This window comes from Anas acuta, chromosome 6 (assembly GCF_963932015.1).
Source record: "Anas acuta chromosome 6, bAnaAcu1.1, whole genome shotgun sequence".
Taxonomy (NCBI): domain Eukaryota; kingdom Metazoa; phylum Chordata; class Aves; order Anseriformes; family Anatidae; genus Anas; species Anas acuta.
This window is the reverse complement of record NC_088984.1, coordinates 37,118,274-38,039,196: the sequence shown is the minus strand read 5'-3', so window position 1 is coordinate 38,039,196 and position 920,923 is coordinate 37,118,274. Positions and strand designations below refer to the sequence as shown.

The following is a 920,923-nucleotide window of genomic DNA, read 5'->3' as shown; positions in this document are numbered from 1 at the left end:
TAAGTGTGTGGCATAGTGAATGCTGATGTTGTCAGTTTGAGATAAGGAAAGTATTTTATTTCTTCATTTGTTCTTTTATTCTCCTGTGCATGTACTCAAGAGAAAGAAAATGTAAAGGGCAACCTGTCTTTTGACACTATGCCAAAGAAAGCACAAGTTTAAATCAAGCTGGTAGTGTTGTACAGTATCCACATGTTTATTATAAGAAAACAAAAGGTATGTCAGGCATATTGTTTCCTTGCCCCTTATTCAAGTTAGGTGATGAATGTCTTTCTCACCTACTTCAGTGGTATGTTGTTAGCTGACTTTGCAGTTTTACATAAATATGAGGTTCTTTACCTATTCAGCATGTAAGAAAATTCCACACTATCTCTCAAAGCCTAAGTTTCTGTTAGGGGGTTGGGATGGTGCAACCATAGCTTGGAGCTTTGTTGATTAAGGTACTAATTTGTTAAGAACTGAAAAACATGCTTTTTTTTTTTTTTCTTTTCTCTAGAAGTACGCTTTATTCTAAAAAATATTAGGTGGAAACAGTGGGAGCTTCAAGACTTTATAGTTGAACTGTTCCCTGGGAGAGAATAACACGTACATTCCAGTCTTCCTAGTGCTGCTGTCTGAATAATGTTTGTTTTATAGATGGCCTGTCATCTTCACCTCAGTAGTTCGGAAGGATAGGACAGGGTAAGTGCCGGTGGAGGGAGGAAAACACTGTTTTTTGAGAGGCTAGCCAAAATAGAGCTCTGATACAGGCAGGATATAATTGTGACTCTTGACTTCTAGTTGTGTTATCAGCAAAGCAGTTTTAAAAAGAGTCAAATAGTAGAAGTTTTCTAGTAGGAGGGAGGGGGGTAACTAAAGCTTTTTGTATCTTGCAGGCTCTTCATGTGACTCTCAAAAGCCTTTTCATAAATATATTTGAGGAAGATGCAAACTGTTCTTTTTGTCTTCCTGTGAAAGAGGAAAAAAGGAAGGAAATGTGCTTGCTGAAACAGCTGTACACAATTTTCTTTTTTTTGTATCCCTAGCATCTGATATGAAACCTAGTTTGAAATAGCAACATTCAGGTGCAATTCTTTGCATGCAGCATCATCAGTAGTCCTGCATCAGTCTTTGCCTCAAAACATGATCTCTGGGTTACATATTGTGGTAATGACTTTCTAGGAGCAGCTCCTACAAAATTTTAGCTATGTTCTTTAGCAACCATACCAAATTTGATTTGGCTTAGGCAGATTAAGGGATCAGTACTTAATAGTACTGATCTGCATGTTTGTTTTGTCCAATGGCAACAGATTTTGGGGAAGGAAATGAAGTAATTGGAGATATCATCCAAAAAAAAAAAAATGCCCAGCCTTCTGTTTTGAGTATTCCATCATAAAATAAGTCTGGCAGAATGATTAATGCTGTTTTTATTTTAATGCTGCTACGTTTTAATACTTTTAAAACCTAAACACGTGGATTTCAGCTTGCAGTAAATACATGTTCATTTGTACTAGTACAATTGTAGACATTAGATAACAGTGCAAGTGCAAGTGATTGATATCTTATGATTGGTAGGCTGTTAAAATGTGATTTCAATATGATTGTGGCCATCAGGGTAAAAATATCCTAACTTTAACATTGTGAAAGAACTGAATCAATGAACATGAGCACAACTCAACCAGAAGCCATCCTTCTGAGGGTAAGTTAGCATTCCTCTTTTAAGGGTGCTTTTCCAATCCCTGGAAAAAAATGTCTTGTTATGAATCTTCTGTGAATTTCTTAAATAGTTTAACTTTGATTATCTGTAAGTCTTAAGACATCCCCTCTCCACCCGAGTATTTGATGAAATAAGGAATTTTCGCCACAATATTGACTAGGGTATCGTGTTCTCTTTGTATAGCAGTAGGTTAAAGGTACTGAGACTTAAATACCTTTCATTAGATTTAGATACTTGAGTTAGATACATCTGCGTGACATCCATCCATTTCTGGACAGACCTACTTTTCCAGTACAAATTAAAATCAGCAAAAATAATGAATGGGAAAATTTACTCTGAGATTGTGGCTGGTGCTCATCTGCAGATTTCCAGTTCTGAACAGCAAAGGGCAGAGCGTTCAAATGAATGGAAAGATCAGATCACTGCTGTTTAGATTAACGTAATGAATAATTAATTCTGCCATTAATATAGAAAACTACATTAGGCTAAGTGAACAGAAGATGTACTTCTGCTGTTTTGCAGAAATGAGAGACTTGCCACAGCTTGGCAACTGGGAAGTTTACATTGCTGCAGAATTACTGTGCGATGTTTGGGAAGTACGGGTAGAGGCTTGAAATCTGCATGTCCATAGTGTCTCATATTCCTTATTTAGATTTCTTTATAAAGAGGGAACCAAGTGCTCCTTCCCAGCTCACCCCGCACAAACTTCCGGATTTACTTGTGCTTCCTAACTTTCTCAGTGAAGTGCAAAATAAACACTAATGGGCAAAAGCCTTACTGGTGACAGCCCTGATTCGTCTGAACAAGTTCATCCAGTATGCTGAATAGTGTGGAGGGACCTGTAGGAAAAAAGGTATGTGCTCTTTGTATTTGTTAAGATCAATTACAACGATGTGTTTGTAAAGGGACAGTGAATTAAGAGAGCAGAGCATAAGCCGTACTGCCTTGGGTTTTTCTTATTTTAGAGTATTTGAAACACGTAATGTAGTTCTTGGTTGTATCCAACTTGTTTATTTGTACTTTAGTGCAAAAGGATGCAGTTTGTATATAACTATATTTCCTTACAGTCTAAACTTCTGCACTGAAATAACGTCCCTTTACAGCCTGAGCTGGTAAGGCCAAAATTTGCCAGCGGTAGCAGTTATCAATAAGGTGTGGTAATCTTAAAGATCAGGAGAGGGTTCATTATGTGTTTTGTCTAAGCTACTTTGTGCAAGGAGCAAAAGATAAGGATGTAATGTTTCTTGCATTTTACATTTGCTTGTACTTAAATTCTCTTGCTTCTATACCTCTGCTTCTCTTGATAAAATTTCACACAGACTTCACTCCTAGCGTTCTGATTGAGTTGTACCTGCTGTGCTTACACCTGATTTTCCCATTGCATCTGTTCTACACCTCCCAATGTGTCTGTATCAGACTCTTCTTCCCTGCATGTCGTGGTGGAGTAGTTGCAGTGGCAGTGAGGGCACTGCAGTGGTTTTCTTGGTCTCCAATTGTACTTGCAGCTGTGGCAGTTCCTGGGTATATGAGTAACCAGTCGCTGCTGAAAAATTCTGATTTTGCTTCTGCTTCTCAGGCTGGAGCATGCTAAGTACCAGAGAGACTCAAAAAATGCAGATGCCAAACAAAATGGATAGGGAAAATACTGGGAAGTAGAGCACAGTGTGCCTGTCCGTATATCTCTGCTGGCAAGTTGTTGCCGATCTAACTTGCCCAGCCTGAGGAACATGAGCTTTTTTGCCAAGTGAAGTGGAGATGGAGCCTGTTCAGAGTCTTTTTATGCTGAATTTCTTTATCCCACGGCAGAGGCACTGTAGAAATCAGTCAGAGCTTGCTTTTCCAGGTAGAGCAAGATTTCAAGTAGTTCCTGGCAAGATGAGGAGAAAGGCTATCAGAATGCCACAGAAATGCTGATTTTTCTGTGATGCTGTTTAGAGTGTACTCTCCAGAGGGAATGCTGAAAAACTTACTCTGAAGCACAGCAGAAACTCAAGTCTAGATTCCTGCTCAAGGCCAAACTGAGGATTTTAGGTTAGTAAACAAACGTTTGCAAGTAATCCCAAAATACATTGGCAATTGTTACAGACATAAGGTAGATTTTAATGCACCTTTTCTCGGAGACCCTGATAATAGCTTAAGGAGAGGTAAGGTTTTTTGTGTTTTGGTTTTTTTTTTTTTTCAGAAGAACAGAAATATAAAGCCCAGTGTAAGATTTTTTTTTTGGCAGAACTCCAAAGAACTCTGCAGCAAAAAGTAAACGTGACATTTTTTGAAGTAAAATTACATGTAAAAATCCTTAAAAATTAGCAAAACAGACTTCTACTGGTTTGCACTTATAAATTAAGGGAATTCTACTCTCTTTAAAATGGCTCATTATGAAGTAGCTTCTAACATTAAAATTGAGTGCTTGGTGTGATTGTAATAAACAGAATAGTCTTAACTGTTAGGAAACATTAGAAATGTCTGTTATGTACTAGCTTAACAGATAAACCAAAGCAAACCGTTCCCTTAATCTATTTTACATCCGTGAGCTCGTAGAGATTACATAGTACAAGTTATTTTTGTTTTTGTTTTTGTTTTTCCCCTGGCTACTTTTCACCAATGGGTCTCTTAAAGGCCATTTTCATAAACCTTTTGGTGCAATGACTGTTGTGAAATCAAATTTCAAGCCATGTTGCATCACACAGATTATTCTCTTACCCACTTTTCTCCAGGCAAAGCAACGTTTTCTCTTTATTTAAGCTGCTCTAATGAATACCCTCTACTGATAGACTGAGGTAGAATGGGGAACAGTTTTCAAATTTGTGGTTCTTTGTTAAATGTGGGAAGTGTCAGTGTGTGAGTGATTGGCTGCTATTTAATGCTAATGTTGGTTCTCTGAACCAACTGTGGAAACTCAGTCTTTGCCATTTGATTAAAAAGGGAAGAGGTAAATATGGCACGCTGATCTGAAGTGTAAATCTGTACATCAGTATGATACTTCAAGCCTTGAGTCTCACCAGCAGTTGCTGAAAGATTTTTGCTGCTGACTTTCCTCTGGCCCATGTCGTTTAAACTGGAGTCTTCCCCACGCCTGCCAGCCAGTTGTACTCCTTGAAACAAGTGTGGGCTAATGCAAGTCTTGTTAAGATGTCCCAGGGACCTGACTAAGAGATCCAGCATACCCTTGGGTGTGAGGAGTGCCTCTTCCAGTTATGCTGACACTCCTAACTCAAGCACCAGACTGAGCTTTGTGAAGTTAGGAATAAGTTGTTCTAATTTGCAAGCAACACAGCAGCAAAAGTTTTACAAACTGTGAAAAAATGAGAGAGTAAATAAATTAATGACACTTGATCTGCTCATCCTGAGACTGTATCTGATGGGTCTCTCAAGTCAGCTATGTGTCTAATATTGATAGAGATCATCAGGGTTTCAGGTTTTCTGAAAGCTTGCTTTCTTGATAGGATTTTTTTTTTAAATATCTTCTACAGGGTCTATATCAGTTTGTTCATTCACTCTGAATCTCCTGTTCCTTTCAAAAGTAGGAGGTGGTTTGGTCACCTTAATATTTAAGTGTATTCTTTCCATTGATGGATAAATATTTCTTTGCTTTACTAGCAATCACCTTGTGCACTGAGCTGTGTAGTGAATTTTGAGTCAGTGAGCTGTACAAGTTCCTCTCCATCTCCATTTCCTCTGAGTACTTCAGTTTTTTACTGAAGAATGCCATCTTTCACTGGTCCTAATGTTATGTACCAAGTTTTCTTTTTTTTGTGTGTTTTAAAAACCATATGTGCTACAAGCCTTTGAATACTCTAGCTGTAGTTCATTACTGGCTTTTGATCGAGACCAGATGTGATGGCTGTTAACTGCCTAAGGGTGACAAGGGTCTGAGGTGACTTATTTCCAGCCTCTTCTTAGGTAACCTTAAAAACAGTGACCTTTAATCCCTGCCTGCCATCCAAAACAGTAGAACAGAACAGTGTTCAAATACAGTGATTTTGCTTTGAAAATCAGATGTTTTTTCTCTTAAGTCTCCAGGGATCTGGGGATCGTGAGCCCAGCTGATAAAAGGAATAGAACTGGCCATTTATTATTTTAGCTAATAAAAGAGGATATTGTATATTAGCTTTTTCACATTCCAAGGCACTAGCAGCAGAATGAAGGTTAAAGGCGCCTGATATTCACAATTAAAGAATGGAGTCTTTGTTTTTAGCACAGTATGCAGCTGAGGCATAAGGAATAGGCCAGGAAATGAAAACCAGGTGGCTCGTGTTTGAATTTTTAAGACCAAAGAAATGACCTTCAAAAAAGGATATTTCCTCATTTAATAAAAATAAGTTAACTATATACAAATATGTTTAATTATTCTGCACATTGGCTTGCAGATGTGTCTGTACATGTATCTTGTATTTTCACAGAAAAAAACAGTGGTCAACAGGTTTGTTGTACCCTGCAGAAACGTAGGCAGAGATTTCTGTAACACTAGGTTCTAGTTAATTTTGACAAGAATGGGAGGTACATAATATCCAGTGAGAAAAGGCAAAACTGTTTGGCTCAGTGCAGTATGTAGCAGGCATTCAGCTGCGTGTTTGTATTACTGTTAAATGTGTCGGTGATAATGCTGCTGCTACATGAGACTACCAGTCTCGTGTCAGTATCTTAAAAAAAAATAAGATTCTGACAATTACAAATACAAGCAACTTTGAGTACGTAATTGTTTCATAAGTTTTCCTGTTTATTATGATATTGTAAATTGTAAAAAATGCAACTATGATAACTTAAACTTAGTGTCATTTTCTTTACAGTTGCCTTAAACTATCATTTAACATGATTACCATTTTTTCAGGTACAATTTTCACTTAAAGCTTAACTGGGGAAAACATGCTGTACAAATCAGCTTATTTTTGTTCTCTTCGAAATGGTGACCATAACCTTCCAGTGACCAGCTATTAAGGTCATTTTCTTACCAACACAGCAGAGCAGTTGAAACTCCATTTAAGGTTCTGCAGAGCTCTGTACTGCAGCTGTTGCCTCCTGCAGTGGCCGGCTATGTCACAGGCTCTGCCCAGATGATGCCTGAGGAGTGTGTTGGCCCTGGGGTGTCAAGCTACTTGTCCAGCTGCCTGCAGTGCAGGCCCTGCTGTCGCATATTTTTCTGTAGCAGTTGTTCATATGCTGTGACTTGAAGCGCTTTCAGGTGGTCGCAGAGGAGCTGCTCTTGCAGTGTTCTCCTCCCAGAAACTGGACCTCCTGCTTAGCAGCTAAATTAAGGCTAGAGGTGCTTGCGGATGTGCTCTTTTTTTGCTCTGTGCAAACTAACACATTATTAAACATGTTCTGCAACATGGTGGCATTAAGGCAAAGTGTGCTTTTTCTCTGAGTGTTTGATTCAAAGCCTAGTCTATTTTAATTAGGTAGCATATTTCCAAAAACATTTTTCTTGTCTGTGCTTTGGGAAGTTGTTGGAAATTTGCTACCACCAGTACATGTGGTATGGTAGGCCTAGGACAGCAGCTGATCAAAGTTCACACAAGAAACTCTACCTGACTTTTGCGATGCTGTTTTTGACTCTAATGCGGTATTCTATTGAAGATGCCAACGATTTTTTTTTTTTGTCTGCTAAGCTTAATGAGTAAGTCCATCTCTGGCTACGTTGCTTCCCTGCTGTTCATCACCATACTTTGTCCAGTCTGATTTTGTTGTTTTCTATGATTAAGATTTTAATGGAAAGTTCCTGCAAAGTATACAGGAACAAAAATGTTTAATTACTGAATGCTGTATGCCTATAACTCGCTCACTATTTGTAGGAAGCTGCAATTAGTAATTGCATAAGCCATCACGTGGTTTATATATAAAGATCGTTCTCTGAATCATTGTCTGGAGGTTGGAGAACAACTTCCCAATATTCATATGCTTCCCTTTAATTGCGCATGGGCAAATAAAAATGTATACATACTCTTGAGTGTGGTTTGCCTTTTCTCTTGATCCCGGTTACAGTTTCTTTCTGTGTAACTGTGTTGAGGTAGCTCTGGGGTGTTTTAGCCACAGGGACAGGCCTGCAGCACAGACTGGGGAGCTATTGCACTTCCGTATGCTGGTTACTCTCTAGGTGTTAGAGATGGAAGAATGCTGCTCGTGACAGCTTGTCTCTTGCCAGCTCTACATCCTTTGTAATGATGTAGTGATGTGTAACGTAGTTGTCCACTCCTCAAAAATCTTATTTTATATGTTTGTCTCTTATTTTTCATGTTTGCAATCCCCTCATCTTCTTTCTTCCTGTGATAGTGAGGCTGATTGGTCTGTTTTAGTCTCCCTATTATTCACCTAGTCTAGAAAATAGTTTAGTAGCTGTTGAAAATTTAAACATTTATTTGCATCCTGGGGAAATGACTGCAAGGCAGGTTAGTAGGTTTCACAGGCAGACATCCAAAAGCCCAGATGATGATGTTTGATATGGCAGAAGATGGCCGAAGCCACATTTTGGGACACGGGTCTCCTTCCCTTTCCAGGGCTTGTCCATGTCTCAGTGCTAGGATAAGGATAAACTTCTTAGTTTTTCATATCAGCTAAACCGAGTTGCTGGAGTGAACGTGGGCCATCTGTCCTGATCCGGGCCAGTGCAGCTTGCTGTCAGCTATCTTAAGCTGTTAGCAAATCAGTGGTGTGACATGGAGGACTTAGGTAAGGAGCCTCACACTGAACTGCAGACTACTGTGATTAAAACCAGTCTGTCCTACTTGGCACGCTGGTTCAAGATGTTGCTGCTTAGTGGGGAGCATTCTAATAATACGGGCGTAGCTTTCCCAGCCTCTCTGACTGCGTCCTCCTCCCTCCTTCCAGGCAAGTCAGTCTGAATCCGTAACAAGCCATTTGGAAAATTACAGTTTCCTCTGTAGTCAACAGAGACACAGCATCGCTGAAATACTGTACTGAAACATGTTTCCTGTACTAAAGGAACTGCAAAACCTGCCAAGAAGTGCTGCGTGATAGTGGTGAGGTTTGTGATGTTATTTATTGTATTAGCCACTTGTCTAAGATGTAGACTATTAATAATGGTTAAATCATAGTGCTAGTTCATAAGCACAAAATTGGTTTTTAATGTGGAGTAAAAGAGAACAACAAAAGTATATTGTCATACATTCACACAGTTTTCTTTGGGAAGATCACTGGGTTTTCACCTTGCAATTTCCCAAAGATAAAGGTTTGACATTTCTGAACCGCATCATTCAGCTCCCACATCTGAACACTGGCTGCTTTGTGGTGCTGTTTTTATACCAGAATAGTGTGTTTTCAATTCTCACCGTGCTCTAGGATTTAGGGAATTAGATAGGAGCAAGGCAGCTGTACCATCAGCTTAGAAGCCCCGGTGTTTCTGACCTGCTTTGTTCTTGTAGCTGTATCTGTGATAATGTCACTATTAACATCTCCAGACATAATCTGGAACACAGCCATTGACCCGATCTTCTGATCTTGCAAGACAATCTGGGGAGACATCTTCACTCATGCAGAATCTTACAGATGTCCTTGAGGTGCCATGCAAATGCAGGGCTCATCTGCATGGGCTAAATCCGTAGATTTTTATCTTGAAATCAGACACGTGTGCCTTGTGTTATTTATTCCACTCTTTGTGGTGTCAAAATATTGTGCAAAGTGTGTGTGCTCAAAAGAACTTGAACTGTTTTGCTCTGCATCCTTAAAAGATATTTAGCATTTTTTTTACCTGTATAGCTAATAGGCACATCGTAGGAGCTCTGAAAGGAGTCTGCAGTGAAAGACAAACCCATTTAAAAGAGATGTGACTGAACTGCAGCAGTTACTTAGCGCTGGGGGCCTGACTTTCCTTACACGTACCTTGTTCCAACTCACAGAAATAGAGGGCAGGTTCCTCAGTTCTTAGAAGGGCAAGTCAGGTTTAGTTAGAAACACTTTATATTTCAGTCTGTTGTATCTTTTTCATTTGTTTATTGGAGACTCTCGGCAGTTCTTATCCACAAAGGCTGAGTTTTCATAAAGAATGTCGGAGATGAACTGATCTTGATGCTGTTCTTGTAGGACAGCGCAGGGTCATGTGCTATCCAAAAAGCCAGTATAAATAAAACCAGTCACCCACAGGATCTTCCCATTTGTGACACTCTGTCTGGGCTTCACTAGTGTCAGTTTGTGCTGCGGCCTTTGCTAGGATGCGTTGTGCAGGCGGTGTGACCATCAGGAGGAACGCTTTCACCAACGTGATTGCAGTTAAAGAGGGATTCTTGACTCCATCCTATTTCTCTCCGTTCTCTATATAGCTTTAAGAGACACTCCTGAGCTTCAAAAAAAAATAATTTCTTCCCAGAGCACAGTAAGCCCCTGTCAAAACAATCAATTGTTTATTCTGATGAATGTACATAATTATTGAAAACAGAGCAACTTCTTGCAGAAATTGAATTTGTATCAAAATCTCACAAAATTCTCCTTCCATTACCTTGTTTGGAAATGAAAAGGGGTTGGGGTAGAGAATGCTTTGTTTTTTTTTTTCTTTGGAAACATCCTTATTTGGCATCTGTAAAGCATTTACATTCCCTAGTTCTGGATCAAAGTCCTTTCATGGCTCATGTTACTTATTTCCTTCTTTAACTGAGGCACAGGAAGAAAAATGGATTTTTCTTCCCTCAGGCTTACATTATAAACCACTGTAAAAAAATCCCAATTTTTAGCAAGGAGGTAGAAAGAATGAAGAATAAAACATCTCACAAGGTATAACCTAAAGAACCATCAACACGTTTGCTCCAGAACAAGTGCTGTTGGTACACACAAATTTCTCAAGCAGTTATGAAGCGTGTGAAGCAAAATTTAGTAAAACAAAGGTAACTGTGCTGCTGGATTTCTGTCATTCCTCATGTTCCAAAGGTCTGTGCTCTTTGGGTAGGAACTTTGTCCTCTTCAGCCTGTGTTGTGGCTAGTACAGTTGGCCCAGTATTGAGATACAAGATGTACCAGGCTAGCAGTGTTAGAAGCAAGATGCTGTTTTCTTTTATTGTCTGAGTGGCAGGATGGAATCTGGATATCAAAGAATTATGTTTTGATAGAAGAAATCCTCCTCTGAGTCAGCTGTGACACCATCTCATTTTACATTTGCAGGAGAGTGTGGATGGTTTTGTATCTGAATGCAGAACAAACTCTTTCCAAGTCTGACCCTTCTGTTGATCCAGTGCCCCGAGGAGTCTGGTGTTTCTGCTTGTTTTCAGTGCTGTTCTGGCTATTCGCATGGATTTTTGCCTCTCACATGTGAAACACATGGTACTGAGCCCAATCAGCTTCTTCCAGTTTGCAGACGAACTTCTAGGCTATGGCCTGTGACCTCAAGCACTGGCTGTCTGCTGTTTCCAAGTATTGCTACAGCAGAAGGGTGTATAATAGCTGTTTCTGATTTATCTTGCAGGAAGAACTTGAACATTGGTCAGTTTTAGCATGGCCTATGACTGACTAACTAGCTTGAGGTAAGCCTGTACCACAACACACAAACCTTTTGTTCCCCCATACCAGTTTTGTTCTGATCTGTATTTCAGTGCATTCAGACGTTTTAATTGGTGTATTTCACAGACCTTCATTCAGCATCTTTCCAGTGTGGTGTTGCCTTTCTGCAAGGGGACATGCGGTACCACATAGCATGTTAATAATTTAACCATAAAGCAGCACAGACAACAATCTGGTAGGCTGATATGTTTCTATTAGTTTTCATCCTGCAGATCAGAACTTCATCCAGACTTCAGCCTTCCTCCGAAAATAACGCTACTGATACCTCCTGTCACATCATTCTCCTCACAGAGCTCTTGGCCACATCACTTCTCTGACAGAAGAGAAAAAACCCTCCCTTTGGATTATGAGCTAAACCCTGACGTTAAAGACAAAACTACCACAGTGGTATTTCCTCCTTGGTGGCAACTTCTTGTTAGTTGCTGTATGCTTCCACACCCCTTCTAGCTAAATGCATCCCCAGGGAGAGGATTTCTTGCTTTGTGGGACCTGAAAAATAAAATGTGGTGCTAGCTTTTGGGCACAGTGAAGAATATCGTTGAGTTTTGGAGAAGGGTTTTGGTAGTAGAACAGTCCCAAATTCTGCCTGGATGTTAGAGCTGGTGTTGGACTCCCCAGGCCCTGGCAGAGGCCCAAGCATAATCCTTATCTTCCTGTCTGCACACTGAGGATGGTTTGTGGATTCCCACCTATCTGAGCTCCTGCAGTACTCCCTGCTTTCAATACAATGACTTTGGACCTTGGACAACTGACCTGGTTGTTTCTTTCCCAAATTAATTCTTAGTCAGTAGATTTCAACACTGCTGGAATGTGTCCATTGGTGGCGTCCCAATGGCTGTACCTAGCACTAGACAGAAGTGAAGATTAAGCAAGTACTGAGAGGCAAAAAGATCAAATGCATGAAATCTTACTACATTAAGATAATAATGATGTTCTGAGGCAACTGAGATTAAAAGTATTTATGCAATACTGTGTTGTGTTAATCCAATGCTTCAATGAATTGGATCTTGAGGACGGAAGTAAAGAAGACTTCAAAGGCTAGAGATTACAGATAACTAATTGATACAGGTTACTTAGGTGAAATGAGTATGCAAAGGGAGATTGGTGTTGTGTTTTAAATTGACTGGGAGTGTGTATGTAGCTAACAATGATCTCCTTCCGATTAGGATGACTCATTAGGTAAACACCACTCGTGCAACTACCTGGTGCTGCGCTGAAAGGGATACACAGGATGTTTCAGTGGGACAGGAATCCTGCCCCATGGCGACCATTTGTGCTGAGTTCTTGAAAGGTCAGGCATACTTTAAAGTGAGTCAGGAAAATAAGGATTTAGATTTAAAAAAAAAAAAAACAAAACTTCAAAGCTGATGAATCACTTCAGACCACAAATACTGGAAGATACTGCTGCTCAGGTCCAGAGATTGTCGTCCTCATTTGGGAGGGAAGAAGATTTGAACATTTTAAACTCAAACATTGTTACCTTATGCACAAAGAAGCCCTAACAGTACTACTTAACACTTTTTAATTCTTCTCTTCATGTTTCCCCTAGAAGATTAATGACACGGGAGATTTAAGATCTTCCAGACACCCATTGATTGAGTAGGCTGAGGAGAAGAAAATATTTAAATACTGAACTTCCCTCTTGCTAACTTATTTTTTCCCCCTCATCTTTCTTCCCTTTTACTCCAATACCTTAGCACCAGATGGTATGTAGTGCCTGTTTTGGTAAAGAGTCCAGACCTGCAGTTCAGCATGGCGAAGTGTCCAATGGTGTTTGTTTTTTTTTTTCCCTCCCCCTTTTCTAATGGCAGACTTCAAGCAGAATCAAAGAACTTGGTGTTTCACAGGACAGAAGGACAGCAGAATTTAAACCTCTAGATCAAATAAAAATAAGCCAGATCTCTCTTGTATATGAAATACAAGGTAGTAAGAAGCAAAGCCCTTTTTTTCCCCCACTTTGTCATGTCCTTGCTGCATCCTGTGAAACCATGTCCAAAGCCCTTGTAATTCAATGAGTCTTTCTGCTGATTTAACTGGTTTATGCATTTCTAGACAAATGTAACCAGAAAGGAGCTGCCTATCTGCCTTATTTTTTCACCTGTTTTCCATACCTAGTAGTAGGTGCATGGATATATCTGCATGAGAGGTACTTGCTAAGACAAATGGTATGGATACCTCAACATATGGGGGGTGATTTTTCCTTTTTGGTAACATGGCAGAAGGCTGCAATAGTTATAAATTCAGCTTCAATTCATAGTTTCCAATTGTCTTATATGGTTAATCCTCTCTGTGCATTAACTACCTGGCTGCAAATGTGCAATTAAGAAGTATTTGAAATGGGAGGAGGCCTGTGTCTGGATAAGAGGAGGTGCTGCTAAGGTCTCCTCTCTCCTTATCTGTACATTGCTTCATTTTGTGTGATTTTTATTTTTTTTCCTGTGTAAATACTGAACAAGTAGATCTGGGAGGAAAAATGATGAGAAAAAGAATTTCTCTTGGGTTTGGAGGGGGAATAAAATAAACTTTGTCTGTGAAAATAATTTGTACTAAAGCAAAAGGGAAAAGATGGAGAAGGCAATGACAGGCAGCTTGGAGCACCTCCTGAGGTGACTGCTGGCCCTCCACAACCATCCCCTCAAGATGTAGCAGTGCAGGAGGGGGAGATGGTGACAGCAATATTTAGCTACCATCTCTGGTGTTTCACTTTCCCACCTGCTGTGGCCTCTTGTTTTTGCTCTACGTTTTTGCTTGTGTCTACTCCTGCAATCTTGTAATGATGCTTGTACATCTCTCTAGCCTGACTCCCACAGTAGGATGTGTGTGTGCTGCTGCTAGAGGACAGCCACCACGTAGAGATGAGAGAAGTGCTAGATACCTGACATCATCATCAGAAAGGGTTAGTGATAAATCTCCTCTGCTATCAGTCCTGTCTTTCATCCATGCTCAACAGTAGCCAATAAATGCTGCTAAGGGCTCTGTTGAGTGTATTTCCTTTAGCTTTCTTCATGAGATAGGCGCCAAACATGCATCCAGGAGTGATCGCACCCTCCATCTGTGAGCAATCATCCTGCTTCAATACAGCAGCAGGCTTGACTCTTGGAGAACAAAACAGCAGAGCTGCTGCTTCTGCTGCTCAGCTGTGCAGGCAGGGCAGGAGCAGGGAGGAGGGTGGTGGTGCAGACTTTTGGCTGCCTTAGAGTGACCACATCCTGTCAGACTGCGGAAACATCAGACTAATGGGGAGATCTGCCTGTCTGCGATGTAGAAGTGCATGTGGGAATCTGGTAGATAATTTGCAGATGCATTTGTATTCCTGCAGGAGGAATGGTGGTGCAGGGAGAGGTCCTGCCCTCTCTCCTGCACTCAGTCTGTTCACCTACTTCCTATTCACGTTCCAGTTCTCCACAGCATTTAAGTGCAGTGCAGACAGATTTATTTCGAGGAGGCTGTTTCCCTTTCTTCTGGTGCAGCTCCCAGGCACTGTTTTCCTGATTCTGCATGGGAAGACTAATGCTGAGTCCATGACGGCAGGGTTATGCTCAGAGCAGCAGCCAGTGGCCTTTACCTGCAGTTCTTCCTTGAGCAGTGTCAAAGTGGGAGACTTCTTCCACAAACTGCACACTGCAAGACTGGGTTGCCCACCCAGGACCATGTAGGAACATTGTGGTGTGAAAGAGAACTGATACCGAGCCTCCCAAGTTGTTAGTGCTCCGACCAAGATTTGTACTATTATACCACGTGAAATTGTCATGTGAGATAACAAAGGATGGATTGTTTATGACAATGCTTAAATTCTGGTCAGGTTGGATGTTAAAACCTGATCTTTCCTAGGAGCTTCACCGAGCCCAAGTGGTATGGGAAAGCTGCGTGCTTTCCTGACAAAATCCTTAATGAGGAAACAGCTTGCTGTGCATGTGTGGCTGCTAAGAGCAAATGGTGTTCGTCCAGTGTCAGATGGAACTGGAGGAATTTACCTTTTACTATTGAAAAAAAAGGAAGGGTGGAGAAGGATCTGGGGGCAAGGAAGGCAGAAGCCTTTTATAGCAGGCCAGTATCCTACACAGCCCTACTGTGTTGTGGCCAGCAAAGCAAAAAGTCTCAGTTTGGGCAACTGCAAAGTATTTGGGGCAAATTTGCTCTTCCTTGTTTTTGCGCAGAAATTGCCTGAGCATAAAGTTCAAAGCTTCACATTCCCATTTTACTCTCTAAAATAGGGGTGTGTAATGAGTGCTGTGTTTGTCTTTCACAGAAGAGTTTGGCTGGATTCACAGAATCCTCTTAGGACTAAGCACAAGCAACTGGGGAAGAAATGCACCAGCTATCCTCGGAAGGTTTCTTTTGGCTTCCCTGTCAGAGGCCCAGTGTGCTTTTTTCCTTTCCAAATACAGTTTTAATCCAAGATCACAATCTGGCAATGCCAAACATATTTTCATTAAGGCCTATCTTGACAACACTTACTGCTGTCTCCGTATGGAAAGTCAACATAATGCTACCGGCTTGAGAGTTGCAGATGTGGCCATTACTTGGATAATTAGCCCTGGATGGTAATGTTTTGTGCGCCTCTTCTGCCCAGGAAATATAGTTGATCACTCTGCATTGTTTCACGTGAAAATATGCTGTAAAATTACTGATAGGTACTGGCCAGGGCTAAGAAACAGTTGAGAAAAAAAAATAGCTGAAAAAAAAAAAAAGAGTTGATGCGGCATGGTAAGTCATAAGCCTGTAATATGATGGTATGATATTTTGTGAACAGGAGAGGAGGATGTTGTGCTTTGAGAGAAATCTTGGACGCCTTTGCTGTCATGGTAATAACCATAGCACTGCACCCATAAGGGGTGCAAATATCAGGAAGAAAAGCGGCCTGAGCTCAAACCTAACAGCTAAGGGAGTCTCTTGCTGCTTTTTCTCTTTTAAAGGACTGATTTATATTAGCATAGTCTTGCCGTTAAAATGGAGTTTTTAAAGATAGATGGAGTTGAAATATGTTGTGATTTGTTATTTGTAATCCCCATCTATAACGATGTCTCAGAAGCCTGAAGCTAACATGTTTCCTTCTTCGGTTATATTTCCTTCCAGAGAAGACAATTCTTGTTTTTAAGTTGCTTTAAGTTGCCCCATTCTGTAATCAAAGGTAAAAAACAAACAAACAAAACTTTTATATATATATATCTTTTGTTTGTTTGCTTATGTGCCAGGGTAGAGGGGCATTACTGCACAACCTGATGTGTGGGGGAAATGCGGTAACCCCGAGCTTGGCCTCTGTGTGCCAGACAGAGGAGGGAAAGGGGATCTTGGATCCTTTTCATTTCCGTGTCCTCAGAAAAATCTGATCGCCCTGTTGCCACCTTTGGAGCGTTTGTAAGCCCTGCTGCTGCGTGTAGACCCGTGCTCACGGTTAAATGATGCGGACTTCACCTCGTCCCCTCAGCCAAGCACATCCCCCCTTCGTGCGTGCTGCTCCGCTCCGGCGCTGGAGCCCCCCAGCAGCTCAGGGCACCCGCGGTTGTGACAGGAAATTTGGAGGACGCCCATTTATTTATTCCTTTATTTCTCCCCTCCTGTTCCGCGGGGCTCCACGAACGCCCCCGAGGGGCTCGCGGGGGCTCCGAGGGCCGCCCGGGGCCCGGCTCCCGGCTCCCCCCTTCCTCGGGCCGCAGGTGCCCGGCGCCGGGAGCCCGTGGGCAGCGGGAACAAAGGCGGCGGGCGGCAGGCGGCGGTGGCGGCCGGGCCCGGGCCGCGCTGAGGCGTCCCGGCCGCCCCTCCCCGCTTCCTGGGCCGGGCCGGGCCGGGCGAGGCGGCCCCCGCGCCCCTGCCCCCGCCCCGCCTCGGCGCGGAGCGGAGCCGCCGCAGCGACAGCGGCGCCGGGCGCGGGAGCTGCATGTGCGCGGCGGCGGCGGCGGAGGAGGAGGAGGAGGATGGCCGTGCTCAAGCTCGCCGACCAGGTGGGTGCCGGGGGAAGGGAGCGGGCCCCGGGGCACCGCGGCCTTGCGGGGGTGGGGCGGGAGGCCCCCGGCCGGCCCCGGGGCAGGGGGAGGCGGCAGCTCGGGGCCGGAGCTCCGAGCCGGGCTCGTTTCGGCGCAACCCGCAGCGCGGGGGTCCCGCAGGCGGCCGGGGTCCCGCACCCCCTGCTCCCGCAGCGCCAGCCTCTCCTCGGAAAAGCCTCCATGAAACCCCTTCCCAAGGCGCTGGGAAGAGGCTTGGAATGAAAAAAAAAAGGATCAGGCTGCTCCTTTCAGGATCTCCCTGTTGATAATCCAGGCTGTGAGCGTGAATATTAAAAGTACGTATGTTATGGCAGGCTGAAATTGTGCCATTTCAGTGCTTCTTGCGTTTAACGAAGTCCTTGATTTCACCGCCTTTAGGATTTTTAACCTTTAGCTAAAAATCTTGTGGTGAGGATTTTGCTGCAGCAGCAGAAGTCAGGACAGATTTAAGCCAAGTGGATCACGTCTTGATGAAATCCGTATTGCCACAAAAAGCAACAGCAAGCTGTCAGCCCGCTGCTTGCCCTCCTCTTCTCTTCTGGCCACCCTTGAAGATGAGGGATGGGGCTCCTTGGAGCTGCTGTAGCGCCCCTGCAGCACGCCTGCCCTGGGGATGCTCGGTGTCGTGGTGGTTCCCGGTCGGGCTGTGCCCGGAGAGGCGATGTGACATGACAGGCTGCCAGATTTTCTTTGCAGGTACCTGTCTGCTGTTGTTTACCAGGGGATAGACTGGTCTGTCTGTGCTCTTCCGACTGGATCTCTTGCAATTTTTTTCCTCAGTTTCTTCACCAGATCTTCTTTTACTTCTGAGGGACTGGAGGAGTGGGAGGACGTGCTCAAAGCTGGCTGCAGCACTTCCTCTAAAGCTGGGCCCACGGGTTCGTGTGTGTCTGTTCCTGCGTGTTCAGAGCTGTAGGCACAGAGCCCATGGCAGTTCGAGCAGCTGTAACCAAAGTGTCAGTGCCGCACAGCCCACAGCGGTTGCGCTGTGTGGGTGAGGCCAAGCTGGACTTCTTATCTACCTCAGGTTTGGAGAGCATTGTCCTCAGGTTGGTGCCCCTCTCACCAAAAGACACGTAGTAGCAGCTGTCCCACGTGCTTAAAGATAGACACAGGTGAACCAGAGGTGAAGCTGGGACGAAGAACGGCGTGCTTGGCAAGTTCTGTGCTCCTGTGACAACCCCTGCCTGTGCTCAGACTTGCTGAGGCTACAGGAACAGGCTCCTTCTGTCTTTCTTCCTGCTCTTGAGTATCAAGTCAATTGTGGCAGCGATAACTTGCAGCGATTCAGGAAACGGCTTCCTTTTGCTTAAATGCAAGAGACCACAGCAGTCTGTGCTGTCTCCTGCAATGAGGATTGCGGTGTGTAGGACACTGGACAAGGCATAGCTGCCGTGGTTGTGACCTGGACTGCTGCAAATGCAGGCTGGTGTTTTGTGTGCTCAGTGTGCAGCCTGTTCAGGTCTCGTTGGCGATGCTCAGGGGAAGCTGACTCTGAAACCAAGAGTTCCTCTCTGTCTCTGGTTGTGATTTCTGTAGCACATGCTTTCTTCTGGCTCCATGATGTTCTCTCACAGGGAGGAGAGACTTGTGTAGGAGAAGACTGGAGAATCCCACATCGAGTGTTTAAGCATGTTTCTCCAAGAAACTTGTTTACTCCTTGTCTTCATTCTTGCTTTCTCTTACCAATGGCATCTAACAGCACACAGAGCGTCCAAACAGAAGAGAAACTAATCACAGGCTTTGAAGAAAGGCAGACTTCCATTATTGCTTTTTTTCTGGTACTGCTGAGAGGTGTCAAGGTATTGCTGTGCTTAAACCTCCAAAGAGATTAGCGTCTCTGTCTGTTTGGCTGCATTCTGTCCTTAGGCAGGAGAGCTCAGTTTCGGACTTTAGTATTTTTCATACGGTGCGTGTAGGTTACTTGAATTTGTTTCCAAGTGATTGCAATTGCTAGCTCATCAGTTGTGCCATGAGAAGCCCTTAAATCTTTTAACCACAGGAAGTGTATTTCTACCATTATTCATTTCTGCATGAACTTCCCTCAGGACTCTCCCTTCAGTAACCCCCCCAGTAGTAATTTCTGAATGTTAAAGTGAAACAACCTAAAACAAGTCATAATTGCTAGCATTTTAATCTTTATATTGATGTGCCTGTGCAGTTGTAACAGTTCTAAATACTCCCATCGTCATATAAAAATACTGTGAAACTTATTCTAAATCATAAAACTTTTATCTGTTCTTTTTTTTTTTTTTTCCCTCGCCATCTCTGTAGTGAATCCTGATTACAACAAGCATGTGAGTTGCTTTAAGGACTAAATATATATATATATGTGCATATATATATATATATAATATTCAGGTCTGAGTTATTTCTGTGTTGCTCCCTACTCAGTTTATTGGTTGCACCTTTTTCATTCTGATAAACATCTGTGTTTTATAATATGTGAGGATGCAGCTATATGCGATAAAAGCCTTTGTGCGTAAGCTGGAGTTCATAATGAGCAGAAGATGAGTGTTTCAACAAATGGGTGGCCAGAGACTTTCAGGCGGAAGCTTCACTGACACATCTCGAGCCTGGCTCTGTGGACAAGATGATGGGGCGTGAAAAAAACCTTCCCGTGCTCCCTCAGGGGCTGGCTGAGGAAAGCTTCTTTCTTTTGCTCGTTGTTCGTGACTGTGTTTTGCATTGCCGTTTCCTCCTCCTTGCAAGTCTCCTTTCCCTTTACCAAAACTGTCTGAGGGTATCACTTGTTTTTCTGAATTTTGTGGCTGGTTTTCAAGCAGCTGTTGTTGCCTGGATCTGCCCCTGAGCAGCCGTGGCCGGGGTGTTTCCCACCACAGGTCTCCCCGCTTGCGCTTCTCACACAGCTTGTTCTTAATTGCTCACGTTTGCATCAAGTAGCTTAGTTTCTTGAGAATCATTTCTGCGTTTGCCACGTGCAGACTTCTCAAGAGAAAGCCTATTAGCTGAAGTCCTGCTGAATGTGCTTTTAATCTGAGGTAGTTACGTCGGATTTGGGATGCCAGTGCTCTGTGGGCTCACCCGTGTTGGGGCAGCGGTGCGCGGAGCAGCCCCTGTGTTTGTCCTGGTGGCTGTTGGAGGCTGCTGCAAGCTCTGCCCTGCCTGGGTGCTGCCTGTGGCCACCCATGTTCACGTGGGAAGTGCGTCATTCTGTCCTTGGAAAGCACCGGGTATCTTTTCTGTGAACAAAAATCAGAAGTTACATAAAGATCAAGTCGGTGTAGCTACTTTTAAGAGCTGCAGCGCTTGGTGCTTTTGTGCCTGAATTCGGAGAGACACTCGCTGTAGATTTGAGACAGGCCTTGACCCAGTGCACCTGGGGGCCCAAATTTCCTGTCACTTGAGTTTCACCAGCTCAGGCCCCGTGTGCAGAAAACAACGATAATTTTTAGGTTACCCTTACAAGCGTGTGTGAGGGTAATGAAGCCCAGCTAAATGGTGTGTGCACCGAGGCTGCTATTAGCTGCAAAACCTCATCCTGTCTCCAGGTATTTTGCCTGTTGTCCTTGGCTGCTGAGGGCAATGCGGTGTGACTGGAACTGAAAGGACCATTTCTCTCCCTTTCCCAAACGCTTTCCTGTCTTCGACAGTTCTCACTGACCATCAGGATCCTTTTTATTACGGTCACAGAGAAACAGCATTAAACAGATGTTTAAAATGATTTTAAACAGATGTCAGAAATCGTAAAAATCGCCTGGGCAGAGGCTGGATTTGATCCGAACACACTCAAAAGCAAAATGAGTACAACAGTAACAAATAATCTCCTAACAAAGCTGATTACATTTCCAAATGTGTGTGTTTTAAAATAAAAAAAAACTCTGGAAAATTCCTGCCCTTGCTTAGCGGTGTGGGCAGGGTGGGTGCTGCTGCCTCCCAGGTGGCCGCGGAGCTCTGACAGGTTTCGTGTCTGGCCCTCTTCAGACGGGGGGAAAGAGACTTTGAGTCCCCAAAGAGAGGAAGGTGCAGAGCAGGAAAGGAAGCTGCTTGCTTTTTTTGGTCATGGCTTATGAAGTATCATTTTCAGATGGCTTCGTAGCTTGTTTTGAGGTAAATTTTTATCAGGAGGATCCTGGAGTTGTGCACTGTGCTCACGTCTATTTGTATATTTTTCTGTAGAGGAGAAACCCTCCAGAAGTGTGGTGATGCTGTGAGGATTTTGTGATGCTTACACCAAGATGCCTAGGCTGCCTGGTCTTCGGGGCAAACCAGAGGCAGACAGCAAAGGAAATGGCCATGTAGCTGCATGTGGGGTTTCTGGGGCCTGCCTGTTGGTTGCTGGAGTGGCCAGAGGCCCGAGATGTGGGGAGGCTTGTTGAGAACAGCACATCTCGGGCTGTTCCTTTGAAAGACCAGCCCTTTGGTCTTTAAAAGCTGCTGTTTAGGCTGTCTGCAGGCTTGGGCAGATATTGTACACAGTAAGTCAGCATATTGTGTTTTTTTAGCCTTTTTATCCCTTTTTAATCCCCGTTGACTAGAACTTTTTTTCTTTTCTCTGATACTAATACTGGTTCTAGTGTCATCAGGTGCCTACAGGAGCCAGGTATTATAGGTATGGGCCTGTATTAGGCCAGCATTTAAAAGTACGTTTTGATAACATTGACCATATAATTGGATTTTTATTCCTCCACTTGAAGCCACTGCTTCACATACTGCTGCTTCTGTACATGTATGTTGCAAAACATATGGGTGAGCTAAACTTACTAGCAGAACATGATTTTTGTCATACCTCCGTATTTTAACCGTTTAGTTTAGATGCTTTAAGAGCTAGAAAAATTGCATTTTCAGGTGTTTCAATTTTTAAATTATTATTTTTTTTTTCAAAAGTACATAGCTGACTTAAGTCACTTTTTTTGTTAGCTGCAAAGCCTGGACTAAATAGTTCCCACAGCTGCTGGCTGTGGCTTCAGCCTTGGTTTAATTGCTGCACTAGGAGCATGTAGCAGCATGATCCTAGAGCCCTTCAGCCTGGTGATGGGTGGGAATCAAAGCATTACAAAATTACATTTAAAAGAAGGGAAATTATTTTGCAGTTTTATCTGAGGGTTTGAGGTCATTATTGAAGTTTGCAAGGAGTTGGTCAACAAATTACAGCAGTTAGTTGTGGCTAGGTAATTGTGACATTCTGAAAAAGTGCGTGCTTTTTGATGACAGACATTTGCATATGTGTTGCTTTTGGGGGAAGAAAAAGCTGTCCCAGGCTGCAGATGTACAGCCAAAACTGGAGGGTGTTTAACGTGTTTTTGCCTCGTGATGTTAAATCTCCTTGCCTAACGTAAGCTTGTCTGGTCGATGTTTGTACTTCGTGTTATGAGTTGTTTTTATGTACGGACGTGCATTTTTGTGCTTGAATTATTTGTAATAGCTTGCTTTCGAATTTTAAAGGAGTGCTTGGGGAGAATGCCCTTGCAAAGCTCCTGCTTCCTCCCTGCGGCTGCATGCTACTGCATCTTTATGAGGAAGTAAGTAAAACCATAGTGGCTGACTTCTGCACAGTCTTGACAGATATATCTGATTGGATCTGTTTGCTGAGCCAAAGCTTTAGTTTTTTTGTTTTTGTTTTGTTTTTTTTAATGAAGAAGTTGATTTCTCAAGAAAAAAACCTTTTACTGTTGAATGATGTACATGTAGGATTGCTCCAAGGCCACATCTTGATATCTTTAATGACGCAACGTCTGCAAATGATCACTAGCACTAGCAATGAATAATTTGGTGTTTAAACATTGCCGTTTCTGTTCTGGCATATTTTGTGATCTCAACATATGACTTTTTTTTTTGTCCCTCCCCCTGTGTTGCAGGCGTTACAATTTTAGAGACTTGTTGCTTGATCTTTTGTCCATGCAAAGACTTAGAGCAAAATAATCCTGTGGTGCCTCCTGAATTGCATACCTGTGTCTGATGTCTCTATAAACAAAGTATTGGCAGCAGGAGAGAGCTTGTAACTTGAAGAAATTAAATAGTTAAAAGGTAGAAATCAAGTATTGCTAACCTCATGAGTTATCCTTTCGTGTTTGGACAAGGTATAAACTAAAGAGCAGTTGCTCTGGTAGACACGTAAGTATTACAGAATCCTCTCTGGGCAAGGAAACTTCTCTGAATGTCAGTCAGCTTTTGTATACGTTTCTTCATTAATAACGTAGGCAATACCACTCAGATGGAGAACCTGGCCCATTTCATCGTAACACCGTTCTGATGCGACGGGCTCCTTGCCTGCCTGAGGTGAGGGGGCTGCAGGTTGCCTTCTGACAGCTCTTCTTCAGACCAAGTTCTGCCTTTGGCTGCGTTGACTCCCGACTGCCTTTGCAGGAGCGTGGGGGAGCTGCTTTGCTCTTACAGCAACATGCTGGTAGCAGCACCCGTGTTGCTGTCCTTCTGTGCATAAAGTTCATTTTCCCTGTACTTATAATAGATGGGCAACGTGTCCTTTTCACCAGTGTTTTCATTCTCCTCTTCCTAACTGCGTGCGCTCGTGCCAGTAGCAAAAGGTGGGATTTAGAGGCTGGAAGCCTGTGCTATTGCCCGTAAAGCACTGGTTTGCTCAGCGTGTTCTTTAGTTGCTTAACATGCCATGGGTAAAAAATGAGAGAACAAAGGCCTGAAATACTCCACATTGTCTTTGTGCTTCCAGCTGCTTTAATGTGCTTGCCAATGTGACACGCAGCATTTATCTCCAATTTAAAATCAAGAGAGGGACTTATTTAGTCATTGACTCCAGGAAAGTTTCCAAAAAGCTCCACCAGCCACGGGAGTGCAGTGTGCCGGAGCCCGCGAGCATCCCTCCTGCCTGAGAGGAGTGTGCTTAGGTGAGCGGTCCAGCTGCCTCCCTCTTGGTGGGAATCAAGCCCAGCATGAGGAAATGTCTTTATTTTAATGTAAACAAGCCCTGATCCTTTAGGGATGTGTGTAATCCCCTCCTCTGTTAGGGGTCGTGGCCTTGCTTCTGGTGCTGTTTTCTGTGGATGGAGCCTGTGGCTGAAGGCAGGTGGGAGGTGGTGCGAAGCTGCCCTGCCAAGAGGGCTTTGGAGTGGTGGTGGGGAACAGGGGGGCTGCAGCCTGGACCCCGAGGGAGGCGTGGAGGAGAGGGGTGATGTGGGTGGGACGGAGAGCGAGGTTGGGAGGAGGTGGCCCTCATCCTGATTTGCAGCGCGGGAGCTGGGTGCCGAGAGACTCTGCGAGCAAGTCCAGTCTGAGAGCACAGCAGGTGACAGAGCAAGAACCAAATCCTGATTTACTTCTTTCCCTGGCTGAATCACAGCGGTGCCCTTGTGCCCTGCACGCTGTGTGAGTGCTGTTTGTACTGCGTGGGCTGCTGCCAGGCTTAGGATGTTGCAAGATGAGAAATGAACGGTGACACGTGGTTTCATAGCACACTGCTAGCGAACATTTTGTTTAGATGTTGGTTCTGTAAGGTGTGAAACAGGCACTGGTGCTGCTCAAGAGAAAGCGCTCTGTTAGGGAATGGTTTCTGGGTCACCTGGTGGGTTAGGTTAAGGTTTGTTCTGGCTGCTTGCAGTGGGTGGCTGCCTTGGGTTGCTAATCCCGTGTCATAGGCTTAGCATTGTAGCTGGCCGTACAAATGGTAAAAATGAGATCAGCCTGTTGTGCCTTAGCGCCACTTCTGTAGACTAAATGTCCCAATAATCCCGGGCTGTGTGACGCTTGGCCACAGCATGCACGTAAAGCTGGGTGGGTTGAGAGAAATGGAGGTAGCCTCCCAAACTCAAGCAAGGCAAACTTGCTGTAAGTGGATGGGGTGGCGTTCCTGGGTGCGTTCACACAAGGTCCACTTCATGTCAGGCTGAAACCAGGCAGTTTCCTTACTAAGTCATGCTTATTATTTGTCAATATTTACATACATACGATCTAGCTTCTAAGCAGAAGATGCTTTTAGAAGCGTTTTTGTGAAGACCGGTGAATTTGTGCCTCACCCCTGCTACCCAGAGGAGTAATATTTCTTCTCTGAAGTGGAGCAAATTGGGCTGAACAGATTTGTCCTCCTCCTCCACAGAGGACTGTTAGCTGGGGTAGCTGCTTGCAGCGTGCCTTGCTGCTGCCCTCTTCCAACAGGCCTGTGCACAGGCTTTATGTTAATCGGGGATCACATTTATGATCTTCTGGTTCTAGTACCTGGTAGTGTTTGTGCATCTTTAATGGGTTCTCATGACTGTATTGTGCCCTCTGAGGCAGGTGTGTGGTTTACCGGGGAGCTGCCTGGAAATGGAGAGAACGACAGCAAATCGAGCAGAGGCACATGATCTTCAGCACTTCGGGTTCCCGCAGTGCCAGCGGAGGAGCTCTGCAGACGACTGTCTGAAAACCCTTCTGTGACTCCTTATGAGTGACTCCACGCAGACGTGTGGTCTCCAGCACTTTAGAAAAAGGGTCTTTGAAGACCTGTGGGCTTGCAGACAGCTGTCTGAAGAATCCCTCAGTTGATTCTATAGGGACAAAAATTTAAACCAAGTGGACAAGCAGGCATAATTCAGTGCCTTAACCTTTGCTTCTGTATTTTCTGCCTCCACAGAGCTCTAGCGTGGAGCAGGCTTTTGCCAAATGCCTCTTCACAGCTGCCTGCACAAAGGGTGCTCCGAGGCTTTGACCCACAGAAGTGACAAAACCACTTCATGTGTTGCCTGGCCTTGTGAGCTTATTGAGCTGTCCGGTCTGCTAGGCTGAATTGCACTGCTGCTCGCTGGGATACTGAAGCATCAAAAATAAGCACTGTGTAAATACCCGTGCTAACGCTGTGTGGGTGCAGTCCCAGGAATAGCATTGCATTTGGGAAGTGATTCTTAGGTTCCTGACTCTCCCTCTTTTGGTGTAGTTTGTTTGCTTTCAAGCAGTAGAGAAAACAGTCCAGATTTTTTTGGTTTCACTGATCAAGCAGTCCTCTCTGCAAAAAGACAAGCAGTTGGCTTAGAGGAAAGCCTGGTTGCTTGAGCCTTCCTGCATTCGTTCTCACGTGCTGCGCTCCCCTTAGAGCTGTGCTGATCCCTGTGGTTCATAGCATGACGCGTGACATCAACACAAAAGCCGTGTTTTTGTTGGGTCCACCTTAAACTAATTAAAAAAAACAGTCAGACCTTGTTTGTGTAGCTCATACCCCGTCTTTTTGAAACAGATGTGGTTGAAGAAAGGTTTGCATTACCAAGACTTCAGAAATATAACTAGAGGAAATGTTATTTCTGCAGGTAGGTAAACAGAAGGGCTTTCCTCGGCTGGGGATGTATCCCCAGCCTTGCAGCCCCTTGCAGCTGTGGTGTGGGTGCCCCTCTGCTTTCCCCACCCTGCATGCGTGGCAGAGCCAGGGTCAGGACGCTGTTTCTGGTTTCTCCTGCCCTTAGGACTAGGGGAGCATATCCCGGAGTTGGGATGTTTTTCTTTCACCCTGGGGATTTGCTTTGTTATGCTGCAAGCCCTTTCTGTGCACAGAGGCTAACCCTGGAGGTAGTGATCCCACAAGGGACAAAGGGGTTCAAGTGTCTTTTTGATCTTCCCTGCTACCCCCAGGCCAAGTTCGCTCAGTTGCTGTGAGCTGATCTCAGTTGAGCTTGGAAATCCACTGAAACAGCTGCCCCCAAATAACTGTTCTGGGTAGATATTTTGCTGTGGATGCTCCTCATAGCCTTGCACGAAAGCATCTTTTGCCAGTCAGTCATAATGCATTGTGGCAGTGGAATTACTACTGGCTAATTCTTCTAGAACAGCTCTTTTGGTAAACGTCTGAGCGCAGAAGGCCCTGCTACGAAGAGCAGTGAACTGCCCATCCCACACGGGTCCAAGAGAGGAGGCTCTTCCCAAGGTATTAAAGCAGTTTAGTTCGTTCATGGGTGTTTAGAAAGGAACATACCAGTGGTAAGTTTTATGGTGCATGACTTAAAATATTTCATATTCATTAGCAAACAAGTACCAATTAATTTTGCATTATGACGCTTAAGGAGTAGACGGCAAGGAATGGTATTTAGCTGCGGCTGTTTGGCAATTATGACCTTGTATATAATAACAGACTCAATAAATTCTTGATGTGAGAGCGCCCCATTAATCAACACAGAGTTAATTAACTGTGTTGCTTACACAGGAAGCACTGCACAGAGCTGTCTGCTCCTCTGGAGTGCTACAGGCTGAAAATGTTTGGTTTGTCTGAGACCCAGCGTGTTCCCACAGGCTTTCCCTCAGAGCTGATGCTGAGGGAGCAGCATCTCCTATCCTCTCCCTGTCGGTTCCCTCATGGTTTGTTATTGGCTAAAATTGGGGATTACCCGATGCTGCTTTCTGCCTTGCTGTGGCTGAGCATGTACTGCCTATTAACGCCTGCTTTTACAATACAGAGATTTTGTCTGCTTTCTGAGGTTTTATGTGAGGATTGCTTGCTTTGAGTGGCAAAGCAAGTGTTTTACCTGCCTCCGCCATCTACCGAGACAAATGTTTTCCCCGTGCTCACCCTCATTTATCAAGTGTAACGGGACGTCCTTGGCACTCTGATGGTGAGCTGATTGTGGGCTCTGGGAGCGGGGAAGGGGAGGAGAGGGGAGATCTCGCAGGACCTCAGGATGATTCAGCCAAGCTCCATTGCCCAAACGCCAGCTCCCCTGCCTCAGCCACACGGCTTCTGCGCTTGGTAAATGATGGGGAAAGAAACTTTTTTTTGTTATTTCTTCCAAATTTGGGAACCAGCACTCAGCTGGCACCTCCTGCCGTTAACCCCAGCGTGTCCCTGGCGGCTGCAGGCTGAGAGTCCCGCTTCCCACTGCCTCTCCTGCCCGCCTTGAAAACCATGGCAAATGATATCATGGGTCTGCTACGTGATGTGGAAGGTGTGCAAATGGATGCATGCAGTCAGAAAAATTGAAAAAATAGCTGTAGAAGTGTGAAATTTTAGAAAAGATTATTTTTTGTCTGTGAACAATGGGCAAAATACAGGACTGGAGACAGACAAACTTTAGGCCTTTTTGTAAGGGGGAAGTGAGGAGCCAGAGAGTTAGTCAATTTGATGCCAACATTGTGAAGTATACGAAGCAAATTGTTGCAGGTTTAATAGCATCTAAAGGATGTTAAGGTAATTAAAAAAAATAAAAACAAAAACAACAGAGCCGCAAAAAAAGCATGGAAGCAAATGTTCATCATAATGAAGGACCCGTATCTTTATTTTTATTTTTTTTTTCTTGCAAAGGTTCAGAGCGACAGGAAGACTGGCATTATTTCAAATTTTGAAACTACAATATCATTTGCTATAGCTGACTGGAGTTTTAAAGCCCTAAGCATGGGGGGCTGCATCCTGGTCCCCCAAATTTCAGCGATGTTTGATGTTCCCTGCATTCGGTGGCATCTGGCCTTTCTGATAGCGGAGGAGGAGTCAAGAGCGTCATGTTGGGAAGTTATAACGTTTCTTGTTCATGGTTGTTTCTGGGACGGTGGAAGTAAGGATTTCTGAGAAGTGAAGTCTCTGCTGCTGATTTTCTGCTCTGTGCAGGGAGATGGGACCTTGGGTGCTCTTGTTTGAAGCTTAACGTTGCATTCACAACAGCGGTAACAACCCTGTGAAGGGCCTGGACTTCTGCTAACCTCAAGGGGAAAAATGAGGAACAGTAAGTGCCTGGCTTGTTCCTCATACAAGTGTGGTGAGAGGCTGGCACCTGGGTGATTTTCCTGCCCTTTTGAATACAGGAAGCTGCTGCAAGGATCCTCTTTCTCTTCACCAGTTGCTTTCCGTGCCTGTTTTCTTTGCAGACCCTCAGAGCGTGTTCTGCTCTCTAGCAGCAACACAGCTTTCTGCTCAAGCTCTGACGTAGCTGTGGCAAAGTTAGTGATATATGAAGATGCTTTTGGCATGAGTAGAAATTACAGGATTTGGTTGCCAAGGCAAGCAATTCCAGTTTCGGCATGCAATGGGGCAAAAATCCTTTGTTTGCTTTAATGAAAGCTGTAAAACTGAGGAGGAAATAAATATGCTCTAGCAGGATCCTGGTAGATATGTAAGGAATGTTATAGAGTCTGAATCTACCCAGCATCACAAGGTAGCAGTGGCTTTAAGATACTGACTCCTCTATTCAGAAGCATTTTTAATCCTTACATGGTACCCTACAGTTCCTTTCTTGCATGCCAGCACAGATATTTCCAGCATGTTACAAAGACAGATGAATGAACGGAAGGGGGAGAGATAACCTGATGTTTTCTGATTATTAACATTATTTTTAACAGCTAGAAAAGCTGTCTATCGAGAACATTTTGGCTGTATTGATGAAGCAGAGGGATGAGTGAGTGCAAATTTTAATGTTAGGAGGGTGACACAATTCCTGCTTGAAGAAGGATTTCTTTGCTTCTAGATGCATGGGTTAACATCTTTTTAATAGTTTTTAAATATTTGGAAATTTGAATAGTTTATTCTTCTGGCTGCAACAGGACACACCAGAGTTTCTGCTACTTGTATAGATTTTAAAGGTTTGTTATATTTGGCATCTCTTTACTTTTATAATAAATTCCAGCAGAAAGGAATAGTGATGAGCAGATAAACTCGATACAGCAGAGGTGTGAGCACATTTAACTGTTTCTCACGATTACAGAACACACACTCTAATTGCTTGAAGGTAACATGAATTATGTCCCATCTTAAAAGCAAGGGGACAAAGTAGATGATGATTTTGCAAGAGTAACGGCAGGAATGTAGTTTCTGCATACCTTTAGGACCCGAGGCAGGCTGTTTTGTGGTAGGCAAAGCCTTTGTCATAAGGCAGGTGGTCTCCGTGGCTGGTGCTGGTTCTCCCTTTGAAGTCCATGCTCTGAAGCCACGTTTAAACCTTCCTTTGTCTGGCAGCATTATGGGTGTGTTGCTGAAAACACCTGGGCTGGCTGATCTCTGGTTTATTCCAGTTGTTTCTGAACACAGACGCTGCAGTTGCTTGTCCCAACCCAGGGCAACCTCTCAGGGACCAAAGCAGAGAGCAGAAGTGCTGTGCTGCTGTGCTGCCCAGCGTGCACCATCAGAGCTATGGTGTGTCTGCTTCCAAAGCTTGCATCTTTCACAAAAATGTCGCGCCCTCTTTCCTGCCTCAGCCTGGCTCCAAGCAGTTATTAAATTCTGTCTCTCGATCCCGCGTGGCATCACGCTCCCTGGATTCTCCCAGAATAGCTGAGACCCCTTGGCTGCCTCTGGTTTTCCCTTCCTGAACTCTGCCACGCCTCCTCTTAAGCCACCCAAAGTCTGTCTCTGAAATTGCCTGATAATTAGTTTCATCTGTTCGTTCTTTTGGAAATTTTGTTCTGCTTTATTCTTGTCTTTTGAAATTATTGTGTGCTGCTCGTTCTGCCAGCTGTGATACTGCTTGCATTGCTCTGTCAGCACGTCTGCTGCCTTGCAGGGTTTGTGCAAAGAGAGGAGCCCAGTGCAGGTGGGCTGTGGATGAGCTGCTGTGACCACGGGGAACGGCTTGACAGAAAAAGAATTTCTTTTGGTATGTGGCTCCATGTAGCTTCCGCACACCCTAAAAAAGTAGATTAAAAGGAAAAAACAGCTTCAAAACAGCAATAAAACCACATCCTGACCTTAAAGGTAAGATGCATTGTTGAATGTTCAGGAATGTGTTCAATACGCAGGTGCAGAGTGCACATGGAAATGAAAAAACAACCCCTGAACGCTGTAATGAAAAAAAAAAAAGGGACAATAATATTAAAAAAAATGAATTTAAGACAAATGTGCTTGTATAGTATTTACATTACTAAGAAATTATTTTTGAATTCATTCTTTGTTCTACACGTTTCTTGTGGGACTGTGTGTGGACTGTACATCAAAATACTTTTGGAAAGCTGAAGTAGTGATAGGCAAGTGGTTTTTCTTATGTCACGGTGGGACTTTCTGTGAACAGTGCGTTAAATTGGGGGCTTCCTAAAAGAGGCTGCCCAAAACCATTCAGGTTTGTGCTGCCGGCCAAACGGCTGGCTGCCAAAGGGGTGCCCAGAACGGAATGATGCCCTGGCACCACCAGGGAAGTAAAGTAAAGTAGAGTTTCTTGTACCAATATAAGGAAAGTCTGCTCTAACCTATGCTTACAAAGTCTTCCTTTTTGCATTTTTTATATAAATGAATACGGTCTCTAGCCACTTCTTTTTTAAGGCTCAGTGGAGCACGGATGTGGTGATGCATCACAGTGTTACACCCAGTGATCTGATGATTTCTCTCCTCCATACTTAGACTGCCCTAGCAAGATGCCTTACAGACATGTCATTTCACCTTTTTGAGTCCCATCTGATTTATTTCTGGCACGTGTCTTCCCTCTGCTTTAAATCACTGCATGCTGTATGCAGTGCTGTTAAGATTTGATTGGTTTTCCCCTGAAAACTGTGAAAAGACAGGCAGCGTTTTAGCTGGTGCAGTATCTCTTGCAACCTTTGGGCACTTGTATGGAAAGCATCAGCCTGGTCGTGAACCCAACAGCCAGCAAAGAAAATGTGCTGAAGCGTGCCTCTCGGAGCAGTGTGGTCCCTTGCCAGCAGCCTGTCCTCTCAGGCTGTGCCCCACAGGTGCTTCTCCAAATCCTGAAAACCAACCCAAACCAGCACTGGCACATGAACCCAATCACATCAATTGGCACATGAAATCTCTCTTCTGCAGTTGTTAACTAGTTTCTTTGAACATCGCTTAGTTCTCGCAATTAGCCTTTCACAGAATACCCAGTGTGAAACCTTTCTGGCATTTTTCCCCCCAAATGCAGCTTTCTGGGTTTACTTCAGCGGTCAATAGCAATAATAAATATTATTGCCACTCAGGAGCTACCTTGTTGTTGGAGGGAATGGAATGGAAAATGGAGGGGGTGTATCAGATGGCTTAGAAATTCCCTCTGACGTCTCTTGCATTAAGGTGATGAATTTGGGTGCATTTATTATCCCCCTGGGGACGCGATGCATTGGATGATGGAGCACTCGGGAGGACACGGGGAAGGGGTGTTATTTTGGTAAATGTTGTGTGAAATACAAGTTTAGTGGTGGTGGTGTTATTTCTCTTCTAATTGTTTTCCGGGACGGCAGCATTGTTAGTTTGAGTAATTATTTTTGTAGTTCCTTGGTTTGGTGTTACTTGCTTCCTGTCCTAACAGCTTTTATGGTGTTTTCAACTGTTAAGCGGTTGCCTTTTTGCACCTAGCCATGTGTGTAACCATCTGGAGCTGTTACTTTTTAACCCCTGTGAATAATTTAGTTCTGGTATTGGTATATTTGCCAGTGGTCACAAATACATGCCAGTCATTCCTGAGGTTAAAGAAGACAGGAGCAGAACTGACACATACTGCCCTTCCTCATCTGTGCACCTGGTTAGGTGCTGGGGTTGTTCCTTTTTGTGTGTGATGATAAGCTGTGGTTTAGTTTGTTGTTCATGAGACCAAGTTGAGATCTCTCTTTTCCTCCCTATCAGGTTGGTAACTTCACGAACCTGCTCTGAGTATTTGAAGATGAATTTATTTGTGTCTTAACATTGTAAGAAAGGGAAGAACGTGATGCCAAGTAGTTATTTGTTAACTGTATTAGTTTATACACTAAACAGTTTTTACTGAATTTTTAGCTAGCAAAAATGTAATTTCTGGACTTCTCATTGCTCGTGATATTAACTGCAAATTTAAATGAATCTCCGTTGCCTTCTATTACATGTGAAATGCATGTCAATTTGCTGCAGTTAACAGCAGCAAAATTCCACAATAGCTGTATTCTGCATTGTGACAGACAATTTTATGTGCATATTATTTTTTCTGCCATCATTTCTAGTGTCCAAGAACCATTGGTCTGCGAAATCAGATCTGCGTGGCTGTTCCTGGTGTGCTAGCCTTACCTCCTTTGCTGTGACAAACTTTGGTAATACCGTATGCTGGAGGTTTGTGGCCCCTTTTGCAGGTCACATCGGCAGGTCTCCGCTTCCCTTTTTGTGACAGCAGCAGGCGTGAAGCTGCTGCATGGGAGCATGGCTGGGAGCTGAGGTTTGGCTTGGAAACTGCCACCCATGAGAAGCTGATGGTGAAAATGAGTCCCAGGGTCAGCAGATACAAGGGAACACTGGGTGGGCACATCTTCGCAGCCCTCTGGCAGTAATGGACTTGGGGGACATTTTGGAACATCCCAAAGCTTTTGGCATTTGGATCAGTGGTGTTTTAGGCCCATCTCTGTAACTCATCACTTGCTTGGGGTTACAACTCTACTGAAAACTCTTGAAGCCTTTGGAGAAGTGCAACTATTTTGTTTTCTTCCCTTAAGCTAGCGGACACACCTCCTGTGCTTGCTTACTAAGTATATAGCCACCTTTTAAAATAAAAGCAGATTGCTTTTTAAAAGAAAACAAACTATCAGGGCTTAAATATGCAATTAACTGTGTTTTAATCTCATGATACTCAGGTGATGTCAATGTGAGTGCACGTGTGGGGAACATTTGCTGTGTGATGCTGATACCTTGTATTGGAGAAAGAGAAGCTCAGGATTCAGCAGGAGCAGTGAAAATTCATGTTGATTTACCTCTGCATTACATAAATGATGAGCTGTATATTCAGAGAGTGTCAGCAAGGTCGTTTTGAAAGATACTGGAGGCAGAAGGCCCTCAGTGGGTTTGTGTATTTACTGACCAAGAATAATTTCACCTTTAGTAGTACTACGTGCAAAATTAAAATATAGCATGTCAATATGAGTAACTGAGTTAATGCTTTAAGAGCTAAAGAGTTTTGTGAGCAGCATGTGTACCTCCCTGAAATCCTGCTACGCTGGGGGTAACATTTTTCCAAACAGGTCCAGTCTGGGAGGTACAAAAGTGTAACACTGTTGCTGGGAATGGAAAGCTTTTGAAGTTGTTTTCAATGTGCATGGTTTAATATGACACTAAACCATATGTCAAAATGCAGCTGGAGTGACACCAGAACAAGTACAACAGAAAATAGAACAGAAACAGAGGCTGGAAATCTACAGAGAACAACACGGTGAGCAAGTTCTCACATATCAAGTATGTACAGAAGCTTAAGCGTGCCTTCTTTTGAAGGTTATATTGAATTTCTGAGTTGGAAGACAATAATACAGCATCTTAAATCAACTCTTATCTGATCTGTCTCACTATATCTTGTTGTTTCTGTGCATGTTGGTATAACCTCTTTGTTTCTTCCCTAAACGGTTGCAATGGGAAGGTTTTTTTTAGCATTCTTTACATCCTGGCGAAGGTGAGCATCTGACTTGGTGGAATGTGTTGGTCAGGAGTCTTTCCATTCTTCCTTCCCTCTTTTTTTTTGGATAAATTTTAGTAGCTTTCTTTATAAAGGTGAGCAAACTACACGCACAGCAACCAGGACGTCCCATCCCAAAGGTGAAGCAGCGTAGCCGCATTTGTTAAAATGCTGATTGCTGCTGCAGCGAGCTCACACTGAGATGCACTTTCCCTATCTCATGTTTTAAAGTATGTTAGTCAGATGGAGATTAGTGCTGTCACTTCTTTCGCTGTGCATTATTAATAATGAAAGGACTGAATAATATGGTGCGGGCTAATGCGTGGCAGTAGAGGCAGTGGCCTGAATTTGACGTGCAGTTGGTAAGTGAGCTATATTCTGCTTTTTTTCCATTATCGTTCTAGTTGAATTGAAAACCATTTTTACTGTTTCCTCTGTTTTCCTCTTCCCTCTGTCAGATTGGATTCTCAAATCAAGCTGCATGAGTTCAGGCTTTTTGTCTGGAAAATACCAATTCAGGAAAATTAATTAATGTCCTGAATTCAAGTGCTAAGCTCTTTTGTTGTGTCCTTATCTCTTTGCTCTTCTTAAGCGTTGTCAGATCATGTCTTCTGTCTAAGGAAATCCTGATGGTGTGACTCAGATTGCCAGGTAGCGTCTGTCCTTTGTCTTCTGGATGGAGAATGGAAGTCAGCCACTGAAGTCCATGACAAAATTTTCAAATGTGTTCAGACCATGTGTTTTCCCTCATGAAACTTCTCAGCTCTCTCTTTTTCCTTGTTCAGAGGATGCTTATGATACGGGGTTTGAAAAATGGGTGATAACTTCCCTCCAGGCAGAGGCAGCTCAGCAATAGGTGGCCTGAAGACTGAATCAGTGTTTTCCATGTGCAACCTGAGTTCGGTTTGGTTATTGAAGGTTTGCAAAGTGACGGGGTCTGTAAGCTCAGGTAAAATAAATCGGATGCTGTAAACATCCTACTTCCCCTCTTCCATGCCTTAAAGATGATCTCATTCCCTTATGCAGCAAAATGTAGGATTGTTATAAACAGGAAACGTTATCAAAACAAATTAGCTGCACCCACCCTTCAAGCCTCAATTATATCCAAAGAACTTGCTTGAACAGAGTAGACTACACTTGTGCACAGGCGCAGAGCTCTGATTATATCACTATATTAAGAAAAGGGGTTGTAATAACATGGGAGAAAATCACAATTTTCACAAGAAAAACTGGAATTGATCCAGATCTAAACTTGGCAGGGTTAGTTATATGTAATTGAAGGTCTGGGAGGTCAATCTGTTCCATGCTACAGTTTAACTTAATTTATGTAATTAAAGCTGCTTCCGTCTCCTTCCCCCCAAATAAATTTGGCAAATGCTGCTTTTTCTTCAGTGTGGGGAACAATGAAAGTTACTGACTGTGACTAGGAATTGCCTGGTGAACTCTGCATAAGCGAGGGAGATACTATCCATGGAAGTCTCTTATCTGGCCTCATTAGGGCTCATTAAATAACAGTAATGCTGCCTGATTATTATTTATAGTGAAGCATGCTTGTGGGTGCATTTCCAGGAGAAACAGAGATAAAGCAAATGAGGGGGAAAAAAAAGAATCCCATCCAGTGGCTCTTTAAAAGATAAAATTCAGCTAAGTTGTAGGTACAAGTGTATTTTAATTTTTCCTGGCAGCTTGGCTTGTTTTTCATCAGCCATTACAAGTGGGGAAGAAATGGATTTTTTTTCTCTGCTGTCTGTGAAGCCCAGTGCCTTCGCGTTGCACTCTGCCAGTGCTGCTGCAAGCCTCGAGTGTTCTGCAGGTGTCACTGGGGGAGTTGGGGAAGGGCTGTGCCTGTGCACCAGAGAGAAGACAACCCAGTTGGAACGCGTTTGCTCATGGTCCAAATGTAGCAGAAAGTCCTTCTGGGCCAAAACCAAGTGCAGCCAGTACAAGCTCGTTGTTTCAGCTCGGGAGCTGGGCGCTGTCCCAAGCAGGGTCCGGCACGTATGCGTGGGGGTGACGTGGCCGAAGAGGCGTTGAGTGGTGATGAGAGGTGGAGGCCTGCTGACCAGAAGCATGGCCAGGGCCTGCTGCTGGCGTTGAAGTTGCCTGGTTTATTTGGTTTGACACTGCTCCTTTGGTGCTCGCTGTCGGTAAGCGGCCTGGCTGTTATGGCTGGAAGCTCTGCTAGTTTGGGTTTTGAAGGGTGAGCAAGAAGTCTGTAGGTACACCAATGTTTTGCTGCACTTCTGCATTTTTTTTCCTCTTTCCTCAACCTTGTGCTAAAGAGGCTTCGTGCATTACTTAAGGGGAAAGGCAGAGGAGTGGGGCTGATCTGGCGCAAGCAGTGGGTGCAGAGGGGTGGCTGGTGGCTGGAGTGCCCCAGGCCGTGCTGCAGGACGCAGCGTGGCCCTCCTGCCCATGCTGCTCTCCCCAGCTGTAATTACAGCAGGAGATGTCTCAGCAGAGGAAGTTGTTTGTAACCCTGCTGCCACATGTCAGTGCTGTTTGGCTGGACTCTGTTCATCCAGGCTGCTGCTGGGGATCCGGTGCAACAGGGAGCTCAGGAAGTCCCGGGGTCAAGTGCCCTGCAGAGCAGGCATCTGGCCAAACCAGGTGTTTTACATTGCTGTTGCTTCTTTTCAGAATGAGCAATGCTGACAAGGTTATTAAAGATAGGAAAGGCAAAACAGCACCGTTCCCCTTTCTGTCCTGTGTTCGTACACAGTCATCCCAACCTCTTAACTCTGTACATGCACAGACGAGCCTTGACCTGTCCTGGGAGTTTGACAGGTGCATAGGTGTTAAAAGTGCTGCCTCTTCAGTGATTTTCCTGATGTTGTGATCTGGCCTTTACCAGTCGCCCTAGGTTTAAATGGCACAGGATATATATATATTAAGAGCATTAGTTAAGCTCCCATGCTTGTTTTAATAATAATCCCCAAAAGGGCCCTTTGAGCTCCTGGGGAGGTAGGCTAGCAGAAGCTGTGTTTTGGTGGCCTTCCATGGTGCCTGGCTTCTGCAGTGCCTCAGGTCCTGTTCTAAGAAGTGAGAACCTTTGTGGGAAACATGTGGGGAGGCAGTGGATTTTGCAAATGTTGGGACTCCCTGCATCAGCCTAGGAGATCCTGGTGCTGGGTGTCCGCAGAAGGACTGCGGGGCAAGAGCTTTCACTACATAAAAGGGTGTGTAGAAATTGAGTCTGCTTTTACAGGAGGCATCCCAAAGGACCCATCTGTGCCTCTTGCCCTAAAAGCAGCAAGAGCTCTGGTGCCAACCTGGCTGCTGGAGGCCAAGGAGGAAGCCTGGGCACCTTAAATGCTGGCAGAGCTGCTCCTCTCTGCTGGTGGGACAGCAGCACCAGCACTCCCTGAAGTAGCCCTCACTGTTTTTTCTGTTCCGGTTGTGGTGTGTTGAGCCAGTGATGCAGTGAAACTCTAATAAACATTTTCCCCTTGAACGCTGTCTGCTATAGTATATATGCTGTCCTATACTACCCTTCCTCTGTTGTGATACAAGAGTCGCAGCCAGTGATGGGATCCCTAAATCCTCTACTGGATGTTATGATATAGCAAAATCTAGCTGTTCCTTTGGGTGCCTTTTGTATGTCTGTGCTATGTGTACACAGAAAAGCATGTATATGATTTTATTTTAGAACAAGGTATTTATTAGGGAAAGTTGACTGGAGCTTTCGTTTTTCCAATGCAGTTGAAGTCTCAGAAGAATGCAGGTGGAGGTTTTTTCATATGCCCCAATTGTTTGACTTGAGTTGAGGCCTGAAATCCAGCTCTGTAAATCTTTTCCAAAATACTATTGCAGCATATATGATATATACATCTGTACGTGTATAGTATATACATGGGTGTGTAAAATATTACAGGTTGCTTACAAAGTTTTGTCTCCGAGATACAACAAATTCCTTGACCTAAGGAAGCACAGTGGAAACATCCCAGTAATTACTGGCAATTTTCAAAACTGCCTCCGTCCAAGTTGAAAGAGAAGATGAATCGTCCACCCCAGCAGAAAGTTACAGGGTAAATGGTGCTTGGCGTATTTTCTTGGTGACTAAACTCATAATTGGCTCCATGTGGGCAGAGGATCTGGCTGTGGTGAGCTGAGACCTGCACAGCAGACACAGAAGTTGTGTTGGAGGCAGTAGGTAGAACATGGCATTTGTACGGATGCTACGTGCTCTGGTGTTTTAACCACTGCTCCTCAGAAGCCATGTCCAGTTTGGAGAGGGTTATTTTATTTTTTTCTCATTGTCTAACTGTGGTTATTAAAGGTTACCATTGTTGCTGACAGATGGGTACAAAATAATTTCTTTCCTATATGAATTCATTTGACAATGAACCCTAAGCAACATCCTGGAGCCTTGGGTAGTTTCAAATGCCTTCAAAATAGTTGTCCAAAGCTGAAATAAAACACCCAAAAAAATAAAACAGCTCAAAATTATGCAGTTAAATCTTAGTGATGATTGCCTGATATTATCATTCTTGAGGCTACTTTGTTGTTAATTACTACTTTGATACCATTTTACTTACGTATTTTAGGTTTAGATGCTGCCCTCCTACGCCACCCTTACAGCTATTTGGCTTAAATACAAGAAAATGACAACCAAGTCCTGCCCGTTCCTGTCTAAATGCCAGACAACTCCATTAATGTCATCATTGTTGTTGTGAGCTGTTACTGCAGGACCTATGTGAGCATTTATTCATATTATTAATTATATTGATCCTTTTTTAGTTACAAAAGGGAAGAGGCCTGGCTTCCAGAAGAAAAGTTGACTTTGATATGCACGTTTACTTCCCTTTACCTCTGGAAAATTCAGGCCCTTAACTTGAGACTCAAGGATGTTTTCTGTCTGCGTCAGAAGCTCAGCACTCGCTCCAAGGCATACACGTAATTTATGGACTCGCATTGCCTGGTGAATTGTTAGGACTCCTTGTCTGCTGTGCTGAATTGAATGCACATAGCAGTTCAAGTAGCTCCTCTATTTTTTTTTCCACCACAAACGAGGTTTCTTGCTGCAAACAAAACCTGAGCTCTCACCTCTCTCCATCCCTTTCTTTCCTCTTTTCCCCCCTCTGCAATCAGGCATGATTCTTACTGCTATTTAAAGCCCTGGTGAGTGGGAAAAAAAACACAAGGCTATGTTGGCAGCTGTTACAGCGGCAATGGCGTTATTCTTTTATCAGGTAAAACCTCCTCATCTTCACTGCCTCGGTGGCAGTGCCGTGCTGTCTCTAGGGTGTGGTGTGGATGCTCCGTGGCCCCTCTCACGCTCTGACGGCAGCTGGGGGCCGGTGCTGGCTGCAGCAAAAACACGAAGCTGTTACCCAGCCTCCCTTCCGCACGTTAATGAAAACCAGCTCAACTGGCCAGGTATTAGATACATAATTCATTTTATAAATAATTCCGTCCTCAGCTTAGCAGGCAAGTGCTTATTAGCTAAAAACATTGCCAGAGCCTCAGGGAGCAGTCTGAGTGAGCAGATTTTGAGGTGCTGAATGAAGCCCCGTTCCCGGTGATGGGCCGAATGAAGCTGCCTGCGGACTGGTGAGGTGAAGGAGGAGGGCTGTAGGGACGTGCTGCTTTCAGCAAGCCAGGAAAGAAACCCTGAGCCCCAGACTTCGTGCCAGCAGGCTGGTTGTGAATGTTTTCTGGTCTCAGCTTTGCTCTCCTGTGTTTTTGGGGTATGGGTAACTGAAACACAGACCTCCAGCTTGGGATCCCGACGTGGTGGGACCTCAGCAGACCTGCCAGCCTGGCACTGCTCGTGTCCTGGCGCTGCTCCTCGTGCTGGAGGTGTTCAGTGATGGGGTAATGCTGAATGAAGGGGGAGGAGGTGGGTTAAAAAACAGACCAGCATTATGTTTGCAGTGCCTAATTCAAAACATCTCATATGGTAGCTAACAGTCCCTTACTTGCAGGGGAATCACATGCTGTCTCTTCTCATGGTGACGTCTTGGTGAAGTGCAGAAGTATTTTTGGCCTCTGCCACACAGTGGAAAACAGTCTCATAGTTCAGCTCCTCATAGTCCTCTTGGTGACGTGCAATTGTCCTTTGGGTCCTCAGTTTCCTTCCGCGTAGAAGGGATGGAGTAGGTGTGTTAGGAGGTGTGTGGGCAGTGTTCAGAACAGAAACTGGTGGAAGCTTTCCATAGCGTTGTGCTGGTGGTACCAGGCAGCTGAACACCACAACCGCTCTCACTCCTGCTCCTTGGAAGAGGAGGGGAACAAGTAAAGGAAAGAACAACTCACGGGTTGAGATAAGGATAATTTAATTAAAGGGAAAAATAATTATTAAGGAAAGATTATTATTAATTAAACAATTTAAAGGGATAAAAGGGAAAAGGGAGGGGGAAAGGGAAAGAAACAAAACAAGTAAAGGCTGTGTGGAAGTGCAGAGGAAAGAAATTCCTGTCCACTTCCCACAAATGAGCGATGCCTGACCACGTCCTTGCAGCAGGGCCTCAACGCACGCAGCCGGTGTTCGGGAGGAGGCCCAACGTTTTCCCAATGAGAGCCCACCCCTCCCCTCTTCCTTTTCCCACCTTTTATTGCTGAGTGTGACACCACATGGTATGGAACATCCCTTTGGTTGGTTTAGGTCAGCTGCCCTGGGGATGTTTCTCTTCCCACTTTTTTGCCCACCCGCTAGGAGGGTTGGAGAGAGTCCCGATGCTGTGCCAGCACTGCTCAGCAGCAGACACAACGCTGGGGTGATCCCACTGCTGTTCTGGCTCCAAGTGCAGAGCACAGCACTGTGTGGGCTGCTGCAGGGAACGGTAACATCCCAGCCAGACCCAGTACAAGTGTGAGGTTTCGTTACGGAGAAGTTTAAGCTTCATGAAAAATCTAATGAGCATGGTTATACCTTGACACGTTATTTGTTATTCGATTCTGACTTGTCCGTTTTGCTAGAACACATTACAAAGCAAGTACAAAGCTGGTTTAAATGTTTCGTTTGAAATTGCTGCTGGGATGTAAAGCTTGTAAGTGTGTTGGGGCAAGGGGAAAGACCCAAGTACCAACCCAAGAACATTTATCTGCAAAGGCTACCAAGATGTATTATTTAAAAATATGTTTTTCTAGCTTAGACTTAGGAAAGTGATTAATGCTTATTATTTAACACAGGAATTCAAGCACTTGCAGGCTTTAAAGAGTAATGAGTTCTTTTGGTCCTAAGATTTTATCTTGAAAAATGTGAAACACAGATCTGTTATGTGAAGAGTTCACAGAAGACAAGTTCGTAGCTTTGGTATTTCCTTAAAAAAGTTAGCCTTTATCCAGATGGCTTCATACTGTTGAGTAGCATCTCCATGTAGGCTGTGATAGTATCAAAGAGGGCTTTATTTTTGCCTTCATCATGACCTTCAAAGAAAAACAAAAACAGAAGAGCCAGAATTAACCTTTTCATATGTACATGTTTGAAATTGTGAACATAGAAATCCATGAATGTACTTCTGTAAAAATCTCTTCCCAGGGGGTTCCCATAGTCCAACTCATTTCACTGTTGTTTTTCAGGAGTGGAAAACACTCTTGCTTTTTATGATGCGTTTTTTGGCTACTTGCCATTGCTTGCTGTTTATCAGGTATGCCTAATGTCTTTGGTGGAGGAAATACCCATGTTTTTTTGGCACATACAATCAAGTTAAGCGTAGCTTAATTTACTTTTTTTTTTTTTTTTTTTTGAGAGACATTTCTTTGGTATGCCAACTGTGCAGAGGGATTTTGCAAGCATTTATTTTGTACTCCCTACTTACTGTCTACGAAGCTGAAATTTGCCCTGGCATTACTCAGTTAAAAATTTGAAACATAACAGCAGCTCTTTTGCTCCTCACGTGTGTAAACTGAAAGTGAGATGGAACTTGAAATTCTCGTATTGTTGCAGTTTCTAAAGGAAAACAGAGCAAAGATTTGTGAGAAAGTGGTGCAGTGGTAGGGCTCAATGCATTTAAAAAATTGGTTTAACAAGTTTTCAGGGATAAACTACTTTATCAGTAACATAATCCGTATCCTCAAAATTGTATTTCCAAAATAGCAAGTGTTAACTTCTTTAAAAAAAAAAAAAACTTTATCTGGCAAAACGATAATAGCTGCCTGAAGTAGGGCAAAGATTCATACAGCAGCTGTTGGCCACTGTAAAATAAATTGCATGACTCCTTTCTAATTGTAGTTTCTTGATGACCAGGACAGTGTCTCTCATCCTTAAGTATTTTATGGTGGGCTAAGTCATGAGTCAAATAAAGTGTTTAATCAAAGCCTCCTTAGATCTGTGTGGTTTTTTTTAATAGGGCATCTACCCTTGCAAAAATTTATTTGGAAAACTCCTTTATACCTTTTCCTGGTCCATTTCTGTGGTTGTGATGGGAAGTAAGTGCTTATGATTTGTGAAAATATTTGCTAACAACTGTTCCAACGTTAGAAGAAAGCTCTGATCCAAACTTCTTCTCAGGCTGGGCTGAAATACAAGGGCCAGTTGTTAGGACTTTAGGACTTAACTTCTTCAAAGTTGATAGTGTCTATGCATGTTTAGGATTTCAACTGCCCAAGAGCAATGCAAGCGTTGCTCTTGTAATATGATACAAAAATCATGATCTTTCTTTTCTTATGTACTACTATCCAGCACTGTTTGTTTTTTTTTTTCTGGGGGGGGGGGGGGGAAGGTGGCATTACCTAACATGTAGCTATGTAGCTTGTAATGGAAATTCCTATTCTCTCCTTACCACCCCCCTGATGTGATGATTTGTCACCTCCCTCCTTCACCCAAGATGTTTTGAAGAAGCCAGTATTTTCAGGCAAACAAATAACTGCAGTAAATGCCACTATATTGCATAGCCTTCCTTTTATGCCAGCCAAGCTGTGCTGGCAGGAAGCAATGTTAAGGTCTTAGGAAGAAACTCCTTGCTGCTGTAGCACATCTAATTTTGTCCCAGGTTTGAAGCTGTTTCCTATGAAAAGGGATTCTGTGCTGTCAGGTAAGAAGTGGTGGTGAAACGTAGAAATGAGTGCATCTTTCCTGCTGCTGTTTTCAAGCATAACGAAGTGATGGAGTCACTCCCGAACTTGACTGTGAACATTGGCATGTTTTGTTTATCTTGAACGCTTTCGTCATGCAGCTGACGTTTACTGAGCAATTGAACTTCTGGAGACCTGTATTCCCCTGGAGACTTGTTGCTTGAATTCTTACCTGACAGTAACATATTGCTCCTCCCTGTGCTTTCTTACTGTTTTACAACAGATTTCCAACTCCTCCCTCTTCTATCACCTCGAAAATATCAGGAAGTTATCTTGTATTTCAACAAGAACTTTTATTTCTTTTTTAGTTCATTTAAGTGGAAGTAACTGAAACAACTAGCGAGGGTCTGTCTCAATTACTTTGTTTTTCTTTCAGAATAATATCCTAGCGAGTTATTCCTGCACAAAAGTCAGTATGAACTTGAATCGTTGCTTGTTTGTTCATATTATTTTGTAGAGAAAATAGCACATTTTTTATTGTTTAAAAAAAAAAAAAAAAAGGAAATTAAATATTGAATGTTTTTTATATCACCCAGGGAGCCCTCGGCATGAATTAGACTGTTATTGTGCTAGCTCTACTCAGATACAAAATAGACCAGGAGCTTCTCCCATAAGACCTCATCATTCTTGTGTCCTCCAGCAAGTGGACTTGCCTTCTTTTACGCAGCATATATGAAAATAACATTGCCTGAAAATCCACCCTCGAACTTAAAAAGGGGAAAATACACACACACACACGGCCCCTTGGAGGAAGCGATTAACTTGCATCCAGGCTGGGCTGTGTCTCTCTGTCCCACGTGGCTGCAATCACACAAGCATGGTGCAGCTGAAATTGCTGAATAGCAAACATTTTTCCTTTCCCTCTTTTAATGTGAAGAAAACTGATTCGTTCAAGTGCAGATCTCCACATGGTGGAAGTGTTGGTGTGAAGTAAACTGCTACCTGCAGGTCCACCTGATGGTGAGCTCGGCCTTTAGTTTTGCCAGTACCCCTTCGATGTGCTCTGTCCTGGCCTCTTGCTGTCCCTAACTCTCAAGTGGGGTAAACACCAGGACTTTTGGTGTTCAGAAGTGCTCTACTGCATGGCAGTGCTGCAGCATGGTCTCCGCTTCCCTTCTCCCCATCCGTTGTTTATGCTGTGTCTGAGATGAGTATCTTTTGTTTTTCCTGTAGATAATAATAACTGCCTGCCTCAACCAATACAGGGTCAGGTTCTTCTTTCAGGAAGACGTGGGAAGAAAAAAATGAATGTGGGTTTTGTAAAGTATGCGTGACAGTAGAGGTTTGAGGGCAGAGAAGCGTTGGTCTGTGCGCTAGGTGGGAATGTAAAATGGCTGCCGAGCTGAGGTGCTCACAGAGGACATCTTCACCTCAGCCATGTCTTACTCATGGGCCACCCAGCAAAGTCTCCTTGATGTCAGCTTTTTCCTATCATGAAAAGACAGTGATGCTGCTTCACGGCAGAAAGCCATTATCGTATTGCTGATAAGCTGTGCCAAATAACAGAAGTGTAGGAGTTGCCATATGGGTTAATAGGTTTCTGTTATTGATCTGATCAATCTTTGACCTTCTGTCACATTTCTTTTCAAAGTAAGTGTTGTTGCTTGCTTATGCCTGTTCGTATTTTTGTGTCTCTGTCAACATGGAAAATAGATCTTCTGAGAAAGGTAGCAGCCTGGATTCAGTTTGGGGTCTAGAAGTGAGATGTCTGGATGGCCAAAGCTGATGAGGCAAATGAAACTCCCCACAGGGGACTCCTGTATTTCTGTATTAATTCCACTGCTGCAGGGGGACACACGGCTTGTTCTTTTTTTCTTTTCCCTCTCAGTCATTTACTCATTCACTCACTAGCTTTAGGTAAATCAACCGTGTAGGTCTGATTTTTGTCAGTACAGGCTATATAATTAGACTCTTCGCTGTTTATATGATTCCTATCTGACATGAGTTTTCGTTATCTCATGGCTTTGCTGTACTGCCTGCTTCCGTGGCTATGAAGAAGTGCTGGCTCCATTTTGCCCCAGCCTTACTCTGTGACATTTTGGAAGCAAGACCAGAATTTCTTGGAGCCTCCTTTATCTCTTGTTGTTCCATCTCATGAAGCATTCATCCTCTTTTACAGTTGTATATACTTTGGCTGTCTTACCCCATGAAATGTGCTGGCATTTAGCTGTAACTCACAGTTACTCAGATGATTTATTTCCTCCTTGCCTTCAGAGTTTAGTCTTGCTTTAAATGGGACTGACTTGGATGGCAGCCTCTTGCACTGCACCTCCCCTCCTAAGCACGGATTGCCAGACCTTGTACTAACCCAAGATATGATTGTGGAGCAAAGTGGATGGGTTGTCGCTTACTTAGTACTACTTTCTGCTTTTTGATACAGTTGTGTTCATTCATCTTGTGTTTTCAGCTGCTTTCTCTGATACCTGTTGGCAAAAACCTCCAAGATATCTTTTGCACTTCCTCTCACTGCACTGGAGGAAGCCCTGTTCTGAGCTGATAGATGCAATTTTTTTTAACTTGCCGACAACATGTTAGGGAGAAACTTTGGGCTGGCACAGCAAGAACTGTTTGTCACAGCAAGTGTAATTGACAGCAGGAATTTGCTATTGACAAAGTGTCAAAATCAAGGCATTTGTGTTGCTGTCTTCTGCAAGGGACACCCACACAAACAGAAGAATCCTGACTGTGTTGAAATACAATGACATTGCTGATGATTTTGAGGTGTAGTTTAAGAGCCTGAGTAGCTTCCTTATAACAGATTTGTGAAGCATAGAAATGTCGTGCTTGTCAGCTGAGGTTTACCCTGCTGTTTCTTCAAATGCTGCATTTTTTGCTATGTATTCGGAAGAGATTGTCTCCTGTTCTCTGAAGAATGCATGAGAGTTAAGTGCCCTGTGTGCCCTCATGCTTTTCCCTTCACATTACATTCATTATTTTCATTATTATTTTTTAACTGTCCAAGAGACTTTGCAGGTATTTTGCAATGCCAAAATATGTAGGCACCAACCATATAAAACCAACAGAAAGTGTTCATCGGTGCAACTTGGAGATGTGTTAATCCTTGTAACTTGTGAAGTCGAGGCCTGTTGTTTTCCAGACTGTCTCTGTAGGTTTCTGTTCTTGTCCTGACTTTAGAAACATGCTTGCCTGAGTTAGGCTTTGTGCCTTGACTGAAAGGTTATCCGATGCAAGGGATGCTCTTGTCAGCTGGGTTGTAACAGATACCACCTGCCTTTGGTAATATGCTGTTACCTGTTCTTGTTTCATTCTGGTGTCAGCTGAGATGTTGTGATCATGTGCTTGAAACTGGGGGGAACCAACCTCTTGGGATCTTTCTTTTAGAGATAATAAGGAAAAGGTGTGCGAGACTGCTGTTTTAAGATGCGGATACTGTTGCCTAGATGTTGACTATGCCTTTAAGAAAAAAGCTAAGTATTTCTGGCTGGTACCTATCTGAAATTGTGTTTACCCTACAGTGTTTATTAAACCTGAGTTAATTTTCCTCCTCGATCTATTGCTCCAGGAGCTGTGCCAGCAGTGCTCTGTGATGACTGGCAGTCTCCGATGGTGCGGGCCGCAGGCCAGTTTCCCCTTGCTGCGTCGTCGGTGGGCCAGGGCTTCACAGGCCAGCAGTGCCCCAGCAACCCTAGAGATATGCCTCTATTTAAATATAATAATTATTAAGCTTTAATGACTCTCCCTCTCTCTCCTTCTCCCTCCCGTCTGTTACTCTGACGGGCTCTTGAAATCAAGTAATTAGCATCACCCTGTCCCGTGCTCCCAGCAGTCTGTAAGGTGACTGAGGATTGCTCCTTCTTTTCAGTCCTGTGATATTTTAGTCAGGACTGTGCTGGCCAAGGTGAATGATGTGAGTCAGGCGGCTCTGTTGGTGCTGGCTTTCGCATGCTGTTCCTCACAGCCATTGCTGCCAGTCTGTGCTTCTTGTCACCCTGCTGTGGGGACAGGGCCTGCTCCTGGCTCATACCAGGAAGCTTGCTTGGCATGGGTATTCACAAATCTAGTTTGCAGAGAAACTTCTGTACCTGATGCAGTCCTTGGCAAGTCTGGGAGAAATTTTGGCTATCTGAGCTGCCCTCAGACGTGGGTTACCAGGATGAGACCCAAGGGCATCAGGGTATCAGTGGCATTGCTAGGCACAGCCTTTCTAGCTCAGTAATCCCAAGGGATTCACCTGCGGCCCTGAAAAGCACTGAAATAAAACATGAAAGACTTGAGGACCTGGCAAGTAGGAGAGTTGATCTCAGCCCAATAGTAAATCAGTGGTCTGGGCTGCTAAACCGTGAGTTGTTGAGGAGAAATGCTATGTTCCTGGAGAGATAAAAGTGAAGGTTTTTCCAATAGATAAGCACAGCTGGGCCAAGACCATTTCTTTGGGACAAACATAGGCAATACATGCATCCACATATGCATATCGACATCTGAATTATATTTCCATAACATCCTGCTTATACTGGCAGCATTTGTTAACATGTCAGTGCCAGCCCAAGGGACATGGATTTTGTTCCTTTTTTTTTTTTTTGGCTTTCTAGTATAGACAGAGGTGTACTGGTTGTACCAAATTACACCAGATTTAGTGCTGCTGTATTTTAGTTTGTTCAGTGAACTGCATAGGCTAAAATAAATAAATAAAACCCCACAAATAACAAAGAAAATTTGAAAACACAGTCTCTGCTAGGAGGTTTTTGTTAGGCAGACACCTCAGGAAAACTAAAAGTGGAATGTCATCTTCCTTCTCCCTCAGGTGGCTGGTACATACATATAAAAGAGATTATTGTCTTAAGCATCTTACAGAGTTTTAATGTTCAGCAGAGCATTACTCTGAGTAAATAAGAACCGTCTTTTCTGTAGGAAAAAATCATTTTGTTCTATGACTCTGTTCTCGCTGCTTTACTTGTTTCATATTGGAACAATCTGATTAAATGATCTTACCACCTAAAAGAATTGCACTAATACATGGCATAATTGTGATTTCTTGAAAATAGGATGGATTCTTTGGGAACCATGCCTGGTCTTGGGCTATAACATCCCCTAAGCATAAGGTACTTGCTTCTAGTCAAGGGACGTGATTTGCATTAGTCACAGGCAAGCAGAAACAGCACTTTTGCTGTTTTTCATTGACCACATTATGCTTTTCTAAGGAATTAAGCTTTGTCTTGGGCTGAATTTTCTATGAAGTGACTTTCTTTTTAGTGGTATGGACGCTGATCCAGATCAGCGGGTAAGTGTGATGTGACAGGCTTGTCTGTCATTGATACAGGCTGCATGCAAGCTGCTGTTTTGGAAGGAAAAAGCTCAGTGTCCTGTTACGTGTCTCTTGTACCTTCCCAGTTCCTTTGTGAAAATGAATAGGAAAATTCATTTTAGGTGGTTGATTTTGTCCAGAATCCATGTCTACATGGAGGAGGAAACATCAGCTGATACTCAGGTTTGTCTCTGACTTGGCTCTACCTTCCATGCAATATACGTGCTAGGTATTTTCCCCTTTGGGCTTAAGCTGCAAAGCCTGTTGAAGCTGAAGCTTAGTGGACTTGGGGCTTTTACTTCCCTGAGATGAAGCACATCATCATGTCACTTGCAGGTACTGCTGCTATGTGGTCTTACAGGCTGCTTGTTTTTTCTTTTTTTGTTCCTCTCTTCCCACAGCCTTTTTCCTTGAACCTTTTTGGTTCTCCCACAAGAAAATAGAGGGAGTTGCTGATGTTGAACAAAATAGGATAATCACAGGAAGAGCGATGTTGTCCCAAAACGCAGGCAGCTCTGGGCTAGATTAACAATCATCCTGCAGGCTTTCTCTCCTCAGGGTACTTGAGGAAATCTTTACAAGAAATCTGTGTATCATTTGCATCCATATATGGCAATTATTTATTTTTTAGAGCAATCAAAGGAGCGTTTGTTATGAAAGTAGAGGTCTTAAACCTGCTTTCTCTTGGACCCCAGTCCTTGAACATATTTCAGTTTCCTGGCAGAAGCGTGTTTCCACTTCTGTGAAGCTAAGCTCTGAATGCAAAGTCGAATCACTTCATCTTTGTACTGATTTTCAAAGCATTAGCAGCACTGCAGCGTGGGGCTCAGCAAGCACTCTGTGCTCTCCAGTTGTTCCCAAACACTAATTTTAACTGGCTCCAATCCTTGCAAGAAAGGATTTTCTAGATTTATTTATTTTTTGCCCTGTATCAGGGCTCTGATGGACAAGATCTGGCAGACTCGCTTAAAGTGTGGGGAATTCCTCCCCCTCTGCTGAATGTTTTCAGCGCTGTTGTAGTCACCCTGAACATTTTTCTGGTGTTTTTTTTTCCCAAGATCAGTGACAGCAGATGTGGCATGTGCCTTGTCCTGGCCCCTCTCCTAGAGAGGGGTGCAGGGTAGGTGCCTGGAGACACCGGAGGCTGTCACAGCTCATTCCCAGACCAGGCTTGCCAGAGCCTCAGGACAAAGTGTGTTTTTTGAACTGGAAAACAAAATACGAATACCCAGTGGTGGTTCAGATCTCCAGAGCAGAGGCAGTGAATAGGCAGTGCCTAAGTTGGAGGTTTTAGTCTGACTTTTTTTTTTTTTTTAATTAATGGAAATTAAGGTGACTTGACATCCAGAGCAGCCTCAGTAGTGTGTGTGACCATCACCTGAAGTTTCCCAAATTTGGACAGTGCTCAGTGCACTCCCTGGATGGGAGGATGTTGACAGATGAGAAAAACTTTGCAGGGTTTCCTAAAAAGGAGGCTTGTCTAAAAAATCCGGTAAATATTACATATTTTCAGACAATTTATGTGGCTGCATCAAGTTTAAATGTCAAAAGATTATTTGACAGTGAGTTAAAAAAAATAATTGAAAAACAGCAGTAATTCATGCTGTATGAAACAAGCCAGCTACCTCCTGCCTAATTTAGAAGGAGACTTCCTCTGGAGATGGGGTTTGATGAACAGCATGTCTTTACATGATTCGGAAGAAAGGGCAGTTAGAAGTTCAGTCTGCTCACAGAAAGCAAAGACACTAACCCATTAAAGATGAATAATTTCTGCAGGAAAAAATGGCCTCACTGGAGACTACAGCAAAGAAAAAGAGGTTTGGGAAACAGGGACTGCAAATTATATACAACTGGGGGGAGAGAATGTGTATAACGTGGAGCCAGAGCCAGGAAGAAGTACTCTGGAAAGGAAACGCATAACCCTTTATGCAGCAGGTTCTGGAGTAAGTCTGCCTGTTTCCTAGTGGAAACTGAACCATAACTGAAATGTTTTGTCCATGGCAACTCTTACTGGGGATACTCGTGCAGAATCACAGAAGAAATGATTCATTGTGGGCACAGAGCAAGTGAAAGATGGATAACAATGATGACAATAGCATCAACACTGAGCCCTTGCACAGCATGCAGATGTTGTCAGAAGCGAACATGAGCCCTTCCTCCTGCTCTCGTGAAAGAGAAGGGTTTGGGTGCTGAGGAATCTGTCAGGACACACGGGTTGTTACTGGAGTAACCACGCCAGGACTTGCAGTGGCTGACCTGCTGCTGGGGTGATGGACCGGGTGAAGGCTCTGGTACCACGGGGACACGGACTGCTCGCCCTCGTGGGTGAAATCGGGAAACATTCAACTTAGAAACTTTTATTTTGCTTTCATTGCATATTATTGAAGAATGGGTCTCTGCTAGTCTCTAAAAGAACTTACGGTTTTGTATTCTGGCCGTGAATTTTTACCACTACTTAGCTCACTTTCTCCTCAAGGGCTTATTAGTGGCTTCTTCATTCAGTGGCATCATTGGCCCTTTCAATCAACTTTCTGGAATTCAACTTAACAACGTTATGCGTAAGGATGAGAATATTATTGCTTCATTCTTTTCACTCTAGTAATTTTTATATTACAGTGAACACCCTGATTAACCATATAGCTGGAAAAGGTCGAGATGAAAAGAAAATATAATTAAATATAGGAACTAAATATTGAACTCCTGACTTGAGGCTGAACTGATAAATGAAATTAAATTTACACGGGGGATGGGAGGGAGGAAGCATTGTAAAATTCATCCAGGATTACATTTCAATGCTTTGTTCAACTCGATCTGCAAAGCAAACTGCATGTATCAACTACAGCAACCAATAATTTCTTGAGGTCTTACTTACAGAACCGACTTCCGTATTGCATTAATTATGGTTCTTCAAAGAGGTTAATTAACCCTTCTTTTCCTGCAAAGGGACATTATCCCGATGTCCGAGGAAGTGACCTGACCGGGCACAGCTATCAAGGCCCTGCTAAGCAGAACCTGGTGCTTCGTTGCTGCTGCTCCCGCCTGGCACACTGCTCTGCGCCTGTGGAGAGCAACTGGGCATTAAACATCTGGGGAAACGAAAATAAATGCATCTCTCTTGCCTTCTGCCTTGCGCTTTGCATGAATTGCTGCTCCTTTTCTCTGTGCGTGGTGTTGGGATTGCAGGCCTCTGTGCCCAGGTTTGGTTTCTGGATTGGTCCCATGGGTGGAAGGGGTGGGGAAGATGATTTTTTCCCCTAGTGGTGCATTAATTATTCTGCCTTCTGTGAGACTGGGGATGTTGGCTGGATGTTTGGTGTGACACAGGACAGCAGTGTGCTAGAAACTGAACAATTACTAACCCAGTTCTTTTCCGTGGGGCTAATGAACAACTAGCTGTGTATTTTTCATATAACAGCTGGGAGTGAGGCTGAACAGCCATGGCAGAGAGGAAGCACTAGCAGGATTTTGAAATTTGTCTTTTGGAATCAGTGGTGGCTATGCAGATGTTAATCCCAAAGCAGTGATGCCATGCGGACTTGTGATTGCCCCGTTCTCTGTTTACATAAATTCCTTTTTTGGGTGGAACTGAGAGTAAAGAGGAAAGCACAAACCGTTTGTTTCTAGCTTCTTGTAATTCCATTTGCTCTGATGCCTGGGAGTTCGTTTGCAGAACTTATCAGCAGTTCTTCCATAAATGCCAGTTTACTCAGAAATTTAATAATGCTGTCACTCAACAAGAACCACTAGAGAAGTATTTTAAGTGCTTTGCAAATGTTGAAAGCACAAGACGTGAAAACACTTGAAAGGAGAATCGGTCCTAAAACAACTTTCTGTGGTGTTGCTCTGTGCTGATTTCTTAGCCTGGGAAGCTGGGATCCACCCTTAGAAAGTGCTTTGAGATTGCTGGGTGGAAAAACATGATTGTCTCCAAGTGTGAAGTGTGGTGGCTGTGAGCCCCTTGGACTAGTTATACAGCAGGTATTCAGACCTAGGCACTGGGGCCAGCCACCAGCTCTGTAACTGGATGAATGAAACCAGTCTTGGGTCATTTTTGACACTGTTGCTTTCTTTTTTTTTTTTTCCCCTCCCATGGTGCAAACAGACCTGTTGTTAGCCTGTTTATCTAGAGCATCTTAATTACACCTTGCATGTGTAACAGTGTTTGCACAGCAATGTTTGAGAAAAATGATAAGGAGAAATGAATGTGAGAAGTGGTTTTCCGACTGTGAAAATAACATTTCTTATCACCTTCTTTTAAAAGCAGTACAAATTAGAGGCTCTGAAATAAACTTCTGGGCATAGATGTGCAAAGACATCTACTTCATGGGGCTCAGGCATTACTTGAGGACTAATTCAGGATGTAATTCTTGACCTTTTAGAATTCTTAGCCATTTTAGTTCTGCGTTTGTTTGGTTTTTGGCTCGTGCACTATACAGTGGTCTGAACTGACGTGATTGTGCTTGCTACCACTGCTAGTTTTCACAAAGCCATCCTGTACAACTGTAAAAGTTTGCCTTTGCTATCAAGTGATGTGATCTTTAATATATACACTTCTTAATCTCCATTTCATTATGTTCTTTCTAAGCTTCCAGTCAAGGCTTGTGAATTGCACTCACAACAGGCAAACTGCTTTCACTTCAGAACTGCATATTGTCAAGGAACTTTTTTTAAGTTGAGGTATGTGACAGTTTCTTCATATTCTTCATATGCCATTTAAAAAAATTAACTTGTTTTAGTGAGCTGTTAGACCATCTCTTATTTCTCGTGACAATTCTGAGGTATCAGATACAAAGGACGAATCCTTTTTCAGTTGACATTGCCATGCAGAGGTGAGTCCCTGTCACCGCCAATGTAGCCAGGAGGGAAGCTGCAGAGAGCGATGAGCAAGCTGGTATTTCTGGGTAACTGGGGGCTTCATCTTCACTCCCATGTTTGGAGCAGATGAGGGAGGGCACAGCATTTTTAACTCTTTGCTCCCCAATATTTGTCTTCTTTTTTGTTAGCAATCACGATTCTTCCCTGCAAAATCACAGCTCCCCAGACCTCTGCTTCTCCCCTGCCGGTGTAACCCTTAGAAACTTTGTAGGAAGGATGGGTTGGACATCAGCTGGGAAGTGGGAAAGGGAAAGGAGCTGAACTTGGACAGTAAGAAGGGCTTAACTGGTCGTGTGGATGGAACAATGTAGGATTTGCACAGCAGAGACTGTGCTGGCTTGGGATGGAGTGTAACTGCATAAATGCAGCCTGCGTCCAGCGTGGCTGGAGGCTGACGGTGACATCCAGCTGTGACTGACTGCCCCCTGATCTCTGTAAAGCACTGCTGGGCAAACTCAGAGCTTGCTGCAGCCAAGTTTTGCTCTTTCAATACATTAAGCTGAATGAAAGCCGGAGTCACACAGCCCTCCAGTGAAAAACTGCAAAAAGACTGGCACGCTATCGGGTGTTACCTCCTGCCAGGGCAAGCTGTGCTATGCGGTACTGCTGTTATCTGAAACGGACTGGGCTGGCAGAGTTGGGTGCAGCTGTTTAGAAATGTGATTTGTTTTTTTTTTTTTTCTTTCTTCACGGAAACCTGCCTAAAGTATTTCCTGACGCATTTCTCAGAAACTGTGTCAGAGCAGCAAGTCAGCTAGTGACAGCTCTGTCAGGGAGAGTAGAAACTTAGCACGGCGACACTGTAGCGTCTTCATAAGGCTGTCTGCATTAGGAATGTCTTGTTCTTGGTTTGTGGAAATCTGTTAAAATATTTCATATGATGTGGAGAGGATTTTTTTTGTCCTTTTTTTTTTAATTCTCTGCAGAGAGAGAAATAAAACTCAAGTAAGAAATACTTAAAATGCCTCTAGGACCCAAACAGCTTTGGGGAACAGGAACTTGAGTTAGAATTCATCAGAAATATGCAGTCTCTCCTCCATGGTCGGCACGCTGCTTTGGCACAGAAAGGGACAACAGGTTTCCTGTATTTCACTGTGCTGCTCATGGTTGTATGGATTTGACCTACATTTTACAGGATGTCCAGCTTGGGAGCTAGAGGTCAGAACTAGGCCATAAAGGAGACCACCAAAAACCCAGCTTGCCTTCCTCAGAACATGTGGCAGGATGGCCTCCTCCAGCTGTGGCCTGGAGCCGCAGGACCAGTGTGGTGCTGGGTTCAGTCCCGTTGGATGCGAGGTGCAGGCCGCAGAGTTGGCAAGTCCCAGGTAGGAGGTCTGCAAAGGGCAGGGTGCTGGGGGCTTCTCCCTGCCAGGAACACTTTGCTGCTTTTTCCATCCCCTCCCTGTAGTTACTGCTTTGAGATTTTGTCTGTGTTAAAGTTGCATGAAAAAAGCAGTACAGGCAATATAACGCTGCCCTCCTCCATCTCAGTGAGACAGAGGATACCACACTTTTTTTTTTTTCTTTTAGTTCTTTTGCTAACATCACTGTATTCCTGTGGCTTAAAGCTCTCTGTCTGAGCCAGCCATCATTTTAACTGAGTGCAGTGGGATTGAATTCCCCTTGGGCAAGTCCCATTTCCAGTGTAGTTTCACTTGGTTAATGAGACTTTGCAGACAGTGTAGAGAAACTCTCTTCAAACCCATCATACCCCAGAGGAAAAGGGAATCTGGAGCCTACATGAAGTAGCTGCAAGCAGAAGAGTCCTGTACTTCCCTTTGCAAAACTCAGCAAAAGTGGTCTGGCAGACTCCTGTGAACAGGCTGCTTCCTTTTTGTGTTTGCTTTTTAAAATTTTTTCATAAAATTGTTTTTTATTTTTAATTCCTTACAGTAAAGATGAATGTAGTTAGTAAGATGACACAGCCTTTCCCACCACCCTGAAACCTTTCCCATCTCTCCAAAAGATCATATAACTTTGTATGTAGGGGGTAGGGATTTTAAAAGCATTGAGCTTTGGTCCCAGTCTCTTGGTGTAGTTTGGATAGTTTGGAAGTTTTTGCCATCAACTCCCATATGTACTGGGATAATTTTGATGAGACTAATACTGGAATGTTGACAAAAGAAGTGGAGCAGAAACAGAGATTTGTTGTCTTTTGAGTCAGGATATGGATTTGTCCCCCCTTTCCTCTATAAAACATCACTGTTAAAAAAAAAAAAAAAAGAAAAAGTAATCCCTTTCCCCAAACCTTAAATTATTCCCTTCTGTAAGCATTCCCTTTGGCATCAGACTCGAGATTCACGATGGAACAAGGTGGAACAGCAAGTTTTGCGCTTTTGAAGTGAAATGGTTCACAAAAAAGAAGTGAGTGGCTGAAGTGTTAAGTTACACAAGTCTGAATAAACTCTCTCTCAGCTTTAATAAGCTGCAGCCTCTCTAGCAAAATAAAAAATGGGTTTAGGATTACAAACGTCACCTGCATTTGAGGTTTGAAAAGGGTTTTGTAAAGACTATTGGTTTTCCATTTTTTGTTTGCTTGTTTTCTTCTTTCTGGTTCTCCTGAGCACTTCGTTTCATAGAGAATTCAAAGTGCTCTGTGCCCTTTCCCTCTTGCCTTTGCTTGATGTGTTTCAGCAAGGAGCTGTGGCCGTGGCTGGATGCTTCCTTTGAGAAGAAGGCTGAAGGAGCAAAATTTGTGTCCTCTTTCCTCAGCAGAAGAGAACGCGTACAGTTGGGCTTCTGGCTGATGCATCTTGTCCAAGAGTATTTTTTCTCAGATATGGAGAGGTATTTAATGCACTGGATAGTGCAGGAGGGAGGGAGGTTCGTATCGATTCTCTAAAGCGTGGCAGTAGTCTCAGAGATACCTTGCAGCATTTCCAGAGGGTATACAGGCAAAGGCATAACTTGTGAGACAGAGTTTGGTGACTTGTTGAAAGAAAGAGTGTAGGTGCTCTGTGCAGCTCTCAAGCTCATCTTTCAGTTTAGTTTGTGTCATTTTGGAGCTGCTAGATTTCTCACCATCAGAAGATCCCTGCTTGGCAGATCCTGAACTGGTTTCTGAACTGGAGCCAATTTTAAAACCTTTTAAAATTTCAATTTCACGTCTTTGTTCTGACTACCTGAGGGTGCATTCATCAGCAATGCTGGATTTTATTTTTAATTCTTTTTCCTGTCAGCTTCAGTCTTTTGGTTGATCACGAGTACAAGGATATTATCAGGATATGCTGAATAAAGCTAATCCGTTCCAGATTCAAAACAGAGGTAAAACATCTGCTTTGGTTGTTGAGTGGAGTTCCATGCCAACTGTAGCACTCCTAATGCAAAGGAAGAACTGAAATGTTGTAATGGACTGATTTGTGTGTTCACACATAGTTACTCTGCTATTAATGGAAATAACACTGTCATTGGCCTCAGTACTTAAACATTTTAAATTTGAACTTTGTGCTGACTGTGCAGAAGGCAAATGCAGGAGATGAAAACCCACAGAGGATTGTATTATTTTGTGAAAATGGTAACAACTGACTGCAGTCTTCTTCACAAGCACTGACCCTCCAAGAGAAATCAGGAAACATAAGCATTCATGTTTAATTTCTTTAAAGTATATTTGACACCTGCTGCATAGGCAGAAGTTAGCTGAGAGACTTTTGGGGTGTTTCAGGAGCGCGTTTGTGCTGGGCAAAAGAGCAGATGGGTTGTCACACAGATGCCTCAGGGAGAGGTGTGTTGCAGGAGGGTTTGTGCGCGATGTCCAGAGCAAGAGGAAGTTTGAACCTGAGCAAGATCAGCCTGTGATGTAATGGCGAAACCTGGCAAGTCAGATGTTTTGGACTTTGCTCAAGTCCCTAAAATGTCCTGTCCCTCCTTTGTCACCCTTCTGACCCCAGAGATTTGCTGTTGTTTGGGGCTGGGCTTTGACATTGGTGGGAGTGGGGCCCTGGAAGCGTTGCACATCAATGCAGTGCCAAGAGGAAGATGAGATTCAGGCACATGTGAGATCATGCCTGCAAAATACATCCGCCCTGAACAGAAACTCAGCATGTGAACTCATGGGAAGAAAACCATAGCTGTAATTACCTACTGACATGTGAACCAAACGGGGTCTGAAGTTCTGCTGGAATCATGCCACGCGTTTGTGTGCTTCTCCCTAAAGACACTCGCCTCCCCTTGAACTTTTTGAGATATATGTATTTTTATTCATTTTGGCAGAAATGTCTGTAGTACCATTTAAATAACTGTCCCTTTTATGGTGTAATACCCAGCTGAAATGCTAAATAGTGTGAGTTCCTTGCTTTTTATTGGAACTGCAGTCCCACTGTAGCTTATCATATTTGCATTAAGTTTTGCATTTATATCAGCGTGGTGTGAACTTCATTTGGGCTCTTTTGCTTTATATATTCAGTCTCTTGCCTACTGAAGCCTGCTAAAAAGGGTCTTTTTGACTTTCAGTCACCATTGGGTTAGATCTATTTTTGAAATGGTCTTCTGTGGTTCACCCATAATAACTCTGATGAGTTGGTAACCAAAGTCCTGATTTGCATTGACTTGAAACCTCTTTGTGTGTCTTGGGTGTGGATAACAGGTGATTATTGTAGTATCAACTGGCTACATATTGCGTTAAATTATCCCTTTAAAAATATCCCACGATCCCTTAAATTTTCTTCAGATTGCTTTTTATAAGTTCTCATATTCCCTTTAAATTTTGTTCTGTGTATGCTGAATGTCTCCAGTTTGCTTGGATTGTCCTTGTAAGTCATGTTTTAGAGCTCTATTTTTGTCCTGAAGTTCCCTGAAAAGGTTTCCCCAAACCCAGCGTCTCACTCTAGTTGAAGCCTAAGAGCAGTACTGAGCTGTGCGGAAGGCCTGTTTGGGGTTTTGCAAGCTGCATCCCTATTTTAAGGTCTCTTCCTCTTTCATAATCTTGTTCACTTGCATTCAGTTCGCAAGCTGCAGTTTCAAGTTGTGTGTTACACCGAAGTGCCGTGTAACTGCTGTGGATTTACTGCGAAGAGGCAGGCTGTGCGCTCTTCCACAGGGAATAGTTTCCTCTCCTCCCTCCGGCCCAGCTGTTTGTGTGATTTCTTGAGGTGGTTGTAAATTCTGATCCTGCCTCCAATGTACTTGCAGGCACTTGTAGTTAAGAAATACCTGCAAATTTATTAAGGCTTTCTCTGTTTCATATTTGTCCTCTTCGTGTGTACGCTAATATAAAACAGACTCCGCTAACCAGCGGAAGTCCTAATCTTTTCGAGGAAGATCTTACAGGCTCAGATGTCACTTTCCAGTGCTCTACGTCAGGATTAATTTAGTAAAAATGAAAGGGTTTATATTTGAGCAGATGATGAGTGTGTCAGGCCGAGCAGTTAGGTACAGCAGGATGGGTGCCTGTAGGCCGCACGCAGGCCACGAGAGGCCATGAGGTGGGGAGGCCCCTGCTTGCGCTTACCTCGGCGGGGAGGAGGGGGTACGTCGTGGTTTCTCAACTAATAAGCTGAAAGGAGATAAGCTTGCAACATTTCCGTTTCTCTCCTCTTGTTATTTTTTTGGTTGCTGCTGCTACTGATACAGTAGGGCAAAGGCAAGATGTCAGCGGTCTCCAGAGGAGATGTATCAGTTCAGGAGGGTGGTTGCAGCCAGCATGAATCTGGTTGTTCTCCAGAGGATTTCCCCCTGCGCTCAGAATTGGTTTTATTTTATTTTATTTTCTTAATCTTCTGGCATTCAGAACCTGTGCAAGTGGTCAAAAGAAAAAAAAAAAAAAAGGAAATGATCCTGATGTGCTTGAAACATATTTGAATCGCAGCAGGAAATGAAGCGCTCAGTAGGGCTGATGTTTTGCAAGTGAGCTTCTCCCCTCACTGCTTCATTTTTCAGTCTCCAGCAAGCAGCAGATCCGTCACTGGGGTTGCCACAGCTCGGCCCTGTGGCAGGTGGTTTTCTTTCTCTCCGCTTTCCTAACCTTGCCTCCTGGGCTGCCCCCAGCCATGCTTCTGGCTGGGAGAAAGCAGGGGCTCTTCTGAAAGCTGCTGGGCTCCCCGTGGGGCACTCAGGCTTGGTGGTGTAACGTGGCACGGTGCTTCGTGCCCGGCTAAAGCTGACATGTACTGACCGAGAGCTTGGCTGGGAGGGTGTCTTGGGGGGGTCCCCACTGCCTGTGCATGTGGGTGGGTGGCTGGGGTGGGATTGGAGATGAGTAGTGAGAGCCAGGTGGTTACCGGCTTCTTCAGGGACATGGGCGCTTCTTCCCTGCTCCTTCCTAGATGATAAATGGATTATAGAAAAAACGGGGGGGGGAGAATAGTCATCATTGACACATATGTTTGACATGATGTTATCCAATAGGCAATTTTTATCAAGGCAGAATCATCCCCAGGGCTTTGAAAAAATAAATTCAAGAGGACAAGAAAAATCTAGTATACCATTAGATCGATTATCCCCGATCTTTGTAAATATTCCAACAAGTCTTATTAAGCTGTCTGCATCAGACTTTTCTCTGCTAAAATGGGTAACAAATGAATGCTGGTGAATGGAACAAATGTTAAGCTGCTATATTTATTTTTGTCTCTTTTAAAAAATGTTTTCCTATTTTCACTAGTCTGCAGCATGCTGAGTCTTTGTCTCCACTTGATTAATGTAACTTCAAGACAGCATTTATTAACTAATTTTCTGATATGATCTGCAAGCACTTAAAAACAAACAAACAAACAAAAAAAAACACACCAAAAATAGAGAAAAAACAAACGAATTCAAATTGAGACCAGTGGACAATCTCCAGTAATGAGAATGGAAGAAAGGCCATTAAGTGAGCTGAATTAAAGTGGCTTAGCTCTTTTCCTTTTTAGAAGTGATCTAAATTTAACATGCTGTGAGTTATTTTGGTGTCTTAACTGATAAGTTTAACAAAACATCAGACACTTGCAGCATATTCTGCATGCAGAAGAATTTCAGGATTCCTGGAACGGCAGGATGTAACCTCTATTTCACCTGGAAACATAAGCAATTCTGGGGGCAGCTGATAGGCTTCGTAATGAAAAATGGGCGGCAGCCAAGATCTAGAGCCAAGCTAGGCGCCAGAAATAGATCTGCAGAGAGGCTTGTTTTGCACTGTCCGGACTGGCATATTGAGGACTGTGAACAGAAATACTGGGCTCGATGCTGCAGTACACACACAGAATTAGTCTTGACTCCTTTCCTTTTTCAGTATTGTGAAAGCTTGACTAAATAAATGTGTTGAAGTTTCAGGTGTCTCAATATGTGGTAGTGTTTTCCCCATTTTGCTCGTGGTTTCTTTCCTTCTTGCTTGTTTGAAGTGCTTTCTGGACAGCATGTGTTTGCACTGAAAGGTGTTCAAGTGTGCATCATCTGAAAATCTCCAGCTCCTCTGCTCTAGTGGCACAGACATGGGGCAAGTAGAGAGGCAAAGGTTTAAATGGCTTGGAGAAGGTGCTTAGAGGAGGGGAGAGGGCCAGGCAAAGAGGGGACCAGAATGAAGGGTGCAGGGATTGCAAGGAGGCAGGGATGTGAAGGGTTTTGTTTGTGCTGCTTCACAGGCAGCACGCTCATGGGAAAGCAAACTGAAGTTTCCTCTGCTTTGCACGTCACTTACTAAATGATTAATTGAGGTCATGTTTAATTATAGAATCAGATCTGTCATCATCTCTGGCTGGCTGGAGACGCCGAGCTGTTTGCGGGGGGTGCTCAGGAGAGTGCCTGGGTCTGGCTGGCCGGCGGCAGAGCACCAAAAGCTGTGGGAGCACAGCCGCAGTGCCAGATCCTGGCCCCATGCAGCATGTGGGGTGGTGCAGGATGGGGCTGTGCTCCAGGCACTTCGGGTTGCTGTTTTGAGAAGCAAACACCTTAGTGGAGGGTGTGTTTCAGCTTGTCACCTGATAGTCTGGTTTCAAGCATCTTTGCTGCAACTCCTTCATCCGCCTTTTTTCTTCGCCCCTTCCCTTAATGATATACAATAGCTGTAATGAGAGAGAACTTGTAGTTTTAGAAAAAACACTTGTGCAGATAAAGCTAAAACCTGTTTTTTTCTGTTCTCAAGATGCATAATGGTGTTTTCTCATGTTTTCTTAGGCCTGTATTTCAAGCCTCTAAACCTGATCAGATTCTACACGAGGGATGGGAGTGCTCCCAGAAGACAGGTGGCTTCACGGCCTGTGCAAGCAGCCAAGCTGGAGCTGCTCTATTTCTGTTTGATAGCTTGTGGTTAATTGTCATCCCTCTAAAAACGCACACCAGTGATTAAACTCTGTTTTTGGAAAAGCCACCAGCAATGACAGTACCTTATGATCATTTATAAATCCCTGTATTCTAACTATTGAGAAGTATTTCTGGAAATAGTCAAGTCTCTGTTCATGAGGCTGCTATGGGAAAGGCTGAGCTCATGCCCCAGTAGGAACTGCCTACGGACTATGCCAGCATAATGTGAATTATTCAGAGGTTTGTGAACAATTACTTAAAATCCAGAACCACTTAGGCATTACGGAGCATTTAACTGATCATCAGGAAGGGGGAGAAGGCCCTGGAAACAAACCCAGCATTGTTTGTAACACACTGAGTGCCTTTGCAGACATCCTCTGCTGGTAGCATTAATGCTCCGTGCCCTTCCTTCTGGCTTAGACCACACTGGTGGCTGCAGGTGCGTGCTGTAGTATCGCAGCATTTGGTCACTGAGCATTTCTTCACGTTTTGATGAAGTTGCCATTCACCATTTGCATCAACAGATCGAAGGGACAGACCCTCAGGCACCAGTCACCCTTCTTGCTTTCTCTTCCTTTGCTTGCCCAGCTACCAAATTATTCCACTGACACGTGGTGTCTCCTGAAAAGCCACCTCCCCTGGGGGAAGGGGAGGATGAGTCCTGCTCGTCTCTTCCTACAATCAGCAAAGACAAACTGTTTCTCTGAGAGACAGATTCAGGGCCAGTGCCAGCAGCTTTCCCTGGATTCCCCTCCACAGGGGGCTGCCTCTGCCCATGGCGAGGAGATGCCGTGTGTCTTCCCCCCCCACCTCATCCTTCTCTAAAGTTTAGGTATGAAGTTGCTCTTGACACTGAACATGCTCTCGTTACGGTTTCTGTATATATTTTTTCCTACCCTCTTTGCATAGCAGCAGATTGAACGGTGCCGGGTTCCCCACCACTCCCTAAGCACGTTTCCAGTGGTGCCCTGTCCCAGTAAACATCCAAGAGCTCTCTGCGTTCTGAAGGGTGAGCACAGCCCGAGCTTTTGGAGACGATAAGTAAAAAGAGGATGCTGTAGTGACATGGAGAGAAATTACTGGAGATCTCCCAGGAGAAAAGCTGACGCTTTTTACAAAGAAACATAAATGTCAGCATGTTTCTCTGAGCAGCTTACAGTACAGCGTGGCAGCCAGCTATCAAGCAGCTGCTCTGGGGAAAACACCAGAGCCCAGCTCTTTTGCATACTTTAAAAAATAGTTTAAAAGCAATGCAAAGGCCTTTTGAAGCTTGGACATCCCACCTACCTTGTGTTTCTCTTACTTTTCAGACTGTTAATTTATGTTTTGTTGAATACTTCTGGTTTGTGTCACGGCACTTTGTTGGTGCATGAGCACAGGGGAGCAAAGTGAACTAAGCAGCAATGTATAGGCATGTACTTTGTGGATTATGCACAACCCTGACAAATAACTGACAAATAATCTGACTTCCAAAACCAGAACAAATATACTTGAAAACATAAAAGTAAATTAATTGAATTATTTTCCCAGACATATTTGAAATATTGCATTGTCCAGGGTATTTATTGATCTGGTAAGTATAAATCTCCTGGGTGAGTCTATTTGATCATGGAACAATGTTGTCAGTTTGCCACAGTGCTCTCAGATTACCAATATACCAGATTTACAGATTTGATCCTCTCCACCAGTCTTTCCATAGCTTGGACAAATATTTCTTTGGAGTTGCTCGGGAAAAACCTGTAATTGCTCTGAAACACCCTTTAGCAATCATCCAATCACTTTATTCTCCAAATACCAGCTCAATGAAAGGACTTTCATGTCAGAAGGCACTGTATATAGAAATTCCAGTAACAAAAATACTGTCTTTAAAATCATAACAAATTCAAAGTGAACTTTTCTTTGGTTTTACCTAGTGGTTAGTCCCCAAAATGTGCTAGCAGGCTGACTAGTCATGCAAGTGAAATAGGCTATAGGGTCTATTAAAAATGACTGGTGTTGGGTAATTTCTGTACACAGAATGGATTCTCCATAAATTGTGTACGTACTAAGTGACAGGGGAATGTACTCCAAGAATTTAGAGAAATCCAGTTTACAACTTCCCGTTTGTAGGACTTAGAAGCTAAAGCAGCATTTCGGACATTTCCATGCTGTATGCACAGGAGAAAGTTGTAAATGCGAATTCGGAAGAGGCATGGGCTCTGTACTGTGACCAGGGGAAGGAAATAGATGTGCATAATGTGACACTGCAGACAGCCTTGTAATCTTGAGTAATGGGAGTACATGCGGGGAACAAGGGAGGTGTTAGGCAAAACCCTGACAAAATCGGTTGCTTTGTCTTGCTATGTGGTCTTGCCAGCTGAAGATAAATGGTTTCATGGACACATTGATGCGTTTAGTCCAGTAAGATGCTGTAATGCAGTTGGAACAGGTAAATGATCAATATTTTCACTTTTCACTCCCAAGACCAAAGAATAGTATCAAACAGGTGTGGAAATTGATCATCCTTCACCTATCTGCCAGCAGCTCCTGTCAGAATGAAAGGTTGTCTAAAACAAGAACTCCTTGTTAGTGAGACGGGATACGTAAAATCAGGATAAAATATTTAATACATGTCACAGGTACTTGACCAAGTGCTAACTGTTTTGCGGAGTGCTTCAGGAGCCACTTCTGGTGGTAATTAAAATGATACTTGAGACAGTCCACTCAAATGCTGCTTCTGATCTGGGGCTTGGAGCCCCAGGAATGCAGCGTGGCGATAGCCTCTGCTTTCCTTTGTGCTGTCTGTTGGATCTATGGAGGATAATGAAAAGTAACGTGGCAAGTTTTTTTGGTAGCTGCTGGTGTGTATTTTCAGAAAAAAATGCGAAGGCTCCCAGCTGAAACTCTCTTTAGGAATTTGAACACTCTGGAGAACTGAGCTGATGAAACAGTTGTTCGTCATTCCAACGCCCGTACCTCTCTTTATTTCTAGTAATAGTTACACATAAGCTGTGCTAGGCTTACTTTTTGTTTTCTCCTCACTCTGAGTATTTACCAACTTCTGAACTTGAAGGATATTGAAGCAAGATCTTTATGCTAATGAAATAGCTCACTAATTATGCTGTCACAGGCTTTAGATACTATTTACACAAATATACCATACTCTGATGACTAGAAAGCTTTGTCACCTGCCCTTCAGCAATAAATAAATAAGTAAAAAAAAAAGTCATGAAGTCATTAGTGCATAAGCATGGCTACCATAGCAGATCAATAAATGTTCAGGTCACTGGATATCCGTCACCAACATGCGTGTAGCTGCACAGGCTCCAGTGTTTGCTGGCAGCTGCTGAGCAGAGCAGCGCCTTTCCCCCTGTGCTGATTAGCAGATGCACATTCTCGGCTCTCACCCCTAATTGTAGCAACAGTGCTGCAATTTTCTTCTGACATATTTTTCCTAAACAGGTCATTATAGGTGACTGGGCATCTCACACATGCCGGCAGGTCTTAATGCCATTGCTAGGAAAAATTCCTTAACAGTGAAGTGTTTCTCGCTTCAATACTAGTGCCTTTAAAAGTGAAGCAAACTCATGAACTAGTAAAGTGGAAAGATGACCAGTTTGAGAAAGTCGCTCAGCAGTGACTCAAGATGGATATTAACCTCTGCTGGTGTTCTCTCTTCTTTCCCATCCCAGGCCCTGATCTCTCTCTTGCTGCTGCAATTTAGCAGCGATAGATTCTGTCGTGAGTAGCTTGCAGAAAGAGCTGCTCATGGAGAAGAGGCTGAAGGACTAAGGCCTTTGTGGATGGGTGTATGGCAGCTAGCTTGTGTGTGTCAGCGATGTGAGACTTACAGCCTCCTTCAGAGGTAGACTGAATACTGGGGCTAGATACAGCAAGCTGAATGCAGTGTGTTGGATGAAAATTTAGGTGGGGTCTTATTATGTATCACAGGTCCACAGAATGCGGCGTCATGTGCAGTCTGCGTTCTGTGTCAAGTAGCTGATGCTAATTCAAGCCTTTCCTGTAAAACCAAGAGTCTGATTCAGATTTTTGGCCAAAAATGGGTCAAACTGCCTTGCTTTAGACTTTTTTTTTTTTAGTAGAGCAATACACAGCATTTTAGCTTCCCCAATTGAAAGAAAAACAATACCTGTGACAGTATTTGATTGCTTCTGACAATCCCACAGACTGTAGGTTGGCTGGGTGTGCTGCTGGTGTCGGGTCCAGGCTGTGGGCTGCACCTGCGAGTGGTGGCAGCAGCTGGTCCAAGGTGCCAGGGGTGGCTGGTGCTTGACCACCGGGCTGTGTGGCCCTTTGGCTTGCAGCTGAGGAGTTCTCTGCTTTCCTGATTATTCTGTTATTTAAATATTACAATAAATGCACGTGAAAGGGAAATGTTTTGCTGTGACAGTTCTTATTCACTGCTTCTTCCTAGCAGCTAGTGCAAGGTTTACAGTAAATCTAGGAAATACTGATGTCTATTGGCGTGCCAGTGGGCGTAAGACCAGAAATCACTTGAAACGATTTCTTTTGGTACAAACAAGCAGGAATGGCAATGTCTCACTCTTAGTTTAGTTCTGACGTGTTTGAGTTTGGCAGATGAGGGAGGACGGAGCAGACTCGGAGCTTTGGTTTCTGCATCCCCCTGTGGGAAATGTTCTGTGGCTGAGCTGGCATGGGCTGGGAAGGAAGCATGGCAAATGGTTCAAATGAAATGCAATTTTTTTTCCTTTTTTAAGCATCTGCCGCAATACATAAGACCACACTGTGATGAAACACATCAGGCAGCTGTGGTAAAAGATGCTGCTTTAGTCCTTTTTGTGTTGGAGGAGTGGCAAGAGTAAAATTCCAATGCGAATCTTTCTCAAGGACATAAAGGATTAATATGCTTTAAAGTGGACACCATTAACTTAGAAATAGATATTCCGGGTTTGAGTATGATGAATATTGCAGTGGAAAGATTGCAAATAATGGTGTTTTTCTTCTCCAGCTTGTTTCTGAATTTTGAGATAACCTATTGACAAGACAGTTACATCTTGCAGAGTCTGGAGAGCTGCTGTGGTCTTATGTGCTCAAGTAGCCATGCATGCTTCCATTTTGCAGGGTTATTTTAAGTTCTGGTGGTTGCATGGCATCACAAATGTCTTTGCTGGTTGCAGGAGGCAACCTGGAGGCGGGCAGCGAGCCCCCAGGCTGGCAGCAGCTGCCCCGGGTAGGACACTGCCTTCAGGAGGGGCAGCTGGAGCCAGGGCCACATCCTGTTTCTGACACCTTCAGGGGACAAGCATCTTTGCAATTTGTCCCTTTATTTTTCTGAGTCTCCAGCATGTTTGGTTTGGTTTTAAATGGAGTAGATTGTGTTCTGCCAGCTTGGTTAGTAACTCGGATACTTGCTGCTGGGGGCCCGCTGCAAAGCCAGGCAAGGACAGAGCTGCCAGCTCTGTGCACCGCGCTCCCTCCCTCTGATGGCACTGACGCTGCTGCAGGAGTGGAGTGAGCGTGGCATGTCCTAACCCCTGTACGCCTGCTTATTTATTTATGCATTCCGATCCGTAATAGCATAATAACACACTTGAAACAATGCGATAATTATTTCACTTCTTGGGTGGTTAAAATTAACTGTGCTCATTGCATATTTATTCTGTAAAAAGACACAAGATGTTTAGTAATTGCCCAGAAATTCATTATCTGGATAATGTTCTGTTTCTAAATGTGTATTGCATGACCATTAATCTGTGCCAACAGCAAGCACGCAGCAATATCTGATGTAATTAGTTTTTCCTGTACATGCCAGAGAGAACATCTGGGCTAATTGTGTGTTGTTGACAAAAGTTGCTATTCTGATGGGGGTCCCTGTTTGTTTGCACATATAATGAGCGTGTGTGCACATACTCGTGATTTTGGATTATCCTCAAGCAAGCTGATAGCTCCTCCTGATGAGATGCTCTTGTTGGCTTGTTACGGGGGTCATGCTCACAGTGTCTGTGGGCAGCTTTAGTAAGTATTAGGAGAAATAATATATTCTCCTTTCAAACAGAAAACAAACAAACCGGTAATACTGTTTCTTCTCCTTTGTTTTACCAGCCTCCACTGGTCCAAGCGATTTTCAGTGGTGATCCAGAAGAGATTCGGATGTTGATCTACAAGACCGAGGATGTCAACGCCTTGGTATGTAGCTTGGCATATGTTTGTGCCTGGGACATGCAAGCGCCATGCCTATGAACTCCTGCAATGATAATATTAATCATGTCCTTAGCAATTAACACAGAATAGAAAATATGTGGAAGTTGGAGATTCAGGGCTTGAATGTAATCCTAATTATTAGTCTGAAATATAATTATCTCCAGCAGGTGATTTTAAATTTTCTAAATATATGGTAATTATTCCAAATGTGCAGGTTACTCAGGGACACTGTTTTCTTGTGTACTGAGAAAATGAATGAGAACAGCTGAAAGCTGCATATTTTTACTCTCTGTAGAGTTTCCTTTTCTGAAGAGCCTTTACAGAACAGGAGCTTTTATTCAGCATCTGACTGTGCTTGAAATAAAGTTTCACTATAGGTCTCTGCAGTGAGAGTAAGGAAGCAGCATTTTGGCCATGATTTGCCCACAGAGGAATTGTCATTCTTCAAATTGGCTTGTTCTAGACAGAATGATGGTAAGCAGCTGCAAGCATGTAGTAGCTAATTGTTTTAACAGTGAAAAAACTCTCCACTTGAACTTGGTCTTTTTGCAGATTTTTTTTTTTGTTTTTCCTTTTTGTTTTTTGTTTGATTTTAGCTTAAATCTGTACTGTTAGAAATGAACCCTGTTAGTCTTGACTGCAGTCTATGGCTTTTGGAAGTGGTGAGAATATCAAGCAGAACCAGAATGGTGGTTTCCAGGTGCTTCCTGGTGTTTTGAATCAACCTTCCTTTTCTTCAGGTCTTTCTCTGCCATAAAGCTGTTGGTTTATTCATAGCTAATTCCAGCAGTTTAGCCTCGTGTAGCCATCGCACTGCAGCTTGTGCAGGCAGTGGTGTCCAGACATCTGGTTCAGAGATGTGGAAGGGTACAGAAGTGAGCCCACTGAGGTCTCTGTCAAGTGGAAGGAATGATTTGCTGCTGGTTTTCATGGGGAATCTGTTCAGAGAAAGAAGACCTTGACATTACCTGTTCCCTGTGATTCATTTCTTGAAATAACTTCTCAGAACTGCTTGCTTAAAGCATCACCTACCTTGATTTTCCCCTGTATTTCTTTTCCCTGATGGTCTTACAAATAATATAAAATAGAAGTATTAAAAAAATCTAGATGAACATGAGAGTCCTACTTTTTCCTCTGCGTTTTGTGTTAGGTTTTCAAAATAGCATTTCCTGTACTGGGCTATTGTAGGCTTCTTAAATGTTTTTCTATCCTTTGGCTGCAAGTGTGCTAGTGATCGTTGCCTGGGAGATGCTCTCATCTGTCAGGGTGCAATGTTAAATGAGGAATATGTATTTTATAGCTGAGTAGCATAGTACATAACAGAAAAAATAACTGAACTTGAACAGTTTTGCTCAGAATCATGTTTAAGTTAATAAAAGTCCACCCAAGAATGCTTTGGCTGAACAGCTATTTTGTCAGAAACAAAAAAGCAAACCGTTCTTTGGAGTAATTAGGAAAATACTGGGCAACACAAACTCTGAAGATTGGGTTTTTAATAGCGATTGCAGAAAAGTGTGAAATGCTGGAACTGTCATTAAAGAAAGATCAAATGATAGCTTGTTCCTTCCTCCCGTGCTGTCAGCTGGCAATTTGCACTGCGTGCTTACGTTTCTATTTTCAGGGCGTTTTTAATTACTTCCATGTTAGTGTTTCTCTAGTGCTTGGGTGTTCATGTGAGAGGAAACTCTGACACTGTTTGGCAGTGATTAGTCCTTTGCTGATCGTTTTGGTTAGCCGTGTTGGTATTGAAATAGTTTGAATGCAAGTAGGAGAGGGAAATAAAATAACCTCCTTTTTTTGCAGCAAGCTTTGAGGATTTCTGAAGTTTTATAGATGGTATTTTGGAATCTACAGTGAGAGAGGTATGAGGCAGGCAGAAGTAAAAGGCCATGAAGAAACTGTTGAACATTGGTGAGGTGCACATCTGTCCTAAGAGACAATTAACCTCAGAGGAAAGACTTTAGAGCAAATCGGGGGTTTAGAAGATTACCCTTTTTTTTTTTTTTTTTTTTTTTTTTTAAAGAAGATTACCCTTTTTTTGGTCTGGCCAAATAAATCAAATCTTTCCAAGTCCGGAAGCGTATGTTTATGAAAACGGCTGCTTTCTGGATGCTGCTATAATTGTGACTTCCGTCTTGCCACAAAGTGCAAGTCGCAACCGTTTGGCTCAGAAGCTGTTTCCAGTTCATTCTGCCACTGCAGCAGTCGCTTTGACCTCCCAGGTTCCCTGCTCTGCCTGGGGGAGTGTGATGCTACTTGTGCAGAGCCCTGCGTGGGCAGCCTTAAGCTTGGCTGGCAGTGAGTGACCCCCTGCTGCTGACCCCCTGGCTCCAGGGAAATACCAGGGGGAATTTTGGGGAGTGCTTTTTTTTCACTGTGGGAGGAGAAGGAGGGAACGATGCAGAGCCTTGAGTTCATCTAGGGATTATTCTGTGTCTACTGGTAAGATTGATAGTGCCTGTAGCTGTGCAGCACCCTTTATGTGCAGAGTTCTGACTTCCTACTAAACTTTTCCCTTTCTGTAAGATGTTAATTTTCATCTCAATCTATCAATTTCCCTTCAAAAACAAAGTCAAACAAAAAAGGCAAAAAATCTTTCCCATATTTTTACCCATAACTGATGAGATGTTTGCAAGCCAAACCAGACGCTTCTTCTCTCTGTTTTTCCTCTTTATCACCTAAGCCTGTTTTTCTTCTGGGATAAAACCCTAAAAAACAAAGTTTATGCACAATTTTGGTTTCCCCAGAATGATTCCTGTTGCATTCATATTTCTGGGAAAGTAAATAATACCTCCCTGCCCCCACGCTGAGGCTGTTGCAGGCCACGTCCACTTTCCCTTTGTTCAATTGCTTCTGTTTCTGGTCATGGGCATGGGTGCTGGTACTGCCTCCTGGGCTTGCTCCATGCTCGCTGCCCTGCCAGCTGGAGAAGCTGTTTGTCCATGTCAAGAGCTTCTCAGACAAATGCTCCCTCACCCGCTTGGGTCAAAATGAGATAGGTTACGAGGATGTAATGGATTAGCTGAATTTGGCTCGTTTTCATTCATCAGAGCTGCAGAGCCAGCAGATGCAGGCGGGCTGAAGTGACTGGTGCTGGGCCAGGCTGGAGCCGTGTCGAGGTGTAAAGGTGCTTGGCATCGCCTGCCCGCTTCCAGCTGCGGAGCAGGGCTGCAGGGGGCACCAGCAGAGGCTACAGGGCCCTACCCAAGGGGCACGCATTTAGAGGGAGCTTTGTTACTGATAAGGAAGGCAAGAGAGGCCCTTACGAAGAGGTCTGGATGGCTGCAGTTTATTACTTCTTTTTCTCATCCTACTTTTGCAATTTTGCTAAGCATGCTTTTTGGGATGGTGAGAGTGCTTGAGGGTGCAAGTGTGCACACGTTTCAGATTCTGAGCCCGAAAGGCCTCGCGTGCTTTGGATAGCTGATGTGGAAAACAGCTTGTCGGTTGGTTTGGAGTGACATGCTTGACTTGGGACAAAGGGAGAAAGCCATGTGGTATTTCAGTCATCTTGGGAACCAGATGCTCATCTCTGCTCACGTCCAAGGAATGCTGATTTTCTTTTTGGCACTGTGGAGTCTCCCAGGAGATAAAGCTATTTTGGAAGTAAGTGATCTTCTTCTGGAAGTGCTTCTGCCATGTTAGAAAGCCTTCTGAAGGAGTGAATGTATTCCAGAACTTCGGAAAGCCTCTGCGTTAACACAGTGTGACAGTTCAGTACAAGCTCTTAAATTAAGTGGGAAACACTGGAGAATTTTCTTGTTTTCTACAGAAGGAAATTTTGAACAACTTTCAGGAATTTAAGGACATTGAATACTGAATCTGTATTGGCATTTGTGATGCAAGAGAATCAGCATGATTTTTATTTACAATAAATACTCTTCTTTAAAAATATATAGCTAGAATTCGTGGTATTTTACAAAATAACATTAGACTTGCAAAGAAGACTCTGCTGGATTTTGATCCATTACCTGCTTTGAGATACAGGCTGTGCTGAGGAGAAACTTGGCCTGTTTCTTAATGTGCCCAAATGCTTTGTGTATGCTGGTATGATTCATGTGAGCCACTGCTCTGCTAATCTTCATGTGTGCTGGGGCTCTGATCCAATAAAGCACTTAAGGGGTTGCCTAATGTTGAGCCTTATCAGTGTCACTGTGATTGCTTCAACAGTTGAAGCATGTGTTGAGTGCTTTTCTTGTTGAGGCCTTCTGTCCTTGATTGCCTATTTGTTAAATTCTTAATTTCCTTTCTTTGTAGTTTAAAAAATAAAGAAGTACAGCTGACGTTATCATGCAGCATCATCTTCTCTGTGAACTAGTGAAGCCCCTAATACAGTTTTGGGAAGAGAGTACGTATCTCAACTTAGAATAATTTATTTTAGCTATTGTTTAGCTTATCTGCTGTCTCTTACGGACCTTTTGTTCCTTAAGAACTGCACTTGAAGCAGGTCTGATTATTTGTCTTAGTGCTATTTGTAACCATTTTATTCTTTCCCCCTCACCCCTTTCCTTGCCTTATGATGGATTGTCAGCTTTGGGGGGTACCGGCAGACCCCTCGCTGAAACATCAAACTTCCTTTTTATTCCCTTCTCTGTTTGTAACCGTCAGTCTTTACATCAGTATTAGCTACTTATTTCTGGTGCTCCTTTTACTGCTGTCACGTCAGAATGGCAGCTGTGGTTGGACATCCCATAGCGCCTGGAGCAGATGCAGCGCCGGTGAGCTCTTTAGACCGTGCTGAAGTGGTTGGTGGCTCTCAGGAGGATGCCAGGAGCGTGGTTTGACGGGCAGGCAGGTGCTCTGGTTCCTCTGTGTTTCTTTCAGCCTTGTGCAGAACATAAACAGGAACTCGAGAGTTTTCCCCTGCTGAGTTGCTCAAGGCTCAGCTGCAGGCGTCGTGTTGGCACTTCTCCCTGCTAAAGTCCAGAAAACGCTGCCTGGGGGGCCCTCATGTTTGTTGCTCATTTTTCCACACCATGCATTGTTTCTTTTTTTTTTTTATTTTGTCTTCTGGTAGTTCACATGAGGATGAATTCTGCTTTGTGCCTGGCTCTGATAATTGGAGAAATTTTAGCTTTATGCCCAAAACTTGGAGAAATTAAGCTTAAATGCAGTTGCATGATGAAAACCTCTCTTTCTCTGAAGACTTGATTCTCATTTTCTTTGACATAATTTTGCATTGATTTTAAAAAGTGAAAGCTGAGATTATTTACAGGTAGATACTGCTTTGGTAGTGGAAACATTCGTTCTTTTGTTGTTACATGTTTGCTACATGAAAGCATTTCTGTTTCAACGTCCTTTCCTCTCTGGATTATCAAATATCTGTTAGATTTACAGTTTAGTATAAAATATTGCTTATTATCAATAAAGCACTGCATAGCCTAGCTTTTTTTGATATAGAAAATTGTTGGTTTTGTGCTGCTAACATTCAACTTCAAACTGTTCAGCTCTGTTGCAAATCCTGGCTGGGTTGTAAGAAGCTGCTGTAAATTTTTTCACTGACAGGTACAATAGCTATTACAAAGGTTACACTGTGCTATGAGAGATCTGTGCGTTAAAATGAACAAGCTAAAAATAAATAAAACCAATTCTATACTTGTACAAGTGTTTGGTTATTTTTAGCATGTTTTGTGTAGTGGATAGCCTTAGGATAGGTGATGAGAAGCAGTATTTATGAGAGTTTATTAAAGTTATCTCAGTGTGTACTCACGCAGCGCTTAAGAGCTAGTCCTTGGTGGATCGCAGCACAGCAGAGGTCAGCGAGCAAGCAGTGCACAGCCAGATTGGTCAAGGTGAGGCTGTAGTTCTTGTTGTCATAATGTGGACATACAAGAAAATCCAATTTGTTATTTCAGTTTCTGGGAGGTCACTCATTGGATGTGGAGCTCTTTTGGGAGTTTGGTCCTATAGAGCATCCACTGCTTCTGATTGTGAAACAGAAAAGGGAGGGTTGCTTCATATTGTTTTAATTTACCTGCCACGTGGGGAGGTGAGGTTCTGAGAGAGATCTTTTCCCCGACCTATGACAACCAGGGCATCCACGTAATTGGTCTGCAGCATGTCGTGTGCATGCCTAACATGTAAGATCAAAATGTACTGCAACAGAATTTGAGGACTGTGTACATCATGTGTGTTTGAAAACAAAACAACAAAACAAGACACCAAACATACGAATACAAGAAGCAAACATAGTAATAAACAACAATGGCTCTGTGCCCTGCACTTGATGGAAAACAATTTTCAGCATTCACATGACAAATGACTCTGCCACACTGATTTGTTCACATTTATAGCATACTTTGAAGATGGTCCAAAATAGCTTGAGGCTGATGGCCTCTTGGGCATGTTAAAAGAGATATTTTACTTGACAGGCTCAGAGAGATGTTTCAGGGAGAAAGCGTAAATACCAGTAGGATTTTTCTGCTGGTATCACTCACAGTTGTTGAATTTGTTACCGGTTTACAGTATCAAATTATGGTAGGTTGTAATTTAATAAGTTTGATTGGTAACTCTCTTAGAACTTTATGTATTGGTGGTTAAAAAACATGACTATAGTGTGATGCATGGTATGAGCCATGCTTGTGATTTGTTTCCCATATTGTCATGTTTATTTATTTATTTATTTGTTTATTTATTTATTTATTTTTTAAAACCCTATGTTCTGGAGTCATCTGAATAAATCAGTATTTTTTATTTTTTATTTTTTATTTTTTATTTTTTATTTTTTATTTTTTATTTTTTATTTTTTATTTTTTATTTTTTATTTTTTATTTTTTATTTTTTTAATAAACACTGTATTTATATCATGTGAAATTAGGAAAGTCAATCTTGAAAATGTGACTCCCTAAGCCTGAAAATGACAGAAATCAAATAAGAAATATGTGAGTTTTGGAAATTGTATGCATGATAAGGTATAGTTCCTCGAAGTTTAAGGATGCAGACCTGGCTGTTAATCTTTTCTTTACTTGTGTTTAAAGGTTGATCTATGTGTACAAGTCCATTTTGGGCTGTTCTAACCAACCAGACTAAGTGGTGTGCAGTAACCTTTCTGAAATACGTTACTGCAATTTTTAGCGGCAAATCTTTCTGAAAGAGACACAAGGGTTATATTTTTCTTCATCTACAGATGTGTTCTGGCTTTACAGAAGGAGCACTGTGATGTGATAGAGATTTGATTTAGATTTGATTTGATTTTATGTACCTGTAGGAAGGATATCAGAGTAAATATTTCTCTGCAAGGTGTGGTGGAACCCAGTGATAAGAAAGGTGAGGATTATTGGGAGAAAGTGTGTTAGCAAGACCTTGAATTTTGTTCTTTTGCTAGTTGAGACTGTATTTCTAATGATAAACGGAAATACTGGGGGAAAAAAAAAAGCATTACTCATTAATAGTAATGCTTAATACTAATGCTTGCAATTATCAGCCATGTTTTCTAACTGGACCATCTGTGGTTTTGCAGGATGCTGAGAAGCGAACTCCTCTTCATGTTGCATCATTCCTTGGGGATGCAGACATCATTGAGCTTCTCATTTTGTCGGGTAAGTAAGCCTCCCTTACTGTTGTTACTGGGTAAATTAGCTAATTTTAATACGACAAGAAATAGCCAGTAAAGCATGTGGGAGTGAGCTTTGTGTAGTACATATTGCTGAGTTCCATAGAGATAGTTGCAGTTGTTTACAAACTTACAAAATGTATTTAAATGTGGTGGTACAACTATAAAAGGTGTAGCAACTAAGGGAAATTAACAAACAAAGCAACTAATTTTTAAAAACTCTGAAAGCATTCAAACTGATAATATTTGTGTATTCAGAAACATGCTGAAGTACGTGTTTGAAATGTGGGCTCAAGTCCTGGAGCACAAGCCAAGAATTTTTGTTAGGCAAAAATGATTATAGAATAATAGTAGAAAGTTCTGAATGAGTTTTAATAAATAGTAAGTGGTATTTACATTAGAAACATGCTTCTAAAAGTCAGGAAGTTGATTTGGAGAACAGAAACTTTGCAGCAGGATGTATCTACACAACAACTTGGAAATCAGTGAGAGAACAGTTATCTTTTCCAACAGATTGATACTAATGGGTAGGTTTTTGAAAGGCATGAATATTTTGTATGTAGTCCCTGAAGAAAAGAGAAACTTGTCAAAAAAAAAGCTTCTCTAAGCAACAATATGTTCTTAGGAGAGACAGGTATGTGTGTGTGTATACATTTGTGTATATATATAATATATATATGCACAGGATATTTTGTATGTGTACATTCTCTTAAGATACTTTGCTCAAAACCAAAGTATATTAAACGTTATCTCTAACTGCTTAGGTCCTCCCTTAAAAGCATCCCCTTGTTAGGGTATTGCCAAAAAACTCGGCTTGTATGTTGTCATCTAATGTTTTGGAATGACAAATCATGAACAAAAGTAATCTATTCATATCTCTGTGTGTGGAGTCTGATAGATGTTTGGCTATAGGGGCTCAAAATACCTCTTTTTTATTTATTATTTTGTGTGTGTGTGTGTGGCATAAAGACTGAAATACAATCTTAACAGTGCACTAAAAGTCAAGAACACCCCTATTCTAATCTCATGCTGACACTACTAATTTAATTTGCTCTAGATTTTTTTTTCCAGCTTGTTATAGGAATGTAATGCTAACCTACCTTTCCAGGAGCACTGTGAAAAATAATCATAAATATTTCCAAACACTTTCAGTGACATACACGTGCGCATGCACACACACACACAAGTCAAAACAAAGTATAAAGTAGATTTCTCTTGATTTCTCTCAAGAAGTACCCTTAATTCATGGTAAACTTGCTTGCAGATTTCAAAGGCAATGTTTTCCTAAACTGGGGAACTGTAAGGATAAAGTTTATGTTGGTTTAAGGGTGTTGGATTGAAAAGAACCTTATGGTACACATGTCTAACTCCTTGCAAGCAACCTTACTGTATGATTCTTGCTGTGTGATGCTGTAATTTGTGGTTTTACAAATGATTAGACTGCCTCTTCAGATGACTTGCATATTCTTTTTAGAAACTTATTTAAGAAATACCAATCCTGTGATTTTTAGATACCACCTAATTTCCTTGAATCCGAGAGTAATTCTGGGTGGAAGGGATTTCTGAAGGTTACTTGATATAGCTTGTAAAATGAGGTTTGTAGCCCAGAACAAATAGTTCTGTGATCCATGAATTTGAAAAAAACAAGCTTTCTGCAGATTTGTACCCTACATTTTCTGTTGTCCAGCAGGGTAAAAATGCCAACTGAAGCTTTTCCCGTGGTTGAGGTATTCAAAGCCTTTGGCTTTCCTAGGTGCTCTGGTGTCTAGCATGGGTTGCACTACTGATTCAGTCTTTTCTCTGAAGTGCTCATGGTACATATAGTAGATTAACACTAGCTGTGTGTATGTCCAAGGGCCTAAGACTGAAAAGACCAAGCTTTTTTTCTCGGCAGTAACATCATAGACAATGCAGCTGTATACGTGGCAGTGCCTTGTGCCCGCAGTCCCACTCCATCTGCAGGTTCTGCTGCTTCCTGGTCTTCAGCTTTGCTGCTCACCTCACCTCCTCTCTCTGCCTGTATTGCTTTTCTTTTGTATAGCCCTTCTTGTCTCCTTGTTGAAAAATGCAATGGTGCTTAAAAGAGAATGATGGAGGAACAGATATTCTAATGGGTGCATGCAGACAGTACAAATATGTTCTGGATTACCAGCCTAACTTCAAAAGGAGAAGGCAGAAAAAAAAAAGGAGAGTTTGGTTTACTATACCTGTGTGTTTTCTCTGAACATTTTTTGGACTGTTTCAAGTGTTCTAATTGTTTAATGAGTATAGTTTGACATCGTGCATCAGATCCTTCTGCTCTAACCCTGATGGCAGCAAAATGATTTAGATGAACATTCTTCTGCTGATGGGTTGTGCTTGGATGTTTTTTCAACGTGTTCGATGCAAACAGATTTTTATTCACTAGGAGATAAGAGTTAATAAACTTAATCTGTGTGTGTGTTCTTGCAGTGTATGTTGTTTGTAACATACTGGTATTCCATTGCTGCCTGCCTTTTTTTCAAGTTTTTCAAGTAGCAGCACAGGCAATAATAGCCACCTAAAGTGAAAAGTGAAGCAGTTCTGCCCATTTTTCCTTTGAATCCCAATGGCATTACACAACATCCTGATGAAGGCAGGGTACATTCTGCATCTTGTTTTCCATTGTGTTCCTAATGAGGAAAAGGGACTTCATCGTGTTCTTTTAGATACTTTGTTCCAGCACCTCTCTGCCAAAATGTTATACACAGGCTCTAGGGTTTCTCTGGTCACAACACAAATGTAGGTGATATATCTTGCCTTTTTATGATTAAGTGAATGGAGAAAAACTCATAATGTGGGCTTTTAATAATTCTATTTTGTGTCAGTGAGGCAGCACTGGAGTTCAATCTGAAGGAACTGTGTGGGGGTCATTCCCAACTAACTCAGCATGTGTCAAAATTAATCTTGTGTTGTATGTTCTACCTACTGATTGTCCTGTAATCTCTGAACTATCATTACTCGTGGTACACAGCAGTACTTGCATCCAAGAGAAGGTTTGGAGGTTTGTGAGGTTTGGAGGAGCAGGTTTGTGAGTTATTATAAACACCTTGTTGTTACTGGAATCTGGCAGTGAACTAGGCTCCGAAGAGAACAGCAGCATCTTCCCTTTGTTTCACCTCTTCATTTGGAAAACAGTGTTTCATAAAAGATTAATCTGTTCATAAAATTAAGTTACATAAGAAGAAAAGCTTTGTTGTTGGACAAAAAATAAGAAGGTGTTTTCATGGAGAGGAAGCACAAAAATGCTCGCTGTAAGGCTCAAACAATAATATTCGCAGCCTGAGTAGAAGCTGAGAGAGCTAGCAACCCATTGCATTTTGTATAGGGCTCAGGAGAGAAATTAAATGAAACATGCACATCTAAGATTTGTGGCCCATGAACCAGTGGCAGCGCAAATAAATGTGGTGTCTAATGAATAAAGCTTCTACCCAGGTGTTTGGACTCATACCAGAAATGTCTTTCTAGCCACTGAAATGGAATCTGTTTGGAATTGATACAGGAGACGCAGTGCCAGGTCCCTCAACTAGTATAAATCATCCCAGCCCATTAAATGTCAGGGTTAGGTGGGTTTACATCAGCTCAAAGGTCTGATCCATAGCCATGTGGTTCAAACTGGAGACGTGCTGTGAGGTTTTTCTAGGCTATATGAAAGCTGGCTATACGGAGCTTTGAGATCTTTCACTTCCTCCCTGTCAAGAAGGAGAAGGAGCAGAGTAACTGCCTCACGTACATGAAGCTCCTTATGATGACACATTCACGGATGTGTCAGAACTGTCCGGATAAATCCAAGCTCCATTATCATGCGTGCCTGTACCTCTCCCCCTCTTGGGCTTTGAGCTGGTGCTGAGGGCATAATGTTTGAGCTCAGTTCCCTACAACTTGTTCTCCCCCTCCCACACGAACTTGTGATCTGGGCAATGTTATCATGCCTCACTTTGTCAGGAGGCTCTGAGCTTCTTGGCAAGATGTTTATGCACTAGGGATGTGCATGCAATGTTGACAGCCATCTCCAATAAATTGCACGGTAGACGAGGAGAAGGACAAACCCCAGCATGCTTTGGAAAGGTTCCTGGTAAGCCCTGGCATGCAGATTTGGAAGCGAGACGGTCACACACTTGGCAGGTTCTGGGCCATCCTTAGCAGGGGGAAGGCACTGCCCAATTTGAACTCGCATTCAGGGCTTTTTCTTTTATGGCAGGCTAAAGAGTGAGAGAGTTGGAATGGCGGATTCCAAGTGACTTCGACTTAGCTCTGAGGAGATCTTGTCAAACCTCCTGTTTCTGTCACGTAGGTGTTCCCCGGCTTTTAGGTTCACTTGCTGACATCTAGCTCTACTGTTCTGAGTCCCAATTTCATCTACTCTGTTACATATATTTGTGTGTGTGTGTTGATTTTTGGCTTATATTGTGTATCTCTCTGCATGTGGTGGTGGGTCATTCCTTTTATTTTCACGTGCCTGTTGCTGTGTTTCATAGCAGGGGCTGAAAGGTGCACATTATTGATGTTTTTAATAGGATAGGGAACAGTCTCCTTCATCTGTTGATCCTTCCTAATTTCAAAGATTTAGACTGCAGAATCTAGATTTATTGGAGACCTGTGGGTTTGGCAAATGTGCTGTATGGAGAATTATAACTCAGCAAGGATAAAGAGATGTTAACTTCCTTCCTGAAAGCCAACATCAGGTTGTTTATTTCTGATCTCAAAAGAACAGGGACAATTTTAGATTTATTTCCTCTTTTGGCAGAAAAATTTGAGAGTGAAAGATCTCAAAGATTACAGCACAGCCATGTTAAAGAAGAGTGGATTACAGAAAGTTTCCTCTCTGTTGATTTTATCTGTGATGTTGTGCGTTAGCACATCTACTTCAGCCTCACAGAACGACTCCAGCAGCCAGGCCTTCCTGACAGGCCCAGGCCCTACGGGCTGGGCAGAGGGCTGGGGCTGGGGCTGGGAAAAGTTTCTTATCTGGGCAATGTTTTAAGTGGGGATTTTGTGAGGTCTGTGGCTACTTGGAAGGTGTTAAGGGAAAACTTTAAAGGAGCTTGTCTTCCCAAGGAGGACTGGTACTGTGAAGGCCACCATACTCACTGGTGTCATTGTTACCAGCTGTAGGCCTCTCACGTGTATAAAAGGGTATTAATTATCCTAACTTTTTAGGCTGCTGTAGGAGTGCATTGAAACATGTTAAAGCGCATGATCCAGGGTAAAGAATTTCTGGGTGACACTGAGGAAGTGTTACGGGATAGACCTGAAAATTTAAGGTTTTGATTCTTGGACACAGGTGATTTTAGGTACGTTAACAATCTGAGCCCTGAGTTTTCAGAGTTGGGTCTCTGTGTTGCTCAGGGCTTTCAAAGAGCTGTCCCCCAGGGTGTCGCAGGGCATTCAAGTCTGTGAAGTGTAGAGGGCACCTTTGAAAATGTGAGCATTGCTCCCTGGTGGGTGCCTCCTGTTCTCTCCTTTAAAATGGCAGGTATTTTCAGGCCCCGAAGGTGTGCCTTGGTGCTGGTGAAGCTCTTTGATCATCCTTCAGCTGTTGCCTGCAAGATGCTGCTGGAAAACTAAAAGCTGAATGTTGGTGAAGCAAATAGGCAGTAAACAGGGAAACATTTTGAAGCATCTCTTCAGAAAATGTGTGCCTTAGTACACAGGGAACAGTGGCTTCTGTAATAGGCAGCAGCTGAATTGTGCAGCTCTTTAAAAACATAAATCACAAATTTATTCAGCTGTCACGTTGAATTAGGTACGTAAGAGCAATTTTACTTTGTCATATAAAGAGTCCCAAACCACAAAGAGGTAAGGGAATACAGAAAACTGCTGAAGAAGAAAAGGCTGATAACACGCTGTGGATTATTTTATTTATACTGGTAGTGTTTTGCTTTTGTTGTTTTCCTTAGCTCTGTTCTTGGCAGCTACCTTCTTCAGCTTCTTGAAGGGTGAGTGGATCAGTGAAAGGCATGAATAACTTCTGAAGGAGACACTTCCCTAGGTTTTCTAATCATCTTTGTATTCTCTGATGCTCCTGGAGTTGGTGAATACTGAGGAATGACGTGACTGTGGTCACACTTTGCTACTCTGTACATCAGCCTTTCTGATTTCCTACCATGTGCTTGTGGGATTTGGTGAATGTCCAGAAATAAGCCAAAAGAAAACTAAAGAAAACTTAGTTAAGAAAACAAGGATTAAAAAAAAAAAAAGGCAAGACAAATGCAAAATAAATTTGTAAATGTAAAAAAGAGGCATTTAGTGGCAATCATTAGGAATTCATCCAGGCATTTTGTATCCCTAAAATCCCTATAGGATCACATCAGTGCAACATAAGGTACCTTGGAGTCATCCTGGGTGGAGGGGGCGGTTGCCTTATGCAAATCTGGAGGCGTCTCAGGTAGCTTAGCCTCAGAGTGAGTACCAACATATTTCAATCATAATGGCCTTCTCAAGTAGGTAAAAAAAAAAAAGGTAGCAACTTCCTTGCTTTATATATAGATTCAGTAGAAAACACGTTGAAACTATTGCTGTCTGTGCTACGAGGTGCTTCTCCAGAGGGCAGGGTATGCCACTGGGTACAAAGTTCTGAGGTGAGGTGTTGCCTCTGATTGTTGCAATAGCTATGAAAGTGGCTTTCTTTTTCTTGGAGCCAAAAAATTATATCCCAGTTTGTGGTAATCTGAAAGAACTTGTTTCTTCTCTGATTATCTAGCACAATTCCCAATAACCACGGTGATTCAGAGGCGAGTACCTTAATATTCCTGAGAAACAGCTTTCAGAAAGAGCTTCTGATCCAGAGTGTGATTTATTAATTAAAAGATTTTATATGCACTTAAGTTGTGGTGCACATTGGAGCTTAAGAATCCCTTTGTTCATAAAGTTCAAAGGCATGTCCAGACTACGTCCATAATGTTTGTGCTTCTTTAAATTTTTTCTTCATGTGCCAGGCTTCTCAAACTAGCACTGCTGGCTGTAGGCCTAAGAGGTACAATGTTTTCAGGTTAAGCCCTTTTAAAATTCAAGAGTTTCTCCAGCTCCTTCCACTAGATGTTCTGTTTCGGGGTATCACTTCAGTGGATAGTTTAATATTTCTTTCAAACAAATCTGTCTCATTACAGAAATGTACAGGGTCCATTTCTTTTTTGTAGTCACCCAACACTGCAGTAGTTGTTAAATGTTCTTCCTTTATCCATTATTCTGGCAAGCTACCCTGAAACCATCCTCTTGCACAGCTGTCTTTTGCCAGAGTGCCCATTAGCACTGAACTGTGGATGAGGCAGATGGGGAGTGCCCTTCATCTCCCTTCTGGTGCCTGCTGAGGAGCACCTGCAGATGCAGAGGTGGGGAGGGAGGCACTTGTTTCCCCTGCAGCCGGCACGCTTCCCCATCGTGTTTTCTTGGTCACATCAAGATCTGCTCAACAGGGAAGCAGCATTTTAACAGACATCCTGTATCTGTTAATCCTATAAATACACACCCATAGGCGCACAAGTACATGCGTACATACATAAATCCCTACTACAAATCCTGCTTCTGCTGTGTCCCGTGAACAAGGCTGCTCCTGCTAATACTGAGATTCGATAAGTTCCCTTCTTTCTCAATTGTGCGCCTGCGCCTGTCTGCCCAGGAGATGGAACTGCATTTCTAAGGGTAACGAAGTGCCAGAAGAGTCAGCAGAGCCATGAGGAGAGCCTTAAATCCACTTCGGCTGCTGTTACTAGGAAACCAGTTGGGCAATGCTCTTTGTGTCGCACCCAAGGCATGGATGTAACCTCTGCTTGTTTACTTGCAGGCGCTCGCGTTAATGCCAAGGACAACATGTGGCTGACTCCTCTCCACCGAGCAGTTGCTTCACGGAGTGAAGTGAGTAAGATTTGAGTACTCTGCTTTTGCACATAAACTCTTGTTTTGGGAAAAAAGCAAATCATTGAAAGCCACAGTAGGCAGCACAGTGACAAACGGGGAGGACTTTTGTTGTGTGCAGGGCCTTCAGCATTGCAGGCAGAGTCCAGCTTTTACCAGTTAATTATAGTTGCTTTTGAGCCTTTGATTTTCCCCCTGCGGGATGTGTTATGGTACTGTAGCAAGTTGTCCTGAGCAACCCTCAGCTGGACTGAGTGACCCTGGCTGAAGTGGAGTAGAGTCACCGTGGTCTTCAGGGTCATCATCATCAAGTGGTAAAATAAGGAGGAATAAACCCATACGGGTGTGTTCATGCTGTGTATGTGTATGTGCCAGGAGGGGAGTGGATGTGTGTGTGTGTGTGATCCTTACATGTATTACTGCACAGTTCATTTTGGTTAATTGCATTTCAAGGCATCCGTTAGCTTTTCTGTTAATTCACTCGATTCATGCATAAAGGAGGTATGCCCATATTTTTGTACTTGACAGCTAGAAATCTTCTGGCATCACGTTGTACTTTCTCCAATGCTATTTCAAGAAGCAGCAACAGTAACTAACTGGAATGCAGCTCAGGCATGACTGTTTTCAACTATACCAGTATTTTGGCTGTCCATTTGGGACCTTCTTCTATACTTCTGTCCTCCTAATACCTCGTTAACAGCAAGCCCAACTGCAGGCTGATTTGGCTGCTGGGGGCAAGGGGAGGGGATGTAGGAGAGACAGAGGGTGGCTGTTTTCCAGAGACTGATGGACTTGAATCACCTCTGTAACAGTCCCAGTGCCTGCCAAGCCTGGAGGCAGGAATCCTGGGCTCGCTTCTGAACTCAGGCATTGTTTGGCTACTGGCTGAGCTTCCCAGCTGCTGGCAGCTACCGAAACCCGCTGAAAGGAATATCTGATAGGATATGAATGCTGTAATGAGACAAAATACAAAAAGCCATGTTGGAAAACAAAGGTCAGACTTCAGCCTTAAAAAACAACAAAACAACTACACTCTTTCTGATTCAGGAATTGCAGTATTTGGTTCCTTCTTTTGGATGTGTCAGAGAACATGATTTTTATTTTTAATCACAGTTCTAACTGAAAATGCACGTCTTCTTATGGGTTTGTCTTTTACTCTTTGGCTGCTGACAGCCAGGTTTAAGATGAGAAGCTCTTCTCTTGTGCTGACAGTTCTGGTACCCCAGTGAGGCAGCAGGGAAAGGCGTGTGGTGTGAAAGAGTTAAGAGATTTCACTCCGATAACATGGGTTAGCTGTAAAGACTGAAAACAGAGGCTTACGCTATAGCTGCGGACTGGATGCACGTATGGAAATTATGCTAAGAAAAAGGTCTAGCTCATGCTCTCAAAACCAATAAAATTTAAATTTCCCCGTAAAGATTTTAATACTCTCTTTGTTAGTCTGATAGAGCAGCAGATCTGCAGATGTAAGCAAAAATGCATACACACTTAAAAAAAAATAAAATAAATATGTAACTATTATTAGCTTTGACTTTTCAGTCCTTATTGGTTAGTTTTAAAAATTCTCCCTTAACTTTTTCCTTCCTTCATTAATGGTCAAATTGCATGATTTTTCCTGATGATTTCATTTCACAGCTGGATATATCCCCAGTGAATTATATTTAAATGACTTTGAAAATAGTGGGCCTGTGGCTTAAAAAAAGAAAATCCTGTTGTGACATGAACAAAATATCATTCTTGGTGTTTGAAGAGATGCAAACTGAGCTAACTGAACAAATCTGTTAGGTGACAGTTCGTGGAGTGGCTGTAGAAAACGTAGAAATTGATTGAGAACAATTGAGAACAAAGAACTAAAACTCCTAGGAATGGGATGTATTGTTGATACAGACTGCAGGCACTCTCTGCGGCCTTTCTAGATACAAAAGTGCTTTTTAAATGTCCACATGATGTATTTGTTATTTATTAATAAAATGTTGGCTGGACTTACCAGAAAACTTTTCAGTTTATGGAAAAAGAATAAGGTAGTATGTAGGGCTACAGCTCTGCCACTGCCCAGCTGTGAGTTGTAATTAGCAGGCGAGGCTACTTGAATGCTACTGTGTCCCTGTGGTTCCTTTGTATTTTGTTGGTTTGTGGGGGGGGAAAAAAAAAGAAGAGAAGAAGCAATGTAATTTAGAGAGAGACTTTTTAAATCTGGCTTGCTAAATGGAAGTTCCATGAGTGGGAGCAGAAAAGAGCTGATGGTAAATTCTCAAGTGAGACAGGCCCTCAAGAGAGAAGAATACATTTTCTCACTGGGAAATATTCACTTTTAACCAACAAAATTAACCTTAAAAGATGTTGTTTGGTCTCAGGCTGACAGAATGGATGTTGCAGTGAAGACCCTTGGCCTGTGCTCAGCCCTTGGGGAGGGAAGGAATGCTAATGGCAACTGGGGACACACACCAGTGTCAACCCTTGCCTGTGATTCTCATGTTTTTGCAAAGCTAAAATTTTGTTTTTAGACATATATATTTTTTTTTCATTTTTCCTGTTTATAAATAAAATGTAGAGCAATTTGCTGTGATTTCATTGTCCAAAATGACATGCTCTTCATTTTGTAAATAACATGTGTAAGAGGATGCTCAGATAAGTCCATTAATTTCTTAAGGTATAGCACAGTTAGGACAACTGAGGTATTCAAAGTTAATCAACCAAACAGGTTGGGCTTTCTGCATAGGCAACTTTGTATATCATAAAATCTAAGTTGGGAATTTTGATTGCAAGCACACTGCTCTGCATGACAGCAAAGGTGATGCACAGTCTGACATTTGAATGAGCCGTACCGTTTCAGTAACCTGAGAGGTTGTTTAGGTGAATGTTGTTCTCTTTCCCTCCTCCTGGCCATGCCTGGGATGCGTAAGTAAAATGCATACATAACAGCCCTGAGCTGTCAAGAATATGTGCTCTGTATTTATTCAAACTGCTTGTTTATAGCTCTTAAGTGCTCCCGTTGCAGGAAGCAGTGCAAGTACTGATTAAGCACTCAGCCGATGTCAATGCTCGGGACAAGAACTGGCAGACCCCGTTGCACGTGGCTGCTGCAAACAAGGCAGTGAAGTGCGCAGAAGTCATCATTCCCATGCTGAGCAGCGTCAACGTCTCCGACCGAGGTGGGCGGACAGCATTGCACCATGCAGCTCTGAATGGCCACATTGAGGTGAGTTGGTTAATAGCAAAATTGATCTTTGATTATTTACTCATTTTTTCCTCTTTCAAATGTTTGTCCACTATGGCTGGGTCTGGACTGAGTCTCATATCCCTGACACCTGTGATTGCTGTCATTCAGCTGCTTCCCAAACTGTGTGCCAAGTTACCTATCTACAGAAGTAAGAGTGGCAGGAAAGCATGTCTGCAGAGCTGGCATGCAAGTGAACTGTGCATGCAAACTTGAGGAGCTGGCTGTGCCACCAGCCCTGGCAATTCAAGTGTGTCCTGGGCTATTTTGCGCTTAACTGCTTGAGAAAATAAAAGAAGAATGGAAAGAAGGAAAACCTGCTAGATTCATTTCATACTGAAGAAAAGTTCAGCTGTGTGAGATCCAGTCTGATTTTCTAATTAGTCTTCTAGAAAATGTGCTTTTTTTTTTTTTGAGATCATCCATGCTGCTTCTCCTTACCTTATGCAAGTAAACCCTCCTTCTATTTATTATTACAGTTTCTATACAAAAAAAACCCACAGTTTTGTAAATAATGACTCTTCATAAATGGTTTTGATAGTCTTTAAATCTGTGTGGAAGGATTCTTTCCGCACCTGAAGTTCATCTAGAATAAAATGTCTTCAACTGGAACAGTAGAAATCCGTCAACAAAAGTTGATCAGTTGACACTGTAATTAAAAGAAGGAAAGGGAAGAGTAGTTCCTGTAAAATAATGATAGTGTTTGGCCTTTAAACTACTGCTTTGGCCTTTTTCCAACTATTAATGGAAAAAGATAGTAATGCTTGAATCTAACAGTCATAATATCAAGTTCCTGATATTTTGAGTAGAGTATATCAGAAATTATAATAGAAATTACGCTGTTATTAGATGATCTCTGTACTGATGGAAAAGCACTGTACAAGGGAAAAGCAAATATGCAGCTCTGTAATTTATGATTTCAGAATGTTTTGCTGGAGAAGAAACTAGTTGAATGACATTCGGTTTTATTTCTTTTTTTTTTTTTACCTGATTTTTTTTATTTCTAAACATTGGATAATTGATAATAGGGAAAAAAGCTTTTCACTTCTTAGCCATACTGCCTAAAATTTCAGTATCTCATACAAAACAGCTTGATTTTATGATCCCAACTTTATCACTAGAATGCTTTGTTATAAGCTATTGAGTGTCTGATCCACAGGGTTTGTTTATTTGCTCTCATTACTACTAGATGGTGAACTTGCTGTTAGCCAAGGGGGCAAACATCAATGCTTTCGATAAAAAGGACAGAAGAGCTCTTCACTGGGCAGCGTATATGGGTAAGGCTCAGGTTGTTGTTTCTTGTTCTAATTTCCTGTTGACAAACTGTCAGCGTGTTTTACAATGGACAAGACACAGACCTGTCTGTGGAAGGTGGGAGATGTATTCACCCTGTTCAGAGAGTGGGTTGGCTGATTTAAATACACAGTGCTCACTTAGTTGTGGTTTTTGTTCTTTTAATGACTGGAAAACTAATTCAGTAAAGTGAACTTTGACCCATCTGACGAAGGGGAATGTGGATTGCATGCATTTCTTGACCAGGTTTGGAGCTATAATTAAGAATATTATGAAAGTGTTTTTTTTTTTCCTGTGTAAAACTCTGGGAGCAGTGTGAAACATCAGTGAAAGGGCCAGTGCATTAGCAAAAAAAGAAGTAATTTGTGGATAGTGAGGCTGGTATACCTGTTAAAACTCTTTTTCATTTTTTTTGAAGGTCACCTGGAAGTTGTTGCCTTACTGATTAATCATGGTGCAGAGGTGACTTGTAAAGACAAGAAGGGTTACACCCCACTTCATGCAGCTGCATCCAATGGGCAGATTAATGTTGTGAAACACCTCCTTAACCTGGGGGTAGAGGTATGTGGTAATGTGCTCCTTATGACTTCCATATTTGGAGATATCCTTTTCCTCTTTCTTATGGATGCTGCTACCTCAGCAGAATTTCTAAAGAAAATTGTTCCTGTTTTCTGGACCATGAAAAGCACCTGGTGCTATGTATAGTTTATTGGTGTAGGAACCAGAAGACATTCTGGAAGATAAAACGTGTGGTATGGACAGTAAACTCCAGGCTACCTTGCTGAAGGAAAAAAAAAGATAATCAGGAAGTATATGTTGTTCCTGTAGAGAAAGATGGAGTAATTAAGTCTCCCTTGGCTTGGCATTCCCTTTGATATGATGAAGTTGTTCACAACACATACATGGAGTACTTTCCAAAACAGCAGTTTAGGCTGTGTAAGTTTAGGATGTGCATTTCCTCTCTAGCTGATGGAGGGAAGGAAGAAGATCACTTTCATTCCAGAAAAGGTCTTTATTTCAGGGCACAGACTTCTCTTAGTCTAATATTGCCAACTCAATCGTCTAAAGCAACAGTGAAATGACCAGAAGAGTCTGTGCTGGTTAATTAAAGATAACAAATAAAGACATTGCTTTTATCAGCTTTATAGCCAGCTGACTTGACCTACCAAAAAGGTGTCAGAACTCTGTTTTTACAGGCTGTTGACTGTGAAGTTGAAGGGGAATAGGTGTTTCTGTTATCAGCAGTACCATGCAAATAATTACCTTCAACTTCCATATTTTTTGTCACTGGAGATATGAGCTTTGAGATGCCTGTATTTTGTGGAAGGGTATTCACAGCATCCATGAGTCTTTTGTGCAACCTGTCTTGCCATATTTTACAGAACAGTGCTTGAATTCCAAGCCAGTCATCAAGAAGTAATGTAATCTTAATTACATCTTCGTAATACTGAGCTGCTGAAAGCAGTTTCTTATTGAAGTGTAAATGGCTGTGCAATTTCTCCTTCCCTTCACTATGACACTTTCACTCCCTTCCCAAAAGGAATCTCTGGAAAGAGATCTTAAATATGATTCTATTCACAAAAACTCAATAGAAGGTGTTTGTGTGTATTTTTTTTTTTTTTTAAGTTTCTGAGCTTTTTCTTTATCCTACTTTCTCGCTTACATATAAAAGCTTTCCAGTTATTAGGACTTTTATCATCATCATCATTACATAGTCCTGCTATCAGCTTTAAGCTTCAGGCTGGCTTTTAGAAATTGCCAGTAGGATAAGACATTAATGATAACGAAGGTAAAGCATTTTAAATTAAGCTCTCTGGGAGCGTATTTTTATCAATGAAATTTGTTGGTGAGAAATACGCCCTATGGTAGTTTAAGCCTCCAGCTATTTCCATTTGCAGAATGTGATGTGTTATGTAAAACAATAAGCTGATGTCTGTATTTCTGTGTCTTCTTGTCTTAGATTGATGAAATGAACATTTATGGAAATACTGCACTTCACATTGCCTGTTACAATGGTCAGGATTCTGTTGTTAATGAGCTGATTGACTATGGTGCTAATGTAAATCAGCCTAATAATAACGGATTCACTCCCTTGCATTTTGCTGCTGCCTCCACTCATGGAGCACTGTGTCTTGAACTGCTAGTGAATAATGGGGCAGACGTTAACATTCAGGTAAAACTTGCATTTCAGCTCTTTGATTTTGCTTTATCCTGTTTTCCTTACATTAGGAGGCTGTGAACTGTAGTAACAAGTACAGCAAGGCTTTAAATCCTTGATAGAAGTAGAGTGATGCTTAGAATGCTAATCATTAAGCTGTTTGAATGAGGTTAACTTCCAGCAGAGGAGCTCTCAGTGCCTTGATAAATGTAATGGCAGCCTTAAACTCTGGGCCAGCCACTCCTCATAAACCACTAGTAGAATTTAGTCCCTGAAGCTCTGTGTTGACAGAGGCAATGGTGGTATGTCCAGGAACTATTCCTTTCTGGTGTTTTCCCTCCACCTGCAATATGGGTTTCATTAAACCTGTTTCTAACAAGTTTCTTTTGACTTTCCCGGGGAAGTAAGACCTTGAGAATGTTTGTTACATATTTTAGAGGCCTGAGTTTAAAAAGCATGATTCTGCTTAGGTTATCTGAATTCTCTTGATAAAAGAGCAAGTGATACATCTTGGTGAACCTCAAAGGGACTTGCTAGAAAACTAAAATCTCTGAGTTTCTATAAGACTATGGCTACTTTAAACTGTGTGTATTCTAGTTTCTCATCTGTAAAACTGGTCTTCTAGCATTTAACACCTCTGTCAGGTCCCTTGAGATGAGCGGACAGTCAGTGCACTATTTAAACTCAGAATAATTGAAATGAAATTAGGAATTGTGCTCAGCAATAAATGCGAAACTCCTGTGCCAATAAATGTGAGTAGTGACGCAGGTACCTTCCCCTGTTATTTTCTCAGCTCCTCAGCTTTCCCAAGCTCGTTTTGTTTTCTCTAGATTCCAAAACATTTATCTCAACTCATTGTACTTTTCCTTGCATGTGTCTTCCCTGTTTTCTAATTGTACCTCAGCCCATTTCTGCTTATTGCTGCAGAACTGTTTTACTTACATGCTTATACTTCTTCATCACATACAGATTCAGTCCTATAGTCTTCAGAAGTCAGTGGAGGTTTTATCTGAAGAAAAGCTGTACGATGTTGAGCTGAGAAACTTCAAGTTGTTACCCCTACTTTACATGCTGAATGGTTGTTTTTACATTTTGTCTATTAGAGTAAGGATGGGAAGAGCCCGCTGCACATGACAGCTGTCCATGGGAGGTTCACGCGGTCACAGACCCTCATTCAGAATGGTGAGTTTTGGTGCCTGTTCAATACCTCTCCAAAAGTGTAGGCATTTTAGAGGTTGCAGTTTTCAGTTCTGACCCAGAATGCCAAAGGACTGTTCTGAGAGGTGTTCAACTCTCCGTCAAATTCTACTTGGAGCTGTATTGACATCTCTCATTCCACAGTGTCATAACAAGTGAAGATTTTGCTTCTTAACAAAATCCCATGTTCCTCCAGCTGACAGTGGTCCAGCTGATCTGTTGTGATTCTTAACCTGAAAACAAGAGTTCAAAGCTGTGGCATTCTATCTGATGACAGAAAGGCACAACAAACTTTCCAAAATGCTTTAAAGAGTAAGAAAACTAAAAGTTTCTAACTGTCCTCCCCTGGGAGCTGTGGTGTTCATAGAGTTCACACCATTTTCTCTCTCCTATCACTCAGCAGCTGTACTTCCCTCACCTCCTTTAGTTCTGTATCTTGCTGCTGTCTTCACTGTGTGAACACTTACTTATTCACTAAGCGACGAATAAATATTCTGGAGGGTGGACCAGCACCACCCTGTTTTTTCTAGCATAGCCAGGAACAGATTTCAGGATTCCGGATTACCTGTCAAATTCATTAAGTATCTCTTTTGTCCAAGCATATAACATATTGTTGTTGGAGATCTGGCAGAGACCTGGTTCTGACTGACAGAGGTGGCTAGAACTGATTGTTTACTTATGCTTCCTAGCTTTGGCTGTTATACGAGACAGGACAGTCTGGGTTTTCTGTTTCTTTTGTTTTGTTTTGTTTTATTTTTTAACTACAATTCCAAACTTGTAACCTAATTTAACTGCTGTATCCCTTGATAGAGCTACTCTGTGTGAGATGTTTAAGAAGTCTGAAAAGTTAGGCTGTAAATGCAAGGGTGCTTACATGTACAGAAGACTGTGTTTTAAACAGAAGCCTTCAGTAGGTCATGCTTCCTTCAGGTTGTCATACAACTTACTGCCCTATCTATTCCTGGATAAATAAAATAGTAATAAAAAAATGAGTTTGGGCAAGCGGAAAGAAAATGCAGTTTAGTGTTGTTTAGAGTTGTTTAGTGAAAGATGCTCTCTGACTTAATGGTTGTTGTTTGCTTTGTGTTGGATCTGTGTGTGAAAAGATTGGCAGTTCTTCATCTGTCCTTCAGCCGCTCTACTCTTCTTCAAGTTACTTTGTTTTTGATTTTCTTTCTTTGTTCGTCGCCCCTCTAATTTTAGTTTTGTACACACATCTGATTGCGAGTGAATCTATGCCTTGTCGCCATGGGATATTGTGGAAGAGAGAAATGTCAATGATTTAAAGAAATGCAACTTTATCCTATAGTACTTAGTGAACTGGGTAAAAACATCTCAATTTCTGGCTGCTGTTTCTGAGTTTTGGAGGAAGTTGGCCTACCTTAAAATTATGAAATTGGAAGCATGATACCTATCTTTAAAAATGGGCAAAAAGGGAAGCTGGAAAACTTTATATATGTCAGCCAAAAATTCTGAAAGGAATGAATAAACAGACTTTTTGAGTACTTAAGGAGGGCGTAGGCAATATCTGCTATAGCTTCCACAAGAGTGAAGTATGCTGAAACATAGTTCTCTTCTACAGGAGGGCAATGGGCTTTGTGAATATAGCACAGTCCTCTGACTTTTCTGTGGGCAGGTAATGATCATGGAGACCTCCCTCTATGGATGGAGACTCCACCCCAGGGAAGGAATCTGTTATGGCATTTCACTGAACTTTATTTACAATTAGAAAATTTTGTATAGTTCTTTAGTACGACTTTTTTTATTTTTTTCTATGGCCTGTTATCTCCTGTGTGGTGGAAATGCAGTAAATCTTACCGTATCCTCATTTTAGCAAGACTTTTAAATACTTTCCTGAAGTATTATCACAGCAAACAAGTGGAGTATAGTCTAGATGAAAATATTACTGTGTGGGTGTGTAACTGGTTGAAAAACTAAGACATTAATAATAAATGTAAGGTGTAATGAAGAGAATTTTGAGTTTCTCTCCAGTGTCTAGTACTATTCAGTATTTTCATTATCAGCTTGAATGGTGGAATAGAAAATGTGCTTTTAGTGTTTGGAGAAAGCATGAAGTTGGGAGAGACTTTTAGTTTGGCAGAAGGTGGAGTGAGAATTTGAAATGATCCTGTACAGCTGGAGGAAGAAGTTATAATGCAAGTGAAGCAAAGGAGAGATAGCACATACAGGCAGGAATATCAGTTACACAAATACAGAATGGCAGCAGCCAGGTGAGTGGCATTTCCTCAAGAACTGATCTGGGGTTTATAGCGCATCAGAAGCTGAACACAAGTCAAGTCAACAATGTCTTGGTGTTGCCAGCTTAAAAAAAAAAAAGAGACAGAGAGAGAAAAAAAACAAAACACCACCACCACCAAAAACAACAAAAAATGTGCAACATACAGGAGTATATAGGTATACAGCACAGCCAGAAGGCGTAAAGTGATTAATCCTTTGCTCAGCTCAGAATTGGTAGGCATCAGCTGTAGTACGGTTTTTGGCTTTTGACATTTTCCTTCCAGAAGGATGTGGGCCAGCTGTAGAAAACTGGGGGAAGGATGAGAATGGTTGGAGTGCAGCAAATCTGATCTGCAAGGAGAGACTGAAAAAATGAGGGTTGCGTGGTCCAAAAAGGAAAACAAGGGCTTGATAGGAATCTTTGCATGGGCCAAAAGCTGCAGTAGAGAAGAGATAAAACACGAGATGACAGGCTTAAACTGCAACAGGAAATGTTCTGTTTAAGCCCTGTGTAGTAATTTCTGATGATTAAATATAGGGCAAGAAAATGTTGAAACAGGTTGTGTGGAGTTCTGCGGAGTGTCAGTCTGCGGAGGTCTCACAGGTTGGTTAGGCAGATGTTGGTCAGCAAGATCACAAAGAATAACCTGAACTGCTGACTAGACCTCCTGAAGTCCCTTCTTACCCTTTTATATCCCATGGAGAAATCCTTGAGTTCTTAAACACAACAGGACAAATGCAGCCTCCACCTCAGGATGGGGGCTGATGTTCTGCTAGGTAGAGCTGAGCAGATGTACCAAGGAAAAGGTGATTGTGCTGTTCCCTGGCAGCTGCTCTCAGCCCCTGTTAAACACAGAGCAGTCTATTTTTGTTGTAAGACACAGAAAAGGCACACAAAACAATTGTAGTTTGCAATGTGTTCCTTTTGGTCTTTTTAAATGATCTGTTTAACATTGACGCCTTATAGGTAAGGTTCAGTGGCAATGTGTTAACAAATCATTATGCAATTTCAGCAGTTTATTCTTTTACTTTAATAGGAGGCATGTGTTTGTACCTTTAGGTGAGCAGCAAGTCTGAATCATGTTCTTTGCCCGTTGTATGTCATCCCATGCACCTGTCTGTTCCCCGCCACTGAAGTTACGGAGGTGAAAGCACTTCAGGCAGACCACATGCAGTGCCAGTGGCTGCCTGGGCCACATGTGCCAGTTCTTGGTCTATGAAGTTCAGTCGCCTGGTTATGCTTCATTCACTAGGGAGAAATATTTTTTGTGGTCACTAGTCCACACTTAATCTTTTGGTGTTAAACTGTATGAAAATGTCTTTTGCAGGAGGGGAAATCGACTGTGTTGATAAGGACGGTAACACTCCTCTGCACGTGGCTGCAAGATATGGACATGAGCTTTTGATTAACACCCTCATAACCAGTGGAGCTGATACTGCCAAGTAGGTGGCTGAGATGGAGCTGCTTCCAAAGGTTGAGTGCTATGTCCAGTGCCAGGAACCACAGTTACTCCTCAGTTCCTGAAGTATGGAGGCTAAAATGGATAAATGTATTTGTACTACACTTCAATGGGTGACAAGGGACTGAAGTATGAATGGTGGTGCAGGTGGAAGGGAAGGGAAGGAAGCCCTGCTAAGCTCTTATTTTGCACAGTTATGTGGTTTCAGGTAGTGCAAGTACTGCTTTTTCCTGAAGCTTTGATGTGGCACATGGACATAAAACATACATGAAGGATGTATGTATAAAGTGTATAAAGTGTATCTTGATCACAGGTGTTCCAGCAGAAATGTAGCAAAGAGTTTGTATAGGAAACATCATTGAAGGCACTTGAGTTTTTTTTCCAAAGGGAACTGTATGCATATTCCCTAGAATTTAAGTTAATCTAATTTAGCCTACACCATGACTATTCTGTTATTTCATAACTTTTGATATGCCATAGGATAATCAATAGAATTGCAGTATTGCAAAGCAGATGTTACTAAGCCTGATCTCAGTATAACTGTAGAGCTTGCCTTGATTTTGCATGGTTTCTGATAGCCAGATGGCTGAAATAATAGAACTGATTTTATTTGATTCGTGGGGCTTTTTTGAATAGAGGGGTAATGACTTGAAATTGGACACAAATTTCTAAACGTTGTTAGTGTTTTCTGCTTCAGTTCAGCTATTTTTTTTCCTTTTTCTCTTCTTTTTTTCTTATTTTTTTTCTCTCTTGTACTTGTGTCAAGACTGCACCCACAATAGACAGTTATTATAGCCCCAAACATTGGGAGGTGCTTGATTTTTAAGAGTTGAGTATTCATAATTTATGTTCAGGTTCTTGTAGTCCATCAAAAAGAAAACAGCAAACCTGAAGGTAAACAAAGGGGTTTAAAAACAGAGTAATATCATGCCATGAGAGATACCTATACTGGGTGTTTTTAGCAGATTCTAATTACATAAATATGTTTTCAGCTATTAGCTGCACGTCTCCAAAATAAAATTTAAGAGTCTTCCACCTAGAATGCACTGTAGAAATGAATGACTCCTATTGACTTACCTTCTTAGAAAAACCTGATTGCAGATGTAATGGTGCTGGTTTTAGTTTTGAAAATACTTGCAGCTCTTTCTGTTTGCTTGCTTGAGCATGTTAAAGGAAGTGACACTTCTGCCTACGTTCATATATCAAATATGACTGTCGCCATGCAATCTCAGAAGGTGGAACATATCTTCAGTTGTCATGGGTAATGAATTTCCACAGGCTTCAGCTAATGTTACTGGATTCTGTTAACACAGCCAATGTGAAGATCTTGGTGTCTAAATAGATGTGCATTTTTGCTAGCTCTTTTGACAGTACAGTATGTCTCAGTCTGCCTCTTTTTTTGAAGCTTCAGGGTAAAATGAGGTGCTATGGGATAGCCCCTCTTGGACTCAAGGTTATCCAGTTAGAAATTTCTATTTTGCACTTGGGTGACTTGAATATTGATCAAATAAATTACATCTACCAGCACCAGAAATAAGTGAAGTTCGATAACCAGAGATACCAGGCAGACCCAAGTGATGCTGTTGTGCTCAACGAGAGGAGTGAGGAGCGTTGAAACACTGGAAATGGGCTTTTATATGTATTGCGTGTGAATAGCTCTGGCTGAGCTCCCCAAACTGGTTTTGAAAGAGAGAATTCAATGTGTTAGCAACAACTGCAAACAGCTCAGTCAGTCTTTGAGGCAACTGCATTTTAAGGAGAGAGTGTGTAAGTGATGGGAGGAACCCGTGTGAACAGTGTTGTAGAAGTGTGACTGGCTAGCAGATGTGCAGAGTGTATTTTGATGGAAACTAGCCAAAACATGTGCTGGGTGGAAATCTGGACCTAAAAGAAGAAAAATATTGCTTGAGATAGCTAGATGGAGGAGGAGATGGAGGGAAATGGGTGTAGAAGCAATGTCGATACGGAATGTCCAATGTTCGCTTAATTAAATGAGTCCACAGCTAAAAAAATGCAACCTGCTTATACAGATGCAGCAGCTTGATGAAGCTTGTGCTGCTTCCTTTTAAAGAACAGACTGATAGATCGTCTTTTAAGAGATTTAATCCATCATGTACAAAATGGTGCTGGCAAAAGAATATTTGTGCAGCACCTCAGGTCACTCTTTAATGTAGTGAAGCAGCAAGGAAGACAAATGTAACGTGAAGAAAGAGGAAGGATGGGCCTGTGGATTCTGGAAGGAATGAGGTTGTTTAATGCAAGCTCAAATTTGTTAAATGCACATGTATAAAATTTTGAAGAGAATAAGATATGCTTATAAATATCCAACCACTTATTTATCTAAAGCATGATAAACAATTATGATTTATGGTGAATCTTGCAGGGGAAAAAAAAGTTCCTTTGTCTTTGTTCTGGGTCTAAAATCCTCTTCCATGAGGTGATCACTCTCAGTCATCTGTCAGTTGTTTTACAGAGAAGAATCCATCTGCTGTTGTTCAAGAGTTTGTCATTTTTCAAAAACATATTGGCTGGAGCAGTCAGGAGATAATAATCTTGTTGAGATAGTTGGTTACACAGGCTCTGTGTTTATATGCACTTGGAGGACTGCTTAATGGTATTTCTAGAATAACAAGATGGTAATCGCAAATCAGTGCTCAATGACAGAAGCCAAGATACCCAAACCAGAAGTCTTCTAAGGCATGTGGCATGGTTAGGGTCTGAACTGGGACGATTTGCTGATGTTAATAAAAGCTGCTGAGTGTTCGGCTTGTTTAAGAACTATGTGGTTGCCTGATAAAGATTTAGCATGAAGATAGGTGTCTACTTTTTTTGTTTTGTTTTTGTAACCCAGTATGTCTGCTCAGAGGAGATTATAGTGTAGTTGAAAAGGAGGGTTATGTATTGGGGGGGGGGGGGAGTGAAAGAGCATGTGATGACAGTAGCTGGAGCAAACAGGATTAGATGATTAGTTATTAGGATGTGGGAGGAAAACCCTAAGTGTCATGGCACCCTAAAGGAAAATGTGAAAAAGAATCACTGGTCATACTATCCCCAGGGGAGAGGGAAGAATGGGAGGCTTTGAAAACCCAAGCAAGAGTTATCTAAGGGATGTTTACTGCAGTAAAAATGGATTTCAGAAATAATACTAAAAAGCTTTTGGTGTTTACTTTTACCCCTCAGAATGGCCACTGTGGTATGTTTAGCTGATGCAGAAATACGTGCATCCCATGCTGGGAGATTGATTCTTAGCAGTGTCTCCTCCCTTGCTTTCTCCTTTACCTTAGCTTTCATCTCCCGTTTTTAGAATCCTTCCTACCACATTCTGTTCAAAGCATAATGCCAAGATTTTTCTGTATCAGAATATTTTTAACTCCTGAGAAGGATGGTAAGGAAATACAGATAAAATTATCAAGGCAGGAAGAATTTTCCTTAAAAAGGATCAAACACGCTGCCTTCGTGGAAAGACCTTTTCATGTGCTGTGTTTGTACGCCACCTGTATTGTTACATGACCTCATCTAATGAGGCTGTTGTGCCTTTCAGGTGTGGGATCCACAACATGTTCCCTCTACACCTAGCAGCCCTGAATGCTCACTCAGACTGCTGCAGGAAATTGTTGTCATCGGGTAAGTAAACCAAGGCAAGCGGCATCTGTGGAGCTCAGTAGTGTGCGTCCCTGCTGCCTACAGCCCCTTTATACCCATTGTTGTGAATTGTTCAAATGAAATACTTCCTGTGCTGCTGTCTAGTGTGGTGTATGGCTTTCCTAACAGCATGCTGGTAATTCCTTGCATCCTGTATTGTTCATACCCAAAGCCCTTTTCTCCTGGTAGGCAAAGAGAGTTTATATTAATTCACTTGGAAGAGGGAGAAAATTTAGGATGCTTTTCCAAATTTTAGGTATGCAAGACACCATTTTTTCCCCTCTCCTCAAAGAAGTAATAGAAAAAAATATCTCCTTATTAAGCCCACACTTGCACAGGTATTTGTATCTGTATCTTAGTTACAGCTAAAGTATGTTTCTGAATTTGGCCAAAGGCTGGCCAAAGTTCTGCACATGCAGGAGGGGAAATTAGTGAAGGTGTAGTTCATGGAGAGCAGTCCCAGCATCCTTACCACAGCCCAAAGCAGAAGCAGCAGGAGTCTGCTGACACAGCCTTTTCAAAAGAGGCAGTAATAAGCCAAATCCTAAATATTTTTTTTCTAGGCAAGGGGTTTTGTGAGTTTAAAAAACAAACAAAGAAACAAACAAAAACCCAATTAAAAAAAAAAAGAAACAAAAACCAACCAAGAAACACAAAAAAAACTAACAAGGATCATTTCTTTTTCCTAGAAAAGTATTTCATTACTCAACACACAAAATCTCCTATAACTACTTTTTTCCATAAGCTTGAATCACCTAAAGTATAAAAAAGTGTGAAAAATGATAATTCCCTACCACATTACAGTAAACCTAGGTATCTGTTGGTCTTGACCATCAGATCAGGAAGGGAAAGAAAGCTCTGGGTGACCACTGACAGGCTTGTAGTTTGGCCTTCTGCATCTTCATGACAATCCCTGCATGCTCCTGGAAGCCTCTTTCAAAAAACTAAACCTAAACCCACACACAATAGAAATTACCCTATTTCATGCTCAGGCTGACTCTGTAGCTTTTCTCATCTCTTCATGTTTTTCGTCTCCGTGTCCTGCTGTCATAGTTATCTCAATAAGTATCTAACTCCTGAATGCCTGTCATGTGGTTTTAAATAGGGATGTGGTGCAGAGCTGGATGCAGAACTAAATTCTTGTTGACTTCACAGCTCTTTTTATAGAGCTGCCAAAGTGGAGCAGCGGCTCACTGTTTCCGTGACAACCTCTTTCTGACTGTAGTTGCTTGCGTTCTGTTTTTTCTAACTAACTGATTTTTCTGTCTCTGCAATGTTTCTTGTGGTTTAACTAGGACAAAAGTATAGCATAGTGTCCTTGTTTAGTAATGAGCACGTGCTGTCTGCAGGCTTTGAAATAGACACCCCTGATAGTTTTGGAAGAACATGCCTCCACGCTGCCGCTGCAGGAGGGTGAGTAGTTGTGACTGTAGCTGTTACAAGTTATTTTGTGCTTTCATCGCAGATTTGGTGCAAGCCAGTTTGTCTGTGCAATCCACAGATGTCAAATTCTGGTCACTTGAGGTTGTATTTTGCCACTGCTCTCATGCACACATTGCTTGCAAAGCAAAGGAGGTGGTCTGAAAGGACTCCTCTAAAACAGGCAGCTGGGTTGTGACTGAAGCACAAGTTTCAGATGTAGGGTAAACCTTCCTTTTTGTGCCCCTGGGAAGACTGCCTCAGCTTTGGGTTGGAGTGCTGTGTACTCACCCAGATCGGTTTATTGCCATAAGAGTTGCTGAGGGCCAGTAGTGAGCAGAAAAGTGTCAGTTCCTAATGCAAAGCAGAAGGAGGAGAAGGAGCTGTGGCTCCTGGGATGCTGCTGGCAGGGCAGTTATTCCCAGCCTCCTCCACTGGACTGTATTCTTGCCTCAAAACACAACAGTGTCCTTGAGGCAGCAACCCTGGAGTCCAAATGCAGCTCTCCCTTCCAATTTTCAGGTACAAGTTCAGAAGTTCCTAAAACAACAACACAAAAATCACCAAATCAGAAAGCCAAAGTCTTTCAGAATGATGCATTCCTGATGAATGCTGGGAGCATGACATGAAAACAAATTAAAACTGAAATACCTCAATTTATGTTGTAAATGTAGCATCCAGTTAGTTTAAATGCTTCCAAATAATTGTCAGTGGAGCTCTGTGAAGTTAACCTAGCAAAAGGATAAAACATTTGGCAAGCATTGAGTTTTGACTCTTCTTTGGAGGACTATGGCTCAGAAAACAGCTGAAATGGAGCCTTGGCTAGAACCCAGTCTGCATTCTCTAAGATTTTAGCAAGCAGAAATGGTCATCCATGGTGAATACTGGGTGATCTTTCAGGAAGTTGCTTTTCTTCTTGGTGAATCAAAATAGATATATCACAAAATTCCCATAATTACAGACACCTAATGAAATTGATCTGAATGCCGTTTTTATAATTCTTATGGTATTTTTCTTGTTGATACTTGTCTCCTGTTATTAATAGAGGAGGTATGATTGTTGCTTGGATTGAAATTATTATAGTACGCTTCAGATGCTAGTCCTTCAATAAGGCTGCACTCCAAAAGAATAATAAAAACAACCTGGAAGTCCAAAAGAGAACGAAAGAGAGGCTTCATAAGAAGCAAAAGTAGTTTATGAAAATAAGTCATATTTTTCCAGTGGTTTACTACAGTTGTCATCACTAACAAGTCTTTTTATTTTTAGTATGTTGTGGTGACTGTTTTGAAGTTAGCAGTTTAGAGTAGGGCTGAACATATGCCAACATACCGCATCCCGCCATTTTTTCCCTGGAGCTGGAGCTATGCAAAAAGCATTTATTTTTTTTTTTCCCCTGACACATGCCTGTTTCTCCCATTACATTAATGGGAATTGTATGTATGTAGAAAACAACATACTTCAAAGGTCTGCTCATCTGGTTGTGAACAGAAATGATTTATTGCCCCTGTTAATGATAAAGAAGTCTTGGAAAGTGCTATGCTTCTTTACGTCACTTTCTGGCTTGGGGTCGTACATTTATTCTCCTAAATTACAAAATGTATCAAAATTTAGCTGCTATATTTTCTATTAAAAATCACCTGGCTTTAAATGACATGAAGAAGCTGTGTTGAATTCTTTGAACAGGTAAAAAAAAAAAAAAAAAAAAAAAACACAATGGAGCCCAACTCATCCACTTATATAAATTCAATTTAAATATGACAATCATTTTAAATACTTATGCCTCTTATTCAGCAATGCACTTAAAGACATGCTTAAATCTATTGTCAACAAATTATATGAAAATGAACCTAAAAGTAACTCTTGCAATTGAATCTCACTAAAGTAAGCAAGATTTTAGCACAGTGCTTACTGTTGAATGCTTTTCTAGAAGGGGGTGGATTTTGTTAAATGTCACCTCTTCATTATTAGACTGACATTTTATAAGCAATCAACAACTTTAAAAGCTCTCTCATAAAATAGCATTTCAGTGTGGGAAGCATTAGAGTACAACTCCCTTTGAAAATCTACAAACACACTGAATTCAGATCATATTTACTGCTTTTTCTTTGGAAAAAAAATATCTATTTTTCTTCTGCAGAAGAGAAGTCTGAGGTTTTCTAGAAACAAAGGAAATTGACTTTTAAACAGTCACTTTCTGTTTGCTGTGATTGAATTTCAGGTTGTAGTTGGCTGTACCCTGATATTGCAATGCAAATAGTACAATAGTAGAGTAACTTTTTCCCGTTCGGGGGTGGGGAGGCAATCAAGATGTAAGCTTCTGCTTTGTTTATGCTTTATTATTATTTTTTACTTCTCTTTTCAGTAATGTTGAATGTATAAAACTCTTGCAAAGCAGTGGAGCAGATTTTAATAAGAAGGACAAATGTGGGAGGTAAGTAAATTATGAGGTTAATTTAAAAAAAAAAAAAAAAGAAGAATCTAGCAGTCAATGAAGAAAGACCACCTCCATCTGGAAATTGTGTGTTCCAGGAAAAATGACAGTAAAATAAAGTAGGAGTTTGGCTTTCCCTACAGAACTGCTGCTACAGTTAGATGCCAGACAGGTGCAGACTTCATTATATACATAAAAGCCATCCCACCCTCTCAAGTTTTATGTTTTAAAAATATCACAGGTGTATTATTTTTTTCCCTTATTGCTTTTCTTATTGCCTGAATTCTTGTGCTGATGTGCCCAAGACAGCGCCCTCGTTATGATGGGAAGGATCGCTGCTATTTGACATGCTTCCTAAATTTTTTTCCCTTCCGTATGAAGTGTTGCTATGAGTGTTGCTATGCCAGGAATGGATGCAGAGATTTCACTCCTTGATTGCTGCAGAATCTCTCAAGCATTTTGTCATGTGATTTTTCGACAAGGCAGATGTTTTCCAAAGCAGGTTCCCTAAAACATAGGGGTGGAATTAGAGCAGGGGAAGAGCTGTAGCCAACCTAATAGCACCATTTGGTTTGGTACATTGTGTTTTGTGTGATAGCAGATTGTGCCATTACACATTTCTACAGCACTGCAGTGGCCATACAGCCCTGTAATGGGTACATTATCATCCACCCTCAGCTGTGGCAGGGAGGTGCCTAAGCACTGAACCTGGGTTTCCTGCTTCTTTGAAGCTGTAAATCATGATAGATATGCATGCATTTGCAGTTGCTTTAGATCAGTGAGGAAGGTGAATTCAAGTTAACTGTTTGATGACAGTAACTGTGTTTGAACTTAAGACACTGCAGAAATTCTCTGTAAATACTGCTGGGGTACCTGTTTTTCAGGCCTTGTCGTTATACTAACATAAATGAATTACAGCTGAAAGGTTCCAGCATGGCTCGGGCACTGTGGATGGTACTTCCTGGTAGAGAGACAGCAGTCATTATTATTCAGATCCTTTCAGTATATACCCAGTAGAAGTGTCAGATATGTAAAAAAAATAATAATAAAATTAAGATATTCTTCTGTCCCATTTATATGAGCCAGGTTCAAAAATGAACTATACTCTGTTTCTGTTTTGTTTTGTTTTGTTTTTTAAACAACTTCCACCAAATTGAAAGTAGATGATTTTAGGGGACAAATGAATTTAAATTAGTCAGTTAGGATTTTTGTGTAGCAGAGGGAGCCTTTGTGAGTTTCAGCCCTGCTGGAAGTTGTTCTGACAATGTGAGCTCTCTCTGAATGACATTCAGGCTTTGAAGTGGGTGTGCTGAGCATGTGTCATGCTGAATTTTCCTGCACAATGGATCTTTTCTTGGGCTTTGGAATTTGTCAGTGTGATGGGATCCCCCCACATCTCTGTCTGTGTCGCAGTCCACCTCTGGTGCTGCTCAGCCTGCCTATGCCAAGATGATTTTGGAGCTGTGTACAAACTGTAGTTTCATTGTCTGGAGCGGGGTTGCCTCCATGGGGTAATTCTGAGCAGCTGAAGCTAGTCAAAGTGAACAACTGGAGCTGAGCCTTGGCAGAGGCATGTTTAACTACTGAGACACATGTCCCCAGTCATGTTGAGCAGTGCTGCATAGCAGGTGGATTATCAGACTGCAGAGAAACCAAATTTAATTCCGTCCGATGGACAGAGAAGCTTTTAAAGCGTTGTCTGTGCATAATAAAAAATATAAAAGCATAGTAATGCTGTGCAAAGTCAGCCTTAAAAGAGAGTTTATATGTGTATTATTATATAAACAGGAAAAAAAAAAAGAAGGCAACTGTAAGGGAGGTGATAATAAAGCCTGGGTCAGTTGCTCTGTTCAGTTGGTACAGCCCTGCCTGTTGTAAAGTGTGTGGCAGATTCATTTCCAATTGTTTTTTCCTAAAAAGTCTACTTTTAAGTACTTTGAGATTGAAAAATCTTAGTCTGCTCCCATGTGGGAATATTTTTGAGACAGGAGAAACACATTGTGTGTCTCCAGACCATAGGTTTTGTTTTCTTTTTTGGGGATATTAGGAGAGGGATTTACTTTGGAGTTATAAAGTGGTGAGAACTATAACTGTGTTTTACATATGTGAGATATATATATAAAAATATACTTATATATACTTATAAATATTTCTCTTCTCATGGGCAGTCATCCCTACTAAATAAGATGCTGCGAGGGATGTCCTCCTCTTCTCTGCCTCCCAGCTGGAGGCACATAGTGGTGTATGCAGAGCAGCAGCAGCAGATCTCACTGGGAACAGGTTGTTTGCAAGATGCAGATTTTGGATCTCTTTGCCACTAGGCTTGGTAGGAGCACCAAAACTTCCTAATAACACAGTAATTTGTTCAATTTGCATAATTTTGCATTTCTTCAGAGGAACATAAGGTGCTGGTATTGACTTGCTGGAAATCTGTAGGAATACAGCAGTTAAGATTTATTGTTATCCCTGGCAGTGCATGCTGGAATATGAGGTAACAAATTGTCACTTGTGTTTCAGGACACCTTTGCACTATGCAGCTGCAAATTGTCATTTCCACTGTATTGAGACACTGGTGACAACCGGAGCCAATATTAACGAAACAGATGACTGGGGGCGCACCCCTTTGCACTATGCTGCTGCTTCTGACATGGACCGAAAGTAAGAGAACCTGTTTGTATTCTTTATTTAAAGTGTTTTGCCAAATCAGTGTCATTCTGCTCTCTTTGTGATGCTATGCCATTTGAACCAAAAAAAGGATTTTGTTAGCAAAGGAATTTCTCTCAGATACATGCGTAACTTCACATGGAATTGCTCTGACTATATGCCAGATCCGTAGATGATGCGGCATCTCAGCTCTACAGTTTACCTTTCATGTAACACACGGTTTTGCAGCCTCTCTGTCCTAATGAACTATTTTACAAACAGTCTGTCTTCTGTTTTCCTCTGTGTAGTTTCCTCACTAAAGGAAGCTCAGAGAGTTTTCCATATCTGCTCTGCAAGACCATCAGAAGGGGTGGGAGAAGGGGCAGCAGTAGGAGAGGTTTTCCCAGATATACTGCAGTGACAAACATCTGGCCATTCTGACAGACTTCTTGGCAAAGATGGGATAGCTCCTACCCGTCAGTCTCTCCACTGTCAGAGTTGCTAAAAACATTCACCCTCTCCAAATAGGCTGCTCTTTAGAGACTAAGAGGAGAGAGGCCTGGGGAACATCCTTTGGCAGAATGCAAAGCTGTTCTTTTGAGAAAAGTTTGGAAGGGGGAAAACAACTGCAAAACATAAAAATCCTGTGGTTACCGAATGCAGTTTCTGATTCCCAGTTAGCTGCATGTTCTCATAATCTCTTCCCAATAATATACCGTATAAAACAAGCCCAATTATCCTGTTAGCGCTTTCTTAAAATTGTTAGTGACCTCTACTTATTTTAGGCTATCCCATGCTTATCTACCTCTTTCCTTCAGACGCTAAGGAACTATTTTTTGGTTGCTAATATGCAGAGGTCTGAGTTAAAGGGGAAAAAAAAAGTGTGGTACATTCACAATAGAATACCACCTCAGAGCCACTTCAGACTTCTCCTTAACCTTGTGGTAGAGGTTTGGATACCATATAGGAGCATCAATAGCTTCCTTGTCATTTGCTTCATTTGCCATGACAATACTGATATTGAAAATGTCTTCCCTATCAACCTGAAACCTGAACAGTGCTGGGAAGAAGGCAGCAGGCTCTTCAAAGGACCGTTCTTGACATTACAAGCAGAGTAGTCTTACATGAAAGCTTTCAGCACCGATTGTTTCTAAATCTGTCTTGCTAGGGTGAGGTCTTACTCAGGACGTTGAGAATTGCAATTCAGTGTATGTTTTTCAGCTTCTGACTTTTTATAGGTGATGCTCCTGCATGTAAACAAGCTCTTGGTTAACTTAAGGATGTAGCTACTTCTATTGGTAACGGAAAAAATAAAATAAAAACGTAATTTAACCACATTCTGAACATTGGCCGGAATATGTGACCTTTATTTGCCCTCATAATCCAAACATAAATTGATTCTGATGTGGTGATGTTGTCTTATTAAATTTTCCAGTTTGAGATGTAGAAGTCTTGTTACATAGATGAAATGTTGTTTGCAGTCCATCATTTTATAGGACAGGGGTTTTTTTCTTCTAATTGACAAAGATCTCCTTAAGTCAGACAGTGTTAGTCCAAAGAATATTCAACATCATTTAACTTTGAGCATGGGCAGTTAATGAGCAGATAGAAGTCTTGGTGCAGCAAGGTAGTTGTACGGTTTCAGCTATTCTGGTAACTCTTTTTATTCATGGACTTCAAAAAATTACCCCTTCTGCAGTGGAAATCACAAAAGCATTTTCCTTAAACAGATTATTCAAGTTTCTGATTATGTGTTGTTTTGCCAGATCATGGCTTATTCCGTTCAGGGAATCCTATATCAGGATCTCACTGATTTTTAGTGACAGAAAGCAGATGCATACAGGGCTTTCATTTGTTACATGAGATGTTTGAAATACTGGTCAGTACACAGGTGTCTCCTAGGGCTTTTCTGAGCTTTGACCAACTGTCTTTATTCAACACAACACACGAGGACTATCCATGAGCTTAGAGTGTTAACATTCAGAGGAGGTTTTTTTTAACTGATAAATAAGTTTTCTTGAGTCAGTGCCCATCAGACAGACCCTGCATTTGTGGAACAATCCATTACTGTTAGCACCCACAGGAAGAATATAAAATCTCAATAATAGGAATGGAAAATAGCATGATAAGGAAAGAATGTACTGTTTTGCGTTGTGCAGAATCCAATTTGGAACATGTGTTTTACATAGGGATTGAAGTTAGCAAACAGTCCTCCTTACAGGCCTTTCAAGGTACTGATCTGCCCTGTTCACTGAAGTTTGGAAGCATGTGTTGGTCTTGGTGGCCAAGCAAATTCATAATCACAATCTGACTGTAAGGTCACAAATCACAATCTTCATCCATTTGACCGGGCAGCAGAGATGCCACAAATGATCCAGGTGTGCAGGAGTGTGAAGACATGCTGAGCTCTTAGAAGAATCTAAAGAATCTGACCAGGCATTTGAGAATCTGAGGTAACATCTCACGGTGTTGCCAAGATATTTCACAGAAAGTGAGGAGAGTCAGCAATGCAGCTAAAGCATATTCAAGATAGACTACTTCAGTATTAGTACCGAAAGTACCTAAAGGGCTCTGAATCTTTGATGTTACTAGCAAGTCATTGTAGGAAGCAGCAAGCTGTAGTAATCCTGAATTCCTCTCTGCAATGGGAACAGAACAGAACACACAACATTGCTGTAGGAGATATGGAAGGATTCTGGACAGTAATGAGCAAACCGTTTCTGATAGAAACCAGAATTTTCTTTCTTTTTCTTTTCTTTTTTTTTTCTTTTTGCATTGATTGGCAGGATGATAAACTGCCATGTTGTAGTTGTCTCCATTGCTTGCTGCAGACCCATGTAGCATGCTCATTAAATTTACATAAACTTATTTATTTATTTATTTATTTTTACTGTTGGCTGGAGAAGGTCAACTCCTTGCAGAGGAGATTGGGGATGGGTGGCAGACTGCATCAAGATCATTCATATTTTGAAAATAAGCTGCATTTTTCTGTTGTTTATGCTAAGAAGAAAGAATATTTTAGGTAACTCCCATGAAAATGCTGAAGAACTTGAAAGAGCCAGTGAGATGAAGGAAAAAGAAGCTGCGTTGTAAGTTTGGTGTCAATAAAGAAGTTAAACTTTGCTTCTGGAGAAAGCCACTGCTTTGCACTGCAGTTTACACTCTGCTTCTGCTCTTTCATTGCTCTGCTAAACAAAATGCTTGGCTTTAATGAGGGCTAACCTAAAGAAAAAAGCTCTCTGCTTTCCTCTGTGTGCATATTCCCTAATATTTCTGCTTCTGTGCTTGTTGCTCTTTTTTAATTGAAAATGCACTGCTTCAGTAATTTAATAATTCTTTAGCACCATGCATTGCCTTATTTTAATGCTTTGCACTGAGAGTGTGTGTTGCAAAGAGAAGTCAATCAATGGCTTCTTCAATTTATTTGCTTGGATTAACATTTTCACCTAGCTGCATATTGATTTTTTTAAAAAATACCCTTTTTCATATGGCAGCCATATATTCAATACAGATTACAAGAAAGTAATAGCAACAAAATGATAACATCTTGATGGAATAAGAAAAAATGTTAAGAGCTATGAAGAACGTACAGGATCCTTTGAAAAACACAATTTAAAAATGCTAACAAAGAGGAAAATACATTAATATACATACATACCAGGAAAGTAACTCAGCAAAGTCCAATTTTTCAGCTTGCCATAGTGTATAGCTGCAGGCCAATGCTGTGGTCTGTGAGATTTTGCATAAAATAGCAGCAGTTCTAGCTCTTCCAACTTAATTGTTTACATTATGGTACAGGATTGTGACTTTCAGGCTTTGTAATAGAAGACCAATTTGGAACCTAGAATAGCAGCAAAGGTTGGGTTTAAGATGGTTTTTAATGAATTGTTTTTATGATTGTTTTAAATCCCCACTCAAAAATGAGTGGGGATTTTCTGGTTAAAAAACTGGTGAATGTGGTGAAGAGGAAGGCAACCTGCAAATGATTTGAAGTGCGGTTCAAAACACAGAATTAACTGCCTGACTGCCTGTCTGCAGTGCCACTCCTGGCTGTAGTGAGGGCTAAGTCTGTTAAACAGAGTGAGTTAAACTCATGAATTGTTCACAGGTGTCTGGAGTTCCTTCTACAGAACGATGCCAATCCATCCATCCAAGACAAAGAGGGGTACAACACTGTGCATTACGCTGCTGCATATGGGCACCGGCAGTGTTTGGAACTGGTGAGTGCTCACACAGTTCAGAGATCTCTATCTGCTGATATATATATATAAACATACATGTGTGTGTGGGGGAGGTCCTATATGCTAGTATTGTGAACAGCCCCAAAGGTTACAATTTGAGTTTCTTAGATATTTACAATGCTGTGAAAACCTGCAATAAACTCAGGAAGGTGCAATAAACTCAAATCTATGCAACCAGGTGCATCTTAAAAACATGATCATCTTGATAATCCAGTCCTTGTTCAACAAGCTGGTGCTTAAATGTTGTCTTTGAGTGGAGCTCAAATTACTTTTAACTGTGGTCAAAATGTTCCTGGTGTATGTGCCATTAATATGGGATAGTTCCCACTGCATGATGCTGTGTGTCCTCCGTAGCTGCCACATTATCAGACTTGCAGACTGAGAGAGTAAATAGCTTTTGTTAGCTTCATACCTGCAATGCCTTTTAACCTGTAAAGAAATAATAGCAGCATTGTTAAAGGAACCATCATCAACCTTGTATGCCATGTGTCTGCTTTTTAGTTGTTGTATTTTCATTGTTGTTGCATCAGTCAGAAATTGCATCTCATAAGAAGCCAAAAATTTGGGAGATTTATTGTGTGGACTTATAGGAGTTTGATGGCTGTAAATAAATAAACAAATAGAAGTGTCATGAAAATGGATCTTAAGTGAACTGTCTGATATACAGGGAGATCCAACTCTTAATTGCTTTTTTTTAAAAAACAAACAAACAAACAAAAAAACCAACAAAACAACAAACTATAATTAGAAAATCATATAGAGATCCAGGCCTTAGTAAGACCACTGTGTGCTGTTTATTGTTTTATGTTGCTTGGTTCGTTCTTTGTTAAAGAGCCAAAGTACTTAATTATTGAGAAGGACTATTGTACGACACATGCTGCTTTCATACCACATGCATCAGTGCTGTCAGTTACTGCCACCTCTGGGGAAATCCTGCAGCTGTCCTACCCCAGGGTCACCAGCGCAAGGAACGGCTGACCTGCAGTTACACCAGGGCAGCCCTGGGTCACAATTGCAGGTGGGGTGCTAAGCCTTTTGAGCTCCCACCTGTGTGCACAAATATATTTAGGGCACTTAGGGTATCACAGCTGCTTTTTCGCTTGTGGCAGCCATTTGGCCTTTCCTTGTTTAGAGCCATCTCCTCTCACGTGATTCTGCCCATGGGGACGGAGCAATACTCTGCTGTGCCTGCTGTGGATTTGGAACAAAAGCAAATGCTCCCGGCATTTGAAGGATGTATATATAGTCTTCTCTGTGCAGTGTGCAAGCCTATGCTTGTATGCCCACAGCAATGTGTATCACAGCCTTACCCGTGTCTTATCACCAGATTCTTGCATGACTTGTGTGAGCAGAGCTCTCTCTAACAGTGTCTTTCAGCCTTCGGATCATAGTCCCTGTGTGCTGCTGGGTGCAGAGCAGGCACAGAGCAAGGTCTCCTCTCTTTTCTTATGCTTGCTCCTGGGCATGTTTTCTCACAACATATCTGTTATAGGCAATAACCTGCTATCAAGCTCCAGTGTTACTTAGGCATGCTAGACAAAAGGAAGAACTAGGAGTGCAGGATGTATCAGAGGTGTTGGGTTTTTCTTTAATTTTGAAGGGTGACGTGCAAACTGTGGGTGAGAGGCAGCAATGCAGCAAGTGCTCTATATTTGGACAGAGAAATTCAGTGTTTTTCCATGTTAATCCTCCCATAGTTGAGACTATGGCTGCAGTATTAAAAATGAAAGCATCATTTACAGAGCTAGAGCCATACAGCTGTTTTGTGTTTCTGTGTGAAAGAACATTGCTAGGGATTTTAGCTTTTTGTCTGCAAAGGACCACTTTGTGTACTAGCTTGTATACCTGAGGACCATGGGGTCCATCGGGATTATGATTTTGCCATTGGTATTTAGGGTTTGATAGGCAGCTCATTGTCTCTCTGGAATACAAAAGCTAGATGTATCAAAAAGTATTTGTGCTTGATCAGCAGCAGGACCAAGACTCATCTTTGCACCCACTGTCAGAGTAGCTGACTCTGTTTTTGCTCAATGAGCATTTGTCCCTTAGATCTAGGGAGTTACCAAGTCCCAAGTTTAGTATTTATTTATATTTGGTAACAGTGACTAACTAATTGATACAGACATCACATTTACATTGATTTTTTTTCTTCCCCTCATTGCTTTTATCCACAGTGGCAAAAAAGCTGGGACCAGCCTCAAAAGGTAATTTTGCTTTGAGCATATTTTCAGGTGTTCTTGCTCAAGGAACAGTGGTAGCCCAGCAACACTAATTCCAGTGTAAATATGTCTGTAGATAGGCAGACAGATTTTTTGTTTCGACTTCACACATTCAGTAACAGATAAATTGGTGTCCAAGTGCTAACTTTGAACCACTAATCTGTATCACAGGAACTCTGTCCTATGGAATACGCCTTTTGAAATATTTCCAATCTCTTCTACCCTGAAGAAGAGATTTTTCACGTAGGATTACTGAAATAAAAACATGTTTTTCACTGTCAAATGAACTTATTTTACTGTTTTATCACTTGGATAAACGTTTTTTAATTTATTACTGGCAACTTGTAGTCAAAAATATCTAAGAATTATCTTACCTTGTTCCACAAGAGTGTTCTATGTGTGCATAGAACTGTTACGGGAAGAAGAACATTTAAAATATGGAGCTTTAATTCTGATCAAAACTAAGGCAAAGTGGATGCAACACTGAGTTTGATTTTTATGAGTAATGGTTACTAGTACTTCTGTATATGCACGATACTGAACTACAGCAAAATGTTAATGAATTTTTCAGTGTTCTAGGACATGTCAAATGTATCAAAGAGCTGGTAAGACTAATTTTTTTTTCTCCTGACCTTCTGGTTTTTATAACAGGTACCTAAATTAACTTAAATAATTGATCACAAAAAAAATATCTGAAGAAGTCTCTAGTGGAGTTTCCTTAGCTAAGGATCTGATCTGTGCTTTAAGCACCATAACTTCCTAGCATGACAAAATATTTGCACCTTTGAGTACAGTTTGGGAAATTCTGGTTTACCTACAGAAAATTGTGGTTTCTGTGATACCAATATTTTGGGAGGAATTTAGGTAAATTTCTTTGTGGGGAGAGCAGAGGTATTAGGAGAAATAAGGATCAAGAGTGAAAAGGCCATATCCTTTGACCCAAAGAAGTAAGGTTTGTGTGTTCAACCACAGAGCCCGGTGCCAGAAGCGGTTTTCTTGAGGAGCTTTGGGTTGTCTGGGATGTTAGTGGGGCAGCTGCTCTGCAATGAATGACCTGATGTTGCTAAAAAGAGAAGAACGGAAGTAGATTCTTGAATTCTTTCTCCATCTGTAACAAGCCATTCCTAAAGGCTGAGTGGTGGGCATGTGTGCTTGTGAGCCAGTAAAACTCAGTCTCTCTCATCTGTTTTCGTGCTTCTAAAATATAACCTCATGTTTCTTTAGATTGGGACTGACTTCTTGGGTGCTCGGTAGTCAGGGATATTGGTCAAAGTTGCTGTCTGGTATGTTAGAGTTGATCACATCACCAGACTGCAGTAGTTTGGGGGGGGGGGGGAGTGTATGTTTCATTGAAACAATCTCTTATCACAAAATCCCTGTTGGTGTGGAAAGAGTGAAATGTAAATTGTAATTTCACATTAAACTGCAGTCTGGAGGGCCAGTCAGGCACTTTGCGCTGGTAAAAAATATATTCCTGTGCTATGTCAGGGCAAACAGAATTAAGTGTCTTTCTTCTGTGGTGAAATCTCTTCTCTGACTGTAAGAATTGATGGTTATTTTTCTTTTAATCTGCTCTTCTTTTTAGCAAAGCTACATTAGCAAATGAAATTCACTTTTTGCCTAACAGATATTGAACTGCCACAGGGGCTAATTCACTTGAGAATGGGAGGAGAGCATGGTTTAATGGAAAATCATGTCTGAAAGGCAAATCTTGGTCTGTGTGTCTGACTGAAGCAGGTAACCTGAAGATCTGCGTGCACCAGGAAGATTTCCTGGTAACAGGCCCTCACAACTATGCTGTGAAGTTTGAAGAGCAAGAAGACACCTTTTATTAGATCAGCTGTTGCCAGTGGGGAAAAAAAGCAATCTGTGCCTTCAAATGCTTGCTCCTTAACCTGGGAAGTAGAAATCTCGGACCCCTTAGGTATTTCGTGTAGCTACTACTGACTACATGCATCTCTTATCAACGAGAATTTGTTCATTTATCCATCTGAGAGCAGGACGCTGGTAATGAGTGGGGAGTGAATCACAAGTGTGGTTGGGGTAAGCATTAAATAGCCTTTTGCCACATGAGGATCTGGCTCAGACACTTGTGCAGCTGCAGCCCCTGGGCCACTTCATGGCCTGAATCTATTCATTTAGGGGCTATGTTCTGGATTTTCTCCTGTGTGAATATCTCACAGTCTCCTTGGCTCCATCCTTCTGAAAGGGCAGCATTTTGTCTGAAAGCAGCAGTGATTGCATTTCGTGTGGTGAATGACTGCATAACGAACTCTGTGATGGCTTTTCGTGTGTGTCAGCTCTGAATATCCGAGCTGTTATTTCATGTACAGCACAGAAGTTTTATTTTTTTTCTCAAGTTAGTTGCTACAGTTAGGAATTCAGATGCTTATTTTCATAAAGAAAGCACCAACAAAACTCCAAAAATACACAGAACAATTATCTAAATAAATAGACTCCACAGGTGCAGAATTCTGAAAACCATACACATATATTTGGACACTCCTTTAAGGAATGAGCCTTTATCAAGCACCAGTTGGAGCTGACTGGAGCTGCTGGCATTTGAGGCTTGGTGGTTGTGCATGCAGCTCTCAGTGCGCCAGAACCAGAGACCCTTTCTATCAAACTCATTGGCTGTAAACACCCATCCTTATGTTTTTTTTCTTAGCAGAGGAAGCTCGAAATCATTAACTCTAGTGGATCTAAAAGGAGAATGCAAAAGAAGAAAAGAACTTAAGAACATAATCCTTTGAAAATAACCTTAACAAACCTTCGAATTTCTCTCTTAGTCCTAGAATCCCCAGATCATGGTAGATTGATTTAGTTACTTAAGTTTTGATTTCAGTATTTTTTCAATATGTACCCACAAATTAAACTATCAATAGGAGTAAATATATGCTAGGTATGCTGATATATGTTAGCTTATTGGCTTTTTTTTTTTTTTTTCAAAACTATATAATTTTGATCCTAAAAAGGGATTCAAGGATGCTAATGCTGCTTGTGAACTCTGTGGGAGTACAGGAATTCACCATTTGCTTTGGCACCCTGCTGGCACTTTGGCTTGTAGGAAAAGAGTATTGCCTAGCATGTCTGAGGGCTTTTCTGTCTCTGACAGATTTGGTCATTTTTTTGTTGTTGTTGTGTTTTTATTTTTTTTCCTGGCGGGGAGAAGCAAAGCACTAACATCTGCTGTCTTCTGACAGAGAGTAACAAGGCCATTGCAGAACTGCAGGGGACAGTTTCCCTTCAGTTTGGAAAGGAGTTGTGGACTTGTGCTGTTCCTCAAGTACCTGTCTGTGAGTGTGTATGTGTGTGTGGTGTTTACATGTAAACGTGTGCAGAATGTGACTCTTTCTAATTTACTGAATCTAATGACAAGGGCATATGGCATTGCATTAGACTGTAGCTCAGGAAGAGCTGCGGGTGCTGGGGTTTTGGGAGTGTAATCAGTCTCTTTTATTCAGTAGAAGATGTTTGCCTGCATGAGCAGACTTTCAAGAAGAAACTGGCACTGGTTTATTGGTATTTGTAGGCTTAAAAAGCAAACTCACTTCATTAGGCAAAGGCTCCCACAGTGTGTATTTTGGATCTCTGTTTTGTCAATTGAATAGATTGGTTGTAAACATTCCTGTTGAATATTTTCCTCTTTCCCTTTTTCCCATATGAAGTAATGCAACTGGTAGCTATTCACAGCGGCAGTTGTCTCATAGCTTCAGGAGCGTTTTAACCATAAGTGGACAGAGTAGAGATGGGTGCATAGAGGATCAGGTCCTGGTTAAATATTCTGTTCGTGCAATGCTTGCAACACAATTTATTCCAAAGAAAGAGGAAAACAAGCAAACAGACCCCACAAACACTTGCAGACTGCCATCATAGTTGAGTATGTCTTTAACTGTTCTAATTGACGTTTTTAATCAGATTGGAAGCAAAACTCCATTGGATATAGTGAGTAATTGAAAAACAATTGCATGTTGTATATTCGGTTTTTATTTAAACTTCTTACTATTTTGCAAGTGCTTGTATTCACTCTTATAGAGCCTGAAGAAGAAAGAATCACTATTCCTAACTGGCATGCCATGTACTTCAAGCAACTGCATGCATGCTGCTTTGGTTTAAGTAGATTACCTCACTGTTGTTGCTTACAGGCTCAAGCTTTGCTAGAAGTCTGTTGCTTTTCCACAGTCTTAGTAGCTATGAGGCAAGTGCACGTACTGAGTGGCATGACACTTTTCTGGATGTTAAAGTAGCTTTGCTTTTGGTAATGTGAAATGGAACCAACGTTGTCTGTTTTCTGGAACTGTGTGACCACTTTCAAAGTGATTTAAAGAAGGAACTTGAATTAAACATCTTTATGTGAGTCTGACTTTAAAACGCACTTGTATGTATTTCACAATAGAGACATAAATGAGAAGAAAATAGCAAAACATACGTTTGAAAAGCACGTTTTCAAAATTGACTGCTAATACATTTAACCAAAGCTCAAATTTTTCAGCTACAGAGGAATTTTTTATATATTTTTTTAAGGAATAACTTGTCTGAACAAAAGCTTTCCTTATACATTTTACAGAAATGTATATAATTTTGCAAAACTTTCACTGGGGAAGGGGGTCCTAAACCAAAGTATGAGGCTTTAGAGAACCTCTGAGGTAAAATCACTTTCTGTTCAGAAAAAAACACGACATACGTGATTCAAGTGTGGAAGATGAAGGCTCAGATCTCTGCTCTGATTAATAAAGAATTAAAGAATTTGAATTTCTACATCTCGGTAAGCGACGTGTTGGCTGGTACTGGATAGCATCTCTCACTCTTGTTTGGAGCTGTCCTGCTTCATACAAATAGTTGCTGGGTGACAATCTACTGTATGGCATTGATACAGCACTCACATGACTTAATATGAGGTGATTTAGTATTAAGTGGAAGAGCTGCAATGAAAGATTAGGCTCTGGAGGTCTGCTTTAATTTTGTGGTTTAAATATACTTCAAGGCTTGAACTTTGTTTCCCTAAATGCCAGGTAAGTTCTGTCTGCGTGGTGGTGATTGTTCTGGTAAGGTACTGGTTATGTAAGCGTTGTGCTGAAAAAGGGGCATGCAATGACTAATAAATTTCTTCAGACTCAGTCTAGTTAAACACTTGCCAAACTTCTATGTACTTCTGTTAACTTCACCCATAATCTGTGCACAGGAGCAAAATTGATGTAAACACTGGTTGGGCGGATTTTGAATGTCTGATTTCTGGAAAAACGTATCAGGCTATGTTAAGGAAGTATATTGGCTTTAAATTGATCAAGTTAAAATAATTGGACCATTTATCTTTACAAATATGGAGAGAGCTTTTAGAGTTGCTTGTCTCCCATGAGGATATGGTTGTACCATTTCGCCTTTGAATTACACAATCAAAAAAATCTGAGATTTAAAAATGTGCTTCCCTGGTATAAAATGGTATAGAGGTTAATTTTAATACTGTTTTCTATTTAATTGGAAACAATTGATGACAGTCTTTGATCTTGAGCTTGGTACTTGCTGGAAAAAAAAAATCTTAATTCAAAAGAAGCTGCTGCTGTTTTCCCTGGGTACAGATAGTTATCTATTGCAATTGATCAGGAAAGATAAGATTCAAAATGACATCCTAGAGAATATATTTTTATTCAGTTTGGAAAGTGACATTAAAAGCTGTTACTAATTGATGTTTTGCCATTTTACGGTTAGTATCAGTAGCACCTAAATATGGTGCTCTGAAGTTAGTTAGCAGTGCTGGAGTTCTATGTGCTGGAATGTAGAAGTAGCCATACTAAAATGGTAAAACCCTCTGTGCAAAGTCACTTTAATGTCAGTGATGGTTAGATCAAACCTTTGACATAACTACCAGTGGTGCACATAGATGGTTGTGCCTGGAGGTGAAGGTGCATGGTGCTTTGTGCAGGATCACATTCTCTTTCTTTTTAGGGTTTAAAATAGCACCCATCATTACAGTTTGAAGTAGTTTCTGACGTCTTCCTTTTAAAAATGTAGCTTAAACTTTTTATGCATGATGAAAGTATTATCTCCTTTTCTGCCTAATTCCAATTTGAAATTACAGAGGTGTTCCATGAAGCTATTTTTTCCAGAGATGAACTTCAGAATATATTATAGTCTATAAGGACAATTATGTAAACTATCCTGCGTCAGTAACTGGCAACTTTAAGTAAAAAAAAATAAAAAAGAAAAATAGAGGAAGCAAAAAACCCTATACCATATTCTCCCCTATAATCCTTTATTATAACCACAAAGTAAAATCAAGCAGTAAATCCTCTTATGTCTGTAAATGTCCTTACTGTACAAATAAAATAAATTTGTGAGAACTAAATGTCATTAATCTTCACATGGAGCTGGGGGAGAGAAGACAGTTGATAATAGCAGTCTTGTAGTGCTCTTAGCTTGTAACAATAGAACTGAGTAATTGACATGTTTTATCTTGCTTTGCCTGCATCTTACTCCCAAAGCATCAAGTTCCTGAATGTGAAGAAGACTTCCCAATATAATTACATGCAGCATTAAATAGTGCTGTTATGGGAAGTGCCGGGGTAGTACTGGGAATTTCCAAAGGGCAAAAAAAGAGTAAGGGTATCCTTACCTTTTAAAAAGTTAGAACCTAACCAGAGGACAGTGCCCACCGCTTTGGATTGCAGCATCTGAACAATTCTGCCAGTGCTGACATCTGCTTAAAATCTACAGACAATTAAGACGTAAAAATGTAATCAGCTAAAGGGCATAATCTCAGTGGCGCAAGAAATGAGACATGAGATGTGCTGGACTTTCTCCAGTCAGCCACAACAATGACCTGATAGTAAAGCACCCGTACTTGTCGGTCTTGAGAGAAGTGCACTGGCCAACTTGCAGCAGGCAGGTATTGCACGGCAGCAGGCTCACTGGAGTTGTTCTGCAGGGTCTGGGGATTTAAAATGCCAGGACCATCAGGGAAAATGGTTTTGAGTGTTAAATTCACTTTCTTTAATAACAGGTGCAACTGTGGGTAGTTTCTTACAAGCGTGCCCTAAGTTGGAAGCGTTATGAGCTGTAAGGATCACTTTATGTGCTCTTATAACAAGTATAGGAAATATAGTGTGAACGTGTTCTTGGAAACACTGGTGAAGCTGGAGGATTTGCCAGGTAACCTGCATGTGATGTGATGTGTATCCATCAGATGACTTAGCTTTAATTGTGAGCTGTGCCTGACAAGACATCTTGAAAATTATTAGTTATGTGTCCATAATAATCATGTGTTTGCTCTCCCTTATAATAGGCTGCCCAGGGAAGTGATGGAGTCACCATCCCTGGAGGTCTTTAAAAGACGTTTAGATGTAGAGCTTAGGGATATGGTTTAGTGGGGACTGTTAGTGTTAGGTCAGAGGTTGGACTCGGTGATCTTGGAGGTCTCTTCCAACCTAGATGATTCTGTGATCTTTTCTCACTCTGTCAGGCTATGTATGTGGGAGCTACAAAGTTTGCTATCAAGCTCCTGTTTGTGCTTGACTTTATGATGGAGACACTCAGCCTTGTGAGTAATAAGCTCATTAAGCTTAGTCTGCATCAGTCTAAGCTGCTTTAACTCTAAGCCATCGATATGCCTTTTGTGAGGGGCTCTCCAATCCTGCAATTTGTTCCTCTACAGCCTTAATTTTGTCAATTTTCTTTTTTTTTTTTTTTCCTTTTTTCATCTACTCGAAAGGCAGTTATCTGTCTTGTTTCAGAGAGAGAATTATTAAGTTTTTGATCCTGGAATTTCAACAGATGATGATCAATGTAATTACAAGTGATTAAATTAGTCTTCTGTGGTGACCTTACAGACTCAGAATAAAGGCCAGTATGGAACCGACAGGGAAACAGGCTTAGTGCTTGGCTTTGGTTGGATTTTTTTAAAGTTTGTTTACTTACTGGAGAAAAATCTTATAAGACTTATAATTACTACCTCTTTAGCGCATGTTTGTGATAACTGAGAATTCATGACCATGTGTTCAGAGTTACTGCTTCATCCCATTTCCATCTAAAATAAAAGAGAAGAACAGCGTTTTAAACTGGATGTGGTTCCATGTGAAAATACCAAAATACCAAATGTGTTTCCCTAACCTTGCCCCAAATCTACTGCAAAAATGGTGTGGGACTCTTTTTTTTTTTTCTTCCTTAGCTGTAAAATTGTGTTAAAATTAGTATTACCTGTTAAAAAATACACCCAGTTGCTTATGAGCAGTATTTGCATTAACACACTTTTCTTTCCTACTCCTGACACTAGGCTCAAAATATACAAATAAACAAAATTACTGCTTAAATTTCCATTTTGTCCCTCCACCTTCCCTCCCCTCCTTCCCAACCCCCCTCCCCGATGCTGATTAATGTCCTTGTTTAATGTGAGATTTGTGATACTTTGGATCAATTTATTTTTGATTTAGGTCTGGTAAGGACTGACTTGTTACACCAAAAGTTTAGGTATATATGAATTCATTACATACTATCATCTTGCAGTGTAGGGTTGATAATTTCTGTGCCAACTGGAGGCTTTCATTGGTCTCTTCAGAGTTTTCCATGTTGGCATACTGTAGAATAGTCCAGATTGGCACCAAAACTCCCAGTTCCCTTTTCAGGCTTTTAGTTAATTGTTTACCCTATTATAAAAAACACTGTGAAAACCTGACTTGAAACCTTGGAAACATTACAAGTCACTTCTAGTTACCTGTCATGCTTTTCTTTGCTTTTTACAGTTTCTGGCTACTTTTTTGTGTTTTTTTTTTTTTTTTTTTGGTAAAACATTAGTTTTCAGTTACAAAGGATTTTGGAGACTAGCTGTTTGAGTACTTATCAAGTAAAATGTCTTGCACACCAGCAGTGCTACTAAAAGCTGTTGAATTCCCAATATTTTGTCAATATTGTGTCTCGTTTGCTTTGCAACCTCAGCTAGGTAAGTTGCCAGGGTCCGTATGCTGTTGTGGCATGCGGTGTTGGTCAGAGTAAATCCATAGTTCCTCCTTGTGATTGGGCAGAAGTGTTCTATTTGTAAGCCTTAAGATGCTTTGGGATCCCTTTCCATGAAGAGAATCGTAAAAATGTGTTGCATTTTATTAGATGTTAACCATTTTAGGAGTTCAAGGTGTTCAAATGTGTTGCGTTTTGGGAGTCTGTGATTGTAGAAGCAGCTTCTACTTTGATAAATTATAAAAATGACTGCGAAATGACTAGCAGCACAGTTATAATTGTTCCCATATAATATATGTCAGAATTATCCAGACCACCATCTATCAGAAATGGCTTGCATGTGCATTATCTGTGTATTCATGCAACATCCCTTTTTCCAGTGCAAATTGACTTACTGTACTGGGTCTGGCTGGGATGTTACCGTTCCCTGCAGCAGCCCACACAGTGCTGTGCTCTGCACTTGGAGCCAGAACAGCAGTGGGATCACCCCAGTGTTGTGTCTGCTGCTGAGCAGTGCTGGCACAGCATCGGGACTCTCTCCAGCCCTCCTAGCGGGTGGGCAAAAAAGTGGGAAGAGAAACATCCCCAGGGCAGCTGACCTAAACCAACCAAAGGGATGTTCCGTACCATGTGGTGTCACACTCAGCAATAAAAGGTGGGAAAAGGAAGAAGAGGGGAGGGATGGGCTCTCATTGTGAAAATGTTGGGCCTCCTCCCGAACACCGGCTGCGTGCGTTGAGGCCCTGCTGCAAGGATGTGGTCAGGCATCGCTCATTTGTGGGAAGTGGAGAGGAATTTCTTTCCCCTGCACTTCCACACAGCCTTTACTTGTTTTGTTTCTTTCCCTTTCCCCCTCCCGTTTCCCTTTTCCTTTAGTTAAATTGTTTAGTTAATAATAATCTTTCCTCAATAATTTTTTCCCTTTAATTAAATTATCCTTATCTCAACCCGTGAGTTGTTCTTTCCTTTACTTCTCCTCCTCCTCATCTAGGGAGGGGGGGAGTGAGAGCGGTGGTGGTGTTCAGCTGCCCAGCACGGTACCACCACCACAGGGCTCTACTCCACAAATTCTTCCTTTTGCCTGTTCTGTTCTCACACAAGCAGTCTCTATGATTACAGGGAAACTCATTAATCAGGATGAGGATGTTCATGACAAGCTTTCAAATTAGTTTTATAACTTGATCCCACAGGGAAAACAGACTTGAGAATACATAAAGGAAGTGCTGTGAGGTATTTATTTCGCACTGTCCTTCAATATTCAATGCAGATGTCTGTGGAAAAATAAGTATCTTTGTCTACTGATTTATAGTTCATAAGACCTTATCCTAAGTTTTGCAAAGATGTTTTAAGACTTTTTTTCCCCCTATTTTCAGCTTCTGGAAAAAACCAACAATATGTTTGAGGAATCAGATTCTGCAGCTACGAAAAGTCCTTTGCATTTAGCTGTAAGTATGAGACGTGTAACATGTTTGATCATCATCTCCTAGAATAACTCCTTAACCTCTGTCTTTGAAGCAGGTTTAATCATAGACTTGATATTGAAACAGCTGTAAAGAGATGTGTAGGCCTACATGTAACAAAACCAGGTTCTGGGCTGGAATTGTTAATTAAGTTTCTGGCAGTTGAAGCTCTTTGCTTTTATTGACTGTAATACTCAGGTAGACTGTAGAAGAAGAAACAAACCGTAAAGAAATTAAATGGCAAGTCACAACTTTTCTTTATAACTAGCTCATAAATTTGAAACTGGAGCTTGAGCCCATGGCTTTGACAATGGAATGGGTTGCTCTTGATAATCTCTTGGAGAGATGCAGAGTGTAAAAACTGGTCACACATGCTTAAACCCCAGAAGTGCCCTGGGAGTATGCAGTAGTCACTGTGCTGACAAAAGGGTATCCAGCACCTGTGGCTCAGAGATCACAATAGCTTCCTTTTCCCAAGAGCCTGAGATTCAAGATTCATCAGCCCTCTTCCCAGAGTCTTCTTGCACAGAATCACAGAATAGTGTAGGTCAGCTGGGACCTCTGGAAATCATCTACTCCGTGATCAGAGCAGGTTCAGTTAGAGGTGGTTTTCTCAAGGTCTGTGCCCCATTACGTTTTGAAAATCTCCAAGCACAAACAGTTCATGGCTTCTGCTGGCAATCTGTTTCAGTGCTTGACCATCCCCATGACAAAAACGTTTTTTCTTGCATTTAAATGGTATTTTCAGTGTTTAAATTTGTGCCCATTGCCTCGTGTCCTGTCACTGGGCACCACTGAGAAGAATTTGTTTCTGTCTTTTTGAACCTTTCTGAACCTTTTCTTTTTGAAGCTGAACAGTCCCACTTCTCTCAGCCTGTCCTCACATGTCTTACACAAACTGGCACTTCACTGAATATCCAACCTCACCATGAAGCTGCTGTGTAGAAAACAGGATCAAATTTTAGTTCTATAGTGATCATATCTCTGTTTCCCAGTCAGTCATAACAGCTCCAACCTGGCATTTGAATTATCCACACATAATCTGAGGGAACTAGAGCTGGAACAGTTTGGTTAAAAGGACCAAGTTTGCCACTGAACAATTCTCACCCTCAGTTCTTTTCCTCTGCAATTTGACTACTTTGGGAAGAAGATTGTCCCAAGATAAAGTAGGGGTTACAACCTGTACTGTCATCAACACAAATTCTTGTGCAGGGAAAGGACTTGACCTGCAGCTGGCCAGACAGCAAGCTCATTTCCTCTCCAGTCTTTCTTGGAAAGAATCCTTGCAAGGAAGCTGCCAGTGTCTCTCCCTATTGTATTGGTTGCTGTTTAACAGTAGTCCATTTACCCAAGATGCCCCCAAAACACAATAAATTTAAAAAAAAAAAAAAAAAAAACTTACATAAAACATTACAATTTCTCACACTTTAACTGCAGGTATCCAGAAGTATCTTTGACATTTGTTTCAAGGCCTCCCATTTATTGGGGTGCCTGTGGCTATCCTTCCACAAATACATCAGTGTCACTGAATGTCTCTACCCGGTGGTCCAGAACCAAAACACAGAGACCTGTTAAACAGCTGATATGGAGCAGTGGCCATGGCCTCTGCTTCCAGATATTTGACAATAGAATAGAAATAGTTAAGAATTAGAAACAAAGGGGTGAACTAGCAGCTAATGAAATACCGATCTGCCATTCTCTGAGGCTATAGTGCCTGGTTAGGGTCATGGCTAAGTAAGTGACTGTCAGGCAAACCAAAAGGAAACAAACAAAGAAATCAACTTTATCCTTTCAAGGAGATGATGGGGGTTTACTGTCTGCTTGGCACCTTCAAGATAGGCACTCATATTGTGTCAAAGTTCAGGTTATAGCTGGTTGTTCTCTAAGTAAAACTGTAATAGAGAAGAAAATCTAACAATTGCATCAGAGTGTTTTCTGGGATATGAGTTCTCTGTGCCCTCACCTTCCTCTGCTTTTTCTGCCTTTGCCTTTTTACTTTTATTAAGTAGCTTTCTTGGTCTAACAGGGTCTAACTGTTTGGTTCCTACTCTGTTCTGTTCTTTTAAACTTTAGAGAATGGTCACTAGAAGCAAGCTACTACCACCAGTACTTAACCTGGAAGTTTGGTGGCTGGTTGTTAATTTTGTGTTAGTATTTCTCTTCTGTTGTCATTAAGTGCTTCAACTCTATTAACACTAGTTCTATGTTCATGTGTAAATAAAAGATCTTCTGTGTGAGTCTAACAGCCAGTAGAGGAGAGCAGTCCCTACAAGGTTAAATGAAATTTAGTCTGTACTGAATTGATGAATTATTGCCTGAAATTCCTCACCTTGGGTTGTATTAGAAGGTCAGAGCAAATCAATAAGCATAATTTCGCTCCATGAAAACCAGGAATTTTTGAGTGTTGTAGCTACTTGTATCATCCACAATGTAATTTGGAAAAGCCCTTTCAAGCTGAAGAGTCATAAGGAGTCAAGAAAACTATAATTTCTACTGTGTTTGGGAGACCAACAATGGCACATCTTATCCGTGTTTTATGTGAAAGTCTTTGAGAGGCGAGAGTTGTGTTCTTCACATGACTCATTTTGTATTTCTAGGCCTATAATGGTCATCACCAAGCCTTGGAGGTACTCCTCCAGTCCCTGGTAGATCTGGATATCAAGGATGAGAAGGGACGCACTGCTTTGGACCTGGCTGCATTTAAAGGGCATGCAGAGTGCGTGGAAGCTCTCATCAGCCAGGGTGCTTCGGTCACTGTAAAAGACAACGTCACCAAAAGGACCCCACTGCACGCTTCAGGTGAGTATGCACTTATGCTACGCTTGTGGTACGAACCCTGTAACACATATGTTGTTAACTTTACTCACCTACTATTTCCAATGCATATTTCTTCTAAGAAGAAAGAGATTTTGACGTATATTGAGGACTGCTTCTTGTTTGCCGAGGCCCAGCAGTTAACTCTTCATCTGTCTTTTCCTTGTTTTTTCTCCTCTGTCCCCATGGATCAGTCCTCCTTCACAGAATACCATATTTTTCTATACCACTACTGCTCAGTCCTTACCTACTTACCTCTGCTTTTCCATACCTCTCTATTACCACCTACTCTTTATGATGTATGATGTTTCCTCTACAACACCTTCACTTAATGGTTCTTCAGCCAAAAAAAACCAGGGGAAGAGATAATGATTGTTTTACTGCTTCTCCTAAGGAAGAAAGGTTGAAAATACAGGTAGGCTTCTGGTGGCAATTAAATTGTTGTGTTTTCAAAACCTTCAGCCTTTCACAGTGGCAGCTCTGCAGAAATTGACCCTCTTTTAGATGTTATTCTCCTAAACCAGCTTGTGAATTTGCTGTTGCTAGGAGTTGCTCCATTCACCATGTGTTGAGTACTACACATTGCATAATAACTGGAAACTGAAAATGTAGAATTTGCCATTTATTTAAAGGTTATTATTTAATATGTACCTGTTGGTTAAATACACAGCAGCACCAAAGGGAATATTGCTCCTCTGACTGTTGAGGAACTCTGTACAACATAGTAGTGACCTCTAGTGGGAAGTAAAATTAATAATTTATTGGACTTTTTTTTTTTTAGTTAACAATGTTAATTGTCTTTCTGTGTATTTTTTATCTTTCTTAGAATAAAATGCATGCACATATATATACCATCTCTTTCTGTGATCACGTTTGTGCAGCCTGGAAGCATAAAGTCAAATTGACCTATATTGATTTTGCCTGCAGTATTGAAGAGAATTCTGCAATAAGTCTTCATAGCATACTAAAAAATGTCTTCTGCCACCATAGACTTTGCATAAAACCAAGTGCATTGCTACCCACAATAAAGTAATAATATAGAAATGTTGTGCCACAGTGCACAAATTAGAAGTTTGAGACCAGAATTCAGTGGGGGGGGAGTTCATTTGTTTGCAATAAAACCACAAAATATTAAATCCAGATGATCCCACCCTATTAAAACTGTTGGTTTAATTAATTTAAGTCAATATCAGTGCTGCAACAGAAGTGCAGTTGCGTTGGTCAAGAACTTTTCTATAGCCACTTCAAACCTAGCTGGGGGTCTCATGAACAAGCTGTGACTTTGGCATGTCATCGCTGCTAGCAATGATTTTGCATTTATTTAAAATTTTGGTTATAGTTGCATGGATTTCTTGTCCCAGCTGAACTTCGAGTATTCTGCATTACTGAAAAAGCTAAATGCTTACAAAGCCATATTCTCGTTAGCAGCTCCCACTCAAAATATGGATTTGTTGACCAGATTTGTTAAATAGAGTTGAGTAGGTTTATTGAATAGAGGGTTATTTTAAGTAGACACGTTTCTTACCTTCATACAAATTCAGATTGTGTTTTTATTTCTATTTTAGTTCATTTTTTAAATTGCCCTCATCACTGAAGTGTGAGTGCCTTCCATGTAGAAACAGCAGGAAGATCAATTGTAGACTTCTCTAGTCTGTGACTTTGTTGTTGTTGTTTCACAAAATTAAAAAAAAAAAAAAATTCAGGGATTCGAGCAGAATTTTCTTCAAATCTTCAGTAAAACAAATAAGCTAAATTTATATATAAAAAAAAAAAAGAGAGAGAAAAGGCAAGAAGCAGGAAAACCCTACCCATAGCAATAATAAAGAAATGGAGAACATGTACCCTAAGCAGAAAGGAAAATACTACACAGAAAAATTGAGTATTTGAAGTCTTAGAAAATAACGTTTATCGCTGTCATGAATTTGGAGGCTTTTGAATGCAAAGTAAGAATGCAAAATAATGAAAATTTTGGGTAAATATCCAATCAGACACTGTTTACGACCTTGCACTCAACAGCTGTGCAGAATTCTGTGGAAATCCTGAAGTAGTAAAGCTTCCATCTCCAGCTATTACAAAAAGCTACTTGAAGTCTGATGATTTTTGTTACGCTGTTTCGTAACATTTTGTTTAGGGGCGTTTTAGCAAAGAATGATGCCACCTATCGGAAACCCTGCATGGTTCCACTGCACTATTCAACATTTTTTATTTGCAATGCAAGCGTAAGAGGAAATCTGGCATATTTTGAGAAATCTAACAGAATTCTTGCTGAATTAATCCTTTGAGTGACAGGATGCATATGCATGCATAAAAGTGAATACTTGCATGCATTTACTGTTCAGTGGAACAAACAAGAAGGCGTGTGTGCCCATCCCCTTAAACGTGTGCGCCTTCATTCCTGCTGATTGCACAAGCAGAATTGCTGAGCAGAGCAGTTAAGGAGACTTGAACTGGTGGATTGGATTACAGGATTCTGCAGAGCTCTGTTCAGTAAAGGGATTTGTAACTTTAGTAGAGAAATAATTCACCTAATGAAGTATTCTTATTTATTTATTTATTTATTATTTATTTATCTATTTATTTATTTATTTTTGTATGTTCCCCTCAGGGAACAGGCTTTCTTTGACCTCAGAACACGGAGAATTTCCTTAGCCTAAATTGTATGTTGCCTATATAATTTTATTACCACCAATCTTTCCTCTGTCTGGCTTGGGGAATCCATTGGAAATGTTTCCCTAGGGTAGCATTGTAGCTCTGTTGGCAAAGCTCATATTCCCTGCAGGGTCTGTAATGTTTAGCAGTCGCTGTGTCCGCTCTGAATACTTTCTGGGAGCATCTATTCTAAAACTGATTTACCAGAATCCTCTTCAGACATCAGTGTGAACAAGCTAGGATTTCTCTTCCTTCTGCTGGCAGAAAGAACTGTTTTTTTTTTTCTTTTTTCCCCACAAGTCATTGACTCATCAGCCCTGCAGAAGTGCTTACATGTTATATATATGTCATTATCTAGTGGTAAATAACTAAAAGCATCTTTTATTTTTTCTGGGTAGAGCAACTGAGATTATTCTTGGATGAGTGATTTAAATATGATGATGTGCACCCATTTCTCTGCCAGGATGATGTGACACAGGTGGTGCCCAAGGTTTCTGCCTCAGCCTACAGGGTGTGGGCAGTGTGAATGCATGACTTGCTGTAATAAAAACACAATCTCTATCTACTGAGTATAGGGATTTGTTTTTTATTTATTTTTTTAAGTATGAAATTTCTGTTCCTCCTGTGAGCGAAGCCTTTAAGCCAGCTGACACACAGATTGGTTTACAGCATCTGGTCCTGCCAGGATTGACTTGGAGACTAGAGAGATCTTGGTCAGTGCCCAGGGGACTGGGAGGACATGACTGACGGGCTTGAGTAGGAACAAGCATTTCCTGAGAAGTTTGAGTCTGAGAGAACAAGTGGAGATGCAGTACCTGCTGGCTGTGTTGTAGAGGCTGTGATGGCGCTCTCCTCGTGGCTTCCCCACCGCCTGCTGTGGGGCTCAGCACAGCTGAGTCAGCCTGGAGGTTGCTGGAGTGCAAAATGTCAAAGTAACGTGGTGCTTCCTGGAATACAAAATGAGTAATATTGGTCTTTCTTTGCAGATGTTTCTTTTTTCATAACAGCACTGAAGAATTTGCTTGTACAGCCCATGTAATATTAACGAGCTTTGCTGCTGTACTGCTTAATGCATTCCAACAGTGATCATAGAAAACCTTGTCTGCCTGCTTGCTCTGAGGGATTTTGAAATGCTGACCCGTTTAGCAAAGATCTTTTCAGTAGTGAAAATCACAATTTCTGTTTTACCCATTTGGGATTTTTGAATGAAAGAAAAATAATCCTTGTTTTACTGAAGTCAGGGAAAAAAGAGCTCATATTTCATTGTCAGAAGCAAATTGAAAATTTTAGGAATATGAATTTATTATACTGCGAAGTATTTTAATTGTTTATCAAGAAATTTCTTATCCATGAATATTATAATGGAAAAGTATCTGAAATTAAGCCTATTTTAACTTAACACACTTTTTTTTTCTTCATAGTTATTAATGGTCATACACCCTGTTTACGGTTGTTGCTAGAAGTTGCAGACAACCCTGATGTGACAGACGCCAAAGGACAGTAAGTTTTCTTTGTGATGGTTTTCTTTCAGTTCTGTGATTCAAATAACATCTCAGATTTCATACAGAAAAAGCATTTATTAGCAATACTGTACTTCCTGTACTACTTTTAGAATTTGGCAGAAACTATAAAGTATACATTCTAAGCCATGTGGAAAAGATTATTCATTAATCTTAGCCCCTGCTTCATACTTCAAACAATTCTTCATAGATGCTTAAAGCCAGATTCAACATAAACTAACGAGCTTCTGAGATGTTTCTATAGACTTTTACTTTCTAAAATGCTGATATTTCAGGGCTTACTTGGTATACTAAGCTGGCAAAGTGAGACTGATAATTTGAGGTGAGCCCTAAATCTGAGATGTTCCTACAGAAGTTTTATGTCTTATTAAATGGTAGCTATAGAGGCAGTATAAAGTATGCTTTAGAAGCTGAAAGCATGAATGCTTAAAAAAAATATTTGGGGTACCTGGAAGATATCTGGCTATACATACAACTTTGAGTGGTATTAGTCTTATCTAAGAATAGAAGAATAGACTGCTTTCAGGAAAAAAAAAAATATATGTTAGTCTAAATGTTGGCTTTAATAGAGTTTCCTCATGTTCATGACTCCACTTTAAACAATTGTGCAGCATTTTCAAAACAAATGCTTTGAGTTGTTGTCATCTTGGTAACTATTGGGCATTCATTCACAACAGTTGGGTACTCTAAAGTTCACGTGTTGCTGGAGGTGACAATAATTGTAGGTTGTTAAGAGAACAGATTGTCCCGAATGATGCTTTGTAAACTGCTTGCAAATGAATCATACTAGTTGGCTGATAATATTTTAAGAATAATTTCATACAAAATATTTTCACCTGGATATTATATAGAAGAGTAGAGTGAAAGGAATAAATTTCTGAGTAGGAATGGAGAGAAATGCAGGGCTTCCTGACTTCCCTAGTCCAGTAAGTTAGCAGTGCCAAGTAGCATGTCATTTTATAGCTGTGACTGTTTTGTTTGTTTTTCTTCTAGAACCCCCCTAATGCTTGCAGTGGCATATGGGCACATTGATGCTGTTTCCTTATTACTTGAAAAAGAAGCATCTGTAGATGCAGCTGATCTCGTGGGATGCACAGCTTTACATCGAGGGGTGACTTAGTTTTATTCTAATTATTTGTTTTACTGTGAATACAATTCATTTATAAATACAGGGATATTGAATATGTAGGGGATATAGTTGGTGAGTGAAAACATGACTAAAAACAGTCAATGAGGTAAAAATCAGGACAAATCTGCTCCGCTTTTGACTTTATCTCACATTCAATTTAATTAGACAAATTATTGATTAGATAGATTTTTCTCTTGGCTCTAGACACTCTACTATAGCAATCATTATTGTTATAAGTACTTTATGAATTTTGAAAATAATTTATTTAAAAGAACTGCCCAGCAGTTGCTATCCTTTTTCTTGGGGAGGATGTTGTAAGCCTTAAGTATTGGGCTCATGAGTATTGAGTATGTAAGTATTGGGCTTCGACCCATGGGATCGAAGGAGCTTTCATCTCTGTCATCTGAATCCCATTCAGGCTGTTTCATGTTCACAGGCATCAATCATAGCACATGTTTCCTGGGCATGAGTCTATGTTTATATCAACCTCTTTACTCATTTCTTTGTTATCAGATTATGACTGGGCATGAAGAGTGTGTTCAGATGCTGTTAGAGAAAGACGTATCTATTTTATGTAAAGATGCCAGAGGCAGAACACCTCTGCATTTTGCAGCAGCTCGGGGTCATGCCACTTGGCTGAGTGAATTACTGCAGGTAGCACTTTCAGAAGAAGACTGCAGTTTAAAAGATAATCAAGGTTATACACCGCTGCACTGGGCTTGTTACAATGGTAAGTTTGTCCCTGTGGATTTTTACCAAATTCAAATGCGGCCTCAGTTTTAGGAAAGCATGGTGACAAAGTTTAACCCTTTGAGAAACTTAAAATTATTTAAAGAGTCAAATTATTTCCCCTCTTGCTTACTATCTGTAGTTTGCATTTTCTGTGTTTACACTTCAGTTCAAAATCCAGAGAAATTCCAGCAATAGCTCTCAATGGCTTTGCAACTTATAGAGAAATATCTCAGTCATTGCATTCATTTGCTCCCATCACAGAAGGCCAGGGTGAAATTCTGGATTTCCTGAAGTAAATGATGAAATTTGCATTGATTAATATGGGGCCAGAAATGCTTCTCTGAGGTGTCACCTTCTTATTTATTAAAGCAAGTGACATGATTAGATGGATGGCCTGAACCGATTGTTTCTTGCTTAATAAAAGGATAAAACCTCCTAGTACCGTTGTTCAAGATCATCTTTGGAGATGTGTGAGGCCATGTATGTAATATCACTTAAAAAGGAGACTATTTTTCCTTTCCTTTTATTTTGAGAAGGGTTAATATCAGCCTGGATCTACTATGTTGCTGATATATATATATATGTGTGTGTGTGTGTGTGTATAAAGTAAAACAATTTTTGTTTATTATTTTATCACATAAAAGTTTCTGTACACAATGTGTTCAATCTTAAATCTAAAGTGTTAAATTATAATCTTTATAAACCTAGTATTCAGTAAGTGAATTACTTGCTTTGTGTAACACTGCAAACTGTCTGATTTCTTATAGGTCATGAAAACTGCATAGAGGTACTATTGGAACAAAAACTTTTCCGCAAATTCCATGGTAATAGCTTCTCTCCGTTGCACTGTGCCGTGTAAGTAGAAATGTCCGGTAACAAATGCAGATATGTTGCTTTAGGACATATCTGGAAAAAGTAGCAGCATGAGAAGAAAACAATTTTTATTTGATATTATTTGCACAAGCAAATAATTTTAAAGCTGGTCATAGAACTGTGCTTATCTTAAGTTCTCTTATTCCTTATGAACAACAAAAAGTTGGTGGCTATTATGAGTTTCTAATCTTCTTCCATGCACGTATCTTAGACACATTCTTTATTCAAATAAAGCAGTGCATTTTCATACAAGAAGGATTTTAATATGGCAAAAGTCATAACTTTTCATTACATAATTGCAAATGTAATTTGCAATTTTGCAAATTTTTACAAAAAATGCAAGATTACTTTGATATGTACGACCTAATATGCTTATCAGAACATATAAACCATCCGAAGAGTAAGGAATTAAGCACTGTAAAAACAAATGCAAACCTTTCTAATTCTTGCCAACAATCAGAATGGCAGAATTATGAATTCTGTCTTCTATTGGAAGAATTGATGTATTCCAGAATTAATGATAGTAGTTACTATTCTGTAGGCTTTCTTTCTACACTTGACTTCATTGGAAAGTAGAGAAGTAATTTATTATATATCAAACCCTGTAATTATCAAAAACAATATATTAGAGAAATAAGAATATTTATAAAGACTTTTTTTTACTCTGCTTATATGTTAAAAATGTTAACATAAAAATGTTAAAAATGCGTGCAACTTTAAAATAAAAGAACTGTTGCTAAGACAACATGGTCTTCTAGCTATATTAGAGATATAATATATGGCTAATACTGTTACTAAACACTGTTCATAATGGCATAAGACAAATTACCAGGAAGAGTACCTCCATGAAGGAACAGTATTAGAAGTGTGAGCTGGAAGATCTGAGTTTTGATACCTTAAACATTTTGATACCTTAAACATTAGCTTTCTCTTTGTAAGTGCATATGACTGCGTACTTTCCAGTGTTTGACACTTAGATTAAAGGATTTTAAGGTATTAAAGTTTTAATCCTAGGTTGGTATTGTACTTTCAGTTAACCTTGTGCGTAGTGAACTGCAGGATCAGCTGTACTTTAGGTGCTGAAATACATAGTAGCAGATGCAATCTTTTTACCTTTTTAAAAAATGTCTTGTCTTTTGGCAGAATCAATGATCATGAAAACTGTGCATCACTGCTTATTGGAGCCATCGATGCCAACATTGTCAATTGCAAAGATGACAAAGGAAGGTAATAGCTTCTTAAAGTGCCTTTCATCATTGTCAATCCATCTCATATTTTTCATAATTCTGTCTGAACCTCTGTAACTAATCTTTATCATGTGTAGCTGAGCCAAAACTTGTCATGCTGACTCTGTCAGATAGCAGCTTACACTGCAACAAACTTAAGTGGTGGCTGACTTTGAAGTAAGAATACTATAAAGTATTCAATTTGGCTGTCAAAAAAAAAGTAGTGTTTTGTTTGTTTAAAAAACGTACTGATCCAGGCTGTTTCTCTGAATCTGTTTTCTTTCTGTTAAACATATAAACACATTTATTTGCTAAATGGTGTGATACTGTGTACAAATAGGAAAGTATTTCATTAAAAGTTATGTTAGCATTCTCAGAGCAAATGATCGAAAACTTCTGTACAGCAAAGTAATTCATACTGGTACAGCAAGAGATTCAGTCAAATCTTCACAGAATCACAGAATCACAGAATTTCTAGGTTGGAAGAGACCTCAAGATCATCGAGTCCAACCTCTGACCTAACACTAACAGTCCCCACTAAACCATATCCCTAAGCTCTACATCTAAACGTCTTTTGAAGACTTCCAGGGATGGTGACTCCACCACCTCCCTGGGCAGCCCGTTCCAGTGCCTAACAACCCTTTCAGTAAAGAAATTCTTCCTAACATCTAACCTAAAACTCCCCTGGCGTAACTTTAGCCCATTCCCCCTCGTCCTGTCACCAGGCACATGGGAGAACAGGCCAACCCCCACCTCGCTACAGCCTCCTTTAATGTACTTATACAGAGCAATAAGGTCACCCCTGAGCCTCCTCTTCTCCAGGCTGAACAAGCCCAGCTCCTTCAGCCGCTCCTCATAGGACTTGCTCTCCAGGCCCCTCACCAGCTTCGTCGCCCTTCTTTGGACCCGCTCAAGCACCTCGATGTCCTTCTTGTAGCGAGGGGCCCAAAACTGAACACAGTACTCGAGGTGCGGCCTCACCAGAGCCGAGTACAGGGGGACGATCACCTCCCTAGCCCTGCTGGCCACACTGTTTCTGGTACAAGCCAGGATGCTGTTGGCCTTCTTGGCCACCTGAGCACACTGCTGGCTCATATTCAGCCAACTATCAACCATCACTCCCAGGTCCTTCTCCGCCTGGCAGCTTTCCAACCACTCATCTCCCAGCCTGTAGCTCTGCTTGGGGTTATTGCGCCCCAGGTGCAGGACCCAGCACTTGGCCTTGTTGAACTTCATACAGTTGACCTCAGCCCATCGGTGCAGCCTATCCAGATCCTCCTGCAGAGCCTTCCTACCCTCGAGCAGATCGACACACGCACCTAGCTTGGTGTCATCTGCAAACTTACTGAGGGTGCACTCAATGTCAAAATCAGTCACATTGATAATCTCACTGCATGTATACACGTACTTAAGATTGCTAAAATTCTAAAAATATAATACTCATTGTTTCTCTTAATTAAAACAAATACAAAACCTTCAGTAATTGTGACTACTTACTCCTGTAAGGGTGAGAGCACCTCATCCTTACTAATAAGCAAAAACTGAAGTAACACAATTACATACAACGTGGGTTACATACCAACTGTCCTTCATCTCAGTTAGTTGTACTTCAGACCCAAAAGGCCACAGGGAGACAGGACAACTTCTAGTGTCTTTCAGTCTTGTGGAAACTGATAATTTTCAAAGTGAACAGAATTCTTTCTGCCTTTTCATAGTAATGCTGTTGTCATAGCCAGTTGATGTAGTATCTTTGAGTATTGCTTGAAATACTTCAGTTTATTTAAGTAATGAATCTGTTCTTTTCTCATAGTTTTCCCATTTCAAGTTTGTTTAAGAAAAATAAAAATCACATGAACAAGGATTGTACTGCTTTGCATTTTACAGAGTACATTCCATTAAAATAAATATGCTGCTAGTACAAGATTCTACACAACACCATATCCACCCTCAGATGCTCTTTTTTTAAAGTTTATGTTGCACCAGGACAGAGACTGTAAATATTGTTTGTTTAATTTTGGATGTTGCTACTATGGCTTTCCTCTTGTGATAACTTTTAACTTTCATGGAAAAAACATACAAACCATCTTGTGCTTTCAGGTTCTTGAGAAAGCAAGTAAATAGGAATATTGTAATTATTCAGCAACTGCTGTGGTCGTGTTAATTTTCCCCACAGAACGCCCCTTCACGCAGCAGCCTTTGCGGATCATGTGGAATGCCTCCAGCTCCTCCTGAGTCACAGTGCCCAAGTGAATGCTGCGGATCATGCAGGGAAAACACCTCTCATGATGGCAGCTCAAAACGGTCACGTAGGTGCTGTAGGTGAGTAAATCCTTGCCACTTTTGAGTGCAACTGCAGTTGCTGATCCCAAATAAGTGATCATGTTTTCCTGGGAAAACAAAGGAAGACAAATAAATTTTGTGCATGCCTGTAAGAAGCTACCTTTACATCTTTAATTTTTGTTTCCTTCTCAGTCATTGTTTCTTAGCAGTCTTTGTGACTCCTTGGAATAACAAACTTGAGTCTTATTTCCTCCAAAGAATGCATTGTAAAGAGCATGACGGGAATAGTATTTATTTTCTCTATTACTTCCTGTTTTTATGGGGCAGTAAAACTGCATGTGTAAAGAAGTTTTAAGGGTAACCTCTTTTTCTGTTACATTATAGGAAATACTACTCTTGAAATGGCAGCTATCCACAGTTGTTTTGTTCCAGGCTAGACTACATGATACAGACATACAGATTACAGATATATTGACTTAACAAAACTCCCTTTTCTTTAGTTTTGACAGCACAGACCGCACCCTGAATTCATTATATCCACTTAGTCCTCTCAGAGCAGAAATCAGAGTTGTTCTCAGGAGGTGATTTAGGCAGAATTTGCTAAACTGCAAATGGAGAAGTTGATTCATAGATTAATCTATGTTCAACAGTTTGAGGCAAAATGAATGAGGTATTAGCTCTCTGTTTGGCTACTGATTAACTATATAAGATTAGTCTGTTCTCATTATTTTCACTTCATGCTTGTAAAGTTTACGTTGCATCAAGGCTTAATTGGTTAGCATATATGCACGTATATTGAAATAGATTTTTTTTCCCCTCTGTTTTTACATATTTGTCTGCTCGTCGGATTTGTGCATTGATTTCTACTAAACTTCAGACTTCTTGGTGAACATTGCTAAGGCAGACCTGACATTAAAAGATAAGGACTTGAATACATCTTTGCACTTGGCTAGCAGTAAAGTAAGTTGAAGATAACTGTGTGCTTCTATAATCTTCACTGTCTGCGTGTATGTTTGTTTTTGTTAAAGCTCCAACAAATATTTCTGCAACAAAAATGTGATGGTCAGACATGTAGTGAGAACAGTGTACCGAGTTTTTTTTCATGTCTATTTCAAGGTTTAGTAAATTGAGAAATAAGGATGACAGCTGAAATAATATTTATTATTCTCCAAATCATGTGGAAGGAATGCAAAATTTTATCTTGCACTCTATAGCAGTAAAAGTAGGGGTATTGATTAGATTGGTGGTGGTGGGTTTCCCAACTTTTTTCCCCATTAATTCCAATTGTTGTTGCCTGTTTTTGAAAAATAAAAATTAAAAAAAAAAGTCCATGGGATTCCCTCTTCTGGGACTTTTCTTTTACTCCTGTTCCCAGATAGGATTCCAGATAGAAACTCCAGTTTCTGTAGACAAAAGAGCCTCACTGAATTCTCAAGGTCCTTCAGGCAGCTGTTCACCTGACAGGGCTGTAGACTCACTGTGTTGAAACAGTATGAGAAATAAGGCTCTGATCTGTATTATTTCCAAAGTTTCATTTTCACATGTCACTGATGTTGAAGGGCTTTTGTAGTAGTTTATTAATAATACAGAAGGCATTTAAAGACCTAGGAAATACAGTATTAATTTTTAAGATTAAGCCCTCTCATTCTCTGTTATTGTGTAGTCCTTGTAAGTCATCAGTTGAATGCACTCTCAAAAGAAATGTCAGTCTTCCCTGAAAGCTGAGAAGGTGAATTCATATATGAATGGAGGGCTGAAACACAGGCGAATGTCTGAACTTGTAAATGTGCTAAAGCATCCTAGTATTGACAGTTTGTAAATGGTGTTCTAAGGTTTTTACAATTCACTCATTACAGTTCCTTAGAAACTGAGTAGCATATTCCATATTTTAAATTGATTTTTTACATTTTGCTGTTATATGTAACATTTCTTTTGCCTCAGTTTTACATTCCTTGGCAAATTAATACAGTTTTTTGTTTTCAACTGCAGGGTCATGAAAAATGTGCCTTGTTAATACTTGACAAGATACAAGAACAGAGCCTTATTAATGCAAAAAATAATGCATTGCAGACGTAAGTATAACCTGATCTTCTCAAATTCAGTTGATTTACCCAGAGATTCTGATTTAGCTCATCAAGTTCACATCCTGGATTTTTTCACAGAAAAAGGAAGTTACATTTCTGATTTTTTTTTTTTTAAGCACTTGCCCTTGAAAACACTAGATTTATATTGCATTTTCACTTTTAATTTGACTTCTTTGATTCTAATTCTATGTGTGGTTTGTTGGAAAAATAATATGAGGTCATTTATTTGAAGACTATATCAAAATGTCTTTCAATCATGTGAATGTATACCGGCATTTCCTACCTTTTCAAGCTTCACTTTAAATATAAATAATTTATTTAGATTAAGGTACTACATTTAATTTTAAAGTTTTTGGAGCTCAAAGTTTATGTACAACTCCCTTCCATAGCGCTCATTATCCACAGGATTGTAACCATCAATATTCTTACTCCAGCTGCAAAAAATTGAACCACAGGTTCAGGCTGTAGATCTAGAGCTTGCAGATGAATCCATTCCACCTAAGCCCTTTTTCCCCTCTTCAATGTGAAATTGTTTCTCCTGTTCCATTAGTAAACAGGAGGATGGTGTACTAGGAAGGGGGCAAAACTGCAGGAACAGAAATTATCAATGGAATATTCAAGAGAAAAAAAATGATACAATGATTTTGAACAGTCTGTAGTAGCCAGAATTAAGGATAGAACAAGGACATTTCTTCAGTCTTAGATACATTTTCCTTTAAAATTGTGTGCTGCAAACAGTGGAAAACTGACAGGTTTTAAAAGAAGTCCTTGAGATTGGCAAGTGTTAATCAATCTTTGCATGTATAAAGGTAATTGCATATATTTATTTTCCACATCTTTTATAGATATGGTACACCAGAATTATTTTAAAGCTTGTAATGTAATTTAATGTCTAGATTTTAATTGTTATGTTCCTCAGAAGGAAACATTCTGATGCTGGATACGCTTTAAGTACTGCCTAACTTTTTTTAGAAGGAGTTATTTTAAACTAAACTTTAATTTTGATGTTTTGTTTTGTAGACCTCTCCATATTGCTGCACGTAATGGCTTGAAGATGGTGGTTGAAGAGTTGCTAGCCAAAGGGGCATGTGTCCTAGCAGTAGATGAAAATGGTAAGTAAATAACACACTTTGGTAAACTTCAGTAGTACCTACAAGGTAATTTTACAACAGACTGACGCAATAGACTTAAAAGCTGGTAGACATCATTGATGCTTATATTCTTCCAAGAACAGACAATGAGCTGTGTGAGTATCCATATTAAAAAGGACGCTCTTCTTCTTTTTTTTTTTTTTTAATATAGAAATGTATTCTGAACATCACAGTGGTCCCTTTTACTGTTCATTTTGCATGTACTGTCAACAGCTAGTCTTTTTTAATGCTTGAGTGCAGTGGTAACTTGAATTTCCTAAACATGCAAGTGGCACCGGATAATTCTGACGCCTTGCAGAAGAATTAAGGATTATGCATTCAATCAGCGCATGTTTTAATGGGTAGGAAGAAAACCATCACCATATGTTTGATTGTGTCCTAGTTCATTCTGAGATCAAAACTTGTGCTTTCCAATTGTCTGACCTAACCCAAGATGCAAGTAAATTACTGATATATTACCTCATAAAATATATGATTAGTTAATAAATGTGATAATTTTGTTTCAGATCTCAGTGAAATCCTTCCCTAAACATTATAAAGCCCACGGGGAGCTGTGCTTCTATAATTAATATTTTCAAAAATGTCTTCCTGAAATAAGCTGGTTTCTCTTACAATACTGACTTTGTGGCATTAATATAATAATTTGGTACCTCCATCTCCCCATATCTGTAAAGTAACAATAATAAAACTTAGCCATCATTACAAGAGATTTGATATCTATGGATGCAAAGAACTGAGTGGTGAGTATTTGTTATTAACCAATTGCTATTAGGTAAGCTTGCATGAATGAGTCCCACTGAAGTCATCTGGCCCTAATCTCAATTTAGAGATAGGGACAGAAAAATGAACCAGACTAGCTTCTAACCACTATTTTGTTTTGGTTGTTAAAATTGTACATGCAGATCTAGCTAATTTACATGTATGTCAGGAGTGGAAAATTAAGTTCAAATTTGGTACATGTTTAATTGCTATAGGAGCAACTGTGCACACAGTTTAAAGGAGAGAAATCTAAGTACAATAAGTACAATTCTAAAGAATACTTTACGTTGGAACTCAGAAGAAGAAGGAATTCTATTTAGGGGATCCATTCACTGCAATTGGTGCTTAAGTATCAGTAGTTTGCTATAAAACTACTCACATTTGTCCTCCAAACTCTGCATAATCTCCATACTGCAAACTCTCCATACTGCAGGTGTTTTCAGCTTATTTGAGGCAGTAAGATAGAAGTAAAGCCTGAGATTACTTTTGCTGCAGCATTTAAGATTTAGCCATCTGCAAAAGAATTAGTATGCTCTTAGCATAAAGGAGGAGTTCTTGGAAAGTGCAGAGCACAATGCACCTTCACAGTACTGCACAGCAGCCTGCAAAACTGATAGATAGCAAGTGTTATTATTCATTTATTACTCATTTCAAAGATTTGTTTACATGAGAAGCTACTTTGTGGCAGTCCTTGAACAGGAGCCACATTTTGTCTCTCGCTGCAGTGAAGACAAATTTCTGATAGCTCCCCAGTTCTTTGCTTTACAGACATCTATATTATAATATGACTTTATATTTAAAACCTATGCCATGCTTTCTGAATACAGTTATTATTCCTCTGACATAATGCAAATTTTGAATAACTGAACATCCACATAGTCACACTTGCTATACATGTACCACATGCGCTGGTCTAATTCTTTTCTCTGACAATTTCATTCCTTAATGAACTGCTTTCTGAGTTGAGTATATGCTCAACCAATCAGTCTTGGAAATTTTGCTAACTACTCCAAAATATGTTAAAACTAATATCTTTTATGTTCTCATGAAAGTCGTTGTTCTCAGAATGAGACTTGTTCATATGTACAGAAACTGAAGCCAGTTTCTGTCCCTGTTGCTGTACACCCTATGTTCTGTATTCATCATATTGCTTGTGCTGTAGAACTGTGTTTAGCAAGTGCTTTTATTCATATTGTGAAGTCTGTTTGCTGCCTGATTTAAAAAAAATAGTGCTTGTTGTGGTCACAGTGATTTAAATGCTCCATAAAGTGTGTATTTTCCCAGCATGTCTAATTTAAAATAAGTAACACCCCTCCTGTTGCCTGGCATGATTGTAACTGAACATACATCTCCTGCTTATGAAGTCGCCTAGAGATGTATATGAGGAATGCTCAGTGCCATTCTCAGTACCCGTAGTACTAACCATTGCCTTGTCTGCATTTGTGCCCAGGTCATACGCCAGCCCTGGCTTGCGCTCCTAACAAAGACGTGGCTGACTGCCTGGCACTCATTTTGGCTACCATGATGCCTTTTTCTCCTTCCAGTTCAATGACGGCTTTCAACTTCGCTTGTTTTAAAAAAGACAGTTTGGGCAGGACACATCTCTGCGATGGCTCCAGTATGGGTAGCATTAACTCTTGTAATAAGCCCTTGAGTAATAACATAGGAACAGAGGATGGGTACAATGAAAATGATTCTGATTCTGAAACATTTTGACTTTGGTATTCAAAACTTTTTCTTTCCTTATTGGTTCCTTTCAGCTTGTTGTTTTGGTCTTTTTAAACAGCTCAGATCCCACTGCTATATTCTTAACTATTACTCTTGACAAGTAGGTATTGAAAGATATGTAGTGTTGATAAGAATTAAGCCTTTAAATAACAAAGGGGAACTTACTGGAATATTATTCCCATTAATGTTCTGCAGCTTTTCAGCTTCCTCATGTTTTCCTTAGGCCCTAAGTGCCCCTGTGGAAAGTCTCTACCTCTTATTTTAAGTAAAAAAGAGAAAATGCCTTTTTCCTTTTTGACAGCACAAATAAACAGGGAACTGTTTGTAAAAAGTACTTACATATTTTAGCTGTAACGTTAGTACACAAACATATTTTCAATGTAGCCTTCATAGATTTCAAGCATTGCTCCTTTCCTCTGTTTGTCTGTTTACTAATTCCAGGGGCTCTGATAATTAGATAACTTCTTTTACACAAACCAAAGGTCAAGTTGTAAATCCTAAAATTGCCTGTATTACTTCTCTACAGGAAAAAAAAATTACATTCTGCACGTATTAAGCACTTAAACGTACAGAAAGCACTTTTTACAGTTATTAGTTGCAGCATGCAATTAGAAAAAAGTAGTTATAAACTCTTAAGGCCAAATTCTACTTGTCTCACCATGTTTCCCCACTGACATTAGTGGAACCACTTGTGAAAAATTAAAATCACTTGCCCCCCCTCCCTTCCCCTTCCGCCACCCTCCCCCCCCCCCCTCCCCCCCGCTTTTTTTTCCCAATTCAGCACAAGCGTGTACAGTTTATTTGCACTACAGAATTAGGGTCATTAGAAGTTTCTGTCACCTGAGCCGTTAACCATGAATCTAGTATCAGAAAAAGAAATCAGGTGTAGACAAAGGTGTATGTAAACGTTTATGATGACATGCCAACTTAAATAGATTTAAAAAATTATTTTCTATGCTTAAATAACCAATTTTTACTGTAAACGATAACGTTTTTTAACGTAATTCTGCCAGTGTTTGGATTAACAGAGTAGAGGTGAAACAATGAAAGCATAACACCAAAAGTTGAAATACCAAACACGAGAAAACAAAAATGTACCATGCACCATGCAGGGGATCGGAGATGCATGCTAAAAGAGCCTATTGCCACCAGCTTTGAAAGCAATGTCAGCTTGTGAATATGTTTACTCCTTCTGCCAAAGTTTCTAGGTCAAACGGACCCCGACCCTCATCTGCAACAGAAGTACAAAAGGAAGAATGAGACTTTATAAGCAAAAACAAAACAAAACAAACAAAAGCCTATCATGAACTAACCAGCCGTACCAAGAGGACCAAAATGCTTCAGTGATTAAATGGAAGACTTTATTACTTTTATTTTTTTTCTTCAAATGTGAGTGACATAATGAAGTAGTTTTCTAAATCATAAAACTATAAACTTTTGAGGTAATGAGTAGTCTTGAGTGAATTTTACATTTTATGATGCAGGTTTCAAGTTGACATTTGTAACTAATTATGTGTTGACCACAGTTTGTTTTTTTCCAGACTAAGGAAAATGTTCATATGCTTTTAATGTAAATGTGTTTATATTTATTTGAAATGAAACAAATACCCAGGAAAAATAACTATGGCTTTTTCTCCTTGTTAGTAGTTGTGCATATTATTTTGTGTAATGCAAAATAAAATGTGAATCTAGGCAAGACTGATGGCCTGAGTGGAGAAAGGAAGGACTGATGCACTTCAGAAGTGTGCCCATCTTAATCTGTGGAATGTAAAGATGGAAGTCCACAGGCTATACTGGTAAAAAGCAGAGAGCAAAACACCTTTCATCATCATTTGAAAGTGTAAGAAAGGGATCCGACACCTTGCTAGACAGGTGAGAGAACACTGTACAACTACAGTAAAGTTATAGAAAAGGTAATGTAGCATGGAGTTAAGGTGTTACAAGTTCCAGTGATTCACACTCAGGATATCTGCAGGCCTAAATCCGTGCTGGGAGAATGAGAAGAGCTTCTTCCTGAGTGCATGCTTTCATCAGGGTAAATGAAAATAAGGATTTCTATTTTAGTTGTAGTTTTTAGCCATGTTCCACTGAATTGTTTAAAAATAATAATAATCGTCAGCAGATTTCCAGTTCTTCAACTGGAAAAAGCACGCAGTGTTTATTTTGCCCTGCTAAAATTACACATTGTTTCCTTGAACATTAACAAATTTCCAAAATTTGTAACGAACTTCCTAAGGGATAGTGTCTATGAAGGTAAAGGTATGTTTTTCCTCAATCCTATCTTTTCAGCAGCAGAACTGACAGAGCACCTGAAACCCTGGTTTTCTCCTCAGAAGTAGCACAGGAAACATTTTTATGATTGACTTTTCTCGAAGTTTTTCATGTAAAACCTGCAGAATAGCAATAACCACCTTATTGTAAGCACTGAAAATAAGAGGAGAGACCAGTTGTTAGTTTTCAGTCATGTGTTTAGAAATAAATGGAAATCCCAAGTTTTAGTTTGTTTGTTTGTTTCTGTGTAGAATGACAGCATTTAAAACAAACAAACAAATGAGAAATAGCTGCCACCTGCTCTAACAGCAGGAACAGCATTTTAATTTTATTTCACCTAGAGATTAAATATGTCTAACCCTGAAATAAAGTTACGCTATCCTACATGAAGTTGTTTCATTAGGAGAAAGCAAGTGATCTTTACAAGGAGAATATTGTATTATTTCAAGCAGCCATTTTATACAAATCAGTGTTTTACTTGCTACCGTACAGAGTTACTGAAAATATTTTGTAAATTTGCAATACCTTGTAACTCTGGTAACTGTGTAGTACAACTGCTGCCTTTTATGATGCATACAACGTTATAGAAGTGTAGGTGATTATCAAATAACTTTGCTCCTTCTGGGAATCAAATTTAAACTTTACGGATTAAACTTCTCTATAAACTAGCAATGATGTAAGTTTGCAGTATTCCAGAAATCCTAGAAAAATATGATTTGTTAGCATCTTATGGGCATTGGGAAAGCCATGTTTTGAGTATGGTGTTCTTAGGAAAACCGTCACAAGCAAGACATGTGGAAGTACTCAGTATCAGCCTGTCCCCAGATCTCACCACAATCCCTTTTCCTGTATGCTAGTACATTAACCTGTAATATAATTTGTCACTTGTAGAAATAAATTTGTTATTTAGGACAGGTATTTAAGTATGGGAATAATCTTACTCATGTAAATAATCACCATGCCTTTTTGTGGACTTTTTACAAGGGTAGATTTAATCATACAGAATTGTTGCACTTAACCCTGGATCCTGCAATTTACAGTACATGGACTACTTCTGTATTTGCACCAAACAGTGGGTATTTTGTGAGGGGCAGCAGTCTGCCCAGTTTTATTAGCAGGATAGTTTTCATCCTGTATTTTAACCACAGTTGCAGGTGGAATCCATAGCAGGATTGGGTCCCATTCTCATAAATACTGAGTAAAAACCTCCGGACTGCCTGAAATTGCTGTGAAATAGCTCAGGGGATTTCTGTTCATTGCTACTAAAAGGGCACCATAATGTGTTTGGTACTTTTATGCAGTAAACAACTGCCAGATTATTAAATTAGAACAAACACATGAAATGAATTGTTTATCCATTGTACTGTTGAGAAACCTGGTTATGTATCTTGAGGATGACTTTAAAAAAAAAATTGTGATTTTTATTCTTAGTCATGTAAGAAATATTAGAGTGCCTTTTTATATTTGTGTATTATGGAAATGTTTTGTGAAAGTTGTCTCTCTTTTTTTTTTTTTTTCATTTGAGTGTTATAAAAGCAATATATTACCAGTAAATTTTCATTTCAACTCTTTGAATGTATAAAGTGTTTCTTCTTTTCATATGTTCTACCTGTATTGAAATGAAAATTAATATGCTAAATTTCTATAGGAATAATGTATAATTTTTGCAGTGCTGAAAATGCTTTCTTATTACACAAAAAGTAAACCTTAGATCAGTGTTATAGGAAAGGGCGTTTTAAACTAGTGACAATCTGAGTGTGTGTATAAAATGTAATTTTATGCGTTTCTTATGCAGTGATCTACATATTAAAGCCAATATCTTACGTTTTGTAGGTTTTGTCTTATATTTTATGCTTTAGCATGTGCAATATATCTTTACAAACCATGGTGATACGAATCTGGTGCCAGTGTTATATTTTGCATACCATTTGTAATAAACATCATGAAATATTGTTTGATGGTTTCAGTGGGGTTTTGTCGGTGTTGTTTTCTTTTGTAAATTGAAGTTTAAAGACTTGGTAAATGTCACGTATAAAATGAGGAAAAAGACTTACTTCGGTGAATGACTTGGAATTCAGCCTGAATCTTCTCAAGCACAGTCTAGTAACTTTTTTTCAACTACTGAATGCCGTGTTCATGTAATGAAAAACCCTAACCTAAACTACTATTGAGATGCATTCAGATGGTTATTTTTACAAATAAAAATGGTACAAATACTGTTGGAAAACCGAGTAAATTTTATTTATTTTAAATGACGGGAGAACGTTGAAGTACCGAGCGCAGTGAAGGTGCTGAACGCGTATTCTCCCTCCCTCAGGTGCTGTGCGAGGAGCCCCCTCAGCGCGCCCTGCCCTCCCCGTCATGGCGGGCGGGCGGGCGGCGGGCGCGTCTCTGCCCTCCCCAACATGGCGGGCAGGCGGCGCGCCGAGCGCCGACCTCCCCAACATGGCGGCCGCACCTCTCCCGCTGCCGTTGGCGGCCAGGTTGTGGCGCCCGCCCCGTCCCTCCCCGCCCGGTCCCTCCCCGCCGTGCCCGTGCCCGCGGCCGCGGGGCGAGGCCGCTCCGCACCTCAGCGCGATGGGGCGGGCGAGCGGGCGGCTGCCCGCGGCGGCGCCGCTCTTCTACGGGGCGCTGGCGGCGCTGGCGCTGCTGGGGGTGCGCGACGTGCTCTTCCTCTACGAGGAGAACCGCTGCAGCATGACCTACATGTTCGAGTACCCCGAGTACCTGGTGAGCCGGGGGGACGCAGCCCGCAGGGGGCCGCCGCAACAGGTGGGAGGGAGCCCGGCGGCACCCAGCGCCGCCGGTGGGCGGAGGGGCGCCGGCCTCGCCGGGAGCCGTGAGGGGCGCCAGGGGCGAGGCGGGGCCGCCGCGGCTCCTCAGGCGCCCGACCTGCCCAGGGAGGCGGCGGCTGAGGTCCCGCTGCGAGCCTCCTTCCCCAGCCGGTGGGCGCCCGCCCAGAGCTGCCCGCAGCTCCCCGTTTTGCTGACAGAACCTCTTCGAGACCTGCTGAAAAACCTCCCTGGAAATCCTGAGTCGGGTTGAGGGAGACAGCTGCTGGGGGAATTGCTCTCCAGACAGCGTGTGGTACATGTTGCGTTGCGCTGTGGGGATGTCAACGTGGGAACTGAGGCAGCGTCGCTGCTATGACCGCGTTCACTTGTTTAAAAGCAGTTTTTTTAACATAGTTCTTACTGCAGGATTTTCGTTGATGTTAAAAGCATCACAAAGCATGTTCTGTCAGTCCTTAAACGGCCGTTTAGCATCGTCTCTTTTGGAAAAATTGTAATCAAATAGTCTGCATCATAATCTGCTGTTCTCATCTAGGTTTCAAGCTGGGCCTGCATAGTAAGGAAGATCTTGCAGCAAAAACTTGTTTCCTAAATTCATAATGAAACAGCGAGTTAATTTTAGGATCCGTTAACTGCACGTGATTGTCTCAACACAGCCAGTTCCGTGCGCGCCAGTGTGCAAAAGGGAGCCTCGGGATAGCTGCAGGGATCGTTCTGTCAGTGCTGTAGAGCAGATGTAGACTTACTCTAAATGTAGAGTAAAAAACTATAAATACTAACACAGCAAATTTTAAGCTCTCCATGTAGTCAAAACCTACTTCAGTTTCAGTTCAAAGCCAACCAACTGAACGTTACCGGCATAACCTGTTTGATGTAATTGGAGGTTCCTTGACATTGTCATTTGCCAGCACAACTTTGGTGTTTACTCACCGTGCCAGTGCTTCAGCTCTGAGTTCGGTGCTGTAGGAGATGCTCTGCTTCAGGACGGGCACAGGGACAGGGCTAAGGGCAGGGGTTCCACGCAGCAGGGATGCGAGTTGTGTCTCGCTGCGGTGTCTCTCCAAACTCCTAATCCCTAAACAGTCACTTTTACTGTGTGCAGAACAGTGCTTTGGGGGAAAAATATGTCCATGTTTGAGTTTGTTAAAGCATTGTACTTTCCAACTACCTTTTTTTTTGCTGAAGAGGTTGGCTGTTTCGTATTTAATGTATTTGTAATGCTGGTGTTGGTGTGAACCAACAAGGTAGGGATTTCAGATGAATGGAACCTGTTCTCCCTGCCAGACTGTGTATTGCTTTACGAAACAAATAGTTCTTTGAGCAGGGAAACATAAAAAGGTTGATTTCCTGGAGTCTGTTTTTTGGTGTGCCTACCAGTGTGGTATAGCTCACAGTTGAGCTAATACCAAGAAAGGAATCGGAACTGATTTATTTTATTTATTTATTTATTTTGTAGTTAACTTTTTTTTTTTCTTTCTTTCTTGAGTTGCAGAATTGCAGTATTTGATTTGAACATTGCCAATTCTTGTTCTGGCTAAACTTGTTACAAGATTCAGAAGTTATTAATGAGGGCTTTTTCACACAAGCCTAATTTTCTTAGAAGCACAGTGAAAACTGAAGCCTATGTTGACAGTGTAAAAACTTGCCATAGCTCATTACAGCCAATTATGTAACCAGGGTCTTGGGAAATCAAAATTTAAAACCTCTGTCATGGAACAGGGACTTCTGTTTCCCTTGGGAGATCTGTGTTACCATTTTGTTGTAGTATAGGAGTACCATACTTTGCAGACAAAAAAAAAAAAAAGGCAGCTCATTGATTTTCATTGTCTGTAAAAGATTTTGAAAAGACGGTGAACCAGAATGATATTGTGGAATAATAGTTTAATACTTATCATTTGATTAGTCAGGCAGTATGCTTAATTTACTAATGAAAACTGACTGTAATTAAATAGATTTCGTGTGTGTCCCCCCTGCCATTTGAACACCTTTGAAAAAGGAGCAATAGAAAGGAATAAGAACGGGACAGTGAGGTTAGCGCAGCTGATGAGGCGAGGTGATGGAAAGGAAATTGTAAGAAAGATTAGAAAATGGTAAGCCCTGAACAAAGCTTAACGTTTTTGCTCAAAGTGAAGGAATTATAACTGTTTGTGTGTATATATAACTTGTTATGTATATACCTTTGTTATATATACACCAATCTTTTATTCTCTATATGTGTATATATACATATCAAAGACACTAAGGACAGGTTGCAAACAAGTTGAAGACTAAGGGAAAGGAAATAGTCTGTGGTCAAGGAGGGACAGACAGATGAAAAGGGGAGGGGATGAGTATGTGTGTGTGTGGTGGGAATTAGAGCTAAATCGTCTTTACTGTAGTGAGAGGTGGGAGAACCAACTGGAATAGAGATGCTTCTACTTAATTCTACTTAAGCAAAGCACCTGAGAGAGACTTCAGAGAAGTTTCCTGATGCAAAACTGGGTTTAATTTTCACTTTGCTGTGATGTAAGATAAAATGTTACCTTAAGATTAAAAAAAAATCATAATAAAATAAAAAAAAAAGGCATCTTAATACAGTTTGTTCATTACTTCATTTATCTGTGAATTATCATGGTATGTAACCAAATGCTATAACTAGTGTATAATTAGTATCACTCAGGTGTCCTGGTTTCTGGCCTCAAATCTCATGTCCTGGGAGAAGGGACTTTCTTTTTTTTTTTTCTTTTTTTTTTTTCTTTTTTTTTTTCTTTTTTTTTTTTCTTTTTTTTTTCTTTTTTTTTTTTCTTTTTCTGTAGTATGTTACTTTAAGGACGTGCAACTTTAACAGATACACAATTGCAGTCATTCCCAGTTTGTTTAAAGCTGGTTCAAGTTCATAACTGTTTCAAGGAGCTGCAGCCACTCATGGGCAGTAATACCTACTTAAAATAAGTACTCAACATTTTATGTTTCTTGAACTTTTTAGAGCAAAACCCATTGAAGTTTTTCCTTCTGTGCTCTTCAGACCGTCCTTGAAACCACTACATAAAACAGAAACCAAAATATTTAAATGGCTGGATAGCCACTGTATTTTCTTGTTTGCAACAGTATAGATGTTATATTTGGTTTCTTTAAGCTTAAATCCACATTCAGAAACAGATGTTATTTAGTTTTCTATGCACTGGAAAACTAGGCTCTGTAGTCTTCATGTTCAAGAACAATATGCTCTGTTTTCCATGCGTAATAGATTCAAATGAGAGCATCCTGACGTTCCGAACTGCATCAGTTCAGCCTTTTAGTAAGGATAGAGTCTCTTCACCTTGTTCAACAGATCTGAGCTGCCTTCTTTGTAGTAGCCTATTTGCATTTCAAAAATCGTTTGAGTTCTTGGGTGCTAGAGGACAGTATTTTGATTCTGTGCCATGTTTTCTTTTGCAACAGAAAATAAAATTACCGAAGAAAACAGCCAGGCGATATCCAGCATACGAGCTCTATCTCTACGGGGAGGGGAATTATGCTGAAGAAAACAAAAATCTAGTATTGACAGGAATTCCAGTTCTCTTTCTTCCTGGGAATGCTGGCAGTTACAAACAAGGTAAGCATTTACCTAATTCATAGATATTTTGCAAAGAGTTCTCACTGTTATGCATTAGTTAACGGCAAGACTTTTTCTGTTTGAAATGATATCAACAGTGGTGCAGTTAATCCTTATCAGCCCGTGGTCACTTTCAAGAAGGCAAAAGACTTGATTTTTATTTGAAATCAGTTAAGCAGTTGAGCTATAATGTATTTCTGGAGTGAGGTGTTATCTTCTGAAGGGCAGAAACAGTCCGATTTATGCTGTACTGTGGCAGCGCTGCACCGTTGCTATGTGTTTCCAATTAAAAACGTATTTGCTTTTGATTTGAACAGTGTTCAGAGCAGCTGTGCCAAGTAAAGCAATACCTGATTTTGATCAGAAGAAGCTAAACCAGCTGCCATCTGTTATCAGAAGTTGTATTAGGTACATACCATAGAAATAAGCATCATCTTATGGTTTAACTTGTAGCTTCGATATTTCCTAATTCTTTATGTAGTGGTAGTTTTTCCTTAGTATCATATTCCCCCTTGGTTTTCTGTGTTACTCCCTGTTACACTTCTAGGCTCCAGATGAAAAGAAGGAATAGTTTTTAAAGCATTCTGTATTTTTCAATGTAAATACCAAGCTTAATAATTTGCATGTGAAGTACTGTGAAGTACATGTGAAGTGTTCATTCAGGTATCCGGAATTCCTCCCAAGCTGGGCTTGTTACTGTTATTTTTGTTTTCTGAAATGTACTTTGAAACAGTTAGTAACATCCTTCAGACATTAGCAAAACTTGTGTGTATGTATGGGAAAAAACACTTCAGTCTAAAACTTGCTGTTTTACCATGGTATTTTTTCCTTATATTTGCACCAGACTTGGTGATTAAATTATCGAATTTCAGAAAACCTTTACAAGGTTATTTTCTCAGACAACATACTTGCTTAGCTTATGAAAAAGTAAAATATTTGGCAAACTCGTGCTTTCAGAAAGCTCACATAGCTTTGCAGAGACAGTAGTATCCAAAGAACATGATGAACATAACGATTATGGGAGGTACCGTATGGATTTCCATAATCTTCTCTAAAGTATTGGAAATCTTCTGTGAGATAATTGATTCACAGATCAAAGCCGAAATTTCCTTAAGCGGTATATTCTTTATTGCAGCGCTGGATGCACGGGGGATCTCTCCACCTATAGTGCATGTTCAAAGTGACAAACTATCTCATATTTATACAGCAAAACAATGAATATTCTATTAATGCCTATACATATTCTTTACCTAACCCCGCCTACTCTCGCTTTGTATGCTAATTAGCTTATCAGTCCTTGTGCTTGCGCAAAGCCTTCCAAGAATTGTGGGCTGGGGTCTTCGGGACATGGGCAGTGGTCTTTGGGAGGAAGACCACAGGTCTTCCTCGTGATGTTCTTTTCACCTTTTGCTTAAAAAATGCCAGGTTGGATGAAGAATCAGTTGTTTTCCAAGCTGCAGAAATGCTGAGTTGGCTCAAGCCTAACTGAGGGTCGACAGATAACAGGATGTTTCAATTAACAAGATGCTTCAACATAACAGAAGGTCGACAGACAACAAGATGTCATCTATTTTGTTCTCATTAATTTTTAACCACAAGATTTATTCTATCCTAAAGTGAGTTTATACAATATCATAATGCTGTCTCTAAAATCAGGGCAGTGCATCATTATACAGAAAATAGAACGGTACTTTCAGTGTATGTTAGGAATCAAAATGAAATATATAAAGAAAAACCTAGTTGAGTAGAAGGAGTACTACATGCTGCAAATATTCTGCTACTTTAGATGAGTGCCTTTAAATATTTATTCCTTGTTTTGATAAATTGATTTAGGGAGACTGGCAGTAAGTCACATTCATTTTCCAAAATCTTTGTTTGATTAAGGCAAAACTGATTTATTCTATGGCTCAGAATATTTTTAATACGGTTTATTATGAAAATTCACATTTCATTTAGAATTTATTGTGGAATAATGTATTTTAGGTCTGATACCTAGATGAACAGTTGTTGCTGCTGTTTGTTCTTTTCACGCTTGTTTAAAATATGTTCATGGTTGAAAAATGAAAGCAAGCATCGCTGCTGTGTTTCCTGGGCTTATGTTGATTTGTTACAGACACTTTTGAAGGATGTGAATCCATTCTCTTTCACGGGCACTGAAGTGAAATTTGTAAAATTTACAAAATTCAGACTTTGCGCAAAAGAAGATCATCTGGTTTAATCAGTGGGAACAAACCTGGAGTTGGGAGAATTGAGGGTTCCTGAGTTCTAATCAGGAACCTCTTACCTACTTGCCTTGTGATCGTTTGCAATATTCGTGTTCCTTCTACCATGAATTTCAAAGTATAAAGTTGTGACAGGATACTTGATCTTTTAAATACTTTTTAGGTCTTTTCAAACCATTTTGAAGGTGTTCTTATTACTTATCAATTTTAGATAGAATTGGTGAAAGGATTGACTACAAATTCTACTTATAATTTGCATCTTTCTGATAATATTTGTTTAGGTGGCTGAATGTATAAAATATTTCAGAAATGTTATTTTCTAACATGATAAGCTTTGCTGAAGTTTAGTTGTTTTTTTTTCACCTCTCCAATGGAGTTTTCAGAGGAGAATTCTGCAAGCTGCAGACCTCTGAAGCTGTTCTACTCTAAGACGAATCCTGCTTCTAAATGCCACTCTTGGGCAGATCATTAGTTTATTTGTAGAAGTGTCTACTTGTTTGGGGGACTCTTTTCTTTCCTTCTTTCCCCGTCATGCTCTTTGTTTGCAGCTGGTGCTGTTCCTGTCCTGCTGTGTCCCCTCAGCAACAATGCTGCACTCAGAAGGCTGTATTAGAGAGCAGCCAGGGTTAGATGAGCAAAGGTCAGAAGCAAGGCCTCATAAACAGGACATTTTCTCCCTCAGGACTTCTGGTGGAAAAGTGTTCTTTGGGCTTTGGTTTCCTTCTCCTCTATCCATCTCGGGGTGGTATTTGGGAATGTTGTTCTAGATTGGTAGTCTTCAAAGGAATTTTAGAAAACCGCAGCAATAGCATTGCCTCTCCAGTTGAAGGCAAGGATGAGGATTTTGCATTCTTGTCCTGGTGGTGATGAGAAGGTGCAAACGAGATGAGAATAGCAATGCTCAGGGGAAGGAGCATAAGCTGTTATCTTTTATCAGTTTGGTTTAGACATTGTGTCCATGAAGTCAGCTGCCATGCCATAATATTTAGTTCTCCGTACCTCACTCCAACCTTTTCTTTTATTTCCTCAGACATCTTTTCCACGTGCTTCTGTAAACTTTTATTAGGATGTATTTACTCATACTTCTTTCTGTCAGAAGGATTCTTATAAAAACAGGAAAATTGTTACATTTCTCATTTTGCAATTCAATACTGTCAGTGGCTGGCTGATATTTTTGTTGTCATTATTTATATATTCAAACCTGATTTTGTAAAACAAGTGGGATTGCAATTTAGAAAAGATTTGCCTTGCATCTTTTTTTTTTTTTAACCTTTTATAAATGACATGAATAATGAATTTAAAATAGCATTTGTTTCTTGAGAGGTTATGTATTTGTGTTTGTCTACTAACGATGGTGCTAGGACAGTCTAATAGTCCCTGCTTAATTTGTGATTTTTCCTAGTGCGTTCTCTTGGATCCATTGCACTTAGAAAAGCAGAAGATCTTGACTTCAAGTATCATTTTAATTTCTTCACCGTCAACTTCAATGAGGAGTTGGTTGCACTGTATGGTGGTACTCTCCAACGACAGACCAAATTTGTGCATGAATGCATAAAAGTAATTCTTAAGTTGTACAGGGTGAGTACTGACGTATGCTAGATCATGTACTTGTGTTTTGGAATGGAAATCTGGTCAGCTTTTTCTGACGGATAAGTGAAGAACAATGAATAAGGGAGGGAGACTTTGTACTGTGTGTAGGTAATTGATCATGGCTCTCAAGAGAGAACTGCTGCTCTTTAATAGATTTGTAATGTTTGTGACAATCTTGGAGCCCTGATTAGGTTCTTTATTGTTTATAAACAAACACTTCCTTGCGCAATGCATGCTTTTTTTGTAGTACAGCTTTAAACTTTCTCTAGCTTATTAAAATAATAACATAGCATCACCTTCCATCCTGTTTTCCTAGAAAAGTTTTCTGTTAGCCTATGTTGATACTAGTCAATATTATCCTTGAAGGGATACAAATTGATCTGTGGGGGAAAAATGAACAGCTGCTAATCAGAGGAAGCCCGTGTCAGAACCAGATTTGAAATTGAACTAATTATCCTTTGCTCTTTCCTTAAGGATCGAGAATTTGCACCAAGCAGTGTTGCAATAGTAGGCCATTCCATGGGTGGTCTTGTTGCAAGAGCATTGCTTACCCTGAAGAATTTTAAGCCTGAACTTATAAATCTGCTCATTACACAAGCTACACCTCATGTTGCACCTGTAATGCCTTTGGATAAATATATTACTGGTAAGTAAACTAACCCAACTACATTCTATTTCTTTACTGATTCCCTCATGCATTAGCTGGTGAGATTCTTGCAAATTGCTGAGGCTTGAAGCAGTTCGTGTGTGCAGAATGTTCTGTTTACTGTAATTAATCTATTCCTTTATTACCGTAGTGATTATTTCTGCACACTGTACTACTTTAAGTGAAATGTCATTGTAAAGTTGACTATGTGGGCCTATGCTTCTGTGAAGGGGCAGAAGTCCAAATAATTTCTAAGTGCAATAGACTGCAGAGTATGGAACAAATTTCATAAGCTCTCCAGAGAGTGACTTTTTTTTTTCTTTCTTTTTCTGTAAAACTTGAACTCTGTAATGGCTTTCTTTGTCAAGTCAATTGCCTAAATGGAGTTACTTTTGTTGCAGTTGTTAATGTTTGTCACTCCCAAAGTGTGTTATACCTATATAAAATATATAGGTATAACTATATATTTTACGTAATATATTTATATGTATAGAAGATGCAATGTATTTTCTGCTTACTTAACTAAAAATGAAAAGGAAAGTATAATCATTATGTATGCACTGTTAACTTATTGGAAAGATAGATGTGACTAAATTATGCTGATGAAATACATGTATGTGCTTTGTGGCTACTTTGCTGTTCGATGTAGATATAGAAGGAACTGATGAAGGAAAAGAATAGACATTTATTTTCTTTATTCTCTGTGGCACCCAAGAGGAAGGGATTATCTCTAGTTGCTAAATTTGATTTATTGTGTTTGCATTGCAATCAGTTGTAGGAAGAAAAAATAATACAATGCTTCTTTCTTGCTGACTGACTGTTTCTGGATTATTGCCATCCTTAAAATAGAACCGTAATTTGCTACCTAAAGATAATAAGTGCTCAGCTAATAAAGGAAGTGTGAGTGTATCTGTCTCTCCCAACTACTACCTCCTTGGCATTAAAACCATAATTTTTGTTCCTTATATGAATCAAAAGTGGTAATCAGAGCTCGAATGCCTCTAAGAGGGCTTACAGAAACTTTTAGTTGAATCTTTCTGTAGCTTTTTTAAAATATATAAAATAGATTTATGGGAAATTGATTTTAATGTATTTTATAGATTTTTATACAGCTGTAAGCAATCATTGGATTCTAAACGCCCAAGAATTAAGAAATTTAACTACCCTTTCTGTGGCGGGAGGATTCAGAGATTACCAAGTTCGTTCAGGACTGGCTTTTCTACCAAGATTGAGTCAACAAGACAGTGCCTTATCTGTTGTGGTAAAAAACAAACAAAAAACTGTTGTTGTTGTTGTTGTTTTTTGTTTTGCATGGAGGTATGCTAGATAGCTGTCTGTAATACGTGTACCAATGTCTGATTGTAGTTTATATGCATAGCATAGTGTAACTAAATATGAAAATAATATACAAATATGAAATATAAATTATGAAATAAATATAATATAAAAAGAATATGAAAATTAATAAAGATAATGAATATATATATATATATATATATATATATATATATATATATATGTATGTATGTATGTATGTATGTATATATAACACCATAAATAGTTGATGTAGCAGAAATGAGTGTCCATTGAAAGAGTATGCGTTGGGGCGGATTTGAATCATCCCAAGTACTGCTTGGTACTATTGCTTTTCACCACCTTCTTGCACCTTTTCTGTTGTAGAAATCAGGTTTTATTTGTCTTCTGCATGTGCAGGCATCTATTTCCTTCCAAAATTAATCAAGCAGCATCATAGAACTAGTTAGGTTTGTTATTCCATGTTTCCTGCCGTATAACTGTTCCCTGCACGGAAGAAACTGGCAAATACTCCTCAGTAGGGCTTGACAGAAAATCTGTAGTTTCCAACTTCCATTTATTGTGTAAGCCAGCTTTTGAACAGGTTTTTTCTGACATCAACTTGAAATGTTATCTGAAACAGTTTTCATTCCCCTGGTGTTTACCTCCCTGTCCATTGTACAGAAGGCCGTCTATAAATAGTCTCCACTCTGATTCTGCTAGGCTGAGAAGATTAACTCTGCAATCCCTTTGTCCTAGCAACCCTTCTCTGCATCTGCTGCACTTTAATTTCTCATGACTGTTGGTTACCAAGATTTTGCATGAGATCCAGTGTAGAGTGGTATAATTTTTTTTATAACCTTGTCATCTGGATCTACCAAGTCATACTGTAGGATGATGTTTTTTTCTTTATTTTTTCTTCATGGCTATAGCTCATTAATTGTTTGTACTTTACTTGAATCAGGTTGTATGATAAGGTAATGAGCTCTGTTTATGGAAGGGAGGTTTTTGGTGGCAGTCTGTAAATGCAGTACATGTACTTGTACAAATGAATAACTTTGGACTGTCCAGTTCTTTCATGCTCCTTTCTGTTGAGGGTGTCCTTGATTTTTCAGCAACAGCCTTCACTGGCATGCTTCTATTCTTATGTGCCAGGATCACTTATTAAATTAATAAGATTGGTAATAGAAGCAGTCTTTGAAGAACATCTTAGTAAGTTTCTTCTATACCATTATTTGCCCTTTGACTATTAGACACTGCTATCTGATCTATCTAACACACATACTTCTGTAGTCATTTTATTTTACAAGTCCTTGTCTTTGCTGCAACAAATAATGTTTTTGACTGAAGAAGCCATTCTATTATACCCCTGTCCATGAAACTCTATTACTAATTACCAAAGTAGATTTAAATTGGGTGGGGGGAAAGGGGGAGGGGGACGGGACACAACTTAGAATTTTTAAATGCTGAACACTAAAAAAATATCTTAATTGTTTTCCTTCTCCAAACAGAGCTCGGCTGTGCCTAGAGCTTGGGCCTCAACAGACCATCTCTCAATAGTGTGGTAAGCTAATTGAACAAAGGTTAATTGGCTGACCAAACATTCCTTTTGTTTTCTATTGTTCTTACATTATACAATAATGTAATTTCAGCATAATATGGTCTCTTCCTGCCACTTTTATTCCCCTGGATATTTCCTTTCTAGATTTAATTTTACTTATTCTGTCTTCTAGGTGCAAAGAATTGATCCTGGCTACCATTAGAGCTTTTTTTGATCTCATAGATGAAAACACAAGGCAGGTTTGTATATATGACCCACTGTGTATTCCCCATAATAATTTCTTCTTCCCTCACAGAATGCTTAATCAGGACAAGCTCACTTTTGATTTTTCTGAGTCACACTGAGAAAATTATTGCCTTTTTGGTATCGGTCACTGAAAAAGTCTCATGGCTTTGTGTTATTTGACATGTCAGAAATAATTAGAAGTTAAGACAATTTTTATTATTTATTAATAACGTTATTATTGCTTGGTGCTTTATAGTTGGTTTGTGGATTGTATTATTATTACATGATGCATTAGGTTTAGTTGACCTTGCACCATGCTAATTTTTTCTAGCTGTGTAGCTTTGAATGGAATCTCTTAGAGTGTGTTGGATTCACCTTGTGTAAATAGTATACAAAGGGTGAAAAACTATGATGGTTTATCTCAGACATAATACTTCTTAAATTTCCCCACGTAGTGTCGTCATAGGGCCCAGCAAGTATTTACAGTGTTCTTTTGTGAATAACACAAAAATAGACTGTAAATACAATATAAGGGCAGGGAAAAAGCTGATTTGTTTACCTCTGGTTACCATCATTTATTGCTTTTCTAAATAAATATCCTTCTGAAATGTTTGGCAGCAGTACACTTGAATTGGGATCAAGGTCCAGAGGTTAGAAATATGCAAGAGCACAGTCACAGACATAGAAGAGGAAGGCTTACAGGTGTTCTTTTTCAGTTTCTGTAGTACCATGCTGCACTGGTTTCTTAAGGCATGCTCACTTTAATATGGAATTTGTAGGGACAAGAAGGTTTTTCTGAAGTTGACTGACAGTGCACTGGAGGGTAACACTTTGCAGAAATCAGTTGTATTGTCCACAATGTTGAAAAGCTGAAGAGGAGAGAAGAAGGAAAAAATGAAAGCAAAGCCCAGTGTACTCTTACAGCTATTTGTTTTCTTGAAATATTAAGATAGGTGCAATATGCTAGATTTATGAATAAAGACAAGTACATATAAATATTTTTAAACTCTGCCATGAGTATGTTGTTTTGGGAAGAATGTATGGGTGTCTATATAAAATATGTATTTTTTTAAATATATATGTAGAATATAATTTCCTTTTGTTAAGAACAGATGAGGATACAAAACTCCCAAAAGTTTTATTTATGCATAATAGCAAATGTTGACTTTCTCTGTTTTGCTGTGATTGACTATTAATGGTACTTTATTTATTCAGATTATTATATTTAGAATAGAAACAGTGTATCATGTCTTCTAATAATTTATTTCCTCTCATTCCCAAAACTGTATTTCTACTGATCATGTCATGATTGTAAATCATACTAATTGGTAAAATAAAAATTGGCAATCTGTTTTGTTGGTAAAATAAAAATTGACCATCTGTTTTGTTTGTTTTGTTAAGATAACTGAAGATCCCAAGAAGAGAATGTCTGTACTGAATCACCACTTTGTGAGACACCCTGGAAAGATATTTGAGGAAAATCCTGAAGCTTTTACAGAACTTACAGGTGAGTAGCAGTTTTCTTTTGAACAAGATTCAGAGATACTCCTTGTTTAAGAGTTGATCTTCTTACTAGCAAGCTTCTGAAATAAAATTTGTCCTTCTGACATTGCTGAAACAATATGTGGCTTTTTAGACCTACACTATTAACTTCCATGTGGTTTCAGCACTAAATAGTTTAAAAGGGGTAGGAGCAAAAATGGCTATGTCGTTTTTATATGCCTTTGATTCTGAGGCACAAGGAAGAATCGTATTTACACCAAGGTGTCCAGTAGACAATCTCAGAAATTGGAGATAGCTGAACGCCAGAAATGCTGTCTAGTCTACACTTGCATCCCATTTTTGCTAGAGGGTTAAGGTTGAGTGATTAGGCATTGGAAAGGGTTGCCCAGGGAGGTGGTGGAGTCACTGTCCCTGGGGGTGTTTAAGGAAAAGTTGCACCAGATGATCTCAGGTGTCTTTTCCAACCTTAAAGATTCTGTGATTCTGGGTATTATAGAGTCACTATGTTAGTTTTGTGCTATGTAAGGAAATCCTGAATATTCAGGGCTGCTTCATCAATTTAGTGATGTGACAGGGTAAATTGGACCACCTACTAATGGTTTCCTTGTCACTGCAAAGAATGCATAGATAAAAGGTAACAAATCTTGGGCACAAGGATTCTTGGGAACTAAACAGATGTTTCATAAGGCACAGCTGTATTGCTAGTTCTACTGAGTGGACTGAACTGAGGAAAACCATTTTATTTCATAAATTTTCTTAACGTAAACTATTGCAGAACTTTTAAGATAGCTTGAACTTTGGTGTCCAGTTTTGGCCACCCTAGTATAAGGGCACATTTAGGCATTGACATGCTAGAATGAACCCAGTAGAGGACCACCGAAATGTTTAGCTTCTGGGGTGTAAGACACGGGGAGGGGGAGGCTAAGTGAACAGTGTTTGTTCCCTCTGAAGAGAATGTTAAGGGGGGGATTTATTGTTATCTTCATCTACCTAGTGAAAGATCAGACTATTCTTGGAAGTGCAAAGTGTTTGCATCTTCCTATTTCTCACACACTCTTAACACTTAAAAATTCATGAGAGAAATTTAGCTTATTCTAGTTACACAAAAGAAAAATATTAACCTTGCATAACAATTTGCAGTATTTACATATCCAATCTGTTCATTATTCTGTCTTATTTTCTTTCTCCAGACATATCTTTAAACTCCTACTGTTTTCTTGTATGTGGCACTCAGCTCATCACTTGACTTGCTTTTACACAAGTTTCTGTACTAGTTTTCTTAAAAGGCTGAGAGAAACAAAGACTGGGGATGTTTCTAATATTTCATTAGATTTAATGCCGCCCTGTAATTACATCTTGTGTTGTTAAGTTTCTTTTTTTTTTTTGTTTCCTTGAGAGCTTTATTCTAAAATCCATAGGCTTTCTCTTTTTGTAGTTAATATGTAGTAATTGGATCCCAGTGTTTTGCTACTTCCTGTGTTACTGATAATGACCGTTGCATGTCATTCTAAGCAGCAGCAAGCTTGTGTATTGACTAAAGTTTGTGAGGTTTTGAGACATTTACATATAAGGGATAACATATAGGCAATAAGAAAGTATGAGATTTTGTAGATTATTTCCTTCAGTGTCACATATAAAAACATGTTTGTTTTTAGGAGATTTCACGTGGATTGAAGTCAAAACCTCAAAATGGACTTACTCTGTTTACAACGTAAGTGATGTTTTTCTCTATTGTGTGTTTTATGTTTATTTTTTTTAGTAATGAACATTTTTTTTTCCCTTTGAAGGATTCAGATGGAAAATATTTCGTGTTTCCTCTTGCAAGCCACAGAAAATCATACAGTCATGTTTACTGTGAAAACAGTATGTTGGTGAGAAAATACTTCTTTCATGTCTCGAGTTTGTTTATAAACTTGTTTGATTTTAATTTTGGATATGTTGTGATTTTAAGACAATTTAATGAATAATACATGTAGTAGAAATTAATGACATCCACTTACATTCACATCCTAATACGTTCTGTCAGATGTACTTCTTGTTGAAGCATGTTGTGCTTAGTGTTCAAGGTCTGAAACCTTCAATGTCACCTGAATTTCTGAAATGTGAATGTTTTATTTTGGGCGCCCTTACAGTTAGCCACAGATTGCTTTCTCATTTAATTTAGTGCAGCTGTACTGATGGCATTGAATGAAGAAGTTATTTTCAGTGCTGCCAGGGTTTAGCTGTACTTAGAACTCAGGAACACTGCTTATAGGTTTGCTTTGCCATAATAAAATTTAAGTCAGCCAGAAAGTCTACAGAGATCTTCAGCTAAGCAGTGGACATGAATGGGAGCCAGCTGAGAAAACAGCACCTTCTCAGCTGTTTCCTTTGTTGTGAAGAGAGGTGATAGTATGCCCTGTATTTTTAGTTCCACATTTTAGTTCCACAGCTAAAATGTTTTTGAAATCGTTTTTAAAATACTTTTTGAAAGGAAGAAATGTAATCTCTTGGCAAACTGGAGATGGATAAATATACTTCTCAGTATTAAATGAGTAGTGGAAGATGTCCCTGCCCACGGCAGGGGGGTTGGAACTAGATGATCTTTAAGTTCCCTTCCCACCCAAACCATTCTGCGATTCTGGGTTGATTTTAGATTAGTGGCAAGGAAATGGAGATGCTTTCTTACATGATTCTATGTATCCCTCTTACCTCAAAAGGAGAGGTTCAGACTACCATTGCGGGGAAAAAAAGCATATATCCTGTGTTTCCTAGAAGCAGCTTCAAAATTTTTAAATTTGTTGTGAACTTAGTTGCCCTTGAATGGGGCAATTTTTGCCTTCATTATGTATTAATGACAGGACTGGTACTGTTTGAGGAGGAGGAGGTACAGAATACCTATATTCTCTAGTAGTGAGAGTTAAGGGAAAACCAGTAGGACAGTCAAAATCTGAAGTATTTCTTGACTACTCAGGATAGAAGCTTGAGACATTAATTTTAGATAGAAAAGAATAAACTTGAATAAAATTGAACTTTATATTGTGTAAGGCAGATACTTCTCTTTTTTGAAGAGAAATAATGAAAGTTTGCTTGCCAAACCTTGTATTTCTTTTTTAGAAAAACGTGACAATTCATATATAGAAAAGATGACAAACTTATTTAAAATGATTCTGGAAAAAAAAAAGCACCACACCTTTAATGTTCGTGTTTTATCTTTCCTTGTAATTCTAATTGCAAGATTATGATATCAGACTCCTTAATGGAGGATATAATGTCAAATTCCATTAACATGGAAGTTTGATTTTGCTGTGAAATGTTTTTTTTAAAAAAAAGTTAATATGTTCATTATAAACTACAGAAGGAATTTGAGAGAGACTGTTCTTGTCATCATCCTTGCTTTTACACTTCAGCAAATAATATTCTTAAGAGAGTTTGGTTATTATAGTGATACTGGCTGCAGACATAATGGAAAATGAGATGAAGATGAAAAGCTGTGCCTCTCATTAGAAAGTTATTTGCACCGGGCTCTGCTATTAAAGTATTCTAGAACAATTGCTCATATTTAGTGAACTGAAACTGTTAGCATGTAGAAATTTTGGAGAAGATTATCAGTATCAACTCATGCATTGTTTGCGGTAAAGAATTAATAGTAATGTACTTATAAATTCACACATCAGTAATGTACTTTTTATGGTATTAACATTACAGGACACAAATAGCTGGATTTATGGCTGCATGGACAGCAATTCTTCAACATGGTGAGTATACATAGTTCCTGTTTTTTTTTTTTTATTTATTTAAGTAGATCTTGTATGACTGTATTTGAGTTTTCAAGCATATAAAATATCTTTCTTAGGAAGGGATTGGGAAGAAAAAATAGAATTCCTATTCCTGTTGTGCATAATTCATGCTTTCTGTATCATCAATAAACAGGAAAAAATATACGTACCAAAATTGCTATTATATGAATAAAGAATAAATTTTGTGAAGTTTTTTTCTTTAAGCTGTATTTTTGACCTTGATAGCAGTAAAAAAAAAAAAAAAAAAAAATTGCTCCTTTTGCTCTCTTTTGGACACTGCATTCTGCATTGGAACCCTAAATTGTATGGTTTGTAGCATCATTTTAGAATCCTTTGACAAAGACATAAAACATTACTTGAAGCCCTCAGAAAGTGAATTGAAGCATCTTTTTATTATTTTTTTTTTCCATTCCAGAATTGCTGTTACCATATGAGAATATTTAGAAGTGTGGGTGATAAAGTGATTATTTGAATCAGGTCATTACAATCATTACTAAAAAGATGAAAAGTAATTGTTTTTAACACTGACTTAATTTACCTCCTCAGAGTCAGCTCAACATAAATTCAGTCTACCCTTTAGATTAGGGAAAATTCCCGGGTGGATTTGAGCTAGTGTAGTCTTTATTTTTTGGGGATCTGTGCTGAGGCATATAGCCACAGTGTCTTGCATCCAGTCAGAGTTACAATTATTCTTTCCTGATCCAAGGAGCAGCTGGCTGTTAACTGTTCTGTGTAACCTTTGATTGGCATCAAATGGAGGTTAGTCTAGTGCAGGACTGCTAGCTAAAACTTAGCCTAATAAAATCCATAGCAAAAACACTATTATCCCGAGGTCCTGTAACACTATTTAGAGAACAAAATTTATCCTGGTATTGTAAAAATCATATTTTATAGTAAGTGATTGAATGTCTTGCTGTTCAATTTGAAAATTAATACACCAGTTTTGAGCTGCTGCAAGGTCTGCAATTCTTGTTTTATGTGGTATGTTTTGCATGTTCCCATAGGAACAATGGACACATTTGATATTTAACAGATGTTAATAAAACTGTGTGTTAATTCAATGCCAGTGCTGCCTTGGATCATTAAGAGTTGTAATTCTTTTGGAAGATGTGTGTCTAGTAACTGATGATTGTTGTGTATTACAAAATTAGAGCTTCATTTAATTTCTTTATGCAAAAACAAGATTTGCAGTATCTGAAATTATTATAATTTGATAAATGACTGTAGTAGCTGACTGCAGTAGACCCAAACTTGTTTGCAATTCATAATTATGCATGTTTAGGTAGCGAGGGATAAAAGCTGGTCCACTGTCATAATCTAGTGCCTGGATAATGAAATGTTTGTCCTTTTAATGTGCATGTATTTTTACAGTCTGGAAGCTACTGATTTATCCTGGAGAGCTGAGTTACTTCCGACCATCAAGGTAAGTGTACCTACCTCATAGCAGGGAGAGTTGCTTGGTGTTTGCAGCATGGAACATGCAATTGTATTGCAGAGGAAGGGGTACAAGAGGTGGACATCTGGGAACTGGCAAGCTAAGGGGTGTGTTTTGTTAATGGCTTTTCCTCTTTTTTTTTTCTATTTTTTTTAAGGTTGTAATACTGAAACTTCAGGATTATCCTTCTTTGTCCCACATTGTCATTCTTGTACCACCCACGGTTGGCAATAAGGTAAAAAGATGAAACATGGACATTGCTTGTTCAGAGTGTTCATAGCTTTCAGATGCTATGATGGAAGTTAAAGGGTTATGTGCTAAGTTACTTTGACAAATCGTCAAACTCTCGGTTTGACAAACAAAGAGCGAACAAATGATAGACTTGGAATGGGATGGAAAGTAATTTTCAAGTGAACTAAATATATATTAGAGATGGTGGAACTCGTATTTGCTGCATACGTCTCTTTGCTCTTCATAATTAATCTTCAGGGGACAAACCAGAGCTTCTTGCTGCTTAGAAAACTGTATCCAGAATTTGGACAAATCATGCTCCTTTGCAACATCACACCTCCCACCCCACCCCACCCCTGACCAAAACAAACAAACAAAAATCCAGCAACAACAGAAACACTGAGATGCACCTCAGGTGGAGGGATATGAACTGGATTCTAGTCATTCTCAGGCTTTTGAAGGCAAATGGCTGCAAATATGAGTAACCTACAAGTTATGCGTAAGGTACCCAGATTTCTACTGCTGTTTACAAGAATAAACTAACTGCCAGTTCCTGACAGTCAGGGAGGAGGGGGTAGAAGTGACAGTTCAGTATTTGTGTCCTGTATTCTGCTGGTGCCTGTGAATAGGGCTTGGCTACAGTCTTGTGTTCAGTTTAGATCTGTACTTAATATTCTGAATTGCAGTTTACTTTGGACTGTGAATTCTTCAAAGAGGATTCCAGAACAGTACAGCTTCCTGTAACGAATCTTTTTTCCTTTGGTAAGTACATCACATTAATACTGGGGGGGGGGGGGGGAAGGAAAACTAATATTAACTAATACCTTAGATAATAAATGTGCTTAAAACTTCCAATGTTCGGGTTGTTTTTTTTTTTTGGAGGTGGGGTTGTTTTTACTAAAGTTAACACTACTCTTGCTAGTAACAAATAAGAAATGTGATTTTTTTTTTTCTGACTAACAGATATAGTGGATATAAATCTCCTGGGGAAAAAAAAATCAAATCTGAAGATGTACTGAGTTCTCAGATCATTTTATATAATATTTTAAAATAACGCATCCTTTGCAGGCCTTTCCTCAAGCAAAATTCTATTAAATTCCACTGGCTTACTTTACAACGTTCAGCTCCAGCACTTTAACCAAGTAAGAATATTACTTAATTTTTTAAGCTAATGTAACAACTATTTGGAGTCTAAGTAATTTTTTTATATGTTTTAGGTATATCAAGCTTTCAGAATATATATAGAGAGCCACTGCCAGTCACCCAATGGTAAATATGCGTGTTCTAAAGTATATATTTATAACCTTGTTTTAAACCTCCTTGAAAATTCTCAAGACTAAAACTTGTGGAACCAGAAGTCCTTTCAGGCAGTGGGGTTTATACAGTATTATTATAATCTGTTCAAATGTCTGTGCTAATATTTCTCATTTTCTACTTTAAGAAGCTCAAAGAAAATGAGGAACTAGTCTCATATGCTTGTTTTATTGCTTCTCAGAAAGGAAGGTTGAATTTTACACAGGATTCTGCATTACATTGGAAGCGTTTTGCCGATATATAGTGAGACTATTGAATTTGCTTCATTTTTTTTTTGCAGACAGTTGCTATGTCTTGTTCTTAATGAATTTTGTATTTTTAATTATCTTCCTTTTCAGAAAAAACTAGTGTTTACAGACTGCATATACCCTGGTCACATGAAGACTCAGTAACTGTAGCTAAGTAAGGACTTTAACAGTTATAATTTATTTCTTGATATGTTCTTGAAGAGAGTTTGCATGCTGTTGTGGGCATATTTCTGATATGAAACAAATTATCCAGTCTCTTTTGCATCTTTCCTTCATTTACCTTTCTGTCCTCATTGACAAAGAAGTTGTTTTTTTTTTTCTATTAAATAAGTTTATCTACTAATAGATCTACTAGTTGCTTGTTTGATAGTTCTTGCAAATATTTTGGAAATGGAAATAAGATTTCTTGGTCTGAAATTCTCAGCATAATCTTCGATCCCCTCATGACTGGGGAATAGAGCTTGCCTGGGGTACTGGTTTCTTCCTGTGATCCAGGGTTTTGATCGCACAGCAGCCCTTAGCTGCTTGACAAAAGCAAATGCTGTGCCTTGAAACGTGTGTCACTCGTGACTCAGAGTTGAACAACCTGATTGAACTTTAGTTTTTTTCCTGTATTTTCTACTCCAACAACTTAATGCTTGCAGGAGGCTGAATTTTATTCTTCCGAATCCATCATATCCATTCTCTTCACAGAGCATATTTATGCGTTTTAAGAGAGAGTGCATATGCTAATACTAAACTTGTCTGTTTTCATTACTTCAAATGCCCCTGAGATAGTCTAGAGTACAGTGGATTCAGAATGTTAAGTAGCTCTTGGATGGCTGAATGGGGCTTTGAGCAAGCTGGCTTAGTTCGAGGTGTCCCTGTGCATGTTGGGGGTCGCAACTAGATGATATGAAGGTCCCTTTCAACCCAACCCATTCTATAATTCTTTGTGATAGAATAAAAAAAGTTCATTATACTATTTGGCTCACAGCTTGTAGGTGACACTTGATGTATTAGTTATGGTTTGTGCATACTTGCTGAAGACTAAAGCATGTAGATCACCTTTTTTTTTTTTTTTTTTTCAATTATGAGGAAAACAATTACCAATTAAGTTGCTCTTTCAGAGTTCCATCTTCTAGTGAGATTTCTGCAAAACTGCATGTTGCTCAGCCTGGAAATGACAGCAGGGTTCCAGTATTAAACATTTACTCTTCCTCAGACTGTCAGTATGAAGTGAGTAACAAACATTTATTTTATACTTAGTTTGCATTGCTGTGTGTATATATATATATATATATATATATTTTTTTTTTTTTTTTTTTTTTTTGCTTAATTCAATCTTTGAAATCATGTAGCAAAATAAATACTAAGCAAATCTGAAATTGAGCTGTTTGGCCTTTTCATAAATATAGCGTGTTACAAGTGTTTTTAAATGTTTAGAGAACAAGTGGAAGTTGGACTTATATTTAAGCAATACTTTAAAGTATATGTTTTTAAGAAAAGTAGTTGGATGTAGGCTGTTGTGCATTTTAATTACAGGATTGCTGTATTTTAAATTGGCTTCTTGAAAGTATTTTGTATTTGCTTGCTGTTGTGTAAAATAGCATTCAATAAAATCTTAATTTTTATGCAGGTAATTCTGAAGACATCGTTTTTACAAATTCTTGGGCAAGTAAGAAATCTTCTAATACTAGATTTTGTTTTTTATATCAGTCCCTATACAAGTTATTCCTTCCTGCCACCCCTTACTATGGCATATCAAATCCCTTCTTGATGCCAAGAGAAGCATTATTCAATGACCGGTTAAAACCTTGTTACTTGGTAAGGCATCCCATCCCATGCCTTGCCAGGCATCCATTTTCAGAATAGAAAAGCATTCTAGCTTTAAAGAGCTCGTGTAAATGTTGAGCATTTGGCTTTGCAGTTAGCCCAGTATCTATAGAGGTATGACGCTCTAGGTCATTTTCACTTTCTTGCCTGGTGAGTCAATACTGTTAAAACTTTAAAAGAACATTTGGCATCAACTGCAAGTTTTTCAGGGGGAAAAAAGGAAAAAAAAATCTATATGTCCATTTTAAATATTTTTTCTTTCTTTATCAATGAAGAATACTTTTCTACATTGGTATAAAAATAGACTAGCCATCTGCAATTTTCTGATTCTAAAAAGTAATGTAATTCCCAAGCATGCATATATAGTGCTGGAATATTACTGGCAAGTTCCTTTATTTGAATATGTGCATTTCTATCAAGGATTTCTCATCTTGTTACTATTTGAAAAGAGATTGTGTAATATCTGTATAGAGGTGGATATCAACTCATGACTTGGCACAGTGGAAGCCAAGTGAAATATACAAGAAATTAAGTCTGAAAAATCTTTGCCAAAAGGGTACCTAACTATATATAAGTTTTGCTTCAAACGTGGCCTTTTGCTTTTAGGGTTTGTTTATATATTTTACTGACATACCATTAACATGCTATTGTATTCTTTTTACTTCTGTCTTGACTGAAAAAAAAAAAGCTTTCATTTATCAGAACACATTTGAGTTGCCATTTATGAGATATCCAAATATTTTCCATATGTTATATTAATTGCTCATACTGGTTATCAGATACTCGTCCATGAAAATGAGAAAGTATTTTCATCTTCTAGGAAAGATTTTCTAGTCACATTATCATGCTGGTTTTGTGATAATCTTTTGTATATGTTTCAAGTTATTCTTATATCCTTGTCTTTCAGATAATAAGGTTCCATGCTGGCGCTCTTCCTGTCTATGTTGTTTCTAATATTCTCCTTACCTATGGAGGACAACTAAGCACACTGATGTCAACAGGTAGATTTCTAGAAAAATATTTTTCCAGTGTTTTTAAAGAAATTACTTATCCAATTTACTATTGAAAGGCTAGCTAGTTGGTGTGATATTTTTTTTAAGCTAAGTATCATTGAACTTGGGTGAATTTTCCAGATCTATGCTCCTCAGCTTCAGTTTTTGTGTTTTAGTAGTTCTCCGAGGCTGTATGCTGGCAGAATATTTCCTTCTTTTTTACTCTGTAGTCCCTTCCTTGTGGTTGGTATGTTGCATGGTATTTTAATATTAATAGAAAATACTTAAAAACACTTGTGAAAGTTTAAAACATACTATTATTATGCACAGAACACCTCGATCTTGCATAAAGATGAGATTTGACTGTTATATGTGACTTAAGACAAATAGCATTTTCATTTAAATTCAGGTTTGTATTTGTAGCAAACTCTGTAATTGCTCTAGAAGTTCTTGTGTCAAATTACCTGAATGTGAATGATCCACTGAATAAGGCCTTTGAGGATCATAGAATTACAGGGTTAATTTAGGCTGAAAAAGACCCTCAAGATTATCAAGTCCAACCATGATGGAGTGTGCTGACTTAGTGTTGTCATAAGACGTGGTTATCTTGTTTTAAAGTGAACTTTCAAAAAATTGTCTGAATTTACTTTTTGTTGTGGATAATCTTTGTTAAAGTTCATGACAAAATAATAGTTATAGATACTTTCTGTTCTTGATTCTAGGCCAGTGTTCAGAATTTTCCCTTGAACTAATTAGAACAGCTAAACCCTACAAAGTAGAACCTATTATAAGCATTGTTGTGTTTCTGCAGGGGTAAGTTTGCATAATTTATTTATTTAAAGCGGTTTCTAAAACAGAAGTTTCAAAATTCTGAAACTTGGTTTGGTGGGAGGATTATTATTCTGATTTCGTTGTGAACACCTGACATTTTGTTTGAAAGGGTGTAGTAAGAGTTGACATATGTCTTACCGTAATGGCAAGTCAAAGTCATAAGTAACACCGCTTTCATGTTTTTGGCAGGTTTAACTGGTTTAGAGAGATATGGGATTCACTCTCGCTGCCAGAGGTGGATGCTGCTGTACTGAGTAGTCAGGACGTATGGTTCCCCCTCGTGTCCCTGATTCTGTTTCTTTTGGGGGCAGGCGTTGCCTACTGGAGTGCAGTATTTTTCTCTGCATCTCTGAGAGTCTTCTCTACATTATGGTTAATTCTGATTAGGTAAAACAACATTATGCTCTATAATTATGCTTTTTTTTGATGACTGCAACATTCATTTTGGTTGGCTTCAGCATGAATGGTTGGGTAAATGAAATTCTGCAGTACGGTTCATACGTGATTTTAGATATCTGGGTTTGTCAGTGTTAAATATTAATGAAATATCAGAATAGCATTATTTTCCTTGTTTAACATCTCCAAAAGGGAACTTCAATGGCTTTCCTTCATCAGCTGCAATAAAAGTTTTCAGTTTTACTTTTTGAGGAATGCTTGTTTGAGGAAAGAACACGGCTGAACTATTTCCTTCTCAGCAGCTGATGAATTTTACAGATGATGTCTAAGAATACTGGAATGTTTTTGTATGTACAGATGAGTGCTGAAAAAGGGAAGGGGGATTAAGAAAAGGGGGGAATGGAAAATAAAGGTTTTGGAAGAGTAAATTAGAAATTGGATAATATACTTAGCTAATTTGATGATTTCACTGTTCTCACACTGATAAAGTCCTCACCTAGATTTCAGCCAATAGAAAACTAATTTGGTCTGTCCAGAAAGTTAGTTGGGATGCTCTTTGCTTAGAAAATACCTACTAAATGAACTTTTTCTTTATCAGTAGTACTTCTGGTCTTATTCTATCAAATAATACACGTGGTGTGAGCTACTTTTTCTCAGCCATCTTATTCATCAATAATAGTGAATGTGAAGACATTTAGTTATAAGCGATGAAGTGAGCAACTTCTAAGTTTTGAAATTACTCTTACTAAATTTAAGATTTTTAGCTCAATTTAGCCCTTGAGAATGTATTGAGCAAAGGCAGGAAAATTAGATTTTGTGTTATTTGCCTGTAAGTCAGATCGTTCTTTGTAATGAATTTTAATACCTCACACAGTTATATTACCTTACGCACGTTCTGATCCAGTCCTGAATTTCTTGAAGAAAAAATAAAAACACATAAATCTCTCTAAAGTATATGGGATTCAATTGGGTTTTGCTCAGTCTTCTGAAAAGATCTGATATAGCCAGCAGCAAAGAACTTGTCACTAGCTGCCTGTGGAGTTCCTTGTTCCTACCAAGTACCCTTCTTGTGGTTATTTTCAAAATTTGTTGTGAAGGTTTTTTAAATTTTCCAAATAATGCTTCTTCCCATTTTCACTGTCTTAACATTGGAGTGTTCAGTGAAATTCTGAGAGGTTACAGACTTTTTCACCTTTCCATTGCATTTCCTTACCACCTTCTTCCCTTGGTTTTCGTATCTTCTCAGCTCATCTTTGTCATTTCAGATTCATACTTGTCTCTTAGTCATTTCAGCTGGAATCCAGAGACTTAAAATAAAATTTTCTGTCTCTCTGAAACTGTGAGTAAGCAGAAACCCTTGTTTGGGAAGAATGTCACAAAACGAGTCTTGCAGACTTATGGTTGTATGCTGCTGTGCTATCACTGATCACTGCAGTGTAGTAATGTTTGTAGTAGGAGTTACTCTGATGGTACAACTGTGCAGTAGTAAGAATATGGTTCTGGTTCTCCTGGGCTCCACAGAAGAGCTTAGTGACTGATGCATATCTGGAGTGAGCATAACCTAATGCTTAATGTTCACCAATGTATCCGTTATGTTCCCCAAATGAAAGAAAAATAATGTCTTAGTTAGAGACTAATAATAACTAACAATGTATTGGTTACAGACGTACAGGAAGGTGTGAGATGGTTTTGTTAGTTTGATAAAGTTATTTGCAAAGTAGCTTACGTAGCAGTTAGTGTATATATTAAAATTTGTTGAACTTTATTTTTCTGGTGTTTAATCAATATTCAGGAGGAACGTATTATTCATTTGAGTCATTCATGAAACAAATATTCTTTGATATCTGGTAACAACGTGAAAACTACCAAGTATAATGTTAAGGTTTTTTTGTTTGTTTGCTTTTTAAGACCTACTGTGCTTCAGAAAGATAACAAGTTGTTTACATACAGAAGACTCTGTGTGATGGGGTCTCTTGCTTTGGTTAGCTGGACCACTTGTGGTGCACTGGCTGTATTCGTTATCTATCTTCAATACTTGTTTAAGGTACTGAAAAGCTAAGCATTCCAGATATGTACATAATGTCAACATTTCATCTGCTTTGAATTAACCCAGTGTTAAAAGCAAAAATAGAGGTTACCATTTTTCATACTTTAAGGAAATGTGGTTATTCGCATACTTGAAGTAGGTCTTTTTTTTGAACTCCTCAGACTTTCAATCTCACACTACTTAGAATTATTTTGTTGTTTTGATTGTACTTTTTTAAAGGAATGTATGGTCCTATATGCCTGCTACAATAATTCGTATAGTTTAAATTTTTTCTTATGAATGTCATGTTATAAAATCAAAGACTAATTGGCTCCCTTGGCTGTAGTGAAAGAAGATCCTTGAATGTTCTGTAGAATACTTTTTATTTTAAAGACTTCACAAATCCTTATGAAGTAAAAGGAAGGAAAATGGACAAATTGTAGAATTAGGACGGTCTTTATTGTGTGGCTAATTTGTGGCACTGGCCAAGGGATCAAGGCTCCATATTTAGTCCCTGCTATTCAGTTTCCATGGTCTTTTTTGCATCAGAGCATCTAACTCATCTAAGGTAGATATCTGATTCACCCCATGGTTATATAGCTGCTAAAACAGCTACTGTACTTAGTTACTAGGGAAGCCTTTGGGAGCATGCATCTGGGAGTTAAGGGTACAAAGTGGAGCAGCCTGCAGGTGGTCTGAAGAAGGTATGTAGCAGAAGAAAGCACAGCCTGAAGAACAGGGCTCTCTTTCAAATCCCTGTGACATAAAGTTACCCTGTGAAGGACATTTCCATGCTGACCCTGCTTCCACTTCTGCAGTAAATTTCTGATATGGGACCTCTCCTTTGTGGCCTGATGTGTGTTTTTACAGAAGGGAAGTAAAACTGAGTTATCAGGAGGAAGAGGAAGTAAGGAATATGCAGATTTTCCGATGGTATTCCTTTTCTATCACAGTGGAAGCAGACCAGCTCAGCTTCTCCCTCTGTGCTTGGAAACCCTTAAGAGAGCACTTTGGATGTTGCTGATTAGAACTCCCTCTTCCTCCTAGAATCGCGGCTCCATTGGGACCCTAGAATTATCTATCTATAAAAAGGGACAAAAAATAATTAGCCTGAGATTCTTGTATACTGTAGCTATCGTGTGAAGCAACATTTGTTAAAAAGCCAAATGGTCTGTCTTACAGGTAATAAAACTACATGTGAATGTAGGAGCAGAAAAAAACATGCTAAATGGGGTGAGTATTTCCTGTTTCTCCTCAAAATTAAGTGACCAAAAATCGTTTGGCAAGCCCCATGCATTATAAATTATCGTCTTGCCATTACAGTATTGAGTTGTGTCGTGATGACCAGGTGGCTGTGGAGTTTACTTACTGTATGCATGATGTGAAAGAAAAGCCTGGACACAAGTATCCTATATGGTCACTGCATTCACTGCTGAAGATCACTGCAGTGCAAACTTGACTGAAAACATTTTAGGAGAAATATTTAGTCTCTAAAGATATAGCAGAATGACAGTTTTTTGTCTGAGTTTTGGTATCTGCCTTATCTAAAGAAAAAACCTTTTTTCTAGGTATAAACTATGTTTATAATAACGTATACTCTCTTTTCCAGATAGGTAGCTTGTGGAGTTCCGAGTTCTTTGTTTGTTTGTTTGTTTGTTTTAATCAGAAGGTGACAAATATTACTCATTAGATGGATATGGATTGAGATTCCAGTAAATTGGGAACTATTTGAAAAGGAGTGAAGAAGCAAAATATTGCTGGGTTTCATGCAATGTGAATTTTGTTTCTTTTTTTCAGTTACTTTAACATATAGGATCTGAAGTGTAAGTGCGTGGATACATTCATATAATGACTACTCATTCTTTCATAAAATACGGTTAAAAAAGTAGTCAGCCAGGACATGTTGTTGATAATTTTCTTTGGGACTTTGGGGTGTTATTTACGTTTAGTTTTAAATTTTCTCCATCTCTCTTCTTTCATATTCGTATCATCTTTCCTTGTTTCATTTGTATTTTTTTCTGTCATTGGAAGTTATCATCTGCCAACTCATTTATCTTTGTTATTCATTCCTACAGTTAATGTTTTACTCCCAGTTACATTACCTTCTGTATATTTCTTCCATGAATGATTATATGTGATTTTCACCCACATGTATTATTATTTCTTTTATTCTGTTCTTCCTCCTTCCAGGAACTCCATATTTTTCTCACTGCAGTGGTGTCAGGGTATCTCCATCATCCATTCTTTTTTTTTTTTTTTTTTTTTTTCCAAAGACACACAAACTATTAGTGTAAGAAAATTGCTGGTTAAATCTAGATGCTTTAAAATTGAACTATTGAACTCTGCTTTTGATGGCTTTTTTTGAGGGATAAATTGCAAATTTTCTTCCTGAATCAGAGTTCATATGCGACTGTAGGGACAATTTTTCCCTCCTGCTCCCTTCTTAGGGTTCTTAGAAGCCAGCACGTGTTCTTATGACTACTGTCTTTTATCTTCAGGATTCAGACTGCTCAAAAGAAACTTCACAGAACTCCAGTAGACACACGGTCAAAAGCCGAAGTTTGATAGACTTAACTTCAGAACCAACACAATCTCTCTCCAATAGTACGACAATTGCTGAAACTGTTAACAGTCTTAAGATCCATCTTACAATTCTCTATTTATTCACATGGATTGTGCTGCTGAACCTGCCATCTTTAGTTTACTGGTTTAAAAATCTCAGGTAATTTCTTAAATTGCCAGTAAGGGTGGAGGAAAAGAATCTGAACCTTGGAAGATAGTCACAATTGCAAATGCTTAATTTTTCTACCTACCTTATAGCATGAAAGACTTCAGACAACTACAACTGTAACTAAAGCTAGATTGCATGGAAAGAACAATATAAGTAGATGTTAAGAGGTAATACCAAATGGTATGTTGAAGGAAGTAATGAAACAGAAGTGATTTATATTCAGTTTATGATGACATATACATGACATATATGTTGTTATTAGCACGTCATTGCTCCCACCTTGGATTTTATTTGGTAGCCTAGTTTAAAAGTAACGTGCTTTTAAAACTAACTCACTTTTTTTGGCAGGTACAATGTTAGGCTCGATCCTGATCCTTGTAGATCTACAGCTATTATCCTTGTATGCATTTTAGAAATTCTTATGAATTCAACTACTTCTGAAGTGAAATCAAGGTACTGTAGCCCAGTTCTCAGTTGTTTTACCGCTTCTTTCTTAATTTGTGCTGCACATATATGTAATTGCTCAGCCTACACAGAAATTCCTAAACTCATGTAGTTAAATCTTAAGGACTAGGTAAAATGTAAAATGTATACGAATGACCTGTAGTTCAGGTAAGCGAAGGAAAACAGCAGTGTTTACCATATAGACTTAAATGAAATATTACTATCTAACCAATCAGTTGTACAAAGACTCCTTTTATGAATTTTTCATTCACAACTCATTGAATGTTTTTAAATGTTACAGAATCCTAATACATCTTAAAAATTTTTATCTGGAAGTTACAAGGAAAAGTGGATCTGAAACCACTGTAGATATGTTCTTATAACGCTCCCTTATGGGCACAATTGAAAAATGTGCCTGTAATGTGGTTTCTGCTGAGTTAAGAAGTTTTGAACACTTGTTTTTGCTGACAGATAGAGAATTTCTTCCTCAGACATAAAAGTTAGTCAGTGTCCTATGAAAGATTACTACTAATAAATAATGTAGTTTATTCTCTTGACCAATACCTGTTAACTCGAATAATTTAAAACATTATACCTTTGTGTTACAGTTGATTTATTTTTAAATTAATATAAGGATAATGTTAATTGACATTTTAATAGTCTTTTGGCATAATTTCTCTTGCTTATAAATCACTATTTTCCACTGAACTTAGACATTCTGTTTAAAAAGAGCAAATCTTTGAAATCTAATTTTCAGAAGAAAATTAAATATGCTTCTTTTTTGTTTTTTTTTTTTTTTTTTTTTTTTGCTCCTTCTGCATGTGTGACTACAAAAATACCATTTTTTTCTTTATATTCTTACAGTAAACTCTTGAAGATTGCAGCCAAAGTTCCACTCCCTTTGTCTGTTGCAATGTTGGCTTTTGGACGAATGCATTTATACAAAGTACCCCACTTTGTAACTTTTTCTCTTCTTCTACATGTACTATGTTGTCTTGTGTAACATTGGTTATACATAAGAAGAATATTGCAGCCTAGAAGTAATTCTGGAAAGGGGGTAAATTTCAACAAAGAAATGCCTTGATTAACATGGTAATTTGGATTATTTGGGAAAGATGACAGAACCACGAATACTTTATAAAAAGTTTATAGTTCTGTTCGTGTTGCTTAGAAAGCTTCTCATGGTGTTTACTTCCTGACTGTGAAAATTAAGTGAATTAACAATGTGTGTGTGTGTGTAAGCACATAAATCTTATTAGTATAACATCAATACTGTTTGCCTTGCAGACACTTTGATATTTCACTATACTTCTTTGTTTAAACAGACTTTTTTTACTCAGTATGCTGTGCAATGCATATGTTCTAAACTTGCGTATCTTGCAGGTCTAAAGTATGCTGGTTAAAACTGAATAAATTTCAAGCACACTGTGACTATCACAAAAACTACACAGCCAAGTATAGTTTTAATCATTTTATGCTAATTTAAAAGCTGTCACAGTTGTGTCTAGACAAACCGGAATGTACTGCTTTTATAGAACTGCTATTTCTATCAAAGTATTTGTTCAGTCGCTGTTGAACATTTGTGAGATTATTGAAAGTCTTACACATTTTACTTTTTGTGAGAGTAAAAAAACAACAATACTCTGTGTAGCTTTCTATTCAGGAAAGATGTCAGCAGATTCATAAACAATTTGCTCTAATGTTGTTTTAAAACATTGCCAATTTTTTGTCCATACGTAGAAGCTAGCAAACAGTGAGGTATGGTGTGAGTTTACAGCACAGTTGCTATATTGCACTGTTTACAGGTAGGCAAGGCATTTTTTTTCCTATCATAAATGGAGAATCAGTCATGTTCTAGTAAATGTCCATACAGTAAACTAATATGGAATAGTTAAGTTACAACATCGTAAATTCGTGCCTTGCCATGCTGTGCTAACTTCCTCATGTGGACTCCTGGTACTAGTGGCAAATACTGACCATAATTATTAGCTCTGCGTAAAGTATTATCGTTGTGCCTAGATGCTACAGTGACTGCCATTTATAACAACGCCTAAAATAGCTGTGTGTAAGAAATTCCATCTCCTGGGTATGTGTTTTGCCTACAGAAGAAATCACACTAACCATTAGGTTAAAATGAGGTATTGATTCTGTGTAGAGATGAGCACTTGCTTCTGTGTCAGCTGTCTCCACTATCTGAGATATCTGTCACCTTCATATGGAAATATTATACCAGCTTAATTACTTTATATGGATAATACCAGGAAATCTGCTACCTACTGTCAATTGAGTGTATTCTTAATATAGCTGTAGATCCTGACACATTGATTTTATTGTATCTTGTTATTCTTGCCTAAAGTGCCTCAGTTACTTCTAGCTTGTTCTTAGGGTCAGTTCATTTGAGCCGGCTGGAAAGACTTATTAATTCACACAGACTTTCCACAATGAACTTGTTTGGTCACCTTATAAATAAGTCAGCAGTTCAAGTTATCGGTAAGTCATTAAAACTGCTTTAACTGAAAAGGTTATTAGTAGCTAATCAAACCAACTCTCACTGGTGTCAGTAATTGCTGTGCTGGTCTTCCAGTCTTAACATTTTAATCAAAAGGTTAGATTATGCGTAGTGTTTGTAAATCAGAAAAGTTAACTCAATATATTATATCCTGATACTATCTAACCAAATACATGCTACAGTATATGTATAAATGATAATTTGTTGGTATATACTTGTAGCTTGATTTAACCTAAAAATTACTGTTCAGACATAGAAGAATAGAGTAGTTTTTGTACTTTCAAGTGGCTGTGGGTGAAAGACAATGACAGAACCGCACTGGGGCTGGTAAAAGGCTGTCGTGAAATGTGCAAGATGGATTTCAATGGAAGATCATTTCCTTGATCTTCATGATTGGTTTGGCTTACTAATGTATTTACTGTATTTTACTTCTGATTTTAGTTTTCCATCTTAATCAGATCTTCATGCACAAGCTCATTTTTTGGAGCTGTTGGTGGAATAAAATAATAGAATAAGAAGAGGAAACAGTCTCAGCATGTAGCAACTTTGATAGCTTACAAAATCGAACAGAGAAACATACTGAATTACAGCAGCATAGAATAGCACCAAATTTTTCATTTAATGGTATTTTTTAAGCTGTGAATTTTGTTGATGTTGTTAAGACTCCTCATGAAATGAGTTACAGAATTTTGGGTAGTGATTTTCAAGGTGGAGGCAGGAAAATAAAAAATGTAATCCTTAGCCTGAGATTCCAGACTTTATCACTTCTCTGTTAATGCTCCTTTTTCCAGAGGCTACTTATCTTCAGAGGGGGAAGTAGGGGAAGTCTTACTGCTAGTTTGGATTTTGTGTTCTTTGTCACTTGCTTGATAAAAACTGTGCTCTCAGAGATGTGCATCTGGATTTTGCAGTGATTGTGGACTGTCTAACTAGCTGTTCAAGAGATTAGGTTTCTAATCACAGTTAGATTCCATGTATAATCATTGAAGGTACTAAGACAAATTCAGAGGACAATTCATCCCGTTCTAAGAGAGGATGAATGAAAAGATTTTATAAACATCTAAAATTGTTTTAAGGTAAATACTATGATCTTCCTTTTGGAGAGAAGGCTTCTGTTCTGCAAATTTCTAGTTCTGCCACATCCACCTTTACAATCTGAGCAGAAATGTAGACTAACCCACTGAAAGGATTTTTAATTGACTGCACGAGGAAGTGTAGGTATTACCGAAATAGCCTTTATCTGAGGAGGCTGTGGTTATAAAACAATTTTTGGGAAACATATTGGAATGTCTCTTAATACATTTAAATCAAAATTTCTGTTTATTCTTCAAACTTTATCTAGACTATGGGAGAAGGCACAAACTGGTCTGTGATAGATTAGAACTCTGCTCTCTAAGGGAAGATTCCTGCTGACATGCAGACTCCAAATTTGTTGTTCTGTTCCTTTTCAGAAATTGAGGTATTAATTTCACAAAACCACTGTACTTTATCCATGTGGATGTTCAGCATTTTAAGATGGAGATTATGGTGTGTAAAACAAGCAATTTTTGGCTTGTACCTCAGGATGCATTCAAAAGAAAAGTTTTTGTGGCTTGTATGTTTTTATAAGCTATCAGGGAAGGAGTTAAAACAAAAAAAAAAAAAAACAAACAAAAAACACAACAACTACAAACACACAGAAAAACAACAAAAACCATCACCACCACCACTGGAGATGAACCTGGGCTACCAAATGTCACTAATTGTATAGCAAAGTCTTTTTTTTTTTTTTTTGGGGGGGGGGGGGGGGCGGTAGGGGAGAGACTTAATGAGAATCTTTTAGTAAGGTCCCCATAACTTGAATTCCTCATGAAGTCTAATCTTTTTTGGTTGATGTAATCAAACGTGGATTTTCTTCACGGTCTTGTGACTCTGCAATAATAGTAGCTACACCTGTAGCTATTAGATCATAAAAGGTCTATATTTGTATGGTATAGAAAAAGTGTTACCACTTAACTGGAATTACCAAAGGTGATATTTTCAGTTTCATTTAAACGGTAGGTGCAGTATGTCATATTTTTGCATCATGTGAAATGTCTGATAGTTCTTTTTTGTTTAGTAACTGGAATTCCATTTAATTTTATTTGTAAAACTTGGAGTTCTGCTCTGATTTCTTTTGAGTGCAACGATACATATAGCAATTTATTGCTAAGTATTCATTTGCAAAGATTTTAAAAAAAACAAACACATACACCAAAACAAACAAACCTGAACAGTGCAATTGTAACATATTGCAGAAGGAATGGAGACTGCCTGTGAGTGAGTTTTTCAACTGTGTTGAAAGTCACCCTAATGGGCTACCTTTAAAGAGTCATGCTTTAGCGAGTAAACAAAACAATGCATTGATACTTAAAACAAGCAAAAAGGATTGTGTTGGTTGGTATTTGATATGAAGTTGAATTCTCCATCTATTTTCCAGTAACAAGTTTATAAACTTGTCACTTGGCTTTTTTTCCTGAAATTTGATATATCTATTTCTGTGCTTGACAGAACAGAAAATTGAAGTTAAAAAATAAAGTTAATTATGTGCCCGTGCATATATTTAAACACTTACGAAGCCTTTTTGATCAATCTGATAAAGTTTAGTTCAATCCAGTAATAAGCACTGTGATAAACATACAAAAACGTTAAACAAATATTTTCTGGTTTGTATCTCAGGATGCATTCAAAGTAAGATTTACGTGTCTCATGTGTTTTTATGAGCTATCAGAAGGGGAATTTAAAAAAAAAAAAAGCAACAAACAAAGGACAAGAACCTAGAGTACTGAATGTCAGTAATTGTACAGAAGACAAGACAGAAGTCTTCTTTATACTGCAGAAATAGAGCAGCTATTTAAAGGCTGTCAATACTTAGAGCTACTGAAAATATTTTTGGAGGTGGTTATGGTGTCTTTTCATTAACTGTGCTGCTGTTTTAAGTCACTAAGCCACTACAAAATTGTTAGCTGTAGAACAGACTGAATTCTTACTGTTTCTTTTATATTTCATTGTGAATGTTAGTCACTTAGTTTTCAGGTTTGACTTTTTACATCTCTTTTTTTGGAAGATAATCAAACTGGCTTTTATAAGCACTTAGCACTGTACTGTGAATTGTTTTAAAACTTTCATCGCCATTCCTTTAGCAGAAACATACTTCTGTCCCTAAAGCTATGTGTTGCTCTTACATACCTCTGGAAATGTTTGCCAGGGAATGACAATTGAAGAAAAAAGAAAGTATTTATGTTAAAGTAAAATACTTTTTCTACCTTTTCTTAGAGCTAGAACTTTCAGCTAGTATTCATAGAACAATCCATTAAGTGTTTAAAAAGCTTATATGAAAAACCTGTATTTTGATGCATTTTCATATTTACGGAAGAATGTATTCAAAACTTCTAATCAGGTCAGTTATCTTTATCTAAAAGACTAAAATGTATACATTTCATCTTGTTACTAAACATTACTGCTTTTTAAAATAAATATAAGCATTTAGGGAGAAAATTCTGTAGCTTTTACTGAAGTAAATCTGCCCACCACTTTAATTCTTCAGGTATCTCAGCATATAACTGTCTCAAATATGTGCTTACTGTGTTGAGTACGGAAACCAGTCACACTTGTGATATTTTGACCTTAATTTGGTTTAATATTTAGGGTCTCATTCTGTATTCTTACATGCAAGTTGCAGTTTTTGCAACTCATATATTCATGAATAAATCTTGTAAACATGTACTCTCTGCAGTTAATGATGGGTTTTGGTCTGAATTCTGTAGGAAGCGTATAGTATCAGACCTGATCTTGTGTCTATAAAATCCAGGAATGGCACACAGACCTGTTATTTTGCAGCACATCATTCCAGTTCTTGCTTCCACACACGGCTATCCTTGCTGTGCAGTATCCTTCTGCTGTAGCACAAAATTTAGGCTTCACAGTAACAGAAGGCACTGCAAATGACATAGTGAAGATACAGAGCGTCTGTCCTGTTGTTTTATTAAGTTGTGCGTGTTTGTTGAAATACCAGCAAAGACTTATTTTTCCTCCAACTGCATAAATGCTTTCGAGGCATATGTCAAGCATGCAAGTGTTTTGATGTTTAGCTTTTTTAAATGCTAAATGCACTATTCTGGGATCAACTCAGGCTTCCGTATTTTCCATTTGTGTCGCTTTGAGTGTGAACACAGTATTAGAGACTTCAGTACATAACAACTGAAATATTTTACAGAAGTCTAAAAAAGTAGACATGACATATAAAATTAGAGTGCCAGATCAAAATTGAAATGTGAAATTTCTCACTGTGACTCGAAACTTGTAGCTTTCTAAAGCAAAACAAACAAACATACCCTGTGCCTTAAAGCAGCAAATTAATACACTTTAGCCTATAGACTTCTGTAGCCTTATTTTTCATTTTTGAAACCAACCAAAAATATTTGTGTGGATCATACTGAAACTTGATTTGGGGAGAATATTTTTTGACCCCTCCTCCCTTTTTACTGCATTTGCAGAGATTAAGATTTATGTGAAGTATGGTGTACTTGTGGTTTGGAATCATCACTTGAAGTCAGAAAGCTTTAGTGACTTACTTCTCAAATATGCCTATTATGACAAAAAGGAAAATAGGGAAGAAAAAATAGTCTCAGATGTGGCTTGTCTTCTGTATGTCTAAGTATTCTAATTTTTTGTTTAGTTTCTTCAAAACTGTAGCTCAAGCAAAATATTTAAGACATTGAATATCAGTATCTACACAAGTGTGAGAGGAAAAAGTGGTTTGGGTGTAGTGTGGGGGTTGTTTGCTTTTAAGCTCCAGCAGTTTGAGTACATGATTTCAAGTTTTAGGGAAAATATTCATATATAAAAGCCTGAAAAGATTGAAAAAAAAAAATAGCTGTCTGCATTCTGTTCTTCTCAGAAACAGAAATATTCAAGATCCTAAAATCCTGCTTTGATGTAGTAAATACAGATGTATAAATATAAATATATAGTATATATTTTTAATATGAAGACCTTAGGAAAGCCACTTCTTGACCTCTGTTTTTTTCTTTGTTCTCTCTATAGAATTGTTTGTTTTGAACAAAGCCCCCCAAATTCTGAGTCTGTTGTTTTTCAGTAGTACTAAGTAAGACTGATTCTTGATTAGAGATGCCGTATCTCAAAGACTGTCATTGGACTGTGGATATTTCAAAATGCACACACAATGACTTCATGTCAGGTGAAACAATCACTGTTTGCAGCAATACAAGTAGGAGTTACTAACTTTCTTTTGTGGACATCTGAATCTGGCTGTCGTAATCCTGATTTTAGTGTGGAACAACAGAAACCACGCCATTTTTGTGTCTTCTTTGCTACTTCCTTCCATATGTGAGTTTAGGACTTTTAAAACTCTTGATCCAATTGCCTAACTTGATCTTCTTTGTTCTGTGCTGATGATATTTCAATAATCCTAGTCATTGTTGACATCCTGGCTACAGGAACACTAGTACGAAAATCATGGAGAGGGCAGAACTACTTTTAAGACTTTATTTACGATGGTGAATCTAGAAAAATTGTGCAGGCCTAGTAATCCAAAGCAAAAGACAGCATAATATTGGGTAAAACACCCTATTTAGCTGATGGGTATTGCAGTTGTCTATTTCTTTTTGCTAGGAGGGCTTTATATCACTGAAAGACACATACATTACTTTTGGAGAAATCTATTGGTTAACGAACAACCTCACTTTTAACTCTTCCTCTATTTAGAGTTCTTATATAACTAGTGTAAACCTGGTGTTTTAGGTGGAGCTAACTAACTGCTAAAGGTTTCTGGAGATGTTGGCAGATTCTTATCAATAAGTGGTTGAATAATGCTATAAAAAATTATTGTGCTTTTTAAAACAGTTATAACTGAATTCTTGGTTCTCTACAGCGCTCACAATGTAATAAGCTTCAGCAAGTATTTGTCTTGAGATGCTGAGAAAACGTTGGAGAATACGTATCTTCAGCTAATGTTTAAATTACTGAAAGTTGAAACCTCAGTTGTTCAAAACTGCTTTTTAGATACCATTCCTTTTTTGTTGTTGTTGAAGTTGAAGACAACTTGAATAGGAGCTATGCTGGTACTTTAATGTTTTGTTTGTTGGTTTCCCTGTCTGTAGTGTGTACAAAACATGTCTTTTTTGTCCTTTTTTTTTTTTTTTTTTTTTTTTTACTAAAGTGTACATGACTTAAAGTACACTGTATAGCATATGTTCTGTTAGATAAACACTTCTGTATATTTTTGTATGGTGTTCTAACGTGGTTGCATTAGTATGAACAGTTGTAATTCACAGAAAGTGCCACTTAACAATCATACTCTGTAGAGGTTTGTGAATGTTACCTGTACTTTCATTGCACAGACACGCTAATGGGTGTTGTGGTGAATATTTGCCTTTAGTCTTTGCTCAGGTACTGATGTGGAGCAGTTTGGTGCTTTTCCTTCCAACTTGTAATACTTGGGATTCTAAGCAGAGAATAAAAACAATGAACAAAAGCATTGTGGTTGGAGCATTACTTTACATAACAGACACTTTTCTCATATATTACGTAGCATACAGGAAAGATGCTTAACAAAGCCTGTCTCAATATCATGCCTCAATATCATGTATCTTAGGCCTTTATATGTGTCTTGCTATCATGAATGGGAAATGTAAAACAGTGGAAAAGAATGTGTTCTGTAAATAACCTAATAGTTTTGATTTTGCTTCTAATTCCAGAACAGGATTTTAAAGAATTTTTATTTTGAAGTAACTTGCATGAAACTGAAGAAGCAATGCAATGAACATCTTCAGATTCAGTGGAATTTTAAAAATATATGAATATTACTGTGTCATATTGCCTATGTCATTGGTATAGCTTCTTTCAGAAGATTTGAACTAAAGCTGTGTCTCTATGTAGGCAGTCTGTTGAGAAAAACCTAGTGCTTAAATTTGGCCACATTTAAAATGCAGAATTTGGACATCTGTCTTGAAAGCATTTGTTAAACTAGCTACTGTCCTCAAAGGAGGATACAATTTTGTTCAATCAGCCTAACTATACTAATAGTACTTTAGTATCAATGTATACTACTTATATTTGACTTTGAAGGAAAGAACTGTAATTAAATTATCTTTAAAAAAAAAAAAATATTTGGCATAAAATACATTAAAATGAGCAGTAAGTCTAAACAGACTTTTCTCTCTGACAATTAGCTTAAATTCTTGTACCTTAAAAACACGACTTTGTAGAGATTTTTTTTTTTAAAAAAAAGACCACTTACAGGCAAACATATACTAATTGAATCTCTTGCTTGTCCACGTGATTCATCAGTCAACCAAAATGTCTGAATTCTCTTATGGGATACCCGTAATAGTCCAACAGCAACAATGCTTGTTTCAAATTTACAAAAGACCTTGCTATGTTTTATTATCTAAATATACTGCATATCCCCCCCCCCATATTTTTTTCTGAATAAATCAAATGATAGAATAGAGGGGAAAAATGAAAGGGTGGCTGAAATAAACCTGTCTGCTCTTTTTTTTTTCTCATTATTATTATAATTTTTAAAGTTAAATCTGAAGTGTAAGCCCAAACTGTAAATCAAGATTTTTTTTCCTTCCGGTCATTACCTTTAGAGGAACTTCTGGTTAATTTAGAAGGTAACTTATACCGATGCTAACAAATGATTTTTGGGCACCTCTAGGAAGGAAAAGAAGAACTGTGAGGAAATGTGGTCACCTTGCCATCACAGAGGTTTGGAAAGTTTGAACCAATGGCTCTGACCAATCTGTTTTATGCCTGCTCTGACTCAGACACCAGGTTGTAGAAGCCTGCTCAGACTTCACTCCAGCACTGGTGGGAAATGTGTTTGCTATTGCAGTGATCATGGTATAAAGTAAAGATGTCAGACAGAACTGGAACAGGAAGTCCCAGGGGGAAGATGATAATATATGAAGGCAGAAGATGATAATAATGAAGGCAATGGAGAAATACCTACAAGGTGAATAACTGGGATCAGAACACTGTTTTGCTAAAACAATACGTTAGCTGCACAAGATATTCAGACTCGATAAATGATTAGTGAATAAAATAATGTGGATAGCCAAGTAGTATTAAGTGTTGTAGAGAAGAAACAGGTCTAAGCTAAATAGGTGTAAGATCAATTTGGTGGGATGGGATGGGATTCAGGTTAAAAAACCTGTTATTTAGGCAACAGAACTGAATCATTCCTGCTTTCTTTATCACTGCTGTGTGCTGACGGCCTGCCACCAGAAGTGCTCTTGTGCTCTGACTAATGAAGACGTGGCACTGGACATGCATTTACAAAGGGGGAGTGAAGGAAAGCAAAGCCGTGTATACACCTGTGCTTATGTGAAGGTAAGTAAATGAAAACCAAGCTGATCAGAGACCTGTTGACCTCAACCGTGAGTACCATCAGAGTGCAAGCAGAAAATGTCCTGCTTGTGATTAAATATAGGTGAATTTTCAGATAGCTATGTGTCTCCTGTCTTAAAAGGAAATAAACCCGCTCTTGGCTTTACAGATACTGATTGTGTATGTACACAGCATAAATGTGCATTAACTGATTGATTATATGTTGACTGGAGGAGGAATCAAGACCAAAGATTCTCATATGCAAGTTAACATCACTAAGGTAAACTTTTAGCAACTGCTGTTTCAATATTTCTTTTGTTTACGTTTATTTAGTCAGTGCCAGAAATAAAATTCCAAACAATGTTTCTGGCTACAGAGCCTGGTGTCTCTGGCAAAAGAAACCAAAGTCTAATAGGAAATCTCAGAAGTCATGTTGAAGATTAAGAAATCTTCCTCAACAGAAGCAAGTTGAGTGAATGATTCTCTGTCTGTGTTCCCATCTGGGGGAGAGAAAGAACACCCCCCCCCCCCCCCCCCCCCCCCCCCCCAAAAAAAAAAATATTTTAAGTTTTGTTGAATATAAGCCATTAGAGGTATTTACCTTAAATATTTTAAGGTAAATTTAAATATCTTAAGGTGGTAGCTGTAAAATGGCTGCTTAGTAACATAGGACAATGTTTTGGAAAGAAATAAGGGTACTTCCATGCATAGTTTAAACTGTTCCTTAAACCATCTTAAAGTGACAAGTCTGTCACCCTAAGGAAATCCAGGACTGCAGTTTCCCTTCATAATTAAATGAAAGGGCTAATTCTCCTTGTGTCTGATGATGAATTTTTTCTTTTTTTTTTGTTGTTTTTTTTTTTAATGACATAAATATAGTTCCTTCCTTCAGAAACAGAGAGGTACCTTGTTTGTAAGTTTCTTTAGAATTGATTTTAGGGCAGTTGGATTGGGAAATGAGGCTACTTTTGTTTTTTAAACCTTCTGTAATTTCCATTAGATGTTTTACCTTGGCTCTGCAGAAGACTACAGGTATTTGATTTGGCACCCCTAAATATACAGTAAAATACCATATCATTCAATAAACTAACAAAACCCACCAACAATAACAGCAGCTTGGTTTAAACAGCTGTAGCAGCAGCTTATTGTGTCTCCTACACAAAGTGATGAGGAAATCATGAAATTGCTGTGGGTTGTAAGTGTAAATTCTGAGCTACATATAATGCAGATCTCTAATAAGAAGGATGAAGCCTACCTATAGGCATTATTCCAAAACAGGGAAATCCTCATTTTATAGACTGGTAATCAAGATGCAAACAATCGTGATGTGACCATGGCTACATACATAGACTCTGCTATGCCAGAAATTATTCCTAAAGCAGATATGACAACCAAAGGTGTTTTTTTTATGTTTGCTTTTTCAAACAAATACTTTGCCCTAATTTTACACCAAATTTCAGAATTAAGGGTGTTTTGGTATTGGAAAATTAAGCAAGCTGCTGATCTTTCTGTTCTTATGCAATTTTTTTCAATAATGTTTTTTATTTCAACCGTATAGAATAATATACCAGTTGGATAAGTCAACTTCTGGGTGTCAAGCTGTCAATAAGCCAACACTTACTGCAGTGATGACATCAATACTGATAGAATTTTGGTTACTCTATCAGTAATGATGTTAAGATGCCCACAATTTTGTCTGCATGGAAGAGCATCGTTAGGCTTTTGTTTTAGTTTTCAGTATTGAAACCCAAAAAAGATGTAAAGCCTTCTACTCCGGAAAAACACAGTCATCATTAGGGTTAAGATAAATCTTTATCAAAAACTAGTTTTAAAATGTCTCTTTAGAGATGCATTTTATGTGATGCTAATCAAAAATCACCTAAATAGTAGAGACAAGAGTGTAGTGAATGTACAAGCAAAAAATACTGATCAGTTTTGAGATGAAGGACATTACAAAATAAAGCCAAGGTAAATTAGCATAGTCCTTCTTGCACTCTTTGTCTTAGTTTGTAGTATGACAGGAGCGTATCGACTGTCAGTAAGATCAGAGAAGGAAAGCAACGCTTTCATTAAAATGTTATGGTTTTGGAAACAGACATTACTTTTCTCTCTTTCTCCAGCATCAAGAAAAAGATCCATATCTCATCTTGCTTGAAAACCATTCTACCAGCTGTACTTATCTGTTAGTCACTGTTTGGTAGATGTGGTTAATAATTTTTAATTAAAAGTAATATTTTGATAGAGCTCTGCTATCTCTGCTGGGAGTTGTATTAAACTTATTATATGCTTACCACCAATTTTCTGTAATGCAGCTTAGGGAGGAGGAATTTGCACTGCACTGTTCAATAGCAACAGGTCTTAAGAGTATTAAGGATGAAATTCTCAAGGGTCTTTATGTCATGGATGGAAATGGAATCATTACTGTATTTTTGAACTGCTAACGTCATTGACACCCACCTACAGTCCACTAGAAATATAAGTGCAGAGATCAGTTCGTTCACAGATTACAAGCAGAAGAACCAAGAAGGGGCAAGCCAGAGCCAAATTCACTGGTAAGCTTTATTTTAAAGAGAGTGAAAGGTTAGAATCTGATTTTTTTTTTCTTGAATCAAGTTTTGAAACAAGTCTCTAGTGTATTATACCAGACTGTATTGTCATTGCACTTATTAATATATGTAGTGCGCTTTCATTTCATTAAATTAAAGAAAAAAAAAAAAGAGAAATGTGATCTTAAGCCATAGTTTTGCATTATCCTTGGAAGCATACAAAAACTGGATACTTTAACTAATCAGCCAATGAAAATGGCTGTAATGTAATAAAAAATGTAAATTTACAAATGTCAGTTTCTTGTGTTAAGCGCCAAACTGGTCTCTTTCATAAGGAAGGAACTTGGTGTCTAGAAATAGCTTTGTTAAGGGAAACACTTCTTTAGAATAATTTGTTCTTCTTAGTACTTCAGTGTAGAACCAAAAAAGCTGATAGCACACAAATGTGATCTGTAGTAGGCAGATTTTCCTTGTCATGGATAATTTGCAGCGCTCCTTTGGATTGTTAGCGTAACTTGTTAGCAGTGACAGTTCTGTAGGACTTAAGGAGCCTGGTTCTTTGTCCTTCTAACAGGTAGTCTGTTCATCTTTTCAACATGTGGAAAGTGGTGCTCCTGGGTCTATATACAGTATTGGCTGTAAGAGGATTGACAAAGGGTGCTCCTTTCCAACCAGAAGAAAAATGGAAACCTCTAGATAACCCTAGAAACAGAGATCTGGTAAGGAAATACTGCAAGAAGGATAGTCTAAGTTTTGTTTGTGTTTTCTTTCACAAGATTTTTTGTCTACTTATATACAGGTGAGAGGGTTTAGTAACTATGCACTTTGTATAGCCAATAACAACAACTGGATAAGCATTCTTCAGTCTAGATGTACCCCTTAACTGAAGAGACATTCTTAGTGTGATCTTCATCCAGCAGGTTTACTTTTAAAAATGTTTTGATCATACGGATGCTCATTTTATGGTCCAGAACAGGAATGATTATTATGTTTCTTTCAAATTTGTACTCTGTTGATTACGTGTTTCATCTTCTAGATGTACAGGTAAGTTTCCATCTGGCATGTTGTTTGTAGCAAAAGATCTGAAAGTTAACCACTTGCAAGATCTTATAAGTAATTTGGGGGGGGGGGGGGGGAGTTTCCTACAGTTTTCCCCACTGTTTAAAGAAGCATTGATTAAATATTTCTACTTGTAAGCAATCTAAGGGGCCAATTCAAATCTATTGTCCACTGCTGCTAACTCTTGGAGAACGTGTCTTTAGAGAAATGTTTAACAGAACTGCACTATCTATTTGCCCTCAGCAAGGGTTTTGCTGTGTCTGTTTTAAAAGGATTAACATTTGCATCTTCTGTGGTTCAGTTGGGAGCGTGGATCACCAGTAAAATGCTGGTGGTCCTTAAATGCTATCAGCCATGGGCAGATTGGATGAGTCTGAACTCTATTGCCGATACTGCATCAGTTTATGATCAAAATAGAGCATTTCACCCATTATAGGAGGAAATGTTTAATCTACTGTGTTTCAGTATGAATAATTAATGTCTGTTGGGCGTGCTTTGTTTTCACATATGAAATATGTTCAGTTTTTCAGAACACTCCAGGCTTATTTTTCGGGCAGGGGTCTTGATCTCAGAAAATTCCCAGCTACTTTCACTATGAACAATGAAGGACCGAGGCCTGTCATGTTCTACTCAGATCCTATTGCTTCTGCATTTGCAGATTATGAAGAAAGGAAAAATTCTTTTCCAAATCATTTCAAAGGCTAAAAGATGGTGCTGAACCAAGGTAAAAGAGGATGCCTTTTCCTCTAATGTTGTTACATGTAAGCCAGTGAAAGACTTGAATTCAAGTGATTCTCACTTTTGTCTGAAGTATAAAAACAACTTGTTATTCAGAAGAAATGAAAAATGTGACACCTTAACTCATGCCTGAAGTTTTTTGGATATTGTTTGAGGTAGAGATTTATGAGGTGTTAACTACTTCTGTAAAATAACACGTGGTACTTCTGCAGATCTATATAGACCATGCTTTTTTTTTTTTTTTTTCATGGGGAGAGAAATGCTGAAAATGTACACATAATATAGAAGGCAGATTTTATTTAAGTAACTTAAACTATTAATAAAATTGTAGACTATTTATTTCATGTGATGCATGGATATTAAGAAAATGAATTTACATGTATGATACTGCACTGTCAAAGCATACATTGTGTACATCTTTGTCCACTTGTGTTGTTTTCCGTATTTCTACCACTACTATTGAAGGTTGAATAAAATGATTGTGAATTCATTCATACGTTTCTGTAAATGTGAAATAAAATTGACAGGGGCCAAGTTTGCATTATGAATAAATACAGCCTCACATTATAGTAGGTATTTCTTAGCTATCTTATCTATGTATTAGTAAACGCTGTAACACATAAATCATTTTATAGCTCATTTTGAAAGTCATTGAATAGTGCCGATTCTGAGGAAAGGGGAACAACTCTTTACTCCCATTTTAAAAATAGGTGAAAATTTCAGTACGATTTGAATCTAAGCATTTAGGTGATGTGCCCAATACTTTAAAGAGATTCACTTGTGATCAGTGTTCAGCTAAGGATTTTTAGGGTTGCATAACATGTATTTTTGTGATCATAATCATAGCTCCACTGTCCTTAGCGTGAATAACAGTGAAAGCTGCAGTTAGATTTTAATACTAAATTATTTTTTTGCCAAGTGTTTGTCAGTAAAGAAATAAGCAAAAAAAAAAAAAAGCTCCCCACAAGGAGTACAATGCATGTCAATTTGGAAATGGACCAGAAGGGCTTTGTCTAATGCCCTCTTGCCCTTTTTTCCCCTCTCTTTCAGGTGTTAACTCCTCAACTTCACGCCAAGTGGTAACTCACAGCAACCCACTCCTGCTTTACCTGTGACACGACACTCCGGGGACCTCTCTGTGTCACGGTTTTCCCCGTGCAAGCTGCCTTCTCCCTCTAGCTGGCTCTTTGCTGTCTGTTGACAAACGCGTGCTGCTGGGCTCACAGCCTTGTGTTAAAACGTGAATAAAAGGGGAGTGCAAAGGGGGGCTTCTCCCTGCTGCCCCGTGTCTGTGTGCGCGGGGGTAACCCGGGGCTGCCTGTGGGGAGGAGATGTGGGGGAGCCCCTGGCGTGGTACCCCTGGGGTGCTGGGAGGGGGCTCCAGCTCTCCCTTAGCCACAGCTAAGGGGACTTTCCCTCCCGGAGTGAGAGGGGTGCAGGGCGCCCCCTGTCCGCTTTTTGGGGTGCAGAAGCAGGGATTTGGGGTCGGCGGCGCGGAACCCGTGCGCGAAGGCGCGGGGAGGGCCGGGCGCCACAGCGGCGGCACCCGCGTCCCGCCTGCAACTCGCTCCCCCGGCCGGCCCCGCCGCCATGTCGGGCTTCAGCCCGGAGCTGATCGATTACCTGGAGGGGAAGATCTCCTTCGAGGAGTTCGAGCGGCGCCGGGAGGAGCGCAAGAGCCGCGAGAAGGTCGGCCCGGCCCCCCCGCCGCCCCCCGGGCTTGAAGGGGAGCTGTGCGTGCCGGGGGGGGGGCGGCCGCAGCGGGCGGGGGGGGGGCTCGAGCCATGAGGGAGGCTCTGCTCTGCTCTGCTCTCCCCTCCTCTCCTCGCCTGGGTTTGGAGCTTTCGTCCTGTGTCCTCACGCGTTTATGGCCTCCTTGTACAGTTCCCCGCCTCGTGTTACCTCAGCGTAACGCTCAGCTGGTAACGGGGGCTCTCCAGGCAGTAGTCAGTGGTCACCGCCTAGATAAGAATAGAAATATCTTCAAGCAAACGGTGCCGGGTTTATTCGTTTAAAAATACAGCGCCTACCACACCTGTGTCCCCTTGCAGGGCAAAAGCTGGAATCCCATAGTCTAAATGCTAATTGTAAAGGTTAGGGGGAACGGGGATGAGGCGCACTGCGGAGCTGATCAATGATATTGTTGGTACGCGTAGGACGGCGAAAATGCGTCTGCTGAGGAAAACAGTGAAGACATCGATGCTCCATCTTCATCCAGAAAGGCATCTGGGAAATCCCACAGTCAGGATGAAACAGAGGGTAAATGTCAACGTGATCATGTCCGTGAAAAATGTATTTTAAAGGTGGTTGAATCCATTTGCTCTTTAATAGCTGGCTTTCTATAAACACCTGTCAGCTCTTTCAGACCTGTGGGCACTGAAGCACATTGTTACAGTGTATGCCTTTGTAGGACGTTCCCATTCATTTCTAGGCTTTAACTTTGTTAAGTGTCTTTAAAGGACCAGATATGGCCAAGCAGTCATTTTTTTCTGGGAATACCTCCGTTTGTTCCCCTCCTGGTTTGCTAACCATCTGGTCCCTATTATTTACTTTATCTAAACTTACAAATACATTTTAAGTTTTTAATGCACCTCAGAAAGTCTTCTTGCTGCGTTTTGTTTTTTCTGTGGTTATCTCTTTGCTAGCCTTCTTGGCTGAGACTTGAGTGTTTCAGAATATTTGATTTGACTGTATGAGAGTGTTGCCTACTTGCACTGTCATCCAAAAAGTAAAATAAAGTAGCTAAAAAGAGGGTTTGTTTGCTGTTATGTTTTATTTTTTTTTTTCCCTTCCTGCTCAGTTATCTCCTGTACTGATTAGAGGGCCTGGGTCTATTTCTTCCCTTATTTTTCTGCCAGATATTCCTGGTGATGGATTCCTTGGATGGCTTTCTGTGTGAGGTTACTGTGATGGTAATGTCTCCTTAGATCCCTTAATCAAATAACCTTAATTTCTTTGGTATTCCTCCATAATGAAAGGACTTGTAGGAAGTAGTAGGAGTAGCACTTTTAGTTTGTATCACTGCTTGGTGATCCCATGCTTCAGGTTCTGGATTTGAGCCTGGGCCTTATAGCACTGCAGTCTGTTTCAGACACCAGGACTTCAGGAGGTAAATATGGACTTCCCACACTGGCCAGGGCGTATCTTGTGGCATTGCCAATACTATGAAACAGCAAAGTGTGACTCCTGATCTCTTTGTTTTGGTTCTTGGACTCAATTCTTCCTCTTTTTTTTTTTTTTTTTCTTTTTCCTTTTCTTTTAAATATCAAAATAGGATTAAATTGTCTCACCTTACATATGCCTTGGTGATGCCTTTTACTGATGCCTCTGAAGTATTTCCAAGCTGTGGTATTCTGCTCTGTATTCTGCCCATGATTTTTTCATATACATAGTCTTTATCAAAGAGAAAATATATCCCAATAATATAGCGCTAATTTTTCTCTTATTATGGAGAACACAGAAGTCTCAAGAAGTCTGTAGAATCAAGGATGCATTGATAATATTTATCACTATTTAAAGAGTTTTTAGTAGAACTCAGAAGTAAAATGATAGAAAAGTTCATTGTTAAAATCATTTTTGATACACTGATTTTCAGAGCTGGTGTTCTGTTATCTACAATCAAAGAAAGTGAAATAAAAGAGAAATGACATTAATCTTTTTTAGTCAGAATAAAAATAACCAAATATGTTCTGAAGACTTTCAAATGTATAAACCCAGCTGTAGTAGCCAAAGTTACTCTTGTCCATAGGCAAATTATAGTAGGTTTATTTTTCAGTCACAGCATTATTCTGTCTGTGTGCCTCTATCAAATCTTTCGATGTCCAATCCTCCAACTGAAATCTTCCAACACTATTTATTTTGATGGCTAGCGGATGAAGAGAAACGAAGCAAAAATGATTGCTTTTAGTCTCTTTTTGCACTGAAATAAACTTGTGGGCAGTTATAACCCTGGGTTAAGATTGTAATTAAAGGTTTTAATTTTTTTAAAAAAAAGGTGAATGTGTCTAAAATTATATGCTTTAAGCATATTTATTTTGGACATATAGCATCATACATTTATTTATGTTAAAGAATTTTGTTATTTCTTTTTCTGAAGATAAGTTAATAATGTGGATTTTGCATTTACACAAGTGAAAAGGTACTCATTGTCATGGATAGAGCGGATAGAAGATCTTATTTTAAATTATTTCTAAAAATTGTCTGCTGCGTTATTGTTTAGTGTAATTGTCTACTCAGCCTCTTCAACTGAGAAGCTTTATTCCATCTGACCAGTTCAGTGCTTGAAAATTACTTAATATGCTCCTCTTGTATGGATCGAGAAAAATGTTGAATAAACTATTGCTTCGTTCTGTGTGTTCATCCCTATGTTTGTTCGTATCAAATATCCAAAAAATGTTAGAGGCTGGGAATACCAGGCATTGGTGATGAATAACCCAGTGTTTGAAAACCAAGGAGGTTGTTAGAAGCTCTTCTGCATTTCTGTAGGTCTTTTTCTTACAGAATAGCTCTTTAAAGTGGGCTACTAATTATGAAGAATTCTGTTTTCTCTGTACTTGTCCTAATAAAGCAGTGTGTGCTTTTGATTGTTATAAGCCTTTTCTGCTTCTTTCTCAACCAGGAGAAACTGCAGATGGCGTCAGTAAATCTGTTCATCGAGTCTTTGCATCCATGATTGGGGAAAATGAAGAGGAGGACGATGACGAAGAGGAAGAGGAAGAAGAAGAGGAAGAAGAAACTCCTGAGCAGCCCACAGCTGGAGATGTTTTTGTGTTGGAGATGGTCCTAAATCGAGAGACCAAGAAAATGATGAAGGCAAGTATTTAAACTTTTGTGTAACTTCTTTGTATCTTGCAAAATGTAGTAAAGGCCAGTTTGCATGATTTTAGCTACATGCTGAGAGACTTGCCTGTAATAATAATTCTGTGTAGGAGACTTCTGCTTGTGTTGGCGTCCTGTCTTTGTTTTTTAGAAGAGTACTGTTTGGAAACTTTCAAAAATAATGAAGTAAATTTTTCCAGTGTCTGGATTTTATTTATTTTAGATATCAGAATTATTCTGTCAGTTATGAAAATTAGCAAGTATTTTGGTCGGTCATTTTGATATTGCTAGCACTTAAATAATTCGTTATTAGGTTGTGTAAAGCACAAGTGTGATTGGTGTCTTCTGTATTTGGGCACAGCTGCATCATTGATAAAAAATATCAATATCCCTTTTCCATTTAGGAGAGAAGACCTCGCAGCAAACTTCCTCGTGCCTTGAGAGGTCTGATGGGAGAGGCCAATATCAGGTTCGCACGAGGAGAACGTGAGGAGGCTATTCTGATGTGCATGGAAATCATTCGACAAGGTATTTTAGAATGCTAAAAAATCCTGGCTTTAAGAGTGGGGTGAAATGGTCTTGTGCATTAGGAAATTCAGTGTGGCTTCACTGATTATGAAAATACTCAGTACAAGGAATGTCATTGTGTAATTAGCATGAAATTAAGAATCTGCAGTGCGTTTATGTTATTATTTTGCTTTAGAGAAGAAACTGTTACCCTAATTTTGCCACTTTCCACAGATTACTTCCATCTTTGTAAAACTACAACCAAAGTGTAAACGGCTATTGGCATAACTTCTAGAGTGGAAAAAATGCTGTAAATGGTTGTTGTTTAGTCAGGCTGTTTAACGATTTATAAAAAAGGAATTGGAAGCTTATCTGCATTTTTTTTCTGAATTGAAACAATAATGTTGATGTTTCATTTAATTCTGGTATCTGTTGTTTGAAGAAAGACAAGTTTCTTGTATTCAAGTAGGTTTTAAAACAATAGTTCTTAATTGTTCTCTTTCTTTTTGTAGCTCCTCTTGCTCATGAGCCCTTTTCCACTCTTGCCATGATCTATGAAGACCAGGGTGATATGGAGAAATCATTACAGTTTGAACTGATTGCAGCTCACTTAAATCCTAGTGACACTGAGGAATGGGTTAGACTGGCAGAAATGTCACTAGAACAGGATAATATTAAACAGGCTGTTTTTTGCTACACAAAAGGTAACGTAGCAGCAATTTTAATATTTTAAAGTAAATGTTAGGTGCTAATGGCAGTTGTTGTGTTGTTTTCTCCTGCTTTCCAATTTAGTTTCTTCAGTTTGCTAAGATTCTGGTACTTCTGTCCAGACTTTGGTAAAAGATTCAGGAATCTTTATCATAGGATGGCCTTTCTTACAAAAAGCTCGTGCGTGTAATGATGTGTTCCTTAATATTCTGTCAGTAGGCGAGTGATGTTACCCTTATGGTTTTGGAGAAGAAAAAGAGAGTCCTAGCTGAATTTATTTCTGGTAGCACGTACCTGCATTTCAGTCTGGTTTGCTTTCCTCAGGATATTTATTGATACAGCTTTTTCTGTTATCTGTTGTCAACTTAAAAATTGCTGGTGTTTGCCAGGGCTTTGGCAGTGGAGTAATCAAGTAGATGAATATGAAATTTGTTACTGCCTGTTTCTAATCTTGGGTACTTATATGCTTTTTCTTGTTGCAGCTCTGAAGTATGACCCAACCAACGTGCGTTACCTATGGGAGAGATCAAGCCTGTATGAACAGCTGGGGGAACATAAGAATGCTATGGATGGCTATAGGCGTATTTTGAATCTCCTGTCTCCCTCTGATGGAGAGCGTTTTATGCAGTTGGCTAGAGACATGGCAAAGTAAGTTGGAGTTAAGAAGTAGTGTGATTTCGTTTCCCAGAGTTTCTCAAAAGCTGTTATTAAAAATTCTTTGGGTGATTCAAGCTGGGTGTGTAGCTGAAATCATGCAGGTGATTTTTCTGGGAATGACCACATACAAACATGCACCCATGCATCACATGTGTTGTGATGCTTCCAAAGACTGAAATGTGGGAATTATCCTGTGCATGATCATTGCATCATCACAGAAAGGTTCTTTTAGAGTATGAGAATAAAATGCAAATACTATTTACTGGAAACATACCTACAGCACACAAAAATATACTGCACTTGTATACAATTGTATCTGTACAATATCGCTAGAGACCTGGAATCTCCTTGCCAGCAAGTCTGAGTGAAACAAGGTATTAAATCTGAAATGCAGTCTTCAACGCGGTGTAGTTTATATATAGTTTGAGTTGTTCCTGGAGTAAATTTCATCCCCTCTACCATCATCTGGTCATCATCTCTGCCCCTTCTGCTGTTCTGCTAATGAGAGCAGATCAGGTCACAGAAGTTTTCCTGAGACAGAGGAGGCTTTGGGTTCAAGTGTGTAGCTCTCTAATCTTAGTTTTCGGTAAGTTGTTTAATTGCTTTATACCTCTGCTTTCTCATGCATAACCTGTAGAAACCTGTCATTGGACTGTTTCAAAGACAGTTAAGTCTTTTGATTTTTTTGGTTGTGAAATGCACCAAAAATGCGAGAAGTGTATTGTAACAATATGATTATTGGAGTTCTTTGTAAAACTAGGTTAATGCAACACATCATTGATAACCTGGCTTTAGGCAAGGAATACTGAATGAAAATTCCTGTAACATCCCAACATATATGGGATTGTTTGAATATATAGGGGATTATTGGTAACTATTTGAAATACATTAAAATTGCCAAAAGTTTTAAGGAAAGAAAAACTACCTTCTTTCTCACCATCTTTTGTAATTTACTCTCCCTAATTAAGATATTTTCAAAAAGACAAAGAAAACATAAAGGCAAAGAAATATGAAAAGCCTCTTGGCAGTGATCAAAGTATATATTATCAGTTATCTGAAATGCTTAATGTCTCATATCTGCATTTTATAGGAGTTATTATGAAGCCAATGATGTCACCTCTGCTATCGAGATAATAGAAGAAGCCTTTACTAAACACCAGAGTCTTGTCTCTATGGAAGATGTTAATATAGCAGCTGAATTATATATTTCCTCCAAACAGTATGACAAAGCACTGGCGGTATGGAAAATTAAATGCATTTGTGTATTGTATTCATCAACTCTATGCCAGTCAGAATGTGTAGTTTGTATTCCTGTAGTGCTTAAATATGGTCATATTTCTATAGTGGTAGAGATGATCAGATACTGATTGCTTCCTATTAGTTCTGTAGTAATCAGCATTGAAGTTAACAGAAGGGGGCAATCAACAGAAGGGGGTTGTTCTAGGTTTAATGTTTTGGGGTCCCTTCTCTCCTTCTCTACAATTGCCATAACCTTAGTAGCCAAAAGAGACCTACAACCTGATTTGGGTATCTGTTGTACTACCAGCAAAAGGAATTCTCGAAGGTGAAGGTTAAAATAGTGGCACTGAATGGTCTGATGCTTCAAATGCAGACCCTTGTGCTCTATCTGGCATACCTGTGTTATGACTAATAATTTTTGCTTTAAACATTAAGCACAAATTCCAGAAGGACTCTAGAACTTCACTCTAAGATATCAAGAATTGGCAAAGGTCACATATTTGTTCTAGTGGTTATTCACTCTCACTTCTGAGGCATGTTTCCTACTTGATTTGATCTGGCTTTCAGAGGAACATCTTAAGTATCTGGCCATTATTATACTTAACCAAACAGAGTGAAGAACCACTAATAATTGGGACTTTCTCCTTGTAAAATTTGGTATTTAATTGCCTCTTTTTTTTTTCTTTCCTACCTAAGATTTTATTTAGATCTCTCTCTGACAGTATAAAGTATTACTAGCCTGCAAGCGATTCCACTGACTCTTCTGTCTATACCTCTTTCTAGTTTAAAAATCAGTCAATCCTGTGTACACAGTATTTGGGTACCAGATTTATTAATATAGTGCTCAGTTGTAGAACTGTGCCATGTTTCTTCTTGATTATTCTCCCAGGTCTGTTCCTGTGATGTTTCTTGCTCCCAGGTAGCTGAGTGTGTATTTTAGCTGGTTAACTGGACCTTTTAAAAGTAATTACCTTAATACAGTCATGTTTGTTCTCCTGAAGGCTATGTACTCTGTGTTCATTTATCACTCTGGTCTTGGCAACAGTAGTGACTTAAATATTTCCTTTACAATTCGTGAACAAAAATACCCAATCACATTGGGTCTTAGACCAGCAATCCTTAACACTTGTGCATTTCCCCTCTCATACCTCCTTATGGGCAAGTGAACGTCTTGGCCAGTCTGGTTTTGATTTTAATTTTTTTAATTAGTTGTTCTGTTGTGCTAGTTTTATTGAGGTCATGATGTATGACCAGGGTTGCTATAAAGCAACTCTGTATGTAGATGTGAGTGTTATTTTAATTTTTTTTTTAAATGAGACAGCCTTTGCAGTTTCCTTGCAGTGTGTTAGGCTGAGCGAGCGTTGGAGCACTTTGGAAAGATCTGTGGAGAGCTTAGCTACTTACCCGGTGCTTTGCTTTCTTTTTCTATCTTTTGAAAGATATAAAAGAAGTTAAAAGTTTTATTATTATTGTTGTTGTTGTTTTATTTTTATTATTATTATTTTAATTTAAAAAGCAAAGTAGGATGAAAGTAACTTTTATTTGCTAAAGAGATGCTGATTAGATCATCTAAGTAGTCCAAAAATAGTGGAAAAAAAGACATCAAATGATGAAACTCGATACTAGTGACCTAACCCCAAGTGAAATGAATACCACTTTCCTTCAGAAAACTTTTGTAATGTCTAAAGCAACTGTCATGTAGACTGGTTACTCCGTATATCTCTTAAATCTTTAGAATGATATGAGTTACTTTTCTGTTTTAGGTTATTACTGATTTTGCAGGAATTGTATTGCAAAAAAAAGTGTCTGAAAAGTGTCCTACTGAGGAGAAAAAAGGTAAGTAGTTAACTAGCGGTTAGTATGACCCTTCCGTTCATCTAATGTGACATTTTTCTTTCCGTTACCTTTTCAGTTCCTGAGAGTGTTTTTGATGCATGATGACAGGCTTTTCTCTTTTCAAACTCTTCCATGTTTTTAATGAGTTACATACCATGACCTCGGAGTTCTATAAGGAGTTACTCTGATGTCCAATTAGCCCCAGTGACTCATTAGAGACAAGGACTGCTCTCCAGGCAATTGGAGGCCTCTTAAAGTTCTAAACATTCCTTTGAGTGTTCACATCAGGCCAGTTATTCCTGCTAGCTAAATAGCTTCCAGAAAAAAATCAGATAAACCTAGTGGCATCTATACTCAAGAATATCAACCTTTGACCTGAAACTATTCTTCTTAAATCCTACTTCTGTTGTTAAACATTTAAATGTTGTGGTTTGTACCAATACCTAGGGATATTAGCCTGTAATTGTGACTTGAATAAAATAGATGGTCTTTGAGAAATCAGCTTTATGAAAGCCATTGCTCAAGTCTGAATGTATTTTTGTTTGGGCTTTAGAATGATCACAGCATGCCAACTCTTACGCAGGCAGTCTGTTCTATGATTCAGCTGGTCGGTTGTTTCAGCAGTACAGGCCAAACCTAATGCAGGTTTAAGATACTTCTGTTGGCTTTTTACTTCAGTGGAGTAGATGAAAATATAGATGATCAGAGAACATGGTGTTCAGAACAGCTGTCCTGATAGGAACAGATAACTTACAAGGAGCACAACTGTAATGAGTCTGGGAATTAAAACACGGTATTGGCAAGTTATCTAAGTATATCATTTCTTAAGACAAAGCTGCTAAACTACAGAAGGTCTTGGTTCCCCACCACCTGTTGCTTTAAAACTTTTTTTTTGATTGCTTCTTGCTCTGCTGTCCTTCAAAACAATTTTTTAAAACTTTTCAGTTTTAAAAAAGAGTAAGCTACCAGTCAAATGTGGATTCAAAATTAAGTAACTTTTGGCTTAGCCAGTGCTACTCAGGGTAAACTGTTTCTGTTTAAGAAGATACAGCATCAGTGGTGGAAACTCAAGAAAGCCAGGAGGAGGCAGTGACTGACAGCCAAAGTCATCCAGTTGCTGAATCGAGCACTGCAGGTAAGTAATTCAGTTGTTGAATCTAGTACAATTCTATGAACTGATCATATTCTCAGGAATCAGGTTGCAGTCATAGCAAAATCATGAAAGATTTCGAACAGTAGGAAAATAGGGCTGTCTAGAAAAGGTTCCTTGTGTATTGTTGTCTTTACTCAATATTTACTTTTAACCCAACCAGCCACCAAAGTCAAAGCATTCTCCCAGGGCTTACCCATTTTGAAAATGAATTTTTTTATTTTATATGAATATAGTAGCAGGTGAGTAGCTGCTCTCATGCTGGGCATTAAGATGTTCAGAGAATGATGAATTAAACTGCATGCAGTAATATGCAGTAATTGGATGTGGATGTAGAAAGTCATAGGGAAGCCTTAAGTTGGGAATCACTGTTTTTCTTAGGTTTCTTAGGTTTTCTTAGGTCACCCTTTCAATTTTCAGTGTAAGAATTAAGGTGAAGGGAGAACTTGAACAGGGTAGTTTAGGATGTTTAGTGACTGCATGTGCAGTTAAGTACGATAGTATAGTTTTACTGGGTGACCGTTAATTTGCTAGCATGTTGTCTCATGCTTGCATTCTCATCAGACTGCATTCATTTTAGGTGTTATGTAATAGTTTGTAGATTAACTGTTTAACAATGTATATAGCCAGGTCCCTGACATACAGGGCTTGAGAAAGCAAGAAGAAGAGAGTAGAGGTGCCTACATTGTTAAAGGAAAGCTTTATGTAACAAATACATTTTAAGACAGAGGGGGAAGGCTCCAAACACATCCTACAGGATCTTGCTGTTGAAGTTGGTGCAAACTGATAGCACGTGATATTTCAGATGAAATAATAAGGATCAGAGTCAGTAGAAAGCAGTTGTTCCAACCATCAGGGAAGATACAAAAGAAGGGAAGAGGGCAGGTGTACACCAGCGTTTGCTAATCATTGAGAATATACTTTCTTGATCGTAGCTCAACATAGCCTGGAGGGGATGTGGGGCTATGGGAGATACTTGTTAAAACATACGGGTTCAGAAAGAAATTTGTTGTCTTCTCACAGCTGTGGAGAAGGTTAGCTGCTGCATACCTGAGGGGGTTCCCATAGATATCACAGTCAAGCTGATGGTGTGTTTGGTGCACCTGAACATCCTAGAGCCACTCAATGTAAGTAGAAATCAACTCAGAAATCCAAAGTCAAATTAACAAAGCAGGTGATTTTTGCTGTCTTCATATGACTGAGATAATCGAGAAGGCTGTGGAGATTTTTTGCTTTCCTCCCACCTCAAGACAGACACCTAGCAAACATCTAATAACAGAAATGCTCTTTTTGTCCTTATATGTTTTGCATTCAGTTGGAAGTGTGCCTTACTAAGGCACAGTAAATTACTGCCTTTGTGCTGTGACAGACATTGCAAAGTTCTTGAACACTAAGGAACATATCTTTACTTTGTTTTAAAGCCCTACCAAATCCTAAGACCATTCTTATGAGAGGTATGGATGGGTAAGATGTGAAATGTCTAGAACAGACAAATAGGGCTTACTCAGCAATTGTGAAATTCTTATCTTTATTTTTTACTTTTAAACTAACATTAGAAAAAGGCAGTGTAGTTCAGAATGTAAGTAGAATAAAAATCACAGCATAAAAAGGTGAGCTTCCAAAAACCAGATCTTAAAGTGGTGGCATTGCTGTTTATTTGTGTTTTTACTATTTGTTGTTGTTTTTAAAGCCACTCTTGACCACTCTGGTAGAACAAAATCCAGAAGAAATGGGTGACTTGTATTTGGACGTTGCAGAGGCATTTCTGGATGTTGGCGAATACAACTCAGCGCTGCCTCTCCTGAGTGCCCTTGTCTGTTCTGAACGATACAACTTGGCTGTTGTCTGGCTTCGGCATGCAGGTGAGAAGAAGCAGGGTTGCTGAACATGTGGTTCTGAGAGGTGATAGGACAGTGCCGAGCATTTCCAGAGAACTTTATCTAAGATCACTGGAATTTAGATGCACGTGTTGAACAATAATTAGTATTTGCAAAACTATAATTGAAGTTTACTATGAGAGCCCTATCATGGAGGGTTTTCTTGTTCTTCTTACAGACTGAAATTTCCTTCACCTAAAAATACTTTATTTTCATCTAAGTGAACAGCATCTGTTCTCCATTCAATCCTGAATCAACTGATGATGCTGTAAGTTAAACTATAGATGCATCAGTGTGTATTTCTGAATATTTTCACTTTAATAATTCATATTTTGAGTGGTTTTAACTGGAAAAGCATCTGAAAAGTATGTTAACTATTTTGCTTGTAACGAATCTTCTTTTTCTGCCATTTAAGTGTGTGGTGGTGTTTATGCTCTATTTAGAATGCTTGAAGGCTTTGGGCCACATGGAGCGTGCTGCAGAGAGCTATGCCAAAGTTGTTGATCTTGCGCCATTGCATCTGGATGCACGAATCTCACTTTCAACACTTCAGCAGCAACTGGGTCGGCCTGAAAAAGCTCTGGAGGCTCTGGAACCCATGTATGATCCAGATACACTGGCTCAGGATGCTAATGCTGCTCAGCAGGTGAGTAAGGGGCTCTGTACTTCCAGTTTATGATGTGTTATTTGCTGAACTATGGTAGTCGTCAAAGATACCAACTAGATAGGGCCAGGGATTGATACTTATCTATAGGATGGTGAGCTTTTGCAGCAGAGTGAATGATTCATTATAGGATATCAGGGATGAGTCCTCATGGCTCTTTCTCCTTGACCATTTTGTCACTATAATGCCCCACCTGATTAATTTATGTTGCATACAACCTTTTGGCCACCGAGAACCAGTCTTGACACCAATGACTTTCTATCAAGTTGATTAGCAGATGCTACATACAGACTAGATAAGTGGTTTGGCCTCTACTGATTGTAAGTGCTGTCTTAGCAAAGGTCTACATGTATATCCATTCTCCAGCAGCATTATCACCACGAGTAAGAGAGATGCTCAGTCTCTCTGAAATTTAGGAATTTGAAATAGTAATCACTGCAGGGCAGTTTAAAGAGTTTGTATGTGTGGTGGTTAGGATTACAGCTCTGTAGAAGCTTTTACAACCTATTAGTTCTTTTTTGAGTCAAAATTGTTTTTATAAACTCCTCTCTGTGGGTGGTTGAATAATAATGTTCAATAACATCTAGGAATTAAAGCTGCTCCTCCATCGTTCAACGTTGTTGTATTCCCAAGGCAAAATGTACGGTTACATAGACACTTTGCTTACGATGCTGGCGATGCTGTTGAAGGTAAGCCAGTTTATGCAGTTTCGCTTTAACAAACTTGTCATCCATGAGTTGGGTTAGGACAAGGGACAAACAAACCCAGGAAGAAAACTATGCAAATGTTTTCATAGTTTTGTTAGATAAGTCTTGCAGGGAGCCTGTTAATTCTAGGGACCCATAATACTGTTGTTTGCTACCTGTTATGTGCAGAACAGTATTGTTTGTGAGTATAGTTCATAATAGCTCTCTGTTTCTGAATATATGTAGAACATACTAAAAGCTAAAGCTGCTTTTTACCTATTTAACAGTCACCATAATGCTTTCTTTAGATTTACTTTCATGCAGATACTAATTTGTATTTCAATAACTTCCTTTTGAGTTACTTAATCTGTCTTTTCTTGTTACTTAGTGAGCAAAGAAGAATTTATTTAGCTAGCAAACACAGCGGTGGTGGTGGTGGTAGTTTTGTTATTTTTTTATTTATTTTTCTTTAACTTGGAAGTGAGGGAGGGGAATATTTCAGCCTTGATTTTATCCATTTCATTAGAGTCATTACTATTTTATTGCACTATCTGAATAGCTGACATGTTCTCTCGCATTAGCTTACTGTGTTGTGCTACTAAGCTGTAGATTGTTTGGGCACACAGTGTGAGCAAGATGAATTGGCAATGAAACTGGTTTTGACGTAGGATGTGTTAATGTAATCTGAAATGCTGCCCTTAAATTTGTTTCTAGGTAGCAATGAGCAGAGCTCAGGTGTGTTTGATATCTAGTTCCAAATCTGGAGAGAGACACCTCTATCTTATTAAGGTGTCAAGGGATAAAATTTCTGACAATGATGACCAGGAGGCAGCAAATTGTGATGCGAAAGGTAACGTTTTATTAAAAATAAATCAAGAAGATGAACCCCTTTGTTCTGAAAAATGGAATAAAAGTTACTATTTTGCATGTTAAATCCATGCAGTTAATGTTAACATTGTTTTATTTGTAGGCCAAGGAAAGCAGCAAAAATGAAGACAATGTAACATCAGGGAGCAATCCCCGTTCAGAAAAAAATAATAAAATTACTGAACAATTTAGGTTGAGAAGGACCTCTAGAGTTTGTATGGTCCAACATTCCCTTCAGCCCAACTATAATACTTGTAACTCTAGAAAATATTAGAAATACGTGTTTTCAAATTGGTGTGATTTTTGAACTTGGTTGAGCCAGACTACACATTCTTAAGCACTTTTTGGTAGATGAAGAGGGGTAACTTTAATGCATTCCTGTGGTATGTTTACAGCTTTAACTGCATGTATTTTTTGTCATTTGTTCACAAGTTTTGATTGTTTTTTTTTCCCCCCTTTTTTTTAAAGGAATTGCACTTAAATGGGGGAAAAAAAATAAATATCTTTATTTTGCCTAAAAGATCAGTTTGTTATATGCATGTTCGTTTGTTTGTTTAAAAAAAGAGTATCTCGATTTTCTGGACTTACTGACTTTAATATTTTTAGCAATTTTTGCTGTTCTCACGAGTGTTCTGACAAAGGATGACTGGTGGAACCTCCTCCTGAAGGCTATATATTCCTTGTGTGACCTCTCCCGGTACAAGGAGGCAGAGCTCCTAGTAGATTCTTCTTTGGAGTATTATTCATTTTATGATGATAGACAAAAGCGCAAGGAGCTGGAATACTTTGGGCTCTCTGCTGCAATTCTGGACAAGAACTTCAGAAAAGCATACAACTATATCAGGTGGGGAATTGACAAAGCCGAACAGTCTGGTCTCTAATTCTTTCCCCTGAGGGTGTAGTCATACTGCTGGATTTCTGAAAGAGGCAGGCTAATGCTTTCCAGCCTTCCTTAAAACCTATAAGCCTGTTGAAACAAAAGGAGCTTTCTGATAGCCTTAGATTCCAAAATAATCCAGTAGGTAGTTTGATTTGGCCAAAACCCTTTGTTCTGTCTTTCATCGTCAACTTTCCCTCAGTCATTGATCTGGTGTTGATTCCCTTAGGCTGTTTTTATTGCAGATATAGTATTTACTTTATAACATTTACTAATTTCTTGTATGGGTTTCATTCTATAGAATAATGGTAATGGAAAATGTCAATAAACCTCAGCTGTGGAACATCTTCAATCAAGTTACCATGCAATCTCAGGACGTCCGTCACCATCGCTTTTGTCTCCGCTTAATGCTGAAAAATCCTGATAATCATGCATTGTGCGTCCTAAACGGGCATAATGCATTTGTCTCTGGCAGTTTCAAGCATGCTCTTGGTAATGTCATCACTGTTCTAATTTTAACAAATACACTTCAGTGTTTCTTTTACAGACTTTCTTCATACATCAGAAAATTATGCATGGCTTCATAGCGTTAACCTGATGGTTTGATTATTTTGTACACAAATCAAAGCATTACTAAATAGTTTGGCTAATAAAACTTAAGCTGGTAAGTCTAGCACACGTGGCAATAGTAATCCACTTGCAAAGATAACTGAAGGCTGATGGTAATAACAAGAAAGACAGAATCAGACCAACTTAAACAGCAAATAAAGTTGGTTGGACATATTAAGTAGGCCATGGAAGTAAACCTACTGTTTTAAGATGAGCCCTCCAAATGTCACGCTTGAGATGTGTTGGAGATAGAGCATGCGCCTGTTTCGTCTCAAAAAGAAGTTATACTGTGAAGAAATGAGAGGTAGTTAATATGCAGTCTCCCCCATGAATTAATTATTGGTTTTGTTAAAATAAAATCTATGTATGCATGTTCCATAGCTGTCCAGTAGTAATAATTACTTGTTTTCACTGTAATACATCAAAGCCTTAGTCATGAACCAAGGGCCACACTGTGCGAGGGACAGTAATCTTTCACTACTTCATTTATCTTTGCATGCTTTTAAATAATGTTTTTTGTTGTTGTTGTTTGTTTCTTTGTTTTTGGTTGTTTTTTTTTTTTAGTCGGTAAGGAGCTAATATTTGATGTACTTGGGCATAATTATTCTAGCCAGGGTTTAGCTAGAACTAGCTGGTATAAACAGTGATGGTTTAATCAAAATAACAAAACCGAACTTTCAAAACCTAACTGTTGAACACAGCAGTAATTCTCCACACATCCGGTATATAAATTCCTGTATTTGTTTTTTGTGTATTTTTAAGTAGGCATTTTAAACTGTTTCTTTTCTTAGTTTGCACTTCTAATTTGAAGATTTACTTATTCATCCTTAAATTCACAAGGAATGTTTTTTGCAACAAACATCCTGATTTAGCTATTTGCTTTTAGGACAGTATGTGCAAGCCTTTCGTGCAAAGCCCGATGAACCTTTGTACAGTCTCTGTATTGGATTAACTTTCATCCACATGGCTTCTCAGAAATACGTGTTGAAAAGGCATGCTCTTCTAGTACAGGTATGTTAGTAATTTTTACCTATAGTGTTTCCTGGCTTTGTATCTTACAGACAATGATGGTAACAACATATTGTGTTTAAATAACTTCTCATAACTAGTAACTCATCTCAAAAGAGGGAAGTAGTGAAATGTAAATACAGGTGAGTATGCTTTTGAGCTAAAGTTACACCCATCTGAATCTCATCTTCTCATACTTTCATAAACTGCATAGTTTAAAAAAACTTTCCAGACTTAGAAGGTGTTTGTTTGTTTATTTTTTCCTGTTGTCTTTTTCTCTTTCCCCTTTTGGACGATTCTGTATAGCTCTTAACATAAAGACCTCATGAGCTCCAGTCTAGGCTACCCTCAGTTTTTCAACTTTCTTACTCTTGGTTTTTCTTTCGTGTGTCAGATTGTTACAAAACATAGGCTGATTATTCCCAAACAGAATCTTGAAATCAATTTCCTGTGCTCTCCACCAGTATTTTTCATTAACTTGAATTCCTTTTAATTACTGTGGCTACTGAGCTCAGAGTCAGCAGCTTATGAAGAGGATCTTGAGCACTCATGACTTGTAAAATTGCTGCAACACTGTAGCTTTTAATTGGATTTTGACAAAAGCTGTAGGTCCTTTGCTACTCTAAAAGGAGACCAGTGACGTTAATATCCAACTTAAAGAGTTTTAGGCTTGCAGATTTTGGCCTAATTTTAATATATTTAGACACTTCTTTCTGTAAATGACTTGCCTTTCTTACCTGGGCTGCTACGTTCTCCTTTTCTAACGTAATTGAACAACGTCCTATTTATGTTACCCTCCAGTGATACAGTTCCCTGCTTTTCTCTCTTTTCTCTACTTACTTTCATGACACTGTTTTTTTGCATTCTCTCTTGCTCCTGTTGTAGTTAATAGTTCAGCCACAATGACGTGCTGGTGACCTAAATTACAATTGCTAGCTGCTAATGTCTGAACTAATTCCTCATTAGAAATATTAGAAATGACGAATTAGTTGAAGAAGCTATCTTCTTTCATTACCAACATGGTCCCTGGAAAGAAAGGCCTCTTTGCAATGGTATCATCGTATTCCAAAGTGATAGTAAAATGAAATGTAAATTGCTGCACAGGAGAGGATGAAAAAGTTGTGTGCTTCATTTTTTTTGCCTTCTGAATTCCTCTCTTCTACCTATCCTCCCTAAGTTTCCCTCAGGACTTATTCAGTGCAAAGTAAAACACTGCATTTTAATATAAAATAATACTGTATTTGCCTTTATTTTTCCCTTTTGTTCCATATGGGAGGCAGCCATTTGTTTGAATAGCATCATACAAACCTTGATCAATGAACAATACTTGAAGCTGGTAGGCAGTGACATCCTTCAGACGAGAAGCAAATGACTTCTCTGGCATTACAGCATGTCAACATATTAGCAAGGCCAGTTTGTTCCATCAGTCTGTCACTTTATGCATCGCCCTCTTTTGTGTCTTCTGGACCACCAGCACCCCAGTAGGCACGAAGTCCCTGTGGGATCCTGCTTGTGTGTCTGATCCACAGGAGGAGCAGGTATTCAGGCTAGGGTTGGCAAGGAGATCATACCTTGGATTCTGCTGGTCACATAGTTTACATACATCATTATATATTTTAATTCTAAACTAAACGCAAAAAAGTTTAACGCTTACAGAGCACTTTGTTTTGTTAAGGCATTGCAGTGGCATTGCTGGGTATGAGCACCCTTTCAAATTCTGCTGGGGACATAGCAGTAAAACATCTGCTGGCTTCGAGTAACATGCACTCTTGCCTTCTGCTTAGGATATATGATTTTTTTCATGCCTTTATTCAGTGATGTTTATTCTTAGCCACTTTAGAAAATGACCTGCTGGTAATTGCCCTGGTAATTGGTATTGAAGTAAATACATAGAGCTCAAGACCAAGAATACGCTCACATTCCAGAACTTCACGGAGTTCAGCAAAAAGTAGAGTGTAACCATTTCTTTCTGTTATCCAAGGCAAAGAGAAGACAGGGAGTGAAGGTTTATTGTGTTTAAAAAAATAATCACAAAGAATGACAAAAAAATAACTGATGGAGGAGGGTGACATTTTAATGCATATATTTTTTTAAGATCTTGCTCTAGCCTGTCCTTTAGCTGCATGTTTTTTAAGACAGCTAGCTCTTCTGAACATTAACTGGTCTTTTATGTTTGTGTATGTGTGTATATATTGCATATCTATTTAGCAAGTTAGTTCTATAGATCACTATACTAAATAACTGTGAGATCAATTCATAAAATATATATCTACACATATATATACACACCTGTTGCCAGCAGTGGTACTGAGGCTGACAGTACATTTTACACAGTCTCAACAATCAAATGTGATTTCTGGGGGAATGTTGGGAAAGCATGGATCAGAAGTTCAAATACCCACATTTAAATATCTTTTCTCTAGTATATTTTGTCTGTCTTCTTAATGGGAACATTCACAATGTGCATGGTATGTGTACAGGGCTTTTCCTTCCTTTTCCGATATTTGGATCTACGTGGACCATGTCAAGAATCTTTCTACAACCTTGGCCGTAGTCTTCACCAGCTGGGATTACTGCACCTGGCAATCCACTATTACCAAAAAGTACTTGAACTTCCTCCTCCCACCTTGGAGGTAGTGTATCTTTGTAAGTTCTATGTAGTGGGTAGAGTCAGGTCAATGTTAATTTCTCAGCCATAGTTTAATTAAGTACGTAAGATCTCTGTAGTTGAGAACTATTTATATTGTGATTCCCTGTCACTGGAAACCTGATTGTAACCTGATACACACTTCTGCATGTGTGAATTTCAAAGACTTAAGTATTCTGAGGGATTTCCTAATAGGCTTGAAGTTGCAGCAAAAAAGGTTGCCAAACTTGATCTGAATAAATAGCTGAACTTAATATATATTGCACGCAGTATTTTATAACTGGAAGTTTTTTGTTTTATAAACCAGCATGCTGGAGTGATATGAACCAGCAGATTAGGAATGCCATGGATTTGCTCTGCAACTGATCTGAATTAGATCATCCTAATACATTTACAAGTTTGGTATAGGAGAAAATTTATGCCTAGCTTTGACATGCATGGGTAGAATAACGAGTTTATTTAGAAAAGGGGAAGGGTTGGTAAAGTAAGAAACATTAGTGTTAGTAAACACCAGGTGTTCAAAGCAGCAATATTTCAACCATGTAAAAGACATAGGCAGTATTTGTATTCTGATTACAGAAACAAATACTTTACATACAAAGACAAGCTCAGTAGAACTTTTCTGGTTTATGAATTGTCTATCAAATTTACAGCTAATGTTTTGAATATGTAATTACATAACTTTTTGGTGATTAACAGGCAGAAACTCAAAGAGGGAGGGCACAAGAAATACTATTGCTTCTGTACAACTGAAAGCCTATGCAAACTACGAGTATGTGATTTGATTACACTCTGCTACTCAAGTTTCAATTTTATACTTATCTTTGCATATAGGTAACTTAATTATTAATTATATTTATTATTGTTATTATTTTTACAGGGAATAGAAACTGATCAGACAGACTTGAGAAGAGATACTGCCTTTAACTTGTCACTTATTTATCAGAGCAGTGGAAATATCAGAATGGCTCAGAAGATGTTGTATACTTACGCAGTTGTATGATGAAGTTTGTGGCAGGTAGAAGTGGTAGTCTTTGTATTAATTCTTGCATTATACAGTGCTGGGGAAACTGGTTTTATATACAGCTTTTGCTGTAGGTGGGCAAAGATGTGGCTTGTGCTGTATATAAGTTGGAGACTTTTTCTACTGCTGACTTTTGAACTGTATTATGTATAGATGGGAACAGTCTGTTCCAGGTACGATGCTGACATACTTGAGTGTGTCTTCTCTGAACTACTATGTAATCTGATATTCAGTTTCGTGTACAGAATCAAACAGAGAGAACTGAAGCTCAGTGTTATCTTTAGGAAAAACAATGTGCAATATTACAGCTAGTTACAAGTGAGGTTGTACTCTAATACAAAAGAAGGAAATAGGTTCATACAAATCCTTAGAGAACTCAGTATTTCAAGCTCTTTTAAATGTTCAGTATTTTCTAGGAGTTCATATTCCTAGCAGCTGTTCTATTTCAAGGAGGTTGATTTCTGTTTCATTAAAATCCATGTGATGGTTGTCCTTCTTTTGAATTTGTTAATAAAAATTCTGAAGTTAATGATGTTTGTTTACTCATTCTCAGTAAAAAAAAAAAAAGTATGCTACTGAATAGCTTATAGCAAAAAAAAAATAAAATAAATCATACAGCTTGTTGAAAACATATTACAAATGTTCTAGATTTTTAAGTAGTTCTGAAAGTTGAACAGTAGCATACAGTAGTTGAAGCAGGCTGCTTCCAGCCCAGCAGGAGAATAATAAAGATAATATAGCTATATGTATACGTAGGAAGGTTCCTGTACTACAGCAAAATAGGGGTGAAAAAGTATGGTGAATAGAAAACAAGCCATGCTGTTGCCTCCTGAGCACTTGTTACTTACAGTATCACAGCTAACTACTGCTGTTTGCTTTCAGCCCACTTTTATGTGTATTTGTGTATTGTAATCATTTTGCACAATTGCAATCAATGCTTAAGAAATGACTGTTGTGGAATTATCTAGAATAGCAGTAAAGTCAAGACAATTTTGTCTCAGCTCAAACATTAAATAATAACATAGTGCATGTCCTCTTCAGTAGATAAGTGCTGGGCCCTACTGAGGATACAAAGGCAAGAGACAAACACCAACAAAGTCCCACTGATTCAGAAAAGCACAGCATGTTTATTAGGAAATAGTACTAGGCAACACTGCCCTAACACTTAATAATATAATACTAAATAAATACTAAATACTCATGCTAAAATTGCAGAAATAACTAAAATAATTATTTAATTTATACGTCAGTATGGAGTATCATAAAGGGCAGGAGGAGAGTGACTCTGTTACCTCTGTTTCATTTCTTATTCTTTGTGATACCTCATCACTTTTTGTGGCATGATAGCAAATTGTTTGCTGCGTGAACTAGAGCTGACTTGTGACGTGTGTACAAGCATAGCATTGCTGCATCACCTTGGGGCAAAAATTCTCCATTGAAGTTTTCCCTATTGTTTATTGGGCTCTGCACATCTTACCCCTTGGATTTTTTTTCTTCTTGCAGTGAATGACTTCTGTCCCTTCACATGAAAAAGGCTTCTCATGTTCTAGCAAGTACAGTCCTCAGCATTGAACTAATGCTTAGAAAACAGAAGCCAGAGAGGTCCAGCATTCAGGTTCCCTTTGCATTACTCTGTTTACAAAACTGTATATAAAATACTCAGAATCCTCTTATTTGTGTATTTTATAAAATAGACTTGGCAGGTTGTTTTTCTTGTAATTTATTTTTTAAGAATTGCCCTAGAAATTGACCAGTGTTAGGGTATTACTACAAATTACTTTATTTTTGACCATAGCTGCTGCTAGAACTCTGAATTAGTTTTGTAAATCTAGGAGGTATGTTTTTTAATATTTGTGGGGAAAAAAAAAGGAAAAATACACTCAGGATGCTTTTAAACTTTTTTCTAAATTGTCTTTAAGCACTAAATAACAGAAAGTTGCATTTAAATAAACCCAGTCAATATGGACCGGAAAATTCACATTGCTAGCAAACAGTGTTCAGAGCGGCTGCACTAAACAATTCTGAGTGTCTGGAAGGAAGAGATGCTGCTTGTCTTGAGGAAGTCACAAGTAAGTTATCTAGAGCTTTCTGGAATGTTTGTGGAGAAAAACTATAAATGAAGATAGGACTTAAATATTGTTTTTCTATGTCCAACTTGCATTAATGGCTATAAGATAGGCAGTCTTTAATTAGATTTCACACAATTAGATTTTACACCATTTAAGAAATATGTTACATTGCTGTTGTGCAACAGTGACAGACATTAGAGAAGACTGGACTTCACACAAAGAGAGACAAAACAGACACCATATAAATGTGAACTCCCCAATGAAAATAAGTTTAAACAGGCATAGCCCATGTTAATTGTCTTGCCTAGGGAAACACCAAAATGCAGAACATGAGATGTGTACAGAAAATATGTATGTTTATCTAGATCACTATCCGACTGTTTAGCAATTATTGTGTTTAAAGAAAAGAATTACAAGACGTCATGTATCATGTACTTTTGGTGTTTGAATGGGTTTTATACAGTAGTTGTCCCCAAAGTTTTTGGAAAGAAATATCTTGTTTGGTGGCTTTCAAAGGGATACAGGCTTTTAATTTATATTGTTCCAAGAAAAAGTCCTGGTTTTAATCAGTATGATTACTTTGTTTGTTTCATGGTTATGGTTGCCTTAGCACAAAGATCACTCCAAGTTTTCTTACTGTAAGGTCTGGGATGGACACCCTGGAGTTCTCTCTTAATTGTTGCTCCTGTAGTTCTGTAATTTGGTGCTAAATCTGAAGTAAAACTCAACCCAAAACTCATCCTGGACATCTGGACCAGCTATTTCATTCTTCATTCAACGCACAGAGTTGTGTTACTTGCTAAAGCAGATATAATCTAGCCTTAAGCTAGTGCTAAAGGCAAGAGGGACTGTGATACAGTAATACATTACAATTACACTGTATCTTAATGCTTTCCACCATAAATGCTGAACAAATTTAAAAGAAGCAGGAGGATGTGTTGAATCTTGAATAAAACATTACTACACAAACATAAATACCATGTTTAATGTCCACAGGCATATAATCAGACTTGGCATTTCGATATACAAAGTAACTGTATATGCATTGCCCTAAAGGACGCAGGGGATTCTGGAGCAAGGAAGGTGAGAAGAACCATACCCTTGAGGTATATGGTACCTTGGTAAAAACTCCTGCAGAGGAAACCTGGGAGTGGTCAGCTTTATTGTCCTGCCATCATGCCAGTTGCAGCATGCTTCATCCTCTTGCACAGGGCAAAGTCACAATCATGTGTCCCTCATCAGGCAACCTTCTTAATCAGTCAATAAAAATGCATTCAAATACAATTCATTCATTAAAACACAAGAGTGTTAAAGTGTAAGTGCTCTTCCAGAAGACTTTTTCAACTGTCATTACAGTTTGAGTTAACACCAGGCAAAACTAGATTACAGTTTTGATTGCTGTTTGCCTGAGGGCACTGTGGAGGTGGAGGCACACAGATTTTGCTAAACCATCTAAGCAGATCTAAGGAGCAGGTGCAGCATACATGCTGGTTGATCTCTGAAGGAACTATTTGACTAGGATGAAGTTAAACCCATACTGGATAGGCCTTCTTTTCAGCAGCACAATTTAATGAAGATCAGGTGAATGAAAGATGTAGACTGGTTTTAACAGTGTTCTCAGCCACCCCTTGTTCCTTGGAACATCTATTTGCTTCAAGGAGGTCTCTGAGGTCAGGTCTCTCAGACTTAGTCCAGACGACTACCATGTAAAGTCAAAGTTTAGGACCAAATCTTTGTAGAAGCAGGATGACCTAATCCTGCCGTGTCCTTGGGCTACTCACAGGCTCCATCTGTATTCAAGTCTTCCCTCTACACTAAACAAGTATTGCAAATAACATGTATAGGTTCCCTAGAGATAAATAATACCACTGATTGCAGAGAAGCTGGCAATCAGTTCTGTTGCAGCAGATCAGAGTGCAACAACACCTGTACTGAAGCTACGTTGTATTGGCAGGTCCACACAGAAGAATAAGCCGAGGCAGAGCTGAACTGATCCTTGGTCAAACAAGCACAAAAACTGAACATGTTATAATCATCTTCAACTCACTACAATGTAAGTCATCTATCTGCTTCAGGTACTCTTTCCCAAGTTTGTTATTCCATATTAAGATAGGTTAAACAAATTCCACGAATTCTTACGAAGGTATAACATCACACACCTAATGAATTCCTTATATGCACCTAAAATAGCCCAAGGCTTATGTTCCCTCATGACCCAGACATCATCTGTCATTAGAAGAAGCCAGTCCTGCCAGTTCTTCCCTGTCCTGGCCACATCATCACCTAGCCACAGCTGCATGACACTGTTTTCAGCAATTCACCAGATTGTTCTGCAAACCAGTGTGAGATGTTTTGCTAGCACCTGCCAGGCCTTATTGTAAAGCTGATAAAAGTGATGAAAGCAAAGATGTAGCAGATCAGCAGCACACAGTTTACAGTAATGATACATACAGAATAATTGCTTTGCTATAAATAGTGGTTTTGTTATGGTCAGCCTCATGATGCAAAGCACCTGAGTCAAAAGGACAATCATGGTAACTTGTCTCTCATGCACACACGCAGACACACACACACACAACAATCCCTGTAATGTAGGTGAAAGGTAGGAGGTAACAAACCAGAATTTACAATTCAAACAAGAATTCCTAGGTCACCGATACATGGGTGTCCTAGGAGCATGTTTTATTTGCAGTACCTTCTCAGTGACACAAAACTATCTTGGATAAGTAAGGTTGCTGATTCTTCTAGTACCTGGGTGCTGTCAAGGAGTCTCCCGGTGGCAGGTGATGCTCTCCCTGGGCTGGGAATCACCCAGTGAAATGAGCTCATTTCCTGCCCAGCTCACGTAGGCCTTCCTGCTGCTGAGCTGGAGGTGTTGGGTGCTCATCCTGCTCTCTGGGAAGGTGTAAGGGGGAAGCTCTGGTTGCTTTTTCTGCTGGGGAAAATGCAATATTTTATGATGCTGATGACTATTTGGGGAGTCCTTATGATTATTAATGAAGAGGTTAAAGATTAATACGTAAGCCTCGGCAAAGCTAGTAAAAGTATCTAAGAACTGCCAGTTATGGCGAAGGCTGATGAATCTACACAACCAAGGTAAGCACAGCTTTCAAAAGGGTTGCTGCAAGGATTTGGAGGAGGGGAAGGAGAACCACTGAAACAAGTGACTGCTGGAAAAAAATATGCTAGCTGTTAACTTTCAGACAAGTATTTAGTTTATGAGCAGCAACAAAACATGAAGCATGTACAATATAACTTCTCAAAGTATGGAAGTAGTACCTTGAAGCTTATGTAATTGCATATGTAATGGTTTTGCATATTTGATGCTGACTTTGGCAAAAGAGGAGGAAACAAACTATTCTAGAATAGGAAGAAGGGTCTGCCTTCCATCCATGTGTAAGGGCCAGTAAAAAGTTTAGGCAACTGAAGTTCTGACCAATATGAGCTATCAGATACTTCCCTGAGCCTATTTTCTTTGCTCTCTGAAAAGAACATGCTTGCATTCTTTACTATCTCCTTGGAGCTGCTGTCTTCAAAGTTCACCAGCTGGTGGTTTTTCAGACAATCTAGCTGCAGGCTGTCAAACTCTGATTTGAACCAGTGCTGAGCTTCTTTCAGGTTATTTGTCATCTAGGGAAGGCAGTGGTAATTAGAACTGCAGAGAGAACAGTTAATGCAGGCTGTGTTCCAGTTCTTGAGCTGTGTGAGGAAGGGCAGCATGGCATACAAATGTTTACTCAAATCTCTCTCCTGTACCTAGGGGTGGGAGCTGACCGTAATGCTTTCTTTCATTGAGGTGAAGTGGGTGTGATAGAGACGTCCTTGCTACAAAACTGCTCCACTTTTAGGAGAGTAATGAAGTCAGTACAGTTCTCTTCAACACAGTGTAAAATACAGAGACATTGGGGAAAGAGGGAGGAAAAAATGGAGGCTGAGTACCACAAATTCCTGAGAAATATCTGTGAAGAAAACTAACAAGTGCTGTGGAAACATTATCCTGCTATCGAGTTCTCTTTCTAGTCTCAGAACAGTATTTGAATTGGTAAGACCTCAAGCTGGGACACCTCTATTCCTTTTTAATTTTAATTTATACTGGTTAGTACCCTATAAAACATCTAAAACCCTAGATTTTCCACCTCAAACTACTATAGTTATTAACACAAGTTACAATAATTTGGCTGCTGCTGTGAAGTAGTACAAGGATAAGGTAATGCATGGACAAATGACTTCTCAGGGGATGGTGGTGAATGTGGTTTGGAATGATGTCACGTACAAAGTGATGCAAGAGCAGCTCAGGGCACAATTTACTTGGCCACACCACTTTTCTTTATTTGATTAGGACAGATATACCCCGAGCCCAACTTAAAAAAAAAAAAAAAAAAAAAAAGGCTGAGGGAAGCTCTTCTTCCAAGCTCTGCTAAACTAAATTATTCACATAAGAGATGAAACTGTAATCTTAAAAGTAAAAAATAAAAAATAAGATAAACGCCACTTAGTTCCTTTGGAGTTGACAAGGTCAGGAACGTACCTCCTTCTTCACCAGAGACCTGTATTTGAGATTTGAAGTTTTACTTGATGCAAATACTGAAACACCAACTTATTACTTCCAGTGAATTATAATTCTAATGCTAACTAGTCTCGCCTGTTCTGACACCATACTGGCTTGTTTCAGTTTTTCTATTTCCTCTTTACATTTCTTCAGATGTTGGGTTGTTTTTTTCTAGTATCTAGGTAGAAAAAGTAAAGTTTTTCTAGGAATATTTTCATGGTGCAAATTAAAATCTGCACTATAGTAGAAGGATTCTCCAATTTTTACTGTAAATAACTTAAGAGATTTGTTTTTTAAAAAGAATCTCTCTAAAGTCAGCTATGTAGTGAATTTATGTTGTTACTTGGTCTTTCTAGACTGGAGCAAATACACTGAGATTTACAGGAACATCTCTGAACTGGGATTAAGAGTCTTTCTACCACTTCTTCTATGTCCCCAGAGGCTTTACATAAAAATATTTCCACAGCTGTCTCACCATATATGCATGCTGCTACCACTTTACCTGATGCTGATTTTCCAACTGATGCACTCGCCTTCTCTCCGCTTCTAGCTGGGTCTCCAGCTGCCTGTTCTGCACTTGCACTTTACGTTGGTTTTCCAACAATATTTGCATCTCACTACGCAAACTCGTCAACTCTGACACAAATTGTTAGATGTGCTGTGACTGAAGACAACAACACAAGAATTACATTCCAATAATTTTGTCAGATCAGTCTCTCTCTCAGACTGGGAACTGGTCAGGAAAGCTCACCTGTTCATAATTCTTCTTCTGATATTCCTCCTTTATTGCTTCTATTTCTCTCAGTTCAGTTTCCATCTCCTGGAAGTTGTCGAAAGAGAAACAAAACATCAGGAATATCTCAGGATGTTACATTGGAACTATTTATTACTGAAGTCAAGATGACTCATGCCCCCTTGTGGAGATGGGAACAAGCAGGTGACAAAGTTGCTGAGAAGCTTAGATTCTGCTGAGGAGCTTAGATTCTTAGTTGCTGAGAACAGGTACCAGTCAAACCAAAAGTTTTACTCCCTACAAAGAATGGGAAGGGACCAATCACTAGACAAAGCAATCTTTGGTTTGGTCGATCATTAAATAGACTATCTACAAAATGATAAAGTATGTAAATGCTACTATAAAAAAAACTGTGGTGGGGGGACGCAAAAGGGCTCCGTGGCAGCATACTGGATACAGGGAGCAGGGAGGGATATGACTGGAAAGGTTATGCAATTTCTATTCATAATAGCAATTTTATGCTATTGATCTGGTCAGAATTTTGGGGCAGAGTTAGTCTTATTTTCTGTCTCACCCCACTAAAAAGGAACAACAGCAGTCCTATTCAGTAGGAGAAAAAGGATTACCTGTGTCCATTGAAAAACATGTACATACCTTTATTCTCCCTGCGTTAGCTTTAGTGACCAGGCAACATTTGACTTGAGCTCTTTGGCTTTTTAGCTTTTCCCTGTAACTGGATGAAGTCTTTTCCAGCTCTATCACTTTCTGCTGCAGGTCCCTGTTAGCATGGGAAACTGCAACAAATTTGGAGGATGATTCTTGAAGAGCCTTCTTTAGCTAGGGGACAGGAAAAAGTGAGTTCACGTTAACAGTGAAAATTAGTTAATTCTCTACAACAACAAGCAGAGCATCGAATTGATTGGCTATATCTGAAAAAAGCAACAGCACACAGTGGTTTGACTTTTTTTTTAATACCATTGTAACAAAGGAACAAAAATGCATGCTGGGGTCTGAGTTAATACTAAGGTTATGCTGAGTATTATGAGCCAGTCCACAAAATACAAGGAAGCATCCATCCTGTAGCATATCCTTGGTGATTTCTATACAACTTCAGAATATCCTTTTGAAGCCATTGGAATGACTGATATAAATGTTGACATCATGTTCAATAAGGTATATGGATATTCAGTGGGACACAGAAGAAATTAGACAGTATGGACATTTCTGTGTGTGGCCACCAAGATGTCTGTCTACCACGTGCCAAAATTTATTGTGAACAGGTGATGGATATGGTGATGGATGGATAGGTGATGGTTATTTCCATCGTGAATGGAAAAGGAGATATTTGTTATGAGCTGCTTTTGTTCTGATGAAAATTGGACATTGTAAGGCCTCTTTCTATGGAAGCCACACACTGAAATCTTCTAACTATATCCCTTTTCACCTCAGTAGACTCTTGATGGGCAGCCTTCCTAGAAACCTCTTGTTCAGCATGGAACTGCTTCTTCAAAACCTCTGTTTTCTATGTGCATCTTTTCCTCAGTCTTGATTTTTTCAATTAACTGCTCCCTTTAAAGAGAAGAGGTAAATTCAGTTACTATTACTAATAGTAATAGTAACTAGTAAAATAAATACAGTATATTTAGTAATGCTTTACTTTTTAAATATGTGAATAGGATAGAGAATTCCACTAAACATTTTTTAGCTATATGCTTTGCAACGCTTGTTTAAAGATTGGAGTGGCTTTACATATTTAAATATTCCATTTATTTCCAAGGAGGTTTAAAATAGCTGTACAAGACTTTTTTTTTTAAAAAAAAAAAACAACTCACCAACTTCGACTCCAGGAAATTAGATGGCTAAGCCAGTTTAGACAAGGATAACAATGATATTCAGACTGCACCAACACTTACTTGTTTTGAGGTTGTACTTACTGGTGTTAAGTTAGGATTAGAGGATTTTAACAGCTATCCCTTGGTCTCCTTGCTCTACCTGCTACAGGCCACTTTAAAGTTGAAGTAATATCTGCTATCTTAATGGAAGAGGTGCTTTTAGAAATACCATAATGACCCTGAGTAAGCAGTACAGCAGAACACGTTCTAGAGTCCTTACAGGAATGGGTGGAAGCGCCCACTTCTGTAGCTCTGTGTGAGACTGTCATACTGCTGGCTCAGCGTACACTCAATGCTGACAGATAAGCACCGTAAAAAGCTCTGTTAGTAAAAAGTAATGTTTTTCCTCAGGTATAGTATCTTGGATCCGGTCTTACCTGCAGGCCACCAGCTGTTGATGCTCAGCTCCTTTACTTTTCAGGTCATACTGAGTGTGGATCAGTTTGCTCTGCAGGACATTATTGGCCTGCTGGACTTCTTCCAAATGAAGAGCAAGTGTCTTTTTGTCCATTCTAGCAACTTCTAGTGCCTTAGAAAGTGGTTCCAACTGTGCAGTAACAACAGATCAGACTTATATTTACCCAAACTAAAAAGTTTACACAGAAATATTTGCTTCCATTCCCAGTCAGTATCAGCTTACAGGAAGTAAGTCTGTTTACCAGCTGTCTCATTACAAATGTCAGACACCTAGATGGGAATACTTATGAAGCCAATCACTTACTAGCTTAGTCAGAAAATCAGAACTTGTCATGTAACCATGACTCCCCTGGAAAATATGTTCTTTGGTTTGTGTTCGGGTTGTGAGGTAATTATTTTTAAGCTAAGTATTATGGAGGAGAGAGGGGAAGAAAGCAACTTCCTGGACTTCCATTCCTCCTGCTCCCTCTTCTTTCAAAGAAGAAAAAATAAAAGGCTTCATGTATATTTCAGAAATCTCTGTCCATTTTCTGTATGCAGCTGCAAACTATAAAACCTTCACCTGTGCTAAGGAATTTTTCTTTTCAAGGAGTTGCTTGCCACCTTCAGCACTTGGATAATGATTTTCCGGTTCCACAGCCAAAGGCTGATGGATTTTTTTTTGCCTCTGTTCATGTGAATGCGTCACACCATGCTGTCCTCACCAAAAAAGAAGAGATAACTGTCTTGACCCCAAAAACGCAATGTTGGTTGTTACCATTGAAAAACATGTTCTCTACCTGGCTGCCGTGCTGCCTTTCCATGGCAACCAGTTTGGCTTTGTGATGTTCCAATTCTGTTTCTAACATCTGTATTTTCTGCTGACTCTGGCTCCTGAAAATGGAAATCAGATAAGTAACGTATAAGTCAACTTGTGCACATCTCCTCTGATGTGGTAACTATCTTCAAGTTTGGAGCTCTAGCTTACCCAAACTAAGTTTTGCCTGTCACTGAAGTTAATTTTTTTAACATTCTTTTCACAAGATGCGTGATACCTGACAAGCCACATCTTTACAAGTGCAGTTCTTGCAGCTATAGCCACAAACATTGTGTATGTTGCTCATTATAGTAAGTATGCTTCAGTTTGGCAGGAAAGGCTACAGGAATTGTTCAGCCTAACTTCTCTTTATTAGCCAGAGCATGGGAAAGGTGCCAATCTTCCACTGAATCTGTCTTCACCACACTGCTGATAGACCAGAGAAACAGAATCAGCTTCATTTACCTGTCTTTTCTGCAGTTGCTGATTTCAGTGTCCTTGTGTCCCAACTCTGTTTGTACTGCATCCAGAACTGCCTGCATCTTGCTATGAGAAGCTAACATGTGCTCCAGCATCACTATCACCTTACTGTTGTTGTCCTTTGCTGCCTCCAGCTGACGCTGCAAGTTTGCCATCTGCAGTACAAGAAATCATCAGGCAAATTAACAGGAAAATCACCATTTATTAGTTTGATTCTTTAATAACTAACTAGTGCTAAGAGTATGCAATGGTCCTGATCATGGAAAGGGTTCTCTCCAAGTACATGAACTTGGTCCTACCCTTGTTTTAAGTCCAAACTTTGTGGTACTTTTTTTTTTTTTTTTTTTTTTTTTTTTTTTGTAGGAGATGAGTGGATTGGTTTGGTATTATTATTATTTTTTTTATTGACAGTTCCAATACTTCTGAACTCTGGGCACCTAGGAAACGCCACAAAGGCACAAAGCTAGGTTTCTCAACAAAATCAGTTGTTAATTCCTAATTTGTTTAGCCTAAGTTTTCACCTACATTGTTTTCAAACAAAAAACACATGAAAGACTTGGTCCTTGTTAATTTTCAGCCATTTCTTCATTGCCATCAACTAGTTAATTGAAATTAACTGTCTTTATAAATTGGATGTCATGGTTATCACTCACCACATTAAAGTTTCCTTTGTTAAGCCCAATAGACGATAAAGTTTTCAAGAATCTTGGTGAGAGAACATTTATTTTATCCTCTGGTTTTTCTCCCATGTTCTTTACAGCATTCAACAGAATTTTCAGGCTGACCATAGGATTATCTCCACATTCAGAAGCAGAATGTCTTGAATGTTTGTATCATTCAAAATGAACTTGGTGTGAAGTAGAGGGGAGAGTACAAGCACGTAAATTGGATTCCATAACTTCTTCTTTTGAGCCTGCAGCTGACCTAGCATTATGGTTATAAGATTTCTACCGCCAAGAACTTGCTGGGGATTTTCTTCTTTTTGGTGCCATTTCCACCACAAAATCCATCAGCTCTCATTGGCAGTGTAGATGAGAGTACAAGAAAAAGTGAGAAATTAATGAAATACTCTCTAAAACACCTATTCACTCTAACAAATAGATACTATGATTTTATTCCCAAGTTTACATTAATTCGAGAAGACTTTGTCTCATGTAGGATGTCTTAAGGCACACTAAACAGTTGAAGCTCTCGTCTGTGATACTTTCCATAGCGTGTTATCCAAACCTGCACAATTTCCCTCTTGTCAGCAGCGAGACACAGTGCTGATAGACCTGTGTCTCCTGCCGTTGTAGCTCTGCAGTGCCATGGCAGCCTCCTGGCTCTGAGCACCCGCCTGGGCTGTACCTGCTATGGGAGCTTTCTACAGCTAGTTCTCTGTAACTGAAAAGCAGCAGAACTCTTCCAAAATCTGAAAGTGTTCGGGTTATAGATTGCAACTATTGACATAATATCCAATTCCCTTTGATTTTCTGATGATGGAGAATTGAAGTAGAAGATAAATATTTGATTCATTTTGCTTTCTGGAAACAGCAAAAATCAGACCTCCTGTTTTCCAGGCAAACGTCCTAAACGTGGTTATATCTTCTGTGTAATTTCTAGAGTATGGCATGTAGATTATGGATATGATCAACAGTTTGTCACTTTCACCTTCCTTGTTTTTCCAACAACATACGTATTTTTTTCCCAACAACAAATGATATTGTGATCACTATTCTAACCTATAAATTCAAGTAACTGTCTCAAGATGTCTGTTCACAAGGAAGAATGAACTTATAACAGTAACTGTTCTTTACAGACTCCTATTGCTTCTCATTTACCAAGCAAGCTCCTGACAGCAGGCTCCATTTCACTGTCTTGTATGTACAAGCTTGGTTTCACTGTCCAAGATAGCACAACTCTTCTCTGTGCTTCTGTCCATTATGACTGAGTGAACAGACTGAAGCAGAGGAACTATCTGCCTTACAGCAACATCGCTAGGCAAGTATTATCTGCCACTATTTGTTCTCTAACTGGAACAAATGATAAATCGAGAAGACTATCGTTACGGTCTTGTAACCTGTGTGTTTTCTAGCCTGAAAACACATTATAAACTTGTAAATTTTGTGATTTTCATGCATGAAGTTTAGCTGAGCTTCCACAGTTCTCATATTTTAATGAAAAGGTTCTGTTTTCACCTGGAGACTAGGATGCTAAAGTTAACATTAAATGTGTTCTCTGTTCTTCAGGGAAAGGTGTGTTGAATCTGATTTCTAATGGCTATGTTAGTATTAGTTAGTCTGACCCTAATTCTGAGGAGTAAGAAGTTCTCAAAGTTGTTTTTCCTTAGTGTATTTGGTCTCTGTGGCCACAATGCACTTGCAAAGCTCGCTGTTGTTTAAACGTGCATCTTGAGAGACACTACAGTTATTCCTCCAGCTTCTGCACTCCAGTTTTAAGAAAAGAAGTGTGACAAAATAGCTCAGCTTCTTTTTAGTGAAGAAAGGGAAAAGCATTAGCTTGACTGCAACACAGAAGCGGAGCAATATAGCAATTCTTCTTTGCCCAGAGCAAATGTTTTATTTTTCTTAAGTCCCATAGTAGCAAGAGCAGCAAGTGAAACACTTTTAACTTATCTTTCCATAGAATTACTTCCAGATTAGAATTAATCACCTTGTTCTAATTTAAGTATGTTTTGGATCACTTTCTTCTATCACTACCGTGAGACCTAGGGCTATTGCATAAATGTAGCTTTCTCTAATAACCACTACATATTCTGTGCTGGTTTTAAAAGAACCTCAGATATTTCTGCACTGCTGCCACAAATTCTGACATAGGTCACAGTGAAGTAAAAGCTTTACCTCCGGCACCTCATTTACTGTCCAGCTAAATAATATTTAAGAAAGCTTATGTACACTGCTTATTTTTGCTTATCACCACAGTTTGCCTCCCTCTGTATTAATTCCTATATTTCGTAAAATGTTCTACGTTTCTAATCTTTCAACCAATTTTCTACTTGTATTTTTTTAATGCCTCACTGTGGTTCTTAGCTATTCAACTGTTTTTGTACATTAAGCAACTTATATATCACAAATCCTAGAGATGCTACATCAACATCATCTTGCCTTTATCTATCACCCAAAGGCAGTAAGTGGTATGAGCCAGATGAAAGATGCTTTTTCCTACACAATTCTCAAAATAAAGTGTTTGTGTAGTGTCAAGAACATAGAAAGACAAATAAAAGCTTCCCTCCAAATTAAGTAGTGAAGAGCTCAGGTTAAGCAGTCATATATAAACATAAAATAAAATGGAGTTTCCCCTGTGAACTGACAATTAGGACACTGACAGGTACCTGAAGTTCTCCTTTGCCACAGGACAGTTTATTCCTGCTGTCAGTCAGCTCTGCCAAGACCTGTTGTACCTGTTGCTGGGCATACTGAGGAAAAAAGAGCAGAAATTACCATTCTGTAGGAAAAATAACATAAAAAACAACAAAAAAGGGTGTTCAATGTCCTGTCTCTCCATGAATATTTTAACTTTTCCCTGTTGCTTCAGGTAGATATTTTCCACCCCTTACACATCTTACCTGCTCATATGCCCATGCAGCCAAATGTTCCATTAGCCCCCCCTTTTTTTTTTTTATTTTCTACTTCCAATTTGTTCTTTCCCTGTGTTATTTCATTTCCTATTGTCCTTATCTGTCAAAAGAAATATTACATCATTGTTATCTAAAGCCTAGACTCAAGTAAATACTGCACATCTTCCGTACCGTTGATCAGAAGGTCACAAATCAACTCTGAAGTTCAAAAATATCTGCCGAGCTGTCCTGTCCTCACTCCCTCTTCATGCTCCAGAGAGGAGGTGTTGTAAGTCAAAATACAGAATTAGTAGGAAATAGGAGGGAATGTCACATTTGCCACTACAATAGCAACAAATCATCTTTCTGAAAGCAAAGCTGGTATGTAAATAAGAATTTTAGTTAGGAGGGTCCTAAAGCAGCCTTCAAGAAAATAACTTCAAAATAATTTTTTGTACCTGCTGTTGAAGATCTTCCTTTTCTGACAGACACAAACAGAAACATAATCATGCAGATTCTAAAGGTGCAAAGGTATATCAATGCCCTACTTGTCAGAGAAGCAGTTGTTCACATCCTGTCTCTTGAAGAGGACACTTTCAAAAAAAGCCAAGTCAATTAAGTTTTGGACTTTCCAGCCTTCACCTTGGGAAATCATGAACAGTCATCTACTGACTCAATTTCCTTCACTAGAAGTTGTTCATTAGCTCGTGTTACCGGAGGGCACTAAGTGTTGCTGGTTCTCTTTGTGTTGTTTGCTAGAAGGCAGCTGTTCATTCTGAAGGGCAATTGAAACAGAGCATCCATTAAAAAATAAAAATAAAATAATAATAAAAAATAAAAAATAACATCATGTCAAGGCACTTCAAACGTATCAAGTTTTTGTCTCATCCCTATTTCCTTTAAGTTACTGCCACATTACTATTTGGCAATGTATTACTATATATTACTATTACACTTCTAAGGACCCGACATGGCTCCTGTAGTACAAATCTCTTGCCACCATGTATCTTAAAATAATAATCAGAACAGTACCTGCTCTAACTTTGCTTTTAAAGTTGGGGGTAACTTCATATCTTTCTGAGCTCAATTTTTTTGCCTCTGCTATAATTAATCTCGATGCTTCTGAACTTAAAAAAGGTCTTCCTACTAGAAGTGGTATAATTCCCAACACAAGGAATCCATTCCCAGCCCTGCAACACTGCACATCTGAGCTGACCTTTTACTTCCTCTTCACTGAAACTTACTCTTTCAGAGACAACTGGCAACACACGTGGTCCGTGCAGAGGCAGTAAGCATACCTCTTCCCCCATTTAGTACCCAGCTGACCAAGGTCCTGATCTTTCTGTAGTACCAATAGTAGTGTTTCTCTCTTTTCTATGCAATACTTGTGCTGTCACAACTGTGTTTTGTGGTCAGTTCTAGTTGTCCAGGGAAAGCACTCATCATTTTTTTGCTATTTCAACAGAATACATGTAAGAGAGTTAATCTTTCAATAAATACGTACCCTTAACTGATAAAATAATTAATAAAATCAGACATTCTGCTGTTAGTAGCCTCAGCTGCATTTGTCCGCAGAAGAATTATGCCTCTAAAGCGTGGTACGTTGGGAAGGCCTCAAGTTCTCCCCATTCTCATTTCTATTTAGCTATTTTCCTCGGCAGTGCTTGTTTACAACTTACTTTTGCTTCTTTGTCAAGCTGGGAGTGATACAGTTCTTGGAATCTAAAGATTGAAAAGAATATCAGGACAGATTTTGCTACCTGTTTGGTAATTTAAAATGGTGACATTTTGATTTAATGTTTTAGTTTAGTTCTTGAATATGCCACAAATATATAAGATTTCTAAAAAATGCATTGTTCTTTGATACTTTTCTTTAACTTCAGTATGTGACTTTACAAGCTTCCCTGCACTGACAGATAACAACAGGTCCCTGATTAAAGCACAGATCTAAAAGTTGAAGCGTTTTTGGTGGAATTGGAATCAACCTTTACCTTAGTTGTGAAGACGGAAGAATTAAGTCTCTGTTACTTCAGCTGCGATACCCGTTGTTGAGAGGCGTGGGGCCCACCGGGAGTTGTAGTTCCCGTGTTCCCACTCCCCACGCAGCGGCCCCTCACGCTGCCCCCGGCCCCTCATGCCGCCGAGTTGCGTTTTAAGGCAGGGAGCAGGCCTGGCTTTGTAGCCTTGTGGTGAGAACATCCAGCAGTGAAACGGGAAACATGCTGCCTGAAACACTAAAACAATGCTGTGAACATTAAGCATTAGATACTCTGAGGACTTGAGTCAAAGTATTTAAGATATCCATACTAGAGATGTCAAACTTTCCTTTCAGTTTTGGCAGCCCAGCTGGCTTCAGAGGGGCTTGAAGCCCGTGTGCTGAACAGGGCCGAAACACCCGACTGCCAGCGCAGATGTACTGGCTGCAGGACGCCGAGGGGCAGCATCCAAATACCTGTCAAGGACCTCTCACTGGGGCTCGTCTTTGTCTGAAGCTTTAAATATGTTGAGGTAAAGCACACCCGTGTGAACTGGCTTGTAGAGTATGTTGAGATTTTATTGGAAATTAAAAGTAGATTCAATTTTATTTTTTAAAATTGAAGTCTATCTGTAGATGGCAGCAAAGAGCAGCAGTGTTGGAACATCTTAAACTGTGCCTACACATTTTATAATTTGTGCTACTGCAGCTGGTGAACATCCATTAATACTGACAGCACCTTGTCTACTGGAAGGTGTCCCTGCCCATGGTGTGTGTGTGTAATTAGACTGTCTTTGAAGTCCCTTCCAACCCAAACCATTCAATGATTCTATGAAAATTTTGCATTCTGTTGATGGATATAATTGGTTTGATGTTAAGATCTTTTGGCATCACTGTTTTGTTTTGGAGGAAGAGTTGCAGCTTTTCTGAGCAAAAAGGATGACACTGAAGATGGGGCTGCACTACATTTGATCACTAATGTGTGTGTGAAAAAGAGATTCTCAGCTGATGTAAAGCTGTCATTGCTCTGCTTGAGAATCCACGCTGGGAAGACTTTTCCTGGGGGATGTTGCCAGGAGAATTGTGAAGAAGTGTGGGATGTGAGGGAATTTAAAGATCACCAGGGAAAAAGGGGGATTAAAAATGATTAATTAAGTCACTCTTAAGTTTCTCACCCAAAATAGAGATGCATAAATAGCATTGAATATTAAAAATAATGTTGTTTTTATTGTATAGTATTCAGGCAACTATTGATGTTGTCCTTGAGCTGTTCCTTAATTGGAGCACATTGATACAATGGCAATGCCTAGCTTTATGTGGTAGAATACTGTGTATATGAAGTGAGAACATAAAAGAGCAACTGTTATGTAGGTCAGATTGAAACTATATTTCAGAGATGCTTTCTGAGCTGAGGTAAGGTAACAATATTTGACAGAAAGGTAGTTAATTCTGAAGGTACTGTATAAATTTTGCAACAAACAGATCAAAAGGTATTCTTAATTTGTTTGTACTAAAAGAACTGATTGATCTGAGCTTCTTCACATTCATTATTTTACTTTCAGAAGTGGCTGTATAGTTCAATAAGAGTAACTTCACATAAAAAAGTAGGAGTAAGAAGTATACATCAAACCGTCTGTAGCATGTTTTCCACAGAAAACTTTTAAAAAGAACACTGTGATCAAAGAAGTGAATGTTGAGTGCTGAAATTAAACAATTTTGTGTCCCTTTCAGCTGCAAATATCCTCCCTGACAGTTTCATGGTAGCCTTCAAAAATAAACCCAAAATGCCGTTTTCTTTTATTTTTAATAGTGTTTATATGGCAATAAGATTTGGGGCAGGCACCACGATGATGACAGACCTCCTACTTTTTTCTCCAAATCAGTATCATCTCCTCCATAGTTTGCCACCTACGTATATGCCTGATGGAATTATCAGTGCTGCACAAAGTTGCAAAAGTTGCAAGCTAAAGTGGGATGTAAGCATGTTTTTTTAATGTGTGGTTAATAACACAGGTGTACTTTGTTTCTTACCAAAACACCGGTGCTTTGTGTGACATACAACAGATCACATATCTCAATAAAACTTTAAATTTTACACATAATTATGATTTTTTTTTTTGCAAATTATACAAAAAAAAAAAAATAGTATCTGATAATGTATAGAACATTTTCATTATTTTAGCAGCTTTTATGGCTGTAGCTTGTTGATGGCACCAATCGGCTTTTCAGTCTTATTTCCAATTTTTCAGGGAATAGGGTTTTCCATAGGGAGTTTTTCCATATTCTAACAGAGTTCACTGCTTAAAGGTGCTGTTACGTTTTACTTTCCTGAAATGTCATTTCTTTTAGTTTTAGCCTTTTTACTATTCTGATAATTGATAACTTATTTTAATTCCGACTTTGATTTACCATATAAAGATAATTGCATGCCACAACTGTCATTAATCAACAGAGTTTTATTCCAGCATGTTACATACGTCCCCCACCGTATTTTTGTCATTTTTTCCTGAATTCTGCTTTGCAGTAGAACTGAAGTCTTTGTTCAAGGTGGACTCCTGAGCTGCCAGCACTTCTGTAATACTTGTAATCACAAAGACCTCTCTTTTGGATTCCTTGGGTTGCGTGTGAAAATGCTGCAGCAGTAGGTGGAACTTGCAAGTTTGAATTGGAAGGTGGGATAAATCGAATCTGCTAAATCAGATCTGTTTGTGCATCCAGGTTAGCATACTGTGAAGGAGGATGCTTTGTAGGAGTAAGAACCTCAGCTCTGTGGTCTATTCCTATCATTGCTGTGAGTTTGCTTTCTACTAGAGTTGTTTTGATTAATTTGTCCTCTTCTTTTAGTCTACCCTTTTCATTGTAAGTTGCAAGCTGTATAAAGTGTTAGTTGAATGAAGGAAACTCTTCAGAACCATTCATGTCTCTTCATCTTGTCTAGCATGTTTTATCATTAATGGGATAGTAAATCCAGAGTTTGCCTGGCCTGTCCTAGTGCAGTCCATCACATTTTAATTTAAATCTTAAGCAAACATTTTTTTTTTTTAATTATAGTCCCTTGCACACTAAGAAGGCTCTCAACATAAATACGTTGAAAGCAGTGTTTCCTGATCCATCCTTAAAAGTCTTCTGTGCTGTTAAGTCTGCAAAACTTAGTGAGAATTGAGGTTATCAGTATATATTACGTTACTTCAATATTTCTCCTCTTTTGGTTTTCCGTTCAATGCTTATGCAATCAGTATTTGAAAAACAAACACACTAGATATATCATGTACAATGATCTGCTTATGAAAGTTTGTAATATTTTCTAAAAAGGATAAAAAGCAAAACTATTTGTCAGCCTTTTCCCCACTGCTTTTACAGACGGAGCAAATAGTATTATTCTCAAACTTTGTCTTAGTGAGTATTGCAATACTGAATATTAGTATTTCTTGTCTGCAAATGTGTATGTGAGAAGTGTGGAACACTTCTAAAATAACTGGTATTTAATCTGAATTCTATTCATTCACTTGAATGAGGATTCAGTAAGATGACAATTTAAGTGGTATATTGATTTCAAATCTGAACTCTCACTTTTGGAAATCGGGAAACAGGCTACAGTGCACTCGACCAAGGGACAATCAATATCTGGAAAATGTGTCAGTTTGCTGCCCAACTGCTCTCTGAGAAGTCTGCAAAATTTGGGCTGACATCTCCTCCTGTAGGAGTAAGTGAAAAATCCCATCACTTTAAATAAGTAATGTTTTTATGGCACTCAGATTTACTTCAGCAAGTAGTTATTAGCCAAAGTACAGTGATGTAATTTTTTTTTTAACTTCTGTGTACAGTACTAAGAAATTAGGAGGACAAGAAACAGTGATGAGATTTTGATCTCATTCCTGTTCCACTGAGCTAAGGGAGCACAGAATCAGCTTCTGTTTTAATTACTTTATATCAGCTTATCAGTCCAGCCCAATATCTTCATGGATTTAGCATGTAAAATCCTAATGTGGCATTAGATATTCTTACATTTTCACCTTTCTGAGACAAATGCCCCCTTTTCAGACACTGAACTAAAATACTGAAATCAAGTGAAATCAGTGGCCTTGTACATGTCAGATTAATGCATAAATTTCAATAGATTTAAAGGCATATGATAAATCCAAATGACACCTCAAACACTCAAACATGATAGTCCTGCAATGACAGAAATGTTTTTCATTATTTGAATTGCCAGTCTTTGCATGTCTTCCACTGCAATCGAATGAAATCATACCAGAACACTTGGTACACTTACAGAACAGGGACTTACACTCCTGCTGAGAAACAATATTGCATGTAAGCACAGTTGAGTGAATTCAGCTAGGTGTTTGAATCCATTTTAAACAGATTGTCAGTAGTACTCCTATGAACAGTAACATTCCTTGTTTACATCCGTGTAACTCAAAAAATGTGAAACAATTACATAAATTTATGAAAATGAAAGAAAAATCTGTTCTTGATATAATTCTGTCTCTTCTCATGCTTTTGGCACTGTAAATGTTGATTTTTTTAAATGTAAGGAAAACATCATATGAAAACAAAAATATTTATAATGTTTTTTAATGTTTGTTTTCCATGTTATGACTTTCCATATGTTTGGGAAAGGAAGGGGCCTCTGGCTATGTGGATGAAAACCTCAAAGCATGACCTGTATTATCATTGGTTTCAGTTGTTAACTCAATAACAGTGCTCTTAGTAATACATTTTTTTCTTATTTTTAACTTCAGAAGTTGAAAGCTTTAAATCCTACTTAGGTGTTTTTTATGAAATACAGTTAAACTCTGTGTGAGGGTTTGCCTCTGCCTCTTGTCTTAATACCAGTGACACATCAGTTTGGGTGATCTGCTGGCTTACTTGAGAAGTGCAGGAGTCTCTAAGGATAACGCGCTGATGAGACAGAGGTACATGACTGGTATCACCTGCACGTTGTTTTCAGTTTCTTACTGGAAAAATGACTTCCCCTGGAGAACATGTAACAATAAGATAACAGGGATGCATAGAAAACGAAGGAAACGTTGTGTTTTCTAGGAGGGACACTTTGTATTTTAACATTCAATTTTTGAGTTTGGGAATTGTTTGTGCAGTCCTTACAGAGAATATTTTTTTCCTGAAATAATCAAAAGTCAGCATATGTTTTGGGAAGGGGCTTTGTGCCGTGCTCTCTTGGAAGTGCTGTGCTATTTTTCTGCAAATAGCCAGGGACTGCTGCATAGCTTTACAGAGTGTGGCCCAGATCCTGGGAGCTGCAGACTGACACGTACTGTAAACCAAATGCACGCACAAATGGAGAACACAGATTGCCTTTTTTTTACTTCAAAATTATTGTGTCCACTGTGAACAGAATTTATTCATCAACGGGAGGAAAAGTGTCATTTATCTGCTTAAAAATTATGGTAGTCCTGTACACACCAGAGACTGGTGATTATCTCTTAAAACAATTTGTACCAGTAGCAGTTATTAATGCGGTTAATGCTTTTAGTTATCTAGAGTAGCGTAGTTTAATTGATACTAAAAAGTTAACGTTCAGCAAAATATATCACTGTTTAATATCATGAATCTCCTGATGTTAATTAATTTATTTAAGCTTTATTCTAATATTAATTGATTGATTTTTCCCTAGTGGCTGTCATTTTTGTTGATGTACTTATGAAAAAGTGCTGGTCTCATTTAAAAGGCTCAAGTGCATTTACAAACAATGCAGGGTTTTTTGTACTTCTGATGGTGCAGTATTTAATTAAGTTAAAATGCAATTGCCCTGTATACTGGCTTATAAAATACTATTTCTCCCTTTAAACCTTGTTTCCTTAATGGCTGATGGATTTTATATTTGTAATTCTCTGTCAAACTGCAACCAGCATCCTTATAAGTGCTCAGAAAAGGTATAGATGAATATACACTATTTAAAGAGAACACTGATTTTTTTTCTTCTAAAATTGACCTTGGACAGCCTGCTCACACCATCAAATTGATGTGCTTCTCCTGATATTCTGAACACAAAGAAACAGTCTAGCACTGGAGATTTTTTAAGTGGCTATTGCTGCATTTGGTACCACTCAGCTGGGCAAATGCATGCACTGTTATTTGTGCAAAACTCCATCTTTACTGTAGGCAGCTCTCACACAGGCCTTTTGCTTTCTTTTGTGTTTCCTTTCTGCAATGCTGTACTTCAAGCACTACTGCTTTGGGTTTTGTTTTGTTTTGAGTGGAATTCATGAGGTAAGAAGAGGGGAACTCTTTGGGAACGTGGTCCCAGCAATTGTATTCATCTTCCATTCTTATTACTAGAACAAGTAGATTTTTAGTGCTTGGAAAGGATAAGAAAATGTCTTATGAAGGAATGAGAAATTACCATTTTTGTATATGTAGGAGTTGCTTTCTGCAGGTGGTTGCTGAGGGTACAGCATTGTGCTTGTCCCAGCCAAAGCTCTTGTACAATTTTTTCAGATACTGACTTATAATTGAGCCCACTGAATATTTATGGAAAAATCTGTGGTACTACAAACCCCTGTGCTGACTTTCTCTTTGTACAGGTGAAAGCAGAACACTGCTGTTAAATGAGTTGATTTATAGCAGGAAGATTTAAATAATATTTTGCCAAACTGAAAAGCAGAAAGCAAGCCTTCCTTGCAGTTAATTTTGTGCTCGAGTTTGGGATTGCCTGCCTTGAATCAGTTTCTAGTAATTCATGAAGTGGCATAGAAATTCTAGTCTTTGCGAATTGATACTCCCATTTCACTTAGTTATTGTTCACTGTAAAAAAAAAAAAAGTCATATTTATAATAATAAAAGGTAGGTATGCTGGCAATCTGGGAGTTGTACCCTCTTTTTATGTGCATGGGACACTTTGGAATTAGATTTGTGTGATTATGGGAAGAATGCACAATTGCAGTCAACAGGGCAGTGTCGGGCATTCAAGAAGTAGCACAGAGCTGGAATATCTTTCAGTAAGCAATAGGCTGCAGGATTAAATGAGTACAGATTCATACCTGTATGGGCAAAGTTACTGATTCATGCCAAATGTAAGCTGAATGACATCTTGGTTTTTACTGAAGTCAGTAGCTTTTGCTGTTTGATAGGACAGATTTTTCGTCCATTATATTTTGCAATCGGAATTCATAGCTATGTACACTAAAACTGTGTACAATGCTGTAATCTCACAGTGCAATTTGAAGGTAATCACTATTCCTTGTAGAACTTGTGGTCAGAGACAGTATTGTGGTCACTTGCTCTGATGTAGTACATAAAATCTCCTAGAAATGGCTTAGTTGTAATTCATTCTACTTTAGGGCAGAAGAATGGGCTAGGCATCTATTAGTAAATGATAATTAAATATTAGGGTACCAGACCCTGCTCGTATCCTAAACAGGAGGTGGTTCTGGCCTCATCATCTGTAAAGAATTGCAGTTACAAAAAGCAAAATAAAACCTCATGCAAGTATATTTTTGTGAGTAGGCAGCTATGTGTTGTTGACTTTTGATGGGCAATGTCAGGAATTATTATATTTCTAACGAATATTTAAAATGAAATAGTATGTATGGTAACATCTTAATATGTAAGACCTTGTTTTGCCTGAATGCTAATTATTTTTCACTTATTTTCCCACCGAAAAACAATACATTTTCCATAGACTTTTTATTTTTATTTCTCCTGAAGTAGTATCTGGACTCTGGATTTTAAAAAAGGTTTGGAAGCAGTAGACTAAATGACCTCACTATATTCCTTCCCATCCCTCCCAGTAAATTTGAAAAAAAGTAGAAAAGCTCTGAACATTGGCAGGGGCAATATGCCATAGCAAGAATGTATCGTTGTGCTGCAGAACAGAAAAGTAGGGCTTGGTGGCCAGATGCTTGTGTAACGTCAAATATTTCATATCAGTGTGTGCTGCTTTAGAGTCCGACACCAGAATTTGTGGATGCTAAGGTGCTGTTTTGTGAATAACTCCAGTGAATAAATCACTGAATCATGAATCATGTCCCTTGATATACAGCTAGTTAAGAAGGTGTCTAGCAGCCTGTGACAGCATCTTACCAGGCATAGAACAGCTGTATTTTTGTTGAAGGAATTGGAGCTTCTTTACTGAGCTATACGATGTGTGTCAAATGATAACCTTAAATAACCTTAAATAGCATCTTCCCTTATCCAAGTGTAATGCACATTGAGAGAGGTGACGGAAGAGGAATGGCCAATGTTTGCAATGCCCCAGTATTGCTCTGTAAGCTATGTGAACACCTAAATGCTGTAAATGTACTTTTTGGTATAGTGCTGCTACAAATTTACAGTTCAAGTTGGCTTAAAGTATTGCTCCTCATTCCCATGTTACACTTGCTACGCTAGAAATTATTTACTGTTCCATGAGGTTCACCAAACTCAACGTATGGAGAAGCAGCACAACAGAAATGTCTGATAGATTTATTGGAGTAGAAGAAGCTGTAGTCTAACATGAAAATATGAATTGCAATGACAAGGTGAAACCTGTGAAATGGAAAAAGGAATAAACAAAACCCTTCCAACAACCTCCTGATCAAACCCTGCAGTTACAGTATTTTTTCCAGTATTCAAAATCGATGGAGAAAGTCTAATCCCTTTGTAGCAATAGCAACAGTGAAATCTGTTGCTACACTGAGATGACGACTGCAAAGGAATTAAGCTTTATGGATTAAAATATTGCAAATTATGTTTTCATTTTTTTTCCAGTGAACTGAATAGATGTGCTCAAGTGCATTTATAATAAACAAACAAAGAAAAAAAAAACCCTACCATCTGTCTATAAAAGCAGAATTTGACCGTGGAGTATTAAATCAAATTTAAAAGAAGCTTTTACAATTTCACATTATTGGGAAACTCTGGCTTCACTATTGCCAAATCCTGTTTTAGGATTTTCATTGTAAACAACTTTCTTGTGACATTTCTATCTGAAGAAAAAAAGTCATGGCCTAGTTCAGTCTAATACTGTATCTGGGTTTGGGGCCAGTGTCAAACAATGGAAATACACAATCTTGAATGAAAGTTCCCTCTTCTCCTATGCAGTCACAACTTTTTGTGTTCCAGATATGGAATTCTCCAGTATTTGCTTGGATAAAACTCCTGCTCGATTTGTCCTGAAGGTATTACTTTCTTATCGCACTCCAAGCACTGAATTCATGCACTTGCCTGTTGTTTTTGAATTTACAGCTGCACTTGGGTGTGATGTACATAAACCTACAAAGCATACAGCTAAAAGCAGACACAAAGGGAGCAGAAAACAGTTATTTTTAGATTGCAAGTCAGAGTAACAGCACTGTGCTTCCAAACAGAAGGTGTCTCCTTCCCTTGTCCCTTGCTGTCTGTTCCCAGTGGGATGATCAGATGGGCAGCCACATCAGCTCCTGCCTATGGAATTGCACAGGGATCCCATATAATGTGCTAACTCAGCAAGAAAACGTGTGCTTTTCCTGGTCTAGTTCTCTGCTGATTCAAACAGCCTTTGCTGTGCAATTAGGCAATTGCCAAAGCAGATGCAGAGTAAGTGATGGGACTGCTTGAGGAGATTTGGGAGGGATTAAGGCCTCATCTTTCTGATGGTGGTTAGAGGTTAACTGGGCTAAGGCTGTAATGTGAAACGGCCTTTTGTGGCTTTTACAGCACTGGTGTATTTTCATTCTAAAACTTAGAAATGCATACCCAAGAAAATATGAAAGTATCCTCATTTGATTCAGGGATTTGAAATTGTATTCTATATTTTAGTAATCCACAAAATCACGTGTTCTGGCTGTCTAGTTTTCTGGTTCAAAATAGCGAGTCCTGAATGCATTCCAATCAGGGACTGATGAATCTTAATTGAGCCTCAACCAGATGGTACAGTTCAAAGGTATAAGCAAAAATGTGCTTCTGCTTCATTTTTAAGCCTTACTTTAGTGTGCTTACCGTGGGAGAAACAATATTTTTTTTCCTGCCACTTTTTTTTTGTGTCTCAACCTAGCACTTCTCAGAAACAAATGGACCTAATACTTAAAATAAGTACTAGCTTCAGCAAGCTTCTCCAAATCCTGTGTAATTTTAGGCAAATTAAGAGGTTTCACAAATATTTGCTAATGATATTCTCCAAAATATGCCAAGCTGGAATCACAAAGATTTTTAAGTGGTTATATTACCTGGAATATATACTTTTACATACACTTCTCAGAATTTCCACTTTGCTCTCTATTTAATGTCATATGAGGGCCTACCTGCCTTTGTGGAAGTAATATTATTACGTGATGTGAAAGCAGTAATTTGATGCCTAGATAGCATTTATTATTCATAGGATTATTATGTGGAGACGATGTAATGTTGTTATTGCACTTCACTGACATTACGCAGACACATTTGATAATGGTGTGGTAAAGTACCGTGAGTTAGCTATCAAGGCTCAACTAGTAATATTTATCCTCTTCTTTCCTGATGCAATCAGCTTTTCCAGTAGGAAATGAATTTTGCTCAACCTTAATTAAGATGCACTGACTTAGAATTAAGTTTGCTATTCACATCTGATCAGGATATGATTTAGAGTCTTTTCCTACTTACTGATAAAACCCAGCCACAAACACTCCCCTTGCAGCAGTTGGTCGTGCAGTAACCAGATCACTCGCACGGCCAGACTCATGTGCTCAATAACTATGGCCAAGTAACAGCATCTTGGTCTGCAGGAATGGAGCCCATGAAATAAGACACACAGTTTTGCACGTGTAGGCTGGATTTTTCCACGGCCAGATTATTCTTCATGATAGGACTATATGCAGTCTTGCTTTAAAAATCTCTAGTTAGGAGCTCTCCAACGCATTCAGAGTTTCCAGAAAATGAGAGGTAGCATTTAATTTCTCAAAAGTTGCCTTTAAAACAACAGCTGTAATAAAACACAAAACTAAGTCTTGTGTTCAACCAGAAAAAAAAACACCAGAAAACGACAACAGAGGGGTGTTAATGTGGCAAGAATGACATGTCCCATGAATTTTACAGCACAACAAGAGAGATTGAAGGCATTTTAGTTTTCCTGGGAAGCAAAGTAGCAAGGCCAACCAGAAATGCAGAACAGTATGTTGCCTACCTCAGCTTATAAAAACAAATCACATTTGTCAGTGAGAGAATAACTTCTGTGAGGTTTCAGTGCTCCGGGAATATTTGCCAGGTGGTAGTTTGGATTCCTGCTCTGAGATTCCATACCAGCCCAAATTTTATGTGGGATTTAAATGGGTGCCTAATACAGTGATGTGAGCTCTGCTGAAGCTTGACAGGTATTCGTGATCCAAATATGCCAGTATAAAAGTGACTTTGATCTGTTCAAACTGTGCTCCAGATATCCTTGCAGTGCTGTCATTTGTGTTTCAGAATATTTATATATAAATAATTGCAGAGATTTATTTTCTCCATTATTCACATGCTGCAATTTTTGCACAGTTTGTGCAGACACTCTGGAGTGGTTTTATGCTCTAAGTATTTTTTCCTTAACTTTGATATTTAAATGTTTGTCTCAAGAGAACTTCTTCTTGGCTCTGCTCTTCCAAAGCACCTGCAGGGCCCCAGCACAAGTTGCCAGCGTAAATCATTGCACAGATGACAGAAGCAAAAACTGCTGCGCTGCATATCGAGAAGTACACACCACCCCTCTTCTTTTCTACAGGTACCACAGGCAGATGGGGATTTGGGGGTAAGGCTCAGCGGTTAGGTGTTCTGTTGATCACTCTGCAGTTCTTATTTGGGTCTTATTTCCTACACTCTACTGTATTTTTATTTACTCTGCAAATATTCATTTGCTGTTCTTCGTTAGTGTGAGGATTTCTAATATTGTTGCTTCCTGTCAGTGTTCCTTGCTGCTATTATTTCCTCTCCATGTCATCACTCTGTTCCCCCAAGCGGTTTTTACTGCAGTGGGATTGTTTTTCCCAGGTATGCTGCAATGTCGGTATTTGCCTTAAGTCACAGTGCATGTTTAAATTTGTCTCCCTTCAGCTAAGCTGTTATGTTTGATTTCAGAGCTAAGTGTTCTTAATGCACAGGCACTTTGTGCTATGTTGTACGCCTCATTGTGGCTTCAGTTTGGAGCACTTCTTTTTATGTGTTGCGTAGCTGAGGTCCCTGTTGGCCACTGCCCCACAACATCACCAGATGGAGGAGTTCAGAACCTACACTTCTTAAAAGTCTCATTTTTGGTTTACCTATTTTTTTTTAATAATATATATGACAACTGTTGGAAATCAGAGTAAGAATTTCTTTTGTTTTGTTAAACTTTCTATTATAAAGCAGAAGAATGTGTTATAAGAAGTTATTTGTATAATATTTTATGTAGAGATAGTAAAAAAGTGGTACACCTACATGTCTCTATTCCTGTGGTTGTTTTGCAGACTTCTGATTTCTGAACCAAAGTGTTAGTTTACACAGTAGAGCTGCACAGTGAACTATTGTTAAACGAATTTATGTTAGGAATCGATGGGTTGCAACATTTCGAGGTGGTCAGATAGCTTCCAGTATACTGAAAAAATAGAATATGCTAGGTTTATATTCCTGGAACATACGTTGCCATTGCTGTGCTCTAATGCCTTGTCACTGCTGTCTTTCCCAGTGATGCCAAGGAAAAAATGCCAAATATTAAACTTGTATAGTATCTGGCAGAAACAATGAGGTTAAAAAAAATAAAATACAAGCCCTTCCTTTGGCTATGAGCCTCAACAGGGAGTGAGATTGTGCTGTTAGGGTGTTAGGGCTTGTAAGGGTTTTGCAGTTATCTTTGTAGTGGTGCTGGATGTGGTTATGATGACAATTCTAGACAGAGTACTGATTAAACACTGGTTTCTTTAAGTTTACCATTATTCGTACATTATGCAGTCATTGAAGAAATCTCTCTCTCTCTCTCTCTCTCTCTCAAATTGGCATAAGAACTGGGGAAAGGGAAGCTCTGGTGATTTTCACAATTCTGAATTGAATTCTTGGTGGAAATAGTCTCACTATTTGTGTTTTGGACAACTGTGGATTCTTAAATGTAAACTTACAGTCTTTCTTAAATGGAAGAGGCTACAATGGGGAAAAAATACTATTTCAGATGGAAGTCATTTCAAGTATCTGTTTTCAATGGCACTTTAAGAAGGCTTAGCTGGATTAGGCATGGGCAAAAAGCTTCTTTGTTGATTCTTCGGGCTTTCAGAGTGGCTTTATTTTTCTGGCATTAATGTTTGTACATTCTGTGCAGAATAGATGTGGCTTAAGTGTTTGACAGCTCTGTCTCACTCTGTGATCTGCTGAGTTTCTGTTGCTGATCATGCCTGTTAGTGAAATGTATATTCACATTACCCTGCTTGACAAAGAGCAGTGAAGCACAAGTGTCTCCCGATGAGAAGCTTCCACTTCCAGTAAGAAGTGTGTTATTTCTGCCCCGGCTGCAGGGGCATTTTCCAGCTCTGCTAATTTCACATTCGAGACTGCGTAGGATGCAAAAGGAATTAATGTCACTAGGGTAACCTGCTGCCTAGTTGCCAAAGTAAAGCCTGCTTTCTCTAAATCATCTAAAGAAAATTCATTGCTAGTATAGCTTGCCCACTTAATACCTGATTTATTTGCTTACTAAATGCATCTGCCTGGTACTTGTTGCTGTTTTGGGGAGGAGTAAAACTCCTAAAAGAGATCGTTTGAGGATTTTAGTCAAATTATTGGCCAAATGTGTAATTCAAATAATCATTGTTACTGTCCAGAGAGGTATAAACTAACGTGAAGAGGGGTACCAGGTTAATTTTCTGGGATGTGATTCCTAGTGGTATCAGTGATGTGGCAGTTCTGTGCCACCTGCTCCAGCCTTTTTCTTTTCCCTTCACTGTGGAAAATCAGGAATTGTCCCACTACTGTCAGCATGAATCTTCAAATTCTCTAGGGCTCTGATACAGATCTGTGATCCACTTTTCAGCCTTGCTAATGTCTCCGTATCATCACAATCTTCACACCATTCGTCCTCTCAGCATGATGTCAGACTGTTTCCCCACAGACTCCTTCCACTTGCTTCAGCAGGAATATTCCAAAAGAACAACGTGTTCATTTTCTTCAGTTGTAGAAGCTTCCTGATTTTTACAAAAGCACGATCTATTGATAGTGTATCCATACCACCTCACCACAGCCTACAAGTACTGATGGCTTTCTCTGCAGATTTGACAGGCACATTTATACATCAGATCGCAAGATCGTGAAGGTGTGTTGTACAAGTGACATTTCAGTATGACTTTGGATGCAGTGTGTATGGATCTAATTCCATATTACTTGCCTAAGGGTACAGTTCTAAAATTAAATCTCTGCAAGTACCAACAGAAGCTGACAATTGCTTTTATCATCGTAATTTTAACCACAATTCGGTGATCTTTATGCACATTTCAGCAACTATCTGGAAGCATTAGGAACTGCAGCAGATTTAATTTCTGTACCTAAGAACTATTTCCATCATTTCATAAAATGTTATTGGTAGGAGATGAGTGCTTTACTATTTGTAATTAATATACAACTTCCCACTGGCAGTTTAATGTTTTCTAAAGCCAAACTTGGCCATGTTTTCATTTGCTTCATGTGCTAACTAACGTTCCTATATGACCAGTGGCAGCAGGCCAGTGCAGATAGGTGCTCAGAGGTATGTCTCTGGGAGTTGTACCAGATCAGGGTCTGCAGATCAGCTCTCTAACCAGGTGGCCCAGCGTGCTGAGTTTCTTCTCTGCACACTAAAAGGGTGCGGAGCTTCTGTGAAGCCCCTTGGCTCCCTGGCTGGATGCATGCCTGCCCTGGCATTAGGCAATACCAGATGGTGGCAGTTCCCGAGGGCCCAAGGGGCAGCGAAGCCCAGGCATGCCTTGCCTCGCTGTGCAGGTTGCAGGGAATCACTTAGGGACTCCTTTACAGCACACAAATCCCCAGCTGGGGGCTGCAGATGGTTTTCACTCTCATTAAGCCTTTTGTGCAGCACAAAGGAGGCAGGACAGCCCAGAGAACGTGTCCTGCAGATTTTGGCACTTAGGGTGATTCTTTCAATTAATATTTCCACCTGCTGCACAGTAATCTGTCCAGAAGTCCTGTGAAACATCGCATTTCCATCCCATGTGAATGGTGTTCCAGTAGATCTTCTTAGTATTTTTGTTTGGCTTTTAAATCGTCATGACAAAGAAACTCTTATTTTGGGTATTCAGCTTGGCCTGTTGTCTTTCAGATAACTGAATTGCTGGGAAAGTGAGAAATTTCATATAATATAGAACTGCATTTCTTGCCTTTTAACACTAAGTCACCAGTGTCCAAAGTTAGAGCAGATGAAAATCCCTTTTGTAGAGGGTGCATTCTCATGCCTGTGTGCTGTAGGTTCTTATTGTAGGCAGAACTGCAAGGGCAGTAACTGGAAGTTTTGGATGTCCAATTTGTTTTTCATGGTAAAAGATTTTTAGAATTCATAGTTTTGCAGTTTTCTTACTAAACCATTTTGTGGGATGACTGAAACTTGTTTTTTCTCCAGTGAAATCATTTCCAAGAACAAGTAGCACAAACATTCTTTGAAAGTTTTAATCTTCTAGTACAGTTTCTGCTATTTTGACAGGAGAGTAGAAGAGTGTTTGTAACTTTCACCCAGTAAAAGCTCCCTCTAAGACACTTCGTAACTTCAAACAGGTATTCCTCAGCCCAGAAATGTCCTCCCATGCATTGCACACTTCAGGTCTCTGATACAGAACATTTTTAGAGCCCTAGGAGACACAGTAGGAATCCCCACTTCGGCCAAGTTGATTTCATATTTCTGTCACTGGTTTCTTTTGTATTTTATTTTCAGCAAAGGAGAGGATGTGGATCCAGGCAAGGGAAAAAAGAGCCCTAGAGTCAGAAAGAGGGGAAAAAATGTTTGCTACAGAAAAGCAGGCTGTTTGTCTCCATCTTTGAGTCTATTGAAGGTTAACTACTCATTTCCTCAGCACGTGGCTCTGAAAAGTTAGTCTCTTCCTTAGCAGCACAGCGCCTGTAGATGTATGAGCATCCATGGAGACAAGAGAAATAGCAATTTCTTTATGAAGTGGCTTTGTATTCTACTGTGCACTCAACTCCATTCAGTAACAGCCATGTCTAGGAAAATTGAAAATAATCCCAAACCATACCATAGACATGGGAACTGTTCATAAAGAACTGTATGTGTAGCATGAAATACACATTTAGCAGAAATATAAGCAGAGAAATTGACAGCTTTGTAGTTTCTGAAAAGTAGTAGTGCTGAATTTCTACAAATACCTTGTGTTTTACTACTGTTGTGATTGCTGCCTTTTATGTTTGGGGAAGTTGAGGGGATTTTATAGGTTCATATAAATTAACACTTTGCTCAGTGGAAATAGGATTTTTTTTTTTTTTCAAGCACAGGCTCAAGGACATTCTCAAAATCCTTTTTGAGGGAGAGAAACGTGAAAATCCAGTGTCTGATTTATGCAGTTTTTTTCATTTGACAGATGAGAAGTCTTAACTTAAAGACAGCCTGCACTTGTGTCACACCGTCAAAGGGCTTTTACAGCCTGCAAATCCACTGAGAATAATTCATTAGCTAACGGTTTTCATCTTCTCAGTTTCTCATCTCCTCATTATAAAAATGTCATGATAACCAAAAACAAAGCACAAATAACTATAAATGTTATGAAATTCTTGGCATCACACATTCTTTTTCCCCCTTTGATCTTGTTTCAGGAAGTAAAATAGGCACTATGTTATCCGTACCAAGTGAAGCTACCACCAAAGAGAGAGATGTATTTGACAACACCCAAATCGCAACTAACCTGTATATAATCATCTGAATCCGAGCCTTTAATGTAAATCTAAACAGATATATTGCAGTAGTACAGCATTCTTCAGTATAAAGGGCCAGACTCATCAGTTGCACTGACCATTTGCACCCTTAGCGTATGTAAGCTATGCTGTAAGCACCAATACATGTGCACAGGAAGCAACTGAAAGAAAGTGTAAAGGTTTTAGGTAGATGGAAGGATGTTGATGACTGTCATGGCTTGACCTACTTTGGAACAGAGCCGCATACGCCCAGATCTGGAGCAGTTCGTCTCGCGTCGTGCAGAAGAGCTGAAGAACAAATTCCCTTGCGCTGTTGAAGCCCAAGGCAGATGTGCCGTGGGCTTCCATAGAGAAAGGATTTCAAGGCCAGGGATTTGGGAATACGCTACAAGCTGTACAAAACCGACTTTGTATTTGGATATACATTCATACAGTTTCCAGCTGGTTATTCTCATGAAATAGTTTCTAAAGCGACCTATTTAGTTGGCCATGTATTGGTTGATGCTTGATACCGAAAACAGCTGTAGAGTACGGAATATAGCTAGGACTGCCGTGCTCCTTGCTTGTGGGAAGACTTTGCCTTTATAAAACTCAGACCAGACAGCAGAGCGTGAGGTGTTGGCTCAGTAACAGCAACCAGGACCTGGGTCAGCCGGGACCGGCTGTGTGTGCGCCCCTTGCTCCTGCTTGTGTTGGGCTGCGCTGCTGCGGCGGGTGGCACATCGCCGCTCCTCTGCTGCTGCAGCGCGGGCTTTGAGTTCCCAGTGCATCCTGTGGCCGCGCTTCCCCACGCAGACACTCGGGGACAAAGACCGAGGCAAACGGGCGAGTAAGTGGGGGACGCAGAGCCGCCTGCACCAGCCCGGATCATTGAACACTGAGGAAATGGGAAAGGACGGCTCTGCTGCGCCCGGATGACACGGATAACAGCGCTGAGAACCGTGAGTGAATTCGGAAAAAAAAAAAAAATTAATAAGAATAACGCGGAAATGGGCATTTTGGAGCGGCTGCAGCTCAGGGGGAGCTCCCCCAGGCGCGTACCGGGGGCCGGGGCCGTGTGGCGGCGGGGGCGGCCGCCTTCCTCCGCGGCCTCCCCCCGGCCCCGGCGCCGCCCAGGCCCCGCGGGGCTGCGGCCCGGGCCCGGTGGCGCTGTCGGGGGCGGGGGCCGGGCCGCGGCCCCGGCGCTGAGGGGAGGCGCTCGCCCCGCCGCGGGCGCCCGGGGGCCGCCGCCGCTGCCGCAAGGACGGGGGGGTCCGGCCGCCGCCCTCCGCCGGAGCCCGCCGCAGTGCGCTGAGGGGAGGCGAGGTGAGAGGAGAGCAGAGGAGAGGAGGGGGCCGGGCCCGGGGGGGGGTCTGGGGGGGCTCTGCGGCGGCTCCGCGCTGGCCCCGGGGGTCTCAGAGCCGTGTGCGAGGCGCGGTGGCGGCGGGGAGGGGGCTCCTGGAGCTCCCCTCCTGCGGCTTGCTGCTGTGGTAGCGGGGAGATGCTCCCTTAGCACGCCGGTTTTGTCTCCCAACCTCTCCGTGCTCGTGTCGGTGCAAAGCGGGAGGGTTATCTGGATGGAAAATACAAATCGTTCCTAGGCCGTGTGGTACCAAGATCTGGTGTGTGTGTGTGTTGCATGTAGACAGTGATAGTTACATAATTGAATCTTTCTTGGTTTGCTAGCGAATAGATGGCAGGAGCGCGCAGTGTATTTATACCATCCTCCTTTCCTTGCTGGGATGCTCTGTGCACAAGTCCCCGCACTGCGTTTGCGGGAGATGCAGCCCCCAGCGCCTCCCGTGCCCGAGCCCCGGCAGCAGCTTTGGCTTGCTTCCCTCACAGCCAGCCAGGGCGGCCTCCTGCATGCTCCGAAACTTCTCTTCTAGCTCCTTTCCTCCCCAGCCATTATATTGCATCAGAAAAATAAAGTCACACCAGTCTACTTCAGTAGAAATTATTCACAGCGCTAAGAAATCTGTGTTGGGGATGGATTAAAAAATAAAACAAACCACACAACACACACCTTCTAACAATATGCAGATGCCCAGTTTCCCCAGCTGTTAGACTCCTTTGGAAAAGTCCTCTGCTGGCGTGGTTGCAGCATCAGCCCCGAGGTATGATGTCAGTATCAGCATCCAAAAGGAGCAAACCCAACGCTTCCTTTCTGTCACCACCGCTCCCCCAAAAATCCTCTCATGTCAGCTGGAGATCGCTCAGAGCATGTCAGGTGCTGTCCTGCACGTGTGTATCGATTTAGATATCCATCCCTGTTTGTGTCTGATGCTGGAATTTAAACTTAGCACCGTAAAATGGACTCTGAGATTGCACAAAGTTCAGAGGCACCATTTTGATGTCATGCTTCGTAGCAGTTTAACTCCAGGGAATTGTGGCTGGAAAGCGCTCGGTTCACCTTGCTTTGGCACCAGGAGGAGGCTGCCTGTAAAGGCAAACTTGTGGCATAGCTCGGTCCTGCTGGCTTGGCGTGGAGTGCTCACAGCTCCCCACGAGGACCCTCAGCCTCCCTTAAAGACTGTCCTTGCTATCTTGCTATTTATTTTTAAAGGCAATTTAGCTAATGGGCACTTCTATTTGCTTTACACTTGCTGTGTTTTTTCAAACCTGTTAAATTCACAGTGTTACGCCTTTAAGAAACCTTGTGATGTTACAGTGGCTGCCAGCCAGAACAATGTACTGGTTTGTCAGATTTCCCGAGAAGAAATGGAATAAATTTCCTTTTTCCCACTTTATAAGATTAAATAGTAATGCCTAATTGAAAAAATTAATAGGCTTTTTTGTTTTCTTTGTGGGCCACTGTTACTCAAACTGCAGCTAAGGCTCCAGTATGCTGTAAAACAGGGGACTTTCTGAGTCTGGGACTGAATCTGCTTATTGCATTCTTGAATAATTAAATATAATTTGTTTTCCATTTTATCTTTTTTTAGTCCGACTCAGCATTTTTTATTTTTTTTTCTAAAAACTCTCCTTTTGTCAGACAGAAGCAGGATGCTTAGGGTATTGCATTTATTCCATTGACTACCAGGTACTGACATAAGGGAGATAGTGACAAAATACCTATTTGGGTATCGGTACTTAATTGTTGAGAATGAGATGTAAATGTGTGTTTAAAGTTAATTACCATGCCCAAAGCTTATGTTCAAGAGCATAGCCAATGGTGCTGCCTTTCACAGCATGGGATGCTCAGCGTGGCTGAGCCTGGTGATGTTGATGGTGTCGTGGTGTCATCGTGCCTGGCCTGCTCACTCTGCCCATCGCTGACCTTTTGGTTATGTTGTGCAGGGGAAAGGCTGGAGTGAAGGTGCTCACCAGGAGGCAGAGCATTAACTTCAGTGCCCGTCAGATGGAACCACTGGTGAATAAAACACAGTGAATTGTCATGTGGTGTTTCAGGGCTTAAAAATAAGGGAAAGGCAATGGACAAGTGACATGAATGTTTCCTATAGAAGTCCTCCTCCAGCGTAAAAGGAAAGGAGACAAACTCCTGTGTGCGTGGAAGCCTGTGTGTTAGCACTCTGAAGCTAATGACCCTATATGAGGTGTTTGTCTAACCATACCAGGGCCCTTGCAGGGTGAGAAGAACGTGATTAACTATCATTATTATAAATTGGTATTTGAGTTTAGTGTCTAGGAAAAGTTCCACCTCATTTCCACTGAAATTGAAGAAAACCGTGCACTATTTATATGGATAATGATATCAGGCCTCTGTGGCAGCTTGTTCATGGCCAGTTGGAGTACCAGTGATGTTAAAGAAGAGGTAGAAAACACCTTTTTCTCTGGCCAGAGCAAAAGTGATGATAAAGCTTTGTGTAACGTGGGCATGTGCTGCAAGGGCACGTCTTCATGGGGTGGGATCAGGATCCTTTGTCCTCAAAACTTGCCTGCCGCTGCCAGGTGCTGATAGCTTTTTGAGGTCTAGAGCACGCTGTGTGTTTGCAAGTGATCTGGGTATGGAGGCTGAAAGGTACCGGGACTGACAGTTTCCATTTTGTGGAAATCCAGTTTGTAATGGAATTGGGCCTACCTCCTGGGATTGAGGTAAGGCGAGGAGAAATTTTATGCTGAAATACTGTGGTACTTGTAGAAGAGCTTAAGGAAAACTTTCCAAGTGTTATTTGCTTTAGAGAAATATAGCTGCTAAGTTAAGTAGCAAAGAAGAGTGCTCTCTTCTGAGCATCTTGGTGAAACTTCCGAGTTTTCATATTAAAAGACTGCAGCCAGGTCGTGAATTCTCATGGGAGGTACAAGCCCTGGACTCTTAATTCGAGATGCAGTCGCTCATGTTACAAGTGAACAACAAGTGTTTCCGTTGTCCCCTCCAGCACCTAGGAGTCCTGTTATTTGTTTTGATCAAGTTGATGTTAGGCTTCCAAAGCTCTGCTGACGGGATGTATGAGCTCAGATGTCAAGGCAAATGGCTAGTTGTAGCCTTCATATCTTCCTGTCTTACTTGCGCAGAGCTGTTGATTTTCCCCGTGATACTGGGGAGAACTTTTCAGTGGCTGTGGCTGAGCCTTGTTGGGGTGTGGATGGTTCTGACTCCGGATTGCTTGCGTCATGTTACGTTTACACAGTTTTGAGTCACAACTGTATGTGTATTTTTATGATTGAGGAGGACTGGTATGTTGATACAAACGTTGTTGAATGGACAACAGCACTTGTATTTACTGATTTGTTTTGTACCTTTGTCCTGAAGTATGTGATTTTGAAAAAACAGAAAATGGCATTTTCTTAAATAATAGTTTTGAAAGATAAAAATGAATTTATCTCTCTTTATTTAAAAATAATTTTTGAGAAATAAAAATAAATAAGCATATGAAAAAGGTTCTTTTCTTACACTTTTCTATGTGGCACAATTGTAGCATGTATGTGTTCTGGAGAAGCGATTATAATTGAAATGAATTTGAAATGGAAATGTGAATTTGGCATTATTTGTCCAAAAGACCTGATCAGTATGGTCAAGCCTAAGTCAGTGGTCAAAGTAGTGCACTGTTTGCCCTTTAGAAATATTAGGGAAGTACCCAAAAGTGGATGCTTGGTGGTCTGAGCTATTTGCTTTGGGAGCGGGTAGGGAGTGGAGGGAGTTGTTGTGACATAATTAATATTTTGGGTTTTGTTCTTTGTATCAGCAGTGGAAATTATCTGGGAATTGTCTGGGAATTATTAGCCCTTGGTAATAAAGAAAAGAATATTACAATTGAACAGTGAAATATATAGCAGAATCATTGAGCTGGTGGTTCTTGATGCTGGTGTACAACAAATCACAAAATGAGGAGGAAAACTGCAGAATTGTTCAGATAGTTTAGGTGATTTGGTTCCGATTTCTTAAGGGGCATGCCTCTGTTCCTCTGAGAAGCTGCACAGGGACACACACAGTCTGATTTGCGGACTTGTAGTCATAAAAACTTTAATAACATTGTCAATATGCCTATATGCCTTGTATTGACCACAGCAGAAAGATACGAGGTAACAACAATTAACATTTACATAATAAGCCCACCTAAATATTGCATGGAGGACAGTCAAATGTGTTCTCTTAAGTGCTACGATGGCCAGGATCCATTGGCTAGGATCCTCTTGAAAATCAGATTAAAAGTTTCTGTGCTTGACAAATACAATGTCATTAGTTTAAAAATTCCCTGAAGGCTGGTATTGTAATTAGATGAGCCTGAAGCTTACAGCAGTAAAATTCATTTTCCTCCAGGAATGACAAACAGCATCTTTTTTAAAAAGAAAAAATAAAATACATTGACTGATCCTTGTCAGAGCGAGTAACCACGGTAGGAAAGAAGAGTTTGCCAGGAATAAATGCGACAGCTGAAGCCACAGCTCCTTGCAGTCAGCGGGGTGGCCCAGCCGCAGGATGGTGGGAAGCAGCAAGATCTGCAAGAGTCCTGCTGAAAGAGTACTGACAAGTGATCATGCATGAGGTGCCGAAGTGGGGATGCATGTTACAGGTGCTGAGTATTCGCAAAAATAGCCACAGAAAAATTACAGAACCAGCAACTCATTTTGGATCTTGTTTGTCACAAAAACATCCTCCCATCTTTGGGTGATTCTTTGTTCTTTCAAAGAGTGTGAAATTTGTAGTTCTAGGCTCCAGCATTCTGGCTTCAAAAGCTGTGCTTGTGAAGCTGTGTATTCTCTTTAGTTAAGGTGTATTTTAAAGCCAGCTATTCGGCTCAGTAGGTTGTGTTAATTTGCTGCAGCATTACTGGTTTGAATCTTTGAAGCTGGTACTTTGAGAAAATAGTGATCCTCTCATACGAAACAGGAGTAGAGACTGTGAACTCATCTCTTTAAAATGCAACCACAGCTACATGAAAACATCACCTATGTTTCTTCGCTTACTGCTCTAATAAAGATACCTACACTGACTAAATGAACGTAAATATTGTTATCAAGGACGTAATTCCTCAAATATTTGTATTGCGCAGCAAAATTACAAACCTGACTGTGGTGGGCTCTCTGAGACTGTTGAAACTTTGGTTGGGGTGAGCAGGGCTGTCGAGGTACCTGCTGTCCAGCCGCTTGAAAGTAGCGTGGATCAGACAGATCAGTGTTTTGTGAGAAGAGCATTTATCATGTATGCCACGTGGCTTCAGCATCTGTTCCCTGGCTTGTTCTGTGTACAAGTAGAGGTACAGCCCTAAAGGCAAGGCTCTATGTTTTGGGGTGAGAAAAGGCACCGATTCCATTCTTGTTTCCAAGAGAGGAAAAAACAAACAAACAAAAAAACCCCAAAAGCACTCTCCTCTTGATGAGAAAACAAAACTTAAGATTTATTGCCTATTGTTGTTTCAAGTGTATGTGTCCATAAATATGTACAGAGTATATGTGTCCATAAATATGTACAGATATACACCTTGTTTCATAAAACATCTGGCTTCACGTTGCAAGTAACGTCATGTTGAGTAATGTCCAGATCATTGCAAAAATGCTGTGAGGATCTACGTATGTGTAGAAAAGTATCAGAACTAGAATAAATGCCAGAGTTCATTGTTGTTTTCAACTATGTTTTTGACACAGATGCTTGCCTGATAATCTCTGTGTGAAGTTATGGCATCCTTCTGTTTTTCTAAAACGGTTTCACTGTTTGTTTTGGAAGATTTTTTTGGTTTTATGTTATTTTTTTTGTTTGTTTGTTTTTGTTTTATTACTGATATTAAAAGAAACTGCAGGCAGGGACATAGACTTAAGTACTGGATTTCTAGCAAAGGCAAATTAATAAGGTTTTGGTTTAGATGTACTCCAGAAAGCCTTTTTTTTTTTTTTTTAATTGTCTGTATTGCACTTGTTATGTTTGCCTCATCATGATGGGAGAAATCACCAACTGAAGCCATCAGCTGCCAAGGCTTTAAGAACATGAAGTCAGGAGATTTGTAGCTCTTCTATGGCTTGCTGTACGCTTTTCTCCGTTTACAAAGAGTTTGAGGTATTGTAGACACAAGTATGTTCAATGCCTCTTGATATAAGCTTTATCAGTCTTCAGTTAGCCGTAAAGAGACAGTCCTTGCTTCTTTAAGGAAAAAAAAGGCTGACAAGTTTTGTTTCTTGTTTCTGAGGATAAATGTATTTCTATTACGTTTGCTGATTATAAATGTATGGGGTAAATAAAATCAGTGTAAGGAGGACTAATATATGTATGTAATTTTATTACTTTAATGGGAGAAGTACCTCATGTTGGCAAGAATGAATCTCCTGTTTCACAGCTTTTTATCTTACTGTAAATGTGTGATTAGTGTTTATTTATTTATTTTTTTTTATTCAGTACCGAAGTCCATTTTGGCTCTGCTCTTAAAAGAAAAGATAAACCACAGGTCTCATGCCTTTCACTGTGTCTCCTTTCCAAGGTTTGTGGTGTTACTGTTACCAAATAAGTCTTTTTCTTTCCAATGTTTTGATAAAAATCCACCCAAACAGAAGAGGAGACTGCTGTGAGGGAAAAAAAACAACCACACAAGAATGAACACTTAAACTCTCAAGTACTCAGCCTGGAAATATAGAAGTACTTTTCCTCAAATCTTTCTGCTCTGTAATCTTCAGTTGTATCTGAGGCTCTCATACACTCACACATTTCTGACAGATTAACATCATTTTTTAAATTCATGACATCCCTTTTGTAATGCCTAAGACAATGTTGGCTATCTGTATATTTGACAAAGACTTTCTTTACTAAAATATGCATTGATTAACAATGTGTGAAACAACATAATGGAAATAGTCTTCCTAAGTACAGATGACAAAGAGTTCAACCCTTTAAATACTTCAGATACAGGAGAATCCTGGAAGAAGAAATATTTCCAAGCTTCATTTCTGAATGTAAAATGTGTTGACTTAAGTGTCTTGTATTTGTATAGCATTTGGCTAACAAAAAGCATAGTGAAAGAGTAAAGGGTTTAGCGTTCTACTGAATATGCTTTGTGGCTGGTGACACAGGCTGTAACCCAGCTTGTCAAGTAATTATTTTGCTCTGAGTCCACAACTCTAACAGAAATTGATGAATGCTCACTCATGTAAGTAGCCCTATGAAAAATCAATGTCATAATCTCTCCTTGTTAGTACGGAAACAGGTGTGAAATCACTCCCTGCCCCTGCAGTCTTAACAGTGGGGACAGGGAGATGGCATCCCAAAACTATCCCCACGGGTTCCGGTTGTGCACCTTCCTGCTGTCGTGGCTGACTTATCTCTTTGTTCCTCCTCTGTACGTTGTAAGTGTAACCCTGATTCATTATGGAAGATGCTAATGACATCTTTCAGACTGACTCCCTAAGTCCAATACAAGTTGTTGAAGCCTCGGAATGGTGTCTTCTAAGGAAGGAGAAAAAATGGAAGCCTTGCATCGGGTGGAAAAGAAATGAGTCTTCTCCGCTGAGTGCTGCACTGAACGATTTGGATAGCTGGTCTTGTAACACTACTGTTATTTTTCTGAAAGTTTCCCAACTTAATGAGGTTTACTGAAAAAGGAAACAGTTGTAAGCCTGATTACAGCTCATGTAAATGGGCCTAATTCTTAATTGGGCTACTCTGATTTATACTCCTTAAAACAGGTCAATTACAATTTAAATTAAGTGGATTAAAAGAATATAGTCCACTTTGATGAATGGATCTGATCAGTTTTTCCTTCAACCTGTGCAATATACTGAGAAACCTGTTTTAAAATACTGTGGGATGCAGTTTACTACATAAAAATAGCAAAAATATTGGGTGATATGTTCACATTTGATGTATATAAGGAAAAAAGCTTTCTAGTGTGAATATTTTACTTTCCAGCTTTCCTATGAAATAGGCTCTTCAGTGGGTATGGGTATGGCTGCATGTACGTCACCTTTCCAAGACATTAGATAGCTTAGTTTAACTGGAGTTGATTTCACCTATTTCACCTTCTGGCCAAAACTGAACGTGTAATACTGCCAGCTATTTTTTTTTTCGTGTGTGTGTATGCACAGAAATACAGAGTAGCTGTAAGTCTTTATCCATTACTTATACATGGGGAGGACCCAAGCAATAAAGAATTCCAAGTGCTTGTAGCTTTGTTCCAATCAGTGCAGGAAAAGTTTTGTACAGGCATTCGTTGTGGAAAGACTGAGTAGTGCTGGGAACTGTTCCATGTGCGCCTGGCTGGTGTGCTGCAGGTAGTAAAGGACCAAGGGTGAAAGAACTGGGGCTTAAATGCTCTTGTTTGTAAGGGTTCAGCTACTGAGCAGTCTTCCAGACTGGATCAGTGAAATCTGAAGTCTTAGAGCAGTTTACGAATGTCCATTTCTGACAAAGCATTTCCATGAGAAGTCGTGTCCCAGCGTGAAAAATATCCTCTTGCTGCTCTTACCTCTTTTTCAGGAAGCATGTCATAAAAACTGCTTGTTTAAACTGTGCTTTTGTTCAATGGGACAACCTCTGTTCAGTCTGCTAATGACCTCGCTATTGCTTTTGCTTTACAGATACTGCCATTAGTCGTAGCAGCTGTATAAAACTCAAAGACTAGTACAGACATTCTCCTGCTTCCCGTTGAAACTTAGGATGGCAAAGCAACGCATCCCCCAAACACTATTAAGCTTCTTAAGTATCTTTCCTTCCAAGAAATAATGTCCTATAAAGAACTATAGCTGGCATATCCTCCTATTCCTGAGTGATAGTTCTACCATTATGGAGTTGATTATTTTAAATTAAACTTGGTTCTTCTAAGAGTCCAAGTGATGATATGTAATAACAGATTATGAGATTTTTTCCCCTTAATTAACATTAGTGTGCATTTAATGCGTCTGTTTAATTACAAAACTTCAGAATTTTAATCGATTTAACCACAGAACAAGAACAATGTGAATTTTAAGACAATATATATTCGGAAACGTCACATATCCGTTATCTTTAAATTATTCTTTTGATTCCTTTCTTTGAAGTTTTCCTATCTTATCATCCTATATGTCCCAAAGCACTTTTTCTTTTGATTTCCTTCCTTCGCTGATTTTCTCTCACTGTTATTTTTGTGTGTGTGTCTTCAGGGATCTCTGCAATTCTCATCATTCTAACACCTCCCCAGGCCTTCAGTAATTTTGGACTTCTGCAGTTCTCTGCATACACATTACTTCTTGCAGCCCTCCTTGCCCTTTTCTTTTTCTTTTCTAGTGAGGATGGAGCCTGGAGAGTTAGCTCAAGTCTGAATGTGCCTGAGTAGAGTAATAGAAGAAAATATTTTTCTGAAGACGTGCTCTCGATCATGGAGACAGCTCTGGAGACAGCCATGCTGTTCAGCTATAGGATGAGCAAAATGTGAGTCAGGGGCAGTGTTGTGGCCAGAAAACAAGAGCTGTGATGAGGATTCAGGTGCCTCTCCCCTCTGCCTGGTGTGTTGCAGGGGACTGGGCTCACCTTTTCTATCAGCTGCAGAACTGTGCCAGTGCTCTGACTTTTCTGAAAGATGCCACACATGAGACTGAAAACGTGTTGTTGTTAGATATCTCCCATGCATCAGGGAAGGATGGCACATACTGGCTTTTGCTTTCACCTCCAGCAACTCCAGTACACTAGCAATGAGGAGGAACATTCAATGGAGCTTATTTCTTTCTCTCCCACAATAATGAAGAGAAGGATGCTCTCTTTCAAAGTTATGCAAGAAGGCAGATGAAGCAAGGAGTAATTTGGGTCAGTTTACAAAATCACTTGCTGCAGGTGTGCTTGTGGTTTTTATCAGTTGGAATGGCACAGCTTTTTTCATAGAACCCAGCCATAAAAGAGTAAGGTTAGTACTTGGATTTTTTTAGTCTCTTCAAAAAATTAAAAATACAGCGGTATGCCCACACACACAATACTATTTTAGGTTAAGATTTTTTTAGCAAAATCATGCAATTGTTAGAGCCATTTCTGAGCTGAGAACAGATTTGTTTTTTAAGTTTTTTACATACAGTAATTTCAAAGTATCAGTCTAGAAGTGGTCTATGATGCTTTTAGTTCTTGAAAAGTATTATTATCAGATGCAAGGGCTGTGAGCAATAAGTAAACATCAGTGATACATACATGTGCTTATGTAGTCATAATTGTTGCAGAAATAGGTGCTGCGTGTTAGCAGTCCTTCTAAGACTACAAAGTAATGAGGAGACTTTTCTTTTTCTCTTAGGACAGTGGTGCTTTGGAGCATACTCTTTGAACAACTCGATGCAGGCAATTATATTTTGAGTTTGAGATGTTGGAAAGAAAAAATCATTCCTCTGCCAGTTATGATGTCCAGAAGCCTTTTGTACTTCCCTGTTCTTTGTTAGCTTTGAACATTTCTGATTAGCATCAACACTTATAAAGTCTACATGGGCTAAAATCTATCATAACAGACCCTACTGAAGTGTATTTGTGTCTAAAACTGTGAATTTTGATCTAAATCAAATGCTTTTGGCTTTCAAACCTCATGGTCTTGTTTGGGGCAGCTGCTTATAGAGAAAAAATTAAAAAGCAGCTGTATGAGGGTTTCAAGTCATGTGCTTCTATCATGTCCTCTGTTCTTTCCGTCTGCCTGGATTCACATCTTGCACTTTTATTGTGATTGTCTCATCTGAAGCACAAATTTGTGAGCCGTGCTCTTGAGAAATTTCTGCTGAACTTGGTAAAATGTTAGCATTAGGTAACGCCTGCCAATCTGTAACTGGTGTTTTATCCTGCAAAATAACATGCCAGGTATGGAATTCATAAGATCAGTCAGGAAAACCAGAATACCCTTTCTTTGGGAAGTCTGTGGAGGCTAGCAAGCAGTTTTGTGGGAGATGAACAGCTTTTGCAAAATCAAAGGCACAAGTCACAGCTTAATTGTAAATATTTGATACAGCTTGGTATTTAACACTGCATTGCTCTACTCAATAGCCAATTAACAGCTTATTTTCACTGTTATTAACACATTCAGAAGGAAGCTTGCTTCTATGGAAAGAGGAGGAGAAAAAATAAACTTGTCAAAAAGCAATTAAGTATTTAGCTGTAACTTTGTCTGGAAAGGACTCTGGGAATTACGTAAGCTGCGTGTTGAATATTCATCCATCACTCACATAAACCAGCAATTGGGTGGGAAATCTGGACTGCTTCTTTAGTTCAGAAAGAGCCTTTTAGATAACATTATCATGAAACTTGTAACAGAAATACCGGCCCCTAAATACCTTGTCTTGTTCTTCCTCTTTCATTAAGCAGGAGAGGTTTTGTTCTTCCTTTAGCAGCTGAAGAACATCAGCCTCAGGAGAACAGAGACTCATGTAGCTGCTCTAGTACTGAGTGCAGTAGATTTTACTCTTTATATAGAGGGCTAAAAGCACAAGGCACTGTCTAACTCCATAGGAATTTTAAAGAATGACTGAAAATATAGCAGGACTAGACAAGAAGTCTAGTTCTATTTCATATTATTTCAAAAGTATGAAATAGCTTTAATGAAATGAAGTTGTGTTGAATTTTTATTTTTATTTTTTTTGTATGGAAAAACAGTGGGAAGGATGACAGATACCTATAGAATCATGATTAATACAGAGAAACTGAATAGATTTTTTTTTCTTTCATTGCTTGAGATAGTGTAAAATCTAGGCAGTAGCTAACAAAGCCATCATGGAAGAAACATGAAAAAAAAACACAACATAGTTAAATTCTGCTTGTTATAAAGTATTGTGGGAACCAAAAATACCTAAATTATGATATAGTAGTACTTGGAAATGGTTCAGAACAGCGTGCCAGGGTGGCAAGATTTAGGGGCGATGGTGGCTCACATAGCTTAGACTGGGTGCACTGGTGTGACTGGAGGGGGTGAGGGGCGGCAAAATCAGGCTTTTGAACATGAGAGATCCTTTTCAGATTTGAGATGGCAGCACCAATCTCAGAAACTAAGTGTACTTTGAAAATAACAGCTCCAAGTTTAACTGGAAATCTGTGTGACTGTTGGTTCCCCAAAGCCACTGTTAAAAATACAAAACCAAATTGACTGCTGTTGTGGTGAGAACCTCTTATGCTTTGCTTTCAGTGTGGAGACTGGATGATATTTGCTCTGGAAATGCTGTTTTATATCAATGTATACATTCAGTAGTTCTGCATAAGGGAAAACGTTCCTGCGAGAGAAAAGATTTGGATAGCTTAATCACTCTTCAGCCCCCTGACAATTTGCAGGTGTTGGTGGTGCTTTGGCTGCTCTTCCGGAGAATAGTGCCTCATCACGACCTGCAGCAGGGTTAAGATGTAGGTAGAACCACGCTGTGGTAAGTTGTAGCTCAACTAAATCATACGTTTGTGGCCTCCCCCTGCAGTGTTTAATGGATGATTAAAAACAGCCTGTTTTGTTTCAATAAATGTTCTTATTTTCTGGAAGAAATGCCAGGCTTGTTAAAATACCTCCATATTCATTAAGAGAAGTTTTAAAATGCTTTATATAGTTCGCTGTGATTGCTTTGTTAAGTGTTTTAGAGAAGAAAAATGTTTCCTGAGAAAAAATGTGGGGCCCAGAGTAAAAAATAAGTAGCTTCTCTGCTTGGAAGGAAAGGTAGGTAGGGATAATTTAGCAGTCTTGCACTTGTATTCATGAGGACTGTTCGCTTACAGTATCGTTGACAGCAAAAGCTTGCTGTCAGTTGTGGGGGGCAAATTTTTCTTATATTGCAAATTGTCTTCACTGAAAAATTACACTTTTTGTTTAGTTTATGAGAAAACAAAACAGTCATGGGATGGTTCTAATGATTTAGGTGGTTTTATTTGTTTGTTTTGCAATGGATTTTAATATCTGTGGATGCACGTACAGTGCACACCTCGTTCCTTAGCCCATAGGGTTGTGAAGGTGAGTTACAGGTTAGGCAGTGTGGACCAGCATCCTTAAGAAGAAATGCGTGGGCAGTGGGGAGTCGGGTCTGGTCAGCTCAGGGCTGTGAGGAAATAAGGAGGAGGCCTAAAAGGAGGTAAATGACTGTTAAAAGTCATTTGCCATGCTAAATTGCCATTTAGGCTGTTGAAGGGTTCCAAGGCTTGTCATCTGTTATTGGCATGGTAGCTTTATTTAACGGGCTAAAAAGAATTAAACAGTGCAATTTTATTACTGCTTGTTCTAATTTTATGTTTCTTCATTTCAGCTGATGATCTGGGGGGTGAACAGCATTGCACAATTGTTTTCTCTTTCAAAAACAAAGAGAATGGGTCCCCGTTAAATAGGCACAATATATTGTTGATATGAGCTCGTGTGTTTGAATGTTCATGTAGAAGCAGGCTGCATGGAAGAGACTGATTTGCCCATACTGTGATTCTACTGCTAACGCTGCTGGAGAACACACTACTGCGTATTGTCAAGAATCAGTCCTATCAAAGCCATTGTATACCACTTGATTTCTTAAGCCTTCCTGCAATTCAGGAATTCAATTTCCATGTTACTTTGTTTTCTGTGTTTTTATGTTTAAAATACAACATTTTAAGTACATTGATATATACATTTAGCTTTTCCATATATTGAATTCAGTATGCAGTATTTAAAACCATGTTTTTCAACTTTGGTTGGTAGCCTTGGGCAAAAGCTTTTTTATATTATATTCTTATATATATATATATTTTCTTCTGGTTCTGTAAGTACATTGTTACACTTTCTTGACTCTAATCCAGAAATGTTCCGAGTGTAGCAAAGTTCACATCACTGGCTGTGATTAAAAGAGGCGAGTTTGGACCTTACTAAATTTCCTGGTTGACCTCAAAGGCATTTAGTTTTAAGAGGGATATGGAAAAGAAACATTGGAGTTCATCCAGAATGTGACCTTAATAGTCAGGTTTTTGTTTTGCTTGCCCAGTGTGCACGATATAATTCGTGTTCATTTTTGAGAATTTAATTTCTTATCTTCAGAGCATCAACTGCAACATAACCTAAGCTAACGTAATGTTGGCGCGGATGCAGCAGGACTGTGGTCTTCTTTTCTTCAGGGCACTCATTAAGTAGGTAGGAACACTTGGTAACAGTAAGAACTTGTGCTGACATCATGCAGGTACTAGACTTGTGTTTGAATTTACACACGAGTAGCTATTTTGGAAAACGTGTATGTTTAATTAACTATCAGAGACGTGTTTGCATTTAATCTCTTTATCAAGCATTTATGTTAATAACAGTTCTCCGAACTTCAACAATAAATTGTAAGAAGGAATTTACCTAAAGTAATTTTCCTTTAAGAAAGGGCAAAGAAATGGTTTAATAAACACCTTTGCCATTTAGACGCTAGCTTTGATGCGCTTTGCTGGAAAAAAAAATAAATTAATTCATGTATTTGGATTTGTAGGGCTACTTAGATGAACTTTGTTTCATAAAAAGAAAGCAGTCTTACTTGTAAAAATATATATATACAGTCCAATAAAATTGATCACTAGGGATGAGAGGGGAAGTGCAAAGCAAAAGTAGAATTTTATGTGTGATTCTTATTTTAAAAAAAATGTATTGCACACTTAATTTTGAACCTCATTCTGTTAGACTTTTTCCCTTATTTTCTTATGTACCTTGCAGCCAGAGTGTGTACACTCTGTACAGAGTGCAGTACAGGAGTGGAGTTTTACAAATTTTTTTTTTTAGTCAGAATTGTGTCGTACCTCAAGAGGCAGTTACTTCTGTAGTAGAAATGTGGATCTGAAAAACAGCGGCATTACTGCAAACTGGCCATGCTGAGGGAAGGTACTGTCCTTGTCCTGAAAAAAGCTGCCAAAGAATCGAGGGCCAAATTTGAACACTAAGCAAGAAACCTGACAGTTTGGTAGTGGAGTATGTTTAAGAACTGAACTGTTTTGAAGCTGAAATCCCAAATCATCCAAGTGGTGAAGCACATTGTTCAGTCCAGGTTGGCAGAATACTGAAGTGCCTGCTCAGTTAGCACAGATGCTTAATTGGGTGACTGGAGGAAAGCCGTGATTGCAGATGTTGAAAAATGGAAGTCAAACTCCTTCCTCTTTGGAAAATCAGCTTTATTTTTATGAAATAAATCCCTAGGTTGTCTTTTAAATGCAGGTGCCTATAGGGATCTTTTTTCCTTTAGAGAGGAGGCTTTTAGGTCCAAAAAAGATGGAGGAGTTCCTGTGGGAATGGCAAAATCTGGGTTTATAGACAGATTGAACACCAGAGCTTCCCATCTTTGAGATTGCTTTTGAAGACAAATTGATAATTGAGTATGTTGTTGCTCAGAATATCATTCTTCTGCCTGTTACTTTCGTAGTTGGTTATTTTTGTGTTTAAACACTAATATTTTGTTCAGGTTAAGTTTTATTCATATTACATGTGCAGTTTTTGTTAGACTCTTGGCTTAGACACAAATCTGTGAAGATAAATGAAACACAGCTGAATCTGCTGAGCTCGGTGGGCCTTTCTTGCCTCCGCTGCTGCAAATCAGTGAGCCTGTGTCTGTTCAGTTTCAGGAAGGCACTGTAGCGACTTCAGTGGCATTAGACTGAATTTTGTGTGACTCAGAAACCAGGAGACAGTGTTCAGTAAAGCTCAGGGCCTCCATCTGAAGGCCTCTCCGAGTGTGGTATCTTCAGCTGATGGTGTACCAAAGAAAAGCAAAATAATTGTCTATTCAGCTCCCTGCACCCTAGCCAAAGCACACACAAAAAGCAAAACAAAGATCTGATGGTCTGATTGGGGGAAATAATCTATTCCTACACCAGGTGGTGATCTGCTTTACTTTGGTCAAGTGATCTGTGCTTAGCTATCTGTTTGTTTAAAACACTCGGTGTGTCATCTTGTACCATTTGTCTAAGGAACATGATTGGGGTAATATTGGTATGTTCTTTTTCCTGCGGCTCACAAAGAACCAGTCGAAGGCAGTACTTGTAGTACTGATGATGCAGACCCCAGAAAGAAATGCTCTTCATTTCACTCCTTTCACAACCTTTATATAAATTCTTCCAGAGGTAAATGAGAGCCTTCACTTTATGAGCGTGTCACAGAATCGTGTAAAAAAGATTCTGCCTGATGGTAAGCCTTGCATTTTTGCCTTCAATCTTTCTCAGTAAACTGTTTCAAGGTTCAGGTACAATCACTGCTAGGAAATTGCAGAATGTTTCAAGGTTGCATTGATCTAGCTTGAGCTGTTAGCCACTGGATCCTATTGCATTGTGATCAGCAAGGTTGAAAAGGTTTTGCTACCAAATCTCCTTTTCAGTGAGAAAGTGCTTATGTCTGGTAATCGGATGACCTCTCAGTCTTCTCTTCAGTTAGCTAATGTAGACAGGGATCCCTGAGACTTCAGAAATGGAAAAAAAAAAATGATACAGGAAAGTAAATGGTGAATGATGGTGAGAGTATAGGAGGCAGAGCAAATAGGATGGCATTTATGAAACATACTAGGAACAAATACACTTAAAAAAACAAAACAAAACAAAAAACCACCACAAACCAAAACTCAAAAAAATTAAGTCAACTATATCTTTGCTGGATGGTGTAATTATAAACATCACAGGAAGGCAGAATTGCATGCCTGCTACCTGGATAGACCCCACAGAACCATCAAGGTGCTCTACCTAATACTATAAGGAGCTTCTGGGATCTTCTGCTTGTATCTTCCACTTCTGGGATGGGAAAACTTGGAGAAAATTTGTTTCATAAAAACAAAAACAACACCACCAACAACAGAAAAAATGAAAGTTCATACCTAGTATATGAAAATGTTTAAACACCTTTCCCCACCAAATTACCAACTTTCCATTTACATCTGTATCAAGTATTGATTTAAGCTCTAATTTTGGGACTACTTTTGTGCAAATTTCCATTACATTCATTGGGGATGTGCAGGGTCTGCTTACACAAAAAGAGCTGCAGTGCTGTAATCTGCTAAGTTTAAGGACTTGTAAGGTAACAGGGAAAGGGCTAAGAATATTTCTAGGAGCATGGTAATTGGAGGTTGCTGCTCCCAGAACCATTCATCGAGCCTGCAGCATGCTCTGTGTGTTCTGCAGCTGTGCCAAAAAATGCTCTGCATGAATAATCTGGGCAGTTGTGGTCTGTTCCCAGTTTCTGGGCTTAACTTCAAAACACCTCAGGATGTCTGGCAAAATACCCTTTCCAAGCGTTGGAAGAGGGCATACACTGCAGCACCACGTGTGAACAGGTTAGTGCACACACGGAAGTTCAAGGGAGAGGAGGTGCAGTATTTGGTCTTCAGATGACACCAAAAGAATCTCAAATGTCTTCCTGGCCAGGAGCGACGGCATACACTGTGTTCTCCTGCAGAGTACAGGACAAAACTTCTCGGAGTCTTTTGGGGTGAGTTCATACACAGCTTCTGGGGAGCTGAGATGCAGGATTTGACAGATAAGTTCCCTGGTCTGTGCCGTGCAGGAAGGCACATTAGGTGGGCTTAATTCTGTCTTCAGAATTGAACTCTGTAGCAATTGCTGCGTAGTTTATGATCAAGACCTGTATGTGGCCTTTGTACAAGTGTTGTCATTTGTTTTTTCCCCAGTTTTCCAAATTTCTTGACTGCTTTCCTCTCTTTTCTTTGTCATTCATTGTACTAGCTTTCTTTCTGTGTCCTTTTGCTTGCTTTTGCCAGTGATTAGCTCTTATCCTGTTGGTTTAATTTTTTTAATTTTTTATTTTTTTTATTTGAGAGAAAATGCAACGTGGCTGATGTTATCTGGGAGCAAGCCAGTAGCAGCCAAAAAAACGAATGGAAACTAAGTCTGCCAAAGTTTTCCCATTTTAGATGAAACTGCCCGACTTGGATATCATCGGTTTTGTGTGGTGGTATCTGGATTTTGACTGCAAGGTGATCTTGGTGATGGTGTCCACACAACCACAAGCCTCTTGGTTACCTCCTCTTCCTTGGCATAGCTGATTACTGGCACAGTAGGTTGATGCTGCTACCCTGTGGCTAGAGCCTCAGCGTTTAAATGCACTCACACAGTCTTCACAAACACTGCCTCACCCTAAGGAGATAAGTCAGACAACACTGAAGGAAAGAAAAAAGCTTTCCTTTTTTTTTTTTTTTTTTCTGTGTGGCTTTGTTGTATAAAGAGCACGGCAACGCAGCACTGCTGAAATCAGAGTTCTTTGCTGATTGCTTAAATAGACCCTAGGCTCCTTTTAGTTCATGCCACCAAAGATGAATATGTTTGGTGTAGAGCTGGTTAATGAGCGGAAAGTGAGGGCACTGGGAAGACAGGCCCTGGTTACTGGCAAGCTTTTCCTTGCTCCAAGATGCACTGCGTCCCGAGGTGGGGGCAGGCTGTTCCTTGGAGATGTTTGCCTTGGAGTCAGTAATGGAGCATGACAAGCAGATACTGTTAATAATATTAGCTCTGTATTTTATTCTGGTATTGCATTTGTATCTACTATGCAAAATAAGATGCTCCATGAGTTTAAGAAACTCCAGAGATAATCCAGAAATCTGATGTGTGTGTAGCTGAAGGAAACTGCTGAAAGCAATGGATTTTTTTTTTTTTTTTTGAATGGGAGTACCGCTCACCATCAGGGGTTCACAAGCAGTGGACCCTCAGAATTTGTGTAGTTGCCTGTAGTCTGCATCTGAAGGGTTACATTTAAGCAACTAGTAGCCTCAATGGTAGGTTTTTATGTCTTGTGATTTTTGTATTTTTTTTTTTTTTTACACACTGAGTATCAGTAGGGAAAATGGGCACCCTTCAGAAACAAGGTACTGTACCAGCTAATTCAGTGCAGAGGTAGTCATCTTTGTCCCTTACTGCTTTATTTTCAGTGAAACACAAACTGGCTTTGAGGTTGAATAGAATAACGTAAATATTTTGCGAATAGGATATATGTAATTAAGAATACAGGTGTGTATTATTAAATAAAACTTTGGTCAAGAAGGAATTTTGAATTATACTTTAGAAAAACATGACGATGAAATGCAGATAAATGTGAGATTTAATTCAGGGTTAAGCTGTAGAAATATTTAACTGGGCTTAAAAATGCAGTAATTCTAAAGGTTAAATGAAAACGTGTATAGCTTTAAATTAATGAGCTATATAATCAAGGTATCAAAGTTTCCTTTGCTTTCTTCTTCTGGCATCATTCCTCGTGGTTGGTCAAGTGTCTTTTCTTGTATGAAGAAATTCAGGACCGCTGTCTAAGGATTAACAAGCTTTGGATAATTCATTAGTCTGATAAAAAAGGGCTTGCTGCAGGAACTGGCAATTTATTTTGATTCTTTTTGAAATGACTGTGTTGGAAGATATCAGAGTAATGAATATATTCAGTATCAGTGTAAAGATAAACTAAAACAATAATTAGCTTTGAACTTTTGTGTATGCACGTATACTGAACTGAACTTGCATGAAAGGAGAGGAGGTGGCCAATCTTCTCTTTGAAAACTCCCACTAAGACTGTTTTATGCTCCATACCTGGCTCTACAGGAGGATTAAAGACACTGAATCTGGGATTAAGAGTCACTGACGTGGCTCTTCTCAGTGGTGGGGTCTTGGATTTATTTGGGGATGGGGAAAGTGCTTGAGACCTGCAGACCTGTGTTTGTTCCTTTTTTTTTCCTCAGGTAGGAATCATATGTAACTATGTGCTCCTGATCATAGTCTGTAGTAAATTCATGAGAGTTTCTGACTAACAAGAACAGACAGTGAATCAATCAAAGTCATTCTTGCACTGGGTTCAGCTTTTCCTGCTGCCAATGATGTGGCTCCTAATCCTTCAGAAATGCATTCAGAAATTATCTGGTGTCATAAAGATACCAGATAATTGTTTCTGTCAGGATCTTTCTTCATTTTCTTTCTGATTCCTTTCAGTGAACAAAACTATTAACTCTCACTTCATGTTATGCTAATATTTATTTGATTTTTATTTTATTTTGTAAATGTTTGCCGTTCTGCAGCGTTGCTCTAGTTTCTCAGCTTTCTATTTCAGCACCTGGTGAGGCTAACGGCTAGTGGCAGTCTTGCAAGTATAGGTTCTTGCAGAGCCTATACAGCATATACTGAGTAAGAGCTTGACCTGAAACAGTGCCCTTCATCCCGAGGAGAGGACTTGCATGTTGGTTTGGAGAGGTGAGAATACTCTATTCTGCATCCAGATTTTGTGTCTGACTCTTGCCTACCGTTTATCAATTCCAATTCAAGTTTCAATGGTGTACATCTTAATTTGGGTACCCACTGTTCATTCACCGATCTGTTTTTGTTTCTATACTTAGGTGCTTCCTGGATTATTTCCTATTACAGTTTTGTTCCCCGTTCCAAGCAGTCAAATTTTAAGTCTCAAGACTTATCTTCTAGAAGTCCACACCATCTCTCACTGCTGGTGTAAACACTTTGCTGTGCTGCACAGATCCTGCACCACTGAGATTGGTGGGACCCCCTTGCAATCAGCAAAAAACTAGCTTAATTTTTTTCTAGGATAAAAGAAAGCATTTAATTTAGGGAGTGTAGGTTGTATAGTAGTTAGTCAGAATCCTTCAGGTTGGAAAAGACCTTTAAGACCATCTAGTCCAGCCTTTAATTTAGTGCTGACAAGTCAACCACTAAACTGTGCTACTACATTCTATGTCTACACGTTTCTGGAAGACCTCCAGGGATGGTGACTCAACCACTTCCTTGGGCAGCCCATTCCAATGCCCCCCAGCCCTTTCAGAAAAGAAATTTCTCCTAATGTCCAATCTAAACCTCCCCTGGTGCAACTTGAGACCATTTTCCCTCACCTTATCACTTGGTGCTTGGGAGAAGAGCCTGAACCCCACCTTGCTACAACCTCCTGTAAGGTAATTGTAAAGTAAACAAAGACAAAAACAAAAAACGCCACACAACAAAACCAAAAACTGTCAGATTGTAAGATGCTCTTGGCCTTTCATGAGCTTACTGAACATTAGGAAGCTGCTGAAGACTGAAGTGCTAGTAAAGTGGTAGGGTTTCTGCAGTGGTAAGAGGAAAAGGTTGGCCTTTCATCTCCATGGTGACTGAACACTGTTGGTTGATAGGATGGTCAGAGCCGTTCATCTGGCATACAGAGTCCTGGCAGACTTGCAGAGAAAACAAAACATACAAATTCCATCCTTGGATCAATACACATAAGTTCTCACTGACTTCTTTAGAGGCCAGTGCTTTCCAAAATGCAGGCTCTAGCAAATCTGTCATTGTTGTGATATTTTTGCTGTGCTGTTGACCTGCTAGCTGCTTCTCATTTTTTTAATTTTATTTTTTTAAATTCTCTTTTGTTTACATTCTTCAGGGCAGGAATTATTTCTTATTCTGTCTAGGCACAGCACCTTGCTCATCATCTTAACACACGAATAAAGCAACCCTAAGAAGTTGCTTGGAGGGTATGGTACCAGGAGCTTCGTTTGTTCCTGAAATGTCAGAATTATTTTTTTTTCCAAGTTCATTAGAGTTGGATAAGCCAATCTGAACTGGTTGTAGCCTTCCATGAGAAAATCTAAATGGGAGGGTTCACAAAGTAGATGCTTATTCATGTTCTAGTTAATAACAATTTTCCTTGTTAGATTTTTTTGTAGTGCAGACTGTCTCTTCCAAAGTGTCCAAGGCATCCCAGGCACCCAGATTTTGACTTTCACCTGTTAAAATGTGTGTGTGTTTTTTTTCCCCAATTATTATTATTTTTATTTTTTCCAAGTTGAATCCCACTGTTCAGACCACTGCCATCATACTTCTTCCACCCTAAGAGTCTGGAAAGGGAATATTTTTCCTGGTGTGTTTGGCTCCATACTCATGTGTGATCCCACAGCTCTCTGATGAGCGTGCCACTTTGAAATTGTACGTGGCAAAGCTCCATGGCGAATCAGCTAAGCTAACCTTGGTTTATGCCAGTCTACGTATTCTTAGAATATGGCTAAAACCTGTTCTTACAGATCGTATACATAAAACATTTTCAAGGTGAATGGGAAGTTACTGTTTATTGTATGTATTTAATCTACCTAGATTAATCCTTAAAGCTTCTAGTTCTCTAGAAGGGCCACCTGGAGAAACATCCCAGGACCATGGCCAGACAGCTAAGACGTCTAAGGAGGGGGAATCTCCTAATTCCACAGCTTCTCTGAGCAACCTGCTCTGATGATGTCAATGAGTGTAATACTTGGATTTTTAATGTATGAAGGAAAACAAAAACCTAACACTGTATAAACATACTAATAACTTCATAGTTCCATGGTGTTTCATGTTGTTAGGGGACGAGCAAAGAAATACGAAGAGAAAAAAAATAGAGAGGGGAAAGAGGAATAATAGTACATAATGTATTAAACAAAATAACATAATGCAGAGGTGGAGGATTGTTACTATATTGCAGAAGTATTAGCCTGTAACTATTGTTTGTGTTTTTTCTTGCTTGTCAGCAGAGTTTCTCAGTTTCACTTTTTTATTTTTGAACATTTTGAATCAAATTCATTTTATTTGGACGTTTTATTCCCACATATTTTTGTGACTTGTGTGGAAACAGATTATTTTTCCTCCAGTACTGCATGTTCAAGGGATGTCTTTATTTTGGGGATCTTATTTTTCTTCCAGAATGATGATTTATCCATTTTACACATCTGTTTTCATATCGGTTTCTTGTGTGTTGTTGATATTTGTTATAAATACCACTGAATGCAGATATTCCAATGATTTGCCAGTGGTAAATGTCTAATCTGTAAGTGTCACTAAAATATTTTAGCGCTGCAAGCTTTGTATTTATATAGATAAATATTGCAACATCATCTTGTGGATGTCTTCCATAAAATAATTACTAGCATGTGGTATAAGTTGAAGTGCCTGCTCCACAGAAATGAGGAATGATAAGGAGTTTTTTTCATGTAATTCCCACAGGGCAAGTAATGCTTTTTTTAGAAAAAGTAAAATTGGGAAGGTGATGAAGCACCCATCAAAGGTATTTATCTATTAGTCACTTGCTCTGAATGGTTTTCCACTTAATTCTCAAACAAGTAGGTATGATATATCGAATATGATAAATGTGTGAGTAACTTAGGGTAAAGATGTATCCCTCTTAAAAAGAAACAAATGCTTTGCTCTCCACAAATATTTTTATGCACCTCAAAAAATAATCCTCATGTGGGAAAAATGACATACTGTTTTAAGAAAGATTTGCCTAAACGCTATCCAATATTTTTGGAGGTTCAACTCTAACAAATTGCTGTTATGAGCTCCTTTCTTCACACTCTGCATTAGTGATTGCTATTTATATAAAATATCCAGGAGTCTGTACCTGTGTACCACTGAATTTTGTCTAAGCGCTGTGTAAAAATTGTGTAATTTAACATCACAAATAGGTTAGTAACCATGGATCCGTGTCTTCTTGGTTTGAAGCTTAACTGGAGCAAGGCTTTGTACTTGCACATCTCTTTGAAGCACCAGGGTTATGCTGAGGCAGTACAGTGTTTTTGTGGTGACGTGGAACCCTTAGAGGGAAGATGTGAAATATGGAAAACTAACGGTGAGATGCATTGGCTGCGTACAGTTCCAGTACATTTTAATGTTTGAATTAGTTACACCTTTGAATTTGCGATATAAAGAACTTCAACTCTGGTAATTTTCTTTCATATACTTAGTGGGTTTGTGCATATAAATACATGTATATGTATACATGCCCTTTTTGTAATTCTATACAATGTGTAAGGGTGCGTGTGCACCACACAGGCATCCTTTCCATTTTATGCCAGAAAACCTGGAAATCCAGAACTGAAACGTAGCAGGAGTCAGGTGCGTACCAGCTCGGGTTGCCTTGGTTACTGGGGGACCGTTCACTAGATGCATTTTATTTAAAGAGAAAAATGTATGAATATCTTCAGAACGGTTTTGTTCACGCATTGTTATGGTGTCTCCAAGCTCACTGCAGCTAATAATTCATTTCCAAGTCAGTGATGCTAAACTTATGAATGATTTACTACCCACAGCAGGAAAAGCTGCATAATTTCGGAACAGCATTGAGTAAGGATGGCTTTCTGCTGGTTGCAGCAGACATCTATACACAAAACAGCTTTAAGGTCACTCTGATTCTTTATTCTGTGGTCAGGAAATACCTCTTAGAAGATGGAATATAAATAGCAGAGAGTGAAGGATGCCGAGTTGAGCACTGTCTCCTGAGCATGCCGGGTGCTGCATCGCTCAATGGCTGGGGCTGGTGCTGGTCTGTGCTGGCAGCCTGCAGCAGTCACAGAGCACAAGAAGCTGCAGGGAAGAGGAGAAGTGGGAGCTCACGCAATCAAGTCTTTCAGATTGAGTCTTTCTGAAAGAGATGAGCGAAATATGAGAAAAGTCTCTGGATAGAAAATGGGAATATATAATTCTTAGGGAATTGAAGCACAACTGGCTTTTACTATCCATACTGCATCCGATATGAACCCCTTTGGAATCAGCAGCTTTAGGAAAGCAGCTTAAATCTTTCATTCTTTGGTTGGCTCACTACTTAGAGATTCGTTGATAAGCTTGTGCTGGAAATCTGCATGATTTTTTTCAGAAATGCAGTCTGTAGCCTTATTTCATCATTTGTTCTACTAACATATTGTGAAAACAAATTTCATAATGTACCTATTATCTTGGGATCTTAATATGGCATGATATATTGACGTTTAATTTCTTCCTGAAACTTGGTGTGTTCCTTGCCGAAACTTGGGTTTATGTTCTAACCCAGTAACAGATGATGCTGTAAGGGACACCAAGAAAGGAAAGAGTGAACTCTTCTGATACACTTGATGGAAATGCTGATTTCCAGTTCTAAGCAGTGATGAATTAATGAATTAATAAGTTTTCTAATGCTTTCCTCTCTCTCCTGCCTTCTTAAATACTTTTAGGAAACTAGTGTTTCTATAAAGTCCCATTCATTACTGAAAGAGGACAAAGAAGAGACTTGAGAGAAGAGGGAAGTGACTGCAGCACGTAATGCTTCTCTCTCCTACTACCTGTAGATACACTGGTGCAGTATAAAATTAAATTACTGTTGATTTCTTCTTGACGATTATGTTCAATTCTTCCATTAAATTAGAGAGACTGAGTGCACTGCATTATGTACTTTCCCCAAAGTAGAAAGGAGTCCTCTTAAATCACAGCTACAATATAGCAGGGTTTTAACTACATTGAAAAGATCTGTTCCTGAGAAATTAGGAGAACAACATTATAATCCGTTTTTCTTTTGCATTAATTGGGAATTTGATTTCTCGGATTTTCTCCATAGTTACAGATTTGCTACTTAGAGTCCTGAAGTCATGTGAAAGTTTATTTTTTCCCCCATTTGTAGAAAGCCAAAACAGAACAGTTATCATGAAGTGAGAAAATATAGGAGTAGACAGAATTGAAGGCATTTAGGCACTCTAGTCTTTTAAACAGAGAAATCCAAGTAACTAAGGTATATATTCCGCTTCATTCAGGAGTGCTGACTTGTAATTGCCAGTGTGGTAATGCCTTTAAGAGGAGCAGAATTACCTGTGTTCCTCTAGACAGGAAGCTCTGACGCTCTCCGTCTGCGGATTTGTTTTTAACCACTTTCCCATTTTACTGAGGGAACACTAATTATGAATTATCGCTGGAGATTTTGGGAGGGGAAAACCCTCATGTGTTGTGGTTTTAATTCGGAAAGGAAGAAGATTGCTGGGAAATTGTTTCACCACTAATAAAAATCAGCAGTAAAAATCATTGGATCTGGCTGTATACATTTAACCACAGTCCATCTTTGCAATCTCAGCATCAGCCTGGAAGAAAGAAGCAAAGCTTTTATTTTCCCAGTGATGTTGTTGAGATGTGGTGATGTGCATTACTGTGTAGTTAAAATTCATAGTTTAGATTCTGTTTCTTCATATTACTCCAAAATTACGCTGAAAGAATATCAATGGGCTTTGCTAAGCCTTCCCATAAATATAAAATCTCAGAAATTCATAGCCCTAAGTCATTAGACATTTAGTACATGCACCATTTCATTTATTGCATTTATTTTGTGCCCTGGCTTATATAGATTTTTTTTTTTAACAATTGCATTTTGAGGTGCCAGTTGTGTTTGGCTTATTTTTAATGTTAGTACGCCAAGCTGGGTTGTGTTAGCAGGCTTTATTGAGAGAGCCATGGAAATGTCCTTCAGTTATTCTGAGTAAGAGTGGTAGATGAGTGGGACAGAGATGGGCTGTGAGATGAAGAAAAGTTACAAGCACAAAAAATTAAATTGTAAGTAATCAAGTATATATGAAGTTGAAACTTCATATAAAAATGCTTGCTGTTTAAAACTGCTTCCTCATGACAGAAAGATGTAATTTTACTCTGCCATTTGACATACGTAGTATGAGAAAGCAGGAGCCACAGCGCTGAGAAAGCGGCAATGAGAAGAGGTTCTCCATCCAGTCCAAGCTGATGGAAAACAGTCTGCCCAAAAGTGGAGCAGAGGAAAGGAACTTGAAGATGGGTTGGGTGGGAGGGCAGGGGGCAGAGAACTCTGGGATTCCGTGCAGGACTCGGTTTTTATTCATATATATCTGTCTTTTACTACCCTTCATTGTTTCTGTTCTTCAAAAAGTAAGCGTCTACTTAGAATGAAAGATGCATTGTATAGGAATCAATGCATTTACAAATGTTTACTATAACTTTAAAAATAAATGTAGTTATTGTTGGGGAAAGATGTTGAATGTTTTGAGACAAAAATAGAGTGTGTCAGCCACTTACTACAGAGGGTTTGGCAGTCTTTCCAAATTAGGCATTTTGGATTAGTTTTACATTATTTTTGGCTAGCTTTGCTGGTCCATGAGAACATTGCAGATAATTTTATCAAAGTGAAATCTTTGGGAGAAATAAGGCAGCATACTTTACTGCTATTCTTTGTATGTGGAAAGATTGTACATGTAAGTGAGCGACCTAAGATGAAAACAAATCTTCCTGTTACTTGCCTGACTGCTGTGAGATACACCTTTGAGGAGTGTGGGAAGGGCTGATGAGCTTTAAACTTGCAAGATCTTGTTTTGTGGCATAAAAGGCCCTAAGGAGCACTGCAATAACCTCTGTTACTAGAGGCATGGAAAAATACAGTTCCTATAAATTTGGTGAAAAAATTTGATTGTTGTCTTTAGGAAAAGAAGCAATAAAGGGATTGCCCAAATTGTATCAAACTCTGTATGTGTTTAGTAACTGTAGTTGTATAATCTCAACTCCAACAGACAATATGAGAATGAGACTTTGGGTGAAATACTGGTATGGTCCGCCCATAGCCTTGGCCTGCAGAGGCTGGAGCATCAGCCCCTTACCATGTGCACTTTGAGCTTTTCTTCTGAAAAGGGCTGGGGAAGAATTGCTGTTGATAGATAAGAAACTGTTGTAAAAAAAAAAAGGGGAGGGGGGTCTCCTAATAAGTAAATGTAAATTGAGGTTTATCAAGATGCCGAAATATTTGAAAGCAGTGAAGTTTTAAGTATTTAATTTAAAGAAAAAAATTTCATTGGTATATTAGAGAGTCTTCGGTGAAATTAACTTTACTCTGTCTATTCAAATGCTTATTGTCAAGCTGTGGTACTGCCACATCCTGCACAGATTAGTTTTTTGCTAGGTAAAAGAGAATGTTGTAATTAAGGGCAGACTGCGAGACTGTGGTGGTTTGTTGGTTGGTTGGTTGTGTTTTTTTTTTGTTTGTTTGTTTTTTCAAAAGTACATCATTGGACATGTTCTTCTTTTTCACTTTCTGATTTGTAGTCATGGGACCAGTCTGAGTGAAATCTGCAAATATTTACAAGGAAAAATATTTTGGGAAAACACAAAGAATGGTGACAAAAAGCCTAATGAAAAAGTTCTATCAGAGATCTCTCTACTTATCAGGTGCAAGAGAGCTCCTTTTTATTTTTTTTTTGGATGTGACATATCTTTGGGCATGGATTCTTCTATCTGAACATTGACCATGTTTTCCTGGTTGGCATATTCTCTTCTCTTCATTGACTGTGTCCCCTTGGAAAATGCATCACCCTATTGCATTTAATAACTAAATGGCTTGTGCATATAGCTTTAAAATGTCATACTTGCAGTCTTCTGATTTTTTTTTGTTCCCTGACGTGCTTCCTTTGTTAGACAATGAGTCACAAGCTGTCTCATCCTATTAATAGCTTATTTTAATTTTTAACTTTAATGTCTACTTTTGTAAATGTACTGTGTTTAGGTGTACTCTGCTTCTCCAAATACCTAATCATGCATTTCAAGGAAATGTTATTACTTTATTTCCTTGACTGCGTTTCAATTGTACAAATTAGCAAACAACTTGCTAATAAGACCCTCTGTTTATTAGAGGGTGACAATTCTTTTAAATAAAGCATGGCTTTGGATAAGAGTATTCCTGGCAGGGTGGCTTGTCCATTGCTCTGTCATGGAGTTTTACAAATCTGCTGTCATAATGATGTGCTGGGAACTCTGACAATACTCTTCAGTTTTTTCATACGTATATTTTGAAAGTTGTTTTAAAAATACACATGCTTAAGGGCAATCCAATGCTAACACCTATCAGGTACGTATTAGAGAAGCTGTCATTACGGATGCTGTGAAGGAGAAGCGAGAAGTTTATATAGCAGTTCTCAAGTGAATGTATTGGGAGGATTTAAATCCTTTTCTTATTATATGGTACTTTGAAAGGTGTTGCAGGGAGTTAAGGTAATGTTGACGCCTTCTGAAAAGAAATTTGAAGTAAATAGCAGAGGAAGAATGTGTACTTACTCCCGGAAAGTCACAAAAATCTGTTTTAAAAGTAAACAGTTATTCTATAGTTTTTGTATTTATTTAGCACAATAGCATTTCCAAGAATAAATCTCAACTCTTACTCTGATTACTTCAGAAATGTTGTAATGCACAGACAGATTGCTTCTGACTGGTTCCTGCCTTTTTTTCTATTACTCTTTTGTGGCTTGGCATTTGATATAAAATAGATATTGTATTTCCAGTATATTACCTAATTCTGTTTTCATCTTGAACAAAAATAATTGCCTGTTATGAAATATAGGGCGTCTAATCCATTGTGTTGACTGATTGGAAATAGTAATGCTTCCTTTATTAAAAATCAAAACAAACAAAAACCCCGCCACCACCAGCAACACCACCAAAACCCTACCCACCCACAAATACAGAGAAACTATTGACTGCCCCGGAGGTAGCTGATTATGTGAAGCTGAACGTTCTCCTGTAGATCTATTAATAATACAAGAGTTCGGTCGTATCTGAACCATGCTTGTGGACTAACAATGAGCTCCTTATGAATTATAGGTAAGGTGAAATGGCTGTCTGAGCTGTGGCTTTTTAAACCTAAGGGTAGGCTTAGTGATGCTTATAGGAAATTGTATCTTCAAATCGGAAATTTGAAGCGAGTAAAATAACATCTAGTGCATTAGATATATTTCTGAGCTTGTTTTGATCTGTGATTAGGAAAAATGAGATATCATTTTATTTATTTTTTACATCTTTTTGTCACAAGAATGTTTTCTTATTTGAAAAACCTAAGGCACATGGCATTTTCTGCTTTAGCCTCATCCTGAAATGAGCCATTCGATAAGGTCCTGAGCCAAAGCACTCTGATGCGACAGGGAGGATCCCATTAGTGTCAGCAGGAATTGAGTGAGTCTTTACACAGGCAGCACGTGTTTGTGTGTGTGCTTCAGCTCCACCCTTACAAGCTGTAAGGGTGGACCTAACTATAGGCCTGTCAGTTTGACCTCAGTGCCAGGGAAGCTCATGGAGCAGATTATCTTGAGTGTCATCACACGGCACTTGCAGGGCAAGCAGGAGATCAGGCCCAGTCTGCATGGGTTTATGGAAGGCTTGACGAGCCTGATCTCCTTCTATGACAAAGTGATGCGCTTGGTGGATGAGGGAAAGGCTGTGGATGTGGTCTACCTTGACTTCAGTAAGGCTTTTGACACCATTCCCCACAGCATTCTCCTCAAGAAACTGGCTGCTCTTGGCTTGGACTGGCGCACGCTTCGTTGGGTTAGAAACTGGCTGGATAGCTGGGCCCGAAGAGTTTTGGTGAATGGAGTCAAATCCAGCTGGAGGCTGGTCACTAGTGGTGTTCCCCAGGGCTCAGTACTGGGGCCAGTCCTCTTTAATATCTTCATCGATGATCTGGATGAGGGGATCGAGCGCACCCAAGTTTGCAGATGACACAAAGTTACGTGTGTGTGTCGATCTGCTCGAGGGCAGGAAGGCTCTGCAGGAGGATCTGGATAGGCTGCACCGATGGGCTGAGGTCAACTGCATGAAGTTCAACAAGGCCAAGTGCTGGGTCCTGCCCCTGGCATGCAATAACCCCAAGCAGAGCTACAGGCTGGGAGATGAGTGGTTGGAGAGCTGCCTGTCAGAGAAGGACCTGGGAGTGATGGTTGATAGTCGGCTGAATATGAGCCAGCAGTGTGCTCAGGTGGCCAAGAAGGCCAACAGCATCCTGGCTTGCATAAGAAGCAGTGTGGCCAGCAGGGCTAGGGAAGTGATTGTCCCCCTGTACTCGGCTCTGGTGAGGCCGCACCTCGAGTACTGTGCTCAGTTTTGGGCCCCTCACTGCAAGAAGGACATGGAGGTGCTTGAGAGAGTCCAGAGAATGGCAACGAAGCTGGTGAGGGGTCTGGAGAACAAGGCTTACAAGGAGCGGCTGAAGGAGCTGGGCTTGTTCAGCCTGGAGAAGAGGAGGCTCAGGGGCGACCTTATCGCTCTCTACAGGTACCTTAAAGGAGGCTGTAGAGAGGTGGGGGTTGGTCTGTTCTCCCATGTGCCTGGTGACAGGATGAGAGGGAATGGGCTAAAGTTGCACCAGGGGAGTTTTAGGTTGGACATTAGGAAGAACTTCTTTACCGAGAGGGTTGTGAGGCATTGGAATGGGCTGCCCAGATAAGTGGTGGAGTCACCGTCCCTGGAGGTCTTTAAAAGATGTTTAGATGTAGAGCTTAGGGATATGGTTTAGTGGGGACTGTTAGCGTTAGGTCAGAGGTTGGACTCGATGATCTTGAGGTCTCTTCCGACCTAGACGATTCTGTGATTCTTTGCTTAGTTATTGCCCACTAAATTTAGATACTGTGCAGTGTTACGCTTTTTAGCATTGAGGAGTTGTTTATTTTTCAGGAATTGTTTTTCTGGTCTCATATGCCTAGATCACATTATTTCTGTTGCCTGGTCTTATGACACCTTATGATAGCTTTTAACACCATCTGCAGCAATCTGATCCCCAGGAATTTAGTTGCCTATTGTGTCATGCCTTCCAAATTAAATCGTGCCAGTTGCCTGTAGGTAGCAGCACGTACTGTCCTGGGGACTGACAAGAATTTCCAGTAGTCTTGTCTGGTCTGAGAGAAAACAAAACACAAACAACTATACAAAAACAAAATAATAATAAAACACACACACACACACACATTTCTTAGCATGTTCATAGCTGGATCTTGCTTAAAATGTGGGCTCAGCAGGCACATGCATCATATATGACTTGGCCAATGTGCTCTGTAAGTCTTTGTAAGCTTTTCTGAGGGTGCTGTTTGAGTGTGAAACCCAGTGTCTGGCACCTGCTGGGAGCAGGAGACCCTTTGTGCTGTCTGGCATGCCCAAGAGGACAAGTGGGAGGGACTCTTTCAAGAGAAATAGAATCTCAGGTTCTGGAGAGCTTTGAAAGGCTGATGACATGACATTGGATGGTAAGGATTTAATTTTCTGACCCTTGTTCCTCAAAGTTCCTTGATGGATCTATGGCTATGATCTTTTAATTACTATGCCTTTCCCTCTGCAGAACGATCTATCCATCTACTAAATGTGCTATTAACATATTTTTAACAGCCTATTGATTTGCTTTTGTGCAACTTGTGCTCCCTGCACATCTGCTGGTCAGAGCTGAGTGCGGGTAGATCAGCACCAGCTTCCCTGGTGTTAATGTCCAGCACTCTGCGAGTCACAAGGGCAATGCCAGGCTGACATTGTCTCTTGACATAGATACGTGCACGTTTGCAGCCTCTGGCTGCCCTTGGATTTTCTTCAGGACCTGAGATAAGCTACGTCCCAAAAGCAGCTCTGAAATTCACAGCAAATAAAGCAAATATTAAAACTTCATCTTCTGTGGTCATACATCACTTCAGGTTTGAAACTGCTTGCCCTTACATGTGCAAAACCTTCCTCCCTATTTATTGCGGAGTATGTATTTGATGGTTTGCTTTGAAGGCTGGTGTGTTATTTATTTATTTTTTTCCCTCTTGCATCAGAAGGATCCACTTGCATGTCCTAACACTTAAATACCACGTGTATGCTCCTGCACTCTTAGTGCCCTCTGCAAGGTCTTTTATTAGCATTTCCTTCAGGAACTGTATCTCAAAGATAAGTTATTACGGAAGGTGGATAGTTACAGTGATGATCCAAATTTACAGTGCCGATCCACTGCAGTATGGATTGGCTTTGCTAAGCCAGCACTTTGGGTGCGCATTTTATAGAAAATGCTAGGAAGGTAAGTAATATGTTTCATAAAGTCATTTTGATGGAAAGCTGTTGGCTCGAGTGTATGCCATGTGTCCCTGTGTCCGGAGTTGATGGTGACACCTGGTCAACTCCAGCACATAGCCACTTCCAGCTCAGTGTTAGGCTGGATGCACAATTACAAAGCTAGTACTTCCTGTGGTAAAGCAATTGTTTTCTTTGCTGATAGGAAGAAATATTAGGAGATACATAAGTGTGTTTGAGAGTAGCGTATTTTATAATTGAAGGTTTATTTTTGTTCTAGACAAGATACAATATCTGATGAGATGTCAGCTACCTGGTTATCTATGTTGGTTTCTGACCAAGGAGAAGCAGTTTTAAAATAATTATATTTGTGGTGGTGTCTTCAAAAATAGCCCACTTTCTGTTTCCTACAGTGAGTACGAGTGGAAACCTTTGAGTTTCTAGTGAGTTTGTACTGCTGATCACAAACCAGTGACTCACTGTTGTGACAGCTGAGTTCAAAACCTTGGCCATGTCCGACAGGGATGCTAATTTGCAGTTAACTGGTGCAGTCTGCATTGTAGTAGCGCAGGAGGTTTGTTTCAAATGATTTTTGCTTTCTTAACGGCAGTTGGCATTGTTGATGCGTATTGGCATCTTGCAGGCTGTTTTCCTTGAAGGAGCGAACCAGTTCCTCAGCCAGTCTGGCAGTGGTGCACCTCAGCAGCAGGGTGGTGGTGTCACTGGGCTGGTTGTGGTGGCTAGAACAGCTACTGGTACTTCTGGTGGTGTTTGGGACTTCTGGAATTGCTTCCTGGTTTGTGCAGGTGTTTGTTAAATATAGTACAGAAAAGTGGAAAAAAATAAATCACTTGGGTTAATTTGTAATAATAGGACTACATTAAGCCACTTAAAAATGTTGGACTGGGTGGAACTTGGCTTTCATGATAAAAGTTCAGCTTCTGGGTTCTAGAAGCATTATTTTATAAAATGTTTTTCAATAATATTGCTGCATTGTCTAATGCCTGGGTATTCTTTAGCAGTTCCAGCATCCTTCCTGAGTTTTTGATGTTGGCAGCTGTGAGACTTGTTTGTATTTTAATCAGAGGTTTGTGTATACATTACAGTGCGGGTAGGAGTGTTAGAGGAGTTATGACAACATCCTCTGCTTGCTCAGGCTGCTGCTGCTGTTTAGGACACACAGCTAAAGCTCATTGCTCGAGAACCTGATGGAAGGGCAGTTGCCTACATACGTCTGACTTTTTTTTATTTTTATTTTTTAAAAATGTTGAGCTACTGTAATTACATCATAGGGACAAAGCAAATGAGTGGTAGTAGTCATTAGTCTGACTGTAATCATGTGGTCATGTCACTTATTAGATAAAAGATTAAAAAAAAAAAAAAATCAAAGTGGCCTGAAACTTCGTAGGAAACAGCCAACCTGTAACGTCAGTAGGAGACTTCATTCCTGTGTTCTAAAATAAGGACATTGCAGTTTTGGCAGGCTGTGAAGTCCAATTGGTATGCAGGTATTTGCTTCTAGTGATTTCCCTCGTAATTGTGCTTAGCAATAACCTGCAGCAGAGGCTGACTGACAGGGAATTTGGCACGAGTGGAGGCCTGACACGGAGGCAGTGGAATTTTCTAACCAGAAAGCTGCATTGCATCCTGCTTCTGGGGAAGGTCACCCTGTGAAGGTACCTCCACACTGGAGGGGTGTTTCCATTAACAGAAAACAAATCCCACAACCACCAACCAGTATGGGTGTTTTGTGTTTAGTTTTCTTTTATGTCACTGCTTTTCACTCAGGCCGTATGTACCTATTTCCCATCAGATTATTTACTAGGTTAAACCTAAGTTTTTTGTACTGTTCTTGGGACATTAAGAAACAGGAGGTGTGTACAGGCAATGATGAACAAGATTCAGCTGCTCTCTGAGTTGGGCACCTGGCTGTCAGGGTTTTGTTTTGTGGAGTGGGGTAGAGGGGTGGCACATAGACAGACACGACAGACCCTCTTTCTTCAAATTCCTCTTCATACAAAAAATAAAAACATAAATTAAAAGTGTAATGCAGCACCTCGTAGGTGAATCTGATTTTACCTTTCTCTGGGGCCAAGTTCTGTGAGATGCTTCTGCAAAATGCTTCTTTTGACTCTGTGCTGTAGTTTTTATAATTACCTAATGGTCAGCTGAAGTCTAAAGCTAAATGTTTTAATGGGGATGTATGTCACTCCACGTCCTGTTTTGTAGCGTGCCTTTTCCAGCCTCGTACTTCAGGGTGAGCACTTGACTCTGCCCCTTCCTTGGAAATGGAAGCTTTATGGAGCACAAACAAATACTCTGTAGCATTAAAAGAAATAGATACTCTTCTTGTTGTGTAATTGTTCATCCTCTAATGAAAAATAACATTCATTCAAGTTAATAGCATTTTCCAGTGTACCTACATGCAAGTTTTGAATAGCTAGCACACTTCTGATCTGACTACATTACTTGCTCATGTGCATTTCTGTGTTTTCCCTGAATACATCCCAAAGTGTTGGATACTTGCTTGGGGCAAGAAAAAGGAGATTGTACTGGATTCAAGAAATAATGCAGAAAAGTGCTGTAACAAATTCAGGAGTCAAGGTAGAGATTTTGCTACCTTTTACCTTTAGGAAATGTATGCCAGACTACAGACTTGGGATGTCTGGTTGGTGGTGGGTCACTGCCTTCAAGGCACTTGGAAGGGCTATGGGTGGTAGGAGGCTATGAAACAACCTCTTCTTGTCATTGTAGAAAAATCAGATGCTGAGAGGTGGTATATTCTGGAGAAGGACAGAAAAAACAACAGATGGGCCTTATATTGTAGCAGATGAAAAATCATAAATATGTAACCGGGGGAAAAAATAAACAAAAACAACCAAGTAAAACTGGATCCTGGATGCTCAAGGGAGAGAGTTTTTTTTGAAGCCCCAAATGCATCCACAGATAGTACAAAATAATGAAAAGTGTCTTTTTTTTTTTTTATTATTTATTTTATTACATTAGTAGAAATAGAACCAGAAAAGGCTTACTTTTCTGAAAGATAGGAAAAATGTGCATCTGATCAGTTCAAAAATCATGTGCCACCTACAGCTTGAGTGTTTACTAGGATGATGCTCGGGGGCGTGTGTGCGTGTTTTCTGCCCATAATATTTTCAGCATACAGTAAGTCATATGAATTTTACTCTGCATTAATGTAAGTAATGATATGTCTATAAAGCGCTCAACTTCTGAATCGTCTTCACAAAGAGTAAGCCAAGGAATCAGTTATCACACTTCTTGTATTGTACCCTAGAAAAAAGATGAAAATGGTAATAGACAATATAAGTACCTTTGTTGGGATGGACTGTGATTTGAAGCTACATATATGTAGAAGCTGAGACATGAGAAGTTGAAACATAGCTCTGCTGTACAGTTTGTTTTTGTTCAAACATATATATCTAGTATGGATTAAATTACATTTTTGTTATACGTTGAGAAACAGAGAAAATTCAAAACCCGACCAGAATTATTTTTAAGTGTGGATCTCACAGTAATTTACAGTGATACGTGGATGCAGTGCACTATGATTTCTTTGGTTGTGTTGCCTTTTGTCTCTTAGCATAATCAATTGCTTACTGAAGATGCATCTTCTGATTTAAATCCTCCAAGGTCATTTTGAAAACAGCGCACAGAACAAAATGCCTTAAAATGCCTTAAAAGTTCCCCACCATGAAGTGTAGCAAATTTAGGCCTCCCGATGAGATTGTCTTAACTTCTGTTTATATTTTTGGTGCCATGTGCACTGGGATTTCTTGCCTGTATTTATAAACACTGATTTCAATCTTCTTCCGTTTCCTGGTGCTGTAGCACCTACGCCCTGGGGTGGATTTATATAGAATCGCACTGCATTCCACAACGGGCCTCTGCTGAGCCAGAATTAGCGCAGCCTTTACTAAAATCTTTTGTTCACTTAGGCCTGTAATGCAACTTGGCGTTAGACATTAGTGTTAAAATACAAACGGTATTTTCCAATTTGTTGCATTTGGTTTCATTTTAGAGTTTTTTCCATGGTAGTATGAAGAAAGGCTGAGGAGCATGTGTGTATTAAAAACAAACAAACAAACAAACAAAAAAACTAAAGATTTGAATATTTCTTTTTTTTTGTTTCATCTCTAGTGGTTAAACCTGCTGCTGTGTGCTGTCTGGTGCAGGAGACGTCTCTCAGATGGGTTCTCTCTAATAACCACACAAACTGGGGATGGGGACTGGGCTGCTGAGAGAGGTGTGCCTGTCAGTAGCAGGGCTGAGCAGACTGAAATCCCACACAGTTTGCTGCCGATTGCTTCAAAACTTAGCTGAAGACCCACACTCTGTGAGCTTCCTTTATGCCTGGGTCCCAGAGGCTTTTTTCCGCAACGATGCGCTGGAGCCGATGACAACAGTGTAAAAATGTGCAGTGAGAGTGCTCTTAGCAGTGGCCCAATTCTTTGCAGAATGGAGATGAATGAAAATTGTAGAGCCTGTAGAAATCCTCTGATGCATGTCACTATTTTTAGCTCTACTTATTAAAACCTTGTGCATATTTAATAATAAAAGTATTAATTCATAATAGGCCTCATCTTTATATAGCACGCTTTGTATTATTGTCTTTTCATTACTTGTTCATTTAGATTTGGAAGGTTTTCTGTTTCATTTAGTGCAGAAAGTGAGCAAAGCATCACTAATCCTCCAAGAACAGAAACTACTGAACTAAATAATGTATTGTAATGTGTATTCACAGGGGGAGAAAGCATGATAGTATTTGTATTTCCATCTTCCTAATGGTCTGTGTTCTAGCTCAAGTAATTTTTTTGCGCTGAGCACAGACCAGAGCTGGACAAATGCGTACTGGGTTACACCTGCAGGTGATGGTGGTCTATGGGGTTACTACAGGAGTATCATTTTGTCATTGTGGAATGCCTTAGGACTCTGAACTATTTTTTGCTTCTCAGGTGTGTGATTATGAATTGCGAACTGTAAGTCAGTAAACTGTTAAATAGTGAAAACTTTTTTCCTATCCACATCACTTTTCCCTTCCAGTCCTCTCTTTGAAGGCTGTGCTTTCAGCTGCTCTGTGGAACTGTGGTCCCCACCTCTGCCAACATCAGCAATCAGCATCAGCAATTGCTCTGCAGTTGTTCAGCATTAAGCAGACAGAGGCTCAGTATGGCACAGAGAATGACTGAATGTCCATGCTACAGTGTAATAAATGCAGGCACCTTCAGTTAATAACCTTTCATTGGAAATTAATCTATCTGACTTGCACAGTTGTGGAATAGTGTTAGTCCAACTCAGAGTAACTAGACCAATCTGACTTATTTTTTAGTAAAACTGAAGTACTATACGTATTGAATTAAACAGTTTTAAGCAAACATTTCAGCTGGTTAAGTAGTGCTTTCAGTAAGATAGTAAAGCAGTTGGTGCATAATAATTCTGTTGCAGCGTTCAAGCATGAAATTCTGAGCTAATATGTTCCTGGGGAGAATATGTTTTTCGAGTAGGGTATGAAACTGCCATTTGTATTTCTATAAGACGATTTGTTAGATCGGGAAATGTTTGCATGCCACTATTTTCTGCTTTGCAAAAGACAACCTGAGAATTGCTGTTAGGTTGTCTTCTTATTTATAGGACTGGTTTGTTTTATAAACTCAGCATCTTTTGAATATTAAAAGCGATGCATCCTGTAAGGATAAGAGGGCAAGATCATCAGCACCTTGGTGAACCTCCCCACGGACTTTCTCGTTGCAGCAGCAGATGAGCATCAGTGCATAACACGGACAAACAGGCTGCAGACAGACACCTTCATTACTGGAGGCTCTTTTCCACAGCTCACAAGGAAACAGTTTAAAGGAGTGTAGGACTGGTAAGTTGACTGGAGGAGTAAATCTTTAGGGCTTTCCATCCGCAAAGATTACGTTCACAGCTGTTAAGTTCTCTGCAGGATTTGTAACTTGATACACTGAGCATAGTCAGTATTGCACTTCAGCAGCATTGGTTCCTGTGGCAGTGCTCTGTAACCTGTAAAAAGAACACGTATGTGGTGGGATTGTTCGCTTTTAGCTGCAAGTTTCAATGCATCTTGAAGTCCTATGAAAACAGGTAATGAAAAAAGCTGATTAAAAGAAATTCCATTGAGTCTAGGAGTACTGTTATGCAAAAGGCAATAAGATTGAAAAGGTTTTGCTATTGGCACCTGCTCCTTAAAGACACACAGCTGCACAGTCAGCAAGCAAAGGACACTGCCTTTGTGTGGCTTGGCTAACAGTTCTCCTGCTGCAAGTCCCAGGAGATCTTCAGTAGTTGATTCCTGTGTTGTCAGGCAAAAAGTTCCATGAAACTGTAGGCAAACAGAAGCGTTTGAACTGTGTTTCAGCCAAAGAGTGTCCTAAAATCTTTATGAAATGTAGCCCTTCTTGGGGAGAGTAAAAGTGGGAAAATGCTTTTCGTTGAAATACCAGAAGGGTAAAAGGGGCAGGAGAAGAGAAATTTAAATGTATGTTGATGGGCAGTTTAAATTCAGTGCAGCAACATTTAAATTCATTGCAGCAACAGTTTCCTTGAAACAATTGTTTCCTCTTTTCTTGCTCTGCTGATTGTGTTGATAGTTTATCTGCAGGACTCAGGTACATGAAGCGTTTGTTTGGTTTTAATTTTTCTTTCCTCTTTAAGGGGACCAACTGAGTCTCTTTCAGATATGTCCCGTTCCACCCACTGATCAGGGTGCCAGGCTGGAACTTCTTGGACATGGCGAACCAGGGATATAATTTTTCCATAGACAGTCTATCTGTATTCTATTTCCAGTCTGCTAGCATGTTTCAGTAATGGAATTCTTCAATTTGAAGTCAGTGAACATGTTTTACACACAGAAATGCCATTTTTCAAGCTGACAATATCCCCACTGTAGCAAAAATGAATAAATGACATGATGAACTGAAGGGGTGTGCCACTTCAAAAAGGACAAAGCATTCCTGTGTTTCCTGATAACATGGGAATCTCTGAGTGTGAAAAGTCAACCTGTTTTGCTTGGTACCATTTCAGTGAATGAAATCTACTTTATGTGGCAGACAGCTGAGCTTATATGGGCATGACAAGGGGAAGGATTGTTTTGGGTTTGCATGGGTGGAACCAACAATATTAATTCAAATTTGTTTTACATTTCAGGGATTCCCATCAGTTTAGAATGGTTTTCAAGCTTAAAAGTGAATTAAAACATTTATCTAAAATCACATTTTGCATAGTATGTATCCTATATTTTAATAACTGCCAAGCAAGTACTTGAATCAGGCTCTTGGAAGCACAGCTAAAATACGGCTGCCCTTTATGGGTGTGACACTTGGAATGAAGCTGCAGAACTGCTCCGATACTCAGTAGTAAATAATTGTGCTACTTCTCTTTCTGTCAAGCACATTGCTTTATAAATGGCTTTTTGAATTGTCTGGCAATTTTCCTTTCCTTTTCAAAGCAACACAGTTTTTCTTTGCTGCTTGTCAGGCCTTTTGGCATTTTATACTTTCTTCTGGGCAGACACATGCTGACTTGTTCTTTTCTGTAAAAGTTTAGTGTTTTGGTCTTTACTATGCCTTGTGGTGGAAAAAATAGCCTGGGGAGAACGAATATGGATTGGGAACTCTGGGCTGGTACTGATAGTGCTCCAGAAGTCCTAAAGACAGGAGGGAGTTAAACAGGTGCCCAGTTTTTCATGAAATTATGTTCTCACAAGCTTTCACATATGTAAGAATGAGTATTTTATTCAGAGGATAATTATGTTCACATTTCCTCATCCTGTGGCAAAGTACCTTCTCACAGAGACTATGAAGTCTTTCTGCTGTAGACTTTTAAAGGGGACTGTATTTGGGGTGGATTGTGTGACCTGATGTCAGACAGCTAAACTGAGAGCAACTGCATCAGTACTTGAAGGGAAATTGTTCAGGACAACCGATCAACAGCAGCTAGCAATGGATAGATCAGTGTCATGAATACTGAAGATCAAATCAGTGGCAGTGGGGATTCTGAGTTTAAATTTCCCTAGAGTAATATTGTAGGGCGAATTACCCAAGGACATAGCTTGGTAATACGCTGGGTTTGATAGCTACACATCTGTGCCTCCAATCTCACCTAATTTTTGACTGGCAACTCTTTAAGGGGTTGTGCTCCAGACAAGATTAGTGAAAGAAATAAACTTGGTTAGAATGGCTTCCACTGCAGGAGGAGGCTGAGGGGCTGTGTAATGCCTTCTCAACATAGCCTCTTGGCTGTGTGACTGTACTGACATTTCCAGTCACATTTTGTTGTTTTTTTATGTAAATAGTCTAGAGGAAAGGAGTATATCAGGTACTTTTTACTTAAATCTGTGTGCAGCTTTTGTATTGCTACCTCAGGTGAAAGGCAGGGATGACTTTTAGGCCCTGGATATCCTCTTGTGTATCCGCGGAGCAAGACAAAGATACATCTGCAGATCAGCTGGAGGTCACAGCCTGGCAGCCACAGCAGAAAGGATTGTATGAATTCTCCATAATCTCCTCAGTGTAAATTCAGACAGGTTTTCTGAGCCTTCTTTACTGAACACTGTGCTTGGCCAGGCTGAGTTAACTTGAAATGCTTTAGGGTCCCTTTAGCTGTGGGGACAGCAGCACAGCGAGTGTGTCAGTGAGCACACCCCCAAACCAGTGTAACTGTGCGTATGCTGCCAAGAGCTAAGATTGAAGCTTTTTACTTGGAGAAGGACTTGATTTAAGAAACTGTTGAAAACTGTTGTGTTCCTTTATGAACAATGACCATTTTACAGGTATCACCGTCATGGCTGTTTGGGAGTACTTCTCTGGTACTAAGATTCAAGTCTTGTCTTGGATCTCGTGCTGTAATGTATTGGGTTTGCTTGAATAAGGGCAAGGCTCGAGTAGTGGCCACAACAAATTTAGCCTTTAAACCCAGAAAATTAGAAAAGCCTCCAGCAAGCTATATCACTTCTGAATGCTAGTCTCTGGATGCAGATTCATGACCTTTTACTGATCTGAGCAGTGGCCAGATCTGCGTACCAGCCAGCTCCATGCTGACGTTTGTGTGAGAGCCGATACCCCCAGTCAGACCGAGAGCACAGCAGTGCCTCCTGCGCTCCTTGGCACGCTGTGTCCACCCGTCAGACACCATGCACCAAAGCCTACCAACAGCTGGATCTCCGTAATGTGCTCGAGGAAGAACTCACTGATGGAAGGAGCTCGCAGCTGGTGGGTGGAAGGTGTAAGCCTTACTCAAGCAGCTAAGGTAATGAGAGCGCCAAATAGTTGTTTCCTGCTAGATACACAAGTATATAGGAGCAGCTTTCCCAACAAACTGCGTGGAAATGCATTGGAAAGGTCTCAGATACTCTGTTACATTCTGAATTAACTGAGCTATTCTCTGGCTGTGTAACGCTCTGCATAGACTGTTTTTAAAAATGCATATTTATGCTGAACTATATGCTTTTTACCTTAGGGAAGATTTTCAGCCAGTCTATATTATGTGGTGGTTTTGTAATCGGAGCTGATGTTTAACATCTGAGCTGAGTCACCAGATCTGAGTCCAAAGGAGACAAGAGTGTGCATGTGCTCTTTGCTTCCCCTTTTCTTCCCCCTTCCCTCTCTTCCACCCCGCCTCCCTTACCCCTCTCTTCTGTATGGAATTATCAATCACTGTCAAATTTCAGTACATTAATTTTTACTATTACCTTAAAATACTTGAATACAGTTTCCAGAAGTCAGTTCTTTCATCATCATTGCTTTGGGCTATAAGCTGCTTTTAAAAGTATCCAGTAATTGTCATATTATGGAAGGCTAGGGGCTTTGTTAGAGGAAAAAATAAGCAGATAAGCAGAAAAATAACATGTTTCTGAATTTAACTTAATCTGTTTGATCTTCTGGATACAACAATTTCTGGATGGTTACTATCCAATTAACATAAAGTTGAATTAAATTTGAAGTTAACTCCATTAAAAAAGGCAATTAAAGGTCATTTAAATTGGATTTAAGTTATGTGTCAGTTTTTAAGGGTTATGATGATAGTTTCCTATCATTTTGAATATATTCTGTTTTGTAAAAAGAACACCAGAAATTAAAGAAATATCCCAAACTGGCTACTCAAGAAAATCATTGAATACAAATTTACTATCAGTGTGCCCAAGTTTAGAAGAACTTGGGGAAAAGAGAGAAGCATCTTTCCCTTCTCATCTCTCTGAGGTATTTTTAACAGCCTTGTAATTAAAACGAAACAGCGGTGTCAGAGTTATAACAATGTGATTTTTCAAGTTTATAGCGTATCTCTTTTTCTTTTACTTCAATCACAAATTCTGTAGGTTTACAGTGCTCTTTTATTCCTCTAATGTACCAGTCACTGGACTTGTTCACATTGCTTACCTGGATAATTTATTATTATTTAAAATATGCAGATCTAATGTGTATTCAGCATTCCATGCAGCAATATTGAACAGGTTTAATTACATTTTAGCTGCAGGCTCTCATAAGTTTTCTGCTTCATATGCTGGGACTGTAATTGTGTAATATTATGGTGGCTATATTTTTGAAATATCAAACCGTGATCTGCTGGAAAAACACTAAAATTCTATTACAGGATGCAGGTTGATTAATTCACATGCTAAATCATCTTGAAGACTTAGACTATAGCCATGGTCATGGAAATAAAAGGCCGTATTATCCTCTGCTTGCTAAACAGTGGAAAAAAAACAGAGATCATGACTGGCTGATCTTTCTTGGCACTTGAATGTTGTGACAATTTTTACATTTGCTGTTATTTGGAATGGCTGAATAGGGAGCATCCAAATGGGTTAGCTTTCCTTGAATCTGATAAAACAGTAGCTAGCAAGGAAAACTCCTAATGATCAGACAGTGAAAAAGTACCTTCTGAGAGAAATTCCATGGTGTGGATCACAGGAAATGTGATGAGCAGAAATTCTTGGAAATATTCCAGGAGGAATGACAAATCCTGAAAGAAAATGGGCCTCTGGGCAGAAAGATGAAGCTTTTCTCTTATTTCTGTCAGTATAGAAAAAGATGCTTCGTGTCATCTTTGCTTGCTTTTTTTTTTTTTTTTTTTTTTTTTTTTTCCCAGACCAAATATGTGTCTCCAGATAGTCATAGAAGTCCCAGAAAACAGGTCTGGAAGGAAACTTAAAGAGCTACTAAGCTCCTCCCTTTATCTCAGGCAAGATCAGCTACCCATGATTTTTCTGAATAAATAGCAGGTAAATGTCACCAGTAGGGGTCCATCCGTCCACATCTGCCATGTTAAAAATCACTAAAAATGTGTACTAATAGTAATGCTTCAATATAAAGGGAAACAAAAAGTACTAAAGAACTGACAAGTTAGCACTAGTGCGAGGAAGTTCAGCAGCTGCATCTCACTACAAGCCAGCAGAAAGAAGGCGCTTGGTCTTTGCTTTGGAGGTGGATGCGCATCACTGATTGCTAAACGAAAGATGTTTAGTTAAAGTGTATCAATTTGAAGTAATTGATTTAAATATAAATTTTAAATAAGCATTTTAAATATACTTCAGTACATTAGCACCAAACATGTTGTAAAAGCTATTGTGCAAGAAGTGTGTGTGTGTATCCTTCTCTGATATGAGACTCTCAGAAATCTGAAATGGAGAATTTTAACTTGCTGGCAGGTGTTTGAAGTGCTCGGTGCAGAATTTTTGGGGTGGGAGAGTGGTGTCAAAGCCAATATCAGAAGGAAATTTGTGCATAGATGTTTTGGGATGTACTGCATATTTCAAATGGAAATATCAGCTGGAAAGAGCTACAGCCACGAAACAGGCTGGCTTTGAATTCTGTTGGGAGGAAGGCCTCTGAAGTTCTGAATTTATTCAAGATAAAAATTAATTTTCAGCCCCTATGAGCTCAAAGCTGGTCAGTTTGAGGCCTTTACTTCAAATGTCTGTTGTGGCAATTGGAAATCTTTGTATGGCATAAGGCAATGCCACACACCGCGTGACTGGGAAACCAGCGTGTTTGCTGCTCTCTGTGTTCTCAGTGCGTTCTGCTTGCCGGCATGATTATGTGGGTTGCTCATCCCTGCAAGTGAGTGGCATCAGGGAGGGCCACCAAGCACTGTTTGGGGCAGGTTGGGCTGGACGTGTCCTGCCCGTGGGGTGCCGGTGCATGGAGCACTCGCTCCTCTTCCCCATCAGCCATCCTTGCTGATGGGAGGTGTTTCAGGGCTGAGGCATGCAGCCAGGCCCCAGACGAAATGCATTTATCGGTGCTTCCTCAGCAGCACCCTGGGTCACTGCTCGCAGCTCCAGCCTTGTCCCGCGGTGCAGCAGGCGGCTGTGGCACTCAGGGCCAGCCCCTGCAGTCTGTTTGCAGCAGATGCTGCGGGAAGAGGCAGCAAGCGAGACCTGTAAGGCACATGAGAGATCGCTGCATAAACACGAAGTGAATCACGGTTATGAGTAAGATAAACAGGGCAGCATGTGAACTCCGTGTTGCTTTGTATGGCGGGATGCTTTTTTTGGCTGTGCTGGATTTCCCAGACTTTCATTCATGTATTTTTTTTTAAACTGTAGAGTGTTTGTGTCAAAAATGCTTTGACATTGCTTTGGAATCTCCTTTAGTGAAGAAGACTAAAGTCAAAGGGATTTATTCTACTTGTATTTTGTGTATCATATGGAACCTTTAAAACTCTGTTTTTCCCAGTTCTGGTGTGTCTGTGAATAGTAATTAAGAGGTATATTTAGATAAAAAGTAATCCCGATTTTGCGCCAGTCAGAAATGAAAATAAAATCAGTCCTATTTTTCTCTAAGCTTCTTGTGAAGTGCTGAAGAAATAAAACCCTGTGATATGGATAAGCTGCTTTGGTACCGGTTTTACTTTACAACTGAAATACTTTGCTGAAGTTGCTATCCAGTAATTCTCACGTGCCTATATTTTTCCTATGCTTTAGATTCCATTTCAGTTTTTTGGCTTGCATTGAACAATATTCTTTGCACACTTGATCCAGCATGGAGTGAAACTCCTGCTCCGATCCCACTCAGCCTGAGTGCCCACACTGCCGTGGCTGGGAAGGTGCAGGGAGCCCATTAGGCGTGCTGGCAGCACGGTGTGCTCCGCATGCAAACGCTGTTTCACTGGCGCTTAGCGGGAGGTGAAGGTGGGAGGATAATGCCTACTTTCAGCCTCTGGTAGGATGTATCTGTTAGTGTGCTATTAGTTTTGTTATTAACAGCAGGCTTAACCAAATGGTAGATAAGCAAGTCATTTTGCAGACAGCAAAGCGCTGTGTAAGGCATTCATCTCAGTTGCAGACTGCAAATAATTAAATGAATGGTGCTCTTTCTCTCTTCCATCACTCCTCATGACTTGGATTTTATAGCTATCATCTTTTCCTCTCTTACAACACAAATGTCATATTTATTTCTTTACAGATCACCTTAATGAACCTCTCAGCTTACTGTGAGCTGCTAAGTAGCAGTTTTATGTGGTACTGGGTTCCCTTTGCAACCTGTTTCACTGAATATAAAAAATAATCTAAAAGCCTGCGAGTCCTGAATTTTTTTGAATATTTTTTCTGTAATAGGAACTCATTTACATGGGAGTTTAATTGGTTCTTTGCAAATTGACATCAATGGCTTTAAGACAGAGTATTTATTGGAATTATTGTTTAAATCATGACTTGTTTAGACTCCCAGATTTGTAAGTAGAATTGGAGTAGCTTTTCAGCATGTAGAGTTCTTCTTTGCTTTACCTTTAGAAATTGTAATTGTGCCCATGATTCACCAAAATGATAACAATTAAGACTTAAGAAAATCGACTCTCGGAAAGGAGAAAAAATTTTCTCAGGCTGTTCTTGCCTCTCCAAGTGCAGGATAGTTATAGCTACTACAAGTTAATTCCCATGTGTGCTTATACATGGATGAGTTTGTCCATCTGCTGGATATAAATTTTCAATATGTTCCAACAAATGTCAGCATTGCCACGGGTACAACGTACTGCTCTGCAGCTCAAAGATGCTTTTACATTCCTCCTATTTAAAACTTTGTCTTTAACTTGCACTCTTCCTGACTGTTGTAAAACAACTGTACGCAAGGGTTCAAAACAATGTAAAACTCGTGATAGGGGACAGAAGAAAATGAACTTGTTAGTGCGTTGTCAGTCAGTCTGTTAATTAACCTCAAATGGTCTCTCTTTTTCACTGTGTGTGGCTGTTAACAGGATCTGGGCAACAGCACATGCTGAAAGAAAGAAACTAAAAAGGAAAAAAAAAAAAAGGAGAATCACATAACGTTGTTTGGAAGTTGGTGTCCTCTGGGACTCACCTCCCTGCAGAGTTTGGAAAGCAAGGGCTGATTGATCTCAGTAGGCTTCCATGGGTTATTGCCATAAGGCAACTGGGGAACATTCCTTATTTATACTTCTGGTCTCAAAGTCTCCCAGTATTTTCAAATCTAGAATAGGATGCTGCACAGAGAAATAAGAAGCTTCCAGACTTTCATTTAAGAGAGCTTGTTATGCAAAGTTCATCATTGACGTTGGTGTCAAAGGCAAAGTACCCAGTAACACGACAGAGAATGAATTAGTGAACCCTGCTGACGTCCAGCACCAAAAATAAAATGTTTGGTGTATGCAGCCAAAACATTTGTGTACGCATGGTCATGTCAGGAAAGACTGTCCTGCATATTTTAAGATGTAAGTATGGTAACCTCCATGTCGCTTCTGGATGCAGAAAGTTATTTACCTCAATTTTTGTTTATTTCCTTTTCTGCAATGTTTGATGCTGAACTATGTGCAATGTGTGATGAATTGCATACAACTGGCTGAGTTGAACTTTATTTTTTGAATTTCTTTTTAATATTTCAAAAAAAATCAAAGAAAATTTGCAAAAAAGGAAAAGATTCTATGATACATTGAAAGAGTGCATACACTGAAATGTTAAAAAGAAAATTCAAGATGAGTGGTGGGAAATGGATTGAAGGGAAGAAACAGTTTTTGAAGGGTCATGTGCAGAAAGAAGAATGAATAGGAAAAGAAAACTGTTGACTTTTTTTTTTTTTTTAATTCTGTTGATCACAGTCTTGGGATCTCAGAGTGCTCTAGGTGTTGTGTTTTTTTTTTTTTAATTACTAGATGTCTTTTGACCTCTACAGGCAGTGGTGTCTTTAATAAACCAGTTGTCAGATGTGTGATTGATAGCAGTAGTTTATTCTAGGTCTAATTACAATTCGAAGGCTCTGGAAGTGGCCAGGCAATCCATTTATTTCTTATGGGCTCTACCTAATTCTAAATTAGAAGCTTACTTGCTGGAAACCAGGATTGTTATAGCAGCTGACATTCAGTGCTGTCTGACAATGCTCAGGTTATTTTAAGACAACAAAGGTATCTGCGTGTGATAGCTGAAGGCTGTGACACCAAAAAGAAAGCCTGAGAATAATACACAGATATTGCATTTACTTTTTTTTTTTAGTATGTGTACATGCACACATCTTTCTTATATATGGTTGTTTGTATATTTAGACATATTTTGAAAAAGGCAAACGGCTTTGGTCAAAGACACGTAACTTAGTGACAGAAATTTCCATATCCCCTTCTATGCCAAGAGGTTCCCCATCTCTGATTCTATCCTGCTGCAAGCTGTTCCCTCTGTTTTAATATTTTCCTGTTTCTATCTTCCTTTCTGATGATTTATTTCAAGTTGTGAGTAATATGAGGGCTTATTTTCAAATAGTAGTACGTTTATTCGCTAATTACAGATAATGAGTTGCAGGTTTTGCACGTGAAGGTATGGTATGATATTAGCTTGATGTTCCAGCGAAGACCACGTAGGATCTACTCAGGGTTAGAAGAAAGATGTTGAATTTATAAGGCCTGTGCTTTATCATGTGTGGGGAAAAAAAAAGAACAAAATCTAACTTCACATATAAACTGACTGGGACTAATTAAACATGTACCTGTATTCTAACGCACCTCAGGCAGTGATGTGATGTTTTTTGTTTGATGTAGAGAATCCCAGAACCTATGTTTGTATCTTAAAAATAACAATAATAAAACCCTTACAAAATAATTTTATAGTAGCATCGGCCTGTGATACCGTATTGCTACTGAAGTGATATGCCCAACATTATTAATATCTTTAACACTTCTCTGACTCTAAATATTCAATGCATAGATTCTATCTTGGATGCTTTGCTTTCTGTTGCATTCTGGCCTATAAATGTTATTTCACGGTACGTAGTTAACTCTGAATGTTGTTGCTAATGATTCATGCTTTTTTATTTATAGAAGTTTAAGTGGCTGTAGTGGTAAAGTAATGAAGTAAAAGATCTAATCCATGCTAGGTTTCTGTAGGAACTGTCCTAAATTAAAATATTTTTGCACTAAGACCTCTGCGTTTAACGTTTGACTGAATAACCTACTGTCGCACTTCAACAGTTTCTTTTTCTGTTCTTCATGATAGATCTCTGAACAACAACTTTTTCACATAAATTGACAAAAGTGCAGAAGAGATGGCCAGTTCAGCGCGAGAACATCTGCTTTTTGTGCGACGTCGCAACCCACAGCTCCGGTATACTCTGAGCCCAGAGAATCTGCAGAGTTTGGCATCTCAGGGCACCATGGCTGAGAACATGAACTTGCAGCGTGCCAACAGTGACACTGATTTAGTGACCTCAGATAGCAGATCTAGTTTGACAGCCAGCATGTATGAATACACCTTGGGGCAGTCTCAGAACCTCATTATTTTCTGGGATATTAAAGAAGAAGTTGATCCGACTGACTGGATTGGACTTTATCACATAGGTAAGCCAGAACCATGTTGTAATAATTCGGTGTGTTTCTTGCTTTTTTTGTTACTTCATCTTTCCTTTTCAGATATGCATTCTGGCATACTACATCATTAATCTAAAGATAAAATCGGGGAAAGATTGTAGAGAATTACCTTGGATTGCACTTTGCTTTTCTTAATGCAGTGAGCTATGAGAAGACATTATTAATATAGGTCTGGTTCCATAGTGTCTTACTAGAGGACATTCCCCTTAAACAACTAATGTGCATATGATTTCCGTGTTCACTTTTGCGGGTAACTGGTTTAGAGTGGAAAATGTAGAGTACCGTATTCATCATGTAACTTGGCATACTTACTGTCCAATATTTATACAGCTTTTTGGACAAGTAAATTCTTAATGTCCGTGAAAGGGTATTTTGTGTAATTCTTTGATTTTGTGGAAATGAAATTGTATCCGTTCTGAATGAGTGAGAATTTCTGTTTATGAAGTATTCTTATAGATGGAAATCCTCTGAATAATATTTTTCTACTTTTTTTGTGCTGTTCAAGAGGAAAATAGAAGCATATATTTCATAGGAGGGAGCAGAAAAGAACTCTAAGCTAGCAGGCAAGGGCCTGTGGGCAGTTTGTGCATTAGTAAGGAGTGTGGCTTAAAAGGAGTGGATCAGTAGGTCAAAGCAGTTTGTGCCAAAACCCTGACATCAGCAATATATTTGGTTCAGGTTTTTACACCGTATTATGTTTAATCAGGTCCCGCGATCCAAACATTCCTGCTGTGCATGTGGCTTGGAGCTGTCCAAAGGACAATCTTTATGATGCCACTAGGAATTGGAGTGTATTTAGTAGGTAGCTGTACAGGCACATGGGGTTTGGTCTCCTTTTCAAGGAATCCAGTTCATGTGCATTAAAATTGCTCTCTGAATTAAACCTTTGCTCAGTAACTGTGATGTTTGGGTGATCTGTTTCAAAATAGCACTGCTTTTCTGAATCTAATTGCTAATGTAGAAAGAAACTGTTGGTGTAACCTGCCAAAAGCAGGTGGAGCAGAAACGGGTGGAAACAGGTCTGACTCCTGGAATTGTGTCCGTGCTGGGACCGAGCTAACTGCAGTGAAATCAGTCAATAGGATTTTGGACAGAGAATTGTTGTGCCAGCTTTTTCCAAGACATCCTGTTGCTGCATCACTTAATGTTGCATGGTGTGGAGCCGCTATTTCCCGGTCTTATTCTTTTTCTTGCTTTTTTTTTTTTTTCCCCCCAACTTTACTGAAGATCCACAAAATAGACAGTAGGACTTGTGCTGTTCAGTGCATAACTAGTTGTAAAAACTCTACTGGAAAAGCTTCACAAGCTTCTGGAATAAACTATGTCCTAATGTTTAAGCCACCTAAATCAATCATCTCCATAATCAAAAGGCACAGATCTTTCTAGTAGCATTAGCAGCTTGAAGTGCGGTCTGTGCTGTAAAATACACAAACCATTAAAATGAAGCTTAAAAATTTTAGTTTAATTACACTGAGAGTTTCCTCTGAAAAAGTTAAAATTTTTCAGGTATTTTTAGGTTAATCAGCTTCATAGCACTTCAAGATTGGTATTCAAGATACTGGAGTAGAGCGTACTTCTATAAAAATCTAATATTTTTTTGATGATTTTATCCTACTTTATCATGATTAAAAATGTTTCTACCTTCTGTTTTTCAAGCCCCTAAAGCACAAAACAAAGTTAAGTTACTACAGCTTCTTATAATCCTATAACGAATAGCCAAATAATGTCCTTATGTCTAGAAACCCCATCATGCTACTGTGTAATATCCGAGTATGATATGTGTGTCTGGTTTCCTGTTTTCTTTTTAAGTAACGAAAGGTCTCAGAACTCCTTCAGCATGTAGCTTTCTTCTCCTCTGCCACTTGAAGTCTATCAGCATAGGTGAGAGTTTCGTTACTCAGTGTAAAATAGATCTGAGTAGATTTCTTTAAGACTTGTGGTTTCCTCATTCTGAGCGATGGAATTGCACATTTTGCACAACAGAGAGATAAAGGCGTGTTCAGTCTGATAGGCATTCTTATCTGTCTTTGATTTGTGTTTTTTTTTCCAGTAAACTTTTTGAACTAACATCTTTAAAAGTAAATAAACATGTAAATAGTGAGAAGCCTTTCATTTGCATATTTTTATATACCTTGCTAAGCTGTGGAGCTAAATATGGAGCTAAGATACAGGCTATTTGTTGTAGGGCAGTGTGCATGTATTTTAGAAGTTGTTCCTGTGGACTTTGGTTCTGAGAGTTTACCAGCTTTGCAAGCTTTCACATGGAGTTTAGGGAGAAATGAATTGGTCAGAAATACTGCAGGGTATAATCCAGGATTTGCAGTCCCTTGTAATGATTGCTGTACCCCCAGTTCCCATTTAACACTTTGGAAAGTGCGGACACTACTTATTTTCCTAGGAGAAAGATGTTTGTGGATGAATATATTTAAAAATAAAAGCTCTGTTCCCAAACGCATTAATAAAATTTTGAAGTATTTGGTTGAGGTTATCCATTCTGGTCTTTCTTTAAAATGGAAACAATTTCCTTTACGCAGTTCCTCTCCTGTGGCACTGCCTGCTGAAAGCAGCACAGATTTTGTGCAGTCACTAACACGAGACAGCTCCAGGTCTGTGCCAGCTGTACCTCCAGTGTCCCCGCACATCTTCTAGTAAAGCAGTGTTTTTTCAGGGAGCTAGGAATAGAAAAAGGCAAATATTTTGCCCTCACTAAAAACAAACAAAACAAAACCCACAACAGCTAAAGTGCATACACACACACACACACACAAAAAAAACAACAACAAAACAAAACAAAAAGAGCACGTTGCATAACCAAAAGCCCAGTTCAGTGGCTTTTTCTTTTATGTTGATTGTACAATTAGCTTTCATAATGAAAGCTGGATCACTGGGAAGGGCGAGTGGTTGTTAATTCTGTAAATGAACAGATGGAGAAATTCTAAAAATGAATCATCGTTTCTGAGCTGAGGTTTTAGTACAGAGAGATCTGTCAAAGGTCTGGAGCAATCCAGGTAAATTTTCACTTCAAATTAATTTTGTGGAGAACGTCTATTACAAACAGAATTGAAAATGACATGCTGGGAAGCTGTCTTCGCTTTTCACTCATGAATGTATTCAATTAATTCTCTCATTATTTGCTCTTCAATTAACTTTCATTTTCTATCATAAGAAAGCAGTTATTTCTGTTCTTCTAAGTTTTACCGCATGGTTAAAATTGCAGTGGTTTATGAGGAATTTCACCAAACTTATTATATCCCTTTCTTTTTAAGAGACTGTACAAATCACTCTTTCAGGTACATCAGTTGGTACAGCTGATCATAAGAAAGTCAGTAACCAGTCGCTGTTTTTCCTACTATGTGATATGTAGAGGTTTATGGCTAATTAGCTTACACTGGGGAATAGTAGATGGAGCTTAGAAAAAGTGTGATACAGCTCTGGCAAAATGTCGGTCCGTTAGATGTTTATGAAAATAGTTTTTTTAATTTTATTTTATTTTTAGAAACAGGAAAGCCTAAGGTGGCTAAGGCAGACTCATTTTATCCTCAAGAACTGATATTCTTTTTCAGTGCCTTTTTTTCCATACATATTGGAAGTGAAGAAAAAGGTGGGGAGGTATGACAGAAATAAAAAATATGATTGCTTGTATGCCCAGGTGGCTAGGAAGGCCAATTTCATCCTGGCATGTATCAGAACTAGTAGGGAAATAGAGATGGGAAGTGGTTGTCTCCCCTTATTCGGCTCTGGTGAGGCTGCACCTCAAGTACTGTGTTCAGTTTTAGGCCCCTCACTAGAAGAAGGACATCGAGGTGCTTGAGCATGTACAGTGAAGAGCAATGACACTGGTGAAGGGACTAGAAAACAAGACACCTGAGGAGAATCTGAGGGAACTAGGGTTGTGTCCTCTGGAGAAGAGGAGGCTGAGGGGAGGCCTCATCGTCCTCTACAACTGCCAGAGAGGAGGCTGCATCGAGGGGTGTGCTGGCCTCTTTTCTCAGGTGATAGAACATGAGGAAATGGTCTTGGGTTGCACCAGGGGAGGTTTAGATTGGTTGTGAGGAAGAATTTCTTCCCAGAAAGGGTGGTTGGGCCGTGGAATGGGCTGCCCAAGGAGGTGCGTGGTGGAGTCCCCATTCCTGGAGGTGTTTGAGAGACATGTGGACATGGCACTTAGGGATGTGGTTTGGTGGTGGACTTGCAGCATTAGGTGGATCGTTGGACGGGATCATAAAGGTCTTTTCCAACCTAAAAGATTCTATTTTGTAGAAAATAATGCACGTTTTATTAGGAATTCGTTCGCTATAGTGTCATCAGGATACTCCTCCACGGTAACTTTTGATCTTCAGTTAAATACAAGAAGTTGAACTTAACCATGAAAAATTTTATATAGCCAAACTCATGCTCAGTTTCTCTACAATTCTATATTTTAAGGAATGCTTTTAGATCCAAGTGTGAATTTGATGGTTTCTGCTTTAGTACCATATGTGTATTTTCCCCCATTTTATCACCTTGCATAGCAGAAATGTGATCTGTTATCTTGTTGAGGGACTGTTGTGTACAGAGGGTCTCTTTTCCAAGTGTGTTCCTAAGGATTACCAGAAGAAAAGTGTATGCGAGGGACACGGTGTATTCTGTGGAGGAAGGTCTCTTTTTTTTTTTCCTTGACTATTTCTGGTTTTGTACTGCCTCAACTCTTTAAAGTGTCAGTAACACTTCTTGAACAGTCTTGTCCTTGAAGTTTTGTTAAAGCAGCTTTTTAGCTCCACAGGCGTGATCTGTGGAGAATGTAGATAGTGCAGCTGTAGGAGCACAGAAAGGCGTCCCACTGAGACTACGTGAAAGCGGAGAAGTGTTATTTCTGAGTATTGGCTTCTCTTGGGGTAAATCAAGCAGGGTTGCATGAAACTTGAAATTGTTGAATGTAAAATACAGGTTTATCATTTTGAATTCAGTTTTAAGTTTGCTTGGAATGGGCTTCTTTCTTCCTGAGGACTGGTTGTGAAGATTATCAATTGAAGGTGACAGGGCAGGATGAGATTCAGAGGGGAGCTTTTCAGCAGAGGTACTGTACCTGTGAATAATCTGAAGAGTAAAGGTAAATTTCTAGTGTTTGTCTTAATGAGAAGAGGCCAATTCTATTTTTTTTTTTTTTTTTTAAACACAGTTGGATTTAGACTGAAAACTTTCTTCACCTTTTGAAACAGTAGAAGACTACACTAGTTAGCAAACACCTCTTGCATCCTCCTAGCCCTGTGAAGTTTCCCTTGTGCAGTACTGGCCCAGCTTTTGCTCTGTGCTTGTTTGTTACAAATACTTGTTCCACACAATATATAAGCTATTGGAGTTTTACAGGTGCCCTACAGTGATCAGCGAGTGTGAATGTTCATTGTAGACATGCTAGGACTCTTGTCTAAATCTTTACATTAATTTCAGTGATTTTTATTTTTTTTTCCAATATTGGCCTTTTAGTGAGGAAGATTGTGCAAAATCTTGGACCTAGATAGAATCAAAAAGGAGAAATGGTAGCTCAGTTCCAATAAGCCAATGCAACCTGTCCAGGATTTCTTGTCATTGCGTGTTGTTGTAGCAGCAGTGTACCAGGACTTTCTTGGGAAGTGAGACCTCTTAAAGAAGGTGAGCAGAACAAGAGCTACCTGGGTCTGCAGCCCAAGCAGGTACCAGGGTGGAGCGGCCATGGCTCACAGGATGCTGAGTGAAGCCAAATCTTGATGAGTTTTATGGGTTGCCTACAAGTCCCATAAAGAATTCTGAAAGTACAGAATAAAGAATAAAAACTCAGGAGAGAGAAACAAACCCTACATTTGGTTTAAATAGATTAACTCCCATGGCCAAATTGCCTGGGTTGGCCTATTTTTGTCCTAATTTATGGAGTTCTAATTATGAGATGCATGCCCTTATTCTAGAGAGCCTTAGCACATTTCAAATGCTGGCTACCAAAGGTCATTATATTTATTCCCCTCATCTTCTTCTCACAGGCTGCTTGACTTTTTGTTTTACCTACAGCATGGATACACACCAAAAAAACCACCACACACACACACACACACACACAAACAAACAAAACAAAACAAAACAAAAACAACCTGATGCAGAGCTATATAGGGCAATTTAGATGAAATCTAGGTTTATACTAAGCCTCCTAGGGTAGTGAAGTTTGGAGCCTTTCCATTACATGTCAGACAAGATTAAAAAGAAAAAAGCTTTCACGTAAACTGCCTTTAATACATCTACAGTAGTGGCTTAAATTAGACAGAGAGATTATAAAATTTTAAGATACTTTATCCTCAAAAGATTTCTCTGGTTTCCATCATAGAATACATACAAAATAATAACTTCATTATCTTCTGGAAAAACCTGATTACTTACTTGCTTTTTTTTCCTTCCTGTTTTTAGCAATATGATTACTTTATCTGAAAATCTGAGCAGCACTATTAATTTCTTGTGGCTATTTACTCTGCATAGCAGTAATATTTTGCAATTACTCCTAGTGTTGGCTGTTGCTGAAATCTGTAAAACATGGGCATGACTTTCTGTGTAGAAGTCAGTCCCTACCCAGCTTGGTCCTTGGTAGAGGCTTTGGCGTAGACTTCCAGGAGCCTGGCTTTGTGCTCTTTGTGTGAACAGTGCATTACATTCTTTACTGCAAAAGTTAGAAGAAATACATAGAAGGTGCTTTCTCTGTGTTTTTCTTGCATGCAGCAGATACCTTATTAAGACACACTGATAAAACAAAAATACACAGATATGCATTAAAATACACAATATATATTTTAAGGAGAAAGGAAATAATTCCCTGATTTAAAAAAAAAAAAAAAAAAAAAGCCCACCTTTTCCAAACAAATAAAAAGACACCCTAACACAAGGCAACATTATGGTAAAATGGAATATTATGAGTTCAGAAATGTATATCGTTTTACATTATCCAACGTTTATATTTGCTGACTTCCCATCTGCTGGAACAGCCACTTGCCATCAAAAAGGCAGGGTGGGAAGCACACTGCTTTCTATCCAAAGGATTATAAATGCTGTCATGCCAAAACCTTTTGCAGTGGAAAGCTGACAACACAGCTGAAAGAGTCATCCCTGAAGCTACTTTTGTCTAGTTTTGAGGTCAGGGGTATCTCAAAATTAAAAACACAATTAACTGTAAGGTTTAGATGTTCTGGCAACACTTTGTCACAGCTTGAACTTCTTCCAGACATAAATATCACACTACAATATTCTAGGTTTTGTTTTTGCTGTTTAAAGACACTTCCTGAGCTGTTTTCTATCATCAAATCAACATGCCATACAGTATTTTCAAAACAATTTTGAAAATGTATTCAAAGTCACTGACAACTGTGCTGAGAAAGTAGTTGCATTAATTCATTTATGGATCTGTTTCATGTAAGTAATAGATTATGGATTAGTTTTGCATTATGCACAGTGTTAGAATTCCTGCTTTAAATTTTTTATGAAGTTCTTGGCTCCTTTATCTGCACAGATTTATCAATGACCCCAAGAATCTGAATTAATGGGGAAGTGTTACAAGCTGAGTGTTTTGTATGTATGTTAAGGACGTGAGCACTGTAATCAAAACTGGTATCCCTTGAAAAGGTGAAACACATGCATAGTAGGACACTGAAACTAGCAGCTTATATGCAGATGTGTTTAATAAAACCACTTAATATATGCTGATAAGCAAAATTTTAAATTATAGCTGGAGGAAGTTACTCAGGTGTTGATCCTGGTAGGCCTCCTTTCCTAGCAAAGCCCATCAAGACGTGTCTGGCATCAGAGAAGCATTGGTGTGGGGTGAAGGTGCTGTAAGAACACAGGCTGGCTGTGCTTAGCTGGCGTCTACTCCTTGGGACAAGCAAAGCTTCCAAATGCCTGCATTGGCAGTGTTTCCTGTCTCTCCGCCTGGCAGCATCCTGGCCTCCAGCGCTCTCGCTCTGGTGGGCAGCCAATTCTCTGGCTAGCAAATCCCATGCTTAGAGCTTTGTTCCAAGATCTGCTCGGACTCTCTTCACAAGATCTGCCTCCTTTGTCTAGCAGTCATTTGAAGTTAATGTCCAACTGTTCAGTCTTCTGGGGTATTTCAAACCACTAATCATTCATTGCATCGCTAATATGTTGGCAGTCCTTGACAGTTGTTTGTGTTTTTTTTTTTTAAAAAAAAAGGTAGGTTCATTGCCTTTCTCATTCCTGGGCTGGCCTTGGGCTTTATGAATCTTTTATATTCTGCAGTAATGCAAAACAAAAAAGCATACAATTTCCACAAAAGTAATTGTAGTTTCCCATGTATTGTGCTAAGGAGAAGAGGAAAAAATGCTGCAGAAATTCATTACTTTGCATGGAAGAAGCAAGATTTATAGTATAAAGGATTCAGAGAAGGTAAAGGAGGTTATTCTGAAATTTTATAGAATATATTCAAAATAACTTGCATATAATCAGGTCTTAGAGGGAATGGACAAGTGTTATTTATTCATAAAGTACGTATTTGGGAATTCAGTTTGAGCTTGATCTGTTGTTGCACATCACTGTTAACATCAAGCCCTCTTTAACGCTATGCAGAAGGAGGCTTGATGGACATAGGTTACCAGTTCCTAATTTCCTTACAGAAAGTATGATTAGAAATTGAGTTCCTGCTTTTCACTGGCAATAATTCTCTGATCATTGTTATTCAGTTGCCACTAGAAATTTTCATCAGCAAATACTGTATCAACACTAGTGGTCCATGAATTCTTTCTGCATGGAGGATTTAAGCATTCTGGTGGTTATAAATATGCTTTACATGAGAGGAGTTGTACACCAGGATAACTTTAGACAGATTCTAACTGAAAGCTTGGACCGATCAGGTGTTGCTCACGAAGAGAACTAAGAATTGAAGGCATTCCTTGCCTTGCAGGATCAGGACCTTAATCCATGTTTCATCTTTACTGTCAAGCATGGAAGCTTTCTTGCATATGAAGCCAATTAAGTCTAAATGGGTTTGACTTTATAAGATGAAATACACGCAGTGGAAAGCTGTAGCACAATACCAGGCACGTACCAGTGTCACTAAGATAAATATTCAATAATGGCCTCTTAAAAAAAGGAACATCTTTCTATGCTCATTGTAGTCTTAATTTGTGTATAGAGTTTCATGCATGACATAGTTCAGCAGATGGCAGCCTGCAGGGAGAGAGAAAATTCAATGACCATTTTTTCAACATAGATGCATCTCTGAATTTTATCAGACTTGCAGTCAGGCAGTTGTTTGCAAGGTACTGAATAGGTATGCGACAAGCCATCAAAGTCAGTAATGCGTAAGATTTTCAGTGTTGTTAATCTTTGATGGGGTAGTACTTAATCATAAAGCCAACAACACTATTTCTTTCATGTGTTCTTCTAAAATATTTGAGTGATTGGATGTAAAGTGTATTTTCAATTTTTTTCTTTTTTTTTAAACAAAACAATCTGTTTCCTGCAAGTAAAATCAAACACAACCCTCTAGACATTAGTTGGATTTTACCAAGCTATGGCTTTTGTTGTTCGTTTGGCTAGACATTTTGAATCATTATCACATAAGATTTTGATTTTAGAAACCAGTCTTAATTACAGCACACTTAATTGCATGTGCTGCTCTTCTGCTCAAGCAGTTCAATACAAATTACCACTTTTGAGATTAGTGTGGATTACTGTCTTCAGTGCTACTCTTTACTGCCCCTTGGACTGAGCGGAGGTAACAGTGTGTGATGCAATACAAAGTACAGGTTATGAGGGGAAAATGTAGAGATTTACATAAGAGCAACATAAATGTGATTTACAGGAACCCCTTTTACTGTTCATGAAATAATCGAGAAGTACAACTCACATCATCAGCAGTAGTGACTGAAGATGTGATTTCTCCTTGGTCTTGCTTTCTCCTTTTCCTTCTCTCACGGTCTTGTTCTGCTCCCTTCCTTGGACTGGTACGGCTCTTCCAGTCAGTAGAGCTGGGAGGTAAACCATCAGGGAATTTACTCTCCAAAGAGCATGGCCTCTCTCTGCTGATTTAGCTTTTTCAGTTGGATGAGGGAGAGCAGCAGAGGTAGCTCAAGTGGCTTATAACCAGGAGAGCAGCTGTCCCTGTGGGCTGTAAGTCACTGCTGGACCTGCTCGGCTGCGACATTCAGCAGGGACTCCAGCAGAGAGGGTGTGATGGGATGCGGTCTGTAGGCTGCTATAATAGGAGTACAAGTCTGACTGTGCTTTTTGTAATTACTTATTTATGCTCTGGGTTTACTTATATTTCTGAGAGTAGCTGAGCTGGTGAGCCTTTGTTTCCAGTTGCATTTAAATTTGAGGTTCTGTGGTTTGCTTCTGGAGTCCCTGGGAAATTGCTGTTCTTAAAAACACTCTCATAAGAATTGTAAAATAATAGTGGAAATATTTTTATCTGTAGGTGCTTTCAAGATACTTAAACTAATGAATCTGTACCATCATTAACCTACATAATTTTGCGGAACTTTTGGCTATTGCATATTAACACTGGGAGAGAGGAAGCTTTTTACTTCGGAGATATTTATCTCCTTTATTTTTAGCCAGTGATAATTGTAATATAATTGACCGATTTTTGGCACACTGGTAAAATGATACCGCTTCTAAAGAATTGCAACAAGACCTTTGTGTTTCTTTTAGCTTTGAGCTTATCCAAATTAATCGGCACAGCCATTTAGTAACTTGCTATGAGTAGAGTTTGGCTTCTTCTGCTCTGATCTTTGTGAGATGAGATTAAGGATTTGAGACTAGAAAGAACTATGTTGGCATCCTTTCTGTTTAGGAGGTAAACCTTACCCTACAAAAGTAATCCATCATGTTACAAACCTGCTAAAGCATACATGTCAAGAGAAAGATCTGGGGAATATATGGGGGGGAAAAAGTCATTCCTATTACTTATAAAATGACATGACAGTGCTGAAGACAGAGTAGTAGTTTTTCTCATTGTTATCAAGTATAATACTGTTTATACTGTCCATGCGTTACTCTGGAGTTAATTTATCCTGGAAATTCTAAATTCTCTCTTGGTAAAGTGGATTGAAAAGATCCTGGGCAATCTTCCAAGCTCCTTTTTCAATCTTCTGCATCTGCTGCATGAGAGATAATGAAGAATAGATTATCAAGATGCTATTGCCTGGGTAATGCCTTTTTACTTAGGACTGCTGTGCAGTTAGACATAGTTAATCCAAACCTCATCATAAAATACCATTTTAATTTCAAATAGAAAACAGTCTTCTGTTTAGCTAGAATGAATCATTGGTTACTTTGAGGTAGATTATTTGTTGAAAACTCTGGACACTGTGAACAATTGAAAGATTTTTGGGGGGTATTTGAATATGAAGGGCATTCATCTAAAAATGACATTTAACTAAAACGTGAGTTTTGTGATTTGTTTTAAAGATGAGAAGACTCTGAAGTATTTTGTTTCAAAATAGTGGAGCAGGACAAACTCACTTTTCGGAAATCTGAATCACTGTTTAGCACTAGGCCAGTTAATGTTTTGCTCAGACAAAGGTTGAGAAATTTCATTTTGAAAATTATCTTCCTAGTAATATGCTACATAACCTGGAAAAAAAGTGCTGGATTTTTAACTTTGTTAGTGCATAGAAGAAGGCTGGAACCTTCTGTGTCAAATTTTTGAATGCGTAGAGTTTTGGGGGAGGTGGGCAGGGAAAATTCCTATTTATATATTTATTTAAGGATACACTGGCTTTTATTTAGTTTGTTTTGTTTCTCCAGATCCAAGTCTTGCTCTTTCCACACACTTTCTTTTCTTGGAAGAATCTGTGGAATTCTGTCAGATTTTAGGTTTATGACATTGTGGATTCTGTAAGCGAACAAACCAACGAGTTAATTTGGAGTGGGAAATGATTTTGTTTCTTCCAGCTCCATACATGTTTTATTTCTGCTCCTGTTGGATTATAGAGTCTACATATACATTAATCCTCTGTCTCTCCTTCTGCCTTTGTATTTCTTTTTTTTTTTTTTTTTTTTTTGGTATCATACTGTGGTAAGGTGAGGGGAAGGCTGAACAGGAGAATACATGAAGGCGATCACCAAGCTGAATCTGCCTTGCCCTAGAAAAAAACTAACACATTCTCCTTTTTTTAAAAAAAGAAAAGAAAAAAAAGAAAAAAAAAAAAGGGGGGGAGGGGCAAGCAAACAAAAACACCAGTTTTGGAGTAGTTGTGTTGCATCTAATTTGGCTATAGATTTCCTTTGGAAAGTTGCCGACCTGACTGACTGTGCAACTAAGCGGCAGCTTTGACGGAGCGTGGCAGGAGGCAGTGTGAGGCTGCAGATCCACAACTGTAGCTATCAGCCCTAATGGGAAATTACCTCACGAGAACGGCGATTGTATCTAGATTTGCCTCTGTGAGATAAGAGCTTTGAAACAATGAAATACTGCTGGATATTGGGGGCAGTCGATGCCACACCGCGACCAGGCTGTCTTGCCCCAAGAGCCGTTCGTGAGGACCGGCTGAGCTTCCCAAGTGAAACGAGTAGGCCTCGCGAGTGAAAAAAGGCTTAGCACCTCTTCCAGCTGAGCACCTGGGTGTGCTTTGTCACTTGGTATGTGTCCAGCCAAAGGCATTTATGCAGGATTGTCACACTGCTAAATTGATGTCTCACAGACAATAGCATAGAAAAATGTTAATGAAAACTTCTTTTTTTCCCCACATAAAGACTGAGAATACTCAAAACGCTTGAATCACAGACTTCATGCTTCACAAGTATGTAAACATCCAGAGAGAGGCAAAGGCTATTTTTGTAATAGCTACTATTTCATGAAAGCTTTATTGTGTGGCAAATGGATTTTTCACTTGTTCCTGTCATGATTTCAGACATCCAAAGACATGAAGCCGTGGGCATATGAGTGGTTCTTGGAAAGATTGTTAAAAAGTTTCTGGTTCCTTTTTGTTTTCAGTGAGGTGAACGTTTCCAAGAGAATGCACTTGGTTACGTTGCTGGAGACCCTTCGAGGTAGGGCCTGCTCGGGTCCTTGTCTCTGGCTGATGACCACCAGGTAGCCGGCGTCCCCAGGGCTCCGTGGTGAGGTGGTTCTGTGGTGTGTTGTGTGGCGCTGAAAAACCTCATCCTGGGATGTATACTTTGACCATGTACCCTATACCCCTGAGGGTAAGCACTAGTGATCTGAAATCAAGTTCTCATGAAGCATAATCACATTTTTTTTTTAATTTAATTTATATATTTTTTTAATTTAAATATTGAGGGGATTGACTAAGCTATATCAGCTTTCTTTCATCTGATATGTTTTTCTCTAGGGAAATTAAAAAAGACAAAACCCTACCAACCGAAAAAATAAAAAATAAAAAAGAAACAAAACAGCAAACAACTTCCTGATTAGCCATAGTGGCTTTTAAAGTGTGCATGAAGAGAGTTGCCATGATGGGAAATAAACATTGTGTTTCGCAGAAAATATTTATGGTTCTCTTGGAGCTTCCTCCTGCTCTTTTCTTTACAAATCTGAGACTGCCTTATCTTATTGTGTGCGTATTGGATGCGTTTCTTCCAGGATGTGTTGGCTCATTTCCTTGAGGACTTCTACATTTTCTGATTTTTTTTTTCCAGTCACAACAGATAGCTGAAAAAGCTTTAAGGAAATGAGTCAACCTCCTGAAATAAATTGCTGGCTGAATAGAGGATGCTGTGTTTGAAATCATATGCACCCTTGATAGTTTTATGGATATTAATTTATATATATTCTCTAAAATATATTCGATATTCTCCGTGTTCCAAAAGGATTTGGGAAAAAAATATCCCTAAAGAGCATCTGAGCTTGCCGGTTAGAAATGTAGTGGTATTTCCAGACTCCCTGGTACCAGAGTGTGAGAGGGGCAGATTAGGAACCGCCGGTCAGAATTTCTAATGCAAAACCAAGGATGTCACTCAGTTTGAGGGTAGTGTAAGAGGTGGAGATGAGTACTACTGAGCTCCTGTAAAGTAGCATCCTAAGTGCTGAGTGCTGCACGGGCAATGTGCTTCTCTCGCTAGTCATCACTCCCCAGAAAATTGCATCCTGACTTTTGGGAGCCCTTTGTGACGATGTTGATGGTGTCCGGCAGCAGCCCAAAGCAGGGGGCTGCTCTGTGAGACAAAGTGTGCAGCCCAGCATCCGTGCGGGGTGCCAGAGTCCTGGGAGGGAGTTTCTCTGCGTGGGGGCTGCTGAGTCACTTCTCTGCAGCTCATGGGAATCCTAAATGTTTTTTAAAAAATCAGGAGGACACTGTTTTAGTAACATATATGCCTTATACTATAGGTAGACAAACCTTTGGTATTTTCTTTGCTTCCCAAGAATTAAGTAGCAATTTAAGGACAGAAATGAGGAAGTAAGTATCAAACCTCTTTATCTGGGATTTTCTCTCTAAGGAGCCAAACTAAAAGTAAAACCAAATGACCCTGAACTTCTTAGAAGTTAGACATCTGCATCCATTCTGAACTGCAAATTTGGATCCCACACCAATTAGCCAGCTTGCCCTGCTTCAGTGTGTTACACAGAAGGTCTCTGATGCAAGCAATAAATACTGCATCTCTGAACAGATGACACATACTGTCAGCTTTTTAGGCAATCTGGAAAAACCCAAATTCATCCAGATCACAATAGAAGGAAGAAAGCATAGAGCACCTGCATAGGGGTTGATCCTCTCCAGAGGTCGTATTTGGCTTCAGATGTTGTTTTCAGTGCAATGAGAGCTTTATCTTTTTCATTGTGGAGTGGTGGAACAGTACAAGGGATTTGCTGAACAGACGATGTTTTTCGTTACAGGGGATTTGGAACAATGGGATGAAAAAAGGCTGTTCGCACAACCTTTGCTGCAGTCATGTATATGCATAAATGGTTGGCCCGTGTACACAAGTGTAATGAGAAAAGTAGAAACTATATGTGAAGTATTTATTTTTCTCAAACACAAAAGAAAGGAGGAGGTAGTACAGTAATGACATGTTAATCAGTTCAAAACAGTGTGTAAAGCATCTCAAAATAACGAGAGCTGGATAAATGCAGGTACAAAATCAAAACTGAGCTGTGATACTCTGTGGAGAAGGTCTACCCCTGATCCCAGACTAAAAAGGGAGTGAGCTGGAAGACAATGCAGGCTTCTTCCTCTGGTTTCCCAGTTGTCATCAACGTTTGTTCAGAGACTTGCAGTCTCTGAATAGATGCGCTGCAGTGCTGTCATTGGAGCTGCTGGAAAGTGAAACTTTAGGTTTATAAGCTTTTTAGTGCGACCCTATGAGTGAAATACCAGCATGTGTGAGTACTGACCTTTCTGGAAAACTGTCAGGCACGTTGTGACAAAATATGGTTGGTCTCATCAGCAAAGAACCAACAAAAACATGTGGATTTCTGCCGAGTAAACAAGCCATAGGCTCCAGTCCAAAGGACCTGAACCAGGTCAGAGACAGTACAGATCTGTAGGCACTGAGACAGAAGCGAACAGATTGGATTTTCTGTGCTTGTATACCTTGCAAAAATAACATCTTTGAACGTGTATTGGCAAATTTAGAATGTGCTGCTCCCCTGAACTGTTTTTGGGTTATCCCATGTCTGTTTGAATCTTAAAACAATGTATAACCACACTATATTGTTTGGTAGAAATGAGTGAAAAAAACACGTACTTTTGTAAAGTGAACTAGGTCAGGCTTCAGTCATATGCTCATCCAAAAAAACCTTCTTCTGGTGCCTGCAGAGTTTCCTTAGTTGTGCTGTTAAATTCTGCTGTGCCAGTATGCTAACGCCAGACCCAGAAATGGGGCAAATCAAATGAGCTAGTCTGTATTTGTAAGTAGTCAGGTACACACAATATATACAGACACCCAGAAACCACAGGTCAGCTGACATTTCTCACAGGGCCTCATTTCACAAATAGTGTTAGCAAAGTTTTCAGAGTTGGGGCTCACTGTGTTGAATTATGCATTGTTTCCTTGCATATTGCTTGGATATTTTCTACCATATTGAATAGTACTGGCTGTTGTCATCTGTCAGTAATGCAATAATGTGTACTTGAATGGCTGTGAGAACATTTGAAATACTGTATTTCAGGTGCAACATCAGTAGTAAATGCTTAAAGATGACATTTCACTTTTGATAACTTTGTTGGGCTTCATAATGAATTTATATCATTCCATATAATGTATTAATTCTGCTAAATATTAATATCTATATCAAATCTAAGCTAAATCTTTACATTAAAAGCAGGAGGCAGTTGAAAGGAGGAATGTGGTCAGAACTGGGAAGATGAAATACTGAAAACTGTAAAGCATTTCAGCACATCTGAAGGCAAATAATAGCTATGACCTCAGTAAGTTTGAAAATATAATGTTTAGGTCTGCTTTTATGCCATTTCACAACAAAGTTTTTTTTAGAATAAACTTGATGGAGAACCTACAAGATGGAGATATTTTGATTAAATCTTGCCATTGAGAGGCAATGAGGAGGAGGTAGAAAGTGTAGCAGAGCAGGAGAACAGCTGGTAATGGTGACAAAGTAGTGAAGAAGAGTGATTTGGCATATTCCTTTAGTAGCCTTCCTTAGTGCTCTGTTTGCATGGAAGTGTTCTCTTTATGCTGATCTATTATTCCTCTCTGTCTGTGGGTTTTCCACAGCATTGCCTATCAGCCATTTGGATGCCTGAGAGAGCACACACATATAAATAAAACAGCAGGACATTACTGTTTACTTAAGCCAGAGGTTTTGTGGTTAGTAAAAAACAAAAGGAGAAGTTGCTTATGAAGAGGTGTCCCCAGTATCATAGCTAGGGGATTCACCCTTTATTAGAGGGAAGAGGGGGAAGCATTGATGCCTGTTTCTACCTTGGGTTTGAATTCATGCTCTTGGTCTTTTCCCAATTTTTAGAAGGTTTTACTTTGTTTTCAATTACTGGAAAACTGATGTATGATTGAAGTATGTTGTTTAAGCATAAATATTTTTCTCTATTTCAAACCAACAAGCTCTCTTGACTTTCTAATAAATTCCCTGAGAAACCTATTACTGTCAAAGACAACAATAGAATAGTTTGCATTCCTGCTTAAGCAGCTCATAATTTTGAAGATAAAAACCACAAAACCCAGCTGCTAAGAGAATATTAAATCCCACAAGATCCTTTGGGGTTGTGTGCTGCAGAGGCATGTTATTGACAACTTCAGAAACTAGGAGGATTTGTAAAAGGCAGTGAGAAATTACTTGGAGCTGGCAAGGAAAAAAACATTTTAAGAAATATTTCTGTATTAGACATGGGAATAGACTTGAACACTGAGAGAGAAATGCCAGCAGATACCGTGTCAGGAGGCTGGAAAAGATCAAGAAGACTATTGATCAAATAACATCTGAAATGGCAAGCAATAATCCAGTGCGATCAAAAGTGAACCCGAGGATGCAGGAGGCAGTCTTTTTGCTTTACTTTCACTGATGAATCAATTGTCTCCACACAGTGCTGAAGGATGCCACAATGCTGGAATTCCAAAGTTACTTGTACCATTATAATAGTTCCAGGGTTCAAACCATCAACAATCTGAAAAGGCAAAAACCAAATTTCCTGGATCCATAGTTGTCAGTTACTGTATGTGGCACAACTCCTTTCTTTTTTCTGTGCATTTTATCTGTGGGTATACCACATCTAGGGCTTGTTTTAGTCCTTTCCCTGTAACAATAAATAAAACTTACACACACGGTGGAGAGGTTCAATTAACTTCTTCAGGACCCTTAAGGACTGTCTGGCACTGACTTTCCTCCTTGCTGATTCATTCCAGGAAAGAAAATTTAGCTTTGGGAAACCTGAAGAGGAGACATTATCAAAAGCAAAATAAAACCACCCAACTAGCTGGCCATAAGATCTGCTGATGGATCATCATGTGCAGAGCCTGGGTCAGCTCTTTGGGTGATGCTGGCTCTGTAGCTCAGAATGAATGTTTTGTGCCCTGAATTTTACACCCTTGCTCATGAAGAATTCATCTTTATTCTTTCTAAATAAAAATCTTATTGAAATCTTTTGATGATTCTGGTTGAAAATTTTACATGCACAAAAAGCATAACTAGTGGAGGGTGTGCATACGTGGGCAGTTCAATCAGCTGAGTCTTTTTTGTGGTTACCTTCGTTTTCCTTGGAGGCCATCAGCAGAATCTGCCATCTGGCAAGGCCTCCTTCCCATTGCATGCCTGAGAGCTCCCCATGAGCAAGATTTCAGCTCATTAGGATGCTTTGTGCCCTCAGGGGGATTTAAGAAATACTACCTTTCATCCTCTTGTACTTTTTTCTGAGTTGTGTGTTAGTTTTTCTAGAAAATAAATATGTTTACTAAACCTAGCTTTTTAGTTTGTTCGTATGCACACAATTAAAGATTTTTCACTAGAATTTATTCAGAGTTGTTACTATATGTATCTAACAAATTATTTGGGCCTGCAGCTTAGCGGTTTGTATCTCAACAGTGCATGTAGGGTCTGCTGGTCAAGGTGTTGCACACAGTGTGTGTAATGGTTCCTGACGTGCAGTGGTTGAGCTTATCCTTTGAGCTGTATGATTATTCTCTCTCACTTGCTAAAATGTAAATATTTCTGTGAGAAATGTGTCTTGGAATATGTATGGGAAAAAAATCATAACATCAGTTTTATAATCAGAGGATGAAATAGAAACAAGCACAATGCTTGTCAAAAATGTTTGCAAAACTGAGGTGAATTTTTAAAATAATCACATAACATGATTGAGCTGTAGGGCATGGGAATTGAGATGGCTCCTGTTAATCAGGGCTGGGATGGCTCCTGCTAATTAGGGTAGGAAGTTTTATAGTTTATTACGCAGGCAGTAACAGTCTTGATATTTTCCTTAGATATATCTTAAGGTACCCATATTAGCAGTGAGACAAGGTTTCCGTTACTAATGCACCAGTGCTATTGTAAATCCCTTACAAGGTGGGGTAGTTGCTTCTACTGTATGAGGGGCTGGAGGAGAAGGGAAATGGAAGCAGAAGGATGGACAAATAGGAAAGAAGGAAACTAGAAAATATTCTGTGTGACCCTGCAGATTGGTAATAACAACCATGCTGGTAATAAATTTAACTCCACTTCATGGCTATCTACGTAGCATGAGGCATATTGCAAAATATGATGGGGAAAAAAGGTTGGTACTAAAGCTGAATGTTTTGGTATGTTTTGGTGGACAGTTGCCAAATAATCGATGGCTGGTTATCTGATTTGAAAATTTCATAAATATAACCAGAACAAAGGAAACTTGGAACAGTTTGACAATACAGATTTAAACTAACGTGTTAAAGATCGCCACCAGTCTCTTGTGCTTTTTCCACATGTGCATTTCAGTGATGTGTATGACTCCTGATGGGCAGATGTATATTTCACAATGCTTCAAAATTGTGTTCTATTTTTAGATTTGCAAACAAAATAAAAGTAAAAAGGGCACATGGTCATTTCGGCTCTATTTCAGACCTCTCAGTTACAGCAATTGTGGCTGCTTAATGGTCCCACAAGAAAAACCTGTTTTTGAAGGGTGAGTTAGTTATAGGAGAACTACGTGTGGAATGAAGTACATTTAAGGTTAGCTTACCAGCTTCCCAAGTGAGCCTAGATTTTACCAGAATTAACCCCAGAAGAGACCAATACATCATGGAGTCAGACTCAGTCTGATTTCCCCTGTATTACAGGCCCCTCAGTGGTGCCCAAACTTTTAACTAGCCTGAGTATCGCAATTCTCAGAAAACTGGACCATGCAGAGAGACCAGCCCAAAGTTTTAACTAGCCTGAGTATTACAATTCTCAGAAAACTGCTGAGAGACCACACTGAGAGACCAGCAGCAGACTGGCTGGTGACGGTATGGAGACACAGATGGCTGGGTTCTCCTCACAGGACCAGGACTGCGCCCGGCGGTGACGCTGCTCCATTTTGTAGGCCGTGGGGTGGCCTGGAGGGTGCTCCTAGTCTTATCAGAGGGAAGATCCCTTCCCCGTGTGAGATCTGGTGGTCACAGGAGCAGGACATGCTGTTGTGGTCTCCCGGGCTACATGTGCTCCCTCAGAAGTGGTCGTCCTGTTGAGGTCCACATTGTACCTGATGTCTGGTGCTTCTGAGGGGACAGCCATGGCATTCGAGTGCGCTGCGAAAGGAGAGAGGGGGATGAGGAGTGAAATGTTGTTCAGGATCTCTGCAAGTAATTGACTGAGGAATGGAAGCATGAGGCTGAATGTTAACAATGTTCTTATTGCAGAGTAGGAATTTTTCTGAGCACATTTAGGGTGTGTGAAGGAGGGAGAATATCAGGGCTGCTGACCTGAGTGGCAGTCCCGACAGAGCTGCCACAATTATCTGGCCTTTCCTGAAGGGATTTTTGCTGTTTCCACCTCAGAAGCATTTAACCAGGAAAGAAAAACAAACAAACCAAAAAACCAAACTTTTCTCTGGTACTTTTCTGCACTGGGTATTTGCATTCATGAGTAAATGCTGCTGGTCCATAAAAAAAAAAACAGCATGAAGGCTATGAGATAAATGAGCTCTTACTTCTTCTTCTGGCTGTGAGATAACATACAATCTGTACCCACACGGTCACACCAGAAAAGGCCCTCTCTGTAAGTGCAGCTGTGCCAGCAAAATTGTGCTTTTGTTGATAATGTTTATTTACCAACAGAATTTATCCGGGGGCAGGATAGGTAATGTTGACAAAAGCAAAGCTTTGCTGCTATCATGTCTTCCGCACTAGGAATACTTTGTTATAATTTCTAGTTGTTCTGGTAAAGACTTGTGATGTGAACATGGTTGCACATAAAAGTGCATGCCCTTTATTCCTGGGAAGCTTCAGTCCTCTTCTGCAGGCTCAGCAGTTTGTGCACTGTCAGTAAACGAGTGCTTATCTCAGGCCATATACAGTTGCAGTTGAGAGGGAGAACGATGAAAAACATTCCACAATAAAACTAGATTTGCAAATTAAACATGACACAGAAAAGCTTTAATGCTTTTACAGTATCTAGCCCAATAGTGACCTTTTACAGTTATTTAGAAAAATTGGTTTGTTTCTAGATTTGCTATATACATCCCAGGCTAACAGGCTTCTTAGGATACTTGCATAGACTGAGTTTTCTTTTCTGTTGGATTTGCTACCACTGAAAGCAGGCGATAATCACCTTTACTTTGCACATTTGATGTAATTCACATCGCTTCAGCACAAGAGGGGTTGATTAGCAAACCAGGACAAACTAAGGACCTAAATTTTTTCATCTAAGATTAGAAAAAAAAGGTTGCAATAGAACACCCTTAAGCAAGAAACTTTGTATATATATGTATTTGTATATATACGCAAAGTATGTGTGTGTATATATACTTGTACATATAACACTAAACATTGCTTCTTGTCAGGCTGCAAGGTTGTGGGACCATAGGGATGTGTTTGGGATATGGCGGTGGTGATATGGGTATCACAGAGACGAGCATATTGAGAAGGAGTTAAGGTGGTTGCGAGGGAGGGTTTACTGGGGATATAAGACGTAAGTCTTCAGGAGGCCAGAGAAAACTGTTGATTTTTTTTTGGTTGGCAGAACAGTGTGTTTCCTTACCTGATCCTCGCAATGCTGACACCCTCAACATTCCTGAAATTCATCCTTTAAGTGTTAACTTGTACTTTCCATTTTCTCACTATTGCATGTTCCTTCAGGCTTCAGCTAGCTTGTATTTATGGTTTCCCTCACACACACAAAAAAAAAAGAAAAAAAAAAGATTTATTTTTATGTTCATTTTTGTTGGCCAACTAGCCCTTTTATCCTGCATTTCATCTTCTCAAGATATAGCTACCTGCACAGAACAACTTCTCAGGAAAGCTCACATACACTAAAGGCTGTGAACAATTGGAGGGAGAAGAATTAGGGAAGAACAGGGAATTCCTTCATCTGCATGGAGGAAAAGGAGTCTTTGGGTGCTGTAGGCAGATGCAGGGAGGAAGGCAAGGAGAGGGGATATGTTGTATCTGCAGTGAGATGCAGCATGGAGATGGGAAAGAGGAAAGTTAGGAGATGGCATCCAAGGAGCCTTGGGATGGTGCAGGGCAGAGCCTCTGCCAGGGTGCCTATGGGCACAGGGGCAAGGAGGAAGGAAAAAAAATGGGGACAAAAATGATAAAAGTTTGATATCAACATGTTATCTATGTGGTAGCTGAAGTTGCTGAGGTCATGCATTGGAAATCATCAGAAAGTAAGCAGTGAAAATAGAAGGCCACATAGCTGAGTAGATCAAAACAATTGCAGTGACTCTTCTACACAAGGAGCACTCCTCTTCTTAATGGTGGATAGGGCAGCAGTGTACCAGTACTACTGGAGACTTGCTGTAGGAAATGTACCAACCTTAACAGAAATCAGAAAAACTACGTTCATATTTTGTGGTTTAAATTTTGCAGCCAGAGAAAAATAACTTCAGAAAATTATATACCCATATTTCTAGGGAAAAAAAAAGCACAACAGCTAAATACGGACATAAAGCTGTAGAGAAATTAAACAAAATGCCCCGCCCCTCAAGAACAAACAAACTGGCAAAAAAAACACCAACCAACTACCACCAACAACAAAATCCACACAAAAGAAACTGTGTAAAAGATTATGTATGTTTGTGGTTTTTTTCAAAGGGGCTTTCTGAAAATTGGATAATAGTCCTGTGTGGATAGTTGTAGGTTCTTGAGTTGTTTCTGCCAACAAATGTGCATTTTTCCTACATCCTGAGAACACTCCATGTGTCTTTTGAGCATGTCTTTTTAATTTTAATTAGAAGTCTTAAGTTCTTTAGCATTGACTTTGATGTTGAATGCTGGAGATGGGTTTCTCTAATCAGCGTTGTCGTCTGTCCCTCCTCCCTCTCCTGACTATTGCCACAGACAGGCAAGGGAAGGCAGGAGCTCTGTTGTCCAGCTGAATGAGCCCAAATACACAGCTTCACCAGTGGGAATTAGGTGTTGCACTTTGCAGGGAATGTAGAGGCGTTTTAGGAAGGTGTTGGGACACTCCAACTTCCCTGAAGCTCCGTGTCATTGTGGCTACACGTTGCAGGAGAGACAAGCGCTGCATACGAGCCTTGTGTGGGATCTGCTTCCAGGTGTGGCTGGTGGGCTGCTCAGGGACCCCGTGGGAGCAGCATCTGCACCGTGGGGTTTGCACATGTGTGAAGCAACAACTGGAGTGCGGTGAGAATGAAACGCGCATCACTTCGTGGAAGGGGATTAATAAGATTTTCAGGAAAGAGGTTAAACTTGAGGTCATTTCCTTCCTATTGTTACGCTTTTGAATTTTCGCCAAGGAGATGAGTGAAAGGATTTATTTTTGTCTTGGAATGCTTTGAATGTAAATGATGTCTTTACTTTGAATACAGAGAAGTGGAATTGCACTTCATTCCTGCCATTATGCTCTGTGATTTGTCTGAGAAATTGTGGTGGTTTTCGTTATCTTTATGTCAGGTATTCTGGTTAATTAATCCTTTGAGCTGCTACTATGCCTCCAAATACCATGTTGTGTGAGGGTCCGTGGAGATGCTCTGATCCCCAACGTGAAGTGCTAGTGGGTGTATACAAGGAAACAAGACATACAATTCTTGAAAAAGTAGGAAACGGTCTATTTTATGGCCTGTGTCAGAAGAAAGGCTGTCTGTGAAAAATGAGAGCAAGGATCCTTGCTTACTGCTCTGCTAATTTAAACTTCAAAGGCAAGAAGTATTGCTTGTTTCCTATTTGGATGGGGGTGTATGTTATGGCTTCTAACTTTGCTCAGCTTCTGCAGCCGAAGAAGGCAAGTGTTAGAGAAATACAGCATATTCCTCACCATCCTGCCAGCCATGGGTCAGAAAGTGAATAATTGCTTGTGCTGTGTATAGTACAGTGCAATAAATGTCAATAATGCAATGCGTTTGCTTTGCAGGCAGTCACGGAGCGTGCCACTCAAGAGGGTGCAAGTAGAGGCTTTCCCCTTTTTAACCACAGAGCAGAGCAGCAAGGGGATGGGTATGAATCTTTCTCCCGGTGTGCAAGGGAACAAATTGCTGTGGCACCCTGAGAAACAGCCACCTCCCAGCTTGTTTGACTCGGGGTCCTGATATTAAATACCTGTCTACAAGTGTAGTGACGGTACCTGTACATAGGCTGGAGTTCAGAAATGTCACCCAACATTCCCTTCCTGGACTGAGGCCAGAGCCGGCCACACACTCCAGTCTGTTCCTGAGGTCATGCCCTTGCCTGGAAAGAAGAGCCCAGAGGGCTGCTTTTTTTCATGTGCGAGGCTAGAAGATACACGACAGTCTGGGAACTTTGTTCCTCTCACCTTTTTAGAGGCTTGCTCTGTTGGTATGCAAGAGAGAACAGTCTCAGCCACCTCATCTTACGTTTCCAGCAACGGTTTGAATTTTTCTTGCAGTAGTCAAATTCTGATGTTCTTTCCCCTCGTGCCCCTGGAAAGCACAATTCCTAGAGGTGCTTATGGAAACAAAATGTTACAGCAGCTTTCAGTTCCTTGTTAGCAAAATGTCCATCGTACTTTCTGTGACTGGAAGTATTTGTTGGAAATTTGTCAAGCTGAGGAGGAATAAGCAGTCCTGTAAGTGTTGTTTTTCTTCCTTTTTTTATTTTTTTATTTTTTTATTTTTTTATTTTTTCCCTCCGGTTTTCACTAGGAAAAAGTAAAATTTGCCTTGAGAGGTTTCACACCATACTCCACAAGCATGCAGTTCCTCATTGTGTACTGGGAAGGACGTGGGTTGCAGGCTGTGGACCAGGTCTGGGCATCTGCTGCAATACTTGAACCCTACTTGCAAACCAGCCTCCAAGCACCCCGCTTGTCTGCGTGGTACTGGGACTGCTTTAGCATGGTTTGAGTCCTTGCCATGATTTGAAGGGTTTTTAAGCCGTTTCTGGTGTCCGCCAGGAAGCTCAGAGCATCTACTGACCTTCACGAGGAGGGGCAGGGATGGCAGCACTCGGCCCCGTGCTTCTCCTCCTGCTGAGGCGTGCACTGGGGGCACTTACCCTGGGCTAATGGCAGCTTCACCCCAGCTAAACGTCCCAGAGCGGTCTGCTCTCCTCTGAAACACCTGGATTTGTAGGGGAGGCCTGTGGGCGGGTGAAATATGGGGTAAACAAAGGCCAGCACTTCCAGTGGGCTCTCGCTGCACTTGTCACTGTGTCAGCCTTGCGGTTGTTTCTAGGGTTTAAAATCCTCCTGTGTACACCAGCCCGCTCCCCGTTGCGTGGGCCGTGGGCTGTGTTTTGGTATCCTCCCATGGAACAGGCAAGGAAGGAAGTGCAGGGAGGATGGGGCTTTTGCATCCTGTACCCTTCAGAGGGGAGTGGCCACAAACAGATTAGTTTGAAGGACATAATACTTCATATGTTTTAACATGGGCTGTTTGGACACAGATAAAAACCTTGGGTAAAGGAGAAGAGGCAGACAGTTGTGTGTTGCTGCTAGAAACTGTCTGGGAGTTCGAGGACATCCTTCTGAAATCCTTTCCTTAAAATGACAGGAGGAAGAGAGAACGGAGAAGCAGCTCGAGAAGCAGTGACTCTGCAGCAGTGTTAATGCAGAGCTAAAGCTTCCAAAGTTGAGCTACACAGCCTGGCTCTGGAAGGCAACTTCTGCAGAAAATACTGTTTGTGGCTGGGAGCAGGGATGCTACTTTCAGGATCCATCCTGTAAACACTGATTTTTTTTCTTAATTCTCCAGTTTGTTAATTGGACTCAAATGGAGGCATGCAGTTTAGGATCCACAGATACCCTTTGGAACGGCCAGGTAAGGCTCGATGGTGCCACAAAGTATTGCTCTCATTTCAGCGTTGTGCTGCCCACACTGGTGCTACCTTCTGGGAAAAATACTCCGGTTCTACTAGAAAGCCCCCAAACTGTTTCTAGACTGATATTGGGAATTAAGTGAATATCCCAGGCTGTATGCTGCATGCAGTGAGTTAACAGTTGGTTGCAGAGCAGTAGGTGATACGTGGTGTATTTTAAATGGGTTGCTATAATGCGATTTATTCTAATACTTGTTTTCAATGAACACTCTGCCTGCAAGTGCTAATTTGCTTACCGGCTTTCCAGAAGAGGAACGAGGCCTCAGGGAATGAAAGTTGTCTTCTCCATTAAATGTGTCCTGACGCAGTTTTGTATTGCTTTTAAGCATATTTTGGAGAAAAGGAGGAAATTAAACTATTTCATTTTTTTTCATTGAACACTGTGCTACTTCTGCAATGATTACCCGCAGGTTATTATTGCTAATTTTTTGTATTTGTAGGATTAAAATGAGGGTACAAAGACAAAATACTACACAAAATTTAGTGTTAGAAACTCGTGTCATCAGTTGCTCAAAATGCACAGTTGGTACTCTCAGTCATGTTCTTGCTAATTTTACATTTTTGGTGCCGGTCTCTTTTATTGCTTGGAACCCTTTCCTCACAACATCAAGCGGGGGGCACTTACTGGCAGCAGGGCTGGGATTTTGGAAGCCATGCAGTAGAATGCCTGTACAGCAGACTTCTGTTCTACACTGCAAATGCCATCCTAAAAACGTCCTGATGCTTGACTCAAAATTAAGTTCAGGATTATCTTCCAATGCAGCTGTTAACTTACAACCCTGTAAGTCTTAAAGACTAAGATAAACGATAACATAAAATGGACAGAGGATGATACTAAACAGTATGCTTATGAGAGAAACTGGTATCAAATCAGAGAATCTCAGCTTGAGGCAAACCTATACTTAGCCTTGCCATCTACCAGCCTTCCAGCTCCTCTGATGCACACTGTAAGAGAACACCTGATGAAAGAAATAATGTTTAGAACAATGCTTTATGAGTGTCCCTGGGCTGGGAATACACACACCCCTTGGTAACACATCATCTTCAGTGCCCAGGAATTTATTAAAGTTAACCCAAAATGCTACGGGGTCAGTGTTCTGACAATCCGAACTTAATTTAAGTTTTAAAATTAAGAACAAACAATACAAGCTCTTAAAAAGATTTTGCATAGAATTTCTTCCAGGAAGGGATGAAAAAACAGAGATTAGGAGGTAAATCCCAAATGAGGATAACAGAATTACGTGGGGATACAATGCTGTTACCAACATGATTGATCTTTTCTGAGCTCAGCTGCATGGATTTTCAAGAGCTGTGAATTAGAAAAATCCATATACGGTAGCAAAAGATGAAAATTATAAAATTGTATGTAATTAAATCCATTCAGTGACATTCTGAATCTCTTTAGCAGCACCTTCTCTCTGAGCTCTGTGTTCAAGCATCTATAAATAAGTTATTTGATTGCAGTAGGGAACTTCAGCATTTTTTTCCTATGCAATAAATCCATGATATTTTATTACTAGGAGTTTGTAACTTCTTTAACGCTTTTGATTTTTAAGAGTTAAAATCCTTTGTGTTCCTGGAGACGAGCCTGTTCTCACACAGCCTAACACTAGAGACCACAGAAGGTGGGAGCAGAAGATGAGCATTGGTTTGCACGTGAGCAGTCTGTGGACTGGGAGTATCAGGCTGCCTTCGGTAACAACCAGTAGCAGTTCTTGCTTTTAACTTGTTTTGTTGTCTAAGACTGTATCTGTTTGTTTTTTTTTGGTGGGTTGAAACCTGGCTGAACTGCTGCCTTTGATGTGGTGTGATCAGTTGTGAGCTGATCCTTCCCCTGCACTGGTAAGACCGCATCCCAGTGCACTGGGCTGCAGTACAGAGGATGCACGGATGCACTGGAGCTTCTGGTGGCTCTTACTCTTGTACAAGTGCTGTTTTATTGTGCAAACTCGTTGGTAAAAATGATGCTGCCATCTTTCATGCAGCTGCCCATACATTTACTCAGTACTTGCATATTGCCTTGCACATGAGATAGCTGTGCCAGGCTGACAGCTGGCAGGGGGAGCTGCCTCCCCTGCACAGCCACGGTAGGGCTGGGGACACGGGGACAGACAAACTGCTGACACGGAGGGCACAAGCTGGAGACGTTGCATGTGCCTGATTCACCTTGAAGGGTTTTGTAATGATGGCAAAGCCTGAAAGAGAAAACATTACTCTGAATAGGTTTGCTTCACAGCGATTTCAAAGAGCACTAGGCAGTGTAGAGCCTGTACAGGGATGTTTATTACAACCTGCCTTTTATTGCAGAGCGACATACGTTCTCACACGCCCTGAAATGTGTGGGGCTTGCAGCACAGCGAGAATCAAGTTACTTTCTGTAATATTTCATGCTTTTAGAAGATAAGATTATACTGTGGATCTTCCACTGTTCTGTTTGTTTCAGCAGTGTAGACTGACTTGACGAGATACCAGTGCAGAAGGATGATATTTGGTTGCATATTTTATGTTCTGGGAATGGATATTTATATCTTTTCTTTGGCCCAGATTCTAGAACAGCAGCCAGTTTCACAAACAGCAACAATTACCAGCTAAAAGGGGAGCAGAGCTTCTTACAGTTGAAGTTCCCTAGGGGTACTATGTAAAGGTTTTGGAGAAGAGGAGAGCTGAGGTAGTGGCAATTTTGACTTCTGACGTGATGCTTTTCATGCTGTCAAGCGCTTCTTTGTTTTACCCAGCTGAATATCACTGAGGCTATCACAGTTAAACTTTTTGGTTACGATTTTGATAGGTGAATTTCTGCAGTATTATGTGTACTTCAGTATTTTCATGCTATTTGATTTCTTTTGTTCTTTGGTTCCTTTCTTTTTCTAAATCCATGAACTAGGGTTTGTATTTTCCATATACATCATTAATGTTGTTTTATCCCCTATGTAAAAAACTTCACACAAGTAGAGAAATCAGCTGTTTCAGGAGAAAATGATATCTGCCCAAAATAAATTCTGTAATTTGAGTGGATTGCTGTCAGGCAGTGGCCTGTCAGCATTTTCCATCCATCCGTCTCCACCACCTTCTGTTGCAATGGCAATGTGCCTAGGGGCAGAGTATCAGGGATTCTTCTTCGGTCTTTGTTACTGCAAAATGGACTATTCCAGGGTGAAATGGCTGAAAATCTTATTTGTTGTTGAATTTTATTAATTAAGGCATTAGAAAATGTGCTTTTTTTTTTTTTTTTTTTGTAACTATCAGCTCAGGATTTCATGCTTACCTTACATGTTGTTCATGCGGGACCTTTCCTAACCTCACCGATGTCCTGGTAAAGATTTCTGTTGGCTTTATTTAGTTACAGATTTAAAAAGCAAAGAACAATTGCTTGTACCTGAAGTGTTGGAAATCTCACTGTTAAGGGCTAATTTCACTCCTTCAAACTTCCTTGATTTGCCGAAAAAGAAAATACTCAAACAATTCATGTTTATGGTGATAGTATACTGATTATCTCTCCTTCTGCTTAGAATTATGAACAGATTTTTCTCCAGTTGGTTAAATACAGCTATTGAGAAGAACCAGAGCATGTAAAAGGAACTTTTTTCCTCCATTTATCTCTTTATTTACCTAGACATAATTAGAACAGTGAATAGTGTAAAAGTCTTTGTGTTTCAAATATCCATTGAATTTCTCAAAAATCTGCATGCCTTTGGTAGCACTGGTTTGGATAACCAAGATTGTGTCATGGAGTAGGCAGTCCTGTAGATATGCTAGAAGTTAAACTAGCGCTCTGGGAATCCATGAGATATCTCCCTGAAAGAAGTGGGACCCTGGATGGGGAAAGTACACTGAATAAGCAAATAAATAAACAAAAATCCACAGTATTGTTTCAGTTAGTGTCATTGCAAACTACAGAGATTTTTGAGGCACATGGGCTGCCTTTTACAGGCTATGCTTTTTGAGTTCCTCTTTATCTAGTGTTGCAGAATGCACTCAGAGGTGTGTAATAAAAAGGAATTTTATTTATTTATTTATTTTGAGAGTGAAGTTTTCAAGTACTACTGGAAGGAATTAGGACTTCATATTGGAGGCAGCAGGTATGTTTGTCTAACAGCTGCGTAAATGCACTTGTAACATTTCACAATGCATACTTCCAAAGAACTTTCTGTACAAAAGAAGCTGGATTTATGTCAGCTTCCTCTGGGTCATGATAACTGTCTTTGTGCCCCTTCAAGCATCTTCTCCCTCTGTTTTTGTTTCAGTCAAATAGGATGCTGGGTGTCTGAACCCAGGCTGGTAAGTAGGAAACAAACCCCAAGACCTGGTTTTGTTCCTGTTAGGACAAAAAGGTTTCTTAGGGAGGGAAAAATACTGATAGTACTAAGCTGATCTTCAGAGACTTCATGTTTACTTCTCAGTTCTCCTCTTTTGAATCACTAAATTGCTCGTTTGTATTTCTGGCTTACTAAGCGACAATCCTTTGGACCTCTAACTCTCGTTTACTGATAGGTGGTAATATGGTACATGCCAGGAAATTGAATGTGTCAGATTCTTTGGTGTATGTATGAAGATATTCTCACCAGTTTCTAAACTGCAGGAATCCTCTAAAAATAAATCAAGTCCTAATACCTCTAACACCAATTCCATACATCATAGCTAAGGAGCGAATGCTAGATTTCCACAGCACAGAGCGAGACCACTGTATAATATGTTGTGGCAACGCTGTGATGACGTTACAGGCAGCTATACATTCCCAATAGCCTGTCTATTGAGGCAGGGAAGTTTTGGATTTAATCCTTTACCTTGGCAGGCCACCTCTTACAGGAAACCATATATTTACTTTGGTTGTATGTATGTCTGCTCACTCTGCATAAATTGATCTATCAACTGTAAAAGAGAAGCCGTTTACCTTTTGCCAGTTTGCTTTTATATTTAGTTATTTATTTTAACAGAATTTATGTTTTGTGTCTGGGCCTCTTGAACAAACAAACAAACAAAAAAAAGCAACCCTGCTACTATAAATGTTAAATACTATGTGACAATTTTTTTTTCTCTCCTCTTACAGATGAGAACTCTCCAGCCAATTTCTGGGATTCCAAAAATCGTGGAGTGACTGGCACACAGAAAGGACAAATTGTGTGGCGAATTGAACCTGGCCCTTATTTTATGGAATGTGAGTACATATTTACCCAGTGTAAGGCAAGCATGCCATTGTGTCAAGGGAAACCATCCAGATAGTGCTTGATACACACTTTGTCAAACACTGATAAAACAAATAAATTGATTATATATTTCTAAGCAGCAGCATATTTTTCAATGTGTTTGCCAGACATTACAAAAAATACAGTGACCAAAAAAAAAAAAGTTATAGAGTTTACAAAAAATAAAAAGGAAAAAGTTGAGCTCAGAACTGCATTTGTGTTCTAGGGATGTTCTTGGACAATGTACTTCAGTTTAAGGTAATAAAAAATTGCCTTGTTGAATGTTGTGTAGTGTGTATGCATTGAAAGATGACGTACCTTCCTAGAAGTTTAAAATTTCAGCTGGAGAAAGCATTAATGGTAAATACACATGAAGGAAAAGATAAAAAAGCCATAGTTCTTGCTAGTATGTGTTAGTATTAAGGGTAGATTTGTCTCTGGGAAGTGCCAGCCTCTTGTCCTGTTGCATCAAGATTTCTCAACTGACATTTCATTACACTGGGATACCACTGGATGGTTTTGAAAGATTGAATCTTGGTGTGGCTGGAAGCAACACTCAGCTGAGCTCTGCAGGAAGTGTATTGGTAGCCAACCTTCACATCACAGCCCTTCACCACTTTGTTAGGTGACCAGGATTTGTAGGAAGCAAGCCACTCTGCTGTGAGATAATTTTGCTTTGTTGTTTGCTTTTTAATGAAAAGGAGTATTTTTACTGTCTGAAATATGTGATCCCCTGCAGAAATTGGGTGTTTTAATTCTAGAACATTGTATATGAGCTTGTTGGAAAATCTGGTATCATCAAAGTGGCAATCAGTCCCAAAAGAGCTGTGAGCTACTCTACCACCTGTTTAGCCTCACAGTAATGAATCTCCATAAATTAAAAAAAAATAAAATAAAATAAATATATATATATACACACTCCCACTCCATTTCCTCATTGTATACTGCAGTGCTGCTAACTGTAGGTTTTGGCAGAAATTTTTCTTCCAATTAACAGATATAACATCAGTATATGCATTTTAAGAGGTGTTGGAACCCCTAACCTGTAGATTATTATTAAAAAAATCTTCTTTCTAGAAGTTGTCGTTGAACATTGCCAAGTGAATCTATGCATTACACAGCACGTTTTTTTTTGACAAGGAAAAAAACAAAGGTTTAATGGGATAAAATCACAATCAATTTCAGAAACTTACTACAGAGAAAAATGGTTGAACTGAAGATGAAGGTCAAGAAAATAATAAGGATTTTTAAAAAAAAAAACTTTCCTGGTGCCAAAGACAGTGTCATTGAAGCAGATTAAAGTCTATGTTAGAAAGGTTCCTTGCCTCTAATTTCTCTTACATATATCAATATTGTTGCCTGTACTGGCAGTTTGACTTCAAGGATATTTGTTTGTATCCTTTAGCATTGCTGTGTCATGTGTGGAGATGAGGCTCTTAGTTCACGTGAATAAATAACCTAGGTTAATGCTTCAAGAATTAGCAGTTTTGACTTAAAATCAGTTTCAACAGACTTGGGACTTTGCAAGCAACTGATATAAAGACAGAAGGATACGTGTTCCTTGCTTGTGGCTAGCTTTACTAATTAACAGTTTTACTGCCATACTATGAACAAAAGAGAAGCAATTACACAGCAGCTGAGAACTGTAAAAAGGAATGTTTATGGGCATATGCTGCTATAGCACATAGTGTGACAGATAAATATGTCACCAGTGACACTTGTGCTTCTAGTGAGAGGCCAAAAATTGCACTGACGTGCTTAACTGCATTTCTAATTGCACTTTTTAAATTGGGAGACTTCCCAAATACATGACAAAGTTTGCTCAGCAAGGCTTTTCATTTTTGCTTTTAGTGGGGGAGCATTTCTGATGCAGTTATAGGCGGCTTCTCCTTTATGTTACGTGATGTTAGGTTATTTCCCTGCGATGTATCACTACATCACAGCCCCGGTGAATGCCCAGGTGGCCACACGGTTCAGACATGGCCTCAGTGGGGTTGCCTCTTGCTGCGCAGCACCAGGGGGCTGGGGGAAGAGCCCTGCCTGGGTTCTCGCTGTGGTCTGCAGGCAGTGACGCTGCCCAGCCTAGGCAAGCCATGGAGATGAACTTAGCTCACCTTTAGGCTCTTTCTCCTGCCCTGGTGCTGATATAATTTGTACTCCCTGTAGCACTGTCAGAGCAAGAGGGAGAGGCAAATGGAAGGGCTCATGTCCCCAGGAAATATGTGCCCAATTATTGAAGTTAAGGTATCTCTGATGCATTGATCTGCCATTAGTTTCCAAATTCTGGAAAGAATTCTACAGTTTTAGATTTCTTGTGCTTAGGAATGTCTTCGCCAAGAGGCAGAATGTGTCAGATACATGTCACGGTGTTGGGGGTTTGTCGTATTTACTCCTCTCGGTATGACGGGCAGCAGACCGTTACCAACTCAGCAGTGCTTTGCTAGGAGTGAAGCTGGGAGTACAATCAGCAGCAGTATCTTTGATTTTTTGAAGCAGCAGATCCAATAGAAGACGAAAACGTCTGTGGGAAAAGGATGGACAAACTGTGTAAATGGATCAATCCAAACTCAGCTGGAGATTAATCACAGTGTCGAAATGCTGGTTGGAAAGGACCTCTGAAGGTCTTTGATCCAACCTCCTGCTCAGGGTGGGACTATTACCAACACTTTACCTGGTCAGATGTGGCTTTTAAAGCTCAGTCTTGAAAACCTTTAGGGACAGATTTTGCACATGCTTTAGGATGTTTCCAGTACTGCAGCTTTTCTACAGTTAAGGAAGATTTTTCTTGGCATCTTGTCTGAACCTCAGAAGCTTAAATTTGGGGCTGTCACAAGGTTTAAAATCTTCTGATAGAACTGAAAAGAGTTTTAATTTCTAATCTTTGTAACTACATCTTTCAAACTACCCCTGCTGCGGTTAGATGTTGCCTTAACCTCCTCTTCAGCAGACTAAAGGCCAGCTCCTTCAGCCTCTTCTCACAGGTCATGTTTTCTCAATCCAACCATCTTCGTAGCCTTCTGCTGTCCCTGCTCCGTGTTCTTGAACTCGAGGGACCCAAAACGAGGTGAGGTATTCCAGGTGTGTCCATACCAGCACTGAGTCTGGGGGATAACAAAATCTACCTCTCTGCTGGCCATGCACCTCCCAACGTAACCTGTGAGGTGGTTTGCTGTGCCCCTGGGGAGGTCAGTTGCTGGCTCATACTCAACATGATGCCCATCCTCAGCCCAGGATAAATGAATCTGGCCTGAAGCTGTTTGTCTTTTTGGCAAGGAAAGTGATTAAACTGAAGTTCCTAATGTTGAATGATGAGTTGAGATCAGTCAGCGTGCATATGATCCCAAAGGGTTTGGTTGCATTTTTTCCCAGCAGTGTCAGAGCTCAGGGACATGGCACATCTTTTCACCCGTAATGTAAGATCTCTCCAGGGCAGAGTGCAGAGGATGATAGCATCGCTAACAAGCCATATGCAAATGAATCTTATGCAGAAGGAGGATTTCCATTTTAATTGCATTAATGTTAATCAGTGGGAGTCAGCTGGTTTGGGCCTCAAGCTCCTTCTGAAATCCTCAGATTTGTACCTTGTAAAAAAAAACAAAACAAAACAAAAAAAGCATCTTATGCCTTAGTTTGGGAACCGATTTTTCCATGAGGATAATTATAAACTCATTAATAGTTTCACTGAAGTCTGTGGAATATATACTTGTGTTTAAAGTTAAGCCTTGGTTAAACTTTTTGTCTGAATTTTACATTATTCTGTATATGCAATCTTTTAACTCAGTTTCCTGGTCATTCAGTTTATTCCTCTTAAAATCCCTCCCTATAGATCCACCACCTCCTATTTCCCAAGCAAGTGCCTTGTGGAGGCAGAGCTGAAGGCCGACTCCTCTCTCAGAAAACAGGGTGGAGAGAATCTCACTGTCTTCATACTAAAAACAGGCATTAATTCCCCCAAGCACCCAAATTAGCTAAATTAGGATGATGAAAGATAATTCTCATATGCTTTAAAAAAAAATCGACACAAAAAATCCGTAAACTGTATGCAGAGAGGAGAGAATCAAAGGAGTCAGTGGTGAAATAATGAGAGGTGAACTTAATACATTCCAGAAGTGCAAGCAGCCTCTGGGGGCAGTGGCTGAGGAGGAGGGGGAGGAAAGGAGTTGGGAAGGAAAATAAGTTCAAAGCCCAGCACACCACCACAAGCAGCTGGTATCCTGAAGCTGTCACCTCCAGATGAAGTGACTGGCTCTGAACTGCAGAGCCAAAGCCGGCAGAGGCAGGAGCTCCTTTGTTTTACCTGGGAAAGGAGCAGAAATGCGCTGAGCACGGCAGGGATCTTTGTCACTTCAGAGATTCAACAAGGTGAATGTGAGCATCAGTGTGCCCAAGATGGTGTTTCCTTCCATAACAGATGTGACTAAAACTTTCTGCTTTGAAGTTTGCTAAAATGTGGGGAAAGGCAAACAATGACTCACTAGCCGGCTCCCTCACGTTGTTTGCTCTACAGACTACAGAAGGATTGCTAGACATGACCGCAGCTCTACAAACAGTTTTCTTCCTTCTGCTGTGAAATGAAAGGACGGGTTCAAGGTGTGTCACTCGGAATTGATGGCAGTGGTGTGAAGGTGCAGCACAGCTCAGTGCCTTTGTGTTATGCTCGTGTTGTGGTGTTTATCACGACATCAGGCTGTTAAGTTCTTTAAGTATGTCAGGACTTTTAGCGTCTGCTCCAGGAGCAGAGTTAATGTGGCAGAGAGCTTTTTGGGGCACCGCAGTCTGGGAGCTCAGGATGGCAAGGGCTCCCTTTCGGGGGTGTTGGGGCAGAGGTGATGGCATTCCTTGTGGAGAACAGAGGTAGCAGAAAGATGGAGTTGAAATGATCCACGGAAATCTTGGTGTGATGGAAAAAGCGTACCATAGAAAGCTTGAGGTGTTCTGAAGACCAGTTGATGAGAGCTGCCTCTCACAGACAAACTGCAGCTTTGATGCCTGCAGTGTGGGCAGGGGCAGGTTGTGTTGGATGTGCCACGGGGGAGAAGCGGTGTAGTGTGGTCACTGTCAGGCAACACATAACTGCAGTGCTTATGTACTTCCGTGGGCACAAAGTCTTTAAACCTGCAAACTTCCTAGTAGTTAAAACAGGCCGTGGGGTGTTTCCTGCTGCCTGGAGCAAGTGGCACAGCACGGTGCTTGTGTCCATATAGCCAGCCCGTCCTCCCTTCCCCAGCACATGGGACAGGAGTGTCGGGGATGCTCAGTGACCGATCAGCGGTATTGATGGTCGTGTGTTTGTACTCGAGTCCGTACGTGCTTGGTTTATTGATACAGGTGCCAGGCCAAGAGCTTCCTTTGAGACTGAGTTACAACTAATCCATAGTGGCAACTGTTGGGATTCATCCAGATGCTGCCAGTTTTGTCACATGAATCACTTCCAAATCACTCTTGGGATGTTTGTGGTTAAATCACTGCTGGTGCCTCACTGCAGTGCTCGGATGGGTGACTGCACAGACTGTTTCTATTTTGTCCTTAAACTCTCACTTTTGTGGCATGACTCTGAGATATATTCAGAAAGCGTGGTGATGATCCATGTGTTTGCATTATACAATATCATGTTACAAATGAGGTTTTATATAGCGTTCTCTCTATTCAGTGCCCATTACAACGAAATTACAAAGTTTGTAAAAATAGCATACCAAGACTGAAATTTGCTGCACATTGCAGTTAGAAGAGTGCACTCCTAGCCCCATTTTTTCTTTTTAAAAAAGAAACAAAACAACACCAACAACCTAATATAGATTGAAGAAAAACAAATTGGTTTCATAATTGAACTTGATGTGCTTTTAGCTTTAAAAGGCTGCTCTCATGCAGAGTTGTTGCTATTGTCTAGTAGGGATAGGAGCACAGTTTAGTGCTCTGCCCAAAGCATTGGTCAATGGTCAGTGCTAATAAATGCTTTATCAACGTAACTTGTTACTCGTACCCAGTGTTTATATTTTGACCATTTAAATGAAATTGTGAAAATCATATTTTCCTCACACTGAATTGTTCTGAGCCTGGGATGCTTGCCTGCGTGGTCCTGTGTAACCAGTGCCCTTCCAGCACTCTACCAGGGCACTGTGCTTCTCGTGGTTATTGTCCCAACCCTATTTATAAACTTGTTCACTGAGTAAGAAATACTTTTATTATACTTCTGCTATTTATATCTGTTGTCTCTTACTAGCTATTTTTGTGTATCACAAATAACTGAAATAGGGTTTTGTCTTGTGTTGTTGTTTTTTTTTTTTACGATTTGTGGCAAGCCTTGTTGACTTCCTTAAGCATATAATAGCCCAGTGTTTTGTTTTAAAGGTTAGGTTAACCTTTTTGCCAAACTGGAATGGGACAGGCAGGGCTCATGACCGTAAGTAGAAATGCCTCAGAGTTGCAGCAAAGTGCGTGCGGGCGGCAGGGCCAGGTAAGCTGTTGTTTGAGCAACTGTTGCTTAGCGGCTTCCTTTGAGGCAGGTTAGGTGCAGAGAGACCACGGGAGGGGACAGAATTCATCTGTTACTGATACTAATTTAGCTAAGAAGCTCTCTGTAATTCTGCTTAAATCACTTTCCTTTTTTTAATCCTTCCTTCTGTAAAATAAACTTTGTGATATACCTGCTGAGGGAGAGGGAGAGTGCCAGAAGGCAGCCTGCTTTGGCACTTGCTCTGCTCTTTGCTGCGCTGCGCTGTTATGGGTAGGAAGTAATCCAAGAGATGGTTGGGTAGGATGATGCAGGGGAAAGAGCGCTAAATACTTGAACAAAAAGGTTGTGTTTAATCAACAGTCACGCTAAGAAAATAAATTCACCTGACAGGATGTGCAGAGCACTTTTAAATTCTTGCAGTTGTCTATTGACTGTTTGTGTTCAGCTGGGAAAAAATAGGGTTTAACCTGGTGTTTTTCCCCTGGATTACTTCTCCCTTTATACATTTGTAAAATCTGAATGTGAGTGATCTAATTTGTGTTTAATTTGTTAATTTGTACCAGAGTTTTCTTAAATGATTTGCAAAACATGCTCTCATACTTTTTTTATGAGCTTCTGTGATGTCAGCTTTTTCTCAGTGTGGGTTCATACGTTTATATCTGCAGAGAGCCATGGATTCAGCTTGAGTGACTCCCGGCATCTCACTGCAGAGTCCAGGAGCTCTGAGCTGCTGTGCATTTTCTGTGCAGCTAGGAGGGAGCACCGGTCATCTCCACAGGCTGCTGCAACCCAGCAAGGGTCTGACTTATTTTCTGGAGGTGACTATTATTATAAGCAGATCTCTCTGTTATTGAAGAGGCGAGAGTGCGTGGTCCATAGAGGGAAGTACAGCATTATGCTGCATTTCAGGCAGGACTTCTTGAGATTCAGATATCACTGCTTGAGTCCCAGAAACCTTTCTTAAGTGACACCTTTCTTAATTCCAACATTTTATGTAATGGACTTGAGCTATAAAACTATGGCTATAAAATGTTAACAGCTATTAGCTTTTAAAGAAGGGGATTATGGTCTTATCCAGATTAATTAACATGTATCCCTTTTTATATGGCTCTGTGGTATCTTTCAAAGAATCGTAGATACCCCGATTTCATTTTGTCCTATTTTTAAACGAAGAGGAAATGTCTGGTCGCTGTAGGAATTCCTCGCGGTCTGTGTGATGTCTGGAGGAACGTCAGGGACAATGGGACGTGTGGCAGCAAGAACAGAGAGCTAGGTACAGTCACTTTTTCCCATGAATGAAAATAGTTTTTGTTCTGCAAGGTCACATTTTTTCTTTAATCAAGCAGACAGCATATAGTCCTGTGGTCAGGTAAAGTGTCTTCCCCTTGCTGGATTTATTGCTGTTAAATTTTTCAGTACAGATCACATACAAAGCAAGCTGGTTAACTCATTGGGGGAAGCAGTAGTAGGGAAGAGAAACAAGAGAAGGGCAAGTTTACACTGAAAGGAAACACCTGAAAATGAGGTGGCAGGAGGAATAAAAGAAACTAGGAAAACTTTAGGTGATGCATGCTATTTAGCAGTCTATACTATGGAACAGCTGAGAGGAGGCCTGTATATTAATATGGTATTGACCTCAGCTTTCTAAATATTCAAGTCCTGTTTGCAGGAGCTTACTGTTTCTGAAGATTTGTTTGTATTTTGGGGGCCTTGTTTATATGTAAGTAGAGAGGTGTTCTATCAGGAGCAGGCACAGACACAGAAATCCATCAGACATGAAGAACAAACATTCAAATCACAGTTTTTCTGATAACACAGAAGAAGCAACATCAAAGAGCTACATCCTCAGCGTTTTTGAATTGACAGGATTCCTCTGAGATTTCTTTCACTGTTAAGTATTAATTGTAGTTTTTAGCACTGTTACATATATCTAAATAAATATATGTATGTCTATAAAAAATTAGCGGTCTCTGGTTCTGTGAGGGCACTGCATTCTTGCTGTGCACAAGATCAGATTTTGCAAACCTATATTCACATCAGCAATATCTGCATAAGCATGCCAGATAGCCCATTTTTCAATTTCATGCTGAATTTCAAGCGCAGCTTCTCCCTTGTTAATCCCAGTGCCACAATGCTAACAGCACCTCCAAGCTTCCTGTGTGTAGAGCTGTGTAAAGCCCAAACTGAATCAATGCCACTTCTCTTGGTGAGAGTAGTTGTCTCCAGATGCCATGTCTTAACTTCTCTTTTTTTCTAATAGTTTTTCTAAGCTTTTTTTTTCTTTCTAAATTCAGTTTGTATGAAATGGATCGTCGGATCTATTTCTTGAATCAGATGTTGTCTTCTACCACCAGCCACATACAGGTGTTGGAGAGTACTGCATGCTTGTAGAAGTCACTGAGAGGAAGAAATCCAAGGACCCAAAGCTTGTAGTATTGCATTTCTGCCTGCAGGAGAATTTAAGTGCCAGTGTAGTGAGAATGTATAACAAACTTCTGTCTGCATTACGGGCCGTCTGCAAATAAGAGCAGCAGCTGATAGCTCTTCCAGTGCTAGCTTCTTTTTCTGAAGTGACAAGATGAGAGTAGGAGGAAGAGGGATCAGAAGTTCTTCCACCTCCTCCCTCCCTGTGAGCCCAGCTTTGAAGGTCAGTTCTGAGGTGCATCCTCTCTCTTAAATGAATGTTGACTTACTGCAGCAAATTAAAATAAATAAATAAATAAAATCCTTCTTGGCTGAGCAGACTTGCAGAATGGATTTTTCATCCTTCTGAGTAGGGATAAGTGGGCATTTTATCTCACAGTGATAAGTACCTCAGCCCCAAGGAATCATGTCCCACAACCATATTCAGTACATGCAGTTTTGTATTTTTCGGCTTCCAACGTACTGTTAAACCAAGTGGAAGGAGTTGGATAGCCAATACTTTTATGCACACCCTCCGGTTCTGTCCAAACCGGTTGCTGTAATTTGTGCCTGCCTGTGGCCATTTTTGTCTGGCCGTGGTCACTTCTGTACCCAGAGGTAAACCCTCATCAACCTCCTACAGAAGAGATGTTCCAGTGGGGAAGGAAAACAGGGAGATTGTTCCAGACAGGGAAAATCCCACAGGATCAAGGCCAGCTATAATTATAGCTGTGCTGCTATGTTAGAAGAATGCAGAGGAACAACAGTAGAGGTCGGGCTTCACTGAAACATAATACTCCTTTGTCTGCAGCAAATGCAGTTTAGCAAACAAAACTTTATTCAGTGGGACCAGAAGTGTGGTGAAACGTTCACCCTTCCTGTGTTCCAGTATAAAGTGCTTCAAGCTTCCTTCAGATACGTATCATGCAACTTCTTCCAGAGTCTGGCAGGGATCAGGCTAGGAGCAAATAGTTCAGTGAGTCTTTTTCATAATGATTATATTGGAATAGTAGCAGAAATACAACCTGCAGAATACACAAAGAGTAGATAACCAGCTGCTCTATTCTTAATTTCCTGCTAAAGTATTTCTAAAGGCAGATCGCTGAGTGATGGATTGTACTCATACAGAATGAGCTTTAAAGAGCACTCTGCATGTTAATAGCTTTCCACCATGAACAACTGTACTTGGATCTCCATTCCCACCAGAACGTCAGCATATCTGTAGGGCTAATGCAGAATCCAAGTGATAAGAGCCTGAATTTTTAATATTTTATCTCATGCTCAAGTTTTATCTCTTATTACTACCCTCTTATTTTACAAGGATCAGGGGTATTTTTGGATAGGCATGCTAAATGATAGTAAAAGGTTTGACAGAAAACACCAAAAGGGAAATCTTACTAGTGGGGCTCTGCAGGAGTTCCTGAAAGAAATGCAGTGCTTTTTGATACTGCTGGCTTCAGAATGAAAGACATTCCGGCCATGCCTGCAGAGTCAGTGAGTGTATGCCAGCCACACCTTTACATCAACTTGCTGTGTAACCTGTGACTAAGAGCTCTACTGCATTTCTTGGATATATATAGAGAGAGGAGCATCTGGTAGGACCTGGGAACGATCCCTCTCATTCAGCTTTGGTGAGGCTGATGCTAGGTGCTGTGTATAGTTCTGGAGTCCATATGTCAATATTAATGTTGAGAAGTGGAGAAAGAGCAGCAGAGAGCACAATAAAGATCACAGTAGATGATCTAATGATTTCTCCTACAGCTCCTAAGAGTCAACTCAGACTAAAAAGCACAGTTTACTTACAGCAAATAGGGTTGTATTACAATCCAGGGAAATGTATCCTGAATCTGTGTCCTGATCGTCTGCAGTCCTGTTCTACAGGTCAAAATAAAATCTATTTCACTTACAGTTATTGTGTGCTTCTACAGCAAAGATGTACCAGTGAACTGTACTGGTCAATCAGCCTAAACTCACGCGCAGTGAACAGAATTGAGCTGCAACTCCCCATACACACGTTCCTTTAGTTGACTGTCTTTTGCCTACTGTCTATCACAAAGGATTTAATGTGATTTTCGTTTTGTTTTCTAGCTGAAATAAAGATCTGTTTTAAATACTACCATGGTGTTAGTGGAGCCCTCCGAGCTACTACTCCATGTATCACTGTGAAAAACCCTGCTGTGATGGTAAGTTTAACCTATTTGTTCATTGTATTTGTATACGATATTAACTGCCAGACAAACCTATCAGTATAAGGCTCCTAGTTTTACTATTAACTGCAACTTCTGGAAAAAAAGAGAGAGAGAGAGATTGTATGACAACAGTCACCTAAATTAGGAAATGCTTTTCATGGCTCGGTATTTTTTCATGATAAAATGACGGTAAAATTCACCAAGTTGAAATGAAATCTTTTATGATAACCATTTCATTTTACTTGCTTCCAGTTTGATGTAATTTAACACCATGTTAGAAATTTTTCACACTGGTTATCTAATTCAAACAGAATTCTTATCGGAAGTCTCCACTTATTTGTTATTATTAAAAATGAAACTGTTGCTGAGATAGCAGTTACTAGTATATATAAAAAAAGACCATACAGAACTCTGCTGCTGCAGAAATTATTGATTTTTTTAGGAGTGTTCATATACCATTGAAATTTAGATAATTCTCCGACTTTCATGGTTTATTTTTGCCTTATAACAATTTCATTACTTGCACTTTTGAAACCTTGAAGTTTTAAAGGAATTTTTTAGTCGTTTAAATAAATACCATTAAGAATAAGAAGAACCTTTCACACTTCTATCCAAGTACGTTTGATGGACATAATTCATCTAATAGGCTAGATTTTCAGTTGACGTAAAGTCTCACAGTACATTTGATTCATTGATATTACCTGCCAAGTATTTAAGATTATATCTGTCAGGATGATGTCTTGACAACTACAGCATTGAGGATACTGTAGAGCACAATTTATTTAAGCTGCTTGCTTTTAATCTGATCTTGCAGTTCTTCAGCATTGTCAATTTATATACAAGTGAATGTTATGGCAATCTGATACTGTATGTGCTGTCATGGACTAGGTCTCGTTATACCAAATGTTTTTTCTTTCTCTTAGAATTCCTGACCTAAATGACAGCATCGTTTAATAGTTAGACCTATGAACAATACATGTTCACAGCAGGCATAGGAGCTTTTGATACTTTATAGAAGAAAATGTGCTACAGTTAGTGAGCTTGACAACAACTGTGTTTAATATAAATTTATAAACTACAGAATAAAAGCTAGCCTGATTGTTTTGTGTTTTGTTTTTAAATAAAAAATAGGCATCTCAAAGTAATGAAGAAACCATTTAAGCCTGTATATTTTCTCAGTCTTGTCATACAAGCCACTCAGTGGTATTTTTTCAAGACTAGTTATGCAAAAAGACATCTGAACTCCTCTCTCTGAATATGCATTTATGTACTTGGGAGTTACCTGAAAACCCATCTGTCAGGGTCATTGGTCCATCTTGTGGGGTTAACCTGCTGTCACTATGGAAGTTATATTTTTTTTTTTCCTTTGAAAGGTAGCACAGGATCCTGGGTATGCTACAGAATTTGTACTCCTGATGGAAGGTGTAATTTTATGTAAACCTTTTGTTTGCTCTAACAACACAGACTTCCAGTAATAGTGAGCTGATAGTTTCATTGATGAGAATGTCATAGCTCAGATGACGCCTTCTATAAAATATCATAGGGGGTTAGTTATATATAAGTATACCTATTATTAAGCATTAGTACCTCATACCATTTTCCTGTTTTTGGTGTTAAACTTAAGCACTGTGTGTGTCATGTCCTTTGTGACAGATACATTGGTCCTGAGAGTGGTAAAAGTCGAGGCATGCCCATTCCTTCTGTTTTTTTTTTTTTTTTTTTTTTGTTTGTTTGGTTGGTTGGTTGGTTGTTTTTGTTTTTGTTTTTGTTTTTTGTTTTTGTTTTTTTTTAAAGCTGTGATAAGTTACCTGCTTACTTGGATCATGCTGAACTTTTGCATTGCATGGTTTGGTGGGAGATCCATTTCTGGTTTTCCTCATGGTAATGGAATATTACACCAGGAATTTCAGCTCATCTTATTTTTGGATAAGCAGTTAATATTGTGTTTATTTCAGCTCGAGGTAAAAAAGCAAGGTCTGATTTAGTATTCAGAAACACTTCCTTACACCAGGTGAGATAGCCTGTGTAGTGCAAGAATGTGTGTCTGGTGGGGTCAAGTCTTGCAATAGGTGCAGAAAAACTGAACCTGCTGTTCAGATCATAATGGAGCTGGAAAATGGCCTAAAACAAATGAAACTGTGGAAGTGCTACAGAACACTGTTATAATTAGTTTTATTATAGCTGAATTGTGGGCAAATCATATTTTCTGCAAAACACACTAAAACAGTGATTAGCAATATAAACAATGTTATCTGTAGTCCATGATGTAGTGGAAAGATACATAGAGGAAGAGGAAGACCTTCTTGTTGGTAAGTAGTGTTCTTAACAAGAAATCAGTGCCTGTTAGGAGTCAAGTAGAGCACACTGATACGTGCAGAGTTCCTGCAACCCTGCCTGCTTGGCTTCTCCTTCCCACCGGGACTGGCCCCTTCTTGCTTCCAGAGCAACCCTCCTAAAGCCGGAGGATGCAGGTTGGGCTGGAGCTAACCCAGTGTGTCTTCAATGCCCTCATAATTTTACTACCAGCTGTCACTGCTTGTGTATCCTTACGAAGCTGTGGGAGTAATGATACCGTGCTCGGTGGGGAGGTGAGAGAGCTGAAAGCGTTCTGGTGAGAAAAGCTTGTCCCTGAAAACCATGGTGAATCACGACTGCGGCGATGAGGACGGGAAACGGGCCGGGCGGGGAGCAGTGCAACTTCCTGACACAGGCTGTTCCCTCACGAGGCCGCTGAGGCCCATGGGGATGCCAAATGTCAACGTCACCATGGTTCCTGTATGGCTTTATTGGCTTGACTGCTTTTATATGCTAGGCATGGGAATTTTGCAACAGAGTAAGTCCTTCAAGTATCAATTGCACCCAGCATTTGTTCTGATTGTGCTTTTGTTTGCTGATCATCATGGGAAGTATTTGAAAGCTCGTGATAACGCTTAAAGCAATAGCAGAAGGACTTTTGACTTGTTTAGTGGTTTCCTCATGGACTGCACATTCTAGTCTGGCCACCACAGCTTCAGAAATATTTTCAGTCCCATAGCTTCTAGTTCTGCTTGCAGACAACTGTTCAGGTGCTAAAAGCTGCTTTACATATTTCATCTGCCCACAGGTGTGCAAGTTTGTTATCAGCTTTGTTTAACAGGTCTGATGACTTCCTATTTTATCACTAATACAAAGTTTTTTGGATGAGGCTTTTTTAGCACACCGTGTGTAATCTCTGGGAGTGAGTGCACTGCCTACGTGGAGAACCGTTTGACTTTCAGTATAGCTCCATTGATGTTTTTATGTTAGATTATTCAGCTGGATGCACATCTCTGTCTGGAGAGAAATTTGTCTGTCAGCTGAAGGAACTATTCTGTGGATATAGCAATTTAGACGTTAATACGTGAGAAGCCTTTTATTTTGAGGTAATTTTTTTACCTAGTCAGAGATTTCTGTAGAAACCAAACCTGAATACATGTGTAGTATAAGCATAGCTTTTAGATGACATTTGTATTTGTATCATTGATGTATTTTTCCATTTAAAAAATTCATTCATAAATCTGAAGGTTTTTGGTCTCATTGATCCCATTGCCTTTTTTATTGCATGGCCCACTTGTGAAAAGTGACAAAAGTTATGTCACCAGCTAGCTCATGCTTTCCTATATATATTGCCAGTCCATACTGTTGATTTTATTTTATAAAAATGAAACCCACAAGAAAATAGTGTTTCCCTTTCAGTGATTTATTTTCTCTTTGGAAGATTCCAAGGACTAGTGTATTAACACCGTGTGGCATATATCATCTTTTCCTAGAAATGGATGCTGTAGCTTTGTCCCTGGTAACAGGCAGTAATTGTTCTGATTCTCCCCATGCATGCCTCTATGCAGTTTCATAATCATCTTCAATTATGTATAAAGCAGATGAAAACTTCTATGGCATGTTATTTCTTTCTCCTCTTCAGATGGGAGTAGAAGGCACGGATGAAGGTGCTTCTGGAGCCCAGCACTCTCGGAAGTTAGTCAGCTTTACCCTATCAGGTAAAAAAGACAACACAAATGTGATTTTTACAAATTATTTTTATTAAAAAAAAAAAAATAGATGTTCTAAAAATCTTTAAAAATAGAAACGTTTCTTCCTTACCTTCCCTAGGAGCACACTCTAGTGGCTTGAAAGATATAATTTCTTTAGAACTTCTGTTTGAAAACAAGCCAGATTGACAAATCTCCAGGAATGAAAGAAATGGGTTTGATGAATCTCAGCATGAGAAATTTGCAAAAATTTCTAGTTTGTGCAATGAACAAAAAAAAAAAAATTAGTCTCTAAATAAAATGCAAGCTGGTTCTGTCACTTTTAAGAAAGTAGTAACAAAGCAATGGCTGCAAGTAGTGGTTTAAAAAGAAAAAAATACCTTTTTTTGTAACAGACTAAGCTGTCACTACAGTGAAATAGCTGAGGGATACAGTCTACCAGCTTCACTTGTTTTGATTAGCACTTTATTCCACAGGAAGTCGTGTGAGACTAGAGCATATTCAACTTCAGTGAAGACAGAAAAAAATGTTTCTGAATACTGAGGAGCTGACAATGAAAACATTTAAAGGCTGTAGGAGTAGAGCAGAAGGCAATATGCTTTGATCTGGTCTTGCAGCAGTTTATCACTATTGCACTAATACATCGTAGAGTCACATAGAGAACTAGAAAGATAATTGTGTTTTGTGAAATCTGAAAAGCCTGTTGTGTTTAATGGAATGTTACAACTTGGCTTGAGGAGTTTCCTAAATTTGTTTGAAAGGTATACTGACTGACAGGTCTGTCGTGTACTTTCCAGAACGTTTTTGGTTGCTCATGTAGAATGTGGTGATCCTGCATTTTGTTGTCATCTGAATGTGCCTCTTTAACTTTATTGTATCTTTAATGGATTTTTAGTGTGCTTATCAGATAATGTTCAAATATCCTGGGTTTTGCACGGTGTAGTGACAGATAATTGACTGGCATCTTTCCATTAAGATGCTAGAGAACTGTATTTTTGAAGCCAAGATGAACTACCTGGTCCTGGCTTCTCATTTGACTGTGTTAACAGACAAATATGATAACTCTAAATGTAAGATTATGTTAAACCTTAAACTGAAATTGTGGCAAATCAAAGCTGAGCCATGATCCAGTGATGGCATTATTTCCTACATTTCATGCTGTACTCCTTTGGAGGACAGCATTGTTTTCTTTGAAATATGTTTGTGAATTACTCCTTGTGCAGAAAAATAATTCTATTTTTGAGAATTTCTCTGTGTTATTTTAGACTTAGAAATTCACTTTTTCAAGGAGTTCTCAAAATGTTTGTGGGTGATAACCTTCTTTTTTGTTGACAGGTTTCTAGATACTACCTAGCAATAAGTTTCGAGCAGTGGGAAAAAATAATGTTTTTTTTTTTTTTTTTTTACTTACTGAAAAAAGAAATGACATGAAACAATCAACTCTCACAACCATAATACCAAATCTGTTGCATAAGCTCTTGCCATCACTAATAAATTGTCTGGATTATGGACTCCCTGTCTGAAAACAGTCAGTTGATTCTTTGCATTCAGATAAATGCATTTCAGATTGTTGAATATCTCACGATGGGAAGAGATGTTTTCTAGTGATCTCTAAAATGAATAGAGAATGCTTAAGAGAACCACTTGGCTATATCCTCCTCACTAGGTATCGTTAATAAATCATGATTCTATCTCCTATGCATCATTAGTGGCATTGTATGATTTATTACCATATTATACTAGTAAATCAGTGTGAAAAAATATTATTAATGGAGTAGAAGAATCTTCTGCCACATGCCTGAAGTTCTTACAGGTTTGTAATCTGTGCTTGTGCAGACTGATATAGATAAAAATTATATGGATATGCTTCTATTTTTTTATTTTTTTTAAAGGCTATAGAGGAACTGCTTTGCATTTGCATTGTTAACGTGTCTTAGGCTTTTCCTCCCTTTTGTAGCTGGTGGAATACCATGTGCCATTGCACACAGAGGATCTTTCTTAGAAATTTTGCTGTGGTCTCTCCTGTAGAGGGAGTTTCCGAACAGCTTTAGTGCAAAGATTGTGATAGAGAGCAATATATATGCTTGCTGTAGTTGCATATACACAGTTGTTGCTTTTAAAGGCTGTTACGCTATATTTCATAGTATTTTACTATACAGCTTAATTTTGAACTCTAGGCAGGACTTTTTTTTTTTTTTTTTTTTTTTTTTTTTAACTGACTCTGAAGATGTAGTATTTAGTTTCAGTGCAGTGAATTTTGCCAGCATGTATAAATTGCACATCTAAGTATGTATGTGCCAATTGCATTAGGGTCATGAAGACTGTGTGCAGCATATTGCAGAACCTAATGGAGAGAGGCACTAAAATCTTATGCTTCAGCAAACCTAAACAGACAAATATTTTACAGTTAAGTTTAAAATCTAATATTGTATCACAAATGCCCTCTTTATGTTCTCAATGAAGCTTATACTCTTGTTGAAGTGCATAGGTATAAGTTGTGCATCTGAGGAAATTCTTGTTTATTGTTGAAAGTTGGCACGGGCTGCGATACTGAGACTTCCCTAGCAAAAAAGCATTTTCAGAAAACCTTGCATCCTTTTAAATGGGATAGCTTATCTTCTAAGTTGAGATAAAGTGTGCATCATAGGCCAGAGCAACCTCGGTGATGAATATTTAAAGTCATATTTCTCAAAGTCTCAGCTTTGGAAGAGCTTGAGTTCACTACATTACCTCCCATAATCTTAGCTATTTCTTCTCAAGCAGCAAAAGAGCAAGTACTGTATGGTGGGGTTTTTTGTTTGTTCGTTTCAGGGTGGAAAATACCTTGCTGAGAAAAACATTTGTTGCTCTTTTTAATGTTCACACTGTAATTTTGTATTACAAATCAATACTTTTCCTCCCTGTGTTCTCTTAGGAAAACACTTGACTTGCTGCTTCAACTATCTTCTGTACGTTGGATCCAGTTACTCTAGTAGCAACTTTAATTTGCTTTAGTGGTTTACGGTGACTTGATTTCCTGGGTAATATTTTAGGAATGCACTACTTTTTGAACTAACTTTAATTTACTCTGTTCCTTTTTCCTTCCTTGTTTTGTTTTAAAGATATTAGAGCAGTTGGGCTTAAAAAAGGCATGTTCTTCAACCCTGATCCTTACCTAAAGATGTCCATTCAGCCAGGCAAGAAAAGTACATTTCCTACATTTGCTCATCATGGTCAGGAAAGAAGGTCGACCATCATCAGTAACACAACTAACCCTGTTTGGCACAGAGAGGTAATGTATGCCTTTTGAGAGCTCTTTGCAAGCTGATGCAATATACTAGGCTTGTATTTTCTCTTTACGCATTAGTCCTTACTCTGTGAAGGCTGGGAGCTTATTCAGTAGCTAGCTATTTAAACTGACACCAAAATTGTAGTAATTTTAGGAACCCTGTTGTTGGAAAGAAACAGCTATCATCTGCGTATTTATGCCATGTGTTTAAGCTGCAGTGCTGGGAGGTTTTCATTTGCTTCTCTGCTGAAAGAGTTGGAATCACTCAACAGCCCTGTAGATCCCTTGAAATTGCAAAAAATAAATTAATTAAAATGGATTATATGTTGTGGGAAAACTCTTTAAGAAAAGGTACAATGAGAGAGCGTTTATGCTTAGTGATGGCAATGACTGCTCATTTGGAAATGATATCCCCATTGTGCACAGCAGGTGGCAAGCGTTCATTTTTGCCAGGCAGAGTGGATGCTCTTTGGTATATCCTTTCTGTGTGCTGCTGTGGAAGGGAAACCCCATGGAGGGAGGCATTACAGCACCACGTAGCAAAGGAAAACAAGTGCAGTTTGTTAGAAGCCAGTTTTCTAGATTGGTTTATACCAGGTAAGTTATGCAGGTCTTAAAGAAGGAACTTGAACTGCTCAGTCCCACGACTGTCTTTGAGCACAGAAGAGCAAGGCAGTGTCTTTGAAGATTAATATTTACATGGGAAACTGTGAACATTATTCTTAACCCTTTGGGGACCACGTAGCAGCATTCTTAATCTGTGCCTATTTTCTATTGAGCAAATGCCTACGCTCTTTTTTGAATGTTAATATGTTCCTTAGGAAGATCAGAAGATTGAGTGGGCTTTGGAAAATGTTTCCACAAGTTACAGTCAAACAAGCAGTAACGCAGAAGAGAGCAGTGTGAACATTAGCCCAGGGGTGCTTGGTTGTGGGAAAGACTGTAGATTTGTGGAAGACTTAAAATCTTAGAAGTATACGAGTTTTAATCTCTAAACTGATTCTTCATCTTTCTATCTGTCCATTTCTTTGTTCAGTAGATGGGAAGAAAACCTATTATGATTTTTCCTTTTTTTTTCCACCTCCAGTTCTCCTTGTTTTCTGAAGCTTATTCGAAAAGTGATAATGTTCATTGGTGCACACATTGTATTGGCTTTCTTTAACTGCTGCATCTGCCCTCTAGCAATGCTCTGATGATACCAGCTTATGATCCCATTATCTATGCTGTCCTAGTGGTGCAGAATGGATCCTGTTTTACATCTACTCCTTTCTGGAAAATAATTTGCGATTTTCTATTATACTGAGAAACAAATTTTAAGTTATTTTTATCCCAGGAACCCACCTCTACCCAGCATGAGGGAGTTTTTTTAATTCCTGGCTCAACTTAATTGCTGGTTTTGAATACTTTTAGCCAATATCTGTAGCTGAGCTGAGTTGTTCCTTCTTTTGTTCCTTGTTCAGTACCTTGTCATCTTTTTAGCTAGATGCACATTAGCCAGTTTTCTCAGAGGTCTTAAAGATGGCAGACAGTAAAAGTGTAACCAGATGACTTTGGCTTTTCTGTAGATTTTACCCATACTTTTTTTGTTTGTTTGATATCTTAGAATCTAGAGGAAAAAATATCTTTGGTTTCTAAGTCTGTTTTCCTGAGGGAATTTGTCATCACATTGTGTGTAAGTGTGCTTCCCTGCCGACATGCCTGCTCAAATCTGTGCCCTGTACCTCTGTTGAATCTTTTGGCCATCTTCAGCCAGACTTAGCAGAGCAGCACAGATGCCAAATATGAACTATTCATAAATTCATGAAAATTGATGCTAGGCTGAAGAGAGGGACTGTGACGCTGTTTCCACCCACAAGGGAAGGTGGAAGGATGATCTTACAAGACATCACAAAACCTTTTATAAATTAGTGTCATTTTGTATGAAGGCCTCAAGTGCAGGAAAAGCTTCTGTTGGAACTTTCTGGGAAGATTTATGAACTTTGGTGCAAAAATCTGTGGAAAATTCTCCTCCTTTAGTTTCAGTGCTCATGAAAATACTGCCTGTGCATTGTCCTTCCAATGTCATGCATACAAAAAATTACAACAAAACATGGTGTTGGAAGGGAAGTTCACTAAGCACAGTCTAGACAGAGGCACTCTTCCTTTCTTCTACATTGATTCTGCTACTCTCCTGTAGCATGACAGAGTACAGTGAGGAGTCCTTCTCTTTGTGCTTTCTAGTATCCAAATTGAAGCAAGCAGAAGTATGCATTGCTTTCTCCTTTCTGATGTGGACCGTGAAAGTGCTTTCATCTAGTGCAGCTTCTTACCAAACAAGTATTTTCAAGGAATGGTAAAAAGATAGGGTTTTTCTGAGAGACCAAATTCAGTACTTAATAATGACCCTGACATTGTTTTGCAATATGGAAACTGCTGTAGTCATCAATCATTGCTTTTAGAGTTCACTGCCAGCTAGTAGTAATTACGCACATGCCTTCTGAATGAAGATATATTGATATAGTGTCAAATATGTTCTTTCCTTCCAGAAATATTCTTTTGTTGCGCTTCTAACAGATGTCTTGGAAATTGAGGTTAAAGACAAATTTGCCAAGAGTCGTCCAATCATCAAGCGCTTTCTTGGGAAGCTAACCATACCAGTCCAGAGACTGTTGGAGAGACATGCAATTGGGTAATTAATACATTCTTAATGCTAACTTTCATTTGTCAGGGAGATCCAACATCTAGGATACCAGCACAGAGCAGCTTTTCTGGCTTAGTGGCACAGGCACAATTTGTACTGTAACTGTAGCAAGAAATTAAAGTGGAATTTGAATAGCCTCATTGCCCAGTTGGAATATGGTGGTGTTTCTAACCCCATTCTGAATACACATACATCTTCTTATATATGTTTGTAATTTGTTTCCAACTTAGTGTCTTTATGCAAAAAATCATCACCCTCCTAAAAAATGTTACCCTATGGCTAGCTAATCAAGAAGCAAACTGTTATCACAATGCTGTAAGATCGTGTGCAAATTTTTTAGAACAAGCAAATTCTATTTTATCACTTTTACATCTCTTTTATTTTTATTTGTCAGTTTCAAAGAGAGATTTAATATCTGTTCAGGTAATTGACCAGAACTGCAAGGCTATGACTCCTTATTTTTTCAGAGTGCTGGTGTACTACCAAATTAAAATGGCCTTGTGCTATGAATAGAGAACTAATGGAACTCAAAATTAATCTATTGTGTTATTTTTAGACGTTCTGTTCATTTTTTGTGGCAACCTGTTACGGTTTAAAGAAGCAAGTAACATAAATTTTTAAGATGTTTTGTACTTCTAGATGATTACTGGATTGCATATTGTAGTCTAGTCAAATGGATGATCAAATTAGGCCATCAGACAGCCATATGCACTCAGAAAAGCCTGAGACTTGGTACTTAGGCACTGTGATACAGTGCAGGTATAAAACAAATGTCTGGAGGTCTGCAAGAGATGCAACTGTGAATGCAAAATTGTAATTTTACCTGTAAGAGGAAGCAGTCGTTGTAGGGTATGCTATTATGTCTAAATATTTTGACATTTGTATATTTTATTTGACAAATTAGAAAAAGTAATTCCTCAAAAGACAACGGGAGGAACTAAATTATTCAAATGTGTTTTGTATAGAATCTAACTCAAAGATAATGACTTTCCATTAACTTAAGAGGCCATTGGATGAGGCCTACGAAGAATGATGGTGAAAGAAAATCCGTATATTCTTGCCTGAAAGTTTAAGGGCATGGCAGTATCATCAATCTTTCACACAAAAAGCAGGACATAAACAGCTGGCCTCCTTTTTCACAGATACTCTCATCAAAGTAACATGTTGCATAAATGGAGAAAAGCAAACTCAAATTGAAAGGAGTTTTCAGCTTTAAGTTTCCAAAGTGGTGGTTACACTGGTAAGTAATGTAAGAACAAAGTTGTAAGAGTAGCTTAAAATTTCTTCTGATAAAGAATTTTATTTAAAAAAAAATAAAAAGTAGGGAAAAAAAAAGCCTGCCCAAGAGCATACAACCTAACTTTACTAAGAATTGCTTCATCTCAACAAATTGTGATATCTTGGAGCAAGCAGCTTTTTCTAATAAATTTGCACACAGCTAGAGATACTCAGAAATAGCACAGTGATACAGACTGGCTTCAAAACCTAGATTACGATGTTCATTTCCATGCTATATTCCAAAACTGCTCTGGGATTTCTATTGGTGTGAAAAGTGAAACCTGACTTCTCTCGAAGACATTTCCTGTTTTCTTCTCTGTACTTCGGTTCTGTGTATTTGATATACCAAAGCTTTTTGGGGTATGGAAGGCTGTATAATAAATATGTAGCAAAAACATAGGTAAGTATTCAGTTTTGTTTTGCCATGTTTCAGTTAGAACTGACATTAAATCAATCTTGCAGTTCTTTTTACCAATTTATCTGTACTTTGTTGCTCGTTTGTGCTTTTTGTGCTAGTATTTGACGCTATTGATTCATCTGAATCCAAAGCAGACGTTGTTAATGTCGTTGCTTTCTCTAATCTTGTAGTGCCTAGAGCATTGTAAACCGTATGTAAAAAGTGTGGAATTCACAGCTGGCAATCTTCTGAGGATGCCCCCAGGTCTAACTGAAGAATTGCAATTGGAGTAGTGAGCAGTGAATCTGTGACACAGATTCAGGACGCAATATTGTGATGACTTGATGTTCTGTGGCCCATATACACTGTGGAGAGGTTGCTTTGCCTTAAGTTGTCCACTAGGGGCTTTTTTTTTTTTGCTCAAAGCTGATGCTTGGATGCGAACTGCTGCAGTTTATCTCAATAATTGCCTTATATTCTGTTTAGTCTGTCACTTAGTGTAGTAAGAATGCTCCCTGTAGAGGGAGAAATGTTTGTTATACCAGTACAAATCTAATTGCATAAGTAGCAGCAATTTCCCATTAAGGTCTTCAGCAGCCCCTCCTCTCCCTTCAGCTGTGTCAGATGTGCTGAAAGTGACTGGGGCTGTAAATTCTGGCTGTTTGTAATAATGGGTAGCCTATGCTCTTATCCTGTCTCAAGCTGACGCAAGTACTTAATCAAGTCTGAGTCCTATTGAAGTCAGAAACACTTAAGAAAGTATTTCAGGTTTAATCTTAGCATTAAAAGCTTTTCTAAGTAATACTGTGTTTAGGCAGATGCAGAAGTGCTTTACTGAATGAGAAATAAAATGTGAAGAAACTATTAGGATTTTTTTTTTTTACAGTAAAAACCACAAGGGGGCAGAAGGTCTTCAGAAATAAAAGGTTTTTGTTAATAATAAAACATATTTTCTGATGGAGAAATGAGAAGCTAAGGGAAAGCTTTCAGTTTGGTTTCTTTTGGAATTAAAAACAGATTTAGGGATATGTGAGAGTTCATAGGGCACAATCTGAATTTGAAAATGATAAATAGTAGCTTGTTAGGCTGTTTTGTGCATCAGTAATCAGTATCTTACACTATTGTTGGTATTTGTGCTTTCTCATACAAGCCATTCTATGTGGCTAATCTTAAAAGTGTGATAGAAGTTACCATCTCTCACACTGACTCTACCTGATAAGAACTTATGATACAAAATACTGGAAAAATAAAACCAGTCAAAATTTTTGGGGAAAAAAAAGCGTGCATGCACAAAACAAAACAAACAAACAAAAAACACACATACACACAAAACCACTAAAGCCAACAGTCTATTTTTGTTTTTGCAGAGACCAGATTCTCAGTTATAATCTTGGCAGAAGGCTCCCAGCTGATCATGTAAGTGGCTATCTCCAGTTCAAAGTGGAAATCACATCTTCAGTTCATGAAGGTGAGACTTTGTCACTGATCTGAATCTCCAGATAGTTGTATAGAGAGAATTTCTATGTACTTATGTTTCTAACATTTTCTGTGAAAATTAACTCCTCCATTAGCTCCCCTCTACTGTAGGTTTTCCTAGTGGGATTCATATTTTAGGTTATTTCAGATATGGCTTTGGAGATAGTAATTCCAAAACACCTACGTTTATCCTATTATGTTTCTTTTTATCCTATCATTTTCCCATTTTACTAGATATGTTTTAAATGATTGTGCTTATGATTTTCATTTTATGGGATTGATGAGGGAATCTAATTCTTTCTTCGCACTTTGATGTGTGCCTTGGCTACCTTTGGCTGAGATGAGCAGTTCTGCGTCTGTGTCCATGCTGATCACTATGTCCTATCCCCCTTTTACAGGACTGAGAATTACCTGTTATGGTTATACAGATACATGTGTCCATTAGGCATTTTTGTCATACCATAACGTATTTAATATTTTGTGAACTTTGCTTAGGTAGATTCCCATTCTTTGCAGTGGAAAAGTTTGTTAAATCTATTCAAACTGTTGTGTATAGAATTGTGTATCAGTGCACAGTTTGTGATTGCTCATGTGATCTCAGGTGTGGGTTTACATGCTGCTTAGGACAGCTGACATCAGTGACTGGTTTTGTATAAATCCTGCTTCTGGATATAAGAGAGATGCTGTAGAAAACCAGTTCCTTGTTTGTGAGGCTGGTTTTGCAGACAGTTTGTCAAGATGCTTGGCAATACTTTGTCTTTTGAAAGCAAAATAGGAGTCCTTTAAAGTAACATTCCATGCTTGTGAAATTTTCTATGACCTATAAAATAGGATAGACTTACATAGAGAAAATTCTGTGATTGCTGTTATAATGATGTAGATGCCTGTATTGTTTTAATTGCATTTTCTTCACTTACTTGCCTGATTGAAATAAGCCAACATCTTGAAAGATGTGATGTATCACTTCTGTGATGATGAGAAAATATAATGAACTGTCTGTGCATTACACGTTTCACATTCAGTTGTTGTGTCTCTGCAGATGCATCACCAGAAACAGTCGGCACTTTGCTAGGAGTGAACTCTGTAAATGGAGACCTGGGGAGCCCCTCTGATGATGAGGACATGCCAACAGGACATCATGATACATCCACAGTGTGTTCCAATGGTCCAGTCCTTGAGGAATCTTCTGGAGAAACAATCCAGAGACATATTTTAAGGACTAGTGCAACTCTGGAAACAGACCAGGATGAGATAACCTCTGGTGCTTCAAGATCATCGCCTACAAGAGGTCGCCAGGACTCGCTGAATGACTATCTGGATGCAATAGAACACAACGCTCATCCCAGACCTGGGACGTCTGCCTCTGGTGAACGTCCACGTGGAGCCTCCCCAAAACTGAGGAGTAGCTTCCCTACTGACACGAGACTTAATGCGATGCTTCACATTGACTCGGATGAAGAGGAACATGAGCTACATCAAGACCTGGGTTTTCCATCTTCCTTGGAAGATGATGGTGGTTTGGTAATGCTTAATGGTGCTGCAAGAAGTGTTGAAAGAGATGGTTTAAGTTGCTCATCAGATCAGGTAACACAAGGACCTGCAGAGAATGAAAATGTTTCAGCCTCTGAAGCTCCTTTGCCTTCAAATGATGACCAGCCAGAGAGTCTCCCAGAGCTTCCACCATCACAGTTAGCAGAAGGGGAAAGTCCCCAAGGTTCTCAAAGTGAAACACCAGCAGAGCAGGCTGGCAGTGAGTTGTATGCCACTCAGGAGGCAGAGCAGCCTCCTAGCAGTACAGATGCAGGAGCTGCAGATGCCGCTGCTGGGAGCAGAAGGGGTGTTAGTGAAACGGAATCCATTGATCAAGGGTCTGAACCTTCCCAGCTGTCATCAGAAACCGAGCAGAGTGACCCTGCTCGCACGGAAAGTGTCAGTGAGGCTAGTACCCGACAGGAAGGGGAGAGCGATGTGGAAGGGGCAGACAGCTCTTGCAACGAAAATGCAACTGTGCGCCGTTCCTCAGTTGAAGTGCGGTGTTCTTTTGAAAGCGCTAGGTTTCCTGAGACTCCCACCTTTTCTCCTCAGGAAGAGGAAGAGGGAGCTTGTGCCACTGATGTGGCTAGAACTCAGCCAGCTGCTGAAACACAAGACGCTGCAAGTACTTCGGGCTCTTTGCCTGCAGTACAGTTACCTCAGGAGGAAGTGCAGGAGGCTGAAGCAGGTGAATTACAAGACCAAGAGGAAGCAGAAGAAATCTGGCAAAGAAGAAGCCTGCAGGCGGCAGCTGCCAATAGCCAGTCTCAGGATGAAGAAACAGAAGGAGCCCAAGCAGCCTGTGAGGGTGCCACAGCACAGGTTGAAGGAGCTACTGGAGGTAACAACTGCAGGAGGCACTCTGATAAGTGACCTTTCTGCAGCCAGTAGAAATTAATTAAAAACGAACATCTGAAAGTAAAGATCTTCAATTATCAATGTCATTATCTTTCAAAGGTTTTCTTCTTGTGAGACTTAATTCTTTGTTTAAGAGACACTTGGGGTTTTTGATTCAACCAAAAAAAAAAAGGAAGAAAGAAATATGCAAAACATGTTTATTTTGAAATAGGATATATTCTAATTCTTGAGAGAGTATTGAGAAGGAGTGTGAAGAAAAGAATTTCACAATATTACCCTGCTTGCTAGATAATTTTTTAGTCACATTTCAGGCTGATATCTTACCTTTTGCAGTTACTCATATGTATGGACACATCCTAGCACAGTTGGAAGCATGGGAAAAGAGGAATGCATTACTCAAGACTGTAAAACTTTTCCCATATATAAAGTTATTTTAGCAGTTCAGGATTTTGTATCTCACTAAAATCATGAAAAATAGAAATGTGTACATTGCAGATTTTTTTCAAGCACATTTCACAACGGATCATCCATTCTCTTTACAGAGATTGAAGTGGATCTAATTAAGTGGGTGCAATCAAATTGGATTTCTGAATGCATCTTTTTTTTGTAACATTTCAAAAGTTCAGAGCTCATTTCCCTATCTTTGAAGTCCATGATGTTCTGCATATGTTTGTAGTTAATCATATCTACCCTATTTATCCTGGTAAAATATAGTTTTGGTATTTTTTCAAATACTGTCAATACATTCTTTTACATCATTTTCTAGACATTTAAGACTCTGTGCTAGGTGTCAGATCGCACCATACTTTGCTAATCAATATTGCTGCAGCAAGGAAAGTCAGTGGACAGTTAGAGCAGGTTTCTGTGGTGGCCAGGTGGGTGTAGCTTTGTCCATGTCCCTTGGTGGGATATAACTCAGGCACATGCAACTGTTAGAGCCCTGGCTTTCATTGGTCACAAGTGGATGTATCGTGTCACAAGAGGTAACATTTTCAGGACCAGGACTGCAGAGTGTGCTAGAGAAATCACCCTGATCTGTAGACATGACTTATTTTGCCAGAAAGGCCAGGTGATTAATAGATACATCCTAAAATGTCGTAGTCCTGCAGAAGTTTTAGTGTGTCTTGTTCTCTTGAGAGGCAACTTCAGGGTTTCCCCACATTGACTGAAAAGTAATTTGTGGGCATTTTGTTTCTAGGTGCTCAAGCCAATGGCCATCAGCCCTTGAGGTCGCTGCCTTCGGTACGTCAGGATGTTAGCCGGTACCAGAGAGTGGATGAAGCTCTGCCACCAAGTGAGGTTCTTCATACTTTCATTGGGGGTTAGGCTGCCAAGATCGCATTACTGAGATCTCATTATGTTTCATTTTTAAATGTGAGAACTGAGAATGAACAACTGAGAAGTTCTTAATGAGGAAGGATGATGATTAAGTCTAGTGCTGTTTCGAGAAAGGCATTGTGCTCAGTCTGCAAACTATGAGGATGTGTTATGATAATTATACCTGATGTGTACAGACTTGCTAAGTGAAATTTGCAGAGAAATTAGGAAGGCATGATGCTGCCTTTTCTACAGGCAGCGCACGTGAGTAGGGAGGTAAGGTGATATGCTATGTGACACGCTCTGAGGGAAAGATAGAAAGCACAGTGAAATCTCTGAATATGTCATATATGGTGATGATTTGCAAAGAAATGTCTAACATCTTTCTCTGCTCATAGATTACATGAAAGGTGTCTGTGTTTTCCTTGCATTTTCTGAGGCTGTGTCAAGGCATTTGAATTAAAATAAATCTGGATATTGAGCAATTGATGGATGAGCAACATTGAATGAGAAATTGTCGTTTCTTTAATACATACAGAAAACACATTGCTCCCAGTTTTTGGACTGATGCTCTTTTTTTAAACGTGGGCAGTGGTGATGTATTTAGTCTTAGATGCTTAAAGAAAGGAGAAAGGAGGGATGGAAAAAGCTACATGGCTAATGGGGAAACATTGCTTTAGAAAAGAAAATAATCAGACACAGTGAACTCAGTGGCAAAGCTCTATGACTTTGAAGAAGCCAGGAGTTCAGGTATTTAATGTGCAATTAATAGATTCCATTCCGCTGTGTGAAATGGGATTGCACTTGCTCTGTAATTGGATAGGGTGGCTGTAAAGAGCCTGATAGCAGAACATGGATAGAATCATGTATCGGAATGCCAGGTGATGAGAAGATTTTGCTCCCTGAGGATTTTGTTATAAGCAGTGCATATAACAAATTAGTCCTATGCACAGATCCCAAAGTTAATTAACTGCCACCTCAGTAAAACAGAATTATTTTTCACAAAATTGTGCCCGGGAGACATATACTTCATTTGCATTTTTATCATTTTTCATGCTGAAGAAGACAGAGAACATTATAGGAGATAGGTGTAATTACTTAGAAATCCATAGATACAGCTTTTATAGCACCGTGGTTTATACATACTTGCTTTTTGTGTTTCAGAAGCAAACGATACAGTAAGTACTTGGAAAAAACTATTAGAATATTCATGGAAAAGGCTTGGTTGTGTGGAATTCTAAGATTTCTGACATTTGCCGGGATTTTACATTGTTGTACGTGGGCATATATATACACACCAGCCCTTTAAAATCAAGGCTCAATGCCACGTTTATGTTAGTCATTTGTCTGCTAATTTGAATGAAATCGTAAATACTAATTGTTGCCTAGATTAATTTTCTTCGCCAAAGCTCTGCCCAGAACAGGTCTCTAGAACAGAATATGCCTAGTATGTCTGCCTAGAACATGGAACATTTAGAACTCCCTCATTCCTGGGGAAAAATCAACAAATATCAGCTTGAAGGCACAACCTTGATCAATTAAAATTTCACAATTTAGCAAGCTAAGTCCTTTGTAACATGTTTAACCAACAACAGTTTGACTAAAGGAAGATTTTTTTGTCCATCACAGCACTGATAGAAGTCCTTTACTTTAGAACACATTGCACAAGCATTCAGACCTGCTTATTTATGACGAACGCAGGCAAAGCTGCTCTTTCTGTCTCAAGACCACATTACAGAAACGGTGACTGTGTTGGAATTAGACATCACTACAAGAAAAATCTCAGCTGTTATACAGCATTTAAGGGTTTGAAATCTAGGTGGAATGGTGAAACATGTATTTTTATTTCATCAGAAAGATACTGCTTATTAATTTGAACTTTTCACAGAATCATCTCTTTCATCTCTTTCTTTTTTTTTTTTCTTTAGGGGAGAGAATCTTTTTCAGAGAATGCTGAAATGTTTGTTTTCTTTTTTGACATAGAAATTATTTTTTCTTTTTGTGGAGTAACTTTGAAATGCATTATATTTTGTATAGCAAGTACAGTGATGAATCCACAACCTTTGCATTGTTGCAATTTTGTTTATTTTGAACTTTTAATTTGCAATATAATACAAAATTCTGGATTCTGCTTATGGATTTGGAGAAAGATGACATCAACATACTTATTTTCTCCTGGAATTGTAAAAAAAAAAAAAAAAAAAAAAGTTAAACAGTTCTCTTTATTCTTATACTATGGTGTTTCTTATTATTTTCTGACTCCAAGTTTACTTTCCTACATAGCTCTTACTTACAGTAATAATATTCTAATCACTAGTAGGCTGTTCTGATTATGAACTGTAAAGACAGAAGAACAATTTGCCTTGTGGCCAGCTAAAATACACAGCAGTCTTGCAGAGATGATACATTCAGTTTATCTCAGAACTTTTTTTTAACCTCTTTGTGAGTCAACTCACACCCTACAGTGTAGCGCAGCGAGCTGCTTAGCTGCCTTCAGTTGTTGACAGAAGTCATAATGCACATGTAGTAACAAAGCCTGAGGTTTTAAGGCTGTCAGTACTAAACAGTTTACAGTAGAATTTAGTTTTCCTTCTCTGCTGTCACGATTTTTCTATCCCCTCTTTCCTCGTGGAGCAGCGGTCATTTAGAATTGGTTACCTGCCAATGCTTTTTTGAATGTTACTGCAGGGACTGATGTTTTCACCTCGACTTGAAATATAGAAAGTCTCTCCTAGAAACCTTCTGAGCTCTTAAAGATTGTTTTTCAGCTGATGACATGCTAAATGATTTGCACATTTTATGCAAAATCATGTGTATAATATGGACAGAGAAGAAATACTATATTCAGGTGATCTCATGCTGCTATCTTCTTTCTTTCAACCTGACTGGATGTTAGGTACTATTAATAAATGAAATGATTCCTATTTTTTTAATAGTTAGGGATGTCATATTCTGGTCTTTTGTAACACTGGTTGCAGAGATCCAGAAGACCATAATGGTTAGTGCTGGACTTCTAATGTTTTCCATAGTTTCTTGTAGCAAAACCAAAACTGGGACAGCATTATAGTTACTGCTTGCACAAGAAGTTGACAGTATTGCTGCTACTACCACATGGGTAAAAGCAATGGCAGGTTTGCAAGGTTTTTGTTATTTAGGCCTTGGCTTACTGAAGTAGTTTTCATCTCATCTTTAAGTGCTTTTAGTTACATATGGATTCCATAGAACCTAAACTACTACAGGGAGTTTGACTTATGCAGTACAGTCAGGGAAAAGCCATATCTCTTAGCCTTTCAGTGAGAAAGTTCTGTGCTGAAGTCATCCTGTAATAGAGAAATGGAAACTTGGAACATTAGATTCAGTTACAAAGAGCTAAAATAAATGCAGAAATAAAACTGAACACCTCCATAGTTCACAGTATTTTATTGCTACTTAGACTGGGAAGCTCGAATTGACAGCCATGGACGAATTTTTTATGTGGACCATGTGAACAGGACAACAACGTGGCAGCGACCCACAGCCCCCCCGGCCCCACAGATTCTGCAGCGGTCAAATTCCATACAGCAAATGGAACAGCTGAATCGCCGGTAAGAATTACCATCGTTGCTTGTGAATTGTGTGCTTACAAAACTGCATTCACTATGGTAAGACTGAACAATGAACAGTTGCTATTGCAGCTGGCCGTATGTATTTATTTTTATGTGACTGTTCTTTTTATGTTGCATGTGGGCTTCTAAGGCTTTCGTATCCCACCTGTGTTCAACAGCTATGTGGATAAAAAAAAATTACCTGCTAATGGTTTTCAGAAATTCAAAAGGCTCCTGATGCTGAAATTAGAGAGATTAGTGCATGTTAACCTACAAGGCAGAAAAGAAGGGCAAGCCTGACTTCATTATTACAGTCCCTTGGAACCAGAGGTGGATCACAGTTATCATATTCTATATATAAAGTATAGTTTTCTAACTGTAGGTACCAGAGCATCCGCAGAACAATGACTAATGACAGGCCTGAAGAGCATACAAATGCAGTGGATGGAGCTGGAGAGGAAACTGACTTTCACCATTCTAATGCAGGTAAAAAAGAAAAAAAAAAGATTTATTTCTTGCTAAATGGAGCATTCATCCTGTAGATGATTTATTTAGTGACATAAGGCAGAACATGATTTTTGCCCCTGAAAATCTGGGTTGCCATTTGTTTTCATTGTTGTCTACTTTTGAAGGTCATGGCTCACCCTGTTTGATGTGCTGAAGAGACGAATGTGAGATTCAGAGCCTTTTTCTGTCAGTGCCTGACTGGGTTAAAATATAGGCAAGACATTTACAGAGAAAGAGCATAAAATATAGGACTACAAAGGACTTTGAGCAGTCATCTGTTTCATTTCCTTGGTGAAGGTAGATAGGATGGGCTGCACCTAACCCATCCTTGGCAAATTCCAACTAATGTGTCCTTACTGTATGCAATCAGTGGATATTCTGTAACATTGTGAAATAGACTATTCCTATCCTTGTTAGATCTCTTAATTATTTTGTTGGTGCACTCAGGACTGTCTTCAGTTAGTCTGCAGCTCCTTAGGGATATTTCAGAAAACTAAACGTGTCTGTGGCTGTTTTACTGAAAAGACTGGAAACTTCCCATGTCTTACAGACAAAACTTCTTACACATAATAATTCCTTTTTTTTTTTTTTTATTCCCGAATGACACTAACCACCAATGTTCAGTCTTTGATCTGCAAAAATCACACCTGGATCTTTGTGTGCAGATCTTCAGCATGGAAGACTGATTATTCATCCTGTGTTTGTGCAGTTGATTATCCATACCTGCACATAGATCTTTTCACTTTTCTAATTTGTCACTATGATTTTTCAATCTTCTCCATCCCACTGTCCAGCTACTGCAGCATACTCCTAGTGGGAGTAAGTTCTGTCCTCCTTATTGAGTCATTAATAGAAGTAATGAATGGGACCAGACCCATACAGATCTCAATGGAACCTCATTTGGTGTAATGTGTTTGTTTTTGTGTTTTTTTTTTGTTTGTTTTTTACTTAAATGGTAACTATTCTTCAGTACATTGTTGAAACTGCTGTATACCCCTGATGTTTCTCCCCAACATGATTCTCATGATTCTGAGAGTATCAAGTAAATAGTGTTAAAGGCCTCTTAACATTCATAGGTTTGCCATGGGGACCTTGTTGCAATTTATATTTATGGACATGCTTGGGAACCCGAATGATTGGAATTTATTTATTTTAAATGATTGTAAACTCATGTTCTGATATTTTCAAGATAATCAGTGCTATATTAAAAACATTTCAGGTGCAATTATAACATGTAATAAGTCTGAAATAATTGTATACCCAGTGCTTTTCTTGTGTGAATCCATTTAATGTAGTTTTTTGCAGTAGTGTTTTGGTAATGATTATTAGTGGATGTCATTCACTTTGCTTTTAGATTTTCGAAGAGAGAATGTGCTGCCTCACTCTACCTCCAGATCCAGACTTACTTTATTGCTCCAGTCTCCCCCTGTGAAATTTCTTATCAGCCCAGAGTTCTTTACAGTGCTGCATTCTAACCCTGTGAGTATAGTTTGTACAAGTAAAAAACTTCCATAAATATGCTTTTATATACATGGATGTCTTGCATGCAAAGAGACTACTCAGTGTTTGACACTAAGGTACTGACAGTATTTAGGGAGGTGGGATACATTCAAATGCTCATATCATTCCTTGCAAATGGTGAGCTATCAGACATGGCTATAGTTGGTATTAGACCTACTACAATTTTTATTTTTGACTCAGCTCTTCATCTTTTTTAGGATACCAAGCTCACTTGTTTATTTGAAACAATAGCTTTCTTATTGTGCTTTGCAGAGGGTGACAGACAATTCTCAGAATGAAAAGTGCAGCTTCTGTTTTAAGTTTTTTTTTTTTGCTGCTCATGGGATTGTGTGTACTCCCCAGATTGCCTGGTTTATATCAAAATGTATTAGAGATCACGCTGGACAAAAAGACATCTTAATTTATGTTTTCTATTTTAACTGTTCTTCAGTGATTCTTCCTATATAGTTGTTTCATTATTTTTCTTCCTTTGCATAATGGGGTGTATAGTGTAAACAGAAATAATGGGATGAATAACTTATTGTCTGCAAGCACACTTGTTAGTAATCCAGTGTCGTGGTTTTTTTTTAATTACTGGTTGGTGTTAATTTAATTTTGACATGTATGCATGCCTGAATGTGGCTGAATAATTCTGCTTGTTCTGCACTGCTTTACCTTCAATATTTGAAATAGGGCAGAAGTGAGTAAGACATTTGACCAGGGAGTAGAGGTAGGAGCACAGAGTGATTTAGGCAACAGCACAGTGCAATTGGAGAACCTATGTTTTAGCTTCTGTCTATTGCTAATCCTGAAACAAAGACTTGATTTCTGGTTATCTGGGATCTTGGTTTGGAGAAAAGGGTATTAACTGTTTATTTTCCCTTTTATTTAAAGTTTTATACCTTAGTGCTCTCATTTTACTCTTCTATTTTAATTTTATTAGATACATTACACATGGGCATGCAATTAATGGGTTCTTCCCCCTCATCTTTTTATATTTTTAAAATGTGTAGGTAGAAACAATATTTATATAGAGTTGTGAAAATTTCTACAAGGATATATGTGTCTATCTTGCAGAAAATCTTACCAGCTTTATGACAGTGTTCTTTCTGTAGCTGCATTTGACTCTTACTCCAGAAATCAGAGAATATCTATGAAATCTCTAATTTTCAGCAATTAAGATTCTTCACCATTCCAGGGACAAGAGTGTGGTAAAAGGAGTCCGAAATAGAGTATTTCATGCTTTGCTGAAATCGGTCAATAACAGAAGTTCATATATATAAAGTAAAAAAAGAAATATTGAACACTTATTCCAAAACCGCAGAAAGATGACCATTTTTTTTATTGTTGTGGCTTAGTTGGAAATTATTTTTAAGGGTTAAAATGATTTATTTATGGTGGAAATGTCTTTTTGTAATAAAAAGAAATTTTATCTTTCAAAATTATGTACTTTTGTTAATGTGTTTTTCAGAGTGCCTACCGCATGTTTACAAATAACACGTGTTTGAAGCACATGATCACCAAAGTCCGGCGGGACACCCACCATTTTGAGCGCTACCAGCATAATCGTGATTTGGTTGGCTTCCTAAACATGTTTGCTAACAAACAGCTGGAGCTGCCAAGAGGTTGGGAAATGAAACATGACCATCAGGGCAAGGTAATTGTAATGTATATGTAGCTCTGCTGAATGTTTGATTTTCGGAGGTTTTAGTGTTAAGACTTACTTGGTTGCTCTTAACAAGAGCATAAATATACATAGTTCTCCAAATGTAAAAGGTGCACATCCTTTTTTTCTTCTTTTGTCAAAAGTAGATTGTAACTTCTTATCTGTGCTGACAAAACATTATATGAAAGAAGGAGACTGGTAAGTGTGTATTAACTGCTACAAGGAAAAATGGTAGAAAATGGTATAGTATTTTTACTGTGAAATAAGTTGGATATTAAAAATTTCTTTTGAAAATAATTATCTAGTGTGCAGCTCTGTGAACTTTGAAGAAAACACAACAGTGAGTTTTGCCTGTGTACTCAGAAGAAAATTTAAATGTAAGCTTACTTAATTTTTATCAGCTGATTTTGATTTAGTTATTGTTGGGGTATTTATATGAGCTTTTTTCTCTAACTGTCAGCTTCAGCATCTCAAGTGGAGTTTATTAGCATTTATTATTTGGTCTTATTTTCTTTAATAGTTAACAATTTTCTTTGGTGAATCCTCCATCCAAATGCTAAGTAGCTCCAGTGTTCATCAGCTTCTGAGATATCAATGTACTCAAAAGCCCTCGGGATGCTCATTCTGTTGGCTGTGTTAACTGGGTAGAAACCATGTTTAATGAGTTCCATTAAGTAACAGGGATCTTGAATGGTTGCAAATTCTACTGCTTTTCAAAACAGATGTTGCTTATGAAGTTCTAACAAAATATTTTAAAATCAAAGAAAAACAGACAAATTTTTACAATAGTAATGTAATTTTAATGTAAATTTAAACTAGTACATTCTTGCTATCTAGAATATGATTTCCTTTGCAAAAGATATTAAGGTTAAAAATAGACTGATTAGCATGTGAGAAAGTGATAAGGCTTAGCAGTTTGTATGAGATGTCCTATTTAGGCTCACTAAGGCTCACTAAGCTTATCAGTTTATAACTTTATCAGTCTTCATAGGCTTAGCTGTGACTGTCTATACAAATAATAGTCTTGATGCTTGAAAAGATTGCAGACAGCTCCTAAATTGAAGGCTAGAAAAAGTGCTTGAGGGTTGTTTTCTTCCTGGATTTATTGACTTGAGAAAATACTGTGTTTTCCCATTAGATAGGGATGTGCAATTATTTAACCTTCTCATCTGCACCTCTCTGTCTGTCTTTTCTGTTCTACGTCATCCTTTTCTGTTCAGTCCTTCAGAGGCCAGTTTCCTCCTGAAGAATATGGCCATACCTGTGCGGTGTCAAGAGTTGGACTTGATGATCCTTAAGGGTCCCTTCCAACTCAGGATATTCTATGATTCTATGATTCTATGATTTCAATTTACTGCAATAGGTGTTCCATAGGGAGAGTTAGGCCTCTGGGTTTCTGGTGTGGTGTTTGGTAACAGTAATACTATGACAAACATTAATCAGCAAGAGGAAGCACTGAATAAATCCCCGCTGGGATTTCTTCACTTTGAATTATGCTCAGTATTGTTCATTCTCATTATGTTGGATTGTCTTTGTCACAGGCAGCACTTGTGGCCAGTAAGAAAGCTTATTCAGCAGTTGAGAGAGATGATGGCCAGTACATGGTGACCAGTGCTTTATGAAACAAAACCGAAACTCAATCTACTTTTATTAAAGTATAAGCTATAGAGAAGCAAATAGAAATTAGCCATGCCACAATATATAATTATGTCTCATTTCCCTGCCTATTCTTTCTTGCTGAGATGAGGTTTTCCTTTATTTTTGCAAGTATATTGTAGTAAGAGGCTTGGTGCTCTTGCTCGCGAGGCACAGTGATTGTTCTGACCCTAATACAGCAGAGTTTATACACCCCAATGTCACTGCAGTTCTGGTGGCTTGTCCTCTTCGCAGGCTCTCTTCTATGTGCAGACAGGGACCTCCTACCTCTGAACTCCCTGCAAAGCTGCACAGCTAAGCCCAACTGCCCACTCTTCTCTGACTCCTCTGCCTATCCCCTTCAGAGGATAAAACCTGTTTGGCATACAGTTCTTCTGAAAGGGTCTGCTGTATCTCAGACAGAGTATCCAATCAGTATTACGGATCAGTCATCAGTCACTGGACACAGGGAGGCAGAGGGCTGCTGGGGAAGGCAGCAACAGGAAGCATCATCTAGGCCAGAGAAGACCCTGGGCTGAACCCAGTCTGAGCAACTATTCTGAAATTGTGTGCTGCCATGTACATGTATACGTAAGCATCCCAGGGCATTTGTGCAATATGTGTAGGCACATGGCAATATTTTAAAGACACCTGTAAATGTGTGTGCTTTTTAAATAGATCTCCACTAGATGTTAAAATAAATAGTAAGTTTATAGTAGGGTTGTTTTTTTCTTTCTTTCTGTGGTCAAATTGTGATTGGTTATTAATGTCCTGAATAGGAAGAAATAATTTAGGCATCTATCCATGTTTAATGGATTAAATGCAGTTTGGGCACACCAATCTTACGTCATTTTCTTCCAGCTTTATAGATTTATGAATTATAGCTAACAAGAGATATGAAAGGGATTTTTGGAAAAGAGACTGTGAGATGCACTGTATTTTGAGCTGTGTGCCAATGTCCAGATTAGCCTAAAGGTTTGAAGCTCCAATTATTTTCTTCACTGAAGCTTTAAAGTAGTAATTTATGCTATATTTGAAAGTATGCTGCTACTAGCTGGCCTGCAAGCATTCATACTTAATAAGACGTGATTGTTTTAAACTTACTGTTTAAGGTTAGTTGTTTATTTAAATTTAATGCTAAAGAGCACTACATACAGTATTAGACTGCTGCATTGAGTCAAAGAACCGTGTAGTGCAGCTGTAGGTAGTACTTTTTCCACTGTTGAATTGGTACTTTTTTTTGTTGTTGTTTTTCCTATGTGATTTTACAGAATAATGTTGGTTTAATGAAACCAACCTTTGGTTTGATGAAAGTGCTTCACAGCTTATAAATATGCATAGGCCAGACTAGATAAAGTAGTAGATAAAGTGTTTCAAAACAAACAAATTAACTGTTAGTAAGTGAAGTAGGCCTATTAATCAGGAGCAAAAAATTCAAAAAGCTTAGATACATTCCAACAGTCCCTTTTGGTCATTTCCCAGGCCCCAGACTGAAATTTTAGAAATGCTTTCACAGTGCCTTCCCACTGCTTTTATGTTCTCTAGTAGGTAAACTTGTGCTGCTGCTGACATCATCGTTTGTCAAGGTGAACAAGTCCTGCATCAGGCTCAAACACTGCAATTAAAATTGCAATTGTTTGATAACACCATGTACTTTGTGAACTGTGGAGCATTGTTTCATTTAAATATCTGTAACTATTTCAGCTGGTGAGAACAGCTTCTTAAAGTTTCTTCTTTAGTTTAGAGCTTCTAAACTTCCTTTGATTAGTGTTCAGGTGATGTGATTCACTGCCTGTACGCACAGGTCGCAAGTTCAGGCATTGCTGTTAAAGCTGTAGGAGGCTTGCTGCCCTCTTCTGGAATGTTTCTGAGGTTCTGCAGGTTTGGTGTCCCTCCTGCCTCCTGCACAGCCAGGTGTCAGCCTCAGTTAGCAGCTCCATATACTTACCCTTCCTTGGGAATTGGAAATAATAACATTTTCTCTCATCACTGTCCATAACAATACTTAGTTGCTATATAGCATGGCACACTGTTTGGCTGCCTACTTTCGCAGCAGTCAGAAGAATTCCATTTTCTCTGTTCTGTGTATACCAAGCAGCCTGAAATAATGGTTTCGTGTATGCTCTAGGCTGCTGAAAGATCTAGCTCTTCTTGTCCCTGGTGGGCTGACTGAGGTTAGAGGAAGAAGCAGGGAAACAGACAAAGGAGAGTAATTTTAGCCTGGACCAGTTCCCCAGCTGGGTTCACTGCTTGGCCACACAAACACTTGTGCCAGCACAAGTCAGGAGGGGTGCACAAGGGATGAAACAAGTGGTCAGGGTAGGGGAAGATGGGAATGTTTATTTTGCTGACACTGCAGGACCGAATTGTTTTGAAACTGTGGTCAAAGTACCTCGCTGGTATCACAAATAGAAATGGTTCCAGCAGTCCCTAACCACCTCTCTGCTGGTCCAGACTCTTCAATTCCTCAAACCAGATGTCACTTTCCTGTTACTCTTCTACTCAAAACCTGGCTTTTTTATTTTATTTTTTCGCTATTTCCACATGTTTCCAGCATTGTGACCAAAAAAACCTAAAGTGTGTTGAAATAGGACTGCTGGTTTCCAAGTGCAACACTAGCTCTGGAAAAAGTTTAAATCTCAGGGCTTAGAAACTTTTTTTTTTGGTTCAAATTGGAATGAAGTGCAGGAGGTTTTCATTTTCCAGGATATGTGCTCCTGTGACCTTGCTTTCGGCAAATGGCTGCCCAGTCAGTGTGTGGTTGTTCTCACCAGTTACCTGGTTTCGATGTTTTTGTTGCCACCTTCTTTCTGTCCCTGACTGATGTTTTTTTAGGTTAACAAACATTGCAACAGGAGGATGGCAAAAATGCCTTTTGACCTGTAATCACGGTGCAGCATAAGATGCAATCATGCACTTAATAAATACACGCCCAATTGTATTCATAATTATATGGTAAATAGATCACAAAGGCGAATAGTTTTGCCACTTAATGACATCTTTTTAGATGTTTATAAGGAAATGAAAGAGAAAAAACACACACAAGGATGACTTTTATTAATTTGAGTCTCTTCTTAATGATCATAATAAAATTTCTGATGCTTGTCAGCTGAAGATTTCAAAGGGCTTTATAGACATGAGTGAAGCAAGGTATTAAAGAATTCATCCCTCCAGTGAGTTGAAAAACTGTTATGCTTCATCTGCTGAAGGGAATCTTTTTCATGAGCCACAGCAACATGAAAAAGATTTTCCAAAGCTTAACATCAGAGCCTGAATACACATTAACCTTAGCCATTTAACTCTTTGGTGGTTGGGTAGTCCTGCATCACAGAGTTGACTAAACATTCCTTTTCCTTTCTCTAGGCTTTCTTTGTTGACCACAATTCCCGCACGACCACATTCATTGACCCTCGGCTTCCCTTGCAGAGCAGCAGGCCCACTAGTGCTTTAGTCCATCGGCAGCACTTAACCAGGCAACGCAGCCACAGTGCCGGTGAGGTAAGTTTGATTTGCTCCTCCTTGTCAGGAGCCATCAAGTGTTTAGGGTCATTCCCATCACATTCACTCTTTCACATCATTACATTCACCACTCCATTCTGTCGCAAGGGGCGTGATTGTCCTGTAGCTGGATGGTACTCAGCTATAAACGTTTATTATTTTATTTGCCAACCAGAAACCTCATTGTTTCTTTGGAAATATATAAATATATAGCTTCAGGAAAAAAAAAAATCAGGCATGAATTTTTAATAATCAGTAACCCCATTTAACAACAGGAAAGCATCTGATTACAGATTATGAGTATCGATATCCTGTCTTTTATAGTCAATACTTAATAGCCGTCTAGCTTGTTGTCTGCCAGTTATGTTGTTACAGCTCTGTAAATAAGAGAAAAAAAAAGAAAGTGCACGTGTATATACATCCAGATGTGCAACTACCTGAATAAGTGTAAAAAAAATATCTTACCACATGGGTTTGTCAGACTGTTATATGTACGTAGGTATGTATTTTATCTCTGCTTTCTAAACAGAAATACATGGAAAAGACTATTCTGTTGCTGGTGTCGCTGTGGACCATTTTCACCAGCAGTCCCCGTATTGTTGTAAATTCTTTTCACTTGTGAGCAAATGTGTATTTACAATGACTCAAACTTCAGTTGTAGTTGTTATTTAACATCCGTAGCATTTGCTGTGAGGAAGGCTATCCCCTGACACAAAGAGGAATATGCATTAGAATAGCTAGTGAGATGCTCTGGTTTATCCTATTTTTAGCTTGGAGTTGTGGCACATGAAGTTCTGCCAGATAGCTGTTTCAGAGCAGGCATGAATCTTCTCTGCCACTTCTCTAACAGAGCTTCCGCTGAGCTGCAGCGAGTGTTTTACCATTGGTTGCAAGTCTTGTCATATCCTGTATGAATATGGTTTAGTTGCAAGGGGTACTTTCCAGAGCTTCCCTTCCTCCTCACCTCTCACCCTCTCCCTCCCCAGGTACATTTTACAAATGGTTTTAAATAGCATTTTCTGTCAATGTGGTTGTGTTTCATAGGCACTCATGTCTTGCGGCAAGCAAGACAGCTGGAAGTGTCTTCCTATAGCTGTTTCAGTCTTCCACAGGGTAAAACAAGTATTTGTTTGATTTATAAGAGAGCAGATCTTTTTTTTTTTCACTTTACCAAATATACACACCGATTATCTTTCTTTTGCACTTCAGAGTGCAGAAGCTCTGCATCAAAAAGATAAATGTCAGCTGTGCTGCTTGAAGTTGTCGATACTGCAACATAACCTGCAGGAAGTCATCGCATTATATTGCATATACAGTGTTGATTTCCTGCATGAATTTCCTATTCCATCAAGACACATGAAATTCCTAAATCATAGTTTCTGCATAGTATTTTAGAAATATTTATTTGATACAATTACAGTTGTAGCTTTATTTTGAATATAAGTATAGTTCAAGATAGAAATCTGAAACAGAGCAATACAATACAGTATTCCCATTCTGGGACTGATGATGTTATGATGTTCATTTATATGCATATGTTTGAATCAGAAAACCAGTTTTTCTTCTGCCCTTATGACTTAAGGATTGCATATTTGTAGCTATTTTAACCCATTGATCAATCAACCCATTGATTTCTGTATGTTATTGCAGAAAGATGAATGCTTAATGAAAAAAAATCTCAAAATACTTTATTTGCCTTGTCATGAACTTTTCAAGCCATTGACCCAGTTTTTATAGGGAGATGCTCTAAAGCAAACAATAACTAATGTAAGGAATGCCTTTTCAGCTAAAGCTGAACTGCAGCATGAAGCTGGAGCTAATAATAATGTTATTCCTTTTCCAGCACAGTGCCTACAGGAATTTATTTATTTTTTTCTTCTGAAAGAGTATTATCAGAGTGCACAGAGATCTTGGAAGATGTTTCAGTACTTCTGCTGCTTTGTGATGACAGAGATTTGATTTAACAAAACCATTATAATTACTTGATCTTTTGCAGTTGGATTTTTTGGAGTTCTTTGGAGTGTGGAAGTGTAGTTCACATGATAACAATTATGTATAGGCTGAGGGACTGAGAATTAAACATAAAGGGCAAAGAGGATGAAAAAGTGGTTGAACAAAATGCCTTATATAGATAAAATAGAAAATACACTGTAGGAATAACAGAAGCCTCAGCATACAGAAAATTGTGGAAGTTGCTTTGACATCACAGATGCTACCAGGAACAATTTTACATATAAAAAAAAAAGTTCATATGCAATGGTTCACTTCCAGAAGGAGAACACAAAAAATTCAGAACAGTTCTCCTAAATGATTGTAAGAAGCATATTTTTACCAATTTGGGACTCATTTGCCATGCTGAATGTGAACTCACTTCTTTATCCTGCTGTTTCAGCCACAAAATTCTTTCCAGTTTAAGTTTAGGGAAGTTCTCATGCACAGAGGTAATAGAGGTTACGGTGCTAATGAAAGAGCTGAATTTGATCTTTAATGTGGATAAAGATGTACATGAATTGCAGTGATTGTGCTTACTTGTACATTTTCAGGTTGGAGAGGACTCCCGTCATTCAGGACCACCAGTTCTACCAAGACCATCTAGCACATTTAATACAGTCAGCAGAGCTCAGTACCAGGATGTGGTTCCAGTGGGTACGTCAACATATGGTCTCTTTTCAGAGAAATACTCTCTGACTGAATGTGTCACGTCCGTCTGCACTGAAGGTTTTTTCATTTGGTTGGGGTGGGTAGAAGTTATGATTTGTATGTTATGAGCAATCATTCAGTTGCAACCTTCAGGAATAGCACTAAAAAGCGTCTACACAGAATTGAACAACTGATGCAAAAATTCTACCTGTGCTGAGCTTCCTAATCCCCCCTACTCGAAGTGGTGTCAGCAAGTTGAAGACAGTGAGTTAAGTTGGGTCCTAATTGGACACCATGTATTTCCAAGTGATATTACAGAACTTCTGGGCATCTGTTTTGGCAGGAGTCCAGAAGGAGTTAATCAGCTTGGAATTAGTCATTAGCTTAACTTCTGTTCTCAGTTACATACACACAAAATTACTGATTTCTGTGCCACCAAGAACAGAATTTAGCTTCCTGAATATAAAAGCTGTCATATTGTGCTAAATCAAGATAAATTAATCCGATTGACTATAACTGGCTTTTTGTAATGTGGTATGTTTACTTGGAAATCTCTGCTAATTTAAATCCCTCCCCTTGCCATGGATATGGTGTGCATTCAATGTCGGCTCAGCTATCAGTGAGGATTTGAATGTGGATGTTTCCAATGGTTGTTTAATATTTGAGAATGGGTTGGACACCAACATCGAGTGAGTCCTGGAATCTCTTTAGAACAATGAATACATATATAAGAAAAGACATAGAGTACCTATTTTTTGCCTTTTTTTCCTCATTCCATTACATTTCAATAGCTTTTCTCTAAGTCTGCCTATAGCATTTATCAGCTCATCTTGGAAGGTTGAATGACTGCAGCCTACTTCCTTATACATGCTGTCTGTTGGTACTTGAGAAACATGGCCAAATATGACTTGGCTGTAAGTCAACACTGGAAATGCTTATACCATCAGAAGTATGTTTAGCTTTAGATAATGTTTGTTAAGTGCTGAAAATGAGTTTACTATCGTATTTTGATATATGATCTTACAATTCTAAGAATGATAGCAAGAAAGTATAGGTGTTATTGAAGTATAAGTTATTTAATAATTTTATTTCTGTCTTTTTGCAAAGTTACAAAGCAGAAAATGAGTAACATTAATCTTTGAATAATTTGAATTGATAAATAAAATCTGTTACTACTAAAATGACATAACTGGCCTGATTATATGTCTGGTCAAAGTCTTGAAAAGCTGCATCTCAGTACCAGATAAAGTTACAGTAAGCACACAAAGAAGTATGGGTTAAGGTTTGGGGAGGAGCCTGGATGTACAGACATCTGTTTGATTACATTGCATTTCTGAAACTTAATCAGGCCCTTAATATGGATAGCATTACATGTTACTTCTCAGAGGAAGAGGTGAAAAATATTCAGCTACATGCACCATTTTCCTACATGCAGCATGTAAGAACTTTGTAATGTGTAAGGGTGTAGTCGTCTTGTATTCTTACATAGCATTGTAGGTCTAAGTTACCATACAATTGATGAGAAGAATGACATTTTAAATTGTCTATCAATTTATATGTAGGTACTTAATCTGGTCTCTTAGTAGTGCAATCAGATAGACACCTCCAGAGGGCAGTTCATCCCTCCTACACTACTCACTCTTCTCCAAGAGCCTCTGGAGATTACGGTGATGCTGAACAGCTAGGGAGGAGAAGCTAAAGGTAGTTAATAAAGAACCTTGTCTACATCACTATTAAATACACCACTAGAAAACAAGGTATTGGATTCTTCATTACCCTAACTGGTATATTTATAACACAGTAAGCAATGTCCTTCATGCTCTGTGTCACTTCATATTGCCCTTGTAGGACTGAATATGGTTCGGTGCAGTGAAAACTAAGGTCCTTGCAGTTTTATTCTAGCAATGAATTCTCTAGTTCGGCTTCAGCTAACAGTGTGACTGATAAAATGCAATACGAATTTCTAACAAGGTTAGCACTGCTAGCAGTGGGAAGTGTATGGCATAATTAGGTCTGGTTCATTGTCAGAGGAAGCATGTTCCCCACGATAGCAGTATCAGTAGCCTCACATGATAAATATATTGACACGGTCCCTCTAAAGTGGTGGTAGAACTGTGAAGATAAAATTTGCTGTCATTGTTGTTCAAAACCCAAAAGAAATGTCATCCTGTCTTTTAGTATATCATTGTTTCAACACAATATTTTTGTTGGTATTTTCAGCTTACAATGACAAGATTGTTGCATTTTTGCGGCAGCCCAATATCTTTGAAATTCTACAAGAGCGTCAACCAGATCTTACCAGGAATCATTCACTCAGGTAATAAAATTCATGGAATCTGCTGTTCCAATCTAATACAAAATGGGAATTCAGAATAGTTTTTCTTTAAAATTAGTAGTGGCACATAACAGGTTGTAGAATTTTGGCCTGTGAGAGACAAACATATCCATAAAGCTGTGGGCAGTATTTCTTTGTTGTACTTTTTTGTAATTCCCTGAAATAAGGTTTAGAGAAACAACTGAAATGTGGTATTACAAAATGAAGGTAAAACAAACAAACAAACAAACAAAATGTATAGAACAACTTATGTAAGAGATTTGCTGATGTCTTCAAAACATGCCAGGACAGCTGGATGGCAAGGCAAATGTGCCCATTCATTTGAGGATGTGTACAGCTGGGAGTGTGAGGCAGGATGGCATTTCATTTTGTTCTCATCTTCTCAGTGCACACCTACAGAAAGGCTGCCCTGACCTAATGGCCTTACTACTCTTAGAGCAATCAGAATTTTTAGTGTTGCTCCAAAATTTCAAAAATGTATGTATAAAAGTTTTTGTATAGCCCAATGAGATCTGATGAAGGATGATCTTCGATTGTTACACAGTGGCTGTGATTTCCCAGTATGGTTAGAATAGAAATGCGAAAAAGTGAAATTCCAAAAGTGATGAGATCCCTTTTAAAGTGTATCCTACACAATGACACTTCAGTTTACTCTCTTGGGTGTAAAAGATGGAATAATTGTCTACCTGGAGATTAATGTTGAGTGCACAAACCACTATATCTGTTCTTACTTGGACGCTAACATTAAAAATCCTTGGTTTGCTGGTTGTGTAGTAATAATCATGTTGGTTTGGGTCTGTCCTGTACAGAGCTGCTAGTGTGGTGCAGGGTTCCAAATGCCTGTTCATATTGGATGACACAGCAGCCAGTAATGATTTTCACATTTATGTTGTGTTACGTGCTGATCCTTTTGTGTCCACATCCTACAAGTGCCCAAAATTCAACAAGCTGCCCTGTTTTGCAGTTTCTCAAAGCATTGCATTCTAACAAGCTTTGTGATGAGGTTTCTGTGTTTAAAAATTTGATCTGTCCTCTGAATAAATCCTGGTTAACAGCCCTGAAATGAAGTACTAGTAGAATTCATGTTCGCTAGAAATCAATGAAAAGGAGGATAATAAAAATCCTACAATTCTCATCCTGTCAAAACAGTTCCTATGTTGCATATCACTGCAGGCAAATTATCCAACCAGGGTTGATTTGAGATGTGAGCAAACTTATCTGCTGGGAAATAATATAAAAAAAGAAAAAAAAAATCCAATTATTGGTAGTTTTATTATTCTATTTTCCTTTCCCCACGGTGCTTGGCTTTCTTTACTCTGATAGCAATCAAAATACTGTTTTCTTCACATGTTTTGTGTTGGTTTTGATGATTTAGAATTCAGACTGTTCAAAAGACTTGTTGGTATTATCAGATTCTGCCTCTTGTATAGCCTTGCTTCCTGATTGCAAAATCCTGATTGCCACAAGCTGAGCCCTTCTCAAGAAAAGATGATTTGTGGATTAAAAATGGGAGATCAAAGGATAAAATACGCTGGCTTCTGCAACTCCTCAGTTACTGGAGACTGTATATTCTTTGGTATATTTACTTAGTAAATAGACTGAAGACTATTGCTTAATGTGTCTAATGTATCTGCTTTAGCAAAATGATCAAGGATTTTAATGCACATGGTTTCATTTTATATTAAATATTACTGGTCTGAGAAACCATTCTGATAAGCTAAATGGTTATTCTGGTCTTCCTCTTTGAAGTAAGTATATTTTATCAAAGCGTCTCCTGTTATACCTCTCCTATATTCTTATAGAGCTGATGCTTCAGGAATATCACTTACATTTTTATAAAGATCCTACCAGTTAGTCTTTTAAGACCCTGATTTAGTGAATTTTGGTATCCATATCTGACGCATTGTGAGACTAAGTTATGTCAGTGTCGTTGCTTAAATACTTAAGGAAATAGGACCTAAGTGAAATCCTGAATTGTGAGTTGTCTTTTTTTTTTTTTTTTTAAAAAACGGTTAGTACAACTTTCTGTAATCTATTTCTTTGATGTCCTCAGTATAACCAAGGTTGTTTGACAATGATATTAAATATTGCTATTGCTATTATTATTACATAGGTGAGGAGGAAAATCGGTATTTGGCAAGTGGAAGAGGATAGAGATCATTTGAAAAAAGTCTTACATTTTCTGCCTGATTTATCATTTGTAAAATGGTTGAAGAGATGTAGTAAGAAGTTGAAGGTCTAATAAAAATGTACAATAAAAGGGTACTACAGGTAGGAGCAGACCGTTGTTCAGAGGTTTTATGGTTGAGTGAGAACATTGTACTTACACTATTATTAAGCACATAGTCAAGATCAAATCTCATTGCAAACCACCATAGATAAGAGAGGCTGAGAGGCTGTTAAATTATATGAAAGGGCTTCAGGCAAAGGCACCTATCATACCTTAAACATAATTTTTGTCCTAACAGAAGGTAAAAGGCATATATTTAAAAACTGTTGTAAAAATCACAGCTCTCAGTGGTAATCCCTGAGAAGTTGTAGATTACATTTATTTGGAGGGCTGCATACATTAACCCAGCAGAGTTAACACTCTGGAAGTGTGCAGATGTCTCTGACATGGGCACTTTGGGGCCATGCTCATGGGTGGGCAGCGTTTGTTAGTTTTGGCTCAGCACTGTGCTAGAGAAGCAATGAGGCTTCCAGACTGAACTTGGGTCTTGGTGTGTTGGGACCGCAGGGTTGACAAAGTGGTTGCTTGACCTTCAGTACCTGGCTTCACCGGGAAACACTGAATTACACACTTCTGCTACAGCCACAACTGCCACTCTGGCAAGGAGGAACTGAGGAGCTGTGGACAGCCTGAACATGCCCCCTTTTAACCCTCGAATATGCTGTAAACGTACTGAAAGTTATCAGGGAATTTACATTAGGCCCATTGTTTGAGAAAGTCTTTGTGCACAGTGTTTTAGAGACAGATGACAAGAAATTTGGTTTGACCTTTTGGATGAAACTGCTCTGCATGAAATGATGTGCTCCAGAAATGCATACTGCAGTTTAAATTGCATGGTGCTGCCAGCACTCGTCTTCACCCTTGTTACAATGCTGGTTGCAGGGATTGTTTTTGTCTTCTTTGTCACTGGTGGTGATAAGACAGTGGGATAGATGGACCTCTGATCTGAGCCGATATTACTGTTCTTACGTGGAGCTTTTTTCTGTTTTGTTTTGTTTACCTCTTTGGAATTGGGATAGTTGTTAACTACAATGGTTTGTATTTGGTTCTCTTTTCCTCATTAAGAGCAAGGCCAAATCATATGATGATGATAATAGAGAGAAATTCTATCTTGTACTGATAATACTGAAAATAAATAGGATGTGCTTTCATTTTAGAATGTAGGAAAGAACTCTACAGAGAGAAAGAAAAGAAATCATCCAAATAATTACATTCAATATAGATCCTAAAAATCCATAATGAGGTTCTAAAAATCCACAGTATGTTACCATGTGCAGTGTTTAGGATGCGTGGATTCCACAGTAGTGAGCAGATTGGGTTTGGGAGGAGGGGCGTGTGCTTGGGTGAGGCAGAGAGGAAGGAATAGTGCAAAGGTTTTCTGGAAGATGTGTTAAATACAGTGTGTTTTGAAAACCCCACTTTAAAATCACAAGCAAGCATTGTTATATATGCCTTACATTTGTACAAAGGTTCAAAAATGACAGTGCCTCTTTAAGCAGTTCACTATCCGAATACTAATTTCCTCCTGCAGGGCTCCGCTTGCTGCTTTGAATTCAGGTCCACAGCCGGCGTGAACTTGAAGGATTGATTTTTATTGGGTGCATGGCTGTACTACCTGAAGCAGCCTGAGCATCAAATCGATGAAGACAACAGGAGACTCATTCCTGAGAACAAACTAGCTTTTTGGTTGTAATATGTTACTGCTCACATGGATGTGGTGTGAGAAGGGGAAAAAAATGGTTTCTGAAATACAGAGGCATAACCCAGAGATTTTTATGATATACCCTGTACTTTTTCTTTTAGCTGGGGTGTACGTTGGTGCCTTATTTGCAAAAGATATTTTAGAACTCTTTTTTGGCTTACTCAGGGAGAAGATCCAGTTCATCCGGACAGAAGGAACACCTGGGTTGGTGCGTTTATCCAGTGATGCAGACCTTGTCATGTTGCTCAGGTAGGCACTGCTGCTTTTGATGCATGTGTGGAATATGCTGTGGCAGCTCCTGAGGAGTCTTTCAGTGAGCAGAGCGTACTGATTTAGTGACTAATTGTTTCCCCCTCAGAACCTGGACTTGCAGCTGGGGTAGCTAAAGCCTAAGGGCCAGGTTTTTGATTTTTGTGGGGTTCAGCTTTTAGATGGTAGTTGTTAGCTCGGAATTCACATTTTTTTCCTAGCAGAGACAGAACATGATCCTCTGTCTGAGGAATGGTGAGGGCAAGAGCACTGTGCTCATTATTCACACAGGTTTTAAGGAGAACAACACATGGTAGTGAATGTAAAAAGAAGTGCCAGAAAATATCAATTAGAAAAAAATCTCATGCAAAAATTTTTCTAGGTATTTGTTCCTTGAACAGACGTAGTAAGAAACATCATTTATTTGAATATTGCTTTTAAGCTGTATAGTAAAAGATTGGCTTGTGATTTTTTTTTTTTGAGCTCAATTTTTGAAAATAGATTTAACATATCATCTCAGCAGTTTAATCTTACCAGTGTGGTGTTTAACATCCAACATAGGCTTTGGTATCGGATTGGTTCTGATTCTAGTTATTCTGGCGTTTTTTGCTTTGCTTGTATCAGCAGTGCAAAAAAAAACCTGATATTTTAATATATACAGGCTGTACACAGATGCAATGATTAGGCTGCAAAATGTTTATTGTTTTTCCGTTAAATATTGTGTAGTGATACTAGATGAGGCATGAAATAACTCAACCTGAACAGACTAGATGCCATACCAGTTTCAGCAACAGTGTTATCCCTAAAGATAAAATAAGGAAATAACTTGTTCTGCCAACAAGGTTACAATTCAATACACTCAACAAGTTCAGATGTGAATCTTAACCCTGGAGGCTTAGAATATTTGCCTTTGTTTATGGTCTTTGTGCAGTATGACAGACCTTTTTCCAGGAATGAGTAACTAAGGTTTTTTTTACCCCTTTGTTTATAACAATCCAAGTGAGAGAAAAAATATTAAAAGGTTAATTAAGTATATTTTAGTCTTGAAAACAAACATCACATTTTGTATATTAATGTCCTCCAAAAGCAGTAACTACTGCTTTCCTGTAACTTTCAAGATCCTATTAAGGGAATGGCAATTATACTGTAAGACCCTAAGTGTACATAGTGGAAATAGGCAAGTGACTATGAAAGAAAGCAGGTTAGTTACTAGAGATTTTTCTTAGAAAGCAAAAAACGTCATTCATTCTTTCAAATTAATGTGTTATTTTTTATTTGCATCTTTTTACCAGCTTGTTCGAAGAGGAGATCATGTCATATGTGCCGCCACATGCCTTACTTCATCCTAGTTATTGCCAGTCCCCAAGAGGCTCACCAGTGTCCTCGCCTCAGAACTCTCCAGGTAAGTTGCTCAAGCACAAGTTTCTGCAGGGGCTGTAAGAAGCCATCTCTCATACACAATAAAGACAAGTTCCAAATCAGTAAAGCAAGTGGTACAATCCTGCTGCCTTCCCAGAAGTCAGAGAACAAAGACAATAGAAAACTTGTCTGACAATAATTTTTTTTTGTTTGCTTTCCAAATTGAATTTCATGGCAGCCTGAATCTGAGCCTGTCATTTGGAAACTATAACCTAACCTTTTGCTATCTGCGGTTCCCAGCTTTTACATGGGCAATGTTAGAAGAGCTGAAGCACCTTCTGAGTGGTCAGTGAGCTTGCAATTGATGTCTTTGTCCATTGCAGTACTTTCATTATGATGGTATCTATAAAATATTGCAGTACAGCCAGTCCTGTAATTTCATTTACGTTATGCTGCATGAAGTGACTTCCAACCTTTAAGAAGATCCAAGCTCTTCTTGCTCCAGGAACAAAAAAGATGTAGTCCTATTTTTGAGCAAAGCCAGCTAGTGTGATTGAATTTGACTATCAAACGTGAACCTTTGCCTTGGGCTCACAAGGTGTTTTGTGAGTAGAAAAGACTGGTGTATTCCAACTCCAGAGTATATTATTTTGTTCTGACTTGTAAAAACATGCAAACTTGTTTTTCCCTGATGTGAAACAACCAAGTGACTGCTATTGTTCCTGATGCCTTCAAATGTTGACAATCTTGATGAATTAAAAATACAAGATCTATTAAGTTTACTTTAATATGTTGCTGTTTGTGGGGCAGTAAGTGATAATGAATTTACGTAAAGCCAGATTGTTGTGTCTCAATGTGAGTTCGAATGAGAGCATCTTGAGGTTGAAAATACATGTCAGAGTGGAAGGAAGTTGATTTTTCATGTATTAACTAATTATGTTTCTGATCAGAACTAAGTTATATCAAATGTGGCAAGTTTCATCTGACATTTGAAGGCTAAGTACAATAATGAAGTTCACGAATGTCACTATTCTTCGTGTTCTCAAGAAGGTATATCAGATGTGTCCTAGGGTGATTTCTACAAATTAGAGAACAAAAACGTAGATAAATGAGAACCTTTGGGTTGCAACCAATGCTGGGTAGTTCCAGACAGTTAGAACGTTTTATCAGAAGAGGTATTGTGATTTTCATGGGCATTTCCTGGTCTACAATAATCAGAACAATAAGCTATGCCTTTTCAGGCGGCCAGACTAAAAACATTTGTAAGTATGTCCTGAGTGGCAGTTCGTCCTTCTACTGGGCATAGGACTTCTGTAGGACCTATTCAGAGAAAGTATCCTAAGATACTAATGATTTTATGGCATTCTGCAGTGCAAAACTGATGCTTTAGGTACATAAATGGTTTAGCTAGAACTGTTTCCCAGTTCCATTTCTTCATTGCAAAGAAAGGAAGAATCTGCATGTATGCATCTTACTTCCAACTACAAACCTGGCAGTCTCTTATGAGTAAAAACATTTTTGGCTTTCAGAGTTGTAATTTCTTTGTTATTAGTACATACACCAAAGCATGCTGGGCAGGGCTTCAGTCCAACAGAGTATTTCAAAATGTGTTTAATCTATAACATGTGATACTCTTGTCTATTCCTCAAAGAAGTAGCACACTGTAAAGAATGAACAGTGATGGCTTTAGTCCCATTCTTCTCAAAATTCTCGTCTCTATGCTATTGCAGAGAAAAAGATACAGTGACCATTGAATCTCCCTGTTTGCCTGGGAGTCCGCATGTTTGTGTTGGTTTTCAAATAAAGTTCTATATCTTTTTTTTTTTTTTGATCAGAAATTATAAATGGCCCATGACTTCTATGGAGGCTCTGTTTTTTCATCAGCTAAACTGGCTTTGCTGCACTGCAAGAGGTTTCATGTTAAGGATCCATTGTTTAGATCAGTCACAATCAGTTGTACTTTCTCTTTTGGGAAAGATGAATAGTCATGAAGCTGCTCTTTTTAGAATATAATCTCTTTGAAAATCAAATGTGATTATCATCACATCACCTGCATTTTTTAGCTCTTCCACCAACATCTTTTGTTCCCAAGGCGGAAGTAATCACTATAATTGCCCAGGAATTTCTTGGCATATGCATCTGATTTGCAATGAGAACTTGTCATGTGCTGACAGAATAATATACTGCTGATTTCTGAGCCATGAAGTAATGCGTTACCAGATTTACATTCTGTGGTATTTCTTAGCAAAAACTTCCCTCAAGGGTTAAGATGAAAGTAAGCTTTGGCTGCATTTTTTGGTGACTACATTTTGTACCTACTTTGACCCAAAGCGGAATAAACAAAGTAGGGGGAAAAAGCCAATAATTAAAAGGCTGTTTACAGTTTCAAATTTATGTAAGTTTTCTAGAGAATTCAGCTGAGAAAGCATACCATTCAAAACCTTCATTGCTCTCAGTAAAATAGGATAACCACTGTAGATTAATCAAAGACCGTGATTTGTTTCTCCAGAGGGGTTCTGCATGTTCCCGTTGGAGCTCTGAGGATTCCCTGACACTTGCTAGTCCTCCTACACGTCACCATGAGCTTCGAACAAGTGCCAAGTGTCTTTCTTGTCAGATAGGTCTTTTAAACACCAGTGAATGGCACTCAGTGTTAATACTGATCTCACTCCTCCCTCTCTGGTCTCTGCAACGAGACTGATTGCAGCTTCTTCCAGCAGCCACTTCCGCAGGATGTGCTCGTTGCCTTTTTCTCAGACCCACGTAGGCTGCGGCTTAGCAAGCTGCTGGATTTTCCCCTGTTCATGTGTCCATGTGAGGGTGCATGTTCTCTCTCTCTTCTAACCTGAAATTTTACCTTATAATGCCATCACCCTTAAGAGCAAGAAATGTTTCTGTATTGGCTTAGTTTCATACCGGGAGACAAAAGAAAACTCATGTAAGAACTCATACAATTTAAAACACATTTAAAATACGTTCTTCTAAACTGGATTTCCTGTGTATTATGGACCTGTTAGATTTTCCCCAGTTACAGATAAGTAGTTAGAAACCTATGTTTAGTGTAAGACATGAGAAATTTTTTAATATCCTCTGAGTTTTTGAGGGGGAGATGCCTTCACACTCACAAAGGGAAATAATTTCTTAATGTAAAAGTGGGGTTGAGAAGATGAAAGTCACAGGGCTAGGGTTAACTGCCTCTTTGGCACACTTTCTTGCAATTAAATCAATTGAAGTAATTTATCCAGGAAGTTTTTATCCAGTGGAAGTTTTAGTTCTAATAGTTGTAATATTCAGAACAGATCAGACTGAACGCTTGATTTGCATATACTGGACTTGCATTCACAGATGTGGTGGGTATGTAATTTTTTGGCATACAGATCTTTCTAGTTTTAAGAAACTGACCCTCAAAAAAGTTTTAAGAAACTGACCCTCAAAAACACATTCTCAAAGAGAAATTCATTTAGATCTTCACATGTGTTCTTGCAGTTACAAATGAAAAGTTCCACAAGCTTAAAACTGGTACCTTTTCCATTCTTCCTTGTACTTTCCCAAGAGAAAACTTCCACTGGGGAATTTCCAGAAATCTTCCTTTTTCAGTGTGATATATTCAACTGGGGAACAGCAGAGGACAGTATTTATACTTTATTTCTGAGGTCTTGTTTTTCCCGAGAATATTAAAAACAGAACAGAGCAGAACATTTATGAGCAAGTTCATGATTATGAACTGTTTTAAAGGTTAGGTGTAAAGTGTCTGTGACAAACAAAATTAAGTCTTTCCAGTTGATCGTGACGCTTTTGAAAATCAATCTTTTGCATTCACCTGGATTTGCACTTTTATGGCATGCTTTAGAAACATGATACTATTGGAAATGAGCAACCAGAAATTCTTGGATGCAGAGCGTATTTGAAGATACACTGCATTTACTCATTTGTAAAGGTGACTAAACCAAACACATCCCATGCTGTTAGTCTTTTTGGTAGAGCATGGGATATTAATCAATCCATGTCACTACAGCTCATTCTTTGTTTATTCCTGCAGGTACTCAGCGTGCCAATGCCCGAGCTCCTGCTCCTTACAAAAGAGATTTTGAAGCCAAGCTGAGGAACTTTTACAGGAAGTTGGAGACTAAAGGATATGGACAAGGCCCAGGGAAATTGAAGTATGTTGAAGAATCTCATGAAAATGGATTAATTTCTCAGGCAGTTTGCCTTGTCTTGCATGTCTACAAGCTTTTTCCCTTTAGAAGGAATGTAGATGTTATGGTTACCTTTGCACTTCTGGAAATATAAAGCCTGTCATAAAAAACTTAGTGCCAGCATGTGATTAACTGCAGAGGATACAGCGAGTTCTAAGCTCTTCTTTTCCATATTTCCAACAATTGTATTTTCATATGAACAATACTACTAAAACAGTGGCAAAAAGCGCTTTTTGAAAAAGCGTGCACAACAGGAGGCATCTGAATTCTTCTTTTTTAGCAGTTGCTGTGTTATAAATAATTATATTTTCTTCTGCCTTTTTCTGTTGAAAAAAAGCAGTTGTTCTTATCTTTTGCATATCCTTGCCTGTGTTGATATTGTGGTCCTCTTTAATAAAGAGGTCCTCTTTTATGAGCTCTTTTTAAAGAGGGCTCATAAAATTAAATGTTAAATTTGAAGGATCACCTTAAAAAACTGTTAATATTTTTAAGTTCAGCACTCTGACTGCTGGAGTGCTTAGAATGAAGTCTTTCCTGCTTCATTTATTTGGCAATCATGTGATTACATACTGTTATGTTAAGGATCTTCATCAAAGATACCTTCATAATTCTGTAAGTCTTGTGCCAGGTAAAAACTCGCATAGTTTAGGCAAATCAAAATCAACTGTAATGAAAAAGTACAATTCCTCCCATGCAAATCATTGCTCTACTTGTCTCCCTTAACCATGAGGCACTAGAACCCTTTTAAACATTTTTTTCTGTTAGAATAAGGGATGGTTTTTCCCCAGTCAGTCGCTCCTCATGTTTTGCAGGAATTTGTGCAGAGCTCAGACTTGGTTTGTATGACCTTGTTAAAAATTTCCCACAACTGAAACAGAGTTCAAATCATGTTGTTCAGACAATCCTAAGAGGCCAGGGACTGAACTGTATTGTCCCATAATGTAATTAAATCATAAGCAGTTAAAGCTTAATCTATAAAGATTTTGTCATGAATACATGGGCAAATAGCTGGTAAAGATGCTACCTGTAAGATCTACATGTATTACATTTCTTGCACCCTTTTTTATCTGACCTCTTTGCCTTCACACTGTGGATTTTTAAGTCGAAAGACAGCCTGGCTTCAAACAGAAGTTTTCCCTGAGTTCCTTTCCCAGGCATACACTGACCTGCTCCTTTTTTTCAAACAAGGACCCCAGCACATTTTGCCTGCTGTCTGGGTCTTCTTATTGCACAGGTACCAGGCAAGTTCCTGGCTTCTTCCTCTCCATTTCTATCTCCTCTGCAGGGTAGAACCCTGCAACCACGGACTGATCGCTGCACAAGCAGTAAGGCCAGTAAGGGCTTTGCAAGATGATGTGTGGAGGAGCAAGCTGCCTCTGTGTGGGGCACAGCTCCCACCTTCAGTCTGAGTGATCAAACACATGCGTAAGGCACTATTTGAATATAAGGCAAGCCAAGTTTCAGGAAACTAATTAAACATTTTTTTTTTTTTTTGACAAAAGATGAAATGTTTAAGTAAGTAGGATTCTTCCACCTCTTATTTCAGATCTTTATGATGTTTCCTTACTCCCACCATTTTTCTGTTAAAAGGTACGGTATGTTTTTACAGGTGATGCCTCAGTCTGATTTTGGAGGAATAATTGAAATTGCTTCTAAACTTGTCCCATCACACCTATGCTGGGGATAATGTAGGGATGTTCAGTTCTGGAGTTATCATTCAGTGACTTTCACACAACTCCATCTTTTGCCTTGTTAAGAGATTGATTTCTACATAAAAGGTGATATTCTTGCTTATAACAAGACAGATTTAAAGGCCCAGCCTTACAGAAGGATTTTAGACTTAATGAAAATGCTTAGTTCAGGATCTTTCCCATTGTGGCTGTAATATAAGGAGGAAATTGAGTAGAAAAAATTAAAATGATATTATCTCTGTACAAGAGACATTTTACTGAAATATAAAGTCAGATGCTTCAGGGATCTAACAGACAGAAGCTGCCTGATCTGGATCAAATTATCCAGCAAAAATAGGTATCAGTGCTCTAGTAAGACACCCTCTTACTTTGTAGTGTAAATAAATGTTTCCAAGTGTGGTTCATGTTCATGAATTGCTGTTTCGAAATTATTTTGCTCTTCAGATTAATCATCAGGCGAGATCACTTGCTAGAAGATGCCTTCAACCAGATTATGGGTTATTCAAGAAAAGACCTGCAGAGAAATAAGCTCTATGTCACATTTGTTGGGGAAGAAGGGTGAGTAGAACAGGGAAGTAAATGTGATCTCAAAACTCTGTCTTGCAGCTGGGCTGTTTCACCAAACTTTTTGTGGTCTAGAGTGAAAAGAGGAAGGATTGTGGTCAGGAAATGCCACATATATAAGCCTAGAACATACAGCTGTTCAAGATTATTTTTTTTAGGCCTTGTGAAATGTAATGCATCCTGCCTTTGCAGAAGTAGTACATGTGTTTATGTGAATTTTCACAATAGTCAGTGTGTGTTTCAGAGTGTTGCTGGGAAAGCAAAGAGAAAAACAATCAGCTTTCTCATGTTATTCATATTTCTTTTCTGTCAGTGCTGACATTATATCTCTAGTGCTTGTTAAAAGACAGCTGCCATTTGTTGGAGGGGGGATGCTTCCAGAATAAACTAGATGTTTAATCCCTAGCTCGTGTCCAAGGCAATGGGAGCGGAAGGCCTTCAGAGCTGCAGGAGGCACCCGCTGTCTCTCTAGGCCAGGGCCTGCATCACAAATAAAAGCAATTAGGCTGTTTCCAGTTGTCAGATAGACACAGATATTGCTGATATTTCAAAGTCATTTCAGAGAATGCTCAGTCTGTGTCTCAGGAAAGTCTGACGTCTTATAGATCGTCAGATGTACCATACAAGGCAAGATGTGGTTAGATTTTCTTTGCAAGTGAAACTGGAACAACGCACTATTGGCCTATTTTGTCTCTCTTGTTTTGTGTCCCCTTTGTCAGATCTTAAAGCCTTTTTCATTAGGTACAGATATTGTTATGGATACATTTCATGAATGTATTTGTAAATACATTCAAAACTTTATTCCTTGATATTTAGGAAACTGCAGCACACAGCTCTTGGAATCCTGTAGTGTGTGTTACTGCCGTGTGATGTGTGAGTTTTTAAAACACCTATATTGTAATAGAAACATCTCATACAAGATGAGATAAAGTTAATCTGTCTTTGAAAACCCTAAATACTGTTGTTTGTTTAAAGTTTACCCTGAAGTGCTTAGTCTTAATACGGATCTACTGAAGTCTTAAAATAAAAAAGGTTGACAGCTGAGAGCCAAGTATGGACATGTTCATATAAATAATATCACTATGCTGTCTGAGGAAAAGCTCAGAACTGGAATGACAAGGCTGGTGCAGGATGAGATTACACTATATTGACGGAGCAGGGTGGGGATGCAGGAACAAGGCCTGTCTTACACAGCCCTACCAGACTTTACTTTCACAGCTACAACCTCGACTCAGATTTAAAAATGAAAGGGAAAATTTGAAAAGCATACATGAGATAGAGATTGATCCAGATAGACTGTCTCCTTTCATCAGACATCAGACTTTTGCAGTTCATCACTCAGTACAGAAAGATCAAGAGTGACCTGGAAATGGAGGTGACACATACAGTTGTCATTATATCCAGCTTTACACAAGACTCTCTCCTAATGGGAAAGAATGAGTTAATTAAGAGCAAAGTCAAATTAAAATGACGTCAATTCTCTGTTTACAAATCTGTTTTGAATGAAGAAAGGATATGTGCAAACAGTATTGTTTCATCAGAGATGGTGCAAGGATACGTATCACATCAAACTATTCATTTGGCTAGGTGTAGAAAGACAGGTCAGGGTGGAGGAGAGGAGGAATACTGGAGGCAAATTGTTTCCTACTTGCTTCTTTTTTAAGACAGTTCATTGAATTTCACTGCTGCATTGCTTTTCCTCTTGGTAAAGTCTTGATATAAGACTTAAAGTAAGGGAAATTGAATTCTTACAGAGTGAAACTGAGTAACTTTTTTTTATATGTACTTACTAATATGTATACACTGTATGTTTGTATATTAGTAAGTGGGGTAATTCAGACATGTTTATTGCCATTCATACAGCTTTTATTGTACGTCTCACAATGTCAGTCTCTTCAATTTCTACAGTCATGACGGTGATGCTAGTTTAGTGGTTTTTGCATTCATGTTTCACGTGGTAAAAGTGAAGAAAATTTTGATGCAAAGAATATGATTCTTTAAAGTTACTTTCCCTAAGTTCCATTAAATATTAGCAGAAGCTGGTTTGCGTTTTAGAGTGGTAAAGCTGAAGTATTAATGGTGCTTCCCGGGAGACGTGAGTCATGTTGCCAACAACATATTGCTCTGCTCCTGAATACCCAAATGCCCCACAGTTGCAGCTGTTGTGTGGTTGCATACCTCTTGTATGAAGTTTTCTCACCCTTGTGCCAAGCCTTTAATTGTGGGATAAATCTGACTGACAGTGCAGGACTCTCATGATTGATTTATTTAACATGACTCACAATAACACTGTGTACAAAAGGAGCTGTGTGCAATGGCTGATAGTCAAGCACACAGTTTCTATTCCATCTTCAGATTTCATAGTGAATCTAATTATCCCAGAAGTTTGCAAGAGTCTTCCAGATGACCCTTTTCTTGATCTGGTATTTGTGCCAAGATTAAGATCTAACAGTTGTCCATGATATCAAACTGTTATTTTTTCCTGCAGTTTGAGGATGGAATCTGTCCTTCTTGCCAGGGTAAGAATCTGTTTCAGTACTTCACTTCTGAAACTTAGCAGAAGCTAAGTGCTTCCAAATGACTGAAGGGAAAATATTTTTCCTTCAACAGAAGAGGCTTTGTCCTCAACTTGATAATTGTACCTAACTTCTACTTGCCTGACAACTTCATCCTTACAAACCACGCTCATCTGTGTCTGTCTTCTTGAAAAGTTCATGAGCCAAAACCTTAGTTGCAGGAGTCCTATGTAAAAGCTGACCTTCTCTGTGATACTTCTGGCTGTCCATTGTAGTACTAAAGCAAGACCTTTGTAAAAGTTAAGCATGAAATCTTCAAGCTATAGAAGAAGCATTTCAATATGTATTTGTTAAAATTATAGTAAACTCTGCTCCACACAGGATAATCTGTAGTTTTCTACCTCCACCAAAGCATTAACTTTGTACTCAACTCATTTCACTGGTGACCTGCAGCATAATGTCAAAACTCAGTGTTAGTGCTTTGTCAGCAATGAGTTTGTTTATGATTCAGGAAGAAGGGGTTATTTAGATTCCTTGTTCATTAGTACTGGAATCTTGAAATAGCAAAAAACCAAAGGAAATACACTCTCCAAAAGACATTTAAATGCACTCAACTTTGGAAGACAGACAAGAAAATTTAGACCAAGAAAGATAAATCACTTAAGTAATCTCAGGTTATATTGCTAGGAAAAACAGAAATATTGCCCTTCAAACTGTCCTATTGTTGTATGTCTGCATGGACAAAATATGACTATTTTTCATTTTCATTCTTAATTTGTCCAATGCAGACTGGTCTACTGCTGGATCTTTTCATGTTTCTTCCCTCTCCTCTCAGACACTTTCCTCGCCTCCCCTCCCCTCCTCCATTTATTTGGTTATATTCCCATGGCAAAAGACCATTACAGCTGGAGCCAAAAATTTTGATGAAGGCAGTCTGCGTAGAGCATTTCATTCCAGTCCTCCAAGCCATTCCATTTCAGAAGATCTCCACAAGGACTTCACATCCCTTTGCATTAAGCAATCTGCAGGATAAGGGTTCTGGTTAAAATCTTAAGAAATTTTAATGGAAAATGTAGTGTAAGGAATGTAAACTTGAGAAAGTGTTCCTTTGCACACAATAAACAATATGTAGTAATGTCAAATTTCTCTTTAAAGGTTGGACTACAGTGGACCTTCAAGAGAGTTTTTTTTCCTGGTATCTAGAGAGCTCTTCAATCCATATTATGGTTTGTTTGAATATTCAGCTAACGATACCTATACAGTACAAATAAGTCCCATGTCTGCTTTTGTAGACAATCACCACGAGTGGTAAGAATTATTTCTCTTTCTTTGTTTTCAGATTGTTTTCTGCTGTTCTCACTTGCAGGGAACATTTCGTGTTTGTTCAGACATATAAAACATAATTTTATCTTTTTATCCAGCAGCAAAATAATTGCATTTCTTCAGCATTTCCTCATTTTGTTTTCTCTTGTGGTGGTTTTAAATGATCTTATTTCTCACAAGGTCAGCAAAAGTGTGATTTGGAACGTGTGTCATGGGATTATCTCACAGTGCAACTCTATATTTCTTGTACGTTAGCAGACAGTCATTTCATGAAAGCAATATTAACTCCTTGTGCATTAAAAAAAGTGCTTGAAACATTGGCTTTTTGTCAACTAAGTAGATTAAGGGAGTTTTCAAATAGGTGTTACTGTATATAATTTGTTTGGGACTTCCTAAAAAGCATGAGGTCTCCTTAGTGGGTGGAGAGACATACACACACACCAACACCAACACGGATCTACTGGAAGCATCTGTGGAGGTTATCTTAATTACAGGGGAGAAAAAAGACTGGTGGTTGCATAGCTCTTAAGCAAAAGTCTGTACATACACACACAGTTCTAAAATAGTTGGCAAGGATTGTTTTAATGCCATTTTCACAATGATTAGCCGATTTAAATAGTTTTCTCATCATCATTTTCTCATGGCATCTCCAAAAGCTGGTAAAGGTTTTCTGTGAATATTAATGGAGAATTGTGCCATGTAAGTAGTTAGCTTACAGTAACAGTAGGATGGCACCTGCTCATCTGTGTACAACAGATATGAACTAGTCTCTTATTTACTGGAAACCAGTTGTGAAGAGTGAATATCTGAGGGATATCTCATTACTAGTTTTAAAAATGAATAGAAAATTAAATGTTGAAAATTAAATGTTCAGTTAGTTGAAGCAACCTACATGTTGAATTCCAACACTGCAGCAAAAAATGGTTTGTGCTGTCCCAGAAAAGCAGAACAATATGGCAAAAAGGGGAGAAAGAACCTTTGGTGCTGTGAAGCTTCTGCCAGCACTTTGTATTCATCCCTGGCTTCCACAGTGTAGGACCAGAGACCTTGTCTGGGGTGAGGGAGGCATGAGCCCTCTCTTTTGGGCAGTGCTGGTGCCAGTGACATCATTGCTCTTGTAAAGCCTCAAGGGGAATTCAGAAAAAGTATCTGTGACAAGCAGTTGTGCATGGAAGGAGAAGGCTCTGTGTGTTGCATCCTCATCTTGCAAAGCCTGTATACAGGCAGGTACAGTAAAGCCCTAATCTTTCCAGGTGAAGTGTGGCTGAGGATGCATAAACAGAAAGATTAAGAAAAATGATTTCTTAAACATTAGTAGCATTAAAATCTAGTTCCAGAGATGTACAGGGTTTTTCACAGTGGATCTTTATTCTCCAGGGCATATTTGCAAAGACCCTAAATGTTACAAAGTTGCTGCCATCTGATCTGAAATCTATCAAACTCCTCTCCACTATGCCACCAGGGGATTGAAGATCATTTAGATTGCTTTGATGTGGAGCTGGAGAGCACTAAGATACATGTGTGTTTTTTTTGTTTTGTTTTGTTGTTGTTTTATTTTGTTTTTAAAAAGAGCAATGAGCCACTGTAAGTTAACAGAAAAAGAACACAGCAACAAGTGCCAGGCTGGGAGAAATGGTAGGAGGGGAGGACCTTCAGCTTTGCAGTGACAAAAAAACAAGTTAATTCTACATGGAATGTCTGAAGAAAATAAATAGTGGCTATCGTTTTGCAATATGTGCTTTTAAAAAGAGCATAGCATTGCAAAGGTTGAATGGGTTAAATACAGATTTGACATTTCTGAGAAGTTGCAACTTAGGTATCTAGGGATTTTCCATACTCAGCAGACTTGCATTTTTTCTGTGCCCTAGTGAGAATGTAAAAGAAAGATGAAAATAAAAGAATTAAAAAACAACTAAAAAACGAAAACAAAACAAAACAAAACACCACAATTTAGATATAGCAGTCTGATTTTAAAATGCTGTTTGGAAGTATAAGTAGGTTTTGATGACAGAGCAGTGTACAAAACACAGTCTCAGTACAGTGATTGTAACTCTTTCTCTTCTAGGTTCAGGTTTAGTGGTCGAATCCTTGGTCTTGCTCTGATACATCAATATTTGCTGGATGCCTTCTTTACACGACCCTTTTATAAAGCCCTCCTCCGAATGTGAGTGGAATTGTTCTGTCTCCTTTTCTGTTTGGTTCCTTCCCCACAGATGATGCCATTTTGTGTACCAATAAATGTTCTTATCCTCAAAGACAGGACGTTACTTATAATGCAGTCATATCATTTCAATCCATCATTTTTTAAAACCTTACTTGTTGCTGCTTATGGTGTTAGCCAGTTACCTAAAAACTTGGGATGTTCTTCTTACTGATTTCGTGCAGATCTGTATGGAAACCTCATGATTTTTTTTAGCAATGTTATCAGCTTTCTTCTACAAAATCTTACATTTGAGCTAGTTGAATGAAGAGCTGTGGTTTTATTTCAGATACTAGTGGAGATGTTATTAATTTGTCTTGTAATGAGTCATAGGGTAGGATATGAATCACTTCATAACCTAGACTGCAAGACCCGCATTCTCTGATTGCTGGCAATCTCCATTTTGAGGAGTTTTACTTTGATATACTGCAGACTTGATTTTCAGAACTACTGCTGCTGTTCTGGCTGAAACAGTGAGAGCTGCACTTGCTCAGCATGTCTGGAAGTTAAGACCTAATGAATTTAAGGCGCTTCATTTTTGTCCTCAATTTGAAAGCTGTTATTGAGAAGTCTGGAAGGATATTTTTTTCTTTAAAACATGCATTCTAATAGTAAGGAGTCATTCATCCATTCCTGTTGCATGTATGTTTTTCAAGTACCTAAGTGCTAAGACCTAGTAAGGGTGAGGACTTGCCCTAGATTGACTTTAATACTAATATTGGGTGGCTGCCATGTTAAATCAATGATTTAAGTTGGTGTTTCTCTGAACAGTTAAGTTAAAGATGACAGTGGAGGATGGTGTGGCTGCCTTTCTACGTAGTGTAATACATGCAGTTTCTCCATCTCAGCTTGTGATCTTTGCTTTTGAGCCATCCTGACTATCTCTGCAGATGGGGCATTGTGCCAAATCCTTGATGTATGGACTGTTACTGCAGGATGCCACTTCAACTACACTTAGAGTATCCAACACAAGTACAGGGCTACTTGCTGACTTTATACATGCCCGAGAATGGGAGCAGGGAACCCTGCGGCTGAAAAGCAGTTTGATTAGTGATTAGTCCCAGTGTCCTGTTTCACATAACATGATATTACCCAGAGTTAAGAAGAATGGCAGAAACTACCAACCCAGTATTAAACATTTTTAGCAGTTCATGTGATCGAATCTTGGAGAAGAAACTTAAAAATTGACAATGGCAATTGGCTTACAGACCGAATTTGCAAAAGAAGGACCAGGTATGGAGAAATACGGATATTTTTTTTTTTTAAAGGAAAAAAAAGATATTCCTATGATAAGCAGGCTATGTGAACAGACTTCTTTGCACAGTGAAGAGGTAAGAGAGGGGGCAGTGTAGGTCCATAAGCAAAAGGGACAGTAGTTTTCTGTTGTTAAAAACTTACCATTTCTTTTATGATATGAATGATATGAATTTTTTCTCTCTTCAATCTATGTATTTTCAGAAAACATGGGACATACTCGCCATAAGCCTGAAAAGCAAGTTAATAAATTTTGGATTTTTGCACATTAACAAAACCTGTTTTACTTACACATTAACTGCTATTGTTGAGCAAATAAAGAGAGATTTGAAATGGTATCTTCTTTATTCTGTTGATTTTTCTCTTAGCTCTCATTAATCTTAGTCTATTTTGCAGTACCGTTCTGAGTTTGGTTACTGAGCACATACTACTGCTGTCATCTGTATTTATGTATCTTTTTCGTGTTTATGTTAGACTCTGTGACCTGAGTGACCTGGAATATCTTGATGAGGAGTTTCACCAGAGTTTGCAGTGGATGAAAGACAATGATATTCATGATATCCTAGACCTCACATTTACTGTAAATGAAGAAGTTTTTGGGCAGGTGTGCAATTTTCTTAATTTTCTTTCCTTTCCTGTGTGTATTCTACTGCTAGATAAACATTCACTTGGACAGAAAAATGGTTGTCATTCCATGCTGATTTGAACTTGGTTTTGTAAAATTCTAGCTGATGAAAACAACGTTGAACTCTCAGGAGTAATTATCATTTGTAACCTGTCAAACATGAATTTCTGGTTAAGGAGATTTTCTGGAAACTATCTGAAACATAAAAATTTCGGATTGTCTTGTTGGAGGTGGTTTCCCTAAATTTATTTGCAGTAGAGTTAGCATTCAGAGATATCACAACACCTTTGTTGTTACTAGTAATAAAAAACTTCAATAGTAGTAAAGTAGTAAAAAAAACTTTAATCTTTTAATCTTTTTTAAGGTAATTTTTTCTTTTCAGTTTATTCCTCTTACTTTGGACTAAATATAACTTAATCCAAAAAGATGTGTTTTATGTTTTCTTGTTTCACATATTCCAATTTGCTAAAGTCAATCTTGGCTAGTGCTTTTGAGGAATTACTTCAAGTCAGAAGTTTAAATCATTGCAATTATTTCTTTTGTCTTTATAATGCTATATTGTCACTTGGTCATTTTCTTCTAAGATCACAGAACGGGAATTAAAGCCAGGAGGTGCCAATATCCCAGTCACTGAAAAGAACAAGAAAGAATATATAGAAAGAATGGTAAAATGGAGAATTGAGAGAGGAGTTGTACAACAAACGGAAAGCCTAGTTCGTGGGTTTTATGAGGTAAAAACAAAAAATCCCAGCAGAAATTTCATTTCTTCCGTTATCTCCCCAAAATATTTCTCTCCTATTTCCCAAATACACGGTCACAAAAAGCATCATATACAAATAGAAGTGTCCTTACAGATACGTGTTCGCAAAAATCAGTTAGTTATTGACTTAAATGCTGTGGTTATAGTACTTTTGATCATTATTTGTATAATTAGAAGTGAATGCTTGCTAAAGTGACCGGTTTGTCTCTGCTTTGGGCCTTTGAGGTTCTGTGTGCATGCCATACTCAGCATTGCACATGTGAGTGTATTTCAAGGTGTTTCTTGCTTACCTGTCTTATCATGAACAATTAAATTGGATGTATTGAACTTAATTTGTCCTGAAATACTTCAATATTTGCCAATAAATTTCTTTACCAAACTCTGTGGTCCTCCAATGCAACTGAATGGAACTGCAGCTTAAGAAATTAGGTCCATGTATTTGCCTTAAAAAAGAAAGCTTTTAATTCTTTCTATTTGTGAGACAGACGTCTTATAAAGATAAGTGTCTTAGTAAGAGACGACCCTCTTTTCTTTCCTTTCACAGGTAGTTGATGCAAGGCTTGTGTCTGTATTTGATGCAAGAGAACTGGAACTGGTTATAGCTGGAACAGCAGAAATTGACTTGAGTGACTGGAGAAATAATACAGAATATAGAGGAGGTAAATTCTGTTTTTATTTGTTCATTGACAGCATTGGGGGACCTGAAATTACCCAGTTTCTAAGTTTGTAATGTATCATCCTGTGAGATACATCTTTAGTATATTCTGCATTTCTCTGGTTAAGTTTGCTTTAGGAGAAAGTATTTTGTCCATCTTAGTTTGCTACATTGCAATTTTCCCCTACCTCTTTTTGTCTGGACAGCATCAAAAAGCACTCCTCTCTGCAGGAGGTACTGTACTCACCAGCACACTAGTAGAGTACCACTAAGACACTGGGAAATAAATGGAAATGGTAACCATTCATTACCTCTTTTCCACTCTCAAAGAAGATAGGAAATCAGAAGTAATCCCAGCGGCTGCAGGCTTCTGGTTAAGAACTGTTAAAAACAATGGGAGATTTGGGAATTCCCTCAAGAGAAACAGAGTTTTAAATACATAAAGAGCACAGCACTGGAATATTTCAAGAATTGGCTTTCCTATTAGTGATCGCATAGTGCAAGACATGCTTGCAAAAGAGATATTTTTTTTGTCATAATAAATTAATTCTCTAAGATTTGTAATTATTTCAGAAGTTTTCTCTCGGCTCCTGCATTTTGCTGCAATTTGATAAGGAATGTGGCATTACAGTGGCTAGTGCCAAATTAGGAAAGATTTATTAACTGTTCTCCCAATCACTTTTATAATACTAAAGGTATAAAGGCTCTTCTTGTTTTAACAGGTTATCATGACAATCACATTGTAATTCGGTGGTTCTGGGCTGCTGTGGAAAGGTTCAACAATGAACAACGACTAAGACTTTTGCAGGTAGGAAATCAACTGTTGTGTGTAGAAATAGTTTGCATCACTAAAATTAGATGCTAAAATAGTTCTGCCTAGGTGTATGATAGCCAAAAACAATGATGATGGCTAATGGGAGTAACCTGAATAACCTCAAGAGACTCATAAAAATGTTAAGTGACTAAAGCACACAGTCTATATTTTTATAGTTTTCTAATGTAAAAAATAAGTTTAAGATAAAGCATGTGATGTCAATAATCCCTTACTGGTGTTTTAGACTAGTGAAGATAGTAAAGCATAAAGACTGGTAAAGCTAAAAAAAAAAAAAACCTGTAATTGGTTTTGCTATTAGGTAGAAATTATAATATTTGTACAGCTTATGAAAGAGAAAGCTTAGATGGAAGATAAAGTACTTTAAATTAGAAGATGATGATGAAAACCTGAAAATCAGTCCAATTCCATTTTCACTAAGTCAGCCTGCAGAATTAATTTTGCTAATGAAGGACAAACTCCTTTCAACAGAGGAATACACGTGGGCTTACTAGGGAGTTAAATTTTATGAAATACAGGTTATCTCCATTGTAACTGTAAAGAAACAACCCCACACCCCAAACCATAACATGTGTTTGAGCTCTTATTGAATCAGAATTTACATCTGATCGTTGAATTACCCATGAGTAGGATGAAGGATTTTCTTTATCTATTTAAGTACTTTGCTTCAGAATTAAGTCCTTTTCTTACAGTATTCATTGCTGTTTATAACAGTATTGAAATTCACATGACCAAAAAGGCCTTACACAAAGCCATTATCCTACGTGATTACCATTTTCTTAGTTACTCTTCATACAGAAAAAAAACACAGTAGGAAAAAAATGACTTAGGCCTAAGCTGAAAGAACTTGATATTAATGGTGTTTTATTCTACAGTACTTGGGTAGCATAATTACTCCTATTACGGCTTTCAAAGAGAATGCTTTGAAGGAAATTATTCTGGGAACCTGTCTGTTCTAGAGCCCTATCAGGAAACAGCATGTTTTCCTTTATCGTACGTTTAAAGTAGCATCTATTACTTGTGTCTCACAAATTTCCTTATTTTGCAAATATTTTCGCGTATGCATTTGAACTGCAGTGAGTATGCTGATATAAATAAATTCCTAACCTGCACCATCTGCATCCAGTACCCTTGATGCTTTGTTTGTGCTGGCAGTTTGTTACAGGCACATCCAGCATACCTTACGAAGGATTTGCCTCTCTAAGAGGGAGCAATGGTCCGAGAAGGTTTTGCGTGGAGAAGTGGGGGAAGATCACTGCTCTTCCAAGGTACAACTGTGTGTTAAACTTGCATTAGTGATGTTAATACTAGAGGTACAACTAATAGTCATTAGTTACTAGAACAGATAAGCCATTTGAGAAACATTATCAAGTTTTAAGTGAATATGCAAATATATTTTGCCTTGCTTGGCAATTTACGTCCTCACTGTTCCACTGCCTGATGCATGCATTTTTCTTTGAACTCTTTTTTTTTTTTTTTCTCATAAGATGGACACGGCAGTGTAGCTGAGGCTGGCATCTATATTTCAATGCTTACTTTAATGGAAAATGTTATTAGAATGATTAATGACATCTAAACTTGGTTTTGTTACATTTTGATTACATCTGCAAGTATTTACTTCCTGAAGGTTCTCTTCATCATTTAGGAGCAAGGTTAATACAAATTAAAATACAATAGCACCTGTGACAATGTCTGAGTGAAAGCCAATGCCAGACTTCTAGAATGGGATGCACATAGCCATTAAAGTAGAGTTTAGTTGTGTAATTTTTATAATTTGATACCAAAACTGTGTGCAAGTCTGGAAGAAGCAAACTGCGGATTGCAGAAAAGGTGCATTTTGAGTAAAGGGTTGTTTGACTTAAGAGTATGAGAGTCCAAGATGCAAGCAGGATTTGAGTTGTGCAAGGTCTTGAAGACAAGAAGCAGCATTTAAATCGGGTAGTGACATGTTTGGAGGAGTAGGATGAGAAAAAAAAGTTGCGTTTTTTAATTGTTTGATTTTGTAAAAACAGAAAAAGAGAGTTTTTTTCAAAGCTTAATGGTAGCTATACCAGAACTAGAATAATGACGTTTGAGTGATGTAAGAAACCGCTTCGAGCATGAACACATTGACAATAAATAAATAAATAAAATTGCAGTTTCTATCCTTTTCCATATTGTGAAGAAGCTGATATATTGCTGGAAGTTTCCCTTTCATCCAGTTCTGGAATTCTGCAGTCTCTAGAATGAGTTAACAGCTGTTAGAAGTACAGTAACATGTAAAATGTAGGTGAACTAACTGATTAGCCACATCTCAGCGTTCAGTCTGCTTCTTGTAACTTGTGGTAGTGGCTTTGGACTGGACTGATCCATGGAGGAAATTCAACCTAAATCTAAGCCCATTCCTGCTAAACAGATTCCTCAGGAATAGCTTGCATTCAGAGTCTAGTTTTAGGCACAAATTGGTTGTCCAACACATGGAGAGTTTCTCTGACCAGCAACCCTTGGCTGCTTTCTCCAGCTTAATGTCAGAGGTAGGGATATCTCTTGGGTTCTCTCCGGCCTGCAGGCTGCCATTTGAACCACACTGAGAAAGTCAAAGAAACAGAAACAACAGTGTGAAATCCACAGACATGGCAGGTAGCCTTTACACAAAGCCAACTTGCCACCTTATGGTGCAAGACAAGCAAATTCTGGAAATGGGTATTTCAAACTAAATACCTGAATACCTTTCAGAGGCTTAATGATACCTTGTAGTAAGATAAGCCTACTTTGTTATGGATGACCTGTGGGCTAGTTTTGATTCCGTTTCAAAAAGAAAAAGCTTTGATTTTCTTTTTCAATTATTTCTGACCAAAATCTAATCATTTGTTTTAAGTGAGAAAAAAAAAAAAGTGGATTGTGGGAGACTATCTGAATGTTCTCTAATACTGAAATTCCTGGTGCTAACAAGCACAGCTCGCAGTGTGGAAAAGGTCAGGACATGCCTGAACAGGATGCTCACGATTTCCCCTGAAAAGATTGTGCAGAGCCCTGATTGTCATAAACCGCAGAATAAAACTACTTCGTGTAGAGCAATGTGGAGAAATGTGTAGAGAATATAAACTACCATATTCAGTTCAGCAAGTAAGGGGGAAATGCCAGCTATTTGCATTTAGGAGAATCATGCACTTCAGTTTTAATTTATGATTCCCTTTTTTAGGAAACATTTGATTTCTGTCTCTGTAGATAGCTTTTAACATACTTTCACAAATGTGAAAGCTCAAGTAACCCAATGCTACAGTGCTTGTTAAAATAAACAACTGTGTATGACAAACATCTACAGTTGTTGTGAGCTGGCAATTCCTGGCATTCATATGTGGAACTTTGACCTCATAAAAAATAACTGATCTTCCACGTTTACACTTAAATGGACTAAGCCCTAAGCAGAAAGCTGTATTTGCATTTTTAAATATCTAGTTCCTGCGTACAGTCTAGCTTCAGCCCAAGTCTTACCAGCTTCAAAGACTTACTGTGCTATCACCAAGTAGTACTGGCTGGCAGGTAAGATGTTGTTAATAGTGATCCTGAATAGCAAACTTTCAGTTTTCCGAACAAGTCTTGTGTGTAAACACACTGCTGGATCTGATGAGAATGCTGCCCTGGGACTCTTGCTGATTCTCAGATAACTAAAGCATTTGTGTTCAGGCACCATCACTCACTTGTGGCAGAGTTACAGTTTGTAAATTGCTCTTTTAGTTTCAGTGGGAGTGCTTGTAAAGTCTGGTAATGCTTGGCATGAGTGTGGCAAAAGCTAGGATTCAACAAGTCAGTGGATTTTGCTTTCTTTTTTCCCTGTTTCTAAAATAACTACTGCACAGCTTAAAAACACACAAAAACACCTGTCCCTATTTCTTCTTCCTAATTTTGAGGCACAGAATGCAACTAATATAGTTACGTAGGTTTGTAATTGTGGTTTAAATGTCTCTGAATATAAACACAAACATGTTAATTCGATATGTATGGAGTTCACAGTGTTCTGATTGCTGTGTAATCAATTGTGCGGAATCAAATTACTGAGATTTCTGTGAGACACATCAGGTTGCTTAGCTGATATCACTGTCTTTTACAGTAGTAAGTCAGTAGCACGTGAAAGGCCCTGAAAAGATTGATTTTTATGAGTTTGGCTTAACTATTGCTATCCCTGATGCCACTTCTATGCCTTTCTTTCATGTTGTGTTGTGTATCAGACTAAATCAACAGGGGGACTGTTATTCTTTCAGTTCACTTCCTTGCTGAGAAGTTGGTTGTGCTCCAGGTACTTTTCATTGCTGTACAGATAGGAGCTAATGGTAACACATGCAACGATTCACATGCAAATAGCATGCATCTTGCTGCTGGACTTTACTCTAAGTCACTTTATTTTACTGCTGTAATACTGTTCAAAATGTAATGAAGTGGAGATTGACTGGAAATTTCGACTTCAGGAACCAAGGTACTTTTCCTTATGTTACCAACTGTAAGTCCAGGAAAATGAACAATTAGTGTCCACCTGATTTGGTATGTTGGAATGGAAAAATGCTGTCCGGAGAAGAAAAACCTTTCCTCCTGGAGGCTTAAAATTTTCTTGTGAGGGTGAGAAAGGCATACATTCCCTCAGTAGGCCAAGATCTTAAGTTTTTGTCTTTTTTAATGACTTGGTTTTCCAAAGTAGGTGATTATGTTTTTAAAATCGCCCTCAAAAAAAAGATAAAACTCAATTCTCTTAATAAATGTAAATAATATGCCAAATTACTATTAAACCAGCTTGTAATGAATCCCTCACTAATTATATACAGTGTCTTTTATAAGTTGTGGTTTTACAGCCCACACAGCATGATCCATACTTCTAATGAGTGGTTGTCAGCCCCAAGCAGCAGAAGCATGTGGTTAGGCTGTGAATTGCCTAAGACTCTTCCACAATCTTCGCTGAGCCTAAGCAGTCACTGAGCCCTTCCACACACTGTGCTCCTGTTGCCCATTTGCTGCTGGGTCTAAATCAGCCTCTTTCTCCTAAGTGGAAATTTCTATTGAAATCATCATCATAATAATGAAGGCAATAATAGTTTACTCTGTTACTTTGTAAGAATTTTGGAAAGGCAAAACAGAAGTACAGAGAAAGCTCTCCTTCAAGAGCCTTAGTGGGGTGGCAGAGTGGAAGAATTTTTATCAGGCTTCTGGAGTACAGGCTGGGGAAATGCTCTCTCCACTATATAGTATACACTACAAGTGTACTTTCAAGCATACTGTATTTAGGGGTGCAAAATTCAGTTTTTAGTATAAATCTTTAAAGTGGGAAAGATACTTCCTCCAGCTTTCCTTGCCATCATTTCTTCCTCAGAAACATACCACATTAAAAGCTCTGTCTATTTCAGTAGAGCAGGCTCATCCACCATGGTGCTTTAGAAAGTATTTTCCTTAGCCTACACTGAAGCCAGGCAGGGACACTCATTCTACTAAAAGAAGAAACTTTTGGAAACTTTTGTCATCTCCCTTTTTACTCCCTGGAAGAGGTTTCAAGAGTCAGTTCAAAGCCTCAGAAAACTGAGGCAGATGGACTTTGGAAACTGAGATATAAACCACGTGGTTTTACTTTTCAGAAAACAGGATGGTATGTTATAGCTACTTACATAGTTTTGTGTAATTACAAAAAGCAGTATTCTAAAGGTCATTGACTTGCAGGGCCAGATACACAGATAGCGTAAATCAGCACAAGCAGTAACTTCCGAGCAGCATGATCTGTGTGCTGAGGAAATGTACGAGGAAGAGCGTCCAATTTGTCTGTTCTTTATTACTACTTGTATATCTTGCATATTTCTTAATCTTTCATCAAATCTAATAACTTATGCATATTCATCATACCAAAATGGACCGTTTATGATTACAAATACAGTATTCAAATATCATCAATACAGAAAAATAAATTACATTTCCTAAGATCCATTTAAAGCCAAGGTTTCAGAACAGAGTGCTTGATTTGTACCATGTTATATCATTCTCTTCTCCTGCACATTTAATGGATAAAATTTATCCCATGCCTCCTGCACTGTCATTGTGTTTCTAAAGGCCTTCATAAATGCTCCTTACTGGTTATTTTAATTAGAAAAAAATACATTAAACCTTACTACTTGTTCTGCTGGAAAACATCATTTGACAGGACAGTCTTCTGAAAGAATACTATCTGGCCATCTATATGCATGCACATATCACTCGCATATTTTCTTTTGAACTTTTGAAATAATGGACTTCTCTACCTCCTCTCTTTTTCCCCTCAGGGCTCACACTTGTTTCAATCGTCTGGACCTTCCCCCTTATCCATCATTCTCTATGCTATATGAAAAACTGTTGACAGCAGTTGAAGAGACAAGTACTTTTGGACTTGAGTGATGCGCAAACCACAGTGCCCAGCTCTTTGGACTTTTGTGGATCTGCCTTCTCAAAGAACGAATGAACGTTTGTATTGGATTTCCTAGAGGAAAATTGTTTTATGATGCAATTCAAATAATGAGGTTCCATGAAAGAACTTATGAAGCAATTATAAAGCGTTGTGGTAGTGGCAGAATTCTCTGCAGTGAATCTAGAGTGTGCCTGAAATGCAGGGAAAAACAAGTCTTGCAATCCACACTTTTTCAGGTCGGCCAAACTTGTTACGTTTTATTTTCTGAGCAAACAAGAAATGTGTGATCCCGTGTTGTGATCAACCTGACTACTGCAAAACTGATGTGTACCTGAAAACTGGATTTCACCAGAGTTGCTGAATAGAAAATTCAAGTCAAAATGTGAAATCATTCAGGCCCCCACCTACTCAGTAAATTAGCAAAAAATCATACAATATACTTTTTTTTTTTTCTTTAAGACTATTCATGAAGGTACATTACTTTATGCCATATGTTATAACAGCATATTCAGTACTTGCTATACCTAAGACTACGAATGCCTGCATGGTGTGCACCACAGAATTCAAGTTCCTGTGACAAAGTGAATTGGAAGGAAAGTCAGTAAGAAAGGATGCAACAATAATGGCTTGCATTAAGGAGGTTTGTGGAAATGTGTTTGCCAGTGCTGTATATGACAAAAGATGAGCTGTTAAATGAACTTAATAACTTCATAAAATCAGACTGATTTTATGGTTTGTACTGCATGGAAACTATTTTAAGAAGAAACTAGCAATTTATCGCAGCATATCAGGAAAAAAAAATCCTAACACAGTGACTTCTGTTTATTTTTATAGGCTCATTGTATTACATTTCTTAGAGTGTACACAGGAAACAGACTAAAATGCTCTTTCTGTTTTTGTCACTTTCCATGCTTGAACAGACATTCTGCTAGTGTTTATTCTTTGAGCACTATCAAAGGAAAAAATAAAGCCTTTTTATTTTTATAAGAGTAAAAAAACTCCCAAAAATATTTTGCACTGAATGTACCAAAGTTGATGGGACATTACGATCTGACTGACAGCAAACTGTATCACTATCAAGTATCTATAAAAACGCTTAGGAACCAGGCTTTCTTCACAGTGCCATGTCTATAGATATCAGGACTGTGCACATAAGTAATAATTTTATAATACTATATGTGGTATCGTAATATGCATTTATTTTAAATGCATCTGGATCATTTTTCATGCATTGGATAACTTAATGCAATGGAGTTTAATACAGATATTTCATATGCTCCCCACAACTTTTTATTTGTACAGCACCATGAAACACTAGCTCATTTGGAAATCTATGAGTATCCTACTCTAAGGTGAGTCACTGGCCATAATGCCGCTGTTCATATCAATGAACTGCAATATGTAAAGTGTTCATTGTGTCTTGCCTTTTCACTGATAAATAGTTTTCTTATAAAATGTTATTTAAAAGAATTTTTATGGCATATCAAGCATTGCATGGACAGATTTCCTCATGCTTAATTTTGCTGAAATACACAAGGCTTGCTTGCATCTATTTTTGGTACTTTCCTCTAGATGGTCTTGTGGAACACGAATGCGGCTGAGCACTTGTTCTTGTACAGCTGCTGCAACGCAGTGCGTCCACATGTTTTAAATTCCAGGAAGTTGCACGTGGATATTGGATGACAAGAACATCAATCTAGCTTTGCGCTAGTCTTCTTGGTAGCACTGAAGCACAGCACGCCCTGTTTCATGGGAACAGTAGCCTCTGAAGTAAACTTAACGTTCTCACTTTGGAGACTTTTGAAAGGGCATCTCAGGGAGGTATCCTGCTTGTTCCTGCAGGAGTGTTTTTCCTGTGGCGGTGAATGTCAGCGGAGGTGTTGTCAGCAAAGACTGCCGTTCCACCCTCCAAGTTGGAAGGCAGGTGCAGCTGTGGTGGTGGCTGCAAAAACTGAGGAAACCCTTCAGGCTTCCTGAGAAAGTGTTACCTGTGCAAAGGAAACCCCACTTGCAAAGTCAGAGTGAAAGCATCCTTTGATTTCAGGAATAATTGAGCTTCTGCATGACATCTGGGACTTTGTTACCTAAGTAATGTAGGTTTTCCTGCTCTACTTCTGGCTGGCATGAAGTAGCAAAGAAAAATCCAAACATCTCCCTATTTTTACACATATATTTATCAGTCTTTGCTAAAATTGCACGTAACAGATGCTAATGCACACCTTTTTTCAGAACAAGGATGAGCGAGCAGTAGGCAAACTGACTTTTCATCAGGTCACTCCAGCATGGCTCATGTTTCATATGATCCATTCACTGAGTAGCTAAAACTCAGGCACTCAAATCAGAGTGCAACTTTTGCTCGGTTGAAGGACTGCAGAATTTTGATTTTACACTCCTGTGTTACCTGTGGTCTAAAAAGGAGATTTCCCAGGTGGAAACTGTATCTACGATTTTTGAACCAGAAACTCTTTGGAATGAAAAGTTTAAATATTTGGCACAAAGTAAGTTTATACTAGTCTGCCTTTAAGTTATGCTTTTGTACAAATCAAGAAGAATAAATGAATTTGTCAGTTTTTATTTAAATATATTTACCGCACCTATTTGTTCTGTGTTTATGCATACATAAATAACTGAAATCAGTCACGATGATCCAGTATTCTGTAAAGATGTGATAGGATCAACAGCGGGTCAGCAGTCAAAAGAAATCTGCAACCCATGTAGCATTAAGATCCAGAGAGACTGAGAAGCTGCTTCTTGCTCCTTTGCAGCCAACATCACCTGGAGGACTCAAGAAATCCTGTTTGAAAGCGATGAAGAGTTAGCTGCCCAGATACAGCTACCTGTTCTGCCTCGAGCACGTGGCTGGATCTCAGTGATTATATAGGCAGTGCAGTTGCTCTGAAGAGATAAGCAGGGAGGGTGTATAGAAAAGGAAGCCTGACCTTTGTCAGACCAGTATGTCTCCTGGCTATGGAGTGGAATATTCTCTCCTCAGTGTGGGAAGCCTTTCCCATTGAACATGTCCCAAGTGATAGACAACTTTTGTGTCCTGCAGTTGCAATCAGCAACCAGAGTGCTTTAGCTTATGTCACGCTGTGGCAGGCACAAGGGGCCAGAGTAGAGAAAGATGAAGAAGCATGTCCAAAATCTCTGTACTTCCTCAGAGATTTTCCAGACAGTGCTAAGCAGCTTTCCACTTAGGACGGAAAAAAGCTAGTCTTCAAGTGAAGTAGACAAAAGATTTCCTTCGGCTACCATGTGATGACAACTTGTACTAACTTCACCTACAGCATCTCCACCAGACAAAGTCTGGCTGGGGAAGCACCCACAGCGTTGAAGTGAGGTGCCCATGTTTCCTGCTCTGCCAGGAGGCTGAGTCATGCACTGCTAGCCAAAAAGCAGCCACAACACTCCTAAATACACCGGGAAAGCTTGTCAACATGGACTTTATCCGATGTGGTGCCTACTGGAGCAAGCAGTTACCCATCCAAAAGCTGCAAGCCAGCATGCTTACTGTTAGCAGTGTTTTCACCCACAGCAGGTGAGAGATGTCTGTCTGTTACCTTTGTAACACCTTCAGCAGCACATCGCAGGTTATCTTGTGAAAGTATTCTTTCAATCCAAAATAAAATCCTATTTAACACAATTCTAATCAAGAGCAAACCTTTCCCCCCACTCTCTACCTGCTGTTTTCCTTGGTATTCATCAAACATTTGCCCCTTTCCTTGCTTTTAAACATAGTTTTTGTTGTCCATGTTGTGAACCTACCATAAAAAGGTGTTAATAATGCTTAGAGAGCATCTAGGATGAAATCTGTCTGTGTATGCAGGTGTGCTGGGCACACCATGAACTCCACATTAAAGCTGTTAACCTTAGCGAATATATGTAATCTGTAGGGAAACTGAAAATCGAGGCAGCAGCATTCTGGCAGGACATCAGATGAAGTTTCTGGCATGAGATAAACTGGCAGTGGACTGGCAGTTTGCTCAGTTTCAAATTATAGGAAAGAAAGCAGTTTTGTGGTTTCCTATGTATTTTTAATCCTCTTTAAAAGTCAAAAAAAAAAAAAAAAAAAAAGGCTTCCTTCTGAAGCACTGGTATCATCTGGTTGCTGACTCTAATCTCAGCAGTATTAATTGCAGATGTAAAGTTACTCCAGTGCTATCTGCAGAGGTTTCTGGAGATGTGTGCAAGCACCGTGTCTCTGGAGTGAAGGAATTCCTGTGCACAGAAGGGGAATCTCTGGCAGCTGTGCTTGAATCGCCTGTGTAAGTTCATTTTCCATGGCATAAAGCAAGTTAATTCTTTTTAGTGATTGAAACTTACTTGTATTAAATTATACTAGCAGTTACATTTTCTTGCCACTGATTTTAAGCGGAGGATGAATCTATTCCTGTTAGCACTAATGGGAATTGGGCAATAAGGATGGTCTCCAGTCATAGTTACAAACTTAACCGCAGGAGTGTTAATGTTAACCTTGCAGTATTAATGCTCGACCATCACTGCTATTTTCCCTTCTCATCCCTTCCTCCCTGGGCAAGCAAATTGAACTCTAAGCAAAATTTCAGAATAATTACTCAGACATGGCTTCTCAAACAGTAGCATTTTGGCTTTACTATGCAGTCTGAAACAGAACTGCCGAAGTATTAGGGGCTGATTAGCTCACCAATTGCAAGTAAAAAAAAAAACTTTACAACTTTATTAGCATAGTCACAGTGGCTGCTGTTGGACTAGTCTAATGTTTTACTTAAATATTTTACAAAGAAAAAAGCATAAAGCATTGAATTTGAAATTCCTTGCTTTCAGGGAAAATAAATATATGTTAAGTAAGTAGTAGGGGGAGAGAACTTTATCGTAAATCCATTAAGGTTAAAAGCCTTTTTATGACCCATTTTTGCTACTAATATGCAAAATTATAAAGCTGGCCGTATAAACACACAGTTTTCACGGTGTGTGTGTGTTGGTTTACTCTTTGCATGTAGGCCATTAGCTTCACAGTGCTCCTGTTTGGCTTCAGACTGGTGCAAATGCAGCAGACATCTAATATTTCAAACATTCAGTGCTATGAAAAGGTTTTTATTAAAGCATTTCTAGTATTTTCTAAAATAGTTTTACTGGAAAGAAAAGTATTGTTCAGGCTGAAACTTCATTTAGGGCTCTTCTTTACAGATTTTGCTCAGTGATGTTATGCCATAGGTATTGTAAGATAAACTCATGATTAATTTTAGAGTTCTGATTAAAATCAGTGACATACTGACAGTTTTGTCACTGCTTAGAAAGACTACTAACTGTGGGTAAAGGATGACAGTCAGGGACTCCTCTGAATGGCTACAACCCATGGTAGTATCTGTATGTATTCAGAATGCAATTACAATATTTCCTGAGGGCTATTGTGAAAGAATTACTGCGCTCATTAATCACCCCCTTCTAAATTGATAATTGGAATTTTGAACTTGATTCCTTTATGTACCAAGTGCAGTCAGATTACATTGCAAATGTAACCTGTACAAAACAAATACAATTGTAGATGCCTTCTGATGATTCTCCTAAACTCATGGTGAATGTGAAAGGAAGCCAAGCTGTTTCCTCTAATCCTAGATTCCTTTAAAACTCTTCCGAGTTATGAAAATTCTGGTATTTTTTGTTGTTTTTCCAGTTTGTGTTTGTTTGTTTCTAACTTCTAGAAATTTCTCCTTTGGCCCCTACTAGAAAAGGCTCTGTCTGCCTTAGAGGGTTTTTACTAAGCACTCAGGAGTATATTGTTCCACTAATTTAACATAGTTTTGTGCTGACATCAATATAATCAATTTTTAAACATAGAGACCTACAAAACTCCATAGGACTCTGGTCTCCCTTATGCTGGGCTGCCTTCCAAAGGCTGGCCGTCCTCTCCTTTTTAATTGCACATAATCCTGCAATCACCTGGAGACAAATGCTGATGGCCTACATTGACTGTAACTATAGTATCAGAGTGAGATTGTGGTGGTATTTATTTTTTCCATTAAGAATGAAACTGGTCTCCTTTGCAATGAGAGCCTTCAGTACAAAGAGTCGATGGGATTGTAGTTCCTCTCACACTGTGAACAGCTGAAGAAAAAATATCTTTTAACCCAGTAGTGCTAGATGTTTTCTGGAAACCGGGCATGTGATTAGGTATCCAAGGGTCAAATGTGCTTTGACTTCAGCTTTGCCAAGTTCATAGCAAGGCAGGGGATTTTTCCTGTGATATTTTCTGTTGACAGAATTGTCCAATTCTCGTAAGCCACTTCAGGCTGTTGGCTGGCAGCACAAGCCCTCACAGGGACACAGGTGAGCGTGGATCCAGAGGTCATGGCAGAGGGGGAATTGTTTTTGTAGTGAAGTCCGTGCCTTCCATGGATGGAGGGTTTGTCATACAGCCCTTCAACTGGTTTCTTCCAAAGGGTATTTTCACACCTCCATTGCCTGTTAGTTGCAGTACAAGCAGCTTCTCACATATTCTGTTGACTACTCAAAAGCTCTTGTGTTAAATCAGGAGAATTACAATTTTTTCATAGTTAAAAATATTCATCTAACAATAGAAATCTGGCCAATGAAAAAATACTTTGCTGAGACATCATATTTGATGGTCGTGCTGACTGTAGTCAGACATTGGAGCTGAGATTACTGTATGAATAAGCAAATAAATCTCTGACGCCTCATAAATAGTGCTAAGGAAGGAATGTAATTGTAGGTGCTGTAATGATAGATACAGCACTTCTACAACATGTGAAATGAAGCCGTGGAACAGTACTAGAGTGGCGACAAGACTGAAAGAGTAGGGACAGGAAAAGGACTGGGCTTGGAAATACCTAGTGGGGCAGTGAGCTGTGCTGACCACTGGATGTACAAAAGGAGATACTTTTAGCTTGAAAATTAGGCTATGATAATGTACCAAGGAAAAATGACTATTTATCCTGAAATAGATTACTGTTACTACCACTGGAAGGCATGTTTTGGCTGATTATTTCAGGTTTTGAAAATCTAAAGCACACAATCTGAAAACCATTTTCTGTTTTTGTTTATTTCTTGTTTTACTTTTTAATTTTTTAATTTGACTGCTCTCAGGAAAATGAAAGCTTCTAAATAAGGGTCGTGTCTGGAAGTCCTTTTTAGCTGGTTTTACAAATAATTATTGTGTTTACTACCAGCTGCATTTGGCAAGGAAAATAGTATCTGTTTAAAAGTTAAATCATCACTACTTAAGAGGACTTTCATTTTAAATGTGATGGGCCAAACCCCCAACATTTAGCTGTGTGAAAACGTAGGTGTTTTTTTTGTTTTGTTTGCTTGTTTTTTTATGTTTGAGTTTTGTGTTAAGGTTGTGTATGAACTATGAATTTCTACAAAGAGTTTTTTGTCATTCTGGGATTGATGTGAAGTTTCTAAAGGTTATTTAAGATAATAAAACTATTCTCAATTATCTTGTTAGCTTTGGCCAAGCCGATGCAAGTCTTGAGTTCATTCACACTCTAGTGACATTGTCAGAAAAAGTATCAAGTAAGAGGACAGGAAGAATTTCAAGACCTGGTCCTCTACCTAAAAGCTGACCTGGTTCTTTACCTAAAAGCCAAGACGATTGGATATCCGAGTCTGGTATAAAAGTCAAAAGAAGAATTCCTTGCAAGTTTTCTTCTTCAGCATGGTAACTGAGGTGGAAGAGTTTCATGTAAACTTAAGTCCTAAACTAGAAGACATTTAGTGTGTTGGACCACAATGGTTCAATAGTTCCATAGAGCAGGACTTTTTCCTGCAATGAGTCTGCAACACTCAGGAGACTGCTGTTTATTATCAGCATTGCAGGGAGGAAGACAAATTATAATAATATGAAGTACGTATATCATCTTAGGAGGATGCTTTTTCTTTGTACTCTGTTTTTCCTTGGAATGAAATAGCCTTGAGGGCATCCACAAATCCTGATCAGCAAGGCTGCTTTTTGTATAAGTGATTGAACATTTACACTCGTAAGGCTTGGTACAGTATGGAAGGGGAATACTTTGTAGAAAAGAAGGTCTTGAGGGATGTGGTGTAGAGTACTGGCTCCCCCAGGTCAGTCAGTATTCTTGCCCTTGCTAGGCTATGGTTTGGGTTATTGAGCATGTTTGAAAGCGCATATAGTTTTACAAGTTTTTGTAGTGGGGATGCAGGCATCCAGAATCTAACAGGTATATAGGTGCATCTCCCTCATTTTTGACAATTACTTGATATAATTTTATACCAAGTTATTTGTTTTTAAAGAATTTCAGGCACTGAGAATATAGAGTGCATATTTATTTCTAAGCTTTAAGTAGAACACGTGGTGTATTTTTTAATCCTTTCCATATGTTTCAGTTAAGTGTTCACAAGACTATATATCAAATACAATACCAAGTTTTTCTATCTTTCTACAAGCTGATTTGTTTCATCTGAATTTGGTATATGTCTTTCACAAAACACTAAATGGGGAAAATGTGCTTCAAGCATTAAGATGGTGTATGTCCTTTTCTCCGTTTACATTGCATCACATTTCACTTTTTTTCTTTGAGGCAGAGAGAGCAGATATGAAATGTGTTGAGTGTTTGACAGGCATTTTGTTGTGCCTGGCTTCAAGGATTGTACTGTAATGTTTGACTGCTCACACATTCACATAATTATCTACTCAGTTGAATACAGGACTGCTGTGTTGTATTTCCTGTTATTCAAAAACAATTGGGGAAAAGATTTTTCTGTGTATAATTTTATTTTCGTACTGATCTCTATTTTGTTTAAGACCATGTTTCATCATGAAATCACTTAATTAAAATAAATCTTCTTACAAAATCCACTTTAGAAATCAATTATTTTATTGTGCCTCTGAATACATCTTAACAGTGTTTAAATGAGTGCCTTTCACTTCTGTGTCATTTTGTGTCCTTTGCATCAGTTTAAGACTTGTGGAGAAACCACAGGATAGTCTTTCTTACATCGCTTTTTTTAAGGGACTTCTGGTGGCCCAAGGAGTCTGGTGTGTTACGACTCATCATTTACAGCAGAAACAGTAAGGATTCTCCAACCATATGCAACAGAATTTGAATAAGAACATTTGAAACAAAGGCTATCATATGAATTCAACAAAGAAGCAGACTACAGTCAAGATGTTGGAGAGGCCCAGGCTGCACAAAAAACTGTGCTTTTGTCTGGAGTATCAGAATGAGCAGCAACGTGCTTTACAACAGTGGATTAACACAGAAAAACACTGTGTTTTCATAGGGAAATATCTTTAGGGAAAAAGGTATTTTTCTGTCTTTCACAAAAGTCAGTGCCTCCCACTAAAGATTTCTTCTTACTTTGGGAACAGATTATACTAGCTAGTGAGCGGTATCGGTCTTTATTCAGTACTTGGCTAAGAGTTCACCCACCAAGGCGCAGGCCAAGTAGAACTTTGTTCTTGACAGGCAAGTTGTCAATTCTCTTACATTACAGTTTTTATGAACTCTTTTTAGAATCAAATATGCAAGTATATTTCTATTATTTTAAACTTTCCTAGACAGTAATTTTGCAGTATCTTGCTGCTAGTGGAAATGAAGTGCAAGCTAGCCTAAATCATTAATTGGGAGCTGCTGTGGGAGGAGGAAAGGCTTTGAGAACCTTTCTGCCCCACCTCTCTGTTGTACTTCTCAATTCTAGGTTCATAATGCAGTTCATCGATACCTGATGCCATGTATCAAACAGTTGCACATTTTTCTCTCAGTGTGAAGAATGGTGCTTGTATAGATCTCGTGCCATGTGACACTGAGGCAATTCTGCTAAGCATTGGTGAAATACAGAGACTTTGCCTTTTGGTACTCATTTCCTATGTGCAAATGTGGTGGCATTCTTGCAGAGATTTTGATATGGAAAATCTGTAAATGACCTGTATTGAATACAGTCATGATAATCCTTATTGATTGGTGAATGTTTGTTTTCAATGGTTGGGTCATTTCCAGAACTGACCACTGCAGATATAGCAGGAGATAGTGTGCTGATTCTGTGGGGCCTGTTGCAAAATGTCCTTCTGTGGTTTGAGTATTTCATGTTTTAGTTGGGTATTTGGGATCAGTGAAGTTGCTTCAGCAATTGGTGCTCTTGTAGATGTTTGGGATGTAGATAATCTCTATAGGGTAGTGGGTTTTGTTGTATGGTTTGGTTGTTTTTGGTTTTGATTATTTTATCCTTGCAGAGAGAAACACCATTCACTGTCAGTTAACTACAGGAGTACCACTCCTAAGACAGGCAGCTTTATGCTATAATCTGAGAGGCATAGAATCAGCACATTTTTTGGCTTGCCTGCCCTATGTGGTGTTCTGGCGTGCCAGCTCCATGCTCTTCTGCCAAGCAAACAACCATGGGTACTTCGCACAGCAACGATCACCCACTCTGCAGGCAGATTTGCTGCTGATGCTTGAAGGTTGAAAGTAGCAGAGGGAACATATAGAAGACATGGATCTTTTCCCATGACTTTTGAATTTCAGGACACTGAAAGTGCTCAGGTAAGGTTTCACATGTCATTGCTTTACTTAAACATGTACTGCCCTGTGGAATGGCTTGATTATTAAATTAATCTTTTGCCTCGTGTTTTTTTGAGGCCTTTCTTGTGCCACAGATCAGGGTATTGCCTTGTTGATGTCTTGTTAAAGAAGCTATTACAAACAAGTTAGAAAAGAAGGCTCAGACATTCACAGCTTCCATCTATGTGACTTAATGTTGTCCACTTGTCTTCCAATCCAGAAAAAAGTTACTTGCTGAAGAGGGTAGCTTGCTGTCTGTTTGCACCAAGTTAGGTTGGACATGACAGGTCTGAGTTGAAATCAGCACTTCTTGAGGGAACCAGGCTTTTTCCCAACAGTTAGTTTCCTAAATGACCTATGGCTCTGAACTACATAAGCTGTATGTCATTGTCCTTACCAAATGAAAAATGGACCAAGAGAAGTTATTTCCATGAATGTCTCTGAAGACTTTAAAAAGCCAACTTCATAATTGATAGATAATTAAGGAATGCAAAAGAAAATGTGTTAAGAATGGGAATCATGAAGCTAATACATTTGGGATAATTAAAAAATATCAATTAATGACCAGATGCACGCATTAGTGATAAGTATAGCTCATGAACCTGTGCTGCTTAGCCTTCACCTTACCATTCCCCCTTCTCCACCCTTTGTCATTCGCTGTGGTATTGTATCTAATTAAAATTCCAAAGTCCTCAGGGTGGAGTCCTACTAATTATACCCTTGTCTAAGTGCCACACATTTCTATGACATTATATAAACAGATAACTAAGACTACAATAACATGCCCCTATCACAAAGTGTTTTTAGTATGTATTTGGTTTTCAGGACTTAAGGGGAGAGTAGAGCAGTTCCTGGCCTTGCAAGGATTGGTAGCGACACACAAACAGCTAAGGAGACAAACAAAAGCACTGTCATTTACTTTTTGGCACCGAGTGCTATAATAACCTAAAGCATCTTCATTGCAGTCAGAATTTAATTTTACTCTTGTGGATCAGTCGGTATGTTCAGAATGCTGCTTTTCATACCACACAAAGACTGCTTCTCAACAGAACCGATCTTTTCTATGTGTATTTTTATTCTATTTGGCAAATCTACTTGAAACCGTGTTAAAATGAACAAACGGGTATGGTTTGGAACTTTGCAGGGATGGTAGAGCTCTGTAGGACAGAAAAAAAGATACTAGACTTCTTTGTCAAAAACTTCCATAGTGCAAAATGCTAATAACTTAGATGGAAGCTCAGGTGAGTTACCCTAGGGCTGCTCAAGTGAACTGCTGGTTAAGCATCTCTTGCTCTCTGTAGATAAACCTTCTTGTTTCAGCTGTGTGGTGTAACATATTCCAAAGTCTTCAAAAATGCTTTCAATTTTCCCAAATTACGTGTCTCATCTTTATTTACATTACTTCAGTGTGAATCTAGCCTTTGCTGTGACAGCATGACCTGGGCACAGCCCGCTTCAAGCACACGGCCATTACCCGTGGTTCTGGTGGTCACAGCATAAGCAGTATTAATCCAGTAGCTCTGATGGTGCACTGCTAAATTAAATTTATAGCTCATAAATTCTTATGCTACAGTACTATTACTGCCTTCACGGCAGATTAATTGTAAAGTGGATGCCTGCACGTTTCTGGGGTGGCTGCTCGGATTGCTTCTCAGAGGAAAGCGATTTGACAAGCCAGTGCCAGCTACTTCAGAGCTCTAACTTCAGTTTATTTCTGAAGCGCGTTTAGGGCTACTCTTTGTGCCCAGACCGGGCCTTTGAACCCCCGAGTTAACGCGGTTTAGCTCCTCCCCAGCGTCCCCCCGCTGTCGGGGGGGGCCGAGCCGCTCCTGTGAGGGTTGAGGCCGCCTCAGCCCGGCCGCCTCAGCGGCGCGAGGGCAGCCGGGCGGGGGCGCTGCCCGGCCTGGGGCGGGCGGCTCCTGACCAATGGCCGCAGAGACGGCCGGCCCCGGCGGGCTCGGATTGGCTGCCGGCCGCCGCGAGTGGGCGGGGCGAGCGGGCGGCGCCGGGGCCGCCAGCTCTGCCGGGCTGCGCTTTTCAAACGCCGGCTGGGCGGGCGCGGCGGTTGGCGGGGGCGCGCGGCGCGGGGGCGGCCGCCGGCCTGTGAGGGGCTCGCCGGGCGTGAGGTGACGTGAGGTGAGGTGAGGTGAGGGGGGATGGGACGGGGGGCGCCCGCCCGTGTCCGCCTCAGGCCCCGGGGGTGCCACAGGGCGGCGGGCACGGGGCCCGGCTGTGTTGCGCTGAGGGGAGCGAGGGCCGGGCGGTGACACGTAGCGCCCCGCCGCCCACCTGCTCCGGGGGTCTTGCGCCTTCAGCCGCCTGCCTGCCTCCAGCCGCGGCTGCCGAGGGGTCTGGTGCGCTGCATCGATAGTGCTGGTGCGGCTTGTGGTTTGTCGGAGCTAAGGGGAGTGTAAAAAGTCGGGTCGCGGTGCCTCGTTGTGGGTCGCTGCCGGTTGCGGATGTGCTCGTGGGTTTTGTCCGTGACGCCAACCTGAGGAGATGCGGCTTCTTACCGGAGAAATAAGGCTAATTCAGCATAAGGCAGAAGTTCACCTTGATCGTAAAACTGTGAGAGTAGCAACATGATGAAACCTTGCTTAATAGGTGTAATAACAGCAAGCTCCTCATCAGTTTGTTCGCATATAATAAAAATGTTTGAGCTCGAGTCCTGCAGTAGCAAGGTAACTTTAGCTGTTGATCAGTATTTAGTGAGTACACCTCAAAGAAGAGTGTTACAAGATTTCAACCCCCTGAATCGGTAGATTAAATGATAAACTGCCCTAGAACTGGGGAGAAAGAAATGCGTGTTTGTTCCGAAAAGCTGATTCAAAGACATGCGTGTTAGACAGTGTTGTGACCCCTCAATAAATTCTTAAATCATGCTTATCAAATGCGACTTAAAAATATTTTTGAACGGTGTAGGTCCCTGTCCCCTGCTAAAGCGTGAATCATGGTTTAAATCCAAAATAATTCCAATGTAAATAATCATGTTCCAAGAACTGTGGATTTGAGCACTGTTAGATGGGAGCTGGAGTGCATTTGAAACATTACTAGTTCGAGTGCTCCCCCAGAAGTTTTTGATAGTACACTGCTTTCATCTGAAAACTGGAAGGTTTTTTAGTGTTTGTTAACTGTATCTGCACTGTAATGTGCCTCTTTTTTATTTTTTTTCTTTAATAACAAAGGAAACCTCTTTACCTTGAAATAAACTGTCAATTAGGAATGCTGTTATCCTTCAGTATCCTTCTTCTGCTTTGCTCTTACGGCACACCTGAAGAGATGCTTCAGGCCTGTAAATGTGAATGCCAAAATCCAATATTTTTAGCTTATTATCAACTTGCTTTTTTCTTGTCAGTAGTAGAACTAATGTGGTAGTTGTATTTTCATAATGTGCCGTTCTTCTCTTTTATTAAGGTAACTTACTTGTGATTACTACATCATTTGGTTCTGAATTATCAGAATTTGCGTGAAAGATGTCCCTTCATCGTGATTTCTGACAATTAATCCGGTGTGAAAATAAAATTAGCTATGTGTAAGGCTTAATAAAAAATCTGAAGCTTTCCACCAGAAGAAAACTTATTTTTCTTGTGCTAAACTACTCCTGCTGTGCTGTAGACAGCAAATAGGATAGAGTTTTGGTTAAGGCAGTCAGGGATGCCAGTGGAAGCTTCAGGGAACTGCTGGAACTTAGCAGGAATCCAAAATAGTTAAAGCTTATTTTCATAAAGCTACAAAAAAAGTATAAATCATGAATAGTTTAAATAGTTACTAACATTCTTATTAGAATTTATGGTTATCCCTAATATTTTATGGATCTGCTTGGGGGTGGGGGGAGGAAAATTTTGTCTCAAAAGGACTTTTTAAAAAAGTTTATATTTGATTTAATGTTCTTAGCATCACTTGATTCTCTTGACTAATATTTCCTTATGGTTTTATATTTAGAGTGATTAAATGTGTAGTATTCTGGTCGCTATTAAACTTCAGATCATTGTATTCTGATAGACCTAAGCCCTAATATCTACTTGCTTGCACTGTTATTGTGGGATTTCCATAACTTAATTATTTTGCTTTAACAGGTGACTGGTAGGGGAGAGAGACCTGTTCCTAACCATGTCCAGGAGAAAGCTGGAGAACAAGAGCCTTTCTGGCTTGTTAGCCATGTCTCTGCAGACACAAATCAGGACAGACAATTTCTACAACTTTTACATGCTGGAGTCAAAAGAGCTGGGAAGGTAAGGCTGTTCCTATTTATTTTATTTTAGTAACAGGAATTTCTGCTGTAGGAAAATTCTTTGTGCAATGATAAAAGTTTGCCAGAAAGAAAGCCTATGGTTGTAGATAGGGAATAAATTATGCACCCACCTTCCCCACTCCCTTCTTTTCAGTGCCTGATAGGTTCTTTAGGGAGCAGGAAAAGGTTTCTTTCCTTTCCCCTGTCCAGTGCCACGCCACATTACGGGGATATAAACTCAAGAAGAGGTAACATAAGGTAATACTGCAAGCCAAAAATGGGAATTCTGAGTTGGTGTTTCTGGCTGTTTGTCTGAGTATTGTTTTTTTTTTTTTTAATCCAGAAAACCAAGACCTTTTTTCTCTCCCCTTTATGGCCAGGTTGCTAACTGGCTGCTGTTTGAGAGGAGTTTTGTAGTCTGTTTCTATTGTTCGTGTTTGCAGTAGTAAAATAGTAAATGAAACTAAAACCTTGGTATTTGTGATTCTGTTACAGACATCTGAGTTAATGCTTATTTAAAATCAGTGGGTTAATTCATACCTTGAAAATATTCAGGGAATTGGTTATAAAGGCCTGCAAACATAATAGCATGGTCATACTTCCAAGTTCCTTGAATGAAAGTGGCACGGGTCAGTTTTAACTAAGGCATTCCTGGGCCACATAGTGATCCTTTGTACCTCCAACTTGGGCATGTGGAAGAGCCTCTTAGCTGAGACTTTGTAACTGCTTTCACCTTTATTGTTTTATTGTTTTTTTTTTCTCGCGTGTGCTTTATCTGGTACTCTTTGGTAATAAAAGTAGACCTTGCAGCCCTTGACCTTCCTGTATTCTTACCACTTTGTGAGCACCCGTTTTGAATTTCAGGCTCTGTAGAAGCAGTTATGTGCACTATCCCCTAAAACTCCAGTATTCTTAAAATTGTGCATTTTTAGATCATGCATACCTGTGAGACAATGTCTAAAGCAAACAAAAGCAGTTTTTTCATGGATTCCCAAACTCAGTCTGTGATACTTCCTGTACATGCAAAAACAGACATAATAAAATTAGTGCCAAAATGCAAAGCAACAGAAGCAGGGTAGTATCTTTTCAAACAAATTTTCTTTTTCTGGCTTAACAGTTTGTGTGTGCCCTTTCTTTTAATATCTTTAAAGTGTTTGCAACACTTCCTGTGTGTAAAATCCACCTTTCTGTGTAGCTTCTGTAAAATATGTAATATGCTTTTGTTTTCACTCGTAATTTTCTTTTCCTTTTCAGGCTACTTAGTAAATGGTTCTTTTGTTCTTCTATGCTTAAGTCTTCCAAGTCCCATTTCTTCCTCCCACACCCTTATCTTGTAGGTCCTTTGGTATTTAAGGCATCAACTCATGAAGCAGGCAGGTTCTGTTTGGTGGGTTACAGTAGCTCTGTCCCCGGAGTGGATGGCTTGGCTTCTTTTGAAGTAGTTGAATTTCTGTGGTTTGTAACATGAGATATGAAAATAACCTGAAATTCATTTTATCTTGTAAAACTGGGCTGTTTAGTGCTGTGTTCAAGCATTTGCTTTGCAGGCAACAAGGAGGGGGAACCACTGTGCTCGCTTCAGTGCAAGGCTTCAGATCTTTTTTTTTTTTCTTATTTCTGGGGAAATTCCACTACTCAAACAATTTTGTGAAGAGAACTTGGCTAGACTTGTTTTTTCAAGCTACAGCTGTTCTGCTAAGATGAGGTACTACCTCATATGAGAGTTTCCGAGTTTCAACGATTCTTTTTTTTTGTTGCTCATTTGGGAGATAGCTGTTGTCAAGACTCACCGTATTTCAAGACACTGAGTAATACAGCAACTTCATAACTTCAACCAGAATGCTGATTTCTTTGCAGTTTCCATAAATTCTTATACTAGCGAAAATACAGTTTTGGAGATGTGTATGTATGTTAGGTTATCTGCAGATGCTTTTATAAGTGTAGTTTTATTTTTCCAAGTCCTTATTGATCAGGAAAAAGAAAGGAGGGGGGGTACTTGAATGAGTTGTTTATATACCTATATATCCTGCCTTTAAGCAAGCTTATCCCATGTGCTGGGGCATGGCAACAAAGTCTGGTCATATGAAGTCCAGGAGTAAAATAAGGGTTGAAGATGATGCCAGCTGAAAATGGTTTGAGGTAAAGGACACGGAGTCGGTGATGAAATAGCTGAGATCTGTACAGAGAGAAGCAGAGATGAGAGTCCAAGCTAGGCAAAGCAATCATAGAATCCATTCACAAAGGAAAGATTAACAGCCAGTAGAAAAAGAAGTTATATTGAAGAGGGAGTCCTATGGCAAACTCAATGCTTTAATGAAAAATGTTTCTGTATGCTAAAGATACATACTAATAATATTTACCGGACTCTAAGAATTTGTTTCTAAGACACTGTGTGTTTTTTGGTTGATGCTTCTTAAAAAGGTGTAGTTGATTTTTAGCCCCATTCTCTCACTTCTAAACTTTAAATGTTTATACGATATGGTAGTGTGCCAGTTATTAACAAGCAGAAATTCTTACATCACTAGTTTTTTATGGGGATATCACTGACCCCTCAAAGTTGATGTACCCACAGCTGGTAGAAGGAAGATGTTTAAAAACTATCAGGGAAGGTCTTCCTATTCTCATGAAATTCAGCCAGTTTCTCGTTTTTAATTTTAGAGAAACTCTTGTGGTCGATGGGGTAATGCAATGTTAAAACAAGAATGTAAGCTGTGGGGGAGTATCTTCAAACTTCAGTATATTACGAAATTGAGCTCAATAACTTCAAATGCTCTGCAATAATAAGCTGGTTTGACAGTTGGGAAAGTACTTGGCCATTTCATGTTTACAAATAGTTGCTGAAATGAAGTGTGTGCATGTATCAGTTTGTAAATAACTTTCACACCTTTTTTTGTGTGTTCTGTACTCTTGGCTTTCTGAGTTTACTGATTTAAATAAAGACAAATCTAATTAGTTTAGAATTAAATGATGACAGAGAAGCTGTTTTGTTGAATTTATTTTTAAGTATGTGATAACAGTATAAGTAAAGGTCAGCGTTGCATGTTTTATGATTCAGTCTGATGTGTACAAACATGGTTATTTACCAGTGAAAGTCAGTTTCATCATGAAAGATACTAGTACCTTTTTTTTTTAAGTCTAGACTTTTTTTCTAAAAATACACCTAGATGTGCCTTTAATTTTAGATATGTCACTTTTAAGCATTGTTCTGTGGTTGTTTATTTTTGTTATTGTTTTTTGTTTGTTTTTTTTTTTCACCAGAAGAAAGGCTAAGCCTGCGGGACAGTGTAGTCCTCCCTACTGAAGAAGCTGGAATAGTTGAAAAAGTGGATGTCATATAGCTAGTACTGAGCCTCTTCATCAAGTTTGTTCTTAGTGTGCTGTGGTAACAACAACAAAAATACACATGGAAAGGCACTGTTTGTTCAAAGTCATAAGAGTAGGTCTCTTCTTTTGCAAACAGTTTTATAACTGTTTTTAGAACACTACACGATTTATTTTAGCCCTTCAAGTGTTGTGGGTTTTTTTGTTTTGTTTTAATAATGTTTCTGGTATAACTTGAAAACACTTTGCAAGTATGCAACTAGGCATTTCTGGGAATGCAAAACTTGTGATTATAAAGCTGTTTTTTCAGGATTTGATAACTTGGCTTAAAAACTGCATTTTTTCCCCTAATTTTTTTAAAAGGTCAGCTTGGTGTTTCAACTACACTATGTGGTTTTCTTTTAAAAACATATCTTTTCCAAAATACATTTTTGTTTCCATACCTAAACAGTTGGCTAGGAAATAAAGCAGCACACTTGTAATTGAAAAAGGGAATGCTAAGTAGCGGGTGTTTTTCTGTTGTTTCTAAGCTTAGTGCAGTAATCTGAATTTTCAGCAGTACTGCATGGTTTGTGAAGGGAGGTTCTTTTTTACGCCTCTAAAATTTTCTTCACTGAAGCGCTTTGCCTGTCCCTAGCTTAGATTTATGCTCCCCCTCCTTGTTCTTTCTCTAATTTTCACAGTCTTGTTTTACTCTATCCTCTAGGTGCTATGTTTTGTTATTGGTGTTTTTTTAACTGTATCCCATGGATACTACAGGGTGGTTGGGTGTGTGTGTGTATTTTGTTTGTTTACTTGCTTTTTAAACAATATTGGCAACCTGAACAAAGCCCTAGGCAAGTCTAATATGATCTCCTTGCTCACCCTGACTTGAGCAGAAGGTTGGGCTAGAGACCTCCAGACCTCTTTTCAAACCTGAGTTGTTCCATGTTTCTGTGATCCTACAGTGAGAATGTCCATGTAGGTAAATAGCCTGATTTAACACCTAGCTGCTGTGAAGAGGAATAGTACTGGGTCTCACTAATGCTTCACGGTGCTTTCTCTTACACTGGCCAAAAAAAGTGTTCAGTCAGTAGTATAAGAACAGGCCAAACATAACATTCTCCTGATGCTTTTTTTTTTTTTTTAAGTTTCCAATTACTTGCCATGCTTTTGATTTTAATGCCAATCTAATTACTTTTTATGTCTTCAGTCCTAATGTTTTCCCTTTTATTTTGCAGAGGAAGATGTGCCGTTGTTAGAAAATGCATAGCTAAATCCACAGGCCAAGAATATGCAGCTAAATTTTTAAAGAAAAGAAGAAGAGGTCAAGACTGCAAAGCAGAGATTCTCCATGAAATTGCTGTGCTTGAATTAATGAAATCTAATCCTCGCATAGTTAATCTCCATGAAGTCTATGAAACGGCAAATGAGATCATCCTGGTGTTGGAATAGTAAGTATGCCTTCGTCAGATGTCCCACATTGCTAGCTACAAATCTATCAATATATTTTTTGCATGAGTTGTCTGAACACTCAGAAGACTCACAGCAAGTACACTGTATGCATTGTGCTAATATTTCATTATGGTTTTTTGTTGACTTTATTAAGCTCTATGGGCTTTCTTTGGTATTTTCATGTGAATTCAAGAGTTGAATCCATTGCTGTAATTTAAACCTTTGAATTTATACATGTATTTTGTTACATCTGTAGCTAATTGGTTATGTCAAACAATGTAGAACAGAGGCATAAAACAATATACACTAAAACCAATACTAGTTCTGTACTCAAAATTTAAAATGTGGACTGATAAAGGCATTTTTAAGGGACTGCTATCAAAATATATATATATTTTTTTTCTCTTCCTCGCTGCATAACTCAGTTCCTTAAACACTTTGAATCTTGATTTCAAATTGAAATAGTTCTGGTGCCTGTAAATACTGTCTCACTCAGTAGGATAATTTTAATTAAAACTTTACCGTTTAATTTGTGCAATTCATTTTGGATTAAAAAATATATATATCCTTTGATCAATTTTCAGATCAGGCTAATATAAAATCTGAACACAAATGCTAGGGTTTGTTTTAATTGTTGTGTTTTTTTTCTTAAAGAATCTCTCATGTCGAGCTGACCAGAGAGAATCCCATAGAAGGTGCATAATGCTTTGATGCAACCTAAAACATACAAAAGCGAACAAACAATACTTGCTGATAGCAAGCACATAGATTTCAGAGAAGCTGGGCAATTCCATCCTCTAAAAAGTGTAGTTACTACGTGATACTTCTTGATTATTGAAATTTGTAATTCGTTTGCAGATTTTGAACTTCTAAAGTTAGTGTTTTTCTTGTTTTAAAACTGTTTAGCTTCTGTAGCTGTTTCCTCCAAAATTCACATCTTATATTAGATGCCCTTGTGGCTGCTCATAATCTCTGAAAACTAGTCTTCTAATGTGGGAATTAGTTTAAATTTGAATTATTCATCATATTTGATGTATGTGTAAATGTTCAGAGTGTAAGAAACAAAAATGCTGTTGGTAAAATGAGCTCAGCAAGGCTTTCTCTAAGTAGAATTTAAGTTTTGCGTATAAAGCATTTGAAGAAATGGTGATCTGCACACTCTGTGATAAATTCCTTTTAATTTTTCAAATTTAGCTAGATTATTTTCAAAGAAGAAAAGAGAAGTGCCTTTTTTCTTCGAACTAAATGATCCCTAACACATTATTTGAGAGAGGCCTGAAATAGTAATATAAAAGTAAAGACAAAGTCCAGATGACGAGTTTTGAACTTATTATCAATAACGAGTTCCCATAAAGGCTGTACTGATTTTCCTAGCTCAGCCAACTCTGTCTCGCATAGAGCCCTGTCACGAAACAACTTCCTTGTACTACGTTGGTGTTAATCCTAATGGTCTGCTTTGTAGTAGTGTTCAGAAGACTTGTAGTAAATGTTCCTAGTGCTGTTGGAATAAGCAGAGGGCTGATTATACTTCTAAATTGTCCTTCTGTAGCAGAATATGTATTTTCTCATTATTTTCAGAACTCTGCAGTCCCTTCCTCATAGAGTAGTTAATAAGCATTTCCCATTTTACCGTATTTTTCCTGCTGCATACGGTCCTTACTAATGTTGGATTGTATTGATAGGGTTCTTTGGAAGATGCAAGAATCGGATTGTGTAAGTGCACATTTTCTGAATAAAGAGAAACGAATGCTATTAATGCTCTTAATAAGGCAAAGCATCTTCACTGCTTTGTTTTGTTCTCAGCAGCCTTCCTGATGATACTGAGGGTATGTTGGCTTTTTTGGCCTGCTGCTGCACAGTAGTAGAGTTACTTCAAAGAACTCAGTCAAGATTTCCTGAGCTGTACCTTTCAGTTCAAAGTTTGGCATTATGTAGTATTGCATTATGTTATTTTTCTGAAGATACCTTACATTTGTGTATGCTACAGCTCATCTGGTACTCTTTTACTCACTTTCTCAGTTGGTGGCTCTCAGCCGAACTCATTTGCTTAATGACTTCCCTGAACTGGGGAGCCAGAAAGAGGATGTTGTGTTCTAACTGTGGTCTGCAGTGCTAGGTAGAGTCACTTGCCTCAACCTACTTGCTCTGCTTCTGGTATTACAGGACAAGGTGCTGTTGGCCTTTGCTTGCATTTGGCTTGCTGTCTTTAATGTCCCCCAAATCATTTTCAGCAGAACTGTTCAGCTCTTTACCCATCTGGCCCACCTGTCCAGACCATAATGTTGTAACTTGGGAACAAGAATAGTATGGGAGACAGTGCTGAAACCTTTGCTAAATTTGAAATCTCATAGCTACATTTTGTCATAAAGGCAGTGAGGTGTTATTGACACCTTCCATAGCTTCAGCAGGTTAGTAACTGTTTATCCACATTGTCCATTATCTTATCTCTTTATAGGCTATTATATTGCTAATGATGGAATCCAGGCTTACTGAGCTGTAGTTTTGAGGTAACCCTTTGTTCTTGAGAGAGAAACTTCAGGCAGTTAGAGCAGGCTGAACAATGATTTCATACCGGGCTTGAAAGGAAACAGCTGACACTGTGGCAACATGTAGAGTGTAACTAAGAAACCACATTCAAGATGATTACCCAAGGTTATTTCCATGTTTCTTTTATGCTTTAGTAATGGTAGGGTTCTGTAAGTAAACAACAGCCTTCTTTGAGGAAGGCATGTTGAGATGCTGTGTAAAATAAATAAACGCATGTAATGAAGCTTGTCAATCTCATACTTGTTGCTAGTGTGGAAATGGTAACTATCACAGTGACAGAGCTAAGTCCTTGTATTTCAGCATATTCTATATCTACAAGAGTTTGTGAACATACTGCTCACCAGCTGACCAGGCAGCGGTGTATTGCAGTGTGCTAGATTTTATTCCTTGTTGCTCTCTGACAGAAAGAACTGATTTCTAGTCTTCTAGTTACTGGTCTTCTAGTACCTGTGGTAGCAAGTATGCAGTTTCTTCTCATTCCAGAGATATTCTTCAGCAGCTCTGTCTGTTCTGTTCATTGCATTGTGGTTTGTACCAGTGTTGGACTTTTCAGTCCCCAAATCAGAGAATAGGAATACCGGTTGGTTTTATTGCTTCGAGTTATTTATGGAACCAATTGAAAAATGTTAGGGTTTACCTTGTAAAGGTGTCTTCTGTTAGGGAATGGTGATAGAACTGATCAACCTCAAGGCATCTTCAGGCTCCCTGACAAGATAGCAAGCTTGAATTTTCCAAGGAATTATAAGCAATTTAGCCACAACATTCAATTTTACCCTCTGAACTATTGTTGCCACCTATGAGGAAAAAAAAGCATCACCAGGTCTTATTTTTTTCCCTTTTCTAAGTGTTTACATAACTTGTTTTGGGATTAATATGTTCAAAGAAGAAAAAAAATATTCTCAGAATCTAGGATTAATATTTAGTAAATAGCTACTGATAAATGAATATATATTTAATTATATAAATAGATACTATATATAAAACTTCATAACCAAGCTTAAATTTTCAAATTTAACACATTAGTGTTCCTGAATGTGTTTCAGTGCTGCTGGAGGAGAAATCTTTAACTTATGTGTCCCAGATCTGGATGACAGAATTGGTGAAAGTGATATAATAAGACTTATAAGGCAAATACTTGAAGGACTTTGCTGCTTGCATGAAAACAATATTGTTCATCTTGATTTAAAGGTGAGGCTGCATCAGACTTTTTTTTTTTTTTTTAAGTACTCCGTCTTCAATTTGATACTGATAATCAAAATCATTTGCTGAATACATAGCAAAGATGAGAAAACCCAGTCTACTAGAGATTAAATACTTTTTTTAAAAATAAAATTCAGTAACCTAAATAAAATTTAGCAATATAAACTGAGATGTCATTTGGTATATTATGGCTTTTTTCTTTAATCTTATATTTTATGAATTGAGAATTAAATGTTTTCTATTCTAGCCTCAAAATATTTTGCTGAGCAGCATCAATCCTCTTGGTGATGTGAAAATTGTAGATTTTGGCATGTCTCGGAAGATTGAGAGTACTAGTGAACTGCGGCAAATCATGGGAACGACAGAATACCTAGGTAAGGAAGAGTCGCTTCACTGTTTCTGATGGGTGGTTTTGAAGAAAATGCTGATGTAATCTGCTTATCAACTTATCAGTCATTGCTGGAGAGCAAACAACAGGACAAGTCAACATGTTGTTTTGAGTTGCTCTTTTTTTTTTTTAGAGAAGTTAACAAATACTTGCACGCAAAACAAATTTATATCATAAAGGGCACCTTATTTTATGCTACATAGTATTCAACCTGTTGCTGCAGACTAAAAAATTATCAGGAATTTTTGGAAATTAAATCCTTGGGATTAGAGTAGAAATACAACATTAGCATTCACTCACAAAAACCTGTTCTATGAATTCGGAGTGTTGTCATCTGTATGTATGATATAATGAGATCAAAATATTCCTGGGAAAGCGAAAAATCTCCTTTAACACTTGGCCTTCTGAGGGACAGGTGTCCTTAAAAAGTTTGCCTACACTTGTGGTTTTTAAGAGTACTTGAATCTGTGGTGAATAGTATCTTATCCAACATATGCTCACTGCTACTGGCCCTAAAATTGGCTTGGTCACCTGGCTTTGCAGTGTTAATATGCTGGAGGCTTTATGCATTCCCTATAATAAGCTGTGTACTTGAAAATCTATAAGCAAAATCTTTTAGGTGCATACATCTGATTTGGAAATATTTTGGGACTGGGACAGAATAGGCTCAAACCAATATGATGCCATTTCAGTCTGAACCAGTTATATTTCAGTGTCTGAATAACTGGAATAACCTTTTTTTCCACCCTTTGAAAAAATAAAGTTGAAAACCACATGCTTAATCTCTTAACAATGGTTACCAAAAGCTGTCAGAAATGTACTGTATGATTCAAGTTCTCTTGGATAATGTGCCTGTTAAATTGTCTTTTTTTTTCTTTCTCATCCCTTTCTGTAGCTCCAGAAATCTTAAACTACGATCCTATTACCACAGCTACAGATATGTGGTAGGTTGTGTATGTTAATTCATTTCATCGGGGTAGGCAGGACCAGTTAACCGTCTGGGTGCCAGATCCAGACTCTGCTGCAGTTTTATCTGGCTTACAAGAATACTGTTCTGTTGGATGGGCTGAACAGACGAGGGGAGAGTTGGGAGAGGAAGGAGTGTTTAGGATATAAACTAGAGCTTCGAGAAATTACTGTATAAGGGTCTGTTGCACACCTACTATGAAGTGAAGTGGCTTCTGAACATACAGAGTGTACTTTTTTGATCTAAGGAAGTAGCAACTGTCAGCATACATGAGGTATTAATTACTATTGGACAAAATGCTTCAGGTTATTACCTACGTGGGGACACTCCTCCCTCACCACTTTTGTATCATTAAATAATCTTATAATGGCAACTTTAAGTATGTTAACTTTCTACTTTAGAGGAATATCAGTTTCTACAGAATGTCATAAAAATGAGTTAAGTATCTTAAACTAATCTACAGTTTTAATTTAATGAACCATATTAGGGTAAAGGCTAGCTTTGAGATGCTTCCTTGAAAATGTAACATGTTCCCATGTTCTGATTGTGCATCTATATAATTGAATTTCAGTTTGAAAAGTTGCTATGATCTAGGTACTCAATTGAAATTCTCAACTCATAACAGTAATTAAATCTGTTCATGATTTTTTTTTTTTACAACTTATTTGCCTACTCTTGTGGGAAGACACAAGAATTAACTATTGGCATTCTACTCAGAATCCTGAACACTGCAGCTACATACTTCCACACTGTAATGTGTACTAAGGTTTGACACTTTGATCAGAAAACCATTTTTTCTGTGCATCAAAAAAAAACCTCTAAGATACTATAATAAATTGTATGATGTGTAGTACTCACATTCGTGTGCTTAGGGAAAAACATCTCAGCAAGAGGATGCTGTAGCACAAATCAGGTCCTGATTGTATAGACAGGTGGACAAAATCTCCATCTTTGATACTTCTTTCAGAATTATTGTGAAAGAAGGGTTGTCTTTTATTTACATGCAAATTAGAAAGGTGTTTGTTTTTTTGTTATTGTTCTTCAGTCCTGTCTTCCAGAACTGCCATATCTCAAAGAACGGTCTGTGTAAAAGTTGTATTTTTCATTTTCATTATAGTCTCCATGGCAGGAAAAGAAAGGTTTATTGAAAGTAAGCAATAGCAATTAAAAAAAAAACAAAAAAAAAAAAACAAAAAAAAAACCTCTCCCTTCCTGGAGATTTGAAGTGCAGTTTCTCGTGTGTGTACGTGCATCCATGTTTCAATCGCATAGAACTTAGAGATCACATCCTGGTTTTAATTCTTTGAGTGCGGCACACATCAAGAAGTTTGATCTGCAGCACAACAAATGGGGGGGGGGGAGGGAAGTGGATGCTATATTGCTTAGGTATCCTCATAGAATTTTACATTGTGTTCTTACCCCCAGGAACATAGGTGTAATATCATACATGCTGCTTACACAAGAATCTCCGTTTGTGGGAGCTGACAATCAAGAAACTTACCTTAATATATCTCAAGTTAACGTGGATTATTCAGAAGAAACATTTTCATCAATTTCACAGCCTGCCAAAGACTTCATCCAAAAACTTCTCATAAAAAATCCAGAGTAAGTAACAAATTCTTCAGGACAAGAATCTTACCTTTTATGTCTGTAAGCACATAGAAAACGTGAATGTTAATTTGGGAGTTTAGTATCATTGATGTGATCAGTTAGACATTTCACAATGCACTGGTATTATCAGCTAGATATTTTAAAGTGTAGGTTTCTGCTTTCTCATGTATGAGAAGGATCTTTGGTTCAGTAGCTGTTATTGTAGTCAGGGTTATGCTATGAGTTTGCTCAGTTTTTCATATTTTGACTTTGTGTATTTCATTCAGAGGACAGATTATTAACAAATTTTATGAAATGTATTCTGGAAAGATCAGATTCTTGTCTACCATTTAACCTTTCATTATGCAATTTGGAGAGAGAAAATGTCATCTTTCTGAGGCATGCATTCATGTTTCCTGACTTACCTTTTAATATGTCTTATAGAAAAACTTGTCTGTGTTGTGACTGAGCATATATTCTTCAGGAACACGTACCTGTGTGTATATATGCATAGTGTTTTGCATGTTCAGTCTTGTCAAAAAAAATCGCAATCAAAAGCACAAACTTTTCTTTGCTTCTAATACATAATTCTATAAATTAGCTTTCTTTGGACGTTTAGAGTCTAATCAAGGCCTTTCGAAGTAGCTGAACTTTGACAAAATTGTAAAAATTATAGGGATCAACTATGTCTATGCTTGCTGTGTAGTGTTAAATATGGATTTTTTTAACTGTTGCAATAGCAAAATGCACTAAAAAAGCCCCAAAAGGTGTTTGTACTGGAGGATAATGTTTCATAAAGTCAGCTAGCTGTGTTCTAATAAGCATCATCAGGAATCATCATTTACATGTATATTGCTGTGTATTGTCACTTGTGGTGATACAGTAGTTACTATCAGAAAGCCTGCAAGCAAGCAGGAGTGCCCCTGTCTGGTTGAGACAAAGGTCCTTTGATAGGAGGGGATTATGAAGGAAAATGATATCCATGAAGTTCTTACTTTGAGGAAATCAGCACGCTGTATAAATTCACGTCTGGACAGGATCAAGGGATACTGTCGATTCTGATGTATGCAGAGAAATATTAAGCAGAAATATTTTAATTGCATTTGTAGTGTTTCTGAAATTAACTTAAGCAACTTTTGATACTTCTTTTTCAAAGGGAAAGACCCACAGCAGAGGCCTGTCTCTCTCATTTCTGGTTGCAGCAAGGGGAGTTCATACTCTTGAGCAGCCCTGAAGAAACTTGCTGCCCTTCTCTGATGCCAGGACATACAACAAAATGCTCAGAAGAGCGGAATGTAAAACCCAGTTGTAATGGTACTTGTAGCAACAAGGAAGACAAAGAAAACATTCCAGAGGACAGCAGTACTGTCTCCAAACGTTTCCGGTTTGACGATTCATTGCAGTATCCCCAAGACTTCATGACAGACTTTGTATGTTAATATGTAATGCAGACTTTTTTCACAAAAAGGAATTTAACATAATCTTTTCCAGTGGTGAATATAAGATTATGGCTTGCCAATTTGTGCAGTGTTGGTATACTGGAAATGCACTTTGATTCTTTTATGCTGGTACTTCCTTTTCTATCCGTTGCTGGCAATGGATTTCACTCCTGAGAAATCGGGGTTGTAGCACCAATAAAATGAATTATTTTTTGAAGAAGGTATAATTAAGTATTTTTGCACTTTTCAAGTTTTAATCCAAAAACGATGCCAGATTAAAACCAGGAAAAAGAGTTTATTTAAACTAATTTTCAGAGTTTTTGTCTAAACCTCAAGCTTTGCCAAACAGTGGCTGAATAACATGTACATTTTTATGACTAGCCTTAAGAACTTGATCTAAGCAGGGAAAGTGAATCTAACTGTTTTAATAGGCTTATTTGGGCTATGATAGGTCTGTTGGGGCCATTTGGAATACTGCTTTCTCTCTGGGATCGTTAGTAGTTCAGGAAATGTTTCTGTCATATAAATCTGGTCTGCCTAGGGATTATAATGCATATTCTGCGTGATTTCTCCTGTGTTGGATCTCTGTAATGCTTGAACAGAAAATGGGTAGATTGTCAGTCCTTGTGCCTAATGATCCTTTGGCTCTTCCCAGTGAGTTGTATTTGAAGAGGGTGAGATTCCCATGCTGTTGTGAATATTTGATACACTTGTTAGTTTGCTTCCATAAAACCTCTGAAATAGAGTTGTCTGCCTGCGTTGATCTATTCCTCATCTTAAAATGAGCAAACACCAAATGACAAAAAGCCCCTTCATAGTTAAAACTAATAACTGAATAATCTGAAAATAACTATTTTTGCCAGTAAAAACTTTTAAAAACATTAAAAACTTTTATTATGCCCTTTTAGTGTAGATGGGCAGTGTATTTTTCTATCAATTACTGTTATTCACAATAACTTAGCTTCTTGCCCTCTCTCAGAAATGGACTGCAGCGTGTTAATATTTAAAGACAAACTATCCAATACTTGTTTTTAAGCCTTTAAATTTGCTTTGTTTATTGGGTTTGTGTTTAAGTTACATCCCTTCTAATTCCTGGTACTAGTCTCTGAGAAATAGTGCCTGTGTCAAATTTCAGCTTAGAGCAAATAACAGTCATTTCTCAACAGCCTGAAACTAATAATATGCCATTGAAATACTGACAAGATAAGATCCTAATCATAACACTGAGGCTGGAAGTCTGTTTGTGTAGGTAATGTATTAAAACACCTATAAATATTTGGAAAGTAAATAGCACTTCAAAGTAATTTGGGGATTTTCTACTCCTTAGAGCTTGGACTTAGTACTCTTTTCATTTGGTTTGTTTTGTATAATAAAATATCACAATCTGATGATCTTTTCAAGTGTGCCTGTAGATCTGACAATAGCTAGGCAGATTGAGGTTTTTTATTTTATCTTCATGAAAGAAAGAAACAATTTTTTTATTTTTTTAATTTTTTTTACAAAGATTTTAATGCAAGTTTTCATGATAATGTATGGGGGAAGTTCAGGACTGTTGTCTGTTATTTTGGGTGACATTTCTGTTGACAAGTGAAGTCAGCTGAGATGTATTCATCTTATATTTGCAGAAGTAAAAGAAATAAAAATTTAAAAAAATCTGAGACTTAATCTCAAGTGAAGTGAAATTATAGCATGGATAAATCTCAGATGCTTAGGCGTATAAATGAACTGCACTGACTCTCCTCTATGTATTTTATTTACAGTGATAATGATAATATATAATTATAAAAGGAGTTTGCTGGAGGTAGTTGGATTGTGTTCAGGTACTTTATAAACTTACTTTTCAAAGTCCTTATTTTTAAACTATTTTATGCAGACATGTTTAGAAGTTAACATTCACTGAAGATAAAGAATAAAATGTCAAAAAGCTGTAATGGATAAAGGTAGAAAGGTGTTGCATTTTAAGTCTCCAAAATTATTACTGCTCTGAAATTACAGCTGGGAAGCCTGTGAAAGTCTTTGTACTAGTGTTCTGTTTTTTAGCATCTGAAAATAAAGCTGAAAGCATATGCCAGCACTTTATGAAAAAGTTATTATTCCTTAAAGTTTTTATCATGTTATCTGATGTTTACATTTCTTACTACTTTTGGGGCTAACTTATCTTTAAATTTAAAAAATAAAAATAACAAATTGGTCTTATCCAAGAAACTTACGTTTTGAAGTTTGTACTTCATGTAAATTCAAAATATGCCTTGAATCAGTTTGTTTGGATCAGCATGTTGGATTTATTTTAAAAATATTAATGTGCATACATAACTTCTGTTGAATGTAAATACATACATTGTAGAAAATTTTTAGCCCGTCTTGCTTCCTGCCATATTACTGGAGATTATGAATTGTAAATGAGTGATGAATAACTCATCATCATGAGCGATAGCGATCATTTTAAGATGACTGAAGACTTATTTCAATGCAGTTCATGACCTTTTTATATTAAAAAAAGTAATAAACTTTTCCTTTTTTCAAAAGTTCTGTTTTCATTTCTTCACAGAATGGTTGCATTTGGAAGAGATCTCTGGAGGTCATCTGGTCCAACCCCCTCCCTCCCCCCAGCTCAAGCAGGGCCACCTGGAGATCCATCCCAAGATCGTGTGTAGCTGGCTTTTTGAGCATCTCCAAGAAGGGGAAGGGTAGGATTGCCTCCCTTGACCTGCTGGCAGTACTGTGCCTCATGCAGCCCAGGATACCATTAGCGAGCTGCCTTTGCAGAAAGGGGATGCTGCTGGCACATGTTCAGCCTGGTGGCCACCAGGACCTCATCTCCGTTTCTGCAAAGGTGTTTTCCAGTTGGGTGGCTCCCAGTGTGTGTTGGTGCCCAGGGCTGTTCCTCCCTGACTGCAGGATTCCTGTTAAATTTCATGGCTTATTTATCTGGCCTGTGGAGGGCTGCACAATGCCATCGGTCACTCCTCCCACTTTTGTGTCATCTGTAAACTTTCTGAGGGTGCATTCTGCCCCATCATCTAGATCATTAATAAAGATGTTAAACAGGACTGGACCCGGCACTGACACCACGAGTTAACTTGCCTCCAACCAGACTTTGTGCCACTGATCACTATTGTCTGGGCCTAGCTGCTCAGGTTTCAATCCACCTAACTGAAGTTAGTAGGTTTCAATCCACCTCACTTTCTGCCCATCCAGCCCCATGTATCAGTAGTTCACATAGGAGGATCTTACGTAGGATAGTATCAAAAGCCTTTCTGAAGCAGAGGTAGACAGTATCTACTACCCTCCCCTCAGCTACCAGGCCAGTTGTTTCTTTGCAGAAGTTTATCAAGCTGGTCAAGCATGATTTCCTCTCAGTGAAACCATGCTGACTACTACTAATGAATCAACTAACTTGCTAGAACATCTTCATGTCTAAAATACAGACACATTAATGGTTCCTATTTCAGATGTAAAAAGATGGTTCCTATATACATAATAGTCTAGTCTTGCAGTATTTATTGAGGTGGTATTTTTTATGGTAGATTCTAATGGCTTTTGCCATGTAAAGAAATGTAAATTGAATGTTTGTTACACAAATATTAGCCTTCTAGGGCACTAACTGTACAATTGTTTAATTTTCAAGTAGAAGTCTAAATTATTAAAAAAAAAAAAAGCATCACAAAAACTTTAGGAAAGCAGTTTACATTCAAAAGAAATATAACTCATTTTCATGGCCTGAGCACTACATTTCCTACAAAGGCGCATTTCATTGATGAAATGAAAGCTTTCCCATTGTTAGAAATGCACAAATGAGCTTTCTCTTCAGTGAAAGAAATAGTGTATTCTTGTGTTTGTATTCTGCTGTTGTTTGCAGCATAAAGTTCAGAAATAATTTGACCATTTGTTTCCTGTATAAGTTCTATAAATTCTTATCAGGAATGCTGCTCTACTTTACTTTATGAGACATCTAGAAAACAAAGTGTTCTGTTTAATACTAGCAGTGATTTGAAACACCTTCAACCTTTTCAAAAGTCTAAGGAAGGGGAAAAAGAAAAATGGTTTAGATGATAACTGACCATCTTTTTAACAAGACAGTTGTGACTGTTCTTGCCAAATAAAGTTATGCTTGGAAAAACACACTGTAAAGTCAGGGCAAGATAAAAGCATGTAATTGATATGCATTTGTTTCAGGAACCAATCCTCCTGTGCCTTACGAACCTGGAAGCTGATGGACTTGAAAATACTGCTTGGCCGTCTCAATGTTAGAGGAGCAAGCGAGATACGAGATAAATTAGTGTGTAGAAAGTTTATCAAGTTAAAGGTACGATTACAGAGCCGAACTGCCACGCCACCTATCACTGCATGAGAGTACAAGGAAATTCCTTAACCAAAAGCAGGTACATGAGTTATAACATAAAAATTCGTAGGTAGTCAGGTCTAATAAATAAAGGCTAGGCTAACACACGAAATATTCAAAGAATCAATCATTTGATGTGACAGTGCTAGCTTTTGCTGTTTTCGCAATACAACAGGAAGATAAAGGATGAGTTTTGACCTGGTAACACCTGTCATGAAAGTGTTACCCTCCAGTGAAATGAAGATTTCACTTTTGAGAAAAGCACAAATAAAAACTTCCTGTGACAAATGCATTTTACAGACAGAGTTAGTACATCAGCATTACTTATGCTGAGCACAAAGTATTCATATTATGATATTCTTGATAGTAAGGACTTTTTTTTTTTAAACTGGGACTGATAGGTGCCTCTGAGGAAGGAAAAAAAAAACTTCCTGAAATTACTTTTAAAGTAATGCACAAATCTAAGAATTTTAAATTCTTGTACATACAGGAGTTATTACATTTGTTAGACTGTACTTTTAAGTGTTATTTATTGGTTCTTATCAAAACACACAAAACATGCCAGTAACTACTGCAGTTAAAAAGTGAAGCATTTTTAATTTCCTAATGAGATAATGAAAAAACAAAACGTCACTTTCTAACAGAAGGAGTTGTAATGCCCAACAGCATATGGCAATGTGCATTGAAAGTGCTATTGCCTTTGTATACATGGTTTCTAATAGTTGAAAACCTCATAATTAAAGAGAAATAGCAAGGATTTCCTGTTCTTTGGCCAGATTATTATGTGTTATAGCTAGTACAGCATATGGCTTGTTTAAATCTCCCTATCGTGTGTTTGGGTATGAGCGTATTTCTCACTTCAGGATCAAAGCTTTGGTACTATTTTAGAAAATGAGTCTGGACTTCAAACTAATGCTGCATTTTAGTGGGGACTGTTAGTGTTAGGTCAGAGCTTGGACTCGATGATCTTGAGGTCTCTTCCAACCTAGAAATTCTGTGATTCTGTGATTTTCTACAACTGGACAAAGCAAAAAATTCCCCACTGGTTCTTTGCCTGTGTTATTTTATCATAGGGACTTTTAAGCTTAAAACTGTGTGTATTATAATGTACAGTACGTAGGTAACAGCCCTGAGTCAGAGGTCATTTGTAGGGATTTTCCAGCAGGCTAACTCCACTGCTGAGTTACCATCTTTTATGCATTACTAGCATGAAAACATTCAAAACCTCTTATTTAAAATTCACACAAATTATCTCACGTTGCAATAGCTGCTTCATATCCCATTGAAATCCAAACATGGCCACAGTAAAATGCTAGAAATCATACTAACCATAACATTTTATTTGCACTGGTCAGCATCAGATTCATAATGCAGGGCACATCCACTTACTGCCAATGAAATTGAAAGATTTTTATTTATTATATTCTTTATTTTGCCTACTTGTGTGGGGCAGAGGCAGGTGGTTTTAATACAACAGCTGTTGTGCGTAAGATCAACTGACTTCAAATTGCATGACGTGGCACCTGAAAAACCTTAGGTGGTTGTTGTGGTTTAGACATCAGAGTTAATTAAGAATGTTTCTGAAAGCACAGCTGAACTTATGTATGTTTAGTTGGAGTACACGTCTCAGTGCTTAGCCTAAAACCACGCAGCTGAATTCACTCATCTGCTAATTTAAAAGCTAGGAAGGAATGCCTACTTAAACAGCAGTGAATAGTGCGTACTTCTCAATCTTAAATCTCATTTTGATGGAGTTGGCAGGCCCCGGAAGGGTGTCAAGCACTTTCTACTCGGAAGACAATCTCAGTGAAGTAATAGCAAAGTTTAAATTCAACTTTCTGAAACTGGAAATCCATTGCAACAGCTTAAAACAAGCCTCCCAGATGTCACCCATTCCGTTGATTATCAGCTGGCAAACTGCTTCTCCTCAACTACAACACCTGTGTGTAGCCTGGCTTAAATTTAAGGCGCAGGCGGCCTCACTGAGCACACCTGAGGCCTCCTCAAGTGTTTACAGAATGCAGGCTGGGACTTGGCTTTAAGTTTGGTGTCGTTCTCTCAGCTTCTCCTTTGCAGCAGGTACTGGGCGAGGCTTCCTCAAGCCCACGGTTCTGCTGCTTAAGACAACGGATTGCAGTTGGGGGAATAATATCTTAATTACAGCTGCTTTGTGACATTTTGTTACGCTGAGGCAAAGAATGACAGTTCCGACTGAAGCCTCTAACACCAACAAGGGAGGCGGGGGGTGTGTGTGGGGGTGGGGGAGCGGCCGTTGGGGCGCGCGCTGCTGCCAGGCAACAGCGTCCCCTCAGCGCAGCTGCGCGCCCGGCCGCCCGCGGCCCTCGTCGTGCGCGGAAATGGGCAGCGAGCAGGTAGGGGCCGAGGGGCGCCTGGCTGCCGAAGGGGTTGTTTTTTATTTGTTTTCCTTATAAAGTATGAAGAGATTTTAATGTATTCAGTCTGTTTCTAGAACTGCAGAAGCCTTAAATGCTGAAGACAAACTCCAAGAGAAACGCCTAACTGTGCGTGTGGTTTTTCATCGTTGGGCATTAGCTGATATTAATTTGTATCATTTTGCTGGTGGCCTGATTGGTTTGTAGTTGGTTAATTTAATTACAAGGAAGAGTCCGCACCTGAAATCATGTTATGTTGTGTAAGACAATCCTGATCTTTTCAATTTGGTTGGTTGGTTTTTGTTTCTGACTTCCTCGCTCTGATCTGTTTTCCTCTGAAGAAATGTCTGAAATATATTGAGAGAAATCTGTAACTTCCTTCAGTGGATTAAAAGCTCACTGATTTTTCTGTTATTGGGTGTTTCTCTTCTGCTGTGCATGTTAGTGGGTGCGTGTCAGACACTCGCTATCAGAAACAGTCCTCACTTCCAGGACTCTCTTTTTAGCCCATCTCACTGTCAGTGTAAGTTTACTGTGTGTTGTTAAAAAGTACTGGCTAATCTCAGCACTGAATTTGTCATTACCAGCAGGTTGGATGTATAAACTGTGGCACTGAATTTTGTTTTTCAGCAAAAGAATATCAAAACAATCTGTGTAATGTTGCATGTGAAGACAAGATACAGTCTTGGTCATTTTTGTATCCCTGTTATTTATAAGGACATCCAAGTCTCTGTTATTTGTTCCTAACCAGGAATCTAAGGATTGAGACGATAGACATAATCACTGAAAGCAATAGCTAGTACTTCTCTGGAAGTTCAAAAGCATTTTCTCCTGAACAAAAAGATCATTCCTCCTGTCCATGCCCTTGAGAGGACAGCAGGTAGTGTTCCCATCTTGCTGTAGAATCTGGACTAGAGAAACAATGAGTTCTAAATTTCATCCAGTTATGCAATGTGTGGAAAACAAAGAGAAAGTCTGTACTTCAGATTGAGAAGTGGCAGAAGTGAATCCAGTTAGGGTCCAGCAGCTAGAAGGCTATTGACAAACCAGGGCCCAGCAGACTGCTGGGATGGCTGGGAGGTTGCAGCTCTTAGGTATGCAGAGGGTCTGAGGGAACTTTTTTATTCACCCTGAAGGTGTCCACTGTCTTCCACGACCTGAACCATAGAGAAAGGTGGTACCAGATGCCTCTTGGTGCTGTGCACCACCGAGAAGAAACAATGTTCTCAAGTGGTGGTGTAGAAAATGCTGACCGTGTATAAGGATAACATTCTTCACAAAGAGATGATTAAGCAGTGGAGGAATTTGCCCAGAGAGGCAGTGCCTTTAAAGTTTTATGTTTCAGTTGGACAAGGCCCTGAACAATCTGACCTAACTTCTTGTAGTTAATAAATACTGATTTGAGCAGGAGAGGTCCCGTTCAGCCTATAATTAGAGGTCCCATCCAGCCTACTTTTTTTTTTTTTTTTTTTCTCCCTACAATTCTCTGATAATGTGGTTGTATAAAGCCATATTCAAACTCCTCCAAACTCTGTAGGCTACACTGTGTCCTATAGGCTTATCAGTTTGGAAACTGGCCATCTTATGATGCACTGCACGTTCACTATTAGGAGCCATATTCCTGCTAGTATCACAAAAGACTGGTAGCTGCCACACAACCTGTGGTATGGATATATATTTTTTCTGATAAATATGTTATATGACAAAGAAATGCTTCATATTTTCCCAGTAGATTTACAAGCTCTCCAATTACCAGACAAATATCACAGTTGACATGTAGATCTTTCTGTATTGGTTGTAATACTGTAATGTTTTTGTTTGGTTGTTGATTTTTTGTCATTCCAGCCTACAAGACTGTTAGGGCTGGTAGAATTTCAATGATTTATTGTGTGTGAAAAATCTTGCACATGTACATACCCTGCTTAGCTGGAAGATACATTGGTGAGAGCAGTAACCGATGTACTGAAAGAGATATGTGATTATTGTGGCAAACTCTTAGTCACCTTTTCTGCGATAGGCAAAAAAATAGATTAAAAATACCAGGATCTGTCTGCTTGGTGTTCTGAGCACTCCTGTTCACCAGGCATTTTGATCTCTGTTCCAGGTGAATCCAGATGGGTTTAATATCTCATCTGGGGGTGGGGGTGGTGGATTTTTTGTTCTTTGAAAGAGTAGCACTGTTGATTTGGAAACAGGATACTTCTTTGCTGTATGACTCCCACCTCTTACTGCTAGTGGTAGGCAAGGAGTTGCTCCCCATCGTGCTCAGAGGGACTGGAGTGGAAATGTGTTTGCTCCTCTTTCACAAGTTGGACCGTGTGTTTACACAGCAATTCGGTTTATGAAGAGATCGCTAACAACTGATATCTCTATACTTTGTCAAATCCTGCTCTTTTGACAGAAATTTTCTTCAGAGCCTGGTTTGATTTTCTTTTTTTTTTTTTTTTTTTTTTTTTTTTTTTATCTTGCTTCAGAATTGCAAAATTCATGTGAATACTTAAATGCCAAACTTGGGGAGTTCTACTGCACAACTGTACTGCAAATGGTATTAAACCTGGCTTGCTTAAGGGTAGCTCATGTATGTATGCATAGAACTCCTCTGCTTTTTTCTTTCCTCCATTCCACAGCCATTGCATAAGAAACAAAGCAGGATGAGGATGGTAATAGCACAGGTGCACAGTGAACACATCTGTATGAAAAGAGGTGGGGTGGGCAATGCTGGGGCATTGGTGGCAGGCTGAAACAAATGACAAATGGAAGTACAGACAAAAGCACCCCTGTTAGCCAATTTTAGATAGTTTTACAACTAGTCTGTCTTGTTTGTTTTTAGTAAGCTGCTATGCTAAAACATGATAGTCAGAATCCAGGGCATGGTCAGAGGACAATTTTGGACAGAGACTGCATGTGAGGTGCTGAGGGGTCAGTGTTGTGGAAATGTAGAGAATCCTGGGCACTCCTAAATGGAAGCTTAGAAAAAGGGACTATTTTGTGTTTTAAAAAAATGTTGACTGATGAATCTGAATGAAAAATTGAATTGTACATCTATATTAGCTCATAGTATCTTTTAAGGCTTTAACGGATATATTGGCAAAAAGGTTCCATAAATGCTTCCCAACATAAAACTAATTTTTTTCAGAGCTGTTATTTGTCAAAGGTATTTGAGAAAGTTAAATTTTACATGAAAACATGCTAGAAAGAGTAGGGAAATTACATGAAATTGTATATATAAAATTATTGTAAGAGTTGAAAAATGGGATTGTAGCAAGATTACAAGTTCAAGTATTCCAGGAGCCTAATATTAGTACTAATAAAAAGGTTGTTTGTTTGTTTTTTTCCTCCCAAGGCTGGTCCAAGTGGCAAAGGGAAGCCGGCAAAGAGAACAGTGAATTTACTACCACAGTTGTCTCAGGTGGATTTCTTGTTTTTGTTATAGCTTCCATTTTCAAGTATGTATCACAGCATGTTTATATAGAGACCATTCAGATGTGTGCTGAAGTGGAATCATGTATATCACAGTCTCCCCACTATATATCTGCATACAGAGCATTACTGATATTTCAATATTTGGAAATATATTTCAGTATTTTCAAAACTTTAAACATAGAGTATTTGAAAAAAAAATGTAAATATTTAAGTAAGGTATAAAACTAGAGAGCATAAGAGCACTTACACAAGTCTAATATGCTCATTTCTTGTGAGCTGGATATTTTGAAGTCTAGGGCAATATATAAGTAGTAGTTAATTGTATGATTTTTATGCTGCCTTATTTCTGCTATATATTAATTTATTATTATTATTTATTTTTACTATGTTTAAGATATCATCAGTGTTAGAAAAAACTATGACAAATGTAAAAGTAAAATATAAAATATTTATTCCAGACAAGATCTAAGCCACCATGGCAGCAGACTTGTCCTTTATTCCATCTGAGTAAAGAACAGGAAGATGACGAGTCAGGAGAGTTTACTGTAAAAAATGAATATCCACCTGGTAAGGTTAACAGTAGTTTTTTCTACTAATGAAAATGTTTCAGAAACTTAAGTAAATGTGCAATACATTTTAACTTTTTTTTAAACTTCAAAATGTCCTTTCTGCAAGGAGAATATTTAAAGGCAAGATCCAAGAGACTCAAGACACAGGATTCTAGAGATGATGAAGCTGGACCATCAATTTCTAAATTGCAGAGCAGCAGTCATCTGAAAAAACAGCAAGAACGTTTCAGAAGTGCTCTTGTTAACATTATATTGTGAGTTTCCTTATCTTTGAATAATGTACTTTTCCTTTTTGATAATGAATCAAATTTTTAAATAATCTTAAATGTTCTAGATTACAAAGCAAAAGAAAGTTTGTAAATGGGTATGAACTACATCGCTGACTTTAAAAGCTAAAACTTAGGAGGTGAAATGCAAACTTGGTCAGATGTTTCAGTGTTCTTTTTGAATCAGAATGTCTTGTGCTTGTTGTAAAATTTTGCCGGTTACCTTTATTTCAGAATCGATATATAGGGTGGCTATGTATTACTTATGCCAGTAAAATGTATCTAAGAATGTGATCTATACTCTTCACTTAATTAGTTTTGGTTTTGTGTCAGGCAGGAAGACCTTCCTGAAGAACTCCATGATGGAATCCAGCCTCCAATATCAGATTCTTCTACACCAATAGAGAAAGATATTGTGGTAACTAAAGACTGTTTTCAAGAATATTAAATGCAAAATAGTGGTAGCCATTTATTGTAAAAATTGACAAGATTGATACAATGACAGAATTGTGAACACAAAAAAGCACTTAGCTCTAATTACATTTATTTTTACGAAATAAGCCCATATGTCAGTGAAACTCGCTTTAGCAATGGCTGTTTGGCAGTGGACTTGACCAATGCAACCTTTTATCCCACAGAAATACTACTATTACATTCACCATGGAATTGATACAAGAAATGTAGCCCCACTGGATGAATCATGGCTAGATCACGTCTTAGCTTTAATTCCACATCATCTGAAAGTATTTGATGAACATGTACATTCATTAACAGACGAAATGAAAGAAGACTATTTTCTGAGTGTAAAAAAGGCTATAGGTACATTTCTAGTATTTTATTCTTGTTTTATCCTAAGTTGCTGATACTCAGAAACGTTTGTTGTTGAGTTCTCGTCACTGCCGAGAGCAACCAATGTGGAAGAATTATAGGAAGTGCTCTCCTAGATGTTAGAGGTGCATTTTAACAAAAATAATACGCTGGTTTCCTTACCCTTGTAAGGTTGAAAGCTAATGTCATACATTTTCTTTTTTGATCTTTCAAAACTTATACTATTAAAAAGGGCTTTGCAATATATATATATAACTTTCTACTAAATCTATTTTCATATATATCCAAGTAAAACAATTCATCTCAATGAACTGTGCATTTTGGTAAACTTTTTTCCTTTGATAAACTTATTCTCATCTTGGTATTTTATTTTACTTTTTTTTTTTTTTTTTACACTTTTTTCAGTTGACTTTGTTTTAAGAGATACTAGAGAAAAAGAAGAGAAGAAGGATTCTCTTCTACCTCATCGTGCAGAGTAAGAAAATATATTTATTCAAAAACATTGACAGGAGACCAGTGGGGTAAAACAGCATGGGTAATGATTAGTATTAGGTAGTGTTACTTGATGTCAGTTGGAGCACTACACAAAACAGTAACAGTAAATAAGATTTAGTAATTAGTTATGTAAGTTCAAGTAATGATTATATAGCATCTCTGGAAAAAAAAATGAAGAAACATGTATCTACCTCAAATAATTGTTTGGAATTAATTTTATTTTTGCAGTGGTTAGCTAGTAAGAAATCTCCCATTTAACCCCACAGCATTTGAAAATGGGATATAGCAGGGCAAATCCTTGTGTATAACTTGCGTTGTAATCGATGGAACAATGCCCTATTTTGCACTGATTTCACTGAAGCTCTGTATTGTTTATCGATTGTATGTATTGAGCCAAAATGTAACAGGCTTAAGAATGTAGTAAATACAGACTTTTTGTCTCTCACAGCAGTTCACCAAAATGTACTAAAACATTAATAGGTGTCTAGCTTTTTTGCCTGGGTTATACAGCATGTAGGAACCTCTGTGTACTAGTGGGTAGATGTGGCATTTGATTAAAGGACTACCAGAATTCCATTCACATTTGCCTAAAAAATCTCTGGAGGCTACTGAAAGCGAGTGTGGCACGACTCCTGGGGTCACACATCTGCCCAGTGTGGCTCAGCCTAGTATCAACTTTTCTAGAACATACTTTATTTCTTACTGAGATTTGAAAGTAAAGAGGTACCACTTAACATAGGTATAGGCTTGAACTGGTAAATAAATTTGCCTTGTAGGTGCATGAAATCTTACAAATACTGTAGAAACAGAATATTTCCACTGAGATCAACCAGATTCTGCTTTGGGGCTAGTATTACTGTGTGATTTTAAAACCAGAAAATGTTTTGTTATAAATAATATTTCTGGTATGTGGTTTGAGGTATAAGCTTTTAAATACCAACTGGCAGGCTTTAGAGTATATAGGAGGGTGGCTGTTTTTTTGCCAGATACTACTTACGCAATTTGCATCTTGAAAAGAGGAGTAATAAAATAATAATTCATTGTTTTATATTCCCTGGGTAAGAGGCTATCCTACAATTTCTGACTTTGAAGATCTTTCATGTCTCCTAAGAACTGTTGTTTTGTAGGGCATCACATTAGTTTGTATGTAAGCTTATGTCACACACTTGCATACCAAACTCAAAGTATAAAATTCTCCTACTAGAATAGTCATCAGTAAAACAGTTGTATTCTGTTAACAGTACTTGAAGTATGATCTTTATTCTAAAGATAATAGTTTTTTTAGTCTAACTCCCTGTAAACACTTTTTCTGTCTCCTATAGAATACAGATTTATTAAAAAATGGATTAAAGTTCTATATCAGAACTTGAAGATGGGGGGAAAAAAAGCACTATTACAAACATGACTTATTTTTCAGTAATATTTTTGATTTTTCCCTTGGAACTGTGCCATTCTGTTGGAAATAAAGTGTTTCAGTATCTTGTGAACTGAGGTTACATTTGTCTACGTATGGAACTGTGGTCAATTTCTTCCATCTTACTGTTTTTCTTCTTCTAAGATACATCGTTTTTTATTTTTTCTATCAGAGTAAAATCTTGGAGAGGTGAAATGTCTGAATAAATTCTTAGATTAGTTTTTCATAAAACAGTATGAAAAATCATCGTTACTGTTTGAGAACCTAATGGTATTCTCTCTCATGCACTCAATGTTTGTCTAATTTTGGCACTTAATTCTTTTGGTGGGAATACGTGCTGGAGCATTCTCATTCCTGCCATACACTAGTGCCAGGGTTGTTTTTGAATGAAAACTGCCAAAACAATGTCAATAAAGCACTGCTTATGTGCAGTTTAGCACATGGTCAACCAAAACAGTTGAAGGAGGCTTGTCAAGAGGCTTGTATGGGGGAATAGCTAAGCTGTTAATTAGCAATTGCCTTACGTGTGAGATAGTTGCTGTTTTGCTTGGTGGTACTTCTGATTGTTTGCAGTAACAGAAGCCAGAATTACTTTACTGGCAGAAGCTTAGGATGCTACAATTTTGCAGATGTCTAAGGGGCTAGTTTAACACTTTTTGGAGCCTTGTCTAAATTCCTTACAGTAATAACCAGGCTGTGCTTTAGAGATTTTAATCTCTTTTTGTTCCTTGCTTGAGCCATTTACAGAGAGTGTCACATGCAGATCTAGAAAATGCCTCTTGATCCATTGTCCCAAGTTGGTGCTCCTTATGACAGAGCAGTATTTCAGTCTCTAATTATGACTTAATTCCTATGATCCTTTCAGGACAGTATTATTGAAAGTTAGTTCATGATGTGAATATGCAGAGGCCACTTAAAGAAGAAATCGAAGTTATTCATCTAGACCCAGAGTTCTCTGAGGTGGATTCTACATAATCACATCTCTACATAACTTATTCCTTTCATTGGAAACCCAGTGCCTGAGATTTGATGAGAGGCAGAAGGATCTGAGACGGGTTAAAATATCATGCTCCATTTCATATATGAGGAATAACTCTAAGAACATCCAGGAAGGCATGGAAACAGTTACAAACAGTGCAAGACATAACTTAATGGTTCTAGCTATACAAAATAAAGTAATTCTGTCATTGGTTCCTGAATGGGGCTATGCAAAATATACTGAAAATCTGTAGTTACACTTGTATAATCTGAGTTACAACAAAAGTAATAAAGGTTGCAATATGTATTTCTTAATTTGAAATACTCAATATTTTAACAGTAAAATTCAACCGTCTGTGGAAAATGGCAAATTACCTTGTTCAATATTTTTTAAAGGAAATAAAAGTTAGGAGTATATATTTAAACAAACAAACAAAAAACCATGCACACACCAAAATAGTATAATGCTTTTAAAAAGTTGAAAACAGACCCAATGGAATTATGAAAAGGCCCTATAATCGTGACCTTTATCAAATTGAATATGATGTTTATAAACATAAACTCAACATAATGTAGAAAATTGTGTATTAATTGAATAAATATTATATGTATGATGATTTTATTACATTTTAAAGATAAAACATGGCATAAGATACCATGAATAACAGATCTCTTAAGATTTGGCCAGTGTTTCTCTCTCATATATTTTTTTTTAATACACTGGTCAATATTTGAATATTAGCATTATTAATATCTGAATAATCAACAGAAAGCTAGATTGATCTATTCTAATTTGTCTGGGATGGAAATTAATTATCTTAAATATACAAATATTTTTGTTCTTCGAACAGCTATGTTATTCCTGCTGTGTTTTTTCTGTTGTTTTCTGTGTGTACATGTGTGTGTCTTGCTTTGTTTTGTTTTTAGACTAGAAGTATTGCCAAAACCTTGGAATAAATCTTTCACATCAGCATACAGTTACATGAAAGAAAATTTGCATGCAATGAATCCTTCAATGTTAGCTGTTCTGAACTTATGGGAAACTTCATTTAAGTAAGTGTTACATATTTTTCTTAGGTTTTCAGGTGCTCAACGATTTCAGAATCTGAGTGGGGAAATAATGAATGATGATATCTTAAGATTTCCGAGTCACCATATTGAATCTGGGGCAACTACATATACATATTGCTTGTCTGTACCTACCCAGAAATCACATGGGATGATTTTCAAAAATTAATCACAGAATCACAGAATTTCTAGGTTGGAAGAGACCTCAAGATCATTGAGTCCAACCTCTAACCTAACACTAACAGTCCCCACTAAACCATATCCCTAAGCTCTACATCTAAACGTCTTTTGAAGACTTCCAGGGATGGTGACTCCACCACCTCCCTGGGCAGCCTGTTCCAGTGCCTAACAACCCTTTCAGTAAAGAAGTTCTTCCAATGTCACATTTGCCATCTTTATTTCCTGTTGTATGTAGGCAGTTTTAAGCAAGAAGTCACATGTAGAATTTAGATTGTTTAGGAATTTTGTACTTCAGAGGCGTTCAGAAGTTTTAATGTTTGATGTTATATGTAATGACTAACATATACGTTACTCAAACATATGCACAAACTCTGATTCTATAAATGCTTATTAATATACTCAAATGTAGTAATTACTAATTCAATTTAAGATCCTGTATACAGACAGTACTGCAGTACTTATATTTGGGGGTTCTGAAATAATAGAAATAATAATAATGAGCTCTGAGAATAAAATTATATTGAAATGTTTAAAATATGTTTAAAATAACATTGTTTGAAATGTTAAATACAAAAAAAGTTTTATGGTAAAAAGATAATAAATAACAGGGTACTGTAAATATGCTCCTAAAATATTAATGTTATATTCTGTTTCAGAAATTTGCGCCTTCTTGATACGGAAATATTTCACAATAAACAGGAAGCTGAGGAACTCTCACCTTTCCAGATTGAAGTCATCCAGGAAATTGGAAAATCCAAAGCTATTCTATCTAGGAAGTACGATCCAGTGTATCCGTATTTTTGATGTTACAGGAAAATCTATTTCTTCATGTGTTTTTGAAAATCTGAGCTTTGCAGAGAGAGAAAGAATGACCCTTTTTAATAATACATGTTGTGGTGTTGTGAAATGCTTTGAGACCTATGACTGAAAATTGCTTTGTAAATATTGAGCTTATCATAATTTGTGCAGTTTTCTTATTCTGAATTTTGGTGTGATGTGTTTTGCTGGCTTCTTATAGGGATTTTACGAATATATGGATTTTAGTCTGTTATGAGAAACACTTCTGTTCTGAGGACTTGTTATCTAATTGCTCTGCTTCAAAGGATTTTTGGAGCTATTTTTGATTAGTGAAGGTCTGCTTTTTAAAGTTTCTCCAATTTTGTTTTCATTTTTCAAGTAAAAAATGGAAACAGCTAAAATAGTGAATGTTGAAGCAACAAATGAGCAAATGAGAAAGTCAACAATTCAACAGCTGCTATCAACAATTCATGACATTTAAAATGCAAATTGTGATAGAACTTTTTATGCAATAAAACTTGCCCCATCCATGCCTCACACAAAGCAATGCCTCTTATCGATATAGAAAAGTATTGAAACTACTATGTTCCCAAATAACTTTTTTCCTTGTCATTCTATGGAAGCGTTTTTTGTTTTTTGTTTTTTTTTTTTCAATTTTTATTTTTTTATTTCTGGCCTTGAAGATATTTTTTTGTTCTTAACTGAAGTCTGCACATTTCTGTGCTTTCTTCCTTCCCGTTTCCCTCCAGTACCAGAGCCGATTTCATTTTCACTAATGGTGACTGGGCAGAATTCCCCATGGAATGCTTTCACATTTTAACATCTACTGAGGTTAGAAGGCTTGCATAAGGTACTGCATAGCCCCTGGGGCTACACTGCCTGTGAAGCCTTTCTGTTTTCTGTTTACCGGAGAAATAGAAGACGAAGGCAATTTACCAATTTAATCTATCTTAATAGATAAAATAAAACATATAAAACATATTTTAAATATGTTTCCATAATAGAAGATATTATTTTCAGAGACACATTTCCTTTGAATGTAAAGATACTGCTGTATCAGCTAATTAAATTAAACTAGTTTCCCAAATATATTGCAACATATTTTGAATGCATGCGGTATGTACCTGTACAGCAATTAACTTAAAACTACAGGTTTATTCATGCTAATCACTTGACAAACTTAACAATATTGTATTCTTTTAAGGTGGCTTCCAGAAGTACAGAAAATCTTTTACCTAGGTAATAAAAGAAAACAAATACCCAGCAATGCCAGCACTGCTAAATTAGAGTCTTTCTTCAATTGTGCTGCCACTTTAATGACTCGTCAGCTGCAACATTTACTTCTACATTCTATTCAGGACTTCACAGATTTAATTGTTCAACCTGCAGTAAGTAGTCTTTCATATTCATACTAGAAACATTGCTTATCTATGTACCTACATTTTTTTTCCTGTGTATTCTACTTGTGGGGAAAAAAAGCATGAACTCTGGTGGCAGATGCTTTGGGGAAAAAAAGATACAAATATTTTAGAAATGCATTGTTTATTAAATGGAGTTTAAAAAACACTGAAGTCAGAAAGGAAATACTAGCATTTTAAATCTGGTAACCCGCAGGAAGACACCACAGTTAGTTAGACTTACAATAAGAATTCATTAATATAAAAGCCGCAGGCATCGTGCACGGTTATAATGCAAGAACTATATAGGTATGTTTGTAATCCCCATCTGTGAGGACGGTTTATCTTTCTACTATTAGTAGGTACCTATTACATGCTTTGGCAAACTAGTTGTGGGCAAAAATAATTAAGCAACAAGAGAATGTTTCTTTTGCACTCACACCATGTCTATTGTGGAAATAAATATTTCTCCTTGATATTTGATGTTTTGGAGTGTAACTGGATCTTTGTTCAGCTTTTGTTAATAAAGCTTCACCCTCAAATATTCACAAAACTCTGGCTCCAAATATCAAGGAAAAAATATGCAGAGAATCTAAGGAAGTGAGGAATCATACTGTGGAAGTATATGTTTTCATTCCTCCTTCATATATTCCTACACTTGTGGGAGTTACTACTATAAAGCAACTCTGTGTTGGTTTGTGCAAACAACTTCATAAAAGTTTTTGACTGGTGTAAAGAGGATACCTCTTGTGTCAACTAAAAATGGTATTGTATTTCATTGTAATGAATATCCACGTTACATTAATTTTATCAGAGACATTTCCAATTTGCACAAGTATTTTTATCGAGATTACTATTTGTCATATACAGTTAAAATCTTGATAATTCAAAATGTATATGCTGGAGTAATTCTTAACAATGCTTTGACACCTTCTACATGATTTAGGTTAACTAATATTTTACTGTTTTCATTTTTTGCTAGAAATCAGTCCGAGCCTACGAACACCCAGGTTTCATACTGAGGGTAACCCTTGAGAATGACCATATTAAATTTGAACCTGACTTTAATGACTATGAGGATATATTACTGAATGTCTATACTGTTATGATTAATGCTGTCAGTGATATACCAAGAATTGAGACCAAATTATTCTCTAAGTGGGTAAGAAATTACAATCCTCATGGTTTTTGTTTTGTTAATATACTCTTGCTATGTTTACTTTGGGGGGTATTTTTAATAAATAGTTTTACTGTCAAAGCTCACAGTAATACAGTAATATCCTTTCTGGATATTTGGAACATTTTGAAATAATCTTAATTTTATTATCAGAAGGCCCAATCACTATTTTCTAAGCAAATAAATAGCCATCAGCTATTTTCCAACAGCAGCTATTATAAATGTATTATATAATACCAAAAAAAAAAAAAAACCAAAAAAAAACATTCAAATTTTAAAGATATTTCTGCAGGATTCTGGAAATGTCTTGTATTTTGACACTGGAAGGTATTGTCATTTTAAATGTAGAATGTCATGAGTAGACTATCTTAAAACGAAACAGAATTTTAAAGCAGTTTCAATTTTACCAGTTTTGTACATTTTGTACATTCAACCAGATTAAAGTGTTAGGTGAAACAGGAAACAATCCAGGTTAAGTAAAAAAATATTTTGTGAAATAATTTAAAATTACATATTTTTTAATATATTTGTTTTGGAATTGTATATTGTTTTCAGTGTAGGAACCTTAGTTTCTAGTTTAGAGAAAGTGGAAGGAACCATACCTGTGTGGTGCATCTTGAACCATTTCCCAGAAAGCTATGGAAGGTGAACATTTCTATTGAAGGTTTCTATTGAATCTCACTTGGAGATTCTGTTGCCTTTTCTACTTAGCACCAACTTTAATTTTAAATAAAGATACCAACCCTCAACATTTCTGTTAATATGCTTAAAAGCATAACCAACCAAGCAGAAACCTGAATAACAGTGCTATTCTTTATAAAAATCAGTAATAAATAAGCTGTGAAAAGATGAATGAAAAGAAACGTCTCAAGCATATCTAAATGCACAGGAGCAAGGCTTTATAGCTTCTGAGTGTTTGCACAAAAGCGTTTTCCATAGTTCTAACGTGGAAAAATAAAGTCAGTGTTGACTAAAATTGTTGATGCATTTGTTTGGGCTGGACTAGTATGTAAAATTGTGAGTTTCTGGATGAAGCAGCACTTCTTGCTTGCTAGAGGCAGAGTTCCATAATCTAGGATTCAAAAAAAAACAATTGGGAGTAGCATTTAAATCACTGTGTATAAGAAATATAATTTGTAATCAAACTTTAATTAGAAAAACTTTAAAGTAACATTTAATTGTTTTTTCTTCTATCCTGTTAATCTTCCAAATATAGCTGACCTGCAAGAATTTGACTTGAAGTAACTTGAAAATGTGGTATATTTCAGTTGGTTTGTTTGTTTATTTTTCCTAAAGCCAAAAGGTGAGTCTTCATCAACTGTTTTGAAACCTGTTATCCTAGACGAGATCTTGGACAAACATAAGAAAATGATTAGAGAAGAAATTATCAAAGAAAGTGTTGCACCTGTTGAACATCTCAAGCTGTATGATAAGTATAGCTTTCTGATAAACAAACAAGCTGAACAAGATATTGATCAATTCCTGACCAAAGAACATACCTTTGAAGAAATGAAAGAGGAAATTATAAAATACCAGCAACTCAGTAAGGAAATAAAATATACTTCTAGGAAGGTAAATTATAATAATATTCATAAAGAGATATGGACATAATTTTAACATTGGTCTTGTACTAAGAATGTCAAATTTGATAATAATTAGGTGTGAGATAAAGTGAAATAAATTAGTCTTTTTACAAAAATAAATATTTTTTCATGAGTTAGTATTTCTGGGGTGTATTACCCTACTTCAGTGAGACAGTTCTTTTTACTAGATGTTCTTCGGAGACTTGTAAAGACATTCAGAGTACGTTCCACCTGGATGTGAAGGCACAAAAGAAAGAGTAGGTCTGGTCCTAACCCAAATTCTTTCCAAGCATCAAAGGCAGATAGAGGATCCTTAACGTGATCCACTTCTTTTTGTCTCTATAAGAAGACAAAAAACAGGTGGCAAGAATCCTTTGATTTCACATTCAGAAAAACAATTTGAAGTTTTAAGTGGTTTTCTGTAAACTGTTTCTCTTCTAGCATTCAGTGCTGACCTCTGTTCTGGAAAAACTAGTACTTACAGGCTTGTCATGATGGCTTGTGTATGGAAGTCAAGCTCACTTGCTTACTAGTAAAAGAAAGCATTGGATTCTGAGACTACCTGGAAGGCAGAGTCCCCTTTTAATCCTGCGAAATGTCACATATCCATGTGTTTCCAAGAGAAAAGCAAGATTACATTTTAGATGAATCTCAAACTCTGTAATTTCACCAGACAATATTCCTCTTACAGAGAGTAGATGCCCTTCTTATATGAGGCTATAGATTGGCAAGATTGAAAGCAATAGAAGTAAAATTTATATAAACTTTGACATGCACATACAGAAGAACAGTTATTCATAACTATAATTTTTTCTTCCTTTTCTTCATTTAAAGTTTTAAGAGCATTTTTTGATTTGACTGAATTCCTAGGTGAGGTCCCTGACATTCTGCTTAAAATAGAGAAGGAAAATAGGTACAAGCTGTTCAACATCCTGCTAACTTAAATTTGTATTGCAGTATCTCCGTCTAGGAATGTTTGAGCTGCGTTGTGATGAATTAATAAAGGCTTTGGTAAAGCGAGCAGATAATATTTGTGAAAAAGTTATTGCAAAAACATTCAGAGACCATCAAGACATAAGTTTGAGGTAACTGTCAAACTGAAAACATGTATTGAAGTGTATTTAATTTTGCTTCCACTGTTGAACTTTTATAACCCTTAAAGCATACATTAATCTCATTTTTGCTTTTATAAATATGTGATTTGTCTAAGGGTGGCTAAAGCAAAACACACATGCCGAATAGTTTATTTTGTATATTTTTCAGACTATGTGATGAGTTTGAGAGAATATCGGAAAAAGCCCTTACTACTCCATCCAATACGCAGGAACTAATGGAACTTAAGGTACTCTCCTTTTTAATGAGTCCAAGCAAGAAGTAGCTACCAATACTATTACTCTGTCCTTGAGTAATAGCATATGGAAGTTGCTCATGTTATGTGTGTGATTCTGGACCTGTTAAAGTCACTGGTGCTATATCTTTATTACAAAATAACAAAGGATAGGTCATCTTTGGCCATGACGTTTGAGATATCACATTTGGCTAAATGTGATTAGCTGAACTCATATATACAGCCGAACTCTTTTCCCCATCAAAACATCATGCCTGCAATCAGACTACCTGTTTGGAATAGTCCTTTGTCTCTGCTGTCACTTGTCCTGGGACACTGCTGAAAAGAGCGCCAGTAGGCTTGGACCAAAACCTTGTAAGGCAACAGTCTTCAGAGTAGGTGATGTGGAGCCCTGGGGTTGTACAACATGATCCATTGGGGTGTATGAAGGAAATATTAGAACTTATGTTTGTTTTTTGTTTTTTTTTTTTATCTAAAAAATGATAAAGAAAATAATCTTTAACAATGTTTAATATATAGATTGACACTGGTGCCCTCACTTGGTCTGTGTATCAGAGGGTTTTGTGTCATGTGCATACATGAGGTGTCCTGAGGGAAGATTGGTTGTTCCACAATGTAAAGGGGTTTGCGGCGGCACTCTCACTTTCAGCATTTTATAATGTATTGCAGTTTGTGTGTTCAGTGTTACACAAATCCACGAATAAATGGTTTTACAGATAATATCTAATTTTAACTAACCTAACCATCGTGAAATGGGCAAGTGGCTTTAAAAGATTACTACAGAAACACTGACTTGAAGATAATACTAACATCATGAGCACAAGCATTGTATAAGAAAATGGCAGAGCTGACACTTCTAGTATGAGCTCTTTGTCAGCCATGTTATGAGGTAAAAATAATGATGGTTTAATCAGATTTTATAAGAAGTTGGCCAAAAAGCCACTGCTTTGACTAGAATAAAAAGGCTTCTGGTAAGGTTATGGAGAGCACCACACATAAAATTCATTCACAGTGTCATTCATAGTCATGCTCTGAAGTACTTGATAATGACTGAGGCATAAAAGGTGTTAGTAAAGCCAATTGTTCTCAGGGTACCTAGTTCTCTGAGTTGGAAGATGGTGACAGGAAGCAAGATGATGCCCATATAATTCAGTGGGAAACTGTAAGTGACTTCCTCCATATTTTGAATGCTCATAAGTCTATGGGGCTGGACAAGACTCGCCCCATGTCAGTAATTTACTAGTAGTCTTGTCAAATAGGAACACCCTGGTAAGCCAGGAGGTTAGCCAATGAGACTGATCTACAAGGAGAGCAGGAAGGAGGATTGAGGATCCAGGGAATTACAGCCCTGTCAGTCTGACCTTGGTCCCAGGAATTGTTATGGAGTAGATCATCTTGACTGTCATCATACAGCATATAGAGGACAATCAAGTGATCAGAAGCAGACAGCACGGGTTTATGAAGTGCTGGTCCTGTCTGACTAACTTAATCTTTTCTGACAAGAATACCTACTTAGCAGGTGTGGGAAAAACTATTGACATCATTTACTTCTATTTTAGTGACGTGTTTGACACCATTTCCCACACTACTCTTCTGGAGAAACTGGCTGCTCGTGGTTTGGATGGGTACATGGTTTGCTGGATGAAGAACAGGCTGGATGGCTGGGTTCAAAGAGTCATAGTGAATGGAGTTCAATCCAATTTGTGTCTGGTCACCAGTGGTTTCCCCCAAGGCTCAGTCTTGGGGCCAGTTTTTACTTTAAGATTTTTGTCAATGATTTGGATGAGGGGATTGAATGCATCCTCAGTAAATTCAGGGATGATGCTAAATTAGGTGGGACTATTGATCTGCTTGAAGTTAGGAAGGCTTTGCAGAGGGGTCTGCATAAGCTAGATTGGGGGGCCAAGTCTAATTACGTGGCATTCAACAGGGCGAAGTACCATGTCCTGCACTTGAGCCTTAACAAACCAATTGAGAGATACAGGCTTTAAGAAGAGTGGCTGGAAAGCTGCCCAGCAGAAAAGCACATGGGGGTGTTGCTCAACAGCAGCCTGAGCGAGCATGGGCCAGCAGTGGGCCAAGGTGGCCAGGAAGACCAATGGCATCCTGGCCTGTATCAGAAATATTGTGTCCAGCAGGACTCAGGAAGTGATTGTCCCTTTGTATACAGCACTGGTGAGAGTGCGCATTGAACACTGCATTCAGTCTGCTACCAGAAGGATACTGAGTTGCTTGAAAACAGCAACGAAGCTGGTGAAGGGATTAGAAAAATCTATGAGGAGCAGCTGAGGGAACTGGCATTGTTTAGTCTGGAGGAGAGGAGGGGAGACCTCATCACTCTCTACAACTACCTGAAAGGAGGTTGCAGCAATGAGGATGTCAGTCTTCTCAGGTGACAAGTGATAGAATGCAAGGAGATGGTCTCAAGTTGCACCAGGGGTTGTTTAGATTGGATATTAGGAAGAATTTCTTCATGGGGAGGGTGATTTAAGCATTGGAATGGGCTGTCTAGGGAGGTGGTAGAGTCCCCATCCCTGGAGGTATTTAAAAGATACGTGGATGTAGCACTGAGGGGCATGGTTTAGTGATGGGACTCAGTAGGTTAGGCTGATTGTTGAACTTGATGATCTTGAAGGCCTTTTCCAACCTAAATGATTCTCTGATGCTCTGGTGGGAAAGAAGTTGAAGGTAGAAGTGCACAGAGTTCTACACGATGTTGTCAATGTGGTTAATTTTATAAAAACAAGACCTTTAAATAGTAGAATCTTTATAAAAGTTTGTAATAAGATGCGTAATGACTATGAGAAAGTTTTGTACTATGCAGAGATTCACTGGTTATCTCATGGCAAATTGCTTATGAGTTGTTGAATTTAAAGATGAATTATGCATTTTTCCTTTACAAAGTGTTCCAAATTTGCTGTCATTTTCTGTGATGACAAGTGGCTGTCAGCCATACGCTACCTAGCAGATATTTTTGAAAAAATATGTGCACTTAATCTGTCCTTCAAGTTAAAGGTGACGTTTTTAAGAATGAATGAGAGAGTAACTGTTTTTCAAAAGAAAACTGTGCTATGGGGGGAGAATTTTGAAATGGATGTCTGGAAGTGTTTCTATCATTATGTGGTTTTGTTGCTGAAAAGGATGCGTGTCATCTATAGAAACTCTCATATCTGTATATACAGTTTAGAAAATTCTGTTTCCAAGTTGTTGTTTTTTTAACTGTTAAAAATCTTACTAACAAAGCGTTTCAGTGGGTTTTGAACCTGTTAAAAATACAAAAATGTGATACCTTCTGATTAGTTTGAAAGAATAACTGGCTGATACCAAGGAAGATGGAAATTTCCTAGCTTAAATTCAACATTGGTCAATAGGATCGTGAGCAATGTAAGTGCAGCCAATGGCTACTATAGTTTAAGAAGACAACAAATTATTTCTGCAGTGTGGACAACATACCATCAGAATTAAATCTAGATTGCGTGTTCTTCAGGTTTCTGAACAGATAGTGTAGTTAACAATGAATATTTCTTGGTTTCCCTGATTTAAAGCTGAGCAATCAAATTAGATGTGAAAGACATAAAGGATCCATTTATAATAGCCTAAAGTAATCAATGACTCAAAACCTCTGATTTAATGAGATTAAATATGTTTGGTTCTTGACAAGAAAACTTTAAAAAGCACTCACTGGTAAGTAAAGGTAAAATTACTTCATGCAATCTTTACATACTGTGTTGAATTATCATTTAAAATTTCATAGATGTAGGGTCTGCAGTTTGGTAACTAAAATCCCATCTCCTCACTTACAAATACCACTTCTCTAATCAAAACCCAACTGTTGTTTTTATGTATTCAGGCTCTGTTCAGCAAAGCACTTGCATACGCACTTAAAACATAACACATGTCTTAGTCTCTTGCTGTTCAGCTAAGTTCTGATGTATATGCTTGATTTTAAATGTGTGGAATGTAGATGGGTGCTTAAAATAATTTGGATGCCTGAGTAGTCGGCTAAATTTGGATCAGAGTGATTTGAACTGCTACAGTGAAGCTGAACACGGAATATAAGGGGAATATAAGGGGAATAATTTTTTCAAGTAAAAAGTAAAATGTTTAGAAGTTGGAATCTGTGCTGAGACTATGGTGCCTTTAAGATACATACATTTAATACTACACTTTTGCATTGGAGGAGAAAAAATTGCAAGTTCTAACGTGTAGCATATATTTTACCTGCATCAGACCCCCTCTAACAGTTCTCCCACATCAATGCTGAAAAGATGTATCAGTCTCTGTTTGGGGTATTCTTTTAATAGGCCAATGTTCTCTAGATCCATAGCAGTAAGTATACTTCGATGCATAAAAACTACTGTTAAAAAAGAGAGCAGAAGTGTGGGTTTACTGGACAGTTTATCCCTACCTCAAAATGTTTCCAGTGTTTTCACAATGTCATCATATTAAAATTTTCTGTATCTTCAATTGATATCAAGTAGTTTTTATATATACTGGTATGCTATTATCTGTCCAACTGGCCAGTGTTTTTATTAATACTGCTCTTTTAGAGGCTTTCAGAGCACGTAGTTACAGATTTATCATTTAAACACGTCTGCATTGCTGCTCTGTTAAGAGTACCATACAGAATGCTACATATATCAGCCTGCTATGCTGTCAACTGTTTAGATTTGAAAGAACAGCGTTAAGTTTTATTTTAATCACAATGAACAATACAGTAGTTGTCTATATTCTTTATATTCTTCTAGGGAAGACCTAATCTTAACTGGGCCATCCAATGCTTCCCTTTCTGAAGTATGTCCTGGCTTCTTATCCAAATTTGTGACACTTACAATAGCCTGCCTGGATTGGTTTCCGTTAGTCCAAAGATTCATGCATATAGTATCAGCAATTCTCTTAAGTTTTATTCAGTAAAATATCTAATAAGGCAACTGTCTTAACAAATTATGTATAACAAGTTATGTACTGTAAAAGTAGCTAGTACCACGTTGCTCCAAAGAAAACAGTTTTCAGATCATGTTTTTCCAATTTTATTACATAAAATAATAAAAAAAGTAAAAAATTAGCTTTTAAAGTTAAATGCTATTTATTTAGCGATTCTTTTGGGATTAAATTATGTAAAATATCTTTCCTTTTAATTTCTGTTTCCAGGCCTGTATACAGAAAATAGAAACACAAGACATGATTGAATTGCAGCAGAAATTAATGAATGCTGTAAATTATGTTGATTTCCTGATAGAACATGTCAACTTTTCACTAGCAGACATACGACTGAACAAGAATGTTTTTCAGTGGAATGCACGAATGCCAGATATCTTTGAGGAGCACAGAAAAATAATTGAAGAAAAGACAGAACAATTTCAAGATGGTCTTAAGGTTTGTAATGACATCTTAAAAAGACTTTATTTTTAATGACATATAGGACATTAAATGATATTGGATGGAATCATCTCCTTTATTTTCCCATATATGCTAAAAAGTTTGCAGTAAAGACTTTGTATTATTCTTGATATTAACTAATTTTTGTCTGTTTTCCACCTGCTCACTTTTAACATATCCAAGAATTGTACAATACAAATCACATCATATTTTGGATTCTGAAAGCTCTTTGGTTACAGAATTTCTACCAATGTTGATGAAAGCTGTCTGTATGTGAAACAGTAAAACTCAGCTCCATTAAAAAACACGTATGTGGCTTGGCTTATGTGCATGAGCAGTCCCTTTGGAGTCAATAGCAGTGTCTGAAATTTGTTATAGGTCCCTAAAAATAATAATAATAATAACTTAAGTGTGATTTTGCTGTTAGGATAATGTCACATATATTAGTTTTATAACATAAATGCATCTTATTTCTATATTGTTGTTTGTTTTGTCATGTGTTCTTTGTTTTTGTTGTTTTTTTTTTGTTTTGTTTTGTTACATTTCACATGTATTTTATCTCTGTTGCTATTTTTCACTAGATTTACTAGGCTTTTACATTACAGTTTGTTACAGTATCTAAGTTCTGGGGTGTCTCTAAATGGATTGCTAATTATTAGGTTGCTGATGTGTCAGGGTTACTGACCCTAGTTTCATGGTCATTTTTGTCTTAGATCATACATATTTTAAGATAGTACGTTTCTATGTTTATGCAATACATTCAAAGAAGGAGCTGCTAATTGTTCTTGTATTACAAACAAATGTGCAGCATAGATAACGTTTTCTTGGAACATGTTATTGTTTTGTATGGTCTGATGCTCGGTTTCAGACACTAACTACTGTTGATAATTGGTGTGAAATGCATGTTGTGAAGTGGTATGTATGAGGAAAAAGCTCTCCTTGAACTGTGTGGCTTTGAGACAAGAGACATACCTCTGTCTTGTGAAAATGTTTAGCTTCATTTGTCATTTGATTAATCTAATCCTATTATTGTATTTTAATTTCTGATATACTAGGGATCTGAATTTATCTTTCTATTATTAGTATGCTGGCTGTATATGATATATAGCAAATCAGAATTGTTATTCCTCCTTTTTACAGAAGGTTAAATTTATTGTGATTTTCTTCATGATAACTTTGTTTGATGTTTTAGATACGCCGTGAACAATTTGTTGAGGAACTGAAAAGCTACTCTAAGCAGGTTGAAGAATTTAACACGTTTGGCGATGTTCAAGAAGTCAACAAATATTTGAAGAAAGCTCAAGCATTAAATACAAAGTTGGATCTTGCTGCTGATAAGGTACAGGTTATAGTCTGAACTAGTCTAATAGTATAAATTGTATATTTGTGTTATCAGAGCAAACAGTTAGCTTAGTAATGCAGTAATTCCTAATTCAGTTATGAAATATTTTGCATCATTTGTGATTTAAACAGCAAATTTACTGAGCAAAATAAATTGTTGCTTTGTGATCTTGAGTTAATGCTGTAGTGTTTTGCATAGTGAAAGAGTGGATTAAGTTCATGTAGATTTATACAGAAATTCTAATTTTATGTTCTGTGAAGTACAATTCCTTATGCTTATTGTTTCTTCATCTCTGTTACTGAATCCGTGCTAATGCAAATTTTAGAGGAATGCCAGATACTATTTTAAACTTCTAGCTGTACTCCTCTATTGACTAACGTGAATGTTGAGCTGTCAGTGTTAAAGATTGCTTTAACTGCAGTCAATAGCAGCAGTTAAATAATGGACTGTTTTAGTAACTCGAAACTCAGTCTGGTGCTTGTTGATGACACTAGAAAACCTCTCTAATCCCTGTGGTAAGGACTTGATATCACAGATATCTTGGCTTATATTTCACGCCTCAATTATCTCCCAACAGATTGAACAGTTCAATGCGGAAGAAGATGCCTTTGGATGGCCAGTATCGCAGTACCCTCAGCATAAAACAATACGGAATGCTCTTGTTCCATATCTTCGTCTCTATGATATGACTGTTGAATTCAACAGAAAACACAAAAACTGGATAGAGGGATCATTTACAGAAGTGAATCCAGACAACGTAGAGGTAGATGTAGGAAACTACTGGCATGGACTGTATAAACTAGAAAAAGGTTTCCACAATTCTCCAAATGCACTTGCAATAACCCAACAGGTTAAATCAAAAGTAGAGGAATTCAAAAGCCATATTCCTCTAATCCAGGTGATTTGCAATCCTGGTTTGCAAGAAAGGCACTGGGAAGAGATGTCAAAAATTGCTGGTTTACCTCTGTCTCCTTCTGAAGACTCAAATCTGTTGTCATACATTAACTTACACCTTGAACCATTCCTAGAAAAGTTTGAGACCATCAGTGAAACAGCCAGCAAAGAATATTCACTTGAGAAGGCTTTAACAAAAATGATTTCTGAATGGGATCAAATGGAGTTCACTTTTCTTGCCTACAGAGAAACAGGAACCCATATTTTGTCATCTGTAGATGATATTCAGATGTTATTGGATGATCACATTGTCAAAACTCAGACCATGAGAGGTTCTCCATTCATTAAGCATTGTGAAGAAAGAATAAGGTAATATTTTTTTCTCTCCAATAGGGAGTCACCAAGTGATTTTACTAAATAAGAAATGATATTTTCTGGTTAATCTAAAGCATAGGGCCTTCAAATGTTTTTGTCGCTCCTACTTAAGCAGTAAATTATTCTCATTTTACAGGACTAAGTATTTTGTACATGCCAGAAAAAAACATTAATTGCCTTTTAAAGAACATTTTTATTTTTAATTATATGGAAAACTGATAATGTATTGGAGAAGCTCCAAAACATTTTAACATGCTCTGGTAATGAAGGTTCCAGATATATAATATTACCTTCGTTTAACCGCACAATATATATTTGAGTTATAGAATGAAAGACTGTGAACTAAGAAAATATAGATTAACCTTTGTACGTGCCTTTATACGTAATTTTTAAAGCTACTAAATCTTTTATCTGTTCATTACAAATGCTAATTAAAAATGTTAGCCTTTTTGTAAGGGAGGGGCAGAAAAAAGACAAATCCAGGAAAGCAGTAAAAGATAGTATTTATTCTAATGCAGAAAAATACGGTCCAAAACATCTTTGCATGTTAAAAAAATTTATACTTTCATTGTTTAGCACAGGTTTTAATTCGAGTTTGTCTCTCCTTAGTAAATTCTCTACTTGCTTCTTAAATTCCCCGGACATAGTCAAATTGTGGAAAAATAAAAATATTTCATAGAATGTTTGGCTATAACTATCTAGCTGTATAAGTACCTTCAAACTCCATTAGCATGCAAAAAAGCTATTTCAGATTTCAGAACATATTCAATAAATATGAACACATACTTAAATGTACATATATGTGCATTCCAGTAAGTATTAATTCTCTAACTACTACTGCACTATAGTATAAATGTTCCTTCTTTATTTATGTAAAATAGTAGTTTTTATATATTATTATGTTTAGCAAAAGAATAACTACACCACAGTAGTTTCACTTGAGGGTTTTGGTTTGCTTTATCAACTGACAGCATTTGTCGAGGCTCTTAGTAAGTACTTAAGTACTAAGTATTAAAAGTACTTTAGTCTTTGAGATCTAGGTGATTACCCAATGGTTGCTTTCTATATAGCCCTACAAAGCACCGTAGAATTCTGGATTTCTGCCAGAGAGGTTCCCAAATTCCTTGTCTTCATTTTTGTTTATCTTAGGTGTAAACAAATTAACCTGGCTAATTTTCCTCTTTGAAAGCTGAATTTTTCTCTGCCTTTTGGTAGAAAAGAGATCATCAGAAATGATGTATTAATGCCAATAACTAGAAGATGAAAGAGGGACTGGGTAAAGAAGAAGGTATATGTAAGAAAAGCTGTCTGTTGGTTAGAATCTGTGGTGGGTAAATGAGTGAATGAAGAAGTTAAGCATGTTTTCACAGGTTTCATTTTACAGAATTCAGCGCAGCCCATGTATAAGGGTCATGTTGAGAAAATCACTCTCATAGTTCTTTTATACACTACATATGTTAACAGTATGCACCTTTAATAATATTTCTATCTGCACTTTCGAGTGGAATGAGAGTTGCAAAATGATGCATAGTTTCTATACAGGAAGGAAAAATATATGTACCTGTTATAGGACAATGTATTTATTTACTTATTTATTTTCAAATTGATTGTGTATGTGAGTTAGGAATACCAGTGACATTAGGGAAATGATAATAACACATCTGTGATGCTGTTGAGATAGTGAAAGGATGGTGTTAATGATTTTTAATGAAGAACTCAAAAGAACTGAGGAGACTCAGAAAAATGATAGACTAAAGGACTGAAGATTGAATAGATATCAAATTTTAATGTTGAGTATCTGATCTATCAACAGGTTTATTTAACATTCACATTTGGAAGTTGAAGTTAGAAATAAAATGTAACGGTTTAAGTGGCTCAAATTAACACCTGGACTATCTATTACTTGAAATCTTTAATTAAAAACAAATGTCTTCTTAGGATAATATCTACTTATTTTTGATTTAATAGTTCATGTTACTTTCATGGCTTTCTTCTGCCATTTCAGCCCGTCTAACCTAGCAAACAATTAGACATAGTAATCTGGTGATTGGCATATGCCAACAACCAGATCGCATACTTAATGTCTGTGAATTGAAGTGAATTTGTCTAGATATTACTACACACTGAAGCATGCACTATGTTTATTCACTGATACTGTTGGTCTTTTTATTAGAATAACCTAGTTTGTGTAATCCTACAGTCAACCTTAAAAAAAGGTAGTTCAAACAAGTACAGGCGATCCAGTTCCAGTAATGAGTGTGGATGTTGTTATGCAGGAAATCTGCCTAACAGGCTAGATGAATATGCAGTATTCCATTGAAATCTTAAAACTTTTTGCCTGTTACACTTGCTCCTGAATATACAGCTTGCCAAAAAAGTCTTAGCAGTGTGAGAGAAATGTTACACTGGAAGCATCAATTCATGCATTTGAACTAATACTGTTTTACAGGGAATGGGAAGGAAAGCTGCTGTTGGCACAGGAGATCCTGGACGAATGGCTGAAGGTTCAAGCTACTTGGCTTTATTTGGAGCCAATTTTCAGTTCTCCAGACATCATGGCTCAGATGCCTGAGGAAAGTAGGCAATTCACTACTGTGTTTAAAACATGGAAAGACTTAATGAAATTAACTTTTCAGGTAAGTGCCATTGTCTTAAAGATACAGAGTGAATTAGTAGTGTATACTAGAAAATTGCTTCTGATAGCACAGTAATCTTTTCTGTTTTAGCCCTCTTTCTTAGATTCCTTTTAAAATTATTTTGTAGAACTGTTTCACACAGAATTATAGAAGCATTAATTGGGAGAGACCGCTGGAGTTCAGCTAGTCTAACTTCTTGTTTAAGGCAGAACTTTTGCTAAAACTAGATCAGGTCAGCCACTGCTTTACTTAGCCAAGTTTTGAGAACCAAAGGACAGGGATTCCTTGGAGGTTATCTCCAGAGATTTTAGCAATGTGCTACCTTCCTAGCAAATAATTTTTTCTCAAACCTTCCTAGCAAATAATTTTTTCTCAATATGCAAGCTGAACGTCCCAAGGAAACATTTGTACTTGGTGTCTCTTGTTGCCTAACTGTCACTGAAAAGAAATTGGATCTGTTCTTTATTTGTATATTTCATTTCTTTATTTTTTATTTTTGATTGTGGTTCAGGTAGTTGCTGGTTACAGTTAAATTCTACCTTAACTTCCTTTTAAGCAAGCTGAAGAATTTCATCTCTTCCAGCCTCATCTCTCAAGCCATGTTCCATACTAGGGACTAAAATTAAGCACATACAAAACACAGTAACATAGCAAAGGTGATTGTGGCACTGTAGGTCAAGTGACATGATCTTCACTGATGAATCAATTAAATTTTACACTAGCAGTTCTTTTGAAACAACGTTGTTTGCATATAAAATGGTAGAGACATCTCTGTAACTTTAAACCAACAATGTTCAACTTCCTTCAAAAATGCTAGTATGATCTGTTAAGAATAAATACATAAGGCAGTTGTTGGACATAATCACTACGCTTGTCTGCCAATTCAAAATATTCTGGTCTTGCCAATCTGTGTGTTATTTGATCCTTTCTGGAAGTTATCACGTTTACTAGGATCAATTGAGATTGCATGAATGCTCTCTGTTAGAAACCTAGCCTAGGGCCAGGTTAGATTGGCTGCATTTGCCAGGCTATCTGGATGAAGAATACTTGTATGATTTCTTCTGCTGACTTTGCTAAGAGGGCAATAGCATCTAGCAAAGAGGTGGTACTAGGAAGGAAAGAGGCAAGAACTGGAAGAGGCATGATTCTACATCCAATCTAAGCTCCTGAATATGGACATTTCTATTAGGATGGTGCATTTTTATTTTTAACTGGGCTTACTAAACAATTCAACAAACTTGAAAAGATCTCTGAGTTCTGCTGGTTTGAGGCCCAGGGCAGGGCATAAGCTTATTGTTTGAAGGAAAAACTGAAAAATTACATTTTTAACTCTCACACTTTTGCAGAACCTTCAGAGATCCTTTATATTATTAGGAGAAATGCTGAAGCAGTCACTCAAAAAGATTTTGGTCTGAAGTTTTTTCAGATTGCAGATGTGTTTTTGGTGTAAGAATTCATAATATAATATATAAAGGAACCATTTGTTTTATTTCCTGGCAGTTCTCCTCTATCACTTAGTTATTTTTCAGTCTGTATGCCTTTTGTATCCTTCCTCCCTGCCTTTTTCTCTCTCTTCTCTCTGATCTTGTTCGTGTTCTCTCTCTCCCTGCCTGTCTTTCTCCCTCTTGCCTTTGTGTCTGTCTCCTCCACCCTCTTGTCTCTCTCTCTCTTTTCCCCCTCTCTGCCTTCCTCTCCTCACCTTCTCTTCTGTTTCTCACATGCATTCTTTCTCTCCCCAACCCCATCCCTCATGGTCTTTCTCTCCTTTTCCCTCTTCTGATTTAGAAGAAAAATCAGAAATTTATCCCATCAAGCTATTGTGAAATCAGAACTATTCACTCTGGGTTAAGAACCAAGTAAAAATAAAAAAGGGCAAGAATTTCAGAATTGTATTTATTATATTTCTAAACATTGTATCTGATGAATGATCTATCTTAAGAAAATCTTATAATTTAGATATTCAGTTCTAATCAAATTTGAATTATTTTTTGAATGTAATGTATCATATCTGGCAGAAAACAGAATCAGCTTTTGCATGTACAGGAAAGCGTAAATGCCAGAATAATCGTCTAACAATCTAAGTTTATTTGCACTAAGCAACTTGGCCTTATTTTCCAGAAGATGGCACTCTGTTTCCACAAATGCAATGTTTCCTTAGAGCTTAAAAGAAAACTCTTCTCCAGTCAATATGAATGGTCTTTCTTAAAGCATAATGGTAACTTGAGACTGTTCATGATTTTTTTACATTTATATGCCATTGTATTATAAAATTGCTGTGAAAGGAACGCTCCTTTTATTTGCTTAGCTTTTCATCACCAATTTGAATAATCATATATTATTCATTCATTTTAAATACCTAATTTAAGTAAAACATATTCATAAGGACTAAATTATTTAGTGACTTATTTTTCATTTGTCATAAAGTAAAATAAAACAAAAACATCAAACCTACCCTAGAATATGGAAGCATTTCTATTTTTTTGAGAAAGAAAGGAAAAAAAATTCCAAGAAAAAAATTTCAAGGCTGCAACCTGTGATATCTTAAAAATTATCTCCTGTTTAGAAACTGGAGATAGCGATGGTCTTTTAGCAGGCTATCCAAACTGTTTTCATACACTTAATTTATACTGTTTTCCTCATACAGGTTTTTCCTCTTTTTCCTCAAATTTGTTCAACAACTGATACTGATGTATTGAATGAGAGTTACAACATTAGTTTTTTTCCCTCTGTGTCTTAGCAGATCCATAAACTGGAAATCTATGTTTATATATATATTTATTTATTTATTTATTTATTTATTTATTTTATTATTATTATTTTTATTTTTTATTTTTTTCCCTCCCTACTTATCTTTTTCTCATAGGAAATGATAACCAAGCAGGAAGAATCCATTTATAACACTGGTAAAATGGCTTTGATTAGCTCAATCAGTTGTGCTTTTACAATTTGCTGATTATAAACATGCTAAGAAAGGGAACAAAACCTCTTTCTGTTGGCAACATATAGTTATGTGCTGCTTATGAATTACAAAGTGTTTTATAAAACAAATGACTAATTGTATTTGTGTGCTGACAGCTTAATTATCTATGTATAGATGAAAAGAGTAAGTACTTATTTAGTTTGTTCTGGTTTAGTATGTTGCAAGAGGCAAGTAACAGAAGGTAAATGTATTTTATGTACAAAAGAACACTGATTGTGTTACAAAGGTACACCTCCATGAAGATTAATTAGATAAACATAAAATTATGTTTATTTATTTATTTAGTAATTTAGAAGTATATGTGTATTATGAGCAAGGAGTTGAACCAAAGCTGAATGCAGATTGCAAATCATTTAAAAACGGTTTTGAACTGAAACCAAACTTGGAATTTATTTTTGAATTCTCCAAACTGAAGCTGAACAGCAGTCAGGTTACTAGGCCAAATCTGCATTGTCACCCTAAGAGGGATTTATTTGTCATGGATACCTTTTGAGCCTTGCACAACAGTATAGCTTGTCTCTCTTCATCTGTCCATTGCAACATGAGTCACCAAGTTTCTGCCCAGTGATACTGTGTTGTTCTGCAAACCCTATCATGTATTGTACCATGAGCGAGTTAGAATCAATTCATAGTTAGCAAGTCAGTGAATCACAGAATTGTCTAGGTGATCTTGCAGGTCTCTTCCAACCTAGTCTGACCTCTGACCTAACACTAACCAGTCCTCCACTAAACCATATTGCTAAGCTCTACATCTAAACGTCTTTTAAAGATCTCTAGGGATGGTGACTCCACCACTTCCCTGGGCAGCCCATTCCAATCCCTAACAAACCTCTCGGTAAAGAAGTTCTTTCTAATATCCAACCTAAAACTCCCCTGGTGCAACTTTAGCCTATTCCCTCTCATCCTGTCGCCAGGCACGAGGAAGCATAGACCAAGCCCCACCTCTCTACAGCCTCCTTTAAGGTACACGTAGAGTGTGATAAGGTCGCCCCTGAGCCTCCTCTTCTCCAGGCTGAACAACCCCAGCTCCCTCAGCCGCTCCTTGAAAGACTTGTTCCCCAGACCCCTCACCAGCTTCACTGCCCTTCTCTGGACTCTCTTGAGCACCTCCATGTCCTTCTTCTAGTGAGGGGCCTAAAACTGAGCACAGTACTCGAGGTGTGGCCTCACCAGAGCCAAGTACAGGGGGACAATCACTTCCCTAGCCCTGCTGGCCACACTGTTTCTTATGCAAGCCAGGATGCTGTTGGCCTTCTTGGCCACCTGAGCACGCTGCTGGCTCATATTCAGCTGCCTATCAACCAATACTCCCAGGTCCTTCTCTGCCTGGCAGCTTTCCAACCACTCATCTCCCAGCCTGTAGCTCTGCTTGGGGTTACTGCGCCCCAGGTGCAGGACCCAGCACTTGGCCTTGTTGAACTTCATGTGGTTGGCCTCAGCCCATGGGTCCAGCCTATCCAGATCCTCCTGCAGAGCCTTTCTGCCCTCGAGCAGATTGACACACACACGTAACTTGGTGTCATCTGCAAACTTACTAAGGGTGCACTCAATGCCCTCATCGTCAAAGATAGTAAAGAGGACTGGCCCCAGTACCGAGCCCTGGGGGATGCCACTAGTGACTGGCCTCTAGCTGGATTTGACTCCATTCACCACAACTCTTTGGGCCCAGCTACCCAGCCAGTTTCTAACCCAACAAAGCATACTCCAGTCCAAGCCATGAGCAGGCAGTTTCTTGAGGAGAATGCTGTGGGGAATGGTGTCAAAAGCCTTACTGAAGTCAAGGTAGACCACATCCACAGCATTTCCCTCATCCACCCAGTGTGTCACTTTGTCATAGAAGGAGATCAGGTTCGTCAAGCCTCTCATAAACCCATGCGGACTGGGCCCAATCACCTGCTTGCCCTGCAAGTGCTGCATGATGACACTCAAGATAATCTGCTCCATGAGCTTCCCTGGCATTGAGGTCAAACTGACAGGCCTGTAGTTCCCCAGGTCTACCCTCCGGCCCATGGGTGTCACGTTTGCTAGCTGTCAGTCGACTGGGACCTCCCTTGATAGCCAGGACTGCTGATAAATGATGGATAGTGGCTTGGCCAGCTGTTCTGCCAGTTCTTACATTGACTTGCGTACATCCAAGTGCTGTAGCAGGTCGCCAACCATTTCCTTGTGGATAGTGAGGGCCACGTTCTACTCCCCATCCCCTTCCTGTCACCAGCTCAGGGTACTAGGTATCCAGAGAACAACTGCTCTTGCCGCTAAAGACTGAGGCAAAGAAGGCATTAAGCAGCTCAGCCTTTTCCTCATCTCTTGTAACTAAGTTTCCCCCTGCATCCAGTAAGGGATGGAGATTCTCCTTAGTCCTCCATTTTGTGTTGATGTTTTTATAAAAACATTTTTATTTTCTTTAATGGCAGTAGCCAGTTTGAGCTCCAGATGAGTTTTGGCCTTTCTAATTTTGTCCCTGCACAGCCTTGCAACATCCTTATAGTCCTCCTGAGTGGCCTGCCCTCTTTTCCAAAGGTTATAAACCCCCTTTTTTCTCCTAAGCTCAAGCCACAACTCTCTGTTGAACCAGGCCAGTCTTCTTTCACGCTGGCTCGTCTTTGGGCACGTGGGGACAGACCGCTCCTGAGCCATTAGGATTTCCTTCTTTAAAAGTGCCCAGCCTTCCTGGACTCCCCTGCCCTTCAGAACCACCTCCCAGGGGACTCTACCAACCAGTGTCCTGAACAGCTCAAAGTCAGCCCTACGGCAGTCCAAGAACGCAGTTTTACTGATTCCCTGTCCTGATTTTGCCAAGAATAGAGAACTCTACCATTTCATGGTCATTCTGCTCAAGACAGCTCCCAACCACCACATCTCCCACCAGTCCTTCTCTGTTTGTGAAGAGAAGGTCTAGCGGGGCACCTCCCTGGGTAGGCTCACTAACCAGCTGTGTCAGGAAGCTATCTTCCACTCAATCCAGAAACCTCCTAGACTGCTTTCTCTGGGCTGTGTTGTGCTTTCAGGATATGTCTGGGAAGTTGAAGTCCCCCATGAGAACAAGCGCTGACAATTTCACAACTTGTGCCAGCTGTCTGTAGAATTCCTAATCTGTCTCCTCATCCTGGTTTGGTGGTCTATAACAGACCCCCACCAGGCCTTGTTGGCCTTCCCACTGATCCTAACCCACAGGGGCTCAACCTTATCATTCCCAGCATCAAGTTCCATGACATCAAAACACTCTCTGATATAGAAAGCCACACCACCATCCTTTCTGTGCTGCCTGTCCCTTCTGAAGAGCCTATAGCCAGATGTTGCAGCACTCTAGTTCTGAGAGTGGTTCCACCATGTTTCTGTGATGGCAACCAAGTCATAGCCTGCCTCATGCACAATGGCTTCCAGATCCTCTTGTTTGTTGCCCATGCTGTGTGCATTAGTGTAGAAGCACTTCAGTTGGGCCATTGCCTTCTCCTCTGGCCTTGCTATTGTTCCCCCTGGCACACCTCCAACAAGCCTTATTTCAGCCCCATCCCCCTTCTTACCTAAATCCCTCTCAATGAGCCCTGCCAGCTCCTGGGCTAGGATCCGTTTTCCCCATAGAGATAGGTGGGACCTGTCTGCAGCCATCAGAGCGGGTGGCAAGTAAAGCACCCCATGGTCAAAAAAAACAAAATTTCTGTGTTGGCACCAGCCTCTGAGCCATGTGTTTATCAGGTGGGCTTTCCGTGTTCTCTCTGTACCTCTCCCTGCTACTGTAGGGATGGATGAAAACACTACCTGTACTCCCACTCCATCCACTAATTGCCCCAGTCCCCTAAAGTCCCGTTTGATAGCCTTCAGGCTTCTCTCTTCAATATTATCACTGCCAGCCTGGATTATCAAAAGAGGATAATAATCAGACGGGCAAACCAGGTTGGGAAGCTTTCTGGCAAAGTCCCTGACCCTGGCCCTATGGGTAGGGTCAGGCCAACAAATAGGGCCCTCTGTTCCCCTGTGAAGGGAGTCACCTACAACTATCACCCTTCTATCTATCTTGGTGGAGGCAGTCTTGAGGCGTGGAGTCAACTTCATCACCCTAGGCATCCTCCTAGGTACACTTTGTACCTCAACCTCACCCACTGGTCTCTCAAGCTCCAGGGTCTCAAATCTGTTATGTAAAGGCACCTGGGAAGGTGGGGCCGGTGGGGGGGGGGCATTGCTTGCGAGGTCGAGCAGGGACCTGTCTCCGTTCCTCCTCAACTCCCAGGTCCCCTCCCTCTGCTCGACTGCAACAGGGCAGGGAGTCCACCCCCATTTGGGGTGTCTCACCCTGGTACCTCTCCTTCAGGCCTTAAATATGATGCTATGTTATAATATAATTATAGTATTATTAATTATATAATAATATAATTATATATATTATACTATACTGATATACCAGTGTGGGCCTGAACTAGAACCAAATTAGAATAAATTCAGTCATACATGAACCCAAGCCCACACTAGAACTAAGTATAAGCATTTTCTTGGTTAGACTTCCTCGGTCATAAATTTGCATAATTTTCTACTTTGCAATGTCTCTCTCATTTTGCTACCAAAATCCCATACTTGGTAAGAAAGATTAAAAAATATACTGCTGATTAGGCTATAAATTGGTCATAAAGTGTATTATCTGCTAGAACTTGATGTTCAGACAAGTGCATGTCTTTCAGGCTTCTTAGCCTGGCAATATTTACATCTTTTGCAAAAAAAAAAAAACTCTTTTTGCTTTTGTATTAATTGAGATAACTTTCAACTCAATCAGTAGCTTTTCTAAGCATTTATGATCTTTTCAATTGAGAGGTTAATTTGAAAAGCACTAGCAAAGATCTGTATTTTGTCATCTACACGTGTATAAATACACGAAACTCCAGTGGTATATCTTTGTGTTATTCAGGTGCTATAGTAAAAAAAAAAAAAAAAAAAAAAAGTTAAAGTATAATTTGTTACACTTAACGTAACTACTTTCCCAGTCAAGCCAGCCAGTGAAGGTTAGTAAATTGTGACCCTGTCAATAGTTTGAGTAAAGCAGAGTTTAAAATAAAAAATACTTCTGCTCAAGATGTTTCCAGAAGTGCTGTGTGGTGAATTACTTGGGAAGGCATTAACATTTTATCTGAAATAATTTCTTTTCCAGGACAAACATGTGCTGACAGTAGTAACAATAGACAACATGTTGGGAAAACTGAGGAAGTGCAATGAACTTCTGGAAGTCATTCTCAAGGGACTTAATGAATACCTAGAGAAGAAACGGTTGTTTTTTCCCAGATTCTTTTTCTTATCCAATGATGAACTCCTTGAGATTCTTTCAGAGACCAAAGATCCTACCCGGTACTGTAATATTCAATAGATGCATTTGTGACTCATGATGTGTGTATACAGAGGCTTATATCCATTTTTTAATTTTTTTTCCTGACAGCTATGGTATTAAGCTTGTACTTGTTTAGATGTTATGATAGACAATTTTTTTTTTTTTAATTATATCTTATTTTGTAAGATTGGCAAGGAAAAAAATGTCAGAAGCTGTCTAATACTACTCCTTTTGTTTTCTAGGGTACAACCTCACCTGAAAAAGTGTTTTGAAGGAATTGCAAGAGTAGAGTTTACTGATGTACTAGATATTACACACATTAAAAGTAGTGAAGGAGAGACTGTGGAACTCACGCAGACAATCTCAACATCTGAAGCCAGAGGTCAAGTTGAAAAATGGCTGGTTGAACTGGAGGCAACTATGCTAAATTCTATCCACAAGGTAAGAAGTCCTAACTTTATTTTTGTTCTCCAAAGCATAGCAAAAGCAGTCAGATGATTGGAGTGTAGCTGGCTAAAGACAGAAAGACACAAGGAAATGTTCAGAAATTGTGCCAGGGGAGGTTTAGATTGGATATCAAAAAGAATTTCTTCATGTAAAGGGTGGTTGGGCATTGGAATGGGCTACCCAGGGCAGTGGAGGAGTTGCCATCCCTAGGGGTATTTAAGAAACATGTGGCTGTAGCACTTAAAGGCATGGTTTAGAGGTAGACTTGGTAGTTAGATGGAGGGTTGAACTTGATGATCTTAAGGGTCTTTTCCAACCTATATGATTCTATGATATTTTTTCTTTGTGACAGGAGAATGAGTGGTAAAGTCTGTGGAAACACATGCTTGAAGTTAAGCAAATAAGTCTGTTGAATTTAAGCGTAGTATTTTCTGAGGGTAGAAAATCACCATGATTACATATCAACTATTACTCAACTACGTTGAGTTTGTATTGTTCTAGTCCTCACGGTATCTCATCATCATATCATATATTTAGCTCTGTCATTTTTTGCAGTCTTTTTCAGTGTCAGGAGAGGTAATTAAGCGCATGCACTTTCCCTAACACCGTTTTACAGTACAACAGATTAATTATAGCAATGACATATCAGTACATTGAAAAGTGAATAACCACATATTTGATGCATATCAGACATGGGCAAACTGAGCTATAGAAATTAGAAATGGTTAAACACCATGTATCTGTATTCACCCTTGACTACAGAACTTTAATAATGATCTGAAACATATAACATTTACTTAGTTTTAGTGTCAATACAGACACATTTTTCTCTCATGTGTTATTCATCCTATTATGTGTATAGATTGTTAAAAGAAAAAAGGCTTGGAAGACCAAGGCAAATGACAGATTTTCATCAAGGTAGTTTTACACTGACTCTCTGAGGAGACATGTAAATTTATTGATGCTATTGCTGATAATAAAACTTTATTCTTACTGGGGTTTTGTTAATGGCAGGAAAGAAACCACACACACACACACAAACAAAACAAAACAAAAAAAAACACATTTTTCAAATTTTGGTTTCATTGGGATTATTCCTGAGCAGCTCTATAATGAGATTCATCATTCTGTTATCAGAAAATATACTTGAAGTTAGATATAAAATTAAATAATATGAACTGTAAAGTTAAAAGCTTTGAGTTTTTGGTAGATTTAATAGATTTAAAAAAAAAAAAAAAAAACCTTTCTGTTTGGTGTTAGTTCTAATTAAATTGTATTAGTACTTGTTTTCTAGTTTCATTGTAGATGGAGCTAGAAAATTTTAAGTTGCCAGTGGCATAATTCATATTAGAATATGTTGTGAAATTAGTTCTCAGAAACTTTGTGTGATCATTTAATTCATATTATGACATTTTGTTGTTTTTTTAAGCTTTGTTAAGAGCTTTGCTTGCAGGATTTCAGTTTTACAGAGTCAAATTTGAGGCTGATTTATTTGATTTTCAGTACTGCAACCTAACCTAAATTAGTTCTAAAGCTGAACATTACCTGTTTTTATATGTGGTTATAGTGTGCTTTTTTCTTATGTAGGTCATCGGGGATGCAGTTGAAGCTTATCCAAAAACTTTACGTATTCATTGGGTACGAGAGTGGCCTGGACAAACAGTTCTTTGTGTATCCCAAACTTTCTGGACAATGCAGGTAGAGATGTCTATTAGAAATGGCCAAAAGGTAAGAATGTTTTAAATTTAAGTTTTGTCAAATTAATATAATAAATTAGACCTTTGGTCATAACCTCTTTGGATGAATGTAATAGTTAATCTTTGGAATGGCTACTTTAAAGATATGCCCGAACAGTGATTCTTGAAGATTTTGAAATTAATATTTCCTTTTGGATGTAGCCATTCTGAGACATTAGATGTTCTATCCTTGAGCTGTCATTCTGAGTCTAGACAAAGCCTCATGTGCTGTCTGTATTAAGCTTTTTCTGTACCTGGACATTCAGGGAAACTTGTCATATCTATAGCTTTTACTCAAATTCTGCGATAGTGAGAATTCTACCCCTCTGACTACAGCCCCAAAATCTTTTTTTCTGCAAGGTAAAAGGGCGTGTCTTTAGTGAAGGAGTGGAAAGGTATTTGCATCTCCTGACAATATGTCAGAAATCTATGACAGGGAGAACTCTGTCTTACAACCTTCAATTCTTTCTCTTTATCATTCCTCTATTTTATACTAAAGCATAAGAAATGTGACAGACAATCAGTGACCACGTGAGAGGACAGAAATACTGCACTCTGCATGAATCTGCAGATTTATCCTGGGTTAAAAAAAAAAATAATAACATCCTACCTCATTCTTGTTAACATCAAAGGTAATATACTCTGCACACGGCAACAAACATCTTTTTTTCTAGCAGAAGTTCTTCAGTGTTTTCTGGGACAAGATGCCAATATCATTTAAAGTCACTCATTAAGATTAAATATTTATTCACATATCTTTGCACATGCGTACTCCTTTCAAACTTTTTTTAGTTAAATGTTTTGAACGGATAACTGCTGCAGATACATCAAAGACTCAAGTTTCTTATTAAAACAAATAGAGTACTAAGATGGATAAAAACAGTAGTGTTTAGTAAATGCTGAGAGCATCTCAAACTCCATTTCCACATAGTCTAAGCTTCTGCCTCCTTAAGTTAGATCACTGAGTGTTAGTTATCTGGATTAAAGTATATGTAGACAGTTTCTTACAGATGGTACTATCTTCTATTAGTCCTGCTGCTCTTGTAGTGGAGTAGCTAGATTCCTGTGGCATGCGTTTTCATAAAGGCATAGTGTGACCTGTCCTATCTCACCACAGCATTTAATTTTTGGCTCCTGCAGAAGAGCACTAACAAAATAGTGTTGGGACCTTTTCTCTAAAAATTCAGAACATTCAAGCTCACTGTGGACCTCCAGTGGATACAGGAGTCTGTCCTTTAGTGCATAACACATATGGATTTCTAACTGTCAAACTCCAGTGTGTTTTTCAGTGTCTTTTTATGAGTTCAGTAAGGCACTTCACAGCTTCTAAGTACTATCTTGGTACAATTGATTTCCTTAATTGGGTCTTTCCTGTTTAATAAATTATCTTGTTAACTTGTTTGAATTATAGATAGGTTATTTTTTTCTGACTGTTGTAGAACATAGAGGTGGTTTTTTTCTTCATTTTCTTATGTGAAATTCGTTTTTATATTTAAAAAAAATATATATATAAAACTTATAAAATTTTATAATTTATATTTTATATAATTTTATAATTTATAAACATATGATATAAATATAATTTATAAATATTTAAAATATAATTTTATAGAATTTATTTAAAACTATAATTTTAAACGTTTTTTTTTAATATATTTTTTTCAGTTCAATTTTCTTAATGTGAAACTTATAAAAAGCAAAGGACTTATTCATGCGTTCCAGGAAGAAAAACATGTATATTGTTGTGTTTTCAAATATGTATCATTGATGTATTACATATGGTACTGTAAAAGTAGGAAACAAAGCCAAAAAAAAAGTTCAACTATACTAGTGAATGAAATAAGAGTAATATAAGAAAAAATAGTTGTACTTCAGATTGGACATGCAATCTCTTAACTTTAATTTTTTTTTTTTTTCCTCAGGAACTAGAGGATTTTCTGGAACAGAATAATAGACAGATTGAGGACATTGTCACCTTGGTGCGAGGAAAGCTGTCTAAGCAGAATCGAGTGACATTAGAAGCACTTGTTGTGCTTGATGTTCATGCTAGGGATGTTCTTGCATCTCTAGTAAGCAAGAAAGTCAAAGATGAGAGTGACTTTGAATGGTTAAGTCAGCTTAGATACTACTGGGAGGTAAGTGATACCTCTCAATCCTATTAGAAGGTAATTTCTGTTCACAGCTTTTCAATTTCTGCTTGTGTGCTGACACAGAGAATAGTTACACTAATACGAGAATTTCTGCTGATGAGAGAGTACCTCTAACTGATAATTCTATGGATTGCTAACTAAAATGGCCAATAGCCAAACACAAACAGTTTTTAATTAAAATTAGTTTTTCATCACTGCTGGGTCTCAGTGCATTTGCTGAGTTTGCATGGGAGATCACAGGCAAAAGTTGTTCACTCAAAGACCGTTTTTTTTTTTTTGATTCTGCAGAATAAAAAATGTTATATAGATGACAGTTAAACATTTAATCTGACTTATTGTCAGTATTATTATATTTGTGTGTTACCCTTCTTGGAAAAATAATGATGTTTATACTGGATACTGATAGGATACAATATATTTGTATTCATCAGGACAAGATTTTCCGTAATACAGAAGACAGTGCACATGACATTAAAATAGATGTATATGTATTGCCATATCTGAGTCATCAGACTGAACATTACTACAGCTATTGGCCATGATTGCTTCTGTTCACTTTTTAGAAAGCTGATTATCTTTCTAAGTAGCTAAACAAGACAGTTTTACTCTGCAATATGGTTGGTACGATACTTTTTAAAGATAAAAAATAGTGGAAAAAATGGTCTCTTTCATGTTGATGCTTTAGTATCTATTAAAAGGTAATATTTTTGTTTAATTGGGTCACACTGAAGTTGTCTCAAAGCAATGAGTAGTCGGCCAGTTGTTTTTTTTTAATAACACTGTGCCAATGCATGAGCTTGAGGAATAATGTTGAATTGTCGTATTTTATTTAATTTTAGTTTATTTTGTAATTGTTTATTTCACCTCTATAATCAATGTCTTGTTTCATAGGAAGGACATCTACAAACAAGGATGATCAATGCTGGACTGAGGTATGGATATGAGTATCTAGGCAATACACCTAGGCTGGTTATTACTCCACTTACGGACAGATGCTACAGGTAAAACTACATGTTATTAAATGTTCTCTATTAGTAAGAATATATTTAGTTGATCTATTTTAATTAATCCTATAATAGATAGAACTAGAATAGAACTCCAGGATTATGTTTTTGATATTCTAATAGGCATAAATAGAATAGTATATGTTTCTTTTCGTTGATTAGAATTGGTCCTGTATGAATATTTTAATTTAAATTTGTGATAAAATAAATCTTTTGTAATACTATAACTGGTGATAAATTACAAGAGGATCAAATTTAGTAAGTGAAAGATTTAGTAAATTTAGTAAGGTTCTATTTAGTAAGTTTAGTAAGTCCTATTTTGAACTTCAAGTAAACTTGGTATGTCATTATATATTTGTAGAATACAGCTGCCAAGAGCAGGCAAATTGTACCATCTGAGGAAAATGCAGACATTAAAATAATTTTTAAGAGTTTCTGGTAAAATTTGGAGCAGCTAGGAAAATAGCATAAAAATTGGTACATTTTTTTTTTCTATTATTTTATTTTCAGAACGTTATTTGGTGCACTACACCTGCATCTTGGAGGTGCCCCTGAAGGTCCTGCTGGAACTGGAAAAACAGAAACTACAAAAGATTTAGCAAAGGCTGTTGCTAAGCAGTGTGTGGTTTTCAATTGTTCTGATGGACTGGATTACCTTGCATTAGGAAAATTTTTTAAGGTTTGGATAAGTCTTGAGGGTTGTATGCTCAGTTATATTAAATCCCTTTGTTTGCTTTGGCACTTGAAGTGCTCTTAAGACCTAAATGTATTTTTTTCAACTTCCAGGCCCCTGTTTAATGTTAGCATTGTGCAGATAGCTCTTACTTTACATAAGAATACACCTGAAGTGATTTCCTTTAATATAGGCAACATAGATGCCATTTAAATGAATATTTTTTTAGTAAATAATTACAAATTTAGGGGACCTGGGATTTAATTTAATCTTTAAACTGGTGAGAGCCATTATATTATATAAATCAAGCATATCCATTTTGATATCTTGAATGACCATCTGTGTCATTCCAAACTATCCTATTTTAGACTGGAATGATGCAAAAACAGAGAAAATATGCTTTCCTAACCGTCATTCTTCTCTTCTCTGTCAGAGGTGGCACTGGAACCATATAATGTGGCTTCAAAATTCAACATGACAGCAAATCACCCAAATAAGTGAAATTAAAAGTTTTTACTTAAAATGACGAAAGCAAAATTCTTCATCTTAAATGGGAATTTTAGAATAACCATTAACAAATTACAAGATGCCGTCTGTCTAAAGACTATCTGTGCTACAGAAACAGTATATTTGGGGAGCATATTTCAAAAAAGATGTATAACTTAAGCAGAGCTGTAGGAAAAGAGAATTGCTCTTTAGTTACACTTTAAAACATGTCGTGCTGTAATATGTTGTAAAAGGATTGTCATTTTTGTTTGTACTGTAAATTAAATGGTTGGTTTTAGCCCTGCAGAATTCCTTATGTTGCCTGTTGTCACTTTAAACACTGTCAAGCATAGACAGAAAAGAACAGAAAAAGACAGAAGGAGTATTTTTTTGTAGTCTTGTTTAGAGGTGAAGTCTTCCCCCTTGTTCAGCTGCAAAATATTGACTCTAGAGGTATAATGTGGCAATTGTATGTATTTGACAGGCACTTTGAACTAGTGCCTAGAATTAGCATTTTGGTTTACTTTATACAAGATTTTTTGTCCTTTTTTTTTGGGGGGGGGGGGGGGGGAGGGAGGGAGAGCAAACTAACTTTTTAAATATCATTCTTTTTGGAGCAATTGCTATTGGGAGTGAGTCTGAGAACTTAATGCTCTGGATTGTGTATATGAGTTCTTTCTTTGCAAGTTAAAACTTCTTATTACAGAATCACTTTGATCAGTGTTTGTATGCCCAAAATAGGCAGTCATCAATAAATTAATCTTATGTCTGTCTGTTCTAGGGCTTGTTGTCTTGTGGAGCATGGGCTTGTTTTGATGAATTCAACAGGATTGATTTAGAAGTACTCTCAGTTGTTGCTCAGCAGATTTTTACTATCCAAAGAGGTAAACTGTTATGATAACCATAACTTTACTTTACATATAAAAAGGAATAAAGGTGCAACAAAAAGTTTCCAACAATTACATTATTTTTTATTTCTCCATAGGCATTAATTCAGGATCTGATTTATTAGTATTTGAAGGAACAGAATTGAAACTGAACCCTACGTGTGCTGTCTTCATTACCATGAATCCTGGCTATGCTGGGCGTTCAGAACTTCCTGACAATCTTAAGGTATTTCTAGCACTTTTCATTTCATTACTTTTAATAGTTAATACAGAAAGTGATTTTTTTTTTTTTTTTTTGTTAAATACAGAAATTATAAAGAATTTTTAAAATAGAAATACAATGAATTTAAAAATGTCAGGAAAGGGTCAGATTATTCTACATCTATCAGTCTGTCAGGATAAAATAAATAAATAAAGCCTCGTGTTTCTTGACCAAGCACCTGAAAGATCAAAAATGAACAGTTTATAATGTACAAACAGTAAATAACATCTTAATATTGAATAAAAGTTCAAGAGTTGGACTTGATGATCCTTAAGGGTCCCTTCCAACTCAGGATATTCTATGATTCTATAAAAATGATTTTTTTTTTAAATTATTTTTTATTTCTGACAAGTGATTTAATTTGATCTGACAGGACTTGTGGTATTTATAATGTAAGAGATTTCTGTTCTATTTAAACTGTTTGTTGAGTGATTGCTAAAATAGTGCTACGTCTTTTTTTTTTACCCCTTAAATATAGTTGTTATATGTCTACAGAAAGAAACAGAAATCTAAGCAAATATATTGATCAATTAATAAAGATGAAGATAATGTACAACCTTTGTAAACATCTCTTAGAACTGTCTGGGAACTTTACTCATTAACACATACTGTGAATACAAGATTCAAAATCATTACTTGTGTAGATGAAAAAGAAGAAATTACAAAAACTTGTTGGTAGAATGTGAAAAGCAGTGGAAACTTTGAAAATATTCTGATGCTTGTTTGCTTAAGCTACTGTAAAGCTGAATCACAGGCTGCAGTAAACAGTGCTAGTACATGAAGTCTGACAGCAGGAACTCATTTATGGCAGTTGTATTTCATTTCCCTATTCCTTCTAAAGCTTGTGGCATTTTATGTGTTGTTTTTTTTTTGTTGTTGTTGTTGTTGTTAATCTTGAATGAAGAAAGCGTGAAGACAAACATGAATTGTCACAATGGAAACTAAAGTATTTCTAGGTGGTTATGGAAAAACATTGAATATATTATAGTGTAGTTATAATCATAGAATCATAGAATATCCTGAGTTAGAAGGGACCCATAAGGATCATCGAGTCCAACTCCTGGCACCACACAGGTCTACTCAAAAATTAAGACCATATGACCAAGCACAGTCCAAACGCTTCTTAAACTCTGACAGGCTTGGTGCTGTTACTACATCCCTGGGGGGGCCATTCCAGTGTGCAACAACCCTCTCAGTGAAGAGCCTCTTCCTGATACCCAGCCTGAACCTCCCATCACAGCTTGACACCATTCCCTTGGGTCCTATCACTGGTAACTAAAGAGAATAGATCAGCACCTGCCCCTCCAGTCCTCCTCGTGAGGAAACTGTAGACCATGATGAGGTCTCCCCTCAGCCTCCTCTTTTCCAGGAGGAACAGGCCAACTGACCTCAGCCGCTCCTCATACATCTTCCCCTCCAGGCCCTTCATCATCTTAGTAGCAGCCCTATTAGCTCTATTTTATTAGGCTTTGTAAAGGGAATTTAATTGGAGAGTTTGGAAAAGTTCAAAGGCTATAGCCTAAAGAAACTCCAGGCATAATGATAGTTAACTTAAATTGGCTACCACCGAATTAATGAAATAATGAGAAGATTTAGTGTTTTATGTAATTGTAGAAAAAGTTATATATAAAAATATGTAATTTTTTCTTATGTGATTTTTCATTTATATATTTAATAGGCTCTCTTTAGAACGGTAGCTATGATGGTTCCTGATTATGCCATGATTGCAGAGATAGTTCTTTATTCTTGTGGATTTGTTACTGCTCGACCTCTATCAGTAAAAATTGTAGCTACATACCGTCTGTGTTCAGAGCAGTTGTCTTCTCAGCACCATTATGATTATGGAATGAGAGCTGTGAAGTCAGTACTCACTGCTGCTGGTAACCTGAAGGTAAATGATTTCTCAAATTTTCTTTGTAACCCAGTGACTTTGTCAGTAGTGTGGCTCCTTCATAACAGAAGGTGTGCGTTTCTATGTAAAGGAAAGTAGATACTGCGCATTTCATCTCGTGATATGTATGAAAACAAAAAGGGTATGTTTCCACAAGCTGAGGAAAATCAAGAAGAGAGGAAGATGTTGGACCATTCACACAACCACTTGTCTCAGAATGGCAGGCCTATGGTGCTGATTATCTTTCAAAAATTCTAGATAAATGCAAATTCAGAGAGTTGTATTTGGCTTGTTGGCCACTGCTTTCCTCTGCTTTTCTTAACAAGCTCAGATTTGTTTGCCGTAGCATGTGAACTCCTTCCAATTACTCTCTGCCAAATGTGACTTCAATCTCTCTAGTCTTTAAGAAAAACTGTTTAGAATGCAGTGTATTGTCTTGACATGCATTATTAATGAAGGAAAAGACTTTGCTAATAAATTTTCTTTTCATTTATTCAATTATTTTTATTTAGGTAGAGTAATATAAACTATATTTCTTTTCGTTTTTAACTATAATCCTCCTATTGCTAACCTGGCTCCCCAAAACAAATAAATGAAACAAAACAAAAAAGTAAACAAGCTGTGTATCACGGCAAAAACATGCGCATAAGTTTCTAGGAAACATATCTCTATGCAAGGTTTTAGTTTTTCCTCTTGGAAGGCTGAAGTTTTACCTCAAAGCAGGGAAAATTGTCCTATTTAGGAAGAAAAAGGAATATACTTTATAAAGCAAGAAATCAATTTTTTAGAAAAAAAAAATCTAATATTAAATTTATAACAATACCCATAACTGGGCATAAATTAAAGTGAAATTGTCCTGACTATAGAAAGCGCCTGTAAACACCTTGATATCAAAGCATAAACATACGTCCAGAACATGTGCGACTGTCACTGGACCTGAACCTGACAAAATAATTACATATATGCACAACAGAAACAGTTCTGTAAAACTTACAAGTTTAACATCTGTTTTCTAAACACATAAAAATAACTAACATTATTTTATATCTTTTTTAGCTGAAATATCCATCAGAGGATGAAGAAATTTTGCTACTTAGATCCATTACAGATGTCAACCTGCCTAAATTCTTGTCTCATGATTTACCACTTTTTGAGGTAGAAAACATAAAGATTAGCTGCAAATATTTTCAGTCTATAATACTTATTTTGTGTAATTTTATAATTAAATAAAATTGGATCATTGCGATAATAAAACATCCACAAGGGCTCAAAAGCAATATAGAAGCTCTTTGCTATGGGAATTTTATGAAAAAAATTAGAAATCTGAAGTACAGAAATGGTAACTGGCTTGCCAAAAGTTATACAGAAAAAGTAGTGAATTAGAAACTGAACATATGTCTCTGGACACTGTTAGTCTAATCTAGTTTTTCCTAGATGTGGCACTTTTTCCTGAAATCGAGTCATGAGCATATTTTCACAGATCTGTAAATCATGAAGATAAGCTTAGAGAATTTGTCTGTGAAAACTGAAGCATCTTCACTAGTTGTTCTTTGAATTTCAGTCTTTGAAAATAAGAATAGCAATGTTAATAATTTAGTATACATATATTTATCAGTAATACTATACATTTTTCACTTTCATATGTTTTTTCAATATGTTTTTATAACATTGATCCTGCTCTGTTGTGAAGGAGACCGTTTTATCCAGCAGTAAAACTTACAGCAATACTAACTGGTTTCTTTTAATATGATATTCCTTCATTTCACCATAGTTATGTCATCCACATTGTAAGAAGGAAAGCATTAATAGATTTATTTTTTTTTACTGTCATTATCTCAGTTAGAGATAATGCATAGAAAGACCATAAACTAGCACAGAAAGCATAGAAAGACCATAAACTAGCACAAGTGCATAAGTCTTTAATTCTTAACAGGCCGTGAAAAGGAGATAAATGACTGAGTAATAGAAGTTTTATACCAAATGTGTTTCAGACAAAAAACAGCTGGTCACCTTGATTACCACTTCATGGTTATTTCTGCTTGGAAAATATAATTATTTTAATTGGAAAAGCCCTGTTTTTGTCACTGTTGATTGGAAAATGTGCCTTTGGTAGCACAGAATGCTAGGCGTGTGTTTTAATATACTTTAATAATAGATATACTTTAAGGTCAGGATGTTTTATGGTCATTAACATTTTAACACTGGAAGATAACAGTGCTAAATGAAAATCAAAGCACGTGTTAGAAGGAAACTAAAATACCCAATGACATGAAAAATGTCAAAATAATGTGATTCTAAGTTCACCAGTAATTATTGTTGTTGTCATTTCTAAATAATATGTTTTATTTCGAAAGTTCTGTAAGTAATCCTTACTTTAAGAGTTGATACTTCAGGTCTATCTTAATAAAATGATATCACAGAGATTCTTTTACATAATTTGTTCTATCTTCAACTTTTTTGTTTTAATCTTTCTTGTTTTGTTGTAAACAAAAATGCAGAAACTTCAGTTTTTAATTTCTGTTAATTAGTTTTTAGTTATTGAGAGAAAAAGGTAAAAGCTTGTTCGACTTTCTAAGTAAAACAAGTATAAACTAGTTTGATAAAAGTTAATATTTATCAGGAAAGAGCATGCTTAGGTAATTCTATTCTGTGTACACAGGTAAACATGAAAACTATACATGAAATAAATATCAGTAATAAATTATGAAATCAGAGTTTAAGCTCATACAAGGGTGATATGAAATTCATGATTATTTCAATCAAAATAGATATTAGTCTGCCTAGTGTTAAAGGACAAAGGATTGATTGCATAAGTTTCAAACCAAACGACTGTGAAAATAAGTGTACTTTCCAATTAATTGTTTGGATAGGGTATTACCTCTGATTTGTTTCCTGGTGTGAAGCTACCAAAACCAGACTACAATGACCTGTTGGAAGCCATAAAAACAAACTGTGCTGCTATGAATTTGCAAATGACTGATGTATTTGCTATGAAGATCTTGCAGATATATGAGATGATGATTGTGCGTCATGGCTTTATGATAGTTGGAGAACCTTTTGGTGGAAAAACTTGTGCATACCGAGTTCTGGCAAGAGCACTGGGGGACATATGTGAGAAGGTATCTTAACATATTTTATAAATATTTCTGGTGAAAACTATTTTCAAACAAATTTTAAATATTTCAGTATTGATACTTAATATGGAATTTACTCTAGGAAACTCTAGAGCAATATAAGCAAAAACTGAAAACAGATTGAGAAGCTATTCTTTCAAATTTATATTAGACAAGATGAACCAATTTTAGAGATACATATTTCACATGATTCTATATACAGAATTTTCTCTGAACTCTTCCATCACATTGGACAAAGAATGAATTAGCTGCTTTAAATTTTAGGATAAACTTTTCCTTGTGACAGCTTTGCACCAGCTTTCCAACTTACTCATGAGAGATATTAAACTCTATTTTAAAAGAGATTATTCTGTTTAGAAATACACGAAAAAAATTGATCAATTTACACAAAGTTTTGAAGTTTTTCTGATGAAAATATAATAAAACCATGTAAATGCGGAAACTAAATAATCCCAATTTATACCAGAATGCTTATCCTGAGATTGAAACAGAGAGAAGAGGTAACAAGTGTCTGATCCTCCTTTTGATAAAATGAATCCCTTTTCTTCCTTCCCTTTGCTACAGACATTCTGATTGTTTAAACTGGTCATACAGTCAGGGTGTGTTTGAGCCTTAGGCTACGTAGTTACCTATTTTCTCGATTTTTTTCCTCCTCTCATGTCTATGAAAAACTTCATAGCCACTACTAGCACTATCATTATAAGGAAAATAAATTTTCTAGAAAGTACATCGGTGGAGTCTAGCAGAACTATTTGTTTTTCATTAAATGATTTAGTTCTTTTATTTGCTTGCATTGCATTTTAATAATCTCAGTTTTTCATTGCATTTTGCATATCCTGGAAAATGCCACTTTATACTATCAGAAAATAGCGCAAAGTGAATTTAATGAAAATCCTTCTTTTTCTGCCATGCCCAGCAGTCTTGCCATCAGTGAAGGATAGTCACAAACATGCAAAAAACTACAGTAGGCCTCTGTACCCATTATATCTTGTTTTTACAAATACTGTGTATTGGGCTTGGTTTTTGGCCATGCAGCCAATGCCAGGGTCATAGATAGTAAGAGTGAATCAAGAAAACTCTGAAGTGCAAGCCTTGTAAAAGTGATGACAATCTTTAAAAGTGTAGCTTTATTTGGAAGAAAGATTTCTACTTAAGCTTATTATTCTCATTACGTTTCAAATGACCAATTGCTTTTGTAAAGAATAACAAAAGTGGGATCAAGTGTCACAGTTAATTCCAGCACCACTTTGTGAGAAATTGAAATTCCTGGTTTCTCACAGAAAGTTAGGAATCTGAACATCTCTGACAGGTTGCTTGTTGCTTGACCAGATTGCTCTGGTATTTCCTTGTGTTGTATTCTCATGGAAGCTTGTAAAGGTTTGTATCAAATGATACATCTAAAAGTGGTCCCAGCCCAAAGGAGAGAGCAGTCTAGATACTGAAAGTTCATTAGGCAGAGATCTTAAGCTTTCCTGCAGATTGTTAAAACTACTGAAGAAGACAACAAAAGATGTGTCTAAGCAGATGAATAAAAGAGGAGCACTGAAATAGCCAGTCACTGGCTGCTGAACATTCATACTCTTTCCTGTTATGTCTTCCTTCTTTGCAGGATATAAATCTACAGCCCAGCAACACTGCTTTTGAGACTGGTTGTAACCAGTATACATACCCATTTTTCCCTCTTCTTGGAAGTAAGATTTTACTTTCAAGAGGTCTAGGAGAAAATAATTTCCAAAAATCAAATCATGGAAATGTAATAACCTAGTTAACTTTCTGAACATTAGAGGGGAGATTAAGTCAATGGAATTTTGTTGATCTGGTGAATGTATTCTATTATTCAGAAATAATTTAATTAAGACTTTTTTTTTCTTTAATTGCATTGGTCAAATCTATTTTTTTTTTATTAGGATTTTCTGAGAACTCCAGATACCTTCAGACTTAAATAGTAACAGCCACAAAGCAAAAGTCATCTTCAGGACACTGAATTTCTTCATGCTTGCTAGCTGGAAACATGTAGCCAAACACCTTAGCAAAATCCTTTAATTTCCTTAATTTCTTTAGGCAGGTGCATTGTGTTTTTTTTTTTTTGTGCAGGTATCAGCAAGATTAGGCTTGCTAGACTTTCAGATTGGTATAACCATTAAAAAGAGTTCTATTCTTATGATCATTTATTTGCTTGTTTGCCTGCTATAGCTATAAATAGATTAAATTGTGAAGCTTTTGCTTTAGTTATGTAGGAAAAATTCTTTTCCTGTCTGTCAGTCCAATATAACAGTAGTTAACTTTCTGCTTTTTCTTTTAATTCAGTGAATTGTTATCCAGTAAATTGGTGTTCAAATGAGTGTTTGTAATTCATTCCTGTAGACCAGTGGTTTCACTCAAGTGATCTTTGATTTGTGCAATATTAAATATCATATTTAGTCACAAGGAGAGAAGAATAGAATCAATTGAAGTTAATTAAAAATAAAATTACATATCTTTGTATGTTTTAAGTAAAAAACAAAGCAAGAAAACAAGACAAAACAAACAAACAAAAAATCCCTTTAGGGATATCCCTATTATCCTAGGGATAGGACCTGCAAAGGTCCTATTCACTAACGCTTGAAAAAATAAATAAATCCCTTTTTTATAAATAAATCCATTTAATTTTTTTTATCAAGCTGCTGTTCAGTACTAAAACTATACTTCCAACTACACGTGATGAAATTGGGATAATTGTCTTTATACATTTGTAAACCATCTTTCAAATGTAATATTTATGATGCCTTTCCCTCTCTAACCTGCTGGAAGTTTTATGAAGATTTAATACCTGTAAAAGTCAAAATGTAATGTATGGCATAATAAATGGTGTGTTCTGTATTAACAGATTTTATTACTTTAGTGGTTGTTTTTGTGTCCTTAGGGGCTGATGGAAGAAAACAAAGTTCAGATCACTGTTTTAAATCCCAAATCCATAACAATGGGTCAGCTATACGGACAATTTGATCCAGTTTCACATGAATGGTCAGATGGCATCCTAGCAGTGAGCTTCAGAGCATTTGCTTCTTCCACAGTAAGTACTAACAGCATTAGAGCTTTATGGGAAATGACCTTTCAATGCATACGTTTACTCTTAGCAGTGTTTGCAGAACTGCACAACTGCTTTGTGTTTTGCTGTAAGAAACGTACGACTATTCACTTATATTGTAAAATACCAAACATGAAATTTAGGTTTCCATCAACATATCTCTTAAGTTAGTCCTATTGACTTTCATGGTGAGCATGGAGTTGTATGCACTGATAAATTGTATTTGTTTTGTCATAAGTCAAAGTATTTGAATATGTTTCAGCTTAACTGAAACAAAGTACTGCTTTGCAAGTGTAACTGTAAGAATCTAGTAAAAATATTAACCTTCTGTAGTTAACTACAGTATATGATTCAAAGAAATAAAATTAAATTGTGAATGTAGATTGTAATTTCAGAATCTACTTGTCAATACAAATCTGTACTCAGAATATTTTCTTTTTTGTGTGTGTGGAAAACAATTTTAGTTCTGAAATAGTTCTTTTACAGCATACATAATTGACTAAAATATAAATATCTGATTTCCTTTTCCCTTTACCCTTTCTTTCTATTCTCTCTTTTCAAACCAGACCCCAGATAGGAAATGGCTGATTTTTGATGGACCAGTGGATGCCGTATGGATTGAGAATATGAATACTGTGCTTGATGATAATAAAAAGTTGTGCCTTATGAGTGGAGAGATCATCCAAATGTCACAGCAGATGAGCCTTATTTTTGAACCAATGGATTTAGAAGTTGCTTCTCCTGCTACTGTAAGTTACCTCTCTTTGAATTACAATTACCTTTCGTTATCAAGGTATACAGTGAAGATTTTCTTTTCTAATTTTTCAAAAGTATGCTTAACTGAGAAGAATAATTTTAAGTTTGTATTTATTACATACATGTTTCAAATAAAGGACATCGTGGGTTGGTTTTCTTCTTTTTCATAAGATTTTCATAATCTCACAAAATGTTCTGAGAAATTTTGTGTTCCTCTGAAGAGCCTGTAACTGTTTGGAGTCTGGCCTTTGTAAGTGTCTGACAAGAAAAATAAAATAATTCATGGAGAAATCTTTAATCCCATTGACAAACTCCAATAAAACCAACAGTTACAGCATTCATGGTACCTATCTATCTCTACTACACCTAGTTTTTCCTTTTTATGAAATGCAAACATTTCCTCCTGAATGTGTCAGTTCAGATAATATTATAAACAGAACAGAATACCTGCATAGTCATAGAGGACAGGAATTTTGGAATTTTTACTTGAAACTACTATAAAACTTGTTTTAATTAAAATTAATTAAAATTAAATGTTGGACTAGTCAGTTCATTATCTTTTATGACCTCAGTGCTGGGAAATCATTCTATTTAAGAGGAAAATCTCTTTGACATTAGGTCTTCTGTTGGCTCAAGGATAAAGATAAGTTGGATCTTGATCATCTGTCTCAGGGCTTGCAGAACCACACTGTACACTTCATACCAACTCCTAATAATCCCAGGAATTGTATATTTAAACAATGAATGATATTTTAATTTCTTTTAGATAAGAAAAAAACTTTGGAGACTGCATAAGATAACATGCACCCATTTCTTTATTTTTAGGTTTCAAGGTGTGGTATGGTCTACATGGAACCCCATATGTTAGGCTGGAGACCATTAATGATATCATGGCTAAATACAGTGCCTTCAGGAATCAGCTCTACTCATAAAGAATTTATAGTAGGCCTGTTTGACAGAATGGCTCCACTCTGTCTTGAGTTCATTAGGAAACACACAAAGGTAGAGCTTTTCCGAGAATCTATCAGTTCATGAATTATGTTCAATTCCAAGTGCCAAAGGAATAATTAATTTTAATGGGGCCATGTTAATTTATAAATTTATATGTGTGTGTATATATATATTTAAACTGCTGTTAAGATGCAGGTTTGTGAGCAAGATGTTTGTTTGTATGATTAACTTGGTTTTGAATGTATCTTAGGCATACATGCCTACAGATTTTTTTGTTATCTCCACAGTGAGTAAAAAAAATTTAAAAATACTACTACTAATAAAAAAAACATCCAGTGGTCTCTTTTCAGTGAGTAAAACACACGTGCAGTCAAGAGTATTTCTTCTTTCTTTTCAGGAACTGTCTCCTACTTCAGATACAAACTTAATTCGATCACTAATGAATCTGATGGACTGCATGATGGATGAATTTACTGATGAAACCAAATTTAAAGCTATGAATGATCATGACATTTTTTCTTGGCTTGAGGTAGGCAGTATGATAAACCCACAAAACAGAGAACAGCTAATCAGGCTTTAGTGGAATTAACTTCACAAGCAATAATAATTATATTCAGTCATTAGAATACATATTTTGTAATGTCCACTGAGGAAAATATCATTACTTATAAAACACCTACTTTATAATAGATGCATAGCTGAGTCTTCCATCTTTGGTGTCTTCATAAAAATTTAATGAATTTTATAAAATCACCCAAAGAAAATTGCATGATTCTCCAGTTTTTGGTATCTTTTTATTAATAGGATAGTAACAATAGGATAATCCTTGCTATCTAAGGATTGCAGTTCAATAATAAGCCCTGCTAATAAATGTATGAATCAGTGTATGGGGTAGGCCTTTGAATAAGAGAAAGATAAGTTCAATTGTTTTGGAATAAAGGCCAGTCTGTGCTTGAATCCTCTCAAAATAAAGGCTCTACACCGAGCAGGTCAGGCATTCTGTTGCACATCAAAGGTGATCAGATTCTGATAGTCAACATAAACAGTGTTCTGCTTTACCAGAAGCATGGTCTCATGCTTTATAAATAAAAACAAGTTGGTATGGTATGATTCTATAGTGATTTGAGACAAAGATTTATTTGATTCAATGCAGAAGAACTTTGTAATATACAGGTACAAAATTTATGTTTCTTATTTTTATTCCAACTCTAGGGTATTTTTTTATTTTCACTGATATGGTCTGTAGGAGCTACTTGTAAAGAGGATGATCGACTGAAATTTGACAAAGTTGTGCGAGAAATGCTTAATGGACCAATTAGTGAGCAGACAAGAGAACAATATAAATTGTTGAGTAGTATTGATCAACATGCTTCAAAGGCTTTCACTGTTCAATTTCCAACAGAAGGAACAATTTATGATTATCGGTTTGTCAAAAAGGTAAGTATTATAAAATGAGATGTTGCCCCTCATTTTCAAGTACTCTTTTATGAATACTACAAGTTGTGTATTGTAATTTTTATTTTATTTTATTTATTATTTTTTATTTTACTTATTTTTTTATTTATTTTATTTATTTATTTATTTTTATTTTATTTATTTTTTCGTGCTGCCTGCTTCTTTTGTCACTGAATTAGGCAGGATATCCTTCCTTACAAGCCAGTGTAAGGTCCGGTGTTCTGGCTCAGACTTATAGCGCCAAGGCTTGTTTTTGCAGCTACCAGAAAAATTGCCTGTTGTAGCAGAAGAATTTGGCAGAAAATCTGCTTTTGTGCTTCTTCTCCTCTGCCTCTTTCCCTTGGGCTTAAGATAGGAATCTATGATTCAACTATTCCAGTGGAGAAAATGCACATACACTATCTAGTATGCCAAAACCTCCAAAACAAAATAAATGTATCCTTCTTGATTTTCTCATTCCTGTAAATTCCCATTGCTGTACAATGAGAATTAGTTTTGTCTAGATTTCTGCTTGTGTGTGATTCCTGTGTATTGGTAAGGAAAGTGGCTGAGATTTCAATCAGCTGTGAAGGTTTCATGTCTTCTGATAATAATCCCTAACGACATGTTCTTCCTTAGTTAAGGAGAGAAAATAAAGAGAGTGATCTCTAGGAATTTCATGACTTTTATCCCAAGATTTTGGGGGATAGGAAGGAGCATACAGTGTTGTTTTTTTTAGAACTGATTACAATGATATTATTCATATAAGGAGTTATATGAATTTTCTGCTGGAGAGTTTTGACATCTTTTAAAGACTCTTCTAGTAGTGTGATCCAAAGGAGAAAACTTTGCTGTGGAGCTTTGGCATTAAAATTGATTTCTCCTCAAATTCCGTAATTTGGAGATATTTATAATGAGTAAAGATTCTGTGGAAAAGATAACTATGCTTTTTCACATATTTATTTTATTTACATATTTATGTATCGTATTATATGTAATATGTGTATAGGTATAAAAGGAGAGATAAAATCTTTGACTTTCAGTAATACAGTAATTGCATGATTGAGGTACAGGCACTACGTTTCTGTTTAAATAGTCTGAATTGACAACCCTACATTGCATCAAGTTAAATAAATATATTTAAGTTGATAGTGTTGAAACAAACCTATGAAATTATTTTTAATCCATTCTAATATTGTCTGAAAATCCATCCGCTAATTCATAGAACTTTGATTCTTCTGTTTGCATTGATTCTATGCTGCTTTTTCATACTTATAAATATTTGGCTTTCATAAAAATTAAAATAGGGAGCAGGAATTTGGGAACCCTGGGTGGAAACACTCAAATCAGCTCCTCCTATACCTCAAGATGTGATGTTTAATGAAATAATTGTACCAACTCTGGATACAGTTCGATATATGACATTGATGGAATTGTTGACAGTGCATCAAAAACCTTCTATATTTGTGGGGCCAACAGGAACTGGAAAAAGTACCTATATTACTGTAAGTACTTTTAACACTGACTTTAGAAATTATTGAATGGGGTTAGATGAGGAGTAATTTGATGGCATTGTTTATAAAAGGAAAATAAGACACGATTTTTTGGATATTATTAAATGAAATTATGAGAAAGGAAAACAGCAAAAGCTATGTAGCAAAAGGTGGAATATTTTTTCTTTTATCTTTTTTTTTTGTTCTTCACACACTTAGACTAAATTCTTAAGCAGCACCTAAATATCCACTGGAAGAAGCTGCTAATACTACACAAACAAAATTCTTCAATATGATTCCTGTATTGATTTACTTTGCATTGTTATTTTATGCCACATATACTTGGGATGGTCCACACAGACACTGATGTACAAAATACTACTAAGGCATCCAGTCAGGATTGCTTAAAACAACAAAATGAAATGCTTAGGTACTAAACTTGGAAGCAGCACAAATGTGTGCTGATATTTTTGAAAAGTTTAGGGGTTAATCACTTTTTAATTCAGATTCTACTATGGTAATTCCGTGCATTGAAAACAGACAAGAACAAGAATCTTGTCGCTGAAACAAATATGAAGGCAAAAAAATAAAAGCAATTATTTATAGAATTATTTATAGAAACAAATAATTATTTATAGAAACAGACTACAGTGAGAGGGGGAATTGGCTAGTCAGGATATTCCCAGGCTGTTTTCTTCAGATAATCAGTTGGCCGTATGTGGTCATTCCAATGAAAAACAGCTGCACATTTCAAGAGAAAGAAAATTTTAATCAAAACAATTGTGTGTCCTGTTTTATAATATGCCAAATATTCTTTACCCATGTTGTCCTGGTCCTTGAGAGAAAATGAAAAAGGAACATAAATAATAGTTAAAATCTATTTTGACTGTAGCTGTTGTTTCTGCTATTTCTGAAAATTTTTTTTGGCAGAATGCTAATACTTGTTCTAGTTTCAGGATTTTTAAGATTGGTAATCTGACTGTAAAAGGGAGAAAAAAGTTTTTTTTCTTCTTTTCTTTTTTTTTTTTTGTTTTTCCAAAATATGGTTAATTGTTTCATTGCTATTAATTTTCTGAGAGGTAGCAATGTCATCAACTGTTTAATATTTAAAGAAGTAATGTTATACCAGTGGCGTGTGAAGTCAAACATCTTACCTTATATGCAATATTGTATTGCATATTTTTTGTATATGACACACAATACATTTAAAAGTCTATTATGGTATTAAAACAGAGAATTCAAAAGCCATTGTATTGTACCTTACACAATAATTTGATATTTCTTATGAGAAATATTCTTATTTGATATTTCATTATGAGAAACACTTGAATTACATGATTGTACACTCTCCCTTCCCCCCCCTCCCCCCCCCCCCTTAGGATCCCAGTCTTACTACTATGAGTATTACTGTATGTACATCAAAACAAACAACATTCTTTTCTGTAGAACCTCTACTCCACTTGTAGAGCTTCAAAGTTTGCAGTGCATTCAGAGGAAACAGCTGCTTTAGGTGATTGATTCTGTCCCCAGTGACAGAAGTCCTCTTTAACAGCAAATAAGTCACCTAAGTCAAACTTTTCACAGGCAATTATTGTGTTTTTCATCCACTGGATGGCTTATTTGAATCCATCGGTTCTGATTGATGGAAGTACTGTTCTTAAAAAAAATCAAGTTTTTGTTCTCTGAAGTAAGCTATCTAAATTGATAATATTCAGCCCAGTGCCTTTCATATCTTTGTACTGGTGTGTGTCATAGAAAAGTTTGCAATAAAACTTTTAATATTGTCTTTCAGTATTCTTTGAATTCTGTGTAATAAATAAGGTAAACACTGAACTGAGAACAAACCACTGACAATTACTTTTTAAGTGATTGGTTTGTGTTTTTATACTGAAAGAGGCAGCATGTATTGGTTCTTTGTATGCATAATGGTAATTAAATGTATGATAGTAAATAATAAAACATTTAAGATATATAATGACTTAATACGGCCAAATGCAGTATATTTCTCGGAGTTCACAAAATTATAATCAAAGGGAATTATCTTGTAAAAAGCATTGTAACTAGGTATCAGAATAAGAAATCACGATTAACGTTTTTTAGTTTCTCCATTTCTACCAATATTATTTCTTCTGTCTTAAGGAATATGCCATTGTAGAATTAAAAGCAGACTTTACTTGCATTTTGAAATGATTGGGTCATTGTTATTTTGTGATAGACTAGTTCCTTTTTTTTTTTTTATTTCTTCTGTCACTAAGCGATGATTTGTTCCTTTTTGTAATGTGGTTATTAAAACAGTACGGGTAACATAGAAAATGATTCTAACGGATGACATCAAAAAGTTTATATAACTTTTAATTCTTCATACATATCAGAGGGATACTGCAGGTTAAATCCTGATGCCATCAGTCTTTCAGAGAAGCTACTAAACCCTGATAAGTAAGGGAAGTGTAGCAACATAATGCTCCTGTTGCTGGGGGTCACTTACAGAGATTTCCAGTTCAACATTTTTCGTTGGGTTTTCCATATAGATCCATGGGAAAGCTTTATTTATTTATTTATTTATTTATTTTTCTTTGAGGCAAAAAGTGTATAATTTGGTGGAGATATGGAAAATCTATTATTTTATTTTTAGCTAATAAGATTCTCTAAGTAAATCATAAAAGAGAAAGAAGAAGTAAACCATTCCTCTGAACTGCACAAAAATGGTTTTATTTGTTCTTTTGCCCTCCACTGTGTTTTGTTTTTTTTTGTAGAGAGTTTTGCTTCTGATGATTCATGCAATCAGCATGAAGACATTTATCTGCAAGCAGATAACATAAATTTGGTTTCCTGGTCTTGAATCTGTTACCTTTCCTTCCTTTTGTGTCATTAAATTTACTGTGGTAAATGAAGTAGCTGACTAAGGAGTCTGTAATCTACTTTTAAGTTACTTTTCTGAACTATTTTTTAAAAAGGACTGGAACAAGGTCTGTTCATAGAAGACTTCCTGAAATACATAAGACAGAAATATAATAAAGCATAAATAAATCCTTTCTAATGAGGAATATGGCTAGGTTCTACTGGTCCACTTCATTTCTGGGTTGGTAGTTAAGAAAGTAATATTTTGTGGGACTTTAGAACTGATAAAAAGAGTAGAAGAAATGTGGCTATTGAGTCACGTTGCTGTGCAGTTTTTGTGTATTGTCATTATTACGTTTTGGTGCAAAAGTTCATATTTTTCCTTTGAGGTTAAAGATCAAATGCTCTTTCTGCTGGAAAGATGTGGTCTGAAAACTCCAACAGCTGTTGACATAGATTAGGCTATTCATTAGAGACATTAATTTATATGCAGAAATTGCTGGAAGGTTCTAGCGCTGTAGTTTTTCTCACATGTGAGTAGGAAATGAATCCCATTCAGTCTTACTTGAAATGGTGACTTTGATCTAATTTCCCTCAGAGTTTAAATTGAAGCTAACAAAAAGGTTCTTTGGAAGGTATCTAGCATTATAAAACAATATCAATCTTGACAGTAAAGTTTATCTTTAGATATTCTTCCTATGTCCTCTGTAGGAAATATTACTGGAAACTCTTCAAAACTAGGCATAAGTATTAGGACCCGTGGATACTTTTGTCAATTTGGGTGTGGATTAAATGCAAATTGACTCAAAGTAGTATTATGAAATACTGTGTTTGGGCAAGATACTAACACACTGAATTTATATAATATACTAGGTATATTATTTTTAGAAGATCTGAAAGTATCTATTTTGTGAGGTAGAAATTTCTTTGATTTTTTTTTGAATTGTTAAAGAATATTGGTTTATCTGATGAAATAAGAGTTACCTTAGAAATAAATTACTGCTTTATAAATTTAAATGGGATAAAAACTATAGAAAAATGCCTGATTACTGTTTGCTAAATTGCTTTAAACTTTATGTATATATTTTAACTTTCTTCACAATTCTTCCAGAATTTTCTTTTAAATAATTTGAATAAAGAAGTCTACAAGCCACTGCTTATTAACTTTTCAGCACAAACTACAGCGGCTCAGACTCAGAATATTATAATGTCTAAGCTGGATAAAAGGAGAAAAGGAATTTTTGGACCCCCTCTTGGGAAAAGAATGGTAACCTATATATTTCTGTATGTAAATAAGTGTTTAAATGCAAAGAAATATGTGAATGCATTATTTTCTCAACTGATTACAACTGATATCAAGAAAGCTTGATCAATTTCAAATAAACCATTGGAATTCAAATTCTTATTCATTCTTTTAATTTCTTATGTTTCCCATCTTCTTTACTCCTTCTCCCAGTAGTGTGTGTATTGTTTTAATCAACAGAAAAAATGTTATGATATGAATAGTGGTAAACTGTATTATCATACTTCCCCTTCCATATTTTGTGATATTTTCTTTTACATAGAGTTCTATATAGGTAAGGTGTTGCTAAAAATGTAGCTCTTGACAGTGTTGTGGTTTCTGACTTTTATATAAATCTAAAAGTGGGGCCATGGTGGGTTTGACACTTGGATTTTGCATGTTATGGGGATGCTACAGAAGCTTGTTCAGCCCTCTCATTATTAGCCCTTGTTGTTCATCTACACTGGAATCAGGGAAGGGTGATGTGGAATAAATCAAGAGGGCTTATGTAGCTCTGGGGGGTAAAACAAACAAACAAAAAAAACAATGTAGAAACCCAGATGGGTGTTTCATGGTTCTCCGTTCTCCTTGATCCTTGGGATAAAGGGTCGGTAACTCTCCTGAAAACCATCTCAGTGTGCTGCTCAGATAATAATGCTAACAAGGCTCATGATTTAACCTGTTTACCTTTTCACCAAATTTCTGATCTGTATCAATTAAAGGAAGAGAAGAGAGATAAAATGCATAGATGTATTTCTAGAACTTGCATTAGTTGCATTAGGCAACTAATGCCCATGTCAAGATTTTTCCTGATCAGCAGTGGTCTGTGCTTTAGGAATAACAGTGCCAAGAAAGACGTAATGCTTAATACATTTAAAAGCAGAACCATAGTCTCAGCAAAGTTTCAGATTTTCATGGGTCTTCTTGACTCCATCTTTTTTTCCAAGAAAGGGCATATAAGTAGCACAGAAAGGTTTAAATAGCAAGTATTATTTTGCTATTTTTCATTGAATACACTGAGATAAAAGAAGAGAAATACAGACTCTCTCTCCTCTATAGTTATGTTTTGGAATATCTTTAGAATTAGCAAAGTTACTTCTTAAGTTTGGTTTAATTTAACTCAGCAGCAATTCCATTAAGAACTTAAGGGGCATTTTTCAAAAACACATAGTGAAGTGTATAATTCACATTCACCAAAATAAATAAATACAAAATCCTTTGTTTTCCTTTTTCAGGTTGTATTTGTAGATGACGTTAACATGCCAGCCCGAGAGGTCTATGGTGCTCAACCTCCTGTTGAATTACTAAGGCAGTGGTTAGATCACTGGAATTGGTATGACCTTAAGGACTGCTCAGTGATTAAGCTTGTAGATGTTCAGATTTTATGTGCAATGGGGCCGCCAGGTAAGAGATGTATAGTCTATGCTTTATCCTGTTTCATTGTTTCCAAAGGCTGAATTCTTATTATTTTAGTTTGTATGTTTATGGCTAGGGATAGGACTCGGTGAACCCTTTCCTTATAGGAAACATGAACAAAAATCATATCAAAGTGGCTGAGGGGCAGCAAGGAGACTACACAAACCTGCCAGGAAGACGCATTGCTTTGCAGGATTTTTATGCAGGATTTTTGAAATTGTTTTGGTCTAATGAGACCATCTTCTTCAAAACTTTTTAAAATAGCACTAAGTGGAGGCCTGCAGTAGATAAACCTTATTTTACTTGGCAAAAAAATGAGGGAAATCATATGATGTCGAGGTCATTATATTTCTCATAGCATGTGTACATGTTGACTATGTATAGATAGTGATCAGTGTTGATTTACTTTATCATTTTTTTAGTTAGAAATTTTTTATGCATGCTTTAACAATTAAAATAATGAACTAGCGTTTCTCTGATACTATTGTGTTTAGTTTTAAATGATCTGTACACTCTATTTCCTACACTACAGTAAGGAATTGTGTAACAACTTCATGCTTCCTGAAAAAGCAAAACTGCTTTTTGCAATCATTTATCAGTATGTTCATCCACAGTTCAAAGCACTTCATCTAAGCATCAGTCTGTGGAACGACTAAGCAGAAACTGCGAAGGAAAGGCATAACTTAATTGCACTCCTTTTTTACATTGGAAATAGCCAAATCTTGGAGGTGCTTTTTCTGCAAAGCCTCCCTTCATGCTATGTTCCTGTTACAAGTGACTTTGGACTGCCTTCCAGTTTTCTTATCATTGAATGTATTTAAAAACAAAAACAAAAAAAAAACAGACACACACACAAAACAAAACAAAAAAACTGATCATATGTACAAGTTGAATCACATATATTTTGAGTACTCACAGAATTATAGTATTTATTCCAGTCTGTGTTTATTATTTTTTTTCTACTAATAAGAAATCAAAATCTGAAATCTGTGTGTTTATGTAGTGTTATTAAAGGAAACATAAAGCTATTTAGAGCTACTTTCTTAAAGTTAGAATTAAAACTTATATTTGAAAAAGATTATCTTTTGGGTAAAATTCATATTTATATCCCAATAGTTTGTTTAAATTTGCTATCAGTGCACATGCAAAAATTAATGTGCATTGTAAAGTGCTGTGTCCAGGAGACAAATATGGTAAGGAAGGAATTACAGTGAATAAATTACAATGAATATCTCTCCTTTGCCCTATTCAGGATAAAATAATGAGATTCCTAAGCAGATATTGGTAATATGTATACAGTTATATGTGTATATATACAGTTTATATGTGAATATAGACAGTTACTAGTTCTGCTTAGTCTCAGCTGGCTGAATGTGAAACAGCTCCATGAGTCTTACGGTTTCATTAGAACAGGGTCACACCTGAGCTACTAAGTCACGCCTCTTGACTTACTGTGCTAAATGTGTTTGCCTTTTGCCATGATCCTGATGTTAGGAATGGTACATTGTCCACTTTTCAGCTACTTCTTCCTAATTTGCTGCTATGAGAAGCTTTAACACATTGTACAGCATCTTAACCCTGAATTCCCAACAGAAGGAACAAATATCCATTACATTTTACACCTTCCTATTTCCATACATGTCTTTGTTATCCAAATCACAGTATAGTCATGGCTGCTACTAACTCTAGAACTGGGATAAAATTTAAATTAAATAAGGTATACAGTACTAGCTGTAAAGGCTTCTTTTGTGGTGATGTTTTCAAAATCAAGAACGTAGGTTTGGAATTTATGATAAAAGCTTTCTTCTGTAACAGAAATGTAGTTAAAATAGTGTAAAATTATCCATCTATAACTTGACCATTTCAATCTGTATTTTACAGATTATATCTTGCAGGAGAACAGCATGACTGTTTTTACTGTCTTGTTGCTTTCATTAGGTTTATGACAGGGTGTGGTACTTTTTGATGCAACACTGCTAGCTAAATCAAAGATGACTATTAGAAAAAAAATTGCTAGTTTTTCCCTGTTTTACTCTTTTTCTGTTATTTATAGCATTGCTTTCTAATATTTAGGTGGCGGCCGAAACCCAGTGACACCACGATTCTTGAGACACTTCAATAAAGTTACTATTAATGAGTTTGATAATGAATCCATGTACACAATTTTTTCTAGAATCTTAGACTGGCATCTGACTATATGGTAAGGAATCTGTAGATACTGAGAAAAAGCAAAATGAGTATTTAAATTATGGTACGAGGAAGTCGCAAAAGATAGGGGTCGTAGGACCCCTCTCTTGAAAAGAAATGACCATCTTTTCTACTCTGTGCCTTTTGTGGTATTCATTACTCCACAAAAATAAGGTTCATGCAAAAATACTCCAGTGGAGGAGTGCTTGTTCTGAAGTCTCCAACATAGTTTTACATTAGCTGAAACTAATTCAGTTATCTGGGGTACTTCTATAAACAGTATTCTTTGATGTATAACAAATCATAGTAGAATTTGGTTAGTAGTTATTCAAAGAATAGAATTAGAAACTGTTCTTAAATTTCTTGATGTTTGAGAAGGCTTATTCTTTCTTTGGCCTTTCACCATGGCATAATTTTTGATTCTATCATTAGGAATTTTTATATTTTCATTTAAGTTCCTCTATTCTATCCATTCTTACAGCTAAGTCCCAAAAGACTGTAATATCTCATTTCTAGACGAGGTTTGTGCTTTGACAGCTTCTGACCCTTTGAAGGGAGAAGACGGCAAGAGTTATTTGACCTACTTTCCTGTCGCTGTTGTTAATCATAAAAATGGGGGAAAGGGTAATTAATTATTTGTCTCACATAGCCAAATTTGTCAACATGTTCCATAGTTACTAGATTTGATTCACAGACAGAGTTAATCTTGTTTATCCAGTAAGAGTACTAAGATTTGTAAAACTGCCTGTGAGGAAGTATAATTTTAGAATTTTAAAATTGGCATGGACTCAGAAGTAAATCACTATACATACATAATATTGTTTATTAATTTACATGCTCATATGATGGAATTGTGAGATTCACCTTGTTCTTATCATCTTTTATAACTTGTCAGTTATAGCTTTCCATCACAATATGTAGAATTGACTCCACAAATTATTAATGGAACCATGCATATGTATAAAGCAGCTATGAAGAATCTGCTTCCTACTCCAGCCAAATCACACTATTTGTTCAATCTTCGTGATTTTTCACGTGTTATTCAAGGTGTTTGCCTGTCAAGGCCTGAAACAACAGAATCCACAGCAATGATGAAACGTCTTTGGGTTCATGAGGTAAATCACCTAATACTAAAAAATAATATTTATTGTAAATAAGAAAAAGATGCAGATTTGTGTATAAAAGTTTTTGTAATATTATTTTGCATTGGCTAGCAGCTGTAAATTGATATTACATTCATGAGACAGGAGTATGAATCTTCTCTCAGTAGACAAGCTGACTGTTGATTCCTTCACTTTCACGTGATTACATGCTCTCTGCAGCTTTGAATGTCTGCACAGTCCTTTCCATTTCTTCTCTTCTTCCTCCCCCAAAACACAAATTAATGGTGAGAAGAACAGCAAGTAGTCCTGGGTCATGGGAAATTTTAGTAATCTAAAGTATGGTCCCCACTTTATTTTTTTCTTTCCGGTCTTCTCTTAGAAGAAATTCCTGATCTTTCTGTTTTCAGCAAGTGTTTACTAATTTTTCAGTCATAATAGGACAGACATTCTAAAGAACACCAAGTGAACCATACTTTTTTTGAGGCAAGAGAATGCTCCAAATGGGTGGTATCTAGTTTTTTTTTGTTTGTTTGTTTGTTTGTTTTTTTTGTATTCCCTCTCCTGGTTTATAAGAAAGCAAGGTTGTTGGTAACTGTTGCTTTTTAAATATTTAGCAGTAGTTCATAGAATCAAATCAAAATAAAGTGACCGTGGCAGAAATTTTTAGTGATCATGTGGTTCACTATACTTCCCCAAAGCAGGATCACAAAGAAAGATCAAGTAACTTTTGAAGTTTTTTTTTGTTTTTTTTTAGAAATTTCTTAGAGTTCTCTAAGTATGAATACAACTGCCTTCCAGGCAATCTATTCATGCTGTTCACTATCTTTTTCATTAAAAAGATGCTCTAATATCCAACTGCAGTCTTCTTTTCTGAAATACAAACCTGTATCTTGTCCTATCTTGCAGTATACAGAAAGATCAACATACTCCCTTCCACTTTGCAGCAGCCTTTTATACATTTATCTAATATGTTAATAAATGTGTAGTGTGTATATATTTCCATACAGGCTTTCACTTTAATTCCAAAATAATATTACTTGTCCCAACTGTTCAGATTGATTCTAAATATCTATTTATTTCTTCTGTGAAGTTTAAGATATATATATATATTATTCAATATATAATCTTTTGCAGATTGGTATTTATTTTATCTTGACTAAAAAAATATAAATTCAAGAGCAGAAGCAACTATTAAAATAATTACATTTTTATCTTACAGGTTCTTAGAGTGTATTATGATCGCTTGGTGGATAATCCTGACAGGGCTTGGCTTGTTGGATTTATCCAAGAAGTAGTGAAAGATGATTTACATGAAGATTTTCATGAACTTTTCCAGAATCTGGACTTCAATAACGATGGAAGAGTGGAAGAAGATGACTTACGTAGCTTAATGTTTTGTGATTTTCATGACCCTAAGAGAGATGACACTAAATACAGGGAGATTAGTGATGTGGATCAGCTGAGATTAGTTGTAGAGAGTCACCTCGAAGAGTTTAATAACTTGAGCAGAAAGCCAATGCAGCTTGTCTTGTTCCAATTTGCTATAGAACATATTTGTAGAATTTCCCGCATTCTGAAACAGCCTCGCAGCCATGCCCTTCTTGTTGGTGTTGGAGGGAGCGGTCGACAATCTCTTACTCGATTAGCAGCCCATATGGCTGAGTACAACCTTTTTCAGGTTGAAATAACTAAAAGTTATGGTATCAATGAGTGGCACAAAGACTTAAAAGTCATACTAAGAAAATCTACTGAAGCAGAAATGCAGGGAGTTTTCTTGTTCACAGATACACAGATAAAAAAGGAGTCATTCTTAGAAGACATTAACAACTTACTAAATGCAGGTGAAGTGCCAAATCTCTATGCAGTAGATGAGAAACAAGAAATTTGTGAACAAATGCGTCAAATAGATCGCCAACGGGACAGGGCAAAACAGACTGATGGCAGTCCTATAGCTCTTTTTAACATGTTTGTTGATCGCTGCCGAGATCAGCTTCATATAGTACTGGCAATGAGTCCTATTGGAGATGCTTTCCGTAATCGCCTTCGTAAATTTCCAGCTCTTGTCAACTGCTGCACACTAGACTGGTTTCAGGTAAAAAAAAAAAAAAAAAAAAAAAAAAAAATTGGGGCTTGTTTTTTTCTAAGGGAAATGCAATAGAAACAGACTTCAACACTTTTTGTTAAGTAATTCTCTTTGGTCAAGTTAGCAATGAAAAATACCTTAGATTTTCTTAGTGTCATATTTTAAATTGTTTGCACAATTAGAATCATCTTAACTGTAATTAAGGCCAGTATAGGCAGAATGCAAAATCATGGAGAAAATAAATATCAGGATGTGGTATAAAAGTATAAATGGATGAGCACAGTACTGTAGACACTATAGATTTAAATATCTATTATTTTATTCTATTCTAAGGACTACCAGAATCTGTGGTCCAAAAAAAGTTTGAAATCTCTGTCAAAGATAGATTTTTCCCCACTGCTCTGCAGTAGGATTTTTTTCCATTTACATGTTGTATAAAAAAGGCTTCATACATAATATTAAAAAAGTTGGATTTAAAGAATCTGAGGTAATTAAATTTCATCAAGTGTTAAAAGGTCCTACTGTATCTTTAAACATTATTTTGAAAATGAAGAACAGAGACAGTCATACACCCTTATGGATACATTGAAAATGCAAAATTTTTCTTACACTAAAAGTAGTTATTCTAGATGAAAGAAGATGGTATCCTTGAACTGAGTCTCTAGATCCTAGATATTTGAATTGTTTCCTGTACTGTTATTATCCTGTTTGATAATGATGGATCAGGGCATTTCTTTATGCCTTAGTGTCTTCATCTATGAAATGGAGTAAAGATGCTTTTTAAAAAAATATTTTGAGATCTATGAGTATGAAGTACTGAATTCATTTGTTTCAGACATGGCCTGAAGATGCATTAGAAGCAGTTGCTTCTCGCTTCTTGGAAGATGTCGAAATGTCCGCAGAAACTCGAAGTGGGTGTATTGATATGTGTAAAAGCTTTCATACATCTACCATTGCTTTATCTGACTCATTCCACATGGAACTGCAAAGACGCAACTATGTTACACCTACTTCGTACTTGGAACTGATCTCCACTTTTAAAACTCTACTTGAAAAGAAGCGGACGTAAGGATTTGTATTTATGACCTTTTCTAATGGAACCCAAGTTCTCAAAATATTATTTTCTATTTCCCATAGTTAATCTGAACAAAACAAATTAATTGTTTCTAGTAAATTTAAATTGATAGAATTGTACATGGATTAAATATATTCCTAAGATATGTACTTGCTTCTTGGACAAAAGTTGTGACTTGATGCCTACAAAATATTCTTGCATTAGAACACTTCTAGCATCCCTAGTGTAGCTGTATGTTGATTATATATATATTATGCTGCCAGAATAATTAATGCATCCTGCTTCCTCTGAGATTTGTTGGAGGATATCTCCATCTTCTGAATTGCTAGGTGCCATTGGCTTGCTAGTAGGGTACAGCTGTGCTTTATCTGTGTGTAAAGGACCTCCATATGCATATGCACATCTGTTCTACTCTCATGGATGCTAAGATGAAGTTCCTTTCCTTTCATTTTATTCCCAACGGTAGGTCACTGCCATGACAATTATGACAAGCGCTTAATTTGACCGGCAGGGCTGTGTGAAGTGCTTTGTGCAGCAAGAAATTCCAGGAATAAAGGAATATAATCTTGAATATAATGACCTAATGTCTTTGGAATTTCTTCACAGTTGGCTGTCCTCAGAGCCAATCACATCCTGTTGCTAAAATGATTTTTCTCAATTATACTAATACTATTCCAACTCACCTCAACTAATAATTTCCTCCTACTCCTTTTCTTGTCTGTTAACTACTGTGTCATCTTGATTTTTTTTTAGCTCCTGCCAACAAAGTGGCAAGAGCTTAATAATCACTTGTTTATCTTTATGTGACAATGTACTTATCTGTATCCCGACTTCTGAGTAGGCATGGTAGAACAGGTGAACAGGTCTCAAGTAACCCCTGCTATGTTTACTATTTGTTCAGCAAATTGAACAAGCGTGGCAGAGAATTTGCTTATTCCGAGTAGTGAGAAATCTGGGGAATGGGTTCCAGTGAATGAAGTGATCAAGTACTGATAAAATATCTTCATAATATAGTGGTGTGTTTCTTTCAGTAAGGTGATGGAAATGAAAAGAAGATATGAAGTTGGCTTGGAGAAACTGGACTCTGCTGCATCCCAAGTGGCCTTAATGCAGTCTGAGCTGGAAGCTCTGCAACCTCAGTTACGGGAAGCTAGCAAGCAAGTTGATGAGATGATGGTAGTTATTCAAAAAGAGTCCCTGGAAGTAGCCAAAACTGAAAAAATTGTGAAAGCTGATGAAGCGGTAGCAAATGAACAAGCTATGGCTGCCAAAGCCATCAAAGATGATTGCGATGCTGACTTAGCTCAAGCCATGCCTTGTTTAGAAGCTGCTCTGGCTGCCCTTGACACTCTAACTGCACAGGTATTTCTAACAGTATATATTTATGCACTAGAGAGGTATTCAGAGAAACAAAAACATGGAATTATATGTCTTTTCATATTTTACATGATTCCAATGAACACAAACTTTTATAATTTGTAAACTTCTTAAAACCTTTCATTTTTATTTTATTTTTTTTTTCTAGCCAAAAAGCTGTAAGGCTATATTTTTATGATCTTTAGGATCAAATATTCTAGGTATTTCAAAATTCATAGTTATAAAAAATATTCTGAGTTAGCAATAGAGAAGTTACAAAAACTATACTTTTCATTTTCTTATTCAGAACCTGCCAGCCTGTCTATTATTTCTATAGCCAGTCTTTCAGAGTCTAGAAATCGAAGTTGTAATTCTGTGTCTCCCTGCGTTAAGAACACATACTCTTTTTAAGAGTATGACACTGGAGGAAGACACTTCAGGTTTTATAGTCTTCCTTGCCTAAATAATATTTTGACCATGGCAGGATGAAAAGAAGTTTCCCAGATTGTAAAAATGAGGGTGGACTATGTGTACTTCAGCTATTGTTGTTAAAATGAGAATTTTAAAATAACTTCAAGGAAATCCTGGCTGGAAAGCAGTTATTTTGTTACATACAGTTATTATTTGGTATCAAAAGTTTTAGATTAGGCCATTATCAGATCATTGGCATGGTTTGTGAAAATAGTATATGACTTACTCACTTCAAGGTAATTATACTTGTGAATAACAAAACAAGAACAAGTCTTTGAAGGCCAATTTAGTAATTAATTTTTTAGCTGCTGTGAATGCCTAGTGTATCATCAAAGAAAGGAATATTATAATACAAAAGAAAAAATGCAGTAGGAACTTCCAGTGGAAAGAAAAGGGAGGTTTTCCTTAAAACGTAATTAAATATCTTGATGAAAATGGACACACATACCAAAAAAGTGTGTGTAGGAAAGCTTACAGTACTTACACAAAACTCTTTGATTCACCCTACACTCCTCTCATGATGAGCAGAGCAGGAAATAAGTTGCAAATTGTGCCCATAAACTAGTTAGTTTACTAACCTTCTGCTTAATTGGTTGTGCACTGTGTGTAGAATTGTTTAATTCTTTTATATTATTTTCTATATTTGCATTTAAAACTTTGCTTATTCATATCCTGTTTTCTTCTCATTACTGGTGAATGAAGAGAGAAGCTGCATCATCAAAAAAAGGAAAATTTTTTCCCAGTGTTTTTCTTTCTTTCAGTTGTTTCTTCCCTCATTCAGTTCACTCTGGAAATTTAATAACTGACCAGAATTGATTTATTTCTATACTTGGAGTGTATAGATGTTTAGTTCTGTGCTGAACGCAATTTTTAACTTATGCTATCTTAAATTTACTAATACACTGCTGAAGTGAATCTTTAAGTTTGAAAGTATCATATTAGAGCCTGAACTGAAGTGTAGAGTTGGAGTATTTGAATTTATGACTGAAGTGCAAATGCCCACTATTGACTTAGATGCAGAAACTGTACAACTAAAAATGAGTTACAGATGAGATATATTTTTTTCTCCTCTACACTGATTGTTGACTAGGTTTCGTGTCTTTTTGTTTAAATGTCAATGTTTAACCTGAATAACACCTTAAAGAAAGAAGTAGAGTAGAAAAAAATGAAATAAACATATTTCTAAAAGAAAATTATATATATCTATAAACTACTAAAGGTTGTACTTTTGTTTCTTTCTTTTTGTTTGTTTATTTGCCTGTTTTTAAGGATATTACAGTAGTTAAGTCCATGAAGAGTCCTCCTGCTGGCGTCAAGCTTGTAATGGAAGCTATATGCATCCTTAAGGGAATAAAGGCAGATAGGATTCCAGATCCAACAGGTTCTGGAAAAAAAATTGAGGATTTCTGGGGTCCAGCTAAGAGACTTCTGGGTGACATAAGATTTCTTCAGTCTCTTCATGAATATGACAAGGATAACATTCCCCCAGCTTACATGGCTATCATAAGAAAACAGTATCTTACAAATCCCGAGTTTGTACCAGACAAGGTTCGAAATGCTTCCACAGCAGCAGAGGGTCTGTGCAAATGGGTCATAGCCATGGAGTTTTATGATACGTAAGTATGTATAAAAATAGTTAAAATAAATTTGATTAAAAATGTCAGTTTATTTTAATACCAAGAGAGATCTGAAATTAGTTCTTACCAGTGGGAAATTTGAGCAAATAAACAAACATTCACTCATATCAGATACCAATGTTAAGGTGTAGAGCCTGATTTTCAGTTCTAGACTTTTCTGAGAAGGCATGGGAGCAATATGTTCAGTTAGCAAATAAAGTTAACCTTTTAGAAAGCTGCATAGTGACAGAGGCATTATTGAAATGTCTTTGGAAACTTCTGAGAGTCATATCAAGCCTGAGGAATATTTTTGGTTACACATTGTACTTGATGCATTGAGAAAAGTGTGCTTATTTTTGATGATGTTTCCTAATTTGAAACATTAGGAACCCCCATTTAACAGTAAATCAGTATTGGGATGACTAAGGCCAACTTGTAATTTGAAATTTGAATCATTGTATGTAGTACATGCTTTCATTTGAGAGGATGTTTGTTACTTGACAAACAAGATGAGTAAATGCACATTTGGTAAAGTTTTGAACAACTTTAAATATTATAAAGGCCTATTTTAAGAAAGAAAATTAACTAAAAATGTGGACCTTAAAGGTAACTTACCAGCAAGAGAGGGGGTTCACTAGTTCTGAGGCTAATACTTAGGGAATACCGTTTCAGTTGATCTAGGACATTCTAGCATGTTTTCTTGTTTCCCTTTTTTTTTTTTCTTTTTCTTTTGGAAAGATAGTATGTTTTCAATTAGTATGATGCTTCCAGTATTTTCCTCATGAAAGCATCAGTGGAAAAGATTGAAATCCTCAAAGTCCTCAAAACTGGAAAATAGATCGTTGGATATGAAAAGCTTTTTTTTTTTTTTTTTCTATAATGGATTCTAAATTGTAATCAAATGGGAACACAACTTGGAAGGATAACCTTTTTCACTTTAAAGCATTAGCTGTTATTACAGAAAATTTTGCAGAAACTGCTTAAGCCAGAAAGTATCAGCACAGAAAAAAGTGATGAATGCCAGTTGTGTTCAGATATCATTCTTTTAACACTAACCCTGGATTGACGGTGTATCTTTGAGATGTTTAATTTATCTTTTGGCCTTATTTAGAGTGACAAAAAATGTTGCACCAAAAAAACTAAAGTTGAATGAAGCTGAAGGAAAATTAAAGATTGCTATGGATGGCCTAAGAAAGAAACAAGCAGACCTGAAGGAAGTTCAAGATGAATTGGCTGTACTCCAACAGACCCTGGAATCCAAGAAACAGGAGAAGGCTGACTTGGAAAATCAGGTATATGATGCAAAAGATGAACTGTTGTTCTGTTGTTGTTTTTTAGAAAAGATATTTAAAAATTTTTCTCTCTCAAATTAGATTTCTCCTTTTAACTGCCAATATGTTGAACAAATCCTGTTCCTAGATTACTGGTTTTTTATTTCATTATAATGGTCTTGAAGTTACAAATAGGCAAAGTATGAAGAATAAATGCTTTAAAATAATGAAAAATGTAGATATTATGAATTTAGTGATACCCCTCTGCTGCATCCTCACTCATCTCTGCTTTCCTGTGAGGTGGTAAATTTTTTATGATTGTACTAAAAATTTGATTCTTTATTAAATTGTAAGTCAGTACATCTAAAGTTTTGAAAGCTTGTTTACACCTCCTGTGTCAAAACAATTTTGAGAACGTTCATGGTAAACTCTGCTCCTGACTGCTAAATAGCCACTATGTGTGCAGAGATAGGCAGTGTTTTGAAGATGGTCATTTTTATTTATTTCTAAGATTTACAGTACAACACCATGAGGTTTTGTTACAAGAATAGTATCCGAATTTGAAATGGAGCCTTAATTCTTGTTTGTAGTTAAACTCAGCTCTTTGTGTGTTTCTTCTGTATCCTGATATGATAGTGTTTGGAAGAAGGGAGGACTAAGCTACCTGAGCAGTTTGTTAACTAGCATGTAAATTGGCTGCTGTGTTTACCAGAAAAGAAAGAGAGTTTAACAGCAACAAGAGTTGGCAACATTTTACTCCTGTCCTACAGCTGAAATGTGTCTCTACCACATAGTAAAGAACTCTAACAGAGCTGGATTAAATTCCTCTTAAATGATATTTAAATAATATTTTTGTTAGATTCGAAACAAACGTGGAAGGATGGCATAGTTGAAAATCTACAAAAGAAACACGGATTATATAGTCATAAGGATGTTGCTTTTTTTCCACAGGAAAGAACATGCCTACTTTCATGAAAGAAACAGTGATCTCTGAGGTGTTTTTTTTCTCTTGTGACATGTCAATCATTTCCTTGACTTAATATTTTCCAAATCACATGCAGAGCTATTACAAATTACGTTTTATACTATTTTATTTCCTAGTTTAGGTGAAAAATTAACTGAAATTTTATGGAATTTACTGTGTTGGTACTGAGATTGTTTTTGCTCTTTAAACAATTCCATTGTAATAAGAAGTTTTCTTTCTATTCCATGAAATTATGTAGAAAATACCTGCACAGAAAAATAGCCTTTGAATGCTTTTGATGTTTGTAAAGTACCTTTAAAGTGATCATGTAATATAATCAACTTTTTTTTTTCCTAAGGTTGATTTATGCTGCAAAAAACTACAGCGAGCAGAACAATTGATTGGAGGCCTTGGGGGTGAGAAAACTCGGTGGAATGAGACTGCTTTGGAGCTGGCAAGGAAGTACACCAATTTGACTGGGGATATACTTATTTCATCAGGAATTGTAGCTTACCTAGGAGCCTTTACATCCAACTACAGACAAGTAATATGCACAGTAATTTTGTCTGTTTTATAAGAATCTAAAATTAATTCATTTTTATTCTACTATAAAGTTTATATTTTTAATTATATTTTAATAGAATTTATAAGGACTGAAACTGTATCATATGATTTTGAGTTTTGTTTGTAAGTACTGTAATACTTAATGCTATGTAAAGGATAGAGTCCTTTGATTGCTTCTCTTCTTTAAAACAATTGCAAGTAACTTTATTCCTCATGGCTCTGCTTAGTCCTATTCCAATCAGTGGCTAAATTCTCCTTAATTTGAGGAAGACAGAATCATCTCCTGCTTCAGCAGCAACACAAGCAAGTTCTGAACGTGTAGCAATACTCTATAAAAAGAGACAAAAGATACAATAACTCAGTAATATAGCAGATATGTGCTTGTAACTCCCAGTGAAATAAACAAACATTCTGAATACTACAAAATTTTAACATGACAGTTGATTTTAGGTATCTCAATTTTTGGATGTCAAAGTTAGCTTGACTTTTTTTTTTTTTTTTTTTTTTTTTTCTGAACACCAAAACTTACAATGAACTTAGCTGGAGAAATTAATGCCTCTCTCTGTTGAAAATCAGATCCAGATTGTCCTAAGTTGCTAAAAACTGAGAGAAAAAAAATCCATGCATCTTATTTGAACATAGATATAATCCTTACTTCTGCTTCCCCTTATTTTCTATAAAAAGTACTTCGTCCATTTTTCTTAGAAAATTTTATACCGTTCTTTCAAACTATTGCTTTCTTCATAACATAAATATTTTGATATTACTCTTTTAAATATTTCTAGAATGAGAGTTTATGGTATGATTATTTATAGTGTAAATAAATAGCAGCATTTACAGTTCCCGATAATGTAATTTTTAGTGTTCTCTTTTATGCTTATAACCTGAATTCTAAGTAACTCTCATTTTGTGTCTGGGTAGGTAGGATTATTTCTGGTGAAATATCTGAAATGGTCCTGAACTCTGTTGCTGGCAAGGCTAGATAAAAATGTAGATGATATTCATAAAAGATATGTAGAGACATATGCATGCTTATTCACTAAAAATGAATACATATTGGTTTCATATGAAAAGCTTAGTATAATTTAATTCCCTCTGACTGTGTAGGTTTTTTGTTTGTTTGTTTTCATTTTTTCTTTCTGTGAAATAGCAGGTATGGATTCCTCGTTGCTAATTCTTACTCTTACGATTGTGCAGACTCACATTAATAAGGTTGCTCTCAAGAATTGTTGGATGCACTTTTGTGCAGTTCATTTTGCCTGCTCTTATTCTTTTTATCCCTCTAGTTTTCACAAGTAAAAAGTTATGATATCTTTTGGAATATCAACCTTTTTTGTGCAAATTGATAAATCCTTTATTCACCATCTCTGTGAATGTCTCTAGCTCTTTAGACCATTTCCTTTAGCATGTCTGTTTTTTGTTGCTTGGGGCTTCAACAGCTAGTTTATAGTTTAAAATACTATAGCATATTTCTTTAACCTTACACATATAAGATGTAATCATATATAAAATTGTGCCAGTCATGTGAACAGACTTCTATAAAATGTGTTTTGTTAGAAGCATTCTTTCTAGTAGAATATGCTTTTTGGTTTACATATTTAAAGGTGCCTGTCTTCGTTTTTATTATGCACCATACAAATTTATAATTTACACAACTGTATTGAGTTATATGATACAACAGTGAAAAGCAACACTAAGTGGTAAATCGTTGTGTTATTAAATTGTCAGGTTAGCTCAGTCTTGAAAAGTGCTTATTATGTATGTCCTGAGGGTTGAGTAATGAATTGTTTTTTTTGTTTGTTTTTCCATTAGAATATGTGCATTTTTTCTACATGCATTCTATAGTATGGAAGACTACTGAGGTAGTAATAAAAGCATACTAAGGTTCTGACCAAATAAACTTCTATTTTATATATAGAAATCATATGCAAAGGCATTTTTAGAGACATTTTTAGGCACCTTAGATAGAATTATGATCTGCTTTACATCTGAAGATACAGCGATCTTGTATGTAGCAATTAGTACAGGAAATGTGTTGAAAAATACATATTTTTATAGTTTTGAAAAATTTGTGAATAGACAGAGCTTTAGTTAATGTTTGCTTTCTTCTTATCTAGAAGCAGACTAAAGAATGGACATTATTTTGTAAAGCAAAAGACATTCCTTGTTCTGATGATTTTTCCTTAACAAATATCTTGGGAGAACCGGTGCAAATCAGAGCTTGGAATATTGCTGGATTACCCTCTGACACGTTTTCTATCGATAATGGCATCATTATCTCGTGAGTAAAAAATAATTAAATTCTTACAATGAATACTTGCAGTTAAATACCTTCATATAACATGCTTTTCATTTAACTACCTGGGTAGATAGGTGTTTTTATGTTTGTTTGTTGCTTTTTTTTTTTTTTTTTTTTTTTTTTTTTCCTGCAGAGTTCGTTTAAACTGTATAGCTGGCTTAACAACCAAAATTATAAAAATAAAAATGACAGGAATGTTTCAATTTATATGAAAGAGTAATAACACCTTTTCATTCTCCTCCTTTTTATTGATTGCTATTATGAAACCGCTTTTTTTTTTTTCCTACAAACATGCTGCACGCTGGATTGATTACTTTTCAGTCTAAGACATCCTAAAATTCTTCACTCAAGACAGGGGAAAAAAAATAACCTTCAAGTAAATATATAAGCATTTATGACAATACATGTTAGTAGTTGATCAAATCTTTGTGCTGGAGTAAGAGGAAGCTTTCACAGGAGAAATACAAAGCAGTAAATATTGTATTCTGCAGCTTGGCTGTATTTTAAAGTCATGAGAAATGCAAGAAGTGAAGGAATAGAATTTTTGAATACTTTTCTTGTAATATAGCCAGTAGTTATGGAAGTATCATCCTTCAAAAACTACAGCTCTTCTAATTTTAAAGAAATATGCTAGTATCAGTTGCTACCAAGAAGCATTTCTGCAGAGCTACTAAAGATTATTCTGCTAATCTTTCTATGAGGGTGACGTACTTTTTCTGTCAGATTGTACTGGAGATTCTGTAGGTACAACTACATATTCTATAGTTTTCCAGTTTATTTTGACAAGTGGTACAAGATCTTAACATCTAAGCTTGCATTATGACTGTCAAAAAAAGAACCTCTCAGTTCTGTCCAGTGTGCTTGCCAATACAATGCTACTGACTTTCAGCTACTATCTTCTGTATAAAGAATAAAAAACACGTTAATGGCTGTCAACTAGGCAGGTGCCTAAGTGAAAAACAAAACATTGTAAAACAGAAGTAATACACTAGCTAAAGAACCTCAACATATTTTCACTTGACTTTAAAGTTAGGATTGATTGTATGTCTGGAAGCAAAACTTCTTCCTGAAGTTAGCAGATATGTGCTGGGATAATGAATGTAGTATGTAACTTCTGTAAGCAGTTACTGTATTAATAATTCAATCACTCAGGCTAAGCAGTTGACAAACATTAATGAATTCAGCACTTAAACAGTACATCCTATCACTTCACTTTTATAAAACTTTAATCAAAATTCTCTTTGCTAATCATCTTTCCATTATTTCACTTTAAAACTAAATAATGATCGCTCTTAATTTTGAAATATGATATTTACCTGAAATTGAGAATACATATTATGCCTGTAATTACATGTTTATGCCTAGCTTTTATTTTAGGGCCCCATGAACCATGTAAAATGTATCTCAAGCCTTTTATAACAATAAATAAATTAAAAAAGCAGAATTAGAGATATTTTTGGAAGCACATACATGTATGGTGACTGCTTATGCATTCCCATCAATAAAAAATGATTTTATTGTTGATGAAAACTCTGTATGTTTGGCTGTTAAAAGGGAACACTTCTTTAGTTAATGTAACTACACGTGGTAGAGAATAATGCAAAAAAATCCATGAAGTAGTTACCAAGTCTGGCAAAAAATAAAATCCAGAAATTCTACCTGTCCATTGCTGCTTTAGTTAAGATCTAAAAGGTAGATACCTATGAAGCTGCTTACATGTTTCCTTTAATTCTAAGTGTAAAATGTCTCTTTAGTAGAAAATTCTATTGTCTTGAAAAAGTTAACTTATTTTTATCATGACTATATTAAACTGTTCAAAATTTCCAAACTCAAAGTGATATTTTTATTTTTAAAGTGTTAAAAAATAAAGTGAGATGAAACTTTCTAGGAAGTAAGAAGTATTCTTCAGTACTTTCAGTACTTAAAAAGTACTTAAGTACTTTCTTAGAATATTCCCCCCCCTTAGAAAGGGGGATATTGGACTTGATGATCCTTATGGGTCCCTTCCAACTCAGGATATTCTATGATTCTATGATATTATTTTTTGTAAATAAAGTATGTGCCTACTACAATTTTATACTTATGTGCTTTTGTTGTAAAGAAAAAAGTAAATAAATTGCCTAAAATATCTACTTTGAGGTAAACATTTGAATAGCTTCTATTTCAGTTTTGAAAGTTTGTATTTTTCCCTTTAGTAATGCAAGAAGATGGCCTCTGATGATAGATCCTCAGGGTCAAGCAAATAAATGGATAAAGAATATGGAAAAAGCCAATAGCTTGCATATAATCAAACTCAGCGACCCTCAATTTGTTACAACACTGGAAAACTGCATTCAATTTGGTAGTCCTGGTAAGTTATTAAGTAATGAAAATGTAAATTACAAAAGAACCTGGAGAGGGCACAATTAACTAAAAATGGAACTCTGGTGAGTGTCAATCATTTCTCTTTTTGATCCAGTTAGTGCTATAATAGTTGATGTCCTCACTCCAGGTTCAAAGCTACTTCTCAGCACAATATAATTCTAATCCTCAGTTTAATTGGTATCTTAATTGCTCTATAAAACTTGTCACTTCTTTATTTTTATATTAAAATCATTTGATTTCTAAAAAGTAATGATGTTTTTATTTGGCTTTTCAAGAGTATAAATTACTAGATTGCTAGACTATGATCATTTAATGATTCCTGTATTCTGCATAGTAATTTTACTGCAGTTATTTTACTCTTTTACCCTCAAATGTAAATTAATGAAATACATGGCTATATCTGCAGCTATATTTTAATGGATAACTGGACTACAAATAAAGAAATGGATTGTTTATTGCCAATTATTCCTCTGTTGATTTAGAGATTCTCATAGGTTTACAGTGAAAATAGAAGCAGACTTAAGTACCTAAAATGACTTCTTATGCAACATGGCATTTAATTTGTTGTTAGGTCCCTTTTTAAAAATATAGCCTTAAACTGTTCTAATCCACTGGCAGCAGTAATACTGGTAACATTTTAGTTGCTTGCTTGTAAATTTGATACACTAATAATTAAGAAAATAAACAAATTAAAGGTACAGGTCTCTGCTTCATTGTTTAATTAGCTGAATATGCTAAGAAACATAACTTAATCTGTAGACATTATTCAATTAATGTTTTTATTGTTTGCATGCTACAGACACATTATATGTATGTATTGTAAATATATATATACATATATATATACATATATACATATATATATACATATATACATATATATATATATATATATATATATATATATATATATATATATATATATATGCCAAGATAGCCCTACTAACTCTTGTGTTATGTTGAAGTGCTACTGGAGAATATTGGAGAAGAACTGGATCCTATCCTAGAGCCACTTTTGCTCAAACAGACATTTAAGCAGTCGGGAACTATATGCATTTGCCTTGGAGACTCCACTATTGAGTATGCACCCGAATTCCGCTTTTATATTACAACTAAGCTGAGAAATCCACATTATCTTCCTGAAGTATCTGTTAAGGTAAGAATTTTGAAAACAGATGTTCAAACTGTGTTTTAATTTTAAAACGATTCCTTAGCTACAATCAAAGAAGAGTTTCTGGCATTAGTTGATTCCTACTCACCTGCCAACACTGCTCTTTTTGACACTGCTGGAAGCCTGGTATCATCTTGGAAGTGTTGACATTTCTCATACCTAATATTTCACCATTCAATTCTGTCATTCTTTAATACTGTGATAATACACTTTTACCAGTTTGTATCTTCTGATTCTGTTTAGTCACCTTTATTGTAAAAATATTTACAGGGACTTAATACAGTAGTCACCTCACATGCTAATTCTAATTTAGACTTTCATATTCAAGATTTTTATTTGTAGTAGAGTTAGGTACAAGAGTCTGAGCAAATTTTGGCACTCTACCTTTTTTATAAAAGATAGAAAATGTATTTCCAGATTTGTGTATTTGATAACAATAGCCATTTTTGTTTTTCCATTAGGGGAAAAAGAAGTTGTTTCCTACATGAAAGAATAAAGTTGGTGGTTTATTCTTCTAGAAGTTGCTAGGGAGATGTATTCCACTTTTTATTCACCATTGCTTTTACAAAATTGTTTATAGAAAAATATTGAAAATTTACACTTTGGTAAAACATAGGCTAATGAAACACAGAATCTTGAAAACAAAATTTTGTAAACTAATGTAATATTCAGCAAAATGGAAGAGTAAGTTAAGTTTCAACCATGAAGGAATACTGATGCAGGAAAAATGCATGAAAAATAATAAAAGGGAATAACTTTGTTCACTTAAATAAACATCACCTATACATTGATCTTTTATCAAAGAAGTTAATTATCTGCAGGTTCAGAAAAAAAAAAATGAAATATGAAAATGTAAAAGATTTACTCAGAGTACATATGCATTTAAAATGTATATGAAGATTATTTCCTAAGAAAAGTTTTTTATTTAACAGAATTAAAATCTCCTAGTTACCAATCAACAGTCAATACAGACTTTAGTTTGTTCTACTCAGCCAGGTGTTAATTGCTGTAACAAGTAGCAGTTTGTGACATTGCTGGGTATACTCCTAGCTACACATGCTGCTAAGCTAGCCAGCTAAGGTGGCTTATGTACACGGAGAAGTAGGCAAAAAATACTATCTAATTATTGCTGCTAATTTGCTAATATATAATTATTGTTGCTAATTGCGACACACATTAATGTACTTGTCCTAAAGATTACTCAGGAGCTAGCTAGAGAATCTGGTTATTGATATGGCTATCATGTTCCATAGAAAAAGATTGTATCAAATTTTGATATGTCTTACATAGTGAAGCATTCGAAGACACACAAAATATATTTACATGTATTTATAAAACATATATGTCTATTTGCAATGATTAGACACTGAGTAGTTTTCCTCTCTTTCTAAGATTAATAATCAGAAATAGCACAAGTAAAAAAAAAAAAAACTCTAAATAAGATAATTTTCAGCACTGCTCAGGGGAAGCTGAGTTCTTATTTACATCCATAAAAAAATATAATTCTGTGGCTTGGGAACTAAGGAGGAATGCAGATCCTAACAGCAATCTGAGCTTAAAACTCAGAGTTTCAGCTATCTGAACCAGACAATGTTTCAGAGCACAGTTTTGCACTGTATACATCAACTATTTGCTAGCCTCCTGTATTGTTCACCTTTCACATGTGCAACACTATGCTTTTCTACCACTTCAACCAAAGGATTTGGCTTTTGCTGGATTGGTTATAAATATGGCACAGCATAGGAATTCTTTTAAATTATATATATATTTGTCACATTTTCCCATGAAAAACAGAAAATTATGTTATGCTATTTCTAGGATACAAATGCCCTTGGTAATAACAACACAAATTGCAATTTCTGCATTAAAGGGAGAAAATTTATGTTGCTCAGGCACTATTAGCTTGAAGTAGAATTCCAGCCTGTATGTTTCCAGTTACTTTATGAAAACAGCAAAGATTTTAAGATGTTTCTAAACACCGCAATATTTCATCTGTATTTTCATAAAATATGGTGTCAGCAGCCCATTTACAGTGGGATGTTGAGGTTGAATGATTTTTGAAAACAACAGCAAATTTATTTACAAAATCCGTACATTAAGTTAAACCTTCCATTCATAGAAATGTCTCTAGTGAAAACTATTTAATGCATACAGGTATAAAATGGGAAGATCCTTCTTATCTGTACAATTGTTCACCATGCATATGGACCAATCACTTGAAGCACTGAATTACATGCAATTTTGACGAACAGAAAGGAATTCTAACCATGAGAAGGCTGCAACAAGAATGTACAGCTTTCTGGGCTAATCTTTGTATTGGAAAGCCAACTCCACCTTAAACCCTCATCTTCCATTAATTTACTTTCAAATTTTGGTTAAGAATATTACATGAATAATTAAATGAATAAGCTTTTGAATTGCATGTGGCTCTCCTTCAAAACATCTCTCTTCTAACAGGTAACATTATTGAATTTCATGATAACTTCAGAAGGACTGCAGGATCAACTTCTTGGGATTGTAGTTGCAAGAGAAAGGCCAGATCTTGAAGAAGAAAAACAAGCTCTCATCCTTCAAGGAGCTGAGAATAAAAGGTATTGAGACAACTTCCCTTGCTAGACACAGGAGCAGGTCTTAGTGTAAGAAAATGTAAAGCATAGAAAATACACTTCATATACTTTATCAGTTTTAACAGGAAATTCAAGACTGCTATTCTTGTTTGTTTTTTAAAGGCTGATTAGGATGCATGGTCTTCTTACTCATATTCCTACTGGTTTTGGCTTTCTTTCACTGACATGGTTTACTGTTTCTGGGATTATAATAAAATGTTAAAGAGCTTAACAGGGGGTTGTGTAATTGCAAAATGTAATTCCTGACCTTATCCTCCATTTTAATATGTTCCTTCTATGAAGTTGTTGACATATTACTTGCTGTCCTCGCAAATTTTGAGTAGATATTAATGGATATTTTATAGACTTTTTTTTCATTGTGTGCTGCATTTGCAGTGATTGTACATGCAAAAGGCATCTTTTCCCCTAGGTCAAAGCATGAAATGTGCAGCATTCAACATATTGTGGCACTTTCTCCCTTTCCATTTGCAATAATACTGTCAGTTTTTAGCCTGAAATTAGCTTAATGTTTCAAAAATGTAAGGTAATGTTTAATGACACAAAAAAGTTTTATTATATAATATACGTAGCAAAAATAGGATCTACACGTTATCTTTTATGGAAACTAGCAGAAAAACGACTAATTTTGTAATTTTGAAAAATTTTGTATATTATTTTAGGCAACTAAAAGAAATAGAAGACAAGATTTTAGAAGTTCTTTCGGCTTCAGAAGGAAATATTTTGGAAGATGAAACTGCTATTAATGTATTGTCTTCTTCCAAAGTTCTGGCTAATGAGATTTCTGAAAAGCAAGCGGTGGCTGAAGAAACAGAAAAGAAGATTGATGCTACTCGTATGGGCTATCGTCCTATTGCTATCCATTCATCAATCTTGTTTTTTTCTATTGCTGATCTAGCCAACATTGAGCCTATGTACCAGTATTCTCTCCTGTGGTTTATTAACCTTTTCATCATGTCTATAGATAATTCAGAGAAATCAGAAGTTTTAGAAACAAGGTAAGAGTAATAATTCGCCATTTGTAATTGGTGATATATTCACTGTTACTCCAGAAATGTTACCATCATTTCTCCAAAGTGTGTTGTGTCAGGCATTGCATTTTAAAATATTTTTTGTACATGTCAGATATTTTTCTGGAAGATAATTTATTCACAGAAACAAAATGGTATGATATAATACAGGTGCAACATATTCCACTATTTCTATTTAGTACCTCAAGTCATGTGTGAAATTGCAAAGTACCAGATAAACATGGTCCACTTGCTTTGACTTTATATTTTATTTCATGTATTAACTATGTATGTGTTCAAGAAACAGACAAACTTTTTCATGCAACTGGTAAGAGAGAATTTATATGGAAATTATAAGGAAAGGTTATGGAAAGATTATTTAGTTAAGATTACAAATGTCAATTTCTGAATTGTCCATTACTTACTGTCCATGCTTCATTTAAATACAAGTTGTAGTACCTGGTGAGATAGTGCTTAGAGTGTAGATCAATGTGTTTATTTTAATGGCATACTGGTTATAAAGGTTATTTTTTGATTAGAATTTAGTCAAGGTTTGGGCAATCTAAGACTAGCATAACTTTTTTTGTTTTTAAAATCAAAGATAAACATTTAAGTCAGAACTTAACATTTTCATGTCATACTTGAAACTATATTCAAGATATACTTCTATAAGTCTGTGTTCTATAAGCCTAGCTCTTTAATTTTTAAATATGATTTCTTTATGCCAAAAAAAAAAACACAAAAAACTAAAAGCCTAAATTAAAGTAATAAAAATGGTTTTATACTTTCTTGAAACAAAAACTTTGATAGCAGAAATATAAAGATACAAGACTGAACCTAATTGACAGCATACATTTTTAGGGTATAACTGGTGTAAGCTCATTTTAATAATTATGCCCGGTGAAGAATAAAGTGGTGAAGGCACAGAAAATTCCCCACAAATTAATAATTGATAATTATTATATAATCAATAACATGAGACTAGAAAGGAGACAGATCATAGAATGTTCTGGGTTGGATCATACAACATAGCTTGCTCTCATCCTTGATCTACTTTCAGATCTTTCCACTTTCCAATTGTAATAGATCACATTTAGGTTTTCAAATGATCACCATGTCTGGATCACAATGTCTGAGGTGAAAGAATAACTCAGAATAACTACCTGCCAAAGGATCAGTGATCTAAATAGTTGGAAAAAAGCCATAGAACCCCTCCACATCTTTGTTATTACTTTGAAAGAAGTTTTTGAAATAATTGTGCAAATTCAGTATCTGCATTTCTAATCACCTGTATTGGTTTTTCATTATTTTGATTAGGTATTCAAAGGTACTTAAGCTTTTGTAATATCAGCCTCCAGGGAGGCTTTAGATGGTCTCCTTCCTTGTTTTTTTAAGGAAAATTATTGATAATAAATCACAACTTTTTAATATATTTGTATTAGTGTATTAAGGTAAATAGTCTGTAGAATGGGAAACATACTTCAAATGACTATTAAAATAGGCTGGTTTAATTTCAGCATCGGTATTTATGTTGATAATGAATTATAAGATCATTGTTTTGTACCCCTCTCAAAGGGGACCTCTCATTTCCTCTAAAAACAAAACAAAACACATAGTGCTAAATTGTAATTCCACTTAAATAATTTTTATGTTATTTTGCTCATAACTTGGAACACATATTTAAAGATTCTTTTGGGGGTAATTGACCAGAGAGCTTATTGCACCAAAGGAAATCCAGTTTGTTTGTAATAGGTTTCCAGAATACACAGGCTTTAGTGATATTAATGGAAGATTGTTCTTTTCCTGATATCTCTAGGTTGAAGACTCTCAAGGATCACTTTACTTACTCACTTTACGTCAATGTCTGTCGCTCACTGTTTGAAAAGGACAAGCTGCTCTTCTCTTTTTGTCTAACTGTGAATCTTCTGAAATACGAAAAACTGGTAACTAAAAATAATTTGCATCTTGGTATGATATATATAAAACTGCATATACAAACTATCAGTAATATGAATTTAGAAGATAAAATAGAAAAATAAGTTTATCTATAATATTTAATCCATAATTGAGGTGTTTGATTTTAATAATTATAAGCATTGAAAAATAATCTCTAGAATAAAATAAATATGTAACAAACAGGTCTGGCAAATCTGAACTAGGTGATAATAGTTTTTCTAAACCATGACTTAAACCTAAGCCTAGCCTATGTTATTCTAACAGTCAACAGTTTCCAAAATTTTACTATAACATAAGTATTCTAACAGCACAGAAAAATGAACTGTAACCATTGATTTAATAAACTACTCATGTTTTTCACTTAGGGTGCTAAATGTGTTTAATTTTTACAAAGTATTCCTGAAAATCAAACACATGTATCAAATGAATTCTATTAATTTCTAGTAATTCTTCATAAAAAATCCTACTAAAGAAATATCTTGTAAGTGAAATACACCCATTTTATCCAGGTTTTCTGCAAAATGGTACTTACAGGTGCTTGGGGTTGTTTCTTTCACCTTCACTTAAGATTTTAAACACTTCAAACTTTTTGCGTTGGGGAATACATAGAAGTGAATACTTTAAAGAGCTGACAGTAATAGTCATAGATACAGGAACCTGGATTTACAAATTTAAGCCAAAGAGATTTTGAGATAAAGGAATATTGAGAAAGGAGTGGGACATGTAATAGGCTGATAGCAGTTTTTCATGTTTAGGCTTGAATTGTAGGAAAATGTTTCAAGATATATGGTTCCCAGAAATATTTTTTTTATTCATTCAACATTTTGGGAATTAAACAAATGCATCTAACAAATAGAACTTTGTCTAAAAATCTAGTCAGTTAAAATCGTTCACTCCCCCAAGTCAGGAATGCAGATGATTCTAAGATATGAGCAGTTCATATCATTTTTTTAGATTCCTTAAATTCATGCTTAACTGAATGTCAGACACTAAATGCTTTTGAAATAGGCTTTTGGTAGGAAGCTTTTTCAAGTAGTGTAATAATTCAGATAAATGTGATTTTCTACATAATGTACTGAAAACATTTGATTTTATTTATTTAGTCCTGAGAGCTGTGTTTTTTCATTGTAGATTAATGAGAGTGAGTGGAAATTTCTGTTGACCGGTGGGATAGGTTTGGACAATCCCTTCCCTAACCCATGCATCTGGCTTCCTCCACAATCATGGGATGAAATTTGTCGACTAGAAGACTTGCCACAATTCACAAACATTCGTGAGGATTTTATGCGACTTAAGGATGGATGGAAACTGGTATACGACAGCTTGGTATGTTAACATTCATGATAGCGTGCATTCATGAACTAATTAAGACATTGAAAATCTTTATTCAGGGAAAAGAATGTGCTGTCATTTTACATGGTATGTGCTTGCATATATGAATGTAAATATTTAAGCAAATGGTGTGTAGTTGTAGATGATTGCCCATTTGTCATGTGGCTTCTGAATACCAAGTCATGATTTGAATTGGGCTGGAAAAAAAGGCTACAAAACCTACAGTAGTAAGGTGAGAGTGAAAGTTGTTAAACTGAAGGCAACCACTGTGCCTTGTCAGCCTTTTCATGCTATTATGTAGTATGCTGCTTCCCTGGGTAAATCTTTTTAAAAAAGATATCAACAATAACAAACAAAACAATTGCTTTGTAGAGAAACTAGAATGCAATTTCAGAGACCTATGTTTTATTCCCAAGAATGACAGTCACAGTTATAGTTAATTATGCATGAAAGATTTTATATATTTCCATCACTGTTTAATTAAAATCTAAGCTTTATAGACGAATTCTACTTGACATTTGGGCACTTGCTTTATCTGTAATCTTACTAAGAACATTTTTTCAAATCATACATCCCCTCCCTTCTGCTTCTTCATATATGAAGTGCTCACTGTACACATGCCTCCTTATTAAATGATTTTTAAAACTACCCTCTTTCCTATGGGCACCATATCTGGCTATAACTGCTTCCAATATTCAGATAATCCTGTCCATTTATGCTAGTCCATTGAAACACTTATCACCCTTATTTAAAGAACATTTATTACCAATATTCTGCCAAATGGCACAGGATATCTTATGTCCATTTCAAAAAGATTGTTTTATCCATTGTAAATTTCAAGCATTTAGAAATTCTTCCTCTAACAAAAAGGGACTGAAGGAGATGCAGAGAGGAAAAGAACAGATTTTTGTTGGAAATGCTTACATCTGTATGATGAGAGAAATTAAGGAGACTAATCAGATTTGGCTCCTTCAATTGTCCAGATTACAGGAAAGAGGTGAACAGCAGAAATGAAGTTGCTATATGTTTTTGTAAATGCTAAATGACAAGTTGAGAGCTCTTCGGAAAATAGTCACCAGAACACAGAAGTGATGGCCTTAGAAATGGAGATTGAGGAAGAGACTACTTGGTTATGCACTCTGAGATTATAGCTTTTTAAAACAACACAAAGGTGCTGACTTTCAGAAGTAAAGATTCAAGATCCATGTGATAGTCAAATTAACAATACTAGCAGTTCAAACAGCTAAACTGAAATAATAGAAATTCCTTCATTTAAGAGTCATTAAGAAAGAAAAAAAACAAGATCTATAGAATCAGATCATCAATTAGCTGACAAAGAATCTAATAATCAGTAACACTGCATCCAGAAACATTGTTACTGAATGTGCTACATAAGTGCTACATAAAAAGGTACCTAGAAGAGGTAGATTATCAGGTACCCATAAATAGAAAAAATAATGCAGTGTTCTGGATTCTAGTCTGAAATTAAGTGTCTAAAAGCTGGGAGAAGGAGAGTCAGGGTCCAGGTCTTTTGCAGAATATGAGTTCCATTGTGACTTGATTTGGTAAATCAAAATTGCTCAGAATAGAGTTAGTGCAAGTCTATCTGCATACCTCTGTGCCCAACCCTCTACAGACAAGCCTAAGAGGTTCCCCAGCAGAGCTGTAATACCAGTTTCCAGAAAAGCAGACTGAAATATAACACCTGTTGTGTGTAAGTTAACACATGCCACACAACCTTTGATATTATAATCTGATAAGTGCAGTAACATAACTGGAGTATTCAGAGGCCATTTACAAAGCAAGCTCTCTGGTGCATTGTTTGACTTAACTTTCCAATTCTTTTTCTGCATTCAGATGCAACCTAATTCATGATTATCAAGTAATACTGTAGTGTAATTGTTACAGAGGAGTGTATGGTTGTCATTGTAATATCAAAGACTGACTTTAATTCAGCTCTAACACAGCAAGAAGTAGGTTAAATACATTTTCATATTTATTCTCTCCTCCACCTTCTTCCTAGAGGTGAAGGGTGTATTTCCTATATTCTAAACACCTAGAAATGACTAACTTCTCTGCTAAAATCGAAGCTTCCCAGATACAAAGATTTTGTAAAAAAAAAAAAAAAAAAAAATCAACCTATTCCTGCAGATTAATAAAAATGTATCATGGATTGATGTACTGATGTGTCAAATTACAAGATAATTTAGTCACACTACCTGTACTCCCCAAATGCTCTAAAGAAAACTAGAATGTTTGTGTTTTCAGGATCCCCAGCATGAAAATTTTCCTGAAGAGTGGCAAGACAAGCTGGGAGAGTTCCAAAGGATGCTTATCATTCGCTGCCTGAGACCTGACAAGGTATGTACAAAACTCCCACCTTATTCAAAATTGTCTTGGAAACCAAAAGGATTTGCAAGTGTGTATTTTAACTGTGTTATCATGGTTTACCCCAGAAGGCAGCTAAGTCACTCTACCCAGTCAGGTGGAAGAGTCAGGAAGGTAAAAGTAAAAGAACTTGTGCTGACGTAAAGACAGGTTACAAGGTAAAGAAAATTCTCAGGAAGAACACTACCACTCCAAGTGTATCCTCTCCTCCTTTACCCCAACTTTTATTGCTGAGCATGATGTGTTATGGCATGAAATATTTGGTCAGTTTGGGTCAGCAGTCCTGGCTGCGTCCACTCCCAGCTCCTTGTGCACCACCGGACTCCTTGCTGTCAGGGCAGCATAAGAAGCTGAGAAGTCCCTGACTCAAAGCAAGCACTATGCAGCAATTAAAATATTTGTGTTTTATTACCACTATTTCCATAAAAAAATCCAGAAGACATTATATTAGCCTCCAAGAAGAGACTTTATCCCAGCTGAAACTATGAAATAAGAAAACAGGAATTCATTTAATTAAAAAAAAAGTCTGAAAGTATGACGAGCAGACATTTTAGATCAGAAGCCCAGGCCATTAGATTAAGTTTTGTTGTGTACCAAACCCCTAAGCACTTCTTCCTCAAGGAGGTCTGACAAGCCTGGATTTGCCTTTTTCAATACACCAGGTATTTTTCCCTTCTGCATTTTTTTTTTGCTAGATGTTACTATGGTAAATTATAACTGGTCTAGAAAGATAATTTAGTGGCAAACAGGAATGTAGACAACATAGGTACTTAAAGTAGGGATTACTGTAGACACATATCCATTCTGTTCTATAGAAAGTGTTTTGAAGCTGTTTTGAAGCAGAACCATTCTGATCTGAGTCAATCTAGCTCAAAGGCTTGAATGTAGCACAGATCACAATAGTAACTGAGTTATGAATCTTTATTCAAAAAGTTCAACCTATTAAGCCAGAATAAGTATTTACTTAAACATTTTTCATATATTCTCAGACTAATGAGACTAGTAATAGTTCACTCCTAGCCATAATGACAAGTACATTGTGAAGGATAGGAGTTAGTAGAAACAGTTATGACCTTTGTCCTAGGGAGTATATAAAAAGTTTCCTACACTTGCTCACACAACTATTCAGCTTTACATTACTCCTTGCATAAAAATAAGAATATTAGTACCATATGAAGAGAAATGTTCAGAGTCAGTCTTCACATTTCACTTCTCTTGGAAGTTTTTTTGGACTGGTAGTATGAACTTTCAGAAGTTTGGGAAGTTGGATCAGCATGCAGAAGCACTGGCGGCTCTGGTGTGTATTGATGTTTGGAAAAGATGTCTACAAGACGCTTCCTAGTTGCGGCGACTTCATCTTCAAAAGAGATTATTATGCTTCTGCCAGTCTTGCACTTAAAGCAAAAGATTGAAATTCTCAATTGAGAAATTTAACTGATAAATTCAAAAATTTTCAGAACTTAAATCCTCAAAACCACAATCTGCCATTGATTCTAGCTTAGAAGTCTACTTTTGGCTTTGGTCAACAATATGCACCAAACTGCATGTTTCAGACTGAATATTTCATATCCATACCCATTCCCACTTGATTCAGAAATTCTTCCACCAGCCTTGCCAGTAGGGTTCATTTCAGAGTAAGTTTTTCATTATATCTGGTATGCTTTTGAAGTAAATTGTGAACCCATTGTTTAACTGTATTTTAAATCACATCAGAGAGGGAGACTTCAGTGTTACTTTTGTGAAGAGGCATGATCTCGCTTAGAAAAAATGCATTAAGATATCAATGTTTTTGATCTGCAGCATGCTGCAGATCAACAGCAGCCCTAGTGTGTAGCCCTTTAAGCTATTGATTAGGGCATTCCTGGGGGCAAAGTGTCCCTGCTCAAACCTTCCAGTTTTCTAAATTTATTAGATAAAAAATAAAGGTATGTGTTGGCCTAGACCCTTCTTGTATCTTGGAAGACTGCTCTAAAAAATCCGTTGTTCAGTTACAGTTAAATAACCTCATTTTCACCCTTAGTCCATCCTTTGAGATATCAGACTTCTCCCACTGAGGTGTGATTTTATTTTTAAGTATTTGAGTCTGTCATGTATAGAATTTAAATACTTAGCCTTTACAGTCACTAGTTATATTTTCAGTACAAAGCCAACAAAGAGATAAGATACAGAGTATGGAGGTACTGTAAATCTGTCCTATCAGGGAACTTGTCTCACTTGGTTCTCTATTACTATTCAGACCAATAAGGAATCATTATCAAAGACTATTCGTCATAGCAGCTCAGTTGTGTGTGCTTTTGTTTATGTCAACAGCATGGCATGCACAAAATAAAAGTAGAGAGGATTAGAACTGAAAAATTGTGAAACATTTGAAATAGGCTTGAAAGTCCAGCAGCTTAATTAGACAGTGTAAAGCTGGACACATGAATGAATCAATAGCCTGGTCAAATTGTCTTGTCACATGTGGTTTTCACCCCTCCTGAGAAAGATAGAGCTGCTTATTATAGAGTTTCCAGGATTGATTATCACACAAGATAATTTCTGCTGAAATGGAAAAACATGTCTAAAGGAACCAGGTTTCCTTTCATAAGCTAGATGGGATTGAGAAGCATTTAGGTTTCATAGCCAATAACACACATTATTCATTACTTCAGAGTAAGGCCTATTCTAGCCCTACACCACCATCCCTTGCTAATGCTTAAAAGTCTTAAAGACAGAAATTCTTGTAAGATGCAATGGTAGACTGTAAATATTAAGATCATTTGGTCAACACTTACAAGGAAGGTTCTTAGCCGTGTCATCTCCAACACATAGTATTCCTCCACTGTCAGATCATCAAAGTTCTTACTAATAGATAAAAAGCCACAGCTGTGACTTTTTGTGTGTTCCTCCCTGCAGTGTAAATACAGAAGAACAGATATTAAAACCAGGAAAGTTACATTTCCAGAGATGAACTTAAACCAGTCTCTTCAGTACCTCTACTACCCATTAGTAGAAAAATTATCTTATAGAAGACATGAAATAGACTTTAGTGATCTCAGATACAACCTAGCTGCTTTAGTTGTGAGCCAGGAAGATTACAAGGGAAGATCTAGATTATGTTTACAATGTTGAGAGAATCTTCTGCTTTGTTGAAGCAAAAACACACTCTTTGGAGGCAAAAATCTAAGAACTGAAAAGTTGCATGGGGGTATAATTAGAAAATTAAGTATTTCAAGGTTACTGTGTAAGATAAATTTTCAGTAGGCATCAGTTTAGTTAACTGTTTGGGAAATTGGTAGTTTTAGAATGAGTAAGGGGATGTTGCCAAAGATGTGGGGGGAAATACTTGAACACTGTTACATCCGTGCTTACCATGGGTCATCATTTGGTTTCCAGCCCTTTAGTTCTATCAAGCAAAAGAAGCATTTCACCACATCTGGTTCATTTGCATTTGGACAGTGTACAAAGCCCGCCTTTGCCATCTGCAAATGACAGTTTGGAAATTTAGCTTGATCCAACAGTGAACACATAAATGAACTGTTTCAGAGAGCTTGCATGAATGCCTTTCCCCACAGTATCTATCAGCAGAGATCAGGCTGAAAACAAATTAAGTGAGGACTGCAAGCAGGCAAATAAGCAACTAGTAAAGGAACAGGAAGTAGGCTAGAAGTAGTGAACAAGTTCCTGCATAGTTATGGTATCTGCAAACCACCAGAGTAGCTTTGTTCTTTCAGTGGTTAGTCAGTGGCAGCTACACAAGCATTCTGCTAACAATGTATGATATCATCCACTATAGTGAGGAATTTAAGGAATATTTTCAGAGAAAACACGTAGCATAAAACTATGACCATAGAGAACCTTTATACTTCAAGTATGTAAGTTTAGTGCTACATTTTTTATCTTTACATTTTACTGTCACTTTTGAATCACATCCGGTAAAAACATTAAAAAATAAGATAAGCTTGTTTCAGTTACTGAACTTCACACCTTCTCAGATAACTCCTACAGCATGCCTTATCTGAGATCCAACCTGAAAGCTGGATGCATGTGCCAAAGTAGAATTGAGGCCTCTTTTTTTTTTTAAAAAAAAAGGTTTAAATTAAAGCCTACAGGGACTTAAAGCATTTTCTAAAATTGAAATGATTTTTTTTTTAAAGTCATGATCATTTTGCTACTCCATCTTTCCTAAAGGACGAGTAGTTGCTAGGATGACTCCTAAAACAAAATTTGCAAGCAGAAACAATACTTAGTACAAGATGTTAATTTTTAAGTGACAAAAACAAGAAAAGTAAGAAAAGTAATTATACTCAATTCTGTAGCTAGACTAGTGAACTGACCAGACAGAAACATGGTCATCCTAGTACAGCGTCTCTGAGAAGGGAACAGAAGAAAGTACTCAGATTTTCATCTCAGGCTTATGTACTGGGTCTGGCAGGGATGGAGTTAACTTCCCCTGCAGCAGCCCATACAGTGCTGTGTTTGCAGCTAGAACAGCAGTGGTATCACACCACTGTTGTGTCTGCTGCTGAGCAATACAGGCACAGCATCAGGGTTCCCTCTAATGCCATCCCCCTAGAGCCAGCAGGCTGGGTGTGGGCAAGAGGTGAGGAAAGAACATCACCAAGGCAGCTGACCTAAACCAGCTGAAGGGATATTCACAGAATCATCTAGGTTGGAAGATACCTCCAAGATCACCAAATCCAACCTCTGGCCTAACACTAACAAGTCCTCCACTAAACCATATCCGTAAGCTCTACATCTAAATGTCTTTTAAAGACCTCCTGGGATGGTAAATCCACCACTTCCCTGGGCAGCCCATTCCAATGCCTAACAACCCTTTCAGTAAAGAAGTTCTTCCTAACATCCAATCTAAACCTCCCCTGGTGCAACTTTAGCCCATTCCATACCATATGATGTTACACTCAGCAATAAAAGGTAGAAAAAAGAAGAGGGAAGGAGTGGGCTCTCACTGTGAAAATATCTGTCCTTCTGAACAACAGCTACACATGTTGCTTTTGCACCTTTGCTTGTTGTTGTTTTCCCCTTTGCCTTTAGGGAAGTTACTTAATAATTTTCCCTTTAAACTCTCCTTATCTCAAGGAATGAATTGTTTATTTCTGTTTCTTCTTACCTTCCTCTTCTGAGGAGGGGAAGTGAGAGAGCTGTTGAGGTGGAGTTCGGCTGCTTAGCAAGGTAAAACCACTGCAGCTTAGCACAGGCCTGCAGCTCTTCTTGAACATGAATACACTTAACAACAACTTTATATTCAGTATAGTACACCAAGAATAAGATGTAGTTAAAATATCAATTTTCAGACTTACATTCTCTGGAGTGCACTTGCAGTTCTTCACAAAAGGCCAATTTGTAAAGGTTTTTAAACGGTTCTCATACTCATACATCTCTTTAAAGTCCCTCAAAAGCTTAGAGGAGGAAGCAAGCTCTTGCAATAACATCTCCATCTAAACAGCCTGTAACTGGTACAGCCTAGAGCCTCTACCTACTTCCTGCTCTCGAATTTAAGGTACTTTACTAATTGTTTACACATTTCACCTGTGTCAGAGTAGACTTTAAGCACAAGCACAGGTGATTCTATGAACAGGACAATCAAGAGAAGTGAACCTACTTTTTTTTTTTTTTTTCCTGTCACATTCTATATACTTTGTCATACATTTATTAACTGAAAGCACCTAAACAACATGAAAAGTAAAAGTTTTATAATTGAAATGTTAAAAAGCAAGTTAAAAAAAATAGAAATTTCATGTATCTTTTACATTAACAAATTAAAAATACACTGGTTATGACCAAAGACGTTGGATTAACATTGCTGTTCAAAACCTTTAGCATTTCTTGCATTTCATGTTCAGAGATCAAATCTTAGTAGAATGTTTCCAAATACTATTGCAATTCTTTAAAGTGGAAGTAATAATTATAAAATCTTTACCATGTGTTTTAAAGTTATTTAAAAGAGACAAAATAAATAGTGATATTTAAGAGAAATATATCTACAACTGTTCACAGGACCAAAGATTGAAGCTATCTTCTTATAAATTGTCTCTTGTTCCTGCTGCAGAGCCCACTTAACTTCAGTAGGAAGTAAAGCCATCAGTGTATAGAAATTACAGAATCACAGAATCACAGAATCTCTAGGTTGGAAGAGACCTCAAGATCATCGAGTCCAACCTCTAACCTAACACTAACAGTACCCACTAAACCATATCCCTAAGTTCTACATCTAAACGTCTTTTGAAGACTTCCAGGGATGGTGACTCCACCACCTCCCTGGGCAGCCCGTTCCAGTGTCTAACAACCCTTTCAGTAAAGAAATTCTTCCTAACATCTAACCTAAAACTCCCCTGGCGTAACTTTAGCCCATTCCCCCTCGTCCTGTCACCAGGCACATGGGAGAACAGGCCAACCCCCACCTCGCTACAGCCTCCTTTAATGTACTTATACAGAGCAATAAGGTCACCCCTGAGCCTCCTCTTCTCTAGGCTGAACAAGCCCAGCTCCTTCAGCCGCTCCTCATAGGACTTGCTCTCCAGGCCCCTCACCAGCTTCTTCGCCCTTCTCTGGACCCGCTCAAGCACCTCGATGTCCTTCTTGTAGCGAGGGGCCCAAAACTGAACACAGTACTCGAGGTGCGGCCTCACCAGAGCCGAGTACAGGGGGACGATCACCTCCCTAGCCCTGCTGGTCACAGTGTTTCTGATACAAGCCAGGATGCCGTTGGCCTTCTTGGCCACCTGAGCACACTGCTGGCTCATATTCAGCCGACTGTCCACCATCACTCCCAGGTCCTTCTCTGCCTGGCAGCTCTCCAACCATTCCTCTCCCAGCCTGTAGCTCTGCTTGGGGTTATTGCATGCCAGGTGCAGGACCCGGCACTTGGCCTTGTTGAACTTCATACAGTTGACCTCAGCCCATCGGTGCAGCCTATCCAGATCCTCCTGCAGAGCCTTCCTACCCTCGAGCAGATCGACACATGCACCTAGCTTGGTGTCATCTGCAAACTTGCTGAGGGTGCACTCAATGCCGTCATCCAGATCATTGATGAAGATATTAAAGAGGACCGGCCCCAGCACCGAGCCCTGGGGGACGCCACTAGTGACTGGCCTCCAACTGGACTTGGCTCCATTCACCACAACTCTTTGGGCCCGGCTATCCAGCCAGTTTCTAACCCAACGAAGCGTGCGCCAGTCCAAGCCAAGAGCAGCCAGTTTCTTGAGGAGAATGCTGTGGGAGACGGTGTCAAAAGTCTTGCTGAAGTCAAGGTAGACCACATCCACAGCCTTTCCCTCGTCCACCCAGCGCGTCACTTTGTCGTAGAAGGAGATCAGGTTCGTCAAGCAGGACCTGCCTTCCATAAACCCATGCTGACTGGGCCTGATCGCCTGCTTGCCCTTCAAGTGCCGCATGATGACTCCCAAGAGGATCTGCTCCATGAGCTTCCCTGGTACTGAGGTCAAACTGACCGGCCTGTAGTTCCCCGGGTCTGCCCTCCGGCCCTTCTTGTAGATGGGCGTCACGTTTGCTAGCCGCCAGTCAGCTGGGACCTCCCACGATAGCCAGGACTGCTGATAAATGATGGATAGGGGCTTGGCCAGCTCCTCTACCAGTTCTCTCAGTACCCTTGGGTGGATCCCATCCGGCCCCATCGATTTGTGCACATCCAAGTGCCGTAGCAGGTCACCAACCAGTTCTTCGTGGATGGTGAGGGCCACATCCTGCTCCCCGTCCCCTTCCACCAGTTCTGGGTACTGGGTATCCAGAGAGCAACCGGTTTTGCCGCTAAAGACTGAGGCAAAGAAGGCATTAAGCACCTCCGCCTTTTCCTCATCTCTTGTAACTAAGTTTCCCCCTGCATCCAGTAAAGGATGGAGATTCTCCCTAGTCCTCCTTTTTGTGTTGATGTATTTATAAAAGCGTTTTTTGTTATCTTTAACAGCAGTAGCCAGATTGAGCTCCAGATGAGCTTTGGCCTTCCTAATCTTGTCCCTGCACAGCCTCGCTACATCCTTATAGTCCTCCTTAGTGGCCTGCCCGATTTTCCAAAGATTATAAACCCTCTTTTTTCTCCTAAGCTCAAGCCACAATTCTCTGTTGAGCCAGGCTGGTCTTCTTCCCCGCTGGCTCATCTTTGGGCGCATGGGAATAGACCACTCCTGTGCCATTAGGATTTGCCTCTTAAAGAGCGCCCAGCCTTTCTGGACCCCTCTGCCCTTCAGAACCGCCTCCCATGGGACTCCACCAACTAGTGTCCTGAGCAGCCCAAAGTCAGCCCTCCGAAAGTCCAATACAGTGGTTTTACTGGTTCCCTTCCTGGCCCCGCCAAGAATAGTGAACTCCACCATTTCGTGGGCACTCTGCCCAAGACTGTTCCCGACAATCAAATCCTCCACCAGTCCTTCTCTGTTTGTGAAGAGAAGGTCTAGCAGGGCACCACCCCTGGTAGGTTCACTAATCAGCTGCGTCAGGAAGCTATCTTCCACTTTCTCCAGAAACCTCCTAGACTGCTTCCTCTGGGCTGTGTTGTGCTTCCAGGAAATGTCAGGGAAGTTGAAGTCCCCCACGAGTACAAGCGCTGACGATTTCGCAACTTCTGTCAGCTGCCTGTAGAACTCCTCATCCGTCTCCTCATCCTGGTTCGGCGGTCTATAGCAGACCCCGACCAGGACACTAGCCTTGTTGTCCCTGCCGATCCTAACCCAAAGGGACTCGATCTTGTCATTCCTAGCCTCGAGTTCTACAACATCGAAAGACTCTCTAATATAGAGAGCCACACCGCCACCCCTTCTGTGCTGCCTGTCCCTTCTGAAGAGCCTATAGCCAGGCATCGCAGCACTCCAGTCATGAGACTGGTCCCACCACGTTTCTGTGATGGCAACCAAGTCGTAGCCTGCCCGCTGCACGATGGCTTCCAGCTCCTCCTGTTTGTTACCCATGCTGCGTGCATTGGTGTAGATGCACTTCAGCTGGGCTTTTACCTTATCCTCCGGCCTTGCCATTGCTCCCCCTGGCACACAGCATTGTGTACACAATTGGTACACAGCAGTTTGCTAAGCCAAGATACTTTAGACGTGCTCAGTTATGAGACTGGAAAATTGAAAGCCACTCCATAATACAGAGGAGGGCATGCAGAAAAAAAAAAAAAATCAAGCTTCTTATACAAACACATTAGTCTGTCCAGATATGGGGACAGAAATGATATCAAGGGTCATTTGCATAGGACTTCCTTTTTCATCCTTCTTAGAGCATTTTTGAGCTGAGGCTTTTTTTTTGCCTCAATTTACACACGCTAAATCATTAATTACTCTGGGAGTGCAGTTGTGCCTACTATTCCATACAGGAATACTGTCCTTGACATTTATATTAAAATGTTAAGTGTAATAGACGTTAATGCTTACACATAAATAGGAGATTTAAATTCTCTTTTTCCTTTTTTTTAGATCATACCAATGGTGCAGGAATTTATCATTCACAACCTGGGCCGTACATTTATTGATCCACCTCCGTTTGATTTGTCAAAAGCATTTTCTGACAGCCACTCTTGTGCACCACTGATATTTATACTTTCTCCTGGTGCTGACCCCATGGCAGCCCTTGTTAAGTTTGCTGATGATCAGGTATTTTATGTGTGTTCTCTTTAACACAAAGCACTAATTGTTTTGGATTGGTTTTCGGAATGATTTGTCTAGTGTTTGTAAGAATTTTTTATGTTAAACATTTTGGCATAGTCTTTAAAGTTGTGATATAATAATCCATTTAATTAGCTTGTAGAATCTCAAATGGAAAATGGAAGAAAAAAATGTAATGGTTTAAACTTTCACTGTAATGAGTCTTATCCGAAAATGGTATGTTTTCTAGTAAGCATTACGTGCTTTTTTTTTTTTTCTTCCCAATACACATACATGGACCTGATTGTAAAGCAGTGTAGTAATACAGGATCTTAGTATTTCAGGTGAAATTTACCATTCAAATGTGGATTTTTTTCATTTGCTTTGGCCATTATTACTATGGTGTCTAAAACGAACAAACAAACAAAAATCCCCAGTGTAGATCAGTAGTTATGGAAAAGTGTATTGTTATAACAATACAAAGTTGTTGAGTTTTGCTAAGATGTATTTCTTGCACTTCCTGACTGCTACAGCTGCTACTCCATCAGAATTCTGTGCTATTGAGAATGACAAAGATCTTCTACTTCAAATCTCCAGCCACCAAGCTGTAAATATGTCCTGCATTTTAAAATGGATTGTCTACATGCTTAAAGAGCATTCATTTTTCAGGAGTGTTTTGAAAATGTCAGAATTGTACAGCTCAGTATGAAATGGATGTGTAGTGTAGCATTTTGCTGGGAGATGATAGATAAGAAGTTTTAGTCAACTGGAGTGACATGAAAAAGAGATTTAAAATGGATTTTAAAATATATAGTACATGAAATATTTCAAGAATATGTGCAGTTGTGAACTCTAACACCAGAAGGTTTGTTGTATTTATGCAATAGCATTCTTACTTATAATGTGCTATAATGCAGGGATACAGTGACACAAAGCTTAGTTCTCTGTCACTTGGTCAAGGCCAAGGCCCAATAGCCATGAAAATGATAGAGAAGGCTGTAAAGGAAGGAGCGTGGATAGTTCTGCAGAACTGCCATCTAGCAAGCTCATGGATGCCGACACTGGAAAGAGTCTGTGAGGTAAAAAATAAGTATTCTTCTACCAACTTTTGGAGGCATGTCTGATCCATCTAGGCAGATGAAAAGCCAGCCTAGAATCATAGAATATCCTGAGTTGGAAGGGACCCACAAGGATCATGGAGTCCAACTCCTGGGTCCGCACAAGCCTACCCTAAAATTAGTGTCTGAGAACGTTGGCCGAATGCTTCATAAAGTCTGTAAGGCTCAGGGCCGTGCCCACTTCCCTGGGGAGCCTGTCCCAGTGCCCGACTACCCTCAGTACAGAACCTTTCCCTCACACCCAGCCTGACCCTCCCCTGTCCCAGCTCCATGCCATTCCCTCGGGTCCTGTTGCTGTCCCCAGAGAGCAGAGCTCAGCACCTGCCCCTCTGCTCCCCTCGTGAGGGAGCTGCAGGCTCCCATGAGGCCTCCCCTCGGCCTGCTGTGCTCTGCTCTTGTCTGAACAAACCAAGACCTCAACCACTCCTCATCCATCTTCCCCTCCAGACCCTTCACCATCACCATCTTTGTAGCCCTCCTTTGGATACTCTCTAACAGTTTGATGTCCCTTCTATACTGTTGTGCCCAAAACTGCACACAGTACTTGAGGTGAGGCCGCACCAGCTTAACATACTTTGTGACAATTCCCATTATATAAGGGGAATCATCACATATTGGTTCTGTCTATCTCCGTCTGCCTACTGGAGAAGGAAGTGTTCACAAAGACTATGGATCTTGTGCATTCCTTGAATAGTAAAGGCCAGCCACTACAGCAGTCTCTTTAGACCAAAAGCTTTCTTTATATGTTGCTGCAAAAGAGCAGTAGACTAAAGAATTTTACACTTGAACATCTGGAGGTTTCTGAAGACATGAAAGAGTACATTTCTTGCTTTTTATACTCTCTCTTGATTTAATCATTTTCTGACATTAATAATTTTTCATATTATTACTATAGCCCTTCTCACAAGAGCTATACAACAGTAAATATGCAAAATATACATGCCATTGTTCTTGCAGTGCATTTTTGTTCATATATCCCATAATCATACACAGAGCGAACAAAATTTAGCTCAAAATACTGATGCCTTGAAAAAAAAATACTCCAGATGTAGAATGGAAGTTATCATAATTGTGAATCTCACTATAGTCACATACAAGCATTTAAGAAATTAAACTTTGGACTTGTGTATTTTCCACCAAAAAACAGTAATTAAAAAAAAAAAAAAGCTTTAATAATAACACTTAAGCTGTATATTCAACTCTCATGTTTTCTAATTGTTTTTAATGTGTTTATTGCAGGAGTTAAACCCTGATACAACACATCCAGATTTCCGACTGTGGCTCACCAGTTACCCATCTCCTACTTTTCCTGTGGCTGTACTGCAGAATGGAGTGAAAATGACTAATGAAGCACCAAAAGGTTTACGGGCTAATATAATTCGTTCATACCTGATGGACCCAATATCTGATCCTAACTTTTTCAACAGCTGCAAAAAAACGGTTAGAATGTATTGGTGATGTTTCTTTGTAAAACAGTCAAAGACAACTCTGACGATTCTGTATATATGCTCTGGGGAGAAAAAAAAATTGTACCAAATTAAATAGTTGTCCTTTTCTATAATGAAACTGGTTTTGAGTAATCAGAGTAGTGAAGTAAATTTGATTTTTATTTTACTGCTCGCCACCTACTTCTTCAATTGAGTTTTTTTTTGTGGCATGGTTTTAAGGTTATATCTCTATAACACACACACACACACAAAAAGAAAGTTATTTGCTATTACATATCTGCTGCAAGGTTCTGGAATCTTGTATTCATTTATGTGAATGCTCTTTTAGCAAGCGATTAGTCCAAAAAGGCAAAATTAGGTCCACTGTTTAATTGAGAGGCCCATGTGATTGCACTGCATGGTTTATAGAATGCTTAAGTAAATGTCTTTCCTATGTCCCTTTTTAAGTAGGCCTCAGAAACCACTGCTTTCATAATTAGCTTTCTGTGTGCATGATTATTTGGCCCAAAATATTTTACTTTTTGTTGTTGTTGTTAATATATAATAAATAGCACAGTTCTTTTAATTGTGGTCATCTACTTTGCTGAATATTCGCAACTGAAAACAAACCAAACCAAATCTTCCTACCTGGAGATTTCTTTAAAGGCCTGAAATCTTTCTTGATAACAAGAAAAAAATGCAGGACTAGTGTGCGAACTGTGTTTTATAATATGAAGGTGTAAAAAAAATTCAAAGATCTTATATACAGAGTTGTGCATGAATGTTATGTATCTTACATACACATGGGTATATAGCTTTAAAAATTGATTTGAGGGTTCACACTGGTTTAAAAGAAAGTTTAAAACCAATGTTTTTAAAAAATCTGATGACTTCCTGCTGAAGGCCTTTTTTTGTGTCAAGAAATGCTACCCATGAATCACAAATGGTATGTTACTGGAGCAGGAGCTTCTGGGTTTTGAGCAAGTCAAGACATGAGGAAAAAATGAAACTGTTAAAAAATGAAACTGTTTAAAACTGATGTTAATTATTCATGTTGTTGTGTTTGGTTTTAAGGCTGAGTTTAAGACATTGCTGTACGGCCTCTGCTTCTTCCACGCACTGGTGCAAGAAAGGCGGAAGTTTGGGCCGCTGGGTTGGAACATTCCATACGAGTTCAATGAGACTGATCTGCGCATCAGTGTGCAGCAGCTGCACATCTTCCTTGACCAGTACACGGTACAGAACCCTCCTACAGCCCTGATTGTGCCCTCTCATGCATGTTCTAGGACTGTTTGTGCATGTGCCAGTGCAGCTCAGTGTTGCCATGGCAACAGTTTTAGTAGGGCCCAGTGATTTAGAAACTCAGGCCTATTTGCAGTAATGCCAACAGTGTTCATTTTAAGTGGTTAGCATACCATGATCAGTATATAACTAATGTGGGAAACTTGCAGATGGCAGTTTAGAATTTCTTCCTTGCAAAACACAGCAGACTATGTTCCACGTTGTTGCCTTATTCATTGGAATTGTATCCTGTCTCTAGACTGAAGCTGGGGGATTCAGCTCATGGAGCTTTTGTCGCAAACTGTAAAATATCATACTGAACTAATCCCTGTGATTTATTTACTCAGTGATAGAAATTCTAGATGCTGGACTGTTGTAAATTAATAATTAACTTGATCTGTTTAAATGTGGCACATGACTTTTCTTCCTTGTTTGTTGAACTAGGCAGTATTTTGTACAATATTCTCTGGAATTTGCTAGCAAGACCTGATGCTACTTTGCATTTCAGCTTCCTAAGCAAACTACTATAGCTACTGCCCTTTAAATTATGGCTGTGGGTGTTATTGTTAAACCGTCAGCCTGGAGTGTTTTTGGTTATTGGTATGGTTAATAGATAACTTGTGATACAGAATGAGAAAACAATGTCATTAAGTCATGGGTGTTCCCTTTCCTTTTGGGGGCTGGGGGGTGGTTGGCAGGGGGCGGGGGGGGGGGGGGGGCAGGGAGAAGAGGAAGGGGAAGCAAAGTGTGCAGGGGGAGGGGAGGATGACCTCCTCTTGTATGATAATTTATGAGCTAATGCATTGACTAACAGAAAGGGCTCAATTTGCTCCCAGAAAAAATAATGACTTGTTTGTAGAGACCAGATTTCTCTGTACTTTCTTCAGCTGGTTTATTTTCACAGAATCACAGAATCACAGAATTTCTAGGTTGGAAGAGACCTCAAGATCATCGAGTCCAACCTCTGACCTAACGCTAACAGTCCCCACTAAACCATATCACTAAGCTCTACATCTAAATGTCTTTTGAAGACTTATTTTATCCCACTTCTTATCATACCACTAGCTCTTGGCCCTTAATTTCTGTAAAGAATGCTTCATATAACCCATACATTGTTCCTTTCATGCTCCTACGAAGCCATCTGCTCCCAACCTCAGGACTTTATTAATTGTTCTCAAAAATAAAACAGAAAAAGTGTCTCTGTATTAGCACAGAAGGCTTGCTGGAAAGGACATGTCCCTGTTTGTTGTTCATTGAAGAATAATATGACTATAGCATAGCTATGGTCCTCTGACAGTATCCCTATTTATTTTACACATACATATAGCCAAGCAATTACAGACTGTTCTAGAAAAGCTCTTCATAAACCCAGGGAGTCCCACTTCCATTAATGTGGAAAATGTTGGCGCTATTATTCTTCACAAGATGCCACACTGTTGATTTGATGGCTTATTAAAGTAGTTGAAAATCAAGAGATTAATGGTACCAGTATGAACTAACAGAGGAAAATAGCAATTTGTGAAGTTTCCTGAGACTTCTGGATGACTTGCAAATAAATTACAGCCATATTGATATGGTTTTCCAGATAAGTGCTAGGCTGTGGCTCAGAGCATTCTCTTGCTTTTTTTTTTTTCTAGGAGGTGCCATATGATGCCCTTCGCTATATGACTGGAGAATGTAACTACGGTGGCAGAGTCACTGATGACTGGGATCGGCGTACACTCCGTAGTGTTCTGAACATGTTCTTCTCATCGGAAATCATTGAAAACACAGATTATAAATTTGATTCAAGTGGCCTTTATTATGCTCCTCCTGAAGGAGATGTAAGTATCTGAGAAAATTGGAATTACAAACTTACTTAAAAAAAATAATCTTTTGCTCACATTGACAAGTGCTTCAGTGCTTACTGCTGTCATTGCTCACTTGTGTGGCAAAATCCCCCATTCTATTAGGTGCTTCAGTGACTTTGAAGTAACAATAATGCAACACAATGTCAATGTAATGTAACATTAAAAAAATGCAAAAGAAAATCCCAAACTAATACTAATTTGACTCTGGGCTGTATGAGACAGCGCACTTGGGGGACAGTGAGAAACCTAGCCTGCTAAACTTAAAGCCACTAAAAAGTAGGTGTATGAGAATGAGCTGTTCGTATCTGCTAGTGGTAGAAAGGACCTACATGTAGGTATTGGCTTATCACACAGTAGAGTTATGTCAAATATCAGCAAAATGCCTACATAGACAGCTCGCAAGCACTGGGCCCAGAAAAGGTCTGGAGTTTCTTGCACTAAGCATTTTAAGAGAATTTCCAACAGCTGTCAAAATTAAAAAAAAAAAACAAACAACAAAAAAACACAAACATTTAAGCAAAGCCAATCTTGATTTCAAAGAGAATAGACCAAAGGAATTTGAGAGGTGCAGACAACTCCTGTGTACATCCTTTTATATCTTTTAGTTTAGACAATGTACAGTAGAAAAGTTTGTAGTGGTTTTGAAATAGAGCTTGTGGCCTGTCATGAGCTGTGTGTCCATGTCTACAGCCTAAGTCTAGAGCCTTTTTTTCTTCTTCTTCTTCTATTTTTTTTTTCTTCCAGTACCAAAGCTATATTGAGTATACAAAGACACTTCCACTGAATCCTTCCCCAGAGATATTTGGAATGAATGCAAATGCTGATATCACCAAGGATCAGTCAGAAACACAACTGTTATTTGATAACATTCTTCTTACACAGGTACGTAAAAAGACTCAAAACCACACACCACCTTAGCATAACCTTTTATTCTTTCTATAGACTATACATTAGTATGCTCATATTATTATTATTTATTTATTTTTAGCTGTGCCTTATTATTTTGTATTGTCATCCTAGTGAAATTGTTATTCCACTTAAAAAAAGACTTTTAAGGTTTTTATTTTTGTATTTTTCTTGCCTGTCTTCCAAAGGAAACACGGCTTCTGTGATTGCACAGTCAATTTACATTACTTCCACTCCCCCACCATCTTTTAAAATTTTTCAAAATTCTTGGCCAGTTTCAGTCCAGTTTGTAAACCAGGTACAATCTAGATATTACGGTTCCTATAAGCCTCATGAAGAACTGAATGTAGAGGGCAAGAGATCATACCCAGGGAGAGTGAGACAACCAGGTGCTACTCTGTCACTTAGCAGCAGGCCTGCCGATGGCACTCACAGCTTCTTCAGAGATGCAGGCAGAAAGGTTCGTTTACAGTGGAAGCAAGATTTTGGTAAGCGAAATTAAAAGGTTAAAAACCTGTAGGAAACCAGACTTTGATAGTTGTATGCTAATAACTTCTTGCAATAATACAGGAAATTATGAAACAAATTCATTTCCATCATGGGGGAACTGAGTTGGAACTGTAACAATTTTTTTAAATAATGTATTTAGAACAGCTCTATTTTCCTGTATTTCAAGTACTTTCTCCCAAGTTCTCATTCTCAAAATAAACCTAATTTTTTGTCTCTCTTTAGTCTCGGGCATCTGGTAGTGGTGCAAAATCCACTGATGATGTTGTTCATGAAGTCACAGGTGACATCCTGGGCAAACTTCCTTCAGACTTTGACATTGAAGCAGCAATGAGAAAATATCCAACCACTTACACTCAAAGCATGAATACTGTGCTTGTCCAAGAGATGGGACGCTTTAACAAGCTACTGCAGACAATACGTGACTCCTGTGTTAACATCCAGAAAGCAATAAAGGTGAGCCATACGATTAAGGGCACTTAATTAGACCCTACACTTGATCTCTGAGCTATCAGTGCAAGTACTTAAAAAACTGCCCCTGAAGTCTGATTCAGGTCACTCAGACACTAGAAGTCTGGATTCCAACACGGTTTATTGATCTGTATCTTAAAAGTGATAGGAGTATGGGGAATATACAAATGTTATTGTGCCTAAAGAAACCAAACAATAAAGTATGTTTAGCTATGGATTTTTTACCAAATGAACAGTAACCAGGTTCACAATCTTTTTGTGCCTTAGTAACATAAAAGACAGAAGCACCTCACAATTTCTTACAGATAAAGACAAGTATTCTCAAGGCCTCAACTGGAACCCTCCAGTAATAATTTAATGTCTGAAGTCAGCAGTTGTTCTCAGTGGGAATTGAAAGCTACAGCTGTGTAAAATACAGGGTGGGGAGCAGGGAAAAGTCAGTTTGGATTTATTTATTTTTTTAAATCTATCCAATCTTACCTTGAGGGTGATGTTTTGTTTGTTTTTCATAAAAACAGAAAAAATCCACAACCCCTCTCCCTCTTAAAGCCAAACCACAAGCTGAAAAGTTGGCCAATTAAAAAACTTGCAATGTTGCAGTTTTGAGGACACTTTAAATAATACTATAAAAACATTTACATTTAGTAGTAACTCAGTAATTCACACTCAGTAATCACTCATATTTCTGAGGAGGGATGATGAATGCTGATTTCCCATTCTGGGCAGTTTCTTTCCAAAATGGTCTATCGGCCTTTTTCCTGACCAGTTTAGCAACTAACTACTAGCTCTGACCACAGTACCTTTTGAATGAAATTCATCACATCCATTCTTCACGTTTTCAGGGTTGTTCCTGACTTAACTAGAAGTTGTTAACATCTGTTAGACAAAGAGTTGTATAATTGTTATAGCAAGGCTGTTGAGACAAAATATTCTCCTATTTTCCCTTCCCAAAATTATTTTAGGGGCTAGTTGTGATGTCTGCTGAACTGGAAGAAGTGGTAAACAGCATTTTGAAAGCCAAAATTCCAGGCCTATGGATGAGTAAGTCTTACCCAAGCCTCAAGCCTCTGGGCAGCTACGTGAATGACTTCCTCAGTAGACTGAAGTTCCTACAGGTAAGCACATCCCATGTATGCAATTTGTTCAACATCACTTATTTTATCTCTTGTTGTCAGGAGGAATCTCCACAAGTGAATGCACACATGAATGACACTGACATGTAATGTTCATTCCATTTGTGCACCTGTTTTGGTTAGTTGCTTGTTCATCACAGCATCTAGTGAAGCACTTATCTTGCCACATACCTTACACCACATAAAGTGAGGTGTAGTGCATCAGTATTACTGTATGACGGACGCCAGAATTGGCCTTCTGAAGTGAATTTACTAAGGGCATCTTAAACTGCACATAGATCTTTGTGGTGGTAGGGAAGTTAAATAAATAAAATAGAACTTTGGGAGAGGCTGTTGAGTTGCTTTTCCAAATAGCCAAGTTTAAATCAGTAAAGTGTTATAATATGAAATCTTTTATTTATGTTGAAGTCAAGTAATAGCTTACAGTAGATAGACCATGAGAGGAGAAAGTTGGCTGAGTGAATGAGAATCAGTGGGGTCCCTTCACTGCTAAGGCTACAAATTCCCCAAACTGACTTTAAGTGACTAATACAGAGACTGAGCACTATTCTGTGCCTTAGTGACCTCCATCAACTGAAGACAATTGATGTTTATCACCTAATAAGACCATGAGACCATAAACACTAATGTATGCCTTTAATGTAGAAGACTTTAATGACAGTTCAACCCCCCAAGATAAAATGTGCAACTTGTTCCAAGCTCCCTCCTCTGTACCTGCAAAAAGAACGGGTCTTGAGATAGACAAAAGATCCTGAAACAAAAATAAGAATTAAAAAAAAAATATATATAAAAATCTGGTTTCAGTTATAGTAACATATTCACAAATTCTGCATTTGCAGAGAACCTCTGTTTTGTTTTTTTTTGGACCCTGTCACCACACCTCAGTAACTTCCACTTTAATGCGTAGCACGTCTGACTGCAGTACTTATAAAGAATAAAAGTGACATTTCTTGAACAGAATAGAGGACAGATATTAAACTTGTATGAAGGAGAAACTGCCATTATCTATAAGGATTTTGTTTATTTCTTTGGATGGAAACTAACCAGAAAGACAAGTACTTTGGTAACCATTATAATTCTCTGCAGTAATGTAATTGTAATGCATTTTTTTTCTGACATTGTTCAAAACTCATGTTTACAACAATTGTTCTAGTTATGTGTACAACAACCAGAAAAATGTCTTCTTGGATGAAGTATTAACCATTGCTATAGACCTCACTTATATTACACCTCAATGCAATGAAATCCAGCATTCAAAATTTTTTATACACAAGTTTCCGCAGTGTAAGCTAGGGGAAGGGGGGGAAGGGGGAAAAGGACACCCCTCTATCCCCCAAAAACAAATTTTAATTAGGCCATTCCATTTTCCTCCTCATAAGGAACTCACCCACCCTCACCTTCAACTTGCTGCACATGCCAAGTGCATGTGCACCCACACACAACATGCAACATTGGCCCTGGAAGGGAAATCCAATGAAGAAAAGCAAAGCCTGAAAACAAACAAACAAACAAACAAAAAACCCTGCCACCTGCATGAGGAAACAAAGATCATCATGCTGAAAAGCCTCTGATAACAAGAGAGAAAGGGTGACTTGAACACACATTTGATGAGCTTACATAGATGATGCATGATTAACAGACTAATTCATTCACATTAGCTAAGAACTTCCAGGCAGTAGGTGCAGTGGTGTTTTGTCCTCTTCAGTCTTAAAATAAAACAACAACAAGAAAAGCCATAGTGACATTTTAACTAAAAATGTCACTAAAAAAGCTAGTGACATTTTAACAACTTGGTGTAAAACACGTAGCAGCCATCCAAACGTACCACCGCAGAAACTATTTTGGCTGTTATTTCACAAGTTATTTGAGTTCCTAAATACTACAAAAGATAAAAGCTGCTCCCCCCTACTTTCCTCCTCCTCTCTCTTTTGCAGCTGTGGTACGAAAATGGTATGCCACCCGTCTTCTGGATTTCAGGATTCTTCTTCACTCAAGCCTTCTTAACAGGTGCCCAGCAGAACTATGCCAGAAAATACACTATTCCAATAGACCTACTAGCATTTGACTACGAAGTGCTGGAAGATAAGGAATATGAAATCCCTCCTGAAGATGGTAAGTAAATACATGACATTTATTTGCCTGTGTTGATGCATTTGTAAGTTAACATTAATTTGCAGACTCACAGTTATGCAATTAAGTTAATGAACTCCGTTAGAAAACATACACAACTGCGTTGCCTGCGTTGCTCTCAAAATACTATGCAAGCCAGCCTTTAAATACTGCTGAGATTACTGCACTCCCTGGACCAGCCCACAGATGAAAAGTAACACCGAGAGAAGACTGCTTATCCCTAACTTCCCAAAACAGATCACTTTTAAGCCGTGTCTGGCTTGCCTGTTCTTTTTGTTTAGTTCACCCGAGTAACACATCTGAAGATGCTTATTCCCCTGAGTGAAAACAAACCCTTTGCTGTTGGCTGTGCTTGTTGGTAGTTGTGTGAGAAGGGTTTAGCAGTTTGACTGGGAGACCACCACCCAGTCAGTTTTCAACTTCTTTTGTTGTTCTTGAGGCAGGTTTATTTTTGTACTTAAAAGTTACAGTTTTCAAGTCTACACAACACAAAGGTGCGAATCTTCAAAAGAATTGCTTTTTTTCAACTCTCTTAATGAACTGTTGTAAAGATGTAATATTTAAATCGTTATATAACCTTTAAATGGTTAATTGCCAAATGGCAATGTGAAACAAGCAATAAAACAATTAATAGTAACTGGGGAAAGAGTCTGTATGGTCAAATCTCCTAGTTTAGAAACATTAAAGTTTATAATCTGTAGTACATACAGAAAACTTTGTAATGACAACTGTGAAAATAGTGTCCTGTACTTTGGATTTTTACTTTTTACTTCCCTCAACATTATAAAGACTAGATACACCATGATACTGCTAGACATTGCAGCTTTAAACTTTATAGAATTATAATAATAAATAATAAGTTGTAATGCTGTAAAAGATTGTGTTAAACTCAGTTATTTGATTATTTGGAACACAACAAAAATTAAAAAACAAAAAATGTGTGGGGACAAAAATGCCCCACACAACTAACAGACAGTTAGCAAAAGTGTGTTGCCCTAGCTGCTGCTCTCAGCTAGAAACCTCTTCCAGTTTTTGCTTAATATATTACCTTTTGCAACTGATTCAGGTGTCTACATTCAGGGACTGTTCTTGGATGGAGCACGCTGGAACAGAGAAACTAAGAAGCTAGGAGAATCCCTTCCGAAAATCCTCTATGACATAGTACCTGTGGTATGTATCTTTCATTTGGTGATATTTTGTATTATTAGATATGAACAAATATTGTAGAACGATGTGGAACCTAAGTTCTAGCCTTGAAGGGAGCAACAGGATAATTAAAAAAAAATGAATTGAAAATGCTTTGTGTTGAAAAGCAAATTAAGCATCTAAGAGGAGCTGAGAATCCTCTAGTAATGATGATGGCAACAGCAGGTCCGATGTTGCAGATTTTGGGAGAGGAAACAATCTGCTAAGAATGAGTAATCAAGAAACAGGTTTTCAAAGGCTACCTGTAAGAAAACAAACACCACCGACAAAAATATTTTGGCAAGCCAAGAGTGTTTCCCAACTTTTTCTTTTTTTTTTTTTTTTTTTAACTGAAGTGAAAAGGCTTGTTCTTTGCTGCAGATATGGCTAAAGCCCTGTAAGAGAGCAGACATTCCACAGCGACCCAGCTACTTGGCCCCATTGTACAAGACCAGCGAGAGAAGAGGAGTCTTGTCAACTACTGGTCATTCCACCAACTTTGTAATTGCAATGACCCTCCCTTCGGATAAGCCACAAGAACACTGGATCAGACGGGGGGTGGCACTATTATGTCAGCTTAATTCGTAAACCTACCACAATCTGTGGAGGTGCATTTCCAAATCACTTATTAGGGATGCATGTCCATTCTGAAATGCCATTTCGAAAGAGAAATCAACACATGAAAGAAGGATAAATATACATATATATATCTTTACAATGTTGCATTTGTGCATTTCATGAGAATTGAAGCAAAATACTAAAATATAATGGTGCACAATAAAATCTTATACAAGCCAACAAGAATAACTGCTCCTTGAATAATTTTATTTTTTGAAGGCTCCTTATTTATAAGGAACATACATAAAATGAACACAACACTGTTGACAATGAACAAAACAGCATTTGATCTTTTTCCAGCTTTATAAAATTTTTAAAAATGATTTAGTTATAACAAAAAACTGATAGCGCAGCTGTATCTTATAGGACCATAATCACATTTGAAACCATAGACTCAATTGTTAACTGGAGGGGAAAAAATAAAAACAAAAATCACACTGCATCTAGCAACTACAATATTTTCTAAGCATAATCACAGCGGATTGAGTGCAATGTGATCTACATCAAAATTCATATGGGATGTCACACAGTGACAGCATTGTAATATACAAGTAACATGCCCTCCAACAAATACAAGTTAAATGAGACTCTGGATCCAAGCAGAATGGAATGTTGAAGCCAAGTAGAAATGTAGTGGAATTCAGATTGTCTGTAACATGACTTAAAAGCGTACATTAGAATGATTTGGAATTCAGTACTGGTAGAAATCTACAGAAGTCACAGCTGTTACACTGTTCTTCATAAGTTGTAATAAATACTAGAAAATAAAAGAAAAACAATGTATTTAATGAAAAATGCAGTACCTGCCTTCAAGGACCAATTTTTTCCCTTGTCTGAAGATGGTGTTGGAAGGAAATTTACTATATTCCCTATATAGGCAGTGTATTAAGCTAAAACCATACTCCAACTAATACAAAAGTAATTATTCTACCTGAAATAAAGAAAATTTCATTTGTAAAAGTATTACAAGAAATAAACTTAAAAAAATGATTTGACAATATCAGTTCAACCACATGACCCCTTATACTTGACAGAAATTAAGAGAAATTTAAAATTAAGGGTCAGTTCAATACATAAACAACATTGGTTCTTTAAGTTAAAATTCTCAGAAGTTATCCAGTGACTTAAGTCTCTTTGAAAAAGGTACTCAGGGACCTAACGTGGGCACTAGGAAAAAAGTGTCACCCAGGATCTTTACATTGCAGAAGTTCAGCAAACTGAAGCTAACATCATTGTTTGTGCTAATTAGGGTCCAATAGTAAATGTATTTAAAGAAGAAAAACAAAGAAACCTGAGTTCTGAGCATCGAATGGCTGTATACCTGAACTCTGGGCTTTTGGCTTCTTCACTGAAGAAACTGCACTCTTCTTTGAAATGGACCCTTAATACTGTTTCTTGATACTGCATTAGGAAGAAATACTGGCAAGAACCAACCCAATACCTTTAAAATATACAAGCTGCTCTTGGTAAAAACTAAATTGACCCATGAAGCTTCAAAAAGTAACAGGCCACAAGAAACACACAAACTTGAAATGGAATGAAGATACCAACTGGTGCTCTTTAAAGGCGTTAGGATCAGTATGTTTTTAGCAGCTACACTGGCACCAAGCAGACTGAAACAAAACTTACGGCACATAGTCAAAATACAGCTTACCTGCCATACACAAAGAAGACGACGAACTGTGTGTTCCAGAAAAGGCTACTACCATGCTTAGGACTGGTACTACAGGATCAACTTGCACTCCTCACAAACTCACTGATTTGCTTTGTGTTTTCTTCAAGGAGATGGGTACAAGAAGAACTAACTCACATCTCGGCAAAATCCTAAGACATCTGATCCCAGCAAATTAAGGCCCAAATTCTCAGTCTGTCCTTTCAAATGACACGTACAACAGATCTACCACATCTGCTTTTTAATAATCTAAATACCCAAATTGTAAAAAAAAATCATAGAAATGAACTCCTTTATGCTGTAATTAGAAATCTTTCTTACTCTCCACTGTGAGATGGCTGGTGCTACCATGTCTGATGTTGAGGCATTGTAGAAACAGATTTTGATCTGGTATTATAGTATTGCAAATAACGCACCAGTACTACATACACAGACCATAATTTAACTTTTGCGCCCAGGTTCAGTAACAAGCATCTTCCACTTTGGACTTCCTTTTTTAACATAAAGAGGAGAAAAAAATCCAAAGCAACCGTTAAAAAACGGAATAATTCCCATACGGATTCTCTGCTAAAAGGTAGTTTGCACACATTCTCAGCCACGATTCTTCAGTAGTTTATGGTGCAAGTGGCACACAATACATGTTTAGCATCTGTAGAAAAGAACCAGGAATAGCTCTGTAACTCCAACATCAGAGATTTCCCCAAGCTAGCACTAATTCTATTGCATTTTGCATTTTCTTACTAATATCAAGGGACAAACATCAAATAAATCTTAGTCAGGAAAACATCGTCAAACTGATCCTTGACAGAACACAGCACTTTGCAGCGTATATTGCAACAGCCTGCCTTCTTACACATGAACTTTATATAAACAAGGGAGTGCAATTTAAGGTGTACTCTTAAAAATTTAAACGTTGCTTAGATTGGTACTCATTTTTTAAATTTAAAACAGCACAGTGGTGTCCAGTTAACTACCGTTGTTAAGATTTAATACTTAAAGTCACCACTATGTAGACGAATCAACACAGAAATGAATAAACAGATGCATATATATGCACAAATTGATATATGCGTATATATGCCCACTGCTTAAGACTTGTGCGGTACTAAAAGCTTACTCAGGTTCCTTTGGAGGTATGAATTTCAGCTGCAACATTTTCCAGGTTTTCTCAAATGTAGTATGAAATGGTATTTTCCCAAGTGTGTAGATCCTGTATGTTTTTTTATTTAAGCAAGTAGCGCACCCAACTGGGCATTTATTTCTCTTATTTAGTATTTCCAAATTATCAGTCACTTCAGTTTAGAAGACATATTGAGCAATCTCATCTGATTTGAATTAGAAAAAAGCAGGAATTAATCTACACAGAAATGAATATATTGTACTTGTGTAAGTAGTGCAAGCCACTGCTTTTCCTCTGAGCAACGTGCATACAGTGAAACAGTGCAGACTCAAAGCCATACAGTAATATTATTGAATCCACAGTGATTACCAGAATTAGGTCAAAACTGGATGTCAAGCACAATTTTGTCTTCATAGAGGGCAATCACCAGCATGATGGCAAATCCAAGAAGCAGGCCTAGATTCTGAAGAATGAACTGTCCCACAGGACAATAGCCATGCTCTTCATTATCTCCATCTCCATGAAGCATTTCTGGAAGCTAAAATGAAAAACAGTTCTGAAAAAGTTATTTCACCTTTATTTCATTTCACCACTGACAAGTTTACAAGACATTATTGAACAAGAATGAACATTCCAGGATTTAGTTATAAAAACAATCCACCAATAGTTAAAACTACACCCAGCCATTACATTTTATAAAAACACGATCTCAGACACATCATGTATTTACTATGCAAACTCAAAATGCCTTTCCTTTGGACATTTTTTGAGCTTTTCCTGGATCACACATCTATTTAAAAGTTTAAGTTTCTCAGGACAAGGACCAGGTCAATATTCTCTGAACTCTGCTCTCTCAAGTTTGTTTAGTTAGTTAAAACTAGCCATGCTCAAATAAACATAATAAAAGTTTTTACTATTGCTACAGTAATTACATTGCTATAAACATACCCTTTATAATGACTTAACTGATTAACTCAGCCATTTATTTGTCATGTTACATGCTTACACATTCACATATATTTCCTCTTAAGCATGGGAATAATCAATCTGTACAGATCAATCTGTACGCTACAACTAAATCAAGAGAAAACAAGGTACATGTATTAAAAAAAATCTGAAAGTTCTTCCTGTTCCTTACCTACGAAGAAAAGTTAAGTAGTACTGACAAAAGGGCCAAGAGCAGACTTAGAAGATGTAGAAATAAATCTTATGATTTTTTTTTACAAAACCACTCAAAGACGACAAAAATAACAAAATGTTGTGTGAGTAAATTAATTCAGGAAAGCATGAGGTAAACAAAGAAATTCATTTAAGGCATACTTAATATAGAAAAACATTATACAGAACAGAAACTTCAGGTAGTATACAGCACAAGTCTCTAATATTGCTCTTCATTAAATAGGCTGTAACTGTTTTGGTTATTCCAAGTACCTGAATACTGTGCAAGAGACAAATTATCAGAGCATCGAATCAGCTGGAGAGATAAATATATTACCCATCTAGTCTTGCATTACTGTATTTTGAAAAGCTGACAAATTGACCCATTGAGAATTTAAATATAAATATACATATATATATGTGTGTGTGTGTGTGTGTGTGTGTGTGTGTGTGTGTATAAATAAACTGGTATGAAAAGGTTCGTCACTTGTAGATTACTAAACATTGCACTTTATAAGCTTTATATTGATATGACTAATTTTAGGGAGCACACGGTGAGTCTGGTCCTGTCAATATAAAAAAAACCCACCATCTTGAAGTTGACAGGTTATAGCTTCAGCCCTAGAGATATCAGAAATTAAGAACAATATATTTATTTGCCAGTAAGGTGAATTGATTCAAGTTGGACTAGGGAGGAATTTAGGAAAATCCAATGTACCCACTCAAACCATAATGGCAGTGTCAGGAGGGAAGACCTTATGATTGTTTTTCTGATAGTTATCACCACATGAAGTTATTGTGGAGGTCATGGAAAGCCTGGAGGTTTGAAAATATCCCTGCTTCAGGTTCTACTGAAGAACAGCATCTTTTATTTTGTGTTAGAAAACAGGTAATTAGAGAAATTGCAGAACAATCAGATGCAAGAATACCAGAAGGTCCATTCTCAATGGGCTGGTGTAAGGAACAGATAAAAATGCACCTTAGTGAACCTCTGTTAAGCTAGGGAAGGACTAAACTCTGAAAACAAGGTTTTTGACAGGTAACTAGATTACTGAAACATCAATACAAAAATGTGGTGCAGTTTCAAGTGTGTCACACAGACGCTTTCCTGCTCTTGTTTAGAGTCAGACCATAAGTCGTTCATTATTTGGATGCTACAATGACCAAGGAAAAGGACAAACAATAAAGGAATGAAAGTACTGCCTTTCCTTTGCTGTCTTCAGTCAGGGTACATATAAGAAAAAAGTACCAGCCACAAAACTTAAAACAAGGGATTATTCAGTAATTACAAGTTATAGCTGAACATCTGAAGTTGCATGAAAAATCATTCTCGACTTAGCAGACACTCTCTTCAGCAAGCCTGGAAAGGGCTCATTTACCTTACAATAGAATGACTTCATCACTAGAGTGTATTTACTAAAATTCTCTATAATGAAAAGAAATGTCCCATTTTTGACTTTCTTTGCCAAGACAGCTTCTGTGATATCAGCAAATTTATCAGAAACAGAACCTTTGTTTTCAGCAGCCTTAGCTAACGCTTCAAGGATACCACTACGGGTGAGAAACCAGGCTAGGAAGTAGCAACTACTGGCCACAGAGTCTGAGGGGAGAGGTATCTTCATAACATCACCTGCTTTACTTAGCACCAGGAGACTAATGCAATCAGCCCACCTCAGAGCACATCAGACACCTGATAGCCTCATGAATAGTGACAAAGAAGTGATGCAGTTCCAGTAAGAACTGCTGAAACCCAAAGCCTATGTGTGTCTGTGGCTTACACTAACTGAAAGATGCCTGCTTGCTTTGACAAGTCTACCAGTGAGAATCAAACACCATTTTGTACCAGTTAACTTCTGGGGAAGTTGTTAAAAAATTAAAAAACAACAAGTGGTTTGAAAATAGGATAGTCAGCACAAATGTAAGCGGAAGGTATTTGTCACAACAAAAAATGTTCCGTGGTAGGTGCCATTTCAAATCCTAGCTTGAAGCAGGGAATGCCAAGAAGACAGAACCATAATCACCTTACCATATCAACCAGTGCCACATAGAGGAACATGCCTGCAGTGACCGCAAAGATCCACAAGGTGATGTTGTTCGCATACTGTCCCACCGCTGTGCCTATCAGCATCCCGATGTAAGCCATCATGGCAGACAGGAGGTTGTACACAATAGCTTGCTTTACCGTCATGCCAGCTTTAAGAAGCACAGCAAAATCACCTGAGGAGGAGAGAGCAGACAGGGTAAGTTTAGTATTGGTAGTCTCTAGGAAAGAATATAGTAAATGTAGGCTAATTTACCTATCTCAGCAATCCAAGGCACTGCCAAAGTAATATGCTGCTAGAGGCTCAAAGGAAGATTGGGCAACAGGATTATGAAAAAGCTCTTATAACAAAACGATTTTTGTGCAGCAAGTCCTTGGTTACGTTATGATTTGAAGGCATCTATTCATCGTACTGATTGACAGAAAGGTATTAGTGATAAACTCTTAAAGGTTAATAGAGGAATCTAGATCTGGTACTCCCACAGAATACGTCTGTAGACAGACTTGCCTTTACTTCACACAGGTTGGTCATTGCACATGAAAACAGAGGTTTAGTTTTGACCAGTGCCTGTTACCTATATACATCTTACCCTGCAAATTCAAGAGGATAATGAGGCATCAGTACCCACAGGTTACAATGAATTTGAGAAGTAAGGTGCTAGGAAAAGGAACAGTTACATTCAGAAGGAATGACTTTGTATTCATGAATGCTTGCTGGTTTAAAATATGCCAGGTAAACCTGCGTTACTTTGAATTCAGACCACCTCTGCTAAAATTGCTGATGGAGGTAGATCTATAAAGATCTAAATTTTCAGCTCTTAACCAGCTAGTAGTTTTACTCTCTTCAAACTGAACTCTTATGAATATGAGTGAAAGATGATACATAGTTAATAGGGTAATGAATATATTATTCCTGTGTCAGATATTCTAGAAATTAATTGCTCAATCTTGAATCAGAATCCACAGCATATACAGTGAACTATGGTATTAGCAATACTGTCTGTAGTATAGCACCATGAATATCTTCTCTATTGTCCCATCCGCACCCATTACTTACCTTGTGCTTAGTATTTACCTATATAAAGTTCTTTTCACCTGTCACCTCGATGGGTATTTGACTGTGATTACACACACAGTTTAATCCAGCACAATTTCAGGTTACAGGCTGAATAATAATCCAATACTGACAGGACTTATCTAAATAGTCATCCACACCCACTGGACTTGGTGGTAACTGGTAGGAAGCATCTTCTAAAGATCTCCACAAAGAATTTTGCTAACTCATTTAACCTTCTATAATATACCATAGGATGTGTGACTTTGTTTTGTGTTTTTTTTGTTTGTTTGTTTGTTTGTTTTTTAAAGACAGTGCCATGTGGAATAGTATGAAACTATATAAACTACAGAGGTGTAACACCAAAAACATGTACTCTATACTCCTAAGAATATTTTTAAAACACATTCAAAATCACTTCACAGAACAGCTGTAGCTAGATGCCTGACAAACTAATCTTGTATTAATATTCTCTTTATGTACACTGAAATAATACTACTCAATCACTCCTGGAAGTTCTGGTCACCCTTACAGCAACAGCACTGCATTACGCTTACCAGGATAAGTATCACAACAGCTTTTAGAAACATATTTCATCCAGCTGAAGATGAGACACATCAGTTTATACAATTAGTTACCTAATTCATGGGGAAGCTCATGACAAAATACTGCTATAGATGTACTGATTCCTCCTGTCAGTCCAGCACTAAAAGCTGCTCCTGGAAGAAAAAATAAATTAAAGAAAGATACAAATGGTATTTTACTATTTCAACGCAGCAAATTTCATCAAAAGACTTCTTAAAATTACACTTGTTTGCTAAAATGCACACTAATGCTTTTTTCATTACACTGGAAGTATCCCAGATGTGCATTAGCACTGTGTACTTTATTGCTTAGTTCATCTGAAGCGCAAATCCTGAGATAGAACACAACTGCAAGACATAAAGGTAACAAGCTAATAAACTGCATCATTTTTACATTTTGAATGCATCTCAAGTTTATTAGGGTAATTATGAGTGCACATGAGCAACAGGATAGCTCTCTCCTTTCCAGGTTGGAAATCCAAACTCTTGTAATCCACAAGCTCTCTATTTCTTTAATGCTTATTCCTAAAGCATGATTTTTTTTCAGCAACAGGAATAAGCCTAACTTGGAAGTTAATAAGGAGAAAAACTCGTGCAAGATTCTTTTAGTAACTTTTGTGTAAGCTAATTTAATTCAACTTTAAGTTCATGCCTTAAATCATTCTGAGATGAGAAAACTGATGTTAAATTTCTGTACTATAGCTGAGAAAGGTACAAGAAGAGCCTGTAGTGAGCAGTCAAAACACTAAAGTAGAAAAAAGGCACAACCTTAAGATAGAGAAAATTTAACTTTCCTCAGAGAAGTATGGATTCCTCCTAACTTGATATACATTAAAAAGATTAATACAAACATTTCTAAAACTGTACCAAACAATCAGGTGGTTGGGTTTGACACAGAAATATTTAGAAATGGAGTTTTAATACAGTGAAGCTTTCAACAGATGGTGTAGTGATCTTTTTTGGCCTTAGAAGCCACTGTCAAAATGTCTTATCAATTCAACATGAAAAATAAAGCAATAAGTTGATTTTTATTAAATATGGTTTCTTTTTAAATTAGAAAAAGAGAAAGTGGAGATACTGTAGTAGATTCCATTGTTAACTCAAAACCCTAATAAAGAGATAATCCCCTATGCTTCTTTTGACTTGTAATGATGTGTTAAAATTAATGTGTTTCACAGTTCAAATCACATTTAGAGGTTTAAAATAATTGAAGTTGTAATCTAATCAAATTTGTAATTGTTCCTATTTCTCTGTTTGGTAGTTTAATCTACATTTGGCTAGACATAAATCTATACTAACTGTAATCCAAAATAATACTTTGCTGAAATAAAAATAAAATTATCCTAAGGAGTACTTTTTTGAGTAGCTGACTCATTTATTAATGCATTCATGTGGAGTCAGGAGTACCTGACTTATTTATTAATACAATATTTATGTGTTAATGATAATATTCCTATTATTATTATAAATAAATATAAGTAACAACAAATGGCATTTCTTCTGTCTTACTTTGAGGCAAATACTGAGACCCAGACAACAAATATGCACTACCGGTGCTCCTTAATTCACAAGGAAGTTACTCGGCACCTATCTTTATCTAACAGATTGCTACTGTTACTAATGCCAACAAAGTAATCTTGGTGGAAGCAGTCACTGAATATTAACAGAAGGAAGATGACAATTACAACTGATGGCCTTTTAATTCCTGCTCTGAAGGAGAATAAACAATGCCAGTAACCACAGAAGCTAACTGGAAATCTGTGATCACTAATAAGTAAAATGCGACCAAAGTTACTCAACATGAGGAGAAAAACTGTTGAAAAATACTCCGTGTTTTTGCCTACCTATTGCTAAGCCGTCGCTGAAGTTGTGAATTCCATCTCCCATAATTACCATCCAAGCAATATTAGCTATCCCTGTATCTTTCAGGTCTTTTCCAGAATGGCAGTGGCCATGGGAATGATGCGAATGTTTGTGATGCCAGTGGTGACTGTGTTTCCTAGCTATCATTTTATCTTCACCATGGCTGTCGTACTCTGAATCGTGAACATCATGCTCTTGAGCAGCACGTATAACATCATTGTGAGGATGGTGCACGTTGTTTTCTTCTTCTACAGACAAATAGTTTTTGGGAGGGGATTCCAGCTGGCCATCTAAGTCAGTCAGTTCAGTTTCATTAAATCGATCTTCAGATAAAACCGAGTCATCTGCTCCTGCATTGTAGTCAATTGAGAGAAACACTGCATTAATTCTTATTAGAATATATCCAGCTACTACTGCAACATTAAGCCAAGAATTTACTTGCTTTGTGAAAGCAAAAATAGTGTTTTAACACATCCTAATCTAATAATTGTGTGATTAACATTCTGTCAATGAATAAATAAATTCCATTACCCTATTTTTCAGTGATTTGCATATACAGCATTCTAAAAGTCTCCACTGTGAGGCAGCAGCTATGCACCCACTGCACACGAAGTCTGCTTTAGCCTGACCTAGGTGTACATCTATGACTTTGCTACTGACGAAGTTTGTGGTTGAACACTGGAAAAGGAGAATTGCCAGCACCATAACGTCTCACACGCTGCAGATGGAACGCTGCACATACAGGACATGGAAGCATAACAGGATCTGCCGCTGATACAACAGATCTTTACACTGCTTCTGTACTGCAACTGTCTTTGTGACAGACACTTGTGTCATACAGGAAACTCCTTTAATGTAGCTCATTACCCTGCCAGCAACCAAAGCCATTTTTATAAAGACAGACAAACTGAAAACAATGCAGAAGGCTTGCGTGTATAAATTTTAAGTTTACTAGTATTTCTGAAATACTGTTAAATAAAAGGAAGGGGCAATATGTGCTCTAGGAGACAAAAACAATTATAGAAAAAAACATTTATGGACAATGAGTTTATTAGCTTAAAATAACTGAACAAAAATATTCAAGAGTCAGGAAAAAAAAGTACAGGGAGTAGAGGGAATTATTAAAATGGCACAGAGTACCTATGCAGCAGACAATGAGTTTCTAGATAAACAAGCTCTTAAACATAATTTGGAGGCTGTCTAAAGCCTTTTTGTTCTATGTCAGTTCTCCAAATCTCATTTTAAGTTGTTTGAATGGAGAAGACTGCAGACCTAACACTCCCTACAACGAACCATTCAAGTTAACAAAATTGCATTTGTATAACTTATAGCGCAGGCATTCTTCATCAACCAATGAATTCAGCAGCCACACTGGCAACTGGAAGGCAAGTTTACAAAGCAAAGCTCTTCCCCTTCTCTTGCCCCTTCGAGACGTGTGCTATGGCATTCCTTCTGGGTTCATACTGCACAAGCATTCAGATTATCATGAAGGAATACCATATGAAAATTATTTTGGATCCTTGAGAAACATCCTTGAGAAAATCAGAGATATTTGATTACATTTATGAGAAGAAATTAATTTTGCTTAGCTTTCTTGGCCAAATTGTAATTGGTCAGAGAATAGAATCTTTACAGTGTAACAGCATATCATCTTTCAAATTGTGTGTGTTAATTTTTGATCTAGTTTTTGCCAAGTCTGAGCTAGCTGGGCCCAGATTAACCAAGTGCTTAACAAAACTAAAGAATTACAGCCACCCAAAAACCCTGACTGCTTCGTAAGTCTGAGAACCATTTGTAGGGTATATTAGCAAGTGTTTATGGTAGTCTCAGATCTCAGAAAAACAAAATATATATAGCATGGGGAAAGTCTATTAAGCCTTATTAACAATGATTTACATAATAGCAGCACAACTGTACAAGAGGTTACATGCTACATGCCATAGGTTACAAGCATAGGTTACAAGCCATTACTTGGAATGTCATAATCAGAAAAAATTCTGAAAATAATCAGCTACCTGCAAGGGGTTTGAGCTGAAGCCAGTCAGCATCTGGTCTATTATTTAATTTGTGATCTGAGAGTTTCCTTCCAATTGGTGATTCTTCAGTCGGCTTTTTCTTGCACCATTTCTGCTGACTCTGCAACAGGAAACAATTGACATTGGATTTGTAAAAGGACATCAACAGAAGTGAAAAAAATGAAGCATTGCCAAAAAACATCTTAAAAACAGACTACCACACACATGCACAATTTCACTCCAGTAACAGAGTACATAATTGCAAAGAACATTGTAACAGCCAAGAAACACATACCTGGAGTCATTGCATTCACGTATTTTGTTCAAGAAAGCAAGCATGCAGCAAGAACAGCTCCTGTTTTGTTCAATTTTAGAAGTTTCTACTCCTACAACTTCCTCATATTTTCCCTTAGAGAAAAGCTTGCCATCTTCCTGTGCGCACCCCATACCGCAAGGATTATAGTTTTGCTAAAGCATCTTAGGAGATTTAACTATTTAATTAATCTTAGAGATATGTAATAGCTTTTATATTTTCATCAGAAGATCTAAGAAATGCCTCCTCCAACACAGAAAATCTTTTGCTGCCTGTCCAGATGCGGCAGCAATTTTGATGTGAATGAAACTGGAGCAATTTTTGTTCACTCTTTTTGGGAGAAGCAGTTATAGTCATTTTCATAAAAGTGTACTTAATAATGACTGCTGAAATAATATGGCTCTTCGGTGGCTTGAATTTCCACTGACTTACATACCTCTGCAAGTACTCAATCTCCTTTTATACCACCACCATGATTACAGCCTGCTTCCAGACCTAAAAATCCAATCCTTTCTTTTCAGGGAAGCACGTAACAATTTAAATGACATTGTACCAAAAGCAGAAGGTCTGCAATTTTCTACTGTGACTACTGCTGTTACACTGGCATCATTAGTTGAGAGTATACAGTTGCATTTCTCCTAAATTGTCTGACAATTGTTTTGCTCTATTATCAGTTCTTTCTTACATACTTCCTTCTGTATTTTTGCAAAGAGATCATAGCATTCTGAGGAAGGAGCTATAATTTCTTATATTTAGAGATATACCTCAGTGGATGTTGCCAAAAGCCTGGTATTTTCCCCATCTGATGTCTACTTTGTTTCCCCAGATTACTTTGTTAAGAAAAGCAACCTGTTTTAGAAAGGGTTTCCTCACATGAAATCAAATGGAACACACATTTTAAATATGTGTATATATATATAAAAGATATAAGAGACATATATATATATATATCTTATATATATGTATATAAGATATTCTGTGTGTATTATATATATATCTTATATATATGTATATATATAAGATATATATATAATACACACAGAATAATGAAACACGCAGATAATTTCTCAACACTCACGAAGATACATTCAGGTAAAAAGATTTTTTTCAAGTAGCACACAATTTCACTGCATACCTTTTGTTTATTGTAATGCTTGTACATTCTTATGCAATGTTCAATGATGAACAAGACATAAATGCCTCCAAGTGCCACAAGACCTTTCAACACTGGATCATTTTCTTCTAGAAAGCCTTCAGTCCCTATTCCATGTGGGTGGGCATGTCGATGAGAATGCCTGTGTTCATGAACGTGACCTTGGCCATGGTGGTGGCTGTGGTTGTGGCCTCCATGTGACTAAAGGAGAGAAAGCAGTAACACTGCGTGACCCAGTGCAACTGGGAGACTGGAACGGCTCTGACCTCAGATGACACAATACGTAGCCTCTTCAGAAAAGTAGTACCAAAAACACTTTAGAAGATTATTGTCATACAGGTATGTTTTACCACAGAAAATCTTCATTAGACTATTTATTACTCTAATACTCTTCATTAGACTATTTATTACTCTAATATTCATCTGGGTAATTTTTAGAAGGGGGGAAAAACAAAGAAGCTTCAGCTTTTTTTCTGACTAAAAAGTGCTAAATGCTAGAACTGAGAACACTTAGGAAAATCACACAGTTACTGTTGCTACTGTCCCACTAACAACCAAGCATCATGTTTTTAACTATTACAATCAATTATAAATTTAACTCTGATCTGCAATACAAATTAATATATATATATATAAAATCTGTATTAAAACTTACAAAAAGAAAACATTAGTCTTTTTGTTCAAAGGATAAGTTTTAAAACACATTTTCCTTTTTTTCCAACAATTATGGCATACTGTCACAAATTAAAAACTGCTTACCTTCCCCTAGAGTTTGGGCAATTTCTTGATTCATTACATTAGAAGTCAATTTCTCCCCAAAAGCTAGTAATCAGTAAGCTGTATCCCCTGAAACACTTTAAGGTGGTACTGATACACAAGTATCAAAAGAAAGTAACACCACTAAGTTTAAAGTGCTCTTCTTGGTCTCAGGCAATTTAGAAGATTTTTAAAGTTAGGTTATGAATATGCAACTGCAATTACATTTATTAGTAACACGCATATATTTTGTTTTTAATGGCAAGGCTCAAATACTGTTTCAGGATGTCCATCAGCCAAGCCAATCTACAGCTGTGAGCATTTGTTAGTTGACACTTGTCAAACAGTTCCTTCTAAATTCTATATGCACTTGAATAAAAGGTAAGGAAAGCAATACTTACATGTGGCAACAGGTGGAGTAGAGCATCTCCACTCATTGTTCCTACAGCCAGAGCTACCAAGAAAGTTAGAAGAAATTTGAAGCACCATTGGTTAATGATGGGAATCAAGATCACACCTAGCAAGGAAAGCAGGCTAATGACGGTGATAGAGATGATACCACAAAACCAGGCTGTGGGAAGAAATGGATACAGAAAGCTTATCAGAATAATAATTGTAAAACTTTAAAGACGGATTAATGACTTTCAACTGTGTCTTAAGAAGGTGACTTTCCTTTAACCTAACTCGGGTGATTGTTCATTCAAAAGGTGCTGAAAATATGAAGTACCTTTAGTACTCAGGTCCACAGCAAAAGACACACGGGCTTATTCACTGCACAATAGATCGAAAAATGTTAGAAGACAATCAGCTAAGGGAAAGAACAGCCCAGCTCTTCTTACTGACTGCAAGCTCCCAGCTTAGCTCTGCAGTCTATTCATGAAACACAAAAACCCCAGATTTCATGCTGGAAAACATCTTGGCTATTTTTTTCAACTTACTATGACTCTATGGGCACTAATTCATGTTTAACATTTGTTTTCAATTATATTCTGATGGAAATTGTAGGTGGAGTAAATACTTCCTTCCCTTTGGTAGGAGTAACATGTTCAGTTAGGCACCATTCTCTTCATCTGGTGCTCTGAAAAATACATTTTTACTTATGAGAAAAAAAAACGTAAGACTCAACCTTTGACAGAGAAACCTTAAAATCAAATGCTAAGAACTTAAAAAGAACTGAAAGCAACTTGCTACCGACAAGAAACAGTTCGCATTTTTCTGAGGATCTCTACTGTCGTCATTGGAAGAAACAGTGATAATGGCACAGGGTACAATCAACATAATCCTGCTAATTAAAGATGTGCCAATTTCGACATGAGAAGGAATGACAGAAGAAACAGATTCTGAGAACAACGAAACATGCCTCTTGCCGTCAGAATCTCAGCCTAGGAAAATACTTTCTTCTACTTTTTTTTTTGTCCTATCAGAGAAACTTCAAAGAACAGTTAAGTAATGTTTAGTACCAATAGTACAGTTCATAAGGTTCACAGCCCCAAAGACAGGAATAGTTGGTGGCTCCATGTATTAATGATTTACCTCTTTTCAATATCACAGCAATACACACAGAAATAGAAATGTATTTACAACACAAAGTAGAGATTTACATGGAGAATTATTAAACTAATATTCACATATGGTATTATCTGTAAATATAACTGAAAAAGAAAAGAAACAAACTTTTGTGACACTGATAGTGTGATCATGTCACTATGCAAAGTAACATGTTACAATGACATGGAGTGAGCTAAGTTACCTCTGCTGAACAATTTTCATTAGAGGCTCCCATTTTACAAACGGTAACTGCTTGGGCTGAGACCTTCCAACAACATAATTTCCTGAAGCTGAACTTTTGAATTATTTGTTCCAAGGTTTAATCTAAATGCTTTAGGTATTTCCAGTTTTCTTCCTAGCTTCACTCTTTATCAAAAACGCCTACGCAATTTGCAAGCTTCGATGAAAGTTAGCAACTTCTGATTTTAAAATCATTAGTGCCTCTGTACTTTGGTACAGGATCTGACTTCCCTCAAAGTTTGTGAAGTTCTGCTCATTCTTCACCAAGAAGGGAAAAACACCTTGGGAAATGGGTGTGGGAAGATGAGAAGAGAGGAAGATTATGTATTTCAATGAGCATCACTCAGCAGTCAAATGTCCCAATAATTCTATTTGTACAAAAAAAATGCAACAGATCAGATTTAACAAGACTTTGCCACTAGAAGTGTGTCTGCTGCAGCCTGTCTGGTTCAACACCAAAACTTACAAGATCTGCTGTTTCACCCACGTTGGGGGATACTCATTCTTACCAAGTCTGTATCTCCCATGATAGTGCAGAAAAGGAAACAATCCAATTCAAACACACAGGTTACAAGAACATATCCAACAGGAGAAACTGACTGGAAAAAGATTTAGAAAGCATGCAGCATATACTAGAATGGGGATTGACACTGAGAAGAAAACAGAGTTGGTGAAAAGACAAGGACTGCAAGCACATGACGAACTAAAGAACATAAGTCAGAAAACAGAATACGAAGTAGGTGTAGAGTGGAAGCAGGACCCTGCAAACCAAAATACTGTCGCTACACAACCCTGAATCATCCCCAGAGCACTTCAATCATGTACACTTGATGAACAAGCCCTGCTGAAAGGAACAGCAGAGATGGACATGTAACCCAATACCAAATCGTAACATGCATGCTCAAGTTGCCCAAATTAAAGTTAACAACCAGTTGGCAGGACACAGATGTTCTGATGGTCATTTAACCTGGCACTAACAGCAGCCTTACATGGAGATCAAAAACTGAGGCTATGTATACTGGCTGTCATGGCACAGATTTGGCAGACGCATCTCTGAAGGGCGTACATACCTTTTTGAGTGATAGAGTATCTAAACATGGCACCCCGATTAAGGTGAGGCAATGAGAATGAGAATACAGAAACTGTGCCCCACTCCGAAGCTGATGGTCAAAATCAGCAGCTGTTAAAACAGTTGTTTAAACTCTTTAAAAAGGTATGGATCCAAAATTATCAGCAAAAGGTTGCCATCAAATCAAAGGACGAGAAATATACACAAAAACAGCATATGACCCCACAGTTACATACATGTACAAACTTATTCTGATAAAGTTATCTCCTGAGATGAAAAGGACTACACTAAGACCTCTGAAAAAAAAATCTGACAAAATTTTATTGAATGATTTCATACAGCTGCAGTGTCCAAAACACTAAAATATTACGGAAATGGGCCTAACATGCAGTATTAAGAACACTGCAATAGCTCGTAAGTTATAAAAGATCTTGGTGTGTAACAGCCCAAGGAATACTAGATAAGGCTTGGTCAATGAAGTGAAGTTATTATGTACTGGTTTATAATTCTCTTCTGGAAAAAAAAGCAAGAGGGAGGTGATCCAAAAATTTCCTCTGTGAGGGACCTCTGTTCAAACACTGCAGAGCCAACAGAAGACGGCTGCTCTGCGTCACATTTGCAGAGCTATTTGTAAATTACAACAGAGCAGAAGGACAGCAAGGTAGATTCCTTAGAAGGCTGAGAAAAGTTACCTATCTGCAAGCTTTCAGAAGAAAGCAAGCTAATACCAAGGCTCCAGTGCAGCAAAGCCTTCCTGCATTCAGGGAATGGTAAGGTCCAGGGAGTGCTGTCTGATCTGAAATACCTTTAAACAGCAGCTCTAGCTGACCCCTGACTTGAAAAATTTGCTCATTGTTTACTTTCATCGTATCTCAGTGCTGCCCCTTTTGTGAGAGGCTAGGTTCTCAATCCAGGTATACATTACAGTATTTCATAGACAAGTAGGTGAACTATATTCTCAAATGTAACTTCTTTCACTTGAGATGTAAACATGGCTCTAGTCTATAGGTACATAGCACAAGCACACTAAGAGACCCTCGCCAATACCTATGGCAATTACACCATTCATGCTAACAGTGAGCTGCTACAATTTCTGGCCCTGCTTCTGAAGAACTGAATCAAACAATTGTGGTAGCATCAGTCTGTTCACAGTCAACCAAGTGACAGCTGTAGATCTAATGATTTCAGTGAACTGAACTAAGAAAAGAAAAAAAAAAATACAAGCGGCAGTTTGTCCAGTAACTACAGCAACATACGTTCCCAAATGATTTCAAAGTACAGGAACAACATGGTGTTTCTCAAATGTGGAAAGCCGATTCTATGTTCCAACGTGAAGAATATGTCTACTGACTGATTCCCAATCATTCAAACTGAAAAAATTAAATTAAATGAAAAGCTTCACTAGTTTTACCACATTCAGGATCTATTTCTCTTGCTGACTGACAGCTGTGTGTCAGCAGCTAGACAGTCCACACAGAGTCTGTGTACGCATAACAGGTGGAGTTACAATGAGAAGTTAGAGGGGGAAAATAACATCATACAACCCTCTTCAGTACAGCCCTGTTAAGTATCTAGAAGTTCAGTCATCAAAGAGATTAGTTTGATCCATATTCGGATGCACGCTTACTTTTGAATTGCCTAGGAACCCTGGATGATGATAATGCTGATAGGTACACCATGAAAACTCAGTTGTAGATAAAAAGCCCTTGAAAATCCTCTACTAGAAGATCTTACAAAATTATCCACAATTACAGGTACAAAAGTCAGCATGGTCATCTAAGTTTTTGGTCACCTATTAATTAAATTATTTTGCTTTAGAAAATTGTCAGACCCAATAAAAACCTTACAAGTTAGTGTAAGTGAATAGAAGCAGCACCAGTCTATTGCATATTTGGGAAGGTGTAATTAAGACCGAAGAAAAAAAATCAAATACCTAGTGTTTTTTTTTAAAAATCTGCATCCTCCTAACTTTGACAAGCATTTCTATCTAAGAAAGTTTACATTAGCCTGGGCAAGAACACATTTTTGTTTTAGCAGAATCTCACAACCTACAGGTTAACAGTTACTCTGACATTCATCTCACACCTCCCTAAACTCTCAAATACCAGTTAAGACTTGTTATTTTGTGATTCACTTCCTTACGTAAAAGCAAAAATGATTATTACATCATCTGAAGTCTCATTCTAGTTAGTAGAACAGTATACATGACATTGCTAGATATCATGATTTATCATTATCTACATCAAGTTGACCTGTTTCAGAAGTTACTGTTTGTTTACAGAGCCAAATTAAGTGAAATTTTTTTTGTTTACAATTAACTGGCTAATGTTATTTATACTCAAAATACCAAAAAACATGTTAAATGTCCACAGTAAGGTTCACTTATTTTGCTAATTAAGTCCCGTCAAACGTTAAAGGATCTTCATGCCTAGTTATTCATCAACTCTCTTCCTCATTATATAGAAAGAAAATGAGTTCTTTTTAAAAGAAGCACTCAGCTGCATAAACTTTCTAATTAAACTGGTTCAAAATATGTGCAACATGACAGCTTCGTGCATGGTTTCAACATCTTAATTGGCAGAAAATGCTTAAAGCCGTTCTACAAATCCGCTTGATAATAAGACAAGGCAAGGGTCAACTCTTACTACAATGAGACTACCCCAGAAAACAAGTGATTTGCTGCCACACAAAACACATACAGTGTATCTGATTTACAGCCATCTCAACAGTAAATGAGATACCGTCTCTCTATAGGAGATTTACATGTAACAAGCTAATCTTTCTTAATGATGTTGGAGTCATTAAAAATAATTACTAGCACTGCATTCTTTGTTAATACACGCTTATGTACTAATCAATATTCATGTCCCCAATACTTTTTAGATTTATAATAGTTTACTGCAGTAAAACATCTGTCAACAGTTCCATTATAATTTATGAAAAAGACGTAACACTTTGAATGATGGAAACAATCCGAACTGTGAGCAGACGTGCATCTCTAAAGGTGCTTTTACCTCCAAGGATGTTGCATGTTGCCTATACTCCTACTAAGAGTCCAATATGTAAATATAGGTGGGAAGAATCCAGGCCAAAATGTCTGTTATGACATTAAAAAGGTAAATAATAAAAGGTAAGAAAAAAGGTGGTTTCCTGAGCCATGGTCATTTTGGAGAAGCTATGATAGCACCAAACAGGATGCTATGTCTCCTGACTTAAACAAACGTTGTCTCAAATTTCTTCTGATATGTTAAATTTCAACCACTCCTTTACTATGCAGTCAATGCTAAGTTGTATGACATTTCAACCTTTTCTTCAAAGTTGATATTCACAATGCAAAAAAAATTGAAAGCCTTTGGATGTTACACACCTACCTGAAGCACCTGTTTTATCTTTATTCTGAATTGATGCAGTTTTACTTTTCATAAAATCTTCAAGCTCATCATAATGTACAATACAAAGTCTTCTCTCAACTTGGTATAGCAGAGCAGGACACATGTATGTAAACAATTCAGGAGATATTGGAGAGCTGGTTTCCAGACCATAATGTCGTAGCAGCTGGGTTACATTCAAGCACTGCAAGCAAATTGTACAAAGAAATTAAATGTGAAAGCAACTATTTCATTAAAAACTATAGTTGCGGAAAATTTAGCTTATAATTTCATAACACACAAAGGAAAAGCAAAAAACTCTGTCCCACAACATTCCATCAGAGCTAAAACACGCCTAAAGGCATAAAATGTATGAGGGGAAACAAGCAGTATGTATATCGGTATTATACAACTCAGTCTCCAAACACCTATATAATTTTTGATAAATGTCAATCAAAATGATCGTCCATATTCTTTGCAATCACACAAGTACAAGCACTGAAGAAAGAACAACAGAAAAAGAGTGGAAGAACAAAAATCCAAAATCGGTTCTCTAATACTCCTCGCTACCTATTAACCTTCTGTGTTTGGAGTTTCACTTGTAAATCTCTAACTCAGCATTCACTCCAACCTTTTTTATCCTAACTGTTACATTAAAAATCATGGTATCAAACCATCCTGCTTGTGTAGTTAACTGTGAGGGGGAAGGAAAAGTGAACTTAAGGTCCTGGCAGAAACAGTGGATGCCGAAAAGAGAAATGGAAGAATAGGCTTACACCAAGCACAGTACTACAGAAGTTGCATCTATATTGCTTCAAATTCTTTTAGGACAAAGAAAGTACAGACACATTGGAAAATATACATGTGTTTCTTTTAGGAAAAAGTCTCTGTGCAGTTTCCAAAACGGTTACTAATCTTAGATTCAGAAAGAAGTTCAAAAAACATAGGGAGGGGAAAAAGGTGCTTATGAATTTTGGGAAGGGAAAAAACAAACAAACAAACACAACCACCTGAAAATAAGGTATCTTAGAAAATCTGAAGTATCATCTTTAAACAGAGATAAGCAGGCAAGATACCCTAAGAAAAGATAGATGATGGGCAGGCAGACATGAAAACTCAAAGTAAACTCAATATTGTGGCACCAACCTCTTAGTGTTTTCACTCTGCCCGTACTATGTAACTGACACAAACATTTCCTTCTGCTTTACTTGTGGGTACATATCTTCAATTATTATTTAACAACAGCAAAGGTGAACTTGGCAGTTCTCCATTTCATACTCACCTCTTCACGATCACGTTCATCTTCATTATGATCCTTATGACTACGTGCTGAAAAAGTAGTGTGTTTTCTTACACCCATCTGCTTGCGAGGTGCCTCTCGCTTGCTGGTATGGTGATGTCCATCCTCATTACCTAGACTGGAATCTTGATGTCCGTGACTAGTAGAATGGTCACTACTGTGTTCATGATGGTGTACATGCACATGAGATGCATCATGTACGTGATCATGTTTATGAACACGATTGTGCTCATACTGATCACCTGGATGATGATCTGGAGCATAATCTTGCGTAGTATCTCCTGAAGTCTCACTGATTTTCTTTCGTTTCTTCTTCTGTTTCCGTTGTTTTCTTTCACGCTGATCCTGTGTTGTGTTTGTCTCTGTTGAAGGTCCATGATTCTGTTCTCCATGCTCACTATGACCAACTGAATCATTGCGAGAATGATGTGTACCATTATGGTCAAGATGATGGTGCAGATGAGGATGGTGATGATGGTGATGGTGACTCTGGTCATGAATGTGTTTCCCATCACCTTTTATAGATGACAGAGCTGCATCTCTCTCATGGTCACATTTATGATTTCTCTTTGCAGCCATACCAACCATGGTTTGATTTTCTGAATCTGAGTGGCTATGAGGATGGTTATGAGAATGAAAATGCTTTCCTTCCTGTACATCTAAAGCATACAGGTGAGAAACATGATCATGGCCAATATCATCATGATTTATCACCACTACTCTTACTTCTCCTAAACCAAGGCTTATTAACAGTTTTTCCAGGCCAAAAAAGGATAATCTTCCATTTTCACCAAAGCGATCAAAAATCTTTTCAATGTAGTATTTTTGCTCATTTTCAGCTTCCAAAGCTGAAAATTTACTCGGCATAGACTCTGTTCCTGCATTCTGGTGGTAGGGTGCCTCCGAGATCTGATAGTAATTATGGTAGTGTACACGTTCCTCTTCAGGACCATGGTCGTGTCCATCTTCATGGCAATGATTGCACTGATGAAAAATAAATGTCAGCAAACAAATGATGCAAAATTTTGTGTGCATGTGTACCTTCATCTCTGTTTCCTATAAGAAACACAAGGGGAAGCACTTAGGTGTAAAAGCAGAATCAGTAGTGGTATTATGATCATTGCAGTACTTATTTGCACTAACAGACTCACAAATCTTTTTAGATATTAGCATTAACAGAATAACAATTGCAGTATTTTTACTGCAGAGATTGCGTTAACATACTTCTCTTACACAACAGTAACACAGGCACTGTATATTTAAGATATGTAGCCTTACATGCCATACTTACTGGAGGCAGTTCCAAGAAAAAGATAAACATTTACAGTCAGTCAGAACATTTACGGTATATTTTCAGAGGCGTCTATGCTTATGATAAGCTGTAATACTGAAAACCTCATTAAAACAATTTACTGAATAAAAAGGGCTCAATATAACACTATTGTCTCTATTTTCTTATTTAGGGGGATGGTGAGAAGATAACAATTGAAAACCCAAACATCATTTTTATTCTCTTATGCACAGCTAAACTACTTCCACTAAATACGCATACTGCACAATTCCCAATTTTAGTAGGTAACTACTGATTTAAAAATAAATCGTCAATAACCGACTTAAATGTATTACTAAAGATAAGAACATTTATTAGCACTTTGTTTGCATGAGTTTACTGGTCCCAAAGATCTATGTGGATGTTAATTTAAAAAGGAGGTTCTACAGAAACCTTTCTAGGCAACTCAAAATATGATTCTATGCTGCCACACACTAAGTCAGAGTAGTTTGCAATGATTTTCAGGAATTGCATCATCAAGGCAATGTCATTTGCTATTTAGCATTAAACGTAAATAACTTAATATTCAACATCAGATAACGATGAAGACACTTCACAAGTTTAACGTATTCTGAGTTGAAAACAATTTGCTACTTGACAAAACATACCAGCTTTGTTTAAATATGCTAACAAAAATACAAAATTGAAACTATTACTTTAACAGAAACTTTAAGAAAAAATCCAAGTTTATATTTAGTGAGTTTACACCAAACTTGAAAGCTAAAGATAAATCAATAACTACATTTTATGACTTCATTTTCTGCAGACTTATTTTTCGGTAAAGAATATCCCCTAGAATACATGTTAACAAAATCATCCAAACACTGCCAAGGCTTGCTAGTGACACCTAATTTGTCACCTAATTTGTTCACCTTGGTACAAGGCAAGGTGAAATGTGTATCATTCACAGCAGTTCACCTAGATACAGGTAGCAGATAACCATGCTCTCCTATCAGCAAAGAAACAGAGAGAAAAAGGAAGAAGCACGGAGCTTCCCAATCAATCTGAGAGGTTTAATGTTGACTGAAAAAAAAATGAGTATATACAGAAGTAGGGCTTTTACACATAACTAGTTATATACTGAATATGATTGAGGAGGAAACGAGAGCTGAGAGGTGGATGGAGTTGAGATCTTTCTGCTTCTGTATGTCCAGATGCTGCCAAAAACTAGCAATTGCAAGGACAAAATAGTAGGCAAACAGATCAAGTATGCTTTTATCTTGTTCTACACTTAAAACTGCTTTAGTAGCCTATGTGTACCTCACCTAGAGCTGTATGACCGACCGTGCTTTCACTAAGATGCCAAGTGATCTGGCCAATCTATCCTAAAACGAGATTGAGTTGCAGACAAGAAATGGTAAGTGTACTTGTCCTCTAGCCCAGCTGCTAACCGTGTTCTGTAAAAACTGATGAGAAAAGTGCTTTATAGCGACCCACTAACATTTTCAATCCATTTTCACTTCTTGAAGTATTAGCTCAATGTTTTGTGCTTAAGTGCCTGCAATCACGTTGTATATGCACACGCACACACAACAATGTTGGAAGCTCTTATACCTCCAACAGGTTGACAAAGAAATCAAAAAGGAAAAGGGCTACTTTTTAGTAATTTTCTATAGCTAATAAATGATTTAACACATTTGACTGGAAAAAAAATTCTTCTATTAACCTCTACAAATATACAAGACCAAAATTTACCTCTCACTGGAGATTCAATTGCTTGCAAGGTTAAGAAAAAAGTGAACTCTTCTTTTGCAATACTGACCTAGTTACAGAAGTTTGGAAGAGTATCATTCAATTGGAGGCACTGGTATCAAAATTGATGCCAGAAACATCAGAAAGATCAAGGGCTAATCATTTTACACTACTGTTCTCTATTTATAAACAACTGTTCTATCATCAGTCTGGAATGACTGTACAGACTGTCTCCAGCCCAAGCTTGTACACTGCAGTGAGTGATTTAAAGGCTGTGACAAACCATTTCAGGAAGTTTAGTGTGACAAGTTCATCTCCAAATTTATTGAGATTACTTTTATACAATCTTTTGCACTCACAGAGACTATTTAAAGCATTTTTAATGTTCTCATAAATATATCACTGGGATTAATACAGAAACATTAAAAGCATCTCAAAACACCTTCCAGAAGCTTTTTCCGTTCTCCTTTGAAGAAGCAGTTAAGTGCAGAGCTGTTGCTGGTGGAGTAGGAAGAAGCAGGTTACATATCTTCATCCACGTGTCATTGGACCGAGTCAACCCTCAGATTGTACGATTGTCTGGAAACTTATTCTACAACCTTTAAATAAAGACCATGTGCTTGTTCTCACACAGTCTGGGAGTCTGGGCTCTGCAAATCGCATCATATCCTAGGAAGCAGAAACAATCTGGCAGTACGTAAAGATACTGGATCAGGCATATGGCTGATAACAGACCAGCAGAGCTCCACATTTCTACAGGGATATGCCAATTTTCATCAGCTGAGGATTTACAACGGGGAATGTTACTTACTGTGAGGAGCAGGTTCAAGGCCTGAAGTTAGCAGTTAAGGTACATGCAAGACAAACGAAAGCCCAGGAGAAACACGAATGCATGTATGTATGCTTGCACAGACCATGGCAGCACTAGGTAAGTGCATGCAATACACTGTGATTCTTTACCAAATTGTTTATTATTTAATTTCTGTTTCTCCGTATTGAAAACCACAACTCAACTGTACATAAAATTCAGTCAAAGTATACAACTTTTGTGAAGACCTTTTCTCCCCCTTTGCCACATAACGGTAATATAATCAGAACAAGCAAAGTCAAACTCTTCCCATTTAAACAAGCACAATCCAGACTAAAATATTTCTAGCAGTAAATTCATGACTAAAGCATGGCAAGCATGATCATAATCCTTTTCACAACCTCATGATCTTTTTCATGTGACTGTCTCATACAATACTACTAATACATTACTTTGAAATTTCAGTCATGCATCTCTAATTGTGGTATTTAGCTTTGAATGGTACCTTTTTCCGTGCCCTAATGGTTAAAATCATTTGTAATTTATGATCATGATTCACTGCTCAAATACAAGAGCTGAGCATTATCAGACTTATTTCAAAATCAATTTAGATGTCTATTTTCAATACAACTAATAAGAACCCCGGCACAGTATTTTTAAATCTTCTAAAAATTTTCTGTATCTTCTATTTCAATCCTTCTGTTAAAGAAGACACTAACAAAACATACTTAGCCATCCTAAGAAGTCTCAGACAGAACTAATAGGAGTAATTGTTTCTTCTTTACACATGCTTCATTAACATCTAAGCGATTGTAAATAGCTCTCATCAGGCAGTGTGTCAGGCAATGTTCACATGTATAAAATACCAGAAAGCTGAAGTCCAAATTCAATACACTTCAGCGACACAGAACTGTATATAGCTGATCTCAGCATAAGCATATTAAGACTCTTGAATCCTCACAAAAGAACATGGGAAGGCAGCTCAAGGAAAAGGCTAAGAAGTTGAAAAAAAATTCTGCTCTTACTGCTGCCGTATTTCAAGCACTTGTTTGATTCCCATTCCTTGAGGGAACTCAAAGGCCAGGCACCCAACAGGGAAGACATCTCCCAGCTGGTCTGGGGTCAGAAACGACAGCGCCCAGAACCCACAGGCCTCAGTGGGAACTAGCACCCACTGTGTTGCATTGAACTGTGAAGAAGAGCAAGAGAAGGCTTCCAGGATGCACTCAGGCAACAGGACAACCCCACACCATGTCAGGCTTCAAAGGTATGATTAACAAGTGCATCTACAGTGGGTAAGATAAATAGTGCTGCCATACCAACTGGCATTCCAGTAAATGCAAACACTACTGCCAAATGCATCCCCTCGCCTCCTCGTTCACCGCTGCAAGTAAACCATTCAGGCAGTTCTGATCGTGCATCCATATACGCAGTTTGTAAATCAAAGGCTCGAGGTGAAAGAACCCAAGCAGTGCAACTTAAGTTACCTTCTCCGTATGGAAAACTCACACTATTTCTATGCTACGCAATTCCCTGTAGCACTTCCTCCATTAAATATGCTTCTGATCAAAGTGGGTATTTCTAGAGGCTTTTCACTCAGTTCCCCTTGAATTCCTGAAACTTCTTCACAGTGCCTACTATTTCATCTGTTCTTCCACTTCATACTGATAGCACTTTATTTTTTCCCAAGGTGTCATTTAAAACCTGGAATTAACATGATTTGGGGGAACGTTTTTGCTTACTTCTCATTAACTGCTTTACTGAAACCAGAAAACTAATTTGATAGCCAGGCTTTACTTAACAGCAGCCTTTGCTTCCAATAATGAGTTCACATAAAATTCAAACTCAGCCGAAAAATTAAAGCTAGTGTTTTAGTGTTTGCAACCCACATACCACGGCATCTTTGATGGTGTATAACAGTATCTAGTTTAAGTGCCCAACTTTCTCCTTCCCTCCTTTCTCCTGTCTGTTCCCAACAATTTTAGTAATCGGAAACATTTTTGTAACACACACACTGGATTTCAGCCCTACCAAATATTTTATTTTAGTTTCTCTCCATTTGGCCCTTTCATTCTAACTGCAGAAGATCAGATTCTGGAAACTCCATTTGAAAAATACTCAGGATTTTAGTTACTCAGCTTGAATGCCACTATGACTGAAGTGCCTTAACAGGACTTCACCAGTGACGAGAAATTTCACACTGAACAAAAATACCAAACACACACTTCAGCTAAAACCAGAGAACTGAGACGGACAAACACGCTAAAAACAAAGACAAAGCAAACCAAACTAAGACATTCGCTTTGTTCAGCACTGGAAATTTACGCAATTGTATCACTTGTTTCCATTAACAACTGCTCAGAGTAACAACAGTATATTTATTTTCAGATGCAAGATAAATATTGCTTGAAATAAAGCTACTGACTACATAAAGACACTTTCTTACACTTCCAGAAACTTAGAATTCTTTCTTATGTCACAGATATTTACTCCAATTTACTTGCAGGAGAGATGCCTGCAGTTCCCCACCACCTCTCCACGAACTGCAGCATTCCATACTAATACACTGTTCAAAAAAAGCTGGAATGGAAGAATCCAAACAATCTAACTCCTTTTTTTCCTAATTTTTTTTTTAAGCAATGAATCTAGTACTCATTTTCAAGGTCAGTGATTAAAAAAAAATCTTAAAGAGAAATGAATGTATTGCTATTAGTGACACTTTAAGAAACCCATGAAAGCACTTAAATAATATTGTCACTTTGCTATACTAGCCTTTTGCTGACGTTAGCATCTGAATATGCAAATAGAAAAACATTTTACATACGTAAGAAGTTATAATTAACTATCTCTAACTTTCGTTCTCACCCATCTCCTGTATTTTCTTCCCTCTTTGAATTCAGCGAAACAGGTTTGCGGATATAAGTAAAACTCGTTCATTGGAAAACCTACAGCCTAGTAGGAGGGGCTCACTCTAAGAACAGACCATTACCTAGTTGATCTAAGCCATATTTGCCCAGTTAATACCAGATAAGACACAGAAAGCATTTATGCATAACTAAGCACATTGTGAACACCTTTTCAAAATCTGAAATGTGAACTATTTGAGATATCAAATCCCAAGGATACCAGACAATGATCCCAACCTACCACAGTAGCGATCTATTTACTAGTTCAGTTGTCCAGAAAGGGGCATTTATTTTATTTTGAAGGGAAAACAACTTGATAGACTTCTTCAGAAGGACAACTACTTGCAATGAATTGCTGAACACAGGATTCTTTTCAGAGCTCAAAATAACATAAAACCCATCAAAACAGTTCAAGTTTTTAAGTGTTATTTCTGCTTACGCAAGAATTAATTTTCAGCCTTTTGTATATACACCGCACATCTACTAATGCACAGAATATGTAATGGAGCTGGCTGGATCTGCTGTCAACATTCTGTTGTTCAGTTTGCTCCTATGAGGATACTGTTGCTTGCAGGAATTAAATACTTTAAAAGATTAACAAGATATGTTTGCATTTTAGGATTTTATTTTTCCACTGAAAATAAGCAAATGTTTTTGTTTGAGCTATGGCTAAAGTTCAACAAATATTTTAAGATGGTGTTGCCCCTAACGCAGTAGTCCCGACTTCCCCCACTGTTTCATTCATTCATTCCCCTAAAACCACTTCTGTGTACCAGCACATTTGTTTGCTGATCTGTTCACCATGCAGCTGTACAATTAGATTCTGCCGAAAAACAGCCCAGAAAAAGGAAAAAAAGATTATTTTCAAGGCAGATTACTTTTCCTATCTGGTTCGCTGTGCAGCTGCACAAACACTGCAGACCACACAAAGAAGAGCAATCTTGCTTTTGCTGGCAACTCCAACTTACAGAGTTGGTTGATTTGCAGCCTAACAGAGTATTTTGGCTATAGCACAAACACAACTGGCTATCTCAAAAAACAGTGGGCAAGTTTCATATTGAAACTCATTTTGAATTAAGTTTCTCCAACTCTCCCCCCAGCACAGAATGTAATAGTGTTCATTGTAAAGCACTAAGACCAGTGGCCATTTTTATTCTTACTCTAACTGAAACCACTACACCCATCTCATCCTTGTAGTATGTTAAAATACTTGCACTAATGTTAACAGGTGTATCTGATATGTGTTCAGTTCCTACATTACTACCATTTAAAAAGCAAGTCACAGCTATGATCCAAAAAGGAGTTACGCATGGCTACTGTTAAGCTGAGGACTTCTCTCACTTTCCTTAGAAATATTAATTTACAAAAGCTACCAAGTTCCAAATTCCCTTGAAAGTTCAGACTGAAACATGTTTCTTTTCATGTGCTCAGCCACATCAATGCCTGGCAGATGATGACGCTTAATGAACATTTCTAGAATTTGAAAGGTTGCAAATCTTTTACTTGACAACATATACCATTCATAAAAATCTGTACTTCTAAGTAAGAAATTTAATTAATGAGCCACCGTCACAGACCTTTTTAAGACCCTACATCAACATGACATTCAAATTCTTCTTATCAAATTGATTCCCAGTACAAAACCAAGGAACGACCACTGTTTCCTTAGGTAAGAACATAAATTCTTTGTCCCACGGGTGTGAAGGAAATTTTTGAGAAAATGGGTGACTCCTGGGACCACACACATCTCAAGTCACTTGGCTCAAGAACAGTTGTGGGAGACAATGTTTGTAAAGACATCTCAGCATATCCGAAATTAACATTCAACCTGACCTGTGACAAAAAATAGTTGTACACATTTCAACATGAGGGTCTGCCTAGTATGTGGCCAGCTGAATCAAAGCGTGCCATTTCCATCCCATTCCAAGTAAACTTCTACAGAAGTGATGACATTACCTAACTGTCATTTACTTTAAGCAAGATTATTGTTAAAGATCTACGTGGCTTATAGGACTGTGTGATGACTTAGGCAACAACAAATCACTTGGGATGAACCACCAACTTTTCTTAACAAGGCATCAGAACAGCTTTAAAGCGACACAATTTTGAAATGACTGAATAAAATTGTATTTAATAACCACTCTTACTGCAGGATTAGATATAAAAAAGGGGAAAGGAAGCAGAATCCTTACGGCCTTAATCTAAAGTGCAAGCAGAATTGTCTTCTTAGTCTAACAACTTATAAAAACTGAAAGCAAGAACTTAAGTCTTAAAAATACTATCTATATGTCCTTCCCTGTGTCCATCACCTTGCAAGTGCATGTACATTCTGACAGCAACACAGACAAGGAGAGGAACTGTGAAAAGAAAGACAGACAGCGCTATCGGTTTTAGAAAAACTACTTTGTAATTAGATACACCTAGCCTAGGCTATGTTGTGCAGCATTGCATTTGATCTAATATCAGTTGCTGGCTTTTACAGTAGCTGTAATTCTGTGCTTTCTTCTTCTTGTACCTCTCCTAAAAAAGGAGGCTCCCTTACCACTTCTTCGAGCATCACCATGCATTCTCTACTGTAATTTTAATTGTAATGATTTCTCTGGACTAATTGCTGATCTGAAATCACCACTCTTCTCAGTGGGATCATTAGGACATTACTGTTTCCTGCGTCATTCCTTGAATCACTGAGATCTTTCATTTTTGTTGTTGGTGTTATTCCCACCTCCACCCTCCCCCCCCCCCCATCAGGGGCTTTCTTCAGTTTACATGAAATCTATAACTTCTCAAGGCTCTCTGTAATTTCTATAACCCACTCCTGTAAAGCAACACATTTTATCACAACTCCACTACTCTGACGCATCTTGCCAATCACCTGATACATGCCAATTTTAGTTAATAAGAATGTATAAAAGCAAGTGAACCAACTTCTTGTGATTTTTCCAGTTTTACACTTTGGCCGTCAACAGTTTAAAAAAACAAAACACACAACCAAACCAACCAACCAAAAAAACAAGAGCTATTTGCTGTCTCTTAACATTTAACACAAGTGATCAGTAAGTGTATCTCAAAACAAATCCAGGATTTTGGAAGAAAACTACCTTCCAAACTACCAAGAGTTATATTATGCAAAAGATAGCATGAATATTTTTTTTTCCACTTTTCAACTTACAGAAATGGTTTGGCCGTATCACTGAAATTGTGGGTTATCTAATTTCTCTGAGAAAGATGTTTTATGCTCTTTTCCACTGATTAGCTGAAATCAAATGTAAACTGGACTAAATTGAAAGGGTTGTTAGTAGGTTGTGACCATTATTCCACAAATTCAACTTCAGAAATATTTAAGGTTTGCAGAATGCAAGCGTAAGTTTCTGGAGCATGCTTTAGTATTCCATGGATAGTGGAGTCAGCAGTTTCTGGTAAAAATTTCCTCCCTCCTTCCCTCTCCTTTTGCTACTGTAATTGACAGTACATCATCACCCTCTTCCATAGTCTGCTGAGCACATCATAATCATATTACAAAGCAATTCACTTTGATCATATTAAAGCTATCCAAAGTAAACACAATATGGGATCATGGTTGAACATCTTTTCTACAAAATTGAGCCAATTAAGACTACTGTAGTTCAAATTACATATTTAACTAATTAACAGACTACAAAACAGACTCAAAGAATGAGACAGCTTAAACCACCAGGGTAAACCGACTGAAACCTATCAAACTGATACACATCAGCGAATTAAAATCTGCTGAAGAGCTTGTTAAGAGTCAGGACAGCTGCAGTCCGTCTACCCCTCCAAATATATTTTTACTTTCAACATCTAAAGTAGCTCAGTTAAAAATATTAAACAAATAATAAACAAATAAACTGAGAGCATAATTCTGTCAACAGACAAACTTTTGATTCCATCGTTCCCACAGCTAAGGCACCTAACATCTGTGGGATCTGTTAACAAGTCCGAAGCTTTACTTTTTGTATTTCTAGAGGCACGCCAGTTTCTTGTGAATCCTCTGATACCCATTACAGTCATTTAAGTTTTTATGGTGTTTAGTCACAAGAATAACGTGTAATCTCCCAGCAGGCCATCTCACTGCCAGGTTATGAAACTGAAATACTTTGATACGTGGGCTGTTTGGCACTGAAACCTGCATTTGGCATCCAAATCTAGCTACAGCTACAGGATAGTTACAGATCAGAAAAATCTTCAGTAAATGGGAAAACCTCATAACCTGATGTCCTGAAAAATAAAGGCTGAAATACTTCTCTCTCCCCCCCGCCAATATTATCCTGTCTGATAAGCTAAATACACTGTTTATAGATTTCTGATTAAACTACCTGTATTTGCTAGTATCCAGCTTTAACTTTTATAATGTAAATGTAACATTTAAGAAGTATATTACTGGTAATAGGACTGTCAAATAGGAAAGTTAAGAATCACGCTTTGCTTATTTGTCAAGAAAAGTAAAAAAAAAAAAAAAAAAAAAAAGAAAGAAAATTACATGCATAGACTAGAAAGTAGCAAAGCAACTGAGGTATCATTTCAGTATTTCACTATTACTCAGTCACTGCTTGGAACCACTACATGATGTATTTGCTAAGATACAGCCACAGATTTGGAAAAAAAAAAACAACAACAACCAAAAAACATTTTTCATAGTTAAAACATGTTCATTTTAAGAACAATGTACTCCTATCACTGTTTCCCACTGAGAATATCTAGTTTATAAAGTGTAATTAATCCTTTGCCTCTTTCATGCCCATGTTCTGAATCTATAGTTAGCAATCAGCAATAAGCCAATTCTAATAAATGAATTTGTATAAACTTTCAAAACTTCCCCCAAAGTGGCAATCTGTATTTTTCAATTTTATTGCTGTTTTAGTAATTCAACTTTAGTATGTTGTCTTATTCCAAAGCACAGTTTTGATTTGTCCATAGTTCAATTAGCAACAACAAAAACATTTAACTATTAAATCCAGACACTTTTTAAGGGAGTCTTGCCTTAAATTCTATCACTCAGACTATGAGATGCATTCTCATGCATCAAATGCTAAAACGAACCATGATACACTCCTTCATTAGACTATTGTAGCCAACTAGCACTGACAAACTAGCGGTTTCTATGGAGGAGACAAAGTACATGTATGCTGCTCAAAGATGGTAAAATTATTTTTACATTGCCTAGCCTGTTTACTGCAACTAATTTGAACCACAAAGTCTGATACAAACTAGCAGTAACAGTAATTTGCTATAGTTGTTGCATTCTTAGCAAAACATCTCATACTAACCCAATCTTTCAGGAGTCAGCATAAAACTCCCACATGCTTCTCCCTATTACTGGCCACACCTGATTATCAAAAGCCAGAGTGAGATTTTTTTGCCCTAAGACACTAAGAATGAACTTTTGCTAGGACTCTGCATGATGCAGATGCATAAACTTATCCTGCATACTTCACTCAATCTCTGACTTGTAGTACAAAGAAAGTAATCGTGTTTAAAAAAAAAAAAAAAAAAAAAAAAGAAATTGCACAAGGCAATTTAGGCCATTTTTCTTTGATAACATACAGATAGAACAGTACTCTAGAATGTAAGAAGTTAGCTATGGGCACTTTAGACTAAAATGTTAAATTTTACACTTAGTTCCTGATACAGCTACTGCATCATACTGAAGTTAATGGAAATATACAAAGGCACTGAGAACTCTGGCACTGTCAATACAGTACAACACCTCAGCCAGCCCATTGCCTCATACACAGCCCAGAACAGGAATGACTGGAAATTTATATTGTTTATGCATCATAACAGATATTACATAAATGGGGATTATTTTATTTTTACTTTGAAAATGTAGCAATGGAAGACATATTATTTGGAGTACACTCAAGTACCAGATTTCTTATGTTTTAATATAAGCTAATACAGTTTGGATATTCAATTTTAGGCCCAGATACTGTTTTTCTTCAAAAAAGAAGTGCTTCAGAGATCTGCAAGCAGAAGTAGCCAGTAAGTATGGACAAAATGACACAGCTTGCAATTCATGGGCCGAGAGCACTTATCAAGGTAGTGGAGCCTCACAAAAAGAGGTCTTTCTTTACAAGAATAGGTTATAGAAATGACACAGTGCCTTGAGAAGTAATGTAATTATCCATTAAAACAGAGTACAATATTCCACTTGACAGTAAATAAGCTCTTCTGTACTGCTCTGTGTGTGGGATGAATGAAGACGTGCCTCTAGTTGCACAGTACGACTTAATAACGATCCATACCTGCTTGCTGTTACCCCTTATAGGAAACATTGGGTTGTGCTATTTCACTGTGTGAGATAAATCTAACTTTCTGTTGGATTAATGACCTATGGTTACTGCTGTAACAAAGTCAGAATCACATCCTGGTATCTAGTACTACTAAGTACCATTTACACTGCAAATCAGTATTAACAAAGATGTAACTATTACTTCCCCAAAAGATCCACATCAACAATCACATCGAGTAACACCCATCAGAGACTACTTTATAGAAGACTACGCGCATTTTTCTTTTGTTCTGCTTTGATACTCCAACGTAGGTATGACTGCATGCTGTCATCAGCAGTTAGTTTGGTCAGAAGAAGAACTATTTATAGAGATCCAATCATCAGCTGTAGATCAATCATCATTTTCAGTTACCCTTCAGAAATCAAAGCATTATTTGTTCCATTAATCATCATCATACTATGGTGATAAAATACAGCTGTAACAAATGCACAAGGATCGGTTTATGGATCTGGTACAGGTCAACTAATCTTGAGATGCGTCTTCACATGTAGCGCTATATGACTGCACCTATCTGGAACACATTTTATTGCAGAGGTCTTTTTAATAGGAGCGGTGATTGGGAACTCTGAAGTAACCTACAGGCAGAAACACTGAAACCAAATTTGATGCACAAGGTCTCTGTTGAGCAGTGTATTTGTAATTTCATGCAAATCCTGCAATCTTGCATAGAACTTCCTTTGTATATGCTTACTCTGAGGAGTTTGTACCATATGCAGGCATTTTATCTTACAAGAAGTCTAGCTACATGAGTGCTTTTACAGGACTTCATTTGATTTATGAGTTTCAGACATGACCATAGTTATTCCCTATCTCCCGTTATTACGCAGACTACCACAATTCTGCCTTGATTTAGCTACCTAATACCAATGACAAATTAAATCTCTTTGTCACTTAAACAATGAATCAAATGGATAAAGGTTATAGTTTTCAGCACCTCTTAACAGTTCAGAACTTTATATTCTTCTTACTCACCTCTGGTTAACAGCCCACATATTACGCGTACTTGGTAATACTGAGAAGATGGGACTGCCAACACAAAAAATGTGAGGGAGGCAGAACAGATACATTCCTTTGAAGTGAAAATAAGGTTTATCTTAAGAACGCTCTTCAAAACACAACAAAAAAACAAACGGGAGATTCATTTTAGTAATTTTCAAAAACTGCCAAAAATTTTGGCCAAAAAAAAAAAAAGGAAGAGAGAGCAAATTGAATTAAAGCAAAATGAACCTAGCCAGGTGATGTACAAGATCTATTTAGGAATATTTCTTACTCTGATCATTTTCTCATAGAGTGATATTGACAGACATATATACCTACATTCATCATCTCTAAAAGACAATGCAGTGCAAGTTCTGTAACAGGTTCATCAGTTTTTGCAGCAGTCTGATTTTGCCTTAGCAAAACCAGACGATTCTCTACACTTTCATCCTACTGCTTTGGAAAGTATCAAGCTATAGAAAATGTGATAGCCAGATAACAATGAAGCTCATAGGCCAGCAGCAGCTGAGATCGAAAAGGCAGCAGCTGAGTCATTCCTCCTCTGCAGCAAGAGACAAGTCAGAAAATGGAAAGATGAGGCAGCACAATGTGATACCTAGAAGATGAAACATTTCTGATGTAATGAAGCGTGTTCCCCAGCATGGGTACAACACCCCACACATCATTTCAACATCCCTTCTTCTCATAAGCTTTTGAGACAGACATCAGGAAACCATCATCTTCCCAGTCTTTCATGCTGGCTTCCAGCTCCAGGGCATTAAAATCTGTACAGTGTTTGGATTATCACAAGAAGTAACAAAATACAAGCGACTTAAAACAATTATCTTTTTTTCCCCCTTTCTTCTTTACTCCTCTGATTGCTATTACATCAAAAAACAGAAGAGTGATACTGAAGCAGCAGCAGCACATAGAACATTCTGAACAGCTAAACTGATGAAGTGCATCTCTTTCTCTCCTTTAAGAGATTTCAATGCATGCAGGGCACTGCTTCCATCATTTTGATCAGTTTTTGAACATTAATTTATTATTATTATTAGCTTCACCTAACTGGTACATATTTCCTCATCACACACTACTATGTGTACTTTAAATAATATCTCAACTGCAATTTAAAAATGACCTAAAAAAGACCTAAATTCTTTCCACATCAGCAAGCTAAAATTACTAACTAGTCTTTACTTAAGATAACCTCAGAAGCCCACCCCCAGATATGGATACTTTTTATATAATAAAATTATATTTAAAATGTTTGCCCTCTAAATTAAGTTTGACTTTTACAGAAAAACAGGAAGTTATGCTGATTTTCTTTAAATTAGAACTGAAATTGCTTCCCAAAAGGCATGAATTCTTGGTACTCTCTAGACTCTGCACCTAAAACTCATTTCTATGAACAGCATCCTTGTAGACAAAGACAAAACTGCAATTTGGCTTTCCCTCTTCGAAACTTTTAAGGACATTTTTAGGTGCATTAAGGAAAAAGTCAGGGTACATTAGACAGTTATGAAACGTTATAAAATAACAAGCGTTCTGACAATCAATAGCTAAACTGTGAAGAAAATCAAATTAGGTTTCTTTGTTCTGCTATTAGTTTCATTGCTCACACACACAGTTATGTCTACCCATCCTCTAATCTGTACTGTAGTCTGTGAAGATGCCACGATCTTTAAGTTTCACCACAGTTAAGGACCAAATCTTAGCTTGTGAAACTTCCTTGGAGCTTCACTTTCAAATGGTTTGTGCAATTCTGTTTTAGTAATCCTATCTGATGAAAAAAATCCTGTTTCCAAAACTAGACTGGTTTTATGAAGTGCCCCTTATATATTCAAATTAACTTCCATTTCTGTAAAAACTGTGACAAGAGAAGAACGAACTCATTACAGCTGGCAACATTTGTGATTAAATGGCATTAACACTTGATGGTGAAAGCAAACACATCCAAACTGCTTACAAATTTTCCTCCTACTTGGACCAGGCAACTGCACTGCAGATAATGTGATATGAATGTATCTAAATTAGAGTTGCTCGACTTATTTGGTGAAGACCACAAAGAAAATCTATGCCAGGTTATATGTATTCATTTTGCCACACACGTACGTAAATGTTTTGTCCGAATCAAACTACACAAAGCTTGTGTCTTACCAAGGTGTCCGACTAAAGATTCAAAAGGAACAGCTTATTAATATGTAGGGCTTAAGTATCATACTCAATTAACATCCTCCTGCTGACTTTCCATGACATTATGTTAGAATATACATGTTGTTACAGTGTCACATAAATCTTAGTTTCAGATCACAGCATGACCAAGCATTGGAGTAGACAAAGGTAATCATAAGGATCCATGCTTTTTTGCATAGAATAAATTTTCTGGAACATTCCCCATTTGCCATGTTGCTTTACTAGATTTTTTTTTTTTTATGTAATAGGAGAAACAACATACAATAGCTCATCCTGTTAATTTATTTGTACCGCTTTTTTATACCACAACTGTCGTCTCCCTGCATGTTTTCTGATTCCATGTGGATACATACTCCAAACTAAGTACCTGTTTTTTCAGCCAGCCTTGAAAGCACAGAAAGATCTACATGAAAGCAAAGTATATTCTTTAAAACAAACCAAATTGTTTTGGATAAAGTTTTTACGTAGGCAGAATCTCCTTTCATGTTGCATATTCCAGATAGGCATTTGTGTACAATCCTTCCACATCCATCTTCTGTGGACACGAAGGTACACACGATGGTACATTTCCATACAGAACTGCTACCACTGAATCTCACTGAATTTTTGTTCACGGCCTATATACAGGAACTAGTCTCTTTTCTAAGTAGACTGCATGGCTGCATACCTTTTTTCTCCCAAGTATAAAAGTGTTGTAAGTTTAAAAAGTGCTGCAGCACAACACCAATTTAAACGTTTACTTTAAAACAAAGCCCTAGTTAGGAAAGCTTATGGTCATAATAGTTTCTTTAGTTCTTGGGAACCACAAAACTTTTTCAAATAATTTTCTTATATTTACCAGAGCATAAGCCTGGGAAGTAAGCATTAATAAGCCTAACTCTTACTTTGAAATTGGAGCAGTATGTCCCACCAATCCGCACAGATTACCTACTCCACTACACATTTAACCAAAAGCCCATTCTTAAGTAAATCCAGGTGTGTTCAAAATCTTAGTGTTCTCTTTTTAAATATATCAGTATCCATTTTTTGTATTTTCTCTTTTAACGTCATAGTATCAGTTACTGCTATCCGAACGCATACTAGAACATACCCGTTGGCACATTCCCCCGGAATTACTTCTGTTAATTAGACAATCGCTTCCACATTTTTGAAAACTACCCAGGCCTTCCACTGCGCATTTCTCAGTGCTGTATCAGGCTTCACCTATCACAGGCTCCCCCATTATTGGGGTATGACATTCTCTCTTAACAGAAAAAGAAAAAAAAATAAGAAAGAAAATTGCTACTTAAGAGACATACAACGTTCAGTGCCAGAAACCAGAATGATTTCAACTCATAAAGCGCTTACATTTACATAAAGTCCTTATATTTCTAACTCCAGCTGTTTATACATCAGGAGGCAAGAACCGGCAGGCAGGGAAACCCCCACAGAAGGCCAAAAAAAAAAAAAAAAGACAAAGATCACCGAGAATTTGAAAGAATGGCTTTATTCCAGAGCTCCAGCGTTAAGCACGTACTTCGGAAGCAGGCGAGGAGCCCGAGCCGGTTCCTCCTCCGCCTGGCGATGGCCGCGTAGGCTCAGAGCGGCGGCTCCTCACCCGCCTGGCTCTTACCTGCGCTGGCTCAGGCTGCCGGGCGGGTTAAGGGCTCCGCAGCCCTTCCTGCCCCATTCCCCTTCCTGCCCCATTCCCCCTCCTGCCGCCGCCAGCGCCACCGAGACCCCCGCGGCTCCCCAGGCGCGTCCCGGTGCTGCGGGCGCCCCTTTGTGCGCCGTGCCCCGGCGGCGGGGCCGTGCCCGGGGCTGCCCCTCACGCCTCCCCTCGGCCTCTCCACGTGGCGCTCCGAGCCCCGCGGGGCCCCGGCCCGGCTCCCCCGGCTCCCCCGCCGCCGGCCCGGCCCCACCGCCTCAGCGCGGGGGGCTCCGGGCCGGGCCCCCCCCCCCCGGTCCCTGCGCCACGTCACGGCCCGGCCGCGCCGCCGAGCCCCCCGCGTGCCGGCGGCGGAGCTGCCCCCGCCGCTCCCGGCACCGGGCGCCCCTCACCCTCCCCACCCCGCACCCTCCCGGCGGCGGCGGCCCCGGGTCCGGCCGCCACCCTCACCGCCGCGCCGGCCGCTTGTGGGGGAGGGAATGTAAACAAATGGGGTTTTATAGCTACCTCACTCGAGTGCCGTGTGCATCTCCCTCTCCGCTCGGTACCAAACCGCCGCGGCGCCTCCTCCTCCTCCTCCTGCAGCTCCTGCCGCCGCCGCCGCCACGCTATTCACCAACCGCCGCTACGCCAAACCGGCCGCCCGCCCGCCGCTCTCGCCCCTACGCAGCGCGCGGGCTGCGCTACGCCTGCGGCCCCGCAGGGCGCTTCACCCAATGCGCGGCCATTTCGTCCCCTTCCCCCCGCCGCCGCCTCGCTCCCCCCGTCCCTGCTCCAGCGCCGGCTACGAAAATGGCGTAGCGCTCCCCCCTCCCCTCCCCGCAGCGCCTTGCGCTCATCACTCAAGCGGGCGGCGGCGCGGCCGGCAGCCGGGCGAGGAGCTGAGGCAGACGGGGCCGTGTGTCCCGCAGCCCGGCTGTGCCCGCGGAACGGCCCCGGCTGCTGCACCCGGGAACCTCTCCGAGAAGGGGAGAGCGCTGCCGCGATACGCTTAACCCCTAAAGTCCTGTCAGGCTGCCTGATAAAATAAAACGAGCACCTGCGCGTTTGGGCGGCGAACATGGCCCCTCGTTAGAGAAGCCCCTCAGCACAACGCGCTTGGTCCCTTGACAAAGTGCTAGCAGCTGGCAGAGTCCGAAAATACCTGTAATACCTATGCAAATTGAAACCTTTACCGAGCAACCCCAGGGTTTAGTGGACATCTTGGAACACAGAACATACGGAAGCCCTTCGTATGAATTGCTGTTCTCAAGAAACGCAGCTTATTTTGCAATGACTATTTATAGGAGATATATTCAAAGACTGAAGTGCTGTTGTAGGAACATTTTAGATATGTTTTAAGCCATTTCCTTTTTCTTTCTGAGAAATTTGCATACAATCTCCACCACATTTTCCTCCAAATATAACTGCTGCATATCAGGCTTCAGGCTGTAAGCAAACCTACACCCTGTTTTGTTCAGGAGGCACGCGTTTTTCTTACAGACTCTCACGTTACTGGGTTGAAGTAATCCTTTCTAAACTCATCCCTTTGTTAAACCCCATGTCTCACACCAGCGCTGCCCTAGGTCTGGCCTGGCAGGGCCAGAACCTAATCCTACCCACAGTCCAAGTCTTACTCTGCAGTTATCCACCCCGATGGCCTCCCAAAGTCATTGTGTGAATTTCTGGTTGGTGACATATCCCTCGAACACGAAGACTGTTTAGAATGCTAAAAATACAAAGGATCAATAGTGTTAGTTTAGAAACTAAGAGTTGGTATCTGTAAGACTCACAACAAACAAACAAATCCCATATAACCATAACACTCAAGTTACACTGCAAAAACAAAAACCAGAATGAACTTTTCCAGATAAGATAACTTATGAATATTCATTATAATGCAGACAGTGTAACAGACGAATGAAGATGTAGGCTGATCAAACACTTCTTGGCCTAAGACCGCAGCAGCTTTGTGCATTATGCTACACCAATCTTTTGGTATGAGGGGCTGAATCTTTACTGAACTTTCCCAATTACTCCCCTCTCCCCCTCCCCCGCCCCATCACTTTCATGTTCTGATGACAGAGTCTAATTTCAAATCTTTTCTAATATTTTTTTCGCTTGTTAGTGTTTATCGGGGGGGGAGGGGGAGGGCTGGAAGGAGGGGAAATCTACACTTCCCCCCCTCATTTTCTTCAAAATGCCCTGGTTTGTTTTCAATTTTTTTCTTCTTCCCAAATCCAGCCCCAAAACTTCCCAATCACTGTTCCAAAATTTTGACAATCACAGCTCAGGTCAAGGTTTGGAGACCGTTAAGGTGATTACAAAGCCCTATATCAAAACAGCACATCAGATTATTTATATGTTGATTTGAACGATTTCTGCCTCAAAAGTACTCCTTTCTCTCTCAGCATTTTTGTAAAGAAAAAAAAATACAGACCTGATTCTGACATTAGTCATTAGATGCAAGGTACACTGACCTTGCAGTTAGGTTACTTCTTCCTAGTCTTAACCATATATTTTAGTACACAAACTGACTGTGCATGGATACTTAAACGAAAGAAAGTATGAGTTTCTACATCTTAGCTTCACAAAGCAAGTACAAGAACTATTAAATCAGGCATCACTACGAGAAGCATGCCTCCCTGTAAAGCACGTGGAACAACTTTCTGTGCTGCAGGAAGAGCTGGAAGCCGGCACTGCAGGAGTGCTTGTAGCTTTGGACAACAAATGCATGCAGCAGATCCAGATTATTTTTTCCAGCATTTAAGCATTGAACAGAATGATATGTTGCTATACTTTTAGAACAGAACTTTTATTTTTTATTTATTTATTTATTTATTTAATTCCTCCTCCCTCTTCTCTCATGGGACACTTTTTGAGTGCTTCTGCATTGCCCATTGATTTGCAGGATAGAAATATATCCTGTCAAGTAACATCCAAGGGCTCATGGTACAATGCTGCAAAAGCAGACCGGGGCTTCTAACAGCACTCCTCTCAAGATGAGGTCCTGTCTGGAGACACATCTCCAGCTTCAGTGCTGGGACCTCTTTCCCTTTCCTGTATCCCATGGACCTGATGTGTTTGGTCATCAAAACCCAGTTTAGGTCAGCTAACTGTGTTACCAGGGGAGATGATAAAGGAAGAAACAAAACATAATGTTCTGTTTTGGATACAAGATGCGGGCCTAAAGAGAAGTGCAAGGTTGGACAGAATTTGAGAGATCCCGTACACTGATTTCCTATTCTCCCTTTGTAAAACCCAACTCTATGTGGAGGATACAAAGCATCTATGTATGCCTACATGTACATACGTTGTTTAGAAGCAAGTTTTTAGTCATTTTTAATTTTAAAAAGGAGAATTTAGGTTCTTCTTCCTCTTATGTTCATATATCCTGTTGATAATTCTGCAGAAGGTTTCACTTCTTACATCCCAGTACTACTTCTGACTGTAAGCAAAAGGAAGAGTCTTGGACATATTCTCTGGGGATTAGGAACAATAATCATGAGGAGGAAAAAAACAAACCAAATCAAACCACAACAACAACAACAAAAAACTTTAACCAGGACAGATTTGCTTAGAAAGTTATTAGTTGAAGGTGTTGACACATCATCTACTAAGTGGGAACAAAACGTAGCCATTTGTTACCAAAATTAAGTTTTTTACCCCTAAAGCACAAGTCTGGCGAATTCAGCTTTTTCTTGAAGAGCTACTACAGGAGACTTTACTTAGAAGTAATGCTAACAAGAACTGCTTAAGTGAAATATAAGAGAATCTTACAGAAGACATTTTATTTCCTTATTACATAATTTCCTAATCTGGATCTCAGAATATGACCTGTTGGTAGTTGTCTCCTCTGCTTTGAACTTACCAACATATTATATAATCCTACATGGTTAATTTTATTGCACAGATTTACCCGTACTTTCAATATTCAATACAGTTGTTTGATATGCACTCATTTTCAGGCTATGTAAGAGGACGCTGAGTTTGTGTACTGATGCAGGAAAAACTTTGCATTGGGCAAGGACATAAACAAAGGTGTTTAAGCATCCAGGTGAGCTTAAGTATCACTACCAGCAAGTAGTGATTCTGTGATTAAAGCTCATGCTTGGAACTAGACGGTGGTGTCCTCTGGGGGATTTCTTGGCTTGTTTACATTGAATTTAAAGGCCAAGTTTATTTACTTCAAGGCAGTATATAAAAACAACAATTTTAGTAGAGACTATATATGCCTTTTTTCAAACTCTTGCTCAAGAATTTGATCTTGTTTAAGCCTGTTTGGTGCACTTATTTACTAAAATTTTAATAGGCTTTATCTGTAGAAACTCCAACGATAATTCAAAGTAGGCCTGGTTGTTTTTTCACCAACCAAAAAAGACAATGGGAAAGTTTCTTTACTCATAAGAAAGGACATAAAGGGAAAATATATCTGAGCTTTGTTTTTGTTGTTTTTTTCCAAGGAACAATTCTTACCCTCCTTCCTTCACAACAACATATGCATACTCCCCCACATGAGCAGCATATATACATGTATAGACATATGCATAGGATTTGCAGCAAAAGTACTAATGTCAGTGACTTACTCTATGTAATTTTAAATATGGCATTAGTGTAAATATTGACAGGAAATTAGTTTAAAAAGAAGTCCGTGATTATTATTCTTTGAAACATGTCAAAGCAAGATACAGATTTTAGGGAAGTTTGTTTTAGAAGTTTTTGAGTCAGACTCTTTGAGGGAAAGGTTAGGCTTTTTGTTTGTTTGTTTTTAAATACACACTGACATTTTTAGTGAAAAACATTAAAACCTTTTTCACTGGCTGTAGGTTACATTGGCTAAGGTTACATAAACATCAAAGGACATAAGCAAAAGGGTGTGATACTGCAGCAACAACTGAAGTATTTGTTCCACACAGCTTTTTTTTTTTTTTTTTTTCCTGGAATATGGAAAGATACCAGTATGATTTGTAGACCTTTCATTCATTTGGGAAAGCTAGCAAATGCTACTATAGCTTATCCATAGGAAAACTCTTGGTGCGTGAACTTTTTTCTTCCTTTTTTTTTTTTTCCTTCTTTTGTTTTGTTGTTATTTGCTTTTAACACAATTTGTTGGTCCCACTGTCTAAAGCAGCCAAAAGCCCTTTCATAGGATCTGATACACACCAGATTTGTTGGTAGCAGGAATGGGAGAAGATTCAAATTGGAAGATATTAAAAGATGAAGACTGCTTCATGGCCTTCTTCCTCTCTGGCAGATTTGGGTTTATTTACGTTTCTCGTTCCTTCCTGCCTTTTAAAGACACCTGTTGCTGTGGAATCTTTTCTGTAGCACTCGTTACTGAAATAGCACATTTAGAGCTTATACCAAAGGATATGACCCAGACTGTCTACTGCATTGTATGATTTGTCACATGTACAGTTTACACTGCTGTCACACCACTTCCTCTTCAGCCTTTCACTTCTTATAACAAGCAAGCAGAACATAGGTTTTGGATTTACATATCTTATAGGATTGCGAGACTTTTTTTTTTTTTTTTTAGGATAAGATAGTAAAAACGGTATGATGAGAGGGGGAAGGGCCAGTCAGCTGCTTCCTTCAGCACATGACTAGGCTGTGACTGCTGAGCACAAAGAATTTCTGGTCACAAGCACAGAAAGGCTCTGTATCAATAAATATGGGATATTCTCCACTGGAGCCATGCAGGGTTCAAAACATTAAACAAGGCTGTGTGAGCTGGCTGGGTGGAGTAGATTGAAAATTCCTCTAAAGGTTTGTATTTATGAGTGCAAACTGGATCAATTCCAGAACTGACCCACCTTGCTGAAAAGGAAATATTGACTTTAATATAATCTCTTTACACGTTGAGGAATTTTACACCCTCTTCTCAAATAGAATGGAAAAAAATAATAATGATACTGTCCCTGACATTATTTGAAAGAATCTATGAACAGACAAGGAAAACAGTGAAGGTCAGTATCTTTTAAGTTAGTCCCTGCCAATTTTTAATCTCTACTTGGATGATTGGCAGCCTTTATGTATAACCAAGACCTAGATGAGCAATAGAAACAGTTCTGCTAAAGCTGCATTTTAGTCAGAAGCTGGGGTGAAATTCACATTTCTTTCACCTCTGTTACACATGGAAGTGGAAATGACAAATGTTAAACAAATCCAATTCCTCCATTATCAGTGGGTGGAATTGGGAAGCCTAGTCCCAATATCCTTAAGTTACTGGCTACCTGTTTTGAATAACTTGGGAGAGGCTGGTCGTCTGAAATTTCAACAGTAGAAAGGGGAGTTGCTATGAGCTACTGTGGATATGCTTCAGTAACTTAAGCTTGAATGGATGAGGGAGGATGCTGGATAGCCTCATCCCTTCTTTATCACAGATCGCAAGCCTCAAAAGGAACATCCGCAGAGAAGACAGGAGAGAAGAAGAAGCACTGTCAGGGAAAACAAACACCACAGATACTGCTTGCAGAAATAAAATTATGAAAGGGTTGGTTTTTATGCTTGTTTGTTTTCCTTTAAATCAACGGTACCAGTAGCAAAATCTAAAAATCAACAGAAGCAATCTCAAACTTAAAATTACTGATAGCTGGCTCACAGTCTAGGGAGCTCAGCTTATTCACAGAAGAGTTGGTTTAAGCTTAGCTGTGTTGGTCCTTTCATGCCTGATAGCAACGTATGTAGGAACTGGAGGGAGCAGCTGGATGGTGGCCCTCAGGGTCCTATCAGCAGTAAAGGTACACCACCTCTGTTTGAAGTGCTGTCATGTACTGAAGTTTTTTTTTTTTTAAATTATTTTCCTCCATAATTTACTTTATTATTATTATTAGTTCCACTGTATTCTACAATGAAAAAGCATGTTAAAGACCCCCTATTTCTTCAGGAAATAAAGAGGTGCCAGAAGAATTATGAGTAACGTTAGGGAATGGCCTGATTCCCAAATCTTTAACTACAACCATTTGACAGTACTTCTAGGTGCTACAGCTTTATTTTCGTGCCTGAAAATGCTTCACACAGTTGGATGATAATTACAGTTTTAATGACAGAAGTAGGAGTGCGAACTTAAGCATAAACAGCTATGAAGAAGAAAGCAAACTTCAGCTGATACACACACTGATGGAGCACAGGCTCACACATAACATGGTCTAAATGACAAGAAATGTGAAAATCTGAGATGAATAGTAGTGAAATTACCCGGAGGGACAGGTCGCGTGAATGCACACAACTGGAAGCCACGAGGAGATGAAAAGAAATGGGGAGGCCCTGCTTCACTGCTATTTTTCAGGTGTGTATGACTTTGCAATCTCATGTGATGACTTACATAAACCAGAAGTAACTCCACTGAGATAGAGCTATAGCAGCAGCAGCAGGACAGAGTAATCGTTATGAATACATCCCGTTATCTTTTAGAAATGGAAGAGAGGTTGGAACTAGTAAACAAGTAGAGAGAAATTTGTACAATGGCTGGGTTGGCTAGCAGTAATTACTGAGAGTACTAGCAGACCGTCAATCTCAGAGGAAGCAAGGCAGCCTGAAACAAGTTTGATTCCAGTTTTGACATAATTGAAATGAATAAATGTTATACTCGAAAATTCTTGATTTTACTCAGACATCTTTCCGCCTCTCACAGATAACCTTCCTTTCTGTTATCCCTTACATTATAACTACATCTATTTTTTGAAAATACATTCCCATAAACACAATGGGAAACTCAGATGAGCCTCCATGATACCTCTAATTAAATTATTGTGGACTTCCCCAAGGAAAAAAAAAAAATACAAGATCGAGTTCCTGCCTTTAGTTGGTAAAGCAGTATATGCCAAGGTTATTTAAAACTAAATGATAAGCAGCCAGAAGTTGTTCTTTATAATAAGTAAGTTGTAAAGTACAGTTCAGTAAAACTCTTAACAGTGTAATTTCATTTACATTTTCAGAATCACTTTTTTAATAATTAAAGGTTGTATACATGAGACAAATCCACTGGATTAGCTGCAAATAAAAATCAATTTTGAAAGCCATTAATCTATCAAATTTCCAGTTCACTAAAATACTGAGAATCAGTTTCTGAAGCACAACATAGTATTCTATGGCAAATCAATGTATGATGAAAATAAGGAGCTTCAAGACACTATTTCATGAAACTAAACAGAAGGTAAAACTAAAGTCAATATTAACTAGTAATTTGCAAGGAAGCTGGGGATAAGAATATTTTAGACAAACCAGTTACTTGAAAAGAGACTGCTCAGGGCTGTACAGGTCACGCGTACCTGGTCGGGGCTGACTCATTGCCAAATTCCCATGTGAAGCAGAGGCAAGAAAGATTATGGGAAATACTCATCCCAAAGCCTGCTCACACAGTTTTGCTTAAGCTTATCTCAAATGACCAAAAAGTGTGTAGTCTGGACAGTGCGATTCCAGGACAACTTTATATTATAGACTGTGTTAAATATTTAGCATAAGAATGACTGGAATTCACTGCTGTTTTTCCAAGGGGACTTCTGTTTTGATGTAATCTACACGCCCTATCCTAAAATGAAGGCACACTAATGTTGTCCCCGTCATTATAGATGATAATTAGACAAAAATAGCCTTGGTTATCACAACTTCAACAGTAGTGCATCAGAAAAGGAACTGCCAGCTGTGTTACACCTGAAACTACTGCATACGCCCCCTCCCCATAAGGAACAGATCAGTCCACTTACATAAAGCTGAGTGCCAAATTCGTCATGCAGGACAGCAGTGTCTGATTCTTGTCATTTCCCTCTTTCTCTTCTTCCTCATTTACGGGAGAAGGAGTCTGCATGGCCTATAGTCACTTCCCTCAACAGGAATAGCTGCTATCTATGCAATGTCTTTTTTAAATCACTGTATTTTTAAGAAGCTGTGTGAGCAGGGCTTTTATTTATTTATTTATTTTATTTATATATTTATTATTACATTGAAATTGAACCTTGAGCTAGTAAAAACAATATTATGGTAATGCTGTTGTCCTAAAACCAGAGCTGCTGTTTTCACAGGAGGTCACTTCAAATCGTTTCACAGAACTTCGGGCTGTTGAGCACCGAGACGTGTGCAGTGCATCAGGGCCAGTTATTGCCTACAGAGAAGCAGCAGAAGGCTATTTTTCAGAGGTTACTGCTGACAGTAGTTAATGCAATCCAAAATTTAATGCAGAAAGAAGCAGTTTTTGTGGGAGAGAGTGGGGAGGATCAAAATCACTGCAACTTTTTCTTTTTTAAATACCACTTGTGCTGCACTGCAAAACAGCACAAGAACAGCATTCGTCTCAAAAGTCAATGATCTCCTGAGGACAAAAGAGAGTCACTCTTCCTGCTAACATAACCTGGTCAACAGAGATGTATGCAAGACAGAGACAATCACATTTGCGACTGACCACTGCCTTGTAAGGATGCAGATCCAAAATACCTGTGAGGTGTGCTAAGGCAGATTTCCCCCTTTGGCTCTTTCTTCAATTCTTCTTACTGCCATGACAAATGCAGCTGCAGAAAAGTCATGCTGGTATTAGGACATTACCAAATTGTCACTTGCATTTCTTGAGAAGGTCAAGAAACAGCTTTTAAAACGTTTAAACCAGTGATGATGGTTTGTCCCTGTAACAGCTTGTGCCAAGATGGAAATGTAACTGAATAACAATAAGAATATAAGAATAGAGCAACTGCTAAGAAAAACTTGTCACTGATAAGGGCTCAAAGGTAAAATGAAGCTTGCTGTCTCCACTACCTGCTCTTCTCCATGCAGGCCCCTGAAGTTTCTTACTAACCAGTGACTCCTGTTACATAGCACCTCGGGCAAACTGCCTTGGGGTTATAGAGGTTGTGGAATACACACGTTTTGTACCTGCGAGGAACAATCTTCTGAGAGTTAAGTTTTAAACCGTTTTCCTTCAATATCACACAGGAAGAGGCAGCTTGAGAATGTTTTCCTATTTGATGCTTACACAGTGACACACACTGTCACAGTGCTGCTGAAGTTAACATCCTAATAAAAATAGCTTCTCCTCAGTGCACTTTGTTTGCTTTAGCCTGTCTTTGTTTTCAGGGCATTTAAAGCTTAGCAATAATATTTGTATGGTCTTGAAACTCTGTTCTGTTTTCGGAAGACAGTGAGTTGTTAAAATAACTTCAGAATGGAGGCAATAAATGTTTTCCTGTCATTTCACTTTGTCGCGTCCTAGGAGGAGCAAAACCAGACATCAGCAACCTCCCACAAAAAAGCTGACTGCTAGAGGTTTTTTAGACAACTTACTTCAACATTGGTCTTATGCCTTTAACAATGCATTAACGTTTTTATACATCATTTTGAGATGCCTATAGGAAGACTATTTTGTTGAAATGTTTTAGGCTAACATTTTAATACAATTTAGTCTTCAGTACTGCAAAGCATCCACGAACTACAAGGTAGAAATGATTACTGAAGTGCTTAAAAACCATGCAAGTGATATGTGAATGACAGTTTCTTCACTACCCATGCACTCAAAAACATGTGCATCATCTTTGGCAGAAAGCAGCTTTCTATCTGATGAATCTGTACGCTGCTAGAAAAACATACAGTGATGTTGAGCGGGGAACAGTAAGTCCTGTTCAGACAATGGGATGTGAGACTTTCCTCCCTCCGCCCCACATTGTGCTTGTAGTTGGTAAAGTTCCAAGGCAATGTGATAAAAAAAAAAAAAAAATTGCTTTCTACCCTAAAGCAGTAATTTCCTGTAGTCACCTATGGAAACTAAAGGAAGGCTGGTTTCACTGTTCCCTGAAAATGATGATGAAACAAGTTTATAAAGGAAACGGTACTTACCCTTTATCAGGCTCCAATTCAAGAGTTTAAGACATATTCCTAGGCTTACCCAGACAAGTGTTTACCTCAACTCAGATGCTTAGCAGCCCATTCAAATCAATGGGGATGCAAATATGCTAAGAGTGAGTCACTCACACGCCTTAGGGTCTTGCTGAATCACATCCTTCACATGCCACAATCATTACCAAAAATTGTGGTGGTGACCATACACCAAATCTGGCAAAGAGTATCTGTTAGGGAAGGTAGAGCTCAGTGAGACACAAAGCTGGTGTGCGTGTGAGTGTACGGACACTGCCATGACACTAGCAAGCACTTCCATCTTTTCCAGATTCTGCCACTTCTGGATACTCCTAGATACAAATAGCCAGGCATTTCGAAAGCCATGTCATTTCCTTAGGTACAGTGCATACACACTAAAAAAAAATAAATAAATCTTGATTTCTGTCAGGCATGTGACTCCATAACCATATAATAAATCTCCCCCCCCCCCCCCCCCCCCCCAAAATGCTTCATACACACTGAATTCAGTAAGAATCAAGAAGACGTTGGTTCTCCTTTCATTTGAAACTAACTTTTAGGCCTCTCCAATATGCTGAGAGATATCTGTATGCTCTGCTCCCAGACTTCACAAGGCTTCATGCAAAAAGCAGGAAACAAATGGCTGATCTAAAAATCTACTAAAATATGCTCATTTCCCTAAGATCTGGATTAAATTTCCAAGTTCATTTTGGTTCTCAAATTCCACCGTTTCAATAGTATTTTTTTTGTTTGTTTGTTTTAAATAAAATGGAAGAGAAAAAAATATAAAATACAAAAATCTATAATTAACCAGTAGTGGACAGCTATCAGTAATGACATGGCTTACTTTCTATCCCATGGAGGTCTTTGTACATGAAGAAAAGTTCTCTTCTATCTCACACCTTCAAGAAAATTGTTTTAGCTTTTAGTTTCTTTGGACTGATTTTATTTCGTTGTAAGCAACAAGGTTTTTTATTGCTTTTAACTGTCAGAAATTGTTGCAGAGAAGTATGCAGTGTGGGTACTATAGAAACCATGTACAATCTGCCTTAAAAATAGATTGCCTCTTTGTTTTGCCTTCATTTCTGTGCATAGAGGATTTTATTAAAGAGCTACGTATCATAGTGAGCTCTTGTTTGACCACTTTGTGGAAAGTTTTTCCTTGCTGTTTTAGGGCCCGCTCCTGTAGATCAGCTGCAGGGAAAAAGTCTAACTGGAACCAGCAAGGTGCCAGGTGAATGGAGCTGCAGGAGCTGAGAGCCCAACCAAGTGGAGTTGCACAACTAGCCTACCCTCTGCAAGTATAGTAAGCACAGGCCCCTTCCCCAGAAAGATCAAAATAAAACAAACAAGCTACTACTATATGTAAATCAATACATAAAAGAGAATAAATAATATGAACCAGTCCTGGTTTCATCTGGGATAGAGATAATTTTCTTCACAGCAGCTGGTAATAGTGCTGTGTTTTGGATTTAGGAGGAAAATTATGGTAACACACTAATGTTTTAGGTACTGAGCAGTGCACACACTAAGTCAAGGACTTTTTGGCTTCTCATACTGCCCTGCCAGTGTGGAGGCTGACAAGACGCCAGGATGGTGGAGCCAAACAGACCACAGGGATATTCCCCAGTGCGTGGCACCAGGCTCAGCAATAAAAATGGGGGAGCTGGCTGGGGCCAGGCTGGGCATCAGCCAGTGTGTGGTTAGTAACCGCGGCGTGCCTCATTTGCGTTGTGTATGCTTTTATTTTTCTCTTCCCTATTAAACTGCCTTTATCTCAACCCTTGAGTTTCGCTTTTTCCCCCCCACATTCCCTCCCCCATCCCACTGAGGGAGGATGTGAGTGAGAGGCTGAGCAGCCTGCTTGTTAAACCTCAACAGAACCGAATAGAGATGCAGAGACAGACTGCCTTATGTCCCAAAGCATGCTTTTTTTTCTTTCTTCTTCCAGAAGTTTAGAGAATTTTCTTATTTCTTCATTTTTGCATTAGGAATTTGGTAAATTTGAAATCCACCAAAATATCTTGGTTCTACATTTATGGGGGGAAGCAGGGGAGGTCTACAGTTAGAGCTGCTGACTGACATCACATTCATTTACATCAAGTTGCATTTGCAATGCATGTAATTTCAGTTCCAGTGCTCTAGTCCTGAAATCAGAATGACACCTATTACACCAAAAGGCACTTCCTTTTACAAGACATAAGACTAGTTAGAAATTCAATGTTTGTTGAGCTGAAACACAAGGCCTGAACCAGCAATGTGCTCTTGGAGGTTTCATAAGAGAGTGCTGAAAAAGATGACAGCACTATATCCATTCACCACTGCAATACTAAATACAACATTGTTTAGCCACTTTTTTGTCCATTCGCCTTCTAATTTTTTAAGATTAGGAACCAGATAACTTCAGGTTTTCACCTATTTGATTTTCTTGTTTGAGGCAGCAGTTCAGCACACCTGCCAGAAGCCACCAATGATGGTTTAATGGACTTCCTGAGATGTGACGGCAGACGTAATGCTGCAGTGCTGCAAAATACTTGGAGCTGTCTCACATTTGACCGACTACACCTATTTAGTCTGACCTTTGCAAGTGTTTATGGGAATCTTTAAGGTGTATTTTAAATCATGTTGTACAACATGAAAAGTGAAATCATAACCATTTACAGAAGACCAAACCAGCTAGATGACCATATCCAGGGACTCTGCTGACACTGGGAACAACCAAAGCCCAATGCCACATTGCTTCAGTCCATTCATATATCATATTAAATAATAAACAAAGCCTGACCCCACCCTCCTTGAATTTGGGTGAAAAATACCTGTGTCTAACCATTGCAATTCTATATTTAACAACTACAGAGCAGTTTGTAGTAGTTCTGATTCTGACAGGAAAAGCTACTAGTCTGGACAAACAGCTTTTCCATATCTAAGCCACCACAGCTCCAGCGACATCTGAAGACTTACGTGAATGCCTTATTAATGTTAGTTCATAAACTAGCACAAATCCTTTCCAGGGATCAGATGTGCACTCTAATCACTCACAGTCGAAATGGATTCTGTTTCACTAATGTGTAAATAGCCCCATATCTAAAGACACACAATGCAAAGATGGAATCAGGGTAAATGGCCTTGCAGGAAAAGAATGGGGCAAATATAATTAAGTAAATAAAATATTGTAATCTAGTGAACGTCCATCTCTGAACTGATTAAGGCTGCACAGCAGGAGCAGAAAACTAGCTGTGCCCTGAGGACGGCTTTCTAGGAGAACAGCTTTCTAGCCAAGGCATTAGAAGATGTGTAATCAGGTATGCAGCTGGCTAATAGACCGTCTCCTTTGACTGACACTTCTCATATGATTAGTTTTCACATTAGAAGGTTGGGGTTTTAACAACTGTTTTAAGTGATAATAAATGGAGAGGCTATCATTTATTGCAATGTTACCTGGTCTAAAGCTGAAGATACATGTAGTTATGTACTTAGAGCTGTATGGACAAGCATAAATTACCATGCTTTTCCCAGAGCAGGATTTCCATGGTGGCAGTTACTGGCTGGTTTAGGATCCCTTTCAGCTATTGCACCGTGACTAAAGTTTATGATAGCGTTTTCTTCTATTTACTTACTCTGAACATTTATTAAAACATTCAACTTTAGGCTACGTTCTAACAGACTTTGCAAATTTAAAATGGCAATGTTAAAAAAACTTCCAAAAACCCTTCAAGTATTTATAATTACTTTAGAAGCAGTGGAAGAACACTGCCTTCGGCATATCCCAAAATATATAAATGTACACTAGATTAATAATTGCTTTATTTCTGTTTCAGTGTCCTGTGATTCCAGCAGTGATCTCTCCTTCTCTGTTAGAGGCAAGATGCCAGATGTTGCATTTTCAAACTAGCTTAATTCCACCGTCTCCCTGAGGTTTCTTCTTGCAGGTACAGGTGTAGTGCTTCACTGTAGAGGATTGACATCCTGTCAATGCAAAGCTAGAGTGCTTTATTCTTTTGTATGAGGGGGGAAGGTCTAAAGTTAAGCCAATAATTATGGTAAAGAGATATGAACTGAGTCACATTAAGTCAACATACTCCTGCAACAAGAGAGGAATTGGACTTAGAGCATTCTCACAGAGAATACCTTCCTCTATCTGGGAAGTCAGTACAAACCTGCCTCACTTGAGCTACAAGTTCTGTTTTTCTGAGCTTCTGTTCTTCCTTCTAGTTACCAACAACTTTTACTCAGGTACAGATTTACTGAAGGTGGGGTGTGAAAGTGGGCTAATTTAACTCATATTAGTCCCTGTCTCTTGTTATTTTCCTCCAGAGCTAGCTATCAATGATAAGAAATTGGAGAAGTCTATAGGATTGCATGCCCATAAAAATCACAGTGAACAAATTGCTGAGGAGGTGGTAAGCATCCTTTATCCAGGTGGAATTCAAGTAATAATAAATCTTGGCCAACACAAGACAAACTCATAAAAAGCCCTGAAGTCTGAAATTCTGCTGCTCTGCTCTTGTGAGTCCGTTTTGGTTATAACAATGGGTACACATTTGAAAAACAAAATAGAAGAAATGCACAGTTAATAACTAATGCTCTTCACCAGATCTGCTGCCTTGCTCTCACTTCTTTCCTGACAAAATGGAAGTGGTAGTGGTCTACTAGCTCCTTCACTTCTGAACTGGGTTCTTATTAGCTGGAGATACTGCTCCATAGAAAGACTTTCCAGAAGGTTAACTACAAAATTCTGTACGCAGTTCAAATATACCTGAAGACTGAATGGCAGGAATCCTCAATTTGAAAATTGTAATTAAGATGTACAGAATGGACTTGCTTCACAAAGTTTTTAAATGTAGTTCAGGATTGTCTCAGGGTAATTAAAACCAAAGGGTCAGAATCAGTTTCAGACAAAATTAAAGGGGTGAAAAAGCACATGATTATATGTTCACTACTTTAATAGAAGAAAATAAGAGGTTTGACCTGAAGAGAAGTAAAATGGAAGCTAGCCTGGAACAGACAAGTGGCACTTGAGTCAGGTGCCTGAAGGAATTGGCAGTGTCAGAAAGCTTTGTTCTCTTGACACCCCCCCCCCCTTTGGAAAGGTGGATGGCAGGTATGTTGAAGCAGTATTTCAGGGAAAATTCAGAAAGTATTACTTGGTTGGAAGAATGCCAGAAGGAAAGCATCTGAGAATATCAAGCACAATAACTCATTTCACACATTTAACCAGTTTTGCAAGTGACACGAATTATGCAAGATCCTTTTCTCTTCAGCTTTGACAGCTGTCCTGCTGTACAATAGCGTCCCTAAAGCTCTCAAAAAGCAGTTTCAGCATTTGTCATTCACATGTTCCTCTTCCCACTATTTGTGCCCTGTCCAGATCAAAATTAGTGTTCCTAAAGTTCTCTCACCATTACATTGCTAGAAAAAAAAAAAAAAAGTTGCTTTAGCAGTATATAATCACCTCAGCAAGGGTCAAACTTTCTAGCATCTTCAATATTCATGCATTATGTACATGGAGATCCCATGGTAGGTCTTGAGAGGATCAGGATGATTTCCAGGAGGGTCTCCTGCTCCTAGATAGAGCCTAGTTTAAGAGACCACACAGCTTTGGTATAATCAGTCCCATTCTTGGTGAATGACCCCAAAGCTCCTTCTTGTGCAGTTATTGCAGAAATGCACTAGCACAAGGTCTTTTGCCCATGATAACCTCTCCTGTGGAAATCCATGTCATTTGTTGAGCAGGCATCCTACTGCAGCTTATATGCAGGAAGTCTGATGCTCCCTACACATCACATTTATCATGTGACATAGCAAAAGCGCCCTTGCAATATCATTCTCTCAGATATCCTTTACTGGCAAACAATAACCCTGAACTATGACAGTTTCCATACAGCTCCCCAGACAAGATGAAGACATAGTGATTCCTTCCTCTTAAAGTCAGCTTTGGGCAGACAGGCCCTTGAACCTGCACAAACCCTCAGATATGATTTGTTTTCACCCTAATTTAAGAGGAAATTTGAGCCTTAATTAACAGGAATATATAGGGCAAATATTTTCTAGAGTTCTCTTCCAATGGTATGTAGCTGATCTTGTTTTAGATAGTGAACATTATTTTGACATTTCAATAAATATTAACTGTTTCATAAATGTTTGATGAAATTTAAAACGAACAGTACATTCTCATTTATTCTCATTTCTGATGCAGCAGTATGCAGAGGCAGTAAAAGTGACTTAAAAATAGTGATGAGAAAGGAGAAGAAAAACCCAGAAGCCATTTAGTACATTTACCTATTCAAAAAGAATTTACTATCTCTGAGTTTTTGTAGATTTCTTTTATTAACCTAAAATAGCACCTAGTGCTTTAAAGTTAGACGTACTGAATTAACATTATCATTTCTAGAGGTCTGAAGAACAAGAATTGCAAATGAATATAAGTAATTAGAGTACTCTAGCAAGAATTAAGGCAAGCACAGTAATAACTGGGCTCGCAGGTTAAAATCAAAAGCACCGGAAAATCCCAGTAAGCTACATACCAGCATAGACGCACAACTGGAAACATGACATAGAAATTCTCACAGCCAGTTCCACCCTGTCTCTTTGCCAATAAAGCCTAATTTTCTTTTAGGAGAAAGAAGTACAGTTCGTTCCTATTACTTTAAAATAATTCAATGGACAGTACTACTTTAACACAGCTGCACCTGGAATGACATAATAGTGTCTAAATGGAAGCTTAATAGGGAGAGTTGGTGAGAATAATCAAGAGAATAGACAAGATAACTGGGGAGGAGGGTGGGGGGAGTAGGGGAATGAAGATGATAATCAGAGATACTGAAAGAAAAACGTCTGTGGAACCAAAGAAGAAATCATGAAGGAAGTGGATATTCTGGAATACCCACCATTCTGGTGAGGGTTTAAATAGGATGAACAGGAGTGGACTTTAAAAATGCAAATATGAGATGAAAAGAAAAAGAGAACCGAGAATGAGACAGAAAATGTAATGGGAAAGTTTTGTTGGCTGAACAAGTACAGTGACCTTAGAAGAACAAGTTTGATACAGACTAAGAAGCACTTGAAACCATAAGGAGACATTTTAACAGGTGAGACACTCTTTACAGTTTATTAAGATCAATTCTGCTTAGAATTTGAATTTATGTAGCTTCAGCTGCAGTCCAGAAAAAAAAGGTAAAAACAAAACAAAACAACCCCCTGCCCCCTCTGCTTATGACTTCGTTTCTGAATCTCCTGAAATTACCTGAAAATTGCCAGAAGACATAACACTGAAAGAGACTATTGTTGATTAGTCCAACCTTTGATGTTGTAGGCAAAACTGCTACAAATATGAGTTACCGGTTTTGGTTAGGCACATGAATATTCATCACGTAGAAGTAAATGTGTAAGAGGATTTAAATGGGTACAATCTAAGCAAGATGACACTTTCAAAAGCCTCTATATCATCTAGGACTAGATTCCCAAAAAATGTACATGGTGAATGTTTCAGTACCTAACTATGTATCCACTCCCTAAAACCTCCCTAAGTCCATGTTCCTATACGTTGTGGAATACGGTTCTTAGCAGCTGACAGACTACAGCTGCTAAGATGCAGTGATAGAAAACATTAAGTATTACTAGCTGCACAGGCCCCGCTTTCTTAATGCATACCAAAGAGCTTCCTGGCTAATGCTGCCAATCCAGAGGTGTTTCTTTTACACACAGCTCTGAGCTGTCATTTCTACTGCAAGAAGCCCAGGCACCTCGGTGGAGGTGGGCTTGGGTATCCTTTGGATAGCTTAGAGAGATATTGGAGGGGAAGGCACACTAAGAGAATGGTCCACCATCCCAGTTTAAAATTCATCATACCTATAAAGTATGGAATACTTCAACATTAGTTAGGTGTCTTGAAGTCATTCAAATCCTGGTAAATTAAGAATAAATAGAATTTTTTTTATACAAAAATCCGAAACAGATAACTGAATCACACACAAAACACTTATAGACAGAAGACAGATTAGAGGGAGTCGTACAAAATCTACTTATCGCAAGACCAGAAGTTTCTTCTACTTCCTCTCTATCCAGCCAACATGCTGTTAGATTCTCAGCACAGATGTTCAGGTATTCAGTCCTTTTGCATAGCTTATATCCTGAGGGATACAGAGAGCATAGCTTTGGGAATCCTTCCTTTTTGTACTACCAACACCCTACTTGGGGAGTTATTAAGATTCAAGATTTCTTCCTCACTCCACCCTACTGAGAAGGATTTCTTAATATTCATTCAGTCCCAGGTAACTTCAGAATTCCTCTCTCCTTGCCACTGAGCGCCCCTTCATGCTTTCAAACTGGTAATTCCCTTTAGGCCTATCTGGGAGCAATCATCACCTGCCCAGACAGTAAACAGATTATGCTAATAGTGCTCCAGTACTTGGTTAAACCCTAAACAGAGTTTTAAACTGCTGTGATGCAAAATACTCTTTCTTTTCAAGCAATTCAAGACCCAGGCTGAGATTTCTACCCTCCCCCCCCCCCCCCCATAGCTTATCATACAGGCTGAATTTTATGTGCATATGTAACCTGCCAGTCCTAGTCGAAATAGTCACATAACACAAGTTTACTTGCAGTTTATCCAAGATGAGATTTTAATGTCAAATCCAACACCACAGCAGTCTGTGACAGTGGGTTTAACGACAAGTCCTTCTGCACCCCGAACTGTTTCCCTCCAAAAATTGTTTCTGGGGATGCCCTGATTTTTCTGCCCCTTGTTTACATGTCTAACTTGAGGTGGCACCCCTAGCCCTTGCTTAGCTATCTTCGCTGATCCATCACTTTCAATTATATAACACCTTTCATAATTTAAAAAACACAAACACTATGTAACATTCACTGCTTGATAGGAGTACAAGTTTACTATAATCCTATTTAAGTGCAGGCATTTGGTGATCCCATTGGGACAGCTGAATTATCTTCTGCTCTACCATTTTCACATTTAAACATTAACCAGGCAAGCAGTAAACAACTCTAGGGAAGAATAGTTCAAGAGGAAATGATGTAGTTGGTTTCTTGTTGCGTTTTTCTGAGCTAATGCCATTGACACTCTATACATGAATGGTGTGAAAATACTTCTGATGTGTCATTCGAGACTGGTGATGATTACACTAACAATACACTTTTCTCCTTCATTAGAGCTTAACACGCCTCACTGATTCACCTATATCATTCACTGCTTTGACATGTTTCTACTTAAAAACAAACAAACAAAAAAAAAACCTGATCAAACTGCCCATTTTACAAAGCAAAGGATACAAGGCTGCTAGCTGAGCTGCCAGGTATTTATCAAGCTGCCAAGTGCAGTCAGCATGCAACAGGCTCTCATACCCTCTCCACCATGGTTAGAGCTTTAACACCCAACCCTCACAAGTGAAGAAGCTGCAAAACTCACAATGCTTCTGAAGTAACAAAAGAGACGGTTCAAAATGTCATTGCATCTGATATCATGGCTCCCACTATCAAACCAGTTTCCTGGAGGAGTATTTTATGCCCACAGCAAATTTTAATCTAAAAATATTATCCTAAATTTCCAGGCTTATTGGTTCTGTGCACAAGCTAAAGCAGTGCTTCTTTGATCCCCCTGAAGTTTCATAAACAGTCTGTGGGACAGGAAAAGCTGACTTCCTGCGACTCCTGGATTAATAAAGCAACCAAATTCTGCCCTCGGGTTTACACCTACAGACTGAAGGCTAGGGAGATCACAACAGACAAACTCTTGCCCTGCAACTGCAGCTTTCATAACAATTCTGTAGAAGTTGATGATATTTCACCATTTCACTGTCTTGTAGTATACTGTTTGCTCAGCCAGGATAACAGTCAGTATCCTATTATACTTACTGGTATGCTGGAGATGACTGGACTCTGTCTTCGTAGGGGAAGAAAAGATGCTAGTGTAAAATCTCTGGTCTATGTAAAGTATTCCCTTCCACAGCAGTGCCACAGAAGACTACTGTGTAACATTTTATATGGACAAGGAGGTCCAAAACACATGGAGGATGTTTATCACAAGATTGCTACCAGGAATTGACCACAAGGGAGGCCATTCTTGGGAAAAGGTTTGTCATGAAAGCTATATAAAATTCCTGCCTGTCACTGACTGCCAGTAGCAGCTCTGTGGATTCCCTTGGGATGATTTACAAACAAAAGACACCAAAGCTTGCAGAGAACATGTTGACGCAACTATGAAGTGATGTGGCACTACAGAAATAAAGTTGTGGTAGTAGTAAATTATGTATTTTTTTTTCCCCTTGCATCAGACAATAGCACATCCAGTAATCAGAGAATTAAGAGGGTTAACTTGTTTCCTGTTGTTTTTACATCAGTTTTGACAGGAAGTAATTACAGGTAATTTGTTCAGACATGGTACTTGTGTTTGTGCTGAAAAAAAAATGCACATTAAACTACTCAGAATTAGTATGATAAACTTCAGTTATCATCTGTACATATCTAACATATCCAGTGTATGTCAACCGTCTGTTTTAATAAGTTGCTCCAACATTGCAAGCTAAGTTTAGACACACGCTGTTTTGCTGTTTTAAACACGCACGCTATTCAAACCAGAGGCAACTGATCTGTAGATTAGAATTATTTGTACAGGTAACTGAGACAAATTAAACTTTCCACAGTATGAAACCATATTTAAGGGCTAAATATTTAATTGTTCAACTGGCACAGAGTTATACATTCACCTGAAAATTGGCATGGTTGGGAACTAAACCCAGGCTATTTATTCTACATTTTAAAAAGTCTGATTTCAGATTCTCTTAATCTAGTTTTAATGTCACCATCAAATGTGATTATTCCCAGAGCCATTACCGGTTGATGGAGAAGTACTTTCCTCACACCGGGAAGAAACAACACCCCCCACCTCTACACCTGAGAGGTAGCTGCAGCTGATGGAAAGCGATGCATCCCTTGGGCAGGCCTGGAGGAACAGCAGCTGTGGGTGAAAAGAGGGGACAGATTCTGCCAGAGAGGAAATAGGCATGTAGGAAAGGATGCTCCTCCATTCAGGAAGGTCTCAGTACTGCCTCCAAGAGCCTTGCTTATCCAAGCCTTTCCAGAAGCATCAGTGGGCTTTAGAGCCATGTAATCATATGACCACGTGATAGCAGCATTTGGTTCCCCAGTTAGATGAAATGCTATAAATCTGATGCAACTGTTTTGGGAAGAGTTAGTATTTACCTCTTAGGCAAAGATTACAGATCAGTATTAAATTATCAAGACCTAATTTAGATAACAGATTTACCTTTCATTTTTGCACTAATGCATTCTCGTTATTACTTAATGTTTTGCTGTGAACATCTGAAGTTATTGTGAGAGATTACGTTATATACAGTAAGATTTTAAAATTATATAAAACCTAATGTAAATACGCCTACATACAGAATATTTTAGTACTCCAAAATAAAAAATTGTTATGATTACAGTGTAATACAACTACTGAGCAGTTAGCAGGACTGCTCAAAGATTTTCTTTCAGGCAGATGTGTAGGACAAAAAACGTTAACAAAGAGCTCATTAGAAAGTCACATTTAAATAAAAGCTACCTTCTTGGACTTTTACCTCAGGGTAGACTGATACAGCTCTGGCTTGCAAACTTATGAGTTCTCTCTCAAAACCACATTCAAATCTCTTCTTAGAACACAGTCGAAAACTTTCAGTGTTTTCCAATTTCTAGGTCCCTCGAGTTTAGAAAGAAAAGAACATTCTCGTTGCAATTATTGTGTCAAACTTGTGGGACACCCACACCAGGTACTTACACAAATTGGCTGGTTGAACAAAGAAATAGTTAAGGCATAGAAATTCAGATAACTGCTATAAAAGAAAATAATTTTATTTCTAGGTGATGCAATAACCAGAAAGAATAAAACTGCGAGATGCAGGTGACTAATTTATGTGCAACCTTTGGAGTAATGAGTGACATACATTTTAATGCAGATAAATGTAAAACAACAAGACAGGACCAATGAATAGATATTTGCTGATAAGAAAGAAACAAAAGAGATGTGAATGCAAGTGAAATAAAAACAAATGCATAGTCTGTTCATGATGCTACTAAAATGGCCAAAGTGATTAGGGAGAACATTGCTATATAACAGACTGTACCAAAGAAAATCCTGAGTTGTGGTTAACATAATAAACAGCACCAGCAGCCTGGTTTTATACTCTAGATCTCACTTGAAAACAACTTTTTTTTTTTTTTTTTGAAATACATACAGAATAGATATGATATGTAATATATTTCAAAAGGTTAAGGAAGAAAAAATGGCCACTATCAAAAGAATCCTTTCCATCTAAAACAGAACTGTTATTTAAGGGCTGAATTCTTAAAACACACAGTTCTTAACTTTTTCTGTAATCCCACTCTTTTCAATACCTCGATTTCCTTCCATTGAATCTTTCCTGTCCTTTTTGTCATGCAGACAGTTGCTGTGCTAAGTCACCTTCCACTTTTTTTTTTTTCCCTCTCTCTCTCTCAGTACGAATTTGGGATTTGGAGCATTTAGAGCTTGAGGTGGAACGCATAACCAAAAGGAAAAAGAATCCCCCCCCCGCCCCCCCCCCCCCCGACTCAGAGAAGAGAGCACTCCATTAGCTTCTTTACTTGAAAGCAAACTTTGGTGTAATCATTTCAGAATTGCTTTGGAAGTAAGGATAAGTGAGGGCTGAAAGAGACCTGCAAGTCATTGCTCAAGATGCATCCCATAACTAAGCAGAGGGAAGACACATGCCATTTATTAATTTTCCAGTCAAAAGGAACAAATCTTCAGGAACACAGCATGTATCTTGTAAAAATCAGTAGGAGATACCCTACGACCAAGGGGGGGGAAGGAGAAGGGGGAGAATGACACACAGCAAAAAGCACTTTAAAAGTAAACAACAAAAAACCTCATAGCATATTTGATTACAGAAAATGCAATATACTCGTGTGCATGGAAACAAACCTATTGAATGGCCTATGTGTTTTTTATGCAAGTTACTGTTTCAGGTTGCCAGAAGTTGTTGGTTAATCATGTAACTATGTGATCTGGGATGAGATCTCAGATATAGCTATAAAGGCATTTAAACTTTCACTCTTCAGATGCAGTCTGAGCCATTCAGCTTTCATTAACTTGAACAGGGTCATGATCTTTGAAACAGTAACACTTGCCTATTTATTTTTCCATTAATTCCCATGAGCTCTATACTTGCTAGAGCAATGGCTTAGCTGGTGACAACTAATATTTCTAAAACCAGAGAGTTCCCTCTTCCCTTTTGATCTGTCTTTAAAGCAAAGTATGTGTCATTTTACATTAATTCCCTTTTTGTCCTTCGCTAACACTTCTGGCTAGAGGTACTAGAGCCAGGTTGGGTACTTGCTTCAGTCTGGCTCGGCTGTGCCCTCTGTGACCGTGCCTCTCAAGCGCAGGCTGCATTAAGCCTGGTGGCTGTACCATGCACATGCAACTCATCTGCATGCTGGAAATCTGTTAGACCACATACAAGATGGACTGCACATACGCTGCACTGCACATTTCTAGTGCACTGCTGTACAACTGATTTGTCTCACTGTGCCCACCATGATCTGCATTGTTCAGAAGGCCACAAACTTCTCTTCTCTTCTCTCCATCCCTCCATTCTGCCATCCTATGCTTTTTACCAGAGAGCTGTGAAATCCCAGCTGGTGCACAAGCAGCTTTTCTCTCCCTTGAGTTCAAGCCAATTTTTGCAAGGAACCCTTGTTCCCACTTTCCCCCTCCTCACCTGTGATATGAGTTGTGTATGAGCACACAACTCTGTTGCCTGCTAAGTATTTGGATTTATTTTGCTGCGTATTCTGCAGCTTCTTCATTTGGTCTCAGTGTTTAGATATGACTTTCGCAGAGTGCATACAAGTACTTCCAAGCTTATTTTTAGAACAATAAGCATGCATCTAAAAACAATGGTCCCACATTTACTATTTTTTTTCTTTGATTTCATACTTGATAGGAACTCTGCAACGCAAGTTTGACAGGCATTACTTAATAAAGACAGTCGGTTTCAAACTGGGCTGAAAAACGTTCACTCTAATTTAACCATACTGCCCCTACCACCATGGAACATCCCTTCTCAACAGATGGAGGATCACCATCTGTATCGTAGAATGCATTTAAAAACCATAAGGGTCTTTGCTTATCAGCAAGCATCAGACAGACTCTTGGATCCTGTAGAATAAGTGGGTAGGTATAGACTAAGGAAAAACCAGCAGGAGACAGCATTATTAAGCTAAGTCTATGTCATTATTAAACCAATGCCCGCGCCTGCTTTTGAGATATCAATTAATGACTTGGGGTGCCTCTTCTTGGAATAAAGATCAAAGTTCTGATGTATATGGTCATTAAATTTTTAATGTATTTTTTTTCTGGCTTCCCCCCCCATTTTTTATTTATTTATTTTTTTAAAGCAAGAGGGGGCACGTTACTGTTTGTGTTGTTCTCCCTGCCAAAATCCAGTTTGGTCTGTTGAACGCTCCCCATCCAGCACAATCTGGTTTTGTTACCGCCTGTTTTATTGGAAGGAACATCATGCTGCAGGGCATGCATTTGATAGTTAATATGCTTATTATCAAGTACACCTTTCGCAATACCTCTGTGTTTCGTAACCAGGAAGCCCAGTGTTGAAGGATCCCAGAATTGTAACTGTTCCCTGTTTTTTTCACTAAGGCTACTGGTGTTCAGTAAGGTCCCATGCTGTTAGAACAGCCTCCTGTTGAGGTGACCAACAGTGGCCCAAATTTATCACCTAACTGAAGGAACTAAGTTAGGAAAACAGTTGCCTTAAGTCACCTACCTAGTGCGTTTAAAATCTGGACTATTTTCTGAGGACAAAGTCACCTCTGCAGAGACTATACATGGAACTGCTTCGCTCAGCAGTATTGCTGCTAATTAGCTGTTTGGCCAGTTAGCATTGAAGAAGGGAACAGAGTAATTCATTGCATGTAGTGGTGCCAACACAGAATTGTGACGTCCAGCAGTGCAACAGAACCACACTGAAACGTGGGGCTTCAGCAGAACTGCAAGGAGAAGAGGACGCCAGATTCACTTCCTCTCATCCAGCAGCTCTCTGGCTTGAACTCTTCAATAGTCAGTGGTAAATGTGTTTAAAAAAAAAAAAAAAAAAAAACAGAAAAAAGAGAAAGCTGCTAGCATGCAAAGTTATTGATGGTTTTAAGGAAATAGGGTTTCTGAATTGTGTAGCAGCTACTGCTGACATCTTTTACCACCCTTTCCAGACCAGACATGTATTTCCCTGCAGTACTGCAAAGCCTAGTTCACTCCCACGCAGAAAGCAGCGTTAGCATCAAGAGATCATGATAACAGCATATTTACACTTTTGTGAGCAAGAGAGCAGCTCACCTGAACACGGAAATGGTTGTTTCCTGTTTGGGATTCCCCTAGCACTACTTTTACCAGTAAGAAGCTAATGGGCACCTTTGCAGCACCACAACCATGTGCCTATTCTACCAATGAGCAGCTAAAGATAATTTTTAATCTTTGTAGCTAAGGATAATGGCAAGGTAACGAACGTTTGGCAACCAAGGACACATCTTTCTGTCGTACTCAGAACTGGTAGGGCATCCAGCATTTCCCACTTCCTGGTGAGTCTGAAGGTCAACAGACACCTGGGAGCTGAGCTTAGCCTCCCTTTTGGCACGAAAACTACCATCTGGAGAACCACTCTGAAAGGCTGCTGAGCACTGCCCCCCCACCCCCCAACACAGCAAGTAACCTGGTTTGTAACCAGGTTATGAAGTCCTCTGTTCTCACAAAGAACGATGTAGAGATACTTTGCTGCAATAACACTGATGGGGCTTGCCCAAGGGGAAGCCTGTGCTAGCGCAGTGTAGTGTGCTACAATGCCCACCTCAGCAATGCGTCCGGCTGTTTCCAGCCAGCTTCTCAGATAACGAAGAATAATTTGTTTGAAGGTCATCCATTCTTCTGCACTTAAATAGAGTTTCTGGTGAAGCGTTAGTCATTCACAGGATAATTAAACCATAAGAGACGTGGTTTCATGCCAAGAGATCATAACATGGTTACACTGGGCCCACAGCCGAAGGGAAAGAATATTTTTTGAAGCCTAGTTAAAATGCTTGTATAGTGTAGAACTTTCTAGGCACTCTTCCATACTGAGAACTGACACATACACACATACATATATTTAAGCATTACATATATGTAAGCAGGCTCTTTAACCAAATGAAAAAGCAATCACTACAAATTACCTGTGTTCACTCTAAGTTTACAGAGACCAATAGATTTAGCTGCAATACATGGTGATTTTTCCTTTTCTGAATGAATATGCTCTTGATAACATTTCCAAAGACAGATTTGGGATGAAGCAATCAATGATCCTAAAATTGGAAAAAAAATAAAACAAAAAACCACCACACTTGTTTAAGCAGAGGCAGGGTAGTGATCTGAAGACATCTTCATTATGAACTGGAACTCAGTGCAAAGATCCCAGGGCCAGTACCAGAACTGCAGGCAGCATAACTGGGCAAACATGGCTGTGTAGGACTGGAATTAATAGCTGCTACTTACTGCTTTTGGGTGTGACTGGGCATCGGGGATGGAGAAGATGGTGTGGGCAATAGATTTTTGCTATAGATACCTGGTCAGTGATCAGAAAGAGAGAAGCAATTGCTGGTAAAATTGAAAATATCTTCTAATGGACAAGACCTTTTTTCCCCTTTGCTTAGAAACTTTTTTTTGTTTTGTTTCTTTCAGCTGCTTCCCCAACTTCATTACTATATATATATATATATATATATTTAATGAGGTATTTCCTTTCTTATATTAAGCCCGAGTACCTGTCAATAGCAAGGTCCTGCCTGTCATGCTACTAAGAGTTGGCTGGAGCAAAAAGTGGCGTGCTCACTGAGGCAGTTTTGGAGGTAGTGGAAGAGCTAGCTCCTTTGGAGTGCAGGAGTTTTTGCCATCAATTCCACTCAATCCAGCATATCCAAAAAAGAAAGAAGATAGAAACAGCACAAGTGATAGCTGTGCTGCAGATAGGACTGACCTCTAGCAAGTGTGGAGGGGTTACTTCTGCAGTTTCCAAAGCTCTCCTGTGCTTTTGGGAAAGGAAGTTTTGAGAAAAGAAAGAACCTATCAAGCTTCCTAATCCAGTGATCAAATTCTACTTTTTTAGACTTTCTCTGCTACAAATAGACTAGAAACACTTTGATAAAAGCAGATTAATCCAACAGCTGGGCTCCTGATATAGGCTTTGCTGTTGTCTTTAGCTCCTAAAATGGAAAGAAACAGTCATTGCTGCATGGGCCTCAGAGCCCTCGATGTACCTTTGGTGCTCAGTGGATCCAAAAGCACATGTTCAGGATTATAAGCAAGAAACAAAGAATGAAGAGAAACCAGGCAGTCATCAGTCAAGGGAAAAAGTAAAAGTTTTGACTCTGACTCCTCCCAACAACAGATTAAAGGCTACCATAGCAGTTTGGCTGGAAAGACTGCTTCCCTCCCAAGCCTCAAGGTAAACGAGTATTGTAAATGCTTTGGGGGAGTGGCAGCAGAAGAAAGGCAGAAAACTGCTATTAGCATGGACTTATTCGAGATGGGCCCAAACAAAATCTGAGCAACTCTTCAACTTTGAGGCACCTTAATCTTAGCTATGGATCAGCGCTCTGCAGTTGAGGATCTCTTAACTTGGAGTTTTAGGTATCAAACAAAAATTGGTGTGAGACTGCAAACAAGCAAGTGATAACTGCACACAAACAGGCACACATATTCTTTTGTTTTCTTTTGAAACAGGGAACTTTGCTATTCAACGCAGTTGCCCCAAATGATGGGCTGAAGGCAAGCTCCCTTCACAGAACTGGGCACCATGTAGGAAGACATCCATGAGGGGGGCAAAGCTACAGAATATCACATTCTCTGCATACATTACTGTTTACTGAACTTTACTGCAAATGGCAATCATCCTGTCAACTGAGAATAGACACAAGGTAGGGCAGTGGTCACAGTGCACCAAGGCATTACTGATGAAGGATGTGGGGATATTGAGGACAATTCTCATCCCTTCCTTCCTGTTTGCTTGTCACTTTGCAGATGAGGTCACTGAGAGCAGGAAAGGAGTTAAATGCAGGTTTTTCCTCATGCGGTCAAGAAGAAGGTAGGAAAACAGTTGTTACCACCATCCCTTGCTACATTTTCTGGGACACTGAAGGATCTGTTGTAAAGAGAAGCCATCTCTGTCCATGGCCATGTCCTAATGTTGGATACTGTTCTACCTGCAGCTGTTGTTACTATTCACAAAGATCCATGTGAAAAAACTACTGCCTTATCACCTTATTTCCACCAGAAGCGTGCTCTTTTAAGGGATCTCTTGCTAGTTTCTTGTGAAAGAGTGTGGGATTATCAATTTTTCCACAGTGAGCGAACTTTCTTCAGAATGAAGACATCAAAACCTCCATGACAAATGTCTCAAAAAGTTCTTGCAAGGAGGATGTATGAGGGACTAAAATGAGACTGCTTGTGTAGATGGGAAAGAATAGGAACTTCCAGTCTTTTATCATCATTTGAAAACAAATCATTGTTCAGATACACACTGGCCTATATTGGCATATGAATTCGAAAAAGTTTGGGCAGAGAGGGTCAGTGGGGCGTGGAACCTTTAATTCCCCCAGATGAAAAAACCTCACAATTATGATGGCAGTATATCAAATTTCAGACCTGAGCTCTGATAACATCAGGAAATAATTTAGAAAGTTTTTACATTCTTTTGATCATAAGTGGCAAAGCTACAAGCTTCCAGTGATGTTGAACTGAAAGGAAAGTAAAATAAGAACACAAGTACCTTTACTAACAGTTAAAGGTTATCATATGTGCCAGCATCTTCTGCATTTAAAAACAGATTAGCAGGATCATTAAAAAATAAGAAAAAAACTCCAAAGCAACAAGCAATGAATCTGTTTTCAATAAATCATCTAAAGAAATAGTGACTGTCTTTTTAACTAGCTTTGCACAATGCAATTTGATAATGAGTTATAAAGATGAACTAATTTGAGAGAAACTAGTAAAAGAAAAAAGATAAATACTTTGAATCACAGTGCTACCAAAAGAGTCAATGCTAACTATATATACACATATAAATCTACTGAAAGTGCACAGCCAATTACAGGCCACACAAAAACACCACACAAAATCCTAGAATAACGAGGGATGTGATCCCATCACTGCCAGAATAGCAGGGGAGAAAGAACAGGGAAATCAGAATCAGAGTGGCCAGAAAATACAACACAGATAAGTTGAGGAGGTCTGTTTTAACTTACAGCCACAGTAAAGTTGAAAATGCAAAGCTGTTTGGAAAATATCACATTGGGCTGAACCTCTTATGAAAACCTGATTTGTTTCCACTAGAATTTAGTAGGTATTGGGCACCTGAGCTCTGAAAATCTCAGCCATAAAATTTTGCTTTAAAAGTGTAAGGGAGAATTTTTCCAGGTTATTGAGAATGAAGCTAAGTGGATTTGAGAGATAAACTCTTCATATATCTACATAGATTATGCTGCTTTGGTAACGAGAGATCAAACAGGTCATTAACAGATTAAACATACTTCTCATTCTTTGGAAGCTTTTCTAGATCACATGGCTCAGGTAGTTAATTTAAGAACTAGCACCTTTGACTTTCCCACTTTATTATACAGTTACGAGCAGTTCTAATACAGCAGCATTATGCTTTTGTAAGCTATTGAATATATTTTAAGTTTTAAGTTTTGTCAGTAAAACATTATTTGTTAAACTTAAAAGCCAAACAAAGCATTATGAGATATTTCAATATTTACTACAACAACAAAGAAGCACATAAAACCTGAACAACCCTTCCAATCCAGTACTATTTAAGTTTGTAAATTTGGTTCTTTAAAATCACTTTTACATTTCAAACCATACTTTTCATAAAGTATCACTACTTTAATTAAATGAACAAAAAAACCCATGCTTATATACAACAGATAAAGAAAAAAGGGGGAAAACAGAAAAGGAAAGCCTGGTTAGCAGTGTCATTTCCAGTGGACAGACTTGTTTTAGGAATGAAGGTACAATTAAGTATCTCTGTTCAGGGTTCAATTATCCCTATTGATGTCCTAAATACAGCCTGCATGTTTGGTTTAATTAATGATTAGTGCAGGCAGCTGGGAATATGGACAAAAAGACTGAAAGCATGGTCACAGCTATTAGTCATGTCTACTGCCAAATGACACAATATGCCATGCTAGCCTTTGGCTTTTGTTGTGTTTTTCTCCTTACTTCAAGTCCTTTGGAATCAAAAAGGTAGACAAGTTCATTCATTGTTCATCCTGGAGTTTTAACACAACACTTTAACATCTAGAGGACAGGAAGTGCTCTGCAACTTTTATGTAATAACTACCCTTACTTTGACACTGGCATGGCAATACCATGGAGAATCAAAATTCTCAGAATTCAATTGGAAAACCAATGTTACGTTTCTGTCAGCATAATCAATAACCCATCTTCTAGCTCTGTTCCAACTGAGGTTACTTGTTTGTATGGTTGTCACATACAATTAGCGATGAATGCATTTTAAACTGCTGCTGACAATGGAATCCAGGAATATTTCTTCATTCAACATTTGTTAGTCTCAGTTAATGTTTTGAAGAAACACAATTCAGTTTCATTTTCTTATATAATTTGTTCCAGCAACCTGTTAAGTCATATACTTCACATTTCAAGTAAAGGCCCAATTACTAAAGTTTGTTCACCTTTTTCAGTGCGACTCTAGCAAGATGTACTGTTAGCAATGGCTCGTGATGTTGATAAAATACACTACAGTTAGGCTTTGCACCAGCATAAAATCAATGTATTGTCGCTGAAGTCACACAATATTTATCGCAGCATGACTGAAAATTCCTGATTATTAGATCTGTCAACCAGTAGATCCGCAGCTTGCTTTTCCACATGTCTATTTGCTTACTATGCAGTCAATAATAACGTATTCGCAAGAACGGGTTAATGCTTTGGAATGCTTACAGGGAAGCAACACTGTCACATAACAATGCAGGCACAGACACACACACACAGGATTAAACTCAGTAATAGAGGCTTGCAAGGAGTTATGCTTCACAGAGGCAGTCAGAGTCCCTGCAGGATCAGCAGGAGACATTTTACTTGTGCACATGCAGACTTATTTAGCTTTACATAGGTACTCCAGTGAAATCAAAAAGATTTGTATGTGCATAAAATAAGCGTTCATGAAAGTCCTCCAAGGCTGTGGACTCAAGCTTTTACCCTTCTCTTCCCAACTAAGCATGTTGGATTTTCACTACCCAGTCCCTTGCACACTTCACTTCCATTTAAAGACCTCAAATCTTGTCTTAGATTCAGCCAAACACCACAGCAAACACACAATGTAGCTAGGAGGTTACTCTTCAAGGATTTATGCATATATACAATTTCTTCAAGTGAGCAGTGCTTCATTTTTATACTGCTTCAATCATACAGTCACCAGACCTTAAAATGACGATTTAGAACCCCAAGGCTACAGCAGAGCAAAAATCTTGTTAAGTGTACATGTATAGCTAAGACTCAAGCAGTTACAGAAAAGCTTCATAGCCTATGCAGCTCTAAATCTAAGAGAAAATAACACATACAGTCCTATCTAACTCCAGTTGTCATTTCTGCAAATTGTTCTTCAGGGTACATGCTTTACTTCCCTTTATCTGATTTTGGAAAGTGCCAGAGAGACATGTTTCTACAGTACTGCAGAACTGGAGGATAGCTGATGTTGAGCTGACCTTGTGAGGTCACCTAGTCCAGTCCTCCTGCTCAAGCAGGGTCAGCTAGAGCAGGTTGGCCAGGACCATATCCAGCTTGGCTTTGAGTATCTCCACAGATGAAGACTCCACAACTTCTCAGGGTAACTTGGTCCATCCAAGTTTGACCACCCTTACAGTATAATCTCCTCCCCCCAAAAGCAAAATCCACTGTCTTATAACCATTACGACATCTTCTGCAACTTCATGTCACTAGATTACCACTAGGTAGGCAGGCACAAGCCACCTCTAGGCCAAGGAGGCCAAATTCTTCTCCGACATGCATTTTCATTAATTCACTAAAGCTCTTTGAGCTCCCCCTGCTCAAAGGTAATTTCCTGCTCTGCATGTAATTCCTGGAGCATTGCTTGCATGCTGGGATTTGCATACTCTCTTTAGTGCTGGCCTAATTTTGTCTTCATTCCCCACTATTCCTTATCTTAAAACTTGTGAACTGAAAGCTTTTTGACTCCAGCCCAAAATTTCCTTATACCAATTTCAAACTGAACATCTGTGGCTCAGTTGTAACACTAATAAATATTTGAATACAGTACAAAGAGATGGCATACTGCTAGAAATTAGCAAACTTAGCTAAAAGAACACTTAGACCTTGCAATAAACGTCTCTTCCTCGTCTCCTTTCTTACCCACTACATCTGATATCGCATATAACCGCTCAAAGATTCCCCCCCTACAGAGAAACTGGCAAGAGAAGGAGAAACTTACTGCTCCATTTATCAAGATTCTCTCTAGCCTAAAGCTGTGTGTAGTGCTACAGGGGATCCTTACTGTAAGCACATTTTGTGCTTCAGAATGTGTGCTAGTTTACGTCCTGTTTTCACTTCTACAGCTGAAAGTTTAATTCCTAAACAATAAATCTTAGCCTGTATAATCAAGAGACTACAAAAAGTCTATGCAAAAAGTCCATGTTCTTACAGGACTGGAAATCATAACTGCAGGCTTGAGATGTACACAAAGCACACAGTTCTTCTTAAACCTATTACTATGTGCGGGGTAGTTATGTGAACCAGTAAGATTACATTTGCAGAGTTCATCAGGAAAAAAAACATCCTTTACCACCCACTTGTTTCTTGATTTACCTAGGCAGAAAAATGCAGCCTGCACATTACTTCCAGTTGTGTTCCTGGTCTTGCCTCTGTGCTATCACTTTTGCGACATGAAGAGGATATAAAACTTAATCATTCACTATTTCCTCTACCACTGCACCATTTGACATGGACATTTCCAAAAACACCAGATCAGTATCAACACCACATTTCAGAGTACCTGGTATTCCATCTTATTTCTTTCACTGTTACATTCAGGTGATATACTCGATGAATTCTGTATCCTGGTAGATTAACAGCTTCCTTTGCTAGTGTAAGAGTTTTGATATCTTTATGGGGTCACTCTATAGATGCTGTCTAAAATGTTCTAAAGACTTGCTTTTTTCCCTGTACTTGATTAGAACCAGACCCTCCCCCTCCCCCTCCCCCTCCCCCCCCCCCCCCCCCCCCAAAAAAAAAAAAAGGTGGGGGGGAAGTATGTGTATGGGAGGATAATTGCTTATTTTCCATCAGCAGCAACTCTATGAAGTTATGCAATTATCAGTGAAGGTCTAGTTTGACTTGCATACTTTTTATCATGGATGATGAACCAAAAGGCAAGAACCCTTCTTGCCTTTCAACACTGAGAAATTCAAGGTTAACACTTCAGACACTTGTTATTACTATTCTGAGATTAATCATATCTGGCGTGGACTTAGAGAAACAGATGTTTTCATAATCATTTCCAATATGCACCAATCACTCTTCAAAAAGCATCCTGCACTTCAGAAAGTAAGATTTAAACTCCCCAAGAATCAATTCTCCTTTGCCTTTTTCACTTAACTAGTTTTATAACAAGTAAATACACAATAGATAAGTCATAATCTAAATTGGTTACTGCCAAAGCTTGTAATACTACCTATTAATAAGCTTGCTAATCACTTCTCACAAGATGTATTTACAACTGCTTATAATTCTGCAAGTTTTCAACCATTTGGGTGGAAATATTCCATGCTTAGTTCATAGAAGTTGTTTATTATTATTATTAGGCTTTTATTTATTTTTTTGCATAAAACTATGAATTCCAGCATTTCACCACAAGTTTTCACAACTCCATTCCATGTTTGGCCAAGTTATAAACTTCTGATAGAAGCTCACAGATACCAGATAGACTCCCCTCACTCCTTCCCCAAGACCTTAGTATCTGACAGTAGTGTAGGTTTACGTTTGATTGTTATGTCCGGGTTAATCCTAGTTCTGAGCACTGACTGGGGCTATTCATAGGGACTTATTTTTTTTTTTAATGGACTAGAAAGCATAGCCCTAACTCAAGGGGCAAAGACAGACACTGCTAGTGAAGTTAACATTGGACCAGGGCAGACACTGAAATCAGGAAAAGCCTGACAGTTTCCCCTAAACTCTCAAAGATTGTCCTTTAATGGACAGAGAAGAATCTTTTTTCTCCTCAAAGAAGAGGATGAAAAAGATTTTAAGTTTTAAGGCAGAAAGAAAGTATTTTGAAGAGGAATCAAATGAAAGTCAAGGAAGGATCTGCAAGAATAGATAAGCTATTTGATTGTGAGAAACAAATTATACCTTCTAATCACAGCCCTTTTCCTAGCTTCACAAGCTAGCAAAGGAAGAACAGCAAAATGGGTCGTACAGATTTTTATTTTCTAAATCTTATCATAACCTCAGCAATATGCAAGTAAGTGCCAGTACTTAAAATTAGTCACATGTTAAGTAATTTGACCTATTCTAACACTAGCCAATATTTTAACCGTGAACTTCAAAGCATCTTGCAGTGTATTGTCCTTACCTACCTACCACCTCTGTTACAGTATTTTCTGATGATTGTCCATCCTTCCACAGCTTCTCCACTACAACTCACCAAAGTGACTGCCGGGCAGTCGCTTCAGCTTTCACTTCTATACAGCTTTGAAATGACAGCTGTAAAAAGAAAGCTGTCTCTTCAGTTGCTGTCCCACCACATTAACTGTGGTTGATCTGTGGAATTTACTTTCTCACAGGAACCTGGTTTAATTCTAGAATCCAGATGGAGAGTGGTGGGATTCCCAGATATATGTACATTATACGCATGACTAGTGATTAATTTGATGTTGCATGTTATTCACCCTCGTTCTTACTTCCTAGTGATCCACAGTGTACCCCTACAAGTTCATTCTTTGTCTTCCACATTAAGAATATGGTTTCCCATCCCAAAAGTGGCAGGTAATATGAGAATAGTGTTCACAAATTGCAGATCAGGAGATTAAGACTGGATACTAGGAAAAGTTTCACAAGGAGAGTAGTTGTACAGCACCAGAACATGTTATCCAGAAGATGGAAAATCTCCATGTGAGAGATTTTAAGGACTTGGCTAGACAAAGCTAATTGGACGCAGTGTTGATGACAGGATGATTTCCAGAAGTCTCTCCCTGTCAGTGTTTCTGTGGTTGGACTGATCACAAGGGCATATATATTTGTTACCTACACAGCCACATTTCTCGGGTGGAAACTGCTCTTTGTTGACTTCTTTCTACCCATGACCCTGTCTCCTCATGATGGTATGCAGAGAGCTAGAGGTGAGAGAAGGGAACAACCTATTTTTTTGGAAAGTGCCCGAGTTTCTGCTTGCTCCTCAGACTCCCACTACATAAGCAGCTATCCTTCCTGAGACCCTCATGTAGCAGACCCCTACCATCATCACAGGTCTTCTAGTACAGCAGCACGTCTTCTTCCTTGAGGGATCCCCCACAATACCCATGCCTTTTGGCAGCAGGCAAAATCCCAGACTACATTTCAGCTACCTAGGTAGGAGGCAAGACAAGGTTGCCTGAACAGCACTACTTAGTTAAAATAGTTTGCTGCATTGTTTTTTTCTTGGCTATGGTGAACTTTGTTTTGTTATCCAGATGGTTTAGCCATTGTTTGAATAGTATTAATTGCTCTTGGCGGTACAAGACTTATGTTCTACATCTGTATTTTTTCCTGTAATTTGATGGCTTTATCAGTAGAGGTGTTCCCATGTGGAACAGTTACATCTAGTTAATTTTGGATTTAGTCTTTAGTCTTACAGCTGGACCCTCAGCAGTAACTTGTAAACACGTACATGAAAAGGCATAGAGGCCTCCAAGGGCTCACAAACTAGAACTGGGTCTACAACTGCAGGATAAACAGGACTGCTAAGGGAATAAAGATAAGAGGTAACTATAGAGACCAACTATTTAAAATTAATGGGATGATGATATTAAGTAGTATGAAGATAGGGGAGGAAGTTCTAGGGAACAGGGTTGGTGAGCTGTATTTGGGTTATATGCTTTAGGTAGGAAAGTGGTGGTACAGGCTGTGAGAAAGCAGGGCCCATTGTTTCATGGAGGAGGAGGAGTAAAATGGGATTTTTCCTTTCTTAAAATAGTAACAGAGCAGTTAGGAGGAGATAACAGCTCTTTCCTCAGGAGGGCAAGTACGTGGTTTGCTTTTTGGAGAGAGGGCTCTATTCCAGCTTGGAAAGGTACTGAGCTCAAATACAGTTGCAGCTAAGGACCTTTAGTCCCATGACTGACTGTGGCTCTCCAACGTGTGAGATACAATTGCCTTTGAGCTGCTGTGGTACAGACAATTTTGCCCACAGCTATCATACAGAAGCAAAGTCTACTGGTAGATGAAGCAACATCGGGAACAGCCCTGCTAATTTGGGTGAAAACAGTTGTTCTGCCTCTAAGCCAAGATTACTGTACTTCTAGCACAATCTCAGTTGCTCTAGAGAAGCTGCCATTCAGATAGTGCAAATAATCTCCAACAGAAATTTCTGTGATTGTATACTAGCTCTCATCTTGAAGTTTGCAAAAGTATTCACAGTATCACTTGTATTAAATATTTAAAGCATGGTAATAAGGCCAGCATAGGAGATACATCAGAATCTCCAAACTACTGGGAGGTACAGAAAGGAAGCGAACAGCAGGCACTTCTGAAGAGCCTCATAAGCAGAAGATGTAATGCTGAGAACAGTTGCAGTACCCATGAGACTTACACATGGTATATGAAAGCTGTGAAAACTTTCAGTCACAACACCACACACCTCAAACGTTACTTCGCCAGGCATAGATGTAAGAATTCCAGAGATCTTTTTGACCAAGTGCATCCTGCATCTCCTGCTCACCAGCCCAAGTGTATACACTGGTGAGCTGTTACGAAAAGCTGGTTTAAAGTGGCTTCATTAGCAACACAGAACAGAACACAGAATCTTGTTGGAAAAACAGAAGCCATATACATACCCTCAGACCCATACCCTTAGTTTCTCCTGCTTTGTTTTCCAACATTTCTCATGGTTCACCATGCTTTCTGGGAGACTGCAGCGCGTCTCAAACTGTTGTTGATCCTCTACTAGGATCAACATGGGCAACTAGCTATAGGAACATTTTTCCCTGCTCATATGGCGATTCTCATGAAATGCTGGTGAACTTTGGTATCTTTAAAAACTCAACCACATTAGACAGAGGGACAGAATAGCTCCAAAACTTCCAGGGGAAAATGAGACGACATAATCATACAAATCTTGTTTACTTTAGGTCCTGAACTTTGTGTTCTAAAGCAGCTTGCAAAAAGTGTAGCAAAGATCATGTTCCTTCTGCACACCTGTTAGAAATACTTAAAGTGCTTGCCAAATGGTTGCGCTTCCTCTCAGTTCCTTTGATTTCGCTACGCAAGATCTTGAAAGCACGTCTCAAGACAGGAAATCCAAAAGCACTTGCTACCTTCTCTGCAAAAAAACATTTTTACCTGGTTTCTTTTTACACTTTCACTAACGCTTTGCTAAGCTTTCTTTGAACTTTCATAATGAAGTAGCTTTCCAGTAACAAGCGTATTGTTCCAATGTTTTTGCTTAACACCCAAGCATTTTGCTGAAGAGAAAAACAAACAAACCAAAAAATAGTAACCCTTACAACCTCTCCTGAAATTAGAATATATGCCTAGACAGATGCAAGGGGTAATTGTTGGAGTTGATTTGTATTTATGTTGAAGGCACAGCTGTGTTTTTAAAGCAACTTGTATCCTCAAAGTCTTTGTTTGCTTCAAGCCATTTGGTGGTTTAAATAATCTTTGTTTTGGATGTTATTACCTACACACACGGAGTTCATCCTAGGTCTCAGCAAAGAATGACATCAAGCAGAAGAGCTTTTTTGCACCTGAGCTTGGCCTTCCCTGCCAGTCTTGGCTTTTTGCACTGGTCAGTCCATCTGTGGGCTTCTACGTGACCTTGGTTAGGTTGACCCATTATAAAAACTCACTTGAGGTGGATGCAATTTGTCTCATGATTACTTGCAGCACTCACACATCATGTTTCAGCATGGTGTCAGACAGAGTTCTGGGATTTAATACATAAAAAAGAGGAAGCCTAAGTGTAACCAAAATTAAGGTTGAAAAGACTTATTTCAGCAGAAACATGGAAGAGACAAGGTCACTTCTTGAGGGGCTGCTCTTGTCTGTAACCCCTGTTGATGAAGCACAGCTTCCAGCTGCAGGACAGGGGCTGCAGCATGTGCTTCTTGCTGTGAGACAGCCTGATGTGGTCCACTCCGGGTCACCGGGATCACAGCCAAGCTGTTTGACTGCTGCACCCCACAGCAGGAGGCACAGCCCCACACAGCAGCTCCAGGGCAGCGATCCGTAGCCCAGCCTGAAACCTGACTGCATGTGAGTGATCCTCTGCCCTGAGCTAACACATCCCAGGTGAGGAGGTGCCACGTCCCATGTGCTGGGCAGAGGGAGCAGTTCTGCTCCCAGCAGTAAGCAACTACTGTCAACTCAGGAGTATTTTTAAGAAGCTTTTCAGTTATTCCACAACATGCATGCACACCTGTGTACTCAGTATCAGAGCTCAGCATGATGCACAGTTTGTCAGTGGACCTGGGAGCTTTGAGTCCTAAACTACAGCCCAGTTTTAAACAAACTAGGCAAGTTCAACAGCACTGGGAAGTTCGTGGTTGGCTCAGATATGCAAGTAGTTACTGTCCTATGTCATCCAACAACACTTTGAACATGGCTCTGCAGCTGGTTTATTCCAGTTTACATAATAAAAATGCAGAGCATATTACAATAGCACAGAGCATATTACAATAGCACAGAACAAGAACAAACAGAATTCTTGCGGTCTTTCTCTATTGTCTTTCAGAAAGTTTCGCCCATTGAGTAGCATGAAAAAACATTCAACTCAGTGTTTCAGCCATACACACTCAGATATAGCTCATCAAATGTTTCCAGCATCATGGGTGCTGTGTGGCTATTTATACTCACAAAAAGACAAGTCACTTTGATTAAGTGTGGATAGCCATATGCTGTATGCCCAATGTTCATTCAGCATTTGCTATAGGCTACTTAGTTCACCTGTACAAAAACTGGCACCATTTTCAAAGAAAACTTCACCTTTGTGGAGAAAAATATTTTTAAAGAAAAAAAAAAAAGTCATGTAGTTTTCAGGAAGATGTTAGAAATGTGTATGTGTTATGAGTTATCTACAGTTCTTACAAAGATTTCTGTTTGACCTATCAAAGCACAATTTATCTGTGGTTCAGAATACTTGGAAAACAAGTAAAAATCTTGCAAATATTGAGCCTAGTCTCTGCTTACAGAGGCATTTTGTCATATAGTTATTGCTTGTGATACTCTGTTCTTTCTTCCTCACTGCCAATGAAAGTTTTCTCATACTGCCAATAAGCCACATCTGAGGTGTTGTTTTGTTTTGCCATGCCTAAAACCTTGAGATTAATTGCTTAATGCTTAGTATGGGCAAAAGCAAACCACAGAAACCTGGCAACAGCTTTTGAGTCACTAACGCTACTTTTCAACCTATGAACTACTGCCAAGGGGCCCAAAAATTAGCACAGATTAAAAAGAAATCATAAATCAAATCTAACAGGGAAGTACACTATTTGTGTAACAGATCAAACCAGAGCAGCTCCAGCTGAACTGGACTGAAGCTTACTGTGAATAAGCAGTGTTCATCGATGGCTACATCTAAGGAAGAAAGAACCTGGCAGTACTGAAGTGTTTGTCAGATTCAAGTTACTAGCGTGGTCTGCATTGAAATATTTGAATTGAAATATTGAAAGATTAGTCTTGGGACGACGTCTTTCAGAGAATGTGATTTGATTTTTCCCAGTTTTCCTATTCCTTTTGTTACAATCAACCAAGCTGCTTTTAAGATTCATTATAACAGCATAGTAATCCCTGTGCCCCTAAATCAGGTTGCCAACCTAAGCCGTATTTTATTTCTGGCTTACAGTGAGTTTAGCACACATAACCAGAACGCACACTTAAGATTTTTTTCTTTTTAGTCCTTGTGGTACTATTTTCCTCTCTCCTTAACTACTGCCTCTTCATGATCCTGTGTAGTCCATGCCTGAAAATGTTCACTTCAGGCTTGCTCATCAAACATGCTCTGTTTCTGTGTAAAATGGGTTGGTCTCCCTCCATATCTCCAAGTATTTCCTGCCCTCTTTCGTTGCATTGGTGCTACGAATGAGTAGAACCCCAGCCATCTCCTAAAATTACTAAGAAAGTCTCCCTTTGATTTTGTGTACCTTCCTGATGATGCCTTACTACTGTGAGACCTGTTTTAGCAGCAGGATTTTTTTCCTTTAGCCATCTATGAAATTCTCTTAATTAAGAAGTGCTGCTATATTTCATCTTATTTTCTTAAGGATTAAAACACAACACAGAAGTTCAACAGAACAGACATTGTTCCTGTCTGGTAACTGCGCTACCAGTTCCTGATCTTCAAGCCTCCTACCAGTGTAGTATTGCTATGATTGTAGCCAGCTTTTCAACTAACCAAGAACAACTGCACTATAAGAGGCATCCAGCTCACCCTCCACCATCAGAGAAAGTTATTCCCTCCCCTGAAGGCTTTACATTAGAAGGCACATGATGCAGACAATTCTCAGATTTCCCAAGCCTGCTGCTCTTCCTGCCTCAAACTGTCGACTGATTCAAGCTGATGATTTCCAGATTCTTTTTTCCTCTCTCTCTTTTTTTTTTTCATACCTCCTTGACCCGTTTACGTCACAGTACTACTTTCACTTTCAGGGATTTTGTTTGTGTGAAGATACATTACTGACGTTCGCTATCAGCAGTCTTTCAGCAGCTACCCCACCACGCACTGCTTTGTTCATAGTTGGGCATCCCTCTATACTCTCCAACACACCACAGTTATCTTCAATGAGAAGGTCATACCTAAGTATGACCTAAGTGGCTGCTCACATCACAGAATGCATATTCCCTATAGCATATATCCTAGGGTGAGATGTTTAATGGTGTTTTTGAGTTTGCTTGCCCAGTTTGGCAAAATACTTATTCTGTCTGATTTGGAGAAGAGTCACTGCAGAATAATGACCAATATCATACACATTGGGCCCTCCTACAGGTGACCCAACACCAGGTCAAGACAGAGGACCTCCAAGAGAAGCTTTTGAAGGAAGTCAGGGATTTTGCATGACTACCATTGTCCAATCCTACTACAAGAACTATTTCTCATCAGTAATTTCACTTTAAGCACAAACAGCATTTCAAAAGGCTTTGTTGAAGCATAAAATCCCTAGTATATTGAGGGAAAGACCAGCAGATATTCATCTTAGGATCAACTCCAGTTCAATTTTCTGTTAGCAGAAATGAGACTTGAATGCAAATATTACATAAAATAAGCTGAACAAAAAGAAAAAACAGAGACAGGTCTATGTGCTTCCCAGACATATACTATGAGCACCACAATTGTCAGGTGAGCAATAATAAAAAAAAAAATAAAAAATGGTATGGATAATGTGTAGACAGGCATTGGACAACTTGGTGAGCATGATCTATTCCTGACCCATACATTCCCTGGGATCTGACCAGCAGTCTTGGCTGCTTAATGGAGATCTGTACAAAGCTAAAGAAAACCTATGCACAAACTACCGTTATGTGACAGGTGGAAAACATGGATGATTTAGGAAAAAACAACAGCTGTTATATTCTTGTATTTCTGAGAGACATCCCGTACTGCATTACAGAGAAATCCAGCAGACCTCACAATATACTTACACATTTCTAAGGAGAATGCTGTCAGGTTCATCTGTCCACAGCGTTCTGTGCTTGTTCACAAGGATTAACAAGATGAATACTTTAACTACTGCAACTTACATACCTTATTTTAGGGACAAAGCATGTCTGATATACCCTTAAATTGTTCTAAGACATTACTTTCTGTTTCTCCTTTCAAGAAAAGGCAAATATCCATCTCGGATCTCATCTACAGAACTTAAGAATGGGGCAGAGGGAAGCTTTTGAACTGCCTTTGATAAAATTTTCATTTTCTGTTCGTTATTGCAAAAACTCACTTTGCTTTCTGGATCAAAGCTAAACAGACTCACAATGAGAAGAAAGGTACAACAAAAATGAAGTGTGAGCCACAGTGGATGTTACAACCTGCATAACCACCCAGTGAAACTAGACCTGTGCTTTTTTTTTTTTTAAATATACATATGTAATATATTTTGAAAGTAGTGTTTGCATAAAGTTACACTATTATTCAATCACAGTATGAACAACCCTATCAGAATTAGATAGAATAATTTAACTTTTCTTGATGCTCAGATCCTGCAATAGAAATCTGACCTTGATCTTATGTTTACAGAACAAACACATTACAGTAAACGTACAACAAAGAACAGCTCAGATTCTACGCAGGTCATTGGTTTAACTAGACCAGCATTTACTCTTCTGCTGGGTTTCTGAAAGAAGAATTATGGTCCTTGCACACACCTATTAAAAGGATAATGATGTTAAAGAAATTAAACGACCTACACACGATGCCTCTAGCTGCTGTATAGCTTTCTTGTAATATGATTTAAAAGCCCATTGACAGAGCCTGCTTTTCTCCAGATGCAGGGAAATGCCTGCCTTTGAGACTGTGCCAATCTAAGCTGCAGTTAGTCACAGACCATAATGACTTAAAATTTTTAAGAATTCCAAGATGAGAGCATCGAGCTCATGTTCAGGCTTGGAACTGTGGCCCTGGTTGTTTTAAGTCAAAGCATAACCTGCAGTCTGACTCACTTCTCAGATTATTTTGTAAAACATTTCTAAGAGTAGAAATGACCCTCCCTCTTAATCATTTAGCAAGAAAGGCTTCTTACCCCAGGCTTATGGGACATAACTGGGCAACACAAGAGAGTTATGCCAACTGATGGCACTTAATGAGGGCAGGGCTCCAGCTTTTCATCAGGAAAAGTTTCTTTTAAACAAAATGTCCCCTTCTGCTGCAACAGGCAAGCTTGAAATGTATCTACCCATCTTGAAACACATCTACCCAGCTTGAAATGCATTTACCTATCCCTCCCTCTGCAGCACTCATCATGTAACATTACAGAGAAAATAAAAAATAGAGTAACTTCAAAGAGGTGTTTTTTAAAAATGCAGACTCCAACTATTGCAGTTGTTTTAACAGTAAACATCGGGAACCAGAACCAAAGGCTTTTAAGTTTCTTTTACATTTTATTCTTGATTGTGATATGCAGTAAGGAATCTCTGTGGCAGCCAAAGTTTGCAGAGATTTGGATGACCTATTTCCCTTATTGAATGAATTCAGGCAGAACCGAAAAGTTTCTAAAGCTTTAAGCTGACAAACATTAAGAGAGTACCCAAGAAACTGAAAGCTCGTGCTCCAAGCATGGTGATTGGTCAAGTCAGTTCAGGAAACTATGAAGTTTTATTGCTTCCAAGTTACTAAAGCACAGAAGAACATCATTAAATGTAGGTGTTTCAAACCTCTGTCTTTGGTGGAGACTACAGCAGAGGGGTTCAGTGGGTTTCTTACAGAAGTAGTTGCTGCTTTGGACCCTGGCTATCTTGCAGACAAAACAAAACAGCCCAGAGCTAGCTTGCCTAAACCATCTCTGGTACAACTGTCTTTTCCAGTGAAGTTACTGTAGCAAGTCGTAAAGAGGACAGAAGGAGGCTCTTTCTAGTGGTGCCCAGTGACAACACAAGAGTCAATATGCACAAATTAAAATGCAGAAAGTCAATCTGAACAACAACATCTTTCTCTGCTCCACCTCACAATATTGTGTGGGCAAAAACTGGACCATGTTGGAAGTTGTGAAATCTCCACATGTGGAGATATTCAAAAGCCAGCCAGATGTGATCCTGGACAACCTGCTCTAGCTGATCCTGCTTGTGCACCACTGATGCACAAAAAAGGAGCTAGAGTGCTTTCCCCCCTGTCTTTCCTGGGGCTCCAGTGTATCTGCTTACATTGCTTTATTGACAACAATCATTCTTACATTCGCTAAATAAAGGTGTTATGAACTGTAAGTGTGGTTTCAGGAAGTCTTGAGTTCAACAGACATTTTAGAATATACATCTGGTATGCAGACTCAAGTAAAGCACACAACCCCACTTACATGTATGAACCTCAGCCATCTGCAAGAAGACAGCAAAAAAAGGTCTTGACTTTCTAGTATCAAGACATGGAGAACTGAAGTAATTGGAAAACGGACAGAGAAACAGACCGACTCATCACAGAGGAAGGAATAACCCACCCAGTTATCCTCTTTTCAAGAAACACAGCCTACAAGCATAGATATTCATCTACACACTTTAACAGCCCGTTGATACACTACAACACTGTGCTCACACTGTTTGAGAATTAATTCTGTTGTTTTGCTTCATCAGGTACACAAGAAATTGCAATTCCTCGAACAAAGGAAAATACTGAGTAAAGCACAGGATCTATTGATTTTTGCTTTTCTTCCTAAAGTAAACATTGGGTAAAAAATGTAACTTGTATCTCATAGTGGTGGTTTTGCCACCATACTATGGCAGCAGTAAATAACTACACGAAGAAGCTAGGCCAGAATTAAAGCTTCAGAAAAGAACGCCCACAGAAAATTAACGCCTCAGTAAGGGCTAGTATTAAGAAAGAGTTTTGAATATTATTCTGTTGTTCAGATAAAAGTAGATGGATTTTAACTATATGAACTTAAAGATGCACTTTTGAACAACAGCAGACATCAGAGCTTGCACTGTACTGTAAACTTCATTTGCAGGAGACAAAAGCAAACAATCAAAAGCTACTAGAAATAAACGTAACAACAAGAAGCAAGAACATTTTCAAAGTACCTCCTTTTCTATGACTATTACGTTCAAAATGACAGTTAAAAACAAACAAACAAACAAACAAAATCACCACAAAATAACAACACTGAGACAGAAACCATATCAGATGATCCCAGAACCTGTCTTCTTTCTTGAGATGGGTCAATCGGACACTGCCCTAGTTCTTACTCCAATTAGTTGCTATCTCTAGGCTACCCTCACCTCTTGTCTAGTTACAGAGACACTGCTGAGACATGCAGATGCTGTAAGAGCTTATTGTTTAAATCTTCCAAAGCCCCTCAAACCCTAATACAAGAAAAAAATAATATGCTGAGTTTTGTTCTACACAGTCACTTTGAGTTTATTACAAATCATGTTTTGACTACTATATTAATAATATTCTACAAAAGATTTTTAAAAAAATATTCCTTATACTTGCAATGTATGCTCAATAACAATCTTCTAGTTATATCTGATAGCATTCCACTTGTTAAATAACACCTGCTTGTGTGTGGGAATAAGTTTTTCAAAACACAAGCAAAGCCAAGGGCCCAAACCCATCATTACAGCTGAGTACAGTTTGTATTACTGTGGGCAGCCCCATTACACCACTGATGAGGTTTGGCATCCCTAGGCCTTCGAAAACCGAGGCAGACAATGAATCAAACAAAGTAGAAAAGATCCTCTCCAACAGGCTAAGACTTCAACAGCAGAAAACAAAACTGCGTGCTCAAACTGCACCCCATGGGGTCATGCAGCTCAGAGCTTCCTCTAGCACGCTGCTGAAGAGCTCTGCATAACCTTGTTCAACAAACCCCTTCCTCAGCCATTGCTCCAAGAAGAAAACAGAGAATGCAAATACACTTACCCGAACATCCGCAGGCTACGCAGATCCGAGCATAGGTTGGATCCCCTTTATACGGCCTGCTTTCCAGTGCTCCCTTTTCCCAGTGTTCAAGTAAAGAAGAACTGTTTATGCTACTGCACTGATAAAAATCACCTCAGAGGGGCCCAGAGCTGCCCTCATAGCTCATAAATTATATAGCTTGACTCTGCTTGGCACAGGCTTGAACTCTGTTATAATTTAGGTTAAAAGACAACACAAAGTTTTTGCCTTTTCAGAGCCCTTCGGCAGTTTTGCTGCTGAACCACGGGTTCTGGTCAGGCCCCTACAGGTGTTCTTAATTAGAGAATCCACATTAGGTACTACCCTTAAAGATACATGTCTTTTGAGCACAAGCCTTAAAAACTCAGCCATATCATACTGCCATCTTCACTGAGTTATGCTTACAAAGAGCACAGATAAAATAGCGTTTAATCAGAACTGCTGTTTCCCTTCACAAGCAAAAGATCATGAAATAGCTATCCTGCGGTATGAAAGCACTGCGTTATCTCATCCTAATGCAAGTGCCTAGTCGATTCACCTTCCTACCTTTGACTCGCTTTAACACTTAGATTTAGAAAGTTTAGAGGCAAGAATTGTGTATAAAAACCAGCACAGAGACTTCTTGAAGATTTTGATTATCTTTGGGAACAAATCACCTGGCCTCTGTTTCACATTTTTAAAAGACTGAACTACTTTAAAAGAAAAGACTTCACAGATAGTGTGCAATACACAGAAATAAATATACAGCTGCAGTCTGGATGGTCATTAATGGCATATACCCTGTGAGGATATATGGAAATAACATTCTTCATTTTGAAAGAGTCGGAGGAGAAAAAGACACAAGCAATTGAGCCACAGAGTGCCATGAAACACACTAGGGCCCTTTCTTAATGCTGGATAAAATGAGACAGGCTTATAAAAGCATTGCCGCTGACTTCAAAGGTTCTTTCAGCACTTTCTTTCCAAGCACTAAACTTCCAGCACAGTTTAGCAAGGAGTCTACCTCATGAAGCAACTAGCAGGCTGTAGAGATTTGTCTAGTCAAAGGTTACAAAATGCCGTCAGTGGGGTGTCTTGTTGCCCAAATTATGAACTATGAATTATGAGCTCAACATCTTCTGGTTGGACCTTCATTTTTGTTCGTCAAAGGACTGAAGATACATATAGCCTGTGGAAGTTCCCTGCCAGGGTCTCTGTAGGTGGGACAGCATTCCTGGAGGTTTCTGCCTGAAACCACTCTGAAGTTGTGCTGTCTCTAGATTTGAGGACTCCTCAGATAATAGCTCCAGAACATAAACTTTAGAAAGATTGTAGGACTGAAGGGGTTAGGGAAGACTTCCACCAGTACAAAAGCAGTGCAAGGTTGGAATAAAAGTCTAGAGGCCTATGTTAGTTTATTTGGGATGCCATTTTAGTATCTAGAGCAGCTTAGTGTCCTGGAAGTTAAGGAATCATACAATGTTGCCTTTATCTTAAGCGCTGGATTGTGCCATCTGAATTATAATTTTGGGAGGTACAAAGGAAGGAGGGGATACTCATATTGCCCCATTTTAACCTAATTTAGATATTCTTATTCTGGACCATCTCCTAGAATAGTCCTCATGCTCCATCAGCATTTATGGAAGGCCTAAGAAAACCAGCCTCCACATTTGTGCTTCTTTTTAAGATGTCCAAGTATGTGAATAACTTTTAGAACCAACGTCTGAGCTGTGAGAAAATTTGGATCACTTGATATAGCCCCAAAATACAGTTATGCAATTCTTGTAGCAGAGACTGGTGAACCTATTCGTGAACAGTAGCCATAGGAAAAGGTCTTCCCAGAGAGAATTTCTGGGTTGGATTTTAAACTCATTGATTTTACGCTAATGTAAGTTAATTTCCAGATTAATTTAAGAAGGGTGGTTTTAATGTCTCAGTATTCCCACACATACCTGACTATTTTCAGAACTACCCAGGTTACAATTTCTTTCATCAAAGGAACTGAACAGGAGTCTGCATATCCCTGAACAAGACATATAGCACCTCTCTTTTCAGGACCTGCAATTCTGTATTGCTATAACAGCAACTTGAACTGAAGCTGCCCAGATCTCTCATCTGCCCTACAACATGTGATGCCAAGTAGTTCTCTAGGAAGGGATATCCTGCCTTCCTGATACTGGCCAGTGGATGTTGTAAGAGAGAATATATGATCAGTGGCATGCCCATCAAATTATGCTGTCATAGGTTGATTTTCAGCAGCAGGTAGCCAAGCTTGCCTACAGGGTGCATTTGGCCATGAGTATACAGACTGTGGGTTCAAGGAGGTTTGGGTTTGCAGATGAACTGGTGCATATCCTATTTGGCATCCTGTACAAGTCAGTACCATAACATACTATTTTGATTCAGTAAGTGTTGCTTCTGAAGAGTCAGTGAACTTTCTTCACCATCTTCTATTTCAGAAGATTTCAGTGTTCTCAGCCTCTAGTTTATCCTAACTGCCCCTACAAGATATACATTTTTTTTTTGAAAGTTTGTAAGGAAACGCTGTAGGAAAATTATTGTTGGGAGTCACTGACTTGTAGCTTCACATTTGTGCTGTTTCCTCCTAACTTGATATAAAAAATAATCAATAAAAGTCTGCCTTCAGTCTGATTCCTGTAACTGTAACTTCTCTGTCTTTATACTGATGCAACTAAGGACTAAACTGAGTTCAAGGCATTGCCATGCAAAATTAAATCAGTTAGACATATTTATTAGTTCATTTCCTTCAACTTGCTTGTTGGCACCTCATTCAGAGGAAAAGAGAAATTTCCACATCTACAGTATCTTTTCTTCACCAGTTTTCTGAATCTGCAATTACTCTTATGGCAGTTTTACAGTTCCCCTTTGTCTCATCCTAAACATGAACAGATCGTTTCTCCATCTTACACAAAGTACGTAACAGGTTAAGTTGGATTTCTGAACAAAGTGATCACATTTATTACCGAATTCTGGTTATTCAGAGTATGAAAAAGGCAGTATTTAGTACAACAGGTATCAAGATATGAAATCATTGCTTCTTATCTCATTTGGACCTAAACCCTTCAGAAGATCTCTCTTCTGAAAAGTCAATTCTCAGTACAACAATGTTATGAATGCCACTCTAGGAAATCCCGATTTACATAATTTTAATAGCACCACCCCCTTACTTTTTACAAGAAATTTAACTTTTTAAGGAGCATCACATGACGTTCAAAGAAATAATAATTGAGAATCAATGCCTAATGAGCAGCACATGAGTGTCTCACCAGAGAGAAAGTCTAAATTACTCTTCTCCATAGGACAACAGTGAGCAGGGCTTTTCTATCTTCACGGAAATCAGAGGTGCCCTAAATGGATTTGCTGGCCTAGTGCTGGTCAGTGTCATCAGCTGAATTAGGAACCTACATCTAGTAGTGAGACAACTTTCCACTTTCCTGGGAGCATATTTTTAGTTTTGCATGTCTAGAAAGTCCTCAGCATCACCTCAACTACTAGTGCCAAATTGCCACTCATCTCTGAAAAGTTCTAATATGAGAAGCAATTATGGAGAATAAGATTCTTGGCTGAGAAAAACTGATGCTATCATTAAAAAAAAAAAAAAAAAAGATATAGCAAAGCAACAGCAGTAATGATATGAAAAGTAAATAAGCACATGAGATAATATAAAGATGCTGACTCGAGCAGGAAATTATTTCTAATATGAACTAAGTCTCTCTCTTTTTTATAATACTCATTTCAACAAAATAGATGCATTTAAATTGCTGCTTAGGTGCCCTTATTCATTGCTGTTTACAGCCTATTAGTTCAAATGCAGAGTTCATTTAATTATGACTAGGTCAGTAATTGTGCTAATGAACAAGGTGTACCCTCAACCACTTGCTGTAAGATGAATAAATACCCATTTACAAGATAAGATGGCTTTTTATAATCTCATAGAGGCATACAAGAGAAAAGTGCTGATCCTGTGCAGGCTCAAGTGAAAAGTTAGATACCATGGAAGCTAAAATTAAAGATGGGACAGTTTCTCATGCACTATAAAATCTGTGACTGCCATGAAACAAGACTCTACTTACCATCCATGCACTTTAATTCTCAGCAATAGAAGTTACAGAATAAGCAAATTTATTAATTGCTTAACTAGTTAATTTTGCTGCTATAAATAATTTAAAGAGTTTTCTTTTGCTTTCTTTTTTTTTCTTTGTGTTTTTTTTTTTTTTTTTTTTTTTTTTTATTTTCCACTGCTAAATACTTGATATAGAAAAAATACTTTAGTCCCAATTATTTATAAATAGTTTTGTTTTGATCCTTCATATTTTCAGTGAGCATTTTTACTTTGGATTGTTGTACAATGAATAATTGTTAATTTAATCATGTTGTTAGGATGCCTCCGATATAAACAATTGTTTAATTCGCTAGAAAATAAATGAGGAAGCTGGCTCTCTTCACTTGACATCTTGTATCTATAGTACAACTTTGTAAAATGGTTGCCTTGTTCTTCTTGCCTTCAAAAATAGAGAAATGGCTGTTTGATTTATTTATTTTTCTTAACTAAATGTCTTCTGAACATTTTGTACCACAATCCACACTTGAATTCTTTCAGCCTGCTAGTTCATAACATCAATTTCATCCATTCTCAAAGGACCTGATTCAAAGGTTTGAGACTAATGACAATCATATTCTTTATGGATTTCATAATAAATCATAGTGTGATGGGTTGTGCAAGAACCAGCAAGTTACTTTTTTATCTTCTGCATCCTCTGTAGAGAGTGCACTGGAGTTAGTTCTAGGTATAATTTGGGACTTGGCATTATAAGTTAATGTAGAGGCCAAACATCCAGAAATGAAACTTAACTGATATAATATGATATTAGTTTATTATAAGTTTAATATGATATTAGTTTATTATATTATATTATATTATACTATACTATATTATATTAAATATATGATATGATATGATATTCATTATAATATTTATTATAATGAATGAGGCAGGACTGCACTTAAAAGTGCTGTAGTTTTGTAAAAGAACTTCCATTTAATGGCAGGGGTGCCAATATGCTTACTGGCTAACTTGAAGACTAGGAAACTATCTAACATGGCAGCCTCTCTAAAGCAGAGATGGGGAATGAGAGAGCACCCTTCCAAAACTGTTCAGTCAGCTTCTTCACTGATGAAGTGACACAGATACCTCTGAAAGAATATTCTGTATTTGTAACTGGAATAACTGCTCTTTCAGTTTCATTAAAAAAAAAAAAAAAAAAAAAAAGAGAGAGAGAGAGAAGAAGCAGGAGGAGGAGAAGAAGAATTTTCTTTAACTTAGGATTTTGTACATTAACTCGGAAGATCCCTGTTCTGTTTACAGCAGTGAAACATACTTCAAGGCTAGCACTTAAAAAAATTCGCTGGTTTGCATTAGCAAAACCAGCAAATTATTTATTACTTGTGTCAATCTCCCAGGTTAAATATGCTTAGTAATGCAGGCAAAGCAGCAAAATTGATATCAGCTAATGTCACATTATCAGTAGCTATTTTCTGATGATGATGGTGGAAGGAAACAGGAACATGAATGCATTGCAATATGCAGGTAAAAACTGAAAGAAAGCAAGCAGCTGGCAACACTAAATTAGAAAAAGACAAGCTATTGCAGAAAAGGATATGAAGGAAGAGAAATAAGAAGCAAAAAGGAACAAAAAGATGGGAAACAAACTGGTAAAGAAAGGAATTTGATACAGATACTAAATTACAATAAATGTAAGAAGTCTCATGAAATATGCAAAAGAATATTCTCACAAAACTTGTTTGGTCCAGGTGCCTGTGTTACTGAGTCCCATAAAACTCAGTTAAATCATATCTACATCTTAAGGGCAGAAGAGTTCACCTAGTCCGACTTCTTTCCATACGTGGTGCATTTCTCCCAGCTCTCCCCATACTGATCACAAGAACTGTGCAGGATGAAATACCTGGCATTTTATTTTAAACCTACATTTTCCTCATATTCTTCACACCCTCTTGGAATATCCAAACCTTCAATTTATTGAAGGCACTAAGTATAGGCTCTTCTTTTATGTGGGCAGAGATCAGTCAATGTGTTCTTAGAAGAGCTGCCAAGAACTAAACTGTCTTTGTGAACAACTTGCTGGTTTTCGTTTTAAGCTCAACACCTTTGGAGATATTATTTTCCTCATTTGACACAAACCTTCAATGATAACCTACAAATCCGATTGCAATGTATTAGTCAGAGGTCTTCAGTTTTATTGATTTATTTATAACCAGCAAAAATATTTCTTTAAGAATATTGAGAATGCAACATTCTTTTTAATTTATTAATTTATTTGGAGAAAAAACATTATTCTAATTACTATCCTCGTGTCAAACTAGTGCTTTTCAAATCATGGACTTCACCAATGAGCCTCGAGGACTTCTTTCCTTCCCTGTGCATAACAGGACTTCCTACCTTCCTTTCTGCCTTAATAAAAATGAAGTCATTCCCAGTGTTTAGGCTCTAGGCAGTTTTTGGCCCCAAGTTTTTTTCTCACAGTTCTTTCCCGCTGCTGAAGACGCGGCTATTATGCCTTGATCTGCTACGTGTTGGTGCCTGTGCATGCTGGGATCCTCTTCTTGGCAGTGAGGCTCTGCTCCAGCCCTGAGCACGGGAGTGCTGGCTGCAGTGGGGCTGAGACTGAACTCCATGCCACAGAGCTCTGACACGAAGGCTGTCCCATCACCCATGGGTTTTTGCTGTTACTTAGGTCCCATCCTTAAAGTCTGAAGGAGGGAATTCAGCAGTGGCAAACAGCACAGTGTAATTAGTTCACATTTGTGCACAAAGCCAACGTTCAAGGTTTGAAAATAAACTTTATTCCCTGTTCTGTTTGGTGTTGCTTTTACACAGTTTGCTACTTTGGTAGTTGCAGTAGCCAGGGCAGCTTTTGGAAAAATCTTACAAAATTACCCCTACAAAATTAATTTATTTAGGTTAAAATTATCCCCAGTAATGAATTACTTTTCACCAGACATTCAAGTTTGGACATGTTTGCATTTATACCAAGGGCTCTGATATTCTGACTTATCATATTATAGGCAGTTGCAGTAAGGAGTATGTTTTATTAATTGAATCCTGCTCCAGTTTAGTGGATCATAATAAAAGGGAAAATCCTCCTAGGCAGCTAGAAGTACAAATACATATCTCTTCTGCTTATTTTCCACTGAGCATGCTGAAGAACATCCTGAACTAGAAAGATCGAATTAGGAGGCTACAAATCAAGCAAGACTAGGCTTTTATTACTGACATCTTTCAAAATAAGAGGGGATCCAAATGCTCCACTGACTTCCAAGAGGCACGCACTAAAGGTTTAACAGGTATTCCATTCAGAGCGTTTTCCTGTCTAAAAATGACTCCTTTTGTTTGTGAAATTTTTCAATTACCATGTGAATCTTTATAACCTCCAGTCTCTAGTGCCTGAAACCTGTGTTGGGACTTGCATTCATCCTCATATCCAAAATGATGTAATGAGAAAACATCTAATGTGCTCGGTCCATTAAGGAACTAACATGGAAAGTCTTGGAACGCATATTTTTGCAATTAGCATGTTTGCTGACAAAAGCTATTTGTGTGTTGATGGCAAGCTGCATCCTTATTACATTTTATAAGCAGATTAGACTGCATAAAAGGATCTTTAGAACTGAAACATGTCTGATGCTGAGCAGCATGCCGTAAGTGCCTAGTAGGCATGATTGAGGAGAAATTGCTTGGGTACAGATACCAAACTTCCAAGTTAAATTCCAACTACAAGGATAATTTATACTGTCTTTTACATTTTAGAGACTGTGAGCCATTGCATATATTGCAGGGCAATGTGATAGAGCACAGTGCTGCTACTGCTGAAGTTGATATCCCTTAAGTGTCTACTCTATCCATTAGGGTCTGAAAATTGCAGATTGCTGACTACATGAATTACTCTGGAGCAGTTCTGCATGTGTGTTGAGTTTTTGCTATCAAAAAGCTCTGGTGATTCCACATTAGAAAGTAATTTTCCATATGGCTTACTGGGAATTTAGGCACATAAACAGATACTCAGCAGCGATACTTAATGCAGTTTATTGAACAGGTTTACAGAGTAGGGACATAATTTTCAGAGCTTTGTCAGTTTCTGTCTGAACACACTGATTATGTGCCTGGGAATTTGACTTTTCCCCTTGTATTTTATTTTCCTTTGTTCTCCATTTTGATGATAAAAGGGAAATGCAAAGGTAGGATTGTGCTGACACAGTGGAAACAGACTTCAGTGTAGTTTATAGACGGAACCTTCTGCAAGAAATAATGTTTATGTGATCATCTTGTCTTGCTGCAGATGTTTCAGATTAAGCTTCTTGCTACACAAGCTGCACAAAATACATGCATAGATACTATAATAGAAAATTGATATGGAATAGAATTTGTTATGAAATTACAATAAGGAGTTTAGTACAGGCATGGCAAGTTGTTTGCACATGTTTATGAGCAGAATAGCAACCGAACACAACAAGGACCTGCTCCATAATCAGGTCTGCTGGGTGCCCTTAGACTACAAATAAATAGCAGCATATGGGTTATGGTTTCATTTGTACCCTACTCTAAACAGTTTAGAAATGCCTTTTATAGTCCCCATATGAACAGGGACTGCAGGGGACTGCTGCTTCTTCATTTGCTCTGCTTGGGCTCCCTTTCCTTCTGCTAGAAGGAGAAGAGCAGGTTCTCCATGGGCTAGTTTCCTCACTTCTAATATCAATTACAGTTAATAGCAATGCCACTGTAACTATGATAACTAGTATTCTCCCCACACTTACTATCCAAAGAACACTTTTTTCCAGGAAAAAGTTGTCCTTTACTTCAGAGGTTTTGTAGAACAAAGCTGAACTGAATGACATGTTAAATCAGGATACAAGAACAACTCTAGCTGCCCATAGATTCTCCAAATGTGCCTCTCAAAATTGATAGGTGCCATCTCACCCACCCTTCTGCCGCAGTCCCGGTTTAAAAGAATAAGATTATTTTCTCTCTGAGATCTGAGCCCATTTTCCATAAGGCATGGGAGCCATCCAGCAGGACAGAAAGTTTCTGAGCTCAGGGTGCAGTGAGGAGGGGAGCCAACAGGTAAGGCACAGTGACACCTCTGACACAATGAGTAACACTTCAGTGACACAGTGCCAGATCTGGGGAACTGCCTGCCACATCACATTTGGGGTATGCCTTATCTCACAGACTGTTTTTTGTCTTCATTTTGTTAACCAGAACTTGGACTTTCATAATTGCTCAACTCTGGTTTGGAAATCTGCTTTTCCTTTTTCTACACCAACCAGTTTTATTTTTATTTATTTATTTATTATTATTATTATTATTTTAATTTGGCACTTTAAGTTCACCTTTTTTTAACAATTGGCAATATTTCTCTGGTTAGTGAAGGTCACGGATAAGGTTCCAGGATTAGGTATTGTCAAAAGCTGCCATACCAAGATCCTCATAAATCATTCACATAAATCATCCAGAAGATTTCCCTTCTAGTGTTTGCCACGCTAACGTGATTTCAACTCAGGAAGAAAGGCAAATGTTATTAGGGCTCAACGAAGCAAATGCAGGAAAGGATCATTTAACATAACACCAATAAAACTGGCAGTAGCTGACATGGTATTTCTTGTCTGAATTATGCAAACGATTTAACTTTTTGTATTTATGACATTTTCTCTTGAGCCATAAAGTTTGATGTGTTAATTTTATGGGTAAACAGATTTTTGGTGGATTTTCCAACTTAATATAAATTTCCTCAAAGGAGGAATACATTTTTATGTATAAATTTCATGGCCTGATTCTGAACTGATAGTATTTTTACATGTATCTCTTAACAACAGAGATAATTTCTGAAAAGATCCAAACATTAAAGACAAACTATGCCACAGTAACTGAATGATACTGTGGTAATTTGTAGAGCCTGATATAAATACATACTAATAACGGGGTTTTCACATGAGAGTCATAATTGGGCAGAGTCTGGTAACAGCATCTTCATTTCAATGCCCAGTCTCATCTAAAAGAGGTCCAATCTTTGATGTCAGTGGATATGAATCAGACTTTAAAAGAAATACATACATATTTATATTAGAAAAGCCTGAGGTTCCTTTTTATTTTTTTCAACTTCAACAACCAACATTATGAATCCCCCCCCCCCCCTTTTTTTTTTATGTATTGGGCAAGAATTAGCATATTAAACTTTAACTAGCAGGGGAAAGGGGTCTCCATCATATTCTGGGATTCTATATCACATATTTCAAGATTTTTACACCCCTTTTGGATATGAGTTAATGTGAAAAATTAAGATTTGGATTTTCTGTGCCTGAAACGCAATTCTGAAAATGTTCTCAAGCTTGAAATAGCTTATTCAATAAACTACAATGCTTTTTTTCCTTTGACTCTGTTTTAATGTAAAGTGTATTTCAAATTTGTTTTTTACTCTAACGAATCTTAGGAATTGGTCTGTATCCAAAAGAGATGCAAGTATACACTTGGTATAGTACTTTATAGTTTTTTGCATGAGATCTGGCTTAGCAGCAATTAACACTATCACATTCTAGTTAAGCTGACACAGAGAATCATGAATACACTCCCCACAACAGCAGGATTTTGCTGCTTGTGAAATATCTCCTCCTGGATAGAAATTTTTGAGGATCCATACAATTTAGAGGCAATTGACACTGCTCCTTCCCCTTGTGTGACACACCACCATGTCTCCCATGAAGTAACCCGCAGAAGGGTGTGTGAATAGTGGGGCAAGATGCAGATGCTTCTCTTTCATAGAAAGATTTATGCTGACAGAGCTCACTTGGATACCTTTGAAGAAAAGCAGCTGGTAAAACAAGGCCTATGGACAAATTCTTTAAATCCTTCGAGACGAAGTGACCCAGACTGATAATCTGTACATTCCTACACTAGCAGGAAAACATATACATTTGTCCCAGGACCAATTCCCTCTCCCAGATTTACATGTTTTTTCTTTATACTCAGACACAGAGGGGAGACTGTTAAAAAGACACAGACCTCCAATCTTTCCCAGAGTGTAAAGATTTCCAACTGTGAATCCTAGGAATGTTGCAGCATATTAAAGACTGTACTGAAGTGGTTCTGGAAATCCATAGATTATGAGGCTGTACTTTGATATTTTTTCAAGCTGTTACTCTCCCTCCTTATTTTCCCATTATCCATTTTAATTGTCTTTCTGACTGACTGCAAAAATTCAAATTCAGAACATGTATTTTCAGTCTCATCCAACCATAGTTGTTCCCCCTATAATATCTATGCAAAGCATTAATTACTAAACTGAACTTGCAGACATTTAAAAATTGTTTCCTTCTGTCTTTGAAAATGTTTCATTCATCATACAATTTAATTCATTAAAAGTGCTGAAACATCTCAGGATACCTGCATCTTTTTATTTCCCCTCAGCCCCACAAGTGGAAAAAAATGGGGGTGGGGAGGTTGGGCGAGGATTTTACACACACTAAAGTTTACAGCTTTGATCTCTTCTTCCTGCTCTGTGGAGCAGGAAGCACTCAGGCTGAGGATCATCTGCAGCCCACTGGGATTAAGAAAGGTGGAGTGAGGAAGAAGCTGCAGAACAAGCATGTGCAACTAGTAGGGGAGAAGGTTGTTCTGGGAACAGAAGAATTAATTGCTAGATGGTGTGTGTGTGTGTAAAATTAGGTCACCCTAATTTTTTAGACTATTTTAAGACCTGATAACTACTCACAAAGCAGTGGTGCAATAAGGCCAGAGAATTTTGGTGGGGCTTTTAGAAAAGTCACAGACATCTAGAGAAGTGGGAGAGCTCACAGGATGCATGAGCTTAGCAAAGAGGAACTCATTGCAGGGGGAGCTCCACAAGGTTTTTGATGGATATCCTACCATATAAGCACTTTCTGAATTTCCTAATTAATCATAAAATCTTACTCATCTGACTCCCAAAGCTGAATCCTATGTTCCTTAAACTATGAGTAGAGACTCTCCCAATCCCTCTCCTAGGGAAGTTCTCTAGGGAAGTTCTCCAGGATGACGCAAATTATGCCAAGGTACCACCAGGTTGACTTGCTTGCTGGACTTTGAGCATTTCTCGACTTGTTCCTTATAGTGGCAATTATTTTGCTTATGCAAAATCTCTGTCCTACTTTTTCTCATAGAGAGGAAGAAGCAAGGCTGTTATTGTATCTTTCTGGATGTTTTCTTCCTCTTTCTTGTTCTTCATCTGAATGTTCTCTTGACAGACAGTCAATTTTCTTTACCTCCCTCACAAAAAGCCACTCAAAAAGGCAGAAGCTCATGGGATAACTCCAGGATAGAAAATTAGAGGTATTTTTAGTGTAAGGGAGACACAAAAAAGAATTAGGTTATTTCATTTGAGATTCATGAATGCCCTTAGCAATGAGGCAGGCTGATGGCATGTCTGCTTCACTCAGGACAGACACTTCAAAACACAAGATGCTCTACAGCAAACTTCAGCACCTGTCCCTGCCTGCAATTACAATTGCGGATGAAACACTCAAGCACATGCAGCACAGCATTATAGAAAAAACAAGGTGGGATGTTTAACCAACCTACCAGATTCACAAATGAAGGAAATTACATTAAGAGTGTAGCCATTCATTGACACAAGAGAAGCAGAACTTGCTTTATGTAAGTTTGTAATTGTTGAAATTAATAACAGTGGCTCATCACTTTCTGCAGGACTACACCAATTTACTGTGCTCTTTTATCTCAATTACTTTCTGTATGTGTCTTATATTTCTCTATTAAACTCAAGTAATTGTAACACTACGGTAATAACTTTGACATACTTAGTATTACATGATGGGCTATTTTACATTATCCTGACTGCCTTATTTATATTATAATTATTAGCGTCTATATAAAGGTGATCCATTGAACTAATAAGGTTTTCAGACCACTGCTTGTAACTCACCGATTTTCTTCTTTTATGCAGGAATTTACCTTGCAGTTGTAGTTGGGTTTACCTTCTCTTTTATTCTGACAATTGTAGAAAAAAGGCACCCTACTTTAGCCCCACAATAATGGTTCTTAATACCTCATTTTTATCATAGATTCTATTAAGATGACACAAGCAAATGGGAAATACTACATTATTTTTCTCAACTGATCTGCTCTTTTGTTCAAAAGTACTCCCAAAGTACCTGTCTCACTCATCACTGCAGAAGAGATGACCAAAACATGATTTTTTCATGTTCACCAGTTAGCACTCTGAAATCTTATGTAGATGTTGTGTGGTACATTATCCACACAGTTCTCCTGAGAGGAATCTGGGTAATGCCTTCTAATGTCACAGGCCTTTAAGCCCTTCTGTGTCTGCAGAGTTGAATAAGTTCCTGTCTCCTTCACTGTTTACCCTATCTGTCCTGTGGGGACACTAACTTGCAATCAGTTCTACTGCAATTTATAAGTCAAGTAAGGATGTCATCAATGAAGATGAAATATAATCCAAAAAAGACACTACTGATGACAATCTGGTCTTGTTCAGGTCTTCTGCATGTAGTGGAATTTTAACAGATCCTTCAAGCTGTATTTAGCACACCACTGGCTTATAACATAAAAAAAAAAGAAGAAAAACACACAGTAGAACTCATAAGTAGATTGAGATACATAACATTTTTGCAAAGAAACAAACAACTACAGAATGTAAAGATCAGCTTACTCCATTTACAGTTCTGCTCCTGTGCCCCATGCTAAGACAATTCAGGGGTTAGCCAATTTGTTGGAGCACATCAAGACTTCTGGTGGAACGGGTTTGTTTCTAACTGCTTTGCTCTCCAGCTATGATAAGAAGAATTTCATTCCATCTCTCTTATTTTTAAGCATTTGTTGACAGCAATCTTTGCACAGACTGTGACTGTTAACCTTTACTTTAGTAGAGTTTATGCCCTGCTAACAGTAACATCTAGATATACAGACTCATTATTATTTTGCAGACAGTTCAGAAAGTAGGAGCAAATGGCATCTAACAGCCAGAAAAATGGCTATTAAGGAAATTATTTTGCTTATCAGGGAATAATTGTACTATACACAGCTAATTTCTCTCTCCTTCCTGTCCACAGCACATCAGTGCAGCTCTGAGTATCTTCTCAGTGAAAAGAAAATGGGTAAGGTAAGAACTTAGTCAAGGAGCAGCTGTGTGTAATTGGGCTACAGGTCTCGAACACTAATTACACTCCAGGCTTAAATGATTTGCAGTTTTACTGCAAAGTAGATGGGGTAGATGGTAGATAAAGTGTTATGGTCTACACAAAGTAATACAGACCATCTTTTTCAGGCTTTGATTCAAAAATTTGTGTTGATAGCAATATAAGACTCCAGACTACATTGGAAAGGAATGGGAAACAACATTGCTTCTCAAATGTTAATTTCTAGATAGGAGACTATCATGGAATTTGAGTTAAATTGAAGAGGAGAACCAAGATTTGGCTCCTTTTTGTAATGACCCAAAGAAGTATTAGGCACTGCTACCACCTGGCTTAAAATTAATAACATAAGAATCTCTAAAGGTTTAGAGAAGGCTTTGAAGGCTCACTAAGCATGAAGTTAGTAAAAACAACAACAACAATGACAAATAACAAAAAACACAACCAACTAGCCCAAAAAAAAACAACAACCCACCAACAGGATATTAATCAGATTTCGTATGCTTTTTGCTACCATCTGTCCAGAAAATAGGTAAGATTCTGTCAGAAAGGCTGTCTGGTCCTAGATCTATTGGCACTTGAAAAATAAGCCGTAAACTACTCAGTAGTTCAACTCAAGGTTTCTTCTAATTTTCCCAGATGACTCAAACACAGTGGAATAAATGCATCTGTCTTGCAACTGAAGAGATTTGGTGTACTATATCAACTGTCCTGAAGCTCTTCAGCAGAGAATAAATAAATCAAAACCTGTAGAAATGCTTATACTCCCCAAGGATCTCATTTCCCCAAATTTAAACGTCCTTTTTAGTGGAGACTTTCTGCCATCGCAGGAGTAAAACTACTCTCTTATTTCTGTAGTGCTATCTAATTACTGTGCAATACGCAGTCCTCCCATGAGTGAATATCAGACTTTTGCACCTAAAACTGCCATTTCTTATGTTCTAAAAGCTGCTGCCTTCATAGCTTCTTCATTATTGGTTATCCTGAGCCATGAATCATGAAAGATGCACACCGCAGTTCTTCACAAGCGCAGATAAGGAAATCAATTTTATTTCATGAAAGATAAAACTATTGGACTGGAAGATGAATGAACAATTCCAGCTGCTTTACGGCAGCAAAATTTCAGTGATTGATCCCAAAACAGACAAAAGCCTTGCACTGCATTGCTAAACTAGGATTCTGTACAGAAAGAGACTGATACATAATTTGTGCATGTCACAAAATTACTACACAAACCAGCAGTTTACTCAGGAAAAACACAGAAATAGAAACCAACAGTTTCTAGTGAACTGGCAGATAGAAGCAGAAATGCTTGTCCAGTGCAAGAATGTTACTTGCTTCTCATTCTTAATCTTCCACAAGTACTAAACCAAGCCCTAAAAACACATTTACCACATTTGGACAAGTGAATTAAGTAGATTGTGTGACTACATCTGACAATTATTTTGTGATGATCTAGAATACTTTTCTGTGAAGATAAACTATAATTATCTGTATAATGTAAAATATAATGACAATGTAATTATATTACAGACATTTCTGCAGTGCTGAGATTAGTTCTTCTGATCTTTCAAGACTGCTTATTTGAATAGGTATTTTAAATAAAAATATTCAAGTATGCAAAATAATAATTTAAACAAACACTTTAAATGAATGCTATTGGGTTGTCCACTCCATGTTTGAATACATACATTAGAACCAGACCATCAGAGCAATGCAATTAAGATAAGTCTTGCAGATGTAGCATCTCTATGCCACGTTCCAGAAAAAATGTAAAGAATAGCCTTTAATTTACACTAGAAACAAACCTTAGATGTTGTTTGTCAATATTTGCTTTTTAGTGTTTACTTGACTCTGAAGTACAGTGTTCAGATCCAAATACTAGCTTCCACACAACTGAGAGTATTGTTTTTGTCCATATGCTTTTCATGCACTTCCTACATTACTCAGTTTTTCTCTGAAGGTTCCTCCTTCTAGACTCATAATATTAAGGCAGCGTTCCTCTCTTTCACCTTCTTCTGAATCTCGCAGGCAAAACTGGTCATTGTGCTGAGATACCAACAAATGTTTAGTGTATCTAGTCCAGGATGCACTGAAAAACTTCGATTTGCTTAAGACAGTGTGTTGGAGATCTCCATTCTTATTGACATCTTAGTACTAAATGGTTGTGTGGGTTATTGCTAATGTTTACTACTACCATATTGGAAGTTACTTCGCTTTCCATATTTTTGCTCTTATAGAGAAAAAATATTCCATGAATTCTGGGATATGCACAGAAATGCATATGCAATAAAGCATATGTCAATGACATGCAAGAAAGCATATGTCAAAATCTTTTAGCCTAGAACATGAGTGCCATATGGATCTGACTGGAGATTTAAGTGATCATTCATCTCATAGCAGTTACTGCTATAGTCTGCTGTAGCTTGAGTTAACTGGGAGGATGGCCAGGGAAGAGAGAAAGCAAAGGCTGTGTGGTTGGTCTGACTCAGGTTCATGTACAACTAAACCAGAGCAGGCCTTGGACCTGGAAGGACACCTTAAGCCACATTTTGCCTGAAGCACACCTAATATCTGCTTAATGGTTGAGGAATCAGATACCATCTAAAAAGACAGGTCTGTTTTCCTACAGGTGCCCAATATGCCTGAGGTTCAATTTATCATATTCCTTAGCTTTAATGTATAGCTTTTAAGTAGCCACGTGTTTGAAATCTCACTGGGCTATATGGTTTCAAAACAAGAATGCTAGAGGAAAGTAGAACTTCAGAAACAATACAGAGAAGTTCTCACTCTCCGTTCCTTTGTTTGTTGATGGCTCCATGAAAATTTACAGCACAGCTCTGTAAAACCTCAGTAATGCTTTGTTGAAACTAAAATGGTTACTATTTTAAGGATTGCTTACTTGTTGAATGTTGTTTGTTAAATATAATTGCTGATATATATATATCAAAGAAAATTTTGATTAATTACATGAGAATGCACCATTACCCATTTCCAGTTAAGTATTACATAAAGTGAACTTTCTATATAGAATGCTCAGTTATCTATTAAATATTCCAAAGAATAGGAATTATTTTTAGAGTAGAACTGATAAATTTGAGCAGTCAACTGATAATGGGGCATTTAGTCTGCATCCTCACATGAAACTTCAGAAGCTGTTTTCTTGCTGTTGGCACATAGTTACTGTCCCTAGCAACTACTTCTGTCAGGACATCATATGGTAATGTATGCCATGAAAACTGACTTAGTTATGTTATGTATACTATATGTAGCAGTGGAATATAATATTGACAGAGACTCTAGAACTGAGAAGATAAAATCATAGAAAACCATAGAAATCATAGTAAATCACAGAAAAAAATCTGATTTTAAAATGGCTCAGAAAGATTAATTTAATGCTCTCTCAAGTAACTTGTCTTCACTGTGAAACTTGGATTTTTCAGGTAGGTATGATTTGACCTGATTTTAGAACAAAGAGGAACACATTTTAGCAAATATTAACTTGAAAATATTAACTTTTAGCAAATATTAACTTGAAAAAATATTAACTTGATCTTCAGCTAATAACTGTAAGGTGCTGAACAGCAGGATGTATATCCAATGTCAGCAGAGCTCACTGAAGGCATTGTGATGCTAGTTGTATACAGTGTATTATGTAGAATGCAAAGTAGGTAAGCATTTTTCAGTATTGATTTCAATACTGTGGTAATTAAGAACAGGTGCATATAAAAGAAGAGACACACTCTAATTGTTACTAATGAACTCGTTTACAATAGGAACTTCACATAATGAAATGCATAATTAAACATTAATGACCAAGATCATTACTGGCAATTTTATTCCACTTACACATGATTCTGGCCTAAGGTGAAGCCTCATGTTTTAGTAAAGCTGTCATTCACGCTGATGCTCCCTTGCTTTACAACTACATCATATTCTAGCCTTGAAAAGTCTTACAGATATTGATTTTTTATATGGATTTAAAGGAAAACTGCTTACAGAGTCAATGTCTGCTTCTAGCACTAACGGCACAGGTGGTAATCTAATAAATTACACCATGTTTTATGAAGAACAAGAAAATCCTGTGGCCCAGTATCTCTACAAAGCATTCAAAAGGAAATTCAGCCAAATATGTAACTACACGTGTAAACATTTTTAAACGCTATCTTTACAGTCATACTTGAAATTTTTCAGCTTTCCTTTAAAGTTACTGCTGTCAACATCCCGTGCTCTTTTCCTTTCCACATCAGCCACTGAGGAAGACAATGATAAAACAGCTGTTCTTCAGTGACTGGAGTCTTAACCCTCAAGCTCAAACTTGGCCTTGCCTCTGGTAATTCCAGCCTCAAAACGAAATGCTTTGGGAATAAGCTGCTCTAGTTGTTGCCAGCAGGCTACACTAGAGTTGGCCCAGCAATCATCGAAATTGGACCAAAGAGCAGAAGAGACCTTTAACCTGCTTGTGTGCTGTAACACCTGTCCTATCAAAGAAGAAAACTCATGTTTTGATTGAGAACCTATACTTATAGCTGAGGTAGCTGAGGAGATTGGTGCCACTATAACACTTCTGCTTGATCACTGACTTAAACCTTGCTCCAAGAAATGACAATTACACAGTGAAAAAAGCACGCAGTATTCCTAGCACAGAATTTGTGACAGGGATTTGCCTTTAATAGCCACTATTCCAAGGAGTTATTTACTGGGTAGTACTACCAGCTAAAATTCAGTATCTTTAAAAAGGATGCCTTTGTTTGTCCTTTACTTATTTTCAACAATATTTAAAAGGTAGGGTTAAAATATTAACATTCATTTCCTCTATACCCTGAGTGAAAATTAGAGATAGAAGAATCTCCAAAGGTTTGGAGATAAACTCAGTGGCTGTGGAGCATGTAAAATGGGACAGGATTTTCAGCAAATTTCCTGTACTTGTTCCCATAATGTGATCAGAATGTGGCCTTTCTTACCAGATTCTAACTTACTTGTTTCTGCTGGTACTTAAAAAGAAGCTGATCCAAACATAGTGGATTGCACCTACATCTTTACATCTACAGTGCAGCAATCTGTTACACTGTGTAAACTGTGCTTTCCATTTTAACTAGATTTTTTAAATTTTATTTTGTGCCCATACAATTATCTCTTCCAAGACTGATGATTTGCAAAAACACAAATAGAATTGCAGAAGATCCTTACAAGATTAAGGCACTGTGCAAATAAAATAGCAGGTGAAATTCAATATAAGCAGATACACAGCAACCTTGTATGAAATGATGAGTTCTTAGCTGAACATTATTACTCAGAAATCTTGATGTTAGAACAGATTTATAAGCAAGTTGTCTTAGTGCTCAGAAACAGAAAGGCAAACTGAATTAAGGTACTTTTTGATGTCTGCATCTCAAAAGAGATAAGTTGAAGAGAAAAACATTTGCTAAAACTATGCTAATCTCAGAATGCCCCATGACTGCAAATGACTGCAGGATGGGAAATACCAGTGCACATATACACACACTCTACATATTACTACATTCTTCCCTTGTCATCACAGAGAGAGAAGAAATCACCTTCGGTATAACCTAATAAAGCCATGCTACTTTCCTATTTTCGGCAAAAGGTATTTAGAGAATATTTTGTATATAGGGAACAACAAGATTAATGATATAATGATGACTAGAATTCTTCCTCTTGTCACCTCTTTGGCAAGGAGAATAGTTATTTGTACACAGCAATTTTCTACATAACATCCATAACATCCAAATTCTATCAAACACAAAAACATAGACATTTCCTTCAGGAAGGTCTTAAGGAAAAGCTGTAGGGAAGGCCTACCAAGGAAATTGCCCGTGTGCTAACCAAATTTTGCTGCTCTTTGCTTAGACATCTGCCACTAGCTGTTGTCAGAGACTTTTGATCCATCTCTCTGTGTGAGCTCAATCTTATGAGCCTCTGATCACAGAATCTGTTTGTAAAACAGCAGCAGCAAGCAGCAGTTGCTCAGTCTTTCATGAACTCCAATAAGACACTATTTTCAGATAAAATCTTTCACATATAATAATAATCTAGATAATAACTATAAATGCCTCTGTTCTATTTCAGCACCTTAATTAACTAAATATTCTTTAGAAGAAGAGAGATCGGGCTCCTGCTCATTTTGTGTGCACACAAAGCAGCCTCGTGTCAGTGGGTGGTTTGAGTGTGCAAAGAACGCGGGCGCTGGCTTAGAAAACAGGTGGAGAGTGCCCATCTGCAAGGGAGCGGGCAGCTCCATCTCCAGGCACATCCAAGGCTCCAGTGCAGGTACCAATGCAGGCACCAGACAGCACCAGCTCCAGTGATGGTTTGTTATCAGGCAGCCCGTGCCCGCCCAGAAAGATCAGCCCCTGAAATTGGATTGTGTATTCTGCAGGGAGCTGGGCCAGAGATTAGGGCAGAAAGTTGATAGCAGGGAGCTGGCAGCTCTGGCTGCTGAGTGAGTGGGTTGATATAGCTCGAGCTGTCTCAAGGCAAATGGCTTCATTCCTAGCTATAATGAATTGCAATAATCAAGCCTCGAAGTTGTGTGTGTGCATCACTGTTGCCAAATTAGATTCTGATAAGAACAGACAAGCTTCTGGTGCTGTGCAGAAAGAAGGTGACATTCCAGCAGCCCCTACTATTTGGATATTTAGATGCAGCAAAGACAGCACATTTCTAGTGCGAGAAGAGGTCACATACCTCTGGTATAAAATGACAGATATAAAAAGTACTTGTCTTAGTGACTTATCTGTGTTTATGTTAATTTTCTACAACAAACTCTCTCTTCCCATTAAAATTCAGACAAATTCTTCAATGCAGTTCTACTAAGCTTCGGTTTGAAAATGGTATTTTAAGGTGATATTTGTGCTGTCCCTGTACTGCTGCTCTTTATGGAGTATCATTTCCAACAACAGCTTAATATGTCTCAGCTTGGGAGAAGAAAAGAGCTGAACCTCTGGACTTCCTTTGTGAAGAGCTGGGGGGAAAACTGGCTTGCCTAACATTTTCTGCTCAGAGAAAAAAAGATTAGAGATGTCTGCACTTGTCTCTAACCTACAGAAGTCTGAGGTTCATCTGCTGGTAAACAGCATTAGATACTGCAGCAAAGTAAGAATGATGTGATATTTGTTATCAATAGAATAATTGGTTAAATGATGTTGAGTTTTGATATGTCTTGAAAGTGTATAAATAAAGAAAATAAAGTTAAAAGAATATAATTTTGGCATGGTTGAAAAAAGGCAACAAGGGAAAGATATGCTTCAGTAGGATACCTCTTCCCTTATATAAAATCTTAAACTTTAATTTTATTCTGGAAAAAAAAAAATCCAAGAGAATTTTCCAATGGTGATCCCACTACAGAACAACTACCTCTCGCAAATGTAGATTAAAGTTTTATCCAAAAGGAAGGTAAAATAAAAAGCAATTTTGCCTCAGTGAAGAAGAGCAGTTACATGTTTTAAACAAAAATGTATATATCACAGGGAATTCACTGGGGAAACACATATTTTAAACTTAAGGAGGAAAAAGCAACTTCAACAATGGCATATGTATCAGAACGTATGTATTTCTCACAAATAAAATTTGCTTGATCTCCTAATAAAACCTGTTTTTAGAGTTTATCAGCAAATGGAAAGATGCCGTTAATACAGATAATAAAGACAGCGTATTCTGATCATGCCTTATCCACCACAAAACTATTACCTCTGATAATGGGATTTTTACTGTTGATTCATATATAATAAAACATACCTAGATTTTCAGTTTGCTGGGGTTCTGCAACACAAAAAATCATGTACAAACTATTAGTCTATGCAAATTTTCTGTAACACAGCAGGTTGTATTTCTCTCTGTTTATCTGGAGTCACTGATATTCAGTAATACCTGTGTGCTTAATGATCGTGCTTGAGTGCTCTTGGATACCTGAATACTTCAGTGACATGAAATAAAAAGCAAGTGATACCCTAGTTAAACTTTTACTTTTTCATGGCTTTTTTTTTTTTTTTTTTTTTGCGTGTGTGTCTAAATTCTGGTTTTAGTTATATTGAGATAACCTCAATTAGTTGTTGAAAAGATATGTATAGTTCTGAGATGATGCATGGTTCAAGTAAAATGAATTGTGATGATCCATTGTTAGTCATTCTCTGACTCATTAGAAGCATTACTTTTATGTACTAAATCTGAAAAAAATATTTTAAATACATCCATCATTATTTAAGAAATAATATGCTTCAATTAGAAGGGTACCATGTCTATTAATATGATTATTGATTACAGTCACAGGTATACATGTAAGCATATTTGAAAATGCTTGCTGCCTGGACCAATCCTTAATTTCTTTTATCTTTCTAATTTTATATTGCCCAAGAAAACTATTTGGAATTAAAATGACTAGACAGATAATATTCTCATGAAAATACTGAAGTATGACTTATTGCCCTTCTTGGTTAGTCAGATAAACTGCAATCGGCACTTGGAAAGACACAGACACTATATAAAAATACCAAACTTTTTGCTGCATTGTTTCTAAAAGTGTGTAAAAAATTTTTTTTTTTTTAAATCTTCAGAAGCTGAAATTTCTCATTTTGAGCTACAGACTGAAAAACCCTCCAGTGTCCTGAGAAATAAAGGTTGTAACTATTCTGGCAAGTGTTAGGCAGTGCCAGTCATGCTTGCAAATGATTTTTATGTTATACCATAACTCTATTGCAATGCTTTTTAACTCAATTATGATGTAGTGTGAATCCAATCTCAGGGAAGCTAAAGAAATGGTGAAAACAGTTGAATTATATGGCATAATAGCACCATTAGTAAGTATCTAAATCCACACTTCTTTTTTACGCTTCTGCAGTACAAGCAAAACAACAAAACCAAAACAAACCACTGCTGGAGGTTAATGCAGCCTAATATACAATTTTTGCTGAACAGAGTAGAACTGTACCACAACAAGACAGCCTTCACCCAGACAAAGGCTTCCTCTTTCATAAGCATGAGGGTCAAACTCTATATTTAGTCTTCAAGGATAAAGTACTTCTATGTTAAACGTGCTTGTACTGAAATCTGAGCTAGTCCCTCATTTAGACATGATGTTACCATCCTTGCATCGGTGATATATAGACATGGAATCTTTACTGGAATTTTGAGGTAGCAACAGCAGGCACTCACGAGTTGGAAAACATCAGAGATTGGCTTGCTTCTTTATTATGCACCTATTTTATAAGAAATGTATGCCTGCTTCTGCATCCACAGGCTATTTTACACTTTCATCTGAGGCACAGACGTGATTTAACCCCGAAATTTAGCACCAATCTGAAATGATAATACTGGTCAATTAAAAGATCTTTCCACCCTGAAGAAGGACAATGTCTTTTGCAGTGACGGTGAAACGCACTTGTAGAAGTGCAGGCTTGTTCGGGGAGGCAGGAAATGGACCGTCCTCCTCTCCCTTTCATTCTGTGTATCCCACTACACCCTGCTCTCAGTTTGGAACATTCTGAATTCTTACCTAAAGGTTTTCTTCACTGTGGGGTGCTCACCAGTTCTGGGCTGTGCTGCTGATGATCTGGGGTATCTGGTCACTGGAGTATCTGGTATAGTAGTGTCTGGCTATATGTACATGATATTCCTTTATTTCATATTATTACTTTTATTTACACATCAGTTTCCCTTTAGTGGCCACTTCTTGGACACTCTCCCTATAAGCACGCTGAGCATGGCAAGTGCTGTTATCCTGGGTAGGACTGTAGTTGAGTTACCTCAACTCTGCAATGAAAGGAAAGGGGTGCCAGGACTCCATACCCAATATGCTTAGTATCACAGCGACTGTACCACCAGCCTCTGCATCAACCAAGCACTTTCAGTGACTCAGAGCCACATCTAAACTATGCTAGTTCTCTCTCTATTGGTTATCTAAGATATTGCCCTTCACTGTATCCATCATTTCCCTCTTCCTTTCTTTTTCGTTTGAAAGTTCCTTGCCTTTTGGATTTTATTACTTCAACCTAAGTCAATGGCAAAATTGTATTTTATATCTCCACTTCCAAATTCAAAATTGACTTCAAAGGGAGGAGCGCTTTGCTTCCTGTGGTTTGCTTGCACCATTTCTCTGAACAGAACTGAAATAGAGTGGCAGCCCCTATTGCTGTTAGATTCTGAGTAGACTCATTTGGGTTAAACAAAATTCCCTTAAAAAAATACAGATAACTACACTAACTACAGCAGTTTGTGTTGTTGAATACCACACTGACACTACCTCTACAGACTCTCCTACCTTTCAGGAAGTCATAAAAGCCTGTAAATTGTTTTAGTGATAGAAGGTATTTTAGACAGACAATGAGGGAAAAAATATTGAGCTGACAGATAAATAGCAAGATTGTGCCAGATATTATGGCTGTTTGCATGGCTAGCTGTTTGAGAACCAGACAAATGAGGCTGTCAGTTTTGATACTGACAAGTGCATAATTCACCTCCTAAGTAAACTCAATTAGAGGCATAGCTATGGACGGGGGAAGGCCTAAAGCTAGATTATGGTGCATAAAAGGATTAGAACCTGATAACTGTATAATGAAGAGTAAGCAGCTACTTCTAGCTTCTTAGGAGTAGCAAGAGGTGCTTGGAAAAGCAGTTATTCTGCATTAACCGTGGACTACCTTTGTGACAGAACATTACTTTCCATGATTTATCCAACCGGGGCACAAATGTTGTTAAATAAATGTCATGAGTTTAAGAAATATATGCAGCTTGCCACTTTGTTTGAATTTAAATCCAGCCTCTGCTGTATAGCTGGAATAATCTTCCATACCTTCTCTTTCTCACAGCCTGCTTTTAAAGAGAACTGTAGTATTTCTTCTGTAGTATTTCTTTTCATAGCACTCTGGCAGAGATCTGCAGGGTGTTGCATCAGAAGAATGCCAAGGAAATGTATTTTCTATATTGAGCTGCATTTCCTACATGGCCATGTCTTTTGTGTCATGGTGAAATTCAGAATCTATTTATTTATTTATTTATTTATTTTCAGGCTGCCTGATCATTTAACCTTTGCAAAGGAAAAACAGCAACTTGCTTCTATTTTCTGAGAGTGAGTTGGGATAGTTGGCTGATGCCAATAAGCAGTAAGCTGCACTGCCACATATTCTGCCAGTGACTAATGGTGATTTTATGTCAGTGGAATTAAGAGCACATGAACTATGATGACATAGCACACAGGGGATGTGTAACATCCAGGCACATGAGAAGGGAAGAGATAAAGAACAGAGAAAAAATTGGAGTGGAGCAGAAGTGACCAGGTCTTAAGGTCCTGTGGGAGCACAGCGAAGCTGGTCAAGAACTTGGGCAAAGGGTGGAAGGAGGAGACAAAGGCCCAGGGCCAGGAATGGAGAAGGGCAGCCAGTCTGTCTGGGAATGCAGAGACAGGCTTCAAGTTGGGACGGAGCAGATGAGTTTACAGCTACTGTGGCATTTCAGATCCTACTGCCTTGTACTGAAACTGGGCTCCAGACTTCTCATATACATAAATACAGACAGACAATTGCACTTCTGTTGCCACCACTTTCTTTCCACGAGTCACTTCGTTACAGATAGGTCATCACTGTTTTGAGGTGTAGCTTTAAAAACACACCAAGAGCAAGCCACCCACTAAGCTAACATATGAAAGATTAGGGGAAATTCCATACTTAGGGGAAATGGAAACATTTTCTTCAGAGTTTTAATTGCTGGCTGTTTGAGATTGCTTAGGGGCTTAAGACAGTAGATTAAAACCCAAAGAAACACAGCTGTGGGAAGAGAACAGTAAATATCTCTTATATGCAAATGCATCACACCTCTGCTCTATTTCACTGGCTATTATTTCCATATATATCTGTGTGGAGCAAATATAAGAACTACGTAGCATCAAAAAAAATATCTAAAAACGTCTTCTTATTCTTAATGTTGGAAACTTGAACTGAGCTGAGGGAGAGGATCACATGGTGGAAATAGGTTCCTTGTAGAGAACACAAAGCCAAATTATTCTGGCACACAAAACAATAGAAATATTTCTCATTTCAGCTGTGAAGAGCAAAAAGAAGACATTTGAAAAATAAATCTAATCCCAATTGATTTGGATTTTCTGCAGGGGTGTATAGAGATTTACATATATTTTTTTTTGAGGAAAATTACTTTTGAAAGCCACAAACTATAAGAACAGAATGCAACAGATTGATTATGCAAACAGAGCTCAGTCAGAGCACCAATTTGATCACAGAGGACAAAATTTTAAAATTGCTTTTAATCACCCTTAAAGAAATGCTTTCAAAGCAAATAGCATGGGGTAGTATTACAGATGCAATTAACATTTATTTTAAAATATCATCCATTTTTCTTGCAGATTTGGGACTGATCCACTATGGATAAGGGTACATTAGAATAGGCAAGATAGGTCTCAGCTGTAAAAATTATATCTGGGTCTGAACTAAGATCAGACATGTTTAGACCTGAGTTGTGAAACAGAGAAATAACATTTGTTTGGGAAGCCATGATTTGAATGCACTAGATTTTGATGGTATTCATATTCAGACAAGTTTGTGCATAATGTGAATATTTCAGGACTACAGGACCACAGTTAGCTCACACATATCTCTGTATGCAACATGCAAAATACTCCCCCAAATATCTGAAAGTTGCATCAGTTCAGTAGCTTAAAAAGGGTTTTGTAGCCTTGACTTCTGTCCACAGAATTTCACTGCTGGTTCACTTAGGGAAATTTAAGATTCCACCGAGGCAACGATGCCAAAATATTAGTTAATCGGAAGTACAAGAAATAGCTTTTTTTTTTTTTTTAAATAGATTCTTAGTATTTTGTATTTCTGCAATACCATCAGAAAAATTATTCTTTCACTTCCTGTTCAACAAATAATGCTCTAGATGGTAAAATGTCTGCTACACATTTAAATGACTACAACCTATTTTTACCCTGAATTGAAATGAGACAGTCTTGCTAAAATATACAGAACTTAAAATATCTGCCTCAGCATTTTACAGAAAGCTGTCATATGGAGAATATTGATATTTTGTTTCTCTTCAATTAGAATTAAAAAAAAAAAAGGCAAGCAAAAGAAAAACCCAAATAACAACAACAACAAAAAAAAAACCAGATCAGTTCATTCTCTATAGTGCCAATAACGCCCTGTGAAAATCACTCTTTTGCAGAATTTGAAGCTTTTACAGGAAATCCAAGTAATCTTTTCAACCCTATATCAAGAAGACAGAAGAGCCATCCACTGCATAGGGATAGGAGAAGACACCCACCCCAGATTCTGAATGGCAGCAGCACAAAGAGGAAAAGACTTGCTCTGCCTTTATCACCTCCATGCGTCCTGTGCTCCCAATTACCTCCCACTGCACAGTCCAAGTGCTTTGCCAGCTTTTCATCAGACTTCCTTTAGACCTGCTGGCCACTCATCTAGTGTTACCATTTCTATATAAATACGTTTTGTTGACACTTCCAAATGACTCAAAGACCAGAGCAGCATATCCATCTTGTTTGTCTTCCACAACGTAGCAGACATATTTTTTCTTCTTCTAATCTCATCAAGCTTCCTTCCCTCAGTATCCCTTTCATAAATTCACTGCTCTAAATGGTCAAGCCTGAGGGTTTTAATGACTGAACCCATTAGACTCAAGTTTTAGAAGTCTGACCCTCTCTACCAGACCCATATCTGAATGCACATAAACCCAAGCGCTACATCTTCACCACTCAATGGAAAACCAGGCACTGAGCTGGCAGCACCAGCACACTATTTCTCCAGATACTGAACCACAGCAGCAAAACCTTCAGCTTGTCTTCTAGACTTCACACCTTCCATCAAGATTAAGAATCACTGATTTAAAAAAAATAATAAATCACAATTCAATGCTGTTTGAAAATGCTACCTTATGGACAGAAATAAGTAGTAAGAAATTAATAACTTAAAATTCTGGCCTTAGTAGTTATTTCCAAATTGCAAGAAATGAGTAACTATCACCCAAAATATTATACAAGCATAAAATAATCAATATTTAAATATAAATAAAATATATTTTTAAAATGAACATAAAAAAATGGGGAACAGATTAATTCAGACCCAAGCGAGTTAACGGCAAGTTCATGCCTATTGACAAGTGCTTTCATCAAAAGTACATTGCAGAAAGTATATTACAAAAGAACTAAAATGCCTTTACTGCTGGCCTGAAGGCCCCCTCTATCTTTAACCCTGTTTTAAAGAGATATTAGGGCTGCTGTTTCTAGGTACATTCAGCGGAAGCTCCTTTTATCCCTAAACATTAAGAGAAATCAAATGCTTCTGTGTGTAACAACTGGCTGAAATATAGAAAAAGTGCACATGATAACAGAAGTGCTTACGTGACTAACAGCAAGGGAACAACTGCCTGCCTAGGTCAGACAATGAACGCATAGGGTGCTGTGTTGAAACTGAATTAAATCGGTGGGATTGCACCATCTGTGCTATCCTAGAACCTTTTCAGTGACTTTAATTTTCAGGGAACTTCACCATGAAAATTTTGTGCCTGCATTCAGAATATTAGTCTGATGACAACATGATGTGAATTTTTGCTTCTATATTAATGCATAAAAATTTTTTAGGATTCATCTGAAAAAAAAAAAAAAAAAAAAGGTGAGATTGATAGTATCAGGTTCAACTGCACGTAATTTTCCTTTCCATATTATTGGAAACCATTCTGCATACTGTTTTGTGTATTTTGCACTGTCTTAGGGAAGATACCTTTCCACAATGGTTGAAGCAATTCCTGTGAGAATATATTTCTGAACTGTCTCTCTTGGGCACCGTATAGTGTAAGTAAATCTTAAGATTCTCCAGTGAAAGACAGTTTAATAAAACACCTTATGGACTAGTAGTGTTAATGAACAATGACAATTGACTATAAAGTGAAGTGAGACGAAATTATATTAGATGAGGAAAAATAACATACATCATCTTTGCTTCAATAGAATCTGTGTATGGACATTAGATGTGGTGAAAGTCCTCCATTACATTTTATTGTGGATACCCATGCATTGGTATTTACCCAGGGAGCAGCCAACTGTTCCAAAATCACACTGCAGCTTGCACCAGCTTGCTATTCTTCACTTACGCCCCAGCACAAAATACATTTAAAACAACTGATACAGAAGCCACCGATAAAAACCTACACATGTACACAGAATAGCTGCAGGTTTGTTCCCTTCCTTTACTACCTCTAGAGTCACAGGATACTTGTGAATGAGCTCACTGTGCACATTGCTCTTCAGCCTCTCCAAGCTGAAGAATGCTCAGCTAAATCACGGACTGCATGATTGTTCAGAGTAAGACATTTGCCAAATGAGTAGCACGTGAAATGGAGAACTGATCTTAGGAGAAATAACGCGTAAGAGGAGTACTGCTGGTAGAAAACAATTTAAAATATTCATAAGGCTACTGAAGAAGGCGAAACAAAAATTTCATGAGGATGAAGACAAGTGTTCAATGGAGAAAAAAAAATGTTACTGTTAAGTCAGTTGCTAGAGTGAAAAACATACCAGCTGATTCCACTAAAGACCATGCTTTATATGTCTTGTTTCAAAAGCGTTTGTAAGTTTTTATATTCCCTAAAGGATTTTTGTCTTTGTGTGTGTGTCTGAGGGAAACCAGCAAGCAATTCAGCAGACTGTCATTCTGTGTGCAAGACAAATGTAAGGCTGGAAAAACAGATTAGTGCAGGCCATGGAAAAGCCTGCAGCATAGACTTGCTCAGGTCACTCAAATCTCCACCAGCACATTACATACTTGAGGAAAATGAAAATGAATTACCAAGCTAGAAATTACTCACAAGTATGGATTTGGACAGTGATAGTAAGGCTTGTCTTTTTGAAGGGGTAGTGGGGGAAGAAGCACGGAAGTAGCAAATGGAAAAGACGCATTAAGACAGCTATGGTAGGTAAGGGTACCAAAGAGCAACCCCCCAGTCTGGATGGCACAAGTCAGCCCAAGCCCCATGAAAGCAGAAGCTGGGAAGAGAACAGTGGGCAGCGACTGCCTCTGAGCTGGAGAGGCATTTGGAAAAAGCAGCAGCAGGCATGCAGCCCACTGCATGAGAAGTAACCAGTTTTTGCTGAGGAACCTCACCTACATCTGATCTGGTTAGCTGCTATCATGTTAGCCACCAGAAAAGCTAAACCACAGCTGTGCAGTGGTTGGAACAATGCAGGGCTGTATGCATAGACCAGGAGAACAAAGAGCAACCCTGCCAAGTCAGTAGGGATGTTTCTTCCCCCCAGGTTTCCATGAGCCTTGGAGAGCACATTTGCAAACAGACACGTAGCACAGGCAACTCTCTACAGCACCTCAGAATCTCAGCATTCCCTATCCTGAAAGATGCTGGCTATTAAAAAGATTTTAAATTTGGACTTTGGAGGTGACAAGGCCTCAAAACTCTAATCAGTCGCATGGGGTAAAGCAAATAAATCTTCCTAAAACTGTACTTACTTGAAAAAGAATTGAATTAAAAAGCTGAGATTGCTCATTTTTCATTGCTGACTGACAGACTTTCTTTCATTCCATACTATTATGCGTTTACCACAACAATGTTACTGTTTTTCCTTTATATTAGGAAGAAAAAAAGCGCATGAAATAACAGACAGAAGACCCACTTCCTTCTTTTCTCTCTCATGTTTCTTGGAAGTCATTTGTATATTTTCTCCCTCTCTCTCTCTCTTTTTTTTTTTTCTTCTTTTAATCTTTGTGAATTCAAACTTTCAAGTATATAATAAGAAATCCTTGTCCCGCTTCTTGTTGCGGGCAAGTAATTTTATCTGGCACGTACAGTCTCAGAAGGTTAAATCTTTATCTTCAAAGGTGTGACTTCTATGTGAGCAAGCTCCCATTCCCATTTGAACTGATGCAGATACAGGACCTACCTCTTAGGAGAAATCTGAAGATTAGAGGAAATACTGCTAATTTAGAGAACATGTGAAGATTGGAAAAATAGTTGTGAAATGATTAATCAATAAGCCTAAATAGAATAAGGTATTTTAATTTAAACATTTGATCAAGTCTAATTTCATTTTCATCTGCTGAAACTTATGAGTACCTATTAGAAGCTTTTGCATTTTGTGGAATATAATATCCAGAGGCTATGATCAGAAGACCTGGATGCAGGACTGAGAGTCTATTTCCCCTGCTGACACATACTGTTATAGCTCTTCAGATAAAATGTTGTGCAGGAAAAAAGCACTATTTTTAATAACCATGAGAATTAGAAATAAGTTATATTAATAGTTCCCCATCTGTCACAAGGGTAGTAAACCTTAATCAAAATTAGAAGTATGGTTAATTGAGATGCTATCACTCTTTTGCTACTAAATAAAGTTAAAATTTAAAAGATACCCTGAATAAACCCTCAGTTAAATGTCAGAACGTACTTGTGCATCAACACAAAATTTCCAGTATTTGTGTGCAAAAGTCCTTCTCTGCATGCCATCTCCTTAGCCTTCAAAAATAAGCACAAGCAACAAAGCCATGAAACTGTGTGACCCTGAGTCACCTGTGCATTCTGTTAGCCCTTGGAACGTGTTTTGTCAAAACCCTTACAAACACAGGGATTAAAACCACTGAACTTAAGGTATTAGAGAAAATACACATATTTGCCAAGTTACGGTAACTGCAACAGTTCACCTGAACATGCCAAACAGCCTCTGTGCCCACCAAGCGCATTGCTCCGCTCTCTGCGTTGAAGCATTCCTTTGGCATAAAAAGCTTCAAATACTGTGGTGGCAGAAGGCTCAGAGTGATCATATCATTAGCACTGATACCTTCTACACGGTTATTTTACTCTAACAAGGAGGAGTGCAAATGGAAGAGGGCAAAGGAAGAAAATGTGAAACTATAACAATAATTACAAATAAACCAGCACTTTTTGCGAGATCCCAAACTGTGTTTCTTCTCTAATTACTACTAATTAGCATTAAAGGAAATGACTATGAAACGCCAGTTCCAAATGAAAAGAAAAAAGGAGATAATGGGTACTGGTTTCATTTTTCCTTTGAAAATACATTGATTATTCATTTCTAGTAGCCATTTCTAGACTGACTCAAAAAAGTCAATAATCTTTGGTTTGAAGTAAACCAGAGAAATGTAAGTTTTTCTCTGCCTTTCCCACTTCACCTCCCCCCTCTTGTCTTTAATACCTAATTATATTTATAATTTACCTCCTTCAAATTTAGAAAAACGGTATATGGCTTATCATACATTGAGACATAGCCTACCAGAAAGGGTGGTTATGTTGTGATGTCACTTACTCTCAGCTTTTTCCCAATTCTTATCAGCCCATGAGGTATGAAGCACTGAATTAAGGCAGAAAAGCTCACCATGAAACATGCACCAAACAGAAAGCAATCCTATAACAGTTATAGGGTCACAGCAAGAGTGTACACCAGGCTTCTCTTGCCAGCCCAGGCCACTGAAGTGCCAGAGGCACTCCTGTGAGAACCACTCAGCTAATCATGCTTTAAGACACAAAGAAAAAGGCTGCTGACAGCCCAAACAAACCAACGCCCCCAACCATGCTCCCCTTCCAGCAAGAGACAGTGACATTGTCAGCAAAGGAGGAATAATCTCTCCTCTCATACTGCCAGTCCCCTTTGATCTGCTCTCTCATTCAAGACATGGATTTGTAATTACTTACTTATTTTCTGATCCCTTCCTTGTATCTGCTGATTAGGAATTGGGCCCTTGGCTGGCACTTGTGCATCAGTCCATCACAGAATGGTGATGGTGATCTGTGAGGCCATTAATGGGGCCATACACCCAACAATGCCATTGTGACTGTCACTCTGGAAATCTCTGTCAGAGAGTGAAACACTCATCTCAAATAAGTGATGGCATACCACAAATGATGGTGTGATGGGGAGTGGAGAAATTTTACCAGAATACAGAAGCGTGTCAAAGAATCCTACTCTGAAAAACACTTTGAATCAGAGCCTTGGCTTGTGGTCTAACATGCAACATACCTCTCTGTGGGGCTTTCTTGTTTCCTGGTTCCAAAAAAGAGACACCAAATTCTTGGGAAGGCAGATGTGCAAACGCCAAGAGAATTCCAGGTTGATATCAATCCCTCCAGGGTACTTCGCTGAGCTGCAGGTCAATGGGAAGTTTCTTTGTCTTTTTAGCCTTGGAAGTATCAAAACACATTGTTCTTCTGGAAGTGGAAAAAATGTAGATTTAGTCAGCTAGTGAGAATGAGGACATAAACTGCTGAGATCAAAATGTCAGTACAAGCACTCGATCTGAAATAGAGGGTTCTAATCACTGGAACTGATGGATAAGAAGAGAACCACTTCACATCTGACAAAGCAAAATGTAATTATTATGAAAGCGGTGATAGGGCAGGTAAATGACTTGCCCCCAAATTTAAAAAGTCAAACTTAGTTAATTATACCTCAGCTAATAGAAACAGCAGTGATAAGACTGTTACAGATTGGTGAAAAATTAATGAAGTCTTTAATGAACTTCATGGTAAATTACATAAATCAGAGCTAACTTAATAAAAACCCAGAAGATTTTTAGCAGCGATTAGATTTTCCAGCTGCTGAAAGATAAAGAAAGTAACTCTACTAAAACACTCTCTTTTCTGAAAGACTCAGAACAATATAAAAGTAGTGGAAATAGATACTTTTTTTTTGAGTTTTGTTTTTAAATGGTCATTCCCAAAGCCAACCAGAGAGTGTTTGAAACTCCTACATATCAAGTGATGAAGTCACCATTTCTTTTCTGGTGAATGTGAGGAAAGATCTGTGCGTGCTGTGTAAACACATTTATAAAACAATGTGTTTCATACAGTGAAGTTTTTGCTGGACTTGCAAGTAAGAGATAAGCAGACTTTGTAGAATTGTTTGAATATTTATTTTTTAAAAACCCCAAACCCCTGTGAGGAACAAAAGGCACACAAGCTTTCAGAGACAAGTCAGCTTCCAAAGACCTCAGCAAGATCAAGATTCCTCACAACACTACTGCGAGAATTTTGCATTAAATGGCCAAGTGGTCAAACATGGATATATTAGGAAATAGGGAAAAATTTCAACAAGGTCATATAGGAATATATATTGAAAGGCACAGCCAGCACTTTGAGCCAAATTTCCAGTACATGTCAAGATGCTTAGAATGCTTAACTTTCCATCTTGTCTCTTAGACTCTACTTGGAATTAAACTATGAAGAAAATATGTTGAAATGTTTCATATGTTGAAAATCTATTTTGAATTAGGCCTCCTTCAGATTCTTACAATTTATGTTAATTGTGAATTACTAGTAAGGGAAGGGGGAAAAGACAAAAAAAAAAAAGATTGTACCCTATCTTCTAAACCATGCCAAGATGCCTTGAGCCAAATTAGTCACATGAGAATCACAAAGAAAGTCATTAAAAAAGCCTGGTTATTTTCTGAATTTATCAAACTAGTGAAAAGGAATAGTTCTCACTCATTTTTAGAGTTGCAGAGCTGTATCAGAAATAATATTCTAAACAACAGCTATGTCTGAGCCTACACAAATGTCGAAAACCATTAGAGGAGATAAGGATTTCATAAAAGGATGAACGAGGAACAGAGTTTGTGGTTTGCTTTAAGCAAAATGGCTCTGAAGTTGAACTGTAAAGCCATCATATAATTTATAAACACAATGACCAACTGTTATTGTTTTTTTATAAACATTTTTCTTCCCCTCCTAAATTCATTTTGTCACTCTATACCCTCGGTAGCACCTGCAGTCACAGCATCAGAGATCCCCTAAGGCTTCCACGTTCCCAACAGCAACCCAGCAAACCCATGCTCTAGCGCACTGCCTGAAAAGCCAGTACCTTGCAGAGAGACATAATGAAAACTTACCGTGTAACTCCGGCCCTTGTGGTTTGCTGATGATGGCTGAATTCACCAAATAATAGCCAAAGTATTTTCCCAGAGTACGCATTCAGTTAAAAAAAAAAAAAAAGCATCACACGAGTTGCCAGCTTAATACTTCCAAACCAATTATATCCTGCCTTTTTCATTTCTCACTTAATTATTTTTTTTCTTTTTTGGTATCTTGTTTTCAATTTGTTGTTCAGATTGTTAATCAAAATTTTGGGATATGCCTAGCAATTTCCTATTTGAACTCCAAATCATAGCATGAAGCCTAGACACTTAAACTAATGCTCAGTACTTTAACATAACCTTGTAAGAAGACTTGCCTAGACACTGAGAATCACAGACTGTTTAATAGATGGTATTTAGATATTTATTTTTGTCTTAAACATTGACAAATCATCCTGGAGCCACATTGACAAGCAAAAACTCCTAAACACTAGGTATCTTGTGACCCTAGATTATGCAAGAGAGATCGATCTGCTCAGTATGTGTGGCACTGGCTGATGCAGCCAACCAGAGTAATAAAATGCAAAGGAGTAATAAAAAATAAAACTCATTAGAGAACATCTCTGCTGGACAACAGGCTGCTCAGAGGATACCTGACTCTAGAAAAGGGGCTTTTGAAACTACCTCAGCACCGCTACAGGAAAGGAGGGAGACTGGAACAGGGGTTCTGCCATTCCTACTCCATACTGTGAGCAAGGCAACAAGAAGTGAAAAGGCAGAGGCTTATTGCAGGCTCGGTGTGCAAAGCCTACCAAATGGAAACCAGTAAGGTCTTTCTCAGAAGGACAGCACAACAGTACTTTCCACCCCAGCCAGAACAGGGAAGGAGGAAAGTTTTCAAAATAGCAGTTCTCTTGCACACGGGGCTGACTTTCCAGCTGTTGCGCAGGGAGTTTGTTCTCTCTCCAACCTTGGTGATCCCTCCAAGACCCACCTGGATAAAGCCCAGAGTGACTCTGCCTCAACCAGGAGGTCAGATCAGAGATCTCCTGAGGTCCATCCCAGCCTGAATCATCCAGCGATTCTCAGTATTCCTGGTTTATCACTGTGCCCAAGCACAAATACGAAATTCTCCTTTAAGACTATCCTTGGTACTTTCATTTCAAAAGATGAAAAAAAATATGTTCAAACTATTTGTATATAAATGTGAACAATTTGTGATGAAAGTGTGCTCCATGCAGAACTGTGCTGTAACTATGGCAACTTCCATGAGAGAGACATCCATTGTAAATCTAAAAGGATCTCATTTTGAAGAGATTTAGTTGTACTAGTCACCAATTTATGAATATTCCAATCATGTAAAAAACACCCCAGTTTCTTACAGAATTGCTTTTAAACAGTGCAGCTATGTGAATGAGAATGCCATCACCAGCATTTACGTTGAATAGTTTCTAAATTTTATTTTACGATTCTTTTGCAACTTAGGAGTTGCAAAAATATTTTGGAGGCTACACTGGGATTATTTGGTTATAAAATCATTGTAGCCTTACTTAGTCACGTTTCAGCCATTCCACTCTTCTTTGCCCTATTATATTTTTCATGTACAGGTGACTAGTCAGTTTGTCTTTCTTTAAATACTTTCATGTTGAACCCAGCTTCTCATGGGAGGAGAAATTCAGAAATAAAGGATGGTTCCTCCCTCTTAGTACTCTGGCTCTGAGCTCTCCTTAAAATCATTAGCTATCTGCAGCCTCTCACCTAAGGCAATGCTGGACCAGTACTCCTTTGTGGTTTCTGTCCATCTTGTAACCCTTCTCAGTGAAACACTGGCCTTCCTTTCTCACTAAATTTTAGTAAATTCTCATGTGCCAGACTTATTTCCAAGGCATCAAACTCAGTGTTGAAGTTTAGGGCAGTTACTTTGTGCCTTGCTGACTGGCAGATCCACCTACTTACAGTCACAATTTAGGGTATGTAGAAATATGTCCTTAAAGAAGAGATTCAAAATAAATTTCCACAGGTCCTCATGCAGGCCTGGATTTTCATTTTGATGTGATACATAAATTTAGTGTTTAATACAGGAATTTTAATGTATCACTGAGCAAAAACAAAAGCGAAGGACTTCCACTACTGTCCTATTAAATCTGTCCAGTGGAAGACTACTCAACTCTTCAGAGATGTTAATTTTGAACAACCTCTTATGAGCAAATCTAGGCACGTTAATTTAATGTACTTACCCACTTCTACACTTTCCTTCTCAACAAGAAAAAATGCTGCTTGTACAGCCAGAATACTCAATCCAACCTCCCTTTTGTGTTATTTCAGCACTGATGCACCTAAGTATTTACTCATGTCATGAACATTTTCATATCTCTTTAACAAAACAGATCAGGCTAAGGGAACTTTCACGTTATCAGCTGCATCTTGCAGCCCAGATAACTCAGCTCTTATGTTAACCCTGCCTGTAGGTTACAATTCTGTTGGATAGCTTCATGGAAAAGGAAGAAACGTCATAAATTTTGAAGGTGGTTATTTTCTTCAGTTTGCCGTGGGGCTAAAAGCAATTAGTTGCATCTCATCAAAATGCCTGTCTTTTAAAGAACATATACTTGTCAGATTTTCTCATTTATCTTCTATTTAGTTCAGTAGTTTCAGGACCGTGAGTTGTATTTGAAACTTCACCTACACCTCATTTTTTAAGCTAAAAACAAAAGCATTCTCCCACTCTGACCCTACTTTTCTAACGAGGTTATTCATTTTGGAAGAGAGCAGTATGAGACTTTGGGCATCTTTTTTTCCCTTCTTTTCCTCCAAGTTAACATAGGAAAGTGAAGATGAAGATTTTAAAGCTGTAACATACGTGGTGTGTGCTATGCCCAAAGAATGAGTACATATAAATGCACCTGTGGTAGTGGCTTCAGTCAGGGTCTCATTGAAGTTCGTATGAGCAAACTTTTAAAAATGTTCTCCAGTTCTTCTCTTTCCATTTTACCACTTTAGGGGATTATTTTTCACAAACATAGAGCACTTCCCACAGCAATTCCCCCTTACCAGAACTGCTGCTCAGATGCAGGTTGGCGTTGTTCTCCACCGTATGTGGAGCTGAACCAACGAGAAAGACTGAAAGGGACTGAAGTGTGGTGGGATGTGTGTACCTGCTTTAAGGTACATGTTAGACCTCATGTGGTTAGTTCGAGTGTCTTTGGAACATTCATCCCTTTGGAACGTGCACACATTTTCCAGTGCTCCTGCAATAAAGGAAGGTCTGTCTTGCTGTATGTCATTCCTTCTTCTGTTCATATAGAAATAGAAAGCGAAAGGTGTACCCAGTTTGCAGAGTGAAAGAATTCTCACTTAAATCCAGATATGGTGGCATACACTAGTTATGAACTGGGGTTCTGTTTTCCATAAACTCAATACTTAAGTTTCTGAGAGCAACCTGTTCTTCTGCAGAGATAGGAACCATTTTGTTTGAGTGTGGTTCATAGCACTCACATGCAGTGTTTCCTCATGGAAACCTCAACTTCTGTTTCTTTCACAGTGTTAATAAAAGCCAGATCAAAAATACATGACTGCCTTTTGTTACGGAAAACACAACAGTAATGCTGTTAAATTCAGCAGTGTGAGCAGACTGGATTGCAGCTGGTTAACTAAGCTGTAAAGCTGAGGGACAGAAGTAATCCCCTGTGCTCTACTGTCACCAGTCAAGCCAAGAAAGTACAAAATTATCTGGAAGAAAAAAAGTTTTGAGCTGTACTTTTAAAAACCTTCTAGACATGACCCATTTTTTTTTCCAATTTTTTTTCTTTTTTCTTTTTTGTTTGATTTCCTCTTCCAGACTCTCCATATAAATGTATTCAGATATATGCATCCGCTTTGCTACCTCACATCGACCAGTTTGCTGCTGTATCTCATAATGCTGGTTAGGAGGTGGAGCTGATCTGGCCGCATCAGTTTCATGAGGCTGCTTGTTTGCTGAAAGGCAGCAACCATAGCAGACAGTAGCATGAAATATTTAATTGGATACCTTATCGTGGCTATTGTCAGAGACAGATTAGGGATAAGCAGAGTATACCAAAGCCTTCAAAGCCAGCACCTACAGTAACGTGATTACATCAGAATCTCAGATTTGCTAATAGGAAAACAAGGCAGTATTTCCAGCCCTCAATTATGAAAAAAGCCGGAAAGCCTGAAGGCATCTCTGTCATGGTGCTGAAATACGCTAAAAACCCCAGGCTGCCTTAATTCAGACCTGGGAGTCATGCCCATCTTTACTACCTAATTAATTGTAAAGATGAGCTTGCAGGAAGTGCAATTATGTGTCCTTTCTGCTGGGTTTCAAGGTATTTGGCAAAGAGATAGGCAAATTTTTTATTTGCTGAGCAGGAAATTCGTAACTCATTATAACCTCAGGAAGCTAAAACTATTTTCAAAATTGGCAAATAATTTCAAAGAAAGCAGAGAATTTTACAAGAATGTTCCACATTTGAATGTATCTCTCTTCAAAATAATATTATCCATTCGAAAGTAGACTAAAAAGACAACAGATTTAGAAAAAAAATATTATTTTCAAATGTAATTCTTCTTTTGGTCCACAAACATCTTTGAGTTTTGGGAATATCTACAAAGAATTTTGCATTTTTTCATTTCCAACATGTCTGTACATCCCCTATTTCAGAAATATTTGCAAGTACTTCATAGTTGTAGGAAAAGAAATAAATTGAAAACATGTTTTCTTAATTCTGGTATCTGAAAACAGCATTGATTTCGTAATGCTTACCTCTAACCTCTCTGCAAAGCACCTTCCCGAATTGGACATGTCTTATGGTCTTTGGCTGAATACATAAGGAGATCACTACTACAGGGACAAGGATGGAAATTATTTTCAATGACAGCGTTGTGATGTAAATTCATTCACACAGTTTCAAGAAATGCCTAAAAATGTTGAGGGAAACACAACGCTGATGAAGCACTTACATAGAAAATCTAAATTAATCTTGGGGGTTTTTGAAGTATTCATTAAAACACATCAGAATGCCAAGCATTTTTCATCCACAAAGACAACTATGTCTTACTACAGATTTCATTACAAATTTTCAGTAAAGAAACATGGTCATACAAATTAATATAAACCGTCTACTGTTATTTTGGTCCAATTTACACCATTTAAAGAAAATTTAACAAAATTATTTTCTGAAATATCAAAAGCAAGCAGAAAGAATAACTCTCTGTATTTGAACAATTTCTATATAATTACAATATAAAAATGTACAGGACTGTTCCAAAGATGAGGAAACAACTACTCATTGGTTAGAGACTTTCCAAAGCTTTTACATTCATATTTCCACTAAAAATATAGGAAGAATTCTGAGTACTTTGAACAATGATTTTTCTTGGTACAGCATAAGCATAGAGATGTTTGGGGTTGTTGAAAGCAAATTAAGACTGGTTCTTCTATTCTTGAATGCAGGAATGTATTCAAATGTCTGTTCTTTCAACCTTCTTTTTGTCTGTCACCAATATGGTCTTTTCATGAAAAAATGCAAAGGACACCTTCATTCAGTGTCATGGTAAATAAAAGCAGAAGTATAAGGGGTAAAAAAAACTTGCTTGGTATATCTGAAAAGTGGTAAAAAGTGCTGAAATAAAATTCACTGATCTCCATCTACTCATGCTTATTCTCCATGAATATATGAATTGGTTATATCTAAAAGTTTCATGTTAGTGTCACTTTAAAGAACACAATCTGCAGAATCTGCAGTTTTCCTCCAAGAAATCTGAGTAGAAGTGGCCCAAACACAGACACATCACTGGTTTTCAGGCCTCAAACACCTTAAGAATCTCAGAAGCCAGACAAAACACCCAACATCCACTCATAAAAGTGGGAATACTGTGTTGATTAGTAGTACTAGTATGGTGAAATAGAAATCCTAGAAAAAAAAAAAAAAGACTTTGGTTCTCCTGTTTTCTTATACAAAGCAATTTAATACCAGTAAAAAAAGGAGTTTGCATTCTTAGTTTTCAGCCCTTCATTAATGATTCTTTTTCTTTTTCTCTCTCCCCCTTGTGAGTAGGGTACCACTTTAATGTTAACATGCACAGCATGATGATTTCATTAAATGATTTGCCAAGACCTCATGCATAATCACCTCATTGAAAAATAATGAATAGTCATTTATGTCCTGTCAATTAGTAATGTACAATAATAAGGGCTGATACTGGTTTAACCCTTATACCGTACTTGAGATGGTGAATGCAACATGGTGGAACGATGCTTTGGAAAAAGTAGATAGACTACCCAGGACATACTCAGAGAAGGTATTTTGGCCATTAGGCATTAACTATATATGAACACTTAATTAAGAACGCAGTCTTTTGTTATATATCACTTGTACATCATTAACAGAATGAAATTTGGGTTTTATTTTATTTATTGATGACATGTAATTGCCACCAGGCTTCTGTCTGCTCACCTGCTTTTAGATTCGTTATGATTTGTAAGATCTTACCTATCCTGGGAGAGAGATAATAACACTGCATTTGTACAAAAAGGATAGATTGCTTTTTTCTTTGTATAGTATAATTTTCTGTTAATATAACGGTAACGAGCCTTTAATTGATACAGTCTACAAAAATCTTTGAAAATCTCAAGAAATGGTTTAATACTATGAGAAAGAATAAAAAAGACAAATGAGTGCTTCCTGTGGTTGAGGTTTAGCATGTCTGATGATGCTAGCCTTAAGAAAGAATATGTCAGTACAGTAAATATGACTGTCTTCAATAAGCAAAAGGTTATTTTCTTGACAAGGAAAAAGGATAACTATTTTGAAAAAAATCTGAAAACAACAAATAGAAACTTAGCTTGATCTAGCTGACTAACCCAAAGACCAGCTCATAACTTGTAGCTGCTGCATGAGTGAACACTTGGTACTGCTACTCAGGGTTTAAGGGCAACTTTTCGGCAGCAATGTAAGACCAAGGATGTACTGAGTCTCAAGAGATGCCAGTCAATATTAAACAGCTCTCAGCTTTTTTTTTTTTCCTGTAGGTTGAGGAGAGATCCAAAATGCTTTTGATGGATTCAGAGACTGTTTCATATGATATTTTATTAACTTCTGCAAACTGTATGAAAACAATTCAAAATATCTCTTAGATAAAACAGCCTCAGCAAGAGCTAAAGCGATTCAGCAATATCCCATATGGTACCTCATATGTCACAAAACCTGCCTGGATCTTGAAAGTTAAGGTAATTTTTTTTCCCTCTAGGACTTAAATCTGCATTACAACAAATCAAACACAAATATGCTCTCCTTCCTGATTCTCCACCTTGGAAAATGCTATTTTTATGTTGCTTTATGCTTACAACACTGTGAAAGGAATTTAATACTTATCTTCCAATGACAACTGCTTGGGGTCTTGAAACTCTCTTGATATTTGCAGGCATGAACCACTACGGAACTTGGCTTATGAATAATTAAGTACATAAAGATCTAGTTTCTCTTGCAAATGGAGATAAACACCATCATCTCAAAACACCTCAAAATACACTCTCCCTTGCTGGCCTAAAGTCTGAGATACAGATTCCAAGCAGAAGATTTAGGACAACCCTAGTTTGCCACTGATTTCCAACATATATTTTTTCTTGCATTTACAGTTTATTCTTTGTGCTATCTCTAATGGCCTTTTGGAGAGAAAGATGGTAACATAGCTCTCAACTTGCTAAAGCATGAATGAGGAATAGCAAAATTTAATGTGGGATATGTGAAGCCATATGGAATTCTTTTTATAGCATAAACAGCTCTTTTTACAGCCTTTCTTGTGAGATCTCTTATTTAATAACTTTCAGTATTCAAAATGAGAGGACAACAAAACTCTATGGCAATCAGGCAACTCTGGCACAAAAACAACTGCTGTTTCTGTAAATGGTGGGCACTGAGATGCATGGCTAGAAATGACTCTGTATTTGACATTACTGGCACCTGATGCATTAAACTGTCACCTTTTCTTGGCAACCAGGTGCCCCAAAATATAAGACTACATTACAGTATATTATGCAAAGTCACAAATAAGAAAACAATTTTATGCATTGGTATATTGCAGATGGGAGGTAGCTGACACGGCAACCAATGCCTTAGGTCCAGGATTTTTACTTTTCATTTACAACTTTGAAGTGCATGGAAACTGATGAACAAAATTAGTACTGGTTATGACTGAAGACAAAAGATCATGAAAGTGACTATTTCCAACAAACTTTCTTCTGTGCCTCATAAAATCAGACCAATACCATGCAAAGGCATTGCTGAGCCATTAAATGGATAAATGGGGAAATGGAATACCTGAAGAAGAGGTTGCCAAAGCAACTCCACGTAATAGGCATGCAAGGAACATTAACGAAGAGCTTCATGTTTTGATATAAACCTCATAATTGGACTGAGAACATACTGATATTATTACCTGGGAAACTGATGAACTTAACTATTAGCAGCTTCTTATTGGCAAGAAACATATCCAAATATAACAGCAACACCTAAACACAGTATTTACTGAAACTCAAAAAACCTTGCATGTTAAAATGTTAAAGTTAGCTACACCATCAGCTGAAGCCTTTCATAAAATGGTATAATCCCCTTATGATCATCCCACTCTTGCTTCTCCACACAACGTGGTGTTATCCCCTGCAGCTTTTTCTCAGTCCATCCTGACACATCAGCTGCTGTGCAGTATAAGTTGAATTAGTTGAATTTTCACAACTCTACTGGCATCAAACTGTATTTTGCTCTACTAGTCTGTTATGCTGGCAAGGGAGCTGATAATTACTGAGATCACAAGGGCACCATCTAAAAACACTGTCACCTTCCAACTCAGTGGCACAAATACACTTGTCCTACGCCAAGAGCAGAAAGCTTACTAACTATGCCAAAATTCACTTAAGGAAAGAATTTCATGTCTGTGTGCAGAACAATTGCTATTTCTGAGGAGATACTAGTTACTTAAACATGGTATTTTTAGAAAGCATAGCAGATTGACCTAAGTAATTATGCCATTATTCACACATCTTTAACAGATCTGCCTTCAGCATCATTTTTAATGCAGGCAATTACACAACTACTATTTTCCCTGTGGGTAGCAGGACTGGCCATTAACTCAGAGACATTCCAATGACTCCTGTTCAAAGTAACATTCATTCTGTAATCTCCACAGTTAGTCTCTCCAGTCCCCAATTTCTTAGGCTCATCTTCTAGGTAGGCATATGCATTTTCTGTCTGTCATTTGTCTGCGTGTTCTTTAATAGTGTTTCCCTCACCTTGTTTTTGATCACAAAAATGAGAGTACTGGACTTCTATAGATGATATATTTTGGCTAGGCTAATCAGGATAGCTGGTAAGAAAGCCCGCTTCTACTTAGTCAACCTGCCTGCCACAGAAAGCTACACATCAGACTGATAGACCTTCTCGTGTTGAAAGAAGAATGACCAGCTAATTTAAGAGATATGGTGTTAATAAGGCTACCAAGAATCACTGACTGATTGGTAAGGGAAGGGACAACTCTCAACAGAGCTGTTACTTTGCCCATTATACGAATGAAGCCATCCTATAGAGTTTTGTGACAGCAGGCTCTAATTCAACAGTTCTGTCAGTTTTGGTTTTCTCAGCTGGTCTCTAAGTGGGCTACTTCACACCTGTCCTGAACAAGAGCCCTGGTGAAGAAGAAAACAGGGAAAGAGCTGGCCATTTGAAAAGATGTGTATGAATAACAAGTCTGCATTATTCCAGCATGACTAGATTCTCTCTGCCCTGAAAATTTCCCACCTAATCAATCACCTTGCTGCTGATAGTTTTTCGAACCGTTCTACAGTCAGAGGCTTTCAGTGCAGTAGCTTCTTTCTTGTTTTCATATCTTTCTCAAAACATACCTGGTCAAAACCCAGCAACTGTCTCACTCTGGAGAATAAAAATTTTACACAGAAAGTACTACATGATGAACAGGAAGAATCAGAGCATCAGTCTTTTCATCATTAGAAGATGATGTTTACTGATACAATAAGTGAGAGCTTGTGTGTGCAATCCTTAAAGGGAAATATATGCAGTGGCATAATGAGGGCTGTTTAAAACAACAAAAACAACGAAAAACAACAAGAGATGTTTCAAAATTAAAGATGAAGCAGGAAAAATATTTTGAAAAGTATCGCATAGGAATAAATTATTTAACCACTTGGTGTCGCTCTTAACTAGCGCTTGGGGCAGCTCAGCGCTTTCTATGACAGCCAGAAACATATCCTTGATAAAGAAACCTGACAGAGCGGGGAGGATTTCACTGGCTGTATTTTGGAAACAAAATTCAGACGTTCAGAGATTTAAATAGACTGACCTAACAATTCCCTAGAGGTTGCATGGTGGAGACATGTTTTGTAAGGACTTGTTGCTGAGATAGATAACAACCATTTATATTGCCTGGGGTTTGCAAAACTTGATCTATTAAACCCAATTGTTTGTTTTGTTACCATCTCCTTTCTAGTTCTTTCCATGCATAATAGATATTGTAGGGTTTTTCCATTTATATTTGTACATTATTTCCAATATAAATTAACATGTTTGAGAAAAAAAAATCAAACAAACAAACAAAACAACTCACTTAAGTCACTTTGGTTAGAGCATAACTGTGCTTTAATTACAGGACTGGACTTTGTGAGCAACCTGTGCTAAATCCCTGGTTTAAAGCTTTTTAGGATAGCAACCTTGAAAATTAAACTGGTAGCTGACTTCCCCAGTCTTGCTGGCTACATTGCTGAAATAATCTGAATAGATCATACAAATGCTGACAAGTACAAACAGTAACCTCTACTGCAGCCAACAAGCGGCAGGCAGAACAACCGCAGGTACCCCAACCACCTCCAGTCTTTGCACTGCACAGGTGCTGCCTTACAGTGAACTCACCGAGTCCTGCCACGAACACATTTTTCCCACCTTTATGTTACCACCACCATTTGGCTTCCATTAGCATCACTGGGATTGTTCCTGTGAGTGAGATAACTATTTCTCAGCAGACACACTCCTATGGCTTTGCTATGCAGGCTTTGCCAGTGGGATGAAGTAAGGGCTGGAAGGGAAGGAGCAACACTGACCTGATCGTGAACTGCTTGAAAAAAGGGAGTTAAGGAGACAGGCTCACCGCTGTGTTACAGCTTCGTAATTCTGCTGCTTTCCAGGGAATTGACTTTCATATTTATTGCCCACAGAGAGAGGATCTAGAAATGTGGTATTTATAAAATGGCACAGTCATATTTATAGTGTGGTTTATTAATGAGAATTTCAGGAATAATGTGCTCTGGGATTTCTAATACTTGAGTGCTGACAAGAAAAAAAGAGGTAGCAAAAACTTCCAGGTGTCCTCTGCTGGTTCTCTTGGCAAGGCTCCTGGAGTTGGGTATTTGGGAAGTGTATCAGGCTGTCCTGAGGTGGACGGAGAAAAAAAAAAAAAAACAAAACACAGTGACTGCACAGCAGTTCTCTCTGTTTTTCATCAGAATCCTGTTAATACAGAGGAGGTATTTTTGGAATTTCTTGGCACAGGAAACTTCCATTGACCACTAGAGAAGTTTCACCATCTGAAAGTCAGTCGGGTTGGGTCTGGAACCTGCTTTACTTTGTTTCCAGCTCATCTTCTCTCTCAGCACAATCCACTTTATTTATTTATTAAAATTCTTTCTACTCATTCTGCATCTTTCCTACTGCAAAGAGTATTAGGGGAAAAGCAGCTTACCTTCCGTATTCCATTATCTCTTTTAATGCTTAATTCCATCTTTCTTCCACAGATTCTGGGCACCACATATAGTCATTTTTCCTGGCACTCATAGTAGAAAGGCAAACACTATGCCTCTGAATCAGAATAGCATTGCTGATAACCCACTGAACGAGACACAGAACAGAAAAGAACTTGCCACACCAAACACTTCCCCCTCCACAGTACCTCTACTCTCAATTCTCTGCAATTGTTTGTAAGCTCTCCTCTCTTTTCTCTGTAAAATCTAATGTAACCTGCTTTTTATCTTCAGATTTTCTCCTGTGAGTGCAAAACATCATTCTATTTTAAGAATATTTAGTGGGTAGCAGGTAAAATAGATTGATCTGTTCAATGTTACAGAAGATTCTGTGGGTCAGCAAAGAAAGGAAGTTTACTAAATAACAGGCTGCTATGCATCTTGGCTATCTTCATTTAGATTTCTGTACTGATTTTCACACTTCAGGTTCGGTGGACCTGAAATAAATCCAGCTGAAAGCTGCAGTGACCATGGTCTACCCTGTGTTTTTGTTTCCTCATTCTGTTTTGTGAAGTTTACGTCTATATAGAGCCTGCCTTCTGAAGTTCTGCAGTAGTTCAGTCAGATGGATGCCTGTATCAAGTCACCTCAGCCCAGCATCCAGCTACTAGACCACACTAACCTTGCCATGGTAAGGATACCTAGCTTCATGCCCAAACCTTAGACCTGGCTGTACTACAACATACGCTACCACAAGCTGGTGTGCTGTTGTGTAGCTTCCAGGCTGTAGGGCAGCCTTGGATGTGAGGGGCAGGCCTTGACGCTGCACTGTTAGCTGTGCTAAGCAATTGTGGCTCAGGGGTCCACCAGAAGCTGTGTATGGTCAGAAACAGTGATTCACAGCAAGGGCATCACCAAACTTGCAAATGCAAAGCTTTCTCAGCTCCTTGACAAGACAATCATCACACAGGTGCATCAAACAAACTATTCATTCACTCAGAATATGTAAAAAAGTAAAACTCATATCTCAGAAGTAAAACAACGGTAGGAAATTTATGAGTTGATTAAATCAGGCACAAACAGAGCAGATCTTCAAGAAGGCTGCTAACAGTCCATTCAGAGTGTCATTGCTCAACTGTTCAGTCCTGACTGCTCTGTAACAAACACTTTTTCCCTTTTATTTCTAAAACTTGTGACAGTACATAAACCATCAACTGAGACTGACAAAATACTACCACCTTCCAGAGCTCAGCCTTCCCATCACAAACAGGCTTTCAGCACATCATTGGTTCTGTGCAAACCACAAGTCTTCCAGTACAGGAATCTAAATAACAAGGCTGTCTTCTCCATGAAAACTCTGCTGTGATTCCTATTACCTTGCTCTCACTGCAAGAACAGCACAGCTAACGATGTCCAGGTAGTGGAAAACTGGTGTCTCATCCTAACAAGTCAAGCCATAGCTCAGATGGATAGGCAGGGACGTTTCATCCAAAACGTTGTCTCTGACGAAAGCCAGCAATGGGCAGCATTACTGGTTCCCAGGCTGTGGGAATAGTGAACCATGTATGCAGAGCTGTGGGCAGTCTCTGGGTTATATGCTCTGCTCTCCTTTTCCTTTATCACAAATCTCTCGCTCATTGCCACAGCCCCCTTTCATTTATAGACCCCTGCAATCACCAAGCCCCAGTTTTCTGTGACTCTCCCCTCAGTTTCTTCAGCAGGTTTCCTACCCTGAACAACAACAAAAAACACAAACAGAATCAACACTGATCGATTCAACTGGACTTTAGTGAATCAAAATTCAAAGATGCAAAACCCAGGTATGATATGCTACAAGCACCAAGGAGAGCTCTAACACACAAATTCATGAATTCAGGTGGGCTATTTCAAAATTTAGCCCGCTCTAGTCTTTTGCTGCAGGTCACCAGACTCTAAATTAAAGCTTTTCAGCTGCTCCTCTTGCAGCAGTCTTTTTGTATAAAGTGAAATAGGAAGATTTAAGTCAATGTAAAAAGACGCAGAATAAGTGCTTCAAGTGAGACAAACAGAAACAGACAGCAACTAAAGGGACAGCAGGAAGGTGGAAAGGGAAGAGAAATGAGCATCCAATTGCATAGTCTTGTCAACTATATCCTTAGCATCTAATACTTAATGATAATATTTAGGGTGTGGCTTAAATCTTGAAGCATGGAGATTTTCTTTTACAGTATTTTTGGAGAGATATTCATACAACCACAGTTTTTTAAAAAGTCTAAATGTTATATCTTTTTTTGAAATGTTAATAGATATTTGGTGGGTGGCAGTCAGCTTCACTGTCATTAAAAGTTCAGTTAAAAATAAACTACAAAATGATAAACTACTAATGATAAACTACAAAAAGGATAAATTTTTTTGAAATTTGATATGCTTCAAGTGAATTCAGAGATGTAGAAGAAGATGAAGTCTTTTCTCTTCTGTCTGGATGTCATGAAAGCTTATGACAGAGGATACGACCAAAAAAACATTGCTCCAGAACAAGCTCCATCAGTCTGGAGACCCATAGAAACTAAAATGAGCCCTACCTGCATCTTCCCTATTTTTTTCCAGTAAGATTGTAGCCATTAGCTGTTGACCCCTACAAAGATCCATTTAGTTCAGGGAGAATACATTTTTGGTCCTATCTGTTCGCAGTCAAACCCTAGCTGTTAACTTGATTGTTAAGCGTGACTGCAATTATGACACTTTTTGGTGTCCAAGCAACATCCTGTTATTACTTTTTAATATTATTTTGTGATAGGATAGTTTAAACCACTGATAGTTTAAATTCTTCTATTCATGTGATTTCTTTTATTAAATTATTTTCTTAAATAATATAGAAAGTTCATTAAGAAAGCAGTTAGCTGAGGAATATTCCTGCAAGCATGTACTTAAAGGAAAAGTACATGGCCAGTAGAAACATTAATTGGATGTACATGACCCAACAATGATTATTTTGCCAATATGTTAAAGTTTTATGAACCATTTTCTGTTTATGTGGAAAGGTATTGATAGCCAATCAGCTGAACTAGTACACACCTGTACTATATACCTGGTGTCCAACTGCCTGGTCCTGAACATATCGGCAGGGCAGGAGCTGTTTATTGCTTTGCATGCTCCTGACAAACAAGCATTGCTTAAGTAACTTTAAAACAAGGTAAGATAGTAAGATCTATCATGGGGTTGAAAGCATAAGGTTAGAGAGACCATATATATTAGATATTGTCTACTTTACAAAGGAAAGATGGATTGATAAAAGCTATTAAAAATTTGAATTAATGCATATTTTATAGACTCTACAACATTAAGGGGAAGATTAAACTTAAAGGTGGCCATTTCAGGCTTTATGCAGCACTATAATTTTATTTTCATCCCTTGAAGTAATGTGGGTGTAATGCCAGCAGACCAATTATGTTACTAGAATGAAGTAACCATATAAAGCAGCTTTGCTTAAGATGCAAAACTGCAGAGGCACTGCCTCATAATAATTCATTGTTTTGACACCATACGCAGAAAATATAATCTTTTTATAGTAGATATATCATTTTTTCCTTAATAGTTTACTTTTTTTTTTTTTTTTGTGAATTTCAAGAAGCATTAAAATTTTTTTAAGAAAACATCAAGAATAATGAGGGAATAGCAGAATTACTTATTTAATTGAATTGAGTAAATATTAAAGACTCAGAATATGATGCAAAACTTACTGGAGCTTAAGAACGGAGACTCACTGGCTGAATAAAATAACTTTTTAAAAATATTATTATTATTATTATTATTATTTTTTAATGTAAAGTACTCAATTTCACAGAATTAACTGCCTCTTCCCATATTTCTGAGTTTTGGAGCCCTGTGAGTTTTGTGTTTGAAAGTAGAATTGGTATTAGCAAGTCATTCAGAAATTAGAAACAAACAGGCCAGGGAAGCCAAGAGGTATGAAAGGGCAGAAAACCCAAGCAAGCTCCAAATGACTCTTATAACTGCAAAACCAAGGGCACAGTGAAGGGGACAAAGCTGAAGATGAAAGTGGAGGATTTATGTTGTAAAGAAAATCCCATTTAAGCATAGCACAAAAAATAGAGCCACTCTCACAAAAACTATAATGTATTTGTAGTTTGTAGATGTAGTAACATCCTAGCATGTAATAACATGTAGATGTAATAACATGCATTTTTGTAGATGTAGTAACATCCTTGTAGGATCACACCAGAAAAAGACAAGAGATCTGTTATGTCAGTTTTCAGTTTTCAAAGTGGAACTTAAATATGAATGGGAAAGTTTATTAAAGAAGGAACACTTCTATTATAGAAACTTAAAGTAAAAACACAACAAACAACAAGACTAAAAACATTAAGAATTTGCTAACAGCATGAAAAATAAAACTAGCTTCTTTCAAACACTAGCATTATGGATGATTGTGGATGCCATCTTAGATTTTGTAGGGCCAACACACATTTATGGCAAAAAAAAGTGTTTAAAGAAAGCAAGAGAATTAATTCTTTTCTCCTCTTCTCCAGTGAAAATGAATTTAGTTAAATTATACTACAAACTTTCTTTATGATGGATGTATTGGATAGACCATCTCAACTTTAAGTGTCAGTAGGATAGAATTAAGAACAAACTGGTAAAAATGAATAAGCAACAAATCCCAATATCAAGTGATATTCACTAAGAAGTTTTAAAAGCAGTCAAGTATGAAATTACTCTAACACTGTAATGCGTAACCTTTTGCTTAAAATTACCTTAGTGCCAGAAAAATAGAGGTGGTTAATGCAATACCAAGATTTCAAGAAAATTCTTAGTGGATTTGGAGAACTACAGACTGCTAGGACATCCGCAAGGAGTTTTAGAAGGACCTCATGACACTGAAGGATAAAGCTATAAGGGTAGACAAAATTTAATGTTCAAAAATATAGTGATACACATGGGAAAACTATGCCAGCCATTTCAGTCAGCAACTGCATTCAAACTTTCCTGATATGCTGTAAGTTCTATGACGGCTGGAAACAATGGCAAAAACACCAAGACAAATACCTTACTCTAAGCACTACAGAGATAAGTAATGAATATTTTCTCTGAGCAAGGGAGGGGAAGATTTAATTGCCTAAAGCAGAGGTACTCAGATATTACAAAGATGTTTTGTTAAAAAATATTTGTAAAAACTACATACCATTGAGAAATGACTAGCTGTAGACTTTTATGAAACTTGCACACTGTCTCCTGCATGATTTTTTCATATTTACAGGGGATTATACCATGGTATACAATGAAGATTAAAAAAAGGCAGCTTTAGTCCAGTGAGTTGCATGGCCTGCACCGGGGCACCCTATTTGCTTGCCACTGGTGAGCTGGCTGCTGCACTTCTCTGTGCCTCTGCCACATGGATCTGACTGCAGCTCAGTGCAGTCTGCACTGCAGCTGAGTCCAACAGGGAATTGAAGTCCAATGGGTACACCTGTACACCTACATGTATATATATATATATTATTATTATTATTTTTCTTTTTTTACAGCAGTGCCAAGAAAAAGAGGCATTGCCACAGTAATGGACAGAATAATAGCACTTGCTATAATGAATAATGAGAAGAAAGCAAACATAGCATGAGGAACTAAAAGGCTCACAAAGGTAGTGGGAAAATGCGGTTTCGTGTGTATCTTTCACCTTTTCAAACATATCTTCCCCTGTGTGAAATGGATGGAGTGTTTTTCTAGGAAGTATTTGAAGAGAAAAGGATCTCTTTATTTACAACCAAAATGTCTTCCTCTCTGAAGTAGAGTGTAGTAGGTGATTAACCAGCACCAGCACACAACACAGCTCTTTAGGGAGGGAACTGAAGAACATAATCAGAAAATAATGCAAATTACTGCTAATCAAATAAATTAATTCATCGCCCATGATTAGTAAAGAATTCAGTTCCATCTGCAAAGTGCTGTCTGCAGCAAATTCGACCCAAGAATATGCAGCTTGATCAGTAAAGTTTGTAAATAACTTTGCAGCTGAAGTATGTTGTTCAACTAGTGAAGATGTAGCTCAGTTGCCAAAGTACTTCAGAAAACCCACAGCTGAGATATGCAGCAGCTCAGCTAGAGAAACAGGTGCCCGGATCTGTGACAAATTAAATCAGGAGTGTATTCATCTTCACTAACAGTACATACAAAGAAGAATCAGAAATAATATCTCAATTATTAAACCATGCATCTCAGTTAGCCAAGTCTACAACCATACGTCTGGAAAAGAGTATTGTTAAATTAAGGAATGCACCTCAGTCAAGGTACAGAGGGAGTCTGCTCATTACCTTATCACTCTAATGGCCATGACATTTGGGAAGTTCCTGGAGAGGGCTGCAGTTGGAGGACAGATGTGCCAGAGAACAGCACTGACTGGGGAAAATAGGCAGCTGCAATGCATTTTCCTTTGCACGGCACCCTGCGTCACTAAGGAAAAGCAGGGTCCTCTGCACAACTGAGGTGTGATCTGCAGGGATGCATGGCAAGAGTGGGGCTGGTGATCTTTTAGGGTAGCTCTTTTACCTTAGGAGACAAGGGCTGGGATTGAAGCATCATTTGTTGAGGTATCTACGCTAACTGTGATGATGTCAGGGATTTTTTCAGTAATTTTCCTGTCCTGAGTTAGGCGTTGTTCTTCAGTGGCAGGCTGTGCTTTCATATTTAATGATAGCACTGCTCAAACTAAGCTAAGTAGCTCCAAGTCTGACCGAACAGTATTAATGAGCCCACCATGGGCTGCTGCATCCTTTGTTCAAGCTCTGCTTTGAGTCAATGAAGGAATGAATCAAACTGGAAACTCAAGTGGCTGAAGAAAAAGGCCCTTCCTTCCAACCTTCTTTCACCCAAAGAAACCAACCTATAGCAGAAACCCTGCTCTAGTTCACTGCTCAGCTACACGAGCATTGCAAGATTTTCAACAATATCATTTACTTGCCTTTTTGCAAAGCTTTTGTAAGGACAAAGCCTCTATTGCTGTCTATTAAGATCGGAAGAACTAAGATAATACACAATCTTAGAATAGATTCTATACAATTTTCAAATGAATTTCCCACATTTTAAGATTTAAATTTTTACCAAAAAATAAAAAGCAACAATATTGTAGAAAACCTTTTCTAGGCTGCAAGTTTGTTCACTGTTTTCCTATTTGAAATTGCTCTGATGTAAGTAACACCCAACTTTCTACAATCTGAACAAACAATGACACTAGAATGAAGTAAAAACTATTTTTAATGGATCCTTTACAAAATCCCTTCAGCATCTGGAATTAAAGTGAAATTTTGCTCTCTAAGGTGATCTTTTTAAAAGATTTCAATTCATAGTTTGCTTATTAATTTTTGTACCAAATATACTTTTTACAAGTAAAAAAAATTAACAAGGCAAACACATCCTGAAGTATAGAAAGAAGTGCTTCTTTCACAAACTCTAGTAATGCAGATTGTTAATAAGTCAGTTTATGATTCAAAACTCTTCCTTTGTTGTCTCTTACTTGCTAAGAATGCAAAGAACAATATCTAGAAAACCTTTCTCTATCACAGAGGACACTTAGGAGGCAAATCCCTTAACAGATGATCCTGTTGGATGGTCTTCTACATCACCACCTCGATGAGACAAGACACTTGGTAAGAAAGATAACACAGAATTCAAAAGTTTACAAAAGGAGTGGCTTTCTAAGAAAAAGGAAAGATCTTTTTAATCGTAAAAGGAAACACCGTAGTACACATCAGATTTTTTTTTTTTCCCCCACTAAATTTTCTTCCCATGGGCCTAGTAATTATTAGGGATTAGCAGGCTGTATCTTAAGCACAGACTAAAAATACACATTTAGTAAGTTCCAACTCAAAACCTGTGGCATTTACTCATCCTGTAACTTTGCAGGAAAACCTTTTTCCTGCTTGAAAAAATACATGTATTTCAGTACCCAATGGAGGTGACAATCATAAGTGATTTAATATTTCAGTATCCTCCTTAATCCTACTCTGAGTGATCAAACACCCACTGCCTTTGCAGGGGCACAGAATAAAGCAGGAGAGAAGGATGCACACAGCTGCTTTTATAGAGTTTGGGTAAGATGACCACAGACTGACTGTGTAGTATTCTTTGAGAAAGGATTGACCCTAAAGTTTCCTGGCTGCTGCCCTGATAGCCAGGCACAGAACTGTGGGAAAGGCTTTGTGAGTAATTTATCTGTGACTTCAAGTCAATAATGCATTCTTGGGATCTGCTTGTGAGGTAGCATAGCTACGCCATAACCCAAATTCAAGGTATGTTGCAAAGTTACACCATGTGCATTTTCATATTACCCCTCCTAGCTGAGCACACATTTGTCTCTGTTCTAAAGACAAAGAACGCTGAACCTAACTGACCTTCCCCATCAGCACTCACTCCCAATCTCCATGAAATTTCTAAGAGTATAACTTTATTTTCTATTCAATTTCTTTGCTCTTAATAAAGCACAAAAGCCATAGCATGTTCTTCCTTTGGAAATCTTAGGTTCCAAGTTATTTCTCTGTTAAAGCAAGCATGCCTTAAAACTCTTCCAAAAAGGAGTGTGATGAATATATTTTACTTTTATAAACCTTTGCCTAAGTCTAAAATGGCTCCCTTCCATTTCAAAACAGCTGGGACCAACTTCACCAAATGAAATAAGCCTGAAACAATCCTTCACTCATCAAAAAAACAAAATAACAACAACAACAACAAAAACCACAAAACAAACAAATAAACAAAAAGCCCTCCAAAGTTATCCCAATTTTCTTTAAGAAAGCAGATCAAATCAATTCTAACGATTGTGAAAATGTGATGTTACCATTAATCATGCTTATTTTGAGAATGTGATGGAACGAGACCCCTAGTACTCAAAGAGTAAAGCTGCAACCAAAGCCAGTACAAAAAGAGGATAAAATTTACCCAGGAAGGATCCAAAGAGCAAGCTACGGGTAGACCAAAAGTATGTTTTGTAACCAGAATTCTGCAGTGAGCTACAGGTTCAATAATCAAAATTTCTCTGTTGGAATTTTCTGCTGCTATAGGTATAATCAAAAGTTCAGTTTAATGAGCTATTTTAACAAGTTTTGTTAGAGGATGTTATGCTGTAAACGTTTTATATATCAGGATATATATTATATAGAACAGATGTGCTTTTACTAAATAACCATATCAAACTTTGTATAATTTTCACTACGTGATACAGATCCTGCAAAAATAAAATGCAAGAGATCTAGGCACTGAGAGGAACCTATGTTATTTCTATTTATAACTTTGTAGAATGGTTTGAGTTGAAACAGCTGGGATTGTCTATTTAATTGATTCAAATGTGCATTCAATTTGCTGTTTAGATCATTGAGTTGATTATGCAAATGAATCTTCTATGGAAGATGATGAGTATATGTTGCCCCCTGCCCTTCTTGGGCTCCAGCATCAAGTAATGATGATTAAAGATAATAAGTTACCAGAAATGTGGTAGCATTGGTCAAGACAAGTGGCCTGTAATGGTAAAACGGCAGCTGTGTGAAAGCCTGTGTTGCCCACTTCCCAAATGAGCTATTGAATTAATTTACATGGAATAAAAGGAGCTTGAAAGTTTTAAAGTCCTATCCAGCATGGCCATAAAAAAATAGTTTTTGATACAGATAAATTTCTGCAAATCCTCAACTAAAAAGTAATTATCGTCATGTGGAATTTCTATACTACACTGAAAGGTGTACAAATCTGCCCCAGTTTTGGGTCAGGGTGCATGATGGGATCCTGATGGCATAACAGTTGGTTTGCACCTTCACCGATTGCAAGAGCAATTGATGGCCTCAGATTGTGTTGAGAAATTGGAGCTTAGAAATCTTGTGCTACAATGAAGCTTTACAAACATGTCAGGTATCATTCAGAGATGCCAGCATTCCTCCAAAATAATTTCACCATTAATTTACTAGTCTTCTAGAATTGAACTTCCTTAATTAGATATCACCAAGGGAATCACTTTTGGGTTTATAATTGTGTTATACTAATAACAAACAGATTCTAAACAGATGAACACATAACATCTAAAGAACATTCATTTAAAGATTAAAAGCAAGAAGGAAAATTAACACTGAAATAGGATTATTTTGATAGTCTCCATCATTTTGATTTACAATAATTATAAAAATAAAAGAACACCTGGTCCATAATTACATACTTGATATTTTTATTAATCTTTACACTTGAGTAACAGAAAGCCAAATTTTTTTTTGCTGGAAGCCTGAGTAGTTTTGGATTTCTTGATTTACAATTGTTTCAAGCTGCTGGTTTCCAATTTTAATTTCCCAATATTTTTTTTTTATTAATTTTTTTTTTTTTTACTCACTACTTCACTGCTCAATAAAGAAGCTTAAAACAATTGCATATCATTTATGGGCTAGGCATTGGTAATTAACTTAATCACATTTTTCAAAACTAGCATAGCAACTGGCACGATGTCAAGTTATGTATTTTTGTATCTGAGTGTTTTATAAATCAGAAATCAGACTTATTTAAATACAGTGTTTTTGATATTCCTAACAGACTGTACTTCCAGAAATATACATTGCAATTAGCATCATGAGCTGTAACACAGCAGTGACAATGAAAATTAAAGAAGGAACACAAGGGTCTGGAGCTGTCTGGCTGAGTCAGTCTATCGCCATTGATGTCTGTTGCTTTTTTTGCATCTGGACCAGAAAGGAATTTAACATGTTGCTTTCAAAAGATGATTCAACATTTTTGTAACATTACTGTCCAAGTCTCTTGATTTTTTCTAGCCATAACGTCAATGGGTTAACAGTATAAAACACTGTGGATCAAGAATCAGGCCTACAGTTTTTTTTTTTTTAAGACAAAAATCAGTTTTGCTAAACAAAACACTTCAGCAGCAGGTCCTAGGAAAGACAGCTTATTAACCAAAATTGCTTTCCTATTAAATCACAAGAGCTTTCCTCCTCCTTCAGCTTGTCTCTCCTTCCTTTGGAGTGTGAAATAGCTCATTCTCCAAGCTGTTCTGGAAAAATCTCTGGTTTCAGAACACTTATGCAATGTATCTGTCATTTACAATACAATAAGAAGTTATCCTTAGACACTAAAGAGCTAAGAGATTGACTGAAGAACTGTGGTATATGTATATGTTAGTAACTCTTTAATATATGAAAATCACTGTAGTAGAGGCAGAGAAACATTCTCAGAAATGCACGCATACAGCAGCTCTGATTTCCAGCAAGAGGCACCTGTGGCCACAAGCACAGAGCCACCGAACATATTTATATGCCAGAAAGCACTCACAGTTGGGTTACCTGTGGGTATTCAGCACATATTTCTGTAACTAATTCAATTTTCTTGTTCATCCTTCATGTAAGTTTTTAAACTTTGCACATGCTTGGAGTCCTATTTCTTGTGGTATCTCCAATAGACTGAATCCAGTCTTTTGAGACACCCTAAGGTAATTTCTATTCGTAGCCATTCTTATTCAAGGGCCGGTGTAACTTAGGAGGCCAGAGATCACCCACTGCAAGCTCCACTGCTACTGAACTCATTCCAATTGTGGGTACTACAGATGTTTATTTTATCAGCAGATGGAAACTTCATGGGTCATTTTTCCTCCTTCCCAAGGGTCAATGTCAGTTTGAGACTTGAAAACGTGCTTTCTTGTCATGAGGTCAAAACTCTGACCTAATCAGTAACAGCAACATTTTAGGTTAGGCATTAGGGGATCCTTTGATACATTAGCTGCTGACTCAAGCATATGTCCATGAAGCAAGCAAAATAGTCCTTTCCCCTTTGAGACTTGAGTTTCATCTTGCATATTTGATATCAAAGCTGTGTAACATGCACTTATTTTTAGCAGATGTCATGTCATTTTTACCTTTGAGAATAGTTTTAATGGACCATGCATGAGCCATGAAGAAAAAAACAACTAATGTGAATTCTATACTACATAAGGCACACCATGAATGACTCTGCACTAATATTTTAAAATTTAGTGTAAGGTACTCATTAAATATATTCAATAGAAGCAGAAGACAGTGTTCCTTCTTTGCTTCATCAGTACAACATTAAAATTACAGAAGCACGTTTCAGTGACAAGTTATTTTTTCCTAATCTACAAAGATCAGGAACCTGATGGATATCTCAGCTTGGAAGTCAGAGGTTAAATGGCTGGCAGGTTGACTATAACTGAGCAAATAAAGGTACAGCTCAAAACTCTTCCCTTATTGAATATGCTGCCAGAATTCATTGGACACTGTAGGTGTATTGCTACTTGTCACATATGCTGTATCTCTGAGCCTGTCATGTACTGCACAGAAAGAAGGAAATGGATTAAAGAGTTTTAAGGTCCAGGTCCTTTGCTTTTCTGGCTATTCTGAAAATTAAAATGATAAAATTACCACACCATTAAGACGTTTCTGGTCTACTTGGAGGAGACAGTTAGTAATGAAAAGAGATGCTTATCTATATGCCCATACAACCTTTAGTTCCTCTCCACAGATGCTGAGATTTTGAAAAAAATAAATGAATTAAAATTATATATTTTTCCAAAGTCACTTACAACAATATCCCCAGTAACTGATAGTTTTATTTTATGCTCATGTATATCCTTATCTGGAAGGGCAATGAAACTAAATTTAATTATGTCTTACTACATTTGGCTATATAAAATGACAAACTATTAGAACAAGCACGTAAAAAACAAAACCAGCCCTGCACTCTCCGCCAACTTGCAAGTTCTAGTTTTGCTTGTTGCTACCATAACTCCATTTTGCTAGGTCACAGTAACATTGAAAGTTAGTAAGAGTTACAATCCTGGAAGTAGTGGTTTGTGCAATCTCCATCCTTTGTTGGAATGGAATCAAACTTGATTCTGCAGTTTCACCCTATACAGACAAGCTGGATTTATAGTAACATTAATGTCCTGTGTATTTGCTGTGTGATCCCAGGGCCTGAATAACAGCAAGGTGTCATTCAAAACAGTCACCTGGATTTATCTGGCATGTTAGCTTTTGAAAGATATGTACCACTGCCTATGTAGATGTATTGTGGTATCATCACTACCACTTGCCTGCTGTTGGATCTTGGAAAAGTTACTCCACTCTCCCAGACCTTGTTTTCCCCATTTCTGAAAATGGAATATCATTGCTAGTCAGTACAGCACTTTAGGATCCTGCAGTTCACTGGCCAGGGGTGAAAAGATATTGTTATTATAACTATACAGTCACATATATATTACTGTACACTTAGTGCTTTATTGAACTGTCCAAATAACCTATGTCTTGTGATTACAAGCACTGCAACTTCTGGAAATACAACAATGAAACTTGAGCTCAGTCTTAAACCTTAATGTCCTAGTAATTAAAAAGGCAGCACCTGTATTAAGAACTGCTCCTCAGGAGGAAAGATTTATAGGACAAGGCTTTTTATCGTAAAGAATAAAGTGCTGAAAATGTGTTTTTAATTCTTCATGCATGTAATGACTGCTTATAATAAACATATTTTTGAGAACCAACTATACACTTACCTAGAGAGTATTTCAAATCCCAGGTATACATTCCTAATGCCTCACCCAAAAATTTCAACAAATGGAGACAAAGGAGGGTTGCTAACAATCTGAATATTAACATACTTCAGAGTATTCCTTAAGAAATATTAAGACATTTACTGTATAACCTCTTATTGAGTATCCTCATACTTTAACTGTCATGTATTTAACAACTTAATATTGTTTCACTTTCAAATACGTGAAACCTAATTCTTTGCCTTTAGAGAATTACCATTACTCATTACCATTTCAATGAGAGTTTCTTAATTTCTGAGAATTTTTCTCAATTTATTTATTTATTTATTTATTTTTAAATCTGGGTTACAGGGCCACGTTCTTGTCTTTTGTGTCTTCTATCTTCTCTGAAGAGATTTGATTCCATTTTACTTTGCACTCCATAAAGCTCACAACAGCTGGTGTTCCAGGCGGAATACAGAGAGGTACTGAACACCCTCCAAAGACAACTCATTTCAGACAGCACTCAAAATTACTGTTTTATCAGAACTGAAAACAAAAGAATGGCAAGAGATACTATCTGGACTTTTACTCCTACAAAACAGATGGAACAGATCAATACAGGGAGGTGATTAGCTGTTTTTTCATTTGTAGAATCTCAGTGGATAAATGGAATACTAGTCACTATATGTTGGGTTCAAACTATGGGAAAGCTAATTCAAAAACAATATTTATTGAAATTCCTTATTTTTAATATTTAGAGAATCCACTGTGTAAATATGGTCCCTACACTAGCCCATTTTGTAATTAAGAGAACAGCGTTTGCAGTTCCTAAAATTCTACCAAATAAGCTACTTCGCAGTTTTGTTTCAGAAAACCTTATCCCAGGTCTATAGAGATCACATAAAATCACCAGGAAGGTCTCTGAGGACTTTGTTGGCCAGTGAAGTAAAATCCCAAAGGAAACACTGGAATTAAAAAATAAGTTAGAAGATGAAGTTGTACTGGGATTTTTGAATAGATGCAGAACATTGTAAACTGTTAGAAGGAAAAAGATCACCAATCACAATATCCAAGACTGAGATGCTGGAGATACCCTTCCTCAGGTCTAATAATTTCTAATTACTGGGAAATGACATGAAAGTCAAATTAAACAGTAGGTGGTCACCTTAACCTCTGAATGCCTTAACCTTCCTCCCTCTAATGAAGTAGAGCCTCAAAAAAGAAAAGAAAAAAAAAAAGGAATAGAAAAAAATCACAAAGACCAGATGTTGAGTCTTTATTTTATATCAGCACTATACTGGATGTTGCATATAACAAAGGTTCATCAGTAAGGAGTAGTCTCCAGCCTGGAAAGAAAATGAACCTGTGAAATTGTCAACATTAGAAAGATTCTTTCTGGGATCTACCAGGTGCTGATATCCATTGTCATAAATGTATTTGAAGTAATGACAGTATTAAGACAGTGTATATACAAATAGTAAAATATAGTAGACAAAATATAGGGAATTGATTGACCTTTAAGCACATGAATATAGAATTTAAAAGGAAAAGAGTAAAACTGCTTTCAATCAGTGCTTTCCTACTGGCATCAAATCACAAATGAATGAGAGCTGATGGTAATCATCATAAACTTGAGTTAGAAATTGTAGAAAAGCAGTAAGGACGGCAAGACATGGAAAGAAGTCTACAGTTAGCAGAATAAGGGAGAATAAGATGTGCTCTTAAACTACATCTGGAGCAAAACTGTTCTAGCAGCAACAGATCTACAACTAAATGCAAATGGGGGAAACGATAATAAAAATAAAATGTATGTATCTGTGTCACAATACAAAAATGAAATAGTTTCCATTCAGTAAGATGGAGCATATCTAAAAGTTGTACTAAATTTTACCATTTTAACAGCAGATCTGCTTTTTATTTAAGGGAAAAAGTCCAAACTAAGCATAATCTGAAATTGGTTTTCCAAGGAAGTATTAAAACTGGTTTAGACAACTCTTTGAACAATGGAGAATTATCCTAGATGGTGATGTATTGATTTAAGTGAAAACAACAACAAATTGTGAAATCTTCCTGTAAATACATGCTGTGGAAGATGAGAAAAAGTTCTTATTGCAATCATATTTGCATTATATGATGTCATATTATATACAATATTTTTGTGTCTTCCTGTTTTATAAAATAAATTAGTCCAAGATGAGTTTTTGTAATACCTCATAGCAGAACCAGAAGCTAAAGCTATGGATCAAAATTCCATGTGAAAATAAATCTTATGTCATCATATGTAAGTATGTGACAATAGGTGAGCAACACATGTGCCAGTAATAACTTTTAGGCCATCTAAGATCAAACTCTTGATAGGCCAGAATTGTATTTTTAGGACTATGTTTGTTATGGAGAATTCCAAATATAAAAGATGTAACAGCTGTTCATGGTGAAAAACCAAACATGCCTTTTCTCCTTCTCTGAGGTTTGCTTTTAGAAGAAATGAGGAGTCATGAGTCTACCTTAGGAAGTGATCCACCTCCATATGATTGAAATAGTTTGCAGGAAATAGTACTGTGGTACAAAAGGAAAGCAAAACCAATAATGAATGGAAAACACTGCTATTGCAAAGAGGAGTCAGGTGATATACAGTATTTGAGTGGTTCATTTATTTTTATTGGAATATCAGTTTACCAGTGTAGCAAAAGCAGGTTTGCTTCTTAAAAGAGCTAAGAGAAAACACTCATTTTGTTTTAGATTGAAGACATGTAGAAATTCTCTAGGTAACACGACTACTGTGAATAAACATTCTCCAAAACAAGAACAAAGATGAAATTGCTCTTCATCATGTCATTAACTTATTAACCCTCCCCCCAGGTGTGTTGCAAGGTTAAATAGGAAACCAGCACACAGAGACCAGAAGTTGTCAAATTAGATAGCAGCTGTTTGTTCACCCATGTAAAAACCCTGTATATTCACGGCTAAGTAGAGATTTAAAAAAAGGACCCCACTGAGGACATAACATGTCAGTACTGCCCTGACCTAACAGCCAGAAATTAATGATGAAAAAGAAAACCAGGTGATTGGTTATACTTGTGAATTATTATGTATTTTGAATCAAACAGACAATCCTACCATGAAATATGCAAAATTCACCACAGTTTTATCAATTTCAACTGGATACATGAAGCGAATATTTATTTCTTTCCTCCAAATTGAATTTGTTTTGCTTTCTTTTCTCATCAAACTAGGATCATCTATGATCACTCTAAAGTGATAAATAGATGTTTCATGTTCCACAAGTTCAGATTTATTTTTTTACTCATCAGGTTAAACAGATATTGTTTCTTTCCAGGATATGGACATAAATAAGACTATATAATTATATTAAATTACATAATGATAATAAATAATTCTGTCTGAATTCTTTGAAATGGTAATGCATATGCGGACAAGAAGGGTTGTGTTCAGTTTTCCTGGACTCTCAGAAACCTTTCTGCTAGAACCCACACTAAACATCTCTGAAGACATTAAGCTGCCGTGTGATAAGTGGAATGTCCTTTAGGATACACTGTAGAAAATATGGCAAATTCTGAAAGAAGAATCATTTCCTATTATTCATTTTAAGGCCAGAGCAGGCAGTGCCCATGTGGCACTATTAAAGAGCAAAGAATATAACAAGGACCAGTTTTGAAGTTAACTTACTAGCACACTGAAGAATTCTGAAACATGTAAACATCTAAAATTTAAGTTAAAATCATAAATATAGGATATTTTCACCTAAAAGCATGTATAATTTTGCCTTTGGACTGATTTTTATAAGCATTTATCAAACCACTGGATAAAATGGGACATCATATACTCTGTAATTGTTTGGGAAGATCCTTTTTCTATATTTTCCATTAGCCTAATGATAAACCAGCAGCATCTCTTTCCTCACAGACTGTTCATGATGATAGTTAATAAAAACACAAATAGTTGTAACCTAGAACTGGTCAAATATTTACAACAAATAAATGATTTCGTAAGTCTTTTTTGTTTGTTTGTTTGTAAAGGAGCTACAAATGTTTGCAGCAAGCAAGAAACATGTACAAACAGCCATTTGTAACTGCACAGTGACTGTCTCAAATGGTAAAAGTCTGAACCATTGGCAATAAAGATTTGCTTTTCTTTTTCCCTTTAAATCTGTTCGCACTTCTTCCACTGATTTATTAGAAGCAGTATTTATAAGCAAGGAGGAGGCAGGTACATGGCTACATTGACAGGGAGTCATCACATATTTGAAAGTTTTCAGAGATGTAAGAAATTCATCAGATGAAAAATTTTAAGGCTTTTCTCAAACATTTGCTCTTTCTTACACAAATTAATTATTGGTGCATGATCTGCAGCCTGAGCAGGGCTGCTGATTTCCAGATTTAGAAAGTGGATAGCCGTATTTCACGCATCTACTGAAACTCATTAAGTTTCCTGCTTTCAGTCCACTGAAGGATTCTCATTTCCAAATTATTAAATTATTAAGAAAAAGTCACTCTAAAATAAAAAGACTTACGGGCTATGCAAAATCATTAAGCTCTTCCTCTTTTATCATACACTCACTGAATTTATCGTTATTCTTAGGGTAGAGACCCTGTAAACTAACTGAACAATTGCCAGCAGGAGTCCAAAGTCAGATGGAGATGAAAGATTAAGTGTGTGTGTAAGAGCACAGACCTACAAAAAAGCCTTCTAGCACCAAAAGATGAAGCTGATCACTTTAGGTAGAAATCATGAACTTATGTATGCATACAGATGCTGTACTTCCTAAGGTTGCCTCTGCTTAGCAAATGCTGCAAGTTTCGTGTTTTTTTTTTTTTTTTTTTTTTTTTTTTTTTTTACTGACAGCTGCTATATCTAGCTATCTAAAATCCTTTTAGATAGCTAGATATAAACTGTATTTGTATATACTTCTATAAACACTACTTGGAGACTCCACCTGCAAATCAACCCGTTCTCAAAGGTCTTTAAGGGGCCAGAAGAGACCCTGTAACTCTGTGTTAGATCAAGAACCCCACATTTCACACTTTTAGAAGCTTTACTGACTTCTGACCCAGAAATCTGCTTTTCTTGGAGGCTTACGGTATGTCATATTGGGGGGCACACTGAGATGGGCCTGGGATGGCAACAAATGAGGATGAGTAAGACACTGTTTTGTTGTTTGAAAGAAGGCAGCTGAATTATAACAGTATTGCCTATTTCCTGGAACAGCTTTATTGAGAAAGCACGAAGTGGTAGTCTATTAGCCACTGACAGAAGTTCAGGTGAGCAAGAGAGGTGTTACCAAAGCTACAGGCAGCTGTGTTACTGTGTCAGGTCCTGGGAGAGGCTGAGCATCTCCTGGTCATCCTTAGGGACCAAAAGAGTCAGCTTCTCTGTTTATGATCAAAGGTGTATCCAAAATCATTTGCTCTCAAATGATCACGATTTCTTGCCTCTGTAGTACTTGTAAAGTTCACTGAAAATGTTAAGATAGAAGATGCTGTAAGAGCAGAAAGTATTAGAGCACCAACTCACACTCTCGCTTGCAAACAAGGTTCTACAGCATTCACATTCCCAACTATTTATGCCTTTCAGCACTTTCTCTGGTGGCTGTTACTTCACTTCATCTGCCAAAGTAAGCAGATTTCTACACCTACAAGAGGGGTGTGTTGGGGGATTGTTGTTGTTTTTATTTATTTTAGTGACAGATTGCAAGAGTTCTGAGAATAATCGAGATCCCAGTATTTGGGTGTTAATAAGTTTTAGTGTCTATAAGGAAAGAAAAAATTTCTTGGTCATCTTTTGCTTTAGTCAAAAGCACTCCTGTGACTCTCCAGTGACTCTCAAAAAAAAAAAAAATCACAGTTGTAAGCCAGAGCTTAACTGCCAGTTTATTTACTTTTGTTTTATCCATCTTTGCAGATGATTGCCTGAATGTAAACCAAGTAACAAGTGATAATACCATAATATGTGGCCAGGGGCCTGGTGCGGGTCACCTCACCTCATCTTCAGAATGAATTGCTTGTCATGAGAAAGGGATATGATATGAGATGATGGGTGATGTATAAAACATTATTTTAAGACGTGGTGTTTTGCACAGGACAGCATCAGAATTCTATGAAGAGTTTTCAGGAACAACCTTACAATACGAGTCCTAGAGCAGTACTGAAGCTGTATTTGAATTTTAGCAGCTGAGGTACATTTTGTAGTCCACACAGCACCTGGCTATATTCTACTCCAACACTAGAGAGAAAAACTAGTAAGCACAGTCTTCTGGAGAGAAAGGAAAGGGGGAGAAATGTGACAATAGTGTAAATACAAACATCTTAGATGCAGAGAGAATTTGATTAGAAGCTTCTCATTTTGAACTCCTCATGTTACAACAGGTTATTCCCTCCCAGTATAAAATGCACAGTATATATTTTTTCCTTAAGTTCTCATCAAGCCAAGGGAAAATTTATCTTTTTCTGCATATCACTGTGAGATATGAATTCCATTCAGCAATCACACGTACATTTTTAAGAGACTGTGATGCTATAACAAGGCAGTAACATAGCAGCATGCTCTGCATACCAATGACCGTGTTTCTTATGCAGGCTCACTTCTGCCCAATTGAACTGAGACTTCAGAAAAAGCAATACAAATTATTGCATTTTCTGTTGGGTCATGTAACAGAACTTCATAGATATGAATAAGGAAAACAAAGCTCCTTTCCTCAGCCTTTGCAAAACTATCAGCATGCTGCTGGAATTGTATTTCAGGCACTGCAGACACACAGGTCACTGTGGCTTGCCAGAAGAGGATACAGAATGAGGACCGAGGATCTTTTCTCTGACAGCTTCCTTAGCTGAAAGTGCCCCTATCTGGTATTGGAGTAAAAGAGAATATTCTTAGGCCAAGAAAGGACTAAGCCCTTGTTTTCACTCAGTTTAGCGCTGACAGAGTGGAATAGCTCACTTCTGTTGGTCGCTTGTCCTAATAACCTGTCTGCACCCCAGCAGAACTTTCCACTCACTTTAGACAGATTTAAGAACTAACATAAGGCAAGCATGATGATGTCTATACAAACTACATCATCTGTCAAGGCAGAACTCAAGCTGAGCTCCCCAGGGACACGTCCCATACAAGCAGCTGAGCTCAGCTGGGGAGCAGCACCATCGTGTCAGTGGAACCAGCCAGGCATGTCAGGCAAAGCCCTCGCTTCTGTGCTCTGCCAGGTGCCTCACACATGCCAGCATAGGACCAAGCACAGATGTCTCCTTTGTAAACATCTGACCAATGAAAAACAAATCCAGGCTTTCTTGGCCATTTAAAGACAAATGCTTCCTGTTGTCAGTAAACAAGGAGGTAACTGGCACCAGAGGGTTTTTATGTGGAGATAGTGGGGGATGTTTCATCTCTCCCCGCTTCAAATCCTTGCTCACATTCAAGGTCTGCACACTGGACAATACTGAGGACAGCATAAATATGATGCTTAAGAAAGAACTTGGTTTTGCACCCACAAAATGGAATATTAGAAGCAAGATGCTTCTTGCACTGGAATCCCTTTATGACCAATGACCAATACTTTTAAATGCATCTATGGAAAAAATCATAGGGAGCCGTGAGACTATCCTAAGACATATTTTTTCCCAAAAGGTAACCATTTACAACTGAAGAGGTCTTGCATTAAACGTGGCAAAATGTGATCTTTTAAGTTCAACCAAGACCACGTTTTTTTCTTCAACAGCAGTCTCATTTATGGCAATAGCAGGCCACTGTTACATTTCCAAGGTTGGAGGTTAAACGCAACTGACTCAGTTCAGCTCTGATACAAGGATGTTGTTTACAGGCAGAATCAACAAAGCCATTCTAGTAAGACCCTAGGGTGTAAATTACAGATAAGAAGAAAAAAAATCCCAATTAAAATTTTCCTAAAGGTTGAGAGCTTAAAGCCATTACAACACTGTGGTCAAACTGTAATAAGAAAAGAGCAAAAACCAAAAAACACAACCCCCCCCTCTTTGCTGCGAGGCTAAGACAGAACAACAGAGCACGAAAATTCAGAGCCAGCCAGACTATAGGCAATCTATTCTAGTAATAAGGATGTGTCTAGACTTCAGGCCAAGTTCTAAGAAACCACTGTTGAAATCACTGAGAGCTCTGCTAAGGAAAGATGGGGAAAAAGACAAGCAAGGTACTTCAGCATTTGGTCGTGATACATCAAACACAGTACACAGTAAAAATGCACAGAAAGACATCAAATAAAACTTCTTTCACAGAGAAATTAATTATTTCTGATACTTATTTAGTATTTGCCTTCCAAGCAATGCAGATACAGATCTTGCTCATTCATATACTAATTTTTCTTCAAAAATTTACAAGATTTATCTAATGAGTAAACAAAAAAACCCAGTCTGTCTAACTAGAAATTAGAAAGTTGGAAGATTCAAATGGTCTTCTATAGAGTCTGGGCTGGGTCCTGGGTTTCCCGTCTGCCTCAGTCACAGGACTACAGGTACAGAACCTGCTCAGTGGGGTGAGTGCTTTGCCCACCAAAATTACCTTCAGCTGTGGCTGTGCAGTTACTCATGTAGAGTGACCGTTTCTCTATATATTTTTTATAATTAAAAATATGGAATAAGCTTATTTTTATGTATTTCCTATTCTAGCCACTCTTTATATTGTGTTTTTAAGGGAGAGAAATCAGTCAGAAGCTGGAGAAGTGCAAGTTCCAGAACACCCCAGTTTTCAGGATTTTGTACTGCTCAAGTCTTTCTGCAATGGTGAAAGGTAAGAGCTAAACCTTGCAAGAGTGTGGGTAGAGGATGCACAGCATTACAGAAGTTCAGGCAATACCATTGGTATTTGAATCTATTCTAACTCCACCTGGAGGTAACAAACAGCGTTGCCAAAAATGTCCAGGCACATTAATGTTAGCCCACCTATTCTTTTGCTCAGTTAAAAGACGGCATGCGCTTCACTTTAAAATTCCCCTCAGTTCATGAAAAATAACAACTCAGGAATTGTCTTCCACATCTTTCTCATTATGGGATTATTTTCATTTAGCATAAAAGTCAAGAAGTGATAAGAATTGCAGGTTCTTTGAACTGCACTAGAATGTATACTGCAATTTCTACAAAAGCCCTCTGAGAATTTCAAGAAGCCTCTGATTTTTTCATTAATTTCATTACCATGGAAGAATACTACCTTCATTTTTATATTGCTGTGGCTATGTCTATGTGGACAGTTTGATGTACCCTCGAAGTCTCAAAAGTACCTTAATGTGCCTAATGTCCTCCAGCTCACTAAAAAAAAGAGCAGCCAAGTTTGAGCGCTGTCCTTTCAGAAATACTGGATCAGTGCTCCAGACCAAAATGCTGACATTTTCCTCATGCCAACTGGACATAAAAGCAGCAAGTAGCCAGTTTCTTACATAGGCATCATCTATTTCTGTTGTACTCACATGAACAGCAGTAGTGTAAGCCAAAGTTGTATTAATAATCCACTATCATCCCACCCCTTACCAAGCATTTACAGCTTTTTAAAGTGAGCCAAGTTTCCAAATTAATCAGACTTCCCAGTTTCCCTGAGCTTTGCTGATTCCTTTCTATCTGCCCGTCCTTTACTTTACCTCTACGAGCATGTATACTTTGTTTTCCCACATACGCTTCTTTAAAACAAAACCTAAAAAGATTCAAAGGAGATCTTCTCATATAACTGCTTTCCCAGATGACAAACAAATAGCTCATTGTTCACTCTTATTAAACCACTACGTAAATCTACAAAAGGTGACAAAATCCAGAGAAATTGGATGCTTGCTGCCATCATAAGTCTGCTGGAAGCATGGCAAGCTCTCTTGTCATCTTAACGCTCCCAATAACTACCATGAGTGCAATAAAAATTGCATTACTAAATACAAAATAATGTATTTTACATTAGTTTTGTCAAAAAATCCTCAGGTCATATTGTATGGAGTTGTCGGGAATGCTAAGGAAGAGAAATCTAAGGGAGAGAAATTACTTGGAAATCTCGTTCCTGATTATTGATTAAGTTGATGTTGCTTGTAAGTTACTGGCAAAATTCTCATTCCCTTAGCACTCTGTATTTCGCCCCCATCTTTTCTTTCTGCCAGTCAGCATCTTTGGTTACTTTTATTTCTACCAAAACAGTATGCAAAGATCCTCCATGTCTACTGAAAGATTTCAGCTGCTTTCAGTGTGCCTTGAAGCAAGTCGTAAACTTTGCCAACAGTTTATCTACAGCCAGTCTTTGTAGGTTTATGCTTTCCAGGGCTGAGTGAGATCGCACCACGATGCAGGCAGCTGCTCCATGGCACTTGCTTTCCTTCAGTGGCTTTGGACAAGACCAAACAATGAACAAAACATGGGCAACACACGAGCTCCACAGGCATGAGGCAGTATGCTATCACAGCCAAAACGTGGCACTATATCTAGCAAGGACCATCACTTCCACATATTTTTTTTTATTTTTTATGAAAACTAGGATTTTCTTTATGCAATAAGCCATGCACAGCATTGAAATATTTCAGAGGTCTGATCACAGCGTACTCAGGGGTACGCTGATGCACAAGCTGGCTGGGGCACCCAGAGTGCTGGGTTTCTCAGCAAGCTTTCCAAAAATGGCATCACTGAAGGCTTCAGTGCTCTGGCGCCTATCTTTTTTATTGAGTACTGAGTGAGGTGGGGTAAAGGTATCTTGGGTATGCTGGCAGCTACTTCACTTCTGTCAGCCCCCATCACCCTTATAACTTTCAGGTACCGGTTTTCTTTTCCCTGACTAAAAACATTAGTTTTCTGGGAGGTTCACTGAATGGCTTGGCTTAAAAAGCTGTGAAGAAAAGCACATCTTCAGATAGGAAAAGAGAATATATATTTTATATTATATATATATATATATATATATATATATATATATATATACATACATACTTCAAAAGATACAACCAAGACTAGCAGCTTTTACAAAAAAGAGCAAATACCACCGATACAAAAAAAAAAAAAAAAAACACTCAGAAAATGAAATTCTTCATTACAATCCAGAAGTGGTATTAGGTAAAGCTTGTTTGTACTGTGTCAGGGTCTTCAATGTCAGCAAACCTGAATAACTTGGTAAAACAGTAACTTTATATAAAATTGGTTCAGACTGTAGGCCTGTAAATGTGTACACAAACATGGTAAGTATGGCACCTACTCACAGGCCACCTTCAAAAAGCTGTAGTTATTAAAACAATTCTGACATAAATGAGGTAATATAGAATCTAAATATATCTTCTTTCTTATTTTGCTACTCTTCTAAATCTAATATGTAGGTATTTTAAATGATAATTTAGCAGCTTAAAGCCCTACCCAAATGGTCCAAGATTCCACCATTATGTTTGGCAATGACTTCGTACGAAAGCAAAAATGTTGCTTCTGCTACCAAAGTTACAGTCTTAGCAAAACTAGACTTCGGACCTAAGAGGGTTATTTGGCTACCTAGGTTTTTAAATACTGTATTAGTAATTTATTATATTTTAAAAGGTCATGTTTAGAAGTCTAGTACTCTCTTGTAAGAGCAGTATTGCTCTCCATTATGGCTGTCATTAAAATTTCAAACACCGGAAAAACGCCCCACAGGAAAATAAATGACCAAGATAAAAGACCACAAGCTTCTCCCATCTGCCTTGTTATCTCTAATTATAATTGAAATATCTCTGAAACATACCCATACCTACATGTTTAAAAGATCCAAATTAAGCTTTTTGATAATCCGATCCAGAATAACATTTTGATTCTGCAGACTTGTGTGTCACTCTCGTAACACACATATGAAAACATGCACATTAAAAAGCTGTTGACAAACACCAAAACGATGAAGGTGGAACAAAAGGATACATTGGTGCTAAAAATGACAAATTACTGTTGGCTGCTGTTATTTAGACAAACAGTAAATTACAAAGGCAGTACAAGGCTGAAATAAAAAGAAAAAGAACAAGCAGCTATGAAAATAAATCCTGCTTTCATGCGTTAGTGCAAGCTTAGCCCCTCTGAGAGCTCACCTGAAGGCAAATTTAGACCCCAGTAGGGCAGTTAAAAGTCAGCAGCACAATACAGCAGAGCCACCACTCTAAGTGCTGAAGAAGCCTTTAACATAGGAAGAAAACAGATGAAGAAAAATAGGGAAGGGAGTAATTGTCTCCAGTATCTCTGGCATACGAAGACTTACTTTCTTGTTTAGCATATGGCCTCCACACAAATCCAAGGGATTTTAAAGCAGGCTCTGGGGACTGAGAGTCAACCCTAGCCCTACTCAGATGAAAGTAAATGGTTGTGCAGAATGAATTGAAGGAATAATGCTCTATAGCAAAGGGGTGGAAATTGCCTGGGAGAGGATAGGCTGCACTTGATATTGTCAATTTGTTTATACCATAGCTTCCAAATACAAAACACCTAAAGCTTGCACTCAGCTGACAGAAAGGTATGCTTCACAGAAGTGGCATCAGAATACAAATAAATTGGATACCACTTAGAGACTTTAAAGCCGTTGAAAAGCAGCGAGATGAAAGGCAAACCCCACTGAAAGTGACAGCAATATTTTCTTCCAGAGCACAGAAAATGTAGAAGAAGAGAGAACTCTTTAATGGCATAAAGAGAAAAGATGCTGTGTTTCACTAATCGAGTACCACTGCTCTTTGTGGAATTCAAGTAAATATTTCAAAATGGGGGCACACCGAACAGCACAGCAGTTGGAAATCCCCCTCTATTGTTTTCTTGAAACAATGTGCAATAGATAAACATGAGAGAAGCCAACTATGGATTACAGCGTAGGCAGCTTTGTCTTCACCTGTGATTACCATTTTGCCAGAAAGTACTGAGAGATGAATATTTGAGTTGAAAGTACCGTGTAAAATATTTCATTTTGCAGAACTGTACTTTGTCTAATGTTTCCAAATGCCTCTTTTAATGAAACATTATGGCATGATACATTGCTATATTAAAATGCCTCATGACATTAGCTTTACATCAAAGTTTAGAATGCTGGCATTTCCCACATACCACTCAGCCTGCTGAACATTTTTACATAAATGCACACTTTTTAACCAATCAGGCATGTCTTGTTCATTTTTCAAAATATTATGGCATATTACATCTCAAAATAAAAGCTTAGACACTTGCTTTTCAGACAGATGAGTTTCCAATTGCTAGCAGAAATAATATGGCTGCTAAAACAGAATGAATCAAGTATAGATGATTTGGGGGAGATTATTGAATTACTTTTCAGAGCAGATGACGACTTATGTGCTCATGTGCCTTTTGAAGTAATTTCAAATGTGTTTTTTTTTTTTTCTTTTTCTTCCAACTCCTTTATGTGTTTCATCTGCTGCACCACAACTGCTAGTAACAGCCCATCCTTTCTCACTGCAGTGCAATGAGATGGGCACAAAGGAGAATTACGTTTATGACTATGCAAGGAGTCAAACACCATAGTGGTTGGAAGCAGATGGAAAGCAAAACATGCAGATAAAAATATACCAGAGTTTTGTTGCAGGTTAACCTGGCCAACAGACTGCTCCGTGTGTGTGGGTCTGCACAGGTTGAAAAGGACTGAAACAGAGGGCTTACTGATATGAGAAGATGGTGCCTGGTACCTAGACAAAGTGAATTTGGAGTGATGATGCAGAATTGCTGGATTATATATTTTATCTATATATATTGCTGGAAAGCATAAAATTTAAAGAAAGTACTTTGTTATTAGTTTTCACCTAAATCCTCTAATTGCAACCATTGCTTTGAACATAAAATAAATAATAAAAAAAAATATTTCAAACCCTACATGAAAAATAAAATTCAGAAAGTAAATATTCCACATCTTACACTATAAACCACAAGTCACTTCCCATCAGTCTACAGTAATAAAGATTTTGATACAAAGCACAAATATTACAAAACTAGAGGGAAAATGAAGGAAGCATCAATTACCCTGCTGAAGTCTGTTCCTGCAACAGAAGGGGAGTAACAGAATTTGTTAAATTAACATGTACAAGGCACAGCGCCTCCCCCTTCTGCTCCAGGAAAAGACATATTCCTGTCTCCAAATATGACAGGAGTTTAATGCTGAGCGTGTGAGTACCTACCAGGCAGGCACCTTCAGGGAAACTCCACTATTGCAGCAAGACTTGCAAATGCCTTACAGCAACTTGGCTCCAGTCTCCAAAACTGTCTGTGCTCAGATGCGCATCCCTTCATTAAAGTGATGCACTTTATTAAACACCGACCAAGCCATGCCACAAGTCCGTGTGCATATACGTATATTAAAAACACACAAAAATAAATCCTCACCCCTCACCCCCAAATACCTCTCCTTCTTTGACAGAAAACAGTCACACATTCTGCTGACCTCTGATGCCAGTTTATCATCGTTTTGGCCAACCTGTATCTGAAAGTTATTCTGGGGAACCTCTGCACAAAGTTTATGAAGTTGAATAAAAAAGAAATTAGTTGAAATTCTGTGGAAACACAAAGGGGTCTGCTGTATTTTTTCTTATTCTATTTGTCCTCCTGCAATATATTACTGGTTGATACAGACATAAAGAGAGTCTTTAAAATATTTATGAGGTTACTGAAGTGAAAGGCTGTCTCTGGAGAGGTTTTACTGGCCGACAAACCTGCATGCTGGTTTGGTCAGGCCTTTGGAGCTTCTGGCAGTTGAACATTGGAACTATACAGAGCTTTCAATGGGATCCACATGTGCAGATAAAGCCTGCTCTGGGTTAGGATTGACTATACTGCAGTACTGCTTTGCTAGGACAGACTTTATAATTGAAGAACTGCAGATGAAACTAGTGATACTTTCTTTTATTGTAGGCCCCCATGAATATTAAGAGCCTGAGGTACTTCCAGCAGAGACAGATGAATCATCCAGTACGTTTCCAGTAAATATGTTTGAACTTCTAAATGATTTTGCTGCAACTATGTATTCACCTCTTTTGAATTTACTTCTGTGAACATTTGGAGTGATGAAATTTCTCTGGCACAGGTTTAAAAGCATATGCACGATACTAACAGTAACTACTGCTGGACCACAGAACATTTAGGACTGAAAGGACCCATATTGGTAACTGCATCTTTCCACATAGGAGCAGCCATTCTGTTATGTTGGTGTTACGTTAAGAAGTGGCCATCTCAAATGACACTTCTCATTGCTGACAGGGACAACGCTACTGTATCTGCTTTTTCCTTTGCCTTTCTCTCTAACTACTGACGACAGCAGCCAAGCCTTCAGGGCCTCCTCATGCGTGCTCATTGTCTAGAGCTCCACTAAGTGGGAAGAGGAAATGAAATGTACACCTCACTTGGCATTGATGCTGCATGGTCCAATCCTCTAAAAATAGGCTTGAACGTTCACTTCTTTTGATGTCTTGTTCAGAAACAGGAAGTAGAGCTAAATAGTGCACATCTGTACACTTAATGTTAACCCAGTCTTAGGAGCCATCCTCACATGTGCCAGAAAGCAATCATTATTTATGGCCATCCAAAAATTCCACAGGTGTTAATTACCACACATAGGAACAACTCCCCACCCAAAACCTACTAATGATAAAGCTGTAAGGGAATGTTTCTGTAATTCTGAAAAGCAGACCTATAGCTCCTGTATGATGTAACTGGTAGGAGAAAAAGCCTTATATTCTTTCACAGCAGGCTCCTCCTGGGAGGGACTTATTCCTCATTCTGTACATGGGGCTTCTATTCCAGTAAAGAGCCTTCATATGCCAGCTCTGTCTAGAACATCACTAAGTGGGTTGTCTGAGCAAAAACATCATATTACAGTCTTTAGCTAGCCTTAACAGAATACTCCCTGCAAATTGACCACATTTTGAGAGACATTAGCTCAGCTTTGATTTAACAGTTCTGCATCAAACGGACTGTAGACTAAACCATACACACGCAGGGAAAGTGTCCTATAAAAGCAACTTGACTTCGGTAATTCTGGCTGCTGTTCACCAGCCTCTGTGAAAAGCCAGGCTTCTACATCACTGGCTAGGTATAGCACCTCTCTGACAGTGCATGGCAGCACCTGGCTCCTAGCATAAATATCTCTGCACAACTTCTCGTGTGGAAGGGGCCTTGGTTCTCATGAGGGCGTCTGCTCTGCACCTGAGCTTGTCTGCAACCTGAAGCCCTGCATTAATCCTGTCTGTGCCAGCCAGGGAGGAAGCCACGCAGTCATCATCACACAGTAAAGAACCGTGCAACAAAGCTCAGCTTACGCAGCAGGGATCGGTAACAGACCATACTGAAAGAGCAGCTGAAATTTATTTTTAAAGCAAACCTGATTTCACCCACTCTCTCACATACACATAAGCACTAAGATGTCTGTGCCAAAGCGATCTGTCAACCATTCAAGTGCCAAAGCAGACAGAGCCAAGGGGTCTGACCAGGGCCAGTTGCAGCAATGCTGTCTATACTGTCTACAAGAAGCACTAACAAATGAATTCTCATCACCCCTCCTGGCTTGTTAGGCTGGTAACTACAAGCAGAGCTGGATGTGCCTTTTGTACCCATTCAGAGCACGCCACGGTTATGATGAGCCATCTCTATCCTGTCCCACCACTGAGTTGGTCATTAGGCAACACTGCTGATCTACTTACTATCTTTTTACATGACGGCTTTATTTTCCTAACTCTTCCCCTCTCACCACAGTTATTCCTTAATGATTTATAATCAGTGCTTGATTTTAGGGCAGCATGGTGCCCTTTCCATATTTCAACCTGGCACCCCAAGAAGCTGCATCAAGCACAACCCCTGTATTTGTGTGCTGTGCTACCAGTTTAAAACATAGCATGCCATTAAGGCAAAGATCTTGTGCAGGCAACCAGCATGGAGGAGAAAGAACTACAAATGTAAATGTGGTTAGAGTAGCTTAGGTTAGCTTTGGTAAGCTGAATATATGCAAAACTCAATCCTGACTTCCTGTGTGTTAGTTCTGGCTCTTATTTGGCACCTTTCTGTCAGAGCTGACGTGCACATACTCAGTGCACTGTTAAAGCTAGGAATCTGTTTGACACAGTTACTGCAGCCAACTGTTTCACTGTATTTGTAAGCACACTGCCTGGCCAGTCACAAATAATTTTTCTCCATGCACTTAAAATATGAACAGGCTAAAATAATGTGTCAGATCAAAATACTTCATAACTCATCGAGTAGATGACACATGTTTATAATCCAAACCCTTTCTCTGTATTGGAAATAGACCAAACAAGACCAAGCTAGTGAAAACGTTCAGCAGTCAGACCCGAGCATAAGACTTGAGGCACATCTTTAATAGACACTGTACATAAGCAGTCAAATATTTGTACAAGCATTACAGAAAAAATGTTATGACCAAACTGCAAAAATACCTTTTATATGAAGAGCTGCTAAGAATACAGTCATGCTAAAGAGCAGAACCACAAGATATTAAAAGATAAAACAGTGGCTCAGCACACATGATTTCATCCCTCACTGGCACAGATAAAGACCCAAGACCTTTCCTGTTCCGGAAGCCTTCACAATACTTCACAGCCACTTTCCACTGGTGGAAGCGGCAGTATAAAGGCTGAAAGTGATCCATTCAGCATACAGATGCTCACATTTTGCAGGCTGCTTCCTGAGTTGAGTCTTTATTGAAAGCCGTAGTGTCTGTATTTCCAGTAACTAGTACCATAAAAAAGTGATGTACACAGGCATAAATTGCAGCAACTGCACCTTGAAACACCTTGGGCAAGTAGAACACTCAGGGTAATAAGGAAGGGTTCAGGGAAGATGAGGCCATTTGTTTAATTGCAGCTCTTGGTTACGGAAGCAGGAACGTTGCGCTGAGTTTGATCAATGGTCCATTTAGTTTGGTAACTTAATTCTGGTGGTGACTAATACTGAAGGCTTTGTAGGCAAACCTTTATGTACAAGTCACTATCTTATTCTGTAAAGACAGTCTGACACAGATGGTGCAGACACCTACCAAATCAGAAGCCTTGGCTACCACAATATGATATACTCGAAAGTTAATCACTGCTATTACACCAACTATTACAGTGAGTAATAGTTACAGCTTCACCATGGAAGGCAATTGCTTTCTGACCTTTGTGGTGATCTGTATTTGCCCTGAAGAAAATGGACTAACAACCCTTTTAACTATCCAAGACAAGACAGAAGAATCTATCTACTCAACTAATACATTTCTATGTAGCAAGCCAAATTAGATTTCACAAGATAATGGGCTTTTAAACCAAAACATGAAAGAGGAGAACTAGTAAGAAATATTTTTTGCATAACACAGATAATGCATTTAACAGATTGCTGACTTCCTGACACTTGCCCTCTGGGCTTATATGCCATGCATGAAACTGCTGCTGTGGCTGTCAGTGGGTTCTCGTGTTTGGTCCTTCCACACTGAATCAGTCAGATTTAATTGGTGAAAAGAAATGACAGTGAGCTCAGCAGCTGTAGAAGAGTCAGATTTAGTGTTACACTAAAAAAGGAAAAGCTAACCTTAGCTCCAAAACCTGCAGGGAAGCTTTGTGTGGAAAAGCTAAACAATACTGATATTTTATGTAAACTACAACATATAAGTATGTTTTAATTTTAGATGAGGATGGGGTATGGGTATGACCAGCACTTTTTTGTCTTGCAGATAAGTAATTTTCAAGTATGTAAGCTGTAAGTATAATGAACTAGAACAAAAATTGGGCAGTTTTTTGGTACATTTTCTTCTTAGAATTGTGTTTTGCCTAGTGACTTGAAAAGTTGATTAGAAAGTGATTAGAAAGTGTCTGTGATCATACAACCCCTATACAGCACTTCTGCTGTCAAATATCACAGGCAGGACTGCCAAAAGTAACATTTCTCCCCCAGCCCTGAAAAATGTGATGAGTCTAGAGAGAAAGCAAATAGATCTTTCACTGCCAGCTGCTTCTCAACAAGAGAAAATACACTTGTGGTCAGATACACTGACCTCTGTTCCTCACACCTCTCAAAGCAGGGTCCCAGCAGCAGTGAGACAGAAGCTGAAAATGCTGAAGAGGGGTTATGGTGTTCTAAGCAGCCTTGCTACTGATGGTCCAGGAAGAAGGCAGAACTTCCTACAGACTAACCTCATTGTAAAGGTAAAATATCTCCCACTCAACCCATTAACATACCTGAGAAAGCCTTTGACAAGTACATAGGAGGATCTCTTCACACTAGTCAATCCACAAGCATGCTTTCTTTCTTTCTTTCTAGTGAGTCTTGCTGCTGTCTTGGCACAGATGAATGGATTTCATTCACCTTACAGCACTGAAAAGACTACCACTTTTGAACATCAAACTCTGCATAACATGACCTCTCCCCAGTATACACTGATTTTTCTGGGATTATAATTTATTAAACTTGAAAGTTTTGGAGCATGAAATAACATGGTAAATACCAATAGCTAGTCTTTTTCTGAGTTTTACTTTTCCAAATCCAACTGTATTTCTGAGTGAAAAATCCATTTGCAGAAAAATGCAAGCAAATTGCCACTGATGCTTTACGTAGGAGAAATTTAACAGCCGCATCCAATTCCCAAAAGAAACCTGAAATAAAAACACTACAAGTAGGTTAATCTGAAGTCTCACCGTGTTCATTTAAAGGCTTTTTTAAAAACAAAACAAACAAAACATTAATTTGTCCTGAGGCATAAATGAAATACAGACAAACTGCATTAGATTTTAATTTGCTAGAAGTAGATTACATGTCTTCTCCACAGGGACACTGAACATTCAGTTCTCACAGAAGTAAACCTTCCTAACTGAGAACTGCAAAGGAGAGTTGTTTTAAAGAAGTGACCCTGTCAAGTGCAAGCACCAAGTCCACAAAACACAACCAGCACAGAAAGGCATTTAAGCATGCAGGTTTAACAGAGCTGGACCTGAAATACAAGTTAAGTAGCTGCTTGATTAAATGCTGGAATTCAGAGGGAAGCTATTTACCCAATATTTAGGTTAAAAATATTTAAGCATTTCACTCCCCTCAAACTATTGAGGTTTGGCTCTTTGCAGTCAGAGTGCTAAATGATGAATTACATTATTAGTTACAGATGAAGTTCAAGAGATGAAGCTCTGAGTATTTTAGATGTGCATCATCCCATTGAGTGACATTTATTCAATCAACTTGAAGAGCAGAAATATGTATCAGCATTCAGTGCTCACAGTTCTCCAATCTGAACGCAGAGGGGGTGGTCTTAGGGCTACCGTTGTTTCTGCATGACTGGATTTAAATAGATTCAGTGCCAAGCAGTATCTGTATTAGACCTTAAAGCAGAGTAACACATTAATGGTGCAGAAGCCCCTTTATGGAAGGAGGCTCAGAGAGCCCCAATAGCAAATTAAATAGCCTTGGCTCGAAACCTGTAAGACAACCACAGCCTTCAAGGCTCTGGGCCCATCCTCTGCTGTTCACTTCAATCGCAAAGGACTTGTTGGGCCAGAAGGCAAAAATGTCAGCCAAAACGCATCTCAGAACTGTGCCTGAGGTCAGTTTGTTGGGGGTGGATGGGAACTGAGGGTGGGAGGAGTGCATTTTGCCTTTGGCCCTCTGTATAAAATGGCTGCTAGGACCTCAACCAGAAGTGGTTCTCCTGTCAGCACCCTCATGTGTCCTGTTATGTGCTTGTGGAGCAGCAGGAAGGAGTCAGAAGGAAGTGACCAGATCAGCAGTAGGCCAATGTGGAATAGCCACAAAGCTGTTCATATGCATCCTCCAGCTCTTTCCCCATTATCATTTTCAGCCTTATGAAGGCTTCCAGAGCACCCGACAGAGCCAGCGTTCCCCACCTCCACATTTCTTTTGCAGGGCAGGGTAGCACCACTGGCAGAGGAGAACAGAGTAATTAACAAGCATCAAGAGATTATAAAACCCCTAGTTAGAATCCAGAAGCATTCTCCTTCCCTTTCCTTGCAAGGGCAAGGCAAACTGAAACAGATTTCCTCCTGGAAAAAATTCCAGATGTGTCTGAAGAAGGAAATATTTCTTAGGTTTAGCTATAAAGAATCCCAACCCTTTTCCACACAGCCAGTCCATTCACTGATATATACCTTACTCACAAAACACTGAGTTTTATGGTGTTTCTTGCCTGTTTTCATTGTTGTTTTGGTACTGATTTCTTGTGATGTTTTCCCTGCTCTATTTGCTCTGAAATAGAGTTTCAGAACTGCAGGGTACAGAAATACAAGGTTGTAAAGCAAAAAGAAAGTCCTCCTTAGGAGAACAAGCTGTTTCCACCTTGTATAAATGCATATTATTGTAGTTTTCTCTTTACTTCCTAGCAGTTACGGAGAACACCTGCTACATACATGGGGGTCACATTATTTGGTGAGCCAAGGCAACTGACAGGTTGCTACAGGTAACCACCTTACAATCAATTCCTGGAATCACATGTGATTAATGTAAAATCCCAATTAATAAGAAATTAAGCCATACGTTGCTTCTGTGAGCTCACATGAAAAGTTTCCAAATGTCTCCTGCAGTAGGGAAGAGGAAAATCTCCTTTTTCTCTGGAGGAGTTATTCATCTGCTTCTTTACATTTTATCCTTGTGTTCAGGCTTAAAAGCCTGCATACCACAGCTGCATCTGAAGCAATTCTCTGCTGTACAAAGAGAACACCTCACTGTATAGCTGAGCAGGGGGAGATTTCTAAATGGCTCATTTTCCTTATTATTTAAGGAATCCATGTTAGAGACAGGTAAGATGCAAACCAGTTAGTGAAAACGACAGAATTGCACAATAAAGCAAAAAATGAGCTGAATAACCAAATGTGCTAAACGCAAAATACAAAATTCATTAACAGAATGCATTTCAGGTACATGATGAAGCAGAATGAAGTAAGAGGGGAGCAGTCCTCTCCCCGCCCAGCCTGTCCTCTCTCAGTTTCAGCTCCCCAGTTGCTTTCTGCCTCGCACTCCTGAAGCCAACCTGCACAGTCCCTCCTCTGCTCAGCAGCTTTTCTTGAGCTGCTGGGACTTCTGTTCTGCCAGTCTTGCCATATTCTGGAACATTAGCCTCCCTAACATTTTATCTGCCTAAGATGACTGCATACTCCATCTCCCAAACTTGCAAAAACACATAGAAGAGGCAAGTCTGGAAATCATATATTACCACACAAGAGCTGGGAAAAAGAAAAACTAAACTGAAGCAGTGTGATGATGTGAAAAATAACATCTCTATATGCCATAAATCTTTGTTTTAGACAAAACTTGTTTGGCTGCAGTTTCCCTCCAGTCCCTGCATGCCACTGACATCATACATATATATATATACATACATACGTGTGTGTGTGTGTGTATATAAGAAAAGCCTGAAGAAATTTCAGAAACATTTCTAAATTAGGTATAACTTAGATAGTCCATCTGCTTCCTACTGACACAAACATTAGATGAGGAGCAAGTGCAGATCACAGGCATCCCGCAAGGTGTTCAGGGGAAAGGCGCGGTTGGCCTGAGGGCTGCTTCATGTTATATGGAAAAAGAGAAACGCATTTTAGCGCCACATCCTGTAACACAAAAAGATCTCAGAATAGCATAAAGGCCTGAGATCTGGGAAATGTTGAAAACCAGGATGGGATCCCCAATTAGTTCAGTACACCATCAAAAATATCAGAATATGCCCACTGCAGGCAGCAAAAGCGTACTAGACCTGAAATGTGCACCAGAAACATGAGAGAAAAAAACACACAGTGGTAAAAGGTAAATAAGATCTTATTTCTGGTTTGCAGCATTGAGAGGGAGCTGGAATAAGTGCCGGCTCTAGGAAGGCCAGTTATGGTAGAGACAAAGTGAGAGCAGTATCTGGATAGCAACACTACATTTTTGCCTTTGAGGAAACAAATGCCATCCGATTTTCCAGAAGAAGCATCTTAAAATGAAATATGGTCTCTTCTGTAGAGTTTAAAGTTATTCTTTGTTGTTCTTTCTTAATATGAAATAGGATTTTGCTAGAAACTACATTTTGTTCTTTGAGTGTGGGAAACCACAACATGAAGGAAGTATGCCCTAAGAGCAAACAAGAAATCACTTCGGGAGAAACACTTTTTTCCTGCCTCAGAAGTGAAATGAGAGGTTATAACATTTAAGTTGTGCAGGTATATTTATTTTTCAACTGTATTATCATCATCCTCGAGGCTGGGTTCATTGCAATTCAGACATTTACTTCAAATACCTGAGTTACAAATCCAGTTACTTTATGAAGAAAAAAAGAGGAAAGGCACCTGCAGCAAATGCTTTGGATTGGAGAAAGAAACTATCCTCTGATCTTTCCAGTTACGGTATTTCAGTAAGATAAGTCAGCAGCATGTTACTGATATTCTTCTAGTGCATTCTATCCTATATCTCTGTATAAGGCTCCCTGATCTTATTTGTAAAAAAGATGTTCCAAAGCTCAGTAAAGCCAATGGGAATCACTCAGTGATTTCACCTGTCATATAGTACAAATGCAAGTCTTGTACCACACCTTCTAGAAAAAAAGAGTGGCTGAAAAGCCAACTATTCATCTGGGTAGCTTCATGGAAAGTATTAAAAGGTCTAAGGTTTTACAAACTACCTAAAAGTTCTGAATTTCCACTAAACTTAATGGAAATCAAATGAGAATAGGCTTTTTAATCCCTCTAATGATCATGACCAAAATGCCCAGCTCGTCAATCTTCTCTCATCGTTTTTGCCCTCCCATTTTTCTGTATATTTCCATCTACTTGCTGCCTCAGTCACACAACAGAGCCAAGAAAAATAATTTATTAACAATTTGCACTTGATTTTCTACCTCTTCAGTGAAGACCCCTAGAACTCGCCTAGATATACATTTAATGTAAGTTACTGAGGTCTGAAGAAACTGTTAAGTTAATTCAGCAACAGAAGAGAAAAATTGAGACAAAAGAGCTATCAATTGATAACAGCAGTAGGGAAAAGCTGCTTATTATTTATCCATAATCATCTAAAAAATACTCAAGTTTTTCTCAACTTCACTTCCTCCTAGCCTACCTCAGTAGAAACTAGAAACAGCATTAAGACAGCTAGAACTAACAGCAGCACTTTTTAAATTTAAGATTTTGATATAATCCAGGTGGTTACCACAAATATATGAATATTATAGATCAGCTAGAATTTTGGAAGCACGAAGAGAAAATGATGCCAGAATGAAGTGAGTGGGTGCTAGGAGAGAGGACTGCCAGCAGCCTGAATGAGGAGCCCCATGTCCCTCCCAGTTCCTTTGACAGGGGCTGCCATTGCAGGACTGATCTAGAGACATGCATGGCAGCTGAGTGGAAAGCAATAGTGCTTGAACTACAGCGATGTGTTACCTTTCCGAAGTATTCTGACTTTAATTAGTCAAGTCGGACATACTATTCCAAAACCAGGATTCTGCATAGCAGAACCAAACACCTGTGTAGTCTGCCACATCCAGCAGAGCAGGTTCTTGAACCACAAGTCCAGATGCTCAGATCTTGCCTTGCCACAAGATCTTTGACAAGCCACCTCAGCTGCCTGTGCTCCATTCCTGCTGCAATCATTTTCTGTTTTTGTGGTTTATAAGCTCTTTTGACAAGGAAACCCCTTCCTGTTTCTCCATGCAGTAATTAGTGCAAGAGAGTCCTAATCTCAGAGGACTTGCATGCTACATAGTAATAAACATGACATCAAGGATAACATACATCACATTCAAGTTTTCAGTGCCATAACTTGTTTATTTCTATAACAACCAGAATAATCTGGCAAGCTCTTCCAACCTGCACAGGCAGGTTCCAGTTAATAGAACCCTGTGCAGGTGGAAGGGCTGTCAGTGTCCATCTGATTGCAGAAAGAACAATGGAAAAACTGGCCAGGAACTGAAAACACAACAGTAAGAAGTTGAAACATGGAATACACACCGGATTCCAATATTTCACCATGCATGCTTTTAATAGCCAGTTCAGAACTAGAAGAATAAGTGATATTCAAAGTTTAAATGAGATAGAATCTTTCTGAAAGAAGGATGAATATTACACACCTGATAAGTTTACTGAGCCTTTTGGTACGGAATTTGATGAACACTGAAGCTGGGACAGGTGATGACAGCCTCTGAATTAAGTGTCAAATGCTAAATGCTATTTATCTCTTTAATCAACAGTCACAGTTAATCCAGCTCCTTAGTTTATAAACCAGAAATGCATTTGAATGAGAACATTTGTACTATAGCATTCAAAGGCAGTTTCAAGATTTTTTTTCCACATTTGTTGGTGAATATAAACAGAGTATTTATCATGTTTGTTTTTTTAAAACCCTTGGATAACTTCAGTGCTTGTTCCATTCTTTATATTTTAGCCTAGAAAATAAGATCACAGATGCAAACTATTAATACATTTTCTTGTGTTCCATTAAAATTGGATAATGGAAGCAGTGAATAATGCTTAAAAACAGCTTCCCCCTATAGTACATTAATAATTCTTGCTGATTTATAGATTCAAAGAAAGCACTCCTCTTTGTTATGACAGGTGTCTTAGCTCTTTGGAGGGAAACAGCTGCAAATATTAGGAAACAGGAAATTCACAGTAATCTTTGTTTCCTCCTCAGTGTATAGGAAACTGTCAGCTCACCATAGGAGAGGTTTTATTTTTCGTGGGGGGTGGAGGGGTAGGTAGATTGTCTTTACTATTTTGGGAGGGAACTTTTAAGAGGAAATCTTGGGGAAAATGATAGGACAGGAAAAAAATTGTCTTGAGACATACTGTAATGAAATAACTCAGACATGCCCAAAAATAACTACAAAATTCCACCCTGTAACAAGTCATATGAATTATTTAAGATGAGCTATATGTACTGAACCATGCTTGCCAGTGACATGCATCATGTGCAGTTACTGATAACAGCGTAGTCTGACCTGACAACAGCACAAACTGATTTTTGTCCTCATTTCACCCAAGCATTGAGGATTGCACAAGTGACAAGGCAGAGATTCAGGCTAATGACAGATACTTTCTGCCAAAAAAATTATCAGTCTTGTGTTTTTCCAAAGGAGAACTGGGATGAAATGTTAGGCTGAAATACTACTGCCATATATATACTGTAAAACTTTAGCTTCATTGACTTTATAGACTTCAGTCACCATTTTTCAATCTTTTCGCTCATCCTTAGTAGCAACTCCAAGCAAGTAAGAAAGTTCAGGCTAGTTGCTCTAGTACTTCAGGAAAAACACATTGCTAAAATGTCACAAACAACTCATAACGCACTCCGTCCTTAGAGATGCCGCTTTTGAGTTCCACATTTACAGTGAGTTACTTCAGTAATACTGGAGAACAAATCAACACATCAGCCTTACCCACACTCCCAAAAGCTTTGGATGGCAAAGACAAGGGGTGGGTGGGAGATTGTATCATGCTTTTTCTTGCCACTCAGACACATCTTAAGATCTTAACAGTCCTCCTCCTCTTTTAGCTCACAGCCTCTTCTGACTCATGCTTCCTGCTGTCTTTCCTCTGTATTAACTTCCTTTGATCTTGGCAGGTTCTGCAATCATAAAGTCTGCATAATAGCAAAAACCCATCACTTTGCGCTTCTCTTGATCTATGCTTAATCCTACTGCTGGTAGGATAGCTTTTTGTTCCTTCTTTCTAGGGGAATAACATTACTCCATCATCTTCATTGTCCTCAGGGGAAGTTGCAGAAAACTGCTATCCACAGAAGGCATCAGTTCCACTGTTTTGTCAGATGAACACCAATTCCCTGACAACTCTTAGGGCTACAGATGCCATTTTACTTACAGACTTGAAGACTCCAGCCTCCAGGTAATTAGCATAAGCCCATAACAAAACACATCAGTCATAAGACCACAGCCTAATCATACAGTGAAACTGGAATCCAGGCTTCCTTTAGCAACAGCTTCCCTGATGCTTGGTGACTTGACAAAAAAGCAACATGCATTCTGAATCAATTATGGGCTACTAATGTGCCTGGAAATAAAATTAATAGAACGACTGTTGTGAGTTACAAATCTTTCTGAAATATGGACTGCTACATGTAATTTTTATTATTACAAAAAGATGAAAGTAGACTGTATAATATAGAGTGGCCTGATCAAAAATGGCCTAGTCTTTGGAGGAAGGTGTTGCTTTGCAAAGGCTTCAGGGATCTTTGTCAACATCCAGCCCATATCCCCTTGTTCTTCTTTAAGAAACTTGTGTTTTTATTAGGGAAAAAAAGACTCTTAAAAACATTTAGTTCATTAATATAAAGCATTCTTCTGAAGGATTTTAGTTTTTAGGAAGTGGTTCAGTCCTTCAATATTATCACCACAGATTATATTAAAGTGTAAAAGAAGCAAAGGAGTAACAAAAAGCTCAGCAGGTGGGATATACTTCTTGTAACAAGGCACAGAAAAAATGGTAAAAAGAATGGCTGCTGCAGTAAAATACAGTTGTTAAACAGCCTGCTCAGGCAAAGCTGTTCTGATTTCCTTGGAAAATCTCTAAGATCACTAACAGTGCCAAAAAGGCTGCTGAGAGATCTGTAGGGTCTTATTTGCATTTCACACGTTGGCCAGTTGGCAGTCTGGTAGTAAGGATCATATTAGACCAACAGAAAATCTCTCTGAAAGCTTTTCATGAAGTATGTGCAGGACATTAAAGAACAGCTTTTGTTCACCATTTTTCTTAGCATTATCTGACTGATAAAGTTAACAGTCCTGTTTTCTGGAAGCAAGCATTTATAACCATTTGCATTTATGTAAACTCCTGCTACAGATGAGATGTGCACAGATTTATTGGAAAGAAGTTCAAGATGTAAATTTCATCAATTTTTGAACAACTTTCGATTGTCTTGATAGAATGCTTGTTCTCATTAAAAAGTTTTATTATGCCTGAAGATCTGCCTTATCTTAGGGCAATGGACAACTACTAGAAGATTTTACTTAAATGCAAGTTCCATCACAAGATATGTGATGGAACTTTTAATGACCATACACATGTAGAGCACAGCAAGTAGTAGATACTACTCTAAGCTACTATTGGTACTAAGAAAATGAAATAAAGCATTGTCACAATCATAGAACAGCTTGAGTTGGAAGGGACCTTAAAGACCACCCAGTTCCAAATTTGGAGGGTTTGAAATAACACCAACTTTAATCATATCACACAGTCCTTAGACATTATTTTATTATACAACTAAAACTAATGTTTAAAATTTGCATACAGCATTAAACTTTGAAATAATTTAACAAAACAGAAGTAAACTCAAACTGTGTCAAACAGCAAAGCAGTCTTCAACAGCCTGAAACAGGGATGTTTTTCTTTGGACCTGAGAAGCAACTGAACATTCCTATCTATGCACTGAGTTGGTCTATCTTGATATACAACCTGTCTTTATTTCAGAGACTCACTACTAAATTCCAATTTTTTTTTCTTTTGAAAGAGTCCAAGACACAGCTAAAATAGGTCTTGCTGGTAGAACTCTCAGGATTGTCAGCCACTCCCAGATTGGGTTGGGGTGCAAAAGAGCTATTAGTGGTCCTTTCCAGAAAGGAAAAGATGAAATTGTAATACAAGATCTAAATTACCATGTAAATCATATTGTGCTACAGATACTATACATAAAAGAGGTACTAGAAACTTACTAGTAGCATATGGAAGAATTCTACTTCTATCACTGCGGGAAGAAAGGAATATCTTGCTGTTGGTCTGCAGCAGCTGCATATTATGAGTTAACTCTACGGGCTAACTTCCATCAAAGTGAATGGGTGTACAGTCCTGCTTACTCCATCATGCAAAGATGAAGTTTGACTAGCCTACACAAGGAAGCAGAAGTGGTTCTCATGGGGCCTTTTAACTTATAGACCCTCAAGCCATATGCCCTCATTACTGAGTTACTACATTCACATTGCCAATACTTGGTTTGTGGTGGTGAACATGTAAAGTTGAAAGAATCTTCATTTACTTTACAGTTTAAGAGATACAAAGCCTAGGAGGAATTTTAGATCTCCCACAGTTTCTGCAACCTGATCAACAAGTCTATTTTTCTTTTCATTGGGTACCAAAATGTGGTAGCTATACTAATTTCTCCTCCAAATAAATATGTCTGCAAAATCATGTTTTGATTTTGTTCAGGAAAGACAAGACTTGAGAAAACATATCCCTTCAATGTGTTTTCTACAGCTGTAAATTGTTGCTCTGGTATGAAAAATAGACTCCTAAGCATTAGATTTTATGAGGCATTCAGTGTTGACTTAGCTCTCTTCCCCCTGATTTTTCAGGAAACAGAACTGTACTAAGTGAAAACCTGAAGTGATATTCTGAGGAATTCAGAATTAAGATGTCTAAGAGTATTAAAACAGACTATCCTGTGAATTGCAAACCAGGTTCTCATACACTGCAATTCCGTGATACATTTTAATACAGTCTATGGTCAGTAACAGATTTAAAGACATTCATAACATTAAGCATTGGTCCAGTAAAATCACCCAAAGTAGACTGCTGAGCATGAGTTAATGACAGAGGAGTTAAAACTCTTGTTGAATTTGCAGATTAATAATATTTTAATTCAGTTCTATTAAAAAGATGAAAATGTTAGTATTTGCTGCATGTAGGCTTACCTGTTTACCTGCACGTATCTGTACCTATGTTATCATATTTGATGTCCAATACTCACTGATAACATGTAATCACTCAAAGCTTACACTGGCAACTCCTTTACAGGGTTGCTAGTCATGGATGACATCTTCCTTTGCATACCTCAATCATTTTTCAGTACCCATGATTCCCAACAATGAAGAGCTGGCAGGGGAGAAAAACAAACCTCCCCAAAATCACAACCTTCCCACTGAATGTATGCTGAAACTGATTTTAGAGTAACCGCCCATAGATAGTGAGGGTAGAGAATCACATTCCATTAGTTAAAAAGCTGAACCAGTAAATATTGCACTACTGTAATCCTACCTGCATCTCAGCCAGTCTGGTAACAACCTGTAGGTTGCACAGGAATTGCTAGAGATGCCAGAATTTCTAACTAGTAATCTGCCTCAGTGATTAAACCCAGGTCATATATTACAGTACTATTTAACAGTATTTTAGAGTGTACCTGCTGCTACACACATCAATGTAAACATAATAGTAACAATATCTAAGGTCAGGTAACAGATGATACAGCATCCAGCCTTCGAGTACCATATATTTACCAATTCACGTATCAACAGCCCCTAAGGCTGATATTCCAGTCTATAGAGTTCTTGAGTTTTAATAGCCATTAAGTTTTAAGTGGAGAATCTGCTAGCCTGTACCTGCTAGACAGCACAAGCACTGAACTCACCCAGCATTCCTGCAGGAAGGTCATCACTTCTGCCTGAGAGTGCTCTGGAAGACGCCAGTCTTGGTTCTCTACACACAAATCCCAGGACACACCTTAGCCCACGGCCTCCCAACAGAACTGTTCCTCAGCTGGTTGCCCACAGTGCTTCCCAGATCCTTGCCAGTGACTACCTTCCAGATCCATTCTCTTGTCACTACAGATCTACATTTCTACTACTGAGACATAGCACCTTTTTTTGGATGTATTAAAACGCAGACCATCCAGATGAATCCAGGTTGCCAAGCATTAGGCTGCTTTGTATAACTGGCTTATCTGACGGTTTATCAACACAGAAATATGAACGTTCAATTCCCATTTTAAGGGATACTGATTATTGTCTCATACCTGAACAAGCAGCAATACAACACAGACAAATTACATGAATGAGATTACTATTCTGTGCCTTTAGAAGGCAGTGTCTTGAAAGGTACTGTTGTGACTTAGCTTTAAGCAAAAAACCTTGGGAACTGTTTTTTGCAGAGAAAGATCAAGTGTTTGAAGCTGACCTCACTATTATCATATTAAATTATACATAAATATAATGCCTTTATATAACACCTGGAAATACCATGTGTGGGGAAGAAATCAAGCCTTCAAACAACTTCTACATTGTTTTCCTTTTTGCTCCAGGATTTTAATATGCTGAAGCCACTCAGAAAAAAAATAAGATATTTTTGTTCTATTTCTCCTCCATTTCCCAATCTCTACAGGGAAAAACCCACAAACCTTGAAGACTTGTCTATTTCTGGCATTAATTCTGTATCCAGTGCTGACAAATGCAAGCTTACACTTGACAACTCTGAAGAGGATAGCAAAAGGATAGATAACATGCTGCCTGTGATTATTCATCCTTCTCTTCAAGTCCCCTGCATGGCTTGACTACATCTGTTCTCACTCATCTCCTATGTGATTTTTCAGCCCTTTGGAATAGGCACATCTTTTGCTCTGTGTTTGTAAAACACTCACTGTGCTGGTCTGGGACCCTCAGAAACACTTTGAGTGCACTTCAATAATTCTGTACCCTGCCGCTTCTTTACCTGCTATCGCAGCATGGAGAAAGCATCGGTCTGCAGTGCCTAAGCACAGGACTGCCACGATCCAACACCTGGCAAGACCAAGATCAGGAGGGAGCCGCAGAGCATTTTGGAACACGGCATAACCTGAAGTGCTGGGTGTGCAGAAATCCAGTGCCGAACCCCTAACAGCTCTGAGCTTGTGAGATACTAGAAGAGAGCTGATCGTTCAACTTTTCATTTTGCCTCTGAGTGTATTCATTTATTGCTTCAGAGTTTAAGCCAGTCTGCAGCCATTAGATAGTAGGAGTGGATTTACTGCAGGCATTCTGCACAATAGGATTTGTCCTCTGGGATCAAGCCTAATGTTTATTCCCACTTTTTCCATTTCCACCTTCTTACTAGACAGCTTTTCTTGTTTGGGGGGTTTTGGAGTTTTTGCTAATGAGCACCCACAGCAGGAATACAGGCTGGGTGGAAGACTGTGCACACACTTCAGGAAACTTGTCAGCCATCAGAATCAAGCACCTTCTTTATTCGGACACTCCCTAGATCTGCCTGAGCAGTTTGTTGTACTTGAACTGTGACACAGCAGTATGTCTGCTCTTTCATTGCATTGTTTAGAATTCTCACAGAGAAAAAAGTTTTGTTTCTTATTTCCACTCCTTTCTCCTGAGCATAGTAAGGAAGTCAAAGTGGCTCTAGTGCAGGATAGCATTCATTCCTTTTGGTGCTGTATATGTGAATAGTTACCTGCTTCATAGTCTTAAGCACTACAAATTTTAAAGATTAAGTTCTATTTATAGAAGTAATTAAAATATCAAATCAAAAAAAGATTTGTAGTTGGAAACATTCTAGGTAGGTTTTTTTTTTCTTTTTCTCTTTAGGCCTGTGTTCAAGCTAATGAATAGCTGCGAAGGAGAGCTTCCCATTACCCTTCCCTGATTTTTAATATTCTCCAGTAGGCAGGAATATCTACAACAGGCTGGTCTAACCTGCTTCATTTGCCCACAATAGCAACAGAGGAATGACCTGATCACGTTGCTTTCCCTAGCCAACTGGAAGAAATACTTAAGGAGAGGGACATACTCCAGGAGTAAGGCTCGCTCTGTTCATAACATCTCTCAGGAAGCTCCTTTCACCTGCAAATATTCTTTTCTTATCATCGTATCAAGTTAATCATTGTCAATACCATGTAAAATTATTGTACTTTATTAAAAAAAAAATAAATGCTGGAAGCTTCCACCAAGTATTATCAGGAAAGAAAAAAGACTGAATGGCACCCACCTTAGTCTTTGCCCAACTGACCTTGAAAGAGGATCCAAAATTACAAAACTAGCACCACAAATGCAGTTAACCCAAGACTGATTTAACTTCAAATTAGCCACTGCCCAGAGTCTAGTTCCAAAAAGTTTTTTTGAAAAACAAAACTTGAATAGTTTTGCATTTGCTAGCAATGAGTTGTAACGTGAGTGTTAGCAGGCTTTTAGAAGTGTTTCTTGGAGATAAAATTTGAATAATCTATGTGGCTTAATTTAAATAATTTATGCATAAAGCATTGCAGAGTTATAATTGTAATTATAATGTTCAGCTCAGCAGCAATGAGGTGCATTTGAAGTCTGATACTGATTGTACTGTATATCTTATGTTCCAAATTTCATTTTGTTTTGAACAAATCCTTTTGAGCATAGGGAGATGGCTCTGAGCTTCACAAAAGTTCCCAAGTGAAGTTTTAAAGAGTTTTTCCTACACATTTCTATTATTATTATTGAAAGTTTGAAATCCAGTCTTCCGTGCTTCTGTGCATTAGTGATAAGTAAAGGTGGCTGTAAAGTGCCCCTGGTCGGAGAAGGACTTTTGTACTCTTCTTGTGAAGGAGCAGCTGCTCCTATCAATAATTTCCTGAAGCAATAGGCCTGGAGAGTAAACAATATTTTATACAGATGACAGTGGAACAGAGAACATTATTTCTGAAATTTCAGCACTTCACTGTGGAGAACGGATTAACCCTGTGCGAGGAATTCAAATGATACTTGATTGAATTAAAGGGTTAAATATTTTAAAGAGAAAGAAGTTTTCTGCAACAAAATGGTGTCAGCTTAGGAACCTGGCTCACACAGAGAGAACACTCATTTGGAGCGCTTCAGAAACTGCATGTTGAAGCCTGAGTAGACAGAAGGTTTATTCCCACCCTTCATATTAATACTGTTATTTTTGAACTTGTTGGAGAACGTGCCTATAAACAGATGCTAAGGGTAACAAGCAAATATCTAACACAACAACTTGGGATACCGGGCAAGTACGAGGGGAATGGACAACAGACACTTGTGTTCTTCCTAATTAACTTCTACTGCCAGCAGTGGAGATTGAAAGAACATTGTTCTAACCTAGTAGGGCGTACATTCTCATGCTGTTTTCACTAAGAAAAGAAGGGTAAATAGTTTGATTCCAAGCACTAACAACCTGATTATGTTTGAGTCCATTAAGTCCCCTGAGCAATGGTTCCAGAGGCCAAGTTGGAGATGAGAGCACACGTATGAATTCCACTGCTTGTAAGCAAGTTTCATAAGCAGCACACATTTAGATAAGCTTCAGGCAAGGACAATGACCTCCAAAAGTTGAACAAACAATTATCAGATTTCCATGTGCGAATGGGGAATGTGCTCCTCAATGTCAGAAGGAGGTAAGAGTTTACATCTGCATCTCTTTTCACAGAGAACATACTGCTCCATACCATATTCTGCTGTTTGAAAAGTAGCCCTGGAAGATAATGACATGAATTGTTGGTGCACTCTCTCTGCAAGGACTGTATTTTGCTCTTTCCATCTTTGTCCAGTATTATCTGAAGTGGTGGACAATTCCACTCACTGTTTGCCTACCCACATTTATAAGTGCAACATAAGGTCAGAAAACTCTACAAAGTACAGATTAATGAACAGTCTAAGATTTCCTACCACAAGAAGATTCCATATGAAAAAGGTAAGCTAACGCTAAGCTTATGAGGAAGAAAGGCAGCCACATTTATCTCCACCACCTCCTAACAAACTTACTTCAACATGTTAGGACTAGTTAACCCAGATGGCTCCACAAGCTTAATATTTCAGGTAAAGCAATTAAAGATTCACATATCTTTCAAGGCAGGAAGAGTACAAGTTCCTTCTGCGTTACTACAGTAATATGCAGAAAGCATGCATTAATAAAGGAGCTGTTAGCATTGCAGCTAACTCTTACAATTGGCTTCTAATCAGAAAATGAAAAAAAAGGATTCTTTAACAATTACTCAACACATTTTGTTTTTAAGAAGGAGGATGTCCCAGTTATTCCATTAAGTAAGTTTGAACAACATTAAGTAAATATGAATCTAAGCTTATAAGGAACTTTCTACTTCTCCTTTAATTTGACTGGCAGCATTTTTCTGGGATGCTGCAGGAAAGATATTCAGGTGTTCAGCACCAAAACCAGAATAACTAACAATTTGTGAAGCCTTTTAAGTGTCAGCAAACGCCCCCCCCCCCCACCCCCCAAAACCGATATCAAGTCAAAAGTGTGAAACAAAGCTGAGATCAAATGATGCTATGAGATGATAAACAGCAATTGCTCTTTTCGCATGTTTTGTTTCTATCCTAAATGATCACTCTTTTTACTGAATAGCATACTTCCCAATAGCCATTCTAACATACACAACTTGACAATCATCAAGGAAATAAATGAATCTGTCTTCCCAGAACATCTGTTTGCCACCTCCATTTCCTAGTCAAAGCTGCTTGAGCTGCAGAACCAGTGCAGAAGAGCAGTCTACTACAGCACCAGGCTGAGAAGAAATTCAAAGTGCTATGGGAAATGTGGTGCTACCACTACAAACACTGAAGACATCACAGTGGGATTACAATATAGTCATAAGCAATGGAAATTAAGTTTATATGGTCTTTGTTCCCCAAAGCCCTGAATGTTTAAAAGTGGTATTACACAAAAAGGCTGCACAATTCCAAATTGCACAACCTGATTTTTTATTTTTTATTTTTATTATTATTATAAACATAGAAAAACTAGAAAAAGTCTTGCAAGGGTTTCTAATACTAAAGCCACACAAATTGATTTACTGACTCTGACAAAAAGCAACCTTCCAAGGTTCAAGCAAGCCTAACCTCCAGCTCAGGACTCCTGAGCACAAACCACTGCAATGAATCCCTCTCTGCTACCCCAATGCCATCTGAAGCAGATTTTGTTCAGAGGCAACAAAGATAGGCTCACTGGACCCTTGATAAGTTACACCAGGGCTTTTTCTTGTGTTTGTGCCTCATTACAAGTAACAAAAGCTTTGAAAAACCTACTTAGTTACTGGGGTTAGAAATAGTTGGATGGAGACAGAGGGCAGGCTCAAGATAGCTGTCTTAGTACTGAAGACTTGCTACTCAGCAAGACCCCCTGAAGGGCATGCTGACATGGATTAATTGAATATTTCAGATGCTCAACTCTAGCACCCCACTAAGAAGCCAGGTCATCCTGACTTAATCCAGATTTCAAACATCCTGAGTCACCTATAGAGCCCACTATTTTTCTCCACTGATTAGATAGAAAGTATAGGACAAATGGGCTCTGTAATTCAGCACATCAACCAAGTCCTACCTTTCCTGGTCTACTGAAAAGTATGCCACTGCAGCTATATTTATTAGGGGCTTAGGAATATTATATGTATCTGAGGTCTAACACTACAACATTGTCCCTCCTGTGCATATGTGGTACCAGTGAATGAAGGACAGCAGAACTACTTACAGTAGGCCAAAACAGTGATCAGTGAATCTTCTGCAAGAATTTGAAGTGTTGAGTGTAATGACTGCAGCACTGTGCAAACTCATAGCAAATCCTACTTACATGTGTCAGTATCAGAATATCTTGAACCCTCAGCTGAAACAATATCGGTTTAAGAACCCAATGTCAGTAAACAGCTGACTATACAATCTGGTATCCGTGCTGCAGAAGTTACATGCAGCATGGTTAACAGATGGAACATACTCAAATTACTCTGCACATGAATAAGGAAAATGTGGGACTGCTGCCGAATGGGGCACATGGCAGTGATAACAGATGCAAGGTACCAAGTGCCTTCTTTCTTCACCAAAAGGTCTCCCACACCTCTATGCTTAGAGGTTACATTCGAGGAGATGAACTAACAGCAGTGAATAAGAATCAAGTTATGGATTATTGGAGATGACTTGATCCCTAGAAGCCCACAGGACCCCGTAGACTGCATCCAAAGTGCAGAGAAAGCTGGCTGTCACCATGGGGTTTGTGTCATCTTTTTAAGTGTCTAGAGATTAGGGGAGGTTCCTGATAATTGGAAGAATGCCAATACTATAGCCATTTTCAAAATGAATCAAGGGGATAATCCAGAAAATTACGTAGCATTTGGCCTCACTCTCTGTGAACATCATGGAACAAGTCCTGTTGGAGCATATACGCTGAAGCCAGCACGGCTTTACAGAGGGTGAACTATGCCTGGCTAACCTGATAGCCCTCATTGGATTTGAGAGTTGTAGATTAGAAGATGCCAACTTTAGAAGAATTTCAACATCATTTTCCAAAGTATTTGTATCCAAGCAAGGATTTTACAGTCTGAATGTGTGGGCAGCTAGATGGGCAAATAGGCAATTGGATGGTTGGCTCACAGGACAGCTGTTAACAGGTCATCATCCTATGCAACCAGAGGCCAACAAGAGGTGCATCACAGGGACCCGTGTCAGACATCTTTATGACACTAACATCTTCACTGACTCTGAAGAGGTGACAGTGCTGTGCTGTCAGATTCACACATGACGCCAAAAGGGTAGTACTCCTGCCATGCTTGAGGACAGGGCTGCTATTTAGACAGACCTAGAAAGGCTCGAGGAATGGACAGTGAATTACAAAATTCAGCAAACACTATATCGGTCATGTATCTGGGACGCTGGGAACTGAGGGACTGAAAAACAAAGAGGGCTAAGAACATCCTGAGCTGTATTAACAAGACAACATCCAGTAGATAACTGGAGGAGACGCCCTTTACCCAGTACTTATTATAGCATTAGGCTAACTCTTGGAGGAAGGGAAAACACCGAGTAGTTAATTGGCAAGAATAAAATCAGAAAGTCTTGTTTAAAAAGAAAGTATTTGCTAAATGCAACTTGTTTATCCAAAATTAAAGTAGTGAGGATCCAGATAATGAAACAGACGCTCGCTCCTGGAATTTAATAAATTGAAGTTGATACTGTGCTCTTGATCTCCAAAATAAGCTGCTTTATCAAAACAACCAGTTTGATAATCAAACAAGCAATCTGTTTGAGTTAAAAAGGGATTAAGCAAGTGAAACCTTTAGAAGCCATGCTTCACTTGTTTAGTGGTCAAAATTACAGCTGCTGTAGGCTTTAAAGCTTCAAGTTCCTTTCAAATCACTGATAACACACAATAGATATAAGCAACCATTTCAAAAAAATTAGATCAATTTATAGATTATTTTTCTTTAAAACTCCTCTATAACTTCATTTTTGCTAGAGAAATCCTGTTTCGGTCTGTAAATGATAACGTGCACCACACCTAGAAGTAAAGACTGACATAGCAAAAAAAAAATAAAATAATCCTGCTATTTCAAAAGCTGCAACCCTCAGTTCAGAGTTCAAACTTTTTTTTGCACCACATTTTTATGGCAATATTTCGAGATGAATTGATAGAAAAGTCAAGATGTCAAACCGGTGGAAAAACATATATATATATTTTTTTTTTGATGGCACGGTTTAGAAGCATAAACTACATTTACTTTTTTCTCAGCAGAGAAATAGTTAAGGTAGAACAAGTTACTTTAAAAACTAAAGTGAAAGCAGTTACACAGGACTTTGCATCACTTCAACTCCATTGCTTTGTAAGATTACTTAAATTTTAATCAGCCTCATAACCAATGTTTTGAACTTACTAGACACTATCTCTGATAAAAAAAAAAGCATTGAGTACTCCCTTCCGAGACAGACATCATAGACTGTTTAAAGAAGTAGCTCAAACAATTGCAGATAAATGCTTCAACTGCAAATAAAAATGTTCATAAAAATACATAAAAAAATATATTTTTTAAACTAAGAAGTCTCCTGACAGTCTCTTTGGAGTCTTGCTGCATTTATAATGTTCTTGCAGGGTTAGAAAGCACAGATCTTGTTTGGTAAGTTTCATAAGTTCAGACTTCTCTGTCACCCTTGACATACATCTGCTAATGCCAACTAAAGTGAAGAGGAAACACCACCTCTCCCCATGATGCCTGACTACATGACTAAGAGAATGCTCTCGTATTTCGTAGTGGGGAGACATCAGTTACTTCTCCACCTGTATTGCTGGTGTAGAGCTTGCACAAAGGCACACCAAATATGATACAATCCAGTCATTGCAGGTCACAGCATTCCAAAGTCAGGATGCCAAAATCTTATTTAGCTACCATCTTGCCAATCCTTTTAAACTATGCTAAGATAGGCCAAATAAGATCAGCTGATAACTTCCCTGCAAATCTCTTTTTAAAGAACAGTTTTAACCTTTGGGCTGTTTGTGCATACACTTTTGATTGCAGTTTGTACTCTAGAACTTGCTATACACTGTGTCTATCGGTTATCGAACATCTATTTAAACAGGAATTTCAACACTTCCCTTCTAGATGCCAGTGACAGAGCCTGCTGTAGTTGTAGTGGTAAGAACTGAAGCTCACAGCCACCCATATCAGCACTCTTCCTTCAATCCTACTTTGAGCACTGGTTAGATAAAAACAGAATAAAGAGGAATAGTTTTACTTATCACAAACATCAACGTTTATAACCTTATGATGCATATGGCTGTTCTGTACCAGAACTTTCTCTTCCTTGTGTTTAGTCCGTCTTGTGCTTACAGTACTTTCCATAACCTCACAATATGAAATTAGACTATTTTATGCCTTTTGTTCCTATAGTACTTTCAACTTCAGAATCACAAAGAACTCAGTAACAGCAGCTCAGTAACAATAAATCTTCAAAAAGCAGGAGTATTGTTCTGTCTTTTACAAACAGGGAATTTGTGATCTGTAAAGTGCCTATTATGTCTGTAAAGTGCCTATTATGCTTAGACAATATTACATCCCTGTAGAAAGTCTTCTGGCAATATAATTTGTCACTGCCCCAGGTATACATCTGTTTGTCTACTTTGGTGGAGAAGCCTCCAGAGCTTTAATAGAGGATATCCACAGCAGATTCTCTTCACAGCTTCTTTCAACATGAAAAAAAAAAGTCTAAGAACAGGAGTTAAAACCCAAGATAACCTGATTCTCTCCCCTGCAACAAAATCCATGACATAATCCCACAGAAGAAATCGCATACAGAACAAAATATGCAGAACAACCCTAAAATGATATACACTTGACAAAAGAACTACAAAAAAAAAATCTTAATTCTATTCTGTTTTTTCTTTTACTAATCTAAAAACAATACTGCTTTTACAATCCATGATGAGGCAAGGCTTCAGCTGTTAGTGTCCCCTGCCAATCAAAGTAACTGTGTTCAGTCAGCAATTCCACCATGCTTCTGTAAAACTGCCCAAAACAAAAACTGTGCTGTAACAACAACAAAAAAGACAGAAAACCATACCAAACAATCCAGGTTTAGCTGGCTGCAGCAATTCATGAACTTGAAGCAGTCAAGATCAAAGACAATTACACTGACATATTAAAATGTAAAGTTGAAAAAGGGGAAGCATGCATGCAGAATTATGCTGCATATCCACTACGCATGATAGACTGTCTGAAGCTCAACTCACTCATCTGAATATTTCTATTCACCTGACCTAGTATATACGTCAAAGACTTGAGGGGGAAAATATGACATGATAAAAAACTATATTAAAGAACCTGACAACTGTGAAAAGGATATAAATTCAGGGGCTTGGATTACCTGTAGCACAAGTCACAGAACAAAGACCTTGTTTTTCATAGTACATAGTGTTTGTCCCACAGCAGGCAACTGTCTCTTATAACTGATGTCTAAAGTAACACTGATTGATGCTGTTTCTCCAATCATTTTCCAAACCTTCTTGTTTAACGAGGTGAGCTGCACAATGGCAGTTTATTTACCTGCTGGCAACCCTTTTCTTTGAAGGGTCACTGCTCTTAATTATAGTGGCACCTGCTTACTGCTCTACTTTTAGGTCTGTCAACGTTTCCATTATAAACCCATTTTTAGATGTTTCTGTAATACCCTTCAAGTCCACTGTGGGTTGAAGCAAGGCTCACAAGGTTTTGGCAAGCTTTTTTTTTTTGTAAGTAATCATGGCTAGATCCCCTATAACCCAGGAATGTCTCTCTGCTGCTGCATTGCAGGAAGGTTTACCTACCATCCTGTTGTAAAGAAACAAACATTTTTCAGGAAGGAAAACCTTAAATATAAAGGATTAAAGTCTATGCAAGAAGAAATGCTTGCACCTAGAACACAATTTAGTACTCCGCTATCTCAAATTTCTTGTATTAGGAGGGAGTTGCTTCTCTACCTTGGCTTACCGTAATTACTATAGGATATTAATGTTTTTCCTCCCTCACCCATCTATTGCAGACCTGTCAGCATGCCCTTCATCCTCTAGGCAGGAAAGCCAGAAAATAGACTAGCCCTTGAGCATGTAGCTGACCTACCTATATGCTTCAGATTATGTATAACTAACATTGAAGACAGTAGAGTGAAGGGTAGCCTATATATGCTTCCTCATCTGGAATAAGAAATTAACCCCGAATCACCTGCCATTCAATCATAGTAATACAATCATAAGGAAGAAACCAGACTAAGACAATGACAACAGTATAACTGATCAAGAGCTGCAAGTAGAAATCCAACACGTAAACAGTGAATATATCAACTGCTTAACAGTAAGCAGACACTTGAGAGTTTCTAAGTCATGTATGTCATTTATGTAACTGCATTGTCACCTGCAGTTGAGAAAGAAGTATCATGTAAAAGGTTCCCAAAAAATTTTGCTGGAGAACAAAACTAAGCTTCAAGTCTCATAGCCACAAATTGCAGGATCACAACTGTGTGCCCACATCAGAATCTCACAGGACAGCAAGCCACGAGACCACAAGCCTGACTTGATGCACAGTACCAGGCAGATTATGTCAGCTCATTACATTGCTAAACTATTAACTACCTATCCATCCCAACATTGCATGGAGGCTGAGGGTCTTCGGGTAATGCAAAAAAGAAGGAACTAGTGCTTGGGTATGGAGTTCAGGGTTTCAGCTTTGCCATTAAGGTAATAGCTTCCATGACAAGATTTAGATGATTTCAAGAACTCCTTGCAGGTACTTGTTGGGTAAGTTACTGGGAGAAGACTGTGAAGGGAAGAAAACGTTCATACTAGCATTGGTAGTTGCAGCCCATTTCTTTTCATAAGACCACGTATTTCTGAAATGCAGAAGTATTTAAGCATTTTCTAATCTTAGTCACTTTCATACCACTAATTCATGTGTTTTTATTTTGATTAAGACAGACAACTAAAGGAACTGTACAGTAGAAAACAACGTATTCCTTAATGCAGCTCCAGAAAACATTTCTTACCATGTATTCCTTTTGCTATAATCATCTGAATGATAGAATCTTGCTTCTGATCCCAAACAAGTAATTCAATAAATCATACATGCACATTGTAGTGGATCTGCAACATTAGGTTTAGAATAACAATGACAAACATACAAGACACCTGGTCTTTTGTCAAAGATGTTCAAATCTTCCTGTCTCACGTAGCAAGAAGTCATTTTCTTCCAATATTCAAACGAAGTTAAACTTCAGTATCATCCAGACTTAAGAAACTAACTAGGAAGTCATTTCTCACTGCACATTATAACTATAAATATAACAGAAGCAGCAATCTTATGATCTGGTTACTGTTTAGAGAGAATTTAGCTTCTCTTGGGCATTAGGAATGAACAGATTTCTATTTGAATACTGGATGGCAGAAGTCTGTGTTTCCACTAGAACGTATAGTGCTCTACACCTTATAAACACTCAGAACACCACTGCAAATTGAGAACTATTAGGTTTTAGTCAAATTAGAGGGGAAACCTCTGTTCATGACAGAGTACAACATTGTAAAAAAAACCTCAGACTTACTGGAGAGGTATCATCACACTTCAGTGTGATCCATGTAGAAGGAGCTCGTACTAGATACTAGACAGACAGCCCAAGTTAAGACAACTCCATTTGTACTCAAACATGTAGAGGATGATCACGTCTGCCTGAAGGTTTGAAGGATTGAGTTCCTCAGCAGTTATGAGTGCTGTGGCATGCCATCAGAGCCAATGGCAGATTTCCCTGTTGTCTACTCCAGGCAGATCTTGTTCCAGGGCATAACCTGCAGCAAGGTCTGTCCAACTGATTCAACTTACTACGTTATCCTGTTTTTAAGAGTTGAGATCACATTGGAAAGATAAATAGTATCCTTTTTTCTTATTAAAAACCCAGGCTTTAAAGAACTGAAGAAATAAACAGGTAAATGCATTATTTGCAGTCACCCAGGACCAGTCATTAGCAAGAGACAGAATGCCTTCCACATTGTCAGTTCACATGCGCTCATATAACAAAGAATTTGCCTTGGCATGCAGGCAGGCATTTATACATTGTAATGATTTAAGTGAACACTGGTTTGTATATAAGTGAAACAACTATGAACAACCACAAAGATTTGACTATGTAAGATAGCTTTTGCTGATCTTATTAAAAAAGCATGTACACACATGTATGCACCTGAGGAAGGCAAAGTAGTTTCCAGCCCCAATTATATCAGCTTTTCACTTCCAGAGCTTCAAAAATTACCAAAACAATTTCTATCATATTTATAAGGCCACAGAAAAACTATTTAATGCACCTTTTTGGGAATTGAGAATATCCTCTCCTCAAAATTGATGCTGAAATTAACGGAGAATAAGAGAATAAATAGCTTTTTAATCTGATCATTTTAGATTTGCAACCAAAAAAAAAAAAAAAGAAAAAGAAAAGAAAAGCAGTGGCTTCCTTTGATCTGAGTCCATTTTTATTTCATCTCATATCAAGACTGAGATAGGATATTATTAATTCTAAGTCTAAAATCTGGATACAAAAAATGTGAAAAAGATCCTAAAAGGACAGGTACGCTGCCATGAATTTGTTTTAACTTTGAGGTGCTGCAAAGCAGAATTTCCTAGTGTGACAGGATAATGAAAAAGTTATACATCACCTAGTACCACACTTCAAGACACTTTTACTATTCCAGATAAACAACACTCATTTCTTTTGCTCCAGGATTGCCTGAGATAGAAGGTGCCTGTCTCTAATTTGGTACCACTATCAGCAAGCTTTCAACTGTCTCAGTAGTCCTCTTTGCCCCATATCTCTTCAGAAGTTACTGGAGTACCACAAAGCATACATCACATTTAAAGGTGACCTTGAAAAGAAAGAAATGGGCATGTTCCCTTTCTTTACAAATCAAGGACCAAAGAAAAAAATCTGTAAGGTTTTAAACTGGATATTTCAATTCTGCTATTGCTGATGAATGAATTCAGTCTTATCTGCCCTAATCTTTCCCATATAAATCCAATATATATTGCCAACTTTCTAACTCAACTTTAATTACATTCAAGCAGCAAGTGATTTTCAGCAAATAAAGACAATTTGGGAGATGCGATGCAAGTACCCAAGACAGAAATCCAAACATGTTATCTCTGCACTTGTTTTGAGCTGATCTAAGAACACAATAGAACAGCAACAGCATGAACACCTACCTGCAGTGATTATGGGAATTATTACAAGGCATCTCACTATTCCAGAAGTTCATGGCAAGGGCCCTCATACTTGGTATACAGCCAAAATTTTAAGACAGATTTGTTACAGTTATACATGCTAAACAAGTGTTAAAAAATACATAACACTGAGTCTCTGATTGCTGTTTTTCTGATGTTAACAGATATCATTCTAATGCTAGAATTGACTCTAACTACCTACATGTTGCTCCAAACTCGTTATAAAAGGTTTAAAAAAATCAAGAAAGCAGAAGAGAAAAAACAGCAAGTCTCTTAATTATTTTATCCTGTAGATAAAGCAAAGAAATAACTATACATTGTTGAGACTGATGATTTCATATCATCCTTTCTATAGCTTTCAGAGCAGTGCCATCCAATAACATTTAAAAATAAGTATATTTATTTCTATTTGTAATTAAAATACTTATTTTAAAATATTTACATATATTACTATGTCTTTATTATTTTATGTATTATTTTCTATTAGTAATATTTTTTTATTTTAATATATTTATATATTTTTAATATTTTGTATATTTTATTTTACTTTTATTTTTAAATATTTAAATTACTTTAAAATATAAGAAGTTAATTTAAAATACAAAGAAGTTATAAAACTTTAAATATATATTTCAGAATAGAATCAAATACCATGAGAATTTAATGTAGATAGAAAACCTACAATAAGAAGTGGATCCCCTCATTCTTTATAATGCAGATGCCTTAAAGTCTGTCACTTTAAGAGCTTTAATGGGTACAAACAAAGGCTGCTACTGTAACAAAAATTTTCAGCAAAAAAGAGAGATAGGCTATACCATGAGAGCTCAAGGAAGGTGGGCCAAGTACCACCTCTGCTGTAACGTCACATTATGATCCCCCACACAAAGTATAAGAACCAACTGTTTATGATCAGTACTGCTGATCCTAGCCTAGATACTCCCTTCCTCAGGCCTTTAGAAATTGTACCAACATTTTCTTCCCGTGCTCCCCCCTCTCTTCCCAAGACTACAAGATTACACTTTTTATCACCACTATGGGTGTGCTTGCAACAAGTAAACTGACTCTTGGAGGTACCTGAAGAAACTTCATGTTCACTCGAGCCCTGTTCATTGCATGTTTCTGGCAGATTTGATTTCCATGAGAAAGCAAATAAACCCAACCCCCCCCAAAAACAGGCAACAAACTCACCAGGCTGCATCAGATCCTCTGTGGAGCCATGATCTTTCTCCTCTTCCTCAGCGGGGTTTCTGTAAGTTGAGATTCAGTTACTCCAAAGCAACTAGGAATGAGATGCAGGCCAGCCCAGCATCTCCCCCTGAAACTGCAGCTTTCCCTCAGCCTGTTGTTTTGGTATCTTATTTTTCTTCAAGGAGGCTTTTTTAAAGTTCCCCCTGAGCCCCTGTGCAGCCCCCAACCCAGAAGACACAGGTTTCCCCTCATGAGGGCCCAGCCTGCCCCTCACACCGAGCAGACCTAACACCGTGTAATGGCGCCATTTTGCACCCCTGCCCTGACAGGGAACAGGCTTCACATTCCTAACACCGTACTTCGCCAAAGCACACACAACCACACAGAGGCAATGCTGACCAGATACAGCAAACCTAACAGGCAACATTTCCACCGGCACGAAGACATCCTCAGTTGCTGCTCCAACCTAGGTGCTGCTCCTCCTGCCTCACCTCCACCTGAGCAGGTCCCAGCCCCACCAATGCACCTCACACTCTGCAAGAGCCACTCTTCATGAAATGGCTGCCTAGCCCCACTGCCCAGACCCCTCTAGCACCTTAATCACATCCAAAGAGCTTCAGCTGTCCTAGGACAGCCAAAACCCCACAGCTGCCTACTCTCAGAAACCTTCATACCAGGTACATCATCTTCCTTATGTAAATGAAGTGGGCCCAGAAGGAGGAAATTAGCGTAACAATCCCAGGTGTTTTCCTGCATTGTGACTCTTCATCTAATCTGTCAGTATTAATGCTGACAGAACATCTTTCTGCATCTTAGAAAGTTTTTACTCCATTTTGGCAGAGGGACAATGGGGTTCCATGATTTTAATTGCTGTTGAGGCCTCTTCACTAAAGAAACAACTGGAGCAAAGCACTGGAAACATTAAAAACTATGTTTGGTTGCCTGAGGAAACATACTATGATTCCCTGACTGCCTTCACTGCTCAAATCTTGCCCAATTTCAAGCATCTAAGGCAGAAATCTTAAAAAAGGACCAAGTATCTACAGATATCATGAAAACTGGAGCATTTTTTTCCCCTTTAGAACACACCAGCATGTCTGTAACTTGAACCAGCCACTACATGCTGCCTGACGGTCCCACAGCAAGAAAGGGAAGGTGGGACAGCAGTGCTGCCATTGTGGGAGGATGTAGGGGCAGAGCCTGTCTTTATGTCAAATCAGAGTCTGTTAATTTTGCCAGAGGAATTACTTATTTATTTGGACTTATTTGGATTTTTTTTTTTTAATTTTTATTTTTTTATCTTTATCAGCTTGAAAGACTTAGACAATGGTTTATTTCTGTGGAAAGGTGTTGTCGTGGACATGTACGATGTCATAGAGCATAAAAATGAAGTTCATGCTATCTCATGATAGCATAGGAGTATACCTCATGCTAATACGCTTGGTAGCTTTTTTGAAGGAATTACAGAATGTCTTGGAGACATTTCTGTCAAGTCTGTTTTATCAAAGAGAAGCCCAAAACCTACAGTTCATTAACAGGGTGCCCTTGGCAGAAAATGTTTACCTTCAGGATTTAAAGTATAGGGACTCTGGTTAGCAGAGATTGAATGCTTTGCTAACTCATACAATATATAATGAAAGCTTAATAAAATAAAGTATATCTAGTTCATGAAGTCTCTTGATACTGTGTTGTAATTTAGTCCACCAACAGCCTTTATTTAAAGTTGGATTCCATGAGTCTGTTATAATGAGCTAAAAAGTGCATGGATAAGCAGTTATTTCTGAAAATGTGGCTCCCTATCGATGTATATTTTGCACAGCCTGTATATCTTAATTGAATTGAAATAAGCATGGGACCCTAGGGTTTTTTAGGTCTAGTGAGGCATTAAATACTCCAAAAGCACAATAAAAAAATAACCACCTCAACTACTCCAAACTATTGAGCTATATAGCTTTAGCTCTGGGCACAGCTCTACAGCTCTTATTATTGCAAGTGCGCATATTTATTCTTTTTTTTTTTTTTTTTTCTTTTTCTTTTGAAGCCTTTCACTCCGTGTATGCCCTTATCCTCTGTGTTCAGACAGGATTTCATTTTACTTATCTCTATGGAAGTTTGTCTCCACTGGAGCTGGATTAAAATCAAGGAGAAGTATCTTGAAAATTTTTTGAATAAGTTTTTCTTTGTAAATGGCTGTATACATGTATATCAACACAAATAACAACATAAACTTTCCTATGTATTAAATACACAACAAATTGAAGCTGATGTAAAAGAATGATCAAAGTAAACAACAGGAGTTAAACTACTTTTCCAAACAAAATCTTATAAAAGCTTAACAGCTTCTGATTCTAAAATCTGTTCTTGTTCACCATCACACTTCCTTTCTTGGGCTGGTACCAAGTATGAGAACAATAATGAATACTCAAAGCAAGCCACCGATTAACCTATTTTTGATTGATATTTGGAGACCCCAATGGGTTAGGCAATTAGAACAAAGATCCAAGGACTTGGATGCTTACCCAAATTGAGCTGAAACTCTGAATGTTTTGTTCACCAATCACTCTTGGATGATACTATTTACATTGTCACACAGGGAGTATTATTGATTACTTTCCATTACCATGACTGTTATGGTGTCAATCAAAAACAAGCAGCTTGATAGCATTCAGACTCCAGCTGTACAAATGTTCTCTTTTTGGGGCTCATTAGTTTGCTCCAGCTGGCATATTTTCAGCCAGGAAAAAAAAAAAAAAAAAAAGTGTTTTCCTTCAGTACAAGCAATATTCTATGAAAATATTTTGCATAAACTTGAATCCCAATTAACTAAAGATGATCTTAAAAAAAAATATATCTTCAAAGAAGTCTTGTTCATTATGCTAGAGGGTGTTGGTGCCTGAAAATTAAGATATGTTAATTCAAGTGCCAAGCAAAATACATTGATGTATTGTAGTGCAGAGTTGGACAAAGAAAGGAAGGTCTACCACTTTTACGCATTACTAAACTCATTTCACCTGTAAGGAAAAGAATATTGATTTCATTCATCTCACTTAGTTGCTAGTAAGACCGAAGAGTAATTCAAGTTCAATGGCATTAGCTGTACAGATGACAGAACCGTAGCAGAGGATAGCAAGAAAGGATGACACGATAGTGATAAATGTAATTTCATTAGAAAAGATCAAAATCAGTCTGTACATAACAGAATGTAGTGTGGGAACTGTAGATTCTGCTGCTCTTTAAGTCTATGATGGCCTTCATAATGACTGGGTTTTAAACTATAGTTGATTTTTCATTGTATTGACTCTTGACATCTGCTGGTGTAAGCTGGGAGAAACTATCTGAGTTAAAGGAGTAAATATAGTTGTAATTAAATGAAACAATTCATAGGTGGAGAAATTGTGTACATATTTCAGCAATATGGGCCTGATTCAAAACCACATTGAAGTCAATGCAAAAAATTCTAAGTCACTTCCATTAGTTTTGGAGTAAGCTTCTATACCAAGACATGTTGAAGCAATGTAGATTTTTAACTATATTTTTTGTGGAGTGCCACTTTATTTTTGGAATTTCAGGTTTTAAGAGTTTTTTTTTTTTTTTTTTTTTTTTTTAACTTTCTTAAAGTAATATATTGTCTTCTTATTTTTTCACCTAAGGACTCAGTGTAGGACAATTTAATCATATGAATAGCTATCTTGAATCTAATGAGATGTTCTGTGTGCTTAAAACATTTCTGTAAATTTCTGTCATAATGACTTATAGCAAAAAGTCAGATACCACCATAAGTGACAAGAAATCAACTCAGATGTTCATTGCACTTGGTACAATTCTAAGTGTTCAAGGACACTAAAACATCTGATCTTATCTGATGAAGATCTGCTGAAGCTGAATTTTCTTACTTTGATAGATCTCAGCTTCATGTGTTTTAAATAATTGCAAGAAAGCCAAGACACACTCATTTCTTATAATCTAAAATAATTTTTTGCTTCACATCTTATTTGCATAGGTCTCTGATGTAAAAAAAACAACACACAACAACAAGAACAACAACAAAATAACATAATAACAACAACAAGAACAACAAACAACAAAAAAACATATTATATAGTCTTATTTTCCTGCAAAGGCACAACTGGTTCCACTTATTAGAATATGACAAGAAGTGGAATTGACTGACAGACTGGGTTTGCTCATCATTGCCAAATAAACAGGCACAGGAAGGAAAATAATACTTTAAGGAAATCATGAACACATAAAAATATGTCTGAAATCTGAAGACTTTTTTCGTTCTTCATTGTTTTGAAACAATCTCTAAGAAGTAGTTTTTTTGTTTGTTTGTTTGTTTGTTTAGAATCAGCTTTTTGAATGAGTAATTATGAGACAAATGTGTGAATTCAAATCAAAGGATGAGGGATTTAGTCTCTAGAGTCAACAGGTTTGAAATGAATCAAAGTGGCACATAAATCCTAAAGTATGCACCTGTTTCATACAGAAACAGGTATTTATCTTGAAACATTTACTTACCTCCAAGTTCAATGTGTGTGTGTGTGGTTAATTTTTTTTTCTTCTCACCAGTGGAAAAAAAATCACAGCCTGCCTGATGTGGATTTACATTGTGTTCATCTCATATATTTATAACTATATCTATAAAATATATATTTATAACTATTTTTATATATTTATTTTATAACTCTTTATATGTATTTATATATTTACATATATATATATATAATTCATATATTTATAACTTTTTATACATTATATATTTATAACATATAACTAAAATAAAATCTATAGAGCAGAAAAGGAAAGAGGGAATAGGAGAAACAGAGAGATGAACAGGAGGGAGAGCCAAAACTAAGGCAAAGTGCATTACTGATGGATTCTGCCAAAAAGCAGAAAGGCAGTTTCCATCCAAAGTTCTGTTTTTCTATTATTCAGAGCTGTGGCTGCAGTTGCTCCTTGCTAACCTAGCATGGCAGCTGTGCAAACTCCACTTTAAAACCTGGTGTTTCACACATTCATTTGGTATTTAAACTCCATGTGGTTCCTCTTGAGTGGATTAATACACATACCAAGCAGTTTTCTCTGGAATAGTAGAAGCCCCATAAAGGTCAATCTGTATCTTCCAAAGCATCATTAGATCAGAAACAAAAACTGCAAGTTAAAGCTGATAGCATTAGCCAAACCAAAATACCATTTACAGCCCTCTTTGTTCACCAATAGAACATACGATGAGACTTAGTATACGCCAGAAGTTTCCTGAGTCTAGCTAAGTCTGTGGTAAATTACCCCCTGGTAGAATCTTCATTCCCAGAAATATGAAGAGAAAAAAAATAATAAAAAATCCAAAACCTGAAAAGGTAACAGTGTGACTTTAAAAATGTCTTTGGCTTATATATGCAAACATGTCATTTCTGTTCACACCTTTGTTTCCCAAGTGCATCCTTAATGGTATCAGCACATCTGGAGAAACCAAATTAAGTCTGAAGAAGATTTTTATATTCCAGGTGCCATCATTTGATCAGCCTCTCAAATTTATAGAAGTCAGAACTTTCAATGGTATTGGTAATTCTGTATTTCAAAGCGCCATTCTGTAGCTTACTGTTTGTTTTCCATTATTGGCTTGTAGTTTATTGTCATCTAACCTTACTGCCTTTGATGTTCTCTCTTAAAGTATCTGTGTTGCTGCATCTTTCTGGGAGACTGGTTTTAGTCTGCTAATTGTATGGCTATTATCACACAGTTCTTGCATAGATTATTTTATAGATATCTAACTTCTGTTACAGTATACTGAATCTTTTATACTGGAAAAGTCAATGTCACTGGGAGAAAGTACTTAGACAATGCTTGTTAATTCAAAAATGAAAGTCTCTGATTAACACAGCAGGAGTGTGTTCTTTTTAATGTTCTGCAGTCTGAAACCCAGTTTTCACTGATAGAGATTCCAGCACTGATTAACTCACAAAAAGGCCTCTGTTGCTTTGCTAAACAGGACCTGGGCAGTCAGCCTGCAACTGTCATCCAGCTGAACTTGCTAGACATTGGCAAAAGATAGAGCAAGCTAGAGAAAGTTTCTCAAGCCCATGCAAGAGTAATTTCCTTTCCATCTGCCGTTGTGGAACATAGCTTGATTTTCCCAGCCAATGTATCTTGTCAATGCCTGGAAGAATTCTGCCTTCATAGTATCGCTTGGCCTGTGGTTCTTCTGAGACCATCAGCAACATGCTTTTCAGGAGCTTTTCATCCAGCCAGTTCCTTTAGAAGTGCCCCCATGGTCTAATTTTAGTGCTGCTACTTGTTCAAAAAAAACAACCTAGTGGTAGTTATGTAAAGTGGTTGGCTGTGATGCTAATTTGAGATGCTAGTTTGAGTTATAAAATTCATAGGTTTGTAGGACACCCAGTCAAGACACCAATGTGACTTCTTCAGCAATATGGCCAGTTTCTTCCATCTTGGTTTTGCCTCTCACATGCCTCTACACTCCAAACCCATCAAGTCATCATACCGGCTGTTCAGTCTGTCCCCTAAATCTGAAAAGGTTAACATTATAGGGGAACAGGATCAACTCAGGAGTAGGTGACCTAATCTGAACCAAAGAGGAATTTCAGCTTTACATTGCAGTGACACCTGAACTGTTTTGATTGACAGAAAAAGCCAAAACCATCAAAATTTTCTTTCTGTGCAATCCTTTTTCTACTTTCTCATGATAAGGATAGGGACAAGTAAAATATGTATTTTAAATACAGTCAAGTGAAAACTGAATAGAGAAGTGTTTCTTTTTATAACTACATCAGAAAATAAACACCAAAGAATCAACTGTTATATTAGCCAAAGACCATCTTTATACAGGAGTAAATGGCCATGAATGCATTTAGGATTACAAAAAAAAAGAAGGTTTATAATCTTCAGATGTGAGAACAGCTTTCTAATAAAGTTTTGTAATAAAGCTAAGGTATTAAGCTTGATTAGTTTATGACCATGGCTAAATACAATAGCTGAGACTTATATTTTAAGAGGGTCCATTCCAGAATAGAACCCTGTATTGCTGTATCTATATGATGGAGTCATCGATGAAGCAAAATTTCTAAGCAAAAATTATACAGGAAAACACATATGAAAATTAATTTTTTGACTATGGGCTGTTCTTCTTTGCAAACTCAAATATACAGGTACTTATGCAAAGCAAGCCATATATTGCTGTTCACATTTAACTATCTACTCTGGCTACAGAAATCAAAGAATTCTAGGCCTTCGTGGCACCAGGCATTTTCTATCTCACATACAATAGCAACAAGACCTCTTAATCCTTGTTCAAAAATATCACTAAACCATCTTGCAGTTAAATGAAAGATACCAAGGCTGTACACCTTAAGGTATGGCTTCTGTGCTTCTGCAATACAGCTGCAGCAGCCTTTGAGTTTTACACATTTAGGATGCGTTTATGGGAGGAACAGCTATGGTTCCCCTTTTATATAGGCTCTTACTCTAACTAGAAATATAAACTGCTAGAGGAAGATTCAGCTTAAAGTTTGCAAAAGCTCAGAGAGGCACATTATTATTAACACTGCTTTATTGTTAGGATTATTTATTGCTTTGATAAAATGGTCACTCCATTTTATTCCAGCACCTTTTTCATTATGCTCTTCATTGCTATTTAATTTTCAGCTATGCACCTCTTTAGACAAGTATTTAGAAAAAATATAGGACATTTATCATGTTACTGCACTCACAGACAGATATGCCTCCTTTGATTAACTCTCATTTTTCTGGTGGACAGCATTTGTTTAAGTAACAAGCAATACTTTCTTTTGCTTTATCCTCTTTGTATGCCGTTGTGGCATTTGTTGCTTCCTGTGTTCACTTACTGTAGTGCCTGGCTCATCATGGGTCATCTTGGAATCAAGGTCATGAACTGTCTAATGGTAGTAAGAACAATAGAAATAATAACACTTCACAACTTTTTGTTAGGAATGTTAAAGATTTTCCACAATTCATTGTACTCTCTCTCTACAGTAAGGTAAGACAGTAAGTTGGGTGAGTTTTAATCACTTATCCTCACTGGATTCAGTAGCTAACGCATTTGGAAGTCCAGTCAATTTCTTTAGCTATATTAGCTTAATGAAGCATATATAGGTCCCCGTAGTCTTTGCACTTATATCATGATTTTGTGATTAATACTAATTAATGACACATCAGTGCACATTTGAAGTGAATAATGAAAATTATCATACAACCCATGAATGAATACACCAAAGCAACATTCAAGCAAGGCATCAGAGAAGGAAAGCCAGATAAACATGCTTCCGTTTTCTGCCATGATAAGTTGAAATCAAATCATATTTGTTTTTACATTGTAGGAGGCTCCAAACAGATTTGATTGATTGATTCTGTTTTCCCAGCTTGTTGTTTCTTCTCTTTCTCTCTCTCTCAAAATTGCTTCCACAAGGATGTAAGAATGGAAACTAGCAGTGAGAAAAGGTACTGTAAAGATAGGAAATGTTGATGATGACAGGACAGAAAAGGATATTCTAGCTCTGATCATAGAACAGAGGTTTAAATCATTAGAATCTTCAACATTTCGCTCTTATTTTTCTTTTCTTGACCTGGTGGTAAAGGAGTGGGACAGAAGATTTGACAATATTTCACGGAATCACAAGGAACTGTTTGGGGGTGCAGTGTATGCCGTAAAGCATAACATTATTTTAGGAATTGGAGCTCCTGTTCCTATACATTCTCCTTAGGTAACTTGATGTGACTGTTCTTGTGCTATTGTTTTGAATTGCATCCATATAAAAATAATATATACTGTAATGGTGCTTTGCACTTCTGTCAAACTTTTCAGCCAAGGACCTCAAAGCCCCATTCAAAATTATCACATTTCCAGCAGATGTGTTTACCCAGCTTTCAAGGTATCAGGGAGCCTACTTTACTCATCCTGTCCTTTGCTACAAGTGTCTGTCTTCATTGTGGTGGAAAGATAGGAGAGTGTTTGTCAGATGCTTTGCTCTCCCACAAACAGCCTTTGTTATGGATGTGATAGTTCAGGGTATGGAGACCATTAGAGGATATGTGTGCCTGACCTTGGTACCACTAAATGGGTTTACCTTCCTTCTCTGGTGTAAGAAGCCTGTATTTTGTGGCACAGCAGCCTATGCATTTACTTCCTGTTGAAATGGCAGTAATGGAGAATGATGCTCTACCTTTCTGTTTGCTTTCATGTGTTCCTGTGTCTCTGAGAAGTGTAATGTGTTTTGTAAAGATGGGAGAGATGAGTCCTGATGTCAGTGAAAGAGAGTGACTTCTTATATATCAGCATGTGATGGGGAGAGTGGGCTGAAAATGGGAGGGAATACACACATTCTGACTGCATGGCCCTGAGGACAATAGGGTAGGAAGGAGCTTTTGCAAACAATAGTAAAAATATTATTTAGTTGGTTAAACGGTCCCAAACCTGGGCATCTCTGTGATGCTTTTTAACAGAGTTGCACAATAGCTGTACATAACAAAAAAATAGAAAAGCCATATGGGAAAAATCATAGATATTTTGAAGTCAGTAACAAAACTGTCCTTAACTTGAATAGTCCAGGATTTCATTTTGAAAAAAATGGCAGAATTATTGCATAAAATGAAAGGGTAGATTTGGGAAAAGAAAAATTCCTTACTGTAAAACTTAACAGACTGAAAAATAGTTCCCAGTGAGAAACATCTGAAATGCTATTCCATGAACTGATTAAAAATTTCTTGGACAAAGCAATTGTGCATATGGTGCTATGTGCTGGATGAACTAATAGGCCTTTTTCATCTTTTCGCTTTTACTACATTGCTATAATAAAAGACACAAAAATCAATTTTTTTTCCAGTGATTCAAGGAATTATTTCACTTTATGAAGCTAGAAATATGCCAATTCACTTGGTCAAGTCCCTTTAAGGTGACATTCTAATAAAGTGTATTCAGTTATCCCTAGTTTGAAAACTTGTACTAGTCTTTTGCTACATTCAAATCATTTCACACATTTTTCACACGGTTTTTATCATTGTCATTTTGTATTATAGCTGGTAGAGGACCATAGTTTTTGGACTTCATTCTGGTTTTCTTGCTGTACAACCACAAAACTTAAATATGCACAAGTTTGTTTTTCTTTAATGTGTTAATAATATAATGATATAGCGACTGAGACAGGAACCCTGCCCCCATGGAAGTAATTATTTTCTTATATGCTGTAGATGGACAATTATGTTATCTTCTGTTCCTGATGAATGGAAATTAAAAAACAAACAAACAAACAAACAAACAAAAAAAACACTTTCAAAGAACTTAATTTTAAATCAAATAAGATTAAGCAACTCAGGTGTTTAAGAGAATATGGCTGGCAGTGTGGCTTTACCTAACAGAAAACTGAAAAAGTGGCATCTCTCTACTCTGAAGATGTTCACAGATCATAAGTAAAGTAGAAATGACCTCTAAGCTGAATGAAAGCTTTGCCTCAGTCTTGGTAGGGTTTATGGCATTGGTTATTCATTGCAAATATGGAAACCACTTCCAGGAGACACTAAGGGAAAGACAGAGACACCATTTGTGATGGTACATGATAGGGTTAGGGAAGGGAATGAGTATTATGTATATATTTATTTTAAGTCTTTGTGAATGTGAGGCTAAGACTTGGTTACAAGTGACATTTCTTCTGGCACTCTGGTTTAAAAAGACTGTAAACATGAGGAGTTAAGAAGGAAGGTTGGCAAATGACACTGGTGAAATCTTGACCCCAATTAAATCTGTTCAAAATGCTGATTTGATGGGGCCAGGATTTTACCTTGAATAGAATGAAGAGATTCTCCTACATGTACATTTTGTCTGGCATGGCAAAACATCTAGTAGCAGAAATACAGATTAAAACATCCAAGCCTTTATTTGCTTTGTGCTGGTTCAAAGTACATGCTGCAGTTCTACTCCAGCACAACTTCTCTTTCCTAGAGCCAGAGTAGTTTATTGTCACCTGTAAAGAACTAGTAGCAGTGTTACACTGTACTACGTTGCTTGTTCTAGCAATACAGTAGACATTGTCCTAGCACAAAGAAAATTATTAATTAAAATTTAATTAATTTATTGAATACCCTGGACATTTTGAAAGGAAGAAGTACTTGAAAAGGAATGGCTTTTATTCACAAGTTGAAGTTTTTCTCCTTAACTAAAGAAGAGCAATTAGGTAAGCTCAGTAAAAAAAAAAAAAAAAAAAAAAATCACCACTTTATATTATATATGTAAGAGAGAAAATCTAGTGAGAGGCTATAAAAGAAAGAACTACAAGCATAAATGCCAATAAAACTTACAAGGCAATTTACTATTGTGTGGCCTGATATCTGCATAGTTAGGTTCTTAGTTTTTATGCTCACTCAAGCTGAACGACATGCAGAACTGAAGAGTGTGCCTAAATCCTGGTGGTTGCACTGGAACATAGAATAAATATAAAATGTAGCAGGTGCTGTCAGGAATAAGGATGGTCTACATTATTGTTTTTGAACATGGGTGTCCATTTGCAGATGTCAATGTTCCCTAATGGACAACATATTGTTCTCTGAGACCAAAGGACTGGGAAGAGAGATCTCTACTCACACCTACAGTTGTTCTGGGACTGCACAATTACAGCAACATAATGTAAATTGAAGAACATATCATAGAGATTTTATTTTTAATCTATTACAAAACCAGCTCTGTATGAAAAGTACTAAACTTATGGGAGAATACTACAAATAGTCAAAAAGCCTTATAACTTTTCTTCACCACAGGAAAATAAATCCTTCCCCTTGTCCTTCTAGGTTACTGTCATACTTAGCAGAGCTAAAGCCAATTTCTTATAACCATTTAGTTACTTTTTTTATGCTATGTCTCCTGAACATACCTGTCTTTTATCTGAAGATGAGGTTCACATGCCATGAAGCAACAAAGGCAAATATGGCCAGGTCTCACACTATGTCTTGTGTGTCTCAAGTTCAATGTGGAAAGTCCATTACTGAGTCTTCAAAAGTAATTTCAAAATGCAAATGCACTGGCTAACAGATTCTTGTCCCAGAAAGATAGGCAATTTCCTCACCCCATGCTCATTTATTTTTCATAAAGAATGAAATATGGGGCAGAGTTTTATTTGTTGACAGTTATCAGTGGTAACTCAGACTCAACACTGACCAAAATTCATCCTGCTCAGAAGTACTGAAGTAGAAAATAATGAAGGCAGTGTTGTTTCTCAAATGCAAAACTTGAAATTGCTGGCATGCCTGCAAGTTTAAGGCTTCCACTTTTACTCTTCAATTCCTCGTGGTAAATCCTTATTGTAGAAAAATTTACCTATTTGCTATGTAAACCTGTACTGAACTAGATACTCTAATATATTCTCTCTCCCCCCCCCCCTTTTAAATATATATATATATAACACGATTCTTTATATCATTTATGGAAGAGTGAGAATCCATAATTTTATTCCCAGTCCTATATTTTTCTATTTTTCATGTGCACGTGGAATTTAGTGCTGAAGCAGAGCATTATCTGCAAAGAGCTGGGTGATGCTGACGCTGTCTTGTGCACTGCTGTTTGAAATTTATCATTTGGCTGAAGTAAATGCTTGAACTTAAATGTCTCAGACCTGTCCTGCCTTCTTTACAAAGGTGAATATTTTTATGTCAGAGAAGATTCTTTTTTATGGTGTTTGGTACCTTCCTAATGATGTATCATTTTAAGGAACATTTCGTTGAGAAACAAACAAAGGACCTCATTAAAACGTGTGTTACCATGTGTCAGTGCTCCAAACAATCTTTAGCATCAGCAACAGCAGTCTTCATCAGTGACATTTTTATTTTACTGAAATAAATTACTGCGACTGATGGTAATTAAAGCTCTGTGTACAGCTTTGACACCTCAGCAGGAAATCCCACCTTTCAGCTGAGAGCTTTTGGGGTAGGATGCAGAAAACAACGTGGCAACTTCCCAGTACCCATTGTGCCCTCAGGTCGGTTGGTAGGCAGCCAGTTGTCTCATGTATTGTCTCAGAATGCATGCCAATATCTCAAATGTCTTTCCTTTGCTATTTCTCTTCCTTCATTGCACTCAGTGTGGTTGGCCAATGACTGATTTTTCTCTGACATTAGGGATTTTTTTCCTATGCGGGGAGCTGTCTACCTGTCAAAGATATCCGTTTGGTCCCCAGGGGTGAGAGAAGCAGAACAGCATGATTGGAGAAAATAAATTGCTCAGGAGCATTCCCCACTGTGCTGAATCCAATACAGAAATATAAATGAGAGCAAATAGCATAGACAAAGACTGCCAGTGTTGTGCTGGTTGGAACTTCTCTACACAGGACACGGAGAAGCTTGACTTCTCTGAAATCCTTAAAGGCCAGGGACAACCCATTTTGTGTAGTGGTGGTGTTGATTTAAGGTAATGTTACTGCAATGTTCTTTAGATTTCACCTTGGAAACAAAAAATAAATGCTGTGCTTTTTATTTTAACTTCCTGATGTATCTGAAAAAAATGCATGATTCTTTTTTTTCCTTTCAACATGGTGTTGGAGGATTTTGGAGGACTGCATATTGAATTAAAAATAAACACTCAACTCTATATCTCTGGAAAGTGTAACTCCACATACATTAAAGGCAGAACCGTATTTAGGTGAAGATTTTTTGTTTCATGGCTACATTTGTATAGCTGATCCTACTGTGGTTCTCTGGAGGCAAAAGGAGAAACAGAGACTAAATTGTAGGATATATTAGGAAAGTGCCTGTTGTTGGTGGCCCTTTTGGTAGTGTGCAAGTGAGGGATAAATTTTGTGTTCCTTAAATGTTTGGTGTGGAGGAAGAGATGTTGCCCTGTTTCTGGACGAAATGTCTAGTGGTATTTTGCTTCACAGAACAAAAATTACATTTTCTCTATACGTTTATTCTAAGAAATTAATGGCGAAGGTCTTTGATGAAAATGCACCACATAAAAATGCATTTTTCTTGTGATCCACCAACTATCCAGCCATATAGCTGGGCTGGAGATAGGTCTGAACAATACCTTTTTTTCCCCCTCCAAACAGCTACCATACTCATGGAAGTCATACATGGCTTATGTTATGTCACAGTGTCTATCACCCATGCACATTTCATTTCCCATTAAACTATTGGTGTCAGCTTCAAGAAAAGGATCTTCTTACCTTAACAGATTCCTTTTGCTACTTCTCCTGTATACAGGTGCTACTCAAACATGCTGGGCCATACTGAGTGCACATGCAGAGATCCACACTCTGAAGGAAACTCTGAAGAAAAGGAGTGGAGGTGAAGGTTAGGCATTCTGCTAACACTGCTTTATGCTATGTCTATGCTGCTATATTTAGCTGCCTTACTGTTAAGATAAATTTTAGTATGGTTACTTTTGGGAAATATAAAAAATTGTGGGTGTATTGCGTGGAATAGGTGATTTCATATACTGTAGAATATTCTGTTAATAGAAGACGTCACTTTACTAATGTAATTTTGTATTATTCATAATTGCATACTGAATTTTCACTTTTCATGCTGTAATTTGTATTTCCTAGACTTTCCTAGACTGCCACACCTCACTGGGGAGCTATTACATTGAGTATTTGGTCTAGTTTTATTTTCTTGTTCCCTTGTTCCTGCTGTTTCCTTCAGAGGTGTTGTTAAACTGAGAATTTGATGTTCTATATTTTTAATCATTTTTATACCTCAGAGGGCTCATCAGATCTTGGTACTTCAGATTGTGTGTGAATGTATATATAGAGATTGACAGATAACTAGATATACATGCATATACATTGTATTTTATGTTTGTTTGTTTGGGGAGGTGCAGATAGTGAGGTCAGGTATGTAAAGAAAGAAAATTAAATATGTCATTGATAATTACTTAGTGTTGAAATAAGAAGGAGCTTATATCCCGAGTTCCATTGAAAATGTGGCTAGTCACATGCTTGGCAAAGTATGGATTAAAATATTCAAATACTCAGATTCTTATGCATGAGTGAACTACTTATCTACATGTAGGAACGCATGTAGAAAAAAAAACACAAAACTCATCCTTTCCCTAGAAGTCTGAATTATTTCTTAACCTCAGTGGGTAGCCATTCTTGGCTGTTCTGTATATACCAGTATGTACAGAGTGTACTTGTTAAGTCTGAAGCCTGTACAGTAGTACCTGTCTTGTATATCCTCTGTGTGCCTCATTCTTTTCTTGCTTTATTATTATTATTTTTTAAACTTTCCTTCCTCATCACTGCAGTTGAGGGATCAAAAGTCAAGACCAACTTTTGCAGAAGGTAACCTGGCCTCGTTAAACCATTCTTCATGGCTCTTCGAGCAGCCTGCTTGGGGAGTTGTTCATAGTTTTGTTTCCTCAACAGGAAAACTTCCTGGAAATCTGGCATGACCCTGAGTTCTATTTCCATGTAAAAAAGTATCATTTTTAAACAGAAAGGAAAATTAATTCCAAGGCAAATGATATATTATTTTTCACTGCAGGGCTTTTTTGTTATGCTAAAATTGTCCCTTAAATGGCACAGCTCCCCTGTGAACAAAATGAGAAAGCTCTGAGCTTCTTGCCTGAAAACAGACTGTTTTAGACAATTTGCAGGTAGAAAAGACTCCAGAGTACATTGTAATCAACAGGCTCCAAAATCTCCATTGAAGGTATTATTCCCATTGCATGGGTAAGAGGATGAGGACATTGTGGTGCATTATGAAGTTTCCCCAGATTGATCCAATGTGCCTGTTTCAGTCAGGGAGAAGTCGCCTGAAGATCACTGTCCTGCTGCCTGCCTTCCAACTACAGGAAGAAAACGAGCAGATCAGCTCCCATCTGTTTTTTGATCTATTGCCATTGTGTTTAGTTGTGTGCTTAGAAGGAGTGCTTTCCTGCCTGCATGATGCACGGATGGCGTGTTCAGTATAGAAATGAAATCATGCACATGGGAAAGGTAGCGTAATCAACACTGGTTACATTACAAAAGAGACATTTTTCCCCATCAGCAAAAATACATTTCTTGTGCAAGAAACTCACTGGGACTCAAATTCAACCCTACATTCATTCTGGGAATATCAGTGTTAAAAGAGTCAGTTTTCTTCATTTCTGTCACAGAAGGAAACATATTTTCATGTCCTTAGTAGGCATCTTCCGATACCATTGGTGTGAGCTTTCCTCTCCAGATTGCCTGAGGGCCTTTTGTCAGTGCTCTTCACCATTTCCAAGCAGGTCCACGTGTCCTCTGCTACAGCACAGCACAGAGCTCAGGACAACAAAATCAGGAGCTGCGCAATGTTTGGAGACAGTCTGAGATCAGAACAGGATGAGTGTTGCTCCCTGCATGGGAATGTTAGCTCTGCAGCACATCTGATATATGAGTGTTTGTCTCTCGGTAGTGCCAGATGGGTATAAATCTGGGCTCTCAAGATTTGGAGTGCTAAATTTGTCAAGATGGCATTGTGAGAATATTAGTTGCTAGCTGCTAAACTCTCCATTCACCAGGAAGGCTGCTCTTGATGCTTCCTGATAAGCTATGTGAAATGTTTGTCATTTTTGCTTTTTTTTTTCTTCAAAATTTCTTCCCACTGTTTGTCTTGCCCAGATTTTAAAACTACATTTGCTTTAAGCTATGTGAAATAACACGTAAGTAAACAACAAAAATCAACTCCATGATTTTTCACTAATTAAATGTCTTCATATTTTCTCATTGCTGCTCTAAGTAGATTTTTGAATGTCTACAATCTCTTAAGAACAATCATATAAATGCATTCATTGTTATTTCAGGTTCTTGAATATGAGATTTAGCTGTAAGCTTCCTGCAAAGTCAAGCAAATACTCCCCTCTGTGCTGCTTATGCATGTACTGTGTGCCAGGATGTACAGTGCTATCAATCGGTTTATTACCACTTGTTCTTTCCAAGCTTTTGATTGCAGCCATAAACCCCAAAAGGACTCATTAAGCTTTTTTCACTTTTATTTCCATGTGCTTGGAGCTAACTTAAAAAATAAAGGTTTTAACCTCAGTAAAACTTTCTTGAACACATTTTGAAAATCAGACCAGGTCCTAATTGAGCAGAAAGAATCTGTGGTCTTTCAAGAGGTGCTTGGGTCTGCATGCAACTTTCTATTAGCTGTAGGCTCTCAGAGTGAGCGGAAAGATGCAGCATTCGACAAACAAGCCAGGATAGCTCTTTGATTAGAGCAGCACTAAAACTGTCCAGTTCTGAATGGAAGCTTATGATGTTAGGTGCAGCTAGAAAGAGAAATTAAACACAAAACTTAAATTAGAAGCCGTGATACTCAGTCTGGAAATATTTTGTAACATTTAATAATTTCTGCAGTTCAAGACTTTCCTTGTGTACCAGGGGTGTGCAGTCCTTTGAAAAATGTCAGCAATTTTTTTGTATGATACCCAAACACTGTTCTTTGGGCTATGGAAAACAACTCAAGCTTCATACAACATTATGTTCAGGAAAAATATTTGGCTATAAGAGTATGGTGTTGATTTCCCCTACACAAAAGCAGTCTGACTTCTGTAACAGCTTAAATAAATTACTTGTTAACATTACAGCTGTTGACTTATTCACTCATCACATCACAGCGGATCAGTGTCAGCAGGAGTGAAAATTATGTTCAAGCAAGTGGATTTAACAAGACAGAAGAAATTAGTTCTGGAAAGTTTAAACATTTAATTACTTGCTGCTTCCAGGAAATGAACCACTGTCCTCGGTGCAGGAGTCCAATGAGTTTCTCTGGGCTCTGGGTGAGCACAGAGATCTGCCCGTACAGTGGTGCTCTTGCACTAAAACTCTGGTTTGGGAAGCACTTGACCTTTGATGTGGATGTGTGGATGCTCAGGCTGAAGAAGCATGCAGACCTCATCAGCTCCAAGTGACATTTAAATCCCCATCACTATCTTTTGACCCCTGCTAAAGAAGGGCTGCAACTTTGAATCTGGTTCCTTTCCTTAGAGTCTCTGCTTTGAACTTAAAATTGATGTTCAAGGGGAAGATTTTCCCCTTGTGATCTATGCAAATTGGTGAAAATTCTTGCATATGTTATTGCTTTTTTTTTTTTTTTTACAGGGACATTAAGATGACTCCTATTAATGAGACTTTTAGCTCAGACAGAATTCCCAAGTTATTTCTGCTTAAGCCAAGTTTGTACCCCTCCACCATAGATTGCTGTCTGTTGGCAGAGTAAGATATTAAGAGAAGATATTCATAAACATTTTTCTTCATTTTCCCATGAAAATGTAAGACCAAGTTTCTGTTTCTTTTCAGAACAGGCTGTGTGTTGTAGACAAAAGACTGAACATTTACAGACAGTTCTGTAAATAATTAAAAAAAACCCTTTAAATCTGCTTTTAAAACTCTGTAAATAATCTCTGTCTTTCTAACAGCTGAGGCAAAACACACATCTAGGCTTCTGCACTCTGGAGAAATCCTGCCATTTTGAACTCCAGCCAAGATGCTGGAAATACCATCTTTGCTTCCCATTTGTTTGGATGAAAATAAGCTTTTAAGCTAAGGGTTCTACCAATATGCCAATTTCTTGACTCGTGGAAAAGGTTCATAGTTATAGGCCTGATGCTGGGATGTTAAGGTTTGGCAGGATGGCTGTGTGCTGGTGAGCATGGGACACTCACTAAACAAAGCATTGTATTAGGAGTTTTATTGGCATGCTGTATTTTAATCAGTATCAGATGCCTAGGATCTTATCAGAATAAGTGAATATCTGTTGATAATGTGAATATAGTAGAGTGCATTGGTAATCTCAAATATGCTCAAATCTCAAACTGCTCAGACTATTGATCTTAAAGGGATACAAAAGGGAAAAAGAGTATTCTCTATTGCTGATTCAATATTGTTGCATTTTTTTTTTGAATCCTCTTCTATTAACACTGTTCCAAATATAACAGGTGTTTCTACTGTATTTAAATAGAAACAGTTTGCATGCTGCTCTATTAAAAATAGAAAAAAGCAAACATGGCTTGAATTTTGCCGATGCAAATTAAAAACATGTGAAGAAAAAATCTGATGTTGGTAATGGCCTAATATAACAAGGTTATAAATAAATTGCTCACTGTTCTCATGTATTTTTAGTAAACAGATCTGGGAATAGCACAACAAATCCCCAATGCCCAATTAAAGTCTCTTAACTAATTTAACAAATGCATTGTAAATGGTTAGCTAGAGATACTTTAAATAAACATACATTTCACAGAGGAACTTTAATAGCCAAACAAATGGAAAATCAGTTCAAATGCTTTAGCTTTCTCAATTGTCCTTAATAAATTAGTCATAAGAAAAACAAATACAATTAACAAGCACAACCGTCATACTTTTTGTGTGTGTGTGTGTGTGTGTGTGTGTGTGTGTGTATAATTCAGATGACAGCAGTTTGTGGTATCTGTCTTTTAAGAATGTCTTCACTGAAGCAATTTATAAGGTGTTCAAAGCCTTCCTGGAATTCTTTTTTCCTACTTAGAGTTACAATTATTTTGATAGGCTTTGCTTGTTTTGCTTTCAACTTCATTCCAGCTGAATGGTAAAAAAAAACTCAATTCACTTCAAAATCCAAGGCTGCTAACTTAGTGGGGAATTAACTCTGGGTCTGATTTAAGGAAAAGGCACAGATCTCTCCCATTCTCCCTTGGTAAAACCTTGCCAGCCAGCCAACCGATGAAATGAAACATCTGGCTTTCCAGTGAAGATTGCTCTGGCGTTTTGCCTGCACAAATTTTGTCCTTGTGGAATCCCTCTAAAGAGTGCAAACTGTGCTTCAATTAAAGAAGACTGAAGGGCACATACAGCAGCTGAGCAGCATGTGTGCTGGGACTGGGTTTGACGGGCCTGTATCAGGCAGGAAGATCAAGTACAAAAACAGACAGCTGTGGAAAATTTACTTGAGAAATTTGTTAAATTTGGAGTTAGCAAACACATCAGTCTAATGTGCCTTTTTTTTTTTTTTTTTTTTTTTTTTTTTTTTGTTTTGTTTTGTTTTGTTTTGTTTTCTGGAGCACTTCAGACTCAGTAAATCATGGGTGGTCACTGAGTCTTTCCCTCTTCTTTCCTTCTGATTTGTACAAAAAATACTTTTAGAAATAGACTGACCAGTCAGATGCCTTCCTTTCACATTAAAAAGAAAAAACAACAAACAAACAAAAACCAAACAAACAATCAAACAAACTGTAGAATGAGCAAAAAACAACTATGATAATGGTGCCAAGGCTGTAGAAAATATGATACTGTACACAAAAGCTTATTGGTGAAGTGAAAAAAATGGAAAATGACTTTATGCTCAAAGACAGAATGCACTGGACAATTTTACAATCTAAAGCACAAGAATTAGAATTTGCAGCAAGAAAGAAATAATCCTCAAAACCTGAAAATGGAGATTTGACAGAAAATGTATAGACAAAAACAAATGCATTTGAGAATATCTATATCCAAAAAAAAAAAAAAAAATAGATCGTGGATTTTTTTGCAGTCCTTTTAGGCACTGCTTGACTGAAAGAGCATCATTGATCACAGAGAAGTCTGTTAGGCACGACTTACACAGTAAAGTGAGATATGACAGCCCAAAACTTCAGATTTATTCAACATGCCTGATTTTCAAATACTTGCATGCTAATATTACAATAAAAAAGCACTAAACATGTTATTCAGTTGGTGAAGTAAATGTCACTGTGCCCTATGTCTTAAAATTATTATTAATTATTATTATTATTACATAGCTTGTGCCTGTGCAGAGATGCTGACAGCATTTCTTACTAGACATTGCCAACTTGGATTTGTTGCTCAGCCGCTGAAGACAGGATTCTCTTGGAAGAAACTGCAGCTGCAGCAACAGCAGCAAAATTTCATTTATTTTCACTACTGCTTTGGGCAAGATAGTGAGAGCAAGAAAGAGACCAGCTAGAAAGCTGAGCAGATAAGCTGCCAATAGGTTGCTGTTCTTAATCTAAAATAGCTCTCATGTTGCTGTATGAACTTGCAGGCAGATTTCTGAGGGGAGCTCTGCACCACTGGCAGCACTGCACAGTCCCTCCCGCAGCAAGTGCTCTCCTGGCATGCTCTACAAACAGAGGCTTTATCTATTTGCAGAGCATTTGTGAAACGTGGCTTGATGACTGCTAAATACAAATAGCTCTTTGGCAGTATGTATATTGCTGTTGGGAACCTGTTTTGCAAATCCTATGAGCATCAGCTGCTCAGAGCTTGCTGCAAGCATCTGATGGGTGGCCAATACAGCCAAGTACGGCCGCTGTGCTGGAGCACCTGAAGCTGCTGGATGCAGTTTGCCCTCTGCCTGCCCTCCTCCTTGCAGCAACTCATAGCTTTTCTGCTGGCAGACGCTCAGATGAAGTAGCTACATGCCCTAGAATAGAGAAATATTTTTAAACATTTTGTTTCACAACTGTGTAGGAAGTAAGCTTTTGTTCATGTGTATTTACTCTCAAAATAGCTTTGTGAGTAAATACATCTTTTCCTTCTTTTTTTTTCTTTGTCTTTGTTTTCTTTTTTGTTGTCATGTATAATTCACTTCTGTGTGAATTAAAGTAATAAAGCAACTCAGAAACCTATTTCACATGCAGCAGAAAACATAAAGATCACCACAAGCATATGTAAACAGAAGCACAGGGAACCTGCGATTAATGTGGCTATATGTGCCAGCCTTGCAGCTATGAAATGTAGTTAATAATGCCTGCTCCAAGGAGGGTAATGCTTTATAGTGGAGAGTACCATATCTTTTTTTCCCTTCCCCAAATGAAACACATCTCATCTGTGTATGCTTTTCTCCTTTGGTTAGCTCGTATTTGCACTTAGACTTTTTCCTAAGAAGACAAATGAGTACATCGCAAAATTCATGACATCTTTGACAAGCTTAAGAGAATAGAAATGTATTTGTGGGCCCAGAACTGTTTCTTGTGCTCTTCCTTGTGACCCAGTGAAGGCCTGGCAGCAGAATTTACTAAAAAACAGTGGAGTTAATGCTCCCAAGTTAAGATACTCTTATTTCGAGAGGTGCCTAAGCTGCAGCAGGTGGAGAGCATAATGTATTGGATTTGCAGAAACTTCAAACTAGCTAAGGGTCTCCTGAACTGATTTTGCTGTCGTTGCCGTGATGCTTCTGAAAGTCTTTCCATTAGATTAACAATTTGGACTTTTAATAGATGGGTTATTAAACCAAACTTATTAAGGGGCATTTTACACATAATGAAACTGAACCCTCAGCTGCCAATGAATGCTACTGTTCCCTTCTACTACACACTCCTTTTCCCTTGGCATTTTTCAGTGTCTTGTTTTTTTTTTTTTTTTTTTTTCATGCAATTAAAGGTAGTTCTGGGTAGGCATTTATACACAAAGAAAAAAAAGTCTTACTTCTTATGGTCAGAATGTCATGTTTCCTATTCTATATTACATTTTTTTTTTTTTTAACCTAACTTCTTTATTGAATACAATGCATCAATTGTAGGATCAGTTGTAGGGCATAAATTTATACATTGGCCTGTGAGTGGGTTAGGAGGAAACAAAGCGAGTCTCCACAGCCACTTTTATCGTGCAGTATGGGAAACGCTGTACAACAATGTCCTTTTGGCTTTTTCTGGCCTTTCACCTTCCTAAGGCTGTCAGTGCGGATATGGGTTTGTTCAGTTATCAAAGCATTTTTGTAATATGGACCAGGCCCAACCTGATAGAGTACACCTCAGCAGACTGTGAAAACCATACCCCTGCAGGATATTTATCTTACACGACCAATTCTTTAAAATGTGACCAACCGGCCTGTTTACTGTGAGTCGCTCTTAGCAGCCGATCACCAATACCTTGCAGACACCCCTGGGCAGAGAAGGGTTTGAAGCAGCATTGCTCTGTTTCCCAGCTGCTGTGCAGTGCTAAGACCAGGCTGTTCTGTTCTGTGCCTCGCAGGAAAAAGCTTAATAATGTTGGATGTCTGCTTAATTAGTTTGGGGAATTTCTCTGAATCTCCTCCACAGAAAATCCAGGGAGGAATGAAAGACTCACATCCACAGTCCTCTTGTGGCAAGAGCCTTTATGGTGTCTACCACATCTTTGTGTAGTAAATGTTTGAATACTCCATGCTTTCAAAATATTTATTCTGGCACAGCATTTCATAACAATTAATAGATTAGGGTGTGCTATTTGTTCCCCAGTTCTTTCAAGGGCCAAAGCAAAATGAAATGAATGAGTTAATTTAGGTTGAGCCTTGAGAACTGAGATTTTTATTAGGAATATGGCATCCATTCAGTCGTTTAAGTAGATACATTGTGTTTTAGAGACTGCTTTTAACAGTACGTGATGTAAGAAAACATCACATAATGCAAGGATATTGCAAGGAGGGGAGCAAAGTCTGCTACATTCTGGAGAACTAGGAGATGTCTTGTGCTTCCAAAGGGGCTGCAATGTGTAGTTAAAAAGAGTGTGCTTTAGGGGGGGCTAATGTAGGACAGGTTAGTAACCACTACATTTTAAAAAGGAAAGCCATGACAGCAGAAGTCATGAAATATTTAAAAACAAAACCAACCAAACAAAAAAAACAAAACAAAACAAAAACCAACCAACAAACTGTAGTTTGTTTTTTCATTCTACCTTGTCTTTCATTATTATACCAAGTAATGGTACGCTGAGACAACAGAGATGTTGTGTTTACCTCTTGTACATCCATCACAGAAATTTTATATTTTTGTATTTTTAAAATATAGGTTTTAGACTTTTTAGGAGCAAAAAGTGGTTCAGAGCAGCTTCTTTTCCCTGTAGAGGACACTGACTTTGACCCATCTGACTTGAAGACACCTCATTTCTGGTTGAACTGTTTTATGGAGGGAGGATTAGAATTTTTTGGCAATCCATGCAAAGCATAACTGCCCTTGACTACTAAATCAACAGTTCTTTTCTCATTTGAATTTGTGCTGGGATTTCATGTGCCTTTGGCTCTTAGAATGAGAGAAACCTCAACGTTCTCTTTGTCATATAAGTCATCCTTTGTGCATATGAAAGAAATAGATATGCGTTGGTTCAAAGAGCTCACAAGATTTTAAAAGTGGCCTTGCCTGTTGTAGTTTCAGAGCAGTAGGAGCACAGCACTTCATGCAGGCTTTATGCCTGCCATAACCTACAGAAGTGTTTCTATATGAGGATACTTGAATGTGGGGAAAATACAGCACTTGTTAAGGGCAAACTCTGCCAACACATAGCCTTGCATGGAAGTATTACTTGGAAAAAAAACAACACACACACACACAAAACAGGAGGGCCATTAACTTGTCCAGTATTTCTGAATTACTACAAGCCACACACATATATTTTTTCATTTGAGCCCTTTCTTGCAAAAGGGAGTAGTGAGCAGCTTTTACTTGGACATATAGGAAAGCAAATAATTTTAATGTATTGGAAGTCTGTAAAACTATAGAAATTCATCACTAGGATCCACAAGATATTTCTCTGTGCTTCTTCACCTGCTTCTGTAGTCAGCTACTCTTGCTCAAATTCACAGCCATTGATAGATACCTATTTCTTTCCCAGGCAGAATCCTAAATCTGAAATATGTGTTTTGTTGGAATGGATATGCTTGGGAATCATGCCACACTTTTTAATTCATCATCAAAGGCACATGCAAGTCGTGATACGAATAGATTCATGGTTAGTAGGAAGACAGGAGTAAAGGGGGAAGAAAAAAGACAAACTTTCATGACAAGTAAGCTCAGCAATTCTTCCTGTTATGATATGGTTAGCTGAACGCTTTTTCCAAACTCACAGTAGGACTCTCCCATGAAATATAGACCTGCACTTCCTACTTTGTAGGGTGAAAATAGCAGTTTATTATTTCAGTTCTCCTAAGAGCACATCCCTGCACAATAATTTTTCTTCTGCTCAGTTTCTGTATCTCTTCACTCCCATTTGGGAGAAGGGAAGAAAAGAGGAGGAAGAACCTGAAAAGACCTAATTTGCTTAGTGGTAAAAAATATCAACAGATATCTGAGACACGGCAGAGAACTAGAAGATTTTGGTGTTGTTTTAAAACTGTTGTTTTAAAAACAGTTGGCTTTGGCTTTTGTCCATTTTAAACACACTCTTTCCCCATGCACTATGATATTCCTCTATCACTTAATCAATTAAGAGAGAAAATTATGTAAAAGTTGGTTTTGACCATATTATCAAAGCTCTCAGATGTACACAGCAGAAGATTCATTTTGCCTTTTGCTCTCTGCAGTGAGGAGGATATGATTATTTGATATGATTCCAACTCTGTTTCTCTTACCTAATTTTCAAATGCTGAAGCTTTTGTTTACATTGGGTTATTTTGGAAGGTGCTATGGGAAATTTATGGTAATCAGCAAATGAAGGCTTTAGAGAAAGAAGGATAATTGACTGAAAAATCACTGGAAACGAAAGAACAAAATCATCTCTGTGGTGCCATTGTATTGGTGAGGCAGAGCTGCCAGATTTTTTATAGCAGCAGGGTCAGGTACTGTGGAGGGGCTCAACTCTTCAAGCTTTGTCATCATTCAGAGGCAAAGAAAGATCACACATTAATGTTACCTGCACTGGCTTCTCTCATCACCAGGCCTGAAGCTTTATTTCAGACAAGGTTTAAGGCTTCTGGCGGTATCTTCTTGGGATTAGAGAGCTGTGTTTGCTAAAGGCAGCCATCGCATCCCTGCTCCTGAGAGCACTTGTCTAGTCTGCACACATATCAACTGTCTCACCTTCTTCCTTTTCCTTGTCTATAGACTCCAGCTCCAAAGATACTTTTATTTCTACTTCATTTATCCCTTCTCATTTTTTTTTATTTTACTTTATTTTACTTTATTTTATTTTATTTTATTTTATTTTATTTTATTTTATTTTATTTTATTTTATTTTATTTTATTTTATTTTATTATTTTATTTCCTTATTACTTTTTTTTTTTTTTATTCTCCCTAGTTGGTATGGTTCACAGTATTTTCTCCACATTTCTCTCCTTTATTTAAGTTTTCAGCTTTTCTTTCTGAGACAGTTGTTGCCTGACTAGGATTCATCACTGTCTTTCCCTCTTTTCCAGGTCTTTCCTCATTCTTGCCTTTCCATCTGTCTCTCATCTTTTCTTTACTTCTCCGTACAGGTCTGTGCCTCATTCCACAAGAGTCCCTTGTGTTCCCTGTCCCTCTTCCCTAGCTGCCAATGTACAGCTTTGTAAAGAAATCTGCATCTCCCCAAAAGCAGTGCTTCTGAAGGCTCTAGTATGTCTGCTCTTTATAAACCTGAGACAGGGGAAACAGCAGAGAACTATTTCATAGAAAATTGTTAGCCATTTTCTCAACAGGAGACATTTCACAGAGGTGTGACTCAGATCTTCTGTTTTGACATTTTGTCTCACAGAGCAGATACTGTGGCAAGATATCAAAGCCTGATTTTACCATGTACGTTCTCACCTGTAAAAGTGATGCTGGAATAAACTGGAAAGAGCTCTGACCCAGGCAATGACCAGTTAGAAGAAAACTATCCGCTCTAGACCTGCATTGCACGATTTCCCATATGCATATGAAGATAAACATAAATTCCTTTATTTTCAGTTTTCAGCCACTCCCCCTACTTTTTTTTTCTTTTCTTTTTTTTTTCTTTTTTTTTTTCCTTTTCCTTATCTGCACCAAACACTGTGACAATGAAGCTCTAATTGGAATTTGCCTGTGGATCTGAGGGCTGCAGTGGCTGCTGTCTCTGGGAGCACAAAGGAATCGATCCTATGTGAGGAAAAGGATTCCAGTGGGATTATCTGACTGTAGATGGTCAAAGTCAGAGAGAATGGTAAAGGAAAGCCTTGATGATCCTTTCGGAAAGCACCACAGGGAGCAGTGCTGCCATGAAAGAACTATGCTGATCTGTCATGGGCTCCCACTGTTTTGACATGTAAATATGCCTGGGGATGTAGACCATGTCCCCAGAAAGACCTTTTTTTTTTTTTTTTTTTCCTAAACTGCATCCTGAGAAGGAAACATTTGTAGCTGGTTGTCATGATGTTATTTTTATGCCAATATTCGTGTTTTAAATATTTTTTAAGGATGGGCAGACAACAGAAATCTGCAGTGTGTGTTCTTACTGTTTTATTCACTATCTCTTCTAAAGAAAGACTAATCTGGAGATGGCATTACGAAATTCACTCTAGAGTTCAGATACAGACTGTTCACTTTCAGTAAGGAAAACTGTATTTTTCAAATCAATGGATATTCACTTAAATACAACTTAGTCCTTCACTATTTGACTAACCTATCCAATTTGTTTATTGCTACATTTTTTTTTTCATTTCAACCTATCACATATATTAGTTGTGACTTCACATAAATAAAATTTGCACACTCTGACCTGTAGCTAAAGGAGCAAATAAGACCTGCAGTTAATGTTTCTTCCGAATATGTTAATTTTGAAACAATGCACTGCAACGTGGAAGTACTTGTAAAACATTCTTAAACTATTCTGTACACTACTGTATACACTCAAAACTAAGTCACTAGCATTGTACATTTCTCTGTGATCTGAAGATGTGTCAATGAAATGTCTCTAGATTGAAAACATCTAAATATTTTCTAAAATTCTTATGACAGAAGAAGTGGAGTGAATAGCATTTGTCAAGACTGAGGTCCAGAAGGATGGAAATAGGAGAATCATTAATCATTCCTTGCGGGAAGATGCATAGAATCTTCTTATAAAAGATAAGAAACACAAGTGTGATTTATTTTCTGGTTTGCCCATTCATCTTTTTTTTTTTTTTCCTAATAATACAAAACATCTGCTACATCTTCTGCTATTCAAGACTTACAAAATATTTCTAGATGTGACTTAAATGAGGTATAGGAATGGGCTATGATAAATAACAGCTAAACTTTATTGCATTTCTTGTACGTAAACCTCAAAGTATTTCACAGGAGAGGCCAAGACTAGTGTCTCTCTTTTGCAGGTAAGGAAATCAAACCATAGATAAATGAAATACCATGAAGGAGAGCACATGAAAATCAGCTCCATGTCAGAACTAGAGCAATGGCTATTTTGTCACTGTCTTGCCCAGCCCTCTTGACTCCTACAATTCTATGGAAAGACTTCCGAAGTGTTATTTACTTAGGAAAGAACAAGATTTTAGCCCTGCTAAATGTTTCTCAACTCTGAATTTTCTGCTTATATTATGGCTTTCTATGTAGAAGTCTGCTTAAAATTGTACAAGTAACAAGAGTAATCAGAATTAATATATAAGGACAGACAGGTGAGTATAAAGGTTAGAACAATGTTAATTGTTAAAACAATTTACTCTTATCTGACAGTTTACATCACCTGTGAAGTGTTTTATTATGATTTATTGTTCATACTCATTGATGAGAAATAAGTATTTAAGCTAGCATTAAATGTGGCGGGGTTGATTTTCCTGCACTTAACTTCTATCACTTATTATTCTTTCTCATTTCCAGATAGCTGTTGATACCAGAATAAATCGAAGGCAGTCTGAAGTAAGGTATTCATTTCATATGCTGTAGAAATATGCCCCCACAGTTTTCTTTTGCATACAAAATATCATTTTTGTATAAATACTGTGTTGAAGTTAATTACTTGGGAAAGGTAACTGTAAACATTTTAGTGCTTTCATAGACAGTAAGGATTACCATCATTATATTTCATTACACTTCTCATTAAAATCTGACATATCTTGATATATTTATTGTCCAGGAATATTAAGCTACAGAGTTAAAAATGCCACTGCTAGCTAGCCACTTTTCAATAGTTTTATAATTGCTTCTAATTTTACCAGACAGGATTTTCAATAGTGAGCAGTTATTTTGATCCCTTTAACTTTCAAGTGGCAAATTTCATTTGTGATAGAGTACTTATTTTGAAAGGATGAGCACTCTACATAGTGTCGAGTAAAGTACATAGCGTAAAAAAAGAGAAATAAAAAAGTAGTATTTAAAATGATTAGACATTTAAAACAATTTGGGCTGTTTCCTGGGCTATTTGGAGGTATCTCAGAAGCATTATCTGCACTTCAGGACTTCTGCATGAACATGGTACTGAATTATAACGGAAGGAAAAAAGATTTTGAATGAATTAAACAGTGTTATTCCAGTGATTTCATCAATTATCTGAGGAACAGTGTTAAATGACTTGTTCTAATGAACTTTCAGTAACTTGTAAGACTGTTCCTCTAAATCACAGTGAAAGAAAGGTAAATAAAACAAGTTACCAAGTAGCAGGTGGGAGTTAAATGTGGGAAAAGAAGACGAGAGATTATGACCTCCTGTTATATCAGTATGTGACCACTGTGCAGTAGGTGTCCAGTCTATTTTTTGATTCTGCAATAATACTATGTTTCTGAATAATAATAAAATTAATGTCCTGCTGTTTTATAATTTGGTTTGCAAAGGATTCCTCTGCCTCATTTAAGTCAAATCACTGAAGTTTTAGAGGAGATAGAACCATGAAAATTTAGCAGTATAAATTATAAATCATGTTAGACAAATCATATTGCTGTTTTTGAAAAATATATGAAATCAGTACATGAAAAGTGCATGAGATATTGAGTACTTAGATGTTAGCTAAGCGCTTGATAGCAATTCCAAGATAAACATCTGGAAAGTTAATTTATTTTGTTTCAAATGTGAACAATGCTGTGTAGGCTAATGAAAAACGCAGCTAAAGCATCATAATTGAAGGACAATAAGAACAGCAGTGGGTGTCCTTGGAGAAGCTGCATCTTAGCTAACATTTTCATGAATGGTATGGAAGGAGGAACAAGACAAGAATGAAACAGTAAATGACATTAACATATTAGTAGTAAGGACAAGGAGTTGGAAAGAAAAAAGAACACAATAGAAGAAACTGCAAAAGAGAGCACAGGATGCCAAAATGAGACAAAGACTGACAAATATAAACTCAGAAATTTGGGAAAGATGTGAATGGAATATGATGGCCAGCTGGAAAAAAAAATGGAAAGCTCTCTAGTAAATGCAATGCTGGTTTTAATGTTGTAAAGCAATTGGAAATGTCAGACATTTGGGGAATTTTGCACAAACATGTGATGTAGAGAATGGCCAGGGCTTTTCCTTCTGACTTAACTACGCTGAACATATGGCATTTAATTTTGAACATGAAAGTACTATAAAGCTCTAATTCAGTCACAAGTAATTCTGAAAAGTTAGAATCAGGCTGATAGAAAGATTGATTCATTAGAAAGCTTTAGATAATCTAGCAAAATATGTCAGAAAGGTTGCACTTGGGAACTTGTTAATAGTCTGGAAGTATTTGAGGTTGAATCATTCTGGATGAGAAAGAAATGGCTGGTGTGTTACAAGTTTGCCTTGCTGGTCTGCCAGGCAGTAGTGTCATAAAAATATACGTGTGTCAGTGACTGCTGACCAGGTACCTGCAGTAGTTAATATGCGTTTTAGAAGTATATATATTTTTTTTTACAGGTAGGTTGGGATCAGCAGTTCCCCAACCCTGCTTTCTGTCCCTTCACATAGGAGCAGTGGGCTCTGGCTGAATGTGGGGATGGTGGGCCAGGGAGAAAGCCCTGACTCTGGGCTCCTGCAGATGGGTGCTGGAGGGATGTGACGGTGGTCTTGGTCCCTGCCCACATGATTCATCCGTTCCTGCAGCCCCTGCCACAGCTGAGCCCCACTTTGGGGTGGGTTCTGGCCCCCCTCCTTGTCCTGGCCCCACTCCCTGTGCTTTGGAGTATGTGTGCTGTACGACACAGAGCCCAAGGCTGCATCCTTGATTTTTGATAGTGCCTAGACAAAAGCCTAGGAAGCAGCTGGTTGTTAAAACAAATTCCCTTCTCATTTGAAAAGTTGCCAAGAAGCATGGATATTTATCAGTTTATTTCTGCTGTGTCTCAATATTTCTGTATTCATTTACTAAGTACTGAATTTGTATCTCATCTGAAAGTGCACTGTAGCCAGACGATCATGGCCTTAAACAGCTTTTATCTAGCTACACTGAATAACAGTGAAAATGAAGATGCAGTGGCATAACTTGGCTTAAGATAAACTACTGAGTTTCAGTGGACTTCTGTTTTTCATAAAAATGTTTAATTAAAAAAAAAAAAGGTGCTCATAAAAGCATTCTTTCTAAGGAATTATGATAAGCCTTGTGTTGACTAATAACAGGTGGGATTGTGATAGAAATTGTGTAGGGTTTGAAGTTATTTAAGAATCATTATTTAAATATAGTTTCCTCTTGTCTCCAGAAATAATGGAATAATAATAATAAAAAAGAAAAGCAGTCAGGTACAATGGAAAACATACATTTCCTGAAATTACGCACTTCCCCTACCTCATATTTTTAAGAAGATCCTGGGACTTGAGTCATCCAGTCACTGGCAGTAGGATGTTCAGTCCAGACAGCAGCGGCATGTTTCTCTACACACGCTGGTGGGATGCGATTTGAGTGCAAAAGTGAGGGAGATCATCATCCCAGACGTTGTCCAGCTGTATGACAGTTGTGAAAATATGTGAATAAGTAGCAAAACATATTTCAACTCAGTTTTTCAGAAATTGAGCTTGACTTCAAACTCGAATATCAAACTCAAACGTTAAACTTGATGTTTGAGCTTGACTGCTTGAAAGACTAAATGCATAAATTTAATGCTAAATTTAAGTAGAATAACAAATTTCTTGAATTTTTGGCTGCACTGCTAAATCACCAAAATAACAAAAGATATGGACAATAGACTCTCACCATTGGTGATCAGTTTAGTTTAATTAAATCTAGCCATAATTCAGTTTATATTTCTAATACCAATGGCTGTTTCTTTTGGGGGTAGATGTCTTCATTCAGAATGTTTGCTTATGTAGGAGAGAGAAGTGAAATAAAACGTTAGATATTAGATCCAATTTTAGGGCAGATCTAGAATCAATAAAAGAGATTAATTAATTATAAAATAGGATTAATAGGGTGTCTATGGAACTGCCCACCTGGAGACAGCTAGACAGAGAGAGAGATGTTTAGATTTCCTCCCACGAGAAAATGTATTTTTGCTAGGTGATTTTGCCTGGCTTCAGCTCTGTCATCATGAGTGTAAATGACATGATTTGATCCCTTGAACACCATACTACTTGTTTTCAATGGCCCAAGAAATGTCAAATCTACTTGAAAAATAAAAAAGTTTTGGTCTTTAAGCATGTAAGGGCAAACTATTCCTGGTGTTACATGTCTCTGTGCTACGCTACTGAGATTTACAAGGAAATGCACAGCAGAAAGTTTCGAACTACTTCTCAGAACACTGTAAAATGAAGTGCTGGACTACAAAGGGAGTAACCAGTTGCCGCAGTTGTGCCCATCTAGCAGGAGACTGCAAGTGTAAGTAGGTATTTAAATAGGTAGGTATTTTTCATAAGACATTGCTGCAGTTACTTTTTTTCACTTTCAAGATGTTTTTCTTCTTCTTCTTCTTCTTTTTCTCTCTGCCTCCCCCCCCCCCCCCCCCCCTTTTTTTTTTCCTTACCTTAGAAAATATTGGGTTTGCACTCAGAAAATTCTGCAATGCATGGTCTTTTAAATTCTGGCTTTTTTTTTTTTTTTTTTTTGTTATATCTCTTCTTCTCTCTGACAGGCTGCTGGCAATACAGCTATGATGGCACACAGTGTTTGATATCCCATGACAAAAGCACCTGCAGAATTCAGAAACTAGGCTAAATTAGGCCCACAATTTTTAATGAATTTTGAATTATGCAGTTAATCTATTTGTGAGTTTTACAACTCTTTCATTCTGAAAGAAAAAAAAGGAAAGAAATGCAAACAGACAGTCAAAAAATGATATCTAGTTATTGGGCCACATGTGGTAGAATGCTGAGATTTTATTTTCTTCTGGAACTACTACCTCTTATAAAGCCCATCCATCATATGTAATGAGGGCTGTCAGGAATATTTAGCTGAGAAATAGCTACTTGATATGCTAATGGTGGCCCCTTAGTGAATACATTTGGTTCTGCTGCCTGACATTAATGGTTTTCATAATCTAATGAATGATGTGTGTAATAGAGGTAAGGCCACAGGGAATGACATTCTGAAACTAAGGGAAGTACTATATATGTATTTTATAAACATATGCATTTTATATATATATGTACACACACATTCACAGAGAGAACACAAAGTTCCTTTTCCAAGATGGATAATATCAGCACCAGTCAGGGAGAAACTACATAGGTTGAGCAAATCTTTGATATTGACATTTTAAACTGTAAATTCTAAAATATCTGTAGTTCCAGGGCTGTATGAAATACCAAGGAATGTAATAAGCAGGAAGACTCCTCTTCACTTTCACACCTCTTAGTCTTACTTCAGAACTGAGACCTTGTCCCTCAGTTCCTGCCCAAGGACAGCAGCCCTGCAGGCTCCTTGTGGCTGGGAAGAACTGAGAAACCCTGATGAACGCCTGCAACTCATTGAAAGATGCCATCCCAACCATGTATTTCTCTGAAATGGCTTTGAAGGAGATAGGCAATTGCTGCTAGTGCAACATGTGATATTCAAGAGCTGAAATCTTCCTCATGTGCCTGCACGTGGTTGGGTGTTTGTACTGACAAGCTCTTGTGACTATCTTTACCTGGCTAAAAAGACAGGGAATTTCAGTTCTAAGACTGAACTTTAGCCCCCGCTTCTGAAAAAAAATATGTCGGAAACTTATTTCCTCCTTGGAGAGGAAATCATTTAACCAGCAGTCATGCTCTTGACAACCTCAGCTGTTAGATACAATAGAGATTTTCCCACTTTGCTTGTTACTCCATTTTCACATGCCACAGGTGTGGATGCTTGCAGGATTGCCCAGTTTGCCCAATACTCTATCAATGCCTGCTTTTTACTACAGCTGAACTTTCTGCTATCTTTCATATGCAGAACATCTAGCTATGGTCTTGATCTCATAACTAGCTCTGAATTAACAGTTACGGTGAATAAAGCAGAATAACAAAGATCTACACTCCTGTACAAATAAATTTGTGGAAAGCATTTGTATAGAGCAGGTCCAGAAACTATACCTCTATATTAGTAGTTCTGCCTTCTCCTACAGTCTCCATGATGGTATGAGTGGCCTCAGAGTTGTGCTTGGTGTAGAGCAGGTCCAGATGGCCGAGTGTCCTCTTTGTGATGCCAGTAAGTGTGTCTGCCTGTGCAATCCAACTGCAGAAACAAGTAGCCCCCCAAAAAATTAACAAAGTGAGGACTGATAAAGACCCTTAATGATCTAGACATAAAGCAATTTGGGTTCACAGAGGTCTGATCTTGCCACTCAAACTCAAGTGCTATTCTTGTGAAAGATTTACAGCATTAGACACCGGAGAGAGCACGAGGGGTGTAATATGATTCAATTTTTATGAATTTTTCATGTACCTGGAAATGTGCTCCCAAAGCAATTGGTTTGTGCATAGGCATGCAATACACATTGAAATCTGGGACAAAGAAAAATCTTTAAATGATAAAGTAGCAGTTTACAGGCTACTACAAGACTGTTTCTTGTGTTTGATCTCATCTTATATGATATTTGTGTTATTTTTATAATTATAAAGGGACAGAAAAATGAAATTAATGAAATCTTTAGATGACATTAACTTGTGAAGTGTTGCAAATACCAGAGATCCAAAGGAAAGGAAAAAGGACTTGATGTATAGACCAAAAATAACAGGCAAGTCTTAGAAGACTTAGAGCCATAGAAAATTAAAGTTAAGTGTATCTAGAGGAAATTAATACAAAAGAGATGCAGGGAGAGGGAGTGACCTAGCAAAGCACAACACTGCCAAAGCTCAAGGAGATAACAGATTGGAAATTAGAGATGAGTTTACACCAAAGCAGCAATGTTAGGGAAGCATACAGTGTCATTATGCTTTGGAGCAGAAAAATAAGATTCCCTTCTGTGTCTTTTTAGATGTAAGTATATCTTCACCAGAGATAAATATCTTGGCAAATTGAATGGAGTTCAAAGATGAGCCAGAGAATCATTAGTATAGTCAGAGTGATTTACTTATGAGGAAGGATTAAAAGACTGAAACATGGTTTATTTGGGAGACATAAGGCTCGAATCTGGAAATGCTGAATGTGTGTGAACAAAATGGAAATGGATTGTTTACACAGGAATGTGAAGGTCTGTGATTAAGAAAAAGATTTTGGGAAAATCTCTCGGACGTTAAGATGTATCAGTTATGAAAAAAAGGAATCAAGAGAAAGCTGATGTTAATGGCCAACAAAGAAAATTGCAAACTAGGTAAATCCTCACAGAAATATTTATACTGCTTGCTTGTACTACCTCGCTGGGGCAGGGAAAGGGGCTGGGTGGGAAATGGTCTGACTGGTCTTTCTATCTCGCCTTCTGCAGGTGCTTGCAAATTACGTTTCTTGTTTCTTCCCACAGCTCTATTTTTAGGGAACTTGTGCAGACATGGAGCCTGACTGCCCTGTTTATATTCTTTTAGGACTACTTTATCAAAGTGTTGGGACTTCCTATTTTTAGCTACGGCGAACAGACCTGTTTTTAGGCGGAGTTTTGTACAGCAAGATCCTGCTTGTTTGCTAAGGTATCTATGAGTCCTTGGAACCTCCCAGAGAGCTCTCGTCATGACTTATGTGACCTACAGGCTCCCTTCTCTACCTTCAGACTTTTGGAGTTTTGCAGCACCTACAAGGAACCCAGACCTTAAATTGTATTTGGGCTCCTAATGTGGAGCATTCTCCAGGCTTCTAAATTTACTAAATAATAAATAATAAAGAGGTTTCATAAAACACCGCTGAGTTACTTAAGTATTACTTATGATAACTAGGTAACATATTTCAGGTTAAGTCTTCGTCTTACACATAAATAATGGCAACAATATGTTCCAGCTTAAAAAATGTAAGGATATCTATAAATCTAATTTAGTAAAATTTGTAAGTACTCCCTGAAAGATTATTAATGATTTTATTTGATTTTTATTTGTCCTTCTACCTGGCAGATGGCACAGTACAGATGGTTCTCTATAATACCACCAGCATTTTTGTTTGAATGAATGCTTTAATTTATAAATCATTTATACATCACATTTTGTCACTGTTGAATTAGTACTCAGGCTTTTTATTAAATATATTGTACCACTGAAAGAAACTGCAACAAGTGGCATATCTACTCCTTTTCTCTTTCTGGCAGAGCCAATATCATAGTTTATTTCTTATGGAAAGGCTTGATTAAAAGACTTGCTTCCCTGTGAGAAGCAGCGGAGCCAGGACCCCCTGCTGCAGGATTTGATTTTTGTAATGAGTGGGAGTTTGGTACCAGATTTTGATCTAACAGATGAGATCAGGATCTAGGCTTTCCTATATAGGCTGGAGAATATATATTTCTATGTTAGTAGTGATTTAGGAGGAATTCTCACGTGACAATGAAAGCATATGGTAGGTCTCAGTCACCCACTTGAAAAGATCTTCAGGGGTGACTAAATAAGAAATATTCTGGAATAAAAACCGCTGAATGCAACAGTAGGCAGATTCAAAGAAGAATCTGCAGCAAAATCAAATAGCTTGAAAGGTAACCTGCAATCCTCATGAGAATAGCTAACACAAACTGTATTTGTCCAGGTGAGATGTTTAATTTAAACATCTTTTTATTCATCTTTTTATTTAAAGACTAATAAGGATAACAGGGGCAGTTCTTACACAACATGAGGGGTGTGCAATGAGGCCACTTCAGACTCCTTCATTTTGTGACTCCTCCTCCTCAGCCTGGAGCTGAGCAGTCACTGAGTTGGTGCAGGGACTGCCCTGGCCCTACCTGCTCTGCTAAAATATTGCTCCAGGGTCAGAACTGCTGCCTTTCATGCTCATATCGACTGGTTGTTTTGTTTGATTGACGTTCACCTTCTCCACATTCTCTTTCATTGTGACAGGGCTGATTTCAATAGTAGGTCAGGGCTGAAGTTGACAGAAATATAGAGAAATTTCTCCTCTGTTTTCTTCCTATGGTCTGTCCCCTGGCATTTCCTGGTCATATTCCATCCACTTTTCCATAATCATAACTGCTCACTTTTCTCAGCCTGTCTCTTAATAATGCAAGTATGACTCAGCCTCTTTCCCACCCAACAAATTCTTGTCCTTGTCCAGTTCTCCAGCTACTTCTCTTTCTTTCTTCTTCTTCTACACATTTACTTTACTCATTCATTATAACATAGTAATATCAGCAAGCATATTAACTCCCGATTCATCTGTTTCCAGGTCCTTCAGCTGACTCAATGAGTCTAAATTTTACCAGCTTTTATTTACTCAAATGTAGCTGCAAATATCACTTCCCTGTCTTGCCCCTTTGATAGTGCCTCTTCTTTTGTTACATTTACCTCCCTTCTAATTCCCTCCTTTATTAAAAAATACATGTCTTTGCTTGTCATCACCATGCACTTCATTACCTATCTCCATTTTACCAACTGTTTTTAAGTACTTTGTGATGCTTTCTCTAGCCTACGATGCCATTCTTCCTAACGTTCTTGCTAAAGACTCAAACAAGCACATTAATAGCTTCTGTCATGATATCTCCCCTTCAATTTGGACAAACTCCTCACGAACAACCAAAGATCTTACATTTATTGGATTTGTCCATTACATGATTCGTCTTGAAACCTGATACTTATTTTCCCAATGTTCAGACACATTTGCTTATCTCACTGATAAAAATACTTTTACAATGTTCTCATGTTCTCCTTCAAAACATTAATTCCTTTTATGTTTTGATGGTAAATATTAAAGGCAGTGTTCATCTCTTCCTGATTGGCATTTGTACCAAGGCAGCACAAGAAGGGAACAGTCCAGGCCGCTGTCCTTAGCTGCTGTGATAAATACATATATTAATTTCAGTTGTGCTATGGAATGAATGGATGTCATTTGATTTCACATGAAGCTGTAAGTGACCTTTGCCTACACTGGACACATCTGGGCTATTTCTTCCAATAATCTTCAACATTTCCTTCCTGTTATTTGCTGGCTTTCAATTGCCAGTTATAATCTAAGCAAAACAACCTCCCATTTCCATTATTTATTCTAAGATGTTGTTAAGTGGGAAAGTCCTTTTCCCCCAAACATGCATAAGAGACTCATTTATGATGAGATTTAGTTGCAGTCTAAAAAAGCATAGCTAGTTCATGCCATAACATATATTATTTTTCAGAGGGGAAAAACGCAAGTCATGGCATTTGCTTTAAATTCAGATTATTACATAAAATACACATCAATTAATCACAGGAGGGTTATGTAGACAAGCATCCCCCATTGTCATATATACTTTGCATTTGCAGAGCCGGTGTCACTTCTAAACAATTTAAACCACAGTCCCATATGCTGAATTCATGAAATCATTCCCTAATGAAAATTAAATGAAAAACTCATTAATACCCAGTGAGGCAGAGGTGCGTATGAGAGACTCCCACTGGTTGATTTACTGGGGTATCTGCCATAGATATGGAAATATATGAGAGTTATTTTCAAGCACATTGAGTTGAGAGTAGGTAAATAATTATCTTGGGGTATGCTGTTGAGGGGCATTTATACCATACATACAGGACTGCAAACTGGAGGAGGAGCTGGGGGCTGACTCCCAGTAAGCTGTCACTGAGTAGGAAATCTCATTCTCAGGATCTGGATCGAAGTTTTGGTTATTTCATTCACGTAATTATGACTTACAAAAAAACCCTCCTTGTCATGCTTTACACTCTGAAGCACAGTGGGACAGAAGGAGCTATTTCTGTGATCTTATGTATGACAATGCATGACCACCCGCTGTGTAGTAAACAGTATTTTGTTAATAAGTCATTTGAAGTTATTTAGCCTTTGTACTCATTTGAGTTTAATTGCATATATCTGAAAACTTATTTCAATGTGATCCTTAGAGAGGTAGCCAAGCAATGCTTACCAACAGAATTGTACTTTTAGAGAGCTTCATACATTTTTAGTTTTCCTTCTGATGTGTATTGCACTGGAAAATTTCATTACAAGCAAGTGGCCAACATATATCCAACCATTTCTGTACCTGTGAAGTATCACAATGTGCTAGAAAACTTCAGGAAAGCTGCAGCAGTGCTTGCCCTCCCCCCATCACTCAGCAGGCTAAAATGTAAAGCTCCACTGAGGAGAAGAAAAATAAGCCCTACACCTGAAAGTAATGAGAGCTAGCCCAGACATGAACAAATGTTGACACTTCTAGTGTGAAGAAAATACACTATTACAAAAGAAGTGTCATATATGGTTTCAGAAAGCAAACAAGCAAACAAAACTAACAGCACAGGATATGAATTTGTTATTGCATTCACAGCATTATTGTATGGCTTCCTAAATTAATTTGTTGTTACCTGATGAAGAGAGAGGAAAAAAACCTTCTTATCTCTGGCATGTCACCTTTCATTAAAACAGTGTTTGTCTGAGATTCTGTTATTTGCAGTTGCTCATCTGTTAAATTAGAAGTTTTAATTCTTCACAGTTTGTCACCTTTTTAATTCTGGTCTGTTGACACATACTTCTCTGCAATGCAGAAAAGGTTGAAAATGAAATTTAAAAGAAAATTAGCAGAGATGGTGACTAAAGCATTGGTTCTTGGCTTTTTTTGCAATGTATGTTAGATAGGTCTGGGATCCTCAGGTAGATGTGTACAAGTAGATGGTGCCACCATGACGTTGTGCATATTTCTAGATAATGAATCATATCTGCTTTAGGAAAACCCAGTGCCTTACTTTTTGAAAATTGAGAGTATATATACATTGAGGATTAAGCTGTTTTTTTTGTTTTTTTTTTTTCAAATCTCTATTTACATAAAGGAATGGAGTGAATCTGAACTACACTTGAAGGAGGCACTGTCAGTCATGTTTGTCTTGCAAACACAGTGTGCCCCTGTGTGCAATTTGAAGGGAATTTTGCCTCAGATGCATTTATCTTTGCCAAGATTTTCCAGGAGCTGCTACAAATGTTCATCTGTTTTGCAGACTGGTGTTCCCATATAGCACTGGCCAGGGGCTGGAGATCCAGCTTAATACAAGGGTGTTGGATAAATTCTTCTCATTTTGCATGAAGGAGATATTTCCTCATTCTGTGCAAATGCAAACATCTGCAACTACTGGAGTGAATGTACTTCAGTAACATGTTTGGTCCAGTGGCAGGTGAAGATACCAAAGGCTCCAATTTCACTCTGTCTTTTGTGCATGGCTATACCTGAGTCATTCCAATCTGGTATGCAAGCATGAGCTTTTGCACCAACAAATCCCAAATGGAAAACAGACCACCTGTAAGTGTGTAGCATGTCTGGCTGCACTGTGGCATCTCATCTTCTTCAAACTTTAATGACTGTTGGTGAAATGCAACAGAACACTAATTCCTGATGAGAAGGACTCATTTCTGAAAGTCAATCTGATGCTGCTTCCTTGCATCTTTCCATTACGTCCAGGGAAAGAAAAATAATCAAATCAGAAATGGATTTCAGCTAGCTAGATAACCATATGCATGAATGTGTAAAGTAATTACTGAAAATACAACTTTTGGGTATAATCAAAGGCCTGATCTCGCTGTAGACTTAGCACTGTGTGTACAGGACAAGAATGTGGCACTACCAACAGCAAAAAATACATAAATGAAATTATGGGAAAAGAGAAAAAGAGAATGGATTATTATTTTTTTAAGTTTTCATTAATAAGCTGAATCATACAGACAGTAAATGGAAGTGTAATCTGAAGTGCTCTATTGCCCTTGGTGGTCCTACAGCACCTAGTCCTTTATTCACAGAATAGACTTATTGCAAAGAAAATTCTCACAGTATCCATGTTCTCAGAAGATGAGATGAATGAGAGAAAAAAAACCACAACAGAAATAAAGGCCTCACTTAAACATAGAAATTGCACCAATTTAAAGGGGTAGGCATAAACAGAGGAGAACTTGATCTATTTAAGTGTCCACTGGGGAGCTTCCATAATTCAGCTAAACTGACCTAGCTCACACTGTTAGCTGACACACAAGTCTCTGTGTGGCTCAGGTCTCTTGGCTATTACTTTGTGCTTTGATGGACAAAACTCACTTGTTCAACAGGAATTTTCCTTAAAGTATAAACTGAGATACTTTGTAATGAGTTTGATGAAAAACGTGTAGAAAAGAGATGCATCGAATAGAACAGTTTGACTATTTATTTATTGTTAAGCATTTATACATCTACACTTTTCCTTAGATTTGTCTGGTTTTGAGATGGAGTTAGACTAAGTAACCCTCAGGAATGGGAGCACAAAAGCTATTTCCCTAACCATAACAAATATGGAATTTAATAACAATCACTTCTGTGACAAAATTAATTGTAATGCTACTTCTAACTTCATTATTGATATGCTTTTCCTGTCATAATGAAGGATCAGATTACCTCCCTAAAATACATGCTTCTGGCAAATAGAGAATAGGTCATGTTCACCAGCTGCATTACCAATTGCTTACTTACAGCCACACTCAAAATATCTATTAGGTGTTTAAAATGCATATAATGTGTTACAGTGGGTAGCTAGCTACCAACCAGATGTTTCCTGCTCACACACACACACGCAATAAGAGAAAAATCTATGGCAGTGGGGAAAAACAATAACCGTCTTCTGTCCATAAATTTAGTTAGGGAAAACGTAATCTTTGAGCTAGATTTATTTTTTACTTTGACTGTAAATTTATTCATTTACTATACTTTAAAAACTAAACACTTTAAATAAGTAAAATGAGAAGGACGTTACTGATTTTGATGGGAGTCTCTATACAAACAAGATTCAGAACATTGATTCAGTAATCTATCTTGTAGTCAAGGGAAATTGGTAGTTGCATTTCCTGTATGGTGGCTTAAAACCCTTCTTTACTCTCTTACTAAACTAGTAGAGTGGCAAAATATATATTTTGTGATAAATTTCATCATCTTAATGTTTTCTTCAGTATTTAAATAAAATTAAAGTTTCAATGTGTGTAGTTTCTTAAATAGGTAGTATACATAATTTTACTATGACTGGAGTTATGCCACAGTGCTGATAAGATTAAGCAAGAAGCTTCTCCTATGACTCCTGAATTTATTTACTTTGATTTAAAATTATAAATGATGCTTATCCAAGACCTTAGGCACCATAACACACCATTAACATTACAATAAAGTCTCAGCAGTATTAAACTAATCACTCAGTCCGACAGACTCCTACAGAGATTCCTTCTCATTCTTTCCTTATGGGAAGAAAAACCTTAACCCCACACCCAAAGCATCCTCTAAAAAAGATTGAAGCCAATCCAGTTAGAAGTAATTCAAAGTGCGGGAAGAAAGCAATTTTAGAAACCTCAACTTTTATAGAAATGACTTGTTACATGTTTCCCTGCTTTTTATAGTGAGCGGTAAGTGTGCTTTGGGATCCCAGTTGTCCACTGTTAAATATTTTTGTCTTTGAAATTGTGACTTGGAAAGGTATTCTCTGGGACAGCTTGCTGAGCTAACTGGACAAATGGTGTGATTTGCCATGGCATTGGTGTTCTGCTCATTTGTGAGTATTTGAATGAGCAGATGTTTTGTTGGAAAATACATTCCAGTCATCCAGCATGGAGGTTGTAACCATATCCTCTACTACAGATGGACACATGCATCCTAAAACTTGGTATATATTTTGGATAAATTCATTATTTGGATTCCATTATACAAGTCAGTCACAAGAAAGGTCACTTTGGGGGTATTAAATCACAGCTATTAGTTATGTCTATGCCGCCGATTTTCTGAAAAAAAAAAGGTTTTCTTCCACCCTTACATCCATTTACCAGTTAATTGTCTGAATCAGATGAAAACAACAGGGAAATATATAAAATCTATGATAAGAGCAGGATTAGATTTCAGTCGTGTTTCCTTAAACTTGCTATCAGATTGCATTGCCCTGTGGGAACAGTTTAAAGAGCTGCATACATGAAGACAGGTCAGAATTTGGGCTGAGCAGGGTACTCGTCCCACAAAACCTTGCGTACTTGCTGAATGGCTTTTTAGACTTTACTCATGTAGGGAGGGTGCCAAGATGGGTTTTTAGCATCAGCCAAATGAAAGAGAAAATCCCAGAAAGAAACAACGCTCTTCCTTCTGAGGTGGCCTTGCCACATCTGGTCCCTTTTGACCCCCAAAAAGAAGGAAACGGATTAAGGGAGCCACAGGGTGGTGCTGATATTTCATTCCTGATACTTCCAGCATTTGATCACTTCACAGGCTGCCTTCTCTCAGCATTGTCTGAGCCAGAGCTGTTTTGTTAATCATAATCGTCACTAATTTCCCTTCCTGCTGATAACTGCATGGTAGTTTTGCTGCTGTCACTCTATAGTAATGAAATGTCATTGCAGGTGGTACCAAATGCGGCAAAGTTAAACAGTGGGGACAAACTGTCTTCTCGGTTACAGCAGTTCGATGACATGGATTAATTTCAGAGGAGGTGCCTCTGTTTTCTCAGGGAGGTTCCCTTTTGCTCTTGTTCAAAGGGTATTGCATCAGTGGTCTACTAATTCTCACCAGCTTGGTCTTTCAGCAGAGGGAAGGACAGAATTTGTGCCATACTTGGCTTATCATGTCATGCTGACATGTTCTTTTCTAGAAACCATATCCAAAGGAGATGACAGCAACCCAGACTGTTGAGGCAGCCTTGGCCTGCTGCATGCTGTGACTGGGTGAGAGAATGCACTTTGCACGTCTTCCCCACCTTATGTGAGTGAAGGGAGCAGAGGAGGAGCTGTGCCCCGAGTCACAGCTACCTCCCAACTGATCTTGTGTGCCAGAGCCCATATCTGCACTGAGTCCAACAGCTCTGCTCAGCACTTGGAGGGTAACTTCAGTTAACAGATGAAGTCAAGGCAACCACAATCTGCTCTTAGAAAACTCGTGCACAGGAAGAAAAAATAAAAAAGGGAAAAAAAATAAAAACTGTGTGTCGTGGAGTTGCAAAGCTACATTTATGGTCCTGATATTAATTATCTCAAATGATTTCCCCAGGTACTTAATTTCTGAAGGAGTCATTCCTATGGCAAGCAATGTTTTAAGGGAAAAATTCACTGCACTACTTTTATCATAGTCACCACAGCATGGAATTATTTCAAATGAATTTCAAGTGCTGGTTCATCATGGCCACTGTGGGAATAATATACCAGGGGACTCTATTTCCTCAGCAATATTGCTCACTAGCTTCTGAGCAGAGAGAATGTGCTTCTAATGGTGCTGTAGAAGCCTCCTGGGCCATTTTATGGAGCCATTGCATTCAATCTATGCTTAGAAAAATATTGCTCTCTTGCAAAGCAAATAAAACCAGGAAAAAAAAGCTTATAGTGAGACCATATATCTTTTTTTCCAATCTTCTATGCAGATCAATAGAAAGTGTTCAAGTTGATTGAATGTTATAATTCTTTGCCCAGTTTAGATCAAAACCATAAAACTTAATACACTGAAAGAGTTACCCCATCTTGCTTTAAATGTCAAACTTTTTTTCTTTTGTAATGTATTAATTAATCACACAGTCTACTTGGTAGATAGGAACCATCATTTACATTCCCATTTGCACAATGTGTGAGAGTTTGTTAGATGAAATCACATTTTATAACTGTTTTGAAGTTTCATTTTGATGAAAGAGCTTGAAAGTTCATTTTCTATATCCTTCTTAGATCAGAAGATTACAACCTTCATAGCAAATGCATCCTGCACAGGTCTACAGCATTGTGGAAGCATTACTGTGCATTCCATGGAACATAGTAAACACAGAACCTCGTCTTTAAAATATTGCTGAAAAGCTTTGTCACAAAAATTAAGGGCCAACACTCTCCTTTTTGTAGGTATTTTGAAGAGCAAATTTGCAAGCATCAGTAAGAAATGTTATAGGTGTAGCAGAGCCTAATTTGGAGAAAAAATGGCACTGGAAGAGCTCTTGCAGAGTAAGATATGGTTGGCAGAAAGCAGGGGAGAAGTTACTGAGTAGGTGAATAAGATGCTTCCATACACTGAGTAACACTGCTGACAAGGTGCACATCCAAAGTCTATAGTCCAAAACTTCACTGGAGAAATGTGTTCATTTCAGTGGTTCTACAATGTAAAGGTCTCTAGGCCTATGAAATGGTTACCGTAGACAACCATACTTTATCTCACTCCTATCTGTTAAGAATAGCAGAAAGCTTCAGGTTAAGTTTGAGCTCTTCAAAGCTATGGCTCTACCTTAGAGCAGCAAGCCCCTCTTCATTCCTGTGATTTTCTCTCCCAGTCCTTGCACTCGTTTGATACTAAACACAACTCTTATGGTTACCTGAGTTCACAATATCGTTCCTTTAGTGGTTATTTCCACTATGAAAAGTGGAGGCTATGTGGAAACTATGTCCTCAACACAGCACCCATCAAATCAAACCCTGTGTGGGATTTCACCTGCTTCGTGATTTTTTATACTGTGGTCTGCTCTCAAAATTGACTGCTAGATAACTGGGCTATTTTTGATATTAAAAAAATATTTGGGAGATGTTATGTCATTTCCATGTCCCCTTGGGGGGGGGCGGGGAGCAAGTCTGTGCCTCTTTTGGGAGGATCAGATGCTGTGGTCTGTCTGAGACGGAACAATGTGGCAGCAGTTCAAGAATGTCTCTGTCCTGTTTCCTCAGAAAGTCTTCCATTCAAAATCTTAGTTAAAAGCCCCCATTAAAAGCGTTGAGGAAGAAATGTGCCCTGTGTAGCCCCCCTGAAGCCTGATGAAGCACCCACCAGAGTGATTTGCAGCTCAGGGACACACAAGTCCACGGTGGATGTTAATTGTCATCATGGCAAAGTCTCTTCCCCTTTTTTCTCATGGTGAACATTTTATGGGCAATGAACCACAGGAAATAACTGCTACTGATTATAATGAAAATGCTGAATCCTCTTAAATTATGGCATCAGGCGGGAGCAGCACTGATGTAATTACTATGTTAATGATCAAGTAATATTTAAGTACTCCTGTGTGATTTTCTAGTATTTTTTAGTACTCATCTCTAATGTCCTGTGGAGGGTTTAAGAGCCGTTGCCATTCTCCTGCTGTGTCCCCTTGCAGAGAGTTTGATAGCTGCTGCTAACCCTGGTTAGGTCTCACAGCAGGGGCCAGGGCTCCTGTTGCTATACTGCTCTTCCTCTTACGCATCGTGTTGAGGAGTTGCCCATAATCCCCTCCACAAGCCCCTTAGATGCCACTGTAGGGGTCTAAAGAGGTACCAGTGCTGTGATTAGGTTAGGTCTTCTGAGAGGAGACAGTCTCTTATTATTCCTTTCCCTGAGACCTTTTACACTGAAGGCAGGGCCTGGAGACAAAAGGCAAGGAATCAGCAAGGCCAATTTTGTAAAGGAATTGCTGAAGCCTCATGCCCATTGTTGGAAGAAATGGGTTAAAAACAGAAGATTAGCAAGGAGGATGGAATGACAACAAAAGACTGGCAAGGAAGATAATAAATATGCTCAGGTGGCCTTGCAGCTGAGATTAGGCAAAGCCCGGAAAGTAGTAATGTAGAAGACACATATCATACCTATTGCTGTTTGTCCTCTGTGCATTTGACAAGTAGCACATCTGTGTACAGATAACTTTGGTGTTTGGTAGACTTGGAGGCACCCTATTGACACCCTTGAGCTCCCTGCCTTGGTCCAGAGAAGATCAAAACCACAATGAAGATCACAGCATGGTGGTAAACCATGTCTGTGCAAACACTTCATAAACAGGAGGTCAGTGATCTTCTAGCACAGACCAAGCTTAGCAGTGCCTGCATCCCAATTTGCGTGTCTCCAGCTGGGTGCTCCTTTGGGGATCCTCTGGTGGCTCAGGTAGCAAAAATAAATTTAATCTTCATATTTCAGCCATGGGTCTATGGTTGTCCCTGCTGCCTGCCCGTGCTGACACACACCAATACTTCTGAACTTCTACACTGCATGCAATTCTTGATGCATGTTTCAAAAACCAGCAGCCACCAATTTTTAATGAATAGTATTAATGTATCTAGACACATTTTTGGGGGGTGGAAAAATAGAATGCAGTTGTGATTTGAACTTGACGGCTGCCACACCTGCCATAGAGCTACCTTAACACCTTTTACCTAGCTGACAACTTTGAGCTGGAGGCTAATAATTATTTACTCAGAAAGCATTACAGATGTTACTAAAAATCTAACCCTTTTAGTTCAATATTGCTTAACTTATTCATCAGTGACTTGGGTTAGAGTGACTCCTCAGCTAACTTGCTGATGGTGCAAAACTGGGAGGAGTGGCTGATACTTCAGAGTACTGTGCTGCCATTCAGAGGACATCAACAGGCTGGAGAAATAGGCAGAGAGAAACCCCCTGAAGTTCAACAAAGTGCAGGGTCCTGCACCTTCTGTTTTTGTTTTATGAAAGAAAGCCCTCCCCTGGTCTAGTGATACAGTAATAGCAAATCCCAACAGCAACAACAAATCCTACAATTGGAACATGTGTTAAGGAAGTTCACTTTTAAATCAGTGCTGTGAAGTACTAGGCCTGAGTATTTTTATTATTTCTGATCATAAGCAGTAAAAAATATTTGTGCTTGGGTTGCCACAGCTGTTGGACCACATTTGTGGGTAAGAACCTCCTGCACTGGCCATTACTTTTCTTATTTTGTAAAGCAAAAAGTGTCCCCCAGCACAGATTATCTTCATTTCCACTGTGCCATCGTTTGACTGAAAAAAAATAACCCTAAATTTTCCATGTGTGGAATCCTTTTGCATTTCTTTGTATTATGAATATTCTACCCAGGGAAACTGTGTTATTCACACATCTCATGTGTGTGGGGCTGAGAGCAGTGCCTGTCACTTGACAGCAGGGCTTGCTGCAGAGGTGGTGGCCCAGAGTCCTTTCTCTGTCTCAAGCAAGTCCTGTTTCTCAAAGGTTTGTGAAGCTATCCTGAGCTTGGCTCACTGCGACTATTTATACAAAGAGAAAAATAAAGTGTTAGTGCTGTGACCTATCATTGTTTTCCTGGTTTGAAATAGCAACCTGCAGCCCTGTGAGTGAACCCTGATACCTGGCTGATACCAGTTCTGGAGAACAATAGAAAAACAGCAATCTTTTGCCTGCTACACAAGGAATAAATGGAAGGAAGATGGAACAAAGTGAATCAAGGATACAGTTTGCGAAAGAGGCTACAATCTCTAATTTCACAGTTTAATCATTACTTATGAAGTTGAGAACAGGACAAGAGAGGAGCAGGCCCATAGCCCAGCCCTAGGCTGAGCAGTCTAAGGAGGTTTAGGGCTAATTAACATTAACTGGAAGTATGCATTGCAAGCTGCCCTGCAGCATTTCTACCCTCCTTCCTCATCTGCAACTCTTCTGTCCCCGTTTGATACAACCATAGCATTTAGAGACCCTGAGAGCACCCAGGTACACAACCTCTGCCCTGAACAAGAAGGATGGAGATTTCCCCATGAGAATGAGAAACAGAAAGCAGAGAACAAAATGCAACAGAAATACAGTGTAAGAAAGATCAATAGCATTAACACCAATGTGAAAGAGAGAGAAAGAATCAATAATAATAATGTAGGTTTGAAATTTAAGAGCAGGAAGAGGTTAACTGAGCTGTTTAGGAGTTTAGTGAGAAAATAATCTAACAGGCTTTCTTAAAGCCTTGTATCTGTGAAAGACTGAAAATCTGTACTTTAATAGTTCAGCAAGGATATTTATTACATGACAAAGCCATAGAGGAAAGAAACTGTTCTGAGGCCAGGGAACTGTTATTCAGGCCTCCAGTGTTCCTGCTCTAGTTGAGCAGCTCCACCACTTCACACTTTCTTTGTAGTAAATGGTTTAGCTGGAAGAGTACCTGGGTCTTATCATCCATGTGTTTATCTACAGCTCCACCTTTTTTTTTTTTTTTTTTTTTTTAACTCCTTATATGCCTTTGACCAAAGGTAATTTTGCTAGATATATGACATGCCACATTACCTTCCTTCTGATGATTCTCTTCACAGCTGTCAGATGTATAGAGCTTGGCAGGAATTTCTGATGAGTGATACGAGTTGCTTCTCTGTCCTCTGCAGGCCAACAGAAGCACGTCCTAGAGGAATAAGCATCCCCCAAAAACTGGTGACCAACACAGCAGACCACAGCCAAGATACCTGTGATATACATATATATATTTATATAATAGCCAATTTGAGGACAAATATTTGAGAATGATAAACAACAAGGAGACTTAGTGTTTCTGTAGTTAGTCAGAAGTATATTTCTCTAATGAGACAAATACATGGCCAAATTTTAGCATTTGAAGCTTTCCCCATTAATGTCAATTCAGCAATAGGATCCTTAACTGCTTGTTTGTTAACGTGCATCACTAATTTTGATTTTCAATCAGTAATCTCAGCCTAAACAGAGACATGCATGTTCTGCACAGATTCTTGAATCTTCTTGTCTGTTTTAAAGGAAACAGCTCGATCCTTTACATTAAGCAGATTTTGTAAGGATTTGTTCAGCAAGACACCTATTATAATTAGTAATATGAGTATAAAATTTTGCTTTTTAGCAACACTACAGGAGGTCCATAAGCGTATTTCAAATGATATTTTAATAACTGATGCTTAAATACTTTTAAAGAAACACTGTAATTAGATGTGTCTTTTTGAACCTTTCATTTAAATAATTGCATGCTAATGTAAAGAAAAACAGCTTTTCACTAAACAGTTCTTGCATTCATTAGCTGAGATTAATACACTTAAGTAGTTACTATTCGACTAAAACATTCAATAATGAATCATTATAGCAGTATTAAATTCTTTAGGGCTGAGTGCTGCAGCTTGTACTCCTGCAAGTGGACAAAGTTCCTGCTGACTGAATGAGAGCTTTGACTGTATGTGAATTGTAGGACTTGTCTCAAAAGTAGCTTGAAAAACTAATCCAGAAAAAATTACTGTGCTGCGGCTGAGCTTGAAAAGAGACATTTAATGTCTTACCTATTAACGTGTATAAGCCATGCACTCCATATACTTCCATTACCTCTACATGTTTTTCCTGCACATTTCATAATGTTTACAACATGTAAAGATGGAACGCCTAGTTTAACTTAATGATATTCCAGAAGATAGTATTTAGAAGCTCATTTAAGGCATCCTGACTTCAGGAGTTAAGTACTCGTAGTAACTACAGTAGTTCTGAATATCTTGCTGTTCTCTGTACTTTTTTCTTAATGTGACCTAGTTCTTGAATGAGAGTAGCATTCAGGTCTAAAGAAAGGATGTTAAAAATCACTCAAATTAAAATAAAATCCATTAAAACTAGTGAAATACTGAGCTCAATGGACTTACAAGAGAGACTTACACAGAATTCATTTCCCAAATAGAAATTTTCTTCATTTTAAAGAAGTAAAATTAGCGCCTTGCCTTTCTATTTTTTTGTCAACTGGCTGTCTTTAAAACTGTTGGTGATTGGGTGAAATATTTTCATTTCTAATGTTAACTTCAGAAATCTTATGGATAAATTAAGAAACATTTTCATTCAAAATGCAAAGATGCTCTGTAAAAAAAAAAAAATAGCAAGTATATTTTCTTATTGTTAAAAATTTGTTCTTTCAATTGTTTCTAACTTTTATTTATTTTTAGCTACAGAATTTTGAATATGGAGACAAATCCAAGGCAGCCATTGAATTTTAACCACAGCATTTTAGGGTAACTGAGAAAGTTAAAATGACCAGGCAAATATACAGCAGTACTTGTATGGAATTCCATTTAATAATTTGTACTAAACTTTATTGACGACATGTGATGTCTTTCTATTAAGTAGCCTATGTTGCATCTTCTTCCTATGACACCTGTTACACTTTCCCAAACATTTTTATTTGATCAGTATTAGATATAGGAGTTTTAGGTTTTGTTCTTTTGTATCCTTTCTGAGCCATTAAGATGGTGCTTAAACATCTACTACATCACTTGTTTGCAAGCATTAGCTTTTGAGCTTTAAAACACAAATATTGTACTTTCTGCTAAAGTTGAAGTGAGAAAAATATGCATACATAGATTTATTATTCTTGTGAGACTTGAAGCTAATAATTTGAATTTGAAAAAAGTACTCTATCCCTTTTAAAGTTTAATACTTGTAGTTAAGAACAATTTGTTATAGCAATAGTCCTTGAAACGTTCAAATGCTTTTGAGACTTGGGCCCTGAATTACCACTTTACAAAAAGGAATTACTCTTTTTTTTTTCTTTCAGATAATGTTGTTTGGGAGTTCAGGCTGCACAATCCACAAATGCCTCAGTGTGGCTCCCAAGTGGAGTTTGTGCTTGTTATTTAAATTAGTGTTTTTGAGGTTGTTATGTAGAGTGGCATTTGAGATCTCAGCCTAGAGCTCTACAAGGTGAATGACTTGCAGAAGGACTCCATGGTGTTCTTTTCAATTTACCTTCAATCTCCCTCAAGCCTTAAAAAAAAAAAAAAAAATCAGTTTCACTATAACAAGAGTTTAGCCTTTAACATGCAAAGCTCACAAGCCCTTAGTCTTCAACAGGCCAATTTAACAGGAACAAGAAAAAAACATACAACAAAGTTATTGTGTTAAGCCTGCAAGTGCACTGCAGTCAGCAGAAATACTTGATTGTCTCCAAACATGACATTGGAAGCTTATACCTAAAAGGATGTGTGTATATATATATATACACACACACACACGTATCTATGCATGTATTTATATGTATTTGGAGATAGACATATCTGAGATTGAGTCCTGCCAGGATTTACTAAACTCTAGGAAAATTTGATGAAAGAGATTTGACTTTCTAACATGAAAAGACTTTGAGAAACCTGGAGAAGAAAGGCACCAACTGAGGGGATGCATGAACTGCATCCATCATTCATGCATCCCCTCAGCACAGCTTGCTGTAAGACCTCCCATGACATTTTGATCAAATTCACTTGGCAAGGATTTGAGAAATATTTGGCTTTTGTTCTCCAGTAAAATAGTTAATAATAGTTTCCTTAATATCCAATGTTAATGAATCTCAAAGCACAGTTTGAACAATTTGCATGACCAGCGTTAAAAAGCAATGGGGAAACTGAGGCCCCAGAGCTATAGTACGCCCAAGGTTACACAGCATGTCAGGTCTGCTATATTCTGGTCCATTGGTTTCCCTATCAGCCACCTCATCTCAAACAAGTCCACTACTTCTTGTAATCATTACTTCTTTGGTAAGGACATTATGTTTGTATTCCTTAATAAAGGAGCTCTGTCAGTGTGCTGCAGCACACAGTACAGGCATAAAAGCAACAGCTAGCTCTAAAGCAGGGGTAGCTGGTGAAGATCGTAGCTCTCTAGTCACCTGGTCAAATCTCACAATGTTTTTGCAATGTTTGTTTAAATTAAGCACCGTAATTCAGAGATGCTTTAAAAAAAGGACACTTTTCTCTTCAGCTATGAATACATATACACTACTAGACAACTCTTTTAGAGCTTGTCATAACACAATGGTGGGAGTAATCAACTCTGGTTATTCAGTTAAGGCATGGATGGGGTTTGGTTCAGTCTGACTCCATGTTATGTAAGGTTTAAAGTAGTTATTAGGAAATGGATAAGTCACAGAAATATAATGAATAAAGTACATCATTGATACATCAAGGACAGCTGTGGCAAAGCATACTACCACCTTTCTTTGGTGAGAATTACTCTATGGGCTTTTGGAAAACTGGAGACCTAACCTCTCTGTATTCTGCTAACACAGCTGATTCATATCTCATGAGACTGTGTGGGTTAAGCTGAAGAACATCACAAGAATAGCAAGGAAGGTAAACTTCTAGCTAATGAAAAGCTAATGATAAGTTATATGAAGTGGGATTAACTTTGTTGCAGAAAATTTATTAGTAGAGGGGTTGACCTTGCATTAGAACTCAGTCAATATTTTCATTAATTATGTGACAAAGTAAAAACATGTTATCGAAATTACTAGTGATATGAAGCTGAAAATCTTCAACACAGGAAATAAACATCAGAAGGATGAGGAATACACTTAGGGAGATGATCATAGTAAAAAAAAAAAAGGGCTTCTTTTTCATCCTAGAGTAAATTTAGAAAAATGATAATCTTGTTCAGGATTGCTCAGTTTGGTTTTATATTTGAAGCTCATTAAAACAATGCTCCAGAATCACAAATTTCTAAAAAATCTTAGGCTGAAATATTCTGAAGCACTAGCTCACATTTAAAAGGTCATATGTGATCCCTAGGGATCTAAAAGTACAAGCTATGACTGTAAGAATTAGATGTTTCCTAGAAACCAGATACATCACTACCAGCACACCATATCAGCAAGCAAGTTTGAGTAGCTAAAGAGCAGCTTACAAAATGCTTAGCTAATTAGAACTATTTTGGCTTTTAAAACTTGGTGTATTTACAGGTTTACTACTCATTTGATGTAGTATGAATCCACCCCAGCCTGCATTTTCTAAGGGGCATAAAAACCCTACAGCCTCACACAAAACCTACCAAACACTTGTAGAACTCCATCCTCTTTGTGCTAACTCCAACCAGTAGGTCTTCTACAAAATGTGAAACAGCCTTATACTCTCCTTTTATGGAAAGGAAATAATTAGGTTCAGGTCAAGCTGATTTCATTAGTGTGGTGAATTAGTATTAGTGTAGTGAATTAGTATTCACCTGGAAATCTGAAACCTCTTGTAGTTCTCTACTGGCTGCACTGACAGACAATATAGTATAGGCTGTTTGATAATTATAAAAATAGTAAACATACAAATTATATTGTTAAAAAAATGTAACAGGCCTTGCAATAAACCTGATGCAGATCAACGATCATGCTCTCGTTCACCTGTGGATACTATGGCAGAGTGTGATCCACAGAGTCATAGGGACAGAAGCCTAGAGAAATATTATGGTGGAATTACAGACTCATCCTAAAGAACTATTATGTGTTTGTGTCTACTTTTCAGCCTGAACTTAAGGCCAGAGTTCATTAAAATATTGTTAGACTGATGCACGTAAAATAGCAGAAAAGCATACGTACTTGAAGTTTCCCACTCAAAGCAATGCATTGAAGATTTTCTGCATTATTCCTGGCAAGTTTTTAGTTACAACATCAGCCGTGTCTAATATATTGGAAGGTCGGTAAGGGAACTAATAAAAGCCTACTATTGATCAGGCATGTGCCTTGTAATAAGAATCTGCAATAATTTGAGTAGCAATAATAGTTTCTAAGAGAATTGCCACATACATAATACAAGTGATTTCTAGTATTTTCTGCTCCCTGTGGGAGGACGGTCATGTATTACTGGAATTTGCTGCATAATGATTCACAAGCAAGGCGGTTCATAGTCCCAAATCAATTCTTATCTGTCTTTTTAGGATCAACACTATGTGTGATTAAACTTAAAAGTAGATATGAGTATATGCTACTCCTACTCTTAAAAAAAATGTGAAAGCTCTTTAAAATAATTCACCCATGCTTTATTCTTTCCCCTTCATATTCCCCATTTTATTCTTTCCTCTTCAGGTTTCCTGGGCTGCCAGATGGAGGTGATCTCTGTAGACAACTCCACTGAACCCTTAAAGACTTTGCACCAAGTAGGAGATGAAAACAAGAGTGATTAAAACTCACAAAAATATTTAATGAGAATACACTGATGAAATGGGGAGAGCAATGGACACTTGGTCAAAAAATGCACAAGCGACTTACTTAAATTAAATGCGGATCACAGCCATCACTCCTTCCCAAGAAATCACTGTCCCACATTATATTCTCTGTTTCTTTCCTTCTCTCTTGAATAGATTTAGATTTGCCTGTGATCTTGTTAGCCTTCAAATGATGAAGAAATAGAGTAAAAATAGATCAGCTGTAAACTTAACTATTAAATTGGCTATGCTTGTACTGACAGTGCTGATAAAGAGCCCATATCTACAATGAAGCTACTATATTAAATTAATGATCCAGCTACTGTATAACAGTAACAATGTATTTTAGTGATGGTATTGTTGATTGGCTGAATAAAATAGCTTATTTACTTGTAAATACTTTAATAGACGCAAAAACATTCTAAATGACTCATATAATGATCTCAAGAAATGATGGGATGTTCAATTCTGAATCTCTTCATGGAGAAAAATTAATACAAGTATAACAAGAATGGGTACATTTACCAGCAAGATGACAGAATAAGATTCTAATAAAACAATTAATATTCATAATAGTAATGGTAATTTTCTTATTCTAACAGAAATATTCCTGAAATATATTATTTCTCGTGTCACTACTATTATGGATATTTTTGTGGCTGATGTACAGACAAAATTCATTAACTTAACCTCCCATAGTTCCAAACTGGCATCCTAACCTTGATTTTTCTATTCCCTCATGTATTACACTCACATGTATATTGTACATTTAGTACTCCTGGCTGTATGATATTTCCTTTGGCTGTTGTATTCTGCCAATAACAACCACCTTTTAACATCTCTGGTAGAAATTATATGTGTAATTATGCTATGCACACCCATACATATTTATATCTATGCAGGAAAAAATGTTTAAATAAAGAGTTGGCAGTTTAACTGAGAAATTAATATACTTATTTCCCAGAAAATACTCTGACCCCCTAATAACAGTTCCTTCCATGTCTCACAACTGGAAAGCAGCACAAATATATTAGAACACATAATTTTTATTCTACTTTGCACAGTGCTTTTACATAATTGCAGCCTTCACCCTTTTCAAAAAATCCCGAGTGGGGCAGTACTCCCATGATTCCCATGATTTTCATTGAAAGCTGGATCATGCTGTTTAAGCCCAGCCCATGGTGAAGGTGCTAAGGGACCTAAGGGACAGATGGTCCCCATGGGGCCAGAGAGACCCAAAAAAGCATTCAGTGAACCTGCATTTCCCTGCCCAGAGGGGTTACGAGACTAACACAGGACTTTTTGTGGGGTAAGAAATTCTGCAATTGCTTCAGTGACGTAGCTTGAGTGCCTTAAGGTGTTTGTGTTTGTTAAGAGACACTTGGAAATGATTTTTAGTTATTTGACAAGCACCAGGAGATGGAGCTCCAGACTATGCAGCATAATTTCTTGGTGTAGGAGCAATGAAACGTTATTTCAGCACGGCTAAATGCTTCTTTCTTTTCAGCTCATCATTTACAGGATTTCTTTGAGTCAGCTCTGTACTTAAGGGTATAAACTGCTCCTTCTTTGAAGCACTGTATTAGCCCCGGGGAGCATTTGCTAATGTTTTCCTTCATTGATCTATAGACTGAGGCAGGGAAAAAAAAGTCTGGATATGGATAAATCCGAACATACATTGATCTAGAATATTTGGGTGGGGGAGGTGGGGATAACAACAGTAATATACAGTAATTCTAATTTTATCATCTACCCACACGTTTCATCTGAGTTTATGGAAATGCTCTAAAAAGAAAAATTCCTTGGAATATACCCATGAAAATATGCTATCAGGTACTTTCTTACTAATTCACTTAGAAAGGAAAATCACAGATTTATTTACATAATAGCATAGTTGTTAGAAAGGGGAGAAGGAAAACATCATTAAAATTCTTCTATGATATAGTCTTAACATTGCTTTGCTGTTGTTTCAGAAATTCTGTGTTTTGCAGGCTCAAATAATTTCAGTCCATATTTAATCACTACTATGGAAAAAGTAGTTGATTTTTTTCTAAGTGGTTAGCTTTCTGTGGAGCTCTCTGACAAGTGGCCAGCTATGGATATCTATGCAGACAACTACTCCAGAATGTGAAATGGCAATGCTGCTCAGATAAATGACTTAAAAAGTGAACCCTCCATGAAGCAAAAATGGTTCAGTTCTGGTTCAGCCTCCTACCTCATGAGTAGCCTGATATGGCAATTAACCTTGTTTTTAAATGGTATTTAAGTTTAAAGTGTATGCACCTGCTTTGATCACTAATCAGGTTTTTGATGTTAATCAGAGAGGTTGTGTCCAATATCCTGATGTCGCAAGTTTCTCAGACTGTGAACAAATTACATTCTTATTTACATTTTCCCAGTAAAATAGAACTTGAGAATTAAACTTTTAAAAATATAAAGAGGTTTAAGAGCATACTTCCTGCTGACTTTTACTTTTTGTGTACCTGTTAATATGTTTTCTTTAGATCATATTAGTTTAAACTGTTCTTTTTCTTCTGTGCTATGTAAGAGTAGAATGAAGAGTAGAATTTTTTTGTGAAAACAAAAACAAACAAACAAACAAAAAAATCTTGTATTTATGCTATTATGCTTCAAAACTGTGATATAAGTTCTGGCAAAAATTTACTACAGAAGAGCTTTATACTAGTCATAAACTTTTGACATAGGAAATACATGGAATACCAATTATGGGCTGTTCAGAAATACCCCTTGACATTTTTAGAGTGCAATGTGAGAAAGGTTCACCTTTTTCCCCTATTTAATTATGACTTTTCCAAATAGGGTGCTCCAACTCAATGGGAGTCACTGCACTTATAGCAGTAAGGAAAGATAATTTAAGGCTTTTATGATGAGGGGAAGGGAAGAAACATATCTTTGGGCTGAAATGGTTATGAGATTTTAGATCAATCACCTGTATGGAAGTTTTTCCATTGGTATCAAGATATTAAGATATTTACAACCAACATATATCATATTGAATGGATTATACGGAAGAAAGGAGGAATATACTCAACATACACACTATAGCATTTTTATTAAATGGCTAAAATAAGGTAGATATTAAGAAATTTAAATCAGAGCATCTCACCAGAGATTATATCATGAAGTCCAGCTGTAAGCTTAGTATTTCTTCTCCACATTTTTAAACTGCATTTGCCAGTATCCTAAAAACATTTCTTCTGTGCTTGTGCTCTGATCACCTGCAAATACAAAACAAGAACAAACAAAACATTAATTTCCTCATTCTTGAAATTCATTGAGTGAACTGACCATTTCTGCTCCCAGTATTGTGAAAATAAGTTTTACTGTGAAGATCACAGGTTGCCATCACAACCTTGTTACAGTAGTACAGTCTGAAGCTTATTTGAGTTAAAATTTGCACCTGACATTCATTGGCACCATCACAAATTGTCTACCATGGTTTCCAGCCTGATAAATAAAACCAACATTAAATGATAATAACAATAGTTACTTCATGCATCCAAGCATAAACTTGTTAGTAAAGCAGTGACCCTGAATAGGTTCCTGATGTACAGGGAGAGTTGGGAGTCTGGAAACACCCCTGAAGTGCCCTGAGACATCACCTCACTGTGTTTATTAGACAAAGATGACCATTATAACTTGCATCGCATGGGAGTTTTGAAAAATACTTGTTTTTTTTTTTTTTTTGTTTGTTTTTTTTACTTGCTAGAAATTTCTAGGTGAACCATTTCCACCAAGATTAGCAAAGACAATCAATATGGAATTTATAACTGCAACTGGAATTTGTAAGTGTTTATAAGCTGTAGAAGCTTACTGCAGCAACCTTGACATCAAACAGCAGAAATGTACCCTGTGGCCCTTACTGTCAAGAAGACCAGGAACTTCAAATCCCTAATATGAAGTTCTTAAAGAAATACATAAGGTGTGATCATTCCAATACTGCATGTAATGAAGTAATGACAACCAGAAAAATTTATTTCGAGTGTGTGCAGGGGTTCCCAAAACTTCTTCTGTTGTGGGGAAAAGGTATAGGAAAGATGACTGCTCTCAGCTCCAGCTATTGCAAGGTGGCCAAGTAAATAAAAGTTTGCCATGCTTCTACTTCAGAAATATTATGCATTCATGAACAGAAAAAGCCTCCTCTGGTCTGCAGAATTTTAAATGCTCCCTCCATGAGACAAATCTTTGTAAATCATTGTTAACAATGCAAAACTATGAGAATTCCTGTTTCAGTGTGATAACAAGATCATAGAAAAGTGCTCTTGTTACTTCTAGTGAAGAGGGTGGATTTTTATAGAATATGCCTGGTAGCAACTTCTATAATTAAGGTTGAAAGGTAACTCATAACTTTATGCAGCATCTCCCTTTTGTGCTGCAATTTTAGTCCTGAACTTATGCCAATGTCAACACTTTAAAGTATGAAGAAAAATTCTTCCATATTCTCAAGAAGAAAAGAATGAAAATACATGTTTACAAGAGTGACTGCTCTAAGCAGCTCTATGCTCCAAATGGCTGTAGTTTGAATCACAGAATCATCTAGGTTGGAAGAGACCTCCAAGATCACCTAGTCCAACTTCTGACCTAACAATAACCAGTCCTCCACTAAACCATATCCCTAAGCTCTACGTCTAAACATCTTTTAAAGACCTCCAGGGATGGTGACTCCACCACTTCCCTGGGCAGCCCGTTCCAATGCCTCAAAACCCTTTCATTAAAGAAGTTCTTCCTAAGATCCAACCTAAACCTCCTCTGGAGCAACTTCAGCCCATTCCCCCTCATCCTGTCATGAGGCACGTGGGAGAACAGACCAACCCCCACCTCGCTACAGCCTCCTTTAAGGTACCTGTAGAATGTAATAAGGTCGCCCCTGAGCCTCCTCTTCTCCAGGCTGAACAATCCCAGCTCCTTCAGCTGCTCCTCTTGTTCTCCAGACCCCTCACCAGCTTCGTTGCCCTCCTCTGGACTTGCTCAAGCACCTCAATGTCCTTCTTGTAGCAAGAGGCCCAAAACTGAGCACAGTACTCGAGGTGCGGCCTCACCAGAGCTGAGTACAGGGGGACAATCACTTCCGTAGCCCAGCTGGCCACACTGCTTCTTATGCAAGCCAGGATGCTGTTGGCCTTCTTGGCCTTCCGAGCACACTGCTGGCTCATATTTGTCTGTCTATCAACCAATACTCCCAGGTCCTTCTCTGCCTGGCAGCTCTCCAACCACTCATCTCCCAGCCTGTAGCACTGCTTGGGGTTGTTGTGCCCCAGCTGCAGGACCTGGCACTTGGCCTTGTTGAACTTCATACAGTTGGAACTTCATACAGTTGGCCTCAGCCCATCGGTCCAGCCTATCCAGACCAACAGACAAACGCACCTAACTTGGTGTCATCTGCAAAATTACTAAAGGTGCACTCGATCCCCTCATCCAGATCATCGATAAAGATATTAAAGAGGACTGGCCCCAGTACTGAGCCTGGGGGAACTCCAGTAGTGACCAGCCTCCAACTGGATTTGACTCCATTCACCACAACTCTTTGGGCCCTGCTACCCAGCCAGTTTCTAACCCAATGAAGCGTACACCAGTCCAAGCCAGTTTTTTGAGGAGAATGCTGTGGGAAATGGTGTCAAGAGTCAAGGTAGACCACATCCACAGCCTTTCCCTCATCCACTAATCACATCACCTTGTCATAGAAGAAGACCAGGATAGTCAAGCAGGACCTGCCTTTCATAAACCCACGCTGACTGGGCCTGATCACCTGGTTGCCCTGCAAGTGCCACGTGATGACACTCAAGATAACCTGCTCCATGAGCTTCCTTGGAACTGAGGTCAAACTGACAGACCCATAGTTTCCTGGGTCTACCCTCCAGCCCTTCTTGTAGATGGGTGTCACATTTGCTAGCTGCCAGTCGACTGGGACCTCCCCTGATAGCCAGGACTGCTGATAAATGATGGAAAGCAGCTTGGCCAGCTGTTCTGCCAGTTCTCTCAGTACCCTCAGGTGGATCCCATCGGACCCCATCAACTTGTGTATATTGCAATGCAACAATATTATAAAGGACCAGACCATGACAAGGTCCAAGATTTTGATCTAGGATAAATTGGTTCTGAATTTTTAGTATACATAAGGAATAACATATACTGAATGAGCATATGCGTATAGGTGCATATGTTCAATGCTTTCACCCATGTATAATATCAACTTCACCATGAGAAAACTAGCAAATGTGGAAAATCAGGGAACTTATGTAGGGATTTTCTTTTCTCCATGTTCCTTACAAGAACTTTTGTTGGCTTAAAAAACACAGACAAAATTCAATCTCCCAGCTTTCTGCTTCAACTAGCACTAATAGTAACCTTAAATATCAATAATCTCAGTTACTTATGCCTTAGCATTATACATTAACATTAAAGAAAAAAAAAAGAGAGGATGAAAAAATTCCCGTTTCTACAGACATAGTTCAACCTTAACTTTTTGTTTGTTTGTTTGTGTGTGCATGTATGTGTGTGAAAGTGACAACAAGAATCTGCAATGTTTGCTCTTTCTGTGTTCAATGGCATCTTTGCCTTTTACACACTCAGGAAAGGTTAAGGCCACAGTTTCAAGGATGGTTTAAGTGATCTGCTAAGGTTTTCCTGCTCTGCCTAAATTTCCCCTTCAACTCCAGTGTCTGGGCTGCGCAGCTGAATCTGGTAAAAACTGAAAAAGAAAAGACAAACATTACTATGAGGCACTCCTCAGCCTGGACTGCTGTTTTTAGGGCCCTAAGCTGTGATGATCCATAGTTTATTGCTCTTCCCATGCCCACTGTCTCTCCAATGTATTTGCTCCTATCCATATAAGAAGTGGAAAACTACACTAACTCCATTAGTCTAACTCCAAAGACCTTATATTTTGTCCCATAGATTTCCATGTTTTTATGCAATGAAAATATTCTAGCAGTGACCAGCTGTAGATAGACCAGTAGTTTCTATCTACTCTCTTTTATGCTGGGCCCTGCATAAATAAAATATAAGCATGGATATAAAGGAGTCTAAGGCTACTTACAAGACAAAACATTCAGAAAAAAAAAAAAAGGAAAAACAAACAAAAAACACAGAATAACAACAAAAGCAACAACCAAACCAAACCAAACCAAACCAAACCAAACCAAACCAAACAACATCTTAAATAGTAGAAACTTTAGCTTAATTTTACAGAGACGCTATACATGTAATGGCCACAAAAGAAATCCATCAGTATTTGGTGCTCAGGAATAGGAAAATAAAGCTTTGCTAACTTGAAGAGGAGAACTATTTTAAGAGCCAGTTTCCCTATTCAAATATATTTTCAGGCACCTCACTGAAAAAAAGTAGCCTGATGCATAACTATTTTAAGAGCCAGTTTCCCTATTCAAATATGTTTTCAGGCACCTCACTGAAAAAAAGTAGCCTGATGCATAACTGGTAATTTAGAAAAGGGGTTTTTAAAATCCGTGAAGAAGGTTGGATACTGACCTCCACTATAGGTAGAAATTTCAGTCATCCTCCTACCTGTCAGAGTAACTTGCAGAGTTGCTGCCTGCATCGCAGGTAACAAGACACCTTTGCAAATCTGGTCCAGACCGTTTTTATAATTTTTACAACTTTTACTAAAAAATAAACAAACATAATAACAAAAGTCCATGTATTTTAACTCACTCCACATCTTTCTTCTTATTATTATTTCTATTGTCACCACCACCATTAATATAATCATTATTATTATACCATCATTTACTTAGCTCTCAAAATAATTCTCTCATTCCCCGTTTTTTTTTTTTATTTATTTATTATTATTAATTCTTGTTTTTGATAGTTTCCCTCTTCTGTGACTCCTCAGATATCTCTAATGATTTGTCCATATTTAGGATTATTACATATAGCCCAGACAAACTAGTCAGATCTTCTGAGTCCAAAGTGCAGCTTTTTGCTTGGATAAAACAACATCCAAGTGATGCAAAAAACAGTCTCTTTTTCTAATGAACGGCATGAGTGCAAACCTGGCCCACAGGAACAAAAAATCAGAACTAAAAAGTAGATCCAATCTCTCCCACATGGTCAAGGCAGAGAAATCCCAAAATGTCATCTGACCAATAACCTATTGCCAGTCTCCAGGCAAAGAAACAATTTGTCAACCTCAGAAAACTTCTAAAGTCAGAATAAAGAGCTACAAAAAGTGGTATTTCCTGAAAATTATACAGCATATCTCTAATGATAGGAAATATGAATCTGTGGAATTAAATGACAAAGCTCAGGACAATTACATGTCAGCTGTTTGAGATTGATTTTAGCCAGAGGTTAAGCCAGAGGTTAAGCCCATTTCTGCTGAGCAACAAGCCATGTGCATAAGGCTCACATTTGAAGTCTCTAATTACTGTGGTTAGATCAGGTTGTACACTTGAATATGTGCGTGTTGGCTTTCTCTGACAGATGTGAGAGAGTGCTAGTGTTAAATTATCCCTTTTAAAATCCTTTTATGTTTATTGATCAGCATTAGTTCAAGAACCTTTCAGGGCATACCCGAGAGGTTGCATAAATAAGTGGTAAAAAACTCAAGAAGGACTCTGGTGTGAATGAGAATTAGCAATTCTGTAGACTAAATCCTGATTCCTGTACTCAAACTGGAAATTAGTTTAGTATGCCACTGAGAGTAGTGGCTATTGGAATAAGGAGAATCTGAATTGACCCAGGGTTGAACCCAACAACTTGGTCTTCAATCCAGTTTTGGTCTTTAATCCAGTGTAAAGGTGTTGGCTAGTACATGCAAACTCGTAAACCTTTCTAATGCACGAGGACCCTGGTGGTGTTATTATTTGATATACCATTAAGTGACTGCCTGATGGTTCTGTTTAAGTGTGAAAACCGACCTTTTCTTATTTTTCCTCACTACTATCAGTAAGAGATGCCCAGCTGAACTCTAAAAGCTTGAACCCTTTATTTTCCTTTAATGAAAATACTACTTAGTTCATTAGAATGGTAGCATGCTTACAGAACTAGAGTTTCTACGTGCCACGTAGGTGGTTATAACAGCACTTCTAGATATTCTTGAATGAATTCATTCATTATTGTTCCTTCAATAATATGCAAAAGATAGAAAATTAAATATTGTAAATATTTATAGATAATATAAAGAGAATAAAAACATTGGAGAGATTCTAGCACTGGTGATATCTGCTTCCAAGTAATGATCATGGTTCACTGGTGATAAGGCTGTTGTGCTGAATGACTTGCTTTCAAGATCCCAGTCATGATTAGTTTGCTCTGGTACTGAGTTGTAGACATACTCTAGCTAACAGAAATGATGAGACTGGGGTTTGAGAGGAAATGGCAGGTCTGGGGCCTCCCAAGAGTTGATAGAGTCAAATCTTTCTGACTACTCTCAATTACATGATACTGAGTTATAAGTTTTGTATAAGGTGTAGTGATGCCACCTGCCAGACAAACAAAACGTCTCATTCTCATAGTTCTGGGAAATCAACCTCCCTTTAACGGTTGGTGAGGTTTTTTCCTATGCAGCTTCAAGTTCACTAGAGTCTATTTCTTGACAGCTTCAGTCTGATGGCTTCCGGTTCTTCAAAAGTGCATCTTCTGACATCATTGTTCATGGCTTATTGAATTTTATAAAGGTAGTTTGCAAGTGATTTGTGAGGAAGATACGCATTATAACTTGCACTTCACGTGCATTTCCAAATTCATTTATCTTGCCAAACAAGTGTTTTCTAAAAATCAAGAACTAAAAATGTATCTGGGAGTAGTTCTCAGAAGTCTAATACTGCAAGTTCTGCTACATGAAAATGAAAAATAAATTGTGAATGCTTATTCATGGTGAATTGTTCCCATTGATTCAATTATGGCTTCTTTACCTAACATTTCACAAGACTGATTTAGAGATACCTGTCCGGACTGATCTGAGAAAAAAAACATTAAAAAATTTATGTTGTTACAATATATACAAAATGCATTAAAGTAATAACAGCAGCCTGACAGAAACCCACAAAATCAAAGACTTTCAGAGGGGAGGTTGAAATGCCATTCTTAACACACCAAACAGAGAGATTACAGCTTTTGTGGAAGATGAAATTACATGCTTTTTTGAGACTTCCTAATAAAGAATCATTCAGGCACACTGTAATGGTTTCAAAATTATATGGTATTTTAATCCTTTGCATTTGTCTTTGTATTATGTAAGTTAGACTTCTATCAACATTTCAACACCCTATCTTAGATAACTTATTATCTTTTCATTACTTTTCTTTTTCATAGGAGTAGCAGTATTTGGCATAAAATTCCCTGTTCTAGAGACACTTCTTGTACTCTGGGAAAACTAACGAGATTTTTGTGTAAGCTTTGGTTCTAGATCAGCACTGAAGTATTTTTAGATGCATTATCAAAGGACTTAGAAAATTATATATTAAAAACTAAAGTCAGCTGAATGACTGTTGGTACTAGTACTTACTTCTAATTACTCCAGGCAGTGGTGAAAATTATACATGTACACTGTTAGGACAAATTTTGACCAGAATGGCTCCACCCTAATCTTATAACTGCTAATTGTCCTGTTAAAAATTCATAAGCCTGTATTTCATACTAATTGCTAACTTAATGGGAAAAATATAAATAAAACAGTACTGCATAAATATTGTAAAATAACTGACACCAATTGGTCACTCAAAGTGTTCACTGAAGCCAGGCTGGCTTACATTTCAGTGTTATCAAGAACAATACAACTGGAAATAGATGAGACCTATCACTTTCTTTGTTGAGGTTAGAGGTGAAAATGGTTACAGATCCTCACTTGTAGCAGTACTCACATGCACCTAGGGCTCCTAGTACAGGGCTTTTGAATATAAATGACTATTTAATTACTCTAAATACCAGAACAAATCTGATGTTATATGGGCCTCTGCTCCACAGACTTTATTCAAAACTTCTCAGATTCCTCCTTCAGAAGCAGCATCGCCAGCTACACAACCTGTGATAAGTTTACCAATGGCAGCTGGAGTACTGCTATTCAGTACTCAAACAATCTTACCCTTTGATGAACAAAGAAGTTTCAACTGTCAAAGCAGTGGCGAGGGATAAGGTGAAGGTCTAATAAATAGAGTGGATGAATTGTGAGATAAGAGTATTAAGTATCAAGGACAAATCTGAGCATTTACATTTTTCTCTAATGCATTTTTTATGTTCATAACCCTTTGTATTGTACCATATTTACTCTCTGAACTAAGAACTTTTGTGTGTCAGAGTAACTGTGAGGGATAAGGTGAAAGTCTAATAAATAAAGTAGATGAGCTGAAAGATATGAGTGTTAAACATCAAGGACAAAGCAAAGCATTTACATTTTTCACTAAAGTCTTTTTTTTTTTTTTTTATTCAGTATATTATTTCACTACTTTCTCATGCTGTCTTTTGGTAAACTATCCAGCTGATCAATTGTCAATGAACACCAGAAGGTCTATAAAAATGATAGAAGAAGTACAAACTATTTCTGTACTGAAAAGATATGCTCAAAAATTATTTTGAGAAGAAGTAGGTTCCAGGCCCATCTGGAGCCATTTTTTTTTCTGATGTAGATACAAGTGGGCCTCAGTTCTGTTTTGGGATAAACAGTAGGACTAAGTCATACTGCAAGATGTGCTCACTCCTTTGCATTTGTCCTACCATTAAATAGCAACCTTAAAAAAAGGTTCCATTTTTAAGGTCATCACTGTGCAACTTGAAGAAGGCACAAATAACTGACTCCCCCAAGCCCCACAGACAAGAACAAGCAAAGGTTTGACAGAGTCCTTTGACAGTCAGAGCACATTGTCTTTGAGAGCTGGGTCAGACCTTCTGCTATCATCGCTGGAAGTTAAATACCTTCTGATAACATTCCGATAATACTTTCAACCACTATAGACTCTAGCAAGAAAAGCCAAATGTGCCTCAGAAACTGCACCTGTAGTTCCACATTAGTATAGGGTTCAAATACACTTTCTCCTGGTGTTCCATAAAAATAGCCACAAAAATAGCTCACACTTTGGCTCTGGTTCTAGATCAGAGATGCTCCAGGCAGGGAAACTGAAGTTGAGGGTTTCAAGCTCTCTGAGTGCAGATGCAACTGACTTGTACAATTTGACATTGAAAACTTGAGCTTGTCTTAAGCATCATTACTAAAGGCAGCATGAATGCAGAAACACTTGTGAAAAAAAATCATGCTCAGCAGGAATTCAGGCATGGTTCAAAATGATGCATTTGGATTTTAAAAAGCTTCCTTAATGTTCACTAAGTGCAGTGATTTTGTTGTATCTCCTGGACCAGAACGCTTTGCTGGGAAAACACACAGTTCTTGAGGACTGGTTCAACACATGAGCAGCATGTACTATGAAAGACTGTAGTTTAAAATAACTGCTGATGAAGAAACTTCTGTGGGAGATTTGCCAGACTTATAAAAGAAAGAGATACTATAGCAGAATATAAAAACAGATAAATAATAAATTGCAACTTCGTCTGGAGCTATGGACTGTGTGAGTATTTACGGTTTTGAAAGGTTTTATGGGGAAAATGTTTTATTTTTTATGTTTTGAAATATATAGCAACATAAAAATGTAATGGTTGGCTTAACCTATAAAGAGTTTTCTAATCAGTAAGTCCCTGACAGAAGGTGGAATTTGTATCTCAGTGCAGAATTTATTTTTTTCTTTTCCTTTTAATTTTCGAAGTCCACGATGCCTTGAAGTTGCTTGACATTATAGGATAAATTTTCAAAGCTCCATGCAGGAGAGGTGCCAACACAAAAACATCAAGCAAGCACTGAGTTATGTTTGTGCATCTCCTGTGCTGTGTTTTCATAATTTCTCCCATATATCTACATAAAGATAGGGTTTGCAAATAGAGCAAAATTATAGATTGAGATGGTTATTTTCCTTCTTCCATGTTATGTGGAAATTAATAAAGTAATTAAATGTTACATTTACTGTTCATTGAATTACTTGGTTGTTTGGTAATTATTAGTGTGATTACAAAGTGACATAAACAACCGTGTGGCTCAAATGTGCAATTATGTTCAATATATGCTGAGCTGACACGCTCAAAACGTATTTCGCTGATTTTGCAGACAATTAATAAATGCTCATGCAAAGTGGCTTGTGCAAGGAGCTATAAATAATGCATCAGAGTCCAGTTTTTGTTCAGCTTGTGCTTGAGCTTGCACTGAAGCATACTGCTTGTGAAGCCAAACGGGGACAATTTAACTTGTTCATTGAAAAAAATAAGGTGAAAGATAAAGGCAGATTTTTCACCATTAGCTTATTCCCTCTCCTAAGACATCTGTGTATCTCATCACATTGTACTAAAAAAGTGTGAATAAGGGATTAGTGGAGATTTTGAAGAAGTAGCATTTGGTCCCAATTTCTCCCATAACGTTGCCAAGACTGGTAAAAAGAAAGTAGCTGTGTTTGCACATGGGGACTTTCATGTTATTTTTCCTACTTTGTCATCTTTTTACTGTAAAATAATACTGTGACTGACACTACTGTATGCTTGCACTGATTATAAGAGAGACAGGGTTACTCCTTTTCCTCAAATATTTGTTTGAAAAACGAACAGTCTTTTATCAAAAATGAAGTCATGACTCACTGTGTTGAACCACAGCCACTCCAAAACCCATAGCTATGTAGTATTTGGTAAGGTGGTGAGACACAACTAAATACTTTTATACAAATCATCTGGGACATTATATCATTGCAAGGAACAAATAAATACTCTTAACATCTTCTTAACACATCTGATTATAAATATTGAGACTATCTCAGCTCTGTTCCATTTCTTTAACTGCATTGGCAGTAAGCTTGATTTTGCTGGCTGGGATGCATAGTAAAGAGCTACTCCAGGTAGCAAAGGTGCCAAGAGGACACACTGCCTTCTTTTGTGGCCACTCTAAGTGCACAAGATATAAAATGGGCCATCCTGGTATTTCTTTCTAATTTTTATTTTATTTTTTCCTTTCTTTCCAATTCTATCTGTTCTGCATTGTGTTGAGGTTTAATGCATTTCACTGCAGTGGATAGTTTGGCCATTTGATGCTGCATATAATCCATTCACAAGTAGCAATGCACAGGGTTATTCTCACTAGGCTGGCAGGGAGTAAAGGGGAGCAACATGAAAACAGGATCGTATGTGTATGCTACAGATATTTTCTTCCTAAAAACATTGGAACCTCTGGGATCAAGTGACCTTGAAGAAAAATTTTTCACCAGTGCCACAGCACAGTAAGTTTGCATTGCTCTAGGCTGATGACTTCAGCTGTGTTTTCTGCATTGGCTCAGTAATGTCCATAAATCTTGCACGTTTTGCTGCTAGTGCAGGTCCAGGTGCTATTGCGGCTTTTGGTGTCACTATAGTTATTGCTGTTTCTTTGGTCCCTTTGGCACTTTGAGTTGTTTCCTGAAGAACTTGAGAAGACTGATTGATGAGAGTACTTGGCTTATGCAGAGAAACAAAGGAGGAGGAAGAAAAACAGGAGAAAGCTGACTTATGTGGTCCAAATAGCTCTCTATATGAAAGGAGTCAATATAATTTCAGAAAAAAACACCCTGATTCCAAGTCTTCTTTGTAAATATGAATTAAAACACAGTCCATAAATTGCCAGTATTTTCACTGTACTTTAACCTATAGAATTCTGCAGCTTTTTAGGGTGAAAAACCCACTGCTTCTGCTACATGCATCCTGAGCCCTGTTGGAGTCTCTGCCTGAAGCATCATTGTCAGTGAGTGGATAATAAACAGCGTTATGTGGTGTGTTGATCAGTGGCAGTTACCATATGTTGCGGTCCTGACTAGAAGGCTATTGTAGATCTAGGAGATAATGACCCACGGGTATAATGGACCGAGCCAGTTTTCATGGAGTCCTGATTCATTAAGAGGCAGACAGGCTAAAGCAAGGCAGTGGGATGCACTCAAATGTAACACCAGGAAGCATCTCTGGTGAAGATGAAAATACAACATTAATCTTGCCATTTCTCACACCTTCTGGGATATATATATATATATATATATATATTTATATGCAACCTGTGCTATCGGAAGCAGAAAATGGATGGTGAATAGAAAGAATATTCATATTCTTGAATAGAAAGGGCTTCTGCTACTGCCCTGTTCTACTCCACTGGGTACACACAATGTAGCTTTGTATTAAACCCTCATAAAGCACTATTGCCCTCCTAAGTTCATGGCTGTTCTTGAAGACTTGAATGGTATTCACACTAACAGTGTTTGAACAATACAGTCGTGCTGCTTGTTAGTAGTTATGTAAAGTAGTTTGCAGTCAAGTAATTAGATCAGGGCTGTGGACCAGATTTAGAGAATCAGTTTTGTCTCTGAATACTGAGGGGAGCAGAGGAGAAGCTTGTGGGGATGGAAAATAGTATTAAGCTAACACTACGTCAGTTTCTGGGTTTATTTTTCTAATTGTCAAGTTTTTGTTTATAAAATGCTTAGAAAAGCAGAAAACAAATTCAATGTCTGCTCTTGTTTTCCCCTTTTACTCGTTTGATTTTCTCAGAACTATGGTGTGATGCTTTCTGTCTAATGGCTGGAGACAGGGAAGGAAAACCTCTGATCTGTTTTTTTTTTTTATTATTATTTCTTATTTTTAATAACACCACATTCAGTGTTTGAAAAGTGTTTGTACTCAAATTCTGATGTTTTGTTTTGTTCATGGGCAGCATTAGATAAGGAACTTCTGAAATTTTCACAACTCACAGTTCAGACACTTTTGTAGAGGGAACTCTTTCAGCATTTTGATGATATTTGCGTGGCTGCTTTCCTTAGCTCCTTTCTGCAGACCTCTGCAAAGTAGTCTCTCACACTCGCAGAATTTCACAGGCCTCAGACTGAAGATAAGCCCCACAGATCTTTACCTGCCATCCCAGGTGAGCTATACTTTCAAGTAGTCTCCATGTATTTTCTTATTATTCAGCTCTTCTCATTCTATTGAATTTGCAAATATTGTGCCCCCCTGGTAGGCTGGTAGAAAAGCAGGGCTTAATACATGCTTTGGACACTGACCACATCTCTCTCTGGACACCTTCAAAAAATGGTGGTAAACAGATATGGAAAGGTCAGAGGATAGAACTGTCGGTGATGCAATGATGTCACTTTGCACTGTTGTTTTTCAGTAGATAAAACAATACACTATCACCTTTACATGGTTCTTTGATATACTAAACAGCATCTTCTTCCATTAATTTCTGTGGGAATAAAGTGCACTCAGTATAATGCAGGTTTGCAGTTGGAGTCAATGGGAATGATTTTTTTGACCTCAGTTTGCTCTGGATCAGGTCCATGGTGTCCAGCAGTGAATTTACGGTGCCATCTAAGCCCTGCAGAGTATGCATGAGTCATCTCCATGGTACTGAGGCAATCTCAGTAAATAAGAAGAGACAGCTTCTTTCTCAACAGGTGAACCAAATCCCCAAAGTAATTTTTTTTTTTATTTTTTTTTTCCCAAGGAAGCAAAAGGTTAATTTGAAGTGCTTGTGGCCTTCCATGAATCAAATGAAGTAATCCCATGTCTGAGTTTTAAAAGCATCCGTAAATTAGCAGGGTGTAGTGTATAGATCAAAAAGAGGGTTATCAAAGATTAATAAAAAGAGAGAGAAGAGGGAGACAGAGGGAGGAAACTCTGCTAGAAACTCTCTACCATAACTCCAACTAAATGTAGAGTACAATTCACTTATTTCTGGTCCAGTTAGCATGCACTATACTATAAACCCCAGGGCAACAATACAAACATATCAGAAGGGAGAGAAAAAATCAGGCATTTTGAGAATGTGGATAATAAAGTCTGTGAAAAATAAAATGGGGAATGTGTTGAATAAAGGAGAACACAAAGAGAGAGAAAAAAAAGTAAAAATATAAGAGAAAAGTCTCTTGGCTATTTTTATCTCATTTAAACCATGGTTATTTTTTAATGCCAGTTCTATCTGAAAGGCAAGTCACATAATGAAAAGAAGTGTCAATGGAAAACCAGGATTTTTCTGGAAAAAAACATTCATTAGATGGAAGGAATACCTGATTTCTCAGAAAAAGCAAACAAACTGGTCACACAAAGGAAAAAGGTTGTATCACAGAAGGAGCAGTCAAGACCGTGAAACCAACTCATTTTGTGTTTTCAAATGATGTTGGAAATTCTCCAGGCCTGCCATATTAAATTGCCATGCATATGCAGGGGTTTGTTTATGCCTCCTAATCATTAGCTGTTGACTAATGTCCTTTTCAACCGCCTATGCTTAGTGTCAAACAAGTATGATAACAGCTTAGTGTTAAACTGTATGACAGCTCATACTACCCATTTACCCAGGAACTGGATGGTGTTTAGGAGCTAAGGTATAAGACAAGCAATGAATATTGAGTACCTGTTTTCACAGTGGAGGTGTTACAGCAATCCCCACACCAACAAAGCTTTAATCTTACAAATTCTTCACTATGCCTTGTTTGGTCTACTTGAGCAGAAGCCATATTGTCTCATCAAGATGGAGACTTTCAGCCACAACAAAACAAAACACCACAATTATGCTAGTGAAACACTGCATTTCTATTAGGTTGCATGTTTGCTCTGGTTAAAATTTTACTGACGTGAGCAGTCTTTGAGAGCACAGTAATCTGTGTCAGCAGGCAGCAGGTAGAAGAGTAGAAGAAGATGGTGAGGAAAACAACAAGACTGTATAAAAACAATTGCAAAACACTGCAGGAAGACAGAGCAATCTGATACCTCTTTGGTTTTTCATGGATAATTATTTATGGTTTAAAAGCATGGAAGGAAAACTTTGAGTTGCAACAAGCAGATCAAAACTCACACCTCACAGTGCCTGTAAAAGTGCCAACGTGCCAAGACTCCAGCTGCACCAGGGTCCCAGACAGACTGGGGGAGTGTCGGCAGCACTTAGCACTCAGCTGCTATGCTCTATGCCATGCCAAGGTGGAGCGGTTGTGCACTAAATATGAAATCTCTGTATTTCACATTACCACGAACAGGAATAGAGCAATTTCATGGGAGAGAAAATAGGTGGCAAGAGAAACAAAACACACAAAAAGCTCTGCATATTTCATGGCATCTCATTTTCAGCCCAAGTCCCAGTACATAATGGTCTGATGTATCTTCGTATTGAGACTTTGGCTGTAACATCACAGAGTACAAGATTCTGGGCTGTTTTTCACACAAAGCAATCACTTTCTCTAGGGCTTGATCTTAGCAAGCAGATAAAGGCCTTGATCCTGCACAATCTCATGTGTAAGCTGTTGGTACACACCAGCAGAAGGAATTTGTGGTCTGTGTGCCTGCAACACTGCATGATCCTCGCCCATTTTCCCCTTTTACTCCAGCTCAGCTGAGGCCTACTGGTTGTCTGCCCCTTTGCGGTCAGAGACTGTGCATCTCCTATCACTGCAATTTGTCTAGAAAAATAGATGGGCAGTATTTTAAATGCTGTGCAGAACCTGTCTGTGTAGCCTGCCCCAAACACTGTGTTTGTGGGTGTATATGGGGCAAGCCAGTCAATACCTTAGTCAAACATGTTTATCAGTAGGGAGATCAGCCCCCTTAATAATGCTGACATTTTTGGGCAGAGGTTGCAAATCTCCATCGTTGTAGCTTTGCTACATTTTCAGTGTATCTTGTAACTTACTGTGGATGAAGCCTATGCCATGCTATTTTCTGTCCATCACTGGGAGTTCTTTTAATGACCAAGAAAAGGATGGCTTCTCCCTCCTCCAAACATGTTAATAGAGAGCTGATCTAGTGCCTGTGTAAACAGGACAGAAGTGTCCTCTTGCTAAAATGAGCATTGGATTGCATCCTGAAAGGAGGACTAAGCAAATCTCAAACAGCAGACTGTTTAGGCATATTTCTTTGTTTGCTGTTGAGCTTGCCTGCAAACTGCTGGAAAACCTGGACTCTGTAGTTCAACTGTCATAATTGTGCAGATTGAAGACATTTTGGTGAGTCATCGACTTGATTAGTGAATATGTTCAGCTTGTTTTCCTCTAATATCATGCTAATTTATTGCTGAAGCATCATATTTGATTGTTTTATGTGTCAATAATTAAAAATAGTAATTTGAATATGAGACTCAGTGGTGCAATTAGAAAGCTGTATTAGTACCTGGGGAAAATATAAATATAATGCAGCACAATGGAGTTAACAGGTTATTAATTTTTTTTTAAAAAAAGCTCTCAAGTCTGTCATTCAGTTGTCCAAAATATGATGAATAACAAATCAAAACAATTGTCCCTCATAATCATGTTACTATCAAATTAAATTAAAATTTAAACAACTTTCTTCTCAGCATGGGGATTCTGAAAGCTTTGAAAAATGCAATATTTCAGCATTACTGTTGATGTTCTTTGGCTTCTCCTTCATTTCAGAGAACAACCAAAAACTGAACTATAAGCCACTATCAACTTTGTGTTCCAAGAAATGGCTTTTTCTAAGTTTTTCTAAGTAGGTATAATTACATTAATGACCAGTCATCAGTTAAATAACTAAATAGGCTAACTCTGAATACACTGAGCTTTCACTCCTGGTATTTTGAATCTGCAGATAAATCACTTGGCACTCTCATTCTACAAGGTAACAAATATTAACCCTAGTTTCTATAGAGTAAGTCATGTTCCTGGTCTCTTCTGGGCCTGCACTGAATCTACAACCACTGTGGTATTAGACATTACACTGCTACAGGACAAATATTAGGGCATGAAACATTTTCTGGTGTATTTTGGATATAATACAATAGGAAGAATCTACCTGCTGATAAACATCTATTAAAACAGCAATAGTATAGCACTGTTTACTTTTAGTCTGGGATTTTCATTGTTTCTAAACTTCTATTTATTTATTTATATATTTTTTTCCTTTCTTTCCACAAATATATTCACAGCACAACACTCATCTGGAAAGGAGTGTTTGTTATTTAGGTTGCTTGTGTTCACCAACCTAATTATAAAACCTCAGTCATACAGCTAGGGAAGAGAAATTATATCTCACAAGGTGGACATCCAAATACACAGTGCTCAACATGTAGACAAAGCCAACACTTTCTAAAGGGGTACAGGCTGGACTAGGCCTAAAGTATGCTTTGTACACCTGTGGAAGACGCAAAAACCATAAACATCAGATTTGCTATGGGAATGTTCTTCAAAAGAGACCCTTCAATCCATCCCACTTCCCTCAGACCGAAGTTCTCAGTTGTCCAACAGCTGCTGCTTGCGCAGCTTTTGTTTGGAAGGCAAGTTTGGAGCAAGAAAGACATCTGCAAGGGCAAGGATTCCATGGCATGCTTTGCAAACGTAAAGATGCCAATGCCATTGACATAAAAATGCCTAGTGTGGAAGGCTGAAGTAATATTTCCAAAGGCATATTAATGTTACAAGAGCAGAAATGACATTGAAATCCCATATGAATATGTCCATATTGTAAATGTGGCTTTTATGTTCAGATATTTAAACAATGTGAGTTTGATGCCATCCTGCTTCCTCATTTCACCCAAAATTTCACTTATGCGCTATTATAATCTTAGCTCTAAGGTGTCTAGAAATATTTTTGAAAATTACATGTAAATACCCCTGAGATTTTTACTCCTCAAAACAAAGTAGTTTGCAAAACAGATTCTCAGTTTTGGAAGTGTTAATGGGGTCTTTTATAAAGGAAATGTTTATTTCTGTTTTATTTGTAATAACAATGAAATATAAATTGAGCAGGTGTGATACAGCACAGAGAAAAGCCCTGATTTGACAACCTTAAATAGTTTCAATCAACAGGAGCATTCAGTGTATTGCAGAATGAACTAATGCTTCCTAGAACAAGTACTGATGGATAACAGCTCACAAATTTAGAGTGACACATCTCCACTCTGATTATAATTGCCACCAGCTACCTCTGCAAAGTGAAGATCATGTGCCTATGTGTTTATACACCTGCTAAAAAAAACAAACAAACAACAATCTCTTTCTCGTGTTGTCCTTATTCAACTGCACAGCTGATACTCTTTAACTAAGGAGGGCAAAATAGTCATAATTATTTAATGATTAGAAATGGAATATAGTGCAAGGACATTGTACTTGTAGACATTTTCTAATATGGAATAATTTAAAAATAGATGTGAAAAAAATAGAAATAGGCAGGCATTATATGAACTATTGTGTGGTTACCTCTGGAGTGGCTCTCTATCTCCAATTACATACATGATATGTTTTTGTGTAGATTAATTCTCTATTTGATGTACATGTATGGTGTCTAGGTTGATAATGCCTTTTACAATGAATAAACTAAGCTCAGAGAGTTGTGATCTCCCACTCACCTTACAAATACAATAAGAATTCCAGGTGTATTTATTGCTGAGCTAGCATTTGCACATTATTATCAACAATATTAATTCTATGTTCAGAATTAAAACCTATTTTTTATTATGAGCTGAAATAGAGTTCAGTATGTTCCTTCTTATCATTAATAACTTTCCGTTTTAACAGTAAAAAAGTTTTCATTTGTGCAATGAGTTAAGAATTTGTTTTGGGCTCAACTTGAAAAAAAAATGAATATTTTGAATTAACCACACACACAAAAAAGAGAGGAAGTAGTTTTATCCTCGAAATGCTCCATTGCTTTGTATCCTCAGGATAGGACATGGTCTCTCCTTTTTAACTTTCTGTGGCATATTGTCACATATACTAAAAATACACTGTTTTAAAAAGTTTAGAACAATGGTTGTTGAAAAAATCATGTACTCTTGTAATGTCAAAATATTCATTCAAGAATGTCAAGAGGCTTACAGGGGTCCTGAGCAAAGATACGAGAAAGCAGTTCACAGGCGGTGAATATTTTGAAAAAGAAACATGCAGAATTCATTTGTCCTACCCAACATGACCGATCAGTAGCCTGATTCAAAGGCCATGCAATCAACCTGGAAAGCTTGCCATGGCTGAATACATAGCAAATTAGTTGGATAATGGTAGTTTAGTTTGTATGCTCTGGGAAACAAAACAAGAGCAAATAAATTCTCATTTTATCTTAATAAACCTAGCAATAAATCTATTAACTTCTCTTTAAAAGTATATCAATGATCTTGAAAGTTCAAAGACAATCTTCTGTAAATTGTATAAACACTACTCATCCCAAGGTATTGTGTAGCTGAAATGTTGGGTCTTGCCTCAGCAACCGTGTATCTAGAGATATCCCTTTTGTTACTGTTTGTTCTTTCAACAGAAATAATTTGTTTTATATTAAGTTCTAGCAAATTGCCCTGCTATCTTTGCTGTAGGATGAGTTCTTCCAAATTACATGTGCATGTAGGTTTGGAAAGGTTTACAATGATTGATGTGGTACATTGTTTGTGCATCAATAAGCTGAGATTGCTACATGTGATTGTTTTATAACAATTACTGCAGATATTTTAAGGACAGCTTTTCTTGTTTTTGTGAAATCTGCGCTGCAAAAAGAAGCAGCAGACTTTTGAAAAGACCTTATGATTATGACTAAATAATCTTTTTGGAGATATTTAGATTCCAGCTTGCACCTGTTTCTTTCAGGAGAAACTAGTCTTTCTAAAGTTGCACATTGCACATATTTTTGTTTATTTTCCTTTCCCAGTCTCCAGTCCCACATTTGTATTTGTACCCCTGTTTCAGGGAAGGAGTTACCTGGAGCAGAGGATGCACACAGACTTTCTCTCTCTGTCTACCCTCTGATGATGGGTAGACTCCTGGCTTTCATATGGAATCACTCTTTCAGCTCCTAGTCATGCTCTGCCAGAAATATTTAGCATGCACTTTTGTATCTTTTCTTCCAGAATACTTACTCACTTCTCACAAAACTGTCACACCTATCTCAAATGAAAGTATATGCCCTTAGGAGTAGGACTGTCTCCAGAGGGAGTGAGTCCAGATTTTCAAAGGCTGAGTCATTCCCATGCTGGCTCTGGCCACAGGATGTCAAGCTTGCTTTAGCATTGCACCAGGCTTCACTGAAAAGGCTTCTTTAATCTATTTGTGTTTTATTCACTTGACAGCTTAAAAGGAAAAGACTCTGTGTGCTCCATTTCTATGGATTCTTACAGACATAATACTGCTCTGTGGTCACCTTCAGGGGGTCCTGGGCAGCCCTGGCCCAGATGGTGGTGGCCTCTCAGTTCACCTGGAAACCAAATCTGCACTCTATAATCTGATTGCTCAAAATCAGAGGTAGGTTGAAAGCCTTACACATAAAATTCTAACTGAGCTTCAGAGGAAAAAATGTCCAGTGAATACAGTGGAGGCAGGATTAAACCTGAATTTTTGCCCATTCTGAAACCAAAACCAGTGCCTGTGTGGCTGGTCAACAGACTATCCCCTCATTTTGAGTGACATCAATTTTCTGCTGTGTGTGCATACAAAACTTGCACCTTTTGAGTAAGGAAGTGAGCATCATATTTATTTTATGCCTAGAGGCCAAGCCAACCTGCTGGCTCCTGAAGATGTACATTATATTGATTCCTTCCTGTAGGAATTAATGAAACTTTGGGAAATATGATAAATGATATAGAGTGATTTATGAATGTCCATCACAGTTAGTCATTTTGCTCATTGAGGAAGTTCCTAGGGCTTATAAAGGCTGCATTTGCAGGTTCATTGCCTACTATATATGAACAATAAAAGTCCTGTTTCATGCTGGAAAAATGGCTTGATAAAAAAATAAAAAAATAAAGGTAATGTCATAAGGAACATTTATAAACAACTTCAGTGTTAAGCTGTGATCTGATAATGGCCATTCAGAAAAAAGAAACTGCCATGGTGGAGAGAGAATAGTCCTTCAGAGAAGAGCACTGATATACAATAAAAAACAGTGCTCACATTGTGGGTTGGAAACTTTCTCTTTGACCCTCCTTGCTATAAAGCTTGATCCTTCAGTCTCTGATCTCTCACACTTGGAGTCAGTGGGAGCTTTTTGATCCTATGGTTAAATGCATCACAGGACTTTGCTGGAACTAATCTTTGGCTCTGTGTGTCAAATTAGGCACACATTTGCAAAGGAGTGACAAGAGCCCAGAGCCTGCCTGAATTAAAACATTTAACTTTGAATCATGGAGGAGGACTGCTCATGCATATTTGCTTTCGTGAAAAGATGAATGACTTTTGTAAACTTGATAACTATTTTAATTCCCGGGTAGGCATTCAGGGATTGTAGTCATACTTGCAGTATTGTATGTGCCCCAACAAATCCAGCCACCCTCACTTCCACAAAAGCATTTAAAAATTGTTTTCTAGACCCATAAGTCAAATATACATACCCAAAGGAATGCCCCAGATTTTCTTCTGCTGTTTGGCAGAGATGTTGGCATCCCTTCTCTTATTTTTACTGTAACTCTAAAACCTTTTCTAAGAGTCACCACCTACCTGTGATCAGGCATGCAGATTTCCATTGTTTGTCCTCATCTAGAAGTACATTTCTGAATTGTTTGTCTAATTTACTGTATTTCTAAACAAGATATACTAAAAGCCCAGAGCATTGGGGCCTTCATTTGTATTTAGATTGCAGACTTTATCACAAACAAATATGTCAAATAGTAAAATGGTAAAAAAGACAATATTCTACCTGTCATGCTTTCTTCCTTCCCTTTGACGTAGTAGGGGATCGCAGTCTGAGCTCCCATGAGGTTGTCTAGGCAGCATATCTGCATAGAATATTGTCCTGATTAACTTTGCAAAGGAAAACGGGACTTCCTGAGATACTATTCCCCTTTTTGTCATGGAGCTTTGGGCACTGTGTTCTTATTCTTTGAAACATGAAGTTGCATAGAGGCAAATTTAGAAAGTAGCGCTGCATTTTGAATTTCCGCTTGATCTAACATCCACTGGGAGATTGAGCACATTTTTTAATTGTTTGGTATTTATTTAAGGAGGGATCTGGCAGCTTTGAAAGGATTTACCATTTACAGTACACATCCCCACAGTGCTGTTCAAGGGAGGGGCAGGGCAGGAGGATGAGTGACACCTTCCTACTTCTGTGCCTCTTCTTAAGCAAGTTGTGGCACTTCTGATACCTAAGAGGCTGAATCACATATAGCCTTTGCACCTGCTTGGTTCTGCTAAATTATGTTATTTGTAACCTGTTTGGGCAATTAACTGTTGTCCAAAGAACGTTATATAAATGCTGACTGATTTCATTGCTGTCCTAGTTCCTTTAATGAACTGATTTTGAAATACGTTTCTTAAGCTTCCTTGTAGATAATAAAAATTACTTTAATAGCTAGACCCTACTTCCTACCATATAGGTTTCTCAGTCCTAGGATCCATTAGAATAAGTAGAAATGGATATAATGGATATTCATAAAAGCTTACTTTGATTAAAACATTGTATGAAGTTGAGATACATTGTGAGTAAGATCAAATCAGATAAAACCTGCCAATAACTGACTTTTTTTTTGTCATCAGACTTTGACTCCAGGTCTCTGTTTTTGCTCCAAACCCTACGCTGTGAGTAGGGCACTAAGTCAATGAGGCTTAGAAAGGATTTTTTAGATGAAAAAGTCATCTTTAATTTCAGTTATAGTGCCTGTTGATCCTCAGAACAAATATTAACTCCTCTAGAGATGCCATAGCTTTATGAGCAGAAAAGCTCTTCTAAATTACATTATATACTAACATAGTCCTTAATAAGATGGTATGAAAAGTTAAATATGATCATTGGCAGAGAGACAGACTCTGGTGTTCATAGCAGATCTATATGGTTTTAATTTTGGTGGCATTTATGGTTAAATGCTATATGGTCTTTAATGTTCCATGAGTTTAAAGACTTAAGGGCACTTGCAGGCAGGTCACTTGAGGGCAGGGAGAGCTGTGAATTTTGAAGCTGTGCAGTAAGGTCTCTGTGCCTCTACAGCCTGGAAAGAACCTAAATACATTCTTGGTCCATTTTGGGGCTTAGGAAGCCCTACAAAGCAGGGATCTCTTCCAGGAGTCATAGAGCTATTAGAATCCTGATTTCGTTGATATCAGGTTTCCTATAATATTCCTGTTGATATTACTATGTAATGCTGAACCTGTCTGCGGCTTCCTCAAAAAGGACTTTCCTGTATGCAGAACTACGCCAAAATTCACCAGAACAAATTTGTAGTGCCTGTATTTTTGGCACTTTCTTCTTCAATTTTGAGGGTTCTTAATATTTAAATGAAGTGGTATTTCTCTTATTGTTGCTGAGAAAGAGTGGGCATTATTGTGATCTGTGTATTGTAAATTATTGAACATCGGGAGGTGAAACCTAGTTTCTGTATTAAGAAAAAGAGTTTCAGAGATACAACAACTGCAGGTTGTCTTGTGCATTGTAGCCATGTACAACTGACTGTTGTAATGGCCCTTTTCTTTTAACCTTTTCTCTCTTGTGATTTGTGATCTTTGTGACCACAAGGTCACTAGAGCTGAAATTTTGACCTTGTTCGGATAGATAACAGTAGAGAAGAAATTGTCACATTCTCATTCACTCTCCCTCATACAAGCAGGGGATGCTATTATTGTTATTTCTGTACAGTTTCCCATATTTTAAATAAATGTGTTCTATGCTGTCAGATGCAGACTCTATTTTTATAGAGTAAAATACGATCAAAGCTGCTGTAACCAAAAAACACAGGGGCAAGCCAACTTTGTAGCAGAGGCAAATTAAAGATATAGCTCCTTTTGTGAATAGATGCCACCTGGTGAGGTTTCTCATGCAAAAGAGTTATTAAATCGTTTTGAATTATTGAATTAAGATGGAATTAATGAATTACTTCTTAAACAGTAATATTGTATTGGTCTGAAAAGAAGGCCTAGGTTTAGAGTGTCTAAAAGAAGTAGACACTTCTTGTGTCTACTTAATTTTCAACCTTAATTTATATATAGCATACAGCAAAAAGTAACTAAAAATATAGCCTCGGTGTGTAAGTTGACTTTGTTTCACTGATGCTAACAGATCTCTGCTACTTTGCTTTGGTCCAGAATTACAAGTCTATTTATATACACAAAAGAAAGGAAAAAAACAAAACACAAAGTTTAGCATATTCACAATGTAAGAGGGGTTAGGGGAACAGCCTCAGCTGCAAAGCCTTTTAACTTTCCCCTCTGTTTGTCGTATGTATCAAGACGTGCTGATGTGCTCACTCTGGGATTGTGCCGTGTATGCCATGGCATGTACCCAGTGGTGTGCACACCATGCATGCTGTGCTGCATACACTATGATACATACAGCACATGGGTTGGTCTTTGTGTGCTACGTACACACAGCACGTACATGCAGGTAAACAGGACATCTTGAACCCACAGCCTGGCCTCTGCTTGGGGGAACACCTGGTGGGACAGGGAAGACCAGGTTGAGGCTACAGTTTGCTTTCATTCATGCTTCTTACCAGCTGATAACAAGGTGTTGGAAAAGCCCCTTGGGAGGACTGCTGCCGTGATGGTGTTCTTCAATTATTCATGTCCATGCTAGGCAATCTGATGTGTTCTCAGGGAAAATGCTTCTGAACAGCAGCAAAGCTTCTGTCTTAGGGATTTCTGGAAACAAAACAAAACAAAACAAACAAACAAACAAACAAAAAAACACCAAAATCAATCAATCAAACAAAAACCCAAACAGAACCAGTCCTCAACCCCTTCAGGATTGGATTGCTTTATTACACTCATCAATGTCCTTAAAATTACATCATTGCTTACCTCGCATTTAGTAAAATCAATCCTACAGAGCTTGTTTCATTTGGGGCTCTGCATCTCAAGGCAATTATTTGCTAATTTTTAACGTTAAAAAGTAAATGTAAACACTTATACTGTAATATCAAGGCTTGCTCTTTTACTTTTCAAAGTCTTGAATTCTTAGTGACATGTCACAAGATCTGCAATCCTATAAAGTTCATATCAGAGGTCCAAACTGCATGCACATGGGCAGAATGGAGATCAAACTGTGTGTTTGTGACTTACAGGCTATGTACATTTTCTGTCGCAGGCAGTAAAAGATGAAGCTGATTTAATCAAGAAGGGTTCTTCATGGCTGCTAACTGGAGCATTTCTGGATTCACTGCATAAAACCACCATGGGATCAATGAAGGCCATTTCTAGCTCTCATTTATGCAAAATGCAATTTTTTTTATCATTGTATAACTTACATAAGAGGATCAAGCGTAACTTGGGCATCTGTCAGGAATGGCAGCAGCATCAAGCTCCACCTCTACAGATTTTCTATTATTACCCATCACTTTTATTTGAGAAGCCAAGTAAAGCCAAGTATGTAGAGGCAGGAATGTGGGTGCACCCTGCTCACTGAAAGGTTTGCAATCCAAATATATGACTGACAAAGAATGGAAGAAAGAAATAAAACATCCATATTTCCCAGCTCAGAAAGTGAGGCACAAAAGAGGCAGGAAGATATGGGTAAGGACACTGGACAGAATTTGGCAGAGTTGGGAGGAGGGACCTGATGCTGGGAGTTCTGATGCAAAAAGCTGTGCAATCAGGCAATATAAACACTGTTTATTAATACTGTTTTCTGAAAAGGCCTGGAAAAAGACTCTCATCCTGATGCCTTGTCTTAATCTAACAGAAGATGCTTCTCTCATATTTTTAGAGCATTAGGCTACCAATCATCCTATACAGGAAAGGCGTTGTCCTCCCAGGAGAGAGAAGAAAATGTACAAGCTGCAGTGAAGAGTTTCTTTTTTTTTTTTTTTTTTTTTTTTAATATGGATATCAACTTTTAAAAAAATGGATATCAACTTAAAAAAAATAAATCTTAATAGGAAATTAAATAATTTGACTTGTATTTAGGAGAACATAATGTTTATATGCTCTTGCTAATAGCAAGATGCTATGCCTGTTACCTTTATCTCATGTTGAAGATTCCAGTGAGATAAATTTTATGGTAACAAAAATCTACGAATTGGATCCTGTTTAAAAAGAGCTAGGGCTTTTAAGTATGGCAGAAACACAGTCCCAAGTCACAGGCCTGTGCCGTGCTGCCAGACAACCTCAGGGGATTTATCTGTCTTTCCACAACTGCAATTTGACTGTGTCGAAGTGCACACTGAAGGGGCACCTTAGTGTCTCTGACCTCTCCTGTGAGCTGGCAGTAATGGTTAAAGGACTGTGCGGGGAACCTCCTCAAGGAGCCAGTGTTGAAAACTATCTGTTAACTATTTGTCCAGTTATTTTTTCAGCCAGACCACCTTCACTTGTCAGATAGCTGCAGCTTCCTCTGTTATCGCATTGTTGCTCTATAGGTAGGGCAGCAAGTGGCAGGATAGGGTTTCCCTCTCAGTAGCAACCATACTTAAACAAGATTAAACTTATCATGAGGACACAGCCAAAAGCTCCACATCTTACATACAGGCAGTACCCAGCACACTGCAGGTACTAACACAGAGTAAGTATTACTATGGAGATGATGGAGGTGTTTTCAGCGGGGGCTCTGGAAGGAGTAATCCTCAGCTAATTTTGCAGCCCAGTGATGTTCAGAGAAGCCTACATGGCTATGGACTTTGTCTGTGTTCCCCATAAGCATGGTGTCAAGAGATTTTGTGAAGAGCACAGGATCCTCACCATTCATTATGGGCAGAGAGAGGAGATCTGAGTCATCTTACTAGTCTAAGCAGCAGGATGTTTTCCTTCATGTAGGATGACAATAAGCAGTACGGTATATTTTTCCCGTATATTTTTCCCAACTTCTGTTACAGAATTTTTATCTGTTGTCATTAAATAGGGAACCATCCATCAGGCAAACGTGAAACTTCTCAAAATACCATAAAAGCCAGAAAAAAAGGGTGCAGGAAGATATATAAAACTGTTTGTTTAAATTTTCTTTACGTCCAAAGCGACTAATTGATTTTAAGCAATGTTTTATAGAAATAGTTGATATCCAAAGCAAAACCCTCATGAAACAAATTTCAGCACAGATGGTATTTTGGTTGCAATTAAAAAAGTGGCATATAGTAAATGAGAAGTGGAGAAGATTTCAAATCTAATCTAGTAAGCCTTGAAAGACGGTTGTAAAAACAACAACTTTTTACATGTTCAGAAATTAGAAAGCTGGCTTCTGGTAGAAACAACACAAAACCTGTCCTTGAATGTTTAAATCTGCCAAAATGAACTAAGGAAACAGGGTAGGTTTGGGACTGAACCTTAGAGAAGTGAAAGCGGATAGTGGGTTATTTTCTGAGTATCAGAAGTAACCCCCTAAGTCTGTATGTACTCACATTCCTCTTATTTTCTGTGATTTGGAATGTTCCTCTTGAGGAACGATACTGAAATGGTGACTATGCTGATTTTCTGGGTAAAGGGAAGGGCCCAGGCTACTTTTGTGTCATGGAAAAAAACATTTTCATGTGGTACACCCTGCTCCCTTCAAGTAATCATTCTGAATTAATATCCTATTTATATAGTTTCTGCTATTCATAAGCTCATAAATATGAAACCAAGCACCAAAATAATAAAGCACAAATATGCTGTATATGGAAGAGGACATAACAATGAAGAGCAGTACAGAATTAGAAATAAAGACTGTAACAGTTAAATAGGTACAACTGGAGAATCTGCACAGACAGAACACTGTTACTGCTGGCTCTCGAGCAGAGAGGCTGGGTAGGGTTGGTCTTCACAAAATGTCCTGGGCTAACAGTAATACCAAAGGCTGAAGGTCTACAAGGCTCAAGGGGAAGACCGGGCACATTGTTGGAGGGGAAATCCAGAGGATGTGACTAAGTGCAAAGAAACCATGCACAGCTCCTGAAGTCCCTAAGCTGTGGATGATTGGCAGCTGAGGGACTATTAGAGTAGTGTCAAGCTTCTTGCCATGGTCTTCAGCTCTCCCCCAGCCATCTGCCTTTGGACACTGCTGGAAAGAGGTTACTGGATTAGACAGATCTTTGATCTGACCCAGTCCACATATTCTCCTGTTCAGTGACAGGAGAGGAGCATTGCGAAAGCACTTAACAGCAACATTATGGTTAGCCAAAAAGTTTGTTGTCCTTCTGAGAGATGGGCAAGGTTGATGTTTCACAGAAATGGGCGGATTTCTGCAAGTGATCAGGAAATAGATTGAATATTCAATAAACTAAAAAATTTACCTTTCTTTAAGTACAAGTAAGTTCAGTTTGGAGCTTGATAGGTATCCACTTTGCACGCATGTGATTGAAAGGCTTAGATTTTGATGGAGATAAATTAATTCAAGTTCATTGACTCCAGCTTTAACAATGATATTCTATCATAATATATTCATATTTTCTACTGAGTCTCCATTAACACTCTTTCTTTTACCTATTCTGCTGCTGCTGAGGGATATATTATTTTCTGCAAGACTTTGACAGGCACAGACAAGCATCTGCAATGGGAAATCCATCACTTCTCATTATCTGTAGGTTTTGTTAACTTTTCTAAACTAAATCTCAGGGCAGACTGAGATTCACATTTTATTCTTATTCCATATGGATTCTGCAATGAAACAACAATTAACACAGTGTCTGAAAGGCTGAGGTTACTGGTCTCAAGAAGACAGCATTTGTTTTGGTTTCAGGATCATTTACAACTTCAGTGATAATGGAATCTGACATCTAATGTAATTATTCTCCAAATAAATAATTAAACTGAGAGAGAAAAGCAGGGCAATTTTAACTATTTATAGCAGGTGTCCTGAAAGACACTAATGGCAATGATTTTTTTTTTCTTTAAGAAAATGGAGTTCACAAGATCTCTACAAGATACTATAAAGGATGAAGGAAGACAGCAGGGGGGTTCCCTGTGCTTTCAAGTAGAAGTGGCAATCAGTGCCACCCATTTCATTAAGGCCTAGAGATCACTACTGAAGAACCAATTTTACCTAATGGTGTACCTTACACTAGCTTCCTTTTGTATGTATTCACTGAAAAGGAACATGTCTGTTTGTGAGTTACATTGCTAAATTTCTGAGCCCAAAGCTCTGTGCTGTACTATATACGGCTGTACCAGTAAGTAGGAGTGACAGCATGAAGTATTTCTGTTTACATCTGAGGCAGTTACCCAGGGATCTCTCTATGGCCACTAGTTATCTAGTTGGTATCACAGGTAGAAGTCAGGATATGATACGTCTGAAGAAATGTAAGCATCCATTTTATGTTAAGATAGCACTCACTAGGTCTCCACTGAATAGAAAAGAAGGCCAGCATGGACCTTAGATGTAGATACATACACTGGAGGTTCTGCAAGGTGTAATATTTGCATTTCTACCTTATTAAATCAAAAGGAAAAAAAAAATGTCTCAGTCTCTGGGAAAGGGAATTTTTCTCTGTAATGGACAGTAAAATGGTGCCCTGAAGAGTGGTTAGAGTATGATAAGAGTAAAGCCTCCATCATTAGGATCTTTAAGTTTTGTTGTCTTTCAGTACCGCAGGGAACTTCAGAGCAAGTCTGGTCACCTTTGGTTTCTTAACTTTTTTAGGCAAACCATCACTTGATAATTACTACGAAGCAGAATATGAGAACGTTTAGTAAAACCAGTGCCCTCTTGTTTAATCACAAATACTTTGCCAAGAGTTCCTTCTGAATTACAGCAACTCAGCTTTCAAATTAAACCTGACATCTAACCTAGCATTTGAGACACTCAATATATAACTTTCTCTAGAGAGAAACTGGCTGTTCAGTTACACTGCTGCTGCACCAGCAGTGACCTACCAGGAGAAGGAAAACTCCTTGGCAGATAGCCACCTGCAAAGCTGCCTTTTATAGCGTTTGAAAACTGGAAAGTTATTGATCCTGGGAAATGGTTTGAATCTGCTGTTAAAAATGATAAGAGCTGGCAGCGTGGCTCAAAGCCCTCCTCAGCACCTACAGAGATCCCTCGGTATCTCCTGGACATCGGTGGAAGCGTAACCAGCAGCCATAGTTCAGACAATCCACCTCTGTGCAGCACTCCAACCCACTAACATGTGCATCATCAGAGGTATCGCCTGTGTGCACTGCACTGCTGCTGACCTGCCTGCAGCTTCAAAGGCAATTTGTGCCAAGGGAAAGAAGGGGAATAAGCCCTTTGGGTTCCCCAAACCTTTCAACTTCCATAGCAAAATTTATACCGTGAGAAAACTCAGGAAGCCCCGGCAAAATGCTAACCACTGCAACATGCTGTTGGGAGCTCTGCATGTGTTTGTAAGATGCTGGTGAAGGCCTGAGTCAAAAGGAGGGTTGCTGCCCACGGCTCACACTCACTGCAGCACTTACCCCAGCAGTGAGCTCATGGTTAGAGGACCAGGATTTGTTAGGACGGCAAACATGCTGCATGCTGCACATGGCAGGTACGAAATGAGGACGATAATGTGGGGACTCCCACGTGCACAGGGCCTGTGTGAGATTGACCTGGCCTCGGATTCAAAGTTTTGCAAGTTAATTTGATGCTGAAAGGCTCAATTTGCTTTTGAGGAAGCACTGTAGAAAGCAGCAGTCATGCAGATAGGCAGAGCTTTGCATTTCCAGCCTTTTTCCCTCTTGCGGATGATTTATAAGCACTTTAACCGTTAGGGGTCAGTTATTGCTCCCACCTTAATTCCTTTCCAGGTAAGATCATAGTTCTGGGCTAGCAGTTTTCTCCTTTGACTTCAGAACTGGCCTGTTAATTAGAGCCAGGGTTTGGCTCCCTTTACTGTGAAATATAATTCTGTTATCAGTGCAACCACATTCTGCCCTAGGTGATTTCCACTTTGGCTTTAATCCTTTTTTTTTTTTTTTTTTTTTTAATCCCATGAAATAAAGAATATTTCCTTACTTGGGTAAGCAGGATAGCCCTTTGGTCTAAATGGAGTTCTTTCATTTTGAGATTTCTGATATGCTAAACCTCTGTGAAAGTTTGATAAAAGGTAACTTTGAGGCTTTTAATTAATTATGTACAAAAAGTTGACAGTACTCTACTGGGAGGTGTTCCTAATAATCCATGCATGTAATATAGTGGGAACATTGTTTATAAATATAAATGAATCGGAAGGTTTGTAACCTTAGAACAAAAGAAGATGAAAAATCAAATCACGGCTGGCAACCTCACAATTAAATGTTCTAAGATTAAATGACCTACTTGAAAGCTACAATTTTATCTTTGTTTTCCAGTAAGTAGAGGAAAAATAATCCTTTTAACAGCTCCTTAAAGCGCTTACTGAGAGTGAAGCAAGGAAATATTGTTTTTAATATTTCATATCTCCCACAAATGAAAAGACACGCTTTTATGGTTCAGTCTAGCTGGAAAACGCTTAGCTCATATTGGGCTGACAGGGAAGGGGGAAAAGGGGAAAGGGAAAGAAGGTGTCAGCAGGCCAGATATAAAGCAGTGATGAAAGGAAATTGAAAGTCAGGGGTAAGTAAACGAGAAGGGGGTCACAGCTGTGAAAGATGTAAAAGTAAGGCTGTCTCAAGGGAAAGGGTTAAGAATATTAACAAAACAAAATGAAAGGAATAAAGGAAAGACTAATCCACAGATTCAATTCAATTCTGTCACTGCGGCACTTGGAGGACTCAGAATCCTATTACCATTGGCTGGCATGGATTAAAGAACCACACCTTAGCACCACCAGTATTTCACCTCATTTCCTTATGCTTAGCCGCAGCAGAACAGCCACCTTCTGGGAAAGGTACGGTGCATTGGCAGCATGCAACCAGGTCACTTATAATCACCAGTTTGCAGCGACTTCTTCAGCTCTAATCTGCTGGCATCATTAAAGGCAGCATCTCCAACCTGAAAATTACACTTCTGTCTATTCTCATTAAATTTAAAAAACAGCACCTCAAGACTGTTGAAGTCAAAAAATAGGGAAAAATCTCCTTTCTGGTTTCCTTCTGTCACTGCCTGACTGTTTCAATGAAGGGCTCAACTTCTTCGCGAGGTTACTGCTCTAATAAAGGTCAATACATGGCATGAAGTGCCTCAAGAGCTCTGCAGGGAGAGAATTTGGCAAAGTGAACCATGCTTCTCTCCCTGCTGCCCTTTGCAGTGAGGAAGTAACCGCGTGCTGTGGCTCTGCACCAGCAGAAAACACGTGCTGGGCTGCTGTGAGCCAGCTGCCAGCTGGGCGACGGGCATTGCCACCCTTACTGCAAAGTGCTGTCTTCTTTCCTGGAAAGACCCTTCTGAAACTTTTCATCTTGTAAAGAGGTGTTAATTTTACAAGTCAGCCAGCTCCCCTTAGGCCTTTCTATTCTTCTTTGTGACAGCCCTAAAGTTTGAGAGCCTCAGGATTACTTCTAAACACTAATTTCCATAGAAAATCATTTAAGAAAGACCCGTGAATTTCTTTTTCTTTTTCTTTTTCTTTTTCTTTTTCTTTTTCTTTTTCTTTTTCTTTTTCTGCCTACAGAACAAAATACCCAAATAACACACTGCCTCCTTCCCTCTTCACTTGCACCTGCAGCACACCTGATATGATTTCAGTAACCAAACACTCCCAGGAGCCACACTGCAGTGTTTGCTGCCTCTGACCAATGGACCAGAAGAACAGGGAAAACACCTTCTTGTTTTGGAAGAACACTGAAGAAAGAGTGAAAAATAATAGTGCTAACGCTTTCAGCTTTGTTTCCAGATGGAACTGCTCATTTAATAAATATCTGCTGTTATGTTTGATTTCAGATGCGATGTTCTGGTTGGGATCCATCCCCTCATTTCCATTTGAGTCACAGTAACATGCAAAGCGCCAGAGATGCTCAGCAGGCTGAGAGCGGCGGGCACCGAGTTAATCTCCAGCATGGCGTGGTTCCTCGCGCTGCTCCGCTGGTTGCTCCCAAGAGACTTTCAGTGGTGCGGGCATTGTGGCTAACGCTTCAGGGCTACACAGAAATACCTAGGGACGGTGGGCCTTGAAGCTCTTGATGTTTATTTAACAGCTGGCTATTATTAGATTTATTTATCTATTTTAAAAATGCAAATGTTTGACAAAAAGTGCCTTGTTTGAGATTTCTGCTTTGGAAACCCAGAAAGAAACGTGTGGGGGCTGTTTCATGACTTTATTTTTAACCTTCACACAGAAAAGCTGAGAGGCAAATTTGCACTTCAAACTATAGCTGGAACCAAACCACCCACATACAGAGATAATAAAACATCAAAAGGCCCGTGAAATATGCTGGCACATGTATATGTGTTTAAAAAGTGCACAAAATGAAGAAACCAGGAACATGCAACTAAAGTTCTTTTCTAGCTGGGGTATTAGTTATAATAAGCAAAGCATGCAATTTCTGTAGTATTTACCCCATGCTCGGCTGACATGATATGGTAAAAATGAATGTTTTTTGTAGTATTCAGATTGCTGAACATAAGCATATCTTCTAATAGGAACAGGAACATTAAACGAGACAAACGTTACCCAGCTCATTAATTCTATTTGGCCTGAAAATTATTGTGTTTTGCTCTGGGGAATATATTGAGATCTTCAAGCGAAGGATCCAAAAGTGCCTAATGCAAGCATCGGTACTGCTCACCATCTGAAGACTCAGCTCTGCTGCTTAGACACAGAAGAAGCTTTTGGTTGACATCTGTCTCAGCAGCTTTGCTCTGCAAACAAAGTCCTCTCCTTTTTGTGTGGCAGCACCTGGAGAAATAAACTTGTGCAGGGTGGGCAGGTGGAGAGGTTGCCCAGTGCAGAGAGCTCACAGGGCTGCTGCCAACATCCCTGCCCTAGCCAAATCCTGTACAGAGAGCTATGCCTCTGCATCAGAGCTCTCATTTCGAGGTAGATATGTTATCAGACGTGAGGCTGGAAATAACAGCCCTCACTTGATGGGCTTTTCTTTGGTATAGGAACAAAGGTACTGAACATCTCTGGCTGGTATTCATCGCTATTTTTATATCAAAGCTTCCTTATCTACTTGGCAAGTGATTCAGGGATTTTCTCTCTCTCCTAGGTGCCCCTGCAATGTGTTTGTTGTAATCTCTCACATAGCCTCATTACACATTTTGCTCCACATTAATAAGAAATGAAGAAGTCGGGTTGCATTAGTTCTCTTATCTCAGGCAGCTCTTTTCAGAACTCCTACCCAAAAAGTTAAATGCCTTCTTTTGACTCCACTTCTTTTGTTTCCCTTTCCTATGAGCTTTCCTCCTCTGCTCTGCACTCTCTGAATCTGCTCTGTGACCAACACTGACCTCCCCAAAGCTTTTAACAAAATGATGAAATAAGCTACTGCAAGATATCATACATATATGCATACATAAGCATCTTTCTTGTACACATATGTATACCTATACTTCTGCTCAGTTCTTAATCCTTTTCTTACTGACAATTCTTCCTCCCTCCCCACCTTTTTCAGAAAGTGGCTTTGCTTTATCTGCCACAGCAGATGATGGGAGCTGCGACGATCTCTCATTAGCAGTTCTGCCAGTATCTACTGGCCGCAGTCAGCTCCATTCTGCTTCCTGCAAAGGCCAGCTCTGATGCTGCTTTTGGCTCTGCTGTTAAAAAATTATCTCTGATGCTGATGACTTCAAACTCACAGGAAACTGAGATAGGCAGAAGCTGTGATATTTGGATTTGGATTTTAAGTCCTACAGAGATCAGGCTACCTTGGATCTGCCTGGTATCATGATAAAAGTTGCAAGTAAAATAGGAATTTAGGTAACTCTCATTTCTAACGTTCAGGTAGTTCAGAAGCATTTAGTTTAGCACCATGGCCTTTTCTAAGAAACAGCTATATTTTTGATTAACCATTTATCAATCTTTGAGTTACTGATTAACAAATATTATCTTTTGCAAAGGGACGGAGAACACTGCTGAAGTGAATCCTTTGTGAAATTTTAACATGGTACCTTTTTGGTCTCAAAAGGTAAAAAAGAGTAATGCCACGTTTTCCTGTAATACACAACATCATTTCCAGATGCCTCTGACATGATCTCAGACAACGTGCTGTCAAAGGGGAGGTGGGAGAGCGAATTAACAGCTCCGACCCACCTGCCTCAGGTGCCTTGCACTAATGTGTTTTGCTTCTCTTTGAAGCTGGGAATCCCATATAGAGGCACAGCATGTCGTACACCACACGAAGCACCTAAAGCTGTATGTACATGCACCTGCAGTGAAATCCTGTCCCACTGACTGTGGGCATGCAGCTGGGCACTGATGCCCTTGAGCAGCAGCCACCCCTCTGTGGCAGCCTGATGTGTTGTGCTCATCCCCTGGGGCATTTTTGCCCCACAGGTAGCATCTGGGTTGTGGGGGCACAGTGGAGTGGCAATGGCAGCACTGAGCCTTGAAAGCCACAGCTTAGAACTCAGAAAGGCGATATACATAATGCTGTAGTCCCCACCTATATAAAAGGGCTATATAAAAGGGCTGCCATACAATAGGGAAAAAACAACTTGTCTCCCTCCTCTGAAGGTTAAGTCCTAAGCCACCATCCTTCAGGTATCAGCAATGGCAGACAACAATGGGGAGAGGGGCATCAGCTTTCCGCCTATTCACTTTCAGATTTTTTTTTAAAATATTTTATTTTGCAAGAACTCACACTAAAAAGCTCTCTCCTTTGTTGCTGCTGATATGGAATAGCCTCCAGCATCCTGCAGTGACCTATGTGTGATACAGCTTCGATCCACAACACATTTCCTGTCTCACTTCAGTTCCTCTCCATTTTCTTTTAAACAGCGAGTCAATAATCACCACTCCTGGGAGGATTTTCTTTTATATGTATACTGAAAGTATGCTTTTGACCAGAGTCTTCCAGTGCACAAGAGTGAAAAAGGGGACAGATTTTGGAGCTTTTCTCCTCCTTTCCAAGAGCTGCAGGGCTGGCACTGCCCAGCGCTATGCCATACACTGGGTTGGAGGTGTGTGTCTTCCTGGGTGTGCATGTCCGAATGCAAGGCTGTGAAGGATGCTGACCTTCCTGAAGCAGATGACTAGGACCCAGCTACTAGTAACTTTTTTCTGATCTTCCTGCTATGCTTATATATTTTATCATTCATTTCTAAATATTATCTATGTAGTTGGTACCTCCATTACAGTTTCAGAAGGAGTTGTAAGATGCACCAGCATGAAACCTCATTTGAATCCCTGCCGATTATCCACGTGTACTGCTTCTAAAGACACAACTGCTGCCTTTTAATATATCATAAAACTGCATTTATATTAAAAGAGAGATTTAAATTTTGTGTTAAACACCTTTGGAGGTGCTTTAATCAGTGTTTTAAACACAGGTTCAGCAAGTACTGGAAACACTGCCATTCCTAAACAGCATGTAAAGAGAACTGTGGGACACCTTTATGTGTGTGTGTGTGTCTGAGTGTGTGTAAAATTATGCTATGCAGATTTGGGGCAGTTTTCTCTTTCTTCTGCATGGACCCAGAAACACCTTGCTATCCTGTTGGTCATTTGCAAGTGTTGCACTTAGTAACGGAGTGAAGTCTGTGCTATGGGGAGAGGTAATAGCAAGCTGGGGCACAGTTTGCACTCACAGATGTCAGACTGCTTTCTGAGGACGGATGATTTTTATTTCCCACAGTCTTGTTCCCCATGTTTGTACAAAAGGAAGAGAAGACCCAAAACATGAAACCCCCAACTTTTGAAGAATTTAGGATTATTACTACAGTGCTGAGATTGTGAGGCCATCTTCGTTTCATGTAAATATTAACCCTGACAGAAAATGGAAACATTTATTCCTATGGTTTTGTCTTCAAGTCATGACTGAAGTGGCTCATTACATGAGCAAGTTACGAGAGCATGTCTGTAACCTTTTGCAGTTTCATTTGCAGTCCAAAAGGTTTACATGCTGCAAAACCAGAAAATTCATGTTCCAGACTATATTTGGCTGTATTTAGTCATTTTGGTCTTCTCCCCACTCAGATCAGCTGGCTTAAGCTGCTATCTGGTTTGGCTCCACGTCCTCCTTTCCCAACAGAGAAAGAAGGGCCCTACCACTTCTGTGAACAAAGTAAATGTCAAGTAAAGGGAGAAAAATGAGTGAATAACTATTTGAATAAGTACAGAAGAGAAAATCTTGTGCAATTTTCTTACGGCATTTCTTTGCTCTTGAGATGAATTTTAAATAACAGGAAGTAATTCCTGCCTGGGCTTTACAGAAATGATGATTTATATCTTTTTGCCTCAAGTCAATTCCTGTGATATATAGATGAATATGTATCAATATTTGTGCAGATATATGCACAATAGATGATTCATGGCTTATTTATTAAAAATGGATTCTTGGTGTAACCATTTTCTAAAAGTTGTCATGTCCTCCCATTCATCTCCTGCTCCTTCATCCAGCTCTTTCCCTCTTAACAAGCTATTTTATTAAAAGAAAATATATTGGGGAATGTTCTGGAGATTTTTGTTAAGAGGCAGTAACAGATTAAGCTGTTTTTATGCTTTCGATGTCAGTGTACGAACACAATTCTGTAGACTAAGTCAGTTCTAAAGGAAGCAATAAGTCTGGCAGGGGATTTTAACTGGCAAATGACTTCCACAAATAAAACAGTCCCAGTAAAACATAGCTACACTGTCCTCTGGAATATACCAAGTCCTGAATGCAGTTTTATTCAAGATATGAACCCTTTCCTTCACTCAGATGGCTTATGGGAAAGAAGAGTGAATAAAATTAAGCCTTACACTAAGTGTTTTTCAATTAAGGGTCCAATTAAGACTAGAATTGGAAGAGCATCTGACTGCTTCGTACCTATTGTGGTAGGTATAAATATGTACATTAAGACCTGCTTCCTCTTCCTCATCTTTATATTGGAATATTTAGGAGATAGGCAGGGGTGGAACTAAGCAGCTCTGGGAGCTGGATTTGGTGGCACTGTGCTCCTTGCCATATACCACTCTGAATAATAACTGGTGACTGGCCACAGCTGGCGAGGTGGCTTTTTGTCCTTCGGCAGTGTGTCAGGCATCATCAGGGACTTTTGGATCAATAAGAAGCCACCATATCCAAAATCTGGTGTTTAACTGTCAGCAGCATCTGTACTTCATACCCAACAGCACTGGCTAGAAAGCTGGATTTTTTATTTTTATTTTTATTTTTTTTTTCTCATTGCAGGAGAGAAGAACCAAATCAGATAGGGAAGATACAGACTACATGATATGAAGACTGGATTTATCCATTAATATTTAACTGCCTGATTTTAAAACTGTGCTATATAGTGTACAGTTTCATGAAAAAAAAAAAAAAGGAAATCTAACTAAACTATCTCTTCATTTCAAAAAACAAATGCTTATTTTAAACTGTTAAATAGAACTTGAGTCCCTGGAAATAATTTGGTTGCCTTCTGCTCTGCTTTTTCTATTTCTTAGCTTGACATTTTACATTTGACATAGTCAGTGCACAAATAAGTTGCACATGTTTATTCATTTTATCCTGTGAACACAGTGACACAGCTGATAGAAAAGCATTCTGGTATTGATGTGAAATTAGCTCTCCGAGCATTTCATTTCTCTGAATCTCTAGGAAGCTGAATCAAGTAATCCAATTAACAGCACACTCTTAAACTCTGTACCAGCCACCAACAACACTGATCAGTGGGGGACAAAAAGAGGACTGTGCCTGTGTATTTCTTGCAACACAGTTAAACATTTCTTGGAGTAAGATGATGCAAATAGCATAGCTGGTATTGTCTGCAAGAGTCCTGGACCTGTAACTCAGGCATCAGAGTGATTCTTATCATAAAAATAAATGCAAAGATAAATTGTGTATTCATGTGACAAATGTGATATTACAATACTGCCACAAGAAAATGAATCTTGTTAGAAGAAGTTGTTGGGGACCTAGCTTTTGTTCATCAATAGGAGGACAGGAAAGCAAACATGCTTATGACACATTGCACCTATTGCTGCTTACCACTTCAAGTTTGTGCTGCTGGACTGCGTGCATCTGCTGTTACTCTTTACTGGGATACACAACCAGTCTTGGCTTCACAACAGTGTTTTACAAGAATCTTGTAGGAATCAATGGGTGTATTTAAAATGCTCTAAATATGAGGAGCACAATATTCAATTCCAGAGGTAAATATGGAAGAAGAATAATCAGCAACTCCCACCTTTGGTGGTTGTATTTTATGGCCATTGTTCTTGATGGCCTTGTATCTTCTCGGCTTCCTGTATTCTTTAAAATTAGGTAAACACACTTTTTGCCATCATTCAATTGAGTAATGAAAATCATAGACTGACTTTGATCAAAGAATAAGGTCCAAAGGTTCCTCAAGTAGGCAGCGATTTTTTCACATTAACGCATAACTTAAACAGAAGAGGTTAAAAATCCCTAAAGTTTTTGTGTATAAGAAGCTGGACGTTGTACAAACGCCGTCTTCTATTCATCTTCTGAAACTGTTTGGAATGCTTATTGCTGTTTTCAAGATGCTTAGAAAAATTTTCATTCACCAAATCACATTTTCTATTAAGAATGTTTTAACTTATGTGAAAATAAACCCAAGGACAGGTCATGAGGTGCCTACACACTATTTCAGAAAATGAAAAAGGAGTCTTGAAAAATATTAGTATGTTAGTTTTTCATTCAATGCTGTTTTTGGACCAGTTTACATTCTGTTTTTCTTTTTTCCTTCTCTTTTACAGGGGTATTTATAGAAGTTCCCATATTTAGTTTCTGTATACAATTAAAACTATATAGTTAAGTGATAACTTTAATGTTCAGCGTTTACTTCTCTGTCTTGTGTGATACACATAAAAGGGTTTGCTTCCCATGTTCATTAATTCTGATTACCCTATCATTTCCAACTGTTAATTAACTAGCGAGATCGAATAATTTCTGTAACATTATTTTAAGGCATTGATCAGCATAATTTTGAACTCAGAAGTCATATCCAGTTCTACAGCAACCTCTTAGATGAATGCTGAAGTAATTGGCTCCCTCAGAGATAATCCCTGTAATCACATACATCAATAACAACATCATGAGTCCCTGTCAACAAGAACAGAAGACAATCAGCCAAGTTGGCTCACTGCTAGACTGAGATAGTAAAATAAATAACATCATGCAAATTGAAAAGGAAAGGTCCTCCTGAAATAGGTTTCTAGAAGGCAAGACTTTCTTAAAGAAAAAAATGAAGCCTCAGAGGTTGACTCAATTTCTCACACTGGCCTTGTAGCTATTCTTTACTTCAGGGCAAACTCCTACATAGCTTTGAGCAGCAATGCTCTGCAGGGTGGTGAACTCTCACCAAGAGATGGGATATTCTGTCAGTCTGAGGAAAGAAGTACAGATAAGAAAGGCTACAGAGAAGTGTCCTGGGCTCTACTCAGGGATCTTGGACTATCCATCAGATGGTGTCTGAAGTCAGCAGGCTTGTTTTAGAAGGAATCATTGAGAGGAGCCTGGTGTTCAGTTTTCAAAGGGTCTGGAGAGGGTGTTCTGTGTGACTTAGGAAGCTTCTTATTACTTCTGATGACAATCAGGTCATGAAGTTTCAGTTTCTTTTCTTTTAAAGATAACAGAGGAAGAGCTAAAATATACCATTAACTGAAGTAAAGACCTTGTTTCCAGATTCCTCATAGGACAGGTATTGCTGTTACGCATGGGGTAGAATGTACTTTCGTTTATCTCATAAAATGAGCCTTCAGTGATGAACCAACATATGTCTTGAAAATACTGCATTTAGTTCAGTAAAGCTGGATGCAGCAATACCAGAAATATCAACCACTGAAGGCTGTTAAAGAGATTCTTCATTGAAACTGGCAGTCACATTGGGAACCAGCTGTTGGCTGTAGGTAGATCATTTTCAAGTAGTTTAAAAAATCTAAAAGATAATTCTAAGTTTCTATAGCAAAAGCCAAGATAATTCCCTGAGTAGTCTCACCAAGAAAATTGCACAGGTTCTTAACACAGTGCTACCAGATGTGATACAGTTTTAGTCTGTGACCTGTTGTACTTGAGAATTAAAGGAAATGAAATGAATTCTGAGTATAGGTATTGCAATTGGTACACAGTATGTGAAACTATAAAAAAAAAAAAAGAAAAAAAAAAGAAAAGAATAAGTTCAGTTGCAGTCTCGGGAAATAGTAAAACCTCACTGGTTTACATCTGCCTATAAAGGTGCTTTATTCCAGCTGTCCATTGTAATGATAAAATACAGTTCATGTGATCATGGGCAAGTACTCCCTGTGTGTTGATCAAATCCCTCTGAGTCTCTACTTTATAGATACAATTGTATTTATCTAATTAAAAGGTTGTTCAGAGCCTTTGAGGTTTTTGTATGAAACTCACAGTTGTATAAAACCAAAATATTACTATGCAATTTAAAAATAAAACCTAATATACCAAGTCTCTGGGTATTGTTAGAAGAAAGAACTACCCAGGTGGATGGCATAGAGATGATGCAAACACTACTTAGCTGGTAGAGTACACAAGCTACTGACTTCACGGGTTGAGCAGAATTTAACCCATTAAAGTGCCAACTTCTATTCCCATCAGTTTAAAATGAAAGCTGAAATTGCTCTCCACTTTGAGGTAAGCCAATAGTTACAGTAATGAGCATCTTAGGTAACAGCCTTTCACTTTGTCAAGTAAAAATAGGGTATCCCTAATTTTGCATGAAGCCTATTCCTCAGGGTTTGGCTCAACAGTTAAAAACAAAGGACTCAACAAATACCATGGTAGAAGATAAACAGCACAACTATATTATTCTGATAGCTATTTACCACACTGGATAGGCAGACATCACTGGTTTTGCACAAGAGATTTGAACAGAGCTGTAACTACTTCTATTATATTGTCATGCCAAGAAGCAGGGTTGGATTGTACAAGTGCTTCAGAACTAATATCATTAGAAATATCAATAGGAAAAATCAATAGCAGCTACTGGTGTCAGAAAGAGACTAAATAGAGAAGATACAAAAAATATGTTATGAATTTGATTTTCTAGTTAGGGACTCTGATCCAGTGCTTGCTTTGAGCAGCACTTTTTTTTTTTTTTTTCTTTGTTCCTGTCCAGATGTAGCACACTTAGGAATAATATTTGTATATATGGTATACGTGATATTATCCTTATGGATACAGATACAACACAGAGCTGCAATAAATACACGATGTTCTCACCTCAAATATTTTCCACTTTATAGTACAGTAGCCTGAAGGCCCTGGCAGACACTCTGTACCTGCTTGTTTATTCTTCTTCACACTTCTGAAGAATCGTACTAAGGATTCTTCTTTTTCCTGAAAGAACACTTTAAATAGCCTCATAACCTTCCCTTTACCCCCAGTTCATTCATTCCATCTCTCAGTGACTCCCTCCCTACCACATATGGAAATAAAATAGTGTAACCACCTGGCACTAGTGAAAGGAGTTACAGTTGTCTTTTGCATGCTTTAGCAAGTGCATGGATAGGAGTGCTTCCTGAAGGCCAAGGTTTCTCAAAATGCGATACATGATGACAAGCCTAGAGAGACAGACAAATGCCCTTGGTGGCAGATGGTGCTCAGGCTGAGGACTTGCTGGCTGTTATGGTGTTGGCTGCAGAATTCCCTCTGTGCCAAAACCAAGGACCCCAAGAGGCTCTCCAGGATCAAAAGCTGCTGTTTTCATTTTTAAGAGCATCTGAAGAGTGTCCTAGCAATTCTCCAATCCACAATAATTAATCCCCCTCCCCACACTCCCACACAAAGTGTGAATTATACAGCAGGAGAGGTAAGAGTATTACTTGAGGGAAGGGAATTTTGCCTGCTCCTCTTATTTGGACACAAGAACATAAAAATACTAGTGGTCATCACTACATAATGCCTTCATCTGCCTCAGTAAGTCCCTAAAGCAAAAGGCTGTTTATTCTTGTTCTGCTTCAGGATCAATTCCAGCGCATGAGATTGTCCTTGTTGCACAAAAATGTAAGCATCCATTTTAAAGTACTTTAATGGCTTTCAAGGAATGAAAACAAATGAGCTATATATTAGCTATATATATATATATATATATATATATATATATATTTTATTAAGGTGTCAGAAGCAGAAGAGCTTCTTTTACTCCAGAAGGAAATAGCCTTAGATAATCATTTAAAAAGTGCTAGTCTCACAGTGGGGGCTGCGTTTACTGCCTACTCTGATTTACTGTGAGACAGATAAGTCAGGGCAAGTAGCAGGAATTTTTAAAGCTGACTTCTCTTTTTGGCTGAACACCTATAAACTGTCACTACCCTGTTCTCCCACCCCAAGCCTGTGAGAGGACGGAAGAAGGGGCTAAGCCATTCACACAGAGCACTTAGAGTCTCTGTTAGGACCCCACGTCTGCTCCCAGCCTCATGCTTACTGGTAGCTGCAGCACAGTGCCCCTCCAAGCACAGCTCTGGCATGGTGCACATGAGTGAGGATGGCAGTGGTTCCTCTCACTTGAAGCAAGTATCTTGCCATTTCATTGCAGATTTTAATAAAGAACTTGGGGAACTGACATCCAGAGTGGATGTATATGAATGAAAATTGATCAGCCAATTTACATATGGATCAACAGATGCTAGCAGGTGACTCCAATTGCAGTCTTGCACTCACCTGGCAGTTTCCCTCTGAGTAGGACTATCTTTACCTACAGCTGAAGACCCCACCTTTGCAATTCATTGTTGTCGGTTAAAAAAAAAAGTATAATGAGTATAAAGTTTCAGCCACTTACAGCACAGACTTACAGTACTTTGTTATTGTTCTTTTATCCCAGGACTACAATTTCACTCTGACACAGGCAAGAAGCATTACACTACAACCAAGAGAAGTAAGAAATGACCGGTAAGTATTTCCAGCGCTCCCTTTCCTCTTTTATTCCTCTCAAAGACAGTTTTAAAAAACAGTTATTAGTTTTAAGCTAAAATATTTTGGATATGGGTGAGGATAATGGTTACCCTGCATGGAGTATTCCTTCAGAAACCACACGGGTTAGATGCTGTTAGGACAAGCACACCATTTTCCTGCCTCTTTCTTCAAGAAGATCTTCTCCTCAAACCTATTTTAGGAGCACTCTGCCACTTACTGATTCAAAACATGTTTTACAGACCTCTTAGTCAAGTTTTTTGGAAGTGTGATAGCATTTGCAAGAGCAGCTGAGAAGTCTTCTTTGCCCCCCACCATTAAGATAAAAGTGTCAGACTGCAGCGAGATACAGGGTTGGATGTTTCCCATCGTTCCCACAAGTAGTGGACATCCGTGTGAGACACCATCCTGCTTTCCAGCACGAGTCTGAGTCTTTAAAGCCTTTTCACAAAGAATTAATTCAAGCTGACAGAACTGTAATAGCAGACTGTTTAAAACTTATTTCAGGTTATTTGCCCTGCCAGGTGGTAGGCAGTTATTTATATGCAGATGTAGAAGATCATTGCTCTGTAGGTTTAATGAAATCCTGTTTATTTTACTCAAACTTAAATCAAATGAAACAGCTTTTTTTTTTTTTTTTTTTTTTTTTTTTTTTTTAACCATTTCAATTTGAGATGAAGATGATCTAAATCTGAAGATCTGAAGGAAGTACTGCAAAATGTAGTCCAACTAGGATAATTCACTAAAACAGTTAAGAATTTGCTTGTTTTAAAGATGTAGTTTAAATAAATACTAATCTTATTTTTTTTTAAAATTACTTATTTAGACAAGTGTTTTGCTAGAAGTCTCATGTTTGTATGTAACTAAGATATAGTATCCTCAAAATTTAATATAAAAACAGTTAAACACTTTGGAAGAATAAATTAGGAATTACTGTGCGGTATAATAAAAGTAGTCTTCATTTGCATGTGCTAATTAATTTCTACTGTATCCCATCAGCATTTGGGAGTAGTGGCCTTATTAGCTGGAATGAATTTGCTTATAGTCTGAAACTAAACACTGAACAAACTCAGTGAAGGTCACCCTTTTTCCTTTCAATTATCAAGGTTAATTATAAAATTAATTAGGTCAATTTGTAACTTTGATTAGGAGAATTTACCTTCTTTCGGCTTTGACATAGAATCTGGATCTGCAATGAAAGATTTTGCCTTCTGTACTCAGTTCAGTAGTTTTGCAATGTCCTTCTTATACACATTCCCAGGTTTTAACTGCACAAATGGCAGCAGATAATTGAACTCACATTGGAGCCTGTATGTATGTTTTATCTTGTCATTATCCTTTTCTCGGTGTAATTCAGTAACAAAATTTGTCTTTATAAAATAGATTAACAATTTCAGTGGAGACGTTAAATTGTTTGTGTCCTTTTCATACATTGTCAGGTATAACCTAGAGCATCTGCATCAGTAATTGGCAGAACATTACCTTTATTTTGGGTTATCCTCAACAGTTTCAGTTTTTCCCATAGTTGTCCTAACTATCCTTTATAAGCTTTTATAAATGAAATGAGGAATAGCTGGGGACATGTATTTTGCTTATATTTTCTGCCTTGGTATAACACATACTTAAAATATTGCTAAGGCTTGATCCCAAACAGTGTTAGGACCCCAGCATCATTGACACGTGCGCCCTAAGCACAGACATTCTCCTCAAGAATGTGAGGTTTAAATAAACGCAGGTTAATTGGCAAATACAAAAAGGGCTGAAGAATAATTTATTATCCCATTTAGTGGTGGGTAACAGAAATTGTAACCAATTTGCCCTCTGGGACAAATTTGCACCTGGATCAAGAACTTAATCTTAGTCTGAAATTCTCTGCTTCAACGAGAGGAAAATCTTATTTCAGTTGTAATATGACCCTTCCCTGATTAAAAGGAACACAGAAACCATTAGCAGTTGACTTCAATAACCTTCTGCCTTTTGGCAATTAACAGAGGGACTAATTCTGCAAGGTAGAGAAGGCTTTCTGAGTGGCAGAAAACATTTATTTTTCCTTTCATGGCCAATGAGTTTGAGGCCTTGGCAATACTGAAAAAACTCTGAAGTACTGTGCCTGTTTGAAAGTGAGAAAAGAGAACGTCAGGATGAGTACCAAAGATTGGTAGTGGTTTGCATCTACATCATAAATGGTAATTAAGCAGTTGGACTCCACTGGGTCTCTGGGAAGCATGAAGGCCTCCTGAAGTGACAGCTTTGAAAGGAAATTTCTGCTTGGGCTCCATTTACTCTGATGATCCCACTCAATTTCTCTGCTAACACTGTATTTTCATTTTGTAACTGTTTCAGACATTCCCCCCCTTGACTTCTCCATATTTTCAAAACATTTTAAATTTTCTCTAACAGCATTGTATCAACTGGGCAGGAGCGAATCCTAATTATCTCCCTCTTCTGCACAGATTCAGTCTTCAGGGCCTGCCTGATGCTCCACTGCAGCCACCACCATCTCCCGGAAAGGAGTGCATGACAGTTTTTGATGCAGTACGCACACACCACTGGACCTTTTACGAGCCTGATTTAGCCCCCAAAAGCAGGAAACTAGATCAGAAAAAGAAATGGACTCTTCTCCTAGCACAATTGGGAGTACCTTACCCTCCTGCAACCTCATTTTCTACAAATGCCCTGCCAAGCCGTATCTTAGAGAATAGCTTCTTATTTAATCTATCTTATTCCGTATAGGAGCACAATGGTTTCTTTTTTTTTTTTTTTGTTTTTGTTTTATTTATTTGGTTGGTTTGTGATTTATATTTTTTTTCATTTTAGCCTGACTGACAGCCAGCTAGTATGCTCATCAACCTCAATGAACTCAGTGCATCTATATGAAGGTCCATTTGAGAGCAACCGTGAACCTTTCAGTGTAACAAAAGTCACCTAAATATTTAAAATTCTCCCGTAAGCAGGACAGGCAGTCTAGAAGGCACCAACATCTCTTCCAGACCATTTGCTTAATTGAAGATAGATCTAAGTAGGTATAGCTGTTTCCCTTACCTTGAGGTTATCAGGGATAGAGACCTTCAGTTAGCCTTAATTCTCCACCAGCAGTTTTCTCGTTTAAAATACAAGGTTTACATAAAAAATCCCACAATAACACAAAATAACAAAATAAAGGTTTAAATGGAGCTCTTAATCTTTTCTTTACTCATCAGCTCTTGCCATATTGTCCTGGTTTCAGTTAGAAAAGCCATTTTTTAGCAAAGCCATTTTTTTTAAGGGATCATCAATGTCTTCCCCGCTGAAATTATTGTATCCTAGCTAGTCTTTAACTATTGAACAGTCTGCTTTTCCTCCATCTGCTAGCATGCTCCTCCTCCTTATTTGCTGTTTTCATATCATCAGCCTATGTTTGCACTCCTCCCGTGCCTTCCTGTGGTTTCTCAACTGTCTTGTCTTCAGCACATGAAAATCCAGTGGCATCCGCCTTGACTATTAGAAACCATACACACTATTTCCTTTCAATACTAGAAACAGGAATGAAATCAAATTCAAATACTTGTTACTTCAATTCAAAAGACCAAATAAATATCTCCACAAGTATGCCCTGTCCTTTCACTGTCTATAACTATAGGTGGCAATGAAAAATAGAGCAAGTTGTTTTCTTTTCTTTGGTGAGCAATAGTCAGAAATGTCATGACCAAGAAAATAAAGCAAACTGATAGGTTTGCTTGAAGTTTCATCAGGGAGTCTCAGATCTACCTGTCTTAGTGTCTAGGTGGCTACAGCCTGTATTATCTGTGCCTAAAAAGCTCAAGCAGTCTGCAGGTGTCACCTGAAGAATTCCAGCTGAGGAGGCTACGTGCCACTTTGGTCCTAATTGTTCTGCTGACCTATTTGCTTTTGCTCGTGGAGATTAGGGTATGCCAGCACACCATGTAATTGTAGGACTTTGTCTGCACAGTACAAGTTGCAGAAAAGAAGCTTACACTTTCTTTTAATAAGTGAAACTTATTTAAGCATGTGCACTCCCAGCTTGTCAGCTCCCTGCTGCTGTAGCTTAGCTTTTGTGCCTTACCTTGTCCTTAGATGAGTCCTGAAGGTCACTTGTCTACACAGCAAGCAAATGTTTAAAGTGTTCCTTAGCAGAATGGGAACCCTTCTGCTAAATTGCTGTATAGCCCTTAAAAACATAGCTAGTGGTGATCACATAACAATATCAATCATTGCTTCATCCTCACAGTCAGTATTTAGAATGAACTTTGAGGCTGGGAAATATTCTTGACATGTTCAAAATGCTTCTAAATGGAGTAAGCAAAGTGCTTCCAAAAGCACTCTTAAAAAAAAAAAAAAAAGAAAAATAAAGAAACACACACACACACACACACAAAAAGAGCATTTAATGTTATTGATGGAGTTCAATTGGTTATGTAACATTTTACCCATCCAGAGATGTAGACAGTCATTACTGCAGCAATACAGTTATGGATTAAACATGTGCATACTGACAAGAGAAGGGGAGCCTCCAGCGTCGGTTTACAGTGACTGAAACTGTTAACAGACTGGGATTTGACTGGGAGCGAAGATAAAACAGGTGGCTTTGTTTAACCAGGACTGGGCACCAGAATATGCCTCATTCTGCAAATGTGACTGAAGTAATGTTATTTTGTGTGAACAATAGTACATTGGACAAATCTGTGAACAAACATTGAGTACAAAACTCCCAATAAAAGCATGCTTTTTACTCCCCTATAACTAAAGCCTTTGTTCTATAGTTTATTAACTAACTGTGCTTACAGGAAGTTACTTTTAAAGGGAAGGCCACCAAAAATTACAATACTGAAGCTAGAGTGCAATTTTTTATGCAATTCAAGGTAATTTTGTGAACGGACACTGACTTCTCACTGAAAATGTAATCATCACTTTCATGGGGTTGATAGCTTGAGCCAAGCTAACATCTCTGTTAATGCTTTCATCTTAGGATGCTGCAGGTTAGAATGCAAGAACAGCAGAACTCAGCACAGTAACTTTGTCAATTATTACAATATTTACTGTGTTTCATATGAACAAGATGGATTTATATTGGCTGCAAGGGACCCAAAGGAATTGTCTATTGAATTTCTTTTCCCCCAATGCAAATTCTGTATTCAAGGTAGCAGACGAAAGGAGCTCTACTGCCCTATTCTCCTGTGTTCACTTTTTAGGCAGCCTGAAGCTCGGGTTTGCTTCAGGGTGCCAAGGAGCTGGTAGCAGACACTGCACTAGAACACCAGCCTCCCATAAATTCAGCCAGACATTTCCTCTTTTGCAGGACATCATTGGGGAAATGATTGTCCATGAGCTCATGAGCAGCAATGCAGATTTCCCATGCTAAGTGAATATTCTTTCTTCTTCTGAATAATTAAAGTCAAAAGTTAAAAGGAAACTTTACAGTGTTATCTCTAAATTATAACGTCTTAAAATCTGTAAGAATTTTTCTCCATATGAGATACATTGCAAAAATACAGACATTTGCATGACATTCAATGTCCTTTTTACTATCTCTTGGCTGGCTGCCTTTAGCCGCTTTTCTTTATGACTGCTAGAAGCTTCAGTCCTTTTATCACTTCACTCCTAACCTAAGGACTTTTATTTTTCAGCTCAGAGTAACTGTGTGAAAACAGCTTTCCATCTACTTTTATCAAAAAAATGAGCCCTGCATCTCCCCAAGATGTGTGCTGGGGCAGCAGCACATCAGCAACACAAGCTCTCTTCCTGGCTCAGAAGCTGCACCTACCACTCATGTTCTCATCCTCCAACTCACTTTTCTTTTTTTTTTATTTTTCTTTAAGCAAACCAGCAAAACCTGTGTTTGAGGGAGCATCAGCAAGCAAGCACAGAGTGGCTGGCAGTCAGCTTTCCTTGGAGCCATACGTAGCGATTGTTTGTTTATTGGTATCAAGCTAGGTTTGAGGAATCTTAACCAAGATGATGGTCTCATTTTTCTGTACAAACACATACAAGAAAGCAAGCTATATTGCAAACACAGTTACCTGACACAAGTGAAAAGAAGCCCTGACAACCTGAGTTGACGGGTGGAGAGGGGAAGGCAAAGTGACAAACCCAAGGTCACCCTGAGCCTGTGGAAAATGGGCTATAAGCACTGTCTAGACATGCTGGTCAGACCAGTCTGTGCTTCTGCTGACAAGTTTGGGGGATAAAAATTAATGTACTTAATCTGAAGAGCATGAGCTTTCATCTGCTAAGGAGGAGAACCAGACGCCTTCAGTAGGAAAGAAAAACATACCTCAAGATGTTTAATGGACACACCAGGAGAGAGGAATTATAAAATATTTCCAACTATCTCGCCGATACATTGAGAAGAATTTGTATTCTGCAGCAGAATACAGGACAGTTTGTGCTACTTTCTTGTAATAAAACACCATAAAGAAACAAATGGTAATTATGTGCACTTCCTTTATATGCAGCTGAGAGATACCTTTAAGTACTGTGACAGCTTGCTAATGTACCACTGTATTTGAATAAATACCTGGAGTAAATAGGTTTATGAAACCTCTCATAAACTGCCAGGTGGATAAGGGGCTATTATCAAAGTCCCATAACTTACTCACTTTTCTCTTTGTACAAGCTGTTCCCAACCAGACTGATAAGTGACTAGATGCAGATACAAAAGCAGACGCAGCATTTCTAGGAAAGGACACACACTTCCATGATAGGAATTCACCTAGGCTGCACCAGAATGTGAAGACCAAATACCCCAGGGTAAATATCTGAGAGTTGCAATTCAGTTTTAGGTAATTAATCTTGGGATCCCAGAATTGCAGTCTTTCTCATCTCTTATCTTGGAGGTCATTTGGAGGCCACTCTTAAATACTGTCTGCTGCTAACTGAAACATCAACATCTGAACATCTTACCTTTCAGTTGTACATGACTGAATGTTTTAAAAGATATTGCTATCGATTACAGGGTGATTTCATGATTAGGAAACAAAAATACAAAAGCAAATGTATGAAACCTTCAAGAGCGAAGCCAGTCTGATTTATTTCCCCCCCCAGGATATTGTAGCAGTCTTAAAATTTGTTAACTCAAAGTCTCATTATTTTCCAAAGAGAGCAGCTGTTTTCCCATTGTGTGGCAGCTTCCCAGGCAGATTGTCTCTGAGAGAAGACTGCGTGGGGCCAGGCAGCTCAGCCTTTGCAGGTGACACAGTTTGGTGGCTCCATCAGTGCTGGGATGGCCGGAGCAGTGAGAGCCATGAAGTGGTGCAACTTCCCCACCTTACATGCCACCTCCAAATTCTCTTCCCATGGGACCTGTCCCAGTTCTCTAAAGCTGGAACAACAGTCAAAATATCATTTTTTATCAGCTTTTCCTTCAGTTATCTCATTTTCCATGCCTTGTCTGTTGCTTGGACTCTTTTTTATTTCTGTTACTTTTTGTATTTAAAACACTATCCTGGCATGAGATGTTTGTGTGCTATCTAAACAACAGTGGGGCTGTGGATGCTCTCAAAGAACAGTGACCTTTAAGCATACATGTGACATCTGTAGGAAACAGCTGGAAAACATATCAGGTGTTTCTTCAAGTGCAATGTAGTGTTCCTGCAAAGGCTTCTTTAGACCTCTTCACATCATGCAGCACACAGCAGTGCTATTCATTAAAACAACAACAAAAAATCCTCTATTGAGCTGTATATTCTAACGCAGAGAATTTGGAGTTGCACAGCTTCCCATACATAGGCGAAAGAAATAGTGACCAAAAAAAAGAAAAAAAAAGACCAACAAACTTTTTTACTACTGATTTAGGCTTCCAAGCACTCGTTTGCTACAAAGCTTCCTTTTAATAACCTTTTCTCTCTCTGCTAAATACGTGCTACCGAAGTGACTCCTCCTGACTAATCGTTCCTCAAGCATTTGCACACATTAGCTAATTGATTTGCAGGGGTTAAAGTGAGTGGTTAGTAAACCTCTGATAATACTGGGAAGCATTCAGAGGTTCAGATGATTAGCCTTTTTTTTTTTTTTTAAATGCATCTCAGCCTTCTCTGGCTAAAACCTCAAACATTGCACTTGTAATAAAGATCGCCACTTTATCTTGTTTGAGGTTGGCCATAAAAGCAGCAGGTCTTTTGCTCACGTTACTGCCTCTTGGTTTACTTTGAGATACTTTCTATATAGACAAATCATTCTTATATACAGCTCAGATTTTATGGGCAAACAATCTACCTAACAGCAGCTCTGGGAGGGATTCTGTCCCAGACTTCAGGGTGTCACACTCTGGATTGGCTCGTGCAGCCGTGTTAGGCGGCTGGGACAGGGTCCCCACGGCCATCACACCGTCACTGACATCTCATCCCCTCACTCCACAAGCAGTGCATGGTGCACGGTGTGGGTTTCTTTTCTCACAGGCTGCACAATGGGTGCAGCTCCTGACATGCACGGATCCTGTGCAGATGAAAACAAACCAGTTTGGGGCAAGGGGGAGAGATCTGTGGGTGTGGACATAAGAACAGCCTGACCCTCAGGTCTGGCTCGCCACGTCCTGCTCTGGAGCAAGGGCAGGAGAGGCTGGAGTCGCTCTGTCTGCTTGGCCACGTAAACACGCTGTAAAGCAGGGAGCCTGGGTCATTCCCTCAGCGTGTCGGGCTCCTAGCCCTTGCCCCTGCAGCTAAAGTGAGGCTGAAAGACAGTGAAGGATTTGGCTGTCACCTTTAGAAATACATGAGCACTCTCCCCTTTTCCCCTGTCCCTGAACTCTGGAATTGTATTTCATCGCTATCTGAGCGATCAGAGAAAGTTTAACCTGCAAAATTATGCACTGTAAATGACAACCATTTTCCTCTCAAGGTGAAAGACTTAGAGATGGAGAGAAAGAGAGGCCCAGTTTCCATGGCAACCCGATGAAACTTACACGCCATAGGAAAATGTCATTCTCCAAAAAAGACAAAACTTCATGGACAAGTGGTACGGTACATCAGAAAAGGAAATTGCGATTTTAAAATGAAAAGCTCATTTGCATTTATGGTTTTGAGTTTCATTTTCTAGTTATAAGACCCAATTGTGCACAATTTAGTGGAGAAAATTATATTCAACATTTCAGGTGAGTAATGTAGATTAAGATCAAATTTGCCTTGAAGAAGTTCATTGCCACAGACTCAGGTGCAGAGCAGGCAGGAGGGGATGGATCCTGCTTTAGGTGCACTTCCATGAAGCTGGGATAACAGTACTGCATCGGAGAAGCTGGCTGGCATTTTACATCCCCTATGAGACGTTACAAAACCAGAATCTGTCCTTAATTTTTGAGATTCCTACCACAGCCTGCAATTTCATCCGGTAAAGTTATACCTTCTAGATTCCATGTTACCTTTGATACCATCAATCACCATCCATTGTAAGCCACATTGCATAGGAGAGCATTTTATGATGAGCATTATCATCGTAATATAGCAAAGAGCATTGTTAATGAAGCGTGGAAAAAGAATAAATTCAGCTAATGGGTATATGTGTCAAATTTCAATTAGGGATATGTTGGAAAGTGAAAGAGAGAGACGAGCATACAAATTAAACCTTTGACCTTCAAACTAAAGGGAGAAAAACCTGAGAGAAAAGGGGGATGTTCAGAGATGCTTTCCTTGCTGAATGCTGAAGAGTCTGAGCAGAAACTCTGAAGTGTTTTCTCTTTAATTGCCACTATATAGAGATTGACTCAAAAAAAGGAGGGGGGGGGGGGGTTGGTTCAGCTGGTTTATTGACAGCTATGTTGCTATTTGTGTTATTTACTGCATGGGGGAGATATAAAGACTGTGAGGATTTTATGGTAATGTTAGACAAAATCTCACCTACATGATGTCTGGGCAAAGGATATTAAAACTTACCCTTCCCCACCCGTGAAATGCCATCGGGAAGAGCTTCCTTCTTGCTCTTCTGCTGGGTGCCCACCTGGGGCAGCACTAGGACAAATGCCTCTGCCTTTGCCCTGCTAGAGATAAACGCCAGCCAGCATCTTGCCCTCATTGCCAGCCTTGCAAGGAAATAAAATCCATTTGTGTTACTTCACCCTTAATAAATTAATACTTCTAAGTGCCAGAAATAGTAGAACATTTGTCTGGGAGACCAACCCTCTGTAGATCTCACAGCACATTCCTGAGTAGTTGCCATGGATTTTTGTTTCCCACAAAAAATCAGCATCGTGAAGATCTTTCTTTACTCTCCCTGCTCACGAAAGCCTGTGGGTCCTTGATAGTGCGAGACTTTCTTCTCATCTCCAAATATCCTTCCTGCCATCCCAGGGTGGTCACCTGCTTTATGGGTGTATGAAACCAATTTCAGATTCAAACACTATATGGTTCCCCAGTTTGAGTCAAATTCAACACAGGAAAGAAGGTTACACTGCCACCTGCTGTACAGCAAAGTCTTGAAAGCGATGAAGGCAACACAAGAAATCCCCATGTCTCAGAGGGACACATTTCTTCAGAGTCAAGGCAAGCAATCCCAGCTGCCCCAGGAAGGGTCCACATGGGCCAGGAAAGATCTTGGTGCCTTCAGCCAGATCTTTCACTTAGATTCTGGGCTGGGTGGCCTCCACACAGCACGGGTACCCCACTGCATATGCTTACAAGTGACAGAAGACTTAGCCATGGGGTACGTGCAACGTGGCCTTTGCATCACTTCCCCCTTCCTTTTCCACAGTTAAGCTGGTGGTTATTTACCACAACCAAGAGAAAACCCATCTCACTGTCCTCGAAAGCAAACACTTCCCAAAGGACTCAGAGATCTCAGTTCTGCCCCCGCACCGCATTGGGGAAAACTACAAGACTGAGGTTTCTTTTTGTTTCCATCTACAGACTTGAAGCGGATTTTTTAAACACCTCTTTGCCTGTGTCTCAAATACTGGATTTGTAGTAAGTATATGTAAATGACTGGTATCAAAAGGATATATTACATGAAAAAATTTGTTCCTCATCTTCAAAAGCTTATGAAAAGACTAGAGAAATGTTGAATTTATCCTTCCCTCAGAATTACTAACATTTTTCTCAGTAATTTTTTCTCTGAGACACGCAGCTAAGTATTATTGGCATGATTACTCTTAGCATTTGATAATGGAAATATGGAAAGCAAATTATCTTGTTAAGTCATAAGATTTCACTCTGTTGCATGACTGAATGATGTATGTCCCTATAAGTAGGTAATACAGGACCATTTTTAAATGACAAATTTTGCTATGACAAATTCTGCAGCCTGAAAACTTAAACTCTCCTTCTTCCACTCTGGTAGTGTGTGTTTAAAAATGCTTTTTTACTTCTTCCATATTTACTTTTATTGTACTGGTAGAAATACAATGTTTTCAGTAGAGTAGCTTTGATATAGTGACCATCTGTGTGTTTATTTCCAACTATATTGTTTGGTTTTAATAGGCTAAGTGGGTCACACTGTTTTTGGATAAAAATTGTACCGTGAGGCTTATCTCTAGTGTTAACATTCTCATTCACAAGTTGGAGGAAAAGGAATCTTCTATGAATCTTCTCCAATATTTACTTTAAGCTTCTGTGTAAAAGAACATCCTTGCCAGAAAACTTTTTGAATAGCATAATTGCGGAATGCAAATTCAACAGGAAAGCTACAACAGCAAATTGAATTGCTTTTCTTCATCAGTTGAAAATTCATCAAGCTCTGTGTGAAATCAAGAAAGTCAGGAGGAATTGTCCATGTAGCTTCTTTCAGAACATAGTCACAGGGTCAAATTGGTTTTATATTTCTCAAAGATTAAAAATCAAAGTCATTATATCTCTTGGAATGTCATTCAACATTAAATCAACAAGTCTCTCATGTTTAAAGTCATAGTAAATTTCAGAGTTTTTATTTGCTCTTGGGGTTTTGACCCATTGGAGAGGTGTAGTCATAATTTTGAACCTTTAAGAAAAAATCCTGCAACTGTGTTTAGAAGTGAAACCCTGCATAAGCTGAGGTTCTCAGCTTATATTTCAAAATATGCTGTAAAATACTGGACACTGAAAACAGTGGGCCTGGCAGCAATGCTGTTATGTTGCCCACCCTGTAGACTTTGTAGACCCCTCTTTCCTGATACCAGGAAACATCCAAATCCCAGATCGGATTTTCCACAAGTAGCAGAGGTGACTGAGTGCTATAGGCGTAGTCCTGCAAGAACTTACTGCCAGGCAAGAAGCTCACAACTACTATACCTTTTGTTAAAATCAGTGAGGGACATCTCAGCCCAAGGGCACTTCCCTCTTCTGTCATGTTAGCAAGGATGGAGATCTGCCCTCCTAGCCAGCTTTGGACTTCCCTGTCAATTAGAAACCATACTTACTGCGATATAAATCTGACATTGCAGGTGGTGTCACCAAACATGGAGACATTCCTCAGTACATTAGAGGGAGGAGCTGGGTGAGCTAGGGAAGAAATTAGCCTGCTTTAATTTAGGTCTGGAGTTCACTATGCTCCAAGAGTCAAACAGATCAAATGCAATAAATAATTTGTTGCCAAGACAAAGGATTTATACACAGTGTGTGCAAGTTTACATTTTACATCCCTAACCTTGCCTCTGTGGTGCCAATTTTGAAAATGACATCAGTGAGAAAAGGATGAGTATGACTATTCTTAGCTATAAATCGAAGGTCTTAGGACATTTAAAAGGCTCCAAGAATGTTTTCAGGACTTTTCTTTCTTTTTGATGCAAGATGTATTTCTACAATGCATTGTTACGAGGATGTCATAAAATATAGATTAATGATTGCATTTTCATCCTTTTGATGTGCCATTTAATGAAGTGTATGCTCTTTCATACTTGACATCAAAAAGACAACTGCCGGAATTCTTCACATATATACATCAAATGAATTTTTGTGTTAATAGGTATAATCACCTAGGCAAAAGAATACCTACTTCTACATCAACTGATTCACAGCTGATTTGATAGAGACTGATGTAATGTGACCCCTACCTAGTTAAAATGCTTACTTATGAGCGTAATATGAAAACTTATATGCAAGTCCTGCAGCCACCATCTATTCTGCTTCCCAGTCTCAAATTAAAGGGAACTAAAGCTCCCACTGTCAGTGAAAGGTAGTAGTTAAATGTGGCGGATGAGTACATTAAAAATAATAATAATAATAATTTAAAAAACAGTGTTAGAGTTGTGCTTATTCATTTACTACTCTCCAAACATTAGTATTTTTGTAGCCCTGAAACACATATAAAGGAGAGAAGCTGATCCTGGACACGTGGAGAGAGCAGCACAGGCTGAACTTTTGTAGTCCTTTGCTTTCAGCCCTCTGAGCTTTTCCATTCCCTGTGAGATCCTGGCTGAGAGCTAAGCATGCTTTATTGATGAGGCAAGAAATAGGACATGTCTTGTTTGTCAACATGTGGACACAGAGCAATTTGGCTCTGTAACACGTCTCTCGTATTTGAACATTCAGTAATGCTGCAGTTATTCTAAGCCATTATTTGTCTCTTCTGTTGGTATTTTTTGTAAGAGACAAATTTCTTGTTTTGCCTCCCAATCTGTTCTGTGCAGGGAGTAGCACTGCTTGGAGGACTAAGAATGAAAATACTTAATGACTAGTGGTCACCATCAGACTCTTCACATCATAAACTAACAGGTCCAAAGGAAATCTTCATGATACCAAAAATCTTCAAGAGACTGTTTTTACTTATCATCACATCTACAGTTTCTTAGAGCCCATATGCACATTTTAAACACGTCCAGCATACTTTTACTTATCAACATTTGCTACTTTCATTTTAATCCATGCCCTCCTGTTTAAAGGGTGCTGCTTTCGACAGTTTCAGCTTTTATGATTATGCCTATAAAGCAAATGCAATTACTGTGAAAGCACTTAGCTAAAAACTTTTTAGGTGGTATGCTGAATATTCAGTTTTCCATAACTGTTGATAGCAGGTAAGTATCAGCTTTAAATAACAGTCACACCATAGGTATCTTGAGCAAGTTTTGGCTTGCAGAACAAATTGCCTCCTAGACAGAGCAGTACATTATCTGGCTTTGCTGTTAGAATGGTTGCTTTCCACTTGAAATAACATGAACAAATTAGCATCTGAGTTCAGACAAGTTTTGCAATTTTGTCACTGATTATGTTCTTGAACTGGCCCAGACAGCTATCAGTATCAGGAGAATATGGAGACAACGTCTTCCTTTGAAATCTTTGTTCCTATTGTCTTCAACGAGTGTTTTTAGCTGTTGGTTAGCTACAAGTGCAAGGTCATTCAGCACTTAACTTTTCTGAACAACTTAATGGTGTTCCTTGGTGGGGCTGAGTTATTTATCATCTGGGCATTGTCTTCTTGCCGAGTTTGATGTCATGGAAGTATTATTCTCTGCCATTTCTATGGGCTTTAAAATGTGATTTAAACAAACGTCCCGGTAGGTAGCAGTGTTGCCTAAAAGTGTTTGGAATTCACGCAAAATTTTTCTATTACATGTTCCTAAAGTTCACTTTATATCTTCAGATTATTCATTTAAACATAATATGGGTAAATTGCAGGATGTCTCCCAAAATAAAATCTGTAACAAGTATTGATATCAACCTGTTCATTTCTGTGCCACAGTCATTTAGGTTTAGAGTCTAAATACATTTCAACAACAACAACAAAAAGTGAAATTATATATACAAAAAAGAAGAGTTCATGAGAGAAAGAAATGTTTTGTTTCTGAAAAAAAATAAAAAATAAAAACAACACACCAAAACCAACCACAAAAAAACACAAAAATTCCCCCCCAAACCACTTTATCTTTAGAAGGCTTGGATTGAAATTGGGTTCATGCTCTCCAGTCTCTTTATAATGATCCGATAAGTAAAACTTCTTGTTTTTTTCTTTCTGCTTTTCAATAGCAGGCTCAGCTGAAGCAGTTCTCTAAAGCAACACAGGATAGTTCTACACATTATTTTGCAGATACACCAGTGATTATTTTTTTAGAACTAAGCAGAAGGTTGGCTTGCACAGATTTGGATGCAAGTCAGTAAGCACAACCTGTATGTGCTAGCATACAATTTGTTCTTGCTGTTGTTCCAGGAGACATCATAAATGCTTTTTAAAAATACTGATATTTTATTAATACTTGACTGTCTCCGATTAATGGTTAATCTGTAACTATAGCTTCAGGTCCTAAATTTAACTACTGGTTTCCCAAGAAGGTAACAGAAGAGAGCTGTTACGCCAAAGGATACCTTTTGAACCATGTTTGTAAATAAAGTAGATGATTGTTTACTCACGTTTGGGTATATGTTGCCCAGATTTCTTAAGTCAAATCTCACTGAGACTTCTCACCATGTCAAGTGTACTTTTTATATATAAAGTCTCATGTAATAAACACTGAACAATTAAGCTGAAAACTAAAGCTAGTGACAGTGTTCAAAGCTTTGAGCTAGAAGCCTATTCTTTCCATGGACCGTCGACTGACGGGTGGCTTTGCAAGGGTTTTTAAATATATCTTTGAGGATTCAAAAATAGCTTTAAACCAGAAGGCAAATACACAGTAGCTTCTTCTGTGAAGCTTATCTTTCAATTGCCAATAAATAGTTTATGGCTCAGAGATTTTTGATATAGTTTGGCCTATTTATTCTGTTATACCTGAATGGATTGCTTTAATATACTATTGAGATGGACTCCCACTCTGGAAGGTCATTATATGATAATGAATGATCATCTTTTCCTATCCCAGACACCGAAGCACAGCTTTCTCAGTCTGCAGTGCTATCAACAGGGGTCTGTGGGGAGAGGTCACCGGGGAAAGTGCTCCAGGCGAGGTGGCTGTGTAGCCAGTGGACTTTGCCTTTTATCAGCAAGGCAGCTATCTCCTGGGAGGCAGCCACGTCTTTATCACACAGTAGACTTTAAAACATATCTTTTTCCTGCAACTTTCTACTGCTAACTTCATTGGGAAAGGTGACATTTAAAGCTTCACATCATTTTCTATCATTTTGTTTGAGATACTTTTCATCCTTTTTTTTTTTTTAAAAAAAAAAAAAAGAAAATAAAAACTCCCTATGAATATTCTCTGGGGAAACGCAGATTTAAGAGAAAAGCATGGGTTTAGTTTTTTTTCTTTCTTTTTAAAAATTTTATTCATTATAATAACCAGAGAGAACTATAATGACCTCTAATTGAAAACTTTCTGCTTACTGCATATTCACTTTCTAAATATAAATGAATACTTGCTGAATAAGATGTGGAACCTGAAATGAATTGAAAATTAAGGTGAATCTTGAGGAACTTGTTTTTTGATTGCATGGGGGTTGGGGGTAATCATGATTCTATGTAGCCAAAATAGCTTCTATTAAATATGTGTCCTGAAGTTGTCTCAGGTATTAAGAACTATCAGCTAATTACACAGCTTACTGAAGGTGAATTGTATGTGAGTTCCTCTTGTACAAAACTCTTCGAATGCTAGCAAAGATGATAATTCTGATAAATAAACTGAAGAGCAATTACTCAGAGGTAGGATGGCTAGCTACCACCTGAAGGTGTAATTCTGTAAGACAAACACACATGTACTTGAACAACTAGTTACATGTCAAGCTACACAGCAGAAAACTACCCCCCACCCCCAGCCCCTTGTCACTTTACAATAATGTTACTTGTTTGATTAGAATTATCCATCTTCTACATTATTTTGAAAAAGTAGTTCTAGTGGAGGTAAAATTCCACCTTAGAAATTACCTTTGTTTTTTTTCTTTTTCTTTCTCTTTTTCTTTCTCTTTTTCTTTCTCTTTTTCTTTCTCTTTTTCTTTTTCTTTTTCTTTTTCTTTTTCTTTTTCTTTTTCTTTTTCTTTTTCTTTTTCTTTTTTTTTCTTTTTCTTTTTATTTCTTTTTCTTTTTCTATTTGTATGGAAAAGTTTTTTGGCCTTTTACGCAATATACTTTCACCCAAAATCCCTTCTGAGAGATAAGCGCTCCAGCTCATCTGTAGGGTGCAATTTTAAAGGAGAAAACCAAAGGAAACTTCAGCAGGCAATCCGCCTCATGTTATTACAAGTTAGAAATGGAGCTGGCTGCAAAGGTCTCACCAAAGCTAAATTCATCAGGTTTGTTCTGTTCTGAGGTAAGCTACTGTATCTGATTTAGGAAATAGGCTGTAGAAAAAAATCATGTTCAGCTCGTTTAGATATCACCTATAAATATAGTTAATTTTATACAGGTTAAACATGGTTGTAAGGTGCCAGGAAAGTAGATGATGCATAAAACAAGCCTTCCAGAAAAATAATTCTACAGTAAATTGTACTTTTGCTCATAATGAAGCTATATATAAACTACACAATGAGGCAAGTCATGCCCATATTGAACCGTTGAGTAGCATGCCAAACCAGCTATTATTACTTCATTATTCAATTTTCTTCTTTCTTACATAAATTCCGTTGTTTGCTACTTTAAAAAGGTATTTTATTTTCTGTATTAAAAATCATAAAGGTCGAGAAAAGTATTACTATGACTATATACTGTATATAAACTGAAGTATTTGGATTCTCCTGGTCTCACAGAACAGGAGAAGCATGAGGGTGTAAAGATCCACAGAATGGTTGTCAGAGCACACCTTAGAGAGGTGGCCTTTATAAACAGAAAAAAGTGCACTGTCTACATTTTAACTTCTGCTTCCTCTTTGACAGCAGTTAAATTTTTAGATGTTTAAATATAGGATTTATTATCTAGTCTACAAACATGCCTATATTGATGTTTGCCATTTTCATTCTCATTGCATGAGAATGAATGAGATCTCAGGAAAGTGTGGCGAGAATCATAGAATCATTAATGTCGGAAAAGTTCTCCAAAATCACGTGGTCCAACCATCACCCACCCTACAACCAATGTCACCCACTAAACCATGTCCCTAAGTGCCATGTCCAACCTTTCCTTAAACGTTCCCAGGGACAGTGTTGCCACCACCTCCCTGGGCAACCCATTCCAATGCCTGACTGCTCTTTCCAAGAAGAATTTTCTCTTGATTTCCAACCTAAACCTCTTCTGGTCACTGCACCCACTTGGCAACTATTCATGGTATGCTACAAATCTCTGCATCCTGCCAGACACAAGCTTAATTTTCATAATGTCATGTGGTTATTTACGTAACAAAGATTAAAGGAACATTTTAACAGATATTTCTTTTCTAAGCTTATTTATTAAAAGGAAGCAATGGCTTTATATTTTTCCCCCCAAGTGATATTTTAATATAATGGAAATTATCAGCATGAGCAATCATTTTTTAAGCAGGTGCTTAGCATCATTACCCTGTATTAGGAAATGTAAAGACATGATATATAAAAATGAATCTCTGGTGTCACGTACTCTCTAGTAAATGAAAAATAATTTCACTCATTGAAATTGTCAGTAGAGCTTAACCAATGTTAAATTAGAGACCAGAATCAGGCCCCGAGACTATGCAATATATTGAAGAAAAGGATATCATAGGCTATCTAGTCTATCACTAAATTAAATTTCCATTTCCCCAAACTACTGTTATTGGAGTCAAGTACACTGAATGTATTTTAAATATACATATCAAATTACAAACCCAAGTACACTTCATTTGTATAAGCTGTAAGTTAGAACTCACTTTCACTGCCAGAAATAGCACTAGCAGGGTATATAAATTAAGGGAAAAAGACGACAGGATTATAAAGAAAGCAGTAGCAAAACATGCACAGTTAGAAGACGGTACATGAAGGAAGTAATGTACAATAGCAATCTGTACTGAAAATGCTTGCTAATTATTATGCTTAGAACAATCTGCATTTTGCAATGAGGCACCAAAACTCTTGGAGGCCAAAACCAAATCATTTTTCTTGCAGAAAAATTCAGACAAAAATCCTTAAAATTATGTTTATGTAAAAAACATAGTTATAAATAAGTTTGTACTTTCAGATTTGGTCTTATTTGCAGCGTGCCTGTATGAAAGTTGTAAATTATTACTTACTTAATTGAATATATATTTGTATTTGACATATGCAAATAGTTGACACATAGAAAGATGACATATATAAATAGTTTTTAGTCTCACACACTCTACCAAGCCTTGAAATAGCTCAAGTCTTGAACTACTAGCCATGCAATTAATTGTTTTTCTGTGGTAATTGGAAGCTTCAACACATTTAGCTGTGTTTTTTTTTTTGTTGTTTTTTTAATAAAAATCTGTTTCCAAATTATGAATACTTGCTCAGAGTTTGTGCCTGAGCCTGCACTTTGTGCTCCTTGAGAAATTAATCTTAACAGAAAAAGATCAAGTAAGTGTGTGTTCTGAAATCTATGTAGAACAGAAGGTTCCTCTCCCTCTCCTCTCCTCTCCTCTCCTCTCCTCTCCTCTCCTCTCCTCTCCTCTCCTCTCCTCTCCTCTCCTCTCCTCTCCTCTCCTCTCCTCTCCTCTCCTCTCCTCTCCTCTCCTCTCCTCTCCTCTCCTCTCCTCTCCTCTCCTCTCCTCTCCTCTCCTCTCCTCTCCTCTCCTCTCCTCTCCTCTCCTCTCCTCTCCTCTCCTCTCCTCTCCTCTCCTCTCCTCTCCTCTCCTCTCCTCTCCTCTCCTCTCCTCTCCTCTCCTCTCCTCTCCTCTCCTCTCCTCTCCTCTCCTCTCCTCTCCTCAGAAGTTGCACACCAGCTTACTCTTACACATAAAACTTTCTCTATCATTTTTCCCATCCAGAACCACTTGGGCAAGACAGTGTTGACTGAGCAAATTTTTTCACAAAATGGGGTTTTGACTGTATAGGTACAAGTGCAGCCTCACACAAGGTTGTTTTTCCCTCATACTCTCATGACAAGATACCAGATCAATTGCTGTAATTAGGAATTCAACACATTCTAATTCTGGAAAGCAAATAGCATTCTTAGTGCAAACCTTTACTTGGGGGGAAAAAAAAAATCACCGCACTAAGCTATAATTCCCAGAAGTCTTCGAGGGAACATTTTAAAGCTGGCAGAGCAGAGATAAATGCAAAGAAAGAAAACACTTTGAAAGCATCTTTCAAGCAAAACATTTCAAAGTGCTACCAATAAAAAGCCAATAAAGACTTCCATTACCACATCACTTTGCAATTGTAAACCTGTGCTTTTTTTTTTTTTTTTTATTAAACAACAAAACAAATACCTCTGAGAAGTCACCACCCAAATAGTCCCAAAAGCAACAGCCTGGGAGCTAAAGACTTTAGGTGAAAAATAAAAGAAAGCCTGCAACTCCTGACTCCCCAGATAACCTGAGCAAGGTTCTGCCTTCAACAAAATGGAGAGAAGCCACAGAAATGGGCTGAAGCAGGTTCTGTTTCCCAGTTTCATAGCTGCTAGGACAAAGCTAGCCTCTCTTAGATTTCAAGGCATAGCTAAAGGGAAAAGAAGCCAGCAAAAATATCACTCATAGCTCTTGTTAATCAGATGGTATCTGAAAACATGACAAAGCAAGGCTAAGAACAATCCAGAAGGCATCTGGAGACTAGCCCTTCCATTGAGGTAGAGGCACTGACTTTAGAGAAAGAAAGTTCAGCTTTCATTTTTCATTTTCTTTTCTTTTCTTTTGTTCATTAATAAATGCAGCATACAAAAAGACCATGTTCTTGCCTTACAATTATTCCCTGCTTGTCCTTACTGAAAGCAGCTAATCGAAGAAACAAAGTGGTTATCAGAGTTGCTGTCTGATGTAGAAACAGTTTTGGGGTTGACAGCCACAGAAGCGGAGAAGAGGTTTACCTGGGATCTTAAGCAAAACTAATCAATAGTGTTGATCTCTTGCACAGAAACCTCTGTCTGCTCTTTTTTAAAGACATTTATCTTTCTGTCTTTTCATGAGATTACAGGATTTGATTACAATGGGTAAAAAAGAACATGATAACATTTTTTTTTTTTCCCCTAGCTTTAAGTGCATTGTCTCACTTCTGCATCTTTTGGGACATTTGGGGTAAAACTGACTTCCACTGGAGCCAACAGAAAACATCCCATTGACTTCAGTAAAATAAGGATGCCCATCATATTTTTTGAGACGAATGGTAGTAGAATCTTTTTTAAAAAAATATAGCAATGTAATTCTGCCAGCAGACATGACTTTACACACATTCCCATTTGGTTTTGATAGTTTCTTGGGTGGCTCTAGTAAGCCCAGAGTATCTGTGGTGACAGTAAGCAAAGAACAGCACTTTTGATCTCAAAGAGCATTTGGAAAAATCTACTAATTCAAAAATTGTGGTGATGATGCAAATGCAACAAGCTTTGTGTATATACAAACCATACGGCTCGTACCCCTGCTCTGCCACCACCTCTTGGCAGCTCTTCACTGAAGCTGTGCTCTGATCAGTACAGATACAGGGGACTTCATGGAAAATGTCCCCATATATAAAGTAAAGCAGCCCTGCTCTCCTGTTTAGATGATACTGTGCAGTTCAGACAGCTATAAAGGCAACAGTGGTCTTCCAAACATTCTTTCCCAATGAATAATTTGGGAGGTTAGTGAAAAAATAGCCTCAGGATCATTAATTCTGGTAAATGAGCAGTCCCAGAGAGTGATACTGGATTCCCGTTAGATTATTCTTAGAAGCGTTAGTAGTGGCAGAGGGGTGCTCTGCTGAAAACACGGAACAGTATTGTGTGCTGTGTTATCCCTGTTACAATAATGTCTCCTGTGTCCCTCCTTGGTCTGCTTTTCCAAGTTTTGCCCTCACTTTGTTCAGATTGGCACTCGGAAGCCCTGAGATGGGACAAGGAACCCAAGAACAGCCCTGGGACGCGAGCCATACGTGGTGGGGTGAGTCAGCCTTGACGGGGGAGAAGAGCAGAAGAGCCCTGCTGTTTTCTAGGGGAGACAGGCAGTTTGTGTGAGAACCAGAAAACACTCAAATGGAGCTCAAAAAGGTTGGGGGAATTCAGGCATCAGAGTCAATACTTCTCTGTGGCACTAAAACTTAGTATGGGAAATTGTGCAAATGACTTTTACCTCCCTGAAAATGAAGGCTGGTGATGAAACTGCAGACATGGGCTTATATGATCCCAGTGTGACAGGGCTCCTATAAAATCATTTCTCCTTTTGTTGGCTGTTTCTAACCCACATTTTAGAAACACATAAACAATTTACAGCAACAAAGGGCTTTTTTCTCTGACCTGAATGTAATAATTACAGCATTTAGTTTATGGCTCTCCTTTTGGAAAAAAAGAAAAAAAAATATGGGGGAGAAAAAAAAAAAAAGATGATGAGAGCAGAGGACACAGAGAGAGAGCCAAAGGAGCTAAGTGACAGATGGTCACTGAATGACCATGCAAAGCCATAACATTGGAGATCCTGGATAGGACCCTGGTCCTAGGTATGAATAGCATGGTGCTGTTTCCAAAACGTAACTAGGTACTTTTGAAACATAACTCTAACATCACTCTGAAGTATTTTTAAAACTCCTCAATATTGTGCCTGGGGGGTAGCTATTTTTTTGCTTTGGCGGTGATTTCAGGAATGAATTTTGGCAAGCTCAGCTGAGTTCCCTGACTGCACAGTACATGGTAATGTTCATTATGATTATATCAAATATGATCCATTCTGTGCAGAATTAAATTTGATCTAATTTTGAAATGAATTCAAACTCCTTAACACTCAGGTGCATTTTGGAACCAGATTTTTCCCAGTAATTAGTCCACCTCTCCTTAATGGTTAATTTTTTCATTTTGAACAAAACTCTTAATGCCTTTCACATTACTGCTTTTAGCAGGGAAAATATATATTTTTTGTTAGAGGTTGAGAAACAGCACCTACGGACCAGAAAGACCTGAGAGCTCCCTTGGTGCTCTGTTCCTGAAGCAGCAGAATGCCTTTCCAATCTCCAATGCTGAAGCTCTGGAGAGTTTTGAGCGTTAAAAGTTTCTAATCTTTTATTCTGCTTTACTCATCCCGCGATACATATTCATGAGGAAGGTCATTATAGCAGCACCCAGTAGTGTGGCTCCAGTTTCGAGCGGTGGCACTCAACGTTTAACAGCCAAACTCACAGAAGAGCATTGCAGAGAACTGAGCACTGAGGTAGTTAGAAGAAAGCAATTTTCTGAAACCTAATGAAACCAAAAAGTTTTCACTTACATTATCAGACTACCAGTGGGAAAAGAGATTTCTAACTTACTTGAGTCTGTCTTCCTCCAGATTCTAAAATGCCACTTTGAGGGTGTTACAGCAGGGTGCTGCATAACACGCATTTCGGATGTGAGAGACAAGCTGCATGGGGCGAGCAAGGACCCTGAGAGGAAAGTCACAGATTCAGCTTGGTCTCCAAATTTCTGAGAAGGGCAGATCGAAATGACAGTGCAAGGATTCAGGTAGGGTAAGGTCTCTGACTAGTCCAGAACTTCACACCAGATTTGATGACACTGAAAATCTAGTATAAAACAAACTAACCACCAGGCCAGCATTAGGCAGTGGTTTAGCACAGAAGTGAGAATTTAGGGGATGCTCCTGGAGTCTCCTTCTGACCCCCGAGCTCAAAGGAACCCTGCCTGTCCCAGGGGGTTATCCCAAACCTGCCCACTCCTCCTGAATGTAAGAACATGCAAAGGCAACACAAAGCTTTCCTCCTTTAAAGTTAATGTCACAAATACCTGAAATCCCCAAACATCTCTGAGTGCTGTGCCTCCCCTCAGTCCATTTGTACAGTATAAAACTATTTTTCAAGTCTTTCATGACAATAAAACTGCATGCAGACATACTTACAGATGAATATACACTAGATAAAATGTTGCTACCATTCATACATGTACATTTGTTAATATTTCCAAATCAAACATTTTATTCAAATTACTGCCTCTGTCAATGACAACATATTTCAATATATATGTCTGTGTGGGTTTGGATGAATCAGTAGCAGTGAATATAACATATAAACAATGAATTTCTAAACCACAGACTGGATATTACTGTCTTATAAACTGTGCTTTGCCTGAGAATTTGACTCGTTAGATTCAAATACTTCTGTGTGTAAGACCAGCAAAGGATAACACAACAAGATGAAAAGAAGCATCCCTATCCCCTAGCTGAGTCTACCTCCTCTCCCTAGTCTTTGCTTACAAACATTATCTTCTTTTTCCTTTCACCTTTTGCAGGTTGGAAATTGCAATTTGTGGCATGGAGGAGGAAAGTTAACTCCATCAGTTCTTACATATTTATGCCTTGACAGCTGGAATATGCAACGCTAAAGCAAGATGTTGGTGCAATCACACATTTTCTTTAGGCGACTACAGAAGGAAAGATCTTGGTGCTGCAGCGAGTCCTTTGTGTGTAGCCTGGGGCTGTGTCCTGGTTTCAGTTAGGACAGAGTTAATTTTCTTCCTGGTAGCTGGTAGAATGCTATGTTTTGGCTTAGGATGAGAAGAGTGCTGATAACACCCCAATGTTTTAATTGTTGCAGAGCAGTGCTTACACCAAGCCAAGGACGTCTCAGCTTCTTGCTCTGTCCTGCCAACGGGCAGGCTGGGGGTGCAGCAGGAGGTGGGAGGTGACAGACCTAGGACAGCTGACCCAAACTGGCCAAAGGGGTATTCCATCCCATCTGGGGTCCTGCTGAACAATATATAGGGGTGGCTAGCCGGGGGAGGGGGGCTGGACTGCTCGGGGTTAGGCTGGGCATTGGTCAGCAGGTGGTGAGCAATTGCATTGTGCATCACTTGTTTGTGCACATTATTAGTAGTAGTACTGTTATCATCATTATTGTTATTATTATTATTATTGTTATTATTATTTTCCTGTCTTAATAAACTGTATTCTGCTCATAATGTTGCTCTGGAAAGTTCTTCCTGCTCCCCTAAACTTTGCCTTTCCTGTGCTTGAATTTGCCTCTGAGCATTGGCCAACTGAGAGCAGGGGAACCTGAAGCACATTTCCATCTGTGTCTCTGCATCAGCAGGGTGACCTGGAGATCCAGTGGAGATGTGTCCCTGCTGCAGAACCCAGGCTGGCCACTGGCACACTCGGGGCTGCCAAATTTCACACTCCCACGGCACATGTGTGAGGTGGTGCTGCTGGGGCTGGCCGAGCCCCTTGGCCCTGTTGGCACCATGCTGGCTGAACGTGGAGGATGCTTTTACTTAGCTGCTCATTCATCCTATTTTTTTACATCTTTTTTTTTTTTTCAGCCAGAAAATGGCCTTCTCTTTCCAGTAGTTTTAAATGGCAACTTAGTTTCCAGTTTTTATTGTTTTTGAAGGAAGAAAAGATGAGATTTTCCACAGCTCAAATAGCTTTTATCAGAATATTTTTAATATTAAACAATAATGCCATTCACTGAGTTAAAACCACCACTCTCCAGAGACTATTAAAAATTCAGTAACCTTGGCAACAAAATAAAATGCGATACTGGTTTAGTTGTTTAAAATGAGAACATACACCATTATGTGGGGGAACATATTGTTAACAGATTGGTTTGGGTTGTTTTTATTTTCCTAATCATATGGCTCCATCTCACATTTCCTCCTCTCACTTCCTTAAACATTCCAGTATTAGAAAATACCTTTTTTTTCTTTTTTTTTTTTTTTTTTCCTGTCTTCATAAAGCTTGTCCTCCTTCACAGAATGACATCTGATCAGGGACAAACATTATGCTCTGAAACAGGACCAGAAAATGCCCAGGAAGTGGTGCCAGAGCCTATAGGAACACTTTTCAGCTGAAAATAAATGGAAAATAAAACTATGCACTCAAGAAATTTTTCAAGGCAAATCGAGTAGTCACTCATGATTATTTCATATCAAATCTTTTAGAGATGGCATAAACTTGTTCTATTCAAGCTAGTGCTTTCCAGAAGTCTAGCTTTGCTTTTAAAAAGACTAAAAAGTTCACGAAGAGGTAGATAGCATGTGTTTTGGGTTGGGAAAAAGTGAGCAGAAACATTTCCTCCAAGGCAGGTGCATGTTCAGAAGCTGAGCTGTATGCGAAGAGGTAAGTCAGTGAGTTTGGGAGGTGCTATGGAAACGTCCTGGAATAGTGGGAAAAGCAGCACATCTCACCAGGGCTCAAAAGCCCTGTCTCTGTAAAATCTGACTTCTTCCAGGCTGGGACTTCTTAGCATAGGCTCCTGCTGCAGTCCCTGGGATGGGTGCTGGCCCCAGTAGCCTGTACCACCAAAGCCACCAGTGGGCTCCACCTCCACGGGCCCCAGCTCATGCAACTGGGGCTGGAATTGCATCTGCCATGCATGTCCACACACTCCTGCCTCGGGAGGCTTATGCCAGCTTACTCTTACTGGTTTCAGGCACCTTTTGACCACCAAAAAGCTAGCTTGAAATAAAATCCAATCCGTGTAAGTTTGGACTGATGGTCACAGACTTAGAAATCTGTGTGTGCCCCTGTTAATTATTGGCATTATGCTCTGTCTTGCAAATTATGAGGCAGAAGGAATACAAGAATTATGAAGCACTGTTTCTTTTGTAGCGACAGATATCTCAGAGATCACATAGCACTGGGATTACAAATGAAAACTGATCTTGTATTTGGCTGCCTGGGTTTTTGTGTGTGCATTTGCTTTTACAAATGATACCAAAGTATTCTGCTCATTCATTTCAGGGGTTTGAAGCCGTAGGTTTAGGCTATCTAACAAGGAACTCCAAAAAGTGCTGTATGTTTTCTTTTTCTTTTTTCTTTTTTTTTTTTTTTCAAGTTTGTGAAATAATTTGTTTCCCCAGGCTACTGATAATATGGATTTGGAGCACAGCTTTTCCAGATTTATTTAATAAAAGGTTACCATTTTTCTTCTAGCAGAAACAGGCAGAGAAAAGAAAGCTATTCTCCTGCACACAATGGAAGGTAGGATTATAGAGTAAACGCAAGGGAGATAAGAAAGGTGAATCAATTTAAATGACCTTTATTCAAGCTCCATTGAAACAAATGAATAAGAGGATTTATCCCCCAGAAAATAAAGCTGAAATAAGAAAATAATGACTAAATAGCAAACTAAAGGGAAAATTCCAATTATATTGGAAGAGATTTGCCAAGGGTTTCTTAGTTTAAAATTAAAAATAACTAAGAGTATGCTAAAACTTGTATAAATTAAAGCTGAACAAACATAATAAAACCACTTGGATAGTTAAGCTGGGAGTAGGATATAGTGCAGTGTTTGCAGCTGAGAAATGGCTTTGCCTGTCTGCACCATTAACCTTCTGAAATTTAGTCCTCCTACCTTATGGACCAACTGTTTTAGAGATTAATTGGCTCTTTAATCCTGTGAAATCCCGTTTTTATATTTCTTACATAGGACAGGACCCTAAATATTCCCTTGCAGAGCTGGCAAAAATGAAATAAATTAGCATTTAATGCATCATTCAGGAGCAATAGGTGTTTTTTATGATTTGGAGGGTCAGCTAGCCCCTGTCACAGTGAATGGGATCCTCAGCGTGGCAGTCAGTGCACAGCTGGGCAACACAGAGGCATCCCTGAGACACATTTCCAGCATACGTACAAATACCTGCTCCCACAGCCTTTTTTTTTTTTCTTTTGTGAAGCTTAAAACTTGTTTCTTCACCTCTTTTTGATATAGCAATCCGCCAAATAAAACCATTAATTACATGATGATAAACTGCTACCAGTGTACAGATCCTGGGCTAACAGATTTAAGCAAAGTGATGGAATTTGGCAGCTTTCCTTTCCTAGCCAGATTATGTGAGTTGCTCCTAAACCCATTGATCCAGTGAGGCAATAATTAGTTTATTTAATGAGAAACAAAGGATTTCAGCCTGAAGAATTTATAGTACTAACAAGACAGGTTATTATTGGAAGCTATTTCATATAAAAACACTTCTTTCAGCCAACAAGAACATCGCTCCTTGACTAAAAAGACGGTATCGTTTATTGTTATCACCACAGGATTAGGCTAATGCTAAAAACTCCAGTGCACTTACAGAGTGATGTAGACCTTCCAGAGTGCCTGCTTTGGTTAGCAGCATTACTAGGAATTCCCCTTTGAAAACATCTTTGTACAGGGTGCAACCACATGCATGGATGGTTTTGGTCCTTCTCATTAATTATTATCCCAACAAAGAGGAAATTTCTTGCTGCTGTCTCCCTAGGATAGCTGCTGGTGGTGATGTGGTGGGCAAGGTAACAAGACTTGGAACTGGAAATGTCAGATTTGCTTCTCAGCAGAATGTGCCCAAGAAGTATTGGTTTCAGCTGAGGGGTTCAGCACAAGCTGAACGAGCAGAAAAATGTGTGTTGAACTTTCATGATCCTGAAGAATGCCTTTTTCGTACCTCTGAGCACAATTATATGTTCTGAAGAGGCAATCTAAGCATAGCATTTAATTTAACTCAGCAGAGAAGTAGCAACTACTGCTGATAGCAGAAACGAGCAGAGAAACAAAAACTCTGCTGAGCAAAAGAACAGAACAAACCAAGACCACCAGGAGCCAACTAACTGAAAAATGCAGCTCAAGAGCCTCTCTTCATCCACTTGTGCTGTGCTGGGGCAGGTATAAAAGCATCCAAGGCCCTCCCAAGGCTCTCCCAAGACTGTGGAAAGAGACCCCTGAAATGCAAATACATTCTGTGGACAAGCACGTCTTACAGTCCCAAGAAATTAAAGCAGTAGCCAGGAGGTATGAGGTTGTCTCCATGCTGTTTGAATTATTGGAAATAGGTAGTTCATGACTCTGGCTTTTGTTTTTGTTAAGTTGTGCTTGCAACACATTTCAGCTGAGAGCTGTGAGCAAAGATGCTAGGACAGACTAATATTGTTTCTCTCTGGAGTTGTCTCTAGTTCTGGCTTTCATCAGAAACTTCACAGTTTCTTCTGCAGATTACTATTTCTTACTCTCCAGCACACGTTTTGCAAATAGTCTAGACAATTCGGATGTTTTTAAGGAAGAAATGTGATGATGAGAAATATTTTGTGGCAAAACTTTGCTCATAACATAAATATTTAGATGGGCGTGAAGTTGTTGAGCTATTTATTTGAAAACCTTCAATTTATAGGCAGGTCTGTCCCAGATCACTCTGTAATATCCCCATCGTACAAGTAGTAAGTGAGTTTACACAAAAATATAACAAGATCATCTGTTGTACTTCTCTTTGCTTACATAGACACTTGAGTATAAAAATACTGTGATTAATTTGAGGAATTATTAGGCTTACTGAGTTCTTAAACAATTCCCCTACTAGAAAAAATTAGAAACATTTAACTAAAAGAAGAGTCAGCCATCTCTGTGGATGTTTTAAGAGGTTATTTAAATCTTATAAATATTTAAAGGATTGCATAGAAGCTAATGGATTTTTCAGCAAAACAAAACAACAGGTTTATGAGAAGCAGCATCTTATCTTCTCCTGAACCAATTAAATCAAAGAGTAAATCCTATGTTCTGACTGTATTTTGAAAATTGCCTCCATTGAACTGGAGTGTGGCTCTGGTGAGTTACAACTGGGATTTTGCTGAAAATAACGTGGACCTCTTCCAGCTTAAACAGGTAAAGACACCACTACGGGAACATCTCCTGGCCTTAAAGAAACAGTGCCAAGATGCACGCTTCTTGTCCTTCCCTTTCTTTGATGCAGATAAAATATCCCAGCTAGTATCTGATTCCTGTGCTCATTTTAAATGTCGATATGCCTCCAGACATGTCTAGAACTTTATAGTCTAAAAGAGTAGGCGTGACCTTACTGAGAGTGTTGAAAGAGAAAGTAGGGCTGAGATACGTATGGCCTGCTATGCATTTTCTCGGCATTAAATCAGATTAATATTGTAAAGAAAAAAATTGTTTGCACTTAGCATGCAACAACTTCTCTTTCCCAACGTTGATGACTGGGTGCACGCTTACACATATATTTACAGAAAAACTTGCAAGGTGAGCACACACTTAAGCTTGTGGGGTTGCCTTTGCTTAGCTAAATCCTCACAGGGTGTATCTTTGCTGCTTGTGAGAACTCGGAGGATTACCACAAAATCTCAGTTTGCACCGAAACAAAATGCAGCCAAACACCTTCAACATATATCATTCTCAGGTAAGAGACAAAAACATGATTTTTTGAAGAGCAAATAATCTGGTTTCATTTACCTCCACACAAAGCTGGTGTACGCCATGTCTAATTGATAGAAGAAAACCTATGCTACTGTAACCCTTGAATCTGTAGAAAGTTTAAGGTGATGTGAGTGATGTGGTTTTTTTGTGTGTATGTGTTTTTAATGGTGTACTTTATTCTCACCAAGCAAGTTGACAAATGTTTAAAAGAAACCTCAGCTGAAGGAGATTCTGCAGAAATACTGTCCCCCTAGCAACACCGTTACTATGCACAAGGAGTATATAAAATGTTATTCCCCTAAAAAACTGTGTTCGAGAAGGAAATAAAATTTTATTTTATTTTTAAATAAAGATAAGGGGCTTGCAACTGTTTCATGTAGCTCTTAATATATTGTGAACAGAATTTGAATAGACGCAGAATTCATAATATAAACTCAGAATAAAGACTGCAGCACTGAAGCAGATAACTAGTGGAACTAGAGATACAGATCTTTTCTGTGAAAAGTGTGTTTCCACCATTATGCATTGGGAGAAAACAGAGCATTTGATTTTGATTCCGGTGAAAGAGAAGTAAAGAGGACAATAGCATCCACAAAGGATAGCTGCTATAATAATAGCAGAGCAAATATGAATGGGGGAGGCTTGTGGCAGCCTAGTTATCTCCTAGAAGAGGCCTAGACCCTGCAAAGAGAGATGTGTCACAAAAGAAAATCCTGCAAGGAAGCAAAGTGAATAGGAGAGGAAAATGAATCTTTTCAGTGTCCACATGAAGGATGCACTCAGAATAATGTGCCTCTAGAAATAAATCCTCTCTGCTCTCTCAGAAGCTCACTTAGGAACCAGAGCTTACAGACGATTAATGATTGATGGTAGTTAATGAATGTTGCTGTGCCGGTGCAGTTGACGACTGACTGGCAAGAAGCATCCAACATTTTTAAAACCTCTGTTATATCCTCCTGTTAAGAGGAATCATATCACCAGCAATCTCTAAGCATATGTGTTGAATTCATTGCTTTCAGTGATTGCAGCTTTGTCTTTTTAAGACAAAGCATTTGTGCATTGTTGTATGCGGTGCATGTCTGTCACCTTGCTGAGAGACACTGAATAAGATCTGTCAGGTGATCCTGCCACATTTGATCACCAGAAGCAAGGGGTTCCTTTCTGGTCTAACGGCAAAAACACACACAAAAGACGGACTGAATTGCTGAGATCCTCAATTGTGCACGACAAAAGCTCACACGCTGCTGCCCAGCGACAGAAAAAAGAGGAGCAGACATTAGCAGAAGGGTTTTACTTTCCCAGCTGAACGGACCTAACTCAGGTACAGCCCAAGGGACTTCCTTTGATTTTCCACACCCATGTTGGCAAAAAGACTCCCTAAAACTGCATTGTTTGCACTTGAGATATAGATTACCAATTATACTGCATGTCTTATATGGCAGCTGTTTACAAGAAAATTACATTGTTTATATATTTATGCTGCAGTTAACGAATTATCTTAAATGTCAAGTTGCTTGATCTAGAAATAAGGGAGTTTACTGTATATTTTAAAGCACTGCAGTTGTTGGTAAATTGCATTTAATGTAGAATTATAGACATTTAAACATCATTTGAAAGGAAAATACCTTCCCAAGGGATTCATCTGACATCATAGACTCTGAAAGTGAAGACTTAGCAATTTGTAAATGTCAGAAGAACAAAAAGACCACAACTTCTGAGCATGATTAGTCACATGCCACTAACAGTTTAAATAACAGTTGCACTGTACTGCTATCGATTTCTTATTGCTTTCCTCAAATTAATCTGATGGCTGTTCATTTATCATTAAGGAGGTCAGTTCACGGACTGGACCCAGCAGTCTGTGAAATAATGATTAAAAGTGAACCACATCTGTCATTCTGCATGTAAGAGCCATCTATAACCTTGTCCTCACTGCCACCTTCTGCACCACCCAGCAGCCCTTGTTATCAGCTAGGAACTTTTTTGCCTCCTGGTGTTTTCTTTGCTCATGTAACATGCATGAGAAGATACAGTCTCCTGGTCTACCTACAATCCCCATGCAGAAACCCAAATTTGAATGCCTCAAGGTGAAATGCCCGTTGTATTCAACTGCTGCTTATTTGGGAAAGTACCACCAGGATTTCAACTTGAATCCAAGTTTTGGGTGAAGGAAATCATTTTTTTCAAGGTTAGGAGGAATACATATGCCTCCAAACCTGTGATTTGGCCTCGTTGATCTGGCCAAACTGCATAGAAGCAGCACTCCTGCAGCACTCTTATGACCTAACGACTAACCCTCAGCCTCCCAGCAGACCTCCATCACTGCCCAGAGGCAGCTGAAGAACAACTCGTCTGTCACTTTGGTTCCCAGAACTACAGGGCTGAGTTTCAACAGACTGAGACTATGGGCTGTTCCACAAATGAGGGCTCTGGCGGCACCTAGTCCTGATGTAGACCCTTACTTTTTCCAGAGTCACAACAGTGAATCATACTGGTTTTAGCAGTGAGTATTAGTCCAAAATTTCAGAATTGTCTTGTCAGTACTCTAGTTTGTACCTGTGCTGGTTAGAGCAGTAAACTAGCCAATTTATATGAAATCCCACTAGCAAAACTCATATTAAACTACAGCCTCTCAATGAATTACTGTGTAATTTACACTTTCTGAGCCAATAGTGTCTTTCTGTACCTGTCTAGCAGCAGATCCTTAGTCAGTGCAGAGGGAGCTTTGCTATTAATTATAATGATAATGCAGTATGATTTGCATTTGCTTCATACATTATAAATTTTATATGAATAATAAGGGGAGTAGGAATAAATACCCAAAGAAAATGCATAATGGGTTATAATACCAAGACATGGATTCCAGAAAGAGAACAGAAAACAACTCCTGAGAAGTATTTTGTGAGAAATCTGAAGAAAACAAAGTCTTAATGAAACTGACTAAAAACAGAAATTAAAACAGCCCCAGGAAGAGTGTTATTTCTGTGTATTTTTCTCCCAAGTAACTTGGGATTTAGGAGATGAACATGCTATGACATTAAATATGAGATTGAATAGGAAGAAGAGAAAGGAGGAAGAATGTGCAAAATGAGGAAAAGGTAAAAGAGATACATGCATTAAAAATGGTAAATTGGCACTCAAGTAAGAGTGACAGGAGTATGATAGATTAATCAAAGGATTTTCTTCCCCAACAACAGAATCATTTCAAGCATGTTTCACTATGTCTTCTTATTGCATGAAAATGTATTTGATCATTACAGGCTATGAAAAATGACAGCGACACTTTTTCTTCAGCTAGAGGGACGGACACCTCTTATGAAAGGAAGACTGGGCTACAGCAACGTGAGGACCACAAAAAAGTGATGCTAAATTTCTTGTCCCAACCAAGCCTTTGAATTCCATGCACCTTTTCTACAAAGTAAACATTTCATTTGCTATATGCCAGGACAGCTCTAATAAGTAATTAGCTCACAACTTGAAAATCCTTAAATGACAGAAGTGTGATGCCAGGGGTACGTACTGTTATTTTGGAAGAAGGAGAAGACTCACACATGAAACTACTTTAAAATTGGAAACCCATTGTTTTTAAACATTAGGGTAAGGAAGACTGCTGTTGCCAAGCCTCTATTCTTTGAGATTTTTATAGGGAATACCATCTCATATATCATCTAGCATTTCATTATATTTCATGGTAATGCTTGAGTCATATATCATATTTTCTAATAAATCTTAGATTTGTGAGCCTAGCTGAGTATCAATAATGTTACCTTTCAAAATACTGCTTTCACCATTGGATACACAGTACTATGTCTTTCACGTGTTTTTTTGCAGTTCATCGAAATGAAACATGACACCTACTGTAAATGATATTCCCATTTAGTGCTTAATGATACATCTGCTTCCCATCATCGACAAATTCGATGGTTTGCTAAACACGTATTTTGTTCACTGACAACCTGTATGGCAAAGTGAAGGTTCGTTAGCTTCAGCCTATCAGGCACTGAATCTGGAGTAATCACGAGTTGAGACTACAAGCTAAAATGGCTTAGTTATTACAGTAGAAAAGAGTTTACAAATAATGTAGTTAACACTGCACTGACTTTGGGAGAACAGTTTTAAAATTAGACATGCCATCAAGTTCTGCTACTGCTTTCCACTCAAAGGGTAAAAACAATGCTCTATCAACAGGAACTCAACGAAGAAGCTACCATTGTTGGGATGGAAAGTGTAAGAGAGAAGGAATATTATATGTTTTCTTTACGTTCTGGTGTACTCCATAAACCATATGGATACAATGAGAATTTCATAGGATTCATGTAGGAAATAGCTTAGTAAAGAATGATCTTTCAATTCCCCAAATCTGTGTCCTGTTTAGTTATCTTCAGGATGGGTAGCACCCTCTACTGCTGAATATGCAACTCGACAGGGTCAAGTACCTGATATGTCAGCCAGTTTTCAAGAGTTTTTTGATGACTGAACATGAAAATTACACTAGACCTACAGGATAGTAATTTTGTTTTTGTTTTAAGTAAATCCAAGAAAAAAGGGTTAAACAGCTTCTGTATTTGTATAAATTAATTCTACATTTTCGTTGTCTTTTTTCTTTTTCTTTTCTTCTGTTAGAGTCTAGGTATTTCTAAAGAAATTTTCTGAATTTTGACAATCAGGGAGAGTCCTTCAGCAGTATCAACTGTTTCTTAACTCCACCAAGGCAATAATCTTGAAGAAGTTAAGTTTACATGCTTTTGTTGTCATGTGCTCTTAGTAAAAACCACAGTTAGCTTGTGATTGGTGTCCTGACTCTATGTGAAAGACATGTTGCTTATCTTGTTATATCTCATATGAGTGGCTGTTGCATTGCTTTCAAAATCATTCAGGGACATTTTGATTCTGTGAACTACTACACTAAGTTGCCTCTCTGAAAAAGTGAGATCTAGAAGTTTCAGAGTGAGGAAAAATCATTATTTTTCCTAATTTCAGTTATTTTCTAAGGCAATTAAAACTTTATTTGATAAAAATTAGAAAAAATAGTACATGGGTCCACATTTTAAAGATGCTTCTTACACACCATATGTATAATATAGCTTTACATAATGACAAATAGGCTGATTTCTATAAACTGGAAAATACCAGATTTCTACGTAATTAGTGTAAATTGTTAGTATAGCTAGATGATGATTTCAAAAAGAATCTCAATGGTAGGAGTTTATGTCCTGGCCTAAAATGGGTTAGGTCTCATGGCCGTGATTACACTGAGCAGCCCTGAATTAAAAAATCCAAGCTGCATCTGGTCTGGTTTCAGCATCCAGTCACTAAATGGACAAAGGAATGGAAGTGGCCAACACTGTAACCTTGTCAGAGGCCCCAGACGTCCTGGCCTACTTCAACAATAACCACATTTTTCAAAGGATGGACATCCACAACTTTAGAGAAAAATGATGCAAGAAATGTGTGTGCAGAAAGAAAAAATCTCCATTTCTACCTCTGAAGAGAAGTTCGCCCAAGCTTTCAGCTATGCTGGCATGCAGAGAGGCAGAACTGCCTCCTTTCTCCATTTTTCTCACGCTGGATTGAAAAACCAGGAGCAGATGGCTCTCCAGCCGTCACTCAGAAACCTCAGACGCACACTTCTCTGACAACGCATCGAACTCTTACAGGTTGACCGTGATCCTGAGTGTCCCAGGGACTTGGCCTTGTCAAAATAAAGATGACCTCTAAATGAAACTCCAAATATTAAGATGTCTGAGGTGCTACTGGGGGATGCCAGAAAGTTGACTTAATGTGAGCCTTTCACCTGAGTTTCAAGCCTTTGCCATGCTCACATCAGGTTAAAGGAAGAATAAGAGACAAATCATCACTTTTGATCTTGCCTGTCACTCAGTATATTTCCTCCTAAGAAAGCTGATAGCTCAAGGGATACCTCCCAGGTACTGTTTTTTTTGGCACCTGTCCCAATAGAGAAAGTAGCAACCCATTTGTCTGAAAGACGGTTCAATATTTAATGTCATTTTTTAATTTTATATTAACCATTTTTTTAAAAGTCAAAATTCTACAGTGTCTTGACAAAATGAGATCCATTAACTGAAGTCCCCAGGCCTGCTAACTTCTCTTTCTGACATGATGATCCTCTGTCATAACACTCACAAGAAGAATGGAGACAAGGTGGCTGTGGTGAGTGCTGCCCTTTCTATCTATCCCGTTCTAGACTTGGGGCTGAAAGCTGTTTCCTGCCTTGGTGCTATGGCTCAGTCATCAGGAGTCTGCAAAGGTATTGTAGCTAAAGAACTCCCTTCTCCTTAAGCCTCAGGAAAAGAGTGGAAAAAGAAAATGATAAAAAAAGAAAAAGGAAAAGGAAAAAGAAAATGATAACGGGACCCTCTTCAGTTTTGCTCCTCCAATTGATTACAGCAGCACTTGGCAGACCTCAGGAAGTTCACCTCTCAAAAGAAAGACAATGAGATTGTCACCTACGAGAACTTTAAAACAATATGACTACTAGCCACTTCAAGGTGAGCAAACAAACATAAAACAACAACGACAAAGAAAATGACCAAACCCAAAACCAAACCTATGCCACCTTTTTTTGCTGGTATTTGGCAGCTATGTATGATCCTGCTTGCAGGAACATAATTCAGGGGCTTTGCTACCCACACAGAGACTAAGAGGCCTTTAGCCCCTTTAAAGCAGGACTTAGTGCCTCCCTGCTTGCTCCATTGGTTTGCAGGTGAGGGATTGCCCTGGTGCCCTCCTTCCTTGCTGACCTCAGGCAGGATATGGAGGCACAGAGGGGAAAAAATCTCACTTGTAATTAGACCTGTTTTGCTGCCACCCATCCTCCCTCCCACCCAGGCCACTGAAATGCTCATTTCTTTGTGCTGCCCTGCCTTTGTCTCTGTAATAACACCAATGCTTTGCTGAGGGACTCACGGCCATCTGGGCTTTGTCCCTCAGCTCGTGGCTGCCACCACTGCTTCAGCCCTTTGCTGCATGCCAGAGCACGGCTTCAAGCTACATTGCTGTGCTGATGTTTCCTTTGCCTTCATTTTTCACTTACTCAGCTCCAAACTGGCTTACACCTTTTGCTCCAGTTCAGCCAGCAAATGAGGGGAAAAAAATGTTCACAACCTTAGACATGTCCAATGTGATTTGAGTTCTTCAATGCTCTTCTCTGCCCTGTCCTGAAATTGCATGCAGCCCACTGTAGTTATTAAAAGAAATTCATTTCACCCTGACAAAATCCAAATCTCAGGAGCTGAAGCTACACTAAAAACAGTTTTACTGTGTAAAGCACTTGATGAAAGGATAAAGCGATGGCCACGTTACCTCCTCTCATCTGTATCCCTACTTGGCCAGGCACAGACTCCATTGAGATGAATAGAAAGACTTCCATTGATATCAATGGGCTGGGATTCAAACTCTTGATGTCTGTGCTTTGAGAGATTGAGCAAAAAGCACATTTGTATCACATTTAATTGTGGCAGTGGAATGAAATAGCACCTGTGCCTAAGGGAAAGAGAAGGGAAAGTTAACAAGGGGCTATGAAGAACAGTAAGACATGGCGAACTGCTGCCAGTGGAAATAACGAGGAGTCTAGGAGACATATTTTAAAGCGACTATTTAAAGGTTTAGCCTCTGCCTGCTCTTCATGAAAGCACAGTATTGACTTTTGTTAACGTTTGGCTCATTGGAAATGCACGTCCTACCTTCCTGAGATGCAGTGAAGAGCTGTGCACCTCCCTGGCTTTTCTCATCCTAGCTTCTGCCTTAATGCTGGTCCTAGCATCTGTGTATCTGCAAGGTGCACCTTTTCTCCCCAGAAAGACGTTCTCCTCTGCCTTCTCTGTGCTGAGTTTCTCTAGGAACGCAGGGCAATTTTCTTATGATATTCTGCTCCCACATACAGTATTTTCAAGCCCTGCCTCAGAGCACTGCAAGTGAGATATGCTTGGTGATATAGGTAACGCGCTTGGAGGATTAGCAAGGACTTCACGCCACAGGGAGCTGTAACTACTGTAATTTTCCCTCAAGACAGGAGATCCAGTCTATCCTGCTGCTTGATCCTTAAAATAGCCTCTTTACTTGTCTGTTTGCAAACTAGTTCAATTTTCTGAAGGTTCTCTCTACATTTAATGATGGATGCAATCAACTTTCTTATAAGAAGTTTCTTTAACATTTCCCTTGGCTACAAACAAATGTAAGCTTTGAGAAGTTGTATTTTAGCAAGAACGCCTGGGAGTTTGAAATGTTCATGCTCTTACTAGTATTACAGGTCACTGCCCTTCTTAGCATTTACCAAAGCTGAAACACTAAATAGCTTGTTATTTCTCTTTATAAATGTGTCTATGCTTGCACCCTGTAGTAACCTTAGTGTAGTGAAGAAAGATTAAACATTCATGCAATTTAGCTTAGTTCTAGTTTATTTTCAATTAACTAGAGAAAATCCTCTCAGACATAATAGGCTATTTTGTGCTTGGTTTTAGTTTGCCTGACAAAACTAAGCATTTAGGCTTCTGAGATAAAATCACTAATGTTATTCAATATAAAGTATAGAAAATGAAAGAATACTATGAAAAATTAATATATAGTTAAAACACTAATTTCAATAGTATTTTCCTTTTGCAGGTTGTTTTACACTTAAGTACCCCCAGAATGACCAACAGACAAAACCTTTTAGGGAAGAAATAGTATTACTACATGAGGTTTACTTCCTCACTTAAGGCTTCCCACATGTTTAGTTACAGTATTTTGAACATAAATCTTGCTCATACCCGATTTATCAAATTCACCTTATTTCCTCTGATGCCATTCTTGGCTGTTTTACCCCCAGTGAGCAGGGACGGTTTACCCAACTACCCTTCTTCCATATCATATTTAACAAGATGCCTCTTAAAGACATTTTCCTAACCTTACAGGTCCAGAAAATTAAGGTTGGCTAGTCAACATCTCCAATGGAGGATGCATACCTTTTGATCAAACAGAAAAGAAAATACAACCTCCGCACATGTTGGTGTTAGTTGTTAGCAAAGTCTTGCTGTCCTATTTGTATGGCAAATGAGGTCCAGCAGTTTCCACAGGTAGAAGATAAAGTACAACGGTGAAAAAAACAGGTGTACATGAGGATTCTTGGGTCAAACCCATTTAAATAAACATATTTAAAAACATACCCAGTTCAAATTTGCTGGTTCTGATTTTTCTGATCAGGAAGCCTTCTTCTCAAATGACTTCTGTCCAAGCTCATTAAAACCTTGGACTACAAACTCCCACTTCTCACATGGCTAATTTTTAGGCTTATGTGTTTCTTGTTTTTCTCCCTGACCAAAAAGTTATAAACTATTTTTTTTATTATTATTTATTTGTTTTTTGTAGCAGGACAAGGCATTGATGGGCAGTTGGCAGGGAGCTGTTATTTGGAAAGGTGAAATGGAAGAAAGGACAAGAAAGAAATGCAGAAAATCCTGGAGTACTTTTAAGCTGCCTGATACACTTTTCATATAAAAACCTGGCAAGAACTCTGGGATGGAACAAGAGAGTTACAAACATGTACAGTAGCAGTGGTACAGCAGACAGCAGTAGACACTTCACATCTGTGACAAATGCAGAAGTGACACCATTCTCATTCAAACTGATTCAGCAAAGATGAATGGCTGTGCAAAACAGGTAAGCATCATAGTCAACTCTCCTCCAGCAGTTCTCATTAAGCAAGCATTTCCTCTTGCCCTCTCCCTGTGACAGAATGGAAAAAAAACAAGTGCATCCAACTCTTCAGAGATACAAGCACTCCGGCTCCCATGGAACCTGCATTCAAAAAATCATTTGAACTGAAAAGGAGACTGATAAACATTTAAGAACAGTGGGGAGCTAATGATCCTTCTACAGTCCAAAGACACCACAATTATAGTAATCTTTACAGAAGATTGAGAACAGCAGCTCCTACCCAAGCACACCAGTGGGAAAGATTTCTCCTGGGACTGGAGTCCTCCTGACAAGTCGCAATGCCACAGAGAAGCTGTATTAGAAATGCAGGATGGTCACTGTTCTGGGGTGATTGCAAGGTCCATTTAGTCCTTTTCTTCACTCTTGGTTGTTCTGGACAGATAAGTGCAACTTAGAATCACAGACTTCATGATTTACACCTGAATCAAATTTTGTTCTAGTTTTCCGATTTTTAATCTTGCTTTTTATTTTATCTATTTGTCCTGCATAGCTTATCTCTGAAACTCCTCAAACATAGTTCTGTTTGTTTCATGATTGGCATCATAGCACACTGCTCTTCCATCTTCTTAAAAACAAAGTCTAAATTTTCCTATAGATTGCCCTGCCACTCAGCACTGCCGTTTATAAAGCCCTGTCACCACATTCAATTGCCAGTCTTGCCCAGCAAACAAGTATCACTCGGTGCTCTACGACTTAATGCAACCTTTGATTCCATGCCAGATCTAAAGGATTCAGGCCATAATGTGAAATATTTGAAGTTTTAGAAATTTGTGGAAATAAGAGGAATTTCTCAGGTGTTTAATATATTGTGTATGTGTATGATATAAATTCCTTCTTCTTGCTCAGAGCCTGCTTCCTCCCCTCCCAGCAAACCCCAAAAATCTGTGACATACTTTACACAACAGGATTTTTTTTTTATTAGTGACTTCAAAGAGCATCAAATATTAATTCTAACCCTGAGAACTAAGATGCCCCATTCTTGACTAAAACAATTCATTCGAGTACCTACTTTACACAGTGATGCTACTATATCTAGCTGGAGTTTACCTTCCCCCCAGCAACGCTCATACTTGGAACCACAGTTTAAGCCAGTACCAGGCTAGTCCTCAAAACACAGAAATAGGAAGGCCATTAATCTATCTCAATGCTGAAACAGTCTTTCTGGCCTGAATGAAGACAGATTTGTAGAAATTGTTCCTTGCAAAATGGACGATTGCATTTACAAACATTTGTCACTCTTCACACAAACAGGCCGCAGAAACTGTGCTCAAAATGATGGTGTCATAACCTTTTTCTCCGTATTCATATTATAAATTAAGGTTTAAAACCTAGGTTATTTTACACAGCAATCAGACTTAACTGGAATCCAGACTGATGCAACTTATTTTTCCTAATCAGGGAAAAATGACAAAAAACAAAACAGGGAATTCCCAGGACAATTCCCATTGCAAATAACTCTTAGGACAATTCCCATTCTGCTTTTGAAACAAATTTCTTAGAAAAGACAACAGGCATCTCAGCAGAGCTATTTTAATCTGTGAACCAGCAACGGCGTGATTGAGTGGTTACGGCTCCAACGCAAAATTAATGCAGCTTTGCACTCCTAAGAAAAAGCAGGGTCCCACTGGATCCCAATTACGGGGACTAGGGCAGTTTTTACAGTTAGAGACTCTTTTAAAAGAAAGATCTTTAATCTTAGACTAATATCTTAATTTTTCTCATTGTTTCAGTTGTAAAAGGATTTCCCATGATTTTCTGATTGGTTTTCTCACTTCAAACTTCCTACTGAGTTCCCATCCTTTGATCTCTATTAGGCTTTGTCTGCGCATAGAGATCACTTATTTTTATTTAGCAATAAATTTAACAAATTTAACAATATTCAGTTTCATTGTAAGGTTTAGGAGAAGAGACTCAAGGATTTCTTTTACGCAGTAAAGAAAGTTCAAGACGGAAAATGCTTTTCTGAGCCAAACAGTGCTCTTTTGCATGAATTTGAGACTGATTTTACTCCCATGCTTGAAGAAACGCAGAGTCTTTGAAGTCACTCCATCAAAGTCAACAACTACACAGTAATAAGGAAAAAAAAAAAGAGCTGTTTATGTCTTCTTTTTTGTTTGTTTCTTGCCTTAATCTGGAGAAATAATAAAAATCAGCTGATTTATGATTGTTCTTTGTGCAGATAAGGCATGACAAATACATTCAAAAATGCAGACCAAATACAGTTTTGATAAAAAATTCAGGATTCTTTCCTTTTATTTTCAGGCAGTGAGTTTCAACTCTTCCTTTTGATTTTTATTATTATTTTTTTAATTCACATTATTCAAGATGGTCTCCTTTATTTGCTTTATTAATATTTCTGATGCGATGGGAAGAAAGGTTCTGCTGCACCTTTGACATTCAGAATCAAAAACATATTGATTCAAAATAAGTGAATCTCGCTAGTTTCTTTCAATTTTGTTTCCATCACACAACTGTGAATTATAACTTTGATACAGTGGCTGTAAGAAATATAAATAAGGGGGAAAGTCTCATGTATAAAATTAAACTCAGAAGAGGACTGAATGAACTAAAATGAATTAACTATATTAAGTTTCTTTACAGAAACAAATGGCAAGTGATTTCAATTATATATATATACAGTCAGAAAAGTGGAATATTGGTGTTTTACTCCAGCTTGTTCATTCAAAAAAAAAAAAAATCATGGTGTTTAAAGCCTGAAGTTGTTTTTTTTTTCTTTTTTCTTTTTTTAATTATGCAAAATTAAATTATGGTTAAGTTAAAGGAGAACAAAAGGATGAATAAGACATGCATTTTGGCAGAGGCTCCTTGTCTGCAGTGGAAGCATTGCCCAGAGCAATGCAAATAGGTGAGCGCTCTCTGGGGATCTTACTCCCTAAGCAAGACCACCACTTGCTTATTTTATACCCTTTGACGGGAGCTGCACCTCCCATCAAAGAAAGAAGGGACTCCTTCTCAGAAGCCCTCTAACATAACATGGAAAGGGATATCATTTTTCATACAGTAGACTGTTTCCCTTCAGTCTACTTTCAGCCCAGAATGAGCACACTGGGATTTTTATTCATTTAAAGATCCCCTTATCCTCCTATCTTTTGACTGAGATCAGCTTTCCCTCCATGTTAAGATACCAATGAGGACACTTACAGAGACCCACCACCAAGCAGGATGGTTGCTGCAGTTTGTCCCCAGAGCAACCTTTGAGCCAGGGACCTCACTTCACCCATTTGCAAAAATGGGGATAATTTGGTCTGTCACTGGGACCAAGGCTTTAGGGTATACTGGAGAGCACCAAGAGCAATCTTGGCAGAGGAGGCTTTCCCCCACTGCAGCCGCAGAAAATATTATTCCTCCTGACAAATCATAAATACTTTATTAAAACAAACAAACAAAACAAAGCAGAAAAGTATGCATTACTGCAGTGGCAAGAAGTGCAGCTACTGAAATGTTGGTAGGTGATGTAATGGCCTAAAATCACAAGGGAACAGACAGGGGGGTGCCAGCAGGTACATTTACATTGGACATCACCTCACTTCTGAGGAATCTGTCCCTCTGAAGGGCTCAGCAGCACTTGCAGTGCTTGGCAAGCTGACCTAAATCAAACTGACTAGAGAAGTCAATTTGCTTTAGCTTGGGTAGGGAAAAGGGATACGTTTTTTTTATGTTGCAGATCTCTTTGGGGATCTGAATTATCTGCCTTTCCTTGCAGTCGTAAGAAAGATGTGTTCATCTTCTGTATCTGTGCATGGTTAGTGGCTCCTGAGGGAAGGAAAAAGATATTATCCTTGTTGCCTGGCTAGTATTTTAGGAGTCCCCAGGGGCGTTCCACTTTTGTATATCCTCAGGAGGGCAACCACCACGCACAAGCGAATCAGTCAAACGCTGTTCAAAAGGAGGTGAACATTGTAAATGATCCTGTCATCATCGTGCACAGGTCCTAGAGCAGATGTTGCCAGGAAGATGCAAACAGTACACCTTTCAGAAGGAAAGGGAGCCATGAAGCAGTCGTGGTGAATATAAATATGACACTAATTCTAAAACGGGAGTAATAGCACAGCAGGAGGAAAATTGCAGGTTTCAGTATTTCGAGAGAAATATTTAAGGAAAAAAGGGGATGCAGAAATGTCTAGGAAGTGTCTTTCAATTATGGTAAGATTACAACTATATATACATAGGAGACGTAAAATTTATTTAGCAAAAAGGATTATTAAAAAAATGCTTTCAAGAAACAACATTTGTTTTAAAGAGCCCTCCCATTTCAAGACTTTCTATAAACAAGCCAAGAGCAAGTTTTTTTTAGGAATAATGTTTTGGTGTTATTTTTAGTGTTATATAATTTAAAGTCTGATTTTTAGGAATGCACAAGATAATCAAAAAAGATGGAACAATATCTTAATCCTAAAAGATCCTAATAGTTTCATACTATGGCTTCCTACATCACCCTCTCCTCCACCTCATCCTCCAGTTTTGATATCGGTGACTTATTTGCAAAGGTCATTAAGACCAGTGAAATTCTATTCTCTGATGAAAACAAAGGTTTTCCAGGTCTCAGTCTGTCCATGGCAGTAACCCAACACACATACACTGCTCACTTTCAATCTCTAACTAAAATGCAATCAATACTCCATCATCCTTTCTTCTGACCAGCAGCCTGTAGGTTATTTAGCTTTAAAATACCACTATTGAGACTGTCACTGTCAAAGGGAATGACAGGATTGTTCTGCACTAATATGATTCTGTTCTAATGTGATGGCCTGTAGGAATAGGCTGCCTCTCTCTTGTGCTGTATTCAAACTGCAGTCAAGCCCTTATCTATTCCTTCCTTTGTGTCTTGTTTTTTTTTTTTTCTTTTTTTTTTTTTTCATTTTGTTATGGGAACTGAAGAAGCTCAATACTTCTTTAACAATCCCTAATTCAAGATCTCCATGGATTACTCAAGTGCTCATGTCCAAGAGCATCTCCTAATATGATCTACTCAGCTTATACTCACAGCTGAATGTCAATCAATCATCAATTAAATAATCTGAAAATTGATGTTAGCTATTCGAGATGGCTTCCTGTATTCCGTTTTTAGAAAGTTCTGTGATTTCCCTTCACTGAAGGCTAAGTGTGAATTTTCTTGGAGTGGGAACTGGTAGCATGCAGATTATTGTGCTGTTGGAAATGAGGAAGCTACCCTATCTGAATGGCTTGCCCTTATCTAACCCTTCTAGGTTTAGGCACAAAGGAATTTCACAGGTGTACTCTTGCTTAATCTGATTCAAACTGTTGACACCTGAGATTTTCACTGCAGACCAATTTTCTTGCACTCCATCTCCACAAAGAACCAGAGCTGCTAACGTTCAGCACTGGTGCAGTTTCTGATGATTTATTTGTTCTCCAAAATTTCTGCAGAAGAGGTTTCTCTGGTCATGACCTCTGCAGGGCAGATCATATTGTCCACAGCATGAAATTCACTTGTGAACTACACAGCTCTGAAGCACAAACTCATGCTCAGAGAGCCTCAAAATTCGCACGATGGCATTATCATACTTTCCAAAGCTGTTGGCAACTGCCAAATACTTTTCATTTATTATTGAAGTCTGAGAAAAACATAATTAGCACCTCATATTAAAAAGAAAGCAACATGCTGTTGACAGCAAGCCAGGAAGTTGATAAACACAACTTCCTCAAATTAAATTTTCCTGAAAACCTAGATGAGGATATAAATTCCAAACAGGCTGGTGTTAGCAGCTGTGCAGCAGGCACAATTAAATGCCATACCCTAACATTATCACATTTAGAATACAGCTTTTCAGAAGATTTTCAAATTATGTCAACCAAATAATGTTTTGGGTGAGGGGCCTCTGAGCAAGAGCTGTGCTGCTAAAATAAACTAAACACCACTCAGAACAGAAGCATGCAAGTTACTGGGAAGCTTTCATATTTCTAATCAGTTGTTGTCCATGTATACTGCTCAATTCAAATGTGGTATAATCTTATTTTTGTAGCTACGTGGAAAGCTTTTCAAAATAACGATACCTTTATGAGGCAGAGCAGTTTCAAAAGAGTGAACCCATATTCAGTGTGGACTCCTCGCTTCCTGGAGTATGCGGCAAGCCTGGAAGGCCAGCAGCGCATGGATCCCTAACACTTTCTCAGACCTGCTGAGTTAGGGTGGGGAGACCAAGAATGCCCATTCCTTGCTCCTGTTCTAAACCAGAGACAAATTTTAACCAGCCAGAGGCCTTAGTCCTGACACACGCCACTCTTAAAGCTGTTTCTAGTGTACCACAACTTTTGCACATTCCACATTTTCTTTAGGGCTTATCCTGTGAAACTGTCTAGTCTTCTACCATCTGGTCTGCTATTCCCCCCCCCCCCCCATTCTTCAACACCCATTTCCCTTTGCTTACATGGAATAGTGTTTTTCTTGTTTGTTTTTAATGTGCATACCTTTCTCCTGTAAGAATTTAATAAGTGTTTCTCTAATAATACTTAATCTTTGCTGTTCGTAACCTTCTACATTCATCCTTTACTCATTTTGCAACTGTACGTTACATTGCAGCAGCTTCTAGATAGTTCTTATGTATCCTGTGCCGAGAACACCCTTAATAAATATCTGAAGATGCACACATGTATGCTGAAAACTTCTAGAAGCAAGCTAGAGGGCTGTTCTCTTTGGATTGGTACCAATGCTACCCCCAGTTATACCACAGTATATACATTACAGTGGGTGCAGCTGCTTTCGGGCATGGCAATTCCCTGCCAAGCACGGCAGTGCCTTGCATTTCTGCAGAAATTGATGGGTGAGAAGAATAAGAGAAGTATCAAGAACAAAATCCCATTACTATTAAATTCAACAATTTTTGTGGGTACCTAGGTGTACCTGATAGCATGGTGCAGCTCAGCAGTGATTGCAAAGAACTGTCTGTTGGCAGTCTGCGTGAAGGGTGAGAAAGGATTTTTCATTTCATGCATCATTTGCAACTACCTTTAATAATTCAGCAAAGTCAATACACACCCTTGATGCAAAGTTAAGAAGAAGCCCTGAAGCAAACAGACAACAGCAAGTAATCCAGAAACCGAAGCAGTACAGTTAAATCCTTTTCCACTTGTGCCCTCCCCCCCCCCAAATGTTGGGGCATATTACCTATGAGCATTTCTCACTACACTTTTTTTAGGTGAATTTTGTTACAGTCATGGAAGCTTCCTGAAATAAACAGAGAACGCATGTCCCCACGTTTCATGCCCTTCCAAGTGATTTTGTAGCACCCATATTTACTCAGACTATTCGGGGTTCAAACTGTTCATTTCCATGGGGTGTATGCCAAAGAGTAGTCTTGGAGTGTGTTTATGCCCAGTAGTAAGAAGCCATCATTTAGACATGTTTTGATAACCTTGCCCCCTGCCCCCCCTGAATGGCAACAGCCATCAGAAGAAAGGTTAACAGGGAAACTAGATGCACCACACAGTGACCCTATAGTCCATAATCTGAGGTAAAATTGACACCCTCAGGATGAGCAGAGCTCCAGATTTGATATATATCCCCTTCCTCACATGATACATTCTGACTATGAGGATGGGCATGTCACACAGCCGTCCAAGAACAAAGGGCTGAATCCACTAACACAGGCCTACTTGGCCTTCTTTCTTCATGTTTTGTGGAATTTTTCTGGGGGGAGATTTAGGAGCTAAATGGATCAAGTCCCTTGACCTCAACAGACCACGTGGCTCTGCTGGAACAAGTGCTTCAGACCTGAAAAGGGAGAGCATCATTCTATGAAGATGACAAGTAATGCTAGAAACCCCACACAGAGCCTGTAGAGAAGAGCAGACTGAGTGGGGCATGCAAGGCAGAGGTCATCAGGCTGGTCAAGTACAGCTTTTGACAGTGCCCTCCTCAAGAACCAGGTAGGGTTATTTTGGGTGCTGGGCAACTGGAGCAGGACATTTGATCCCACGCTTCTAGGTTACCGTGGCTGCATTTAGGTGAGAAAGTGTATTGTGTGCAGAAGGAACAGTCTTTTACCCCACTCTTGGTCTTGGACATGGTGCTGGTATGGGAACACCAGACAATCTTGGAGCTGTACCACGCTGCTCTTCAACTGTAAATGGAATAGCTACAGAAGACTCCTCTTTGGACAGAAGAGTAAGTTTTCTTACTCATCATAACACTCCTTAATTAGAAATGGTGTTCATTCTCAACCCACTTTCCCTACTTGTATTATAAAGCAAGTTCACAGCAGACTTGTGTGTAAAGCAGAAAAGGCATCCTCTGCCAGGGAAATAAAAGTGAAAGCCTTGATGAAGCACTCCAAGCACAGGGCATGCTGGACTTGGAGACTGCTTCAGTAAAGGCTCTGTAGGAAAACTATGGGAAGTATTCTGGGGGTTAATCCCTCCCCCACACACACACCCTTCAAAGTTTTCTCTTGAGAGAGGTTTTCTTTTCTGCTAAGAATTCCTTCAGCTCCTACTCTGTCCTCCTGCTTCAGCCAAACACAGCAAACAATTCATTTCTTTCTGCCTAGTGGGATGCTGAGATGTGATCTCTGAATTGGGTATAGATTTCAGCTGGTCCACATTCGAAGCAAAATTTATGACACATGCCAGCGCCTCCACTAGCTGATTGGATACAGCCAGGGAAATGGAGAAAGCCTCAACTCACTGAGCTTCAGAAAATGAACTTCACTTAAATGATGTATTGTTGTTTTGCAGCAGAAAGGAACACCTGGCTTGTACAGTGGGGAAAAGGAACAAAATGCAACATTCATAAAAATGACTGAAATGGGACTGGAGAATATGGTTATTCTTGCTTCCACATGAGAGAATGTACCATAAAGCAGTGTTTGCAATTATAATCTAGTGTATCCATTGCTTTTGTTTGATGTGATTGTATTGGTATGTCCACTAATTCAGTTTTAATCTTCGCTAACATCTCCTGTACTTCACAGAACAGACTTAGACCGTCTGATGCTTCCTATGTCACTTGGAAGAAGCATCCGGAAATTATTATTGCTTTTCTTATGACACTAGATAATTACTTCTTCAGACATAAAAGTCATTTATATTGTATGAGTGAGATTTTGGCTTTGCTTATCCCACTGTATATCTTCAGTGCAGATGCACTGGATATATTCTGAAATGACAGTGGAATTGACTCTAGAAAAAAAAGACTTCGTAGCTTCAGTGCAAAAAGGATTTGCAACTCTTGGAGTTTAGAATGCTGGATATGGAGCGTACATTTAATTCAGCTAAAACAGGAGCTAACCCAAATTGTAACTGGGCAGAGACAGAGAGGCAAGGGAAGAGAGTGAATGGCTGGAGAGGACTCAAAGGTAATCCTTTATCTATTGAGCTACAACAGAATATAAAATGCAAAGCCCGGGCAACTGTGTACCTGCAGGATAGATAAGATCTATATTTCTGTATACATACACAAAGGACATATATACAGCAAGGGTACATTTTTAGCAACAAGATATATAATGCTACAACACACGCTAATTTGATTTCTCCTAAATGCTACAGGAAAAAAAGCAAATAGTGCAGCAGATTCAGCATGAAGATATAGATGCCATATCATTCATTAAAACTGGATCAACCTTCTTCTATTAAGTAAACAAACACAGCTGACTAACTCTTATTTACATGTAGACTTCTGCACTCCGCACTGAGCAGTAAAAATTGAGTAATTTTAATGCTCAATGAGAGCATTAAGGGATCCTAGCACAGCCACGAATGAGGCTCCCAGGAGTGCAAAGGTGCCTTATGGCTGTCCATCACGAGCATGTAAATAAATTGTTCTGGCATATGAGCACTGGCATAGAGCTACTGCCAGGGAGTGTTAACACAGTCAACATCTAATTGCAAATTGCAGCTCCCCCTAATTGGCCCAGCATTAATGTAACCACAGTGTACTTATCTACACTGGGAAAACATGATGCCCATTTTGGTCCATATTGTTCTTGGAGATCTCATTTGAGCCTTTGTTCTTGGGAAGAACAATCCGTTATGATGCATATCTTTTACAGAATAATTACTTACCAGTAACTGCTGGTCCCAGAAGGAATACATTCTGAATTCATTAGTACTCAACCACCCATCCCTCTACAGAGCTGGGGAGTTGTGCAGTACCCTTTACAACTTCTCAATTAGCTTTTGACTCTACTGATTTCAGCTCCTGTCACAGAGGGGATTGAGCAGCAGAGTGCAGTAAGCAATGCGAGGGTACTGGTGAACCCCTTGACCCCACTGCTTCTGTGGGTTGGCAACAGGCAGCAGGGCCCAGCACCACAGGTTTGGAACCTACAAACACTACTTTCAAAAACACCATGGAAATGAAACAGCATGACAAATATAGGTCATTGCAGGTGCCTTTTTTGTTTTAAAGATTTAATACATGGGTTCTTGAACATTTTCATGCTTGGAGAAGGGTCCATTCATACTTGCAGAGAATTTGTTGACTGCAAGCATCACTTTCTCCTATTTGCATGCCATCAGATGAGTGATCCACTAAACGAGCTGTTCCCAAGACTGCAGTGGGGAATCCCATTCTACACATTAGACTGACACTCAGTATGAATTAGAACACAGCCAAATTCCCGTTAGTCCAAGTTAGGTTTAAGGAACTGCATGTGAGCACAGGTAATTTCACCAATTTTACCACTTAATCTCCCTCTTAAAAAAAAAAAGTCTGGTAAAGTCAGTATCAACAAACGTGTTTTGAAAAGCATTGGATAAGAAGCGATTGTCATGGAATATTGTCAACACAGCTATGGAAGCACCTTGAAATTTGTATTTCAATATGTGAAAGGAAGCACTCCCATGCAAACTGTGTACAAATAACAGTTATTTCTTGGTATTAGAGAAAAACAAATATAGAATGCTAGATGCACTGTTGTCATCAAACCAAAGATTAATTGTTTAACAAAGGGCTGATGATCAGACCAACAATTACCTTGTTTCATCATCATAATTATAGTGAGCAATTGAAAAAACACAGCACAGGCAAAGAAAATTCCTGAACTGTTGATTCCAGAATAGTAGCCTATTTGTCTCTTTGAAACAGCAACGTAGTGTAGAATCAGGATTTTATCCTGAAAATGCTGCTTTGGAAAGCAGTAACATACCCCCATTAATTTGGGGAGAGTAGGAAAGACAACTAACATTTCACCATTATTTCCATTTCCATCAGTTACAATAGTTCGTATAGCCTCTCCCAGGCATGAATAACTTTGTCTATTTAAATGTCATGCTTCCTTCCCATGGCATCGCATGGCATTCCTTCCCATGGATAATAAAGCATATAAGACTGGGAAAACATTTCCTATAAAGCCACCTCAGGATGCTCTTTTATACCAACAGATAATCAGCAGAGTAACTTTTAAAGCCATTTCCTGCCTTTTTTTGTCAGGTTACTTTTACCAGTGATGTTATTTATCGATGAATTACAAGCCCATTTGCACCAGGAGACAACTATATCAAGTGAAGCTCTCAGAACTGCAGTCTGGGCTCCAGGGAATGCTTCAGCCTTTGCTGGCATGTATGAGGTGCTGGACCTGATTTGCATTTCTCTATTCCAACTCACAGCTGACTTGTATGAATTCTCTACCATTCTTCAGCCAAAAACAATTTGTGAGCAAATTTGACCAAAACAGTACGTCAGTCTGGAAGAGTACGCAACAAACATTAACACTCAGAGCAAGCAAAAGTATTTACCACTTCAAGTTGGCCCTAGAAATGCCTTCCTGCTCAGTAGACCCCAATCCTACCAGATTCTGGCTTGTCACAACCACTGTTGCATATAATTAAAAGACATATGAACAAGACAGAGAGCAAGAAAGACTGACCCTCCCTGCCTTGGCTCCTTAGGAAGCCTAACACCATGCTGTCTCCTTCGTGAAGCCACATTTGCAGCAGACGTGGACCATTCAGAGGTAGGGTCAGGCTGCAGGCCAGCCCCATGGGAGGAGCTGTGGGAGCACCAGAGGGTGACAGTGCTCACAAGGGAGAAGACCCCAAGCCAGGGCTGTGCGCCATCCACTTCAGGATGACTCATGTCTCCGTGCCACTCGGTACAGAATTAATGCTACCAGTACACATCCCAAGGTCTTATTTAACTGTAACTCACATTTGATTTTCTCTGAAACTTAGTGATCATTTCCAGTAAAAAGCAAACTCCTGCACACAGTCTTCAGCAGCACAGCTAACCTCAAAGAAGCAGCTTCCAGCCACAGGGACAACTTTCAGGTTTCAGACTACCACATCTGAAGAAGGGCAGGGATTTGACTTCTGGCTTTTTCCAAGTGTGACAGTGGAATTAGAAAAACAAAGTCAGATTCAGCACAGAACAGGAGAACACTTGTTCCACTTCCACCACTAACTAAAAACCTAGCCATGGAATAAGAGATCCTTTTTGTAGCAAACATTAAAATCACAAGCTCTTATCACAGCCTTGGGATCGGCACATCCATTTTTTTTTGGTGACAGTTATCCCCCCAGTCCTCTGCAGCGTTCTGTGCAGTTGAATTGCTCCTTGGATTACTAGCTGTTTCCCAAGAAAAATATTAAAAGTGCAATAATCAAGATAACTTGTTCTGCAAGCAATGACAACGCTTTTTCTGTATTTGTCATTCAGCTTCATAGCCAAATTAATTAGCATTTGTACAGCACTTTGAAAATATGAAATGCAATTGAAGTGCTAAGCATTATTATTAATATTAGCAGCAGCACCATTTTGCTCTGCTGAATGCATTTTCCGACAGACTAGCTATAGAAAAAATAGCCAAGGCAGCTGAACTGACATGCTATAAACTTGAAATGCACTTAGAGCTTCTTCACCATGTTTGATTACAGTAAGCCAAATGGCTGAAACATCTGCATAGCTGTGCACATTTTTTTTAGTCTATTAAAAACTGAACTTCATATAGCACAATTTGTTCTGAATCTGTCAGCAAGGTAGATAGATATTGCTTTGCAGGACAATTTTGGGATTGTTTATGAAAAGTGTTTTGAGATGCTAGAGCACTGTAGGCTACCTCTCATTTGTACATACCCAAATAAGCCATCAAGAGAAAGACTGTTTCACAGGCTCTTGTAATTCTCTCTCTCATTTAGCACAAAAATAGTGATAGTTAAAAGGCACAAGCAGTTCTAAACAGGTAGCTGATCCCTGTGGCCCTCATTTTAAAATATAGCTGTAACTTGTAAAGGCAAGAGCTCATAGGAAGAATCTTTGATTTCCATTTTGGTAACTGCTGTTTATGGCAGTGGCATGACAGCATCTGGCCCTAACCTTCTGAATCAGTTTTATTTCAAAATCAATGACTTCTATCCTGTGCTTCCCATTTGATACTAACATGCACGCTAACACAGTGTATGCATTAGTAGCTGCATTCAGCACTTGTTAGAAGCACCTAGCTGTACGGGGCAACAGTAACTCACTTTGTGGTCTCCTTTGGTAGGCTTTGTCTCCACGTTGCACAGACCATATGTGCTTGGATTTGGCAGCAGAAAGCGGAATCCATGGCCTCGCAGTAGATGAACCTCCCAAACCACTCTGCATGCTGATGCAACAGGAGGCAAGAGCAAGGGTCTGAACTCATGCTGTTTTGGACATTTAAGGCATGACCATAACTACACCTTTTCATACTGTGCTGCAAGAATTTATTGGGTATTAGACACCATGAGGTAGGAGTCATCAGCCAAAAACAAAGCTAAAAGTTTACACTTCTCAGTTCCCTACTAACACTGCTGTTGCCATGCTGGTAGGAGAGGTGAGTTTCAAGAGTAGTAATAAACGGTGTTTGGTTTATTATTAAGAAAAGGGGGGAAAGGCAGGAAGAAATTAAAAATCCCAACTCCACTGAAGTCAAGGGGGCTGAGACTGCACCCCAGGCTGTAGGAGCTGCCTGATGTAACTCACAGCCAGGTAGGTACCCCAGCACCAGCAGGAGATAGGGCAAAGAAAAGCCAGAAACATTTGTCACAAGTCAATTAATGGGAACCAGTCCAGGAACCCAGAAACTTGACAGCAATTATTTTTCTGCAAGTCTTAAACAGCTGATAGATCACTACAGACAGGCCATGTCCCAGTATCAGCAATAACAAAAGAGAGCAACCTTGAACTCTGAGGAGCTGGCAATTTTGATTAAAAATATGGCACTCAGTCAAAAATTTTGTGGTTCTACCTCTCATAAGTGCTTCACCTTCCCTTTCCAAATCCCTTGACAACAAGATAACACATCCCTTCAAGATGCATAAAAGTAGAAAAGAAAGATCTTTCTAAATTCAAAGCTTTGTGCAGCCAGTGCTAAACCACTGTTGAAGATCTGCCTGCTGGCTTTCTGAATTCTGGTGATATTTCCAGAGCCAGAAGACCTATTAGGCAGGCTGATTCACAAAGCAAAGCCAGCTCCTTTATTCATCTCATGCACAGGGTTCAAAGGAAATGTCCTGTGAAAGTATAGCCTAAGTACTAATAATACAAACTTCCTGGAAATGACAAAGTACAGCCAAGAAACAAAAAGCCTCCTGAAAAATGACATAATATTCAAACCCCAAGAAGCTGTTCTTTGAAAACAAGATCGGCATAATATATTTCAAATCTTCAGTCAGACAAAAATGTTTCTTTTTATATGAAAGGTCTTTGCAATTTTTGCTATCATCACTGTAAGCCTCAGATGCATTGGCTTTGATTTAGTAAATAAAAGAATCTTAAGTGTTTTCTACAGGATGCTCTTAAGGAGTTATTGCTCCTTCCTCTACATCAGTTGCAGAGAGAACAGACATCCATGACAAGTAAGGTATTTAAAAAAAAACAACAAAAATGCAGTTTATTATGCTGACTGACTCAGTGTTTCTGGGGAGAAAGAAAGGTAGACAGAAAGGAAGGTTAAAAAAGAATTAAGACAGTATATATAATGGGAGATCACAAATAAAAACAAATTAAAAAGTTTACAAAACAAATTTACTTCCACATTCAGCCATGAGAAATTCAACACAATTTTAAAGGCAGTGGTTTGAAACAGGTGGAGAAAGCGTTTTGTAGAATTTTTGTAGACTTGGAGTTCCTCAAGGAGAGGATACTTTTAAGACTGCTAACACATTAAGTTGTCTCAGTTTTCTGAGAAATTATTCCCCAAGGACACCAAGATCTTTCCTTCGTTGGAGCAGTAGCATGACCAGTCGTGTATGCTCATTAAATTGGGCGATGCTCTTCTCTACACCCTTTGACTTGTCACTGCTCCTCAACTAGAGGGTGATCCTCCCCATCTATTCTGCCCAGGTCAGGCCTCACCTGGAGTACTGTGTCCAGTTCTGGGCTCCCTGGTACAAAAAAGACAGGGATCTCTTGGAAAGAGTCCAGCAGGGGCCCACAAAGGTGATACAGGGCCTGGAGCATCTTCCTTATGTATGAGGAAAGGCTGAGAGACCTGGGGCTGTTCAGCCTGGAGAAAAGACGACTGAGGGGATCTCAACAATCTGTATAAATACCTGAGGTGTGGGAGACAGGGATTTGGCCAACCTCTTTTCAATGGTTTGTGGGGACAGGACAAGGTGCAATGGCCACAAGATAGAGCCCAGGCAATTCCACACTAACATGGGAAAGAATTTCTTCATGGTGAGGGTGACGGAGCACTGGGACAGGCTGCCCAGGGAGGCTGTAGATTCTCCTTCTCTGGAGATATTCAAGACCCATCTGGATGCCTACCTGGGCAGCCTGCTCTAAGGAACCTGCTTTGTCAGGGGTGTTGGACCCATGATCTTTCTAGGTCCCTTCCAACCCCTTCAATTCTGTGATTCTGTGAGCTAGGTAGCAAACAGTGCTTGTGCAAGAGAACACAGGAGGTGTGAAATTCAGGTATAGCATAGTAAGCCCATGAACACCATGCTTTCATTTTGCCCATTTTTTGTGTCCATTACCTGAGAGCTCTGGTGTCTCGTACAACAGAAAGGCTAGTGTACAGTACTTTATGGTCAACCACACACAGTATCTATTATGCTTGTTTAATTTTTTTTTCTTCCCTTGATATGATATCTTAAAGCCTAAGCAGAGTTCAAGAAGCTCATTTAATTTTAATGTATTTTATCCCTCTAACCAGAACAATTTTTTCAATTACCTTTAGCGGAAATCTAATCTAGCAAACAAGTACAGCAACAAAATATGTCATTACAAATGATTTTTACAATTTTGTTGTTGCTCTGATTTATTATGGTGTCAAGCTTTTTCTAATTTCGTTTCTTGATTGCCCTTTTAGGAAGAAAAGTCTTTGAATTCACAACAATTGCCAGCACCGTGTATGTAAATATTAGGACGTAAAGAGGTAGTTTCAATAGCCATTTAAACAGGATAAAATACCTGCTTAGATACTTAGAATAATGAACTCAGGTCTGTTTACCAATGGTTTACAAAAATAATTTGATGCTCTGCAAAACTATTGCAATGTATATAGCTCACAGCTGGAATTTAAAGTGAGAAATACTTTCTGGCAAGGTCATAAAAGCAACCAATGTTGGAAATTTAGTTTTTGATCACGAACTATACAGACAATCACTAGGCAATAAACAATAAGCTGATAGCAACCATTTTTTCTTTTTGTTAGGAGATACAGATGTCACTATATTTGCAAGTGTTGCAAGCCCCACAGGACCCAAGCAGCCGCTAGTGCTTTGCTCCCTTGATTACTCCTTCCATATATTTATGAGGACCCAAGTTCTCACATGCACCTCCAGCACATTTCCCACAGCTTCATAATGCTCCACACACCACCCAAGGTGCACCACACATTTTTGAGCTTATTTTTCAGGCCTAGGGTGGACAGGTTATCCAGGCTGGCTCTTGCCTCCTACCACCAATGTAACCACTTGACTTGAAACCTCTCTTGTCAGGCCAAACAAATATCACATTAAAAGATTGTAATGAATATGCCAACCAGACAGTACTTACCTAAAGGGACAGCTCTGATCACAGCTCAGCAGGTGAGTGGTGATGATTCTGCCTCTTCCCTTTTCTTTTTAGTTGCTCTGTTTACTGTGTAAGTGTACATGCAGCTTTGAGGGTTTTCTCTGGCTTTCATTTCTGTTGTACCTGGACACAACTGCAATAAAAATAACGTATTGACTTCCATTTCAGATCCAGAAGAAATACAGAATGCAAAAAAAGAGATATATTAGTTGTTCTTGAGATACATTTTTTTTGTTCAGAAATAGATGATGAATAGACAAGATTTTTTTGGTTGATGGTGAACATTTGCAAGCTTCACCCCACAGGAAAAGTTACTCCACATACAACATAAAGAATGCAAATGGAAAGTGTGAGGGGAGCAGTTACAAATGTAACCTGACTGTAACAAGTGAAGTTGTGACAGAAAATGGCTGCCAAACTGATGAGACAATGCTGAGGCAGCAGGCCTCAGAACTAGACCTCGGCCTAAAACCAGGGGCACCCCAATGCATGGCCCAACCGCTCACACCAGGAGCAAACCAAAAATTTAAAAAAAAAAAACACAAACAAGAAACTGAGGAAAAACTTATTGCAAAACAAACTTGTGTCCTTATTTACCACAGAAACCTCTGCACTTGCAGCTGTGGACCTGTATAGCCACAGGCTGGGCACCCGTTCGCGTTTTGGAGAAGGCTGAGGTGAACTGCCCAAGACCTCTCCCTCAGAGGCTGGCACCAGGAGCAGGCCCTGCCAAAGCACAGAATGTGCTTGAAAAGGCCCTTCCGGGGTCTCTCTGCTCAAGGCCTTCTGTACTTTGATATTACAGCCAGCTTTATCCTTCTGTGGGCAAGTTTTTCTCTCACTTTTTTCCAGTATTCAGTGCCCCGTTCACTCCAGTTAAGTATTCAAGCATTATAAAACAAAAATAATCCTCCAAAGTTATTATGAGTTAGCATGCGTGATGGCAAAAGCCAAAGAAGATGAACACTGTGCTGATTGCTAAAATGAATGTAGAAAACTCGGAGTGAATTGCCAATAAAGAACAGCTCAATTCAATTAAACAAAATATGGTAATCATGTTTTGGTGACTTTATCGAAGTCCTTCTATCAAATGGAAGATCTTTGCTTTAAAAGATTGAGGGAATAAGATCAGCTGGAGTTTGAATATCCTTATTAAGAAATTCCTTTGATTTTATCAGGTTAAAAAAAATCAAAGATGAAGTCCTATTTCAGAGGAGACTTTGTGGGTTTATTTTATAAATTAAAATAATGCTTATCAAAATGTTACTTTAAGCAGTTGTCACAAATTGTCTCCTTTCTTCCTCTAACCTCCAGAGGCAGTTCCTAACCATCCGAGTTCAGTAAATAAGTTGTATAAACAGTGCCAGAGTTTCCTGATGAATATAAATATTTTACATTCAAATATCTTCTTTTATTAGTACCCAGGCATATCAAGGTCATTGTATTCTTTATTTGCACATGAAGCATTTGTCACATGGGAGGGATATCAGTAAGTTAATACCATAGTCATCCCAACAGAGGCAGGACCGTCAAGTGCATAAGATTCTTTTTTGTTTCTCCTTTGTTTATTCCCTAAGTGAAAACATAAGGGAAGAAGCCACATTTCTTGACTGGATTTATTTTCCTTAAATCAGATGAACACAAATACTTTAGGAAATATTCTTGTGGAAAACAACTCCTCTGCAGTCAGCCTTGACCTTCTGAAAACTTGGAAGGTGAGACATTAGAGTGACAGAAGGCCAGGGGATACACATCACTTCTCTTCTGGATTCAGGAAAGCCTAATTTCAGTTCCTGAAGGAAATGGCAGGAGGGAGCACCTGGCTCCCAGAATAGACCAGCCTTTGGCCCACTACAGAGAGGCCACTGCACATACTTTACCAGCAGATAAACAAAACAGCACTTAAACTCCATGCAGTATGAAATAAATCAGGTTTCCTAGAAGTGTCCTTTTAGTGCCCAAATTTTTAATTTCATAAACAGCTGAACATCCTGAACGTGAGGTACCATGTTCTCCAAGGTTCATACGTGCAAAAGCAATTCAGCAGCTTTACATATTCAGTAAAGACTGCCTTTAAACACTCCATGGGTATGTAGGTTTATTACTCCCACAGGCACATTGTCCTCAGTGATGATTTTTAAGCCTTCAGAATAAAAAGCTAAAAAAAAAAAAAAACAACTGTGTAGATTCTCTAGAAACTAATGAGCAAATCTAAAGGAACTGGAGAGTATAGGTTTTTACTGCTAGTCTGATGCTGACTTTTAACTGCTAAGCAGCAGGAGGGCAGTTTGTTTGTAAGCCAAGATCCAACTGTCCTGAAAACCAGGGATCCGTAGGCTTTCCTTTGCACAGTATGGAGCCTTGGGATAGGGCATATCCTTCTGCAACTAAAATTAAAAAGCAACAGAACCAAGCTTCCAGTTATCATTTTAAGCCCAGATGATAGTCAGTGGATGAAGATTTCTACTCACTTCTGTAATTCCTACTCAGCTTCCCAAAGGGAGGCTCAGCATCTCCAGTATTTACTACCCTCAAGACAGAGAGGCCTCTAGATGCCTTTTGTCCCTTCCAATTATATTACCCGCTGTGCTCCCCACATATGTGCAAAGAAATCAGTTAAAGCCACCTCTCCTCTGCAGCTTTGAGCTGCTCTGAGCAGGTATCACACAGAGAGGGCCATATGTTGTCCCTTTCTCAGTAAACTCAGTTTAATGCTCTGCATCTTTTCTTAAAATACACTGAACAAAGATAAAGGACATTTGGAGATGCTGATTGCAAAGTGGGAGCATTCAACACCATTTTGCTTTTCACTGTGTGCAATATCAATGTCGCTTTGGATTGCAAATTTCTTTTAAAGACAGTTTGCTGGGTGAATAGGAGGTGTCACATTTTTCTTCCCTTTGCAGTGATGTTCTTCTAAAACAAATACATATGAGATACAGAGACTTCAAAATTTTGCAGCATTGCCCATGATGTGGATGCTGTTAAAGAAACCTGTAGAGACAATGAACATGAAAATACCTGGACATTTCACCTCTCAAGAAATGATCTGACCTTTGAATAAAGTTTACCTCATAGCATTTTCAGCTACAACTTGTAACCACTGATGAGCCTGACTTCTCCATTTTTGTTCCTTTTTTTTTTTTTTTTAAAGTCACTACTGGGAGGAACTTTAAAGGAAGTTTCACTCCAAGATGATAGAGAATGTGTTTTCGGGGAGAAAAAGCAAAAGCAAGCATAATTATGAGCACTATTATGACATAATGCAACCTAACATATAAATGACATAATCATGAAGAGGAGTTATGAGCTGTGTACAGCATTCAACACTACCAATCAATCAATCAGACCTGCTCTGCAAATCCCACATTAAGCAAAGCAAACTTTATAGAAAAGCTGAGATTTGAATTTCCTGCGGAACAGTTGCAGTGTATCCCAGCCATTTCTTGCTTTTAGCTAGGCATGGCTGTAGCTGTGGCTTTTAATGCTGTGATTTGAACCTGACAGCCAACTGCCAGCTAAAATGAGAGGAGATTACCTTTTGGCAACTGCCCTCTCCATTTCCTAAACGGAATGACCTTCAACCAGAGCAGCAGTGAAAATCTCTGCAGTCTAATCTTAAATGTGAACCCTGTGGTGAAAGAGCAGTGGTTCATATTATAAGTAGAATGCATAAATGCCTTGAATCATCATCAGATTAGATGAAAAATGCCACTGTGTTCAAAAAGAGCAGCTATTACACAAAGAAATGTAATAGAAAAAGGCTTAACAATGTCAGAGGCAGGCTAATAGGCTTCCCCATGTCTTTCAGATTCATGAAGATATTGTTTCTCTTGTTCACTTTCTCAATGCAGATCATTTTCTATAGATTTTCATCTGCCCTGATTACAAAAAAAAAATGCATACATTAGCTGCTATTTAAAAGAAAAAGTCACTTTAGTTTCCTTGTTAGCTTTGCACTCCCCTCCCGTGGCCACCTGTAACTCCCATGATGCAGACATCAAACAATCTAATTCAAAATAATTTCTGTAACATCCTTCTTCCCGTTCTCGTGAGAGTCAGGTACAGACAACAATAGCAAAATTTACCTGATTGCAGGTTAGTTTTAGAATTTTCCCCTGACATCCTGTTTTCATTGATTGTTTCAGGGCAGTAGCAATTTATTTTTTTTTTCCCCATCATCTCTGCTCAGCCTGGATAAAAGAAAGGCTCAACCTCTCATTCCTCAAGTCTTTATTTCACTTTGGGGCACCAAACTAAAGCTCTTCATAGTTGCTCTGAAGCCACTTAAGGCTGGGTGATGCCTTATCCCTTTCCAGATGATATGATGCGTCTGTTGTACAACAGCCTCAACTAGCAGATCTGGTCCTAGTTGCAGAAGCAGAAGACTTGGTCCTACAACTGCTGAGTTACCAGGGGAAGCCATCTGCATCCTTGCTATTACAATGTCAGGTCACTCTTTTTCCAAATTAAATGAGCCCTGCACCTCAGGGGAGTTTGGGTTTGCAAGGCAGAGCAGAAAGCAGTGCTGGGTTCAGTGCTGCATCCCAAAACCTCCCAGTGGCAAGCATGCATAAAGTATTAACCCCAAAATTACTTACAACAGCACAGTAATGACTGATTTAAGACTGAAAAGAGAACACAAAATCATTAAAATGTTAAAGATGCCACAGAGGTGGCATATAAAGGCAATGACGACTTTTGTGTTTGGTTTAGTGATAGGCACATGATAGAAATGAATCTAAGGAAAGATCGGTTGTCTTTCCTATGTGAATTTAAATTCCAGCTTTTTCACAGGACTTGTGTCTCTGCTTTACGAAATATGATCTTTGTCGTTTCTACATGATATTACTTCCTTTAAGTGCCCCAACAGAGAAAAAGACTGGTGAACAAAGTTGAGCACAGCCTGGCGCAGGGCACTGTAGGAAACCTCAGTCACCTCACAGTACATGCCCTGTAGTTGCAGGCCTACCCACTTAGTTTTTGGGTGCCAGTACTGCACCACCCAGCAGTACTGAGGAGTGCTGACCCTGCCTGCCCAGACACTGTGGTCACAAATCAAAGCTACCTGAGCCCACAAGTGGTACAGAGATCACTGCACAAAGCAGCACTGTGGATGCAGTAAGGAGGGGGAAAGCTCTTCCTAGGCTAAGTCCTTCCAAAGCATGCCTGTAGTTTGCTGTGAACCCATGTTTATCAAGCTGTTTTTCAGCACTACAAAACCAACGCACTGTTTCAGCTCTGCACAGCAAGTAACTGAGAGCACAGCTACTTATCTCTGCACCATCAAGTATTTTTGACTTAATGGCGTAACATCTTCCACTTGGCACCTGATCACATGCCACACTGATTATACACTTGAGACGAAAGCTTCTTCTGCAAGACCGCTGATTTCTTTAATGCGGGTCACTATATTGTGGTCAGCCAGCATACCACTGCCTGATCCAGCAGAATACAAGCTTTCCAGCATTCAGAACAGCCCACAGCCAGGAGCTGCCGAATGCTTGGAGAAAATCAGGTTTGAATACAGTCAGAGAAGCACCAAATATCAGAAAGTTCCTATTTGACTCAGGCTAAAGGGAGATGGGAATTCTGGTCTCTCTGACCCAGCTGGATTCAAAACAGCAACCCAGTGTCAGACAAAAATCCTTTAGCTGCACATAATTGTTTCACTACAGGACTCACTTTGCACAAAGTCATATAAGTGCTTTATTTCTAGAACAAAGAAGGAACACAAAAAGCTTTACATCCAACATACTGATTCCCCACGAAAATTACCTCCCCGTATTTATTTTCTTTGAAAGGAATTACACATTTTTCTTCATTACAAAAGACTAAATCTTTGTATCCTCCCAGCCTCAGTTAAACTCCCCAATGTGGCAACGTATAAAGGATGCTCAGAAATTAAAATGTGACTTGTATAAATACATAATGAAACAATTGGCAAAACATTATAAAAATAACATCCAACTGATGGAATAAAGAATCTGAAGTCCCTTTAATAAAACTAAACATTTGGTTTCTGCAGAAGAGAAAGCTCCTAAGAGGCTTAACAGCATTAAGAGAACAGAATAAACTATTGTTAACTTCATTTCCTTTAAAAAAGTTAATCCTGCAACAGCCATTTATATTTTTCTGACTCAAAGGTGTTACTACAATTCACTTTCATCCCCAGCTCCATTCCAGTATAATAGAGTTTAGATGCGCCTATGAGACTGTTGATTTATCAATCTGTAAATTGCACATTCTTCATTTTTATAGACCAGTCACTTAATCTTTGCGATGATGATCTGTGCTAGGAACAAGTCTAATTTTTTTTCCTCTTCTTGAGAAAGAGAAGAAGCCATATGGCAGAAGTACACAAAGCATACAATAACTGTTCCAAAAAAGCCTTATACTTTTCCTGAGGATTTTTTTTTTTTCATTTAAAGTAATTGTAAGAGTTGTCAAATCCACTTTTTCAGTTCTGTTGCTGAAAACATTTACTAGCTTTCCCAAGGACACTTCAACTGAGCAGTGATTTTGGCTTGATTTTTTTTTTTTTGGCTTAGAAAGACCCACAACTTACCAGCTGTCAATCTTTGCTTTTCACTGTTGGAAATCACAACTAGCAATCACACACTTTGTCATACTTCAAAACATGAAATACCATTACAAGATAGATATTCAAACCTGGTGTGTGGCAACAGGCTTCAAAGAGGGAAAACCTTTTTTGCATTGTTAAATTCACTGCTGCTCTTCACTTTTGGTTCAGCCACTTTGCCCACAACATGAATTAACGTCATGAATTAAACAGCTTCCTATTTGCTTCATTTTAACCTACCTATATAGACTCAGATTTCTCATATTTAAACACAAATTTCTTTATGCATCCGCAATAGTTTTTAAGAGAGAACAAGAAGATATTCAGCAACTGTCGTGTTGTCTTTTAGAGAAAAGACAAATACATTTATCAAAACAATTTTTTAAAGTAAATTCAGAAAAGCCATGATCAGGCAAAAGCCCTATTACTACCACCCAGCAGATGTGACACATAAGAGTGCTGGCCTCATACATCTTGATAAATCATTCCTGCACCATAGCTCAGCAACTCCACCTTTAAAGACCCATTGTGCTTGACCAAAGAGCCATCATGGACCAATATCCAGAGATAGCTCCTCAAAGCATGGGTGGCCATTTCACTGGTTTCAGGTCAAAGCTCTTAAGGCTACATCCAGTGGAACTCAACAGGTTGGGGAGGCTTATTGTCATCTGGGCACCTCTAAACTCCACAATAGTTGATGTTTTATGAACGTGTGCCCTGATTAGAGAGACAGCAAACTGTCAGTGCTTTTTAAACTATTCAGTTATTAATCAGGATCAAAAATGCAACTTCTCATAGGGTAGACTGGAAATATCTCCTCACAAGGAGGTTTTTGCCATCCTGTGCACAGCAACATGCCCTGTTATTCACAGGCATGTGTTTCTACATTTTACTCACAAAATGAGCTTGTGCATCTGAGTGATGTGTAGATCCTGAGCTCCTTCACAAATAACTCGGAAAAGCAAGTCACAAAAGAAATAAAATCATGCTTCTGGCAAGCTATATGTAAGTGTAAGGATCTATTGTCATTAAAAATTGCTTGTTCAAGACAAGTGCTACAATGCTTTAAACCACTGGGTAGGTTGATATAAGTTACAAAACATTACTTGATTTGGATAGGCAAGGCATCATCACGCACAGCATGCTGTGCAGCACGGTCCATTAGGAATCTCTCCTGGGGCTGCACAGGAGGCTGTGCATCTAGGGACGAATGCTCAGGAGACATTAGAGGCTTTTCCTGATGGCAGAATTAACATGAGCCCACTTACACAGTACACACAGCATGCTTGGATGCGACGTTGCTTGTCTAAACGTGGGATAGCCCATACAGCTGGACAAAGAGCTGCTAACACAACACCTCCATGTGATAACCCAGCTCCTGGGGGCAGTTCAAAGGAAAAGCAGCATTTGCCTCCTCACAACTCTCACAGGTGACCTTTCCTCAGCACCTGTAAGCACCCTAGTGCTGCAGAGCCATAGTTCTTCCCTGCTTGCTGTGCCTGCTGCCCCTCCTATGGCATCCACCCTGCAGATGCCATAGGATGGGCAGCCCTAAGACGTCCAGCAGAGACTTCTGGTGAAGCTCTGCTGAGAATGTCCTGCTTCATGAGCCAGGGGATGTCCCTCATTCACATACATAACTAATTAGTGCCCATGCAGGGCATCAATCAATGAATCCCTGTATGACAAACCACGAGGCAAGCAGCAGCAGCAGCCCTACCATGTACAAAGCACCACATGCTGAAGCCATTTGTTCTCTTAAACATAACAGAGCTGGATTTCGAAGGACACCACCTCAACAAACCCAAGATTCCTATTTGCTAACTTACCCTGTTCTGTGAGGAAAATGTATTTGGCACTACATCCAGCTCTTATCTCACAATTTCACTTCTTCCTTTCCTCTTATCTTACAGAAAGGGTCCTAAAACATAGATCATTTCAGCAACATTTTCACAGCAAGTGTAAGACAAAAAGGGGAAAGAAGTGAGGCTTATCACCCTGTAAGTGCCACAGACTCTAGCTTTTGATTTATTTTTATATTTCTGCAACAGGTGCCAGAAAAGAGGAGAAAAAGGATTTCAGTGTGAAATATTTCAAAATGCAAGTGAGACATAATCTAAATAAAAACTGAATAAAGCAAGAAATAGGTTGTGTTGATAAATGAAAGAAAATACTGGTGTTGAAAAACAAAATCCTGATGTAGCAAGAGAGATATTGCTTTAATATTTGAAAAATGTAAAAATATATTGCTTCTTGCACACATTTGTATTATTAAAGATTCCCCCCCCCAGGATCAAGCTAAAATACATTTTGGAAATAACATGTTTTTCCCTAACTTTCACAATGACCCCTCCCAAATCTCTCCTGCAACTTATTTCTATTAACTCATAATGAGAGCTTCCTTCAATCTCAACTTGAAAGTAGGTATGAAAGAGAATACACAATTATCTGCTACCTGCTTCTTCCTATTGCATGTATTGTTGAGAGAAAAAGCTCATCCTACAGGGAGATCAGAAGCTGCTGGTGCTAAACTGAGTTCTGGGCTATAAGTTCAGGTAAGAACTCAACCCCCTCTGGATCTTCCTTCACATTTCTGTTAATAAAAGCTCAAGTTTCCTGCTTGTTTTACTTTGCATTTCAGTGCAGCTCAGCCTAAACTAGTCAGAATGACATTAGGCATTATTGTTACACAGATAATGTGCACCTGTATGAGCAGGTCACGGCAGCCCTTTGGAAATTGCTGTCATGGGCTTGGGCTGCAATTGCATCAAGTGGGTTGGCAACCAGATGGCATCCATGCCTGTGTTTCTCCCCATGGAAAATACATAGCCTTTTCTGGGGTTTAAGTTTTTATCTCCATACACCTTGCAATACACAGAATTATCTTGAAAAAGCTTTAGAAAGTCAAGATAAGTGGGGAGACATGATTTAAATGCCAGTCCACATTTAACCAACACTAGGATCAGCAAATCTCAGCTTTGGTTCAGTATGGTTCCTTCAAATACTCACTTGCCAGAGAAAAAGTGGAGGTTTTGCAAGCAGCTCTGCTTCTGTGTCCTGCTTTTCCTTAGTGCCAGTGCTATAGGGGCATAGCAGAAGAAGCAGTGGATGCAAATTCACCCAGACAACACAGGTAACAGCTTGGAGCATGGTGACATTTGTCTTTGTACGTTACAGACCTGATGAGCTAACTCCAGTTTGTGAACCCTGCCTCCAGCTCTTTTCTCTCCACCCATGGGTTTGTCTACACACCCTTCCTGGTTTTATTCCCCCAGCGATGTCCCAGGACACCTCTCTGTATTGCGCCTCTGGGGCTATCAGAGCAACCTCAAATGCACGAGCTTGTTAGAAACAACCTTATTACAACTGAAATTTCAGAAGTGCTGTGTTTGCCCCAGCTCTACTGGGAGATGTGGGAGGACTGTGCCTGTCAAGAAGCAGCCCATTAGTTTTAAGCCCTGATCAATTTATGTATCTTTAATTCACCTTTAACAATTTGCTTACATCAAAGAACCTAAGATGACCAGTGGCTAACTATAAAGGGTTTGAAGAAACTCAGTTTACTCATGCTTAATATTTTATGAGATCAATTTAATCAGCTGTGAAGTTACAACATTTCTTCCTCCTCAACAGGTGAGGAAAAAAATTCCTAGCTCTCTTCAATGCTCCATAAAAGTTTAATATAGTTGCTTTTGGAGCACCCACTTGCCTTCCTATCAATAGTACAAACAATTAAAGGAAAAACAGTGGCACTGTTCTTGTTCTGGTTTAAATATGACATTTATAAAAATAACAAGAAAAATCAATGATAGTCCCACCTTTTCAGAATTGTTTGTTTTGCTTTTTGAACATGATCACCACTGTTACAGATTAAGCAAAGACCTTGAGAATCTCTGATCCTATCAATGGAAAAAGGATTTTTCTTAAATTATGGTTTCACTTACAGCTCATGCTGCCATACATTAAACAAGAAGCCATGAATCCCTTCACTGTGAGTGAGATATTTCATTCTCTATATCCTAAAGATCAAGCTGTAAGAGCTTCAACTATCAAATTTCACCACATTCAGCCACTAACATCAAAAAGAAGAGGAAACTCTCAGTACACCAGTTCTAGCTCAGGTCTGTCGCAGAAGCTTTGCTTCTAGATGGAATTCTGAATTCACATCTACACCAAGTTTTTCCTTAAAGAAAAGTGCTGAGATTAACCTCAGATTTGACACCTTCCCTAGGATGGTATTTTTGTAAGAGCTTAGCCTACTTTAGGTATCTTATAAAGTAAAAGGAAAGCTTTGCATCTTCTTATGTTACAGGTTCTTCCACTCTTTGAACTCACAGAATGTCTAGACCATCGAGCCCAGAAAGTCTTAGACAAAGATGGAAAGCAGTGGTGCCCTTGATAAGCAGTACTTTGAAAGGTTTTGTGCTTGTTTGTGTGTTGTTATTCTTCAAATCTTCTTCTAAAGAAAGAAAGATTTAACTAGTAACTCAGAAAGTTGATTCATTGGTTTGAGAAAAATACCCAAAAGCCAGGAAAGAACACACAGAGAAAAGTTACTCTTCTATACTCTTAAACCTTATGCTACTAACAAGCTATAAGCTACAAATATAAATCTCACAGGTAGAGAGAAAAAAAAGAAAAAAAAAAGGAAAAGAAAATACCTCTGGTTGAAGAGAAGAAAGGACAACCATTCCAGCCCATATGACTATAAGGTGCCCCTACATCATCTGTGAGTCTCTCCTTTATAGCCTCTGAGTCCTCATCGTTCACTTGCTGGCTTTTTGCACCTGGTTTCCTCATTTTGCACCTGGTTTCCTCATTGGAAACCAGCGACAATGTCTGCCCACAGGTGTGGGTATTTTCTTGTCTGGGCTTTGCCTGTTCTTTAAGAAAGCATGTGAATGCATGGTCAGAACCAAGATAAATGAGAAAGGAAGCTAAAGCTGCTGTAGGGAAATTGCAGCCTTCACATACTCATTATCACAGAGAAACAGGAAAGACAAAATGATGGTGTGATCCTGATCTTTAAAGAAAAGAAAATCGAAACTCCCAAATTCAAGCAGCATCCTACAGGAACATGCTACCCTGTCATCACACTAAAATATTACATATGTTCTCCTGAAAAGTGCTTTTGAACAATAAGAAAAGGAGAAATGAAAGGGTTCAATGAAAGCTGGGGAAATTAAAAAACTGTCACAGAAAAGACTGATCATACAGTCTGTGGGTTTGTTTGTTTGTTTTGTTTTGTGCTTTACATGTATTTTCCAAACTGTCTTCAAAACAAAGCTGCTTTAAAACAGAATAGTTTTACACTTTGACAGTTTTAGTGGTGGTCAGTGCAGGTGCCAAGCTGTGGAGGAAAATTAACCCAGCTCTAACCCACTTGTTGGAAGCTCAGATTACTTGCCACTCACCTTGTTTAAACTACTGAGGATATCAACCTACAGTTTTTGCCAGATTTGACCTACATTTGCATCAGAAACAGTTTCTTCTGCTGGGTGTGATCACGTGCACAGTAGCTTTTGGAGTTTATACTCCATCTGAAGCTACTGCTATGAGCAGTTCATCCAGGACAGTCCTGGAGAAGGCTGGGCATAGTGCCCAGCTTACTTGTCCGCCCCACATGGTCAAAGCAATAGGGTCTAAGGGACTGGTGTGGATATCAAACATCAGCATGTTTTTGAGGCCTCTACATCTATTCAAAGGGCTTCAGGTAGCTAGGATTTACGAATTCCAAGGGAGACATGCATATGGCCATTACAATGCCTTCTGGCACACCATGCACCTTGGAGACATCCAGGACTCAATTCACAAGTTAGACTACATCCAGCCTTTGTGCGTTAAGTCATTGCTACTTTATATACACATAATGTTTAATATAATAAAAATATAATAATTTATATATATATATATATATATTGTGGGTGGGAAAGAAAATAAATAATGTAATACCTATTTTTTTTTCTATTTCTATATTTATTTTTCTGATTTTTATTCAACAGGAGTTTATACTCTTGCAGAAGACACTTTTCTGCCTCCAGCACTGTATTTGCTATTTCAAATACAGGTAAGTGCTCTTCTTTTTCAGTTTTCTTGGCACTCTTACTAAAGACTTTAGAATGAAAAATAAATTAATATGATGCAGCATAGCACAGTGTTTCAGACTTATTTCAGCATTTCCCCCAGCAGCCCTGGGGTGCGGTCCCTGGGCTGAGGCCACACACCGCACCAGGCTAAAGCAGTGCGAGTCCTCGCTTCTTGGAACAGAGCTATCTTTACATACTGAGAATTTCAATTTGTTTTAAAGGCCCTGCATCAGCCTCCAGAGAAGATAAGTTTTATCAGTCCAGTGTCAGCAAATTGATAAAGAAGGGCACAGGACTGTTCCAGCACAAGCCCAACACTGAGGCTTGCTTAGTGGTGCAGTCAAGTGCTTCAGCAGCTGATGACTGCAAACGGAAGCTTAATGGGCTGAACACGAAGGAAGAATTAGAATAAATGCCACCTTTTGGAAGAGAAAGCAAGTGGCTAAACAGCTTGGGTGAGACAGGAAAGGAGACATAGAGCAGAGAAGCAGCTCTGCAAAGCACGGCTGGATTTCAAGTTACCGTTGAGTCATTGTCAGGCAGTACGATGACACTTCTGCCTGGATGGCTGCCTGCACATCCGCAGGTGTTACAGGAAAAAAACACACAGTCCCTCTTGCAAGATCTGATCTACTTCAGAAAGAGGTTGTTTTCTGGTCTCCTGAGTAAAATCGTTTTCAGTTAAGGCTTTCCCATTAGAATATGTCACCCCAATTACTTCTACCACATATACTAAACCCGAGGCTGATAAACCTTCATGCTTTAGCAGGATAAGAGTAATCATCTGGAAAAGTTTATACCAGATAATGGAGAAGGAAAAGATTTTGTCCTTCTGTATTTAACCCAACTACAAAGGCTTGGAAGCAATTTTGCAGTGGTGGCAAGTGAACTGGACCATGAGAGTACTGTGTGGACTCCCATCACACCAAACAGTACCCTGTTTGTGGGAATATGAGAGGAGAACCAGCACATGTGGCTCTGTACCTCCTCCTTGCCAAGTCGGACAGCCCAAAGGGATCACTGGGAGTGAGTCCAACAGACTGACCCCTGAAGCTGGCCTGATCTGAAGGAAGGGCTGAGCTTGCTTTGAAGGCCATGTGCCAGCCAGGTAGGAGGATTCCCACTGTCTCTGCTGGAGGAAGCTGTGATTTGGTGTGAGGAATGAAGGGTCAGACTGCTCAAGGGATACCCCAGGAGAAACCAGGAGACTGGTGGTATGGGAGAGGAATGTGAGAAGTCTGACCCTCCCATACCTCAATGAGTCTCACAGACGAAATGTTAGAGCTGGGACATGGTGCTGGATTTGTGCAGCAGCCCAGAGCAGAGGTTGTGGCATGACCTGAGAAGTGAGCATGAAACCCAGCTGCACACCAACGATGGGGCACGTAGGCTCTGGCTGTGTCTGGCCATGATGCAGCTAGGACCAATAGGCAGGATGTAAGCAGCAAAGTACCTTTTAGGCCATTTTTCTCCCAGTGGTCTTCTTGTAGAGAGTGCATGATGAATGCGAATAACCATAAGCCAAGAAGTGAACAGACCTTTGTGCAGCTTGAGGGCCGTCCATGAAGATAATGGGCCAAATTTTAGTATAAATGAATGCTTCAGTAGACTTCTTCATACTTAGCCAACAGAAAATATTTGGCTGCTGTCTCTGGCACTGATGGTAGGGATAGTGCCAGCTGGTGTTCTGATAAGGCAGCTACTAACAGATTTCACCATCAAACAACTCTCACTGAAATCTGTCTACTCAGAGATGCCTGGGTAGACAATATGCATTAGTCAGAAAAGAGGAATTTCAGAAAAGAGGAATTTCTTCGCTGTAAGAGAGGAATGGAAAGCACATCATTTCTACACAGTTGAAAGGAAATGGGTACCGCTCTGTGCTGACTGCTCTTCCTCATCTCGAAATGCAGCGGTAGGGATGCTGTCTTGTCTTAGCAGCGTTGAGGAGTGTTTGGTAATTATAAATATCTGTCAGACCTTTGGAGTCAATATTTGTAGGTAGATACCTGACTGCATTTTGAAAGCAACAGATCATACTCGCCATGTTTTAAAATGGATTAAAAACCAAATATGAATTAAGAGACTAAAGTCAAGTCCTTATTAACTACAATTTTAATACCATTTGACTTGACACAAAGGTAGAACTGCATTCAAATCACTTACAGTTTTTAATTTTTATTTTTTGTCACTTGTATGACTAACTGAAACTTAGTGAGATGTGTCTGAATATTTGAGAACTACGGCTTACATACTGATGCTCAGGTAATACACAGGAATTCTTTTTAGTGGCCAAGTTTATGCAGCTAATTCCTCACATTCAGCATCGACTGTACAATAATCCTTTTGACAAATGAGGAAAGAGGCAGAGTGCTGCTGAGCATAAAATGCGTTATTGCCTTGCACAGATCTAGGACATGTAGATGAGTGAGGATTAATAGTTGCAATTAGAAATGTAAGAGCAGACTGTAGATTGTGAAAATAATTAGCAGGTTCTGCAAAGAATTTCCAGCCTCACAAAAATGTTTTAGTGCAGGATATGTTTCAAATGGAAACAATAAAAGAAACTCAGCCATGCTCTTCTCATAAGGACACATTTGGGATTGTTAGGCCAGGGTTTGAAAGCTTGCTGGCTCCTTGACAAAGATGGCTCAATGTTTGCAGCCAGCCAGACACCATGGCCCATGCCCCCATTTGTCAGGAGTGCTCAGTTTCAGCAGAGACTCTGCAGATTCAGAGACCTGCAGTAAGGTGGAGAACTTGGCAAAACGAGCAGTACAGAAGCAGCCAAACGTACCGGCCATGCTGAAGCAGCCTGGCAAGAAGCGGTGCTGGCAGGGAGGCTGAGCTGCAGGGCACTGGAGCTGTGCTGATCCACACCAAGGTGCCACCAGAGCCCCCGAGCTGCTGTCCTTTACACATCAGCCGCTCTGCAGCTGCATCCCAGGTGGGCTGTCTTTGGGATTGAAATAACTAAAATGCTATTTAAAAGATCATGAATCATGCTCGCTCAGCAACAGAAAACAAGTCGAACTTGCCTTTCTTTTCTCTACTTGAAGGTAATAAGTGCCTGGAGTTTGCAATCTCTTAAGAAACTGCAGTCTACAATTTATCTTTGCAGAAAGCTCTCTTCTCATGGCTCTCTTTTCACAGTTTCCACAAGACAAAGACAGTAAAGGTACCCCAAGAAACACACTTAAGAACATCCAGGGTGAGTTTCAGATGTAATAGTAAAATGATAGCTCATTGCCAACAATTTCACTGGGTTAAACCTTGCTACTGGCCAGGGGACAACATCCCCTACAGGTATGGTTGGAAGGGGAAAGCCTTTGCAAAGTTTGCAACTCTCTAACTTGGTGATGAATAAAAAAAATCTGTCAGGAGAGAAGCGTATAATGATCAAGAACAATGAAACGGTAACAATGCGTCTTGCCAATCAATAAGAACGCTCTCTTTGTAAGAACATATTCTTTATTTATAGATCAGGTAGCTTCCGCAGAAGAGGGGATTTAACAGTTTTCAGTCTGGTGTTGGAGAAAGACTAAATGATGATGTGAAATTACCTGGAACACTTAATCGGAGATCAAAAGGGTGTTTTTTCTTTTTCTTTTTTTTTTTTTTTTGTAAGTACAGCTTTAAAAATTGTATTATTCCAATATAATTCCCATTGTTGCTGTCAGTGTGGAGTGTCTAAGTGCCTAATATATCTAACGCAGATGTGCCAAAGGGCTACAATTAAATCACTCTGCACTCATCTTCTGGTACCAATCAACTTTTTCTTCTCTTAATGAACAGACACATGCTGTTTTATACAGACTCTGATTGACTGGTTGATATGAAAACATAATGTGGCAGGAGCTGGTGAAAAATGTTCGTTATTCTCTCTGTTTGGAACTGCAATAGAAGTGAGTAATTGTTTCTGATTGCAGCAGCCACTCTCGTGCTGGCTGATGAGAACTATGGTGCTGGCACAGAGGTTGTGTGACACCTCCATAGACATCAAAGCATTCCCAATACACTTTATTTTAAATGCAGAGCACTGCTTTGAATCTGTATTTTCCTACTACCTGGTCCATAGATGTCATTTTCTATCCTGTGCAGATTTCAGAATAGCCCTAATTCAATATTATAGCTCAGAAAAATGAGCCAGGGAGAGGCAAAGCAACTTTCTCAGCATCTTTAGGTAGCAGAGCCAAAATAACCAGTGCAGGAGGTGCTGTCAGACTTGGTATACAATTCAGGAAACTCACGTTCCAGACTGATCTCAGTGCTAGAAAAAGATGAATTTTTTCCTGAACTCTATCAATTATGTTGCATCAGAAATGAAGGCTGGTGATAGGACTGGGTGAGGAAGTAATCTCTAATCTGATGAAAATCACCTCCTCAGTATCTCTGCTCTGTAGAGTCAGCAATGAGCAGTACCCCTGTCCTACCAGTCTACAATCTTTGTGGTCTCTGAGGCCTGGGCAAACCCATCCTGTTTCTGTGTTGCTCTTAACACCTTGGTAGAAAGCTGAGTTGGCCTGAGAAAAAGGGCATCTACAGACAGCTGAAACAGAGCACATCACCAAAACAAGCTGGGTTACTACATGCTGGGTAGAAAACAGTAGGAAAACACATTGCTGTTGTAGCATATGAAGCCTGTTGATGCGGGAGCGCAATACGTGTTTTGGAGGGAAGAATGCAGTCAATTATGTCCCAAATGCACAATGATATTGCACCCAAATTCATTCTTTGGAAATAGCTGGGACTTTTAGCTACTTCTAAAATGAACATCTTAAATAGCGGATACGGTGAAAAACAAATGGATTCTGATTTGGGCTGAATATGAAGGCTGCCATTTCCTACGTGGATGGCTTGGTAGCATGGTGCCTGGGCTCAGCACGCCCATGTGAGTGCAGCAGATGCCCAGGTAGGTGCGCTCTGCTGCCCCAGAGCAGAATTTGCTTCCCACGTACACCAAGACTCTCCCACTAAGAGCAAACAGCGTGTGCTGTTCCTGAACTAAGCAAAAGGCTGAAAAACAACAACAAAAGCAAACCACACCTTTTCACCATGAAAGAGCATGAAACAAAGCATGGAAATTGAATTGTCTGAGTGTGTACATTTTGGTTACAAGTATTTAACTTTCCCTTCCTAAACAATAATAATAAACTTTCCTCGAGCAAAGCACTCAGAACAAGAGCCAGAATCAAATTACAAACCTGTGCCTTTTGTAAAGGGATTAAAAAAAATCCCACTTACAATTGTCACTTGACAATCAGTGGTTCCCATAAAGGCATTTTTAATACTATGTTGCAATGACAGAATTGCATTACATTCCTCAGTAGATAATCATCGTTTTAAATTAGTTTAAAATATTGCTGTGCTCTTTAGTGGTCTTTGCAAGTTTAACCACATTTTTTTGGTGTTGATTTTTGTAAATCTATTTTTGTTTGTTGGTGGGGACTGCTGAGTTTTGTGTAGATATTTAAGCCCAAGACGGCGTCTTAGCTTAGCCATCTGTGAAAACAAAAACCTTGTAGAAATATAGCTTTGAATAAATGAAGCACTGAGGGAATTTCATACTTGATATAAATAATTGCAGCTATAGCTTGTTGCTATGCAGTTAAGAAAAACATCTCTTATCCTTGCTGAAGACCCATTTCTTTAAAAGGTTTCACTTTTAAACATGAAGACAATGAAACATTAATATTTTTCCATCTTCCATTTCAAGTGTGTGTGTGAGATCAATGCCTTGCTGTCTGTTCTGATAAAAATGAATGTAAAGGCTCTGGAGAGGCAGCAGCTGATGCTTACCAGCACCAATGCTTTCCACGCACAGAGCCTCAGCCAAAGGCCAGCAGGGCTCAACACCGAGGTGATTTATGGAAGGGCCAAGCATGAGAAGGCTCTTTCCATTTCAGGTGGGTAAATGGGAGCTGTAGGGTAGGCAGGTGGCATTTACTGTGTATGCAAGAAAAGTCACTTTAAAATGAACACATGGAAAAAAAAACACTGAGTGAGGGCACAGAAGAAAAAATAAAAATAAAGGAAGCAAAGGCTGTGCTAGCAGCAGCAGGTTTTCACGCTTTTTTCCCCGTTTCAGCCCTTGAGAACTGGCATATTTTATTGCAGGGCAATACTTGTACAGGAGGGCTGGTTTAAGTACCTGCCCTCCCACAGTTCCCCATGACAATGTATTTAACCATGACCATGTATTTAACTGAGCCATGAGCTCCAGCTCCAAAGCTGAGCAAAGCACATGCTGGACACAATCCTCAGAAGCCACGGACTCAACTCCTCAGTGACTAAAGCTCTTCCGTGATGCCCACCCTGAAGGCACAGAGCCGGGGCCATCAGGTGCCTGTTGCAGGGCTTGGGGCTCACCGGGGCAGCAGCAGCTCTGCCTTTTCTACCCCAAAACCGTGGAAATGCTTGACCAGTATCAAGCAACTCCCTCTCCACATGCCACTTCCATTTCAAGCCTGAGAATGACTATCAGACTATCACCTGTGTGATAAATACATAAAACTATTTTTATTAGAAGCTATTATTATAAACTATTAGAAGCTATTATATTCCCATCTGTTCTGTGCTTATTGGAGCAAATTTCTTCCCCAGTTTCTCCACTTCAAGCCCCAAAGAACCTTTTCTCAATGTCCTTTTGGACCTCCCTAACACTGCACGAGGTTTCACACAGGTCCACAGCTCTTAGGGAGGTCACAGCTCCCTGCCTGCGTATTGGGGAGCAGATCTGGATACATGCATGGATATGTGTAGGGAAAATAGCAAAACCAAAAGATTTCTTCAGCCCCAAGGAAAGCTCAACATTTTTTTTTGCCTTCTGTTTGTCATGCTTTCCCGAGGAAAAAAAAAAAAAAAAAAACAAAAAAAAAAACACAAAAACATTGGACTTTCTTGGCTGAAAGCTGTCATCTCCAATGAAAAGCTGATTATACAGTGGAAGTAAATAATAAAAGCATGATTCTGTCTGGTTGCCTGGGCTAAATTCATGAAAAACTCAGTTTGCGCTCAATAATTTCCTCATGAATAGCAGTGTTTTCTTAAGGAAATAGTGACAATTTGCCTTGGACCAAATTAGTGAAGATATAATCTGTCTTCACATTGAAGATGTCAAATTTGCATGCAAATAATCATGGCATGAAAACTGGTGGTGTCATGTGGCTTTAATGATGGTTCGCAGGAAAAACACCAAGCGAACAAACACCTGCTCTACGGCTTCTGTGGGTTGCCAGCGTATTATTACTGGTTCTGACCTTCTAATTGCCTCTTTATTTTCTGCTCCTGGCTGCACGGTGAATAACACGAGTGCTCTTTCAACTCCTACGTGTCCCCCCCGCGCTCCCTCCTTCCTCCCATCTCTCTTGGAAAACAAATAAACTACCAATTTAATGACTAACTAGCTTGTGCTCTCTGAAGAGTTTCCCGAGCTTTTGTAGGAACGGGGAGCCTTGAACATTTTGCAAGTGGAAATCAGGATCTGCTGGGGCAGGGGCAAAACCCCGCGGTGACAGCGGGCTGGCAGCTGGAGGGTCCCCGCCGTGCGCTGGGGGCCGCTGCAGTTGTCACCCGCTGCCAGGCGATGTCACCCTTGTCCCGTGCTAAAGCGACCAGGGGCTAATTTGTCAGACAGACCGCCAGGGCTGCCCGGAGCCTTGCTTCTTGCTCCCCTGCACGGGTCCCTTCCCCGTGGGCACCGGGAGGTCCCCAGCAATGAGAGGTGACAGGGAGAAGGCTTCATTTTCCGGGGAGCCAAATACCCCGGCTTTCCCGGCACATCATGTGCCTCGCACAGCATTACAACTTCCACCCCAAGTCATTCAGGGACAGGTGGCCTTCGTCAGCGCTTAGAAACTGCCCTCCTGTCAAACTTTCAAGAGGATTGCATGCAACTTGTGTCCTCCCCGAGGTGGAAGGGAACTGAGGGTTAGCCCCGCAGGGAATACTGCCACCCTCATCTGTTCCACAAGGACTGCAGAGATGCAGATAAAGCAGGCGAGCGTAGGAAGCGTGGCCTTATTGAGGCATATAAATATGCCTTGGATTAATAGCTGTTTATTAAAGCAGGTTATAAAACACATTTTCAAAGTTCAGATGAGTGACCATCTCAGCCATTAACATCCCTGGCAAATACTTAGATCAAAGTTTTATGACCTCTATTACGGCAGATAGTGCTACCTGAAAATGTCCACTTTTAAAGTTTTATTACTGTCAAATTCCTTATTTAGACCAGTGATTTGACATTCTTGCATGAGCGAACATTAAAGATTTTGCCTTTTTAACCTCCTAATCCTGCTGCATAAATCATTTACAACCGATTTTGTCCTATGTGTCTTTTTGGTGTTATTGGATTCTTATCTTTCATTCCAGTCTAGGTTTCCGATTTAATATATTAAAAACTTCAGTTCAGTTTTGCTGTCCTTATTAAGATACAAAAGAAATAGAAGCTTATAAAGTGCAGAAAGGAAAGCACAATATATAATATATGCTTAAAGAAAATGAAAAAGGTTTAGTTTAAAGGGAAGGAAGATTATGCACCCCTCTCCTGTGGCACCCCTTTACGACTGCTGTACAAATGCAGAGAATTACTTTGTGCAAGCACAAGCTGTGCTCTCCCTTAGCCGCCTTCGCTCAGATGCTGAGGTCAAGCCCCGTGCCCTGGGTCTGCCCAAGGGCTCCCCAGCAAAACCTGCCTCTCCAGGGTGGACCTGGAAACCTCCATGGGGACCTGCTAGCAGGATCAGAGTCTGGAAGGATGTGGATGCTCAAGCATAAAACCCTCCTCTACTACCCCATCTTGCCTTCTCCTTCAAGTACGTACCCTATAGCTGCGTGAAAATGTAAAAGCAAAGCCCATTCCCTCAGCAGAAAAACAGCAACAAAACACCCACCCTAAAAATAGGGTAGTATCGGGTAAATATAGCGTACTTCTATAAGTAATAGAATTATTTATAAATAACAAATAAGCCTGGTATGTGGGGAGTGGCCTCTGTTACAGGTTTTCTCATGACAAAGAGGGACTGACAGCTAGAAGGCTCAAAAGTTATGGGGAAACTCAAGGGACCAGATTGGTTGTGCAGGGTCTGTATTCAAGGCTCTGGCTACACCCCTGGTAACAGTACGACAGAATATCAGGCTACCAGGTTAGCTGACAAAAGGCGGCTCTGATCCTTCAGGAGGGTACACCCAAGAAGCCTAATGGATGGGTGAACCTGCAACAACAGCAAGATCACACTGCAAATTAAATATTCATCCAGTACAGAATTAGACGCTTGAGTCACTACTGGACACAGAAAGAGAGGTGATTAAAAATACATATTTTTTGAACAAAGATGAAAGGTATAGCATAGAGAGATTTTATCCATATTTAAATGAAATCAATCTGCTTTAAATAAAAAGATCTTGTTCATGCCTGAAGTGTATCTGCAATTACATGAATTTGAAAATCAAGTAGGCTTCCTACTCTATCCCAGGGAGGCAGATATAAAAGAAATCTCAATATATACACATCTCAGACCCTGTATGTCTGTTTGATGACTTGGCTGCACCATGCTCGAGGACCCCAGTAGCAGATGGAAAGAGTAAGAGTGAGCAAACTCATATTCCATTTCCTATTTACCTGCCTATGTATGTATAAAGCCTAAACCAGACACAAACAGTAACTGAAGCAATACTCTGTGGCTTAGTCTCAGGTATAAATACTTTTTTAGTTGAAAGTAATTTTTATTCAGGCTGAAGGGAATGAGGCACCAAATGGTCTTTTTGGCACTTACAGCTGAAACAATAAAGCCCTGACCAAGGTGCAGTGCAGGATGAGGAGCAGGCAGCTGGGTGCCCCTGGAAGAAAATCACAGGATTGCATTGCTTTGCTAGCCACGGCACTAGCACACAGCCACCCCAACACTGGCTCATGTGCTTTTCCAAGATGTCTCATTAAGAAGGTCAAGAAATAACCAGGGATCTGACAAAACTTCACCTGAGCTTTTCAGGTTATTTTCAGATTTGGGCTTCGACCAAACAAAAAAACAAACCTGGAGCACAGCTGGGTGACTCTCATCACCAACCTCCAGAGACCCCAGTCCTTCTGCGTGGTCATCATGGGACAGCTCTGTCCTGAGTTTCAGCTTCCCCAGAAGGAACATGCCCTGAAACCCAACTGTGATCCCATCCAAAGAATGGGACTCAACCAGCATCATAAAGCTTCTGGCTCAGGGTGGTAAAATCCTCACAGGTCCGGCTGTGATGTGCTGCTGTAATTAATCCCTGGTTCGGCTGCCAGTTATTGCAGATGCCCTTCTGCAGACAGAACAGGATTTTTCCCCCTATTTATTTTTCTGCAAGTTCCCTGACCTGGAAACCTGACATTTTCTGGTTCACACTTATGCACATTTCATCTTTTCTTGAATCCTGTTTAGGATCTGTACTGACAGCAAAATGGCACAAAAAATAGAGTCTGCACCCACCCAGAGGAAATACGAACATCACAGCCTTGTGAGAATGCTCAGCCCCAGTTATTTCTCCTCTGCTACCTAAATTCATTTTTTTCCAGCATCCATTTTAAGTTATTGCTTTTCTGCACAACATTTTTACATGCTGCCCGGCTCCACAACTGCTCTTTCAGTGCAGCAAATTAAAAGATTTGCCCTGTTGCAACATTCTTTAATATGGACAGAAACTAGCATTAGTTTTTCCTTGCTTCTTGAAAAAAATGGCAAAAAGATAGGAGGAACATACTCTAGCAGCTGACAAGCCTGCCTCTGCTTAGAGCATTGCAGAAACTGCCAAAGATTACTGGATTTGTGCGAGAATAATACCTATGTACCGCTGCCAAGGTCAATCAGCCCTGTGCACTGCTGGCAAATGCAAGTTTGTTACATAAGTAATGGCCAGCGGCAATCAACCTTAAATTTGGCATACACTTCTCCACCCTCCCCTCCTTAGCCCCAAATGTTAAAGGAAAAATATATTAAACTTGTTATGCCTTAAGCTATTTTTCCTCACTTGTTTATTTTCTACTTCTCTTCCAGCTCAAGATGCTCACATCTCTGGCTACGAGCTCAGTATTCGATGAGGGCATGGTGATGTTCTCATCTTCTTTGCAGAGTGCTGGGATTTCATCCCATCGGTGGCATGGAAATGCCAGTAAGAAAGCTCACGAAAATGAGCACTTTGTTGTTTAAGGTGGGTCGTTGCAATGTAATCCTCCCACTTCATCATGCATATGCATTTCTTCTGTCCACCCTGTGCCAAAAACTGGTATTTCGTATTCTTACTGAGCATAGCTGTTGTTTACAGTGGATACCACCACAGACTGGGGTGGACTGCCCCTTCTAATGCCATTACCTGGTCTAAACAGAGAGGCAGGAATTGTGTGCACACCTACCACTTGCAAGGGAGCAACACACACGGGGCTGAAATGGAACTCCTGGACCAGGGATGGGTCCCCAGGATCGCTCAGCACCATTAGGGCCTCACACCATCCCCACCAACCGTTTCTGAACTATGCATTTTCCCTCCCCGGAGATGAAAAGTCACAAATAAACAGCAGAGCTAGTGAAAAAGTGGTTAACTGGAGATTTAGCAGAAGAATAGGAGAATGTGGCAATAAGCCCCCACCATTTCTTACATTATCTGAGAGCTGTTCAGCCACGAATTGTCTGTAATAATTAGCATGAGAATATCTCCTTGATGACATTCATACTGCATAAAAGGGTCTGCATTTCCTCCATCAAAGTGCATATTTATGAACTGAATCTCCGAAAGACGGAGCCTTTGATAGTATTATTTTAATATTTTTTCGCATATGATTTAGAAGTTTAAACTTCAAGAAGCCCTAATAATAAAAAAGACTATCAGATTTCTGCTAGTCACCTCAGTTTCTAGTAAACACAAACACATATATGGGAGTCACTGCTTAAATATGAAAGTGATAGACTGTACGAGATAGAAAGACACGAATAAATTTTCTTTCTTTCTTTCTTTAATGATCCTGTGAAGAGTGACTAGAAAAACCCAGCCTTGAATGCTGAAGCCATTACTTGGCATATGGTTTTCTCATTTCCCATCTATTCCTTGACCCCGGTGACAGCCTGTTCTAAGCCACACTGAAAAAACTCTTCCTGTGGAAGTCTGCACATGTGTATGCTTCTGTTCCTTCATTCTGTTCCTTCTTTTCTTATATCCCTGATTATTGGCATTCCTCATAACTTAAGCCTGCTTCAGAACCAGGCCCATGAAGGGCAGGACTGCAAGACTCACCTCTTCATTAGGAAGTCAGCATGAGTACTGTTGGTACATAAGTTAGAGCTGCTGTCACCAGCCCATTTTGAGGGCACGGCTTGCTTAGATTTGGGCAACAGCAGTTCCTCTTCTCAAGTGAAAAACGTTATGGAGATTTTTTTCAACAGAGCCTGCTCAGAGCTGACAGACTGGTCGCTTGGTTCATTCACTGCAGTCCTGATGTTACTTGGCTTTTGTTTCAGCACCTTGAAAACTGGAAACCCTGAAGTCTGAAAGACAGCTGATAGTTGATTTCTGAAGTGTTTGTAGAGAAAATACTCCCTGTTATTATTCTCCTTTTGGCAAAAAGGGGCAAGCATGTGAGTTATCCCAGGCTTGGACAACTCAGCCCCAAAAAGGGTTCTGTGAAGGGAACGGGCATATGAGGCTGTGTGTAAGAGAAGGTGATGGGCCACCACAGCTGGTGTTGTGGGATGCCAGGACAGTTTACTCCCAAACCCAAGTGCCCCCACTATATCTTCTGCACTGCCCACCAGAAAAGAAACCCCCATCTACTCCACCTTCAGCTTCTAAGACTTTGATGCCATTGGTAAAGAGATTAACCTGACCGTGAAGGCCTGATATGGATTTATGAACTGCAGTGTAAAACAGGTTTAGTTTCTCACTAGTTTTTAACTACTGCTAATGCAAAATTTGGAAAGTTGGAGGTCAAACCAAAAGGAAATATTTGTGTGGTACAACCTCTCTGGGAACAGAGGAGCTCTTCTGAGAGATACCCACCACAATGTTTTTTCCACTATATTCCACTGCCTAAAATCTTCCTATAAGCTTTCTACGTAGTTACGTTATTTCAAAGTTGTCAGCATTATGCAATTACAATTCCTGTAGATAAATCTGATTTCTTTTGTTAAAAAGCCCACCATTTTAAGTTGCATAATTTCAACATTTATAGTATTTAGACAAATTCTTTGACATTTAGCATGCATCTCTAAAGCTCCATTTTTAATATAACTTCTATATTCTATTATTTCACAATAAGTAATTTGTATTTCTTTCACGAATACATGTATTGGTACATTTTATGCATCAATAAGATAATGGCTAGTGCATTTCCTATTCTTAGGGATAAGAATGATCAGGGTAGATGCAGGCTAAATCTCCTTACTAACGAAAATAACAAATATTTGCTAAACAAATAAATATTCAAGGCATCTCAAATTTTCTGAAAACTATACCAAAATATGGTGTACTTATGTCTCTAAATAATGGGGTGTCGCAGACACCAGTTTAATGCCCCAAGGAATTTGAAAATATTTTTGAGATTTTCCATGAAGAATTTTTCCTGGTATCCCCCGTTAGCTGGTAGAAGATTTGGCAAAAAAATAATGTATTCAGCACTGACAGCTGTTCGGAGCTATTCTGATCTTCTCCTGATAAGACACGTAGTTGAAGAATCTAAGTATGTGCCTCTTAAATGAGAAGAAAAATAAATTTATAAGGTATACTTCTGATGGACATTACGGAATTTGGTTCAGAGGCATACTGAGAATATGAGATGCTATTTTCATGTATCTATTTTGAGGAACATTGAGAGGTTTGAATACTACACTGCAACCCTGCCATTACTCCACCTTTTCATAAAACATAACACTGCTATCTAGAAATAACTCTTACCCCATCTGTTGCATCATAATTTCTTGGTTGAAACACCACTGGGGACCATAGAAGTGAGCTCAGGTGCTGGCGTTACTCAGAGTAATGCATAAATGTAGAACAGCCCCACTTTATTTATTTTTTCATTCTGAAACAAAATAAAAACAAATGGGTGGAATCAGTCAGAAAAGTGATAATAAGAGGAAAATGCTGATCTGT

The 920,923-nt window shown here is 38.5% G+C and overlaps 10 protein-coding genes and 4 long non-coding RNA genes across 54 annotated transcripts; 8 read left to right on the top strand and 6 right to left on the bottom strand.

The window, feature by feature from the left end:
* Positions 1-2,412: 2,412 nt before the first annotated feature.
* On the top strand, positions 2,413-145,056 carry ANKRD44 (ankyrin repeat domain 44). Of its 7 annotated transcripts, none has more exons than XM_068686581.1 (29): positions 2,413-2,549; positions 67,804-67,887; positions 75,362-75,440; positions 83,256-83,326; positions 86,325-86,525; positions 87,733-87,820; positions 88,255-88,397; positions 89,797-90,009; positions 91,098-91,176; positions 94,758-94,872; positions 98,431-98,513; positions 99,881-99,944; positions 102,313-102,381; positions 104,899-105,039; positions 108,030-108,113; positions 109,133-109,244; positions 115,403-115,429; positions 121,801-121,872; positions 124,485-124,686; positions 128,772-128,850; positions 129,864-129,981; positions 130,513-130,729; positions 131,499-131,586; positions 132,748-132,831; positions 135,004-135,149; positions 135,988-136,070; positions 137,100-137,182; positions 138,215-138,306; positions 140,555-145,056. In XM_068686581.1, the coding sequence occupies exons 1-29, from the start codon at positions 2,514-2,516 to the stop codon at positions 140,818-140,820; spliced, it is 3,219 nt and encodes a 1,072-aa protein (XP_068542682.1). In that variant the 5' UTR covers positions 2,413-2,513; the 3' UTR covers positions 140,821-145,056. The 7 variants fall into 7 exon arrangements, with proteins under 7 accessions (XP_068542682.1, XP_068542676.1, XP_068542680.1 ...); XM_068686575.1 differs by lacking the exon at positions 2,413-2,549 and adding an exon at positions 16,582-17,136 and having other exon boundaries at positions 108,033-108,113; XM_068686579.1 differs by lacking the exon at positions 2,413-2,549 and adding an exon at positions 16,582-17,136 and having other exon boundaries at positions 142,034-145,056.
* A 363-nt stretch (positions 145,057-145,419) lies between these two features.
* PGAP1 (post-GPI attachment to proteins inositol deacylase 1) lies at positions 145,420-191,241 on the top strand. Of its 5 annotated transcripts, XR_011097877.1 has the most exons (30): positions 145,420-145,833; positions 149,316-149,469; positions 153,094-153,269; positions 153,756-153,927; positions 155,028-155,188; positions 156,732-156,784; positions 156,954-157,020; positions 158,408-158,513; positions 160,165-160,220; positions 160,297-160,380; positions 162,197-162,246; positions 163,660-163,711; positions 163,881-163,958; positions 164,641-164,716; positions 165,023-165,096; positions 165,172-165,223; positions 165,607-165,670; positions 166,626-166,734; positions 167,135-167,173; positions 168,239-168,332; positions 169,046-169,136; positions 169,344-169,541; positions 171,459-171,594; positions 172,759-172,809; positions 174,075-174,298; positions 174,656-174,760; positions 185,532-185,636; positions 188,754-188,898; positions 189,897-189,962; positions 191,027-191,241. XR_011097877.1 is itself a non-coding variant. In XM_068686582.1 (27 exons), exons 1-27 carry the CDS (start codon positions 145,465-145,467, stop codon positions 175,752-175,754), a joined length of 3,030 nt encoding a protein of 1,009 aa, XP_068542683.1. In that variant the 5' UTR covers positions 145,420-145,464; the 3' UTR covers positions 175,755-180,045. The 5 variants fall into 5 exon arrangements, 2 of the variants coding, with proteins under 2 accessions (XP_068542683.1, XP_068542684.1); XR_011097876.1 differs by lacking the exon at positions 191,027-191,241 and having other exon boundaries at positions 189,897-190,466; XR_011097878.1 differs by lacking the exons at positions 188,754-188,898; positions 189,897-189,962; positions 191,027-191,241 and adding an exon at positions 187,946-188,085.
* Positions 157,005-191,845, bottom strand: LOC137858606 (uncharacterized). The gene is made up of 3 exons (XR_011097879.1): positions 191,600-191,845; positions 166,606-166,672; positions 157,005-157,875 (listed from the first exon to the last, which is right to left on the bottom strand). It is a non-coding gene; the product is annotated as an uncharacterized lncRNA (long non-coding RNA).
* C6H2orf66 (chromosome 6 C2orf66 homolog) lies at positions 188,766-191,241 on the top strand. Its single transcript, XM_068686605.1, has 3 exons — positions 188,766-188,898; positions 189,761-189,962; positions 191,027-191,241. Exons 1-2 carry the CDS (start codon positions 188,776-188,778, stop codon positions 189,941-189,943), a joined length of 306 nt encoding a protein of 101 aa, XP_068542706.1. The 5' UTR covers positions 188,766-188,775; the 3' UTR covers positions 189,944-189,962; positions 191,027-191,241.
* GTF3C3 (general transcription factor IIIC subunit 3) lies at positions 191,372-213,973 on the top strand. 5 transcript variants are annotated; one of them, XM_068686596.1, is made up of 20 exons: positions 191,372-191,665; positions 192,133-192,235; positions 194,595-194,788; positions 195,199-195,322; positions 195,814-196,005; positions 196,492-196,657; positions 197,757-197,904; positions 199,669-199,741; positions 200,784-200,876; positions 201,915-202,018; positions 202,582-202,753; positions 203,212-203,414; positions 204,020-204,121; positions 204,833-204,968; positions 205,592-205,829; positions 206,164-206,354; positions 207,358-207,482; positions 209,960-210,112; positions 211,007-211,144; positions 212,654-213,973. In XM_068686596.1, the coding sequence occupies exons 1-19, from the start codon at positions 191,567-191,569 to the stop codon at positions 211,127-211,129; spliced, it is 2,739 nt and encodes a 912-aa protein (XP_068542697.1). In that variant the 5' UTR covers positions 191,372-191,566; the 3' UTR covers positions 211,130-211,144; positions 212,654-213,973. The 5 variants fall into 5 exon arrangements, with proteins under 5 accessions (XP_068542697.1, XP_068542698.1, XP_068542696.1 ...); XM_068686597.1 differs by lacking the exon at positions 212,654-213,973 and having other exon boundaries at positions 200,787-200,876; positions 211,007-211,679; XM_068686595.1 differs by lacking the exon at positions 212,654-213,973 and having other exon boundaries at positions 211,007-211,679.
* Positions 213,974-216,021: 2,048 nt separating this feature from the next.
* HECW2 (HECT, C2 and WW domain containing E3 ubiquitin protein ligase 2) lies at positions 216,022-408,709 on the top strand. 4 transcript variants are annotated; one of them, XM_068686569.1, is made up of 29 exons: positions 216,022-216,315; positions 294,718-295,058; positions 325,984-326,091; positions 337,065-337,159; positions 341,103-341,178; positions 344,271-344,440; positions 346,963-347,105; positions 350,160-350,260; positions 351,308-352,642; positions 353,858-353,953; positions 357,410-357,560; positions 357,943-358,046; positions 359,422-359,546; positions 361,039-361,224; positions 366,232-366,366; positions 368,910-369,012; positions 371,227-371,323; positions 375,439-375,522; positions 376,815-376,924; positions 380,921-381,041; positions 383,213-383,326; positions 387,004-387,156; positions 389,237-389,335; positions 391,100-391,229; positions 391,835-391,981; positions 392,555-392,669; positions 393,388-393,473; positions 394,653-394,765; positions 399,770-408,709. In XM_068686569.1, exons 2-29 carry the CDS (start codon positions 294,767-294,769, stop codon positions 399,879-399,881), a joined length of 4,701 nt encoding a protein of 1,566 aa, XP_068542670.1. In that variant the 5' UTR covers positions 216,022-216,315; positions 294,718-294,766; the 3' UTR covers positions 399,882-408,709. The 4 variants fall into 4 exon arrangements, with proteins under 4 accessions (XP_068542670.1, XP_068542669.1, XP_068542668.1 ...); XM_068686568.1 differs by lacking the exon at positions 216,022-216,315 and adding an exon at positions 244,769-245,358; XM_068686567.1 differs by lacking the exon at positions 216,022-216,315 and adding an exon at positions 245,566-245,722.
* Positions 217,610-248,973, bottom strand: CCDC150 (coiled-coil domain containing 150). The gene is given in 13 exon segments (XM_068686719.1): positions 217,610-217,939; positions 218,271-218,432; positions 218,520-218,588; positions 219,946-220,023; positions 220,563-220,572; positions 220,771-220,940; positions 221,485-221,683; positions 222,072-222,247; positions 222,704-222,905; positions 224,053-224,156; positions 225,418-225,501; positions 226,101-226,123; positions 248,865-248,973. Coding segments are annotated over 13 exon segments (1,506 nt in total). The 3' UTR covers positions 217,610-217,819.
* A 3,676-nt stretch (positions 408,710-412,385) lies between the features above and the next one.
* STK17B (serine/threonine kinase 17b) lies at positions 412,386-430,053 on the top strand. 3 transcript variants are annotated; one of them, XM_068686600.1, is made up of 8 exons: positions 412,386-412,537; positions 414,488-414,643; positions 419,184-419,396; positions 422,988-423,132; positions 423,392-423,518; positions 424,428-424,476; positions 425,925-426,104; positions 427,246-430,053. In XM_068686600.1, the coding sequence occupies exons 2-8, from the start codon at positions 414,522-414,524 to the stop codon at positions 427,526-427,528; spliced, it is 1,119 nt and encodes a 372-aa protein (XP_068542701.1). In that variant the 5' UTR covers positions 412,386-412,537; positions 414,488-414,521; the 3' UTR covers positions 427,529-430,053. The 3 variants fall into 3 exon arrangements, with proteins under 3 accessions (XP_068542701.1, XP_068542702.1, XP_068542703.1); XM_068686601.1 differs by having other exon boundaries at positions 412,396-412,542; XM_068686602.1 differs by having other exon boundaries at positions 412,446-412,547.
* A 29-nt stretch (positions 430,054-430,082) lies between these two features.
* Positions 430,083-544,853, top strand: DNAH7 (dynein axonemal heavy chain 7). 12 transcript variants are annotated; one of them, XM_068686555.1, is made up of 65 exons: positions 430,083-430,215; positions 431,705-431,834; positions 437,607-437,672; positions 438,145-438,253; positions 438,362-438,509; positions 438,855-438,939; positions 439,160-439,340; positions 439,755-439,824; positions 443,164-443,289; positions 444,141-444,260; positions 445,487-445,670; positions 446,662-446,841; positions 448,153-448,428; positions 449,397-449,524; positions 449,703-449,781; positions 454,939-455,163; positions 456,359-456,505; positions 457,086-457,771; positions 460,227-460,413; positions 468,531-468,724; positions 468,947-469,145; positions 470,739-470,879; positions 472,810-473,022; positions 473,929-474,038; positions 474,552-474,720; positions 475,982-476,084; positions 476,186-476,313; positions 478,028-478,240; positions 479,297-479,395; positions 481,111-481,359; positions 484,277-484,426; positions 485,008-485,190; positions 486,023-486,199; positions 486,546-486,677; positions 487,361-487,585; positions 488,890-489,087; positions 493,025-493,180; positions 494,431-494,599; positions 496,685-496,811; positions 497,694-497,913; positions 499,121-499,993; positions 500,820-501,049; positions 502,091-502,421; positions 504,156-504,502; positions 505,614-505,794; positions 507,096-507,281; positions 509,419-509,582; positions 511,796-511,950; positions 512,930-513,120; positions 515,593-515,726; positions 516,422-516,757; positions 518,586-518,712; positions 519,857-520,051; positions 522,326-522,418; positions 531,871-532,047; positions 532,956-533,117; positions 534,396-534,596; positions 535,658-535,819; positions 537,502-537,687; positions 538,459-538,596; positions 539,353-539,583; positions 540,561-540,713; positions 542,666-542,843; positions 543,928-544,031; positions 544,428-544,853. In XM_068686555.1, the coding sequence occupies exons 2-65, from the start codon at positions 431,742-431,744 to the stop codon at positions 544,632-544,634; spliced, it is 12,087 nt and encodes a 4,028-aa protein (XP_068542656.1). In that variant the 5' UTR covers positions 430,083-430,215; positions 431,705-431,741; the 3' UTR covers positions 544,635-544,853. The 12 variants fall into 12 exon arrangements, 11 of the variants coding, with proteins under 11 accessions (XP_068542656.1, XP_068542665.1, XP_068542661.1 ...); XM_068686564.1 differs by lacking the exon at positions 430,083-430,215 and having other exon boundaries at positions 430,707-431,834; positions 543,942-544,031; positions 544,403-544,569; XM_068686560.1 differs by lacking the exon at positions 430,083-430,215 and having other exon boundaries at positions 430,707-431,834; positions 544,403-544,569.
* On the bottom strand, positions 522,723-527,927 carry LOC137858604 (baculoviral IAP repeat-containing protein 5.1-like). Its single transcript, XM_068686603.1, has 4 exons — positions 527,746-527,927; positions 525,797-525,906; positions 525,220-525,334; positions 522,723-523,839 (listed from the first exon to the last, which is right to left on the bottom strand). Exons 1-4 carry the CDS (start codon positions 527,881-527,883, stop codon positions 523,645-523,647), a joined length of 558 nt encoding a protein of 185 aa, XP_068542704.1. The 5' UTR covers positions 527,884-527,927; the 3' UTR covers positions 522,723-523,644.
* On the bottom strand, positions 544,851-736,757 carry SLC39A10 (solute carrier family 39 member 10). 10 transcript variants are annotated; one of them, XM_068686585.1, is made up of 14 exons: positions 736,577-736,757; positions 736,178-736,236; positions 670,361-670,438; positions 663,750-663,937; positions 565,901-566,974; positions 564,622-564,823; positions 558,795-558,964; positions 557,620-557,838; positions 556,172-556,292; positions 554,138-554,506; positions 552,348-552,428; positions 550,641-550,831; positions 547,826-547,994; positions 544,851-546,985 (listed from the first exon to the last, which is right to left on the bottom strand). In XM_068686585.1, exons 2-13 carry the CDS (start codon positions 736,185-736,187, stop codon positions 547,836-547,838), a joined length of 2,862 nt encoding a protein of 953 aa, XP_068542686.1. In that variant the 5' UTR covers positions 736,188-736,236; positions 736,577-736,757; the 3' UTR covers positions 544,851-546,985; positions 547,826-547,835. The 10 variants fall into 10 exon arrangements, with proteins under 10 accessions (XP_068542686.1, XP_068542688.1, XP_068542685.1 ...); XM_068686587.1 differs by having other exon boundaries at positions 544,851-547,994; positions 558,795-558,847; XM_068686584.1 differs by having other exon boundaries at positions 544,851-547,994; positions 736,577-736,756.
* Positions 708,130-712,016, bottom strand: LOC137858607 (uncharacterized). Its single transcript, XR_011097880.1, has 2 exons — positions 711,919-712,016; positions 708,130-710,418 (listed from the first exon to the last, which is right to left on the bottom strand). It is a non-coding gene; the product is annotated as an uncharacterized lncRNA (long non-coding RNA).
* A 13,596-nt stretch (positions 736,758-750,353) lies between the features above and the next one.
* On the bottom strand, positions 750,354-905,486 carry LOC137858590 (uncharacterized). Its single transcript, XR_011097870.1, has 11 exons — positions 905,384-905,486; positions 894,122-894,262; positions 818,206-818,353; positions 815,421-815,499; positions 793,918-794,029; positions 790,855-790,974; positions 785,133-785,244; positions 770,206-770,347; positions 768,672-768,837; positions 767,501-767,655; positions 750,354-750,459 (listed from the first exon to the last, which is right to left on the bottom strand). It is a non-coding gene; the product is annotated as an uncharacterized lncRNA (long non-coding RNA).
* Positions 836,857-842,645, top strand: LOC137858721 (uncharacterized). Of its 2 annotated transcripts, XR_011097949.1 has the most exons (4): positions 836,857-837,228; positions 837,417-837,484; positions 839,959-840,718; positions 840,752-842,645. It is a non-coding gene; the product is annotated as an uncharacterized lncRNA (long non-coding RNA). The 2 variants fall into 2 exon arrangements; XR_011097948.1 differs by lacking the exon at positions 836,857-837,228 and having other exon boundaries at positions 837,340-837,484.
* Positions 905,487-920,923: the final 15,437 nt, after the last annotated feature.

Coding starts and splice junctions, on each gene's coding strand:
- C6H2orf66 (XM_068686605.1), top strand. CDS start 188,776: ATGTGGAAAGTGGTGCTCCTGGGTCTATATACAGTATTGGCTGTAAGA. Junction 188,899..189,760: donor ACCCTAGAAACAGAGATCTG/GTAAGGAAATAC, acceptor AAATATGTTCAG/TTTTTCAGAACACTCCAGGC.
- GTF3C3 (XM_068686596.1), top strand. CDS start 191,567: ATGTCGGGCTTCAGCCCGGAGCTGATCGATTACCTGGAGGGGAAGATC. Junction 196,006..196,491: donor TGTTTTTTGCTACACAAAAG/GTAACGTAGCAG, acceptor TTCTTGTTGCAG/CTCTGAAGTATGACCCAACC. Junction 197,905..199,668: donor AGTATGACAAAGCACTGGCG/GTATGGAAAATT, acceptor TTTCTGTTTTAG/GTTATTACTGATTTTGCAGG.
- STK17B (XM_068686600.1), top strand. CDS start 414,522: ATGTCCAGGAGAAAGCTGGAGAACAAGAGCCTTTCTGGCTTGTTAGCC. Junction 419,397..422,987: donor ATCATCCTGGTGTTGGAATA/GTAAGTATGCCT, acceptor AATGTGTTTCAG/TGCTGCTGGAGGAGAAATCT. Junction 423,519..424,427: donor GGGAACGACAGAATACCTAG/GTAAGGAAGAGT, acceptor CCCTTTCTGTAG/CTCCAGAAATCTTAAACTAC.
- PGAP1 (XM_068686582.1), top strand. CDS start 145,465: ATGGCGGGCGGGCGGGCGGCGGGCGCGTCTCTGCCCTCCCCAACATGG. Junction 165,097..165,171: donor AGCTCCAGCACTTTAACCAA/GTAAGAATATTA, acceptor TATATGTTTTAG/GTATATCAAGCTTTCAGAAT. Junction 166,735..167,134: donor CCTCAGACTGTCAGTATGAA/GTGAGTAACAAA, acceptor ATTTTTATGCAG/GTAATTCTGAAGACATCGTT.
- ANKRD44 (XM_068686574.1), top strand. CDS start 16,594: ATGATGCGGACTTCACCTCGTCCCCTCAGCCAAGCACATCCCCCCTTC. Junction 67,888..75,361: donor CCGAGGATGTCAACGCCTTG/GTATGTAGCTTG, acceptor GTGGTTTTGCAG/GATGCTGAGAAGCGAACTCC. Junction 99,945..102,312: donor CACGCTGCCGCTGCAGGAGG/GTGAGTAGTTGT, acceptor TTCTCTTTTCAG/TAATGTTGAATGTATAAAAC.
- DNAH7 (XM_068686555.1), top strand. CDS start 431,742: ATGGACTTGAAAATACTGCTTGGCCGTCTCAATGTTAGAGGAGCAAGC. Junction 460,414..468,530: donor TAATGAAATTAACTTTTCAG/GTAAGTGCCATT, acceptor TTTCTTTTCCAG/GACAAACATGTGCTGACAGT. Junction 522,419..531,870: donor GCTGCCTGAGACCTGACAAG/GTATGTACAAAA, acceptor CCTTTTTTTTAG/ATCATACCAATGGTGCAGGA.
- LOC137858604 (XM_068686603.1), bottom strand. CDS start 527,883: ATGGAGATGTTATTGCAAGAGCTTGCTTCCTCCTCTAAGCTTTTGAGG. Junction 525,907..527,745: donor GCAAGTGCACTCCAGAGAAT/GTAAGTCTGAAA, acceptor TGTCATTTGCAG/ATGGCAAAGGCGGGCTTTGT. Junction 525,335..525,796: donor AAACCAAATGATGACCCATG/GTAAGCACGGAT, acceptor TTTACACTGCAG/GGAGGAACACACAAAAAGTC.
- SLC39A10 (XM_068686585.1), bottom strand. Junction 663,938..670,360: donor GCTTTGCAGAGAGGTTAGAG/GTAAGCATTACG, acceptor TTCCACTTCCAG/AAGAACAATGTGTTTTGATA. Junction 550,832..552,347: donor TGAGCTTCCCCATGAATTAG/GTAACTAATTGT, acceptor TCTCCTCCTCAG/GTGATTTTGCTGTGCTTCTT.
- HECW2 (XM_068686569.1), top strand. CDS start 294,767: ATGGCCAGTTCAGCGCGAGAACATCTGCTTTTTGTGCGACGTCGCAAC. Junction 352,643..353,857: donor GGTTGAAGGAGCTACTGGAG/GTAACAACTGCA, acceptor TTTTGTTTCTAG/GTGCTCAAGCCAATGGCCAT. Junction 381,042..383,212: donor CAAGGCCCAGGGAAATTGAA/GTATGTTGAAGA, acceptor TTTGCTCTTCAG/ATTAATCATCAGGCGAGATC.